The 1,153,433-nt window shown below is 32.0% G+C and overlaps 33 protein-coding genes and 3 long non-coding RNA genes across 83 annotated transcripts in view; 22 read left to right on the top strand and 14 right to left on the bottom strand.

Moving 5' to 3' along the window:
• Positions 1-274: 274 nt before the first annotated feature.
• On the top strand, positions 275-26,738 carry LOC130445162 (transcription factor glial cells missing). The gene is made up of 5 exons (XM_056780693.1): positions 275-338; positions 17,618-17,952; positions 19,897-20,147; positions 23,133-23,232; positions 25,870-26,738. The coding sequence occupies exons 1-5, from the start codon at positions 328-330 to the stop codon at positions 26,736-26,738; spliced, it is 1,566 nt and encodes a 521-aa protein (XP_056636671.1). The 5' UTR covers positions 275-327.
• A 302-nt stretch (positions 26,739-27,040) lies between these two features.
• LOC130451356 (ankyrin-3-like) lies at positions 27,041-47,648 on the bottom strand. Of its 3 annotated transcripts, XM_056790328.1 has the most exons (5): positions 46,991-47,648; positions 45,711-45,886; positions 32,456-32,703; positions 29,676-29,978; positions 27,041-29,620 (listed from the first exon to the last, which is right to left on the bottom strand). In XM_056790328.1, the coding sequence occupies exons 1-5, from the start codon at positions 47,030-47,032 to the stop codon at positions 28,812-28,814; spliced, it is 1,578 nt and encodes a 525-aa protein (XP_056646306.1). In that variant the 5' UTR covers positions 47,033-47,648; the 3' UTR covers positions 27,041-28,811. The 3 variants fall into 3 exon arrangements, with proteins under 3 accessions (XP_056646306.1, XP_056646323.1, XP_056646314.1); XM_056790345.1 differs by lacking the exons at positions 45,711-45,886; positions 46,991-47,648 and adding an exon at positions 34,644-35,526; XM_056790336.1 differs by lacking the exons at positions 27,041-29,620; positions 29,676-29,978; positions 32,456-32,703 and adding an exon at positions 35,539-42,997 and having other exon boundaries at positions 46,991-47,314.
• Positions 47,649-47,654: 6 nt separating this feature from the next.
• LOC130451373 (uncharacterized) lies at positions 47,655-87,076 on the top strand. 3 transcript variants are annotated; one of them, XR_008910714.1, is made up of 22 exons: positions 47,655-47,993; positions 48,275-48,409; positions 55,161-55,274; positions 58,404-59,560; positions 60,601-61,125; positions 63,123-63,262; positions 63,434-63,686; positions 65,750-65,965; positions 67,124-67,261; positions 67,957-68,529; positions 68,591-68,896; positions 70,649-70,793; positions 70,871-71,096; positions 71,153-71,427; positions 72,604-72,693; positions 72,751-72,900; positions 73,110-73,418; positions 75,754-76,173; positions 77,243-77,356; positions 77,971-78,236; positions 79,614-80,087; positions 86,422-87,076. XR_008910714.1 is itself a non-coding variant. In XM_056790355.1 (21 exons), the coding sequence occupies exons 2-21, from the start codon at positions 48,286-48,288 to the stop codon at positions 80,016-80,018; spliced, it is 5,946 nt and encodes a 1,981-aa protein (XP_056646333.1). In that variant the 5' UTR covers positions 47,655-47,993; positions 48,275-48,285; the 3' UTR covers positions 80,019-87,076. The 3 variants fall into 3 exon arrangements, 2 of the variants coding, with proteins under 2 accessions (XP_056646333.1, XP_056646343.1); XM_056790355.1 differs by having other exon boundaries at positions 79,614-87,076; XM_056790365.1 differs by having other exon boundaries at positions 71,153-71,421; positions 79,614-87,076.
• Positions 87,077-89,357: 2,281 nt separating this feature from the next.
• On the bottom strand, positions 89,358-92,499 carry LOC130451392 (uracil phosphoribosyltransferase homolog). The gene is made up of 5 exons (XM_056790377.1): positions 92,393-92,499; positions 92,139-92,260; positions 91,716-92,028; positions 90,593-90,748; positions 89,358-89,703 (listed from the first exon to the last, which is right to left on the bottom strand). Exons 1-5 carry the CDS (start codon positions 92,441-92,443, stop codon positions 89,629-89,631), a joined length of 717 nt encoding a protein of 238 aa, XP_056646355.1. The 5' UTR covers positions 92,444-92,499; the 3' UTR covers positions 89,358-89,628.
• Positions 92,500-92,754: 255 nt separating this feature from the next.
• Positions 92,755-98,216, top strand: LOC130451398 (uncharacterized). Its single transcript, XM_056790388.1, has 3 exons — positions 92,755-92,885; positions 92,979-93,044; positions 94,881-98,216. The coding sequence occupies exons 1-3, from the start codon at positions 92,873-92,875 to the stop codon at positions 95,468-95,470; spliced, it is 669 nt and encodes a 222-aa protein (XP_056646366.1). The 5' UTR covers positions 92,755-92,872; the 3' UTR covers positions 95,471-98,216.
• Positions 98,217-98,611: 395 nt separating this feature from the next.
• LOC130446199 (uncharacterized MFS-type transporter C09D4.1) lies at positions 98,612-148,603 on the top strand. 8 transcript variants are annotated; one of them, XM_056782299.1, is made up of 8 exons: positions 98,612-98,660; positions 116,403-116,702; positions 124,844-125,068; positions 131,526-131,667; positions 134,668-134,867; positions 136,516-136,619; positions 137,492-137,599; positions 139,284-148,603. In XM_056782299.1, exons 2-8 carry the CDS (start codon positions 116,439-116,441, stop codon positions 139,558-139,560), a joined length of 1,320 nt encoding a protein of 439 aa, XP_056638277.1. In that variant the 5' UTR covers positions 98,612-98,660; positions 116,403-116,438; the 3' UTR covers positions 139,561-148,603. The 8 variants fall into 8 exon arrangements, with proteins under 8 accessions (XP_056638277.1, XP_056638300.1, XP_056638292.1 ...); XM_056782322.1 differs by lacking the exon at positions 98,612-98,660 and adding an exon at positions 99,192-99,411; XM_056782314.1 differs by lacking the exon at positions 98,612-98,660 and adding an exon at positions 102,721-103,019.
• A 1,297-nt stretch (positions 148,604-149,900) lies between these two features.
• Positions 149,901-246,308, top strand: LOC130446240 (PDZ and LIM domain protein Zasp). Of its 20 annotated transcripts, none has more exons than XM_056782444.1 (17): positions 149,901-150,250; positions 197,056-197,207; positions 200,263-200,437; positions 204,263-204,396; positions 205,314-205,414; positions 211,301-211,445; positions 218,951-219,037; positions 220,363-220,464; positions 220,578-220,686; positions 222,992-223,135; positions 226,113-226,272; positions 226,995-227,036; positions 234,613-234,739; positions 238,747-238,933; positions 241,489-241,609; positions 243,552-243,667; positions 245,786-246,308. In XM_056782444.1, the coding sequence occupies exons 1-17, from the start codon at positions 150,146-150,148 to the stop codon at positions 245,861-245,863; spliced, it is 2,085 nt and encodes a 694-aa protein (XP_056638422.1). In that variant the 5' UTR covers positions 149,901-150,145; the 3' UTR covers positions 245,864-246,308. The 20 variants fall into 20 exon arrangements, with proteins under 20 accessions (XP_056638422.1, XP_056638457.1, XP_056638341.1 ...); XM_056782428.1 differs by lacking the exon at positions 211,301-211,445 and adding an exon at positions 213,469-213,673 and having other exon boundaries at positions 149,944-150,250; XM_056782479.1 differs by lacking the exon at positions 222,992-223,135.
• Positions 246,309-247,448: 1,140 nt separating this feature from the next.
• LOC130452455 (probable tubulin polyglutamylase TTLL2) lies at positions 247,449-283,717 on the bottom strand. The gene is made up of 12 exons (XM_056791743.1): positions 283,555-283,717; positions 272,468-272,589; positions 263,153-263,266; positions 261,126-261,229; positions 260,458-260,620; positions 259,580-259,856; positions 258,528-258,730; positions 257,407-257,561; positions 256,582-256,748; positions 254,313-254,392; positions 252,318-252,491; positions 247,449-251,678 (listed from the first exon to the last, which is right to left on the bottom strand). The coding sequence occupies exons 2-12, from the start codon at positions 272,549-272,551 to the stop codon at positions 251,550-251,552; spliced, it is 1,650 nt and encodes a 549-aa protein (XP_056647721.1). The 5' UTR covers positions 272,552-272,589; positions 283,555-283,717; the 3' UTR covers positions 247,449-251,549.
• LOC130452456 (ly6/PLAUR domain-containing protein 6B-like) lies at positions 283,199-591,083 on the top strand. 4 transcript variants are annotated; one of them, XM_056791746.1, is made up of 6 exons: positions 359,265-359,486; positions 408,585-408,654; positions 542,909-542,951; positions 587,467-587,674; positions 588,646-588,776; positions 590,749-591,083. In XM_056791746.1, the coding sequence occupies exons 4-6, from the start codon at positions 587,473-587,475 to the stop codon at positions 590,983-590,985; spliced, it is 570 nt and encodes a 189-aa protein (XP_056647724.1). In that variant the 5' UTR covers positions 359,265-359,486; positions 408,585-408,654; positions 542,909-542,951; positions 587,467-587,472; the 3' UTR covers positions 590,986-591,083. The 4 variants fall into 4 exon arrangements, with proteins under 4 accessions (XP_056647725.1, XP_056647724.1, XP_056647723.1 ...); XM_056791747.1 differs by lacking the exons at positions 359,265-359,486; positions 408,585-408,654 and adding an exon at positions 283,199-283,243; XM_056791745.1 differs by lacking the exon at positions 542,909-542,951.
• On the bottom strand, positions 287,270-323,290 carry LOC130451347 (uncharacterized). Its single transcript, XM_056790315.1, has 17 exons — positions 323,040-323,290; positions 318,643-318,843; positions 316,393-316,578; positions 314,134-314,492; positions 313,287-313,355; positions 312,705-312,876; positions 311,153-311,326; positions 309,548-309,702; positions 305,682-305,859; positions 303,383-303,583; positions 300,469-300,654; positions 298,382-298,411; positions 296,048-296,406; positions 294,640-294,708; positions 293,684-293,855; positions 288,730-288,903; positions 287,270-287,525 (listed from the first exon to the last, which is right to left on the bottom strand). The coding sequence occupies exons 1-17, from the start codon at positions 323,203-323,205 to the stop codon at positions 287,365-287,367; spliced, it is 3,012 nt and encodes a 1,003-aa protein (XP_056646293.1). The 5' UTR covers positions 323,206-323,290; the 3' UTR covers positions 287,270-287,364.
• Positions 591,084-594,124: 3,041 nt separating the features above from the next.
• On the bottom strand, positions 594,125-606,342 carry LOC130452542 (solute carrier family 35 member C2). The gene is made up of 6 exons (XM_056791877.1): positions 605,892-606,342; positions 600,318-600,526; positions 599,342-599,414; positions 598,466-598,718; positions 597,705-597,880; positions 594,125-594,500 (listed from the first exon to the last, which is right to left on the bottom strand). Exons 1-6 carry the CDS (start codon positions 606,090-606,092, stop codon positions 594,210-594,212), a joined length of 1,203 nt encoding a protein of 400 aa, XP_056647855.1. The 5' UTR covers positions 606,093-606,342; the 3' UTR covers positions 594,125-594,209.
• A 126-nt stretch (positions 606,343-606,468) lies between these two features.
• LOC130452544 (tRNA-splicing endonuclease subunit Sen15-like) lies at positions 606,469-607,401 on the top strand. Its single transcript, XM_056791880.1, has one exon. The coding sequence runs from the start codon at positions 606,813-606,815 to the stop codon at positions 607,278-607,280; it is 468 nt and encodes a 155-aa protein (XP_056647858.1). The 5' UTR covers positions 606,469-606,812; the 3' UTR covers positions 607,281-607,401.
• Positions 607,402-608,622: 1,221 nt separating this feature from the next.
• LOC130452543 (endonuclease G, mitochondrial) lies at positions 608,623-611,279 on the bottom strand. Its single transcript, XM_056791879.1, has 4 exons — positions 610,524-611,279; positions 610,231-610,467; positions 609,977-610,157; positions 608,623-609,150 (listed from the first exon to the last, which is right to left on the bottom strand). The coding sequence occupies exons 1-4, from the start codon at positions 610,937-610,939 to the stop codon at positions 609,055-609,057; spliced, it is 930 nt and encodes a 309-aa protein (XP_056647857.1). The 5' UTR covers positions 610,940-611,279; the 3' UTR covers positions 608,623-609,054.
• A 1,435-nt stretch (positions 611,280-612,714) lies between these two features.
• LOC130446382 (nucleoporin Nup43) lies at positions 612,715-615,276 on the bottom strand. The gene is made up of 4 exons (XM_056782610.1): positions 614,391-615,276; positions 614,066-614,318; positions 613,612-613,827; positions 612,715-613,128 (listed from the first exon to the last, which is right to left on the bottom strand). Exons 1-4 carry the CDS (start codon positions 614,610-614,612, stop codon positions 612,767-612,769), a joined length of 1,053 nt encoding a protein of 350 aa, XP_056638588.1. The 5' UTR covers positions 614,613-615,276; the 3' UTR covers positions 612,715-612,766.
• A 149-nt stretch (positions 615,277-615,425) lies between these two features.
• LOC130446388 (suppressor of fused homolog) lies at positions 615,426-622,862 on the top strand. Its single transcript, XM_056782623.1, has 8 exons — positions 615,426-615,853; positions 615,917-616,009; positions 616,070-616,248; positions 616,309-616,537; positions 617,107-617,339; positions 619,592-619,694; positions 621,444-621,630; positions 622,590-622,862. Exons 1-8 carry the CDS (start codon positions 615,705-615,707, stop codon positions 622,683-622,685), a joined length of 1,269 nt encoding a protein of 422 aa, XP_056638601.1. The 5' UTR covers positions 615,426-615,704; the 3' UTR covers positions 622,686-622,862.
• A 3,802-nt stretch (positions 622,863-626,664) lies between these two features.
• Positions 626,665-696,616, bottom strand: LOC130440966 (Kv channel-interacting protein 1-like). 3 transcript variants are annotated; one of them, XM_056774390.1, is made up of 6 exons: positions 689,833-690,018; positions 650,117-650,313; positions 640,982-641,051; positions 636,384-636,454; positions 629,728-629,892; positions 626,665-627,389 (listed from the first exon to the last, which is right to left on the bottom strand). In XM_056774390.1, the coding sequence occupies exons 1-6, from the start codon at positions 689,903-689,905 to the stop codon at positions 627,231-627,233; spliced, it is 735 nt and encodes a 244-aa protein (XP_056630368.1). In that variant the 5' UTR covers positions 689,906-690,018; the 3' UTR covers positions 626,665-627,230. The 3 variants fall into 3 exon arrangements, with proteins under 3 accessions (XP_056630368.1, XP_056630379.1, XP_056630374.1); XM_056774401.1 differs by lacking the exon at positions 689,833-690,018 and adding an exon at positions 696,415-696,616 and having other exon boundaries at positions 627,055-627,389; XM_056774396.1 differs by lacking the exon at positions 689,833-690,018 and adding an exon at positions 662,793-662,960 and having other exon boundaries at positions 627,055-627,389.
• LOC130440988 (uncharacterized) lies at positions 650,115-652,536 on the top strand. Its single transcript, XR_008909577.1, has 3 exons — positions 650,115-650,422; positions 650,472-650,557; positions 650,647-652,536. It is a non-coding gene; the product is annotated as an uncharacterized LOC130440988 (long non-coding RNA).
• A 4,557-nt stretch (positions 696,617-701,173) lies between the features above and the next one.
• Positions 701,174-724,812, top strand: LOC130442566 (dual specificity mitogen-activated protein kinase kinase 7-like). The gene is made up of 10 exons (XM_056776780.1): positions 701,174-701,432; positions 702,018-702,277; positions 703,048-703,275; positions 704,996-705,175; positions 706,616-706,839; positions 708,313-708,468; positions 717,557-717,866; positions 719,384-719,651; positions 721,185-721,377; positions 721,435-724,812. Exons 1-10 carry the CDS (start codon positions 701,303-701,305, stop codon positions 721,580-721,582), a joined length of 2,097 nt encoding a protein of 698 aa, XP_056632758.1. The 5' UTR covers positions 701,174-701,302; the 3' UTR covers positions 721,583-724,812.
• Positions 724,813-726,862: 2,050 nt separating this feature from the next.
• Positions 726,863-756,675, bottom strand: LOC130442536 (collagen alpha-1(XI) chain-like). The gene is made up of 26 exons (XM_056776712.1): positions 756,546-756,675; positions 754,852-754,975; positions 753,833-753,933; positions 752,705-752,861; positions 750,905-751,067; positions 749,705-749,879; positions 747,883-748,169; positions 747,443-747,622; positions 747,279-747,353; positions 745,944-746,054; positions 745,501-745,761; positions 745,130-745,327; positions 739,101-739,568; positions 738,906-739,005; positions 738,640-738,791; positions 738,317-738,568; positions 737,728-738,051; positions 737,459-737,666; positions 735,946-736,115; positions 735,195-735,464; positions 734,969-735,130; positions 733,019-733,234; positions 731,511-731,758; positions 731,259-731,458; positions 728,416-728,600; positions 726,863-727,388 (listed from the first exon to the last, which is right to left on the bottom strand). The coding sequence occupies exons 1-26, from the start codon at positions 756,667-756,669 to the stop codon at positions 727,026-727,028; spliced, it is 5,274 nt and encodes a 1,757-aa protein (XP_056632690.1). The 5' UTR covers positions 756,670-756,675; the 3' UTR covers positions 726,863-727,025.
• On the top strand, positions 740,763-743,131 carry LOC130442605 (heparanase-like). Its single transcript, XM_056776882.1, has one exon. It carries the CDS (start codon positions 741,028-741,030, stop codon positions 742,570-742,572), a length of 1,545 nt encoding a protein of 514 aa, XP_056632860.1. The 5' UTR covers positions 740,763-741,027; the 3' UTR covers positions 742,573-743,131.
• A 9,693-nt stretch (positions 756,676-766,368) lies between the features above and the next one.
• Positions 766,369-778,941, top strand: LOC130442612 (glutathione-specific gamma-glutamylcyclotransferase 1). 2 transcript variants are annotated; one of them, XM_056776893.1, is made up of 3 exons: positions 766,369-766,659; positions 769,589-769,624; positions 775,953-778,941. In XM_056776893.1, the coding sequence occupies exons 1-3, from the start codon at positions 766,474-766,476 to the stop codon at positions 776,475-776,477; spliced, it is 747 nt and encodes a 248-aa protein (XP_056632871.1). In that variant the 5' UTR covers positions 766,369-766,473; the 3' UTR covers positions 776,478-778,941. The 2 variants fall into 2 exon arrangements, with proteins under 2 accessions (XP_056632871.1, XP_056632880.1); XM_056776902.1 differs by lacking the exon at positions 769,589-769,624 and having other exon boundaries at positions 766,396-766,659.
• On the top strand, positions 771,452-773,677 carry LOC130442627 (uncharacterized). The gene is made up of 2 exons (XR_008909787.1): positions 771,452-772,304; positions 772,715-773,677. It is a non-coding gene; the product is annotated as an uncharacterized LOC130442627 (long non-coding RNA).
• A 3,868-nt stretch (positions 778,942-782,809) lies between the features above and the next one.
• LOC130442556 (dihydropyrimidine dehydrogenase [NADP(+)]) lies at positions 782,810-815,236 on the top strand. The gene is made up of 17 exons (XM_056776768.1): positions 782,810-783,121; positions 786,637-786,747; positions 792,341-792,511; positions 796,015-796,176; positions 796,230-796,414; positions 796,480-796,936; positions 796,995-797,205; positions 797,268-797,452; positions 798,961-799,167; positions 800,293-800,457; positions 800,548-800,700; positions 800,860-800,980; positions 801,110-801,304; positions 802,650-802,891; positions 804,863-805,126; positions 808,615-808,772; positions 815,085-815,236. Exons 1-17 carry the CDS (start codon positions 783,086-783,088, stop codon positions 815,167-815,169), a joined length of 3,108 nt encoding a protein of 1,035 aa, XP_056632746.1. The 5' UTR covers positions 782,810-783,085; the 3' UTR covers positions 815,170-815,236.
• Positions 815,237-817,216: 1,980 nt separating this feature from the next.
• Positions 817,217-827,970, top strand: LOC130442596 (uncharacterized). The gene is made up of 5 exons (XM_056776868.1): positions 817,217-817,348; positions 818,958-819,915; positions 823,289-823,501; positions 826,051-826,237; positions 827,798-827,970. Exons 2-5 carry the CDS (start codon positions 818,980-818,982, stop codon positions 827,956-827,958), a joined length of 1,497 nt encoding a protein of 498 aa, XP_056632846.1. The 5' UTR covers positions 817,217-817,348; positions 818,958-818,979; the 3' UTR covers positions 827,959-827,970.
• Positions 827,971-832,140: 4,170 nt separating this feature from the next.
• Positions 832,141-841,844, top strand: LOC130442573 (uncharacterized). Of its 6 annotated transcripts, XM_056776803.1 has the most exons (6): positions 832,141-832,333; positions 835,564-835,748; positions 835,876-836,521; positions 837,650-837,862; positions 840,939-841,122; positions 841,467-841,844. In XM_056776803.1, exons 3-6 carry the CDS (start codon positions 835,904-835,906, stop codon positions 841,625-841,627), a joined length of 1,176 nt encoding a protein of 391 aa, XP_056632781.1. In that variant the 5' UTR covers positions 832,141-832,333; positions 835,564-835,748; positions 835,876-835,903; the 3' UTR covers positions 841,628-841,844. The 6 variants fall into 6 exon arrangements, 3 of the variants coding, with proteins under 3 accessions (XP_056632781.1, XP_056632771.1, XP_056632789.1); XM_056776793.1 differs by having other exon boundaries at positions 835,564-836,521; XR_008909784.1 differs by lacking the exon at positions 841,467-841,844 and adding an exon at positions 840,445-840,610 and having other exon boundaries at positions 832,275-832,333; positions 835,564-836,521; positions 840,939-841,061.
• On the bottom strand, positions 841,827-853,121 carry LOC130442591 (lysophospholipid acyltransferase 5-like). The gene is made up of 7 exons (XM_056776854.1): positions 852,968-853,121; positions 851,448-851,678; positions 850,361-850,438; positions 847,934-848,130; positions 846,727-846,961; positions 843,759-844,051; positions 841,827-842,096 (listed from the first exon to the last, which is right to left on the bottom strand). The coding sequence occupies exons 1-7, from the start codon at positions 853,053-853,055 to the stop codon at positions 841,827-841,829; spliced, it is 1,392 nt and encodes a 463-aa protein (XP_056632832.1). The 5' UTR covers positions 853,056-853,121.
• A 5,621-nt stretch (positions 853,122-858,742) lies between these two features.
• On the bottom strand, positions 858,743-874,138 carry LOC130442584 (lysophospholipid acyltransferase 5). The gene is made up of 7 exons (XM_056776841.1): positions 873,850-874,138; positions 873,164-873,394; positions 873,009-873,086; positions 872,751-872,947; positions 870,680-870,914; positions 866,650-866,942; positions 858,743-862,909 (listed from the first exon to the last, which is right to left on the bottom strand). The coding sequence occupies exons 1-7, from the start codon at positions 873,938-873,940 to the stop codon at positions 862,640-862,642; spliced, it is 1,395 nt and encodes a 464-aa protein (XP_056632819.1). The 5' UTR covers positions 873,941-874,138; the 3' UTR covers positions 858,743-862,639.
• Positions 874,139-874,720: 582 nt separating this feature from the next.
• LOC130442541 (ATP-citrate synthase) lies at positions 874,721-927,349 on the top strand. Of its 4 annotated transcripts, none has more exons than XM_056776735.1 (15): positions 874,721-875,022; positions 893,917-894,130; positions 898,910-899,202; positions 907,231-907,474; positions 909,319-909,498; positions 909,627-909,896; positions 910,395-910,606; positions 916,534-916,587; positions 918,446-918,887; positions 918,967-919,180; positions 921,721-921,848; positions 922,950-923,093; positions 923,156-923,341; positions 923,408-923,698; positions 926,415-927,349. In XM_056776735.1, exons 2-15 carry the CDS (start codon positions 893,926-893,928, stop codon positions 926,867-926,869), a joined length of 3,318 nt encoding a protein of 1,105 aa, XP_056632713.1. In that variant the 5' UTR covers positions 874,721-875,022; positions 893,917-893,925; the 3' UTR covers positions 926,870-927,349. The 4 variants fall into 4 exon arrangements, with proteins under 4 accessions (XP_056632713.1, XP_056632723.1, XP_056632732.1 ...); XM_056776726.1 differs by lacking the exon at positions 874,721-875,022 and adding an exon at positions 884,907-885,171; XM_056776745.1 differs by lacking the exon at positions 916,534-916,587 and having other exon boundaries at positions 874,834-875,022.
• A 2,427-nt stretch (positions 927,350-929,776) lies between these two features.
• Positions 929,777-932,631, bottom strand: LOC130443419 (nucleolar protein 11). Of its 2 annotated transcripts, none has more exons than XM_056778028.1 (4): positions 932,155-932,631; positions 931,939-932,103; positions 931,552-931,879; positions 929,777-930,879 (listed from the first exon to the last, which is right to left on the bottom strand). In XM_056778028.1, exons 1-4 carry the CDS (start codon positions 932,281-932,283, stop codon positions 929,813-929,815), a joined length of 1,689 nt encoding a protein of 562 aa, XP_056634006.1. In that variant the 5' UTR covers positions 932,284-932,631; the 3' UTR covers positions 929,777-929,812. The 2 variants fall into 2 exon arrangements, with proteins under 2 accessions (XP_056634006.1, XP_056634016.1); XM_056778038.1 differs by having other exon boundaries at positions 929,782-930,879; positions 931,618-931,879; positions 932,155-932,373.
• A 74-nt stretch (positions 932,632-932,705) lies between these two features.
• On the top strand, positions 932,706-983,321 carry LOC130452439 (uncharacterized). Its single transcript, XM_056791722.1, has 21 exons — positions 932,706-933,103; positions 935,886-935,992; positions 943,347-943,493; positions 945,093-945,147; positions 947,425-947,498; positions 949,176-949,394; positions 950,103-950,236; positions 950,301-950,651; positions 953,208-953,488; positions 954,137-954,481; positions 957,344-958,327; positions 959,310-960,062; positions 961,782-962,177; positions 962,355-962,539; positions 964,118-964,263; positions 964,318-964,714; positions 964,774-965,532; positions 967,154-967,207; positions 969,098-969,280; positions 969,367-969,496; positions 969,553-983,321. The coding sequence occupies exons 1-21, from the start codon at positions 933,004-933,006 to the stop codon at positions 970,323-970,325; spliced, it is 6,573 nt and encodes a 2,190-aa protein (XP_056647700.1). The 5' UTR covers positions 932,706-933,003; the 3' UTR covers positions 970,326-983,321.
• On the bottom strand, positions 935,113-966,819 carry LOC130452440 (uncharacterized). Its single transcript, XR_008910972.1, has 4 exons — positions 966,560-966,819; positions 963,251-963,419; positions 947,543-947,646; positions 935,113-935,153 (listed from the first exon to the last, which is right to left on the bottom strand). It is a non-coding gene; the product is annotated as an uncharacterized LOC130452440 (long non-coding RNA).
• Positions 983,322-987,589: 4,268 nt separating the features above from the next.
• On the top strand, positions 987,590-1,039,202 carry LOC130452441 (facilitated trehalose transporter Tret1-like). Its single transcript, XM_056791723.1, has 11 exons — positions 987,590-987,930; positions 995,356-995,376; positions 1,013,851-1,013,965; positions 1,015,202-1,015,337; positions 1,019,138-1,019,323; positions 1,020,411-1,020,509; positions 1,022,917-1,023,119; positions 1,027,646-1,027,861; positions 1,029,665-1,029,851; positions 1,033,125-1,033,265; positions 1,038,741-1,039,202. Exons 1-11 carry the CDS (start codon positions 987,917-987,919, stop codon positions 1,039,004-1,039,006), a joined length of 1,584 nt encoding a protein of 527 aa, XP_056647701.1. The 5' UTR covers positions 987,590-987,916; the 3' UTR covers positions 1,039,007-1,039,202.
• Positions 1,039,203-1,043,238: 4,036 nt separating this feature from the next.
• Positions 1,043,239-1,059,903, top strand: LOC130452443 (facilitated trehalose transporter Tret1-like). 3 transcript variants are annotated; one of them, XM_056791725.1, is made up of 11 exons: positions 1,043,239-1,043,261; positions 1,048,629-1,048,649; positions 1,048,705-1,048,816; positions 1,049,772-1,049,907; positions 1,051,837-1,052,022; positions 1,052,536-1,052,634; positions 1,052,820-1,053,022; positions 1,054,288-1,054,503; positions 1,055,681-1,055,867; positions 1,057,097-1,057,237; positions 1,058,425-1,058,739. In XM_056791725.1, exons 1-11 carry the CDS (start codon positions 1,043,248-1,043,250, stop codon positions 1,058,649-1,058,651), a joined length of 1,542 nt encoding a protein of 513 aa, XP_056647703.1. In that variant the 5' UTR covers positions 1,043,239-1,043,247; the 3' UTR covers positions 1,058,652-1,058,739. The 3 variants fall into 3 exon arrangements, with proteins under 3 accessions (XP_056647703.1, XP_056647705.1, XP_056647704.1); XM_056791727.1 differs by lacking the exon at positions 1,058,425-1,058,739 and adding an exon at positions 1,059,721-1,059,903 and having other exon boundaries at positions 1,043,249-1,043,261; positions 1,048,722-1,048,816; XM_056791726.1 differs by having other exon boundaries at positions 1,043,249-1,043,261; positions 1,048,722-1,048,816.
• Positions 1,059,904-1,074,236: 14,333 nt separating this feature from the next.
• Positions 1,074,237-1,099,905, top strand: LOC130452442 (facilitated trehalose transporter Tret1-like). The gene is made up of 11 exons (XM_056791724.1): positions 1,074,237-1,074,585; positions 1,078,524-1,078,544; positions 1,078,599-1,078,710; positions 1,078,978-1,079,113; positions 1,082,341-1,082,526; positions 1,084,836-1,084,934; positions 1,085,222-1,085,424; positions 1,088,995-1,089,210; positions 1,093,842-1,094,028; positions 1,095,041-1,095,181; positions 1,099,582-1,099,905. Exons 1-11 carry the CDS (start codon positions 1,074,572-1,074,574, stop codon positions 1,099,839-1,099,841), a joined length of 1,575 nt encoding a protein of 524 aa, XP_056647702.1. The 5' UTR covers positions 1,074,237-1,074,571; the 3' UTR covers positions 1,099,842-1,099,905.
• A 4,162-nt stretch (positions 1,099,906-1,104,067) lies between these two features.
• Positions 1,104,068-1,141,586, bottom strand: LOC130452445 (uncharacterized). The gene is made up of 9 exons (XM_056791728.1): positions 1,141,175-1,141,586; positions 1,127,853-1,128,139; positions 1,123,090-1,123,322; positions 1,112,147-1,112,430; positions 1,110,034-1,110,462; positions 1,109,723-1,109,942; positions 1,108,162-1,108,469; positions 1,107,073-1,107,341; positions 1,104,068-1,106,526 (listed from the first exon to the last, which is right to left on the bottom strand). The coding sequence occupies exons 1-9, from the start codon at positions 1,141,290-1,141,292 to the stop codon at positions 1,106,308-1,106,310; spliced, it is 2,367 nt and encodes a 788-aa protein (XP_056647706.1). The 5' UTR covers positions 1,141,293-1,141,586; the 3' UTR covers positions 1,104,068-1,106,307.
• A 7,091-nt stretch (positions 1,141,587-1,148,677) lies between these two features.
• LOC130452446 (myogenesis-regulating glycosidase-like) overlaps positions 1,148,678-1,153,433 on the top strand; it is a 19,976-nt gene continuing 15,220 nt past the window's right edge. Inside the window, exons 1-2 of the mRNA XM_056791729.1 lie at positions 1,148,678-1,148,984; positions 1,149,086-1,149,314. Of these exons, the coding sequence (XP_056647707.1) occupies positions 1,148,858-1,148,984; positions 1,149,086-1,149,314 (356 nt within the window). The 5' untranslated portion in view covers positions 1,148,678-1,148,857. The remainder of the gene's footprint in view (positions 1,148,985-1,149,085; positions 1,149,315-1,153,433) is intronic.

A 1,153,433-nucleotide genomic window follows, 5' to 3' on the forward strand; every position in this document is an offset into this window, starting at 1 on the left:
CACAAACATACCTAAACCGAAAAACTTTCACCGTCCAATCATTTTTCATGCAATCGTCAGGTGTTAGATACCGGAAACTAAGGGCGTGTTTTTGTACGGCGCCCAAAACGTATTGGAAGACGCGCCTAGGAACTCATTTAGTGGGAATAGATGGGTGGAGTTTAGTGTTTCAGACGACTGTTGGGATTTTCCTCTTTCAGTATTGTCCCGTAGTGCAGTGCGATCGGAGGGTGAATCGTGGTTTAGTTACTAGTTAATACGATAAAGTTTGTGACTGTTTTCTTGCTATAAATAGTATAAGATATTTGAATATTTGTGCGGAAAGATATGGTAATACTGTAAGTATTAATTATACTTTCATAAATGAAAATTTGTTAGTTGTTGTTGTCTAGTGAATTATATTACTGAAATAAAGTTTTATTATAAATATTCAAAAAACAATGATTTGGAATGAACAGAATTACGTAAAAATTCAAAATAATATTTGGAACTCTTACGAGAAACATCTATTCTAAGAAGAATGTTCAACTATTGGTTAGATGAGAAACCCACCACAAATTTGTGGCTATACCTTTTATTGGATACTAAATCTCAAAAAAAAACTTTGATTTTGGTTGGTAATAAAGTCTAGGTTATGATGTAATATAAGCACTTATGCGAAATTTTATAAGAAATGAGAAATATATTATCAAATGATGATTCAGAAAGTAGTACGCGAAGTAATAAATAATATGGCTCAAATTAAAAAATATCTATTTTGAAATGTTTTAAACGACAAAAATATTAGAAAACTATGAGCGTTAAACAATCCCGATAAATGCATATTAGGAGAAGTGTTTCACGTTAATTTGGCTACATTTTGGATTATTAGTCATACACTCATCACAAATGTCCAAGAGGTATAAAATAGGCAGATACTAAGATAGGGCTTGTTAAGAACAATATAAGAAGGTACCTACCAGTGCAATACACTTTTTATTTCACTTATCACTTAATGTTAATATAGACTGCAATCTATTTTTATGTGTTAGAGAGTAATAAAACGATGAAGCATTCATAATCCAAAGGCATATCAATTTATTCCGTATATATTTTCGTATAAAATAATATTTGTATGGATATAATGAATTTATCGGGTGTACCCTTACACACTCGTGGTCAAAAATAACGCACCAACGAAGTTATTTTAAATATATTCGAATGTTTAAAAAAGGAAAATATTCAGCAATCTGATAATGCAATCATAATAAGAATTGCTGAATTAACTAGAGTAAATAAGCTTTCCATTTATCGAGTAGTCTCGAAAGGGGTTGCAATGGATCATTCATAGAACCGTAAAACATTGAAATCAGTTGACTAAGCTACTCAGGATTCTATACGTTGGACAATTTGTAGTTTATATAATTATATGAGGAGAAAAGGGTTGCGACATTAGAAGTAATACAGCAAAACATGGCAATTTATCCAGAATACAATTATACCAGTTTAGAAACATTGCTTCAAGTTATGTAAGCATCTTTTAAACACAAAAACTGAATAAACAACCGAAGTTCTAATAGATAATAATGGGGTACACTCAGTTCATGTCTGGGTACCCCGTTGAAACCAAACTCCCTTACAAGCAGATACATTTTACTCGTCTATTTACGTTTTATAATTTGATATTCAGTTGTAGCAAGTTAACGAGGTATATAATAATGATTTTTATTAAGTTCCAAGTAGTACTACAATTAAGTGCATCCGTCTAAATATCGGCGTATAATGCCGTTCAGTTTATAATGATTCGATTGCCTTTTAACGAATACTTTCTCGCATATGATTTACATATTTTTAAAAGTATTCATAAAAATAGCAAATTTATAAAATGAGGTATCTACGCCTATGGTAGATGAAACAAAATTGTCGACAAGGGTTTTCATGATCTTCAATTGATATTGGAAGAGCTATACCAGTAGTTCGCTAGAAGTTCAAATGATCACAGCTTATAAAGATGCCAATCCATCAAGTTGGCAAAACGTCAAGAGCAAATACAACCGACGACGACGGCCAAACAGCCTAAAAACTGTACATTTATTAGACTGAATCATTTTGTTTTACGTCCTTTCTCTTTTTTTATTGAGTTTACAATGGCTTACAACTTTTTTTAAATTCATAAATACTGTACAAAATATTGTACAAAAAATATACAATAGATGGATAATTGTAACATAATGACGTTAATCGTATATCAGCGAAAGAAATAATAAACCCGTTGGAATAAACAGATATATGTGTCTGTTATTTACAAATAAGATTGATTGAAAGTAGAAAGGTTTGATTTCTATCATAAATAAAATCAATATTGTCGATTACCCATTGATTATATGGTTATTTTTGACCGTAGATATGAATATCTTCGTATATCTTTGTATTGTTTCGTCCCACACATTGGAAGATTCTATTAAAATGCACAAAATGAACGGTTAAGGAAGTAAACTCTGACAAACAATAAATTTTGTTAGGAATTCTCGCCAGGTCCGGCTTACCATGGAAACACATTTGAATATGTTAGAAAAAGTACTCGTGAGTTTATTATTTATATACTGAGATGCTCGTGGAATTTGTTGGCTACGAATTTTCTTCATTTTAGTCGACAGCGACAGTCATTAGCAGAAGGACAGATAATATGACAATTACATAATAATATACATAAAGTACTATTACAAAAGTGTCACAATACAGGAACTTGGTGCAAAAAATTCGGGAGTGAGTAGATGACGTGAAAATAAACCTGTGACAAAAAAATGTCATACAAGTTGTAAGCGTTTAACGTTGCAAAATCACGTATATTTTCTAAATTATACTTTCTAACAATATGAATTAATGGATGATTACGTATGTTGTGTGTATGACGGAATAAATAATTCTACACTACTATCCGAAGACCAGGGGTGGCTCATGCTCAATGGTTAACAATTCGTAACTTTTACAGGGACAACCTGTACAAGCTTAAGATAGCAAAAATGAATTTTTCCAATGATTTTTTGAGAAAAAGGTACTCTTCATTTGACACGATAGAATTTATTGTTTAGGAGATATGTAGATTTTTGATTGTACATGCCAAGGGAACCGATCGCCATAAAGAGACATTCTCAACAAAATTATCATAAATTGTAACTATAATGAATGTTCGAAGTGAACATTCATTTGAACTTGATAGAGTATTTCAAGATTCTGCCTTATAGCGTGACGATGGAAGTTTATTATATCGATCATTTTGAGCTTTTGAGATATCCCCAAACAAATGAATCCACTGTATTTAATGGAGAGGGGCTCCACATGTCTGGTTCATGCATGAAGAAATATCCCCCGGACGTGTGTACAAGTGCAAGGTATTCACTTCGAGCATGTGTTATATTTTGTTTTGGTATTTGATAAGTAACGAACTAATTTTTTCTACAATTTATGATCATTTTGTTCAGAATGTCTCTTTATAGCGAACGGTTTCCTTGGCATGTACAACGATCTAAGAATCTACTTATCTCCTAAACCATAAATTTGATCGAATTGAACAAAGAGTAACTTTTTGCTGCCTTTAGATTGTACAGGTTGTCCCTGTTAAAGTTACGGATCGGTAACCAATGGGCTTGAGCCGCTCCTGGCCTTCAGATAATGTAGAATTATTTATTCCGTCAAACACACTAAATTCATAATGTTCGAATGTACAATTTAGAAAATATATACTCGAATATAAGCTATAATTTCGCAACTTCAAATGCCTATAACTCAGAAACGAGGGGGCGCGTAAAAGAAATTTTTTTTTCATGTCACATTATTTTCACTACTGACTGTCTGAATTTTCACATCAAGTCCCGGAACACCTCGAATATAAAGTTTATATAAATTATCTTTGATCGTATTTTGTGGTAGAATTTAGTAACATCAGGGAGCTTTAAGACTTTCTTGATCTATATCGGGTAAATGATAGTTTCCTTAAGATGAAATTTGAAATTGAATTGCTTATATGTCATAGAGTATTGCCTGCAATCGGAGAGACTGAGCTTGACGGACTCAGAAACGTACTAATTTAGAAACATTGAATATCTGTGACTAAAATTTGTCTCGTTGATAAGGGGTTCTTTTATTACAACACCTTCTCTCTTGTTGAAAAAAATGAGAAATAAGTGGCGATGATTTAGATGTTGTATAGTACTGTCGCCCGACACTCCATTTATCACGCCAAGAATCTTCGTTAAGCTCAAATGGACTGAAATATCTCAAAGGTTCACTTAACTGCAGATTCACTTATACCCGAATGATATGACGAGCAATAAGAGTGTGGATAAGCAACAAGGTTGCCTGTTTCTTCTTTGCTCACTTCTATAATACACATTCTTCTGATTATCTTCATTTCTTGCATTAATATTTTGTTAATGATTCTTCTTAATACCTGTGTCTCTACCATTTCCAAAACTTCTCGCATGTTTGTCGTGTCTGGTCTCATTTCAGTGGTGTTTTGAGCTATTGGGTACTCAGTGTATATGGTGATAGATTTGTGGGGTTGGAATACGAGGATGGTTCAAATGTAAATCGTAATTTTATTATAAAAAATTTTATTATTAAGTTACAAAGCTGAAATTCTTTACAGTTTTTCTAGATAATATCCGTCACACTCTACATACTTTTGCAATCTCTCATGAAGTTTTCGGATCACTTTTTTGTAAAAATCTCTCGGTTTGTCATGTAACCATACGGGCACGAAGGATTCTACCTCCGTATTGTTTTCGAATCGCAATCCGCTAAAGTGCCTCTTTCAATGGAACAAATAACCCCTTGCCCGATTTAACTGGCGTACATTCGTCTTTCTTACTCCACTTCATAGACGCGTGGTGTACTCAATTCACGTCTGTACTAAATATTCGGTGCCATGAACCTTCTCTTTCATACCGCTGCAAAAGGCACGTGCAAACTTCGCAGCATGTGAAATTTTGCCCAAATTTCAGAAGTCTTGACAATCATCTGGTTGAAATTTTGCGTAACTCAGCCGTTCATGAATTATTTGTTCAATACTACTTACGCTTATGTCCAATCCTTCAGCCATATTGCGTACAGTACTGAGTCGGTGTCCCAAAATGAATTTTTCTACATCGCTGTAACACAATTCATACAATTGAATCTTTGAGAGACATTTATCTCCCCTAATTGTTGAATTTATTTCACATTATCTTTAACTAAAATACAAATATCGATGTTTTGCTCAACAGGAACTGGTACATATTTTAGCTCACGCCTATAAGTACATTAAAAAGCGATTACGCAGTTCCGGCTGTTCTCTACGCTTCGTAACAAACCAAACCAGTCGAACATCCAATGCAGCCGCAGCACTTTTTTTCAAAAATTCCTATTTATATTTGAACCACCCTCGTATATTTGAAAGCTTGAATAATCGTGTATAGTTCATAAGTGTAAAGACTAGACATCGGAAAGCACTTGTGAGTATTTGGTTTGAAGTGACAGTTTTGGAGGATTTTATTTATAGGCCTTCTTAGACAGACGCTTTTGTTGTTTTAAATATGACTATTTCCTTCGAAAAATTTAAGCCAACCAAAAAGCTGTAATATTTTATGTTTACCTAGCAACGATCAAATTTCAGCGATAATACTGCACTAGTGCAAATTATCGATAATTTGCACTAGTGCCAAATTTTCGTCTAGGGTTAATAAACATCATTTGGTTTCAATTTTATATTTTAAGAAAAGGAACAATTATTGTTTATTTTAAATTAAATTTTTCTCAGGAAATAGTCTGCCAAAATGCCCTCTCGTGCATGTCAAGTTGTCTCATAATTTCCTCTCGTGCGCATTCCCGCACTCGAGAAAATTAAATTATCGACAATTTGACATGCACTCGGGACATTAATATTAATAATTCCAGTTCAATGGAAGGTCATACCAAGGATATTACACTGACGTAAAAATAGGTAAGGAGAAACTATTACAGAAAATTTGAGGTAAATAATTGGATATCCTTCTAGAGAGATTTTCATCAGTTTGGATCTTTTGTGCTACAAAACAAAATAGCTATACCAAGCTTGTGTCCCTGGACGATCAGTTAAGGCTGACTATCGGGTAGATTATGAACGCAATATCCTCTTCTTCCTACTCCATTTTAGGCCTGCCTGTTCATTATTCGCAGCATGCCTATTGCCTCAATTGATGGTAAGATTTTCATCATTATCTTTTCCGTGGCCTTCCCATACTTCTTCTCCCCAGTGGTGAGTTACTATTCTTTCCTCGCTCATTCTACTTATGTGCTCATCCCATTCGCGCTTTCTGCTCAGTACCCATTCGTTAATATTTTCCACTGTGCATTTTTGCCTTATGTCGTCGCTACGTTCCCTGTCTGCAAAAGATGACAAATATAAGAGAAGTTCTAAAAATAGTGAAGATGGAGGTATTAAAAAGAATCACAAGTAAGACATTGTTGAAAAGCGAAGAGATCTAATTAGAAGACGTGTGAAATGGATGTTGTGAACATGTGGATACTGAATAGAAAGACAGAATCGTAAAACTTACTAGCAAAGAAGGTACAGGTAACCTTGGCTAAATTGTGATGTGAAGAAAATACGTTAACATCATCTGTTCAGTTACTTATTTTTCGTGAGAAAAAGGAAAATAGTCGACTGTGTCTTCACCAAATCTTTGAGTGCATACACCAATTGTCAGAATGTGCATTCACCAATTTACAGCATTTTTCGTTTTGATATTTTATTTCTCAAATTTACATTTTTCACGTATCTGATATGATATTTTAAATCTATTTGCGCCTTTTATTGCTCATTATATTTACTCATATATATTTGAACCACATTCGTTTTTCTATACTATTGATTGCAAGTCTTCTAGGTTCTTAAGACAATGCAAGAGATTTTTTTCGAAAATATGTACTTATTTAAACATTTTGTCGTTATTTTTAAATATATGCTCGTGACCCTAGATGTCTTATTACGTTTTCATCTTCATACGTTAGACTTAAAACTTATGTTTTCATTAACGGTTCCCTAAGAACAGTTGAGAAGCCGGTAAGCAGCTTATATATTACATAAAGGTAGTCACCTAGATAAGTCTTCTGTTGTTTTTAGGAATCGTTTTGCTAGTTTCTATCCCATACATCATAACTGATCCAATGAGCGTAAGCTTCATAGATTATACTTTTATTTTGATATATTATTTCTCAAATTTATATTTTTCATGTACCTGATATTAATTATACGTTTGTTATTTAAGCCTCTACTTGCTCCTAATTATATTCACTCTTATATATTGATTTCAAGCCCTCTAGGCTGTTGAGACAATGCAAGAAATTTCTTTTGAAAAATATGTGTTTATTAAAACATTTAATCGTTTTTTTTTAAATATAAGTTCGAGTTTCAACTTGTTTGGTTATTGAGACGTTTCCAACCTTTCTATTTATACACCCTTCATAGCTCTAACGTATTTTTTCAATTTAATCTTTTATATTTTCAATTTTTTTATTAGTTTTGTTAATTTGATTAATCAGAATATTGTATATTTGTTTTAGACCATAAAATATATTTAAAATATCTTGTTGCGTGTGTATACAGAGGTTTTGTAACTAGATTCTTATATAAAAACTTAATTAAGCTAAATATAATATTTCATCAGACACACAGACGCTACGGAAACCAGGTACTGTCTGTAGCCCTAGGAGTATTGTCGACATTTAGAGACATCAAGCGTGTAATTAAACATATACCGTGTTAACTCTCAAAGTTTTAATGTTTTTTAATTGATAGAAGTCATGTAAATAGACCAAATAGAGTCATTTAGATAAATATTTGCTAGCTATTTGATTTTATTCAAGTTTTCTAATAGTTTACTCTATAAAATCTCATAACACATGATTTGTTAAATTTCAGATAATTTTATGCAAAGTATGGGAAGGTATAATACTTTGTTTTGCCGCTATTTAGGTAAACATTAGTGTTGACAGCTCATATTTGACAGTCGTGAAGTAGAGACGTGGCAAATTTATTATGGAAAAATATTCGGTAAACCAACGTGTTTTAATCATTAAAACATTTCATCAAAATAAATCATCGATTACTATGACGATGAGAAATTTCTGGTAGAAACAACGAGCCAAAAAGACGCACTATTCATCGTATAGTAAATGATTTCGTAGAAAGAGGGACTGTAGCTGATAGGCCGAAAAATGGGCCACAACATACTGCAAGATCGGCTGAAAACATTACTGCTTCTCAAGATAGTGTTCAAAATAATCCATCAACCTCAAATCGACGCCGTGCTCAGGAGCTTGGTCCTCAACGATCAACTTTGGCCACAATTTTGCACAAGGATTTGCATTAGTTTCCATTTAAGATTCAGTTGACACAAGAACTTCTTCCAGAAGACCATTTAAGTCGCCGTACATATGCTACTAGGATGCTACAGTTTTTTTTTTCATGAAAAAATCATAATGAGTGAGGCACAATTTCATTAGAATGTGAATAAACAGAATAGTCGTTTCTGTATAATGGAAAACCCTCAAATTATTCATTGGTCACTTTTGCATCCATTAAAAGTGACAGTCTGGTGTGCAATTAGGTCAGAAGGAAACGTTGGACCTCACTTCTTTGAAACTGGAAACGGCGTATCGGTAAATGTCAATACAGAGTTATATCTTGATATGATTGAAAACCTTTCAACGCCATGACTGCATGCTTTGGGCTTGATTAGCATGTGGTATCAACAAGACGGTGCCACATCGCATACAGCCAGGATTACAATTACTACGAGACCTCTTTCCACACCAAGCTGTTCCAAGAAATGGTGATGTTGATTGGCATCCACGGTGCCTGATTTGACTGCTCCTGACTTCTTTTTGTGGTGATATCTGAAAAGCAAGGTTCATCCAATCAAACCAGAAACGCAACAAAATATTCGTGATGAAATTAATGAAATACCGCGTGAAATGTATGAGAATGTAATGAAACATGTGCTCAAAAGGGCTCGAATTTCTGAGGCTAATAGAGGCGGACATTTATATGATATTGTATTCCATACATGATTCCCGACATTAAATAATACATTTATCAATATGAGGTCTATTCTCTTCAATTTAATAAAAAATTATAAACAAACAAAGTAGTATACCTTCTCGGCGGGCAACTCTTACTCTAAAAACTTGAAAAATCATCCTATTTCAATAATTTTTTTCAATATTTATGGAAAACGAAGTATGAAAAATCTCTTACCGAAAGATTCTATACGGTTTTATGTTAACCCAAACGTATTATGAACGAATATTTCCAAAGAAGTACATTTCTATGGATATTATATTTTTTTCAAAAACTAATTCATACATTTTTTTGTTAATTTACACAAAAAACGTACATTTTGAAAAAAAATAGTTTGTTTATTAAATTTTTACAAATGGAAACAATTATATACGTACTTAAATCATACATACTATTATATCCCCCTTTCTTGCTGCGATACTGGAGAGCCCAGTGTTTACAGCTAATACATTATTCCCAAGGCTTTTAAAAAGTTTAGATGTGGTGAATAATTAATAATAAACTGGACGCCACCATCTTTTTACCAAACGATGTTAAAAGTGAATAAAAAAAGTTGGAAAAGATGAAAACAAACAATCCCCGGACACGATTCTCCAAATTAATATTTATTGCTGTGAACCATAGCAACAAACAAATTTATTATAAAAAATAATACATTCGTATCAAAACAACGCAGATTTCTATGTATCAAAGATAAGACTGGGACTTATCTATCAATAGCCGTAATGTTATAACCCTTCAACTGAGTTCCTAGTTGTTGGAGACCATAGATGGAAATTACTAAAGAAGTAACGAGTAGGTAGACCAGATTTGAATAAAAAGGAGCTCATACTCTAACATATAAAAAACCGAATTTATATTTTTCTAAAATATAACCAAACAGAAATCTGTTCTATTCTATTCGTTTTGCTCCCCAACTAAATAGAAGATACGAATTCACAGAGAAACTATTATCCAAAATTTATTTAAAAAAGAAGAAAAATATATAATAAATGAAAATAACTTAAGTTTTAGAGTACTATATGAAAAGCAACGTTGAAAAGATATGAGAAAAATTTACCAGCGAATCTTCTTCTTCTTTTAATGCATATCCATTAATGGATGTTCGCGACCACATTTTTCATGGCTTCTCTATCTCTAGCGGTATGGATCAATGTCTGAATATCTTGTATACCCGTCCACTGCCTGACGTTCCGCAACCATGACATCCTCTTCCGTCCCAATCCTCTCTTACCTTCAATCTTGCCCTCGGCTATCAGCTGAAGGAATTGATATTTATGGCCTTGCATTATATGGCCAAGGTATGCAATCTTTCGTTTCTTTACGATGTTAAGGAGTTCACAGTCTTTATTGATTCGCCTGAGAACATCCTCATTCCTCACTTTGGCAGTCCATGGTGTATTCAGGATTCTACGATAAACCCACATTTCAAATGCCTCTAATTTGTTCATGTTTTTTACCTTAAGGGTCCAACCCTCCATCCCGTAAAGAAGCACTGACCAAACGTAGCACCGTACCAGCGAATATAAAGGATAATATCATCACAATTTCTACTGAATTTACTTCGATTTAAACACTTTTAGAGTGTAAATAGATAGAGGACGATTTAGCAACGGAGTTTTACCGAATTCTTCGAATAGAGTGGGAGGTCGATAAGAAATTGATTTCTACAAAAACTCACAATACGTGAACATAAGAATATTCAAAATGTTCATGATCTATTCTGAGAGACCTTTTATTATTTTAAGCTATAAAAACATGAAAAATCAACATTGTTTAATATTTTCTTGAATTTCTTTGCCTCTTTTAAACATTAAGGAAAAAATATATATATATATATATATATATATATATATATATATATATATATCAAGTTACCTTGAAACTATTATTAGTTTTCCTTTTTATATTCCCGTAATTTTTAATTTTTTTTCGTAAAAACAAAGATCAAATAAAATATAAAATTACCAAATTTCACTTACAAGTAATTTCAAGAGTGAGAATTTTGACGTTTACTGGCGTGGACTTAGAAAAACTTATTAATTACTAATCAGATTGTGTTTAACTTCACAATTCATCGTTTAAATTGGTTATCTTCCTTGTATGTATATGGGTAGCAAAAAGTTGCTTAGCATGTACTCTCCAGTTTTTGATTACTATTTCCGCATTATGGAAGAACTGTACAAAGACAGGCGCGTAGGTGAAGCTGTGCTGAAGGGAATGATTTCATCAAATTTAAATTTTTGATTTTGAATCCAACCCTCTAGCGATAATCGTACAAACTTAAAAACAAATTATAGACTTTCTTCAAGGCCACTTTTGTTATTGATTATTTAATATCAGCTGTACTACAATCGTTTTCCGATGCACAGCCGATAATATTTCTTATAAGAGGACCACGTACTCCATTGATATCCCATTGGTCTTGAAATTTTGTAAATAACTCTGGTAGTACTAAAATGTGATGGATATTTCTTTCTCTTAATCTAGATATGTTTCCCTTTATTGATTTAATGATTATTATAATGTGAATCATCCCACTGAGTAGGATCCTCAAGAAAAAGTTGTTTTTACTTAAAAATATTAAAACATGGTTAGACTAACTATGATTAAAGATCATTTCCTTAAAGGCGGGTTTATAGAGAATAAAAAATCGATTCGGTTATAATATTTACATTTTTCTGTTATTATTATTTTGTTTTATTTTTATTTTTGTATACTTAAATACATATTTGGAGTGAATATGGAATTCTATGCTCTTAAAAAAATAATAATTAAGTGAATAATGTTTTTCTATCCGTTATGAGAGTCGTTTCACCTATTCGGGGACATAGTGTATAGTACCGATGCAACAAAGCCCTCTACAAATTTTTTGTGTCAAAATGTAATCTAAAAAATTATTTTTTATTCATTAAATACTCGCTTTAGAACCTAGCAAAAACCACTATAAAGAATGGCATATGTCGTAAATTTGGAAATATAATTAAAAATTTGACAGCACACTATTTTATTTTTAAATAGCTCCTGTAGTATACGTAGTATATTGTCATTTTATTTGTCTTTCAACGATAGTACATATTTTTCATTATCTCGTGCAATAAGTGAAATATGCCTTGTAAAAGATAGCTTAGGAAAACCTTTATAATATAGTTAATTAGCAATAAGGATATTTTAGCCATTAAAAGATTCGTTTCACCTACCAGGGGACACAGTATATTTTTTTTATCAAAATACAATCCACAAAATTATCCATTCATTGTATACCAACTTTAAACCCAATAGAAAACACTATACAGGATGTCACTTGCCCTAAATTTGACAATATAATTGAACAATTAACAGCCCAACAGCTTCCTTTCAAATAGCTCCCGTAGTATACATCGTATTGTAACGTTCTTATTCATTTAAACAGTTTTTCGACTGTGAGGTGAATTTATACACACGGTGTATCTTATTTACGTAATCCATTTATACTGATACTATATACACTAAGCTAGTCACTACCATGATTTAAAGACTACAAGGTGTGTTCTTCCCGAGGGCTCATTTTCGACTCGTTCTACGCATCTCCCAAGAACCAATGAGAATTCGCTGCCAAATTGGCGCGTCGTTTTGGGAGTGAATTCTCATTGGCTACGTCCCAGCTGGTGCGCAATAGCACACCTTGTAGTCTTTACATCATGTATTCAATTCAAATGTTTCAAATTGGCGCGTCTTTTTGGCTCATTGGCTCATTGTAGTCTTTACACTACCCAGTAACACTCAACTTGTTACTTAATACTATTCTTCTTCCTCTCTTAAGAGGACCACATCCTGTTCAATCCTATACGTTTGGCCCTATTCCTGAGAAGCTGAACTCTAGCTCTCGAACCACCTCTTTGGTGGTCTGCGTACAGGTCAGTGTGTGTTCGGTCTCTCAGTTATAGCCCGCTTTGTCTTCTGACATTCTTTCTACGTGATCCCTCCAAAATCTTTTTTGTTCCCTGACCAATCTCACCACATCCTGTACGCCCAATTCTTCTCTTATGTCATCACTGCTTATTCGGTCCCTGAGGGTGACTCCCTTGATATGGTTCGCAGTATTTTCATCTCTGTGGTTCTCATTATTCTTGTTGTTGATATCTTGGCTCTAGTTTCTGAGGCATGTGTAAGAATAGGTCTCACACACGTTTTATAGATCTAACCACACTATATCTCTCAGACAGCCGCTGACTTTTGATGCTTTCATTGCTTGTATTCGTGCCTCCTCTGTCAGGTTTCTTTCACTAGATATATTTACTCTCAGGTAATTGAATCTTGATACCTGCTGTATTATTCCGCTATCGATTGCCAATTTACAACTAATGGGATTTTTTGATATTACTATTGATTGTGTCTTGTTGACTGAGATGCTCATATTAAACGTTTAAATTCACCGTTTGATTTGCTTTTAACAATTCCGATTTGTTCACTATGACATCCAATAATCTACTGACTACTACGGCTGCTAAACTAGCGCCTATTTATAGATAACGGATTTCTTGATAATTCGGGTTTAAAATGTAAACAAGCTGAAAGGCCTCCTTTATACAACAGTTATTACAAGAAAAGTTAATAATAACAATATTTTGCCTGTTTTTAAAAACCAATTTTCGATCAAAATTAATACAGTTTAGCAACAAAAATGTATGAAAGTGTCTAAGATATGGAAGAGTAGAGAGGAAGTTGATAATAATTTGCTCAATATTGTCACATTCCCGTTGAAGTTTAAGTCCGGCACTGTGTTCACAGTACAGTGCTCTCCGTTGAACATAACAGCCTCAGGTGTTGGTCGATTAAACAATCGTAAGTTAGTCTCTTCTTCTTCTTCGTCGCATGCCCAACAATTATCCTGTTCGATTAATTATACGATCTATCCAATCGAGCGATCTGGCGGCAAGACATTGCCGACTGACTGCCGGTCAATCGTAAATAATTCATTAGTAATAGGACGAGAATTTCGCTTTCGATTCTGTTTCTCTACACCAACTAGATAAGAATAGGTGAATGACTAAAATATTTATTTCTACAAATGTCAAGAAGTATCAAGGTTCAAACATTGATATCAATAAACTAGTTTTAATTTATTTTCACTATAGGATATTTTTTCTGAATATATGATCTTCAATTAAGCATGAATCTGATGATTAATAATAAATAGGACTTTCTCTTCTGAATTGTGACAAAATTTTACACTTAATTTCCTCTATGGCAGATGTTTATTATTGTGGTTTAATATCTTATATAAAATCTACATAATGGATTAATTTATGATCAGTGATTATAAATTTGGCTAACCAACTTACAGATCTTGAATTTAGATGGTGAGGTAATCAAAAAGCAAAAAGTGCATTGAAGATAAAATAATTATCCTTAACAAATGATACAAAACACCGAAGAAGATAAATAGATATTATAATCAATTAAAAAACAAAACAGAAAATAAACATAATTCCCTACCATATGTACAAGGACTTGCCCTTAAACTAGAAGAACATTAATACATGATCGAAATATTTAACTAAACCAAAATTCACACTATTATGATGCTGTTTACATAAGACACACATCTAAGTATTGATAAAATAGATTAAGGAGTCATCAACAAGAAGAAAAAAATAAAACTGCATAAACAAACCATGAAATATTAGAAAAAACATATAATAAATTTTAAAAATTCTTAGCTTAGGCCCTCAAATGTCAGAAAATACTGAAACATACCACCCCTGTCAATTAACTTAAAAATATAAAGTGTGAATTAAATATAAATTGTCATTTATTAAATACCAATGAAGGTATTACATTATGAAGTTGAGAACCCTATTTAACAAGCTAAAAGAGTTTTGACTCTGCATCAATTTAAGATGAGGTTCCAAAATTGTGCCTTGTGACCTCATTTGACGCTCTAATCCAACGTCGAGCGTCAACATGAAATCGCACTTTAAATAAATTTTTATTTTGATATTTGATGAACCAGGTTCACGGGTTGAACCGCGTTGAAATTTTAAAAATTCGCGACGTTTCGGCTCCCACTTTAGAGCCATTATCAAGGGAAGAGTGGGGATAGGGTGGTTATATAAATAAAGTTCCATCGATGGGGATGTTGGTAAATAAGGAGATAATATCAAGGTTGACAAGAATATCTGTAGGAGAAATATCGAAACCTTTGAGTAGATCGATGAAATAACGAGAGTTTTTGACGTACGATTGTGATTGTTCAACAATTGGCTGAAGAATTTCAGCAAGATATTTGGCCAGAAGTTGGGTGAGACAATTAAATGCACTAATAATGGAACGTAGTGGAAGATCAGGTTTGTGAATTTTCGGAAGACCATATATACGAGGATTGCGGGATGATTTTTTTCGATGTATGAGTTTGGCTTTGATGTCTGAATAAATTTTGGATTTGTTGATAAAGGTTTTTGTTGTCTTTTATAGATATGTGGTGTGGTCAGTGGAACAATTTTATAATCGGAAGTATTGAGAACATTATTCATCTTATCAAGATAAGAAGAGGTATTGTGGACGATATATATATAAAATAATGCAAATAGACAATGTCAAGCTTTTGACATTTTGATAAAGACGCTTAGGCCTAAGCATCAACTTTTACCAGTTTTTGAAAAGTAATTTTTATCAAAAGAAACCTACATCAAGAGTAGTTAACACGAAAAACTTATAAAAAGGGGTCTAAGAATTTGAATTTTGGAAAATTCAGTATGCTCCGGAAAATTTCCAAAAAAATATATTCTGTATATGTATTTGCAAATATGAAAAGTTGCTTGGTTCGTTGGGGTTTTTTTAGATGATTTGATGAAATGTTTCGTGGTATTTATTAGGTTTGGCCCTGATATAGGAATTAATCCTCTGCAGGGCAGAAGTTGTGGTGAATGGTAGTGTGATGTGTACTGCATTCGGATGAAAAAGAAAAAAAGCGAAAAATGAAAACGAGGTTGAAGAAGAAAAAGAAAGAAATGCCTGATACAAATAAGAAAAACGGATTTCCTCAGATATTGGGGATTTTTTTGTAGTTTTTTTTAATCTTTTTGTTTTTGGATTTTTTTTGTTTATTTAAGTAAGCGCATAGTTGAATAAGCCAGCGTTAGCACTTGGCAGGTAAAGCGGTTCACCAGGCTACAATAAAACCGCAGAAAACCTGCAACACCGATGATCTTGTGTTATTTCATTATTATCGGGAATATACCTTTGTCATTATCACCAATCGAAAGATCAACAGATCAAATCAGAATGGAGAGTGATGGAGAGTGGTATGCCGATGTTTTCTCTCTCTCTCTCTCTCTCTCTCTCTCTCTCTATCAGCAGTTCGGGTCTATTTAAACAAACTCGAATACCTCGCTCTGTCTAGCTTTAATATTTGTCTAGAATACTATTATGGAATGAGAAAATGCAAAATAAAACATGAAACAAATTAAAATAGTGGAAATTTGATAAGAAAATTCCATATAAATGGGCAAACCAACAAACAAAAAAACTACCAGAGATAGTTGAATAAATTGTATTAAATGCTCCACACAAGACAGCAGAGAAATCGAGTACTTCCTAAATAGACTGATTTGTGTTATACTAGATACACGTAATCATCGTCTTTTCTCTCGTTTTCTGCCTATTTTATTTCAAATAATTAGATTCGAACAAATTTTCTGATTTTTTCCATGGAAATTGAGTACAAAATGTCATCATTGGTAAAGAGAATATACTAGTTCCTTGGTTAACTTGTTGTATAAATCTAATGTCTCTAAAATAAATGGAATTGAAGTTGAAGTTTTGTTATTATTTATAATTATTATACTATTACACACAAAGCGGTATGACGAATTCAAACACACAATGTATCTTACTTACGTAATTTATTTATACACTAACTATTCCTAACATTTATACATTTATCTATTCACTAACATTTATCTACACACTTAACGTTTAATTTATTTAAAATGCACTGTTCAGTTCACTTTTGTATTATCTTGTTACCGTCCTAATATATTCACGGTGTCATCAAATTCAAACTGCTAAGTATCCGCTTTATATACTAAAATCACAATTAAGATCTTCCGAATTCTTAAGATTTCTAAAATTCCGTCTTCTTAGAAATATTCTATATAAAAACGGTAGCAAAAAAAGGTATACAGTAGAGCAGCACCGGCTTCATGGTCTATGTCATTAGGCGAGTTCATACCAGGCAATCACTTCCTTATACTTTGTGATAGTTCGATAAACCGGAAATTATAATATCAGGAAAATATTGAAGCAAGAAAAGCATTCCAACTCAGTTTTCCACTCAAAATGTACAGCACAAACGTTAGATCAAAAGTTCCCAAACTGTTTTTCCTCGGAAACCACTTTCAAAATAATTAGTACTAAATTTAATTGATACATTTACACCATATTCCTGTTGTAGACTTTCCCGGGGACTCCTGGAGATACACCTGTTTCTCTTTGGGAATCACTACGCTAGATCCTAATTCTAAGCTTTTGAACTCCATGTTTTTTTTGTTACAGTCACACTCCGACTTCCCCTGGCATGACGTGCCGGGCCTACTCTAACTCTAACGATTGGGATATCAACGATAGTTCCATACCTAGAATTGACGACTACGATCAATTTTCAGAATGGGCAGACGGCCACTGTCGGTTAGTATATCGAGCAGATAGCGAAGAAGCCAAACGACATTCATCTGGATGGGCTATGCGGAATACCAACAATCACAATGTACATATATTGAAGAAAAGTTGTTTGGGAGTACTCGTATGTTCCTTGAGGTGCACTTTATCCACCGGGGATAAAGTACATTTGAGACCGGCGATTTGTGACAAAGCCAGGAAAAAACAACAAGGTAATTATAATTATATCATCGGTGGCGCATTTACTGATTTGTCACCTGTAGGCTATTCATCTTTAGTCGCCTCAACTATCCTCTGAAATTCGATACCTTAGCTCGCAATTATTTTAATTACATTTCTTATAAAGAAAATTCCAATTTTATAATTCGAGAACTGAGTTTTATGATAATAGTTTAAATTAAAGTATGAAAACATTACAATACGTTTTGGCTAGTATTTGAATACACGAAATAATTAATTATATCGTTGTATGAAATCTTGTTCATTAGCTCTGACTCTTTGCATAAAAGAGTTAGAGCCATTAGCTTCTCTAGACATTTATTCCTGTAAAAATTTCAAAACTCGTCTTCTCCGTGTGAACAATAATTTTTCTACGTCTGTTATAACATTCCCGTTTTTTTTTTCATTTATTTGCATTCATAAAGAATGTAATTTGTGAATCGGTCAAAAAGCGTGAAAAAAAGTACCGTAGCGGTTAATTTTTTCACACTTTTGAGTTACGTGTTATTTTTTAACGTAATTATAAAATTGTTTCATCTAAATTTGGGCAGTGGACGCTTTCTTTTTCAATTGGTTTCGCCGATAAACTGTCACACTTTTATTTCTTGATATTCGTTCAAGATATCCGTTTAAAAAGAGTGTAGTATTATTATCATGCTAGTACTATAATAGTAGAGGTGCGAAAAATTAATGTGTTCTCTATATTCTAGAAAAACAAAGAAGGTTAGAGAAAAAACAAATCAAAGCTGTAGATTATAAAATTTTACACAATATAAACTTCGCCAAAAAAGTATAGTATCACCCCATAATATGGCAACATTGCTTATAAAATCAGCTTCAATTCAAGTCAATTATTTTCACACTACAAAAAACTAACAAAAATCTAAAAAAAAAGGCAAATGGAATATCGATAAGTTTAATATTAAGAAGAAAATTTAAAGGAAATGTTAAATTTAGCTTTTTAACAGTTTTTTTCGGTACTGATTTGAAATATACAATTTCTGTTTTATCAGAAATTTTGACTATGGCGTTACGTTGTCAGTATACTGGAAATTAATCAGTCAACTGTTTCCCGAGTCGTTCCGAGATATCGAGAGACCAGACGATATGATAAAAGACCAGTGTAAGTTCAGCCGTCGGCAACTACACCTGCAAATAATAGATTTTTGATACTACAAGCTTTACAGCAAACACATATAATGGCAAGACAGCTTCAACAAGAGGAGTTAGATGAAGCTCGAAATGTATTAGTAACTTTACAAACAGTCAAAAATGTCTTAAGAAATGCTGGAATTGGAGTCAGAACAGCTGACAAGGTACATCGTACAGCTAAGTTAAGATTCGATCGAGAACATGCAAACTAGAATGCTCAAAAATTGAGGCAATATACTGTACACGGACTAGACCAGATTTTGTTTTTGTTCTTTAGAATGAAGAATACCTGTTTATAGAAGAGATAGTGAAAGGTATCTGTGCGATGTAATACCTTTAAGGGCTCACACAGAATTGCTACTGTCAGATATAGAATAATTAATTGCTCATAGGTACATTATAGAGCCGCTCTTTATTCCTTTTTTATAGGCAATTACTTTGTATCACTATTGATCATGTGTGAGACAATATTTATGAAAGGATGAGATCTATAAATTTGATACTATCTTACTTTCAACAACTGCAAGGAGTGGTGATCTGATTGAAAAAATTTGGACCAAAATAACTTGGAGGACATGATCGGAAGTATGCCACGGCGGTGTCTTGATGTAATTGGAGTTCGAGATGGCAACAAACATTACTAAATTTGATTTAATTAGTTTTAAAATAATTATTTTGTACTATATTTTTCGATTTAACTAATATTTTTACATTATTTTCATATTACTTTCCTTGGACTAATTATAGTTATAAGATAAATAATTTTTCAATATATTTCGTTTCAGGTAAACCTTGTCCAAATAGGCAATGTACGGGACGATTAGAAATTTTAGCTTGTAGAGGACACTGCGGGTATCCGGTTACGCATTTCTGGAGGCATACTGAACACGCTATATTCTTTCAAGCCAAAGGAGTACATGATCATCCGAGACCAGAAGCTAAAAGTACATCCGAAACGAGGAGAACGTTAGGAACTGGTAGAAGAGTAAGAGGACTGGCTGTGCTTTTAGCTAAGGAAGCAGCTTTAGGAAATAAAGTGAGTATCTTTGTTTTCTATGAAATTGACTAATAAGTACAAAAATACCATTAATAATTCATAAAAGCCCCTTTTTGATCAATCTTTCTATGATCTTAGATAACGTGGGAAGGAGTGCAATTGGGTGATAATTCCATGCTTGATTTTTATCTCCTCCTTTATGCAAAGGTATAATTATAGCCGTCCTAAGACAATTGGGAAAAGTGCCATTTTGAAATAAAACTTTAATTAAAGTGGTAAGGAGATTTAATGTGCAATAAGGCAGAAAAGCAGTCCATCAGTTCCAGAAGCTCTACTAAAAATATGGGCACAAAGAATAAACTGTGATGAAATACGTAAACCTTTAGCGGGCCAGGGCTTATTTTGCTTAATTTTAACACACGTAAGAGGAAAAGATTATAAGTAACTAAAACGTGTTAACAAACAACAAAAAGTCTGTGAATATATTAAGAAGAAAACGGCATATTTAGGGCAGATAATTCCAGCAAATGTAAAATGAGGGCAAGATCAAAAACTGCAAGAAGGGAAATGTTTTGGCTGTTGAATATAGGACAATGGACAGGCGTACATAATATACGTTCGTCGTTCGATAGCCGCAAGTAATGAAGAAATAATGGAAAATGTTATCGCAAATATCCATTAATGGATCGCATTAGAAGAAGAAGAAGAACTCTAATTTATAATTCTAATGTTATTTTTATCTCGTCTATTTACTCCCGACACTTTTTCGTTTAGTTTTGAGAATTCTCACTACGGAAAATAATTATAAACTCTCATGGATCAAATGTATAGTCTCTGCTATAGTTATTATATTATAGTATCGACAAGACCTCAATCACTGGACCACACAACAACAGATTTCTTATTCACATTTATAACTTCATGTACATATCTAAACCTGGTTTCCCCTCTAACCAATAAATTTTTACAATATACAATCAAACATTTTATGATAAATAATCGGATTATCATCTAACGCTAATAAGTAGTTTGTTTGAGATGAATGATTGTCCGTCTTTTCTCGTCGATATTTCGAAAATAAAACAGTCCGCACGCGGAGGTGATGATAAATCGACCACACAAATTTAATTATAGAGTAAAGAAGAAAGTTTACTTATCCTAACCGATCATTATTAATGTAAACTACCTCCGGGTATACAACATTGACAACTAAAAACTAAAGGTTAAATTCTAGATGTGCCTAAAAAGCATTTGCAACAAATAGTTTTTATTATTATTTATTGATTTTTCTGCATTATTAAACATAATAATTCTGGTCGTAGTATGAGATATTTAATCTCATATCAAAACTAAAATATCAAATAATAAATATGCAGTTATTAGTCAGATGAGTACCTTCAATGTTGGTTGTACAAGCACTCCGCTCTTGCACATTAAATTTAAAAAAATATTTTGATTACTCCTTACTAGAAACTAAATTCAAATTTGATAAGAACAACCCGAGAAAATTTGAATTGTTTTCGCAGTCAAAATAAAATTAATTTATTTTGACAAATATTTTTGTATCCTAGCGTAGTGAATGTTATAAACTTGAAAAATTTATTTTAAATGTATATATTTTTCTGATACTTAATATACGAGGGTTTTCTAAAAAATTTCCAACCTAAGAAAGAAACAAGACAGGTTTTTCCACAATCATTTTTCAATATAGGGTCCTTTTAAGTCGATACACATAGTCCAGCGAGGTCCTCTTTATCCCTTTCAAATAATAGTTCTCTCTCCTGTTAAAGTGACTTAGCGAAGGTTAAAAAATAGAAAAAAGTCGCTAGGGGTTAGATTAGGTGAATACGGTGGGTGGTGAACTAAGTGCAATTCGTAAATTTTAGCCATAGTTAAAGTTGAGTTGTCCTGAAGCAAAAGCATTTTCTTTTTCTTTAAATTTCAACACTTTTTTGGCAGATTAAATCGTCTTTGCCTCTTTGGGGTCGATTCGCCCTCTGCAATGTTTTGACTGTTAATTAGATTGCGTTTTGGTCCAAAGTAAGCAAACGTGGCATCCAGCGCGTGCATGCACCTCCATTGCAATTGTTTTTCTTGTATGTACCTGAGTTAGCTTTTCTTGGTTTTTTGGGTAGTGAGAGTTGATTTGAATTGTTTTATTGTTTCGTGGTATTAAAAGAGCTCCATAGATACATTTTACATCTATTTCAATGAAACTAGTACAGCTGAAACCTAGTATTTTTGCAATTTTTTTAATTAGTCCGCAAATAAGATTTCAAGCAATTCGCAATATTAGGAAACTCTTACTAATTTTGTGCTTAAATCACGGAAGTTTTTTGATAATAATTTCCATTGTTGCGTTCTCAAGTTTATCAAACATGAGTAAGTGGAAAAGTGATAACCTACAGGTAACTGAAAGTTACTAGGACAAACTTAAGCTTTAGGTGAAGCTAAACACTTATCATTAGATACAAAGAGCTAAATTCAAAATCCTACTTTTGGTATATAACTGGAAATAATATCTTCTAAATCATAAACCACAAAAAAAAGGGAAAACGATTCGTTAGATTGCTCAATGTCATTCATATAAACTTAACCCAACCTAACCTTAAATTGGATGCATTTCAATTCAAAAAACAAATGAAATCTACAAAATTCAACAAACTCAATATTTATGTTTATTTTTGTTGTATTTTGAATCATATGAATTTAAGATTTGATTACAATTAAGATACCAAAATAGTCTATCAATCAATGTAACTTTTCATATTTATTTATATACATATTTTTATATCATACATTGATCACGCATTCTTCGAATATAAATGGGTATTTGAGAAAACAATTTCATAAAAATAGCTCCTGCAATTTTATATGAAAGAGCTATAACACATATCCAAAATGCTGATACCTAGGTACTGAAATATATTATTTTATATAAATGATTTTTGGATCCATTTTATTTTCAATATAATACAATAATTACATGTATACCAATTTTTATTATTTTATTACTAATTGCAGTTGATGTCATTGCGAGAACCAAAAAGACAATGTCGAGAAATAACAAACCAAGTATCAAGAACTTTAAATTCTTCTTTGATCTTCACAGAATCAGAAAAAGGTGAGTAGATTATAAATGTTATAATTAGATAAAAAAACTATTCCTTCTAAATGCCTGTAAAAGTTTGCATTCAAAAATTAGTTCCAAGCTACTAAGAAAGCATTCAAAGTAGTGCAGTGTCAAGTACTGAAATATTAATCTTCTTCTACTTTTTTTAGGTTAAACAAGACGAGTCATAAGAGCTTACTTGGGCAGTGCAGATAACCCTTTCTTTTTTTTAAATTCCATTGATTTACAATCTGTAAACAATCATACAATACGTAAATAATTTTACATTGAAACGACTTATAGGTTTACAAAATCGTTTTAATTTTAATCTTGTGACTGAGAAACAAGAAATGTTGTATACGAATAGCTCAAACCATTCAGTGAAGTTCATGAAGTCATCGAAAACTTGCCTCATGCTGGTCACTCTTCCACCATAAAAAACTTGAGGAGATGGTGCCCCAATATCGTCGGTTTGAATTTGAAATTTAGTTCCAAACTGCTAAGAAAACATTCAAAGCAGTGTCAAGCACTGAAATCTTAACCTTCTTCTTCTTTTTTTGAGTTATACGAGACGAATCATAAGAGCTTACTTGGGCTTTACAAACAATCCTTCCTTTTTTCAATCCTATTGATTTACAATTTGTATACGTACGTACAATACATAAATAATTTGACATTAGAATGACTTGTAGGTTCACTAAATCGTTTTAATTTCATTCTTGCGACTGTGGCACAAGAAATGTCGTATATGAGTGGTTCAAAGCATTCAATGATAGTCGTGAAGTTGTCGAAAATTTGCCTCATCCGAATCACCAATCCACTATCAAACAAGTTGAGGAGATGGTGCCCCAAAATCGTCGTGTCGGTATAGAGAGATACTAGAGGCTTTTGACACCTCTTATGGTTCGAAATTCTAAATTTTTTTTCAAGTTTTCTTCGATTACCGTGGTTTGATTTATCATGAATTATTTTCACAGGGGCAAATGGTCAATAAGGAGTACTACTTGGCCGTTTTTAGGTATCTACATCAAACAACTCGTAGTAAACGATCTGACTTGTGAGTGAAAGTTTATTTCTTTCCACATTCCAAGATGAGTGTGACTGATTTTCAGGCAAATCGCAATACGATAGTTATCGCTCAGCTACCATATTCGCCAGATTTTGGCTTCATTTTGGGCCATGAGCCCATTGAAGCCATAAAAAATAATTCGATTAAAGTCATCACAGCCCAGGTTCACAACTGTATGTGAAATTAGATTAATCATTCGTATGCTTATATTGACTCGAAAGAAAATTATTTAGATTTATACTAGAATATATGGATATTTAGTTTTCTTAGTCAGTCTCAGTTAAATTCCATCATATGGTATCTTAATTCTCGCGACAAAACTCCGTATAAAATTTCCTAACAAACCTACCTCAGCTCACCTTCGGAAATATCATACTTACAGGGTTGTAGTTAACATTTATTTATTTATTTTTTTTTGAATATTTAGATGAAGATGAAACCTTGAAATTTTGTTAATTTTGTACATAATCACTAGTGTTTTTATGACATTATTAGGAGGTGTAGTTGACAACACTTTTATTATTCATTATCGATTACTTTTTTTTCAAGATTTATTTGTTAAAATATGGTAATTGGGTACTGATAATTAATTATTGTAAAAATTATTTCTTAGAAAATTATGCGGTGACAACTTGATCATCTTCAAAACAATTTCTGTCCAACAAGTACTATAGCAATTGTAAATCTTCGACTAGAGCCTCCTTCATCGTTACAATTCTTTAGATGTTCTTAATTGATTCAAAAAAACAACATTTCCACTTTATGGGAGAAGGAAGAAAGTACAGGACGATAGATCTGGCGAATAGGGTGGCTGTAACAACTCAGGAATTCTAGAAACTAAAAACTACGTCATAATTAACGGACATAATCTATTATTTGAGATCTGGAAGCACTCTGTTGTCCTTTATTCGAAGCCTATCAAGTACTTTACGATAGAATACTTGATCCACGGTCTATACAGGTGGAATGAATCGTTATATAACAATCCACGGTTGTCAAAGAAGCAGATGAGCATCGTTTTCACTTTAGACTTGGTCATGCGAGTTTTTTTTTCGTACTGGATAATTTAGAGATACTCAAAGTAGACACTGGCGGTTTATATCGGGATATAACTGAAAAAATCAACTTTCATTAGTCGTAATAATGCGAAGGAGTATCATAGAACACTTCTGCCTGTACCAAACAGTCTTCTTTGATTAATATTCGATGTTTTTCTAAGCGAAATCTTGTATTGAAATTTGACTGATAGTTTCGAGGTTGATATGCTATCAATAAATCAGAAAGCGACTACGTGTTTTTTCCTTTCACGGTCCTCCTTCAACAATAAAAATATATGTAGTATCTAGCTGTCTCTCCAACTTATTACAAACAGTTGTTGTTATCCCTATGGCGTTGACAATGGCAATTGAAAGTACATAATTTAGCTGACTAATTTCAGTTTTAGTTTGTTATACATTAGTTCAAAATACATCAATCAAGGAGCCCCTACTCTCACCTTAAGCCCAAATTAATTTATAACTGTATTTATAGAAAGAACATGGTTCAAATATTAAATTCCTAACATTTGGTTTTATTTCTAGGTTACTGTTCTTGTCCACCTTTCGAATGCATCTGCAGTTACCAACAACCAGTGCTTAACAATATGAACTTTTCACCTTCAACCAATACCTATCAACAACCTCATGTATCGGAAACTTACTGGAATCAAGAACCGTCCATGCAACATTACCAAACAATCCCTGAATCATCAATAACCACCCACCAGTACGATTTCACGAATATTTCAACGGACCTCTTCCAACCTGAAGACATTTTCCAAATGGATCAGCCCATTAAACCAGACTACGTAACTCAAATGAGTCAGAGCGATGCTGCTAGAAGCCCGCCTACGTTACTAGATCTAGGAAGCGGAACAATCCACAAAGAATTTAAATCCGAGGAATATTGGCATCCTTCTCTAAACAACATGTTAAATGATGACAGCAATAATAGTAGTAATAGTAGGTTTAATCTTAGTCAGAGTCCCAATAGTCAAATGATACTTAATAATAACGTGGCTCAATTAGACCAGCAATTGTACTTAGAAACGAAAGTAGTAGAAGATTTTAAAAATCATTATTACCCTCAAACTAGCATAGAAACCTATAAACCTACTAGTGTAGATCTAGTGCAATCGAAACCCTTCAGCTTAGAGGAAAAACACTATCAAGCGGCGTATGATCCGTACCCAACTAAATCGTATTCCAGTAAACCAAATTATCAAGACGAATACATTGATCTTGCTCAATACAACGAATACAATCATTTTATTAACGTTTATGATAGTAAAGTGAATAGTGATAATATGCTCTTCAATGATCTCGATTTTAGAGTAAATAATTGTGGTCCTAGTGTTAGTAATCTAAATACTTTCAGTCATGATACGTTTGATGTGATTTCTCATGAATAATTTAGTGATTGGAATCACTGTCTGAGTGCCTTGTTCACAAATTGCTTTCGATGATCTTTAAAATTGTGAAAAACAAATCGACTTTTTTTGTTAGTGTATATACTCTGTATAAAATATATTAATATGATATTTGAGTGATTTTTTTTATTTATCCCCATAAAATAATTCATTTTTCGGGAAACCGTCCGGAAAGTAACTATTTTCTGGACGGTTTTTCTTTGAGAAAGTATAACTTTTTTGGTCTACGAAAGTAAAATACGTTGTTACAATTGTAATAGATCTTCGGGCTAACCAATGATAGTTGACCATATTATTTGTATTAAAAATACTTTGTTACTTAATAAACAAATTTTTAATTCTTAATATCTAACCATGGTTGGTTAACACAAACAAGTTACGAGGTCAGGCTATTACATAAACAGACTGGTTAAGAAAAAAGGGTTTTATTATAAAAATTATTCTACATTCGAATGCTCCCCTCCCTTCCCCACATACTTTCCCATACGTTTTTTCCATTAATTAAAGCAGTGCTGGAAGTCTTCTTTGGTGAGGGCCTTTAGGAGCTCTGCCGTTTTTTGCTTTGCCGCTTCCATCGATTCAAATCGGGTCCTTTTCAAAGCAGATCTTCTAACCTTTCAAGAAAATCTAAGCAGACCCGTTGATGCAAGAGCTTTTGGTCAGGAGTAAGATTTTTTGACACCAACAACAGATTTAAATTTCAATCGCATGTTTTTGGCGTAAAAGAAAAAAATCCAAAGGCTTATAAGTATTACTAACTAGTATTCAAAAAAAGACTTCCCAAATCTCAGAATCGGACGGCTTAGATCAGATACATGTTAGAAGTGTGATCTTTATCAAAATAAGAACAAATCTATTCCATAGACCAATCCAGATCGAAAACAACAGACACAAAAACTGGAATTGCACCATCACAATGCGGAAAAGGCAAGATTCACAATGAATATCGATATCACAAACTCACACAGCATTGATAGTGAAAATAACACCCTTTCAATTGATTTGGAACAAGTCCTTTTTATTCCGACATTGACTCATTCAGACATGTTTTACAGTACGCAGTTGTCCTGTTTACACTTCGGGGTTCATTTGACCGATACAGATGATGCATATGGGATGAGTCTATTACTAGGAGGGGTGGAAATGGAATAACGTCTTGTCTGCTGAAAGTCTTCTCTCATCCAAATTTTCCTAAAAGAAATTATCTAGCGATTTGGAGCGATAACTGTATTGGGCTGAATAAAATTATTTCAATGTTGCTTATTTACTTGGATTCTAAAGGTATCTATGAAAATGCCGAGCAAAAGTTTCTGCTAAGTAGACATTCCTATATCACTTGCGATAGTGATTTTGCCCAAATAGCAAAAAGTAAACGCGTCGTAAAAAATTACACCCCCAAAATATAGAAAATATGATAGTCGAGGCACGTCATCACAGACCTTTCACTATAATCTACATGCAAAGAAACGATTCCAAAGATTTTCAAAGCATAACTATCTGAATACAACTAAACTACAAATTTCACAAGTAGACTGGATAAAAATTGAACAAGGGCAAGAAACTTGTAATGTGCTTTAAAAAGGAAAAAGGTTAATTGACATTTCACAAGCAGTGATTACCGACTTCAGCTGCACAAACCGTACTTCAGCAGAGAAGCTTAAGAACCTAAAAGGATATAATAGAATATATTTCATTGAAATATATTTCGTTTTATAAAGATCTCATAGAAAAAACAGAATCACAGTAAAAGTTTTCTTTAGACATAGACCCCTTTTACGTTTTCTTGTTCTTGGCACTTTGAACCTTTTAGCAGTTGTCATGTTTAAGTTAGTGTTTTTCATCTGAATTTTTGTTTTTAATGTGTAACTATGTATGTAGTTCATATGATCTTGTTTTCTTTACCCGATACAAGTATTTCAAGAAAGGTGTTTTTATTTTTTACGCATGTTTTATGTAATATCTCAGTTTAATCTTTTTGGCACTTGGACCCTTTTGAATTTACACTCTCCAATTATAGTTACATTTTTTTAAGAGAAAAAAAAATGTAAATATGATCTAAATACTGTATATTTTCCTTTCAAATAACAAAATTTTCCTATATACAATCGGTAACTCCAAACTCTTCACAATAGTAAAATACTGACACGTACTCCTCACTTTCAACTTATCGACAATATGCTTCCTAACACCGTCTCTGGCTATTTCAATGAGAGAAGGAACCTTCGGTAGAAGATCATAATAGTTTCTAAATTCATTTCCGCCGTTCCCGAACATACCCGCATCCTCGAATTGATTCAAGGCAATATCGAGTAAAGGACGATGTATCCAATAACTAAAAGAACTGATCACGTCTTCCCGGAACCTTCTAACGTTAAGGCAATAGTGTCCTTTAGCTATAAGTTCCCTCGATATCGTCCATATATCAGAAAATATATCGAAAATTAATCTAGGTGTTATCACGAACGGTGACCAATCATCCACGTAATCCATATACATTAAAATTTTGAATAGTTCGCAGAAGCCCATGTTAGCGAAAACAACGACTATTAAATCGGTACACATAACAAAACCATGTTGTAATAAGAGACAAGTCAATTTAGTTACTTGATTGTGAGTTAAAAACGCGTCTTGAGTACATTTATCTATTATCGATGCGTAATCTATACTTTTTGTTTTGGCCGCCAAAACTTCCAATACAGCACCGCTCGAATTTTCTATGATAACGTCAATATATTGCCCGAAATCTTCTGGATCTAATCCGTAATAGAGAATCGATAAGCTCACGTTCGAATCTTCTATATGTTCCGGTTTCAAATTCCTCCAAACTAGTTTGAAGTTATCCACGTTCGGTACCCTGACACAAGCTGCGAAACAAAAATATTTACAAAGTAGAATCATTGGTTTAATATTTCGTTTAACCTGTAAAAGCTGCAGAATCTACTTCCGCTCCTCTTGCAATAATTTGCTCGACGTAGGGGTTATCGTTAGTAAGAGCCAAAGTGAGAGTACTGTATTCGTCTAAGCTAGTGGCGTTGAAATCGTCTACATAATCGAATAAAGCCGCTTGAACTTCTTCATTTTCGGATATAAGTGCTTTCATAAAAGGCGTTAAACCGTTTCCGCCCACTGCATTACTATCTGCATTATAGTATAGAAGCATACAGATAGTTTCTAAGCATTTATCGCCTACGGCGTCGTGCAATGGAGTGTCGTCGCTATAATCTAAAATTAATAAAACATAGTTAATTATATTGAAGAATGAAACTTTTTTAATGCCATGTATAATTGCGAACTTTATATATGGAAATTAAACCTAGTTAACCAACAAAGGCAAAGAGTAAAATATCAGCAACTGAAATGAAATAACTAAGGAAAACAGCAGAGAAAACGAAGATGAACAGGATAAGAAATGAGATAATTCAGGCGACAGCCCTGCAAAAAAATGGAACACGATATTTTCTTTTTATTAGTAAAATCTTGAAGCTAATGGCATTTGTTTCAAAATAATATAATCACCAAATTTTCACTAGCTTTGGCACTACTACGATGCTTCAAATTCAACGCCCGTCCCGCAGTTCTCAAATAATGCATCCGTTGCTCTTCAACCGGCCACTTCGCAGACTCTTGCAAGTCCAATCCTATCTGTCCCTCTTGTGGTGTATCGGACCACAAACCTGAGAAATGTCCTAAATGAAGTTTCGCTACCTGCAAAAATTGCGGCGGGATAGAAACCCCGAAATCTCCAAGGAAACTGGAAAAACCTCAAACTCCATATTACTCTTTACCGACACATGCCATTCCCACTTCTCGAGTGCTAGTACAACTCTACCGTGACTATCGGCGTGGATAACCGCTTTCCTTTCGCTTTTACCCAAAAGCCAAGGACCTCCCACTGTAGTATGAAGTTCTATGGACTTCACAAAAGGGACCGTTAATTGCCAAAGTTTAGCCAGGAAGCGTCATCTATAGAAGCATCTATTAAGCTCCCACAATATTCAAATTTTGTCTGTCACTGACACCATTTCAAATTACCTCCAAGATTCATTGGCTACACCACTTTCCACTTATACAGGAACTTCCACTGTCACGTCCATAACGGTAGTCCCCCCCCACTCCCTCCACATCTGTCTCAACAGAACCTGGATTGCATAGCCATCTATATCTCGTTGAATAAAGAGACAATCACCTTCATCTCCTATTACAAATACCCCTACTTAACACTTCCATCGATCTCCTCGAATATGGGTCCACTCTTCCTAGAGCTAACATAATAAGTGACTTCAACTTCAGGAATTCCCCCATATCCATCAGATGAAACTCTACCTCCCACATCCAGCATACACACTCTTCGTCGATAGTGGGTGTAGCAGGATTTCTGAGGTTTCCCTGTAACGAGAAGAACCGTTTTTGCTTGCAAGCTCTCTTTCCGTTTTCTTCAGCCAAAAATCCTAAATCTTCGCTTTTCCTCCCCTAGAAAAGTTAACACAACCCCACGCAACCACCACAAGCCCAGCCCTGCAGAGGAGCAATTCTTTTATCAATGCCCACTCTAACAAACCCTTCTCCTATAAAAATTTTCTTTATCCTACCAAATTCTATCCAACGAATCTCACTCTTGTTGTCACAGTACAAATATATTTTGTGATCGGTAACCATCATTTTTATGCTTATTTACAATAGTACTAATTAGAGGTAGCTGACCTTTATAAAACAAATAATTCTACCTGAAAATGGACACAACAATGTATAAAGCTGCTCAAGCGTCACCCTATTGCCGAGTCAACGAGAAATGGCCAGTGCGTTGAACATGAATCAGTTTGCTATAATCAGAGTTTACCATCGTTACCAAGAGATTGGTAACTTTCATCAGAGACGCGGTTCCGAAAGAAAATGGTGCACATCCGAGAGATATGACCAATTCATTGACGGCTCTTACAGGTGTTCAAGTCCAATAAGTTCAGAGAAATGCGAGGAGTGGCTGAGAGTGCCTAGACAGTCACAAGAAAAGTTAAGAAAGCTATCCTTGATTTTTTGCTAGAACCTTTAAGCCGCGAACGTGTGAATTTCTCTTCGAATGTTTCTACCTGGAATTTTACTCCATGTTTTACCATTTTTATGATAGGTTAATAGCTTGTTGGTGAACCTATGAACGATTTTAGAAAACTTAGAAAGTAGAGGCAATTTTGCTTTCTACTGTGTATATAAAGTTGCTTGTGGCTTCGGTATTTTGGGATGCGCATGGAATATTGTTCAACGACTATCTCCAAAAGGGAGACACAATCAATAGTGAATAGTACATAGAGTTTTTGGACCGTTTGAATGCAAAAATCAAAGAAAAACGGCCTCATATGGCGAAGAAAAAACAACCTTCACCTAGATAATGCACCATATCACAAGTCGATGACAACGATGGTTAAATTGAACGAATTAAACTTCTAATTGCTTCCTCGTCCACCGTATACTCCAAATCTGACACCCAGTGACTACTGGCTATTTACTGATTTCAAAAAAATGCTTGCCGGTAAGAAATTCAGCTCAAATAAAGAAGCAATTGCTGAAACTGGTGGCAACTGGCAAAAAGTGTGTTTATCTTAGTTAGTCACATGACTTTGAGTTATGTGTGATATTTATCAAATCATTTACATTTTGATATCTCGACTATCGACCAATAAATTTTCATCACATAATTATATTCCTACCTCTCACATTAATATTTGCACCATTCTTTATCAAAAGATGCGCTATGTCTGGTTTTGTAACGGAACGATGCAATGGACTTATATCTTCATTATCTGGAAGATTGACGTTAGCTTTATGATTGATGAGTATTGTTGTAGCTTCTATAAAGCCCGATTTTACGGCGAGATATAAAGGAGTTTGACCCAAGAAGTTTCTTGTGTTTATTCTGATGTCGTCCTGTACCACGAGGTAATTCAATATTTCTAAGCTGAAAAATAAATAAAATTTGGAAACTTTACATGGACATAATACAACCTAAAATATGAATAACCTCTACATTCCATCGGCGGTTTTATGAAAATCATTAAAGCCGTTTTGTCGAATACATCCAAATATTAATAATCCGGGGAAGTTTGGAAACCCTCATCATCAATATTACGAGGGTTGCTACTTAAGTTTTGAGATCGAATATGTCAAATCTGACATTAGCTGCTTTCCATTTATTTACATCGGTGACTGTTTGACATCATGTATCTCCTTTCATGCTTATTTTGATGACAATATCTGAGAGCGTGATGTCCTCAACCTCACTTTCAATCTGAGTTCACAAACTTACTAAAGCAAACGATTCAGTTTTGTGCAGAGTGCTGGTGAAAACTCAGTTAGGTGTCACTTGTGAGACTAAAAACGAAAGAGCATTCAACTGAGTTATGACGTCAGAAGTGAGAATGATGAAAATGGAAAGCAGCTATTGTCATCATAAAGTTTGATATTTTTAATTGAACGTGTTGTCGTGCGAGTTAAGATACTTAATCTTGGTCAAAAAATGGAATCAAATCGGGAACATTTTACCCATGTAAGTTTTCCACGGGTTTTTACCACGAATATTTTTTCAAGTATTCAACCAGATAAAACTATAACAAGTACTAATACTAGTGAACAATTTGATGAGTAATCCCACTCTTCCCATTGTTAATTTGATATGCAACAAAGGATTTTGACCCAAAATCATGGAAAATACAATGGGTTTCACAAATGTAAATTTTGTGTTTCTACAATTGAATTAATTGATACTATTATAATTATTAACATTGTATTGTTATAATTCGATCACAAGTTTTATTTTCATTCCTGTGGACTCATTTGTAATTTCTCACTAATTTTGTAACAATTATTGAGGGATGCTCAATCAGCATTTCTTTAATTTCTTATTTCTTGGACCTTTTGATATATTGATGTTTCCAAATGTTCTTGATTTTAGTTATCTTCTGTTCTAAAATTAATATAATTAATAATTTATGAAAGAACGATAAAATTTGACGTTTCGACTTTTCATTAAGTATTTATTAAAAATATATAAAGAAAAGTCGAAACGTCAAATTCTATCTTTGTTTCAAAAATTATTAAAAAAATCTAGTTTTAAAAAAGAAGAGACCTAAAATCAAGAACATTTAGAGGCATTAAATTATATACTTGTTTTCCTAGAAAACTTGGTACTATTCATTATCACGGTAATAACTTTTTAAGAAGGAAATTTAAGATTTGATAATAGAACAATCACTATTTACGAAAACACGCCAAAACTACTTGTCTACAGCCAATAATTGGATAATTTGCTGTCAGTAAATAGAGTCTACTGCCAATAAATGGAAAATGTGACCGGAATTAATACCCAAATACCCAAATTGATATAATAGTCTGATATACTGTTAAAGGTGCCAATAACTGAGTACTTCACCCTAAGATAGGCTAACAACTAATGTATCGCTCTATGTATAATGTTATAGGGCATCAGATTTCCTACAATTTTTGCAGTCAGCAAAAATGAAACAGTTATTAGTGTAAAACACTCGAACTGTCAAGTGCGCTTATTAATATTCAATTCCTAAGACACAAAGCAAATGAACTGTATCTTTTACTAGAGGAACTTATTTTCCAGAGATTGTTGCCATCACTGAGCAATGGTTAAATAATAAACAGCCCGTTCTTGTCAAAAACTATACCACAGTAGCCAGATTCAATAGAACTAATTTATCTCATGGAGGTTCTATGATCATATCCACAAACAACGACTTTTCCGGAATAACACTGTTCAATGATATAATACCTGAAAAAATATTCGAATTTTCTATCAACCAGTCTACCACAAGACTGTATTTATAGAGCACCTGACGCTGACGTGTATACTTTCTATCACAAACTACTGACCTTACTGGAGTCATTTCCTCTAAAATGCAAACTAGTTCTATGTGGAGATCTCAATATCGATTATTCCAGTGTGTGCGCTGGTCAAAAATGTCTTCAATCAATTTTTCCTTCTTTAGGTATGGTCATGTATATAATGGCACCAACCAGAATAACTAAGCCCAGTTCTAGTACTATAGATTATTTCGTGTCATCGTACGATTCAGAATCCACCGACTGTACTGTCTTTAATCAGGTCTCTCCTATCATGAAGCAGTGTGAACAAAATGTTCGGTAAAATCCAATACAAAAAATGCTTGCGGCAAATTAAAAAGTTTTCAAAACTTTAAGTACCGTTGTCAAACAACTGACTGGAACATGCTCTCTGGTAATGTGGACTTGGAATTTTTTAGATTCATAAAAACACTAACTAGTCTGGCATCCAATTATTTTCCCCTCAGGCGTATTAAAAATAGGCAAAATAAACTCTGGTCCACTAAAGGTTTACTTATGTCTGCAAAGAACATGAGATCTTTATCTTACCTAAGGAAATTTTTGGATAGTATTTTCTTCAAAAATTACGTGAAACTATACAGAAAAATTAATAATAAGACGATAAAAGCTGCCAAAGATATTTATTATAATAGGAGACTCTTCTATTCTCGTAATGTTTCTAAAGAAACATGGTCCATTTTGAATGTTCTAAATAATAAGGCTTCTTCATCGAGCATAATCTCTACTTCACCTGATAACCGCAATAAGTACTTTGTGAATATGATGAAATTCAATAACTTCTTCTCATGATCCGCTTTCATATCTTCCTGATGCTAATGCTAACTTACACAGTTGCCCGTAGTTTTAGCAGGGATTCGCAGTACAATTAATGACATCAAAAATAAATACTCATCTGGAACTGATAGACTTAAATTAAAAATGTTTTCGAGTTTTCCCAATTGCACATTTAATCACCCTACCACTCTAATAAACGTTTCAATTCAAAATGGCACTATTCCCAATTGTCTTAACCCCCCAGGGACGAGCCAAAATTGTTTTAATTAATTATTTTTTCTTTTTCAGTACAATTGTTAATTAGTTATTCAAAGTCACGGGAAAACGGCTGTGACCATACGGTCGCGATCGTCCTTGAGAGGTACAAATAAATCAAACTAAAAAATCGTAATTTATTAACCCTTAATTAATTCCACTGTTATAAACTATTTACTTATGTTATAAAAAAATAATTACACTTACTACCGAACTACAATCATTTTCTGCACATTTTCTTGCCTTCAGTTTCGGATATATAATGATCCAAATGATCAAACCACAAAGTTTCCATCGACTGTGTTGAAACCGAAGTGACAGATGACGACCCACCAAGGGACTTTGAGTCAGTCTTGTACTTTTTCAAATACGTTTGGCAAATCTCTCTACGAAAGTTTAATTTCGTTACGTTCCCTATTGATTTCCTGTACATTATCCAGGCATTATTTGTTGTTGCATCAATCATCCATGTAAATATTGGCCACCACCACTTTTTATTCCTAATTGATATTCTCCATTTTGCCAGATCTTCATCCACGCAATCAGTGTGTTTATTGTACATATTTATACAATTAGGTTGCGTTACGGAAATATTTTTCTTATCTTTCCAGCTGTATCTCTTCACCTGGGATTGTGGTGTCGAGCCATAAGCTGTCGATCCATTTATTGATGAATATTCCTACAAATTTCAAGTTCTCTCTGCAACAAAAGAAATCAATACGAGGAATTGAAAATAAATATGAATTGAACCAACAATATGGGTGTTATAAGAAGGGGATTCTAAGGCAAATTTAGAAAAATTTTAATCATTATTACGATCGCCTTTGCTTGATTTATGAAATTGGATCAACATAAATAAAAAATTATGTTTTATTTGTACTGAACTATGAACCGACTACAATTTCAATGAAAATGATGCAATATTCAATTATTTTCAGCGAAACAAAATATATAATGTATGCAGAAAAATAGTTTGTAGAACAGAATTTGAAAAAAATTTAATAACAGAAAAATTGGTAATACAAGAATTTCCGTTCACATTACATCCGCTGTAAATGTTTTAGAATGATTTTGTTTCTTTACACAATTACTTCAAGGTGTATTAAAAAAACATCGCATTAAAGTAAAAAATAATAGTTGAGAGTAGTAAAAATTGACTTACCCAAACTCCAGAGTCATGATTTCAATTTCAATTTTCGATCACAAAAAACACTTGTCACTCCACTGTTTCTACTTCTAAACTGACAATCTGGGGTTCGAGATACAGAAAATGGGGTAAGCAGCCGTTTTCAGGTATAAAGAGAAAGGAGGGAGACAATAGAATAATGATAGGAACCCCGTTACCGTATGATCACGTTCGTCTCTGGAGGGTTAAGACGACTATAATTATACCTTAACATAAAGAAAGAGATGAAAATCAAGCATCGAATTATCACCCAATTACATTCCATCCCACGTAATCTAAGATCATAGAATGATTGGTTAAAAGGGACTTTTATCATTTCTGTTTAAATATATAATACTTAATACTCGTCAATTTCGGTTTTTAAGTAACTAATACACAAATAATGCTATTTTCTTCCTCATAAATAATGTCTACTCTAGCCTAAGCAGCTATCACTGCAACAACTTTTTGTGATTTTTCTAATGCTTTCGATTGTGTTAATCATAATATTTTAATTAACAAATTGCAGTACTACGGATTCAGGGGAACACCTCATAGTTCAAGTATTACATTACTAACAGAATCAGCTTGTAAGAGTTGATACAAATATGTTATAAGCCAATAGAATGTGGAGTGCCCCAAGGCTCAGTACGAGACCCTATTTGGTTTCTTCTGTTTATAAACGACATCTGCTATCTAGACATCAGTGGTAAAAACGTTTCTAAAACTAAAGTTTTATCATATGAAAATTCATTGCTGCCTTTTTTATTAAATAACACCACCAATGACGTCGTTGAATCTGTGTTTTGCGCTGAGATCAGTTTCCAAAGAACTGAACTTACCCACCTTTTTAATAATTAATTATGCCCTTATTGAGTCGTATCTCCGAAATGCCCTTCCCTTTTGGGGTACGTGTGGTGCAACTCAATTTGAGCGAATCCTCAAACTACAAAAGAGAGCTGAAGATATTTACTCGGACTAAACAGCAGGGCTCACTGCAGGGACATTAAAAATTCTGACTTTTCCAATTTCAGAAAGGTCGTTGCACGGCCATCCATTTAGGAGCGCAAAGTACAACCTTTACCTACCTACTCCACGTTCAGAATTAGTTATGGACTCAATATTTTACAATAAAAAAAATGCATAATCACTTGCCAATTGAAATTGAATCATCTTTTCCCGCATTCCGCAATAATTTGAGGGCACATTTACTGTATACTGAAATTTTATTTTATTTGCATCTTTATTTAGTTATTTTTACGTTTTTTTTTTACTTTTTACAAGTTTTTGTCTAAAACTGGTAATAATAACAAAACAATCGTGAATCGAATAGGGAGATAATATGGGTAAAAGTTGATGTAGGGTTGATTGTTTTACTTTACGTTCACGGACTATAAATATTTAATCAATAATTATTTATGCACAACTATTTAATGCACGTGCAAGCAAAAAATCAAATGCAGTAAATCACAGTTGTAGTTGCAAAAAAATCGAAGATTGAGGTACTAAATTTGATAAAAGAATATTATATAAACAATGTTGATTGGAAAAATTTAGAAACTGCTATGTTAAAAATGATGATTTGTCCTCATTTTTACCGTTGATATTAAAAGTCAATATTAAAGTAAATATTGAAGATAGAAAAAGTGAGCTGGTTTAAGTGAACTTGGAGTGCTGTTAGAATGAGAAAGAACATCGGTATCCCTCTATACTCTATTCTGATTGAATTCGTGACATAAAAAATTTGGAATGTAGTAGAGAAAGTAGAAGAATAACAAGTTTTGATTTTAATATCGAATAAAAAGAAGAAGAAAGTACTAAATCGATACTGTTCAATAGTATAATTTCACTTACAAGCCGCTCTCTCTACCTTTAATATTAACTCTAAGGTAAACTTAGTTTGTCTTTTTTTATATGCTTGCTTTTCGAAATATACTAGTATTTGATATTTGCACATTTTCAATTCCTTAAAGCAGAAAGAAAAATTTAATTTGCAACTTTCTGTTTGTAGGTAAGTGATTTCTCCACCATCTACTGTGGATAATTTCCATCCGTCGCTCCATGTCGTTTGAGTGAAGTATTCGGATATACAAAAAAAAACTACAAGTCTTTTTCTGATAATGATTATATTTATTTGCATCAATGCACTTTTGTAACCGAAGCTTTCACAATTTAAAAACTTAAAAACCAGTCATCGATTGAACCGCACTCAAAAAATTGATGAATTGCTTCATCTATTTTATCCTCCGTCGTGAAACGTCGACCACGTCAATGTTTTGCTTTACTCTATTACAGCCCATTCGTCCTCTACTGTTGTAAACAAATCCGAGCTGCGTTACTATTTATTACCTCATCTACTATATTCACCTGATCTATCTAGCTTTGAATATGCTTATTCGAATTCGATTTCAAACAAATGAAAAGATGATGGAAGGGACACACTCAAAATTTTTGAAAGATTATTTTTTAAATGGTTTGAAACATTGGAAACTCGCTGGAATAATAATTCGGGGAATAAAAACAAAAAATAATCGAAAAATAAAATGAAAATTGGATGTTTACCTGAACATTCCTTTTGTTGTACTAAATAAAATCACAAAAGTCCCCATTGTTTATGCAGACTTTATAAAATATGAAATTTTACTGAAATATGTCAAATGATTTTTAACACGCTTATATTAGCTTTATCTGTATGTAGGTTTGTTTGTTTGTAACTTTATTTTGGACTAAGAGAAAGTGGCTTGTTTAATAAAAATTTCATCCGACAGAGGATTCGAACCTCCGATCTCAGTGTTGGATAACTTCGACAACATTACCAACTACACCGTTAAGACTCGATACAAGTTTTGACGAGATGCAGATATATAAGCAGCGAAGCCATTATAGGAGGATGATATCAATTAAATAAATCCTGCTCTTATTTGATCCTAGTGGGTGATGATTCTTTATTAACCACTGTATTTCCTGAAACTACGGCTTCCTTATCTCAGTTAACTAAGACTGTTAATTATAAATAGACGTAGACTATGTCTACTGCAAACGATGCATCATGTACTCTACCTCAAAGGTGGTGTGAAATTAACAATATCACAACTTTTGAAATCAAATTTTCAAAAAAACTGTTAATTTAACGAAACAAAGTATCTGTCAATAGAATAATTCCTGTTGATAATTTTTCAAGCTACAAATTTGATAACCACTATTTTGTAATAACGGTAACCGTTAATGAGATAATCGCGAAAAAAGTTGGTTGTCATCTTTGAACAATTTAGAATTAATTTCTTGTATTTAAAACAAATCTTGGAACTCGTTTGGACTTACGGGATTCGACTTTAGGGATGTACCAGCCACAACCAATACCCAAAAAATCCAGATATTCCAAAATAAAGTATTAAGGAGCATCGTTCACTTACCATGGTATTTTCGAAATAACGATCCTCATCGGGACCTAGAGATAGACAATGTAAGACAGGTAACCACTAAATTTGCCAAGAGTTACGAACAGCGGCTCCAAGAAATGTAAACATCGAAACAATCAAGCTCCTTGATAACACCAAAGTAGATAGAAGACTGAAGAGGACGAAACCTTTTGAGTTAGTTTACTAAGTGCTTAGTATAAAGGCAGAACAAAGTGCAGAATCTTACATAGTAGTGTTAGTGTTAATTGTAATCAAACTCAAAAAGCTTGTACTAATTAAGACCCCTAGTTTCAAGATATATTTAGCAATTTAGGAAAGAATAAAATTGCTCAATGATCACAATAATGATTAGATTCCAATGTAAGGGAAACCTTCAAGGTTTAAAAAAAAACTGTATCGATGGAGATTTGTTGAGAACCAAAAAAGGAAGGTTCATACAAAAATCCAAATGATAACCAAATTGATTATCAATATTTCTACGATAAAGGTATTTTTTCTTTGAAAAATAGTTCTCCGTCAAATCGCCCTCGTATTTTTCGATGTTTAAGAATGTTATCACTTAATTTTATCAATAAAAGAAATAGATGCATACATAAAACCATTGTGCCCCACTTTTTGAACTACCAAAAAAAAGTGTTTCAAAAAGTTTCTCAGGCACTTTGACATGAGCCCTTTGTCACTAGGCAAACTTTGAGGCTTGTCCAAATACCAGTGATGGCCACTCATCTATGATAAGATTTACAGTTTCTTCATTCTCCAAGCACCAGCGGCATTCCGGTTCAACTGTGATACCTATAATATCGAGATGGCGTCTCAGGTCACTATGTGTGATCACCAATGTTTAAGAAAAGCAGTTTATTGGTAGAAGAGGCAGAAGGTGCATCTATGTGTACCTTAGTTTGTCTCATACCAGGGGTTTTCATCCATCATCGCAGAGTCTTTTCTAAATGCTACTGCTGGGCACTCATCTATGACATTATTTACAATTTCTTCATTCTCCAAGCACCAGCGGCATTCCGTTCAACTGTGATACCTATAATATATAGAGATGGCGTCTCAGATCACTATGTGTGGTCACCAATTTTTAAGAAGAGCAGTTTATTGGTAGAAGAGGCAGAAGGTACCAGCGACAATCCAGATTAACTGTGATGCCTATAGTATCGATATGGCTTCTCAAGTCACTGTGTGTGGTTAAAAAGCCAGTCAAGAACAGCTTATGGGTAGAAAAGACAAGGATTTTCATCCATCACTGCAGAGTTTGCTCAGCAAAAGGAAGCTTGTCAAATATGATTTCAGTAAAATTTAAAAATTTAAGAAATTGTCAACCAAAATGGATCTCGTATAGCAAATCATATAGGTAAATACATATTTGATACATTAATTGAAACACGTGATTTTATTAGTTCTCCTTATTGCAAAATACATTCGAAGGAATGTAATACAACTTCCTTTAATACTTCAAAATTCTTTTGTACGTTGTAGATATGTCCATAGAATTGACGTAAGTATAATACTGACGCATACATTTCATTTTAAACGTATTTATTATACATTTTCTAGTTTCATCTCTTGCCAATTGGAGAAGTGAAGGTACGTTTGGTGGAGAGGAATTTCCCGGAAAAAAATCCTTGGTAAGTGTATTTTCAAATGCAATTTTAGCGAATTGTAAAATGGGCGTGTAAGTCCAAAAAGTCCTAAACGTATGTAAATCTCTCGAATTCCAATACCACTGGTTACTTTTAATTTCTTGATGCACTTTCTGTAAATCATATTCGATATCAAATATTAACCTCGGAGTTACGGAAGAATCGGGCCAACTTCCATCGAAATCCATATACATCAAATATTCTAATAGTTTGCATTGTCCGTAACAATTGAATATAGCCGTTATGACATCTGCATTTAAAGTCATACCATATCCTAGCAACAATAAAGTTAACTTGGTTATTTGATCAAGAGATAACGTATCCTTGTACTCGTAGATAATATAATGATAGTCGCATCCAAAAGTTTCCATAGCTAGAGCTTGTAACACTGCACCATTGGAATAATCGAGGATTATATCGACGTAAGGAGAAAGTAAATTCCTATTCCACAACGTAAATAACTTCAAAAGTATCCCGTTTTCGTTAGGAGCTAGCTCCAATTTTTGTAAATTATTCCAAACAAATCTGAAATGATTAATATTGGGAATATCAATACAAGCTATGAGGGCTTGATTGTCCACGATCGCTCCTCTCCTAACGATTTCTTCATAATAAGGACTTCGGTATCTCAACGCAATGTGCAACGTACTCCAATTACTGGTGGTGTTGAAATCGTCGACGTAATCCAATAATACTTCTTGGATTTCAATGTTACTGCTCGCCAAGGCCTTCATAAAAGGATTATAACCAAAATGGTTTATAGCATTCACGTCTGCTCCATAGTATAATAATACATATATCGTTTCTAGTGATTCTTTTTCTACTGCCAGATGTAGGGGAGTGTTGCTGAAAAAATCTAGAATGTTCACATCGGCTCCATTTGATAGCAACAGATGCGTCAGTTTTGGACATGATACGGTATTATGGAGTGGCGCTGTACCATCTTTTTCTTGATTATTTACATCGCCTCCAAAATCGATCAGCATTTTGACAGCTTCGTATCGGCCGTTCAATGAAGCAACTGAAAGTGGAGTTTCTCCAAATTCATTTTTAGTATTGATTAAGGTGTGGTCTTGATCAAGAATGTATTTTATTATATCCATACTGGAAACAAAATGGAAATGTCATTATTTGAACGTTTGCTTAATTGGAATTTGGAATTTGTAATTTGGGTGTATCAATTCATAAAATGACTGATTAGTTCTTGGAAAAATGAGGAAAACGCTATTTTTTCCGAGACGAATTCGTCAACGTTTAAAGAAGATACAATCTATTTACAGCTTTTTTATTTAGGCCTTCTTATTAACATCAAAACTAATATTTTTTTGGCAAAGAAAAATTTTGATAGTTATATCTAAGGAAAACCAAATTTAAATACGAGGATTGCTACTTAAGCTTTAAGATAGACGAAAAACAATATTTATAATTGGATATGTCTCAATTGTTTCTCAAAATATTTTCCTTTAAGATCAATACATTTTTGCTAGCGTTTGAAACAATTGTCGAAGCGTTTTTTCCATTCGAATTGAGGTACCTCTAAAACACGTGATTTGAACGCATCAACTGCTCCTTCAGGTGTATAAAAACGTATATGTATATATAGATTTGAAGTCTTGTATACACTGAGACCCAACGGATCTATCGTGTCCCCCTTTCTTGCTGCGATACTAGAGAACGCAGTGTTTACATCTGATCCGTTAATCCCACTCCTTATAAGAAGTCTAGAATATGGGATGGCTTTAATTGCCAGAGATCTTCTATCTCAAGCTCTCCCAGGTGTAGTGCACTGGAGTTTCACACTTTGAGAGAATGTGGATAGAAGTTTTCATCCTCTGTGCAACAAAATCTTCACGCCGCATTTTATGCTAGGACTAGGGTCTTCAGGTGTTTGTTAAGGTAACAGTGCCCCGATAGAACTACTGTTAGTATTCCTAGATTGTTCTTACTTAAATTGATACATTCAGGGTATCTATTCTGGTTGTAGTATTCCGGAAGTGTGCCTGTCTCAGCCCCTGTTGGTTGTCTCAATCATTGGTTTTGCTCCCATCTACCTTCTTTCGTTCGACAGAACCATGAACGGCTTATCTGTCTCCGCTTTAACAAGCTTATCAGCTATTTCATTTCCCTTCGCTCCGATGTATCCCGGAATCCATTGTAGGGTAATTTTATTTTTCTTGCCATGCTCGTTTAATGTTTCTAGGTAATCCCAAACGAGTTTAGATTTCATGATATTGGAACTAGAGCTCTAATGGCTACTTGACTATCGGACAAGAAACTGATCTCCTGTTTGCGATAGATTGAATTCAACACATTTTTCAATTAGATAAATTTCTGCTTGAAAAACGTTGACATCGCAACTTATTTTTGATCTACGTGCGTTAAAATAATAAGTATAATTTTTGGTATATTCAATACAAATAGTGGTGCAAATTCAGTTGTTATGTATTATTTTTTCAATAATTACAAAAACAATGAAAAGCAAGTTCTTTTTTTGCAACATACACAATGAAAATACACAAAAATATACAAGATGCTTCAGCTTTGAATTGTTGTTCTATCTATATTTTTTTAATCTCAAAAAATAACTGATAACTTTCAATCACTTTTTGAATTTTTTTGCAAAAATTTTTGATATTTTTGTTATTTTTTTTATAGCAGATATCATGAGATAAAAAATTTTGAATAGACCAACACGGGAAAACTTCTGCTCATATTCCTACATTGAGTAAAATGAAATCTGGAAACGTATCACAACTCATATTCATGCAATGTTTCCAACCAATGTCCAAAAAGCTAAACTAAGAAAACATATTTAACCGAGACTTACGTCAAAACTGAGTAACTGAGTAAAAGTTCACATCTTTTCTCCAAAATTATTGCAAATTCAACATATCAGGTGAATCAAAACAACGTCAGTTCTTTACATTCAGAGGCAATTGAGAAAATGAAAGTTAAAATTCGGATGTTATAACGTTAATTTATTGATAAGTTTTCCTAGCGACGACATTCTGCCAAAATCCTACCACATTGCTTCAAAAGCGTTAGAAAAAACAAAAGCACTGACAGTGGCCAGATTAGTACAAAAAGATTCTTTCAAAATTATTTCTTCCTTCGCCTGTTCCTGCAGATAATTTTTTGCTCATTTTACCAGATGCAGCACCATACATTAAAAAGGTTGCACAAAATTTGAAAATCTTTTACTCCAACTTAATACGTGTACCACGTCTTGCCTATGGAGCTAAATAGGATTGCTGAAGAGATTAGGAAAGATTTTCCTCTAACTGAGAACATTGTTTACACTACCGCTTCACCAACACTCACAATTACACTGTCTGATGTGTGTTTCAATAACCAAGTAAACAGTGAGTTCTTGCATCTCACAGGGCTAACTGGGACTAAACTATACTCATAAACATCAAAGAAAGAATAATGAAAAATCAGCCGATACTTGCAAATTTTAACTTGTCTCACTCACTGACAAAATAACACATACGCTCATATAAAGAAAACAAATAAAGGACATTATTTTTTATTTGTGAGGTACCGTTTCAACCTACGCTCGAAAATATGGAAGAAAAATTTGTTAAAGTGTATTATTTTGAAATTTAATGAACGGATTATGGAGTGGGCAAAAAATTTGACCTGTAGTGTATAACTGTGTAGTTATTAATACTTTCAAAATGATAGCTTGTTTTTATAAGTCCAAAAATACAAAGTTGCTATAAAATTTCTGAAAAGTCACTAGATTACTAACACCAAATTAATTACACAAGCTCAAAGAAAATCATTTTAAAAAAATATATTTATCAAATCTTACTTGTTTTTGCAGGCAGCATAGTGAAGAGCAGTATTTCCATTATTATCATTTATATTCAATGATTTTCCACTATCCACTAAACTTATTAGTTTCCCCAAATCTGATTCTAGTACTGCTCCTAGTACCCCCTCAACTAGTACTGGATCATTATAAGCAAATGGTGTTGAATATTCAGGCTTAAAAAAACGTTATAAATAGCAAACGAGAGATTGAAAATATGGAATAATAAATTATTCTTCATTCTATTCAATTATTTCTTATAAAAGACAGATTATTAGAAATTGGTTATTATAATTCAAATATATTGTATGTACTTTCTATATCCAACACTTGGTAACTACTATTGGTACTTGCTTTTTCGATATTTTTGATAAACTAATATATGTTTAGATATTCTAATCAACATACAGACTTTGATAAGAAATATTTTTAAAGATCATGTGAAGAATTTGTCCTATGCAGAAAGCATCACCATTATAACAAGAAACTTCATATATACAATATTACTTTTTCCATATTTTGATTATTATATTTTTAGACTATTAAAACATTGGAAACCCAATTTCAATAAGATTTTACTATTACAAAAGTACAAAGACCATTTTTGTAACCCAAAAATTTATATTAAGGCTACAAGCAACTCTACCAACAAATATTAAATTGATGTAAATAAAAATGTTTTGTTGGTTTATTTCTAAAAATAAAATCTGCAATAAGATTGGACATACAGTTTTAGTAAATATTTGCCTGCTGCTTGAGTATTTACACCACTACTACTATCTTAGATTTCCTGTAGAATACTTACAAGATGATTGTTTATGTTTCTAAATTGCATATAAGTACATTACATGTTATATTTTTTTGTATAATAAGGTATTTGAAATTTTTTGGGAATGGAGTATACTTTTAAAAAATCAACTTCCTGTATTACTTAACCAGACATAAGTGTCATTTACTATTTTATAAGAGGATCAGAATAAATGAATTTTTTTGAAAATCAATATTATACAGCATGAATGAAAACTTTTGGAATTCCTACCATTGTACGATCAAATTATTTTGATGGTTGTTATAGAAAATTGATAAATGTCATATGATGGTGTAATATATTATTAGTTATTTCCATTTTGCACATATGGATTTAACTCATTGTTCTAACACTAACTGACTTTAGTAGTCAGTGTAGAAATGGCATTAGAACACAATAATGTATTTTATTCTCAAATGAATACAAAATAAATGATATAATAATTTGAAAATTAAGTAGAAAATGTACTTACATTGAAGGGAAACATTTCCTCATCTGAATCATTGCTATTCATTGTAAACAACTTTAAAATAAATATAAAAATAGATATAAAAATAATTTATCCTCACTTAAAAGTATTTAAAATTGTTACTTATTACATTACATCACAACAGAATCACAGAACATACAAACTGCAAAGCAAACAATACTTTCATGCCGGTTATAACATTTGACTCATTTGAGTCAATTGTAAAATGTAGTTGCAGTTGCCTACATTGGCTCAGTTCATGTCACTCTTATTCTATATAGTACTTCTGTTGTAATTGATTTAAGAGTATTTTAAATTCAATGGTAAATAACTTGTTTGACTATTATTGTATCAAAAGCTCAACTACTTTTGAATCCGGAGAATCAAACAATGTAATCAAAAATGCCGTTTTCATGCCATCAGTTGGCGTCACTTTTCAATAATGTCCTAAAGTTTCTTGCTATAGGAGTATAGCTATCAAAAATTGTTAAATTCATAATGCAGCAATATTGTCCAATCATGCCTTGTTCAATAAAAAGTGGATGTGATAAAACTGTTTCAAAGCACTAATTTTCATTGATCCATAGCATATATTAATATGAGGTTATTCCTTAAAATAAAATAAAGCATTTTATACACATACAATGACATTTGACATTTTCAGACCATGATAAATACGCGTTTTGACAAGTGATAATTGACATTCTCTGTCATTTGATATTGTGGCGTTACTCGTTGTCACATTTGCAAAACAAGATGGAAGCTATAGCGTTATTAAATAAAATGTTAAATTGATTCAGAAATAAAGATTAGTTTTTAACTTTAAAGTAGTTTTTAGTATATTGTGTAATGCTAAAATATGTGGAATAGGAAGTGGAGTGTACATGAAGCCTAATACACGGTTATCAAGATCGATAAACAAACAAGTGTAATTGATTAAATATTAAATACCTCGCCTAGAGAAGCGCGAGAACGTGCTTCTGATATTGTTTTTATTTTCTTATAGGTAGTTATATTGTTAAATATATGTTTATAAATGAATTATGTATGTTTAATATTTTCATAAAGATTATTTAGAAAATTAAATTTGACTTTTTGTTCTGCATATAAGTTTTGGCGGATTTAAAATCCCGTCATCTTTTTTTTCTTTGTTTTACTACAATTAGAGATTTTTCTCTTACTGTGAACCAATTTTTAATACTTCTACACTTGTAAAAGTCTAAACACAATAACAGTATATGACAGTGAAAATTTAAGAAAACTGAATTACATAAAAATTTGTTTTAGATTAACCTAAAATGGCAAATACTGTAGTAAAAGTTTCTGATATCAAGGATGAGGAATTGGATGATAGTTTACTTTTACTTGTTGGTGAGGATGGTACTGTAACACCGGATCAAGATACTGTTGAAACATATCTAAGTAAGTGCATTTTTTAAATGTCTGTTTTTACTTTTCCTGAAGAATGATTTAAATGTAATATCTTAAAATTAGTTTATATTGATACACAAATAACACAAGGTCACAATTTTCAAATATTACTTTATTATTATTGAACAGTGGCTCATATTTCTGTAGATTTTCACAGTCACTATAATACAAAAAACCCATTAAGTATAACCATAAACCCAATTTTCAATAGAAATAATAAAAAAAATGTTTAATAAGTAGAATATTTAAGTGATGAATAAAATTCAATGATATTATTGCTCTAAATGGGTTTTGATATAAGATATCAGCCTGGAAAACTATTGAATACTCTAGCAAAAGTAAAATACCATGATAGAAAAAAATCAACAAAACTGAAAAGCATGTAGCATTAAGAATGCAAAAAAAAAAACTAAATTGATGATTCTGGGCAGTCATGCCAATGAATATCTTTCATATACATCTAGCAGCTCATAATAGCAATTTTATTCAAATACTTATTTGGTCTGTGATGAAAAAATTGATATACATATTGATGGCCAGCAACACTCTTTATTGTCGATAATAGCCAGGAGGACAAAAAAGGATCAGCAGATATAGAAAAAGTTAATTTTCTACACACTGGAAAACATATAGTACCCAAAAAAGAATCTCATTCATTAACTAAATAATTACTCAATACCATCTTTATTGGACAAAACCCTTTAATTATATTAATAAAGGCTGAAACTGGAGCTAATTTACAATCTTTAATAATGTTTCCATAAGTGAAAGATCTTACTTTTTCAACTAGAACAATTGTATTATCCTGCTTTCACTAATAGGCGTTATTATGTTAAAATAAATCATGTAACTCTAGACCTATGTTTGACTAATTTTTGATAATCAAATGGTTGTTTCTCGACCATTCCATCTGATTGTGGATGTAATGCGGTCATCCTGGTCTTCTTCATTCCCAGCTAGTAACAGATTTCCTGGAATCCATAACTCTCTAAATTTCTTCCTCAATTACTGTGGTCTTCTAAGGGCACACTATATTGGCCGATAAATTAATTCACCATTACTTCCGCATCAGTTGTAGCCTTTTGATTCGAATAGCATAAATTTCCACACACTTTGAAACATAATCCATTACGACTAGGAGGTATTTATCAACTATCTGTCATTGGAAATACTCCAGTGATATCTAAAGCAATTCTTTTGAATGGACATCCAACACTTTACTGTTTCATGGATGCCTTTCTCTTACAACAGTCCTTCACATTGTCGGAGCTGTTCATCCAATAAAACCTTTTATGAACTCGATAAAGGGTTTTCTTCACTCAGAGATAACCTCCTGATTAACTGTAACATGTAATTTATTCAGTACCTCGGCTACTCTCGTTCTTCGAATGACTAGCTGACTTCTCTTCTCAGAACCATAATCATTCTCAAGGATTCTTTTTAAAAGTCCCTCTTCTAGGACAAGAGATTCCCATTGAGCACAATATGCTTTTAGTGCTGGTGTTGTGTATCTTATCTTTTACCTATATGTGAGATTAAAATATTTAGCTGTTAAAAACACCTGAACGTGATCTGTAAATGGTTGAAAACTTCACAGAGATCGAGATCGTTTGAGAGTTTTTCTGTGCAATAAAAAATAATAAAATGTCAGAGTTAGGTAAAAGGTATCCAATAGGTTAAAAACAATGAAAGGAGTAAAGCAATGATAGACATTCAGCCCATTATCATTTACCATAGTATTAGATGAAGAAATAAAAAGAAAAAAAAGACAAAGTGAACAGTAGGTATAAAATCGCAAAATGGAAGACATTAAAATATCTGAGATACTACAAGTAAATGACATGGTAATAATAGCAGAAGATGAGAAAACTTGGACTCAAAATTAAAAATATACAATTACAGTCCACAGCTAATTAATATAAAAATAAACGAAGTCAATAATAATAATCCAAAAGGAGAAAATTAGAAGAATCAAATATAGAGTAGGTCAAAAGCTTCAAATACCTTGGCATGACACTAAAGCAAGATGGAAGATTGGAATTAGAGATAAATGAGGGAACTGGAAGATTTTTCAATGCAATTAAGTATTGACATGGGGATCAGAGACATGAACACTTAAACAGAAATATAAAAGTAAAATACAAAGTACAGAAATGATGATTTCGAAGAAAAATAGAGAATAAATAAAGTTATGATAAAACAAGAAATAACACTATAAGAGAAAATTTTTAATTTAAAATCAATTCAAAACAAATTAGAAAAAGGACAATTAACATGGTTTTGCTATGTTATGAGATTGAGAGAAGAAAATATATGAAGCACAAACTACAAAAAAGAAATGATAACTGAAGAGGAGCTGGACAGAAGAATTAACTTGGAGGGGGAAAATCGAAGAATAATATGGCAGGAAACAAAAGAAAAGACACAGGGTAGGAAAGAATGGAAACTACTGTGGAAAAGGGAGCCCACATAATGACTCAACTCCAGCATGTGTTACCCCTGAAAAGGTAGAAAGGTGTCAGGATTAAGTAAATAAGTAGAAGGAAACTGGTGTTATATACTGAAATGTAGAGGTGGTTTCAGAAACAATATGCAGCATTTGGAAATAAAACAAAAATATCAGTGTCTATACTCAATTCACAATAATTCTGAACCTACAATCTAATATCATACTATTAATATAACTATTTACCATTATTCATTAATCAAACTTTTTGAAGCACAGTTTGTACATTAAGAATTTATTAGTATTATATCATTTGCCTATTAATTTAAACAGCCTAACTGCTTCTAGTTATCAACATCTTTTATTAATAATAAGTAAGTCTTTTTTGATTTACAAAAGTTTCTAACGACCTACATAAAATACTCAATATTTCACAATATAGAGTGGCGCAGAGTTTTGCATTTAGCACCAGTGTGAATTAATTTCATATTAAGTATTTAGTGTAGATTGTTTTACCAGTATAGTGCACAAAGAGTACAGAAATTGAACATTTCATAATTATGTGAAGAGGTGATAAACCATAAGCCACAGGCAAGTATTTCATGTAGGCATTCGGAAAAGTATTGACATGTGTAGTAACTGGAGCTTCAATACGTGGAAAATCAGATGATAAGAATATGAAATATTTTACTTTTTTCCATTAGTTGCACAATATACTGTACTGCCATAAAGTGTGCAGTAAATTTTCTTCTCATTTATATTCTGCATATTTTTATTTCAACAATATTTCAATATGTGTGATGGAGAATTATAATTTTTAAAATAACGATATACTGGCCAATGGTAATGAGGATATAAATTAATGCCGCAGTTTTGATTAGCTCCGAATAATTCTGGTCACCATGACGACTTGTTCTTTACCTCATATTGTATCATTATCACTGACCAGTATACTGATGTGGATTTTAGAAGAAAGACAGAGTGTCAGTCGTGATTCCATAAAAAAACTGATTTCTGAAATATTTTTAATGAGAGAGGTTTGAAAATATCCGAGCCATTTCTGGGTAAAGTCTTCAATATGTATAAAACTATTATTTTGTAGAAGAGAACTCAAATAAAATGAAGATTAGAAGGTAAAAATAAATTACAAAGGACAGAACTGATTGGCAAACTTTTGTTCAGAAAACCTTGTAAGAAAACATGATGAACGGAGACACAAATTTGAATGTAGCAGTAGAGTTATGATACCAATACCTGTAGAGCTTTTAAATAAATAAAACTATCACCCTGTATTGGTTTTTGTTAATGTTCTTTATGTACATTTAGGGATTTATCTATTACTCAGTCTAATAAATTATACAATAAGTTTAGAATATCTGAATTGGCTTATTTTTATCATCTTGTGAAAATACTCACATTTTCTGTGTAACCATGTAGATAAACTCCATCCCTGATCTTAGAAAACAAATTGCCTTGTCCGTTTCAATGTTTGAAGATATTAAAGACAAGGAGTAAGAAGGCATGTGCAATGCTACATCATTTTTTTTATTTAAATTTGGTAAATTTGTCATTTGACTTGTAAAAATAAATCATTATCTTCCTTGAGAACACATTTTATACATTTGGACAGCGAATCTATTTTTTTAAAATAATAGTTTTTTACTGAACACACTACCAGCAATTCGTCAACCAATTTATCTTAGGTAAGTTAATGCTTAATTTATTTTATATGTTTAGGGTGTTCCCACAGAGTAGAGATACTTCTAGATATTGATCTTGAACTTCTGTAGGTTGTAGTGTTTAAGAAAGACGTGCCTTGGTAGCTGATTCCACAGGCTTGCACTTCTTCAAAGAAAGGAGTTTCAATAAATTGACATTCTGGGCGTCTGCAGGCGAACTTGGTGCTCATGGGCCACGTCTGTCTGTCGAGTGGGTCTTGCAAAAACTGTTGTAGGTGGAATTATGTTGGGCAACTCCAAAAGAGCATACTGTGGTGATATCGGTAAAACAGAGTCAGGTTTCTGATTTCTGGAGAACTCTAGATCGCTTATAAGTTGAATTGCTCTCTTCTGTATTGAGTCGAGCATCTTCAGGGTATGCTTAGGAACCGAGCTCTGAATGTGCGAGCAATACGCCAAAAATGAACGAATCTGGGTCTTGTAGTGGATTAAAAGCGGTTCGGAGTATATAGCTTTTTGGTCTTAAAGAGGGCCTCATGTTTTTGTGAGCTGCAGTGCCAGCCTTCTTTCTAAAAACAAGCAGCTTGGGTCTTTGCTGCATTAAAATCAGATTGCTTCCAAACAATTCCACAGTGTTTTCAAGATCGCTATGATGACCTATTGATCCCTACAGATTTGGATGTTAGCTGAGTTTATAAGGGCGGCTGATTTGAACGACGACACCAGTGCTATCGTCGGCGAAGAGTCGTGTCGTTGATATACAGGAGAAAGAGTAGGTGACTTTATGTATCCCTGGGGAACGTCAGCGTTGACCTCAAACCTTTCTGAGGTGTATCCACCTGGATGAATCGGCCGTTGAGAAAGCTATTAAGCCAGTCGAGAAGTGCGAACGGCAAACTGTACGATCTCAATTTATTTAGAAGGTTGTTTTTTTTTTTCAATTTAAGTGAAGCTAGAACCTTAAAATTTTGCTATTTCTATGGCTCAAAAAGAATATTGATAATGGTACACGTTAAACAGTACTGAAGATTTCATTTCACTGCCCCCAACGGCGATATCAAGAAAAATTTCCACTTTTTCTCTGTTTCTTCCATTATTATTATATTCTGAAGATGTACATGTAGTAATGGCGCCTTACATTACTTTGATTTTCAAAATTGATTGTATAAAAATTAAGATGTTCCTAATTTAGGACTTAATCAGATAAAAAGTTTTCCAATGCCATCATTTCAAATATTCAAAAACGATCTAAGTTGTGTACAAAAGTATGGAGAGAAGAGGAAAGGCGGAGTATTTCATACGATAGAAAATATACTGTGTCCAACTGTATACAATAAATAACAGTTCAAAAACCTCACATCGCGTTGGTGTGGGCAAAGGGTATTGTTTGAATGTAGCAATTGTAGATGGATTGAGGTATGCCGAGTTGAAAAAATTGATATAATTTTTAACTCAAGCGCCGTTCGTTATTGAAAAATACTACTTACGTTGTGTCGTAATCAGCGGACTAAACTGTTGTACAACTCCAGCGGAATCCTTCGGTGACACAAACGCTACAAACTAAACACGTTCTGGAGCGGACGACATGTTTCGAAGCGCTTTTAATTTGTGCTAGGTAGCGGTAGCGGAAGTGAAATTTATTAAATCGACTTTGTTTTGTGATCAAACGTCAAATTGTAATCTTTTTTACAAGAAATATGATCGAATTCGTTTATGAAGATACAAAGCACCAAAATAGCATCTGTTTTGAAAATATAGCTGTCATAAAGTAACAAGACACAAAAAACATAATAGTCTTGACAGCGAACGCTCATCTGATTGGTAGCAGAAGCTCTACGACCGCTGAATGCGACCAATGTAGTAAATATAACCTAAAAGAAATTTATTCTGGTGCTAATATGGCGCCATATTTATTTGCACATGTCGATGGTAACTTTTCTCTTCCTCTCTACTTTCCATATACCAAATTAAATAAGTCTTGTCATTGCAAATCTGACAAATTTTAACTTTTAGTAACTGTCAACATTAGTATTTTGATTGACGTTTTAACCAATGGGCATGTATTAAATTAATTAACAACAAAAGGCGAGCTTCTAGAAAAATTTATGAAAAAATATTTTTTTTTTCCCAGCTTATTTACAATAGAAATAAATATCATTTTATCGCCTTTTCAAAATATAGTGAAAAGTGAGGTTAAATCAGGATGGGTTAAATTTTCAATTTTTCCAATGGCTGATGTGACCTAACCAATCACATTTACCTATAAAAAACTTATTATCCAATTACCGATATATCAAACTGATGCGTATTTTTTCAACATATCTATTGGTACTTATATGTGGACCAGTTCAAAATCTGCGTTAATACCTTAACTAAGACAACTGGCGATTTGAAATTTTACCTTCAATCCAAACAAAACAGTTGTCCATACTATTGATTTTTGTCGACTATATAATTTGACTTGCTTATTTGTTATAGAAATGTACTATTCGGGTATATTTTACATTTTTTGACTAATTATATTGAAAAGTCAAATTGATTTGATCAGTATTCTTAAATGTTTTTCAATATAAATAATCACATCTAACAAAATCACTAATGGCACTTATCGTTTCAGAACAAAGGAATGGTCCAACGAATTTACAAATTTTGAAATTCAATAGATCTGAAATGCAAGGTATCGACATTACAGTGGATACTGTTACTTATGTACCGGATGTTGTTAATGAAGGTATGTTTAATTTGCTTATTTTTATTAGTAAAACGTTCGGAGATGGTCTAATCATACAAAATTATTTTTTTAAATCATGACAAACTTAGGGAGATTTACTTGTATTTTTATGTCATCACTGTTAATATGAACATTTGTAGTCATTAAATGTCATGTAGAATCTGCTACCAAGTAACAGCTTCAAAGCTATAATACTGTTAATTAATTTTTGCACTATTTGTATTAAAAATAGGAAATTTAATTCTGTAGATTTAGAGAATTTTTTTAACCCCATCTATTGTACAATCTGTCCTTATGAAGGACAATAAGTATTTGGTATGGCTGTTAAAAGAAACTTGAAAGGGATTGTTTCAATGGACATATCCTAATTAACGCATCTAAATGTTCTTGATTTTAAGTCTCTTCTGTTTTAAAATTAGTTTTTTTAATAATTTTTGGAAGATAAAATTTGTGGTTTTGACTTTTCTTCAAGTCTTTATCAAAATATGATATTGACGCTGACAATTTGCGTATTTATATTAATCAATAGATCACCTATATCATGAACATCAAAATAAGAATAAAATCTAAATAGAAAATGTTCTAATAAGAAAAAATTAATTTATCTTTAGTCCTTACCTCTCAAATATATAGCAGTACTTAATCATTAAAATTATTTGAACATATCCTTATATAACCTAAAATTTTGCGATAATTAAAACTAAAAATAATTGTTCACCCCATATTAATATCATTTCTTACGTTAGTTGCTTGGCGAGCACTTTGACACGTGCACTATACGTCTGATTCTTCTTTTACACGTCATTAGGTACATACCACTGGAAGCTCACTATCATTTGAAGCACTTTGAAAACTATTAAAGCTATTAGTTGTGGGTTACTTTAAAATGTAGTGCAGAAACGAACATTTTGGGCATATTTTACTTTTTTATTTCCGTAAAGGAAAAAAAACTGCTGCTGCTCACAAAAAAATATGTGAAGTTTATGGTGCTGATTGCTTAACAGAGCTCACGTGTCGGAATTGCTATAAAAAATTTCGTTCCGGAGATTTTCCCTCAAAGATGAGCAACCTTCTGGTCGGCCTACTGAAGTTGATGATGACCAAATCAAAGTCATAATTGTCATATAACTGTTCGAGAGGTTGCAAAGAGGCTACATATGTCCCATACAACAATTGAAAAACACTTAAAATGTATTGGGCTAGTTAACATACTTGATATTTGAAATTCATTCAACACAAAAAATCAACATCTGCGATAAGCACCTTAAAAGAAATAAAACCGACCCTTTCTTGAAAAGAATCATCACTGGTGATGAAAAATGGGTCCTTCACAGTAACATAGTTCGAAAATGATCATGGAGCAAACACAATGAACCAGCACAAACCACATCGAAAGCTGAAAAACAATAAAAAAGCTCATGCTGTCAGTTTGGTGGGATTACGAAGCTGCTTCCTGGGGACCAAATGATCAATTCTGATGTTTACTGTCACATTTAATGGAACTGGATGAAGCAATAAAAGAAAAACGGCCAGAATTGTCAAATCTGAAAAGTTTAGTGTTCCACCATAATAATGCGAGGCCTCACACATCATTGACAACTCGTGGGAAACTATTGAAGCTTGAGTGGGAATCGATGCCACATCCCCCATACAGCCCTGATCTGGCACCAACTGATTACCATTTATTTCGAAGTTTGCAGAATTCTTTCAATGGTTAAACTTGAACGAATGACGATGACCTTCAATCGCATCTGGTTCAGTTTTTTAGTGATAAGGACTAGAAATTTTATGAGCGCGGAATCATGAAGTTGGAAGAAAGATGGCAAAAGGTCATTAAGCCAAATGGAAAAAATATAAAATTGGTTTAAAAACTATTCTTTATGAATCAATTATCACTGCTGTCAGATGTACCTGAAGTTCGAACTCATTTTTGTATCATATCAGTTGAAAAGTAGGTACAATTACCATTGATGATGTATACAGTAAGAACGACAAGATTAGGGGTAAAAAACCCTAAAGTCACCCTTGCAATGCGACCTCTATAATTTATTTTGACCGAAATCCTACTAAAACTAAAACTATTAAAGCATTTTCAATAAATACATAAACTCATCACCCCAAAGTTATCACATTTAATGAGATCCGGTGAGCGGGGAGGACAATTATTTCCTGGTCCAATTCACTTATTTGGATTTTGTCGGCTTGAAAAGTCTCTCACATTGATACTAAAATGAGGTGGTGCTCCATTATGCATAAAACAATAACATTCATAATGGTAAGACAACAAATAACTCCAGAAGAAAATTCAAACAATGATCGATGAGGTCAATCTACACATTTATATTAGATTAACGTTGGAAATGTCGAGGAATTATTATTATTATATTTTGAGGGTTTTCATCTGAGTACTCTTGATAGTTGTGCATATTTCTAACACCCCTACAAGTAAAGAAAGTCTTATCAACGAAAAGATTTTTCTTATGAAAGTGAATATCCTGACGTAAAATAAATCGACAGAAATTCACTCGCTGAACCAAGTCTTGAGTTAATAACTCTTTCACTATTTGGGCATGATATAGATGGAGTAAATTACGTTTAATAGCTCGCTCTTCAGATGGTCTTGATATACAACTCCATCTAAATAAAATTCTAGTGCTAATATTATGTCGTTTATCCTCAATGAAATCCAAAATAATATGTTGCACACTAATTTGAACAGGACGTTCTCGATTAACACTAGGAAACTTCCCTGTTTCTCGAGCTTGTCTTCCACGCTTCTTCTTTTATGCGGAACACTCTTTATATACTGAGTTCATTTACAGCATCACCTGCTCTACTTGTGGTATTAAGCTCCAAAATTGAACAGTATTTTTTTCATAGTAAAAGTTACGTAGGATCAACTGGACCTGTTTGGTATCTTCTTGAATTCACTATACGAGTATAGTACTTCTTGTTGGAAATTCTTAGTTGATTTTAAACTTCGGTTATCCAGGTTGAATATTTGTCTAAGACTTTTCTTAATTTTGTTTAGTAATTTAGGGTTTTAGATTTTAATTAAACCTCGCTCACATCTAAAGATATAGCTGTGAAACATTATTTGGCATATTTTATTTCATTTTTTTGTTACAGAGATAGTAAAAACTGACCTGGAAGAAGTTGAAAATCGTCTTCACAGTATTAGATTGGATCATGACTATTATATTAAGTCAACTGATGTGACAAATTCGTCAATCCTACTTAAGGAAGATGACGAGCTAGCTAGGACGCTTAGTATACTTGATGGTCCAGAACAAGCACATATATCGGCATTGAATGTCACTGAACCACCTCCTTTAGTAATGACGACATCAAAAACTAAACCAAAGGTTAATTTGATACAATCTATAACAATTAATCCTTCGAGTACTGGTAATAAAGCAAATTCATCTGGTCCTCCTGTACTAACACCTGAAGTTCCGCTTCCTACGTTAACTAAAATTGATAACAAATCTTCAGCGTTAAGGGAAAGACAAGAGAAATCAAGTAATTCCAATAAAGAGAAGAACGATGAGGAAACAATGGAAGCTGAACCACCTCCCAGACTCTCCCCCAACTTAACTCCTAGAGCCAAAATGAAAACGGTTAAAACAATCAAAACATTAAAACCTAAAATTACGAAACCTAAAGAAGTAGTTCAACAGGAGAGTACAGATGAAGATGGTGATGACTATTTAGATGTCGAATTAGATACATTATTGGAAGAAAATAGTGATGATTCTGACTTTGATATCGAGCATGAGAAAAAAATAAAAGCAGCTGCAAAAAGAATTAATAAGAGATTCAAACAACTCGATTCAAAGTCGACGCCGATAAAAACACCAAGAAAAAGAAATAAGAACAAAGAACAAAAAAAAATAAGAGCAACAGAATTGTTGGAAGAAAACTTGAAACAGAAAAAAGAAGAAGCTAAAGTAGAAACGAAAGAAATAGACAAATTAGTAGAAAAAGAGAAGCAAGAAACAGAGGTAAAACCTCCAGAAAAGAAACCTGCAAAAAAAGAAAAGAGAACACCGAAACCGATACCTGATGATTTTGCTTTATTTTCTACACCAGATATTATTAGACGAGTAGGTGGTAAGGATCCAGCTACTCCGACAACACCTGATACTCCTAATAAACCAGCGAAAATTGGTTTTCAAGAATCGCGAAAATCTGTAGAAAATCCGCAGTCTGTTGTTAAAAATAGACTGAGTGTTGATTCTAATGAAAAAGAGAAGGAAAAGGACAAAGATAAAATAACAAATAAGGTAAACAATTATGTCAATTTTGTATTATTCTATTTTATTTACTTTTGTTATCACATTTTCTTTAACCGAGCTTATAAACAAATTTAAATCCTTTTGTTGTCAAAAAATACCAACAAATTATAACATTCATATTTTTTCTTTTTTGACTAATTTGTGCTGTATGTAGGGCAGAAATTTGTGTCCAAATGTAAGAGTAACTGTCCTCTTCTCCTCTATCTTTATACCTTTTTGATGTCACCTAGATTGAAAATTGAATCTTATTCCCAATATCCAATGTTCCAATTATTTTCTATCAAGTTTCGTTTATTCTGCCCTAGTAGAGTTCAAATGGTTTCTACTATTCAGAAGAATGTTTTGCGGCAAGCTCTTCACGGAATATGGGATCCTGCTATTGCCTTGCATGTATATATTTAAAACACTTCTGTGTATTTATAGGGGTGTACAAGATAAGGCAACTCACTCTGATGTTCATAGTTATATCATCAGAAGTGTAGGTGGACTCATTGTACCATTCTCTAGTCAGCGTCAAGCACAAACTTGACTTTAGATTTGTATATAAGTTTCTATACTTGCTTACTGATAAGAGCGTGAAAAAAATGAGATGGAGCCGGCTTTATAAAGTTTCATAACAATTTTTAGATGTAACTTATTTCATTCTTACATATATGTTACATCTGATATCTTATTTGATGAAAATATTCGTTTCACTTTGTTTAAATTTTCTACCTAATCATCTCATGTAATTGATAACCACTTATTGCTTTATTATTGGGGCTAATCGTATCGTATCATCATATTACTAGGCCAATCTCTTTGTATTTATTCCCTGTATCATAATGCTTGTTAAATTTGACTCTTCTGTGGCATTCTTTAAATCATTTGAGTTGTCTTTCATATGTTTGATTTATCTGCTTTTGTTTATTTTTGCCTATTGTATTTAATTCATTCTTAGAATCTTTATAGTTTTGTTTTTATTACCATACATATGTTAACAAGTGTTTCCTTCTGTGTATTTTTAAATAAATTTGTGTATTTTGTAGGTTAAAGAAGCAGACAAAAATAAGGATACTAAAGAAAGGCGAATCAGTCAAGGAGAAGTAAAAGCAAAACGATTAAGTGTCGACGATAAGACAAAACCCAAAGATATCAAACCTGAAAGGAGGATATCAGATGCGAAGAAGACCGAAAAATCACTAAAGTCCTCAAAGCTCCTTGATGCATCTGCCGGTTACGGGGAAATGGCAACAGTGGAAGATATTAGAGCTATTATTTTAAGTGAAGATACTAAGACGTTTACGATAGATCCAAATATACATAATACTGTTAATCAAAGCCTAGATTCCAGTAACATTAATTTGGATACTACTGGGTTAGATTTGGATCCAGCTCTATTGGAAAATTTGAACAATGACGAAATTTCTGAAGATATTCTTTATCAAGTCGCTCAGTCATTGGTATCTAATCCAGAGCTACAAAATGCTATAGAAAAAGGGATCAATGAGGGTGTTTTAGATCCCATGGCAGTTGATAATGTTAATGTTAGGGAAGCTAATGTTTCAGAACCAGTAAGTAGTGACCTTTTTTTAATGATTCAATGAAACCTGTAATTACATGCCATATATACATATTCTCTTCCACCTTATGGTATAAAAGTTAAAAACTTCTTAATCTCTCCTTTTGTTCATTTAGATAATTTTTTTTTGTTAAGTATTACCTCTATTAAGTACATTTTTTCTTCTTTCTTATCTTCCGATTTAATTTTTTCCTATGAACTTTGCTTTTTGTATCTTCTTACTTGTTTCCTTGTCTACTCTATATACCCCTTTCTGCCATTATAAATCAGAATTTTGTCCCCGTTTAATTTAGGAGCATATCTACACACATCTATGTAAATCAGGAACTTGTAACTCTCTTTCATTTAATTTTGCCACAGCGTTCCTCTCTTTCATTCTAGTAATTTTATTGCTACTACCTTGTAATCCCTTGTCAATTCCATTTATTCTTAATGCCCACTGATATGGTTTTAATAGGATTAGTGATTAGTACAGAATAAAGATTAAAGCAACCTGAATATACAGTTTTCTATCAACATTTACTGTTTCACTGAATGATACTAATTTAAACAATGAAGCTATCAAAAACCAGAAGTACCATTTACACTGTCTGATAGTCCCGATTTTTTTCCACTTGTCCTGCCAAAGAAAGCGTTGGTTGTGTCATTATGCCACCAAAACAGACATGTCAATATACAGAAGACTTGAGCAAGGTATTCTCTTTTATTAAAAAAAGCTAAACTTGATTCAAAAGTTTTTTTTAAGAAAATATAACAGCGAATATTCAATTGCATCTGGTGGAAAAACCGACATTACCAAGCATAATTTAACAAACAAACATAAACAACTTTTGGAATCTGCAGCGTGCAACTTAAAGTTTTTGTCAATCTTTGAAATTTATTAAATATATTTACCATACTTAATTCTGGACGGATTCTAAAATGAAGAGTTAAAATTCTGTATTTTTTAAAATAGAATTCATAATGTGTTTTACTACTTAAACCATAAATGTAACGAATAGCTCTTTTTTGTAATTTGACGATATATTCGAAGAGTACAAGACCCCCAGAACCGCAAACCATAGCGAAGATACGATTCGAACAATGAGTAATAAGCTCCAGTTAACACGTGAGTGTTGGTGTAGTGGTGGTGTAAACAGTGTATTCAGTATAATATGTAGACCAAGAAACTTGATCAAATTTGAGGATCGTATTAAGTCACTGGCCTCTACGACCCGACCCGAGAAAAAATGTTTCTGCAAACAGACGAAGACTGAGGCAGATATAAAAAAAATATTAACGCCTCATGCAATACAAGAAAGATTTAGAAGCTGTAGATTATATTTCAATTTTTACAGATGCGTCTAACCATGAAGACTTAAAACTTTTCCAACACCTGTGCGTTATTTTGATAAAAAAATAAAAATTTTAGATTTTATTTCACTTCCAGGGGAAATTTAAGAATTAGTATTAAAACCTTATTTCAATACTATACATAAGAATAATTTAGTGGCATCTTGCGTTGATAATGCAAATATATTTATGGTGTTGTAGCTAGAAAAGGCGAAAACAAAATTTACTCACAAGATACAACGTATCATCTTCATATACCTAAGGTAAACGGTATGTTAGAAAATGATAATTTGGTTATAAAAACTCACTTCAGGCAGGGTAGTTGTGTAATTCTGAGTGGTTGAAGAGACTGTAGTAGTCAATATAAATATCACCAATAGTTCCAGAAATTCTAAGTTACGCATTTATTGAATGTTTTTTGTTTTTGCTTTACTACTTTTTCTGTATTCAGTGAATAAAATGATTTTGTCATGTCATTTTTATTTCTATTGTAAATTCATAATCTTATATACTGATGATTACTTTACTTCCATTTATTATATCGTTTGTCCAAACATTTTCTTTTTGGATTATTTTATTAAGTTGAGTGTTTTAAAGATCAATGAATTCATAAAAATAAAACCACAATGATGATATATTTTATAACACTTTTTTTAGACTACAAACGATAGAATTATACAAGGGGCAACACAAATAGTAAGACCTGATGGTAGAGTCATCATCATACCACCAGTAGAGAGGCCTACGACCCGAAGCCGAAATAAAAAACCTCCAGTTGAGGAGGTTAAACCTCCCAAGTATGTAAAATATATTTTTTTGGAAGATACCGTTTATAACTTTAGGATTATGTAGTTTTTGATATAGACATAGTTTTTTATTATTTATTTCAGCAACATATACAATATGCCTTGAATATTTCTCTATGGAGACTTCTGATTTAAGTTTTCATTAAATACTTTTGTTTATAGACCGGTTCACAAACCTCTGGACGAAGAACACGTGTCCGGTAATGAACTTGACAGTTCCAATGATGAAGAAGAAGAATCTGAAGATGACCCCAACAAACTATGGTGTATATGTAACCAACCACATAATAATCGTTTTATGATTTGTTGTGATACTTGTGAAGAATGGTATCATGGAAAATGTGTCAATATTACAAAAGCTATGGGACAACAAATGGAAGCAGAAGGGAGAGAATGGATTTGCCTGTTTTGTAAGGTAACATATTCAATACTTAATATAAAATACTTAAGTGTATCAAATATTGAATTTAATCAATCATATAAATCTTTTTGGGGTTGGAAATTGAATTATTCAAATTAAACACAAAATCTCATGCAGTATGAAAAAAGTTACTTGAAGCTACTCGGCGAAGATGTCCTACATGATTAAATTCAATTGAAGCTTCCTGTATCAAATACACATCCATTGACATAAATGAAGAACAAGCAGTAAACTAATCACTAAAAATTTTCATTCCGGTTTTAGCTAAGATATAATAAAAAACTGGTTTTAGACTGTTATCTAGTGGATATTGATCACGTCTGCCTGTCGATTAGATCTTGCAAATACTACTCTAGGCGAGATTATGTTTTGACAGCTCGGGAGAGCATTTGCCGTGATCGTAAAGGTACACAGAGTCAGGTCAGCGACCTTTCTTCTGTTTTCTAAGCTGATACATGTTTCTGGGGAACTCTGGATCACCTATAAGTCGAATTGCTCTTTTCTTTATTGAGTCGAGTATCCTCAGGGTATACTTGGGAGTTGAGCTCCAAATTTGCGAGCAATACTCCAAAGATGGATGAATCTGGGACTTGTAGAGGATTAGAAGTTGTTGCGGAGTAAAAATCTTTTTTGGCCCTAAAGAAGGCTCGAAGTTTTTGTGATGCTACCTTAACTAATTCGGCCACGTCACAGTGCTAGGACGTATGGACTCCAAACCTCAACATCCTTCATTTTTCCTGTTCACTCAACATTTTTAACTATATTTCTATTGTTAACATAGATTAAATTTCAAATTAAATGAAAAATATCTATTACAGATGTACAATTTCATTCTCTTCATAGTTGTTTTCTCACCTCACCGGGAATACATTAAAAGTGGCAGTGGAGCAAGTATTATTGTTAAATTTAAAAAAATACAAATGATTAAAACAAGAATTTTCCAATCAATGATTATGATAATAATAACATCCAAGTGTATGTAAAATTCCCATGTTTTCCCAAGAAAAAGTTGGCTAAAATGTTCATACCATTACTTTGATTATCAATGACAATGACCCTTGCAAACTGGAAAATATGATAATATAACGAATCGAGTCTACTTTGAAAGAAACGAGTTTTGAGTCTCTTGCATTTCTCCTATATATATATATATATATAAAACATTTCTACTATATTAATTCTAATAATCGTAATTTTTTAGGTAACTTTCATACCCATATTACGATAAATAGTAAATTGATATGTGAATAGAGTAACATTCCCCTAATTATTAATTTCTTCTCTATCATGTTCCTGTTTCATTCCATTCAACTTTTTATTATTTTCTGGGAAATTCTTGTAAAAATCTTATTTATATTGCGATAAAATTTAACCCTAATTTCCACATTTTCTATATATATACACTTCCTTTATTTCGTCTTATACTATGTTCCATACTATCCCGCAATTTTCTGTTCATTTTTGTACTCCTTTGTACTTCCTGTTTGTTCTTCTACTCTAACATCAAAGTATTGATTGGACACCTTTATCTGAATTTCTCCAAATAAATTTTCCTCAAGATCCTTTTCCAATTCTTCGACCTCTCTACCATTACATACTTTTCTATTTTTTCCCTTACGTTAACCCAATTTTTTTCAATATCTATTCTCAGATTTTGATTTTGATCTTGTCCTGAAGAAGCTCATAAAAAATGTCCTGTTTTAAACAATGAAATGTTCACCCAAAGCAATGTAGGGATAGAGAAAGAGCATATTGAAAGTGATAAGTAAAGATGTGTGAATTTGAATTATAATATTATTATTAATTATAATTAAAATGAAAACAACTCTTATATCTTCATATTACACTTTGAATCAGCATTATAGTTCCAAATTTTATAAAATATTGCTTAATATTACTCAAATGGTGGATCGGTAAATCAAAGAATATTTCGGTTTCTGTAGAATTCCAATATAGGCACTTATGACCATTCTTTCTAAATCTCTCTCTATTATGTTATGCAGACGAAATTGCGTGGTTTAACTGATGAACTAATAGAGCATTTCTTGTTTTTGTAGGATCCCAAACTAAAAAGGCCACAGGCAGCAGCTAGAAGAATCCGAAAAGCTTCCAGAAATTCTAGGACGTCTACAGAGAGTACTGGTAGTTTTGCCAAAAAGGCAGAAGGAGCAGTGAGTGCTATTCCTTGCGTGGTTTGTCAGAAACCTGCGAGGTCAAATTCAATTTATTGTAGTGAAAGTTGCATTTTGACGCACGCTCAAGGAATCGAAAGGGTATGCATCTTTCTAGTTTCTATATAAATAATTTTAAGTTCACATTATTTGAAAAGTCAGTGAATTACTTTCATCAATTGCATTCTTTTGTTCATTATCTAGGGACAAACCTAAACAGTAAGCTTCTATAAGCATGTTGAAATAACTGCTAGTAAAGCAATATAAATAAAATATTGGTGGCATTAAGAAACTTAAACGGTAACACTTGAGGCTATAATTCGGCAAAAAATTCTTGTGAGCCCAGTAATCTTGTATGGGGGATAGTCTTCATACCTTTGCTGTTTGAATTGGATTTATAAATTACACGAATTACAAAACATATAGCATTTCATAGAAAAATCTCTTTTCCCTCTGAATTATTCCCCAATTAAAATAACCTTATGTAAGATAAAGAAAACCTAACCTAATTGAAGCTATCCATTCCTTGCTTAACAACCTCATGAAGCAGATCTTAATTAGAATGTACATAAAAGTCGATCAAATACAAACGTGGACGTCTTTCCTATCTCCACCATCTTCTAAACTAGATAAACTTCCTCCCCGCACCACAACCGCAAAAAATTATAAAATCTTTCATAAATCTAGTTTACAAAGCCAATCCAGAAGTCAACTTATCTAATTATTGGTAAAACCGCAAGTACTAAACATCTACTATGTTTATTAACTTGGCCGATCGGAAGTATAGCCCTCAGGTGGTCAAAAGTGACCTTTTCAGAAAAAATAAATTTCAAAACGCTTGTGAAACTTTTTGGACACAATCGAGTGCAACTGAAAAATACAATATTATTAACATTCAAACTTATAGCATGGAATAAGAATAAATTTAATAAGGTTTATTATTATATCTATGTAGCTAGTAGCTTGGTAAAATTTTGTTCCGATTCCTAGTTTACTCACCTGCTGGTCAAATAATATATGTTCTTCAAATTAATTTTTTAAATACATTATGTCATTTGATTGAAGATCATTGGGTTTTCGTTATTCTTAAGTAGAAAAACAAAGTGGGAAATACTTTATTTGTATTTTTATCATGATCAGTTTGATTCAAAAATAATAAATAACAAATTAAAAGAAAAGCTACAGCTAGCAACTACAATAATTTAAACTCGTATTTTTGCACGAAAAATTTAGTTAATATTCAATATATTGACGTTTCAGGTAGTGGTGTTCGAAAGAGCAACTGGTAAAATGTTGACTGGAAACAAAGCTCCAAGTGCAGCGAACCTCGATCAGTGGTTAAAAGAACATCCTGGTTATGAAGTTGTTAGATCGGGAGGAAAAGTAGTCACAGCCAAAGTGAGTTCAATTATCAATATTTTAATTTAAAAATTAAATTGCCTAAAAAGATAATGAAGCAAATCAGAACTTATTAATGGATTTCAATGAATTATGGTTTATTTTATTAGTAAACTATTATGTAGGTATCAAAATACTGAAAAATTGAGATTTTCTTTGTGTTTCAACAAAAAATATTTAAATATTTTTTTGAAAAACTGTGTAAAGCTATAAGCCCCAGAAAAATAGTTTTTCTGTTAGCTTCTGTAATTTATATTTTTCTAGCAAATGGGATTGTTCTGTTCTTCTTATATATATATATATATATATATATATATATATATATATATATATATATATATATATATATATATATATTTGTTTAAAGTAGTTTTTTTTGGTATATGATTCCCTTTCATTTGTTGAAACTCCCTATCACATTTCAACTATTTTTCTCTTCCTCTAGCTGTTTTACTTTTAGAACTAATATTGTAATTAAAATTTTTGAAACAAATCGCTGGTAAAATCAATGTACCATTACCCCAGCGTCTTTGGTTTTTATTTTTGGAAAACCTTCAATTGGTAAATTAAAACTCAATAAATACGTGAATCTTGTTTTTTTACATTTTAGAGAAATTCTATAAGATATAGTATTTATTGTAGAAGCCATGTATTTGGTGAAAGTTGAACTTTTAAAATACTATTATTTTTTACAGCCTGGAAATTTATCACAAACCAAACTTAAATTAGTGAAGAATAGTAACAACCAAGGAGTCTCTTTAGCTGTGCAGAAAAAAGGTGGAATTAATGTGGGGGTTATGAAACATTCTCCAAAACATCAACAACAGCAGTTGGAACAGCAGCAACTTCAACATCAGCAAGTTAAATCAGCACTTAAAGCTTCTCTAATAGGAGCTAAACAAACTGCTAACAAAGTACAAGCATCTCCTAAAGAATCACCAAAATTAAAATCATCCTCAGATCAACTGAAAAGTCCTACAACTGTAACACCACAAAAACCGAAATTGCTACAAACAAAATTGAAGCAACCCCAAGGTAGTACTGAGAAAAAACTTAAATCTACTCCTGTTAGTACTGTGGGAATGAAGGAGAAGTTAGCAGCAATTGTAGCAGACAAATCTCCAACAACAATAAAAGAAAAATCATCACCGACAATGAAAGAAAAAAGTACTGTAGTGCCTAAAGAAAAACCTGTGGTGAACAAAGATCGGACCCCTAGTGTAGGTACTAAAGAAAAAACTGCTGTAAAGACGCCCAAGCAAAGAAAGGTAAAATTGTTATTAGCAAAAATGATTTTAATTGAATTAATTGTGTGTATTTATTATTTAGGATAGTGTAAAAGATAAAGAAGAAACGACGCCACAAAAACCAACAGAAAACATTAGAGAGACAGTAAAAAACACAGTTTGCGAACAATTAATCAATCGTTTGAAGGGAGTCGATGATTTAAAACTAACAGATGATGAAGTGAAGTCTATGTCAACTGAAATAGAATCACAATTATACAAATGTTTCGGTGATACAGGTCAAAAATATAGAACTAAATATAGAAGTTTGATTTTCAATATAAAAGATGTAAAGAATCAAACTTTGTGGAGGCGGATTTGTGAAAAAAATATAAGTCCATATGAATTGGTAAGTTTAACTATAAAATCCCCTAGGCTGTAAAACCTACCATAACACTACTTCGTTTTAGTTCATTATCAAACTTTGAACAAGAATTTTCATTTCATGCTACAGTCTTTGTAACATCCTTAAGGATATTTTATTCAATAAATATTACTGAACATATTTTAGAGTTGGTCCATAATGCTGTGACATGCCAAGAAATCAGTTTTGATAAAATATAATTTTGGGCACATATTTTCCTTCAAGAGTAATACAATCCCATTTCCCATTCAAATTAAGCGTCTGATGCAGCAATAACGTCCTCATTTGAAGATGTGAACATAGTCCTTAGTCGTTGGGGGCTAGATTTCGAGAACAATTTGATGTTTAATTCATTTTTTTTATGTAAGAAGCAAGCAAAAAAGGGTGAACCCGATTAAACTAGTAGTACCTGCCGTGTGGAGATGCCTGTGGATATTGATCTTGAACTTCTGTAAGCTGTAGTGTTCAGGAAAGACGTGCTTGGTAGCTGATAAATTGACGTTCTGGGCGTCTGCAAGCGAGCTCGGTGCTCATGAGCCACATCTATCTGTTGAGTAGTTCTTACAAAAACTGCTCTAGTTGGGATTATGCTGGACAACTCAGAAGAGTATCTGCCGCGGTAGAATCGGCAAAACAGAGCCAGGTCAACGACCTTTCTTCTGTGCTCTAAGCTGTCTAAGTTTCTGGTCAACACTGGATCGCCTATAAGTCGAATTGCTCTCTTCTGTATAGAGTAGAGCATCCTGAGTGTATGCTTGTGAGACGAGCTCCAGATGTGCGAGCAATACTCCTAAGATGGACAAATCTGTTGTGGAGTGTCTTAAAGAGGGCTCCAAGTTTTTGTGAAGCTGCCTTAACTAATTCGGCCACGTGACCGACCATGCCAGGACATATTGCTCCCAACCTCAACACTAAAGCGAATTTGCGATGCTGGTGATTTTTTATGTCCAAACATGATGAAATTTTGAGTTGCAGTGCCAGTCTTTTTTGTGAAAACAGCAGCCTAGTTCTCTACTGCATTAAACTCAATCAGATTGCTTTCACCCCACTCCAGAATGTTTTCAAGGTCTGTTGATTTTTGTATTTGATTGATTGATTTGTTGTTGCCTACGGATTTGGGTTTTAGCCGAGTTTATTGGGACGACTGATTTGAACGACGTAACCAATGCGCTATCGTCAGCAAAGCTAAAGTTCAGGTTTTGTATTGTCGTGGCAAAGAGTTTTTGTCTTCTATACATGGGATCGTTTCTGTTTCTACTTCAATGTACCCCATGACGTATAGTAAGATTGACAGTTGATTGTTTTCCCTTATTCCAAATATTCATGAAACAATATGCTCGTTTTAAAATTATTTAGCTGGGTAGATTTCACCCAATAACTTCTATTATGATTCGGACGTGTAGTAGATCTGAATAATTTTTATGCTCAAATACCCTTATACGTCATTTTAAAATGATATCTTTGTGATGTCTATTATCTTCCAATTTCACTATGTAGTTTTCCATCACTATTTTCAAGACCTATTCCAATTTTTCATGTAACTGCCTCTTGAAAGTCCTGTATCCCCCAGAGAGAATGAGCTGAAATTTTGACAGATGTTTCGAATTTTAAGGGGAAATTTTGTAAATATTTTGTACAACCGCCCTTGTTAAAGAAATATACATGCAGGAAGTATCCTCTCCTATATTCCCATTTAGAGGGAATAGTAAATTTGATATTGATGTGTTGAAATTCCAGGTGAGATTATCGACAGATGATATGGCAAATCAGGAACTTGCGCAGTGGAGAGAAAAGGAGGCTAAACACCAACTGGATATGATTAAAAAATCCGAATTGGAATTATTGAATTGTAACCGGCAGTATGTTTTGAAAACACACAAAGGTACATATTGATACATTACTGAACTGTTGAAAATAAAAAATATATATCACTAAATAGTAATGTACTATATTTTTTAGGTGAGCAAGTAGTAGAAGACGACATCGGTAACAAGGTAGATAACACAGAAATGATTAAAAGTCTAACAGAAGGTTCCGCTTTGGATTCCGGTGATTCCAAAGGGGAAAATTCGAAGGAACGCGACAAAAAAGGGAGTTCCAAACACGGTCATAGGGATAGAGAGAGGAAAATCGGTAGAGATAAAGACTATGGAGGACATAGAATATCGAGTAGAGACCGAGATAGGTAAGTCGGTTTAAAATGCATAACAATGAACACATCGTATACGTTTTTATTTGCAGAGATAAAGATAGGAGTAGAAAAAGGTCGAGAAGTAGAGATAGAAAGCGCGGCGATCGAAAGAAACGGTCCAGATCAAAAGATAGGGATAGAAGTAGACATAGAAAATCATCTCATAAATCATCAAGGCATAAGAGAGATATAATTTCGTCAACTGATAAATTAGATAAAAAATCCAAAGAAATTCTCGAACAGTTGGTGGATAATAAAATTGTCCCGCCATTAGAAGATAGATTATGGAAACATGTGCCCCAAGAAGATATAGTTCCAGGTAAGGGTAAGTGTAGATCTCTTCATTGATTGTTACCAGTGTTACAATAACATTACTTACTGGTTTGTCAGTGCAACTAACATTTTAGGTTTGGGACTAATATTTGAGGAATCCCCGATCAAATATTTACAAATTACGATTTTTTTTCAAAATTTAAATTTTCACAAAACGCTATTTTCACTAAAAATTTCATTAAGCTCTATATGCAAACAATATCCTCCACAGGGACATGACACAGTGGAGATCTTTTCCTTGTCTTTAACTGACTCATTTCCATCATTAAAATACTGACACCATTTGTAAACAGTCTTTAACTGACTTAACAAGCTGGAATAGGTTCAAATTTACCTCAACAAATTAGAGTATGAGTTATACTAGTTAAGATAGAGTTATTATAAGTAATTGTTATTATAAAAATTCATTCCCTTTATTTTTTTTAATCATTTTAAATCATTTTAATCAATTTTAAACTATTGAGAACGCCGATAATCATTTCCCCTCGCTGCTACAAAATTGGGTGGGCAGAAATAGTTCTGATAGTAGTGTACAAATGCCTGTACAAATAAATGTGTGAATCACTGAAAATAACCTTTTTTAAGTCATCAACAATTTATGATCTATAGTTTTTAACCGATGCTAAGCATTTGTCATCATTTTCTGAGCTAGAAATAGTTTTTCTTTGGTTTTCTGGCTTACTGGTCAACTTCCAAAAGTATTTTCCGTATAGTTAAGGTACTCATTTCAACACCATAATCCAAGCCATTTTCACCAACTCTTGTAAATGTTTGGAACATCTGCTTTTCCCATACCAACTACAGTAGCTATATCTCTAACAGGCATATATGTGTGTATCCATTTTTAACAAACAATGTTATACGGAACATAATATTACAACCATGCGCTGATATGCAGATACAATAACAAATGACCTAATAATACTATAACACCAATCAAACGACTTTTCAATATTCAAGGTCGATTCTGCACACTGCCCCTTAGCATATGTTACCAATTTGAGGCAGTTTAGGACATTACCAGTAATTGCAACCCAGATCAGAAAACTCATGTTTGGTTCTATTAAATCGAATAGTATGGTATTTCATATTATTAATAAGGGTTTTATGTGTTTTAAATGTACTTAAATTTGGTTACCAAGTGATAACATATGTCTTGTTTTCTCAGCCATGGAAAGTGATAGTGATCACGAACCTTCCTCAACAGTAACCATCCCAACTCCTCCAAGAGTATCTGAAAACGAAGATGAAAAGAATCGTAAGCAATTCTGTTTACCTTTATAGACATGTTTTCACTATTTGGTAATATTTTCAGAACCAATATCGCCTGAAAAGGAGAAAGAAATCTATTTTACTGTTAGAAGTACGTCGCCTCCACTTCCTTCAAAACCTACAGAGATATGGAGGGGTGTTATTAATATGGTGGACGTTGCTCAAATATCTATAACCGCCCATGAAGTTTCAGGTCAGTATTTGTTTTTTGATTAATGTTTTTCAAATTATGTTGAGACTGAAATGTGCAAATTTTTTTGTACGTGTAAAATAAACTTACTTCTATTTACAAAATAGAATAGAAATTTGTCTTTTCACTTCTAAAGGTTCGTAATAATTGTGAAGAACATTTTACAAATTAATTGTTATGAACTGCTGTTCTAACTCACTTTATTTTATTAGGAGATTGCAGTGGCTTAAATAATGAATTGACTACCAATCTCGATATAGTAGGTAGGATATCCCCAGAAACAGTATGGGATTATATAGGCAAGATGAAATGTTCTGTTAGTAAAAGCATCTCCTTAATCCGATTAAATGCTACAAATATTGAAGAAAAAATGCCGTACCTGGCTTTGTATAGCTATCTTAGTAGCAGAGACAGATTAGGAGTAGTGAAGAGTTTGAATAAGGCGGTTAAAGATTTTTACATATATCCTCTCGCTCCACAAAAGCCTATACCACAAGTTTTACTGCCCATTAGCGGACCAGGTAAGTTTTATATCTCGTCGATTTGTTCAATAATAGAACAATCACATTTTTCAATAATTTTGTTATATTTTCAGTACAACTTGATGCATTTATTATCATTTATTTTTATGTTTTACAATCCCGTGCAAAAAGGATGTGGTCAAAATTAAGTCGATGGAAATGAAATATTTAAGGCAAATAGCTGTCAAAAATAAGTGGTATTACATAAGATTATATAGGGGGTAGATTGTAGATCGCTTTGGCTTTTCTGCCACTCTGTACCTAGAAGATATTTTGTGCAAGACTCTACATCTTATTCTTCTGCTCCTAAAATATTTAGACTCCTCCCAAAGGAAGCTATTTTTCTAGCGTTTTTTTGTTCCACTTTCCAATGTGTTAGCCTACTCCTTTAGGTACGTCAGCCTTTTGTTAAAATGAGGAGGTCATTTGCAGAGTAGTTTTTATGGCTTGCCCACAAATCTGTAGCTGTCGTCCTCAGTCAATCGTCTTAAGGTGGTATTTCTTCTTAGATGATATGGTTATGAATCTTTTGGATTGTGTTAAGTCTGGGATGTAAGACTCCATCTGATTCTCAGCCATCCATTCAGTTCCTTATTGATGAGACAATTTAAGTGGTTAGGAACTGTAGAGGAAAGAGTATTATGACCAAAAATTTGAGAGAGGTATGCCTAACGTGTAGAGCGCCCAAGATAGAACACTTAATCTTGATCCGACACTACAATCCCTCCTCAATTCTAGGAGATTGAGACCATCCATAGACTGCTTCACGATCACTCTTTTGGCTTCTTTTCGAGGCCTTGTCCATCTTCAGACTTCCGGAGGTTTTAGTTTTTAGTGATAGAAAACCTTCCAACTTTTTATCTAAGTGGTAGGCAAGTCTTTCCCGATCTACTCATTTATCCCAAAATAACTTACGGTAGTAAGGCTCTAGTATCTAGTGATTTTAGAGTTTGTTTGCACCCCTACGTTAGCTTGGATGTATACGCAATAGCCTCAATGCCGCTTGGTTATCAAAAAGAAATGTGGTAGTTTTTTATAGAGAGGTTTTTATACTCTATTTATAAAGAATCCGCCATAGTAACTATTAAAAAGCTTTTATGCTTCTTTCTTGGCAAGTTTATTGGCTCTAAATTCTCGAATTACCTTGAACCAAAACGAAAAAAATGCAATAATAGAGTAAACAAAAATAAAAAGAAGAAAATTGTGATAGTGGGAAAGTATAATCAACAAGAAATGAATGGTTCTTAGTAAGGAACAGTTCCAATTGCGCCAAATAAAAAATGGAAGGAAAAATATAAATAGATATAGGAAGGTTGTAAAAGAGAAAGTTTTCAATATATAATTAAGTTCTTCTTAATGTTGCTCATTTGTAAATTAATGCTCCATAAATTCACGATGTTCCTTAACCAGACTTAAATGAAAATTACTTGAACGTCTTCGATCTACTTATACTATATATTCTACTCTAATACTGAATGGAAAGCGTTCCGAATTAGATTTGTTTACATTGATTGCAATTGACTCTATTCTACACAATAAACTTACATCAGTATCATTCTAGATGCTATAATAATAATACTATGTTTCTGTATATATTTTTATATTTTGTACATGATTGTATTCAACGCAGGCATTTGAAAATCATTCTATATGTGAATATTTGAGAATAATGAAAAGAATTCGTGTCACTTTCATTGATATTCCATTATTAACATAGAAAAGGTAAATGTAATTCATGTATATAATCATTAAATCAAAAATAAAACGAAATTTTCGAAATAACCATTCAAACCCCTATTATTTTCCCAGAGCTTGGGACATGTTGCATTTTTGCTCTACTTTAAGTGTATATGTAGATCGAAGACGTTCAAGTAATTTTCATAAGTCTGGTTAAGGAACACTATGTATTGAAACGAGGTTGTATAATTTGTTCAATTAGAGTTTATTATCTTTCTCTTGTAAATTGGCCTTTAACAGGATGCTATGTTGCTATAGTATACCCTGAAATTTTCTATAAACGTTTTGGAACTAATCTTATGAACTTACTAGAATAGTAGGGCTTCGGATTGGCTGTATAAGCAGACCATTACATATAACCTCCTATATTTAATGGTTATCAGATTATATGAATAATTCTATTAAGCAACCAACAATATATATATATATATATATATATATATATATATATATATATATATATATATATATATATATATATATATATATATATATATATATATATACTTAAAAGTTGATTCACAATAAATAGAAACAATAGTTTTGAAAATTAATAATATATCTATAAGATACATTTATTATTTTCTTTCTATTCAAGGTTTTGAAGAATCAAGGCCTGCTCTTTTATTAGGAATTATAGTTAGAGATAAACGGAAACGTCCTTATATAGATTCCATACCTGTAACCAATGTATCTACTTCAAAGAAGTCAAGAATAAGCACACCTCCTCTCCCGATTGCTCCGCCCCCAACAGCTCCTCCACCGCCGCCACTGCCAACTCGATCTTATACACCACCTCCTGTCAAAGATCCGAGATTAATAAATAAATCTTCTACTGTCGCATCTCCGGCGATACCTACTGTTCCAATTACTGTCCCTCCACCGTCATTGTCTATTCCTATAACAATCCCTCCTCCTATAATTTCTATGACAGTACCTCCACCTACGCTAGCACCAGCAGCTTCAGCTGTACCAGAAGGACCAACCACTACGCCTCCTCTGCTTACAGATGAAGGAGGTAAGTTTTATTAATTCATACATATGTGAACAGATGCTCTTGTATCTTATGGTGTCCAAATAATAGGGTTTTCATTATTTTTGTTGTTAGTTCTGTTTTTATATAATTATCTGTTACCATTTTACAAATTTTTGAGGCCAATTGAGCACCAAATCTTATGGTTAGTCTTGTGTAAAGCCAAAGACTGTGACTGGTTCATATTAATCACTTGAAATTTAGAATTTTGATTCAGAATTTGGAAAATATGACCGTCCCTATTCCTTTAGCCCATTCTCCTCAATCAACTACATTTCTTTGTATCATCTTATCGAAACTGGGTATAGCTATTACCTCTATTACACTCCACTACATATGTTATGGTTGAAGCGCCAATGAAAATCGATGCAAATTGAATTATTTCGATGCATACTGTAACAGTCATTCAAATCTAAAAAATTTTGGTTGGATGTGGTCGTACTAGTATGAATGATGATGAGCATTCCAGAAGGCCAAAAACTGCGATAAAGAGTCATGACATCGAAACAGTTTGTCTAACGTGGAATCAAAAGATATTGAAGAAGCTCTGAGTATATCTAAAGTTCGCATGCTCACTTTGGATCAAAATTTATTCAAATGAACTTTGAATTGATTGCTTGCTTATTAATCGTATTATTCAGATCTAACCCCCAGTGACTTTCTAACCTAAATATTTGACATTCAAAACTAAATTGTAAGAAAAAAATGCTCTTATATTTGTTAGATCATCAGCTTTGTGTTGTTCATATGATTTTATACGATGTGCTCAGAAAAATTACTATTTTACTTACCTTAGAATTCTAAAAACTTATTATGATGACATTTAACAATTTCAAATTGAATTCACACTACCGCATGGCTTTCGAGTATATATTAAAATTTTATGAAGAATCTCCAATTAGTATCGTAGGTATTGTCTATTTGAGCTATACAAGATGCAGGTCCTTCCTTTTGAAATAAAATTGATTGCGATGTTAAAAATTCAATGCAGAAATAATTACAAAATATACAGTATAGAAATCAACCTACTGTCTACTATTTATTTTGTCTATAGATGAACCATATAGTCCAGGAGATTCTTCAGGCTCTGATGTTGTTGCATCCACTCCACCCCTAAAACTGTCTTCAGGTAGGGAACTGTCTCCTACTCATTATCCTGAAATACCTGGTAAGTGAAAATTCGAATTAAAAACTTTTCTGCTTATAATTAATAGTGAAAAGAACAGGGTTATTAAAATAACACCTTTCTTTGGGGTTGAAGATGTAGAAAAATATTTTCTATGGAGCAGACATTTGCATCAGTAATAGTTGTAAGAGAAAAATTCGATTCTATAGAAAATTTTTCATTTTTTCAAATTGTTTGATTTCAAACATAAATTACATATTTCAAGCTATACATTATTTTTATATTCATTTCTTATTCACGAGCCATTTATGCTTATTGTAACAACTTCAACAAACTTTATCCTGTAGAATTACCAACATTCTTTCATCATTTATTATGATTCATTTCCACTTTTACAAGCCAAGGTTTAATAACTGTTACTGTCTCTGTCTCGTCTGTGTTGTCAGTGAATATAAATGGCTAGATTTAATCATATGTCTACTTCACCGCTTAATTGATTCTGTTATACTATATAAAAACTTCCATGTTTCCCAATATTCCCTTTTTAAAACTAACTATTTCTTGTTTCATTTAGATGTTGAGGAGTATACAGGAAAAGTGAAATTATTTTTACATCACTATAAATGAAGTTTCTAAGACATGTTCTATTTTTTTAGGGCTCACCATGGGGTTCCCTTCAAGCTCACTAGATGTTCAAAGACAAATCGAAGAATTGAATTTAAAAATTGAAAAACAGAAATCTGAAATTACCAGTATGACGAAAAACATTGTATCTGCCGGCATAACACAAAACATTGTATCGGCTAATATATCGTCAAACATAGCAGCAGCATCTTCCGAAATTGGCACTTCTGCATTAGCCAACATTGCATTGCCGACAAATCTTCAGCAAATATTGGATAGCATCAAATCAATAGGAGATGTGAGTTGAAATATTTTTTTATTTGCATATTTCCTTGCTTTCTACTGATTAGCACTGCTAAGCAAAACCTAACAGTTAATGTGGATTTGGATATTTCATTCTCTCAATTCAACTTCTTATTCTCTAAGTTTCGATTTAAATAAACTAGTTCTTCACTTTAGAAACAAAAAATAGTTCCTTGGGGCCACAGGGGAGAATAGGACGAATAATGGATCAATTTATTGTTCAATTCGTGGATTTTTGCAATAAAAACATCACCTTTGTAGACCCTTGTATTGTTCTCATGTAAAAAACATGATTTTGGTAAAAGTGTTCATTTTTTATTCTTCGTTTAATTGATCCAATACACACTCCCTTTGATACTGAATCTCCTCTGTTCTAATTTGGTGGATCCAACGCCAAACACTCCTGCGAATATATCACATATTCAAATAGTCGATTTTTCTTAAGGCTATCATATAACCAAGTGCTCATTCAAAATTGAAAATATCGAGCTATGTGGGACGTTTACGGCTTCCCACATTGTCCTGTATTTCCAACCTCTGATGGTGTGAATTTTTTGTTTGTGTGTAAAAACCTCAACTGGGAGTGGGTACCTTCCGTGATTGCACGCCCACGCAAGGAAATTTATTAGACCACAGTTGATAGTTTAAAGTCACATTTTATTTCTTATCTCTTCTTTCTCTGAGGTGGAAGGGAAACCTCTACCAGCATAAATTGCTACTAGTGACGACAGAAATGTGCAGCTCACATGCTGTATAATCCACTGCGCTTATGTTTTTGTGGGCCTGTATTCTCCACGAAAACCGTTGTCGGGCATTAGCTATGTCTTCTTAATTACTTTCCTGTATCTTCCAATCAATGCTGGTTGGTTGGGTGGAGGTTTAAGATGACAAATTTGGTTCTTGGTCTTATACTTCGTCGTCGTCGATTCGGCAAGGACCAAGTGTGACGCTTTGTTCAGTGTGACTTCCAGCTCATGTCGGTGTGTCTCAAATCTTGGAGATTCGAAATAGACATGCTCCGCTCTTAAACGTCCACCTTGTATCACTTGCAACTAATTTGAACACACTGTACATTGACAAATTTTGCTTAAGATGTAATTTATTTAAAAGTGTTGGATTGGAAAACTTATCTATCACTATTTGACTGTTGTTAATGAATTTTTCTTACCTGGACTGTATTTATAATCTTCGACACTAAATCCTATTTTTACTTTGCCGCATTTCTCTTCATTAGAAATTTATCTATTTCGTACTCATTTTGGCTAATTACAATTTTGAAGTAGCTACTCTACATGCAGATAGTTATTTTTCGAATTGCATCTGCATGATATTTTTTCACCACTATTAATAATTAATTTAAAAACTTTTTCAGACAAGTGAATCACCAAGTATGCCTAAAGATACCGCACAAACTGATCTAACTATTCCTTTGATGATCCCAAAAAGTTTTAGTCGACCTTTAAGTAACAGTAGCACGCCGATACATAATCCTCTACAAAAATCTATGATAAATACACCCAGTGACACGATACCTTTGAAACTCCCCAGCAAACCTCTTATCAAACCATCATCAGTTAATTCACCTTTGCTAGACGATAAACCGAGCGTTTTGAGTTCCTTAAGTGAAGAAGAATTAATAAAGAAAGCTGCCGAGATGCTAGGAGAAACCGAGGGTACTAAAAGAAGAGACACTTCGACACCACTAACCTCGTTAAACAAAAGACTTAAATCAGAAGTTTGCTTACCACCTGTACCGGGTCTAGAAGATGAAACATAGGGGGTGTAATACAGTAAAGAAATATAGAATATGGTTAACGACGTGATGTTCAATATTTTCCAGGAACGAGTAAGTGAAATAATGTAATGATTCACGAGAAAAAGAATTGAGAAAAGTGTAAATATGTGAAAATATCAAATTTAATCAAAAAGTTGGATTAGGAAGAGGTGTAGGGTGTGATAGTTTCTGAAAAAAGTATATATTAATTTATTTTATAGTTTTCGTTGAATTTCCACTGATAAAATTATTTATTTTTATTGAGAAAATTTTTCTTTCTTTCTATATAAAATAATGAAAAAAAAAATAACGACCATACATGAAGATAAATAAATTTATTTCATAGGAAGAAGATCAAGTTGATAAAAATTTACTCTAACCATTATTAGGTTTGACTATGACAGGTGACTTTATTATTATAGTTAATTGCCCGCCATAAAATACTTCATTCAGCCAATTTTTAGTTTTTCTTGCCTTCTACTACCTCCTGGTCCCCACTACAACAATTAATAAATTTAATCTTTGTCTTTACTCTTGTCGTCAATTTTACTTGGCAATAGAATTGTTATCATCACCATCATCACAGGTCTTGGTGGTGTAGATATTGTTTTTTATCTACAAATGATAAATCATATACTCTAGGTCCATGTCGGCTGTATTTTATAGCTAAAGCTAAATCATTTCCAGGAAAATATTAGGTATGTTGACCTGATTTGACAGGCTAATCAAAATGTGTCGCAGCAGCTAGACGAAAGAAAGTCTGTGTAAAATGTATAACTCAACAGATCTATGCCATTCTCTCTGCTCCATAAATCATTATGGATTTATATAATGTCGTTTTATTTACATATGATACAATTAATTTACCCTAGACCCGTTTCAGGTAAATCCTGTGTCACTTGAATGGTTTTGTCATCATTACAGGTCTTATTTGTGTTGTAGATATTGGTTTTTTTATCTACAAAAGATAAATGATTTACTCTAGACCCATGTCGACTAACTTGTAGCACTCAAATTTAAGGTTTTAAGGATGCCACAATAAGTAAACACTCACTCACTTGCTTTCTTTATCAGCCTCTATATCACATATATTAGTACATATATCACAGAAATATAGATATTAATTATTTTTATGTTACATTTAACTTCTATATTATGTATAATAATTTTTACAGATCCTTTATTGATTTAATTACTCAGTTTTTATCAAATTATTCATTTCAGTTGCATCTATTTTAGTATCACTCTTTTTTTTATCAAAATGTCATGATATTCCCCAACTCTATAGGGTTTCCTAGAATTCCTTACATTCATTCTTATCTTGATTCGTTTTTCCCTAAGGGGTATTCTGGACTAGAAACCTATATTTTAAGCATTTTTGAAACTAACATAGAAAAAATGAAAAACATTTTCACTATCCATTTTTATATGATATTCACTGACTTTTTAAGAATATAAAAGAATTGTAAAAAAAACATAATTTCAATAAATTACAGGTAAAGTGGGGGCTACAAAAAAAATGGTGCGCCCTGGTTGACATGATTCCAGCTCTTGTCTGGAACAAAAACATTTGGAAAATTCTTTTGACTTTAACAAAAAAAATTCACAAAATGGCATCGACATGAAATGTTGAAATTTTCCAAAATCCAAGGTTGGCGCGATAGAGAGATATATAAAAAAGATTTCCATCAAATTTTAAAGGGATCGGTTGTATAGAACTTAAGATATCATGTCAAACACTTCAATAAAAGTAGTTTCGAGAAAAACGCGTCCAAATTTGAGAAACTTTTGAAATTCCAGTAGAATAACTCGTTCCACTCGGCCGGCTTAGACGCTACGTCACAAAATCTACTGTATTTCCGGAAATAATGCGATTTTTTAAAAATCCATTTAAGGACATATTCTTAAGGGTCTAAGCTGTGAAAATATGCAGAAAAATCGATTTTCTAGACCAAAATACCCCCTTAACACTCAGTTATTGACGTAGGTTTTTTTAATCATTTACCATATCGATTTACTGCTGTTTTTCTTATATTTAATAGTTCCTTATCAAATCTTTTATGTAGTTCGTCGATTTAGAATTATTTTATTTATCTGCTTCATATTAACCGTCCTATGGTTTTCTTCTAATGTTTTAATCTTTAATTTAGAATTTTTTACTCCCACTTTACTTATATATTTAATATTTTCCTTTTTTAAAATTACTAATGTACATTGTACACTTATTGTTCACTTATTTTAAATATTTTCATTGTTTTGCATTTTCTGTACCGTTGTTTGCAAATTTGATTTTTTTATATATGATTGACAATTAATCATCAAATGAAAATTGTTAGAGTAGATCTGCAATATCTTCTACACTGCCCGGCAAAATTAATGAATATTTTAGGAAGCAAAGAATTACCCTTTGATTAAAAGGACCGATAGGTTTATTTTGAATGCATTTTTGTAATTTGAAACATGTTAAAAGCATTTTTTTAATAAAAAAGGACAATTTAACAAAATTTTATATATTATATTAATACTCATTTTAATAGTTTGTTTTGCCCACCATTGGTTTGAATCTTCAATGAATATTTCTAATTGCATCTGAACCTATATTTCTTCAAACCTTAACGAGAATTCACTCAAATGTCCAATTGAAAGCAGCAAGGCTCTATTCTTACAAACAATTTTGTCTCATTAGTATTCAACGAGGTTTAGATCAGGACTTTTACGGTCCAAGCTAGAGTTGTAATTTCCACTTCCTTGAGGTAATTTTGTATTACTATAGCCGCGTTTCGGGCATGTATTATCAAGAATTGATAACCTGTACATTTGTTGCCACTTGTGGTGCTAAAGTCTGTTATGTATCGCTCCGCTAAACCAACTAAGTACTCTGTAGCTAACAATGTTGTATACAGAGTATCGTTCACCGTAACTTCGATAGGATCTTGCAGTAGTAGCAACTAAAATGACAAAATCGTTTGTCATCACCAAATAAAATATTTGCTCTTCTTATTGTTGATGGTTGCGCACAAACTGAAGATTATGCCTTTGGTGGTCTTGGGTTATAAGTTACAACTCAATAGGAATACTTCTTGCACTATACCTGGACTGATTGAAGGAAAAATTCTTGCTGCAGTGTTTTAGAAAATCTTGATTTTTTCGTTATCGTTTCTGTCTTACCTCTTAAAATCGTATCGTTCTGCTGGAATACAGTAGATTGTATTAATTCAAGTATTAGTGTCACTTGAACTTCTTGGATAAGTGCAATGGCAGTACCATATTCCTCGAGACAGAAAAATGTCTATTGATAATGTTGTTTTGGATCATTTTTACTTGAAAGAATATTGTCAAAAATGCTTCTTTTTACTACTCCATTGTTGTTTTCAATTTGAAAAGTAGGTGTTAATTTTGCAGCACAGTGTATTTATATTCTGAAAATTAATTTAACTTTATAAAAAATCGTATGTTTTAATTTTCCTTACCCATATATACATTGAATTTGTAACTGGGATTAATTGTTTTTCAGTTTTTTTTCTATTATATTTCATAATAATTGTTTTTATAATTCTAGATATAAAAAAATGTTCAAAATATCTGTCATATTCATTAAAAATATTGATAATTTTGAGATGAGTATTTTTAAGTGAAGAATAAACAATTATAAGTAGAGGAAGTTGTTTATTAAAATTTTTTCTCACTTACATGATAATTACTGTTTACATTGTACAAACTTGCAAATTCAGTCGTGCTAAGATCTACGTCAGCTGGAAAATATTTTTGTTGATAATTCAAAAAAATGGTAGAATTAAATTAGTAGAAAATATTTTTTTACGTTTATTTGAAATACTTAACAATTTGTAGTTGAATTGTTTTAATATCTTATATCAACCTAACCTAACCTCACTCTATTTTGGACATTAAATTTTTAAACACGTTCACTGCCGAACATAAGATGTTAGATATATAATAGAGAAAATAGTTTAGAAATTGATAATTCCTCAGATTTATCAGCTCATTGACAATTTTGGATCATGAACGTCTTCTTTAAGAAATTTTAATTTTTCTTTATCATTAAATTTTAACTTTACGTTTTGAATTGATATTCAAAAGTGTCGTTTATTATCTTCATGATCTAACAAGTCAGTTTTACATCTATAGTTGGAATATTCGTCTCTAGAATATTGAATTACATTCCAGACTTCAGTTTTAATACACAAGGTGTCCAAAAAGTTTGGAGGTTAAATAAAATGGAAAGCCATTTAATATGACCTCTTCGAGAAATCACTTTGTTAGGAATAATTTGTTTACCGTTCTAATTACCTGTAATCTCGCAGAGTCTTAGAATGATTTTTGAAAAAGAAATAGGTTTTTGATTTTTCTTTCAAATATTTGCTTTTTTAAAGGATAATAATCAAATCTGTCTTGTAGAATTATAACTCTGAATACCTAATTTTTCATTTTTAACTATTTATTTTTTTGTATGAAATTATTAGTATCACTTAAATTATCCTCCATATTGAAAGAGACAATTATTTCACGATATTTTATAAAATAAATTGTTTGAAATTAGTTATGTTCAATTATTTTTCAGTATATGGGGTGTTTCATGAAAAATTGTTAACTTGAATAGTTTTCAAATTTGATGGATTTCATTCCAGTAAAGATTCCATTATTTATTAAGCTGCTTTCCTCAAATAATATATTTGGGTCCACCAAATCTTATCCGTAATATTGAACTAAGCTTTTTCAAAATTTTTGTTTGTTTCGTTTCTTCCACAATAGAACTCATTAGAATATGAACTCCATTTCTCCTAAGATTTATTATTGTTGTGGGTCTAGTATAGTATGAGTTGAATAAAAATATGATAAAATGATGGAAGTCTAAAAATGAAACAACTTGGTTCCAATGATAATAACATATTACTCCTATACCCTGCTGTTGTGTCCTTATTAGAATACTATTGTTTGAATGATGCAATAAGAATTGATATAAGTTAGTAACTTTTCAAGATTGTTGTAGTTGTTTGGAATGTTAGACCTCTTCTGTAATTTCTAATTAAGCCATTTCATTAGACTTTTTATAGCCTTCTTAATAGCTCATAAGCATTTGACTTGTATGTATAATTGTGGATATTATGATGTGGTTCATGGTGTCCTCAATTGTTGCTGGGTAAAATTTATGGAAGCAACGGAAAACTTTGACACTTTGGTGTCACTGTAAAGTATTGCACCTACTTTCTGGTATGGTATCCATATGTGAATACCGCTTTAGTTGTAAAATTGATTTAATGGTATTAAAAAATCCACGAAGTAATAACTTTTCACTTAAAATATTGTTTCAAGATTGTTTGAGAAATTTTGACCGACAAAATATTTTCTGATTGTGCTTTTTTGTTTACTCCTATGTTAATATGACTTTTTTACTTGGTCTATTATTTATAATAGTTCTATATCTGTCATTATGTGGTGGTTAATAATGTTGAATAATTTGTATTTTTGCTTCCACTGGCAGTATACTGCTTTTTTTCCTGGTGTATTATCCCTATACTCTTTTGAATGCGTCTGACGAAATTTTGTAATTTAAGTTTTATAAACTTGAAAATCAGAATAATATAATTGAGTCTTGCTGTTTTATGTCTAATTCAAGAAGTTTGTAAGAGTGGTTTGAATGAATTTTTCCTTTAAATAATTACACAAAACATTTTGTAACTATATAGGCCAAGAAAATGAGTTTCTGAATTTTTTATATAAGTTACTAACATCTGTTGAATTTTTGTCATATCAAAGCATGTTTGGCAAGATAAATTTATAATGTAGATTTTGGGAACGAATGAAAAGGTTCTTTGTTGATGCGACTTTGCGCACGTCTTTATTAAGTTCCATTGCTCCAGAAACTGGTAAAAGTAATGAAACTTTTTGTTCCATGAAGCTCAGTGATTATAAATGCGAGTAATAGTAAAAAATTTCCAGCTTAAGATAAAAAATGACATTTTAAATTATTTTAACTTTGTTATAACCCCTAACTCTATATATGAATAAAACTATAAAGGATCATTTTTATGTAAAATTAAAAGATCTACAACTTTGATTTGAAGTTTTTTCTACTCATACTTAGAAAGAATTCTAATAATTTTTCCCACCACTTTCCGGGGGATTATTCCATAAAATTCTTGATTTCGGAGTAACTTATACTAAAAATTTAGGAACTTATCCAGCAATATTGAATATCTAATTATTATATCAATATATAATTTGATGATTTCAATAGTATGATTAACATTTCTGTGTATTGTCACATCAAGTCATTGAAACCTTGAAAATGTGGCAGTTAGCTGTGTGATTTGAATATAAATGCTTAATAGGATTATGATTCACTGAGGTCTGAAAGATATATTCCTGATCCTTCAATACATTTTAGGACATCCACCGGCTTCAATTTGGCCAAATATTTCTATGTGTTGAACCCTAAGATTTTGTAGTGCCTTACATTCAGCAAGTTTGTGGATAGATGTTTCGTTTCCTATCCCATAGAATTTACAGTCGTCTTTTTCCACTAGTTCAAGCTTTTTGAGGTGTCCATTCACCCTAGCTTTTTAACTTTAGGGAGCTATCGAAAAAGATGCGGATCCTTAAATGAAACGATGCTAAATAATCAGATGACTGGTTAAAAGAAAATGTTCTTCTGGTTAGTATGTTGTTAAAATTTTGCTTTGTGGGGAAACACAAATTATTTTCAAATTGATTCAATTTTTAATTATATTACACGAATGTAAGTATATAAAAAATTTGCTTAGAACCCCTTCAAAATTATCAGTGTTTTATGTGGATTACTTGTATATATAAATGTATAATTTTTGTACAGATTTAGATTTAGCAAAAAAGTAGATTAGAGATACTTTAGTATTTTGTAAAAAAAATTAAAATAGAATTAACTTTCTATAGTCCTTAATTGTATCAATTATATATTTCACACAATTTTTGAAGAGATAAGTAATGTTTTTATGCAATGTATCTGTTTTTATGTAATATAATTGTTCAAAAGCTGTTTAAGAAGAATAAAAACTGCATTTCTATATAGTTGTTTCAATTTTCATAATATTTTACTCAATCTGCTCCATAAAATTAATACTGGCATTTTTATAACTGAATGAAACATGTTAACAAAAAACATAGTTGGACAATTTGACATAATGATGTGTTTGTTAATTGTATCCTATCATTAAAAGCTTTTTATGTAATCAAACTTCGAATTGTTGTTATGCAAGAGGGAGCTTTGAGAATACACTTTGTGAGATAGTTCAAAGAGGACTCAACTACGCAAGAAGGTGGTATCGATCGGTGGGACTAAATGTCAACCCGAATAAAACCTACTTAGTTACCTTCATTTGGAAAAAAAGTCAATCTCAACGCCATCAAGCTAGGCGGGCAAGTCATTGAATGGAAAACAGAGAAGTATCTGAGACTCACACAAAAAAGTAAACTTCTCTAGAACAAACATGAAAATGAAATAACCACAAAAGCCCTGATGGTGTGCATAAACTTCGCAGGGAGGAATTAGGGTTGTAACCGAAAAGACCTACTGTGGATGTACAAGGCAATCGTGAGACCAATCATCACTTATATAGCAGTGTTTGGGGTACAAGAACTAGTCTGAATACCACGAGGAGCAATCTCTCTAAGTTATTAAGATTGGCTTGCATGTGTGTAACCGGAGCCATAAGATCATACCCAACAGCTGCTCTAGAAGTGATTCTAAATCTCCCATCTCTCAATGAAGTAGTGGAAAGCGGGAAAAGATCGTACGTGAGTTTAATGTAGGAATATATAGATAAATATAATAGGGAATATGTTATTAATAGAGCAAGAGTCTGTTATTAAAAGATTGTTAGCACATGCTCCCAACACAGGTAAGAACAATGCACACTTACTAAAAGTGTGTAAAATACCAACTTTTTGATTTTGATACTTCCTTAAAACTATTATTTAAAATCACGCATCCATTGTCACAAACTTAACATCGTGGTAAGCCCTTGCCAAACATCCTTAAGATTTCTCTAAAAAAGCTGATTTTTATATATATAAAATGGATAATAATTATATTGTTTGCTTATAAGCTAGATATTTTTGACCGTTTCAACCCCTTGCCAGATAAGTATTTAGTGTAGGTTCAAAGAACTATCAATTCAAACATTTTTCATTCATTTCATAGATCATATCAAACAAAAATTTTGGAAAAAAGTACCAGTCAAAAAATCAATAAACAACACAGGTAAGTATAGATGAAATAATGCTGATCTGGGGTTCACAAAGTCTAGAGTCCAAAGAGGAATGTTGCTTCTATTCTATAGATATTCTTATAAAAAATGTGAAAATTTTCAATAAAAAAATACAAATTTCGAAATTCCCACTAAAATCCTTTCGAATTTCCAGTACTTATGATATACATCACCGAACAATAAACAAACTGAAGTTCTGTGAATGTCGACTGTTCCTGGCTCATCTGTTTTAAATTTAATGAAATTCGTGAAAATACTTAATAGCTAAAAATATTTTCATATATATACTTTCCACAAAGTGCCTCAATAAGGCAAAAGCAGTTGATACTTGCTACAAGAATTCTATCATCATTTTTTATGAGTAAAAATGAATTTTTTGGAGATTTCTCAATTAATGCATTAACATTCATTTGTTCTACTTCAATGGACTGATACTTTGACAGAGAAGGTAGAAAAACACCTAAAAGGATTAACGTAAAAAAACGATTTTGCCCATCTATCCATGATTGTATATTTTGGCTGCTTTTGAAGACTACTAAAAAATCGAAAAGCCTTTTCAGTGCTTTTATGGTTTAAAAATGGTTTTCTTCAATCAAAATTAATGAAGGACTTACCCACTTCCTCAAATGATGAAGGGAAATTACCAACAGTTCTTTGAAAGAGTATCTCTTCTCTGGATTTCTTCACTTTGACAATATCAGACATGAAATGACACTATACACCTAAAGGTACATCAACATCCCTTCTTGTGATAGTGATAGAAATAGGTTGTTCAAGGTACCTCTGAAGATTATTCCGAATTTGAGTGTTATTTATATGTATGAGTATTGAATACACAAATCTTGCACCCTACCACATTAGAGCTTCTTTGGTGTCATAGCTGTCGCTAATTTCATTAATATTTTTGTTAAATTTGCTTAATGCTATGTGAAAAATGGTTAAAAGGAAATATATATCTAAACTTCTAAGTAATTTTTATCCGCTTTTAAAAAAATATAAATTTTAAATCAGAAGAGATCTAAAATCAATACGATTTAGAAACGTAAACATATCAAAAGGTCTAAGAAATTAAAGAACCTCTAAGTAATAGACACTTTATTTTATCATCAGTTAAAATGAATCACAATATTAAAATATCAAACAAAATATAAGAAAATAACTTTCCCTTAAAATCAACACTTAGTATTCTGTACAAAATTTATGAAAAAATATTGGCTCTATATTTGATGTGGCATCACAAACAGAATTGTGCTTTCATAATATTTCACTAATTTTGTTTACCAGTAAGTACAAAATTAAGTATAATTTGGTTAGTAGGAGTTTTAGACAAAATTTGCCTAAAGTCAGTCTTAGTCTGTTCCAAAATATTTTTGACCAAAATGATTTGGGGCTACAGGATGGACTTCTGAGGTTGATATTTTCATCTATAAAAGAAATTACTTTAAATAATCCAGAGTTTCTATTTATTCTTTACGCCTAAATCATTAGAAGAGAATAGATAATGTGGTAAATAATAAAATGAAGCAGATATATAAATTTGCTTGGTAAGACAATTTTTTCATTTTTTTAACATAGCTATTCTGGTTATACCAAAAATGATTTTTTTAATTGAATTTTCTTTATTCCAAACATAATTTGTCTAAAGATTTTCAGTTATTTCAATTTTTTTTACAGAAACAGCACTTCATGAAAACATTTTTTTTAATTACCAGTATTTCCCTGAATAAAAATGTCAGAAGCTTTTTGGAATTTAAAAAAAATGTATTTTGGTCTATCTCTATACTGAGAAGGCAAGATTCTTTCAATAAACATATCAAAATTCTTGCTCCGCTCAATTATCTTTTAATTATTAAATGTCATATCATATTTTTATAAAGACCTAAGTGGGTTGAAACGTCAAGATTTCAATTTCAATTAAAGTATGGAGGGTAGAGGTAAGGAGTACCATCTCATATGGGAGCTTAGCTTAAAAACTGTCCGCTTGTAGATGGTAAATTATAATTCAAAATATGACCAGAATGGCGTTCCTGTCGGACGAGATATCATATGATCGTTCAGTTCAGTCTTCCGTCCGTCTTATTTGAATATGTAGTGTTAAAAAACTTAAATGATTAGAGTCATTTTACACTCATGCGATAGTAGCGCCTCCCTAAGTAAAGAATTTGATGGACACTTTCTGTAGCACATAGATGGTTCTCCTTACCTCTACACTCCATAAATTATAGGGTACCTAAAATCAAGACAAATCATTACGAAATATATTTAACAAGGTTTAAGAAGTAGAGAATTGAAGCAAAAAAAGTAAAAACTTACCTTAGGATATGTGTCTAGCACAGTTTGCACAGCTTGAGGAGTACAGAATAAATTACTAAGAACTATGCATTCTTCTTCAACACCATGTTCTGTTAAAACATGAACTGCTTTACTAACTGTGTTTCCAGTAGACATTATGGGGTACATCAGAAGAACCTAAACATAATGAAATAAAGAGTAGCTATTCAGAAAAAATAAAACAATTTGTTAAGGGAATAATGTAGTGTAGATACACTTCAGATCTTCATATTGTGTGCATTAATGAATTATATATTTGGGAGGTTCATTCTCTGTTTTTGTTGTAAATGGAGCTGAATAAGTGTCTCAGCACATACACAGATTTTGTATAGCAGTATTTCTTCTTCTTCAACAAATCATCAGGTATTTTCCATTTTTGTTCTCACGAAATGTGCATTAAAGTGGCTGTGTATTCTGAGAATGAATAGGTTGTTTCCATTGGGGTTGATATATTTATCAAGAACTGTCATAGTCATAGTTTCCTAAGACAACTAAAATAATTCCCATTTGAGAACTTAATTGAGGTTTTCTAGTTTCATAGTTCTGCCTTTCTGGGAAACAGAACATTTCTGGCCCAGTCAAAGTAGTCCTAATTCCTTTTTCACCAAATTATTAGCTTTCTTGTTCACCATAATACGCTTGTATACTTGCACCCAGATCGTGAGATCTTTGTTTCCTTTGCCTAATTTATTCACTATTTCTAGACATGATAATAATAATTGTTGACATCAAATGAACTATTCAATATAAAGAAAAAATGCTATGTGCTTTCAAAGATAATGTATTAGTTATATATAGTTATATTCAATATTTCAACTCGAAACGATTGAAAATTGTCCAGGGAATCTAAAAAATAAACACATCGGAAGTTTTGAGTAGAGTAGTAGAAAATCATGAATAATTTCACAATACCCTTAATTGGCAATGCTGAAAACCAAGTACTTGAAGGTTTTTCCAGGCCCTTAATTTTTGAGATCTTAGGGACCATTTAAAATAAAAAATTGATTTTTCAAAAATTGTAGGGTAGCCTAATCACAGCACTCATAATACTTAAATTTCTAATATGATCATCCAGTAAAGACAAATTTGTAATAATTAAACTTACATGTCTTTGGCAAATATCCTCTGGAAACCTAGCATAGACAACTTTTGCTTCATGGGTATCTGAATCTGATTCGACTAGAATTTTTCCTATCCTTATACTTCTACAGCAATCTCTCAATCCTTGCTCCATAGCTTCACCAGATCTAACAATTGAAACTCCACAATTACCTGATTTATACTTTAATCCAACGTATGTTGCTCCAGTAGGAGTAACAACATTGCAATCAGTAAATGGTAGCTGGTTCAAACTATCTTCTATAACTAGTCTTATTAGACGGTCTGCATAAAATTTGAAATCACTTCTGCTGGTATTTCTTAAATAAATCAAATATTTTAAACATTCAATTATTTTCAAAAAATCTATATCACACTTTAAAACATACATCATATTTAACAAGTTATTCAATCAAAAAATCATATATACCTATCTCTTAAAATTGTTTGAAGCTCTTTGATTTGATGATGGGCATGTAGTATGTGTAAGCCTTTGTAATTTTTACAAAATTCATAACCATTGCACATATCCTGATCTTGGCTACCCATCTTCTGAAATTTTTTGGAAATTAGGTTATATGCCAATCGTGAATTTTTGTATCAATATTTTTGAGAAATATATTTTTTTTGAAATGTACATTTTAATTAAAATAGATTGTTTTTAATTATTTTCATAAAAATTACCTCAGACGTTTTCACTATTTTCTGAACTACACCTGTAAGTAATGTTCGCATTGGATCTACTGACCACAAACCACTCTCTGCTACAGTCAAACTGCCTACAGCGTAGATAAAGTAAATTCTATTTTATCTTTGACATAAAGGGAGCTAAGTATTGAGTTTTAGCATAAATGGGAAATTATTTATAATGATTGCAGCTTCATTTAATAACATATAGTGTAAAATTAGCCGATTTTAATTACTAATTTAGCCTAAAAATTATCTACTCTGGTAAATGGAAGAAAAATCTTCTTTGTGTATATTTTTTCGAACATGCATTATCGGATCCATATTATATACTGGTATTTGAACTGAGTACAAATAAAGCAATTTAGTTTTGTGGTTCAAAGAGTGCTTGTAGAAATAAAAAGTGAAAAAGAAGAAGAATTATAACAATTTCAAATAGTGAATTGAATAAAGAAGTTCTATCTATTGTGGTTGAATATGGATATTCAAGGTAACTTTATATTTAGTGTATTATAAAAATATTTGATAACGATTAAATGCAAGTATAAGTATTTTCGTTGTCATAAATTTATCTATCTTGTAGGGCGAAGAAAACTTCGAATCAGGAAATCAACACGACCAACACTGAACTCAAATTTATCGCAAGATGGTATGTACAGAACTTTATAATAACTGTTTTTGCACTCATAAAAAATTATACAATACTATTTTATTATTTATAATCAGATATACACAATAAACCAATGTATCAGATCACTCAAAAAATTGCATTTCATAGAAGTTTCATTCAATGAAACGTTTTTATAGTAATGTGAATTATTAGATATTCTCCACACATAATAACTCCCAACTGTGTTTTTAATGTCAGCTGTAGAAAGTTTTGGTATCTTAGGCACACTTGTGTAAATTTAATATAACGCCCCATAAATGTATTACATTTATATGTGGACACAGATACGGGTTAAGTTACCTTAATTCACAACACAAAACACAAGTCTGTAAAATTACAAAAACAGATAACTTTACCATAGTTTCTAAACTTACAATGAAAGTAGTTGATGTTACTGCACACTATAGCTGTAAAAGTTTTTATTTTGAGTACATACTATACTACAAATAAAATTGATCCATAGCTGGTTTTTACAAGTTTCACACTGTGGGATTCATTTGATTTATATGCTAGCTATTTTATTGAAGATGAATTGTTTGCTAATTATATTTTTCATTAAATTTTACCTAGTAAATAAATAAAAATGAGCTAAAAGCATTTGACACAATGTAGTTGTAATGCTGATTATATTATGGGTGTACCCCATACAATAAATCACTGACAGCCAACCAATTTATGTCAAACCAAACAAAAAATTATGGGAAACAAAATACAAATCTTTATATTTGATTAAAACTTTTCAACTTGAGCTATATCAAGCTTTCAATGCAAATACATTAAGACCTGAATGTTGATATCAAAAATCAATTCATACTAATATTAAAATGAATGATCTGTATTCATAGATGCTGTTTGGACATTCCCAATCAAAAAGTATTTAATTTTTTGACAGTTTTAAGAATTTTAGATTGTTGTTAAGTATTGTAAGATGTTACAGAAATTTCAAGAAATAGGTACTTTCTGCCAATTTGATCATTTTGTACTTGTCTAAAGAGACTTAGGTACTTCTGAACTAAATCAAATGACACATAATAATGTTAGATATATTTGTACAAATAGGCCTATTGAACCAAACGAAAAATTTTTAATTATGATTGTAGATTGTTAAGTAGAAGTTTATGGAGCTGTTGATGATATTAAATCTGATTACACTGTTGACTATCACTACACCAACCCACACAATTACACTTTCTAATAGATTTTTTGAAAACAAGGTACTGTCTCAAGAGACTAATTGTGAACCTTCAATTTCTAAAGAGTATAACTTGGTTATTGAAATGAAAACAGTGTTGAATTGTAAATTATGTTTTTCGTGAAGAATTTGAGATCTATTTTGATGAAAAATTAACTTCGAAGCTCCAATTTTTGAAATCAAGGTATTGTCTCAAGAGACCAATTGTGAACTGCAATTTCTGAAGACTATAATTTTTGTTATTAAAACGTGACAGCGTTCAGATTGTAATTCATTTTTTCTCCTGCCGAATTGTCTTAATTGGAGGGCTATTTTGATGAAAAATTAATTTAAAAGTTTAAATTTTTGAAATCAATGTAGTCTCAAGAGACCAATTATGAACTGCAATTTCTGAAGACTATAACTTGGTTATTGAAAAGTGCTATTAAACCAAATGAAAATTTTCTAATTATGAATGTAGATTCATATATTTTTAAATGATTTTTTATCAAAAGAGACAATTTATCACAAAAACATATGAAAAGGTCTAAAAAGTAAAAAGTTGATTAAAATCGTTAATTATTAGATATATAAACTGTTTTAGCATTGTTAATGTAGTAATTTTTGTAATTCTGTTTTTATAGATGTTATCCAGAAAAATTTAGAACCACTAAAGCAGAACATACAAAAGAAGATTAGAGCTCAAGAAGCATACTATCAAAATTGTAACAATGTATCAGTAAGTCCAATGACTCATGACATTAAACCACCAGTTCAACAGCGTTTAGGCAGAAAAGTACCATTCACAGGTACCAATACGTCGATGGTTCCACCAAAAAAACGGTTATATAAAAACACCTTGAATAGCTCGATATTGAAAAAGAAACACCTCAAACGAAACCATGCCCAAATAAGACTAAATAAGATTAGAGAAAAACAAAGATATGAAAGTATGATGGCGAACAATCTAACAGGACCTAGAAAAATTAAGATTCACGGTAGAATACCTAATGCCATCATACCAAATTTCAAGGTACAAATTAGAAACAATGGTAACATTACCAATAATGGTATAATTGGATACAAAAGGCATAAGATATCACTTGATAGTGAAATACAAATAGCAATAAAGCAATTAGAGACTTTGTATACAGGCGAAAAAATTGTTATACTTAAAGTTAAACCTAAAGCCACGACCATTTCACTGAATGACAGATTTACTAATTTAGATTAAAGTTGACAATCCTCATTATTTTTAAGTTTAATATAGTTAAGCTCTATTTTGTAAAATATATTATAATTAACATTTGAAATTAATGCTGAAGTTGTCTTTTTATTTAAAGAATTGTGATGTTTGTTTACAAATTAGTTTTTTAAATATCAGTTTTCTTACATGCGAATATATTTCTTTAAGGTTGATGTCATTTTTCATATTAAAACCTTTGAAAAAAGAAGTGGCTGACTACATTTTGGAACTCAGAGATATTTAGAGAAATTCTGTAACATTTATAGGTTTTAGACAATTACACCATTAGGATGTAGAAAGTGGAAATAAATAAGTTAATATGTTGAGCAGATATTTGAAAATTTTTATTGTTCATAACATGAGAAACATGTATCACAAGTAATAATTGAATGCTCTAAGCAAAAATTTAGGCATTTATTAAAGCTGTATTCAAAAGTGAAAAAAACACTATCAATGGCCACCTATACCTTTAGTTAACTTATGAAAAGTATTTATTTCCTGAAGATTGGTCAATGTAATATTGCAAAAAGCAACAAGGTTTTCCTTTTTTTTAGGAAACAAGAGTTACATCTTTTTAAAAGGCGAATATAGATAAATTGGCGGAAATGCTTCCAAAATATTCGCATGGAGTGAAGATCTCTAAGCAATTTTCCACAAACATGTCAAATATTGCTCCTATCGGGGCAAGCTTATCCAAACGTTTCCCTTCCTCTCGGCTTTTGTTGGTATCAAATCGTAAACATTGTAGTAATATTCTGAACCTCTTTAGGCACATTGTTACTCTGAAAATATCAGCACCCAAGCCATGAGTGGACCATAAGTTGTCTAAATTTTATTTCCTCCATTTCAGAACACCAGATAAATATAGAAGCCCTAGCAGATCTTTCAGTTCATCTAAGACTGGTAAAGAACAAAAAAAAAAGAATCTGGATAAACAAAATTTACCTTTGAAAATATTTAACAGAGAAAAAGTGAAATATGATCTTTTCTCAAATTCAAAGGAAAAGTTAATATTGAAGATGAAGTAAAATTATTGCTAGCGCGAGAAATTCTTTAAAGGCTGCTTGACGTGATGCAAGGCAACGTGCAATGCAAAACAAGATGCAATATTTCTTGATCAAAAGTTTACTTTATTATTCCCGGGAGAAATGAATTTGTCTTTCGCCAACGATTTCTTAGATCTTTTTAATGTTTCTTCATCCATTCACAACTAATTTTTGTATGTTTTCTCGTCTAATTCTATAGCTAAACTCTTGTTTCCCCTTGTTCTATCTAGCCAGGACCTGGCCCACCATCGCCTATGTGCTCTTTTCTGTCCATCACACTCCATAAGCAAGCTAGCAGAAGATATAATTATTGCCAGTGATGCACTGACCACTTTTTTATGTTTACTTTACCTAGTTTGGTTATTTTCATTTTTAAACTGCACACTAATATTAAATAAAATGTAATATTTATTTATGCAAAATATTGACCTTGCAATAAATTGCACTACTTTCTAGTAATAATGGTCCTTCATTATGAAAAAAGTGAAACTTTACACAATTTCTCATAAGCCTATGTACTAAATTCTTTATAAAATTATGTATGTAATATACAGGATGTTCCGATAAGAAAATAAAAATGTACAGGTTGTTCCAATAAGAGTGGTCCTTGGCCTTATCAGGAATTGACTACAATAGATCTCCTGAAAAAATTTCAATTGCGAGTCTGCACGATTATAATTTAGAGCTTTTTGCCCCAGTTTTCGATTGGTATACCTATTTCATAATATCTGATAGTACGGCATCTGTAAAAAGGAGTTGCCAACACTCAAGTGATTCTTTGGGATCTTGAAAAGGACCTTTCACGCCTGGCAAATGAATTAATTATATTTTCAGATCTTTTTTTATCTTTAAATCATTATTGTGTTCCTCAGATTCAGTTATATCCATGTCTTCAGTTATTTCTTGTTAGGTGTCAGATTTCTCACTTTCGTGGTCTTCTTCTGCTTCTGAGCCCGATTCTATGTCTGAACAATGTTCTGTTACCTCCCATAACTTCAATAGACACTTGTTTGACACTAAAATACTACTAAATGTACAGTGGGAGATGCTGTGAACGCGGTAATAAACTTGAATATATCTCCTACAACAGTCCGTTGTTTACTGATATGTTGCTGCACGTTAACAAGTATAAAACGAATGTATTAAGCATATATAGCCAAGCACCACTATTCTTGAAACTTTTCAGTTTCGGATGCCACAAACATATTTCTGTTTGCAAAATTTCGCGAAACGCAATTACTTTCTGGATACCCCACTCCATAGCCATAGTACGTATTTCAAAAATAAACACGTGCGATCTCGTGGCCCACACGACGCATACTAAAAATACGTAGTGTGGCCGCTTCATGGCATTAATTCTCGCATTAATCTCTTTTACTTGAATTATCGTCTAACGGCAATGTTAATGCCGTTGTTAAATTATCGCTTCAAGTCGTGGCTACACCTACGATGAACGCGATAATTAATGGCATTTCTCGTTAGTATGGCCCCAAAGTTAATAGGTAACATTGAAAGTGAGTTTTCCCAGAATATGAATTTTAATGATATACTTAAAAATTTTGCCACAATTAAATCGAGAAAGAAGTTTATTAAATAAAAATTTCATTTAGTTTATGAAATAAGATTTGAATTTATTTTTACTTATAATTTATATTTAATTTTAAAGTAATATATAACGTTTAAAAGAGGTCGAGTTGATTTTAATTTCCTGCCCGAGTCCTGGGTCGATTTTAGCCCCAGGCCCCACTACTTCTAAATCCGACGCTGTATTACAGGTTCTATTTCTTTTATTGAAGTATGAAAGATCATATTTCTTCTCTTCAATGAGTATTCCACAGTATAAAAAGCAACATATTTTTGACCTAATCTTTCTTCTCTTTATCATAACAATACAATAAAGACGGACAATTATTTGCGATACGATTTGCATTTACCTACTGGTACGTATATTTCTAGAGTTTAATAATTATTATATCAACAAATTATATGAAAATCGGTATTTTGTCCAATTTGTGCTTATTACACTAATTAACACGTTATTATGATTGTTGGAAATACCATAAATTCTAGAAGTTGAAATATTAATTCTATAAAGCTACTTTTTGTGATAACATCGTGTTTTAAAGAAGCAGGTAAATATACTTATTGTTTTCAAATGGTTCTAACTCAAAACGGATCCATTTATGAATCACTGTGGATAATAATAATTCAGTATAAAGATCTAGAAAAATAAATAAATAATTTTTGTTCTATTCTTCTTTTCCTCTCTTGGAACGTATGGTAAGTGTTCCATTGAAAGTGAAGTGCTGTGAGAATTAGTACTACCTACCTGAATCTTTTTCTAATATATAAGAGAGTACAGTATGTAATAAAAACTATCTTAATAACCCGCGGCGCCACTGGCTGCTTCGACATTTCACATTCAAATTTTCGATAAAACTGGAACATAAAAGTAAGGAAAGCAGTAACATCCATTAATAAAACAAGCTGTATAAGTTTTTGATAAGATTCAAACCTAAGTTCTCTATTTTCATCCCAAATATTAGGTCACCGTCTCAATATTATGGGGAGAGAAGAAAAGAGGTCAATATCAACAAAAAGAGATAGAAAAGGGACTAATATACACGATTTCCTCTTGGGGAAACTGAAATTACGACGCAAACGCAGCCAGAACTCTGGTAAACGTAATAAAGCAACACACTATCAGCGGTTATAATATAATATTATCAATCACAATAATTTCTTTTATTATTGTTTCGTTGTGTTGGTGAATACGGGATTATATAAAGTGTTATCACTAAAAAGTAATCGACTATTTGATTTGTGATTATCTTATTGGAGTGCCGAAGGATTGGATATATCATTCACGTGGAATAGTATAGTGTAAGTGGACTAGTTTACTCATTAAAATTAGACTACTATAACAATTGAATTCCTAGATTTCCTTACTTTTTATATCCATTTTCGTGAGAAACTGAAATTGATTTTAGTTGCGTTCTAATTGAAAATGTTATTCATAGAATTGAATTCATAGATCACCTACCACACGAATATTAAAATATAATCTGCTTCAATTATTCAAAGACTTTTGATCTTAAATTGTCTAGTTTGAAATTTTTTATATACATCAATTTAAATTATATTCACGTTATAGTTTATATTATTAAATAGAAATTTTCGTATTCCTCAAACCTTTTTTACTACTACTATATAAATAATTATAGAAAATTTTATCTTTTCGTAGCTTACTTTGTTTCATTGATTTTTCAATTTCATTAATTTATCGATGTAGGTCCTTTTTTGTATGGCAATAATGACTTCTATATCTATTATTTATATATTGAGAAGTCTGTCCTATGTAAACAGCATCATAATTATCACAAGAAGTCTCATATATTATACTTAGTTCATTTATGGGTGTTTTAGATTTCAGAATACTCAAATATCTTTATAATGTCTTATGATAAACACGCACCAGCACACGTGCTGACTCTTGCCTCTATTTTAGTGAAACTACTTCAGGTGAAACTGAGTATTTTTGGTTTTTTTTAATCGACTACTTTAAGATAATTTCCATTTAGAATACTTGTATTTATTTTGTGTTTTTGAGTTTTTTCATTGCATTCAAGTTTATCAAACTCGTGAACTTCTTGAGGTTGGAAAGTGATGAATCCATTGAAAGATACAAGAACAAACTTGAAACTTTAGGTGGAGTTGACCGCTTCTTATTAGATGCAATGAGAATTATTCAGAATTTCAGAATATCAGATGTTTCCAATATACTTTTCAGATTATATTTACCGCTTACCTTGAATAAGTACAACAACAATGTTTTGCATTTCTTTAAGTAGCAACTTTTTAAGAAGTCATGTAGCAATAAAACTTGAAATAATAAGACATAATTAACTTTACAAACTGTACAGAAATCTTTCGGTAAAAGCATTTATTTACCCTACGGCGGTAAATTTTCTAATTATCAAAAAGCTTTGTACTCATTTAAAATCAAAAACTTTTCCCGCATTAATAGCTTTTTACCTGTGCGACATCACACCTACTTTCAAAATTGCTAAATTTATTCTAAATATTTTTGTATTTCCAATTATAAAAGTGAATCATTAAAATGAATAATAGCAAAGCAAATAATTCTGTTACTTTCTTATGTTGCTACGCGTCTTTCTAAAATCCTCCTCATTGAAATACAAAATGAAATGTATTGAAGAAATTATCATAATATAAGATTTTAATGAAATTCGGATAATAAATAATACAATGTCGTAAATAATTCTAATAAAGTTTATGGTTAGTACAATAATGATCGTTGTTAAAATTTTTATATCATAAATATATTACTTTCAGTATATTTTGAATAATAATCAATGATTAGAACTGTTTACGTTTATAGACTTATTATTTTGTATTTTGAAACATGTTGACATCGGTAATTGATTTTAGTATAAAGATATGTTCCTTTAAAACAAAGCTTTGATTCTTCTATCTCAAAATGTCCAGAATATTGACAGAACAGAATGAAAATACACTACCGGTCAAAAGTTTTTACTCACCCCATAACCCATACATTAAATTTCAAAATACAACACTTTCTCTTTCTTATTGTCGTTTGACATGGTCGAAATGGTGTTTTAAAAACTAAAAATAATAATGTCCATTATTTGTTTAGTTTATACGGATGCATGTTTATATTTTGTCGATTACAGTGACAAGTTAAAACTTGCAAGTACCGATTTGTTTATTATTCTTTAACTGTGAATTATTTCTTCAATGATTATCATTGCAGCTTAGTCCTAGTTAGCCGTGTGAGATGCAAGAACGTGCTGCGATTTATACTCTTTGGACCAACACAAATTTTCATGAAGTTCGTATACGAATTTTTGTCGATCTCGCAAATTCAAACTTGAAGTTCTGAAATGAGTAAAACCAAGGAACACATGTAATCGCAAGTCTTTGTAGTCTAGGCAAAAGTAACCGTACCATTACCATTGAATTATAAATATTTCGACGTGCTGTGGATTACAACATGAAAAATATCATGCATCTAACAGGAGCTTTGGCGAAAGAAAACATTCAGGGTGCCATTGAAAAGCTGGAGGTGAACGTATTGTATTCATCAGTAAACGTGGTGAACGACTCATGGGCCCAGAGATACCAGCTGAGATCTGCCTTTGAGGTTTTTGACACTAAGAAAAGAGTTTTAGTACGCAGACCAAAAGAAGGAAGTTTGTAAAGAAATTGAGAGAAGCTGTCCTTTTTGGAAGTATGGCTATGAATAAACCTCTTTTAAAACGTCAGAATAAAAAAGGTTGCACTGAGCTAAAGAACATAAAAATTGGATGTTGTTGATTCGATGTTTTTGGATCAAAGGAAGAACGGATGCTAGATCCATCTGTAATCCCGACTGTAACACACGGCGGAGGCTCTGTGATGGTTTGGGGATGTTTTGGAGAAAGGATAACTAGACAATGAAAAAATTGAAAGGATTTTGTAGGAAAAAAACAAAAAAATATTAAAGGAAAATGTAGTACGTTCTGGTCAACGCCTAATTAGCAGAAAATTTAGCTTTCAGCTTGACAAGGATCCCAAGCATTTCTAGGTACTGTACAAGTAGTATTTGAGAGAAGTGGAAACGAAGAATGTACTGAAAGTAATAATTTGGACATCACAGTCGCCTGACTTCAACCTGATTGAATTGTTATGGGACAAGTTGGACAGGGAAGTCAGAAAGCAGTGTTTTACTTCCACTTCACATCTTTGGAATATCCTGAGAAACGAATGGAGCCGAATAGACAACAATTATTTCTCTAAATTGTTACAGAGAACGCAAAAATTGTGCACCGAAATAATAAAAGCAAGGGGGTACATCTATAAATAGAAAAATTAAATATGTACAGACTTTATTTTCTTTATTACTATATTCTTATCTCGGGCAAAAACTTTTGACCGGTAGTGTACTTTGTGTTTATACTAAAAAAAATTGTTAAATTCTCCAATTAGAAGATATTCGATTCTAAATAGATAAAAAATAAAAACTCTTTAAAAAATGATCAACATAGGAACTGTTCCTGAGAATTTCTTGCTGGACGCGAGTTACGTACGAAGTAATAGCTGACGACATATAATAAATGTGATGACTCCGTGGAAACACAAATTATCTCGCCACTACTGATGGGAACATCTAATATCTGTTTACCATATATACAATTTATCTCATATTTTATGCCCCATAAAATAAGAGATATAATTGTCAATTTTTATTGTGAAATAGGGCCAGGATACAGAGATTCGCCCTCGTATGCCGTGTTAATTGTTTTTGGGCTGGAAATTGTGTTTAGCAAATTTTCAAGTGTTGAGTGAGATAAGATCGTTAACGAAATAATTAGTGATTAGGTTATGAAACAGTTGAACTAGATTTGTGCTATTCAAAACATAGTATATATTGAATAATGATAAAATAATTATCTCACTGCTGTTTTTTGGTGAGTATAAGAATATAATCTTCCAAAAGTAGTACTGCGTAAATAAAAAAGTGTTTTTAAAACATAAGGTCTTTTCAATATCAGATAAATCACATATTCGCTGATTCGCTGATCAAAAAGAGATTTCTATCCATGGAAAAAATCACAATCCTAACTATCTACAAAAAATTTTTATTTTTATTACTTCTGTTTCATGTATTAATTTATATCTTTATGGTTTTTATGTGCTTATATACTCATTAATTCAGGTTTTTTACAACTATTATCGAGCAGTTATCAGTGATTTACCAAAACACGTATTTTATGACTTTTTTTTTATTTTTAAGGTACTTAATAAGGAATAATTCAATATAACCATTTACTTTTAAGGTTCACACTTTGCTCGGTATTGAGTATCTTGGATCTAATTGGAAGATATCCTTTCAAAAATGTATTTTTAATCACTGGGACGCCATTCCAGTATTCTCTGCGTCTTTATATTACCTGACAATCTTGTATGGCGATATGGCCAGCCCAGTTCCATTTTAAATGTGTGACTCTTTCAACTGCATCCGTAACTTTTGTTATTCTATACATTTTTTTGGTAATGTCACTCTTAACAAGGACCTCCCCTTGGCTCGTTAAGTTATTCTTATTTACAGGTTTGTTTGTCAATGTTAGTCTTTCCGAGCCAAAATGAAAAACTGGTAGAACGCAATCAAACACATTTCGTTTGAGACATATCGGTATATCTGACTTTAATACATGTCTCAGCTTGCCAAATTATTTAAAACAAAATTAGCTTGGGAACATTTATGAATATTTTACGAGTTATTTAGAATTATTTAGATTATTCTATGATTAAATTTAACATGACCGTTTTGCATTCGAAATTAGATTTTTTCACTCTCGCGTAAATAAAAAAAGTAAGAAAGAAGAAAACTTTCCGAATATTTTGACTGAACATTCCACACCAAATTACCAAAAAAATCTACTTTTCAATTATCACTGATCTGCAAAAAAATTCTTTTTTCTCCTTCTTGCTTTCATGCATGAATTCATCATATTTTGATCTCTAAACACGGAATCTTACATAAAATTAAGCACCACACGTAAATTTCCAATATGATAATTATTTAATTAACAAACAATATTATCAAAGTATCAATCATCATAACGAAATAAAAAAATATTACGCTCTAAGTTTAACTGAAAAATCTTAAATAATAGTCACAAAATGAATAAATATCGGTCAGTTATCTCATTATATGGTGAGAATATTTAAGTTATTTTGTGGTTTTTTTCCTTTCGTCGTTTCTATTGAAGTTTCTCGGCATATTGACCAACAAAAATCAGCAAAAATTGCAATATATTCTGTTGTAACCTATCACCGTGCTCATCTGATACAGCTCCAAGATTTTCAGGAAAGAAATCTAAATGAGAGTTCAAAAAATGCATCTTGAGTGACATATTGCATCCTAATGCTTTGTAAGCAGAAAGAAGCTCCCGAATGATTTGTCGGTAGTTTTCAGTTTTTGCATTCCCAAGAAATTATGCAAGGGAATTTTGTTTTTAGATATTGTAAACATGCACTATCTTCATTTATAGCTTTCACAAAGTTTTTCCCAACTTTATGTGAAGTGTGGCAGAAAAATTTCTCAATGGCACCAAAGATTTCTGAGATACATTTTTAAGCCCAGGAGTTAGTGGTCTTAGTGGTCAAGTTTTATTTTGTAATGTTTTTCTCTTGCGTGGCTGTCCCACTCACAAAGAAAACAGCAAAACTTTGTGTATCCTCCTTGTAATCCAGAAAGTATAGCGACGACTTTTAAATCAGCACAAATATTCCTTAGGTATTGAGAATATTCAAGATTTTCGAGTAATACCTCTAGGTTTGCTTAATTTTCCTTCATGTTCGTAGCATATGCAACGGGCACAGATGGGTATCTATCACCATTATGGAATAGAATGACTTTTATGTTTATTTTTGAAGCATCAATAAAAAGTGTCCATTCACTAGAATCCTCGGGAAAACTCGGTTCATGAAGAAACCCTGCAGCATCATTACAATGTATCAAATCATCTTCTTTGGAAAAGTAACTCGTAAAATCTTCTTGCTTCTTACGAAAATATGAAACTCTAGTAGTTTTATACAATAGATTCCACTGTTTTAATCATGATCCAAGTAATTTGAAAGTTTCAAGTCTCTAATAAGATCATTTAAGTCACCTTGTTTAAGTAAATGAGATTCTTTAGATGGACTGAAAGATCCAAATAAAGTGTATGAAGATGTAAGGGCAGAAAGAAAATTCGATTGGGATTGTAGACCAGAAATATTTCCATTTTCTACTTTCTCATTAGTTGGTGGAACTGGGGATGAAGTGAAGTCTTTTTGTAGATGGGACGTTCGGTTTGGTTAGGTTAGGTTCGGGTATATAGTCTTATTTTTATTTTTGTTTATGAATCCTCGTGTTGATGTCATGCAAAAATAACACGAAATAATAATCATTTTCACTCCAAATCGTTGGCATTGTAAACGGTGTGGATTGTGCCTTCCTTCAAGCCAACCTCTCAAAGCTCTTTAGCGATTGCAACATACTTTTGGCAGCCAACTGTATCTCGTTCATCGATAGAAATAGTCCTTATAAGGGGTTGACCTCGGAAAATCGACATAACCAGTATATTACCAAGTAAAAACTTGAATGGATGAACACAAGTTTTAAAATGGTCACAAAAATCGAAATTTTTCGACATTTTTTGCGAATGTCTCGTTTTTTATGGGTTTTACGCTATCAATATTTACCATAAATATTGTAGAAAACTCAATTTTCTACAACTTAGAGGGCGTAGAGCGCGCGGTCAGAAAATTATCTGAGGTCAACTGGTCGTCCTTGTAATATTAAGGTTATAATTTATTGCAAAATATATAATTATGATTTTGTATTAACTTTCAGATTAAATTCAATCTTTATTTTTAATAATCCTAAAATTTATCATTTCAATAACAATCATAATCTCTTTCGGTAATTGAAAATTAAAAAATCTCTGAACGCCCTCTATCTTGAAACTAGTTCAAGATATAAAAAAATGTTAAATACAAAAGTTGTAGAGAATTGAATTTTCTACAATATTGATAAGAGATACAAATAGCGTTAAACCCATAGAAAGCAAAAAATGTAAAAAAATCGATTTTTGTGACCTTCGACCCCTGACAATAAAACTTGCCTTCATCCAATTATATGTGAATTATGAGAAGTTTCAGGATGCCAAAATAAAAGTTTTTATGTGGTACTATACTGGGTATGTCGATTTTCCAAGATATTCATCTAATTTAGCCTACGATGACTGGACTAAAAATTCCCTACAAATGTAGGAAAAACTACATAAATTTTATTTTAAAATAATTTTCAAACATCTTTTTTATATTTATTGGCTCTGCTCATAATAAAATACATAAAGGACATATAAAAAACTCAAAACTCAAAACTAATATAGAGAATATGAACTTTATGCAAAATGTTTCCACTCAACTGTTGTAAAGTCACAGCGAATACTGCGCATGCGAGTATTCACTACTATAAAAATCATCTTCGGCACTTCCTTTCTTTCTTTTATAATCGCTAAAACTTATTTTGTACGTATATACATTATTTTTAAGATTGAAGCACAAAAAAAATTAAAAAAACCCTAATTTTTGAAATTAAAAAAAAAAATATATCGAAGAATCTAGACGTGATGGAAAAAATCAGCCAACGGGAATACATTCAGAACATTTGAATCGTCATATTTATGACAAATATTTTTTAAAGGATTAAATTGCAGACCAGTGTTAATTAAAAGTGAACAAGTCATAATAACCTTCAACTGTCTTTGATAGGATTTCTTAGTACTCAAACTCAAAGAGCTAACGAATGAAAATCAAATATCGACATGTACAGAAACAACATTTATAGAAATGATGGTTTTTAGTAATACGGTGCAAGCCTGTGTTAGCCCGGGAGCACAGGGGCCCGCGCCCTCGTCTTAAACGTAAAACGCACCCTCTTGCCATCGAACGAAAATTACGATTTTTGTGTATCAACTCATGCTGTCTATCGCATTATTAATGAATCTTAAAATACATTTCGTTTAACGGACTAAATTGATACAAGAAAACTTTGTTACCGTCCTTCATGGAGTAAATTTACATTTGCCGCATGTCTTTGAAACTGGGTGCTGTTAGTGAAACTCGTTGGCGAAGTAGAAGTGATTCCACCGTAAAAATATTTGGCAGACACCTAGACGTCAAACATTCTCAACCCTTCCCAAAAAAAATGTCTTCTGTAAACTAAATGTATCCTTATAACAGATTCCGTTATCACCTGATTTCAATCCTACAGTTAGGAGCAACGCTACTGGACTGCTTACTAAATTCCTAGACTTCAAGGTAATAGTTATTGCAATGACTGTTCTGTAGATATTCAAACTACACCGTTATCAGACTATTCTCAAACGAAAAAACTTGACTTTACTCAAGCCTGGAAACTTATAGAGTCAGTAATAGTAAGATGCTTTTATGATAAATGTCTTTAACTGGATTGTAGACACAACAAATAAAACAATGGAAAACCGTTTTGCCAACTGCTGTATTTGGACTTGGCTGTCTTCAACTAGAATATTTGATCAAATGAAGGTGAAATTTCCAGAATATGCCTTGGCAAAATAAGTGTATTGATTGCATCTGTTGATGCTGTCGATGATGTTAATGATGATAAAGACAAGCTCAGAGAAGAAATCATATCGTTTATGAATGTTTGGCCCAGGCAAACAGCAGGAAGTTAATCGAGCGATAGGACTAAAAGATGTGATAGTAGGTACTGAAAACATTAAAGGAATTGAGAGTATGGATGACGATTTATATCTACCTGAAGATGAAGAATATGAAGAAACCATAGGTAAAGAGGATGCACAGTAAAAAGTAAATGAAACTCGTTTATGTGCATTTGAAGTGATGGTGTATTATAACATGTACTCTCTTCATTATTCGGAACTGTACAGAGTGTTCAAATATTTACTAATTATATCACTCACACAGATTACTTTCAAGTTAATGTTACTAAAGAGCATATTGCATTACTTTCCGGTTCCCTAATATTTATAGAAATTGTGGTTTTTAGTAATACGACGATATTTGCTGTAAGCGATAAAGGCTTGACTATAAAGTATAATGAAAAAATATCAATAATGAGCCCCGGAAATAGCCACTAGGGAGAAATTAACTGAAATCTTGATAAACGTCAAGGGAAATCCTTTCTTAGAATTTCCATCCATTATATAACTCCCCTGTATCACCCCTTTAGAGGTGGAAAATAAATTAATTCTCTATAACTGGGATGTTATGTTGTATAAAGAACATATTGTATATACAAATTTCTAGCTTTATTAAGCAGCAATGTTAAACAGTTCATGAAACTTTAAAAAAAATCGATTTTTATTCTCTACTTTCCAAGAACTGTAACAAAAATCCACATCTACAAGTCATAACAATATATCTATTGTTATTTTTAACGCTTTCAAATCAATTCTCAATGCTTAAAAAGTATTATAGCTGCCATTATCGGTTATTTGAAAATTTCATTGTGTTATTATGAAAATAATAGATATTTTCATGAAGCAATTATTTAGTTATAAATTTTTCAAATTAACTAAACTGTAAGTTCCTTTCGATAGCGCTATTTGTTTGATGTCAGCTTGTACTGGTTTTAGCAATTTATCAATTTGCTTACAATTGTAAATTGTTTTGAATATGTCGATAAAGTTAATTGAAATCTTATTATCTCAATAATTACCAGCAACGCTACGTTAATATAATGTATTAATATGAAATTATATGGGAAATAAATGTTAATTCGACTAAAATGAAATCCGATTAACGTTTTTACATTAATCAACCAATAACGACCTTCTCGATATACAAATATGATAATATTATTCAATAAAATCAAATTTAGTGCAAAACTCACGATGCGATGATACATTGGCTTCGTTGACCTTCAGTTCTTGGAATAGTTTTTATATATATATTATGATTAGGTCAGTTCAGGTTCCGACATTGGATGAAACATTTGTAAATCTAAAATATTTCATTTTGTTGTTAAAGTGATTGTTATGTTATATCTGTATGTATAAAATTGTGTTTTTTCGTTTATGAGGTACGTAATGTAAAATGGAACTTAACAAAGTAAGTTTCCGTAAAAACTTTAATTTACATGTTAGGTTTTTAATAACTTATATTTTTCACTTATTAATTGAATATAAATTAATGAATTGAATGTGTGATTTTATGTGACATTTGACTGATCTACAAATTAGATTCGAAATTGTTGATGCAATCACTAATAAAATGGAAAGTAATAATTGGATTAGCCTTATCTTTATTTGTCAATCGTGATTCCGATAAAATAAATTATCACAACACTAATATGTATTTCGTTCTGTCGTATTGAAAAAACATTTATTCAAATCAATGTTTTTAAGTTTATTTAGGTACTCTACAGGACGTCCCAAAATTGACACGGGCTCAAAAATTGAGAAGTAAAACAGATTAAATAATAGAAATTAGAATTTTTTGTAGTTTTCAAATCCTATTGACTGAAAGATAACTGCTTGAGTTGCGAAAAGGGGAATCCAACGATTGGATTCAAATTTTTACAAGATACTCTATTATACACTAAATGATTGTATAGTTCTACCAATATCAATTGCAGATCATAAAACCCAGTTCGAAACCCATGCCGACAATTTTTTTTGATCTACCATAGGCGTAGATACTTCATTTTATAAATTTATTATTTTTATTAATAATTTTAAAAATATATATATCTTATGCAAAGTATTCTTTAAAAGGCAATCGACAGTTATAAATTGGACGACATTATACGCCGTTATTTAGACAGATGCACTTGATTGTAATCCTACTTAGAACTTGAAGAAAATCATTATTAATATTCCACGATAACTTGCTACAACTATAACAACGATCAACGATTATATAAAATTAAATAAATAAAATAAATTATAAAACGTAAATGGACGAGTAAAATGTACATGCCTGTAAGCGCGTTTGGTTTAAAGAGGGTACCAGACGTGAACTTAGCCCTAGTTTTTTTCCTGGAAAACGAAATTTCACAGCAAAAACCATAAAGGAAAATAATTTCTTTGCAAATAAAACAATGATGGGTTGTAAAGAGGGTCATACCACATACTAATCTTCTTTGATAGTATGTTCAACATAGTTTTTCCAAAGCTATTGTTGGTCTGCTGCTAGAACTTTCTTTACGAGTTCTATAACCTCTTTACTCAGTTTTGGAGATTGATTACATTTTCGTAATTCTGATTTTACGTTTGCCCATATTAACTCTATAGGGTTAAATATGCAATAGTAAGGTGGTAGTCTGAGAAGAGTATGACCCTGTTTTTTGCACAGCTTGTCAATATAATAAATTTTCTCCAACGTTAGCATTGTTACTACTATTATTTGTTATCTTAAGGAATTGCGACGAGTGGTAAGATGCGTTGTCCATAACGATTACTGACTGTGGTTGAATGTTAGGTAAAATCTGTTCATTAAATCACTTTTCGAATAATTCTGATGACATATCTTCATGATAATCAGCTGCATAATTTTAAATTTTTTTAGCAGATATTAATAAAGCATTAGACACGAAACCGTCTTTGCTTCCAGCGTGTACAATGCGTGTATAATGCGTTTCCCTTTAGAATATGGCCCAATCAAACAGCAATTTTTACTATTGTCAACCCAACCGAAATTTACTACTGTCTGACTGTCAATCCATATTTCATCTAGATAAATTAAGTATCTATTAGAACTTCGGTGGTCTTTTATTTGACGCAAATAATCTTGTCTGACAAAACTTGACGCAATGTTTCTAAACTGGTATGATTGTATTCTGGACAATCTGCTACCTTTTGCTGTATTACTTCTAATGTCGCAGCCTCTTATGTAAACTATAAATTGTTTTTCTTTACATGTTTTTCAGTTTTTCTTTACATGTTTTCCAGTTTTTCTTTACATGTTTTTCAGTTTTTCTTTACATGTTTTTCAGTTTTTCTTTACATGTTTTTCAGTTTTTCTTTACATGTTTTTCAGTTTTTCTTTACATGTTTTTCAGTTTTTCTTTACATGTTTTTCGGTTTTGTGAATGATCCACAGCAACCCCTTTCGTGACTACTCGATAAATGGAAAATTCATTTTCTCTAGTTAATTTAACAATTCTCATCAGATTGCTATTGTTTTCCTTTTTTAAACTTTCGAATATATTTGAAATAACTTACTGTGTTTGTATATGTAAATCTTTATTATTGAATGGTGTCCAGTGAAAAACTTAACTTAAGATTAAGCTTCCTTGAACCCCCCACGCATAGATAAAATAAATTGCGTCCTCAGAAAAACTTAAGGTCCATTGTAGCATTTCAATGGACGAAACGATTATTGTCGAGAAATCTTCTGCTATACCATAAAAAAAATTCTCGAGGGCCCCCACGGATTGAATTAAATATTATATATATATTTCAATTGAGTAACGAAAATGGAAGTATACAACGGTCCGATATGTAAACTTATACTTTCAAAAATGTTAAAACCTATACAAATACAGCAAAAAAGTTTGAAAAATAATGAATTATATGTTAATAAGAAACTAAACTAAACTGTAAAGTATCTACATATCAAATTATTTACACAGCATAAAACTAAGCTACCGATTTTACGAACTAAAATTCAACTATTTCGTTATTTTAAAGCTCGTTTATTTTAGCTAATAAACTCCTTTGCTTTATGACACTTTTCGTATTTTTGATTTTTAGTGACATTTTTGTAAGGTTCATGCATATTTTTTTATTTATCACAGTACTTCTTGAGCATTCACCAATGGTATAAATTGATGTACTGCAAATGTTTTTTTTTTGGGCACTTCCATCACCTAAAGTAATACTTACATGTTATGTTTATACCACAACAAAAATTTATTTTTTTTATAGAAAACTCTCAAAATAGATGATTTACTTACATCTTTGTCAGCGGCCAGTTCTCGAGTTCTCTTATGCGGATTTTCCTCAATCTCTAAAACTACATCTAACTTTTTTTTAACAGTAAATTGAACATTTCTACCTGGTTTTTCAATATTTTTTACATGTCCAATTTCGCGAAACTTTTTTTCAATTTTGTGGACTGTAGACTGTGAAACGTGTTTACCAGGATATTTATTATTAAAAATTTTACAAAACTCTTTTTGAGTTCTTGTTTTGTTACTACAACCAATCATAATTAAAATGAGTCTAGGACAAATGAGCCGTAGTTGAATTTAATACACACTTAAATATTATACGGACGTGTTTTAGTAACTTTAAATACCTTAATGGCAGCAGAGTACTAAATTCATATCAATTGTTTATTTGGCTTTTTGACTAATAATTAAGTATCTTCAAAGATTCTTTCCTGATGTTTAGTAAAACAGATACAAAAATAATTTATTATTTCTATAGTATATTTTAATAGAAGAAATTAACAAAATAACCCCTGTGGACCCTGAGGTCACACAAAATGTTGTATGACAATTCCAAAATCGCCTTGTTTATTATCAAGAAGTGAATGGTGGTCATTTTGAACATTTAATTTAATTATAAAATACATTGAAAATACATTCTAAATATTATGCGACATTATTATCTTCAGTCTACGTAAAGTTTTATGACAGAGACATTATCCAAATTTCCCATCTTAAAAATTGATTTTCTCACTTATGATTGCACCAAATTTGAAAAAACTTTATATTGTTGAACAGAGGACTAAAATCCCTTTCCAAAAAAATGCCTTCATTCGTTGATCTGAGCTGCTATCTCTGGGTCCGTGATTCGTCGATCACGTTTATTTATTAATACAATACGCTTACTTTTAATTATTCTGGTGTCAAGGCCATCCTGAACGTTTTCTGTCGCTAAAGCTCCTGGGTGGATACATATTTTTTCACGTTGTAGTCCACGCTACGTCGAGGTATTTTCAATTCAACAGCAATGGTACTGTTACTTTTGCCTTGACTATGAAGACTGGCTATTATTGTACGTGTTTTGACCGATAGTTCCTTGGTTTTACCCATTTTAAAACTTACAAGTTTGAATTTGCTAGATCGAAAACCTGATAACACAAGAGACCAAATTGTGTACATTTCTAGAGTGATCCATCAGTGACCCTTCCACTTTCTATGCTAAAGCAACTGTAACTACAGTGTAGCCAAATTTACAAACAGTATAAGTTTATAGAGAAAAAATAAAATGGGAGCAATTTAGTATCATTTGTAATTAACTAATAAAAAATAGTGATTCAATTTATTTTTATACCAAATTGGTTGATATTGAAATTAAACTGTTCATTATAAAATAGTAATTTCATTTAGATAAGATAAGATAAAAAGAAACATGATAATACGGTTCACAATTTTACGCTGGGTGGTGGCCTGGATTCGTGATAATGAATGACTTTATTGTTGCCTTCCAGAAACTGTGTATCTATAATTATTTTTTTAATTATTTGACTATTTTATCAAATAATTATGGTTTGTGGTTGTGTAGTTTTTGGAAAAGTGGATCATATCCAGATTCAACTTTTCACACGTGAATGTGGTTATGTTTTATGTCAGGAAAACAAAATTGTTTATCGCTTGTTTGCGGGCCATTTTCTTACTGTTACTATTATTGAAATATTTTGTTGCCTTACGTTTTTAGTTAACTATTAGTACTAGTTTCTTGGATACTTTTGTTTACCAGAAAAAATAATATGTAGTTTGTATATTTCTATGATTTTTAATCAAGCTATTTATCCTTGTGATTTTTTTAAATAAATCTTGTTAGTTTAATACTTTGACTTTTATTTTTGAATTAAATAGTTAAGTTGCGCAATATAATAGGTTTGTGACCACTAACAACAAATTTCTTGGTTTATAGATTTTAATTATAAATGATGGGACGTCGATAAGAGGAAACAGTCTATTCCTCATAAAAATTAATGATTATTAATATTTTTAGAAAATAAATTCGATAAAAATAGACGTCACGTGACTGCGAACACCAATCAGAAAGTGTTACGTCGCGTCACGAAAAACATTGTTGTTGATGGTTTCAAACAACAGGTTACTCCATAATTGTTTTACGTTTTTATCGTTTAGTATGTGAATATTGTTGGACAAAACACACTAGGTAGATAATATTGTGTGTAGAACTTATAGTTCTTCCAGTATCAATACAGATTATAAAAACCCTTGCAGACAATTTTCTTTGATCTACCATAGGCGTAGATACCTCATTATATAAAAATGTTCATGAAGCATTGGGAACAGTTTAGTGCATTATAGCCTGTCTATAACTATTAAGGGCAGCATTGTATGTTCCATTTTTACGTCTATTCACTGGTCCCACTTGGATAAGTCCCATCAAAAAGGTTCCTTCAGTACAGTGCGGCGTTGAGTGACAGTGAATAGCTCAGATCTTCTTTCAAATAATAGAGTTTTGCTGGCCAACATGCACTTACACGGGACCTACAACAGTTACATATTTTAGTTCATCCCATTAATTAAGATAATACGGAATTCACTCTAAACTCTAAACTTGGTTGAGATTTTGCTAGAATTTTCTTATTTTTGCGGGTCTGATATGCTTTTCCAGACACTTTTAGCTTTCTTTGAGCCTCTGCCACTGATCCCGTACCTTTTTTTTCGCCCATTTTGTTGCTGCTTGTTTGGAATACATCTATCCTACATCTACATCTACATCTATCTCCTTTCCCTAGGTTGTGCCCGATGGCTTTTGGCTCCTTTCTATGATTACAACTGAAAATTATCAAAATTGGCATTTGACCCCTTTGATATTTCAACTTGGAACTTGAAAAAAATCATATGTAACATGTACCTGCCTGTGAGGGAGTTTGGCTTAAACAGGGTACCAGACGTGTACTGAGCTCTTTTTGTACCCCATTCGTTTATTAGAACTTCAGTAGTCTTTTATCTTGCAAATAATCTTGTCCCCATCGAACGATTCGGTTATTGCCATCCGTTTATTCATTTTTTTGTGTTAGAAACCACATGCTGACAAAATTTGACGCAATGTTTCTAAACTGGTATGTTTGTATTCTGGATAATTTGCTACCTTTTGCTGTATTACTTCCAAACTCGCAACCCTGTTCTACTTATATAAACTTTAAATTGTCTTGCATATAAAATCTTGAGTAGCTTTGTCAACTGATATCAGTTTTTTTTACATGCTTTTCAGTTCTATGAATGATCCATAGCAACCCCTTTCGTGACTACTCGATAAATGGAAAATTTATTTACTCTAGTTAATTCAGCTATTCTTATTATTATTGCATTATTAGATTGCTGAATATTTTCTTTTTTAAACATTCGAATATATTTAATATAACTTGCTGTGTATGAATATCTAAATCTTTATTATTAAATTCATACCTGTCTTTATTCTCACTAGACTGTGCAATTTCGTAGTCTTCATTCGGCAATGATCTAAAGAACGCCATATTTCTATTTATTTGAAGAAATTTATGAATTAAATAAATCTCACCAAGCCACGCCACTGCTTATCGCAGACTGTCTCTGGTAGGAATATTTCGAAGAAATTGTGTACATCCGCCTTCCGACAGCTTCGGCAAAAAATAAATAAATAGCGAACATTAAATGTTTGCTTTGTTTCGACCTTAACTTGACATGAAAGAGAAATTTGTTAAAGAGTATTTTTCTGAAATTTAATGAATAAATTACGGGGTGAACAAAAACTCTTGACCGGTAGCGTATATAAAAAGGAATTAGAGCAGTTCTCACGGTGGGTAGACCTCAGTGATGGATCCACGATTGGTTATACTTTTATATTGATATAGAATTCGACAAAAAACGTACGACATCGTACAAAAACTATGCGCTACTGTGAAACTAATACGGTAAAGCTCATTCGATTAACTTGACAAGTCCGGTGAGTATTTCTTTAAACGTATAAACTGTGAACGATTTCTAGCAATGAAAAAGATGTGTGATCGGTTCTCCATAAAATTTAGTCGCCCATGTTTATTCATTGAAACGTACACTACACAAAAAACGTGCAGGTCAATGCCATGTGAACCCAACGTAACTTATTCTCCGCGAGAACTATTATATACATTTTATTTTTCATTTTAATCACCTTGTAAATCTAAATCCCGGTTATTGTTTCGGAAACCCCGAAACTACTCGATTCAATATAAATCAACATAATCATATACAATAATAAAATAATATAAACAAACTAATCTTATTGAGTCTAGAATTCGTACTACACTTGTCTGAAGCGATAACACTGAGTTTGTTTCAGTTACGGTTTGCGGTTACATTTTATTAATAACGAAAAATGAACAGCGGTGATGAGGAACAACTGAGAAGGTTACCAGAAGTTGAGAAGATTCAAGTGTACGGGGTAAGATGGTTAGTATTGGGACTATTCGTTTTATATTCTGCAATAAATGCCATGCAATGGATTCAATTTTCTATAATAAATGATGTTATTGTCAAGTATTATGGAGTGTCTTCTATGTGGGTGGATTGGACTTCCATGATTTATATGGTTTTATATATTCCGTTTGTTTTTCCTGCTAGCTATTTATTGGAAAAATTGGTAAGTCATTATTTTTAATAAAATACTATATACTCATTATCGTTATTTTTAATCGTTACTTTATTCTTGTCAGCCTGATTGTAAACATCGATACCATTAACTGTTGACTAGATTTCTAAGTGTCTTGACGTTTCATTTGGCATGAATCATCCTTAAATTTTCAATACCCATGAGTGTTCCCAAGCAGATATGTGAAAATTACTATAATGAACTGTGGTCGTGTCAAATGTGATATTCACTCAGATGCCAACTGGGAACATCAATTAAAATAATACCATTAACACCGCAAAGGATTTATTTTGTTCCCCTTTCTTGCTGTGGCATTGGGGAACCCAGTGTTTACAGCTGATGGCTCGAGGTGCCAGAGATATCTTTGTTTTCTATTTCATGCGCTCACAGGTGCAGTGCTCTAGGGTTACCTAGTGTCTCACACAATTTTTTCAGATGACCATTAAGACTATAGTACCCCAACAATATCTCTATTAGGATTTGTAGGTTGCTCTTATTTAGGTTGATACATTCAGCGAATCTTTTCAGGTCATAGTGTTCCAAGAGTGCTTTCGCCCATCTAAACCTCTGTAAATTGTCCCAGTAACTGGTTTTTACTTACACAATAAACGATTTGCCTATTGATTAGTTTTTTAAATGTCTTCCCATTTCATTTGTCCTAAATCGGCCGAAAATTACTCATGAATGATACAAAGCAGATATATGAAAATAATAACCAACTGAGAAAATTAAATAAAATAATACCATATAAAAATAAACTTTCAAGACATCCTTTTTTTCCATACGTAAGTAAAATGAATTAAATTGGCATCTTAGAATGTTAGATAATTTATTCATCATTGTCTGCTATTAAATAGAATAACTACAACTTAATTGCTCATTTTATGTAAAAATGATCAGTCTGCTTAGTTATTGACGCCTGCCGAACAATCTAGCGAAAGTATCCCGAACGAATCAGTAGCTTCAATGTTAATTGTACTCTGCTCATGCACATTAAATATAAATAAATGTTTAAATGGTTGTTTTCTAGAAATTTGGTTCAAATTTAATGATAACGACCTAAGAATATTTGAATTGACAGTGAAAACTAACAGTATTGTGACAGTTAGACTTGTATTGAATTCCATTATTGTTTATTGTTGAATGTTTTTTTGCAGTCAAAGAAAATTAACTAAATATAGTGGATAAGAAAGAGAGAATTAATTCTGAATATATGATATATATTAAGTGTGAAATGGAAAAATAACAATCACGCAAGAATGATTCATTTCACATAAAAAATATAGTGCTTATTTTGATTAAATTAGTGTAGCTAAAATATTGGGAATAAGAAATATGTCAATTCGAAGTGAACTTTTTAAGTTTGAAAAGGTTTTGAGGGCTATAATTCAAATAAAAACTGTGTCAATTACAAACAAACAACTAAGCAAAGATAAGTAAAGAACGTAATGATTTTGGCCTTGACCTTGATCTGAATCGGTTTCAGTGACCTTGATATCTTAGTCTTCGCACACAAAACGTAGGTTTGTGTTATCGGTCATTTGTGAAACGGACAATAAAAATTCCAATTCTTTCTAAAAAAGTTGAAGGTGGCTTAAATTAATCTCGAATATTCTCTATCTATAGATATTATATATTTACTTTATTTTCTTTCTTTAAAATGTCTAGACGATTTCTAGACCAAACCTAAAGCCTTTGAACATTGTAAAGTATGAAAGAAAATAGTGGTAGAATGGAACCCATTGAAAAAGGAAAACAAATGGAAGAAAAAATAACGGGGGATCTGACAATGATTTATATCTATTTGCGGCAAATTTACAAGTCTAATGGAAAAAAGTTAATAGGCAAAAGTGTAGGTAATAAACAATTCTAGTATTTTCGTATTTATACTTTCGAGGAGTTTTTTGTTCATTGAATTTATTGAATATATATTACTATGGTAAATTTTCTCACATAATGAAAAATTATATCGCCACTCCCGATGAGAACCATTTAAGATCTGTTCAAACAAAAACAGTCAAAACATTGAATTTATATCAAAAATAAATTGCGAGATCAAAGTTTTTTCTAATCTGAAGAAGCGGTTGATGCGTTCAAATCGCATGTTTTTGAGGTACCTCAATCGGAATGGAAAAAACGCTTCGACAATTGTTTTAAACGCACACAAAAGTTGATCTCAATGGAAAATATTGTGAAAAATAATAAATTAATATCCAATTATAAATATTTGTCTATCTAGAAATTTAAGTAGCACCCCTAGTATGATGTGTTTTACATTCTAAAACTTTACATAGCGAAAAAAATTTTGAGTGAGTAGAGTTAAGATAGGAAGTTAAGATTTATGATGTTGTAGTGAAGTTTACTTCTTGGATAAAAAAAATCGTGCTGAATAATAATTAATTCGTAATAAACCGTTATGTGTTCAATTTTAATGAAACAAAAGTCACTAACGAAAACAGCTTTATATTTTAAATATTGCACTCGAATTTATTATCCACCTAAATCTAGAATTTTCTGTTTTACATCCGAATTTTGTACAATAGCTACCTAAAAATGGAATTCAATTTTATGAACATATTAAAATACCACAACAAAAGAATTATTCACAATTTCTGTATGCAACAGGTTTCTACATTAATATTGTGATCACATGTTTATATGTACCTAGTAGTAAAGTTGACACGTAATTTTGTTATTAAAATTATGTTTGTTTCATTACTTGATTTTAATTGGAAATTATCCTTGTGTTAACCTTATTCAAATTGTAGCGAACAATAATTTTCATAGTAACAATCTTGATAGCTGATTTTACTGGATCTATGAATATTAGGAACTGAAATGAAAATTCTCAGGCATATCTCAGGAAAAGCACTACTAGATCGAGAAGGAAGCGAAACAACAGACGAGATTATGTGACGTAGATGACATTAACGAATGGCAGTGTAAAAAACAATGGAACCAACATATAAGTCCAGTGACAGACGATAGACTGGTAAAAATAGTTAGAGATAAATCTCCAATTGGAACATAGAGTAGAAGTCGACCACGAAAGAGGTGGAGTGACAATATAGAGCCAGTATAGAGCCAAGTATTGAAATAGTATCAACAACATCTTCGAATTTATTATCGGTATCAACAGAAAGAGAAACTGCTATCGATGTTACTAGAATAACAGAAGATATAGAAGAAGAAGCAAGCAGTGAAAAACCATCTATACTATCCGTGGCAACTGAAGCAACAATGAAATTATTTACTTCAACAGATGCAAATTCATTACCGAAACAGACAGATGGAGAAACTACTCATGGCACACTATCAATATTTTTCCCTTGCCTAGGACAAGATCAATTTTTTTAGTTGAAAAAGAGTTTTGTCCTAAGTTTTGTTGTTTACAGACACACATTTTATTGAGAGTATAATAGGGTGATTTTTATCTGAAGGGTTCTTTAATCTAGTTGACAGGCCATCTAAAAAAGCTTGCTTTGAAAAATTTGTGGATTCCTCAATCCTATGTTTGGACATTGTGTGGCCTGCGTTTCTTCCAGGTACTAGATTCTCCTATTCTCTCTTCTAAGGGCCCTTATTTTCATCAAATACTCTCGTCTATACAATACTTGTTCTAGTTTTTCGAGCAACAAACGATTTCTCCCTCTATTTTTAAATTTAAAACTCAATTTTTATAACAACTCTTGGAACGTCTACTTTGTGAAATGTGGTAGGTCAACATCATCATTTATATATTTTCCAACTGAATGTACTATTGGCATTTCGTTTCGTCTAATATATAATATCCTTCTTTTCTCACGATTTCATCGACTGATAATGAAGGATTTGCTCTAACTCCATTTTTGTAAATGTTCAAAATTACATTTTTTTTATTAATATTAGAATGCAATTGTTTAGTCTTTTCCCATGTGGACTGTGGCAACACAAATTCTCAGTTTCTTCATTAAACTAAAGATCTATCAAAATACTATCCTGCTGACCCTGAAGCGACGTACAAAAAAAATTAATAACATCGACCGATAGCAGTTAAATCTGATTAGCCAGCTTAAAGAGGTATGTTTCTTTTAGCCAATACTCTTAGATCTAAAGACGTGGTGATCATGTTTCGATCATGCATCGATAGTTGTTTAGGTTGATCTGTTTGATGGATGGATTTTTAAGTTTCAAATCTTCTATGTCAGAAATGTTTTATAGCTCATATCTGTGATAATAACAGTTTTGCTTTCCACAACAATTCATGTTGCTCAATTCGATTACAAAATATTGATTTCATCATTTCATAAGAAGAAATTAAATATGAGACACGATAAATAGAAAATGAGTCAGAATAAATATTCTCATTTTAAAGAGAGAATGTTTACATGTTATATTATTGAAATTGATTTCGTATTATTACGTTCATCAATTATCAGGGGAAAAGACGTTCATTGATAAATAATTTAACAAAATTTCCGTTGACCTTATCTTTTTGATATAGTACATAAACATGGCAACTCGTGGAAATATAAAAATTAAAATAAACAAATAAACGAAAGAGAAAGTGTCAATGTGCCATTGGCTCTTTACAGAGGCAGGCCAATGAAAAAAAAATTGATAATATTTTAACATATTTAAAAAATACCACCAGCTCTAGTTTTGGACATTAGATTTATCAATGTTTGGAGTAGCAGCTCAGTTGCAACTTGAATTTTAATACTAAAAATTTTTGTAGGATAAAAAAATTGTATGAAAATCTCGATATAAATAGGCTAAGGCTAATATATAGGCCAGGAACCAGCAGTAAAAGCGTTAAAAATGTGGAATTCTGTTAATCAACGTCGATTTTTATGAGAATTTATGATGATTTAAGCTTCATTTCTCCTTTTATTCAAAATTACTATGCCGAAGGGTGCTTTTTAAGTGGTGAAAACTACTCATTATCGTAAAAAACTTAAAAATCTTCTATTTTAGCATGTATTTGAGTAAAATACGATTTAAATGAATTATTCCGCTCCAAAGAAAACCGGTCAAATCACGCGGATCATATCAATAATACAAAAATAAAGTAAATTGCAAGTGATTTACGATTAATTTCAATTAGAGTGGTAATGGAGAGGGTTTAATTATTACATTTTTTCCAAAAAGCAAAAAGGAGAAACCTTATTTTTGTTATAAATTAGTCAACTCTTATGCAAAAGACTTTTGACAGTGCTCATTTTAAAGGTTTTTCTGTGTGCATTGAAAAATATTTCGTGAGTTTTCTCCAAAAATTTCATCAATTTCAAGTTATTCGATGTTGAAGGTTTTCAATTTCAGGGTTCCCAACAATAGCTATCCTTCAAAGAGCAATATCTCATTATTGAATTTACAGAGGTCCTTAAAAAGAATCTCTTTGTTCTTTTATTAACCACATTTTTTTATTATTTTGCTAATAAAATGTTAAGTAAGTTATTCATGATAAACCGTAAAAAATGTAAAAGTACCAACTTGAGAAAAAAAGTTTGTACTGAAAAAGTTGCTAAGAATTAGTCAATTTATCGACCTACGAGATTATTTTGATGACCAAACCACCCACGAAGGGGGTTGTGGTTTTCGAGCCAAGAAACTGTTGAGTTCAATAAAGGCAATGAAACTAAATATAATCGCTTTTTCGAATTACCGCTCTTAAAAATCAAATTGTCCCCTTCTGAGGCGTGGGCTCCACGTTGGGAAACACTTGCCTGGACTATGAAGACTGGCGATTAATGCACGAGTTTCAATGGACAGTTCCTTGGTTTCACTCATTTTATAATTTGAAAGTCTGAATTTGAGAACAGAAAAACAATTCGTATGCGAAGTTTACGAAAAGATGTACACATATAAACACCAAACAAATAATTCACAAGTAAAGACTAATAAAGAAATCAATTGGTACTAAGTTTTAACTTGTCGCACTGACCGACAGAATATAAACATGCGATCGTATAAAGTAAATAAATAACGGACATTATTATTTTCGGTTTTGAAGACAAATTTTGACTTTTCTGTTGACCATATAGAAAAGAAATATGTCAAATTTGTTATTATGATATTCAATGAATGGATGATGGGGTGGGCAAAAACTTTTGAACGGTAGAGTATATTTACAATGAGGTAACATGTCCAATAGGGTTTCAAATCATAATCTACCTTCTTGTTACTGTTACCTGTTCTAATTAATGGAGAAAATATACTTTCCGGGAATAATAATCATTCTATAAAGTGATTACAACAAACGGTAAACGTGGACTTATCAGTAAAAATTTTTGTTATCAGAAATTCTTCGTAATGTTTAAAAACAACTTATTAATGATAATTACATGTTTTTAAAAATATGCTGCATATGTTTATTTTACTATTTCTTCACTAGGTTTTGACAAAATTTGATAATTTTTCGAAATACGGGGTTTACAAAGTAGTAATAATAACCCGGCATTTTTATAGGAAACTCTCATAGAATAGTATCTTCCATACTTATCGTTTAGTTATAAACTTATTGCAAAACTTATAAACTATAGTTGCCTCATAAGAAAAAATTTGAAGCGACCTAGTTCTCTGATATAGTTGATTAGAATTTGATTGAGAACAATATATTGTTGAAAATACACTATATTAAAAAATAAAGAATTATTCTTTGTTGTGAATAAAAATTAAGTATTTTTTACCTAGCATTCAATTATAGTTCACTAATACTTTTATTTCTAGTTATAACCATTAAAACTTGCTGGGAACAATGTGAATAAGCTTTGTTTTCATTTTATTTCACGCCTTAACACAGGTAGAGCAAGTTTTGCTTAGCTGAGCGTACAATTTAACCCATTAATGCCCAGAACTATGAAAATATCACAATTTATGAAATTATAAAAACTTAGTCATACAGTAGAACTAGACAACACACTTTAGTGGCTCTTTTCCTATACTTTTCTTCGTATGATGCCAAATTATTCAGTGGTATCTTTTACATTTTTGCAATGATTCACACTATACTCATTTGACACTAAGGTTCTTATTCACGACATTCTGAATATTTCCTGTTTCCTTTTTCCATTATCTTTGAATCAAATTATTTACACTTCACAGTCCGGTTTTCCCGATCTGTTTCTGCGAACTTTATCTGAGTACATCATATATCAAGTTATCAAAACATAATGGAAAACGTAAACAGGATAGTGAAAAATATGAGTAAATTCTAGCAAAATACATTTCATTTTTCTAGTTTTTTCGTTTTTGATAAATTCATCCGTGCACAGTCCTCATTTTTCGCTATAATGTATATGCCTATTTGAACAAGTTGAGAACCTTCCATGTCCCAAAGTTTCGGCTTCCTCTAGCAGTTCAGCAACTGAAAGTGATTTTTCTTCCTAAAAAAATAAAGCTGTAAATAGTACAATAGATGGCCAAGGGGTCGATCCAGCGAACAAAAACGCTTCATCATTTACGTATATTGTACACAAATCAAATAAAGACAGATATTCATAAGAACACCTAGCTAAGATATAAATATCAATATATGAAGCAACTAATAATACCAATAATAGTCAGCGTCTAGAAATACGAGTACGCTTTCGCGGGAGTAAGAACCTTATGAAACAAATACGAATACGTTCTTTTACATGGACGTACTGCAATTGACACTGCGCAATGCAATCATTTCTAATCTGGAGGTCATTAACGAGATCATTAAAGGGTTAGCGCCAGGATTATTTCTAGATGTATTTAATGCATGTCTTGACGAAGGAACCTTCCTTACCACGTGGAAACAGTATAGACTAGGGCTCATACCAAAAGGAACCAACCGTCCCTTCTGCATAAACTCTAGACTAGAAACTAGAAAAAAATCAATACTGCTTCCGGAAAAGTAGCTTCACACTTGATGCCATTTATCTCGTTGTCAGTAGTGCAAAACTATCTCAGCAGTCAGATGGAAGGAAAGAACAAAGTTTGATATAAAAAACACCTTGAATACACCAGATGGGACTACAGGCTCTTGGCGAGATGGGCGTATCTACAGAAGTGGAATTTTATTTGAAAAAATTACCTACCTAAATTCAAATTCTCTATATCACTATTTCGTGATATCACTATATAGTTTTACTAAATTTAAATAGAATATTTGTTTTTGTTTTCAGGGTCTTCGTAAAGCTGTGATAATAGGTATGTTAGGAACCTGTATTGGCTCTTGGATAAAAGTGGGAGCAGTAAGTCAAGATAGATTTTATATAGCATTCCTAGGACAAACTGTTGTTGGATTTTCTCAAATTTTTGTACTGTCTGTACCTGCTAGATTAGCTGCTGTATGGTTTGGACCATCACAAGTTTCATCCGCGTGTAGTATTGGAGTATTCGGAAATCAGGTAATCAATGATTGTTTCCATATAGTTATTTAATTTCTCACCGCCTTCAAATGATTTCATTAGACCGATAAATTGTGAGTATGAACTTTTTATACGAATTGTTTAAGAACTCAGGCCTTAGGCTGAACGAAAAACGCAATTTGTGGGATATAAGAGTAGTGAACAAATCAAACAGTACAAAGAAAATGTGCTTTTAAGCAGGACGTAATTGTGTCCATTTCAATAAAAGAAGACACGAAATGCACATCGGCTTGTAATTGATACAGACAGAGCTAATTGCCGACATTACCAAAAAGTACAGAGATATTATTTCCACTTCGTTTCGCGTTGGAGCCAAATAAAATGCTATGAATATAGATTGTCAACATTTACAAGTGCTTAAAGCAGATTGCGATGCCAACGAGGTTGTGAATTATAGAAAGAGCTTTTGAGTTCACCACAGCTATGAAAAATTTCAATCCTTTCCATCGACGTGCCAATTGAATTGAGGGGGTTGACTTAAATTATTAATATAAATTGGGAAATATATTCGCGTGTGCGTTAATGGATTCTTTCAAAGAGTTTAGATATTTTGTACGCTTGTTCCCTTCCAATGTTCCCCATAGCAAAAATTCACGAATGGCACTCAGAATTGGATAACCACCCACCATATTCACCAGATCTAGCCCCCAGTTATTTTTTATGTTCCATAATATCAAAGTTTCACTTACAGGACAGAAATTCTCATCAGAAGAGGATGTTATCGTATGCATAACGTCTTAAAGTTAAGAGGAATTATTATGCAAAAAATGTCTTGTTTCTTTGATAGGTTGGGTATTTTTCAGGCAACCCTCGTAAGGTAGCATATGCAATGACGATCAATATGTTAAAAGTCGAAACGATGTCCTTTTACGGTTTAGATTTGGGCATGAAATTGTGCGTGGCTTGCTCTCGTCTAAGCAAACCATCGAAGTTATTTGTGTTGATTACAGACTGAAAAAAAAACGTATACTCGATTGGTCTTCGAAATAAATATTGATTTTCTTTAGTTTCAACAATGAGTATGCTACTTACGTTAGAATACAATGAATTGATTAAATGATTGGTTGGTGTTTGGTTTTTATTGGTGCTCATCGTCTACATCACCTCATTTCTCATTCAAATATTGAAGATAGAAAAAGCGAGTTGTGGAAACTTGTTGAACTGGAACCAAACTACCGATAGAGAGATATAGAACATCGGGCGCTCTCTCTATCACTCTTTCTCTATCCTCTATTCCGATTTGATTTCAATAGTAAGACGTAAAAAGTGGTAACAAATGCTGTTTTTCTTTCTTCCAATAGTACACTTATTTTCCCAACAATTATCGAATTATTTCAATAAATATGGTATTAGTATAAGTCATAAATGACATAATACATTATCCAAATATTTCACTAAATTAAAATTAAAAACACCAGAAAACAAAAGAAATAATATTATATATCAAGTGCCTTGTACTAATTGTGCCGCTGTCTATATTGAGCAGACATCTCAGTATTTAGAAAATAGAGTAAAAGGTCATCAATACGATTAAAAATAAAACTGCATTAACGAACCATGAAATATAAAAAAATCATAAATTTAGCGCTCTCTTTGATTTAATTATCTACTGCTATATATTTGAGATGTAAGGACCAGGGAGAAATTAATTTTTCTTATTAGAACAAAGTTCTATTTTGATTTTATTCTTATTTTGATTATCAAGATAAAGGTGATCTATTGATCAATATAAATACGCAAATTGTCAGCGTCAATATCATATTTTGATAAAGACTTGAAGAAAAATCGAAACGTCAATTTTTGTCTATCTTTTATTTATATATAATTATTAAAAAACTAATTTTGGAACAGAAGAGACCTAAAATCAAGACGATTTAGAAACATAAACATATCAAAAGGTATAAGAAATAAGAAATTTAATATTAACTTTATACGTCATAGTCGATCTAGGAAAGAACAATTTTCCATGGCGCGCGCTATAGACGATCAAACATTCACATTTTTGTACTATATCCATGTGGAATCTATCCTCAATGGTTCAGTCAACTGTCGAGGTAATTGTTGTAACCGGTTTTGGTATATTTATATCCGAAATCGTAAAAATTCCGCAGAATCGCGAGCACACTTTCTGTTTCAAATTTAATATTTCACCTTCGATGCCCAAACACGTTCGATTTCTTTCATAAATTATGTGGCCGAACAACGTTTCACTAGTTCTATAGGGTTTGTTTGAAGAAAAGTATATCTGATTTGTCATGAAATGAAGTGACTGCTATTGGATTGAATCCTTTGTATATATTTATACCACAAGTTAACTTTGTTATAAATTATCTTATGCTTGAATGCTACTGCTGATTACGCAGACATCGACACCTTACTCAAATTCTATGTTTATGGAGGTGATGAACGACAAACGTATAAGTCATTTTACATGTGAAGCAGGGATGTCACGGAATATCAAATACAAGGAATGGTAATCAAAAGCGTATCGACTAAGCCTCAAAATTCCTAGTTTATCAATAACTTCAATCTTAATGCCTATAATAACCACAACCACAATTCAATGTAATTGAAAAGCATGCAATTTACGATTTGACAGTATTTTACAAAATTATTCAATTGAATTACGTAGTTGATATTATTTGTGGGATCGAAATTCTTTAGAGTTTGTGAATATTTGTCCACTTACATTTTAATATATCCCCAAATGCCAAATCTAACAGGGGCAGTTACTATAATTCTTCTCAATGTACGTCCCTCCTTGTTGATACTATATGGTAGAAAAGGTGGAGGTCTTACATCACGTGACCAATACTTTAGCAACTATATCCATATGAATCTAATCAAAATTTCTGTTGTCTCAGTAGAAATAATCGTTATGACTAATATTCCAAAAAATTGGTGATCAACATAGAAATTTAACTTTTTTAACTGTTTACATCAACATATTTAGCAAAACTCTTTAGATAAAAATATACTGGGCGAATAACTTACAAATTCCAAAATTATTATTAGCCATGCGGGCTTACTGCTGGGTAGCTTTTTTGCAGGACGACTTAGATTTTAAATAACTAGGTACATAGATATGTAGTTAAAAAAAGAGACGTTATATTTAGTCTATCAACTGAGGGTCTTCTTAATTAAACTAAAATTACCCTTTATAAACTGATTTATATTAGGAGCGTCAATAGATTCACACTCGTATAACTTCGATAGCAGAATATTTGACAAAGAATTGCAGCAGTAAATCCTGCTTTAGAGTTCATCCAATTTGGAATCTGATTTGCTTTCACCAGTATTTTATTACCACTGGTTCAATATCTATATTCACTAAGTTTCTTTATAGAATAAACCAGTCTTCAATTATTTATTCAGTATGTCTGACACAATTATTCCAAATATTTGTACTACAATTTCCCAATGCCTCAAGATTTCATCACCGTATCATTCTCAACCAATAAACTGCAGAGGAGCTATTCCTATATCAGGCCTACTCCAACAAACCCCCCTCCTTACAAAAATCCTCCTTATCCTACCAAAATTAATCAACGAATCTCTCTCTCTCTCTCTCTCTCGGTTCATTCCAGTAATTTGTAATAGTTTAGGTCTTGATAGGTTTCTTCATTAAATTCAACATTGTTGGCTTTCAATCATATTCTTTTGAAGAAGTAGAAAATTGCTTTTCTGCAAGTATACTATAATAAGGCATATTGTGCATCATTAATAACCACGGTTTTTCTAAATCTAAATCTAGTCACTTTTTTGTGTTTCTTAGCGTCTTTTTGGGGGTTTGCCTATATATGGTTATCAATAATCTTTGCCAAAATATTTACTGGGTGTGCTTTTCCCTCTGTTAGTGTATAAGCGAGGAGTCGGATGATGATAATGACGATACAAATGAAGATCAAAATTTCGATTTCATTTATGTAACAAGATATTTCCGAAAATGAAGACATATACTAACCAAGCACTTCATCAGGTAGAGGTAGACCTAGAAGTAGACCTCCTAGGTGTAGTACTAAACCTAACTCTTATCAAAAAACAAATAGCCTAACAATTTCCTGTGGTATATTGGTGAGGAAGATGCAATTGTCGTTTGGAAAGTGCAATAACAATTTTCTCAAAATTAAATCGTGTATTTTATATTTGTTACAACATATAAGAAGACGATTAATTTTTTCAAAATGCTATTGAAAATGGAAGAATTGTGAAAAAAATGGTATAAAACTCATTAGCCGTGACCATACACGTGCCACTTAAGGAGATAGTTTTTTTCGCACAAATAAAAGTGAACAAATTAAACGGCTAAAATGTTGCTCAAACACATCTAGTTGATAAATTGCCCGCTATTTAGCTAAAATACTAGCATAGTTCGAACTAGCCTTAACAAGTAACAATATTTTAGAGGTTGGTTGTATACTTACCATAGTTTACTGCATATATTAACTACTTGATTTGCCTTGTGTCATCGTGAAAATTATTATTTATTATCACTACACTATCAACTTCCGTTAGACGAGGGAGACCTGGAAATTATCAATTGTAATGATATCATTCTTGTTACAGAGTGTACCATTCCGTATTGATGACAATTATTAGAATTGTAACGTTTTTCGTATTTATCTACACTCTTTCAATTCGTGGGGTGAATTGATAAATACTGTCTCTTACGTTCTAAATTTATTTAAATACTATACAATACATTTAACTTAATACTATACTTATAAACATCACTTAAATAATTTCTGCGACTACTTTCACTAATTCGTTTTTTTCATTACGACTATTTATTCAAAACTGAACTGACTGCGCTACATAAACTTATTTATATACCACAAATAGAATCCTACAAAGTTCTAGAAACAAAAAAAAACTCTAGAAATAAATAGATAAATTTTTCTAGAAATTATTTAAAAGAAATACTGTGATAAACCGTCTTCTATAAAAAAGTTCGCCATTTATACAAAACCAATCAAAGGCGCCGCGCGAATTCGCAGAGTTTTAAAATTCCATTGTGGGTGGACAAGGCCGGCCTAAGGACCCGTTTCTCGAACTTGTTCGTAAGAGAATTTTAGAGTATATCGACATGTCAATTATAATAACAAGAATAATAATCATTTATTCACTTGAAACATCGCAAATAAATTACAAAGACGAAGTGTACAGAATTCTTGTAGTATAGAACAAGTGAGGGTTGCATCTCTTACCCTTAGAAATAAGGGGGGATCTCTCTTAGTGAGGATAATTATAAAGACGAAATTATGTAGTCAGTCTTAATTGATCGTTAGAATTATACTGCCATTAAGCAAAATATGAACTAAATACAAGCCTCATTATTTTAACAAATCGGTCCTTCGAATACAAGTAACACGAGGATTGATTCCTTTGCTTCCAATCCAATCCACTTGAATAGAAAATTGCAAATATGTATATTATTTGTCAAAACTTTTCGCTCACCCTATAGTTTGCATGATACACAACAAATAAATACAATGTACTTGTCACATAATTCTGACTTTCTATGAAACAATTTAAACATATAATCGTCGTCTATTTGGTTACATTAAGGATATGCTAAATATGAGAAGTGGAAGTAGGACACTGCTTTCTGAATTCCTTGTTCAAATTGTCCCACAACAACTCAATTGGGTTAAGATCAGGCGACTGTGACGGTCGAATTATTACCTTCAGTGTATTCCTCTTTTCAAGGAATGCTTGGGATCGTCGTCAAGCTAGAAGATAAATTTTCTGCAATCAGTGGTTGACCATTTTTCTTTAATATTTTTTCTAACGTTCTTTCTTCAAAATTTCTTCAATTTTTACCCTTCCTCCAAAACATTCCCAAACCATCCTTCTTATTTCACAGTCGGGATTATACATGGATCTAACATATGTTCTTCCTTTGACCTGCGCACAAACACTGTTCTCTTAGACCCAAAAACTTCAAACTTTGACTCATCACTACATAAATCTCTCTCCCACTCTTAATGTGTCCAATTTTTATGTTTTTGAGCCCACTCTTAATTCTATGTTTACTGCTATATCTGAGCACATGAGTCGTGGATCATGTTCAATGATTAATACAATAGGGTTATTTTAAGCGGTTGTGGTTTTTAGAGGCTGCTCTGAACATTTTCTATTGCCAAAGCTCAAGGATGGATGCATATTTTTTTACCTTATAGTCCACGTCTAGGTTATTTTTTATTATATTATTGCAAAACACCATTTGAAATTCTGTCACCAGGACATGATGAGGCATGAATAACATGGAAATCTCTAAATAGTTTTAGATCAGAGTTGGTAAAATAAATATAGAAATAAAATATTTGGAGTTTTGATTAAACTAAAAAAAAAAGTTACGTAAATATTATCCTGAAAGTGCAATGAAAGATTCTTAAGTTTTGATTCATGTCGTGATTGTTATTTTATTTTCCAGTTGGGTGTAGCTCTTGGTTTTCTCCTTCCGCCAATATTTGTGAGTTCAGATTTAACTATTGACGAAATGACACATCAATTCTATGTTATGTATATATCAGTGGCAGCTTTCACAACCGTTCTTTTATTGGCTATTCTTTTATGTAAGTAAAATTTTATTATATATCAAAAAATAATATTTTTCAATAAACGTATAGGATGAGCTTTCTATTCATTTAATATACGGAGGGTGTCTCATAAGTAATGTCGTTTTTGTTATATGAAAATTACTACGCCTCAATTTAAACATATCGTTACTTGTTGAAAGAACAAATTTCTTCACGTCCTTTCAATCAATAAGTTCGTGTATTGTTAATACATTACTGGAAACAAAAGTTTGAAACAATCGTAGCAGCAAGAAAAATATATGATAATAGTGGCGATCTGTAATAAAAATTTGAAGCTTAAAGATCATTCGCGCTCAGGTCTTTTATCTGCGTGGATATTAAGGTTATAACTAAGCAATAGAAAACCAAACTAGTACCAGAACTAGCAGGTTATCGGATTCCTTGGACCTACCACGCATCGAATCATTAGGTAATATCTATAAATAGTGAATGAATTAACATATCAATGAATGAATTAATTAACACATGAATTAAATGAGAGATACGTCGAGTAGAGCTTTTTACACATAAGCTACTTGTCCTGCAGTAAGATGATCATTTCATTAAACGCATCGTTGACTTGCTATGAAAAATGGATTTATCTAAACAACCCGAATATGGAAAATCAATGTTTGGAAAAAGTACAATTACGAGAACCTGTCTCAAAGAGTGTTTTATTCGAATGGAAAGTCTTGTGTGTCTGGTGGAATTATGAAGGTTTATTGTACTTCCAGATGGTTACCAATCAATTCCGATAGCTGATACGTATGTATGAGGTTTTATCGGAGAAATAACTAAGATTAATTAACCCAAAGTGGGTTCTCTTACACAGCAAATCAATGCTACAACCAGATACTGTGAATGTTACGCCGAATAAGATCGAAGAACTTGATGATATTAAACTCCATACACAGGCTTTAGTCTGGACCTTATTTATCCAGATCCATGCTTAGATACTTGCGCCTGAAAAAATGTTAATCCAATGTAGATGTTGAAATGCAACAAATTTTTGCATCTCAGCTCGAGGAATGGTTTTTAATTAATATTATCATTAATTAATGAGCATTATGTTTTCTCAATAAAGACAATATTGGAAAAGTTATGTTCAATACTACTTGATACGAACCATGTAACTAGCACCCTCTATGAGAGTCAGTCATAAAAACAAATTCATTAGATGTATAAGCTTCCAAAAAATATAAACATCCTGTATATTGGCAAAGGAAAAAGGCCACCTCATCAAATTCGGTGAATGTTCTACTCGAATATTTTAGTGAATTATCTGATAAATTGAAACCCTCTTCTTTATGGGCAAATTCTTCTATGTTAACGACCATGAAAATTCCGTTTCTTTGTTAATCAATGTGTAATTGATATTTTTTATTGTACCTGAATAGAAATTTTGAATGATATTAATTTCATGTTATTTGTTACATAATTTCGCTGTTATCTATTAAAGCTGTAGAAAAAGTATATTGTAAAATTCTTACTCGTATGATTTGCAAACTTCAACTCGTGGGAAATATATACATGGGAACATGTTGTTATCAATATTATAGGGCATGAAATTTCCGTGAACCAGTTTCTAATCATTCTTTCACCAATTGAAAGTGTAGCCATAAATTTCCTCTTGCATACTGGCAATTTGTTGGTATCAAGCTGCAAACTATAATAAATAGTCCCTGTTCGCCTTGACTCACTCTGAGTATAGGATCTTCTCTTCTCTTTATACTGAGCCAAGCTTCTTATATACATTTTCTCAGTTCCCATGGAAAAGACCAAAATCTCTTGAATATTTCCCGTCCTTTGATCTCCGAAAATTATTTACATTTATATTTACTGCTTCACATACACGGATCACCCAGAAGGCAAACAGGTCTCCACTCATTCTCAGTTCACTATTTTTGTTTCTATCCAATTCATATTGGTCTGCGGTCTTCATTCTCCTTTTGTCTTCAACATTATTACTGAACACGGTGTCATAGGAGTGGTCGACGTTGTCTGGCTGTAAACTTTCCACTAATTGATGATTTGGATAAATGTCTTCTGCTCTAAACCATCAAATAATTCATCATTTAGAGGAATTTCTTTTATTGATCTTTGATGAAATAAATAGGCTTTTCAGAGGTCTAAACTTTCCAGTAAATCATAATTCAGAGAATTTTTTTTCTATAATTTCGTTTTCGAAGTAAATAGGTTCTACTGGTTCCAAATTTACCAACACGTCACTTGGAGAAATTCCTTCTACATCAGTAGGTTGTACTGGCTGAATCAGTGAAGGGTTTTCATTAGAAATGTCGCCATAATCAGAAACCAAATCTTGACTGAGAGAAATTAACTCTAATTCTCTAGTTTAAGGCTTTCATGGTATAAAATTCCTTCACCAGAAATCACTAAACCGTATGAAGCGTTCGTTTCAAGCTCTAATACAACAGTAGCCGTTGAATCAGATGAGTTGTTAGTAGTTAGATTAGCTTTTATAATACGAGCACTTTTAAATTCATACGATTCAAAATTCAATATTTGAAGTGAATTAAATTTTGAATCCTATGAAATTGAAATTTTCCCAAGAATTTATACAACTTAAAGCCACCACAATTTATTATTTCCCAGACGATGAATACATAAGTATTCGAAAGTTCCGAAAATATATTAAAATTAGTCTTTGGTGTTTCATTACCACGTTCCTAATAAGAAAAGCCAAAACTTGTCAAAAAAACTCACACTACGATATCTGTTTTAAGAAAGAAAATGGAGCAACGAATTTATTATTTTAATTTGACAAAGTAGAATTTTGATCAGTTGCAAGTGTGTATTATTATGTTATATGGAATTTTACAAATTACGGCTTCCACAAATTTTAAAAATTCATTTCTATATTGTCTATACCTAATATTAAAATGCAATTTGAAGGATGAAGAAATTCTAGGTTCCAATTTTTGGATTTTCCTTTCACTCACTATAAGGAAAATATTTAATACAATTATATTTTTTCAGTATTTAAAGATAAACCACCGATACCTCCATCGCATGCTGCACTCCAACAAGATTCAGACGACGGTGGTTTCATGGACTCGCTAAAAACTTTGTTGAAGAATAGATCTTTCATGTTGTTGCTGATGGCGTATGGAATTAACGTTGGAGCTTTTTACGCAATATCTACACTGCTCAATCAAATTGTGTTAAGTTATTATCCCGTAAGTGTGCAACTGCTTGTTTTATATTTACTTCCTTATTCATAGCATTAGTCGGTGATTCCAGCATGGTTAGTCAAGTTACTCAGAGTGCAAGGTTATCCAAAAATATTAAGATCTCAATAGCAACGGAAAATTTAATTCAGGATCGGAGAACTTATTTTAAAAAAATTTTTTTCGATGCAAATTCTGCTATATTGAACATACTGTTTACTGCTATCTTCAACTCAATATAATTAAAGTGTATAAGGCGCGTTTCGATAATGAAATTGAAGGTGAACAGTTTATTTTTCAACGTAGCTTCTTTTGAGTTCTACATACGTTTTCCGTACACGTTGTGTATAGAGACCTCAACTTTACCAGAGATAAACAAAAATATCGTTGGATAAAGTCTTCGTTCAAAGATAACTTCCATACACAAATATTGTCGTCTGCAGAAAGGGAACGTTTACAACTTACCTAAGGCATTTTTTTGGAATAAGTTTCATTCGGCATTCACGTGCATTCTTAAAAACTTGAGCTCTGGTTTTATACCTTAAGCGAGCATTTTCAACCCCTTTTTTATTTGCAATCGTTTCATTTAGGGATAACTACACAACACATCACTATGACACTAAAATCTGTCAGGCAGGACTCACGGAAGATAGGTCTTCTAAGCCTTCGCTGGGTAGGAGGTCTCATTAGAGGTTGAGCCAATGTGTTGGGATGGGTTTCCATGCGGTAAGAATATTTTTGGGGGAAGTAAGATATTTTTTCTTTAACTGACTTAATTTGGAGGTCACAAGCGATAACGCTTGGTACATACCAAGGAGCATTTACAATAATTCTGATCACTCTCGATTGAAATCTTTCTAGAATTGTTATACTTGAGTTGGATGCAGTGCACCATAGTTGAATACTATAACTCCAGATGGGTTTTAGTGTGACTTTATATATTAACAGCTTGTTGTCGATTGTTAGTTAGAGATTTTCGACCTATTAACCAGTATAGTTTATTGAGTTTTAGACCCAATTGCTTTCTCTTGGTTAGTATGTGTGTGCTTCCAGTTAGTCGTTGATCCAGATGAATTCCAAGGTATTTTGCACTCATTTTTTTTTCAGAAGATGCTCGTTTAATATTACAACTTCCTTTCCGTTGGGTTAAGGTAACATGCACTAGTTTTTAGCCACAAGAAAATAGCGTTCAAGTTTGTCTGCAATATATGAGAAGCCATAGTTGGGACCTGGTGAGAAGCTAACGCTGCAGTGTCGTTTGCATATGTAGTTTTGGTAGTTTCGTTCCAGCGAGCATTTGAATTAATATTATTATAGTATTATATCATTACGGAAAATAGCATGAGTATGTAGTCAATGACCTTACGTAAGAAAAAGTGAATCTCACCCTCCCCCCTCATGTCAAGTTTCAGAAGCCTCAATGAGCCTTACGTACTTTGTAAACGTTCGCGTTGGCGTTGTTTGTGCGTTGACTATCTGCTACGAGCGAATAAACGTAGAATTATTTTTATTCTTTATCGTCGGTGAGAGTTTCCTTTATATTTATCAAGCTTAGTGTAGGTATACTGGAAAACACCACAATACTCGATCTGTGTTATACATAAATTATAATATTTCTCATATTTTATATTAAATAATTGTTATATTGTTATTTTAGAATGCTTCAACAGATGCTGGCAGGATTGGTTTGGTTATAGTTGTGGCAGGCATGATGGGATCAGTGTGTTGTGGGATTGTCCTTGACAAATATCACAAATTTAAGTAAGTTTGTCACTAATCTATCAAGATTTTTATAAGGTAAAATTGATACAATGATCAATAAAAGGGGTTTTCGGAAACTATGATTATAAACTGAATGTTCGCAAAGTAATTCGGATCCCACTATCATTTGAAACCTTCATGAAGTAATTATGTCATACTTATATGATAGGATCATCTTTTCTACTCTAGTGTATCGTAGATAAATGCGATAAATTGTTTTTTTTTGAACCTTAAAAGTTATTTATCTTCAGGACGCTATTTTTGTTGCATTGTGAATAAATGCGGAACCCAACTTGCGCATAGCTTTCTCACATCCTAATTTTCAGTTAATATGCGATGTACCCCACTTTTTGAAAAACCTACTATGCCCGCTAACTCGCGCATTTTCAGTTGAAAATTATCCAGTACCGCTTTGTGGATTTTCTTCAACATTTATGGAGTCGTCATCCTATTTGATCGAGCACTGCAATACGGGTCTTCGCAAGGTCGTACGGCCTCATTTAAACTCTGCTACTCAATATTTTACTGTTGATAACGAAGCTGTCTCACCCAAAGTAGAATCTAGAATTTTGATATTAGTTGGGCTAGTGCCTTTCAAGCAGAGTTTTGTATCACATAACGATGATCAATTTTTTCCATGTTTACAAATTCACTGAAAACGTTCACTTTTGATGGTTTCCAAACAAATATAAACAACGTGGCGTCTTCATATATGCTTTATAGCTTTTGTAATACAGTTATATTTGTCAAGCAACTACCGCCATCTTTACGTCAGCGTAGGTACATCTATCGTAAAATCTAAGAAATACCCCTTGTATAATGTTAGTTGTTTTTCAAGAATTGAAATTAACAAATTATGCTTTTCATTTTAGGGAAACCACCCTTATTGTATATGGCTTCACACTGATTAGTATGGTATTATATACATTTACAATATCCAAAGGGATATTGGTAGTTTATGCTATGTCAGCATTACTTGGGTAAGTCTTTTGCTTGTAGTTCATCCTAAAACTGCTTAATTTAGTAACCAAAATTTGTCATTTCTTGGAATTACAATCTCTTTAATTTTATATGGCCAGCCAAATGTAAAAAAATTTAAAATTGAGCCTTATAAAGGGAGAAAGATTTGAATTTCGCGCCATGTTTTACAGTCATAATGTAAAACACACGATACGAATTGGACAATTTCAACAGGCACTCACCAGCGAATTCTCACTAAAGATTCACAGCTTTATGCCTATAAAATCCAACTGACTCAACAACTTCTGCCAGTAGATCATGAACAATTGGATCCATGAGTAAGCTAATAACCTGCTGATTTTGTAAACAACATCATTTTTAGTGATCAGGCCTATTTTCACCTCGATGCCCTGGTTGATAGGCAAAAATGTCGCATTTGGGACTTAAAAACTACAAGAATGATTCATTAGACAGCAATTCATTTATAACTTTTCACTGTTTGGTGGGAATTTTGATCTGGAGGAATAATTGAACCGTTTTTCTTTGAAAAAGAAGATAATGTAGTTAAAATGAATGGCGAATGTTATCGTGCTATGATAACAAAGTTTCTTGTACTTCATTTGGAAGCTATCGATCTTAACTACACGTGGTTTCAACAGCAGCCTCCGCGCTTTTGCGGTTTAACGCGTTTATACTTGGACTAACTGTGGGGTTATCTGAAGTCACAGGAGTAGCTTCTGTCTCATTTTGTTCAGTATACCGGGTATACTAAACTAGTTTGCAATATTTGTTTCGTATTCAAACAGTCATAATCAAGCATAATTGTTTCCAATACGATGACAAATACTCTAACATTCAGTTAATTCTAGAACATATCGAAATAATATTCGGATATTTTTTACATTATTGACGTTTTTCTTACGCATCTTTGATATTTTCCATAAGTAAAAATAAATGTGTGTTAATTGAAAATAATGAGGGTAGTACACGTTTCCAAATTGATACCATGTATCACTCCTGTCCCATTTCAATTGGCAGTTCTAGAAAATTTTTCGATTAACATTTTAAGAGAAGAAGTTCTGCTCATAAATAAGCTTTTTTATAACTTATTAAGTCTTTTGCCAACAATTACAAACTAGTGTACTCATTCCCAAAAAAATCAGCATTACAATCGCGTAACATCACCTTCAGCATGGTCATCATTTTTTGAAGTTCTTGACAATATTGTGTCATGAATCCACGGCATATTTCTTGAAGCCCGTCTTCAAATTCTCCAATCTAATTTTTATTTTCTACCAAGGAGTCTCTAACGGTGAAGACTCATCACTCAAATGGATTTTGTTCTATTGTTTCCGTTTCCTATGTCCTCCGGTCCGTTTCAAACTATTTTCTTTTGTGTTCAGGTTACTTTTCATCTAGAGAAAACGATATTTAACAAAAAAAAAATATCTTATACGACTCGAATATAAATTTATTTTTTTCTCTGGTCTTCTCTGTGACATCTGGATCTTGAAAACGGCTATAGTATCGAGTAATACTTATTTAATAGTTATTTATATATTGAAATCTTGTAAATGATCCCAAGAAAAAATATTATAGATATATTACAAATTTAAGGTAGTTTCACAAACAAAATAAAACTATTTGTAACAAATCTGTTATTTCAGTTAATTCCTCGGTATCTTATAATTTCACTTCTTACAGATTCTTCATGACAGGCTTACTTCCAGTAGGCTTCGAATTAGCAGCAGAACTGACGTATCCAACTCCCGAAGGCACTTCGGCGGGTCTTCTCAACTGCGCATGTAACGCGCTGGGTATAATTTTTACCAACATTTATTCTTTAATTTTTAATCATGTTAACGACGTTTGGGCAAATATAGCTACATGTTTAGCTTTAGGAATAGGAACTATTTTATTGGCTTATACAAAATCAGATCTCAAACGACAAGCAGCTCAAATTGAAAAGAATAGTATTTAAACTTTTTCTGTTAGTGATATATGAATTTTAAAAAAAAATTATCACGGTATAAAAAACTCTGCTGGCAGTATATTGACAATGAAAATTTATCAAGAATTTTTTATTTATTCCAAGGAAACGGGACACTCAATTAATTGTGCTCCAAATGTATAAGAAAGTGTCTAAGTTATAGTCGATTATATTTTTGATGCATTGATTTACGTCTATAGGAACACTTTACTAACAATTAATATTGGATGTTCAAAAAAGACAATAAGTTGGAAGACTTTGCTATCGTATTTTTTCTAAAGAATGTATTAGACTTGACTTTTTATTCTCTGTCAACTGATTAGACTCAGTTATCCTTTTTTAGTACTATGTGATATCATTGAAAACATTGATTGTATTCATTATTCTGTATTTTGGCTGAACCTAGTTTCCAAACTGTTTTATATTTTCATTGAAATTAAAATGGTTTCCCTTTCTTACATTTACTACATATTTAAAAGGATTTAGTTCTCATTTGAACTATAACGTTTTCTGTAAAAAAACCAAAAATATTCTGAATAATCTTCCCAATCAATTCTCTTTAAATTCTGCGGTATCTATTTCAAAAGATCCGCCAGTTTTTCCCTCGCAATTTCATCCATATATATCATGGAAAGATGTGGAGAATTACACAATAATAATAGGATTATCTTTATATCTATAGGGGTCTTAAAGTGAAGGCTTGTCTTTATTTATTTCGATGGATTATAAAATTGGATATAAATTAAATGACTGTCAAATGAAGAATATGTGGAAAAAAGCATTCCATATTGCATAATGGTAAATTGGTAGAAGAGAAAGTGAATCGAGATTTTAGTAGCTAGAGAACGTGAAAAAAACGCTTAAACGAGGTTATATTATAGTATGACTTCTCAGAAACATGAGCCAGTCGATTACTCATATTATTATTATGAACCGTACATCAATCAATCCTCATTGTAGCTCAAATTATTAGAGCTTTCATAAAATGATGAATGATTGACTCGAATACTTAGAGTCTGATAAAAAACTGAGCTCTGTCTTCACATTCTACTAGCATACACGTGGAAAAATTAAATTTACAAATATAAATTCAACTACTTTTATTACAAATAGGTGACACATCCAGCGAAGTTTTCTATATCTTGATCATTACTTTTGGTATTGACCAAAATAAAAAAAACGAGAAACATTTGTAAATATGTGAAAAATATATTTTCAACACAGTCGCTACCCAGTGGACATATTTTTAATTTACCAAGAAAGACTTACTCTTATAAGTTCATAGGTCGGTTATGTTTTGTATAAATTATATGGACACAGTTTTTGTTAATTTGAACGTCCATCTTATATTTCTCTAGCACGTGATTGAAAATTAGCAAAATAGTTTGGTTATGTGTTAATAAATGTCGTCTTTAACTTCATGTTGCTTTAGAACATTCAGCTGATGAATATTTTGGCCTATTTATTATATTTTAAGCATACCAGGTGTGTAAATCCTCCTAAATTCGACAGTGGATTAACAACTCCGATATAGCTAGACAGGACATACCTGACGCATAGCTTATTCGTCTGTGGTTGGGATTAGAAATATAGCAAATAAGTTTTTTCACCAAAAAACTTGAATTGCCATGTCAGAGGTCATTAAGAGTTGATAAAACAGCAAAAGAAATGACCGAGCCTATACAATACTGGAAACCCCTCTTGTTAAGACATTTTGTAAAGTTTGCTGTGTTCTAGATTTTTTTGTAAAACAAAATTTTATTTTTTCTTTATCTTAGTTAGTAGCGAAAGTGTTAATGTTTATTTCTAGTCTACTATACAGGATGTCCTTTGTAGTTTTGACAGTCCAATTTCTCGCAAATTGTTAACTTGATATGACTTAAATTTGGATGCTTATATTATTTATAAAAAGACTCGACTGTTATCATCACATTGACGTATAGGTGCTCAAAAATGTCTCGTAGCAATTTCGAGAGTAGTTACTTGACTAATAATCTATGTTTATCTGTGGTTACATTTTCGATTAAACTCTCGATGAAATTGTCTTTGTTTTTTAACAATGCAAATAATGCAAATAATTTTTGAATCATAGTCTATCACAAACAGTGCATGCAATATCAAATGGACTATTCTGAGGCCTACTTTACTACTACATGGAAGCACCGGAAAATTTGAGGCAAAGAAAAAAAATTATTTTAAAAGAAAAATAGTAGAAAGCGACAATTCTCTATTTTGGTTACAATACAAAATTTATACAATCGCGTATGGAACAGTTAATTTGTTCAAATATTGATTTTAATTTTTACTATCGAAGATGATCCAAGATTGTTGTTTGTACAATTATTGATATTTATTTTTACCGCCGAGGAAGACATTTTTTGCTCAGTTTACTCCTCCTGCTTGAAGGCTTTTTATACGTTGATTTTATTGGAATTGGAATCCTCTATATTTCATCCCTCGACGATTGCTGAGGACTTCCATCCTCCATGTTGTTTTACTTACAGAGTATCCGCACAAGAAAAACTGACATCTTTTCATCACAAATATAAGCATCTGAAGTGGTGATTTTTTCATTTTTATGAAATGAATTGTCAAACAGATAGTAGGACTATGAAAAGTGAATAATTGTCATACTCATATTCTGATTTATAGTATGACGAATTTTGTTGGAATAGATTTGATATATCGATGTCTTCCAGTATCTATTAGATTTTATAATTGTTATATAAGTATGTGATTGATAAAATAAATTTAATTTATATTTACATATCGTAGAAATTTTATTAATTGTGAATTGACCGATTTCATACAATGAATTTAATGTAAGTTATTGGATTAGAAAAAATATTTTGGGAATGATTTATGTTTTATTCAATAAAAATTGAATATATTCATTTTGTTTTCCAAAATTTGCTTTGCTTTTTGTATTACTAAAACCATTCTAATTCATACGAAACCTGCGTATGATGCAGATTGTTAATGAAATGTTCTTCACTTCAAAATTAATTTTCAATCTTTTGGCAATACGTGATGGAATTTTCCAACTTACAGTAGACCATATTCCTTGATTACTCGCATTTATTTGATCGTTTTCAATTTCCTGAATTTTTGTAAATATTCTAGTCTACAGCTCTTTCCCATTCTCAGTCTCGTAAACTGAAATCCGGTCCATAATGAAAATTTGGTACTTGATATTTATAATTTTTATTCACACAGGACTATTTCGGTTAAACTTTTTTTGTTAATAACTACTAGTAAATTCCATTATTAGTTATCACTCTTCTACCTTGGGGGCGCTACAAAACAGGCAGGAAAATTATTAATACCAAATGAGCGGAATAACTACGAGGGTAACACACATAGTACAAACATCAACTATTCCTGTCTTCATCTGGTTGCGTTTATCTTTTATTGTATTTGTTTTCATTATTTTCGTGAAATAAAAATCAGAATTATTTTAAATTTTGAGTAAAAATGTCGAGGGAAATTTTGTTTATTATATTTTTAAACTTCATATCTCATCATGAACGATGAGTTAAAGTCCAGGTAAGCTGGGATTTTGCACTAATGTGATTTTAAGCAAAGTGAAAATCTACCACAATAATATTTTTTACCAAAAATCATTTTTCAAATGTTTTTTCTTTCTATAATATGTAATAGTTTACAAATTTTAATGTCATACGACAATAAATATATACTGTATTTTCTGGTTATTTATAAAATGAAATGTTTAAATATTTATTGAAATTCTTTATATTTTAAACAATGTGCGAATGTTATACAATAATATAGTATTAAGTATACACATCTCCACGGGAGCACAAGTAAATATTTGTTTTAGAATGGCTCTGAGCCAAATGAAGTTATATGTGGAAAGATATTTATTTTTTTATTTATAATTAGTTGTATGTATCCATTGTATCCTGATTTTGTTTGTATGAAGCCTATTGTTGAATTAATGATATTGTAGTCAAAAGTTCTAGAAGTTCAATATAGTGTTCAATTCAATGTATTACTAGTACAAAATGTCTTTTTTTAGAAATATAACGTACCGATTTTGAAACTTTTGTCGATATTATTGACAATAAAATTTATAAAACATAGAAAAATTCTACATGTTTTTAATTGGACGGTATTATGCAGAAAAATTCTCTTAACAAGCTTTCTAATTATTGTAGAAACCAGACAATATATTTCACTATAAATCTTTATCAGTGTAGAAGATAAAATATATTATGACTGGGAAACAGAACTTTCTATCTCATCTATATATATAGTTCATTCTTCAAATTTTCTTCTGGAAAATACTTACTTTCGTTGTCGTTAATTCATACCGAGACTGACCTCTACTTAATCCACTTTACATTGTGGAAACTTCTATATTCACTACTTAAACAATGTTTTGTTTGCATCTAAGCGACATGTGCTTCCATGACTACATCATATTCATATTTGTATAAATTTGAAGGGCATATATGATACGAGTACCTTCATTATGTGAAAACATTTCTTGATTGTATTTATTAGAACCAACTTACTATAATGAAAATTAAAGAGTACATTCTTCCACATCCTAAGGTGTAGTTGTATGGTATGGAATGGGAATTGTGATGATTATTATTAACATTTTTTTATTATAAAAATGAGTAAAGCGAGTGCATAAATTCTATCAAACATATATCACATAACTACTCCATTAAGGTTTTCTCTAGAATCAGAATTCTCACAATCTTATTGGTTTTATTTAAAAATTTTGCTTACTTGGAGAATTCCTCTTAACAGTTCAACTATAACTATAATACATATTATGGCAGAAAAAGACTGTTTTTGCAGAGATCTGAATTAAATATTTCACTATTTGGATACTCTTGAATATAAAAATCAAGACTACATTAAGTATATGAAGATCTAAAGGAATAAAAATAGATTTATCGTCAACAAAAAAAGAATTTCTATTAGTAAATTTAGAACAAACTATTCCTGTGAAAATCCTGTGAAAGAATCGATGATTATGTTTATGAACACAATAATGAAGACGGTTTGAAATCTGAGAAAAGATAAATGACTGTGAATTTATGTCTAGTAATACTCTATCTTTCTATCTATAAAGGAATGAATTCCCAAAGCTACCAAATCTTTTTACAATTTCTTAAAGCTGCAGGACCAGGTTATATTTGGCTCAAGAAGAATTTCTTGTGTTTGTTAATAATATGTAGAAGGTTTCTCGATGTGTAAAAATGATGTAACCTACTTCAACAGACTTTATTAATAATGTCACAGTTTTTACTAGATTTCAACAATTTGTGTAATTGTATATTCTAATGTATTTTAAAGTATCACGAAACATAAAACAAAAGTATATAAATCAATAGTTAAACCCATATTTATACAGAAAAAATTGACAAAACAAGATGCAAAGTAATAAGAGAGGAATTGAGAATAGTGCCCATAACAACTTAAGAAAAACAATAATTGAGGTGACATCAACAGGGAGTAAAAAAGACATGGCGAGAAAGATCAGTACAAAACAAAAGAGACGGAGACTAAAAAATTAGGATGATACAGTATCAGTAAATCCGAGAAGAAGAATGAGAAGAAGTAAAAAAAATTGGTACAAGGCAAAATGCAATGAGAAAAATGCATACAAGTGTGAAGTATTAATTTTAACATCTTATAAGTTTATCTTGTTCTTCCATTTGGATTAAAACTTTAACATTTATTATCTAAGAACTGAGTTTTTGTGGATTTTACGATTTTTGCATAATACCGTTCGTTAATTGTTGTAAATAATAAAATGTTTCGTTGTAAAAATTAGTAATTAGGTGTATTTTTATAAATCATCTGTTGAAATATAAAAAAAGAAAATTTGAAAAAAATTATTTGCTGGGCAGTCGACCTGCCATTTAAACTTTCTCAGGCAGCTAAGTAATTTATTGTGCACATTGGTAGTAATTGAATAAAATTTTTTTATATCACCAAAAAGAGTATTCAGCTCTTAATCTACTGCCTCCTAAATTGTATCTTAATATTAAGAAAATTCCGTGTATAGGACGCCATTTATACACTAAAAAGAGTTTTATCTGTAAATAAACATGCTAAGAAAGTATGTATAGTAATTCTAAGATATATGTTTACCATAAGTTTTCAATGTATTTGTATGAGCTTTAGAACACAATTTTCCTAATTTGTATCTCATATGAGTTGCCTAATTTATACCGGTCCTTTAACTTTTCTAAAGATCGAATTTTATAACGAGAAAATGCTTTTACCGCTTAGTAATTTGTGATATCCAGCCATCGAAGTTGAAGACATCTGAAATAATTAAAAATTAATAGAGTAGCGACAAAATGTGGTTCTCCCATATTCTCGCATATTTCTTCTGTGCAATTTGAGGTGACTTCTTTGACTAGCTATGGGAGTTTCAATAGAGAGAATCTTGATGGATTTTTTCAGATGTTCCAAATATTTGTTGACAAAACTAATTTAGATGATACCGAATCTTTAATACATTCCTATGATTTAGAAGAAAATTCAAAAGATTCTTGACAAAAAAAGGTAAATACCGGAAGGTAGCTTTATCCAATGAAGAAATCATTGACGATACTGTAGGGCTGGACAGTATCTTGCGACAATAATTATATTCAAGAAGAAAATAATAATCTCAGAACTTCGCATGGGTACTTCACTTAGTGGTTTGATGGGGATTTTAGTTACGAGGTTAAAAATGGAGTACTATTAGTATATTACAATCCAAGTCGCTTCACAAACCTCAGAGCCGTAAAGTTTGCCAAAAAACCGATGATGATGCTACAGTTTTTTGGATACCCATATTATACATTGGATGCGGCCTCTTGATATGGCACTTCCAGGTATATTACAATTTTGAGGTGACGAAAAGTGGATGACCAAATACTTAAACTTAATTGCTAACTAATTTCATATCGTACAAATTCCTATCGGAATTAACCACAATGCAGGAACAATTTTGAATGTAGTATATGATCATTGACAGAAATTTCTATTTAAATTTTTCAATGCAGATCTTCTCAAATAGTTTGAAAAGGCGTCGGTTGAGAATATTTTTCTAGGAAGCGCTCACCCTGCTTACCGTAAAAAATGTCGGAAAGAATCGAAAAATGAATGAGGTCAAAAATCACACTGTTCACACCACGTGCAAGTGTGGGGTTAGTGTGAATATCACCAATTGTTGAAGAAAGTCCAATTTAATCTCGAGTGTTGATATCGATAATATAAAATGAGGAATTGGAAGTTATAAAATCTAAACTATCATCAATGGTAATTGACATTGGCTCATATTCACATTTACTATCTACATTAGAAAAGCATAATCTTTTATGTCTGTCATTGAAAATGATGTGTACTGTCGAATAAGTGATGTATGGTTGAAGATAATGTAAAAACTGTTATCACGAATGTTTTCCGGTAGTACTCTTAGATTTATGACATTAGTGCCTGAAATGTGTGAGACAATAAGTTTTTGATCCAATAGATTTGATGTTGGTTTTTAAAACAGTGGAATACAATTTATTGGCTTAATATTTTTGTTTTGAATCAAAATTAGAAAACCAAATACTTCGATTAGAAAATACAATGCTTGAATTAGCAAAGGTTTAAAAATAAAAAGCAGTATTATCCATTCTAAGAGGATGCATAAATATAAGAATCAACTGAAATTGAAAACACTCAGGCTGTTAGAATCAGCAGTTTCGGTTTGAAAGCAGTTTTTGAAAAGTGAAACAATATAATTTAAATATTAACAAACACTGTAATAATCGTAGGAGAAGTTACTAGCATAGATGGTTTCTTGGTTTTATTCCGGAGTATTTTTATGTATTTCTCTTTTTTGAATATGTTTGTGTGCTCTTTAGACAGAAGTTACAGTCGATTTCATAGTTCCCGTTAAACCAAACAGTAAATGGTGTAGAGACTCTGTTGCCTTTCATTTACTGAACAAGTGTTACATTACATAATATCCTTGAGGAACCAAACTTATATCTTAAACACAAACTTATAAGAAAGCTACTATAAGAAGAAATGAATTCTCAGTATGATAATAAAATATTCGTCAGTAACTTCAATTTCATATTAAGAATTATTATTCACTTTTTTGTTTGATAAATTATAAAACGCTTTCCTAATTATTTGAAACTTTAAATCGGATAATAAGCGTGTTCATCAGGAATGAACACATAAGCGCGGGCCAAAATGTCTACCGGGGTGGAGATTCTATGTTAGGGTCACACGAATTTGTTTTGAGTGGAGTTAAAACATTTTTTTGAAGAAAACATTACAAGTGACATTTTAAACATTAGGTCAAAGTTAATAATAGATAATAATAATAATAAATTGTCTTACTTACTTACATGCAAAAAATTTGTGCCCTGTATAATATGTACGTAATTTTTAAAGAAAGTTAATATACTTGCCATTTTACTATATTTGCAAAAAACAAACATTAGAGCTTAAAAAAATGCATGCGGGATTTCTCAACGGGGCGGATAAAAAAGGAAAGGGTCGGATTCGGCCCATGGGCCGGCTTTTTTGTACTAAATATACATACATAGGTGTTTCTTAATTGATAAATTCAATCAATTTTGTTTACAAGCTAGCAAAGAAAACGACAATATTTGTGCCTTCATTTTGAAATATGTGTGCCTCAGCAAATGTACAATAAAGATTTTCGTTCATATTGTATGATTTTTTTTAGTACCTAGAAAGTATATTTATGAGTTTTTGGTTAGGTATATTTATATATTTATACATCTCCACAAATAAAACTTCCAATAGAAAACGATAGCCCGGCAAATAATGAAAAAATATTCACAAGTACCCTTTCCTGACAGAAACAGTATATAAATGGATTCAATTCTTGATAAATATGATTATATCTGTGGTGAATATTCAGTATTATGAGGAACTATTGTATAAAAATATTTATTACTCTGTTGTAGATATATGAGCCGAGTAGATATTTTGTTTATACTTGATGAGAATAAATAAAAATTAGATCGAATGATTTTTTTATTTCTTTTTTGTAATAAATTGTAGTGACAAAGTTTATGCTACCATTTTGATATACGAGAATGGCCCAGAAGTACCTGACCCAACAAGGTAAACACTAAAATTTTGGAAAACATATATTTTTCAACGTAATCTCCATACACTTTTCCCAGCGATGTTCAATAAATATGATGTTGGAAAATCTTCGACCACCGAGCCATTTTGTCAAGTCTGTTTTTTAATACTTTTTTTCTGAGGTAACCTCATTTTTTGTAACAGTTGCATAGATTTTATGAATGTATGGGCTTTTCTAGTTTTAATCACCCTGCTTTAGTTACACCGTATCCAAAGAGGATACTTCACTCAATTGTTTTGTAAAATTGTCAGAAATGAATATGGAAGAAAGATTTACAAATATAGTACTGGCAAATAAGATATTTGAATTGTATAGTGCTACAAAGCCAACATTTATTAGACGTTTCACCTTTATAGAATATCAAGGAACGAAGGCATCAGGTGGTTTTACTGTTTTTAGTTCAAATATCGAAAAAAAGCTTGAGGATCGCATTTCAAAACTTTAAGAATGTTTTAATCCCTCAATAATTCTGGTATTAAGCTGTCAGTTTTTTTTGTCGCGTGTAAATCCTCATGTACCATATTTTCTTTTTAACCGTTCCTTTATTAGTGTTTACAGCCTTGGCAATCATCCGGATGCTCATTCGACGATCTGCACGCACAATTTGGTTGATTTTGGTCACTGTTTCTTGAGTCGGAACAGTCACAGGGCGAACTGGGCGCTGGCTATCTTCATTGCTCTCTCGGCATACTCACTAAAGTGCTTACACCACTCAAAAATACGTGAACGGGATAAAGAATTGTTCCCAGAGGCCTCTTACATCAATTTATAGCACTTAATCGGAGTTTTTTTCAATTTAACGAGAGATTTGGGAATGATACTTTGTTCCTGTTTTTCGGCACACTTGGTTTTCGGCACGAGAAAAAAACACGTTCGTTTCAAACCGCTACTGCACAAAAATAGTGACGTGAAACGTTTTGGAACAAGATATCTAGATACCCAACGCACTACTCGTTTTTTACACCACCCGTATAGTGCGCCCTCTAGGCGCGCAGTCTCGTTATTTAATAGCCAGACCTCGTACTCCGACTGTACTGTAACTGCCTAAGTTCACTGTATCATAGTGATATATAAATTCTGAATACGTTTATCACTGATGATTACAGCCACCAACAAGAATTTGACCTACATCTCCCAACTCCACTATTGCAAAAAGGCCACGGGCCATCATTTAACGAAGCGTCTCGACGCTTCAAGTTTATCCATCGAGTACAAAACAACGTCCACCACGTTATACTATTAATAATCCGCGCATCGAACCCCACTACGAAAAACCGCGGCCGCACTCCGCCGTGTCTCTGTGAATCGCATCCACGCAAGTTTAAAATTATAGTACACGAGAGCCCGTTTTAAAACCGTGCCCGCCGATAAATCTAGAGTGCGAAATTCGAAAATAATATTAAAAATCGACAAGTGAATATGGCATCCTTGATCCAAGTGCGTATTAATAAGGGAGATTTCCCTAATTTAGGTTTCAGGTTACAAGGGGGTAAGGATTTCGGAACTCCTCTTGTCATTCAAAAAGTAAGTACACAATTTCAATTTTTCCAAAATAAAAACTTTAAGAATACAAAAGTTACTTTGCTATTTATTTTGTTGGGGGTGGGTTATGTAATTTTGAAATTCGAGTGTAATTTATTTTTGAATGTGCGAATTTTTAGGAGATGTTTCATCAGTGACATATAAAATCTAATTTTAGAATTTTGGGATCACTTGGTAATATAATATGTTGACTTTAAAATGCGCGATTTTACTGGGAAATCGGTTTGGATTTGTACCAAATTATACAGGAAAAGTGGAAAATCGGTAGCAATTACACAAGTGAAACAAAAAGAATATTTTTCACAGTAAATCATTTCATGTCATTCGGAAACTATGTATTGTGAAAGCAAAATAAAATTTTGGTATCACTTTAGAATATAATAAAAAAATGGACCCTAGGTTTCTCTATTTTATTTGTGATGCCAAAGGTACTCTTTGATTGGGGTGTCTCTGATTTAGCAACTAGATCTGTCAGTCGTAGGGTTTAAATTTCCTTGATAACTTTTTCCATAAATGCTACAGCTCGGCTTTCCACATTCGTAACTCGTACTCCACTTCATAAAAAAGTATATATGATATAATGCCTTTAACATTTTCTTTCAGATCTTTTTTGTGATTAACTAGTAGCGTAGCCAAAATTTTGGAATGGGGGTGGTTTACCACAAATTTTGGGGCTCTTCCTACTCACAGTGTCAGTTGAAACGGAATAATGATTAATATCAAATTAATACCAAAATTTCGGTTTCACTATCAGTGTTTATTTTCATTATATACTAACAGGTACATTTTTACAAGTTAAAACCCCTGTCACCTTTTCTGCTAGAAACCAAAGTCTATTCTATGAGGGTTTAAAGAAATCTCATTCAGCATCAGTTGGTGTGTCTCACTATGGGCATTGAATGGAGCAAGACCGTTTAAACGTGTTGTGTTTCTTAGGTAGGATTTTAATTATCTTAACGTCGAAAAAGACCTTCCATTTTTTGCAGATATTATTGGCATTGTGGCTGGGGAACATTTTGAGTAAATTGTGGACTGGTGGTAGAGCAGTTTTGTTATAGAAACTTAGAGCTACAAAACAGTTCATTCTTTGTGGTTTTAACTTGTCTAACCTAATCTAACCAATCTAGGTATCTGCATAGAAATATTAGTTGCTAATAACTTTAATATTTATCTCAACTCACTAGATATTTTCTCCAATTCGCGATGAAATACAAGATGTGGCTATAAAATAAAAGGACTAGCGCTGCTACACAAAAAGTACGCATGCGCCTGAAGCCTATTCTTTAGGATGAGATGTCTACCGTCTGTCTGTAGACAAACCAGTGTAGCAGTGGCCTTCTTTTGTATAGGGTCTTTTGTTTTTCCATAAAAATGATCGATCTCAAAATAGAATAACGGATTTCATTTGTTGAATCTGTAGGAATTGACAAAGAATATATGGCAAATTTTACAAACATATTTCAATATGCGAGAAGTATGCACAAAATGGATACCTAGAATCCCCACATTTGAACACCAAGAGCACGCAAATACTTATATTGACACTTTAAATGCGATTGAATCCTTAATATTGCTCCGTGGGGCTTCTACCTACCTTTTAAGGCTAAATCCGCAATAACAGAAACGGTAATTGAGCCTGTTGAATTTGTGCGTTTCAAATTAGCAGAAAAAACTTCCTTCATTGCTTCAAACAATGGAAGATTCGCACGGAGCGATGTATATTTACTAGCCACACCTCGTATATTGTTGAATCTGTCTACTGAAATGTATAATCGAAGTTACCAGAATTGGAAAAAAAAAACGAATTTCACTGCTTATATTTAGAATACATTAAGGTTAACCTAATAGGAGATAACTGAGAGGTTGAAATAGTTTTCTAACTTGAATTTGGTTTGTTTATAATGATACGAAAATTAATAGTTTTCTAATCGCTCATGGAGAGCTTGTTAACAAAACCAAAAATAAAACATTGTGTTAAAACCACATCAAATACTGGCGGCACAGTAAATTGCCTGGAAGAAATGGCAGGATACAATTTTCTTTGCGTACAGTTTCAAATGTTTCGGTTTCAACTCGAAGAACGTGGCTTCAACAAGATGGAGTCACTTCCCATTTCTTTGTGATTTTCTTCTACGGTAGATTCAATACTAGTAGAGTCACTGCTCATTTGTTTATCCTTTTCCAAAATACAAAGAACACAGCCTAGTCAACCGATTTTTGCGTATTAGGTCGATAAATTTTCTGGATACCTTGTATTGGTCTTAATTATAATATTCAATTCATAAGAGAATTTTGATTAAGAAATTGTAAGGAACACGACGAAATAAACGTAGAGGATGGAAATGGTAGAATTTTAACAGAGAAGACAAAAATAATGGAGATGGAAGTCGTATTATAAGCAATACAGATGGGAATAGAAGATAATAATGAACAAAAATTAAAAAATTGATAACATTGGTATACGAAAAAGTTATCAAAAGACTAAGAAGTAAGATTCCTACTACCCATTTTTAAGTAAGAAATTGCAAGTAATGTACAGGTACAGAGGAATAATTATTTTGTGTATGTCGATTAAAGCAAAAATCATAAATAACAAATTGAGACAAAAAGTAGAAACTTCACTGAATGATGCATTAAGAGGATGTTGCAACGGTGGAAGTGTACAAGATCGTGTATATACCATCAAGCAGTCCATAAATAAAGCTGTCCACAGAGATACACACGTGCATTATCGGAAGTTACTGATATGGAGAAAGCTTTTGACAAACTAGCGATGGTAAAAATATGGGCAAGTTTAGAAAACCTTATATCAGAGGCTTCTCTAACCACAGATGGGGTAAGACAAGGTTGTGTTTTGAGTGAATTGCTCATTAAAATATTTATAGATGATGTAATGAATATCTGCTCAACCTACTCAAAGAATAAGTGCATTGGATATAGGAACCTGCAAACGTTGAAAATATCTGATGGAGCATATTACGAGGATATAGTTCTTATTGCAGAAATCTCTCAAGATCCACAGAAAAACTTTGACATCTGTAATAATACACTAAAGCATTTCGGAATAAGAATTGATGTAAAAAAGACTGCAGCTATGGCTCTAAAAGAACAAACACTACATATAGAAAAAGGAGGACAGACGACTTGAATGGCACATTCAAATACTTTGAAAATTGGAATAGAAAATACAGACAATGAAGATGCAGATATTGATAAGAGAATTAAAGAAGTCTTGAAGACATATTACAACATAAACAACAATAAAAAAGAAATCTAACGAACCAGAGAGCTAAATGTGTATAAAGCAATTTATAGACAAATAATGACTTGCTCAAATACGACTAGATCTGAAGATCACGTCACTCATGGAATTTATAAAGATAGTTGTTGGTGTCATTTACAAAGTATGGAAGAATCAAGACCAGTGAATGGAGTAGGTAGAAGTAAGGAAAAATGGAAAATAATGGAAGACTTAAAGTAACATGGGAAAAACTAATCGGTACTATACTTCAGAACAATATGAAGAGAAGGAAACGAAACAGCACTTAGTAAAATGAAATAAACATTGGTATCCAGTACATAAATGTAAACAACACATAATGTGGATTCAATTATATGATTCGATTTGATTCGATCAAAGTCCTCTAGCGGCATTAATAAGAAATAGACTTATTAGTCGGAATTGATCAAGGAATAATTTTCAATTTCAATCAAAAATCATTTTAAATGTTTAAGACGGAGGTTATAATTTGTTTTGACTATACTGTTTTAGACACTTTAGTACAAAATGTTCTACAACCAGTCTCTAAAGCAAAGACACCAAGACAGATATAGAAATATTTATTTAGAATAGAGTATATACAAAACATTGTTATATTATGAATACTAATAAATTTAATTTCTGTTTTAAGTCGAGAATAGTTGTTCCCCGTTCCTGTTTACATTTTTTGATATAATCCGAATCCTATTCTCAACGTTATAAAACCTAAAAATAGTTGAATGAATCAAATATACCAGTGGTGAACATAAACCACGGGCGTGGTACTCTTTAAAAAAATCTAACCTTCTGAATAGCAAGATAAAATCTAGCCATTGGTCAATATTTGCTTTGAAAGTTGTCGCAGATGCATCGTGAAATGAATCGATTAGATTAGATTATTTGTAACAAGACGCATGTACTTTTTAATTGAACGCAATTGTTTGCGTATACCAGTTATATCTAATTAAATTCGTTTTCAAATAGTGACAATTACGTCGTCAATTTGAAACAAAAACTCACTGCATTTGAGGTAAATTGAGTTGAGTGACAACGCTCGATGGATCTGTTATTATTCAAAAAAGTTGTAAATATAAATTGTATACGATAGCTACAGGTTGCATCATATCTGCGTGACAAAGCAAACAAAATTTAATCTAAATGTATCATCCTGTATATTTTCTCTAATTTTATTTTTTCAGCTAATACTTGCTCCTACCATAAACAGTTTTAGAAAATTTTACGGAATATTTGAAACGATTTTTGTATCGCAATCCTAATGTATGTATACACTCTGTATACGAATAATTAGTGAATAACTGATTATTTTGCATTATGAGTTGATGAATATCGAATATTATTCAGATTACAAATAAATTATAATGGAAGTCATTGACTACTAATTTTTTTAAATTTTAAATTCATTTATATATATTTATATATATTTTTTCAATATTATTGGTATATCTTTTCTTTTTTTTTTGATTCGTTCCCTACACCTACATTCATTAATTACCAAATTATTTTCAAATTTCTTGATAATGTAGTAGTATTTTATTAATACAATCCAATAATTTTCTAATAAAATAATTGCAAACCCAATGTTTGAAATGTCCATGTAATTTTGTTACAGATTTACAACTAATTTCAGAAAATTTGTATATCAGTACTATTAAAAGCTTCACTTATCCAATGTTCTACATAATTCTCTCTAAACGTTCCTGAAATATCCTGGCTCAATACTCAAATTGTTGCTGGAAAAGACTTTTCTATTTAGCTAAGTACTTGGGGGTAACCTTCAATTTGGATATGTCCTTCTGTCCCCAAATATAGAAGATGATTCGAAAGGCGGCCGAGAAGTTAGCATCCTTGATCTACTTTATGGTAAAAACGAATGAGTCATGGCCAAAGAAACGCGGACTCATGATTACAATGAGCCCCTTATGGTACAGAGATCTATTTAGACGATCAGCAGTTGAAGAAATACTGCAAAACTATGACGATGGTATAGAAAGAAAGTGAGCTAGAATCACTAACTTTTACCGGACTATCTTCGCTATTAATAGCTTTATTTATCCCATGTTCTACTTAGACAACGCTATCTAAATGTTCGATCCCGAAATGTCCTGACTAAATTCTCGAATTTTTGGTGGAAGCGTTAGCGTAAGACTTCTTCCATGTGAGTAAGTACCTGGGGGTAACCTTCGAATCGAATATGTCCTTCTGAGCCTACAAACAGAAGATGGTTCGAAAGGCAGTCTAGAGGATGGCATCCTTGAGCTGCTTCATAGTAAACAAGGTCTACTGATTACAATGACCTCCTTATGGTACATAGATCTGTTCAGACAACCATCGGTTGAAGAAATATTGCAAAACTATGACGACGGTATAGAAAGAACCTGCTCCCAGAGTCACAATCTTTTACCGGACTCTCTTGGGTATTATTAGCTTCACTTGTTCACCATGTTCTACTCAGACATTGCTGTTTGAGCGTACGATTAAAAAATGTCCTGCATCAAATGTCCAATTGTTGCTCAATTTTTAAAAAACAAAAGCCATCATTTTTACTATCCTATGCATCGTTAACATAAGACTTTTCCATGTAAGTAAGTAACGGTAACCTTCGATTAGAGTATGTCTTTCTGGCCCAACAAATAAACAGAAGATGGTTTGAAAGGCAGTTGAGAGGATAAAATTCTTGAGCTGTTTCATGGTAAACACGAATGAGCCATGGCCGGAGAAACGAAGACTGCTAATTACAATTTAGATGGTATAGAAAGAAGGTGCGCTCAGAATCGGAGAGGATTAAGAGTGGAGGTAGAAAATAATTCTGTGAAGATCATTATAGACAATATCGTCTAGATAACTTTGCACAAGATAGTATGGTGTCAACTGTTTGATATCTACAGACGATTCTGAGACAAAAAATGCATATGGCCGCGTTACATGGTGTGAGAAATAACATACAAATGAAACGATCAAACATATCGATCAATTTTGAAGTTGACTTACTTAGTTACTTCGATTTCACACACGATTTTTTTAATTTTGGTCAACCTTAAATTTCGCAATTGAAATATCTATGGTAATTTATCCAAACGAACAACTTAATTCAATCATGCAATCATCATACAATTATTCAAATGTAGATTTTTTCAAACTCCAAATTATTCCGATATCAATAGAATAATTTCAACGATAACTTTCATTAGGCTTGATTTAAATACACCAACACATATTTTTATAATACGCAGTTATGTATTTATGTGCTAGTAATCATTAACATGTTTATCGTACAACAAAATAAGTACTCTATCCACCCATATAGACCACCCATCAGACTAGAAACATTGATAGTTCCACGAATATAATTAATATTGTGTGTTATACTGGGAAACGTTTTTATATTTATTAGGAATAGAACATTCTTAGCGAAGAGAAGTAATACGGTGTGGTGTCTATCTGTATCTAAAAAGATCCAAGTAAATTGTAGTGTAATTGATATAAATACGAACACATGAAAAGGGATTTGTAAAAAAATCTTTTTAGTTAAAAAATTGTGTTAATTTTCAAATAAATTCGAATTTGCAAACCATATCATTGTTTTAAAACTCATTCTCTTATATTCAGGTCATATAATTTCGAAATTATTATATAAAATGATAATCAATATCAATGATATCAATATCAATGATAATCAATATCAAATTAGCTGATGCTCATTTATAAATGGCCGCCATGGGGTAAGCAAATGCTTCTGCAGTAAGCTTCTGTGCAGATTTATTTGCTTTGTGAAGTTATTTGTTTTTCCACTATAGATACGCTTCTCCAGCTATTGTTATAAGATAATAGTGACGAAGAAAATTCATCAGAAAGTGGAAATAAAGAAAATAGGTGGATCTAGCTTATAAATCACGTAGTGAGATTGAAGTTTTCTTGGTACAACATAATCAAGACATTGAGTTAAATAACCAGGCATTTCTATGAGGTGAAGATTAGATACTACTGCGTACCATAATTTGCAGAAAACATAAGTACACATAGTCATCGTTAAAAGGTTAAAACCAAGGTCACGAAGCGGAATAGCCACGAGGAACATTATGCACATTACAACTGGAGCGATAAGCATCTGCAAAAATGAATTAGATTTTGTTGATTTCATTTTTCTTTTTACAAATGATATGGTAAAAATTGTAATAAAATCTGGAAGATACCAGAATTCTGCAGCAATGGAGGATAACCATTTGCCATTGAAAGCCATCGCGAATATAAAAAAAATTTTGTCATATGTCAGAAAGTAGTTCCTACAATTACAATAAGCTTGATATGTGTTACAAATGCCACAAAATTGATTGATTAAAGTTTGTACCACTGTTAACTTCTATATTTATTCTGAAACTTGGATTTTTCAAGTTTTTCCATTTCCATGTTATTCCATTTCATAATAGGTTGGCACTTAAAAAACAAATCTTCAATTAGAGCAAGAAATATGGTCCATCAAAAAGGCTGATTGTGTCTTAAATCCGTGTTTGAATTAAGTTATGTTAACAAATAATTAGATAATAAGAAATAATGTGAAAAGTGATTATAGTAGAGTCTCAATTATCTGACGTAAGCCGGCCGTACCAAGGTCGGATAACACGGAAAATGATAAAAACGATGTTGAAAACTAGTTAATATTATTTAAACATAGAGAACTTTTCAAATACATGAGTGGATTAGAACATAACTGAATTGAACTAACTAAAACATCTAACAGAAAAGTAAAAACATATATTTTACAATATGTAGATACTGTAGATACTCATATACTTACAATGCCGTGAACCATAAAACCAAACATAGATTTTGGTACAAAAATTCGTTATATTCCTAGAAATGTTTCCTCCAGCTGCTTTGCATACTTTAAAGCTAGTTCTAGAGCTTGGTGTCCTTTGCTGTGTCAAACCTTTTGCGCACTGGAATGCAGCGCTCAGAAATAAAGAGATAGTCTGGTCACCGACCTGCCGCCTGGCAAACGAATACAATGCGTACAGTCAGGTATGATGGAAGGGGCTGCTTAGTGCACAGCATACTCTGGAAAATCATACATTATTACGCCCAGTAGGTCGGATAACTCGGAAGGTCGGATAACCGAAGATCGGATGACTAAGACTCTACTGTATATTATTCAATTATATCTAATTAAACTATTTTTTTGACAGCTTAACGGAACGATGAAAGTTAGAAATAAACGTTTAAATGCGAAATTTTCTATCGAAAACGAGACTTCGTTGATTTGATGTCGCCTATGCATTGCTGTGCTTAGTAAGAGTCTGAAAAGCGGGTTACACTATACGAATTTTAAATTTTCTGGATGATCAGACGCAAAGCGGTCACAACTTTTTCCAGTACCCGTTGATATTAAGGCCCTGCGTAACTCTATTTCCTTCGTTTGTTCGAATGAAATACATGTGGCAGAAAACACTTGTAAACTTTGACAATCCAGAATATATCCACATGTTTCCAGGGAACTCTCATTCTTTAATCTATATATCTCGAATTTAAACGAGCTTTCTTCTAATTATTCATTGAAAATTCAACATAAGCTGGGTTTAAACAGCAATCAGATAACGAATGAGTAAAAGTTCTGCTGCTGGTTGAATATATCCATGAGATTCCACACGTGAATTTATACTGACAGCCTTATTTCTTATTTATTTTATATGCTATTCAAATACAGCCCTACATGTTGAATAACTTTAAACATAACATCGTCATGGAATGATTTTTATTGGTTTGTTAAGAAGACCATTACCATTAATTTTTTGTCGTCTTCTTTGGCGTCAAAAGATGCCAGCTTTTTGATGTGTAGTAAACTTTAGTACTACTTCAAAAAGACACTCATAACTGTACTTTGTACTTTAATGTAACATGTATTATGAGTTTCAATATTGAGCCTCGTAGAAAAAGTAGATACAGTTTATGAGATGTTAGAAAATGACATTTCTCCCTTTTTTGACTTGCAGCTTGATTCAAAAAACTTCTGTGGTCGGGAAAAATACATAATTTCTCTCATTTATTCAACATTAAACTAGTTTTTTCTAGAAAATCATTGCATATATTTAGACTCACAGGAAAATGATTTATTATATGCACATAAAACGACACAATATATATTTGCTGCCGATATATAAACACTAGTTTATGGCAGGCAGTTATCGCTAATAAAGAAATATCACAAGATTGTATTTGATAACAAAAAGCACGAACATTAGGCTCTCTAATCACTCACTTGAAATTATTTTATGCAGTAAATATAATTATATGAAAAGAAAGCATAAATATATATATATAAATATAGCCCATCATATTCTATAGTTTTTCTGAATGTACGGCAAGCTCTTTGAGATCTTCCTAGAATCATTCTTTGGACTTAAATGCAAAAAATTGTCGTACTGCTTTTGAAACATCTCCTTTGGATTAAAATTTTTTCTCTTCAAAAACTTCGCCATGGTTCTGAATAAATGATAGTTCAAGTTCACATCAGCAAATTTTTCGTTTCTTATCCCGCTTTCGTAGTATGACTTTTAGCATTGTTATGAGAGAACCTGTAAGAGAGCCGCTAAACTCAAACTGGATACTTCGACACTTTGATCTACTGGATTGATTTCGAAGTACTCTAAGCCTTCATAATTCCACCAAACACACCTGTGTCTACTCCTTAAATTTAACATATATTTCTTGCTACCACGACTGCTTTGAAGTTTTATTTTTAATAATGTCTTTTCATATATGAAAACCAAAATACAATTAGTATAACTGTATTTTTTCGCAATTGGAGGTGTAACTTTTAATGATTTTGAAGACTCCTGAAGCTTATTGGAATGGTTCTGAAACAAAACCCCAATTATGGAATGAAAGATCCTCTCTCACCGAGAGACAAAAAGATCGTACGAGCAAACGAAGAGCGCAATGATGATTGTTTTTTTAGATATTGATTGGATACTTATACAATAGCATGACGTCCCTTATAGAATGTTACTAGGGCTTTTTTTAATCGGCACAGCCCTTTTCACCTTATTCTCGACCTCGATCTTCCACCTTGTGTTTATCATTCTTATCCTAGCTTCTAGTTCAGCTCTCCATTTATGTCCCAATAATATAACTCCTAATAAATCCTATTAGAGAGAATCAACCGAGTATGTGAAAATGTAGGACTCACTATGAATAATTGAAAAACTGAATTCATGCTAATAAGTAAAACGACAATATTAATATTAACCCTACTTACACTGAATGAAGAACAAATAGAACGAGTGCAAAAATACAAGTATCTTGGTTCAGTCATAAACGCTCAAATGGATCGAGACGAAGAAAACAAGATCAGAATTGAAATGGCTCGAAAGGCATTTGTCTGAATAGGATTCATGGAATTTCATGTGTGGTCAGAACTGCTGTACGGAGTGAAAACTTGGACCTTTAAAGCTCAAATGAGCAAAAAACTTGAGGCATTTGAGATGTGGCTCTAAACATGCATCCTGAAGATACCTTGGACTGACAGATTCACTAACTACGAAGTACGTCGCAAAAGAAAGCTGTTGAAAATTATTAAGATAAGAAAAACATCTTACATAGGACACATCTGACACAACGACAAATGTAATAAAACATAATGCAGGGAAATGTAGAGGGAAAGAAAGGCATCGGCAGGGAGAAGAAATCCTGGCTGCGTAACATAAAGAATGGACAAAATTTGGCGTCATTGTTTCATGTTGCGAGGGACAGAGACGCATTTGAAAACGTGGTTGCCAACCTTCAATGAGAAGGAGAAAAATATAACTATTGCTTTTTTATTATCTCTATCATTTCGGCACTTCTTTTATTTATTCACTCTTTCTTTTTCAGTTTTTTGCATCATATCGGCCTCTTTTTATGTCATACTTATTGTCTCTGCTGCATTAATCACGATTGACGATTACTTAACGATCACCACGTTGAGTTAAAAGCGTCTATTGTTATTTTCTTGATTTAATTCTTTCCATTCTTTGCATCTTTGCATTTGTCTTCTTGAAATTGACATCCCAACGTCCATGAAATACTAACTGAAAATTTAAAAATGTTTCGAAACTTTCACATTTTGAAGCAAGGCAAAGTCGTTTAGTTCGCTTTCACGAAGTTATGAACACAACTAATTACTTTTTGATTTTCAAAAGTATCATTTGTCGAGAACATTTTTTAACATAAATAAAATATCAAAGCATAACATCCTAAATGTTGAAATACTTTCAGCCCTGAGTGATTTGATCCCCATGGATTGTTGATGAGAGTATTTGAGAAAAGACTTACGTATTAGAATCTCATTATAATATGCTAAATTTGGAGAATCCATTAATATTTCCAGTTTTACCAATAATTGGATTGATGAATTCCGGTTTATTTTATTATTATATCATTATAGAAACGCGTTTTATAGAAAACATGTTTTTCCTGGTTAATCGATCATCTAGGATAACCTAATCGCAATTGACCTGAACCTAACCTAACTAGAAAATGAATCCGTTTCTTAGACTGCTTAACAACATCAAGAGACAGTTCACAATTCGAATTTTAATAAGAATAAGAAGTAGAATAAATAAAAATGAAAACATCAATTATTTTTAACATTATTTTATCGTTTTCTCAAAAATTAAACACTTAGAATAAGAACCGGAAGACAACAATTCCAATTATTGGTAGTATTTACTCCCGAATCGGTGAATGGATTCTACGATGTCGAAAACGTTCGTATTATGATCCTAAATTGAGCAGATTTGAAGTATAGCCACTTTTAATTTATTTTGGAGTGTTTCTAAATAAAAAGTTTCAATTTCTCAATATTACTTGGGTTACGTTTTTAGTTTTGGAGGTGTGTACGGATAATGCAAATATTCTTAGTTCGAGATTGCCGGACATAATCAAAACTTGTTCAAACACGTTGCAAAACCAAAATATGTTTTATTTTCTCTTTTCACAATCAAAATGTCTCTTTTATAGCTACGAATTTCAAATCGTATTGCCCAAAGTGACATGTGTAATAACTAAAAAAATATATGATGTTATTTTGTAGCTAAGTTGATTCCAGGTTTCTTCTGATATGAAATTAGTTTTTAAAACAGGTAAAGAATACAGTGGGTATCCAAGGGTGCACATATAGACCTTCTGCTACGCCTGTCATGATCCACTTGAAGTTACCCAAAATCGATATCCTTTGAGAAGCCGATCAGGCGCTTCGGTTTGAGCCTTTTGATGTTATTATACAAGTTGTGCGACTTCCCTTAGTGTTTGAACCGCTCTCGTGTGACTGCTGGGCACTCAAAGTGACGTGGTCTTCAGTTTCATCCTCCTCCATGCAACAGTAGCACTCCAAATCGATCGCGATGCCCATGGTGTGAAGATGGCGTCTTAGATGATATATATCACCTACAATTTCACACAACATCACTTTAATGAACTCATAGCTTACGCCCAACCGTATAGAAGATTAATGGATTCTTAAACAAAAGGATAGATAGATTTTTATCTTGTAATTTTTCGTTTAATCAATTCATTTATTATTACTTCTTACCAGCATCGGTTATTACTTCATAATTTTCAAATCAAAATATTTCCAAAATGGTACACTGTATAGAGTTTTATCAAGAGTACCTTTTCTGTATAAAATTGAATGATATTTATGTTAACTTCAATTTTTTTATTTCTCCCCATTATCTTGAACGTTACGAAAATTTTTCAATGAGCAAACCCTAAATATTTTTCAGTTTTCTATCTACCCTAGAGACCCTTTTTTAAACACCCCGTATTTAAATTTTATTCAAATTGTTTAGGATTTTTTACCATTAACAACTTTCTATGTATATGAACCATTTGATTGTTGTTTATTAATGCTGTTTTTTATGGCATCGATGATTATTTCAGGGTATTATAATATTCAAGAATTCCGAAAAATATTATACAGATTGTTTTAATTTAGCATTGTGATAATTTTATTAAAACCTTTGAAATGGACAAAGAACGTTTTAAAATTCAAATCCTCATTTAATTTATCAACAAAGCTGACTGAATATAGGAACGTGTTGATTTATAGACAATTAAAATCCACTTATACTATATCAGTATAAAAAACCATTGTTTAAAATTATAATAATTGCGGTTTTAATTACGACACTAAAGCAAATAATAATAATAAATATTGCACGTATTCAAGAGTCAGCTAGAATTTAATCAAGTAAAATGAGGAAATGAATAAGGAAACAATGAACATACAGTAAAAACGCAATTTTAATGTTTCAAGTAGACTGTTTATAATTAGTACGTGGAAAAATTGAGGTTTTTATGGAAATATTAATAGTTGATGATCATATACAGAAACAAATATGTTTAAAAATAAATGTGACCATGCATTGTATTATAGAGGATGTTTGAATGAAAATTAGTAATCCAGTGAGAAATATGACAATATTGAAATTCTTCATTCATTTTTGTATAGATACCGATGCCGGCAAATCAGAAGATACTATGGCGCAACATTTAAACTGTGAATCGTTCTTGTGATAAGTTTACGTTCGGCATAGGATCACCACATACTTTACAGAAGGGATAACCCATGATTACGATCGTTTAATTTCATTAAATAATTCATGAAGTATACCTACATCCCAATTAGGACCAGTTTTGAAACTTCCAAATGAAGAAAAAGCAAATTACTATTACTTTTTTCTCAATTGGCACCCACGCGATTGAAGCATTGCTAAAACACAATAAAAGTAAAGTAGTGTAAAGTGTAGGAAACAGCTCAGTAAAGTCGTAAAATAATGTTTAGTGATGCTTATTTTTCTTATGAGACAACAATTCCAATAATCCATTATTTCATCTTGAAATCCGATAAAATCCAAAACAAATAAACATCTATAAGTAAGTTTTTTGGAAACATTGCAGAACCCCTAAAATTTATAGTGACGTGTCGTCACTAGAATAAATATAGTTAACAATTAGATCAAATAAAAGTTTTTAAACGATGGTTCATATCCCAGATATTTTGATAATATTCAGAGTTTTGTGAATGGGTCTGATAACGATGTCGGGTTTATAGTTTTAAATGCCTGGGCACCCCGTCACATATATTCTGCAATTTACCTTAGGTCTCTAGCACTTATGATAGCGCTGTAATAAATTTTTAAAAGTGGAATATTTTTACTCCTCCCTCATTTCTTCTAGCAATGCGCTAATAACTTTTTGCCCTGAAGCGACATAGGTTCGTTATAAATATTGTACTGTACCAAAATGTACCAACACAAATAGTACTGCACAAGATAAAGTATTTTTATGTATCCTTAAGGGAAAAAATGTTGTGATGCAATGAAAACGGACTATAAAAGGAATACTGTTTTATCAAGTACAAGTAATTTTGTCAAACTTACGATACGTACGATGCTCTATTATTATAACAATTCCAACAACCCAATATTCCAGCTCGAAATCTGATAAAATTCAAAACAACAAAACATCTATAAGTAAGTTTTTTAACCTCTAAAATTTATAGTGTCGTGCCGTCACTAGGATAAATATAGTTAAGATAGATCAAATAAAAATTCAAATTAAACGATGATTTTTATCTCAAATATCTTCATAATTTTGAAAGTTTCGTGAATGGGTCTGAAAACGATGTCGGGTTTATATTTTTAAATGACTGGGCACATCGTAACATAACTTTTGCAATTTACCTTACGTCTCTAGCACTTATAATAGCGCAGATATAAATTTTAAAAGTAGAATATTTTTAGTCATCACTCATTTCTTCTCCAATCGCTTGATTACGTCACCAGCGCCGATCGAGTCCGCTCGCCAAGCTACAGCAGCATCCACACCACGTTTTGTTTGACTATCCTATCGCGTAGTGTCGTATTTTTTGTGCCCTGGATCGACATAGGTTCTTTATAAATATTGTATTGTATCAAAATGTACCAATGTACTTTTTATTTTTTCCATTGACGTGGCGTTCAAAACCTGAATATTGTTAAAAAAAAAGGACACCACCGGTTTTTCAGAAATAATGATTTTTGAATTCCATGTTTGACCTCTAAAGTATTTTTTTTAAGTTAAAAATAAAATAGGTCTGTTTTCAATATACTGTGAACAGAAACCATTTGTGCAGCATTATGAACGATCTTAGTATTCCAAAAAAGCTTACGAAAGAGCCACTCGAACATACAGAAACGAAGGTGAAGGCAAATAAAAGAATATCAAAATGTTTCTAGATCAACACAGGACTAAATCAGGGAGATCCTTCATTCACTATGCTGTTTAATATAGTTTTAGAATGGATAGTATGTGAGTAATCCTTTCAACATCGGAAAACGAGCTTAAGGAAATCTGCAGAGTCTTCATAGAAGATACAGTGAATCTACGGGTCAACGAAATCGAAGTAACAACAAAAATGATGGACATAGAACAAGGAGGAACAAGAAAAAAAGGAAGACTAAGGAGAAGACGGTACGAAGAGATTGTGGAAGATCTAAGAGAGAGGAATTCAGGACTGGAAAACGAAGGCAAAAAATATGAAAGAGTGGAAGAAATTCACTTCCATGCTATGGGCTTATAACACTTGCGTAAAGTACCAATATATATTTAATTTAAAAAAAATAGAATGCTGCGTGTGAATTATCAAAACGGGAATTATTTCGAACAGAAACTCCTATTAGGTCATTACTTAGAACCAGGTAACTAAAAGTTTGAATGTCAAATAAAAAAAAATAGTTTACAGTCTTGCAGAATGTGAAGTACATACTTTGCAAATAACAAAAAACGGGGGAAGAAGAACTAATATTCTTCTCAAAAATCAATCACCTATAGCACAAGAAGCTCTGTCATCGTTTTCTGAAGGTTGGTCTTATTTATGTGCTTTGAATAATGAGTAATCTTTCAAGTATTCAATCTGGTACAGTTATTGGATATTCAAACAAGCCCTTACCTTGCCCATATGCAAAAACCCATAAAATTCCAAATGGAAAGATACCTTTTATGAAAGGCAGTTTAACTACCCTTTGAAGAATAATGTTTTCAGTCTTTTTCTATTTATTTAGTTCATTTATAAGCAGTATTTGATGTGATCCGTCTTCTGCCTTTTGAAACAATTGGATTGTATATATCCATTCATCCTCGTTTATTACGGAGACGTAATACTCTTCCAGATGTCCTATAATCTTTGTATATGGTTAAAATATACGATAATATAACAATGGTGGTTAACAATTGTCATTCTGTACTCGCTCTTCATCTGCATAAAGTAGTGTATAGTATTCTGTTACCGGTTTCAGATTTTTATAGCTCTTTCTGGTATATAACCATTTAGTTGGGCCTTTTATTCGTTTCGTTATCTTATTTAACATAAAGAAAAGTACGAAAGAAGGTAAACATTCTTTCCTCAATTTTCTGATTGAATTCGTGCTATTTGTAGTTCAGCCTTCACGGTCTATTATAGATCCATCTTTTGAATATTTCTGTTATTTCCATTACTTTACGCTAGATCAATAAACGTTGTAAACATGATTTTTCACTCTAAGTATATTGTTATCAGTTGGTTTGTTGTGTTGTTGTCTTTTCGTGATATGTTTTTTTAGAAATTCATATCTTCAACTTATTTTACTTGTTTTTTTTTTCATGTCTATTTGCATATTCTCCAAATTTCATTTTGTCCCAGTCATTTTATTGTTTTTATATCTATCAGAAGGGCTAATTAAAATAAATAAACCTCTTTTTCGAAATGAATCAAGTATGCAAATTTTTTCACGTCTATGTACATTTAGATGTTAAATATTTTCTACACAAATGAATATTACTGAAAATATAAAGTTTCCAAAGAACAAAATAATAATTTCTAAGAATATGAATTTATTTAATTAGATGTGTTTATCTTATACAAATATTCCAATATAGCCAAATTCAAAAACATACGACATAATATGCATATCATGAAATGATGGCTGTACTATGAGAGAATCCATTTCAAGGTAAACTGTTTACCTTCGGTTTCTAACAACGATAACTTTGTTATCGAATCGCGATTCAGACAGTGTCATTGTTAGTGTGGTGGTAGTAAACAGTCTGTTTGATACTCGATTGAAAATAAACACGTCCCTGCATATTCAAGAGATAAAAACCTTTCAAATACTTTTGTTACATTAGTTATCTTACTTGTGTTAATTACTTGATAAAATTGAGTATGCTATGTAAACTTGAACTTAGGTAAACCCAGTATGAAACTCGTTCTATATACAGGATGTAGCATAACGAGCACTCATTATAATTTTCCTTAACTTTTTACTCTTTAGACCTTAGACCTTTTTTAAAATTTTTTTCCTGATGATTTGTCTTGATTTTACATTTCTTTTCTATGAAAATCAAAATAAAATTATAATCCGAATAGGCGACTACACCATGTTCCCTCGCATTTGAAAATAACAGTACACATTTCTCCGAACAACTTATAACTATAACCGAATAACTTATAACCCTATTAATGTCATAATAGCATACGATATACCTGGTACACGTTTTAGGAGAAGCCAACATAACTGCATCTTTCTATTTAGTAATTCTTCCATTTTTACAAAAACTCAGGCAAGAAGTTTTGACGTGAGGAGAATTTCATTCTCTCACTGGGCAGCGAAGCGAACAGTTCTATAACGCCTAGGTCTCTGTGGAGCTATGCTGCTCTTTGAGATTTCAACACGCGCGACCAGCTCAATTTTACACTTTGTATATATTGTTTTGTTGATGTATATTTATAGAAAGATTAAGTAGTTATTAACTTTTTTTATTATGTTACATCTTTACCATTCTCGCCTTTTAGATTAGTGCTCATAAATCTGTTTATTAATTAATTTTTCTTACTTTTTTCTAAGCAAAACTTTGTAGCAGCTATCAATCAAATTATTCGTAATTGTATTAATATTTATAAAATAAAACTACAAATTTTATTAAAATTATTTATTATTTTTTATCATTTACAGCTTGATACAAGCACTAAGAAAAAAAAAATTAATTTTTCTTTATCTTGTCAATGTTTGTATAAAAAATAAACTATTAATCGTTTCCGAAATATTTGAGGTTTTAAATTATTATTGTATTTTTGAAAGAGTTTCAATTTTTTATGTATACTCTTAGTAGGATTTGTAATGACATATTCAACTGGTTTAGGAATAGGAAAGTATACATGAATTTGCCTTATTTTTTACACTTGAATGCATTTAGATAGAAAAAACCGGGTGGCTCTATTTAAAAAAAAAATAAAGAAATTTGATATTTATGAACTTGAATTTTGAACACTTTTTATACACACCCTGTATTAAATGAAATATTTTTCAACATATATTCAAATACGTCGGACCTTGTTAAAAGCAATCATACAGAAACCATTTTCATATCTTTGAGGGTATCCCCGTAAAAAAATAATTTATAAGGGTCTGCAACGGTCAAATTTTTTACAAAAAAATTAATAACTCACAAAGTATGCATGTTTCGAAACAAAGTTTTCAGACAAAAACATACTAAAATTCTATGTAGATTTCAAAAATGTATTGATATACAGGGTGCTCCTTTTAAAATAACAAAGTTACAGTCGACTTCCGGTAGAATAAATCGTATCCGAAAACTCAAACGTAAAAATTTTCATGATTTTACTATATTTTGCCATATACAGATAGTTTTAACTCGTCTTTGGACACCCTGTAGTGTTTTTTCCTATAATTTGATAGAATACTTTGGAATATTCTAAGAAAACTAGGAACTAAGAATTTTCTATCTGTTATTTTTGTTTAGTTATTTTTGACAGTGAGAATTTGAATGGCAATTTTTCAGTAAAATTTTCGTCTGTCACCAGCAATTCCAATAATTCTCTTTTAAATTGTAATATTGACATAGTCAACTTATGTATTTGTAGTGTGTTTCGTCAGAGGACACGCAGAAAAAAGTTTTTGATTTTTTTGGATAATATAAAATTCCTATGTTTTTTCATCAATGCCGTAGATAAATTGGAGTGAGGAAGATTTTAGAAAAAATGCAGCATCGTAGTCCCGATATACAAGAAAAGAGACAAGCTCACAAGCTCAAATTATCGCGGTATATATCTTCTATGAACCGCATATAAAGTAATCGAATATATCTCAGTTAAGACTACTCTCATATGAAGAATAGTTCATTGCTGAGTACCAAACAGGGTTGGTGTATCCACAATCAACTAAATATTGGAGGTCAAAAAACATTAAGATGTGCTGGAAATATACAAAGTTAGCTGACTAATCAATTTGAGATAACTATGGGCCTTACATAGGGTGGTGGTCTAGCTCTCGTGTTAATCAATAAATGGAATATATCAAAAGAAAAATGACCACTGATCCCCGGAATAATCTTAGTTATGAATGATCAAAAATAAAATGCTGCAGAAAGTTACAATAGGAAATGATAATCTAGAAAGAAAACCAAATAAGACTGTGTCTACAGTTCACCAAGGATGGAAATAAAAACACAGAAATTATACGAAGAATCAACGATGCAAGTGAGGTATACTATGCACTTCTGCGTGAGTCTTGAAGCAGATATTTAGAAATGTTTATTAAACGAAATGTGAGAAAATATATCTCGAAATTTGTTAGATTACAGACACTGCGAAGGAAACACCATATAATGCGAATGGATGAGCAAAAAAATACTTGAATCTAATTTTAAAGGGCCTAGGTCAATTCGAAGATCTCGCAAAAGGGAGGAGGAAGAATCCGCAGAAGAAGTAATCAGTATTCCAGAAATTTGCAACTTGCAGAGGGCAGCTCTGAACAGGAACAACCGGGGAAAAAAGCTTGGCGAGGTCAAGGCTCGCTGCGTGCTGTAGCACCATACAAGATTGCCTTGGAATTTTCGTGAAAATAGACGTAAAAATAGTAGGTTCTTTTTAGCATCTGCAAATTGTTGTTTCATTGACACTAACACGCTTACTAGCGCGGACAGGTGAGCTGTGCAGGCATAGATTGAAGTTGTGTTGGTTATTGCGTTTGACGAGAGCTCATGAGGGACACTAGACACGTGCCAAAATGTAAGCACTTGCTGCAAGCCACCTTTAATCTATGTTCGAATAGGGACACTAACTAAGCCAAGAATGTAAACGTGGCATTGAGTTGATTAGTTTAAATATTTATATTTGTTTTACTTTTATGTGATCACTAGTCGCTATGGCCCCTGCACATTAATCTCAGTTTTAAGGCGCTAGGGCAATGAAGTGAATGTACTCAGTCAACGTCAACTTTCCGTTGCGAGTCACTAGCAAAAATGCCTTATTTATAAAATAAATGTAGAAAACTGCTTTGCTTTAATTTTTTTCCATTTTCAAACAGAAATTCGTAAAATACAGCCTAGTTTAAACCCTCGATTGGTACGGCAGTATTAATAATGACCCTACGAAAAATTAATATTGAATTAGATTTCTGCAACGTCATATATCAGCTATCCTTCCTTATGATCACCGTATTGAAATTTTGAATTTCTGCCTACGTCTTTCACAATTAAAATTCAAATAAACAAAAATCTTTCAACAGAATCAATTTGTAGTTCCAGTAACCATGTCAAATACTGAAAACATAAGTTAAATATTCAATTATATCGGTAAAATTCTTGAATGTTCTATTAATAACATCAAAAGTTATTTTGAATGAAACAGTTTATTCGCTCATTTGTACCTACAGTCTTCTTATTTGTTTATCAGCTACTGAAAGTAAGATATTTCTGTAACATCCAAACGTTATTAATTAATGATTCCAGAACGCGAGTCGTTGTTCGATTCGATTGAATTTTCAATGTAACAAATATTTCGTTTAATTTGAGTCAATTACTGGCGGAGTTATCTTGAAAATAAAATTAGTAGATTCATTTTGATTCTTATCATGGTAAGTGTAAATTTCCAGCTAAAACGTATTCGCATACCTAGCTCAGTATTTTAGAATTCATTTCTTCTGATTTACACTTATTACTTATTTCCCGAAGCATGCTTCGAAAAGCCGAAATGAAAACACTCAGGACTATAGCAGGGAAAAATAAGGGTAGATCGAATAAGGAGCACTGATATCAGGGAACAATGTGAGGTGCAAGACATCGTAAGATGGAGGAGACAAATAAAAAGATATTTGTATGGGAATAGGGAAAACTAATAGGGAAATCAGAACCCGGACGACCACCAAAGAGATGGATGGACAGCTGGCAATTCACCTCCTAGAAATTGATACAGAGGAACCTGCATAACTAACAGATCATGAGATCTTAAAAATGAATAAGAAAAATACTTATTTTCCAGTTAGCTTTTGATATTGAGAAGTAAGCAAAAACCAAAACCAAAAGTTTTGTTTATTTTTGTTTAAAACTCATAGCCTTAGCCTTAGCCATAGCCTTAACTTGTCGTCTGCCTGTATGACAGTAGTTTAACAAACTTTTTCATGTAAGACAGATAAAAAAGTAGCTATTTCAACCAGAGGGGATCAAGACTTCTGAATTTTTAGCAGAAATTTACACGCTGGTGAGTTTGCCCGTCTCTCCGCGAATTTGTTTGGGAAACACTAGTCCTGACTTGTCACCGTGCGACTATTATTTATTTGGTACATTGAATGAGGCACTTGGTAAATTGCGAATCGCAAGCAATGCGGAAATAAAATTCCACGTGCGCGAAGAATTACGTGAGAAGCCGAGAGATTTTTACAAAAAGTGCATCTGAGAGCTTTCGGGGAGGTGGTGTAGAGTGTGACGGGGACTATATAGAAAAACTATAAAAAATTGTAGCTCTCTAACTTAAATTTTTTATGGTAAAATTTCTGTTTAAATTTGAACCACACTCGTATTATATTCAGTGGATGAGATTAAAAGTTTAAACGTACCCAGAGTGCGTTCTGCTTCTTTTAACTATTAAGTGAAAATTGAAGCAAGTATAAATCCAATTTTTTAGTTTTTAGTCATATATAATGACTTCAAAAAGAAACTTGACCTTCTCAATTAAATTGGAATAATTATTTTGGTATAATTATATTAATTAATTGTTGGTTCAAAAGTCAAATTCAATATTTATCCTTGTCTTTATAAACATTCATAAGTGTGAATAGTCCGGTCAATTTAGATATTCGAAGTTACCTAAATTCCCACCAAGCTAAAAATCAGTAGAACTGTTCAAAATATAATTGAAAATGAAATTTTAAAGTTCTCAATCATTCCCGTGTTTTTTTTCTACAATTGCTATGAAAATTGACGTATTTCTCATAGCTTATTTAATTTCAAAATCACATATTGCTCACACTGTGAGAAATATTATTTCTCACGGCACTTTGCCCACACCACATTGGCTTTTGTCAACAAGATTATAGAAGTTTTTTAAATTCATAAGGTAGTTCAAACAATTTTTTTTTATATTTTGGACCAGGAAAAACTTACCAGTTAAAAGTCTTTTTTCGAAATAAAACTAGTTTTAATTTTGGAATTCTACTAATAGAAATTAGAAAAAATATATTATTTTAAAATTCTATTCTAGTAGAACACTAAAGAATTTCAACATTCAGAAAAATGAGGCACGTGAAATATAATCAAACAGCGATTAGAAATACAGATTTTTTGAATAAGCAGCTTACGAAACGTTGCTATGGATGGATGGTTTTTGAGCAGCATTGCAAAGAAACAAAGTTGTATCTGGAACTCCATCCAATAGTAGAAATACCTCCGTACTCTAGTAAAAACGCACCTACAAAACAGAAATAAGGCATTTATTTATACTTAAGTTATACACAGATAAAAAATTTACCAGTCATACACATAATTGTAGCTGCGAATCAATTTAACGACTATTCGTTCGAACGTTCTTAAAATTTTTTGATCGGGTCGAAATATGAATGACGAACACTTACTCGTAGCCTAAGCCGGTACCACACGATGAGTCCAATGCTTCCAATGCTAGACGCTGGTATGATTGTGTGGTCGTAGTGCGCATGTGATTCGACGAATGTTTTATATACTATATCGATTTTCCATGTTGTCGTCTGGTGGGTATTCGTTAAGAAAACAATTGTTTTGTCTTTGATTACCTTCTTATTAATTCTGCGGCGGTGTGTTTAGTCTTCGTCCAATGTTCAGCCAAAGTTGGAACGCGAATTTTGGCACAAACGTTGTGGTATCGAAGTATGTATACGATCGAAAGTTAATCACTCGATGCAAAGAACTATCAAGCCTCCAACGTTGGATTTAATTCATAGAATCGTGTTGCGCTGGCTTAAAAATGTTGACAAAAAACATTTAAGAAATATAGAGCAAGATTAGGAACGGAAAAAAGTATTTAACGGAATATTTTTGGGAGTATAAAAGTACTGCTGAAAGAGAGAAATAAGTTAAAACATTTTGAAATGATTTTTTTAATAAAAACTATGTAGTATCGAAATTTTCAGATGGATCAATGAAAACTGTGATTACCAGCGATAAGTTAATTTAAAGAAGTCAATAACAATATTTATTTATTGTAGATACCATAAAATTTAATTAGTAATATATCCATAATAGTGAAAACAAATTACTTGAATTCCAAATATATTCCACGTTTTAATTGATTTCTCGAAATTTTAGTATATTAACGAATAAATTTCCGTTAGAATAATTGCTTAATTGATTGTCCTTGCATCTATAGACGGTCACGTAAATAAAACTTTATTGAATCTCTTGACATTGAAATTTATTATATGCACATTTATATATTTTACAATTGTCATTAAGTGAAACAACTAGTTTCATTGAGACTCGTTATAAATGAGGAATAAACAAAAAATTTATTGTGAGACTTGATTCAATATGGATTCGCGTTGATCTATAGCTTCATCCACAAATTACTAGTACCTACATAATTTTGTGTGAATATGTTTTTATGAAAACCAGAATTTTCAATACCATGAATTCTTTTGCTATTTTTTGAAGAAATACGTCTCTGTATTTCAAACTGGAGTTGGCTTGTGCCGTAACGTCAGTCATTATCATTAATGAGTATGTGTTGGGTTTATTTTTAGCTTTATCGGAGACTTTGTGGTTAATATATTCAAAACTGAGTAGAATTTGCAACTTGGCAGTGAGTTTAGTATAAAAATTATAATTGCACCTATAATTTATTAAAGTAAAAATTCTATACAATAGTCGTTTCTCAAATATCTTTTTGTATCTTTGTTTTTCCTTCTATTTATCGATAGTACTTCATCTCGATTGCATTTAACTATCTATTTTATTGTTAGTTACCCACGTTTCACTTCCATGTGTCATTTTTGGAATTGTTATTGTATTGTAGACGCTCAGTTTTACTTTTTTAGATGTTTCCTTCTTATTGAACACAGTTTAATTCGAAACTTTTGTTGCTTTTTCATTCTGTTTGTAACCAACCTCCGCTTCTATTTTGCCGTCCTCTGTCGTTACTGTTCCAAGATATTCAAAAGTTATGACTTATTTTCTTGTTTATTATCATTGTTTTGTATTTTCCTGTGTCAATTTTCATTAGCAGCTTTTCTATCTTTCTATCTATCTATCTATCTATCTATCTATCTATTTATCTATCTATCTATCTACCGATTTTCTTAGAAAGGAAAAAATCATTGTTGGGGCGTTCGAAGGACGAAATCGCGGAAAATGGCCCCATTTCAATATTAAGAAAATAAAGTTAAATAAAGACAATGCACCGTATCGAAAATTAATGAAAACGATGACAAATTTGTATAAATTAGGCATCAAATTGCTTCTATATCCACCGTATTCTTCAGAGAGGGCACCCAAAGACCTTTTCTTGTTCTCAGACCTCATCAGGATGCTCATTGAACAGAAATTTTGCACCAAGGAGTAATCGTCAATACTGAATTTTATTTTGACGTTAAAGACAAATCGTGATATAAAAATTATATCGAAATATGTAAATCACCACTATAATCGTTGACCCTCGAGACAACTTAAATAAATAAAAAGAATCAATAAAAACTATTTCTTCTTATGGTAGCCTACGAACTTCCCATCCCACCTTTGTTATGTTTCCTCCTCTGTGCAACAAAATCTGCATGCACCATGGGCTCAGGTCCCATGAAGGGCTTGTCTGCCCCCGATTTAGTGAGCTTATCAGCTATTTCATTTCCATTCACTCCAGTGTGTCCTGGAAAATTTTTCTAGGCAATCCGAAACGAGTTTAGTCTGTGTATTGGACAGAATTATGATTTCCTATTTGCAATAGTTCCTTTCTAGATAAAACAATTTTTCAATTGCATAAATTTCTGCTTGAAAAATGCTTGGTGCTCAGGCTTTCAGAGTGTTTGGTTCTAGGCCTGTGCACTCTTATTCGAGTTCTGTAAATATAATAAGGTATAGGAAAATATGAAGAGAAAACGAACAGATGAACAGAACATGAAAAATAATTATTAGATATACATGTCTGAAGAATAAGGAACGGAAAATATTTTGTTCAAGTTTCAATAATCTCTCTATACACAATAAGAAGTGTGTGCAGTTAATTTTAAGGGACTTAGGCCCGGTTTTCCTAATAACTATTATTTACCTAATAACCAAAAATTCGATTTCTCCACCTTCTAATAGATTAAACCTTCGAATAAATCGAATTATTTGCCAAATAAGTAATTGGTAGTTACAAGTGTCAATTAAAGAGTTTAGTATAAAGTTAACCTAAAATATTATATATCAATGGTTAATTTATTATACATTTATTTGATTCATCTTTCGAAATACTCGTCAAACAAATAATTAAATATTTAATATGGATGCGTGATAAATTTGATCATTACAATTTTTGGTCCGATGATGAACTTTATAAACGGTTCCGTTTGTAGGAGCGCCCAGGTTATTTTTCAAGAAATAGAGCACAGTTTACAAAACTAAAAAAATCAGTGAATGCTCTTTACGAGAAAAATTTATGAAATTTTTTTCATCTAACGGGAAAAACGAAAACTGTTGAGGAATTCTATGGAAATGCTCGGTTCTCCAGAGTATTAGGTGCACTATATACATGTCTTATATCGTCATTTTGCACTAATTTTCAAGAGGAAATCATGCTGAGCTGCTTAGAAACAGATAATCTTTCTTTTCAATCAACACATAAGTTATCTGTGATACTAAGCTTAAAATTTTAATTATTGTGTCAAGATTGCCATGATCCACTCGCGATATCCACATTTTTGCTAACTCACAAATAAAAATGAGGTTTGAAATTGGCGAAATGGGTAAAGGTATGCTGCTTGAAGATAGTGGACATCCCCTTCGCCCTTACCTTTCAATTTCATTTTCCAATCCACCTGCAAAGTTAATAAATTTTATAATGAGTCACTAATAAGGACAAAAAATTGCATTGCATCTTTGGAGTTTGGGAAAGACGATCTTCTGTATTATCTACAGGAATGAGGTGCCTTTTTAAATAATTTATGCCAAATGTCTAGTGTTATATATTTGTATGAGGAAAATATTGGTTATATCTAAATATTGAAGAGGAAAACCATGAAATGATTCCAGAGAATCATGAAACTCATAATGTTCGACAATAATTCGTAGATTATTTTAGAAATATGCAATGATTAAATTATAAGCACATAAAATATTATTTGCATAATCTTTTATTGTTCGTATTGTTTTTTTTTTCATTTTTAATTCTAACTTCACAAGTTCTATTTGTTTTTAAGCTTGCTTCTCTTCTAAATATAACATTTCCATTCTTGCAATAGCAAATTGGATGTCCACCTTTTTCTCCCAAGTATGACAATCTGTAATTTTATCTTCTAATATATTGATAAACAGAACAATTTCAATATGAATGGTGATTTCAGATCTTTCAGAACACAACTTTCTTCAACTAGCGACTACTTCGACATTAATCTTACCAAAGCAAGTGCAAATAAAATTAATCACAGATCGTTGTCACAAACACAGATCATAGAACATTTGTACGTTTATTTCTTTCCTTATTCAATACACGGACGATTGCTCTATAGGCACCTTTCATGGTGTTACCAACAGTAGACTATTGGTTAATAAAGTGACAAATACTTATTAGTTAGTTTCCATTTAAACCAACTAGAGTGAAAAAACCGTAAACATTTATTCGACAATTAAAAGTTCCTACTAAAGTTATGTGGATAATAATTATTTGGTACTTTATTATAACGTGAAGAAACCGGCCCTTACAATATTTAGTACCGCAAATATTTTTATGAAAATATCAGTTTTCTAAAAATAACTATGTTGAAGTCATATAATAATATATACACATAAATACAGAACTTGAGAACTTTTGCAATGACCAATTCATATTTTTTTTTCATTTGAATTCTACTGGTAATCATATGTTTCGTATGAAAAAAGGAATATTACAAATAAATCATCGATAAATAACCTTTCAGCTTGTAATTATATAGGAATAAAAATAAACTGAGCGAAGAACGATGAAATTTTGATGCAAACAAGGGAATTCATTGTACAAGATTCTCATTGAGGCAAACTCGGAACTTCTCCCATTTATTAATATCGTTAAAGAAGCTTATTACATTCTATTTATAGATGTTCTCAGACAGAGTTGTATTTTGTAGGATGTCGGTAAATCTAAAAAAAAGAGATCTTTGTTAAGTGGGAACCAGATGTTTGAATTATTGAACAGTTTTTTATCAAATCAATTATATAGGGCGTACCAGAAAAATTTTTATGGATGAAATATTACTTATCAACTTCATATTTTGATAAATGAATATATTTATAACAATACACTGTTTTTGATTTCTAGCAAACTGGAATTGAAAAATTGAACATAAAGTTCATTATTAATTTTGTGATTTCATGTGTATGGACTAAAAATATAGTCTGCTTCAATTTAATTTAAAGAAAGTGTCTAAAAAATTCATTTTCGTGTTGTTGTATCTGTATAACCTTTCTTCATTCTTTTGCCATTCTTAAGTATATTTTCTGTAATAATTTTTATCTATTTATTTGAAAAAAATGCATTTTTAATGCCCTTTTATAAGCTTGGTATGTTTGTAACAGAATCTTTGAAGTCGATGTAAGATTTAATTGAAAATCCCATATTATGAAGAACCGATCACAATCCAATAATTGCATAAATTCGAACCATGATCCTGATAAGGTTGATCAGAACTAGCAGTTTTATATCCGATTTCTGGCAGGGCTACCCAACTAGCAAAGAACTTGCCTAGATACGTGGAGTGCACTTATCAAAATAATATAGCAAGCGCGATATTTAGCCACTTATTATTAGATAATTTGTCTACTTTGAATAAAAAAGAATAACACTTCACTGAACAAATATGTTTCATTAGCAAACAAAAATGATATCAAATAAATATTTTGAATAAGTTAAAAAACTCGTACCCTTAGGACCGTTATTTGGAATTCCACAATCTGGGAGCTAAAATCTGTGTCAGTCTAAACGCACAGTAGCAGGGTGCATTGTCGTGTTGCAGGACGATTTCTATTTGGGCACCGTTCAGCGCCTATTAAGCCTCCAATCAGGGCCTGTCGAGGTGAAATGAAGCATCGAAATAAAGGATCGACTTTCATAACCCAGAATATTGCTATTGATCACTATAGTGTCTCTTTCTGTTGGAAACAGTTTTATGCTACATTTTTTTGCTGTTCTGCAAGGTTTTTCGGAACCATTTTTGCTTGGGACTTTTTCATCGCAAAAATTTGAATAATAATCTGCATGAGGTTGAGATTAATTTCTTCTTCTATCATCAAAAAATAGCCAGTAGTATTGAAACACTTTTTGATTTACCAAACAAGGGGTAGCGGAAGGCAAAAAAATTAATTTTTTGATTATATTATATATTATGTAGGATAACCTATTCATTTACTCCATTTACATTTATCTTGTTTTAAGTTAATATTTTGAGATGATATGTGAAAGGAAAACATGTACTTTAGATTTCTATTTAATTTCGAAGAAACTCCTGGGAGCAGCAAAATTTTGAATTGTTATAAAAACGCATTTTGGAGTTACCTAAGTTTCTTGAAATTCTAGCGGTGTATGAAATCCATGGCTTGAAATTGATCCCTTTATTTTTATTGTAAAAACCTATAGATTATTTGAGTTTCTACTGTAGAACTCTTCACTGCTTCCGGCAAATAAGAACCGCTTAGTTGGGCGGTTGTTATTAGACGCTGTATATATAACTTTATCACGAATTACATCAATTTTAAGTTGGAATCCACTTTCAACAAAGTTATTAAAGATTATTTTCCCGTATTGCAACAATCCCCCCCTATTGGCAATTTTACATTTTCGTTTTCAATCGCGATTTGTGATAAAACGACGAATTGTACAAAAAAAGGGCTGGAAATAATTCCTGTAGGAAAGTTTATGAGATATATTTTTTCCGAGCATTTAGGGATTCAATGTATAATAAAAAAATGTATTTCCTCATTTCAAACTCAAAATTTTTTGTCTTCCGCCACCCATTTTCTGATAAGCAATTGTTTTCTTCAAATACTTGTTATTACGAAAATATGTGCCAGTTTTGAGGGTGTTACAATACTTTTTCATCCCAAAATCTCATTTTACCATACTATAACCTACGATCTGGATAAATTAGAATACTGCATGCTCGTGTCAGTAAGTACCTCGAGCGGTCTCCTTTCTTGTGTTTCGTCCTTCACGATTTTACGTACCTTCTAGTACATTTTATGCCAATAAAACACTTATGCACGGTTCATAGAATCATCATCAAATACTTTTAATATTCTACTGTAAACTTAGTCACCAATTTTCAAATTGCACACAAAATTTGATCACGACAGAAAAATTTTTATAAATTACAATATTGATAATCAGCAGCTTATTCTGAAAATACTGTTTACACTACCACTACACAAACACTGTCTGATGCGTGTTTTGAAAACCAAGAGACTGAAGGTAAACAGTAATTGTGAGTGTTGGTGTAGTGTGTTCAGTATGAATATCACCAACGGTTTCAGAAATTCCAACTCCACATGTGCCTTGTACAGTAAGAGAATTTCGTCAGTGATTGCGCACAAAATATGGATATTTCACTCTGTAAAAAAGTTTTTGGCTATTCTGGTTTGTATCCAATTTATGCAGTCATCTTTTAGAACTTAGTTTAATCAATATCACTTTTTGTAGACAGCAACGAGTGAATACACCAAATTGATGGCGATTTTAGATTTTCGAATATTTGAAAAAACAGACATTCCATAGTTTTTCTCGTCATGTTTCTGTTTTTTCAATCAACACATCCAAAGTTCACTTCTGCACTATTATTAATTTCAGGTGGTGTACTCGGCATATAACTTTCACTATTTTCCATATTTTTAGTCAACTATTTCTAAGTAAAGGTGTATTGAGAGACTACTATTTAAAACCAACAAATTTTTGAATCCGTTAGTTTAGATATTCAAAACGGTTTGTATTGTATATAAATGAAAGGATAAAAGTGATGATAAATATCAACTTTACGTTATCAGTGGTACGCAGAAAAGTATTCTTCATCAATGGTACAAAAAATGAAGAAATTGAAGATTGTACGTTCTGACAATAGATCAGACCAAGATAAACTATCTCGATGCATTCAATACAATTCCATTTTCACTATAAATATTTGTGAGGAATAAATATCGCAAACCACAATCTGAATTTAACTATTAGCTATAAAATTCCAATAAAGTCAATGTATTTTTAGAAATAATTAACCCTAGATACATAATTTATTTACTAAAAATCATCTGGTTTAAATACAGAGAGTTTTAATTTCATGACGAAACTTTTGCTTATATTTTGATCGTTGTTACATATTTAGCTCAACGCCTGACTGACCCATACCCACATTTTTGCGTAACTTTTAATGTAAAATTATCCGGACCACGTAAGAAAGTGTTCCGTTTAATGATTGTGACTAATACTAACCAAAAACAAATTAATTCAGTTAATGAGATGTTGTTTTCAATTTTGAGTAAGAAATATGTAATGCCATGAATTTATTAATAGAATCAAGCACATACTTTCGGTGCTTAACGTCAAAATGTGCCAATCCACATTTACTTTACACATATTAAAAAGAAAGAACCTATATTTTCGATAAGCACTCTAGATGGCACCATAAATAGTATTCAGAATACACTTTATAGTGTGAAAATAAGACAACAACAGTTTGGTCTGTTAATAAGGATAAAATGTAAGTCAAGTCGCTGAGCATTTCTTTTAACAACGCGTCCATACAGTCAGCTACAGAAACCGTGAGTAAACTAAGGTATTGTGAAGAGGTCATTTGTGAGAAATTCGAGGAAGCACCTTCAGAACTCGCCCCGGCTACGCACTTGCCTTTGAGGTTGAAGTCAGTTTCCTTTGGGGTTAAGTGTGAAAAGATCTGTAACATGGACTGCTGCTGATTCTATTTTTCTCGATAGAAAGAAAGTGATGAAATATCTAATAGAATTAACGTTAACTAGTGGAAATTTTCGATTCGCTTTCTTAAAATTATACTAGTATAGACTGCTACTGATTATATTCTTCCAAGCAGAAGGAAAGTGACAAAACATCTAATAGAACTAACCAGTGATCTTGACAAGAGATCATAGAAAAATACTTTTTTGTCACACGAAATTTTTATTATTGTGATAATTTTATTCATGTGGGCTCATTAACAATATATAATAATATTGTTTCAATCACTTCCAGTTTCATTTATACGACTTGATAAGAATGTGTTCTAACAATCTCAAGAGGTTTTGTCATGTGTGTGGAGAATTAACTTCCTCATCTCAGCTTCGGAATTTCTGTGAAAAATCAAGATATATACTGGGTTCCACATAAATGTTTTGTATCGTGTGCTATGAGGTTGATGTAAACAAGAGCCCTGAAATATGTTATTTGCTAAACCAATGATTTGGATAAAACCAAAGAGTCAGATTGTTATGTTTGTTTGATTCCAGCAATGGCATGCATGTCAACCGAGTTCAAATATACTATTCAGTTTTCATACTTGTATTCTGTTACCATACCTTTTCCACGTGGTATCAAACTTCCTGTGCCGAAGCCTCAAAACCAAAAGGTTAGGATTCTACTCAGGAACTTGTTCTAAATCAGCACGATAAGGTATCTCGAGATAGACACTTAGTTATGAGTTGTCAACTTCAGAACAACCGCATCTATTGACACAAGTGATTTAAACGAAAAAGTTCGTGATTTGATTCTGTTTAAAAAGCAGGCCAAGTTTTTGGGGTCTAGTTTAAATGAATGTAATTTAGTTCCTTCTGATTCCGAAAATTTTTTATTTTGAACATCGTGATGTTGAAATAAAACAGGTGCATGTGCAAGCAGGTGATTAATCTATTGTAATAACGTTTGATGAATTCATTGAATTTGATGGAAATTACTACTGCTCCTTGACTCACTAAAAAACTAGTTTGAAAACAGTGTTACCACAAACGGAAATAAACTTCCTTTGTTGGGTTCTGTGAACAGGCATGAAAAATTTGTGTCATTACACTTTTTCTAAGACAGTAGGGATAGAAATTGTCACTATACATACGAAGTGTGGCAAAAATCACCCACTATAGGCAACGAAAATGTTAAAAATGAAGTACATGAAGCTCGGCCTAATAAAAATTTATGATTAAAGATGGCATCTGAAAGAGACATTTCCCAAATCCAATGAGGAAAAAAAAAGAACAAGAGGAAACATGAATGATCTGGAAATGAATGATAATAAATTAACTTGCGATGCCATATAAAGCTTAAGGATGTAATCTATCTTCAAAAATACATGTACTAAATTCTCATTTAGATTTATTTCTCGCAAATTTGCCATGGGTGACAAACCAGGCAAGAGGTTCCATCAGAATATTTCATTAACGGAACAGCGCTATTAAGGGAAATAGAGTGAAAAAACTCTTTCAGAAGTCAAATATTTACGAAAATCAAAAGCATCCATTCTATAGAAAGCCATAATATATCTAAATGTAGCTAATGTTTGTACTTTTTACGAAAATATATGTTTCGGTGTCACAAAAACACCTGAAGCGTCAAATTCTTCATTATATATTATTTTGTAGTGGCCTTAGCACAATCAAAATTTGTTTGTTTGATGTTACGAAAAAAGTTATCCAGTGTAATTTTAGTTGATGCCGTTATTGTTTATAGTCTTAATTTTAACCTCATTTTAGGAACATGTTTTGCTGTGTGAGTTTTGCTCGGACTAAAGGAGTACTTACAGATTTCCACCAAGCAGTGGAGACAGTTTATTAAATCCAACGACCTAATTGTTGTTGTTTTTAGTTGCAAATCACTTTTGAAACTGTTGGTGATATTCATACGAAACCCATTTCTCATTACCCATACTATTACGCGGGTTTCGATTACCAAGTTATCGTCATCAGGCGTCGAATGTTATACAAACGGGTGTCAGTATAATTGTTATAGTTGCTGTAGTAGCAGTAAACATTGTTGTTAAAATTAACTTACTCCTATTAGTATATGTGATTTTTATATTTTATTTCATACTATTGAAAGTTATTCTTATTGGTTCTCTTTATATCTCTCGTAAGAGAAAGAGAAAGAGTTGAAAATCGAAGACAAACATTTTTGCGTTGTTCACTTAACAACGGCTAACTACTATTATTAGGACATCCTGTATAATTATATTGGTATCTCGATAGAAAGATGAGAGATAAGGTATTTTATTCCCTACATCTTATTATTATACAAGCTTCAATGAATTGTTATTATTATGTTTATTAGAACTATGTACTTCATGTATGTATTATTATTTTTTAATTACTTTTTAATACTAGTAATTAAAGTTTTCCGTAACCGTCTGGATAAATCATTTATTTTTAGCGACTCGCATTTTACGCTATCGAATATTTTGAATTCCGATGACTGCAACCTTTTTGTTCTTTTCTGTTGTCGTCTGAATTAATGCTAACCAAACTAACCGAACCACCTTCAAATATGTTTCCAATAAAATGCGGGTTTGTACCTACTAAAGGAATGCAGAATACAGGAAGTAGAAACAATTTTAGTGCATTTTATACAAGGCGAGGAATAATAAATAAGATTAATTCTGGTAATAGTACAAAATTTTTACATAAAATTTGCACAAAAGAAACTGCTGGAAATTATGATTCCAAAACCAGAGGAGATAGTTTATAATAATAAAACAAAAACATCATTTTATAAGAAACAGTTGTAATGTAATGTAAAAACAAATGGCTGACAACGGAAACCAACCGATTGGCATCAAATTTTTACCAGATACGCTCGACGTTTTTAGGTCAATATTATTTGTAAATTTATTTAATTTCTTATTTCTTAGACCTTTTGATGTTTATGTTCCTGGATGTTCTTGATTTTAGGTATCTTCTGTTTCAACATGAGTTTTTTAAATAATTTCTGAAAAATAGATAAAAATTAACGAATCGACTAATTTTAAGTCTTTATCAAAATATGATATTGACACTGACAATTTGCGTATTTATATTTATAATGATTATCAAAATAAAGATAAATTCAAAAGAGAACTGTGTTTTAATAAAAAATAATTTTTATAATAAGGAAAGAAGAGTGAAGTTACATAAACTAACCAGAAAAATTACAGGAAACAGTGATATAAAGGAAATAAAGAATCTAGAGACCAACTGAGAAATAGAACAGGAATTGGAGACAAGAAGACAGGAGAAGGAAGATGATAATAGACCATATGTTGAAAACGTAGAAAGGAATGAAAAGTTCCAGAAGTGATCTAGTGAAAATTATGAACCAATTGTAATTGAAGAAATTTTGAGTGAAAAAGTTGAGTATAAACACGTATTATCAAAAAATATATGGTTCAACAAAGATTGGATTTGAATTTTTTAATTCTAATCGAGTATTTTTGATTCTCTGAGTACTAATATCCCAACATTCTTCAAAGGGAAATGATAAATATCAAAATTAAGATATGCATTCTAGAATTTTTAAGCTACTTAATTAGAATTGTCAAGTATGAAGTTTAATGATAAAATTACTCAATTACAATTCAATTACCAACATTGTTACAAATCGACATATGGCATAAATAGTTACAATATCGAATCACTTAAACGGCAAATAACATTTTTAATGGTTCTGGTTAACAAACAAGGTATAATAGCTCATTTAAATCTGCAACTTTTGAAGTAACCTAACCCAGATCTTCCTCGAACTATCATCAGTCATCAACTCAAACCTTAAAAGGACGACTGATACAAAAACAAGCTTATAATATGGTAAATATATCATTAAATTACGACTGTATCTGATTCAATTGTGCAATAAGTACTTCTTTGGTGATAAAATGACGGTCGTTTTTTTGAGGTAAGGTCTCCCAGACGATAAATATAAAACACCGACTATATCCTTACAAGTGTGAGTAATTTGTCGTTCATGTCATTGAATTGAATTAGGTTAGGTTGCAAAAAGAGATTACATATATTTTTATTGGTTTTTTATAGTGCTTAAGAAGTAGAAATTATAACTATTCTATTTCCACGTTTATAAAAAAATATCAATTTAGTAGCAAAAGTATTTCTTAAATGCTTCAGTGTTGAAACACTCATCTAAGTAGGAATTTCTTAGTTGTCTTGCGTTTGGTACATGGAAAACACTTCATTGATAACATTTAAACAATAAAATTGGTTCACAAGTAATTACAAAAAATTGAAAAATAAACGTGAGATTTATAGTTCTTCTTCTTACTATTTTATTAAGTCTTAGTATTGTTTCTTCTACTAATCTGTTTCTTGAGAAGTACATGTCCGGTCGTGCCATCTTTTGGGAAGGTCTCCTTGAAGTTGATTTTTAATCCTTTGCCCATTTAGCCCATCATTCTGTCGACGTGGTCTCTCCAATATCGACGCCTCGACATCGCGAATCGTACTATATCCCGAATTTTCAGATCTTTGCTTCTTATTTGATATCATGGCTCACTCCTTTGATAGTTTTTGCTTTCATCTATGCTGCCCTTATAATGTTCTTCGTTTTTGTTATGTCCGCTCCTGAGGACTTATTTACTTGGGTTCATATCTCTTGTTGTGATCTCGACATTAAATACACTGAAGAATTCGGTTGTTGTTCACAGCTAGTTTACATCTTGTAGGCTCTTTTGCTATAACCGTTGATTTTGTTTTTTTTTCTACAGATATCTGCATATTAACGTTTTCGACTCTATGTAAAAACATAAAAATATTGAATATTGTAATACGTCGTCATTAAGTCTTTACTAGTATAGGAGTCGTCTTTTGCTGCATAAAAAAGCTAAAACTTCAACACAAATAAAATTGAAAACACTTAATGAAGGAATGGTATATAAAAAAGGTGAAAAAGAAGTCTCATAAAATAAATTTATACAATTGGAATGTGAATCACTTTTTTGGGGATTTGTTGCAAAATTTATTTGTTGAATCTGCTATTTGAAACTAAGATTTTTATTGAAAGGAGACTTTCCAACGTAGTGGTTTTAAAGTGAGGAACTTCTGGCTATCTTCTTTATTTTTTTCTTTCTATTTAATTCTGTCCAATATTTTCGAATCTACGTAGGTCTCTGTATTATGACATACGCCATAACATTTAGATCTTATAATGATCCTTAGTATATAAATATCTATAATAATATTGATTTATGAAATTCGAGGTTCCTTCCATATTGCTATCCACACTGTTTATTTTTAGTGTGATATTGTAACTTGTATTTAAATAGCAGTTATCACTGAACGTAAATATAGCGGCGGGTATTTTCTTTCATATCGGTGGTTGCCAAAATTCAAATTTAGAACACGCTAAAGCTCGACTTCACATGTAACTCGGGGGCGTATTGTTTGATTAAAATATTTCGACTATGTTTATACTTTTCAGTGATCGATTTAGAAAAATCTTCCACTGACACGTGAAGATATATAATGAACGAGAGTTGTCTATAAAGTTTCCAATTTCATTTTTCAAATTAGTCTTCTTTTAAATCTATACACTTAATTCCGCCATGCTTCAATCATTTACTGTCTTTCAAATAATAGTTCTAGTAGTATCCTCGATATACATTTTTCGGCATACTGCGATGATTACTCAGGATTTAATAGTTGTACTCTCATGTGAATTTGATTTTATTAAACCTGAATTCGTACGCTAGAGACCTTCTAAATATCATATATCACCATATAAAAATATGGTGATGCAATCAAAATATTATACGATGGCATCATACGTAAAAAATATCACATTTTTTCGGTCTTCAGCCTTACCCAGTATATTTAATTGTACCTTGATTATATTTTGTATTTTTTTTCATTTCTAATAGAAGTTAATTTCTGTTTACAACCAAACAATAAAATATGAACAGACACAATTCACAAAGCATGAATCAGACATAATTTCGTTTTCTTGATCATACACATGCAAACGATGATAATTTTATGTGTATTTCCATTTCCATTTCCAAGCGTTAGCTCATACAATATATTACTGATATAGTCCGATGTCGTCAGCTATAATATCACCTTGAACAACGACACCGGTCATGGATGATAAAAATGTTGATAACTTATCATCTAACAGTGTCATTTGTTATTTTTACAGCTTTATATAAATATTTTCTTCGCTAGGAAGTGAGGGAAGGTAATTGTTTGGGAGCCGTCAATTCTTACATAAAAAATTTTCCACGAAAAATTTTTTTAATATGAGGTTGTCTATCGACAAAAAATATTCTTTTAATTTTAACTAAAAACTAAAAACTAAAAAACTCGTTATATACAAAGATAGTATGTAATTTGGAATAAATTCATTACTTGGACCCGTGGCCGATTAGTTATTATCTAAATCGATCATTGAGAAAAAATGAAAGCATAGTTTTTATGACCTAAATTGTGAACCGAGTGTAGCATCATAAATCAGTGCTGAATAATTTCTGAAATAACATTTTTAAAATTATTTGTTTCAAAAGAAACTCTTAGTAGTTCTCAACTTTCTTAGGAAAGAGCTACCCTGAATTCGAAAGCCATACACGTCGTTTCAAGCATCTCCATCTAAAAATATCAAAGCAAACACCCTATCGAATTGAAAAATTTTGAATAGTAGGAAATCCTGATAATTAGTGATTTGTTTACATCAAGTGCAATCCATGTCTGAATAAAATTACTGTTTATTATTAACTTTTGATTTTTAAACATCCATTTCAAATCGAAATTATTTCAAACAAAAGCTATTAACAAGTAATTGAATTAAGCAATTTTTTTTATCGACAAACCGTTGTCCTTCGAACAACGTAGCTCTTGAACTGTGCCGATTTCGATCCAAAGTAAGGTATATTTCAAATCATGTCATTTCAAATCGACAACAAAATGTCATATGCAAAAGCAGCCAATCAATAACGGAGCATCCTACATCCAAATAGACAACAAGCCATTCTATTCAATACCATAAATCACTTCCTCAACAACTCGAAAGATTAAGTAATCACCTAAACTCTGAGGATTTAATATTTGCATCTCGCATATGATATACTAGGATGTTCATATATTTACCATTGAAAGCATTAGTAGACAAATTTATTGAAAAAATAGGGTATATAGCCATAAAAGAAAGCGTAATACACGCTAGAAGATTAATAAATCCATCAACACGCTTAATATTATCTAACGGATGTCCAAGCTAACTTTGAAACATAATTGAAGAAGAATTGATAAAACTAGGCTTAAATCAAGTATCTGATATCTCACTTATAGTCATATACTCAGTATTTTCAGACAAGTTTTCGTAGCCCCTCTCCCATATAAATGGCTGAATATTTTCTTATCTATTTTGACCAAACATCGTATCGATAATCCAAAACTAAACATTTTTTAAACAGAGTGATCACCATGCTACAACCTGTTTAACTAATACATCCACCAGAATTACTCAAAATACCTCCAATCAACTTCTCAACACACCTTATACCAAAATTCATTACCTAACACATGACACCTATAGCTTTGCTAACTTCAGATAAAACAACAGCACACACACCAACTCAAATATCTCCAGAAACTCGAACATAAGCTTTTACTTTATCTCTCTTCAACCAACTACTACTTCCAAATACAAACGCATCCATAGATATCCTTGAAGGTCATCGACCAAAAATGAAGCTTCAAAGAAGTATCTTCCCAGCCTATAGAAGAATGTAATTCCTCCAATTGATAAAATAAACTAAGACTTATGACAATGACAGCGTTAACCTTGCAGCATTATTGAAACCCATGAAAGAATACTTAGATAATGAAACTCAGTTGTTGAATGATCGTGTTTGTTACTTATGTAGAAAATGTAGAATAGAAATGTAGAAACAAACAGACAACCAAGAAGTTTGTATATTCCGTATAACTTTCAATTATTTTGACATTAGAGTTGTTAATCTAGATAAAATTTGGGTTCCTTATATCGGTCATACAATTTACCACGAAAAATCATATAAAAAGTTTTTTGCTACTTTTTAAGAAGCCTCTCATTTGGGGTGACCAAAAAGATCACATATTATAAAGTATCTCTACGTTAATTATGTTGATGAACTTGTTTGTCAGCGTATTCTTGGAATAAAAAAATATAAAATAAAACAAATAAATACGATAAATAAGAAAATAAAAGTCTTGTAATAGTTTACAATACTTTTTCAACATTCTTTCCAGCTTTTTTCTCGTAATTTTTCCTCATTTGGTGAGGTGAGGACGTCATGCAAGTGGTTTTAGTTTTATTTCTTGTGAGGAAAATTCACAACAAACAACTAAAAAGAGTCTATTACTCCGTATAAAAGGTCTGATTTTTGACCATTTCAGAATTAGAGCTGACAATAAATCTCGGGTTCTTCATGTTTGGAGAGCTCATGTAAAAAGATTAATCTGCTCATTGAGAAGCCGGTCAATTGGTGTGATCAAAGTCATCACATTACTGATAGTTTTCCAGATATTAAGTGGGGAAACACGGAAAAGAAACATATTCTGAAGTATTCCCAAGTTAGTTATGTTGACTAACCTGTTTTCCATCGCATTCATTCTTGAAATATCAATATCAAAACAAAATAACAGCTGCGCAGGTAGCCTTAGAAGAATATTAACATCGCAAGAGATTTTTAGATCTACGAGAGTTCGAATTTGTAAAACAATTTTGAGACCCACCGTACGCCTGTTAAACCTGGGTTATAAAATATGGGAGAAGTAAATACTAAGAAGAATTCTTGGAGGAAGGCAGACAGAGCTGGGATGTTTATAAGATTATAGAGACAAGAAGGTTACAATGGCTAGCTCACTTGAAACGAATGGCGAAGACAGACTCTTGAAATGAGTTGCATGGAAGATACCAGAGGACAAGAGGTATACGAAGTATGTTAATATGAGAAGGTACTTTATTATGATGATTTCCTTAAAATTGCCATATCTAGATAATAAGACATTGAATCAGGAATTTGAATATGTATAAGGATAGTCCCAACACCTAGAGTCCCGTCTATAACAGAGTAATTTGCTCGAATCAATTTTATTTTGCAGTAATGGTACACGTTGTTTACTTATAATCAACTTATGGATTTTTGAATTCCTCATTAAAACTTCTAATATGTCACATTGCAAAGTGTATGAATCTACTAAGTTCACTCCAAAACAAAGTAAGATTAAACTCTCTCGATAAGGTATATGATGATGATTTTCATTGGATCGAATTTACCAAATTCTCTCAAATTATGTTGCTATTGGTTATTAAAAACTAATCATATCTGCACATAAAAATTCTTGATTGTTGATGTCAGTAAATAGACGTTTGACATGACTATTGAAAGGTTCCACAACGATGAAAAATATCGCAAAAACCTTACTGAAATTCTATGAAGAATATAAAGCTACTGATTATTTAACAGAAATTGATTTTGTTCAACAATGTATCAAAAGTCGCAAATTATCTACGGAAGACGACCTCGTAGATTATTTTCTACGTTTTATTCAATGCGAAACATTTATTTCGAAAATAGCGAAACGGTTTATAACAACACAAAAGTTGAGAAAAGTGAATGAGAATCGGGTTAAAGTCTTGATATTCTATTGCATCTTCATTCTGGATTGTGATAACGTCAAAGATATTGTAGAGGATCCTGTTTATTATACAAAACCATTACTAAATTTCTTAAGCTCCGAAGCAAATTATCAGTTCATAGTGAATTGTTGTTCACAATATTTTGACAATGAATTCATTATCCACCACGTAATGGAACCACTTATGAATAGAGCCAATGCTTTCAAAACTATCGAAAAGTATGTATAAAAATCACTACATCAACAAATAATGTCTTGTCTCTAAATTGCTTAGGTATATTCATATAGAAGAGCTAAAAAAACTTCCGCACAAACATCTTACGGTTCCTAAAGAATTCAAATTTGGAACGAAACATTATGGTTCACCTTACCCTCCTGCAAATACGCCCAAAACTCCTGTTGTAGAACCTGAAACACCCACTGTAAATTATGATAAACGATCTTATCTACAATTACAACAAGAGTTGAGGATAAAACACGAAGAGAATGTCGCAAAAGCTCAAAAGTTACTTCAGGAGGCTCAGAATTCTAAAAATGCAAGGCTTTCAACAGTTAAAACCATCAAAAGTGCTGAGCCTCCGCCGACAGAACCGAAAGTACGGAAAAATGTAAGTCTTCTTATCACTAGTTTGGTTATTCGTGATTAAAATCTTCCAAAACACTGGTATTTTTCACAATATTGTTCGGGTACTTTTATTTTTTCTCATCATTTTCCTCCCCTTTTCTACATGAGATTTGGTCGATTTTATCGAGCACTTTCTTTTCAGCTTTTCTAATGGTTTTGTTAGGTGCGCATCCACTTCTATTACAATCTTTGGTAACCCATTGTTTGTCTTATAAATTTGCTATATTTTTTAAGTATTTCCTAAACCTTTTCTGTCTATTCCTCTAAATTCAGTCTAGTAAACTGTTTCTTGTTTCCTCGGCCAATTCATTTTGCTTTTAATTTATCTGTGGGAAGTAGTCTTAAATTGTTAAAAGCACATATTTTTGTTAAATTCACCAAAATACCATCAAAATGATTCAAGAAGGTAGGATCAATAGATCATATTGTTCCATTGAATAATATCAATAATTATTTTAAGGCTCCCCCAATGAAACAAGTAGAAATAAGAGGCAACACCACAACAACATTGAGAGAAGCTTATCTTCTTTTAAAAGAACACGAAGAAGAAATAAACAAGCTAGAAAATATCATTAAGGGCGGATATAATATGCAAAAGATAGCAGAAATTGAGCAAGAAGAAAGAAAAATAGCAGAGAAAAAGGCAGTAGAAAGTATACAGAAAAAACATTTACTTGGTTTGATTACATTTGAAGAAGCGATTTTAGCGAAAAAAAAACTTATTGATAATAACAAACAAAGATCTGCCGAAATCATTGCTGAACGAATCGAATTAGCCGAAAAATTAGAAGAGTGGAGAAGAATAGAACAAGAAAAAATGAAAGCCAAGGTACCATTTCATGTATGAAACAGATAATTATAATATTTATGATAATTATGAATAAATAGGTAGAAAAGAGTCAACAAATCAAAGTTGATATGAAAGAATCAGAAAAAAGAAAACTAGAAAAGAAACAGGAAGAAGTAAGAATTCAGCAGCACGAACTTAGAGAAATGTTAAAAAAGAATGAAGAAGAAAAAGCCGCTGAACTTGCGAAAAAGATTGAGTTAATACAAGAAATTAAAACTATCCATGAAATGAATAGGAAAATGAATGAATCCAGGTATACAGCTAGTAGAGCTTATGAAGTATTATTATTTACAAAAAGTTGGAGAATTCCAATATTCTCTTTAGCTTTTCTTAATGGATTATTGCATGTATTTGAACAGAATTCTTCTTGCCAACCTCCACAAAAGCTGTGGTTCTTAGTAAGATATGAAAGGAGACCAAATGCTAAATGCGGCCATATTTTGTACCAGTTTTGGCTATTAAATATCGAGACTGGTTACGAAAAAGGGTTTTATTATAAAAATTATTCTACATTCGAATGCTCCCCTTCAATATTCTTCCCTCCCTTCGCCACACATCGTTCCATACGTTTTTTCCATTGATCCGAGCAGATTTTATCTTTAGAAACAAATAAAATCACATGGTGCCAAATCTGGTGAGTAAAGCGGGTGTTCGAGCACTGGAGTGCACTAACAGGCCAAATACTGCTTCACAGATAGCGCGTTATGGAACACATTCAGTCATCACGATAGCGTTAATGTCGGAAAAACCGATCAACAATGCCTTGAATTTTGATTTGTTTTCACTAAAGCACTTACACCACTTAAAAACACGCGCACGAGATAGAGAATTGTCCCCATGGGTCTCTTGCAACAATTTATAGCACTCAGTCAGATTTTTTTTTTTAATTTAATGAGAAATTTGAGATTGATATATATATATATATATATATATATATATATATATATATATATATATCTCGTAGGCATAGTAATGAAAGAAAAAATAACGATCATGGAGTGTGGATACTCGTTACAAGCCCAAACATCTATTTTGAAGTATTTCATCAGCAACAATTGATGATAATTCTCCTAATTTTCTTCTAAGCTAGAAGCAAGCACAAGAGTGGTAACCCTATTACACTCGAGTAGTTCGAGTGGTGCCTGTGGATGTTGATCTTGAATTTTTGTAGGTTTTAGTGTTCGGGAAAGTAGCTGATTCCACAGACTAGCACTTCTCTGCCTGTCTATAAAATACTGCTCTAGGTGGGAATATGTTAAACAGTTTGGAAGAGCATAGTATCGGTAAAACAGAGCAGGTCAGAGGCCTTTCTTTTATGTTCTAAGCTGTCCAAGCTTCTAATCAACGCTGGATCACCTATCAGTGGAATCTTCTGTGTTGAGTGCACCGAGCACCAAATGTACGCCTCAATGGGCGAATCTTGGCCTTGTAGAGGATTAAAAACTAGTGCGGATATATAGCTTTTTTAAAGAGTGCTCCAAGTTTTTTAGATAGCCTTAGCCAATTCGTTCATATGACTAAGCCAGAACTGGATGTGATAGATCCAACCTCAACACCGAACAAGCGAATTTGCGGCGATGTGGATATTTTACGTCTAGTTAGGACCAAATTCCTAGCCGGAGTGCCAGCCTTCTGGGTAAAAATAGCAGCCTGGGTCTTTGTTGCATTAAAGTCAATTATATTGCTTCCACTCTAGAATGTTTGCAAGATCGGTATTGATGATGATGATTTGTTGCTGTTTACGTCTGTGAGGGTTAGCCGAGATTCTTGTGGCAGTTGATTTGAACGCCAACACCAGTGTACTATTGTAGGCGGAGCTATAAATCGGGTTGCAATTTGCAGATCGGACTTTCAAAAGCTTTATCTAGATTCAATTGTCCCTATCTGCAGATGATGCTAAACAACATCTTTTCTATTACTGATTACGTTGTTGTTAATATTTTCAATATTTATATCAATATTGAATGAAAGATAATGTCTATAGGGTATATGCCAGGTACACCCAGAAATAAAATTTCCCAAAAATAAATTAATTAAAATTACCATTTCAATATCAACTACTTTTAGAAAAGACTTTGATCCCACGGAAACTGCAAATTTGGGGCTTCTCTGTGAAATGTCGATAGCAGAGCTACACGAACGCCTTTTTATAGAGAAGATGAACATCACCAAGGAACTAGAAGAGAAACGAAATAAAATAATAAACAAAAAACTTGAACAGCAGAAGATGATTGAAAATTATAAAGATATGATAACGCAGATGAGAAAAACACCAAAATGTACAATAGAGCCTATTGTAGAAATTTCTCAAAAAGAAGAAGAAAATCCTGAGTTGACGGAGCTCAAAAGGATTTTAGAAGAAAAGAGGAATCTAAGGAATAAAGTTTCCCTATAATGTTTTTGGTATTACGCACATTCAATTGTTCAATTAAAGGATTTGTATATGAAATTTTATTTGAAATAAATTAATATGAATTTCATTAGTGTTTTTTTCTTCCTCTTCTTTTATTTATGTTTGTTATCCTATCACAATGATGAGACTATGACAGGTACTCGTTGGGTTATTTTTAGAGGAGAAAAAACGTTTTATGTAGTATGTGGAGGTATCAGGAATAGCCCTGATATTGGAAGAAAATTCTTCTGCAGAGCTGAAATTGTGTAGTATTGTTGAAGGGTAGTGTAGTATCAACTGAAATAATGATTGGAAAAACCTGATCCAACGAACTAACATAATATTTGGAGGAACTAATAGAATTTCATGGCAAATTTAATGGAAATTGCCTCCTACTCTGTAATTGACTCTAATAATAATATTTAATACCGGGCATGCTGCATACTGGTTTAATTTTAGCTACGAACCTATAATTTTGTTATCCATTGTGGTTTTCTTCTGTATATTGAAATTTTATTTTATTTGTTTTATCTTAGTTTAGTAATTTTTATGTTTGTTTTTTAGTTTTCACAAGCTTTTGTCTACAAATTGTAAATAATTTTTTGACAACAAAGCATTTCTCTCTCTATTAATGAAAATTTGATTATAAAATTCTATTCGGACGGGCAAATGAAAAATTGAGTAAATTGAATGAAAAAACAGTTTCTGTTGACTGAGAAAATTTTTCAGAGCTGATGATGTTATTTCAAAGGAATCTGTGGCATGGTATATTTGACAAAATCTGCCTCAAGGTCTAATAAATCTATAAAGTAATTATCAATTGTTCCATATCTACTGGTTATATTATCTAGAATTATGGAGGAGGTTACAGTAATTCTTAGGCACGGAATTCACATGCATATTAACGTCAAATGAATTAAAAATTTCCACCAAAGACTTATGTGACAGAAAAAATGCGAATAAGTGAATCTTGAGGTCTCGTCTGTTGTTTATGAATAGAACGTCAAGTAAGTAGAGGAGAATCTCGAAAAATAGATTGACATTTGAATAGGTGTTCTATGATCCCAAACAATGTATAAATCAATATTTTTTCCACGGATTCTATAAAATGTTCTATAATCTATAAATCAGAGAATTTCTCGGGCGGTGAAAAATATCCTCTATTAGTATATTAAGAAATAATTTCTCTGTGTTATTATAATAACACAAGTCTACCATGAATTGTGGCATTTCAATTTGATACAGTACGTTTTTAATGTTGACCAAGAGAAGCCTACGATAAGAGCGCAATATCAAAATATTACCGAAATTAGTTAACTTTGATGAAACTACAACCCCTGAAATTTCTTCTGATGCAAGTTATTGTTCCATTCACCCAAAACATTGTTTTTAATTTCTTGATCCTTTCATCATTTTCTTTGAGAAATACACACAAATGAGTGTAAGTTGAATTGTCGTATATTTTTAGAAATCTTCTGTAGTTAATGATTATCATATTTGATAGGTATTACTATTGTTACAGGTGAATGTCGGTTCTCCAGCCGAAAGAGCCGGACTCGTTGCAGGAGATTCAGTGATCAAAATCAATAACACAGATGTATTCAATTTGAGACATAAAGACGCACAGGACGTCGTACTAAGAGCAGGCCCTTCATTCGAAATGACCATTCAAAGGTTGGTACAAAAATGAAGACTATATGTGTTACAGTAAAAATTATAAATCGGTGATTATAAAATTACCGGTGATTATACATAATCAGCATCGAATTTGGTAAATATGATTAAATTATTTCATATTTATCAAATCTACCGGTTAATATATAGTCTTCAAATTTATAGTTATTCATTACTTTATATCTGTAAAAGTATTACAGATCTTACACAGCATCATAAAATATAATTGAAAAAGTTTCATGCCTTTTATAAGTATAACATAATTTTCAACACTGATGGATCGATCAGATTTAACATCAGATTTGAATCAACGAACGCTGCTTATACAGCCATTATTCAAGGATTTATTTTTTACGAGAGGGTAACATGTCTACATGCATCGAAATTAGAACTACTTCTGAAATAACGTGATTGATAAATCTTATAAATATCAACTTAAAGCAAACATAGGAAAGTTCCAAATTGATAGTTAGCTCATAATGAAGAAGCTGGAAGAAACTAAGCATACAAATTTGTTACATTAACAAAATCTGAGATGTAATACTCAGCTTTAGAAATATTTCAGCTACATAATTGAACTTTGAACAATGAAACATTGAAATAAATCAGGAAGAACGCATCATTAACTTGATAGTTGCAGCTGAAATAAACATCCTAATGAAAATAAGATATTTTCAAGGGTCTGAAATGGTAAATTCTCCTACATTTGCTTAAAAATGCCTATAATACTGCACGAATAATCAAATATCAGATTGGACTGATGGATAAAATAGTTTCTCTTACATAACAACAAAATAGTAGAATACCATCGCTGTTCTACCTCCTAATAGACTCGTCGTGCTACTTTCAGAAAAGAATCCGACGTCCTTCGAAACACCAATCAAGGTTAATGAAGGTAGTTAACAATTACTCTCGATACATTACCAAATTTGTTTTCTAGTGCATTTGACTTGTTGATAAATAAGAAAAAATTTGGGATTGCCCAAGATCAATATATTGTTTAAAAATAGTGAATGATCTCGATTTGTTTGTTTTGGTGTTCAACAATTTAATGAGGGCTACAAATTCCAGATGGTCGACGTCATCGATTTTACATATTCATAATTCTTGCTTACGGTAATAACGCCATATTTGTAAATATGTTGATTATCAGTGCCTTTCGTTTCAAACACTAATATCCAAATCATGTTAATATTAAGACTGCTGCATAGTGTCGAGTGATGTGTCCAAAGATTATTTGGTTTTTAGATTTAGATTTTTAGAGTTCTTATGCATATACCATTAACACATTTTCGCAAAAACAAGAATTGATTCTTTTCTCTTGCCGCCATTTAATAAATCGATTATAGCAGATTGAATACCTCTCTTAAGACTTTCTCGGTAAAAGATTTAAAGGAGTATTTTTATCCTTCTGCGTTATATGGAGCCATACATTCTACTAATACTTCATCATCATTTGAATCGATATCTGCTATTTCCATATTTTAAAAGAATGCAGCCCTTCAAAAATCGACAATAATAAACTAAATATCTAATGATATGAGGTATATACCTACTTATTTATAAGTATCTATGAATCCCCTAGTGCCCTTGTAGAGAAAGCATTCTTGGAAATTGTGCATAAAAAATCCTTCGACCTAATTTTCTACACGGTACACAGATTCCTCCAACGCTGAATCCGGTGTCGGTTGCGCAATCACTACAAACCACGAACTCATAAGTTCTTTTCGGTTACTTTCGACGTGTAGTATTTACATTGGTGAACTATACAGTATCCTTCAAGCTTCCAAATTTAACTCTTCTCCCCATAAGCATATCGTCATATGTACTGACTCTTTTTCATCCATACAGTCAATTACAACCATATTCACCAACCATCCCATAGTCCAAAACATTCACGACATTTACCAAACTCTCATTACTCTTGATGTAACTCTCTCTCTTATCTGGTTTTCATCGCACACTGAAATTGCTGGAAACGAATCTGCAGATCACCATGCCAAAGAAGGCACAAGGATCTTTCTGAAATCCCAGTTCAGCTTGCCAATGATCTGAAGACTAAGTTCACCTCACTCAAAAATCTAGGCGCGATATATGGAACAAGAGTACTACAGCATTACATAACATCCATCCATCTACTTCTAACCTTTCCCTAAACTTTTGAATAGGAGAGAAGCAGTGATAATGAGAAGACCACACAAAACTTACTCACGGCTATTTTATGTCGTAAGAAAGTCGTTCTGTCTGCTAAAGTTATAAAGTGTGTCTGTTTAAGCACATCCTCACTGTGGAGGTGCGGAGAATACTCTACCGCATACCAGCAGTTCGATATGAAAAACAAACTCAAGAAGACACTTAAATGCCCGACAGAAATGACGAAAATCCTTCTTAAAGCCACCAAGCTGTATGAGAAAATACAAATAATTTACGTATTGTAATAGATTTAGTAACAGTCCTTTATTTAACTTATGTATCATTTGATTGTTTTTGTGTGCCAATGACCAGCGCTGTCGAAGCACGTTAAACGAAATAAAAAAAACTGTATCTGGTATCTCTCAAATTTTTAACTTTTGCATTTCGAAACTGGGACTTACATGTTTCAGCTACTTAAAACGTGTAATGAAATCAAATAAAAGTAATCAGAATATAATTCATTTATTTATATTCAACTTTTGAGCTAATAATACTATTTGGAAGGAAATTGTTTACCAGCAAATGACAACCTTACAAAATATTTACATGACAGAAATTTTAATAGAACAAATTGTGTCAGAAAAAATCAATATTTTCACCTTGTCATCAAATTACTTATTGTATTTAAACCTTGTCTCATTTCAGAATAACTATTTATTCCTTGTTCTTTCACTACAATCTTACTAGAGCCTTCTTGATTTTTTTTGACCCCAATACCTCACTGGCAACCTAGAAACATAAATAACATTCCATTGTGACCTAATCTTGATCAAAAATAATTGATACAGTGCCCAGTTTGCTGAATCAGTACATTTATTTTGGTAATTAACCTCTAAACTTTTCAACTGTCCGTTATTTTCAGAGGTGGATCTACGTGGAAACCTTCAGTTGTACCTACTGGCCCCTTATCGACTCCATCTCCCCACATCAATAGTGCTACTACCGTTACAAGGACCTCTTTAGCTTCTAACAAGAGTGAAAATATTGGAGCCATTGGAACGGGTCACAATTTATCTGCTAAACCTTTTAGTCCTCAGGTGAGTTAATTACATAATTCTCCTAATAATAGATTTAAGAAAATATAGGTAATGATTATTTAAATGAACTAATTATTACATTGTGTACAGTTTCAGAAAATATAATCACAATTATCTGATCTTATAGGAAATGTTGGCATATTCATACTCAATTTCTCAAAGTTTCTTTACTGCACATATCATTTTTGGATTGAATAATAAGAATTTTTTGCTACTCTTACTGGATGTATGAAAAATATATCCAAATTTAAATTGAGAGGAAAAGTTTTCAAGAATACTTGCTGCTGTGTGTGATTTTGCATCTGATTTCGAACAAACAGAAAACATTTCATAATCTTATACAATGTGTTCATAATATAACGCATTTTTTGATATATCGATTTCAGGACAAGAGAAGCTGATTATAGGGTTTGCAGTCAATACACGATAACCTATTGATATATTTTTTTCATTATTACAAACTATATACAGGGTGTTTCTAAATCCATGCGACAAAATTCAGAAGGTGATTCGTCGTATAAAATTTGGATGGGTCTTTTCTATAACAAAATTTGCTCAACCCACCCCTTTCCGAGATGTCATCCTTAAAATGTGGTGATTGAAATTCGGTTTTTCTATTCTATTCTTTCAACTATTCTTTCAATATTCCTGTTACATTATAAGGGGGAAAAATTAGCAACCCTTTTTCAGTCATATCAAAACTTTTTAATATGAAGTTGTATGAAATTGAATTATAAGCTGAAATCTCTTTTCTAAATAATCCCACAAATTTTATTTGTGATTCATATCGGAAGATACTGCACTTCTACTTGCCTTCAAGTAATCGAGAACAATTCTGGTATGTAGATATGCATTACCCTGCATCAAAATGCATTGATCACCAATAAATTTAGAAAGCGGAATCAGAACCTCTAGAAGTATTTCCTCAATGTACTTCTGAGCAGTGAGAGCACCATTATCGATGAAAGATGTATATACTTATAAATTGTATAAACGTACATAAAATAAATTGAAAGCTTCCTTTTAAGTATCGGTACAATTATCCATCTAATCGTCCTATTTGAAAATACTTTTATTCAATATTCCAAATAACAAAGACTGGAAGGAAGTTGATAGGAGTTGATTAATGCCTTCGAAAAAACCTCCTAAAATTATTAATTCTGTGACGAATACACTTTTATACAATACACTAATAATTTCATTCTGTCCTCAGTTTCTTTTGTATAATGTAGTATTTTCTTTGTCTTTTTCCATATTTTGACGATTTATCTAATTGCCTCCATATATTCGGGCTCCTCTTTTCTTTTCCTGTATCACACATTGACATTTTTTGGGTTCTATTTTGTGATTCTCCATGATTATTTTATTTCATATTTTCTATAATACGCCATACATTATTTAAATAGAATTTTCCCGTGTCCTGCATTTCTCATTTTAAATCTGTAATTTTCACTGAATAAATTCTCAATATTTCTTCTGAAATATTGATCTGATGTTTCATTGACATAATACCCGTAATTGGAATCGCTTTATCTCTGCTTCCACTTTCACTGTAGTAATGATTTTGAATTGCATTTTTCTTATTGCTTTATTCAGTTAGTCAGTAGTTTATTATCTATTTTGTGCTATATTTAGGCGCAAAATAAAGAAGCTGGAAAAAATTAGAACATTAATATTTTGAAAAAAATGTCTTGAATATGTTACGGAATATTATTTTTTTACCATTGGACAACAAAGTTTCAAAAATAAATTTTAAGCAGCTTTTGATTGGTAATGGAATTTCGAAATCGCAAAAACAAAAACGGTTTTTTCGAACCACCCTAATGAATAGTTGACCATTTCAAATGCCAACAAACGCAAGATGAGGCTAAGGTTATATTATGAGTGGTTTGAAAACATTTTGAATTGTTTACGATATGCATTGCTTTGGAAATACTCCATTAAAAATTTTTAACAATGCAGCCAAAATGTTTGGAATCTAATTCACATGACGGCTATTGTGCCATGTTTTTTTATTTGCAATGTACGTGGTTTTCAATTTCTTGGCACGGTGAACTATGAGCTAAACTCAATGATATATTTGTTGGGTATTACATAATATAGATTAGGTTGCCAAAAACAACTGCGCAAATAATCTCAATTTGTTATTTGTATGTTAGTAATTGGAGAGTAATAATTTCATTCCTTGTTTGTTTCTTCAACAACAAATCAATTTATATTGTTCCACACATCTCATTCAAGAACAGAATGTTTATGATACACTTATTGGATATTGAAATCTCTTGAGATTGAAAAAAAGAGGTTATATCGAAAGCAAAATAAACCTACACATGAACTAAGTACTTCCGCTTTTTACTGGTAGAGAGCCGTGCTTTAATTTTTGAATAATTTATGTTAGTGCTGTAATTCACCATTTGTCACGTGATACTGGTCCCATTAACTTTAGAAACAAGTAGTGCATGATTTTTATGAAAGGTATTAATTGTGGATTGATTTTAAATGGGTACCACACGAATTGAAAGAAATTTATTTAACATAAAGAATCAACATTTGCGATATGCACCTTAAACAAAATGAAACCGATCCTTTCTTGAAAAGAATCATCACTGGTGAAGAGAAATGGGTCCTGAATAGTAACATAGTTCGAAAAAAATCATAGAACAAACACAATGAACCACATAGAAAGTTGAAAAGCAACAAAAAAAGCTCACGCTGTCAGTGGTGGGGTTACAAAGGTGTTGTGTTTTTTGAGCTACTTCCAACGAACCAAACGACGAACCAAACTGTCAACAATTTATGAAACTGGATGAAGTAATCGAAGAAAAACGGGCAGAATTGTCAAATCGGAAAGGTTTAGTGTTCCAGCATGATAATGCAAGGCCTAACACATCATTGGCAACTCGTGACAAATGTTTTGAATGACACGTCGCAATTACCTGAGTCTTTCATAGTAGCGGTCGTTTAATCACGTGGAGGGTAGCCAATGAGCAGAATGCCCTTCCCGCCCCAAAATACCGTGCACGATACTTTTCATACCGACGTCTCCTCGAATTTGGCCTGACAGGAAATCCACTATGCCGCCAATACATTGACCACTGCACTGCTTTGCTTTCGGGGTGAAGTGTGGAATCCAAGTCACATCATCCGTGACGATTCTGTCGAGGTCTACATTACCGCAGAAATGTTAGTACTACAGTGTTGAATTGTTTGTTCGACTGTCAGATTTTTTGGGACCCACCTGGTGCAATTTTCAAAACAGACAATCTCATGCAACAAGTATCACAATATATATGGACAAGGGCTGCTCAGCTCATCATTACGTGCAACAAAATTATTATTGATGAGGATGTTCACTCCCTGTGCTCTTCATGATGGAAACTTTAACTCCCTTCTGATTCATTATATCGGCCCATATACCTGACAATATATTAATGAGACAATTCAATTTCTGACGCCATGTTGCTCGAATTTAATTTAAGAACTTGATCATTGACTGAACCTCGTAGACGGCGGAAGTACTAAGAGCTTTCCATTCGGACCACGCTAGCATGCTAGTTGCACAAAATGTGACCTGCCTGCTGGTATATAGATCTAAGCTAATTATGTTTACTTTTAAGCAGTTATGTCGAAATGATAGATATATGATGAATATCTTACTAGTACTGGTAGTTCAATCACTCTTAGACATACCCTTTTTGCTCTCAAAAACGCGGAAAAGGACTGCGGTGTTATCAATAACAATTATATTTTGAAGTGGAACCAAATCATTTATTATCTGATTAGGAGAGAGTTATATTTTTATTCGATTTTCTTTATCATTTCCAGGTTAATGGTGCTGTCAATGGTGGACCAAGATTAGTTAACACGCAATATAATAGTCCCGTAAAACTATATTCAGAGGAAAGTATAGCAGAAACCCTTTCAGCACAAACGGAAGTGTTATCTACAGGTGCATTAGGGTAAGTTAAGAATTTATTCTCCATAGTATATAATATAGATAGAGAAGTTTCTTATACAAAGCTTACACAAAGTAACTCCTGAATTTATTTTTATCTGAATAAAGAAATAAGATGAGAAAATTCACTTTTATTTGAGAAAATAATATGTAAATAATAAATATCAATAAAATTTTTGACCTGTAGTAATAGGCAATCGTATTTTCGCCAGAAGGTTAATACTTAATGATTCATTTTGTAGCTTTGATGACTTAACTCTTCGTGGGTTTCATGGATAACACAATAAATACACTTTAAATTAATTACCGAAGTGCCGAATTAGCAAATTCCTGTTGAAGTATTTGGTTTTAACACATTTTTATTAATTTCACCTGTAAGTGGGTTAATTTTTTTCTAACTCTCCTTTGGACTAAGATCAAATGGCTTTTTACTGTTAGTACATCCCACCACTTTAATTGCATTCGTTATCTGAGCGGGCTAAGGCGTCAACCTCTGGATTTGCCGGTCGAAGGTTCAAATTCACGCTGTAAAAAATGCTTTTCGGTATTTTTTTGAGAACTTGCAAATTTATCAATTGATATAGTGTGATTACATTATTTTGTGGAAGAATAATGGTGAAGGGCCCTCAGATTGCTTGGAAGCACAAAATTTAAATTTAATTAGTTCAGAGATCTGACTGGTTTACTAGGATATTTTAATTTACTCGTTTAGAGTTTTTCTTTACATTTTTAAATAGAGTGCAAGCAGTGTCTTAGCAAAATTCAGCTTGCTGGGATAGAAAATGAAATATTGACTGAGAAATATGTGAGTTGAAATACACAACGTTTAAAATCTCAGTATAACTAAACAAGTCCAATAAAAGCTTTGATTTCTACAAAATACGTGTTGTAATTGACTTCTTACTGTTTTCATATTTTCAGTGTGAATTTCAAGAAAAACGAGAAAAACTACGATGCTTCTAATAGCGAAGTACTTAGAGCGCTGAAAGAAGCTGAAAACGATACAAACTACAACGATCAAGGTAATTATTTTGTTATATCTTTGGATTGTGCAATATCAAACATTTTGGCTACATCTGTATCCTATTAAAAATAATACATAGATGAAGATATATATTATGAGCTATTACAAGTCTTTTGACCAAATGATTTTATTAATGTTGAATGTAATTACCACTAATCAATACACTTTTGAAACCGAAGCTTCCGAAACTTAACAGTTTGAAGCTAGTTATCATTTGAAATGCTCTCAAGAAATTGATTACTTGCATTATCTTTTTATCAAGAATCGCATTGTCAAATTAGGTGAATAGGGTGTATGTTTAGTGATTTTCACGTGAAAATTTAAGCTTTCTATGCTTTGTTTGACAATGCATTACATTAACACGCAAATGTTGGCTTACTTGGGAGCTACGCGTATTTTTATTATGACAATTTACTGTAGTTGTACTTTGATCTCCAACTTTGATTCCTTTTAGTAATAATTTACTTTAAAAACAAACCGTGTACATTAATTTTTCAGCAAACTCTCAGTGTTTTATGAATAGTGGTTTTGATGAATATCCCTGAATCTACATACGGCTTTTCTGGCCGGTAGGAATATCATAAAATACTCTGTTAGCCTAATCTGTGGGTTAGATTCAGTTGGTCATATCTCTTCAGTCTTCCTATTGGTTGAAGAATAAGGAGATTTGCAACTAGTTTATTGCGGTGAGGTGAACTCTCAACTGTTTCTGATAACTATCCATTAATTTGGCATATTCCCCAATACCTGTTTTAGATCTCTGTTAAGTACTTAGTTGGGAATATATCAGGGAGCATTAGCCAGCGTTCTGTATATATAATGTTTTTCAAATTTTAATTACTATCAAAACTTAGGTATATGAAATTCGGTAAGACCCAAATGTCGTAAATTTGTGTCAATTTATAGGGAACCCTTGTACAGGGATATTCTATATTATTGTAATACCTGGCATTTTCATTATAGTTGGAATTGAAATTTTATAATATTTATTAGCTTTCAATACCTGGAATATTTGGTTTACATTGTTGAGTTTGAAATTTTAATTTGACTCTTGAACTATAATCTTAAATCTACCAAATTATATACAATATATAAATATAAACATCACATTTTAATTTCACTATATATTATGTAGTTCAATTTTGCTTTTGCTACTAGTACAAAAGAACAATCAAAACAATGGACAGAAAAGGGAGAACCAGCTCCAAAGAAGGCAAAGACCGTTGTATCTTTAGGCAAGGTCATGGCGTCGGTTTTTTTGGGATGCTACCTTATGCAACTTTTTCACCAGATTTAATCCTCTCGGATTATTTTTTGTTCCCACACTTAAGAAAATGGCTGTCAAAGATTTTCCAACAATGAAGTTAGGCAGTTAATGGCTATTTTGAGGAGTTTGACGATTCTTATTATAAAAAGGGTATCAAACTTATTGAACATCGCTAGGAAAATTGTATAGAGCTAAAACGAGTTTACGTTGAAAGATAAATATATTTTTTTTCAAAATTCTTGGGTTTTCTTCGTTGGGCCAGGTACTACAGGTACTAGTAGTTTTCAATATTAGATTTATAAAGGAAAATTTCAAGTGAATTATTATTATTAATAATTAGTGAGCATTATATAAATTGAAAATTTTTGTCGCGTAAATGGGATCCAATCGATAAAACGGATACATGCAAAACATTGGGACAGAGGGCTCTCGTTTCTTGTAACATTTAACAAAAATCCAGTCTAATCAGTAAACTACCTTGTTTTTCAAAGTTAAATAAATATGGGCACTGAGCTATTGGAGTACCCATGATTATTTAACTTTGAATTTTACAAGACAATAATATTTTCTCTGAATTCGCCATGGAAAACTGTCGTTCATTGATGGTTATGACATTGAGTCAATGATTGATGATTAATTTCTGGAACCTTGTTATTTGTCAAATTAGATATTGTTCATCAAAATGTACTCAAATTTTGAATACACTGACATGTTATTAATCTTAAGCGACTGTTTAGGAAACTCTAGATCAGCTGTTATGCAGAAAAGTTTCCTCGAAGAAACCTTTTTGGTGTAAAATTAAATGATATTTATGTTCACTTGAAATTTTGCTCAATGACTCTTATATTGAAAAACAAATTCATTGGATGTATCAGCTTCCAAAATATATTCGTATAAAATTTCCATACAAAGTTGCCAGTAGTTGCGGCAAAATCATAAAAAATATAGAAAATAGAAGTAGCCAACATGTTCTATTGCATTATTTATTACTCAATATTGTTAATTGAAAATTTGTAGAGATTCACAAACGAACTAAATAAGTAGTTTCATTGATCTCACAGATTTTATAATGATTGTATCTCTTACTATAATATTATTGTGTATTTTGTTGTTGATTTTTAAAATATAAGACGCAGTATACCCAGTTACACATACACATTGACGAGTTTGGTGGTAAATGTTGTGTTTATATTTGATTTATTGATTCGTTTTAATAATTTTAATTTCAGAATATCTACGACGACGGTTCAGAAAGGCTTATTTGAATTCTATCCTCCATTATCAACTCAACTTTGCTTTCTGTCAGAAACACCTTTAAATATTAACTCTGAACTGCTATTTTCCATTCATACACCGTATCTGGTGACTCCCTAAACACTATTATTTCGTAAATAGTTCATAAAATGAGAAGACTTTTCCATAAAATTTGTAGGTATTAGTGTAATCTATCAAAATGTACCCCTTCTAATTGAATATGGTTGCCTATAAAAGGGTTGTAACCAAAAAAGCTTTTGTTAACTCAACTCCATTTTCAAAAAATTAAGATAGACCTAAAATATAGCACATTTATCAAGAATCTCTGATGATACATTAGATTTAACAAGATTTTAGAATATATGTCTTTTATCTAACCGAATGTCGATTCTAGAGCCCTTCAAAACATAGAATTGAATTGTGATTTCTCGCACTATTAGGGTTGGATGATAATATAACAAATTTATAAATTTGTAATGTTATCTTTGACGAGTTCCCCATGGTGGTAATCAGATTTTTAGATTCTATCTTCTACTCATTTTGACGATAAAATGAATCCAAAGTTGACCAATGACAATACACGAATTTTTTATTTAATTATAATGGAAGCAAGTAGCGATTGAAAATTGTCATTCTTAGCATCGACTAATCACAGGAAACAAGGCTCTACGTTTGAACAGGTTAATACTTATTTAGGTTATGCAGAAGCATGCAATAAGTTGAAATGATTCATAAAACTACCTGACAATCTATTCATATATGATTTTACAAATGAATTATAGTTTAAAAAACTTAAATACCACGCGTTTGTAGTAAAACTTTAAAAAAAAAGTTAAAATTAATTCCTTCCTTAAGAATTAAATGACTGACTGCGATTTGAGCGATCTAATGTTTATTCCCTTTGCTAAACTGTACATCACTTGCTGCAGTCCCAGAGTATTGATGAATGCTATCGTTTTCGACGGTGGATAATTCTGTTGAAATGGTTTTGGTTTTCTTCTCTCAGGTAGTTCTTGAAGACAATTTTCCTCAACTTCTTATTTGAGCTGTATTTAAGACTGGCGAATACTTTAGAGCGCGAGTATTTATGAATATTGTATCTTCTGCCTTCTTATAGGGTCTTATTGATTAATACTTGTGGAACTCTAGCTTTTGAGTAATCCTTAAATGACTTAAAATCAAACATGAATATCTCTTATAGCTCAGGGATTCTCCTACTTTCATTGGTCGCTTTAAGTAGATGGCTTGGTAGGTATATTTCGCGATTTTTGATTTTTCTTTAGATGCAGCTGTGGACAAAGTCACACTTTATTTGAGTATGGATCCGCTCCACACAGTTATATCCACTTTGTGGAGAAATTGAGGAGGGCATTAGCCATTACGATATTTTTATTTTGCTATTACAGCGATTTTATTTTTTGTTACAAACATAGCCTTTTGAGTCCAGTACACAAGTTTCTCTAATCCAATAATATGCAGTATGTTGGATGCCACCATTATAAATGGAGGAGTTGTGAGAACACAATTTAGTTTCAAAGTACAAGCTACCAGAGTCCAAAGATCGAAATCTTTCAACATCTAGATCCATTAGTATTAGTATTATTTTACCTTTCTTCGCTATGAAACACGTGTTTGGTTTTCTTCCAGCAATGAGATTTTTATCATCGCCTTTGCGTTCTTGCTAAAATATTTCGTAGAGTTGCTTTATTCATCTTATGTCTTCTTACAGAAAATGTTTTGTGAAATCTTCCCTTACATAGTGGAATGGTAATTCAGGAAGTTTGTGGGGAAAACTTTCCAATACTTGAGTGTAGGAAGTTGAGTTATTCTCCCTAATATTAATTCCTCACTTCTGCTCGGATTCGATCCTCTTCTCTTTTCATATACTCTGACGTGTTTACTCATGCTTGAACTGTGATTACTCCGAGTTCATAAGTGTTCAAAAATTTTGTCGAAAAATTTTTTTAGGTATTTGTTCTTTTCGCATTACATTGAATCAATCATATTAGCAATCACGTAAGCCTTCCTTTGATTTTTTTTATCTTGTTCAAATTCCTTACGTTCCATCATCATATTTTAACGAGCCAGTTCTTTCCATTCATTTGCTTCGCCTTTTTTTTCGTTTTCTTCATTTCACTGCGATCACTAATTTGAATGTCACAGTATTGTTCATCATCGCTTTCATCGAGACTGATACTAGTTCTCTCATCGTGGACGTTTCTTTAGTTGAATTTGACGATAACGAAGGGATGATAGCGGGTGCTGTTTTCTCCGCTAGTTCGATTATTAATTTCGTTCAAATTATTCTAATAAATCAGGAGCAAACACGTACGAAATTAATGATTCAAAATCCTCAATTCTAGGATGTTCTATCCGCAGAATGACGTTAAAATGAAGTTGGTCTAGAAATTACGCCTATCTACAATGTCTATTAAACAAATTAAAAATAAATAGTTTTTTTGTAAGCACTAATGAAATATTGTTCATTTATTACTAACAAACTGTGGTTGATAATGATTGAACCAAACAAACTGAAGAAGCAGAAATATCGGCTTTTTACAAATTACATTTGATTACGATCACGTTTAATAATATTTTTTCAAACAATTGAAGTTTGTTGATTCCAAAATGGTCAAAAATAAAACAAACAAAACAGAAGACAAACTGAGGAAGATAGAAAGATGTATCAGAGCACTTTACGCGAATTTATGATAGGATGGGTATTCCGTTGGATCCGTTGTTAAGAATTTTGTTAAAAAATCTTTGACCAAAATGTTAAGATCATTTTTTTCATGTCGAATAACAAAACGTATTAAACAATCAGGTTAGTTTACTGGTACATCGGAAGTGAGTTGGCTAAAGATTTTTTGTTGCAATTTATTAGTACGTAACTTATCAGTCTTCTTCTCTGATTTGACAGTTAATTTGCTATCTAGCTTTGATGATTTTATGTTGATGAAGAGTTACTCCATCTCTTCCTCAGTGTTTTTAGGTTTACTGTCGATATACTCTTCCCTACGAATATACCAAAAATTATTTATGATGTCTTTCTTTCATCTGGATAATGTTTTTAATTTCAATGTAAATTTTTTTGTTGTAATTATATAGTTAATGGGGTAATTTTTGGCCTGAAAAATATTAGCTTTTCCTTTTAATATTGTATTAAAAGAATAGTTAAGAAACTTTAGAATAGTTGATGATATATATATATATATATATATTATTCAAAATAAGAACGCTTTTACAGTTTTCTACTATTTGTTTTTTATTGTTCTTATTAATTTCTTCACATTGACTTTACCACCAAACTGTACACAACTTCTACCACCTGTTGTATTCTTACTATCCATAACAAAACCACAGAGCCGGATTCAGGTGTAGTGACGACCCCGAACAGCGGCATTGCAGGTCTTAGGCACGTACAAGCTCCGGAAAATAAGCCGCAACCTCCACAGCCTCAATTACCTCCAGGACAGAACATTTGTGCAGATTGTGAACGGTTAATTGTGTGAGTACTCAATATGAAAACGTATATTTTACAGCTTATATTGCTTTTGACGGATACCAAAGGAGAGGAAAATTGTTTGTTTTTTTATTACAAAGATGGTTTTTTGAATTGAAAAGTAGGATAGTTGAAGAAGTTCGAATGACCGTATTATTGAAAACATACTTCTATTTTTCCATTTCGTTATGTACAACATTTTTTTATTGAACGAAGGTGGGAGGATTGGAATATCGAACTCGGTACTGAAGTAGCTTAAAATAAAAAATTACCGAATTTGGGTTGTTAAAAAATAGATTAAGACGAGCTGCTTTGTAAAATATTCATCTCAAAAATGTATCACGTTTGTAAATAATATTCATATAAATCTTCTTACCGATAGTAGATTTCTACAAAACAATATTTTTTGTAAAGAAAATAATAAGCTTTTCGAAAGTTATTTGATAATTGGATATCTAAAAAATATTCTCCAACTTTTACAGAGGATTGTTTGATTGTATCATATCGAGAAAAAATACCTCGACTAAGTCAAATTGATGCACGTTTCTCAGGTGACATTTGAGATTTTATTTATTGAAAAACAGTTGTTTGTGAGTATTTCTGCTGAAAGTTATCAACTTTTGTAGTTAACCAAACTACATCAATATATCGCTAAAATACTGGGCACCTATCATAAAATAGTTTAGAATAGCAAAAACTATCGATATTTGGATGTCATAAAGTTTCACTGAATATAGTTTGATAATTATAAAATCCACGTCAATTTGTTAGAACGAAGGAAGGGTAGTAAATGGACACGAAGTATTTCAAATCCACTGTATAGTGAGATGGAAAGAGAAAAGAGGGGCTAGATAATATGGAGATTCTGCACTTTGATTTACGATAGTAAAATTTTAAGCAGCTAATTTCCAACTTATATTAGCTTAGCTGAGAACAAGTGATCCAAAAAGCTCACAAAGTGGTATTGAACAACAGTCGGATTAAGATTAGAGAAATGGAAGACCCTATCGGCATATCAGAAGAACGCATTTGCCATATACTGATTGGAGAATTAAGCATACGTAAGGTGTCAGCGCTTTGTTTGCTTTTGAATTCTGGACCAAGAGCGAATTAAATGAACATTTAATAGGCGTATTGACGCAGCGTAAGCAAAATCAGTCGAATATTTTGTTTTTTCCTCAAGATAAAAGATCTTCTCATACATTAAAAAAATTCACTTTGAAATGGTTGACCTTCTACTGTATTCACCAGCTTTGGCTCCCAGCGACTTTTCCCTCATTTCCTAACCTCAAAGTTTCACTTGCAGACGAGGGATTTTTATCAATCGAGGACGTTATCGCATATGTAAACGCCTATTTAGAATGGTTTAAAAGTAATCGCGTGTTTTTAAGTTTGCTGAAAATTTCATATACTATTGACTATTATTCACAACGCCAGATTTCAAATATGTATTTTTGATTACTTGTCATGAACTGTCTTGAACGGTCGGGAGGTTGCACCCACTCTATAACTCGGATGTATCACTGTCTAAATATCATTCTTTGGATCTTCCCAAAAATTTTTTGATTTAAAAAATTGACAATAAAGAAGACGTCGACAATTATGCCATTAAACCATAAAAATTCTACATCGATAGAATTCTGATTTTCCCGAAAAATGGAACGTACGGAAAATAATTTTTAGATGATGCCCTTGTACAAAATAATTTATAAAAATTGTACAAGCCGTTTCCAAAATAATTGTGGCCTTCCTTACATAAAACTCACTCTGTATGAGAGCTCAATTTCTTCAGTCCATACCAAGTAATTTAAAACATCTAATACAGAGTCATCTCCAGTTCACATTGCTCGGAAAATCCGAATGAAATTTTCTTTGCAGTTAGAAAGAATAACGATTTAAATTTATTCTTAATCTGTAATTCAATAAAACGGAAAATCTAATTTCTCAACTATCATATTTTTTAACCAACTCATCCACTGAAACACTGCTACAAACATAATTTTTGAGTCGTTTGCTTTTTTCCCAACAGTAATTCGCTCCGATTTCTATTCGACGCACAGCCACGCGATCGGTGGTCGAAAATCCACGACCCCGGTAGTTACCGAACAGACACGATCATTTAACGAACAGTCCCGATCAGTTAGTGTAGGCAGTACACAAACACAAGGATATTCAGAGAAACCTACTGCGCCGGAAGGCGCGACCATATGCACTGATTGTCAAAGGGTTATTGTGTAAGTCCAACTTTATGTTGGATTATGTACTGTCGCTGTTTTTCCATTTTTTTCCTTAAAACTGCAAAAAAAATGAAAGTATATGTCAAGGCTATAGACATGTGTATGATATATTTAGTCTTAGTGCTAAGAAAACTGAAATAATACACAAATAAATAATAAGTAGATAGATAAGTTTTTTACTGTATATAGCTTTTCCTCAATCATAAATCCACATTGTGAAAGTTTGACACTCGTGAGAAAAAAGCTCGGAATCAAAAGTCCCTAGCAAAAAATCTGCAGCTTCCATTCTTTTACTGATCTCCAGCATCTCCAAGCCATTAATCTTAGATTTATATCATAAAAAATATATCAAACGAAAAAGAAAACAAACAAAATGGGTTATAATTGACCGTAAAGAGAATACAAGCTCAAACTATATCCACCTTGTTCGATGCTATGGTGGTGCAGGATTTCCAACCCGGATTTTTTTTCCTCTTAAGTTCATCCCATGAATGCTCGAAAGGATTAAAGCCCAGGCTACGTACTGGCGAATCTAAAGCGGCAAGTTCGACATCCTGTGAATGCTGCCGTACGGAACCTGCAGTATGTGAACGAGATGATCTCCTGAAATTTATTCTATGTATCAGTTCGCCGTCAGTGATCTCGTTCCACCGGCTGTTTCAATAAAAACTCTGTTTTTGTTTCCATTGATATGACCGCACAAGGCTTCCAGGAACCTCTCTCAATAGCTACTTTTTCTTTTATTCATCATTGCCTGTATCTTTCTTTAGGTCTTCTGTAGACTCGTCCTCATTTATCGCTACCATGCAAGTACCCTTCCTCGTCTAAGAAGAGAAAAAGAGAAAGGACCCCCTTTGTTCGTCCAATTAAAATGTCCTCTGGCAAATCATAGACGGACTGTTAGGTGGGATCGGGTTAATTTGGGGCCACTAGTTGGCCTTTTTGGCTCAGGACTAGCTGCTTTTAGAATTCTACTGACTGCCTAGCCACTCACAGCCACTCCTCGCGTTACTCTCAGCTCTTGTTGGACTTAAACAGCAGTGAAAGCCCAATTGTCCAAAGTGTCTTTTGGAAACGAACGTAAGCTTTGGAAACAGCAGACTGACTTATGTTCAGCGCAGTGACCACGTCTCTGGTCTTCGACTTTATCAGTTGTTGTACCCATTTTTAAGTAAAATTCTTGTTTGTTGCTAGCGTGGATGTATAATAACGATCGATGGCTAAATTATAGTGGTGGGCCAAGTAGATAATCTTCTATAATGGTCAGTTTCTCCTAATTAGCTCTATTCTAAACAAACATAAAAGAGATCGTTAGCGATCAGACCATATTGTTGGACTGGAAACATTACAATTATCATTTTGAAGTTAATGCTATAAGCTTTACGATTTTACTGAGAAAAAATACAATTTTGTGCTCAGTTCCTTTTTTAATGACTTACGATTGCAGTGTGACGCCTGAGTGGATTTTGTTTCTCACATAAGAACATAACATGTAATAAGCTAGATAAATGGACCACTAGAAAAGCGGAAAAGTAGAAACTTGCAAAAAAAAGTTGGGGTGTATAAAGGAAGACACTCAAGTCTTTGAAGAAGACATTTTGATGGACAAAAACCACCAAATGTTTTTTCTTGAAAACATGCAAGACAATGAGTAACCGTTCAGTTCAATAGAAATCTCAGCCTAAATGTACATCAGATCGTTGTATATTTGTATTGTTAATTGTAATATTTTACCATTTCTCTTTTATTCTGTAGGCAATTTCTATTCTAAAATTGAAATAAATTGCACTAATGCATCAAAATAACCCAACGTTCAACGCAATTTTTCAACAAACTTTAATCGTTTGGTATTATATTTCCGCGTAAAACTCTCTATGTGGAATATACACATTCTTTCAAAAATTATCATAATTTTTATTTACTTTTGCCCCCGATAATAATGCTGCTCTTTGTCGAATTTCTAATATGTATGAGTATCCAGCTTCATACTAGACAACTTTAATTAAGTAGTAAGCATCATCATCATCAAGTTTTCCAAATTTGCTTCTAATAAGTATCAAAGTGTCATTAATTTTTTGTTTCCTCCAACTTTCGCATGATAATTCATTTAAAGTACCTTCAGACATACCAGGTTTGTCTCAAAAGTCTCCCCACGTCTTAAATACCCAACCACATGTGTAGAGTATACTACATGTATAATTTTCAAGAACTCTTTCATGGGTGGAAGTGCTTGCTTATGTTCCAGAAAATTCTAAAGTTTATCGACAGGTACCTACGAGTTATCTAAAATTTTTTTGCCAAATAGGTAAGTAATGAACACCAATGGATTACAATGGAAGAAGTGATCGATTACGAAACGAGAATGAGGTGAGATATTACGAAAACCAGCAACAAACATAACCAGAAAAGAAATTAATTATAATACAAAAAGCAAAATGAAAATAGGCAGACCTGTACGAATATGGAGAAGAGCTATAAAGAAAGAACAGATAAAATTAATTTGAAAAGAGACTATCGAAATAACCAAAAATAGAAGGACGATTAATTAACTCCGACTTTGTTTCTATTGTATAGTACATTTATGATTAGATATTGAATAATAATTAATTCAAAACCGATTGAGCAAAAATTGTTTCAGTTTTCTTACATATAGATAGAATTGAAATAAAATCGTGCTCGTTAATTTTGCATGATTGCCCTTCACCTTTCGATTAATTCTGAATTGGTGATTTATCTAGAACCTGATAGAACTGCAACACTTGCATGGAACGTTTTCCTCGATGCAACTTTTTTTTCCTCTCAAACTTGTTCTGAAATCGCAAAAATTTCCCTTCAGCATGATTTAGTGTCTATTGGTGTAGCGTGCTTAACATATTTTTAGAATATTTATTATTTAATTCAAGTGAGAACGTTTAAAAATCAGACAATACTATTAATAAATGCTGAATTCGTCTTGCTGCGTTCACTGGACTTCGCAGAACGTATTAACATATTTTTTTAAGATCATTTCGCAAAAATATCTTCGTAATAAATTAGATTCTGCGAACAGATTCATACAAAATATGTATATCATCATAATGTAGTTAAACACTCCTGTAATTCATACAGTGTGTGTAAAGAGTATCGATATATATATATATATATATATATATATATATATATATATATATATATATATATATATATATATATATATATATATATAAGTAATATAACTTTTATTACAAATTTAAATGATCGAGTTATAGGTTTTGACATTTCGATTTAAGAACTTGAGCTTAATTTATTAACATTACATTGTCATACTAAAGAATTCTAGTAATTTATTACGTACAAACTTCCTTCAATCTTCTGTTGGTGGCCTTAACCATACATGTAATATACTTTCTCCACTAGAGTGAGTCCTCCGTAGTTTTTGAATTCTAAATTTTCATCTTTCTTGTTTATTTGTACCGCTGTAATTATTTCTCATACTTATTAACAACTTTGTGTTATTACAGATAGGTACCTTTATTTTATACCTCTTTTATCTGTCTTATGCCTGGTTTATCAATTACAATTTATCTGTGAGAAGAGTCTCAGCTATCAATTAGTGAAAATTGGGTTTTTCGACAACAGGATAGCTTTTATCTGTTGGTTGAATTGTGAGATAGTTATTTCTTACTTCAGGATTTGAATCTGAATCTAAATATTGTGTTGTGAACTTTATTTGGTTTCCAGTCTGTATAAGATATGATAATTTCTACTGGTTCCTTGTGAGCTAAATGTATTTTGAACACATGGAAAATACTAACACTAAGAAGGTAGGCAGTAATTTTACATAGGAAGAGAGAAATTAACTATTGAGATTTTTCAACCAGCAGAAGAATACAAAAAAGAATATGAAAGAACTGATGGAATATAGCATGGAAGTGGTGCTCGTTCCCTTTCTCAGAATTATCCACTCTTTCCCTTACTATATAGTTTTCTTTCGTGTTGGGACTTCCACAAGATCAATATTCTCATCACTATCCAGTGAGTGATCAACAAAATCCATCATATCAAAATAAAAATTAAATGATGATCTCACTTATTGATCTATGAACCAGAGTGTTTATGTTTATTGGTCTATGGAAAAAATACACAGCCAATCAAGTCCGTTATATTTATTTATCACTATTGTCAAACTTCCTTATCCGACAGCTGCTAAACCAGTGGATAAAATATAGATGAAAAACCCATCTGCAGCTTTATTTGCAGGTTAATATACAGTAAAGTATAGAGGTAAATTGAATAGGATCTCTCGAGAATGTTTCTTTTGGTTAGGTTAGAACAAAGTTTTTATGAATGAAATTTCAGATTCCTTTAACTCCGAAACGACAGCTCGTACGACAAAAAATTATATAAACTTGTAATGTTATTTTCACATATTTTACAAGCTTTGAAAATCAAATCAAATTATAATTTGTTAATTTTATTCAAAGTATTACATTAAATTGAATTGGTGAAAAGTTAGGCACGCTACTATGATTATTTTTAATTATCAGCAGTTTTGTGGTAATTTGAATTGAATTTATTGAATAAATGTTTCCTCCATTTCTAGCAAACTACACTACAGTCATAGAAAAACTCGAGGGCCAAAACTTTTAAAAAAATTTTGCCAAATCTATCTGTTATCTTGGAATTAATTCTTACCTTCATCAATGTTAATAATTAATTAATCGTATTTGAGATTAGAAGATGAGATTAAGATTGTATAATAAAATAAAACGATACAACTTGATATATTAGGTGGAAAAATATATGCAATTAACTATCCTTTATTGTGCGAAACATTTAAATCGAGAAAAAAATTATTTGCCAGGAAAAAACCCTACTTTTATAAAAATACTGAGAGGGGAAGGCCCTAATTTAATCGAATATGAAACCTCTGAATTATCATTTTTCGTAAATCTTGAAAAATCGTTGGATACAGTCCAACTACTAGATCAGAGCTGAAGCCTGAAGCCTGAAAAAATAATAGTGGGATAAAACTCATTAGAAAACGAAGAGAATATAATATAAATGTAAGTAAAAATAATACATTGAAGATATAAGATGTCTGTGGAAAATTTTCACAATGTTTCCTATGTATTTTTTGTCACTAAAATATAGACATTTCAAATTCATGATTTCACTTTTTATTTATTTACCTAAACTGATATTTATGTTAATTTAAATTACCGCAAATTCTGTAAAATTTGAAAATTAAATCAAAAATTACTTTCACACGAATCTGATTAGAATTATTTTTAGGGGTGTGTTCGTGAGGATAAAGGACAAAAATTTGCACGTTGAATGTTTCAAGTGTTCAACTTGTGGAAGTTCGTTGAAAAACGTCGGGTAAGTGTGTAGATATACTCAATTTTACAATGATCACTATTCACGACAATTTGGGATACAATTGAAAGTATCACTCTAGTTTTTACTCTGTTAAATTTATTAACTTTGTTCTAAACGCTATTTGGTTATGTTCATGGAAATGCCAAATAATTAGGGTGGAAACATTTTTTTAAAATTATCATTAACAGGGCAAAATTTGAAAGAAAACTCTTTATAGAAAAATGATGACGAGAAAATTCTACAAAACAATTGTTAAAATACATTTTTTTTGTAGAAGACTTATTTTTCACAAAAAAATATGTTAAAAATGTAAGTGAGACTCTATACGTGCAAAGTACTGTATATAGATATTTTCAAAAACAATTTTTATAATTTCACTTTCCGAAAAAAAAAACGATATACGAAACTAAAGCTGAATACTTAATAATAATTAAAAAAAACTTTTTTAAATTAAAGTTTATAACAAAAAAATTTGTAAGAAAATTATTATTAGGTCATTATTGACATAAGTTGGAGGCGTTATTTGAAAAAAAAACAATTCAAATATTTGGGAGCACCCAAATGAGCCAAATAATCAATAACTCCCGGAAATTAAAAAACTGTTGTGTTATGTAGCGCTAACTCCATTTTGATTTTCTATACGTTTTTTTAGTACAATTTTATTGCATTACTTTCCCTTCTGAGGTAATTTTTTTATATTTTGCACCATTCACGAGATATTTTAAAAAGCTGAAAGCTTCAACCATAATTGAAATATCATGTAAATACTTGCTCCTTTAAGGTGAGTTTATACTTTCTTTCTTGAACTACATATAGGTTTTGGTTTCGATTTGATCTATTCTCATATATGTATTAAACTTGAGCTGTTTTAGGTACATTGATCAACAAAAAAAATTTTTCTATACCTCCAGTTTTTAAAATATAGATGAATCGTTTTTGACTCCCATATGATAGAGAAAGAAATAAATATAACTTTTCTTCAAAACTAGAGTCTAATTACTATCAAAACTGAAACTATAACTTCCACAAACAGACGTATATAAATCATCTCGCTATGAACAAATGGGGAATCTAATACCGCTCATATTTATAATATTTTTCCATATAATATGCCAATTTTTAATATTGTACCTATGAGAATCAATTAATTTTTGAGTAGAATATCTCGTCATGACATTTTTCCAAATTTTGTGTGTGAAAGTGTGAAAAAACCAGTAACAATAGAAAGGTCGCAGCATCTATATCAGGAAATTTTAAATTGATGTTTTTTAAGGAACAAACAAGCTAGTAACTAAAAATTCACGACACAATTTCTTTTCTTACAGTTACTACAATATCAACAACAAATTGTATTGTGACATCCATGCTAAATCAGCGGCTCTAAAAAATCAGTCCAATCCAAATTTAGTTCCAGTAACAGTACCACCGTAAGTATAAACCCTACAAAAACTTATGAGACAAAAATATGATTCTATCATTTATTGATGGTAGGTTATCCAGAGATCATTTTGTTTATTTTGTTTGTGTGTTTTCTTTACAGTGGTGGAAAAGCTCCGGTTCACGCCATATCTTCTGCCCTTTCTAGTCATTCTTATCCAACATCATCTCCATTATCGCCAAAGTTAAATACAGCTGGTAATCAGTTCCAGGTAAAAATTCAACAACATAAAGCAGTACTCACATAATGAATATAAACGAGAAAAAAGTTTTTCTAATGCAAAAAAAGAGTAAATATTAAAGATAAATTACAGTAAATGAAATTATGAAAACTGAACTGAAATGAATCTGTAGTTATTGTAGACTTGTTATCAGAGAAAATTTTCTTAAAAGTTATTGCACGCACAACCCTAGAAATGTTTCCTTAAGATTTGAGTATTCTATACTAGTAACTACACTCAATAAAACTTTCTGGTAACTATGATCGAGTTAACCCAATCATGATCTATATAATCGGAAATTGAACCGGATCACGTTCCCTTAATTGCAAGATCCGTGTGAAGGGGTGATTTGTTGATAACTTCTCACCAACAATTATTAAACATGTGAAATCCATTATACTAAATAAATATAATCGAAAATTCAACGCACAAAAAATAATGAAAGTGTTCTTGTAGGTTTTGTTTTAAATTTCCAACCAAAATTTGAACACGACGTTCGGAAACTTTGATCTGAATCTCATTCCGGGTTAGGATTTACAATCACCTGATTGGTGATCTACCTTAACCTGGGTTATAGTTTCCTAAAAGTCCTGAAAGACGCCGAGCCTAACCTCTAATCGACATCTAACTTTTCAATATATTATTTATCTATCTATTATTAGTTATCTGGTTTCATATTCCCCTAAACAACTTTTATATGTCATTCGGTAGTAATTTAAGCTGTGTATTCAATTGGCCTCAAAATATTCCAAATCTAATGTAAAATTATATTTGAAAATTAGCTTTAGAATAAAATCTATCTAATTTGCTTAACATGGCACCAAATCTACTTAACCAATACTATTTTTTTATCTTTGTCTTTCAAATAGTTAAGCTCTTGCCACATCATAAGAACCGTGAAAATAATCGAGCTGGTATTCCCTGTGGTGGGTCACTAATACATTCTTCCAGTTCGAGTGTATGCTACAATTGATAGAGGAAATAAAAAAAACAAATTGTTAAGCCGATGTCAAGAGTGTCTAGATGTTCCTAACAGTGATTGGAAAACCGGAGGTTTACAAATGTTGAAACTATTTTCACATTCGTATTTTAACAGATACATGCGTATTATCCATTAATATTCAACCAAATCAAATTCCTACTGGAGTAAAACAAAGACTTAGGGATGTGGATAACCTACTAGGCATGCACTGGAAAACTTCAGAACGGTGCAATGTTCTTAACATTGAATTATTCGCTATTCAATATCACTAACATTACATTATTCATGATTTAATATCCCTAACACTTAGTTATTCCTGAAGCAATGTTCCTAACGTTGAATTATTCTTGATTCAATATTCTTAACATTGAATTATTCGTGAAGCAATGTCCTCAACGTTGAATTATTCTTGATTCAATATTCTTAACATTGAATTATTCGTGAAGCAATGTTCTTAACGTTGAATTATTCTTAATTCAATATTCTTAACATTGAATTATTCACCCTTCAATACCACTAACAGTAAATTATTCATGATTCAATATCATAAACACTGAAATATTCGTCAATATTCCTAGCGTTGAATTATTCATGATTCAATATCGCTAAAACTGAATTATTCGTGGAGCACTGTTCCTAACATTCAATTATTCTTGATTGAATTTCCATAACATTGAATTAACTGTGATTCGATTATTATTAACATTCAATTATTTGTATTATTTGTAATTCAATATTCCTAACATTGGATTATTAGCGTTTCAAGATCTCTAGCATTGAATCATTTTTGATTCAAAATCCCTAACATTGAATTATTGGTAAGCTTTGTCGACATTTTCGTAACCGTCGTTTTACGGTATATTGATCTCGATTATGAACAATAACTGGAGCTTAAACTTCTCGAACTGTCACGTCTTTTAGTATTCCCCTGTCAATTTTTTAAAACTTTTTTACACAATTCAAAGTTGTGTTGCCGGAAACTGCACTTCTCGATATTCTTAGGTATTGTTTAGGATGTAAGTTTGTCAGCTTACGAAAAGAATAACATAATTTTCTCAGAAATCAATTTCATATCAAATGAGTGTCTACTCATAATTTACTAATATTTCCACGGAAATTTGATTGGATTATTATAATGCTATGTATTAGAGATCAAGATGAAATTTATTTTTCTGTCAGATTTGTTCGATTATTGATATTGCATTCGAAAAACTTCATTTCTTGTTTATATACTCTCATTTTTTCTCTATATTTAACAGCACTCTGTATTGTTTGCATGACACACACCAAACTTAACTTTCGCAAACATTTTAGGCAGAGGATACTAAAGAGAGTGTCGATGTCTCGTCTGAATTACCACTATTAGCAAAATCTAACGTTGGCGATTCTAACATTAGTAATAATAATATATTAAGCAATTCTACCCCTGTTTCGTTCAACAAATATTTGACTTACAAGGTAAGTGATATCTATGGCTTTGCGTTTTTTTAATAATACATTTTGTTTCGATGATTCTACAGCTTTCAATTCCTTAAATTCATTCGAAGAATTAATAAAAAAAAGATGCCAAACATTTGCTTTAGAATAACAAAAGTTACTTGTAATATTTCATTTACATATTATTTTTTTCAAAATAAGTATATAGTTATGAATAAAATGTGTTAACATAAATGGTTGCTCTTGTGAAAAAGTTTGAATCATTTGCCATTTTATATGCGAGAGTCACACTTAAAATTTTCGGATACTTAAACATTGAAATATTATTCAAGAAATTCTATTTAATCTTCTTAATTTGATCATTTTTAAGCCCTATAGAATTGACAGAGTGGAATATTACAACTTCCTTTTTGTCTAAAAAATGGATAAGTCTATTCCACGCAAATTTTATTGGAAACCTCTGATGTACATTTTCTAATATATTAGTCAGCAGATTTTCGAGGGCAATCTTTCCTATATAACCTCTTTTAAAAAAGAACGCAGCCATAATATTTTTCAACACTGCATGAGATTCAAATTTTTGCATGAGGTTGTAGCTTATAAAATAATAAAAACATAGCTCTCTTTTGGTTTCAATATTTTATTTATACTAAGTCAAAAATTTTAATACAACCTTTTCACTACATCCTTTATAAAATATTTCCATCATAAATTTGAATTAATACATTTCATAATGTATACATAACACGTAAATGATTTTCGATAAATGCCTACGGTGTTGCTGATCAAATCTTCAATCTTCAATCTCGCTCTCGATGTTTTTTTTGTTAACCAAGGCGGGTGTTAGGCCAGGACGAGATTTTTCCTATAATGTTATCAGTACACTTATAAATTTTACATATCTTAAGTATCTAGTAATTCAAACTATTCGCACTCACACACTATCTATAATTTTTATCCTAACATGAATAATGACATGTTCAATAATCTAAGCATTAAATTAAATATTGTAGAAGTAGAAGATCCAACACAACAGGTAATTAATTACCTCTTGAATTCTGTCGCATGAATTTAGATATATCTTGTACATACACATACACATTATTATCAGATTTTGTTTTCATGTCTTGCACGAACAAGTGTCAACATACAAATTGGTGGTGAACAATTTATTCATAATAAACACAAATAGTTACGATCCCACTGTCACTACCACTTGAATCCGATATTATAGCTGACTAATTTCATTTTTAGCTTTATAAACTTGAATAATAAATTTTCATTCTCATACTTCCCTATTATGTTTTTAGCGTTTTTCAATTTTGTTTATAATCAATTGTTGAACATATTTTTTACACGATAAGAATAATTATTCTTCATAATAACAGCATTTTCTAAAGCATTTTTTTACATAGTATATTTCAAATGATTCTGTGAGTAAATTATTCAGTATGAGTACGATGCTGCTTTATATTGAAATATCAAAACAAATAGCCATGCTTTCAGCTTTTTCATTAAATTTTGGAAATTTCTAAGGATAAAGTGGGAATAGCAACTGATGAATCTTATATCTGGTCTAAAACTTCGTTCTCAAGACATAGATATAAATTTTTGCGTGAGATAAAATTTATTTAGTTTAGTTTGGTTGTGAGTTATCCTATTGATTGCCAAATAAGCAAACTCGATTCTTACCCCTCCATCGATCATAAAAGTTCCAAAAACAATTTTTTTTCTGCAAATATGCAATAGAAGCCTTTTGATTCTAGAGAGAAACAGTTCTAATATGACCATATAGTACCAATAAAGAAAATTTCACATGAAAATGTTATTTTCCAACCACAATTATAGTGTTGCCAGTTCTGAATATATCATTAATGATCCACGCATTAATGCAAGCTTTTCAACTCTCCTGACTAGAGCTGTAATTAAATGTTATCGATTGGGCTATCAGCAAATCTTGCAAGCTTACACACATCGCTTGAAACAATAATTTTATGAAACTCATTTGTCGGTTATTCCAGGAAAATAGATTTTTCAATAAGTCAAATTTCACCGGGGAATTTTCATATAAAATTCATACCCAAAAATGTAATCACCATCTGTGTCATATCATTTAAGAGGTACTTTATTTCTCTTCACAATGACAAGATATTGTCATCAATTGCAGAAAAATACATTGTTTTATAGAGAAATGAAATTACTTTAAAATGATATCTCCCTCGACCACACCTTCTAACTGAAAATATTTTACATGTAAATTTGTCACCATATCAATAGAATTTTAGTTGCATTTTCAATGTTTTAAGAACTCTCGGTTCCGTAGTTTCTAGGGGGATGCTCAACATTTTGTAGCAACACCATGTATAAATTAATAGTTTGAATAGAACTATGTAGTTCTGTGATATTTTTGTCGTTAATACATCATGTCTGTTTCAATGTTGTGTCTTCTAGTACGTAAATGTTTGTTAATTTTTCTATTTGTCTTTTGAGTTGAATGTGACTTCTCAACATTTCTTCATCAATGGAATAATGATTGTTCACTTTTTATGTCTAAACTTTTCAGAGATGAAACATTCCAAGTACTTTTTGCTTATGTTTTTCATATAGAACGCCTGGTATAAAAATTGAAAAACTGTTCACTCGAACTATTTTAATGCAATAAATCTATAATCAAAGTACTTCTAACCTTCTGTAAATTTTGTGGTGCTCCCAATTATTTGTATACACTCAATTTCGTTGATGTGTAGTTTATAAGTATAAACCCAACGTTTTAAACAATTCTTCAACCAAACAATCTATGGTCTAGTGATTCTGCTGATGACCACTCAATGGGGACTCTTTTTTTGACCTCATATTCACTTTTAGTCATCAATTTCTATAGAAAATAATTTCTTATTAAAAGTAAATATTAAACACACTTTTCATATGATTGGGTGCAAAAATGATAACACTATAAATAATTTATTATATAATTGTAAACTTTCATTTTTTTTCTTAGACGAACGTCACTGGCCCGAAACCTTTCTCCAGCGTAACTGCTCCACTTTCCCCGTCGAACACTTTACCAAGAGCAGCTCCACTCTCTCCAGTCGCCCCCGCACCAGCGCCATCTTTTAATAGTCACTCATACACTCCATCTGCCTATAGTCCATCATCAGGTATGTTATTTGATATATAAATATTACTACCATAGATCAAAACTAGAAAATATAAACAGTTCACCGATAAGTTATTGAGAATTGAGTAAGTAAACTATTTCGAGACTTGGGTATAATTTTACTGAAAAATAATATTAAAAATTAAACGCAAATTGCGTGTAGTGAAATACTTTCTTATGGACAACTTAGACTCATTGATATGAATGTTTGCTTTAAGAAACCATTAGATCAATTGTAACAGCAAAATTAATTCATTCACAATTAGTTCACATTCAACGAATTACTATCAATACTGATCAACTATTTGTGAAATACATCGAACAGCAAGTTTCTGAAAAATAAATAAATAAAACCTCATAAAGTCAATTGTGAATATAAATGAAACTATCTGAAGAGGTTTTATATCCTTTTCGATCTCATCGTTCAAGAAACATTTGATAATATTTATTAATTGATGATTGTAATATGACCTTCGGATCACTTAGAACTGATTATGAAGGTATTGTTTCTTTCATTACACCAACAACAAGAATTTTTTCCAATACTAAAATACAATGTGCAGAATCTAGAAAAAAATTCATCACACCTATTAAGTTTTGTTTTTAATTTCATTCATAATATTTTTTAGTTACTGTGTCTCCCAAGCATGTCGTTATAAAACATTCAGTACCCTTTAGTTTAGACGTATTTTTCTGTATTAAATATGTCTTATTATCCTTTAGGACGTTTTTCTTCTGTTAAACCAGCTGGTGGTCTTTTCAAAGGTACCATTTACGGTTTAACAGTATTTTTAACAAAACCGATTTATCTTCGCTTCGCTATACACTACCTGTAAAAACTAAAAAATAACATTTTAATAAAATAGTATAACGATATTGTTTAAAAGAAATTATATAAACAAATATTTATTGTTTTTCAGCTCCTTCTTTTAATTCGAAACCTCGTCCTTTTTCCTTAGTCGTTGAATAACTAGTTATTAATATTTAGCTAACTGCTTTTGATATTAGGCCAAGCAACATGGAATTTGTTTAAAACTACTAGTATACCTTCAATTTTTTTATACTGTATTTGTAATTTCATTGTTGAAATGATTGTCCTTCCTAGTATGTAGTTTCGAATGGTGTTGTGGGTTGAGGACTCAACACAAAACCGCCTAAGAGTTTTTTAAAATGCCAACTTTTCGATCTTTTATTTGATCTTTTCAAGGCTAAAAATATGTGGTACTATTAACGTTGGTGAAGATAAACAAGTAAACAAAAAGTTGTGAAATTAGACAATCCTCTCATATACAATAAAATTTATTTTCGTTATTACGTTATAATTGCTCTCATTTATAATTTTAATAACCAGCTCTCTTGGGTAACCATTAACTTTGAAAATTAGTCTGATTCCATTATTATTATCAGTATAGAAATCAGGGTTACTTTTATTGTCTCTAAGTTAGGTCTCCGAGGATGGTTCGAATAAAAGTTGAGTAATCGGCCTGAAGCTGAAGGTTTGAAAAACCTATTTGTCAATTATTTATCATTCGGTAGAGGATTGTCGGAGAAACTTCGAAACTACTTCAAACCGCATTCATCAAATAATTGTGACCTGAAATTCTACTCAATAAACAAAGTTAGCAACTTATTCACATATATCAAATACAAAACACCTAAACTCCAGCATTCCAGTGTGATTTATAAAATAAATTATTCAGACTGTAATAAGAGTAACATTAGTATGACTAAGCAGTACTTGAAATCCAGAATATATCAGCATAAATATGGTTGTAGAGAAAATATTAAAACAGCTCTGGCCCAACATCATTTCACTGATGGTCACAACATTAATTTTCATGATGTGAAAATTCTGGATAAGGAACATAAATATGGAAAAAGAACCATCAGCGAAATGATATACAAAAACTGAATTAAACCGTTAATAACCGTACGGATGTGGTTATTATGTACCAGATATTTTTAACATTGATAAAGATAAATAAAAGATCGAAATATTGGCATTTTAAAAAACTCTTGGACGGTTTTATTTTGAAACCTCAACCTGCAACATCAAAACCCGAAATTGTAATTGTAATATTGAAGTCAATCGTCAATAGCTCGGTAGACTCAAACCGGTGTAACTGTCCATAAGTTTAGTACGCCATCAATATCCTTTTATCTCCTTAGGAAGCATTTGAGTACAATTTCAATTGTTTGATAAGTGAAGAAATAAAAACGTACGGTTTAACGGGTAAAAAAGTTATTTTATTTCACGACTAATAAAGATAACTTTGGTAAGTCTTTGATCTATCTCAATACTGGTTAAAAATAATATGTTTTGCTAGTTCGTCTCATCTTCTTATAAAAATATATACTTAAGTGACAATAACTTTCTCTTTATTTGATAATTGTATTTGAGTGAGTGTTTGGTGAATCAATTTTTTTTACTTGCCAATAAAACCATTTATTTATAATAGGTTTTGGCGACGATTTATAGACAATCTAGATACTTGGCGAATTAATAAGTAATGCAAGTTGTATGTTTATATAAGTAATGTAAACCTTGATTCATCCCCGCATTTCCTCTAAGAGGTATTTGGCTTATACAGGGTGTGTCATAAGGAACTTTACATACTCAATACTGAAGATTTCGCGTTAACAAGCAAATTCGGCAAAATACTTTGTAGAAAGTGGATATGTACCTGTCCTCTTGAGGGACCATAAAAAGGTGGGGATTTACTAATTGGTCATTTACAACACCAATCAGCACGTTAACCGAAAACCTTAACTAAGAGTGACATTCTCGAATAGTCTGGGGATTTTCCTCTCGTCACACATATAAATTATTTATCACGTCTCTTTTAAATTGGACTTGATGTGTACATGGTGTCATGTATAGCGTTGGTCGATGACTGTTGATCCAAAATTTCAACCTATGGATTTCATCTCCAGTATGTGGTGGCTGAACCATTTGTAAGGCTCTACTTACTTTTGATTGAGTAACATTAAGTTCTCGAATTACTTGTTTAGTGCTTCTATATGGTTCATAGTAACACCGTCAATAATGTCATCTTCCTGCGCTCCATCTACATATCGTTCTGTTTTTCTACTATGAAAAATGCCATTGGTATGAGCAGCTCTACCGTTACCATAGAAAACCCATCAACAAAAATTAGGTCGGCATATTCTGTGGACGAGAACTATTTAAATTTTGAACAGAAGGAAAAAAATTTTTACCAAAGCTAACTTACTAGTACGTAACGTAATAATCTTATTCCCAGAATGATCAATTGGAACATCTATCTGCTCCATATTTCTGTGAATTTACAGCATCAATTTCTTGTAATTTTTGGATATAGATATAAAATTTTCTAGTTTTTGCAAATTTTTGTCACCCAAATTATCCGATCATAAAAGCGATACGGTTCATTCTATGATTTATTTGTCTAGAAATTATAAATGTCATTGAGATTGCTTGATGAAGTAAAGAAAAGAAGCGGATCATCCTCTAGAAATGAAGCAAAAATTACTTTCCATTTGATAGCATAGTCGGCCAAATTCACTTATTACATTCTTATTGCTTGGCCTTATAACGCATATGTAAAATTTGGGAAATTGCAACAAAATCGATATAGACATTTTTTTTATAAAGTGTAATATAGGTAATCAAATGCACGCTGATCTTCAATTAGATATATACAAGAAATTAAAAGTAAACTTGTATGATTTGAAAATAGATATTTTTGGGTGATTCGCAGATATTATTGAGAGTATATGCTTTGATCCTTCCTAAATATCCTTATTACCTTCCCAGCAATTCTAAAAAATAACTATATTGAAAATAGGTTCAGTTATACTATTTTATAATAACCTCATTACAAGTCCTATATCTATACTACGAGGTTTCATATGAGCTGTTAAATTTATTCCCAAACCAAGAACCGTTCGATTAAAAACTTTTGAAATCCTATTTATCGATCATTGTGTTAATTCAAACCTTTTTTTCTAAATTATAATTAAGAGTAATTTGATTGAAATAGAAATCTCAGCGAAATAATGTTTTACATTGATCAAACTTTCATTTTCAGATATTTCTTATTTGCCAGAGTTACAATTGAAACTTAATAAACTTTGATTGAAATTTGTTACTTATTTCAACATGTTTTTGTTCTTAAAAAGACAAAGGTAATTTCTTGGTTACATAAAAGAAGAAACAACTAGATCCATAACAAAATGAATAAGTTAAAATGGAAATTCACAAGACTTAACGACATAAAGATGATGTGATCAGATATTATTACACTTGGAACTTTAAGTAGAAGGAAAGGACCAAAATGTTCTTATGAGACGATTTGACAAAACAATCAAAATGGACACAAATCTCTTAATAAAGAAAAGCGTGAAAAAAGGAAGGGACCTATGTTCGAAAATAGACTTATGAGGCGGATCGTATATAGACCTTATTTATCAATTTTGTTTTCAAGAACAAAATATTACTTCAAATGCAGTTAATTGGAAAACCTCAATCTTAGATACAATATTCTTTGTGATACTTTGTTCAACTGCCATCCAATAGTAGACTGGTGTGTTATTCTATTCAATTTTTAATAGACCGAATTCAAACTATATTGTTGATATTAAAAATTTTGTCAGTATGCATAAGACGGAGCGACAAGCACTTTCTGATTGTGCCAACCGCACCAGCTGACGATATGTAATGTAAGAATAGTTATAGCTCGACAAATTTTGAGCCTTTCTTAGGCTGTAACTTGACGTATGGCTACTTTGTATATTCTTGATTCAATTTTGTTGAAGTGATTGTCTTTGTCAATTTTCCAATATTATTCTATATTTTATATCCACGCCGATTATTTTTTACAACCAAATATCCAGGATTCGGTATCATTCTAAATTTGAATTCGTCACATTCCAATTTTCTTTCGTATTTATTGTCCCACTCCAAGACCCAATAAAATATTTTGTCTTCTCTCTATGCTTGTACAGACGTTCTGTTTTATAGGGTTCTCACTGTTTCTTTTAACGCTATGTTGAGGTGGAGGTACCGTACTTCTGTTTCTAGTTTCCTAGAAACTTCCTCAGTACTTCTTATCTCAATCTATTCATACTCAGTTTTTTTTTTATTTTTGCACATATTTTAAATTAATATCCGAGTATGTATTCTGTGTAAGTTTGAGTCGATTGGTAATTCCTTACTTTCGACTCAACGTCATTATTGATTGGTGTCGATGGTAATTTCTAATAATATACCTAAAAAATATTCATCATACTTTCTTTGTATTTGAAATTTATGGAGACATGTTGATATAATAACCATCATTATTTAAGTGAAATTAAAACTTCAGTTAAATATGCTATTACCTTTATAGAGATTATATATAATTTAAGATTGTTTTCCTTTGAATAAGCTCTATCGCCTTATTGTTAATAGCAATTCAAAATATAGATATTGGACTGTAATTATTATATGCACTAAAAGAAGCTTATTAACTTTATTTTCACATCTCTTCTCCTTTCCCATTTCATAATCCTCCACTGTTTGTGTTTGTTTGAATAGTACAAGTTACCGAAAACATTGTGTGGCCCCCTCCCCAAGAAGAACCAGAAGTCCCTACTGCGTGTCCCTTGTTCTATCCTCCTCCATCTCAAATCGAGCAAAAAATAATAAAAAAGAGAAAAGAAAAAGAACTAGAAGCAGACGAATATTGTTCAGAAATTGAAGAAATTAACACCATGGCTCAATATTCTCAAGGTCTATATTCACAATTTTCTAGTAGGCGTAAGAGTACTGAAGAGTGTAGAGAGGCTTTAACAGAAACGTTAGATACTCAATTATTGGTAGAAAACATTGTCAAAAGAAATACTCCACCATCTTTGACCCAAGATGTGGCAATAAATATTCCAAACAAACCACCGTCTCCTCAAAAACTTGAGGATAATACTGAATCATGTCCAAAATCAGAATTCTGTTGTCAAAAAGAAGATAGCTGCGACCTAAAACGACCAACAGAATTTAGCCCGAATACATTTGAACGTATAACACCGAGCATTGATAATGCTGTTCCTTTGAAATGGGAATCACCACTAACACAAGCTATTCGAACAACTTCACCCGATAAAGATACGTTTGCATCGATTCCTACTAAATATTCTTCCAGTGCTCTCGTTTCAGCTTTATCGGTAGCACCTTCAGAGCCTTTCATACCTAGTGGAACACATAAAGAAGCAGTTCCTCTTCCAGAAGAAACCGAACCATATTTTCCTCCCGAAAGACCAGTACTGCCTCCTGAACAGTATGGATGTATAGATGGTGATTCCTCTGCTCCTCCTATTAGAAAGAAGTTTAAAAATCCAAATGATAAATTATTAGAAGACTTGCCAAAACCACAACAGAAACTGAGTATGCTGGCAGCTTTAACCACAGCTCCAGAAAGACCGTATTCTCCTTTCACTGAATCAAATCCTGCACAAAATACGAATAAAGTACAAGAAACCCCACGATCAAAAGCTGATGTGAATAGACCTTTAAAACCTGATGTACTGCCTCCATCTTTCGAAATGCAAAAAAAAGAACCGAAGCCTCCAAGTTATTATCCCCCTTCTGTTTTATATGAGAAAACTAAAGCAGAAGAATCAGAAGAGCATAGAGAGGAAAGCAATACCAAAAAAACAACAACAATTCAACGGGAGACGGTGCAAAATCCTGAACTTATCCAAATTGTTTTGGATGAAAACCAAAAATCTGGTCATAATATTGCTCCAATATTTCACGGATTTTCATGCTCCTTCCAGAACAAAGGTGACATCTCTCAATTTTCAGTTGATGTTAGAACAACTCCTCCAATACTTTCACCTCCTCCTACTGAACCCGTTATAAAAACTATTGAAACAAGACCGGGTTTTGTACAGAGAGAAACAGTAACTGAAGAAAAAACTGAAAAGCAACAAACTGTTAAAAAATTTGAACAAGTTCAGAAACAGCAAAAGATAGTACAACGGATCGAAGATTCAGTAGCAAAACAAGCAGAAGAAGCCGTGCCAGTGAAAGCTGCGCCACAAGTTGCGCTTAAAAAACCCAAACAATTACCACAGTATCAGGTTGAATTATCTGCGGAAGCCGAATCAGAATTGATACTATTGGAAAAAAAACGTCAAGCTGAATTACGGTTGCAAGAACAAATGAGAGAAGAAACTAAAAAATCTACCGAAGCAACAATGCAGGATTCCACAAAAGTCTTATCTTCTCAGAAACCAATAATTAAAGTTGAAACAGAAAACGATAAAGTGAAAGTGAATCCACCGATCGATTCATTTTCTTCAAGACCTGGTGCAACAACACCGAGTAGAATTGGTAATAAGTCTCCGTTATTACCATATTATCAAGCTAATTTAGTTCCACAGCCTATGTCCGCTCGTCATAGTAATATATTCGATCCAAGAAGCCCAGCTGTTTCCAGATCACCCAGTCCATTACCAGGTGGTATAGATAGAGGAACATCACCAACACGAGGAAGAGCAATTTCGCCAGCACCTGGACCTCCAGAAAACCCTTTGAAATCTTCAAAACCGCTACCAAATCCAGAAACAATAAGAATTGATCAGGCTCGAGATAGTTTAACACAATATTTACCGGAATATCAATTCAAGAGGGATATGATTGAGGAACTTCAGGGAATTCATGCTTCGCAACAGTCAGAGCCGAACCCTCAGATGTATACATCTTCAGTCCAAACTCAGAGTTTTCCTATTTCCCAGCAGCAAGTTACAAGTTGCCAGCATGTTCAAAATTTTGCATTGGAAAAAACTGATCGATTAGAAGCTCAAAGATTAGAAAAAAGTGTTTCTAAATTCGGAGATACTGTTATGTCTACTTCTGTCGATGAACAGTTACGGCAAGCTCATTTAGAACAACTAAGAAAGTCTCAAAGTGAATCGGTAGAAAGATCAGCAGATGGCTTGACACAAGTTCAAAGAAAAAAAGTTGTTACGGAAGAATATGAAAGATCTCAAAAAGAAGTTAATATTCAAATTGAGAAGCATTTAAGTACCACTGATAGTAAGAAGTATCCTTTTACATCTGTTAACGTGCCTGCTCTTGAACCATCTAACGCGAAAAGACATATCACAGATCCTCAGCGTACTGTTCCATCACAAAAATCACAATTTGCCGCTACAGCTCAAAATATAATATCAACACCTGCTCAAACGTTGGCTTCTAATGCAGCTTCTTCCGCAACAAAGCATGTCTATGCACCTAGCACAATAGCGCCTTTGAAGCATGTTACTCCTCCTAGTACCTCGAAAAAACCTAATGTACCCTCTGTTTCCCAACCCGATACAGGTGCAGGAAGCGGCAAACAAGCTGCAGGCGTTAAAGTAGCACCCAGACGTGGTAGAGGTGTCTTGAACCCTGCTGCTATTGGTGGGGCGAGAATTCCTCTATGTGGTAGCTGTAACATGCAAGTCAGGTAGATAAACGAGGGTTGATTGTTTTGTGGCTTCTCTTCGTTTTGCATTTATTTATATGGTTTTTTTTTTGTAGTTTTGTGAATTTTTTCCAAATTTTCGTTTGTGTGAAGTAAAAGGAAAATCGAATCATCATTTTTGATATATATATATATATATATATATATATATATATATATATATTTCTTGAATTTGCTATTTTTTGGTAGATCTTTTGATATTTTCATGCTTCTAAATGTTCTTGATTCTAGGTTTCTAGGATTTAAAATTATTTGTTTGTTATAATTTTTTGGAAACAGGTGAAAATTTGACTTCTTTTACTCTTTATCAAAATATTTTGATAAAAATTTTTTGAACCTTTATAATTGAAATTGTGTTTTTTTGTTATTTCGTCGTAAATTTATGCAGTTTTATTTTTTTTGTTGTATTGATGATCTATTTTCTAAATACTCAGATGTCTGCCCTATGTAGACAGTAATATATAATATTTCTGTTTCTGGGATTTGAGATTTTAGTTCAGTGAAATATTTGTATAATGTATTATGTCCTTTATGCCTTGTACTAATATCATATTTATTGAAATAACGCGATAATTGTTGGGAAAAAACATAAATTAAATATGTAAATAATCAGTGTAAATATCGTATTTTGATAAAGACTAAAAGCAGTTGAAACGTCAAATTTTCATCTTTAAGAAATCATAAAATGAACTTATTTCAAATCAAAAGATACCTGAAAATTCTGATTCTAAAACTTAAAATCATATATCATAAAAGCATATATAAATATATTCCACCAACTTATTAGGATGATGTTTTCGATTTTTCTTTACCTTGATGTTTTTGCACGAATTTTAACAGTGTTTTTCTTTTATTTATTTTAGAGCATGTGAATTCATTGTGCCACGCTAGAGAAAGCGAAAACTTATTAGAACTGGACGAAATTAGCTCGCAAATACCAAATCAACCACCCCCTCCACCCCCAGTACCCGTTTTCAGTCAAATTAACGTAACCATTCCGTATCAAAGTTCTTCTCCACAATTAGATTCAATCGGATCAAGTCCAAGATCCGATTATTCATCGTATTCCTCATCGAGTGGAAAAAATGTTCAAACCACTGAAACTTCACGTGAGAAAATAGTATCGGAAATTAAATCGATAACACCCAAGTTGAAAAATGTGAATTTATCCGAGACCCAAAGTCCAAGATTGAATTACGTGGTTTCCAACGTAGAAACAACTATCACAAATAATAATAAAAAAGTTACTTCCGAATTGTTCATCCCGATCAATAATTATCATTCTCCTAAACACAGTTTCCATATTAGATCTACAGATTTGAATCTACCAGATCAATTAACATTTTCAAATAAACCTGTGGACGGCAATGGCATTAGTAAAGTTTATTTGAGCAGTGGTATTACCAAAGATGCTACTGATTATAAAGATTCTAACAATACTCCCGGTGTGCCTATTTGCTGGAAGTGTAACCTTGAAATTGTTAGGTAAATGTTTATAACATTATCCAGAGATATATACAGAAAGGTAATTTTCTTATCACAGTATAGGTTGAAAAAGCTCTTGAAAATACGATTATAACAGTAAAAGAAATCACGTTTCAAATGTTGATAACTATTATACCGAAAATTGATCATTATTCAACAATATGGAAGAGATCAAAAATGTAGAAGGAAATTCCTCCAATAAAAAATACTGCTAATGATAAGAATTCTCCTGAACTTGAGTGGACCCAACAGCTGCAAAGAGCGGTCATTTGCAGCGTCCACCACAACATGATTTTGTATATGGTACCAGTGTGGAAAAAGGCTGTTGCCACCAAAAGAACCAAGAAAATAGAGTCGATCTCCAAAGAAATATACACCATTCCAACTAAATGACACAGTCCGATTACAATTAAGAATAATGCTGTTATTTTTGGTAAAAACAATCGATAAATATAGATACTGGACACACTGTTTACTAATTTCTTACCTGCGTTTCGATAACCTTAAGTGTTAGTTATAAAAAGTCACAGAGTGTAATTGTAGGTGTTGGTGCTATGGTACTGTAAACAGAATATCACGACTAGTTTCAGAAATTAAAACTTGATGTCAATACAAAAATTAAATTCCATTAACATTTTGTTAAAGTCATACTCACGAGGTGTAAGAATCCAAGTACTATTGTCGCCGTCTACGTAGAATGGTTTGTTTATTTCGGCAATTACCACAGACATATATATATATATATATATATATATATATATATATATATACTGCTGAAACTGTTGTTTTAATGTTGAAAACTGGAAAACTGCTTACAAAGATGATGCTGTGGGGAAAACTCAAGTGTCTGAGTGATTTTCTCGATTTAAAAATTACGACATGTCGATTGATGACAAACCTCGCTCTGAACGTCCATCAACTGCCCCAATCGATGAAAATGTTGAAAGAATTCGAAAGCTGCTTGTGCTCACAGACCGTCGACAGACAATTGATCAACTGTCTGAAATCTGAAATCACTGTTAGCCAGTTTTTAGTTAAAAATAACATGGCTCCGCTGCCCCACGCACCTTACTCGCCTGACCTGGCTCCGTGCGACGTTTCCACGCATGAAAAAGGGCATGAAAGGACGGCGATTTGAAAACATTGAGAAGACATTAAGAACGAGACAGGAGCTTGCAGCCATCTCTAAAGATGAGCTCACACAATGTTTCGAACAGTGGAAGCACCGCTGGGACAAATTTATTACTTATAATGGAGAATATTTTGAAAGGTTACTTTTGGGTACCTCCTCGTATATATCTAAATACAAGGATGACCGTATATAATTTGGGGTACAAGAAAAATATCAAGTAGTATTTATGTCATCACCACAAACATTAATGCACTTTGGTAACCGTAGCCTACGTAACTTAAAAGCTTAGAGTACTGAAAATTTGATGAATTGCTGTATTAACCTTATCATCCGTTGTGAAACGTGGATCACGTGCTTATTTCTCTACAAAGTGGATATTCAATGACTTTTACATTACCTAGACGTGACATTTTAATGTATGCTGTATATTATTGTGATTCAACATTAACCTGCAAATACTAATTGACTGAAGAGTACTGGGGAAGATTCTTTATGTACCAGTTTGCTGGAACTATTCTTCGCCATTGCTGAAGCCTACTGGTGGTCCTTGTAACGCACTATTTCTGAGAGTGTTATCGGTGAAGCTGCATTTTTATTGTGTGTTCTACGATCATCCGTATATATACTTATGGAAGAGTTGCTGATAAAGAGCACAAACTTTTCATCAGTACAACTCGTTTTGAAAAGCTGAGAAGACGTTAGAGAAGATCCTCAACTTCAAAATCATGCTAAAGGACGAAGTGTGAGGTTCTTTGTAAGATCCGACCGTTCTTTTGAAAAAAAAAAGATGCTAAATGAACGATTGACTTGAAACACTCCGTAACACCGTAAATCAAATTTTGACAGAAGATCAAAAAAACAAATTAGCCGAATCTTATGATCGCTGGTGATGAATCTTAGATAATTAAAATTAGCATATTCCGTAATTTTATGAGGAAATAATTTCAGAAGACCATGATGATTTATTATGTTCAACAGTTCAACTGTTCTTCAAAAGCTGGGGAATGAGTACAAGTGATAACTATATATTAATTGACTTAAAAAGAATATTAGATCATAAATTAAGCGTATGCAAAGATTTTGAAAATACCGTGATACTTTCTCAAGAGCTTTTTGACTTAAATAATTCTGTATAAATCTCTGTACAAAAGAACGTGATATTACTGGATGTTTCAATGGCAATTTTTTTAATCTATACAAGAAATTTCAAACTATTCATTATTCACGATACTTCTCATAAATTTTCAAATTCCACTTATCTGTATAGGTGATATTACTATTGCTAGAAACATTCAATAATCTCAATATGCTTCCACTAACTTCAATAATACTCTGTTCATTTCTACAAGTTTTTTTTTGTTTTTGTATCTAGAGGACCATTCATAACAGCCCTAGGAAAAATTTGGTGTCCCAATCACTTTATATGTGCTACTCCATCTTGTAGAAGACCTCTTCAGGACATCGGATTCGTAGAGGAACGTGGTCAATTATACTGCGAATATTGTTTCGAACAATATCTTGCTCCACCATGTGCTAAATGTGCTGGTAAAATTAAAGGAGTGAGTATTTGACGACATTTGAGTAAAATGGTTTTCACTAATATACTAATTTATTTATATGAAAAATTCTATATACTAGTAGTAGTAGTTATTCAATTGATAGTATCTATTATCAAACATCTTAAGTTTTACCAACTCACTGTTATGGTTCGCCATAAGTCTGCAGGACTTTTAGAATTATCAAGGGGCTCTGTACTTCTATAGGATGCTGTTGGTCCAAAGGGAAGACTCCATTCGTTTGATAGTTGACAATTATGGTGAGCTAAGCAGATTTTGTTATTTTGAAAAAAATGAATGAAGAGGAATTTTGTGTATTAATAAAGCATTGTTTTTTAGTAAAAAATACTACTGAAGCGAAGATTTGTCTTGTTAATTCGACTTCATTTGAGAAAATTCAACCATTCAGAAGTGCTTTTCTAAATTTAAACGAGGCGAAAGAATCTCCTAGAACAATGCACCCAGTAAATGTCCAAATGAAGCTTTCACGGAAGAGAAGTCCACAAAATGATTTAAAATAACTGAAAAGTGTAGTTTATTCAGACAGCTCAATCCCTAAAGATATCAAAGAAATGTCTTGGACATATCGTAAATGGATATTTGCGTATGCGAAAGCTTTATTCAAAGTGGGTGCTGCGCGAGATCACAATGGACGAAAAACAATAACTAATTGATTATTCTGAGCAGTGTTTTAAGCTGTTCAATTGCAATAAACCTGAATTTTTCCATCTACGAGTGACAATGGACGAGACATAGCTCTATCACTTCACACTGGAAAGCAATCGATACTCAGTCGAGTTGATTGCACTTCTTGTATCGATTCCAAAGCGTAAAAAGGCGCAAAATTCGGCTGTCAATGCTAAGGCATCAGTATTTTGGAATGTCTATGTATCCCAAAATATTCATAGATTATCTTAATAAGGGTGAAACCATACACAGCAACTATTACGTAGCGTTATTAGAACGTTTAGAAGATTAATTCGGAGGTAGACCTCTTCATATGAAGAGAAAGAAACTGCTGTTTTTTCAAGACAATACATTGTGTCACAAATTAATGAAAATTATGCCAAATTTCGCATCCACCGTCTGTTCCAGAGAATGTACGCTGGATAGAAGTTCTGCGCCAACGAAGGAGTAATTTAGTAATAGAAATTAGAGACTATTTCAAGACTTAAGACACATAGACATAAAAATGGTATCGAAAAATAGTGCGACCGCTATTTTCGTTGAATGGCCCTCGAAGATATTGATTAATAAAATCAAAATCAACTAAAAAAGAAAATATTGTTTCTATGCTGGCCTTCGAACTTTTCAGGCTACTTGTATGTATACAACATTTTTTTGATTGAGAATTGAGAAAGAACATTATCGTTCACATAAAATTTACTTTTAGCATATTTTAGCAAAATTAGCAATAAATATCAAGCATCGTATCTATGGACTTTTCACTTCATGCTAGAAGAGGCACTCTTAAACATCAGTGTGAGTGAACCTAGCACTAAATATAGAGTTTTGTTTCTGTCACAGGCTTTTTACTTCATGGTGAAAAGCACAATCAACATAAATGATGGAAACAGTATGGAGAATTACTAACCTTTCTGAAAATCAATAAAAGTAACATGAACATAGAAATGCAAAAAATTTTACATTTCATAAACGCAGCTTTTGATGATAAATATCTGTCAACAAACGTAGTAGTTGGAAGAAAGTGAAACGATGTTAATACGAGTAGATGAATAATAAGGATTTTGTAGTTTCTCATTTTGGAAAAAGCTGGCTATTTGTCAATAGCGTTTGACCCTGCAGACAGAACATCAGTTTTTTTCGTTACTAGGAACATTCGGTTATGGGATTTTAGATTCTTTCTTCACTCAATATTTCAAAGCATTTATTGACTACATCTAACTTTTTTCTTAATTCACTAGTCAAACAAATATTCATTCTTAAGACAGAATATGGAACATAATTTCTGACTATCAGTCACACAAAACACAAGAATTATGAAATTATAAATATTACAAAGAAAAAACTATTAAAAGGATATCTTAAAACAAATCCTAAATCCAGTTATCACAAAGAAGTAATCAAAACGAATAGGTACCATAAGCAATTAGTTTCAGTCAAATAACAAGAAAACCTGCTTAGAGTACGATGAAAGGCAGGAAACATCAGGCAAGATCTAGAACCAAACCTGTAAACTATATCCGTCTGACAGATGGATGTCCCATTTGAACGGTTAAATGCCCTTAATACTATCGAAAATTTGTTTTTAAAACAAATAAATATGATATGAGTTGATATCATGCAAACTATGTTTGTTTCAAGCTTGTTTCTATTCGAAAAGTACTTACAGAATAGATTTCAAATCCATTTTTCTATCCAAACATCTAAAAGAACGAGCGACACTTTGAAGAGACACTCTAATTTTTGTATAAACTGCTCTGTTCCTCTCAATATATAACACATCTATTTTAAATATTTATAAACAAATATAACTCAGTTGAAATTATTTTATATGCAATTGAATAATTAATGGAACTATTTGTTTTTTTTCTCAGGATTGTTTGAAAGCTATCGGAAAGAACTTCCATCCGGAGTGCTTCAATTGTACATATTGTGGTAAACTCTTTGGAAACTCTCCATTTTTCTTGGAAGACGGCAGTCCATATTGCGAAGCTGGTAAGAAACTGAATAATAACTTTACGAATAGCTGTGATATTTTCGAAAAACTGGGAGAAAAGTTACGAGCGTAGCTAGTGCCTTTATACGCAAAAGTGCGCAAAGTACTTCACGCACGAGTATCATAAAAAATTCTACGTATGACCACATTAAAAAATATTTTCATGAAATATACTTATAACAATGTTTAGATTTAAATTTGTGGTAGCTTTCAAGATAGAATTATGGGACCATAACATTGACGATTTCCTTTGCCATTGGCTTGACTTTTTCGAGAAATATAAAATAAGAACATTTTCCGCTTAATTTTTTTGTGTTACATCAATCCAAAAAATCGCCTTATGTGTATTTTTCTTGACTTTTTCGGCAGCAGGTATTGAGTTACATTGCCCGCAATTTCCGCAATTTTAGGAGAAATGCATCCAGATGTTTATTCAGTTTAACAATCAGTGTTTTATCAATTAAAATTTTAAATGACGATGACGTTTCACATTTCTTAATTACAGTACAAAATTATTACAATTACAGAAACCTTCACAGCACACACAACACAAAATTATCTGAGGTAACTTAATAAATATGAAATAAAAAAAGATTTTTATAACGATCATTATTGATTAGTGGGTATTTTCAAAAAATAATTACAATTTATGATAATTTTCTTCAGAATTTCTTTTTATAGCGAACGGTTTCTTTGACATGTACAACGATTCAAGAATCTACATATCTCATAAACCATAGATTTAATCGAGTTAAAAGAACGTACCTTTTTATTGAAAAATCTATTGGAAAATTCATTTCTGCTACCTAGATTGCCCCTGTAAAAGTTACGGATTTTCAACCATTGGGCCTGAGCCGTCCCTGGCATTCAGATAGTTGTCTAGAATTATTTATTCTGTCAAACCTACTGTATTGATATAAGTAATCATCTATTGAAAATTCATAATGATAGAAAAAATATTCTCAATTATAAGTTCTGATTTCACAACTTTGAACCTATAACTCAGAGATGAGGAGTCATATGAGAATTTTTTCGCTAAATTTGAGAATTTCAATATATCTAGGCAGGACCGGCTCTACGGCAGAGATACGTTGGTAATAGTATGAATGGCGCGGACGTACAAAGGGAATGAAAAAGCGCCATAAAGTGGACAATTCGCAAAAAAGGCACTACACAACAATAGAGGTATTGCAATGACTAGTACAATCAGTAGAATGTACTGCAAACTACCGCAAATCAAAATCTAAAGGGAATAAACGGACTTTGGGGCGGAAGAGCAAACTGTTTTCAAGGCCGGAAGATCCACAGTTGACCACCTATTCTGTGTTAAATAATTGAATAAAATTCAATGTGACGATAAATCCATTTATTATATTTGGGCTTGCAGAAGGCATAAGACAGTGTATCACTAATCTAATCAAACTGTGGATAACGTTAGAACAAACAAACATCATCACAAACAGATTCAAAGAACATACAAAAATAGTATTTAACAAAAGTTAAAGCAAATTGGGATTTATCTGATGGATGTACTGCCACGAAAGGTTTATAATAAGGGAGCTGGTACTCGCCAACGCTATTCTTCAAGATCTACTATACATGCTTTGCTTTCGCAGACAACCAGACAGTAATAGCACAGGAACACGACATGTAATACATGAATCAAACAAGAGGGTACAGGAAATAGAATCATGGAGTGAATATAAAAAAAATATATGTGCAACGGAGCAACATTGCAAGATATCGACTTGAAGGTCTGCGCCAGGCGTTAATACATTTTTCCTTGTCTTAATTTAATTATATTCGTATAGGTTATAACTTGACCATATAATTGATATTATTTCATAAATATTTGGATACCTGCTGCTGCTTTTTTCTCTATTTTGCAATGATGAATTGTGTGGACTTAGCTATCCACTTGATAATATCAACTTTTTTTAGATTGGAATGAACTTTTCACAACTAAATGCTACGCTTGTGCATTCCCGATTGAAGCAGGTGATCGTTGGGTAGAGGCTCTCAACAACAATTACCATAGCCAGTGCTTCAACTGCACGGTAAGTGATTTCAATATTTTCTTATTATAATCACGATCTATCTATACCGAAGGAATATTAAATGTTTGAAGAAAAACGTAACAAGCCAACAGGCATGCTACAAGTTATTGGTGGTCTTCAATATCTTATGATCGCTTCAAGCATCAAGATGTAATTCTCACCACATAACACACATATTATCATCAACCATGTCCAATCATTGGAGTAATTCTCAGTTTTTTACTCTCTAATTATATGAATGATTCAAATAACAAAATTTTTATTTTAATCTCAGTAATTGAGTAAGTTTGTAAGCTAAATATAACCTGTGATGAATCTTTGAAATTTAGTCATTTCTTTTAAACTGAAATTTCACTCAAACAAGATCAGGTGTTCGGAGCCTCAGTATCAGTAGAAAATCGTATAGAAGAAGGTTCGAATTTTTGTATAACTTTTTTCTATGGCTCTTGCAGACTTTCTTATTTTCATCTCGGGTATAATTGAATTGGAGATATAGAATTCTTTGCGATCTAAAAAAGTGAGTATCCTCCAGTTAATAATATAAGATTCAATAGAATTGCCCTCACCTTAGGTTTATACCTGACCCTAACAGTTTATTTCGAACCATGAAACAGGGTGTATCATGAAGTTCGATTGTGTCTTTCACAACGTCTACCACAACACGAAGACAATAATGTACCAAACTGCAAAATCTCTTTCAAGAAAACTCAATTTGCCCCAATCTTTATGGAAAGTATGCAGAACTTTCTTAAATGGTGAAAAATACTACAAATATCTAAGCACATCTCCATACGGAAAATACTAAGTTCCTGCAGTGTTCCATAATATTGAGTTGTTTTTGATTGTACTTCTCCATAATTACAGTTTAAAGTGCAGTCCAGGTTTTCAAAATCTGTTGATACCTTGTCTTTTAGTAGAATGTTGTCAGTACCTTCTAATCAACCAGTATATTTCATTTTTAGACTTCATGTGTTGTGTCTTATTCTCTTATATTCCTCGAATGTCATACGCTAGTGGTTTAATGATTTGTTTTTGATATGAGTCCTCACAGCTTTTGTTTCAATTACTCATCAAACCTGAATATGTTTCTGATAGATAGCACTAGGTATTTCATTAGGTGTTTTCGCTAAGATAATTGAATATGTAATTATTGCAACAGAAAATTTAGTTTTTCGTCGTTAAAAATATTGCCGAGTGTTCTGATAATCTGGTTCTCCATAAACTTGAGAATTCACGTATGTTCCTTAAAGTAGATGGTAGGTAGCGATTTGAAGTCATTAATAAACTAAACTGAATTCCCACAAATTTTGTTTGATACTGAAAAGTTTCGATAATGAAAATTATAGGAAATTTTGCCTCGGAATTTTCTTCAAAATTAACGATTAGGATGGCAACATCTCCTTAGGATATAATTTTGTACCTGCCGCAATTGATCATACATCTAACAAGAGTTTACCATAGTGAAAGAAATGTTTCCAAATTGTTCTATCGTGGATTTCAAGCTAAGATCTATCTCGAGCCGATTTTTTTCTTAGGATTCGTTATTTCGTATTTGACTCTACCCGAATAAACCAGGAAAATCTCTTATCAGATGCTATGTTTCTAAGAGATTCCGAAAATCTAGGGGCCAAATTATACGAATGTTAGTACAGAAACGGCGGCCACTTGGTTGATATTACTTCCAAAAAATAATTCTCAGTTTCATATTCTTTATTTTGAGCGAACATTTGTTTAAATAATATGTGTTTATGGCTCACCCTGAATATATGAAGCCGTTTTTCAAATGATTCCTAACCGTGTATTGGTTAATAACCATTGCGTCAGCGATGTCTTATTAGCTTAATTGATCAAATGCAAAATTTCATCATACTTGTTGGTAAGTGGCCGTCCGAAGTTTATTCTTTTGGAAAGTTTATTTATTTCTAAACATTCATAACTTTAAACAGTAACTCTGATAAACAGAGCTTCGATTCACAAATTCCACATAGGAAACGTGCATCAAGTTCGGCTCAACTAGAATAGTGGCTATCGTTGTAGTGCCATCAACATCATGAAAATTTTTCCATTCCACCCTATTATTTTCTTAGTGGCGTTTTCAAAATTATATATTTTTTCCAGATGTGTAAGAAGAATCTCGAAGGACAGAGCTTCTTTGCCAAAGGAGGACGCCCATTCTGCAAAAACCATGCCCGTTAAGACGCTGAAATATCTTGATATGATTATTGTTACCATATTTTGCTTTGTATTTCTTTAATGTATTAATTATCGCGAGCTTTGTGTTAAAAAATCTATTTTTCTTACTGTTTAATTTTAATATAACACTAGCTTGTAGCCGTCATCTGATACAGTTTGTCTTCTTGTTCTGAATTATACTTAAATACTATATTTAAGACATTCTGTATATTATTTATTTTTCTCTTCTACTTATAGGTGTACAAAAGATTCACAACCAAAAATATTTATTTTATTTAGAATTTACTGTAAATTTGTTCTTAGACTAGAGATTTTTTGAGAAATTTTGACAAAAAAATTGAAGGGTTTTTTTGTAAGTGTTTTGAATATTTTTTGTGATTTGTGCCATTGATTTCACGTAATGGACTGTTTGTCTAGCACCCTATATAAATAAATATATATTAAGCTAGTTACGAGTTTTAATTGTTAAATTTCAGAAGATTAAAATTTTTAGATCATTTGATTTCCGATTTGGTATTTCCTACATCAACCACCTCCTACCCTTTTAAGTAGACAAATATCCCTTCCATGAGTGCACGATCAATTTAACTTCAGACCTCGATCCCCCGATAACTCTGGACATTCCTTGCGTGTGCTTCTTTCATAATTCATAATTTCATTTTCATTTCAAATACACGTTGGCCTTTTCTATCTCAGCCTTAACAATCGTACACGAGTGTCTGCAACAATATCATTGATTGCATTAGACCAAAAACCAAAATTGGGGAAACAACCCAGATAAACTGAAAATGGTGGCTTGTCTGGTAATAACAGTCGAGTTACTATCTTTTACTAAGGCAGCACTACAAGTAATCTTAGGTTTGTACACTGTGAAGGCCTAGATATATCCCAAATTGGCAAAGCGCCAGGGCGAGAGGGCATTCATTCAGACTCTATAAAGATACTACCAAAGTGCGCACCAAACTGAAACAAATACATGATGATTGTTCTACTGATAAGACAACACTTTTTTGACAACTCGAAGGTGTACCAAGGTCATCTTGATCTCAAAAAAAGATCCCAATATATAAAGACAATTATGCATGCTAAGCTCGCTAAGTAAGTTTCTAGAAGCACTGATTAGAAACAGACTATTCAAAAAGATATAATTGAAAAGCAAAAGTATGATTTCTGCTAAAGGAAATCCACTATTGACGCAGCACTGTCAGTATTACAATCGAATGCTGTGCACTAGTAGACATAAAAAACACATAATAGAAAACAAGAAAACACTTTAGTTGGCTCAGGTGTTTCTTAGGATTCGTCACTAGCACATCATGTTCAAGAAGGAGAAAGACGAATTAAGTCGAGTAAGAGAAAATCACTCACAGGTCCCTAATCACCATTGATGGAAGGGGGAAGTAGCGAAATCACAGATTCATTGAATAAGCTCGATGCCATTGAAGATATATCTAGACGGCAGTACCATAGCATCTACGCGGGCTGTTCAAAAGAGGTACTTTACCAGTGCATACACTAGCTACGCTTTTTAAAAAATTATCGATATCAAAAGCTATGATCGTTTCAATGATAAATCCAATAATTTGAGACAAAAATTTTATTTCAACAGATTTTAACATACAATTATTGCTTAAATTTTGTGAATAAAAGAAAGATGAAATGTTGATTCTCTCCATACGAGGGTTACTAATACGTATAGTAATAATTGATGGAATGTGGAACAAACGATAATAATTGCAAACACAGAGTGACTCGTTCCTGTCTTATAAATACTGCCGTTTTTGGAGCAGAACGAAAAATGCTTTATGCTAACTCTTATGTGAATACCCTCATACCCTTTTACAGATTCTTAATACCAAATCTTTCATAGTATCAAATCTTCTTAGACCTTCGTTATGAGACGATAATGCAATAATTTTTTAACACGAGATGAAGCTCTCTTAGCGTTTAAATAGAAAATTGAAGTTAATTAATTGGTTGAAACACGTGTAGTGAAATCAGCTACGATACTAAATATGTGCTTAATTCATTTTAAAAATATAACTAGTAACCCTCGTAGGCAATTGATAACAAATTCAATCCTAGAAAATATATTTGTTTATGAGAGTGAAAATAGATCAGAAAAATGCTTCATATTTCATGCTTCTCGACTCTTTTGTTCTACTACTTTAGATACTATATTTCAAACCCGTCGATAACGAGTTTCAATAACCAAGTTTACAAAGAATCATGGCATTTTTTTCTCTAATTATTTATATTATCCAGTATAGTCTTCTTTTAAGTATGTACACATTATAATTGAAGTATGATAAGGTGCGTTGTCCTGTTGGAAGAGTATTTCTTTTTCTTCAAATGCGGTCGTTTTTTTTTTCAATTTCTCCCTTCTTCTTATCAACCATTTATGTGGATTACTCTCCCAGTTTTTTCGATAGTCATGAGATTGCGCTTATCGACCATTTTCAATAACTATGACTATCGGAAAAAACTGTTGCCAGCAATTTTCCAACCGATTCTATTTGTTGTATCCACAATACTTTTCTCCATATTTTTCCAGATCACGTTTATGTCCGTTTCTTCAAAAGTCTATCCAGTTTTAAATGAATTCCTATTTCCATCTTTTTGCTTTTCTATGTTCCATCTGTTTTTATTTGCTCTGTTTTTTTTGTTGTTGCGGTAAGTTTTATTTTAGTTCTCACGGAAATTTTTTGTGACAACCCTCATATGTACGAAACTGAATAAATAGTGACAATGTGACAATTTGGAATTAAAATTCCGTTAACCTTGTAACATTTTTTCTGATCTAATTTCTATAAAAAATTCAATGATATTATCCTATAATTGGCTAGTCTATTCTATAAAATATTATTGTGCAAAGGCATAGTTTTATCAAATTTAATTAACAATTATTTTGGCATTGCATAGGCAGTATACAGGCTACATTTATCGAAATTAGAAGAATAATCTTTTACTTTTAAATACCATTACGTAACAATATTAAATATCAATGGAAATATAGAAACTTTCCTATGTTCTCGCAAAACTTTGTGTTGAGAATATATGTGATGAATTTGAAAATTCTACAGAAAAATATAATAGAAATAAATAGTACATTCGGTGGCACCCAAACATGAATGCGAAAAAACATTGGTGTCATTTAGACCCTGTTTCGTTACATTAAATGAAAGGTAATGATTGGAATGAATTATAAGAATGCTTTAGCGAAGCCTAAAAGGTTTAATATTGGAATGAATTGAATAGGAGATTGAAATTTCAGGCAAGGTTACACATATTACGTTGAAATGAAAATATAGTACCAAATTTCATGATATATTTTACTTTTTCTCAATCTTGATGCCTTTCTACCCTTTCATGTGTTAAGTCATTGCGAGAGCTCCTTTCTCGATAACTATTTTCATTCTTTCCTATCCTATCTTTGTTTTACGTCCTGCCATCTTATGGTTTGTTTTTTCCTTGTTACTTTTATTTTTTCTTTTCAGTTCATCTTCTATCCCCCTTCCATGTTTTGTAAGTGCCTACTTCATATATCTCCCATATTACTCGTTCTTCTCTCATTCTTCTTTATTGACCAAACCATCTTAGTTGTTCCAAATTTTCTTTTATAACATAGGCTCACCGGATTACATTGTTTTAATATCTAATAGTTTCGGTATTGAATTAGTATTCAGCTGGAAGAATAATCTTAATGCACTTAGTACTAATAATGGAGAGCGAACTGAATGAGATTTGAGAAAGTAGAATTGACTCACTTTACACAATAGTGGGTGAACAATGGATTATCCCATTGGTATTGTTATTTTAGATACCAAATTAGGAAAATGAAGTTATATGAATAATCAGCTGAACATTCAATAATTAAGGGCTCCCATTTTGTTTATATTAATTGTTACGTCTTTTTCTGAGCCGGTTACTTAAGGGCTACCATTCTGTTATTCTTTTAACTTTACTATTATTTTTCATTCTTTATATGTATCCTTGCCATCTTATTCGCTACTATATGGTAATAGTTTCTCCATTAAAGATTTTTCTAATTTCAGTGTTCATAAAGATTCTATATTGTCCGTCACCTACCTTTTTTGCTCCATATATATCATTTTTCTTTCGAAGTTTTTCTTCTTCAGCTTTTGTTAAATTCATCGTTTCTCCTCCATAGGTTACTGTAGGCCTTATTCTTATACTGTTCTGTAAATTTTCAGTTTGGTATATCCACTAATTTTTTTGCATAGACCGTGGATCCTTCGAGTGATTTCCTCTCATCGTTGATCATCCTCTCATTTCTGGTTGATAACAGTTATTCCTAAGTATTTGGAATTGTTAATTCCCTCGAATATATATTTCCCTATTGCTAGCCTCTTGTTCGATCTTCAAGATTGTTTCCTTCAGGATTTATACACTTCTTGTTATTATCGTCAGATAATCTACGTATACCAATATTTGGACATCTTTGGTAATAATTGTACTTATCAGCTTGTAGTCTTCTATTACTCCATCCAGTGGTCTGTTTTGTGACATGTCTTTTTATAGTATGTGGAGCTTCTCTCTCCACTTCGTAAATGGTGTGAAAAATTATCTTAATAACATTTTTCCCAATGGGTGGATTGGTTGGGGTGATCCATTTGCATGGCCTTTACGTTTCCATGAATTAAATACAATGGATTCATTGGTATATGGAACACCGGTAAACACAAGGAACGAAATGATCGATACAATTCACTTCCATTATATAAGGCAAAATCTTGGAATGCACTTCCAAGTTCAAAGAAATATCCTCCTTAGACTCCAAAGTGTGTGGAAGTGCAAGGTGGCCACTTTGCACTATTTAATATTTTTGTTTTTATTTGATAAGATATTAAATAGTTTCCTTATGTAAGTAACACGATGTTCAACGGTATGATTGATCATATACACCTGATTTATCACCTAATGACTTTTTCCTGTTCTCTACTGTCAAAGAAAAAATGCGCACACAGCGATTTTCATCAACTAAAGAAGCTGTCGAGAACTTTCAGAATTATATCCTATGATCTAAGAGTGGAAAAATATTTCCAGAATTGATTTGATCGTATGCAAAAACATATTAACTTTATATTGAGAAAAGTTATTGAATACTTTGTTTCGAACTTGTTCGCTTCTATTTCATTTGTTATATAAACTTAAAAAGCAGCCCTGGTTGATTGTTATTAAACACAGCATCGCAGTTTTAAAGATTTATATGAAAAATAACAGCTACATGTAGAGGTTTCATGTTATAGAGGAGATTGAGAGGTGACTCTATTACCATCGATGTCTCAAACATAACTCACCTTCTATTAATTTTGTTCTAGTACAAACCATTTGATACAAGAAATATGTTTTAAAGGACTAGCTAAACGATCTTTTAAATAAATTATTTCCCTATTTCTAATTATGAAATTTTAAGGGTTGTGCTCATCATCACTAGAAAGTTGATGTAATTTGATTGCAAACCTAAAACCTAACTTTCTTTCTCTCTCTCTCTCTCTAAAAAATAGTATGACACAGTTTTCCATATTCCTTATCAAATAGATTCCCTGTATGAACTTAAGACAATGAAATTCGAGAAATCCACAATAAATTCTTTTATCTATGATTTACCATCACATTAAGTTGAATTTGGTATACATTTTATAGACTAAAATTTTAAGCAGAATTTCTAAACTGGAGGAATCCATATATCCCCAGTCATCTCCATGTCTGCCTGTAGATATTCGCTAAGCTGACATTCGGAAGCCATAGAATGTTTTCTGGCCAATTCTTTGGCTTTTTTCGTGAATTTAATAACCTGCAACAGTAAGAGTAAAAAGTCATTTGTGGAAAATGTATTCCTGAATTGAATTATGACGATTGTCAAATATTTTACTCAAATACTGGTATCTTAACTACAAGATGATTTAAAAACAAAGATCCCTCTAAAGGATAGGTAGAAAATTATAACGTAATTGGAGTTGGCGTAGTAAATGTGGCGTATTCCCTGATAAGAATATATTTTCAAAAAATGTGGTTTTAGGGTTGGGATTTCTCATATTGTTTAACAATTAATGTTTATAGCCGGTAGATCGTCTGTTACGAGCCATCAAACTTCAATGCAATGAGGTAAATGTAGCTGCTGTTCAAAGCTTTAAATTTGTGGTGCAAGATACCAGAGGCTCTGAAGCATACTTGCTCTCAAGACGACACCATGGTAACTGGTGTGATTGGATTTACTGGATATATTTTTTCGCGTCCTTTCAGGTGAGGAAATCCTCCGCTTTACGGTTTATTCTTTACTCGTATGAGGTTTTAAATAATAACGATGTAGTTTCGAGTTGAAATTTTTCATCAACTTATGTTTACTCAAAATGTTAAATAGGAGATTTCGGGAAGTTAACTAGATGATAAAATAATGTAAAACATTATTCAATAGATTTATGGAAACACTCACTTCATTAACCATATTTTTCATATGTCCATTATTGCCATAAGTACTATTTTTATTGGGAGTTTCTAAGGAAAATGGCCAAATACGAATCCATCCACCTTCACGTGATTTGGGGTAATTCCAATCTCTTCCATTTCCCCAAGATTTTGATTCTGATTTTTTGAAATCATCACAGCCCTAAAAACGAAATTATATAAAATATTATCGAATTAAGGTGTTTTCTTCAAATGTTATGACAGTAAAAGTAGGTGCAGCTTGCTTGGTTTGTAGTTTTTGCAGTTTTTCATACTACTAATAAGTAGTTGAACATCACTCAAAAGTCAAGTGTCTGATACAAAGATGACAATGCTAGAGCCATATCACTTTTTGAGTGACGCTACAGTTTTTGTTGTTCTTAAAATTTGTAGGTTTCATCTGTATAACTATTGACAAAATCGAGTTTCATCCTCATAAAGTAATGCTAATATAAGAATAATTTGGGGATAATTATAGCCGCAGAATGGAAATTTGCGACAGTCTTCTAATGGATATCCAAATAATCCCCATTTTAGTAATCCTAGATGGATTTGGAAATATAAAACACAATGTGTGTATTTAGGTATCACTGTTAGCAATCATTCTTTGCAGAAGATAATTTGAATAGATCTAAGTAATTATATCTGTTGAGAAGTCAAATATATCCTGCAATAAGAAATGCAGTTATGTAAACAACATTTTGCAAAAGACAAAATCTACAAAAAAAATGAATTGCGGAATTCCTTATAAGCTTTTAATAACTGGAGAATGAATTTTTTTATCTTATTTGTAATTCAGTGAAGTTAAAAAAATGAACATCGATTAAACGAGAATTGAGGTGAAATGTAATTTTCATGGAATTTTAAAATCATTTATTCCCAAAAAACAAACCAATAGAATAACAATGAGACATAAATATGAAGTTTATTGATTTTTGTTGCTATTGAGCTTAGGTTATTACGAGTGATGTTGAATTTTGATAGGTTATGTCGTTACAAATTTCGTTCAATTTTTATAGCTTCCTTTTTCAAAATCTTAAAGATATGCATATATGCCACCTAGGTTATTTAAATGAATTTTATAATTAATAAAATGATAGTATTGAGCAATATGTGTGGTTCATAAAAACAGGCGATTTTTAGTTATTTTGATTTTTTAAAATTTTGGCAGCTTAATAATCCAAGCAACCACTTCCATAAAAAACATGTTCTGCCAACGAGCATGTATCTGGGTATAATTTGCTGTCTCGTTTGTGGGAGGTTATCTAATTGATGAGTAGTCTCTTGGACAAACATTTACCTAGCCCATAAAATTCAATTTCACTAATTACTACATAACCTGTAAATACTAATAAATATTCATCATAATTCATAACAGTCTCATCTAATCTAGACCTATAAAAATTCAATTTATTTCATAATTTAACTAATTAAAATTGATATTAATTTGAATAGCAACCAGAATCAATATAATTTCAGTCTCCCATGATGAACGTTTTATTCAATTTTATTCTGCAATCCTTAAAAAAATCGAAATATTATGAAGTTACATAATTTTATTAATACACTATATTTTAAATAATGGGTAGTAAATCAGAAGTTTGACCCTTTTTAGACGTTAAGTTCTTCCGGCAACTAGATCAATTTCTCGATATTTGATTCCATTTATATGTTTGTCGATTCTTTACTCCTATTTTCCTACTATATAAGAAAAGCTTTGTTTTTTTTATTGATTGATGTTATTTGTTTATTTCACTCAATTTATTTTTTCTCATACGTCTATGCCACGTTGGAGGCGATTTATAGCCAAAGCTCTCTTGAACCGTTTCATTTTTAACATTTTTACATTTATGCTTTTAAATGTGCTGAAATTACATAGCCCTTCAAAATGTAACTGAATGCTTAGCTGATCATTTTCCATATATTTTATTCCTTATTCCTATTATCATTACAGAAGATTCAACCTAATCTAAATACTACTTACCTGTTTAGTATTTCCATTATGCACGGGTGAAGCTACTGCACGAACATCTACGTGAACTTTTGGCAATGTTATGTAAGTTCCTGAAAAATATGACAGCGGTGAAAGTATATGAAAAACACACACAAAATAACAAAGGAGGAAAGAATCTCACTGTGGTATATCTTGATATTAAACCTTTTTGATAATCACATAAACATAAAAAGCAGTCAATTGAGACAATAACATTGAAATCGAATTCGAATTTCCAGATTATACAATTGATCAGAATGAAATTTCATTCATTAGCTTCGTGACAACTACTCATAGTTTGTTGATGATGTCGTATTGATTCTGAGTTTCTTCTGAATGAAAATTAGTTTCAGGAGAAGGGTGAATATATCAAGGTGTCGACCTATTTCAGTCTTTCAAAAAAGACAAAAGAATATCATAGATTTGTAGTAAGTTAGCTGGTAGATTGAATCTCATTAGGGGCGTGAATGAAAATATAGTTTTTCTTGAAAAAACTGTTAAATCTTAACTCTTAAACTATTTCAAGGTATAAAACCAGAAATAATACAATAAAATTCAAGTAAAAGTAGATACATTAAAAATATACTGAAAAATGGCATTTTGGTGCAATTGGTCAAGAGTTATTCAAATTGAATATGCTGAGAATGACAAAAGTACGGGTATGTTATGAATGAGGTTTGTACTAAAAGTACTGTTCCCGTATTTTTCACATATAGAAAACATTGTTCTTTGTTATTAATTTATACATTAATGGAAAGCCTGAAACTGTTGAATATGGTGCTCTAGCTATTGTATTCCTAGTCGAAGAAGTCTCCCGCCAATGCGTTGAGGAACCGTATGGCCTCTTATCTGATTTCAGAGTGTTTGTCCACCTTTAGCATGCTCGGTCGGATATGTACGGTAGATGGGGCATAACAGTCCACCCAAGTTTCTTGAAAACCTCCTGTAAGGTCGAACGTTGTCAAGAAGAAATACTACTCTTTCCGTAAGTTCTCCTTTTCGGCGATTCTGGACAGTTTGCCAGAGTCAAGTCTATATTTCACAATATCTGTTTAAGTTTATTGTCGTCCCAAGATTGATCGGAGGTACTCTTTTTCGATTCCAAGTCGCAGTTGTCAAAATCAGTCTTACTGACTATTTTTAGTGGCCATGAACCGTCACTGACGAGATTGCTGTTTTGTTTCGAGGATTTATCTTCGTCAGTCACCATCTGGGGAAAAAATCAAGCACTCATCTCGCCATAATACAACGTGTCTGTTATAGTTCTTTGAATTGTTCCAGGGGAGGCTTCAGTAATGCGTTGAACAAGTCCACTGACAGGGATTCTCATATCTTTGAGCAGCTGAATATTGAACTTCCCGACAATTGCATCCAAAACCGGTGGTCTTCTTTACCGTCCTTTATCATAAACATTCAAGCCACAGCAAAAGCGCTGCACCAATTGGGACGTACTTGAACGAATATGCAACTCAGTCAGTTGTCGATGAATCTCCATGGGCGGTAACTTCCTTTCCTAGTGAAAACAAATTACTGCCTGAAGCGAATACTGAGCGTCGAACTCATTCGAGGAAGATCGGGCTAGAAAGTGGGGAAACCACTTCCCCCGGAACTGTTGTCATATTTAGTCTAGCACCTTCTCTAGATACGGTAATCTAAAGGTTAATTGGTCAAATAGGAACTATTATCTTCTGATAATTAGATGAAAACTTTGTTGTTTAGTAAAGTAAATAAAATATTATTAATAAAGATACTAATAAGCGTGATAGAATAAAAATTTACAAAATTTTTCAAATAATTCCTAGATACCAGTTATATTAAGTTTGAGCGGAATTTGTATTTTTTTTTCATATCTTCCTAGTTGCTTCAACTTTATTTCTTATTGTTCGAATAACATAATTGAACACGAATAATTTAGAAAGCTTTTGGTTCTATGGGTGACAATGAATATTGTTTCGAATTTCGGAATCTTTGCTATAGTTTCGAAAAAGTTTTCAACATCATTAAAACTACATCATCATAATTCAAGTCATTTGACTATCTATTTGAAAGATTATGGATATCGTTACTATATATTTATTTCCTTATTATGGATCTATAGATTTGATATGGCGCCATTATTTGAAAATTCATTATACTTGACTGGTTCTTCTGAATTTTTTTAGAAATTTCTTGTCACTAAAAGGGTTTCATTTCACATTTCAACTCATATGCTGAGAATTAGATATATTGAATTGTGAACTGTATAAAATGAGGATCTTACTTTGAGAACTATTGGCAGATGCTGCTCTACTTTTTACTCGTATAGCAGAACTGGATCTAGAACATGTCGCAGACATTTTCTTTTGTTTTCTTCTCCACCTACCTGCTGCGTTTACCACTGATATTGTATTTATCAGAGACATATTTTTATTTTCTTGATCGGTATTCCTGAAAATAACATCACACACAATTTTTGTTTTGCTAAATTTTAAAACAATTTATGATAAATTTGCGCATTAAGTATCTTCTACATCTTTGTCCTCCAATTAAAAGAATTGTGGGACTCTAAGGAGAGATAGAAGTTTGAATGAAATTCCTTCAATTTCGAACTAAAGGTGTTTAGGTTAAAAGTTATAAAATAATAATTACGTATATCATAGTTTTCAAAAATTAAATCACATCCGTGAGCTGTTCAACCTTGTGTCTACGTAGTGACTCAGAAACTTCCTTCTATTTTGAGCTTATAGAACCGGAGAGTATGAGCGACTCTAATAAACAGCTAACAGTTCAAAGAAGTTAGCTCAAAACGGGCAAATAGGAGAAGAAAAGCTTATATAAAATTCAGTTAATTTTGGAATTAGAATGCCCAATTTTGGTGAAACATTTCCACTCATGAATCTATAGAATTGTAACTAGTTGTTTCATGAAACCAGTCCCATAAGTTGTTGAATGTGAAATTAGAAAATATAAAAACAACAGATACAAGAAATACATGAAAAAAAAATAAAGATCAATGATCTGGCCCAATAGTTATATCATATTTTGAATTACGAATTTTTCTTAGTTTTTAAAAAATAATCTATCGTGTAACTCTTAGCTTACATACCTGTCATCAACCGGTTCATCGGAAAATATATCAAAAACAGCCAGTCCTGTATTGTATAATGGTAATCCCAGTAAATCGAACATGTCATGAAGCATGGGCTTTTTCACTAATCTATCTGCATCACAATCATTACTAAGGGCAGGACTTAGGTTTACCTTAAAAAATGGTGAATACTTTGATATTTGATATCCATTTCCATACATTATTAGTGAAGTATGAGAAGTAATAAAAGAAAAAAAAACATATAAAAACAAACATTTTCTATTATTCGGCATAATATTAAAATAACTTGGTTCATAAGTTCATTAGGTCCATCGTCGGGATTTTTCAAGTTTCATTCTGTAACGATTTCGTGTTTAGTATATTTTATACTTTTCATATTTCAGTAGGTTTATAAAGATATGAAGAATGTTAAAGTGGAAGATTGGATTTTCCTAAATGAGAGTTAACATAAAAACATCAGTAATTATTGAACTAAAACGTTAGATTTTTTTCTCTTGGTGAAGTTAAAAATTTTTCTGAAAAATTTATATTTTTTTGATATTATTTGAGAAGTCATAACTTGTAAATTTACTGTTTTCTTTTGATCTTCGTTTAAAATTCAAAAAAAATCCATTATTTTTCGAGATATTGGAAAAAATTAATCTCCACTTAATTATTTATAACATTTGAAATTTTTCCATCGCCTTCACGGACCTTTCCTCAAATTTTCTAGATACAATACAAATCGAATGACATCTTTTTTGCAATTTTTGGAATTTATTTGTTAATTATTCTAAACAGAAGCTGAAAATTCTCTAACAGAAATTTAAGTTCACTCCATAGAAATAATTATGCCATTACTGAACAAAGCATCCTAAGACTTTTCAAATAAAAATTAAAAGATTAATATTCGCATATTATGTGAGTAATAGGCATTTTGAATTTATATTTTAAACTTTTGAGATAGAGAAATTATCAAAATTTTACATCTTAAAAATCAATCTTCTCAGTTATGATTATAACAAATTTAAAAAGTTTAATATTGCTGAGCAGAAGACTAAAATCCCTGCTTATTACTTCAAATAGGCAAGTAGGCTATTATTGGTTATATGAATAGATAAATCAAAATACTAACTTACCTCTAACAACCAAGGCCGTAGAGAACTGTCGATGAGTACATCGAAACCAAAAAATTCAAAACAATTAACAGTCGGTGGAATTTGATTAACATGACTTAAGACTGTTAGTATAACCAAGGATGTGATTCGTTGCCATAATAACCAATCTAAAATTCCTGCTTGCTGAAAGTATCTCCTAAGCTGGCGTAAAGTCCACTTACAACCTGAAATACATATTTAGTTCCAGGCTTTGATAATCGTTAATATAAATTTTTGTCATGTATGCGAAAAGAACGATCCACAAATTTCAAGTTACCCAACGTAAGGTAGAAAAAAGGCATACAAAATAGGCATTCCATTCTCGTAATAGAAAAAACAATACAGAAATAGATAAAATTATTCAGTATACTCAAAATTCAGATTTTTTCGAAAATTGTTTATATCCAATATGGAGCTGACCAGTCCTAATTTTATGAAGTTCAAACTCACTAGTTATGAGAAAATTGTTTGTGTATGTCTGTTTTTTTATTATACAAGTTTTGGTACAAAATACTGTTACTTATCTTCAGGGCTTATTGTAAAAAACCCACTCTATCTTTGATCCCTCATTCATCCGCGGGACAACCGTTATGCATTACTTCGCGGAGGTAGGATCAACCTATACTGCTCTTCCATCACTTGCTTCCTGAGTCTCGATTTTGCTCCTTCCTTCTTTTCATCTCTTCAGAGCGAATTTTCCTCAACACCTTAGCGGCGGACGTGCTCGTTGCTGACCAGTCTACGTTGATAATATATTTTCAGTCATCCCTCCTACTCCTATTTCAGCTTCCCAGATGTGACAAAGCATGTTGAAGTGCGGGTATATGAGAAAGACGTGCCCCTCTCAGGTTGGGCAGTTCGGAGAATCTTCATATTTGTGTGTGGGTGTGCGTGGGTGTGTATGCGTGAGTGTGCATGGGTGTGTGTGTGTGCGTATTTGTGTATGACAAACAAAATGTTTAGTCTTTGAAGGCAAAAATGCCTTGCAATTGCAAAAAACTTTTCAGTTAAATAAAAAAGATAAACTGTATTACCTGAACCAACTCGGTCTTTCATTTCGGTATACCCAGGCCCCAATTTATTAATGGAAGAATTCGTCAAGTGTCTAAACGGGTTTCTAAGATCATTGAGACTAAATTTATCAGTACCAAATCTTGCTAGACCTTCTCTGTACATGTAGATAGTAACGGGATGGTATGAAGGAATGCATACGTACAGTCTTAAATCAAACTTGTAGCCTCCGATTAATAGAGGCTTTTCTATGTATCGTTGAACTATTGTGTTGGTATCGTAGTTTAACTCACTAAGCTTCTGAAACAAAATGTATTAACTTCGTTAATATAGAGCCACAAAGGCAACACGTGATAGATTTTTTCAAAAGTATTCAAAAATATATTCATGCAATTTAAAATATAATTGTGAATTTAAGTACAATTTTCAGTGTGGAATCCTTTCTTGAATATTTCGTGTACCTAAATCTTATTTTCCCCGTTTTTAGATGTTTTTGTATCATTTTCCTCTTCTGATAACCCATACGATATAATGAATCACAAATTGTTCTTCTTCGCTCTTCTTTAAACGAATATTCGAATAAAGTGGTTTCGGCTATCTGGCAGAACATTTTTTATGAATTTATTTATTCACTCGGATTAAATTCTATGAAATCATCTATCTAAAATGTTATACCTATTCCATATTGAAATCGCTTTGGGTTCATTCTAAATAATTAGCTTCTCTGTACATTTTTCAAACTCTTGAGCTACTTTCACGTTTTGAATATATTACCTATTTTCTTTTATCGTTTGTGCTGACTATCTATCAATATCTAGCATTAACTAAACGAATTGAGTCAGTAAAAATTTTGAAAATTGAAATAATTATGAATCTCTAATCACGTAAAGTGCATACCCACCCTGAATAAAAATATTCCTCGTCCTTGGCTCTGAGCCACGGGTTTGCATATCCAAATTGGTTTGTCTTCAAAGTATTTCACATCATCCTTACTATGCGATCTTGCTCTACTGCATTCGGCTGCTAATTTTGTATATTCTAAGGGTAAATTATATCCATGTGGGCTGAAATAATTAAATAAGTTGTTTAAAAGTAAAATGCATATTGAAATTATGGAAAATAATGGAGAAAAGAAATTACACTGAATATATCCACAAGATGGATTGTGAAGTATCTTGGGTTGATTTGAATTTTCTAATTTAATTATTATGTAAGTGGAATAATTGTACTATTGGAAGAGAAAAACAGCATCGGCTTACGACTCTCTATCTCTTTCCACTCGCCATTCAAATAAAAACTTATTAATTTCCTCTCTTGATGTTCGCACCTCTCAAAGGCGACCCAATTAAAATAAAGTAGAGAAAAATGAAGAATGATTTTTCTTTCTCTATCAGCAGTTTGAACTCACTTAAAGAGCTCCATACCTGACTCAATCTAATATTAGGTCTATGGAAATTTCTATTACAGTTGATGTATCTCTATACCTTCAATTTGCACTTTTTTTCAATTGGATGACTCAGAGCTAGATGTACAAAAAAAAATCTCATATTAAGTAATTCTCGAACTTACCTGAAATCATATATGGAACCATATACTTTCCTCATACACCTTAAATATCTTACTAGATTGTCTTTCCTACATATTGAAGATCCTTTTGGAATGTGATTGATATACTGAAAAATACATTTTATCAGCAAATAAATGAATAAAACACACACAACGCTTGATTCATATGCACCAATCTATACCAATAAATGATACTTCGAAGTCATGAAGAAGCATATGCTTTATTTAATAGAAGTCATTTTGAAGAACCTCCTAGCTAGCTACACACTTAGCAAAAATATTGCTAAATTTAAACGAGAATGTGAAGAATGCTTGAAAATTTGGAAGATTAGAAATAAGCGACGATTTAGAGCTCGATATTTTGCAGTTGTAAGAATACAAACCTTACGCAACCACAACAGAAATTGCTTTACAACGAAATGTTGTCAACTATTTGTTATCAACGTTTTATGAAGATAAACTGCACCTATACAAATCCCAACTTGTTCATTAACTCTCAGGAATGAACGTCTGAAATTTCGTGAGAGGCATTGTAAGAAAATCCAAATTTTCTTAATATTATATATAGTATAATATTTTCAGGTTGCAGGCGACGTTTTGTTTAAGTGGTATAGTGAATTGAAACGATTGTTATTAATGGGTTCGGAAAAATCATTAGTGGAATCAGGAAAGAACACACACAGTGTCATAACAATTTGATGCTTGGTAGGAATCGTCAGGGAAACGTTTCTTGATCTTTACTCTTGTGTGGAATTCAACAGCCGAGTGTTATTTGAAATGTCTTCGTATGGCCGTGCTTCTAGACCTAATTGCGGCATTACCAAATTAAAATGATGGAGAAAACTTGAATCCCATTATTTGGTTTCAGCAAGTTATTGTACTACCGCATTATTTAAGGTGAATTGGAAGACGTGGATCAATGGAGAGGTTACCTAGGTCAGCTCTTCTTAGTCTAATGATTTATTTCTGCAGGTACAAAAGAAAAGCCAACAATTTGAGTGCATGACATGTTTAAGACACAAATATTTTCGAATCCATTACAATTAGTTCAACAACCTTCGGAAAAAAAATAAAAAATGAATAAACAAAATACCAGGCTTAGAAAAGCTATTTTAACATATGAAAAGATATCAGTTTCATTAATGTGAGCCTAATAAGTAATTGTTAGAGACAGAGTGCTGCTCGTAATGGACTTAATGTGGCTTGACAAAATTAAGTCCATAGCATCCAACGTCACCACTTCGTTAATCGGATTTGTGCACTAATTAGGTCGTAAAATATAGTTGAGAAAATCCTTATTTCCTAATTTCTTTCAAGTTCTTTTTTGAAAGAGCCTCATATTTCGTTGCGTTTTATAGGATATGTTCTCCTGCTTTGTGATATCTTGTATTATCTCATTCTGAGGGAAGAAAAATCATCAAAGTAGGTATCTCAGAATCAGTCACTTCTTCTCCACTACTGTATTTCACATTATTTTGCTTGATTGATTACCAATGTGGAATTAATCTATATAGTTAGTAACGTGATTGCTTAATGCTGATTAATAGCTCGATCATATGGAAAATTCAAACTAATATATATTTTCATATGAACTTCAAGTCCCGTTGGTATTTGACAGTAGATAAATCTTCGCTACACCCCCAGAAACAAAAATACTGTCACAAACATGGAATTTATTCGTTGAACTTGCTTTCATGGCTATATTCCACCCAACTCGTAGATACACAGGTCAAGCTAAGCTATTGCTTCGTCCGCCATATTCACATGACTATACTTCCGAAATTTTAAATATGAAGAGATTATGTCAGTGGCAAAACTTTGTGGACAGAGTGTGTCTAGTTAAATTGATATTCTGTTGTGAAACCACCCTTGTACAAATTGTCAATTTGACACTCATATAATTATTTAAATACGATTGATAATAAATTCTTTTCAGAACTCTGAATGAACTAATAATGTTGGAGGTTATTCTACTCGCTAAAATTGATTCATCCAATCTCGTATTCTTGAAAGTTCAAAGGAATTATTACCTGCCAAGCATATAGATTTCTATGGTGGCTGATAGGAAACCCCGAAGTTCTCCACCACAGATTCCAGCTTTCAGTATCACCGTTGTACTCTCGCCAACCTCTTTCTAGACAGACCTGTAATAAATTGATAGAAAAATTGCTTAGGAGATATTAATTGACTGTTTGTAAAAGCTTTTCTCTCGCAAATTAGTAATTATATCTTATCGGGTGTTTTTACATAGTCAACTTACAATTAATTGTTAAATGATTAGATACAGATACATACTCATTGTTTTGCATAGAAAACTCATAGGAAGTGCTTGTTGAAAAAAGAAGTAGCTATGTTGGTGAAACTTTTCCATACTCACATAAAATACAGGGTGATTCATTTGAAAGAAAATAATGTATTGATATTTTGATTCGTCCCGTATAAAATTCAATGAATATTAAGGAAATAAATAATTTTGCAGAATTCTTATCACTAATTGAATGCTTTGGCCGCAACATATCTCCAAATTCTCTCTTATTGTACAGGGTATTGGACGATTTTTATGAAAAATTGGTTATATCTTTTTAAATACCTTGTAGAACATGTCACACTCCTTTATTATTATATTAAAGAAGTCAAGCTAATTCCAAATATGCAATAAAATATAGGGTGTTTCCATCGAAAAAATGTAACTTTGATAGAGAAACGCTTATAAAAACTGAAAAACAAACATATAAATAACTAAACAAAGATACAAATATAATAAAATTTCAATATACAGAAGAAAACCACAATGAGTAACAAAATTATAGTTATAAGTAATAGCTAATAATTAGTATATAAGTACATAGCAATAATTAAACCAGTATGCAGCATGTTTGGAATTAAATATTATTACTAGAATACAAGTCACCGATTTGATTTCAACTGGCAAATGATTGTGCATTTTTTTGCATTATAAAATAATGAGCCCTTAACAAATTCTGCACGTGGAGGAGGTAGGCAAAGGTCGTGATCCACGTTCCTAAGTGGATAGCCGTAAGTTCCAGCAGTGAGCCCTGCTGTTTAATCCGAGAAAATATCTAACATCTTTGTTTTGTAGTTTGAAGATTCGTTTAAATTGAGTCGCACCACATGTAACCCAGAAGGGAAGGGCATATCGGAGCTTCGACTCAATAAGGGCATAATAAACTTTTTGGGAGGTAGATAAGTTCAGTTCTTTGGAAACTAAGTATTTATGATTTTATCATGCTCTTCTTCATTTAAAGAGTTTTTAATCACAACACGGGTGAAATAAATGTATACATACATACTTACGTAATTTATTTATACATCTACTATTAACTAACAATTACACGCTAAACTATTCACCTATACTTAACAACTAATTTATTCAAATACACTTTTTAGTTGACTTATCACTGATCCGATGTGATCAAATTGTTCAGTTACTCAAAGTTTATTTTAATATCAATCATCACATTTTAGAAACCTCAACTCCCAAATCTCTAGTTTGTCGTAAACAAGCAGAAATTACTTCTTAGAAATTGTCTCTTTAAAAACACGAAGTCACCAGAATCCAAAAGAATTACCTGGCGCGTCTACCAAATAGCTTCAGCAACATATTGGATTAGGGCCGGCTTTTCGATCTATACCAGTGGACAAGTTTTTTGATTAATTTTTTACCGTAAGTGCGTCAGGAACGGAGTGGACGTATCAGCCATAAACGGAATATTTTCTTATAGCAAAATTGGTAGTTTTCTAATCGAAGGAGCTTTGTGCAACTCAGTGCCGCATTATGCCGTATAATAGATGTTCCAATGGAATAAATTAGTTATTAAATATGACAGTATAGTGCATTGGTCTCAATTCAGGTTTTCGAGAAAAAATATTCAGTCCTGGCAACCTCCTATTCCTAATAATAATAATACACTTTTTAAATACTAAGTGATAATTGTATATTGAATATTGATTTAAACAGGGGTTGTCTCAAAATTTTCAGGCATAATGAAGAAGACATGATGAAGAAACATGACCTTCTCAGTCCCTATAAAAATATTTTGATAAAGACTGAAAGTAGTAGAATCTTCAATATTATTTGCATTTAAACAGTATTTCAATTGATAGAGATCTAAAATCGGGATAATTTATTAACAGAATATCAATAAATACACAAACCATATAAACGAGTGCGCGTGTGCAAAAGAAAATCCTACATATCATATTTGTTCCAGAAACTACGAAAAATAATTTCAGAATAAGTTAAATATAACTAATGAAATTTTAATTTAATATAGATGTCTAGATAAACGGTTTATATTTAGAATTAATTTCAAGACATCCATTAACTATGCCATAAATTTACAATACATACCATAAAACGTCATCTTAATGAAAATGACTAACGTAACTAATTTCTTTGTACATATAATCGTCCTTTGACATGAAATGTTTTACTATGCTTCTATGGGCGGGATATGACCTATTTTTGAAACATTTTCTTCAAGCTGACGACACCATTATATACATGGTGTCCATTTGAAAACATACCACTTGCAGAATTCTCGACACCTATAAGAATAACAGATTATTTTCTTTCCAAGTATTTTCCAGATATGTTTTATAATATATTTCTTCCATTTATTTATTTCTTCTTTTCTTATGAGCTTATTTGAGATAGTTAAATCAGCAAATCAGTTCCAAAATGTGAATTTGTACACACAGTGTTTCTCAATTACCTATTTATTTATGCACTAACACAAAATACACTAAACTATGCTCGAAGCACTAAACTGTTGATATTAAATCATTTACTAGTACTCTGGCTGCTAGAGACCCGATTATATACACTTTAATAATTTACCGTCAACAAATGAAAACACTATTGGAAATTGATTAAACAAAAAGGTTACAGCATACTGTGAATGAATTTTAAAAAAGAAATGAAAAAATTGCCGCCTTGTAAACAAAACATAATCCTTCTGTTATATATATATATATATATATATATATATATATATATATATACAACTATAATAACCATTTATATATGGTTTCTGTTTATGATCTTCTGAGATTAATAACAAAAAATTCACGATTTTTTCAGCTCTACAAATTGTATGTTTACATAAATTCCTCATCGTAGTTTTAAATGTATAATACAGATATAATATATTATATCTGTTATTGTAATTTCTATCAACCTCGTCCTCACGTCAGTTCAACTAAGTTCATATTGGCTTTTTATAACATTCAAGGTTAAAAACCATTACAAGTGGTCTTGAAAGGATAGATTGAGCATTGCATTCTCTCTCTTTTTCCTACTTTGAAGTGAAACTTATTGTGACCCTATGTATATCTTTTTCGAATGATAAAAAATTTTTGTATTTGAATATTAACTTTATTCATTGTGGGTGTAAAGATATTGAGGATATTAACATCTAATGACCGTCTTTCTGTTTCTATAGTATGTCAAACTGAAAGAGAAATAATTGCACGATGAGATTGTTCTTTCCTCCGTTCTTATGAATTTATTACTGAATATTTTAAGTATTGTCATTTTTTCTTTTCAGAGGCACAAACTTTGATTTTCATTTTATATATTCCCTTGTAACATGTCACTCAGCTTGTTACGTTCTTAGTATGAATAATTTTTCTATTTCGTTAAATAATTATTATGACACAGTAGCCACTCATGTTTTATAGCCACTTTTAACCTCAAAAAACATCAACTTTTATGGACTTCTAACATTATTAGAATAAAATGTAATAGAATATTAGTCTCGATTTCAAAATGTACTCTTTATCTACTGAGCATACCAGACATTTATTTTCACGCCAATTTTAGTGAATTCTATTAATTACTCTTTATGTTCGTTGCTTTGTAATTGCCAGGTTGAAGTTAACAACTAAGGTAACAACATCTAAATCACTGCATTATCAACAGGAAAATCCCCACAACTCTCATCATAACCTAGACCACAGTTGAGACCTGCAATCATATTGGCTTTCCACAGATTTGCAGCTTTTATCTCTGCTTTGTATTTGATGTTTTCTAATGTATTTTATTAATATTCAATTAATTGAATTGAATTAGTTCGAAGGTGTTTCCAACTATCTCTAACTGGAGCCAAATACTACTTCCCACGGAAGGGTCTTCAACTGCGTAACCTTGAAGGTTACATCCTCTATAGTCTACAGGCAATCTAAAGACTTCTCTACAATTCCTCAAGAAGTAGTTCTCTGAAGTTGATGCTTTGAATTATAATTTCTTAAGTGTCTGATAAATAATATTTGTCCTCCACTCGAAGCTGCAAAATGAAGCAATGATATTCGGAGATGAACTAAAGCTTCTGTGTGTAGGAGGGTGAACCTGAAGTAGGTCTATTAGCTATTGGCACCATGTCTACCTCCAGTGTTCTTTGCTGTAGAAGAGTCAAAGTTCGTTTCTGTTATTATTCGTTATCTAGTCTAAGTTTAGAGTGATTAATTATTCAATGTTTGTAATTGTAATGAAGCTTTAGACATCAAATTCCACCGTTGCATGGCATACATCAGTACCAACATAAAATATAACTTATATTTAAACATTGTTTCAGAGATATCCATCTAGAACTTGCAAATTGCTGAGTATATACGCTTTTTAATTGCATTGTTCCGAAAATATCACATTGCAGTACACCTAAGTTCTATTTAAGACATGTTTTGTGCACGGTAAAGTTTACAAAACGGAAACAAACCATCATAAAAGAGTTGACAACTCCTGCAATGGGAATCCTGATACGAAAACGTCAAGGTTACAATTATATGTTGCGTGTAGCTAACAAATTTATTGAAATCGTATGTATACGGGATATTCATTTAATCAGAGTATCTTTTAGAAGGTTTGCGTGATGGTTATGTAGTTAGATAGGTACAATAAAAAAATTTCAAGAAGAAACGTTTGAATAAAATGTATATTTACTTTTTAATTATTATTTTACTCCATTCATATATACCAATAAAACACTATTTATATGGAAAAAAGTAGGAGTAGGAATTACTTTATACGTACTACAGAAAGGACCATTAATTTTTGCATTTTTGGAATTGCTATGAATAACAGAGAACATTTTCATTTGAATAAATATTCATTTGAAATAATAAACAAAATTGTCCAAGTGACCGCCATTTCGCCGCTTTCGATCCTGAAACCTGTCCCTTAGATTTTCGTAAACTCTTCGACAGATCTGTTTCCCAGTTCTTAACGACTGCTCTCCTATTGGGATTTTACTCTTCGATCATTCACTTGAACTGAAGGATGTATGAAAGGAGGGAATACACACTTGACCCATAGACGTAAGCCTGAAGTATGGTAGGGTATAAGACAGAATATTAGTCTTGATGAAATGTAGTACAGATAAAATTTTAGTGTTCCTTATTTCATAGATTAATAAAAAATGAAGCTTCTTCTCATGTAACTTTTCATCAGTAAAGTATTTTTTACATTATAAAAAAGTGCCTCCACTACAGAAACCTATATAAAATAAAATCATAAATTTATGGCCATTTGAGAGGGATTGTGCAGAGCTGTACTATTATATTAAAATACCAGGAATTTTCCTTATATTTTAGAAAGAAAGTTTAATTTTATTGAATTTATTTTATTTTAATATAGGGTAAATATGGTTTAGCTTATGTATCAAAGTAGGCTTGAAATTTTAATATGATGGGACTGTAAAATTTTAATCTCAAGTTACTAAATGATAAAAAATATATTGATACATATATTACGTTTTATTTATTACTAGATACTCAATTTCGCTAACGCTACCATCTTGGGTAGGTTCGAAACTATTTGTGTACTAACATCTATAAGAGTTCTTAATTTTTTTCACGTGCTGTATACAATTTCTTCAGTTTACAGCGGTTACATTTTTAACTTTCGTCCTTATCAACTCAATCACAATACTGTTTAAAGTAGGTGTATACTGTATCAACTCGAACAATCGTATTTATTTGAAAAATTATTTACAGTTTTGTATATGTCACGTTCACACAAAAAGTCTTCTATTTTCGTATTTATTTACACAATTTTCATTCGTGGGGTGAATTAATAAACACTGATTCTCACGTCCTCCATTTTTTTGCGCACTATATACTATTTATAATAATTCACTTATAAACATCACTTTACCAATTCGTTCTATTCACTACGACTATTTATTTAAAACTGAACTAAATGCACTTCACAACTACTTATATATTCTGAATAGAATTCTAAAAACTTCTAGAAAAAAAAAACAGAACACAATGAGTAAATAAATGAACTTTCCTAGAAATTATTTAAAACAAATACTGTGAATGAACCGCCTGTTATTATGAAAAGTTCTACGGGAAATGTCAAAGGCGTGTCCACCATTTATAAAAAGTAGTTGAAAGGCGCCGCGCGAATTCGCCAAATTTTAAAATTGCATTGTAGCTGGACAAGGCCGACCTAAAGACCCATTTGGAGAACTTCTTCGTTCCATTATTCTTCTGGCCACTATGGTAGGATGCATTACCCATCAAAATTCAGCTATTTGGTGGTATATTCGATATGTTCGGTAGTTTGATAAAAATCGTCTAAAACTACCGCGTTTGTATCCACGCTGGAATCCAGAATATTCTTGGCTGCTAAAAACAGACATGTAGAATATTTATTCTTTCAAGTTTTTAGACGGAGCTGTCTTGTAACATTTTTTTGAACCATCAACTTATCCATTAATGGTTTATCATGGGTGTTGTACCAAGTATAATCGTTTGGTTTTCCGATCTATTTTTTCTAGAAATTCCTTTCTGAGTATTTTCAAGCGCTGTGACTCCATTATACTTTGCCTTTTGTTCATGCTTTGAAATAGAATTCTCAAACACCGTAAAGTTATTGTTCTATCGAATTATTCACAATTTTCCAAACGGTCCTTTCAGGGAAGCTCGTTACAGCTGAAGTCTCTTTCAATGGAAAATATTTTCCTCGCTCTGCCTCAATGGGCGAACACTAACGCTATTTGGTAGAAATTTTTAAAAACACTATCGAATGTTATAATACACACTGTTTTATGGTTCGAAATGAACAGACCCGGAAAAAGGCGTTCGATTCATATATAATCCGACCCTGTTATAGTCAGATATAAATATAAGGGTAGAGTCTATTCTATTGTATCATATTTATTAAAGAAAGGCACTTTCTTAGATCGTGAAAAATTCTATGTTAGTTAGAAGTTATTCTTTTATTCGTATAATCAAGTTCAAAGCCTGGAAAAATTACTGAGGTGTGTGGACCGTACTTGCTCGAAGTTATCGAATTTTAAGTTTTTCTTATGTAACTCACTTCCAATTTATGCTCGATAGGTTATGTTATGCTCATAAGAATTGCTATAATAATAATTGTAGTATTAGTATTCTATAACGAAATGTTCTCTGACTACCACTTTTAGATATATATCCCTCAATACTAGAAATTTCTCTCGACCTCTTTTGTTTTTTAGGCGACAATCTATGTACAATTTGGCAAATATAGGAGTGAATGAAACGTACGAAAAGCACGAAGTTAAAATAAGAAAGTATTCGGATGACAAAGAGGGTAATATGCGCGTGGTGAATTAGTACGGTAAATAATCAAAGTACTAAATTCTGTCCTCCAGAATAAAATATATGTTCTATCTCGGTATGCAGTAAAAACAGTAACAGACTTAATAGAACTCTGACAACAGTAGTCAAGTATACGTGCTTGAAAGACCGTACTAATCCCTACTACCATCATCTAGTAACGTGCGTTGACGAGGGTGCCTATGTCACATTCATAGCTGTATTTGCTAAAGTGTAGACCAATAAAGTGGCGTCTCATTGACATGTGTTATAGTGGTATTCAAATTATCAGATCGCTTGAACATCGCATTGACCCATATTTTGGTAGAACTTTAATTACTTTCTTGATGTGTTTTTTAAACTTTTTAGCCCAACCTCAATATTCAACGTAAAGTATTTGATGGTTTGCGCTTAGACCACCTTGGATTGTACAGCACAGGGTCGTTCACTTGCGTCACGGTCTTCTCGCTTCTTCTTCTCGTTCTGTTCATTTCGTATTAATAGTCATTCCCGTTGCTACGAAGTTTCTAGCTCAAGATTCAATCAAATTAACACTTGTACACTGATTGATATTGTTTTATTGGTAATACAAACGAAAAACAGGACGAGTATTGACGTTAAAATTATTACTTCTATGAAATTCAATCGGAGCGCGCGTTGTTCTCCCGTGTAGCAATACATCGCGATCAATTTATGAAAAACAAGGAACCAAGGGAGAGAAGCACCCACCTGTTTTTCGCGGTACCTAGACCGATTGCAAAGGTGCAAAATGGTACCTCTCATTTGAACTACATTCTATTGATAACGTTTTGTTATTTAATTGACAGTGTGATATTCACGACTCAGTTCTAATTCTATGATTTTTTTTTTCCAAAATATTGTGGAATGTTTGTGGAATAGCTCAGTAACGCAACATCATTATGGGAAAAATAGTTAAGAAGAATATTTTTGCATTATTAGCCTAGCGATATCAACCATATTTCTGTTACTATTTTGGAAGAAGTAATTTTTCCTTGGATCCACAATGAATTAGAAATTACGAAAATTGTATTGTGTTGAGGCTATAGCCGAAGTCGGTTAGGTGTTTAGATATTTAAATAGCTTTTTAAAAAAATTGAGCTTGAAGAAAACATTTTCATTAGGTTTCAAAGTAATAACATGGATTGCGAATTTGATTTGGAAGTGAAGCTAAATCAGAAGGAATTAGCATTTTGAAAGTAATGATGGAATTTTTCGGAACACGAAGAAAAAAAATTCTATTGTTCCAATTGAAGGGATTGCTGAGTCGTACAACATTTACTCAAATCTTACTTTTCACATTCACACTTGAACAATGAGAATTCTTCAAGACACTATAAGACGCGATATCGAAGTCATTGAGAACCAGTAACATTTATATGTTACCTAATTCGGAATTTCTGGAACCGTTGGTGATATTCATACATTCATTTACACTCATAATTACACTGTCAGACTCGCATTTCGATAACCAAGTTCATCTTCAGAGACTGAAGGTTAAGTATTTCAGTTTTAATTTTAGTTACAGTTTACCTTCAGTCTCTCAAATACTGTAATTCTGAGTATTGGTGTGATGGTAAAATGAGTATACCTCACATGAAAAAAGGAAGTGAAGTGATTTCAACGTATATACAAAGTGTATATCAAATGCTAGATTTTCATATTCCACGCTGCCAAATTATTTTTAGATGAATAATTATATTGTGTATGAATTGGTATCATACCTGCATTAAAAGCATTGGTCCCCCGCCATTCTCGTTGATTCTGAAGATAAATGGCCCGTTTCCGAAACATTCCTCAAACATCATTAACTATAGATCCCATACAGTGTACAACAGTTGTGATTCTGAAATTGGGAAAACACATATAGTGAAAAAATTATGTTTTTGTCATTGGTACAATACGATATCTTTGATACATTGTTTTTGAGTGAACTCTAAATTTCAGTGTTAATTCCGGTATAGTTGATGCTAGAAGTAATAGAATAACGTTTTGAAAATATATCTCATAGTATTATATAAGAAACTCGCAGTAAGATTTTTCTAATATATATAAACTAAACAACATCGCAACTTGTTATAATTAAAATCTTTAAAATAAACACTAAATCACATCATATTTTTCAATACCAAACCAATGATAGTACTCATGAAAACTGGCTGATTTAAGATAATATAGAATGCCTAGTATAAAATTGACTACGGTTCATTTAGGATGATGTATATTATATATCTTGAATGAAAATAACTATAGGCCAAAGAGTGAAAAAGGCTAACAACGATTATAATACGATCTGAGAAATAAAAAAAAGTTTTTTTGGACTTTTTGGACATTCCAGTCCCACTTCTATTTCAGATCCCAGATCATCTTTGTCAATCAGTGTAAATATCAAAGAAAATCAGCAAATTAATAGTCATACAAAAATAGATACACAATATATGATGTTGTCAGCTGACTCCAAAGAGCTTACCCAGAGTTCGCTGCTTTAGACTATATTTTACTGAAAATCATGCCAATACTAGTTTGATTAAATGTATGACTGCGTTATTTTGACCCAAAAAGGAGAACTTCGTTAGTTAGTTAGAATCAAATGCGTCAAATAACACTTTAACCGCATAGCATGGGGCTACTAGAAAGACAAACAACGTGTCTCATTCACTTGAACTAGAAAATGTCTGCTTCGTCATTCTTACTTTCTTTAACTGGGCAAATTTGACGGAAGTACTATTCTTTCCACATGGGCATAGATACTTACAAGTTATGGACATAACGAGATATCAATATCCGTCAACTTGATGATTGTATCCCTAAGGATTTGATCCACAATATTTCTAGAACTCATATGGTGTTGTAAAGATTTTATTGGTATTCCAAACGGTGTGAATTTTTGTTTTTAAAAACAACTTCAAGAAAACCTAAACCTTCACTCGCACTTAATCACCTTATGCATATGTGTCTTTCAAATAATTTTCAAAACATAGTGCAGAAATTATTCTAATGGTATTGAAAAATCTAGCCGAAGACATTGAAGTAAGTTTTGTAGGATGTATTCAGCCATAGTGAGACCTATCAACTTATAAAACTGTTGATTGGAGTGACAGAAGCAGCATTCAATTAACGATAAATAGTATCTACGGAATTTCATGACTCACTTACATATTTTCATCAGAAATAATGAAAACGTGCCCTGCAACAACAATAAAAGTAATTCCGAAACTTACGCCTCATATAAGCGTCGAAATATGTTGCAGTGTTATAAAATATAATTAGTTTTAGCGTAGTATACTGAATATTTCATTAAGAGTTACGATAGATACATCATTTTAACGAACTAATATTAATTTTAATTTTCATGCAACAGAAGTATTATTGAATCAAGTGAGAATTTTCCTACTTAGACAAAGATTTTCTTGCAACTTTAGGATTTTTCTACGTTAAATTTTCAAATCACTCAAATATCTATTACCGAATTCACTACTTTGATAAGAATATTATTTAATGAATTGAAAGATTGAATGATAAAAATATACAAACCAATTCCTAATAATATTTTACGAGAATTGTTGAGAGAGAACTGAGTTACTTTTGAATAAATGCGAAAAAAATATTTGAAAATTGATAACCTAATACTGTTTACCATTGTCCTCAATAAACAAGGCAGAAAAACTGTTTACATCAACCGGAACTTATTGATTGATACTCTCTCAATCAAGTTTGATTTCCTTTGACGTCATGCGATTTATAACGAATGGGTTATTTTGGGGAAGATTTTAAATTAGAGATGGAACATCGTAGCAAAATTATATTTTTATTTAAGTAGATACTAAATTAATAATCATCGAAATTGAATTTTCCCTGCATGATATGAATATCGCTTTTTCCCTTTTTTTAATTTGGTTTTTCGATTGAGAGAAGAATTATTTCGATCGAAATTGTATTCAGAGTGATTGATTATTGTGATAAAGTTCAGTGCCTCCTCTGTCCTTTGAGATATCAATTTGAGAATTTGAGGGATTATAGCCATCATTAGTCTCCATATATCAAAGTTACATTTCTTTAAAATTAAAAAACCTATGTTTAATAGCATACTAGCTTACCCGGCAGACTTCGTACTGCCTCATTCGATAAATAAAAGACCTAAACTTTTGTATAAAATAAACTTAAAACAAACGAATAAAAAAATGCTGGGTATGAATGAGGCTTTATTATTATTTTCGATTAATTACACATGATGCTGCTCAATTAGAAAACAGAGTTTTCCTGAAATAGTGGCCATTTATAAGGTTTCAATTCGATATTGACAGACACACATAGTTATGAACAATCTGTTAATCAATTTAAAGCTTTCTGATAAACTATATTTTTTGTTTTATTTTGTGGTAAATAAATAGAGATGACGGTTTTCCAACGCGCAAACACGCGTGGGGAAACTACGGGTTGATTACGCAAACTTTCAACGACTGGCCTTGCCATTTATTTATGGTCATCGCAAAGGCCAGACGTACCGGAAATTGTGAACGCTTAAAATCGAATGGTAAATCCGTTGAAATCATCGCTATAAGCGAGATTAAGACATCCTCTCCTTTGTATTTTCCCTTTATGATTGCTGCCTCTATGACGTTATTCATCACCTTTTTCACAGCCAGTCTTGTTCCAAAGCACAGTCGAGATTGATTAATGTTATCCATCATGATGACAACTGATCCTACTTCTAACTGCAAATTGTGAGGTGATAATCCAGGCAATCCCAATACAAAAACTCCGTGGGATAGTTGACTACGTCATCCTGGTTCATAACGATGTTGATTGATTTGAAGGAAACCAATTATCCCGGAAGAAAATTCCGAATGGTCGCATTGAGATCCTCGATATCTTTATTTTTCGCCATCAATATGGTTATTGAACTGTTACGGTATATCTAGGAAAACACGCTGAATAAGCTCGTTTTTTGAGTTTGTAATGAGACAGAAATCTGTGGGTAATGTGATGAATCCGGTCGCGGATATTGGCAAATACAATACATGACAATAGGTATATTAATGTTTTATTACATTTTTTGGTGTTTTGAGAATTTGAATTGGGGCAAAAATGAATTTCACTAGTGATGAAATGATTCATATGATCTCGATCTTGAGAGAATGCAAAAAAATCGTCTTATTATAAGCAAGAGCCATACCAAAGACGCTTTCCTGAAAGGCGGCAACCTACAAAAGCAAGCTGGGAGAAATTGCATGGAGCGATTAAATCTCACGGCCTCAGTTAATTATGAAAAGTATAAACGATTAGAAGCCAACACACAAGTGTAAGGAGTATATCCAGCGAACAATAACTGAGATAATTGAGAGTGCAAAGAAATCTTGTGAAAAACAAACCGCACCCTTACCACAATAACTTGTAACAGGAATTAACTGCAATTGATTTAAAAAAAAAGCATTTTGTTGGTGGGCTTTACAAAAAGTTGATCAACAGAGAGACTTTCTCGTCTATGTTTTATTTGGAGATGAAACCACATTTAATGAAAATTCTTATGTTGATAGGTAAATAAAGAAATCGTTAAATACTTTATGAGAATCATGCTAAAAAAAAGATATTTCGGATATTGCCATTTCGGAAGGATAAGAGATAACAGATGGCTAAATACTTATAAAAATCAAGACTCAAGAAAGCAAACGAAGAGGAAAATGTAAAACACACATTGGACAAATGTTGAAAGTATAAGATTTCATAAAAGGAAATTGGAAGTTGACGGATTGTGAAGGGGAAAACGGAAAATTGTTAATAAAACCAACAACAAAACCACGGTTCTTCCTCTTATCACAATACCCGCACATTTTTATGTTGAAAAGTCAACAAAAATAAATAACACTTTTTCTTTAAGATGGATCAATTTTCAAGTTTTGTAATGTTTTGTAATCGTAAATTTTGTAATTGTAATGTAAGATCTAAATGATTTTTTGGAAAACAAAATTGCGAAAGCTGTTGTAGCAGTTGTTATTCAAATCAAGCTATTCATCCTGGATCCATCTGAATACCAGGTGGCTTCAAAATTTAGTATTGCAGGTATGTAGTCTATATACATTATTATTTATCATTAATATCATTAATGTATGCTTTATTATTAACAATTACAAGCGGCTCTTGTTCACATCTCACATTTCTCAGCATATTTCTACAAATGTGAACTAGAATTGTATTGTCTATAACATTTCTAGAATCTATTTAATCAAAATATCACTATAATGGAACTATTCAGAATTTCCTGAACAAATGGGATGTAGAATTCTGTGTTTAAATCTGTCATTTTTGAATTATGAAATAGCTTGGAGGATAAGATATTTTCCTCTTTTTTTCCTTTTTTCTTTTTTATAAGTAACTTAACCTAAGAAAGGTGCCATTGCTGCTGTTTTTAGTAATGGCTTTCTGTAGTCGAAGTTCTTTTAGAATGCATTGACTAGGACAATCAAAGTAAATATTTTTTCTACATTCTTTCTTCAAAGTACCTTTCACCAGTTTGTAGCGCTTAGAGCGGTTGTTTATGGTGGAAAGAGTAATAAAGCTTTAAAAAAGTGCCATAACGTTAACTTTATTTCACGCTGTCCATAAGCTAACATCGTTGATTGAAAAAGACATACCAAGTCACCTTTGATTCTGAAATGAGAGCTGATAAACTGATTCGAATTTAATCATTAATTTGATTCATCTTAGTTTGGTAGAGGCTTTCTATTACTAAGATGTAAAGTGAAGATTCCGAGTTTGAAATATCTACTCATGCAGAAATCGCGAAAAGACAATTATAGAATGGCGGAAACAAAATAATATCCACAAGTCCTCTACACTATGGTTCAGCTATTCTAAACTAAACTTTTATTTTTTTGTAGAGCGCTGTAGAAAAAATGTATGCAACATAAATAAAGGGTCTTCTTTTCATTTCTGACAAAAAGTATCACTTTATGCACCTGTTGCATAAATTACAATTAAACACAAAATATGTTATCATATTTTCAATATAAGTATCCGTCTCGTTGGAAATACTGTTGAAAATTAAAATACTTAGCACAACTCTATGTAAAGTAATTGAATGCCTACGTATGATACATGTCTTTAGAATCTATATTTGAAAAATTATTTTGGGTACGTGACTGGTTATCCGTGATGCACCTTATTACACATTTTGAATTAAAGCCAGATAATTACGAAAATTGTATAAAGAAATGACAATATTCGTTTATAAATAAACTTATTAGATTCAGCTGGGGAACCTCTGGTAAGTTGACAAAATCAACATCTGCGATCATCAAAGTAGTTTCAGTAATTATTGAAATATAAATTTTCGTATATTCTCTAGAGTCTAGATAATAAAAAATTGTTGTGATAAAGATATGTTTTTATATAATTTTGTTTCTAAATCGTCTAGATTATAAGTCACTTCTATTCTAAAATTTGCGTATTTATATTAATTAATAGATCACCTATATCGTGAATATTATGATAGAAATAAAATGAAAATAGAAACAGGTTTTAACAAGAAAAATTATTTTTTCCTCAGTTTATATATCTCAAAAATATGCAGCAGCCACCTCTCAAATTGTTCGTAGTTTTTTTAAAGTTTACAAAATAGTTGTGAATTTCAATTAAAATTATTTGGGCCTTATCTATCATTGATAGCTTTCTCATTTTTATGTGTGTGAACCATTTCTGACAATTTTTCGTGTATTAGATTCCGTTTCAAGAATTTTTGAATCTTTATAATTAAATGTATATTTTTCTGATATTTCGTGGTTTGATACTGCAGTTCTATTTTTTTCATCGTTTTGATGACCTTCGAGTCTATTTACCAAATGCTGCGATGTCTGCCTTATGTATATAGCGTCACAATTAGTACTAGGTACTAGATATATAATATTACTTCCTTTATTTTTGGTATTTTAGTTTAGTTTAATGAAATATTCGGATAATGTATTATGTCCTTTATGACTAAACCTATTATCATATTTACTGACATAATTAGATAGTTGTTGGAAGAATCCTTCCACATATGATGAGAGAAAATGTTTTATGTTTTAATGTTGAGTTTGTGTTATGTCTCTCAATTGATTGTAGTATCTGTTTATCCTTTTCTGGAATATGTTGTTTATCATTTTTTCCGGTTAATTATTTCATTTCAATGCAGTTCTGCTTTTTGAGCTGAGCATCTGATAGCTGGATATAGATCTAATCAGCGAAACTTTCAATACTGATCTTTATTGTGACATAGAGGAAAGTGAAATATTTATGTCAAGTTTGCTTGGGATAGCTTTCTCAAGATTTTCCATCACTAATTGTGCTATAACAATTTATAAGCACCCATAGCGCAACAATATATTTCTTTCTTTCTTAGAAGTCCCATGTGTTTTTAATATAGTGTTTGTTTTGGTATGAAATTTTTGTCGAAATATTTTCAATTGATCAGATAATGAGGTAAGAGGAGTTTGAATACTTGAAATAATTGGTCGAAGAGATACGTCAGGTATGTACAGTTTTGGCAAACTATATGTTTTAGGAGAAAACTATATATGTTACAGCGCGAAGTGCGGGAAAGTGACACTTTCGAAACTAAAATGCGTGCGCGAAAGTGGGTTAAAACGCACGGTCGTAGAAAAATAACTATTTCAACCTTGCTCTTCAATCTGATTATGAATTCCTTTGTGAAAACAATCTAAGTGCCATCACATCTAAAAAATTAATCTTGATGCTGTTTCATGTCTTTTCCTCTAAACAAACTCGAGCATTTCTTCTAAAGCTAAAGAATACTTTCGAATATTGAGAGGGAAGATTTTTTGTGACCGAATCCGTATAAATTCATAGAATCATCGTGCAAATATATTGACTTTGGAACATTTTTTATCACTATTAGAATTCAATTCCATGAATTTTTGCGGTATACCCAGTATAATAAATTTAGTGACATTGATTTGTGGCGTTTAAAAGTGATTCTGGTTTGATTTGAGTGTGGAAATAAAAAAACACGTAAGCTATAAAAACGGTATCTCATGCGATAAAAACAATTCTCACGAAGGAAATAGATGATATATGAATCTATAAACGCTCTATTATAATAAATAAAACTAATTTATGGAGATGTTCATAAATAAATGCAACGTGAACGCGTTGTGCATGAGTATGTCAAATAATTTGTCTGTGTCACTCGTATTTTTTCAAAATGAGTTGTCATGGGCATGACAATGTTGGCTACCCTGAGATTCGAGAACAGTTTGGCTTGATGAGAACATGGATGATACTTGTTGTATGACATCGAACTTTACTGTAACTTCTTCTATATTTTAAATTTAGTGTGCTTGTACTCAGCTCTCGCATACATAAGATTCCTAATCCTGAATTGAATTCTGCTTTTTTCGATTTATTGACAATAAATAAATCGATGCACATAATTTTATTGAACATTACAAGTAACTGGAGTGAACTTAGATAATGAGTTACGGACCTCCCTTCATTTTTTTTAAACAAAAAGATAAAGCTGAAGATTATGTCGAATGTGAATTAATGCTGACCAGTATATATTGTAAACGTATTAACGAGTTGTCCGCGCCTTCGGAAAGAGCTGCGAGGAGTGCCTCCACTCCAGTAAAAGAAGCCTTTCTTTAAATAATTTAGAACTGAGGTTATATTGGGTGCAAATTAGTACTAACTATCTAATACTTATAAACTGTTAACTTCATAGTTAGTTGAGGTTATAAATGAAATACAGTATAATAATAATAACCTAATCTAACCCAATTTTCTTAACTTTAATGTTAACAAACGATGACTGAAAATGCCTCACCGTAGTGTTACCAACTCTGTATCAAAATTTCGGGCAGTGTCTTAAAAAAAGTCAGTTAGTTTAATTTGTAGAATAAAAATGGAAATATAAAACTAAATTGTGATAGTATTCTTGATGAAATTTCATTAACTAAGACATAATCCGATCCTTAAATAATTAATTAATGGGAACATTGGAAACGCCATGCATGATACAATAAAAAAAGAAGACTTAAACGAGTTATGTCATCTTGGCAATTCCAAATTTCATTTATAAACTTCTTACCTCATGGATCATTTGTCTTATGAATATGAACATTGATAACAATTTTACTTTCCCACTAAGGTACTAAAATTTTAGTATTTCAAGGTACAACTTCAATGCGCCACAATATTCGCAAACAACGTCCATCGGCCCAATGCGAAAGCAGTAATCAGGTTTCAATCGTATCGAAACCCTACTAGATTCAAATAAGTACTTTATGAATTTCTTTTTATACTTGTAGGAAATTTATATGAGATCTGAGGTTTGCTCGAAGTTTTCGCATTGCCAACCGAGCCGTTCCGCAGGCTGCCTCGCTTTGGTCTTGTGATTGAGAAACACGGCGTCGAGCCATACTAACTCGGCGCTTGTCACATGCAATTTCTTGTTCTTCTTCAGAGTTTTCCCTCCTAATGTTTCGAATAAGGGCTTTGTTGGCGAAGATTTGATCGTCATTGATAATGATGATATCGGCACATCAAACGGTCAACTTCAAAATTTCTAATTTTGATATTTTCAATCAAACTTAACCCTAGATAAAATTACTTTTCCATTTTTCTGTTTGCTCCGTTTTGTTATACCAAGTTTTATGTCACGTTCCACAGAAATGTCCGTCTCCTAGTTCTAAGCTAGCTTCTTACACATTTTCAGACAAATCGTATTGGCTTTTCTTGAGTTATGCTTAAATAGGGTAACTAATGCGACTTTCTTTTATATATTCTAGATAACTAATATATATTCTAAATATGAATATGTTGAGAAAAAGAGGGATCCAATAAAAAGTTTATATCACTGATACTGAAATTAAAGTGGTTGTTAAAATTTTTTGTAGGCTCCGTAACTTAAGAGAAAGGACAAATCTCAACGTCGGAAAATTGTTTCATGTTGCGAAGGACAGAGACGCATTTGAAAACGTGGTCGCCAACCTTCAATGAGAAGACGGCACGAGAAGAAGAAGAAGTAACATTTTTTCCTCCATTTGTCAAAGAAATAAGAAATTACTTCTAATATTAGCATCCTCGATTTCAAGAATGTGTCTTTTTGTTTGCTAAACTTTGTTTTTGTTTGCTCAATTTTGGTTTTGATTGTTAAATTTTGACACCATTTTGCATTACTAAGAAAATTCTGATTTTGAATTTGCCAAGAATAGAAAAAGAGGAGATATAATCGAAACGTGTTGACAAGTGGAATTCAGGAATTGGTTTGAAATTTGCAGAAATCAATTTTGTTTAGATTTGAGATATATAATACTGCTCGTGCAAGAGCTTCTCGTTAAATTCCATGGAAATCACCTTCATTTATCGAATGCAATTGTTATAGAATGAAACCATTATATCCTTGACCGAACTTAAAATGAACTACAGTAAAACGAAACTCATGGTAATATCGGAAACTAGTATTAATAATGTGTCGCTGTTTATTATTAATAACCAACCCATAGAGAGAGTACACCGTTTTAAGTATTTGGGAAGCTGGCTGAATGACGAGTGGGAACCAGATGAAGAAATTAAGACAAGGATATAGATAGCCAGGAGTTCGTTTCTTAAATTAAAGTCGCTTCTCACAAGTACTGACCTTAACCTGAGAACACGCTGGAGAATAACATAATGTTATGTTTTGACTACCCTACTTTATGGTGTTGAGAGATGGACTTTGAAGGACTCCAGCATGCATAAGGTGGAAGGCTCTGAAAACTGACTCTTTAGACGGATCCTTAAAATACCATGGACGGATCGGGTGACCAACGACAAGGTGCTAAGACGAATGAACAGAGAACGAGAAATATTAACCATTGTAAACAGAAGGAAAGCTTCCTACTTTCGACACATTTTTAGAAATCAAAAATATGCTTTGTTACAGCTGATCATGGAAGGGAAGATAGAAGGCAGGCGCGGCCTGGGTAGAAAAAGATTTTCATGTTTGAAAAACTTTCGAGATTAGTTCCATGTACGTGATGCCGTAAAATCTAATACGCACGACTGACGATCGTGAGGAATTCCAAAGGATTCCAACCTTCATTAGAATGAAGCAGGCACTGGAAGAAGAAGAATATCCTTGAATTACGTGTCTTGGATGTGAAGAGGAAACCATACAAGAAGGAAGATGAACATGTGGTATTGTGGAAATATATAAGTTTTTTCACTACTAATACAATTCCATTGATCCTGATCGACCAAAAGTTGAGAGAATGGAGAAACAAGTCATATAGGGGGACAACGAGACATCAATTGGAATCTTATTTATCAGGGTTCATATGGGGGTGGGAGGAAATGAGATGGTTTTGAATATATCTTGAACTATATATCATCCCATTTCCACTACTTTGTTTGTAAATGAAGTGTTTCGAGTTTCGGAATTATTTTATTCTATAATTAGTCTCAGAAATTTTCGGTGTAGATAGGCGGCACAAAAAACCAGCAAAATTTGTAGCTGCGGTGACGTGAGTGTTTTTCAATTTTTTTTTGCAAAAAGTGAAGTATAGTTTGATTTCCATCAATTCTTTGTTTGACTTAATCAGTGATTTTCTCATTCAACTACTGAATAGGCTTTTTCAAGTAAAATACAAATAACAAAATGAGTTGGTTTTGGTAGTTGAGCTCCAAAGAGCATGCGTTATTATTAACATATTTGGATATGTTTCCTTTTGATGAATATATCGTACCTGATTCTATATCTACCCAATTAATAAACACTATCATTTTTATTGCATTTTATCTTACTATAAAATTTATAATAAAATGAATAACTTACCAAATCACTGAAAAACTCGGCGTCCGTGGAACAGACAAATGAACAAAAACTGAGTCGATGTTTGAACTTCCGCAAACGGGAGTTTAAGAGAATCAAACGAGACTCTCACGACGCCAGTTCACGAGAGACAAAACTTCCGTTCAGCGTCACTACGTCGAATTTCTCGGTAGAGACGCTAACATAACGTCAGCTGTGCCTCGCGTCGTATCGGGGAGAAAAGTGTAAGGGGAAACGAACGGTTTTTCGTACGATTTTTATACCTTCAATAGTACTGTTTGAATGGAAAGGTAATATGAATAGGAAAATTGGGTCGAAGGTGTATCACTGCAACTGGTGAACCAATTTTTAAATTCTTCGAATTTGTGATTGACTGGTTGAAAAATTCTTAAATATGAATTTGCGTATAATAATGTCGGTAGAGCAACATGCATCATAGCATATACAGTTTATGTTCACATATCTATACGATATGTGATAAAAAATACAACGAACTTAAAACAATGTGAAAATGTATAATTTAAATCAATCGTCAACAAAGTACTGTAATGAATTTACGTATATGCCAATGTTAGATACATGACTGAAATTAGTTCTCGAATGCTCTTTCTGGAACATATTTTATCTTCTTTATTGCTATCTTTGTAATATCCGAAATAGTAACAAAATGCTTTCTTAACTATCTTACTTTCTGGAACAACTAGAAATGGATTGATGCTAGATCTAGTGGAAGACGTTCGTGTGAATGTTAGCATTTAAAAACTTGCTAATACACTTTGTGATGTGATGCATTGTCATGATAGATAAGAAACAATTCCGATCATTTTTCAGGTCCCTTGTTACGAACAGATAGTAGCAAATGTTTTAGTGACCTAATATTCTTGTTAAACTAACAAATATTGTAGCAATTCCTCTAAACTATTTCACTACACTGAATAATGATTTGCTCCAGATATACTATTGATATTGGTGAAATGAACATGTACACATAATGTAAAATTTATAACTAAAACAAATTCAAGATTCTGATAATAGTCCTGGAAATCATCTATTCTATCTATTATTCTATCAAGTTCAAACATGAATGAAATCAACTGAACCCAGAAGACTAGACTGAAACTTTACTCCCACCTGCTTCAGAAGAATTCCTCAACATTTTTTTACAATTGCAAAAAAAGTTATAGTACCAAATGTAGCTGTAAAAAAGTTGGGTTGCTGTGTTCTCTCCCACTTGTACCAATTGCTAAGCTCAGTCTTGCTCAAATGACCAGTTAAGTACAATATCAGTAATAAGGTAATATCTAGTGCTTAAAGGGTATTAATCCCATAAAATATCCTAATTGTCAGTTAGTGGAGCATGCCTACAGGGGAAACCACGGTAAAAAACGCGCCGAGTACACTACCTCACATGTGGCGTAGAAATGTGTGCATATCATGTATAATGTGACTACCAGGAATGGCAACTCTTAGAAAAGAAATATTAACAACCACTTTTGTGGAGAATTTTAAGATCCACAAGTTTTGTTTGATTTTTTTTCGATAAAACTTACCGTTTTCGAGAAAAATCCCAAAAACATCAAATATTGACCTTAGACTCCGAATAACTTTTAAAGCTTACATGGTGAGGACTTTTGAAACTGCATCTGTAATGGTAAAGCCCAGCTCTCCCCCAATATTTGGTTTTCCGGAAATTTTTGTTATTTTAAATGTCTACATTGACCGGACTAACAAATCAGTGTTCAGAATATTTGCAGTCTATCGAAACGTTTCCATTTATTTCAAAATTAAAACATTCAATGGGTATAATTGTTTTTGGAAGAACCACTCTCGAATTTAAAATAAATTTGTTTTTTTAAATCGCGATCTATCACAAATTTCACTTATAATACAATTGTAGGTTTTTCCATTTAGTAAAGAAGTCTAAATTGTATATTCTTAACTATTATGAATGCTAATGTGATTATGTGATATTATGAAACAATATTAAAATATATTTAATTGTTTCAAAAGATTCAAAGAAAAAAATTTATGTAAAAGTGTTGATGACACATACACACTTCTGAATCTTCTCGTACCGATGACTATCATGAGGGCATATTTTTGGAAAATGATTCGAACAAATGATATATATTTTTCCTCAGACATGTACAATAGTAATTGATAATGCAAGTTATCACTCGAGAATTTCAGAAAATGTGTTCACAACCGAGTGGTTAATCAAAGAATCACATAATTGACTAAATTTATGGAAGGTTCAGTTAATGAAATTGCAGAAAATCGAGGATTAACGGTGCTTAAATCACCACCAGATCATTGAGAACTAAACCTGATTTAACTGGTATGGGCACAGATAAAGGGAACAGTTGTGAGAAAAAATAATTCTTCTGATATTAAACAGTTGATTTTACAGGTTGTTCATGATTTTACGTCTAATTCCATATTATAATTATAATAATTGAAAAAGATTTTTGTGTAGATAAGAATTGATTAACAATTATTTCAAACTCATCCACATCATTTCTGAACTAATAAAATAAAAATTACTTTTATAGGTCGAATTGATTCGAAAAATGGATGTAATGCAATTTATCTTATAGAAAAAAAATTAATAAATCTCCATATCATCCAATTCGACTGATCTATTAAAAGGCCTCCGACGTCATTTTCTGTGTCATGACAAAACAGAACGATTGATTTTCACGTCATTAGTAAGGTTTTAAGCTTTTCGTATGGAGTGAGCAACTGTACCAGTTACGTCAGAGCCTGGAAGTGCCATTCATGAATATGCCTCTATAGTAAGAGTGTAATGACATTACAGTAGATACAAAAATAGTTTTCTGAATGTGCGGTCTTCTTTGAAGGATGACTTTTCGAATTGGCAACACACGACAAGGAAAGAAAAATGTAATACTAACGATTTATTTTAGCAAATCATATTATTTCATTGACAATTCCAAAGACATTTAAATTATCATTCTTTGACTCTATATCATTTATAAACAGAGATTTGGTGATGAGAAAATTTCTTGTTAATATAGATATCCACAGAATTTTTTGATTGATAGTATATTCACACCACTATGGACGAAAATTGATATTTCAGCGTTATGATTCCCGAGGCGAAGCCGTGTAACCCATGTAGTGTATTCGATTTTTTTTACATCCGGTCGAAAGTACGTTGTTTATTCTACTCTTCATAAATTTGTATGTTGATTAGCATTTTTTGATGCATGCCCTGACCACCAACTTGTATTCACTACACGGGCCGAAAGTTGAAATATCCTCCCGAGTTACAGGGAGTAATTGTTGAACTTTTGTTCCTACTCCTTTCGACCAAACTATGAAGAAAAACTATTTTTACTTTCGAAAGAAGTGTGAGAAGTTTTCGATCTAAGCATGAAGATGCCATCATTATAAGTTATAAGTTATAAGTTGATAAATATATTGTTACTAAATATATCTATAAGAATTTTTTTAACACTTCGCATGATGTACAAGGATTTTGATCAGTAGTTTTGGTGCAATTAAGTGCTTCCAAAAATCTTGTTATTTTCACTGCAGTATTGGATTTAGTTAAAATTTTAGTGCTTATCATTGTAACCCCTTATCACAAGATGTTTTTTATTGCATGATCGGTAAACATTGTTAAATGTGCAAAGTATCTATTTACAATAAACATCTTCCATTAATACCATGACATTTGAATTAGTAAGCTGCGACAGTTTATGAACACACTGAATACTGGGAATGTAATTCAACTGGGAAAAACTGATATAGTTTATAAGGAAGAAAGAAAAAACAATAGTTTATTTCTCAAGATCTTTTTTTTAACGACACACGTACTCCATTTGATGAAACTAATGTTAGTTCTGGACTTAACAATAGTGGTGTATTATCTTTGGCTGGTAACAACTCAAAATTTCTAAGAACTTTAGAAATTGTACTCTTCATTTCCAACATTGCGAACTTCTGACCTGAATCATAAAAAACGGTATTTTAATTTCTAGGAATGTGTACAAGTACCAAATTTTTCTTCGTAAAGCTACATGAATATTCTTAATTTTATATTTTATTTAATCCCTGTATATAACTATCGAAAAATGTAGAGAAAATATATTTACAAAGTTCGAAAATGAATGAATTAAACCGTTCGAGCTTGTATAAGTGAAAAGTTAATGTGAGTGCTGTGCAAATATTTTTTCTATTCCTTTGTTCGCGTATTGTGGCACAGTAGCCACTCCGGATTTATTCGACCTCTACCTATCTACACTCTAGTTTAAATCAAAGTGAATTATAGTAAATTAGTGGTGATATTATTCTTTATATTCTAATCAATATCATATTTTGATAAAGACTTAAAGAAAAGTTGAAACGTCAAATATTACCTTCCAAAAATTATTGAAAAAACTAATTTTGAAACAGAAGAGACCTAAAATCAAGAACCTTTAGATGCATTAATATATCAAAAGGTCTATGAAATAAAAAATTAAAGAAACTTATCATGAATATTATAATAAGAATAGAATCAAACTAGAAATTTGTTCTAATAAGAAAAATTAATCTTTTATATTTTTTTTATTTTTTATTTTTTTATTTTATATTTTCTATATTTTGTGGTTCGCTAATGTAGTTTCTTTGTTTTATCGTATTGATGACCTTTTAGTCTATTTTCTAAATACTGAGTTGTCTGCACTATGTAGGCAGCGTTACAATTAGTATTAGTATTAGTATTATATCTTTTAGGACCTATACTAATATCATATTTATTGTAATAATTTGTACTGTAATTTGCCCTTGTACATATGGTAAGGAAAAATATTTTATGTTGTGATGTTCAGTTTTTTGTTTTGCTTTTTAATTGATTATAGTATTTATTCATCCTTTTCTTGAATATATTTATCATTATCATTTTCCCCTGATAATTATGTTTTAAAACTGAATCTACACGAAAAAGATAATTTATAGAAATGGTTCACATTCATAAGAACGAAAAAGCTATCAGTAATAATAAAAACAATTGACGTTTCGACTCAACTTCAGTCTTTATCCTATAAAGATAATTCATAAAGTATTTCCAGATTTTCTGCCTTTTATATTATTTTTTAACGTCATTCGTTAAAAACTTCCTAAGGACAAATCTTCAGTCGGGAAAGTGAGTTTTGATAAATGAATGCTTACCTATACAATTTCTGGATCCAGCACTGAAGGGAATATATTTGTAAGGAGTTGTACAATCATCCTCAGAAAAGCGTTCGGGAATGAATTCTAGAGGATTACGAAACCATTTAGGATCTCTGTGAGTAAGAAATGGAACCAATAGTATGGGCTGTCCTTTGGGAATAATATTGCCTTCTAAAAAAACATTTTTTTCACATTCCACTGGATACTTATGTTTGTATAGAATTAAGAATTTAATTCCAAGAGCTACCCAGAAAGTTTTCGTTTCACTCAGTTAGACACTTATCAACTTATCACGTATACTCTAGTGTCTCCCAGAAAATATTCCCATGCTCTTTCTTTTCGAAATCTATATCCAAAGCATGGACCGTAATTGGAAATCCCCAAGCTGTGAGTAGCGGTTTGTCATAAAGTTTTTATCGGGATAAAAAAGCGAGGGAACACGGAATTGTTCACCAAAATCTAGTATACCTCAAATTTTGGGAAAATTTAGTATTAAAGTTATTCACGAACTACTAAGAATATAACTGAGATTTAACAGACACAATCTAATAGGAATTGGTCATTAAATTTGGGTAAGACACGCGAAACAAAATAATAAACCATAGGCTACCAAGTTCCTCAAAATACCAAAATACGACTCTGTTTTGATATACGCCAATAGTGTTTCTCATTAATTTATTGATTTTTTGAACCTTGACAAAGCAGTTTGAAACAAGCATTGGTAAAAGTTTACCTTCAAAATCTCATTTTTGTACGATAATGTCCACGTTCACACGGTAATTTGCACTAAAAAATCTCTACGAACCATTCAAATTGGAGATTAGCTCCCTATAGTCCAGTTTGTTTACCTAGTATAAGAAAATCGGCGATCCTATGCCGAAAGTATTACAAAAGTTGTCAGATGTAGTTGAGACTTAAAATATTTTCAACTTCATACATAGTTTTCTTATTTTATACATTTGGAAATTGAATAATAAGAAAATTTAATTTCTGGACCGAAGTTACGGAAACTTTTAAAAACTAGACTAGACTAGACTAGACTACACGGATAAATACATGGTGTTCCAGGACTTGATGCAAAAAATTCGGGAGTGAGTAATTGAAGTAAAAATTATACTGTCACTGAAAACATTGAGCATGAGCCAAAAATAATTCCACATTACTATCTGTACGCCAGGGGCGGCTCATGTCCAATGGTTCACAATCCGTAACTTTTACAGAGACAACCTGTTTGATCTAAAGATAGCAAAAATGAATTTTTAATCGATTCTTTTACAAAAATGTACTCTTTGCTTAACTCGATAAAATTTATGGTTTAGAAGATATGTAGATTTTTAGATCGTTATACATGCCAAGGAAACTGTTCACAATAAAGAGATATTCTGAAAAAAAATACTATAAATTGTGATTATTTCTTGAAAATACTTACAGGAGGTATCAAACACAATCAAACATTGGAGAACGAGTGAATACATGAATAAACATTTGATTGACAAACTAGGGCATAAGGAAAATAAGATTGATGATTATTTTTCATCTCGAATGCTACTGTCAAATAAGCAACTACGTGATATTCAATTGAAAATTGCAAGCGACTTGATTTGTAGATGTCAGTTTGCTTTCAATATTCTTAAAACCTGTCATCAGTAATTATCACATCGTATTTAAAGTTTCGTATGGTACAATTTACCTTTAGTGAATATGCCGACATGTATTTGATGTATGGTTTCGCTTCTGGTAACTCGTCAGAAACCAGAAGGTTGTATACTGAACGCTTTCCGTCCAGATTTATAACCGATGGTAGTACTTTTGTTAGGTTGTTGATCACAGCTCACAGATACAGGTTTGTCTACATAAATTAAGTAAACTGGTTTCCATTATTTCTTATAGAATGATATTTCAGGTCTTCTACCAAAAACAGGTGATGAATGTCAACAACGAACTACAAGAACACCAGCTTTAGAGCAGCTAGGACAGCTTCTCTTCCCTTTTCACATCCAGAAAGTGCATGTCATGGAAGTAGAGGATTGTACAGAAAGACTGGACCACTCTAGTTGATTTTTAGATAAGCATCGAGTTGATAATACATTTGTTGGAAAAGTACTGTTTACTGATGAAGCCGAATTCACTCGAGACGGTTTTACTAATTCACATAATTTACATTTATAATCAAATGAAAATCCTCACGGCACAATTCAAACGAAGAATCAACACGGATTTTGTGTTAATGTGTGGGAAGTACTAGTAGGTAATAATTCTGTAGGTACATATTATTTTGATAATAACCTGAACGATTAGCGATACTTAGAGTTTCTCGGAATTAATTTCTTACCTATGTTGTGTGATATATTCTATTCCTCTAAGTATTTGCATGGCCACCACTTTGAATAAAATACAATGAATTCATTTTTTTGGGGATATTCTAAAAGTTTGGCAACAACGGTAAAGTGCAAGATGCCCACTGCGAACATTATAGTTTTTTTTGTTTTTATTTGATAAGTTGTAGGCTAACCAACTAAATTTTTTCTACATTTCAATATTTTCCTATGTAAGTAACATGATGTTCGACAGTATGCAGTCCAATAAGAAATGTTTGATTATCTTTTGATACCTCCTGCAAGTATTTTCAATACATAATTATAATTTGTGATAATTTCCTTGAGAATGTCTTTTTATGGCGAACGGTTAACTTGGCATGTACAACAATCTTAAAATAACCATATTTCGTAAGCCATAGTTTGCAGTTTCCCTGATGATGGGAAGAACACTTCCCGAAATCTTCTTAGTTAATTAAAGAGTACACAAATGTACAAAATGTACTAGAAAATGACGTATGATCAAAATACACACAAAATCAATTTTTTTATATTTCTTCATTTAAAAGATACCAATTTATCCACATTTATTTAGACTGCAGACACTCACAAGTGGTGAATTTGATTTTTATTATATATATTAAAATATATTTCTGTAATTCGGGAAACATCTACCGAGCATATTTAAAGTGACTTGAATCAGAAAACTATATATCTACATGAATTTCAAGGCTTCACAAATCACGTGAACTAAATTTGAATCAACTATCTTAAGTGGTTGGTCAGCTTTAACCATGTAAGAGGTGGCATCTGATACCGTAAGTAAACATTTTTCACTAGGAACCGAATAATGCTCAGAAGAATCTGTCGTATCGTTTATGGATAAAATGTATTGATTTAATAGTTGTATGCCGCTGATTGATTACTTGGGATGTTCTTACTGAGTAGAGACCGCAATGAGTCATTAGGACAACCACATTTTCTGAAAAATTAGCAGATTCCGGTGAAAATTCAGTCATTCTATCACAAGTTCTTACAAATATGTACGTTTTTTTAGAAATATACAAATAATTTACTAAACACTCAAATATGCAATATGCATAAATCCGTTATTTACTTAATTCTATTATTTCCATTCAATATTAATATAATCATTATTTGAAATACGATACGATTTTGTCCCTCACTTTATTTTGTGTGGTTATTTACAAATATATTCACTCATTTCTTATTGACATTAAGCCTTGAAAACTTGTTTCGGCTCATGAATTATTTCTAACGAAATTTTGATATAAATAACACGTGTTGGGTAATTTCAAATGTTAATCAAAAATTTAAGGAATTTTTTTTCCCAATGACTTATTATCAAACGGAATAAAAACGCAACGCAACTTGTTAATTTCATTGAGGCATTATCGATGTTAGAGAATAATTTAAAATAAAAATTGTTATTGCAGAATGAGAGCAATAATCTAAAAAAATACTAGGGGACATACTAACCAAATATGAAAGGTAACTAAGCAATTACAACTGGAAATATGAAACTAGAGGTTTATATACGAAAAATAAAAATTTGTTAAAGAACAGCTAGCCGAGAAGAGAGCATGAATTTAAATTGCTTTAAATTGAATTGAAAACGATTATCGCTAATCCCTCAAAAATCCAAGAAATCACAATTAACACTACCAATATAAGTGCAGAAAATAACCTAACTCCTAGCACTGATTGGATTGATTGAAAATAATTCCAATAAAGTGTTAATTTCCTCTGGCATTTGCATGAAAACAAGCAAAACCAATCAGGGTGCTAAAAAAACTCCATTATCATGGACCTGACAAATAAAGGATACAAAATATTGGATATAATTCCAAAACTACAATACAAAACAAAACAGTCACTGAAACTGTTCATCTTAGTTGTTAGCAATGGAGGAAATTCTAACATATTGAAATTTTTGATTAGGCTAGATTAAAAGAACCAGTAAAATCATCATATAAACCTACATGAAGTTTGGCAATACCAAAATTCATACATTGCAGTGAAGAACATCCGAAAAATGATGAAGTAGCATTGTTGTAAAAGTTATGTAAAAACTGAAAATCCTCAATTGAGAGAAAAAAGCAGTAACAAGATTCTACCGAGACAACAACAGGTAATTAGGAAAAACGTATCGAATTAAAACTCAACCTGAAAACTAAAAATGGACCTATAGCGAGGTACTCACTAAACAATCGGAATAAAATCAAAAAGGAAATCAGGACAAATCATACATAGAACAGAAATTAATGAGCATATATTATAGAAACACTTTGAATGATGAATAATCACAATGGAATACAGTATCAAGAGGCTACACCAATAAAGCTTTCAAATAGTTGCAAGTAGTGTAAGAATCCCATTGGAATGCAAATGGATTATTACAGCTGTCAACAAAAGCTGCAAGCCATATTAGAAGTAAAAAAAAATTGAAAAAAACTAGATCCAATTAATATAACATATACTATATCAGACATCCTGACAATGATTCCTTTTCCAAATAAAAAAAAGTGATATAGTGATCTTATTGGTGAACATTCATAAACTCTAGATAGAAGAATAACTGAAATTTATATTATTTGTGACGGTAAAACTCTTACCCCATTCAATATCACTTGGTGCCATTCGACCAAATAAAGGTACAGATGGATATAATCTCAAAGTTTCTTTTATCACCAATTCCAAATACTTCATATTTTGAAGATGTTTTATAGTAATATTAACATTTTCGAAATTTTCGATTATCTTTCGTTGCTCATCAAAAGCTTTCGCCTGAAAGACAAACTTTTTGTTACGATTTGAAGTAATAGCTATATGGATGAAGGTTGAAATAAAATTAGCTTCATATTTTACACAAATTCGAAATTTTTGTTATGAACGCGATGTTGGGCTAGGATAGAGGAAATATTGGATGTGTACCAGACAACAAGTGATCCTTTGATCTAGTATTAATACGTTATTCGTTTGCCCCATGTAGAAACAACAGCAATCTAAACCAGGGATTTTACATATTCCATGGCGTTCTCAAGAATGTCATCTTAGACAGATCTGATTAGGTAGCAGAGTTTCGATTGAGGTTTAAAGTTACAAATTCTGTATGTCAAACTTTTGATACGATCAACTGATGCGGAATATTAATAGCGGTATTGATTTGGGTCTGATGATGATGAAGCTGAACATGGAGAAAGCGTTTTGCTATTTTTCTTCTAAATTTGACTTCATTAGACTGAAACGATCAGTTTTACTCGAATATATTGATACACGACACTATTAAATTGTCAGTGCGTCCAAATGAATTGGACGAAATTATATAATTTCATGTATAAATTAAAATTATAATTGTTAAAGATGCACAGTCTGTTATTAGAATTGTTATATGTAATTGAAATTGGAAAGCTACTTCCTATATCTTTTTATTTTTAACGAGAAGCTTCGAAACTAACTGGGAAAAATATCCAAACCGAATTTCTTCAAATAAAGAAAACGTGAAGGTGCCTCAATGTATTTCCGAAATATTTGATATTCGAATTCGAACTACTTTTATTAATATACATACCTGAGCAATGGGATTATTCGCTAAACAGAATAATACAAGTGAAATCGCCCAGGAAGTAGTGTCATGGCCCTAAAAATATAAAAAATCTTTTTTCATGAGGTTACTTTGAGAATGTTTTATTACATTCTAGTAATTGACAAACATATTTCTTATTCAAATTATTCTTATTTAACCACAATATTCATCTGCAATAGGTTACCGAACATATTAATGAATAGCTAGTTATTATAAACAGACCAACCACTGACAGTCGGTGCCGACGAATTACTTGATCTCACCTCTGTAATGTAACCATTTTTCTTTTAAGAAAAAATAGAGAGATAAGAGAATAACATGGAGTTTTGATTGATGATTCTAGAAATAAAGGAAGACATGACATAATGTTCAAAAAAAGAAATATTGCCAATAAAACAAATCCTTGAAACTTTTATAAGAAATTTGTGTATTAGTCACCTGTTTAATTGCCGTACCTACTAACTCCCTTAATTGCTCTCACCTCTACTCCAAAATATCAACCCCTCTTTGACTTTTCCACTTTCTTTGCCTTCTTCTCCCCCTTGGACCAAGAATATTCCCATAGTAGATACCTTGATTACCATATACAATAAACATGAATCCCCTAGCGTCCTGGTAGAGAAAGCTTTCTTAGAAATTCTGCATAAGAAATTCTTCGACTTAATTCTCTATACGGATGACTCTAAACATGAATTCGCTATACAGTATCCTTCCATCTTTCAAATTTATCTCTACTCCCCATAAACATATCGTCATATGTACTGACTCACCGACCATTCAATAGTCCAAAACATTCACGACATCTAGCAAACTCTCATTGCTCTTGTTATAACAGCCTCTCTCATGTGGCTTCCATCGCACAATGGAATTGCTGGAAACGAATCTGCAGATCGCCATGCCAAAGAAGCTACATAGTATCCTTCTGTAATCCCAGTTCAGCTGGCCAATGATCTGAAGAATAACTTCAAAAACCTATTTCAAAAATCTTGGCGCGATATATGAAGCATACATAACATCCACCCATCTATAGTGGATGTTATAGATGAGATAAACTTGTTACAGAGAGAGATTTTGAATGAAATATTATAGAATAAAAGATGATGGAAGTATTAAAGTTAGAATTTTGGATGGCGTCGAAAGAACAGAGTAAGCGGTTGTAAATATTACGTCAGAAAGCGATAATAAGGGCTGCAAGTTATTCAAGATATATGAACCTTACAGTTTTGAACACATACAACATCAATTGGAAATTTCCAGTGCTGCTACGAAAAATGGAAACATCTACTAGACCGATATATAATTATCTAAGAGGATTACCTAACATTTTTGTTTTAACAAAATAGATTATTTGATGATTTAGTTTCATTACTTGTCTCATATATCAATTACGTACCTCAAACATGAATGTATCAACTTCCTCTCTGATATCTTGATCATTAAGGGGTTGACCATCAATTGTACTGTTTATCAATATATCTAAAAATGTACATTTTTTCTTCGTAGTCGAAGTTTCTAGTTGATTTTTATGTTCATTCAATTGAATTCTTCGGTTCTTTATCACTGTATCAGTGTGAAAATGTAATTTTTTCATTGTAATCATTTCCTTGTAATGAGTAAGAGTAAACATATGTAAAATTTTGGGTAAACCCGAGAAATTCTTCGCTGTTATTAATTTGCATATCTTTTTAACGTTTTTGACATATTCCGAATCGCCCTCGATTAATGCGTTGACCTTAATGCCCATTGTAGCCTCTACAAAATATTGATTATAATTGATCTATACATTCAAATAACTTAACTTCAAGAATGATTTCTCTGTACCAAAAACTAGCATAATCTTATTTTTCAAACGCGTTCACTGTATTAAGCAATGATGAGTAATACTTCACTTTACTCTTTCTAACAATGATCGCTATTACTTTTCCGAACGATGAGATTTTCATACCAGGAATGTAGTAGTGGTAGATCCAGATTTGATTTATAGTTATGATATCTTATGCAAGCATAATTCAATCAGTATATCTTAAGTACGTTCCTCTGATTTGCCGATAGTTTCTTCTACCTCTCTAACCTAAAAATGATGGTCGTCCAGTAACATTTAGTGAACTTTGTTCATGTTATCGCTGGCTTTTGATCATCTCGAATGCTCATCGTCAGTTATGGTGATACGACCACGTTTACATTCAACTATCATAATCTTATGGTTGTAAATGAATTATTATAGAGTCTTCAAAGTGGTGGTTATTAACCTCGAAGGTCAGAAAGACTAATATGAACTGAGTGGTACTGAACGCGAGGATAAGGTTGATAGAAACCAAAATTATGTTCCTAATACTTTTAAGCAATCCAAAATTGTAGACTGTGAAGTCGAGATAAATTTTTCTTGATGTAGAAACGTTTGCTAAAATTTCGTATTAAATTTCTGAATTTGCAGAATCCTAAGCTATACACAGGTCACTGCTTTAGGAGATCATACGCAACACTTCTGGCAGATACTAAAGCAGATATACTACAGGTCAAACGACAAGGCGGCGGATGGAAATCGTCGACAGTAGCGGAAGGATACGTAGAGTAATCACTCAATGTTGCAAAACAAATATTTCAAGCTGAAGAAAATGACAATTTACAGATACCAAGTACTAGTCATTTAGAGAAGTCACAATTCAAGAAGTAGAATTAAAAAATAATTCACTAAGAAATGTTAGTACATATTGAAAGTTGCTAAAATTGTACATACACTTTCAATTTTAATGGTACCAATACCAATTATTTCTAATTACTAGTTCCTGACTTTTCAAATGTTTACCGATAACTTTAATTATTTTATTAATTTCTATTGAATTTAAATTTGTATAGTTTTGTGATAATTACACTTGAAATTGTTAGTTTTGTAACAGTATGTGATATGTGAGTGATATAAAAATCAATTGGATTCGTATAGGAAAAATGGTACAAACATCTATTTCTAACGATATTGTGATTTTTTTCCTATTTATTCGAACTATGTCTAGCGATGGGGTGACTTTATACACACTATCTCTCACTTAGTCAATTCATTCACACACACTTACATTAGACTATTATCTATTGACTACTTATATAATTTATACTTAGTTTTCGCTGCTAAATAATCATATATTTATACCTCAAAGAATTTTTCGAATAACTCCAGAACATAAACAAACAGACAAATCAATGAGAAGGCCTTCCTAGAAATTGGTTCTAAAATAAAGATAAACGAATCACTTCTGTGATAAAAACGTGTAAAAAACAACCGCCTTATTCGACAAATTTTAGATTCTTCCATCATAAGTGAAAGTAACCGGCTTCACGTTCCATGTCGTGGACGGTTTCGTAACACTATGAAATATAACCAGAAATATGAAAACTTCTCTTTTCTCAGAGTTGCAATTTGTGTGCGAAATCAACCATTCTTAGAGTCTTATTATACTAGCGGTTTACGAGCGGCTGCAGGGTGGAACGGGAGCGCAACGAATGAGTCGCGAAAACGCCGTGGCTGCACCGCGAGGACGTCGCGGACGCGTGGCAAGAATGCAACATTATCTTCGAGTTTTTGTAGCGCACAATATACTCATTAATAAAATAGATTAAAATTAATTAAAATTAAAATAGAGGACTCATTATCAATTAATCGATTGGAAGAGAGCGACTACTTTGTGTTTTTTTGCGAACGAATAAAAAATAATCCAAAAAATTTCGTACTTACCTGCGAGACGCTGCATCTGATACAAACTGACTTAAGAAATGAAGACACACATTTAAAATTATTAATGACACCTGAAGAAAGGCTCGTAATTACTATAAAGTATGTTTTTAAAATATAATAAGTACACAGTACAAAATGGCGTCCACGCTGTTATTAGCAGCGATCCCGTTGCGCGTCCGCAACGAATTCGCTTCGCGTGCGCGGCGTTATCGTTGCACGCACGCTCCGCTTAAGATTTTTGAATCAACAAAATGAAGTATTACAGTAACACATAGATCGTCATGCATAAGAAAACTCGTTTAACTGAATTGGACGAGGTAGCAAATGATTCGAAGAAACAAATGCATTCATTATTATCACAAAAAAGATATCTGTTTGGGATAAGCTTTCAGCTGAGAATAATGAAGACAAAACTCAGTCAAATATTAGAAATATGAACAAATTTTCATAGTTATGAGAAGTATGACTGAAAATCTGTGTTAATACAGATTGAAAGATTATAAAAAGGAAAAATACTATTTTTCACTTGAATGGTTTGTCTCCTAGCTTTAAATTTCCAAATAGAAAAAATCGCCGTTTCATTGTAGACGTTGAAATATTTGTTGATAGATGTTTCTTGAGTTTAATTAATGTTCTGCAAAGGATTACTATGAAGGAACGAATGCCATTGGTTCTAAGCGTTCAAAGCGAACGGTTTCATTATTACTTATAAACTTAGTTGTGTAAATATTTATAATTCAATGCTTAGGAAATCTCCTGCATTAATTCAATTATTTTTATAAAAATAATGGTGAGTACTTGTTATTGATAGTTTACTATACTAGTTTTTATATCAAAGTAATTTACTGTTTGATAATTGATAACACAATAATAAAACAACATACATTGCTGAAGGTTAACGATGTACAATTACATAAGTAAACTTATAATCTGGGATCATAAATTATTAAAGCCAAAATATCATTCCAATTCAGGAAAAACCTGTCAGAATCAGTCCCAAATATAAATTACCACACCACAAATATTATAGATGAAAAATATAACTTGAACAGTCTGCAATATGTATGAAGTAGACGATCAGATAAATGATGGGAATCACAAGCTAGAACATTTAAAAAGTCATTAATATTGATAGAAATCTGAAACGAAAAAACTGGTTGACGGAACTACAAAGAATACAAAAAATTCGAAGGAAATAAGGGAGAAGCAAGATTATGTAAATAAAGAGATGAAGTTTAAATAAACAAAATATCAAGAATGAGAGTTGTACACTCGAGAGCAAAAGTGCCGTGAAACATCGAAGTAACTAACAACAAAAAACTCAGCTCATCACCACAGCTAAAAAGCGCACACGAATGTGCTATAACATACTAATAACCTAGGATAAACCTGAATATACTTAGCGAATATAGACAAACATACAGGAAAAGATAAGCAAATAGATTGAACAATAGTAATAAATAAAATTATATTCTATTTCAGAAAGGTGTATAGTAATAAATTCTGTCCAGTTCGGCTCAATTTCGGTGTCGGCCATAGGTGTAGGTCTTGAAAGTATTGTTTGTAATATTAAAATTTCAGGTAATTGCGTGAGATAATTAGGAAAAGTATGTTTTCTGGCCTGAAGTGTCAATATCGAAATATTATGTAGGGATTACTTAGGTAGTAGATTATAAAGTTACGTTTTGCGTTTAACAGGTACCGTTTAACCTTCTATTAGTGCCTCTGCCTAATTTCAATCCTATTTCAGATTCGGCTTTCCTTTTCACGAGTATCTTACCGGCACGCCTTTGGCACACTATTTAGAGTTTTTATAAACGAATAACAATAGACCAAACCCATATATTGACCCCAACCCGGGAGGTACTACCTGCACTTGATAAAAAGAAATAATTTTACAATGAAATCAATGCTAAACTATGAAAGGGGCTTAAATATTCGTTGTTTTATTTTTATTACTCTACACATTTCTGAAATAAACTATAAAAAATGATAGGATCGCTTATACTCCTCTCGGTTTGCATAATATGTGCAAACGAATTTAAAATTAGAATATAAAATTAGTTAACATGTTGGTTCTTACTCACCACAAATGATATCCAATGTGCACAAAGAAGTCAATGGGTATATATTGAACGTCTCTTGCCCTACATGCTCGTCAAGTTTTTTAATAAAAGCATCACCAACAGTTTCAAAAACGTTGACAAAATCTTCCAGAATAGAGAAATGGAAAGCTGGTGTTAACATGCGCCTTCTACTTTTCCACTTTGCACCTTAGAAATTATAAATTATGTATCGAAGAAAACTGATTTGATAATTTCAATATGAACTGATCTTAAAAATTGTTAAAATTGCTCATCCAACAATTAACTGAATTTTATTATTGCGGCCTATCATACAAGATTGTTTGCTTGAAATTTAAGTTTAAACTGTCCTCAAGGATAACCGAAAAAAAGACAATTATTAATGAAGATCGGGGATTAAACAATAGAATATGGAACATATAAGGTGAATTTTGATCTTCTTTCTTCTCAAAAATTCAAATTTATCATCCTACTTTAATAATTAAACGTCGGTTCGCAATTGCAAGTCGAGAGGTCGATGCTATTGCTTATCAGAGCGGTCTAATCACAACTGGAGACAACACCAACGGCTCTTTTGTGTATCTTCCACTTTGAAAGATACTAGTGATGTATCTCCAAAAATTGATGGAAAAACCAACATTTTCGCACATTAAACTACACTACAAGTCAAAAGTTTTTGTCCATTCTAAAATCCATTCATTAATATTAAAATAATACACTTTAACAAATTTCTCTTCCATATTGTCAAGCGAAGGTCAAAACGATGTCTTACAATAGAAAAATAATAGTGTCCAATATTTATCTACTTTATACGAGCTCATGTTTATGTTTTGTCGGTGAATGCAATTAAAACTTGCAAGTACCGGCTAATTAGTTTAGTATTCTTTAACTTTGAATCATTTCTTCGGTGTTTATGATAGTAGTTTAATTCCAGTTAGCCCTGTGAGATGCGAGAACGTGCTATATTTTATACATTTTAGACCAAGACATCTTATTGTGAAGTTCGTATACGAATTGTTGCTGAGTACCTTAATAATCAATCAAGTGATACACCGATGGAACACAATTCGTAAACTCTCAACAGCATAGACGCAAGTGTGTTGGTGTTCACGTATTCGGAACAAAATTCGATTAATTTTTGTGATACATAGATCGGAAATACTATTTCTTGTGCAATTACTCTAGGGCGCAATTGCATTATGCATGGATTATCACAAAAATACGTTTTTTTTGTGAATTTGTCCTTGTTATTCATTTCCCAACGTTGAATTTGTTATTGAATAATGTACACATCAAAAGTTTTCGTCGACTCTATAACTTGCCTGATACACAATAACTAAAATTTGTCCCACAACAAATCAATGGAGCTAAAGTCGAGCGACGGTCAAATAATTAGTTTCAATATATTCTTCTTTTTCCTTATCCTGCGGACAAACACTATTCTCTTAGTCCCAAAAACCTCAAACTTTGAATCATCACTCCATAAAACTCTCTTCCATTCTTCATGTGTATAATTTTTATGTTTTTCAACCCACTGTAACCTCTTAATTTCATTTTAACGAGGTTTCTTCACTGTAACCCTTCCAAGAAGGTCAGTTTGTCTCAATCTCCTTTTCACTATAGTGGTAATGAGTTGATCAAATATTTTTCAAGTGAATAACAAATTAATGAAACCGAGGAAAAGTTACGCAAATACTAAACTGAAAGTTCCTCATTCCACGGAATTATTTCTACGTGAATTCATTCTTTCAAACTTGCCATTCAAACACGGAATAATGAATATCTGGGACCGTTGCCCAATCATTATAAAAGCAGAACTATATTCTACTCTGTGTGAGACTGCTCTTCGTTATCAACAGTAAAATATTGGGTAGTAGAGTTCAAACGATGCTGTACGACTTGCGAAGACCAGTATCGTAGTGGTCGTCCAAATGAGGTGACGACTCCAGAAATTTTGAAGAAAATCCACAAAATTATGATCGTCAACTAAAACTGCGCGTGCCAGCAAATATAAGAGGCATTTCAAAAAAGTGCGTTACGTCACACATTGACACGTGAGAAAGTTATGAGCAAGATGGATGCCGCTTTTGCTCACAATGGAACAAAACCAGTGTTGTGAAGTTGTTTTCATCGAGTGTTTGGCAATGTTTTACAGAAATGAAGTCGAATTTTTGCGTGTTTTATAACCATGAATAACACGTGGGTCAATCATTTAACACCCGAAACAAAAGAACAATCACCACAATGGACTGAAAAAGGAAAACCGGCTCCAAAGAAGGCAAAGACCGTTCCATCTACAGGCAACGTCATAGCGTCGTGCTATAGGATGGGCGTGGGATAATTTTCGTTAACTATTTTGGAAAAGGAAAAACTATAATAGGCTTATTGAGCGAAGAATTCAAGCAAAAATGGCCGCATTTAGCTAAGAAGAGAGTGTTGTTTCATCAAGACAATCCACTAGCTCACACATCCGTTATTACAAAATTAATGGATTAAAGTTTGAATTGCTACATCATGCACCCTGTTTGCCAAATTTAGCCCTTTCGGATCATTTTCTCTTCCCAGAATTGGAAAAATAACTTGGTGGTTGAGGAGTTTCTTATTATGTCGATTCTTATTATAAAAAGGGTATCGCTTGGAAAAGTGTATGGACCTAAAAATGAGTTGAAAAAGAAATATATTTTTCTCCTAAGTTTTCTGTTGTATCAGATACTTCTGGTACTATCCTCGTACCTACTCAAGAAATGATGTCTAACTCTAAGTGTGTAACTAGCACTCTCCATAAGGGTCAGATATAAAGATATTCATGGAATTTTCCGGGCTTCGAAACATATTCGTATGAAATTTCATTACTAAGCTGCAAATAGTTTCGGCAAAATCGTAAAAAATGTGTTTATCTTGAGTTATTCTCACTTACCTCCACTAGTAAGAAGACCAGTTCCTAACCAGTTTGATAGGTTATCATAAATATAAATCTTATCCACTACTTTCGTGGAACTGAGTATGATTTCGAATAACTTTGCATCCGAGGTCACAAGCAAACAGGTTAAAGGACCGTCGAACATTAGGAATGTAGATCCATATTTATCTGTATACTTCTTAAATATATCCAAATATTCTGGAAAACAATTATTCAAGAGATATGTGCACTGATATGATTCAATTTGAACAAAATTAGAACTTTTATACTTCTACATGGCAAACTAAAGTTATCACTGCATTTTAACGAAGGAAAACTTCAATAGAATTATATAGATCAAAATGATCAGCTGCTAACTAGAAAATTATGAAAGATTGAACGTAAACCTTGTTTAAGCTAAGGTTTTTCACTCAGTATTTTTTACACTTTATCTCCTAGTATAAATAGAACAAACATAAGAAAATATACAAACAAAAATAATTATCACCAAAAATTTTAGACAGAAATTTGAATTTTTATGCAGCGTAGAAATGAAAAATGAACTCAGCAGTTGTGCGATTTGTTTTATACAAAGTATCCAGACAAACCTGTCTGCAGATCAACAGTCAGTGTAAGGGAGCTCAAAATAAGATGGAGCTCTCTGCCTCCATCCCAAGTTCATCTTCTCAAGAATTTTAGGACCCCAAAGTAGAGCCCAAAATTTTGAATCAAATTGATTTCCTTAACTTAAAAATACGAAAATTGGTATACTATCCTAGACTATTAAGGGCATTGAGTAATAGTAAGTAGACGGGAATCCAAGCATTCTAGAGTGTTAATTGGCCTAGTGTGACTTAACCTTAAAATTTAAAAAGTTCTTTGTCATTCAGTTGAATAAAATAATTTCATTTTCATACCATGCATAATTTGATCTTAAAATATCTTTTATTTCTGTAATTTATCATAAAACTTTGTCGATCAATGGAAGAAATTTTATTTGAAAAGTCAAGAAATGGCTATGAGCTCATCCATCAAATTTGACAATTCTTACGGTAAACATTTTTTTTAATAAGTGAAAAATTTTAATTAGTAGATATGTTATGGATTTCGTGAGAGAAACTGTAGAAGAAAAGTGAAAGAATATTGGAGTGGGTTTCTTAACCACGAGGTTTTTCACAGAGACATATTTGTTGTAATATGGCTTCTAATATAGGCTGGAGAAACATTGTTAATCGAGAACGTCCTGTTCAAATGAGTGCGGGAGATGAGAAATTTATTTTGGATATTATTCACCATGAACTTCATATTAACTATGGATAAAGTCGCATATCAAGATCATCTGAACACCAAACCATTAGATGTACTATCATTCATATTATGCCAAAAAATTGCTAAAGCTATTACCTCAAATCTTGGTTTAACTAGTGAGTTTCTGTCAATTAATTTTACAATAAAAAAATCTGTTTATTCTTCTATAGTTGATTCCAGAGAAAAATTGTGGAATCGCATTACAGAAAAATGTGATGTAAAAAAATAACATTTAGCTACTGGCTAAATTTTGTGTCTAAGAGAACTGATGATAATGTTATTGGGTATTGGTCTAGTAAAGCTTTTGAGAACACAGATATTTGTGAATGGAGTAATCTATAGAGCAAGCATTCTAAAAATCAATCAAATCTGAAATTCGCGGTTTCCACTTGCAGAAATGGAAAAAGAGAAAACTATGAATTGTCAGTAGGGAATTGAAACAATTTCAGTTTCATTTTCGTTATTTCGGTGTCACGATAAAGATATCTGTCGAAATATCTTGACAGTTCGAAACCTCATCTGCTCAACTGAGTCGGTAATTCGAAATTGGTTAGTCGAAGTTGATTTTCATATCTCAATGTTTGCTGCGATTATTGTAGACATCAGAATGATTAGTAGACCTAATTTTCTGTCATCTTCTCAGTGGATATTTCTAAAATACTGAATATGTCTTATCTCGTATTAATGTTAAGAGCGGAAAAGGATCATTGCACACACAGATCCAAAGTACCTCACTTACAACTACAAGTTTGCTTTATGAACAACCTATTGGGAAACATATTATCAATACTTTCGACTACTCCGGAATTTTGTTCTAGGCACTTTGTTCTTGGTGGATATTCTAATCTCAATCTGGCGAGTAAGACACGTCGCTGCTCTTGTTGCTTGGGTAAACTAGTTCTTGTAGGAATTTTTTACACTCTAGCACTATCCTACCGTTTAACCCAGTTATGGTAGCTTTGCAGAATATCTCATACATTTTTTGATACTAATTAACAAAAATACTTGCCGTACGAAGGTCTTGCAAAATCCAACATATTTCCAAAAATAGCATTAGGTTGTGGTCCGAGAAATTTTTTCAGATTCTTCTTCTTTTCTTTCACAAGTTGTTTATGCGAAACTATCAAAAATAAGAGAGCTGAAGATAACACGAGCACAATCAATAATAACAACATGATGAGGAACAACTATCTCTCGTCTCGTTATTTGGGTTATAATGAAATGAAATTTATATTTCGTTGTATTATATATAAACTAGTTTTTCTATTAATAACTGAAGGTCATGAATGTTTCTAAATAATTATAATATTTGAATAATTTATCAGAAATTGTATGTATCTTATAGAGTCACAACAGAAAAATAGTAAAGAGGTTGAAATAGAAAAGAGGAATTCTAGAAATAAAAACATATACAAGCGAAAAAAAAGCAACTACGAAGTTAACGAGTGAAAAACTGACGCTTTATATCAGGGAAAAAATAGATTAAAGAGCTTTAAGCTAAAAGTATATGGGAATATCAGACTTCAACAAGTACTGTGGAAAGTTTATTTCTAATTCACTAGTGAGAGTATTTTCTTATAGACATATATGAAGCAATAAATTGAAGTTAAAAATTCTAAGGGGTAGATTAAAATAGTGTGTCGTTGATTGGAAACGTTTTTAGCTAGTTTCTGATAAAGAAACTCCTGAATTAGGTACATAAGTAGTAGCAGAATAATAGGGTTCAATATTTAAGGAGTTCTTTGATTCGGGGAAGGATGGTGTTCGGAAGTAGTGCTGGGACATGAATCATCAGTCCATGCAGACAAATTATTCCAGCGTAACGATAGGAATGGATATTCTTTGATATATTTTCTTGAATATTTTAATGTGAAAAGCTTATTTTAATTAATTTATCTTATAGAGATTTAGGAACTCGTAAAATCTACTAGAACTTATCCAAATGACCTTCACTGATAGATGCTCCGTATTTAATTGTTACGAGACCCGTTCCTTTATACCTGCTATGCTTGTCGGACTGTGTTTAGTTCAGATGAAAATTATTTCTTGAGTGTTAAACACATTATTTTAGTTGTTTTCTGCCCTCAAACGGATTTCATAGTGAGTGATACATGCACATAAATACTTGATCAACCTACATCAACTTTTTTAAAAACTCAGGAAAAAACGAAATTGAAACAAAAATACACTCGACTGATACTAAAAAAATTTTCTATTTCTACATGCTATGACCGGAAGTGATACAGCTTCAGCATTTTTTTGGGAAAGGAAAATTGAAAGTCATGCAGATGTTTGAGAAAAGACCCGATTTAAACTATTTTGTAGAAATATTCTAGCAAGAAAATTGCTCTCGGGTAGTCATTGTCAATGCTGTAATACATTTTGTACTAGCAAAATACGGTAATCAAAATTCGATACATAAGTGCATATACTGTAACTTTACTAAACTAACAAGCATTGCCATGGGCCGTCATTCTTAAAAGCAAGGTCAATAAATGATGGAATTGATGAAGGTGTAGATGTAAATCTAGAATGATAGAGAAACTGAAGATATCTGCAATGAAAAAAATAATTTACCAAAGTTTATTTATCTGTATTTTACTTAAATCCAAGAGAAAATAATTTATTATTGAATAAGAAAACCTTTTGTTGAATATCACGGATTATGCCTACGGTGAAAACATGTAAAAAAGTCTACCTTATAGTGAGAAAAAGAGGGCATCGTCATGACATAGTCGTTCTCATCTCTCTACTCCGAAAAACAGTTGATTCTACCGATAAATACAACAGACATGTTTTGTGGATAATTTTATTGGTAATGATTTTTATGATAACCAGTTTTGACCTCCGAGCAATACATCGCGAGATATTTACGAAAAACTGATTTTCATGACCTTTTGACGTTTATAACTTTTTTGGCCGCTACGATATCGATATCGATTTTTCACATCTTCATTACAACATTGTAATGGAGGTATATATAAAAAATCAGCTCACTAGGAATTTTTCTGCAGATAAAACCTAAAATGGCTGTACTATTACGTTATAAGTGTTTCATTTTTAATTTATGACGACTGTTTTCACAATAATAATTACGAATAATTCATGTATTCGAATAAATACCTTCAAGACAAGAAAATATACTTCTTATCATCTCGATTGGGAAGTTTTCTAAATTAAAATTGTGAGTATTGATTGGTATCGTGCTGAGAGTAACTAAACATTTTAAAAAAGTAAAGTTGGATAGAGTCACTGTTTCGATTGGCTCTTTTGATATCCACTCACAGTGGAATGAACTAAAATTTAAATGAAAATTTGTTTAGTAGATCAAACAATCAAATGTAACCTAATGGCTTTTTTATGGTTCATGGAGATCAATTATTATTAGAAAGGTTATATCATGAATTTTTGATAAATTCTTCTATTTTATAAGCCAATACAAAAGCCGGCATCAATCTCCCAATATTATGCTATTAAACCTATTTTTCAAGTTCAGTTCGTACTACGTACTACGAGTAAGTAGTGTTAAACATAAATTTTCTGAGGTTAGTTTTTTCAATTCAAATTTGTAATAAACTCAAACATTCAATTTTATACAAAAAACAAATACTTTTGATAGAAAAAAATAAAGGTTTTCGAAGCTGGAAATAAATGGTCAAAGGGTTATCAATAATAATTTAGATAGGATATATTACATAAAAAATTGTCTCAATATTTTACCAGAATAATGTTTATCAACGATTTAACCTCAATTATTTCAGTTTCATTGTTGTCAGTGTTGGCTCGTGGTGAAAACTTTTAGATGTTTGGAGAAAATGAATGAATTTCTATAGATTGTATCGGAGAAGACTGCCAGACAGTTGAGTAAATTGTTAAATTAAACAGTAACATGAAAGCCTATACATATAGTGAGTAGCCTATGAAATAATAGCATGAAAATTGACAAGAAACTGTCGCAAAGCTGTCCTGGATTCGTGACGATATCTAGAGGGAAAGAAATAAAAAATATTGGAAAAACATTCAATTTAGAATACCCTCATACTGTTGTCACAAAACAACTATTGCGAAGGGTGTGACAGAGAAGAAGAAACGATTGAGCATCTGTTCTGCTAGTGTCCGGAAAAACGACTCTAAAATTAAATTAATTATGCAAAATATCACAAGTAGAAATAGGAAACGCAAAAAACCTCATTATGGGTCGGGACTACTTAAAAGTTAGCTTTAACAGGGAAAATAAAGAGTAACACAATGTGTTTCAGACTAGTCTAGTATGAGTAACGGTTATGAGACACTAAGAACTACTTAACGTTTTTTCTTCTCTACTGTTATTGTCTTCGAAGAAAATTAGTTATAATCTTTGGATACTTCATGAAATTTGAACAACTTTGATATTCACCAATAACTTAATCATGTGAAATTTTCCAATTTTATTCTAGAACTTGAGACATAACCTTCGCTCTCCATCTAGATATTTTTGGCAACAGAAATTAATTGGAAACAGTCAAATGAATATGGTGGATAAATCAAAAAATTATATCGATGTTCGACAAATTTTTTCGATAAATACTTTACTTTTTTCATGAGTTCGGCATTTAAACGCAAAAAAATCAGCATCGTATTGATCAGTTTTCGTTTTTTCGTGGATTTTATTATTACGACTTAGGTTGCAGTGACGTAAAATCTAAGTTCCTCCTTATACTAGAGGTAACGGCGGAATTTAGTGTAGCAACTTTTTCCAATGAATAATTTGTAACAAATTCTTAAAAATTTCTGTTGCACACAAAGGGATTCCTTTTTCTGTTTTTATCCACACACATGGTCAGCAACAGTGATGACTAATGGAAGGAAAAGAAAACAAAAATATATTTCTCAAGATCTTTTTTTTAACGACAAACGTACTCCATTCGATGGAACCAATGTTAGTTCTGGACTTAGCAATAGTGGTGTATTATCTTTAGCTGGCAGCAACTCAAAGTTCCGAAGAACTTTAGAAATTGTACTCTTCAATTCCAACATTGCAAACTTCTGACCTAAACGGTAGAAAAAAGACGGTCATAAATTGATACATTTTTCAATGTATGAACGGAGCACGGAATTTATAAAACATTTCTGAAAAATATTAAATAACGAAGAATAATGGTTTTCTTACATTCCATCAAAATTAAATCCTTGATTCAATCTCAATGGAAATTTCGTAGAAATTTGATCTCCTTGAAGATCAAAGAATTCAATTAAGTGGAATCACTTTTAATTCTGCAAATGTGAGAAAGAAGGAAACTGTCCCTCAAATTCCATAGAGCTATACTATTTTCAAGACATGTGAATTTTGTCGTCTCAATATGGCTATTAAATAACGAAGCTAGTGATATTAAACAATTTATTTCGATATAATGTATATTTATTTATCATCGTTTTCAATATACACCCCTTTTTTAATCTACATCCCTCCATCAGAAGCTTCCATTGTTCGAAACACTGCAAGTCTTTTTCTGTCAACTCCTTCAGCTTTTTCTTCCGCAGATTTAACAGACTCGATGTAGATTTGACATTAGGAAAGAGATGAAATTCGCACGCTACAAGATCCGGTTATTAAGGTGGATGGTCTAACACTGGGATATATTACTTTGGGACATTGCGGTCTGAGCTGGCGCATTGTCTAGATAAAGCCATAACTTTTCCTTCCACGATTTGGGTCGTTTTTTTATTCTTTAACTCAGTTCGGTAGGAACGGGAAGATAATGATATTGGTCAATAGTTTCACTTTGAGGAAGTTTGGACTCTTCCAGTGCATAGATTGGCGCTTTATTTCAGGATCATAGGTGAAAAAACAAGATTAGTTACTTTTTCTAATAAGTTTGAGTTATTTTCAATCACAATAGTGTCAATACAAATATTTTTACAAGCTTCTTGTTGCTCAAATGTAAGGATTTTAGGCACTAGTGCTGCACACACTTTGCATGTAAGAATTTGCTGCACTATTCGATATCAATTCCCATAGATCCAGCCAATCGCACAAATACTTAGCTAACGGTAAGATCGGACAGGATTACTGACTTTTTCGATATGTTCATCCGTTTTTGACGTTGAAGGACGGTCCGAACTTCTTCTCGACTATCTTGAAATCACATGAACTACTCAAACACACGTTGACTTGACAAACGTGCATTGACATAACTTGTTTTAATGAATTGTCAGTTATTCCAAGATTCGTGTGAAAAATAGCCCTTACACAAACAAATGCTACGGCTAAACTGGTTTGTCTATAGACACGGTGGATACCGCATTCTAAAGAGTAGGCTTCAGGCTAAACAGCTAACAGTCGTCAACCTTTGGCGCATGCGTATTTTTTCTGTAGCAGCGTTAATCTCGTTACCTAATAGCCACACCCCGTATACATAAGTTTGAAATCGGACAAAAATAAAAATAATTAAGATACATTCTACAAGGTGATGTCTAATTAATATATACTATCTAACTCACCTATGCAATTTCTGGATCCAGCACTGAATGGAATATATTTGTAAGGATTTGTACAATCATCTTTAGAAAATCGTTCGGGAATGAATTCTAGAGGATTACGAAACCATTTAGGATCTCTGTGAGTTATAAATGGAATCAATAATATTGGATATCCTTTGGGAATGATTATGTTATCTGAAACATTACCACAATATATTGTTATTTTATATCTGTACGCAAATTTTTTGTTCGTATTTCTCCGGATATTTATATTTGTAATTCTGTAATTTTGGATTTAAACATAAAAATTATTTTGAAAGTTTCTTTTTAGTCTCGTATCGCGAAGTGTTTGATTGGCTACTTATTTTCTTGAAATTTTTATTCAAAATATATAAACAGTAATTTGAGATCTCACCATATATGTGATATGATTTGTCATATAGTTTTTATCAGCAATGATGTTCAAGAAAAGAACAGTGTGACTGAATGTTTATTCAAGCTGATAAAAACATTCTATAATTCACAGTTTGATAGTAGCGGAGCTAAAATTATTCATAAACCAGAGGGCGATCAAGTTTCTCAAATAAACATGTTTGTGAACTTTTGGAAATTCTGATTAATTGTCTCGTACTTGGTGTTACAATAATCCCTGAGCGATAGTGTCAGACAATTTTAGGAGAGTAGTTAAAAACAAGTGCTAATAATAATTTCATTCCCTTTTCACAATGCCCAACTTCACTCGACAAATTCATTGGTTACGTAGTTATTTCCATTATTTCTGAACATGAAGAAATGGTTAACAACAAAGCGCTTCAAGGATGAAAAGTACGTGTCACGTTAAAATCGTAGACATTCATACAGATTTTAGAAAATGTTGAAATCTACACGAGAAATGAACTGAAATAAGGCTTTTGTATAGCATTAAATAAACCACAGAGATGAAAATACTAGATAGACGAAAAAGAAAGCAAAAATTCCATGAAATATATTCATTCCAATTTGTAACTCTATCCATTTCATTCCATATTCCACAGCTCGACTTCTAGGTGGATACTGCCGATGTCGACCAATCCAGAGTATAGATAACAACTTCTACTACTAAATTTGTATCATCCTAACTACGTGTGCAGGTGCATTATCAAGACTGTTATTAGCTTTCCCACTGATATAAACGGTGGAACCGATCCTATTTTAATATAATTGAAGCTATAGTTTTGTAAATGCGCAGGTTACTCGTTTCTTCTACGACTATGCATTATACTCTCTTGGCTGCTTCTAATGGCTCCAATCAAATTGTTTCCAAAGCAGTCATGGTTTCGATTATCAATTCTCAGACGTGATATTTCTAATATATTTTCATAGTTATAGCAAAAAGAATAGGAATTCTTTAATTGAAAGCAATTTTAGAAAAATATAGTTTGTTGTTCTATAGTAAACCGTAAATCCACAGTGACGTTATTCCTAAAGAAGTTTTGCCACTCACAGCAAACCAATACTTCTCTAAATAAAAAAAAAGATATGCTCTTATTAATCAGTTTTCTCAAATTCATTTTCTTTACAATATAAATCTTACCCCATTTAATATCTTCTGGTGCCATTCGACCAAGCAGTGGTACAGACGGATACAATCTCAACGTTTCCTTTATCACCAGTTCCAAATACTTCATATTCTGAAGATGTTTCATAGTGACTTCAACATTTTTGAAATCACCAAATATCTGTCGTTGTTCTTCGATAGCTTTTACCTAAAATATGAAGATTTTGTTCTTGTCTTGTTATACAGTAGAAGTTTGTAAAAGAATTAGTTTTATATTTTACTGAAATTCTAAAGTATCGAATCACGTTGAAACGCTTGCAAAAGAAGAAGAAGGTGATTTAATTTGATCATTGTCAGTCCATGTGTTCTGCGAAGTTTTACTACCATTATTTTACTATTTGCTATTACTTGTTAAGGTATTATAAATATAAAATCATTAATACAATTCGATTTTAAAATCGCTGTTAATATAGAATAACTCCTACGAATTAATTTTCATTACAAAGTCGAAAATGCTTGCATCTAAAATCGAAAATATGAAACTCTCAATTGCGATACTTTTTATATCTTAAAACTTCGCAATATTATGAAACGAACTACATATATTAAAGTGCTCACCTGAGCAATGGGATTATTCGCCAAACAATACAATGCAAAGGAAATCGCAGCAGAAGTTGTGTCATGACCCTGCAATTTAAAAAAAATCAGAAGTTTCTAAATATATTTATATTTTACGGATGAATCTTCCATCTCGCGACCAGTGGTTGATTTTCTAACTATATAGTCTCGAAAGATCAGACCTACTTTTTTAGTCTTTTTGAAATCATTTTGTTATTGCGTGTACCTTTGTCAGTGCGAAAGGGAACCTGATCCATATATTTAGTGAATATCGTTTCCTTCCATCCCTATATACTTTATACGATAGAGCTACATCTTCTGTATATAAAAATTATAATAATATGAAAAAACTTGAAACTGTCTCTAAAAGTCCATTAAAATAGAACCTGAGCTATTGGGTTGAGAATAATACATTTATTGAGCTGAAAAAAGAAAAGGAGCTTCTATGAGAAATATAAGTAAATATTATTGGAGATGCAATAAGAAGTCATAACAATCAATCAATCAATTGTATTTTTGTTCTTGCTTATAAAAATACTCTACGAATTCGTGAATGTGAAATTTGGGAAATTGAAATAGGTCAATGGGGAGGATTGATTATAAACAGCAAAGCTTTCCGCTGGCACGAATCAATTTTGGAAGAAAAAATCGAACTAGCTCAGGATTACTCCAAAAATTTACAAAAACGTTGAACGTGTGAGGAAACTTGTAAAATAATATTATCGTTTAAGAATAGAGTGAAATTATCTACTGCCCCGGTGTATATTGTCTACTTAACATGTTTGTTTTTACAGCATGAAAGCCTTGATAAATCAATACCATCACTATTGTCATATGAATTACATACCTCGAACATAAATGTATCAACTTCCTCTCTAATATCTTGATCACTGAGTGGTTGACCGTCAATTGTACTGTTTATTAACAGATCTAAAAATGCGTATTTTCTCTTCACAGCCGAATCTTCTAGTCTATTTTCAGCTTCATTCAATTGAATTCTACGGTTCGTTATCACTGCATCAGTGTGAGAATGTAATTTTTTCAAGGTAATCATTTCCTTGTAATGGGTAAGTGTAAAAATATGTAAAATTTTGGGTAGGCCTGAGAAATTCTTTGCTGTAATCAACTTGCATATTTTTTTAACATTTTTGACATATTCCGAATCGCCATCCATCAGTGCGTTAACCTTAATACCCATTGTAGCCTCTGAAATATTTTTATTGATTGATATGTAGGTTACTTACAAATAAATTTACTATCAAATATTTCAATTTTTTTTCTTTCTTAGACCTTTTTATGTTTTTTTATTCTATGTTTCTTTTGATTTAAAATAAAAACCTATTTCGGTCTTTATCGAATTATTTCGATAAAGACCAAAATAATCTCTGTCAAAAGAGACTTAAAGTCAAGATTATTTATCAAGAAAAACTTAAATTCATAAATTTCATATACACGCAAGCAGGCCTTCAACTTCGAATATGTTGACCACAAGATGGATAATTATTTATCTTTACTCAGAACTTCAAAATATACAAGCATAATATTTTCGGTGATTGTGTCTTCATTGTTGTTGACATAATCCAAATTTCTGATTTTTTGGAATTATGTAGGCCTCGTCTGGTACTTCAGGTGTGCAATGAAAGTATTTTCAAAGAAAATTTTGGATTATTTTATATTTGACGTGTCAGCAAATAGGAATTTGACATTTCCAATTCTTCATATAGTTTGTTTATCAGTGATATCCAATTATAGTTACAACAATTTTCCTAGTTTGATTTTCAAGCAACCTTTTAATTTAAAATGGAACATAGACAAAATAGTGTCTTATAAAACATGTATAATGAATATTTTATGCATTCTAGTAGAAAAGTTAGCTCTGGAACAAAAGTAATGTCATGACTGATAGGGTGTACTGCCATCTGTGATTGACATAACTGCACCGAGCTCACACGCACATCTGCATTGTTTTGTACGACTGATCTTCTTGCATGACTCTAGATTTGATTATTCGACACTCGAAATTGATCCCTTCAGGTCTTACTGGCATTGCTGACTGTATATGTAACATAAATAAATCCATTTAAAATACTTACTTGTAAAAAACAGTGACTTAATATTGTACTCATTTGTTTATTATTTGACTCTTCCACAATAATTGAACACGTATATTTATTAAGCACATACACGTTTCTGTTTTGGATTAAAACTATTTTTAAAAAATGTTAAGTACAATATATACAGGTTCGATAATGGCCATTGTTAGCGGGGGCTTATAGAACGTTTTTATTTACATGAGAGTGAAAACTGACTTTCCAGTTATTAATAGATAATTATAGCACTTGAACTTAATGATAAATTTACGATGAGAGTAAAATTAACATATAACGTAAAACAGTCACAGCTACGATCGATACAAAAAGGAAATTGAAATTGTAAATTAGAATTTATCGTACTATAATTATTATACTCGATTGCGATCAAATTCTGCGGAAAATCATCAAGAATGAATGACTGCTGATAGTTCTGGTTAATATTTCAGTCAAACCATAGATCACTTACCCATCAATTCAGTAAGTTTTGGGCAATGTCAAGTTCCATCCAAGTTAACCTAGCGATAAATGGAAAGAGCTAGAGCTCTCTACATTCTACATAAATGTGTTTGGGTTTATATTCATCAAAGTTTGGGAAATTTCCTAACCTAATTCACCATTTTATTCTAAACTAATTTCATGTTTCCCTTCACTAAAACTTAAAGCTATTGGTTAAATTCACGCAGTTACATTTTAGGATGCGTTGTATCACTGTATTCTTATTTTGTGAAGTAGACATATTGAAATCTAGTTCAAACTTTCACTTTTTACTGCTTAAAAAATGTATATGGACATTTTTTCATAAAAGTTGCGCCAACATGTATTTTCAAATAAACTCAAGCTATCAGACTTCTTATGGTGCTTCACGATTTGTTAGCTGACGTAAAACATAGTTTGAAATGTTTTGGCCAAAATTTACTGAACAATTTCTGTTACTTGTCGTTGTCATATATATTTTTATAATGTTATCGTTCAAGTTTTAATTAATGGTCAATTTATAAAAGCTTGTTACTTACCACAAATGATATCCAATGTGTACAAAGAAGTTAATGGGTATATATCAAATGTCTCTTCTCCTATATGCTCCTCAAGTTTTTTAATAAAATTATCACCAACAATTTCAAAAACGTTAACGAAATCATCGAGAATAGAGAAATGGAAAGCTGGAGTTAACATACGCCTTCTGCTTCTCCACTTTGATCCTAAGTTACAAATTATATACGAAAATAAAATTTACTTTTTTGGACTTAAATTATAAAATGAGATTGGTGTACTGTGCGGATATATGTACTCTAAAATAGGCACATACAATTTTGAGTCTAATTTCAATACTTAAAACAAAAGAATGGGTATACTATAAGATGAATTTCCAGAATTCTTCTCAAATATTCACACTTATCATCTGTTTGTAATGATAAAATGACCAAATCCTCTACCAGACGGATAGATCGACTGAAATTTCCTAGAATATACTATAATTCGAAAACATATTCCACCGTTCACCGAAGGAGAGAACAACTAATTTCCTTGATAATGCCGCGATTAATATTGGCATTCCTAATGTTGCGTAATTGCGAGGAGAGACGCGTAACTTATTGGCAAGTTTCTATGTTGTTGCATTGCATCAGAGTGGTTAAACACTCTTTCATTTTCTAATCCGAACTGAAGACAATAAGTGCTATTTCTGCTATTTGTTTCGAGTGGTTACTATATTCATACCATATTTTACTATTATATGTTGATTACACTTTCGTTATCTGGCCCCTCGATTTTTTCTACTCCTTCTGAATTGCGGACATTCCTCTATACGGTTCACGATGGAAGTGGGGGAAGGGGAAGGCTCATTTCTACCATTTCTTGACGTCATCAAGCTTCTTTTTTATATTGAAGGTATGACGAACCTCGCGGTATTTCTATAATCCCAACAGAAACTCTCTCACATAATTAGATTTGTCAAAGAAGAAATTCTCAATAAACACATAGAGTTTATGAAACCCCTTGCTGAGATTACCCTGGTCCATATATATGCCAAACAAATCGACATATTCCCGTTATACCGTTATCTGTTACAAATTCCGTAATTTTCTTTAATACCTTTGCCCAATATCGCGTTCATATTGGACATAGAATCGGTTTCAATAGAACTAAAACCATGTAATCTGTAATTTGCGTCCAATCGCAAAGGACTAAGGGTAGTTGTTCAATATTCCTGTTACATTATACGGGGGTGAAATTAGCAGCCCATACTTAATTTCATATCAAAAGTTTTTTTCAAGTTTTTTGGAATAAAATTATTACTTAAAGTCTTTGTTTTATTTGAAAATATTTTTTATTTTGAAATTTTTTCCCAACAGCAATAGCTACAGAGAAAAAATTTAACACCATATTTTATATTTTTTTTGATAAATTTATTGGAAATAGTGAAAATTGTGAAATGTAATATGACTCATGATAAATTTTCGAAATAATTATCTCTATCCAAAATACATGAACGTAACCTAAGTGTCATGGATTGCACGACATGTTCAAAGATTTGAGGTTATAAATTATGATGTTTATTTTGTTTCTCTGCAGCTATTGGTTTTGTAGAGAAATTTAAGAATAAAAAATATTTTTAAAGTTCTTTTTTTTCAAAGATAAAGTACTTCACAACACGTTAAATTTTTAATCTACATTTTTATTAAACTTTTCTTAGAGACAGCTGGTCTATCACTTTTGTAACGTAATATGATTCATAAAATACGATTAGTTTGGAAACTATCGATTTCAGTTGACCATACTGCATTGTTGATAGTTGATATTTCAACAGTAATGTGAGAACGTCAAAAAGAATATATTCCTGTTATCCCAAATTCGAAGAAGTTTTATTAAAGAACAAAAATTTTCACGCATAATTTTTCATATAAATTTTGATGTTGATTAAGTTCTTATTTTTTAAAAGTAATTTGTACTTTACAAGACGTTATATTTATAATTTTTATTGAATTATTTGGGACAACCGGTAGATAACTTCTATTTTATCATTTCACGGAATGTTTATTGGATTTATATAATGGAAATTCAATGCTTAAATTGAAATATGAGACATAACATCTGAATAGAGTGGAAAGTTGTTTGTTGAAAATAAAAACTCAATTTTGGTCCTTCATCTTCTAAGGGTGATATCTCGGAAAAGGGTAGGCTTAGAAAATTTTGTTATAGAAAAGACTCATCTTAATTTTACATATACGTATATAAATATTTTCAGTTAAGATGAATTAACTCACCTCCACTGGTTAGGAGACCTGTCCCTAACCAATTTAATAGGTTATCATAAATATAAATCTTATCCACTACTTTCGTGGAACCAAGTATAAACTCGAATAACTTCGCATCGGAGGTCACGAGCAGACAATTTAAAGGACCGTCGAATGCTAAAAACGTAGATCCATATGTATCCGTAAACTTCTGGAATAAATTCAAATATTCTGAAAAAGACGAATAAAGATGAAAAATATGAGCATTTACGATTAGCTTAGTCTCTGAATGATGAACTAAAATTCATTCAATGAATACAGTATAATACTTCAAAGTTCATAGTTACATTGTTGGCTGCCAAGGGGACGTTGAGCACATAGACATTCAGATACGCCCGTCGTGCCCTACTTGATGATATCAAAGATCGATGTCCTTTGAGAAGCCGCTCAGGCGCTTTGGCTTGAACCCAAGCTGTGAAGGTGTGAAGATGGCGTCTTAGATGGCAGTGTCCTGATCACTAGTCGGATTTTACACCTGTTTAGTTGGTTTTCGCTTGCCTCATGCCAGGTGTGACCCAGGAGTGACCCGGCATCAAAACGAGACGGATCTTGCAGCTATCACTCACCAGATTATGTAAGACTCTCGTGCACTCTAGCGTTTGCCTAGAACGCATCTTTTCAGCCGTTAAGGCAGCTCTACTGCCTGAACAGATTGAGATTACTATGTACATTTCTCCTGGAGCCGTCTGTGTAGCAGGTGACTACATTATTCAGTATACCAGGACTGGAGTCACCATCCCACTGCTCCCGATTATTGATGCGCCTCTAAACCCTTAATATTAATGATCGCAGGCATTATTTGGTCGCTGCCCATCGAAATGATTGGGCATTCACTTTTGTCTTACGTCTAGATTCTAGATAGAAGGCCACAATTGTATCGTTCCCAAGGGTGAGAGGCCCAGTAGGACTTCAAGGGCCCTAGCTGGGGCCGTATGCATGAAACCTGTGATAGTGAGACACGCGAGGCACTGGAAACTGTTCAGTCGCACTCTTGTCTTCGCTTTCTTCGTACAGAGCCACCACAAGATGTACCCGTATGTGAGAATATAGTACAATAACGAAGTAATACGTCTACAGAAACATAAACATGCATAAACAAAATATTGCGTTACCATAGCAACGAACAATAACTTATTAGAAGTGTCAGTGTAAAGTTTGACGTCCAAAAAAGTGAACCAGAGTTACGCAATAAATTTAAAGAGGAAAGATGTCCACCGATGATGCAGTTTATGACATGATTTTATCAAAACGTCGAATTGAGCTAAAAAAGATATCTGAAGTACTACATATTTCATATGAACGCGTTCGTCATATAGTTCACGTCAATTTTACATGAGAAACATTGCTTCAGTTTCTTGGGATTGCCATGTAGTAATCATGTTTGATTTTTTGGATAAGGATAACTGGAGATTACTATTCGACATTACTGACTACTCTACGGGAAAAAATTGAAGAGAAAAGACGCGGAAAGCTATCCAAATGTGTTTTGTTTTTGCAGAACAACGCCCCTGCACACAAATCTCATGTTATCGTACAAAAAATTAGTGATTTAGGGTTTGAATTATTAGAACACCCCCCTTATTCACCAGATTTGACTCCGTCCGACTATCATCTCTTTCCTCGAGTGAAAAAAAGTTTGAAAGGTCGTAATTTTCTTCCAACGAGGAGGTGATAAAAGCTGTGGCGGTATATGGTTTGCAGAGCAAGAAGAAGAACAGGTTCGCTGTAATAAATTTTATTTGGGTTCTATAGTAGGCTAAGAATTTCTCAATTTATCCTCGTACAGTAAAAACATGTCAATTTTTCAAGTTTCGTGCAATTTGCAGTGTGTTTTTCGAGTCGTCTAGTTAGAGAAACAAGACAATAAAGCTTACTCAACTTCGCGGGATAATTAAATTTAAGTTTTTTTGTGTTTTTTCACTTGCCAAATACAAATATGAATATTTTTTCTATAAAAAATGTCTCTGAATTATTATAAATAATTGAATTATTTAAACAGTTATAAAATTGTACACTGGTGAGCAAAGGACTAAATACCACGTCTATGAGTAAAAAAATTGTTAGGAACCTACTTTTCCCCCTAATGTGGTAAGACTAAGTATGTTCAACTATGATCAACTCAAAATAATGACGAATCAAAATATGAGTTAGCTACTGCTAATGAGCAACAACCTGAATACACTCCAAAAATAATTCCAGTGGGAAAACCTCTTCAACAGAAATTTCATATTCTTTCCTTGACTACTAAACTATAGAGGAATAGGACCTTTGCCCATTTTTGAACTATTCTAAACGAGGAAAATTTGCTCTGGTACTTTTGAAATCAGTTAATATATAAGGATTGGAAGGAATGGATTCATTATTGGTTTATAAATCCTGCCTTACATTAAAACAATCGTTATTTAATCCTCAAGATAAAATACCAGATTCGGAAAAGAAAGGTATTTAAGAAAATAAGCTGTAATGATTGGGAAAAAATTTAAGTGGGACAGACAAAGACAGATATTTGCAATTTGGACAAAGGGCTATTGCTTATAGCGAACTCTATAGTTTGTTAGTTAGGGAAGGATTGAAATTTTCCTTTGGTGAGGTTATTCTACTGGAAGAATCAGTACAAGAGGAAGTTTATTGGTGAGGGAATTTAGTATAGAATAGTTGAGTCGAGTTAATAGGTTTTAGTTTACGTTGTGTCTCTGAAGACGATAACTAAGAAATTCCTTGTGGCAAAAACTCCCCTGCAAGAAGTTAGTTAGTATATTGAGTCAAAAAAGATTGAGCATAGGACACATTTCATTTAATCAAATATCATAACATAACATTGTAACAGATTCCACCAAAATGGGATACATGTATACGGGTCAAGAGCCAAATAATCCAACATTCCAAGCTGAAGTTGTAGCTATTGGAAGCTGTGCACAATAGAATTTGGATAATAACTACTGGAAAGGAGTTAAAGCAATACTCTTCAATAGTCAAGCAACTAGATAATTGATTAACCGACAAATAAAATATAGCCTAGGCTGATCATACTGAATACACTGCATACAACATCACCACATCGACACTCACGATTACACTGTCTGACGCGCGTTTCGATAACTAATTTATCGTCTTCAGATACAAAGGTAAACTGAAATCTAATGTCTTGACTTACCTGTTTTATACTAAATTTTCCCACCAATAAATCTTCTCCCGCAAAAATTAATTCCAGTGGGAAAACCTCCTTGGCGGGAATCTTCACATTGATTCCTTGACTACTAAACTATAGAGTGGGCTATAAGAAATTGGCCCTTTGTCCCTATTTAAACTACTTTTACATCTGCCAACGTGATCAACAATACCTGATTTTCCGGTCTGTCCATATTTCAAATGAGCTATGTGCTCTTTGAATCGGATAATAACGGATCTCTTAGTCTGTCCGATATACTTTCCGTCACAATCACCACAGCTAATTTCAAATATACAACTCTTTTCCAAATTTGGTATTTCATCCTATGAATTACCAACAATTGTTGGGTTTATAAACCAATTCAAAATCCTTTTATTCCTGTTTATACAAAAGGATTGAAAGGAAAATTTAGCTGTGGTGATTGCGACGGAAAGTATTATCCGGTTTAAAGAGCACATAGCTCATTTAAAATATGGACGGATCGGAAAATCAGGTATTCCCGATCACTCTGCCAATCACAATTATGACATAAGTATTAATAATGTTAAATTGTTAAAAATGTATGCAATAATGAATTGTTGGATGAATTTGAAAGCATTGAAATTGTTAAATGGAAGAGTAACTTAAATAGGGACAAATAGTCAATTCCTTACAACCCACTTTATAGTTTAGTAGTCAATTCAATGAATGAATGATTCCAGCCAAGAAGGTTTTCCTGCTGGAGAAGGTTTATTGGTGGAAAAATTTAGTAGAAAACAGGTAAGTCAAGTTATTAGATTTTAGTTTACCCTCAGTTTCTGAATAACTTGGTTATCGAAACGCGCGTCAGACAGTGTAATTGTGATGGTGTAAATAGTAAATTCAGTGTGAACATTGACAACGGTTCCAGAAATTCCAACCCACTAAGTTGATCAGGAAAAGTTTAGAAACAATAAGTGAACTAAAAAAATATACATGGGAAAAGAAAAGCAGAGAATTTAGTTGAAATAGAGGCACATTCACCTCATAGGAGCGTTCTGATTCCTAGAGAGAACCACTTTATTTAAGATTTGAAGAAAATAGAAGAAAAAAGTGTGTTAATAAAATGAATTTCGGATGAATTAATCAGTTGATTTGTATTATTCATGCTGGAGAATGGAATAAACATTTTATACTTGTCTATAAAAAAATTTAAAATAATTATAACAAAAATACTTGCCGTAAGTAGGCCTTATGAAGTACAACATATTTCCAAAAATAGGATTAGGTGGTGGTCCAAGGAAGTTTTTAAAATTCTTTTTCTGTTGTTTCACAAGCTTTTTGTGGGAGATAATTAAAAATAAAAATGCTAATAATATAACGAGAACTATCAATAGGAATAACATGATAACGACCACTTTTTAAAAACGTTAATTGGGTTATAATGAATTTCTGTTTACTGAAATTTTCATTTTAAACTGAAATCAACTTGTTTGTTACCGATTAATCTGAGGTCATAAATATTTATTAATTAAAGATGATGGCAAAATATAATCAATAATAATGAAAAATTTATGTGTTTCCCATTGAACATCTATGTATAGAGTGGGAAATTCTCACCACATTAAAACATTGTGCAGTGTAAATAGTATAGAGAGACCTCTATAAATGGAAAATACCATGGCGAGCCATACCATGAAATTGGGCCTTTAGAAATGATAGTGATACCGTTGTATCACTAGTGTAGCAGTTCTGTGAATTATTCGAGCTAAATTTTATCAAATAATACTACAGATTTCCGATAGTACTTTGAATTCTCAGCATCGAGTAAAGCAATTTATCGTGCTCGATTGAACCAAAGTAAATTTTCAAGACCTGGTATTACGATGTACAAAGATAATGATAATCAGTCGTATATGTTAGTTATATGGAGGTATATACAAGAGGTGCAAAAGTTGCTAGTTTAAGTAACAAAAAAAGAAATAATTCACTTGTTTTTTAAAAAGCAGCACAAATGGAATGGAATAGAAGCTATAATCAAATATATATAATATATAAAGATATTGAACCTTTGAGTTGGCATTTTTTTAAATAGTATGATTGAAATTTGAAGAAATTGCAGAAATTTTCCTCTGTGAATAAGAGACCTCTTAATAACAAGTTGTTTTGAAAATCAATTTGCTGCCGTTGGTAACATAATTTTGATCTCCACTTATTCACATTATTCCCTTCCGAAGAGTGGCTTAACTTCCAGTCAGATATAATGGTCCAAGATGAATGAATGGCCCTCACATTAACCTGAGATATTGCCTTCAAATGTTTTCTAATGGAGGCATCAAAATAGGCACATAATATCGTCGCTAAAGGACTCTCTAGATGATGGAAGTATGTAAAGTTCCTCATGACGTATAAAGTAAATTCTCGGTTTTCGTTTGAAAAGTACAAACAGAATTTTAAAATCTAGCTAGTGTTTAAACACCAAGGAAACAACTATATTAATTAGATATCAATCAATTCCCATTTCCATTAGGGACTTCAGAAATTGTGTTTTCTCTTTCTAAAGGGTTGATCTATTCAAATTGTTAGCTGGAAAATGCCCTTCTTAGAAATTAGTGTGAATGGACTTTCCATATTTTTGAATTAACGTGGTACGTTCTCAAACTGACACCCTGTTTGGCACCGGGTCGCTTGTTGTTTGGAAACGGGTCACTTGTATTCCTAGAACACACAATAGAAGGACAAATGAAATAGGCTTACATCATTATCTTTCGTTTTTTCATTCACTGTATATTTATTTTATTGACTTATCAATTTTGCTACGGTTGAAAAACAAATGATAAAAGATTGGTATATTTCACCATATTTTGATAACACCCGCATTTTGTTGTTGTCTTCTTAGACTCAAGGTAATCTGAAATTTATTAATACTAGTATATTAACAAAGAAATAAGTCCTTTTTTTCACAGTCTCTTTTATTTTTCAACGTATTCTTTATTTATGTATATACGTTTAAATTCTATTTATCGAACTAAAGCAATGATCAGTGCATGATCGGCACGTGAACATCCTGGGTGAAACGTGGCGCAGCAACACAGATAAAAGGCCGCGAGCCACCTCGCTGAAAAAGCCATTGGATCAGGCGTAATACAGGGACAGCATCGTATTATAGTTCTGCAAGGGGTTGTTTATATTTGTTTAGTGTATAGTTTTCTTGAACATGTCTGACATGGGGACAGATGATGAAGTTGTTGACATTAGATATACTCCGCCAAAGAGAACTAAAAAACTTCATTTTAACTCTAGCGAAAAACAAATAATTGTGAATATTTATAAAAATTAAATGCAAGAAAATGATGACAAGATTGATGATGACGTTATTTCTATGTTCGCGAGTTTATTTTTCAAGTGTCTACCGAAATAAAACATTAAAATTTCCTGAAATTGAAAATATTTTTCATGAAGCTATATATGGAAAAAGTGTATTCAACTTCTCAAGGAAAGGGTTGAAACCACAATGTGGAATATAGGAATTGTCATTGATTGCAAGTTAAGCCACTTATTATAAATATTGACAACAGAGGCAGGCTCAATGTCACTTGATGGGGAATAAGAAAATGTGTTTATTGCGGTAGAAAATGAATATTTTGTTTTATTGTTCCTGTAAATATATTTTCTTGGGATTTGTGTATTCACTATTAGCAATAGTAAAAATTTTAATGTTAATGGTACCTGATTTTCAAAAGTATGTGTTCCATATTTTGGCCGTTCACTTGATATCTATTTTGAACGTTTACATTGTACATTTTTGTAATAATAATTGTGCACAATTATTTATAATTCATATTTTCAATCTGCTGTATGAAACATCAAATTCTATCCTTCTTCTCAAAATAGGCGTTTACGTATGCGATACTCCGAAGTCTGGGATGCTACGTTGCCCTGATGGAAAAGCAATTCCAATTCGGTCACTTCTTGTAATTTTTGCTTTCTTGTGTCAAGCAATGATGCGTGATACTCTCCTTTTATTTCATGAACATTCCAAAAAAGGTCAGTTTTCCGGCCAATGAAACCGATTTGCTTTGTCCCCTGTTTTTTGTGATCTATAGTTATATATCAATGCAAAATATCTGACTCATCAGTTGAACCTTGTCAATAAAGCCTAGAAAATGTTAATGCATTGTTATTTTGGTCCAATGTGACCAACCCGGAACCTCACCCTGTACCATTTGGTTAACTTTGTCGTTGTTGATGTTCCTGCTGATTGTCATAGTTTAAGAGAGCCACGTTTGAATTCAGCAAAATTTTACGGTCTCATACAGTATGAAATCCCTTTTATATTCGGGTTGGCGTATTGCCTTCCAAAAACAAATATTTAAAGTCAACTCAAGTGATTTGAATTTAAAAGTGTAATTTGCTCAGTTAGATTGGCTTTGACGCCTTGAAGCCTTTAAATGTTTTATTCATAATACTTTAAACAGTCAACAGAAGTTTGCAAAATTCAATCACTTTTTTCCAATTTCAGTACTTCTTGGGGATCAAATTGTGCATAATCCTTTTGAAAATCAAACCAAAGTTTTATTATCTAAAAATGCATTGCAGCCTTTTTTATCAAATAACACTACCATTAACGTCGTTAAATCTGTAAAATTCTTAGGTTGTGGACCATTTCTTGAAATATGAGTTACATATTGCCGCCTTATCTCCCCCTGTTTAGCGCTGTGATCAGTTTCCAAAGAACTGAACTTATCTATCTCCGTAACAGTCTATTGTGCCCTTATCGAATCGCATCTCCGATAAGCCCTTCCCTTCTGGAGTAAGTGTGGTGCGACTCAATCTGAACGAATATTCAAACTACGAAAGAAAGCTGCTGGATATTTACTCAGACTAAACAGCAGAGCTCATTGTAGGGACTTTTTTAAAATATTGAAAATTCTGACTCTTCCTTTCACCTCCACATTCAGAATTAGTTAAGAGCTCAATATTTTACAATGCAAAAAAACACACAATCATTTGCCAATTGAAACCAAATCGATATCATCTTTTCCCGCATTCCGCAATAATTTCACAATTTTGGGTAAGTTTATTGAATCTATACACAACTTTCTTGACGGATTATTCATACATAAAACAAGTTATATAATCTATTATTATAATGGCCTTCATCAATTTCTCATGTATTTGGTTTGACTGTTTTCACACTTGACTCTACCACAACATTTTGTATTTTTTTGTACTTATATATGTTTTGTGGTTCATTTTTTTTCTAATTAGCACAAAATTAGAGCTATCATTAAAATTTTTTCTTGGATGCAATCAATTTTATCTAAAATAATATTTTTTCATCAAAAAATATCTTTTTCTATTTAGTTTAAAGGGATATCGCCAATATTAGGAATATAGAGCTGATGTAATTATATTTTGCCTGTTTTGGAACGAAAATGGCGATTCCACATTAAAACACCATCTGTTAGATTGTATTAGAACTAAGAATCCAAAATGAAATTTCTTTAGAAATAGAAAGTATAACTTATAAAACTTTAAGAAGATGTCACTGATTATATAACTCATATTGCAGTATACGGAATGTAGAGATGGAGAGTAAGCTTAAAAAGTTTCCAATACCAACAGTGATATATGAACTTTTCTCATAAAGAACGTGAAATAAACTAGTTAGTTATGCAAGTTGAAAGATTTAATTTTTTCGATAATTCAATACTGAAATTATGGAGATGTAACTATCCATGTAATACAATATTATTCGTTAAATATAAATTAATGAAATTACTATGAAAATCAACGATTTTTTGTGAATTATTGTAAATGAGTAGAACTTAGAAGTTGTGTTAAAAACTGTCAAGTTCATGGAACTACAACCGTTATAGCAAAAATTACACAATGAAAAGTTATCAAAAAATCAAAATCAAAAAAACCACTAGCGGCGTTGCTCAAAGCTGCAGCTTCCTCATCAGCTTTGATATTGGTCCAGCCACCTAAAACTGTGTAACCTGTCGTCTCGAATTACAGCGTATCCATTTTGTAATTGCCTGATCATAATCATAATGTTTTGTAGATGGAGACAACTAGAGGCTGCAATCTATGAGGAGTATGGCTGGTAGTTACAGCAATGCGTGATCGTTAAATACTGATAAAACTTCAGAGTCTTTACTTTGATTCATGTATGATATAAATCGCAACTCAATGGTGGTACGACAAAGAAAACGTGATATTTTTCGATTTAAAAATATTTCTAGCCTCTAAAAATTAATCACAAAGTTGTTCTAGCCTTTTAAATCGATAGAAAATATCATAACTGTGATTTCCCTTACTATTATCACTTATTTCGTAGCTAATTCCTTGAAACACTTATTAGACAAATTTTGCATTGATATTACAAACCGGAGAAATTGGTCATTGGTAATCAATCATGTTTTAAACATTTGGAACATTTTTAAAGGAAAAGGTTTCGATTACTTTTTGACTAGAGGTTCTAAATGAGGATCCGCTAGGAAATTCTTTTCGCCAATTAAGGAGCTTCCATCAGCTTCTCAGTTTACGGGAGTCTTCAAAATCCTATTTTTAAATGCTGCAATGTCATTTCATGAGAAATCTTTCAATTGTTGGAAAGAAATTATATGACAGAAGCTGAAGCAGACGTTTATATTGAAAACATTGATTTTGAAATCATTTTACAATTCCCAGAGTGTAGAGGAGACTTATTTTCTGAAAGATTACACCAATCATTATATGGAGGGATTAATTTTGAAAAAAATCAAAAAGAGTACTTCTTGTTTAGTACGTGAGCAAACAATGTTTTCTAAAAACTATGATTTAATTGCAAATAGCTTAATTTCATCCAGAGAATATGATGGTGGATGGGCTAGGACAGGAGTTCCCAAACTGCTCCCCTCCTGTGGGGGTGTAGAGAAAGTCCAGGGGGGCCTGACACCAAAATAAACGAATAAAAAAGTTACAAAAATAATTTCCTCAAATCTTTTTTGATGATTATATTATTATAGAAACTTGTGTAAGGCAATAAGCAATCTTCCAAATATCTTTATCCTTACTACAACTAATAAATTTTCAAATTAACAGTTCATTTTACTATGAAACTTTATCTAAAAAATATGCAACTATGAGAAATATAGTCAACTGTTTACACCAACACTCACAATTATACTGTTATCGTCTTCAAAGACTAATGGAAAGTATATTGGGCAGACTAAGAGATCCGTTATTATCCGGTTCAAAGAGCACATAGCTTATTTAAAATATGGACGGACCGGAAATCGAGTATTGCTGATTACGCTGCCAGTCACAATCATGACATGAATATTAATAATGTAAAATTGTACATATTTTCTATACGTATTGTTGAGTTTATATCAAAGTTCGATCGAAACTTCAGTTTTTCAGCAATGAACTTATTGAAAAATGGATTTCTTCATCCCTATAATTCAATAGAATAACTTTGAATTTGGTTACAGTTATCTAACACAAACTCAATCTAATTTCAATTATGAACTCTAAATATTGACCACGAAATCATTGGATGAATTTTAATTAAAGAAAAACTAAAATTCATAGGTTCTGGTCACGTTTTACATCAGAGTTATGTTCACTGGAAATTTCCAGAAAATCATTAGAGAGAAAAGTTTATTCGATGCCAATACTAAAGGCAAATATCTGCCTTTTTCCATGTTTTTTCATGTTGAAAGTCTGATATATATCTCTCAATAATTTCATACTTAGATTCTCATTAAAATTTAATATTAGAGATTAAGTTATCATTTGAAGTCTTAAGTAATATGTTCACGAGAAAAATATCCATTTAATATGTAGTAGGAAGCTATAAATATTTGATATTTGTGAGAATTGTATTTTGTATTTTGTTCAATATAACAAAGAATGTTGCAAGTCAGATAAAAAAATAACTTTTTATAGCACTACATCCTAGTTTTGATTTTTTGTTATCATAAAGGAATGTCTTCTTGCTTCTGGAGTGTTAACTTTTGAAATAGTTTTAAGGGGATATATTATATGTAGTTGAGAAGTAGACGTATGCATGGTTAGATTCCTTCTTAACATCTCTGATTTTTAATTATATATACAAATATAAAATAATGTTTATAGTTATTTCGCCTCTATGCAGATTCTTTCTAATATTTGACATTGATGAGAGTGTACATAATCGGTTATGGAAATTTCTACTGAATGTATTCTCAATGTAATACGTGACCAAAATTCATGCAATTCAATTTCCTCTCAACAAAAACTAAATTCAATTATTTCGCGGTCAATATTTAGAATTCATCATTAAAATTAGATTGGGTCTACTATATATAGAAGCCTAGCAATGCTGATATCAAATACATAGTCAAATTTAAAAATGGAAGATTTCTAATGATTTGTTATACATTCGGAATATTCGCCAAAAGGTTCTTTTTACCTCAAACAATTTGTCAATTTCACTTGTGAGATACTGTGAGAGAAAGAACGGATTTAATATTATAAGTAAATTATAGTAGAATCCCATGTATATTCAGAGGAAATACTTTAACTAATAGTCTCATAGTTTCCATATTCTATATTCTTATAATTTTTAACTATACAGATTGTGTCTAAAGTAAATGATTACGTCTCTACGATAGGTGAAATACTCTGATTATTTGGGGTGAAAATGCTTCGTAACGCCTTAGGTATTCAAAATATAGGGCATTAAATTAAAAAGTTTATACACTTTTTCACGATTTTATCGATATTATTGATAACCATTGTGAACAAATTTCATACGAAGATGTTTTTGAAGCTTATATGTCCCATGGACTTGTTTTTCATCCAAGCCTCCTAGAGGGCGTTAGTTTGAATTTTCTTTATTAGTACCATGTGTGGTATATATCGGTCTACGAATGGATTGCCGATTCCGGAACTATGATAGTGACATTTGACCTTCTTTGAGAGGGAATGTTGACAACAACAATCTGTCGATCATTTTCATAGAAGTAATTAGATTTGTAGGCGAATCTTAACCGAGTCACTTGGTGAATCGCTAATTCTTAATCTACTTCTGTACGTGTATGGCAAGCACCTGTATAAGCGGGTATAGTGGTGGAATACCCTGAAATCATCCTTTACAGGTCAATTTATCTATTACGAATTAAAATCAGTCCTAAAAGGTCCTAGTTCCTTGGATTTATCTGTTACCATGTCATTGTTTGATAAGTTGATAATATATTTACACTATTATGGTTAAAACCAAGTAAATCCCGAAAATCTAATGAAAGAAGAAAAGAATAAATTTCACTAAGATGGTTGATATCTGGCTTTTTGTTGATACATGTTGAGAGATGTAGGCCATTTGTAGGAATTTTCTATTTGTTATCAATACACGTACAGCGTCAAAACCTGATCAGGTAGAAATGCAAATAAAGCAATAAATGTAACACATTTCGCAACAATAGCGGAGAGATAGAAAGATCCTTTATCGTGATGATCGCTTGTACAAGGATACGGATTTTATTGACCATTTCAACAATAGTTACTGTAAATGACGATCCTAGAAGTTCAAATTTCTACAATCAAAAGTCGGTCACGGGACGGAGCACATTCAGAATAATATTTACGTAACTTTTCTCAAATTTCTCCACGTGAAAATATTTAATCAACGTTCAACATTCCATATTCAGAAGATACCTACTGTCCGATAGTAATAGTGGACAAATAGTTTTTAAGGAAATGTAACATTTTTTTTTTATAGGAATACTAATAGCTACAAAATTTCAATTCATGTTAACGTTTCTACTCGAGAAAAATCGCAAAGTTCGAGGCTTATTGAAAAATTGCTATGAATTCTTCACAGAACATTACCCGCTTTGTCTAAGGATATAAAATTCTTGACGATAACTTGTGAACGTGTTTCTAGTTATTACTAAGCCCTCGAAACACCGCCTCCATTTTTAATTTAAAGTATTAAGAAATTTTTAATAGAATTTCCAGCATCATTTTAAGCAAAAAGCATCACAATCGGCTGAAAAATAATGATATTCCAATTATTATATGCTTCATTAAGAATAAGACATTTTCTTTCAATTTTCCAATCTCTTACGACATCTATCACCGTAATGTTACCAGTACTACATTTGAGAATTTCAATTTCAAAGTACTACACTTTGAAATGTCTTTTGAAACTGACGGGCACATTTGATTCAATAGTTCCAGTGGCCGATATGGTCTCTATGCAGGTTCCTGTGGATTGGTATTCTCTCATAAACGTTACAAAAATGAACAGTGCTCCAATTTTGGACTACTATAAACATATTTATATAAACAGAAATACATTTTTTATCAATTACAATGTTCCTCTGAAATGAAGCATAGATTATTTCGATTATTTCCCGACTAGAATTGCTTGTGAAAACCTGATAAGTACTGTATCGCTCCTAATAACCGTTCCAAGAACGTTAATAAAGTTAATTAGTATGAATACCGCTGCAATTGGGATACTTGCGCAACTAATCGCAGCTTGTTTCTTAAAAGCTTTACTAAATATACACACTACAAAAATTATCGCATCACTGGTATTTTAGGATATTTTTAATACTTAATTTTATTTTCTTGGGACAATCTGTATATGTATCAACTTAGTAGATATTTCTGGTTTCCTATCAGGGGTAAAAAAATATCACAATTTCTTATAAATTTTTTTGGAAGCAAAAATGCTCGATGAAATCATTTCTGTCTTGGAGAATGCATTGAGATCGAGAACTTTCTAAGCAAATTTATTTTGTTAATAATGGATGTGCCTACAAACAGTTCGAAATAGGCTGAGAGAAGCAGGTACACGAGCCAGAGTGCCAGCAAGAGGTCCACGTATCACCAGAGAACATCGAGTAGCAAGATTTAAATTTGCTCGAGAACACGCAAATTAGAATATCCAAGATTGGTTTAATATTTTATTCACGGATGAAACAAGATTTTGTCTGTATTCATCAGATAGGCTAGTACCAGTTTATAGGCGACGGCGACGTGGTGAACGGCACGATCAGTTTAATTTTTCTCAAACTGAAAGCTTTGGTGGTGGTTCTATCATGATTTGGGGAGGAATTTGTTTAGAGGGTCACACGGAGTTAGTACCAGTGAATGATGGAAGACCAAATGCTAACAGGTACATAACCAATATCCTAGAACCCCATGTAGTGCACTATGTGCCTCATATCGGTGACAACTCTGTGCTAATGCACGATAATGCTTGTCCACGTGCTGCTAAAGTGGTTCGGCAGTACTTAGAAGAGGTCGAGATATCCACCCTGAATTGGCCTGCACGTAGCCGGACCTTAACCCAATAGGGCATGTCTGGAACCATCTAGGATGGCAAATTCAGCAACATCCGACATCAATAAGAACACTAGATAATCTTCAAAATGTTCTTTTCAATTTCTGGGAAAACATGCCGCAAGGATACGTCCAGAACCTGTTTAGAAGCCTTCCAAGACGAATGGAAGCTGTAATTAGAGCGAGGAGTGGCAACACACTCTATTAGAAATTCATTGGCTGGTTTTAGTTTGAGCATCGTTCATTTTTTGTATAGGTGTATTGTACAATTTTCTATGTTTTGGTAAATCAAACTTTTTGTCCTGTGTAGATTGAACCGATATAAAATAAATGTTGCAAAAGGCGTATCTATTAGTGTTTTAATTCGTAATAATAATAAAATTCGAAAAACAGGCAACACATTTAAAATATTTAAAAAATAATCAGTGATAATTTTTGTGGGGTGTATAGAAGTTTATTAAATTTATTATTATCTCATATAAGATTTAAAAAACTTTATTTGTAAGATCCAGTTTCTTGTCGTCTCCTAATAAGTTAAAAATAATGTATTCAAGTGAGAGAGGATATTGATCAACGAGGCAATTTGACAGTATTTTGTGGTTACGAACAAGAGATGAACAAATGGGGGATAGTGAAGGACAATTTAAGTTCAAGGATGATGAATTTTATATACATTTTAGATACACAAACTGAATTGAATGAATCTGAGGAGATAGTAAATGTGTGTTGATGATAGAAAAATTATATTCTTATCCAGAGAGGAGGTTTGTTCATGTCCTAAGCAAAGCTGCAAGGGGCTGCTATATATTGCATGTGTTAAGTAGTATTCATTGGGAGAATTTCAATATTTCAAGAGCGTTGTGCTCAATTGTCATTTACCTATCTTTTACAATTTCATACTTCGAAAGCTTCATTGGGAAGAGCAGCAAATAACCAAATCCAGAAAGGCAAGTGAAATCTGTTCTACTGGCTTCAACATTCTAGTCATCATCATATTGACTTCTGGAGTATTTTATTTTTTTCACTGACGTGAGCAAATGGAGCATACCTCATACACATTTGATAAATTTTAGTTTTTCTAGTTTAATTTTACTCAAGATATACTATTCTCGGTATTGTTGATTTAAGCGGATGCTGTACGTGGATACTTGTAATAATATCTTATATCAAAAACTGAGAGAATAAATTTATTGAAAAATTCGGCGTCCCCTGCGACTATAATATTATATACACCGCCTTAACAATATGTTTCTTGTTAATAGCGATCTTTCGAGAAAAACCCTTCTATTAGTCTGCTCGAATACACCAGATATTTTAGCAACTTTATTTGATTTCTTTACGTCTTTGTTGATACGGAAAATCTTCGAAACATGCACACAAAATATTATGGCTTTATTCTGGAATATAAGTAATCGAATTCTATATTCAGGTATTCAGCAGACGCAACAAAGAAGTATGATATATACCGCTAGGTTAAAAGGGTTATTTTCTATTAAAGTAGGTATAGGAAGTCTGAGGAAGACCAGCCAATGCTTATAATGTTCACGGGCTTCGAGAAATGTTTTTGACACATGACAATTCCGTTTATATCATGAAAATACGGAAACTACTGAAAGCCTTTTTGTCATTTGTCCGGCAACACGACATATTTTCTTTTAGACGGCATGTATCTCATGTGGAATCACGGTACAGTGCAAAGGATATGAGAAATTGAAAAGCGCCGTCCTAGTGACCAGTTCTCACCACCCGGACGGGGATTTGAGGGCTGGGAATGGGAATGGGAAGTGCCGTAAGAACATGAAAAAGAAATAAAATTTTATTACTACTTAAAATGGAAAGTAAAACAACTGAAATAACTCACGATGTCTTAGTAACGTTGTGTGCATTAAAAAAACATATTACAGAACAATTTTTATTAGTCACTACGTTCAGAGGCATTTACAGTGCAGGAATTCAACTTTAAATGGTGTCAAACCTCCGACTCCATTAATGCAACTCCAATTTTCCTGAAAATTCAGAATTAAACTCATCTCAATATCAATATCTATATAGTGGCAAGGTGTGCAGATTGTTTTTAAGGGGTGAAAACCACCCCTTATCGAAAAATACCAATATTATAGTTTTTCCTACTTTTTTCAATTCAAATGTTTTTCGTTTATGCAACATAAATATAGCATATTGTATTATAGATAATTCATTTATTTTGAAGTATCAACCCTTAAGAATCCTTAAAACCACCCTTCTGATTAAGGGAAAAATCTTTTAACGATTTAAAACATGGCAATTCCATTTTTACTGGGGAAAGTTCATAACAATTTAATAAAATTTGATTGGTTATTAATTTTTATTATTTAACCCTTAAAAACTGCCAACTTCAAGATTTTGCATTCTTTTTGATGTTAAAATTTCTACTTAAGGTAATTTTTAATTGGCCATGCCCTGTCAACCCTTAAGAACCATCCCCACTTTTTAAAAATCCAATTTCTAGCTGCTTCATTTTTTATAAATAAAAAAAGTATTATTTAATGCTCATTTTTTTCAAAATTATACACTTCTAGTCAGCCAAACTTTCAGATGTCGTGAATAACATTCAAATAAAGTATTTGGTACAAGGAATAAGTTTAATTTTGATTTTCAATGAAATGGCGTTAGTCTTAGTGCAATTGTTTTTTAGCTTTAACTATTTTACATCATATCTCACTGAAATTCTAGTCCAAACGACTTGTATCAATGGTTGTTTGGAAGGTCTTTTTAAGCTCTTTAAGAAGTATTCGATGAATTTTTGTTGAAAAATCTACCCTTCTCCCGTTATTTGAGGTTAAATGCTCAATTACGTAAAACAAAAGCTATTTAAGTATCTTTAGGTACAACATTAAGATTTTAAATTTAGATTAATTTCTTTGTTTTTTTTTATAAGCTTAATTGTTTCATCACACTTTTTCCGATAAAATGCAGTTATACGTAAGAAACTATTGAAAATGCGGTTTTTTACGAAAAATCGTACTTTTCAATTGCGAATAACTCAAAAACTATTGATGTGGCGAAAAATTTAAAAAGAAAATTGTTTATTGCTTTGCTTATTTGGATTTCTTGAGTCATATATGAATCTTTTCATAATTAGTTTTTTCATTCTCATTATTTTTATGTGTTTTCTATTTTATCGTTATATTGGATAGAATGATAGATCAAATATTTGATATCTTTTATATCCCTCGACGTATATCCAAATTTAACAGTCGTTTATCCGAACGACCAATCGATACATATTTCAGTTATATATCTACAAATGACCAGTTTTCTATTGAAATTGGATATTGCAATAATAAATCAATTTTCCACGTTTCAAATATCTAAGGATGATCCAGCATTTAATGGTCCAGTAAGCGATGTTTTGTTGAAAAACCGTTCGAATTCGTCATTAATACATCTCGACCGGGTTAAAGGGATCAATAACTGTCCCTTGTTACATATTAATGCAGGTCCAGTGATTTCGTATACGTGTGGTAGTAGTACTATCAATATAATGAAACGGTGTGAGTAGGGCAATGGTGATTAGAGACGTCCAGTAAATTGAAAATATATTGAACCATAAATTTATAGTTACTTCCAATTTTCCAATAATATTGAAGAAAGGAAGTAAATATCTTAATAAGTTGAGTTTAAATTGAATGAATTCAAAATACTATAGAGAAAAAAGTTAACAAAGAAAACATTGTTTCTAGAAGATACATCTTTACTGCCATTAGACTCAATAAAATTGACGGCATTGAGGTATCTCTCATGCTACTTAGCTAAAATTTTCTAAAATAGTCTATCGACCTTTTCTATTTTGCCCATTAAATTGTATAGAAATAAATTCAATTTTAGCTTTATTATGTATTATGTGAAAAACCCTGAAACAATTTGATTTTTTTTTTCTTAAATTGTCAATTTACAGTACGAAATATCATCCCCCTCCAGCACCTCCTATGAATTATAAGAACCAAAAATTTTAAATAAGAAAGTGGGTCATTTGGCACCTTGTTGAAAAGGGATTTCAGTCTTCTCTTCAGCAATATAAAGTTTTTTATAATTGGTGCAATAATAACTGAGAAAATTAATTTTTAGATGTTAAATTTTGGTAATGTCTCACAAATTCACAAAAATCACACAACTTTAAGTGAAATGAAGGTAATAATGACACGATTTTGGAATTTTCGTAAAACATTTTGTATGACCTCAGGGTTTATTTTGTTAAATTCTACAATTAAAGTCAAATTGTGGGATATAGCCGGCCAATAATTCAATTGTTGATGATAGCAGCATAAATGTTAACCTTTTTAGGATATTGAGTCTCACCCGTCCAGTGAGGATTTTCGCTTCTCCAACATTTACAGTTCTGTTTGTTAACCATTCCGTTTAAATGAAACCTCGCTTTATCAAAAAACACAATTCTGTTTATGCAAATCTGCGTTCGTTTTTTCCTTCATCAAGCTCCCCTTCCCTCCCCACACACCTTTTGACACGTTTTTTCCATTGATCGAAGCAGTGCTGGAAGTCTTCTTTGTTGACGGCCCTTAGGAGCTCTGCCGTTTTTTGCCTTTTTTTGTTTTTTGCTTCCATCGACTCTAGCTATTCAAGGAAATCTGAGCAGATCCGTTGACGCAAGAGCTTCTGGTCATGAGTCAGATATTCGCACAGACTTTTGTCATGTATAGTTCCTCGTGTAAAATTTTTCTAGCCGTTTTTTATCGGCGTCTACAGCCTCGACAATCATCCGGATGCTCATTCGACGATCTACACGCTCAATTTGGTTGATTTTGGTCACTGTTTCCGGAGGTGAAACAATTACATGGGCGATCTGAGCGCTGGTCACTTTCAGTAATCTCTCGGCCTTCACTAAAGCGCTTACACCACTTAAAAACACGCACACGAGATGAAGAATTGTCTCCATAGGCCCCTTGCAACAATTTATAGCACTGAGTCGGAGTTTTTTCCAATTTAATGAGAAAAAAGCACATTCGATTCAAACCACTGCTGCACAAATACTATAATAGTGACGGAAACGTGCTTTGGGAAGTGCATAGATAAGATATCTAGATACCCAACGCACTACTAGTTTTTTACCTCATGCATCTAGGGCGCAGTTTCGTTATTTAAAAGCCAGACCTCGTATAATTCATCGAAAGTTCTCTTTCTGTTGAAATCATTATCATCAACCGCGTAAGTGCGTCTTGAACATAATAATACGATAAGTTGTTGAAATAAATTCCATTAAACATGAGCTTAAACTGTCTCTCACATATAATAGATGCGTGTAAACCAAATTCCTCAAGTAATTCTCCTACACCTAATAAATTAAGAATGAAATGGGAAATAGGCGCTTAGATCTCGAAGCTGATTCACAAGAGTGATGTAGGTATGTAAAGTTTCCATCTCATCTTTATTCATGTCGAGAAAATCCTTCTACCAACAATTTCCTAAGAAGCCACACTCTATTAAGGTGATAATATCATTCGTAATTTATAGGTGGTAAACAAAATCATTTTGTTAATACCGAACTAATAAATCTCGATTTTTTCACTTTTGTTAGTGGATTGATGATCTTGATTTTAGGTCTGTTCTAATGAATAATGTGTTTCTCAAACAAAAGTTATTTGTGTGAAGTAACTGATTACCAGTTGAGAAAAATGTTGGTGATCTTCTAAAAACGTCAATTTCACTCTAGACACGAAAACAAATGAAATTTTCTCTACTCTCACTTTTACTAATTAAAACATCAAATATCAATTACATTAGGTTATAATAGGAGTGGATTATAATTTAACATAGTACTCTGACATGATGACTTTAAAACTTTCTTCCATATCATTTCAATTGGATCAAATTGGCGCCTGAATTACTTGGAAGATTTTTTTTATTCACCTAAAGTATTCACCAGTATATGATTTAGGGTTTGTTACATTTATATCTGTACCCCGGAAGTGGAAAACACCATATCACATTTGTATTTGGCGAGGAGAGGTAATTTTCCATATTGTTGAGCTATTAAAATTTGTTTCTTCGTTACCTATAGAACCAGCTTAATGAAAGTTTTTCACATTGTTATTGGCATTGATAAATAATTAGAGGTATTGATCCTAGAATTTATTTATCATAATTTACTTGAAATATCACCTTTTTTGTAGACCTAGTACTACTGGACATGAAAAATGATTTATGGACTTAATGTAACAGTATAATTATTGTTTAAAAAAGACTCTCCACTATTTGTCAAACTTTTGATGGCTTTTTTATAATTTTTGGTATAATAATAGGTAACAAAACATTAAATTGGATACACTGTAATAGAAAACATTATTTTAATCATGTAATGAATCAATGTCGTTATCACTGTTATGATAGTCTTGACTTTTGACATTGGTTTTGGAAGGGCCTTATAAAAAAAATAAAAGGTAAAAGAGAAATTAAATCATTGTTTTTCTGTTGAGAAATTGGGATAACTTCCTTAATTAGAAGATTTAGTGGAAATGTAAGCCCATTCTCATCAAATCTTTTACTTTTCCTTGTGTTCCTATTGAGGTCAACTGCTTGAAACTCGCCGTCAAATGATGATTTAAAGAAAAGCTTATCAATTTCTTTCTGTCTCACTTGAATGTAAACACAGTTAGACATAAGAAACTTCTCCTTATCTATAGTTTATTCCTATGTATATAAGATAAGTTTTTTCCTTTAAACAGTGCATTAAATTGCTTAAAATTTTCTTGCACCATATTGTATACATAATACTCGCACCATCAGTTGCCAATCCCAGGTAGTGAGTATCGTCAGGCTGTTAAGGATTTTCCGTTTCCTTTCAATGAGCGCATGGATATTATTTGCTTACTTATGGATATTTTTTCAATACTCAGAAAAAACACAGGATTATGGAAATATTTTTGTTTTGGCCAAAGCAATTGCAATTCTCTGACCAAAGTGTTATTTGGTCAACATTTGAAGTGGGAATTGTCGGCCCATTTCAAAATAGCTGATGAAATTTCCTATCCACCTCTACCAGCTTTAGACTTGTCCCACATCATACAGTGTACATTTTTATCGGATGAACCATAAAGTGTAAAATTTAGTTTATAAAAACTTGATCCAGTCGCTAGTTAAAACTTTGTGTTTATGGTTTGCTTTTGCCATTTTGGTATCATCACTTTTTAGATTGTATATTTTTTTGATTCAGTACTTAATGTGTGAGTCATATTCAGTATTTGTTGTCTCTGTCTGAATGGGTTGAACAGCTATCTTCAAATCTGGTCTGAAGTGAGTTAAACGTTTCACTGGTGTCTACCTCTGGCGGCTTGAAAGATAGCTTAACGATTTTAACAAAAACTTAAGTAACAGTAATCTTAATATGTTGCGTCTCCTAGGAGTAAAATGTTCCATATTACTTTTTCTAAAAATAAAACACTTTTCCAATAATCAGATCACTCTTCTGATAATCAATAACAGAAAAATTAACAGAATAGACAGTTCTCCCAACACAAGTATAAACAGAACTATATCATTATCTTGTCTATGATACAAGCAGTAGTACATGGGGGTGTCATAGAGAGAAATGCGACACTAAGTCCTCAGGGTGTTTCATACTTTTTACATTTCTTGAGGAAAACAAACCAAGTCCACTTGGTATCTTTTACTTCTCCTGAAAATAGTCGCTTGAAAAAACAAATTGAAAAGATGTCGTTTACCTCGTAATATTCGTGGGAATTTTTGCAAGGAAATTTATCCAAACAAATTATTATCCCATTAACGCCCAGTGATACCATATGGTGTCAACAAATCATCTGTTACTATTGGGGCAGTTATTTTACGAAAAATAAATGGAGGTCAAATTTATAAAAGCAACATTATCTAGGGTGTCCAAAAATTTATTTCAGAACCTCCTAAGAGTAGCATTGAGAATAATGAAGATTCATGGTTTATAATCTAGCGGGTAGACAGCTACGGGTACCTGTGAAAATCAAGCTAACAGATAACACTTGAATCGAAATTTCGACGGTTACAGAGAAACAGCCACCTCCAAATGCTGAGGTTGATCACGAAAAATCTCTTAGTGAGACAGTACAGTACGAAAACTATACTAGATTTGGATCAATGATCGTCTTGGCAAAAAACTGCACTGCTTTTGTTTTGACAAACAAGGTTATCGAATATCTGGTAGAAGAAACTCAAAAATATGGAATTCTTGTGTACCAGCCAGATCCAAAAATTACGGCAGCTGGAATTAAATGTTTTCCGGCTGTCCTAATTCCAAGCGGATATAATACCCTTTCATCAAAGCGTATTCCAAGTAGCATTACAAATTATATAACTTATGCCGAGACTTAAACGAAGGAACGTAAAAACCACTAATTTTACAACTGTGTTGTGAAATTCATTTTATGATATTCATAAACAGTGGGAATCACGTTTGATTAACTTTATTAACTAACTGAGAATTAACTTGGGTTGTGAAACATTCAAGTAAAAATTAGTCACTTGTTCAGTTAACGTACAAGTGGAAAACCATTGTCGCTTTTTTTCTTCCCATCCATCCACTAATAATCACTTTTTGCACTATGAACAGAGAACCACTTACTATGAAACTCAACAGAATAGTGATTTTTAATGTTATTTTTAAGTTTATTATTCTGGATAATACAGTTCAGGTATTTTTTCGGTCTTAAAATTTACCGATATTAACCGCCCCTTTATAAAATTACCCACCTGCTAATGTGAACAGAGATAATTAAGCTATTGAAAAGTGATACATGTTAGGGCTTAATAAATATTTTTTCTATTATTGGACGGGTATTTCCATTTTGAAAATAAAGGACTCGCCTGTGTTACGAAAATCTTGTCGGCCAGTGTTATCGAAGAGCCATATCTATAAAGAATGATGTTGTTGATCATCTGCGTATTTTTCACCGTTATCAATCAGTAAATATTAACAAAAATCTTAATTTATAAAAGGACACTTAATTGGAAAATAAAAAACTATATTGATCAATAGACCAGGAAGCAAGTCCAAGAACCACAGAATTTTTAATATCCTTGATAAAATTTACTAATAGATCTAAAGGTTCTCAGTTATCTATGCTTAAAAGGTGTGTAAGGTTTAGAGGTGGGGAGTAGTTTTGTTTAACGAGTAACAATAAGATTCATATGTTGATATTCATCTTGTAGGTGATTAATATAATTTTGCCAGTTGTCAATGTCAAGTAATATTATGATGAAGACCGCAACAGGTTGAAACGTCACGCTTCACCTGTCTCCAAAATAACGTTTTAGTTTTTATAATATAGCGCATTTTTGTTAGTAAAAAATGAAATGGAAAATCTTTCAGACGTTCTGATATGATTTCACTTTGATTGTTAAGGTATAAATGCACATTAAGGTATTACAAACGTGATTATATCAAATGAAACAAGTACTTATCAACAAATATTCAACCCTTTTAAAATCATACACATAGTCTAATTAAATTTGACCCGGACTGATGCATTTCTTCTAAATTGTTATTTTTTTATGTCTGTGTGTTTAAGCATCTTAATTGGCGTATTTGTCAGCTGTTTGATTACGATGCGAGAAGCTTGTCTGGCGATATTGATTATTAAAACGAAGTTGAGCAAGGAGATTGATTAAAATTTTGTACATTCCATGAAATTATAACTACGAAATTGTTGGAAACGTTGCAAAAGTGTAATGGGGAGTCCAGTTCACTGTAAAAGCAAGTATATCATTTTTCTTGTGTTTTTCAAAACCACCCTTTTATCAATAATAAGAGAGTATGTCAATTATAAGAACTAATTAAAAATTACGACGTGCATACATTCACCTTCAAAAACAGTTGAGATAGATGATAGAAGCAATGAGAAATTCTATTTGAATTAGATCATCAATCTTTGTTTCCATCCTGTCGTAGCTTTACGGAGTTCACAGCAATTTATGAATAACTAGATTTTTTGTTGGTTATTTTCGGATGCTAATGAATTTAGAACTGAAATTCCAACTTTTTGTTAAAGTTGGAAGTTTGAAATTGATAAATGATAGTAGTTCACTTGAAATCACGTTGAAATTCACTAAAATATTATGTGCACTATATAGTCCAGTCTTTTCTCAGTCGAGAACATTTCCTTACTTATCCGAAATTCTCATAGAGCCACATAGAAAATTAACAAGAATAGAAGTTACATCAATGTAGCTAATTATTGAATAAAGTTAAGCCGAAGATTAATTTTATATACATGGTGACTGATTAGTGTGATAAAGTTGAGCGCCTCCTTTGTCCTTTGAAAATTGGAAGGATTATAGCCATCATTAGTTACCACATTTTAGAAGTATATAGGTATTCCAGAATACTGTGACATATCAATGTAACATTTTTCTGAATAAAAGACCTTATATATTATTGAATATTTTGAATCAGCTGATTTTCGTGATACAATAATATGGGGTTGTTATAACCAAGTTTCCATAAAAATCGTAACAAGTTCAATACCCTGTACATTGTAAGAGAATCTATTGAATCTAATATAGGGTGAACAAACATAAATACATTATTTTCCCGATTTTTCCAAACGAATTACCCTGTAATTTATGTGAGTATCGAAAACTACTACCAATATACTTTTGTTTTTATCAAGCTTTCCCTTTAACTAAAATTATTAGTCCATGAGATATTTAGATTTTTCCGTGCAAAACAATGAGTATGTACTTATATCTAATCATTCAACATATGATTGTAAAATAGCTATGATTTATTTGTCAAACACTGACATTTTATCATTGCTTTTCGATAATGTAGAGATTTGATTGCAAATACAAAGAAAAACCGGTATATTACAAATAATCTACAGAAACGGAGCGAGAAAAAACTCTATCCTATTTACTATAATATACGTACACGTCTAGACTATCAAATTAGGTGTTCGAAATTCCAAAGATTTCAAAATATAATTGATGCACCCTAGTACCTTCGAAATATCGATCTTCATCGGGACCTGGAGGTAGACCTAGTAAGGCAGGTATTCACTAAATTCGCAAAGAGTCACGAACAGCGGCTCTTGAAACATGTGAACACCTCCAAACACATCTATATATGCTTGAAATCGATCATTGAAAGATTTACTAAAATAACGAAGCATTTTTATACAAACATTCCGAAATTAATTCCGTATTCTCTTCATCATATCAGACAAATAAGTCCATTTTATCGAAATCTGGTGATCTTAGTTGCCACTGTACTGGACCGTTTCTCCCAACCCATCTTTCACGAAATAATTGATCCAGTTCACTATTAATTAATTGATTAACGTCAGCAGGCGAACCAACATATCTAACGACCTTCTAGAGATATAGGTACATAATCATTGTTTTCCGCAGAAAAATCAAGAGCTAATAATTTTATGTATATGTAATGCTTGGTAAAGAAGTATGTTGGTAGTACTTTTCTATATTCATATAAAATACAGGATGATTCATTTGAAAAAACCGAGAAAATAATATATTAGTATTTTAATTCACCCTATATCAAATTTCTATGACTATTAACAAAATTTTCCAGCATTTTCACTACTATTCAAATGCTTTAGCTACAACAGATCCTTATTCTTGAATATCTCTTACATTGTATAGAGTATTCAACTTATTACTATTTTCATGGAAAATATTAAAATAGTATAGTGGTATTTAAAAAGTTATAATCATGGAAGTCAAGTTGAGTTAGGGAATATGCAAAAAGAGTCAAATCTAAAATTTGGGGTGAATAATGAATGGATTGTGAATAATATCAAAATGTGATGATTTATAATGACTATAATCCGTCAAATTATCAAAGTGATATCTCAAAGGACAAAGGAGGCACACAACGTTATCACACTAATCAATCACCCAGTATAAAATCAGTTTTATTGAATATACTGGATAAATATTAATCTCAAATATGTTTCCTCGCGAATCATAACTGTATCTCATTTTTTTTATCATAGCAATAAATTTTCCGCCCAAACGCGTTTTTCTTGCGGTTATTTTGTTTTTCTAAGTGAACAATAAATTCGAAAGAAAAGAGGCAGCGTTTCTATTTTTTTCTTTCTCCAGTTGCAAAAGTATTAACCCAGTTGGATATCATGCCATCCCAGAATAACTTATGAAGACGTGTTTTGTGATATCGACTGACGTTATCTGTTGTTTTCGAAAATACTGTCTAAAAAATCGGCGTTTGTTTCGAATGATCCTTCGACATATTTAGAAAGAGGAACATGATGCGTATTCCAAGGAATAAACTCGGAATATTTTATTTATTCACCAGACCGACGTTTTATCAATAGATCATGAATAAAGAAAAATTATTTAATAACAGATTTTCACTTTTAAGGTTATTAGACATGAATTTATAAAAAAGGCTTTCAGAAAAACGTGATCAATAAAATTACAATCAATAAACTAATTATTTATTCTCAGAATTTGACGTTAAATTTGTTTTATTTGAATGAATGTGATCGCCAATATTCTTGCAAGGGCTTTATAACTGAGTGAATAGTTCATAGATCAATTAGGGAAAATGTCCCTGAGTTGGCATACCAAATGAGTTGGCATACTGTTATTTTCTCGGTTTCTAAAAACTTTACGGCGTAATTAACCTTTTCCTTCTGTTTATCTATGGTGTACAAGCCAGCAAATTTGTTTGTGGCTTCCACCTAACGTAAACAAGGACGTTAGTTGAAAGATTGGATTTTTGAATGTAAGAAATGTTTTATTTAATATTATAACTTGCCACAAAAATAAACCACCTACTATTTTTTAAAAGTTTAACAAACGTAAATTGAATATGAACGCAACCTCAAAATTCTATAATATAACCGTTGTTATGTTGTATTGTGGTTTTGAATAAATCGGTCTTATATTTAAAAAAGGGTTTTCGATCGAGATAATATAGTTTCGGGCTAGTTGGCATGATAGGCCGACTCGCCATACGAATATTAATTATTTGGTTTGTTGTTGTAGATTTAAGTGATGGTGATAGTTGAAAAATACCAACGAAAAGGAAATGTTTTCAATGGGACTAAGATAACATGAACGCAGCAATGAGAGCTGTTAAATCTGCAACAGTGGGCCGGTTACTAGTATCCAAAGCATACTCTGTTCCTTTTGGCACATGAAGTCGACGCTGCCAGGGAACGAATAAATTTACTGTGGGAACAGTTGACGATGCTATCGAAAGCCACCTCGTTGACCATATCAAAAACATGGAAGCTAAGTTCTATGGAGTTACGACTCTAGCTACGCCAACTTGCATATGAAATGGCACTCCAGAACAACATTAAACACTCGTTTAATTCTCAGAAGATGATTCACTGGGATTGGTTAGAGGGATTTATGAAGCGTAATCCTACGATTTCACTTAGATTAGTTGAGTCAACCTCTTCTATCAGAGCACGGACGTTTAAGAGAGTACAAATATATTATGAGCGGTTTCTTATTGGGAACGTGGCAATGACACAACAAAGTGGACTTGGTTTAATATATTTTCCAAGCTTTCGCATACTTATGTATTCATCATTGGGAAATAATTTATTATGGTATTCGTTGGTTTTGAATTGTATTAATTCTTGCAAAAATTTTTAATTCATATAATTCAATATTCAAAGTGAATATTTCAGTTAATTGTAATATTTCAATTATTCAATATTTCTATCAACGTCACTTTGAATATTGAATTTTGAATTCTATGAGTTTGAAAATTTATACATATATGAAAGTTCACTTCGGCGTTACATTGCCACGTTCCCTTTTTTACAAAATTATTACCAGAAATTATCTCATGTATATCGATTTTTCTTAACTACGTGCTGTCTTCATGATAACTAGGTTAGCATGATGATTTAAGATTATTTATTAACAATTCACATGAAACTTCATTGAAGTTATTGAGTAATATAAAAAATAAAAGGTTACTGAGGTATGGCCGACAGCTGTTTTCAGTTAGCCACCCGGTAAATGCATTCTCAGATTTTTGTTTCACTATATAATATATTTCCATCCAATTTCTAGAAAAAATAGAGTATATATTATTTTAAGTTTCTGAATTTGAGTATATGTATCTATATCTGTATTATCTCTAGTTACACCTTCATTCAACTCTTTTTAATATTCAGAAGAAGTAGTGTAACGGTATTCTACGTGAACCAATTCCACTTAACAGCTTTGACGCTTCTCCAACAAATCGAATTCTCGCCAGCCGTTTTCGGAAAAGAACTCGTTAAGGTAGACTTTATGGAAGTTGATAAATATTGACAGCAATAACATCAGCAAATTGTGAAAATATCTCAATTTTTCCTTTTTAGAGGTTCTCAGTATGGATTTATACCTCAAGCTAATTTCAACTTTTAAAGGACCATGCTCTGCTTCAGTTATAAACTACTTTCAATACACAATTGTCAGAGTTTCCAGGAAATTTTACACTGATTTGTAAGAAAATGAACGTTTAAAAAATGTATAAAATGTACGAGTTGTTTTGTCTATAATTTCATTAAAATAATAAAAAGTCGGCAGTAATATAAAACATTAATGCCGATTGGTCATAGAAGTCGTATTTTGTGCCTGAAATATCTTGTTGTATTAACCACCAGAGGAGCTGACTGTCAGAATACGGTAGTTCACATTTACTTCGCACTTCTCACATACATAATTACCTAAACTACAAATTTTGTTATAGATTCGGAAGTACAAGCATTTTTTTTATATTCCTTTTGTGCTAAAAAGTAAATAATTTTAAATGGTTGCAACAATGATTATTTACGGCTGATTCGAAATGTCATCCGCTTCATGTTCGACAGCAGTCGATTAAAGGTCAACCACCTTACATCCTTTTAACATTACGAATAATTCCAATTGGTCTATCACCATTAATATAAATAAATGAGATTTACATGCCGATTATTAACAAATAGTCATATTATTCAGCTGTTTAACTAAACGCGAAAGTTATAACCCATTCTACTCGCCACAATTCCAAATATTTTCTAAACGCTTTGGCAACTAATCTACACCTTCGTGACAAAAAGTATGACTTTAGTGCCTTGATAGATAAATAACAATCATTTAAATGCTAATTCTTCGAATCAATTTTTCTATATTGAAAATAGGCATATCTATGGGAAGCCATTGATTCAAGGAGGCATTCAGTCTTGCAATGGGTTATAAAAGGATATGGATGGGATAACCTCCATTATGAATCGTATGACTATATCGCAGTCTATATAGATATAGATATAGAGAAGATAGAGACACAGTAAATCAAATTTCATTATTGGAAGTGTGCAACTTCTTATCTTCTCAGTAAAATTATCTGAACACGATTTAATTGGACTTCGCATAATATACACAAAATCAAACCTAAAAAGATGGAATTATCAAAGTTATGACTTTTTTCATAGTGACTAATATTAACTAGTCCAACACGTGGACAGTATTATTAAAGTAAATAAGACAGTATATTGAATTCGTTTTCATGTATAGATTCTAGAAACTTTAGGCATAGTTATGAAGTGTATGAAAGAAAACAAATCAATACCGACATTCGTATTACTTGGTTGGCTTTTAGGTTTCAAAGGGAATGGCAGCAGAACGTAAACATTTCGTGAATTCAAATGCCGATTCATAAACTTGACTTTCCATTTGCCGTTGCCGTTCGCGGCAATTCATAAAGTTGCTGTCGTTAACCTAAAAATTGTGTTATTCTTTTTGACGTGTGTACTGCTTTTTGTTTTCATGTTATTTTTGTGTTTTTATTTGTAATCCGGTATTCATGGACGATATTATAAAAAATAACGATAAGGTTTTTTTTCATACTGTACTGTGAAATTGACTTCTCAATACTAATTTGAGTCCTGAAAATAGTACTTTACGGTATCCTTGTACTTCTACTAAATTCTCCCAATCACATTTGAAATAATTAGAAATAGAAAACCAGTTAAATTCAATAAATAAACTTTTATTCTTTTTGAATATTAACAGTATTGTGCACCTACTGATAACAGAAACATTTATTGCAGGAATTACTGGTTGTACTTATTTATTTTTAATAATGCTTAAAGATGTGTGGCTTTGGTTTAACAAAAGTTTCACCGGCTTGTATCATTCTTGCTATTTTCTTTTTGCTCTCGACGGATTCAGCCACTGATGAGCTCTTCAATCCACGATGCCGTTTAAAAACATTGATATCAGCCACAGAGAAGTCCTTTTGAAGCAATGTTCGGTGTACTTTTCTGGATACTCAAGATTGAGGAATTCAGCCCCGCCAACAGTTTGTATTCCAGCTCTTTGACCTACGTATTTTCATCGTCGGTGGCCTACCTAAAGTGCTTTTAATGAAACGTGTTTTCGCAAATTTTCATATTTTCTGAACATATCCAAATATTGCACCGCATTGCTGTTGATCACAGTAAAAACCGATCGAACATGTTTTTTTGAGTGATTAATACGAACCACCAACTGAGAATTAGTATCCTTCACATCGTCTACTTCTTAATTATAAATGTCTTTCCTTCGACATCCTCCGGCAATGCCAATTAATGCGATAACTTTCACCAGTAAATAGTCTTTGTCTGGGGCGTTCCTCAAAAACGTTTAAACTTCTTCCTTCGACTGGTTTGGATGATAGTCAACAATTTGTTTTTTTTTTTTAAGAAAGCTAATTGACTTAGAATAACGGGAAATATTGACATTCTCATTAATTTTATTTGATTTTATTTGAATTATCAGCCATTCTTTCGTGAAAAATTTTTTGTATTTTTTCCAAAAATCCAATATGTCTGCCTTTTTACAATGTTACCTTAGTCACTTTTGTTAAGTTTCATTTTTTTTAGAAAATAAGAGAATAAGCGAAGGGGCTATTTTTCAGCAAAATTGTCAAATATGACATTCCATATTTTAAAATAATTTTGCTTCTTATTTGAAACCGAAAAGAGTATGAAAAGAAAACATATCACGATATACGTGTTATGATTACGGTACTCGATTAGATATTCTTGACTCGGCTCCTTCGTCGCCTCGTCCATCTATCTTGTACCGTACTAGATCCCTTCCCGGACGTAAATAACTATTACTAGGAGCATTAAGCAAAATCACGTGACGAACGTAAACAAATGTGATTGGCTCTTTTGTATTGCTACGAACGACCGACAGGAAAAGATAAAATTCGTTTATGTTGAAAGGTTTTCTACTTTCACTTTATGGTATTTATATCGTTCAATTTCGATTTTGTTACAAACCGATAAAATAACGAATTGCTTCTAAAGATAGCTCAGTCAACACTCATGAACCTATGGTACATTTTTGTTGTATCAACGTAAAAAAAAATTCGTCCGAAAGGACATGTGCGAATATTATTAACCCATGTGAATGAATTTCTCATTATAATAATTCTTTTTCCATTTTGATATTCATCACCGTTATTTTTCAAAGAACATTTTCCCAATTACTTAGAAAACAAAATGTAGTATTTTTCATTAATATTTGAGACAATGTACTATGAGTAATGTAAGCAGACTACTAGAGAATCCGTATCCAAAATTCTCCTTTGAGACTCTGTCCAAATTATCAATTACCACACAGTTCTCTCTTTGTGGAAGCTGGTATGGATTAAGCTTCAGGGAGTTAGAACATTGAACAGAATTAATTTGTGAGGTGAATGAATACAATCTGTTTTAAGGTATTCTTTTATTCGATAGATTAAAATAATTTCTTGGGGAATGTCTAATTGTGAATATATTATACAATAATATTTCTAAATATCTGTGTTTCTATACCAATTGATAGGGATATAATTGAGTCACACTAACTGTTTTTAACGTACATAGAAACGCTATTTACTTCAATAACACTCTTCGGCATTTACTAGCGCCCGGCAGATTAATATATATGTATATATATATATATATATATATATATATATATATATATATATATATATATATATATAGTCCAGGCTACCAAGGTAAAAATGAGGTATTACCACCGATTTACATGAACCTGCATTGATTTGCATGAAAATTTGGAATTAAGTTTGACTCACTCTTATCTTAAAAATCTACCATATGCCGATATTTGCTTATCAGTCTTAGGGATGAAAACTGCCCCTTATTGCAAATAATCAATAAAATTATAATTATAACCATTTAGTGAGTAGAAAAGTACTTTTAAGTAATTTATAAAAATTGTTTAAGCCTCTAATATAGTATTTATTATTTTTGAAACCTGCTTGATGTATTTTATACCTTATAAAGCACCGCCGGTTCTTTGTGATAGCTTCCTTATATTAACCTGACTTTTTGTTTATGATCGACTCAAATATTTTGAATCCCAAATGTGCAGCTCTAATTTTTTTTCTACAAAAAAAGTAATAATCGATTTTATTCCGAGCATAACTTTCTTGGTTTTCATTCTACAGAGTTCTACTCACCCCCATTGCAAAGCTTTTCAAAGTACTTTGAGAAAGATTATATGTAATTACATCGAAAACTTGACAGTTTCTCCGTTACTCAAATTTGAATTTTAAAAAATTTTCGTTCGATAAAAATTTTCAACCTTCAATAAATCATAACTCGGTTTTCATTATGACTAAAGGTAATTTAAGAAAACCAATCTTTTTGTTTTTTTATGTTTTATTTTTGTTTTTCACACTTTTTCTGATAAAATCAAAAGTATTTGAGTTATTAAAGAAAAATCGTTTGAAATAGTCGTTTTTTTCAAGAAAAATTTTTAATCGCGAAAAACTAAAAAACTATTGATTCAAAAAAAATTCTGGGAACATTTTTTACTTGAAATTTAGATCTTTGTCATATTTCCGTGGCTATTTTCAACACAAAAATTTCCCTCTTCTTCTGGGGTGGAACTCATCCCTAGGGCAAAGCACACATCAGCGTAGGGTAGATTCTACTTTTGAGGTATTCCCTATATGCCGATAAAATTTCATTAAAACCGATGCAGATTCATGGGAATTGAAGGTGAAAACCTTGGTAACCTGGACTAATCCCTTATATCAGGTCAAGTACCTCCAACATACGTATGGCTGCCTGTCAAGGACAAAAAATCAAATTAATAAAACAAAAGTGATCATCAGATTTTCTCGAGAGCGTTAGATTCAGGTAGGGTGAGTTACTAACATGCTTAAAAGTCTGTATTCCATTAAGCTAATAATTTCCATAAGCCGAAGTTATAAAAATCCATCGATGAAATTTAATACGTGCGCTCTGGTTTCTGTTGCCATGAGGCCATCACAGCTGATCACAGTTGCCACTGTGTTGCCGCGACACTCAAAACCGCATCTTACTGCCAAGCTTCGTATTCCCATTTGGTTGCCGTCTCTCCATATTGCTTCTTTGACATGTTAAATTGTATCTCAAAGCAAATATGGACCTCAATAAAAACCTTTTTTTCTGCACCAAGCAGTAATCGGTCCGTTTTCAAAGCCAGGCTGCCAAACTATTTCGGCAGCTGCTGAAATGGAGTGAATGAACACTTAGAATTTTCCATTCGACACTAATAAAATTGGAATTTCGTGGTCTAAGACATAACTGTTCTTATAGTTTTTATCATTCAGTACGTAAAGTGTAGAATTATATTTCATTTGTACAGTAAAATTTATCTTGTTCTTTGCTAAAGTTCAATAAATATTTCAGCAACGAAAAACCCATACGACAACGTCTTGATACTGAGCAACAGATGCGTACAAATGCAACGCCGTAGAACCTCCACATCCAATTTAATTCCAGTTATCGCATCCATAGGGATTTTTCAGGTTTCATCTATGATATGAGCTGGGTGCGAATTTTTGTACCTCCAATTAGACCCGGACTAATTCAAAATTACCGCTTTATCGTTTCGCTCAAAACATCAATTATACAAATCGATAGATGTAATTAGCTTCAATAAAGAACCTTTCACGTCCCAAACAATTTCAAGTGTCAAATAAAATTAATGATTAATTATTATCATGGAATTTTACATCAAATTTGACATAAAGCAGTGGGAAACGTGATAAATTGAATCATTATTATGGAATATTTGATACAATGCAACTATTTTGAAATTTCAGTCAGCGGAAGAGTTGAATACATATTTCACCTGGAATTTCCCAACGTCATAATGTAATATTGTTCTATTTGTTCACAATTTATTTTACTATGAAGAGTATTTCTCTTCTATCCAAATAATAAAGTCGTCTGGATTTTGACTCATTTATGATAAAAAGTTACTGAATACACCACCACTACACCAACACTCACGATTAAGGTGAACGTTCACCTTCAGTCTCTGAAGACGATAAATTGGTTATCGAAACGCGCATCAGACAGCCGTGTTGGTGTAGTGGTGGTGTTCACTATGTGTTCAGTATAAATGTCGCCAACGATTCCAGAAACTCCAATTTAGTAATGATAAAAAGGTACAAAAACATATAAAAAGTCGACCTTTTTCTGTCTCTTCAATGGAAACCAGAAAATTATATGAAAGAGTCTAAGAAGTGAAAAGTTAGGGAAACTAATTTATATTAAATATACATATAAATACTCTATTCACTAACCACTTTAATGATTTCAAACCTATTATTAACTTAATAATGAGTAGTTTATATTGTTACTGCATGTTACTATTATTTGGTGTAAAAAACATATCGAACGAAAAGGAATCTTAAACAATAAAAAAAAGGTATAATTAACAGTAATATAATACAAACTCAATTCGTCAAATTATTAATTTATTAGGAATTAACTTATAACTATTCAATGTTACCTTCCCTAACAGCTTCCAATCGCATTTCATGGATCGAATAAGTTTTTTTACTAGTTCGATGCCATTGCATTCTTCAGCGAGCTCTGTTTTGAGCTCTAATTTCGTGGCTGGTGCGAGATTATAAGCCCAAACTTTTCTCTTAAGTTAAACCCATAAATGATCGATAGGACTTAAGTCTGGGCTACACGCTGGCTAATACATAAAGACATTCTGCAGTATGTGGATGACATGGGAATGAAATTTTCGCCGATAAAACTAGAAACGTGATACCCTAGAATCCCAGTTAATCCCCCGCTCCATCGCCAGTTTCAATAACAGCAAACTTGGTCTTTGCTTTCATTGAAATTCCCACCAAAATCACACAGGAACCTCCTCCAAAAGTCACTTTTTCTTTTATGCAACACTACGTGAATTTTTCTTCAGGTCTTCTATAGACTCTCTTCTATCGCTACCATGCAGACACACTCTGTTTTCGTCTGAGAATAGAAAGGAGCCCTATTGTTCGTCAGTTCAATACACATGTTCTTTGGAATGTGTAGCTTGGTGGGCTGGAGTTAATTTAAGATCAGTAGCTTCTTCTGAATGTTCAGCCACTTTCTGAGCTTTTGTTGGACTCAAACATCATTGACGGCCCGATTTCTCAGCAATGTGCTGACAATCAATCATCTTACTCGGACAAGTGGCTTCATAACGTTTGAACCTCCACCATATAGATCTGGCTTGGCCCCCTCTGACTATTTTTTGTTCGCAAACTGAAGGCCGAATTAAAATACAAAAGATTTAACAACGAGGATGAAATTAAATAGGTGGTGTATGAACATTTTGACACAAATATGCACCATATTTTCATAGAAGCTTTAGTCACACGTTCTAAAAAGGGCGAGGAAATAGAAAAAACAGTCCTAATCACCGGAATATATTATTTTAACTTCGGCGGAGATAACGCTATAACTCCGAAATTATGGCTGTACCACAATATCCTTGTGCACAAAAATCGTACAAGCCGTTTCCGAGATAATTGAGGGGTCCTATACATAAAACTCACTCTGTATATTTCATTGAATAGAATCCCTAGCCTATTAAATCAAAGTCAGTTTCAATTATCTTATTTTAAGAATATTTCGAAAATCTGATGTATTTATAATTCTATAGATGTGGTACAAATGATCCGGTCGATACAAAACACATTTTTTCCTCTCAATTCCGACCTTATTGAGAAACATTGTGTTATTTGAGATGTGTATAGATAGAATGACATAGAACGAACAGCATACAAAAGAACTATTCAAGATAACCAATTTTCCGCTGCTGAAAATATCTTCTATAGTTTGTCTCGTATTATCGTGGTATGTATTTTTCATTAGTTCCGTGAAAATTTTTATGGAGCCTGAAAAAATGACACACTCTAGAAAGGAAATAATCGTTTAATGTTCTTTTTCACGAAATGTTCATTTTCAGAGGGGTTGATCTTCAAATTAACAAAACCCATGAATTGTTCCAGCTATTTTATTGAATTGAATTAGAACTAAAAGTTCATTGCAAATAATGCCCCATCGAACTACATAATTTGATTGAATCGGTAACTAGCGTTTAATTAATAAATACTCAATCGTTAGAATTTCTTAACATAAAATATTCTACACGTTTGTTTAGTATTTTTGAACTAACATTCTTTGCTGTTAACAACCTTACACCACCCCTTCGTGGAGAATGACCTTCACTATGGCAATCTTGTGAAGGGCATTCGAAAGATTCTACTACAAAAAGAATATTAAGAAAACTGAATAGTATAGAATGTAAATTCTCAAACAGCCAGCTATTTAGTGTCTCTAGCGTTCTTAATTCATTTAAACACTATACACTACACTTAACTCACTTATCATAAACACTTAACTAACTTATAATAACTAATAATTTATTTAAATTCTTCGATAATTTTTATTCCAAAGTAACAATAAATATTGTACATTTAGCTAGCTACTATGGTATAAACTCATTTAATTTGAATATTCTTTAATAATTTATGTGCTCATAAAAATTTCGTAACAAGGTCTAATATCAGTGAGTTAGTAAAAACTTTAATGAAACAGGTGCAGTAAAATATTTATCCAAATCATGGCGCAGAAAACCTACAACAACTAAAGACAAATCTCAAAATGCTTGTATCATGTTAGAAGTATATCCACATCTGTGAAGTGGAAAAATTACAAATTTTATCCTAATATCATCATCAAATATCACTTCGATTTTTCTCAGATAAATGATCCATTGTGACAAGGCAAAGGCAACTACAGCAGATGCTCATGATGTTGTCTAAAACAACAAGCCATGAGATTTTTGAACTTTGCAATCCATTTTCCAACATCCCTGACTGCTCTATTTTTCTTTTCTCTATGGTAATCCTATTTTTTAATACCTAAATATTAGTAGGTTTTGTTTTATAAGCAATGTTTTTTAAGTAACCTCACAGAAAATAATCTAAAGGATTCACATCGGGTGATCGCGGGGACTATTCCATAAAACCAACCCTTCCAATCCATCTTTTGGGAAACACATTATTTAGGTATTGCTTCACCAGACACGCATAGTGAGGTGGGGTACCATCTTGTAGCCAAATATTGTCGTTTCGGATATTGCTATGGTCTGAAAATTTGTAGTAATGAAGTTTTTTTAAATGTAATTGAAAATACTTATTTGGACTGGGAAATATCCGAGCCAAATTAGGTTTAATACTATTTTCCAATAAATCCAAATACGCCGGACCATTTAAGTTACCCTCAATGGAAAAGGGACCAATTATGTTGTCACCTATTATTCCAGCCCAAACATCTATCTAACGAGGATTGTTACGTGACCAGTATCTACTGTTATGCCGATTCACGGTTCCAATAATACAAAAAAAATTACTTAAAAGATTTTTAACGTTTTGGTTTTAACATTTTTCCATCATTAGGTCTGCAAACTCTTCTTGTCTATCAAATTTGTCATCTGACAACTCTTGAACCAACGTTACTTTGTATGGATGGAATTTATTATCACTTAAAATTTTCATTCATTTACGTATGTTTGCGAAATATCAAGTTCCCTGGATATTTGTCTAGTACTCAAGTGTGGATCGTCCTCTAACAGGACACAAACATCTAAAGATTTGTTTCCAGTTGATACAGCTTTTCCACGCCCTGATTTGAATAAATGTTTTACTGAACCAGTTTCGTTAAACTTTTTCATAATTAACTGATAGAAAATCTTGTTACGGGATTTCGGTTAGGATCTAAATAATTAAAGATATATTTCTTGTTGATCTCTACGCCTATCACTATATCCTAACATTATCATGATTTTTTTTCAGATAAATGCTCCATTTTGACTTTCAATAAACTTCATTGATAATTATTTATTGAAGCGCTGAATTTGTTATTATAGTAGTCATAGCCACCTACATGTATTATTTCAACTTAACAATGGAAATGACGCAGAATATACCGGGTGATCCATTTTAAATAACAAAGTTCTTTATTTTTCCCGAAAAAGGAAAGATCTGACAACAATCTAAATACCACCACATCCCGTATCACAAAACCCTTGTATAAAAAAAATTATAAAAATCGTACTAGCCGTTTCAAATATAATTGAGGGGTTACATACATAAAACTCACTCTGTATATCGATGACCGAAAGGTACAATAAGCTAATACGTAATGTGACTAATATTTGAAAACCTATAATCTTTCTCAAATAGCGATTATATGATTTTTATACAACAATCTGGCAGTAGGAGTAAGTTGTGTGATACTTGGATGAGGATGTTTAACTCAATATTGCATAGAGCAATATCCACAGGTACCTCCACAAGGCAGGCACTACTCAACTATTCGAGTACAATAAAGTTTACACTTTTGTGCTTGCGTTTTACTTGAATAAAAAATGATTTTGAAGAACCTACTGCAGTAGTTGCAGTACCTTGATCAGTTTCTTGTTGATTCGTTCCTTTTTTATCTACATATCAAGTAAAAAGTGAGGTTAATATAATTATAACCAGTTAGTTAATAAGAAACGTACCTTTTACATTCAAAGTATGCATATTTCCAACATTTTCTTCGTTCCGCTATTCATAATAGCAAAATGTAACGTTGATCAAATATTCACTTGAACCAATTGGCGCATGTCTATTAATAGTTCTTCAAATACATGGGATAATTCACTCAAAATGTAATCATACTACCTACATATGCCAAATTCAACTTATATGCGCATTCATGGTTATGGCATGAGACAAGTTATAAAAAAGCAAAATTCATTTATTTGCCTTTCCACAAAATCCGCCGAAGTGCACCACCCGCTACTTAATGCCGAAGAATGCGACTCGCTGATGCGGCAAAATTTCTCTTTAAATTTTCTTTTGTTTGGTACATCGGCCAAGACCCATGATTTAAGTGAGATATAACATTTATTGTTTTATTTATTTATTTCCAAGGCACTGGATTTGAAATATTTTGTACTCGCTTTGAATATTTTGTCTTGTATTATTCAAACAAACTTTGATGTTTCCCTTAGGTAGGTATAATTGTTTGATTTTGATTGTTTTCGCGCTTAATAAAATGTTAGAGCTACAGCATGTTATTATCGTTGGATAATAATTCATTTTTTATGAACTCCTTTTATAAATTATTCTCTCATAAGTCCATGTTTATAACACTCTCTTCTTAAATTATTTTGGTAGGTATAATTGGATGGTTAGATCAAAGCATGTCTAGTAGCTAAGTGAATCTGTAAAAAAGTAGTTAAGCACCAAAAAATAATATTTATCGAATTTTTTTCGGCGAAATCGATATTTGTTATTTCTACTCGTAAAGAATACAAAATGTAAAAATAGAATTGAAAAAAATGAATTAATACAAATAAAACATACTTCTTAACATTTTTAATTGATTATTGGAAAAATTTCCAATAATTTCCAATAGATAGATAGTAGCCAGTTAGCTGAAATTTTTTTTTATGAAATTTTTCATTTTCAGGTTTTAAAAACAAACTATCAAAATCTTAATTCACTTTTCCATTCAGTCGAAATAGTAGAGCAGTTGTTAAATTTTTATTATCGAAAGTTCGGAAAACAACAAGAAGATATACGAAAAATCCAGATAGTTCAAGCTTTTATCAAGTTAATATAAAATTAGAATCATATATCCAATAGTATCAAACTAAACTAAGAAAAGAGTATAAAAACTTTTGAAACTGTGTCTGAGAACTTATCATATTTTGATAATGACTGTTCTTATCGTCCTTCTTCGTTTTAATTCGATGGATATCGGCGTGGTATTTCCCGGGTCCTCAATATTCTAGTTGAACACAAGGTTTCGAAGGGATACGACGGATATGTCCTTTGAAATATATCGCTGACTCGGAGTGTAAACACAGGTGTTGTCGAAAGACTTCATCAACTTTTTTTGAATACTTCAACTTAAGAACCATATTTTCAGTGCTTATAAATTTTTTTTTAATTAGAAGTGATTTAATTAATTTATTATTGGAAGTATTAGGAATTTAGGAGAAAACAGACCACGTAAGTGATATGTATTCTCATTCGCAAATTTAATCTATTTAATATATTGTTATAGAGATTTTCAAATTTATGCACGAAATTCACTAAGCGTACATCGTTCATTTTGGAAAGAATTTCAAGGCACATCACTTACGAAAAAATTGAGAGAATTGATAAACAACAAAATAAACTTGTTTTAAATGCATGAAATGAAAATTGTTTGTTAGTGACATAAAAAACATAAACAATATACCATTTCACAATTAAAAAAAGCGTTGAAAAACTGAAATAACTCAATTTCTGGAATGATCAATGGAAGGGAATCTAATCTCAAATTTAAATCTAACACTGTCGAACTATTCAATAAGAAATGTGCTGCTAAAATTTCATGGATAAGAAAATAGGCCATTTTGTGGAAATATACGCCGATTTTCAGTAGATCCTTTGTTCTTTGAGATATCAATTTGAAAATTTGAGAGATTATAACCATCATTAGGGTTCACATTATAGAATTATTTACAATCTTAAAGGATGTTCTAGAATGGCATACAATATCAAAGTTGTCATATGATTGCTATTTGGTTATCAAGCACCATCGCGAGCCACCTTATTATTCGACTTCAATCGTCATTGCAATTCCCTAAAGATGAAATTCGTGAAGATCGTCCAAACTTGGCTGTTGTGCCAGAAAACATCTATGCTGTGTTTAAATTAATATTGCAAAATCGTCATGTGACATACTGCGACGTTGAGGTATACTTGAGTATTAGTTCCACTCGAATACATTTAATATTGCAGGAAGATTTGGCTGTTAAAAAGATTTGTTCGCGTTCGATACCGCATAATTTGGCAATCGCTTGAAGAAAAGCTCGTTTAGATTAGTACAATGAAATGTTGAGATAATTAAAGAGATAATTAAGAAGACCTTTATAAGATCGGGTCAGGCAACGAATCATGGGTCTAAGCATATGAATCCGAATTTCATAATAACTGAACATGTCGCCTCAGATCCTTTGGGACATCGTACAACCGTCAATTCTGAATGGTATTCCAGCATTTCTTTGCCAGAAGTGCTCGAAATCGCAGAAATGTAATCATTTTTCACCATGACAATGCGAGCTCGCACACGTCACACACAATAACGTTTTTGAATAGTCAAAACATCGTTTTGATGGGTAATCCGCCGTACAGTCCTTATTCGGTACCCAATGATTTCTTATTATTTTTGCAGAACAAAAATAAATTGCGTTTTTCAACATGAAGAAACGGTTGATGCGTTCAAATTGAATGTTTTTGAAGTACCTCAATTGGAATGGAAAAAATGCTTCGACAATTGGTTCAAACGCATGCAGCAGTGTATTGATCTTAATGGAAAATATTTCGAAAAGCAATAAAGCCATATCCAATTATAAATATTTAGTTTTATTTGTCCATCTTGAAACTTAAGTCGCAACCATCGAAAACTTCTTGCCAAAAAAATTTTTATAATAATCAACTATTATATATCGTTCACTGAAAATTTCATACCGAATACAACCCTGAAAGGAGTAAAAGGAAGAAGAAATTGGGGACAATAAATTTGTAATCATATATTTGTTTATACAAATTATGATCAATCGCTTATCAAAAGTTTCTACTAGCAGTAAACTTTTTAGAAAGAAAATATACAAGCATTTTTATACAAAACTCCAGAAACAGAATATAAATCAAAATTAATATTCGAGTATCGACATTTAGACCTGTCAAATAAGCTGGAAGGTTGATCTCCAAGAAAAATTATAATCTTAATAATTCTTTCGGAAACAAAATCTCTTTTAGGAGATGATAACAAAATTTTCAAATAAAAATAGGGAATAGAAAAGAAAATTCATTTCAAATATGAATTTGCACGTTCAAAATGATTGAATCTACACTGTGAAATACTAAACAGATGGCGAACCAGTACAATTATACTCATGTTTTAAAAAGGATATAGACAAGAGCCCGCTAACTACAGGAGGATGAATCTGCTCGATGCAGTATTGAAAATCATTACAAAAATTATCTCATTATAAACCATATAACATGACTTTCCCGACTTAAGAAGCCATAAGCATGACAAATTAGAACTAGAAGGTCAAGTACCTTAAAATTGATATAACCAGTTATTTAGACGTTGAAGTTGAGGTAACAGGACAAGTAACAAAAGCAAATAAGGTCACGCAGAGGCACAAACAACAAGCAAAAGCATGAATTTACAAAACAATAATCAGACTTATAACCTATACATTAAGAAACAAGGCCAGAAACATTAAAAACGACACAACTCTTGGAGACTACAGAAATGAAAATTATCATGTGAGTCTCAGGTAGTGATGTACATAATATTGACGAATGGGTAGCACAGCATATGAAACAATGGAATCAATTTATAAGTCGAATGACAGACGAAACTGGTATAGATAGCAAGGGCCAAATCTCCAGTTGTAACACGGAGTAGAGGTCGACAATGAACGAAGTGTAGTAACAACCTAGAGCCTAGAGCCAGGCTATAGACCTATCATGGAAGATAAGAATAAGAAAATCAATAAATAAATGGAAAAAATGGTCTCCCTTAGAAATGATAACGTCTGTTTTCATAGATCTCATTCTTTAAAAATCTTTTTTATCAGGACAGATGTTATGAAAAGAACAAGAGTCAATAACAGGGTTTTTCGATAATAATAAAAAAAACACAGAGTAGATTTGAATCTAAATTTCAACATGAACACTGAGAATTTACAAATTACAAAATAAGAGGCGAAAGTAAATTACAGAATAGAAAGGCACAGAAAGCAATGAGATAATTGATGGACTAATAAGAAAAGTGGTTGAACCACTCATCAAGGGGATAAAAAATCTTCTGCAAAGCACTATATAATCCAATACCTGTGAATACACCGAATAGAATAAAATCACTGAGTAAATAGTGAATTGGTGGTAAATGAATATATTATATGGATGCATAATATTTATATTAAAAATATCAAAGCAACATGAACGTTCAGGGAGGAACCTCAAACGAATTCTGGAATATCAGCATAACATGAACATTAACCCTGATATGATAAATATGAACAGAACATGAAAATTTATTATGAAAGAAACGAAATAGACTATTCGAAGCAAATATCAATCTTAATTTGTCATGACAAAAATCTTTTTTTGTCATGTTGTCTGACGAATATCACGGCTTTGCATATCTATTGAAATCGCAAAAAGGTTTAGTGACAGTGAAGTTATTTTTATTGAATATGAAAAAAAAATATCTTCCTTAAAGAAGAATTATTGTTGCTGACCCCGCAGTAATAAACAACATTATGTCGTGACATGAATAGTAGTGAAAACATTCTTATACGTACTTAGGATAGCGCCCTATCACTGGAAATAAAAATCCAGCGAAATTGTTGATGGATGTTCAAATAAACATTGAGTGAGCTCTATGGAATATTTAAACTACAAATGCTCAAAATATCATTTTAAAAGGCTATTGATGGTTAAATCAGCTCAAAATTTCAGTGTTTGTGGAATGAACAAACGCAATTTTTGTTCATAGGCTCCCTCAGTATTCTCTACTCTTTTTAATCCCATTCACTCGCTTTTTACCATAATTATTAAACTCTCTACCAACTAAAAAACAATTAGAAATTCTATTCTCTAAATACTTTTTTTGATAGAGTGAGAGAAATGCTTCATTATCAAATAATCGTTACAATTTGTAGACCAAAGCTTGTAAAAACTAAAAAACAATCATAAAAATAACTAAATAAAGATACAAATGAATAGTTAATAGTAATAGGTAATAATTAGTATATAAGTAGCAGAAATTAAACCAGTATGAGTCGTTTTCAAAGTAGAAGGCATTTTCCAGTAAATATGCCCCCAAATTATTGCGGAATGCGGGAAAAGATGATATCGATCTGATATATCTGATATTGGCAAGTGATTGTGCATTTTTTTGCATTGTAAAATATTGAACACTTACCTAATTCTAAACGTGGATTAGATAGGTGCAGGTCGTGCTCCGCGTTCCTGGATAGTCGTGCAACGACCTTTCTGAAATTGGAGAAGCGTGCTTATGAATTAGGCAAACGAGTTCAAAGATTAATGAGAAAGAAAAAGTCATAATTTTTAATCTTTTAAAGAAGTTTTTGCAGTGAGCCCTGCTGTATAGTCCGAATCTTACAGCTTTCTTTTGTAGTTTGTAGATTCGCTCAAATTGAGTCACTGCACACGTGCCCGAGAAGGGAAGGGCATATCAGAGTTGCGACTCGATAAGGACATAATACACTGTTAAGGAGGTGGATAAGTTCAGTTCTTTGAAAACTGATCTCCGCGCAAAATAGGAGGAACTTAATTTTTTAGATAAGGCGGCAATATGTAACTCCCATTTCAAGGAATTGTTCACAACAATCATCAACGATGTCAATGAAGGTGTTATTCAATAAAATGTATTTTTATATAATAAAACTTAGATATTAGAAACGTTGAGATGGTGAAGATTAGAATCGCACCATGATTTAAGGGTGATTAGGTCACTAGTTATGGTCCTATGAAGTACCGTGAGGTAAGGGTAGCTCCAAGAGAAACTAGTGTCGTCTGCAAATAGATATATTTTACCACTGTTATCGTTGTCGTTTATAAACTAAAGAAACAAAATGGGGTCTAATACTGAGCTTTGGGGAACTCCACATTCAATTGTTTGCAAGAAGACATCGTTGTATGAACCCTTACAAGCTGACTTTTGTTGGTAAGATATGACTTTACAAAGATAATTCTCAAATACTATACAAAGAACGGCCCCAAGCAGTACAAAGTCACTGGAGGGGTACTTCAAGGCTCAGTCCTAGGTCCTCTCTTGTGAAACATTATGTATGATGGGCTACTAAAGCTGATACTACCGGAGGAGGCGAACCTTGTAGCATATGTGGATGACGCGGCCTTAGTGATTGGGGCAAAGCACCTATAACAGATAACTTCACTTTCGATACAGTCCTCAAAGAGATCTCTTGGTGTATGGAAATAGTCGGCCTGAAATCAAGGCTGTGCTTGTTACCATCAGAAAATATTTGAGACGATGATGAAAGTCTATGAGCAGGCGATCACATCCCAACCATTCATCCGGTACCTGTGAGTGATGATTAATGCCAGACTTAATTTCAAGAAACAAGCAGAGCTCTTGGTATGAGAAACATCTTATCTTGTCTTATGCCAAAATCAGAAGGTCCAAAACAGAGAAGCAGTATTCTGTTGACAGTGATCACATCTATGGTTGTATACGAAATTGCCAACTGGGCCGACACATTACAGAGGCAGAATCGAACCAGGAAGAAGGGTCGCTTCAGTTTATCGACTGCAAGCAATACTACACCATTTATCAATAATTTATCTGAAGCCCAACCTTAGAGTAAAATAATAATAAAAATTTTCCAAAACTACCCTCTTCTATAACAAAATATACTTATTTATAGATACCAATAGTGCAAATATACTTGTATGTATTCATTGTTATCGTTCAAATTACCAACCCTATTGAGGTTGACCCGTGGTTATAGCAAAAGTTGTAATATTCTCGTGAGGATATTTTACTATTCTCTTGTTGGGCTGGTCTAATATTTATATTCAAGTCTCGTATCAAATCACTCAATTCCTGTTGTTGATTTAAATGCAGTTCAATTCTCATTAGAAGGAGAAATGATAGACATGACTTCACTGGCTGGTATTGGTTTCGATACAGAATATATAGTAGGATACATACTCGATATATGCTCGATTTCCTTAGTAAACCTCATTGATCATGCTGGAGTATCAATCGATTCAGTGATAGCTGGTTTGTTTTGTCACATGAGATTTGATATTTTTTATTGAATAATTTTTCATCAAATTCAAGATCATATGTATAGATATAATCTGTAATATTTTAATAATCTATGTTCACTTGCTGAATTATAACAGTCTTAATCCTATTCTCATATAATACGCAAGTTGAGCCATCCAATGATGTTTCTTCATAAAAGAACTAACCAAGTTTCTCCAAGTTATAATTCAACAAAGTTATCCACTTTTAATCGTACTCTTGATTGTCCTTTACAGTACTACCTACTTCCTAACCTTAATACGTTTTTGGATTTTATTATCAATTCAATACATAAACCTATACCTGGTTTTATAACATGTAGCTTGAAAACCTGTTTCCCAAGTTATAATTCAACAAAGTTATCAACTTTTAATCGTACTCTTGATTGAGTTAATCTTTTACAGTTGTTGGGATTATGGATAAGGTAATGGTGTATTTATGAAAAAAAAAATGAATACGTTATCAATTGGAAGATTATTTTAGAGTTTTGGAGGTATGTCCTTCCAACTTAATTCTGGGAGAGAACTAACCTAACCTACTGCTCAACCTTATTAACTCTTTGGATTTTATTATCAATTCTGTACATGAACCTATATCTGGTTTTATAACCTGTAGGTCGAAAACCTGTTTAACGGATATTTTAAAGTAGAAAACTTTATTTCCAAAATCATATGGAAATCGATATTATAAAAGTACAATATCTCAAAACAAAAGGATATTCCCACAACGGTGATAACATATCCTAACCATAAAGTCAAGAAATTTACAGCTATTTGGCATATCAACTAAAATCAATGATTAGTTGAAAACAAAATTGACAGAACTTGCGAATAATTTTCGAAATTCACTCTCTGCTAGTGTTCCTAAATTCATATTAAAATACTGTTGAACAACATTATTCGCAACCTTAAAGTGAAAGAAGCTCTGGTCCTCCGTAAGTACCAGTAGGAAAATTATTAGTATACCCAACAGCATGGTCCATAAATGAGAATCCCTTGATCAGCCGTATGACAATATAAATGCTGATTGTGAAGAATGAAATTGAATATCCAGAATGGCTAGGTCTTTCACGAATACTCCTTAAATCGCCACCCGATACTATTCTTTATTCTATTTTCCAGTTGCTAGAACTAGTTCAATCAAGTTTTTATCTTTTTATGTATAGAATGGAACCCTATCATTGCATTGTGCAAAATTCTTTGTAAATGTTTTGCATCACTTTTTGTGACCTTAAAAATTTTACTACTTACTAATTCTACCATTATTCGAGTTGGGCATAGTTATAATCACCTTTTACTATTTCATTATTTTAAATGGAACAGAGTATAATATAGGACACAATAATACACAGGGCAAATCAGTGAAGGGTGCTTTTGAATAAATAATAAAAAAATTGTTGATTTTAAATCGGTTCTTTATTTATTGGACCACGTATTGAAACTTTTGTCTTTTGAATCACCCTACTGTGTCACTAGAATGCATTTATCATGGACCCAAGGAGAAAGTATAAACATAACAGAAACCGAGTTACAAATTGCTGATGGGCATGGGTCCAATAATGTGTTTTGAGTTTGTAACCACAACGTAATAAAACCGCAATAAATCGATTTGAGGTAGCTTCAAATTTATAAATGAGCTAATTATTTGTGTTTTCAATGTCTCTATATATGATGAAACGGGAATATGCGTTTAGTGTCAGTTTTGCGAATAGTGCTGCAATAAGGTTTAAATCGAAAGTTTGTTGGAATCAAAAATATGCGTTTTCATACAAATTACGTTGAGTGTGTTGATAAATAGAGAAATCTCAGCATCGAACATGGAATTAGAGAAAGAGAGAAGGTTTATTGTCATGAAAATCATGCTCAAAATATTTTGATACAGACTGAATTTAAGTCGAAACGTCAATTTTTATCAAACTTTCAAAAATTATTAAAAAAAAACTAATTTTAGAGCAGGAAAGACCTAAAATCAAGAACATTTAGAAGCAATAATCTATCAAAAGGTCTAAGAAATAAGAAATTGAAGTAATTATAATACACTGGCGAGCAAAAAATTGAGGCCACTTTAAAATTTTAATGTTTTTTGAAATATCACGTTCTCAGATAGTATTTGCAAACTATACATCATACATACAAATGGATTCTAAAATGAAAAAAGCAGAGAGAGTTAAAATGTTATATTTTTTATAATAGAATTCGCAATGCGTTCCACTACTTGAACCGTGAATGTAACGAATAGCTCTTTTTTGTTAATTTTAAAATAGATTCGTAGAGGTGCAAACTACAAGACCCCCAGAAAGGCAAACCATACCGAAGATGCGATTCAAACAACGGGTTGTAAGTTGTTAAAGCAGTACGTGCTTGCCAAGTTTTCTACGTGTAAAGACCATTGAAAAAAAATTTGAGGATTGTATTAAGTCACTGTTGAGTTTTAGAGCCGGTAAAGCTTCTTTATAAGATAAGACTAAAGTGATTAAATAGAGACCACTCCAGGCTACACTGGTGTCATCTGCGAATAAAGTGAATACACCATTAATTCGTAAGTGTGTGATGAATTAATGAATAGCAAAAAAAGAACTGAACCCAAAACTGAATCCTGAGGTACATCACTGGTAACTCTAGCAATTAACTTGAAACTCTGCCATTAGCTCTTACAAACGATTTTAAGGGATCATCTTGGATGCCACAATATTCTAGTTTATTAATCAGAATTTCATCATCAACACAATGGAAGGCATTAGAGAAATCACAAAAAAACTGAAGCCGTATAAAATATATTGTTTAGTGATGTATATATTTCATTGAGAACAAAAAACATAGCCTCATTAGTGCATATTAGGTAGGAAACGAAAATGTTGAGCTATCAAGATCTTAAGAAAAGAAAGGGTATTAGACGATTTTTCATTAGTCTTTCAATTATCTTAGATTGGTAATAATGCAATAGGACGATAGTAACTAGTGTTATTTTCCTCACCACCCTTGTGTAGGGGAAGAATTATAGCTGTTTTTGGACAGAGAACAGCCCCTTCTCAATGGATTCGTTGAGTAGAGAATATAAAACGTTAATAATCACTTCCGGAAAATTTAAAAATAACTGAGCTGAGCTTAGTATGATTTGCTCTAGTTCAAATCTATCTACAGGTCTGAGGAAGAGACTGTCACTGATTCTTTTAGAAGGAACTAGAAAAGAAAGAGCTCACGACTTGGTGATATTTTGGAACTTATATTCATGAGATAATTGTTAAGTTCGTCTGGGTCGAGGCAAATATTGTTTGTTGAACGGGTTTTGTTTCTGAAATAATTGATAACAGACCAAGAATTTTTAGCTCTCGAGAAGCAATTGTTGTAATAGTTTTGCTTAATGGCTTTGATAGTTTTCCGATACAATGATATAATTGCAGATGTGAGGATTGTCTGTGAACTTTTTATTATACAAGAATGATTTCATATTCTTGGATGAAGTGCGTGTTCCTTTTGTAGTTCATGATTTGTGATGATTAGTTTTACGATGGCGAAGAGGACAGGATGTATTGTAGCACTTGATATTTTTATTAAGAAAGTCTGAAATATCGTCAGAAAAATCAATCCAATTATTAGCTAAACATAAGTTATGAAATTTAGTGATATTGTGTTTAGAGAAAACCCTCACCAACTGAGCATGAATGAAAAAATCATGAGAAAAGAAGTAGAATTTGCTAATTCCAATCCGCAAGAAAGATGAATTATATCCACTAGGATAATAAAAGGAAGTGTGAGAGAAGAAGAATACAAGAAACTGGAAGAAAAACAAGCAGCATACAGAAAAGGAAAACAAATAAGAGATGATATTTTCATACTAATACTCGTAAATTTGAAAGAAAGACGTTACGAAACAGAAACACTGCATTTAATGTTACATTAACTTGAGAGTAGCAGTCGACTCAATACAAAGAAACATCGTGTAGAAAGTATTAAATAAATTAGAAATAGGAAACACAAATGAATGTACAAAGATCAGAGGGCTTCATGATGGAAAAAGAGATGAAACAAGGGGAACGTCCAAGCCCACCTCAACATAATCCCAATAAACTCAGAAGGCTTACTATAATCAAACAATATCGTAATTATGGCAGTAAATCATTGAAAGATGGAAGCAATAACAAAAATTTGGATGGAAGATATAGGAAAACTGCAAATGGAAGTAAAAAATTATAAAAACAAGAAAAATGGAAACAAAATCAGACTAGCAAAAGAGAAGAAATAGAATGAGTTATAACTAAAAGCATATCAAAGAAAATAGAGCAGAGCATGTGTATGTAAAACGTGAGTAACTAACAATGAAATAGATAGTAGAGTGAATACAATCGAGATGAAGTACTATCGATAAATAGAAGAAAAATTTAGGATAGACAGAATAAGAAATGAAGTTATAAGAAACAACTTATAATAAGGGACAATAGAATAAATTGTAAATAAGAAAATCTTAAACTGGTTTTGTATATTTAACATGAAACAATAGATAATAAATCATATGATGAAACTAACACAGAACAGGAAAATATGGAAGAAAAGGGTAAATGGATCACAAATACATTTCCGACGCCCTAGAGAGGGCAGAAAGGAAAAATTAGAAGAAGAAGATAAATGATTCTTCCATTTTGGAAATCAAATATTTCTGTTTTTCTTTACAACGAACCATATTCTTTGATATTATTAGTTATAATTTTAGTAGAAACTTTTTGAAATATATTTTGGGAACAATAGTGTGAATTTATTTGTCAAAACCGATATAAAGTTGTCGAGATATCATTTATTTGGACTTTCTATACAAACATATTGAATAAGTTCTTAAAAAAAAGATATATCTGGGGAAAAGTGAGTAGTTCATTATAAGGGCCAAAAAGTTAGTTGAATAGCTTCACGATACGTCAAAAAAACATTAATTGAATTAAATTGAGAAATAAGACAAATTTGACTTGAAGAAATTATTCCTAAATTTTTAGAATCTTATATATAGTATAGATCAGATAAATCTGACGGTGAAGTTGATTTATTTTCCTTTCAAAATATGAGACATAATGCCAAAAACTTGTTCCTCTCTTTGAAATTTATTGAATAAATTGCCTGAACCTAAACAGAGTCATGAAAAAAAAAAACACTTGGCTGTCGTTCATCCACTCTTGAAATTTTGGAGTTTACTCGAGTTATTCGCAGACAGACGTTTCTACCAAAAACCACTATTTGATAAAAAATAGAAAAAATTATAATCCCTTTACTAATTAGGTGCAACGAAACGGATATATGTGAAATTACATTTTGTTTTAAATTAAAAGCCCGAAATCAATTTGCAATCTGAAGTATAAATCTGAAAGCTATGGTTTCATTCAAATTGATTTAAAAAACGTTTTAATTAATGTTGTCAAACTAAAATTAAATGAATAACTACGGAACGGCATACGATAATACTAATTACCGTATGCACCATAGTGTGTTAAACTTTATTAGAGCTTAACCTCGTTTAACTTGAACGTCGCATTGTGCAATATTAAACTAGTTTAAATTTGATTTGACAGTAATAGCGTTTTAAACATGATTTTCTAACGTGACATATCATTCGTATCCAAATTTCGAAATAGTGCTCGTAAGTCATCGTTAATACCATTTGCAAATGAGATTTGTCATATCTACGTTGTAGATGTTCATGATTTTTAGGACGAATTAATGAGGAAAATTGTGTTATGGTTAACAACAAATTTTTTCTCTTCATTGTAGACATTTGAAGAACAATAATATCGATGATATGGACATTTCTACATTTCACCAGCAATTTAGACTAAAAAATAGGCAAGATAAGGTTAAACTGAAATGACATATTTTATTATTTAGAGTACAGTTTTTTAATATCAAACTTTTTACCGAACTGCAACGTTACCGCAAATATTTCTGTTTCACTTAATCTTCTAAGCAAAAGAGATGAAAGAAGAAAAGCTTTACCTATTTTTAGATTTTCTTTGAACTACGGAAAATATATTTCACCATAATAAAATAGAGTTATGGGGAGTGAACAATCATTGCATATAAAAAATATCCGTCGAAATGAGTTGAATAAAGGTGGCGCGACAGTAGCATAGGGGACAATTCAGAGAAAGCACCAAATATTATCACGTCCTGGACAACTTTTCATAATTTTTGTTTGGGTTGATCGCAACTGACGGGAAACAGGTTTGTCTACATAAATTGAGCAAACTAGTTTCCATTATTTTTTATAAAATGATATTTTGGGAATTGTCCTACCAAAAAAAAGGTGGCAAGGGTCAACAACGAATTATGCGAACACCAGTTTTAGAACAAAATGCATTAGATGCATTTGATGCTGAGCCCACAGAGAGCGTACGCAAAATGACACTACAATTTGACGCATTAACGACAGCTATTCATAGTATTACGAATAAGTTCGCTATATGGATCTTGGAGCGGGTCCTAACTAATTTTTAAGAAAATCTATCTATTTATTTGTTTTGTTCCTTATTTTCTAGGAGTTTTGAGAATTCTATTGAGATATTAAGATAAGAAGTTTGTGTAGATCAGTTCAATTCAGTTTATTATAAATGATCGTTGTGAACAGACCGAAATATAAATATAAGTTTGTTAAGTGATAGTGATAAGTGAATTATATAGTTCAGTTAAGTGTAGTGTGAGGTATTTGAATAAATTAAGAATGAAAGAGACAATGTCAATTGATTCACCCCACGAATAGAAATCGTATAAATAAAATAAGAAAAACATTACAACAGGATTCTCCCGGAGCAGCTTCTTCACCACTTTCACATCCAAAAAGTGCATGCCATGGCAGTAGACGATCGAGCAAGACTGGCCAACGCTAGTTGATTTTTAGATAAACATCGAGTTGATACTACGTACATTTGTTGGAAAGGTACTGTTGAAGCTGATTTCATTCGAGACGGTTTTACTAATTCACATAATTCACATTTATAGTCAAATGAGAATCCTCACGGTACAATTTAGTAGATCCATCCAGTAGATTATTACAATTTTCTTCTGAATGTCTCTTTATGGCGAACGTTTCCCTTGGTATCTACAACGATCTAAAAATCTACATATTTCCTAAGCTATAAATTTTATCGAGTTAAACAAAGAGTACCTTTTTGTTAAGGAATCGATTGAAAAAGTCGCTTGTTCTATCTTTAAATTGTACTCGTAAAAGTTACGGATTGCTAACCATTGGGTAAGAGCCACCCCTGGCCTTCAGATAATATTGTAGAATTATTTATTCCCTCAACCACACTACATGGATATACGTAATCATCCATTAAAAATGTTCGAATGTATAATTTAGAAAATTTACTTGGAACATAAGTTCTGATTTTGCAAGTCTAAAGGCCTATTACTTAGAAAGGAGGATCGTATGAGAAAACCTTATTTATGTCACAGAATTATTGTCAAGTCATCTACTCACTCCCAAATTTCTTGCATCAAGTCCCGAAGCACTCTATATGTGATTGACTTAACTACACCTGGGTTTAATTCCCTTGAATACGATTAAATGATATGACTTTAGTTGGCAAATTCTAGAGTTTTCTGCATATGATGATGCTGCCTCATTACTATAGATGAAGACGATTATCTCATGAGGTTGAAAAGATGAAAAGTGTTCACAATAAATAACTGTTCAAAAATCATCTAGAATAGCGTTGGTGTAGGCAAAGCGTATGATATGAATGTAAATAAATTGGAGTATGTCTGATGAAAAATCAATATCATAGTTCATTATTGAAAATTGTGTTGTAGAAAAGTGTATACAGATTTTTTCCCTACTTTCTATAGTCATTACGAGACTATTTGTGCCATCTTTGAACATTTTTGTTTTTTACGCAAATAATAACATAAATCACTATTCACTTCTTGACAATAACCGAAGCGATTTTGGAATTCTCGTACAATATTTTGTATGATCAAAGTGGTTATTTTGTTAATTTCTTCCGTTATCCTAACTTTTGAATCAGCAAAATAGTCTGGTCTATTAAAATATACTTCATATTTTATGTAACCTCATAGGAAGTAATCGAGAGAAGTCAAATCGTTCCATGGCTTGCAATCCACCTATTGGGACAAACCTCGTTTACATAATTTATAACTGTACGTGCAAAATGCGGTGGAGCTCCGTCTTGTTGGTAGTGAATAAATCGATCTATTTCATTTCGATGATTGATATCAGGAAAAAATCTTTGTAATGTAGGTACTAAGAAGTTACTCAGTAAATCTAGATAATCTTTATCTTTAATTGTGTCCTCAAAAAAATAAGGGCCAATAATTTTATTGTTGATGATACCAGCCCAAAGGATATTGAGTGTGAGCCTCTCACATCCAGTGAAGATTTTCTCTGCTCCAATATCTACAGTTTTGCTTAAATGTAACGTCGCCTTATCAGGAGAAACTATTCTGTTTATGAACTGCAAATATGCGTTAATTCTCTCTAATTCTCTCATTTCACAGAATTCTTACCTTCTATCAGGACCATCTTCATTCACTTCCTGAACCAACTGAACTTTGTAATGGTGTTATTTTTCTTTATGCAAAACTCTCAAAATAAATGATTTACTTACATTACTGTGGGCAGCAAGTTCTCGAGTTATATGTGGATTTTCCTCAATCTCTATTATAATAAACATTTCTATCTGGTTTTTCCATCAAAATCAGTTTAGTAGTATCGAAATCTGATGAAGATTATTACTAGCGTTTTATATTCTGTATGAAATCTGCAGGAAGTTCATATTTCATGCTTCTAATATAATGAATGGGAAAAATAGTGGTGTATTCCAATTTTCTAATTATATACTGTATCTAATAACTTGGGTCACCGGGTATACTTCCATAACGAACGTAAAATTCTCATTTTTATACATTTATTAAGACGAAAAGGTAATAAAACATTCCAGGTTTCCCTAACCATCCATGTTTCTTCTTAATGTTAAAACTTCATAGTATTTATGTGCCTACATCGTAAGTTTCAATCGTAAAGCCTAAATTTTAGTACTTCAAACAACTCCAAACTCTTATACTCTTGAAGTAATCAAAGAATATTTATGCCAGTCATATGCTGAAAATACATATGCTGTTCTCCTAATATCCTCACTATGTCGCCTACGTGACTATTTTCAAAATTTGTATGTTTCTCATTTCATATCCGTGTAGAATCTTATAGTAGATACATTGATTATTCTCATTCAATATATTAAACTATACAAGCTGTTCACAAAGAAGATGCTAAAGATTGGTGTGCGAGAAAAATAAGTCAAAATAATAATAAGAGTTCACAATAGATTGAGATCTATGGAGAAATAATCTTCAATTTTTTCTTTCTTTGTACTCTCCCATCACAGATGAGATCACTTTACTATTCGTCCTTTGACATCAATTGTTAGTCTTACTAAATCTATGGTCCATTTCATTGTTTTATTTATAATTGTCGAAATAAATTCGACGACTTTCAACTTCGACATAATCTCAAATACATTTAAACATTATAGACTTTCGCGGTTGATAGTTGACTTTTTATATACAAATCGGTAGAACTTCTCTTATAAAACATAGTTCATAACGCAATAAATCTTGTACTTCTAGCGCTACCTAACCAAATTTTTCTTTGATTTTTTTTTGCTTTTATCATAACACACAAACCATTCGAGCAAAAAGCTTGGACATTTTTGTTTCTTCCTGGAAAATGTGCGAATACCAACAATTTAACCGATGTGTGTATTTTATAGAGTTCATTTAGAAAATTCGACTGTTTATCTAGTGAGACAACTCAAATTTAATGGAAAGTTGAAGATTACGAGTCTGGATAATAATAAGTATGCTCATGAAAAACTTTTTGATTAGGTTTGGTCGATTCACGAAAATAGATGGAAATGTAATTATTAAACGCTGTCTGAAGAGAGTTTTTCAAGTTTTCCGAACAAAAAAATGTCTCTTCGTGGATCGAATCTCGATGAGTAGCTATAAGCAGATGATGGATAAAAGTTCAGTAATAAGAATTTATTACAGTTTCTTCTTGAAACTGGATCGTATGGTTTATATATTGTGAGAGTTTTGCTCATGAAAATAAAGTTACTAAGGTGAATCAAAAATAAAATATTTCACTCTCATCTTAATAAACAAAGCTGTGTTAATCACGGAGTTTTTTGAATGTCGATTGAATCAGAAACTTTTCCACAATTATTGATGACCGATGATAATATAGTGATTTGTTTGATCTGTATAATTTCATACTACGGATAACGGAATATAAATAGAAGGATAAACTTATTGGACATAATGTTTTGGTACTGGATGTGATGTCAGAAGTTGAGTAAAAATCATTTATTAAACTCTTTATTATAGGTGATTCGAAATATGCCTCACATGTTCCTTTTGCATTGATCAGTGAGTTTGGCAACTCTAGAATGTAGCGGAAATCCTGCAATGATAAAATACAATATATTGTCTTGAAATGTTTGCCTCCCATAATTGTTTGAGGCGCGTTAACAGAAGGAGGAGGCTGAAGAGGCATTAACACTCCACCTTCAATCAATTAGTAAAAATAACGAAGGCGGTCGGGAAAGCATTGTTTTTACGCAACCAAAGCTGTTTATGATATCTAACGGAATATGGTGAGCCTTGTATTATTTGAGGACTTCCAACTGAAAAACCTTCACGCGTATGTCAAAAATTGCGAAAACAGAATTTTCACCATAGATTTGCTATTGGCTTTTTCTTCATTTGGTGCCGTTTTTCTCTTCGTGGGCTATATCCATGGTAATTTGGTTAAAATCGACTTTATCTGTCGCTATCAAATAGTTGTTCTACTCCAAGTCCAGTCCAATAGCCACGATAGTTTTTTGCGACCTATCCATCTTCTGACCTCAACCTTTCACTGATTGATCAGACGAGGGATCTCATATTTGGTACCTCGCATTATAACCCCTTGTGTTTATGCTACTTAGGAATCCTCGATCCTTTTTCAGCTGAATACTCTTGAGGATTCTCCCATAGCACTCTATTTTATTCATGATGTCAGTTTTATGAGTACATGTTTCACATTCGTACAAAAACATTCTCCATACGTAACAGCGGAGTGTTCTCAAACGCATCTGAACTGTGGGATATGGTTACCATTTGCTCTACGTGTATTGCTTTTTCAACTTCGGATTTGAGAAGGCTTGGACTATGCTCAGATGGTCCTTGGTTACCGTTGTCCTAGAATTTAACATAGTCATTTTCATCCATCGAATCAACTTTTGGGGTACTTTTAGTTTATCCATGTCCTTTATAATTGTCCTTGTTTTCAGTCTGTCGAAGTCCAGTCCAGTAAACTACTCTCTCGACATTGTTTGTGTATCCATACTCTTCCCATGATCTTCAACATTTTTTGCCTTAGGTTATCTCCTTCTTATTTTGATAGCTCATTTACTATTTCGTCTGACCCTCTGACTCTGACTCTGTATCTTCAAAAATACCCATAAATTTATATGTTGTATCACGTTCTTTTGGAATGAATTGATATATGATGTCTGAGGGTACAAAGTTTGCTCAAGTTGTCTGTGACGGCGACGCTTCATAAGTTTGGAAGTTATTAATTTTTGTTTGTAATATCGGGACGCTATTGAATTTATCTTTGCAGATTGTTACGGAATGCGATGAAATTTCTGTCCGTTCATTAGATTCTCATCTTTGGATGTTGAAGTATTTCATCTTTTGTTATAACTAGTTTCACAAATTATTCAGTAGCACGTTTTACTAAAATTAATTAAAATGTCACTTTCATCATAGAATTTTCTGTACTTCAAATACAAAAGCACCGAACGATATTGCGGGAGAGCTTAAAGTAGAAAAGCTTCAAATTCATTCCATGCTGTTTTCATTGGCTCGTACTATGAATTAAGTTATTATAACTTCGAAATTGTACATAGAATAAATATTGTTATGAATAGCGACTGACGCATAAGCTACCGCCAGTAGTGAAATATTGATTTTTGAATGAATAGATTGACTCGATCAGCTTAAGTAGACTCATATCAAGTTTAATCAGAATATACAGTGAATTATTATGTTATGAAAATGAAATAGGTAACAATTTTATTTTCTTTTGCTCCCTAGTGGGAACCTTGGGCTTATAGTTAAGAAAAGGTCAGAAAAGAATTATAAGTTCAGAAAAATACAACAAAGGACAAAAATATCATTAAAAAACAGCAAAACTACATACTAAAAAAACTAGGAGAGTAGTCTTGCATGAAATACTGGGATAGCTTCATATGTAAATAAAAAAACATGATACAATATTAGATTAGATTATTTTTATCATTTTTAATTGTGCGCATTGAAGATTTTACATGATTGATCCACAATGCTTATTTCCATGACGTTCCTTGTTCACTGTTCTCATAATAAATTCATTGTGTAAACTCAGCGTTTGTATTGACGTTTTACAATTTTGCCACGAGGTAACTCCGAATGCGATATCCACTGTTACCCACTAAAATATATCCAAAGTGTGTTTCCTCAAACTACCCTTTCAAAGCACTGTTATTGATCTATCTGATCTTTAACGGAGCCTGGCCAATGAATCCGAAGTCGAGTTTAATGCAAAAAAGCCTTTTCTGCTCCTGAAACTCCATGCAAATTAGCAATTCGTTTAATCGCTATATTGATTCGATAATACCGCAAATGTGGGTTTAGTATCTCGAAATTCGAATAAATATAAATTATTATATATTTTCAAATAGTTGATATATGTTTTGTCTTCGCATGAGCTTGAACTCGAAATCAATGTAGCACAAACTTATTAAAAAGATGCGTGGGTCAGCTTAGCATTGAAACATAGCCTGTTTGCACTTGACGTTTGCTGCTAAAGGAGACTTTAACTAAATGGCAATTATGAAACGTCCAACCCAACTTATTATAATAAATTTAAATTGGAATCTTCCTCTCATCTCTATTGTTCTACTCGTAGAGGCTGTTTTTCATGATAATATCTCAGAAGTAGGATTTTTCGTTAATATGTGGATAATAATGATTATGCAAGATTACTTTCTAAAACAACTGCGCTAGGTTTTATTTTTGTAAAATTCGAAAATATCTTTAGAGAAATTGAAGATATTTGAAAGCAAATAGAATGCCTTAATGCTAAAATATATGACTAAAATGGGAATTGAGTTCGTACTGGGAAAGGTATCGTTGCACGTTTCAAATAGATAACATCCATTTTAAGAGACATATCAGAGTTCCAAGCCACCGTAAACACCTGTGCCTAGACATTTCCACGATAAATTTAATGTTGTTATTCTTCTCTCTTTGAAATAAGGAATACATTAATGACATATACTTGTTTCCGTGATATGTCTTTAGAAGTAACAAATATATAGTGTCACAACTTGAAAATCTACCAATAAATGTTCCATATACTACGAAAATTTTATACTTTTGAATGTTTGTTTATGTTGAATCCTACACTATCAATGGAAAGAATAAAATGAACATAAATTCGAAATGTGAATTTCCAGTTTCATTCGTGAATGAATTAATCGACAAAAAGATAGATAATGTTCTGCAACACTAAATTTTTTACACGTTTGCAAATATATAGAACAATAATATACGATGGTTATCTAAAAAGTTTCCATCTTGTGCTTGTTCCATATCCATTTCACAATTACCCACTCGACATGTGTTGCTACGAGGTCGCCAGACGATAAATTAGGATACATCTTTTAGAAAAACTTATATGGATTATTGGTAGTGACCTGACTCTCTGGTTACTTGAGTTAGGAACCAAGACAAATATTCCTTTTAGATTTTCTATCAAGAATAGTGATACGTTTCTCGTGGAACACTGATATGGTAGTGAACTAATCTGCGGTAATCGGGGATTGATATACTAGGTGTCGTACGTCGTCTCTTCTCTATAAAAATGGTTTGGCTTAATTTCTTTGGACAACATAGTCAGTACCGTTGTTAACAGCTATTACTAAGATTCAAATAAGTACAATGACTTTCTATTCTAACTTTACCAATAAGCATGTAAGTTACACGGTATATTATATATACAAGGTATATTAATACAGACACTAATATACTATAATACATGAAAAACGTTGTGCGAGGTTCTTGTTGAGCTTCAAAATCTTTTATTTTCTCTATAGACAAAAACCTTTACGTCAATTTTCGCTTCCTTTTGCTTAAGCCCAAAAGATTCAGTAATTCTTTCAAGTCTTTCTCTTTCCATATGTTATAAACTAAGAGCCGGTTAGAGAAAGCAAATACGTTATAAATAATATGACCATCGTCAAATGGGAGGGAGCAATTTTGATTTGATTCAACTCGGTTACAAGTAGTCAAGGAAATAAAGCACAAAGATGCAATAAAGGGCATTCGATTCGATAAACAAATTTTCAAAAGAAAGATAAATTTTTGACGTTTCGATTTTTCTTTAAGTCTTTATCAAAATATGATATTGACACTGACAATTTGCTCATTCATATTGATCTATAGATCACCTTAATCCCTATTTTGATATTCATGGTGAAGGTGATCTATAGATCAATATATAAATAAGTAAATTGTCAGTGTTTTTGATAGAAATATTGATTGAATATTTCTATCAACGTCAATTTGAATGTTGAATTTTGAATTTTATGAGTTTAAAAATTTTTTAAAGCTTCAATAATATCAAAAATCACCAGAAAACTTAATTGATTATTTCCTAGGCGATGAATAAATAAGTATTCGAAAGGTCGGAAAATATATTGAAGTTAGTCCACTTTGGTGATTCCTTGCCGCGTTCCCAATGGAAAACTACCTATATATATAGCATAGTTATTTGGTTTGTGTAGTTCCCAGCGAATGCTACCTAGCGCCATCTTCATTTCCAACTGCGACCAGTGGTCACATAGCAATCACGCGATGAAATGAGAGGTGTGTCAAATATTGTACCCCTCTCCTTTCAATTTTGAGCCATTGGGGATGTTGATATCGACACAACGGTCGAATACCATCACACTCTTCAGAGGAGATGTAATTCAATATCCGTTGAGGAATAACCAGGAAAGTAGTTGTTTTCTCCTTTGAGGAACGACAGACTATATTTTCGAGGTTAAATCTATCATATAATTTGATGTATTTATGTATTTGACATATCTCTTATTTCATCGAAATGAAATTTATATTCATCAGCCACCCCGGGCACCAGATATCTCGGAGGTCATCACCGTTATGATATATATATTCAGCAATCACGAAAGTCTCCAGGATGTATAAATTCGGCCAATTTAATAATGAATATCCTAGGGAATCCAGTGGACGACGTAGATGTTGACCATATTGTATACCAGGTACCTTTTAGACCTTTTCTGTCAGGATATTCGTGATCTAGAGCCTTGAAAACCCTCGAATAATAAAATTGCACTTATTTCCTGCACTTATTTCCACTTTGTTGTATCTTGATCCATCTTACTGCTCAGAAATTCCTATGTTTTGCCGTTTTTGTGCTTTATTTCTTAGACTAAAGATATTTATGGCAGATAGATCGGTTATAAGGAACGGAACGCCATTCAAAATCAATTAAATTTTTTTGTTAAATCTAAGATTTATTTTCAAAACTGCGTGATACAAACATAAATAATACGCTAGCACTAAAATTGTCAAAATAGCAGAAGATTTTACGTTCATAAGAGCGAAAACACATAAAAGTTTGCATAATTTAGACAAATGAATGTCTCTCTACTCCACGTTTGTTTTTACAATATAAAACATAAATAGCAGAGAGGAGATAATTTTTTGTACCATAATGAAAATGTATCTTTTATTCCGTTCCTCTTTTTGGTCTAATATCCATATAACGGCAGAGTATTTGTGTAAATGAAAATTATTCATAATATGAGAATCATAGGAATATTTCAAATTATGTGATGTTCAGTATGACAATTTTTATTTTGAGCAGTATTCTTTGCTCGCTTCTATTTGATATTCCCTTTCACCTTCGAGGAACGTCTAACAAAGGCAAGCAATTTAGAAGACGAATTTGAGGTTGTAGAAATCTCAGACATATGCACATGTGCTGCGTTTGAGAGAGCTAACCCAAAGCGTTTTTGATGAACTTGATGAAATCCGAGATGAGTGAATTTCTATTAGTATTTTTGTACTCAAAGTACCTCCGACGTCTTATTAATTAAAACTTGATTACCAGTTTTATTTTCGAATTGCATAGCCCGAAAGCTTAACTTTTCTAAAAGAAGCTATCAAAGTGAAGATTCAAAACATCGAATTTCACATAAGGACTTTTCAGAAACTATGATCGGGTTAACCAAAAAGATCTTGAGAAAACTGTCCTAAGCAAACTTGATATAAATATTCAATTTTCCGTAATTAATGACTAAAATAACTAAAAGGACCCAAAAAATAAAAATTATCATTAGAAGTTATAATAGAAAATACGAAAGTCAAATTAAAATTTCTGGGAACACTGATGAAATGAATTAAAATAAACAAATGAGTCAAATAATGCAATTCGATCTCTCCAACCCTGTTTAATAGGATTTCAGAAATATTACAACGAATCAAATACACGTAGTAGCATACGCAGATGATGTAACAATATTGGTTAATACAAGAGAAGAACTGATGAAGGCAATCAACAAGAAATAAACCAAGAAAGAAATAAATACATGAAGATCGCAAGAGAAGACGAAAGAGGAATGGACCATCTAAGGACACAGAATTACGTATTAGGAACTGTATTCTCTTTTCATTATCTGGGATGAACAATAGGACACATGTCTAAGGAGAGAATGAGAAAGAGAATACAAAAAGGATATCGAACATTTGGGAAGAAATTGAAATTTACTCAAAAGCAAGAATTTTAGTAAAAAGAACAAATGATTGCGTACGCCATGGAAACAACTGTCATAAATAAAAATAATTACTGAGAACTATACTCGGACCACAAATTACAGAGGATGAAGAGATATTGAAGAAAAATGGAGAATTAGAAGAAGTGGAAGGAGAAAAATTTAATACGGTATATAGAAGCACAAAGACTTAATGGGGAGGATATATGACGAGAAGGAAGTCTACAGAAATGGTGAGGAGGATGATACAATGGACACCTCTATGGCCAAGAGGCAGAGGCAAGCCTGGAAATACTTGGAACTCCCAAATTGAAGAAGATACCCGAATCCTAGAAATAGTAGACTGGAAAGCAAAATGCAGAAAAAGAGAAAAATGGAGAAAGCCGACAAATTAAGCCAGGACCAACAAAAAACTGTAACAAGAAGAACCAGAGATATAATTCACCTCCATAAAGGAATTTGTGGGCTCTATCTATAACCAAGAGATTGAATGGCATAACAATGAATGATGATGATCCACATTATTGAATTTGAATGTATACATGTAATGTATATTACATACCAAAATTTTGACAATGTACATTTTAAAATATTGTTAGATATTGTTTTTTTTCTTCCTATATGCCATATTTTTTTATTATGAAGCATTCTCCTTCTTGTTCTTTTTCTAATGAGGTCGTTGTCACATATTACGATGATTTCTGCCCTGATAAAACGGAAGATTAATTCGAGTCACCGACGGATTTCTTCATTTGTCTATGGTTTGTTGAAATTTAAACGTTATTTATTCCCATTAAATGGCTATGCACTATTATTTCTCATGAGCAGTGTCATTGATAGGTATTTTTTCAGCATTTATGCATAAGAATAACTCATTAGTATTGAAATTTAATGCGAAATCCGTGCGAGAAGGTAAATAGTTGATAACTTTCGATAACAATTATTAAACATCTAGAATCTATGATACAACTATATAAATATCATGGAAGAATTAACACACAAAGAAGTAATTAAGCTCAAAATTTCCACCTAAAATTGAACGCGACGTTCAGAAACTGATATCTAAATCTCGTAGTTCTGGTTTAGAATCCGCAATCAGCTGATAGATAATCTACCCGAACCCAGGTTATAGTTTCCGGAAAGTGCTATAGACAGCTGTCAGAACTGGAACAAATTTCTCAAACCCAACAAACTCTTCATAAGCTAAATTAGATAGATAGTAGAGTTTTGACAGCATATCAAAAGATAGCCATATAATGAGTCAAGAATATGCTTGCTTAAGCTATCCACTCGTTGGGTGCTGCGACCGGAAAACTATCAGAATAAATCATTTTCTAAGCCTTGTTAACGCGGTTAAAACAAAATAAGCTGGATTTTTTTCGTCGATTTATAACTGGAAATGGACCTTGTATCCACCACTACACTCTTTGAACAAAGAAAAAACAGTTCAAGACTGCAAAAACGATCCTGCTCCGAAAAACACTAATAGCAAAAGTTAATTTCAAAAATTCCAGAAATTTTTTGACCGATTATTTTGAAAGAGTAGTAGTTTTCCTAGGAAACGGTACAATTTTCTAGATGGAACATAATTTTACAATAGAGTAAACAAATTTATTCAACTGCTTCTCATAATACTCTACCGTTCCATTTTTATTCATCGGTATAAAAAATATAAACTTCCTTGAAACCTAACAAATAATAGAAAAATAGGCAATGAAATGCTCCTCTCCACATGGAAAGATTTCCTGGTTTTCGTTATGAGAATACGTAAAACGCAGAGTGTTCTTAGGCACCTTGTAAATTGACTCGATGTAATTATTCAGCTCCCCGAAGGCTAATCCAATACAGGATTCTATAAAGGGAGAACTCCATGGTAATTAATAATTTGAACGTAGAACCTCAAAGCAAAATGCGGCTTTCTGCTCTTACAGTGGTGCGAATTCGTTCGCAATACAAAATTATTTAGAGGTTGAATTGATCTCATTTTTAACAAGACCGAAATCGCTTTAAAATATGTGATTAAAAAATAGAAAAGATTTAAAATCTTCATTGAAGGTATGAAAAATAATATGTCGTACATTGAAATGAAAGTGACTTTATTCAGAGAATTAAACTGCGCAAGGCTTCCTGCCAAATTGGTGCCTTTTTCATTTTTACATTCATCACTTTATTTGAAGTAACTGTGATATAAACAGTAATTTGACGTTAGTATTAACGAGTGAACATGTAGAGTGTAATTTTTTCGAGATTAGATACATATTTGATGACTTTAGTATTGATAATAAAGTAACATCTTTAATGTGGCAATTAATCTAATTATGATTGAATTTTTTTTGTTATTATACGTCTTGAAATCCATTGGGTCTAGCTCCTATTATTAAGAAGCGTGAGTTTCAAGTCGAATTTCGTTATATGTCTTTACTTATTGAATGATTTTCATTTTATTGTGTGAATAATTGATTTTGGAAAATGATCGGCCATCTTATTAATGAGGAGTTCGTAATTTTTAGTGAATGGAAATTGTCTTATCTAAAAATGAAAAAAAGAATAAGTTTAAGAGATGTTGAGCATAAAGGAGAAGAGGTATTAACTCGAATTTGGAACATTTTGTATGAAGGAATATAATTTGGAAAACACTTAGAACAAAGGTATTTGTGTTAGGCAACACGTACTCCATTCTTTTTTTTAATGTAAATCAAAATATGGGTTCTGAGAAAAAATACAGATAACTATAAATCATAAGCTCATTTCAACAAATGCAATTCCAGTTTCATTACACAGGAACCAAACATAATTTCCACTCCCTCCAAGTCGTACAAAATAAGTAAGAATATTCCTGCTCCTCAAAACTTCAAAACGTGGTTACATGATATAGCCGACGTACCCAAAAACATAATAAAAATCTCTAGAAACTTCTACAATTATTGTATGCGTTTCAGGGATAACTTAACCCAAAGATCGACGAGCAAAAAGCCACAAGAATATCTCTATGAGTACACAAATCATCCAAGTATTGCCAGAACACCGGCAACCGATACTTTCAACTATATCTTCAGATGATTCGTTATTAGGAAATCAAAACTGTTAATGAAGACATTTTCAATGAAAATGATGATAATTTTTATGTGATTTTCACATACAAATATGGAAATATTTTAATAATAAGAGGGGTTGTAATTTAGCTGTAGTAGAGGATGAATCTACTTTCAAGGATAGATCCCTTTCCAGGCAACCTAAGTCCAGATAGATAACTCTTCCTCGGAAGCAGGGTCTGGCTGCATATTTAACGATTCAAGTTCTATCAATATATCAACTCTTGATAATCGGGTCACAAACCAGGCATTCATAAGCAAAATTCCAAAAATGAAGTTTTATCCTAATAAGTACAGTATAAAAAAACAGAGTGCGGCAGTGAATCCTGCAATTTTGAAACGGTTATGAAACATAAAAAGATGCATTTTTCTAAATTTCATTGTGATTATATTATTGTGCATAGAAATTTCTAGTCAAAACGTAAGTGCTATTAATCAACATTCAAAAATAACACCGGTCAGATGGCGTCCATCTTGATTAATGCATTCCTTCAGGCGATATCTAAAATTGTCCATTACCTCATGAAATATTCGCAGAGGAACTCTCAGGATTCCCAATAGGATTTTTTGGTAGAGTTCTTCAGCTGTATGAGGTCGTTCTTTGTATCAGGAATCCATACAAGGGAAAATCACAAGATGTGAGGTCCGGTAAACGTTTCATGTTCACGGGCTAGGTAGCTTGTGGTTCCGTCTTGTTGGTATAAGGTTTGATCACGTTGACGAAGTTGGAGAATGAAGAATGACTTTAACATTTCCGATTACCGCTGTGCATTCACGGTAACAAACTGCTCAATTTAATTTTCTATGAAAAAAACGGCCTTTGATTCCCGATGAGGATTTTTATCACTCCAGTACCCAAAGTTTTGCTTGTTCACAAATCCCGAGAGGTATGGAGCTAAACGGTAACCTTGACAACTCACCTTGTCCTCTTTCTACCTATACATATCAATTTCAAAAATGCAGGATTGGTTTCCATCCTTAGCTTACCTCCATGGGTCTTTGGTAGTTGTGGTACAACGAGTACATCAAAAGACTTCTGCGAAAAAAGGTTTTTAAACATCCAAAATTAGTGGTAGTAATATGAACAAAAATTTTTCACTAAGCTTAGTTTTTCAAATAATTCTTTTCATCGTTAGCCAAATAGGTTATATGGGAAAAATTGTCAATATTCCATTCAATTGTGAGTTACTGGAAAACGAAAATAATTGGAATGCTTCGCATTCCACAAAGACATGTCCCTATATAAAAAAATTTGTAGGAATTTTTTCTGCTCCGTTCATTATAGCGGTTAAACCCGCGTCAATTCTCGGCTATATAAATTATTTTCAATCACCAAACTTTCACTCATATAAACTTAAAATATGCAAGCTGATTGTGATAATCTTCTAGATACAGATTGTTTCAAAAAAGGTGATCACGGATAGATGAAAAATTGAAAAATATTTCGGTTTGCCTAGTGAAAAAGTTTATACTACAAAGGTAAATTCACCTCAAGAATTTATAGACAGAATTTAACGTCACTCCAATGACCTCATAACTGAAACCCAAGCGTTAAGAAGATTAATGGATTCTTCAGAAAAAAGGATAGACTTCGTTTTCGTGAAAACGGAGAACATTCTGAACTCTAATTGAATTTTCTGTTATTAGCCTTTTTTCAAATTCTCATCTTGTGATTTTCAAATCAAAATATACCGAAAACGGTACACAGTATCGAGTTTTATCATGAGAACCTTTTTGGTGTAAAATTAAATGATGTTTCAGCCCATTTTGCTCAATAAATTTAATATTGGTAAAGTTATTTTCAATACTACTTGGTACGAACCGTGTAACTAGCACCTTTTTTGAGAGTCAGATATAAAAACAAATTCATTGAATTTATCAGCTTTCAAAAGATATTCGTATAAAATTTCAGTAGTTGCGGCAAAATCATAAAAAATATTTTCATTTTTTTTCAACGCCCTTTATTTTGAATACGGATGGTGGTTTTACTGCGCAAACCCCAAATATTTTTTGAAACATCCTGTACATGAAAGAAAGTCGTGACACTATTTATCACTCTATAGAGGCCGAACCGATTTGGCTAAAAATTGATGGAGAGGTAGCTTAGCACTAGGAGAAGGGCATAGGATAATTTTGATCCCGTTTCGCATAACAAAAGGCAACAAACAGAAAACCGAAAAAGTTATCAGTCAGAATATCAGTCTATCCGCTTATTTGTTGGAAGTGGTATAACAAAACCCAGCTCACAGATAAAAGTAATGTTATCTGTGGTCAAGTTTAATTGAAAATTTGATAATTAGAAGTTTTGAAGTTGACGGGTCGATATGCCGATATTATCATAAGGAATACAGCGACCAAGACGATCGAATCTTTTCCGACAAAACTGTAATACAAATAGGCTTCGAAACATTGCCAATGAAAGGACTGAAGAAGAACAAGACCTGGCACGTGAAGAGCAAAGCGGCTTTGTTGGCAATGCGAAATCATTGAGCAAACCTCAGAAATCAACAACTTGATCATTTTCGGTGCACAAGAAGAAATTTATAGAGTACTGATTTGAATCGAGCAGCATTGGTTACTGCATTCACATTGGGCCAAAGAACGATTTTTACGGATATTGTAGCGCATTGAGGTTTTTCGGATAAACGCCAGGATTAGACTAACAGTCAAATATAAAATTGTTGCTTCATAATGACCTAATTTAGAGTAGACTTTATCTAAGAACAAAAATTTAATGCGACATTCAATGTACTTATTTATTTGGATGTGTGACTCACCAACTCATAATTTAAGTCTAAAGGTTCGCAAAAGTTTACAACGGAACGCGTTTGGTCATAGTAAATTGAAGATTTACGCGACAAAACTGAAAGGAAAATTCGAAGGTGACGAAGTTCTTATTCCGAGGATCCCAATGATCTCAACCGATTTGCCGTTTGAGTGTAAACTACAATTTTCCGTTCGTCTCACATTTGCCATTACCATTAACAAATTCCAAAGCCAATTTCTGAAAATTTATGATCTCTATCTAGAAAATCCAAGATCAAGGTCAATTATTTGTGGCATGTTCACGTTTCGGAAGACCATCTGCGTTATTTGTTCTTGCGCCCGATAATAAAAGTCATCTACCATAAAGTGCTTCAATGAGTGCAACCTATGCACCAAGATACGAGGCCTAAAAATAATCATTGGAATCCTTTATTAGTTTATTTATTTTTATTATCCTTATGAAAAATTGAAGTAGATAAAATTAAAAATTCATCGGGTAAGCTAGTGTATGTGTATAAATTAAAAGTAAGTAAACACTATTCACAATTACGTCAGAATATTCAATACTCTCTAGATCAATTCACTTTTTTGTTTATTATCTATTTACGTTTTTATTGTCTATATAATAATTGTACCAATTATCAAAATTATATGACTGACAGTGAAGTTTAACAAACATGCAAATCAAAATCGGTTGACCGATTACTGATCGAATATAAACGCTAAAATTGATCGTTACATATTTTGAAATGATTGATGATGAAGTGGCTATTTGCTAATTCTCGTATGATTTCCAATACTTCCACTAATTTATAGACTAGGGTAAAAAAGACTATAACTTATCCATTGCTCGCACTAAATTTTAGAACATAGCTTAGGCCTGTTCAAGAATGAGATATTTTGAGGAGTGTCCTTCATTTTTCAGGAATCAGTTTTCTGTTTTAAAGATGAATATTTCACGCAGTTCTGGAAAAAATATTCATCATTTCTATTTTTATTTGTTTCTTTCACCAAAAAATTTTTGTATATAATTTTAATGCATCTCATGAGAGTGGTACAGAGTGCGCCGTAAATTTTTCAGTTTCGAAATTTCCATGAAAAAAGAGAATACATTGTTTTTAAGCAAATATTTATTTGAAATGAAGAACATATAATGATAAATAACTTCTTGAAAATAAATCTTCCAAATGGTTGTCATCTCTTCATTCCTAGAACTTGAAACACTTTAATTTTCTAAACTCTTCTAGGTATATTATACATTTCCGGTTTAAAGTTCTTCTTTAATTCTAGTAGTTTTGTCGGTATATTAACGTAAACTCAATTAAAAAACAAAAAAAAAGAAATCAGATAAAGTTAGGTCTGAGTTGCGGGAAGGCCATGGAATATCTCTTCTATGTAACTGTGGGTGAAAACGTTATGTTCACATACTCTGCTGAGTTAAGATATTGCCATCCAAACCATCACTTTTGGAGAGAATGTAACGGTTTTTGATGTTTCAATTTAGGATTTACTCCAAAGTTTGTACTTTTATTTAATGACATGTCCATGTAAATGAAAGTGGGTTTTCACCAAAAATAAGAGACGCCAAAACGCTCAATCGTTGAGGGCGTTTAAAAAAATTCTCTCCAAGTCTTCTTTGAAGATGAACTGTTATAAACCTCAAATGTTTAGCTAGCTATTAAAGATTACCGGAGGCACAATTATGAGCACATGATTTTCCTACCAAATCTACTCCACATTTTGTGTCAAATAAATCTACTGATCTCTTCGTGACATACTAGTCATAATCGTTTGTGCTTTACTAATAAGTATGTATAGATGGTATATTCTCGCACTCACTATTTTTGCTGGTTTTTCGAGTTGACATATCACGAATTATTACAAGTTCCATACTAGAGAGTCAGTTATCTTTGTTGTGGTGTATCGTTACGTTGAAGGATAACGCGTACATCTTATGCCGATTCCGTTGATTAATGGAAATAAAGACTTACACCAATAAGGAATAAAATGATCAATATCTTCTGGATATCTGGCCTCACAATTACACTAAATACAATTTCTATATACATTGCTTCTATATACAATTAAATATAATTATATATATATATACACTTCTGTATGCCACTGTATACGACCAATAAATATACATCCACTTACTGTACAGAGTGAGTTCTAAAAATAATTAACTTTGTTATTTCAAATGTATCACTCACTAAATACTTATTATTTTTAATATAATATTCTCTATACCTAAATGCCATAATTTGGCAGTTATAGCTACATTTACAATATCTCCACCAAAGTTACAATAAATATTTATATAGCTACGATTCAATAAACAAAAATACAAAAAGTGACTTCATCGCGAAACAGAACATTACTTAAAAAATTTGGATCGTTTTGATTGTAACATTTTTCCATCATTAGGTCTGCAAACTCTTCACATCTAGCAAATTCGACATCTGACAACTCTTGAACCAACGTTACTTTCTATGGATAGAATTTATTATCACTTAAAATTTTCATTCATTTACGGATGTTTGCAAAATATCAAGTTCCCTGCATATTTGTCCAGTACTCAAGTGTGGTCTTCTAACAGGACACAAACATCTAAAGATTTGTTTCCAGTTGATACAGTTTTTCCGCGCCCTGATTTGGATAAATCTTTTACTGAACCAGTTTTGTTAAACTTTTTTACTAATGAGAGCAGATCTTGATATGGGATTTCGGTTACGATATGTATTATTGAAGAAATTACACGTTTCTTGATGACTTCTGCGCCTATCACCATATCCTAATATCATTAAAATATCAATTCGTTCTTTTTCAGATAAACGATCCATTGTGACATCTAATAAACTTTAACAATAATAATTATTGAAACAACAAATTTGTTATTGTAGCAGTCATATATTATTTCGGCGAAGCCAACGTAAATGTAGCTATAATTCCGAAATAATGTCATTTAGGTATAGGGAACATTAGATGAAAAATAATAAATATTTCTTAAGAATCTCGAAAAATATACAGGGTCATCCATTTGAAAGAACAAAGTTCATAATTTTCACACATAAGTATCACAAGACCCTAAAAATCGTGCAAGCCGTTTACGATATAATTCAGGCGCTCCATACATAAAACTCACTGTGAATACCTATACACTAGAACAAATATGACTAAATAACTATCTACATATATTTTATAAACAATTCGCGATTTGTCTAATGATAAATAATATTCCTAAGTGTACAATAACTACTTTTTAGATGTTTAACAATATTATAAACGTAATTTTGATTTCTATTAACCTTGTTTTTTGTGTTTAAGTTTAACTGACTTCATATTGGCTTTTCACTACCTTCTGAGTTCATAACGTGGTAACGTTTGTGTTTTTTCCATGGATATGGTGACAGTTTTACAACCGCTAATTTTTTTATAAATGAGCCTCCGGTTGCTTACTAACATGCATATGGCGTTGATTTGTCTACCATCCTTATTCGGGTTGCTGACAGTATATTTAAAAAATTTGCATTATCTTCGACTTGTCAATCTTTTTGTCTACTGCACTAACAAGTGCTGATTGACAATTGAATTTTTTTTATTGTCGTTAAATAAAAATATTTTTGTGGCATATTTATCAACTTGTTTTCTCTTCTAGTACGTTATAATCGAAACGAATAAAAAGTCCAGGATGATGACTTTTTCTCGGGAAGTGGTATTCGGCCTCATATATATAACTCCTGCTCAAGTGTGGGAGAAAATAATTAATATTAAATTGGTCGCGACTAGATTTTTAACAAAATAAGTTGACAATTGAGAGAAAATTAGAAAAGTTGGAAAACGCCTTCGAAATTAATTGATTTACTCAAAGAAATAAAACTATCCCCGATGGCACGTTTCTCCAAATTAATGAAAATTGCTGTAAACAAAAGTTTCAGCATCAATAAATTCACTAAAAAGTAATAAAACTTGCATTAATTGCATATACTCGAGAGCCCACAAATATAAAGCAATTATAAATCAAACACTAAGACTTATACGAGGGTTGCTACTTAAGTTTTGAGATATGGCAACACTGATATGAATATTTCAAATCTGACATTGCTATCATAAAGTATGACATTTTTAATGGTGAACGTATTAAGAACGCATTGTTATACGAGTGCTATTTGAGTTGTTTACGGATACTTGAAACATTCATCTTGCTCAAAAAATGGAATTCAATCTCGAATACTCCTCGGGGATTAAATTAACTGCAGGGTACTACTCAAGCTACAGTGTTTCACTGATTTTTCTAAATCAATCGTAGTTGCACAGGTGAACCAATTGCAGAAGACGAATCATTATGCGAGCTCTCACACATTATTTCGAACAAAAACTTTTTTGGATTGACAAAACATCGAATTGATGGGTCACTTGCCGTACAGTCCTGGTTTGTTACCCAAATTTCTTCTTTTTCTCGCAAAAATAAATCACGAGGTGAACGTTTCTCTTCATCTGAAAGAATCACATGTTTTGGAGACATTTCAATCGGAATGGAAAAAATGCTTCGACAATTATTATTAAACGCATTTAAAAGTGTACTGATCTCAATGAAGAATATTTTGAAAAACAATAAAGCCATATCAAATTATAAATATTTGTTTGTATTTGTCTATTCTAAAACTAAATAACTGAAACTTACCCTGCTGTTGACGATAAAGTGAAAGTACTATTTGTTGGTAAAATTATTAGTAAAGTATCTCAAACTGGTAGCGGTAGTGTTACAAAAAAATGAAAGACGAAACATATTCATTGGAATGATTAACATATGCAAAATTTATATATTCATAATAGAACGAGATATAAACAAGACATAAATCTGATCCATCCAATGAATAGGAAATAAGGATTACCCATGTAAATGACTTTGAAAACTTTGAAATTTTTTGAAGGAAATAGTGAAAAATCAGAAAAAGAATATGAAAACGCATGAACTAGAGAGTATAAAACAGTTATTCATTTGATAGTACTTTACTGCTCTGAACTATAGATATTTTCGGAAGATGTTACAAATAAACTTGTGGGGATGATGACCGTTTGCGATCAACCATCAATTCCTCAAGTATGAAGGGTACAACAGGTTAAGTAGCTGGAACACGTTTCTCAAATGAATAATTATAGAAAACTGTTCTTGAGAGTAGAAAAACGGGGGAATGGGAAAAGGAAAGACAGAGACAGAGAAATGCTTTATTGTAAAAAAATTGTTACAATTTGTAGACAGAGGCTTGTGAGAACATAAAAATAACATAAACTTGAACCAGTATGCAGTATGCCCCGGATTAGATATTATTATTATTATTATAATTATAGAACGGATTCAAAGATGAATAAGGTAGGAATAGTCAGAGTTTTTAATTTTTTAAATAAGTTTCTGAAGAGAGCCCTGCTATTTATATCTAAATTTATATTAATATAAATATTTATATAAATATCTAACAGCTCTCTTTTGTAGTTTGAAGTTTCGCTCAAATTGTGTCGCATCACACGTATCCAGAAGGAAAGAGCTTATCGGAGATGCGACTCAATAATGGCGTAATAAACTGTTAAGGAGGTGGATAAGTTCAGTTCTTTGGAAACTGATCTCAGTGCAAAACAGAAGGAACTCAATTTTTTAGATAAGGCGGCAATATGTAACTCCCATTTCAACGAATTGTCCACAACAAGTCATAAGAATTTCACAGATTCAACGACGTCAATGGTAGTGCTATATAATAAAAAAGGCAGCAATGTATATCTATATGCTAAAACTCTAATTTTAGTAACGTTGAGACAGGGAAGATTAGAATCGCACCATGATTTAAGGCTGATTAGGTCACTATATATATTCCTATGAAGTGCAAATAGACATATTTTACCACTGGCCTCGAGGCACTTCACATTCTATTGATGTATTGATTTCGCCACATAGAATTAGTTTGCTTCTTAAAGGACTCCATTAGGGTCAGTAGTTTGTGACAGAAAGTATCCACGTCAGCGTCGTGTGGTCTGTAAATAAAAACAATATAGAGGACATAAGTTTTGTGGTAGACGATAGAAAATTCGATAATTCCTCAGATATTGAATGTTTGCAGTATTGAAATTATGGTGGTGAAAATAACTCAACTATCCGATATCAACATACTCGGTGATGAACAATGTCTCAGCGTTGGTGTTTCTAGTTCAACCTCACAACATTGATTTTTTCTTATGAGATAAACAAAGCTCATGATCTCATGATTAACAGAATCAAGTGGAACAGGAACGATTCGAGGACTCGGGAAGTGATTTTGTGCCATCTAGAGGGGAAGAAGACTCGGACATGTTGCCCAAAGCTAATAAGCGCAAGAAGATTCAAAAGCGTAGTACAACGAGCGAAACTATAGAAAAAGAAATGGGAAGAATTAAAAAATCGAGATCTAGATGATGTGAGCCAAAACAGAAATAGATCACAATTAAGCCTCAGAGGAAAATATAACATCGTTGGTCGGCTTCTGAAGGAAGAACTGTAAGGGCACCTTTGAAAAACAAGATCCATGTTATCCAAGGACCCATAGGTATGGCTACACAGGCACAGTTTCTGAAGAGAGCCCTGCTGTTTAGTCCGAATAAATATCTAACAGCTCTCTTTTGTAGTTTGAAGTTTCGCTCAAATTGTGTCGCATCACACGTATCCAGAAGGAAAGAGCATATCGGAGATGCGACTCAATAATGGCGTAATAAACTGTTAAGGAGGTGGATAAGTTCAGTTCTTTGAAAACTGATCTCGGCGCAAAATAGGAGGAACTTAATTTTTTAGATAAGGCGGCAATATGTAACTCCCATTTAAAGGAATTGTCCACAACAAGTCATAAGAATTTTACATATTCAACGACGTCAATGGTGGTGTTATATAATAAAAAAGGCAGCAATGTATTTTTATATGATAAAACATTGAGATAGAGAATCGCACCATGATATAATGGTGATTAGGTTATTAGATATGGTCCTATGAAGTGCCGTGAGATCATCTCCAAGAGAAACTAGTGTCGTCTGCAAATAGACATATTTTACCATTGATGTCTAGATAGGCGATGTCGTTTATAAACATAAGAAACAAAATAGGACCTAGTACTGAGCCTTGGGACACTCCACATTCTATTGGCCAGAAAACGTCGTTGTATCAACCCTTACAAGCTCACTTCTAATGGTAAGGTATAACTTAAACCATGCGAGAAGTGTTTCCCTGAAACGGTAGTACTGCAATTTGGAAATTGAAATATTATGATTTACACAATCGAAAATCTAAGAAAAATCGTAAAAAGTTGTTGCAATGAAGTGATAGCTGTTTAGACTAGAGTAGACATTATCTAGGAGTGATAATATAGCATCATTTGTGCATTTTTTACTCAAAAACCCAAATTGATGGGTAGTAAGTATTTTATACAGAAATGATAAAAGCCTCTTTTTGACCAATTTTTCTATGATCTCAGATAACGTGGGAAGCAGTGCAATCGAGCTATAATTCGATGCTTAATTTATACTTCCTTCTTTATGCAGATGTATAATTATAGCTGTTCAAGGCAAAAGGGATAAGTGCCAATTTCAAATAAAACGTTAATTAAAGTGCTCATTGTACTGCGAAGCTCTGATAAAACTAAGGGCAAAAGTAAGAATCTGTGTAAGCTAGCATTAGCATCGGGGAGATATGAAAGCTGATGATGAGAGGGAGTTATAAAATTTGGAAAATTTTTGACCACATCCACAAAGTAATTATTGAGGTTATCAGGTGAAGTACAGATTATGCTCGATGAAGAAGCCTTATGTCTTAGATCATTCACAATGGACCATGCTTCTTCAGAAACATTACGAGAACAGGCGAGGTGAGATAAAGATCGCATGTTCTTTGCAAATATACGTAAACTTTTAGTGGACCAGGGTCAAAGAAGACAAAGTAGGAATAAATAGAAATGATGAAGAAATGGAAAAAAACTATACAGGTCAGGAACAAAACAGGATATTGAGTAGACAAAATGGAGCTAACAATATGAAGAAAACTTTGAAGCAACTAGCCGACGCTTAGCAGATTAGGATATGTCTACGCTACGCGTTCGGTTCAGTGGCTTAATGCACATCTCTTATGTTCTTCGAGCTTTAGTGTCCACATTGCGTAATTTCAGTTATCGTTTTTCAATTTTCTGTAACGAACTAATAGAGATGTATAAAACACACAGTTTAGAAAGAACTTATAATCACACGGAGGTGAAAGAATTGGAATGGATATAGAAGGGTTACCACAATATGCAATCAAATTTTAGATGTTTCAGCCACCAGCGCGGCAAAAGATTAATCTCATTAGTTAGTTGGTAACCTCGTACAATTTTCATTTCGTCATAAACGATACCAGTATGAAGTTATTCAAAATATTTTCCGTTACTTCACCAGTCTATCAAGGGATGTGGTCGATACGTATGTAATAACATTATTTGTGTGAAATTCTCTTCAACTGGATTCGATTGGGTTATGTTGTGGGTGAACGCCACATATTGCAAATGCGACGCTGCATAAAATATGTGGAACATGTTCAGTAGTACGGTTAGCCAATTTTTATAGTTTTGCTCGTTTGGTTTAACTAATTCACTACTATCTGAACGTGTGGTGGAGTCACATACATTTAATCATTAAAATTTATGTACATACAGAGTGTTTATAAAAAGTCTCTGAAAAATAATTGAGATTTGCTTAGTGAAAATTTTCGTAACGCCTAATGTGTTCAAAATAAAAGGCGTCGAAAAATATACACTTTTTCTGTGATTTTGTCGAAACTATTGGTAACATTGTAGCAACTAACGCCCTCTATGAGAGTCAGATAAAAACAAATTGATGGTATACTCCAGCATCCAAAATATATTCATAACAAAGTTCCTTACAATTTTATCAGTAGTTTCATTGAAATTGAAAAAATGTGAACACATTTTTAATCTAATTTCTATCAAGAAGACTTAAGATCAGCAATAATATAATATAAAACTTCTTTTTTCTATTCGTATCAACAATATATAACTGTAGGTAATAAAAAGTACGAAACAGCTCCTTAATGAGCATTTTATACAGTTTCATATAATAAGTAAGACATTTCCGGGGTTCATAAGTTAATAATATCATTCTTGTATGAATAATAATAAACTTTATTTCAAGATATTTTATTAAGTCTACCGATTATTTGAAAACCTGAGCTACAGTTGGAAAATGAACATCAAACTGAGATTCCTTCGAAAACGACGAAAATGCCAAATATCAGTGTTATACAAACGGCATAATCACTAGGCCGGGACCGTTGTTAGATAAAAAGCAAATAATAATAAAGAAGTATAAAAACATAAAAGGTGGGAAGTGGAATTTTAGTTTCATTATCCGTGGCAATTTATTCCTCACATTGAACTGTTACAAGGTTATTATCGGATCGACTAGATCCTTTGAGTTGGCTATACATCCTATTTACGACAAATACCGGTCAATATGAGATGGGTTTGAAAGTGAGTACTAGGGCTTCCTCGAGGGCCGTAAAAATTAGGACTTTGGGATTAGATTACGAAAGCGATTTTGTGTATCTGGATGATCTTATAGTGTAGATTTGTAAAATCCTAATACAATTTTTGGATGGACTGAGTAGATTCAAAATTAAGCCCAAGACAATAAAACATTAATCATGACGCAATTATATTTTTAATTTTTATGAGATATATGGGATATGGAAAAAATAATACTGTGAAATAGAAGAAATTTTCTCATACGACCATTAGTTTCTGAATTATAGGCTTTTCAAGTTACGAAAAGATAAATGACAAAACTTGCATTGAACAAGATATGACTGCCCTTGAACTTGTTCAAGAATTGCAATATGTATAGGGTGTTTTAAAAGAAGGTGATCCCGTCTCTAGGATAGATAGAAAATTGAAAAATATTTGGGGTATATTCAGTAAAAAAATTAACATATTCACATTTCTTACGATTTTGCCGCAACTACTAGCAACATTATATAGAAATTTCATACGAATATGTTTTGGATATCTACTGAATTTGTTTCTATGTCTGATTCTTATAGAGGGCGCTAGTTACATGGTTCGTACCTAGTAGTATTGAACATAACTTTTCCAATATAAAATTTATTTAGCAAAAATTCAAGGGAATTTGAACATCATTTAATTTTACACCAAAAAGGTATTCCTGATAAAACTCAACACTATGTACCGTTTTTGTAATATTTTGATTTAAAAATTACAAAGTACAAGTGCAATAACCGATGCTGGTATGAAGTAATGATAAATGTTTCAATTAAACAAAAAAATCACAAGATGAAAATTTGGAAAAAGGTCAATAACATAAAATAGGAGTAGAGTTAGTTAGAGTAGGTTTTCAAAATATCTTTCGTTTTCAGGAATACAAAAGTCTACCTTTTTTTCTAAAGAATCCATTGATCATCTAAACGGTTGGGAGTCAGCTATGAGGTCATTAAAGTGACCTTAAATACTGTCTTTCAATTCTTGAGATGAATTTAACTCTGTATATTAATTTAACACCCTGTATATTAATACATTTTTGAAATCGTAAAATTTTAATATAATTTTGTCTAAAATCTTTTTTTGAAAAATGCATACTTTTTGAGTTATTCGGTTACTTTTAGCAAGATCAGACGTATTTGATTTTATGCTGAAAAATTTTTCATTTTATACAGGGTGTGTATAAAAAGTGTTCAAATTTTAACTTCATAAATATCAAATTTTTTAAATAGATCCACCCGGTTTTTTCTATTTTAATGCATTCGGGGGTAAAAAATAAAGCAAATTCATGTATACTTTCCTATACCTAAGCCTTACCGTTATCCGGATATTAAATGTTTCCTGTAAATTTTTAGAGATGCGGGTGTAATCTAAATTTTATTTTGACCCGTTGGTACAAGCACTAAGAAATAAAAAATATTTTTCTTTACCTTGTCAAGGTCAGTGAAAAATCAAATCAAATTGTATTTACTAATCCTATTCCAGCTTTTAGTCGTTTCCCAGATATTTGAGGTTATAAATTATTATTGTATTTTTGCTACTTTCGAAAATCGTTAAAATGGCTCGTTCTCAATTTAATAACGAATACATGAAATTTAGACTACACCTGCATCTCTAGAAATTTACAGAAAACAATTGATATCTGGATGACGGTAAGGTATAAATAAAATGAAAGAGTGGAAAAAATATTAATATTTCAGTTGTAACATTACAAGAATACATGAAGATGGAAGACATGTGTGCGTCATTTATTTGAAACTTTAGACTGGATACAACATGAAGCCCAATATACTTGAACGCCATTTAGAACTTAGAACACTCCATATTGATAACGTTAACAAACTTTCTTAACTGAAAAAGAAATCTTCATAGACTTAATTGCAGGCGCTGCAATTTAGGAGAAGTTTATGTCGTAAATTATTACCATCTTCAACAATCTACTTCTGTGAAGTCGGTTTCTTTGCAGTGGATGCTCTAATCACTATAGTCTCAAAGAATCACTAAAAAATTCTTAAAGCTACTTCTAGTTTAGTGTTAATGAGTTTTATATTAGGTTTATTCAGCATTAGACAGCACATACTTATTAAATTACGTTCAATTGAAAAAGTATATTGTTTTGAACGTGTTTGTTCTAAAGTCTTTTTCTTCTGGTGAACGGACTTTTTTGTGCCGACGCATCCAACGTAGAGTTATGATATACAAGTTAAAAAATGTTTTCTTACCGGCTACAATATTTTTCCTTTGAAAAAGTCAAATATCCAGTTTTTGTTTCTTAGGTAGCCGCATTAGGGAATACTCGTTTATCACAATCTGTACATGTTCTCTTTAATGGCAATTCAATTTTTTAAGAGGAAAGCGTGAAAATATACAATCGGGTACATATGAGTGGAATAAATTAAATTTTAGCATTAATTTGTACTATGTGAAAAAAAACCTGAAACGAGTCGATTTTTATTTTTAAATTGACAATTTACAGTATGAAAATATCCCTCTCTAGCACCCACTCTAAATTATAAGTACCCCCCTTTAATTATGGCTCATTGTCTGAGACTCAAAGCATAGAAATTTCAGTTATGATATGTTGTGGTAATAAAACATGAACTTTTAATAATAAATACCGTAGTCAACAAGTTTCGCAGTCTTCAATTAACAAAATTAAAAAAAAGTTTAGTGAAACTGGACATGTATAAATAAGAGAACTCGAAAACTTACCACCGACAATGATGTAAGTAAATCATCTATTTTGAGAGTTTTGCATAAAGAAAAATACCACAGTTCAATGGTTCTGAAGTTAAATGAAGATGATCTTGACAGAAAGTGAGAATTTTGTGAATTGATGATGGACAGAATGAACGCAGAATTGCATTCATTCATAAACAAAATAGTTTTTTTCTGATGAAGCGACGTTTCATTTAAACGGAACGGTTAACAAACAGAGCTGTAGATATTGGATCAGAGAAAATCTTCACTGGATATGGGAGGCTCACACTCAAATCCTAAATAAAAAAGTGAACGTTTGGGCTGGTATCATTAACAATAAAATTATTGGCCCCTATTTTTCTGAGGGTAAAGTCCAAATGAGATAGATCGATCTATTTATTATCAACACGGAGCTCCACCACACTTTGCACGTTTAGTTACAAATTATTTAAACAAAGTTTTTGCCAATAGGTGGGTTGGAAGACGTGGAACAATCGAATGGCCGGCTAAATCCTCCGATTTGACTCCTCTCGATTACTTTTATGGTGTTATTTAGAATCTAAAGTTTATTTCCATAGACCTGACAATATTGCTGATTTAAAAGTTAGGATAACGGAAGAAATAAACAAAATAACCCCTGACAAACAAAATGTTGTACGAGAATTCCAAAATCGCCTCGGTTATTGTCAAAAAGTGAATGGTGGATATTATAAATATTATGCGACATAATTATCACCATTCTACGTAAAGTTTTGTGATAGAGACATTATCAAAATTTTACATCTAAAAAATTAATTTTTCTATTTATGATTGTACCAAATTTAAGAAACATATTGCTGGACTTTGGCTTTAAAATTTTCGAAGGGGTGCTTATAATTTAGAGGATTGCTTTAAGAATGAAAATCGACTTTTTCAATATTTTTTCACATAATACATAATAACGCTAAAATTGAATTAATTCCATTCATATTGCATTGTATGTACTATTAACAAATATACAGCGCTTTGAAAATCACCGTAAATTAGTTTGAAGCTTTAAGAAAAAAACAATTTATTATATTATGAAGTATCTCAAGTATATTATCCAAAGCTTTTGAGGGGCGCCAAGCCACCAACACAGAAGAGACATAACAGTATTATAGAGTTTTCCAGATTGAATTACACGAAGAAATTAAAATAATAACTCAAGGAAAGTTCGAGAGTATCACGATCGTTTTGAAAGTGTGGGCTTTTGCCATTTACAATCGCCCCAGCTATCCTTAAGGGTTTTTAACTCACATTTGGATGATTATGTTAAACTTGAGCAATTGAGCTCAAATCAGCGTTGATAATAGTCACAGACTAAAACGCTTTTGGGAGGAAAATCTCAATCATGGAATAAAATTATTCTAATTCACAGTAATAATTTGTTCACATAATTGAGATCAGTAAGTTTTATGTAGAACTTACGGCACTCTCAACAATACTACAAGGGCCCTTGTGATACTTAGACACGCAACATGTTGAATTAGCACTCTGTTTTTAACTTTTTTCGTAGAGACACAAGCAGAGAATAAGCATCAACAATGATTCCAAGCTGCTGATATTTCTTTGTTCGTCTTTTAAATTAATTTGTATACGAAAATACAATTCTTAAGATTTGCTGTTATCACCAACAGCGTATAAATGTAATTGTCAAAAAATTGTTACAATTTGTAGACAACAACTTGTAAAAACTAAGAAACAAATATAAAAAAAATCTAATAAGGATACTAATACAATAAAATTATAATATACAGAAGAAAACCGCAATAAGTAACAAAATTATAGGTAATAGTAATAGGTAATAATTAGTATAAAAGTCCATAGCAAAATTAAACTAGTAAACAGCATGTCCGGAATTAAATATTATCATTAGAATGGAAGTCTTTTACACAATAAAAGGCACTTTCCAGTACATATGCTCTCAAATTATTGCGAAATGCGGGAAAATATGATATCGATTGGATTTCAATTGGCAAGTGGTTGTGCATTTTTTTGCATCGTAAAATATTGAGCCCTTAACTAATTCTGAACGTGGAGTAGGTAGGTGAAGGTCTTGCCCCGCGTTCATAAGTGGAATGACCTTTCTGAAATTTGACAAGGGTGCTTGTGAATTGGGCAATTGTGAATTGGGCAAACGGAAAGGTGAATAAGGAAGGAGTAGTTTGATTTGTAGTTTGAAGGTACGCTCAAATTGATTCGCACCACATATCGGAGATGCGGGCACTCCACATTCTGTTGATATATTGATTTCGCCACATAGAATTAGTTTGCTTCTTAGAGGACTCCATTAGAGTCAGTAGTTTGTGTCAGAAAGTATTCACGTCTGCGTCGTGTGGCCTGGAAATAAAAACAATCTAGAGGACATAAGTCTTGTGGTAGACGATAAAAAATTCGAATACTTCCTCAGATATTAAATGTTTGCAGGATTGAAATTATGGTGGTGAAAATAACTCAACTATCCGATATTAACATACTCGGTGATGAACAATGTCTGAGCGTTGGTGTTTCTAGTTCAGCCTCACAACAAAAGTAAATACTCTGGTGATTGTTAATTGACTGATTTTTTCTTATGAGAGAAACAAAGCTTCTGATCTCATGATTAACCGACATTTTACATTTATCCTAATTTACTAAGTACTTCATCAAGGATTTCCAATAGTTCACTTAAGAAATAGACGTTTATGCGTACTTCACACTTGTGGCTATTGAACTGAGTTTTAATTTTCTTTTCACTTTTCACATAGGTTCCAAAGGCAAAGTGCATATGAGTCTTCGGGCTGTGTCTTGATTATCGAGAAAATCGAACATTTCGTTTTTTATATGGTTGTCATTCTTCGTAACCTTCCTTATCTCTCCTTTGGCTGTTTCTATATGGACTTCTTTGTGTAGATTGTTTATTGCAAACCAAACAAAAGCTTTGTCAATGCATATTCCCAAACCAACCTTCAGAGGGCTTTAAATGAAATAAAATCGGCAATTCCCAAGAAAACTGTAGCAAAAGTTTGGGATTCCACGAATAACTCTTCAGTTTAGACCGCGATAAAAATTTTCAAAAACTGAGCTTAATGGGAGTATCCACTTAACAAATGATTAACAGAACCAACTTATCGAATGGATACTAGAAAGACAAATTAAAGGTTTTATAGATATCCAAATGTCTGTTAAAACTTTTATGGACATGCACAAAAGACCTCTAAATCTGTCACGTCTAACTGGAGACGATTGGTACAGTTTGTTTCTTCAACGTCATGTGATTCTCTCAGAGCAAACTCCAGAAAGTGTAACATCAGCATCTTCCAACCTATCAGAGAATGACATTAGAGGTTGGTTTGAAGAGATCGGAAAATATCTCGATGCAAAGAGATACAGTTCAACTCTGAACATCCCTCTAGAATTTTTGAAAAGAATGAACCCTGTTTTCATTATTGTCTCAACATAGTTTAACATATTCCCAAATTCCCATATTACCCCAGGCAGTCATAGGAAACGTTCCCGATGACTACCAATATATGTATGAGCGATAGCGGATGGTGTGGAAATCTGAAATTCTCATTGACTAGGTGGAAGAAATTACTTGTCCACACCTACTTGAAACGCCAAAATGTTACATTTCCCATAATTCTCTTTGTAGACGGACATGAGACACATTTGACCTACCAACTCAGCAAATTTTACACCGATTTAGAAATTGGTTGCACTTTACCTAAATTCCACTAGAATTATTCAGCCAGTTTATATCTCCAATTTCCGTCCACTGAAGAATCTTTGGAAAAAAGGGTCCTGGAATGGCACCGACAAAATCCATTTTGTAAATTGACCCAAAAACTTTTTTGTCAACTAAAGACTGAAACTATAGTCCATTGGTTTAAAGCAAATCATCCGTGGGATCCAAGTGCGATTGATTATACAAAATGCCTTTTTTAAAAGTATGTAGATACAATAGAAGTAGTTCGTCTGGAAATTAATTATCAATGAAATTAAATCTTACCATCTTAAAAAAAATGAAAAAAAAAATAGATACAATCGAAAAAAAATTCAAAAGTCAGAAAATATGATTATCTGGGCCAAATCGAGTTTTGGAAGTATTCCTTTGGGTACAAAATCCATACACCCCTGTTCAATTTATAACAATGGTAGTTTACAGTAATTATCTGTCTAGTAATCAGAATTCTATAAAATTTAAGCCTTTTTATTTCAATACAAATATCTACTCCATAGTTTAAAACGATTATAAATATGTAAGCATTGCATAAGACTTCTCGATTGTATACATTTAGTCTTTTTAATTCTCTATCTGAATGATTTATTTAATAGATTTTTGAAAATTATATAAATATATGGATACCACTGCCCATAAACATGAAATCTCCAATTCTTCCTTCAAATTAATCTCCAAATAGTCGTAAGAATACATAAATACTACTCGTAAAATACCTGTTCATAAACACGGAATGTTTATGAACAGGTATTAATCTGTCGAAATAATATCTTCGTCGTTAACTATTAAACCTTAAAAAAAATCGGCTCAAATCAAAAGCAAAAGGCAACAACTTGCAAATTTACCTGTACTCGAAAGAACGCACTATTTTCGCGAAAGGACTCACTCCCTACGTGAGACTGACCCTCTGGATGCCGAACGGACTACCCCCAATCACGTGACTGTCTTTTTGAAGGACTCTCCATTTTATACAGTTTGTTTTTTCGAGATATGTCAAGTTCATAAACATCATATCTTGATTGTTTAAGAATCGTTCCGTTTGCTGAATGAATCGGCCATTATGTCATTTTGTTCATCAAATAATTTTATAGAGAGGGCTTTTTATAATTAAATTATTATTCTTTTTTTTATTAATCTTTCATAGGTCCATGTTTATTACAATTTCAAATTAAGTAGTAAAAGCTGAAACAAACATTAGGCAATAAAATTGAGTAGAAACAATGAGAACTAAAATTTCTGATTGTGATGAACACTTACAGTTATAGCTTAATACTTGACAAATAAACGGTTTTATTTGGCTGTGTCACCTTAAAGTGCCAATGGTTGGGGGAAACAACTTTACCAAGTTCATTTCTATCACATATTGCCCCAGAGTGAATCGTTACAATTTCCATCATTATATATATTTGGCTTTCCCCTAAAACTTGTTGTACTTTCCCAAGTTTCGCTGAGCAATTGAAAGTTGTTAATTCGGAATACTTATATCATGTAATTGTACTTTGTTTATTTCTGTATTAATTAAACTCAAAGTGAGGAAAATATCTAATTGTAAACTGCAAGCTGCTCCATCAATTTTTTTCAGTCAAATTTAAAATTGTTTACACATAAGAATGATATTTTATCGTAAAATATAAATCGGATCGATTAATAAAATGTTAGTCTTCTATCATCTCTTTTTTGTTAAGAACCTAAATAAATAAAACTGTCAGAGCAATCATAATTCTCTAAGTAGGAAATTATTTTTTGAATTATATCCACCCAGTTTTTCTCATTAATATTCTTGGAAGAGCTTAGCGAGGCATTAGGCGTACTAAATAATGAGAAAGAAACATAATGAAAACGCCACATTAAGAGTTCTACCATCTATTTCCGTTTTATTCTTATAACAAATTCTCCACTTAAGAACTTGAATTTTTAAAATGGCTTGAGGGTTACACAAAGTCCAGATACAGTACATGCAATCCTTAACCGACTATTGTTCCCAAATCAATGAAATAAGTATGAGATAGATTGTGCTCGACTAAAATTTCAGCATAACACCCATATAAAGCTCCAGGCAATTAAATTAACTAGAACTGGAACTATTAAAGAAAACATAATAGAATTACTCAAATGTATTATTCATCCAATAATCGATTACCCCCAACAAAGTTGTATCACTTGTTGGTTTCTCACCAGGGTTGCAACAAAATTTATTTACTGGCGTGGTGACTTTAATTGCGGATGATACTGTCTTATTTTGCCAGATAACGTGGAAGATTTACAGATGATTCTCAATAGAGTAACTACAATAGGCGGCAAAGCTGGTCTTAAGATCAACAAGAAGAAAACCAAATTTATGGTGATTGAGATAAAAATGAGAAAGCTCTTGAGAAACCGCAATCTGAGCATTGGTACCCGATGGCGAGCCACGAAATGTTACGTACTCTCCACTCTGCTTTGCGATGTGGAAGGGTGGACACTAAAACTAGCAAAGATGCAAAAATTAGAAGTCTTTGAAATGTGGCTGTATAGACGCATTTTAAGAATATCTTGGACTGATAGTGTAACTAATACGGAGGTATTGGTTACACTATCCAAAATATATTTTGGAATGAAAAATACGATTTGCTACAGCTTATCGTGGAAGACATAATAGCAGATAGGACAGGGTGAGGTAGAAAAAAAATCCTGGCTGAATAACCTACGCGAATGGTTCCAAATACCAGAAGCTTCGAATATAATTCATGCGGCGCAAAATAGAGAAGTCTATCAAATGATGGTCCCCAACCTTCCGTAGAACACGGCACTGAAATAAGAAGAAGAAGGTGATGAAACAAACATTTTTAATAGAAGTACGACTTCTATGAAGAATCAGCATTTTTGTCATTATCTTCATTCCTTTTTGTCTTTCCTGCATCTGCCTATTCCACTCACATACTCATAGACTCTGCACCCATCAAACAATCTGATCTTTCCATCTATTTCTTGGTCTTCCTGGCAATCTTTTCTCATTTGGTCTCCATTCTGTAATTTTCCTTCTACCTTGTCGTTTTCCATTCTTTTAATGTGCCCGTACGATTCTATCCTTTTTGCTGTAATTGTATTTACTATATCCTCATTTTCTAATATATTCTTTCAAAATTCATAAGTCCTCCATGCAATTTACGATTTACTCTGTCCATTATTCTCCTCCCATTTATCCTTAGGAGTTCTTCGTCTATATTTGTTACTACTTATGCCCTATATCCTGCATAAATTATTTATTTTGTCCCATTCTTTTAGTCATTTTTGCTGCTTATCATTGTACCTAAGTACTTTCTGGTTTCTGGTTTATGAACTTTTCTGTTTCCTTTTTTTTAATTTCCATATATTTTGTTTTTATAATTTATTATCGATCCTCTCCATCTCCTTATGTCTTCAAGCCTTTTATGTCTCTTGCTATCAGAGTTAGCATATGATATTATTTGTTCTGCTTTGATTATGACACTCTCATTTATATTACATCCCCTTAATATGCCATCCACTGCAATTCTAAACAATACTGATATTCCATCGCTTTGGTTCACCCTAGCATTTATTTCAAATTCCTCAGATGAACTTCCTTTTATCATTATCATTCCCCTAGAATATAACTTCTGAATTATGTATGCACTTTTAGACTTTCGAATGCTTATTTGAAGTCAATGAAAAGCATTTGCATTCTAAAATTGTGCTCATACCATTTTTCGAACACTTATATATTTTGATACCCCTCTATTTCTGGTTCAACTACCTTCTTGAGTCTTTCATTCATTATTGATGTATTTTATATACAAGCAAATAATTCCTCTATACCATACCACTATTGGTATCATTACACTTGAATATTTTATTCCCTATGTTATCTCCCTGTATTTTATCAGCTCATTCACAATTTCATCAGACTCTCCTGCTCAATTCTGTTCCATTTAATAATATTTCCGAGTGCATACCGTCATTCAGCCATTTAATTATCTTTGTGCTCTCGTTTCTTATTTTTCTGTATTCAACATTATCAGCTTGGCCATTTCAAGATAGCTTTTTTCTTCTCTGATCAATCCATTTGATATATTTTCAAATATTTTTTGTACCAATGACTCCCTGCATTGCATTTGAAATACTCTTCTCAATCCCTTTCCATTGCTCATCAATAATGTGTTTTTCTTTGTTCTTCCGTAGATGGTTTTCTATGTATTTTCACTATTTGTCCTTACTGGCTTTCAGTTTCCGCATTTTCCATTTTCCGCTTCTTTTTATCGTCTTGTTCACTATATTTACCATTCTTAATTTTATTCTGATTATTACTAAATAATGATCAGTCACCTGTCTGCTTTAAAATAAATTTATAAATATTATTTTGGGAATTTCGGCCAATTCTACTGGAACAGGGCTCGTATATAATCTTTTATTGAGTTGAAATATCTATTTCAGTATTTATTACGATATTATATTTAATACATTCATTCAAAAATCGAAGAACATTAATTCATTTCTTATGTTCGTTGCAGGTATGTCTTTTGAGCTTCGTTCTATGAAGATACCAATCGAAGATAAGTTTTCTCCAGTGAATTGTAGAAGGTAAGTCAATTTTTCCATGTTCATCCGTTTTAGTTTCGTGTCCAATAACGCTATTATTAAGTTTTTCCTAGTGGATAAAATTGTGTGATTCGTAATTTATAATGAAAAAAGTAAATAAGAAGGGTGAAAAAAAATTTTAAGCACATTATGGTGTTATGAGAAATAAATTTATTGTTTTGAAAAAGTGTTTATTATTCTGATTCTCCTTAGTAATGCTTTTCAATTGTGGCGATATCTTTAATGAAAGCGTTATTCATGCTTGTCACTTAAAGCGCCCATTTTTCCGTCAAAAACTTTAGGTGGAAATGTAGAAAGTGTATTTTCAAGGATATATTACATCCCAATTCATAATATGCATTGAGTATTTTTTTTTGAGATCAGAATATTGAGGATATCTCTAGTTACCCAAAACGTTTTCATTAACTTTTATAAACGCCATCCAAGCTTGTCATTCATTTTCATTTAAGGTAGTTATGAATGCCGCATCTATAATTAATTATTTGATACATTGGGCTCGACAAATATACCTTCTTTTGATTTAGCGTCACTCAAAGAAGGAAATTTCTGTTTTAAAAATTTGAAACCAGCTCCATCTTTGTCTAAGGCCCTTACAAAATTTTGCCATAATTTGTATTGTATGTACAAAGGGGGTAATATTATCTTTTCAGGATTAACTAAAGGTTCATTGTTCACATTTAATTGCCCGGAAAGTTAACAGTCTTGGTGACCATATTGCTCTTACATATTATTCATTTCTCTTACGGCTGTTCCACTCGCATAAAAAGTAACAGTATTTCATGTAGCTACTTTTTGGTCCTAAAACCAAAGCAACAACTTTCTAATCTACACAGATTAACCATTGATATTTGGTATAATCTATTATTCCTAAGACTAGTTTTATAATGTCGTATATTTCTTTTAAACAAAATAAAGGAAGGGATGGAAATTGAGACTTGACTTTGAGGAATCAATGAAAGTTTCCATTCTTCTGACCTTTAATCATAACCCAGTATTAACATTACACAGAGTCGTTCTATTTGGAAAACAAATCAACATATGAACTGTGACTTTTACGGTACACGGTACACTTCAACTCCCGTTCTGATACTTCAGCTTTTCCTTTCAGCAAATCAAATCACTTATGAGATCATTAAGCTACAATCGGTTGATTGAATGCATTGTTTGAGGATTTGTAAATTCTTCGCTTTCAAAACTGCTTGAACTTTCTTCAACGCCATACACTGGAGAAGGCACTGGAACTTCTTTCGAATAAAGAATTGTTTTTGATACAGAAGACAAATCAAAGAGATTATAACGAATTATCAGAATGTTTATTCAAAAAATTATACAGATAATAAAACTCATACAAATACTGAAAAATGATATAGTGACCGTAAAAATTATTAATTAAATTCAAATGTATTTTTCCAAAGAAACTATAATAATATATTTTGCACTTTTTCTTAAAAGATATTACATTTTTCGACTGTCATGGATGTCATTAAACACGATGTTAATTATATTTTTAAATAAATGTGAATTTTCTTCTTTAATAACGTGTTTTTTTAATAGAGAAGATTCAACTTACAAATCAAATTCGGTATGGCAGGCGACACCCCTGCAATTTCAAGACATTGACAAAAACAATAAACTTGAAGATTTAATATGTTTTTACCACCACCATCAGTTAGTCATCAAACCGATACACAACAAATAAGAATTCTACTTGAAAATGCATGCAACAAGTGATAAAGCTGCTCAAGCGGTCAATTCCATCGAAGACGCGGTTTCGAAAGGAAAAGATACACATCCGAGAGATCCGAGGGATCCAATTCATTGTCAGCACATCGCTGAAACATCGTGCAATCAAGAGTTCAGAGAAACGCGAGAAGTGGCTGTGAGTGGCTGGGCAAGAAGAAGAAGGCATCTGTAGGCCAGGTCATAACGTCGAGTTTTAGACAAATTTATTGAAAAGTCATCACCAGATTTAGCCTCTTTGGAAATTTCCCAACAATGAAGAGTTTGAATTACTACTTCATGCACCTTATTCACCATATTTAGCTTCTTCGGAGATTTTCCAACAATGAAGAGTTTGAATTGCTACATCATGCTCCCTATTCACCAGATTTAGCCTCTTCGGATATTTTCCAACATTGAAGAAATGATGTGGACAGTCAGTAGCTATTTGGAGGAGCTTGTCGATTCTTATTATAAAAAGAGTATCGGACTTATTGAACATCGCTGGGATTGGAGTGTCTGGAGTTAGAAGGAGACTACAGTTCAATTTCAATTTCCTCGAAAAGCTCTTGATATTGTTCAATCAAAAGTAACAGTCGCTTATGCGATTGGTAGATTAGCGCCATATCACTGGTTTATCAAAAATCATTGCAGAATATTGTCCATTAATCTAAACAGTCAAATTTCTGTGACATGAGATACAGTAGATGTGTGACACCCAATATTTACCATTGTTGCGAATATCCAGGTTGAAATTTGCTAGATAGCACTTCTTAATTAAAGGTGTAATAACGTTTTTTTGACCTTTAGTAGTATATTCACAGCAAATATAACAAAATAAATCGGGAAAATTAACACATTTGCGTGATAATTTGCATAATGCAGCTGTCAACTAACTTCCAAAGTTGACTTCGGAAAATAATCGATGATAACTCGAGTTACTCACAGAATTTTATAGAAAAGTAACAATTTGATGATGAAAAAAAATCATTGAAACGATTGAATGTGTGGTGAATGACAAAAACTGACATTTTTCCGTTGGGTGCTAACAACAAAATGCACAATAGATTTGGTTCGAATAACTCTAAGTGTAGTTATACGTCTTGTATCTCTAAGTTTTTAAAGTTAGTTGAAGGTATTAACTCACGGAGACATTTTATTCATTTCTTTTTTTTTCATGTTTTATAACATAGTTGAAATAAAGCGTTCATTAAATAGATAGAGAAGAGACACATTTTCCTACGCATTCATAACAACCTCTTCATGACAGACCACGAAGTTGGAATTGCTTCCAGAAAGAAATGTGGAATTGGAACTCGACATTCAATATGTACTTCAAAGAAAAAAACGTTACACGGTAAATCGGGAATCCGTTTTCCACGTTGCCATTCCCTTATCTCTATTACTTGGACTCTCTGTTTTCGGTACGTCGAGGTCATCAACCTTTTCCTTGCGAAATATTATCCTCGCTAGAAACGTGCATTTCCCCATCAAGAATCTCTTTTTTAATTTAGTCATTTAAAAATGCTTCTTAATAAAAAATTGGAGGGAGGAGAATTCGAAGTAAGATTAAGTTTTCTCATTTAGTCATTTATTAAATACGCGCCTGTTAACAAGGGACGGAAAACGGAAGACAATGAATAATATTTCTGCGGATAAAACCACTAATTTGTTAAAAATAAAATGGGGGGAACTGAAGTTTAAGCAGAAAAAAGTATATTTCTAAAATATTATCACTCCTTATCCACCCAACAAATGATGAACATGATATTCAATGATAGTTTTAAGTTAAGATGAAGGATGTCTGGGAAGATATTTAATTGTTATTACTTTTGATATTATCGGTTTAATTTGTCTATTTGGTTTATGGTTATTCGGTTTCTTCATAATTTTTTTTATAATTGCATATTGTCCATATGATATACATTTTCTGAAAATATTTGATAAATTGCAAATTTTGCGTGATTGAATAAATTTTTTAAGATGTTGAGTTTCAAAGCAAAAGAAACTAATTTTGAAGCAGACAGTCAAACGGTTCAATGGAAATGTTTGGAAATTCCCAGTCTAAAATTCAAAATAGAAAGATAGATAATTCTACAGACAAAACGGCACAATTTAATATCATATAATGTACAATAACAATATTTAGCTTGATAATAATCATAATACAATATTAATATCCTATTCCATACTTAATATTGAATTATGCTAGTCTATGGTAGATTGTAGAACTCTGAAACAGAATAATAAGGTCCTTCAAGCTTTTGTCAATTATTAAATGTATTTACCACTGGTAGTTGGTTGAATAATTTTTTGTTATTGAATATTTTTACCAAAGAACAGGTGAGTATAGTTAAATAAGTGTCCAAATTTTTTCCTCAAGTAGGATAACTGTGAATGGGTCTCTCACTTGAGTTGTGGAGCCAAATATACCGATTCTAAGATCAAGCAATACGTTCTACTACTTAAGCCATAAATATAACGAATAATTCTTTTTCGTGATTTGAAAATAAATTCGAAAAGCTGCAAGACCCCAGAAAGGCAAACTATAGCGAACATGCGATTCGAACAACGAGTAGTGAGTTGTGGAAACAGTACAAGAATCGAGCTATTTAGACACAGATTTTTTATGGCAAAACAAGCAGAGGATACTTTTTTCGCCAAAGTTTTTACATGTACAGACCATTGAAGGGCACCGTCAATATGAAGACCAAGAAACTTGATCGAATTTGAAGATGGTATTAAGTCATTGTTGACACCAGGACTTGATAGTAATGAGATCTTTGGTATCGTTCTAAACCTTTAAATCTAATTTCTGATGGGCGGTCTGCTTCTGTGTTGGCATATGTATCGGCTTTTATTTATCTCGTGCTTTTGAAGAGATAACATCGATTTGTGATTTGTAGTGCTGAACTATTTTTAACATAAAGTCAGTTTTGCTTCAATATGGATTAAGCCATACAAAAAACTACTTGTAGATATGAGAAAAGTGTACTGTTATGTGCGCGCTAACTATAATTGAAATAATAATTTCTCACCATTGCATATGATAACTAGCTGCAGAAAATGTCCTCTGTTAAAATTCCACTTCATACGTTTATATCATATAACTTTTAATAATACAATTATATTAGGGTTTCATTGTTAAAGCGATACATTCCTAAAAGACAATGTAAATTGCTAGGTCATAACCAATAACCATTGAGTTTAGTGGAAGGGCTTTTATAACATGCATGAGGGAATTTCCATAAGTACAAATTAATTTCTGAATAACATCTTATTATCTATGAGATCGTTTGCTTGAAATTTACTTTTTGTTGTTGCTGGAAATGTTATCTCAATTCATTAATAAAAAAATGCAAAATAAATTATGAAAACGTTTGTAACCGTTTTATAGATACGTATCAAAAAAATTTGGCCTCACTATTGATATGAAAATATCGTTAATACTCATTTTCTGATTCATATTAGTTCAGTGAAGTAAGACTTTAGGGTGAAAAAGTGTTGAATTACGCTAAAAATTCGCATACATTCTCATAATAATAGGAATTTGAAGGAAAAAAAAAGTTTACCACAAAATAGGGGACGGTAGGGAATAGTTATGAAGAATGGAAAAATCGACAATATGATAATCATATTAGTCGGAAGAAGACCGTTACACACGAATTGTATATAATATTTTTTTTATTTGCGAAAATTTTATCAAAATACAGTTTAATGGTAATTTTCCGTATGAAATATATGATGTATTTATTAATACTTTGAACAATATAATCAATATTTGAACAAATTAACAAAGCAATAGACGAATTTGTGTTGTTGAGTTTGTCAACTCTTCTCTTCGGCATGTATAAATGCCACTACTCACCAATTATGACTACATAAGATGAAATATAAAAAATGGCACTTGAACCTGGAACCTCCCGCTTGTGAGCCTCGTACTCTAGCCACTACACTACGTAGACCTTTTTTTCACGCACTACTGCTTGAAATATGTTTCTTCACGTACTAGTGCGTAAAATTTTACGCCCTCGTTCTTTACGTACGGTAGTAGAAAAACATTTTTGCTAAAAATAAGAGAATATTTTTTTTAATGAACTTTTGTCATCCAATCTGTTCTCATAGATGGATAAATGTCCTGTTGTCCGCTTTTTTGGGTATAACGAACAGTTTTTTCACAAAACGAGATAAAAGCCTAGATGTGAAATTGCCTTTTCATTTATTGGAGGAGGCGGTGAAACAAACTTCAATACCTTTGTTCAAAATCGTCGCACAGAGTAAGTTGTGTTTCTCAAGATCTCCAGTTCAATAAAAATTTTTCATAAACTCCTCCGTAGAACGTCTTTCTTTATTAGTTTCAACTAAATTTTCCGTAGTTTCCCAGATGCCTTCTTAAAATTGGTAAAGTTTTAATGGGTCATATTTACAATTTTTATAACAACTAGATCATTTTCTCTGGGACATTCTTAACAAATTAAGACCAAATACGCGGTTCTTACTTGCCGCCGAAGAAATGGAAGAATTGAGTTTTATGAATCCCTCTTGTCTGGACTCTTAACAAGTTTCCCGAAGTTCCCCAGTAAAAGTTGAAAATAATCTTTCTTATGGGTTTTATATAGCAGTTTAGGTATAAATATCCAGCTCTGGTTTTATGATTGCTTGATTTCAAATAGAGAAATCAATTGGAATATATTTGGGATTTAAAAAAATTAAAATTTTGTTGTTCTTCATAACGCCAAGGACATTGCCCTTAAGTAATGTTTTAATCTTTTCTTCTTGTACTATTTACATTTGGAGGCATATACTCATACTCAAATCAATTCATACCAAAAATTTCAGAGGATACAAAGGAAGATTGATATTCGGAATCATTTCTATTCGTGGTCCTCGCGCAAAAAGAAGTGGTCGCTCTTTTTTTCGTTCAGAAACACAACCGGAATCATTTCTACTCATATTTTTCACGCATAAAAATGTGGTAGCTCTTTTTTTGTACAGAAACACAGACGGAATCTTACTACATATACTGTGGAAGACTGACAGTGTTTTCTATTCGTTTCGAATACACATTATTTCTACACGTATTCCTCACGTAAGAAGAGCTGGTTGTTCCATTCTCACGAATCTCACCATTAATTGTTGTGGTATCATAACTAAACCGCATCTTTCAAACTCGATTTCAACCCGGGCAGTCGCGCAAAAAGAAGTGATCGCTCTTTTTTTCTACAGAAACCCACAAGGAATCATTTCTACTCGTATTCCTCATGCAAAAAAAGGTGGTGTGATGAAATGCATTGCTGAAAACTTATTATATAATGTATTGTATCTAAGATAAAAACACTTTCACATTATCACACAAGGCCTAATACGAGCTCCCTAATAGGAACCGATCCTTCTTAATATCTTGCTTCGAGGAAGAATCAATCACACAAAAGCTTAATCCGACATTCTTTGAGATCTTGGTAAAACCATTCTTTGAGCTGAATAAATACTAATCTGACTTTAGTTCAATACCATCAAGTTCTTGAATTTTATTTCGTGTAACTTTAGAAGTATATGGTTTCACATTGTCGTGTTGTAAGTGAGCCCGCTTTCGGTTAACTAAACGTGGATATTTCTCAGATAAAACTTCATACATTCGCCTCAGCTGTCTACTATATACCTCGGCATTGATAGTTGTACAATCCAGAATGATTTCGAAGGGCACTAATGCCTCGGTTTCCTATTAAATACTACATGCAGCGTCCGCCTTGAGCGTCAACGTTCGAATCGACGCAACAGTTTTAGAGGTCAATACAATTTATACGGGAAAGACGTGTCTCGTTCACAACAGTAGTCGACAAACAGTACTAAAGACCACATACGAAGAAAAATCACAGTTATAAGGCACCGTTTATTTATGAAGAGGAAGAAAAAAGGACGTTTCCAGATTTTGATGATGAAACCATTAAAAAAACAACAACAATAAATACTATTGAATATCGACATTTTGTGCTGACGCCAAATACAAGTTAACGCTGCAATAGTTCGAAATAACTAGAGACGCAGAGCAAAGCGTTTGAATGACGCCTACGGTGTCCACACGTAAACATCAGCGTGTGAAAGAGGCCATAACAGTACATTTCTATAGTAAGCATCGTGACGCGGCTTACGGCGTGATGCTGTATGCGGCCAACGGCGTTTATAGGAGACCATAGTCTAAACGTTCATAATTCCACCAGATACACAAGACTTTCTGCTCGAAACGACCTCTATTTGTGACTGATTCTGATAATAGTTGTCCTTTCTCTAACTTGTGATTTTCCATTTTTAATCGAAAGTAACAATGTGTTTGATAAAACAATTATCTTTTTGCAGAGCAAGGAGGTGTTTACACATATCTACTAGACGTTTAGTTTGAACCTTGGTTAATTCGTGTGCCACTATTCGACAACTTCTATAGATAGTATCTTCAGAAGGTCCAAGGAAGTCTGATAATCGGCACGTACTGGTACTAAATTGGTGTCCACTGCTTTCTTTATAACCCTAATAATCCACGCTGGTGCACAACCTTAACGTAAACGATCCTCAAGCGTGAAATATTTATTAGAACGATTAAGTCAACGCTGTGCCGTTTGTATGTACTTCAACTTTAATTTTAAAGATTTTCCTTGGGCTACAACTGCTTTGAATTTTCATTCCCAATAATGTCTCAACAATACAGGAATTTGATATTCATCTGTGACTTTTATATTTCTCATTAGAAATCGTGTATTTAAAAAATTTAATTCAATAAGAACAACCTCAATGGTTGATGTCAAGTAGAAGAATGAATATGTTTTTAGTCATAGAGTACTTCTCAACATTCCTCCTCCTCTTTTCTTTTGAACGATGATATCTCGACACAGAATGCGAAATACTCCTATCAATCTATATAAAGGACTTATTTGGGGGACAAACAGGTAGTGTTCATGATATCAAACGATCGAGGCCGACCAAATATTGGTATTGATGAACAAGTTGATATACGGAAATTGTTGTATACCATTCTCGTTCCACTCCCCTGGTAGCGTCTACATATGGTGTCTGTGATAGTACAGTATACAGGGTGTTGACCAAAAACAAACTTCACCCATAAAAATTAAAAATGGTGCATCAAATGGTACAACAACAAAATATGAGGTACTGGAGTACAACTCGTCCTCCTCCTCCGAATTTCATCAGTCTAATTATCACCGTTCCAAAAAAAGAAGGGGGATGAACTTTTGCAAAATATCGTATACAAAATGCTTTATTAATTAAGTTGGCGACTTAATGCATCACAAAAGTTTCAATCGAAATGTAGCGGTTTTGTTGCCGGAACAATTTGAAAGCTTCCCAGGACTAGGAAAAACTATATTGATTCTTATGAATTTTGTTATTTATTTTTCTATTTTTATTTATACTATAATAAATTCATTACCATTATATTTTTTGAGAAATGTCCTAGACTAAATATGAGGATTCTCAAACGTTGTTCTAATAAAAATTTAATGAGTAAAATATAAATTTTCTTGGTTAAATAAGTTTTGAGAACAGTTATAAAAATTATTCCCATTATACTTGTCTGGAAACACCTTGTTTTTTAAAGACGTGAAGGTGCACGGAAATCTTTTCCGTACGCTAAATAAGAAAATACAATTGAAATTAATTATAATAAAAAAAATATTTATTCATAACACTTTCCTGTAAACAACAACGACATAATTAGTATATTTACGAATCGTTGGTATTAACAGTAATATTTAGTCCCTTCGGTAGGTTATACTTTACAACTAAAGATATTGAAGCAGACGCTTCATAGACGTTTTTATTTTTCTGATGGAATATTGAAGAGCCTGTATTTTGTCATTGAGAAGTGTTAAAAAAATATGATATTTCTTTTTTTCTTTGTATGGATTCTTCTATGTATCCTGCTACGTCGAAAGAACGTCATTCTCCGTGTCTTTTCAAAGTGAGCAAATGAACGCCGCTTTCCACCAACAAGGTTGCTCAAAAACGCCTCAGCCTCCCGTATATTCTTAGAGGGATTCATTTTCAGATATTTTGCAAAAGGTGTCGGGACACCGCTAATGGTATAGCGTCCAACATGTTGGGCGTAACACCTACGATTTCGGTATGCAGCAAATAATTTTCTGCTATTCATATTTTTAAGTCAGGATATATATTTACGGTAAAGTGCAGAGGGCTCGAATGTATATAACCCTCATTCTTAATTGTAAAACTTTTTGACAGCGCCCATCCACTTGGGCCAAGCCCTAGCGGGTGATAACAATGTTTGCAACCGTGAGCCAGGATGGTTGCTTGTGAAAATAGATTTTTAATATATTGTTAATAAAATTATAGTTTTATGACAAATTTCTATTTATTAATGTACATGAAAATATTAGTTAAATAATTACACATATAAAAAAATGATGCTATTTTTTATTTTACTATTTTTTATTGTCTTTTATGCATGAAAGAATTTTATTTATAAAAAATTATTAGTTTGAATGTTAAGATATCCATTATGGATAAGATATTAGAACAAAACTCTATATAGTTTTTCAGAGTTCTGCCAAGCCTGGCTGATTATAGGATGGCCGAGGTCCGGTTACCAAGAGTTGAGCCAGGCTAAAGTGAATAAGAGATGGCCGGGGCTAAGTTACCCAGACTTCAACCAGGCTTGGGCCATTATTGGTTTGCTAAGACCAGTTTCCCAGCGTTGGCTGAAGCTAAGCCCCGTCGTGCAAGTCTGGGGACTTATACATGGGTCATCTTCCATATCATCTGAACTCAAACGTATTAAATCATCTCTACAACATGCGCAAAAGATCTTAAACACTAAAATCACTTTTGCCAGCTGATATTGTTCATCTGAAGCTTCACATAAAAATGTAGTTACTTGTTCTGCCGTTAGTACCCTGGGCTTTTTTGGTATATAGTCCACAGCTTACAGTTTTAACTTTTTGAGATATCTCCATTCCACAAGAAGTTAATAATCGTATTCATATCTCGACCTGGATTTTGCCGGTAACGAATCAGCACTGGCTTGTGCCACTAGCTCTGATATATTTTTAAGAATATCGGATTGTCTTCTGAGTAAAATTTTTAAAATTGACATGAATTAAACTGACAAAAAATATACGTCCATAAATGGATTTTTCCATATGTGCGAGCCTCAAACGAGAATTTGTCACGCACGCACGAGAAAATCCTAAATTCCTGACACCTAATGAAAAACATTTTTCTTTTGTAATTAATAATTCTCATCTCTATCAATCAGTATCAATGTTCATACTTATCAGTTGAATGATATTAAAAATCACAATTCCATATAAATTGTAACAAATTCATCAAATTTCAAGTTGAGACTGATCAATCAATTTCGTAAAGTTTTAGATGAAGAGGATGATTGCATTTCTAAAAAATTTTGGAAATTAAGTGTCAGATGATTTGATGGTCCTTATTTTATCGAAGAAATGACTGTTTAAGAAAGTAAAGCCTGGAAAATTAAGCAAAAGTAATCTCAACAGATTTTCAGATAATTTAGAAAACTATGGTAAGGAAATGGGAGAGCGATGAAACCGGTCTATGATGGTAAATTATTACTGGTATTTGAAAACAGATTTTGTCTCAGAAAATTCCAAAATAATCTCATAAAACGCGTTTCGTTGAAGTGAAACGTAAATATTTTCTTGTCTAGTTAACTCAATATCTATTAGCTTTATTTTTACATTCTCCTATTTTCGTACTGTGAAATAAAGATTAAAGACAAAAGCGAAATAAATCTTCAAAAATCATTGCTCGTTTCATGGTCATAAATATATCCAAAATCAATCTTATATATAAGGGCAATAAAACCACTATTTACCACTGTTATCATCCCAACCCTGGAACACTAACAGAGGTTATCAGTATGTATTCCTGCTGACGGTTCGGGTGTTGTATGCTGTTGTGCTATTTAGTCGCTAACCTATATTCTAAGAAAGATACACGAAAGATATTCGTTGTTGGGTGGCCTATAACCTTAGTATTACCGACATAAAATATAGTGAAGCGTTCAGTAATTTCGTAACGTTATCTGAAAAAGACTTTTCATGTTCTGAGCGTCGTAAAATCGTAAAATTTGCCGAATAGGTCTTTGAGCGTGTAGAGAAAAATTAGATGGAAAAAGTGAAGGTGTATTGATTCAAACGGCAGCGGTTCAAAATATGAAGATAATATTTCAATGCAGTCTGCCCGTTAAAGATTAACTTCAGGGTAAAGATGAACATTTGTGGTATTAAAAGAAGCCCTCTCAATCGCATACGCTTAAAATAAATATTGTCTAATATTTTCTCTATGGTGTGAAAGAAAACGCGCGAAATGATCCAATGGAGTTTATATTCTTCTTATTAGATGCTGTATGTTAAATTGCATAGTATAGCTATTTTTGTCAGACTTAAATGCTAAAATTTGAGCTTTGTTATTACTATTATTTGGTAACTTAAGGATTGTCCCTTATTCGCCATATTTCTATTTATTTAAGGAAATTTATGAATTAAATTAATCTCATCAGGCGACGCCTCTGCTTATCGCAGACTGTCTGGCAGGAATATTTCGAAGAAATTGTGTGCATACGCCTTCCGACAGCGTCGGCCAATAGAAATGAATTTATGTTTACGATTTGATGTTTTCATTGGTAAACAGTGGAGATCATGAATTCTGACACATTCATCAAGTAGGTACACGTGTACTGACGGTTTGTTAAATGTTTACTGACTTTAATAAGAGATTTCAATAATTTTTCAATTCCTAATTTGATGTGAATGCTGCTCGGGGTACCCAGAGTTCAGCCAGGCCTGGGTGAATATGGGATGGCCGAGATTTGATTACATGGAGTTAAGCCAGGCTTGGCTGACTATAGAATGACCGAGGCTAAGTTACTCAGACTTCAACAAGGCTTGGGCCATTATTGGTTTGCCAAGGCCGAGTTTCCCAGCTTTGGCCCAAGCTAAGCTCCGTCGTTTAAGTCTGGGGGCTCCTACATGGGTAATAGTCCAGCAATTTCAGCTAAAAACCGTGACAAGGTGGAAACAAGTAAAAAAGTCGTCGCATTCTCGGCGCTAGCGCATTTTTTACCCTTAACATGAAAGCTTAATTTATCAAAAGAAATTTTCCTAAAGAAGATGAGAAAAAATTTTGTATAAGAGGCAAAAATTTGTATGGGAGGAATTAGATTTTGGTTAATTCCATTTATTCCTTCCCAATAATACCCAAAATTTCTTCCATTTCAGCACGTGTTTTCTGTGGGGAGATATCGGTCCTACACATAGGCAGATTTCGTATAAAATATTTAATATGTGCCAAATTGTTACCTGAAATTCTCACGTTTGAAGCCATGCTCATCATGTCAGTGTAAGATAATACTTGGTATCTATTTCCTAAAGTGAAATCTACATTTTAATACTATAAAAGAGAAGGCGGTACGTAATCCTAATGGAGCTGTCAGAATAAAGGACCATCCACACATATCCGTGACGGGACGGTACTGTTACTCTCCGTGCTCCTTAGCTTCCGGTGACATCCGTGATAAATTTTTCTTTGCCATTCACATAATACCGTACCTTTCCGTGTCAATTCTCTTCAGTGATCAAACGTGTCTGCTCGAGTTATCTCAGTTTTCTTTCCCCAATGAATTTCAGTACAGAAGACTTCGCAGTAATTGCATTAATTTTAGACGAAGAAGAAGAACAGAAGAGAAGAAGACCCGGGTTCATTCTATATGGATTCTTCGAGGCGCAGAAGGAGAGAGTGACTTTGTATAAATGCTTGGTGGACGACGAATCTAGATTTTATGAATATTTTCGAATGCGCATTTCATATTTTGCTCATGAAAATTGAGAAGTATATCACGAAAAAGGGCACATTCTACAGATATGTTATTTCCGTAAGAGAAACACGCTCCGTGTGCTTAAATTAAATATGTCAAACTAATTTATAGTGGCAGATACTTCTGGCAGCAACTACACTCCAGTCAACACAACACTAAGAAACTTGTCTCACAAAGGCAAAAATGCCATCAAAAACACCTTTCAAATTAGAGATACATTTAGATATTATTTTGCTATTGGTGGCAGAGATCAATGGTTTTGTTAATGACGTTTACCACCTCCTTATTTGATAGTCGGTTAATTGTTTATAGGTACTACGGTCTTTTATTATGTATTTACTATTTAATATAATTTTTTGATATTTTGTAATAATATACTAAATCTTGTAACATAATAAACTTAAAAACTCACTATCAACATTCATTTTGAGACCAATTTCCTACCAAATTCTTCTTTTCCAATAGGCATTTATGTATTTGGGGTCCTTCATATTGTAAAGAACTTGTCGTTCATAATACAAAAATGAAAATATTGAAAAGTGCCGTTCATGTTTGATGTTCATGTATTTCTCCCTTTAATTCTCCCACTATGAATTTCATCAGTCAAGATTTTTTCCACCGAAGGTCACGGTACGGTACGTCACGTTACGTCATGGCACGGATATGTGTGGATGACCTTTGGACTATTGTTTTATACAATGGAAATCTTGAAAAAAGATTTGATTGAATGAGGTGGAGTAGTTTCGCTATAGAATAGCCATGCCTCATATATTTCAAGTTTCAGTAGTACTTTCATAAAATTTGAACTAAGGTCCTTTCAATAACGATAATTTTGAGATGTCTTCATTTTTTTGCGACATACAGTATATACCTATAAGCTATATTTGTTTACTATCTGGTAGGCATGTAAAAGATCAAACTGAAGCCGATGGCCTAAGAACAGGCCGATTTCGGTCAATAAAAGCTCGTTGTGAAATAACGGATTATAATACTATAATATTGTGTTTTTGAGAAAGTACATTCCTGAACGATTTCAGATAAATGAATCTTCTATTTTCCGTCATTAATGTCAATGAATTTTCTACAGCTTCAAGTGATATTTACCTAAAAGTACGGAAAAATCTGCTGTCGATTTGTTACTGTTAAGTTCGCTGACGCTTCTTTTATTCTAACAATAGAGTCTTTGGAATGAAACAATGGAGTATTTCCATCAAAAGTGATTGATATAACATTATCTGAACAATGATGATACGAACAAAACAGGAACTGAGTCTCAAAAAAAACATTATTAAGTTAGCGTTTCTAATGAGTTTAATCAAGCTCCACTACACTCGCTGCTTGTATACGTTCCACTGCCAATTTAGAGCCACAATAAATGGTAATTCGCGCAATAAATTCTTATTTCGTAGAATGCCAAATATTTTTAACTGGAAAGAAGCCAATGTTATAATCAATAGTTTGCTTTTCGCATCTACATTCTTCATGTTTTTGGTGTACATGACTAGAGTGATTACTTCGAAGATACTTCCATTTCAAGAGCACTTTAAATATTTTATAATCGTTTGATCGGTTTTGAGTAATTTGGATCTATTTATTTGGAAAGTAAATTAGGTATATGATTTAGGAGGTTTTCCGTGATTTCTTTAAAAATAGTGACTTTTATGTTCCTTGTCACATTTATTGTATGATGCATAATAACATTGGACTGATTAAACCAATCTTTTTCTTTATCGAATTTCGACATTTTATGCTGACCACAAATATGTCGTTTACGCTGCTATGATTCGAAATAACTAGAGACGCAGCGCAAAGCGTTTGAATGGCACCAATGGTGTCCATACGCCAAAGTCAACGTATAAAAGAGACCACAACAGTACATTCCTACAGTAAACCTCTTGACGCAGTGTAGGCGTGACACTGTACGCGGCCGATGGCGTCTATAGGGTACCATAGCCTAAATTATTGAAATTGAGTAATTCAACTTCAATAACAAGCAAACCGGCTAAGAAAAAGGTTGGGAACATGATAGATATCAAGTTCAATGTTAACCCACCTGTAGAAAGGTGTGTATTAGTAACTTTTTTTTTGATTTTAACATAATTTTTTTCCAATTTTCAATAACCACATAAGTAGAAGTTACAGGAAGTTATGGTAAGATTCTATATATAACAAGATTTATAATGAGTGCGCACGTTAAAAGAAATTGAATTGAGTTGGGACTGAGGGGGTAAAGAAAAAAATTTATTTCATTGGTAACGTCCAACGTTGAATGGATTTGTAAACAATTAACTTTATAATTTGGGCTATTGACGACAATGATCAGATTATATCATCTAGACCTTCATTAATTCATAAATTCAACTTCATGATCCATAACTAACACGCAAACTGAATACTACATGACATGGATTTCTCTAGGAGTAGAGAAACTTTTTGTTTCATGTTAAGAGACAAACGTTGTCCTTCATTTCATTTCCGTACCCATAGAAACGCCGTTTATATCTTTTTTACTCGTAGTAACTGTCTTTGTTTGTAAATTACTTCCCCGATGAAGTCTTCTAACTTTCTACGTGCGCAATCATTTAGATGAAGTTTGGTGTTAGTAGAAAATTCACATAAATAACTTATAAAAAGAGAACCATCAAAGAAAATGAGAAATTATGAGGGTGGATTATTTGCAAAACGAAAAAAGATTAAAATATATCGTAATGCTGATCCTATCAATTTAAATAGGTTTGAATCTAAACACACGGTATATATTATTCACTGTCCACCGAATTATCCACTAACACTTACTTATTAAAATGGAATTTGACTTTGATAATGTGAGGTGTATAGTATTTACTATACCCTGTATGTAACAGGGTAAAATATTATTTCATTTGCTTTGTCGGTGATTAGTTGGATTATTTATTCGAGTCATTGATACAATTTTCTTTATTCATTTTATTTCCGGCAATATTCAATCACATTTTGATATGTCAAAACTAAATTATACTCCACAGGACTTATTTAACATTGTTAAAAAAACAAAAAAATATATAAAACCTGAAAAAGTTTGCTTTTGTATCTAGGAGAATAGTTGATCAATATTTTAGAAAACTCATAGTTTAAATTTTTGTTTATAAAAAAATAGGTATAACTTTTTATCAGCTTTTTATATCATAGCAAATCACAAAATAGTAGAAAAATTTTGAAAATCAAATCCTATTACATTTTCTTCCATGTTTATATAACATCACTCAATAAGTCGAGTGACTGACTCACAGATGGAGCTGCCATTGGTAAATCAATATAACGTTGATGAAGTACCACTTTTCAAAAGACTATGTGTAAAACTACATGACATTTCGATTGGTCAGAAAACAGTGACAGCCATTTAAATGAAGCTACTTTTGTATTTTCAAAACAATGGATCCAAAACAGTTTCGTGTGTTAAATTATCATTGCGTCTTGATGAAAAAAACATACTGTACAAGATTAGTAACAGCTTCAAAAGTGTTATCCGGACCTGGTTCCATCGAAAAGAAGCATTCAAAAACAACTTGTTGATGATTCAGAATAGTGTTTGGCCATCACATCGGAATCACAACGATCATCATCTGAGTTCATGCAGTAGGTGAACCACGTCTGAAGCATCCAAAGGCACAACAGTCAGGCGGGAAAGTTATGGCTTTAGTATTTTGGGATGCGCATGGATATTTTTCATCGATTATCTCCAAAAGCAAAAAATCATCAATGGCAAATCTAGCCTCCAGTGATTACTGGCTATTCACTGATAACAAAAAATTCACGCCGGTAAGAAATTCAGCTCAAATGAAGAAGCAATTTCCGAGACTGAAGTCTATTTTGAGACAAAAAACAAATTTTTCTACAAATACGGCATCAAGAAGTTAGAGAAGCTTTGGAATGATTATATTACTCTTGAAGGAGATTACATTAATGAACAAAATCGGTTTTCGGCAAAAAACCTTAGTTTGCCTTAGTTAGCCACACGACTTATTGAGTGATGTTAGTTTACAAGCAGGCTACATGTCTGACTTCGTTTTCGTTTAATTTGGATGATTGGAAGTTGTTCCTATTTTAAAACTAATATATTCGTAAACTAAGAGTTTAATCATTGTTAAGGTAATTTGGAGATTTTAATGCGAAACTTAAATTGGATTTTTAAGACAATTGTCAGTCTCAATATTTGGCTCTAGTGTATAGAAACGAAACAAAAAAGTAGTAGTTACTCTGTTCATGATTTGTCATTTACCTATTCAACGTACATAATTTCATTCAAAGGTATTCTTCAGTATTCTGCCTTTCTCATATATATGATTTTTTCAATGCATGTATTTCAAACTTGATAGAGAAATATTATGACGGCCTATTTGTAACTAGCTGCCTAAAGGATGATTGAGTTTTGGAGAAAAGTGATGAATGAATCTTAACGACATATCTAAGTTAATATTTATTATGTTTTCTGTTTCCTGACCTATGATATAAATGTTTTATATACATATCGATTCATAAAGTCCGATATCTTCCGATCTCTAACCGTCTCTATCCTGCCATAGGTCTGGTGTTAGATCTCTCTCCTGCTCCTCCTTATCTATGGCCTCTTTTTAGCTTCTTCGTTAACTTTCCTCTTCTCCTTTCCTCTTCTAGTGTTCACATTTAGATCTGTTGAGATATTCTGTTATCTGATATTCTTTGTATGTGACCATACCAGATTAGTTATTTGGTTTTGATGTCATCGAATGTGTGTTGGAATTATGAAATAGTTTATAGTGAATATTGATTATCTTGATAAACTGTTGAAAATGATACAAAAAGTATAAACAAGTAGCAGCGTTCACAAATCACAAGACGTTGACATAAATAAAAAATTGAAAAAGAAAATCTTCAAATCAATACAAAAAGATAGAATAGAGTAATATAAAACAAAGGCTAAAAAAATATATAAATGAATGGTTCCAAAAACTAGAGAATATAAGAGAAGACCTCGATTCACAAATGCAGATGGAAGACATTTAAATAAATGCCAACATCATCTGATGAAATATGTAACAAAAGAAAATATAGAATAAAACGCGAAGGAAATGGACATGAGAAAAATACTTTTCAATGAAACCTATTGTTTATTCTCACTTTTAAAGTATCTTCCCTCAATATATAAAATTTTGGAGATAATTCTAGAAAAGCAAATGTTGATCATAATATATTCATTTCTCCAAATCAATCTATATTTAGATCTGGGTATAGTTGCTCAACAACATTGGCGGCTAACACTGATGATATATTCATTGGATAAAAGCGAAGTGAGTGTTCTGGTCTCCATTGATTATTCCAAAGCATTTGATATTTTAAATCACAAATTATCAATAGCAATTCCTCATTTTATTGGATTTAGTACTAGGGCTATTGCCTTTCTTAACTCTTATCTTTGAGATTGATTTCAAAAGGTGAATTTAGATGATGTCAAGTCTATTAATTTGATGATTCAATAAGGTGTCCCTCAAGGGAGTATTTTAAATCCCCTTTTATATATTATACTACTTCAAACATTCATACTTACATACATTGTAAATACCACATGTATGCCTACGATACCCAGATTCATTATTAATTCAAACTTTCTCATTCACAGAAGGCCTTAGACAAGATCAATCTAATCAAAGTTAGAAGGTTATAGAAAGAAAAGACTGACTTTCTTCTTCTATTTATAAAAACTATTTTCTTAAAAAAATGTTTTTGATATCAAAATTGTTAGAGAAATGAAGTTACTGCGATCGTTAAGCTCAAAATATAACTCTTGAAATTGTTCCATATCCATTACACCCAAAGCTACAACAATTATTCCGCCCCAATACATCGAATACTGTAGTAAGTTTATAGGATGTTTCTACATATTTTTTTTTTCACCTGAAAAAGTCACTACTATTCTATCTCATATTGTAGAATTTTTTGAGAAATATTTCATTTGACAGCTTTTAGGACGACGGTAGAAACAAGATTATAGTGTAACATTGAAAAGCTTTCATTGAATACAAGATGTCTTAGTAATGTAACAGATATACCGTATTTTAATTTGTGAAAATACAGATATAGTATTTGTTATCAAAATTCTTTGAAGCCTGACTCTTTTTAAACTATTTCATTCTACATGGAGAAGCATTATTTGTTCATTCACACACTTCAAGTCCTACTAAGCTGTGAGTGGTTGTGCTTTCTAAAATCTGCTATTTTATATGATGAGGCACAGAAAACAAATATCGTTTTTTAGTGCTGCATCTCTTAGATAATGAATCGCAAATCGTGCTTTAATTCACAGGAAATGGAACTGATCGCAGTATGATGTGAAAGATTTGATACAATTGCAAATATACTGGAGGTAGAACATATGGGGGAGATTTAATAAAATGGAATATTAATATAGAGGGAATTGTAGAAAACTGCTTTGATGCATAATATTGAACTCTAATTTAGAATAACTGTGCAATTATCTTCGTGGACTGAAATTATATATATAAATATAAGAAACCAACTTTGTATATAAAGATTTATGCACAAAATTCATGAAGAGCTCAATACAAATAATGGAGAACTTAAAATTACCTAGTAAAAATATCTATTTCATCAATCTATTCAATTATTTTTATAGAACAACTGTTTGTCAGTGTCAGTCATACAATTAGCTCCATAACACTTTTTTCTCATCTTCTAACCGAAAGAGAAAGGATAGAATTGCTAATGGTGGTGGGTCACAGAGATAGACTTCGATTCTTAGAAAAACACATTACAGACTTCCAATTGCTATAAGCATAGTGAGCAGAATTGCTGTAAAATCTAATGAAACAGGAAGACCAGAAATAAGCCCCGACGCTTGAAACCTTCCCGTCATACGTTTAGAATACACTGAAATCATGATGTATTGTGATGAAAATTGGTTTTCTAAAAAATGTGTTATTTTTGAGCGAGGCATAGTTTGGCTTGAAATAACAGGTAAAAAATTTTCATGATGATTTAATTGTTACCTGTGGAAATATCAAATGTAAAAACAGCAATTGAAATATTCGTGTACAGTTGTTTTTTCTAATCACACTGTATTGTTTCTTTATTATTACAAGTTATGAACTCTGATTCACATAAATTTATTATCACTTCACGCATAACATAGCAAATTGTTGCCAAATAAATAATCTAGAACCTTATCTTTCGTGGCATAAAACTACATTTTCCACGCAACCAAAAATTGTTTTTTTCTGGTGTTTCCAGACGAACAATTACATTCGAAATTTCTTTCATTTCAATGCAGTTTAATACCTTCCAATTGGCAATTTTCAGTGATTGATAGTCAATGCATGACTGGCTTCGTAATGGATACATTTTTTTCATCTTCGCTCTATTGGTAGGATTATATTCCGTTCGATGTATTTTCCAATATATCACACTACAAGTGAAAGAGTAACATGTGGAAACCAGTTTGTGGATATACAGGCAAATAATTGATATACTAACTCGCCCAAAGTTCATTGCTCTCTGTAAGTTTCTAAATATTCAAACTAGGAGGAGCTGCAGACAAAATATAGGCTATTCGGGACAAGATGCAGAAAATTCGGGAGTGAGTGGATGACATGAAAATAATTCTGTGACATGGAAAAAACTACCCCATAAGACCGATTACAGTAACTGATTTTACGAACAGTGATCCTCCTTCCCTCCTGAAGTACGTAATAACGCATTCAAGGGGAATGAGGTGCGGGCAGATCTGGCCTAAATATTCGAATAACAATAAAAAATATATAAACTGTAATACGAAATCAGAGCCGATGTGATTTCTTATAATCAGATTGGTTCTTATTTCATATGAGGAATTTAGTCAATTCCATAATAAAAGTCATTTGATTATTTGAACTTTTCCAAGTAGTCATAATGACTGCTTTTAGGCAGACATCTACATACTTCAATAAACGCATTTATTGTTGTACAAAAATTCACAAATTTCTAAGAAGCTGTGTCACTACATACATAATTGTTTTTCTAGCCGATGTTAAAATGCCTGCCTCAGGCAATCCAGTGTTAAACCGTCGTGGTAATACTGGTAGGTAAATCTCTATTGGGATCTTCGAGTTAAATCTATAACCTCCTAAGAAGAATGTTTTCATTTACACTGCTATCCTTTTCTATTCTCAGTATAGTAGAAATATTCTTGTTAATCATTTCTATAGTTCTTCGTTCTAACATGTTATACGAGGATATATTGAAAAATTCTTAGCTTACTATAGAACCAAGTCAAAATATTTTAGTACACAACATATTCTCCTCTATATATTTATTTTATTTATTACAGCGAACCTGAAACTTCTCTAGACTTTTCAAAAAAAATTTTTTCTTCTTGCTCTGCAAACCAGACCTCCACAGCTTTTATTACCTCGTTTGAAGCAAATTTACGACCTTTTAGACTTTTTTTCAGTTGAGGAAAGAGATACGGACGGAGCCAAATCTGGCGAATAATAAGGATTCTCTAGTAATTCAAACCCTAAATCACGAATTTTTTGCATTGCAACATGAGATTTGTGTGCAGAGGCGTTGTCCTGCAAAAACAAAACACCTTTGGATAGCTTTTCACGTCTTTTCTCTTTAATCTTTCCTGTAAAGTGGTCAGTAATGTCGAATAATAATCTCCAGCTTGTTCTACCATTATCCAAAAAATAAATTATGATTACTCCATGGCAAACCTAGAAAACTGGAGCAAGAGCTTTTCCCACAGATTTTTGGACTCAAAACTTCTTAGGTCTTGGAGAACCAGAGTGTCTCCATTCCATCGATTGTTGCTTTGTTTCTAGATCGTAGATATGTACCCAAGTCTCATCCATAGTAACAATTCGGTTTAAGAAGTCTTCATCATTTTGCAGCAATTTTTCTCATATCCAATTTGACGTGAACTGTATGATGAACGCGTTCGTATGAAATATTCAGTGCTTTAGATATCCGTTTTAGCCCAATTCGACGGTCTGATAAAATCATGTCATGAAGTGCATTGATATTTTCGGGGACCGACACAGAAACTGGCCTTCCCGATCGGTCATCATCTTTACATTTTTTCAAGCGTGCAGTCCAATTTTACTTTTAAATACAGGTACTTGATGATGGCTAGATACTCCAATTTTTCGATTTTCACAATTTCGGTGAACATCTTTTTTCTTTTAATTTATTGCGTAACTCTGGTTTACTTTTTTGACGTCAAACTTTACACTGACACTTCTGATAAGTTATTGTTCGTTGCTATGGTAACGCAATATTTTGTTTATGCATGGAACTGGTCTAGGTTAAGTAGATATCAATAAATCCTCGTACAGTGTGCCTACTTAAGTTGGAACCATATGGAAAACTTTTTTATTAGTGGTTTTATGAAAAAAAGTTACTCTCGATGAAAAGTTCTGCATGGTCCAAAAGTTAAAATCGAATCATCAGATATTAATTTTTTTGAAGCAATATACGAGTCTGTGAGGTTTGTCAAAAAATTTGAATTTAGTGCAAGAGTAAAGTATCTTTATTTTTCACATTTCAGAAAAATGTTATAAAGTAAAATTATATTCAAATATGTAATTACATCCATTTATTATGAAAATTCAGGTTTTTTGATTATTTACTAATCATTCCCTTTATTAATTAATTATTCTGCCTGGATACAACTCATCTTTTCCTTTCATTTTACATACGTAATGAATGCATAATAATTATTTATTGTAGAAATTGAAAAATCTGTACAAAGAATATTTATCAAACGGAAACAAACATGATTAAATTTTAATACAATGTCCTACAGCTTTGATATATCCACCTTTTCTTGGTAAATATTTAATTGTTCTTTTCTCAAACTCTTGTAATACTTTCTGTATCATATTTAGAGAAATTTTTTGGCATTCTTCAGAAATAATCCTCTCCAAATGGTCTACATCATCAAATGGTCCTCGCTGATAAACCTGCTGTTTTAAATAACCCCATAAAAAAGTCAAGGGGAGTCAAATCAACACACCTAGTAGGCCAAAAAATATCTGAATACCTGTGAATCAGCTTCCTATTAAACATATTTTCAAGGAGTACTATGGATGGAAGTACCGTCTTGTTGGAACCAAATTGTCATACGTTCTTGTAACGGAAGGTCGTGCAAAAAATCACTTACTTGATTTTCTAATAATTGTAAAGATTGTGCGAGATTTAAGGAATGTCGGAAAGAAAGAGGTCCATTTCATTTATTCTTGTACACACCACACAATACGTTCGTTTTTAAAGAATATTGTTTCGAGTTTTTTATACAAAGTTTGGATTACTGTTGGACCACCAGCGACAATTTTGTGATGAGATGGTTCCGATTGAAGTTGCCTAATCGGAAAATATTATAGTTCTTGTAAAAAACGGGTATTTATCCAACTTTCCTTGGATCATAGCGCAGAATTCAAAACGAATATCGTAATCCTTTGGTAGTAACGTGTGTACAAATTGCGGTTTGTATGCATGATATTTATTACCTTTCAAAATATTTGCCACTGTATCTTTACTTACTGAAGTAGTTTGGTTTGCAGAGGCCCTTATTCTTAATGAAACTCTTGGGTCTTCTACGACAGAAAGCATCACTTCAAATTTATTTTCTATACTTCCACTAGCCTTGAGTTTATTTAAAATTTTTGTAACTGTTTAATGCCTAATGTTTCTATGCGGATGTCTATTATTAGAAATATTTGCAGCCTCTCTATGGGTTTTGTAATTTGTCTCCAATAATACGGAATGATTAGTGAACAACTTCTTTCCATAACATTTTTCTGAATTGTGAAAAATGAAGATACTTTACTCTTGCACGAAATTCAAATTTTTCTAGAAATCTCCCTTAGAAAAATTGATATCTGATGCTTGCATTGTAACTTTCAGACCATGCAGAACTTTTTACCAGGAATAACTTTTTCTCATAAAACCACTAATAAAAAAGTTTACCATATGGTTACAACTTAAGTAGTCCATATAACATTCGGTAACTACGATTGATTTACACCCTTCTGATTTTTCACAGCTGTGATCTCACAATAAATGTAAATCCACCTAAAGTTCAGATCTTTATATAGTAAATAGAGTGCGTTTGAAAAAATATTTATGCGACAAGTTTTAGCAAGCTTTACACGTGGTTTCAACTTGTTACTGCCAGTTAGTACTATTACACAGGATTGATGGCTCTTTCAAATAAAAAATATCTTCAGCCCACCCCTTTCCTAGATATCACCCTTAAAAGGTGGTAAGTGGAATTGAGTTTTTATTTTTTTTTGTTTCAAAAATTTCAGTTATGCCAGAAACTTGAAATTCTGCTTATATTCTTGTTAAATTATACAGGGGGGGCCTTTGCTTTATTTCTTATTCTAAAATTCTAATCTAAAATTTTTCTCACGATGACGTTTTTTGAAACAAAATTATACCTTAAAACCCTTGTTTATTTAAAAATATTTTGATTGTCAATTTTTTTCCCAAAACCAATAGCTGTAGAGAAAAAAGAAGAACAACTGGATTTATAACTCTTTGATAAATTGAGTGAGAAATAATAAAGATGTAAAGTGTGTTACGATTAATAATATATGCTTGAAAGTAGAGGCTGCAATCATGATCTCCGTATAATTGTATATATATTGTATTGTATAATTGTATATAATTCTCGTAATTAGTCCTGTAGTATCATAACTGAAATTTTAGAAAAAAAAATGAAAACTCAGTTTGAAATACCACCTTTTAAGGGTCATATCTCGAAAGGGATGGGCTGAGGAAATTTTGCTATAAGAATAATCTATCTCAATTCCATATGAGCAATCACCTTCTCAATTAAGTCACAAGAATTTAAAAACACTATATATTATGCCATAATTATAATTAAAATCATAAAAATAATATAGAAATGAGGAATTATCAATGTTTTTCAGTATTTTATAAAAATGTATTACACAAAAGTAACTGCAAAATTTTCGCGGACTCCCTTGGACTTCCTTGAGATACCATACATCGTCATTTGAAATTATTTGGTATGATCCATAAAAGTTGTAGAATAGTGCCAAACGAATTAACCAATTAACCGAGATTCGAGCTGAACTTCGAGCAGAGGTGGGTAAACAGATCCTCACCCTACCGAAAAATGATCGTTGTATCAGACGCATTGTTATTTCTAATGAAAAATGGATTTATTAAAACAACCCGAACATGGAAAATCAATGGTTAGATGAAAGATAATTACCAGAACCGTTCACAAAGAGAAATCGATTAGCGCGGAAATTGTTATTGTGTGTCTAGTGAAATTATGAAGGTTTGGCTAACCGGAAGCAACAAGACTTTGCTAAACCACATACTGCGAAAGTTATGCGAAATAAAATGGAAGGACTTGGTGGTATTGAAGTCTTACTATATCCAACATTTAGTCCGAACCTTGCACCGTCAGATTACTATTTATTCAAATTCAATTTGAATCAGAAGATAATGCGGCTAGATAATTTTATGTAACTAAAAATGGTTTCACTAAGAGAGAGAGGGGAGGGAAAGACAAGCTTTATTGTCATTAGAAAATTTCATAATTTTAGGAACAAAGCGACACAATTCTATATTATATAATATAAAATAACAATATAGTTTAATAATAATAATGATAAATCATGTACCTCACTTCGTACTAAATTGAATAATGCCAAAACTGTTTAAATCACCATTGTTTAAACAAATTATAAACAAATGGGTTTTTCCATTCGGACATTTTTTTTATGTAAATATGGCTCATTTTAAGAAGACTCTTGTCATTTTTCCGTAAAATGCATATTCGTTATTTTATATATACAGGGTGTTTAGGGAAATAGCTCTCCAATCTCTCGGGAAATGATTCTACTCGTATAGGTAAATGAAAGAAAAAGTTTCAAAAACCCATATTGAATGTCTCGGGTCTGAAATTGTCATGCGAATTTGTTTGGTCTATACGTATTTTGACCTGAAAAATTTAATAAAATACGTCGCAAATCTGTAACTCTAATAATTTTTACGTTAACTGACGTAAAATTCAAATAACTTAACTTTTTTTGTATTGAAATAACTTTGTTAAATGCCTAATAAATGCATCAAACTTTTAAATAAAACTTAATTTAAATATGAAGATAACGATGTGTACAACCTCAAAAAAAAATTAAAGCTGAAAATTTTATTGAATGGAAATCAAAAATGAGGGCAATATTAGGCAAATATTAAGTTTTCACGAATTTTATTAATATTTCAACTTTAAGCTATTTTTTGGTTGTTTATGATAATAATATGACAATTTATTATTGGTGGATCAGAATTACAGACTATTCCGAAACACCCTGTATATATTTTATAAATTTTTGAAAGTCTAAAAATTGACGATTTTTACTAACTTTAAACTAAATAATGAAAATTCGATTTTAAGTATATCATAGCATGTATAAATCGTAGTATAGAATTTGCTCAACAGTACCTCACTAACGTTTATAAAAAAATACCATATGTGAAAGTTTTGACCAGCTTCGTTATTTGGTTTATCACGACAAAAAATGTAATGTCACTGAATTACGTCCTACTTCAGCATCTAACAAGTTACTTATTCTTAGAGTTTTCTTCGTAACATATCAACAAGTTAATTGTTTAAATAACAGCATATCAAAATTGGCTCCAGTTTTGTATGGATATGAGGTTTAGCACTAATATCGAAGTATATCAATTTGTAGAGTAAGGTTCAAAGAACAAGTACGATTTTTCAATTTTAAAAAACGTCCAGTTGGTCAGAAAGTTATTGACATCGTTGATTTTTCGACTTTCAAGACATTATAAATTTTTAAATATGCATTATACGGAGAACTTATCTTCTTAAAATGGGTCATATTTGCATAAAAAAATTTTTCGTATCGGAAAAACCATTTTTTCATAATTTGTTTAAATAATTACGATTCAAACAAAACTTACCAGTTTTTCGCAAAAATGCCAGAAATATTTGAATTCGGCGCTCAAAATACATAAGAATACCTCTGTTTTATCCTTGGCCTTATGATTGCACACGGGAGCATTGTCTGCTCCCGGACTAAATCACTTTTTATACGAATTATTTGATATATTTGATTTGTCCTAACTTCTACTTTTTTGCCTTTTCCCTCGTGAATTACAAAAAAAATATTGCTCTTAACCACAAACTTATGATGTGCAAACATTCTATAAATATATAAATAATCCAGAGCAATTTAGAACCTCGATATATTTAACTGAAATTTATTACCAACAGTACATCTTAATTTCCCTTTTCAAAACGCGAAATGTTTGCTTCGTTCCAGATTTCCAGTAATTTACTGTCGGAATGTTTTCGTTCGGGTGAAATTTATCTACAATATTCCAGTAATAGATTTATAAAATTTTCACATCGCGTACAAGAGGAAATATTTAGGATCGTTTTAGATTTATAATTTCACCTAATGATGCGTTCTATTTAATTATATATTTTTCTGGTAGATATAGAATATTAACGGCAACAATAAGTTTTAGTATCGAAACGACTCCTTGAATAATAATTTATATTCTTGAACGGTTGGATCCTCGTCTATATAGGTTTACAATATCAAGCTGCAGGATAGTCTCGATGTCAAAGTGAAGAAACATATTCTCGTATCCTGCTGCTTGCTATATGCTCATACGGTCGTCGAAAAGATCCATCTTAATAGCAAATATCCTCAAATCTACAATTTTCTTTTTCATTTTTTTAACTTCTCAATTAACACTTTCAATCACATTGAAACCTTTCGAGTAGTATTTCCTATCGTAGTTAGAAAAATATAAATACATAATGTCTAAAGAAAAAAAAATAATTAAATAGAAATAAAGAAAGAATTAGTTATCTACGATACTTCAGAAACACATATAATAGTTGCCAAATATGAGATATTTAGGGATGGAATAAAGAAGTTTCGCCATTGAGTAACCATCAATTGCAACCGCACAAAATAATAATCACATTCGTATGCTCATATTCACGGACTAGGCAGCTACAAAACTGACAACCCAATAAAAGCTGATTCTGAGTACAGCCGTACAGTTGCTTTGTATAAGTGTACATAGGAAAGCAATTTCTGATGAGCTGGCTAAGGTTGCGGTTGCTTATTTGCCGATAAAGATTCATCTTAAACTGTGATATCAATGATCTGACGAATCAATCTTTGCCCGGGAAAGAACACAGGTGTCCTGTGAGGCCTCATATTAAGGGTCTTAAGCAGATAGGCTGGAGGTACCAGTTTGATTGGTTAGGTTCGCTAATTTCGGGCCACAGAATATGATATTCACTAAATTCGTGCCAACGTTGGTTTATTGGATAAACCCAGTACTTCCTTGACTCATATTGTAGCTGTAGTAACGCAACTATTTCTTCATCCAACCAATCCATATCTTCTGGTAGGTGCTCCATTATATTATAAGCCTCGGAGGATTGTCGATATGTGTTGTGTGAACTTGAAGATTGAGGATACTACTTCTCCCGTTTAAAAACATTAAAATGACAGCTGACACACACGTTTTACATCACAGATATGTGTCCGGCCTATCTGGTGTGTCGTGTTAATACGTGTTAAAACGGCACGTATTAAAAATGTGTCCTTAGCTCCAGATTTAAGGCTTGGCGCCCCGCCAGGAAGCCCGAGTTAACAGCTGAAGTGAGCTAAACAATGATAAGACAAAGATGTGAATTTCTGAAGATCGGTAGGATATTGTAATTTGATTGTTATATTTTTATCATTTTTAGTTTAATAAAGCAAATTTTGCAGAATAAAGCTCTGTATGTGCGTCATCGTCATAGAGAAAAGATTTATCCTAACTGTCTCGTTCCGACCTAAATGAATGATTTGGTCAAACATCAGTGACAAGGAATCTTCATCTGTATATATTGGAAGGAGAAAGGGAAACATCAATACAAAGAAGTATTAGAAAATGAGTTGATTCCGTTCATAGCTTGGTTTTCGAATAGGGAACCAACCACTTTCATTTAATATAGAGCTCTCTGCCATAATGTTCAGTTTGTTAAAGCTTTTTTGGCGGGAGAAAATATTCCTATGTTGGATTAGCCGGATAATAGCCCCGATATGAACTCATTTGAAAATGTGTGGGAGCTTATGAAAAGAGAAGTGACTAATCACCAACAAAACTGGAGAAATGGAGCTTAAATAGCGGCTAAAGGTGGTTCAACTGACTATTGACTTTCACTTGCATTATTTTCACTTTTGTTCAAAACTTAAGAAACATATGATTATTTAAATGCTGTTAAATCTAGGTTAAATTAATCGGTATTCATTGGAAGATATAAAAATGAAAAACAAATCAATTCAAAACAATAAAACGGTACAATATCACTCGGTAATTGATATTTTACATGAAAACTTGCATTGCGTCTAATCATTTGACCAGCGACTGTATATCTTTGTATGATCTTCATACTACTTCGTATTAGCTTCCCTTTCTAACGGTAGGAAATTGAAATTCATTCTATAATTTGCTCAAATAGATTTTATTTGATATTTTATCTATAGTTAACTCATTTTTATATTGGATGATACTTCAATCATGAACACATGAGAATAAAGAACTTTAGATGAATATATTAATACTGGGACATTCTGTATATTTTATAATTCAGCTTGGAAACTATCAATTTGTTTTGATATCAGTAATAGTGGGCAATGTATTTAATCCTTTATCCTGCAGCTCGGTATTCATATCTAATTTACATTGTTATCCATTATTTAATTGAAGTGCCAAACTTTCACTATTATATAGCTCTATTCCTAAATACAGCAAATACCTTTCATTAAAATTCAAGCTTGTTCGTTAGCATATAGAAGTATAAGTGATTAGACTTCCTAATTTTATCACTTGCGATTCCAGTTCCACTGTAATTGAAATCAAACGAAATATTAGTGAGAATATTTTATTACAATAATTGGAAAGATTTGATTTGACAGAAAACAGAAAGATTTTGAATTAAACTATTCATCCGCCCAATTCAGTCGTATAAAATCACTAGAGCAAAACTTATCACAGTATTATCACACAGAGTAAATTTTCTTAGATAATAAATGAATTCTGATGAACATCAGCAGAAAAAAAAATGATTTCAGCACAATTACGCCACGGGGAATTTATTAAATATTGGTATTTCTATTCTATATTTCAAAGAGAGTGGCAGCAAATATAGTTGCAGTACAATGGCCAGTACAGATCTATCAAACGAACGAAATGGATACTTTCTTATGGTGGTTAATTGCAGACTAATTCCTATCTACCTGGTGGTATTTCTACCGTAACCACAAGCTTCGTGTCTTAATGTGAACTGCTCTAATTCTCTCTATGCTCAATAAATAAATAAACCTGACAGCTATTGGCTTAGTTTCTTGTGTACAGGGTGTCCCATGACGAGTTAATACTATCTGTATATGGCAAAATACTTATAGTAAAATCATATAAATTTCTACATCTTAGTCGTCTCCGTGATATTTGATGTTTTAAATTGTTATTGTATTTTTTAACAAGTTTTCATTTTTTTTTTTAATGACACTTATTTAACTGTCATCGGTCAATTGTTGATACTTTCGAAAATCTTCAAAATGTTCTCAATTTAATAATGAAGATTATGTAAATTTCCTTTTAATACATACTTTATTTGCTGCAAGATAACCAGATAGACCACGACCAAACTCGCTTAATGTTAAAAGAATCCTTAACAATTTGAAGCTATACGGTTCATTTTGAGCAAAAATTGATCGAATTAAACCAGTTATTGATCTGCATATCTAAAAATTTAGAGAAAACATTTAATATCTGAATAACGGAACGATTTAGGTATAGGAAAGTATATATGAATTTGCCTTATTGGTTCTATTTAAAAAAATGAAGAAATTTGATATTTATGAAGTTAAACTTTGAACACTTTTTATGAACACCCTGTATAAAATGAAAATTCTTCAACATACGTCTGAACTTGCTAAAAGCAATTGAACAGAAATCATAAAAATAACGGTTACACTCCTCCGATTTCGTTAAAATTTTAATATGATATAGAGAAAATTATGCTGAAAAATTTGATATATATCTTGTATGTACCTTGAAACGGACAGTAAAAAAAATAATAAAATAACAGATTTAAAAGATGAGTTTATTAAAAATTCAAGAACAAATTGTAAAAACACAAAAATAACACAAAGTTTTTCATTTATAAAAATTCTGCATTCAAATTATTAAAATCTCTTTTTCAAGAAAATTCACACTCTAGTCTTATGTTACTGATTATATTTTTGCTCTTGTTTCTTCTTATTTCATCTTTCTCTGAGGTGTCGCTTGCTATCATTTTTCCAGTCTTTCTCCCTTTTTTGTGTTTTTCCTGGTTGGTGCTTTTGGAAAAGGCTGTATTTCTTCTGGTGACATAAGTCCTTTTCCGAGGGTTTCCGCATTTATATTTAACCCTTATTTAATGGTGAAGTTCTCACACCTGTCGGCCCAGCTCTTGGTTCATCAATTGTTTCTTCTTTATTTGAGGTAAAAGACTATCTGTTTATCAGTAGTAGGAACGTTGGGCTGTGTTACGTTATTTTCCAAATCGCAATCCGTTACGTAGTAAACCTTAAAATTTAAAACAACTTAAAATATTACTGGGCGAGACAGCTCAAGTAAAAGGAGTTCCCAGAGTCTCTACTACTGAGTAAATGTCAAACGTTTTTTCTCCATTACTAAACACACTCCACTCATTGGCCGTTAAATGTTTTAAAATGGACCTATATAGTTGAATCAAGTGGCTGGAGTCTGTTTGATGTATGAGGTGGAAATGTTATCATGATGATCCCACCATCCGAAGTTTTTTTGACTGCTTCAATGGACAAATGTGAATCAGGATTGTCATTTTGTCAACATTTTACAAACTTAATAAAATGGTCAAGAAATTTGAGAATTTTAAGAACAGCTGTTTAAGAGGATGCATGTTTCCAATCAATTAATTTTATATCTTAGAGGTTATGTTCAAAAAAATAACACTGCGTAATTTCTTACCAATAGTTTCATTCAAATATTTTGAATATATTCACTTCAGTGACCTAATAGATCATAGATAGATCATTTATGGATTGATAGTTTGAGACACTGGTTAAATGTTAATCGGTTCAAGGTACACTAATTCCAAGGTACAACAGTCTCCCCTACTCAGTAATTTGTTTTAGGCAGATGACATAGAAGTCATTGCAAAAGTAAATATTGAAATGCAGAAATTAGTACATTTGTGTAATACAGAGGTTGTGAGAATTAAAACGGAAATGGCCGTAAGCACAATATATGGAATATATGAAAACGTCTTTTGATTCACAAATGTTTCTCTTTAGATATTATGCACTAGAGGAATTTCGACCCTTCTTTTACGATTAATCTATTTTATTTAAAAATGATCAACAGTACATTTTGATTACTCCTCGTAGTAGTCCAGGTATTATCAGTCAGTTTAGTGGAAAAGTTAAAGTATTTCTCCTGGGAAATTTGACTTTATATAACCAAATAACACTGCGAGAAAATGTATAGAAAGTCCCGACCTTTACTTTTACCACACGCACCTACCCTCCAGTCTGAATTATGAATTTCTGAGTTATGCTGTTTATTCATTGTTAATATATTGAAATGCTTCAGTGCTCTATTTTATTTAGTTTTATTTGCAATAGAGGTTATTTGTATTTCAAATGAAAACATGGTCCGTTCTAGTTCAATTACTTTTGAAACCGTATTAGTATTTTCCTCATATTTTCCTTTCATCATTTGAACTCTATTATGCGAAGTTTTCCCTAATTTTGTGGACTGTGCCTAATCGTACAATACAATCTATATTATCATAACAATTTATGATGCAAATGATTTCCCATATCTCCCGAAAAAATTGGTTCTGCAATCTTTGTTTAGTTTACCGTTATTTTCAGTTAGGTTTAGTTTATTTTCCCTCATTCCCTCATAATATGGTATGTAGTTTTACCAACTTTCAATATCGACAGTCACATTCCCTGTATGAAGAATTTATAAATTTCTGAATCTAGTTTCAATTATTTGATTATAGGGTAGTTAAAAACTATCCACCACACTCGAATACATGGAATAGAGGCTAGACCAGCGGCTAGTGGTTTCATTATTCAATATTCAATGTAACGTTGATAGAAATATTGATTCTGGATACTATAGGAATTTTCATTAATTTTTAATTGGTTAGATTATGAATGACGTTGAATTTTTATAGGTTAGATAAGGATAAGTTGTAGTAAACGATGTTAAATATTGACTGGTTAATTTATGGATAATATTAAATTTTAATAGATTAGGTCGTTATAAATATAGCTGAATATTTATTGGTTCGAATATAAATGTCAATAAACTTATATAAATAGGTTAGTGAAGTTGAACTTTATAGGTTAGGTGAGGTTACAAACAAGTTTATGGCGTTGAATTTTTATAGAGTTTGTTTTTTCAAAATCTAAAAGATATGCATAAGTTACACTAAGGTTATTTAAATCAGTTTTCTTATTGATGCATTGATCATTTTGGTTAGTTAGTTGATAAAAATTCCTATAGTAACCAGAATCAATATTTCAATTAATCAATATTTCTATCAACGTCACTTTGAATTTTGAATTCTATGAATTTAAAAATTTTTACAAGAATCTATACAACTTAGCCACCACAAATCTCAATTAATTTTTGTAAGTGAAATTTTATCATTGTTATACATTTATATATATTTCTTAAATTGTACTTGACCATAATTTCCGTACCAGATGATGAATACATAAGTATTCGAAACCTCGGAAAATATATTAAAATTACTCTACTTTGGTGTTTCAGTGCCACGTTCCAAATAAGAAAACGCTTATATATAAATTATTAAAGCCTTTATCAAAATAAACATCTTTTTTGTTCAATAGCTGTTTCTGAAGTGATTTTTTATGCTGATTCTATATCTGCTTTCCTATAACGTCTGGATTTTGCACAATTTCATAATTTAATTTCACACAATTATCAACTAAGTTGGAATTTCTGGAACCGTTAGCGATATTCATACTGAATACACTGTTTACACCAACAATCACAATTGCACTGTCTGACGCGCGCTTCGATAACCAATTTATCGTTTTCAGATACTGAAGGTAAACAGAAATCTAATAGCTTGACTTACCTGTTTTATACTAAATTTTCCTACCAATAAATCTTCTACCGCAAAAATTAATTCCAGCGGGAAAAAACTCCTTGGCGGGAATATTCATGTACATTCTTTGACTACTAAACTATAGCGTGGGCTCTAAGAAATTGGCCCTTTGTTCCTATTTAAGCTACTCTTACATCTAGCAATTTCAATGCTCTCAAATGCTTCCAACAATTTATTATTGGATTTTTTAATAATTTTACATTATTAATATTTATGTCATGATTATGACTGGCAGCTTGATACCTGATTTTCCGGTCCGTCCATATTTCAAATGAGTTATGTGCTCTTCAAACCGAACAATAACGGATCAATTAATCTGCCCAATATACTTTGTTTCAATGTATTGTTGGATTTATAAACCAATTCAAAACCTACTCTGCTAAATATTCCTCCCAATTCTTTTGTATAAAGAGGATTGAATGGAATCAGAGCAATTTTTTTTTTATTTTTCATTTTGGGTTTGGAAAAAAGTGGGTTTCACATAGAGATTTCTTAAACTTATGACGATTGATTAATATATTAACAATTCTTTTATCGTAACCGTTGGGTACAGCTACATCCTCAAAGAAGGACTTTTCCTTATTGTATGTCTCGATGGTAAATGAAAAGTGGATTAACCGATGTACCAGGAAATGAAGACTGGTCATCTTATATCAAATTCTAACCTATTACTATTCCTAATTACTGAAGTACTAAAGTATCTGAAAATGGTAACCTTCCATTATTTTCCATTCCATAGGTGAATTTTATAGATGGATATTTTGATTGAGCTCCAAAATGAATTCGTCTATGTTTGCCTTCTTCCTATTGAATATGGCGATCATCCACATACCTGTACCATACCCTGGGAAAATTCTGAAACTCCTCTTGCTTGTAGAATTCGTTAGTGTATTGGAAATAGTTATGTTCCATACATTGTTGTTAACTGTAAATATTCTTGAATCAACGGTTCATGCAGGATATTTCAAACCAGGTACAAAATTTTGTCGTTTAGGCCACAGTTTTTGTTTCCAGTCTTGTCACGGGCTCTACTGTTCTATTGACATCAGAAGCACAACATTTTCGTATAACCCAGCTGTTGACCCAACAGAAGGCATATTATTTTGAAATAACCACACACAAGCCATTGGGCTCCCACATTTTATATGTTTTCCTCAAATGACAAAAGTCTCCACTCAGACGTTTTTTAAGTGATTTCGAAATATTATATCAAGAATATTACAATGGAACACCATTGAATTTTCCTATTCAAAGAAAGGTAGTGAATCTCGTTCTCTATAGCGATACCATGGAAATGAGTAAGAGTTTTGAGTCTAGAACATCATATTACTCTTCCGATATTCCAAATATTTAACCTTTAATGTTAATTATTTAATTTTGCTTGGGTAAACAGCTGCGATTTATTGCGTGTTCATATAGTACATTCATCCTCTGATAAATTAGCCTCACTTTCAGATTTAGTTGGTACTTCGATCAAAATGTCAGGTGGAGATGGAAACGGTAGGTCTGACCCATGTGGCACAGGTCGTATTGCTGAGGGAATGTTGTAGTAAATAACGCTCTTTTTATTTTTAGAACTGTATCCACTGGGCTTGACCATACAAACATAGCAGTCGTTTACGTGATTCTGCAAATTTTGCCATACCATAGGGATCCCAAAGGGCATTTGCTTTTTTTCCTGATTCCCAACGACGCAATCCTTCTACACACTTTATTGGGAGTCCATGATTTGTCTTCATCTTCAAAAATAAATTTGAAATATGCAAAATCCTTGCTAATCCATTGATATTACTTCTCTGTATGGCTACTGTAAATATACCACAAACATAACAAAACATCAGGACTATTCAAACACTTCCGTTTCGAATCGTTTAGAAGAACGTGACTATAAAGTGACGAATTGCAACTTGCAAAAAATATTACTGCAGTCGATGCATGATTGAAAAGAATTCGTGACTAAGATGCCGACAGACGAGAAAAACATGTAACAGGCCGATGGTGTACATGTAAATCCTAGCTTCACACGAGAAATGTGCGATAGAAGTAGTCATCGATTTGTGAATTAACCAGGCGTAGTAAACGACATCGCATCACATTTTTGAAATCAGCATGAAAAACTTTTTAATGAAGATGCAGGGTGATGTTATTCAAAGAAAATTACTAGTAATTCAGTTGTAATTGTCACTAAAAGACTTTAAGCAGAAAATCTATTATTAAACGGAAATTTTATTACATGTCTAGTCAACAAACATGTTTTGAGTAGACATTCCAAGTGCTCAATTTTCCCATTCCTACCAACATGTCTATTTAATGTAACCTCAGATTGTTTAGTGTAATCATATATCATTTCATCAAACTTTTATGCTCATCCATTAGAAAAATGATATAATTAACAGTCGTCGTGTACATTTTAGAGACCTTTTAATTCTGTGGAGTTAAATTGAATTTCAAAACTTAATCCATTTAAAATCATACGTGGGAAGATTTTTATCAGGGAATGGTGGATAGGAATTGGAAGCTAAAAAGGCTTTAGTAACGTTATTAACTACCAACTGCATTGTTAGTGAAGTTTAATTAATTTTGTGTGTACCCCTGCCGTGGAGAATCCTTGGTAATTGCAGAAGTGGATGTGGCCACTCCTAGATTAAACAGGTTAATTCCGGCTGTCTCACCGGACTGATTACTTTGTGAAAAACAAGCAATTGGTATTTTTTTCAATCAATATTACGATTTTTAAGACTTAAACTTGAAAATAAAAAGCGTTATTTTTCCATCGATTAGAAACATTAAATTCTACAAGTAAAGTTTCAATAAGTATTCTATACCTTCTTCTCACAATCATCAATCAAAGTTTCAATTAATCTTTTGCTATAATAATATTATCAACCGTTTACGAGATTTATATGTAACATTTTTTTTATGAAAAATAAAACAGATATGATATTAAAAATATTGAAAATGGTACCTCGAACAGAGGCACCCAAACATAATCAAAGAATCAATGGATCGTTTTGTTCGTACTCGATTAGTTGTATGTCAAAATAGAACTGTTAATACGAAAGTAAAGGAATATGACAAACTGTTAGCCGTTAGAACTCCCCTAAAATAACACGCTAACACAATATTAATAAATATCCGCCACAAATATATAAATTGTAACTAAAAAGCTTCCGAACTTGACCTGAAGATGTTACCACTTATCAATATAAGTTAGGAAATATATTTGCGGATATGTAGAGATATTTTCATTTATATTTCACCATTTTGAATGGCTGGTTCCTGTTTGGCACTCATATAAGTAAGTGGTTTTGAAGATTTTTCTGAAAAAAAAAGAAGATTAATGAGCGTTCATTGAATATTTGTTTTAAGAAGGAGTTGAGCCTATACAAATAAAAATGAAATTAACACTTAATTTGCGACCGAAACATTTTGGGCAGCCAGATTGAAATTTAGCTGTATCAATTTGACCGACGACGAGGGTTCGGTGAGTAACCGACATCCAAACGAGCTACATGTTGCAGCCATATCTCATCAGTTCTTGTTGAACTTTCTTACTCTCCAGCTCGAGTCTATAGAGTATGGTAGTTCGGCTGTCTGAGTAGATTGAGAATACTATATTTCTATAGTATTGGTTGATTTTCCTGAAGTCATATGTGTACCAGGTGACTCTATTATTCAGTATAGCTTGCTTGCAATCACTAGTTCCCTACTCTGTATCAGTGGAGGATATTCGATGAAAGGCCCTATGTACAACCAAAGACACACAAGTGGCCTTTTATCCACGTGTGTGTTCCGGACCAGTTTTGTGTCCAGAGTTATTTCCGTTCTATAGTACAGGGTCCTTCTCGACGAGCTGAATCAATATGCATATGGGAAAGTACTGGGATTGATGTTCTAAAAATTTGCTTGGATGGGTTTTCCGAAATGTTCGTTGCAACGAAAGTAATTGCAGTTTCCTGAAATTTCCGGTTATACCAGACCCAAACTTCGTTATTTTACACGGAATGCTATGGTTTTTATTATATTTATACTAAATTTTTGGAATTTACGCAAGATTTCAATATAACTTTATATAAGGCATCGTATGCATAAAGTCCACCATTTTTCAATTATTTCACATTTTCGAAATTTTTGGACACATGCAGTCCAGAAGTTATATTCCTAAGTTTAAGTGAGTCAGGTCTAATATTTTTGGGCAAATATCACTTACAGAAAATCTGTGAAAATCTTGACAAAAATTTATATGGGATGTTCAGAAATGGTGCCGAATTTCGCTATTTAATATCGAAAAATTTTTCAAATGACAACTCCCATTTTTCTTTTTACCATTGGATTCTATGTTTTAAAATAAGGGGACCTATCTCAAATTAACGGTTTTTGTAGAAAGAAATTGGAATAACGCGAGGTTCTCACGAGGCGATTTTAATTGAATTATTTTTGTTGGCCGACAAAAATCGCAAGCAATTTGCGTTCACACGGTTGAAATATTGATCGGATCGAATTGGTAATTGGTTGTCATAGGTGCTCACGAGGCAGTAGCATCCTTTTCCAGGAAGGAATAAGCATAAGCCTGTTCATACAAACCTTTTAAGGTCATCAAAACACTCAGCGTTGAGAGACAATTGCCTCTATCTATCTTATAAGGAAAAGTTCGGCGCCACATCTCTCGAGTTTACGGCAAAGTACAAAGGGCGTTGCCAAGATACTCGCATACAGCATTTTTTTCTTGTAAACCTAACAGCAATACCAATATCAGGTAGTTACGTTTGTTAATGAAAATGCTGTATAGTTTTCTTATTTCCAGAAACAATAATTTACATACTTGTGATAATTCTTATCATTCAGTGGATGTGTTCGAGTTCTTGAAAATACAATAAATTCTATAGTAGATTTCTAAAATTTTTAACTTCTTGATAAGAAAAATAACTTTGTGTTTCAATATCATAAATAAAGTTTTTTGTCCCTATTTCCCATTCCAACTCTCACGTTCTGCGGTCCTGAGAAGCTAATAAACGTGAAAGCATGACGACTCCATTTCAAAGTTAGAGCGTGTGTATTTCATTCTTGAAAAATGAGAAGACGCAAATCATTCTGTGCGAACTCGTAATAAACGCTACAAGAGCTTTTGTTCTGCAGTTTGCTGAAAGTGCAACTCATTTTATGAACAATTTTCTAGCAATTTGTCTTCCATTAGTAGTAATGGAGTGTCGCTCAAGTTGGTGCAAATTAAAAAACTCAATACAATATTACTACATAGACGATATTAGAATGTAACGATAATCAAGTTTTAAACTGAACCAAAAATTAATGTGTGTAATTAAACCGAATTGTTACTATGGACGAGACTGATCCAGAAACAAAGCAACAATCGATGGAATAGCGACACTCTGCTTCTCTAAGACCTAAGAAGTTTCCTGTCCAAAAATCTGCTGGAAAAGTTCTTGCTTCAGTTTTTTGGGATTGCTATGGAGTAATTATGATTGACATTACTGACCATTCTACGGGAAAAAATTAAAGAAAAAAGACGCGGAAAGCTATCCAAAGGTGTTTTGTTTTTGCTGGACAACGCCCCTGCACACAAATCTCATGTTGCCACGCAAAAAATTCGTGATTTAGTATTTGAATTACTAGAACACCCCCTTTATTTACCAGATTTGGCTCCATCCGACTATCAACTTCTTCCTCAACTGAGGAAGGTCGTAAATTATATTCCAACGAGGAGATTATAAAAGCTGTGGAGGTCAGGTTTGCAGAGCAAGAAGAAACATTTTTTTTGAAAGGTCTAGAGACGTTGCAGTTTCGCTGTAACAAATGTATATAATTAAGAGGAGAGTAATAAAATATTTTGACATTGAACTTTTGTATGGTTCTATAGTAGACTGAGAATTTTTCAATATATCCTCGTAGCCCACAAAGTTATAATTCCTAATTATACGGAATCAACCCGCATTAATTCAATCTTGTTAAAATCCATATTACCAGAGTTTGCTGACGAGATAATTATATATACTGATAAATCTAAGACATGAGTCATATGGAGACAAGGACATAATTATAAAATAATATTATTGTAAGTGCTGGCAGGACAGTTCCCACATTATTTGCGTTCAGGTTTTTGAGAACATTTTTTATATTTCTAGCAAACATGTATAGACATCCTGTTAACACAATATTATCTTATTTCATTCCACTTTATTCATCATTCTTGTTTCCTTTTTATTTGTTAAACAATTCTAGGAAAAACTTGTCTTTGTTCTAATGGCCAACTGTTCAGAATCATTTATTCTGAAATAAAGTCTTTTCAAAAAAGTAGGGCCTTTTCTGTTTGTCAAGTCAAATAGAACAAGGAAGGTGTGATTTTATCCGACTCCAGATCAGCGTTTTGTGTTATATTTCAGCTGGAAACAATTAAATGTCCTATTTTATGTGATATTAAAATTATATCATTTCATTAGAGTACGACTTTATTTGTGTTAAAGGACATATTGGAATATATGGTAGAGAAAAAACTGAAAAATTAGCAGAAGATTGAGTACTTAATGGAATTGTTTGTCACGTTTATATGGGAGAAGATTGCGATTAATTCAATATGAAGTAAAATGTACTTATCCTAGTAGAAGCACTGAGATAATGCTTCACGATCTCCACATAACACCTATTTTCAAATTTATCCTATCCTATCAATCACCTCCAAACTATATTTTCATTTACACAACACCGAAATATTGTTCAACAAGTATTTTTAAAATGAAGATTGGTCATGCTGATCTCAATCACATTTTCTTTGGATGCAACAATTACACTCACTAAACAAACAATTCATTACAGTCACTTGTTAAATAAAACCATTGTCTATCTTTAAACGTCACTCAGCTTTCAAGCATAGATTACCGTTATACTTCATATCTATTGGTATATTTCATCAAGGATATTGAAATTATTATTTAAATAGAATTATTGAAAAATTTTGTTGCTGATTAACATGCTCACAACCCATCTTCTTTCATTTCAAAAACATTCAAAGGAAAGCTAACCTCCAGAAGATCAGCAGAAAGAACTCCAAATACATGGGCACAATCATGTACATCGATATCTCAAGATCGGGACTGAAAAAATTGGAGAATATAGGGCAATCCCTAAAATAAGTTGAAAAAGGAGAAAAAAACTCACTAACAAGAATTCAATTTCTCTCACTAACAGTAACAATAAACAAAAAATAGAATGAGTATAAAAAATATTGTTAATTGCGAACCGAGGCGAGGCGCCTAACGCCTAAATCACGACGACAACGATGCCAGAATGAAAACTGGTACTTATGATGCTTGCAAGATCTCCGGTCTAAATCGGCCCCAAGACGTAACAGTGCAAATAATACCGCAAATTGTAACTCATATAAAGTATTAAATTGATTTTATTAACTTTGTTACGTCAATTCTGAAAATATATCAATGAATTAAACAACGTTAAACAAGTGGTTATAAAGGCATGATACCACTTTGAGATAACTAAAATAATGAGCTGAATAGCGCCATCTTCATTAAACAGCCGATTATAGCATTTGAAAGGTTTATTATATAGTGAATTCAAAACCTCGAATTATCTCAGTGTTGGTTTTTGTAAAAGACAAATTATTTTCCAGATGTCAAGCGATTTTATTTCATTCAAAAGATCGCTTTGAGGATGATCTTCAAATGAAATCAAGATTTCAAAGACCCAAATGAATGCTAAAATATATGACTACATTGGGAATTTAGTTCGTGCTGGAAAAGGTATCGTTGGACGTTTCAAATAAATGCCATTTATTCTAAAAGATATATGGGAGTTCCAAGCTACCGAAAACACCTGTGTCTAAACGTTTCTACGCTAAATTTAATGTTATTACTTTTGCTTTCAAATAAGTAATGTTTTCACAATCTTCCTTTGGTAATGACTCAATTTGCGACAAAAATATGATATGAAGCTTTCAATTGTATTCATATCAATTCGTACAATACAATTTTAATTATGATCTTTATATTCTGATTTTTTCCTCTCAATTTATTTACACAATTTTTTATACGGTGGCGTAAATTTATACTCACTGTTTTTTACTCATTTAATTTATTTATAACCTTACACTAAACTACACACTAGGCTCATTACTAAACACTTTTCTAATTACCAACATATTTATTTATTTTTTCTACGTCCGTTATAATATTCAAGTTTTTTTTTCAATCATTTGCATTTATAAGGAAGTATCATTTTTTAACGAAATTATAAAATTGTTTTACAAAATATTGAACGCTTTCTTTCTCGTGACAATTCGTTCCTCCGATAAACTGTTACACTTTTATTTCTAATATTATTATTATTAGTGATGTAGAGTAATAGCCAAGAAAGATTAAACTGCACCCCAGAAGATGTTGTTTAATCGGCAACTGTAGCGACTATGAATCTTCTCCCTGAGAAGGTATTACATATATCAAGCTTTTAAGATATCACCAAAAAACTAATCCATTGTATTTAATTTAGAGGAACGTGGTAGTTTTGCAAATGGACTTCCCCGATCAATCCACCTATTAGGAAAAATGTTATTAAGATGACTTTTGAACGTGGGGAGGGGCTCCATCATACATGAACCACATGCCTCTGCGAATGTTTAGTGGAATGTCACATAACATGGGTGGCACATTTTATTATCAAAAAAATATGGACCTACTAAATCATTACCCATTATTCCTGTCCAAACATAAAAACAAAATCCTTGTTAATTATTTATTTTTGAATTGTACAGTGAGGGTTTTCATCTGCTCATAAATGTAAATTTTGATAATTAATAAAACTGTCCTGTGTGAAACCATCTTCATCATTCTGATGATAACATTTAAATATCCTCAGTAGACTCCGGAAGTGTGTATAAGTACCAGGTGCCCACTTCAATCATTTATTATAGTTTTTTTTGTGTTTTTATTTGAGGTTCATTGTTTCAACTAAATTTTCCTCCATTTCAATTTTTTCTTTACTTAGTAACGCGATGTCCGACAGTATGAGTTCAATTAGAAATTTTTGATTATGTTTCAATACCTCATAAAAGTATTTTCAATGAATAATTACAATTTACGATAATTTTCTCCAGAATGTTTCTTTATGGCGAACAGTTTCCTGTGCATTTACAACGTTCTAAGAATCTACATATATCCTAAAGTCAAGTCAAGTCTCGGAACACCCTGTATATGATCATTATCAGTTCGTTATTAACGGCTGCCAAAGCGTCAAGTCAAAGTATCTCGAATGGATCAACACATTAGAAGTTGGTTGGTTGTATAAGCGCGTTTCGATAACCAAGTTATACTCTCCAAGGACTGAAAATAAACTTACCTTCAGTATCTGAAGAAAATAACATGGATTCGCAATGTGCGTCAGACAGTGTAATTGTGCATTTTGATATAGTGGTAGTGTAAACAGATTAGTCAGTACAACGTGAAGTAATTCATGAAAGACTAGATACAACTTGCTATCCATTGAGAATTCCAATGGACTAATAGAAAAAAGTTGTCACACACGTAAGCAAAACTGACGATAGAAAACCTCAACCATATAGTATATTCAGTAAAATAAGGGTGTCAAAAATTAAGAGATAATATAATGGATACCGCAGCACAGATATTATCATTTTTATTACATGTGTTTTGCACATTGTAGGGGACTGTACTTTCACATAGTATGAGCATTTAGTATAACCGGGTGCGCTCAGGGGATTAGGAATAAAATCGATCATCTGAAATACTCGAGCGCGTCAGATTAAGATAAAGGGTGTTAATGACGATCTAAGTAATTCCAATTACGCTAATCTGACGATTTTATCGTGTCCGAAGACGGTGTGGAATTACAAGAGGGAGATTTTTTTCTTTTATTTTAGAGGTAATAATATAAGGGTTACAAAAAACAATAATCTGACAGTTTTCGCAAGCTGAAAAAATAAAAAATGGCTAAAAAAGACCCAAGCGTACAGCTAGTGTTAAGCATGTATTCGTTGCTCCGCGCTACTCTGCCATTTTCTCCCTATTACTGATCCCGTCTCACCTAGCCACAGTCATGAAACCATATTATTACAGATGTTTATAAACCACGTTTTTATTATAAGTACAACGCTCCAGATTGTTGGTTATATACAGTGCTTTAGGAAAGTCCCTTTTCCCCTCTTTTCTTTTGAACGCTTGACTGAGAATGTGAGATACCCCTAACATCTTATATCGAGGACTTATTTGAAGGAGTTTCAACAAACAGATAATGTTCATGATGCCAAAATGCTTTCTATCATGTATCAGATTAGCAATATCTTTCGAGTTATCAAAGAAGACGAGTGTGTGGTGTGACCTAGTTCAGACGATTTTGACTACCATTATTATTTATAAAGATATTCCGAAATTGAAATGTTGTTTTTTATTTTGTTTTATTTGGAAATAATTTATTTTCCTTCGTGGACTTTGCGTTGAAATTTCGTTTTCTAGAAAAAAAAAACGAATGGAGTACAAAAAGGGCTCAGTTCACGTCTGGTATCCTTTAAACCAAACTCCCTAGCAGGCATTTCACTCATCTATTTACGTTTTATAATTTAATATTTACTTGTAGCAAATTAACGAGGTATAATAATGATTTTTCTCCAAGTTCCATATAGGACTACAATTAAGTGCATATGTCTAAATAATAGCGTATAATGCCGTCCAATTTAAAATGATTCGATAGTCTTTTAACGAATGCTTTCTCGCATAAGATTTTTTGATACTATAAAAATAATAAATTTATAAAATGAGGTATCTACTCATAGGGTAGATCAAACATGATTGTCGGCAAAGTTTTTTATAATCTGCAATTGGTATTGGAAAAACTAACAAACTTAACACACTCTCTGAAAATCTGGTGGGCCCAAGTAAATCTTTATCGATTTTTCACCCCCTCTTCATAATCACCACCAATATAAAAATCGTCAGATTAATATATCATGCTGCAAATGAAAGGATAATATTCATTATTTTGTGAACCGGCGATTTTAAGGAAAAATCCTGAAATCCGTAAATTTTTATTACCAAACAGGCTATTCGTAAAGATACCTTTCAATTTTTGACGTCATCTATGTGAGCGGGTTGGCGTCATCGCTAAAATTTTTAAATAGAAATGTGGGTGTCGTAATACGTACAGTAATTGATTTGCGTGTTGATTGGTATGTAGGTATTTATTGAAACCCAAAAATAAATTTTGTATAGGCTGTCATTGGCAATGATATGTCTTATCTGCTTACTTTTACCTCTCTGTCAACTGATTAATAGTATTATTGTATTAGACGTATTCAAAAAGTCTTTGCATCTATCAACACTAAGCTAACTGGAAAGAAAAGAATCGAAATTCTGATAATGATTGAAAACACGTACGTAGAAACAAATATGTCCGTTATTGGATAATAAATACCTCAATCGAGAACCAATTTCACAATCCACTGTGAGCAAAATTGAGAAGAAATACAGAGAAACAAATCATGTCAAGACCTCCCTAAAGGTAATAGGAAACCAATATCTGAAAACAAACAACTAGATGTTCTGTTAGCCTTTCAAGATAATTACCAAACCAGTTCACGGTAAGTGGCATTAGGTAATTACAAGGATCATACAACTAAACGGTCATGTCAATCCACTCCCAGGAGTACTGTATTCAACAACCGGAGAAATTGATGTTTGGGCGGGAATAATAAATAATAGGATTACTAGACCATATTTTTTCAGAAGAAGAGGTACTTGATAATTAGAATTTTCTCTTCCTGAATTGAACCTATTGTTTCCAAACAAAAATGATGTATGGTTCACACTATGCTGCCCTGGTGCTCAACTACTTACGATTCCAAATCGCTGGATAGGGGGAAGAGAAATAATAAAATGGGTGTCTAAGTTAGATGATTTGTCTCCTTTTGATTTTTTGTATGAGGTTATTTGAAAAGTGTCCCAAAATAGATTACCAAATTTCGTTGAACTCAAAGAAAGGATAAGTATTGAGGTTACACAAATACCTCCGGAAATTATAGAGAAGATTCACGTCATTCTCATTGTATTTTAGCTGAAGTATTAGACAATTTAATGACTTAATTTATTGTCATCATAAAAATTGATTTATTTTTAAAGAAATACAAATATCAATTACTTCGACATATTGGAATAGCTGAATAGGTATTTAAAACACCTTACGAATAATGTATTATAACACCCACATTTAAATTCAAAAATGTTAACGATGATGTTACCACGTTCACATAGATGACGTCAAAAATTAGAAGGGATCTTTACGAATAGCCTGTTTAACAATAAAAATCTACAGTTCTCGAGACTTTCCCTTAAAGCATCTGGTTAACGAGAAAACGACTGCATTCCTTTGCACAATACTGTACGAGTATATTTCATTTCAGTGATATGTTAAACATGAAAAATATCAAAATCTGAGCGCTTAAGTATTTCCATATCAATGTTTTTTTTTCAATGTTCAAATTTGTAGATGCTTCATCCATTGCTAAAAGTGGAACTGTGCGTTAGTTTGTTTTTCGTTGAAACTTGTATGATAATATTATTGTGAAATGAGCTTAAAACGGATGGTAAAGGATAAGCCGTAAAATAAGCATGCAGTTTAAATTGAATTACCAAAAGGTGCTACATGCATTTACTGAGCTCACAGAGTTGAATAGTGATAAACCTCTTTAGCAATGGTTAACGCATATTTACCTATGTTAATTTTAGATGCTTTCAAATTTAATTACAAACCTTTAATAAAGTGAATACTAATTGTACTTCCATTCGAAGTTTCATTTAAAAATCATGGTTCAACTAGGTACAAATTTCCAAGATTTTCACCGATGAAGCAGAGTTCAATTAAGTGTTCAAAATGTCCTCCGTTTCAGTAATACACAAGTTTATCTTCATTTCTTAAGAATCTAAACAGTTGGGGATTAGCTATGGGGTCATTATAATGATGTTGACTTTCGTCTTCCAATTCTTGACGTGAATTTATCTCAAACACAATAAAATCATGTCACTGAGAGTGTTTTGGAGCAACATTCTGCATGAAACATAGAGAACTGAATCTTCTAATATCTCGAATGAGTGGTTGTATAAAAAATCCAAGTACATATCACCATTCAAATTTCCAGATAGAATGTGATAACCTATTGTTACGAACTCGTCCCCAGCAAGGAGCCTATCCTGTCTGGTTATAATGGAATTCTAAAATTTGGCGAAAGCACGGCACGTTTGATATATTTCGGAACCGCGGTATTCTCTTGAGGTTTGATATTATATATGTTTTTATCATAGCAGTCGGTTCGTTTACATGGTTTTTTTAACTAATTTCTAGAAAGATTTTTGTTTGTTTACTCTTTAGAATTCTAGAAATGTCATTTCTACTATATATATCTAGCATGTTTATGTTTCTAAATGTTGATTTTAGCTCACTTCTGTTTTAAAATTAGTTTTTTCGATAATTTTTAAAAGAAAAATGAAATTTAACGTTTTCACTTTTCTTTGAGTCTTTATCAAAACATTTCGAAGCGTCAAATTATATCTATCTTCCAAAAATTATTGGAAAAACTAATTTTGGAACAGAGGAGACATAAAATCAAGAACATTTAGAAACATAAACAAATCAAAAGGTCTAATAAATTAGAAATTAAAGAAATTCATATCGAGCATGTTTAGCATAGTTAGTTAGTTTATAATAAATGGTCGTAGTGAATAGAAAAGGAACCAGTGAATCTGAATAAATTAAAAAACTAATTATACCAGTAGTGATAAGTTGATTATTATATAAGTTAGTTAATCATTAGTAAATAACTGATTATCATATAAGTTCGTTAATTCCAGTGCTAGTGAGTAGAATTAAGTGAGTAGAAGACAGTGTTTATAAATTTATCTCACCAGTATAAAAAGGTAAGAAAAACATGGTACTATTAATTTGTTATCTAGAATCGCTGCTCAAACATTAACTTCAAGTGATGGTAATGTGATACCGACTTCAATGCGTAAAGGTGACCTAATCAGAAAAAATAATAAATTTTGTATTGAGGGCTGTTCTTTCTAGTAATGTTTGACAAAAATCCACTGCAACCGTTGCTGCTCTTTAAGTATCCTCTAAATACTTGAAGAAGACGTATTTGTTTGTCTTGCTATATTACTTAAGCTAATAGTAAGATCTTGATCTTTACTCATTGATTCCTGAAAAAATTTGTGAAAATAGTGAACATGTTCAAGATTTAACTGAATTTGACGTTCTTATTCTTTTCTAATTTGTTTAGATATTTTCCATTAATTCTTCCAAATCAAAAAAATAGAAACTCAAGAATTGCATAGCTAGGAAATTTGTGAATAGCAGACGTAGACACCGTATCCTTGTGAGTACAGTAGGGCCCAGGAGTTAGAAGAACACGGGAAGAACTAAGCAAAAAGTGTCTAAAAGAAGTAGACGAATACCTGAGTAGAATAGAAATATATATAGATAGAGCAGATTCACATGGAGAATACTCACTAATAGGGTAAAAAAAGAAAATGGGAATTGATATGTCCCGCAAAAAAAATTTATTGAAAAATTCGATTATCATTCAAACTTTTGTTTGAGGGATCAATTGACCATTTTTCGATTACCCAGTAGAAACGGAAAAATGTTTTGGAGATCAACAGTTTAGGAATATTCCACCAAAGTGATTGATTGAAAATTCTAAGTCCACAATGATTTTAACCGTTTGCGAATAAAAAACAAATCGTCGCTAATGAAACAAACAGATATTTCTCAAAAACTTTAAACTCAATCAAAACTCTGATAAAATTGGATATATTTAAAAGTATTCATTTACAAATGTAAAACCAAAAAATTAGAATCGTTTTTTGGTTATGACTAAATACCATAACGATGTGATGAGTTTATTCATCTCTAACCAACTTTGTCGAGGTGACATACTTGTTACTGATATCCGGATATACCAATAATTTCTTCCTCCGTTCCTCCAAAAAAAACATCACAAAAGTTCTTTTTTCTATCAATAGCCCATCATCTATCAATAAAGTAACAAAAGACTAGAGATACATTTTCAATTATTCACTTTGTAGAGTTAGAGAAATGAATTTTCAATTAATCTTTTCAGGACATATGAAAGGATTTGAAATGAAAAATTTCACACTGAGCATTTGAACAAAAATATTCAATTGAAAATATAATTGTATGTTGTCGCTAACATTCTCTCTGTATACGTCAAACGAAATACTGGATTTTTTTAAACGTGTATTTTCCTGGTTTATGGCACATTTCCAATAGAAATAAAAGGATTTTTTAAAATCAACCTCACAGCAACTTTCTATCTACGTATTATTCGAAATATCGAAGCATCATTCAAAATATATTTATTTGAAAAAAAAATCATTACATATTTTCTGGTCACTAATCCGATCAGAACTGATCAGCAATATTTACTTGATCTGCTATCTGCCTTCCTCCATAAAAAAAGTAATTGAAGTATTTCTATAATGAGATTGCCCTACCCCGTGCCTTACTTTTTTCTTTGCACTAAGCTAGTTCAAGAGGTTTCGTCGTCTCGAATCTTGTTCAAGAATTAGGTCGCCTCGATTTTGAGTTGCATGAAAATTTCTCAATTATTGTCTGCTAGTGTCTTTATACAGATCACTATTTCTAATATACCAAGGAGCACTTTGTTCCCCTTTTTGAGACAACTTTATTGATACGTGATATTGTTTATAGTTCATAGCCGGTAAATGTTCTTTGAGAAGCTTTTCACGTACCTTAACGTGATTAGAAAAACTGTAAGGCTTACCTCAGAGTGTGAAACTCTCACGTATAAGGGCAGGGCACTTAACGATGCGTGGTGGGATGGGATGGATGGATGGATGACTTCAAATATAAGAGTGTCCGGTTAAAAGACCAGTAACCAGTCGAATTTGGCGCCCATATAAGTGGTTCAGTTGATTGGTCAGACAAGCGAAAGGCTGAATGTTTGTCTAAGCTTGTATTTCACCAGATGTTTTTATTCATCTTCGGAAAGTTTGTCTTGCGAGCAGATTACTTAGTGATGTGAAAGCCACAGTTTTTGCTATACTAAGAATGGAATCAGAGCGTTACTAATTCCAAGGCATCCGGACATCCAAACGAGCTGGCTCATGTGAGACTTATATCTACATTGGACAATACAAATTTCTACATTCTCCAAGTAATGCCCAAATATTGGAATAATGAAGATTGGTTCCTTCCATTTGCATAGCTCACAGAGGCAGATTTTGCTTCCATTAACTTGATTTGCTATTGTTTTTTTCGATCATTAATCTTGTCAATAGATACTTGGAAGTAACTTGTAACTTCATGGTGATCAGCGGCTTAAAAAGGTATTGTCATTCGTGGAAGTAATTCTTTACCAAGATCTCAAAGATCTGAAGATTATAGATACAATACCGGTCTTAGAACTTCATCTGGTAGTTATTTTTCCTAGTGTCCCCTACAGTGGATTGATAGAAACAATTATATATATTGTTTAATCTAAATACATACTAATGCCATACTATATTATATTATGGTTGCAAAATGAAAACTTTTTTGGACTTTTTACAGTGAAATTAATCAACTCATATCTTAAATTTGCAGTGTTTATTCTTTTAGCTGGATAGTATTAAATTAATTTCTCATTGCTGAGAAAGTTCGTATGCAGACTTCTTTCAAGAAAATAAACATGAGCATTCACAAAGAAAACATGAAAATTATTTGCACTAGGCGCACTATCGTTATTTTAAATTTAAATTTAAATCATCTACGACACAAAATAAATTATTTTTTTAGTTAAAAATACTAATGAGCCATACAATAATTTTTAATCAAATATTTGAGAATATAAATTACGATTTTATAAGCGTTATTACGAGAAGAATAAATATAATTCATGCTTAATCACTTGAGTTTGGATTAAACATGGCGGCCACTCTAATGTATTCCCAGTGTCTCTATCAAGCCATCTGTAGTTTCTCCTTCCTCGCAGTAAGCATATTCTACCTCAATTCTTCTCCGGTATAATATTAATTAACGCAAAATGTATTCAATTTATATTAAGCTCATTATATTAGGAAATGTGAAACGGAGTTGCGAATCCTGGAGTAATGATTCCCCAGAAGCCTTTCGAGAAAAGGATAATAGATAGAGAAAAGAAGAAAAATCTGTAACTACAAACATATCATAATTAATATGAAAATAGTTATCACGTTATAAGTCTGGGAAGTGATTTAGTACGATACAGATAGATGTTTATGGACGAGGCGGCGAAGGAGCCGAGTCAAGAATACCTAATCACTGACGTATATTGTAACATGTTCCTGTTCATACTGTTTTCGGTTTTAAATAAAAAACAAAATTTTTTTAAAATATGAAATATCATATTTGACAATTTAAAAAAAAATAAAAATTAACCGAAGTCACTAAGATAACATTGCAAACAAAGGCAGACATATTGAATTTTTGGAAACACAAAAAAGAATTTTCGGAAAGAATGCCTGATAATTCAAATAAAATTCCTGAGAAAACTATGGATGCAGTAGGGCAAATTATTCCAATTAAATCTTAGAAAAGGTACGAAAAATAATATACGATGTTCTGTGACTTACTCAAGTGCCATTTTCCGGACTCAAATTAGTACTTTACAGTACATTATGAAGAAAAGTCATTAGTAAACATACTAAGAAAATGAAGAAATATAAATGAAAAATATAAAAGATTCTTTATACCCGAGGAAATTCAGAAAATCAAAGTATAAATATTTGAAGAGAAAAGCGAATAGCAAAATTGAATATGAAATCAGTTTGACGGAATAGTGTTTTCACAGAAGTTGACATCACTCTTCAAACTTCTAAATCATCTGTCAAAATTGAGAGATAGATTAGTTATAAGACTTATATAAAAGAAACAGTTCTCCTTGTTAGGTAAATATGGAAAAAAATAATATAAAAAACCGAGAAAAAGTTACGTAAATATTATCCTGGCAGTATAATGTCCCATAGAATGTTTTCTAAGTGGCTATTTGTTTTTAAAAGTTCAAGAATGATGCTGAACTACTTCAGACATAAATAGAATTAAATGAAATCCGTGCCTTTGTACCAGGTGCGTCATTAAGAACGACCGTCGGCCATATTTCAGGAACTGATTATATTACACTTTTAGAAAAAAAATTTAAACAAAAGTGGCCTAACAGAAACACGTGGAAATTTACCCAAGTAAGGTATATTTGATAATAGAATTCTTAAAAAAATTATGCGCATTGTGCATTTGATTTCTATCTCTCCAAAAAGAAGTAGGGAAAGTGTGAACCTTGTTATGAGAAAAACTTGATGTTGTTCGAAAGAACTTTTGTCCAGAAATACAAAACATATAGATTCCTTGTAATTTATTCAGTAACGTGAATGTTAGAGGGCGGTGTTCCATGTATTTTAGATATATGGAAGTATATAAATTGAATAAAAGTATAGGAGTTACTCGTCTTTGTTACTATAGGCAATATTGTAGAGAATTCAAAGATCTTCAAAATAAGCTTTTATAAATAATTAAATTTTCATAATTTGTTGCTTAGATAATTTAACCGAAAGATTTTTCAATTCTCTACAATATTGTCCATAGTAACAAAGACGAGTCTTGCAAAGGTTCAGCGCAAAACGCAAAAAAAGAAATTTGTACCGATTTTTTGGTATTTTTATCGTTTAAAAAAATAACCCATAGACAAAAAAGGTGGATTTTATGCGCATAACTTTTATATAAGCCCTAGAACCCGATGGCGTTGTTTTCTTTCTACTATTAATTTTGTCACGTAATTTCGTAAATGCCCTGGCCTTAATTACCATATTCAAGCGCAGTACAAGAAAGATATTCTATCCGAAAAAAAAAAATTTAATTCAGACCGTCGTCAAAATCAACTGACCGTTTGCGAACTGTTTCTAAAGAATAATTCCGGTACATAATTATAAACATAAACAGAAACCTTACCAAGGTGATATTTTTCATGATAGTTTTAAAACGGTTTAAAGGCTGTACTCGCGAATGAAAACTGCCCGAACAGTTTTAAATCTTTTCAAGACAATCCCGCTTGCAACTAAACTATGAAAAACTTTCTACATGGTGAATGCCGTGGTTGATTAATGCAAATTATAAGTATACACCCAGAAATGAAACAACAGTCGAAACAATGGACTTAATCCGAGAAACGGGATGCTAAGTATCAAAATCATTTCTTAGCTCCATTACTAAATGGTGACAGGGTTTTGGAATTTCAAAGGTGTAATCTACAGTGTTTCAATTGAGAGGGAAAATATAACTGCCTCATATTATGCTAATTCACTGACAGATTTTGATGATGAACTTCAGGAAAAACCTCATTTGTTGAAGAAAAGAGTTTTGTTCCATAACAACATATTCACCATATTCACTTGATATTGCTCTCTTCGATAAGTTTCTATTCCCAAACTTTTAAAAAATAGCTTGTTGGAAAGGGATTTTAGGTAAATTAAGGTGTGATGGTAGACACAAGCGTGTATTTTGTTAAAGGGAAAGTACGTTGGAAGAAACAATTGCAGTTTTCGGAAATTATAGATGATAAAAACTCCATCAAGCCCTCGCACAAAGCAATCACGAGAATACTTTTATGAAAATAGAGACATGATTCATGACTTAGCTAATTACAATAAACAATATATTCTTCTCTAAGATTTGCTCCTTTAGTTTTGAGATGGACAAACAGAAACAAATATTTTTCATTGCATATGGCTTTATAGTTTCTTCAAATATTAATTGATTAAAATTAAATTTACATGCGTTTGAACCAAATATCCAAGCATTTTCTCCATTGCGATTGAGATACCTCCAAAACATGTGACTTCAAGGCATCAACCACTTCTTCGAGTGTAGAGAAACGTTGACCTCGCAATTAATTTTTAAACTGTGGAAATAAGGAGGAATTATCGGGTGCCAAACAAAGACTGTACGGTGGATGATCTATCGATTTATGTGTGAAAGATCTCATTGACGTTCTGAATAATGATTCATCTTCTGCGATTCTTTGATTTTTTCGAACACTTCTAGCAAATAAAAGCTAGTGTACCATTCAGAATTGACCGTTCTACGTTGCTTCAATGGAACGATGGCTTGACTCGTATTGAAAGACCCATACAGTCGATTGTTGTTTAGTGTCGGGTTCATATGTATAGATCCATGATTTTGAAGCACCACGATTGAATTTTCTCTTTGCACCAATAATCACGAGCTTTCTTAACTATTGTCAAATTATGCTGTATCCAACGCGAATAAATCTTTCTGACAGCTAAATGTGCGAGACTGAAAGTAAGCGAATGGAACTAATGCCCAAATTTGCCTCAATTCCACGGTATGTCACATGACGATCTTGTAATATCAGTTTAAGCACAGTATCGATGTTTTCTTGCAAAACTTGAGATTTGGGACGACATTCACGAAATTCATTTTGTAGCGAAGTGCGTCCACGTTTGAATTCGAACAACCAGCGAACACGGTGACTCGAGATAGTATTTTATCACTAAAAGTCGAAGCGAGTTGATCGGTACACTGTTGTTGGTTTAATCGACGTTGGAAGTCAAAGAAAATGTTCGTAATTTAATACCATTTTTTGATCAAGATGAATGTTTTAAGTATCTCTCGAATGACAACATGTCCTGAGTATGTTCACCATTAAAAATTTCAAACTTCATGATGTCAGAATTAACATATTCAGAGTAGTGTTGCCATATCTAAAGCTTAAATACCAACCCTCTTATCTGCATTTTTGACTATTGACTACATCATTTAGGCAAAATGTAGCCTCATCAAAAAACATAACTTGTTAAATGAAGCATGGTTAGCGGTTACATCAATCATGCAAAATGTCGAGTTTTTGATGTAACTAAATTTTTTACGGATCGTACTTTAAGATTACTCAATACCGATCGTTGACGTATGTCTGCGTCTGCTGAAATTTGACGTGAAGTATTATCAGCATTATATTGAGTAACATCAAGTTTCATGTTTTCTTATGCCCACTTCCGAGGGAGTATTGTTGAGTGGAGGCGATTTAATTCCATTTGTTTACCAAGATGAATATTTTAAGTGTCTGTATACAACTGAAATGGCAATCTAAACAAGACGATCTGAGTACCTTCACAAATAAAAATGTTAAACTTTATAATGACAATATTAGATTTGACATATTCACATCAGTGTTGCCATATCTCGATACTTAAGTAGCAACCTTCGTGATAATCATACTATTTGTTTATTACGTACCCATCTAGATTCTTCAAATTCATTTCTACTTTATGTTCCAATTCTAGGAAACAAATTTCTGATAAGACTTCCAATTTCATAGTTTTGTTTAGATTCCAACGGGTTATTTTAATTTTTTCTGTTAATTTACAATTTCTTTTTTCAACATAGAATTGATTTTTACTCTCATTGCTTTCTCGGTGCAAGATCACACCCAGTTTATCGATCTCGTGTATCTCATCAAACAAAAAAGGTCAAAGTTAGAAGTTTATGGGCATCCTGCCACACTCAGTTTCGAAACTATTCCAAATGTTGGTATCATTAAATATTCAACGTTTTCAATAAGCGGATATCTTGGAACGGACTAGGACCAAGATTGTGTTCGACTGGAAATTTGGGAATAATAATAATCTGAGATTGGATGAGAAACTTCAGACAATTAATACTAGTGAATGAGTTTGTATTTTGTAAGTTTGGGGATGGAATGACTTGTCTTAGGGTAAACAAGAATATTCTGATTCTGGTAGATGACTAAGTGAATTTTAAGTATTTTCAATGTACGATTGTTTTCGAGAGAAATATATTCGGTATATTCTGAAATTTTCATGAAAAATTATCCGTCTGAACTATAGTTGTAATACCACAACATGCTACAAAAACGCGTTTTCTAAGATTATATGAACTCCCAGTCTGAGAGACCGACACAGAGCAGAAGCATATAGGGAAGCATAAAATATGATGACTTGAGGTAATTTATCTTAATACCAAGCTGCATGCCTGATGAGTTATAGGGTTTCAAAGTAAGGCACAAAATTCTGAAAAAATTGATTTCTTTGCCACCCTTTAACTTAATATCAAATTTGGTACATTGAAGATAACCTAACCATTATGGGGAGTTAATTAGGGGTGTTATTAAAAAGTGACAAAGAAGTCAAGTGTTGGCTATGAATTTATACATCAAGTTTGATAATTAGCAATTGAGTAATCATATTGTTGAAATTTTTTATATGCGTGAAAAGTGGATATGTTAATGGTGTTAACTTTTTGTGAACGACACTGAACAAGAAGCGTGGAAGAATATAGGAAGAAGTTTTCTAATTACATGGTTTCCCAGAGAGAAACGTTTTTCAATTTTGAAAACGCAAAAGAGTGAAAAAAGGTTTGGAAATGAGTTATTCATGGTATGAAAACGAATTTTTTGTCAATCAAGTGACAGATAAAAATCTTTTGTGAAAGTTCAAGGTTAGGACACCCATAATTAATCCCCAAGAATGGTTACATCGCCTCTTACTTATTATTACTCAATGTTCTCAACAGTCTCATACAGTATACTAAATTTGGTATTTTTGAGTTATAGGATTGCGAAGAAATTAATTGTTTTCGAAATTTTGGGCCCTACTTTGAAACCTCATGACTCCTCCGGGATTCAACTTGAAAAATTGGTGAATTGTCTCCAATAGCTATATTTTATTCTTCTCTACACGTTTCTGTTCTGTGTCGGCTCTTATGCCGGACATTCTGTATTTGGTGGACAAACTCTGTAAGATTACCATATAAAAAATAGTTTAACATTAAAGATTTGGCAATCCTATAGATCCTTAGGTTCTAATAAATCATTCAAGAAAAATACAACCGAGTTGTTCTATAAGAATACCTGCATTATGATTTCGATGACCATCCTGTTGCTAGAGTATTGTATTCCATTCTGCCAATTAATATCTGCTATAATTTTAGGTATCCCTGAACAAAAAATGGTATGGAACTGAAAAACTCACAACACAGATTCGTACCCATTATGAACGAATTCATTGTGAATTTTCTTGCAAACAACAGTTGTTTTATGTGTTTTTACTATGTTATTGTCATGAAAGTGGCATTCCAAGATATTGTCGACAATCACAAAAACAATTTTCAAAACAAAAATCTAATCTCGAGTCTCAGTCCACGAACTGAATGAATTTTGAAATAGCGATATTTGTGAGGATGTAAAGTAATCGTTCCAATTTCATCATCCATGTATCTAACGAGGAATTATCATAACCTCAACATATGTATATTCCTCACGGTAGCATAGACGTAGAATTGAGAATCTAATGAAGTAGAGATGATAAGTTGATAAACAAAACTTACGGGAATAAATTGAAACTCGCTTTATTTTTCAGCTGAAATGGATGTTTCTGACAATAATATATTTTGTTAATTCAGTACCGTTTCCATTTCCAGCTTTCATGGCATCTCTAACAACCTAAAAAAAGGTTAAATTTACTTCAAATGTAAGCTTTCAACCATCGATTTATTATGAATCTTATAACGTCATGAAAAGTTTTTTACATGAAGCTAAACAGTAAAGTTGATATTGTTAGAAATACTTATGTTTTGGTTTTTCAAATCAGGAGGAATGCTGTTAAAATTAAGACTGTCAACATTCTTGGAAGTCAGTAAAATTTTATTTTATTCGATATATTATTGTAAATAATGAACGTAACCAGTCTTAACTGCTGCATATTTCCACCCAATTTCTGGTGATATTGTCAAACCACTTGATTGGTGCACTTAGCCCAATCATAACACATAACTCGGTTTGTGAAAATGACTATGACAAAAAATAAAAATGCTTTAATGGAAAACTTTCGCAGACCGTCTTTCTCGATATGTCTACTTGGCTATGTCATTATTGTTAATTTTCCTACGACCACTTATGAAAATGATAGATTGCACACTCATTTTCATCTAAGAAAGTAGCTTATTTTACACATGCACAAAAAAATAACACAACAAACATGTATTGAAATGCTTCTTTTTCTTATTTTATATATGGTCTCGAACAATCGAGGGAATACGCGAATACAATATGAATCTGGCTGGGCGCCGAAAGGCAAAAGGCCAAATTTACGAAAACTGAAGAAGTAGACAATATGATTATTTGAGGTTATATTAGTGTTTACAATTGAAATTAAAAGTTTGTTGTGATTTGTGTTCAAATACATACTAGTGTCTGCTAGATAATTTAAAAGTTAAAATTAAGTGTTACTTTTACTGGGTAATGTATAAAGGAGTTGAATGAAAATTCATTCTCCATAGTGAAGACGGAGCAGTACATAGATGATTCTGCGACTGTTAGATTAATGACTGATAATAAAATAATAAATGCCATTAGCACATTACTTTATCAAGGAGCATATTGATCACCAAATTTGGAAGAAAATTTAAAGGCGTTTAAAATTTTTAACATCCATATCAAAATGAATCATTTATTGAGATCTCTCTGTGGTAGAGAGTTATCGGTCGAATATAAAAACACACTGTATGTATTCAAGAATGAAGATTTTCATAGATGCATGTGGATGTTCATAGTAGCTATTTTATTGTAAATACTAATATAACGTGAAAAAATCATATTGTCTACTGAAGTATGTAACACTAAATAAAAAATTTGAAAAGAAATTTTTCTTGAAATATTAGATGAATATATCAAACTCGTCTTCTGTATAGATTTAATTTATTATCTCACACTGTCTTAGATCTGGTAGTGCTCCTATAATATGGATTTCCGCACTTTCAGAAACTTTTTACTTAATGTTAAAAGACGAACGAGTTTTCCCATTTCATTTGTCACAAAAGCTTCAATGATACCTTCTATTTCTCAAGAAATAAATGTCTAAGTTTAAAAAGAAATGTTAGACATCACTTCTAGTTTTCTCTTGGACAGTCACGTGGATAAAGTTTTCAATGGTAATGAAACTCCAGTAGCATAACTCTCAATAAACTAAAAAAAATGGAAATTGTTTCCAGAGACAAAAAAATTTAGTAGTTTCCGTGTATTGGTTTCAATTGTGGTACATCGAAAACCAATAGTCTGACTAAGCTAACGTTTTAAATATGGAATTTGACGTTATGCTTTTGTAAAATCCCGTTGAAAAATGTAAACGATGGAAAAATAGAGAGTTAAATACGCTATATGATGCTTTTTCGTTATAGAACAATATATTTATAATGTATTATCTAATAACTCTATTTCTTAGGTCTCAATGATAATAGGGATTACAGGAGCCTGCAGGAAGGCTGAACTGACGCCCCTAGGAGAAGGAGACGTATTTGATGATTTGATTGATTTTAAAATTACATTTCCAGAAAAAGCAAAACATACGTTATCCGCGAATTTGTGGCCACTGCTATGAATATTTCTGGTCAATCTTATTGACTTGCTCCAAAAGTATTAGACCTCCTGTAAAGCACGAGAGTTTTTTGTGCGATATTATAATGGAAAATGTGGCATACAAGTCGTGTGTATGAATACCTTTAGAAAATTACCATCACAGATTGCTCAGTACCTAGGTCTACCTAATGTTAAAGGATAAACAAGACATTGTTTCAGACGCGTCTCTTCTGGGCCAAGCCCCAGGCATACAAGTAGATATCACAGCTTTTTTTTACAGTTAAACAATTTCAATATGGAAATTTCAATTAAACTCGTTACTCAACGTCTTTTTTCAAGAGTCAATATCGCTTTTCACATCTCAAACAAATAGCCGATAAACGTACATTAATCGAGACTTGAACCAATTTAGAAACAAAAATGTTACAGATTTGATTTGAATGCAGCAAACCAAGTGAAATTTGATTGTCTTCAACTTGGTACTTCTTAAATTTCTTTATATGGTATTCTTGATAAATGAGTAATTTAATACAGACGAATACGTAAATTTTCATCTGTTTTTGAAAATGATTTTTTATGGTAAGAGACCTGAAGTCAAATCGAATTGTATCATACTATGTACTTTTGTAATTTAGTACATCATTCATTCTGAATTTCAAATTATGAATAATGTTGTTGAATTGTACATATAAATATTTTTACATAATATTATTCAGTTATGACGATATTTTGTGTTTATTTTGCCAATTTAGTCCCGGAAAATATTCCACTATAAAGAACAAACGTATGAATTCTAATTAAAATTTCACAAACAGTTGCAATCTAAATTCTCGCAAAAAATTTGCTTGGAGGAAATTACAAACTGTACATCTTAATTTTCTTTTACCAAACACGAAATGCTTAGTTCCAGATTTTCAGTAATTTACTGTTGGAATATTTTCGTTCGCGTGAAATTTATCTGAAATGTTCCAGTAGCAGATTCACTGATTTTCTATCGCATGGCGAGAGAAGAAAAAAAATATTTGAAAACGTTTCAGTTTTTAAATTCGAGCTAATCAAATATTTGCGTCATCAATGAATTGTGATATTGGAAAAATTGATTCATCTACAGTTATTGGTGCTTATAAACTTATTGTTCGTTTCTATTAATTTAAATTTCCTCCCAAGTGATTAGTTTCCACTATTCGTGCATCAACGAGATAGAATAACAATAGAGAAAATTCGATCCACATGGATCAAAGATGTATTGATTTAAACCACATCAAGAGTAATGATGAAGTGATGACCGATATTCGTAGAACGTTAATATTCCAAAAAAAAATTCAATAACACAATAGGTGGGAAATACCTGAGAGAATCAATTGGAAGGGTATAAACTTCATTTTTTACTCATGAAAAAAGTACAAACATCGCCCTGAAAATAGATCTTCTTCAATCAGTTTGTTACGCTGATTTTAAGAATGCAATTTGTTTTTTTTTTTTTCTATCACGCCTGGTTAAATCACAAATCGATAATTTACATCGTGAGGATTCTTTCCCGGCGATATTCACGCATTCAACGAGGATTGTTACGTGACCAATATCTACAATTATGCCGATTTACGTTTCCATTAATATAAAAAGTGGCCTGATCGCAAAACAAAATCACCATCATTAGGTCTGCAAACTCTACACGTCTATCAAAATCATCTTCGAACAAATCTTGAACCAACGTTACTTTGTATGGATAGAATTAATAATCACGAAAAATTTTCATTGCGGATGTTTGCGAGATATTAAGTTCTCTGGATATTTGTCTAGTACTCAAGTGTGTATCGTCTTCTAACAGGACACAAACATCCAAAGATTTGTTTTTAGTTGATGCAGTTTTTGGAGTTTACTCCTTAAGAATCGATTTGCATATATAAGGGGCCCGGTATGAGAAAAATGTGAGGAGTAAAATCTATCGTTGAATGACCTCGTTACGTTTTTGGTGCGCACCCTATGATGCGCAACTTTCTAGTTTGTCAGTGTCAACATACTTATATTACTGTTTTTATTATAAATATCAATAATTAATATTGTTATTGTGAAGTTTTAATTTTTATCATTGTGTTCCGCTAAAGTGAACTGAAAGTATTTTCAAATAACTATGGCAGAAAGAGGTGTAGGTGATATTGCCGGAACATCTAACAAACACGTGGTTGCAAGGTACGTTATAATTCATGTATGAGCATGTGCAATTTGTATTTATTAAATATTTTAATAGTTATCGATGTAGTGCATATAAATATATATTTGAAAACAACACATAAAATTAGATAATCAACCCAATATGAATTATCCAGCGCATCCACATAAAATAGAAAATTTCTAACCTAACCAAAAATTAATTTTTTTGTCGATGTCTATAAATTCTTCCACGTTATTATGATTCATTGTATAAATAATTTTTAAATATTAACAACTGTAGTCAATAATTCGATAATATTATCAGAAAAATCAACAATATTTTTTCATTATAATAATGTTTTTATATAATTTTCTTTCGAAAAGTTATTTTTTAGCTTATTTAAATAATTTTCATGTACTATTTATTGTATGTAAAAGATTTAGTGACATAATTATCTTTTTATAACCATTTTTGTTAATTATTAAGATATTATATTTTAAATAAAAAATTAATTATAATAATTTAAAAAAAATGTTTATAAAAACCTTTTTTTATCAATTTTCTTAAAGTCGGCTAAAATGTTTATAATTATGCATTAATAAATTTTCTAATTTTTTTTTATATTTTTTGACTAGGAAAAAATCTAAACCTCCAAAAACTCCAGCCGAGAGACAGCGAGTTAAGTTAAATAAACTCTTTTTGCGTCTGGTTAGACTATCAAACTTAAGGAGTAAACTCCAGTAGTGCGTCGGAGCTGACACACACAATTTTTTTTATGTGCCCTGATTTGGATGAATCTTTTACTGAACCTGTTTTATTAAACTTTTTTACTAATTTACTGACAATAGATCTTGTTATGGAATTTCGGTTAGGATATAAATTATTAAAGATATTACTCTTTTTTGTTGACTTTCGCGCCTATCACCTTATCCTAATAACATTAAAATATCCATTGTGATTTTCAATGAACTTCAACAATAATAATTTATTGAAACGTCAAATTTGTTATTGTAGAAGTCAAAGCCACCTAAATGTATTATTTTAACTTTGGGGAGATAACGCTAATGTAGCTATAGCCCCCAAATTATGGCATTTAACTATAGGGAACATTAAATTAATAATAATTATTTCTTAAGGATTCCTAAAAGCGAAAAATATACAGGTGATTCGTTTGAAATAACAAAGTTTAATATTTTTCCAGAAAAAGGAAATACCACCATAATACCGGCCGTATCAGAAGACTCTTGTACACAAAAATTTTTAAAGATCATACAAGCCATTTCCGTGATAATTGAGACGTTCCATACATAAAATTTACTCTGTATAATAAAAATAACAGGCTTAATAATATTAATATTAATGATATCTTACTTTATACTAAATTAATTCATACTAGTCTATTGAGTCTATGGTGAATTGTAGAATTATGCCACAGAATAATAAGGTCCTTCAAACAGAAATTCCTTTGTATGAATTCATGGTGTTGCTCAAAAAGTGTGGGATGCTTCCTCAAATTGAATTAAATTCTTATCATTTCCAATTATTGAAATAATGAATTTCGTAATCATCATTTTGCCATATATGCCAGAGCGATGAGAATAAATTGGTTTTAGAATAAAATATCTCGATATATTTTGATTATAATTAAAATATCAGAATATTTTGCCACTACGAAAATGCTGTAATGATCGAAATAAATGGGAATCCAAGGGTGCTATCTCGGGAGCACCTCCACACGTTGGTCGTTCATTGTCGGTTTGCAAATTAACATATTTCTGTTTACAATCGCCGGATAGTTTCCGATCAAAGATTACTTCACAATAAAAATATTGATTAACAGTTAGTTTAAATTACAGGGCTTCAAAATAAATAATTTATTATATACTCCACCAACAAAACTCAGAAGTGTCTGTTTGGGATGCAGTACTTCATTTGGTAAGATTCAATGCAACGGTTCTGTATGGAAGGTTGCATGTAATAGATCAGCTGATTTTGTTCTCTTCGAACAGATTATAGAGAACCAAATACATTATTAGACTACGTACAAACATACGTACAGTATTATTCAAAGTTTCCCTCCTTCTTATGTTTGGAAAGGTTATACATAAACTATTATTGAGTAATTATAGATGACGAAATTGTCAAAACTGATATGATAAGATCATTGTTACCAATAGTTTTAAAAGGCTATGACAAGCAACATTTTTTTATCAGAAGTATTGGTAAAACCAATTCATTGATATAGGATTTATTTATGATATATTCAATTTTGATGTTCAGTATCAATTGCGGATTAAAAGAAATAAATTCTAAAAATCAGCTTCTGACAGTAAAAAATTTTGTTTTAAATGTGTCGGAAACCGACTTCTATTCAGTATAGTAGCATCATCACGTTGGGATGTTATTTCCAAATTACCGATTTCATTGGGATTATCCTCTAAAATTTCAAGGATTAACGGTTCTCTCCACATAAATCTCACCAGTTGAATTGTTATTTAAAAAAAACAGGTGTGGTTTCGCAGGATAATTGCCCACGCTTCTCGGAAAACAGAATGTATTTCCATGACATAAGCAAGGATTTGCTTGATTTCAATACTTCACATTTTGTGTATTTATATTTTCATTTAGTTATTATGGTCATAATTGGTTAAATATTATTAATTAATTTTCGTGTCCACATTTTCCACAAAATTCCATTTTTCAGCTATTGTCATCATCTAATAGCTTGTGAATCACTTTTTATTTGTATTGGTGAGATAATAATATGTATAGAAAATGTTTTTTTTTCTCTCGCCGTGAAGAAACGTTCACATTTCTTCTAGGTATGCGTGACAAAAGTGGTCTATTCTCTCCCGGGAAAAATTTTATTTTGCTCCCGGTATCTTAGCAACGACTTGTTTATCAAAATGTTTACTATCGATGAAAATTTGCTTAACACGACATTAAGTATTTATTATCGCCGGAAAATATGGAATTGAACTTAAAAAAAATAATTTAGACGACTCTAGTGATAGTGAATTAGAATACGTCAAGGACGAACTTTTCCTCCCGACGAGAGAAAAAATAGTAGCCAACGATTTTTGGTGATAAAAATCGTGGGTGTGTATCAGGTCTATTATAATAAAAACATGATTTTCTTTTTCTTAAAGATACATTTATTCTTCCTACAGCTTTTTTGTTAAAATCAGAGTTATTTGTGAAAAATCGATTGAAAGTATACTTTTTCCTGACAAAAATTCAAAATTTCAATCACGAATAAGTCAAAAAAACTTCATGAAATCAGTTTCGACTAAAATCTTTATCCCTAGAGTTAATTGTTGCGTCTTGATAGATATCTAGATAAAAACTGTTATTCATTGGATTAGCTTTTTTGATTTTTCCTACTGATCATTGAAGTCATTAGAATTTATTATAAGTGTACTGTATACACGATAAATGATTAATCAATCAGGGATCCTTTTTAATAGAAAATAAATCCTCAAAAGAATATACTCGTATGCAATCCGTACATAAAGATCGATATATTCCCGGGACAATTGGGCCGCTCCTTGAAGCTCTTCGATTGTTTAAATCACTCCCGCATTGCTTCTTATGGTATTATTCCTTCATATTTTTTGAATTTTCATGGATTTTAGCGTCAGCCGTTGTTATGATCCATTCTCTTTTATTCATCTTGTGTTTGACGTTATATCTTTCTTAACTTGGTTGTCCCTTTGTATTTCCAGTCGTTCTTATGGTATACTTTTCATTCGTCGCCATTTTTCCACTTTTTTATTACGGAATTCAAATTTAACTGACTTGTCCTTCATCATCTCTTTTAAATCCTTATTCAGTATCCTTCCATATTTCACCTCATCTATTTGTTTTGGAATTTTCTAAGGTTTTCTTTTTTTTTTCATGAAACATATAGTTTCTACTTCGTATATGGCAACAGTAGCTGCTTTGTAGACTTTTAAATTGGTTTTGATGCTTACATTCTTGTCTTTCATGTTCCAATATGCTATATTTTTAGTCCTTTATCTCTTCTGATTTTTAATTCTTTTTTCAAAACAGTATTTTCGTATTTTTATTGTAGTTCTATGTTTACTGATGTATTTAGACTTTTTTTCTCGTTTATTTCTATTTTTTGTTTAGCCTGAGTGCTGTTTCTTCTAAGGTTTTCCTTTTTCTTTTCATTAGTATTATATCATCTTGTAGTACATATACCCTCAACTGCATAAATGTTTATACAAAGCTCCTTTGGATTGCAATTACTTTCACTGTAACTATATTAAATATTGTTATCCTGTCCGTCTCTTCCATATCTATCTCTTCTGTAGAACCTTATTATTTGTAATTCCGCTCTTTTAACTTTTCCTTTGTCATTTTTGTTAATTTGTTTATTTTACACTTTTGTTGTTGATGTATTCCATGTCTCTTATTAGCTTTCTCCTGTTAATACTATAGAAAGCTTGTCTAAAATCGATAAATAATATGTAAATTTCCGTTTTCAATGTCTTTATGACTTTGATCTCCCTCTTCTAAAGTTTTGTTATTATTTTCCAAGTCTCTCTTCGACGTCATCGCTTTTTTTGTCTTATCATCAACCTACACATACTCATTCAAAATTCATAAATCAGTCTCGGATTAGTTCGATTTCTTATTTCTACAGAAGGCGTGCTCGCCATTATATGGATAGAGCCTTCGTCATTTTTCAAATGAAAGCCTGTTTTATTTATTTTACATAAGAAATGAAGAATAGATCCAGAATTATTTATTCTCTCCATTCTTCACATCAACTTTTAGAAATAAAACAGTTGAAAAATTAGATATCTACATAAATATTTAAAAGTATATTAAAATTTTTCCTTTGATAACCGTTCACCCTTTATTCCTTCTGCTTCCTCTCGGGAATTGAATTCATACACAATAGCGGGGAACCACTTAGCCAACTGTATTTTAAAAGAACGTCTACAGACATTGGAAGTATAATCCCTGCTTTTCCTTTTAATATAATTTCAAATCTTTTGAAGAAAAACATTTAAAACAGCGATTATTCTTCCAAGAAATATTAGAATTGTCCAGAGCATAATAAAACCTACATCCATTAGTTGGTTGAATGAATAAAAAATCTCTCACCAAATCAATACATTTAAATCTGAGCTCTAGTGATATAATAAGTGGAATTTTTATAAATAGTCTAGGATACTTACTTCATTACTACTACGAGTGTACATCGTGACATCTTGTCAGGAAAAACGGTAGAAAAAACTCACCTTTGTTAGACAATTGTGATAAGAATTTAATACAGCGATTGACGTTTTATATAGATTCTCAAATAAATGAATATTAACCCTTGAGCGAAGTGGTACAATAATCCAGGTAATAGTCCAGGCGCTGGCAGGGGTTCCCATACCCATTTATGGGTCGGCACGAAAAAATGATTGATATCTATGTTTTTTGGCCCGCAAATTCGATTTTTGGGGGTTGCGAGGCCGGCACCCTGGTCAGTTTCTTGCTATTAATAATGTAATCATTTAATGGGCCATAATTTATTATCTACAATAGTTACGGGGTTTCTGATGAAACAGCCAGGTTGCAAATCTTCTAACAAATATTTTTGGTTTTAAATTTTGAGAGAAAATTTTTATTAGAACTAAAATTAAAGGCAAAGTAGTGTAAAGTGCAAAAATGCGCTGATTTCTCTTTCAATCGGTCGTATTTTGGCCTTGACAAATTCAAATGAAACTTTTGAGAATCCATTTCAAAGAAAATACTTTTCTCTTCAAAACGAGCCATCATACGAACATTTTCAAGCATTTGGAACAGTTTTATAGCACAAAATTTCAATAGAAAAATGACCCTTTCATTTATTTATAGGCCATTCGTGCAAAGAAGACTAAACATTTTCGAAAAAAACACCGTCGATTTTCGGAGCCCGACCGGTTGCCGTTCTATACGGGCACCGGGGCGCGCCGCCGTACGTGAATCTACGAATCTAAGCAACCGTTTTCTTTTGCAATCTATAGCATAAATATTTTACCAAATATGAATTGAAGAACATATATTAGTTGGTTTTGCATTTTTTAATAACATCTTACACAAATTATTACTAAATTTTCTTAACCGATTCCATTTGGCATCTATATAAAGTAAGTATTTATATGTTACTAATAAATAAAGTCAAACAAGTTTTGTTTTCAATCTCCGGACCAAAAAACATAGATATCAATCATTTTTTCGTGGCGATCCATAAATGGATACGGGAACCCCTGGCAGCGCCCGGACTATAATAAGTTCGAGCGTTATGTTGTTTATGTTCTCGACACTTGAACGCGATTTAATGTGGGCTAAATCATCATCAAGCCTCAGTCCAAACATGTTTCTGCTCGTGTATTAACTTGAAAGCTCATTTTCGTTTAAAATATCGTCGGAGTTTCAATAATGAAACACTCATCTGCTACTTGTTATTAAGATTTTGCGTAATGATTATATTTTTGAATAAAAAAGATACCAGCTAAAGATTGCATCATCGACATTGCCCTAAAGACCTACCAAGAAGTGGAGTAGTATATGACAGCCATCTTAAGCGAAACTCTGAGGACAATGTACAAACCAATGGAAACGATCAGAAATGCTGAGTATGAGCATATAAGACTCGAAAATCCCAAAAATCTAGAGAATCATGCATGTTTTCCACATAATGAGTGAACCAAAAAAACGCGCTCACGTGAAAATCCTTTTTTCCAAACTCCTAATAAAGTACTATTTCCTGCTCAAATGAAAACTTTACTGTTAACTAAATTTAAATGTAACATATATAACATCATTTAGTTATTATATTCGCAATAAGTGATATTGCATGAAGTATTTCCACTGAACATGTTTTACATTTTCCCAACAAATCGACTTTGTAGCACTCGTGCTGCGACAAGAACTCTTTATAATAGACTTCAATGAAGTTAATAAATATTGACGGCAATAATCTCGAAAATCGTAGAAATATTTTCTATTTTCTCAGTTTAACTTCACACTACAAAACTAATTTCAACTTTCGAAATAACACGTCGTGTTTTATTTATAAGCTGCTTAAAATAAATTCAAAGAGAAAATGTTCAAATGAATTTAATATTGTTTTCCATCAGAAAATGAACAACTGAGAGAACAGAATATTGAGAGTCCAATTTTAGGGTATTCATAACATAAATTTGAAAAAAATTAAATTCAACTGTCTAAATAACTAAATTTGATAGATTATTTTTCTCCACAGCTGTACCAACAAAAAATTGAGGATTTTCAATTCAACCAGAGCATTCATTATCAAACAAAAACTAGAAATTGAAATATTAGCGCGCACAAATCGAGGGAAAATTTTATAAAAGATTTCAGTACCACCAGAACTGCAACAATTTCATAGTATTGTATTCACTTACTTCCATGGATTACTTCAACATCAAATTTTGAAGGAACCTTGAAATAAATAGTGCTCGATTCTCCATAATAAGCTTCATGTTCTGTCAGTTACATGTGAAATATTTTATCATGAATTTACAAATTTGTCACACAGGCTTACTAAGTTATAACTCATATATAGCAAAATAAAGAAGATGAAAATGTTGACAAGAGTTTAAAATACGTATTGTATTTTCAACACAACCCGAAAATGATACATATCGTTTCAATCAGCTGTGTCTAAAAGTCTCTTAAACGAACTATTAAATTGAAAAACTTAGTACGACAACCTAATAATTTGTTTATATCAAGTACAAACCGTGAGTTGATAAAATTACTCGTTACTATTTGAATTTTGATTTTTAAACATTCATTTTAAATCGAAATTATTTCACACTAACAGTATCAACAATTAATTGAGCAACCAGTCAACAACGCAGCTTTCTAGCTCCAAATGGACATCAAGCCATAGAAGAGCATTCCCTCAACAACTATCTCGAAGGACTAACTAAGCACGTAATCCCGAAGTTCATGTTCAACTAATACACTTACAAACCTTATTCAAAATTATCCCAACCGAACATTGAACAGCTTCCTTCAACACGCTACATCCCAAAATTCAGTGACTAATTTCAGTCCAATAAATGACACCTATACCTTCTATACGTCTACTGCAGTTAAAAATTTAACTACAGCAGACATACAACTCAAATGTCTCCAGAAACTGAAAAATTTATCTTGCACTTGCTAATCACTAGTTTACAATTACAACACATCCATTGACACCCTTGAAGGGCAACCAGCTTCAGCACCTAAAAGAACTTTTGAAGTATCTTCACCACCTGTAGACGACATCTTTCTAAAACCCATCTTACAATTAGAGAAAGAAATCAAGATCTATAAAAAAGACAGCATTAACTTCGCAACATTACTAGAACCTATGAGAAAATATTTAGAAAATTAAACTCAATTACTGAACCAATTAGTTGACCTTTTTGAAAACAGTCAAGGATTCAAAGACATACTCCGTGATAAAATCATTAGTAGATGAAGATTCCGGCTCTTCCGTAAATTCGACTCAAGAATAATAACATTCATATCTCTACTTCCATGTAACTTTTATGGGTTCTAAGACCATTTTGGAAAACTTAACCATATTATTACATAAATGTACACATATATTATTTGGGTATCTCGGGGTAAAATACTAATTGATTGTTTGAGTTACGAGCTAAAGTTCACGCTTTTCTTTTGAAACATCCTTTTGATTTACAAAGAAGATTAATTGATAAACACTGGTTGTTTAGACTTGCCAATTTAACAGAAATATTTTCTAAACTTAATGAAGCTAATTTGTCACTTCAAGGAAAAGAGATCAGTCTTTACAGCAAATGATAAAATAAAATTATTTAAAAGGAAATTACAATTTTAGCTAAGTAGCGTTGAAAGTGAGGAGTTTGACTGTTTTCCAACATTGAAGGAATTTTGTGAAGAGACGAATACAGAATAATTACCTCAAGAAATAGTTATTGATATTGCTAATCATCATAGAAACATGGTAACACAGTACTTTCCTAATGAATTGGGTACCAATCTGGAAAAGTTTTTATGGGTTAAAAATCCTTTCTTTATAAATGAACTTTATGCTTTCAAGAATACGAAAAACTTATAGAATTGACTTCCGATTCTTCACTAAAACTAAAGTTGGAGAATCAACCAGTAGCAGAGTTTTGGTGCAGCCTTAAAGAGGAGTATCCACAGTTGACAAAAAAAGCTATTTCCGTCCTTTTACCATTTGTAAGAACATACCTTTGCGAAACGGGATTTTCCTATTTTCACCAAAAGCAAGTACCGCAACTGCTTGGATGCCGAACCAGATATTAGGTTACAGCTATTTTCAATAAAGCCAAATATTAAAGAAATTTGTAAAAATAAAATACCATATCATTCATCGCATTAGTCTTGTTACATACACATTAAAAATAAAAATATCCATTTTTTACTTGGTTTTATCATTTTAATTTTACTCCTACTTATTTTTACATTTCTTCAACTAAATACCATATGGGCTCTGTCATATTTGATCAGACTATATAAGGGCTCCGCCATCAAAAAAGTTTGTGAAACGCTGTCTTAATACATCAGCACCAACAAATACAGTCTACTTGAGGAAAATATTGGAAAAACATCATACCAGATTCCCTTTTCGGATTGAAAATAAAATAATTAACGATAGAAAAGAAATTGTTAGAGATATTAGCAAACCAAAACGAATCCATTTCACGCAACGTAAATTACATGAATGACTCTAATATACATAAATAATACATAAAAGGAAAGCCGTTGGAAAACGACGGAAACGAAATTGATAACCTTAACATTCTCTCCTTCTAAAGACTCAGTTCAGACAGTATTCCATTGTCATTCTTATTACACCTACCGGAAAATGGCAGGACCTTACTTTTGAACTTTCATAATTTCATTTGGATCGATCAAATATTTATTTCTAGTCTGAAGCTGTGGTATTACCTCTTCTTGAACCAAACAAACTCCAAACGTCCCCAGAATCGTACTGCGCTTACCAGCACTATACGTGGAGTAAGCACGAGAGAGCCAAAATAAAGATTTGAAGCGTTTCTGCAACGAATAAAGGTTTCTCTCACCTTCTGTTTGGTTCTTCAGATCTTCTGGCAACAACCAAGCGCCCACTTCCAGCAATACCGAAAAACTGTTTTTCTGCTGAAGCTTTTAGAACAGCCTAGAGTTCAAAAAATTTTCATAGGACACTATTTTGTCGCGCGCGGAAGCAACGAGTTCCACGAAACTATACGACGGAGCTTATACAACAAGTGAATCTAATACCGTGTTTTTCTATTCTGCCCCTATTTTCTATTTTAAAGTAAAACGTTAATTGAATATTATACTAGGAAAAGTGTGGAAAATTTAATTGGGTCGAAATAGTGATAAGCAAACACATGAAAATTTTTATTCTTCACTACTATCTGAAGACCAGGAGCGGCTCACGCATGATGGTTAACAATCCGATTTTTTTTACATTTTACAAATTGAAACGTCAAATTTGTTAATGTAGTAGTCATAGCCACATAAATGGATTATTTTTACTTCGGCGCATATAAAGCGAATATAGCTATATCTCCGAAGTTATATCATTTAGATATAAAAAACATTAGATGAAAAGCGAAAAATATACAGGTGATCCATTTGAATTAACAAAGCTTATTATTTTTCCTGCAAAAGAAAAGATCTGACAACAATGTAAATACCACCATAATACCATAATAATAATAATTATAAGTAGTTGGGGCATGTATGGAGAGAAGGAACAAAATCTATAGCATTCAATAGGATGCAATTTTAAAAAAAGACAAGGCAAGCGTAGGGCAGAATGATTAAAAGAAATGGAAGATATCGTAAGCAGAGTAGGAGTTATAAACTCACAGGAAAAGGCAGGAAATACGAAATAAGCGACAAGGTGTAGACATAAATAACTATGGGGATTGATCCACCCCAATAGAGGGCATATTTGTGGCGAAACCGCTTTAGGGGTTTTAAGCCATTATTATTATACTTAAAACGAAAAACAATATTTCAAAACTATTTGCAATAACAGTGAAGCTAGAGATTGGAATTATAAGAAAATATTTAAATCCGTGACCCACTACCTCAACACATAAACGCTTATTTTAACTTTTCATAACGGCTATTGCATTAGTAGTCCAATCGCCATAAATACCATTGGAAGAAAGCCACGTTTAATTGACCAATATCTGAAATTACCAGATTATGAACTTTATGTTGGTCCCTGTTTTCGTAGGTCCAGTATCATAAACTTGGCAAATGAAAGTGGTGACTTGGCTAGAATAAAACAGCATGGGGGCTGGAATCGTTGTTTGTTGCGGAGGGCTGCAACTTCTATAAAGAAAAAAATGGAAGTAGCTCTCACCAATATCATTTTCTTCATGTTTACATGATACAAACAAATCATTCTACAGAATTGAAGATAAAGGTGACCGACCAAAACTTTGTACACAAATTCGTGTCAACTGAAAATCAACAAAATATAACTGTGAATGCAAATGTTACCATCGAAGTATTTACTAACTGTACGATTCACAATTAATATGTTAGACATAGGTTATTTTTCGTTCTTCGCTTCGTTGAGTTACTCATATAATTAGACATCATATACCTTTTTTGTTTGATAGCACAATATTTCTTCAAAATTGTCTTCTCTTATTCAAAATAATTTATACATGCACGACAATATACATAATTACAGCGGAAATTTTGAAATTATGTTCGAAGCTTTCGACATTCGTTGGTAGAATTTGTTGATTATACCACTTGAGATCATAAAAAAAGAAAATTCTATTTTTTTGTCTTTGACACTTAACAGTGACATTGTCGTCATTATCAACATTAAATCTTCAAACTTTGCGTATCATTTGCGTATCGTACTGACTATGTTATAAGTTCAAAATAAAAAAACTTTTGTATACATTTTGGCAGTTTGAGCATTTTTGATATTCTTCATAATGTTATTATGTTATGTTATATTTTCTTAATAAAATTTCTACTTTGTGTACAAAGCTCAGCTTCTGTGCCCATACCAATGGAGTATTTACTTGTAGTGACCCCTGATTATTCCAAAGGGTGGTGCAATTTTCAAAGTTGATTCTCAACTCACAACTTTGATAATCGACACGACATAAATATAGTTCCAGCAGGATGAAGCCACAGTTCACGTGACTTGTAAAATATGGATGTTATTTCTTAAGCACTAAATCTCACGTTTCAGGAATTGGCGTACCGATCTCAAGAAAACATTTAGATGAGTTCAAGTAGCTCAAATCAAAAATATACTTCGGGAACATAGGAAACTCGTAAATTATATAGTTATGTAAACGTAGATATAAGTTGCATACAACAACAAAATACAGATCGAAGCACTTACAGAAATTCGACAACTTGACCATTTTTTTTTTCGAGCGGACAAAACATAAACGAAAAACATCATTAGAGCAGCAGAGATGAAAACATTGGAAACCACTGAAGGAGTGATCCCAAGAGTTCAATATGAAGCAAAGCTATAAGGGAAGAGCTAAAAATTAAAAATATGGTACGATTTACGAGATCGAGGTGACGATATTGATATAATGACGGAAGATCGATGGGATGAAAGATGAAAAACCAATTTCAAAGAAACCTTCCAGCAGACCTTCCAAGCGATTATACGGAAGCTAGACATCCACTTCTTAAGATGAGGAATAGTAGGAGAAACAAGACTACGTCTTAATAGAAGAGAAAAGAAGCAATGACAATAAGAATTGCTCATTGTTTTAGTTACTTAGAGCTAATTTCTGAAGATATCTGAAAAGAACAGTTCCAACTTCGAATTCGACATTACATCATGCTACAGTTTGAACTTTGACATTGCTGAAATGCTTTTTTTCTTGATATTTTCGAAATAAAAGAAAAAATTTCAATTCCAACAATAGATTTGGTAATTATCTTAGCATCTAATCATGTTTAAGTTTCCTTATTTTCAATTTATATATTCACGTTAATGTAGGTATGATTCAAAAGGTTCTCTAATCACTTTGTACTGCTTTCAGAATGTAAAAATCTTATACTGAAGCTCTTTAAATAGATTAAAAATTCAGATCTCGAATTCCTAACAGTCTATTTTCTAAAACTACCGGCCAGTGTTTTATTCCTTACAAAAGATAAAAGTAGCAACGAAAAGGATCTTCAAAAGAAATCAAGATCTCAGGAAGCTAATTGAATTCTTTAATGCTAAAATATATGACTACATTGGGAATCGATTCCGAACTGGAAAAGGCATCGTTGCACGTTTTCCATAGATGCTATTTATTTTGAAAGATATATGAGAGTCTGAAGCTACCGAAAACACCTGTGTCTAGATACTTTTACGGTGGATTTCAAGTAGTTATTCTCACTTTGAAATGGAAAATGCATCCGCAATAACCACTTGTTTTGACACTATTTTTCTGATAATAACTTCAATTTAGAGAAATATAGAATGTCTCAAAAGGTGGAAATATTACAAGCTTGCACCTACTTTCATATCAATTCATACAATAGAAAACCATGTAAATTCAAAATAATGATATCATTCTAGTATAATAGTATTTATCGACTCGAACCAGATTATAGTGGAATAAAAATTTGAAATGAGAGGCTTTCCTCGTGGTACGTTTATGTATGCACCAGTGAAATTTGGTAACTAAATTTTGATTGATTAAGTTGTCAAGTGACAAATAATTTTAAAAGGAATCTCACCACAAGCAAAACCTCTTCACAAGTACATTATTGTTACGTCAAGCTATCCTGTATCGTAAGCTTTAATGCTATTCAAAAATGAAAGTACCTACTTACCTCGAAATGATCCTCACAACAAAACCGATAACTTGTACTTAATAAAACAGTATTCCTTGTATTGTCTCTTTTCATTGCATCACACTATTGAATACACTGTTTACACCACCACTACACCAACACTCACAATTACACTGGCTGATGCGCGTTTCGATAACCAATTTATCGCCTTCAGAGACTGAAGTTAAACTTGGTAAGTATTCGATATGAATATCACCGACGTTTCCAGAAATTCCAACTTAATTGCATCACACTATTTTTTTTCATAATTCTCTCTTAAGGATACTTAAAAATACTTTTTTGGTGCGGTAAAAGTAGTGTTGCCACATTATGGTCAAATATAGTATTTATAACGAAACTTTGTGGATTCAGGATCCGACATCTTAGCAAAAAATACAACTAATTCGATGTGATAGGATGGTAAAATATAAGAAGAAATGAGGACAGAGAAAAATACTGCCTTTTTAAAAATTCATATCAGCGCTATTATGACTGCAAGAGACTTGCGGTAAATTGCAAAATTGATGTTACGGGGTGTGTCCAATCATTTAACTTCGTTCAAATATTTTCAAGTTCAGTGGCGTAAGTTACTCCGCATAAAGAATCATAAGGTGTAAGTTCCGGTGGTTGAGCTGGCCATTCCACTGATCTACGTCATCCAATGCATATACCATAATATTCCTCATAAAAATATCGTCGTACTGCATTTATATGAAGATTTTCATTCTTCTATTAGCTATCATTACGCTTATTCACATTTCCAGTTAGATAAAAAGTATTTGCGTTACTAAAACAAATTATTTGATACAAGTCGTTTGGCTGTTGATTGATGTTTGTGCCGATATTTTCACAAATTACAAATCTGTTATTTTCTTCTGATTATACTCACTTTTCGATAGTGAAATATCCTATTTTGTTATTGTCACTGTACAGTTTCGAAGGTGTTGCCTTGCTCCAAAAATACTCTGTAGTATTGTCAGATCCATGGGCGTAAACCGACGATTTAATATGCCTCACAAAAAAAATATATCAATAGAAGGTCTTGTACTCTAACTGGTCATCCTATTAAACCATGTCATCCTTCACGATATTCTCTATCCAAATATCTTCTTACAGTGTTGAGGAAAATATTCCTGATGGAATTTAATATCCAAGTTACTGAATAACATAATATATTCAATTTCGGAACACATCATTAACTACAATGGTATTTTAAAAAAGGCCCAACTACGTGTTTCTTTGAGATACACCAACATTGGTTTTCTTGCAACACTCAGTTTATTGAAAAATCTATGTTCTTAATGTGCATCAACTGATTCCAATTGAACTCTTTGTTAACGAAACTTATATTCTGAAAGTTGAGAAGCAACTGCACATGACAAACGCCAGATTCAGTATTTCATAATTTAATGCAACATTTACAATCAAAAATTAGAAAAGCGACCCGACTGATGGTTGCTGATTCAGTTATATAAAATATGTGTGATTATAATGTTGTAACCATCGTTTAATAAAGTTTGAGCTGATTTATTGTCCCCATATCCTTATATAACTTTACATCACCGCTTTTTCCTAGTTTTTGAAATTTTGGAGCATTCCACGCTTACCGTTTCATTACAATTTTCAATAATTCTGCTTACCAAACTTCAAATGCGTCACGTCAAATGAAGCACATACTTCATAAGGACTTCGAAGTCCATCGCTGTAACCAACCATTATTAGAATAATAATTTCTATCCGTTTTTCTTTTTTAGAAAAAGAAGCCATAGTACATAGTAGCGAAATTGGTATGACGCTAATTATGAGACTGAGACTGTTTTATGCAAATAATTGGAAAATTTAATGAGAACTAATGTTTTTGATGTGTTGTATTATTTATTTTATTTTTCTTTCAAACAAGATTGTAGCATCTTTCATGGATTTTGTGCATTATTCTGTAATTTTCCCTAATTCTGTAATTGGATATAACTATAAATTATGGCAATCCGGTGTAAGAATCATCTGAGGAAATGTATTCATCGATTCCAAAAACAAAAATATAGGGTAATGTTTTATAAATACAAAATATTATTTTGTTCACAGAAAAACTTAACAATGTGAAATTCACCATAAAACAAAACAATACCAAACCAAAATTTATGTTTCCAAAATAATTGAGGCATTCCATATTTAAAATCCATTCCATATTTCTTTGCTTGCTGTAGGTGTTCTCATGTGTTTTACATTTATATATAGCCGCGCTTTGTTTCAAATGATCATGTATATTAGTGGTTCTTATGAATACTGGAAAAACGTTTAATGTACGAGTCTCCAAAGACGGTGGAATAGCGTCATGGACTCGGATACCGGTAAAAGTCTCAGTTTCGGCTTAAGCGTTAGATTTAGTTGTGTTCATACAACAAAACACTCAAAGTGAAGAATGATACACAAGAGAATTCACAGTGTACCTACAAAGGTGATATAACAGCAGTGGTGTGCTTCGGGGAAATTAAAATTCAATTGGTTTGAATTATACCGAAAAGGAGAAAAAATTGGGAGAATTGGACACAAGTGAGGAATGTTATGTCATTCATCTCATATTTTTCTGTGAAGATAATTGTGAAACTTATGAAAATTTCCAATTACATGAAAATATAAGTTCCTAATTCATTTGTGTACCTCCATTATTAATTTTTATACTATATAAATGGGTACCAGTTATATCAAGGGATGCTTCTACATTACGAAAGGTTGAAGAAAGATTCATCACTGGAGAAAGCAAGTAAGTTATCAGACTTTGGTGATTGGTGAGGATACCCAAATCCAAGAACCTAATATTAATTATGTAAGACTTTCGCGCCCATCGTCCACTGTATGAATGTTTCTTGAGCGGTTGGGTCGTCGTCGAAAATAACTACTACTACATGACATTTCACCAACTCATGTGGTTCGAATTTTTAGAAGTTGCTGTTCAGAATGATTCAGACTAAGCTCTGCGAAGAGAATTGGGTCTCTTGTGGTTGGGATGAGGATATTATTCACCACTTCTCTGAAGGGCTGGAGTTGTAATTTATGTTAGAGTGATGCGTATTGCAATAGGCTGGAAGAGAAATCTAAAATAAATGAGAAAAAACGAGGAAAAACAATAAAACGCTCAAAACAAACAAACAGTGCGGTGATATTTATTTGTTGTTTCTAAGTGAGTGAGTACAGCTGCGGCTGCATTATTCTCTATAGTCGGCTATTGGACTGGTGAACCGAATCACTGAAGAGCTTTTTTGTATAGAGCATCTCTACAGGGCTGGGTTTATGGTGATAGGTTCGTGATTGCGCTGCTTCGGGGTAAAAAAAGAAAAAACAATGACGACCACACGTGGCTTGAAGAAGAAGAAAAGAAAGTCTAGTCTTAAAAATAAACGGCTGCTTTCAGGCTCTTTTAGTTTTTTCGGTTATATTAGTTCTTTTTTGTTGTTTTTCTTATGTTTTTATGGGGTTCTATTATTTCAAAATTTTTTTGTTCACTATTTGATAGGCAGCAGGTAATAAGAGGGCGAGCGGGTGCAACTGTAGTTTCTTTATTCCCTATCGTCGGCCATTTGGCTAGTGATCACCAGCTCGCAGGAAAACCACAGAGAGCCTGCAACACCAACGATAGCTCTGTGTGTGTTCTGCGCTAGTTAATATTAGAGGTGGCTTGAGTGTTGCATTCTCTACATGGATACCCTTATTATGAGATATAAAAATTGCGCCACCCAACCCGTAATTTCTGAAAAGGCATTTTTATTTGTTAACGACAAATTATAGATTTCCAGAAAATCTAGATTCTAGAAAACGATTATAGTATAGCTATTATCAGCAGGTGATTCATTTAACAATTTATTAGATTAGATAATAAATGTGAAAAAATAGTTCAGTTTGTTAAGTGCCAGTAAATAGTAAGCATCTAAGTGTTAATGAATAGTTGGTATATGAATAAATTACGTAAATAGTATATAAATTCACCTCGCCAGTTACCAACCATTGATTGGAATTGCAAGAAAAGGGTAATACGTCATCTTAGTCTCTATTTTCTCATCCAATTCATGAGTATGAATAGATATACTGGGAAATTGAGCTAAAATCGAATTGCTCTTCAATAAAGTAGCTGTAGATAGCTAATATGTTTGACGGGGAAATATCGGCAAGATATACGAAATTTTGAAAAGCTGAAAATGCGCTATTAAAATTTGAACAGCTCCGATAACTACTTATGTATAAGAATAAATATGAATATTGATTTTCTTGTAGACTCACTTATGGAAGTTACACTTTCATTCGCAAATCGTAGGTACATAAGAGCATTTCAAATAACTTTGAACTTAGAAACAATCCAATTATATGGGGAAGATACTCGAGACAACGAACCTTAGCATTCCTTGAAGCTGTGTAACGAAGATTTGAAAGAATAGAATAGGAAGAATAAAAGTAATAGTTCGACCGTCACCGCCCTCCGATCTAAATCCTATTGAATTATTGTAGTAAGTAAGTCAGAAAGCAGTTTTGATTTGTTGTGTATCACGCAAACTATAGGATGGGCGAATACTTATGAATGGTAGTGTATATATCGGAGTAAAAAAAATCTAAAGCATTTTGAGGTGCTTTAATTTCCATTCGGAGAACGAACAACCCCACGACCAGCACTCAGCAATATTAATAAAAAAACATTAGTTTTAATTTCATGAAGTTAAGCTACTAAAATAATTATATGAAAAATCAAATTTTTCCAGACCCTCATATTACAAATAAGATAATTTTGTTGTAACCTTACTTTAACGGTAGGAGACTTTAGCTTAGGAAGTGTTATTCGTCCTCAGTTGGAGTATATAAATAACTGGTACTCATATGGAATGAACAATTAATATTAAATTGAACGACGTTTAAAGCCATTAAATTAAATGTTTGTTATCAACTTTACTAAATTTGAGTAATGAGTAGCCAGTTCAAAGAACATCTGATTTACTCAGTCCGTGAAATAACTTGGAATTTCGAAAGTCGTTGTTGATGTTCATACTAAACACATTGTCAATCTACTTCGAGGGTTGCTACTTAAGTTAAGATATATACAAATAAAAACAAATATTTACCGCATCAACAGCATCTACAGGTGTAGAAAAACGTTGATCAGGCAATTTATTTTGATCTGCGGAAATAAAAAATAAATTAATGGATACCGAACAAGGAGTTTACGACGGATGACCTTCATCAATTCGATGTTTTGACTATTCAAAAACTTTTTTGTTTGAACTGATCTGTGAGGGGTCGCATTGTCGTCTTCTGCGATTGGTGTCCCTGATTTTTCGTGAAAGTAGCGACATGTCCTGTTATTCCGACGGCGACCATTGCTTCGAAGTGCTTAGTGCGCGAACAACTTTTGTTACATTTAGCTCGTCTTGAAAGAGCCCTATAGTCAATTGTTGTTTAGTTTCGGGTGTATAAGCATAGATCCATAATGTATCGCCTGACACGATCTTTTTCTTTTGAAGCGCCGATTGAATTTTTTCATTATTTCTTTGCACCAATCGCCATGAGCTTTTTTTGAGTGGTTGTCAAATTATCCGTATACGTTATACGTACAAATTTTTGACAGTCGAATGTTCTGGCAATATTGAATGTATACGAATGGAATTAATGCCCAAACATGTCTCGTTACGTTCTTACAATATCAGTTTACATACAGTATCGATTTTTTCTAACACAACAGCCTATTTTGGACGACCTTCACCAAATTCATCCTGTGGCGAAGTACAACCACGGCTAAATTCGTAAAACCAGCAAAACACGGTGGCTCGAGATGGTACTTCATTACCAAAAGTCTTGAAAAACTTTTCGATTCAATTCCATTTTTTTATAAAGATGAATGTTTCAAATTTCTTACATATTCACGTCTGAAAATTTATTAGCAACCTACAACACCAACACTCACCATTTTAATATCAGGTGCGCGTTTCGATAACCAAGAGATCGTCTTCAGATATTGAAGGTAAACTGACCTTCGGTGCAGTGGAGTGTAAACTTATAAACTTTTTTGTATCAATACCTTTTAAAATTGATTTCTTTCATCACGTCAAAAGATCAATTTCTAGATTGATGATTTATACAAAAATTCTTTTGAAAAACATGCAACTTTTTGACGTTGTACAAACTACAACTTCTGATAAATACTACAACAAATTATGAATTATATTCTCTCCAGTACCAAAATGCTGATTTAGATCGTTCCAAAACCTTATCCTTTCACTTAAATATGGATGAAACAATGTCGAACTCACAGAATAAGAATAATTGCGAAGGTTCCTTTCCTAGTATCTGTAAACTAAAATTCATATGAGGTGATTACATTGTATATCGATTGCTATGTCTGTAGCTAGTAGAAATATACTTTTATCGCATAAAAATTGCAATGATATCTATACTACTGGTCTGTCAACCAAATATTCGAAAACTGTTGTGATTCTTCTTGCATTTGTTCCATCTCTGAAGTCTCTATTAAGAATTTTCAATGTCTCTTGATAGTTTCCAGAAGTTAACCACATGTAGCTTAAATTGCCATGTACCACGCCGCTGTGCAGAATAAGTGACAGCAGAGAACATTGTAAACGAAGCGTAGTGCATAGTGCAGGATTTGTCCTCTACTTTGCAATTTCGCTGAAAATGAGAATTTAACGTGTCGGACGTAGACAAAGGAAGTGTAACGAAACTTTAAAGCAATAAAAACAGCTACGGAAAAACATACTACGTGGAGGTGAAATTTATTTTAAATAGTAAGTTCAGTTTTTGATGATGATGATGAATAACAATCAACATAAGTGAGCAGTTGTGAAGAGTTTTTTGAAAATAGGAAAAATTCAGTCATTAAATATTCGTTTTCATAAGAGGATACCACTAATACGAATTAAAATGGAATTAGACATAATATACAGAGACTTTGCGTCATTTTTACGACCGTAAAACTTAGGCAACTGACGACGAGAATTGGGAATCGTCAAAACCTGCGTTTTCCAGCGATATTATCAATAAAGTTCTTTGAATGGTCTCGGACAAGTGATTTTAATAGAATGCAGAGGGCGAACCTGGTCAGTTAATGACGGTTCCAACGGTCGAAGAAATAATGGTAACTGTTACTGAGATAGTTATGTGATTGTGTTCATCGATTCACCTTCAAAAAGGTGAAACAATATCAGGAGGAATCACCCATTATTGCTAATAGAATAAAGCAGCTTCTCAGACTTCAGTGATCACACTTCGACTTGGTAGACCCACCGAATCTGGCCATCAGCGACTGTTTGCTGTTTTCTAACATTAAAACTGTTGAAAGAAAAATGTTCATCAGATGAAAACGTTATTGCATGAATAAACGCCTGTTTTCAGGAGACAGATAGCAAATGTTTAAAAGGTTAGACCATCACTTCCCATTTAAGGAAAGGAAATGAAGCAATTTTCCAGTCTATCAGCAGGACTATTAAGAATTATCAATAGTGATATAAAAGCAAAGCTCCAATTCTACAGAGGGTAAAAAATAATAATGTTAAAATAATAACATGTAGAATATGCACTCAACTCTTATTTTCCAGGAAATACGAGTTGTTTGCCATAATTTCAATTTCTATGTGCAGATGCGTTTTTTCAACGACCGCTTCAAAATAAGAAGAATTTTCAAAGTTATTTTATAAAAAACTTACAATGAATAAGACAACTTGTTTAAATCAATGTAATTTGATCCTGGACTTTTTCAACTATGACGTAAATACCATTTGAAGGTCCTGAGTGGTTACTTTCATGTTGTTTTTGTACGGAATGTGTTTCTTATGTGGTCTATGGACTTTTACTTTTGACAAATTTCTGTAGTTCTTCATCTCACGCTGCGGCAAACACTGAAAGTATTTTACTTTTTTCAAACTACGAGATAACCTCAACATTTTATGAAGTATAAGGACATTGGTTAAAATTTTATCGACAGTTCATTTCATTTATGAATAAAAATGTAAAAAAGTTCTCAATAAAAGTTGTAAGAGTGAGAAATGTGTCTCATTCCACTTTGAATTTGAGACGCGCAAACAAAGAATAGAGTTGGATATAAGCAAATGAGGTAGTTTTTTTTTGTGTAGGGAAAATCTTCAAAATACATCTTAGCTGCTGGAGTTTCGATGATATTTAAGATTTTTATACACTTAAAAACCCCCTCCTTGTTTCTGAACCGAGAGTATAATGGAACAATCAGAAGATATTACTTCACACTGATTGGACTTATCTTAATCTATCTAATAAAACTTCCCATTAAGCCAAATGTCAATATAAGGAATTGAAATTTTTGTCCATCTGCCTTTGTTTGTCATACTGCTCATCAATTTTTTGTAAGTTTCCACGAATATCTCTTTCTCCTTCACTTTACATTATCTTCACCATAAGCCAAGCTTCCTTTCCTCGCCAGTAAGTATATAGGTATTAAATCAGCAAGTAGTACTACTGCTTCCGTTAATAGTGTTAATTCTAATGGCTGTTTTTTCTTAATCTTAGCATGAGCATGTTTCCGGAATTTGAGTACAGGAAACTAACACGGAGCCTCATATAACATGATTAAGTAAGTGACCATACGCAGGAGTTTTACAGTAGTAGGACCATTGAGATTTGGTACTGAACGGCTTAAGGCAATCGCAGATGCCTCAGCTTTTTACAGATGTTTAAATATGTCTTTGAAATAGAAATGCCTTGGTTTATGCTGACTCAAAGGTACCTTAATTCTGGTTTCGTTGCGATACGTGTGCTTTTACTTCTGTCTAACTGCCCTACAGTCGACCATGAGAACCGGTTAAAATTTTTTCTTTCGCGAGCTTAAGATTTATTTCTTCCATATACTCCAATATCTTATATAATGCAATATCTACCAGGGTTACCAGTAATTCTTCTAGTGCCCCGATGACCACCACTGCAAGATCATCAGCATAATCAATGTTACATTAACAGGCATCTCTATATTAATTATTTTGTTATAATAGAGGTCTCTACATATGATTTACATGTGATATTCCAACCCTAATGTTTTAAATATGGTCATATTCCTTTATCTTGGAGTGCTTGTACAATCCCCATCTATGGAGCTGGAGTAAATACATTTTTCACATTGAGCATTACCAAAATACAGAGATTCTTATTGTTTGAATTGTTTAAAGTATTATTAGAATGAAACTTCACTGTCTTCTAACAAAGTTTTCTTTTTTGTTAATTTGTTATAACCTATTGCCAGCTACACAAAAATTTAAAGTGTCTATTCAAACACACAGCCAACTTTGCTTCGTATTAGCATATTGCCGATTATTCTTTTAACAATTCTGATTATTAAAATCGTAGTACTACTCCTCCTACATGTTGGGGTTATCTACAGAAAAATTGCCACTTTGGTTATACACATTTCATTAATACTTAGAACTTATCATTAGTTGCTTTATCAATTTTTATTCAGCTCTTATAATTGGAGTTAGGAATAGTTGAACCTGTGGATTAAAATATTTTTCTAAAAAAATAGAAAAGTTCTATGTTCAATTATCGGACTTCCTTGGAAAAAAATATTATTAATTTCACTAATTCACTTAAAAATTTCACAAACTATATTTCTAAATGAACTCATTTTCATCTGCTTCCCTAAATTTAGTGACTTCTACAAGTTCACAAAACAAAAAATTCCGCCTATGCCGAATCATTCTTTAAATAAGGCATCGAGATGTAAGAGGAAACTTGGACTTAGTTAACAAAAAAATTCTAAGGGTTTGTTTGCCAAATATCTGAGATACTTCGAATTTCATTCGATTTGGTAATTGTCTATGCTCTATTTCTTACGAACAAAATACGAGGGCGCTTTGACGAAGAGATTTTTCAGAGGAGGTTGAAACACTGATATTTTGATTATATTGTTAGCTTTCACCACGTTTCCAACTCAAAATATCAGATATGTTTAAGAAACATATCAAAAGGTCTAAGAAATAAGAAATTAAAGAAATATATATAAAGTCAAGACGTTTTCCGATGCCTAATTGCCATTCTTTCTTGTTGCAGTTTCTGTTTTTATGCGAGATCATCATGTGTCATTATTTTTTTGGCAATCTCTTCTACCCCATCCTACACGTTCCCGTATCAAATCAACGGCTTTTCCTCAGTATATTCCATAACTGTTTTTATCTGGTTCATTTACTCTTTTATTGGGTCGTTTCTGACTCGATCCAACCTTGACGTATTATTTGTTCCAATTATAATGTTTTTTTTTATTTATTTATATGATTTCTATTCGTGGGGTTAATTAATAAACACTGTCTCTTACATTATTAATTTATTTAAATATATACACCACACTTAACTAACTTATAATAATTCACTTATCACTATCACTTAAGTAACTTAAATAATTTTTTTAAATTATTCGATTAATTTGCTAATTCGTACTGTTCACTACGACTATTTATTATAAACTGAACTAAACTACGCTGCAGAAACTCATTAAATATATCTCCAAAGAATTTCTAGATAAATAAGGAAACAAAAAAATAGTCCTTTCTTGAAATTATTCACAAGAAACAATGTAAATAAACCTCTTACTATAAAAAGTTATATGAAAACAAAGATCAAACGAATTCCGAGTATTTCATCAAAGGCGGCGCCTTCGCCGAATTTTAGAATTCTATTATATACAATCAGGACCGGCTCCAGGGCGGAAATGAGTTCGTAATATTCTCAAGGTATTAATTTCCGTAGCTCTAGTATTTTTCGTTTAGTTCTTCTACTATACTTCTAATAATCGTATTGTAGATGCTCAGTTTCTGTTGTTTTCGTTTTTTAGTATTCTTTGTAGTGATTTGGTTATTATTTATGTTCTGTTTATTCTACATTTTATTTCTATATCATCTGTCCCTTCTTAATCAAAAATAGACAGATATTTATAGTTCGGACATCTCGCTATAATCTCGTTGTTTTCTAGTCGCATTCTCTCCTATATACAAGTACTGTGTCTTTCTACGGTTATATGCAGCCCTTCATAATCAGATATCATCAGATTAGATCTCCATTCTTTTGCATTTTTTTCCATGTTGTTATAAGTCTTGGGAAGATGCAGCACCCTTGTCTTGGGCCATTGTTGATTGGGAAGGATTCCATTACTTCATTGCCGATTTTTACTGCAGACTTAATATTATTATATATGTTCTGGATGGCCTTTTTGTGGGTACGATTGATGTTCATATTCTCAAAAATATAAATACTATGTTCATAATATTAAGTTGATGAAAAAACACCATAATATTATCACATATTTCTTATAATGTATTATCGTTGACGTACACAGCAGAAACTCGGCCTGACACAGCAAAAAAAAGCGAAATGAAAGTCCTACGAAACATTACTGGAAAAATGCTCCTAGACAGGAAACGTAGCGACGACATAAGGCAAAAAGCAGAGTGGAAAATATTAACGATTGGGTACAGAGCAGAGAGCGCGAATGGGATGAACACATAAGTAGAATGAGCGAGGAAAGAACAGTAAGGATAGCACGAGACAACTCACCACTGGGGAGAAGAAGTATGGGAAGGCCACGAAAGAGATGGAATGATAATCTTACCATCAATTGAGGCAATAGACATGCTGCGAAGAATGAACAGGCAATCTGCCTAAAATGGAGTAGGAAGAAGAATAAGAAGCCTTCTCTTATTCTCTTTTCAGGAGACAATCTGAAGACCAGCATTAATATGCGATCATGTGTTGATCCTACCATCACTTTTATATCCTAGTGGAAGGGCTACCCTTGTTCATCACTATAATTTTCTGAATTTTCTGAAAATTTCCTTGCATATTTTACACAATTTCTTCATAATTTGGTTCTTTATCTATCTTATCTATGAAATTTTCGATTATCAACACCTACTGAAGCCGTCCTATTTTTAACAAAATCTGTATCTTTCATCAATTGCCCTATTTCAACTATGCCACATTTCAACACACTTCAGATGTGATTAAAATAATCTGCTTCTTTGTGCAAACCTTTTTGAAATTGCTGTATCATTCCTTCTTTGATATAAAATGGTGGAAGTAGGATTTTGTTTCTGATTAAGAACAGCTGCCTTATTTCATTGGTTTCTGTTTCCTAATGAAATTCCTTAGCTCTACTTACCCGTATACAAATAAAGCGAGAGTATTCCGTGTAATCACTTTGTTAACAAGGTAAAAAATTTCCAAAACCACACAAATTGGACATTGATGCTCTGAATAGAAACATTTTTTTATTGTTGTACTTTCGAGGCGGTGCGTGCAACCTCGCAATGGCGTGCGAAAGGCTATTTTCAGCGTTATAATGAAAGTATCCTTCCGGCAATCTAAATTCTTCTTAATAAATTTCCTCTTCTTCAATGATGTTTTCATAAAAATGGAAAAATATTTATATTTTACAGGCTATACGCGTAAAACCAGATACTATTTTTCGAAGGTGTTAAATTGTTTCGAAATTTTTTCATATGCTAATCAAGCTCTTACGCACAGACATGTCAAATTAACATCGATATAAACTTATGGACTAGACTGCGAGAAAAAAAAAGAAAAATATTTATACAGGTGAGTGTCGCGATTACTCAATGCTGACCAAAAGCTTGCTCTCATTGAAAAATTTAAGAGATGATTCGATTATCATTGAACGCAATCTAAGGGACTATCTCCAACGATATTTACAGAAGATGAAACTTGCCACCAAGAATACAATCTACAAAACAGACTCCAATATATATGCTCTAAAGAAAGCTTAAACCGAGTTTTCGACAAATAGGATTATGTTTTCTCGAATTCTAATGATGATGTCTAATGAAATTAAGAAAGATGGAAAATGATAACTGGCCAACATTATGTTGATTTGATATGTGTTTATAAGAATATGAGACAAACCGATTACATTCATTGAAGGAAATGCTATTTATTACCTCTTCTGCCATATGCATCTCACCTGGCTTCCTCTGATAATTTACTGTTACCTCAAATTCAAAAAATAGCTTGATGGAAAGCTATTTGGAATAAATCACGAGATTTTGGCAGAGATATACGCGTATTTAATTGAAAATATTGGAAAATCGATCTACTAAATGTGTTAAATTATGTTAATGACTACAATTTTATTTCACATTGAAGTAACTTTTTCATTAAAAATCTCTGTCCCATTAAACCACCCTCGTATAAAGAAGTAGTGATAGTATCAATAAAAAAAAAGAAAGCTGTATCCTCCAGACACTGGGAGGAAATTGACCGATAAACGTTTATCTATATAATATAGTGTTTTAGGATGTTATAAAAACAATATTAGTGACCTAAACACGATCCTTTTTCGATTCCAAGTAACTGTTATGAGAATGGGAATATTTATTATGATAATATCACGATCCAAAACGAAACATCTACTGAAATTATGACAAGAGAATTCTCTCCAGGTTTTATTAGTAATTTTATGAATGTATATAAATATCGCGTCTTTGTCTTTGTGATGGTACTCCTCCAAAACGGCTAGCCCGATTTAAATGGAACTCTTTCACTTTATTCATTTTTGATGGTTGAGGCAATTTGTTTTTTCTTGTTCTATAGTGGTTCTAATGCATTTTGCTACTTTAGTTGCATGCTTTCTCTAAGTTACCCAATTCTTTATTCTACTCACAGTATATAAATCTGTTAAATGAAGTTATTTGACAAGAATTTTAATCAATAACCTTTGTTTCATTCATTCACGATACTTCTTCCTTATCCCCTGTCGTCGCTTTAGTTCTAACATTGCGTCCAAAAATGGCCTTTTTCCATAGATAATCGAAAGGACACTGACGCAAAAATCTTGGAATCGATCAATGTTTATAAATAGTAAAAAAGGTATATAAATTATGATTGCGATATGTAGAAAAGCAGTTGGAACTTAAAAAATGATATGTCCAGATGAAACAGTTCGTGACATCACAATCTACACGGATAACAAAGCGACTTTGAGATCACTATCGTCTACGGCAGTGAGATCTAGGTCAGTGGGGAGATGTCGCGAAGTACTGTCGTGGATTCGTGACCGAAAGGTTAGACTCTGCTGGATATCTTGACACAGCAATGTAGAAGGGAACGAAATGGCAGACAAACTAGCTAAATTGGGAACGACCAGGAGCGGGGACGAAGCGGTGGGCTTGCCACTACCGCCGATCAAATTGCTGAGAGACACGATAGCTGGAATATTGGAGGGAGAGCACGGCAAGAGATGGAGTAATAGAGATGACTGTGTCATCTCACGCTCCTTGTGGCCGGTGCTACAGAAGAGGAAGACAACAGAACTGATAGGCTATGGGGAACCTCGATCCGAAGGGTCGTAGCAGTGATTACCGGTCACTGCAGAGTAGACTCTAGACTCCGGAATCAGGGTATTGCATTTCACTCCTCACATTTCAAACGATCTGAGAGCCTGTCCTTCTTTAAAAAGCTCACTAATGTGTCCAAGCTACAAGTAACCTAGCACAACTTATTTTTAACTGAAGAGAACTACGTGTCCCTTGCAATCACAGTAAAAACACAAACAAAATCTGACAGACATTCAATGAATCCAAATTCCATTTACACTTATGAATAGAGGCAAAAAATCCGAATCAATTTTGTTAATAACGGAAATATTTATTCAGAACATTAATGTCACCATTGTTCTCTCCTGATATTCATTGTTTATTTAACTACTGCAATGATTTGATTCCATTTCCAAATGACTGAGATTTATTGAAGTAGTTTTCATCCCATTGTCCCAATTGTTTAGTTTTAAACTATAATTATATGATCATAATATTTGTTTTCATCCTATTTCCAAATATGTTCACTCAGAATCTATAAAAAACAACAATTGTGAAACTGAAGAGAATATTGTTACATTCCAGTAGACTCCTACAGTCTCATAACTTTACGCGTGATATTTTTTTTGGATGCCAAACTGTAGAAAATCAAATTTAAAGTCTAAATCAATCTGGTAATTACGGTAAATTCTATTAAGGCTATTCCAAGTGAAATAATAAAGATAAACATCGTATCATTGTATTTTTACAATTTTTAATATGAAATTACCCTCCATCACGTATATTTTTTCCAAAATAAAAACACAAGACTGAGAAAAATCGGTACACATTTCGTCATAATCACCAAAGAGATTGAAACGTTTGTCTTATCTGTGGATAAGCTTTTCAATATCCTCTTCAAGGAAAGTTGCAGCCAATGAATTCAATTAGATCAAAACAGACCTTGAAATTTCTGGAAATTCCGTGAACAAAGCAGTAATGGTGAATCTTCGGTTTTCTTTAACCATTCTGTCAACTCATTGAACTAAGTCATCTAAAATGACATATTTGCATCCTTGGCCCCCTTCATCATGCACATCATTACGGGCATCTTTAAACTTTCAACACCATTCACGCACAACACCATTACTTACGTTTTCCCAATACACACGACACGATTTTCCGATGGATTTCTGCAGCACTATCGCCTTCAGCCTGTAGAAAACAAATCTAAATGGACAAAACGTAAATCCATTATTTCATACTTATCAAAAAGCTTGGTCTGATGATAATATTCAAGATATGTGAAAAATATATGAAGGACGCTGAGATAGAAAAAGGATGGTCTGTCACTCTTTTACCTTAACGAGATCTTCCTGCAACTGTAAGAAATATTATCAACAAAGAAAACGATATTAGAAGAAGCGTAAAGCATAAATAAATATTTTCATCAGTTTTAGTAGAGACATTTTGTATATTTTTTCATTTTTTTTCATCATATTATAAAATTTATAAATGATTCGTGGTTTTTCTATAAATAGGGATTTCACTGTTCTGAAAAATAAAAGCTCATTTGGAATAAACACTACCTAATCATTAGAAAGCAGTTGAAATTTTCAAATCAACTTCTCAACGTATTAAAAAATGTAAGACTGTGTTATCATCAATTCTTCTCCCTCTTTTTATTTACAATGTAAAGGAATATCATTATTGTGCATTTGCACATGCATCTTTCTTAAAGCAACTTTAGAAATTCCTTATAAAAGTTATTCGCTGAAACATTGCATCCCAACAAAGTATTTATGAATTTCCTTCACAATCTATGCTATTTTTGCAATTTTAAAGTAATTATCAAGTATTCTCGAATCAATGTTAAGGAAATCTACAGAACTTCAGACGAGATGGTTTGTTGGAATCTAGACAATTAAAGTGGATTCGATACAATGAAATAAAATGATACGCTGGTTATATTCAACGTTTCCATTTATCTTTCTGTAAAGGTCAAATTGAATTTGAAACATTCTATCGTCAAAGAGATAATAAGCCTTTAGAAGCACCTCGAATGTTTCTCCTTTATCAATTCTAATTCAATATTCTTTAATAATGAGGATGGCAACGCGTGAAAAAGATACTCGACTACTGAGATGAGACTTTCAACATTGTTAATTCTTTTATGAATAACTAGTTGACCCGCCGAACTTCGTACCGCCGCCTAACGGTCGATTCTTTAGTTTCTAAATGTTCTTGATTTTAGGTCTCTTCTGTTGCAAAATTAGTTTTTTTTAAATAAATTTTAAAAGATAGATAGAAATTGACGTTTCCACTAATCTTAAATCTTTGTTAAGAAAAAAATAATTATGAAACAGAAGAGACCTAAAACCAAGAACATTTAGAAAAATATCAAAAGATCTAAGAAATGAGAAATCAAAGAAACATCTTATTGTTTTTGGTTAACTATCTTTGTCACCATATCATATATGGTTTTCCAGGCTTTCTCGCTAGCTGTCATTTCATGGTGACGGTACGCTTCCAAGTTCTTGTATGGCTGTTCTACGTTGCTCCTGCCATCTTTGACAGACAAAAAAGGTGTGCTCTTCTTCCACATTATGACAGTAGAGATAAGTTTTTGAGTCTCTGATTTTAAACCGGTAAAATGAAACTTCCATGCCCTGTGAATAGCTGCATCAGGTGATAATTTGTACATCCGTGTAATATTTGGAATCGTTATGTCCAGCTACCTCTGCCTGTCGTACTGACCCATCTTCCTCACTTTCTCCATTGATTTGGCTACATTATCTTTACCATATATCGAGCTTCTTTCTCTTACCAGTAAGTCTGTTGGTATCAAGTCAGCCAGTAGCAATACTGCTTCCGTTTACATCGTTCGAAATGCGCTGCAGATTCTAATACCTAGTTTTCTTTGGATTTTCTTAAGCATATTGCTGTACTTTCAGAATCAGAGGGCTCGAAACCAACACGGACCTGCATATAGCATGATCGAATGAGTGACTGTTGTACTTAACAGTTTTCGTTTTACAGAGGTAGGGCCATTGAGATTTTGCATTAAGCGGCTTAAGGCCAACGCAGATGTTTCAGCTTTTTTGCAGGTGTTCAAAATATGTCTTTTCATAAAAGATCCCTGGTCTATGCAAACTCCGAGGTACTTTGATTCTGGTTGTGACACGTGTGTCCTTCACTTGTATGGCCACCTGCCTAACTGTCCTACGGTAGACGGTAGAGTGCCACAATGAATTCTTGTGGCACTCCTCATGTAATTTGCATGCAAGAGCTCTCTATTATGAAGGTAGCTCATTCCTAAGCGTTCTAAATGTGACGATATGCTTTTGTCTCCAAGCGCTTGCACAATGCTTATCCAAGGGGCTGAATTAAATGCATGCATTTTTTACATCAAGTGTCACCAAGAGACAAAGCTCATAGCTATTTTATGCGAAGCTTTTACAGGTTTTTGCTTTACCTATAACCAGGTTTGCAGCATAGATAGTCGATCTCCTCTCGGTAAAAAATCCACCTTCATTCTTTATTTCTGCGATAAGTGTTGCCTTGATAAGATGTTCAAGAAGCTTTTCCATGCAGTACAGCAAATACATAGGTCTGTACGGTGATCTATTACAGTTACTTGTCTGATTATCTCAGGTGGTATATAATCCGGTCCTGGTGCCCTTTTGACTTTTATTTTGCTATAGGCCTTTTTGAAACATTCTGAGTCCCAATTTATTGGTTTTGGGGAATAGCTTATTAGCTTCTTCAATCATAATTTCATCCGATAGACGGGTAGGTGGTCTCAGTCCCAGAGATTCTGTCAAATTATGGTCAAATACAATATAAGAGATATGTATAAATGTAAAACAATAATTGATTAAGATTTTCGGTAGTTGTAAATTGTATTAATTCTTGTAAAAATGTTTAAATTGATGGTGATAGAAATATTGATAAATTTAAATATTGGTTCTGGTTACTACAGAGATTTTTATTGATTTTTAATTAGTTAGATTATGAAGGACGTTGCATTTTTATAGGTTAGATAAGGATAAGTTGTAGTAAATGATGTTCAATATTAATTGGTTGATTTATGGATAACATTGAATTTCATTAGGCTAGGTCGTTATGAATATAGCTGAATATTTATTGGTTAGAATATAAATGACAATAAATTTTATAGGCTAGGTTATAAGTGAAGTTGAAATTAATAGTTTAGGTGAGGTTAGTTGGTTGTTAATTGTTATGTTGAATTTTTATAGAATTTGTTTTTTCAAAATCTAAAATATAAGCAATAATTACACAATAAATACAATAATAAAGGATTGCAGAGAAAAATAACTGGTCGCCTATATACGCTACTGCGTTGAATAATTACAGCAAAGAACATTGTAAACGGAGGATAGTGCATACTGTCGGATTTGTCCTTTAATTCACAATTTTACTGAAAATGAGAATTTAATGGTTTAGACGGAGACCAAGGAAGTGTTACTCTGAAATTTTCGAGCAATTAAAGCGAGTTTCACCATTTAATATACCGTTAAGAAACAAAATAGACGCTGCTTGTAGGCGTAGTTAATTTCAAAGAACGACTGGTCATATCAAATATCGAGAATATATAATCAAAAATACTTTTCTCCAATTTCTTACTTCTTATACCTGTTTTGTATGAATTTTTTGATAAATTATCCTGATTTTAAGTCTGTATCGATAAAAATTTATTTAAAAATTCGAGTTTTTGTAGAAATTAATTGCTATTCAATGCTAGCATAGAATGTGATAAAATCTAAATTAATACAAAATGTTTGTTATCTGTTAAGGTTCCAAACTCACTATATAATACACCAAAAATTATGTGTCAACTCCAATAGAATATTTGTGAGGATTCTCTAAATGCTGGAGGTCTGTAAGTAATGGATTCGTATATAATGATCAATTTTACTAAAATTATTTAAAATAATCCAATTTAAAGTGAAAACCATTACTCTTCATATTCCATAGAAAATATTTGTCTTCCAAATATCTACATAAATTTCAGAAAGACTATGGTATTTATTATATGGGTTGAACGAGAGCCACTCCTTTTTATCATCCCCAATTCTCTAATGCGTATGAAACGTGAAATATTCCAAAAACTACCTTTCAAAATAACTTCATTGAATTTGTTTTCTCCTGTATTTGGTGATATATAGCTCACGTTGCGCCACGGTTCAAATTCCTGTAGAATGGAAAATTTACGTGTATGAAGTTTATGGAGAATCGAAACTCGATTATACTGGCTGGTGAAAAGGATTCATTCAGTTTTATATGTTCTCGATAAATCGACTGGAGAATGAGAAACGTTGAGTTTCAACTAGCTTTTTTGAGTTCATTCACGTTTGGTATACATTTATCAACTGAATTGATCACTATCACAATATAATTTGAGATTAATTTGGTGTCTCACTTAAATAGGAAAGTTAACTACTTTGATTTCTCCGATTGCTAGATATATATTTGCGATTAATAAATCCGCAGCCTGATACACAGACATCTTCACAAATCACATTTTTATATTCTTCTAATTAATTTGAAACGACAGCTCATTTCCTTCAATAGTTTCATTCATTCATTTAAGGGCAAATAGAAATCAAATCGATATCATCTTTTCCCAAATGTGCACACTGTACACACAAGTCAGTTATTGAGAAAAAGTAACAGATGCAAAACTCTTGATTTTTTGAGGCACGTCTGTGATTGAGGAAACACTAATTACTAATTTAATTAGTTTTAAAAAATCAAATGGTGCACGTCGTTACGATTCTAACTGACAATAGCTATCAAACAATTTATACATTTGATTACTTCTATCGTTAGTATGTCTATTCATCAATTAAAATATGATTGAAAAGTTATTATAATTATTGTAATTTTTTCACAATGGGAAATTTAAGCAGAAAAGTCGATTTTAACAGCTTATCCCTGATTTCGGGTTTGTTGTCACACCTTCGAGGCACGATGTTATGTTAAAAGACAAAATCGGCAATGATTACTGATTTTTTTATTATTTGAAAACGTAATAAACCAAAGAGATCAGTTGGAACAGTCTTCTTATAATTGTAAATAATCATTATAACTAATTTGTGATTTTAAAAATAATATAACTTTGGCAAAAACTTCTTTAAACCTTGTATAAAAACACAAAAACTCCATCTGCAAAGAACTTCTAGTAAATTCTTTATACTGATAATTGAAACAACAAACTTAAATACTTAAATATTCTTATATTTTTTGAGGTACTCGTACTACTTCGAATTATGTAATTATTTATACAGAGGTATACATTTGACATGGGCCCACATTCAGATGCATTCTAAATATTCTCCCAATCTTCTATTTTAGAGGTGTTATAACTTTCGCTACACATTAAACAAAACCGTTCAGTATCAGTATTTGAATTTGAGTATTTGAATTGGACAAAAAAATTTTTTTCTTCACCTTATATTTTCCTTCTTTGCTCATTTTTGAGGAGTCTCCTTCATCTTTATCTTTTCCTTCACTTTCGTTACACTTTTTGTTTAGTCTTGACAAGTTTTTTTTAATTATTTTTTAATGAGTATTTTTTAGGTGTGTCGGTCAATACAGCAAATTTGCGTTTACGACGACTATGGATTATTTTCGAGCTCCTTCCTTGGGAAAGGGTCTTATTTTTGGATGAGAAAAATTCACAAATTTATTTTGTATACCAGATGGACCTGATATTGATAGTTCTGTTTAATTTTCTTTTTGGAAACTTGGTGAATCTGTAGTTAAAAGTTCTATACATTTTCGAGTCTACCCGATTGCACATTAAATCACCTTACCACTTTAATTAACGTTTCATTTCAAAATGGCACTTTTCCCAATTGCCTTAAGACGGCTATAATTTATACCTCTGAACAAGCGTCATATTATCGTCCAATTGCACTCTTTCCACGTTATCTGAGATCATTGAAAGATCAAAAAGAGGCTTATAAATATCATTTCTGTTTGAATATAAAATACTCACTTCAGGTTTTTAAGTAATAAATGCACAAATGATGCTATTTTCTCCCTCCTTAATAATGTGTACTCCAGCCTAAACAGCAATCACTCCACTGCAACAACTTTTTGTGATTTTTCTAATGCTTATGATTGTTTTAATCATAATATTTTAATTAACAAATTGCAGTACTACGGTTTCAGGGGAACACCTTTGGCATGGTTTAAGTCATACCTTACCAACAGAAGTCACCTTGTAAGGGTTGATACAACGATGTCATCTTGCAAGCCAATAGAATGTGGAGTGCCCCAAGGCTCAATACTAGGCTCTATTTTGTTTCTTGTGTTTATAAACGACATCGCATATCTAGATATCAGTGGTAAAATATGTCTATTTACAGACGACACTAGTTTTTCTTGGAGCAGCCCTGATCTCACGAGACTTCATAGGACTATATCTAGTGACCTAATCACCCTTAAATCATGGTGCGATTCTAATCTTCTCTGTCTCAATGTTTCTTAAACTAAAGTTTTATCCTATGAAAATATATTGCAGCCTTTTTTATTAAATAACACCACCAGTAACGTCGTTGAATCTGTAAAATTTTTAGAGCTTGTTGTGAACAATTCCTTGATCAATTAAGTTCCTCCTGTTTTGCGCTGAGGTCAATTTCCAAAGAACTGAACTTATCCATCTCCTTAACAGTCTATTATACCCTTTCTTATTCATCTTTGAATCCGTTAACCTAATTCGTAAGCACGCTTCTCCAATTTCAGAATGATCGTTGCAAAGCTATCCTCTTAGGAACGCGGAGCTTGACCTTTACCTACCTACTTCACGATTAAAATTAGTTAAGGGCTCAATACTTTACAATGTAAAAAAATTTACAATCACTTGCCAATTGAAACTAAATCGATATCATTTTTCTCGCTTTCCGCAATCATTTGAGGGCGTATTTATTGGAAAGTGCCTTCTACTCTGTAAATGACTTCTATTCTAATAATAATATTTAATTTAGGACATGCTGCATACTGCTTTAATTTTTGCTATGGACTTATTTACTAATTATTACCTATTACTATTACCTATAATTTAATTACTCTTCATGGCTTAATTTTGTATAATGTAATGTTATTTCATTTGTGTTATCTTTATTTAGTTATTTTCATCATTACTTTGATAATTTATTAGAATTATCCCGACACTAGTGAATTGTAGTTAGAGAAAAAAAAAACAATAGGCGCTCCGACGTTGTTTCTTTCATACTATTTTAGTATGATAATACAAGTATAATACTCATTATAAAATTCTGAACGTGGAGATAAAAGTTGATAGATTATAAACTGACCGTGTTAAGCTGTGAAAGTTCGGATCGTTTGAACTGCAGTGGAAGAAAAATGGAAAAATTTTTTAATGAATTTCGTAAATCTGTACAAATTAATTCAGAATGTTTTTAATCAAACACAGTTATATGGATTCAATTGAATATCGTGCGGAAAATGCGAGGCTGAATATTCATTAATAATGAAATGGCATAATTCCATTATGTTCATTGAAATTTCAACCGAAAGTGTCAAGTCACTTAACGAGTTGTAAATTGAAAGCTTGTCAAATCGAACATTGTGTTTGGGAAACTTTGAAATCTACAAATGATGTTTTTGTAGAAAGAAACAGTTCTGTTAGCTTGTTTAGTTTTTAGTTCTATTCTCAGTAATTATGTATTATATTAGTATCGGTAACTAGATTTATCCAGATCAAGAAATTATTGTTCAAACTATAGTTATAAACTATATAAAATAACATTAATTTGATTGTAATGATTTGTTTTCTCCAATATTTTAAGAACTTAGTCAAAATTAGTTATATGTACTTGTAAAGAAGTTGAAGATCTTATTATTTCAAGAAGATAAACTAGGCAAATTCATCATCGCAATCCCATAAACATATCATCCCTAATTCTTTATGAAGTTGGAGAAGAATTTTTCAAACCAATCGGCATGTGATAAGTATAAGTAATGATCATTTTCAACTCTGAAAACTCTTTTCCAATTTAACTCGATATCATGAAATCCGATTGGTAAATTCAACGTACTTACACACTCAGATTTATCTTGTTACTCCATTATGTCCCTTATTAAGGGAATGCAATAGTTGCCTTTTAACTTTTTTAATGAGTTGTGGCATGAGTATTTTGTCATGGTCATGTTTACATCATTGATGAATGTCCATAAGGTCATTCAAAATCGTTTGTCATTCCAAGAAACATCGAAGCTGTGTGAAAGATTAAAGAAGATCAACATATGACTTACAGATAGATATAGGCATTTCACTTTAGCTTATCCATCACTACCATGTTAACTCCCATGAATCACGTGAAACAACTGAATATTTGAAAGAGAAAAACATCGAATGTCTCGTTACCTTATACTTGTTTTCCACTGTCAAACAAAAGAAGCACAGACAACGATTTAAATCACCTGAAGAAGACTTCCAAAATCATGTTTCTACGATATCAGCTCAAGAGTGAAAAAAATGTTTCTAGAATTGAATCGAACGTATGCAAAAATGTATAGACTTTGAAGGCGAATATTTTAAAAAGCAATTAAATACTTTGCCTTGAACTTATTATTTTGTGTTAAACTTTTTGTAGAAACTTGAAAAGCAATCCTCCTATGGTACCAGTCATCTACATCTTTTTATTCGATTCACCAGAAACTACTATACTGAATACACCACCACTACATCAAGACTCATAATTACACTGCCTAACGCGCATTTCGATAACCAAGTTATCGTCTTCAGAGACTGAAGGTAAACTAAAATCTAATTTCTTGACTTACCTGTTTTATACTAAATTTTCCCACCAATAAACTTTCTCCCACGAAAATTAATTCTAGCAGGAAAAAACACATTGGCGGGAATTAAAGCATCCGGTTTATTTGATACAACCCAGACAACCCTAGAAGAGCATAAATTTGTACTTGCCCTTGTAATGCCTTGATCTAGCATAGATTTAATTTTACTAATTCTTGTTTTTCTGCAAAGGCTATCTGTGAAATTTTGAATAAAACGGGATCTCATCGTTAATTTTGATTTTATGTTTATTCTGATTGGTAAAAGTGCAACACATTTCTTTTCTCTGAAATATTCTTTAAAGGGGAAATTTTGAAATATGATATTTCCCTTCTTATTTCAAATAGTCAGTTTTTAACAGTACCCATAATAAATTTTTATCAGAGGCTACTGATTTTATGGTTCATGTTATGATAAATATGATGTCTCCATATTTTTTTTTTAATTTCTAGAATTTCCCATTTTTGAAACATTTGTTCTGGTACGTAAATATCATAATTTAATGTAAATATTGGAGTATTAACTAAAATTCGACTGTAGTTTCCAATTGTTGTTTATGTATATACTTATTTATGCAACAATCTTTATTTTGTAATAGTAATATTAAAAGTACAACTGTAAGCACTATTGATTTGAAGTGAAGAAGACGTTACTTGAATTGGCAACATTTAACGAGTTTAAAGAAATAACATCGTCTATCGTTGGTTGGTTGGTAGAATCTTGAATATTTATAATGTTGCTTGAAGTCGAACTAGTTGTTCCCGTTCAAATTTTCACTGTGGAATCCATTTTGTTTTTGATTGAGTCGTCTACGTAACCCTCCGCAACTGTGTTGGATTTCCACCCCCCGTGCTTCTTTAGCTGAATCATATCGCCACCGGAGTTCACTAATAGAGACTCAAAATATATACCCAGTGTAGTTGTAAGGATTAGGTACATTCAAATATGTTTGTGATAAGCAAGGGAACTTTTGAACAGGTATTGATACCTACAACTTGGGTTTTGCATTTTCCATTTCTATACTGGAGAAAGAAATTATCTGTTTTGACATTTTTGGGTGGTTGGTTTTATATTCTTTATAAATGTTTACCGAGTTCAATCCATTTTCAGATATTTTACCAATAACATTAAATCGACGCATCAGATGATGATCGTCTGGAGCTTGCAACAGAAACTTATTAATTTCTTCACGAGCAAATGTTTTAGATTTTTTGGGTCTATAGCCAACTAATTTATTTTTCAAATATGCAATGAGCTTCGAGTATTTACTGATGTCTACGTCGTTATTTTCCATTAGGGTGCATTTCAGTTTTGAATAAGTGGACCAAAGTGCTGAAGTCTTCCACATTTTGGATTTAGTTAGTAGAAGCTAGTAACACTCTTTCTGTGAAGCTGTTTATCACTTTTTTAGTACGCCACTCCATAAGAGAATAATATTCCTTCAAATACTGTTCCCTGGATTGTTCAGGGAGAAGATTCAGAATCGCTACAGTTGCCGATTAAATAACATCTTCTGGTGTGAAGTTTAAACTTTCTTCACTATTACTCTCCATCACTAATAATAATACTACATTCTTTTCAATGGGACACACGGATTTTATTGAAGGAATATTAATCATGTTTGGTACTTGTGTATGTATTGTGTGTAAAATAAAATGTCTAAAAATGGATATTTCTGTGCTTGCCTGATTCCCCGCTTACAGAAAAATCCTCATTTCTAGACTCCTAATGAAATACACTATTGGAGCCATATTATTAAGAGTATATAGGGAAAAAATAGAACTTCTTAGCAATATTTGTGAGAATAGATGAGTCGTAGCCCCATAGCTATTATTTATTCATCAAAATTTAGAGTAAAGAGGTTCAGTACCGACGAAAAAAAATCAAGTTTTAACTTTCATTAGGCAGGGTGATGCTAACCGTATTTAGGAATGTCGCAAGTGTGATTTTTACTTGTTAAAGGAAGCCACAATGACAGTTTTTTTATGCCAATTTGGTTCAAAAATAACGTGAATTTATAAAAGAAAAACGTCCTCTTAAATACCGCAAAAGCTGGAGCTTCTAATTAGGTGAGTATCCGCCATATTCTTCAGATATGGCTCCTAGCGATTACCGATTGTTTCAAAAATTTGAAGGCAGCTTTCGAAGTTAACAATTTCCTGTACGTGATACGTACGACAAATGAGTGGTTTACAGACGTTGTACAAGCTTTTTGTGTTAACAACAATTAACAGCAATACATATTAAATTGGAATACTTCCTTTTGAAGAATGAATCTAACTCAACAATCCTATCAAAATAAAAGGTTTAAGTTAATTTTCCACAACTTCATATTAAGAATATAGGCAGCACTCTTCTAAAAGAATTCAGTTTGGATCATCCTGGCAGATATTCTTAATTATCTCTTCTGCAAGTAGTACTTTTAGAACGGTTAGCAATTGCACTCTTTTGATATGCCGATAGCCTTTTCTATTCCTCTTATCTTAATCCGGGTTGTTGCAGTTTTTGTGTATCCCTAACACTCTCTGCACACATTATTTAGCTCACTGTTTATTTGCGTAGGCACAAATCCTTTCAAAAAATTTTACTTATAGCTTGATACTTATTTTTTTGTTGAGAAAAATATTCACAACTACTTACCCATACGATTGTTAAACAGAAACTAAGCGCCTAAATTGGCTAAATTTCAATGAGAATCTCGCATTTTGATGTTGAGGTCGGAAACTTTTTATACCCTCCGAGTATTGAACCAAATAGACCAAATTATTAGATATGTAAAAAACAGAAACTTTCACTACAACATCTTAATCAAAAATCCATTTTGTGTTTTGCTTTTTTTTCTTTTATCAATCTACCATATTTGCATTCGTATCTGCGGTAATGGCTTGAGAGATATAAAGTGTAATAAAAAATTTTACATAGATTTATCCGATTTTTGCTCGACAAAAAAAAACAAAAGAAATCTGTATTCGAATAAAACGAAATGAAATCTCAATAGAGATATGAAATTAAATACACAGTGAAATACTGCATTAAAATTATCGGAAGTGGAAATTCGATAATCTGAAATTTCATTACTCTCTAGCTTCATTATTGAAATGATAGGATTAGAGACGAATTGGATGAGTAACTCTTAATAAGTATAATTGTGCATTGGCGTTTCATAGCAGATTATAGATTTTTATCGAGATATCATAAATAAGAAATTAATACAATCATCAACGACTATCAGTATTATTTGTCTTCCAATAATTTCTAAACTGATGAATATTGAACAGGAAAGAAATTTTCATGGGCTTTGATATTTTTTAGTATTAATGTTTTATTGAAGGCAAGGTGATTGATTCTCATTTGTATTGATTAACATTGCAGTGGATGACATAATAAGGGAATGTAATATCGATAGAAGTATCATTAATAAATCTGAAAAAGTCTTGAAGTCACGTTAGAAAAAAGTTAGTTGAAAAATCATACTAAAAATAAATTAGAAAAAAACAAAATATATTGAAATTTGAAGAAAGAAGGAAGTCCACAAACAAGAAACAGTGAAGATAAATCTTCGCAATTGTCGACACCTTTAAGTACTTAGAAATGATATGCTGTAAAAATGACAAAGACGGAGACAAGACAAAAACATCGTGCAGGATATAGGGCATTCAATAAGTATAAAATCATAATACCGAGGAACCTAATTAAGACTGCGATAAAACCAGTACTTAGGTACATACTCCGAAAAGAATATAAGACTAAGAAATATGAACAAACAACAATTACGGATATATAAGAGGAAAATAATTAGGAAAATTAATGGAACAGTGAAAACTGGAAATAATGAGTATAGAGGTCTTATGAACTATGAAATCAAGAATACGAGGATGTATTGATATCTAGGTAGCCTAGACCAGTTCTATGCATAAACAAAATATTGCGTTACCATAGCAACGGACAATAATTTAGTGTTAGTGTAAAAGTAAAACAGAGTTACGCAATAAATTAAAAGAAAAATTTTCCATTGAAGATGATGACCGGGGAAGGCCAGTTTCTGTGTCAGTCAATTTCGGGTAAATTTCAAAAATTCAATAAAAACCATAGCATTGCGTTTAAAATAACGAAGATGGGTCCACTTCCGATATAACCGAAAATTGCAGAAAACTGAAATTATTTTAGCTGAAACGAGCATTTCAGAAAACCTGTGCAGCAAATTTTCAGAACACTAATCCCAGTACTTTCTCATATGCTTATCAATTCAGCTCGTCGTGAAGGGCCCTGTACATACATCCTTTTTCTGTATAATTTGGTAATTTAATCAGATTGAATGAACTCTTAAAAATCAGTTTTATATATAACATGTTAATACTTCTACTCCTTCACTGTACGTCAACAGTGTATTTATACATCGATATGAAAAGCATTTTCTGTAATAACCAAGAATATTCTTCATACATGAATTTAAAATGAGAGAATCGAATGTACTTGTGTATTCATTCTTGAAATCTAGGATTTTCAGTTGGAGCGAGCTTCGACGACCAAACAGAGAGAAGGATAAACCGAAAGTGAATTTAGGCAATATTGTACCCAACTGTGCTATTATTAACATTGAGAATATACCATCCCGCTTTGCCAATGCATTCAAATATATGTTTTTAGGTATCCAGAATTCGATGTAAATAAAATATAACGAAATGGTGAACGCTATAAAGTGTACCTGATGAAACTGGTTTTACAATATTAGTCGCGAGTCTCTCGGATAAAATTTGTAAAAACAAGGTACTAAAAGAGTAAAAGTTATGCTATCTTATAACTTCAAAGAGAGATTTTTAAAGGACCCAGCCTGTTACAGAGATCTTAATTTGAATAGATCAATGAGCAAAGTCCTCCGTAATAAATTAATAACAAGTAATAATAATAAAATCAGAATTGAATCACACCAAAAAATCATTTGTTGACTTTCTGTTCGTTCTGAGACAATTGCTTCTTTCAGTAAAATGGTATTTGGAGATAGTGAACAATGAAAAAGGTTATGATATAGTTTCTAGAAATAAGCCGAAGAATCATGAAGACCCCGTTAAATCATTCAGAAGGACTATAAGCCTAACATATCGTATATCTAAGAGGTAACAAAGCTTTCGTTAACAGTTGTAGTGTTAAAATCTCAATGCAGATTTACAGCCACTTTTCTATATTATACAAGGTGAGTTTTCAATGTAATAACTCTCTAAATATGGCAATTATTCGAAAAAACTATTAACAAATCGAAAGATTAGCTTATAATTGCAAAACAAAGCTAACATACATTTTATAATACGACACCCTGTACATTTTCTAGTATTTAGATTTCTCCCATAACTTTTCTTTTCACGTTATTCTATTCTATCAAATTATATTGGGTATTCGAGAAGATCCCTACGGAACAAACACTAACTGTACATGAATAACTTGTGAAAAACTGATTACAGTTGTCTAATCTGGATAATACTGGCTTTAATGTTTTCCATAGTCAGCTGAAAAAAAAATAAGGCAGAGGATGCTTAATAAAACTGACATAACATATCAAAAGCATTAATTTGAAAAATAAAATTTAAATGGAACTATTTGAAAATATGTAAACCTCGACCTTTGCAGCTAACAGCGTTAGATATGACCTAGAGTTCATATTAACCAAGCTTAGAAACATACTGCATCTGGGAATTAAAAAAATATTAAAGAAAAGCGTACTTTTAATGATTAATTCAGACATCAATTATGTGTAGTATTAATAAATGATGATTTAATCTTAATATAAGCTGAAACCAAATAAGAGAAGCAATGAACAGAATAAGATCGAGTGAAATTAGGAATTTAAACTACGGATGGAAAACGTAAAAACAGTAATTGGATGTCTTATTTTCAGCCAAGGGCAGTACTTAGGAAGAGATTAATTTAATCTCACTCGGTTACAGGGAGAGAGCTAGTTCATAGATATGTATTCACAGCCTCAACTAAAAGTAATAGAAACAAAATAAACACACTAGATACATCCAGAAATCCAGTATTGGCAACGAGTACAGCATTGTTTCAGTTATTTTTTAACATAGCGAACACCACAAACTTTAACGTCCCTCTGACGTAGAACTCTGTACCCTGGGAATAGGGCCAGACGTCTCCATATCTTTTAATACTCTCATCGGAAGACAGGAATTATTTTACGTACAAGAACGTAGCGAGGAGGAAAGTCAGGACTGTAGGTTGGATTATCAAATAACTCTCAGCTAAGTTCTTTCAAAATTACGGCTGTACGTCGAGCCAAAAGTGCAATATTTCTGGAGTTTTTTTGAAAATCAAACCTGATAGGTTAACTCCAATATGCGAAACAATATGTTCGAATAAACCTCTTCAAGATATTCTTGCAGAACTGAAAACATATCCTTGAGGTAAGTTCGGTACGGAAAGATAAAAGGTATATAAATAAAAAAAACTTACAGTAATGGAAATTGGACGTTTGATAATGTTAAGAAACGAAAATACAACAAAAATCGTAAAGAAGGGAGACAAATCTGTACTTTAAACACGGTTTGACACCCACGATACTGTTCGTAAAGTCTGGACAAGTTGGAAATTTAAAACGAAAGCATTCCATCCCAAAGGTACAAAGGTACAACGCATTTGCATATTATATTGTGGTGGGGAGCGAGATTGGGTGAATGATGCATTATTATTGAGTTTGAAGCATGTTAAGGATAGTTCTTCAGATTACCATGAGAATATTGGAGGGATCCTTTTCGAGTCTTGATTCAATGAAAAACTGGTACCAGCATTACATGCAAATAATGTAATTGTCTAGATAATGCCTCGTAGCATTCAAGACAAATTTGTAAAATTCTTCCAAAGTAGACATACACGAGTTTCTACTTGAACAAATTTTATATTTCAAAGGACATTAATACAAAGAAGCAACTCGTAGAGTTTTTAGGAACAAAAATAATTGACAAAGAATATACTGTAGAAGAAATCATCAAGAAAACTGGTCACATTGTTTTAAGATTACCTCCGCACTACTGTGTTTTAAATCCAATCAAATTCTATCTATATAGTTCTAACTAAAAAGACAGAAAAGAATTAATAAAATTTCACCCAAAAGTTTATCCCAATAAGATTTGGAAACTAATATATGCAACATGTACCAAAAGAAAGACTTGTAAGTCACAATTCTATATTTTTTCATCAAATTGTTGTGGCTATGAAGTTAAAAAGTTATTCCCCTGTATGATATTACTGATATGAAATATTCACTCTATTAACATTTTTCCTGCCAAAGATTTTTAAGCTTTCTGAGTAACTCACTGAAAAGTATGGTACTTTTATTATCGTTTTTAAGTGACAAATAAAACAATAAATTCATCTTTCTATTTAATTTTACTGAAATTATGTTCACTTGTTATATTAAGTATAACTCTGTACAATTCTTAATTATGTTTTTAAGCAGATTATAGTTTTACAAAGTGAGAACACCATCAATAACATTTTTGCTATTTTATTACATTATACTTGGCACTTCCGATCATAAAAACCGGTATCGATTTGTTATCACGAAGCATTTCGTTCTGATCAATGGTAAATATTTCAATACTATTAAAAATTGTAACCGATTTATGTTATTGACTCAACTTATTTGCTTTCATTTGTATTCAAAAGTTAACACGAAAGTAAAGAGAATCCACACTCTCGTCCAATTTACAACTATGAATTTCTCCTTTTTATATATGATGGCATCATCTGACAAAAAATAAAACGTTCAAGACTTGAGCCTCTCACATGATGATCAATGAGAATATTAGATAGCATCCATTTTATAAAGATTCTTGTGCGACCATGTTAGCTCCAGCTGCTGGCAGATTTCTGTTATTACCAAGACCCACCGATATATCAAATTCCCCTCCAAATATTTGTTTTTTATGTTACACACGCTCCTATTCATATAATATTCTGTTTTCATCCTTGTGTGCTAGGATACATCAAGTGGAATGATAAACTTTATCCTTCCATCGAAATACGAAATTATGAGTTGAAACATAACCCGATATGTCAAATCAGTTTTTGCATATTATTACTTTCTGTTGACTTTCAGTGACTTTTGGATGGAGTGATTCACTTGATAATGTACATAAGGTAGGTGAAGGTAATTTTCCCACGTTAAGAAGATTCCTCTATAAAAAACAGAAAAACTTGACTTTTTGTTTCTGTTTCATGCAAGAAATACTCTTATTGCTTCATAAAATGAATTTCTTGGGAGAGAAAGTGATGTATCTGTTTTTATGTTTTGATTTTATTTTTTTTTAGTCTTTACATCCAAGCATATTCCCAGCATAGGTTGGTAATATGCCCATATTGTGATGTTATTATGCTTATCGATAATTTTAATAGTAGAAAATAAACAAGAGTGAGTTTTCTCCATTTTTATTAACAAAAAAAGACCCTCCAGTCTTTATAATAACTCAAACGCAAATGGAACAAAAATTATATAACTCTAAAAATAATAAAGTTTCCAGAACAAAAAAAAAATTTTGTTCCTTTAAAGGGAGGGGGGAACTTTTTAAAACTATAACCTAGTCTTATTACCAACATTTCAGACAAACAAACTTAATTTTTTGGCAAGATCTGCACACGTAGATTAAACTAGCTATGCACCGCCTCATATCTTCTTGTTCATCTTCATCACAGAGTTTGCTGTACTAAAAGTCTTTGCTATTGATGGTCTTCTCTCTATTTCTTCTCTTCACTTGCTCCTTTTTAAAAAGTATATCATGTACTTCTTTTCCTACTTTCTTCACGTAATTTCTCATTCTCATTTTGTTGTTTTGTGAAATCTTTCTTAATTTGTTTCTTTCTATATTCCTTGTTGAACTTATTCTTCTTCCCGAGTTATTTCTTGCTTGTTGTTAATATTTTCCTCATTACCTTCCATTTGCCTTTCTACCCCTGATGTAAAAATATCAGATGACGTGTCACTATACAAAGATATGTTACTATCGCTAATTAATGAAGTCCACATGTTCTTATACTTTCGTTTTTGTTGTTTTGGGGATATTGCTTTTGATAACTTGCGTTATCCATAACTACTACTGAATCAGCTGGAAGATACTTTATCATTTTATTACTAATGTTATAATACTGTAAACACTATTTTCGGCTTAACAGCAAATACTGATGCGTTAAACTAGACAAATATACTTATAAAGGTCTAAAAATTTTGGGTTGCCCTTACGGCGCATGGTTAAGCAGAATCTGAACTAGGGTTAGAATTAGGCAGAGGCACTAATAGAAGGTTGAACGGTACCGTTAAACGCAAAACGTAACTGTATAATCTACTACTTAAGTAATCCCTACACAATATTTCCAGACCTACTCCTATGGCCGACACCGGAATTGAGCCGAACTGGATGGAATTCCCCAGTCTATTACTATATACCTTTCTGACATAGACTATGAAGTTGACCAAAAGCGAGATCGGAAATCGCTTCAGAATTAAATAGATATGTCCCCGTGGCAAAAAAACCAGATGCAATATTTTTCGTGTTACGGCTAAGTTCCAAACGAGCGACAATATCTCACCAAATCTCTGTTTGTTTATGCTTTTTTCTTTGACACTTATCCATTATTGCACTTGCTCATACAAGTAACATTCAAAAGCTTTGAAAAGACCTTTGCTTATGGGTTGGAGTTCGTGGGTCGTGTTACCCGGGAGGAAAAACAGTGTAATGTCATTAGTGTTAGCTGTCTCCACAATAGATGTATTTCAGTGTTATAAAGCACCATCAAAAATTAGGACACGCAGTTTTACTTCACTAGGTGTTGTAATCATTTATTGAAGGTTTCTTTGCTTTGCTTCTTTTTTACGTTATGAGATTAAAGGTACCTGGTGATAGATGGTCGCCCCACTCTGCCTTCGACCTTTGACCTTTAAATAAAATGGCTGTGGCCGAAACCACTGCACATTTTATCCGTTCTCTGGGGTCGTTAAGTGCACTCACTTTACTCCTTTTTTAGCTAGAACACTTTGTTCATGACGCATGTTTAATCTATATCTCTTCTTTCTACGTTGTATATCCTTTCTGGTTTATCTATTAAATCAAGCTCCAATAAGACTTTCCGTTTGTCAAAGTAAATTTTATAAAATATATGTTGCGCCCGCTTAATGGTGATTTCCGGGTGACGATTTAAGAATGCCTTCAACCAACACTTGATGAAAAAGAATCTTTTATAATTTCTGTTTAAATATAAAATACTAACAAATGCACAAATGATGCTATATTTTCCCTCCTAAATAATGTTTATTCTAGCCTAAACAGCCATCACTCCACTGCAACAAATTTTGTGATTTTTCTAAGGCTTTCGATCAAGTCATACCTCACTAACAGAAGTCAGCTTGTAAGGGTTGATACAACGATGTCTTCTAAAAGCCAACACTCAGTACTACGCTCTATTTTGTTTCTTCTGTTTATAAACGACATCGCCTATCTAGACATCAGTGGTAACATATGTCTATTTGCAGACATTAGTTTCTCTTGTAGCAATCCTGATCTCACGGCACTTCATAGGATCATATCTAGTGAACTTATCACAACTAAATCATGGTGCAATCCTAATCTTCTCAGTCTCAACGTTTTTAACACCAAAATTTTATCATATGAAAACACATTGCAGACTTTTTATTAAATAACACCACCATTGACGTCGCTGAATCTGTGAAATTCTTAGGGCTTGTTTTGGACAATTCCTTGAAATGGGAGTTACATATTGTCACCTTATATAAAAAATTAAGTTCCTCCTGTTGTGCGCTGAGATAAGTTTCCAAGAAACAGCACTTATCCACCTCCTCAACAGTCTATTATGCCCTTTCTGAGTCGCATCTCCTATATGCCCTTTCCTTCTGGGGTAGGTGTCGTGCGACTCAATTTGAGCGAATCTTCAAACTACAAATAAGAGCTGTTAGATATTTACTCGGACCAAACAGCAAGGACTTCTTTAAAAGATTGAAAATTTTGACTCTTCCTTGCAGGGCTATCCATTTAGGAACGCGGAGCACGACCTTCACCTACCTACCCCACGTTCAGAATTAGTTAAAGGCTCAATATTTCACAATCCAAAAAAATGCACAATCCCTTGCCAATTGAAATCAAATCGATATCATCTTTTCTCGCATTCCATAATACTTACGGGAAAGTTCCTTCTACTCGGCAAACGACTATTCTAATAATAAAATTTAAATGGACCACTAATTATTACCTATTACTATTATCTATAATTTTTTTACTCATTCTGGTTTTATTCTGTAGATTAAAATTTTATTTTATTTGTTTTATCATAATTTAGTGATTTTTATGTTTGTTTTTTAGTTTTTACAAGCTTTTGTCTACAAATTGTAACAATTTTTTGACGAAGCATTTTTCTTTTTTTCTCTCTACTAACCAGCTAATCATTTGTCATGTGAAAAGATATGAGTTATATTGTTTTTTTCGCTGTGTTTAAAAACTTATTTTCGTAGAATCCGTTTGTTTTGAGAATAACCTACTTCAGCTAATAATTCGGTTAACCAATTCGGCTTCATTTCTGAGACTCTACAGTTTTCCTTGCAAGTGATTGCTTTTTAATTATATTTCTAATCATGTAACGACTTAATGTACTAAATATGTTAAATCTTTTTTGGACTCTCCATTTTGAATGGCCAATAAAGCTAGTTGAAGATCCATACGCCCATATTATTTCCATTTAGTCATGGACATATCAACAACCATGTATTATATGTATTATAAACTAATTTTTAAGTAATCTTATAAGAAAATACACTATAATAATGGCAAGGGAAGAAAACAGTTTACTACAAAGTGGTGACGTGTCAAAAGTTAGCTTTTTTATAATACGCGCATAGAAATGAGCCTAGACCATCTCCCACGAGTCCCAGTCTTAAATAAATTCAGATCAGGATCAAACTTCCACAAATGGTGTCGGTTAACACTTGCCATGCGATCTGATAGTCTGTAGCGCAAGCACGTAGGAATTACAGGGTGTGGGCATATAACAAACATGGGCATATTCCTTACATCTACCTTAACTGTTAAGGTGTGGTCCAGAAAGTTTCATCTAGAGAAAAATAACATTATTTGAATTTCTGAATCTAATTTTGGATTGAAGATATTGATGTAATACCAAAATAAATCAAATTATAATTTAAAAATGAATCAAATTAGATACATTTTTCAACTAACTAATATAATATCTGATAAATACTCATAACAATGTAGTAAATGTTTTGACGACGACAGCATCCTTTGTCTTTTCATAATGGTCGACACTTTCAACAAGGATAATATGGTAATAACATAATACCAGTAGTTACGTGAGTGCTTGGCTTGAGCTACGATATGGAGTGAACCTTTATTACACCTCAGAGAATTATTTTGTGGTATTGTAATCTGAAATCTGATGTCAAATTTTACCGGAAGATTTGTTTTAGAGTTTGTTTTATTACTTTAGTTTATATTAGATAATGCTACATCCCTTAGTTACCCAAATGAAAATGTATGAACAATTAGTGGGACCAGATAGTTTTATTTCTGCCTTTCTTTCCATTATCCTTATTGAGAATCTGAAAATAATAGGATAGAATTTTGACAGAGGCACACAAAGGTCTCACTTTTAAAGTCTATTTTTAGAAATAATAAAGTATTCGTAATCCATTGGCGTATCATTGGGATCGTTGGCAAGTGTTATGGGATGCCTCGACTAAGGGAAGATGGATCCATACAACCGATTTGTTCCACGAGTGCACACCTGCTTAGCCGCCTCAACAGAGAGATGAATTGCTACGTAGCCCAGATGCTCTCTGGACACGGATGATTCAGAAATAGTATATTACTTACACATCATTACTGTCGAGAGAATAGATATAGTGAACCAAGACCCGAAGCGTCGAGGTTAGCTATGTTCTCAGATTCACTTCTGAAGACTTCAACTTAACTTTTACTTCACTTTAACTTTAACTTTTTCTTCTTACAATACATCGTCATATTTATAGACAAAAACTGCTAAGCTTGCACAATCAGCGTCTTTTATAACAACAATAATCTTATAACATTGTACAAAATAAGAAATTCAGTCAAAATAAATACAATTGCGTTCTAAATAAACGTCATTAATTACGTATTGAATAATTATAGTGAAATTATTACAATGTAATTTACATTTTTTATATGGGTAAACATAAGGGGAACATTAATCAACAACCTAAGATTCGCCGATGATGCTGCTATATTAGCTGAGAGTGAAGATCTTCAAATCCTATTAACCAAGAATGTGAAAATGTAGAACTAACTATAAATATTGAAAAAACTAAATTCATGGTTATAAGTAAGAACCAAAATATTAATATTAACCCTATTCTCACACTGAATGGAAAACAAATAGAATGAGTGCAAAAATACAAGTATCTTGGTTCAGTCATAAACTCTCAAATAGATCCAAATGAAGGAATCAAGATCAGAATTGAAATGGCTTGAAAGGCATATGTCAAGGTAAACAGAAATCTAAACCTCCACGTCAGAATAGAATTCATGGAATGTTGTGTACTCAGTACCGCTATACGGAGTGGAAATAATCAAAAAGCTTGAAGCATTTGAGATGTGGCTATATAGATACATTCTGAAGATCCCCTGGACTGACAGAATCACCAACGACGAATTACTAAGAAGCATTGATCGCAAAAGAAACCTGTTGACAATTATTAAGATACGAAAAACATCTTACATAGGACACATCTTACGCAACGACAAATACCTACTGCTACAGAATATAATGCAAGATAGAGTAGAGCAAAAGATATGCATCGGCAAGAAAAAGAAATCCTGCTACCGTAATATAAGAGAATGGACAAATCTCAGCGTCGGGGAATTGTTTCATGTTGCGAGGGACAGAGATGCATTTAAAAACGTGGTCGCCAATCTTCAATGAGAAGACGGCATGAGAAGAAGAAGAAGAAGACTAGATAGAAATGGAATATGCTTCATTATTATCCAACAAAAAAAATGAAATGCAAAACGTATACAAAAAGGAAGTTACATTAACTTTTTTCACATATTGTTTTCCTTGGGTGACGTATGAAATTAAACAAAGATTTTTGATGAAATCTTGTTCAGTGGTACTTAAAAATAAAAACGACTCATTCCGTGACCACCGTAAATGAAAATTACTGTGATATTACAAAAAATAAATCAAATTTTATTAGAAATTGGTCAGAAGAAAAACAAAATCGCTAAAAAGGACATAATTATCAGCCAGGAGAAAAAGATCTCTGTCGCAAGAGGCGCTCTCCAGATCCTCTGCTACAGAAACAGCTTGAAATACTGTGATTCTATTGACTTCTAAAGATACCCACACCAGATTAGTGAATAAGTTTTTTTGGTGATAAATTAGAAAATAATACAAAACAACTTAAACATTTTAGCATCCCGTGTATGAAAAATTAATATTCATGACAGATTAATCGATTTTAACTAAAAAATGTAACAAAAGTCTCGTCACTAATGGCTCAATTTCCCTTGGTGTCACATATTTCGTGATCCAGTGGAATTGTGACCCAAGAGAAAAATAAAGGTTCCATTTTCACCGAAAAATATTTGAAACTTTGCATGCCGTGCTGCTTCAATATTATTTTAGACATTTTTTAAATAAATTATTAAGGAAATGTGTGCAAACCCAGCACATTTAATACACGCAATACCACTCAGATTCACAGACGAAATGGCCGAGTAATGAGAACTCTTCCCGTGGCGTGACCCACCGGAAACTTATTCCATTGTCTTTTTCTGGACATACTTTTGAAAATTAATTAACATAATTTATTGCAAATAAACATTTAATTACGCTTTATGATTTTGATAATATAAATACTCAGTCCCAAGCAAAAATGCTACCCGTTTAGGAATATTGTGACAAAATAACTTAGTTTAGTTAATAACAACATTTAAGGGACAACTGCTGAAAAAGTTCCGCTGGGTCACACATTTTTTTTTCAATTATATTAAATTAATATAATGAGCTGTAAATTGAGTTAAAATATACTATTCCCACATTTATCCTAGTCATAAATTATATTGCTGTCTTTACGATAATTACTCTCAGAGATAGTGTCGAGACCCCTACTTAATTGACCACCCGGTGCGTTGAATTTAATTTGAAAACATTGTTGTGTTCAATTCACTGATGTCAAATTCATTTCTCTTTTATTATCGTCATATTTCAAATCTGTAGAAAAGCACATAATGAAAAATCGAACTCGTTAAAGCTTCTATATAATTCCGTCCATTTGGAAAAATTCCATCGAATGATATTAATCAATGTGAAAGGCATTAACCCTCTGATCACCAATCAACATTAATTCTATGAAATCTAATATTCTTTTTATGAAAAAGGCCATAGGATAAATGTTTAATGGAATGAATTTTCATATTATCCAGTTACTTCCTTTATTATCTTGTCATTTCTTCCAAGTTTATTTTTAATGAAATTTGCTGGTAAAATTGAACTCTTTGGGCGTATATTCCTAATTCATTGTGAAAAGTTTGAATAGCTGTTAATTTATGGACAACTTTCCCAATGCCACTTGACTTCCAAAAACTATTCCGGAAACTTTCCTTTTATCGTTTCCATTTACTCGTAGAATGACATAATCATTCAATTGGTTGATTTGAGGTAATTTTCTCGATTTTGTTGTTTCTCAGTGTCCTCTCCAACACAAATCCAAGAAATGAAACAACTAGGTATCAAAGATATTAAAACTAAGAACATAATCCTTTTTAGAAAAAGTGTGGAAAATAAGATGGGAACAGTTTTGCTAGTGCCAAAAAAAATTTGGAGAGTATTTGCTTTTGAGCACAATAATTTGACGTTTCAAGGGTAACCGAATGAAATTGATATTTTTTGAGGAAACAGCTTGATAACAATAATAAAGATAGGAAATCTAAGAAGGAACTCGGTTTTCACCTTAGTGGAGAGTAGATAATCGAATAGATCATGCAGATAGAAATAACATGGAATAAAAATTACATATGCGAGAAGTTTGAGTTGTTTCTGAAAAATTAAAGAGAGGAAGCCAATAATAAAATAAAGGAATTCCAGCTATCCGGAAAATAGAATGAAGCTAAAAGTAGGTAAAAGAGATTATAACGACAGCGAATATGAAGATATTATCCTTTGAAGGATGTAACGACTTTTTTTTATCTTGGTATGCTCTACTTGCAACATCATTGAAGAAATAAAATATTCCAGGGGTCACTACGGTGATGCCGAAAGCACTGAAGGTGAAGATTGGCAACCTGGGTATTTACTGGTGAAGTTTCTTACGAAGCTTTCCAGGAACCGAGTCGCAGAAGTAAGTGAAACAACGGTAAAACACTACGCTCTTCATTAAAAACTCAAGAAACTGTAATTAAAGGCATAGCAACTCTATCGGAAAAATCAACCATATCAAAGGTATTTACACTACGGATACTGTCTTGTAACTACAAAATGGTGGTACAGATCTCGCGTAAGCAAATTACCGCATGCGTGCTCATCAACTCGAATTTAAAATTCCAATTTGGTATGTAATGTAAGCAAGTAGTCAAAAAAAAGTTAGGAAAACTGTTACTATTTCATCAATTTTAAAGAACGAAAACAAACGGGAAAAAATCAAATGATGCTTAAAACAGAATGTGATAAAATTAGAGACATTAGAAGGCTTTTCAATGCAAATTAATCATATCTTTCTACCAAGAAATAAATGATAAGAAACAAATCAAGAACAAGAGAACTTAATCGTACAAAGACGGAGATAATAATCTGAAAAAGTACAGATAATACGAAGACGATTTCCAGAGAATTTCCTAGAAATCGATTGCCAAATTTTCAATTCAAAAGAAATTTAAACCACTTAACAATCAATTAGTGATTCGAATTATAGCAAACGATAGCAAATATGCTATCAGAGGTTACAGACAAATATTTACAGAATCGCTATAACGCCAGGAGGATTGGAATGCATGCGGAAGAGGTCGTGTTGTCACCGAATAATAATTTTGGAAATACTTCCATATCTGCATAACTTGGACTCGTAAAAAACATACTTGCTTGACTTTGTCGAGATCTCAAAATCTGTTTTTCGATGTCGGAAATACGAGGATTGTCCCAATAAAGAAAATACAGAAATGTACGTGTACAAAAATTTATTTTCCTTTTGCCAGCGATGTTCAACTGGTTCGATACCCTTTTTATAAAAAGAATCTTCAAGCTCCTGAAAATATCCATTAATTGCCGATATCACCATTTTTTCAAGTCTTAGGACAGAAAATAATACGAGGGAGCTAAATCTGGCGAATACAGTGCATGAGGTAGCAATTCAAACTGTACTTAACTAATTTTGGCCATTGCAATAACGGATGTGTGAGCTGGTCCATTGTCTTGATAAAACAACCCTTGCATAATACTCAATAAGAATTATCCCACGGGCATCATAAAAACCCGACAATATGAACTTGCTTGCAGATGGGTCTTTGCCTTCTTTGGTGCCGGTTCTCTCTTCTCAGTCTATTATTTTGATTGTTATTTTGTTTTGTTTATGAAGTGTTGGACCCAAGTTTCATTCATAGTTCTTAATCAACGCAAAGATTAGGCTTTATTTTTGTGAAACATTGCCAAACACTCGATGGATACATTGTGAGCAAAAACGGCAACCATCTTATGCACAACTTTCTCATTTCAATTTTGTCTACTATATCTGCTAGCTCGCGTACTTTCAGTCGACTATCATCCAGTTCTGCTCTGTGGATTTTCTTTAATTCTTTTTGGAATCGTTACCTCACTTGGTCGACCACTGCGATGCTGGTCTTCGCTAGTCGTACGGCCTCGATTAAACTCTGCTACCCATTATTTTACTGTTGATAACGAAGGAGCAGTCTCACCTAAAGTAGAATTTAGTGTATTCTTATATTGGTTGGGCTAAGGCATGTCAAATGAAAATATTGTATCATATAACGATGACTAATGCCCATGTTTACAAATTCACTGCCAACGTTCACTATCGATGGCTGCAAATACTAAATAAATACTAAACAACATGGCGTCTTCAAATTTGAAACATATGCTGTATAGATTGTGTACTTTCTAATACAGTGATATTTTTTCCAGTATTTACCGCCATATCTAGGTCAGGCCAGGTACTTCTGTGACCATCCTCGTAAATACTTTCAACTTTACCAATAAATTGTTTTATTTCGGCTTTTGAAACTGGATTTATGGATTACTTGAAACGTTACTTCCTCTTAATAATAGAAATGTTATCGACTAATTAACATAATCAAACCTAACAGCCCTCTACTTACTAAAGTTGCGGATGATCCACTGGAATATATGTTTCACTCGGGAAAGGAGATAGTGAACTATAAAATGTATCAGTCCCTCATTCTGCTTAAAAGCATCAAGGGTTCAAGAGACAGTTCCCAATTCGAATGAAAATAAAAGTTGAATTAATAAAACCGTAAACCTCAATTATTCTTCACTTTTTACTCACTGTACGTCTTTCCACCTTAAGTCAAGCAGCCACGTTCTAAAATTTGTCCTATCCGGACTCAATAAATGGATACTATAACATTTGAAACTCTAAACTAACGTATTATGATCATATACCAGGTATATATGTTATAGCAATCATTTCTACATCACTCTTTTAACTTTCATAGATATTATTATACAATAGATCGCAGAAGCTGTAACTAACCTATGAATTTTAAAAATGATGATGAAACTTGGGAAAATGACTCCGGAATTGACACAAAGAACAAAAGTAGTGTTCTCTGTCCTGATACATGCGGTTGTAGCTTGAAACACAGAGGCACACTGGCCAAGAAAAATGGGCTCTTCTCCATAGACACCAGCTCCTATTCCTTTGATGGTTTCGCTAAGATCTGAAATTTAACGAAGATTGCATACAAGCCCGGCAGGTTGATGTTTGACAAGGGTGACACAAGACCTGTCCCTTGAAGCAGCAGAATGAAGAAATCGTACACCACCAAGGACCATCCTCGCTGCTGACAAAAAATATTTGACTTAAACCACAAATCAGTTCTTGCTCATGACATGAAACTTACCAACTATATTAACTTATGTAACTGATTTAGAACTAATACTCATTGCAGGTATACCATCTAAGGAATATGTAACTATGTTGTTAAATGGAAGTAGGATTAGGCCTTGTTCCGCCCGGCCCTCGTCAAACATCATCATGACAGGATATACGAAATCTTCGTTAAATTCCAGCTGCACGCAATCCTCGCATATTCTCTTAGAAATGTGCATCACGCAATTTTAAGTCCATGCATAAATCGCTTTTTTATTCAATAAATTCTCCGGATTTCATCTCTGAGTAGGTGTAACTGAACAGCCACTCATTTTATGTGATGCTGAATATTCTAATTTCATTTGCTTCAATGATGTTATAGTTTCTCAATATTACTTTTGGTTTATAGGATTGATTTATCACGAAAATTATATTCTAATCATTTCATCAAATAAACTGAAATATTTGTCTGATAATACCAAAAGTTATATTCTCCATAAAATATGAACAAAACCGTAAAAAATTTTCAGTAAGTAACTTATTTCTATAAACTTATCAATCCTCTTGCATTAACAAATATATTCGGATTTATGATAATGAAATTTTCAAATTTTCCTGCTCTATTCCTAACGATTATTTCTTGTGAGTATACTAGTGATTCTATACACCCTCAAAAATGGGAATTTAGGAATTCTAGGTGTGTGCCTACTCATTCCAATACAACGAGGACCTAGCGGATCTAATCAATTTCGTGCTATTAAAGGATAATAAGGTGACATTCCATTCTGCGTGAACCAAATATTAAGTAGCAATTCTTTCAGATATTCAAAAATTGAAGCTTTTAATAATTGGAAATAGTAGTTATTACCGAAGTTTGGTTTTACTACCGATAAAAAATAATGTACCATAAAATTACTCTAAATACACATTTACAGAATGTGATTATTGAAATAGTTGAGAATTAATGATATAGTAATATTTTGCCCGAATACTCATAAAAATGATTGGATTATTCCAGTTTTTGCTATTAAACAAAGAGTGATTAGTTTAGAGATAGTATCAACTCGCATTATATAATTACAACTCCTTGATTTCCCCTGTTAGATCGACCCACATCAAGTTTACGCTTTAATCGTACAATATGACCAAAGCAATTGAAACGATTTAGTTGAACTCTATTTGCATATATTCCTCGATATCTTCGAGCAGCAGCAACGCAGGATGAATAATTGTCTTGTCCATAATATATCTTACACTTTAAGATTTGTTACGCCCCGGAATTTTCATTTGATCACTTTCTCAAATTATACAATAATCAGAATCAACAGTCATACCATCCAATATTAGCGGTAGGTATCATTCTCTTTAATGCTTGGCTGTCTCCATAAGCTTGACTTAATGACATAAGTTTTATCTGTAACATAATGTAATCCTCAAATTCAAATGATACAAAATGTGGGAGAAATACTATTGTCTGATTTTTTCATCATCTTAGAGACCCATCAATACGATTAGGTGTCGAATATCACATCGTTCAAACACATGCCGCCTCTATGTCCATTATTCTAAGACTTTGCCCCATCACTCTATATTTAATCAGTAGCTAAGGTTATGATGGTTTTAGTAGGGGCTAGATTTTGTGGTTTATTACCAGAGAATTAACAAAAAAAATGTCTAATGGCACAATATTTCGGTAGCTGGTTCATATCATTTCGACGTCCACAGTGAACAGTTGGTATAAGAGGAACCTATCGCCATTCTGTTGAAACATTTATATTGTTAGTATTCATATCATCCTTTCAGACTACGAGGAGTAGATAGCACCTGCAAACAATTACTTTTATAATTCTGATACTTTTTAATATGTTATTGAAATATTTTTTGTTCACAGGTATTAAATTTTATGAAGAGGTATTAAATTGTCCTGTATTCATAAGCAGTAAGATTTTATAGAGTGGGTTTTTTTAATCTTTTATTGAGTTCACATTTGTATATTAAAGTGTATGTTTCTGTGTAGTTGAGATAATGTTTTCCACTTTAGATAAGTACAAAAATAGTAAGACATATGCGCAGCAGGTGCAAAAATTTTTGTGACAAGTTTTATTACATTTATAAAGAATTTCTGGTGATATGAAAAACCAGATCATTTTTCTGAAAATGTTCAAAATGATTATTTCATGCATTTTGCTGTTGTAATCAAAGATCAAGAAAAATAGTGTGCTCCCTATGTGTGGTTTGACGTAGAATGTCTTTGATTCAGTGAATAAAAGAAAAAAGAGAAAGTATTCTACAGATTCATCTATATGGAGTAAGCCCATTAACCATTTTGATGATTACTATTGTTCTAAGACAAAAACTGAAGCTTGAGATCGAATTTACAAATTTGTAATCTGTCATAAGAACTGTTCCTTACAATGCAGATATTGTTTTGGAAAATAATGGAGATAATAGCTTATCTTATATTGACGATTAAAGCATGACTTTCAACTACCTGTAATGTATTTTCCTCAATCAACGTAATCATTTTGAATTTTGTTTGTCTAAAATAGCAAATATCTTCACGTGTTATAACTTTTTCTATCCAGTTCCGTATTATGATAGGTTCATTCTACCATAGTATAATATTAGACCACATGTGACTATGAGAATTTTTTTCCACTATTAACAATTATGTCCTGTACAATGTTCTGACATATATGGAGCAAATTGGTATCGTCGAAGATTCGACAACTATGTTTTTTAACAGATCCGTTCATTCAGAAATGAGCTTGATCGCTGAAGATCATTTTTCTCGGATACAAGCCCCAGTCAAGATATAAAATTCACCAAGTTGTGGTCTGCGGAAGGGTCAGATCCCGTGAACGACTTGGCATCGACTGCCTCAGATTCTCCTTTACTAAACCACTTGAGTCATGCTTGTCTGCGAATAGTCAGAAAATTATATCGATTGTAAAATAGGCGTTGCCCGAACAGAGCGCTGATTTTGTTAAAAAAAAATAATATAATTGACAATTTGTTGAACTCTTTAACTGTCCATAATGATCGACCAAACCAGGATAGAGAAACGACAGTCAAATATATCATCAAAACTATCGACGTCTGTAATCCACATTGGAATATTTTTATCTATTTTCCTTATTATTGCTAAGCTTTCACAGATCTAGTCACAGAAGGTGATATTTGGTTGATCCATTAGATTAGTTCCATTGTGCCTTCAAGAAATTTAATCATATTAAAGAAGTTTGTATGGTGGCTATACTGCTAATACAAAAATTCAAATGTGTTTTCCAGAACATTTTTAATAGTGTATTGGATGGAAGCTACTTACTTCCTTGGAAGTTTCTAGTCATAAGAAGGAAATCCCGGAAATATATTTGTACAGAAATCTCCGAAGAAAATTGGATTTCTCGTATATTTATCTGGAACTGATAATAACGAGATTACTTTATTGGGCTACGTAACTTATTCTAAAAATTTTCTAGCTATTTCCTTTCCAATCAGACGGATGTGAATATTTTGTACATTTTTGAATAGTTGCACCATAGAGTACTCTCAACAAATTGATGTATCATTTCGAATACAAGACATAAATTTAAATAAATACAAGGTGATTTAACAAAGATGATGCCATCAATAGGCTTGTTATAATACTGAGTTGCTAAAGTGGAAATCTCCATACTCAAAGTACAATTGTGAAATTTTCATAGACCCCCTCATTTGAAAAAGACGGGATTATTTATTTACTGAAATAATTCACGTGTATGTTGATAAGAAGCTAGGACTTATTGATGGCTCCATATGGAGAGGTCGTGAACCTAGTACTGTATCGGGTACTTGATAGACAGAAATGGACCAATGAGCCCAGAATAATGCACCTTGCCAATGCGTGTTAAGTGTGACGCAGTCTTTAGCTTCCAAAAACATTCCAGTGTTCTTAGCTACCGCACTCAGCGGATCTATCGTTCTGCGCCTTCTTTCTTCTTCAACAATATCGTAACGGGAACGCATTTTGTATCGGTTGAGGGTAACTGGGCTGCTATCAGAGGTTACAGTAGAATATTTCCAGAATTGCCATAACGCCTGGAAAAATCTCTTTAATTGGAATGAATGCAGAAGGAGATAGCTTTGAATAAGATCATGTGGTAACCGAATAATAATTTTGGAAATATTTCCCTATCCGCAGGACTCATAAAAACATACTTAGGTACTTGACTTTTTCGAGCAAAATCTGTTTATCGACGTCGAAAATATGATGATTGTCTCAGAAGTACCAGGCCCAACAAAGAAAACACCAAAATTTTGGAAAAAAAAAATTTATTTTTCGACGTCTGCTTTTAGCTCTATAAACTCTTCCAAACGTTGTTCAATAAGTTAGATACCCTTTTTATAAAAGCCATTTTTTCAAGTTTAGGAACAGAAAGTGATCCGAAGGGGCTAAATCTGGCGAATATGGTGCATAAGGTAGCAATTCAAACTTTAATTCATTAATTTTGGCCATTGCAATAACGGATGTGTGAGTTGGTGCATTGTTTTAATAAAAGAACACTTTCTTCATAGCGAAAATTGGCCATCTTGCTTGATTTATCAAGTCAAACGTTGCAATGAGCTCGCATAATACGTGCCGTTGATATATTTCAATTGGTCAATGAAAATTATTCCATGAGCATCCCAAAAAACCGCCTGCCGATGGAACGGTCTTTGTCTACTTTGGAGCCGGTTCTTCCTTTTGAGTCTATTTTTTTATTGTTCTTTTGTTTCGGGTCTGAAGTGATGAACCCACGTTTCATCTATAGTTATGATACGGCGCTAACTTTCGGCTTTATTCCTGTAAAACATTGCCAAACACTCGATGGAAACATAATCACAAAGTAAAGATGAAAGTGCTAGAGCTACAAATTATGAAACCAGGTAAAAGTATAGACTATATAGACCAGAAAATACTACAAGAGCTAAAGGACAACTATAGTTAAATTGTTGTAAGTAGTATGTTCTCTCTGATCCTTGATTTAACGCATACATACATTGGAAAATTTATTTCAAATAAAAGACAATTTTTATTCTATACCATAATCAAATTTCCTTTCTCTGTGCCTTCTCTGGTTCAAGAGATCATTTTGGTCCACCGGGGCGTGATTATGAGTATTACAACAAGCTCTTTTCGGGTGTGTTTTTATAGCTTCAAATTTATAGCAACATGCATATAAAGATAGTATTTTTAGTGTTTCGGAGCGTTATTTTATAGTTATCTTAGGTTAGATAAGGTTAGGTTGGGTTAGGCTATATTTTATAGTTACTGATGATGGAGAATAATTAAGGTAAGTTATGAATATGGAAAATTTAATTAATGAGTACTTAATGTTGCTTGAAGAAAAGAAAATATAAGCGATTTTGTTGAAGGGGCATTAAAAGATGCTTCGTTACGCATCCAACAGTTTAGTATAATGGACCAAATAAAAAAGAGACAATTTTAGACATTGGAGGAATGAAGTTAAAATTTCCTTCATCACTCTGCCTTCACTAACAGATAAGGCTGATATTTTTCACAACAGTTATTGGTTTTCTGACTATTCTGTTGAAGATATAGTATAGATCATAATCCATTTATTTTTTAAGAAGACAGCAATACAGATGAAGCCGTCGATAATATGCAATTCGAATTCGGGGAAAATGGAGAAAAATGGAAGAACTTCTGTAATTCGAAAATGGACACCTTGATGCAGGAAGAAAACAAAGAAATAATTAGCCTCGAGAGACTCCAAAAATGTGTTATTAGTAGTAATAAATAAAGATGACAACACTAGAGCGTCAAAGAGGAGTCGTTTAAGAAGAGCATATTGAAAAGACCAAACGAATATATTATCATAGTTACCAAATAAAGCACAGTACAACAAAGAGAGCTTAAGAAGATTCGAAAGAAAACTGACAATGTTATGGATAATCTCCAAACTATGCATATCACAGGATAGTGTCAGGAAACTAAATGCTATGAAGGTCTATTGTTGAGGAGGTCAAGCCATACACAGGGCTACAGTGGTAGTCTAAGTAAGCAAAGAGATATCTTTAGAGGTAAAACAGAAGTCGTCTGGAAGTTAGTTGAAATCGACTCTAAATCAGTCCAACTCTTTCGGAAGTCATATGAACTCCAAGGGAAATCGATTAGAAATTATGGATATTTTGAGATTCGGTGTAAAAAATGTGTAGCAGTTTACCTTTCGTGCGAGATACGAGAAAAATTTTGTCAAAATAAAAAATGAGAGACACACATATCTCCCCTTATACTGAGAGAGACACCTCATATTTGTCCAAAAGTCGCACCTTGTATATATATGGCAGTAATATATCAAATCATTCATTCAAAGTGGACCTAATACTCTATGAATAGTTCATTTGAAATGTCACGATCGTAATACATTGTTGAATTTATCATACATGATAACATCAGATCGAAACATCTCATTCATTCGAATATATCAACTTAATTACTCTTATTAACTGAAATTATTTATTATTATGTTCTTTTTCAAAGGTAGATCCATGAATCACAACTGTAAAAGTGAAAAATTCTCTTTCTAAATACGTGAGACAGTATATTCATCATTCTGAATGAATATATATGAAAATTTATATAAAAAACATCACTTGGATTGAAATGTTGTAGCGTAATGTCAGAAATGACATATGATCAGGGCTTTGGCTTTCATTATCTGCGCTATTTTGCAGAGTCGTATTTATTTACGTTGATGCATTAAATAAATTTGGGAAATAGTATTTATGTCACATTTGAAAATAAAGAGATCATTTGAACAGAGATTAGTATTCTTTAAACAAAGATTTTTAACATAATGTTCATTAAATCTCCTTTGTAGTCTTTCGAACTGTTTCTCATATCTTCAGCCAAAACTTTGTACATCACATCTATAATGCTCACACCTTCTTTTATCTCCCTTCTCAAATATTGGACATAATATATCTATTACTCCATCTCTCGTGCATTTGTTCTTAGTTCCAAGTTCTCTGTATTATTTTGCATATTCTTTTCTGTCAATCTTCCCGTCGTATTTAATAATTTCTGCCGTAATTCAATTTTATCCTGCGCTCTAATGGTTTTTCGAAGTTTCTATCTGTTCTAAGATTTCTTTATCTATTGGCCACTGCACAAAATCAACCCTTTCTATTCCTTCATCTCTTTCTTCTTTCTGTTCCTGTTCTGTCTCATATCCATGTAACAGTCCTTCAAAGTATTGAGCCCATATTTTAATATTTTATTATATAAGAGGGTAGTTAACTATATCCTCTTGTGAATTTTTGAACTTTTTGTGAACATTCTCTCTCTCTCTCGCATTCTCTCCATATCGCTTTATTCCTTTATTCTCAGATCTGAGCTGAGTGTGCTATAAAATAAGTCATTGCATTATTTTCTTTCATTACTATTTATGAAACATTTACCATTCTATCATCCATCGGTATCGAATAATCACTCTTCAACTCTCTACAATTTCTTTGGCCTCTCGCGATTGTGATCAATTAAATTACCGACAAGTTTACTTGAAGTTCAGGAGAGTATAACTAGAAGTTTAGTGGTGTGTGTTTAACCCTGCCACTGAGGGATGATTAGCATTGGAAAGTTAGTAAGGGGGTTGAATTATTCAAAACAGGAAGGGCTGGTCAAAATATAAACGGGTATATGGATATTTCTGAATTGGATCAGGTAGTCGTGATGAAAACTGCAAGATAATATTAAAAAAACAGTGAAATGTTGATTCTACTTGATATGGTATTAATCGATTATCAGAATGAAACTCTATTATTCTCTATTGAATGATCACTAATTGTAAAAAATTGACATCTTCCTCAAAATTCCTCTCCATAATTGAGCTTTTGAAGATTAACCGAACTCTATAAAAATTACAACAAATGTTCAGAAAATTGGGTGTAAATAGTCGATATTAAATAAATAAAATGATCAAACGGATATTAGTCCGGTCAATTTGAAAGTTTGATTGTTACACATTGGATTGAAGCTAGTACATTCTCATATTTTGATAAACAACATTTCTACAACCTTGAAGGGTAGTTGGGTGAAAAAAAATTTCTTTACCCCAGAAGACAATCACCGTCTTTATCAGCATTAGCATGTTGAGCGTGCTTCACTTTCAGACGGGACTCAAGGAAATCTTTAGACAAGCAATAGAAAAACCAATCTTAGCTAGCTTTTCCTCAGCTCTGCGGCCTATTCAGCACCTACTTGGCGTTTTTATTTTTCCCATGATGCTGAACATCTTCTAACACCATTATCATTCCCAAAGTTGATAATATATTTATATCTTAGTGACCGTTCCATAACGATCAAAACTGGTTAATGCTCATCTCAACCATTCTTATCCTTAATCATCCAATGATCAATAAGTTGATTACTGGCCATTGGCCACCTCAATGGTATGGATTTAATACGGAAAGAATTGACTAATTTTACGACAGTCTTGAAAGAATCCAGGCTCATAAGTCTTTCCCTGCTGCGTGTATCTTTAACGTTGATGAGAGTGGCCTTTCCATAGTCCACAGTAGAATACAAAAATTATAGCTGGAAAGGGGAAGAAACAAATCGGAAGAATGTTATATTCCAAATTATCTGCATCTGATGTTTTTTAGTTTTTTTTTCTTTGATAGACATGTGGATAGGGTTTTTGGTATTTATTATATTTGATTATTTTCATTATGAAACTGTAATTATTTGTCAATAATTTTGTATAATGTAGTTTTTATTGAGCTATCCCATTTCTCTTCAAATTTATCCTCAAAAAACAAACTAGTGTTCTAAATATGTTGCAGTTCCTCTACTACTGGTAAATATTAAGACCATTTAGAACACAGACGACTCAAATTAGAATGGAACTAATGTTGGTTTTTATCTAGTTCAACATGCCATTCCGTTTGTTACATTTTTCTTCAAACCTTTTGAACTTTTTTATTCTAACATTCAAGGAAATTAATTTGTTATCGACCTCCAATTCTATTCAAGAAAATCAATAAAACCTCGGAATGTATTCAAAACCGTCCTCTACCTATATACACAGTGATAGAATCAAAATAAATTTAGGTAAATTTGTGGTGATACCATTATTTATATTCGTGGTTCAAATATATTTCTAACTTTGCTATTTTATTATAATCTTCAATAAAAAATTCCTGTTGTCAAATTTTGTATAATAGTTCCCGTGTAAATTCGTATTTTCTATTCATTTGAAAAACAGAACTAATAGAATAAAGCAGATTCCTATATGGTTATACTTAAAAAGATATATAAACTCGGTTATTTTATTTCTTAGAGCATAAGCTCCTTTTTATTCAAATCAGTTCTATCTACCCGTTCCTTCTTTAGTAATTTTCATTTGTGCTCCCGTTTCCTTCCTCATTTGATTTTTTTCTGCAGTTCTACAGCTGCCAAGTTGGGAGCTCAACAAGGGATTAACCCGGTGCACCATCACAAGTAGCAAAAACATCTCCAACATTTGGGAATCCAGTTGAGGGCTGCAACCCTTTCGGTTTTCATTAGATAATCCCAGCCTTATCATTAATATACATAAATATGAGCTCTTTTCCAATTATGTTTATTCACTGTTTTTTATTCGTCAATAAATTCATTCCATGTCCGGGAATAGTTTAAGTTTGTTAAATTTTTATTATCAATATAATTCATAAGATATTTCCAGCTTTTCCACTAATACATTCACTTTTAACGTCGTTCATTAAAAAGCTGGTGGCGTCCAATTTAATATTAATTGGCCACCTCATCTGAGTACCAGTTATTTATATACTGAGGCTGAATACCACTTTGTAAGGAAGAGTCTCCTGTCGAGGAAGTAAGGTTACGAATTGGCGCCCAGCGTGCACTATCCCCGGACACGATTATCCAAATTAATATTTATTGCTGTGAACAATAAAAAAACATTCGCATTAACTGCCTATTCAAAAAAGCACAACGAAAACCATCAATAAACTGAAAACAACTCAGATTTATGTAAATTAAAGTTAAGACTGGGACTTATCCGATATGATTGCATCCCTTAACTGGGTTCCCAGATATTGTAATTATATTTTAGTTGAGTAGATTGAACAGATTTGAATAAAAAGAAGATCATGCTCTAACATATAATATAATAAATGTAGGCGTTTTTGTTAAATATAACCAAACAGGAATCTATTCTATTCACACGGAAACTATTGCACAAAATTTGTTCAGAACAAAAGGAAATTTTATTTAAATACTAGATAGGTAGAGGACGATTTTGTATACATTCAGAGTTTTTATTGAATTTCGAATGGAGTGGGAGTTCAATTACAAAGTAATTTCTTTAAGAACTCGATTGTTTGAATAAATAAATCAGAAGTGACTACCGTACCACAATACATGTACAAAGGAATATTTAAAATGTTTGAAGAACGGTATTTTACACTAGTTAGCTTTTAAATTCTATAGAAATTAGTATTTGGTCATATTTAAATAGTCATTATCACAATGATAATCTTCTAAAATACTGAAGATTATTTAATAGACTAAATGCACGGCTATGATTCAATTTCATTAGCCACAAAAGTCTTTAAACAATATAAGAAACTTTCCATAATTGTGGCATCTGGCCATAATATATCTTTCAATTTCGCTTATTTTACTTTTGGGAAACATAATCCACAAGTTATATAAAACTACTTGACGCTCTCCACGAAATAAATTTCTCGAACACGATAAATTTTCATCTGACAGTTTAGCAACTAATCATCATTTACTGAACGAGAAATTATTATTCGTATTATAACCATCTAGTTTTACTCATTAATCTCAAATGAGCTTAGCGAGGCATTAGGAGGACTTAACAATAAGAAAGAAACTTAATAAAAATGCCACGACAAAAATTCTCATACCCATTTCCTTTTTTCTTCTGACAGGAAACTTTTCACTTCAAAACTTACATTTTTTGTATGCCTTGAATATTACGAAGTCCAGATACCGGACACGCATTTCTTAAAAACTTTTCATTCCAAATTTATAGAAGAAGAGTTGTCCATTTAATAAAAAATGATGATAGATATAATCCAGGAGCCCGATACAGATATTCATGACCAAGTTTCTCACTAGTGGTGATTAGTAGAATGTATCAGATAGTGGTATCATAAAGCCTCATGAACATTATTTATCACAGCAGTAAATTAACTTACAAATTTTAATCTGGCTTATGACTTATCTTTAATTATTCGGCATTTCGCTTCAATATGACTGTTGAGATGAAATAAATATTCTGTAGTTTAACTCAACTGAATAATAGATTAATTATATTTATTACAACAAATTGATGGCAATTAAAAGGATTTCATCAATTTCGTTCTCGCTTTGGCCCAACTCAATATCTGATTCTTTGTCATAATCGCTGTCAGTACTTTCTGCTACTATGTCTTCATCATCTATACAAAATAAAAATATTGGGATAAAAAGATAAAAAAATGTTTTCTAAATAGTGATTTCATCAATCATTGTTGATAACTAACTCCCAAACAACCAAGTTAATTCAAATTTGTTGTCCATGCTTTGGCTTGAATCACTTTCATCTGTCTCTTATTCACTTTCAGAGCTGTCCGCTATTATGTTTTCATCGACACCATCTGTATAAAAATTTAACAAGTATTGGGATGCGTATTTTAGCATAATATGATCAAAATTATGTTGGTAACTGACTTCCAGAAAACCTGGTAAATTCATATTTGTTGTCAATTTGTGCCCAGCAACAGTCTTCAGGATCATCAGAGGTAGACGTGACCACATTTGCGCAATATAACATGCTGATATAGCTCTGATCTGCATATAGAAGAGGTATCAATACCTTTTTCGAGTAACTTAAATGTTTCAGTTTACAAGAATTTGTAGAATTTTTCAAATAACGCTACTCTTGCCTCATTACCTTTTCAAGCGATTATATTCATAATTATGGTATACAGACTATTATAAATAATCTACTAATTAATGAGAAAAAAGTCGGGCACAACTTAAAAAATGATTTGTGCAAATATAGAGAAGAAGCAGACGAAGAGGCGGATGAAGACAAACATATTTTTAAAGAAATATTGATGAAATAACATTTTTTTATCATTTCAATTATACTAAATATGCTTCCTAATATTTTTATTCCGATCTTTCTAGAGATGATGATGAAAATATAATAGCAGAGAGGGAGGATAGTGGATCGAGCCAAAGCGAGATCAAAAGTAATTGAATTACATCTTTATTCTCTGCGTAACTGTCTATCAACTTTTTATAATGAATATTGATAATTTAGAATCCAGTTAAATGAAAGTATGGAATATTTAGGTCATCTTAAAACTCATATTGGAGCGTAATGCCGAATAATTATAGTTAAGTCAATTCCTCCTAGATGAAAATAATGTGAGTAACTTAACTGTACTAAAATGAAAAAACTAAGTCTAGGGAAACCTGGTCAGGGGATGTATTTAGATAAACTCAACACCTATCTTATGCGTGTCACCAATTATCGTTCGAAAAGAAATAATTAAACACATTTTCATCTGGCTCCTGGACTAAGAGAGTCTACTAATAATCTAAACGCAACAATCAGTTTGCACTTTATATTCATACTATTTTAGATAATTCATACAGGGCGTTTTGGATACAACTACTTGAATTTTACTATCTATTATACTAATTATCATATTCAAGTATTTCGGTAAATTGATAGAATGTAGCCTAAAGTCTCCACTATAGTTCAATTGATATACTCAGTGACATTAGAAATATTAAATCCAGGAGATACAATCACTTCTTCTAGATTTTTGGGCAACATAATCATTCGAGACATCAAAATGTCCACCTTTTTGGTATTAATAGAATTCAGAGGCATTAAGAAGATTATATATCATTCAACATCATGAATGTGTAGCTTGTATTGGCACAAGAATGTAGAGAAAAATCAACGCCAAATGGTAATGCCGTAGCGTACCGATGTGCCTCAGGACCAATGATTTAGAAAGGAATGTAATTTTTTTACTATACGCATGCTATATTGCCTTCCTTCCTTTATATTCGGACCACAGCACTGTGAGACATAATACCGTGATATCGTGACCAGCGATGAATTTTGCGAGGTTTAGGAACCCAAGATAGACGTGGAAGGGTAAAACGTTGCTGTGGAGAATGACTTTATGTTGAATGAGCTAATGTGCACAAGACTGTTGAAGTGATGCTTTGTGAGGGTATCACTTGAGGTGGTAGCTTTTGTTTTTTGTCGGTACAATATCATACTTAGGCGCTTTGTTAATTGTATCATAAAAACCACTTTCTAGTAAAACAACGCACATTATGGAGTGTCTCCAAAAATTTGATGTTAATCTTTTGATGGTCCTAATTTATAAGATGAGAAGGAGTGATGACAAATTTGCAGCCTCGATGTTACTAGGAATGGGAAGGCCTTGTTTGCTCTAAATGCCTTGATAGTCCCTTTGCAATCTTTTTGATCGCCCTGACCCTCAGCCCAAGGAGACTCTCAAGAGTTAGAGCATCCTCTAGGCGTTACTGTGTACAATAGTTTCTTTCTCCATTCCTCAGAATGGACAATTCAGATCGGTGATCCTGCCTATTTCCACTCAGCTGCGAAATTACCGCCATCCAAAGTTTTGGTTTGCATACAACAATATAGCTGGAAGCATGCCTCTTTGTATTTTTCCTATAGCCTACTTCTTCTGATTCGGTTGAAAGTGTTGTATATACATTTACTACTTCCAAATATATTTCTTTTCTCTAATCCATACAGCTTCTTAAAATAGTGCAAAATACTGGTTGATGTATAGTTGACAACAAAATGCACAATCAAACATTGAAATTCAATGGGGTATAGGAAATATCACACTTTTCTTCGTGTGGCTGATAAATTTCAAGTTCACTGTTATAATCCTTATTAGAGTCCTTCTCTTTAATAATTCATGAAAACTTTTAGCAAAACTTTTTATTCTTGTCTTTCCTTCTTGTCGTAGAATAATGCAATTTTGAAATCCAATTTAGTAACTTCTTAGATCAAAATCAGAGTTATTCTCCCAAATTTACGAACGCTCCCTTTGTAGATAATTCTTGGATACTAATCCAATAAAACCTCTTTAAGAAATCAATATATACTGACAAAAAACTTTATATTCATCCTCATTCACTAAAATCATTATGCATTATTTCATGATAATTGTTGATTCTATCGAAAGTTTCACAAGGGTTGATAGACTTTCACAAGGGTTACACAAAGGAAATTTTTATAATTGAATATAGCTTTATTGTGTTTCAAAATATCCTCCATTACGATCAATGAGAACATGTTCTGACTACGCTCATCATTAAAAATGTCAAACTCTATGATATAACATTAGACATATTCACATCAGTGTTGCCATATCTCAAACCGTAAGTAGTAATCCTCGTAATAACGTACTTAAAACGCAAAAAGTTTTTATAATCAACTTTCTTCAAGTCAACGAATGAACTCAACTACTTCAGTGCTTGTTTATATTATTTCCATGGTAAATTTTGTTGTCAAATCAAAATATATTCACTAATATCTTTGTTACAGGTATGTCTAATGTTCTTCGTTTAATCCAGCAGATTAATTCAAGGTGAGTTATATTATTCGTATTTATCGATCTTAAGGTGCGTTTACACGTGAAAGGAACTCGCCGAGAGTGCTCTCGAGAGTTTCCCGCGGAGTCCTTTACACGTGAGAGTGAAATTAACCCTAGTCCACTCTCGGAGAGCTTCTCGCCATTGCAACTCTCGAGAGTACCCTCAGACTGTTTACACGGGCGATTTCTATTAGTTCTGAGAGTGACTTAAGCCAGTTAACATCTCGTGATTTCAGTTCCATGCTATCAGCTGTAGCGTTTTAATTCAACATATATATTATTCAAGATGTCTTCAGGGAAACGAGAAATAGTAGAGGCTTTGTTGATTTTGTGTATTTCAACGAAAAACGAATCGAAAAAGAAAAAAAATGGACCGGTCTTGGGTCCAAATACAGAATAATTTAGGCGCTTATCACACATTGAATTGGAACTAGAAGAAGCCCAGTAGTTTCGAAATTTTTGTAGAGTGTGGAGTGTGGAAGTTGAATTATTAGTACAATTAGTGAGCCCATTAATTTTTTAAAAGAACACTCTTAAAAGATTTATGAATAAAAACGTATTTAATTGAAATAAAATGTTATATATGTACAAAATCACAAAGCTCAACAATTTCTTAGGATTTTGGGTTATTCTTATTTTCGAGCTAAATGGGATTTGTAGGCAAAGGAGAAGGTGTCGTCGGAGGTGGGGGTGGAGAAAGAATGACATATGAACTGCTGGCAGGAGAACTCAAATACGCATCGATCTTAGTTCGCACGCAACGTACTCTCCGAATTTGTCGTGATCATCGGGGTTTCTAGCGAGCACTTCTACTGCTGCTTTAATGACACCGTCATTGTTCAAATATTCCCTTTTTCTTTTCTTCGCAGATAATTTTTCGTTTGATGTGTTAATTGAAGTAGAAGAAACTGTGGCGTTTTCTAAATCAATATTCTCGACAGCATTTGAAGTTGGCATCTAAAAATTGATATACAATATTATAGCAATTTAAACTTCAAAATTCAAACAATTGCTATTATTTGCACATCTTGCCCAGTATTTATGAAATTTAAAAATATTGATTAAGTTTTTTATGCATATTATTAATTTAATCGTTTGATTTTTGCACATTTGAATTATAAACCAAGTCAAATTCGGAGAAAATACAAATTGAAACTAGTGGGTTTGAGAACCAGGTGTCTCCGAATAATACTGAATGTGATAGAAGTGGTGGGCAGGTAGTAGAGGGAGGAGGCTTCCGGCAACAATCATTCACCCCACCATTGGCAACAATCGCCTCTTGTATTGTTGTATTAGCTCCTCCTTCCATTCCAACCGATATTCATACCTAATTTTCTGTAAAAGTTGTCTAATAAAAACTTACCAGATGGGACAATAAAACTGAATGCCGAAAAATAGAACCAAGTTTTCGTTTCACTAATTTCATTTACACTCTTCTTATTTCTCATTTTTTTGAGTTTCTAAAAAACCTGTAATTATTGAGGAAAACAAGGTTTGATAAGTTGTGAATTATTAATTAAAATATACAATTGTTATTGTTTAGCTGAAATAAAGTTACGTCATTTCTCGGGTTGTGTATTTTTCTATTTATTTCCACTCTATTTATCTAGTCTTTGGCTATTTTTTGAAAAATTAGGTTTTCTTTTAATTCTATTTTTATAGTCGCGCTCTCTAATGTTCCAAAAGATTCGATTAGACTCATATGCCTCGATGAGTCTGCAAACTTTCTCGTGCGTTCATTTTTTTGGTGAAGACATTCTTGAGAGTACTCTCAGAAAGTCGAATTGATTTTTGACACCTGCTGTTGTACCTGCTTCTATTTCCGGCGAGAACTCATAGGACTCTTTACACTTACGAGCTTTACTCTCGAGAGTAAATCGGCTACTCTCGATAGTGAGAAACTCGCACGTGTAAACGCACCTTTAGAAAGATTACAAGCAAAATTCTGTGACGGAATTTCAAAGCTCATCCAATACTATAAGTGCAACGATCTGTTTGGTAACTGTGTAAAATAACACCGTATAAAAATTAAGCTTTCCTTCCAATTCGCCAGTTTTATAAATTAATTTCGTCAAATACCTAAAGCAGTGCAAACAAATTCAATACCTTAAATATTTCAATTCAATAGCAGAATATATTTTTATTGTCATTCACTACAAACAAAATTCAAATTTAATGATAAACCAAAGATATTTGGAATTACAGCAAAAACTAATAGCACATTGGACAGTCAAACAAGAGAGATGTTAAGTTAACTTAACCTAACCAAGTGGCAACTATCATTGACTCTTGGAACACAATGCAGTTATGTTGTTCAATGGAAACGGAAGTCCATCCAATCGGTTAAGTTTCAGATATGAAATATTCACATCAAAACATGCGCATATCACTCCAAAGTATAAGATACGGAGATTCTAATTGGAATATCTGTGCCGATCTCAAAGTTGTTGCTCTGCTCATAGCACTACCGAGTAGCTTCACAAAATATTATTGTTTTAAAAGCGAATGGAGCAGCAGAGACAGAAACCAACATTATATAGTTAGACATTGCGTCAAAACATTGTACCCGATCAGAAAAATAACCTTAATGAATTTTTGTGAAGCTTAGATAGAGAAGTGAATGCGCTCCTTCATTTGAAACAGAAATTCCCACATTGCCTTATTTCATCACCTTCTTCTACAATGTCATAAATTTTAACTTCGTGCGAATAAATTGTGTTTGCTCTATAAATTCTCTATAAATGTGTTCTACTTATAATTGTAATTTCGCTTCGATTTATGAGGAACATTTGAGGATCTGCATATATTGAACTTAATGATACTTGTTAGAAACAACTTAAGCGTCAAGCAGTACTTTTGTTTATTGCACCATCTAAATATCTTTCACTGTACAGAGCAGTAATCATATGTATTTATATTTTGCTGGTTCCATAACACTAAATCATATAAATTGTTACCTCTACTGTTAACATAGTAACCATTTAAGTTTAATAAAGTATTAAACTTATTATTAGACGGTTCAGTTTAAACTATCCGGGAACACAGTATATTATTAATAAGTGTTTCAAATGTATACTAATTTATTAAGTTTGAAAAACATGAAAAAAAACGAAAATACTTTTCTCAGAACAATATCAGTTTATCTAATATGTTATAATATCAACTAAAGGTCGACAACTAAGTACTTTCGCTTCTACTGAAAGAGAGCGTTGCTTCATTTTTTTGAATAGCTTATGTGTGCTTTAAATGGAGTACAGAAACGAACATTTTCGGCATATATTTTTTTATTTCCGTGAAGGAAAGAAAACTGCTGCGGCTCCCAAAAAAATATGTGCAATTAATGATACTGATTGCTTAACAGTTCGCACGTGTCAGAATTGGTATAAAAAACTCCGTTCTGGAGACTCTTCCATCTAAGATGAGCAAATTTCTAGTCGGCCTACTGAAGTTGATGATGACCAAGTCAAGGTCATCATTGAAGAGGATCTTCATATAACTGTTCGAGAGGTTGCGAAGAGGCTACATGTATAGCAGACAACAATAGAAAAACACTTGAATGTCTGCCTTGGGCTAGTTAAGAAGCTTAATATTTGGGTACCACATGAATTGAAATAAATTCAATCAACATTTGCGATTTTGCGACCCTTTCTTGAAAATAATCATCTCTGGCGATGAAAAATGAGTCCCGCACAGTAAAATACTTCGAAAACAATAATGGAGCAAACATAATAAACCAGCACAAACCACATGGAAAGCTGTAAAACAACAAAAAAACTCATGCAATCTGTTTGGCGGGAATACAAAGGTATTCTGTTTTTCTGCTTCTAAAACACCAAACGAACAATTCTGATGTTTACTGTCAACAATTAATGAAACTGGATGGAGCGGTCAGAATTTTCAAATCAGAAAGGTTTGGTGTTCCACCATGATGACATATTTCGAAAATCGTGGGAAACTATTGAAGCTTGGCTGGAAAGTGATGCCATATCTCCCATAAAGCCCTGATCTGATTACCATTTATTTCGAAGTTTGCAGAATTCTTTGAATGGTCAAACTTTAGCAAATGACCTGCAATCGCACCAGGCTCAATGTTATGCTTATAAGGACCAGAAATTTTATGAGCGCGATCATGAAGCCGAAGGAAAGATGGCAAAAGGAAATTACTTTATTGTCAACCAATAGATAATGAACACTTTCGTGTATATATATATATATATATATATATATATATATATACGCGGAAACTATTATGCAAAATTTGTGTAAACAAAAGGAAATTAACAAAGATTACTGGAATTTCATGGGTATTTCCCAGTAAATATTTTACTAAATTAACAAGCCGAATGGCATGTAACAATTGCAATTATGGGTCCTTTATTATTACACAGTTAAGTCCGATCTCCCTATCACTCATTTCGACACGGTTTGAAATTTAAATCTTTAAAATTCGCAAATCCCTATTAGGACAGAATTTTTTGCAGTCAACCCCAGATCAACTTGCTCTCAATAAAACAGTGCTTATATTGATATAAAATTTTTTCTATCATCAAATCAAGTTAAAGTGACTGGCATCGACATACCTGTTTATACCTGGCAACCCAGTTGTTCGTCTACCTAAGTAATAGACAATCCAATGTCTTTACATCCTATATATTTTATACCTTAAGTCAGGGTAAAATTTTCTAATTATGTTGAACATTTAATGAAAAATAATTTTTTCAATAATTAATCATGTTATTTATATGATTTTTTTGATAAACTCATTTTTAATATATTTTCCAATATACTATATTCATTATAAAATAAGTTTTATTCTATTATCAGCTCGGTGAGGGTCAATTTAGGTTCGAATTTTACAATTAGACTAAGAATTCCATATTCTCATAGCTATCGATATATCTAACTTTTCATAATCGAAAGTTTCAAAAGCAACGAGAAAATTTATGAGAGATCCATGCCTTAAACAACATAGCATTTAAACCGTTTATCACGTAAGACTGAATTGAAATAAGAAACGTGTGTAATAATTCATGAAAATGTTCCTGAAAACTCTTCTGAAAAGCCATTACATTTTGATAGTGAATTTTCTTATCGTAGATCTCCGTATTCATTCGATCGTTATCGGCGCGGTGTTTCCCGGGTCCTCAATACTTTAGTTGAACACGAGGTTTCGAAGGGATACAACGCCCTTACCATTAATATGTCCTCCAAGAAACATCGCTGACACTGTAAAATATATCCAGATTCATAAAAATTTGATCTGAATAATTATATTTAGTGATTAGAAATATTTTTTTCAAAAGTGAGTGTTGCAATAAGTTTTTCCCTTGAAAGAATTATGAAAAATGGTTCACTTTTATGGATAAACACACTTAGTAAGTGAATTAATTATCAATTGAAGACGTAAGACGCAAAAGGGTACAAGTAACTTTAAAAAAAGTAAAACTGAGATCAAATCTACCTAGATCGTATATTGTTTTATTTTACATAATTCTATAAAGTCACTTGTACCTTTTTGATTCATGAAAAAAATTTCATGAGCTTCAAATAATTTTATTAGAAAACAAAAAAAAATGTTACAAATGGGCAATTAATATTCATAAAAGAGAAAAATACTCAAGATCCTAATCGTCATCTCCGAATCTCAATCTAGTATACGGTCCATTTCGCCAGCAGATTCGTCAAGCGTTTCTTCAACTCCTAAATTGTCACTGTTTGGTATTTTTTTTTATATTGTTCTCTTCATATTGCAAGTTTTTATGGAAGTCATGATATGCTGAAGAAATGATCTCAAGTAATGAGAGAATTAAATTTTCTCATTTTAAAGAAGAATTATTTTTTATGTCGCTAGGAACATTCTCTGTAATAAAGTTTGTTCATGCTTAACATTGGTCCTTCTTTTATCAGTGCAGAACAATTTTCAGAGTTGATAAACTTCTGTGAGCAAAAGCGGCGGATGCGCCTGTTATTTTTTTATATTTTTTTTATATTTTATCTATTTACCTTTTTGTGACTGTTTTTATAGACACAATTTCTGAAAGGGCCTTTTTGTTTCTTTATGATATTCTCAATTCGATAGCATAGTGCATACATCAATACAGTGACAAGTGAATGCAAACTGTATTTAGAATAAATTAGATGTGTACATATATTGAATATTACTGAATAGTTGAGTGTGTAAGTGTTAGTTAATAGTTAGTGCATAAATAAATTACGTAAATAAGATGAACCGTATTTATAAATTCATGCCACCCGTTCTGTCATTAACAACTGTTAATGGCTGCATAAATAAGAATATCATATGTACGAATAGATAAAAATGTCATAAGAATATGAGTAAGTCTACTCTTGTTATTGCTAAAATCATTTAAGAAGCTTGCGTTATCTTCTCTACGTATTTTTAGTCAATGTTTTCATAAGAAAAATTTATAACCAATATGAATAAAATTTCCTTTCCATAAAAGACATGATGGAAAAATATGTCGCCATTCCGAGCAAAAATGGTTTTTATTTCCTGAATAGGTCAGCCATCCTCTCTAATAAAATATACTATTCCTCTGAATTTCAAATAGCCAAGAGGCAGCTTTCTCCTAGTTTTTTTTTATTTTATCGAAACTATATTATGCAAAATCTCGTTATACCAATCGTTAATTTATATATCAAGAGCTTAATAACCTAATAATAGCTGAAATTAAATAGAGAAATTTCTAGAAACTTGATGAGTAATTGAAGGAGTTCTTCCTTATAGTTAAGATAATTTTAAATATACCTTTCTAATAAAGCATTTTCGCACGCTAATATTTAGTTATGTAAAAAAATTAGTTGTGACGTATTGTTAATTACAAGATTCCCTAATGGCAAGTTGCTAATAACTATGACATACAGGGTGCTCTGGGCCTTTATGCAAAAAATTTGGGAGTGAGTAGATGACGAAAAAATTCTATAGTACTATCTAAAGGCCAGGGACAACTCATGCCCAATGGTTAAGAATCGGTAATTCTACAGGGACAACCCGTACAATGTATATTAATTTTATGGCTTAGGAGATATATATATATTTTTTTTATCGATATACATGCCAAGAAAACCGTTCGCCATAAAGAGCAATTCTGAAGAAAATTATTATAAATTGTACACAATTGTATGTCACAGCATTATTTTCACGTTATGAAGTCCCGGAACATCCCGAATAAAAATGTCTGGTTTGTTATTCTACATCAGAAGAATTGAGGTTAATTTAGAGTTTTGTATGAAACTTTCTTTTGTGGTTATAATCAAAAATGTGATATCAAGATTATTTTCATATGATAAACATTTGTATCAATATAATGAATTTAACGGGTATGCAAGTATATTATCACTCAATTAACCTGCTTCTAACTTATGAACAGCTGAAGGTGGAAAGTGCATTTTTTTCTAAAATGTTATACAATATATTATATTTTATCACAAAGTATGTAAAGACTACTGTGTCAGAATTGTTATATTGGTATAAGGGCATGAATTTTGACTTTTTTAGTCACTGGGGGGGTCACTGGACAGGGCCGGCCTAAGGATCCATTTCGTGAGTTTGCTCGTAAAAATATTTCCGCATTGAGTGCAGTGATAGATTTTAGAATCCTTTTGAATAATACATGGTTCGCTCTTTGAACATTTACTATAATATTTGTTCAGTAATTCTTTTCAATTTATGGTTATTATTATTAAAATTGAAATCATTATATTTTGTTTTTGTAGAAGTTAATGATAGGATTTGAGAATGGCATGAAATGTTTGAAGTGACTTCTTGTAGGAACACCCATTCAGTTTCATTTTATCGCAAAAAGATGCTCTTAAGGCAACCATGTAACAACCTGTTTCTCTTTTTTCCGTTCATGAGATATTCAGATGTTTACACATTTGAAACTATCTCTGTATATAGAGTTTTCATTAACTGATGCGAAACAGTTCAGGAAGTCCCTACCCGTGTAAAAGTATAATTCATTACTCTATAACAAAAATTTTTCCACCCGCTTCGAAGCGTAATACTCATGGTTTTTCTAAAATTTGATGAAGGTAAGAATATGAAATTCTATAAATTCCGTGAAATCAAAAAAACCTAACCATCAGTATTTTTTGAAGATTTCTCTTAAGTGAATCTAATTAGACTTTATTACCTTAGTTATAACCGATGTTCCTTCGATATTTCGTTTAACAAAAGCATAATATTGATCAAAATGTGTGTTGTGCTAAGTTAGGCTGTTATAGACAAGCTCGATCTGTTTTCACTCGAAGCTTGAGGCACTCATTACATTATACTTTATTTTCCACAGTCGAGAAACTCCATATTTTGAACCAGTGCTCTATTGTCTTTATAAGATGTCACATTAACAATAAACTGAATGTATAGCTAAAGAATCAGATGAACTTTTACTGGAGAAACATTCCAGACCTGAAACAAAAGATTCAAAACCATTTCATCTAAGAAGTTTGAGGAAATTTTCATTTTGCCCCGTCAAATATCATCTTAGTACGATAGGAACGGCATAGGCTGACAACTACCAATTCTGCGAATAAGCCGTGGAGACAGCAAATATCCTGACCATTTCTGCAAAAAGCTTAGATACCTCGAAGAATAGTACTAGCACCTTGGAAAGTGAGACAAGAATCTTCAGAAAAATATACTTTGTTAGGATAGGTTTATGTATTTTAGAAGCATTGATATGCCGAATCATGCCCAAAATATCTTTTTTGGTGTAGAGCGGTTGAAACACTACTTTCCAAACAATGTTACAATCTAGTTCTCGGAATCAGTGTCTAAGCATAACTTTCGACGGCACAATGACCAGTAATTCATCTTAATATTTTTCTGCTCCCATCAATCAGTTGAGTTATTAATTTAAAAGTTATAAAATAAGTATTTGTTACAGTCCAACATACATCTAGGACATATAACGTCTAAACATTCATATACGAATATAAAATTGAACGTACATTGAAAACTTAGCTGGTGATAAATTTCCCGTTATTGATAACAATTTTCTCACTATAACAAACGAATTTCAACCCAAAAGAAACACGTAATGCATTTCTAAAACAATCGAGGCCACTTAAAATCAAGTCCAGATGTAACAATAGTGATTCTAAATCTTCCACCTCTCCACTTGGGATCAGAAAGCGTGGCAGAAAAAATATCACTAAGAACGTTTATAAATGGAATCACCAAGGAAAAACCGTCGTTAAAAATCTTCCTCAGGAATATGCATCGAAAAGATTGAGAGAAAATTTACGTCAATACTAAGCTGTAGAAGTAATTAGGAAATGCCTTGGGTATTTAGACAGAATTGGAAAAGGAGTGTACGGGCCCAGAACCAAACACTCTGAAAACCTGGACAACACACCAAGCATTTTTCGAGGAGAAATTCATGCAATTAAAAAATGTGTCCTGTTCAATCTAAAGTGGAACTATCGCAAACAGGAGATCATCATCCTGTCCGATAGCCAAGCAGACATTAGAGCTTTAAGCTCCAATACCATAAAATAAAAACTTGTTTAGGATGGCCTGGACCTGACCGGAATGAAGGGAAATGGAATAGCTGATGCTCGGGGTAGACAAGCCCTTGATGGGACCTGAACCCTTCTGTGGCATCAGCTACAGAACAATATAGGAAGCAGATAGATAGGAGCAAATACAATTGAGACAACCTACAGAGGCTGAGGCAGACTAAAACTCTCCTGGGAAACTGCACCAGAGAAGATCTATCAACATAAGTATGAACAATCTACGAATACTAACAGAAGTCCTATCGGGGAACTGTCGCCTCAATAGACACCTTATATATATACAGGACAATACCTCTAACTCCACAGCGCTACACCTGGAAGCGTAAGAAATAGAAGATATAGATCTCTGACAGCTATAGCCATCCCACATTCTGGACTTTATAAAAGAAGTGGGATATTAACAGATTAGTTGTATACACTGGGCTCCCAAGTATCGCTGCAAGAAAGGAGGACACAATAGATTCTTTGGGTTACAGTGTATATGACACCCCAATATCTACAAACATACCTACAAGTCTAGATATGAAGTAACTAATAAATGACGCCTTTCCCGAGGCTAAGATTTCTAACAGGGTTTCATTATTAGATTCTTAAAGAATAATTCATATGCACTGAGTTAGGTACTTGTGGTGGATAGATCTGAATCGTTCACAATATTCTAATATAATTATGATCTAAAATATTGTTTTATACGTTACTGCTTTGTATATATAACGAATACATTTTTTATGCTGTTATGCCTACTCCGCTTCTGCTGATATGATATCCGATAAATTTTTACGTAGCTATATTGCAATTGAGCTTTTCGGATATGGAAATACATTTCCTCCATCAGCTATGATAGGAAGCGACAGACTAAACTCCAAATCTCCCATTGTATAAAAGTGCCAATTTAGCATCATAAAATTTCTAGCAAGCTATAGTTTTAAATAGCCAATGAAAATTAACTAACCCAATGAAATTAGTATTGCGTCAAATAATAAAATAAATGAGAGGAAATGACGTAAACCAGATAACATAAAATCGAGAAAGAATATAGCTCAGAAAAATCATATAGAGTGGAAAATATCCTGGATATTTCTAAATAGTAAATCAGAGTAGTTGTTCCAAAAAAATTCAATTTGAGTTTACTTTTTGTAGTTTCCTGCAGTTCGGTTTCGGCGAGCAGAGAGAACGGTTTTTGTCCGGGGTGATTGACAATAAGTAACTCGATCGACGGGTCTTATCACAAAAACGACGGACTTGTTTACATTGAGAATTCAAGAAAGAATCCGTAAAATATATTAATATACCGGGTGAATAATAAAAATAGAGAATCAATTTGCATAAAATAATTAAAGGAACTAAATCATTGAATGAAGTCACGCCTCTAATAATCCTTGACTGTTTTTTCTATAGAGAAAGGGCCACAGAAAACAGTCATCCCAACCATTTTATGTTTTTAATCATCATAAATTTCATCCTAAGATACATTTTGTACGGGGAATAAATGAGGATGACCCAGACGACTACAGTTTTGTAAGATTAAGACTGAAAGAATAATGAAAACTCTCTATTTAATATTGTCAATAATGCACCAAAATTTTCAGTTGATACAAAGAGAATACTATATATTTCGAGTTCAAATTAATCACCATGTACATTTGTAACTGGAGTTTCCACGACTTAAAAGCTAGTTAATCATCTATTAAAAAGTTCTCAAGAAATTGAGAAATTTTGCCATTTAAAACATTATTTGACGTGAAATTTCGACCATGTCAGTGTTTCTGTTTATTAAAGAATACCCAGAAATTACACATGGTCAAATCATGTTGAGAGGGTGGACGTTCAATGACCTTTGTATCATTTTTACATAAGAATTCAACTGTCTGCTGTGTATTATCTATGTGCAACAATAAATAGCGACTATTGACTGAGTGAAGTGCTGCAAGTGAACATTTTGTGTTATAGCAGTTTGCTCTAACTTTCTGTTTGTCTTGAAATTTGATTCCTTCAGTTATTTCTATACTACGAAAGACACTAGCGTACGTAACATTCTTGGCAGACCACACCCTCTTCTAGTGGGAGAAGTATCATAAATGGTGTGTTTTATCAATTGCTACTATTATAGAAAGAAGACGATGTCTACCATTATTTAACATTTTTAATATTTTCCTGCTGTTTTTCGAATACATAGAAGAGGAAGATATCGGACTTATTATCAATGATATAATCGCTTCAGTGCATAAAACCTCCGACACAGTACACCTTGCAATTGAAAAGAAAAATATTAAGGAACTAACAGCCTTTAAGTACTTTAGGAATCTAATAGAAAACAATGTAAACTGCTCAACATCCATAAAGGAGCGAGTACAAGCTGAAAAACAAATTTCTCAACCGCGTAACCAAAATACAGATGTACAAAACTTTTATTCACCTAGTAGTCTCATACTGTAGTGAAACAAGAACTCCGACAGAGTACAAGAAAGAAAGATTACTAATATTCGAATGAAAAGTAATCAGGAAAATATATGGGTGTGTAAAAGTGAGGTATGAATGGAGAATCCGATATAACTATGAGATAAGCGACTTCCTACAAAACAAAGACGTTATTCGTTACATCGAAGCTCGATGATTTCAGTGGTTTGGGTATATTCAACGTATGGAAGACTCACGAATGCCAAAAAAATTTCGAATGTTGAGGTGTGCAATACCTACAAATAAGAGAAGTTGGCTAAAAATGAGAAAGTTGAACAATGTCATGGATGATTTCCGAACTATGTGAATTACAGATTGATGCTCCAGCTCAGGGTACAGAATGCTATCGATGTTCATTTTTGAGAAGATCAATGTTCACATAAGATTGTAGTGCCAAGCGGTAATGTAAGTAACGTTTTCCGCTTGATTTTTACTGCCTTTTAGAAATATGGCACTCAACGAATAAAAATTTGTAGTGCAATAGATCTTTATATTATAGTTTATTTAAATAATTCATATTAATAATAAATAATTCATAATAACACATATTAATTTCGGTTCATGCAGTAATGTATATTTTATATTAACAACAGAATTGTTGTCGTTACCAATTAATAAGTGGAACGAGAGCAGGATAATCAAAACAACTCATATTATATGCTATCGGACATACATAGATAAATAATTTGATAGAGAGACTCCAACAAATAACGAAATGTTTGAATACCTCTCAGAATCACGCAAAAATAAGATGTTATCGTGAAGACATCATATAATGATCCTGTAAGACGAGTGACTTTCTGAAGTCAAGTGCTTTTCACTTGAATTTAGGAAAAAATTAACTCAAAAAATTATTGAAACGGGTTTGGTGAATTCAAAATCGTTGAACAATAATCAATTTCAGTGCCGCATGAAGATGATCATGTAAAATTCAATCTACTATTGCGGATACAACACCAACAGTTAACTCGATCACTTAAAAGATGCATCTTAGATCTTCTTTGATTAAAGGTCTCACTATAAATGCTTCAAATGCTTCACCGCCCCACCATAACCGTCCACTATATCGAAATACTCATGAATTGTGTGCGTGTTGCAACTGTTTAAGACTTTTTTGTTCATTTAAACCGACCTTGAACTCATAGTAGATCATAGCGCGCCCATATTCTCTTCACAACTTATACTGTGGTGGTTAATCGTATGTATCCCTATTTACTCTATGATAGCAGCGACTCAACGAGTTGAGATGTTTGTTTAGTGGAAATGTGCCTCCCTCAGCGCTAAAATCAACGTGTTGCAACATTTCATTTCCTCAAAATTCAACGCATACTGGCAAATTTTGAGATGTACTTCTAAAAATTTCCGACCCCATCTTGAAGATATTACAACTGTCAGTCATTTTTAACGCTTAGCTTATGTTTGGTAATAGTATAATTTAATCGTTGTGAAGATTTTTGTGGAAACGGAGAACTTGGATAAAGAGCTTACATTAAGAAAAATGTGTTTGAAAAGCAAATTAAAGAGTAATTAGGCACTGTCTACGAAGGTTTTGCACCATCATTGACGATAAAAAAATGTTGGGCAGTTAAATTCAAACGTCGCTGTATCAGCCTGATGACGAGTGTTCGGGACAGTTAAAAACTGCGAAAAACAACGATATCATCGAAAAAGTTCACCAAATAGTGCTGGAAGACCGATTAAGGTTATCAAGATAGAAGAGGCTATCGACATACAAAAAGAACTCGAATGAGTTTTCCGCGCGTTGGGTACTGCGTTTGCTCATATTGGACCAAAGGCAAAACATTTTCCAGGCTTTATTCAAGCGGTTGGAGTAAAATGAATCGAAATAAAAAAACAGTCGAGACATTGGATTGCAATAGCCAAACTGTTCCAAATAAGGTAAGGCGGTTTCATCGACCTGAAAATTGATGGCATCTGTTTTTAGGACAGTCATTTCAAAAAGGTGAGAAAATCACATGAGAGGAGAGCAAACTGATAAAAATTACAATCAAAATGATTATGGAAACTTTTCGAACATCTCTCATATAATACATCCGTGTACACGGAATATCTCAACTAATTTTGTAAGATGCGATAAATTTGGTATGAAATGAGAAATAGGCGCTTTACTTTCAAAGCTGATTCACAAGAATGATGTAGGTGTGTGAAGCTTTATTCTCATCTTTATTCATGTCAAGAAAATCCTTCTACCTACAATTTCCTTAACAGCTATAATCTCGGTAATGTTATCGCTAATGATTCATGTAAAATGAACAAATTCAATACCCTCATAATGGAGTATTATTATATTCCTCAATTTCTGTTTTGTTTTGTTATTTGCTAAAATATTCCGATTCTATACTCAGAAGGGGTATCATATATTGAGTTTTCGAGAATTTATTGGAATAGACTACATTCCTTAGAATAAATAATAAACCTTAAGTTATATATACAGGGTGTTTCAAAAAAGTGATCCTGCTTCTAGGATAAATAGAAAACTGTAAGATATTTGGGGTTTGCACAGTAAAAAATTTTCGTAACGCCATCCGTATTCAAGTTAAAGGGCGTTAAATAAATAAAGAGAAATGATACAAATTTATTACGATTTTGCCGCAACTCTTGGCAACATTGTATTGAAATTTTAAACGAATGTGTTTTTAAGTCTGAGTCTCATAGAGGGCGCTAGTTACACGGTTCGTACGAAATAGTATTGAAAATACCTATTTCAATATTAAATTTATCTAGCAAAATTTCAAGTGAACTTTAACAGCTCCGTCTCGCCAACAACGCATAGTCGGGAAATTGCATTTAGAAAATGCCAAAATTAGGTGCTAATTAGGTGCGAGGTTCAAAAATTAGATGCTCTATCATTTTCACAGCAACGGAATACTCAAAGTTACAGTACCAAACGAGGGTGGTACAGATGATACATCAATTCGTTGTTTTGACTGTACAAAACCGTTTTTGTTTGAACTGATGTGTGAGAACTCACATTGTCACGATGCTCTTTTGAAGTACTTGAGTGTAAAACACATGCGTAACATTTTTTTGTTAAATTTTCAATTTCCAAATCTAAATTTGGAAACCAAACGTACCCTCTAGCTAAACTTTTCATTTTAACAGCTCCCATGTGGGATTTATGTAACTCTTCTAATACTTGTTGCCTCATTGAGCTTGGAATAACGATTCTATGATTCCACATTGTACAATTTTGAACTATGTCAAATTCAAATCTTTTACGAAATATGCTTCTAAGAAAATTTCATTAACTTCTTTAGGCTATTACTTTTTAGAGGCTGTTTCCTTTTGCAAGTCAAATAAACATCTTTGATAAAGAATGACAATAGTCTATTTCAGTCTTGTCTTCATCAAATAAATTATTATTTTTATTTAATGACATACGTGATAACCAATCTGAATTATTTTTCTTCTTTTTACGTATTTAGTTTCATTTATTTTTACCCCGAATGCATAACTACTCATCGCCTTAGCCTAATAGCTGTAAATTTCGGCATGCTCTTATGTTCACCAGAAATATTTAATAAAGGCGTGTGTTCTGTTATAAGTTTAACATGTTTCAAATATATGTACTGGTAAAACTTCAAAATTCCAAAACTTAATGCTAGTCCTTCCTCTTCGATCTGAGAGTACCTTTTTTCGGTCTCCGACAATGATCTGGAAGCAAAAACTACTTTTCCTCACCAGTAAGGTAAACTTGAGAGATTCCATGTGGACATGATAAGGAAGAACTGATGAGAAATCATTTATTTTCAATAGGGTCAACCTCATGTGATCCTGATGGGCACCTCGTCACGGTAACCTGAAAAGAACTTGTCTTTATTATAGTAAGGTGATCCTGAGAAATTCCTTGCATGAACATGACCAGGAAAATCTGAAAAAACATTTATGTATTTTCGAACGAGTCAATCTAATGTGATCCTAGTGTATACCTCGTCCACCCCGATAAGAAATATTTTTCTTTTGAATGAGGTGATCCTGATAGATTACGTATATGGACATCAGGGAAACCTCGTGGAAAATTAATTTATTTTAAATAGGATTATCCTGATGCGCTCCTAGTAAGGACTTCGTCAGGTTTCCGCGAATCTTGTTTTAACCTGATAAAGTCATTATGATGTTTCAAGGAAATGAGAAAAAAATTCTATTCGTGAACTTGCAAGAGGCAAACCTGCTTCAGAACAGGCAAAGACATTTTCATCGGGCTGACAAATGAGGACGAAATTGGAATAATCCTTCGATGGTGTTCATCTATCATCTTCAAAAAGATGAGACTATAGCAGGAGAGTATTACGTATCATTACTTGATAATATGAAAGAAGGAATTGCAAAAATGTGACTACATTTAGAGAAAAAGGAAGTAACTTCTATCAGCACAACGCTTATTATCAAACGTCGGTAAATACTATGGCAAAAATTTACGAGTTGCGCTCCGAATTGGCTGACTACCTAACATATCTTGCCACCAGCGACTTTTTTCTCTTTCTTAACATTGTTAAGTTATTTCTATTTAGAGGAAAAAGACGCTGCTTATTATATGGAAGGATTCAAAAGGCTAGAGCATCACTGGATTAAGTGTATAGTCTTCAAAAGAAATTATCTTGAAAAAGAAAAATACTTATCGGAAAAAATGTTGTCGTATTTCATGGACCCTCATCTCTAATGGAAATAATTATCTCTATTTCATTAAACAAAATTTTATTTACATATTTCCATTTATGCAGAAGCTTAATAAATTACTCATGTTTATGCAGTTTGTAATGCAAAATGAAGTATTAGAGTTATTTTTCTACAGTCAGATTTACATAGTAGGCATACGTAAAACATGATATGCTCCCAAAAAACTTGAAATATTTCATAATTTTGTTGCGAATATGAAAATGGAAAAAAATATTTTCCAAGCGTAGTTTCGTAACTAAATATTTCAGTTTAAAGTGGCGTATTTGCTTTTTCCTTTTAGTAAGCACTTAATATGAGCAGGGGCTTTTAAATTTTCGAAAGCACTGTTGACATTTCAGTGAATCAGTAGCAATCTGACTAAATGGAAAAAAACATAATCAAATTTCAGGATTTATATTTTTATAGCAATGTAATATGTACATCAAAATTCAACGGCTTCTGGCGAGTTCCATAGTGACTTTTTATATTGAGATGTATATAAATTACCATATTTATAATCGAGTCATCTCTCGAAATACTAAGAATTGATGGTTTTCAAACAACCCAATTTATATTTGGGGAACTCGCAATGTAGGTAAAATAGATACGAGATTTTACCATGCCAGGATGAAATTAGATCCATGTGAATCAGATCAGCGGTATGTGAAAAGAAAATATTCAAAAAAAAATGCATGATGAAGCTAAAGAAAATAACTTGAGTGTCGTTTGTTATAAATGACTATTTGTTTGTGTTTTCTACTGAAATAATGTTTTTCTCATCAATGACGGTTAGCGCATAGTAGATATGTACTTGAGTCATGAAACTCAACCGAGGAACGTGCTCCCAAAAATGTGAAAACTGTTTTTTCGACCAATGTCATGAAAATAGACTCTTTCTTCGAAATATCTAACCCCTTATCCATATTTTCAACCATTTTTGATATCTTTTGCTTATTTTTGTCAAGGAATTTTTATCTTTTTCCTTCTACTTCTTGATTTGGTGGCCTTTCCACCAGGGCGTCCACGCTTGGGCTTGGACGATTTTCCAGGAAGCTTTGGCCGAGGCTTGAGAATGAAAGGTCAACTTCCTGCGAGTAGTATGCTCTTTATTATTATGATAAGCCATTCAAACATGATACGACACGTTTACTATTTCGACAAAGCATCAATGACGGCTAGCGCGTAGTATCTACTCAAGCCATGAAAACTTAACCGAGGACCGTGCTCCCAAAAAATATGAAAACTGTTTTTCGATCAATGCGATGGGGATAATTCAGAATAACGATACTCCTGTTTATTGGCTATTGTTGCAAAAAAATTAGCCGTGCTGCTTTACGATTTATTGCCTCATCCGCCATATGCACATGATCTAACTCCCTCCGATTAAATTTCTATTGCCAAATTAGAAATAATGGCTAAGTAGATAGGGATTTCGTACAAATAAAGAGATAATGGGAGAGATGTGTATATTTTGTGGTTATTTTTTGAAGAGTTTGGAGAAAACTGCAATTAGTGTACCGGTAGGTGGTTTAATATCAGATCTCAATGTAGTCGATCTTTAACAAACCTATAATTGGAAGGCATTATTAGAAAAACTCATATTAGTTTTACAAAAACTATTTATCATAAGAAATGCTAATGTATTGCTTATGCGACGATAGAGTACTTTTAACTAGATCAAGAGTAGAAATTCGCAACGTCCTAGCTAGGAGTAAAAGCAAAGGATACATATACAGTAGAAACGGTGTAGGTCTTCCATCACGTGACTAATACGTCAGCACCAATATTCATATGAGTCAAATAATTCATTTTTTTTTAATTCATTGTATTTTAGTTTCTTGGTCAAAATCGACATATTTATTTGATGAAACTATCGATATACTTGGTAAATATGATACAAAACCCAAAATTAATATTATTGTTTTACCTAGATCTTAATTTTTTTTCTTTGGCATAGATCCATATTTCATCTAAAAACATAACTTGTCTTGAAACTACACTATTACAATTTTGTCTATATTTTCTAAAAACATGCTATATGGCTAGCAATATCTGTTCGTTCTATTAATGCTCTGTTTTTCTTTCTATATTTAAAGCCCATTTTTATTTAGAATGTTTTAATAACACCATGTTTCCCTAAAAAACAAAAAAACTTAAAACGTATAGATTAAATTTCTTGCACAGTGCTGTAAAATCTTGATTTTCCTTACCTAATATGTTGAATTACTTAGTTTTCTCATACATGTAGTCCAAGAAATTATTCTAAAAAAAAGTCAAAACCTTTTTCGTCCTGCGTCGATTTGTGCAAAAATTTTGGATTAGGTTCTTTCCACCTCCTAGTTCATTTTCTATATTGTGCCGTTGTACGCTTTTTGCTTTTTTAAGGGTGAAAACTATCCCCAATACCTAACTATAAAATAATATTTAAAACCTTAACATGGGTGAAATTTGATATGGATTAGTAAAATAAGAATTGTTCTATGCTGTAGGATACAATTTCATAATATTCCAACCCTTAAACACCACCCTCAACAACATAGCAACATCGATAATATGATATAGAAAAAAAATATATTAACACATACATTTACATACATAGTCGCGCATTATATACAATGTAATTTACAAATCTGGCTCATTAATTTTATTTTCATCCATGTCGATATTGTCTTCGTCGTCTTCAATTACTGGTGGAGTATTATTGCAGTCTTCACCTGAGCACCAGAACAAGTGAAGTTGCAGTACAATCCAAAGTTTCCTGCACACGCATAAAGTGCCGCACCCTTTTTTACATTAGCAAAAAATCAATTTTAAAAGTTCATCGTGTGCATGCCGTTTTTTCATCCTTGCGGGGTGTAATAAACCTTCATTAAAATGCCATCCCCAATCTGTTACTCGGATTCTTCCATTTCCAGGCCACTGTTGATAATAGCATCTTTTTGTATGCCCGTCTAAAGCAATAACAGTGGGCTGAAGGGAAGATACCTTCACTGCACTGTTTTTTGTTATGGCTTTTTCGAAAAAAATTGATTGGTTTTATTAACATAGCTCCTTCATTTTTAGTGATAGAAAGTTTTTGCAAACATGATTTTGTACGGATTTTCAAGACTATGCGAATTGATTTTCTTAATATCTCTCAATTTTTAAATGGGGTGAATTTAAAGGACTGGGATAAGGTGGTGTTCGCTCGTAAACAGAGGTTTTTAACGGCTATACCCTGCCAAATATTCATTGTGTACAAAATCTACACGCAGGAAAATTTGAGTCATTAAAAAAGCTATGATTTAGTATTCCATTTGTTTAGTATCTCCAGAGATATTTTCAGAGATATTTTAAGGTAAAGGGTGAAAAATACGAAATTGCAAAAAAATCTTTTGCTCTTTTTCTAAAGTCGCGCATTTTAAATTGGTCAAACTTTTCAAGTGTTTTGATAATTCACATATAAAGAGAATCACAGAAGGGCTGTTTTTACCGACCTAATTTTGATAATATGTCGCTCAATTTTCATGCTAGAATCTTTTATTATTTTAAACCTCTAATTATATACTTATATTGAAAAAGTTTCTGTGAAATTTTCCCGTTATTCGGATTTGAATCTTTCAAATAATGCATTTAACAAAAAAAACTAACCATTAACATGCCGTATTTAGGTTCTTGTTGGTCGTAGAAAAATTATAAAAAAAGGATTTTGTTAGTTTTGCTCTCTACAGTTTTTTTTTCGTCTAAAAACTGTTACTTTCAACCAAAAATAACTGAATGTCGAAAAATATTAGTTTTACGAAGAAAACGTAGAGAACATTTTTTTCTTAGAATTACTATTTTCATCGATTCCTGTCCATCCCCAAGGTTTCAGCGTACAGTGGCATGATATAGAAAATGATCCTTGAGCTATTCCCTACTTTCTGTAAAAATTTCAATTAAAACCAGGCGGGACGGAAAAATTGCGAGCCAAAATGTATAAGGTATTCCGTACTGCCATTTTGGTTCCCTTCTAAACAGATGAAAGAGGTTTGCCGTTGTTTTTTTTTTCCATCTCTAAATAACTAATGGTTAGGTAATGATGCAATTTTGAAAATTATACAGAAATTCAAAATTGAACACAATTATCAACACTATTTACTACTAATAAATAGTAAAATAAATATTATAATCTTCCCTTCTCACAGAATTTTGAGTATTATAAAATGTCAGAGTTTACAAGTTGATGATTATCAAAAAAACTAATTTTAAAACAGAGAGACCTAAAGTTTGTTGATAAAAATTAAATTAGAAATAATATTATTTTCTCTCTATCCATCACATCAACTTTAAAGTCAAATAGTGACCGAAATCGATATATACATAAGTATTTCAAAAGATATCAAAAATGTTCCTTTGATAAGCGTTTACCATTCACCTCATTTCTTCTTTCCTCGTGGGAATTCAATTCATCCACAAAAGCGGAAAACCACATAAGCAATCTTATTGCTATATTTCAATAAAACGTCTACTGGATTTAGGAGTTTAATCCCTGCTTTTCCTTTGAGTCAATTTTTTTTTTAAAACAGAGTTTGTAATTTATTATACTTTCCAGAAATATGTCAACTATCCAATAGGTTTTAATTTACATTGGTGAATTGTAATTAAATTAACTAAGAAGTAATGACTTTTGGATCATTACATTAGAATCTAGGGCACTAACAAGTGAATTAGTTTCTGGATTTTAGTAGTAAATATCAGCTTACTATTGCGGTACATTCACTCTCACTGATAGTGAGACGAATTGAATTATTGGATTCGATACTCCAATTCCATCCAATTGTTCTATTCAACTCAATTACCATATCATTTAGAAGTGCACAATCCTATATCCCAACTAACTGTACTTTGTCATTTCTACAGGGTGTTTCTATATTCGACCGACCGAGCGTTGATATATGTGAAATATTTTCTTTTCTCTGATTTTAACATTTTAAGCTAGTGACTTGTAAAATCACAAATTGGGTTACGTGATATCATTTTAAAGCAAAGACTATCCCTAGCTCAACAGTACCTGATTTCTACATTTTTTTCAACGGCACAATTTTGATAATAATTTTGAGGTACTTACACTAACTTGAAATGGATGCATTCTTTATTCCTATATTATATTTTTATTGAAAAAGCTCAAATTAGAATAAGCACTACAATTTCTATGGAATGAAAATACATTAGTTTCAGGATGATATATAGTACAGGAAGCGAATAAAATAACCAAGAGTGTGAAAAGTAACACGAAATTTGCACACTCTTTTTTTATAAGATGCATTTCAAGGAAAAACACTATTTACAGAAGGAAAAAAATGAGCTTAAATTAAGAAAATGCATGCAATACTTTTGGATATTTGTGCTTCTCCACTCGTTCTTATTACAAACTCGCGTTACCAAAAACCCTTGGGAATAAGCTAGAGGTTTTAAGAAATAAAACATGTTTGTATTTACAATGATTTTGAAAAAAATTATTAAAGTTCGTTTTCCATTCTACAGCAATTCATAAGAGAGCAATCTTACTTTCCTGACTTCCAATCGTATTTTGTGAGAAAACGAGTTACATATATTTACAGTACTACAGGCCTTTGAAGGCTATGACATATTCTTCTTTTCTCATGGGTCTTCAACTGATTTCACAATTCTTCTCCACTGATTGCGATTCTGTACTTTTGCGCTCCAATTTGGTTCTCTCTCTCTCTAATATCGTTCAAAACTACATCAAACTATTTTTTCTTTTTTCTCCATCTCCTTCTTATACCTCCTATCCCTTCTTCAATGGCCCTTTTTGCAATTTTTGTTCCCGGTATCCTTCTAGTAGGCCCCAACCATATTACTCTTTGGGCTTTTATGTATATTGTTATTGATGGGCTGTTTCACTTTCCTATGCAATTGTTGGTCGTATTATTGTTCGGTATATTCTAATTTTGGCTGCTCTAGATAACTCCTTTGATTTTATTTCTTCACTAAAGGATTCCACGGCTTTACTTCCTTTGGCTATTTTCTTATTTATTTCTGTCCACTCTTCATTTTTATTTAACAGTGCTGCTCCCAGATATTCCAATTGATAAACTTTTTCTATCTCATATTTTTTGTCTTTTCCCGCTTTAATCTCCATATATTTCTTTTTATCAATCACATTTTGTCTTAGCACCATATACTTAGTTTTCTCTTGGTTTATTCTTAGTCTATAATTTTTACAGCCTCTTCTAGTTTACAGAATGCTCTCCATTTCTTTTTTTATTCTGTTAAATCATCTCCATATGCAATTATTTGCTGTTTGAGGTGATAAATGAGCCCTATTGCTTGTACCTTGTTATCTCGTAAAATTTTGTCTGGTATAGATCTAACTCAGGACAAACAAAAATTCGACAACAGTTATCTGATTAGCCAAACCATTATACAATTCCAATAGGGACATAACATCACCAATCGCATTAACAACTATCTCTTGTGAAATAAGTCAACCTTTGTAGCAACATTTGAAAAAAATTGGAGAGAAATTCCTGCAAAACTCATACCTAACCTAACCTAACCCAATAATATTGCTCTGTTGTTTAGTTTTTTTCAATTTAATTCCAAAATTATTAATAATACTACAAACATCAACTCTTATGTTATTTTTAGTTTCGTTATCCAGGCGATTAGTTCTGTGTTCAATATTGCATAAGATATTTATCATACGTAATTCTTTATTCCCAGAAACATATTCTGCAACATTGGGGCCTAAAGATAAAACTCCATTCACTTCATTTTGTATTTCAATATGAACTATATTTTCGACTTCATTATGTTCATTTTTAGCAAGAGGTTGTTTAGTACGATTCAATTATTTCTCGACATTTTTTTTAAATTTTTGTAAAATGTAATTAGGAATCAATTTACTTATTTCAAGTCTTATATCTTTCAATTAATTTTCAAATTTCTTCATTAGAGTCGTTGAAAATTAAATGGAACGTGACTTATTTAATGGTACTTTATATAGAAAATGTTGAGTGAAGTAAGACAAATTGTATTAATATTTATATAAGAATTTATACTTGAAGTATTTTCATATGAAAAAACATTTGTATAAATATATCGAATGAGCACTTTTATTGCATGCTTATAATTTCTAAGCGGCCGAAGGTAGAAAAGTGTATAAGGTGTATAAGAGGAGTTGCTTCTTACAAATGCAAGTGTCGAAACTAATATTTACACTCAGTTCCTCGATCATTTCACTAGTAATTCAGTACAGCTTCCACATTTTCGTCTTTAGTCGTACGATTCACTGCCTTCTCCCAGTTCTCAGACTTCAGATTATTCACAACCTCCAAAAAAGCTATTCGTAATCACTGATTTCAAAAGAATCATTTTTTCTTGAAAATTTTTATCTGTGCCCATATTTTAATCGGGTTTAATTCGCAGTGATATGGTGGTGATCGAACTACCGTCCTGCTCCGTAATTCCTCGATTTTCTGCAATTTCATATTTTTTTATAATTCCACAAACAATACATTTATTTCCTCACAAAATCGCAATGGAACTTAATATTCTTCGAGTTTGGCCAATTTTGTTAATATTTTTCTAACCACTTGGTAGAGAGCTACTTTTCTAAAAGTCTCTAGTCATAATTATCCACTACCATTATATAGTTGTGAGAAAGATGATATATTATTTGGTCAAACCATTCTTTAAAGACTTCAGCATTCATGTCCTCATGGTAAATACTGATACGAGTAGATTCAAAATTAAATAAACCACCTTGAAACAGTTTCATCTTGCCAAAATTTATTTGGTGTATGTCCCTCATTGATCCATGATTCATCTAAATAAAATATTTTTTCTTTAGTTTCTCATTTCTTTTATGGCCCATACTATAATATCGCTTTTTTCTATTGAAATAGACTTTCATAAATACTTTTTCTAGCAAAAACCTATTCTTTTTGTTGCTTTGACTTATTTCAGGGTAATCCTTATCATCTTGAACCGTGGCAAAAGCTTTGTATACTGTCGGAAATTCTTTTCTGTTAAACGAGTTTCCACTCGAATTTTTTTTTAGTAGCTGTACTAGCTGTTTACAACGCGCCACATTCCTCTTTCCTAATAACTAATATATATTATTTAAAATGACGGCACCAGCTCTGCATTAGAAATTAGGTTTTATCACTATCTCGTACATAAAAATACACTATAGACCTTCTAATAATCGTTTTCCCTGTATCCTTTTGAGTCTGTAGATGTTCCTATAACTTTTTTGAACTCTCAAATCCACCACCACGTATTTACATAATATATTCTACTCCAACATCTTCGTAAACATTATTTCCCCTTAAGAACTTTGAATATACACTAAATTTTGCATTTTTGTTGCAAACACAAAACTGACCTAGTTATACTAGTATTCAACATCAAGCATCTAGAAAGAATCTAATCTCCGGTATTCAAACGACCAAATCAACATTTTAACTTTTCTAGTTACGTTAATAAGATGGAACAAAGTTTGATAATGTTGAAAGTTGATGCGAAGAATACGGCGAAAACGATAATGACTTCAGCGTTCCTATTTTTTTAAAGTAAATTTCTATGAAATCTGCTTGTATTTTATTAATTCTGGAAAACTAAGCTGAAATTTTATATATTATACATAATAAATTTTAGAATTATAGCAGATTGTCTCTAAACACACGCAAAGAGTGAAATTTAATTTTAAATTAGAAGTTTTGTTATCTCCAATGTTATTTCAACGCGAGACATTACCAGATCGTTAAACATTTTATTGTTCGTTGGTTGGTATGTCCGATTATTATCGTTATATATCTGAAATTATGTGGGATTTTGCAGTTGTGGGTCAGTCTCTCGTTAACCTCCTCCGTCGAGTTCAGTTGTAATTTAAGTACTTGACGATTCGATTTAGATATTACAGACGTATGAAAACTATATTGTTTGTGATTAAAATTTAGAATATTGATCTCTTGATATATAATCATGTAGACTCCTTGAACTTGGTAAGAAATAAATTGTGAATGATCACTTATTACGGCGATGAAAATACCCATAAAAAATGAGCGCCGATATAAAACAATAAGCCTTGGAGGTAGAACAAACAAAGAAGTGGAAGCAAACAAAATATATCCATGCCAAAAAAACAGAAGCGGGAATAATAAGGATCGGTGTAATGAAGCTGGACTAAATTACTAATGAAATGAGCCACTGAGTGTAAATATTAGTTGCGAGACGTCATCTTGTGATTCCTATTCTGATTTGCATTTGTAAGAAATAACTCCACTTATATTGATGAGTTTTTATATTAAAATTATTATTTATGAACATAATGTTCAAAAGTTAAAACCCTTATACATTTATAAGTAGTGTGATAGAATGTTCTCAACTTACCTTGTCGAACAATAAAAATTTTAGACAAAATTTCTCTTTCTTACTAAAGGCTGTTTAGAAGTTATAAGACTATACTCATATCAATGCTTTTTCAAATAAAAATACTCGAAGTATAAATTAAACAAATATTTTGACTACTAAAAAAAGTGATACGCCGATGGAAACCGAATGCTTTATTATTTCAATACTCTCTTATATATGAACAACGAATATAAATTGATTGTATCGCTTCAGATACAAAAAATAACAATTCACTTTCAACAACTATTCACAAAATAGTTATTTATGTAATAAGTGTGTAAAGTAGCTTTTTTCGACGAATGCAACTATCACGTAATTCGAAAAAAGGCTCAAATTGCATACAATATTTTTTACACTAACGAAAACTTTATGAAAATACTGAAGTTTGATGTTAATTTTCCATATGAAATATATATACCTATGTTTATTTATATGTTGCACTTGTGAATTAGAACAAATTAACAAAACAACAGACGAATTTGTGTTATTGAATTTGTTGACTCTTCTCTTTGGCATGTATAAAATCACATAAAAATAATTATTACAACATAAGTAGAAAAATAAAAAATGGCATCAGCGCGACTTGAACCTGAAACCTTCAGCATGCGAGCCTCGTATTCTACCCACTACAAAACAGAGACCTTAATAATACGTTTTTTCATGCACTACTGTTAAAAGTATGTTTCTTTACGCACTGAAAAACTGAGGAAAATTGATAACGTAATATTGTAATATTGAAAAAACAACCTCTTACAAACAATGAGCATATAATGGAATCGAAATTATAAGTCAAATTGAAATACAAAATGAAGTGAATGAAGTTCCATCTTTACACCCCAATTTTGCACAATATATTTCTAGTGACAAATAATTACCTTATGCAATATTATAATACAGCATCATACAATGAGACTAAAAATAACATAATATTTTATATTTGTAGTAATATCAATAATTTTGAAACTAAATTGAGAAACAAAAAACAACAGATCTGGAAATTTAACTTAAATAACAAAAATTATCAAACATCTCAAAATTTCGAAACCAGATAAATCTAATGAAACATGTTATTGTGAAATCAGAATATTAAAATAATCAAGTGATGAAATTGAAAAATAAAGAGTTTTTCAATTTAAACGTTCCAGCGGACCTAAATTTTTTTGTCATACAAACTCCTTCACCAGATTTATTGCTTTTTACAAAAGCTTGTTGGGTACCCATTAGATATATTCTTCACTATTTTATGTTTCAACTTGATTACCTTAAAAGCAATGTGAGCATTTTCAAGTTCTCGAGAAAAGTCGAAACGTCAAATTTTATCTTTAAAAATTATTAAAAAAAATAATTTCAAAATAGAAGAGACTTAAAATGAAGAACATTTATAAGCATTAATACATTTATCACTATATATAAGCGCCAAGTATATTTATTCTTTGGATCCACTTTTTCAATCACAATTTCTGAGCTTTTCTATCTTTGTTTTTCCAACAATTTCACTAAAAACAGCAACAACTACAAGTAACCCAGTGTTCTCAAAGTTTACAATGTCTAAATGTCATAACCCATTCAATACAGCAACCATTTTCACAGATTATTACTGAGTACAGGGCTGTTTTAGATAAATCTTTGACTCTAACGGAAAGGTTTTCTGATACAAATTAATTGATGTAACATTAATTTGAATTAAAAAATGGTTAAAAATATCCCTAGGTCCTATTTCCGAAGTGGGTGCGTCTCCGCACGCTCTCCGTCAGTGGTAAAAGAATCAGTTCACCTCTTTAGCGGTACCCTAACTTCGTGACTTACATTGTTACTAATCCTTTGTTGGTTCCAAGACCGAGAAATTGAACTAACAATAGAAAAAATCAAAAACGACATTTTCAAGAAATGTAATTGTGTATATTAATTACGTTAACGAATACTTAAAATTATATACATATTTCACCTTTTTTTTATTGTCAGTCAAATAGAATTGTTATAGTAAATATAATAAATAAACAACCTTTTACATTTTTTTATAAAACGTTTATTATATGTACAATTTTTTAAAAATTTACTTATTTACTTAAATTAACATAAGAAAATTTATATAAATTAAATTAAAATTACATTTACAATTAACATTATATTTACAAACAATACACTGATGTACTACAATTATAACTCGCATATTTTTATGATAGTTTACGAAACAGTCAACTAAGCACAAGGGGGGTTTATTTGGACAGGCCCGGCCGGGATTTTTCTCATGTTCAGGATTATATCGTAATCTAACTTCTCAAAATCGAAAAAATGGACAAAAATACACTGTGAGGAATATAGAAACAATATTGTTTCTAAAATGGGATAAAGTAAAATCAGAAAAAATAAAAACAAAATGTTCCATGAAGAAATATACCTAAAAACTTGAAAAATAACCAAAAAAAATCAAGGAATTTAAAAATTATGATAAATCTTAAAATGTTCCCAAAAATAAATGTTTGATCCAATAGGAGTCTTTATATAAAACTTGAGAAGTTACTTATCAAAAATAGTTTTATAAAATAGACTGAACGAAATGTTGAAATTAAATAATTTTAATTAGAATTAGGTCAACTTATGTTAGCGATTTAGTTATTAAATTTGTTTTTCAACAGGATTTTACTTATATACAGGTGAAATTTAAAACTTGATAGCTATAACAAAAGTAAAATGTACGAAAAATATGTTTCAGATGAAATTCAATTTAGAAAAAGGTACACGTTCACTTGTCCGATTTTAAAACGGTAAACGTCGTTTTGTACACTGTTTCTTCGAGAATCACGGGAGTAAAAATTGAATTAAAAGCTGAGTCTTTTGGTTGTAACGGATAGTTTGGTGTCGAGTTGTAAAGTGAAAGGAAACGAGCGCGCGGGTACGCTCTCCGTCATTGGTGAAGGAAAAGGAGAGCGCGCCAGCACGGTCTCCGTCACCCGTCTAAATATTACAATTTAGTAACATCAATATCAAGGTAACAATCACGAGAGTACTATTATCGTCAACATGAGGCTTAATGTCAGCTTATTCTTTATAAATTGAATATGTCGAGATCAATAACACTTGATTAACATTCAAATACTCTTTACTCGTAGCCTAGTAAAATATTTTCGTTTGCTTTGTTATTATCAGTAATAAATATCAAGTGTTTAGATTGCAGTTGTAGAAACACTCGCAAAATATTACTTTAATAACTCTTTCAGTGGAAAAAAATTTCATTTCTTTCTCTAACAGTCGAACCAAATTAAAGAAAGAGCAAGGAGATAAATTAACGGAAATAACTCAAATACCCATTTAGCGCATAACAAAAAATTAAACTAGATAAAACTCGTTAAAAACGAACATAAATTTATCTAACGTCAATTGAAAAAGCGCTTGTGATGGAGATTATTCAACTTGAACTAGAAATTAAACAACAGGAGAACATTAAACTTCAAATAAATTACAAGCGTTATTCAGAGTCGATGAAATACAAACGAAAATAAAATAGTTATTTATGCAACAAGTATACAAAGTAAGTTATACGCGACGTGAAATTGCCCAACCAGACCATCAAAGCAAGTTTGTCAACCCTTTTTTCACGTAGATGCAACTATTATTAAACTTAAACTACTTTGTTAGAAACAATAATTCAACCCATACTTCATTTCTACTATTAATATGCGAAGAACGCAACTACTGCAATGTATCTATTTTATCAGATATCACAGCAGCCCTACAAGGTATTCAAAAAGTAAGCACAAGTCGGTAAATCCTATTACAGTCGAGTAATTCGCGTGGAGCCTTCCATATGGAGGTGCCTGAGGATATTGATCTTGAACTTCTGTATGTTGAAGTGTTCGGGAAACTCGGTGTTCATGACCCAACTGTCTATCGAAGGTCTTGCTGTAGATGGAATGATCTTGGACAACTCGGAAGATCATCTGCCGTGGTAGTATCAGTAACACAGAGTCAGGTCAGCGACCATTCTCCTATGCTCCAAGCTGTTCAAGTTCCTGGTCAACTCTGGGTCGCCTATAACTGGAATTGCTCCCTTCTGTATTGAATTCAGATTGAAGTGTGTGAGCAATACTTCAAATATGGGCAAATATGGGCCTTGATTAGAAGCTGTTACTTGTGAGTATATATCTTTTTGGTCTTGAAGAAGGCTCCCAGTTTTTATAAAGTTGTCTATGATCATTCAGCCACGTGACTATGCCAGGATATATTACTCCCAACCGCAAAACTCAACAAGCAAATTTGCGTTGATGGTGATATTCTATGCCCAGGCAGGACCAAATCCTGAGATGCCATGTCAGCCTTCTTCGTAAAAACAACCTGGCTCTTTGCTGCATTAAGCTCAATCAGATTGCTTACACCCCACTTCAGAATTTTTATAGGGGCGGCTGATTTGAACTACGACAACAGTATGATATCGTCATCGACACTTAAGCCAGATTTAGAATTTCCTCGAGGCTTAGAAACTGCGAGGGTATGGGCGGAGACTTTAAAATAGAATACATCGAGAGTGTGGATAGCTAACTGCTTCCTCCGCTCGTGTCTATAGGATCTAGGAGTCGCGAGTGTCTGAGTGCAGGATTATACAATTGAGTCAAAGCTAATATGAAATGCACCAGTATTTGAACTCACTGGGAGCAAATAACAAAGTTACCCTGATGCGGGTACTCAATCATACTTGGCGAAGAAAATTGAGACTTTTTATATAGAACCTCTACCTTTAAAAAGTTTCCGAAAATCGATCAAGTCGTGGTTATGAAATGGTGAGAAGACTAGAGAAAATCAAAACAAGAAGAGTTATTGCTATGCTTACCGAACACTGTCAGGTGAATCTGAAGAACATCGAAGAATTTCTACAAAACCAGAGGAAACTGCCGAAAATTTTGTCTGTGAGTGCGAGTCTATCCATAGATAAAGACTACATCACTTAAATTTTCTAGCATTTAGATGAAATAAATAGATAATTGGCATAGCCCCAGACAGGTAGCTCACTTTGCAAACTCATTGCTAGCTGACTAGTCAACAATGGATCAATAGCATTAGCGGGGTAGATATCTTCACGTACCAGTTCATCTAATCTACTAGCAATTTTCAAAATAAATGTATAATTTGTGCGATATTCAATAATAAATTCATTACTGAATTATTTTCTTATTCTACTTTTTGATTTGTTTTTTATTTTGTAAATGTACTAATACTTGCCATCTGCAATTGTTAATTTCTTCGTGCTGGAATATTTATTGTAGGTACCCTTAGCTATTGTCAACTGTTTCATTCGCTGTGTTATTTGCGTTATAGTATATCTGCTTAATTATTTAGAAGAAGTGTTAGGGAGAAAATAATGACCTGTGTAGTTATAAAAATCTCCGAATGCAGAAATTTTGCAATTTCATAAAGGATTTTAGCGAACGTATTTTGAATTAACGCTTTTTATTTTGGTTAATCAATTATGGGAGAGGTGATTAATTTGAAATATCCCAGATATTGGCAAATTTTCTTCTGTTGGGATTGAGTTGGAATGTTTTTTGTGGTTGTAATCGCATGCCTGTGTGTGAAATTATGTGAGTGTGTGTTAAATATAGCGGGACAAAACGGAAGATAAAAACAGCTACTCTATTATTTCTAATTATCGACTATCTGCCAGTAAACAGATTCACCAGATTGTAGAAATCCAAAAACCCTTCAAAATAAACGAATGTTAAGGTCATATTTGTAAATATATACCCTGAAAATACTTTTGACTTTCACTGGCTAAATCCTACAGAGTCCTTTCTCATGAATGCCATCATTCTCTTATAACTTCTCATACCAATATCAGACCAAAGTGAATTCTCCTCTATCGTTATTTTCTATTTTTTCAATATAGTTTGTTTTACTTCGATATACTTCACCCAGCGATGCTTGTTAAACTCGTAAAAAAAACTTTTCTTATGATCTGCCAAGAAGACTTTCGTGGAAGCAATGACCTTTCATTCAGCTCAAATTTTTAGAAACGCCAGTGACCTTTTTACGTTAATTGACAATGAAAGTCGCACATAGAGCAGCAGTTTGCATGCAATTTCTTGCAAGGTTAATATTTTCCATAGCACGTCGCTTGATATTATACGAGTCATGGTTGCCATTAATCAAAATTCCATGAGTATTTGAAATTTCCTAACCTCAAATTCTATTTAATATTTTGTGACAGGTTTAAAAATGAAGATAATCAAATCAATCAATATAACAAGTAAAGTAAATAAGAAAAAGTGGTTAGTGTATCACTGTTGGACAGAAGAGATTACCCAGGTGATGGGGGGCCAAACCCTGGCTAGATAGAACAAGGGAAAACATGAATTTAACTATAGAATTAGACGAGAAAACATACCAAAATTAGTTGTTAATTGATGGAGAAACATTTGAAAAACTCCTAATAAAAATAAAACGTAATATCAGCACATCAGAAACTCATTTCTCTCTAGAATTGCAGCTTGGACGCAATAAAAATGTCACCAAACCGATAAAGTTGCAAGTGCGAGATCTTGCATGAAACAATCAGCTGAATTTCATTTGCATAAATACGGTCTTTAGTATTTAGGAAATTGAAACTACCTCACTCTTCTTTATCGTCTTCAGGGGTAAAAACAAACATATCACATCATGTCATATTTAAATTTATTTCTATTTATCTCTATAAAGTCATTTAGTTGTAAATGAAATTGCCTGACAGCAACCCAATTTTTTTTTCTTTTATTAAAACCACTTTTCACGCATCACATAATAAATTTGTGCTATCTCTTGTCCGCGTTTTTTGTTGATATGATTTTATTGGGCTAGTTGGTTCTTTCAAGTCAGTTGTTTCATACAAAAGGATTAAAAAATCATTTATATTTCGAGAAAAAAGTAAATAAAGTGTTTATCATTAATTAACTTTATTCTGACCATGTTAACAGGCGGCGAAGGTCTCAAATCCTTCAATAGTATATTGTTTAATCAGCCTGAACCGCGAGTACCGCAAACATACGTATGATAATGGTATATTTTACAACGCATGAGAAAAATCACATATTTCTCCCGACAGCCACGCATATCTAGTGAGTGAGATGAGGTTAAACTTTTTTACTGATTTATTTACAGTTGTGGGATTTCGGTTAGGATATGAATTATTAAAGATATTACACGTTTTTTGGTAACTTCTACGCCTATCACCATATCCTAATATCATTAAAACAACAATTCGTCCGTAACAGATAAACGATCCATTGTGACTTTCAATAAACTTGAACAATAATAATTTATTGAAACGTCAAATTTGTTATTGTAGCAGTCACAACCACCTCCTAAATGTATTATTTTACATTCAGCGGAGATAATGCAAATGTAGATATAACTCCAAAATTATGGTATTTAGGAAAAATATACAGTGTGATTCATTTGAAATAACAACAACAATAAGTTCATTATTTTTCCGGAAAAAGGAAAGTTGTGATAACAATATAAATACCACCATTATACCGGCCTTATTACAAGACCCTTGTACACTAAAATTTATAAAAATCGTACAAGCCGTTACCCAGATAATTGAGGCGTTCCACACACATAATACTCACTCTGTAGAGCCTGGTATTTTTTACTTGCATGTGATTTCTATACGTTGTTAATAGACATCACGTCGTTCACGAATCCATTTTTTTAAATACATTTCAGTTAATATATCACCTTTTATCGTCTATTTTCATCATTATGCTATATAACACAATGTTCAATAGAGTTATCGATCATATTATCTATAAACCAAAATATACAATAATCTCAAGGCTTCAAAAATTATAATCACTTTAACAAACATGACATTTTAAAAGAATAGCTCATGGAAACATTCTCACGTTTATGAGTAATGATACTATTATTCTATTACCTTCTATTGAAAAATGTCCCACGTTCAAAATGATTTCGACCACTTTTCTTCCGCAAACTATTAAATTTTCTTATACATACCGTCGCGCCGCTAACATGATTTATTCTCAACTACACTCCACTTTAAGACTCGTAATCAAAATTCGTGCGCTTCTTACATCTACCATATAACATCAACAAAAGGGTGATTTGTATGCTTTCTTGGTGCAAAGATGTCAGTTGCAACTGACAAAGGGTTGAAGTGATAAAATGCAGGTCGTTTGAGCATTATACTTTTTTAGACCAGATTGTATTTCACATTGCTAATGTGGAACATATTCTGTACATCTTCCGAAGATGGATGTTTATTTTTTTGTGTTAGAATGTCATTAGGCAAAAATTGTAGCTATTGAAGTATCGGAAATCTACATACATACTTAATATCTACAAAAATGAGCTTTTTAGTTGTTATTTTTGATAATGCCTTCAATATATATTCATACTTGTCGCACTCAATGTCAAAACATGAACATGCTCTAGTATAAAGATAAAGTAAACAAGTAACGAAAAATTTCTTGGCATCAACGGCTACAATCATAAAATACAGAACACGAGAAAGTGATTTTTTAGTGAAAATGAAAAACTGATGAAATGTAAGGATATCACGAAGCTACTCCTGGATATGATTTTAAAAAAATAGAAAACAACTGAGCATTGCCTTCTTATTATCAGTTCTAAAAGAAGTTTAGAATGCGTCTTACTGCCTAATGGAAAAATATACTTGGCCTGTAAGGAATTCGTCAAGTGTCGGTAAAGCTAATTTAATAAGGGAACCGTTAATAAATAGAGACAAATTCAAACTTTCGCCATTACATATCACATATCAAGTTAGGTATGATAAAAGGTTTTGTCAAAGCGTTGCCCAAGCTTTAATTGGATTTGTAGGAAATTTCTCAGTTACCCAATAATGAAAATAACGGAATTATATATATGGGAGATAGAGTATATCAATGTTATTTCAAATTTACATTTTGTGAACCATGAAAAGAATACATAACTCGTATTCTTTAAATTTATATTATTGTGGAGGAATTATATCGAGCAATATGAGAAATATACTTTTTGGCACAGACGCTAAAGAATGTTAAACTTTTATCAACATTTCCATACGGAAATGTCACGCAAAAAGAAATATCCACGATACATATCGTTGGATTTTGGAATTAATTGTCTAGGACAAAAGAAGTGTAGCCTTGTCAATCTTACAGCATAGGTTCACATTACTTAAAAAAAAGTCGATCAAGGACTCTTGTATCGAAAAATTCTGTTATAACGGTTCATGTTACTGAAAACAAATTGTCGACGAAGATTCGCTGTCAACTTGAAAAAAATATGTATTAAGGAACTCGGAAGTCGCTGAGTTAAGAGATTCGCAAGTTGGGATTTCGTTTGAGACAAAAATCCGATAATAAAAAAATCTATGTGAAAATGCGACAGAAGACATCCAAGCTTTATTTAATTAACGAAGCACGTTAGAAAGTGTGGCGGCATTGTGTGTTTCATGACTGGTTAGTTGGTATATTTAAGATTTCTGATATCCCGCATGAAAATTATTTTCAATTTCAATTTTATCGATGTAGGAATTCACTTAGTAAGTCTGAAAAGTACCGTTTTTTCGGACGAGCAAAGAAGAGTCTGCGAGTTCGAAAAAATAGTTTCCGGTCGTGTTAAGTACATTATTTTTTCGGCAACCGTATAGATTAGTTATTAATATAAAATTAGGAATTTTCTAAGAACATTATAATGCTAACTTATATTAATATTCATATTGAAATTTGAACAATTGGTAATATTCAACATTTTTAGTATATTTAATTGCTTGTTGTTATCAGAACATCTAGTATCCGAATCATGTTGATTGTCTTCATGAGAAATTTTGTATGGTTTTAATAATTTTTTTTGTAAGTGTCTATATATCCTTCAAATTTTTGATATGTCTACCATCATCAGTGAAAAACTTCGTGAAATTCGACAAAGGCAATGCCCTGTGTTATTTTTAACATTTAGTAGTTTAAAAAATTTTGCAATATTTAGCCCCACATTTCCAAAACTGCGAATACTAACAGGCTGAATCGAACATTTTTGTGCAGAGTATGGGATGGCCGAAATGACAAATTTTCTTTTCCAATTACACCAAATGTTCTCTCAATGTGTGTTTTTAAATCTGGTTTTTTTATAAGCAACATGTCTTTCTTGTTAATTCTTGTTAATTTCATGTTAAATTGTCATTTTTGTTAGTTAAAAAATTGTGATTTTTTATTAAATTACCTTATGCACTAAGTGGGCTGAATTGTCAGATTCCCTAATAAATTTGTTGATTTTTTTCTGCTGAAGACTTATGATTTCTTTGCTTTATATCCAAAGTTTTCGTGGCTATGTTTACATCATTTTTAACTGAAAAAGTATTTTCCAGTATCGAGTAGATGCTCCACAGAGTAGAAGATTTATAGATTTCTAATTGTTGTGTTCAATAAGCCATAATTACCTCCATAATAGTTTTACATTTCTCTAGATCCATTCTTTTCGTGAATACACTATAAATATTCCGTACCTTGACATTGATTTTTCGGGTAGTAATTGCTTTGTAGCAGTAGCTAATGCATTAATAATTTCATCAAGCACATTTTCAACATCGCTTTCACTTCTGCTTTTCATTATTTATTGCAATAATCGCAACTAAAAACCATTTAAACTTTTAAAAAGAGAAAACTCAATTATTAAACTGACAAATTAGTAAGTTGCTGTATTCTTCTAATGGCTTCCTAAATTTCCATGATAATGTTTGGTTACTAGGTACATGAAAACAACGTATTTCACTTTCCGCTATAGTTTCTCAATGAAAAAGCATACGGAAAATAGGTATTATAAGTACTTTTATATTTAATTCTATGATTTTGGTGAGTTGGAATTTTTGGAACCGTTGGCGATATGAACACACTGATTACACTACCACTACACCCACAATTACACTGTCTGATAAACAAGTTATCGTCTTCAGAGTCTGAACGTGAACTCAATTATAAAATTTGCCTCTGAACTTTTGAAATCCCAACCAGTCAATCCCTTCATATCCTGCAATTGCAAAGAGCATACTAGGAAAGTTTCCCAATTACCTTCGCGGTTACACTGACACTTCAATGTCCTCATATAAAGTCGGAGTATCTGTAGCAATAACTTCGACTCTTATGTTCAAGCTCTTATCAATTAGATCTAATTTTCTAACAATACTACAAAAGCGGGGGATTAGTGAGATCCCAACTTACGTTGCGTTACGTTTGACAGCAAATGTATGAGCTTCAGTACCAACGCTGATACCCATAAGTTCCGTCACTTTTAGGATCGACAAATTACCAAGTCCCATCACTTTTAATATCTAATAACCTTCATTAAAAATGGCAACATCTAAATAATTCGCAATAAATCGTTAGACGATAAACTTGTATACATAACCTCAATTACACTAAGTTATAGAAAAAACGTACAGCCCAACTATGAAATATTTTCCTTATTAGTTGAATATAAAGAAAAAAATTTATAAAAAACATCGTTCGACTATTAAAGCATGAAACATTAAAATATCAAATGTGTTATATTTCTTCATACGTGAATCCAAACTAGCAACAATTTTCAACTGGCCTGCACGTGCTCTTCTATTTATTTTATGTTGAATATATCTTTTATTCATTGCAAGCAGTGAAACAAACACAACGTTTGTGACACGTCGTTTATGCATATTTTTTTTCCTAATGGAATCGGACATTAAAGAGAACTTGATAACAGACATTCAATTAGAATTACTTTGAGATTTCAATCGCAAAGATGACCCGTCCCCCAAATCCATTATCATTTCCAGAAGCAACTATGACGAGACGATTGTTGTTTCGAAATTAGTATTTGTAAGTCGTCGTTGATATTATAACTCTGAATATTCTTCGTTAACTAACTAGAATGTAGAGGTCTCATTGGTATAAACAATAAAAATGCAACAACTTACTAATTTAACACAACAACAAAGTTTAAAAGGTTTTTGGTTGCGATTATTTCAATAAATAATGAAAAACAGCAGTGAAAGCGAGGTTGAGAAGGTGCTTGATGAAGTTACTAATGCAACAGCTACTGCTACAACAAAATTACTATCCGGAAAATCGAAGCTAAGGTACGAAAGTATTTTATTCATTTAGCATTTATAGTTTCAGCTAAAATAATTTCAGTTTCCTGAAACATCCGGTTATACCGGAAGTGTATCCAAACTTCGTTAGTTTAAGCGGAATGCTAAGGTTTTTATTAAATTTTTGGAATGTACGTGAAATTTCAATATAACTTTATATAACGCATCGTATGCCTAAAGTGCATTATTTGATTAGTTCACATTTTCGAAATTTTTGGACACATGCAGTCCTCCACTAAAAAAATATATTTCTAAGTTCAAGTGATTCAGGTCTAATATTTTTGGGATTTGGACAAATAACACTTACAGCTTTCAAAATTTGGGAAAACCTTGACAAAAATTTATATAGGGTTTTCAGAAATTAAGGGGACTTCGTTATTAAATTCATATATCTCAAATCAACTGTTTATGTAGAAAAACCTGAAATCTTCATGGTTTTTATTTGTAGGTTGTCTGGAGCGACCAAAAAAAAGCTAACATGTCAACAAACAAACAATAAAAACAACTTGACGTTTAAACGTTGCAAAAATGTTCATCATGTCCCATTTAGGATTTATTAATGAAGATTATTTCAATTTGCTGGTAATATACGGGGAATGTGATTATTAAATTATTATTAAACGAGTCTGCGATACTTTCCGTTTGCGATATCCGGATAAACCACGACCCACCCCTGATACACTTACGCGACTCATTCATAATTGTAAAATCCACGGTCAGTTTGTTGCACCGTGCAGCAAATTGAAACCTGTCGTATACAATGAGCCAATGAAATTACTTGGGATACTTCAGAGCGTATCATGAAAATTCATTCACCGATGCAGAAAGAGATTTGGGAATATCAGATATAAGTATATAAGATTCTTATAAAACACAAGTTCCATCCGTATTCAATCTCGTTGGTACAAAATTGAAAACTGAAATTATTTTAGCTGAAACGAGCATTTCGGAAAACACATGCAAGAAAATTGTCACAAACATTAGTCTCGGTACTTTCCCATATGCATATCGATTCAGCTCTTCGTGAAGGACCCTGTATTTATCAATTATTAAAAAGGAAAATGTTCTATTTAGCCTGTTGGTACTCGAAGTTTTGGAAATTTAGGGCTAAAGATTGCACAATTTTTAAAGCTACTAAAGGCTAAGAATAACTCAGGGCATTGCCTTTGTCGCACTTCATTGACGTTGTTTACTGATAATGTTAGAAATATCAAAAATTTAAAAAGACGTGGTGGCTGGATTTCTACCATTTCGCTGAATATACTTACACAATTCACAATTCGCTTACAAAAAAAATTAAAATTGCCAAGACCATACAGATAATCAACATATTCGGATACTTCACCTTCATGCTCTGACAACTACAACCATTTAAATATACCAAATATTTCAAAACCGTTTAATATTACCAATTGTTCAAATTTCAATATAGATGTTAATATAAGCTAAAGAACGAAAGAAATGTACTTATTACGTATATTAATAAATTGATAAACTATATTAATTTTCATGTCGGATATCAGAAATTATAAATATACCAACTAACCAGTCGTGAAACACACAATGCCGCCACACTTTATAATGTCCTTCTTTAATAATTGAAGCTTGAATGTCTTCCGTCGCATTTTTAAATTGATTTTTCTTATTATCGAATTTTTGTCTCAAACGAAATCCCAACTTGTGAATCTCTTAACTCAGACTCTTCCGAGCTCCTTTATACAGTTTTTTTGACAGCGAATCTTCGTCAACAATTCATTTTCACTTACATGAAGCATTATAACAGAAATTTTCGATACAAGAGTCCTTGAACAACCACTTTTTTTAGGTAATGTGAACCTAGGCTGTAATATTGTCAATTTCTCACATTTTTTTGTCCTGGACAATTAATTGAAACTGCAACGATCTGTATCGTTTGAAAAAATTTTACCATGATCATTTTCATTTTTCCCACCTAGTAATATTGTCAGGATATTTTTAGTATTTAGTGATTTGCAATGTAACGCTCTTTCGTCGCTACGTGATGCTCTGACACCAAAGCTCAGTTATCGTTAAGTTTTTTATCGTGGTTATGCTCCTCTTACTCCGGTCAGCGTCAGTGAAGAACATAAAAGACTCCAGGGATCAGTTTGGTGATGACGAATACACTGAAGCCTGTTGAACAGGTTTTACTTGCCCTTCTGGATTGGTAACCTGGAGGGTATTGGGTATTTGCTGCTAGTTTCTGATATACGGAGTTGAATAAGAAAACGTCACAACGGTTAATCACAATTTCTTTTATTTAAAACTAAAATAAAAATAAACTGTAGTTGAAATTACATTAAGATAAAAACAGAGCTGAAAAAAGCAACGATAGGAAAAGCACGAACTCTACAGTTACTACCTAATAACTGCTGAGTTATAAGCCGTAAAGGTTTAGAAAAATAGTAAATTTATTTTATTGAACTTTTCAAGTCTGCTATCAAATTCTTCTCAAACATAGCGAACGGTCTGAAACGAGTAACTGTCATTATTTTCTTAGTATTCTATCTAGAGCTAATAAATCGGGTGATTGTGGTGGCCATTCTATTTCTCCTCTCGACCAATCCTTCTGCTAGGAAATCTATTTATGTATAGTTTCGAATATATTTTTGGCGATCTATTCAATTAATTAAAGTCGAGTTTCATATTTCAAACATAATTCTGTATACATATACAAGTAACCAATACTAATATATATGAATGGTACAACGCGTTTGAAGATGAAAGAGGTTTAGTAAAATATTGTTTGTAATCAGTAACTGAAACCTCAACCAAACTCAACATCGTCAAAGTAAATATAACAAAAAATTGTAGATAAGTGTAAGACAGCTGCCAAAATTTTATTGTCGCTAATTCTTTAATCAATTTCTTAGTTCCTTAAAACGGTGCGATCTCAGAAAACACATTTCAACAAATTCCATAAGATAATTACTATTCACCTTATATTTCCCCGGGTTTCCTTTGTCTCGAAAACTCAAATTATCGCTTCGAAGCTTGCGTTTTCAGTCTTTGTACTTTGTTCACAACATATTTATATATCCTTATTGAGATAAACATTTAGATATCACTTTTCTTTCAGTGTTTCATTTCTGTGATGTTTTCTTTCAATCTATTTTCTAGAATGTTTCACTTTATACCCAAACATTGCTACGGTAACGTCAAGTTTGTATTTACTTACGTTGTTCATTTTCAGCCTCCATAAAATCATATTCAACCAGCGTGTTTGATGTTGACGAATAATGTATATGATTATGTATATAGAATGTAGAATGAAGAGTCTTAATTGGCTACAGTATTTACACAGCTCATTTGATTTTTCAAATTTATTCATGATGCAAGTTATGTAGTAGGAACAAACAAAAATATGAAATCCCTCCCCTAAAAAGTTCACAGATAATCCTCAAATATTCAATTATATCAATAACTATAAAATATTGAATCTGAAAACTATTAAACAAGTATTACAACAATCGCATCTCTAGAGCAAAAAATTCCTCGAAAGAAAATGGATCTGTTATCAATGATTTGTGTTAGAAAGAAAATTAGATCGAATTGAAAGAATTATAGATAGACAAAACCTTAAATAGAACATTCAATGCCGAGTCATCAACATCTTTTATATAAATTAACGAAACCAAATTATACAAGTCTGACTGTAGAGTTTATAAAAAAAATGATTTTTCAAACCCGATCCATATTTTGCACTACACTACTATCAACATTCGACTGCTAGTCGCTAAATCTAGAATTTCCAGAGCAGGCTTTAGGAAAATCAATTTACGGAATCGTATTGAATATTGCACCCGGTGTATAATATTTTTTATGTAATAAGTGATTTTGAAACTAAATAAGTAACTAATGAAAATGACTTATACGACAATATTGTCGCACTTTTATTAAATTTTTAGTGAATGATGAAATCTTACCAAAAGTATCACATAATAATTTTTTTTATTTCAGTTTAACGTGCCTCGACAGCGCTGGTCATTGGTACACAAAAACAATTATATAATGATACATTAGTTAAAAAAAGGACTGTTGCAAAATCTATTACAATACATTCTCTCATACAACTTGGTGACTTTAAGTAGGATTTTCTTCATTTCTGCCGGGAATCTAAGTGTGTCCTGGAGATTGGTTTTCATATCAAACTGCTGGTATGCGGTAGGTGAGGATGTGCTTAAGAGACACAGGAAGTTGGTCTTCAGATCATTGGCCAGCTAAACTGGAATTTCAGGAGGACTCTTTCAGGTTTCTTTGGCATAGCGATCTGCAGATTCTTTCCAACAATTCCAGTGTACGATGGAAGCCAGATGGGAGAGACTGTTATATTAAGAGCAATGAGAGTTTAGTAGATGTGAATGCTTTGGACTATTGGATCGGTAAATATGGTTGTCATTAACTGTATGGACTCGATTGTGCGTCAAGAATAAGTTTGTATTTTTCAAGGAATCATTGGAGTCTTCTCTTCTTCTTATTCCTGCGTTAAGTCCAATGACTTGTGTTTACTGGGTGATGTTTAATCTTATTTGTGATTCTGATGACCAGCTATCTTGCCATCTTTTTTGTGGTCTTCCTCTTGATTCCCTTCGGGTTTTCCATCTCTTATTATCTTTGCTAGTCTGTGCTCCTCCATTTTCGTTACGTGTTGATTCCAATTCTTTCTTCTCTCTCTTCCCCATCTTACTATATCCTGAATATTACATTGTTGCCGGATATCTTCGTTGTCTTACATGGTCTCGTCTAGTCTTTCCTATTATGCATCTTAATGTTTTCATCTCAGTTGTTCTTAGTGTTTCTTTGTATCGGCTCTGGTTTCTATGGCTGGGAAAACAGCCTCAGATGTTGGATGCAGTATTCTATTGATTAATGTTCCAAGGAGTTTGCAAGTATTGCAAGTGAGTGAGATTAGTCGGAAAGACTTAGGGGATGATATGGATTTATCTGCTTCTTTAATTGGGATGATTATAGAGTTGCTTCATACATCAGGGAATTGGTGAGTATTCCAAATAATGTTATAGATGTTGAGAAGCTTGGAGAGTGACGGATCGGATAGTTTTTTAAGAAATATATAGAGTTCATTTAAATTGAAAGGGGCATTGATAAACGCAATATCGAGTGGATTTAGATGGAGTGTGGAAGAGGGTTGAATATGTGAGTTATGAAAATCGGATGCTGGATTATGGATGCTGAAATTTTCTTCAAAGTGTTGTGCGAGTGTGCGAGAGATTTCTTAATTTAAACAAATTCTATCAATTTTCAGGATTTTAACTGAAATTAGTAGCTACATAACATAATATAATATGTATGTATAAATTTTTTATTCACTATTTTATATAAATAATAAATTAAATTGATGGAAAATCAAACTTCATATATGTGGTAATGTGTATTGATTGTGGATGATTAAATTTTTATGTCAGATAATAATACATATTGTACCAAATGAAAATAACGAGCAACTCTAATAAGTATCAAAATTACATTGTCGTTACTAACCGTTATTTATATGTGCAAGAATACATATTTTTCTGTGTGTATCTTCCTTTACTTACTATCGTGTTAGCTTTGGTAGAGTGTTTGTTAGTTTTGTTCCAATTGTCACTTTTTCCAGCTTTTGACCACAAAATATGCCAACATAAATTATGTTTATGAGAACCCTACAATAAACACTAAACACTACACTACTTAATATGTGTGAAAAAAACAAAAACCTCATGATTTTCTAGAATGTCGTTTCCATTTAAGGATTTCAGTTAACGTGTGTATTGTTGTAATAAATGACCAATTAGTAGGTCCTATTTCATGGCCTTAAAAATCCCCTTGAGAGAGAGAAACGCTTTATTGTAGAGATCATTTGAACATGGAATGCGACAGACTCGTCGGTAAGCGGTTAGTGTGCGCCGTTTTTCTATAGACCTTAAGGCCATATATTTCCACAACGCACACATTATACGCCAGCTTAGACCATTCAGAGCGCAGTTAGAACTTTATGAAGCTACTATTGAAGATGCTAACCTCTCGAGGTGACAAAACAAAACATCCGATTGCAATAGTTATAGATTATGACATATTCCATTTTTCATGTAGATACGAGTGATCCTGGAGATATAATTTTTTTACTAACTTTAGTAATAACCAAGTTATTCACCGTTGTCACAATAAAAATTATTCCTGAAGATCACATGATTATTTTTTTCCGGTTAATTATTTCTCTTTAAATTCCAATAAAATTGTTGAAGTGCATATATATTGTGACCTATGATATTTATCTAATATACATCTCCCTCTTTGTTCCAGATTGTAATGTTCAGACTGAGCATGTTAATCAGTTGCATTTTCATGACAAACAGTGCTATGGAAGATAAGAATTTAGCGTCAAACCTTGTGGATTCAACATCGGATTTGACAGATTTTGACAAATATGCTGTCACTTGTTATATATGCGTGAACGTCTCCGACAATCTAGTTTGTAATCAATTCGCTATAGATAGACCTTGTAAACCTGGTAAGTTATATATTATTTACATAAACATTGTTAGCTATACAACATCTAAGATTATTTGCCAATTATATGTATATATGTCAAATATAATAACGAATCACTGGACCTGTTTTCTTTCATTTCTGCTATTGTAGTAGATAGTAGTTGTGCCATCCATCTGGAGGTTGTCCTATCTACTCCCCTCGCATCTAATGCTCTTTTGACAGCCTCGTATGGAGTATTGTCAAAGGCACCTCACGCTTCACAGAAACTTGGAGTCCTATTTGTGACCAAAAAGCTTTATACTCCGTAACAGCTCCTAATCCTCTAGAAAGCCCAGATTCGTCCATCCTTAGGATACTAGATTCAATACAGAAGAGTGCAATTAGGCTTTTAGGCTTGGACAGCTGTCCAACATAATCCCACCTAGAACAGTATTTGCAAGGCCTACTCCAGAAGCAGAAGTGGCTCATGAGTTCGCCTGAAGACACCTAGAACGTCAATTGTCAATAGAAGTGCAAGCCTATGGAATCAAATACGTCTTTCCCAAACACTACAAGCTACAGAAGTTTGAGATCAATATCCACAAGCATCTCCACATGGCAGGCACCACTCGAAATATCCATCGAGTGTAATAGGTTTTACTCTCTTAAGTTTGCTTTGTACATACAAAAAAAATCATTCAATTCTTGTTAAACTCTAACCGAAACAGATCTAAACCTCAAAAAATAAAGATAAGATCAAGAATTTTTATTTCTTACAAAAGTCGTTTCACTACAATCTACATTGGTGGTGCCGAAAAATGTTCTTGCTGGCCACGACTTTGAATATGTACTTTATATTGAATACATATGTATCAATAATACCGCAAAAATATGAAATCGAGACAAAAATGCTTTGAGCTGCCTCTTTGATTTATTTATGTTGTTTCCATCAAAATGCATATATTTCATATTATGGAATATTGAAATTTGTGGTATTTCTGTTTGTTGTAGGAGAAACATTCTGTCACACTCTACACATAATGGATTCAAAAGGAACGAGCGTTCTCGTAAACAAAAAGTGCACAACCGAGAAAGAATGCCAAAGAAATAAAGTTGGTTGTGTGGAAATCGACGCCCAAATGGTATGTTATTGATCAGTAAAAAACAAATATCAGTATAAAAAATCCATAAAACTACTTAATAATACAACATTTCAAACTAATCTACTTATTTATATATTTAAACATGTGGAATTTGAGATTTGTTATATTTTCTAATTTATTCAAAATAAACTTCACATTAGGTTCGCGATTTCAGTTCTTTAGTCTCTACCGTACCTCGTCTTTACCGACACATTTCATTTTAAAACCGCTTAAAAATTCCAACTCGTTAGTTTTTTGTCACTAAACTGACAATCAATCTTGACACTGCTTATCTCAATACTTACGAGATTACGATAAATCAGAAAAATTACTGAACGATAATCTAGAAGTTCTTATAAACTAATTATGTGTTACTAAAGTAGCTTTACTTGATTTAATGGAGTCAGAAAATGGGTCTTCCAAATTTCAGCTTACCAAACAAAAACCATATATTCAGAAACTTTATTATTAATTAAGATGCATCTAAACTATGATTATCGTATTTTTCAAGAAATTCAGCGTATATTTGATTTTACAAGTTTTAGTATATCTCTTCAAATAAGAGTTGGGGGGAAGCGGAAACTTTATTATGAAAAAACGCCTGTAAGTCCAGTTCTACTTAACCTATCTATGCAAATTTAGTCTTTTTGAAGAGAGCTCCTTTCTACCAATGTAAGAGTTATAACTTCGAAACAACCTAATTAGTAACGTATACGCTAGAGGGCGCTATTTATTTATTTTTTTAAATGTAGCTATACTTGAAAAATGTTGAATGAAAATATGCAGTTTTAATTGAGGAATATAAAGGAAGACCAAATTAGCAACAGAATAGCGAAAACCACATGTCGTCGATATCTTTTTCGTATTACGAGATATCTTAAGAAATGTGTAAATTTTAAACATTTTCCTTTAAACATAAATTACTCCTGGTGACTGAACGGATTTTAACATTTTTTGACTCCTCAAAATTGTCTCTCCTTGTTCTATTAATGATAGTTCCAATTATTATGTCAATATTACTTACGCTGTCACCGGGAAACTGCATTATGGAAGTTAAAATGGAAATATATAAAAACAAGTACGATGCGCAGCACGATGTGTGTCCGGCGCATTTCTCTAGACAAATTAGAGAATTTTTATATAATGCTTACCCTGATAAGTGGATAGGGCGTGGGGGCCTATTTTTTTTGGCCAGCCAGGTCACCAGACTTAACCGTCTTAGATTTCTATCTCTGGGGGCGGATTGAAGACCTTGTTTGTGCAATTAAACCCACTACTAGAGATAACATGATCGAGAGAATACGAAACGCCATTCAGAGTATTTCGAGAGCAGAAATTGAGACTGCTGTTCAATCTACTCTTCAAAGAATGAACACTTGTATCGAAAATAATGGGCGATAATTTGAACATTTAGGTCGTCACTAGCGAGGTACCTTAAGTTATATTCTCATTTTAACTTCCTTAACGTAGTTTCTCGGTGACAGCGTAAGTAATATTGACATAATAATTGGAACTATCATTAATAGAACAAGGAGAGACAATTTTGAGGAGTCAAAAAATGTTAAAATCCGTTCAGTCAAACCGGAGTAATTTATGTTTAAATCCTTCTCTAGTTTTTGGATTTGTCTTTTTGGAGGATCTCCTCAATGTTGCTAGCTTAGTTAGTTAGGCTTACCTCTTTTCATTTATTAATTTTCTAATTTCCACTGAGTAGTTAGTTCTTTTTGTAATGTTTTTTTGTTAATTAAAATAGGACATTCAATTTTCCAGAAAAAGGAAATGTATAAAAATCGTGCCATTTTCGAGATAATTGAGATCTTGTATGCCTAGAACTATTTGGCTAGCTTCTGAACACAAAAACGAAAAAACCGCATAAACATTTTTGTTTGTCGCATCATCGAAATGATAAAGCACTTCAAACAGTACAAAATAATTAACTAGATCTAACATCCTTATTTTCGCAATGTTTCAGATGTGTGTGTCCTGTTGCGATCAGAACTACTGCAATGTCAATGTGCCAAGTAATTCTTCTACGGCTGTCTTCGACGACAAAATATCAAAAATGCGAATGTTGGCAAAGAATCTCTTCAGAGAAAGAGAAAAGGCCCTAACGACTACAATCAAAGAGTCTAAGGCTAATCAAATTTACGGCTGGAAAAACTCATTTTATTACCTTTATCTTTTGTTCATGTTAATAGTTGATACTTAGTAGATTTTATAATGAACGCGCTTTGTTTTGCAGAGAAATTATTGCTTCGTATTTTGTAAATATTCTGCTTTTTGCTCAATTATAAATATATTATGAAACTACGTGTGTTTTATTTACTATTATATACCAGAAATGATTTTAGTTATAGTTTCTACTGTAATTTACTATTGATTATATGATTTTGTAGTTATAGAATATTTGGAGGTATTCTTAAGTGTTCTAAAATGATCTGAACTTGCGAGAATATTCTTAATCATTGGATTGGATATAGAACCAATAGACGACAGAAAAAAAAACGAAAGTAGGTAAACGTCAACTTTATATTTCTAAATTCTAGATTTCTGAAATAAACAATTAAAAACCGATGTGTTGCAATATTTATTTTGTTATATTAGTATTATATGAAATTTATTTTTAGTAATTGCCATACCTTTTATGTGAAACTAATATAAAAATATTTGCAACATTATCATAATAATACAAAATACAGTGTGTAACTAATAAATTAAAAAATTTCAATACTATTCCCCACATCTACAAAAAATCCGTTTACACACCACTGTCGTCACTTATAACTCATCGCTCACTCATCACTTATCATCTTACCCCTCGTCTTACCTACTCACCCCCACACCAATCCGTCGATCTTTCAGTATGAGCTTGAGAGTTAAATATCTCTGTCCTCGCAGGATATGTCCCAAATAAGATACTTCTCTCTCCAAACCCGCTCTCCTCAGTACTTCTTCCTTCGTCATGTGCTCGATCCATGGAATCCGTAGAAGTCTGCGCAACAACTACATTGCCATTGCTATTTATTATGACCACGTCTCTACATCATACTAAAGGATTGGCCTAATATAACATTTTATCACCCTCAATCTAAGGCTTAGGGGGACTTCTCGGCGGACTAGGAACTTATTAAACTTTTTAAAAGTTGATTGTTCAATTCCTATCCGTATTTTAACTTCCTCGTCGCAATCCCCCACATACATCCAAGGTATTTAAATTTATTGACTCTATGTTATTTCCATTGACAAGTAATTGAGCTTCGCCGTGTTGTTGTCTGTTTATAACCATTAGTTTTGGTTTTATGCGCGTTTATTGTGAGGCCGTATTCGGTTTCAATTTCGTTGAATGCAATGTTTAATCTCAAACTTTGCACTCAATAATTTTATCAATCATACAACGCTGTAAATGATTTATAATCATTTACTTTCTTCTTTGATAGCAACAGTTGTGACGTTCTCCAAAAATTAAGAAATATTTTTATGCACTTTAACAACTCATAAAAGTTCAATTTGTATAATTCCAGAGAGGGCCTGGTCTCCGTTTATATTAACCTGTAGTACACACATGATGGGAAATAAAACAGTATGTGAGACATAAATATTTATTTCCAATATTTTTATATATTAGAAGATGTGAAATTGAGAAGTTAGAAACAGTCTCTTTGGCAATGCTCTTCTTATGAATATTATACTCTATTTCAAAATATGAATAAATAATAACAAAGGAGGCCATAAAAAAAACTAGTTTTTAATGGAGGAGGTAACATTCAAACACAAATTTCAGAAATTGAGTTGTGGACATAATCATCTGCTCGTGAATCTATATCTTGATTCAGTAAATAGATGCTTTTTCCCTAGTAAAAGTAATGTTGGAAACTTGGGTTCCAAACAAAGTGAGTTTTATTAATCGGCCATTCTCTGTCCGTGCTGCAGTGCCTGAACTTATTACATTAAAATATACTTTGTTCTAGTTTTACCTATTTCTATTAACAAAATACGAACTTATTATTCGACAATTCGTTTTATTTTGACCCATATTTATGTGAAGATGAATTTTGCGATCCAAATAAGAATTATAATTCCCCTGGACCTAGACGGTGCGCTCATACCCATATAGTAACCATGATTCAACAGTCCACACAGTTATTTATAATGAGGTGTATTATGACGGTCCCTATGAATCAACAAGGTCCAATTTCAAAAGGCACTGATGGTCCGTGAGGACTGTTATAACGCTTAACGTGTTAATACAATCAACTATTTCAACAATGTCAAAAAAGTATATAAACCATATGAGTAATTGAAATTACAAAAAATAAAATACATTTTTTTATATTCAACATCTTTGATTCATCCAGACAAAACACTATTTGATTGTTACCTCATCAATTATTTAGTGTTTTGTACTTTTTCACCTTTAAGTAAGTTACAAATAACGGGAAACATATTTGGAAAGAAAACTGATAGAGGTAACTCGGTTTTAGAGGCAAGTATTTTGTTATGAATTGGAAAAAATTATTTGGCAACAGGGCGTAACGCCTCCTTACAGACTTTTGGAGATCCCGTTTCAACACCGTTGGACATTTTTTGGGACTATACATTTGCTCAGTAACTGTTGACAATGTTTGAACTCAACGCCAGTCGTTTGCGATTGTGTATTTTATTTTTTAAAAGTAAACGTCGATTAAATTTTATGGTTTTCTTCAATAAAATAAAAAATATTTAAGATTAATAGTTCAAGGGAGAGTGGTTACAGTGAGACAAATCTATTAAAAGTTTTATTTGAATTGTTAAGAACTGGTGATAGAATGTTATCTAGTGTGTTGAGAGCTGCCACAAAATTGTTTTTTTATTTATTTTTTTAGTTATACTGTGATAAAAGTTGATAAACTTTCTATTCACTTACTCATTTTCGTTGATTTAGTGCTAATTCAATCAATTTCCACACAAATTGATCAAATTTGTTACACAATATGCATCAGATGTCAATTGGTCAGATTACTTTGTAGGTTGGGTGGTAGTCAGATGGCACCGTGCGTCTTTTTTTTGTATCCGAAGATAAAATCTGATTTGAAAAGGACCTGATTCAAGTTAATGGAAGCAGTAAAGCAAAAAAATGTATTGAAAGGTGTGTGACGAGGGGAGTGAGAATATTGAAGGAGAGCATTCGAATGTAGAATATATTTTATAATAAAATCCTTTTTCGTAACCAGTCTCGTTATTTAACAGCTGGACCTCGTATCTCAAGGAGCATTTATATATACAATTAAAATTCTAATATCACCTTTGTTGTCATTTGGGAATTGAAATAGAATACGAGATCAACAACAAAATACTGTACATTTTAATCATTTTCACACTGTATATTCCTGGACGAGATCACTATATTTAACAATAAGAATAAATTGCAAAAATTAAAAATAATTTCACATTTTACTATCTGCTTCCGCGTCTATTAAGTATATCAAAAAGTATTTCAGTATCACTTCTTTCATCATCACTATCAGTATGATTTTCATATAAATCTTGCTTGATTAAATAATCGTTGATTCCGTGACCTTCCAAATTCTTCTCATAGAAACGATGTTGAGAACGTACTGGTTGATTTTTTATTTTGTGGAACACGTGAAATGAAATGCCACACAAACATAAAGATAGACCAACTATATTTAATGATGATAATTGATCGTTGTTATAATGGACGGCCATTACCAACTGGACTATTTCCTGAAACGAAAAAAATATTACATTCGTGTCGATAATGAATAGAAAAACATGTTTAATGCTATTGAAAATAAATTGTTTTCCCTTTTCAGGCTCCATATTTTATCTCAAGGGCCAGTTTCTACTTATCCAATTCTCTTGTTCACCTCTCCAAGGATCTCTTCGTTCATAAGGTTCTTCCAGTTATATCGCCAAATCCATTAGTTACATGGACCTTGTCCAATTTTCACATTAATGTCGCCCAGGATTATAGTAACGTCATTATTCTTGGTATTCTTGATGACCCTGTATAAGGGTTCCACTTCTTCATTGCTTTTATCGAATATTGGAGCATATACTTGGATTAGGTTGAGCTCTCCGTCCACTGTCATTGCTTCCTGAACAATAAATGACTTCATCTTAAAGTTTGCTCGGACTTCAGTTTCTTCAACGAGCTTAACTGATACCTAGTATTAAGATGTTCAGTCTCTTCATTTCCGAAATAATATTTTTTTATATATGTTTTTTTCCTGGTTCGCACAATACTTACACTGGTATATTGTGATTGAGTTGGTTATTCCTTGAAATATTTTTTAGCACTGTATATTAGTGAGTAGAAACATCAAAATGAACCAGTAACAGAAGATGAATAAAATTAAATTTCCAATGGGTGAAACAACATGATAATATCACCACTAACCCAATCAATTTATTATATGATGCTTAAGTCAAATGTATATACATCTTTGTATGTATCAAATGATACTCTCCATGAAGATCTTGGCATATCGTGCATTACAGAATAAATCCAGAAGCATAGCAGTAAAGATCGTGAACAACAAGAAAAGCCATGAAAACGGTAGATCTTAAATGAAACATAGAGGTCCCTTCACTGGAAGATCCCTTATCATGCCATTGATAAACTTTGATATTCTGAGTACTATGCTAGTCAATTAGCTCATAGAATACTTTTTGATTCTGATTGCTGATTTAAGTAAAAATTTAAAAAAAAAGTATATAATATGGATAATTTTCTCTAACTTCCCATGAACTGATAAGGGTCACATGATTATAGTCGTTTGGATGTATGTATGTATTTAAGGGTACCATGTACACTGCGAGCCAGAGGATCTTTTGTGTCCCCCATTCCTGCTGCAACCTAGTGTTTACAGCTGATGAGTTAATCCCACTATTCCTAGAAAGTTTAGAATGTGGGATGGATGAAGCTGCCAGAGATCTTCGTCTTCTATTTCGTACGGTGTAGTGCTCTGGAATTCTATAGTATCTCACACTTCGACAGAATGTGGATACAGGTTCCATCCTGTGGGCAACAGAATCTGCTCGCTGCACTATCTACTGAGTCTAGCGTCTTCAGGTGTCCATTGAGGTGTCAGTTAGTATTCTTACTTAAATTTATACATTCAGGAGATCTCTAGTTATAGTTTTCCAGGGAAGTATTTGCCTGTTTCAGTCCCCGTAGATTGTTTTACCCCAATTTACCTTCTTTAACAATGCTTTCTCTACTGTTTGTAATTGATACCACATAAGGGTTTAGGTCCTATGAAGGGTTTATCTGCCGCTACTTTAGTGAGTAACTTTATTTTTATTGTCTAACTCGTTTAAATTGCCCAAGCTTTTCCAAATTAGTTTGGATTTTATGATATTGGGAGTTCTAATGGTTACTTGGCTATTAAATAGAAAGTTGATTTCCGGTTTACGATAGTTCCTATCTAAATTGAACTGGACACCTTTTTCAATTAGATATATTTCTGCTTGAAAAATTCTTAATTTGTTGCCCAGGCTTCCAGACTTATTTGAGAATAGTTTACCCCGTATTCAAACTAGGAGGACCAATTTGAATTTAAGTTGACGGTTCTGTAGATTCCTTATTGGTTAAATCGCAACCGGTTTTACAGAGCACTTTTGACGTATATTATGATTGACAATTGTATAAATTGTAAATAGTGTCTATTTTGGTCTTTCTTGCGTTCTTGTTATTGTTACACCAATATTGGACATTATTACATCACTCAATATTTCGTGTGACTGACCCACTGATGGCACTACTGCCATTGTCAAATTCATTTGACGTTTATGAAGTACCAACTTTCAAAATACTATGTGTAATATTTCATGACATTTCGATTAGTCAGAAAAATGTGACAGCCATTTAAGTGAAGCTACTTTTTTTATTTTTAAAACAATGGATTCAAAACAATTTCGTTTGTTAACTTATCATTATTTCTCGATGAAGAAAAAATACTGTACAAGCTCAGTAATGGCTTCATTTATTATTGGTTCGCTGAATTTAAACGTGGTCGTACATACACCGATGAAGGTGGATCCATTTGAGAAGGTTACTCCAGAAAACATAAAAAAAGTCCACAAATTGGTTATATCTAATCATAAATTAAAATTGCGTGAGATAGCTGAGGCCGTAAAGATATCAATTCACAATTATGCATGAAGATTTGACCATGAGAAAGTTTTTTTCAAGGGTGCCGCGTTCACTCACATTCGATCAAATAATAACGTGTTGATAATTCAGAGCAGTGTTTGGTCGTGTTTATACGTAATAAATCAGATTTTTGCGTCGATGTGTGACAATGGATGAAACATGGATCCATCACTTCACTCTGGAATCAAAAAGATCATCCTCCGAGTGGACTGCAACCAGAGAACTACCTCCAAAGCGTGCAAAGGCACAACAATCAGTTGGGAAGGTTATGGCTTCGATATTTTGGGATGACCATGGAATATTGTTCATCAAAAAGGGAAAGTTAATCAATAGCGAATACTACATAGAGTTGTTGGATCGTTTTAATGCCAAAAACCAAGGAAAAGCAGCCTCATATGTCGAAAAAAAAAACCACTGTTTCACCAACACAATGCACCGATTCACAAGTCTTCACACTTCAAATTGCTTCCTCGTCCGCCGTATAGTCCAGATCTGGCCTCCCAGTGACTATTGGCTATACGCTGATCTCAAAAAAATTCTGAAACTGGAGCGTATTTTGACGCAAAAGATAAATCCTTTTACAAGCACGAGAAGTTTTAGATGAAATAATTGTAATGCTGTTGATGAACAAAATCGATTTTTGGCAAAAAATGTGTTATTAATAGTTAGTCGCACGACTTATTGAGTGATGTGTATTCCATTTTTTTGAGATGAAATAGTTTCTGTAAGAAGATGTAATTAATTTACCACAAAATTATTTTCGCATTTACCTTAAATATACCCGCTATAGCTAGAGTTAAACTAGATGTATATGTGACCACCGTAACTTCACTGAATTCCATGAAAAAAGCTAGAAATGCACCTAATAATACTTTCATAGATTGAGTAAAGAATACTTGTACGTCGTCACAGCCCCAAGAATTACAATTTTTTATTGCGGTTGGTCCTGAAATAATCAAAAAAATAATTTTATTAACAAATTAATAGAGTACTTGCATGGTTTGAGAAAGAAATAGTTTTGAGTAGTTTATAAACAATTTTTATTATAATTTTTTTAATTCTTTGATCAATTTATAGAGAAAAAAATTATTGGAAATTCAAAAATTTTATAGGTAGTTTAAACATTTTAGTAAGGTATAAAATAAACACTGAACATATGATACAAAGTATTCTATCGATTATTCTAAAATAAGCAGTATTATTAAGCATTGATTAATCTGAAAAATGGTAAATAAATCTTGTTTTGTGTCAGGATATAAAAATACCTCCTCTAAAACTCCTGATAAATGTTTTTTAGAATGCCAAGAAATTCGCCTATACAATCACTTGAATTTTCGATTTTCTGGTGCTTAAAAACGAGGGGACTGTGATACCGTGATCCCATAAAATTGCCCAATCCATTTTAGACATGTACAATAATTTTTAATCGACTGATACATTTCAACATTGGTTAGTTTTTTTTCAACTATTATATTAACTTTACTATAATTCAACTGATGATTATTAGTTATAAAATTAAACAGTCGCTTACCTTCAATAATAATTGCAAATGGTAATACGGATGCTAACATCCAGGGTTGCATATGATATATCATATCTACTGGGTTATCCATTCCCATTTTCACCTTTTGCAAAAGGAGTTGTACACAAGTCCATCGTATACCACTTGAAATTGAAGCCAATAACAACAGTGTGAAACCAATTACATTGAACTGAGTCGATTTGTATGTGAATAATATTAATCCTGTTGTTATCATCAGTACGATACCACAAAGACTCCAAGACTAAAAAAATTATCCAAAGATTTAAGATGGTGCATATATATTTTGTATGTAGTACAGTATGATCCTGTTTAACGCCATTTCGGTTAAGCGCTCTTTCATTTCAACCCTAGGATTCCCCGAAATTGTAAGCAACGCTAAGTTTCGATATATGTATATGCCATATCCGAAACAGCGTAGTTAAATTTCTTGTTTTGTTGGGGTGCTTTACGGACGTATTTGTTGACATTATTGTAAGTATGAATTTATTATTACTATAACAGTAAAGACAGTGACAAATATCATGAACTTTAATTTTTATCATGGGTAATAACAAACAATAAAGCAACCAGAAGAAGTATTTCACTGGAAACTAAAATGCAATTGATTAGAAGAATAGATTCTGGTGTTAATCTCAAACTTTTCTAAATTTATGTATCATAAAAATTGTAGGAGATACATTAGTTCAAATTTGCATTCGCTCACCAAATGTGATATGATAAAATTTATCAAAACAATCGAGTTTTGATACCATTGTAGAAAAGATTATTAGTGACTATTTTTGAAAGGACACGACTGTCAAGGCCCTTTTGAAAAACACTGTTTTGAATTGTGCTTAAATGTATAAATTAGATTTTTACACTCACCTTTTTCTCCAACTTCAAAAGGATGGAAAATATTAAAATAAAAACAATCGTTGTAGATTTGGTCATGGTATATCTGCAAATTAATAATATAGAATGAAAAAAGCCTGTAATAGAACAATTAATAAAATATGAAGCAATCAATCTATCCAAATGCCATTTCTATTTAAGTGTCCAAAAACTCTTCCCAAAAATTACAAATATAAAAATTATGTTATATAGTTTGTATAAGCCTAGGACAAATATAAAGAATAATTGAATAATATCAGAAATAAGATGCAGAACATATTGAATAAATGGTCTGAAAAATAAAAAACACTAAAATTGAAGTAGATACCAATAAAATAATAAAAAGCTGTATGTAAACAAATGAAACTTAAAGGTCAACAAATTATTTTGACAAAAAATAGTTAGATAGAAGCTGAAATAACAAATAAGAATAAATCAACGAGACTGTACTACACCTAAACAAGACCAAGTTGAGAATAGAAGAGAACATGAAGATTCACATTGCAACAACAATAACAATAAAAACATATGCGAACGAATTGGACAATGACAATGATGAAGAATGAAACCAAAATAAACACAATTGAGAGGGAACAGTCATGAAGAATAGCATCATAACAAAGTAGGACAAATGTATGGGTGATAAAGAGAAAAGACAAATAGCAAAAGAAAAGATAAAAAAAGTAATGCCAAGAAGAAGTAGATTAAAAAAATTGGATGGACCAAATAAGGGAGATTGGGGATAATAAAGAAAACCTCTTGATGAAGTGAGAAAAGGAAACAGGGTACAAGAAAAACTGAAACTAAAATCCTTAACTGACACCTGAAAAGGTAAAAGAAATTTTTCTATTAAGAATTCATCCAATAACCTTGAGGTTAAAAAACATCGACCTTACCTCTAAGTTATCAATAAACGTATTTGTGAAAAAAATGATTTTTAATAACTATGAAATTTAGTATTTATACTTACAGAGAAATAGTAATTAGTTCCAATGCCCAATTAGAAAAACCAATATCTATTCCACTAAATACTCCCGTAGGGATCATAGCCAAGAGATATTCTTTCCATGAACAAGTATTTTCGTTTTTCTTCTTTAAAAATAAGAAACGGATTATTGCAGCCAAAATAAACTTCACTACCATATGTATGGTAACGGTAATCAATGGTAACTTAAAACTCTGAAACAAATATAATAAGTTTACATCATATTACTAAACACAGGGATGGAGCGTAGCTCATTCCATATAATATGAACGTATAGTAGAAAATACATCAAAATAAAATGATAATATTCGGGGTGAGTCATGGGAAACTTTACATATTTTCACCTTATGTAGAGGATATCATAAGGATACTACAAACTACTACTACTTAACTCTTCTTCTTTATTAATTTACAGGAATTGAGTGTAAATTTTAATTAGCAACAATGATTAGACAGATCAATTGATTATTTAAATTTCTTTCATGAGCAGTACACTACTATTAAGCATACTACCAGATCAACTCACGAATTCCAGGATCGGCTTTGGAAAGATCAATGTAGGGATTGGTATTGAATATTGTACCCTGTAAAATTTAAACAGATTTTATATATTGTACCCTGTAAAATTTAAACAGATTTTATAAACTTCGAGTATTTCAACTGAAATGAGTACCTACAACATAATCTAATATGTATTGTAATGTTAGACGACGTCTGTGGGCGTATATTAATTTAGAAGAAGGAAAAAACGTTGGGCGCCAATCGTGACGAATTATCGTAAACGATATAAAATAAAATGAAAAAAAATTCATGAAAATGGTTATTTTCCCTGTATTCTAAATATTTACCTACTATCTATCAACAAGTTAGGGATACTTGAAACATTTGATGAAGAACACTCTTTCTCTCCGAAGGTTCTAATAATAATGCGTAAAACTGTATAATGAAATTTTAATTAATTCTTGTAAATATTGATTCGAAATAATGATGCAGATCAAATATCAAAGAAATTATTATAAATTGTCGTTATTAGTAATCTGTCATTGATTTAAGATGTTGGAAAGTAGGATTAAATTTCGACATATATGTGAATATTATTTAAGTGGTTATAGAAATTGGTTTACACTAAATAACAATTTGTAATATTAAATTAAAAAAAATATATCCTCTCTATGTCTGACTACACTTTTTTATTTACTCCGTCATCTGTTTGACTTTGATGACTCGTGCTGAAACTTCAACTTTGAGTCTGGTGCACACTCCAGGAATTTTCTTTATTATAATTTATATTTTATTAACCTTTTAGAATCCTTCAACCCCTAAATACACTTTCGAGTTGTCTTTAATCATATTCCGTAACTCTGTTTTTGAGTTTTCCACTTACTACTTATACTTATACGAATTTTTATGGTAACTAACGCCAACCTTTTTTCCCCGCCTTTTATATCTTTTCCAAACGATTGTAAGTTTTTTTTTAATATATTATTTCACGTTTGTTTTTTGTAATACACTAAGAATACACTTTTGTAATTTATTCTTTTTTATAATTTTAAGGTTACGAAATTGACAACGTAATATTCAACATCAATTTATGGATTTTATATCATTGTTATTTTAAAAATTAATGATGATTCATTATATGGTTTCTCACTCTATTAATTTTGCTGGAACAGTGATCCAATTATCTTAAGAATTCTTCTGTTTTAGTATGCTACCGTCGTATTTCATTGCAGTATGTATAAAATCAACTATTTTACTGTCATTCTTTATTATCTTTAAGGGTAGACAAAAATCGCATAGGGGCATTATTATCGATAAATAATAAATTAAATTAATTGGAAAGTCGAATCCCATGTGTGTGTTAATATGTGTTGATGGTAAATAATTAAAATTTAATAACAAATAAAAATAACGGACAACAATAATAAAAAGTTTTAAAATCAAGATTGGCATTGACCGATTGGCGTTGACCGTTTGACGTTTCTTGATAATTTATATCCATTCTCGTTATTGTCATTACCAACTGTTATTTATGTGTACAAGAAAACATATTTCTTCTATGTGTATCTACGTTAGCTATAATTATGTTAGCTTTTGTTACTTTCGTTCAAAATTCCATATGAATTGTGACCACAAAACATGCCGACATCATTTTGGTTTATGGGTTCTGTAATGATAATGGTAGAGCTGCTACTAGAGAATATGACAGTTATTTGCGGAGAAAATAGTACTTTTCCTAGTGGAAGAGTTGAACGACATGTAGATGGAGCGCAGGAAGATGATATTATTGTCGCAGTTACTATGAATCCAACAATAAGCAACACACAAGTCATGAACTTAATGTTTCTCTATCAAAAGTAAGTAGTCTCAAAAAAAATCAACTGTATTCATACCATATCCAAATGATTCAGCGAATACAACATTCTGGATATGAAATCTATAGGTTGGAAATTTGTTGATGGATTAACACTCATGGGCAAACGCTGTACAGGATACTATTTACAGGTAAAGCTCAATTTACAAGAAACGGGATAAATAATTACCGTAATTCACATATACGGGCAGAAAAATATCCCCATGCTATTCAAGAATATCATTCCCCGTTTTCAGTTAACGTATGGATTAGTATTAGGACAATAGGACTTGTCTATTTAGACTTTCTACAAAATATTTTGCAGAATTTACCTGCCAACGCGAACGTTGTTATCCGAGGGATGTATTTTCAGCACAACGGGGCATTTTAAAGTCCCATTTCATGGCCTTCTATATCCCCAGAGTTCAATCCCGTTGATTACCATATTTGGGGACGGTTAAAGCTATTTTACACAGAGAGTATTAATAACCGACAATAATCAATTGATAGAATTATACTGTTTTGTAATTCTGTTAGAAACGATACCGAGTATTGATAATTCAATACAGCAATCATCAATTCGGCAACAAAAATGTGTAGAGGCTACATGGTTTCATTTCGAAAATCTTATCAATTACTTTTATTTTATTGCAATTACTGTATTTTTTCAGTTATTTATGCGTTTTAACTACAAAATTTTATTTATTATTTTAAAATTGTTGCTCGTTATTGTTATTAGTCACTGTTTTTTTTTTGGTTTTGTGTTTGTCTATTTAAATGAATACCTCATTATGTGATACATAATTATGTTATTCTATGTTTGATAAGACTTAAAAAGTGACAACGAATTTTCTTCTATTAGTATCATCATTTCTATGTGGATTTCGTCTAGACCCGTTGCTTTTCCGTTTTTACTTAATTTAAGTGCTTTGCTGGAATGCGTTACCTCTTTTCTCTTTTATTTTCTTATGAACTCTGTGGCTGTACTTTTTATTCTAAAGTAATTAAATCTCCTTGCACCTTTTTTTCATCCACTTTTCTTATGCTATTCGGATTTTCTTTCTTATTTCTATATTTATTTGTTTGTATTTTTCGATGTTTTTATGCTTGTGTACTCTTCTACTAGCTACTATTGGATTGACAAATAATCCCATGTTTTACTACACATTTATATTTGAAGAATTACAATTAATGATTCCAGTTATAATTAGTTGTCCATTGAGGCACATTAATTATGTTCATTTATATAATACTAAAAAAATTGAGAAACTTAGAGTGCCTGAGTATGAACTTGCACAATAGTTATATTGAAGGAAAATATCTAGCATTAAATTTGATTTTTTTTTTTTTTCATTTTTCTGACATAATGCATTTTACCACTGTAACCTTTGAATCTGGTGCTTATAAAATTAACGTAGATGCAGATTAGGTGTCCGTTAAGGACCCATAAGAAATATATGAAATAAAAAGCTAATTTGAATATAAAATGTACTATCATATAATTGGAACTTTAAAGAAACAGCTAAAAAATAAATACCTTACATTAAAAAAAGAAAACTAAAGTGGGTAACATAATATTCGTGAGTCTAACAAATGATTGCCTATTCTAAACTACATCACTAAACTCCCCATAAAATTGTCTGCTCTTTTTTGATGAATTGCACAAATGCCACATCTAGTGTTAACTTTTTTGTCACAGTCAAATGGAAACTGGTTACACCTTGCACATTTTCTAACATCTGCCCCACTTACATCTTGAGGAAGATCAACTTGTTCTCAAGCCTTGGATAAAATGACACAATCTTTTAGAGCTGGTGTTACATGTATTTATGAAACATGAATTTGCCTCGTTTTTCCATGTTGCTTTTGGTAAGGCTGTCCTCCAGTAGTAAAATAATTGTACGATGATGTGATCTAATTTTCTTCTGAAATTCAGGATTTTTTTCATGTAGAAAGGAGTTTAAGAGTTTTTGTTTATTTGGATTTTTTCCATTCCAGTTATTGTAATATCTAAGGGCTTATTCATTGGTGTGAAGACAAATTAACTCTTTCATTTGAGTCGTAAAAAAAAATAATCTGAAATGACGGTTTTATGTGTAGGTACAACAGTGTAAGATATGGGTACCCAAGAACCCACAGCTTGAGGTGTGGGTTCTTGATTTGAATCTTCCTCACTTTCTATTTCTATATTGTCCACTATTTCTGAACAAGTTCATTGATATTGTTCTCATATTCTCCATCTGATTCATAGTAAATTTCTAAACTATCTGTATTCTGGTTTTCAAATACCTCCTTATACTCCTGTTTTGTCAGTGATCTATGTCTTTGAAAACCATCTATTCTAATGTAATTCTGCAAAAAAACACCTTATTTCTAGTAGTAAATTTAGCATCACTTAATGTCGGTTCGGGGTCTCAGTGAACCCCACTTACCTCTAACTGCATAATATTGCAACACTCTTGCTCAAAACACACTAACACATGATAAGTTTTGTAATTTTAAGCACATATATAGAGGCAAAGTTGTCAGTTGTATTTTGTTTCAAAAATATTAAGGAAAATATTGTACTGAGGACCTTCGAACAGCCCATATCAGCATTCAAAGGTTAAAGAAGCCATTAACTACACATTTCATCTATGTTTTATGTGTTTATGTACAATAATCTTCCCTTTAAATACTTAGGATCAGAAACTTGACTTAAAATAATACACCATATGTTCAGAACATATGTATTTTGTATAATTGATATAAATATTTCAAAAATGTTGGATTATTCAACATATTTTGTATAAGAAATATGTGTTGTCCCTTGGGTATTCATACATCTTCACCCCACACATTGATTATCTGCCAAGTATCTACCAGTTTATTTTCTATTTAAAAGAAATCTTTTAATTCATATAAAAATAATATATTGTAATAATGAGTATGACAATAGAAGCAAGTTATACAAACAAAGTGACATAGCATATGGCATTAAAGAATAAAGCAAATATGTGGTTATACCCAACTTATTTCACTTAGCATGTGTAAATAATTTTACTATTTTATTTTTACACAGCATCCCTGTACTGACATTATGACTATTACATTATAGAAAAAAAAAAATAATTTTGTATCAACAATCTAACCAATTAATATTTCAAAATTGCTATTTTTTAAAATCCACAATCTTAACTAGAGATAACTAAATGAACGTTAATTACCTTATACAACCAATTTTGATAAAAAGTCAGACCAATGGAAGGAATGTAATAAATTCCAATAAGTGCTCCTGTGAAAAGATACGACCACAAGCATGTTGGCGAACAAAATTTTCTTTTCATTGGTTCCACATCAACTATTTCCGTCTCGTCGGTGTTATCTACAATTCTATATTTTGGTTTTTTATCGGATTTGAACAACATATTGAATACACTGAATTTTCATTTATAGCTTATCAACCCTTAGAATTATTGACACGAACCATAATTTTGTTGATTACTATAAACGTTAAATTGGATTAATTAACAAATAGTTCACTTATTAACTATTTTTGAAAACATTGATTTACATGTTATTATTGTTCTTGGTTTCATAGAAAATTGACATTCACTCAGATATCTGTTACAGAACCACAGAATATACATTCATATTTAGACATAGACTTTGCACAATGATTGTCAAAAAATTTAAGCTGAATGACTTTATTAGAACGGCAACCGTCAACACATCTAAAAAGTTTTCAATTTTTGTTAAAGAATTGAAACACCAAGTATACAACAGCTACTGATAAATTGATAATAAAAAATTATAAAAGTTGAGTGAAATTAATGATTTTTTGTTGTGTGTTCTGAAGCTAGATACATACATACAGCATATAATAATATTGATTAATTTTTGCTGTACTTGGTCTATGACTTTCGATATATTACAAAACATTTTTAGCTCATTTTTTACAAAAATCACGCTTTTGCAAAAACCGCACTATTGCTACCATCAATGTGTATACGTTATAAATTGTGTAGTAAAACGCACCTCCATAGAGTTTAGGAAATGATTACCATAGACAAACTATTTGTGATTATAATAATATAACCTATGTTTACTAATTTATCAAATTAATTAAAAAAAAATAAATAAATAAAATGGTAGAAACAATAGCAACAGAATTCAAAAATTTCGTTTCATCACAGGAAGCTATGATATCAGTTTACGTATACCTTGAGATAAGTGAAGTGAAAAAGTATTATGATGTTGAATACAAGTATAACAATGATCTAAAGAAAATCGTAATTACAGGGAAAAAAAATAAAAATGATAGTTTTGCAGCTTTTGTCCCCGTAAGAGTTTTTGAAAAGCTTAATTACCTGAAATTACAAAAGTTCATAAATGCTAACACAGATCAAATAGTATATATAGCTGTAGTTCATGCAGATTCTACTTGTGTTTATTATCAAATAACAGATGGACTATTAGAACATAACGATACATCTTCGAAGCAATTGAAGGAAAATAAAAGGGAAAAATTAGATAGTGAATTAAGAAAGTATAAGAGTATAGTAGAGGAGGCAGCTTTACAATCACGTCTGGTTACTATAAGTAGAAAGGAATAGGCAAGAACCAGTTAATTTTTTACATGAACGTCATTAAGTTAAGTGATTATATTGTATTTAAAAACTGACTTATGTACAAAAATGTGGATTTATTACTCTGTTAAATAGATGATATTGGTCATTTTGTTGCTAAAGTTACATATGTCCTTAATCTCATTTAACAAAACAATTGAAACTGGATTATGGTATCCCTCAGAAATTATTTCAATAATTCCAATAATTAAACCTTGGGTAGTTCAAGTCTCCAAAAATTTAGTACCTTAAATTTACCCTTTTAAACCTTATTGTGTGGAATGTAACTTTCAATTGAAGTCAGTACTTCCACTACCGGGATTCATGGATCGCTATCGCAGATTTGTAACATTAGAGTAAAAGCACGGTGATTTACATGAGTTTGCCTGCTTGATTTAGTTTTAAAATGGGTCATTCTGGTTTAAGGAAAAATTGGGTAGACACCCTAAAAGGTGTGTCCACTTATTTTTAGGCGATGTCAAGACACCCTCAGTTGTTGCGCCCCTGATAGGTTTCTCCATACTGCAGGCACCACTCAAATGTAATAGGATTTAACCTCTAGAGCTTGCTTTTACATAAACAAAACATTTTAAATAATTTAACCTCTTCATAAAAGATATATAAAAACCAAATTTCTTTCAAAATAATTACCCAGTATAAAATTTATGCAATTTCATTTTTTTTAGCAAATCTAAGGGTATTATTTTTATATGTAAAAATCATATTAGATTAATATCTACTCAATTCTTGGTATGAGAAAGAAAATAATTATTGTTACCATTCCAAATTTTGTCACAACTACTAGAAGTAGTTAATATCTATGCATCTTGCTTCTATACATAATATTTATCAAATATTTAACAATAATTTTACTGCCTTCAACTTTATTACATATGCAGATAAATAAATGTTTCAAACAAAAATTGTATAAAAGGTTTTCACAATTACAACTTTATTTTGAGCCAGCTCATTTTCTCATCATCTCAAATATAAATATCAGTCTTTCTTTTGAAATAATTAGGTTTTTAATTTGAAGTACCACCTAGAAAGCTTAGAGTCTCTTGACAGGCTCAAACGTACCAAGCCTTTTGAACTTGTCTGATAGTTACAACCCAGTTCAATAGTGAAGTGCATATAAATGTGTAATTCTTAACTGAATCATTGGGAATACTTAGCATGTAACGAACTTAATAAATTAGGTTAAATGTAAAATAAAATTTTGCTTGAAGTTACAATGCTTTCAAAGTCGTGAAGCAATTAGAAATCACCTGTAGTAAGAAGGAATAAATTGGATATATTAATACAGTAAAAATTTAAGGATCACGGTTGATACTATCTTAAAAATAGATGCTCACATCTAGTTTATTTAAATGTAAACTCTCCAAAATTATAAATATATTTTATTCATAGAATTTTGTTTTCAGTCAGTTTACTTAGAATTCATTTGCAGTCTTTGGTCTACTTATAAAAACATTTTACCAAATAAAGTCTAAAGTAGTAAATTTTTGCCTTTGCCATGAGGAGGTTCCGTTTTATATTTATTTTTGTTTTTGTTGCCCAGGATCAATGTTGTTAGCTCCTGGTAGCAATACGTTTGTTTCATATCATTTATCTCATTGTGAATTGTCTTTATACAAATATCAGAAAATAACAACATGGATAGACTGAAGTAGACTATTCCAGTAGATCTTCTCTACAATTATCCATAACACTACTATATATTATCATTTATTTACAATTTATAATATGGCATTGTGTCATACTATTTTGATTTTCCATTTATTTTACTTAGTCTATCTTTGGTTATCTTATCAAAGAATAATAATCCTGCTGCTCTTTCTACACTTTCTGGTGGTACCTAGAACAAAAAATTGTACAAATATTGAGATCTAAATAATCTTAATTTGAGAAAACTTGAGAGCAAAGTACACCCGTTTGATTGATTTAAAAACCTTTTGACGTGATACAACGTGTAATACAGTTACGAACTCGTCCACGACATGGACAGCGACGCCGGTCCTGTACGATGATGTTAATGGAATCTAATATGTGGTGGACGCGCAGACAATCTATGAATTGTTTTTATAACCCATTTAAAATGTGTTATGGACGTTTTTATAGAATCAATATCTAGGAAGGCTTTTTATTTGTTTAGATTCTAGAACCGAATTATCGAAAAATCCGTTTTGTTTATCACCGAGGAAGTAAGTACAAGTAAGAAACAACATCTGTATAAATTACCAATTAGGTGTATAACATGCAATCTGCAATATTTTAAAGAAAACGCTGAAGTTAAAATGCTTATTTAAATAGAAGCAAATGTTTTCATAAATAATTTGGAAGCCAGAAACTGCACTTTAAAAAACCAAGCAGTTTTAAGTGATAAAATGTTTCTGGTTAATCTTGATTTAAATCTTATAATCCCAGCAGCTGCTTCAATGCATTTTGGCAATTGTCTCCCAAAAAGAAAAAATATGAAATAAAAGCAATACAAAATTTGAAAATCTTCTCAAAGGCTGGGTCTAATGATAACCACAGTTGGTACATGTAAGGCAAGCTTTTGTAACTGTGAAATTTGGTGCTATGGAGTTACGAGATTTGAAGCGTAATATGATGCTATATAGAACATCTAATACAGTTATTGGAGAGGTTATCAGATTATATACATATATATATATATATACCTGGAAACTAGTTAGTGGAACATTATCATCTATAACTTGATTTGGCATTACATATGCTTCCATCTCTAATTTTTCATCTGGTGTTTCCATTACAACTATTTTAAAGAAGTGTGTAGGAACTGCTACATGATTTGCACCTATCACTTCATATTTTACATAATTTTTTCCATCCTTTTCCTTCCTAAAAAATGATAAATGGTGTTTTCCTTATTTGTTAACAATTTACTCATATAATACCTGTGTTTTTAGTATACCTGGGTAAGTATAAGGGTCCTGTGCAGCAATATACATTTGGGTATATTTTAGTCAATTTTCTTACATATTTTTCTAATCTATTCCAAGAATCTCTATTAAATCCTTTACCTATTTGAGGTGCCATATTTGAAAGGAAGAAAGTTTGTTCGATATGTTTTTGATTATATTTATGATTTCCTGCAGCTGCCATATGTCCTCTGTCGTATCCCGATTTCTTGTAATCTGAATTATCAGACCTAAATAAAAATTCATTTGTTTGTACAATTAAAACAAAAACTTTAATACCACAAACCTGAAAAAAACATGTATACTTTCATCTGGTTTGAATTCACATTTAGATCTGTCCACTTCGTCGCTTCGTTTAACATTATCTTTAGTTAGATGTTCAAAAACCCAATGAGCAACTCTATTTCTACGGTCATAGCTTAGGACATAATCATCAAAAGATCTAATTTGATCAAAACTAGGAAAGCCATACTTCATTATTTGGGAAACTCTGGTTGCGCTAGTCGGAAATTCCGGAGTAGATGATGGTAAAAGAGGAGATGCAGCAGAAACTGTGCCAAAAATGGGCAATCCTGGCATGTTCTTCAATTTTGAGGAATTGTGATTCAAAGTCCATTTACCTCTTTCCGTATATACACCTACTAAATATCCAGTTGAAGTAAAACAGGCAATCGAAATATATTTCAAAAGATTTTTATTCATTTTATTTATTTATGGGTTTATACTCTAAATACCCTTCTTAAGGATTGTATTCTTCTGTTCTAATTAAATAAGTCACCAAGTAATACAGTTAACTTGTTGAACAGAGATTTTATGAGATAATATGTGGTGATGAAATTTTAATTAGATCTTCGAAAACCAGACGATGATCGGCTTTATTATGAATACATCAAAACAAACGCGTATCTATAATATCTTGCAATTATGAGAGAGTATTTTAAATATTGGCCCACATATATGTAAACACTTTTATGTGTTATATATACATAACGCGTAATACGGTTTTAAAATTATATATAATTATTTAATGTTTTGCTGTTATATTTTTTCAAAGCAAGCAGGACTGACATACGCATTGATCTTACACATAGACCTACAGCAATTCTATGATTTTACGTATACATCACCTACAATTACACATATAACAGAAGAAGACAAATATGACAGTTATTTTGACAAGTTTGAAGTCTTACAACCAGAGAACAAATAGTAAATTTGGAAAAAATTTGTTTTCCACTTTGATTTACTAATAATCTGTTACTGTTAATAGTGACTTTCATGAAATGCATATCTAATAAAATCATTTCAGGAACTTCCAAATTCTGATAGCAAGCATCTTGAGTTCTTGAGTATACTGGTATTTAGTAGATTCTAGAGCTCGATTTGCGTAAGTCTTATGTCCATGTTGTTCTTTTCTTTTTCCAATGACGCCCATTATGTAAGAATTGTTTATCGAGTATAAGTGTTACCCCTACTAGGGGTGTTTGTTACTATATAGAGTCTTATCTGAAACCTGTGTATTATTTATATGAGACTTTGCAATTCAACCTACAGCTCAATAAAGTAGTTAATTAAAACAGCTTTTTGTGTTTTATACTTCCAATAAATAGAACATTATTTTCTAAGTGTAGGTTATGTAGACACTTGTAACACATTTTCTTTTATCCTACATTTAATCAGCACTCACTCAAATGGACTACATAATACACTGGAGTTTAGGGAAATTGAATAAATAATAAACACTCAAAAATGAACTCTATAAGACCTGATCCCTTTCCTGGTATCAGCTACAGAATACAGAAAATGTTGGAAAAGGAGGTAGATAGAAGCAACAACAGTTATTGGAACAATGTAGATGAGAATAATCTACATATACTAACATAGATCCTATCAGGGCACTGTCCCCCCAATAACACTTGAATATACTGGATTTTACAGAGATTGCAGATTCTACTAAAGTGTGAGAGTCTAAGAATTCCAGAGCTTATAAAATAGAAAACAGAGATATCTGGTAGATAGAGCCATTCCACAATCTGTACTTTGTAAAAGTACCAAATATTCTCAATACAACAGAAAGAAAAAAAGAAACAATTGATTTTTTGGTTTGCAGTACACATAACACCCTAATCATGAAATCTAAAAAAAAACTAACAACAAATACATAATTTAATAGGAAACTACTGGATTAGTTTTATAAATTTTACTTAGAAAACTCCTAAAAACTAGGAAAAGTGACTATTTATATTGTATATTTGATACAAGATGATACAGGGATTGCTAGAAGAGGGATAATGTTTTATACATATTTCTGTCTTGTTTGTTATTATGAGTGGTTTCCTTCTTGGTACCTTTTTACACAGGTACCTCTTAATATTATACTTTCGAAAGGGTGGTATTACTTTTGGGTGATTTATTTCCTCATGGGTTTCCAGATTGACTTACTTATTTCGTTTAGTAATATTTAGTATATAGTTGTTAAATAATTTTTTTTATTGACAGAATATTATTTTTATTTATTATTAAAATAACTTATAAATTCACACCATTAATCAAATAAATAGCTTCATTGTCACAACCACAAATAACTCTATTCCTATGTAAATCTAATGAGTTTATTGGTTTACCCAAAGTTGGCATCAAAGTGTACACTTCTAATTTATTTCTCACATTATCTGGTGTTAACCATACATTAGGTTCCCCATTGTCTGGTAAAAGTGAAGGAACAGCAGCAGCTTTTGTAGTCCAATGCCAAATTTCACCGGCAGTTGAACATGTAAAAAGTTGGTCTGAAAATTCTGGATTGAATTTGATTTCAGTTATAGCACCTTCATGAGCATTCAAGACATTTAAAGGATAAGTGTGATGTCTCAGATCCCAAGTTGTTAATGATCCTAAAAAAAGTGAAATATTTTATTGCATTATTTCAATCTAACATTTACTGATTATTATTATAGTTTGATGTCTTTTGGATATTGTATTATTTTCTGTAGCATTTGTAGATATTTGTTGACTATTTTTTATTCTTCCTATTTGGAATTCTGGGTAGTACACAAAATTATGTTTAATGGTCAATTTTACATTACAGTTGCTACTTTTAGGAGAATCTTCTTAGGATATTTTATAACCACAAGTAATTCGAGTTATGAGTCTTGATATTTTAGCTGGGTGTAACTTGTTGGATGTTAATATTAGACAATCTATAAATTGCGGTGAAAGGTTTTGAAGCTATTTGGTTCACTAATCCATCCTATTTAGATCTTTTCATTAATTTGATGAGGTTGTGGAGGGTCAGTTTTTCAAGGAGGTATAATTTTTTCATTTCAAATGGCAAAAAAACCACTTGATCAGTTATGGAGTATTCTTAAGATATTTACCTAAATCATCTCCAGTTAATACTAAATGCCTCTGTGTTGGATGGAAAGTAAGACATGTGGGTGTTGCTTGTTCACCATTAATCATGAAAGTATTGTTAGGATTGTTGTCTGCATTTCTCAAATCCCAAATTTTCAACTGTCCTCTCAAATTACTTGTTAAAATTTCATTGTGTTTCAAAAATGTAACACAGTGTAGGGAACAACTATCTGCATCTTCTGGAATAGTAAAAACACAATTTTTACCTAACTTTTATGCTAAAATTAATAACCAAGACAATTTTCATATGAACAGAAATAGAATAATCAATGACATTTTTCGTTATTCCTTGAATTAAAAAAAAAATTAAATAAACATATGTTATTATTTGGAATAGTTTTAATTCTCAATTACTAATTTTTTAAGAATTGTAACATTTCTGAACTATATCTAAGTAACAATTTTCTCTATGCTCACCAATTGTTCTGAAAACTTTTGAAGATTTGGCGTTCAACAAATTAATTCGACCATCTTCCCCTACTGTGACAATATCATTTTCATATGTGGCCAAAGATGTACATGAACTCTCATCTCCGTTTTTAAAAACATGTATACCCTTCCAGCAGATTTCACTTTTTAATGATATACTTTGTGACAAAGAAGGTACGATTTTTTTCAAATGCACCGAGCCACTTGAAGATGATGTTACAAAATAATCTGGATTCAAAAACTACAACAAAACTTATCAATGTATATGAAACTAAGTGATTCCAAAAAGATTTTGAACATTCTAATAGTATACCTGAATTTCCGTAACATCTCCACAGAAAGGTTCGTTAAACACTAAAAACGGGTAAATATCATCGTCTTCGATATTTTCACAAAAATCCCACAACTTGATATTGTTTTGAATGTTATCAACACTTCCAGTAACAAAATAATGGCAGTTATTAAATTCATCTGATCTCCAACGAATTTTATTAATTTTTTCTGATACAAAAGTACCATGTAAACTGTGAGACATTATAAAAAAGTGAACTTGCCTACACTTTAATAAATAAAAAAATAAATTACATGGGTCGGTTGAACTACTTATTGTTTAGCGCAAAATTCAGCACGATTTAATTCTGACGTTTCGAATCTAAGAGTAGTATACTCTGTGAATTCACTAGCAGTTCAAGTTTTTTGTGTGCATCAGTCGCGCATATATATGTAATACGTCGCGCATCGAAAAAGCAGCACGTTATGTCTATACATAATGGCTCCACTAGACGATTCGCTTTGATGCTTCGACGAAATTAACTGAAGTTCGAAGTGCATGTCGACACACTCTTGCAATTTCGTGAGTAACTTATTAAGCATCCACTACACTACTCGCGAAAACGAATAAGTTAGTGTAGGTGTACGTGTAATTTTGCCTCACCTCGGTCAACTTTCATAATTGTCTATTAATAACCTGAGTCAAAGGATTCCAAGTAAATGGAATTTAAACTCAATGAGCTTCTCGCAAGATTGCACGTCTGTGTAAAGAGACACTTCGTAGCATTAAAACGAATCGTTTTACTTAGCTTAAAAATTGAGAATTATCGGAACTTGAGCGAGGCAAGGTATCACGAAACGGAGTGTGTCTCTATACTATTATTCTTATTGACTTCGTAAATAGTGTAGTAGACGAGAGCACGAACACTGGAGTCATTTGTTGAATAGATGAACTTGCAATCCATTCACCTTTGTGCATGCGTCATGTGGACATGTGAATAGCCAACTTGTGTTCCCCTATGACTATATTACAATGGTTGGAACGAACTTCTAAATGAAGACAATTTTCTTCTTTTTTAGTTGTGTCTATTATGACAACATTTCTGTCTCTATAATTTATCACTATCAACTTTGTGTTGTTAAAGAATGTATATTCTTTCTATTTATTTTTTGTTGGCATTGTCCAAATTTAACTAAATATATATAAAAAAACTACAGATTAAGAAGTATTAAATAATAATTATAATACATTAATTATTAAGAAATCACAGCTTTATCGAATGAATCAATAAAGTGTCAACAAACGAGAAATCAAAACTAATTCTACAGACAATTCTAAAAATAAAAAATAGCCGCAATGGACGAAGCTAGTGGGATACCTCACAGACCATCAATAAATATACATCCACCAACTCCTGCAGGACTAGAGAGTCTGTATACACTCTGTAGAAAGATTTATCCTGACCAAGTAAATCCTTTACAAGTTACAGCATTATTAAAATTTTGGTAAGAAAATTTGGTTGATTATAAAAAAGGTATTTTTTAATATGTAAAATTTTATCATTCCAGGCTTGGGGGCCCCGATCCTCTTGATTATATTTCTATGTATGCTAATCCAGGTATACCACATGAAAATATTCCTCCTCATTGGCATTATATTAGGTAAAATATTTTATCAAGAAATAAACAAGATATGAATAATTCCAAATAAAATTTTTGTAGTTTCGGTTTATCGGATCTACATGGGGATGGAAGAGTCCATGATGTTTCTGGTCCTGACTCGATATCAGGATTTGGTTTTGAGTTAACTTTTAGGTTGAAGAGAGAACCAACAGAAACTGCACCTCCTACCTGGCCAGCTACGTTAATGCAGTCATTAGCAAAATATGTATTTCAGTCAGGTATTTTTTCATTTTATTGAATATTTTCCTAATAATGCTTAATTCTCTTTACATCAACAGGTAATGCTCTTTGTGCTGGTGACCATGTATCTTGGCATTGTGCTTTGGACAATAGTGAATCCAGAATACAACATATGTTAATGACAACTGATTTACAACTAAAAACAGCGCATACTCCTTTTGGAGCTGTAAGTTTCATTCAGATTGTTGGAATATGTGCAGAAGAACTTAAAGCTGCCCAGCAATGGAACGGTGCTGGAATTTTGGACATGATATCTAGGATACCAGTGTAAGTAAATAAAAATCAATTTATTAGCCATTGAATTTGAATAGATTTCAATCTCAATAAACTTCATATGCTATCTACAATCAACAATTATCCATCCAATTATTTTTGACTACATATGTGTGAAAAATTACTCAAATATTCATTATTAAGAACTAATTAGCAGGCTTTTCATTTCAAAAAGCTTTTAATTTGGAAGTTTTTAGAAACAATTCTAATTTTTCTAAATTTTATTTAAATTGTTTGTTTTATTTAAATTGTTTAAACAATTATTTATGGTATTTACAAAGAATAAGAATTATGTTCTCATTATCTATTGAAAATATAAAGGATTTATTGCTACTCCTTTTCCTGCTTTGGTAGTAGGAATACTTAGCATTTAATCCCACTTCTTTTAAAAACTTCAGTTCCCCTATTGTTAATTAATTAATTAACTCATATATTATGTTATTCATAACAATAAAATACTCTATTTAGTTATAATGACACTAGTTTAATCCATTTCAAAAATAAATACTGAAAATAAACACTGCGTAAATTTATTAAATACTTATTTTCAAATTATTATGAAGGACTGGAGGACCATGGCACATTACAGATATGAGAAGAGGTGAAAGTATATTTGAAATTGATCTAAATGCACACGAAGAAGTTAAAAGAGGCTTTGAGTTAGATGGTTCAAATCTAAGTGGGGTCAGTGCTAGATGCTCTTGGATGGAACAGGATCCATCTAAATTGGATATTCAGCTACAAGATTCACATGGCGAGTTAAATGATGAATTGAGATTGAAGTCATCGTTACAAGGTAGTATGATATTCATTAATATTGATCAAAACTTCCAACTAAATAGAAATAGATTACATACATTATATATAGATAGATTTCAACTATCACCTTATATATGATATCAAATAACTTGTTTTTAATTTAAAATATGTAACAATAACTCAAACTATTATCAAATATTAATTTTTTAATTGATAGAAATTTGTGATATTCTAAGTAGGTAACAATAATCAATTAATTGTTTTCAAGTTTGGGGTTTTTGAAAGTAGACTTGTATTTATTCAATTAGATATATCTAGTGTCTATATACAAGGTGAATTTATTAAAACTATAGAACTAATAATTTTTTCTACTTCAAATTTGAGGTTGAAAGATATTAATACATGATAGCCATGTCTATATCCAGTGTTATAGCACCAATGATAATTATTTTCTTCTTCCCTTATTGAATGTTGCCATTACTCATGTACTAAAAAAAATGAAATTTCAAATATATTGTCTTATCATAATAGAGATTGAGCAACATACAACTACAACTTTCTGTTATCACTGAACCCAGTATAATGTTTAATCAAAAACTATTTGTCATCAGTGTAATAATTGGGTAGTAATCAAATCGAGTTCTCCTCAATGAGATTCTCCTGTTCGCTCGCTCCTATCTCATCTTAGGTAGCTGGGTCATTTTCCTTTAAATATGCGCCTAAACTGGAGGTGAATTTGGGAGGGTGAATCTCGAAAGTTACTTCTAATGGTAACAACTATATTATAACAAAAAAATTATTAACAAACAATTCTAACTAATTGAGATAAAAGAAGAAAAAAAAGAAAACATGTATATCCAAAACTTACAAAGTCACGTTTGTCCGACCAACTGAATCGTTTGGATATTCCCCAATTTATTAATAAATTTTTTTGTTGAGTGAGATCAAACTCGTGACGATTTAACGATAACATTTCCTAAATTTGTTCAATTAGACCTCTGCTATTGTTTAACAAATAACAAACTATTGCCAACTTGAGGAATCAGTTGTTTATTGCAAGTGAAAATATTTTATAGTTACCGGGAGTTATAAAATTAAATTAATATTCCTTTTTTTTTTATTAATCTTTTATAGGTCCGTGTTTATTACAATAGTATTCAAAACCAATTTGATCCTTAAGATAATTAAACTTTAATGTCAAAACAAAGATATTGGAGATTATTAGTTTGGTAAATAGAAACTTCAGATCATAAAGTAAGATTTTTTGGAAAAAATTCGAAAAACAAAACTGCTTTTAGAAAATGTAAAATTTATCTGAAATAATGATAAATAACTTATTCAAAAGAAGAATTAACAAATATTATAATCAATTAACAGATCATATAACCTATTTTCATTGAATGTGCTAACGATATCACCTATTATCGAAATATTTCAATTGCAAATAATGAAAAAATAGTTAAAATAATATATGGAATTCCTGGCAATAATAATGACAATACTTACATAAGACAAATAACTGAAATATCATTAATACAATAAAAAAAAAATAAAATAACAGTAAAACATGAAATAGCAAGTAATATATATTAAATTCAATTTAATTTATTTAATTTAATAATTAAATTTAAAAATATATCAATGAGTATCAATGATTTAAGTTTTTTTTAGTTTTAACAATTATGGAAGTGCATTCTTCCTATGGTTAAAATAGATTATCAGTCAATATAAACATATACTTATTAGATCAACAGTTGAATGATTTAGTCAAAAGTTCTCTTTAAATTCTTGATCATCACATACTTGTAGTGTATTCATAGAAGTAGTTATTTTGTGTAATTTCCTTCTGGGAGAGCTAGATGAGTCGAAGGAACAATTTGAGGATGATTCAGAACTGGAAAATAAGTTTTGACATAACTTCTTCAAATAGTCAAAAATTTAAAAACATGTGAAGCAATAACCCAAACTTACCCTCCAAAAATATCTGAATTCATATGGGATGGGGTTTATATAAAAAAGTATGTACCCTAATGTCTTATAATCATTCTATAAATATAAACTGTGCAATTTAAAAAAAAATAAGGTTCTCAATTTATCACTGCAAAGACATGTCTCCCTTATTATTTCAATTTCAATTCAAAAAGTGCATGTAAAGCTGTATACTTATTTTGAGATGTACTATCAGCTCTTGATATTGTTGCACATATTTCTGGATCACTATTTACATTTTTTTTATGTACTACAAGTTAATATATTTCTGACATAGTTATAATAATTTTTATTTAACAGGTCATTTAGGCGAATCTGCCGAATTAATACATATAAAAAAATTGGAAGGTGTTCATTTAGTTTTCAATTTAGAAGCAGGCAGCTTATTACCTTTAGCTATTAGGTGAGTGACAAATAAATACTATATATCTTATTTCTTCTATTATATACATAAAACAAAGTTGGGAAAATTATACTCATTTTTTCCTAACATTTTTCTAAGCAATCGAAAAAGCAAACTTTTTGATTGGCTTCTGAACAGGTGTTCTTCTATTGGCATTGTGAGTTATTCTCCAATGATGCCTCCAATGTAATTACATTAGTCAATGAAGGGGTTTCTTAGGTCTTCATGAAGTATTAGGCTTAAGACATACCAGGGAGCATTAGTTATCACCGGGCTTTCAGTGAGGTCCCTAAAGTCTCTTAAAGTCCCTTTTTTATTTTAGGTCCCTAAATGTCCCCTTTTTTGCAAAATGGTCCCTAAGTCCCTTTTTTTGAAATATTGCATCAAATATATATTTACCACATGCTTTTATTTGACGATCGTGCTCAGTAACACTTTTTCATTTGTTTATGACTACCAGATAAAATTAAACATAAGTTGTATGATTGGAAGTGAAAATTATCACTTTTAGCTACTTTTTTTCTGAAAAAACTCTCAGTGATTACAATCGTCATCTACTCATCATGTCATTACAAAAATAGGCATTAGTAGACTTCTTACTAACACTTCCCTTGACCTCAATTCCCAATAAAATTTGTGGATATACTTATTAGAGGCATGTACCAATATTAGTCCTGGGACTTGCTACTGTCCTCCAGTAATTGGTAAATGATATTTCAATTTATATACAAACTTGGTGAATATATTGTTATTAACAGTAGTGACTTCATTTCAATGGGGCACTTTCCTCCTATTTTTTGGCACATTCAATTGTTTTTTCTGTCCAAATAGTAAGGAGTGTGTTATTCCTGTATTTTTGTACAGACTTTCTCAATAGGTTTTCTTTCTATTTTCATGAAAAATCTTACTTAATAAAAACCTGACAAAATATTTTTGTGCTTGAATCATATTTTGAAATATTTATCTTATTCATTTAAAATTATTCTGTTAAATGAATGAAGGTATGCAAATTTGAATTTTAATACCTTTATTTTAAAAAAAGAAGAAAAACTTTGATCAGACAAGAGGTTGAATAATCTACATAAAAATATGGAAATCTTAAGTAACACTAGATTTTATTGGAAAATTATTAGAAACACTTTAATTCAGTTTTGTTTGAAATTTTTTGTCCGATATGAATTTGATAATTTCGAGTAGTTAATAGAAAGAAATTTCTTGATTCTGAAAATGAATGCTGTGTGCCAAATCTTGGTTAACATCCAAAAAAGCAGCTCTGCATTACTCTTTGTTTTCCATTGCAATATTTATGCTGTGTACTATTTATTGTATAAACCTGCTGGACTGTAGAGTGTTCTTTTCGAAAACTAAATTGATGGTAGGGCATCCATTCCTCTGTTGTAGGGTGTGAGTAATTATTTGTAGCAGTAATCTTTCAAGTATTTTGGATGCGATAGGTAATAGGCTTAGGGGTCTATAGGAGAAAACTTCATTTGAATTTTTTTGGGATTTGATATTCTTTCAGCATTTTTAACGAATATTATCCCAAGTTTAAGCATATAATGGCAATGAAGATAAAGGTTATAAGGATAGTTCTTTAGCTCCTTAATAATTGTAAGAGTTATTTTGTCTATACCAGGAGTTTTTTTATGATTAAATATTGAGTTTCTTGTTGAACATCCTTTTTATAACTCAAGAACGAGTGGAAGTTACAAGAATATGAACTATATTTAATAATATAATATTTTTTAGGGGTCGTGTTAAACACGGTCGACATTTTACATTTAAATCGATTTTGGGCGACACTGTAATCACTTTAGTAGCACATTCTGTAACCGAAACATTAGTAGATGCCGACAATCCATATGTTTCGAAAGGTTCTTGGCTGCAAGTGCTAATTACAGATGATTTGGCACAAGATATGGCAATCACTTTCCAGGTAGGTTCAGTAATCTTTGTTAATAATGAACTTTAATGATATTTGGTAAATGGAAGCATATAGGGTAACCTAGTTTTTCAAATTTCATAACCGTTTTTATTGTCTAGATAACCTTGAATGATATTGATCTTTATAATAAAATGTTAATGGCAACTTTATATAGTGTAATAAAAATAACTTACTGCTTTATTCAAACTGGATTCATAAATTTTATACTACTTCTTGAGCAAGGAATCACATTATATGTTAAAATATTAGTAATGCTGATGTTATTGTTCTATAAACAGGAATTAATGGACTTCATTAAAATCATTTTGTAGTTTAAAGTTATTCCAAACCGCCTATTTTATTCCTGTCTATTGGTGGTAAAAATTCAGTTAGGTCTCAATTGTAAGATTGAAAAGGAATGTGAAAGCTGAAAGGCGGTCAGAAATTCAGCAGACACAATGAAATAAAGTTATAAAAAAATAACTAGGAGGTACGGGAATAATTAGGATGGGATTATGAAACCGTTAATAATAAGGTTGCATTTAGAAATTGTGTTTCTTGTCTAATAAAAAATATTCAAATACTATAATTTATATGTTTTATTTAATACTAGCCCCCTTGCTGTCACTCCCCTGGTAATATATTTTCCTCTGGTACTTTTAAAACTCCAAAAATGCAAAATTCTTCTGGCTTATATCATTACGAATTGAGAAATAGGCTAGGTTAGGTTGAGAAATAGTCTTAAATAGAGAAAATATGAATATTGAATGGAATAGATTACATCAACATCAAATAACGTATATTGACCCATATAGTAACATTGTTGCCATTTTAAAATGCCCTTGATTTAAATCATTATTATTGTATGTGGAATTTTAAAGAAAAATTAGGATATGAATTTGTTTTAAATTACAGACAGGTATCCACCGAAAACCATTTTTACGGTATATTCATGTTTTTTTTTATTTCAGGTGCTAGCCAATCCAGAAGCATTATCATTGCCTAAAACATTTTCCTGGCCCGACAGACGATTATCTATTACTATTGTTGCCGATAAAATCCTTTAGGGCAATTATTCTGTGCCTTCCGAATCAAGAGACTGAGCAATTTGTATTTTCTTAATATTTATCTATTTATAAGATTTGTAAAAAAGCTTTAAAAAATATTTATGATTTTAACAAATATAATTACTAATATGTTTTATTGTCTATGATTTTTAAATAAAATCGCCAAGTTAGTTACAATTTAATTTTTTCTTGAAAACTTTGTATTGTTATTAACATAATGAAACCTCATAAATGTGGTTTGTGACTCACATCCCAAAGTAGTGATTTTATATTACTTATATACTGCTTATCCCATTTGAGATATAGCAATCTGTGTAATAAGCAAAAATTTAATAAAAGCATATAGGTTATACGACAGTTCACAATGGGTCTGAAAATGATGTTGGGTTTAAATTTTTAAATGATTGGGCACGCTGCAATAAATATCGCTTATGTCAGCAGCACCGATAGTTTCGCAGCAGCAACCACACCACGTTGTTTTGTTTTACAATACTATCGCGTCGTATAGTTGTATTTTTTGTTAGGATGTCTAAGTCTGGATCGACAAAGGTTCGTTATATATATTGTATTGTACCAAAATGTTTCAATACTATTATTACCGCACCGAATAAAGTATTTTTAAGTGTTCCTAAGGGAGAAAAATTACGGAAAAAATGGTGTGATGCAATGTAAAAGGACAGTAAAAGGAATACTTTTTTATCAAGTAAAAGTAATCAGTTTTGTTATGAAAATCATTTCGAGGTAAACAGGTACTCTTATTTCTTAAATAGCATATTAAAAACTTAATTTACGATACAGGGTAGGTTGACATAGTATTATAACAATAATGTAGTGGTTACTTGTGATTTGATTTTTTTTGTTTTTTATATTGGCGAGCCGTCCAGACGGGATCTAACCTGAATATTATTAAAGAAAAAAAGGGGCACCGCCATAATAATTTTTAAACAAATTTGATCCCTAGCGTATTAGTTTCATCTAAAAAATAAAATTGGTGTTATTTCCATTATGAAATCATCAAAATGTGGTAGAGACATTCTTTTTAAAAAAAATTTTATAAAACTACATTTTTGACATATTTTGCTGGTTATCAGGCATTAATTAAATAAAATTAATGAAAACTAAGGATACTATAACATTTAGAAAACAATAGTATTTTCCTATCTATTTTTAATTATTATTTCTTAAACGAAGTCGAATTTGCTCCAAATTAAATGTAATATATTTTAACACGTAGTATCTAATAATTAAGAGGTTTCGTGCACATAAAATCTTGTTTTGAATATGTTATTCTATTGATCTGTCTGTTCCTCAGATACATGCCACGAATTTTAACATTCGTAAAATCATTTATGGCAAAATCAGTAGCCATTACAAGGGAATCTATTTGGGGCAAGTTGTCTGAAGGGCAGCAATACTTTGTAGAGGCTTGAACAATTCATTTTTTTCTAACAAATCCATTTTAAAACTACTCAAAAATATTGATTTCATATTTCAAGTAAACAATTCTTATTTGTTCAAAGCTATTTATTGTGTGTCCTTCGGTACAGCGTTCGAAAACATGACTTACAGAACGGAGCGGTCGAGTAGGTAGACATTCATATACTACCATAGGTGTATTCCACTAACAGTCTTATCATACTAGCGGTTTGCGAGAGGCTGCGAGGCGGAGCGGGCGCGCAACGAATGCGTCACAAATATGCCGCGAGGACGTTGCGGATGCGTGGCAGAAATGCAACGTTTTCGTTGCGTGTTTGTAGCGCACAATAACAAAATGGATAAAATGTGGTAAGTACCAGGATTTAGGAATTACTATTCAGAAAAAAAATCATTATAAATTGTATCTCCAGCGTTACTGTTCTCTTCGTAAACACTAGGTGAATAATTACTTTACTGCAATGAATTATTCCGGGGTAGCACAGGCAGGGCCGGATTAAGATTTATAAGGCCCGGGGCTAAAATAATGACGGGGCCCCCTTAAGGAATTCGAAAACCCGGAAAAATTCACAAAATAATATCAATACGTTAGATTTGTGGTATCAACACATCAAAAAATACAGAATGTTTTCCAAATGATGGGGCCCTCTTGGACCTGGGGCCCGGGGCTATAGCCCTCCCAAGCCCATAGCTTAAAATATGCTTGTATTTTTGCAAAACTTCCATGATCTCCATTTTGGCATCCATTTTATAGTCTGGACGAATTGATTTTAAATATTCCACCAGAGACAACGCAAAGTTGTATTCGTGTTAACTTTCACCACTTTTTCTGTCTTTATTCATCCTCTCGTCTATCTTTGCATTAACTTTGTAATCATTTTATTCTCTTCCTATGCTTTTTTTTTAAATTATGATCTCTGCTTTTTTGGTCCCACATATAACGTAACGATTTTTAATTTTGAATAAATAACTCTATATACCCGAATCTCCCAATGATGCCATGCTGATACGAGTGAACACCTACGACATTCGTGTCTCGTTACGGACTGAAGTGAGGCGGGGCGTGCGGGTTGGCGTTTGTACGTGACAGTACAAAACCATTTTTCCGCACTATTTCCTTCCTGAGATAATGTTTGTAAGGCTTCCAGAATTACTGGAAGATTTTCTTTAAAAACTCTTATGGTTTTGTGTTTCTCACTCCATCTTGTCTCGCAAAGTCTGGAAATATTAGGTATCAACTTCCTCCTCAAATCTGTGAATTTAGATAATTGATAACTGGATTCAGTTTGTGGGACGAGCAATGAAAGTAGAGGGCTTTGGTGTACTTTTTGCGTAAGATCGCTTGTACCCCTCCGTCTTTTCCTGACATCGTTGAACAACCATCAAAATCAAAACCAACGCATTTATTTATATTCAGATCTTCTTTTCTCAAAAATTCATCTATGCTATTTGCGATCGATTTCGCATCCAAATCTTTTAGCTCAATGAATCCGACTTAACCAATCCGACAAACATTTCTTGGACTTCCTATGTTTCTTCATCAAAATATCGCATCCCAATCGAAAGTTGTTCAGTGCCAGAAATATCAGCTGTTTCTTCTACTAGCACACTATATGCTGCTGCTTCTTTCACTTTTTCTATAATATCAGCCTCAATTACCTCTTTCACAAATACCAATAATTTCATTTTGAATATCCACTGAACGGTAGCTTGCATTATTTTTTCCTTGCTCAATGTGTTTCTTTAAAATCAAATCTCCCGCGTCAATTCGCAGCCTGTATAAATCCTCGAGAATACCTTCACCATAATGTTTACCTCTCAGTGTTAAGTCGTGTGACCCGCAAAACGTAATGCAGGAAATAATAGATTTTATAATTTTGCGATTTTCTTTAATAATTCCCTGAGAATATTAGGTCAATTGCAAATCAACAGGCCCAACTTCGAGAAAAGATTTAGCAGCTTTCAATGACTCCTTATGGAAGTGGGTTTCAATGTGCTTTTTTCTCTGCTCGTGAATATCTTTGAACTTACAAAAGGGCCTTATAGTAAATGATCTCAATGCGGAATTTATTAATAGGTAAGAAAGTCAATTAGGACTTGATCGCTTTGCGGTTAGCTACATTTGATCTCTAGGGAAGGCAACTGCCTCTCTTGGCGACGCCCTTGTGTCATACTATTGCAAAGCCGATTTTAGCAACCATCAGATGTCGTTTTCGTTATGTACCCAGCCAATGAAACTGGAAGTATGTGTAAATTTTTGGATGTTCCATATTTTAGACGCTAAGGTGAAATTTAATCTAAGGTGATATCCAATTATGGTGAAAGTTAAGAAGATTTTTGATTATCTGTTACGGATGCCATAAATTGGACGCTGCTAAACTCTGCCATAGAATTTGACGCTTCTTAGATAAGGATTAAAACAAGTATATGCATTACTCCAAGCTTAGCTATTTATTTACAAGTTTTACAAAAAAATTTCAATACATACACGCCTTCCCGTAATAGGTGATGATGTTAATCCATCTAGTGTTCAATTTGAGGGTATCAGGTACATAGCATCCAATTTATAGCCGCGAAAATTAAATTTAGAGATATATTATTGCTTTTGTTATTATTCATTCCAATAGTTTATATTAATTTGTAATATAACTATTGTTGATTAAATTATTGTTTGTAAGTTTTACAATTCTTTATAATTTTCCGTTTTGATAAAAAGCTAGTGGCGTTAAAGTTGATTCCTTTTGAATTTCAGTTTTTTGTATTTTAACTGAGCCGAATACCACATCCTGAGAAGGAATCTCCAGTTGGGGACCTAAGGTTAAAATATGGTAGTAACTAAGTTCAGTAATACGAAGTTGATTCTTCGGTAGTCATCCACACTTTTACATTACACGTGAATTTTTAATAAATAATAAACAATTGAAAAAAACAACAATTTTTCACGTTAATTTATGAACATATAACTGTTACTATATTTCTCTTAATATTAACACTCAGAATATCGTCTTCAAAATCACTTGGATATTGATAAATGTCTGAACATTTCAACAAATTGTTTCGCGAATTTTTTATGTGAATATAGACCCCTTAGAAAAGGTCTAATCACGTTTATCACAGCACTGCGTCGAACATCTGTAAGGACCTAGTGATGACTTCATCTTTCAGACAAGATTCCATGAACTCTTCTATGGTAATTACACCATCTTGATTTAGATCCAATTTTCGGAAGACTCGATCTATCTGTTCCCTTGCTTTTCTGTCATCTTCTACCTACGATAAAAATATATTTTTAAATATTTTCAATAAACAAGTCTCAAATACACATTAACAGAAGAATATTCATACACTATCGAGACTAAAAAACTGTTCCAAGTAATAAGATAAAACAGAATCAAGGAAGAAGTAAAATAGAAGTTTTTTGAATTTTTAGAATAATCTGACACACAACTACCCAATTAGATCTAGAAGAAAATTTATTCAGGGATGCAACTTTATATAGAATGAATTTAGTTCTAACTATTCCTTAGACGTATACGTCGGTTCTTTTAAGGGACACCCTGTATAAGAGGCGTCAATTTTTTGTTTTATTTAATTAAAAAATTACAAACCGTTGCTGATTGGATAATTTAACTGAATTCTCTACCGCAATGAGCATAAGGTTGCTATTTATTACTAGGTTAGTGAGCCGAAGCTGATTAAAAAAGAATTTGTTTAATTTTGTGTTTTTTATTCGTAATTTTGACACGTGGCTCTGGTATTTAGTTACCAATTACCTCATCTTTACCACAAGTTTTGCCATGCTGGCGTCCATCCGTTGGATTGTTGCTAGCAAGCTATGAATTCTAACGTTTAGAACTCCAATTCCCGCCTTCAATTTCTTATTTTTCTCATTTTTTCCTATTTTCTTTTTCCATTTGTCTCTTATCTTCTCTAATTTTTTTCTATGCTTCATCCTATTTCCTTGTTATCGTTAAGTTTTTCTTCGTTCTGTGGGCCGATGTTCCTCTGAGTTCTTGAGTTTTCAGGCTCCATGCTTGGAACTTTTGTCTCTTTCTTTTCCCTTTTTCTTTACATGGAAATTGCCTGAGATTTTAAATTAAATATTAAGCCGTACTGATGAGTACGGCTATTAAATACAACGGATTATCTCCACACAATCAAATTTGTGTTAACAAACAAAATTCTTTCCTGTGAAGGTATTATTCATAAAATATAAAAGGCTATGTCTGGGAGCAGCTACCTGGAAAGGTAGAAAGTTTTATCAGGGTCTTACCTGACTACCTTGGTCGGCTTTCACTGCACTTCGCTGATTAACGTGTTCACTCGAAGAAATCAGGGGTATAATCTTACAAACACACACACACGTGCTCGGGAGAAAACCCGTCCCTCTAAGGTCAAATTACTCTGATCCATTAATCTACGATTTTTACAGAACTACATTTTTTAAATTCATTATTTTTTTGCACACTTATGTAAATCCGGATGATTATGAAAAAATTCGCCCGGACTCACCCAGACGTAGTAAAAACGCAAACATGTCCGGATTAATCCGGGCGTCTGGCAACTTTAATATATTTCTTTTAAGATTCCCAAATGTTCGATGAAAGTCGAATGAAATCTTTCCATTAATCCATTCGATTCGTGATGTCCGGGTGTTGTGAAATGCACTCCAATTTTTTGTAATTTTAGAAGTTTTTTAACGCTATCATTTTTGAACTGGTTCCGTTTTCTAATATTATTTTTAGAGGAATTTCATAACCACAAAATTGTTTAGTTAATGCATTGTAAATATTAATTACAATTTTACCAGTTATTGGTATTCTTTACGCAAATTTACGGATCTACTAGGGTTAAATATAGATTCTTATTGTCATAAAAAATGTTGAATTCCAAAGGGTTTTGATGGGGTCCTTGCCCTTGTCCTGATTGTCCTTTTCATGTTAGTTCAGAAATAATTTTGTCTAAATCAATCAATGTTTCTTCGATTTCGCGATTATTAGTTTTTCCTTCGTGTCTATAGTTTATCAACATTATTTGTTCATCCACAATTGAGATCGCAAGCGCAGAAGTGGCATAAACTAGAAGATAATTACCATTCATGAAATAGCATCTTTTAAACTTATTTATCAGATTTAAATTTCAATGAGAATTCATTTTGTTTTAAGTTTTTTATTGGTTTAGCTAATTTACTTTTGAGATAGAATTATTTTCTAATATTTATTTACTTATTGCGACTCTGTTTTACCGATACCACCACGGCAAATGCTCTTCCGAGATGTCAAACTTAATTCCGCCTAGAGCAGTCTTTGGAGAAGTGCAAGTTTGTGAAGTCAGCTACCAAGGCACGTTTTTGCCGAACACTACAACCTACAGAAGTTCAAAATCAATATCCACAGGCATCTCCATACGGCAGGCACCCCTCGAATTACTCGAATATAAAAGAGTTTAGCCTCTTGTGTTTTTTTTACATAAAAAACAAGAAATGTGAAAAGAAACGTATGTTCCGAAGATTGGGAAGCAACTACTCCGATAATGTTAATCCTTTTTGTTGTGTAGTACATTTTATATAAAAATTTAAAACAAAATCTGATATAATCTAAAATATTACCTGATGGACTCTTCTACCCATAAGTTCGTGAACTGCTACTACTATTTCTGAAAGTTCTCCACGACTAATACAACCGTCGCCGTTAACATCATATAGTTTGAAAGTCCACCGCAATCTTTCGTAAACAGAGCCCCTCAAAAGCGTAGACAGAGTTATTAATAAATCCTAAAATATTATAAACATTTACTCAATCAGAGAAATGTATTTAAAACAAAATACGTTTACGTTTCAGAATCAAAACATTGGCACTAGGAATTTCGTATACAGTTTGTTAATAAATCAATGTAACTTGTTAATATTACGATTTATGTGCGGATTATAAATAAAAATTTCGAATAAATGTTTTTAATATAATTCAGTCGCCTTATATTAACTTAACCAAACGATTTAGGTTTAGGTGAATTGGGTTTTCTTTGAGAGAATTTGAATAGTTATCTAACCACCTACCAATTTATTTGGCTTAAAAACACTTACGAAACACTGGAATGTAAAAATTTGTTATTTTCTTGCGATTTAAATGGAAGAAACTACTTCTTATATAAAAGTTTCCTATAAAACCAAGTAGTTTTTTCACTTACTAATGTTTTTTCGCCACAAGACATCCTTATTTGGTCAAAAATAACGGTAGATAAAATAATGCACATAATTCATAAAACGTACAATGTTCAGTTTTGAAAAAAACGCTGAAGCAAGTCAAATATCTTATTTTACCCAGTCTTTTAACATTGAACAAAAAAATTCAACTTGTCATCATATTTTTTTTAAATAGGTAGCTAAGATCTTTTACATTATGTCATAAAGCTTGTTTTCCTTTATTACAAAAAATGAATCAACTACGGGTCACATAAATTTTGATTAATTGAACAATCTAAAACTGAACTGTACCCTGTGCACTATCTGATGTGAGCCAAGACGATGGTATATCTGATTTACAGAGAGGGATTTTATGTCTAATTGGTCCTATTAAGTCTTCTAAATTGTCGGCTCGGTTAACGTAGACCCTACTTTTTGATTATCCACACATAAAAACATCACGGGGGGTAGCATCAGGTAACCTAGATATCCACTCCATTGACCCACATCTTCGACTGTTGGTTCCTACCCAAACATTTTTTGGGGACTCTGGGTGTATTTTATTTGGATCCAGTGAGGATTTTCTCTTGCCCAGTAACGACAATTGTGCCAATTTACTGTACTCCTCATATGAACATACTACACAATTTAAAAACTTTGGATATCTATCATAATGCCTCAAGAAGATGTCACAAAATTCCGAACGTCTGTACAGAACATCTCCTAAGAGTTAGTGAAAAATTTAAATTTTGTTTATGTGCAATTTGTCTGTCTTTATCAAAACATTACTACATTACTACGGCGACCTTTTTTGTTACAAGGGAGTTTCGTTTGTAATTGCGTGAAGGTTGTCTTTTTATTGATTGCAAAATATAAAACTTTGCATCGTTACTTGTTCCTGCTCTTTCAAATTTTGAAGCACCCCGCACGTTCCCCGTTTCATTAAATTTTGCCACAATTCTGCATATTGTGCTTCAAGTAATTGGAAATCTTTCAAAATCGAGATCCACTGCCATTACCTGTCATCGTTAGAATTCCTATTATTTCTCTTTCGGTTGAAGAAGCTATATTGAACATACTGTTTACACTACCACTACTCCAACACTCACAATTATACTGTCTGAAGCACGTTTTGATCACCAAGTTATCATCTTCAGAGACTAAAGGATTGGAAGGCATGGTTTTATCGAATAGCTCCTGCGATCACCCGACATGAGTCCTTTAGACTATTTCCAGTGGAGTCACTTAGAAAACATCATTTATAAAACAAAACCTGCCAATATTCAGGAATTAAAAGATAGGATTACCACAGAGATAAGAAGAATTGAGCAATCAGAGATGTTGCAAAATGTATTGCAAAGCTTTAAAAATCGTATGGCTTATTGTATTGATTTTATTGAAATAAATGGACATTTTGAGCATCTGTTATAATCGCCTTTACTGTATGTTTTCTAAAATTCGTAAATTTTTCTACTTCACAAATCTACTTCTAATATGACACAAACATTTAAAGATTTGTCTTCAGTTGTTGTAGGTTTTCTGCGCAATGATTTGGATAAATATTTAACTGCACCAGTTTCGTTAAAATTTTTACTAACTTACTGACACTAAACCTTGTTGCGAGATTTGTATTAGCACATACATTATTAAAGAATAATCACATTAAACGAGTTTATTGAATCGTAGCCAGCTATATGTACAGTATTTATTGTAACTTTGGTGTAGATACTGTAAATATAGAGAAATGATGTCATTTAGGTATAGAGAATATTACACGAAAAATAATCATTATTTCTGAAGGAAAAACACAAAATATATAGGGGATTCATTTGAAATAAAAAAGTTCATTATTTTGCGGAAAAAGGAGAGATCTGACAACAATGTAGATACCACCATAATATGTACACAAAAATTTATTTGTATCGTACAAGCCGTTTCCGAGATAATTGAGGCGTTCCATACATAACACTCACTCTGTAGTATCTAATACAAACATTTCGTAGAAGATTTGATTCTTTCAATTTGGATATTGCAAGAAATTGGAAGATTCGAACTGAGTCATTGAGCTCACCCTGAGGAATAAGATGTAGGACATTTGAGCATTCAAGTAAGTTAAATAAAAAATCTTTCGTCATTTCTTGAACAGTAGTATTACTGCTGCAGAAGGCAGCCCCTCACTTCATAGACATGATGTCATATTATATAGGGTATATCGATATCAAAAGGACATTAAAATGGGATATATAGCGAAAAATACTATCGATATCAAAGAAAGACATTATAATCTTTGACTTTACGATATCAAAATAGATTACAAATACATACATGTCATAAATCCTGTGCTTATCAGTGTACTACTAATACTAAACGATACTTCTATTTATTACTAAGAACTGCTTGAAATGGAGCAAGGCAATGGAAGGAAAAATGTTTGTCCTGAAACTTTGGATGCCATTGTAAATAACCAAAACTTATTGGATAGGATAATAAACTGTGTCGAATCGTCAAATCAATAAGCAAATCAATGTTAAGATTGGGGATTGCGTAACTTCACCTGTTTTCTGAAGGTCAAATTATTAATTAACTTTCAAGATTTCCCAATATGGCTAAATTCAAAGGAGGAAAAGCTTTAGGCTTTCCCCCAAGGCAATGTTTATCGCGAGGTATCTAGCCAAATTCACTAACTCAGTGTTAGTTTATCCACCTAATTCGTCGGATCTTGCGCCGTGTGATTTCTGTTTCTTAAGCTGTAATTTACATTAATATAAATGAGAATTGAGGATAGGAATGAGAAAATGATACGCGTCTTAAAGGAGGTATCAGAAGACTTGTAGCACTGTTTGAAAGAATGGAAGTTTCACATGTAGATACATAAGTATACTTTTTTAAATTCAAAATAAAATATTTTATAGTGATAACCACGTTATTAAATACATACTTCGTACGTTTGTTCACAATTTTTGTAATAAATTTAGATTGTAACCACCTCAAATTGTTTTTGTTAAACTTGTCATTTGTTCAAAAAAAAACAAGAGAAGTAATTTAACAGATTATCTCATTTAAGTTTTCTCAATTTTCCTCCACTCAAGCTATCTAAAGTTGATAAGTCTCTTTTAGATCGGAATGTTTGCTTTTTAGCGCTTTTCTCCGATAATTTCTGAAATTTATTCTCATTCAATCCAACTTTACTTGAATATTCAATAAAACTAACTTAACTACAATACAGGCTGAAAGGTCTCTGTGAAAAACGGAAGAGAAACAGATGAAAATCAATCAAAATAAAAAAGAACGAACTAAAAAATATAAGCTCTCTTATGTTAGTTGATTCTCATTGATATTGGGAGAAAATTATTGACTTTTTGTTGTGAACTCCGTTGGGAGCTTGTTTACACTTTCTTACAGTTTTTCTATTTAAGTTTTAAAAAGGAGTTATGATGCGATTTAATGTTGAGTGAACCATGTTGGTATAAGACAACTGGCAATATATTCAGTTTGTTTCAAAGTGTGATTAGAATTATCTTATTGCCATCTAACTATTCTTATTGCCATCTGTTTATTCAGTTTTTTGTGTTTAAAATCATATGCTGACAAAACTTGACGCAATGTTTCTCAACTGGTATAACTGTATCCTGGATAATCTGCTACCTTTTGCTGTATCACTTTTCCTACGTATAAAAAACTGATTTCAGTTTTTCTTTACATGTTTTTCGGTTCTGTGAATGATCCACAGCAACCCCTTTCGTGATTACTCGATAAATGGAAAATTTATTTACTCTAGTTAATTCAGCAATTCTAATTATAATTGCATTATCAGATTTAAGAATATTTCCATCTTTTAAACATTCGAATATATTTAAAATAACTTGATGTGTTTGTATACCTAAATCTTTACTATTAAATTCATACCTCTCTTTATTCTCACTACACTGTGCAATTTCATTGTCTTCATTCTCCCATGGCCTAAGCAACGCCATAATTCTATTTATCTAAAGAAATGTATGAATTAAATAAATCTCACCAAATCACGCCACTGCTTATCGCATACTATCTAGCAGGAATATTTCAATGAAATTGTGTAAATACGCCTTCCGACAGCTTCAGCCAATAGAAATGTTTACGATCGATATTTTCATTGGTAAGCCCGAATATTATACGAGGGTAAACATTATTTTTCATTGCTTAATTTGGTATGAGTGCCCTGCGTATTTATGAAATATTGTTTGTTCCGCGCATAACTGTCTTCTGCAATTGATATTGGAGGAACTATACCATTTAACGTTGAACACTGCGAAACTGTACGAGTTCGAAGCGTATGCAACCTTTCAAGAAAGTCCGTTTCTCGTAGTCCGAGCAAAAGCAACAAGGATGTTAGACTGCCATCTGCTTTTGCAGCGTACACTTCCGATTATCACAAAAACCGATTGTAAGTTGAGCAAGGTGAAGTGAAGTTTGTCTCTACTTTATCTCATTCGGTTAATATCAATCAACTTCGCTAATAGAGTAGTGGATGTTCTACAGATTATAGCAATTCATCGTGAGTGAGTGTTTGGAGAGAACCTGGCGGACGAGTTGAAAAAAATTATCCTTATGAAGGTGACAATATCATAATTTGGGACGGTATTTTTTAGATAGTCGCTGTATTTATATAATGGCACACAGTAATTTGGAATTTATGAAACCGTTAGTATTATTCATACCGAACACACCATTCACACTACAACACAACTTATTATAATTACACTGTCTGTCGTGCGTCTACTTTGAGTCTCTGAAGACGATAACTTGGTAATCAAAACGAGTGCCCGATTGTGAAATTTTGAGTATTGGTGTAGTGGTAGTGTAAGATGTGTGTTCAGTATCGTTGGGGACTGCTTAGAATCCAATTTTATATTTATTAGTATATTTCAACTTTGAGCTCATAACATTGGTGGACAAAATTTTTTTTGTTGTAACACAAGAATTAATAGCATATTGTGATAAAATGTACCTATACAAATATGGAAATATGGAAAAAATAATTGTTTTTATGTTACATTTATAGAACCATATTCATTGGTAAAATATTTATTAAAAAAAAATAATTTCACGTTTTTTAAATCGTATATATTGACAATATGCATAGTTTACATCTAATAAACATGCCTCATACCTATTAAAAACAAAAACTTAAAAAGAATCACTTTAAATATCAATTAGCTCCACTTTTTCCTTTTATGAGGGGTGCAACTTTGTCTTTTCAAAAACCAACAGTAATCATTGATCATGGCCGAATCCCATCGTCCTTTGGAATTGCAAAAGGCATTTTTTCTTTTTCCCATTCATCAACTGCACTAATAACATGCTACAACTAACACAGCATGCGAAGGGGCCCACTGCTTGTCTTGGTCTCCAATTAAAGTAATACCAAAATATTTGAAATACGCTTTTTTCGCAGTTTCAGAAAATGAGTTAACCTTGCGATTTCACCATAAATTTTCCACAAATATAGCAAAATTTGTCAGAAGTTTTGCAGCTGAGGCGTGTTTCACCCGACATTTTCGTCTTTATAATCAATTTTTTGCACTATGAACAGAGAAAGAATCTCAACAGAATACTAATTTTTAATATTTTTTCATGTTTATTATTCTGAATAATGCAGTTCAGGTTTTTTTTTCGACCATAAAATTTACCGATATCCACTACCCCTGTGTAAAATTACCTACCTGCTAATGTAAACAGGGATAATTAAGCTATTGAAAAGTGGTACGTGTTAGGGCTTAATAAATATTTTTTGTATTATTGGACGGGTATATCCATTTAAAAAATAAAGGACTTGCCTGTGTTACAAAAATATTGTTCAATATTTATTACCAATTTCAACTGTTGTTTTGGAATTCATTTCTAGGAATTGTCACTCAGTATAATATTTTTTAATTATGTTTCCTTCGAACTTTTCCTTAATATTCCTTATTTTTTTTCTATGTCTGTTCCAGTTTGTAGTATAATAAAAAAAGAACGGGGAAAATTAAATCTGTGGTATGGAAAATGTTTTGAATGAAGCGTATTATAAAAATGTAACAATGGTAACATCGTAGATTACTTACCCTGAAACTAATAGCCCCGTTGCAGTTTACATCAAAGGCCTTGAACACATAGTGTGCATATAAACTAGAATCTGAAACAGAGCCAAGTAAGCAAAAATATTAGTCTAGTTGATATATCTGATAAGAAATTTGAATTTCATGAGGAAGTTGAGAATATCATTCGGTTTCCAAGATAACATGTGAAAAACATCATTGAACTTTATGTCTAACTCTTACGAGGGTGGTTTGATGGAAGACAGACTTTTCAAAAGTTGACAACAATTCGTGATAGTGATTATATTCTCACTTAAGTCTGACATATCGATTAATTTTTTTTTGTGTTCTTATTAGAAGGTTAATAAGGGGAAAATATATATCGAATGTTAAGCAAATATTATTTTTTAAGTGGAAAAATAATAGAGAAAACCGAGAAAAAAGATATGTAAATATTATCGTGGAATATTCCGTCCCATTGAATTATTTGTGAATGATTCTCTGCTTTTAAAACGACATTACATGAAAAAATGTTTTTGGATGTTTTGAAAGAATTGGGAACTCGGTGGACTAAGTGATCTAGGAGGAGATTATTGAGAAATTGAATATATTTTACGTTTTCATCGAAACTTAAGTCTCCCGTCAAATTTCCATCGTATTGTATATGTACCCAGTGCCAAGTTATACCTTTTAAATAAAATGTAACTATGAAGACATTTTAAAGGGTTGGATTTTTGTGTATGAAAATGAAGTGTGAAAAAATCAAATGGAATAAGTCCATTATTTCTGCACATGTTTCTAAAAAATCTCGAAACACATCAAATTTGAATTGTAAATTGTCATGCTCTGAAATGAAAATGAAAACAGCATTAATAACATGCACTGTCCATCAGTCAGTTGGCACATAGTGTAGCGTAAAAAAGAGAAAAATATACACTACCACCCCATAATCCATTCATTAAATTTTAAAATAATACGATCTAATATTTATATTTTGTCGGTGAGTGCGATAAGTTAAAACTTGCAATTACCCCCTGATTTGTTTCTCAATGAATTATTTCTTTGGTTTTTTGGTTTTCATGATTGTTTTGTTTTATTTCAGTTAGCCCTGTGAGACACAAAAACTGTGATTTATACTTTTTGGACCAAGGCATCTTTTTGTGAAGTTCGTGTACGAATTGTTTTTTGCAATTAAATTAATTAAGAAATCGGTCAATGACAAGTGTCGAGCTCAACATTATTGTTTAGAATGCAAGTTTTATTTTTAAGAAAATTTCGTTTTATTGCAATTTTTTTATTTTTATTTTTTTACTCATTAAAAATCACTCAAAATCACTACACATTTCTTATTATTGCGTCAAAAAGATTGAAAAGAAGTTAAACAATAGCAATATTAATTTAAATTTATTAAACAAAAAAATATTTTCAGAAATCGGGGTGGTGAGTTATTTTTGACCACGAGTGTATTTTCCAGTATGACAACGATCCCAAGCATTCCTCGAAGCTGTGCAAAGAAATTGAAAGGAAAAATGTATTGAAATTAATGATTTGGCCGTCATATGCACCCTACCTCTACTTCATTGGGTGGTTGTGGGGCAAATTGGATAGGGAAGTCAGAAAGCAGGATGAAACCAAATGATCAAAGATGATGCCACCAACAAACAAAAGGGGTACAAATCAAGAATAGTGAAATAAAAAAAGATAACAATCCTAGTGACAACAGAAGATGACCGCAATGAATATTGGGAACGTATGAAATTTGAAAAACTGAATTAAATGTATGCTGAAGATATAATTACTCTAGTGGGAAAAAGGAGGTGAAAGAAGATAAGGAAGATCTAGCTCAAGGAGTTTGCATATAAATTGGAAAGATAGGAATCAATAAATGAATAGAAAATATTAATGACAAGACTGTCTTCTGTGGTAAAATGGTGTACTCAAATTTCATTCACGTTCATCTACTGTGACTTATCGACATAAAAAATTCACTTGTATTACTTTGAAGATATCAAAAGATTCGTTTTAATTTTCCATGTGAGAGAGACTTTTATCGGCATCAAACAATCGTGGTGTCCACCTTGCATATAAACTTTTCGTAAGTAACTTTTCCTGTAAATAGTTCGATTGAAATTTCTCAGGACATTTCAGATAATATTTAGGTAACTCATATTTTATTTAATCATTTTATGTATGAGCAACATGGCGAAAACAAACTGAAAAGTTTCGCTTTGGTCTAATCACCCTTGTCATTTTTTATGCTGTTTTATTTTATTTTTTAGTGAAAAAAAAACAAGAACAAATATTTAAGAAAATATGTTTGATATGTTATGGTATATTTATTCATAAGACGACTCTTTTCACAGGCTAATTCTCCAGTTGATACGTCTCAGAAAGCTCTTGACTGGAACCTCAACTAAAACGTAGACGTTGTCGGAAATATACAAAAAGATAAGATGTAGGAGACAAACATTTTTCAGCTATGCGACGTTATTTGAAATGTTGGAGTAGAACGTACGTCATGCGACATTTAATTTTATCCGTGTAATTTTTGTTGAATTTCAAGAGGCGTAGTGCTTGTTCCCTTTATTGACGTCCTTTCTTATTCAAAAAGTTTAGTCAGTTTTGCTACAATTTTTATTTATAATAAAATTTTTATGGGCCTAGATCATGATTCTAGAATTTCAGACATTCTAAATGGAATGAAAATATATATTTTTATGCTAAACACTTTACTTTTACTGTTCGCAAAAGCTAAAAATTCATTTATGTAATTGAATAATGTCGTGACAACCAAAAAGGGCGTTTACACTAAGATCGCGCCAACTGTATGAATAAATAACTTGATATTCAGCAAAAATTTCTTTAAATATGACAAATTTGAGAGCCATTTAACAAAACAATTTTTCTGATTCAACTAGAAGAGATACAACTTAATAATTGCAACAATGGTAACGAGCGGGAAACTAAGATCGTCAGCAGTATTAGAGAAAAAAAGTAGACAAAAGTGGACCCGAAAACATGTGGAAATTAGAATTTTAGGTACAACATTAGAGAGAGTATTTGAAAATGTAGAAGTAAAAAAGCAATTTTTTAAAAAAATCATTGTATTGAGTAGCACTTTATACACGATAATAGAATACTTCGCATTTTTCATCTCACAAGTTTAGTCTATCTCTCCAAATAAGAACCGGGGGAGAGTGGGAATCTTATTATGAAAAAGTGCCTGTGAGTCCGGTTCTGCTTAGCCAAATTTTATAAGCTTGATGTTGTTTAAAACAATTTTTGTCCAGTAATATAAAATATTTCGAAGTTCTTTGAAGATACGAAAATCGAAATCGGATATTCACGTTTGTTGAATGCTGAATACCTATCATGGAAGAAAATGGTAACACATCACTCAATAAGTCCTGTGACTAACTGAGAAAAACACATTTTTTTGTCAAAAATCGATTTTATTAATCAATGTAATCTCCTTTAAGAGCAAAATAATCATTCCAACGTTTCCTCAAACTTCTCGATGCCGTGTTTGTTGAGGTATTTGTCTTTTGCTTCTTCAATTGAGCTGAATTTCTTACTGGCGAGCTTTATTTTGATATTTGCGAATAGCTAGTAATCACTGGGGACCAGATCTGGACTATACGGTGGATGAAGAAGCAATTCGAAGTTAAATTCGTTCAATTTAACCATCGTTGCCATCGACAAAACAGATAATTTTGGACAACCTTCACGAAATTCATCCTGTAGCGATGTGCCACCGTGATTGAATTCGGAAAACGAGCGGATTGCGGTGGTTCGAGATGGTGCTTCATAACCAAAATTCATAGCGAGTTGATCGGCAAATTGCTGTTGGTTCAATCCACATCGAAAGTCATAGAAATTTATCGCACGATAATTTTTGCCATTTAATTCCATTTTAGACAAAGATGAATGTTTCAAGTATCTGTAAATAGCTCAAACAGCACTTATACGGCAACACGTTCCGAGTCTAGGCATTTATTATCCATATTTTGTATTTGAAAAATAATTTTTTCAATTGGTGGAGCAATTGTTTTCGACTCAAAAAATTGGAGCAAATAATTAAGGAATAGAAAGAGAACGTCAAACAAAAGCTATTATGTCCTATGTCCATTATTCATCCATCTCTCTGTGGGCCAATCAATAACTGGAAAGTGTTATGTTGATTGCGTTAGTTGGCGTTTTTTGTGTATGTTCCAAAATCGCCAAGAGAAGCTGAATCCTACCACGATAATTTACCGGCCTATTTCTCATTGATTGGTTTTTCGACAAAACACTTCATAATCATGATATACCTCCTGGTACTTTGTTTATTTCCTAAGACGAAGTTATGTGTGGGGTCATAGAAGATGTAATCATGTTTCTAAACGATTTAACTTCAAATCACTACCAAGAATGCTACGAATTGTGATGGTAATGTTGGTATCATACTATATGATGGATACTATTGGAAAAATCGATAATAAAATGTGTGAAACTTTTTTTGTTTGCTTTTAACGACAAATTCCAGGAACTTAATTGCCACACCTCGTAACTATGTTGATAGTTTGTAGCATAGATGAACCATTCCAAATGTTTCTTTTGGAGGTAGAGAAATTATTTGTACTTACTTCCGTGAGGAAAAAATTTAGAATAAATTTCTTTAAAGCTATCTTCGTGGACAACACCTTCTGGACATTCCTGCAACAGAAATTTTTCATGGAATATTTTTCGTTGTTAAGTAAGTATTATTAGAACAAGCTATTTCATCAAATATAAGTGCTTCAACCACTAAATTCATTACCATTATGATCCATTATGGTTGAAAATAAGTATCGCGGTAAGTTTTAAGTTTGTCACTAATTACGGCACACTTAAAAACCTTCCTAATGCGTTCTGATAATTGATCTGCTCTATTCTTAGTTACTATTTCTACAAGTGCTAATGCCTCTAAAAAAGATATGGATAGATTTTTTTTGAAAATATGTCTTAGTTTATTGCAAATTAATATGTAGTTTTTATTTAAAAAACGGAAATAGCAAACCAAACTAAAAATTACAGAATAAATTTTCTTCAAAAATGGGTAGAGTGATTAATAAAATCTCTCATTTTAATGTAAAAATGCGTTATGTTTAATGTTCATTGATTGAATTTTGAATTATGAAAATAGCTTAGAAAGCACTGCATGCCTTTTCAACTGAAACTGATACCTAAAAAATTCTTTCCTAAATTTTATTTTGGTTTGCTATTGAGGTATGGCTTTTAGTTTATAAAACTATTATTTTTATAGTTTATAACGACTGGAAAATTGGGATTCGGATACCTATTATTGGAGAGTATCAAGCAGGGTTTACCTAAGGCGGAGTTACCACAGAATAATTGTTGACCCTAACACAACTATGTTAGATATGAGTAGAATCTACATACTGTTCGTTGATTTCACGCAAGCGTAAGACACATACCTTTGAATACCAATTAAGATTATTAATTAATCAAGAAAACTAAAAGCAAAGTAACGGTCGATGGTGGTATTAGAAGTCATATTAATTCTATAGGAATTATTTATCAACAAAAAAACAGGGTTGCTTATACCTACGATAGTTGCGTGCATATAAATCGGCCCACTGTAAACTTTATAATTGTTAATTATTCATCAGATAAAAAAAAGTAATTTGCTGTTTGAAAGACAATATTTAATATGGTTAGATATGAGTATAGATTTATCAGCAAGGCTGTTAGTTTAATGCATACTACACTACAAAAAGCCACCAAAGTTATTGCTTCAATCGAAAATGGAGTTGGTCAGCGAGCTGTTAGAAATTTGGATATGACCCGCGCAGCAGTTCAAAGAGTGTGCCAGCGTTATGACAAGAATGGATCCTTTAATAGGGGACCTGGATTAGGCAGAGGGCGACTTACAACCGCTCGTGATGACAGCTTTATTGTGTCAACAACATTAAGAAATCGTCAACTTAATGCCATTCAAGTATAATCGCGTGAGGTGCAAGGAGTGACTATTAGTCAGTCGACAGTAAAACGAAGACTGTAGGAAAATAACCTAAACCCTAAAACACCTGCAATTGGTCCCAAACTCACTTCAGCTTATCGGCAAACACGCCTGCGTTTTGCACAGGATTCTAAACTTCTATTAAAGAAACTGATCGCCCCTTGAACAAGAAGTAACGTAACTTTATCTTTCTGAAACATTTTAAGACAATTTTTCAACCGCCCAACAGAGAGATTTCTGTTAAAAAAGAAAAGTTCATAGCAGATACACCGCATAAGCCATTTACTTATTTTAATAGAATTACATTTTGACCCCTGTCATCGGTTAATTAATTTTTAACAATCTTCTCTAACGCATTTGGTGTGAAACATGATGATGCGCAAACAATATTGCTTACAGTTTTATATTTAAAGTTCTTGTCGGTATTTAATATTCATATCGCATAAAGTGGAATGTTAATGATAAATTGTGCATTGATTTGAAGAGGCTGCAAATACAGCTAAATTTAAATTATTATCGAAAAAATCGAATCAGCATTATGATATTGCCTATTATAATTTTCTCAAGTGGTGAAGAATGAAAAAAATTGAAGGGAACTCGTCTTTTTGGCATATCTAGAAGAGAAATCGAGAAGTATGGCTCTTGTTAACTTCGTGGATTAAGTTTTATATGATGACATCGAGTGCGCTAGTTAAAAATCGGTTTCAAGGTAATGGCATTCTTTTGATTGAGGTTATAGTCTTAAGGAAAATAGAAAAAGATGTTCAGAGGTTTATAAATGAGGTGAAAGATGAGGAGAGAGAGAAAAACGCTTTTTTGTCAAAAAATTGTTATAATTTGTAGACAAAAGCTTGTAAAAACTAAAAAATAAACAAAAAAATTTCAATATACAGAAAAAAACCACAATGTGTAACAAAATTATAGGTAATATCAAAAGGTAATAATTAGTATATAATATCGGAGATTCGACTCAATAAGGGCATGATAGACTGTGAAGAAGATGGATAAGTTCAGTTCTTTGAAAACTGATCTCAGCGTAAAACAGGAGGAACTTTTTTAGATAAGGCAGCAATATGTAAATCCCATTTCAAGGAATTGTCGACAACAAGCCCTAAGAATTTTACAGATTCAACGACGTTGAGACAGAGAAGATTAGAATCGCATCATGATTTAATGGTGTCGTCTGCAAATAGACATATTTTACCAATGATGTCTAGATAGGCGATGCAAGTTGACTTCTGTTTGTAAGGTTGATCCATTCGAGGTGTTCCCCTGAAACCGTAGTACTGTAATTTGTTGATTAAAATATTATGATTAACACAATCGAAAGCTTTAGAAAAATCACAAAAAGTTGCATAATTTGTGCATTTGTTACTTAAATATCCAAATTGATGGGAAGTAACTATTTTATATTTAAACAGAAATGATAAAAGCCTATTGTAGAAGTTGCTACTATTTACGGAATTTATGGAGTCTGTCGAGGGTTGTGCACAATATTTTACTCAAATAGATAATATTTGACTAAAAGAAAGTCATTGATTGTTCCAATTTCATATACTAAAACGTTGATAATTCGATTTTTTGCATGACTATTATCTATTATTCATGAAAGGGCAATTGTTGAAAATATGATCCCGACTGCAGGCTACAGCGGTAACCTAACTACATTTCATGAATTGACCGATAATGTTGATTAAATTGGCAACTCGGTTAGTTCAAAGGTGTATAATCAGCAACTCTAACATATTTTTTTGTCTCTTCATAAAAAACTGTGTCTCCGTATGCTAGGATTTTTCATATGTAATTTTTATTGACTTTGTCGTATACGTTCTTAACATTTATAAGAAACAGGTGTATATCTTCGTCTTCTTTTATTTCTGTTTCTGTTATTTGTCTAATTATGAAGTTACATTTTGTTGTTCTTCTGTTTGTTCTGAATCCTTGTTTTGATTCATTTATTCTTTTTGTAATGTCTATAATTTATATAATTATTGCTTTTTTTGTGTGCCTGTTTTTCTATAACAGTGTCATTATTTCTACATTGCAGTCTTCTGGTCCTCCTCCTGCGTATATGTTTTGTTTTTGATAGTTTTATTTCTATTCATTTATATTTCTGTCGCTTTTACCATGTCTGTCGTTATTTTGTCTGTTTCTGGTGTCTTCTTTTATTTCAGTTTGTGTATTTTTTGTTGTATTTCATTTGTACGTGTTTTATCTTTTGTTGTTTTTGTTTTTGCTACTCCCGCTGCTTTTTCTTTAGTCTCTTTATTTTCCGTCTCTTTTATATTATTTTTTCTAAGAGATTTCTATAATATTATCTCCATCTTTCCATGATATCCTTTTCGTTTATTATTTTGCGTCTTTTATAATTATGATTGAGTTTTTTTCAATAGTGTTAAAAACATTTTTATCCACGACTGTTGTATAAAGTATTCATTATACGTCTGCTCGCTCGGTCTTAATAATCACGACAGTGATTAATGAATCCATTTATTACTGCTGTCAGATGCTTTCTTGATTTAGCTATATTATATTGTTTTGCTACAAAATATCGGTTTTAATAATTTTCTCATGTAAAACACTACTAAATATTGTGAATTTTCTTAGACCAGATTCGAATCCAGGACCTATAGTTTGAATGCGCGGAGCATTAACACTATCAGCTATCAGCGACATGATTTTCGAAACAATTTATAAATTGAAGTACCTTTTGAAACAATATAAATTTGAGTTAAACCTGTCAAAATTATGGTGTGTTTAGATTTCTGTTGGTTTTAATGTATTATGTTAAATTATGTTATAAAACCAGAAATCAGAGAAACTGCTAAAGTTGTTTCAATAAATTTATTGCCGAAAAAGTCATCAAGCCTTTCAATTGTTTATAGCCTTTTTTGAGATGGATTGTTATTATTTTCCAATATTTTCGGCTCCCCCATTTTGTGCTCAAGTTCTCTATATTGAGTGCTCTTATGTCCTCTTCTATTTAGTTTCTCCAAGTCTTTCTCTGCTTGCCTCTTCTCCTTGGCCACAATGGGATCCATTGCGTTATTCTTTTGATCATTTCAATTGGATTTCTTCTCATTATATGCCCAGCCTAGTTGAGTCTTTGTGCTTTTATGTATCTCACTATATTTTCCTTCTTCAGCTCTTTCTCAAATTCTTCGTTTTCCTTTGCTCTCCTTTCTCCCTCCTGTGTTGTGTTTTGACCTGTTATAGTTATTATTATTATGTGTCTCTCGGTTCTTCTTCTTCCCTTTTGTTGATTACTGTTGTTTCCATTCCATATGTGATTACTGGTCTTATTAGTCTTATTTGTACATTTTTATTTTGTTTTGTCTGGTTTTGTTTTTGTTTTTAATTTTTGAAAATTAGAAACACTTGTCCCAAACTCCATCTTTGTGGCATTATATGCTGCTCATATTTCTATAATAAGTTAATTTTTTTCGGATGGTTCATATATTTATATAAGTTCGTTATTTATTTCCTACTATTTTCTTGTTTCTTTTGAGGTCTTCGTAGCTGGACGGTTTACGCTCAGCGTATTCTCTTCTACTCCCTATTTCTTCAATTAGAATGTCTTCTTTCACTTTTTATTGCTGTGTGTCATTGTTCATCGTCGTGTCGTTTGCCGCTTTTCAGTCGGATGTCATTGATTTCACTTGTTCAACCGCAAAATTTTATCAAATGTCGCGCATGCTAGGGAATTGTTGTAACTGACTTAGATTACACTTTTGAGAATAAATTAAAGAGCTTCTTTTTAAGCTACTATTAGAAACAATATATTAAAAAAAACGAAATACTAATCAGAGTATTTCAGAACAGAAACGGACTGCCGTTCAATCTACTCTTCAAAGTTTAAGAGTTTGCCTCGAAAATGGGAGATACTAATTGCCTGGATATTTTTATATAAATAAATTCAATGAATTGCGGTCAATAAAACTATATATTCTATTCGTGAGTTTTTACGTTTCGGTTTATTTGATTTTAAGCCATTTTCAAAGTTATTAAACTAAAATTATTCAAGTACACTTCACAGAGATAAGTTCAAACATTGAAACAAATTTACAGTTTATTTCACCGCAACTCATAAAATTTATTTATTTAAATCACTATAATATTGTTTTTTTTGTATTTTATCATGTTATTTTAGAAATTGTTGTTTTTTTATATTGCTAGTTTTTTAGATTGTTTATGGTTGCAATATACAGAGTGAGTTTTACGTATAAAACGCCTCAATTCTCTCGGAAACGATTTGTACGATTTTTATAAGTTAAGTTACCGTTAATGAAAAAAGGACCATTCAATTATGCCGATTTACTTTTCTATTAATACAAAAAGAGGTCTCATCGCAAAACATTAAAAATTAAAAAATTTGGATTGTAACATTTTTCCATCATTAGGTCTGCAAACTCTTCACGTCTATCAAAATCGTTATCTGACAACTCTTAAACCAACGTTACTTTGTATGGATGGAATTTATTAGCACGTAAAATTTTCCCTGAATATTTGTCTAGTACTCTGAATCATCTTTCTAGCAGGACACAAACATCTTAATTTGTTTTCAGTCGATTCATGTTTTCTGCGCTCTGTTTTGTATAAATCTTTTACTGAACCAGTTTCGTTAAACTTTTTTACTAATTTACTGACAATAGATATTGTTATGGGATTTCGGTTAGGATATAAATTATTAACACGTTTCTTGCTCACTTCTACGCCTATCACCATATCCTAACATCAATAAAATATTAATTCGTTCTTTTTCAGATAAACGATTCATTATGACTTGTAATAAACTTCAACAATAATAATTTATTGAAAAGACAATATTTTTATTGTAGCAGTCATAGTCACCTATATATTATTCCGGTGGAGATAGCGCAAATAGTTGGATGAAAAACAAGTATTTCTAAAATCGAAGAATATACAGGGTGATCCATTTTAAATAACAAAGTTCATTATTTTTCCGGAAACGGGAAAGATCTGGCACATAAATAAAACTCATTCTGTAGATTAAATTGTTTCCTCGAACCAATAGATTCTGAATCCAATACCAACATCAGTTAAAAGTGGACAATACAAGAATAGAATACGATTATAATATATGGTGGAAATTATTACTTTCAGCCAAAATACTTGATCATAGTCTCCTCTTATAGATTACCGAAAACCTTCTAGCTTTGTTCCTAACGACGCGACGTGCACATGCGATCCGAAATTGACCTGCCAACAAAGCTCATAAATTTATTGAGAACTTATTTTGAAAACGGTGGGATAGCATGGGAAACTACATCGCCATCGGCTATTAATAGAAGGTTGATTAGAAACACCTATCCTAAAGAAATAAGGGAACTAATATCTGAAAAAAGAAAACTTAGAAGAAAATGGCAGTAAAGTAGAGTACCAGAAGATAAAATACTCTCAACATGCTACCGAAAGAAAATAAGAATCAATTAATATTTATAGAAAATTGACAGTAGTACCGAATACTCACTCTGGAAAGTCACTAACAAACTATAAAGACTTATAATGAGAATACTACATTTCAGATTGGAAGATAGTGAATGGGCAAGAAATAATGAGCAAATAATCTAAAAAACATCTTTTAACCACATGAAGATCAAGATGAAGAATCCACTTTTGAAAAAATCCATCAAAAAATAGAAATTACTTCTCCCAAAGAAGTAATTACCAAAATACAAGAAAATGTTGCGAAAAAACCTCCAGGTATTGACCTATTTACTGGTGAAACTTTAAAACAACTATGCAAAAAAGCAATAGTTAAACTAACTTTTGAAAATTGCGGAGATTATAATGATATTCAATCCAGGGAAACCACCACACGAAGAAAGAGAAGTTAATCCTAATCTCCAATTTGGATTTAGAAAGATATAGACATGAAGGTTTGATACATAAACTCAAGCTTTTCCTCCCAGAGCAATCTTCTTATATTCTCCATCCACACATATTGGAAATATATTTTCGAATAAAACAAAAAGAAGCTTATTCCGATCTTAAAGAAAGTAAGGCTGCAGTACCATAAGCTCTGGAACAGCTTCTAATCTTACTATACACATGTGACATTCCAGAATGAGAAAACGATACCATAGCTATCTTCGTCGATGGAACTGCCTTAAATTAAATTAATCTTAATGTAACTAAATAATTTCATATTAACTTTACGACCAAAACGATATATCATACTCCAGTCAGATTAAATAATAACCTGATTCCACACTCAAACACAGCACAATCCTTAGATATTACCTTAGATACCAAACTTCGATAGAAAGTGCATGTTAAAAATAAAAAAGAAAAGCTTGGACTGAAATTTAGAAAAAAATACTGGCTAATTAGAGAGACTGTCTCTACATAATAACGCAGATTCTTAAGCCTGTACAGACTTATGGTATTTATCTATGGGGAAGTACAAAGCAAGCAACTTAGTAATCATCCAAAGATTCCAAAACAAAGTACTGAGGAACATAGTATACGCTCTATCACTCTATCACTCACATCAATGTCGAGGCTATCCAGCTCCTTGACAATACAGGGTTAGAAAGACTTAAGAAGATCAAGCCCTTTGAATTTGTTTTAGTGCAAAAGCAGAGCTTGTGCATGCCTTTATATGTGTCGAATTTGAAAAAAATCTTGTAGTGGTGATATTCCCGAAGAAATTTTGTTGTACAAGGTGTTTCATAAAAAGATCATCTGTACTCAAAATAAATACACATTTTTTACGATTTTGCCAAAATTAATGGTCACATTGTAATGAAATTTTATATGAATATGTTTTGAAAGTTGATACATCTCATGAATTTGTTTTTATATCTGACTATCATATAGGGTGCTAGTTACACAGTTCGTACCAAGCGGTACTACTGAATATAACTTTTTTAAAGTTAGATTTATTAATAAAAATTCCAAGTTATCTTGAACATCATTCAGTTTTACACTAAAAAAAACGCTTAATAGCTGCATTAGAGCTTTCTGAACATTCACCTAAGGTTAATAACATGTGTATTCAATATTTGAGTACATTTGCTTAATAATATCCAATTTTACAAATAACAAGGTTTCAAAAACCTTATTATTGTCAAGTTTTCGTTGTAACTATCAATAAATTATAGCTTGTCGTGGAAATCTTGGAGAAAATCAAGATATACCGATTAATGGATTTTTGTGAAACGTTACAAGAATCGAAAGGCGTTACGAATTTTTTTTATTAAACAATTTTCTACCTATCTTAGATATGGAGTGACAATTTTTAGAAACCCTTTGTAGAAAATGGGTTCATTCAGAAACAGCCTGTATATACAATTACAGTTTAGGTCAAATTTAGTTTTAACGATCACACTGACCAGTTATAAGACAATTATACCTGATATTCTAATTTTTATTACTTAGATCTTTTTCAGCAGCATCATACAATATTTTATGAAGTATACGAACAATCACTAGCAGGAGCCAGGAAGAAACCTAAAACTGTATTTTATTCATTGGTGAGTAAAGTTTTTTTGCTCTAAACCGTTTCTCTTTTGTTGTTCATTATACGATCGAAGTAATGAGATGGAACACTCAACTTAAATTATTAATATTTCCAATAGTTGATTATGAATTCAATAGAGGTAGAGAGTATTATTATTATTCCGAAAAGTAGTAAAACTTTGTGGTACGTGACAATACCGAATCACTTTCCACTAAAATTTAATGAACCTTAAATTTTACTTCTACCAATAAATTTGAAAATAAAATTACTCACAGTTTTAAATCCTCTGTACATTATTCTAATTTCTTGTCTGGTGAATTTGGTTAATTTACAAAGATCTTCAAGAGCAACTGGTACTGGCTTTGGTACTCTGGACGGTTCTATTTCAAACATAACCTCTTCGACGGGACTTTCTGAAGGAGTAGCCATCTTAGATAGGGTATGGTTCAGTTGGTGGCTTTTGGAAAAACCTGAAAATAAATTTGAAAATTTAACTATAGCGCTCACAGATAACTCCTATATGTCGATGGGACAAAACTAAGAGAGGTTTATAGGAGATTGAATACTTAACGTCAGGAGGTTAGTTTTAAAACAAATTTGATTAATTATTGTAAGATTTTTCTTTTAGATTTGTAATATGTCAGTAGTATACGATGTGTTTGAGAAAATAAGACTGACATACCTGCAAATAATCAGACAACGTTCCGGCCTGTAGTAAGTTTTGTTTGACGGTATCAACTTTATTGATTATTTTGATACATTTCAATGTATTTAAATTAAATAATTTCCACATATTTTTTTAGAAAGTACCCGACATTTGTGAACTCTACGATTGCATGTGTGGAATACATAATCATCAGATTATAGACATTATTGAAAACATGATTCTTGACAAATTGTAAACCTCCACAGGAAACGATAACTTAGACAGTTGAAGCTATAAGCATAAAAAATATTCTGTAATATTTAATAAAAAAAGTAAGAGAGCTCCAGCAAAAACTGTTTACTCTTCAAAAATTTGAAAAACAACACATTAAAACAATTGTTGGGTAGTCCAAAGGGTAAAATATCAAAGTTGGAGAAGATTTGTGGTGATTATGACGGTAGGTATATTGGACAAACTAAGATATCCGATATTGTTCGATTTAAGGAGCACATAGCTTATTTAAAATATGGATGGACCGAAAAATCGAGTATTACCGATCACGCTACCAGTCATCATTATGACATAAGTATTAATAATGTAATAAATGTTCAAAAATGTATCCAATAATAAATTGTTTGATGCATTTGGAAGCATTGAAGTTGTTAAATGTAATGAAAGCTTGAATAAGCACAAAGAGCCAATTCATTACTGCCCACTCTATAGTTTAGTAGTCAAAGAATAAATGTTAAGAGGTTTACCTACTGGAATTAATTTTCGTGGGACAAGGTTTATTAGTGGGAAAATTCAGTATAAAACAGGTACGTCAAGAAATTAGATTTTAGTTTACCTCCAGTCTCTGAAGACGATAACTTGGTTATTGAAACGCGCGTCAGATAATGTAATGGTTAGTATTGGTGGTAGTGGTAGTGTGAATAGTGTGTTCAGCCTAAAATATGACGATTGGGGAAAACTTACGTCTATACCAAGTTGAATCCCCGAGGGCTTCACAGTTGGTTCCAAAATTTCGAAAACAATTATTTTCTTTGCAACTCAAAAATACCAAATTTGGTACACTGTACTAGAGTGTTGAGGGCATTAAGTTGGTAAGTAGAAGGCGATAGAATGATTCTGGGGTGTTGATTAAAGATGATCTATTGTTAAAATTTCACAGAAGTTTCTAATCTGCCGGTTGATTTATATATGAAAGTTTCTGTACTCTGTACTCAAAGAAATTTTCATTTTTAACGAAAAATCGAGTAACCATAGACATGTTTTCAACAATTTTATTTGAAAAAAAGTCTAGAGTTGACTATGAATTCGTACATCACATTTAATGATTTGTAATTCGGTTCTTGTAGTTATTGAATTGTTATAATTTCTTCAATGTTTCTTGAGGAAATGTAAAGGAATGTGAGGAACCACGCGACTAGGAAGCCTTTACGCTTCTTCTACAGTTTCCTTCACAAAAACCTAACAACAATAACATATATCTACTTGTTTCCTTAATGTGTATTCCCACTTAATAAAAAAAGCTTTAACAATTCATTACAGGAAGAACTGAATTGTACATTATCAAAAGAGGTGTTTAAATTCATAGGTAACGCTTGAATTTTTAGTAACTGTTTCAACAATATTGAAAATATGTCCTTAGTTTCTGAATTTTCCATGACAAAGTTTCATGAGAAAATATGAAAGTGAAAAAAGGTTTAGAATTGAATTCTAATCTGAAAAATGAATTAACCCCCAAAAATTGGTCGATCGACTTCAACTTGCCATTACTTAATGCCCTTAACTTTTTAATACGAAGTCAGGCTAATAAATAACGAGACTGGTTATGAAAAAGGGTTTTATTATAAAAATTATTCTATAATCGAATGCTTTTGTCATGTGTAATTCCTCATGTGAAATTTTTCTAACAGTTTTAAAAAATGCCAGTGCATCCTAGATTAATTATGCATTAACGTGCAAACTTAAATTTCCAACGTAATCGCAGAGAAAATGTAGAAAAAAATATTTTTTTAATGTAAATAAACAATGTTGAATATTTTCTGTATAACAATTTTCGATATTGTCAAAAAGAAAGGTACTTTACTCCTGAGCAAAAATCACAGAGTCAATGTAAAATATTCCTTTACATTACGAACATTTTTTGCGAACAACCTCTTTATAACGAATTTTCAACTATCAAGGAAAAGTACAAATTCCTCTAATTAACGAATTTTGTCAACCCAAAACCTTTATATAAAGTACCCACCAATGTATAACTCTTAATCTCAGTATGAGATTCATGTCGCGACAGGTTTCGACACGCTTTTGTTCGTAATCAAACAATCATTGTTGTTTGATGGAAAGTAATGTAAACACTGCTGCTCGTTACTATTGCTGAAAATTCAAGTTGAAATGGCTCAGAAACGTAAAAGATGTTCCTTATCGGTCACAGAAACGCGAAACATCATTCAATATGTTGTTGACAAAAATCCTATGACGAAAAAATTAGATATATCTAATAAGTTCGGGATTCCCGCAAGTACGTGATGTTTTGGCGAATAAAACTATTTTTTTACTTTTTAACGAATTTTAGACCAACTTAACCTCAACATAACAAACCTCAGTTCAACGAATTACTTGATATAAAGAATATTTACTTGTTCCCTTCCGAATTGTTATATCGAGGTTGCACTGTATAATGATTCAAAATTGTTTTTTATAATATTTTCTACATAAAAATTTCTATTGATTTCAAAAATATTCTTATTTTTATTTTTTTATTATTTTTTTAAAAAAAATTAACTACAATTTTGAAATTTTTGATCATTTAATGTGGGTTTATAAGCGTTGAAATATTTAAAAAGCAACAATACTGACGAAATATTCTCAATTCAATATAAATACACTTTTGAATAATTTTTAATTATAAAAGAATCGTTTACATTATTTTTTAACTTTTCATGTATTTAGGGGATGATTTGGAGGAGTTGTATAGATCTGATCATAAAAATATTTGAAAATGTCAACAGATTTAGGAATAATACATTTAAACTTCATTTTACCAGAAACATGCATAAAATCTGAGATTTTAAATTTTTTTGCATTGAGGGGTAATTTAGACCCCCCAAAATATAAAAAGCCCGGTTCGGCACAGGGAAGATTTCGAAGAAAAGGGTAAGCAGAGCTCGAATTCAAATTTTCATGAGAATCGAGATTATAATAAGTGCCTTTAAAAAAGCTTTTAATATTACTACCCTCAAAGGATAGTCTTTGGAGGGGTTTCATGAGTCCGATTAATCATAAACTTGTTTGAGAATATCAACAGAGCTACGAATAATTCATTTAAACCGTATTTTACTAAAATATATGCTTAAATCGAAGTTATTTAAATTTTTTAGTGGTAGTTTTAACCCTTAAAAAATGAAAAGCACCCTCGGCAGAGGGTAAATTTTGAATAAGAGGGTGAGTAGAGCTTAAATCCAAATTTTCATAAAAATCGACGTTGATTCACAAAATTCCTCGGTTTTAACATTTTTTTACGACTGGTTCCTGGCCTATAAGTTAGATAATTTAAAGATTCTATAACGAATAACTTCTTGTTTTCTCGGCGCGATGACAATGTTGATAAATTCTCCATCATTTCGGCAACCCACGACGTTGTAAAAACTCGAATTTTGATTTTCAATTTCAATGCAAAAACAGACGTTTCGTAATCCTACGAACGTTGTGCTCTGACGTCAGGCTGTTTCACCCAACGTTGGCAAGCTGTCCAATTAGTATCTACGTAATTAGTTAATCATTGCTAGCTTCTTAATGTTTGGGTTTGTCTTCTTCCTGAATAATTTTTGCCCAATCCCCTACTCGTCAGATTTTTTTGTACTTAACCTATTTTTAAACTTGACAACCGCTGATGATATTTTTCGTGTAAAATATTTTTTAATGTAACTAATATATATTTCTATATTTATGCTCAACATTTATTTTGATGAAATCTTTTTAACCTAATCAACGCAGGAAACACCCAAGGATAAAATTTTTTTTAAAACACAAGTTCATCTACAAAGATCACTAATATATCAGTTACACACCTACATCTCCTCCCATGAATTTCGATCGATACAAGTTCTTTAGTGAATTAAGGAGACTTCCGGGAAATATGAAAGCTAGTAACAGAAAGAATGCGAAAATATTAAGTAACTTTGGAAGTATTCCAGAAATATACTACTTGAAGCGAACAAATAGGACGAAATAATAATTAGAAGCGCATAGTTTACCAAATGATTAACAGTGCATAAAAGAATTATATGGCATTAAAAATTCTTAATATGAAGTAATACTGATGAAGAAAATGATGATGAAGAAAATATTGAGATTGAATTAAGAGGGCAATCGCTTATCATCGTTTAAAGCTGACTATTTATGAGTAACTAACTATCCTAACCTAACTTAACTTTGAAAAAAAGATTAGTCAAGAGCTTCAGTATTTTTCTAGGGTATAGTATTACATTATTTGAGCGACATCTTTACTATATTTGATATAAACAAAGCAAATGTAAAGATTTCATCTTCCAATTACATTCAAAATGTCCATCTATAAAATTTACTAATAAAATTGAAAAAATGAACAGTTATCATTGTTAGAATCCTTAGTTATTAAGAATAAGACTAGGTTAGAATTTGATGTGTTCAGGAGAAACACCGTTACGAGCAGGTACATACCAGCTGATTCTTTCTAGAACAGTCATTGAAGCTGAAAGTTAGGTAACCTCCGAATTTTTGAAACTGAATGGATTTGCATGAAAATTTAGAATAAATCTTAGGCTCAATATAAAAAGTGACAAAAGTCTGATTGACGCTTTTTATTTTTTAATGGTTAAAACTACCCCTAACTGAAAAAAATTGGAAAAATTGAGTTTTAATCATTTACTGGTAAAAATCTTCTTCAAGCACAAATATTATATAGTGTTTCATGTTCTCGAACGTATATTATTATATATTTGATATATATTTAATAATTTTTGGAAGATAGATAAAATTGACGTTTCGACTTTTCTTTAATTCTTTATCAAAATATGATATTGTCACTGACTATTTGCGTATTTATATTGATTAATAGATCACCTTCATAATGTATATCGAAATAAGAATAAAATCAAATTAGAACTTTGTTCTAATAAGAAAAATTAAATTTTCCCTGTCCTTATATGTTAAATATATAGCAGTAGTCAATTAAATTATTTGTAGTTTCATTAGAATTTACAAAAAGGAGCTATAAATTCTACTTAAATTATTAGGTCTTTTTTATCATTTATATCTTTTTTGTTCTAATGAATATGAACCATTTCTAAAAATTCTCTTGAATCTTTATAATGGAATTTTTTGATATTTGTTGCAGTTCTTTTTCTTTTTTTATCGTATTGATGACCTCTTAATCTATTTTCGAAATACTGAGATGTCTGCCCTTTGTAGACCGCGTCACCATTAGTACAAGGCACTTGATATATAATATTACTACTTTTGTTTTTTGGTGCTTTAGATTTCAATTTAGTGGAATATTTGGATAATGTATTATGTCCTTTATGACTTATACTAATATCATATTTCTTAAAATAATTTGATAGTTGTTGAGAAAGTCCTTTTTAAGAAATCAAGTCACAATAACTTAAATTAGTTCAACAATATTTGCAGTCTCCAAAAATGACTCTGGATACAGGAATCACCAAACCAAACGCCTTGAATGAGTATTTAATGACCGAACGAATCACGATTGTGGATAATGCTGTAACTTTTGGCATAAAAAAAATGTAATGACATGGACATCAACATCGAGAAACGAGGAAGAAGGAAGATAAAAAACTGCGGGATTAATCATCTCATGATACTGGATTATCAATTCAAGAAGAAATATGTCGGCCAATGAATGAATGCATAAACCGATTTATACAAGATTTGTCGTCACGATACGGGGCCTTGAAACAAATCAATAATATTTTCCAAATTATTGAAACAAAGTTTATGCTAGAAGCTTCAGATGGTGCTCTGGCTGTAGCAGTTGACAATCTGATAAAAATTTATGGTGAATTTGACAAAACCTCTAGTTTAATAGTTAATTGCAGTCTTTAGCGATTGATGTGCGATCATAAAAAGAGTGGTAACTAGATGGTAATACACTTTTTAGATTTTGCAAGTCTTCATACGCCTGCTTCGTAATTGGTATTCTAGCTGTATACAATTTATGTCGGTAATTTATTTGTTTAATAATAATTTTATACCAAATTGTGCCATCTGGTCTATATTCTAGCATACGTGAATCTGTAACGACTAGGTCACCTACTTTTTTACCAAGCCAGAGCCAGAGATCACTCCTGGCAGTTTTAGTTGCAGTCACGTATTGTTATGGAAGGTGAATTTCTTTGCCTTTTAGTTAACGTTCTATTGCACTGTGTTCGAAATCACATTCCATGTGGGCGTGACCTTTCTCCAGGTACTTTCGAGTAATCACAATATTTTTTTCTATTGCTGAACATAATAAAGCCTTGCTCAAGGTCGCATTTAGATTTTGAGAACAAAAGCTATCGGAATATAAAATAACGGGCAGTAATTTTTGAATAAAAATCTTCTCTAGATGGTCAACTATCCATGAAGCAGAGGCTTCAAGCGTGCCATTTGACTCATCAAACCAATAACACATTGCTAAATAGTATAATGTAAAATTAGGTACGCATAATTTAGTTTTATAATAAATTGCACTAGCTTTATGATACTGATTCAATATCCTGTATGAATACCTGACCAGCTCCAGACTGAGCAATAGTTTTGTCAGTATCTTTCTCTTTCCCTAAGTATGACACGACTTCATCGAATGACATTAAAATGTGAATGCGACCAATTTTCGGGTTGAGCGGTGTTGTTAGCTAATGGACGAAAAGTTTATTATTAAAATACAGTTTGGACGCTGTTTACGTGAGTTTTACTGATGTTTAAACTATCACAAGTGCTTGCGAACATTTTTCTAATCAATTTTTAGCAGTGTCCTAGAATCAAAATAATTATTACAGCAGGAAACGTGATTCTATTACTGCAGAAACTAACATGCATTTTTCATCATATAAAAAGTGCCTGCGAATGATGTGCTACAATCCTACACCAATTTGATACTTAATAACATCTCTGAGTGAGCGTTGTGTATTTTATCCTGAATTGGATGGAATAATCAAATCACAAGTGTGCAGTTTAATCATTGGGAAGTTATACAATGTGATCAAATTTGACCCGAAATGAAAAAACAAGCATTTGTACGTATTTTAATATTCATCACAAGCTACTTTTCAGCTAATACAGGAATGTCAACGCTTAATCCAATTTTCCATACCCTTGCTATAATTCTTGGCTGGAATGTCATTCAAAGCCTTGAGCGAGTTCCTTATAATGGCTTTGATGGACTTATGGCGTGCTCCTGAAACTTTTAGCTTTTGAAAAAGATCAAAAAGCCAAATCTGACAAACACAGTGGCTAAGTCTTAAATTCGTTTCTTACTTGGCCAAAATATAAATCAAAATTATGCTTGAATGTAACGCTGCATTATTGTGGTGAAAAATTCATGAATTGTATGGAAACAGACCCAATCTTTTATGACTAGTTGCCTCACTAAGATGTTACAAAATGGCCAAGTCCATGATGAACCACAGAACCCATCACTTTGATTTTCTATCGACTTTGACGTGGTTCTTCCGATTTCGGCTAATTTTTTTAGCGTTATCGTTAGACTGTTGACAGTTTTGACACCATATTAATAAGTGTAGTTTAAGCATTAGTTATAATGCGTTTAATGAACATAGAGTCATCAGAGTTGTTAAGTACCTCTTCTACGAACTCTACTCGACGTTGTAATTACAAAATATTCAGATCTTTGGGTACGATTTTAGAATTGATACGCTTCTTATCCAAAAAATTTACCCAAATGTGTTGAGTTGATTCATAAGAAATGTTGAGAGCCTCTGCTACTTTTAGAGGCCGAGAGACGTTATCATCGTTAACAGAGTTGGATTGGCGACTCGCATGAGGGAAGCTTTCGACGATTTTTCACTGAATTCTTTGTTTCGTTCGCGATAAATTAAATTTCTCCTTCAAAATTCGAAATTCACAATTTCAAACAAACTCGTTGCTTATTTCAAAGTAAGTTATATTGAACATTCAGGAATTTACCGAGACTTAGCATTTGACGTCTTATTTTCTTAGACTATTGTTTTCAATATTATACCATCTATCTAAAGTTCCTTAATAAAATGACAGCTATTTTTTAAAAGCAATGTGCAGGTAAATTGATTATGAAAAAATTAAATTGTTTGAAATTGAAGTGAAAAAACATTATAGTAAATATAGAGGTATGTGTGGGATATCCGTAACTAAGCAGTTCGACACGTTTTATTAGTTTACATAGCAATAGTAAACAAGTATAATTTTTGTGATTCGAATTGCGTCGCACATCGGTTATAAAATAGATTCGAAATACTAAACATGATTTGGAAAATTCTTTTGTATCTTATATCGTTCAATGATTTTAAATTGAATTAAATGAGATAACATATTATTAAACCGAATATTCGAAAATTTAGTGTTTTTTATATTTGATAAGATTATAATTTTCGGTCTATTTCTGTTAACGTTACTTAATACGGAATTCATAAGTGTTTATCATCAGGCCCGCTGCTGTTTCATCGTCCGCATGGAATACCCATTATGCCGCTCTACGAATACTTACTCTGAATTTTGTCACAAAAAGGATACTTAATGTTTTGAATTCAATTAGGTATTTATTATTTTTGTTAAAAAATTATAAAAATGTATATACCTTAATACTTGTCTACTTAACTCTTCTTGTTTTTATATTTACCAAATCATGTATAAACTTTCTTGTATTAACATTGTTTAAATCTTTATTTTCAATTGAAATTATAGCTGGATGATTTAGTTTTGCTGGAGTATTGTTGAGCTTAATGTTGCGAAATCAAAATCGTCCCCAAAATGGGGCCAGTCCTGTCCGGTTGCAGTGGGGGTCCAGAGTTTGACGAGGGTGGAATTCGTTTGAGGTTTGTTTTTGTATTGTATATGTTTTTATCATAGGGGCGATTTCATTGCATTGTTCTTTTTGAGCTGGTTTCTGTGAGGGTCTTTTTGTTTGTTTGTTCATTTCATGGAATTTTTCTAGTTTAAATAATTTGAAAGCATAGTCCGGCGTATTGCATTCGGTTCCGAACGAGACAGTTTTAGGCTACTCTGAATAGATCCAAAAAACTTGAAACTGATCACTCTTTACACATTTCACTGGAGAGACATTACAGTTGTTGTGAAGAGAAATTATCCAATATTAGAGTCGAAATTCATCTTCTTCGAGGAACGGCAGACCAGTTTTTCGAATTATTTAATTATTAGCAAGGTTGACGTTTAAGTGTTGGGAAGCGTTCCTGAATTAACTAAATAATGGCCGAGCATATGAGTAGTAGAGTGGGAAAAGAGTCGACAAAAAAAACATTTAGTCGTAAACTCAAGTTCTATATGTTTGTTAATACCTCAAAAAATTAACGATGTCTAATAATGGAAAACACGAGATCAATGAAAAATTAAAAAAATATAACGTATGGGTCCCCAAGAAAAATGATGGAAAGAATAAGGAAGTTACAATTAGCAGGTAAACATAATATTTAAACATTCTATTTATGATGAAATCAATAACAGTGGAGAAAGTTTATGCAGCCTGGCAGCTTAAATAAAGATGATGATAAGTAGCACGAAAATTTCACACACAATAAATTTAACCTCCCCGGATCAAACAAAGACTACTCAAAACAAGTATATACAGAAGCCAACGCTGACTCAGATCATTACATAGTGATGGCCACGGTTAAAATAAAGAGTCTTGCTAAATGGAATACAAGAAAGTTATCAAATGAAAACAAACGTGGCACCTTTGAATTAATACGAAGAAAATAAAAGCGTGGAAGAAGAATGGAGAAGTTTTGAGAAATATCTATTGAAAGGAGTGAAAAAACCTTTGGAAAAAGAAGAAAGAGGATCAACGAAAGAGTAGTATAATGAGAAAAGCCAACAAGATGTAAAAATAAAGTGAATGAATACTCAGATGGTTAGAAACAAATAACATGGAAGACAAAGAGATATAGATAGGTAAAAATACACTAAAACCAAGAGATATTGATTAGAAATTAAAACTAAATAACATCACAAAAGAATTTCACATGAAAATATAAGAGGATAACACGATATAGAGGTAAAATAACGGTATAGTAAATATAATAAAATCAAGATTGTATAGATGAATCGAAAGAAAACATAGAAACCATCAGTAAATAAAGTAATACAAGTCATTACCAAGGATAACCAAGGAAGAACATCTGAAAGAGAGGAAATATGTCGGAAGAATGGGAGAGAGGACAAATCGTTGAAAAGAAAATCAGAAATAAAAAATGAATTAGCATATTATGGAAATAGGAAGAAGAAGCAAAATAAAAAGACCAGAATAAATACTTACAAAAAGAAGAAAGAGAGTAGTTAAGACAAAAAAAATAAAGAATAATACGAACAAAGTTAGGACCGATCAGTACTGATGGGAATGAATAAGAACAACAATGAATTGAGAAATAAAGGAGGAATTTAAAGAGGAAGATATAGTTAAAAGAATAAAAACATAAGGATTAGAAGAGCTAAGGCGAATATACAGTAGCTTTATCTATGAATCTAGGAATTAGAAGACGATAGATATACAGATCAACAGGTTAAACGAATTAGAGAAGAATCAAAGTAGTATGGACATCAAGCAATGGAAAGAAAACACCAAGGACAGGACCGCACGGAGAATAAGGGCCTATCCTCACTAAAATGCTATTCACAATTTGTTTTCGGTCCATTGTCGGTTTTATTTATTATTATCAAGTAAAAAATATATGCGTGAGTTCACACTATCCGTAACAGTCAACTTTCTCTTGAAACTCATTTCAAATGCAGATGTCTACACATATTTTCCACTTGATAATATTTTACTAAACCGAGATTGGATCAAATACAAACTGAGGATGGCATTATGGTGAGAATTGGCTCCTCAAAAGTATCAAAAAGTCTTACGTGGCTCAACCCCACAACGAGAGGATAGTCATGTGAACTAAACACCAAAATAACGGACAGAAACACTTGAATTAGTGGATTCTACTATTCACGATGCGCTCGTGCGTATTCGGCAGACAGGTAGCTACCATCGGAGGGCTGGTAGAGGGTGACCAATGACAACTATGGAAGGTAGATTTATCATACTGTCGGTATTACGATCGACGTTTAACAGCTCCTGAGCTAGCAGAAAGTGACGTAAATCACACGTGTAAGCTCAGACACAGTACAGTGGAAACTAAGGGAGCATGGCCACCCTCGACAGGGTTCCAGCTCGTGGAAAGGCATCGTAGAGGAGGGCGATTATTCACCGACCAGCATTCTCATTGGACTTTACGATGGGGAAACTGTTTTATTCACGGACGAGTCTTGATTGTATCTGGACAACTCAGACGATCAAGATAGAGTGTGGAGACGATCAGGAGAGTGATTTGATCAATTTACAATCACGGACTTTTGAAAGGACATTAATTTCCACGCCTGGACTGAATTGATTTTTATTGATAATGGAGCTCTGACTGCTCGGATACTGTGATCCTATTCGATACATTTATCGGGGGCCAATTGATTTTAATACAGAATAATGATCGTCCACACACCGCAAGAATTGTTAGCGAATATTTAGAGCGTTTGTGGGATAATGTAAGGAGACGTTCTAGACATCGTCATCCTCCCTTAGTGACTCAAATAAACTCCAATTTGCTCTTCTTGAAATATGCGTTCAAAATTTAATTCCTTCTATATCTGATAGGTTTAGAGCTCTTTGTTGATATAACTTGTCAGAAAATTATAGATAAAACTTTAATAAAACATGTTATTTCCTTGTTTTTCTTTACATTTCCTATTTCATTGTTAATATTATTCTTTCTGACAGATTCTTACCTTGAATTGATAAGATTAATATTTTTAACAAAATTATGTGACCAAATCTGTTTTTTACTGTTGCTTGTACGAATTTTCTCATTCTAATAAAATAATTTTGTGCTGAGCTACTTGGGTAATTATCAAAATTTCCCTTTATGAATCCTAGTTTTTGATATAAACATTTTTCAATCATTATCATTTGAAGAATAATGAAATGAAGTGTTATTTATGAATATAAATTGATGAGTTTCCCGATAAATGTTTCTTAATACTTACTTAAACATTTATATATTGGATTTATCCTATTACATCTTTCAACACTGTATGAAATTAAATGAGTATCTATTCAACTCCATCAACGTATACACCACATCACTCAGACACAATACTTTATTTACAATATATTAGATTAATTTGAAATAATTACAACGTTTTTGTTTACCTTTCGCGCGAATCAAACGTCTACTGGTATGAAATGTGTACCGTCTACGTTTACTTTATCATCTATTCACTTGCAGAAAATTGCTACGTTCCATGTTCTCTCACTCTTCTATAATTAGAACGATGTAAGCTCATTAGGCGTTGCTGGTGAAGAAAAACAACAAAAAGTCAGGAAAAATTAATATTTTTCCATGTCCACACCTTACTCTCTTTCTCTCTCTCTCTCTTACGCAGTATGACGCGAAGCACTTTATAATCTGTCTGTAATTGGAATAAAAATGAATTTAGAAATAAATTTAAATCAAAAATGGTAATGGGAGGGAAAAAATGTCTTGTAATGTATCAAATTGAAGCCTATTCAAAATTATTACTCTCAATACCCTCATTTGGATAATATGATTCTGGAAAATTATATTGTCTCCATAAATTTTACAAACATTCGGAATTTTTTAGTATACTGGAATCTGAGAGATATTTTAAGAAATTCATAACCATGTTTTCTTCTTTTCTACTTCTGAGACCCTTTTCATATTATTTATATTTCGATGAATATCTGTCATTTACAACATAAATGCAGAAAAAATTTTATTATGACGATTTTTATAGTGCTCAGGATCGTTCGAAAAACACTTTTTGAAAGGGAGAGAAGCGAGGACATTAGAAGAACTTGTGAGATTGACAACATAAACGGGAAGAAAGAGAGAGTAGAACGAACAGAATGGTCAATATAGCTAGAGAAAAGTTGCCCTTCGGGCTCTGAAGCGTTGGAAGACCCTGCAAGAGATGGAGCGACAACCTCTCTAATAATTAAATGGCAGAGGATACAAGGAAAAACAAGCATTTTGATTACATTAAAGAAAGAAGAAGAAAATTTTTGTTGTTTTGTTAGAATTTACATTAATTTTGTCTGTTTCTAATGTTCATTTTGGTGTAGAGTGTATTCTATAATTTCAACCCAACGCTTAGCAAGTTCTTTGAGACTGTATTAAAACTATTTTTTTTTTAGATTAAATGCAAAAGTTGTCGTAATGCATTTGCAACATCTCCTGTTAAATCAATTTTTTTAAAACGGAAGAAATTCGTGATGGATCTCAATAAACAGTGAAAAGTCCAAACTAAATACGGTAATTGCTCAATACAACCAAGTTCTTCGATATTATTTCGCATAACTTTCGCAGTATGTAGTTTAGGATTGTCTTTATATGAGTGAACCCGCTTTCAGTTAATTAAACTTGTATATTCCTTCCATAAAACCCAATAAATTTACATCGACTGTCCACTATAAAACATATAACATTGATATAGCTCGACCATTTGTAATAATTTTGATGTACACTAAACCTTCATAATTCCACCAGACACACAAGACATTTCACTCAATTCTCCTCTCTTTGCAACGGATTCTGATTGTTCAGATAACTCTTTTTTTTCATCGCAAGTATCAATATAAGGACCTGTTTACACACCTTCACTATTGAATAATTTTTCATAGATCTTACCTAATTATTTTAAATGGCGATGTATATTATATTCAGAAAATCTAAGGGAGTCCGATAATTGGCGAGTGCTGGGCTGGGTTTCTACTGCTTACTTTGTAACGTGTAATCTCAATATCACACGCAGATAGACGAACAAAGCTCGAACGATCTTCAAATGTCGAATCTCTACTTTTCAAATGATTAAACCAACTCTATGCCGCTTGCTCATTAACTGTGTCTTCCCCTTTGATTTTGTTTTCAATAATGTCATATTTATTATAAAAACGTACTGCGTTTTCAACAAATATAAAAGGATGATATAAAGAAAGTGAAGTAATTATTTCACTTTTCATAGAATGAGAGACTAAATCGTTACTACATATTTAAATTGATATGTAGGATTACATTACTGTGAAAGAATATGGTTTTTTTCTCCACCTCTAAATAACCGACCCATTGTTATTCTTAGTAATTTTCTCGATTATAAGTTTTGTAAGAAGACTCAAATGACACTATCGCGAATTTCTTTTTGAGATACGGTCGTTCTATAATAAATATGAGTTCCAATATTGCAATGATATCACATTCTGCTCATTTTATTGCCGTATGACGTATTACGAATCGATCGACTGATTTAGAAACAAAATGGAAAATTTCAGATAAAGTAAATTACTTCAATAACTACGTTAATTAATCTATTTCCACGAATCTTTAGAAGTATTTGAGAATAGTTGTTTAAGCGATTTAAAACTTTTTATACATCTCTTAGACTAGTATGGTTATAATGGTAAAAAATGACGAATAATTAAATATTTTTTTTCCATTTTCTTTATTATATATAAAGTGTTACAAAACAATAGATTTTAATTTTTTTCTTCTTCAACATCATTTTATAGAGGGCGCCAAAATTAAGAGTGCGAAAATTATAGCCTCTAACTGCGTTAGAAAATCTTGGATTTGGTAAATATGAAACAAAAGAATCAAAAATATTTTTTAAGAGGAAGGCTATTGTTAACATAAGGGCAGAATAGTGTACGAAACCAGCTAAGCTATAAATTATATAAAAGACCTAAATAATTTAATTGAAATTTATAGCTTAAATCTTGTAAATTCTAATAAAACTTCAAGTAATTTAATTGATTACTGCTACATATTTGAGATCTTGATTTTAGGCCTCTTCTGTTTTTAAATTAGTTTTGTTAATAATTTTTGGAAGATAAAATTTGACGTTTCGACTTTTCTTTTAGTATTTTGATAGAGAAAGAAGAAAGAAACTAATTTTAAAATAGAAGAGACCTAAAATTAAAAACATTTAGCTGCATTAATATATCAAAAGGTCTAAAAAATAAGAAATTGAAGAAATATATATATATATATATATATATATATATATATATATATATATATATATATATCCACTCCTCCATTTTTCTCGGTCATACCAGTCCCCAGGTCTAAAATTTCTGGTCGACATTGCCTTGCTTACTTTTTTTATCCAGGTCTGTTTTGTTTTGTCCTTAGCACATGGCAATAAAAGCGGAGTTACTTTTCCTCTATATGTTTTCTCATTCATCATTTGTTCTTTTGTTATATTTGAAATATGTTGGAGCTTTGAAATTCCTGCTGTTCGCCGCCAAAATTCCATTTCTAAGGATATTAGTCTTTGTTCCATTCGTGGAAAATTGTGTTTATCATTTGATGTTTTTTTCTTTAGAGATTTTACTTGACTTTAATACGGATTCAGTGCTCCAATGATTTTTGTTCCCAAATACTTGTATTGTTCAATATTTGTCTTCCGTCTTCTGTTTCTGATCCGATACAGATATACTTAGTTTTTTTTTTGATCTTCAGCCCCCATCTTTCATATTCTGATATTAGTCGACGAGTCATAAAGTCCAAATCATCTTTGTGTTGAGAAAATACTACCTGGTCATCTGCGAAATGTAGTGTGTATAGGAGTGGCACGATATCCTCCTATATCTCAAAGGTTCATCTAAATAGATTAGCGATAGGCTGCAGCCTTGTCTCAATCTTTTTGTTGCGCTGAAGCTAGAAGAGAACTGTTTACTTATTTTGTTTGTTGAGGAGGAGTTATCATATACTTTCTGTATTCCTAGAATCAGGTTTAGAGAAGCCTTCCCAAGTACTTGCCAGGGTTTATTAAGAGAAACATTGTCGTAGGCTCTTGTTAAATCAACGAACAGCAAAAGGGTTTTTCTACCCTTTGCATTTTTTTTATCAGTCAACTGGTTCAGTATAAAAATATTTTCTATACATGATCATCATGCTCTAAATCCAGCCTGTTGTTCCAATTCATATAGTCGATATTCTTTTTTGATTATATCATATTTATTGCAAATTTTTTCCAGATGTATCAACGAAGTACCTATTTCATACTCTGATGGATTATTCTGAATAATTGCAATTAGACGTCTTATACTATATTATTAATAATTATTTTAAATTTCAGTGAACTGTATTGCATACCATTCTAGCCTTAATAAACAATACCAACTGTGGTTGTATTGATCGTTTTTTTAATCTAGTTCTCAAAAATTGTGATTTCAGTTCTATGTAAACAGCACAATTATTACAAGGAACTTCAATCGTCATTTCACTTTTTTATATTATGGATTTCTGATTTATTTCTGTTGATATATCCCTTATAACTGACTAATATCATATTTACTTAAACAATTCGATAATTGATTTGGGAAATGCCGACGTCATCAACCATTTATTTCCATTCTGTTGCTATGACTGTATTACTTTCAAATAACCTTTTTACGTTACTTTTAACGAACCCGATTAAACGGCAATTGTTTTCATTACTATAGTTAAAACAACCCACAGCAAAACGTATTTTCATGTGGAATAAACTCATATTAATTATTTACCATACAATATCTATTTATAAATTATTATTGTAATAACATAAAATCAATACACATAATCACTCCATAACCTCACTTTGCATTTTCTCTAACCGTTTATTTGTTGTTTTCGAAAACATGGTGAAAAGAGGGCGACTAGTTTATAAACCCTGTAGGGGCTACAAAATAATTGAGAACTAAGAAAATCATGATAAAATCTTGAACTAATTATCTCAATAAAAAATTTTAATCCTTCACCTTGTATTACCTTGATAAACAACTCATAGTCCAAGAGCCCATGAAGGTTTACATATATGTAATTCATATGAGGCCCCTAAACCTACCCTACCATGAATTAGGTGGGAACTCAATAAGCTCAAAGAGGTGGACGGGATGTGAGGTCAGGTAAGACAGGTATCAATTTTTGACTAATTTTAAAACTATTTGTTCACGTCTGTAGTTTGAAAATTGAAAATATATTATTATTATAATTGTAGACCATTGTTGCGCATTTTACTTTGTGGCATACAATTTCAAAAATACTAAAAAAATAAAATTTTAAGAGTAATTAGCATGAAGAGCTACAAAGCTTTGTAAAGAAGTAAAAATTGGAGGTAAACATCAGGAGAACAAGTTCCAGCGAGATTTATTCGGACGTTTGTTATGAATTTTTATGAGCCACCAAATTGACCTTTTAAAAATTGTATTGTATGCAATAAATCCTGTACCTCTTGATGTATAACATCATATAAATGACGGTTTTTATAAAACTGACAAATCTGTTATAAAACGTTTTGAACCAAATATTGATTAGAACCACCACAAAATATAGATGTGTTTTTAATTGATGGACTTTTCTTTATTGATTCAATAAAAGTGATTCCCAAAACATTCTGAGGTATTAAAAAAAATTTCTACCCGACGGATTAATGTCATCCTGACCAATATTTGCATCCACCAATAAAAAATAGTAAAAGATTCCTTCGATATGAAGCATCTTTACTACATTATATAATTTTTGGGCCTGATCAGATGTGGCCATCGGAGTTTGAAAAAAAAAATAATAAGCACAAAATTTGAGGAAGCTCTTATTGAAGTTTTTAAAAAGCAATGGTTTCAGGAAATTAATTCTTGTTGGGTAACCGACAGGTTTATATAATATAATCCAATGCTGTCCTTAACATGATGGAGTGGGTACTAAACTACGAAGTTAGCAATAGCACAGAGCAATCGAATATTGTTATAAGAGCTACCAATATTTTAATTATAATGATTGGTAATTTGACACAATTGAATTCGGATTTGAATGCTCAAAGGCACCGGAAATAATAAAAGATATATTGATATCACAAAAATTTATACAATTTGGTGAGTTGTTAGCTAAAACTTCAATCGGGTTCCATGCAGTTACTGAATGTGATTTTACTCCAGTTTTTCTTTAGTAAAGGGAAGAGAAAAACTTTTATTTTGCTAAAGAAGAATACAGAATATCAACAAGCATTTGTATTTTTTTATACTAAAGACCTATAAAGGCATTTTGTATACTATAATCTGGTCAACAGTGACCAATTGGCAATTTAATTCTTAATCGGATAGAGCTTGAAACTAAAAACTCATCAGTGCTCCCTAGGCTCTGTAGATGGATTGCACTAATTTTAGCTCTCCTGTCCACAATAAAATCAATAAACTAAGTCAATGGGCTAGTCTTCTTTTTAACCCAGTATTGTCGAGGAGCTGCATAGTCTCGACATTGACGAAGTCTTTTTCACTGTTCATTTCCAGGTTCTATGGAGGCCACTATTGTGCTAATGTATCAAGGGGCATCTATTATGTTTCTCAGTCCTTTGTTATGGAATATTTGTATGATTGCTAAGTTGCATGCTTTGGTGCATCCCCATAGTTAGATACCATAAGCCCATGCAGGCTTAACACTTAAAGACGAAGCTATTCTAGTGAAACTTTTCCCTGGACCAAACGTATATTCTCCCAAAAGCTGTAGAATATTCTTAAAAAAAGTATTAAACATTCTATTAAGTTCTTTAGCTTTAGCATAATTAACGAAAAAATGAAACGAGCGTATACGCCCGCTTCTTTCCAATGTTTGTTCCTCTACTTCATCATTGCTAGTTATTTCATACGTTGAATATTTTCACAAGACCCATATCTGCCATTTTTCAGAGGTAATTTGATGTTTTAATTGCGCATTGATTTCTTGAACGAGCTTGTTTGTTGATTTAAATGGCGGGAATATACGCCCGTCGTGGTCGCATGGTTAAGTGAGCGAGCGAGCGTATACGCCCGCTGTGGTCATTAAAGTGTTAAGTATCTGCTAATACGAGGAAATATTGAAAAATTCTTAGCCTACTATAGAATCAAACAAAATTTCATTGTCAAAATATTTTATTACTCAACATATTTTCCTCTTAATTGGGTACATTTATTACAGCGAACCTGCAACGTCTCTTGACCTTTTTGTGAGATTTGTGTGCAGTGGCGTTGTCCTGCAATAACAAAACACCTTTGGATAGCTTTCCGCGTCTTTTCTCTTCAATTTTTTTCCTGTAGAGTGGTCAGTAATGTCGAATAGTTTGTTCTACCCTTATCCAAAAAATCAATTATGATTACTCCATGGAAATCCCAAAAAACTGGAGCAAGAACCTTTCCAGTAGATTTTTGGACACGAAAACTTCTTAGTTCTTGCAGAACCAGAGTGTCTCCATTTCATCGATTGCTGCTTTGCTTCTGGATCGTAGAAATGTACCCAAGTCTCATCCATAGTAACAATTCGGCTTAAGAAGTCTGCATCGTTTTCAAATCGAGCACAGATCGAACGCGATGCTTCTACCCTGGCACGCTTTTGGTCAACATTCAAACATTTGGTGATTCATTTGGCAGCAATTTTTCTCATGTCATGTCAGATATCCGTTTTAGCCGAATTGGACGGTCTGATAAAATCATGTCATGGCCTTTGCGATCGGTCATCATCTTCAATGGCAAATATGCCTCTTTTAAAGCTTGTAGTCCAATTTTTCCCGGTGGCATACGAAGGACATCGATTACCAAGGGTATTAAGTATACCTTCGTAAATCTGCTTACCCTTTTAAATACAGGTACTTGATGATGGCTCGATACTCCAATTTTTCGATTCTCACAATTTCGGTGGACATTTTTTTCTTTAAATTTATTGCGTAACTCTGGTTTACTTTTTTAACGTCAAACTGTATGGTATGGTAACGCAATATTTTGTTTATGTATGGAATTGGTCTTGGCTAACTAGATATCAATACATCCTCGTACAACATCAGCTTATTATATAGAGACAGAGAAGTTTCTTCTAATTAGCCAGTACATTTTTCAACAATTCAGGTTATTTATTATGACTGGAAGATGATCTATCCTTTTGTTTTTAAAGTTAGTATCAACTAATGTTTGAAGCTTGTTGGTTGCTTCTTATTGCTCTTCCTAACTGCTAGAATGGCATTTTCATCGGCGAAAGGTGCTATGTTATTGTTTTCTAGCTTCGGGATATCACATGTGTACAGTAAAGACAAGTTCTAGAACCGCTAAATCAAAAAACAATAATGTACCTATTGTCATGTCAAGTCATGGTCGAATATCAGTTTTTGATAAATAAATCATTTCACAATCAATTGTTCAATAATTAGATATAGGTACATAATCATTGTTTTGCACAGAAAAATCAAAATATATCAAGAACTAATAAAGATAAATATAGGGAATGCTTGATAAAAAAAGAAGTATGTTGTAGTCCTTTTCGATATTCATATAAAATACAGGTAATAATTGAAAATACCGAGAAAATAATGTATTAATATTTTGATTCACTATCTCTCAGATTCACTTAATATTTACAAAATAAATAATTTTCCAGAATTTTTAATACTATTCAAATGCTTTGGCTGGACTTTTTTAGAAAAATGCACTATTTTTTTTTCTCATTGATATTGAAAATATTGTTTGAAATGAAATTTCCCATTTAGTTAACGTGGGAAAAATTTCTTTCCTAACTTTGGAATTCATTAACTCTTTAAGAAGTCATCAGACTTCACTTTTTTAAAGGTTTTTTAACGCTAAAGATGGATTGATTTAAAATTTTCACATTTTTCTAATTTTCCGACGCAACCATCAATTTCATGATAAAATTTAATTTCGTACAACTTATCTCTCAAAAAAATTTTATATTTTTTACAACTCGTAAGTTATTTGCAAAAAACTAAAAATTTATTTAAAAAGTTATGATTTTTATACTTAAAATTAATTATCATACTGAATAAATAAATTATATTGTGGAATTAATGCTACACAACGCTCCGTCACATCATTTACGACTGTTAATTGTGTGAAAAATCGCACGCACTCTTTAAAACTTACATCACTAGCCCAAGAATTTACATCTTTCTGATAAGGCAAAATCTTTGAAAATAGAGAATCTATCGACACATAGTCACTTATATGTTTGTCTAATATATATTGCATTTAAATTATCCTTTTTTACTACAAATTTCCTTGCCTTAACTTTATTTTCTTTCGTACAGTTATTATTTACAATCATTTTATATTCACTTCAACTTCTACTTCATGATCAAACAAGGAAATTATAGCTAGCGTTTCAGTTAAATACCATAGATGATTAATCATTTTTTCAGTAACAGCTTTTGATATTTTAGAATTAACGGCCTCGGATCGAATTAATTTTTGCAAAATACTAAGATCATGATTTGGAGCAGAAGGTGAGGAAAACAATGCTTTTATGAAATTTGTATTATATATATATATATATAATTATTTTTTTCATGAGCACTGAGTTTGAACTCGTCTGTAAAAATAAATATTTTCAAACAATAAATTGTCTTCGCCATCCAACAAGCGTGACTCATAGCTCCTGGGCGCTCTTAAATTAATTAGAACGAAAATTCCGGTGTAATTTGAAAAATTCACTTTTTTCCATTTTTTTCGTCCTAACAATAACTCACGGACAAATCAACCGATTTTGACTGGCTTGGAGGAGATCGACGTAGTTTTTTGATGTTAAGAGCTGATTAGTTTTTGGAATTGATCGGTAAAGCCGTTTAAAAGTTATTCCAAGAAAATAACATTTAAAAAAATTTTTTTTCGTAGATTTTCAAGATTTCTCAAATCTACCGGTCAGAATCGGTCCAAACCGTAGTCAAAATATAAGTTCAGTCAAGGCCTTTCGAATGGCGTTAAACACACACACATACACACACGCACACACACACACACACACACACACACACGCACACACACACACACCCACACACACACGCATACAGAGCATCGCGGGAGTAGTCAGGGAATGATAATTAATTTTAAGCATAAAAATCATAACTTTTTAAATAAATTTTTATTTTTTTGCAAATAACTCACCATAAATAAATAACTATAGGAAATTGAATATTCTATAAAAAAATGTTATTAAATTTTATCATAATAATGATGGTTGCGTCGGAAAATTAGAAAAATTATAAATCAATCCATCTTTAGCGTTAAATAACTTTTAAAAAAGTAAATATATCGAAAAATGATAAGAATAATTTTTTGTAGAGCGTTTCATTCTCTACAAAAATATGTTCTGACTCAACTAGTCCGATGAATTGTTAAAGAGTTAATAGATTCCAAAGTTTGAAAAAAAAAATTCCCACGTTAATCAAATAGGAAATTGAAATTTTCGACGCGGCATCTCTTAAAATCAATATTAAGAGCTCTAAATTTTTCAGCATTTCAAACAATACTTTCAATATTAATAAGAAAATGAATAGTCGATTTTTTTGAAGCAGTCCAAGTATAGGGTATTGAATTTGTTACGATTTTTATGGAAAATCGATTTTGAATCAAACAATCTTAAATTATTGTAATGTGGAAGTTAAGCTTATTCTGAATATACTATAAAATATAGGGTGCTTCATTTAAAAAAATCTAACTTTATTATTATACAGCATTCTGGAACACTCAATTTACATAATATTGTACATTATTTTGAAAATGTGAAAACTAGTAATGGCTATTTTGCTTCAAATTTTCAAATTGATATCTCAAAGAACAAAGGAGGCACTGAAGTTTATCACACTAATCAATCACCTTGTATATTAAAATATACTTAGGGTAGATGCCAAATAAATGGCTTTTTTCGTGAGTTTCCTAACTTTCTTTAGAACTGAATAACAATATACTATAATAGAGTGTGTATGATTCTGTGCGGTATTGAAATTGTTTTTATATCAATAAAACCAGAGAATTTTGTGCCTAAAAAAATGTATAGAATTGAAAAATGGAAGGTAGCCCATTGTTAAATATTTATACTGAAGTTGTTTGTGCCAAAAATGATTGGAATCCTGATTGTAATAAGAAAAATGCATTACTTATTAGTGGCTATAATCCTGGAGAGAAATCGGGGTCAGCGATCTAAAGCACTTGAGTTTGAATATAAAAAGACACTAAAACTCCAAAAGCAATCTCTATAATTGCATGGAATATGCTTTAGCAAACACTTGATGACTCATATTTCCCTTGTGTGGAAATTCGACAAAGACGACAAAAATGCTAAAAGGTATTTTTTGGAAACATTTCAGAACACCTAAACACAGGCTGCCACTGTTGTAAGACACAGTTACTTTTAAGAACTACAATTCAAAAACAAAATAATTGTTACAAGACAATACACATAAAATAATTTATTTTGAAACAAACCAATGACTTGGCACATTTCCAGTCTATTTATGAGACAGTCCTCGTACAAATAGTAAAGACGAATTTACGATCTGTTTTGTTTATTTATTGATTATGATTGTTTTACCTTCTTTGAATATGTTTATCATTATTCTGGAATAGCTGTAAACTGTATTCAAGATTGGATAGCTCTATTAAACAAACTAATATTCACTGATTTTTTTTAGAGGATAGGATGATTGCTGATTTTAACTCAGAACGAGATTCAGATTCCAGTTTCCTAACGTTGCGCTCAATTTTTTGTGGAAATTTCTAATTTCAAACATGATCTACATGAATTTTTGATTTTTATTAGTTTTTTGTACGTTGATTCTTCCATTAAATTTATTTAGTTGGATAATAGATTCCAGACGTTGTTACTGAGCAGTTATCAATGATTTACCCACTCGCATGAATTTTGCACTAAGCTAATAAGCTATTTTTGCGGAAATACACTGCCGATCATAAAATTAGTTAATTAATTAAAGTTATTTTAGAAAGGACCCCGCTCAATCCTTATGGAAATTGGGTTTCGGCTAATTTCACTGAAACACAATGAAAAGTCCAATGGTGCCATAAGAGGAGGGGCTTCTTCTAAAACTTGACACGATAATAGTTTGAAGAAAGCAGATTAAAAGTCTCAATGTGACGAAAGCAATACCTCATTGCCTTACATTTTCGATAATATGATATGGTTTTGGATCTCTGTGCCTTTTAAGAATTTTAATCAGCTTTTTTGAACTATCTCTGTGTCAGGGCTCAGAATAATTAACCAAAACCAACTTCCTATCTCCCAAGGGGAATTGCGCATTGAGACTTTTTAATCAACTTGCCTTAAACTATTATTGTGCCAGTTTGAGAAAAAACTGGCCTAACTCCCTGCTCTTATGGTATACTTGGACTTTCCACGGATAGTTTTGAGAGTTTGAAAGGTTTGAGGGGGCTTTGTGGTTTCGTGCCCATTGAGGCTTTCAATCAAGTTGCTTCAAATTATCATTGTGCTTAAGTAAAATTGGCCGGAGTGGCACTTTGTCTTTTTTTCCTTTTTGTTCAGTTGTATCATCTAACTGATTACTTGGCAAAAAGGATCGCCCCAAATTCCTTAATCCTTAATCATTACAAATATATTTTTTTGTTACTATCGTTTTATCTGTCTATTGCAAATTGTTTGAGTAGTGTCGGTATATTGCAACTAGAATAAATTTTGTTGAGAAGATGACTGTGATCACCGCGAAACGTTGAAAGTCTCTCGAGTGTGCAGTGGTACGAAAGGACTGGTTTGCTCATACGAACACCTGGTCCGGGAGGAGGCATGACTACAACAGCTGGAGATGAGCACATTCTCGTTTCTAGTGCTTTGAGAAACCGAACGGTCACGGCAGTTTCATTTCCAAATCATCTACAAGAAGTAAGAAATTTGAACATAATTGAGTGGATATTTAGGAAGTGACTTCATGCTGCTGGATTATTTTCTCGATTTAGAGCTACTGGACCGTCGCTTACCCGTAAATACAAGATTGTCAGGTTGAATTTTGCACGAGAACACCTTGCTTGGACAATGGCAGATTGGAGTCGCGTATTGTTTTCCGATGAATCGCGATTCTGTGTATTACTAAGCGACTTCCATTTGGTTGAGGATCACCTATGGTATGGAGAGGCATATCTTTTGACGCTCGCACGGAGTTAGTACCTGATAAAAGTTCTAGAAGACCATATTATTCTTGGAGACGAGATAATAGCGACTATTTATATTTCCTAACCCCAAAGTTTCACTTCCATGAGACGAGTGAGTCTAATAAACGTAAACATAAATTTTGTGACAAATTATTTTTAATGGTAACGGTAAAGCATTATTGGACTAAAAGTATAGACTTAAAAGGAATGTATGTTGGAAATAAAAAAAGATTATGGAAAAAATATGTTGTTTCCTTGCTACTAGGGAGAATTTCTACACAACCCTCGTGAATACCATTAAAATTTAAAGTTGATTGATCCCATCTAACTCAAGATGAAGTTAATTAAAGTTCGGATAATTAATACGGAGAGCATAGGAAAGGTAGTGTTTTGGACAAGTTTTTAATTTAAAAAAAGTAACAGTTCAAAAAGCTAACTAATTACTAATACTTTTGTCCTGAGCTTAGGATTAAAAAAAAATTGTTTTATTGTCGTGATATACAAGCATACAAGTTAAACAATTAAAAAAATATATACCTAGAACAGAAAATTGGCAACAGTGTACGTCAGTATACTGAAATATTCGAGCAGTAAATACAGTATCCCAGATTAAATATTACAGATGTATCAGTAAGACGGAGAAAAGAAATTTTGAGAAAGATGCAAAAGGTAACTGACTTAATAGGACGGCATAGCAAAGCCCACTCTGTCTGATACCCAGACTTAAGTTGAAATTCTTACGTTCGTGTCCACGCTCTCTTTTGGCTACGCGCTGAAACGCGGGCGTTTGGATTTATTAATCACATTTCGTAATCTGTTCTATTGATGTTGAATGCGAACGAGGGCGCCAACGCGGGCTCGAGCATAAAAGTTTATAAATTGGTCTTAAGCCCTCGACTTCGGCTCAAACGGTATCTCTACCGAAACATTCGCTGAGCATAACCGATTTAAATATTGTAGGTCGCGGCACTCTGAAAAAATTTGATTTTCGAAATCAACTTTATTATGCTCACACTATATAACCTACAGGATCTAGTTTAAAGGATATTCCCAATAATTTAGGCCCCCTGAAAGACCAAATTACACATTACTCTAAATGAGTGTTATATACTAATTGTAACAGAGGGAGAATTTTTTTCCTGGTCTATGATGGTCATCTAAGCCACACATCAGTCAAACTGGGCAACAAACAAATTTACAACTTTGTAAGTTATGGATTTTGAATGAGCACTAAGGACACTTTTGATTACAAAAAAACCTCCGGTTTCCTCTGAACAAAAATAATTGACTTTTATCTGCCCATGCGATCATAACACCAGAAGACAAGGAAAGGATGAAAGTAGGCCTTAGTTTGTTGCACTACCTTGTTTATTTTATTAGCTCAAATAGTACATTTCTCCTCGTCAAAGCGTTTTTAATTCGATGTCAGTCTAGTTGTCTAGTCATGAGTCAATTAAAATTAAATACAGATTTGTATAAGTGCTTGTGAAGTGGTACGAACTTTGACGTATTCCTTCGACAAAATCTTTCTGAACTCGACGAGAAAAATATTCTTTTGATGATGATAAACCTGAGCAAGAGTTTTTCAATAAAAATTTGGTAAAATAAATCGGGACTGGGCGACGTTCAAAAATCTATTCAGCGAGTGAATGGAAAATAAATATACCAGGCGCGAATTTAGCGGATGTGTCAAAAAATCAAGTAATGACTTTGATGATTGTGGTAAAAGAAGCAAGATAAATGATGAATAAGGTACGCAGCCTTCAAGTATGGTACCAAAAAAACTTGATTAATGCAGCTGCGACACATGAAGACCACGATAACCCGAAGCATTGTCAGTCAATCAGGCATTTGCTATATTTGCCAATGCCAACCTGACAAAATATTAGTACGAAATGAATCAAAAAGTGCTAAAAGGAGTTGGGTGCCATGTATTTCCAAGTTATAAAAAATTAATCCTCGTAAATAAGCAGTGCTGCTCTGAAAATATGTCAATTAATGAAACATCCGCAATTGTTCCTTTGAATAATTCGCCTAATCATACTTCTAAACGAATTCTGGGAACAAAGATTCCAAAAGAAATAATCATGGTGTCTAAATCAAAGTGAGTTTTTCCAAAAATTGCAAGGTCACAAATGCAATAACGTCATAAATAGCAATGCAATGATCAATCTAGAAACATTCCAGCTTTTTTCAAAAGAAACAGCGGAGATGGCTATTGAGAAGTATTCATGGTACTACATGCCGTGTCAAAAGAGGTAAGGATTACAAGACTTTCAGGATCAGAAACTCATAGAAAATGTATCGTATATCTACCAACTCAGACATGTTCCACAAGCTACTGGAGACTCCGGAACCTTTTATTACGAGCCAAAAAAAAGCTGTCATTAAGCTTAGAAGCTGTTAATCTAATTTTCTTGAATTTTGACTTTAGTTTTTGTATTCACTAAATTCTCCAGTTTTTAATTTATTTATTTATTCAATTTAAATACACACTCCAAATACTTGTCGCAACTTTTTTTGATAAGAGCAACATTTTCATTTATCGGGTCATGTAAATCCTCACACACATCAATGTCTAAGTTATGCCAAGCCAGATGAGGCTCGAGATGTTTCTTCACATAGTGCAAACGTGAATGTGCACTTCTGGGACACGGAATCTTTGGTCCGTACGAACAAAATGGTAGGCGAGTTACACTTGATCAACAGAGGTGCACACAAATATTAATGAGCTTCATCCCTGTTCAACGTCAATTCTGTCGGGTAATTTGGCATTTCGAAATCAAGTTTCCCAGCAGGACGGGGAAACTTGCCATACTGTTACCGCAGTTCGTCAATTTTCTTCAGAAACTTTTTCCAAGCAGATTCATTTCAAGAATTACTGACTTCCCTTATCCTTCACATTCTCCAGGCGCATATATTTGGAGCATGACTAAAACTGCCGTTTTTAAATGGTCACTATGAACCATCGATTAATTAAAAACTGCCGTTAGACCCTTCTTCGCGTACCTGTGACAATCCTTGTTCTAACATGATGAGAAACTTGGAACATCGGTATGAAGTCTGTCTTGATAGAGAAGAAGCACATTTAGAACAAGTAATAAAGTATCAATAATATATATTTCTTAAAACGTTGAAATAATTACAGGTTCAGTATTCCATAGGCGGGCACCACCCGACTAGATGTTTAAGCTAGGAGCGCATCAGGGTAACCCTATTCAAAATAAATTACATTTCATCAGGTTTTTCTGATCATATCTATACAAGGATATCCTCAGGATCGCATTATTGAAAAGAAAAATATTTCTTATCAACCGTAGATTTTCTCAACAAATTTGTCCTAACAGAGGCAGTTCGTACCAATAATATGAAGAGAAGTTGATATCAATCTAAACCAGATCTAAATGTTTGCGTAAATAGAAATGTCTGAATATAGTTAACATGGTAATATTGGTATATCTCTTTTATTTTATCAGCTTTTATAACGGAAGCGTTCGGATCTAATGAACGTTCTCATTTTCAAACTGTTTGGTTTGTTGCCAATTGTATGACATTACTATTGTTAAATGTGAGTTGAAATGTGTCTGCTACAAATGTATTGTGTTTGCGAATTTTATCTATGAAACAGTAGAAAACCAAAATCATTTTTTAATGTTCTTTCTAAACATCATATACTTATCCACGGGATGCAAATGTATTGAAAATGTGGAAAGTAACATAAAGAATATTGAAATAAATAACATTCAAGTGTTGTGATTAAAAAATAATACTTTTCTGTTACTGTATTTATATCAAATATCAATTCTTAATATGTGTCTTGGTGACTGAGCTATTCCTTTGAAAATATAAAATGAGCTAAGCTTGACTCGCTTAGACTTGCTCGTGCCTTCAGAGAAAATGTGCCTGTTTTAGTTTTTCTCAAAGTGATAAGTAAAAAAATTGTCCACAGCATCCAATTTCATTTTATTACAGTGAAAATTACTAATTTTATAACGAATTAAAAATTGAATCAAGGAAAAAGAAAATAATTCAACTGTTGTGATCAATAAAGGTTATGTCAAAATAAGTGATGTATAAGAAGAAATAAGCTAACGGAAGAAAATAAAAATTAATACCGAGCACACACAGAATAATACGTTTCTGAATGTTCTTGATTTTAGGTCTCTTCTGTTTCAAAATTAGTTGAAACGTCAATTTTTATCTATCTTTTGAAAATTATTAAAAAACTAATTTTGAAACAGAAGAGACCTAAAATCAAGAGCATTCAGAAACATAAAAACATCAAAATGTCTAAGAAATAAGAAATTGAAGAAATTAATACATTCTATTAAATAGTAGAAATGAGTTTCTATGACCAAAAAATTATTTTTATAGATAATTTTTCTTGTTTGACCCCTTAACTTTCATACAAACCTACATGCAAGGCCATGGCGTCGATTTTTTGGGATGCGCGAGGGATAATTTTCATTGACATTGACAAATTATCAACGGAGCGTATAATGCGAACTTATTTCAACGTTTGAGTGATTAAATCAATCAAAAAGGCCCCATTTGGCTAAGAAGAGTTGTTCCATCAAGACAATGCTAATGGCTATTTTAAGAAGCTTGACGACTCTTTATTATAATAAGGGTATCGAAATTGAACATCAATAATGAGGATTAGTGTGGTTCGATATAGTAATAAGATTACAAATAGCTTTGTAACTGGCAGAGGAGTAAGATAAGAAGACGTTTTTAGGCATGTATTGCTCCCAATAATTATGAATGAAATAGCTAAGCAAATGAGCAAAGAAAGAGAGTACAGAAAGGATACAATGAATTGAGGTAAGTTCATATAAACAAACTAATGTATGCAAACGACCTATTTATATACGATAACACGATGGAAAAGCTACAACACAGAATAGAGAGGTGGAATCACGAATTAAAATAATATGGGGTGTAGATAAACATACACAGACAGAAATAATGAAGTGCGCTAACAAGCTAAAGTATCTAGGGAAAATTGTGAGGCCAGACAGAAAAATTGACGAAGGGGTGTCTAGTAAGGTAAACAAGACGATATACATATCCACCGTACAAAGTATTTTTCACCAAAAACTTAATAACAAAACGTTCAAAAATGGAATCTGAGAGTCAGTCAATAACGTGTGAAATGAAGATACTGGTAAGAATACAGGAGATGAAGAGATAAGATGAAATAAGGAACACAATTAGACGTAAATTTAGCGTAGAAATCGAACAACAAGAGTTGTGATGGTTTGAAGACATAGTGAAAATGAAGGAGGATAAAGCAGTTTATGTGATATAGAAAAGGAAATAATCGAAAAGAAAAAGAGGCAAACCCAGATGGGGAAAGGAATATAGAAATATCAAACAAATGGAAAGGACTAAACAGATAGAAAAAGATAATACCGAATGAAGCAGTAATATTACCTCTACACCTAGGTAACACTCGAGAGACTGAGAAACTGAGAAGTTTTATTTTCACTAAATTTTCCTTGTGTATGGCCAATGCGATGAACAGTCCGCTAAATGACGTTGGGCTGCTTGAACATACTAATAGTTTCCATATATTCGTAGTCTCGAAAGCTGCAGAACGTAGAATTAGAAATATATTTTCATGGTTAATTACACATTTTCGTCTTCGGAGGATTATAAAGGATTTATCATAAACAATAAGAAATTTTTTATTATAATTGTTAAATTGGATTTTTTAAACTTTCGACCCAACTGTGTTGATTGAAAATTTGGTCTCATAAGAAATTCAGCATAAAAATTGGGTAGACGTAAAAAAATTCAGGATAACGACGATTTTTACTGTTTTTGAGGGAGATTCGGAAGTTCGCCGAGGGCGAGCAATTTGATTTAAAATATCAGTTTACTATCACAAACAATATAAAAAAAGAATCCAACTCCCCTATTTCATGCATGGAAAAATGTTTTAGGTTATTAAGCTATAATTGATTTTTCAATTTCTATGTATATGAACCATTTTTAAATATTCTCTTTTTTAAATTAGATGCTGTATGATGTATTTTTGTAAAATTATACAGGGTGAGTCACGAGGACCTTTACATACTTTTACTATATGTAGAGCCCGTCAGGGAGGATATTATATGACTACTAAAAAATGTCAACTCTTATTTACTAATTTGTAAAATTGACAATACATTTTAATTTGGTTATAGTGTTTACAAGGCTTACATTTTTTAATTTTTTTCAAAGTGCGATACACTAATATCAAGCATTCGACTGGTATTAGCTAAACATAAAAATTAATTCAAAGGTACGTATTGTATAATATTTTTCTCAAAGGGAATAAGTGATTTTCAGATTATATAAATAACCATTGGAAACGACGTATGGGACATAGTTTTTAATTAACGAACAAATATTATCAAACATAGAAGAACCATAATGGCGTATCACATAATGAGGTATTAATTTGAGCAAACGTTATAAAATTCAAATATTTTAACTGAAATGATGGATTGTTTCGAATTACAATAACGCCAAACACCAAACAACAAAAAACAGTAACTGATAACAATAACGAGCAACAATTTTAAAACAATAACTAAAATTATTTAGTTAAGACGCATAAACAAAAACTGAAAACAATACAATAGTTGCAACAAAATAAAATAATTCACAGTAGATTCTCGAAAAGGAACCCAGCAGCCTCTACACATTTTTTTTGCCGAATTGTTAATTGCTATATTGGATTACGGTTACTCTGAGGATCATTTCTAATAGTATTATCAATAAAGTATTATTCTTTTAATTGATTATTGACGTTTCTAATATTGTCTATGTAAACTAGACTAGACTAAACTAGAAATATAATAATACTGCCAAGTAAGTATTAAATATTTCAAAAGCCAATATTTTCGATTGATAATAATGTAATCAATGTTCATCAAGAAGTTATTAATGAATTATCAAAATAGGTGCTTAAAATATTTGGTTGTTTTCATTTCTTAATCGAGTATATAATATGTATTTAGTCTAAAAGGTCAACACAGTTTATAGTTTCATTGACTTTGACATTTTAATGTAAGTATATATTTATTGAATCCGGATAATCGCCAATCCATATAACCGAGTTTCCAATGTAATTAAATATATGTTCTCTTTCTATTGCATGACTTATTAATGGAATTCTATTTTATTATTTAATCTAAAAATGACTTTTTAATCTGTTTCTCGAACATTGAGATGCCTGTCCTATCACCACAATCGCCTAAAACAATTACTTAATTTTTTGGACACTTAGATTTTACTCGGCTGAAATATTTTAATAATCATATTCATTAAAATAATTCAATTGCCTAGAGAGAGGTGTTTTACATTTTTATTTATATCATTAGTTCTTTTCGTTGATTGTTTTGTTGTGTTCTGAGGTAATTGTGTATGAGGGTCGTATTTATGGGAAGTTTGATGGTGATTTTGGTGTTATGTTTGAGTTGCGACGATATGGGCAAGACTGGATAGTCACGACAAGCTTTAAGGATAGTAAGGTCACAAACAAAACTGTGCTTTCAACATAAGAGGGTGTTAAAGGTTTTTGTTGAAGAAAGACAATCTCTCTCCGTACATGCCTATCAAACGTTCAGAAATAAATCGTTAATGTTTTCGTTTGTAAGCATTTATACGATATTTAAATTTTATTATAGTATAGAGGGAACGGAAAATAATGTTTTTACCCATGTCGTTATTTGATTGTCAGGTAACAAAGTCAAAAATGTGCTTCTGTGTGTTTGGTGGGATATATACTTTGTTCATTTTTTAAGTACTGAAGCCTGGACAAACTGTTGATAACTTGATTGACATAAAAAACGTATACGTTTGAATTTAACTTAAAAAAGCGACACCAATTTCCGTATCTGCTTTGTAGTCTACATTACGTGTAGAATTTCAAGGAGAAGATCTGTTATAGCATTAGAATCAGTTGAAAAGGGCAATTCTTTACGTGGAGTACCTCACGGGTAGAATAATGAGCGCACAAACATATCAACTTCCATTGTCTTCATAATAGCCTTAAAGTAAGAGGATTGCTCGAATAGTTTCTAACGTAACAAAAAAACAAGACATTTTTTCATAATCATTTTTATTTTTCAACATTATAAATTATAAATCCTATAATCTTATAAATCTATATACTTAGTCCAGCGATGCTCTAAGCTCTTTAATCCAAATAAAAGTTATCGTCTTGCTTCTCAAAATAGAAGTTTACGAATGCGGTAACGCCTTAATCTGACGAATATTTTTCTCCTAGCTTGTTGTTAGAAACAGAAGAAAGTTGTCAAATCTAGTGAAAACGATGGGTGGGCAATCAATTCGAAGTGCAATTCATGAAATTTAGTCACGGCTTTGGCGATCACCGAGAAGTGAGAAGGTACGTTGTCCTGATGGAAAAGCTTCATATACTGTCACTTTTTCTTTCTTAACCTTACCAAGCAATGATGCGTAATACTCACCTATTATTGGTTTACCTTGTTGAAGATAGTTAAAGAGCACTGATTGTGCATTTTTTATCCTTGCCGTTGAACTATTATTTTAAATTTCATTTCTCATTGTTCTGACATGACCAGTCATCAGTCAACACTTGTATAGTTACTATGTAAATATTAGAGGTTTCATCTACAGTTATGCATCCATGCAAAAAATGCGATTTATTTTTCTTAAACTGTGTTGAGGCTTCCCAGCTAGCACGCTAACGTCTGAAAGACGTCACGTACCAAGAAGACATCTAACAGACGTCAAATCGACGACAGCTTGCTAGTTAGGTTGGGGCATTTGAATTACATAGTTATTATAGTTCTTCCAATATCAATTGCAGATTATAAAAGCCCTTGCCAAAAATTTTGTTTGATCTACCATGATTTCAGTGTTTTCTTTACATGCTTTTTGGTTTTGTGAATGATATTATTATGATTGCATTATCAGATTGTTGAATATTTTCGTTTTTTAAACATTTTTATACATTTAAAATAACTTGTTGTGTTTGTATACCTAAATCTTTATTATTAAATTCATACCAGTCTTTATTCTTACTACACTGTGCAATTTCATTGCCTTCATTCGCCCATGGTCTAAAGAACGCCATATTTGTATTTATCTAAAGAATGAATGATGAATGAATGAATGAATGAATGAATGAATTAAATACATCTCACCAATCCACGCCCCTGCTTATCGCAGAGTATCTAGCAGGTATATTTCAAAGAAATTGTGTACATGCGCCTTCCAACAGTTTCAGCCAATAGAAATGCATTTATATTTACGATTCGATGTTTTCATTGGTCAACAGTGGAGTATTTTATACGGCGAGTAAACATTATGAGTGCCGTATGTATTTATGAAATATTGTTCCTTGGTTAATTGTCTTCTGCAATTGATATTGGAAGAGCTAAAACACTGAAGATCATTTCCGTGAATATGCCGCCAGGGCGATGCTGCGTTCGCTAATGTCGGACAAATGGCATCTATTTGTTATTGTGTAGTGGTAGTAAATAACTATTATAAGTTGTAAAATAATTAAATGTGTTGAGAGTACTACATTTATATTTGTGCCCATGTATATTGTTGTGTGAAGAATGCATGATCTCTTGTATGTGTGGAAGAGCTCCTAAGCAAGACGTGTACCTTGACCAGTTCTATGTATTGTTCTTATTAACAGGCAATAAAGCCTTTTTTATTACGAGTGATTCGTTTGATTTACCATGTACCTTAGCAAAATGTGGTGTAATGATCATTGAAAATTGTAAATCGTTGTGTAGTTAATGGCTGCACAAAATGCCAATACAAGTGATAGTTATATTCACAGCAAATTGGATATTAGATATACATCATTACTCACTGTGCCATAAGTATCCATAAAAAACAGCTCATGGTTAAGCTATTAAATAATTTCATGGTGATGCACGAAAATTTCCAAGTACATTCAATTAACCGAATTCAGAAACACCGTAAGAATTTTAAATTGTCTTAAATCATTATTAACATTATTTATAAAATAACCATGTTATTTTATGTTATGTAACCATAACGTAATATTATGAATTTACTCAATACATTTTTTTATGACTTTTTATCGTTTTTATAACGATTGTTTCAATAAAATCTACTAATTGCTATTTAAATTCCAAGTAAGTTCGTAATGAGTAAATCTCGTTCAGACAATCTTTAGATACTAGATTTAATAAACTATTAATTAAAATATATAATAATAGTACTGCACTTGCAGAAATTCTCTGGTGATTTATACGCATAATGAAGTAATTAATCTCCAAATTGTTAATGAATATATCATAAAATTAATTACAACAATCACCCTCTCACATTTAGATATAAATAATATTGAATTATATACTTTAAAAGAGTTGAAATTGCTTTCACTCTATTAGAAACGGTCTTCTTATCATCGATGTATGAATCATGTACCATCAAGATGTCTAGTTCCGAATGTTCATAACTGCACCAAATGCATAGTAACAAAAAATATTGTGTAGGAAACATCTAAAATCATATTAATAGGAATATTATATCCTATTAAAATTTAAGATTAATGGATCTAATCAACCAGTGTTCTCCTTTAAGGAAAGAAAACTGTTCAAGAAATTTTCGTTCCAGAAGTCGTACTGATGAAACTCACACCAGACCAGGAAATCAAACCAGAAACGTTGAAAACTCCAGAAACTCATGGTCACATCGAACCAATAGAGCTATTGGAAAATTCTATTATTTTATCAATATATGTTTTAGTAATTTGTAATAAACGGGAACTAGGCGTTCAAAATGGCTGAACTGTTAGTGAGAATATCTCAACGCATCAATTTATATTAATGAGGGCTCAGATCTGCAGGTTGAGGTAGGAAACTTTTTAGTAAACCCCCAAGAAAGCTAAAAATCTTAAAATTCCAAATTTTCCAATACAGTTTAGCCCGTGAATAACATTTGATGAACTTTTGAAATGATATCGCTGGTTGTTGCATTTTTTGGTCGTCCTGAAGATCGTCAGACAAGCAAGAACGATCATTTTGAATCTAGTCACCCTCAATTTTACGGTCGTAAATGGTGCAAAGTCCACGTTCACAGTGACAGCTTAATACTAAATACGTGAATACCATTTGGTGAACCTTTCAAATAATATCGCTGGTTGTTGCAGTTTATGGTCGTTCTGAATGCTCGTCGTCAGTCAAGCAAGAACGATCACTTTGAATTTTACGGTCGTAAATGGTGTCTCCGTCCACAGTGTCTGACTTCTCGTTTATTTGCGGAGGAGTATTGCCTTTCAAAGCAAATATTTAATGTCAGCTGACATCTGCAGGTTGAGGTTGGAAACTTTTTAGACAACCCTCATAGAAGCCGAATAATCGAGAATTTCCAAATTTCCTATGCGGTTCAACCTGTGAAACACTTTTCTATATACATATTGTTTTTTCAATTCTTATTAATATTGTGTATGGTACACCGACTACTCTCGATAATTCGAATTAGGAATGCAATTGCTGCAGCTACATCTGACATTTTAATGTTAAAAAATGAGCGTGGTGTTTAACTCTATACCCTATAGACATAAGTGCTCAATTCGAGCAACTGTTTCAAATTTATTACATTGAATTATGAGTTTTTTCATCTACACAAAATTCAAAGGTAATTTGTGATATATGGATTAATTAGTAACACAAATTCAGAATTGACGTAATGAAACATTACTAATGAGTAAAATACATTTTCTCCTCTATATTGTAAACAACGTATTTCCACAGTGTTTGGAATAAAGTAAATAATAATTATGAAAAATGTATCGATTTCCATTGAAAACGAGTTGTAAGTCAACATGACGAAGAAATGGGTGACATAGAAATCAAAATTTAGTGCTACGCCGATAACGCCAAAATATGTGTCGAAAATGAAGATAATCCCCAAAGATTAATATACGAGTATACCTTTAATCTCACAGAAAAACAGTATAATATAACTATTTCGACTGAAAAATCATATGCATGACAACATCAAAAGAGCCCATTAGATGCAAAATAGAATTTAAATGTCACAAAATAAAACAGAGAATAAAATTCAAATACCTTGGAAATGAGCAAATTAAGTCGCAGAACGTAATATGACGGAGAAACACCACAAAAGACAAGAAACAAAGACACAAATTTAGAAAGCAACGTTCAGACCTATATCAGATATAAGACAGAAACATCAGAAACATAACAGATTTTAGAGATCACAGAGATGTAAATTATCAGACGAATCTCAGGAAAACACTACTAGACGGAGAAAGAAGCGAAAACTTCAGACGATTAAGTAACGTAGATATCATTAACGAATGGTATCTCAACGTAAAAAACAATGGAATCAACATATAATTCGAATGAAAAACGATAGATTGGTAAAACTAGCAAAAAATAAGTCTTCAATTGAAACACGTAATAGAGGTGGAGTGACAATCTAGAGTCAGGATAAAAAAAGAAGGAACAGGCGTTAGAACAATTATGGAAGAAAGAATACTACGACTAAACTAAACTAAAAATTTATTCTTGGATAAAAAAGTGGAGATCTCGTCAAGATACACACCGTAATACGGAACGCCCAAAAACTAGATGGTTTGACGATATTAAGAGAAAGAAATCAAACTAGAAGAGTGTTGCAAAAAACCGACACAGATTGATTCATCTACCAGAGGCTTATGCCCAGGAATGGACAACATGGAGTATTCATACTATAACTTCCATGAAGACCTTAGAACACCAGAGTTTTCTTGTAGGTACATCTAAATCACAGTCTCTGAAACTGCAGTAGCGGTCTTTGTTTGGCACCATTTTTAATTATTATATGTTGCTTCATAGCTCTTCTTAGATTTTCTGGCAGCAGAGAAATATTGCTGATTCTCCTATTTGGCTACTGTACAAATTAATAATTTCTATTTCTCTGAATTTTTGATAATAAACTACCAGCTTGTGGCGTTTTTTATAAAATAACAATGTACACAATGCTTTAGAAACCGGTTAAAGCTGTACATAATCCTAAGGAGAAGTATGGAATTAAATTTTAAAAAATGATAGTATTTTCTGCGGGAGAGAGAAAAAATTCATATACTTCACGGGATGGGAGTATATTTATTAGTAACGAAATTTATAGCCAAATCGTTCTCTAATAGTAAATGTTACTTATATCCTTTATAGTATAAATACTATATTTCAAATAACGTTGAAAACTTCATAATGGTTAGAATATAGGTATAAGAAAACCTCAAGTACAATGTTAGTGACCTAAAAATGAAGTAAATGATGTTTAGATTTGACAAAAGTGAACTACAAAACCTAGATACAACCTAATCAAAGTTGACCTAATTTTTTACGTAGAATTAAAAAATGTGATCGAATTTAGAGCATTACAGTTGAAAAATCTTATGATTAATTTGTTTATCTACTTTGGGGACATTCTGTATGTACGATAATAATTTCAGATGGTAGTTGTGATTGATATTGAGGCTATGAGAAAAAATTTTTGGAAATTGTGATCGTATGCCCACTAGAGATTATATAAATATTAGTTTGCATTTACATAATTTTCGAAGATGAATTGATTTTTTATTTTTGTATATCAAGTTTCTATTAGTACATTTTATCAATGTTATTGTGTACAATCTCAAACTTATCATTTTTCCTAATTTAGGTCATAAACTAGTACAAAATATCTCGACTCAGATTTTAATTATTTTAGGTAGGTTTTGCTAAATATCATTCGGAGAGATTTGCTGGAGATCGATGAAAATTTCAACAGTAGTTTCGTGAATTCAGTTGGCGATTTATAGACATTTAAATGTATTTATTTAGGTTGCGTGTAGTATTGTAATTAAAATAAGTGTAAAATACGAATTCTTAATTATTTTTCCACCAAATTTGCATTGAAACGTTTTTTCAACTCAAATTAATCATATAATTTATAATTAGCAAACTGTTCACAAATAAAAAAATTTAACTGATTCATTGTAAATCTATGAATTAAATCGATGCAAATCCAAGATATGTAAATGTAGATTTCAATAAAATTTCCTTAAAAGTATACAGTTATGTCACTTACCTAATATACACAATTTTTTCCGTCTGGATGTATTAACAATATCACTGGATTTTATAGACGTGATCTTCCCCATACATCAGCCACGATCTATTCATTCAAAACATTGCATTTAAACTGACAAATTCGCAGAATTTTACACGCGAAATTCCCGTATGAATGTAACATTCTAATTTCCAACTAGGAACTGCTCCTTACACTGCTGGGCTGCAGTCCTTAAAGGGTAGCGCTTGCGCTAGAAGAAAAATGAAGGTGCGCGAGAAAGACATCGTTGAATTCAAAAGTGGGCGAAAATAACTTTTATTCATCCCTCATTTAGAATGTAATAGAATAGAGACAGTAGAATAATAATGTTTCATAGATTTCTGTACTTATTCATATGATATATGTTAAAGAAATAAATTCATTGTTCATTTGAAATGAAAGGACGTTTGGATAATAAATAACATCATACTATACGTAATAGTTGATATAATCACGAAAATTTATTTCCAGCAAATTTTTTTTCATCTGTTGTATATTTATTTCAAAATTTTATTCCATAGGTCATAACGACAGTATGTCATTTTTGCTTTTACATCCACCTGATAGTAATATCTAGATATCTTCATAACGAACATTAATTTAAAACCCTCGTTGGGAATTCTATTTGTATCATTAAAGGAGGAGCAACAGAAAAGCCAATTGCCAATTTTTCACAAAATGAGATATTTGTAGAGACAGGTTCTGTATATCCTATCAAATGGACAAAGTACCAGGACTCCAGTAAACAAAAATAAGACCGTTAGATTGCGATTTCTACAAGTATGAGATCATTTCTATATCAAAAGTGTCAAATCGATGGTTTTCTAACGCAACCTCGTAACTCGATTTTTAACGATTTTGGGATTTAAACGAAAAATTAATCGGTAAATATCGTCGCATCGATCTGTGAAGTTATAAATAAAAATATTCATCCAATTTTTTTTTATTTAAAAAAATACAAACTCGTATCTCAATTCAGAAAACTGTGTTATGCGCAACCTCGTATCTTAAAATACAATATGGCGCATAAACAAGTTTCCTCACAGCAGTATGATTTAGTTAGTATTACACTTGAGAAGATTAAAATATAATCAAGACAAGATAATGTTTAAGTTATCCTTTGATAACAAATGGGAGGATCTTTCACAACGTTTGAACAAGAATATTTCTGTCTATTCTGAAATTAAGGATTTATATTCCAAAGAAATCCCCTTAACTAAGCAAAAATACATGGACTTATTATTTCTTGAACCATTAATACTTACCTAAGGACTATCATTCTTATTATGAAAATTTAAAATACGTGAATAATGAAAATTAAAAATATTTTTCAAAATCTGCAAATATTGTCTGTATAGGTAATGAAAAAGAATAAATTCTATGATTATTTGATTTTATAATTCTATTCGAAAAGTCGATGAAAGTAATTAAAAGTATTAATGAAACTATATGATATTTATACTAATACTAGAATTAAGACAACAAATTTATCTAGATTTAAAAGAGTAATATATTGTAGTAATTAAGAACTCTTATTATTTGAAAGTTTAACACTTTTGTTCGATTGAAAATTATTTAAAAAGTTAATTTGATCGCAAAAAAAATAGTTTACAAGACTTTTTCATATACTTATATTTGTAAAGAATACTACGCAACCACATATGTTACGTTTTTTCCTCTGCAGCAAACACGTATCTCAGAAAATAAAATAAAAAAAATTGATTAAATGTTTTAAATACTAAACTTATCTTGAAAATTTATCAAGAAAGTGAATATTTTTTAAATTAATAAAAAAATTGTTTAAAAAAATTCTCAATTTCATTATAAAACTTTTTTTGTCATTCCTGAAAAGTAGTAGTTTTTGAGATACGAGGTTGCGTTAGAAAACCATTGAAATGTCGAAGTACATATATTGCTATTTGGCTCGTGACTTTATGCTTTTCGGGTACCATCAACATATATCACTAAACGGCTGTAGAGTATAATTAACTTTAAAATTTATTCAGGACGTTTCAATGGATGTATGGAGATGGTAATATTGCGGTTGTTTGTAAATCCACTTACATAAATACATTTGATTTGTGAGGAAACTCGCACAGCCCTTGGAAAATTTACACAGGATGATAAAAGGGGTTGTTATAGAAGACATCAATATCATACTCCGAGAGCAGTCTCAATATTTTCGCTCCAGAAGAACAAAGGAATGTATTAGTCTAGATTTAAGTGTAAATCTTCTTTGTAAAGCATTTAAACAGAAATATGCCTATGTCAGTTAAGATCTACAGAAAAGTTTTTAATAATTATTTCCATTGAGAGCACCTGAAAAAGAAACCTGGCGTAAATTAGAGGATAAACGCACTGACTGAAAAAAGTGGAATAGCAAAGTTTGAGTAGGATTTGTATCATCGGCAGGTAGAAGTAGCTACCGTATCTATGGAAGGGGATATTTCATCAATCACAAGTGCCAAGGACTACAAGCGTGTTATCAATAGATCTAAAACAAGTCATATTCGTGTTAAGAATCAACTTTTGGAATAGCAAACAATCATACATATGCTGCAAATACACATACAGATCGATTTGAAATGGTAAATATGACCCAAAAAAGATATTTGATCTACAAGTTATGGCAGTTGACATGATCTTCAATCTTATATAGGTAAATATTAGCAAAGTTTTTTATATTACAAAATTCGTATCAGCCGTATACTGGTTATTAGAGTTAAGTGTTTTATCTACAGATATTTGTTAAATTAAGTTTATGATGGAGATCTGTTTAACGTAATTTTTAAGGTGAGAAATATTGTATTTAAATCCTAAAATTTCACGTATTGTTCCGAGTGGTAGACTTGATGATGATCTTTCTGAGTTAAAAGATGGATATTCTATGATTATGTGTTACATAATCAATTTGCAATTTCAGTTGCTACATTTTGGTTCAGTCTTCGCATCAAATAATTAGCTACAGGTCAGTCGTATATGGCCTAGACGGAGACGCGATTTAGTAGTAGTATTGACCATGGTTTTACTGAGTCTCTCACTTCACGAAGTTTATGTGTGATTTAATATCGGCAGTAGCTAAAAAGTTCACGCACTCCACACTATCACTATTTACAGATTCCTTAGCAGCCAGATCAGAGTTTGGATTAAGCTAAGGGAATCTGTGAGTATGAGATGATTAGGTTGGTTTGATGAAGCGGCGATGTGTGTAGCTCGATATCTTGCATATAAGTCAGCAGTGTAAGTGGATGCAGTTGGAGGAGCTTTTAGCATATATTTGGAGGTTGGTGTAATGATTGCGATACCCGTACCGTCTTGAGATTTCGATGCGTCTGTGTAAATGTGTACAAAGTATTTGTACTCATTGATTATGTTATTAAAGTGTACTGCGATTAGCGTATGGTTGGTGTGGTGTTTGTCGAATGAGGTGAGCTGTGTAATGAATTTGGTGCTTTCTATTGTCCACGTTGGAGTTTCAGAGGATTCGAAAGGAAGGCATTCAGGAAGGAAGAAATTTAATTCGCTTAGATATTATCTAATTTTAGCATAGAAAGGTTTGAGTGTTCTGGGTTCATTTGAAAAAAGATTTGGGAATTTCTTGGAGAAGAAATTTTGGAGGGTAGGATTGGTTAGGTTCAAATATATTCTTTTGTTTCCTAATGATGGTTCCCTTAATTCGCAGTACAGACTTTCCACTGGTGTTATTTTGAATGCACCTGTTATCAAACGTAAGTTAGCAAAGCTGCACAACTCAAATATGATTCACAAAAACCGAGTTTTCTCTTTATTGCTGAATATTTGTCTGAAGTAGCACCTTGGTAAACAACTGCGATATTGAAAAGGTTACCAGACGTAAATAATGTTAGTGAAACAAGAGAAAATACTTAATTTCAATGATACGAGTACCTCACCTACAAACATCAAGCATTCTATGCTATGCTTACTAATTTAATACTAATATAATGATATTCTAGCACTTGTCCATGTTTTATTTTAGCATCTTTTTGTGTTTATTATTTTCATTCTCGTTTTATTTCTATTTCTTTCATCCTAGCATATTTAGAGGTAAGAAAAATAGTGTATTTAACAGATAGTAGCTATCTGGAGGATTTCCTTGAATTCCTTTGTAATTTTGTCCCTTCTTCCTCAAATGGCAATATTCTCTGGATTACCGTTCTAAACTGATAGGATTCCAACAACTATACAGGGTGAAACCAATATAGGGTGATTAATAAGAGTAATAAAGCTCAGTACCTCCTTTATCATTTGAGATATCAACTTGAAAATTTGAAAGAATATAGCCATCATTAGTCTTCTTATCTCAAAACTACTTACAATCTCCAGAATGCTGTGTCGCTTTACCATAAAAATTGTAACAGTTCAATACTCTGTACAATGTAATAGAAATTTAAGAACGAAGATCTTTTGATACAAAAGCATTCGAATAGTGCTAAAAATTATAGAAAATTATTTATTTCGTTAATGTTCATTTAATGTGATACATCGAGAAACAAAATACATTATTTTCTCGGTTTTGTCAAATGAATCACCCTTAATTTTATGTGAGTATTGAGAAATACTACCAGCATACTGTAATGTTTTTCTTCTTTATTTACACGGTTTCTATTCGTGGGGTAAATTAATGAACACTGTCTCTTACCTTCTTACTTTATCTTAACACTGCACCTACACTAACTTATAATAATTAACTTGTCACTATCACTTAACTAACTTGAATAATTTTGAACTAAGCTGCGCTAACAGAACTCTACTTGGAAGGCTTCCTAGCGATAGTAAAACCTATTATCGCTAAGCTATCTCTAGTTCTGAATGAGTAGTGTACTGGAAAAAATATTTTTTTTGTATTGATAAATATTTCGGATCTATTTCAGTATTTCTGTGTACATATCAAATGTCTTATGGGGTGAATTAATAAGAAGTCGGTTGCTAGGCACATTTAGAAAATGTCTTATCAAATATGAGCTTTTAATTCCGTAGAGTGAAAATCAATAAAAAGAAAGTATGAACTGAAACTAAAATACTCTGATGGACGAAAGAAAATGGACGTGTGGTAGCGATTGTAGATGCTCCACTTTCATGCGACTAAATTTGACCTCACCTCATGTGACACTGCAGATTTCTATAATGTATCCTCCTTATCTTCGTGAAATTACATTGGGGTCAACCCTTTTAAAGTATTTAAATACCACACGTTGGTGTGGTTGATACTGAATGTGAGATTCCACTGTGGTCCCGCTTCAATAGATTCAGTCTTTACGTAATTAGGTATAATTATTTGGGAACTTGACAAATAGTTGTAGCAACCTAAAATACACAGAATGTATATCATAGCCTTGCATCGGATAGTTTTATTTCATTTAACATCACTATACAACAGTTGATATTAATAAGTTCTGAGTTTTTCAGTCCGTCGGTATGATATGGTATAATAGAGCCGTATCTCAAGTCGTGTCTCTAGAGGGTTATGATTAATCTTAAGAAGACCCTTAAGACCAACTTATTAAATTAGTGTGCTGCCATCAGTCTTTGAAAAGCATACAAAATTTGTATTAAAAAGGGGGAAAATGTAACCAAAGATACATACATACATGTTACTGAAGGTTACTGAATAAGTGTACAGAATTTCAAATTAATCCAACGTTTGGAAGTAGGGGAAAATCAAGTTTCGAATTAATAATTTTATTCTTGTATTAAAAATTATTTTTGACTTTTTAATTTGATTAACTGTAAAATCTCATTTTTTAGTACTTCTATAAACTAAAAAATGTTTCATTACTAAATAAACATCTTTTATCAGAAATTGTGTTATTTGCAGTTTTCCAGATGCCAGGTTGGGAGTTCAACAACACCCAAAGGATACAACTGGTGCACCACAACAAACCAAAAATACAAATCCAACATCTGGGAATCCAGTTAAGTTGCAACCAAAAAAATAAAATGAGGAAGGAAATGGGAAAACAAAAGGAAATTACTAAAGAAGGAACGAGTAGGTAGAACAGATTTAAATAAAAAGGAACTTATGCTCTATTCTATTCGTTTTGTTTTTCAAATGAATAGAAAATACGAATTTACACGGAAACTATTATCCAAAATCTGGTCAAAACAAAAGAAAATTAATGAAGATGGCTGGAAATCTGTGATCACTGTGAGAAATAAAAAGTTATTTAAAAAACTCACCAGTGAATAGAAAGGATAATATCACCACAAGTTACTAGATTTAATTTCTTCAAAATCTCGAATGTTAAAATTAAAATAGAAAAGACTACTGAGCCACAATACGTGAACAAAAGAATATTCAAAATATTTGAAAAAAAAAACCTAACAACTATAAAATGATTTATCGTTTCTGACCTTTTAAAACCCCGTTTTTTGTCCTAATCGTTGTTTGTGTGAAATTTTAACGTAGTTGGAAAAAATCCTGAGAGATACGACATACATCTGTGAATAGTATGATAACGTTAAAATTTTTCTGTTATCACTGAAACCTTTTTTCATTATTCTATGCATTTTAATCATATCTTAGGCTTGTTTCACACTTACCCGACTGTCGTCTAAACGATGTCGTGTACACGACACTAGGGACGAAGATTATACGAGAAACTACTCACTTGACTGACAAATGTCGGTGTCGGTTAAACGACACCCGACTGTCGTGCTATTGGTGAGGGAAAGCCGACACCTCCTCTTCAAACGCCTGTACAGGATCATTAATGCTAGTAGCTTATTTTGATCCATCACTCAACGCGAACCTGTGCCGAATGAAGGTATGATGTCGGTTCCTCGACAGTCGGTTAAATGTGTCAGCGTCGGCCATAAGTCGGTTGGATGTCGTTAAAACGACAGTCGGGCAAGTGTGAAACAAGCCTTACTAAGCGGACTTAAACATTGTCGGTATCGTAAAGCGCTTACTAACTTTTTATTTGAAATTTCTGTTACAAATTCTACTTGGTTGTTCACATAAAGTAAATATATTTCAAATTTTTCGGTTTCTATGTAATGGATCTTTGATAAATAGGATGGAATTCCAGTAATATCAACTCTCTGTAGAGCAAGTAGTGTCGGATTAAGTCAGCGCGAGGCCTGTAAGAAATTTGGCCAAAAGGCCCTTGGTTTGCTTCAGGTTCTTAAGTTTAGAGTGATGGATCTGTATGCGTGTAATGATACTATTTTTTAAAATAAACTCCCTATATTTTTCCCAACTTTTACAAATCAATCTTCAACATCAATGACACTCTCACTTAAAAAATCTAGTAAACTTTGAGCGAATTGCTCAGCAGAATGATCTTCCATATATAAGAATTTGTATGCGTATTCTGACCAAACAAGACAGTGTCCTGTCTGATCCTGCATGATGGCCACTGGAGGAACATGCTATAAACTTGTAGCAACTCAAGTCGAAAATCAGCCGAGTTCACATATTTTTCCTACAAGCCTTTAGCTGTATGAGTTCTTTTGTGAAGAAGCCATGCGTTTTTCATCCTTAAGCCCAATAAATGATAAAACATTCGAACCTGCCACCTATTAATATGAATCTAAATTTTGTAGCATCCTCTAATAGTATCAATAAGATATACGTCTCCCATGTGGCGATTATATTCTCCAACAATATTTAGCCGGTGATTTATTATGTACTGCTGGGTCTTCTTGCCATACCTCATCAGCAGTGTTTTCGGCATTTCTCCGAAAGAACTAAATGCTAAATTTTCTACTTTTTCATCTCTCCAAGCTACATCCACATCGTTGACATCAGCAACATATTCAACAGAATAGTATCTGTGTTTATTTTTGTGGAAATTTCTTTGTTTGTAGGTAATCAGCAATCTCTAATTTTGTTTCGGCGTAGTGCAGTGGTAGGTGGGGGCTAGGACTCGTATGGGGAGAATGTCCAATTCAATTTGAATTAAGGCAATGGAGAGCAAATGACTGCAAATGAAAGTTTGAGCTCCAAATTTGTATCTGATATTTGGGGCCCTGAGGGGACACATTTCAATAATTTTAAAATCAACGACATTGAAACAATTAGCTCGAAACTAACAACTTGCTATTTGTAAAAAATACTATTAAATGCTTAGCTTCGTAAACATTAGTCGTTCTTTGCCACTAGAAGACCGTTGAGAAGTGATTGCTGAGTTTAAACGAAGCGAAATGAACACAGAACAACGTGTTGACTAAGTTGGAATTTCTGAAACCGTTGATGATAATCATACTGAACACACTGTTTACACTACTTCTTCTTACGATGCCGTTTTCCTAAGGAGGTTGGCGATCTAAATGGCTATTGTTGCTCGAGAAACCGCAGCTCAACGTCTGCCCGAGCCATCTGCTAACCGACCGTTTTCCTTCGATCTTCTCTTCTATTATCACGCGAAGAATCTCATATCGCTCGTCTCTCATTATATGTCCTAGGTACTGCAACTTTCTCTCCTCAATTGCCATGAGAAGTTCTTTATGTTTACCCATTTGCTATAGGACCTCTATGTTTGTCTTATTTTCCGTCTAAGATATCCGCAGGATTCGCCTTTAGGCGTACATTTCGAACGCATCAATTTTCTTCTCTGTTGTCGCATCTATGGCCCAACTTTCGCATCCGTACAGAAAAACAGGAAATATGTAACAGCGAATCATTCTGGTCCGGAGTTCCAGGCTGAGGTTGCGGTTTGCCAGAAGTTTCCTTATGTTGTTCAGAGTTTTCCGCGCTTGCTCAATTTTTGATCTGATTTCGAGTTTTGGGTCGCATTGCTGGTTGACGAGCGTGCCCAGGTATCTTAGAGGTGACCCTTGTTCAACGATCTCTCCATGGAGTCTTCGGGTGACGATTCTTTGTATTTTTGTGAATACCAATAGTTTGGTCTTGGACGTATTCATATAAAGTTTACACTACCACTACATTAAAAAGGTAAACTGTTTATCTTTAGTCTTTGAAGACGATAACTTGGTTATCGAAACGCGCGTCAGGCAGTGTAATTGTGAGTGTTGGTGTAGTGGTGGTGTAAACAGTGTATTCAATTCAGTTTAAGCAGTGTGTTCAGTATAAAAGAACGTGTTGAACATATCGTGAATTAATATTTGAATAAACGAAAGCTTTGTTCGAAATGGGTGCCGTGCGAGCTCACATTCGAGCAAAAAGAACAATGAATTGAGTTTCTGAGTAGTTTTTGGAGCTGCTCAATCGCACTAAACCCGAATTTGTGCGTCGATATGTGACAATGAGTGAAACATGGCTCTACCGACGTAAAAGTCGGCTTTCAAAGTTATGGAATCAATGTTTTGGAATCCACTTGTTGTATCTAATATTCAACGACCAAATTCAAAAGGAAAAACCATGAACAGGGAATATTACGTAACATTATTGGAACGTTTGACTGACGAAATCGCAGAAAAACGGCTATATTTGGACAAAAAGAAAGTGGTGTCCCATCAAGAGAATGCAACTTGTCTCAAATAAATGAAAATTATGGCAAAACTGCATGATTATGTTTCGAATTGCTTCCGCATCCGTCACCTTCTCCAAATCCGGCCCTCAGCGACTTTTTGCTGTTCTTAGAACTCAAGAGGATGCTCACTGGACAGGAAATTTGCGCTAATGAAGAAATTATATTAGAAATTGAAACCTATTGTGAAGCTAAAGACAAAACACTTTATGACCGCTTCAATCGTTGAAATATATTGAATAATAAAATCAAATTCTTTATAAAAAAAAGGTTTTTCTATGCTGGCTTATGAACTTTACAACCTACCTCTCTCTGTCCATGATTTCCAAAACGTCATTTGCCAAAATGTCTGCTTGAATAGATAGCAGAATAAGGTCCAAAGTCGGGATTAAGATTTTTTTTGATAACAAGCGTAAACTTTACGTGTTAATCTGAATTTCGGTTACTTATCCAGCTCAATTTTTAGACAACTTTAATAGAAATATTTCGGCTTGATTTAATATCAAACATCCGCAGAATTATTATATCGAGAAAGGTATAATCCATACAATAGTATTACGAACAAGCTCACGAAATTAGTCCTTAGTCCGGTCCTGTCCAGCTACAATGGAATTTCGAAATTCGGCGAATTCGCTCGGCATCTTTCACATTTTTATAAATGGCGGAAGCGCATTTGAAATGTTTATTATAGCGGGTTATAGTAAATCAAAACAAAATAATTGTTTTGTCACTATAGTTTAAAAAACATTTTCAGTAATTTTTTATTCATCCAAAAACACTAATAATTTTTCATTATAATAATTCATTTTTAAACATATTAAGTACAACTATAAAAATTTTTTTTTCGAAATTTTGGGCCCTATAACTTCTCAGGAAAGCAACTTGCCACAAAGATAAATTGGCCCCAATCATCATATTCTGGGCTCCCTTATATGCCACTGATCTGTGTCGGTTCTCAGGGACACTCTTTATATAAAACCAGGTGCTGTTCCTGTCTTAGATTTTTGTTTATATTTAGAAAAGTATATAAATTAAATGAAAATTTAATCCACTTTTAGCTAATACTATTACAAAGGTTTCTATAAAATTATTTCTGTGCATTTCTCGAATTTCCGATACCTATATAAATTTGCTATAACTTGATTAAGACCACATTCCCAGCTTGAATAAATATTCGGTATAATGATTATAGAAAATCAACCTTATCTACTTGGAGCATAGTATTGGTAGTAATATATTGATTAGATTGAATTAAAATTTCAATCTTACGAATTATTCCAAATAAGAAAGAATATTTTTCAAGTATAATAATATACTAGTACATTTACCGTCAATAGCACTAACAATGAATAAACAAATTTGGCTCTACATTAAAAAGGCGTTAATTCTACGTGTAATTTGTTCCATAAAAATGTCGCACAAAGATCAAAACATGTAAATATTTGTTTAAATGAATTTAATTTGTCTCCAGATGAACCTGTATAAAACGAGTTCAAATTCCATATTAGAACAAGTAATACAATTTGAAGACATGAGATAAAAACAAATCAAAATGGAAATATAATAATCCGAAACTTATTTTGAGAACCACAAGCAAATTTATGTCTTCCTATTAACAAAAATAACAAAGTAAACTTTCATCTGTTACTAATTAATAAGAATAAACTTATTTATTCTATTTCTGCCTGACGACTATTCTGTTCAATAGTTGGCTCTAGTAGCTTTCCTCGCTTAACTTTTGAGCTATTATCTCCAAGTATAGAAAATTCTATGTATTTGTAATACCAAGGAGCTTTGAAATGTTCTCAAAGAAAGTTGGCAAAAACTATTATTTTATTTTGGTAACCCTGCATTGTACTCAGATTGACAGTTGACGGTTGACGGGCCGAAATTGTCAAACAGTCCATTTCAGTTATGTCAGAAACTAAATATTTTTTGTTTTTTATTTAACAAAAGATTTCAGGTCATTCAAATATTCTTCCATTGAATACTAGGACATGTCTGAAGCGACTTCTAAAAAAATAGATGAATTACTTTACCGAATTAAAAACGAAGGAAGTCCCTCTAATTTAGGTATGAGTCGCTCTGGTACCGGGGGCCTACCCACTAGTCGGAGAGGTTTATCTCGTAAGTAATTGGATGAAAACTGAAATTAAAAATCAATTAATTCCACAATTAACCTACTTTGGTAAAAATATTGAACATCTTAGAATATGCATATTTAATTTCTATAAATTAGTTAATAAAGAATTACCAGAGGTTATAAAATCACAAAAGTGAAGGTTTTTACTGCAAATAAAATTTATGCAAGTACTTTAGGGTTTATAATCAATTGGTAACTGTTTCTTCAATGTTATCAGCTAGGCTCAATTTCAATCTAGTAGAAGATATTTTCACATATCTGGCGATAACACTGTTATTAATGACAGTTTTTGTTCTTTTCTATAATTTATAATCATTACAAATCAGTCCTAAATCAAGCATATATTATATAATTAAATATACATTTCATCAATATAATTGAATTTCAGGTTCATTTATAGAGACTAGGTACTTGTCCCTGCTATTGATGCATCTTGATTGAATTCTGTCTATGGTATTTTCCTCTATTATATAGTAGTTAAAATCACTTTTGTTAGCTCTGTATTTGAATATCAAGTTTACTTTTCTTTGTGTATTTAGCTATAATATTAATAGTAATTTGAATTTTAGTGGGACTAAATAGCAACAATGGAAGCCCTGTTATGACTAGACCAAGAAATCTGAATTTTAGTACTCGACAAAATGATGATTTAGAAACAGAAAAAAAACTCAAAGAAATAATGCAAATTAGTGGTGATTTAACAATAGATGGAGAATTGTACAAAACTGATATAAAGGATATGGAACATATAGAAGAATTGGGAAATGGTACATGTGGTCATGTAGTAAAAATGAGGCATAAACCTAGTAGAAGTATTATAGCAGTTAAGGTAAGGTCTTTGTGTGTCTATTTCACAATGTGGCTTCTAACATTTCAAATATTTCATTGAAGTATGGAAAAAAGAATGAATAAAAGACAAACTTCCCTTTTGCCCTTCTTTTAAAAATAAATTAAAAGAATATCTTACATTTTGCTTTTTTCACTACTCTCTTCTCTCTCTTGGTATTTATTTCGAAATTCTCTGTCTGACACTTCCTTACATTATGTTATTCTAATTTCTCGACAAAACTTTAATAAACAAATGCTTCCCAATAGTTTTCTATTAAATTTGATTTTAGCTGAATTTTTGACCTAAATTTTGGGTGCTATGAAACGTACTTCTTATCAATGTTCTCCATACTTTGCTCTTCTTATTACTTTCAGACTAACATACTTTTTTTCATTTCTATTTGTATTTATTTTATTATAGTTTTTGTTTACTTGATGATAATGCTTTGAGCACAAATTGAAAAATATAAACAGTTGATGTGAAACAAGTCAAACTAATCAAACCATGCAATTATGTGTGAGTTGTTTTGAAATTTCAGGGAAATTTTGTTTTTTAATCAAACAAAAGTAAAAAAAATCATTCCTAACTATAGAAATGATTCATATCTTAATTAAAGACTTAAAATCATTGCAAATTATATATTACAAATATAATATATTGAAGGTGCTTACTACAAATTATGTAAATTTCACTCATTTAGGATAGAAATCATGTTTTTGTTTAATGTATTCTATTAAAAAATGATGTGTACATAAATATTTTGTTTTCAGCAAATGAGACGGTCTGGTAATAGTGATGAAAATAAGAGGATTATAATGGACATAGAAGTAGTCTTAAAGTCACATGACTGTAAATATATAGTTCAATGTTTAGGATGTTTCATAACAGATTCTGAAGTCTGGATCTGTATGGAACTCATGGATACTTGCTTTGATAAATTGTTAAAGAGGTTTAAAGAACCAATTCCAGAAGAAGTATTAGGAAAAGTAACAGTTGCTGTAAGTATTTCCAACTCATTTTTTCTTACTAAAAATTCTCAAATTTTTTTCCATAAATAGTAAATATATCTTTATAACAGAGCTGTGCAGTACCTGAGTACTTAAAGTACTCAGTATCGTACTTATGGGTACTGAAGTACTCAGGCGCGACGTCGACACTCTAGACAAGAAGTCTCAGCAATTTTTAGCTTGTCTCTTGAACTCACTTGTCTTATCTCCTATTTTGTTTGGAAAGTGCATTCGTGATCATTGATCACTCGTCAGATAACAGATTCCAATAAAATTATTTGAAACCTAAATTTAAAATTATAAAATGTAAATATCCAAGTCATACCTTATTTAGTTCTTCATTATTCAGCGATATTAGTTTTTGCCACTGAAGTTACCATTATATTTTGACTATTCTATACTTTTGACTTTCTAATTTTTAACATTTTGTAATTTCAAATTTAGCTTTTAAGTAATTTCATTGAAATCTGTCAGATGATTATTTTTGGAAAGAAAAAAAATAATCTATACTCTTTTAGCCCGATAGGTGTATTAATTTTACTATTTACCTTATTTTCTATAAAAAGTTTCCAGTCTTTTCTACCTTGTGCCAAATTTTTCTCATCGACCTATCACCTTCCCTTATTTTTCAAGATTCTTCCTAGCGTGTTATCCCATGCTGCTTGTGGTCTTCCTTTTTCATCACATTTTACTTTCCCAAGTTTTTATAATTGGCACTGTGTGATCCATTTTTTCTAGGTGACCCCACCATTCTAGTTGTCTCCTTTCTATGTATTGTTGTATTGGTTCAACTTTTAAATCTTCTCTTAGATAAGTTTCTAAGTCTATTATTTCTAGTTACTCCTTTCAATATTCTAAGATATTTCATCTCTGCTACTCTTGTCTTTCTTTGCCAATGTCCAGTGAAAATTGGCCTGTAAACTCCTTTGAAGACTTTCATTACAGTTTTCTTTTTTGTTGATGAGTCCCATACTTAATGCGTAGTATATTTTATTCACCTCCTCTATTATATTGCTTAAATCTAAATACTGTCTTCCTATTTCTTCCAACATAATTTCTAGGTATTGGAAGCTATTTACATGTTCTATTAGTTAACCCTGACTAAATTTTTTTCCTTCAAGTTTGCCACTATCATAACTTTGGTTTTCTTTTTGTTCATTTTCATTCCGTTTTCTGACAATGTTTGGTTCCAGTTGTTTAAAGAAATATAATAAATCGAAACTTTCTTTAGTCTGTATCCGGTTTTGTGAATTAGTTTCTTGTCTCTTAACAGATTTAGAGGCGAGTCTCTGTATCATCATATATTAAAATTAAAATGTAAAGACCTAAACGGGGACGGACGGGGTAACATTGGATGGGTGGTTAGTGTTATTCTCGCTTAATTATATATACCATTACCAGTTACTTATTATAATTTCTTCTTATCGTGCTCACCTGTCTTTTAGTCTCTAATTAGAATTATTTTAAATAAGTACTAATACTCGTTCCTTATTTTTTCATGAGTACTCTCAAAAATTTGTTCGAGTACTTTTCATGGAAGTACTCTTACTCGAATACTCTTGAGTACTCATTATGAAGTACTCTTGATTACTTTAGCACAGTACTTTGCCCAGCTCTGCTTTATAAAGCGATAGTAGGAGATTGTTTTTATATTTTTTTTTATTTCAAAATTGAATAAAATATATTAAATTGAGCTATTTGTATATTTTAGACTGTGGAAGCTTTATCGTATTTGAAAGACAAACACGATGTTATGCATAGAGATGTAAAACCGTCAAATATTTTATTAGATACGAAAGGTAACGTAAAACTCTGTGATTTTGGTATCAGTGGAAGGCTAGTAGATTCCATGGCAAAAACAAGAAGTGCCGGATGTGCGGCATATATGGCTGTAAGTATGTAAAATATACAACTTGTTCTAATTAAAATTTCAATATAAATGCAAATAAATGTTTATATATATAAAAAAATAAGACATTGTATATAGGGTTATTTTGAAAGGGCTTTCATCTGTTCTATTATGATCTCAATGTCAGGATTAGCGAAAAAATTCCCTTTTAGCACATTTTTTATTTACGGAAAATCCTATAGAGATGAATCTGGCGAATAAGTCGGATTTGGACAAACTAATCTCAGCAGCTGAAAATTATTTAAGGTCAAATAATTGAACGGTCTTAGCCCACTTTCTGGTCTATTTCATTGTTTTCAGTACCCTTCTCAAATGGTCAATAGCCAGTTTGTAGATTGTTTGGGAAGTCATATTGGCTTTTCAGTCGCTTTTCAAACTTAAAAAGATATTTTGTGCATAATTCATTGTTCTGCATTCAAAATATCCCATAGGGGACCATTAGGGTGGACCAAAAAAGCTTTTTTTTTAGCTACTACGAAAATATCATTCAAGATAAAGAAAAAAAATTCTAGTAAAGTTTGAGCTCTTAATATCAATGTTTGGAGGTGTCATATTGTGATTTTTAATTTCCCATTTAAATTACATGAGAAATTTTTGTTTTTTGGAATTTTAATGTATTTGGACATTTTTGAAGTAGTTAAAAAAACCATCCATAAATTATGTCACACGAATTTTATGACGTTTGAAACCCTTCCGCGACTTTGTCGTATGTTGTCACATTTTTATAATCTCCCCCTCCTGATGTGAGGTCACACATTTTTTAAATTTGTACGTGCATTTAAAAATAATAATTTTCATTTTTTACATATACTTTTATTAAATAATATAATCAAATCTACATCCAATTATTCAGATAACCAAAAACACAAACTAGTTAAAAACATTAAACGACTAATTTAATTAGTAGTGGACATGGGACTTCATAAAACTCCCCCCCCCTGGCTTTTAGTACACATTGTCATATTTCAGTGATAACTTACCTTGCCATTAACATGTGATGTAATATGTGGATGACCCCTAGGAGGTTATTTTTGTCCCATTTCTCAAGGTGTTAGCACTACTTACCTACCACTAGCTTAATGTAATTTCTGGACATATCGAGAAGTTCCTCAGATTTCTTAGTTGATGAGGTTATGAATGTTTCGGATAGTCTTAGGTCTGGAGTGTTTCTTCAGTAAAACCCGAAAATCCTTTAGCTATCCATTCATTTTGTTGTAACATCTGATGAGGTCGCAGAGGGCTCTAATTCAAAAAATAAAGTCGTTTCCCAAATTACACGATTACCTTAACTAGGAAATAATTTCTATTTTATGTCTGCTTTTGCACATGTGAAAACCAATTTTTATAGGATCAGTGACGCCAACTGATGAACCGATGTTAAAGTTGAAATTTTGTTTGTAAGAATTTAATTTTTTTTCACAGCCTGAACGAATCGAGCCACCCGATCCTAAAAATCCCGATTATGATGTTAGAGCAGATGTTTGGTCCCTCGGCATTACCCTCGTAGAAATGGCGACGGGAGTGTTCCCGTATCAAGATTGCAAGACTGATTTTGAAATGCTTAGCAAAGTAATAGGACAGGCACCGCCAAGTCTACCGACTGATAAAGAATTTTCTCCTGAATTTAGAGACTTTGTAGCTTGTTGGTATGTTTTAATATTAATTTAGATATAATATGCCAATGGTTTCTTGAAAAATAAATTAAACGATGAGACTTTAAGGTTATTTAGCTATATTCTTTTATCTATATAATGGATTACATTATAAAATCATTGAACTAATACAAATTTCATTATAATTTTCAAAGTATAATTAGATATTTTTATTTATATAGCGTTTATATACTAAAACAAAACTAATAGACATAGTCATTATTTCAAAGGACCAAATGTTAAATTAATGATATTTTCAATATATATTTTAATTTTTTATTCTCAGCTCTTGTTATATTGAACACTAGGGCATTATTCCACAATCCACAAAAACAATCAGCGACTCAATCTAATCTGATTTGTGAGATGTTAGCAAAATTCTTAACAACCTCTGTGGTCCTTTAATATCATAACAGTATTCTTCAGAAAATCTACAATGTTCATCTAACATGAACTACCTACTTAGTAAATTAAATATAAGGGGACATTTTGGGGTGCGTAATTTTTTACAGCAACTAGTGATATACAGGGTATAAACCTCAGCAATAATTTAGATTCATTTTAGCAGCTATCAAAGCACTGAGCTCTTACATTCTAACATGTGAGGTGGCTAATAATATTTAACGAAATATACAGGATGTAGTTTGAGACCTGAGTTAGACAAGATTGAAGGAAATGAAGAGGCCAAGAATTCCACAAAAAATGAGCACAAACGCTGTATGAAAGTGCTTTTATTAGAAAGTTTTTTTGAATAAGAAGAACCTTAAAAGAGAAGTACTTGAAAACGCCTACTGAAAAGTTTCTATGGAATCTCAATACTACTAGATCCAAAAACATACCAGTCCTCAATAACTCCCTTACAAGGCACTTCTACAACAAGAAGCACCTAATGAGATTATGTCTAACGGAGAGTGAAAAACACAGATTATATATGGAGGAAGATGAAACTGCAGTTCACTTAGCTCTGGATTACCTCGGTCGCTGTTCATAAACATACTAGTCCTCAATAGGTTCCTTACAAGACACTTCCCATCAGGAAATAACTAATAACAGCCCCCTTGAAGCTAGCGAAGTTACCTGAGATCATAAGAACAACTTTGATGGGGGTTAAAACAACTACAAGGTTACAGTAAATCCTTTTGGTCACAGTACATTCCTCCATTCCACACTATAAAATAGAGTTATACATTACCCATTTTTTTTCTAGCCGCTTTGCTTATTGATTTTACAACGCCGCATAAGTGTTTTTTCTACATGCTATAGTTTTTTGGAATTTGTTGTAGCTATATCTTGTGACATTGATGGGTTGTCCCACTAAAATCGAGTAGAACAGTTAAGTTTGTAATTAAATTGGTTGAGGATTTTATATTTATATTCTCGTGTTTTCTAAAATACTCAGAATATGTATTATTGTGTCTTGGTTATCGAATATAAAATATTTAATTTACATTCATTGAATTTTTTCAGTTTAATAAAAGATCATAAACAAAGGCCCAAATACACATTATTGAAGAATCATCCATTTATGAAAAAATACGAAGAAATAAATAATGTGAATGTAGGCGAGTGGTATGTAAAATTGATCAAACAATCAGAAGAAATGACATACAGAGCGTCGCCTAGGTATGTTGCATGGTTAGTTTCAAGTTTTTACTACTTTTTTTTACAGTACTAATTTATATTCAATCAAGTATTTCCAATTTTTCATCAAATATCTCATAATGAAGTAACATTAAAATATTTTCTTGTCTAATTAAAATGAAGAAATAACAATTAAGGTCCATTGTAAATAGATTTTGTCAGTACTAACAAAATATCTTTTTTATTTAATATTTTCTAACTGATTAATATATTTGAAGTGAGTTCTATGCGATTGTGTGTGATTTCTCTATTTTAACTAATATTTGTTGGTTTTTTTTGTTGTCATAGTTTTTCTTCAGTTTCTTGAATCTTTGTGTGGTGCATTTTAAAGAGTCATGAAGACTTAAAAACTTAACCGACAGTTTCAATTAAGTTGGAATTCCTAGAACTATTGGTGATATGCCTACCTTCAAATATCCACATTGATGTTATTTATCATCCAATCAATTACACCCTTCAAAGTACTTTCTATTTCTGAAGTACTCCCGAGAGTACTTTGGGATTGTCTTCGATGCATTCGTCGCATTGGTTCCTCAACCGTTTCCTTGTCATCAAACTGATGTTCTTGGAGTATCGAACCCACCTTCAAATATCTGTATTGTTATTCTTCATTACAAGATCAATTACATCCTTCAATTGATCAGTGGTGTTTCCACTTCCTGAATTAGTGAGTTTTAGAAATTGTCTTGAATGCATTGATTTCCACCGTCTTCTTGTTATCTAATTGGTATCCTTTGTTATTTTCCATATCCTTTTACATATGAAATATTTCCCAATAGTACTGAGCCTACCTTTAAATATTTGCATGTATTTGTTTCAACCTTTTTCTTGTTATCTAACTGCCATCTTTGTTAATTTGACATATTTGATTAGTGGTGTATTCACTTTCTGAACCAGTCGGTTTTAGTAATTGCTCTTCATTGCATTGGTCACATTGATTTAAACCGTTTCCATGTAATTGGTTTTCTTTGAGTGGTATTTGATTTGAGAAAAAGCGAAAAACCCGCGTTGGGACTGAAGGGAGGCTGATGGAAATGTACGACTTGGTTTGCTAAAAAATCCTGCAGTAGATTCCATGTCTACACTATCACATCTTCTTCTTGGAACGGCTAATTACCGCTTATCCAAAAATGTTGCTATTTTCTTCTAACGGCATCACATAACTATTCAAAGAAAAACTTTGCTTTGACTTTCACGTGCCTTTTTTATCTTGGGAACTCCGAATGTTTCCGCAGTAAAGATTATTTTTTTGTTTCTGGATAATAACCGTAAAAAATTGATGCAAATTAGTTGATTTAATTATTAATAATAGAAAAATGTGACGAACAAAGAAAGATACTGTAAATTAACGCTGAAGAACGGACAATTCTCTCGTTGACTGAGCTAGGTCCAAACTCTTTAGAGATTACTTAAAAATTTTGACACAGGATGATATGAAGTTAGGTACGATACTGTTGGAAGAAACGTCATTTGATGTAAATTGATTATTTTGTTTCTAAATGCAATAATTATTGAGTGTAATAGAATCCCTTCACATTATATTGATCATACTTTAATACTTATATTGAATAAAATTTTACTTTTAACTTGCAACACATTTTAATTCAATTTAGTTTGTTTTTCTCGCTTTCTAGAACATCGTAGTATTTTTATGTTTGTGATTTTTAGATGGACGAAAACTGCATCCTGTAGGTTTGTATGTTGAGATTTTTTTGTTAATTTGGTTCTAATATGATGACCTTTAACAAACGCTACATAACACTACTTATTAGAAATGGTTTTAATTGAACTTACAAGCATGAATTCAATTTTGAAACCATTCCTTATTGAACATTATTTAACAAAATTCTTCGCAAGATGGAAGTATGATTGGAAAATATCCAAATCAATTACCTTTGATGTACCGCAAATGATGTACAATAGGATTTGGGGTGGATATTTGCTTCAGTCTCCCTATTAGAATTAAAAATTGAAGATGTGAGATTATTCGAGTCAGTCAAATAAATTAAGTGAATATCATAAAAATTGTCATTTGATAAAAGGCAAAATATATGTCTTGCAATTTGGTCTTTAGTTTCATTGTGCATTAGAAATTTACTAAAAGTATTATACGCAACTTTCTTTACAAAAAATTTGATAGGAGCTAACATACGCGGCATATTATTATTATTTAAATACTGAAGTACAAGGTGCGACAGTAAATCCTGCATTTTTGAAATGGCTAACGATATGTAGAATATGGGCGAGGCGGGTTGCCAAAATTAACGTTATATTGCCTGCCAGAAGCAGACAGGTCTTTCTGAAGGATCTTGACATCAGATTTACATCTTCACCCGTACAAACAAACAAAGTGGTTCAGGTATTGAACATAAACGATTTTGCTGCCCAACGGCAATACTGCAAAACGTTTTTGGAAATGGTGGAAGAAAATAAGCAGCTTGTTCACAACCTCTGAGTTAGTGACGAGGCACATTCTCATCTCTCTGAACAAACAAAACTTCATCAAAACCCTCATCAACTTTATCAACAACCTCTCCACTCTGCCAAATAAAAAAAGTTTGATGTGCGATGCTCTGCTCGGAAATGTTATGATTATTCTTCATTTCTCAACTTCGTCAATATACAGTGAATGATCAAACCTTATTTCAACTAGATGGAGGCACATAGCCCATGTCAACATGAATATTGTTGATAAGAGTTTCGCGCATATGTGATATATCTAAACGAGGATATTCCTTGGTTTCCCCGTTTACCCGACCTCACACCGTGTGATTTTTTTGCGGGGATTCCTGAAAAATGAAGTGTACAAAGACCGACTTCTTACAGTTGAAGAACTCAATTACATTTATTTTTCGTCTATGCTTTTTAATACACAATAAGATTATAACAATAAAATTTTGAAAAATGCATCCGTTTATTTTTCATAGCCATTTGATAAACGCAGAAATGAGTGCTGCGCCCTGTATATTATTATTATTTATACATTATTGTTTCTATTAGTATAAGAACGTCAGAATACAAGAATTTTAGAAAAGCTGATGCTTTAATATGTCTTTAGCTATGCATGTTCGAACACTGTGCGATCTGCATGATTGGAAGTAGAAGAGGCAAACACAAGTAAAGTGGTATATAACAGACGAATCAAGCAAAAATATTAGGTAAAACAGAGGACATGTATATGCCAAAATGTGCAGAATAAAGAGCTTGCCCCAAACGCTCTTTACATTTGTATAAATACCATAAGTTTCCGGCCTAACAAAGAAGCAAAACATTTTTTTCCTTTCATAATTTTAATTTTTCTACATTTTTAAGTCTATACAGTCAATCCTGCGATGCTCTAATCTTTTTAAACCTTCCAAATAATACTTGCCTTTTTCCTTTTCAAAGTAGGCGTTTACATAAACAAAAACGTCCCCGTCTGATGAAAATCTGTCTTGAATGTGAAACTTTACGATTAGAAAACTGGAAAAAGTCACTGGGGACTTTATCTGGTCAATACGGTGGGTGATCAACCAATTCGAAGTGCAATTCGTGGATTTTAGCCGTTGTTATTCTAGAAGTGTGAATTGTCCTGAAAGCACTTTCTTTTTCTTGAAATAGTCGCTTTTTGCAATTTCTTCCTTTATCCTATCTTAATACTCTTCTGTTACTGTTTAACCTCTTTGAAGATAGTCGATGAATACAATCCAATGACTATCCCAAAAAACGGTCGCCATCACTTTTCTAGTACGTAAAACCGTTTTTGCCTTTATCGGAGCAGGCTCAAACCTTGTCCATTAGCCCCAGGAATATTCATTCGAATGTGCTTTTGGTTCAAAGTAAACAAACACTGGTTGTCACAGTCTTTGGCTCTCTCGAACGCTCGTCGTCAGTCAAGCTCAAATGGTGTGACGTCTCCTTAAACAGTATCTCTAACTCATCTTCCATTTGCATAGAAGTATTGCCTTTCAAAAACAAATATATTTTCGATTTTCAGAAAAATTTTCATAATTACTTACTTATACGGTGATCAAGCAGTCAAAAATAGAATTTTAGTGAGAATCTCTTCAACACATGCACAAATGTATTTCTCAACTGGTTGAGGTCGTAAACTTTGTATCAAAAACTTGTGACATGAATGCAACTGAAGTTGAGCTTCTTTATTTTTCACCAAAATTCTTCTCTTCTTTTACCTATCCACTATTATTGGATGTTGTCGATGTTTCGTAAACTTCTCTAACCGCCGCTGTGTTCTTAAGCCAAGACATTTACTTTCTTCACTCTTCATTTACCATCTATCCTACCTTTAAAGAGTTGAAATACGGTACTTTGGGCCTCTGAGTATGTAATCCAAATAGACTGTTTTCATTCTTTTTATATTCAGAAGAATTTCCCTGTATTTTTCCATTTTTTTTAGAATCGCTGCATTTGTCACTTTGTCAGTCCATGATACTAAAATGGAATTTCCAGAACCGTTGGTGATATTAATACTGAACACACTATTTACCTTACCACTACACCAACACTCACAATTACATTATCTGACGCACTTTTCGATAATCTAGCTATCGTCTTCACAGAATGAAGTGTAAACAGTGTGTTCAGAAGTCCATGGTACTCCTAGCATTCGACCATAGGTCCACATTTCAATTTATTCATCTTTGATCAAAATGACTTTGTTGTAAAATTAATTTTGCTATGTTTTATGTTTATTATTTAAAATGATATTTACTTTTGAACAAAAACATTCTTATGAGGAATGTGGAAGATTCGCAAGAAAGACTTGACAATGTTTCAAACCATAAATATGCCTTGGAATTAATTTATCAGTACAGTGGTTCCGTTACTAATAAAAAACGAAATAATCATCTGCGCAACAAAACTTTTGGACACTTGTACTAAAGAACCATCACTAAGCAAAGTGGCACGTCAACCAGACATCTTTCATGATTCAGTATGAAAAGCATTACAATCAAAGAAATGTTACTCTCATCAAATGCAAATTTCTCATCAATTTTTTTGACGACGATTTTGACAAAAGGAATGAAATTTGTGATACAATTAAAACCAGAATATTGTACAACATGCTTGCTGTATTGATAAATGTTTCTTCTAAGGGGCGTCCCTAAAAAATAATTGATACCTCATTGCAACATGAAATTTTTAAAAATTGACTATAACAGATTATATAGTTAACAATTGGACCTTATCCTTACCGATATTAAAGCGATCATGAGACTTGACCTCTCTATCTGAGCTGGAAATTCTGGAACCGTTGGTGATATTCATACTGAACACACTGTTTACACTGCCATTACACTAACACTCACAATTACACTGTCTGACGCGCGCTTCGATAATCAAGTTATCGTCTTATATAGACTGAAATAAACAGTTTACCTGAAGACGATAACTTGGTTATCGAAACCCACGCCAGGCAGTATAATTGTGAGTGTTGGTGTAGTGGTAGTGTAACAAACTGTTCAGCTTGACCTGTTTCTAAATTCATAGGACAAAATTCAGAGGGTGATCGCTTGTATGAAATTAAGATGGATTTTTCCTATAACAAGTTTCCTCAGGCCACGCCTTTCCGAGATATAACCCTTAAAAGGTTTTTTTTTCTAAACGTGTATGGAAATTCATGATATGTAAACTAAATTAATATATTTTGGCTAGAGGTGGTTATTACATTTTACATCTTTATTGTTTTCCACTCAAATAATTATAAATTTTCGTGTTTATTTTTTTCTGTGTAGCTATTGATTTTGGGGAAAAAAATTTAAGAATAAAAATATTTTTAAGTAAAACAAGGATTTTAAGTTATAATTTTACCTACCCACCTTAATTTCTCACAAGGATACACATCCCGAATTTTGTTACATGGATATAGAAACACCCTATATATACTAAATTTTCCCTCCTCTCGGGAAAAACTGCAGAAAAAAACATTTCTATGAGAAATTTCACGTTCAATTCTTAACTAATAAACTATAGAGTGTACGCCATTTGTCCCCAACCATCTCAATACTATGAAAAATAAATAATGTAAAATTGTTAAAATTTGCATCCATTTGTATGGATCTTGAAGTATTGGGTTTTTAAAGTAGTAAATGTTTAAATAAGGACAACGGACCTATTCCTTACAGTCTACTTTATAGTTTATTAGTTGAGGGATGAATGTGGAATTTTCCCCCAAAAAAATTAGTATAATTAGGTAGGTAAAGTTTTAGTTTGCCTGTGTTATACATATTATGCATTTCATAATATATATAATTTAATAACCATGCTGGGTTGAAATAGTTCCCCCTCTTCACGAGTACTATGAGTCAACTTTGATTAAAATTACAATCGATAGAGGGAGACAGTCAGGCATCGACCTTAGCATTAATTATTGTTATATCAACTAATAGTGCTAAAAGGTGTAGTAAAAAATTGAGTGAATAGAGTGTATTATCCATCGTTAAATTGTTAACGAAGGGCTCAATGTTCAGTTTTTTCTAAAATTCTAAAATTTCAGCTAAGTTAGAAACTTCAAATTCAGTAATTTTTTACCTTACTTTACTTTACTATTTACTATTTTACTTTACCTTACTTTATTTTATTTAAAAACTTTTTTTCTAGAGGAAGTTTTATGAAATAAAATAAACAGCATAATTTATATTTTTTCAATAAAATGAATGGAAAACAGTAAATGATACATTTAAAATGCTAGCATTGACCTAGATACATGAATGTAGCCTACCTGCTGCGGTTTACCCTATACGTTCAAAGATTTCAGGTAAATTTCTTATGGTGTTTCACGCTATTTGAATACGACTCTTCAAATCGTTAATATTAACTATGGGTGTTGGTAGACTAATGATTTAAGGTGAATCGATAAAAAGAAATCATAAGGATTTAACTCTTGAGATCGAGGAGACCAAAGTAGTAGCCATTGAGTGCGATGTCTTCAAGTAGTTCAGAGAGATCATTGTCGTGAAAACTGTTGTAAGAAATTCCAATTAAGTTATCCCCCAATTTATGATTTTTGAAAAATGTGCCTCGTCCGAAAACAATACATCAATTGAAAATTGAGTATTTTGTCGCTTTTCGTGTTTTAACGTGTTGACAATTGTTCTAGAGCTTGTTACCGAGTGAGCATCAATTTCATCTCAAATTGCTTGTTCTACCATTATATTTCTAACTATTCGGAAACGACTAGTTTCTTGTTAACTTTCCAGTTTCGGATAAGTTTGTGAATACGTACAAATACGGAATGATGAGGCGTCATTCGTTGGGGATATTTTTCAGCATAAAGACGTCTAGCTTGTGGAGAATTTCCATTTGCCATATCATACATAAAATGGTTGTTAATTTCACTGTTTGGATACATGATGCAATGCACTTTGATTGGTAGTATAGTGTTTATTTTTTTTTTCTGCAGCTATTGGTTTTGTGCGTATGCGATAACGTCTTTCTCTGATGAAAATCTCTCTCCTGCAAATGAAATTTAGGTAACAGGAAAAAGTTGCTGCTAGATCTGATGAATACAGTGGGTGGTCAACCAATTCGAATTTTAGCGATTATCAAAGTATGAGAATAGAAAAACATTTTTATTTTCTGAAAATAAGACTCTTTTTTTTCAAAATCTTCCTTTTCGTTTTCGAGCAATGATACGTTCAGAGTAGGTTCACTCTTTGCAATCTACTGTTTTGTCTGATTTTTCGTTTCAATTATGAATCGATATGAAAAATCCGACTCATTTTGCTTAAACCGCTGGGGTTAATGCTCGGATAATGTTGATTTGATTTCACTTTTGATCTAAAGTAGGAAAACACGGTACTTAACATGCGGATTGCTTTTGCATGCATCACTTTACAGTCAGTTTATGGCATATGCGTTCTTTTTATATGCAGATATCCCTTTCTATCTCTCTAACCTTAAAGTTCAATTTTAAAAAAACTTTTACTCTTCCGCCCGCGCTAACTCCCTAAAGTAATATTAATAAACTCCTACGTTTGCGCCTGCGCTGACGCTCTCATTAGCGTTACATTTGACTTCACGTTGGCTGGACGTTGGGACGAAGGCGCCAACGCGGGCGCAAACTTAGAAGTTTCTAAATTAGCCTTTAATTGCGTTCAGCATAAATTGAAACAGATTTATAAATTTTGAAGTCGAATCTCGCGTTCCAGCGCATAGCCAATGATACATGATTACTCTTTTTTTATAATTTTGTAGTTCTCTTCTTCGTTTTCTAGCCCCATTTATTAGACGAACTTTGAATTGTCGATGTCGTTCCCATCAAATAACATTTCCATGGAAAAGTACAAATATCACTAGGATAGAAACAATATTAACAAATCTAAGAAATGCTGATACTTGAAACAAAATAAACAGAGCGAAATTTTTTTTCTATCATGCAAGTAAAATGTAAATTTTGTGGTTATGTGAAATAACATTTCTGATTGGTTCAAATAGTGCTAGCCAATTTAATTCCCAACGCAAAATGGAAGTCAACAACTTTATAGTTTCCAAAGCGAGCTAGAGCGTCAGTAGGAGTTTATAAATCCAACTTAATTCGCCGGTCATTCAATACCATTCGACTAACTTTTTCGATGATATCGCAGTTCTTGGCCGTTCCAAATACCAATTGTCAATTATGCTGGTATTTTACGGTCGAAAATGATGGTGCAGTGGTGTATTGCTTTCCAAAAACAAATATTTAATGACAGCTCAATTTGAACAAAAATCTTCACCACTCACTTCTACGATTGTTAAACAGAAACTAAGCGTCCAAAATGAAATGTTAGTGTGCGCATGCACAAATATATTTCTCGACCTCAAGTTAAAAAATCCCTTGGAGTACAATATTCCACCCCAATTCCACTTTTGAATGGACTCTGAAGGTCTCTTATTCAAAGTTCCATTTTTAGTTCATTTGTGTAAAATATAGTAGTTGTTAGAATAGTCAAAGTACCATTTTTAGTTCATTTGTGTAAAATATAGTACCTAGTTGTTAGAATAGAAGATATGAAGTATTGATATTCATTCATAAGTTTTGATATAAATTCATATATATGGAAATTTTATTGGAACATTTTGTTTTTTTCAGACAAAATTCTACAACCCACTCAATTCGTCAGTTTTTCACCGGTCGTCAACCTTCACAAATTCAACTACCTCCTTCAACCGTAAATTCACACGGCGTATCGAATGGAAAAATTTCACCTCCTAGTCATACAAGGCCCGCATCATCTCCATCGGATAAAAAAGTTCCTCATATGTCTCGGTACAATTATTTTAGAAGAGAAAATCCTTCGCAAGAATCATTGGTTCAATCATCCAAAAATGATACCCCTTTTCAACTGAACAAAAATAACGTAGAATCAATGAAAGAACAACTCGAAAATAAATTGGAGCAGGTGAGAAAATTTGTTCTTTGTGTAAATTTAATAATGAATAATTATCTAAATACTGAATATCTAGTGTTTTACTGACATATTTTCATCGTTTCAAACTTTTGTTGACGTTTAAGTATAAATTGATTCAATATTGATGGATATGGTGACAAATACAGGGTTATTCTAAATTATGGGTCCATCATCATTCTTAAAAATTCGTATTCACTAAATACAAATGCTACATGAATAATTTTTATACCAATGAAAAGGAGAGGTTTTAAAGTTTTTTTTAATGTTTTACAAGTGTAGGAAGGCGGTGATGGTTCCAGAAGCGGCCGCTAGAGTTCTCGCTGCAATAGGCTGCCATTCTCTGTTACTACCAGTTGTGAATGAGATGGCGACTGTGGAGCACAAAGTGTTCTGTGTTATTGAGTTGGCAAAAAGTGAGCTGCAAATTGTAATACGGCGGGCATTTCGTGCTGAATTTGGTATTAAACCATCAACTAGAAAAGGCATTACTCGTTGGTTTAATCAATTTTAAGAGACTGGAAGTGTGTGTAAAGGAAAAAGCTCAGACCGCGTGTGTCAGAAGATGATGTCAGACGAATAGAAAACAATTTTGTTCGCAGTCCAAGTGAGTCTACCAATTGAACTAGTAGAGAACTTGGAATACCCCAACCAACTGTATGGAGAGTTCTGAGATGGCTTTTGCTATACAAGCCCTACAGTTTAGAACTCGTGCAGGCTCTCAACCCTAATGACAAAAAGAAGCTATCGCGTAGGCGTTTGCCGTGCAGCAGCTGAAAGCCACATTGAACACTTGTAATACATAAAAAAAAAACTTTGAAACTTCCTCTTCCTCTGAAAATGACGGCGATTTTAGAAACGGATGTCAAAATCTTAATGATATTCTCAATATTTCGATACTTTCTACAATATACATTAAACCTTAATTTTCATTGTAAAAACTTTCATTCTGGGTTCGAAATGTTTAAAAATAATCTATACTAGAGGCTTGTTTACTAGTTAAGTTTCCGAATCGTGGAAAATAAACGGTAATACAATTGGCTTGAGGTATCAAAGTGAACCTCGACCACGGTCTTACATAAAGGCCTTGAAACAAGGGTAGCGAAGGTGATTCATTTCACGGTCCAGACGCATACTTAACTCACTCTGTTGCCGGCCAAGTCGGCGCTGTGATCGAGGGATATATAATAAGTGCATACGCAATTCAGCTTAACAGTACTAAATTGTATTATTGTTCATATTATTTCTATAAGTAATGAATTGTTAAGAATAAAAGTAGTTAATATAACACATAATATGTAAAAGTAGTTTACGATGTATCCATCCCTAGATAGCAGTGCTGGGCCATGGCTATTTGGCAATAAGAACCACGCCGCTCTGTAGAAATTGTTTTCGGTTTCAAGACCAGTATGTAAGACCATAACCACGACCAATCTATATCAAGATTGCCCGCACTAATCTAAAATATCAATAGTAACTAGATTTGTTGACAATAGTTTGTTTATATTTAGACGAATGCAGGATCTCCATTAGTCTTATCTTCTAATACCCGTCGACTTTTGGAAAGTTCTTCAAGTTCATCAAATGCTCCTTATCGACATCGAAGGGTAGCCAGTGAAACGAGATGGCGTTCTCCTAGTGCTTCACCTCTTCCGCTCAGAACACAATTTCAAGTGGAAGAGCCACATTACAACTGCGGAAATACTAGTCCTATAATACTCCAGAGATTTTATCACCAACAAAAACAGCAACAAATGTTCAGGGAGGCTGAAGAATCAGGTATGTAGAAAACACAATTCGTTTTTTGCAAACATTTTGAAAATTTTTCTTATGGGAGGTATTGACAGTATCAGTTGCATGTATGGATGTTTAACTGCTTAAAAAGTAATTTTCAATAAAAATAGACCTAAGATCAAGGCAATTTATCAATATGAACATATAAAAAAAGATGTCCCCTATTCTTGCTGCAGCATTGGGATTCAGGTTGTGGCCTTCCAAAGATCATCTTCTATTTCAGACGATCTCAGTGTAATGAAATTCCGTAGTGTCTCACACTTCGAGAATAGAGATTTCGTCCTCTCCGTAGCAGAGTCTGCACGTTGCATTCTCGGCTAAACCTAGCGTCTTCGGGTGTCTATTGATGTGGCAATGTCGCGACTCCTGTTCAACAGATCTTATTTTGTTATATATTCCTTGGAGTAACTACCTCATTGTCTTGTGTTTTGTCTTTTATCCTGTAGCCGATTCCACAATCCATACTTTATCGAGTCTGTCGAATATTTAATTTTCCTCGACTGCTGTCTGTCCTGGAACCCATTGGAGGATAACTTTATTTTTTTGTTTAGTTCATTTAACTTGTCCAAGTATTATCAAACAAGATTGGATGGGAGTTGCACTGGAGTTCAAAACACTATACTTGTTGTATTGCCCAAGCTTTCAGATTGTTTGGTTTTGAGCCCGTACACCCCTATTTCAGTTCTGAATGCTTAGAGCTATCCGTGTAACATTTGATGGTGTTGGTGTAATTATAACTATACCAACAATAAAAACTACTATGATAGCATTTTATGCAAATGACACTGCTATATTAGAATTTTACATTAACCTAAATAAAATTCAGTAATGGCAATTGTGTATCAAAGCTAATGAGAAAAAAGAGATGCTGAATATCTCAGGGTGCACTTTGATCTAGAAAAAACCAATATACGCTAAAGAAAACTTAAAGTAAGAAATAATCTTTGGATATAAAGAACAATCAATCAATTCCAACATCACCATCCTGTAAAGGCTCCAGAACAAGGTTTTGCATACCATCCTAGACATTTCTTACTACAAACGTAATGAAGTGATTCTACACAATATCTCTGTATAGTCCACCTTGTAAACCAAACATCTATAAAGTGTGTGTTATAATTAGGGAGTATCATCAATACATACTAATGTGGTAGCTAGTCAGTTATTCGAGTATGAAGTTAACTGAAGCGTCTACTTTCATCAGACCTAACTGAAGGATCCGTACAGCCCAAAATAATATAAATTTGAGACATAATTTAAGATTTAGATGATAACGTTACTGTTGAAATTCACAACAAATACTTGTTGTCCAATTGGCAGTTTTTTTTCATTTCTGAGTTATGGTATAGGATGTCAAAATCAGAAACGGAATATCTTCATTTTAAAATAAATATTTTTTAGAAGAGGCAGTGCTATCTAAAACCAAAAAATCATTTTCACTTACATTTTTTTTTCATATATAGATATGATATATAGATATTTCATAGATATATCATTGTTGTATTTTCATTGTTTTAGGAAAGAAACGTTTCGCCTCTTACATAAAATTGCAACTTGGTGGAGACCGTAGCGGTAGATCCTCAAGGCACCAAAGTCCAGAACCCCCTCCTCGGCTTAATAGGCACCCTAATGCTGATAACCAAAGTCCCTTAACACTACGTAGAAATTTCTTAGAAAATAATTCTCTTAATTCTCCTAGTCTATCACGAAGGTTAGTGATTTATAAAATATCGAATTTGTTTTTATGATAATTAAGATTCTCTCACAGGTACGTATCACCAACACCACCGGTGCCTCCTCCTCGGAGGCTTTCAGAGAGTTCTTCAGTACCTGGATCCCCTCAACACTTACGTGCACGCTTCCACTACACTCCCGAGCCACAAAGAAGGCCTTTCAAAAATGATGAAGTCTCATAACAGTAAACTAATTCGCCTCCAAGAAAGGAGGAACATCATAGGAAACTGTTTCATTGAAATTTCGGCTAATACACAAAAAAGAATATTATTTTTAAGGGGATAATAATTTTGGTTAGTATCAGTGTAAAATCTGGAACCAAAAACCTGATAGGAGTACATTAGGAATCAGCGTGTACTCCTTATCTTTAATTTATGAGAATATCTTTTCAAAAAGTCAAAATATACTGTAAATCGCATTTTTATTATACGTAACATTAGTAATATCAATTCCAAAGATACAAACCTCACGCGCTTCAAATAGAAAAATAAAAATTATTCTCCAATTTTTCAATACAAAAGCTTAGGTGCTTCAGAATGAATAGCAGGGATTTAAATCATGATATTTATTGCATTAAACTAAAACTTATAATTAATACAACGAATGAAAGAGCAACTCGAACATTTCTCATGAAACCTACAAGTATTTAATAAGAGCACACTGTCATATTGATTTCATCACATTGTTGTGTCAAAATGGATAAACAACAGTTTTTTTCTTTTGGCGCTTGTTTCAACACTATAATGACTATTTCGGGATTTCTAGGGGAATTGAAAACCGGGAAAAAACTGGAATTTCGCAGTGCCGGGAATTTTCAGTAATTTTGAATGAGCCAACCAGACGTAGCAATTTGGTGTTGATGTCGTTCAAAAACCTTTCGACTAATCTCAAAAATAGCGTCATCCAATTGAAAATTTGTTCAAAGACAAAGACTTCCAAAAGAGAAATGTTTTAAAACCGTGGAAAAGTCTTTGGATAATAAACTACTATTGGCTAAACTGGCATTCTTTCAGTCTTTATCCGAACCATGCCTTAAAAATTTACAAAGTGAATGGCCCCTAATCCATTTATTTATGGAGACCGAAATTCTTCAAAGAGCTCCTATTTATAAAGTAGACATTTTCAATAAAGATTCCAAAGGTTTATTCCGCAACCTCAAAAAATATATCGATTTGGAGTATGACACAAGAGAAAAAATGCATTGGAGACAAAGATAAAGACATATTGATCTTTCGAAAGGATTGTAAAAACTGTTTGATATATACGGTTTCCAACCTTTTGGGAAAAATGCCTTTAATATTCAAATTAACTAAAACAATAAGTTTCCTTAATCTGAATGAGACTCGCAACGATCCAGAACAATCCGTGCAACTGATATCTGAAGTATTTTACATTTTGTTGACTGCAAACAGATTCAACGCCAATACAATGGAAGAATCTGATCCCTCTAAATAAGATGAAAAACTATTCCAGATATGATAGAGTATAGAGCTATTGTAGACATCCTAACTGTTGAATATTATCGGCGCTTGTACCCCACATTTGAATTCTACATACCAGTAAATGATGCTTAGTTTCCCTTTTCACTATAATACAAGTTTTTACTTCAGTAGTTCGTTTTCCGGTTAAAAATAATGCTTATCAACACACGAAACAATTTTTTTCTTCAGTATTTGAAAAATTCGGGCGTTGTTCACTATTAGAAAAAATTAACTCAAAATTTGATAGCTTTCGTCTGAAAAATGGTGCTTCGAGGATAAATAATAAAAAATCTAATCTCTATCTGCCCGACCAGTCAAAAAGATTGAGATCTGGTAATCTTGGTGGCTATTCAATTACACCTATCCATCTTTCTAGACATATAAAATTGAGATACTCCCGAACGGATCTTGTGAAATAAATAGGTGCACCATCTTATTGAATGTGACATTAGCATCTACAGGATGAGTAGACTAAAGCAAGTTGCGGCACTAAGTCTTTATTGGAAGTCAAATATTATCTATCCTATAACTTGATTTCCGACAAACCTTGCCCAAACATTAACTATGCGTACGAGTGTGGTCTTTTTTATTTCAGCGTGAATACTCATCTCTTGAAGACTGATAATTTTGTCGCTTAACTTTACCATTTAACATAAACGTAGATTCTTTGTACATCTGACTGTATGTTGTGTGTAGTTGATCCATATTTTCTTCACAAAACTGCAGTCTTATATCAAGATCATCTTTCAATAAGTCCTGGAAGAATATAAGTTTGTCGGGATGCAATTTTATGTTCTTTAAGAGATATCAAGATTTTATTGAAACAATAGTAGTATATTTGTTTTGATATCTTCACTTTGGGCAGTTTGTTGGTGAGTAATTAACACTCTTGCAATTTGTAAAAATTAAAACAAATATGACGTCATATTTCTAAGTTGGGAAACTCTGTATACATTATAATCTTATTTAAAAAATTGCGGTTGGAATTACTGGGATTATTTAAAAAAATGATATAAACCTATTGAATTTATTCCCAATTACAGACTCATAGTGTATGTTCGAGATGAATTAAAAAAATGAAGTTTGCATTTAATATGCGATTCAGTCTGTATATATCTAATTTTGTGAAATTATTTTGATGAAAGTTGATTCAGTGTAATTTTTGTAAAAATCATTTTTATTTCTCTATTTGTATCATACTAAAAGGAGGGACGTCAATTTATAATGAAAACCCTGGTACAAACATACATTATAAATGGTGCTTTTTTGGACTCTGGCAGCATTTTGCGAGATTATCATATTTTTCTAATTATGCAAAGTAATAGAATTAACTTCAAGGGGGCAAAAAAGACCTTCTTGGAAAATAAATTTTAGGATAGATTTTTTAATATTCTCAGCACATTTTCCTCGTCGACAACTTCAAAGGTAGTTTTTGATTTTCTCGCAAATAATTTTCTATAAAATTTTGGTTATTCATTTGGTGCAAAACGTTGGTTGATAATGAGAGTATAGTTCGGATTTTATTATAATATTTAAATTGACATTAAAGTGATAGTTAATATAAAGTAGTGATTTTTTTGTTGTAATCAATAATGTGAATATTGAGAGTTTGTAAATTTACTCCTTGCTAAACTGAATTCTGATCATGAACTTTTTATTTTATTTATTCTATTTAATTTCGTTCGTTATCTAAAGTTCCGAAAAGGCTGACTGACTGTTAATGACCTTTTGTTTTTGTTACTTATTTTGTTACTGTTACTTAATTATATTTTTGTCATATCTACTAAATATCTGGTATGTTCAAATAGATTTTGTGAAAGATTTATATCTTCAGGAGAAGGGAGATTTAAATACTTTTCTAATTTACTATTGAAATACACAATGTTTCTCAATTGTTTAACCAATAAATATCAATAAAATGTAAGGAAGTACGTTTTTTGTATATTTAACCTGTAATCTATTTGTTTAGAATGGAAAGCAAATAAATCAATGACGAATTCTAGTTTTGACTAGATATTTCTAGTGAAGGCATGTTGTAAAAACATATACGAAGTTGTATGCTGTCATTTTTGCTTTTCGATGGTCTAATACCAATATCCTGTATCTGACATTTTTGGTGCGTCGACATGTTGGGATATTCTTGAATCTACTGCAAAACACCGTATCGTTATTTCCTTTCCCACTATATAACAATTAGTTTAGTTTAATACCCCATATTGTGTCATTTGGCACATTCGTATCTGTTAATATTTTTGTAACCTAGTTTATCTCGCCGGTGAAGAATACGTTCAGTGAGTGGTACAATCATATTAAGTAAATTTATGCTTATTTTAAAAAATAAATCTTTGTAATGACGTTAATATACGATATGTTCAATTAGTTTTAAGTATGTTTAAAATTTACATTCACGATACGGGATGTTATGTTAGATACGGTTTATTATTATTGAAGATTTCTGCCATCAGATTCAATTGATAACAAACAATAATAATTTTCGTGGAATTTGACTTGGTCACAATAGCAAATAATTTGAAAATAAAATAAAAATTGCATAGCTTAAGTAATATATACACATTTTATTTCCAGATTGATACAACCTCTCGTGGCTAACGTATTCTTTTAATGGTGATAAGAGAGAAAAATTACGGTCATACGTCGCGTTCTATTAAGAGTTTTGAAAACAAATCAATTGCATTTATAACTACTATTGAAACATATCAAGTTAGTACAAGTGGAATTTGAGTACCACTAGCAAGTAATGATGATACATGACAAGAAACCACAGTTAGTACCTAAAACTCTAATGAAAATGACACCTTTACGTCGACCATGCTGATACTGTTATAGAAGCTCTTTTAGAAACCTCTGATGCTCACTACATCAACAATGAGATGGCACCAAGTGGAGAACAATTTGTCGAATTAGAAAAGAAAGCTGGAAATAATTCAGATTTTAATCCAGAATATGTTGAAACATCGGAAAATAAAGTGATGAAGGAGAAACGGATCTTGATGAACCTAGAAGTGAAAATAATAAAAGTGGAGATACACGAGAAAAGAAGAAAATGAAAAAAAGAACAGATTATTCAAATGTACGAAGAGAAAAACCAAATACATGGTACAAAAGGAATAGAAATAAAAAAATGGAATAATGCGACCAATACATACATAATACAGGCAATTACTTGCGCGTATAAATCCAAAAGGAATGGAAGTAGTAAATTATCCGCAATTACACAAAGAAAGAATTAATATAAAGTCAGATAAGTTTCTTCACTTGCAAGAATTAAAATTTTTTTACCTAACCAATAATAAAAATGAATGCGTGCATCGAACATTTGCAGGTATAAAGACGGTATCTTCCCTCTATTTAGCTTGAAATGTTTATTACTGTAAATAAAACAGAAATTATAAAAGGGTTAACAGAGTAACAAAGAGTTAATACTTTCTTATGAATGCGATTATAGACAGAGTCTCCTAAACTAACCATTCTTAAATTAAAAGGATATCTTGTAGAAAATCAAAATACGCAACTTTTTAATTATTTTGAACCTAATACCAAAAATGCACGCGTTGAAATACTTTTCAATACATGTGTGATATTGTTTAATTGACTTTCTTATTTTATTTATTATATATATTTTTACGTGATTGTCGCTTTATAGATACCACCATATTCTTTAGAAATGTATTCTTCAAATTTTGGTGTACATTAATTGCACTCTGTATTCTAGTTTTAATTTCTATTTACTCCTTTCCTTGGGAAACCATTTTACCCTAAAGTATTCAAAGCTGTTAATTTGTTCTAATGAACATTTAAACTAATGTTACCTTATTGGTTTTGAGTGATTCCATTAGTTTCAATTTATATCATATGAGAAAAACATTTGCTCATCAATTTAATTTTTTGGATATAGCAGTTATCATAAGGGAAAAAGAAGAAACAGGTACATAATAATTGATAATTAAAAAAAGTTAACTATACCAACCAAACAGGATTTTATTTATTTGTACACCGTGTAACTGACATACACTTAGAAAATTTAAAATTAATAGTAAAATATGTACACATTTATTAACAATATTAACATAAAACAATAAATAGGTGCTATCACAACTAGTAAATTTATAAATGCTACCGAAATTTATTTGAAACACACAGGGCCTACGGAAAATCCAAAAGCTTGGTTGGTTAAGCCATAGTCTTTCGGATAGAAATCGATGAGTGGAAGATGTGATAATTTTTGAGTCCTCACTTCAAAGATGGTTTCACCTTTGTCGCTTCTGAATTGGCAGTTATCAACTAAGATTTTTGGTTTTTGAGCAGAATCATGAGAGAATTCGTATTTATCATCTCCAAGTAGTTTAATGGACATGTCATAATTTTCGGTCTTTGAATTAAACCATGCGACACTATTTATACAAGTAAAGGTGAAGTTTTGGTAAGCTTCCTTCGAAAGAAGCCTTAAGAAGGACATTTGTACAGTACCCACAGTTTCGTAAGTGATCTGAAACGAAAACAAAATAATAAATTGAGTACTGAATACAACGTTTACATCACCACTACACCCATACTCGTAATTACACTGTCTGACACGCGTTTCGATAACCAAGTTATCAACTTCACTATAATTGTGTGTGTTATGTATGTGTATGTGTTGTGGGAGTATAAACAGTATGCTAGGTATCCCCAACGGTTCCAGGTTTTATTTAATTCATGAGAAATCTATATTATTTTCAATTGTATATTTTTTTGTAATATTAAAATACAATAAAAGCTCTTACATGGTTGAAGCTAATGAAAATCAACTGACAAGAAGTGCTCAATCTGTGCTAAAAAATTTCATATTTCTAAATCATTTGTCTGGTATCACACAGGAGGAACAGTTTCTCTTTGAGAAGTAATTAAATCAATTGGCTCTTATTTGAGAACAACAAAAAATTTCAAATGAAAATACAATATTCAGTTTTTAAGAATGTCTTATATATTATCCATTATTATTTACTGAAAACAAGAAGAGACAGAGTAAGAAATACAGATGTCAAAGAGCAATGCGGGATACAATACATTGTAAGATGGGAAGACAGCGTAAGAGGCAGTGTTACAACCATTTAAGACGGATGGACGAGAACAGACTTCCGAGAATAGTCCTAGAAAACAAACCCGCTCGGCCCAAGGCCTCCCGGGAGACCACCTAAAAGGTGGAAATATAGTTAGCAATCCACCTCTCAGGAAAAGATGCAGAGGCAGTTTCAGAATTAACAGATCGACAGATCTCCAAGGAGTAAAAGAAGACTTACTGAAATCAAGAAAGGCCAATTAGATATGTGTATGGATGAAACTTGTATTCATGTATGGGTACTTGTTGGTATGTCCTTTTCGATTGAGGTCTATCAAGGCCCCCTTGTATATGCGTATGAAAATACACATTACATAGTTTTTATAAAAATAATTATTAATTATGATCACTAGAAATTTCTCACATGAAAATTTGCAGAAATTTGAAAAATAAACTATTATTTTTCATATCTTACCTTAAAACCCCCTCGCAAATTTGAGTACCGATTCACTTTATTACCCTCTTTTTGCCATTGAATATTTGGTATACTCGAACTGTGAACGTCTGGATACACGCATGTTTCTCCTTCTGCTGTCATATTACAAAAAACATAAACTGTATCATCTTTCATTCCCATATTAGGATCTATCCAGTACCAGCCTACATTGAAAATAAACTATATCAAAACAAATATGATAGTGAAACTATTCTTTACTTAAATGGATGTGAAAAATTTAGTTCCAAAGGAAATAAATGAGAAAGATTTAAATTCTGTAGAAGTAGTCTGGATCACGTTCACTAACGTTCGCAAACCAAACAGAGTGGATGAGGAAAAGTGTACTATCCCAAGTATTGAAACTATTAACAAAGAATTTTCTTTTCTATTGAGTGATACTCATCTTAAACATATTGAGGATCAAAATGATCTTGGTATTACTGTAACATCAAACATAAAATGGGAGCCCCGTATCTCAAAAGATCGGTACGCTGATATAGCATCCTATATATCTAACGATATAAACTTGAAAATAGTTAAAAAATGTGAAGTGCTATCTTTGTAAAGGGTATGGAGATGTTAGAGAAATGCCAGAAAAAAATTATAAAAATCTCATCTCAAATATTTCAGCTTACTAATCAAAACATAGCACAAAAGTAGAGACCTTGCAGAAATTTTCAAATGTGTCACAAACTATTATAATTATAACAAGAACAAAGGCGCAGTTTCAAGGGGAAGTCACGGGGGTCATGATTTCCCCAAACTGTCTTACTTTCAGGAAAAATTTTAGGGGAGCATCAAAGCTTCTGTAAAGTTTCAGAGAAGTGCTGAAATAGAACGAAAACAACTAAGCAGTTGCAAATGGCATCATAAGGCCGAAAGGTCATTATAGATTAAAATAGGACGGCATAAGGCACGCAAAGATGATACCATACGATTGTTCCCTTGTTCTTATTTAACCCATTTGTGGATAATATGTGAATAAGAAAATTTACCTATAGAAAGCCCTGATCACAGTTTTACTTTTTTTAATGTCAATTCGTGACCTCTCCTCTCCCAAATTGAGAAGCTGAAACCGCGCATACAAGAATATTCTACATCGCCTAATAAGAATTCAAACGATAATTTTAAATTGAATAATAAAAAAATCCAAAGTTATGGAGAAAAAACTTTTTTACAACTTATGTCGTACAAGGACGTCTAGTGCATAAGTGCTGAAGCCTTCTCAAAAAAATTAAGAACTGAATAAAAGATAATTACATAATTTGCATAATAGAAAAATAATATTTTCAATGCTACGCAGCCTTTTTCTGATATCTTGATAAATAAATTAGTATAATCGACAAGCTGAATAATCCACCTACGGTCTGATTTACACCGTTGCAGTATTATTCTGGGATACACGAATGTTTTTCGTAACTTTTTTCTATTTTAAGAGTTCTTCTGATGAAAAAATACATTTAATTAATATAATCGCAAAATTAAAAAACGTTATCGAACACTTAAAACAGACGAACAGTCAAGAATAAAACTCGTCATGGAAGACTTTTATTTGATATCTACATACCATGGCAGAAGTAGCTCTTCCAACTAAAAACCCACATAATGTAGGTAGCAGCAAGTTATTAAAAAGGATAAAAAGAAACCAGCTGATTAGAAATTGCAATTATAATCAACTATTTTTTATTTCTGTTGGCTTTTATTTTTATTCATGGCTAGTTCTCCATTCCTATTGTTCCTAGATCTTCTCTACATGCTTCTATCTATTTTTCACATGGAGGACCTCTTTACCTTTTCGCTCATTTTCCCCTTAATAATAATCTTTTCATACAACAATCTTCGTCCATATATCATCTGTTGAATAACTCTGACCACATATCCAAGTCAGCTTTGATCTCTACGTTCGATCTTTTCATCGTTTTGATCCTGCACTCCTCCGAAAATCCTTTTTAATAACTTTATCTTCCATATGTTTATTTTGTTTTCTTGTGTTTTGTTGGTGGTGCAACACTCACTGCTATACGACATCGTTGGTTATTTAACTGTCTTGTAGATGCGTAACCTGGCGGCCGGCTCTTAAAATATTTTTCGATATTAATACTTTTCCTAGGTCTCCAAACATTTTGTTCTCAGTCGCCAGTCTTTTGTCAATTTCTCTAGTTTCATCTCCATCGTTTTTCACTGACACACCCAGGTTTCCGAACTCCCAGACTTTATCAAATCTATACTTTTTCTCTGTCGTCACTTTTAATTGGTTGTGTTCATTCAAATCCCTTCCATCTTCATATATTTGGTCCTTTATTCATTTATATGTATTTCCAAAGAGTAGAGTATCTTTTTGGATTTACTTATAAGTACCACATCATCTGCGTAGGCAAGGATTTTTGGTTTTGTTGTTGTAAGTCATCCCCTGGTTTCGAATGCCACTACATCTCAGGATCTCCTCGTTTTAAACTTATTAACCAAAAGAATTTTTTAAGCCAATATTTCATTTCTTGAAAAATCTCACACATTTCTCTCCTTAAAGACAATAAAAGTAAACATTTGTGTGGCAACCCTTACAACAATTCGGCATAAAACCCGACAAAACTTCACAACAAGATCACCCAAAATTTTGTCACCACGAGCCGTCAATGATGTTGTGTTGTATCTCTGGAATACTCTATCAGAAGAGAAAGTATTCGAACCTAGTGTATACTCTTTGAAAAAAAATAGACTGGTATCAGTCACACTATATACTAACCTTTTTTTCAATCGACATTCTCTTATTCCATAAAATACGAGTAGTGAAAAAAAACGCGACAACAGCATTAATACGTTACCATTTTTCAGATGCGGATGTCCGTAATGAAGATCTCTACAAGTCATCGCCGGATTTTCTTTTGTTCCATTTGGTTTTCTAAAACTCTCCAGTTCGATTCTCATATTATATATTGTACTATACATTTCTAAAAACTTGATGTTTATATCCTCTTTCGACATCTCGTCAATTTTAGATCCGAGTTCGTCTTCATATTCCTCACTAAACAATTTCAACTGAGCCAAAGAAAATTTTGAGTTATCTATACACTTACATCATTTCTTCCACACTTCTTCTTTCTCTAACAACACCTTTGTCGACATTATTCATTTGAAATAATAATTCAGGAGGTAACAAAGGCATTTCAGCAGGTGGACCTGGAGGTCCGATCGGCCCTGGTGGACCTACTTCACCCTTAATGCCAGCTTGACCGTCAGTTCCTTTTGGACCAGGAGGACCTTCTATACCAGGAGGACCTGGAGGACCGTCATTACCTTTAGGGCCAGCAAGACCAACAGGTCCCTGAAATAGGAATGAATGCATAATGTATCCCAATAGAAGCTAGGATTTTTTTAATACTTAGTAGAAATTTAATTTGAAAATTTTAACTGTTTTATAGCTATTAGATAGCGCTGATTTCAAATCTGCTTTTAGTTTTTTCGTATCACGTAAGGTTATTTTACAAAACAGTGAAATCCCAAAAAAAAAACAGAAAAACCATTTATTTTATTCATAAGCAAAAAGGAAGTCCATGGCTTTGGGACCATTCTATTTGGCTGCTGCACTGTTAGATCCTTTAAATCAAGGCATTCATTTAACCGCGGAAGAGAGATGGCATTTATCCATAAAATAGCTGAAGTTAGGAATATTGGTATTTCAGTTTCAAGCGAGATAACAAGTTACCTAGCAAAAGATGGTATATAGGGTAATAAATTTGGGTTACTGGGGCCTTTGTGTCACCAATATATGGTGGCAAGCCATCCTAACACATAGACGGATTACAAAGTTGCACTTGGCATATTAAAAACTCCTGTGAGTCCTGGGAGATCCTAAAATCTAAAACTAGATTCACAATAAGATAAAGAACCGTTTAACAAAAGGAGGAGTCGGTAAGATAATGTTTCGTTCCCATAACTGGAATCCGGTTCCGGTGCCTCTAATATTAAAATGTAGGATTTTTGGACGAGTTAGATAAAAAATAAGAATATGAAGAGAGTTAAACTTATTCTTTTGCTGCTTCTGACTCAGAAGCTGACAGATTGTTCATTGTTAATGTTGTTTTAAAGATATACATAACTGTGTCATGAAGCAGTAAGCAATTTCAGTCCACATTTTCCATCTGTTACACCTCAAATAAAATTAATCCTCTAAAACAATAGAAGAAAATAGTGCTCTTCAAAACTTTTTTTATGAAAATATTTTCCGGAAATTTTCCTTTACACTAATGGTAACTGTCCATTATTTTCCATTTTATAATTAAACTTCCATTATAGAAACTGTAGATTTGATATCACTAAAAAGCGGCTATACTAGCATATTCATTGCATTTTTTGATGACATCTCTTAGATAAAATTTAGATTTCCGATTATATACCATTCAAAGAGTTATCAAAGATTAGATAATTTCAAAACTTTGGCAGTATACCACCACTATGTTGAGGTAAATGGCAGTTTCAATTTCAGTACTTGATATATTCAAGTAACTTCTTCGGTATTTCTAGATTTTCATTCTTAATTAGGTGAAATAATTGAATGCTGTTTATATTACTTTAAAATGCTTACCATGTTTCCTTTTATACCTTCAGGTCCTCTGGGACCTTTCTCTCCACGTTCGCCTCTTTCTCCTTCTTCTCCTTTTTTCCCAGTTGGTCCCAGGTCACCTCTGTGGCCTTTAGGACCTCTTCGGCCTCGATCGCCTTTATTACCCTTTGGTCCTGATTCTCCTATCTTACCTTGAGGTCCAGGTAAACCAGGAGAACCCACGGGGCCATTATCACCCTGTAAAATATCAGAAATAATTAGCCTCTGCACAAGATTTAAAGGACATAACAAGCTTATTGCATAGGGATTTTTAAATTTCTAAAATATATTTTTCATCTAAGGTGAAAATAGTTCAGCAGAGGTGATTATATTAGGTAGACTGAAAAGTTCACAGGCTAATACATAGATTGCGCTATTAGTATTGAATCCGTATGATCTGAATCACAAAAGCAGTTATCTGAGTGAATTGAACCTGGCAACAGCAGACCGAATCAATCAAAAAATCAGCTGAAAGGTTATGGTCTGAATTTTGGTATATACACGGAATATTTTGTTGCCAAAGAAAAATGGTTACATGAAAATGCAATAGAAAAATTAGAAAACCCTTGTATTGACACTCTGGAAGGAAACTACCTTGATGAATGGTATGAAAAAATTAAAAACATAGATTATTTCTTAGAAAATTCTTTGATCGTCTTCTGAGATAACCTCTTCCCTCGCTTGGACGATACAATGTTGGATTTCGTGTGGCGTACACTCTTCTTGTTGCTCTAAGAAAGCAAGAGCAGCGTCGATTGCCTTCAGCGCGTTGGTGTATGATATTTTGAGAGTTACCTCGTCCATATTGTCATCTTAACTTCCTTAGCATCGGTTACCATATCGATGATTTCCTCGTCGGTAATCTTCATCTAAACATCTTAATTGCACCAATAATGAATGTCTTTGCTTTTCATTTGATCTTCAACGGGTAACTCATTGGCTAGTTCGACTAGTTCACTCACGTCCTCGTGTTCTAGTGCTTTTATGCATGGTCCGTCCATGTTTTTACCTCATCCTAGGCCAACGCAATTCAGTACGACACATCTTTCTCGATTTCTTCACGTTTTGGTTTCCAATCGCCAACTGTCACTTCCCCAATCCCTAAATCAGCGGCCACCTTTTTAATCGATTCACTATTGTCCAATCGTTTAATAGCATTAAATTTTATTTCAAAACAAACTAGAACTCTCTTCTGTTTCTTACTCATACAGTAGGAACAATAATATGAATAAAAATGGCAAAAATAACACACAAACACAATTAGCGCGAGTGCGTCTAACATCAACAGAGTTCAGCGCGAGTTCAGAGCCAATTGAGTCTAGAATGTGTCTTTTCGCCTTCCCACGACATGAAGGCTCGACCTAGCAACAGCCAGTAGAGGCTCCTACGGCTTGATCGGCCTTGTTACTATATAAATAAATAACCATCGCGGCTACCTGTAGATGTCTCGCTATTAAGATCTTTATTTATGTTTATTATTTTAACCGAGGCTCGGTTAACAGAGACTCGGATAACCGGAAGTTTACTGTATTATAATTATATCTACTCCTAAAAGGCTGTTACTAATTTTTAATGGACAGAACAGAGAACAAAATTAAGCAGGGTTCCAGAAGATAAATAGTTATGTACATCAGATTTTAACACAGTTAAGTGGACGCTTTCCAGTAAAGTTTGAGAAGGAGCCATCGATAACAATGATAACAGCATTTTTTCACAATTCAGTATGTCATTTAATAAGACCACTATTTAAAGTTTCAGCAAATCTTCAATATTTGACTCTTCTAGAAAACTTGGAAAAAAATCTGAATTGAGCTTCCAAAATGATTAATTATGTCAACTATGTTGGTCTTAATTTGGGTATAGAATGAAATTAAGGTATAAAATATAAAATATAAAATTTCAAGACCAAAATATTATTATAATGATACTGACCGCAGCTCCAGGTGCTCCAACAATACCAGGAACTCCCGGAGGACCCGGAACTCCTTGAGGTCCGGGTTGCCCTTGAAGTCCCGGAGCTCCTATAACACCCATGTCACCTTTCTCTCCTGGCAACCCAGTGTTTCCTTGCTGACCCGCTGGACCTTCAGGTCCCTAATACAAACATTATATTACACATTTTAAGTATCATGTATACCCGATTGACTTATTTACATACCGGTCTACCAACAGGGCCTACTGGTCCAATTTTTCCTGGTAAGCCTTGTTCTCCTTGAGGTCCTACCTCTCCGGGCTTTCCATTATCTCCGTTAAGACCTGCTTCTCCTTTTAATCCCGGCAATCCCGGTTCACCTGGTGGCCCTGGAAAGCCAGTTGCACCTGGAGATCCTTTAGGTCCTTCCGGGCCTGGGAGACCTCTTGGACCTGGTGCGCCTTGAATTCCCTGTTTTCCTTCATCTCCTTTTGGTCCGATCGGTCCTAAATCACCCTAAAGAATTAAATCGGAGTTTAATTATATTAAAAAAATAAATAGTGTCAAAAATAAATAACTTACAAAAACAATTGTTGATAATTTTAGTTTGGAATTTTTAGTCTAACAGCTCCAGGATAATAATCTAGTACAACCAAAGGAATATTGGACGTATTTTATTGTATAAAATAAAAACAATTCATTTGTAAATAACAAACCAGATTTTTCTTGTTAATTTGCAATCAACACAAAGCAAGTGGTATTCAGTGATTGAATGAATTTGTATGAAACTTTTAAACTACTGCTTACAACAATAAAAAAAATTTTACCACCTTTCCTCATTTCACGCTAAAATCCACCGTCGCGTGTCAACATGAAATTTCACCTTGATAAACATTCATTTTCTCTTTTCTGAGTACCTACCTCAGTATAAAAATTCGAATTTTGTTATAAAATGTAATGGAAATATATAATAACTGTGTGAAATAACAAAACTTACATTTTTTCCTTCATTTCCAGGAGGTCCCGGAGGGCCTGGTTGCCCAGAATCTCCCTTTAAGCCTTGAGATCCTTCAGGACCTACAGGTCCAGTCATTCCTTCGGCGCCTTTAGGTCCTCTTGTTCCTGGTTCTCCTGGAGAACCAGCTGGACCCGGAGGACCCTTTTGACCTAAAGCAAGTTTTAAACAATTGTAATAATTGAATTTCAGAAAATAATTGATATAATTATCATCATATTTAATACTTAAGAATCGGATGGAGTCTCAGTGGAGAAATACTCCAGACCTATGAAAATCCAAAAAGTTCATAACCATACCAGCTAAGAAGTCGAAGGAACTTCTCGTGATGATCAAAAACGACATCAAACTGGTTGTTGATCTTCTGACAGGTCAATGCCCCTACAAATACCACCTTAAGACGATAATCATTGCAGAGAACGACAACTGCAAATTTTGGGAGCAACCCATGGAAACAGCAGAGCATCTACTCAGTCAATGTCCTGTCCATTTCACTAAGAGACTTAAGTGCTTTGAAGAAGTAGTATTAACATTTTGGGAAGTGGGGCACAAAAACTCCAGAAAAATAGCTTTGCAAGCAGAATGATCAGATGTAGAGTCTTGTACAAAATATATTGTAGATAAAGGTGGAGAAGGGCTGAGCTGTAAAGGCAAAACTACTCCACAACAACGTACAATCTAATCGGGTAGAAGTAAGTTTCAGCTTATTAAAAGTTGAAAACATGGTAGAAATATAGAAATGAAAATCTCATTCAAATATCATAACCAAACATCATTGGAAACTGAAAATTTAATGTTGAAGTAGATTTGGCTTTACACAAACATATTGCAATCAAATATCTTGTTATGTCAAGTCTATTAATCACAATCTTAAGTTGTTTTGTCAACATTGCATGCAGCAAGACTCAACCTAAATGTTAATGATGAAGCTTTGCAACTGCTAGACATCATATATTTTGCATAAAATCTCTAATAATTTGACACATTTAATTGTAGTTCGTTTACGTCTACGTCCTATTTGATTTTTTTCAAATCAGATGAATTGAAATATTTATATTACCCCTCACCAATTCATTATCAACCTTTGCTTTACAAAATTAACTGAATGCATGTCTCACTTTGCTATTCTTTTTGATCCACCAGATCGAAATGAAAACAGGTGAGCTGATACCATGAATTCAATTTGAATTAAATCAGATTTGTTAAAGAAAAGTTATTATTATGTCTAATGATAGCAGAACACAGTGGACAGAAACAACTAGATATCATCAAAAAATTCGCTCTAGGACCAACATACTAATTTATCAAAAATATTAGATGGTTGTTGTATAAAGACCCACTTAAATAGACAAAATAGAAAAACCAAAACAATATAAAAAAGGCATCAGCAATATGAATATTTTGAATCTTCATTGAATATCAAAGTTACTGGAGTTTGTTTGTTGATACACTAATAGTAACACACACTTTTCAAATTACATTCGTTTGAACTTACCAACATCTCCAATTTCTCCTTTAACTCCTGGTGGTCCTGGTAAACCTTGTGGCCCTGCAGGTCCTGCTGGACCTGTTAAACCTTTGGGTCCTTCTTCGCCTTTATTTCCATGTCTACCCATAGCCCCCGGAGGTCCTTTTTCTCCAGGAGGACCAACTGGACCTGGTTCACCGCGAAGCCCTTGAAGACCGGGCGTTCCAACAGGACCCTAAAAAAATATAAAATTATTGTTTACTTGTTTGCTTGTTGAAGGAAAATCTATTTCTTACTGCTTCTCCTTTGCTTCCTTTAAATCCTTTCTCCCCTGGCGGACCAACGTCACCTTTATCGCCATCTTCTCCTGGAGGACCAATTGGTCCGGGTGCTCCGGGAAGTCCTCTCAATCCTTGAATTCCATCTCTTCCAGCTATTCCTGGAGCACCACGATCGCCTCTCTCACCCTTCGCTCCGCCAGATCCCGGGGAACCTGGAGGCCCTTTTCTACCTTCTGGTCCCGGTGGTCCATCTTTTCCCACCTCGCCCTGTTGACCTTTATCACCTGGAGGTCCCGGTGGCCCAACAGGACCCATATCACCTTTTCCTCCAGCGGGACCCTATAACGTTACTAAATATACATATCTATACAATAAAAGATGCAACAAACCATTATCGGAATGAAATTGCCTTGAAAAAATGTTCAAGAATTTCGACAAGGAGATGCAATATTGGGGTTTCTTGCCTGATATTGTCATAAATAAAGTTTTTATTTTGGAATTCAAAATATTCATCATCACTCTGTCGGTACTCGTTAGTTAGTAGTTAGTTTTAATAAATGAGATTCTGGGATTCTCATAAAAATGTAAATAGCAATGAACTCACTGGTAGTCCACTAGCTCCCTTTTCTCCTGGAAGTCCGGGTAAACCTACTGGACCAGTTGGGCCAGATTGACCTGGAGGTCCCGGTGGCCCTGGTAATCCTTCTTTACCTGCTTCTCCAGGTAGTCCTGATTCACCTGGTACACCGGGTGCACCTGATGATCCTGGTTCACCAATCGGTCCTGGTTCTCCTGCGGGTCCTTGTGGACCTATAACACCAGCAGCTCCTGGAGGTCCGGGTTTTCCCGGCTCACCCTGAATTTATCAAAGAAATAAAAAGGATATCAAAAAATATGAATAAATTATTGTAAATATTTTTGACTTACCGGCGGACCTCTTTCTCCTGGCATACCTGGTAATCCATCCTTTCCAGGTGGTCCTACTTTTCCAGGAAGCCCAGTAAAACCTCTGCTACCTTCTGGACCTGGTGGACCGATTTCTCCTTGTGGTCCAGAAGCCCCCGGTTGTCCAGTGTCACCTTACAAAAAAGAATGACAGAAATATACTCATAACTATACAGAGCAGATGAATGGGAAACTTCAAAAGCGGAATAAGAACATAGACATTTTATATCTAAATTAAATCAAAATACCTTTTGGACCTTGGGGACCATCCGAGCCTTGCCTTCCTCTTCCCCCTCTGAATCCTCTAGGTCCCATATCACCACGTTCTCCTTGTGGTCCAGTATGACCCTATTCAATATATAAGAAATGTTAATAACACGAAATAGCAGAGTTTCCACAGTATATTTTAGTAAATCCTTTAATAAATGAAGCTGAATACTAACTCTATCGCCCTTTTCCCCATCAGGTCCAGTGCGTCCAGTCTCTCCTTTATCACCTTTCTCACCTGTTGCACCGGGATATCCGATTAGCCCTTGAGCACCTTCTTTCCCTTTTTCTCCAGGCTGCCCCACATTTCCAGTTTCCCCTCGAGGACCTTCAAAACCTTTTGGACCTTCAGGTCCTTCCAGTCCAGGTATACCAGGGGGCCCTTGCACCCCTACATCTCCCTTGGCTCCAGTTTCTCCCTTTTCTCCTTCTGCACCTCTCTCTCCTGGCTCCCCCTTTTCACCTTGAACACCTCTTTTACCTTCATCTCCTTTTACTCCACGTCCACCAGGAAATCCAATAGTGCCTTGTGGGCCTGGAGCTCCTTGATCGCCTTTAGTACCAGGTTGTCCGGGATTTCCATCAATTCCAGGCAACCCCTCTGCACCTGGCAGACCTGGAACGCCGGGTTTACCGGGAGGCCCCTTAAAAAAGATAGATATAATTGATAATCGAGATAAAACGAGAAAAACCAACAGTAGCTAACAAATATCTAAATTGTAAAAATCACTGACATGAATAATAAGAAATATATAAATTTTGAAGATAATTTCTGAATCCATATAAAATTATGTTATGCATTTCTTTTGTCAACTGCGAGAACTCAGAGGGACTGATATCGACATTGAGATCAATAAACAGGGTGTTTCTGAACTCATAAGCAAATGCAAGAAACTATTGCCTGTTTTATGAGGAATCTGCCCCACAATACAATTCATCCCTTCACCTTTATGTGATAGGTAACACAAAATAGTTTTTATCATATTTCTCCACTCCACCAGATTATTTTATGAACATCCAGATCATCATCGAAAAGCCCTAGAGTTCACTATAGTTTTCGCTTGTTTCATTAATAACAATAATGATTGATATTCTATTATTCAGTATTAGAACGATTTCTATTAAGAAATCAGAGAATAGTTCTGTACATTTGAGTATCATTGCCCATCATTCGTACATTATGCTTCAGTTTCTTTTGACTGTGTATTCTGATATTTATTCTCGTTTAACATATAGTTGCAATTGAATGTAATTAGATGATTTCTATAAATTATAATAAATTACATAAAATTAAATAGTTTAAACAGTTGCTGCACCTTTTAATATCATACGTATTGAGTATTGCCTATATACTGCATATACTCCGATATCGCTTACATGGAACGTATAGTAGTCTCTACATAACATACCCATACAGTGTTGCCAGAGCTAGTACAATTGTACAATTTTAGTACATTTTATTTTATACATATTTTATATATATATATATATATATATATATATATATATATATATATATATATACATATTTTATACGATAGTACATTTTTCCTTTTTTCTAATACATTTTCCCTGCCGAAATTGATTTATATTTAGATCGTGAGATTTTTGTACTGCATTGCTAATTTTATCGGTAAACTTTATATAAATTTTTCATCCTTAAAATAATAATTGACACAGTCTATAACATTTTTGGAAAAAAAATTTAATTTAAACTTATGTTTATACATCTTTCTATAATTTTATTAAATTTGTTTGAAGTTGGTACAATCTAGTACATTTTCTAGTTCAATTTTTACATTCAGCTTTTAAATTGTGGCAACACTTTACCTATACCCCTTAGGATATGTTCTGTGGTAGTCTTAATAATCAGTTGTGATATTGGGATTAGAAGATTCTCTATATCTGTTAACTGGCTAATTTATTATTTATTTGTTTAGTTTAATTAATAACTGAAGTTTAACATGTGCTGCTATTTCATGTGAAATTCTTACTATTATTGTTAAATGTCTAATTATTTGACTCGCTTGTGTAACCTAATTTGAAAAGATGCCACAAAAAAGACAATAAACATTGGAGTATAAAAATATATAGATAATAAATATGTGCAACTACAAATACATTAGTATTAGGAAAAGATCGGAGGTGATACAGTTTTGTTCATTAATTGTAGTGATTTTAACATTTATATATGGAGTGTTTCATTCATTGCTTACATTCAATACAGAAGATCAAGTACAAACTATATTCATATATAATTCTAAGGCTGCAAAATTTAAAACTAGCTCAAAATTTTTAAGTATAGCTCTAGATGATGCCGTAATTGCAGAAAATTTTAAACATTTTGATATGACTAATGAAAAATTAATCAAAATGGTGAAACACTTATCTCCGGCCTTTTTTCGTGTTGGTGGTAGTGGAGGAGACAAATTGACATTTTCTTTGAACAATAAAACAAGTGAAATAATTGAAAATGTGCATTCAGAAGAAGTAGTTGATTGTGAGAACCCACCAAACATTACCTTAAGTGCACATAATTGGTTGAAGCTAACAAACTTCTCAAAACAAACTTTTACTGATTTATTCTTCGGACTAAATGCATTGCAGAGATTTCAGAATGGTTCGTGGGACTATAGAAATGCTGAACTTATGATCCAATTTTCAAATGAGAATAAGTTGATAGTAAATTGGGAATTGGGCAATGAACCAAATTCGTTCAAACATAAGTTCAATCAAGAAGTAAATGCCTCACAATTGGCTGAAGATTTCAAAACTCTCAGATCGATTTTAAATAAAAATCAGTACAAAGAATCTTTATTAGTGGGACCTGACGTTACAAGACCTCAAGATAATCACAAAGAAAGTGAAATATATTTGGAAGAATTTGTAAAAAATATCGGGAGTAGTATAAATAAAATAACCTGGCACCAATATTATTTGAACGGAAAAACAGCACAACCAAAAGATTTTTTGGATCCAGATATTTTTGATTTATTGAAATATCAGATAAATAAAGTTCGAGAAATTACTATAATGAGTAACAGATCTATTTGGTTGGGAGAAACATCATCTGCCTATGGATCTGGAGCACCCAATTTATCAGATACATTTATTGGAACCTTTATATGGCTAGATAAATTAGGTTTGGCCGCAAAAATGGGTATAGAAGTTGTGATGAGACAATCTATTTTTAAAGGACATTACGCTCTTCTAGATGAAAACTATGATCCTAATCCTGATTGGTGGATTAGTTTGATATATAAAAAGTTGGTTGGTGGTAATGTTGTACCTTACTATAGCATTTCAAATGATAAAGTAAGACTGTATGTGCATTGCTTAAAAAATGAAAAAATAAAATCTATAGTTATTTTTGGAAGTAATGTGGATAAAATACCAGCAAAGGTTAGAATAGAAGGATTATTGGTAAATAATAGTTCTCCTTTGAAATACATTTATGCTTTTCAATTACAATCAACAAATTTATTTTCAAAAGAAGTTTATTTAAATGGTAAAATTTTGAAAATGCTGCCTGGTTATGAATTACCAAAAATTTTACCAAAAAGAGAAAGCATCACCCCATATATTATAATACCTCCTTATTCACTTGTATTTTGGGTCACACCAGAAATAAATATAAAAGCATGTTAAGTTGAGTTTTTATAATTACAAATTCCAATTTTTATATAATTATAAAAAAAATATTCTACTTTTTACTTTTTAGATATTTTCAAATGTTTTTCTTATACATTTTGATTTTAGGTGTCTTTCTGATAGAAATTAGTTTTGAAAACACTAATTTTCTTCAAAAGAGACTTAAAATTAAAATTATTTATTAAAAAAAAATGACAATGTACATAACAAGTTCTGAAAGTGATATTTTATGAGAATCCTGCGAGTCTTGTAAATCACTTCTGGAGTGTCAATATTTTTTCTATAAACTTTTTTTTTAAACCTCATCTATTATATAATCTGTCCTTGAGAAGGAAAAGGATTTAGTATGACTGTTTAATGTAACTACATGTGCTTAATATTTTAACACAAGTACATGCACGGTTGATTTTGTACACCACCAAAACAATAAATGAAAATGAGTTAAATAAGAACAAATATGTTTAACTTTAAAACGTTAAAACTTTAAGTTTTAACCATCAAAACTTTTTATAAAAACTAATGAAAAATCTTTGAATAAATAAAAAAATTTACAAAATATCCATTTTTACACAAATTATACCTTATTACATTTATACATTAAATTTCATCTGTGATGTTTCCGTTATTGTTGCATTCTGGACCAGAAATTACTGTATTTGCCTGTTTTTTGCACACCGATCTTTCATATACATGACACTTCACCATTCTCACCCTATTTTTATGCATTCCGCGGGAAAAACACTTTTCCCGTATTTTTGCTAGTGGTTCATCTTCAAGCCGAACATCGAATATCTCTGCTCTTTCTTCAAGATGTGGCTTCATGAGTGATATAGATAATTCTTTTGGAAAAGTCTTCTAAATTTTTGTGCCTCGCGTTTTATAAAATTTGTCTATCTTCTTGTTCTCCTGGACACAGAATACGTATGACACTTTTTATCCACTGTAACCACCCCTCCTTTATTGGAATTATATTTCATAAAAATCACCGGATTATTTGTTTCGAGATAGATTTAGATTGCAGAATCATCATGCATAGTGGAAAGGAGTATATATGCTCCATTTTTTTTGGCACGTATGACACAGTAATTTAGAACCCAAAAATATTTATTTTTTCTCATTGTTCCAACAATTGTTGTTTTATATTTTGAAAGAATCGCGTCTAAATGGTAGCTTGTATACCAATTGTCGCATGTCAAATTTCTATTCTTTCCTTTGCGTGGTTGCAGCAAACAATCTGTTATCTGGTGTGTATGATTTCCTATATGGACCTTCTGGTTGTGGACCACAATAAATATTGCCACTAATAATTACTTACATAAAAAGTTTTAAAGTCGCATAATACAAACATTTTTAGGTCATACTTCACCAGTTTATTCGGTATATACTGAATAAAACTGTATCGTCCTTTAAAGTTTTCTACGAAACGCATACGTTGCTACGGTGGTAAGCTTGTCGTAGACATATCAGCTGTATATAACAAGTGTAGATCCTAACACACTTCCTTGAGGGACGCCTGCTTGAATTGGTTGTATTTTTGTGGATGCATCTTGGTGTTCAAATAAAAAGTGTTCGATCTTTAAGTAAGACTTCAGTACTTTTCATATTGCTGGTTTTTTTTGATTGCCCCAAATGCCAGACTTTATCAAATGCTTGAGATATGTCTAAGAATATCTTTTCCCCTCGAGATCTCTGTATATTTGATTTACTACCCTGTGTACGTGTTTGTTTCTGAATCCGAAATGATAATCTTGAATTAGGTTATTTAAATGGATAATTTCATGTAGTTTCTTTATGAACATTTTCTCAAAAACTTTAGAGAGCTCTGGTAGTTAGTTAATAGGATGGTACGACGAGACTTCTGCGGGTTTACCTGGTTCTGAATCATCATTTTTTTGGCAATTTTTCAATAATTAGGCAAGTATCCTGTTATAATTATTGCGTTGAATATTTTTGTTGTAGTTCTGTTGACTATCAATGGCAATTTTTGTAGCTCTGTGCCCGTTATCAGGTCGAATCCTGATGCTCACTCTAGTAAGGGTGTGTGTGTGTGCATCAGCACTTTTAGTTTTTGGCATTCCTAAATAGCTGAGGAGATTTAGAATCAAAAGTATATTGGGATAGATTAGATAACGTTGAAGATCTCTAAATCCTACGATAATAGATGAAAGTAAAAACAGCTCTTAGCTGAACATACTGAACACATTTAACTTGGTTATCGAAACACGCATCAGACAGTGTAATTGTGAGTGTTGGTGTAGTGGTAGTGTAAACACTGTGTTCAGTATGTATATCACCAACTGTTCCAAAAATTTCAACTCAGTAGCTAAACATAGTTAAAAGTAATGAATGGAGATCACTTTCTAGATTAATTAGAAACAGCTTTGTGAATTATTTCAGTTCTAAACTTGTAAGTAAGCTCTCGAGAAAGGTTTTATTAAAAAGTTTCAATATATATAACAAAATGAGAAACTTTTATGAAGTTGAAAATGCTATAGATTAATACAATTTATTAATTTTCTAAAGAATATCTCTATTATCATAGTGTACAACTTACCGTTAAACCTGGTGGTCCTAGTAGGCCAGGTGGTCCAGGAGCACCAATAGCACCAATTGGTCCTGGTTGTCCCGGTTGGCCAGGTTGTCCGATTGGACCAGGATGACCTTTACTTCCTGGTGGTCCCTCTATTCCAGGAATTCCCGCGACTCCTGGCAAACCGGGTATACCTCTAGGTCCAGTGAAACCTCTGGGACCCTACAAAATGAAAAAAAGTTTATTTTGAGTTTTGCTAATTTGTTAAAATGACCACACAATATTATTAACATAAAATGAAAACATTGTAGTATTTTAGTGTGAAGAACAACCAAACTGAAAATTACGATTTTCATTTCGTAGATTTAAATCAATATAACTGAAATTATATTTACCATTTCACCAGGTAATCCCGGAGATCCAGCGGGCCCTTCTTCTCCTTGTGGTCCATCATGGCCCGCATGACCCTTTTCGCCTGGATTTCCCGTGAATCCCCTTTCACCCTTGTCCCCAGGTAGTCCTGGCAATCCAATATGACCTTGTTCACCTTTTGCTCCCATAGGTCCAGGTATACCCCTTTCTCCTTCACCACCGGCACGACCTCTTCTTCCTTCTCGACCAGGGAGACCGGGGATGCCTCTTATACCTGGCAAACCCTAAAAAATTTTCGTATTTCTTAATGCTATAGATCAAAAGCCTTAATCATGGAGTTTTTAACAACCATATCTTAAAAAATAAAATATCCTCAATGCATCGTTCACTATTGATATGTAATCTGTCTCTCACTGAACTATGTGAATTTAATGTAATTAGTAATAGGAATATATAAGGAACTTACCGGCTCTCCACTATCCCCTGGCTCTCCTTTAGCACCTTGTGGACCGGGCGGACCTTGAGGACCTGGAATACCTGTGAGTCCCATAGGGCCTTCAATGCCTCTCATCGACATCTTTAACATTGATTCAAACAGCTGTATTTATCAATTGCAAATGTAAATTGAAAAAATAATGATAATGAGATTTGAATTTTTTTATTTTTATCAAATAATACGAAAGATGTTTGTTTATGATTGCCATTTATAAAGATTACAAATGAAATTTTATGAAAATACAACTAAGGCTTATTTGGTTGGAAAAACTCTAATAACATAATTAAAGATTAGTCAATGTGAGTTGAAACTTTTTTTATTATTCTTAGCAATAAATATTGATTCGGATAATTACGTCCGGGGATAGTTTTAGTTTGTTTAGATTTTATTATTAATTTAATTCTCAACGTGTTTCCAGTTTTTCCTCCTTTTTTATTCATTTTAACGTTCGTTAAAAAACTGGTGGCGTCCAATTTAATATTAAATGTTCACTCTATCTGAGTACTAGTTATTTATATACTCCAGCTGAGGCCGAATAACACTTCCTGAGGAAGAGTCTCCTGCCGGGATATTAAAGTTATAAACAATAGAAGAAACAGAGAAATTACGTGAATATAGGTCTACGGGACAAAGTCGGAACTACACAGTTGTTGACACAATTAATAGTTCCCAGTTTGGGCAGATCATTATAAACATCACCCTTTTATTACCCATATCATCCTCCTTTGCCTTTATACGGGCTTTGCAACTGTTTGTAAAGCGATCTATTCGTTCGTTATAGTTAGTAATTTATAAGTAATTCACTTACAATCGCCTAAAATCAAAATTTTTAAAAATGGTTCCAATCCGTTTCGTTTTAGTAAAGAAACTCGATTCAATAGTTGTTTCACTGTTAGTGAACCTGTCCAGCGAGCCTATTTAGATATTCATTTTTACATACCTAAATGAATCAAAATTGTTCTATATTTGACTTTAGTCCTGTAGGAAATGATTTAAATGTATCGTCTTTTCTAACGATTAATTGAATAGGACGGGTTCATTTCGAAAATCGGGGTTTCCAAAACAAAATTGAATCAATCATTTCAGATACTCGCCACGAGTGCTACACACTGTAGCTTTTCTTCTTCGAAAGTAAAAAACAAAACAGTCATGGTCGTCTGGAATCTACATTTTCGAATTAGTGAACGAATGACGTTACTTTCTAGAATGAAATATTATGTAGATTGTACTTTATTAAATGAGTGCTACTAGGAAGAACCGAAATTATTATTCCTCGTTATATTATTGATCAAATATTATAATTACCATGTGTTGTGAAAGTAGTTGTCTAAAAGTTTCTGTTTGGGTATCTGGTCCTTTTTCATTTCCTTGTGCGTTTAACTAGAATGAACAAGAAGGTTATGTACATACTTGTAGCTTATGGTATAGCAACATCTTTGTTTGAATTACTGATTATGTGTAAGCTTTACCGGAATCATAAAAACATGTCCTGGCGGTCCGGGTATTCCTGGTGTACCATAAATTCCATCTCTACCAGGCTCTCCTTTAGGTCCCGGAGGTCCTGGAGGTCCGGGATAACCTCTGATGCCAGGGGGTCCTCTGATACCGTATGAGTTGGGAATTATCGGAGAAGTAACACTATCTGGAAACTTATAAGTGATTTAAAATTAATATACAATATAATAACAAATGGGTAGTAATACATTTTTATCCTCTATTGGGATGGTAAACCTATGTGTACATTCTCAGTTTACCCACGGTTTCTGAAAACGATACATTGTTTATAGAAATGCGTGTCAGACAGTGTAATTGTGAGATTAGTATGATGCTAGTAGAAAAATGATTTGCTTTTAACATCCAATATTGGATTATTCTAAACAGAGTGGAGTCTCCATTTTAACACACTTACCTCGAAATTTGGTGAAATTGTACTTAATTCTACAACAAAACTTTCATCTGTAGTATTATAGCTCTCATTGTTTTCAGTTGTATCAGTATAATCTGGAACATCAATATTTGCCAGAGTAGCAGTTTCGATCTCAGATGATGAAACCATGTGACTGACTCCTATCGAATTAAATCCGTTTTCTCGATTCAATTGTAGGCTACCTCCTCCTTCTAACAAAGAATTATCCATGCTTCCAAATATATTTTTTTGTTCTCTTTCACTTGATACTAGATGAACTCCTGAGGAATCTGAAACATATATGCTTAAATTAATTAAAGTTCATTTTTAATTGAACAGACAATAAGTGATTGTCCAAACTGCTGCAAAATACTGGATTCTCATGAGTTATAGACGTATTTTTTAAAATACGTATAGTACAAAATTAACAATATTTGTAGCTATAAACAGAGAAAGTTTCCAAACATCCACGGGCACTTAAACTTGTACACCACTCAATTCAAAATTTCTCTCCTCGCGGTATTATCCCTTTTATTAGTTTCAAATAACTTACTGTGGAGCACAATGTTTTCTGCTCGTTTGAGTTATCAAAAATTGATTGGTAAAATTGTAGTGCATTTCATCACAAAATAGAAAATCCATTAAGCAATTTCAACAGACTGAAAATTTGTTCAAAAGAAAAAGAGCTTGTCCGTCGCGTGTATCTGACGACCATGTCAGTCGTAGAAGTAAGCTTTGTTGTCTACCAAAACAACCGAGGACTTGGTATACCGCAACCAACTGTATGGAAAGCTCTGAGACGGCGTTGACAAAGATAATCGTCTCAAAAATTATACATAATGACGATAACACCCTACAGTTTTTAGCAACAGAGCAAGTGTCCACTTTAGAGGGAAAGGTGGCAGATTCAATATTCTAATATGTATATTGCGAAACCTTCCTTCAACATTCCAACATGAAAAGATAATATATAATTTAAAAAATGTTTCTTAATTATATTTAAGTCGAAGCGAAGCTTTATAAAATCAAATAGTATCTACATTCAAGTTACAATAAAAAATTTAAATTATAAACAAACATATAACTACACTACTAACTTAACTAACATGTATAAGAATGAATGTACAAGTGTTTTTAATTTTAGAATGACATATCCATACAAAAAAGTATAATTAGAATCATTGAATTTTATTTTGTGTTTTATCTTTCAATACCTAAGTAACTTCCGAAATTGAAATTGTTAGGTACCTGTCTTCTTGTCAACTCTCATTTTTTCTAAAATTATATAGAATCATCTGATGCCTTCTATCGGTACTTTGAGCTAGTTATCAGTTTTCTGGGGGGTATGCTGTTAACCTGGCCCCTGAACCCTTCTCTTTTCTCCGGGCTTAGGACCGGTAACAGTGCTACTAGGTTACTCAGTCCACCCAGAAGTACTGCAGGTAGTAAATGAAGATGATATTCAAAGACTATTGCATATCTTTAATCTCACAAGAAAACAGTATAGTATGACTATCTCGACTGAGAAAAAACCATGTGTATGACAACATATAATAACAAGTCGCTTGTGCACCTGTGTTGTATCATTATCACCTAAAATTAAAAGCTACTGTTGCGGTAAAACGACCATTCCCCTTATCAATTTTTTTGGATATATATGGGATCAACTTACAAATGGTTTTAAGATGCTGTTCAAATACGCAAAATGAAAACAGTTCACTCAGTTGGGTGAAGATTGAACCGTATACGGAGGTTAAGAATGCCCATCATTTATTATAAACGTTTTGTTTACGTTTATTTTGATGAAAACTATTATTATTCTTACCTTCTGTTTCTCTTGATAGTTCATATCCGACATTTGCGCTGTTTGTTCTGTTAAAGCTAATGGAAACCTTTGCGCCAAAATTAGTTACGGAAAATACACAGTCAGGTGCATAAGATTTGCACATTTCGTAAGCATCATCTGGTCTTGGAATAATTTTGATCATTTGAATGTCTCCCTAATAACAAAGTGATATTGTAATAATATTGTAATAAAATTGAGTGTAAGATGTTGTTGACAGAAATAGAGAGAAATTTTAATAAAAATTATTTTTCAAACTTTTGTGCTCTGTTTTTCTGAAATAAGTTATCTTTGAACATAGATTCAATCTATATCAATAAGCGCTAACCTTCAAAAGGTTGTTAGTTTGGAAAAATGGATGATAAGGAATTTCTATGCTAGACTAATAACTAATGTTGTCGTTTTCGACTGCCCTATGTATTGAAGTTTCCATTATATTAATCATATCTAATGAATATCATATACGTTTTTGCTTATATTTTTGCAGTTAAATAACTGCTAATATACAACGTATTCCTTTGGGAATAAAATCTAGCGCATAAAATGATCAGAAGATCTCCGGCCAAAATCCGTGCGAAGACGTAAAAGCACGAAAAATTACACGTTTGATTCATTGATATAAATGTAGAAATTTGCCTTTCGAAAATACGTGTTTTTGTTATAAATTATGAATAAATATCCGTTTTAACTTTCTCACATAATTGAATGGAAAATGTTTCAAACAAAAATTGGTTAGAAACAATTAAATTTTTACAAAATGAATAATAAACAATATATTGAATACATTTTGTCAATTGACAAATCCTCTCAATTTTTCTCTTTCAAACAATAACAAATTTTTTAATTTCAATCACTTTCCATTCTTCGGCTATTCTACATTATGAAATTTAGAAAATTTGCGATATTCTCCAATCTAGTTGTAGCCTGTTGATCAAATTCTAAGCGTTTCTGCTTTTGATCTTCTGAGAGAACATGTACATGTACAGGAGATTAAACTTTTTTTTAATACAATGAGTACAACTTTTGTATCTTGTATAAGGTACAAAACTAACAGAGGAAGAAATTGAAGAAAACAGCGGTTTTAACTCTAATGCCATGCTCATTTAGGTACACCTATTATTTCAGCTTTCATACATTGAATATAAAATTATAAAAATAGAATAAAGAATTCCAAATACTAACTTTATAATATCCTTCATTAGCCATTTGATATCCTACATTAATTACACCGGAAGTACTGAGCTCTGAGTTCAGTGGTCTTAATAGTGATTTTGTTATGATTTGATGACAATCGATGATGGCCGTTATAGAGTCTCCTTTCACGCTAAATGCCACTCTGTGCCATCTGAAATAAGAATTTGTCATAATAAAAATAATTATATATAATTACTAATATTTTGTTATATCAATTCAATTGACGATATTCGCCTCCAAGTCACTTTTAAATGCTATTAAACCGAGAATGTCCATGTAGTTATTCTACATGTATTGTGTGGTATTGTGTATGTATTGAGTGGCTGATAACTTACTAAACGTGATTCTTTCATTAAAAAAATTAATTATTAAACAAATGTTTTTTCACTATAATGAAAATCTTGTTATTCCCAAGGACACAGTTGTCACATTATCATTTTTCGCCAAAAAATGTCATCATTTCCTTCTGAAAGCTTTAAGAATGAGAGAATATTTTTGACTTTTCCTTACATCCAAAGTATCTATTAGATTACAGTATATCAAGTTAACATCGGTAAAAATAATCAAATCATTTATTACTGTATCTATTTGAAGTAATAAATCTTATAACTATTGAGACTTTTACAGTATCTCAAAGGATAACCAGTGAATTTTTCTAAAAAGTTCTAAAAGACTCCGACTTCTCTTATATTTAATCTTAAAATTCTTGCCCGTTCCTTACTAAGTTGGATATCCAACGTAAGATGGCCAGTCTCTATTTCCTACTGATACATCGTTTAATTCACTTTCCACTTAACTTCGAGAGATACAAAAAGAAAGGACCTTTATTGAGAATGTACTCAACTTTTATTATAAAAGACTTTTTTCCAAACTAAAATGAAAAACAAGAAACATTTTCTCCGGTTTATACAAAGGTATTGGAAGGAATATTGGGTAGACTAAGAGATCCGTTATTGTCCGGTTTAAAGAGCACATAGCTCATTTAAAATATGGACGTACCCGAAAATCTAGTATTGCCGATCACGCTGCCAGTCAAAGTCATGACATAAATATTAATAATTTAAAATTGTTAAGAAATGTATCCAATAATAAATTGTTGGATGCATTTGAGAGCATTGAAATTGCTAAATTAAAGAAAAGCTTAAATAAGCCTTAAAGTCCACTATATAGTTAATAAATGTGAAGATTACGGCTGGAATTAATTTTCGCGGGAAAAGTTTTATTGGTGGAGAAATTCAGTATAAAACAGATAAGTCAAGTTATCAGATTTTAGTTTACATTCAGTCTCTCTCAGACGATAATTTGGTTATCGAAAAGCGCATCAAACAGTGTACGAGTAATTGTGTAAATGTTGGTGTAGTGGTAGTGTAAACAGTGTGTTCATCCGTTCCTTGCTAATTTTTTACATTCAATATATGAACCCTACAACAGTTACAGTCTTCTCACGTTACTGGAATGAAAATGTCAGCGGTCACAGATTTGATTATTGTGGATTTAAGAGGAAAGTACTCATAGATGTTTATGTCCACAGAAGCATTCTGCTATTAATTGTCAACCAATGTGAAATACAACTCGCACATAGCCTTCAAAAGACCTATAAATCTTTTTCATTTCAGCTAAGTTTACTAGCAATATCCCTGGCTTTAGATGATACTCTATAGGTAGAAATTGACCATGCTTGAGTCTATGTCTTTATATACTCATATCTTAGAGACTTCAATTTCTCAATAGTGTATGGAAGGTACGTTTTTTTGTAATAATTACGTTAAGAATAATAGTTTAACTTACTCTCCGTCATCTACTGTCGCTTCAAAATTAATTAGATTATTTTCTTCAGGAAGTTCCTCATTGTCTTCATAAAAAATACTAACTTCACTACCAAGCGTGACGGAGAGCTGTTCATCTCCATTTTCGGTGAATAGCGTGAAGAGTGGAAACGATTGATCTGAAAAAATATAGACCATTAAAATCATTTAATAATAATGAGGTTCATGAGATTAACTAAAGGTTAGATAAACTTTCACAGTATCACCAAAGAGCTCCCTCCACATTTTGATACCATTGTCAGAGAATCCATCGATGAAATATTTCTAAAACACAGTCAAATAATATTCTGGGTGAGGTTATTTGGAATTCCGAAGAAGGGTTTCACCATTTCTAAGAAGTTACCCAAGAAGATAGTGTGGGAGATGTTGGTTTTTTGAAGGTTTCTCCATGATGATTCAAAAAGACATTTGTTTTTGAAAAAAGTTAAGTAGGGCTGCATTTGATGGTCTGAGTAGAAAATTCGAAGTTACTAGAATAATGAACAATTGTATTCTGGACTTTTTGAAAACACAGTATTTATTGAAGAATTATGAGGAATCTAATCAAGTACAAACTCAAACCTCTGCAGTTTCAAAACTTGTTTGTAAATCGATCTTTTATTCCAGATCTATGTCCATATTTTACCTTTAATCGTTTCGTTTTCTCCTCACGTGTGCTCAAGTTCAATTCCCAGGTTTAGACTAGGAGCTTTTTGTTTTATATTTTTGAATAATATCGTCCAAGGTCACACTTACTCAGATCACGTATAATTTTGAATCTGTGTGCGCTTCATCTCATTGGGCGTCTAGTCATCACAACAAAAAACTTAAGGACAAGTGTAGGAAATACAAGGAAACAACTAATTGATTAATGTTCCGCCCGGAAATAGTAGATTTAGTATAAACATAACTGAACTGTTTACTATCAAAAGAAAAATGTGTTGTTTCTATATTTAGTATCATGTGGTGGAATTATAAACTTAATTATGAGGTCCAGTTTAAATAGATAAGTTCAAACTAATGGATCGGTACAATTTTGATATCTTCTTAAAACAATTTAAAAGAATAAATGGTTATGGAAAAAGTTTTTATAACGAGTTTGGAAACTCACCTGGAGCGGTACGAGCTACAATCAATATGGAAAAATCCTTGGGAAAACCATCTGGAAAATATTCCTGTGTTGTTATAGATATTTTAGCCTGTTCACTCCATCTGAAAATTAAAAGCTCTCTGTTAGTTTTTGGTTTCACTGTCGCGAATACTTTATTTATACGAGGGCTATCTGAAAAGTTTCCGACCTAAACCAAAAGATGTAAGTGCTTTTTAATATAAGTTGAGAAATATGTTTGCGTTGAGAGATTCTCACGAAAACCTGTTTGTTGTGAAGATTTTTCTGAAAATAGAAAAAACTGGACATTGAGCTGTCATTAATTATTTGTTTTTGAGGACCTACGTAAATGAAAGAGAAGTTAAACGCTGTGTACCAAGACTCTACACCATCGTGTTCGCCCGGAAGCTTTTGGATAGCTGAATTCAAACCTGGCCGTATTAGCTTCACTGACGACGAACGTTTGGAAAGACCAAAAACTGTTGCAACCAGTGAATCAATAGAATACATTTGCCATATACTGGAAATCGTATCTTTTTACACACTTAAAATTCATGAATTGTATTTCGAATCGGTAGGAAAAAATATCTCGTGTTTTTTCAGATAACCCACGCATAGTAGTGAATAATATTCAAGTTAAGTACAATATTTGTAAAATTTCATTATATTATTTATTATCATTGTAATATTTAAAATATTTGTGGTTTTTTTTTCAATATCACAATCCTATACCTCTTAAAAATCACTGATTACAAAATGAAGATTTACCATCTATATTTATAAAAATATCAGTCTTTTTCTAAGGTAATAGTTATGAGATATGGTATTTAAACAAACTATTGAGCTGAAATTGCCGACTACATTTCACATACAAACGAATTAATTATTTGAAATTTCAAAATTTTGACTTTTTTAAGAAATACAATGTAGTGTGATGCAAGGCACTGGAATCCATTACTGCTAAATGGGTAACAAATAATTTACATAACAATATGTTGTTATATATCCATATTAATATTTACCTGTAAGCCCAATCTTGTTTCTCGGGATACTCATCTTCTCCAGTATCATTCATACATCTCCCCAAAAGTCTAATGATCCCAAGTGGCTCTTCATAAAGATTTGATACTTCTATTAGATCCACACCTAACAAACAATATCTAGGATTATTATGCTATCACTTATATTTTTATACATGCAGTCTGATACGAAAAGATTTTCCAAAAAAATATACAGGTTGCTTCTAAATTTATAAGGAAAAAATCAAGTGGGTGATGTCACACCTAGAAGGTGGCGAGTGAAATAAATTTTAGTTTTCATGATTCAGTCATAATGTTGAAATATTTGAAATTTTCGCGTAATTGCAATTACCACATTCATTTGCGTCTACTTTATTGTTTACTAAAATTTGTCCAGGCTATATCAGATGCTGATACAAATAAGAGATTACCTTATAGGATTGGATTCAACAACTCGTGTACAACAGTGTAAAAAAATATCAAGAGTGTAAACAATAATTATTTAACATATTTCGATGGACACTTTTTCATACACACATAGCTCTCTCCTTAACTCTAGCCTCCATAATTGTGAGTAAACTAACAACTTAGAGATTATTATTCTTTAAAAAAGTCTAGCAAATAAACTATTGGGGGGACTGAACTCAACATTTGAGAATATTACTTCATAGGAAAAATTTGTGTGGTTATTGTTGACTCAAACATGTATAGAAGTAGGTTATTCTGAGGCATTGGGTTCACATGAATGGAGTGATACGTTGTCTGAAATAGTCCGATACAATCTTCAAAGTAAAATCGAAACTTTGAGAAACTACAATATGCATTCTATTGAAAGCAGTTCTAAGCTGGGAGAAGATATAACAGCATCAGGTAGATATAAAGTATGTGTTTTAAACAAAGGTTTAAAACAATTTATTCATTTTCTTGAAGCTTTGATATATATTTATAGTGCAGGGGTTGAATAATGAAAAATTGTAGTTGAAACTCTATTTTTTCACGTCAATGATTCTTCTAGTAGAAATATATGTTTTTAAAGCAAAAAGAATTATATTTTTGCAAAATTTGAATAAAGCATCATATATCTAATTACATTCGTTCTTAAAAATTTTAATACGAATAGAAGATTCGGGGTAGAAGCTCAATTTCTAATTAAGATGATTGAAGTACACAGTTCTGATCATATGTAGAATATTTTTACCAATTTTACCGATCTCAGCTTATGCACAGAGAACAGAAATTGGTCTGATTTGACCTGATAAATAGTATGGTAGATGAGAAGTCTCAAAAAATCACAGGAAGCAGTTGATGCGTTCAACTCCTATGTTTTGGAGGTACCACAATCGGAATGGACAAAATTCTTCGAATATTTTAGAAAACAATAAAGCCAGATTCAATTATAAATATTTGTTTTTATTTGTCTATTTCAAAACTTAAGTAGCAACCCTCGTGATTAATTGGGTTGTAACAATTTTAAATGCCCAAATTGTACAATAACCGGAATCTTTTCGAAAAATTGCTCCACAGTATTTAATGTAGATAGCCCAATAAACAAAACTATAAAATTCTTCAATATTTGACAAATTAATAGTTACTGTCGCTCCGTTTTTGACAAATCTAAGAAAAGTTTTTTTTCTCTATTTTACATGGTAATTATGAAGATATGATTGATATAATATGTTATTAGTGTTATCCCTTACCTTCGTTTTCAAAATATTCCGCTGCATCTCCTACAATGGCTCTTAATACTATCAAACACAAGAAACATGGAAGACCGTCAAAGTTAATCCGAAATCGAGTCCAGATAGTTGTCCTAAACCGCATGACTAACTACTATTTAGATACAAATACGTTTAAAATGATGCTGAACTCTCATGCCTATCTCACTGATTTCATTTCCACACTTCTAATGCATTTCGCACATTTCCTATTACGAATCGAAACAAATTATTATGTTAATTGATCGTTATCATGACTTAAATTGAAGTTGTAAATATGTGTGGCGAGTGTCCAAACATAAACTCAATTATTCAATTAAAATACTCAAGTTAATCAGGAGCCATTGAACTTATTAATTGCATCGTTGAGCTAAATAAGAAACTATGCTCTGCAACACTAATAAACAAAAAAAGATTTTTTTGTTTATATCGCGTGTATTGGGATCAATGTTTTAGAAATAGCGTTGAGCTTGTTTTTATGAAAAATTATATTTGTATTGACGGTTGTATGTCATGTAATGATAATATTATATTAACATATTGCGCAAATATTATAACAACATATTGCGAGAATTCAGGACAAACTAAAAAATTTGTGCATACAGCATTTTTTGCACTGTCATTTGGTCAATGGCGCTTTTCTCCAAATTCCAGCCAGTGACCACACCAAACTTTCTACAGTAAATTCTCTATTCATACTGCCATTTCTGGCAGCACTGTGTGGCAGTGGCAAAAAAATCAATTTTTGTCATTTCATCAGTCTTAAAATTTTAACAAAATAAATAAAATAAATAAACTATTAATAATATACAATACCAGAACGAAATTCCATTACCAACAGTCTGCCAAAGCGAAAAACGTGTCCGTGCGAGTGCAAGTAAGACAGTAATATAGAAACCTGCGGGCTAGAGTGAGAGTGTTTATTGGAAATCTGTGAACTTCATTAGACATAGATTTAAAAAAGGATACTGTGGGAAAATATTAAAACGCGTATTTTTTTCTTTTAGAAGTGACAATTTGTAGATCTATTGCTGTTACCTGTACCTGTGACGTACTTTTATATTTTTTACTTTACATTTCGAAGGTCCTAACACAGGTATGAATAAATAGTAGGGATCCTCTATATACATATCATCTCTATACATATCATATCTCTCTTCTCTGCTATCCCCCACCTTCTCCTTCTAGTATTCCTCTAGAAATCATCTTCTGCTTCCTCCTGTTTGTAGCCTTCTTGTTCCTCCATCACAGGCTGCTGGGATCCATAATGGCCTCGTAGAATGCTTTGTCTTCTTCCTTTTCTATATATTCTATTATCCCCTCTAGATCCTTCATCTTTTCTTGAGATATCTTGCATTTGAACTGAGTTTTCAGTAATTAATCCACATAGGGAAGTTCTTCAAAATTATCATTTTTATTTCAAACATTTATTTTGTCTCAATTTACCATAATGTCATTTTTCTTTGCTAAAGCTGATGCCACTTTTACAATACCAGGATTCTGGTGCAAAATATGAAAATGTGAAATTTTACTGATTCCAAAGTTTTTAGCGTTGAGATACTTCTTAACAAGAGCTCTTTGAAGTCAATAAAACCCTTAGATTATAAATTAACAAAACACATGTTTCTTCACGACTTTTGTATTGTAAAATCTTCATTGTAACTTTTGTTATAGTAAAATTTATTTAAGTACTATTCAAATTCCAAAAAGTTTGTAATAAGTGTATTTATTTTTAAAAAGTGTTATAAACGACATTTCTGGTGCTGCGAACAGGATTCTCGTATAGAAGCCACCCGTTTCTTGGTCAATTTCAATTGTTTAAAGAAAATTCACCGAACCTAGGAACAGAAGGAAGAGCATGCTGAGGAAATCATCAGTAAGGATAACTCAATAAACAATATACCAATGAATAACAGTGATATCTCTTGCCTTTGTGCTACATTGCCCGAATTTTCCTCGGGAGATAATTTATCAATCTTTTTAAAATCAGCCGATAACTTGATTGCTTTTCTATCGACACATAATATTATTTATTGTACCAAAGAGAGAACCTAGAGTTTATCTGAATTATTCCAACAAATCTATTTGTACAGACGTACGACCTTCCTTATTAGCTAAGTACGGTGACAGACGTTCAGAAGATATTCTAGTTACGCAATCATGGTTCAAAAATTAAATGAGATTTTCGACCAATATCAGCAACGTGTGTCGAATAATGTGATTAATTACTCCAACATATTACTTGAAACTGTAATTTTCAAAATTGTGAATATTTGTCGCACTTCCAAATTACTTTACTCTTTAGTATTATTTTTCTCGAAATCTACCTGATAATTTTTATTTCTGTGGTCTCCAAGAGCTGTTTCGTTTTTGATGTTTGTGATGTGTTGGTCATTTGTATAGGTATTGCAATTCGAATCGATTTATTCGCCAGATCTAGCCCATTACGATTTTTTCCTGTTTCTTAACCTTGAAGTTATGCTTGCAGATGTATATTAGATAAGGTCGTATACGTCTTTTTTGAGAAGAAAGACAGCAACTATTATTTGAAAGGGTTACAAAGGCTAGAATATCGTTAGAATAAGTCTATAGATTTAAAAGAAGCCTTTGTCGATAAATAAAATTGATTATATGAATATCTTATTTATTTGTTAGATTGCAAACTTTTCAAACAATGCTCGTGCGTAGAAATTTTTGTATAACATGTATATATAAAGCATATACCATATCTAATTCATTAATTTATGAGTCAATTATGACAAATGAGAATATATATTTATATAACAAATGTGGAGCACATACGTTAAACGAATTGTAACAAATAATTGGAATAAACTATTACGAATGCGTGCTTCAATTATGTAGGCTCCTAATGTTATGGCTATTTAGTCGCATTCTAATTTCAAATAGATTGATAGCCAATTCATCATACAAAGGTCAAGTTATTGAAAATCATCTTAAAGAAAATAACTTCATTGGACTCATTTCTCGTGTGTGGGTATTATTGTGAAAATGGCTGTCAATGATAAAAATATGTTGCGTGAAACATCTTTATTAAACATAACACACATAAGAGATAAAAGAGAATTTGTTTCAAAATTATAATATCTTCGGATTAAATAGTAATAAAAATATTGGTTACTATCCAGTGCCTTAAAAAACGGGAAATGTTTAGAGCACAAGGGAGTAAAGGTGTATACGGAGCTCTTGAAATACGAGGATATGTTGAAAAATTCTTAGCCTACTATAGAACCAAACAAAATTTCAATGTCAAAATATTTTATTACTCAACATATTCTCCTCTTAATTGGATACATTTATTACAGCGAACCCGCAATGACCTTTTAAACTTTTTTTCAGTTGATGAAAGAGATGATAGTCGGACAGAGCCAAATCTTGTGAATAAGGGGGGTGTTCTAGTAATTCAAACCCTAAATCACGAATTTTTTGCATGGCAACAAACATGAGATTTGTCTGCAGGAGCATTGTTCTGCAAAAACAAAGCACCTTCCGCGTCTTTTCTCTTCAATTTTTTCTCTTTCTCTTTAGAGTGTTCAGTAATATCGAATAGTAATCTCCAGTTATTGTTTTACCCTCATCCAAAAAATAAATCATAATAACTCCATGGCAATCTCAAAAAACTGAAGCAAGAACTTTTATAGCAGATTTTTGGGCACGAAACTTCTTAGGTCTTGGAGAACTAGAGTCGTAGAAATGTACCATAATATCAATTCGATTTAAGAAGTCTACATCGTTTTCAAATCGAGCACAGATCGAACCCGATGCTTCTACCCTTGCACGCTTTTGGTCAACATTCAAACATTTGAGGATCCATTTTGCAGCAATTTTTCTCGTGTGTAAATTGACGTGAACTATATGATGAACGCGTTCGTATGGAATATTCAGTGCTTCAGATATTTGAAATATAAATCGGTTCACTATAGACCCAAAAAATCAAAAACATTTTGAATTAATTTTATCCTCTCCACGACAGGCTTCTATCCACTGCTTTGCAAATTCTTCATTTTTTTGGAAACCTGTTTCTTCGGTATTTCGATTGGTGTTTTTAAATGTAGTCACGACACAACCCAGCATTATGATTTTATATTAAAAAGTACAATCTTTTAAAAGAAATTAAAACCAGTTATATCAACTCTACAATAGTCTTGAATACTGGCTAAGCCGAAATTACAAAAAATATCATAAACATGAAAAAACCCGGTATTTACAACTATAAAATAATATTAATGGACATGCAAACATTCTGATTCCAGTGTGACGTCATGTTCGTGGCGTGTCAAAAGAAAACAAGGTTCTCGCTTTCTTCTAGCCAATATCTCCGTTTTTCCCTTCCAGAAAAGTTAGGCAAATATAACCCTATGGCAATCGAAGACGATGGCACCGACTAAATACGTTAGTATGCAGCAACAAATTGAAAAGAATCCAATAAAGGAAGGTACCTGACACTCTATCCAAAATAGGGTTCAATTATAGAAAAAAATTGAAATATTCCATGGATATATTTTCTGTTTTTAGAGATAAGTATATATCACTGAAATCATTTCATCAACCTCTTAGTTATAAGCTGGACATATTGACTCTCTCCAATTCGTTGAGTTCATGTTAATACCAATTGTAGCAAGAATAACGCAAAAAGTGTGTTTTTCAGTTTATTTCAAGTAAAATATAGTTTCTAAAATAAAATGTCTTATTTCAGAATAGCATTCACAACATTTAAAAAAAAACCTTCATGAAAGTTAATTGTGATTTAACATACTATTATATAATGACAGACCAATCGTTGAGCTACAAAACTCATGTATGGAATCATAGTTAATTTTATTAATGATGTTTAACAATAAATGAAAATTCAAACAAATCCAATGTTGTTAATACATATAATAATTCTTTTTAATAATAAATACATTGAGAATAGTAGCGCCACCTATTTATGGGATTACAAACATTATTTATTACTTCAATTGCCATCTATTAGTGAAAGTTTGATTTGAAAGTTGTATAACATTTTGTTGCATAAAAAAATCGTATCAATGCTACCTCTAAAATAAAACCTGAAAACATTATTACTACAATAAACGACTTAATTAAACATCCAGCCAAAATAAAAAATCTGGAAAAGTTCTTTTCACAATAATTTTAAAATGAGAAATCCGCAACAACAAAATATCCATCGAAGCTTTGGAAAAAGGCCCAAAACAATTTTTGATAACGCGATTTTTCGGTAAAAAAAGATTTACCTTAGTATCTAAGTGCTAATCAATATTTTGCTTCCTGGACTAGATTCGTAACATTTCCAATGAAAATTTTATGAAATTTTGCATAAACTGAGATATTAAGCTCAAACTAATTTGGAATAAAATAACATATGGACGGTGTACAACTTTTTCCTAATGAAAAACAACTAACTCAAATATTAGATATCATAGTCAAAAGTTATTTCAATCCCTGTTTTCCAAATTTTGCTTTGACATAAAAATTTTTACCTTCCTGTCGCTGTGGCTACAGGCAAAAGAAGTCTTTTATTAAACATTATTTCATTATTGAAATAATATGATATAAAAGAGAAAAACATATTTGGCCATCATTTCTATCGAATATGAATCCTCTGGAAAATTGATTTCACCGGAATTATTGACAAATTTGCTTTCAAGGAAGCCAGAAAAGTTAATTTCTACTTAATTATTAGGTGTGATAGTTTTTGTAAGATTGATTTGTATACTGATTCCACGAAAGCTGTTTAAGTTGTCATTTTGATTTAAAATATTATATATTTTTAATATCTTGGCTTTTTTTACAATAAGTTGTAGTAAGAAATGAAACACTCTGAAGAGGGCGAAATATTAAGTCTTTACACGCTGCCGGCCGACTATGGATCCATAGCAAACAAAGGGCAGCCTAGCGCAGAACATTTAAAATTTTTCAATAAAAATATGTATAATTTCCAAAAATAAACATTTTAAGAACAGTTCATGCATTTTTAATTTTAAAAAATCTTCTAAATTGAGGTGCTAGATAGTAGATCTACCAATTTTGCATTTTACATTCTGCCAACTTCTACCAAAATTTGGAACATAATCTACTAATTTTATAAAATTCGGGTTGGCAACACCGGGTCCATCGTGATGTCTCGATTCACTGTCTGTATGGCAATAGCTCGAACTTCTTTCTGCAATGACTGTTAGCTGTCTTCTCAGTTAGCTCAGTTATCTGGTAATTTTATTCTGGTTTAAGCATTGTGGATTCTTATCAGGACTCTTTGGTTGCCGATTGGAAAATATGATTATAGGGGGAAGTAACCCCTGATTCGCTTTATTATCCAAAGATCGATAAAATCTGTACGCTTATAGATAGGCAACTTCTTATACGTAGATGCAGACGAGGTTAAGTCAATCATTATTCATTAATATATCATTACAAAGATTACTTATCCTTTTACAAGTGTATGAAGTGCCCAAGTTGGACCGAATGTATGAATGTAGTCGTAAGTATAGGGTTCCAAAGGCGACTATCAAGAGGCATGCTGATTAAAAAAAAGTGCTCCAGAAATGGAAAGAATTATTTCTGAGCATATCCTTCACCTTGAAGAATTCTAGCTTTTGATGTTGTAGAAAAATATGTATTATCACTTTGTTACAGTACAGATAAAAAAATTGCTAGTAAAAAATGGTTTTACTCATTTTTGAAACCAAATCCCCAACTTCTCTCTGAAGGTGCCCCAATGGCGAGAGCCATAGGCTTTGATAATGAAAATGTTAACAATTTTTTAGATCTTTTAGAACGAATTGTTGATAAGCATAAATTTACAGCCGACACTATATTTAACGTGGACCAATCTGGTTTCCCAAAAATAGGGAAGCACCAGGTAGGAAGTCTACCAAGTGGGGAGCGTGGCGTCAACACAACTATGGTATGTGCAGTTAGTGCTACCGGTGCAAATATTCCACCAATGATAATTTCTTAGGATAAAAAAATTTCATACTGACCTTAAAATTGGAGCGCCTCCCGCCAGTATTGTTATGATTTCCGACACAGGATATATTAACTCAGGTCTCTTTGTTGAATGGCTGATGCATTTCCAAAAACATATAAACTGCAATGTATATAATAATGTTCTCCTACGGCTTTATGGCCATACAACACACAACAAAAATTTCCGGCTTATGAGTTTGCTCATGGTATCGTCTTACTTCAATTGCCTGGTCATACCACCCACCGTTTACAGCCTTTGGATATAGCATTTTTTGTTCCTTTGCAGATTTATTTTACACAAGCTTGAGAAACGTTTCTATGCTTATTTAAAGGGGAGAAAATATATCAAAAGCAAATGTTAAAATTACTTAAGGAGACATATAGCAGTGCGGCCACTTTGGGAATTGCAGAAAATGCCTTCCGTACTTCCGGAATTGGGCCAGTAAATAGATTTGTATTCAACCAATTTGCACCAGCCGATATATTTCAACCTGCAACTTTTGTTATAACTTCTAGCAGTAATAATGATGAAGATAGAGATAGTTACAACGAGTATAAACGATTTAGGAGAGTTCATAAATAAATATCACCGCAAACACAGAAAAATAAAAATCCAGATGGTCCTTCGTCTTCTCGTTGAGCGCCAATAGCTCAGAAAGCAGTGGAAATAACAAGCAGCCTTTATCACTCACACTTAGACAAAATAAACTTAAAAAACTTTGAAAAAATAATTTCACCAAAGTTTGACAAAATGCCGAAACATAAAACAGAAAATAATAGTCCATGTGGTTAGGTTGTAATTTTCGTTAAGAAAGCTAATGGTCCAATTTAGGAAGCTGGCGGTTCAAATAAGAGAACCAGTTTTCTATATTGGAACGATGACAAGATTTATTTGAATTCATCTTTTACTATTATAAACGGTATTTAAAGTTTAATAAATGCTTTTATTTTGAAGATACACTTGCGAGTTTCTTCTGTACTACTTATTTTTTATTGACACTTTTTCCGTGTTTTTATATAGTGAATATCATAAAATTGGTTCAAATTAGGCCACCCCTACATTTTATATGGGTAGGTCCATATTTTACTGAAACCTGTGCGTCAGAAAGCCTGGAGTAATTACTTTGTTGTGATTAATTCTGGACTTTCCCATAGATTATAGTGTCTGGTTACTTCATCTTGTACCCTTTTTCTTGTTGCTTCGTCCTTGTTCCTTCATTCTAATAGATCAGGTTTTTTTAAGGAAAGTGAAGATTTCTTAGTTGCATCAGCTCAGGATATCCAGATTTAAATATATTATAATACTATTAGTTTACAGGATCGCTAAATGATATATATTTTTATTCATTCTACTTAGATACCTCACCACGAACTATACTAAATTTTCTCTAAATCTCCTGAATACATTATTTCATCTTAACTACTAACTATAATTTTGACTACAAGTTAAAGTAAACTTAATTACCACCACTATACTTATATCTTACTAAGTGCTTACTTATTGACTATTGTAATGTACTAATTATTGTGCTTATTGATTATCTCTTAAGTTGTTCCTATTCCAATAATTGTCATGTTATAGTTTACAATCCTACCTCTAGTTTACAATAATCTAATTATCTGTTTGGTAAGTTTGTTGCCAGTATTAATGAATTTTCATACCTAAGATACCTTTCGTGTTTATGAGCCAATTTGACCATCCATGGTGGCATTTTTTGCAATTAAAGTACAGCGTTATTTTATTGGTTTTCTTGGGTGCCTCTTGTATTACTTTGACGGAGCGGATATATTACTTTCTTCATCATATTTGTATCTTTTTTATTGAAGTATATCTTGAAATTTATTTTTTCTCAACATCTTTAATAGAACTGGGAGATCCTCTTAACTTGGAACATATGCCTTCGATGGCTTCCTCTGGAGAGAATACTTTCTCCAGGATTCTTAAAACTACACAAATTCACAGATTGACCGCTTGATTTTCAATCCTTTTTCTTGTATCCTTTCTATGGGGACCTTAATACCCAATATTTCGTTGCACCCGGATAACTCTGCTTATTTCTGGTCCTAAGAAAGTCCTTTTTTTATTACTTAACTTCAATAGACCAGCGCATTTTTTCTTTCGTATTTTTGTTATGAGTATAGACAATCGTAGATGGTAATTGTCACTATGCTTTTCTAATTTTTGTTGGATGTTGTTATGTCCTGTAATCTTCTTCTGATTGAATCCATTTAATTTCTTATTTTTCCTTAGAATTCCTTGGCTTTCAGTACAACATCTGATCTTGAGGTTCCCAGATCTTCTCCTGATTGTATATTTGCTTTGCTTTAGAAATATTTTTTGTCAGTTCAAAGATTGTAGCTTGGGCATCCATGATTTGCATCCTAAATTTTTAGCTATCCACTGCTCCATTTTCTTTTTATGATAGGAATGGACCCATCTTGGTTTCTCTCTGTTCATCATCAGGCGCTTAAAAATAAATTTCATTATTTGTCATACCTTATCATCTTTGCTTGATGGGTTATAGTCATTTTTTTGCTACATTCTAGTCACTTTTCTCTATTTAAGAAACAAATTTTTTCATAAACAGTTGCGCTCTAAAACATTGTCATAAATGATTCGATGTGTTGATAAATAGAAATTTCTCAAGAAAATTTATAAGAAATATAATAGCCTAAAACACACTTAGGCCTCTCAGAATCGTCCATATAACTCAATTGCTAGTCGTCTACTGTTATTCACGTGGTATAAAATTATTGACACATATTATTTTTAAACGTATCCCCCACTATACTCTCGCCAACGAAAAGAAAAATTATATCGAGAATCAAGAAGCGAGAAGTTAATGTGAATTCGCGATTGAGTCTACGTTGTGTTCTGTGATCGACTCGAACGGTGTATTGCATCAGATATTTTACAAATATGAACATAGCGGAACTCGAAAACGAAATTTTTAAGGAAGATACTAAGGCCTTATGGGTTTTTGCTTACGGGTCTTTATGTTGGAGACCCGGATTTGATTTTAATAAAGCAATTACAGGATTTATAAAAGGATATGAGAGACGATTTTGGCAAGGAAATATTATACATAGAGGAACAGAAGAAAGGGTGAGTTGATATATTTGACATGAATATTGTATGACGCAGGAACAATTTTTTGACTGTCTAAAGAAAACATTCTAAGTACTTTAGCAAGATTTTTATAGCACGGAACACATATATTATTATGTGGAAGGGGGTAATGATGCAGACATATGTTTGAAAGGAATAGTACAACAAACAAATAATTTTCACAGATTTTCAGAAAAAATATTCTATCTTAATTATTATCTAAAAATAATAATTTTCTTCTCATTCAGTCATATAAAATGGAATAAAAAAGAGATGGACTTAAATATTTTTCGTACTTTATTTTAATTTTGTTATATTTTAATATTAATTGAATTTGAAATTTTCAAATATGTTCAGATGGTACTAAAGGAGAGGATATAAAAATTAAATTTTGAATCTCCTTCAATAACATTTATTTCCAAATTTTATATATATAAAAGAAAAGGAAAGCTTCAGATATAAATCGTTTTGGGGAATATTGAATCAAAAATCCAAAGCAATTGATAAATATTCTAATCAATATTTATGGAATAGATTATGATAAGGAAAACAAATGTTCAGATTTATTTAACTTATAACTAATTACTAATACTAGTAAATATCACGTTTTTGAATAGAATTTCGAAAAATTGTTATAATTCATAAAATGATGATAAATATATACGAGATGTGGCAAAAATCCACTGAATTATTTTTTTAAGAATAAAATAATATTAAGGTTTGAATTAATTTTTGTTTTGCGCTTCTACCAACGTCGAAACCACAACTGGAGGCATTATGGGAATAGGAGAATGTGGATATAAAATAAAAGTCTTAGCGTCCAAAAAGTCGCGAAGAAGAAACACAACGGCCCTTTTTTAGGTTTCTTTATTCGCAGATCGGTTCTCGAACATTCCAATATTTGATCGATAAATACTGATTTTATATCTCAGGGTCATAGACGTAGACATATTTTGAAATTTTGAATGCTTCTTTTGCAATTTTGTCTCAACAGAAAACTTAATGCATTACTCAAGATCTAGATGTTATGAGATATGTGGCAAACACGATCTCATCAAAGCGGTTATATAGGGTTAGTTTGAAATTAGGAAATATCTGAATATCAATGGAAAACAGAAAAATATTTCTAAAGTTGTGGACCATAGTTTCTAGTTGAAACAAAATATATAGAAAAGTCTTGAATTGCGTAGTGTATATCTGTACATTAGATCAGTTAATGATGTCTTTAGACTAGCATTGTTATGAAGTTCTTAGGCTTAAATTTCCAAGTTTATAGGCCCTCTAATTATTACGTACTAAAATTCGAGTTACATAGATCTAATGAACTGCAAACAGCATGTTAAACGACAAGAATTTTATTCTATTAATAACGTTTAACCCATGAAAATTTTGTACCACAAAAAAATTTTAACAGAAGAGACTAATGACATCATAATAGGCTACATCATTTTACTACCGAAAACTGGAGATAAAGTGGATAAAAATTTTTAAAACCGTGTTTTTGAACATATTTCATGATTCTGAACCCAAGAAATGGTAAGAAATTATCCAACTATTATAAAGTTCACCTAATTAGAAAACAAGTGACCAAAAATTGTGATGTAAGTCCACGTTTGAGCCCAGACGCGCATCGTTCGTTTTGAAATCGAAGTCCCAAAATGTTTTCAAATTGTCTTCAACTAACTCGAAATAATATAATCTTAATGAGAAATTCATTAACAAAAAATATGATGTAAGTAGTTTTAAAAACGCCAAAAAAAATTAATAAAATTGACGTTTGAGCGTCGACGTGCATCGTTCTTTTTGAAATCGAAATCCCAAAGTGTTTTTAAATTCTCTTTAACTACTGCGAAGGATACTTAATAAGGAAAGTATTAACAGAAAATAGTTATATAAATATTTTTCATAACGCCAAGAAACATTCATAAGTTGTAAGTTTTAACGCTGACGCGCATTATTTGTTTTGAATTCGAAGCCCCAAAGTTTTTAAACTTCTCTTCAACTAATGAAATTGTGATGTAAGTATTTTTTATGACGTCCAAAGAATTCGTGAAGATTACAACACCAGTAATTAAAGAATATTTGGAGATATTTTGGGGCTTCGATTTCAAAAACAACGATGCGCGTCAGCGCTCAAACGTAAACTTCATGAACTTACATCACAATTTTAGGTCACTTGTTTTCTAATTATGTGAACTTTATACCAGTTAAATAATTTATTTTTTTCTTAGGTCTTCGGTTCAGAATCGTTTTTTTTTTTATTTAATTTATCTCTGCAAATTACGATCCTGTACAACGTATACATCAATTTCTACTTTGTGAACATTATTTTTGAGGTATTCGGTATTCCCATGAGAAAAAATCTAACAATGTCAAGTCCCGTGAACGGGGTGGCTATTTTAATGCTCTCTTTTATTTTTTTCGGCCACTGTGTATACCTCTCCCTCATACCATATCCGCCAATTATATCACTTTGCTTTATGACAAAATACATTTATTTGGATTGGCTGAGGGGTCAATATTTTCTTAACCTGATTTAATCTATAGCATTCAAACTACTATATTCCATGGGGTATTTCATTTAAAATATTCATCATTGCGGTGACTACGCTCTCCAGAACCACCCTATAGCAATCATGCAACACGTGTTAAAAAATTCATATTTTTTCCGTTTTCATTTAAATGTTTTCATACTTCAAACTAGTAGCAGAAAGGCAAGGAAAAATGAGTAAATACTTCCATTGGTCGTTTTAACATACAGTGTGAGTAATCGCTACTATATTAATTGATTCACTATAATCTTTATCATATCTCTTGCACTCAGTTCTATAAATGTTAGCTCCTGTCTTAAATATACTTGAATGTACAGTTTGTCTTGAAAATTTTCATTTTGTATATTAACCACAACAATTGTATTTTGTTTCAGCCAGGACGAGTAGCAACATTAGTTGAAAATATGCAGGTAACTAATATCAAACTAAACTTAATTAATATTTAACTGTATAGAAGGTTAAACGAAATAATTCCACTCAAGCGACATAAAGAAATAATTTTATTAATATAACCTTGTCCTTACTAGATACACATCAAAAGTGAAGATCCATATTGTAGACCGGGAGCTGATTCAAGTATGAGGACAGCATTTTATATGTAATATTGAATTTAAAAAATTTGATTCTGGTGGTGTGAATTGAATTTAGGGAGAAATTATTTAGCTCTATTTTAATGAATAATGGAAAAAGTTATAAAGAAATATGATGTTGATGTTTCAATAGGAAGATTTTATTAATATTACAAAAACAATAGTCTTTATCACTTTCTTAGTCTTCAAATATTCGATTCTTTTTAAGCGAGGTTTCTGGGAATGCTATTAAAGTTTTTTTATATTTGTATAAGTCATATAGTATCTCTTATAATTCTAAAAAATATCAAAGGGTTGTTGTGGACATTCATATAAAAGAAATCATTTTTTTATGGAATTAATTCAATGATGATATTAAGCAAAACACTTCTGACATAGAGGATTATGTTTTTGAAACTGCCATTTTAAAGATTCGGTTCTCGAAATTCGTGGCACAGACATCTTCCTTCATTGATCGCTTCCTACGCCAAGGGTACTATAAATTGTAGGAAAGATCTTTTCTTTATAGATTATTATCAATGTGTTTACAATAGTCATTATAATGAGGCGGCTGGAAATCTCCCTATATTTATAACCTTAACGTCTCGATCATCGATCAAATACTGCAGCATTCAGATAGATATTCACCTCTCTTCAGTTTATCCTTAATTTTTGGTGAATATTCTCTATTGGGATTACAAGATCCTACTGGCTCGTAATCTGTATTGTGCTGGATTTGTCTAAGTAATAAAGTCATCAAAACAAACTATCTTTTTCCTTTCACATGTTTCAGTAGCATATACTCCTCCAAAGTCGACCGCTCTCCGAATTTTGTAATACTTATAATGAGTTTGAGAGTAAGTAGTCTGTTGGTTTTTTGGTCATACAAAATGCTGTTCTGCTTATATCATTCTAAGGAACAAATTGAATAAAAGAATGATATCCATTCTGTTAGTAAAACTTTTATTTCGTCTTTTCAAACACTGATTACATTTTTGGACTTCTTATCAATACTTTATTTCACCAAACCTTCTAAATAACCAGCAAAACACTTGAAATCTTCTGATAGAACACACAAAATCTATATTTTTTGATGGTGAGATTGACATTTTTAGTAATTTGTTGAAAATTTGTCAATTGATTTCAAATACCAAAACAAACGGATCAATAGCTCAAGAATAATCAATTTGCATCAACAATTTTAGTCAAATCAGCGAGTTTAAGAACTACTTGATGTAACCAGATGGTTTGAAATTAGAATGATATACAAGAGTGATTCAAGAAAATGAATATGTGAATAAGAAACACGATATTGTTATCGTGGAATAGAAATAACATTAAATAGCTTTTTCTTGAGTGGACGGACTTTTTTTTATAATAATGGATGATGATATATATGGATGAACGGAGATGTTTTGAGTAAGGTCACAGCAAATGTTTATCTCAAACATGTTATTACACTAACTATTCAGCCCATGAGATTAGCAATTGATTTTTATGACCATCAATAGTCGACAATATAGTAACATAAGCACAAATCCAAATACGTTGGAAGAGACAAGTGTTTGAAGTCCAAATTGACCAGCAAACTCACAAAATATGAATCCGAGTGGTATATGATTGGCAGAGTAATATTTGAAAGACCTAACTCACTAATTAAAAGTAAGTTATATCCATTGAAAAGGTATAAAACAGTTTTCCATTTCATTCAATTTAACTCTTTCAATTTCATGATGAATGAACTCACTATTGCAAAATAAAGGAAAAAATTCACATAAAATGTTTAAAAATTCCAATGCACCGAACAATAATCTTTAGTCCGTTAAACTTCTTACCAAACATCATATTAATATAATACACAAAAAAAAAACAATGTTTCGAGTACAAATAAATCATGTTTGTACTGATAAGTGAGCGAAAACAAAAAGCGTTTCCTACTTATATTGATACATTGTTTTACTTTGTAACACGAGTTTATTTCACGACTAAAATTAGTATCACGACTTTTTAGCGTGATCAGTAACATTTATATAGATATTATAGTCCAGGAAATGAAGCCTGAACGTGACCGTTCTACATTAGAAGATTCATGGGATTATGTTCATACCACTAAGTTCAAAAAGTGAAATAATGATAGAAAAGTGTTAGGCACCATTGCTTCATATAATGGGATAAAGGGAGAATTTGCTAAAAAGCGGTGGTATTCGAAAAATAAGAAGATACTTTTCCATCAAGACACATCTTGGTGATAGCCATGTCTACAAATCACGAATTGCATTTCAAATTGGTTAACTATCAACTGTATACACCAGATCTGACCCCAGCGATTTTTTCTATGACTTTGACGTAAACGACTATTATTTGGAAAGATTAAAAAGGTTAGAGAATCACAGCAAAAAATATATAGGCTCAAAAAGAGGCTATGCTGAAGAATAAAAATGATCATGGAAAAACAATGTCTTGTTTCTTTTCAGTCGCATTCGTAGAAATGTTCTGAGATCTTACTGGTGATTCCTAGTAGGTACTGTAGTGATTCTATTATCTTTACAATTTATTAATTTTTCTTTATTTTTTTTCCAATTTCGGCCTCACCAATTATTTGCATCTCATTCTTTTTAAGAAATTTAGTTTCTAATCTTTCAATTCCAAATTAACTAGAACCAGCTATTTTCATATTGTCTTACAAACAAGTATAAAATTACTTTGCAATATTTCTAAAAATATCACTTTTTTCGGTTTTTATAGATTTCACATAACAAAATTTCAGAATAGAACGGCTGGTTTCATTTAAAGATAATATTAAATTTAAAGTTTCCATTAAATTCACGCGTTTCATAATTGCCAAGTTTCTTTTAGCTGCAAACGTCAAAGGCAAACATACTCGTAGGCTATGTTTGAATTCGAAGCTGACCCAGGCTTCTTTTTGATAAGTTTTAGAAAAATGGTTTATGGCATAATGGCTGGATATCGTGCTACATTAAGTTCGAGCTCAAGCTCATCCAAAGAGGAAAATACTATTGACGTAAGACGAAAATTATACAGAAAAAACTATTTGGAAATTCATAACAACTTTGATTTTTCATAAACTGTATCGGCTTCGGATTCGTAACATTGTAGCTCGTTGGCCAGGTTCCGTTCACGACCAGACCATTCAATACAGAGTTTTGAGAAGATAGTTTGAGGAAGGTCACTTTGGAAGACATCTTTTAGAGGGTGACAACGGATATCGCATTCGGAGTTACCTCGTGGCAAAATTGAAAAACGTGATTACAAACGCTGAAAATTTAAACAATGAATCTATTATAAGAACAAGGAACATCGTAAAAATAAAAATTGTGCATCATTCATGTTAAACTTTCAATACTTACGATTGAAAATGATAAAAATAATTATTGAATAGAATAATTGAGGTCAAAAATTGAATTGAAGAATTAAATTGGCAACTCCATGCCACCAAAGATCAAGTCAAAAGAAGTGTTAGCGATAAAACAACACTCACTTTTACGTTTTATTTTGTTTCTTTTTTTAACGACACATATTGGATAAGAACAGTGTAATGTCAACCTTTTTTTAACATCATCACTATACCAATTAAGTTAAAGAGCCCAGTAATCTAATATAAATATAACATATGCGGTGGGATTGTGAAACCGATCATAATTTGTTTATTTTCCACTTATGCTTGTTCACAATTAAGTTAAGTACAAAATGTTTCGAAAGCAAACTTTATTTGAGTCATAAATAAGCTCCTTTAAAATACAAATTTTTCAATGGCTGTTTTTAAAAATCTACTACGATAATATTTTTGAAGATATTTTTAGCTTTGTTATTTTAGATTCTAGTGTTGTAACCTTCACATAATTTACGTCAATAAAGAAATGCCTACCAACAAAAGTTTAATTCCCTTTTATTCCCTTTTAATTCATGTTTTTTAATGTTTGTAACGAGAATCTATTGCAATTATATTTTTGTAGATATTTTTAGCTCTTCCGTTTTAAATTTTTACACCAGCTTGTTTGTGTCTTAACCAGAGATAGATTCTTCTCGCTAAATCCTTTTTCATTTTGCTCTATCTATTGAAAAAAAAAATTCAAATATTTAACAAAACGGAAACTTAATTAGATAGAGGAAATTGATGGTAGTTAGTTATTTCACGCTATCACATGGGAAATACATAAAATACTATGAAATAGATTGTCACAATCGGAATTCACTGTTGAATTCCATCCGAAAAATTTTAATAAACAGTATCGATATATTATTTTGCAATTTTTATACAAAAATGAGTTTGGCACCTATAAGTGCCTGATTGGTAGACATGAAATCTTATTTTTATCAATGCTTCAATAATGATATATTAATGTCTTCGTAATGATATAATAATGTAATAATAATGTTCTTTAGTTGATCAATTTGTAAATTGAATAATACATTGTTTCCTTCAGATTAAGAATATGTCTTACCCACATATTGACATAAACATATAATTTTTGATCTTATTTGAAATAAGGATACATTCCATAAATGGACATAATAATTATGGCAAAATGACGACCCGAAATGATAATAAAAATGAAAATATCTAACTGTACTAGTCAGGTTCTCAGGCGATGGTAAAAAACGCATGTAAAATTCACATTAACCAAAGCCTGTATATTATTTGATTCCATGATATTAGGCGATGGATTTTAATAAATTTTTGTTTTTTTTTATATTCCTGAAAACTCTAATCTAATCGCGTCTGTAGGTTTTAGAGGTATTCTTTAACAACAATTGTTATTTGTATCTTTTTCTTCGAGAAATGTAAAGTTTCTCTCAAAATGATGGAACTAATATTCTGCAGTTGATGATACCTGCTCATATATTTATTTTCCGAGGACGCTACGTCTTAGTTTTACAGATACAGTTTGGATTTTCCTAACTTTTAAAATGTACACTCTATATCATTTAAATAAAGAGTAACTTTATCCGAAAAGGGTTTAGTTCTTTTCCAAAATCTCTTGGACAATATATGCATCACTCATTCATATATGTCTGCTAATTTTCTATTTTCAAAAACCCTATCACTAACAGTACCTCATGAAATGTGTTTTTCCGGTATTTTGCATTTTCTAAAGTACTTGACAGCACTCTCAATCCCTATGCCAATTTCGTCTAACAAATTAAGTGAGAACAATTCCAATAAAGATTTTAATAAACTACAAACTGCAAACGTACAAAGAAATGTAAAAAATGGAGACAAAATTTTTAGAATATAATGCTGAACAATTGATTAAGATGCAATGTTTCAGTTTTACTGAAAAAACGACGAACGTTGATTCTAATACATTATCCAGATTGGTGGCCAGATCTGGTGGCCAGATCTGGTGGATATAACCAATTCTAAGTCCTATTTGCGAATTTTACCGATAATTGAAGTGTGTGATAGTGCGACGTTCACATTTTTTCTTCACTTTATCAATAAATGATTTTTGAAGACAACCTTTAAACAACAGTTTTGTCTTAAGGAGTCCAGTGATGGATTGTGTGTCTTAAGGAGTCCAGTGGTGGATTTTGGTTAAACTGCGTCAATATGGATTGGAAGTTGTTCATTGCCCTTTTGGTCCAAGATGAGTAAACATGTCACTCAACGTGCGGATAGGTAATGCATGCAGAAGTCAGTCAGTATATTGCAAATGCATTCGTTTGATCTGCCAACAGACTCTTCTATCTCTCTAACCTTAATCCGGCGGTCCTTTACTACCATTTGGTGAACTTTTTCGATAATATCGCAAATTGTCGCAGTTTTCGACCGTACCAAATGCACATCGTCAGTCAAGCTGATACGATCACGTTTAAATTCAGCTGCACAATCTTTGCGATCGTAAATTATGAAGTTTCCGTACACAGTATTTAAAACCTCTCTCATTCATTTCAAAACAAATAACTCGATTCCAAATTTTTTCCATTTTCAGAAAAATCTTCCCAACGACTTACATATATGGCTTTCGAATGAAAATTAAACATCCAATATAGCTTAGTGAGAATCTCTCCACCTGCGCAAATATATTTCTCAACTCATATAAATGCTGAATGTAATTATTTTATCTGACTAATGTATACTTTAGACCATAAATTCTTATGATTTGTATAATTATTGTGCTTTAAATATTTATTTTAATTATTTCAGGGCAGAGTCCACGGAATTGCATTCGAAATTAGTGGAGATGCAGCTATACCATACCTCTCACGACGGGAATGCAAGCTAGGAGGTTATATATCACATTTCACTACTTTCTATCCAGCAAATGGAAATCCTTTCAACGTTCTGCTATACGTAGCGACGTCGAATAATCCTCATTGGCTAGGTCACGCAGAGGCGAAAACTATAGCACGACAAGTAATAAATAGTAAAGGGACATGCGGAAGTAATGTAGAATATGTTATTAGGTTAGCTAATTTTATGAGAGAGCATTTCTCAGATGTACCAGATTTTCATTTATTTGAATTAGAAAAAGAAGTATTGGATTTAATTGAAAATGAAAGACTGTGTTTAAAAGCTCTAATGGGTGATGGAGAAGGATGTATTAGTTTTGTCAAAAAGAACGTCGATCGAACATCAACTAGGCAGCTACAAGAAGATGAAGGAAGATTGGATAATTTCCAATTTTCAACAAGAATTCAAGGAACGAAATTGCGTTGCTTGAATCTTTAACTAATTATATTTGTATTAATTCTGTGATTATTTATCTGTATTGTTAATTATTTTTGCAAATGAAGACACTTGAAAAATAATATTATAAACATTAGCTTAAGATAAAGTCCAAGTCAGAACAAACTTCCAAGTAGAATTGTTTGATTTTCTTAAGGTTTATGAAAATAACTGACTAATTTACTAAATTAAGAATAGAAAACAACAAATAGTTTTCGATAAGTGCAACTGTAGTAATCCAGTCAAAGTTCATAGTGTTAGGTTTAAAATTAGTTTAGTACATATTATTATTGAACAAATAAATACGGACTGAAGCAAAGACGTACCCCTAACATTGAAAGTGAATTAAAAAAAATATTATTTTAGCATCAAAAAGGTTCAATTGAGAAAAAGATTTAAGTTTGTTTAAAACAACGAATCATTTAAGTAATGTCCATAGCAGTTAGTTCTTTATTTTTGCATAACTCTGCGAATCGTTTGTTGTATAAAGCGGCCAACTACTTGACAAATTGCATGCTTCTTCAAAGCTTCTAAGGCATTGGGTCGGTGTTTACACAGTTCAATCCCGACGCAACCTCCAACAAAATTATTCGCACGGTGTAAAATCGATCAAACTCGTGTGCCATAGAATGTCAGTATATCAAGAAATCATGGACCAGGGAACATTTTTCTCTTTAAAAACAACTATCGAGTTCCTAGCAGTGCCACTATCCTACTGTAACAACGCTAGAGAAATTATTGGAACACCAACACTAACAAAATTTTTATATATCTGTACTTATTACCTAACCTTAAAAAGGGTTAGAAAAGGAATATTTTATAAAATAAATCTACAAGAAATACTTCATACGAGTAGAACAAGACGACATATTACATTACAATAATCGTACATTGGTACTGATACTTACAAAAATAGTCTCGTGGGATCTCAGAGATGAGACTGTGAAAAATTCTCTAAGTGTTGAAGTGAAGAAAACCAATCCAGCTGGACAGTCATACCAGAGGAAAAAGGTAGCAGGGGTGGGAATGTGCGAGTTCAAACACGTTCGAGTAACACTTCAACCTGTTGTCTAGGGATTCCCCAGATGACGCTCGATTACTGGAGTATTAATCCACGCTCCAACAAATCGAATACACACGTTTTTGAAATGGTTATAAGCGTTTTGATTCGACTCTAAAAATCGTAGCCGTTAAGAAAATCAAATAAGTCTACTCATTGTTCAATCGACTCTATAGTTTATGTTTTGATGTATATAATTTACCAAATAAAGTTATAATAGTTCCTATTTATATTAGATAATTGTTCATAGTTATGACTTTATATTTATTTTTCATAAACTCAAACCGAATTTAAAACTTTGAAATATTTTTTACGATTTGGAGACTGCAATAACTTTGTATAAGATTGAAATTTTCAGTATTGTCAAATAGGTTAATTTAGTTACATACACACAAGCGTCGGATTAAGAAGTAGTGGGGCTTAGGGCTAAAATCGACCCGGGGCCCACTTAAGGAAATCAAAATCAGATCTAACTTTTTTGAATAAAATATATTAGTTTCAAATTAAATGTTTATACGTAAATATAAATTCAAATCTTATTTAATAAACTGTATAAAATTTTTATTTCATAAACTCCTTCTCGATTTAGTTATGGCAAAATTTTCAATTATCTCATCAAAATTCATATTCTGTAACAACTCATTTTCAATGCACGGCCTTGTTAATGACGACAATCGCTCATCTACATTGTAGAGCGATGTACATTTTTTATTCTTTTTAAAACGGTAGGCTATAATTCGGAAAAGTTTCCATCATATCTGATGCAAGTTGTAGATCATTAGACTATATTTCTACTAGAGATTTTACTCGCACTTCTAGCTCGCCATTTACATTTTGAATGAATGTAATATGTAATTTATTATTATTTAGAGTATAAGATTATTAATTATATAGAGTAAAAAATTAGTGTGCGGATTAAATTACACTTATTCATTGATTTCATAAAAAACAGTTTTTCGCAAAAATGCAAATTTTGCTGTAGATCTAATATTGCTTCTAAAATAAATGATCAAATTAGTATTTTGCGGAGCCCCTACGGGCTCGGGGTCTGGGGCTTCAGCCACCGATAGACCCTCCCTAAATCCGACGCTGATACGCACCCATACAAATATATTGCATGAATATAATTGGTTGTCTTAAATTACATCACGTGTTCTATTAGTTACCTATCATAATGTTCACATTGCTCTTAATTATACATTTTAAATGCAAAATTGCTCCTTTTCTAATAACAAAAGTGTAAAAATATGTGACAAAAAAATTGAACTGTCATCTTGTTTCTTAAAATGTTTATATTGAAATTTCTGTGCCGCATAGAATAAGTTCCAAATCAGTATAAGAAAAGTTTAATGTGAGATGTGAATGTGAATAATTTTACTCTATATAAAATATACTTTTTTACTTCTTCTTCATCTTTTTCTTTCAATAACACTTTATCGTGTATTTGGTTACTCGTTTTTTGCCATTTGTTTCCTGGTATTCTGTCGACATGATCTCTTCCACCTCTCTAACCCATTTCACCACATTCTGTCTTCCTTATCCACCTCTAATATCTCTACTTTCTATTCCTAGTTATCTCGACCTTCTTGATGACGCAGGAGAAGATAAGCGAAGTCGCGAGCGTGGCTATTGTTCCAAAGATTCGGACATTATTAAATAATTTAAGTTGTAACATTATATTCGAAAATTTTTAATTCGAAATTAATAATTTTTTTCTTTAAAAACGGACTCCAAAGTCCTCATAAGTTAATTCCATGATCTTAACGTTTTCATTTCAGTTATCCTTCGGTAACACGTAGTAAGTCTTGTGCATCGCATATTTTGAGGGTTTCATCTCACTTTTTTATTTTTTTTATCGTATTTTTAGTATAAATATACTGAGTTATGGAATGGAATTCATCTATAATCCGCAATATAATTGTTTTATTTGTACGAGGTCGATAGACGGCTGTATTTATAATAAATTTTGTGAGAATGACTTTACACTTCATTGTGTTAACATTAGAGTCTGTATAAATAAATTACAAGAAATTCTTAAAAATATATTTTATGATTTCAAAAGTATAAAGACACTCGCATATACCGGGTATAGGGTTAATTAGGGTAATAGTATATTTCTAAAACTAATAAAAAAATGGAATGAGATATGAACCTATACTGGCTATACAACTCAGAACTTTGGTAGATTCACTACCTGAGCCTTCTGACATCCAAGATAATATTTTTTACATTTCGCCCATTGCTCGTACCCTACAAGGGTCACTGCTAAATCCACCTTAGTCTGAACTAAATAGAAATTTAGTTTTAGTTGTATCATATCCATAACTAGTTCTTCAAGTTCATAAAAATCATACACAACGAACGAATCATCCTTTCTAATTTTCTGTAAATGTTCGAACTTTTTGAATGACAAATTTGGGTGTCTCGCTATGAAGCCCAAATATCAATCGTGACCAGGAATATTGTTCTTAAATGGGGTCTGCAATGATTTCAATGTGATGTACGAGGATGTATTGATATCTAGTTAACCTATACCAGTTCCAGGCATAAACAAAATATTGCGTTACCATAGCAACCAACAATAACTTATTAGAAGTGTCAGTGTAAAGTTTGACGTCAAAAAACTAAAACAGAGTTACGCAATAAATTAAAAGAAAAAAGATGTCCACCGAAATTGTGAAAATCGAAAAATTAGAGTGTCGAGCCATCATCAAGTAGTGTATTTAAAAGAGTTAAGAAATAAGCAGATTTACGAAGATGTGCTTAATACCCTTGGTGATTAATGTCCTTCGTATGCGACCGTGAAAAATTGGACTGCAAGCTTGAAAAGAGGTAAATTTTCTATTGAAGATGATGACCGATCGCGGAGGCGAGTTTCTATGTTAGTCCCCGAAAATATCGATGTAGTACATGACATGATTTTATCAGACTGTCGAATTGGGCTAAAACGGATATTTCATACGAATGCGTTCATCACATAGTTCACGTCAATTTGCACATGAGAAAAATTGCTGCAAAATGTATCCCCAAATGTTTGAATGTTGATCAAAAGCGTGCAAGGTTAGAAGCATCGCGTTCGATCTGTGCTCAATTTGAACACGATGTAGACTTTTTAAACCGTATTATTACTATGGATGAGACTTGGGTACATTTCTACGATCCAGAAACAAAGCAACAATCGATAAAATGGCGACAGTCTGGTTCTCTAAGACCTAAGAAGTTTTTGCTTCAGTTTTTTGGGATTGCCATGGAGTGATCATGATTGATTTTTTGGATGAGGATAGAACAATAACTGGAGATTATGATTCGACATTACTGACCACTTTACGGGAAAAAATTGAAGAGGAAAGACGCGGAAAGCTATCCAAACGTGTTTTGTTTTTGCAGGACAACGCCCCTCCACACAAATCTCATGTTGCCCTGCAAAAAATTCATGATCTAGGGATTGAATTACTAGAACACCCCCCTTATTCACCAGATTTGGCTCCGTCCGACTATCGTCTCTTTCCTCAATTGAAAAAAGCCTTTGCGGGTTCGCTGTAATAAGAAGGCTAATAATTTTTGAATATATCTTCGTATGTTTATTAGACTACCAAGCTTCTTTTCATAGGAAGGTAAATCTATTCTATATCTAGCTACAAGATAATTTACTATAATCTTCTCTATATCTATAGTCAAAGTGTGAGAGGTCTTGCATTCATGGTGGTAATCGATTTTTTCTGCCTTTAATTCAATTAATAACAGCAGAATAGGTACATTGTATGCTTGATATGTTACTATAAATTTTGATTTTATTCAATACATCATTGATAGATAGCGTTAATAAGATCTTCAGTACATTGCAAGATTCAGTCGTTTTTTTATATAATTTCTCACAATGGTGTTTGTGAAAAAAAAGTAAAATGCCAAACGGAACAATCGGACACACCCATTTTAAACTAAATGTTTAGTTTGAAATTTATCATATCATTACATATATGGTATGAGTTATTAACACGTGTCTACACCATAAACAAATTATGGCAATCTGTACAAGTCCATTTAAGCATTACTCTTGAACATTTGCGTACTTTTGTGACTGTATCGAAGAAAAGCAGTAATGATTTGCCAAAAGATTTTAAAAATAAAAGAGTAGTCAAAAAGAAAAGGATTTTTGATTAGGAAGGCAGCGATCAACCTATAGAGACTGTTATAAGTCGGTATGAAACAGATTTTTTTAACACCATGATTGATTCTGTGATAAGTAATATGGAATCGAGATTTATGTCTTTAAATCAACTTTTTGAAACTTTTGGTTTTCTCTATGGCTTAAACAAGTTAAAAAAATTGCATAAGAGGAAATACTGAAAAACTGTCAGGATTTACACACGGTCCTGCAAGTAGGTGAGAGCAGTGTTTATGAGTTGTATGAGGAGTTACAAAACATGATCCCAAATTTACCCAACTCCTTTAAAGACGTGAAATATCTGCTCTAATATATTATAGAGAATGATTTAAAAGAAATTCACCCAAATATTAACATTGTCATTAGAATTTTGTTAACAATACCTGTAAGTACTACTTCTGCTGAAAGGAACTTTTCAAAGTTAAAACTAATTAAAAATTATTTAAAAAATACTATGGGCCAAGAAAGACTTTCAGCTTTGGCAGCTTTATCTATTTAAGCAGATATAGTATCTAATATAAATTACGAACCAATCATTAAGAAGGTCAGCAAAATCAAAAGAAGAAAATTTTTGTTTCTTTAATTATTTTTTTTCTCATTTTTGTTTAATGCTCCATAGAAGTATGAGTATAAATTAAGTTTTTTTTAATGAATAAAAAACTGTTTAATCGTGATTTTTTATTTCATATTCCCTTCTTCTTGCACCATCAGAGGGTCTAGCGAAATGTACCTTGCCCACATTATTTTTAGGTCTTGCGCCGCCACTGATTGGTTACTAACTGAGTAATTACTAACTGATTGGTAATCGATTATAAATTGACCCGCGAACAAAGCTATCAGCTTTGTTCGAGGATCTGATTCCGAATCCGTTCAGGCACATATGCACTAACAAAATATGCAGTTAAGTCAGTTCCGCCTTTACGGATCGATCGATTCCGTTTATTACTGATTACGTTTGCAGTAAATTACCATACTGAATAGGTTTTTAATCAAGCATGCTCACCACAGCGATCATCATATATTGATTAGTAACTGATTTGGAATTGATAATAAATGGACCCGCGAACAAAGCTAATCACAGAATACATTTCCATATGCTCTAGTTGCCATGTCCTTATTAATTTTTTCTTTGTGTAGATAATACTATCATCGATAATTGTTTATTATAAATTGTTTATGTAGCGTAAGACTACGAATTAAACCGATTATCTTCAAATTCATGATATCATATCAGACCTATAGAAGATTTATTCAGCAATTTAAATTAATAGAAAAAAACATAGTACGTTTGACACATAAAAGATTTGATATTTATTGTTAATTGAAAGATCTTTCAATTAATACGTTAATCAAACGCGTTTTTTTCCTTTTCGATAAGCAAAAATAATGGCTAGAGTAAGTGAAGATTTACCAGATATTGAAGTGAGTATTTTTATTATTATTATTAATATTGTAATATATAAAATATTTATCACTTTATTTAGAGTCAAACTAATTGCGTTAAATTAAACTAGCCATAATATTCGTTCCTTGAAAACCGTTTATTCAGAACTTCAATGTAATTTATATCTATAGTTTTCGTAATAAAAATTAATCACACACATATTAATTTCATCTAATTTCCTTATCGAAAAAATCCAGGTGAACACCTTAACAAAGTGTTCTAATGAGAGATTAACATTATAAAAGAATATGCCAAGACGAGAGCCAAGCGAAGCATAATAGTCCAGGAGATGGGGAACAATTTTAGGTACTAAAAAAATTTGTATTCCACTATGATAGTGAAGGCTAGTAACAGCAAAATAAGGCCCTTTATTTAAATAGGAAATTTTTTGAATCATAAATATTTTTAAGTTTGAGGTTAAGTACTTGAGGAATTGCAAAATCAAAAGGTCAAATTAGGCTAAATGCTTACCGGACTATTACAAAATTGTTTAATGAATACAAAAAATATTCTTGTGGCACGTTGGGAGAGTTACTGCTAGATAATTAAAAACATTTTACTTGACAACACTTTGTATAATTTGAGGTGCGAGAATGAGCCTATATCAGCTTATAGTTGCTACAAAGAGATTGGCTCTCGCTAGACTATGTGACTCACTGCATCCACGCGGAGTAAATAAATAATTTTATTTCTAATAATAATAATAATAATAATAATAGTAATAATAATGAAAATAATATATGAAAAACAAGGTTGAAAAAATACTAATACCAGTAAAAATAATATTAAATATAATAAGATTTGATGAAGTTTCATAATAATATGTGCAAAGAATGTATTCAACAAATAATAATACTTACCCGAACTTTTAAATTCTAATAATATTTTCAAAGTCAACTGTCAAAAATAAAGCACTGCTACCAACCGATCACTTACGTTACGGTATAATTTCCCTAATGTGTATTTTTAACATGCCTGAATACAAGCCGAAATAGACAAAATAGTATAAAACATTTGTAGCAGAGGGCTACGTGCTCGTGTCCGGATTTGGAACTCTTGTCAAAAGCCTTCTGTTAAGTACTTATATTTTGATATACATTACTTTAATAACTTAGTTCTCATTATTTCTTGACAATTCTCCTAATAATAAAAATTACCTCCAACGACATGAATTGACGTCCATTGAAGCCATTGATGTTTTTGATGTCTATTGGTGTCGATTCACGTCAATTCATGTCATTTTGCAAATTCGATCACATTCAATGGTTATTTGATTACATTTACATCCTAATAATGCCCAAAATGTCTTTTATTTCGGCACATATGCAAAAAACTCGCAGCTCGCAACATGCTTCCCGTGAGGAGCTAGTAACAACTGTTTTTTTTTGTATTTGTATTGTTTATCCATATTCGTGTTAAATATTTTTAATCATCTGTTTGTAAAAATATTCAAACGTGGAGGAGCTACCTTCAAAATTCCGTTCGTCATCAAGGACACCTAACCATGTTTTCACTGAACATAGTGCTTGTCAATGGCCTGAATATTTATTTGCTATCGAAGTGGGGTATCGAAACATTGTTATCTTGATTATTCAGGATTACCGAGAAGTTCTCAGATCCCAGATCGATCTTCAATTCAGATCACTAAAGAAATACTCATCGCTACATTTGATAAACTAATAGATTAAATTAAAGACCAGTTACCAACACATTTTTTTGAAGTGCGCTTCATAGCTCAACGACTCGCTGTACTTACAAACATTGAGGGTGTAGTGATCGAAATGATCAATATAAATGAAAAGGAATAAAATAAAAGCACGGAGGAAAATAGAGTGATGGAAAGATACGAGTGCAGAAATTGATACAGAGTATTCCGGGACATAATGCAAAAAATTTGTTTAGGTTAGGTTAGGTAGTGAGTGAATAGATAACGTGAAAATAATGCTGTGGAATTTCTCATAGGATTCGTCGTTTTTGGGTTATAGGCGTTTAAAGTTGCGAAATCAGAACTTACGTTTAAGTATATTTTCTAAATTATACATTCGAACATTTCGAACAGGGACAACCTGTACAATCTAATGATAGCAAAATTGAGTTTTCAATCGATTCCTTAACAAAAAGGTACTCTGTGTTTGACTCGATAAAATTTATTGCTTAGTAGTTGAACAGATCTTTAAATCGTTGTACTTGCTTAGTTCGCCTAAAAGAGACATTCTGAAGAAAATTATCATAAACTGTAATTATCAGTATTAAAGTATTAAAGTTTGATCAAAGATTTCTTGGAGAATGGATGAATAAATAAATAAATATTCAACTTCCTTACCTCTTTCATATCCAGAAAGTGCATGCCATGGATTATCCAGCGAGACTGGCCTACGATAGTTGATTTTTAGATAAACATCGAGTTGGTACTACGCACATTTGCTGGAAAAGTATCATTTCGCTTCGTGCAGGTAGAACCGTATCTTCCTGTACAGCGGAATGAAATTATCGATAGAATAAACTTCCATTACGCTATAAGGCAGAATCTTGGAATGACCTTCCAAGTTCCAAGGAACATCCTCCGAAGACTACGGAAGTAGAAGTACAAGGTGCCCACTTCGAACATTTATTTTTGATAAGTTATAAGCTAACCAACTAAATTTTCCTACATTTCAATTTTCTCCTTATGTATTATATAAGTATTTTCAATAAATAATTACAATTATTATAATTTCTTCAGAATGTTTCTTAATGACGAACAATTTCCTTGGCATGTACAATACATTTTATTGAGTTAAACATAGAATAACTTTTTGTTAAAAATCGATTCACAAATTCATTTTTAATATTTTTAGAGTGTACAGGTGGTCCTGTAAGAGTTAAGGATTAATTGGGTATAAGCCGCTCCTGGTTTTCAGATAATTTTGTAGAATGATTTATTCCATCAAACAAGCTACATGGACATACGTAATCATCTGTAGAAAATTCATGATGTTCGAATGTATTATTCGGAAAATATATTTAAATATAGTTCTGATTTACCAATTTTGAAAAGCTATAACTTGGAAACAATGTCACAGCATATTTTCACGTCATTTACTCACTCCTTAATTTTTTGCATCAAGTCCCGGAACACCTTGGATACATTATCTTCTTGACTACAATTTTTGTTGGGAATTTTGAATTATATTTGGTATAGTACGATTTTTTATTATGCTTTGAAATAAAATGAATAGAGTACCTATATGAATTGAGAGATTATAAAATTAGAAGCGTATAGTTCGATGATTGTATCTTTATGAAAACTTGTTGACAGTGGAAAATATATACTTTGGTCTTGGCAAGATTTCACATGAAAATGTAAATTATGGGTTTGATATTCGAAATATATCGACAGATCCTCAGTATAGGAAATAAGACCGTTTAATTCCTATAACCACATTTCTATTACGGTATCTTCAGCAAAATAGAAATAATGTTATTACAATTATTGCATTTTATTTTTCTTTAGAATATACTAGCCCTAAATCCACGTGTCCAAATTTATTCGAATTTTGTACCATCCAACGAGACTAAAAAGAACAAGTTACATTGGAAAAGAAATCCGAACAAAAAATGTCAGGTATGTACATTTCTCTGAAATTTTTGTTAGCTTAGTTTTTATTTATGGTTGGAATTATGTAGGAATAACTATTTCATGAAATTTTTGATAATTTTTTCGTTGTGACACATTGAAGAAATATATTTTTTCGTTTATACTCTTTTTGATGCAGTTAAATTTTAAAACGGAATTAATGCAAATACTTTTCAACATAGTCTAATTTTTCTTGCGCAATTGTTATATTAAACAAAATATTTATGTGAAAATATTACTAATTGTGAGTTTCATAACTGCGTTAAAAATAAATATCGATAACTTACTATCATCTGATAGAAGTTCCAACAATTACTGAATCTACTATAACAGATAAATGTTTTTGTTTGTGCCTTTTTTACTCCATGCTACCCACCTCTGATACTATTCTTACCAAGATTAACTTTCAAATAAATGTTAGAATATGAATGGTTTCTTTATGCTCTAGACTTTGTTCCTTTTTGTTTTTATTATTATAATATAAATAGTAATCGTTCAGATAAACAGATGGTTACTGTATACTGGCATAATTGAAAACAGTAATGAAGGAATATTTGTATGTATAAATGTTTGTTCATTTCGTTAAAATCTGGGAAGTGAAATTTAAATTCGACTTAAATTATTTAGGCTAAATAAACATATATACCTACAATATGGAATAAATATAGATAAAGAAAATAAAATACGAATCGACCAACAAAAAATTAGATAAAATGAATCAAAGATCTGTATTTTCTGTATTTTTTGTAGCGTGTTATATGTTTTTGTTCATCAATTCACTGAACTCCACAATAACTTTTGTGAAATCGATTTCTTTTGAAATTTTTGTTGCTATTGAAAGCACTGTTAGATTAGCCAGTCGTTCTTGACCCATTGTAGATCTAAGATAATTTTTAATCAGTTTAACTTTCGAATAACTCCTCTCACATGATGCAACCGAGATCCAAATGGTAAAAAGTATTGAAGAATAAGCGATATACAGGATAACGATTCACTGAAGTCCCATTTTATTATAAATTGAAGGATTTCTTGGGCTTTCCATACTCGTATCGGTGGCTTTTACATGCCTGCGGTACCTTTTTATTTCCTAGAAAACTTGCTCCTTGTCAAATTCACCATAAATTTTTGTCAGATTGTCAACTGCTACAGCCAGAGCGTCATCTGAAGCTTCTAGCATAAACTTTGTTTCAATAATTTGGAAGAAAATATTATTGATTTGTTTCATGGCCCCGTATCGAGACGACAATTCTTGTATAAATCGGTTTATGCGTTCATACATTGGCCGACGTATTCCTTGTTGAATTGATAATCCAGTATCATGAGCTGATTAATCCGGCAGGTTTTTTATCTTCCTTCTTCCTAGTTTCTCGATGTTGATGTCCATGTTATTACATTTTTTTATGCCAAAATTTACAGCATTGTCCATAATCATGATCCAGAGTCATTTTTGGAGACTGCAAATATTGTTGAACTAATTTAAGTTACTGTGACTTGATTTCTTAAAAAGTACTTTCCCAACAATTATCAAATTATTTCAATAAATATGATATTAGTATAAGTCATAAAGGACATAATACGTTATCCAAATATTCCACTAAATTGAAATCTAAAGCAACGAAAAACAAAAGAAGTAATATTATATATCAAGTGCCTTGTACTAATTGTGACGCTGTCTACATAAGGCAGACTTATCAATAAAAAAATAAAACTCCGTTAACTAACCATGAAATATCAAAACATAAACATAAATTCAATCATAAAGATTTGAAAATTCTTGGAACGGAATCTAATACGAAAAAGAGAATTTTTAGAAATGGTTCACATTCCTAAAAACGAAAAATCTGTACTCATAAATGATAAAAAAGACCTAAATAATTTACGGTAAAGTTATAGCTCTATTTTGTAAATTCAAATGAAACTACAAATTTGATTAATTGAGTACTGCTATATATTTGAGATGTAAGGGCTAAGGAAAAATTAATTTTTCTAATTAGAACATTTTCTATTTTGATTTTATTTTTATTTTGATGTTCATGATGTAGATGATCTATTGATTGATATAAATACGGAAATTGTCAGTGTTAATATCATATTTTGATAAAGTTAAAGATACGTCGAAACGTCAAATTTTATCTTTTAGATAAAATTAAATAGAATAGAATTAAATTAGATAGAATTTTAAAACAGAAGAGACCAAAAATCAAGTACATTTAGACGCATATAATGATTATAATAGTGTTGCCTTATCTACAACATGGTGTTGCATGATTTTTTAAGTAATATCATATTTAAAATTCCAACTATTACTCGAAAAATAAATTTTTTGTTATGTTTAAGTAAATGAAGTGAATCTCAATTTTATTAGTGTATGGGGTTACGGTTTGAAGTGTATCATTGCCATGAGGCTTTATGAAATATCTTTCTCCTTTTCCAACGATACTTAATCCTATTAAGTAACGACATAGAAAGCTCGGCATTTCTCATTGGTGTAATTTTCTTCTTGGATATAAAGTCTAAAGAATGTTAATTATTGATTCATCAAGGGTTTATAGATATGTTCAAAATACAGCTCGTGTAATGAGAAGATTGGCATCGTACCTAATTTTCTTGATCATTTGATACAAGGTTTTTAGAAAAATACATTGATAACCGTAAAATATAATTATTAACTCCATAGCAGCCGAATTACAAGGCATCAAAAGGCATCATTATTAATATTAAGGTGTTATGTTATAATTGTTACGTATATATTATTAGTGGAGATGTGTCCATTGTTTCATTAAACTAAACTTCGTATTGTATCTTCGTCAATAATTATAATTGAGGCATTTCTTACAAAAACCACCGTAGTTCAGTTTTGACTTTTTTGGGATAGTGAAAAAAACTTTATGTCGCCCAACGTTTTGCTAGATTAGGTTTTTTCTTATGTAACAAACGAATGTCGGCCAAAAAAAATTAACCAAAATCTTGGTAATATTTCAAATAACAACGTAGTTTTTCCTTTTTTTATGGACAATAGTTGTTTTTACTGGAATTTCTATGAAACTGAGGATTTCAATATGCAAAATGTTAAAAGAAATGTTTATTTTTGAACAATGTTAAATTGTAGTAACTACAAAGAAAATCGGCATCATTGTTTAATCTTTTGCGCCACTGCTATTGTCTTCGTTGTCTATTTCAACTTCAGGTCGAGTACTAGTACTGGTGCTGGGCTGAGTAAGGTTTGATTGCAGATTGAGATCATAGTGGACATTCACGGGAACTTTCAGGCATTTAGCAAGATTTCGTGGAAAACCGAGCTTCTAAGGTTTGATTTGAATCTCACCTTGATACAGGGGTTTCAATGTTAGTTCGATACCAAGCTTCTTCCGGTTTCGCAGATGTATTGTTTCCCAGGCACCAATGTAATATTGCTTAGTCTGTATGTAGTCTACTTCAGCAGTTATTTTAACCACTCTTACTGATTTTATTTTCATGAGCGGCTTTGGATTAGGCATAAAAAATGGCTTCAGAGCTTCAGCCATATTAAAAAATCTTTTTACTCTACTTTCACAATTTTAAAAGGAGATCTCTTGTTGCTGATATTAATATATCCCAGCTAGACTGTAGCTCTGCAGTTTTCTTTTTTTTCCTGAACTGAAATTTTGAAAATTTTTAAAATGTCAACCCATGCGTAAAGGAATCTAGCCATCAAATAATTTTTATTTTGCCCCGGGTATCCGTCACTAAACAACACTAAGTCTTTGTTGCTTATATCTGCCCTGTTAAAAAAATGCAACAACAAATAAGTAACATCATTCTGGCCTTTCTTGCCTACAGTTTCATCGTACAAGAATATAGTTGCATCATTGGTTGCCAAATCATGTACTCCAAAAACATAGTACCAGAGGTGACTAGCAAAAAAAAACATCACAAGGTTGAATGTGGGGCAATGAAAATTTTGCATGACAAGCATAGAATTTGTCAGCCTTACATGGATGAAGATTTTTCTCTTTTTCGATACTAACACTGTTTGGATTTTTTCATCTTAAATAATGTGATTGTCGATCTTTAAATTAATGGATATGGGTTTTTATCAAATTCGCTACAGTCTCCGATATTTTCTTGTGCCTGTTATTATGCCTTCCTCTTCTATCATGTGGTGATACACCTTAAAGCAAAAGATTATTTTGTAGTCTTCGTACTCTCCCTTTAGTAACACCAAATATTCCTAAAATCGCATTAAAACATACTGGATATTCTTTGCCTTCCACTCTTATCTTGAAAAACTGCACTGTTACTAAACGATTTCATTCTGTCATTTCCTTCTTTCGCATTTGGTTCATCATCACTTGTATTACTAACTTTTCTGGATCTACGGCGAAGCGGAGCCAACTAAATAAGAATCATGTTCATCCTGTGACGCCATATTATTAAACCGAGTTACCAAAGTCTCTCGATTATTCTCTTTAATATTTCAAAAGAACTTGAAACGCGAACACCTAAAACAAAATCTACTCAATAATAACATGAATACTTAGAAATATATTCAGTTTTTGACATACTCGCAATAAGCGCTAGTAACTCTAGCCAGAACTTGTTTTCACACATGATTTTTATGTGCCATACCACATACCACCATATTTTGGTTTATAACTGTTTCTTTCTTTACACATTTTTTTTCTTTTTTGTCGTTTTTGTAAGAAACGCCTCAATTTATTTGATTAGGTAAAGTTAGATGAGTAACCTCGTTCCAACCTCAAACAAGGTTTTTTAGTTTTTTTATTTCTAGCTATTTTTTCAGGGCAATCTATTTTGTCATTCCCCGAGATTTGACGTCTTTTTTCTGTTAATCCAGGGCACAGGTAGAGCAGATACTCGATGATCTTTACTTCTCTGTTAAGAATTCCATCGTAGGAGCACTGCATCTATCACTTTTGAAAGTCTATCTGATTTCTTTCTACTTTATAGAGTTCACGTAATGAGCGGAAGCCTACTTTGGTGTCATGTATCAAAGAATATTTCTCGCGACAGTTCATAAGTAGATTGTTATGTTTCCATTTGATTCGCCACTTTCCCTTAACAGTTTGGTAGCCTTCTCTATTGTGTGAATTTTTTGTTGGAGGATATTATGTCAAATTTTCAGTCCATGTTTTCTTGATATTCCGCTCCTCCATATCATTATCCTCTATGATCGATTTTTCATGCCTTGACGTCCGTTTTTTCAAATCATATAGGCGGTGTTCTGACCTGAGATGTATGTTGTTCCCACTTTCTCGCTGCGATACTGAGGAACCCACTGTTTGCAGCTGGTCTGTTAATCCAACTCTTTTTAGAGAATGTGGCCTAACTGTAGCTACCAGAAATCTTCTTCTTCTATTTCATACGCTACCAGGTGTAATTCACTGTATTGCTTTATTATACTTACTATATTTACAATGGAAACCATAAGAATTTAATTATGATACGTGGGAAAATGAAGTGATTATACTTTCAACAATAAAGTTTTAAAATAGACCACGTAAAAAGTTTTCGCAATAAATGATGAAATAGTCAATAATCAATTATTTGGTTATTCTAGATAATAATCTGTACATTTTAGAGCTGTCTTCCTTTGGAAAACAATTTTTCCGATATAAAACCTACTACTCTGAGTGAAAGAGCGGCTTTAAAAGAAGCGGCAAGGTGTTTGAAATGTGCAGATGCTCCGTGTCAAAAATCCTGTCCAACACAATTGGATATAAAGTCTTTCATCACTAGCATTGCCAACAAGGTTAGTATAATCTGAAATATATTTATGTTTTGAATCAAGTGATAAGTTGGAACATTTTTATTATAATGCATGGACTTATAGACTAGTGACAAGATATTTATAACCCAAATATGCAAAATGAAAATCTAAAATTTGCGAATAAATATGCAAATCATTTAGTCAAAATATGCACGAAAATATTGAAAATATGCAAAAAATTCATATGCATCAATTTATCCATGTAATTTTTAATAAAGATATTTTAATTTTTTATATAGGTACAAAATAGAACTTAATATAAATTTATTAGATACAAAAAGCAAATTGTGGTTAGTTCAAAAAAACAGTGCGCTAAATCAAAAAATTTTGTCTTCCGTCTAAATAAAATAATGTATAAATGGGAAAGCTTCTTTTCACATCAACTGATGTAATAGGGGCGCTTATATAATTGCTAATCATTGCAGGATCCAAATAAATGGATTTAGTAAATTCTCCTTTCAAAATATCAGTTAGGTGGCTAAGAAATCGGAACCCACAATTTTTTTCAATCACTTTTTCAATTTTTGAAAAATTATGTCTCCCGTTTTGCCTGCGACATTTTAAAATGCTGTATCAGATTGTTTTATTAGTTTTACACTTCGGGTTAATGGCAAATTAGATTTCTCAATTTATGTTATTGCTCTAGAAACAAAGATATAATTGGTTTTTATAAAAGAAAGCTGTTATTTCAATCCTGTGCTTTTTAATAACTTTCTAACATCAGTCAGGGATTGGGTAGTTTCATCACACAAACTGAAATTGAATTGGAGGTGGAAGAGAAGTGTTTTGTAGTTTTGAGTTTTAATGTTGGCAACGACGACCTGTCACTGTTAAGTGTCTTTTTTGATGATCTTTTCAACGAAGTGGAGTAATCACCAAATTTATCAAAAGGATAATGATTTTTAACAAAAATAAGTACTTTGGTAGATAGTAGAGGTAGTCAGCAACGAGTCATCGTCCAACGAAAGAAAACAAATATTTGAATATAACCTCAAAATTTCAGCTGATATTATGTATTTTTTTGTGCGTGTGTGATCAATTATTGTTAATTTCAAGCGATTATTTTAAATAAATTTTGTTTTATTAAACAAAAAAGATATATGGTATCTAATTAAGTGAGTAACTACCTACCTAAAAACATATTAATCGTGCATTTAGTGAATATTTTGATGGTAACATTTGCTGTGTTATTTGCTTTCAAGAAGTTCAGTTGACACGAAGGTTTGTCCGACGTTTTGGTCACAAGTCTGCAATTAAATTTTTCACCTATTTTACTGTATTTTAAAGGAAGGAATCAGTTTATGTTTCAAGTGTTAATAAATAAACGTAGCATGGAAGTGATTCCCTTCTACTCTTCTACTCTGCGTACCATCTTATTCTTGGCCTCTAGTTCATCCATATTCTATGTCCATTATTTTTTTTGTTGCTCTAAAACTCTCTGTAGGTGATCCAGCCATTCTATTCTTTGGGATATTATCATCTTATTTAGTTCTGCTTCTCCAAATAGATTCCTTATTTCATTATTTGTTCTCTTCAGCCATAAATCTCCCTCCTTTTTACCGCCTAGTAACCTAGTTAGTATTTTTCTTTCTTCTCGTCCTCTGCTTTATTAAGAATGTATAGATATAGCTTCCCCTTTCTGGAGAATTTTTGGGATCTCATTATCGCGTTTAGCGCTTCCAACTCTTTATTTCCCCTCGGCATCCTCGCTTCCAGATTTTCACGTTCGTTACCGTCGTCCTTGATAACCAGTTCACTCAAGATAAACTTTGAACTTGTTCTAAGCTCTTTGCCTTATTGTCATTCAGTTGTATTGACAAACTTCTCATTGCTCTTTTCCTTTGTGTTGTTGTTTCTATGAAGGCTCTACTCGTTTTCCGATATTGAAAGAATCACTACATCGTCTGCGTATGCCTGTTGCGGTGTTCTTGTTTGTAGTGTCCCTGTTCTGTTCAGACTTATTTCACGTACTATCCATTCTGATACTATATTGAGCAGAGTAATGGATAAGAATATCTGTCACAGTATGGTAAGTTTTTTGGAAATCTATGAAGACTGAGTAAATTGGCAGATCCTATTCATACCCCATTTACTGTATTTGCCTCAGAGTAAAAATATGGTCTGTGACTGATCTTCCAGATCTAAACCCACATTGGTAGTCTCCGAACAAGTTTTCTCCATATAATCTCAAAGTTTTATTTATGGGTTTTTAGGTTGTATCCAGTAGCGCTATACCTCTTTATCCTTTCTTGTGTTTTGGTACCCTTATTTCCATTTTCCACATTTCTGGTATTGTCTCTTGTTCCCATATACTGCTTATTAAATGATATATTCTCGTCTTCAGTCCAGTTCCACCATACTTGATTAATTCTAGCTTTTTCATCCTCTCCCGGTGACTTGCCGTTTAACAATGAGCAATATGACGTCCTCTAATATCAGTGGTCTAATCAATACATATGTAAAAATGCTTATGCCGAATAAAACCTCTAATTTTCTCAATAACATCCAAATATAAGGGATCAACGTTGTTTCTTCGAGTGTTGATTCACCGGGTACATGGAATTTACAATACTTTTACAAAAAAATGTGATTATGCAGATTTGGCAAAATGATGTAATCATTGTTGTTAAATGTATCTTGTTCATTTAGCTCTTCAGATATTGGTTGGAAACATTGCCTTACTGTGGGTTGTGACACGTCCACTGATTTCAAATTACCCATCTTTGTAATATGAGCAGTTTTCTTGTGTCAGTCTATTTGAATTTTTTATCCCAACATTATGCAATAAAGGAAATCGAAAGTTAAAAAATCAAATTGAAAAGCGACATAATCAATACAAACAAATAAATTCAAAATGTAAACGAAAGCGCCCTGATATCAAAAAATATAGGAAGAAAAACAAATCAAAGCTAAAACACACTTTGTATAACACATATCGACCGATTTGGCACCCATTTTTTGTATTGAATATACAAAAATATCCATTTTCATACGTCTTCAAAAGCACAAAATGAATAAGAGCCGACACAAATTAGTCTACATCCTATACAGACCTCTTGACAGGGTAAAGGGTTTAAAACGACTTATTTTGAATTTAAGGCTGGGAATATTCATACTTTCTTTTGGAAACGTTTGACTACCTGCTTTAAGATTACCTTCTTCAGAATTACGAGTGTTAAAGCTACATATTTTTTCAAATTTGTTTAATTATACACAATATGCTCTCTTCTGAGGAGATAATTAAAATTTCCTCACTCAAAACATTGATAAGCTGTTATAGATCTGATACTACACTAACTAACCAAAATAACAATTTTAAATACTTCCATTTAAAAAATATTTTTTTAATATTGGTATCAATATTTAAGATTTAGAAGTACAGTTACAAACAAAAAGTTCTCCTATAATATTTGTTGATAATTGGTGTTTAAAACACCTCATATTAATGTCTCATTTTACTTCAATGTCTTATATTACATTTGTAGAATTATTATGGTGCTGCCAAAGCGATATTTTCTGATAACCCTTTGGGTATCACTTGCGGTATGGTGTGTCCTACTAGTGACTTATGCGTTGGAGGATGCAACTTACAAGCCTCCGAAGAAGGCCCTATAAATATAGGTGGATTGCAGCAATTTGCTACAGAAGTAAAACATTTCATATAATTTTGAGTCCATATTTTGAATTTGTTTTATTACAGGTGTTCAGTCAAATGGGTATAAAGCAGACTAGGGATCCTAAAACTCCAGATCCAAAAAATTTCGAGTCAAAAATTGTTCTTTTAGGTGCAGGACCGGCTTCATTATCTTGTGCGACGTTTCTTGGTCGCTTAGGTTATCAAAATATAACGATTTACGAAAAGAATGATGTACTTGGAGGTTTGAGGTATTGCTTCAACTTATTTTAACGGTTCCCAAATTGCTCGATAATAATTTTTATATCAATTTCAGCGCTTCGGAAATTCCTCAATATCGTCTACCAATCAATGTAGTGAATTTTGAAATAAATCTTGTACTTGATTTAGGAGTGAAAGTAGAAACAGGTCGCTCACTCTCTTCGAAAGATCTAACCATAGAAAATCTACTCAAAACCTCGAAGGCGATTTTTATTGGTATAGGTCTTCCCCAACCAAAATTGGACCCTGTATTTGAAAATCTAACCGAAAAAATGGGTTTCTATACATCAAAGTCTTTCCTGCCAAAAGTATCCATGGCTAGTAAAGAAAATCCTTCGAAGTGTTTTTGTAAACAAAACATAACATTACCGAAGTTGCATGGAAACGTTATAGTATTAGGAGCTGGGGATACTGCTTTTGATTGCGCAACGTCTGCTTTAAGATGTGGCGCGAAAAAAGTTTTCGTTATTTTCAGAAGAGGATTCACCAATATAAGAGCCGTGCCAGAAGAAGTGAGTTTTGAATTTTTCATCATTTATTTATTTCAAATAAATCGTATTATTATTTCAGGTGTCGGTTGCTGTTGAAGAGCGATGTGAATTAATTGGATTCCTGTCTCCGTATGCCGTCAATGTGAAAGATTGTAAAATCGTATCTGTTACTTTTTGTAGAACTGAAGAAACTGAAGATGGTAAATGGATCCAAGATAAAGAACAGTTAAGTACGATTAAAGCAAATTTCTTGATCTCGGCTTTTGGTTCTGGACTTGAGGATTCTGACAGTAGGTTCAAAATAAGTGTAGAATCAAAAATATGATTGACTTTTTTTTCTAATTAATTTTAGCTATAGCTGCCTTGGCTCCATTAAACTTATCAACTCGAAATCTACCAATTGTGGATACTAAGACAATGCAAACATCTCATCCATTAGTTTGGTGTGGGGGTGATCTGGCAGGCGTTGCAGAAACAACAGTAGAAGCTGTAAACGATGGAAAGATTGCAGCTTGGTACATTCATTGTGCTTTGGAGGTAAAAAATATGGTATCCAAAGAAAATCAGTTTGTTGAAGGCATAAAATATTTCTTCTTTAGTAAATCATCTGTAGGTCGGGAAATTTAACTAAAAAGACCATTTCACCTGTTGCGCAGAATGTCTCTTTTGTACTCCTTTGGTAGGACACGGATACTTTTCAACAACCTCTAATGTGGTTCTATATGCTTAAATCTATTACCAAGTATATCAAGTTCGCTATACAAACTCTTTTCTCTGTCACAAGAAAGGTACTTCTCCAGCACATTGGAAACTTGGGTTCAATCCACACCAAAGTTATGGAGAAAGTCACTAACCAGCAAATCTTGATATATCTTCAGGCTGCTAACATCATTAGTGACCATTAATACAGTTTTCGTGAACATAGATCTCCTGGCTGGCCTGGTCAACAACGTATGTAATAGAGAAATATGGAAAATGAAGAGCAATCGCACTGTATATATCGGAGGATTTGACAGTTTGGCTTGTCAACCTTTTAAATGAATCAAGATTATGCGGTTTGTCGTTCTTACCCAATCAATGGCTCAGTAGCTTTCTCAAAGACCGATCTATCCAGGTTGTTACCGATGGACATACCTCAGAAAGTTTTGAGTTCAACGCTGGTATTTCCCCAGGATTCATTTTGTCAACTACTCTCTTTCTCCATTAAAAACCTACTCGACAAAACTGCAACCCCGATATGTAACTTTGTCGACGATAGCACACTGGTGTGCTAATAAATTTGGCTCTGGATCTTCACCATCAATATCGATCTTAAAAACATTCTGAACTGGGGTGGAAGCAATCTGATTAAGTTTAATGCGGCAAAGACCTAGACTGTTGTTTTAGAAGAAACGCTGGCACCGAAGCTCAGGATTTAGTCCTGCCTGATAATATTACCGCAAATTCACGTGTTGGGCGTTGAGGTTGGGAGCAATATGTCCTATCATAGTCAAGTGGTCGAATTAACTAAGGCAATTTTACAAAAATTTGGAGCCCACTTTAGACAAAAAAGCTATATACTTCGCTACAACCTTGAATTCTCTACAATGCCCAGCTTCGTTGATATTTGGATTGTCGCTCGCACTTTTGGAGCTCGTTTTCCAAGCATACTCTACCAGATTTCTACAGCATAGAGCATCAAAGAAAGCTCGTTGATCTGACTATATTTTACCAATTCTAAAACAACAGATACTCTTCCGAGCTGTTCAACATAATTCTACCTGTGGAATCAACTGTAAAGGCATGTCTGTCCTAAACATTATAAAAAAATATCCAATATGAGAAACTAATTTTTCATATTTTTTATTAGTGTTTTTTTTATTAGTGTTCCACTTCAAATCTTCATATTTCACTCTTTCATATCTCAGGATTTCTTTGTAAAATATTTTTATTGATCCATATTCATACCACCCTGTGTATGTTTTAACAAAATTTATTGATAATTCTATGGAACTGGAAATATGACATTGGAACCTGTAATAAATATGATTATTTCTGTTTTCTAGGGCCTATCACCAAATACCAAACCAACTTTGCCTCTATTCCACACAAGCATCGATGAAGTGGATATTTCGGTGGAAATTTGCGGTGTGAAATTTGAAAATCCATTTGGATTAGCATCAGCTCCACCGGTAACTAGTGCCCCCATGATACGGAGAGCTTTCGAGCAAGGATGGGGTTTTGTTGTAACTAAAACATTTTGCTTAGATAAGGTAAGAAAAGATCAATAAGTAGTAAATTTGAATAAATGAAATGAATTTCTCATATTCATTCACCCTTATAAATGCCTTTCGAATTAGTGTGGCTTCATAAATACTGTTTGTAAAATACCAGGTAAAGGTATTGTTCACTGCTTTATTCTAACTTTTCTGATTTTTGAGTGTGCTAAGCTGCAATGGAATTTATTATAGAATTAATTAATATAATCGTGCGCTATATCTTTTTTCGTGGATTTAAAAAAAGACAGTAGGATATGGAGAACAGAATTCACAGATTACCACCTTAATTAAATGAAAATGTTACCATTAGACAGACAGAATAAGATTGGTTAAAAGAGGCAGTCTGTAAATAGTTATTTCTAATCCTAGCTTCATCATCAGAATGGAGATTGATCTGGAAAAATTGAAGCTGAAATACTGAGTAATGAAATCTGTCCTGCGATCTTTCAGATTCAGTGAAATGGGTTATGTCGCTATCATTGCTATCATTGCAAAAATGCGTTAAAGTATTCATTTATTTAAATCTCGCATTTCACTTTTAATTGATTATGACACTTTTTAGATACAATATTATAATAAAATAAATAGAATTGAACTGTATGACCATCAAATAAAACTAAGTAAAATTCCGAATACGAAAAATTTTCTTTCCAAATATACGCCGATTTTCGTCAATTTTATTCTCAGAAGTTTTTCGGCCTGCAAAGCTTCTTGCGCTATTACACCGCTCTTAGTTGGGACTCCATAAACCTAGTTTTGCACGTTATAAGGTTTTTCAGCTGAGTTTTCCGGCACCCCTCTCATTTGAGGTTATGAGGTTTTTGGCATTTTCATATCCGACCTGTGCTAACCATGAGAAGTGGCGTTTGGTGATGTACTAAGTTGGGGCCGCCAGTTTACAAGCTAAATTGGTGCACACCTTATCGACCCTGGCTCTTGTTTTAGCTATTAGACGGAGTCTAATAGATATACATCCTATATTCAATATTTTATTGCGAAATTTATTTCTCTCGCCAATCTGCTCTTCAATACCAACAGAATTCATTATTCTTATCAATTCGCTTATAAAATGTTGAATTTGCTTAACAATAAGACAACCATGATATATTTCTTTTCCAGAATCAAGTTACTAATATTTCACCAAGGATAATTAGAGGAAATACTTCTGGCCAAAACTACGGTCCACATCAAGGTTCATTTTTGAATATTGAAGTGATTTCTGAAAAATGTTTAGATTATTGGCTGGAAGCTATAAGAGAACTTAAGAAAGATTTTCCATCGAAGGTAATTATAAATATTAAGGCGTTATAGTCTATTGTTTGGAATTAGAAATCCATTAACAATTGTGTTTGTATAACATGGAATTATTTTCAGATAATTATCGCTAGTGTGATGTGCGAATACGATGAAAATGATTGGACGGAAATCACAAAACAAGTTGAAGCCGCTGGTGCGGACATGTTGGAATTAAATTTGAGCTGTCCCCATGGTGTTAAAGAATCTGGTATGGGTTTAGCTTGTGGACAAGTAAGTTAATATTTCCCTTCTTCACATCCAAAGCATCCAACCAAGTAATCAGTGAAAAAAAACTTGATTGGTTTAATGTTTTTATACTAGTTCATACTCAATTTTTTTAACGAAAATTTTATAAGCAAATGAATGATGTTAAAAGATATTTTGTTTTAGAAACCAGAATTAGTAACGAATATTTCCAAATGGGTTAGAAAAGCTGTTAGAATACCATTTTTCATTAAACTAACTCCGAATATTACTGATATCACAGAAATAGCACAAGCTGCGAAAGACGGTGAGAGTTTTCGTTATTATTATTATTATTATTATTATTGTTATTATTATTATTATTATTATTATTATTATTGTTGTTGTTGTTATTATGAATTTTAATGAAATCATCTGGGTTTTTTTTTCTATGAAGGAGGAGCTTGGGGCGTATCAGCTATTAATACAATATCAGGTTTAATGCAAGTGAACCCCGACGGTACAGCATGGCCTAATGTTGGGAAGGCGAAAAGAACAACTTATGGTGGTGTTAGTGGTAATGCCAGTAGACCAGTTGGACTTAGAGCTGTTTCTGCGATCGCTAATAAAATACCAGAATTTCCAATACTAGGTAATTTGATTTCATTATTATCGTGATACCTCAAATTTGATATTTCACGCTAAGGGTACCATTTTTTCATGTTTTTCCCCATATGATTTGGGTGGATCATTTATCCACGCCACGAAAATATTGTCGTAACAACAGCTCTCAATAAATTGATTTTCTTAGCAATATTTTGTTAACTGTAGTTCAATTAATTAATTTCACTATAGCTTCTACTTACTTGTCACATTGGTGTGAGAGTTTTGTTTCTTATATTGTCGTTCAAATGTAGTTGTTCAATTTTTTTTTCAAATAGTCATTGAAATATATGCTGTTTGTATACCAAAATTCAGAGGCAATCGCCTCACAAGTCAATTGTTGAGTTTTTATTTAGGTATGAAATACTAAATTTAGGTTTCATATATGATCATATATTGGCGTAAGAAATCATTTTGCATAAATAGCTCCAAAAGTACTCTAAATTATCAGTTCCTTCCTGTTCTTGTTTCATTCTAACGAAACGCGACAATTATTGGAACTATTCATGCTGGAAAGCTCAGGTAAATTGGTTTGAACACTTCCATATTATGATTCACATTTTCGGGTGCTACTTTGTCTTCTGAACGTCGTGACTGTTGAATATAATCGGTGTCACAGTCACTCCAATGATGTTTAAGTGATACCTTTGCGAGAACGATCTATTTTCTGGATAAAAGCTTTTCGCGTATTTATTTGAAAAGCTTCTAACAAACAAGCTATTGCGAGTAAAGAACTCAAAATGTCCATATAATAATCGACAATTAGTGCAATACACGGCATAGATCAAATCAACTCGCAAAATGCAATCATCACATCTCAATAGTGCGTTTGATACAGTTAGTAAATCGGGACCATTTGGTAAACGAACTAGAAAGATTAACTAACCAAAAAAAAAAATAAGAGCACCGATTTACATGAGTTTAACATATAAAAGAACTTGAGTCAAATGTCTATCCTTAACAGAATTTATATTTAGTCCATTTAAATGTTACAATTTGAGGGCCAAACTGAACATTTTTCTGAGGACGCAATTTAATTTATGGGTCATGTAGGGGTAGCTTAACCTCAAGTTTGTGGGGTTGCCGTCTTTGTTCCCCGGTCGCTATCTTGGAAAAAAGGGCGAAAACAAGTTTTTCGCGATATCTCGGAAACTATCAATCTTACAAGAAATTTCTTTTGCTATAATTATGTTTGTTCAACTTTTTGCCATAAATCCAATAAAAAATGAGCAAAAAAGTAAAAAACCTCTTAAAAATTATTTTATGCGTTTTTTATTGATTTCACCAATTGTCAGAACAATTTTTACTAATGATCAACTCCTTTTTTTTCAAAGGTGTGGGTGGTGTAGAATCTGCAGATACTGCATTCCAATATCTGCAATGTGGAGCATCTGCAGTTCAAATTTGTAGCGCTCTTCAAAATCAAGATTTCACACTAATAGAGGATTATTGTACCGGTTTGAAAGCTTTGCTTTATCTTGATGGAAGACTAGCAGGTTGGCAAGGACAAAGTCCAGCAACATATAAGCATCAAAAAGGAAAAAATGTTATCCCACTTTATGACGAAAATGGAATGGTAACTATTATAGAAAAAAACATTTTATCATAATACTCAGGATGATAGTAGGTATCGGCTGTTTTAATAAGTTTAGTCATTCCATAAGAAAAATCCGATTTAAAAGTATTCAATTATTCAGTATACTTTCCTTGAACTTCAATACACTCGTTCAAATGATTTTTTGAACTTATGAATGGCGATTAAAATCTAATTCAAGTGAAAAAGGTACTAGGACCAATTCTGAATCTGCTTTCTGCTGATCTCCCTATAACCGATGTTATTATCTTAGCCATGAAGAAACTGAAGCTTCATGACCCGCTAGACCTACCCACAGGCGTTAGTTTAATATCAATAACACATTAAACGTAAATACATATCTACAAGTAATATTCTCTAGATCATTTATCATATGTTATACAAATTACTTATTATTTTGAAAAAGAGATATTTTATTTATAAAGAATGGAAATGGGAACGAGAGGACGTAATTTACAAGCAAAATTACTTGCAGGCGAAGTATCTGTACATAAAAACTCCTTCAATCTCTTTTTTTTAATGAGGATTATGTGGTAGACTAAAATCTAGCCTGTTGTTTTAAATCCTCGCACAATATACTTATTATCCTTTCTAATATGCTCCAAATTTGTTAAGAAAGTCGATTACGAGGGTGTTTATATTCTACTGTTAGCGAATGGGCACCCATTTTGCACAGATTTTTCTATGATACAAAACTTGAAGCAAAATATCTCTCACACCACCTAATGAGATACCTAGGGCTTCTACTGAACCTTTTTCGGTTACTTCATGTTTTCACATAATCGTATCAAACTTTACACGTGTTTAAAGAATGTAATAGTACTATGGGAAAATTGAAACCCTATTAGGTTGTGCCTCTTATTGAACACAGAACTTATTCAAGAGCCGATTAGTAGAATTGAAAATTCATTAGAATAAAAAAGGTGTTAGGGTAATTTGGAATTAATTGATATAATTCTATTGTTCAAGGCGTCTCAAAAGAAAGTTCACCTTTGTATTGTTTATTGCGTGAACGCAGCTATATGGAATGACGCGGGATGTATGTCAATCGTAGCCTGGCCCTTATGAATTCAGTCGCTATGGAGCGTTTCTCGGGAGGGGACAGTGTGTTGTGCGTGCGCGTATTTTACAAAAACGATAACTGTAGCACAAGTAACAATATTCACAATGCTCGTCACTTAAATGATGCGCTAGGCGATGTGAAAATGAGTCGAGAAGTTTGAAAAAACCGGAGAAACATTGGATAAATCATAAAACATAGATAATATTACTCTGTCTGTTCGTGGCGAGCCTAATTTGCTCAATCGGAAGCATGATGTTGCTTTAAACGTGCCTAGATCATCAATACTTCGCATTTGACACAAAATTTTGGGACAGCACTAATACTAATATATAATAATAATTAAGTGTATGCTGGTTAGTGTCTTGAACTCATAAACCAGATGATTGAGCGCTTTCCAGCATCTTGTTTTCGACTGAGGCTCATTTACATCTTAATTGCCGCTATTGGAGTGCAACCAATCCATAACACAAATATCAGATATTGCGTGTATTCGTGCCAGAGCTGCAAAAATTTCAATGGTTATAACTAAAGAAAATAGTTCAAGTAGGACAGAGCCGCTTTTCACACGGTCAGTAGATTTCTGCCACGCAATCATGAAATTGACCTCCAGGAGTGGTGACATAAATTAACCTTCACGCAGTTCCGGTTTAACCCCTACCGATGTTCTTATGGGTTTATGTCAAATCTAAATTTCATGTTGACAAACCAGCTTCTTAAGCATAATTAAAGGAAATATCTGTCACGGCAAGCCGTAATATTTAACAATGTATTTTAATGTATTTTAATATGTAATAAACATATCACTTTTGTTGAAATGTTTTTTTAATGTGAACTTTCTTTTGATACACATTATACTTGAATATATTTAAATGTATGTATAATTGTTATAGAAATTACCACATTTTGGGTATTATCAAACAAAGAGATATGAATTGTTAAGCGAACTTTATAAGAAATCGGAATGTAAAGACAGAAAAGTAATACATCATGCAGGCAATCATACTACTGATGCTATGAATGGTTCCGTTGCACAAAATGGAAATGAAAACTTGTCGATTCCTACTGTCAAAGATGTTGTTGGTCGATCTTTGCCAAAAATCGGAGACTATAAATTATTGAATAATAAAGAACAAGTTGTTGCACTAATAGATGATGTAAGTGTTGACCTGAGTAAACATATAAGAATTAGTTATATAATTTAGAAAATAATCATTATTTTATTTTTCTTTCCAGACTAGATTTAAATTGTATTTTTTATTATTCGTTATTTCATGAATGTATTTAATTGTTAGAATGACTGAATAAAAAAAATCTAGCTCTCGAAGGAGAATGCTACTAAGTAACCTTTCGTGTAGCCAATTAGTACTATTAAAAGAACTTGAATTATTATTCTGAAGCAAGAGTAGCCGCCAAAGATTTCCTGAAAGGAACAACTTCCGTATTCGCTAAAAGATTTTGATAACCTGTCTTCAAGTTCGGCTACGTGACTATGCCTGGACATATTGCTACCAACCTTAACACCCAGGTGATATTTTATGTCCAGACAGGATCAAACCCTAAGCAGACTCAAGATATCTCAAGAGTTGCCGGTTAAAGGCTTTCTCCACGACCTTGGCATTGGCTGGGACTAGAGCAATCGGGGGGTAGTTGTTGGGAACCATCTTTTTTTGGTATGGCCCGAACCGGAGCAAATTTACAATCTACAGGAAACAAAAAAGTTTGCATAACGGACTTATTCATTCGGCTGTGCATTTTGTCAATACTATTAACGGCATTCCATCTGGGCTAATATCTTTATTAATGTCCAAGCCCTTGAGAAGTTTGGCCACATCTGGGTGTCGAAATTCTATATTTGTGGCATCGATGTAGTGCAGGCAGGCTGGGTGGTAGTTTTTCCCGCGAATCAAGAGTTGAATTTGTAGCAAACATGCGACCCAACAAGTTCGCATTCTCTTTTGCGGTCACTGCACATCTTTTCCAATCAATAGTGGAATTTTTGACTCATAAAAGCCTCACCGCTTTTTATACAGACCAGAAAGTCCTTGTTCCATTTGGAAAATTGATGAGTTTGTTTCTACTTTCTCATTATATCGGTCCTCACAAGCATATATGGTCTGCTTGCAGATATTTTCGAGACAATAAAAGTTCTACAATTTTCGGCACTAGGATTTGAGAGTCATTTGCGATAAACAATATTTTTGTTGTTGACTGCTTTAGTGCGGTTATTATCAAATTGTTATCTGCCAAGCACTCGCAATAGACTAGGACGTCGTTACTTTAAATGTAACCCCGACATAATTGTCCGGCATCAATTAAAAAAAACACAGTTCTAAGATGAAATAAGATAATGCCAAAAGAAGAAGTCTTGGAATGAATAAATATTGATCTTGGCGAGCCTGTTGTAGAAGAAATTCGTGACTAGATGCTCAAATAAAATGTGTCAGATCCTCATGCTATATGGAGACCTACAGCCTATATGGAGTGAAATAAGTGCTGCAATCGAAACAATTATACTTGAGTCAGCTACTACAATGTTTGTTAGTTTATTAAACATTAGGTCTTTTTGAAAAAAGAATGCATACATAAATATTTACCATAATCTTTATTATAGTATGTACATATGAGTTAGCCATGCTCAAAAAAGGTTTGTTTCATTTTATCTATTTTCTTATTTATTCTTCAATTGTTTTTACATAGGTATATAGTATAGTGTAAAGGTGCATGATAGTATATTCAAAATTTCAAATTTACAAGGTTTTTCCAAGGACGTTTCAGATTGTTCATATGAGGCCCTTGTTCATCAACGTGTTCTGTCTAATGTATTGTTTTACTTTATACTTTGTGAATGGTTCTACGTATTTCTAGATTATCTCGACTTGCAATTGGTTTCTCAGTAATTTTTCCTTTTCAGTTAATTCTGTCCGAATTAATCCCTTCTTTTTAATTGATAATGTAATGATTTCAAAATATTTTTTATTGTCATTGTCATGAACATCATTGTTACTAATATGACCGTGACCGTTGGTTTCATTTTAATAAAAAAATGAATCGAACAATTGTTGGCAAGTATCGCATATATAGCATTATCATTTTAATTAGGGTTTTTGTAAGGTTTTGAATATTTTAGAGTCGTATATGTTATAATATCTCAGAATGATATGGAGAGACGAAATTAACTTAAATGTTATGAATACTTTACTTCTGAGAAGAAGAACACAGGAGCTACCAATAAATGTTGAGAATTTGCTTCATTTAAAAAAATTTAAATATAAAAATTCTAAAGGTTTATAGGCTATTGGAATGATATTTAATAGGTTTCGTTTGTACAATAGATCCTTGGTAAACCGAACTTTCAAAAACCAAAAACTACTCTTTGAACTCGTGGAGAGTTCGAATTATAATATATTATGCGTGCGTCTTTTGATAAAATTAATTTGTTAAGCTTATGAGACACATATTATAATCTGGTCGATCTTATTTATTAATTTATTAGAATGTTTTATCCCTCAGATACTCAGCATCATCTTTTCCGATAAAGACAGCCTAGTCCAAAGAATTATACATTGCTGATATAACTATGAATTAAAAAGCAACAGACAATATTTTACGAAAGCTGGGCTACAGTCTCATCATCAGGGTTCTGTAAAATTCTCCTATTCACTGATTTTTGAGAAAGTGGAAATGCTGTCTGTTGAATACCCTTGGTTGCGTACAAAACTTTCACGTCGAAACCCTTATTTTTCACCGTTTTTTTTCTGTTGCATTGAATTGCTTAGACAATAGATGTTTTCAAAATTTTTTAATGAGAAACATTTTCTATAAAATTTTGTATAGTTGAACCCATAACTTAATACAAGCTGTGCATTTTGACGGCATGTACAATTTGCCACCCTGTGTAATCAAACCATCAGTATCCAGATATCAGGGCCCTAAGAGTAACAATGGAAACCTAATTTTAACAAATCAATATTTCCAGTTACCCAAGCATACCTTTGCTCTTGCAAACGAACAGGTAAATTTACAAATTCAAAAGATCTTTGGCTTTTTGATACGACAAATAACTGAATTTATGATTTCCTGTTGACTTTGCACAAGTTATAAAAGTGATTTTCTCTTTAGATACCTACAAGGTTTTTTACTTTCATTCCATTCACAAGCTTTTCTTTGAGTGTTTGAAAGGCCTACGCATCTCATATGCCAGAATGTTATCTAACCACACCTAAAACAGATTACCTAATAAACGTCTTTGCTGTAAAAATTAAGATAAAAGTGCTTCTTCAATATTTAGCGTTTTCCTTGAACCTGGACCTTTCTGTTTTTTCCTGGGGTGGAGGGTAGAGTTTTACCAGCCTACTCTGCCAACCCGTGCTGATAAAACTTTGCAGTTCACATGCAATAAAACGTACTTCTCTTTACACCCTACGCTTGCGGGGTCTGTAAATTTGGACAAGGGGTTCCTCCTACTTGGTTACGCCAAGTTTGTAGAGTTGTGTCGATGTGCACATATATATAAAGCAGCACTTGCTTATGAGTACATATTTATTGTTAGGGGGAGTTTCGTTGTGGCTTGACTTGGGTCCTATGATCTATTTTTAATGTTTTTGTTTTTATAATAATAAGACGCATCGCTTCGTTTTTACAGGATTTATGTATAAATTGTGGAAAATGTTACATGGCTTGCAATGATTCCGGATATCAAGCAATTCATTTTGATCCCAATACTCATATACCCAAAGTAAACGATGATTGTACGGGATGTACTATGTGCCTTTCGGTTTGTCCAATTATTGATTGTATCATGTAAGTATTTTTGTACTTTTCACTCATGTGTAAAATTAAAAATGTGTCTTTAGTTCACAGCATATGGGATATCATCAAATTTATGTTTATAAAAAGATCATGCATGATATAAAATCTAAATTGCAAACATTGGATAATGATAGTTTTCAAAAATGAGCGCTACATGTACAAGGTGTATATCATAATGATTTTGTACATTTTCCTTTTGTCTACTTCACATGTAGCTAGGCTCATTTTCTTCTAAGTACTATAATTTTTATAAATTTCTGTAACTTACAGATTAAATACAATTTTTCAATAATTATTAGTCAATATTAATACTGGGAAGTCATTAATTATAATGTGATAAATAATTCCAAAAGTTACCAGTAGAGTAAATGATCATTGGACTGGATTATAATATTTCACTTTGTATTAAACCAGAATATCAAATAGAAACGAAAAAATAAACAAAAAGCATATTTTAAATTAAAGTTACATCAGTCTTAAGTAAATTGACGATAAAATGAATTCACTAGTCGACAAAAAAATTTTTGTAGTAACATAAGAATGAATAGCATATTATGATAAAATGGACCTATACAAAAATATGAAAAAAATAATTGTAACACGTGAGGTTTTTATGTTACATTTATAGAACCATATTAATTTGTGAAATATTTAATATTTATTAAAAAAACAATTTCACGTTTTTTAAATCGTATATATGGACAATATTTAGAGTTAACATCTAATAAACATTCCGATTTCACCATAAAATCTCCAAGAGCTAGCTGGTGGTCCGCTTTTGTTGACTAGTGTTGTTGGGGTGTATTTCACGTAGTTGAAAAACTGAAGATCTCCGTTTAGTCGTGACTTTCAACGCGCTTGTTTCTTGAAAATTGAAAATGGTGAAAGATATAAAATCGTTTTGTGAGTTTTGTTTAAAAAAAATGAATCTCTTAAGTCGTTCACTGACGATACTTTGAAACGGTGTAATGATATTTTGTCTATTTGAAAAGAACATAATTTATCCATGAGTGATTCAATTGATGGCGCGACGTTTTCTCCACGTAAATCAGAATTACACCAACAAGTCCTACGTTCTACATACATTGCTACATTGCTCACCTCTGGAGTCATGCTTATCTACCAGTTGCCACCGAATTTTCGCCGATGGATTATGGAAAGGTACAGAAGGAGGATAAATATCATTTCAAATGGTTTGAAGGTGATCAACTGGCACCAAATATTAGCAGCATTACAAGTGTTGCCAAGACAACAGGTATATATATTATATATTCTTAGAACTTTCAAACGAAAACGATAATAGTTTACTGCGGCAAATAATAACAATATGTGATAAATAATTCCAAAAGTTACCAGTAGAGTAAATGATCATTTGACTGGATTATAATATTTCACTTTGTATTAAACCAGAATATCAAATAGAAACGAAAAAATAAAAAAAAGCTTCAAGATAACACTCAAAAAGAGGAAGAAACTGAAAAACTGAATGACGAAGAAGACGAGGGAAGTGAAGAAGATAAAAGAGCGTATGACTTGTCAGATGATAGTAGTGAAGAAACCGAATATGAATCAGATACAATTATAGAATCTGATGCTGATAACTAACAGTAACATAATGTATCATATGTTCTTTGGATTAGTTTAATATTTAAAAACATGTATTGATTACGCATTTAAAAATATAATTTACAATAATCTGTAATACTTGCGTGAACATGTAATTGAAAATGAAAATATCGAAAAAATAAATATGAATAATAATAAATACGATTATTGACTTGACTAAAAATTATTATAATTAAGTTTAAAACTAGTTTAAATAATATAAAATTATTAAAAAAGGTCAGCATAAGTTTTAAATAAAAAATAATAGAGATTTTGCTCTCGAAAATGATGACTATCTCATTTATTATAAAAGAGATAGATAAAAACGCGAATTTTAATTAAAAAAAAACAAAATCAGGCAGTAGAGAATGAATTATTTATTTATTTCAATATATACTATCTATAAATAAAAGAAAAGGTCAGCAGAAGGATTGAGGGTGGATTCCTTGTCAGCTGAGCATTTTATTGAATTGACCTTCAATGGCCAATCTGCCGCTGTTACGCCCTGCTAACGACCTTACCACCGAGCAACAACTTGCTGATTGGTTTTTCTGTATATTATTTGATATAAAAAGTAATTTATATTAGTTTCAAGCGGCCTGAAATAAATCTAATATAATTACTTTTAAATAAGTTCTATCATGCCAGCTGACGTGGAATCCACCATTATCTATTGCTGACTATTGTAGTAATTTTTTGTATTATATAAGCAGTCCCATTCAATACAACTATGAATCAAGCGACCTGAAATAGTTGTCATTTGCAACGCTGCCTCCTGAACTATTATACTGAGAAGATAATGGTCGCATTCAGCGGACGAGATCGTTGTGCAATTGTTGTACAACTTAAGCGGAATAGTTCGTTGACACATACGCTACAAACTCAATACGTACGAACGCCATGTTTCGGAACGCTTTCAATTTGTGCTAGGTAGCGGAGATGAAACGTGATAGAAGTGATCAAAAACTGAGACAGAACGAGACCAGAAGTTTGTTAAATCAACCGTGTTCTGTGATCAAACGTTAAGTTGTAGCCTTCTTAAAAGAAAAATGATTTAATTCGGTCATGAGGAATTGAGGAAAACGATTGATTTATTCGCATAATTTAGTTTTTAATTATAACGTCCATTTGTATATACATATAAAAGTGAGTGAATGCTGTATACACATCGTAATTCTTTAATAAAATTAGGAAATGTAGATACCACTAAATAAAAAACACTCGTTTAATTAAAACAATTTGAATACACTAAACAAAAATCAATACATTTGTCAAAACCTAACAATTTACATAGGTAAATCAAAAACGGCTTACCAGCGAACGTTCAATACATTCCAGATCACTACTGCTATCGCTACGTCCGCTGAATAAGACCAATATATCCAAAGCTACCATTATACTAGGATGCTAGCATCCCACTTTGAATCGAATTTATGTTGGGATGCTAGCATCCTGGACTGCTATTTTATTTTAAATTTCTGCCAGTCGTCAATATGGCCCCAGCAAATGAAGAGATGTTGTTGCTGATGTTACTAATTAAGAAAAGAAGGAGTCGTGCAAAAAGGAAGTTTAGTGTAGACCCCTTTTTAGCTGTCCGTCGTGTTGAAAGCCTGGATTTTACATTGTTTGATGAACTGTGCAATAGTAAAACAAGATTTTTTAATTACTTTAGAATGTCACTTCCTTCTTTCAAAGAGCTTCTAGGCTACATCCAAAGCGACATCTCTAAGCAAGATACAAGATTACTCAGACCAATTTCACCCGAAGAGAAACTAGTCATAACTCTGATCAAACTGCGTGCGCGCAAATATGTAAAATAGTGCGCCTGCTCGGATGCTAGCAGCCTAGATGTTGTGCATCTCGGGATGAAAAAAGCGATCGGCTGCTCGCATTTCAGCATCCCAGCCGGGATGCACAAAATCGAGCCTCCGGGTGGCTATTTTTGCATCAGATGCTGGCATCCCTAGTCTAATCGCTCCCATTTGATTTAATACCATCGTTGCTGTCGGTGTTCCGCGCAAGCGTGTTTAATACCTACATACGTCAGCAACACACAAAGAACATTAAAGCATTTTCATCGGTTGTTTCCAATTGTTTTGAATGTCTTTGCCTATCAAGAGTCTCGTCGATTACCAAGTACGGTTTGTTATTCGTCTTACTGCGCTATATTCGACGTGAGATAGAATACTAGAGAATGATAAAGTGATGAAATGTCTTTGGAATGGAGACAATCGACATCGTCCAGAAAAACCAAGATCAAACAAACACAAAATAATGTTTTGGAATAAAAAAAAGCTATTGCTGGTGGAGTGACATACTTAACAAACCAACATTGTAACACCCATCGAGACAGGGGTAATCTAACTCCATATCTGATGAGATCATTCGGTGAGGAATAGCTTTATTATCTTCTCCACAGTCACGATCAAGTACCTAGTCACTACCATATATTTCTTCACCTAGGCGGTGAGTCCACGACCAAGATGTCAAAACAGTTATGCTAGAGTAGTTATCAAGATTGGTACCAGATTTTTTTAAAGATAGAATTCAAAAGCTTATTGGACAATATTGAAAGAGTGTTGCAATAGATCTTTATATCTCATTCTATTAAAATATTGTATTAACCAAGTTATTTAGCGTTACAAATTATCAAACTAGTTATTGAGTGTTTGAGTATTGAGTATTGTTGTATCAGCAAGGGCGTAGCTACCGCCGTATCAGCCGTATCAATGATACGCCCCCCCCGGGTTACAGAGGCCCCTAACGTGTGTAAAAAAAATTTCTGTAGTTTTCGATACATCTCTATAACAGAAAATTATGATAATGTACCTAAAGAATTAAAAATCTGTGAGTCCTTTTTGGGGTTTATAGCAGTATCCGATTCCAGTGCAGAAGGACTTAAAACTCAAATTTTAAATACTATTAAAGAATATGGGATTGATTTGTCTAAATGTAGAGGACATGGGTATGATGATGTAAATGTTATGTGTGGGAGGATTATAAACCCTTATATAATAGCATGCTCCGAATGCCGATTATGTTCATTGTGCTGCACACGCATTAAATTTAATTTTAAACGATGCTGCGAAACATGTTATTGAAGTGTCGACTTTTATCGATAATTTAAAAAAAATATATACTTTTTTTAGCAATAGTATAAAACGCTGGGCAATGTTAAATAACGATTCATCTGCAAAATATAAAATTACCCTTAAAAAGGTATGCCCCACTAGATGGTCTTCAAAGAACGATGCTTTATTTGCGATAAAAAAAATATTTATTAATCATGAAAACTTTGTACCAACTAAATTTAATTTATACTAAACACGATGAACGTGAAGAATGTAAAAATATAATTAACGTTGTTAGTTATGATTTCTTAGTGCTTGTCACATTTTTTTCTTTACTATTTGAAATTATTAATCCTGTTTCTAAAGCTCTACAGCATGAAAATAAAGACTTACAGAAAGCTAGTATTTTATTAAGTAATCTTTTGAATAGACTGAGCGAAATAAGAAATCAAAATTCAATCAATAGTTTGCTAAATGAATACAAGACGAAAGATAACGAAGCATTTTTTTGATGAGTTATCACAATATGAGGGAATTTCAGACCCGGAATCATATTTCAATGTCAATGTATACTATTGCTGTTTAGATATATTAATTTCTCAAAATAAATAAACATTTTAGATCCTTTATAACCTGAGTAATATGTTCGAAGTATTACAAGGGGAGAAACTCCTATCTTCTTCAAACGAAGTGATAAAAAATGCTTCCGGAAAACTTTCGGCTAAATACAGTGAAAACATCTCAGTTAATCTTTATGAACAATTAATTTCTCTGAAAACATGCTTAAAATAACAGCATGCTTTCAGTTACGACTGCAACAGCTGAAAGAAGTTTTTCAAAATTAAAACTGATAAAAAATTACCTAAGGACTTCAATGGGGCAGGAACGGCTATCACACTTGTCACTATTGTCTATAGAGGCAGCAATGTTAGAAAAACTGAAATCTTCTTCAGCTATAGATGATTTAATAAATCAATTTGCCAAAAAAGGCAAGAAAAGTGTACATTTAATTTGAATTGCCTGGCTAGCTCAATTTCTAGGACGAAGCGATAACTTATAATCAATAAATATTTATTTTAATTAATTGCAAGCATTGTTGTTTCTTTTGTGAGAAAATTTTACCCTTCATTTGGGCCACCCAACTAATTTTGATACAGGGCCCTTCCAAAGCACACTACGCCACTGTGTTTCAGCAATATTTTATTATAACGATAGAATTGTTGTCATTATCAATCAGTAGCGGAACGCGGTTTGATAGAGATTTCAATAAAAGTCGTGCTGTTTGATTACTTCTTCCAGAATTACGAAATATTGAAAAGCTTTCGTGAATAAAGACAAGTGCCTTGCCAATATTGGTAGAAATGGTCTAGAATAGTAGATTGAAGTAAGAACTTTCAAGGAAAACTGAAATTACTGAACAATTGGTTTCATTTTATTTTTGAACCTAAGAAACCTGCTTTTTATATATGAAAATTATATGTATGTCTAGATCGACGAAAATTTTCAGTTTGTAATTATTATCTATAGTACGTCAAGTAATTTATACTAATAACGGGATGTGGAAAGTAACTTGCATGAAATCATTTCTAATATTTTTTCATTGTTTTTAATTGGAACATTTTTTTAGGATGGTACCCAAAAAAATTCCTCACGTTATCAAGAGAGGAAAAATAAATGCCCCAGTAAAACTGGTACATGCTTTAGACTCTTGAACATCGGTGTATTAATAAGCATTGTACAATTTGTTGCTTGGAATTGAAACAATAAAAAAAGAAGAAAGAATTTGTTTCTCTTTTAACAATTTCCTTTTAAACCCAAATATATTCCGTAGTCTTATTGTGTAACTAAAAGTAGCCGGATAGTATGAATTAAGCTTGGTTTTGGGTATGAGCTCTTGTCTTGCAATGTAATAAGTGATTGTTGTCTTGATCTTGCAGTGTCCTGTCTTGGTCTTGCACTAAGAGTCTTGCATTTTTTTAGTATTTACATTAGAGGCAATTACCAATTTTAACAATCACCTAATTTATTTCAAGTAAAACTTCTGTATAACATTCCGCGTTAAAAAATCACTTGATTCTGTTTTTGAATAGGATAATGAAATATTTTGTATAACCACAGTTTGTTGTCACCAGATCTAGTTTATTGATGATTGAATAAAGGTGCACTCCATATTTTTATACATGTGCTCATAAGTATATTGCAATGTACATAATTATTGTTTATTAAAGAAAAACTGCACAACGTTTTGTCAACAATTTAATGTACACACATGTGATAATTTTCTCTCGGTCATACAAACAAAATTTTTCCTAACATAACCTAATCTAACCACGTATTTCCATCTACTGATATTTTGTTCCTATATTCAGATTTATAATGACAAAAAAACACAAATTCCTCCATTTCCAAAGTAGATTACTCGTAAAGGAAAATATTGGAGAGTTTTTTTGGGCCATAAAAAAATCCAAATATAGGCAAAAAATATCAGTAGCTAATAATAAGGTTAAGTTAGAAATTTTTTCTCATTCCCTTTCTTTACGAGAGGCCAAAAATCCTTGATAGTTGTCGACGATTGTAATGGATGAATGACATAAATATAAATATAATATTAATCCATATATATATATATATATATATATATATATATATATAATTGTAACGAATTCTTTTCTAGCTATATTATGCGCGGTTTCTTATTGGGAACGTGGCAATGAAACACCAAAATGGACTAACTTTAATATATTTTCCGAGCTTTCGAATACTTTTGTATTCTTCGTCTGGGAAATAATTGATTAAGATTTTCGGTGGTCTGAATTGTATTAATTCTTGTAAAAATTTTCAAATTCATAGGATCCAAAGTTCAATATTCAAATTGACGTTGATAGAAATATTTCTATTTCTAGAAATTTCATGTCAAAAAGCAAATAAAATTGTGAAAAAACTAGTATAGGCCTTGTTCTGCTCGGCCTTATAATATATGAGGGTTGTTTGAAAATTTGCCGACCGAAAAAACAAGACATGTTTTGCTATATGTTTTAGCTCCTGACACAATCTCTTTTCAAATTTAAATACTTATTAGCAATGCTGTAATATTTGTGACCATTCGAAATAATAGTTGCCGCATTTTTTCTCAAAATAAAAGAAGAAACAGAAAAGAAAATAGTTGGCAATTCAAAGTGCAATTCGGGTATTTTATTCATTGCAATATATTGCTTGATTAGAAAGCACTTTTTTTCGCTCAATTTTATTGCAATTTCTCCCTTCATATTAGCAAATAATGATGAATTATACTCTCCTATTATTGTTTAACATTTTTGAAGATAGCCGATGAAAAATATCCCATGATAATCCCAAAACCGGTTTTGTTTTGGTCATGTAGTCAAAGATGATCACAGTGAAACGCAAATTCCTGTCGTCCAGACGAGGAGAGAAAAATTGAAACTTCAATTTAAATCGTACGAGTATATAATATACAAACCGCTAAATGGAGATAAAATTATAAAATTTTGACTTCTTTTCTTTTAATTAAAATTTACATAGTTCAAATTAATATGATTTTAATTAGTGAACCACTTCAGAAGTGTTGAATTGTGTTTCTAAAAATACCCAAGCCTATAATGAAGTTGGTGTGGTTGTGTAAGAATGGTAAGACCAGCTGAAAAGCACGCATTATGGGTGAGTATATAGAACTTGATTGTTTTCTTAATCAGTTAACCTCTTGGGGCACTTTTTAAAATTTTTATAAGTTCATATAAATTTACATACTTCAAGGTGGTTAGCAATTATTATCATATAAATTACGCATGCTTTTGTATGTTTAAAAATTAGATATTTGTTATTCGATAAAACTATAGTTTTGTGTCTGAAAGTTTTTGTTTCCTTCTTACTTAGGTACACAATCTCTTTTTTTATTAACTTTTTAATGATAATTTTTTATTCCATCAATATTTTTATCACTGATTATTTCCTTCGAAAAATTTAAGCCAACCAAAAAGCTGTAATATTTTATGTTTACCTAGCAACGATCAAATTTCAGCGATAATACTGCACTAGTGCAAATTATCGATAATTTGCACTAGTGCCAAATTTTCGTCTAGGATTAATAAACATCATTTGGTTTTAATTTTATATTTTAAGAAAAGGAACAATTATTGTTTATTTTAAATTAAATTTTTCTCAGGAAATAGTCTGCCAAAATGCCCTCTCGTGCATGTTAAACTGTCTCATAATTTCCTCTCGTGCGCACTCGGGACATTAATATTGATAATTCACCGTTGTTTCAGTAGATTTATTTATATTTATACGATAAAAATTGCGTGATTATAATATTGACCATTTTTTGATATATTTGGATATATTTGACGAGGTGTGAAATGTATCCGTTGAAAAAAGTTTTCAGTTTTCAATCAAAAAGTTTTACATAATATAAATTCATGACTAAGACTGTTCTTTTCTTGACAGAAGTCTTCAAATTCGTTAACACGATAATTTTTAACTCCTTCTACATTAAAAAGCCATTCAAAATATTAGGACGATAGGTCCTCCGTGTAAGCTTATTCTAGACCAAAATATTTTGTTACAAGGTTCTTGTCAATATTGTTTTGTATTTCTTTTGGTGTAACGATGAGAGATTTTCGGAAACTATGAGTCGGCTTCAGGAAAATCACCTATCAGCTGATAGCAGATCTTAACCGAGAATGAGATTTAGATCACAGTTTTCGAACGTCACGTTCAATTTTCGGTGAAAATTTCAAATTAAAAACATCATCTACAAGAACTTTTGATTTTTGACTTGAAAGGATCATATCATATGACTACGATACGATTAATTCGATCACATGATCCGGGTTACTTTCCGAACATTCAGATCATGATTGGGTTTACCTGATCATACTCATAGTTGCCGAAAAATCCTGTAGTGTAGCGTTTCTTAAACAGTAGAGCGTACATCAGCATAAAAAAGCGATAATTATTACTTATAGTTATTTATGCAGCAGTTATTGCACTCAACCTGATTTCACCCAACGATCAAGGCCACCTAGAGAGGGGGACAAAGTTGGCAGGACGAGGAGGGCCTCACAAGAGGTCTCAATTGTTTTATTTATACATTTCCTCAGGCCACATTGAATTACAGCTACTCATAAAAAATATGAAAAATTTTAAACCACTTTAAAATCAACACAGAATACAGCACGCAACAGTTAATAGTCGTGAAATTGAGGGTTCAGAGGATTCACTTTCGGCAGAGACTGTACAAGCTGTCTTGATAGTTGTACAGATGTTGATGCGGAGTACCCCAATGCGCTTAGATCTTCGTGAATTCATTTGTTTACTGAATTTAACTGAAGCTCTTATATTATACAAACCTTGACAGAACCTTTTTGTATTAATAGATTTTTCTGGTTCATTAATCGTATCTTTGAACATTGCAGTTATTGTTTCCCAAGTTTGAAGACATTTTCACATATGACGACATTGATTATTCTCTAATTTGTTTCAGGTGCAGACATTTGAATCAGAAAATGTTTTTTTGGTATTTTCTGATATCATTACCTCTACTACCAATTTATTTAATGTTTCTGATATGTTTGGTGATTTACAAAAGTATAATAATTGCAATATTGAAAATGAGGTATGGTACAAACCTAATTACTGTTGATAGCATCGACTCTTTCTTTACACTGGGCACGTTTCAAGATAATTTCTCTCATATTTTAACTACCTTGAGAACTGATGTGAAGGAAGAAAATTTGATGGAAAAATTAATTGACGCTTTGGATGGAACATTTATAAAAAATGCTGATCAACTCAAAAAACTTCATAGTTCATTAAAAAACTTTATGGGTTTTCCATTTTTGTTGAAAAGAAAATTGGAAGCCGCTGATTTTGTGACTCTTATAGATGTAGATAGAGATGGTTATGAATCTTTGAACCATTTAATACATGAATATTGCACGAATCCACTACATACAAATAAGAAATTACTCATTGATTCAACCATTCTGAAATGTAGTAATGAATGGAAAATTAAAAATAACTTTAGAATAGATCAAATACCTGCGCTATTTAAAGTTCATCATGTTGTGGGAGATGGTTTATCAATAATGAATTTAATAGTCCAATCATTCGGAGATGATAAATACGTTATAGATAAGATCATTGCAGAATTTAATAATAGGCAAAAGCCCCGAAATGCCTGGAAAAGATTATTAGAAGATATTGTGTCATTTTTCCTTCTACCGGGTTTCATGGTTTGTGAAGTAATTAAAAGGAGTTTGAACAGTAAGGTTTTCGTTGGTGGTGTGGGTTCTGGTGAACAATATTTCGCTAAGACAGTTGGGGATGATAACATGTCGGTACAGAAAATTAAAGGTTTGAAAAATAAAATTGGAGACTGCGGATTTACAGAAATTTTAATTACAGCGATTTCAGCTAGTTTATGTGATTATTTTAGAAAAGTAAGTTCATATTTTGTCATACTTCCGAAAATATCACATTAACTTTTAGTATGATTTAAAGATGGGGCAGGGGAGAAGGGGATATAACGGGGACTTTAAGGGAATTAATCAATATAGGAATTAAAATTTTATATTCATTTATTAACGTTAATCATAACTCTTGGTATCACATTAAATCTGCATTTAGCATATAGTTTTGTGATGTTTAAAAGAAACGTTTTTATTTTAATTTTACGAAACCCTCAAACAAATTCATCGTATTCCTGGGGAGAGGTGGTGCGAGGTATATATTTGATTTGCTTCACAATACGAGCAAACGCGAATTTCCTCACTTTTGACGTCGTCAATCGCAGCACAAGCTGAATGAGCCCAACGTCCGTACAGCTGGGAGGCCACCTAACCAACCGATGATTCCAAACAAGTGTGTACACCAGAGATTCTTGGGAGTTTTTCCTCACCTTTGGATTATAACACTTCTCCGTTCACTTCACAAGCTCTCGTTTCTATAACTTATTTTTATAAGGGGCTGAAGTTAACAACAGTTTTTTCTACTATCTACATCAAAAATGATATGAATGGTTGCTCTTCGAGAAAAAGCGGCTGAGTTTCAGCCTCATGATTTGTTAGCGATATATCTATTGTTGTTGTTACAAAATTTGAATCTATTGAAGAAAGTGACCCTTACTCTTTCTGCAATAATTATGCTTTGTGTTTTCGACACACATGATATGCCAGTCTCATCACAATTATATATTGTATCTGGTTACAGATTATATTTGTCATACACTTCTCCGAGCAAAGAATAGAATATATTAACACCAGCAAAAATCCTTTCAACCAATCTAGACCAGCCATTTTTTTCAGCTAGCTGATGCACTAGCTTGCGTAGGTTGACAGTGGTTAATCCAAACAAACGTTTCTCCATTTCTATAATATAATTCACGAGCTCTTCTTCTTTTTCATCGAAAAATAGATTTGAGGGTACTTGGAGTTGGTTTAAGTGACATTTCGCCCCTCCTTATATTGAAAAGTTCCAGCAAGGTCTGTGGAATACCATATTATTGAGCTGCCTTTCTATAGCCCGTTGTTTCACTTGAAATGGCATCAATTGCCTGTTTCATGCTTTCTGTAGTTCAAGTGCCTTCCCAACTTTTCTCCTTATACGTACGCACCATTTTTTATACCAAAAAAAATTAATTATTTCATCAAATGAACGCTCATTCATTCCTTTAGACAACTTATATAACAAGAGCACCAAAGGGGCAGAAATTATGGTGCATAATGGGATATACTACTATGACCCGTAGCCTAGTCCCCGTTATTCTCCATTGTCACTAAAAACAAATGCAGACAGTCTAGTCGGTGACTGCTGTCTGAATGAAGATCGATTAGGAATGACTGCCTAATATAGTAAACAAAATACGGGTAATTTTTGAGTTTTTAGTATGTGTAGGTGGCTCCATTGTGTCTCTTGTTTCCATTATGCCCCCGTTCCCCTATTTTTAGATTAAAACATAATACAACATAGCAGTAATCGAGTATAATGAGGGAGTATGTAATTTGGAATATATTTAAGTTCACACGTGGCGCACGTTTCGATAACTAAGTTATTATCAGACACTGAAGGTTGAGTAAAATCTATTAACTTGGCCTACCTATTTATACTAAATTTTTACATCAATAAAGCCCCTTCCGCGAAAAACATTTCCAGCGGGAAAACATATTCGCCGAGAAATTTCACGTTCATTCCTTAAATGAAAAACTAGAATCTTTATCTTTATTTGGACTTTTATTATTCATTATGGGTCGGTCCATCTATTGTTTGAATGAGTTATGTGCTCTTTAAACCTGATAATAACGGAACTATTAGTCTGCCCAATATATCTTCTGTTACAAAAATTACAATCGACTTCTTAAATATCACTCTTCTTTAAATATGGTCATCTACCCAACAATTATTTCAATGTATGGTTGGATTTCTAAACAACCCCACTTAGTGAAAAAATTATTTCCAGTGCTTTTTTCTCTTATTATAACCGTTAAATACAGCAGCATTTTCAAAGTCCTTTACTTACTGTATATTCCAATGTTTAATAAAAAATGTGTTAAACAATGTACCAGGAAATGGAGGCTGACTATTTTATGTAGGATGCAACAGAAAGAATCAAACGAGAAGTACCTGCACGTAGAGGTGTCAAATTCTAGCCTATTACTATTCTTAAAAGTGTATAAAAATGGTAACTGTCCGTTATTTTACATTTCATGTTCGTGGGGTAAATTAATAAACACTGCCTTTTACGTTCTTAATTTATTTACTCACTATACAATACACTTAACCTATAATAATTTACTTGAATAATTTCAGCGATTACTTTTAACAATTCGTTCTTTTTTTTCACTAAGACAATTTATTTAAAATTAAACTAACTGCGCTACATTATATACATATATACCTATCCCAAAAGAATTCTCTAGATTTAGAACAATAAATGAATAGATCTTCCTGGAAATTATTCAAAAGAAACAATGTAAATAAGCCGCTTGCTATAAAAAAATTGTTTACACTCATTCATTAACAAAACCCTGCATATGCGCCTTTACCAAATTTTAAAATTCCATTGTAGCTGGATAAGGCCGGTCTACGGACCCATTTCACAAACTTGTTCGAAACAATATGTTGACTGCATGCGTTGACTGTACCACACACCTAAAAAATTTTATTAGAGAACTAAGTACTGAAATCCAAATAAATGTAAGAATAAAATTTGCTATAAATCTGACTAGCTTAGGATCATAATAAAATGACGTTAGCTTAGCTTTTTCGAGGTCACAGGACTTATTTATCTAGGTTCCAAATGTCGGTTTTATGAATGATGTACTGCCATATAGGAAGAAGAATTCGAAAATAATTGTTCTCACTTATTAAACTATTTATATTGTAATCGGGAACTTGATTTTGTTAATCAGACCTAGAAACGGATCCATTTTTTGGTTATGTAAGCCTAAGTTGCCTGGAGAATATGGAGCACTTAACTGCAGAAGATATATAAACATTGGGTTGATAACTGAAATCAGTATAAGACACACAATCACACTTGACAATGTGGTGGAGCTCACGCGACAAAAAGAAAACTCATGCATAACAATAGAACAGTATATTCACTAGATCTTGAAGGAGAAAAAAAAAGAGAATAACATCATAGAATGACAACCAATATCAATTATTGGTAAAGCGGAAATGGAAAATGGATTCTACGACCTTGAAAAGGCTAAACTAACGTTTTTTCTATTATAATCCTAAACCGGGCAGGTACGAGAATATTTATACAGATTTCCATTAATATCGTTATTTTTTCCATACTTATAAATACAGAAAGGTGTTGAAATCCCCAAAACAGTAGCAGCATTCATAGTCGTAGTCCTAGAAATGCAGAGCTTAATAAAAAACGGCGTGCCGATTCTGACAAATCAATTCAAGTTTCTACCGGTTGAAATTCCTATCGAGATCGGAAGTGACTCGATGTTAAAGAGACTAAACGATACTAAAAAATATACAAGATCTCCCGATTTACCTGTTATGTTTATGGTGAGTATAAAATTGTAAGTTTTTTTTTCTCATTAATATAAACAGTATTCAATCCAAAATGGATGGGATAAAATTTTACACGCGGTATATCATAGTTTTGTGAGTTTTTTATTTATAAACTAACTATTGACTAACACTTACTTATGAACTTATGAACACACTTTACATCCAATTTATTCTGAAAACCCCGTTAAGCTCACAACTTTTAGAGCTCTTAAGTTGATTTTTATTTGGATTTTGTTTTATATTGACGTTTCGCTTCTGACTAGAAGCATTATCAAAAGACTTATAATTAAAAATAATTTAAAAATGTTATATAAATGCGATAAAATATAAAATAAAATTTTTCTAAAAATTATTTTCTCAAACATGTCAAAAAGAAATGTCATAATAGGACAGAGAAGAATAATATTATATAACAGTTTATCTACCTCAGAAGCGAAACGTCAAGATAAAATAAAATCCAATTAAAAACAATCTAAGAGCTCAAAATATATATTCGCACGAATAAATTTATATATACAGCAGAATTCAACACTAGAGACCTATTACCATTTTGAGAAAACTACGAACTTAATAGCACCTTCTCTTATTGAAGAGTCAGTTGTTCTATATAACTAAACTCTCAATGCCAGTCTATTATAGATTGTAGAATTCTGTCAGGAAATAATGAGTTCTATCAGAAATGCCTTTGTCATCTCTGGAACTCATTAAATTTATTTGCCACTTTTAATTCTGAGAGTAGCTGATTAAATAATTTTTTGGCATTGAAGATGATGTAATTTTTCACTAGATTAGAGGTGGATATTGTTAAGTAAATGGCCAAATTCTTTTTCTTCAAATGGTAACTATGAATGGGTCTCTCCGTTGAGTTGGGAAAGCGAACCAAACAAACGGATTCTAAAATGAAGAGTTACAACTTTGTATTTTTTAAAATAGAATTTGCAAAGTATTCAAAGTATTCGAAGAGGTGCAAACTATAAAACCCCCAGAAAGGCAAAGAATAGTGCAGATACGATTCGAGCTTCGAGTGTAAGTTTTTTTCGCCAAAGTCTCTACATTTACAGACCATTAAAGGGCACCGTCAATATATAGACCAAGAAACTTAATCTAATTTTAGGATCGTATCAAGTCATTGTTGAGTTACAGAGATTGCAAAACTCCTTTATAGGATCCCTTAATAGATCCCGTTCGCGTAAAATCAGGTCTTAATATAAATGAGATAATTGCCCATAGTAGAATTTAAAGCTGGTAATAAAGTGAATTTACCAATAATTCGTGAGTCTGTGAAAACATTAGTGAATACCAAAGAAAGAATTGGACCTGAAACAGAACCCTGATGTACACCACTGCTGACTAGCAAATTATTCGAAACTTTAACATTAGATCGTAACAGTTGTTTTCTACATTCAAGGTAATATACAAACCCTTTTTAAGGAACACCTCCATCAAGAACAGAAAACATAGCGCTAGTAGTACATTTATTTGGTAAGAAACCAAATTGTTGAGCTATCAAAATTTTTTGTTTGAAAAGAAAAGGTGATAAACAGGTTTTTTTAAATCAATTATCCTCGATAAGATTGGTTATAATGCAATAGTACGATAGTTACTAGTGTAATTGTTTTCACCGCCCTTGTACAGGTGACCAATTATTGCTGTTTTTAGACAGTTAGGGATAAGCCTCGTTGGCAAGGATTCTTTGATTAGAGAACATAAAACTTCAATCATCGATTCTGGAAAATTTAGAAATAACTTAGTTGATAACCTATCAATGACAAGGAAGTCTTGTTTTAAATGCTGAGTATAGTTTGCACTAGCTCAAATCTATCTAAAGAACTAAGGAAGAGACTGTAAGTTATTTTTAAAGAAGGAAAGAGGAAAAAAGGGCATCACGACTTGGAAATATTTTAGAGCTAATATTCCCATCAAATAATTGATAAGTTGGCTCGTCTGGGTCGAGTGTTTGATGATGATCATTGATAACTCACCAAGTTCTTTTCGGGGAATTCTTAGCTCTAGAGAACGCAGTTGTAATAGTTTTAATAGTTTTCCAATACAATATTTTGTAGTTATTGTTAAAATTGATCATGTCTGGTTGGTCTGTGATTTTTTTTAATATACAGGAGTGATCAAAAATGGAGGATGGAATCATAATTTTATGCCTGCAAAGGGATGAAGTTGAGACTATATTCTCACTTCTTGTTAAATATTAAAGGCTTCATATTTTTAAGTAGCAGATATTATAAAGCTCAACATTCCATTGGCCTCTATTTTTCCAATTTCTTCTATCTCTGGATATCCTTTAAATTACTGTTTGACTTATTATATAGATTCATTAGTTCTCTATTCCAACGCATTCTTCATTTCTTTTTGCCATTCATTCCATTTTCATATTAAATATTTCTCTTTCCTGCTAACATATTTAACTATTATTTACTAATTCTTTCATTATGATCAGTTTTGCGCGAGTACTTAAAGTTTCTATAGTCGATGATAAGTAAACGGAAATAGGCCGCAATACGAGGTAAATATGTTTTTTTTATTTTCAGATGCAACGTTTATTTATCAACCACATATTCGGACTGTTCCCCAGACCCATTAAGAAAATATTTTATAGAGCAAACTACACGAGTCTGACACTGAGTAATATACCAGGGATACATAGAATAACTTTCTTAAATGGAGTAGAATTAGATGAAGTTCATTTCTTTATAATTAATAGGAAAGAACTTGGTGGTAAGAAAAAAATAATTCTCGTTATATTTGTAACAAAATAAACAGAATTGTTGAATTGTCAGGCTTCTCAAACGATCAGTTTTTTGTTTGAAAATTGCAAAAGTGAGTCTTTGTGAAGATTTTTCTGAAAATATTTGTTTTTGAAAGATAATACGCCTAAGTTCTTCTAAATTATCATTTACGACCATCAAAACTCTGGGCAACTGATTTAAAACGTCACCATATAAGCGAACAATAATTGGGAGGGCCAAAAACTGGCTAACTGGCGATAGAAGAGACTATCCATATATAAAAAGACAGCATTTGCCTTATACTGACTGAAGAGTTATGGATCCGTAAGCTCTGCGCGTGTTGCATGCCTCGTTTGCTTGTACCGCATTCGAATGAACATATACATCATTTATAGTCGGATTTTCGATTAGGAAACATCATTCACCCATGTTTAATGAATAAATTTTGTGTTTACAATAGAATTGCGGCTACAGAATCGTTGATCGGCAATCCACGTCTGTGAACGAAAACATCAAAACATCTAAGGTCTTGGTGCTCGAAAGTCGTTGCATTTGTATCCGAGAGTGAGCAGAGGTTCTCAATATCCATTAAGAATCTATATATTTCGGTTGATTTTTTGGTATGAAGCGTAACAATATTAAACTCATATATAAACCTGAATCTTGTGCACACACAACTTCGAGTAGAGGTCCCAAAAGAGATGGCGCTGAGGACGCTACATCCATCAAATGCATGATTGCTTGTAACGAGACGTGAGTTTATTAACATGTCGTCTAAACAAAACCAAAAAAACCAAGTGGTAGTCGGTCCAAAATCGAAGTACTCATCGTTTTTCTGATTATCGTAGTGTAGTTCACTATAAATTTGTTCAGATGTTCGTTTTGAGATGTCTGTATGAAGAAATGTATAATATGTGATCAGACAATTCATGGATTTTTTACCACGATAATGCGCTGTCACGTTCTGGTAATTGAAAAACTCCTCAATTATCACTTGGCTATGATATTCTCCATGCGCGGCTCCCTGTGATTATTTCCTGAAAAACCCGCTTTGGGAATCGCGCCATCGAAGCTATAAAAGGTAATTCGTTTAAGGTATTTAAAACTTACAATAAGTGTATGGTATGCTGGTTTTAGTTCGAAATGAGCTCATTTTGAAGGTATTAATAAAGATTTGTGCTTAAATACGTGAAAATGTTTTTTTATCAGTCCGGATGAAATTTGATCACACGGTAACACATTCTGCAATAGCCACGTTTCATATCCATATTGGTCTAATAACCGTTTTTGTATACATTCATGATACAGTATGTTTAGTGTGAATATTACCAATGGTCCCAAAAAACCCAACTTAGTTAAGATCTATGTTCACTGTATTCACCATTTCTTAATATATCTTCCAAGATTAGAGCAACTTGTTATATGTGAGATGGTAAAGAAAACCAAACATCCTCTAGGTTATTATTTACTATACAAAAAGTGAAACATTGACATCATAAATTTGAGTGACATTATCTATAGAATATAATTAATTTTTTCTAATTTTCAGGCATAGGATTCAGTATATTAACTTACGCTGATAAATTACATCTTGCATTTAAAGCTCAAGATAATATGATTTCTTCTCAAGAAGACTGCCAAAAAATTGTCGACAATGTTTTCAATTATATAAATCAACTGAGTTTAGAAATATGTAATAAAGCTATATAAATATATCCTAAATTATTTTTCAATAATCACATAATTGAATCTAGTTTTATTATAGTATACTTTTTTCATTCCTTAAACTTGTAGGGTTGAATTAATTCGACCGAAACAGTCCAAACCCTGCAGAGAAGCCTTTGGTACACTGTTATAAAGTTATTTGGTAATCTTTCCAAAAAGCTTTTGTAATTTTAATTAAAGATTTATCATGAGGATACTCAGTAAATTTACTATGCAGTTTTGTAACTTTATCAATTAATTAAGTTGAGCTCAGTTTGAGAAACAAATTATGTTTTTCTAATCACTATACAATAAACTATCTGTTTTTGACAAGCTATTATGATATAATTGTGATTAATTCCAGTTTTTATTTTCACATAAAATCTTCTAAATCAGAAACTCACTAAATTTATTTGAAAATAAGGGGTTTAAGTGTTTTTGACTCAAGCATAAATGCAAACGCCATCTATCATATGTTTCCATCATATTTTTTTAATTATACAATAAAAATCGAAATCTAGAAAATTTTTATAATTTTCAAACATCGTTATTTAAAAATAGTGAGCAGTTACTTTCCAATTAATATCTATATTAAAAAATCGTACATTTACAGTCTCAGTAAATTTTTTCAATTGTCTAAGAAAATCACTTAAATTGTGTTATAATTTGAATTCACACACACTAATGAGTAATTTTAGGCATCATATGTTCCGTAAAACAATGGTAATTTTATAAAAAAAATTTAATTAATTTATTTTGCTGGTATCTTTTTGGCACTGTTTTTAATAGATCACGCGTGAATCGTATCTTGTGTCATTGTGAAATTCATTCAGTTTGATCTATAATTTAAGCATGAGTCGACTTACGAACGAACAACGCTGGCAAACTATTGAATTATACTATAGAAAATTCATGCTGAGTTAACATCGCGTACTTCTTCCAATTTATGGGCAGCTTGGTCAGCCTACTCAGGGAACTATTCGGAAGCTTGTAATTAAATTTCGAACCCAGTTTACACTATTGGACATTAAACCACTAACACGCAAAGTACAGTGAGGCTGTATCCGCCAGTATTACTGATGACCGTGAAATGTCGATTCGCCGTCTTTCGCAGCAATTAGATGATGGCCGTAATGATGTGGATGATGAAGGGGGTAAGGACGCAAATCTATCATTTCAAATGACCCGGTTCAAGGAGTTGACAGAATGGTTAAAGAAAACCGAAGATTCACCATTACTGCTTTGTTCACGGAATTTCCAGAAATTTCAAGGTCCGTTTTGTACTCTATTATTACTGAACGGCTAGACTACATTGGCGGCAATTTTTTTGAAGAGAGTGTTGAAAAGCTTGTCCACAGTTATTACAAATATCTCAATCTCTTCGGTGATTGTGTCGAAAAGTAGCCGTAAGTGTACCAATCTTTTGAGATTTGCGGTGGCTTCAATTTATATTAATTCTTGTAAAAACTTGAAATTCGTGGAATTTCAAATTCAATAATCAAAGTGGCGTTTTATAGAAATATGATAGTAAATGAGGTGTGTGAAATATATCAAAATAAACGATTCCCACTCTTCAGCTCTGAAATAATTCCGAAATTTAATATTTCGAAAATATATTCTGCCGCCCAACTTAACTTTAAAATAAAACGTTAAACCCAAGTTTCAAAAGCTTCCAAACACTAAAGATGATTTTCTGTAAGTGTCCATGGCTCTGGGATATTTTGAGTTTTATGAAATTTTTCTTCGCTCGATTCTCCGCGATATAATCACATTAATTGTTAATTACGGTTTCTAAGTACGTTAATTTTTCTACTTGACTGTTTATACGTTTTTAATCGTGATTTCTCTTTTTGGTACATTTAGTTGTTTAGTTATGACTAAATTCATAGTATGGAATATATTCCTCAATATTTTCTCGCTACATTTACACTTTTCAGAATGTCTGATCGAAGATTCTATGCCACTATAAAACTATTATGCATCTTCATATTCAAAATGTTTGTACAACACCTGTTAAATATTTCACTCCTTAACTCGGATGGAGGCAGCCAGATCAGGTCTATATTGTGGATGTTCAATCTCCGTGAAGCCACATATTCGTGTAAAGCAAAACAGTGTGGGCATGAGTGTTATCATGCAAGAAGGACACACCTCAGCAGATTTTGCGGCGCTATTTTTCGATAATTTTTTGACGCAACCGTGACGTGTCACAGTTGTATTTTATTCCTTGAAGTATTTCAAAATATTGTAGCCATCACTTTTTGGCTCTTCGGCACGGGCTCTCCTTTCCAATGCCTCTCCGGTGGAATATTTTTTGGATATCGTAAAATACCATAGTTTGATTACCCGTTACATTATATAAGGAATAATTTTATTATGTGTAGCAATCATTTGAAAATATTCTGCAAATGAGAAGTCGGGAAACTAAAAGGTTATAAAATTTTTGATAACAAATATTTATCAGATACTACTTTACAAATCTAAATAAATGTTCTTGATAACAATTTTAGATAATATTGAATATATATATGTACTTTGCGTTTGATTAAAATTAATTTTTTTGTCAAACCTTATATAGGACTGAGAAATTTTAATATCTGATGTTTGTAGTTTAGACTCTAGACTGTGCGGAACTCTCCATAGAAAACTTTTTCTCATAATATCAAATATAAAAAATATTCCAACATGGTGCGAACTTAATTGGACGTAGGGTATAATTATTCATACTTTTATTTAATGGAGAATTTTCTTTCTCCTTCATGCATCAGCGGCACTCCGCCATGATGATCATAGTGGAGAAATGACATCTTATATTACTGTGACCGATGAAAAGGTCAGTCGCCAGTTAAATGTCACACCTGTTCAAGTAGAACAGCTGTTTGATAATAGAGGATACTAAGTCCTTGGTATAGACACCTGGAAGTGTTAGTAGTTGAAATACAGGCGCACGGGTTATCACAGTGTACACAGGTATGTAGCATACACCCAACTAGACTTAGTCCTTTGATAGCATGGATCTTATGTATGGTTCCTGAATAGGAACTGAGCCTATTGTACACAACTGAGCCTTCCCATGCTGTAAATTTATCTATAAAATGTTCACGGGCTTGATAGTAATAGAAACAAAAACTTACTAGTAGTAGCGACCTCTAAAGCTTTACTTGGTGGGGATCACCTTGGAGCTGCTCCCGTTCCTTTTTATAATCAGAGATAGGGAGGCCTCAGTGATGCTGTAATAAATTCTCTTCTGTAGTACCACTAGTCTAAGACTTTTAACCTTTTTGCGCTCCCATACTTCCTATTGAAAACGGGAGGTCAGGATGTTTTTCTGGGACCTTGAGTGTGTCCCAATTGGACTGGTATATTCTATCATGGATCGCTCAACCTAGACGGAGTGGGGAGGGGTAACTACAGTAGAGCCCCGCCTGTCACAGTAATATACTGCGAAATTTCACCCGGTTTCCTGCAATCATCGTTCACTATATCTGATTAAGGCTCAGGTAATAATTGTCCCTCGGCACTATTCCTCACCAACGACAAGGTCATTTATCTCCCGAACAATATAGTCACAGATACATATTTAATGTTAAAGCAAACCATATCGAAGATCCGATTCAAATTGTTAAAGCAGTACAAGAATCGAGCTGCTTGAACATAGAATGTGTCAATCGTATTAAGTCATTGTTGAGCTTTAGAGGTTGTAAAACGCAGACCCGCAAATAAAGTGAATTTACCATTCATTCGTAAGTCTGTGACATCATTAATGAATACCAAAAAGGAATTGGTAGACCTAAAACCGAACCCTGAGGGACACCACTACTAAATGACAAACTACTCCTACCAGTTGTTTTCTACATTCGAGGCTGAATTTTCGAAGGGAGGAATTATCTCTCCACTCCTTAGAGGAACCGTAAACTTCACTTGAAGTCAAGCTTTCTAAGAGTTAAATATATTTTCACTATAATACTTAATTTATATAATAAAATAATTTAAAAAAAAACGAATAAAGAAAATTCTTAGCATAAAATCAATTTTCTTTGTATCTTGTACAAGTATTTTGTAAATAAATTTTGTTTTCTAGGTCTAAAGTTCAACATAAATTTCTATACTCATAATATTTTTCTGTGTACTTTGTGTTTTCTCGATGTTCATACGTATACACATAGCTGACTGGATTATCGATATTTATTTATCTTGAAACATCGATAATACATTCAAAATATTCTCATACTAGAACTATTGAGATTAATATCAAAGTTCACGTATTTTAATTATCATATTTTTAGATTATTAAACATATATTTTCATTTTAACATTATACTTTCATATTCACGTCACGCCGCGCCGTGTATACATTAACGAATGAACCCATATTGTTTTGGTATGTAAAAATTATTTTTGTATTAAGGTATTCATATTTCTAGGAAGTGTACTTTATTTCGGTGGTTCTTATTAATGTTATTTGTCTTAATCAAATTGATATCGATTAGGGGTTTGAATCTACTAATAACACATCCTTCCTAAATAATAGCAAAATGAAATTTCATTAATTAATTATTTATATTTAGTTCATACTGCCACTGCACCAAAACTGAAATTTTGAATCCTTTTATATAACAAAATGATATTAGTTGTAATATGATCAAAATAAGAATTACTGAATACCACTTATTTCTTTGCTTGAAATATACACAAAATAATTATAATAATTACCTCAATAAATAAGGGTGTGAGAACAAAAAAATTCGTATAAAATGTTTGTTTTTATTGAATTATTTGATCTTTACTTTATGAAACAATCATTACTACACTATAACTACACATAATTATGTAACTGAATTAATACCCAGTCTGCTCGCTACCCTAATTTTTTATTTTAAATGCATTGAAATATGAAATACTGAATCTTGCGTTTGCCGAAGTCTGCTCAAAATTCCCTGTTTTAATGATTTATGTGTAGTTACTTCTAAACCTTCAGAATATACGTTTCGTTTCAAATTTTACTAAATACGATCAATTAACCTCAGATGAGGTACATTAAGAACATGCTTAGACTTCTCAATAAACGAAATATTTAATTCTAAAAAAACTTCCACGCCCTTTGCGTAATGAGCAATTGTCATATGCCTTTTTTATGAACTGCAATAACCTAGATCTAAAGCATTCTTTTACCCATATTTTGGCGGTTATAAAATTTCCAAAAGGACCATTGTATGCTGAAAAACGAGCGCCAACCATACCAACACTTTCGAGTTGAGTGTCGAGTGTCCTGTGAAATACACTGAATTTACTTCCTCGCTTTTCTGACAATAATGAGCCTTATTATTCGCTGTTTCACTCCCGTCAAAAGTAAAATATGACTCCGTCGATAAAGCTTTCCATAACTTTGCGGGCGAAAACTCGTTGTCACTGAGACTTCTAAGTTTTGATTTTTGTTCCTTTGTTGCTTCTCAGAATATTTGGGTGCTGATTTTCTTTATTTTTGAACAATAATCTGTTCCTTTAGAATGTTGCTAACCATATTTGGATATATGGAATCTAGCTGTGGATCTCAACGTCTTCATAAATATTATATAGAGCTCTCAATCAATACTTCGGAAGATGATAACAAATGCTCTATGGTATGTGTCCAATAAAATAATTTCAAGGGATCCATAAGTTCTCTTGACTGAAAAAACAATTAAGAGTAAAAAACACAATTCCAAATTTCAGTCTCAACTCAACCAACTTGCCAAAAACCTAGTGTCGGAACCTATTATAAGACGTATATTTAAAAGATTCACCCAGTACGACATCGCTAGCAGGTTTTAACATATTTTATATGTATAATAAGTTTAAACCAAGTAAATTTACTTGAAGTAATAAGTATTCAGTATACTATATGATCTTTAATATACTGTTATCTATTAACTAACTTCACAAATTTTGATATGTTTATTTTTAACCTACGTGTCATACATGTCTAGTGATAATTCTCTCAAGTAGTTAAATTAACTATACAGTTAGGGGAAAGCCTTATAGTTCTACCTCACAAGTTCTTTTTCTATATGCATCCACAATTAACTTATTGTTCCACTCAAAAATAGATTGTGAATTTGGTAAATAGGCAAACAAGTTCATATATTTTTGGTTAAGTCGAAGTCCTTTGCTATATGTCTGATACGATTCTAAACGAGTATCCGGTTGCTAAAAACCTGGAACAATATGTTGCTGTTATTACAGTATGAATAGAAGAAATTACTTGATTGTCATAAGCAGTCATCAAGCTGCTAATTCGATAAGCACATAAAAATATGCAAATGACTCAATTAATCCATGAATTATTCCCTAATCCCAGACAAATAAGAGAAAAGTTGGGGATGATTCACTCCATGATCTTTGTGAAAAAAGGAAGTAAAGAAGAGCTTTTGAACTTGAGAAACGAAAAAAAAATCGTCATCCTTTAAATATGTTTGTAACAAAGAATTTTCCTGACTTTACATAGAAGAAAGGGAAATGTTGTCAATGAAGCAGAGGATCGGAGGAAAATCAATATCCATAGCTACTCGTCCATTTCATTTTCCCTTTCAATGCACCAGGACTAAATCTTCAGCTTCACTAATCGTTAAATCAGTTCATTTATTCAATTCTTGTGAGTTCACATTAGAAATAATGTAAGTATATTAAAAAAAAAACTATAATAACCTTACCTCTGGAGTTATACCTTTACGATAATTGGTGTCTTGTTAAGTAATTTTGGCAGCGATCATTGCAAGCAACTCATAAAACTCTGACCTTGAAGCACGGTAATATAACTGTTCCTAATTCCTAAAATGAGGTAACAAATTCTCTACTTTCTGGCCTACGTCTAATGTATTTACTCAGCCAAAATCTTAGATTTCGTCTTTTTTTGAGATAGTAATGTCCTTTTTCTTTATGGAGTATTGAAATCGTCATCGGAACTTTCTTGATCAATCATATTTGTTACGTCTTTTGAATTCTACATACAAATAGAAACTTGTCTTATTTCTTGGTGGACCCCCAACTTATTTCTAGCTAGCTAAGCTGGGATATAGCTTTGCTCTTGGTCGACATCTCGCTTTAAACACCACATCCAATGGTACCGAGACGTCGGCCAGCTTGACGAAAACTGTTACGTATGTCATAGCCCTAACATTACCATTTTTCAGAGGGAATAAATTATCCCTGTGTATTTGACCATTTAATAAGTAATTTTGAACGTGCTTTTTTTTCTATTACTTCGACAATTTCTTGATAAAAAGTTAGAAACAACAATAATATGCATGAAAATGTCATTTTAGAAAAGAAGTTTGTGTTGTAATAACATGAAAAATGAACATTTGTTTATATTTTTCTAATGATTTCGTTTTTTTATGTGAAAATTCTTATTCGATTACTTGTGAAAAGTTATTAACAATTATGTATATATATGTGTATTAACTTAAACATTTAAAGCCCTGAAAAAATAAAAGGATGTTGATTTTTCGATATTTTAGAATAAAAAATAGAGGATTGCGTTAGTATAAAGTTACCATGAAATAAAGTACATATATGAAAAAAAAATTATTTATGATGATAGGGTGTCGCAAATTATTATTTGATTTGTTTCAGATGCGAACATTTGAATTATAAAATGTCTTTACGGTACTTACTGATATCATTACCTGTTTTACCAGCTTATCTGATATTCTTGATGTGCTTAGTTATTTACAAATATATAATATTTGCAATATTAAAGATGAAGTATAATAAAAACCTAAGTCCCATTGAGAGCATCGATTCTTTTTTTACTTTGGGTGAGTTTCAAGATAATTTCTCTAATATTTTAATTACTATGGAAACTGATATAAAAGAAAAAAGTTTACAAGAAAGGATAATAAAACATTTTGAAAGAACAATTATAAAAAATACCAACCATTTCAGAAAAATTCATAGCTCTGTACACAGCTATATGGGTTTCTCATTTTTATTAAGAGAAGAAATTCAAGCAGCTGATTTTGTGAATATTATAGATGTGAATGAAGATAGTTATGAATATTTGAACCATTTTATATATGAATATTGTATGAAACCACTACCTAAACATAATAAGTTACTTATGGACGCGACTATTCTAAAATGTGGTAACAATTGGAAAATGAAGAATAACTTTAGAATAGATCAAATACCTGTACTGTTTAGAATTCATCATATTTTGGGGGACGGTTTATCAATAATGAATCTGTTTATTCAACTATTCGGTGATGATAAATTAGTGATAGATGAAGTTATTGGAGAATTTCATAATAGGCATAAATACAACAATTTCTGGATGAGATTATTGGAAGACGTTTATTCCTTTCTAATATTACCTGGTTTCATGATTTGTGAAGTAATAAGACGATGCATGAATAATAGAGTGTTCATTGGTAGCACCGGATCTGGTAAACAATATTTTGCCAAGAAAGTTGGAGATGATACAATGTCGTTACAGAAAATTAAAGCTTTGAAAAAGAAAATTGGGAACTGTCGATTCACAGAAATTTTAATTGCAGCCATTTCAGCTAGTTTATGTGACTATTTTAGAAAGGTGAGTTGGAATTTTGTGTTATCAAAAATATACTATATTTTAAATATATCAATTTTACGACAAATTCGGTTCTATGAATTATTTTGAGGGAGAAGAAAAAGAAAAATAAAAGATATCTTATAAACCCTTATGTAGATCTTATCTCAAACTATACAGAGTGATATATAACTCCGTCTCATATGATCTTTCAAAAGATAGCCTCTGTATATTATATCGAATTCGGATTGCTAATATTTTTGGTTTGGTTACGTTATACAAAGTCATTTAAGAGGTATAGACATGTTTATTCGAAGTAGAGAAAACTTAAAACCTTATTCCTTACAGTAATTAAGTAACTGTCAAAGTTGTATTCATCAGCAAAATCATGAAAATTGAAGTATATTGTCCATTGTATGAATATTAATCATGTGTCTGTGAAGAACCTTTCACTATAGTCAAAGGTTTCATCAACATACGAGGTGTGGCTATTAAGGAACGAGACTAGTACTGCTACAGAAAAAGTAAGCATGCTCCCAAAGTTAACGACGTTCAGTTGTTTAGCCTGAAGTCTACTCTTTCGACTGTAATGTCTACCGTGTCCGTAGACAAACCAATGTAGCCGTTTCCATTGTTTTCCGGAACGGATGTGAAATTTCACATGTAATTAAAAAAAAACTGCAACTGAAAGTTTATGGCATTGACACTTTGAATGCGATTAAAAATGACTCAAACTTATTAGAAAAGGTAATAACGTGTAACGAGTCAAATCTGAATTCGGCGGCACGCGTCCTAAAGGAACTGTCAAAAAAAGACTTTCTTCACTGTTTCGAACAGAGGAAGAATCGCATGGAGCGATATAGGAATGGAGGAGATGCGAGGCATATTTTTTAAGTAAGTACCGTTTTGGAATTAAAAAAAGAAGTGCAAAGATATCGCAATAATTTTATTTTTACATGAAAGCCTGTACCTTAATCTACTTTTCTACGATAGAAAGCTGCGAAATCTACATAGTACCAAGATTTTCATGGCCATATGGTCCCTTAGATTATGTGCTGTAAATCTCCCCCAAAACTGAATATTTTTTATGAGTATTGTGCTATTCACAGGTTATATTAATAATTATATCGTTTTGTTTTTTATTGTATATAGAAAAATGGTGTAATACCTAAAACAGTAGCAGCCGTTGAGGCCGTAGTTCAAGAAATGGTAAACTTAAACCAAAATGGTCTACCAGAATTGAAAAATCAATTTAAATTTTTTCCATTCGAAATTCCAATTGAGATTGGAAGTGACTCAATGTTGAAGAGATTAAACGCTATTAGAAATTATACAAGATCACCAGACTCGACAGTAATTTTCATGGTTAGTGTAAAATATTTTTATGTAACTATTACAGCATAGTGCGTAATTAGTGAGCATGTTATTTGTTTCTCCCCTTATAAACAATTATGATGAATTATCAAATACAAAAATAGCAGTTGAACTACTTGCTATGCTACCAGGCGATAATGCAACGCGTCGTAATGGAATTCCGAATAACCTCAACAGGTATGTTTGATTTGAAACCACTTTATTCCTTAGATTTTAAAAATTATCCGACTTATTTTGATAAACTTTTCTTTCAGATCTCCCAAAGAAAGTAATCTGAGTGTTTTGGTGGTCATACCATATCGTCTAATCAAGTTTGCCGCAAATAGTATCAAAATAAAAGGGAGCGCCTATTAACTACTTAATTTAAATAAAATGTAGCTTCATCTGAAAATAGTATATTTAGTGGAAATACGTTATTCCCATCACAGCGACTCATAATTTACTCAAAATTGTATACACCTGTCATAGTCATCTTCCGAAAGCTCTTGGACAAGGTATAACTTATACTGGTGATATTTATTTGTTTTCAAAAACGTTTTAATCGATGGTCTAGACCAGGAGTGCACAACCTATGGCCCACGACCTTAGCGTATGCGACTACGGCGTGGTAGGCAATGTTGCTTCAAAGTCTAAAAGAAACTTACAGCATAATATTATTTTGTCAAGTTTTTGTTGACCATGTGAGGTTCTTAAATATTGTTCCGCGTTGTCTGTATTTCTCGTAGTAATGCGAATCATCAAACAATGACCTAACAATTAATTTTAGTATTGTGCGCATTCGCAAACAAAATGACCGGCAGCAATAGCTATTTCTGAACGCTGTGCCGAGTGGTCTCAAGTTACATTCAGAGCGAGTTCTGTTGGTGATTAGTCTGTTGGGAACCACGCAGTATTTCTTTTTTTGTTGGATGTGTAAATATAATATTTATTAGCATTACGTCTATTAAGAATCGTAAGATCGAAGACGATTGTTGAGTGTTTACAGAGTAAAGCAAAATGTCTACTCTGCGAAGAAACTATTGTTGTTATGAAAGAGTACAATATACAGAAAGCATTATAAGACAAAACATGCTGCAAAATACAACGATTTTACTGGAAATATACGAAAAGACAAAGTGAAAGAACTGAACGGTAAGTTAGTGTCAATAAAACTTTTTTCGCGAAGTAAATAACGAGTCCGAAATATCAGTAAAAGCCAGTTTTATTGTGTCCAAGATTTTTATAACACTGAAACCGGTCCAAGACGAGGAGTTTGTTGAAGCATGTTTGAAAAAAGGGGCAAAAGTGGCATTACCAGAGAAAAAAATATTATTTCGAAAATTAGACTGCGTCTTATGATAGTAGCCAGGAAAGCAGAAAAAATTGCCTTACATATTAAGAGTACTATTCACTTGTAATCAATGAAAGTACTGATACTTGGAGTCCATGAAAATTTTCAAGTAAAAGAAGAACTCCTAGTTTTAGTTTCTATAAAAAACTCATCTGAAGTATGTGATATTGATCGTGAAGTGAACAACATGCTGATAAAGTTTAATTAAACTACTACATGGCAAATAATAGAGAGCGTATAATGAGGTAAGTATTAATGTAGTGAATTTTCTTCGTGCCAGAGCTCTCAGTCATTGTCAGTTGCGAAAATTCTTATCTCTCTTAGATTCTCAGTATGGCAATGTTATTTATTCTACACAAGTTTGTTGGCTACGTGAGGGAAAAATGCTAAAACGAGTATATGATTTGCGAAAAGAAATAAAACGTTTCTAGACAGTCGCAATGAGTCTCAACTAGCAGCAGATTTGGAAAACAACGAGTGGGTAAATAATTTATACTTTCTAATTGATATAATCCGACTTAATGAGCTAAACACCAAGCTTCAAGGTGAAGGTAACATGATCAACAACATGTTTTACACGGTAAAATTATTTGATGTTAAACTAGGGCAGTCCCAGCTTAACACTGCTCTGCTGACAAATTTTCCAACAATTAACAATCTCGCTGAACATTTGGAATCCAACGTTGATGTGGTTAAAAATGCTTCTCTTGTAGAGAATTTTCAAAATGAGTTTAAACAACGATTTCAAGATATGAGAAAAATGAGAACTTGCTCGACGTGTTTTGTCTACCATTCACTACTGACGTTGCCCATTGAATTTCAGATGACAATAATTGTTCCTCATTGTAACAACGAAATGAAAACAAAATTTCTATCCATACTTCTACAAAACTTACTTACCGAAGGAAATGAAATTGCTCAAGAATAATGCTCTAAAAACGGCAACAATGTTTGGAATCATATACTTGAGCGAACAATCATTTTCATTGATGAAATAAATAAAATCAAAGACTGTCTGAAAAAGATTTGGAAGGAAACTTAATTGATGCTGAATCTAACCACCAGCTGCCACTGATGGTACTTTGGTATCAAATTAGTTGGTCGTGAAAATAAAAATTGTTTTTTTACATTTTTGTTTTCATGGTGCGTATCAATTTATTTTTTGGCCCAACATCATAATACTTTTCTAGGTTTAAATTTTAATTAATTTGAGATTACATAAATTTGTTCAAATTCTCATTAGCTATGGAGGTAGGGACAGAACATTGACATTGCAGATACGTAGGTCTCCCTTGCGGTCCGCCACTATACACTTGAAATTTGGCCCTCATTTACTAAAAGGTTGGGCATCCCTGGTATAGACGCAGTATGGCACCTTTAACAAATGTGGATCATTCTATAGAGATGAGGTAATGTCCAGTTGTATATATTTATCTAAAGCATGTGGCCCATCACATTTGTAGAAGATCTTATTAACTAATGAAGTGTGATTATCTGAATATTTTACAATTAGGAAAAAAACCTATTGATTTTGACTTCGCATTTTACCCCACATTCCAACAATATCAATTTTTCGAATTTAAAACTACCATATTTACTTGAAGTTAAAGATTACAATTTCGATACACAAATTAATGAGCTAGATAATTCAATTCGATCACAAAATTGTTAAAACTTCAGTCAAATTAATTCCACTTTAAATATGATGAAGTATCGATACTTTTTTGTTACTTACAGATGCAACGTTTATTCCTTCACAATTTAATGGGGCTTCTTCCCAGACCCTTCATAGAAATGTTTTTTAAAACAAAATATACGAGCTTAGCGCTGAGCAATTTACCAGGGATAAAAAAAATAACTTTATTCAATGGAATAAAAATAGAAGAAATATATTTCTTTGTACTTGGTAGAAAAGAAACTGGTAAGAGAAAATAACTTAACATTCAATGTATCCAATTAAGAGGGGAATATGTTGAGCAATAAAATATTTTGACATTGAAATTTTGTTTGGTTCCATAGTAGGCTAAGAATTCTTCAATATATCCTCGTATATTAGCCTACGAATTTTTCTGCCCAAGTTTTACATGCTGAAATTGCCTCTAACGACAACTTTTTCTTTTTCAAAAAACGAGTATATTAGATATATCAAGACACTAATCTCCTGACGTCTTATTTTTCTTCAATATTTCAATGATTGAATAACACATATGTTAATAATATAAAAATCTTTGTGTATTTATTTTATTTATTTCTATAAATTTTCAGGTATGGGATACAGTTTAATAACATACGATAATAAAATGCACCTTGCATTTAAAGCTCACGACAATATCATTTCTTCTCAAGAAGACTGCCAAAAACTTGTAGACGATGTTTTCAAATATTTGAATGAGTTGAGCAAAGAATTGTCCGATAAGAGTATATGAATATGACCACATCTTTTTTTGATTGAGCAATTAAATAAATATAAAACAAGTTCCTATTATACTAAAAACAGTGAATACTTAAATGGATCTAAACAATATATATGTACACGAGCTGCCAAAAATCAATCCCAAAGGTGAATAAAATATGAAAATAAAACATAAAAATTTATTATAAACACTATAAAACAATAAAACATATTCACTTATTTTTTCGGGACATCGTTTTTGCCATTAACCTTAAAAATGGTCCATATATCAGAATCCAAAATAAAAACATTTTTACTCCTATGTAATTCAGATTTGCATACGCTATTCTGAATTTATTGTATTTGAGCAGAACGAAAGAAGTCCAGCACCACGCTGTCATAAGGAACGTATAAATCCATCGAAGAATCTTGGCAAGTATTTGTACTATTGATATAGAAAAAAACTGATTCAAGCTTTCATCGGAATTTATGACTGTCTGAATCTGCAACAATAATTAAAATATCTCTCTCAGAATTAAATTAGATAATTACACGTTTAAACTTTTACTACACGAATGTGTATGAATGATGTTTCGCTTTCCGAAAACACCGAGAAGTGGTGGCAAACCTGCCACGTAGCTCGGCGCCCTAGTACAAGTGTTACCTATGAGAACGTCAGCGCTTTAGAAAAACTCATTTGGGGAGACCCACGCAGTACAGAACCCGATATGATTATGAATACGATGAAAGTGGCTGTGGAAGTCTTGAACTGTGAATGATTTCTTAGGCTTGTGTAATGGTGAATACTTGAAGGAAAATAACGTTATTTCTCTCTTATACATAGCAAAATTATGCTTGTCCATGTTTCATTCACTTTCGATACAGAGGTCGACATACGCCAGGCAACAAATTTACATTAAGAGAAAAAAGGCAGCATCAAAGAGAATTTCTTAAAGGAATCACAAAAGGTATTTGCGAAAGGATAACTGTAAGTGCTCAAATTGATGCTCAACTTGATTAATGTATTTACGCCAATGTTTCTCAACAGAGAAGTAGGTTTGGCGAAGCATATCAAGCTGAACGCGCAAAGTTTCAAACCTTCGGGAAGTCGGGAAGAGTGTGTAGTCCTATTGCAAATACTCGGTCCTTGAGAGGGTCTCACAAGAATAAATCACAGGATATCAGGTCACATGACCGTGCGGGCCACTCAAAGATTCCTCGTGTACCTACCTATTCTCCAGATTGAACATAAGATACTCCCGCACACAAACGGCGTAGTGCAGCGAAACTCCATCCTGCATGAAATAACAGATCTTCGTAAGTGTTAAATCATTAGCCATTTGCCCACGTAAATCTTCGAGCACTTTTGCCCACACACACACTCACACCAGTGAAGTTTAATTCTTCTTCAATGAAAAGTGGGGATTCTGGTTGTTCTAGTACAAAAAATTCCAATCTGCGATCGAAATCGCGGAGGAGATGCGGCCAGTAACTCGATAATGCATCCGTACCAGCATTCGACGAAAGGAACGATCAGGTATTTGAAGTTCTTCCGATAGCCTCAATGTAGATTGGTTCGGCTGCTCAACTAACGCCAATGTCACTGTTCCATATTTCTGTTAGTTTTTACAGATACCGGTCACCCAGAACGCGGCGCATCGACATTTTAAATAATTTCTGAAACGTCTTCCACACTGTTCAACGATTTGGTAGTGGCGAGCTCGGAAATTGTTGAAATTCGGTAAACGCTGTTTTGTAATTCGAGTTCGTATGCAGATACAACGTAATAAAAAAAACTCTTGCGTTTTCAGACTTATAAACGTTGAAATTGCTGATTTTTTTGCCTGACTTATACAGACCTCTGTATCAGCATTTTTTTCGAATTTTCTTAAACATTCTTATATAATAAAAAAATTCTCAAGGCCACATAGCACCTGAACAAAGAGACCTTGGAAAGAAGTGAGCTTAAATTATCGGTTTATTTAAGTTAAGGAATACATGGTAGGCATCTGTAAAGACCTATTTTAGACATTTTTATGATTATCAACAAAGTTTTCAAGCCAGTTACCATAATCTTCAACCAAACCAAATTAATAGCACTACAACATTTCAAGAGAAGAGGTTGAATGATAAAACCTCTAAAATGAAGTGATTTATATACTTACATCTGCTTCCATAACCATAGTACCGAACTCAAATAGAAAACATACATAATATCCTTCGTGGTATCCGTGCCAAATTCCTAAGAAGAAAAGTGAAACGAATTGACTGGCGTGTTTACTTCCCAAAAACTTCACTCTTTTGTATATGTATTGCGCCAGCCAAGCATTGGTAGTTAAATTGAAAGATTTTACGAAATCTTTGATTCCTAAAGAGCCCTCAAAAGTTAGCAAATTCACGTTTGATAGAGCATCCCATTTGACTAATCCCTTTTCGTTCAGTCCGTTATGTGTTATACCTATAACAATTTATCATCGATTACAATTTGAATCCAATATTACCAGTCCTGAATCTAACAGCAGCGCCGAGGCACGTGTTCAGAAGCTAAAGTCCTCAGAAGATTTCCAAGCCCATGTTTTATTTCGAGCATTTATGTCCACCAACTGCACTTCTATACTATATTCGTAGAGTACGTGAAGTGAGAAAAAATTGAATTAATGGACAGTTATCGTGAAACATTCTCTATTAATATATTGTATTAAGCGTAGGACGTTTGAAGTAACACTTCCAGGGTAATACGAAGGATGCATGAGTTTCCTTTTTTCCATAATTAGTTTCATTATGCATCCTCCTTTTATATATATACACTTTTTCTAACGTTGTTCCAATCTTTTTTACCATTCGAACTAAGATTTGCCGTCTTTCTTCTCAAAATCAAGGTATGCGATAATGTCCTCGTCTGAAGAAAATACTTCTCCTGAAAGCAGAACTTAAAGATTAGGAATCCAGAGGAAGTCACGGGGAGCTAGATCTGGTAAATACGGTAGGTGATCAACCAATTCGAAGTTCATTCAATTCCATTTTTTCCACTTTCATAATATTCTCAGAAACTATACGTCCAATATATCCGAAATGGAAGATTTATTTTTTCAAATTCAGTCTGTTACTTACAAAAGGTTCAAAAGTCAAATTTAAAATGTCATTCGGTAAAGCTCTTTAACTGACGACAATATCATGTAGATATCTGTAATCATCGTCGTGTGTGCAAAATAAAAACATACCTCCGTTGGCGAATCAGATTTCTCAAATTTTTTATTTCCGATGGGTATGCCGTTACTACATTTTCCTGATGAACTTGTTTGCAATTTATGATTTTGAATAAGGGTAAACTGTATGGAATGTGTCATATTTTATAGTGTCTTCGGGAAATATATTTTTTAACTTAATCTTCAGACTGACGTAGGAAACTTTTCAGAGAAACATCGTAATCAAATGTCTAGTTTCATAAGTTTCGTCCAGTGAAGTTTTGGTGTTTTACATATTATGTTTTTTATTATTATGTTATTCTGGGTAACAAAAGAAGAATTCCTCTGAAGAATAGAAAATAGAACGAGAAGTAATGATAACTATAAAAACTAGCGGCCTGCATTTTTTTGGCTACATAATGCGAAAGGAATCCAGATATGCATCGCTCCAAGCTATCCTGCAAGGCAAAATATTTGAAAAAAGAAGGCGAAGGAAGTAGGCGAACATTCTGGCTTAAGACCCTTAGAACCTGGTTCGATAAAACCTCCCCTCAACTTTTTCGCATTGCTGCTGATGTAATAAAATTGCCCTTATGATCAACAATATTCTTCACGGAGTGGAACCACAAGAGGAATGTAGTGGCAAATATAAATTTACCGTAAAAAGAAATAAATATCGGAAATACGTAATGTTGTGACATAAACAAATTTTCTCATACGACCCTTCGTTTCTGGAATAAAGCCTTTGTAGTTGCGAAATCAGAACTTAAGTATATTTTCTGAATTATAAATACGAACTACTTCCATGGCATGCACTCTTGGATGTGAAAAGGGTGAAGAAGTTGCTCTCAGAGAATCCCATGAATAGTTACCGTTGACAACTTAAATTGTAGTTTATTTATAATTATTTATTCCGTTAAAAACTCTATATGGACATACAAATGAATTCATAATATTCGAATGTATAATTTGGAAAATATACTTAAATATAAGTTCTGATTTCGCAGCTTTAAAGACCTATACATCAGAAACGAGGGGTCGTGTGAGAAATTTTTTTTAATATCACAGCATTATTTTCACGTCATCTATTAACTCCCGAATTTTTTACATCCCTGACCCGGAACACTCATATAGTTTTTAATATTAACAATACTTATAAAAAAACAATAATATAAAAAATGAAACCTAATGTGTGAAATTTCTTTTATTGAATCTTGTATATTTATTTTTATTTAGTGAGAATCATATACGTTCCTTTATAGGAGCATCATTTAGACAAAAATTTGATTGGTACAAACCGTTAGATTTTTCCGATCGAGTCAAAACTTCTATTGGAATGAACTTTTTTCCAAAAATTCAATACTAACAATAGACGAAATCCTATTGAACATTAACATCTAAGAGATCTGCCAGAAGATTTATGATTCAAATGAGACCTGTGTCAACACAGACCATACCGTGATTAAAATATGGGTAGACATGGACATTACAACTCCCAGAGCAGCCCACTTAGGACTTTCCACTGACCTTCTGGTAAAAGCGGACGTAGTATTGAAACCATAAACACAAATTGTTTCCTGAACATATGCAGAGTAATATTGTACCTCGTTATTCGAAGCACAGGTGCCAGTACTGTTGTTTTTAGTAGCGCAGGTAACAGCATACAGTCAGTGACAGGTACATGTGGAGTCAACATGTCTCACACCCAACTAATTATCAAAAGATAGAAAAATTGACAAATGGTGGCTTGGACATTGAGCAATATCGTAGCCAATTTTATGATGATAGGTGCCAATATGGATAGTACCTATAAAGGGATACAGGATTCACTCACTCAATTTCTTTCATAATTGACAATTGATTCTTTTTCGCAAGCCATATTTGATAATATTTATCTATTATAATAACTCGTTATCGAATTCAATATTTCTCAATAGATTAGACTTACCAAACAGAGTACAAGAACCTTCGGTTAACAACCAAATCGCTATGTACTTATATAACGTGTATTTTCCCCACACTCCTAGTAAAACCATTCTTATAAAGAAACTCTTTTGCCCAAATTCTTCAGATATCAAATAATCGTTGGATACAATTGTTCCCAATTGTTGATAAATGATAGAATATAAAAATCCCAAGATTAAACTCTTCAGAGATGCCGATACACTATCCGGAGGACCATTCTGAAAATATTTGAACAAAGTTTCAACATAAGTGTTCTCAAATAAGCTGAATAATTAATATTAAAGTCCATTGCAAAGGTAAACCAGTATGCAGCATGCTCGGAATTAAATATTATTGTTAGAATAGTCGTTCACAGAGTAGAGGGCACTTTTCAGTAAATATGCCCTCAAATTAATGCGGAATGCGGGAAAAAATGATATCGATTTGATTTAAATTGGCAAGTGATTGTGCATTTTTTTGTATTGTAAAATATTGAGCCCTCAACTAATTCTGAACGTGGAGTTCTTTTAAAGAAATCTCTTCAGTGAGCCCTGCTGTTCAGTCCGCGTAAAGATCTAACAGATCTCTTTTGTAGTGTAGGGAAGTGTATATCGGAGATGCGACTCAATAAGGGCATAATAAACTGTTAAGGAGTTGGATAAACTCAGTTCTTTGGAAACTGTAAGTATAGCGCTTAAAAAAATGTGACCTTAGAGTGATCCCGGACTGGTTTTTAGAATAAATTTATTTCAATACGGCTGTAAATTTTCCACGAGTTGGGAGAAAATATTCATCATCATCATATAGCTCCCAGTGGAGCGAAAGCATCTGTTGTTTCGGCAGCTGTGGTAAAACGATCCTCATGCTTGGTTTTGTGTGTCCAATTTTGTTGACAACGGCTCTCCATTTCTGTTTTTCCTATTTCTTTAGCCTCTTTCCATATCAGGTTTATCTGTTGTATTTCTGTCTCAGTAGCTTTTCTCCATGTTCGTAAATGTCAATCTCTTTTTCTTTAGCATGTTGTATTTAATTTAATGCTTGTTTGGTTATTTTTGTTAGTGGATTTCGTAGTATATGACCTGCATACCTCTCCATTTTTGCATTATAATCGTTACGTCTGGTTTCTCTTCTTCAGTTATGTTCCAAAGATGTTCTTTACTTGTTTGGCCAAAAAACTCGTTGGTATCTGTTGATAAATGATGAGTACAAACCTTAGAATTAAATTTTCCATCGACAAAGTCGTTATATCTCCTCATTGAAATCTGTGGTCCAACTAAAAACGAAGAAGGAAAGAAGGAATGACCGTATATTTCTAAAATACTAGGCCTTTTAACTAGAGCCAGCTTCTTACTTTCATGTGACAATTTTTCAATAGGTTTTCGACCATCATAGAGATCAAAAGCAATAGCTGAAAACAAAAGAATTGCTTTAATAAAACCCTGGTATAGAGCGGAATTTTTTGTGTGAATTAAAAACTAAATGTGTTTACGATTATTACAAAAAATGGAACTTTGCTTCAGGCATTGGTTCATGTAATAGAGGACTGGATTGGACCTATAACAGTAACAGCAGTATATTACCCACCAAACTATCTTGCAAATAAAAATGCATTCACTTACCGTTATAAATAACTTGAAAATCGCTTTCTTGTGGGCGGCGTTTACTACGGTTAACATACTACTTGGGGTTCTAAACTTTGTGCACCGAAAAGGGGTAGGATTATTAATCAAGTTATGTAAGAATAACATCTACGTCAACTATCCACTTATCAACCTACTTACTGACTTAGTGATCCTCAAAAAAATTCTGACTGTCTTGATTTCTTTATCACTTAAAGTTTCTCGAATGAATATTTGGACATTGAAACAAACTTTGACATTGACTTAGAGCACAGTCCACCAATTATAACATTGTATTTAACAATAAAACAAATAGATATATTGGATAAGTTATGTAATGATCGATATGACTGTAGTGCCTCAAAGATACAATCTATCAAAACTTAGTTTCAAATATAGCATTAAAGACTATAGAAGATTTAGAAAGAGAAATTGAGAATCTGACAGCTATAATGCAAGAGGCGTTATGGGAATCAACACTGCAACTAAGTAAAAAAAGCAAGAATAAATTGTCTTCCTAATGTACGGAAAAAGATTCTTACAAAGAGACAGCTAAGGAAAACCACATAGAAGTTGATGCCATTAATAAAGCCTTTGAAGAAATAAATTATGTGATGCAGTTTTCCTTGATGTTAATCAGGTTTTCGACGAGGTCTGGCATACAGGATTACAATATAAGCTCAACAAAACTGTTACCAGGAGCTGTGTACAACATTTTATAATCATACTTGACTTTTCATGTTAGATACGAAACTATATTTATTATACTATTATACTATTATTCTTATATCTACAAATAACAACCTGACGTTGAAAACGTTTGCTGATGAGGCAGCTGTATTATCTGTACACAAAAATCCGATTGAAGCCGCACCAAAACTACAGAATGAAATAAATAAAATTGGAATATTGCAATCAATGAAACAAAATCAAAGAGCATAACATTTAAAATGTGTCGAGGACAATCACTTCAAGTCACATTAGACAATAAGCAAATTCCTAACGCTGAATTTGTGAAGTACCTAGTCCATATATAGTCCAAAGGGAAACAATTAGGTTTAATATTTTAAAATCATTATTTGCTTATTGAGCGTGAGTTAAAACTATCAATAAAAAATAATCTACAGGTATACAATGTTATCTTTAAACCAATCTGGAGATAAGATCCAAAATTTTGGGGAATTCCGACTAGGTCAAACCTCACAATCGATATGTCCCAATATAAGTAGGCGATGCCCCATTGTTTGTCACAATAAAAACAAAAGCAGTGATCTGAGTGTTCCCACAGTTAGTGAAATAATTGCCGAATACAGTAAAAAATATTCTCAGATTGAAGAATAATCCAAATATATTAGCAATAACCTTATGAGATAATAGTGAACAAAATAATTGTTTAAAACGCATTATCATATATCATGAAAGATAAGTTGGAATTTATGGAACCGTTGGCGATATTCATACTGAATACACTATTTACACCACCTCTACACCAATACTCACGATTACACTGTCTGTACACTGTCTTACAAATCTCGTTAATATCTCTTACCGACTAGAAACAAGTATATAAACAGTATCAGTTTCAGAGATAGAAAAGATCAGCCAGAGCTCATACTATAGCAATTCGAATTGGTTGGACAATGGCGAATCGTCATATGGACTTGATTTTGACGTGCGACAAAATGAAAAATATTAGGTGTTCAGCCACGCCGGTTTGATAGACTTAAGGTAATTCCAACTTCAAGGACTGCTGCAGGAAATGGAAACAATGTTGGGAACGTGATAATCAATAAAATAGGTGATACTTTTAATGATGTCACTTACCATTGCGGAGATGGACTCAATACTTTTGGACAGACCTAATATATCCTAATTATTTTTGTAAAGTTTTAAGTAAATCGAAAGAGATAGTTTCTGATCCAATACAGTCCGCGAAATAATATAAGTTTTTGGGTTTAAAACATTCTTGGGTGAATAAAATGCTATTCATACAATAAATAACTATAAAAATTGTTTTACCTATTAAGCGTAAAGTTATGACACATTGTGGCATAGTCCATGTAATGTCGTATGATTCAGTACTTGTATAAATATAACCTACAGAGTGTAAAAAGAATTAATATTAAATAAAAGTGAACAGTTAGAGAAAAATTTATCTTATTAGTAGCAGTGAAAGCAATAATACATTTTGTGACGGTAGTGCAAATTTTTTACCGTCGAGACCTACTTACATTTCACAAAAATGTCCAAATTTGCCGCCTACATCACAAGAAACAATTCGCAAAAAAATGAACAGTTCATGTCAAAAAATGGAAAAAATTAAAAAAAAAAAAATGAAATATTGGCTACGCTGCCGAGGGTCAAAATTGCGTTGATTTTGTTGATTTTAGTAAGGAGGGAACAACGGTAACATAGGAAGTTTACTGTGAGATCTCACGTCACCTCCAGAGACCAATACAAAATAATCGAGAGATGGCTATCACCACCAGCGGACAGCTTCTAGACTCTGAGAGGACCTAGTTAAGTTCATTGATGACAGATTTCTTTGCAGAGGGTATAGAAAGTATAATCAATCGTTGCAATAAGTGTCTCAACCTTAACGGTGATTGTACTAATATTTTAGCAATAAAATCATCTTGTTATCTCAATATTTCTCTTATTTACAGCCTATTATGAAATTTATATTCTCTTCTTACCTCAGTTCGAATGATACAACTCATCCGTGTGTTCTCCATGAAATGTAATTATATTTTTTGTACTTGGATAAATTTGGATAAACTTGGAAACAAAGCAAAGCAAAAAATACTTCCAAACTTTGAGTTGAGTACAACTGATTGAAGAGAAATTGTTAAAATACCAAAAATTTGTGATTTTTATCACCCTTTACCAGTTTGAATCTACTTGTGATACAAGATAGCTCAACAAGAAAAGTCCAAAAATAAAAAGAAAATAGAAGAAACCTCGACTGTTGACCCAAAGGTTATCCCCCTTATTATAGATAGTTGTTTAAAAGAACAGTAAGCTAGGATCGAAATTTTAAACTTTTCTAATATTTTTAATAAACAATAAAGTGTATTATTTGGATAAAATGGAAATAAATACTTACCTGTAATAAGATACATCATATTAAAAATAAATACAATGGCAACATTAATATTAGACCCTTGGAGAAGCATAAAACTGCAATGTGTACAAAATATAGTGAAAACGCAGTGGAATATGTCATTTCCGTAATTCCAATATCCTATACTGAATCCTGAAGTAATAAAGAAAAGATGCTGCAAACTGCTTTCCTTGTTATAAATGTATTTTCTATGCACAAATGCTAATATATAACCTGAAAAAATGCTATTTATACATCACTGATAATATGAGAACTGATAAGTTTCCGACATAAAAACAAGAAATTTTTGTTCATAATTTTTATTTTCACCATAGTTTTCTATGAAGTTTATACACTTTTACCAGCTTTTAAGCCGTCCAAATCATGGTTCCCATCTCTCTTCCCAAAATAGGCGTTTACGTATGCGATAACGTCCTCTTCGGATAAAAATCTCTCTCATGCAAGTAAAATTTTAGGGTTGGGAAACTGGAAAAAGTCACTGGGGGCTTCATCTGGTGAATACGACAGATAATCAACTAATTATGTGGTGCAATTAATGAATTTTAGCCAAGGCAATCACTGAGTTTTTAACTTTTTTGAAGAAAGTCAATGAACATAACCTCATCATAACTCAAAAAATACCATCTCCAGCCGAGGAATTTGTCTTAGACTTTTTAGGAGCAGATTTGTCCAGGTATCCTCTACATTAAACTGAAGCAAAAAATTAGATTTATTTTGCTTAAGAGGCGTTAATAAAGCCAGAAAATATTCATTCGAATACACTTATGGTTCCAAGTGAGCAAACACGCCACCCAAAGCGCGTATAGCATAAGTCTTCAACGCATTCTTTTGATAACAAATAACAATAACAAATATTTAATAACATTTTTTCTCCATTTTTAGAAAAATCATTTATATGATTGTCCAACAACGTACAAGATGGTTGAAGCTTTAGTAAAAATCTCTCAACGTATGCGCAAATATATTTCCAAGCTTATATTTGTAGGTGCTGACCTATTCGTGTTGAGATCAGGAACTTTTCAGATAAGCCTCGTAGATCGTTATATTTAACAAACCCATCAAAAATTTTATGAGTAAACCTTGTAATAAAATTACTAAACTAAACTAAACAACTTTAAGTTACTGAGCTAACTTAGACTAGATTTGTTTTGTGAGGCTCACTGCGTGTTAATGATAATCCTAAGTCGTCCACTTGGTAGCCTTACTTTCAAGGTTCTAGCTACTTGATATCTGTTATAAAGATTCGAAAATACATTTCACTCACTTGGAATACATACTTCTATCTAAAGACTAGTCGTTTTAGTAATACCAATATCTTTCTCAGCAGTATGTTCAAAAAACATTAATTTTGAAAAATAGTTGACAGAAAGTAATGCCAATTATCGATGTAAAATAAAAAGAAAACGATTTTCCCTCAATTTGAAAAATTATAAACACAAAACTATAGATTAAAAATAAAGTACATACAAAAACTTATTGAAATTGGAATTTCAACAACTTACTAGCTAGAATTGATAGTAATAACTTTAATTGAGGTTCCGTAAATCCAATGGATTGACTAATGTTTGAAAGAAAACCTGAATTTTCCATTTTCGGTAAGTTGATGAAGTGCTGAGAAGAAACTAACTAACTAATATTCAATATAATGTTGCTAATAAATATAAATAACACATTCTAGTACTCAAGTGATAACAGCGACGTTATTTTGATATACATTCTCGCAATTTACATCGAGGTTTGTCTGGTTTTTTTTATTACTTATAATAAAACAAATTAGATATTTCACATTAAACCATTAACCAATAAACTATTGCGTGGGATGTAAGGAATATGCCCTTTATCTCTATTTAAACTTGTGTTTGTTTGTCCATATTTCAAAAGAGCTATGTGCTCTTTAAACCGGAAAATAACGAATCTCTTGGTCACCCCTTCTTGTCACAATCATTACAGCTAATTTCATTAATACTACTTTTTCCAACTCTGGTATTTTATCCGTAAAAATTGTTGAATTTAAGAACAATTCAGATAAAGACAAAGGACCTATTCCCTACAGCCCACTCTATAGTTTGGTAGTTAAGGAATGAATGTGAAATTTCCCGCCGAAGAGATTTTCGCACTGGAATTTTGCAGGAGGGAAGAATTTAGTATGAATAAGTAGGTCAAGTTGATAGGTTTTAGTTTACCTTCAGTCTCTGAAGACGATAAGATAAGAAACGCGCGTCAGATAGTGTATTTGTAAGTGTTGGTGTAGTGGTAGTTTAAACAGTGTAATCAGATGAGTATTACTTATAAAGGAGAATTTCAATCTTTCTTCCACTGAGTAAGAATTAGAATGAGGAAAATATTGAGACAATCTATAAAAACCAATATATCAAAGATGTTTGAAATGAAAACAATTTAGGCTCATAATTGATATAAAATTTATTTACTTACAGTTTATCCTGAAGTATGGGATGTTTGATGCACGGTCTATCTTCTTATATCAAATTAAGTTACACATATAAAAGTAAACACTATAAACAACTACTGATTTAATACACTATTCAATATACTCAGTTATATTCTTAATGTTTGCGATTCAAGCTCTCGTTTCTAGGACTGAGATACCTACCAATACTAACTTCCTACTCATACTCTGGCACAGTCGAACAAAACTTGAAGTTTGTTATGTATGCGATGAAAGGTAGCAATAAAGTAGTAGGTACCAAATTAAATATTTACAAAACCTCACCGATCAGGAATTTTTTAATTGTTAATATCTGGTTCATCTAATATATTTAACTAATTTTTGCATATGAACACAGATTTTTTTACTGAACACACTGTTCGCACCACCACTACACCAACAGTCACAATTACACTGTCTATAGCTCCTTTGGATAACCAAGTTATCGTCCTTAGAAACTGAAGGCAGTGGTTAGGTATGGTTCAGTATGAATGTCACCAACTGAAAAGATTTTTTTGGAAATGGTTTACTTAGACAGTTTATGAACGGATCGAAACCCGTCATTCTCGTAAGTCTTTGATATGTGTCTTCCATTCTTAATTTTCGGGAAAACTTTCTTGAGAATTATTGCCTGTGCTTCCAAACATCGAGAGTAGTTGGAAATTGTACCATAGACTAAAACAACTGCTTTTTTAATGAAAAAAGTCTTGAATTTGTCCGACTTTAGTTTGTATCCACGTGTATCCAACGTGCTCTTGGACATTCCTTTCAATATTATATGGAACCGATTTATGAGATTAAAGTTGACATCTGTTATTTCTAAAACTGTTTCTAATTGACTCCTTTTGTATGCGATTCCTTTCCTATTATCGAATATTTATCTTCCTGCTATCTTGCCTACCATTTCGCAGCAAACCTTATCTAGCTGTGCAAACATGAAATCCCGTACTAAGTTTTTTGAGCAATTGACTTGGAAATTGGTTTCTGTTAAAGTCTTTGGATGTTGCTCCGCGAACGTTTATATTTATAAAAATCTTAATCGAAAATTTTCTTATTGACAAAAAACTCGATTTTGCCTGAATTTGAAATGTTCTATTAGAAACGAATGGCTTCAAGTCCTATACGAGTTTTTATTTCGTAACAATACTTCACTTCAAATTAGTTATACCCTAATTTCTGGTTCGCTTTCTTGCTTCTCTTTTATATCGTCTTTGCTGGTCTCAATGTTACTACAGACGTTTTATACCTTTCGTTTTCGTAAAATATTTCTCATTTATTTTCATAAAAATCGCCATTATTCACCGGAAATTGAGAAAGGAAGAAAATTCAATTTTAAACTTCTTGAATATTTTTAATTTTGACAGTTTTTTGTCATAATGTTACCCAAAAGTTTAGCACAAAGCAAAGGCGGCTAGTGCATAAGCCCTACAGAGGTCTAAATAAATGGGGACCTAAAAAAATGGTAGTTACATCATTTTAATAATTGTTATATAAACAAATACAACATTTTCTATCATTCAGGTATCCCAAAAATTGTAATACTTCCCAATAGCCTTGTAATACATTCACAAACAATTCAGTAAAGTCTACCAGTTGAATAATCTATCAACATTCCAATTCACGATCTTGTTGTATTATCATTCATCTGGGGTAAACGATCGTGCTCTTAGTACTCTTTTCATGATGTTAAAATCCCGTCTTAAGTAAGTCCGTATTTAACTGGAGAAGTTCTTTGTATTCAGTCCAGCGCAATGCGTAACACGGTGGGTAGATTCCGAGCGACCTTCAAAACTGTGTAACTCTTTAGGACTAATAAATATACTAAAATATAGAGATCCAGAAAAGAAAGCATTGAAATCGAAAGGTACGCCATTCCAAATATTATAAAAAAAGATTGTAAATAGGGTAAAAAGCTACACAAGTGAATTTACTGAAGATCACTTCTTCTTTTGTCAAGTATTTATTCGACACAATCAACACAGTAATTGAAACAAATTCTTTTTAAGACCATAATTGTTAGTGACCTATCCACAGATGTCAATAGTATTCTTTTCAAAAATCGCTGAATTTTAAATTAACATCGCGGATTCTTTTCCTTATTGCTGAGATCCATACAGATGTGCATCTAGCTTTAAAAGCTCTTCTTCCTATGTTTTTGCAGATATTAGGAACCGTAAGTCACAGATAACAACCTTCAATGGCCACAGTTTCAGATTCTTAGAACCTATCAAGCATCCTCGAAATTACACTGTGGGATACTAGATTCACTTCATCCCACAAAAAGGGACTTTAGCCATCGTTACATATTATATTTTTTATTTTTTTCGAAATCGCCCAGAATCAACAACACTTGCGAAATATTTGGAATTGAGGCGAGGCGAGATTCAGAAACAACCTCAATTTTTGAATAGATGTATATTTTTTACAAATCAAATTCTGAATTTTAGATAATAATGTGAACTTTCCGTAATTAATAATTTGAAACAAATATATTTGATAGAAAACATTTATGTACATGTTACTCTAATATCAGCTTAAGATGTGTTTGTGTTTTGTATCGAAGATTTCTGCTGCTACCTTATATATTTTATAGTTTTGTTTAACATATCCAATTACTTATTATATACTTAATTTGTGGTTTCTCGAAAAAATTTTGAGATAAATCGATATTAAGGATGCTATCCAAAAAAAATTCATGTTTCTTAACTTACCAGCTTTAAGAAAGAAAAAATAATGTCTGATAGTTCCATTGGTTTCAGGTGTTAGAGTATTGATAGATTGTATGAAATTGAGAAATTTTTTACCTTAAGTTGATAACAATCATTCAACTATCTTTCTCAAATTTTTCTCGACTCTGTTTAAAAAAACTGAAGTAAATTTGCAATTCTTATTTTCCCATCGGGAATTGATCTAATTACATTGAGATTAGTAGACAACAAGTTTAATTCCAAGTAGTAAAATTCACAAAATTTTACGTTTCTTCTTATGGCTTTGATAAGTTAGATGGTTTGAAATTATTGGAAGAATAAGTAAATTGAAAAATACATTTCGCACATTATCGACTGACCTCGAGGGGGACATCAGACGACCTAACCCCTAGGCCATCACGCTTTTTTATAATTATGATTTTCATAAAATACTGAGTCTTAATACAATAGGTCAATCAATTATCATTAAATTATTAATTTCTTGGATTATGTGTGAAATTTGCCATTAATTAGGTTACATATTGATAAAAAATTTAGAGAAGGGTTTCAATAAAATACAGAACGGAGGGTTAACAGATAAAAATTGTTTAAAATATAGCGATAAAGAGAAAAAGTTGCACATTTATGGTGACGCTTTCAAATTTATCTCTTGTTTAACGAGATCGAAAACTAGACTCTCGGATCTCACAATATCATCTATCACAAGTGATTCCCAAAGTAACCCAGATGAATTCCTGAAGGCTACGTAAGTTTCTTACCCAACCTTTTCAATTTTTTGCAAATTTCTAGAATAAGGTAAAAATGTAGCAGCAGGGGCTCCATCGAAAAAGTGTTAAAAAGTTTAGCATAAAGCAAGGGCAAAACGAGTCTAGCAAAATCTGGAGCTCGTGTTAATTTCTAATTCGTGTTAAATTTTCCGAGGTTTTTTTATTAAATAAGTCAATTTTTTTCGTTTTAATTAATTGTGTGTGTCTTTAGACACTTGTATACGATGAAGTATCATAAAATATACAGAAAAAACAATTTTGTTTGAATTCATCTATTTTTGTTGATAACATGTATTGATCCTAACTGATTATAATTTTTATTTGTCCCATATCAATCAAACAATTATATTAAGATGGTACTTGAAAGTAACTTGGAATTTCCAATTATACATAAACATAAATATGATATGGGTATTTGCAGAAATTTCAAGGTGATCACAAGCTTACTCTTAACGATCAAAAACAATGAATACTGTATCCAAGTAATTATAGACAATACAAAAAATAATGATAGGAAAATATTACGTCGGAAGTGAATCTGATGAAGATATCGACATGACACGGGTAAGGTTGAAGGTCGTAGAGGAAATGGAAGGAAAAAAGCCTCTTGATTGAAGAATATTAGAGAATGGACTAGGATAATGGAAGCTGGACAGTTATTTAGATTAGCTCATGATAGAGTGTTCTGCCATGCTGATCGCCAACGTCAATGGGACTTGATACGGCACGCTAAGAAGAAGAAGGAAGTAATCAAAACGTATCTTTCAATTACAAACTCCACAGGCAGCCAAACCATGCTGAAAGCACTCGATTCTGTAGACTCTATCTCTAAGTTTACATTCTTAGACCAACAACTTTTTACGGCGGTACAAAAACAACAAATGTAGAGGTAATTAAAAAACAGGAGTAGCTGGAAAACTCACCAGGGTAAAGACAAGCAGAACTGATAAGTAAAAATAGGAAAATAGACAAAATTTTTTTGAGTTCCTGCGATAATTTAACAAAGTAGCAATAGAATACGACACAAACCATTCCAGTGAAATCTTACGGTCCCTCGAAACTATTCAAAAGAACTCATTTAGTTCAAATAAAATTTTTATTCGTTTTTACTTAACCCAACATATTTTTTTTCGATTTTTAAACTCAAACTAGGACACATGTTCTTTTGATAAACGATTATTTTCATGTATACTTAAAACCGTTAAATTCTTTCTTAATTGAAATATTATTTCATAATAAAGTTTTGGAAATGAATAAAAGTTTCCTTAAACAGGTGACAACTAAAAAAAGGAAAACTTCATCGGGAAATATCAGAGGCCCTAATCTTATTTTTGGGATATATAACAATAAAAAAAATATGGTGTTTAAAAAAAGTAGTTTTATTAAATAGAATATAAAATGGTACTTTACACTTTGTGCCTGTTATTTTAAGCAGTTCGATGTATAAAAAAAATTTAAAATAATTATGTGTTTTCATAATTTGTGCTTATTAAAAATACGAGCTACCAAATTATTAAAATAAATTGTATAACGCTGTCCAACAACAAAATGAATTTTTCCTTCACTGTATAAGTAAAATCACATTAAACGAATATCAACCAGAAAAAAAATAGAATTCCACTGTACAAATATTTTTTTAATTCTAAACTTTACCTAGAAGATATTTTGTACAAGACTCTACATCTCATTCTTCTGCTTCCAAAATGCTTAGATCTCACCAAAAGGGGGCTATTTTGTGTCCCTCTTCTCAAGGTGTTAGTATTACTCTTATGAATCTTTTGGATTGTCTTAGGCCTAGAGTGAGACTCCATCTAATTATTTAGCTATCCGTTCACTTCATTATTGATGTGGCATCTCATGAGACCACAGTAGAGCTCTGATCCTTCTTAGCAAGGTTCTTCTTCATTGCCTGGTATACCCTGGTGGCCTGGTAGCCAGAATTTGTTTGTTAGCTAGTGCTTTCAGAGTTTGTTTGCACTCTCACACTAGTTTGGACGTGCACTCAATAGCTTTCAGGACCTTCAAGGCCGCTTGGTTATTTAAGAGAGTGTGAATGTGTTTTTTAGAGAAGTTTCTAGCCAAACACTTCTGAGCACATTTGTTTATTGCTAGCAACTTTACCTGGAAATTGGTGAATGAGTTTCTTAGTGGCATCGAGTGCTTGAAATTTGATCCTCAGTTGGTCAGTTAGTTTGTCGCAGCTTTCTAGCTTTATCAGTTCTAGCATTTTTAGGTGACCTGTCAGATTTTGTGAGCTGTGACCACGAGTACATTTTTTTCCAGGTATCGAATCAATGAAGATTTCTAAGATTATATTTATGATAGTTTTGAACAAGCCTACCAATTTATTTATTCGGTCCGAATTTTTATACCTCCGCTACTCCACGGTCTAATTTGACCAGATAAAGTTTCTAAGGTACATGGAAAACACAGCAATACATTTTATCACTTTTCTTATTCATACTGTTAAAATCGTATAAAATTATCTTCCTGCAAGCTTATACTTATTTAGTTTTTAAATATGTACACCCCATATTATTATGATTCTATAATACAAGGGATTTCATGATGATACATCTTCTCAACAAATTAAAATCAACTGTTTTCGTAATGCAACAAGTGATTGTCATAACTATTCGTCTTATAAAAATTAAGTAAATTTGGTAAAAGGGACTTTATTGTTTTCGCTTAACAAAACCAATTACATGAATTGTAATTGACTAACAAGATCATGGAAATTGTGTATTAAGTCAAACGAATGCAACTTGAAACTACTGAATTCAATACTTAAACATATTTTCACTATTTCAGCCAAATAATATTTCTGAAATTAATTTTATGGTGAGATTAGAGAAAAATAATTTTCGGAAAATGTTTTACTGATATAATTCAACTTGTAGAAAGACTACTACACAACCTCAGAATAATAATTATATTGCACTCGTTCCAACAAAAAATTAAATTTTTTTCACTCTATTAGTAAATTTCTATTAATTTTCTGTTAGGAAGATCGAATATTACCAAGAATTAAGACAAATACTAATTACACATGCAAATTCTTTGTTAAATTGTTTGTCATAAATACAAAAACATAACAGATGGTTGAAAATCTATCATAATGATCAACCTCATCAAATCACAACTTGGATAAAATTAAATGTTGCGTTCGTCAGAAGATTAAAGCCTATTAACCGAGGTTTTGTGTAAAAATCTCAAATTCATTAAATAAAGAAAACATAGAGATATATTTATCTTCAATGCTACACACTGTATATATCAATTAATTTTTTTTGCTTTTACTGTGTACAGAACAGATTATAATGACACAAGCACATTGTGAACTGTATTTTTTAATATATTTATTTATGTACCATAAAATCATTTCTCAAGAAGTGCTCTCCATCATTATTGCTAAAAACACATATTAATAAGAAATACAATATTTCAAAATAAAATTGGACGGATGAACATAATCAGTCTTATTTATTGACTGGACGAATGATATACTGAAAATGGTAATCGCAATGTGCAATAATATAATGGAAGAACCAATTATCGATAGTCCAACAGAAACCTTTGAAAATAAATACGAATAAAACCAGATTTTATAAAGAGTGAAGAGAAACTATGTAACAGAAGAACAATTCTAGAGAAATTGTATTTCCTAGCTGCGAAGAAGACCTAAACAGAAAATCAATAATATTGTGAAAGAAGATAACATGAATAGAAAAGCAAAATAAAGATAGCAGAAAAAGTTAACATGAATAGAAAAAAGATTTTTAAAAAAGTTAATACTAACATGAAAACAAAATGATTTTGAATAAAGATAACACGAATAAAAAAACAAAAATATTTTGACAGAACATAACACGAATAGAAGAGCAAAAAAATTGTTAAAAAAGATAACACGAATAGAACAACAAGAAGACTTTGAAAGAAGATAAAACGAAAAGGAAAGCAAGAAAAAAATTGATGCAGAAGACAACATGAATAGAACATAAAAAATATTGTGAACATGATTATAAAAGCAAACAGATTTTGAAAGAAGACAACTCGAACAGAAAAACCAAAAGATATTGACAAAATATAACACTAATAGAAAAGCAAAAAATATTTAAAGAAAATAACACAAATAGAACAACAAATAGATTTTGAATAATACAGAAGCAAAAAGATTTTGAAAGAACAGGAAGACGATAAAGAAGGTAAACAGAAAATTTTACAAAACACTAAAAAAAATTCACAAGAAATTTCCAGCCTCAAGCAGATGTAGAAACAAAAGTAGATCGATCAAAACGAATGTGAAGAAATACGTATAAAATGAGTGTTTTCTGAATAAACAAAATAATCCTGATATATTAACAAGCAATATTCAGACGACACCTCAGGAAACCATAGAGCATTGACATTTGGACGAAATGCAGAACGAGGATACACAAACGAACGTCGAAAGAGATAGAATTACTAAGGAGCCTATCAATTATAGATGAAACACATTAGATCTGAGATATAAAAACGCAGAAGTGAATCCCCGAACTAGGAGAATGATCTAATAGGTATATAAGGAACGAGATTAGGCAAACATATACAATTTTCAAAAGCTACTAAAAAATGGCCAATAAAGTTTTTGTGAATAATAAAGTAAAAAAAAAGGGAAATTTTTATGTGAATTACAAGATCGAATAAACACCACAAACCAACAGTTCAATATATCGAAAAATCACCAAAAATATCATCATAAATAACTTTCTTTACTCATTTCAAATAACCTCTAACAAGAGCAATAGATGATGAACAATCTGGTAATACCAACAAACAAATATCAAGCTCTGTCCTGACATTGATAAAATAGAATCAACTTTTAATATAAATACTACTGGTCAGTACTTAACGGGAACAAGAAAGACAAATAAGCAAAAATTATCAATATTAGACGACATATGAATGAATGAATGAAAATATATTTCCACATATTCACTTTATACTCGAAAACGTTCATGAAGAATTCTTCTTCTAGGCATCGAGTAAAAAGATATTGCACATTTTAAGTACGTTTAAAAGAAAGTTACATTTCTGTGGCACATTTCATATTTATAAAAATACTCATTATAAATTTGATTTGTTGTAAACGAAATTATATTAGAGTTTTAAATGTTTGCTTTTTGGAGAGCACTACTTCACGGTAACATTTTCTATTTTTAAAGGAATACTATAATTTCTACAAAAACGATTCAAGTTCAAGATAAATACTGTTCATTTTTGTTTTTTTCGATATTTGTTAAGAGCAAACTTTATAAGAGGACTATATATTAAGGGCCACATTACGAAAACAATAATACCTACATAGTTGGTATTTGAATAAGTTTTGAAATATCTCTTAAAGTTTAAAAATGCAAAAGGTAACAAGCAGAATCCCATGAATACGAAGGTGTATATCCTCAGGATAATATAAAGTGGTATTTGTATTTGCGGCAATGCGAAGAACTTCTTCAGAGATTCATCGGAATTCACGATGGATTTAATCTGAAAAAAAAGAAATAATATAGAGCAATTGAAACGCCAAACGGTTTTGATAGTAATGATATTCAATTGTTCATAAATCTCTGTATTTCACAAGAGTCTATTTTAGAGTCGTTTCATTCATTACTCTGTCGATAATAAATAGATAACACATCAAACAATAAGACGTGAATCTTATCAGTGAAAACAAACACATTCTGAAAATAAGACTTCATCAGTAACTGTTGTTATTTTCAGTGGGTTTGGGTTCTTTGTTGAGAAATGATGAAGTCCAAAGTTGATAAAATGTTCAGTTTATTGAACAGAGTTTCAAAAAGTACCTTTTGAATCGTTTGACAATACTTGTTTTGATTAACAAAACTCTTGCTAAACAATTGTCGGATTGTTGCTCAATACTTAACAATTCTTGAGATAAAAAATTGGAACACGTTTGCCTGTTGCCATTTCATTTTGTTTTTTCGCTGTCGCGTGAACATATCAAAAAGTGCTTATCGCCTGCCAACTTAACTAAATTAAAAATTAACATGAGCATGGTTACCAACTTTGACTCTATATAAAATTTCGGTCGAATCAGCTGTCAATTTGATAAATTCTCAACAGTAATCTATGATACTAATACATATACACCAGCGCTTCCCAATCTTTTTTTGAAATTTATCGGGAGCATGCTTTTGAGGTCTTCAAAGAACCATTATTCACTGACTAGGCTAGATCAAAAGAATAAGCTGGAAAATCAGGCAATAGGAAGCTCTGTTCAATTTGGCCGCAGGTTTCATCATATTGTGACATGGTCTATTGTCTTTATGAAACAAATGAAACGTTCATATTTATTTTTGCACTTTTTCGATCCTAGAACCAGTGACGGCGCCAAGCATCTACCAGAACACAAGGCCCTTCGGCTATGATAATGGTTCAAATATACGAGGGGTTCATAATGGTGTCAACAGGAGATTTTAAGCCTCGACCAATTTGCATTTTGAGTACCCTGTAGAACTTGGTCTTAGGTGACGCTGCATCATCTAGCGTACACACGCAGATTTTTTGGTACTTTACAAATATTGCACACCATGGGCATTCCCGGATGATGCAGAAATCAACTATTTATCACAGCATTATAATGAGCTTTTAAATAAGAGAAAACGCTTGCATCCAAAGGTTGTGGTCTGTGACTACAATGGGGCGGTATTGTGAAAATATTGATATCATTTTCGCGAGTTTTGTCCACGGTAGCTAGGGAAATATGGCTTTCATGGCTGTCCATAATCAAGAGCGTAGGATTTTCTGTACTGGACAAAATAAACTCGATAAAGTGATCAAAAGCCCTAGAGTACTGTGAGGAGCTCCACTAATTATATGAAATCATGGCTGAAGGCAGGGTGGTAACCCAGAGCGTTAATAATACAGTTTTTAGTAGCATTTTTTCCCCTCTCTCCGTTTGTACATTTGTTCACCTGCTTAATTCCTTTTCCAGCAATTATTTTTTTTGGATTCTGAAAAGTCGTGGTTGATGTTTCATGCTGAACCATTCAAAACCTGCTGCTTTATTTTTGACCCAGCTCTCAGAAATCTTTATTTAATTGTATGCTAATTTTCTACATTCTTTTATTATTAAGCAAAACCCCATTTCCGAACAAATTTCAAAAAAATAGAACAAGCTCATTTTACGGATTTTTATCAAAAATCTGTCTACAATTATAGTTGAGATTGAGTCTAATTTTCGCAGAGGGATTCTCTTTTTGTTTTGGGTGAATAGCGAGACGGTGTAACAAAAGGGACCCCTGTCATCTTAGATTGAAAATTGAGTCATCATTCACGAGATGACGGAAGATATTCTTCTGTTGGCTTTTAACTAAATTAGATGATTTCACTGAGGAACCTGTTTCACTCTCCTCTACAGTTTTAAAAATAACGAAGATGCTTTCATGAATTTCTTAGCTTTTTGCCGTAGTTTTACTTTCAAACCGTAAATATAATATTAACATCTGTTAGATTTTTTCAAGATATTATAATTTCTGACATCTGATTACTTGCTGTCTTATTTGTACACTATCCACCCATCGTTACTATTTCCACATAGATATTGTAATATGTAATATGAAAATAAATTGGATAATTGGAAATATGCAACACTGTGTTTCAAGTGTCATAAATACTAACTACGAGGATGTACTGATATCTAGCTAGCCTAGACGAGTTCCATGCATAAACAAAATATTGTGTTACCATAGCAACGAACAATAACTTATTAGAAGTGTCAGTGTATATGTTCTATAGTAGGCTGAGAATTTTTCAATATACCCTCGTATAATAACAAATCAAAAATACAAAAAGCAATATGTTCATATTATGTTAATATAAGTGAGGTATCGTCAAGGCCTAACGTAACGAGTTGTTTACTGAGTAGTCAAGGATATAAAAAAAAACTAACAAACTTCCAATACAGTAATTAGAAAACTAATTAAATGAGTAAAGTGAAATCTATAAATAATAACTACTGCTAAGCTCTGAAAAATCATTTAGAGATATGGATATATAATGGTATAACACTGACAGAAAGTACTTTTAGACAGGCTTAAAATGCATAATTCTGATTTAGCACCAAAAATTTTAAATATTCTGGGTCCCCTTAACATAATTACATAAGTAATGAGAACAACAGAATTAAATAATAAAAACAAACCAAATACAAATAGTAGCATATGCAGACGTTGTAACAATATTGGTTAATACAACAACTTGGGATAGAAGCAAAAAAATTCGATCCATAAATAAACCAAGAAAAAACCAAATACATGAAGATAGCAAGACAAAACGAAAGAAGAATGGACCACCTAAAGACACAGAAATTCTTATTTCAAACTGTACTGTTACTTAAAATCAAGAATATTAGTAAAATGAACAAAATAAAAATATATAAAACATTAATAAGACCAGTGATTGCGTACGCTATGAATACAACTGTCAAGATTGAAGAAAAGTAATAAAAAGAAATAGAAGAATAACTGGTGAGGAGGATAATATAATGGATACCTCTATGGCCAAGAGGCAGATGTGGATTAAGAAATCCCTGGACTAACTAAAGTGAATAAGATACAAGAATCCATGGAAACAAAGCCAGGACCAACAAAAAGAACAAGGGGATTAATCCACTCCAATAATGGAGAAATGATGATGAAAGTCCAAAGATTTCAGTTAAATTCTTCAAAACTATGATATGGAATGTATTATGTACATTACAACATTGCCACAAAGTAACAATTAAGTTTTATTTGACGAAGATACAAAGTTTTAGTTATGAAACTTGTTTGTCATAAAAATGCACATCCTTTTCACTTTTAATGCATGTTTGGCAAGCCCTGACTACAAAATTTTATGTGCAACCATTTTATTTTGAACACCAATCTGCACAAGAAGTCAAACTTTAATTAATAAATAAGGATGACTATTAAAAATTTACATTTGTACAGATCCTTAAGTATTTAATTAATACAATAGATACTTTATGGACACATAATACATAGCATATGACAAGACAGTTGATGCATAACACTTGACAGATGATACATAACACATGTCAGATGATGACTGATCTACTTATACAACAAAAAATTTAAGAAGTTTATTTTTATTGGATTCATTGTGCTGACAATCCTATTAACTTCTAGTATAATTAAGACTGGTAGTTAGATTAGGTTAGGTGAGTTGGGTGAAAAATATTATAGATCAAAATAATTCATACTCACATCTCTTTCCATTAGAATCACTATAAACTCGAAAAAGAAGCAAACGTAATATCCGTCATGAAAACCATGCCACAATGCTAAGAATAACAAGGAAACCAATTGACTAATTTGTCTATTTCCCAAAAATTTCAGTCTTTTGTAAATATATTGTGCGATCCAGTTATTTGTATTTACGTTGAATGATTTAATATAATCGTTAAATTCAGTTGTGTTTTCAAAAACGTATAATCGTATATTTTCTACTCCATTCCATTGTACATGTCCTTTTTCGTCTAAGCCGTTATGGGATATACCTTAAATGAAAATACATAATTCAGCCTAAAATTCCAATCAAATATATTTAAAAAAAAAATAAAATTGAGGAAGAGAGACCTTTAAAGACAATAAAATATTTTGATATTGAAATTTTGTTATGTTAATAATTATTCAATATATCCTCGTAAATATTGCATTTTGGTTAACCATTTTTTTACCTAGAGCTCACCTAAAATACATATTAGCAACTTTTTAATTATAACACCCCCTCTCGTGTTAGGATAACTACCATGGATGGGAATAAATTAGAAGTAACTGGTTGAAATTTTATGACCTAACCTAACCTTAGACTGTAGATAAGAAAATGGTCAAACCAGACGCAACAGTACACTCTTTTCACCCTTTTAAAATATATAAACTGGTTTTTATAGAATTTTTAAAATATTCTATTTAATTGGAGTACTACTTATAATAGATAAATTTTCATACTTGACACAATTGAAAATGTGATTAAACATAATCTCGTTGATAATGGAGAATTAATTGGTTTTTTTGTTCAACATTTTGTATAATCATTTGATTTGTATTAAAACATTTAGAAATCTTGTTTTCAAGATATTTCAAGATTATTAATGCGTTGTAATCACCAAAATGAAATAAAAAAAATCAATATAATTTAATGATTTTCCTATATATTTTTGAGAAATAAATGAAATTGGAACAAATTTAGATAAAAATTAAATTGAAAAATAAGTGTAATTTAATGATTTACCTGAATATTTATGAGAAGTAAATAAAATATTGTACAGTAATCCGCATTGAATATTGATCACTGGACGCAACTCATATGCAACCTCGACTTACTGTAAGGATCGTATATGAATTACGTCCCATAGACTTCCAAGAAGTGTGGTACTAAATACTTCTGTGAACTAATTAGTTAAGATAATGGTCTTGGATGCGGATAAATCGAAGTAAATGGTTGAAATTTTATGACCTAACCCAACCTTAGGAAAAAGAAGAAGAAAAGAAAGAAAATGATCAACCAGGACGCAACTAGCTTGGACCTTTACAGGTCCGGTTGGCCGCGGGACGCAACTAGTGTGCAGCGTAATATAGATTAGGATATCCTTAATAGAGTTTCTTTTGCATGAAAACTTTTATCTATCTTCTACCGAAGTATAGCTCATTTATTTCTACGTCCCATTTAACGTTAGTCAAAACAGATCAATTGAGATATTAACCTTCCCCCATACCGATCCAGCATCAACCTTTGTTTTACCGAAAATAACTCGGTTCAGTTTAATTTACAGATGGATGAAAATTTTTGGGATTTCATTTACTTGCTTTTGTATTAACAAGTGAATTTTGACCAACCATAGTGAGAACAGATGGAGCTGATAACATCAGCTCAATTTGAAATAAATCATATCATAATAAGAAAACCATTTTCGATCTTAAAGCTATATTCACAAACAGATAGAAGGGGACCTATTGAATGGCCACAGAGATTCCGAGATCTCAATCCTGATAGAAGAAAAGTAACTATCGAATATTTAGGAAAAGTTATTAGATGTAACAGACCCCAGAAATACTCCTGCCCGGTTTACTCATAATGAAAGCATGTCAATTTAACAAGATCCCAGAATTCATTTATAAAGTGCCCAGATTAGTATTTTAAGCTTTACCAATAAATGAATTGCTGAGTATTTGGACTAGATTTATGAATCACGCGAAACAGTTCGACTTGATTTAAAAAACAAATCGAAAAATAACAACCTTGAAAACGTCAGGTAGATAGGTTTTTTTATGATGCCAAGAAATTGGAATATACAAGAGATGTTATTAATTTGTTACCAAGTTCATTTTAATGTAAGTAAGATTCAAATTTAACTTATTTTAATATCTCATAGTAATTAAGTTCATTATGCTTTTAATTTTTAACATGATAATTTAATAATGATGCGATAATAGAGCTCAACCTATAAAAGATTTATTCACTCTATTTTTATATATAGAAAAATGTTTTATTTATACACAACTAATAGATAAAAACTTTATTATAACAGCACACGCTACGTTGCCGGCAACGATAACCTCAAGATTATCAAATAGAAAACTGCTCAATGTTTTTATTAAACTAGCTTAAAGCCAATGAGAATCGTTTTCTTTTGTACTTGAAAATTTGAAATTTTTACAATTTTCGATTAAACATCTATTTATTTCACTTTTTGACATTATTTCATATCAAGAACTAATAGAATAAACAAAAAAATAAATACTTTTCAAAAATTGTACCCTGTTGCTGGTAAAACCAAAAGTACTAATTTTCGACAACTAGGACCTCGATGAATGGATCCTATGATCTCGAAAACGATAAACTAACATTTTTTATTATAATCTATTATAATACTAGATATAATACTGTTACGAACTCGTTCACGACATAGGCCGTGAAGCCGGCCCTGTCCGGTTATAATGGAATTCTAAAATTTGACGAATTCGAGGCGCGTTTGATATAAACAGAGGCGAGGTATTTGATATTTGATTAGAACTATTTTCTAGGAAGGTCTCTTTATTTATTTGTTTTTTTGTTTACTTTCTAGAATTCTAGAAATGTCCATTCTGATATAAATTGAAGCTTCTTTAATAGCGAGAGTTGGTTTATAATAAATAGTCTTAGTGAGCGATACGAACAGTTAAAAGTAAACAGTGAATTTAAATAAATTACGAAAGTAGTTACATAAGTATTGTAGTGTATTTCAGAAAGTGCTGGAGTAGAGACATGAGGGGGTAAACATTGGAGGAATATTAATCAACAACTTAAGATTCGCCAATGATGTTGCTATAAAGGCTGAGAGTGAAGAAGAGAGAAGAGAAAATCAACCTAGAATGTGAAAATGTAGGACTCACTATAAATATTGAAAAAACTAAATTCATGTTTATAAGTATAAGCCAAAATATTAATATTAACCCTATTCTCACACTGAACGGTACACAAATAGAATGGGTGCAAAAATATAAGTACCTTTGCTAAGGCATGAATGCTCAAATGGATCTAGAAGAAGAAATCAAGATCATAATTGAAATGGCTTGAAAGGCATTTATCAGAATGGGATTCATGGAATGTGTGGTCAGTATTGCTGTAAGCAGTGAAAACTTGGACCTTGAAAATTCAAATAATCATAAAACTTGAGACATTTGAGATGTGGCTCTATAGACGCATCCATCTTGAAGATACCCAGGACTGACAGAATCACCAACGACGAAGTACTAAGACGCATTGGTCGAAAAGAAAGCTGTTGACAATTATTAAGATAAGAAAAACATCTTACATAGGACACATCTTATGCAACGACAAATACCTACTGCTACAGAACATAATGCGGGGCAGAGTAGAAGGAAAGAAAGGCATAGACAAGAAAAAGAAATCCTGGCTCCTTAACATAAGAGAATGAACAAATCTGAGAGTCGGAGAATTGTTCCATATTGCGAGGACATTCAAAAACGTGGTTGCCAACCTTCAATGAGGAAGACAACATGAGAAGAAGTTACATAAGTAGTGAGAAGTTAATTATTATATAAGTTAATTACGTCTAATGTAAGTGTTAAAATAAATTAGGTGTATAAAAGACAGTGTTTATAAATTCACTCCACTGATAAAAATATTATAAATAAATAAGAAAAACATTACAATATTGAAAATTGAGAATGTGTATTGAGGATTTAAATAGATATGTTTGTATTCATATGCATATTAAATTAGTTCACTTACCAAATAGAATACAGGCTCCTTCCGTCAAAAGCCAACAAGATATATACTTATACAAAGTATATCTACCCCATAATCCCAGTAGAAACATTTTTTTGAAAAAACATGATTGACCATATTCATCTGACAACAAATAATCATCAGATACAATCGAACCTAATAATTGGAAGATTCCCAAGTACAATGCACCAATACCAAATCGCTTAACAGCTGCTTGAATACTATCTGGTGGACCATGCTGAAAACAATTATATGATAATAATAATTATTATATGAAAAATATCATCCTTTGAGGTAAAAATTATTGATAAAGCGTTTTTTGATGAAGCTTTCAAATGAAAACACAAAGGTTATTTCATTCGTAGTCATAAAGTTTTAATTAAAAAAGGCATACACTGGTAGGATAAATACTTAGACATCATTATAAACAATTAGTAAAAGCAACTGTTCAACTCGAAAACTTGCAAAATAATATAGATTGGAAAATCAGTGACAAAAAAAATATAATGGATGAAGAAAAAAACCAGCAGAAACAACAATCCATCCACTCACAAACATAACCTAAGGGAATGTGAATCTTCTGGATGAACTAATAGAAACTTACTGAAGAATAAATGAAATAATAATAAATAAAAGGAGTATATACAAAATCTTGAACAATAAAAAATAAAAGATAAGAATAATCACTGGAAATAATTAGTGAATCATCATAAATCATAGATGTTGAAAATGTGGAAAAGAATATGGATTTGAAGGGAAAAAACAATATTCCATTTGCTTACCAGCATTACAAAACTTTGGAAAAATATAATTGGTCAATTATTTCAAAGTTATAATAAGAAATAAGAGAATTAAGGAGAGGATTCCAAGAGGATATGAAGCTTCTGGAAAAATTAAAAATTACTGAAAAATTCAAATAAAATGGATATATGCAAAACCAAAGATCTTCGGGAACGAAAATAATGAGGACAAGAAATGCATAATAACTAAAAATAAACTAGAGACAAATGATATTGGTACCAAATATAACACCATAAGGGAAAAACAGAGAAAACAAGAACTATGACAAAAATATATAGTAACATTCATAATCAAATACTCTTGTGAGCTGGACACTTGATGAGAAGAAAATCAGTAGACATAATTAAAAAAAGATGATCCAAAAACATTGGCAGACTGTAAAAGAGCTGAAGGAAAAAAAATTGTCTATGATTTGGAAATACTAGGAATTATTGACTTCAAGAACTTCCCAATTGAAGAAAAATTGAAAATATAACAAAAACAAGGACTGCTTATTTTAATGGGCTCAATCCAAAGCAATTGTGCCAAAAGATGGATGGTATATGAGCAGGTGTCGGGAAATTTGGCGAAATTCCAAAAGCCTTGCAAGAGCAGGGACTATAACAAATATTCCTCTTGAAGGCACTGAGCTAATAGGCAACTACGAAACCCACTACACCCAAGCATCTATTATCGAAGCTCTGATTGGTTCAAACATCACAACATCAGTGGTGCGAAAAAAAAAAGGTGGAAGAAGGGTGCCAAGATAGGCTAGGATCCTAAGGTGGCCTCATCCTTCGACCCACCTCAACCCAGTGCTTCTCCTGATTCTACGCCCATTGAATAATGAGTTGGCTCCAAAAGCCTTAAAATAGGAGGAGCAAACGAATCTTCAGCTAGCTATAAATCAAATGGGACAACTTGACACCAGAGCCAAAAGCTACAGATTGCCCTTTGGTAATTGCGAGTGGGGCACGACGGGCATATCAACTTAACAACCCTTGTCTGTCCACTATTCTATGAACTATTATAAAAGAATTAACTAAAAATTATCTAAAATTGCTTAAAATTTTTTTTTAATCCTGAGAATTGAACTTCATACTGCTTATGTACAACAAATCCCAAAAAGCGCAAAAATCTCAAAATTTGTAGATATTAAAGAGTTTTTTCCTGAGCAATTTGAATTACGGGGTATATAATTGTTGCATCACTTCGCGAAATCAGGTGGAACATAATTAAAATTGACAAGTATTTAATTGACTTTAGACATATACTATACATGTTAGATACTAACCTTGCTATTGTACTGGCCGTCAACAAATTCCAAGTATCTTTTCATTGAAAACTGGGGGCCAATGAGAAATGAAGACGGAAAAAAAGCGTGACCGAATATCTCAAGGATGCTGGGTTTTTGAACAAGTGCCAACTTTTTACTATCATTGGACAATGTTTCAACAGGTTGATGCCCATCATACAAATCAAAAGCTACACCTGAAATAAAATTGGTAACAATTATTCTCATACAAAAAGCAACAACAACAAATAAGTTTACCTATTAATCTAAGGGTGAGGATACATTGTGGCATCGTCCAAGTTATATCATAGTCTCCGGTACTTGTATAAAAGTAACCTAAAAAAATTAATATTGCTAGTAGTTCTTCGAATTTCAGGAACTTCATATCACATTAGTTGATAATAATTATTTACCTATAAGTAAATATCCCAAGTTAAATACAAACACAATAGCAACACTAAGTGCCGTCCCTTTGAGGATAATAAATGTGCAATATGTGAAAAATGTTGCAAATACATTGTGGAATATACTTTTCCCAAAATTACAATATCCTAAAGTAAATCCGGAGATAATAAAAAATATATGCTGCAAGCTGCGATCTTTATTGTAAATGTATTTCCTGTGTATAAACGCCAATGGATACCCTAAAAATTAGTATTAATAAAGATATATTTGATATATAATAACAGAAAAACATTTTCAACTTTGTAAAAGTTTGGAGCAGAAAAAAATTAGCTACAAATAGAAACCAAAGTTTTCACTTTAGCATTGCTCTTTTAAAATGAGAAGCTTGGTAGGTCATAATTATTATAGAGCTAAAATTTTCTTAAATGAAAATTTTGTTGATTAGCTTTTAAACATCTATGTAATCAATTTTAACAATAAGGATATATTTTAATCTTAAAATATGTTTTTAAAATATATGAGAGATAAGGTTAATAATCTACACTAAATAAACAAAGTAAAAATAAAACTTTGAGCACATAATAAAATATGTGAACAAAAACACTATGTTCCATTCACATGGTAAAGTACAAAGTATCGCAATCAAGTTGCCAATATAATTTCTAAAAGTTATGAAAATAATTACGTATCTTACCAGCTAAAATGGCCAACAACAATTTAAGTGCGGGTTCTGTTGTTCCTATTGATTTAGAGAGTCCTGAAATAATACTATCTGAATTTTCCATTTTTTGATATAATAAAGTCTTATAAACTTTTACTCATTTCATAACACAATTATTGTAATGTGAAACTTGAATCTTGAATACCCCCCTTTCTATAGGAGAAAGAATCGTTCGATGTTGCCGAATCTACTAAATAACATTCATTACTAATGCCATAAAATTTGTCTCTACGTATAAAATGATGATATACAACACGGATACGGATTTGAAATAATAATTTTCAGATAAAATCGACATAAAAAATTTTTATTATTCATGTAAATCAGAATTATATTAAACTATGAATAAAAAGCCGAGAATATAAATATTTGTGTTGTATCCAAATATTATCTAACCAATACACCCAAATGTCTTATTTTTCCAAGAGTAATACATTAGTGTACTTATTTTTTACTTGTTGGGATATTTTAAAAAATTGACTATTCGTCTGAATTGAGTATTTTATTTTAAACCTATTTTTCATAATCGGCAACACTACAATTTTCTTATGTCAAAGTCAGATGTTGAGTTCTTAGGCAACTAAAACTATGACTGTGTAATCAGGTGTGCATAGTCATTTGGCTACTTAAAAAACAGTTCAAAATTATGTGTTGCAAATGGTTTCAGTATAACTAAAATGAAAATATAGATATACATTAAATGAAATAGAATTTATTTAAGGTGTAATTATTCCTATATAACATCTTATAAATGTTTTCTTTTATATCTGAATAGGCAACATATTATACTTTGGAATATCACTAGTATTTTAATATAAAAAAACTAGAAAAAAAATTAATATTCGTATGTACCATGATTTGAAAAAATTTTAATATGCAAATGGTTTTCATGTGAATTTTTTATTCTGTATAATCCTATGTATAAATATGTTAGTAAATCATAATACTATCATTTGATCCTTCCATTTCATAACACACTATTATTGCAACGTCAAAAAGGTCAACATGATATGTCAAAACTCAAAAGTTTAAGATTTGTAGGGTTGGAAAATTAGTGCAATTAAACTTTTAGTTTTCATTTACTTGAAAAATAGTAAGTTATCAAAATTGTAATTCCAAATCATCTGCTGATTTCTATTAAAATCGGTGAGTAGTTATTTATATTGTAATGTCGGTTTAAATTGATACCGTGACGTTGTAAATGGTTTTTTTTAATTCTTTTGTATGAAAATTTTATTGATTCAACCTTAATTTAATACTTGTACTTTCGTTTTCTTTCAAAGAATTATCTTATGTAAGAGTTAATTGGATGCAATTAGTATAAATTCATATGTAAATACATATTATTAATTGAAACAAAATAATTTGGTAATTTTTTAAATCTGCGATGAATCAACTTATCGAATTCTAGTTGGTAATAACAGTTTGTTAGATCTACAAAAATATTTATGAAATATTTGTAGTTGATATTAAATAATAAATCAAAATTAAGCTAAATATTCAACCCAACTTAGTTATTAAAACTAAACGTTGCAAACTTGAAGAAAAAGTTGAGTTGTTCAGAACCATTCATTAATAATATGAATGGCCGTATTTCAAAAACTGTATGTAGTGTGTATCCTATATTTTTAGAAAATAATATTGATTTGACTAATATTCGACTTCCAAATTTTAAAACTTAAGATATAATTTTCAAAGTATTACTTACCTATCTGGCTATGTTATAACTGGAAAACAATGTTGCTAATTTTATAATGTCAATCACGATGTATAAACATGTACCTATAATTTAATTTTGTGCAAATGTGTATCTGATTCATTTGTTAGCTTTGAGTTATTGTAATTTAAAATTTAGCAAATGCAAAATACATTATATGTGTAGTATTTTCTTATATACAACGACTATTCAAATAATAACCTTGAAAATAACGAGTTTAGACAGTAAACCAGAACAATATATCAATAATATGCATCAGTACCATTAACCACGTACCCTATTGTACTGTAATTAACTTTCTAATTTTGGACATGAATAGGAGAAAAAAGTAATGGATACATGTGAAAGTTGGTAATATTTCGAATATATAACCACTTGTTACCATCAGTCATGGAATAAATACTAAATGTATTAAATAAAATTATTGTAAATAATTAATGCTGTTATTAGTGCAACTTACATAAAAATTTATTAGAACAATCTTTATATTGAAAGTGGATAAATAAGGTCTCAAACATTTTGGTTGTATCACTACTATGGTTGTTTATTTGTATATTCTCTGTTTTTCTTGTGCTCCATTTATATCTGCTATAATTAACACTTTCAATAGCGAAAACTTTTCATTCTTCACATCCTTTACTAAGTTTGCATCTGCTTTTTAATTAAAACTCTGATTTGCAAAGATCGAAGTTTTGTTTTAAAACAGCAATCAGCTGGCAAAACTTATTTATGCCTACATTTTTTGTAAATTAACAATATACTTTGTAACAAGAAGTAATAATTCAATAAAGTTCAATATAGTATCATCATTGATCTTTGAAGTAACCCTAGAAGTACTATTCATGTGCGAAATACTCAACAATTCGTGTGATCTCAACTTTTATAATTAGGTATGTTTTCTCGTATACATATTTCATAGGCATTAATTCTGCATTATATTTTCATGTATTTTGAACCAATAAATATAAGGGCTTCAGTTCACCTGTGAAGTGAAAATTAACAAATTCGATAAATAAACAGCGGTCTATTACATGAACAAAAAGTTAATGATGACCTTTTTTCCAAATTTCTAAGTTTTATATCAAACACGTGTTTCATAAAGCTACAATTGCAATTTTGTAAAAAGATATTTTGTGCATGACTCTCATTGTTTTGCCTACAAAATACGTAGATCCACATATGCCTTACTAGCTAGCCTAGTATAGCTATGCTGTAGTTTCAGGCCTTCAAAGTCTCCTCCATTCTTTTCTATTCATTCCTTTCTATTTTATTCCATATCATTCAATGTTTCTTTTTTCAGTTGTTATCTTAACTTCCTCATTCCATATTTTTCTTACTCTTTCCTTTTTTTGCTGTTCCTGCTTTGTTCGCTCTTCTAGCCATTTTGTCCTCTCCCATTTTTGTAACATGTCCTTCTATTTTCCTTAGATATCTCATCTCCAGGCTGTTTTTTGTCCTTGCATTGTGGTCCATGTTTCTGCTTCGAAAGTGAGTATAGGAGTAGCTACTTTTTTAAAAAAATTGTTTTTATTTCTTTCAGTATCTTTTTTTTTGCTAGGAAGATATTTTCACTTTTGCTCCATTTAGGTATAATTCAAATACTTTTTTATTATTGCTTATAATCATTGTTTTTGTTTTCTTCTCATTTATCTACATGTTGCTTGCAGAATATATTCGATCAATATTAATGTAAATGCGATACATATAATATCAAAACGCAGCGTACTAATAAATTAAATGCATTGACTGAATACATACACAAAATGAATGAAATGAATGCATAAATGCATACACAAAAATTCATTCAAGTCGATTCAGCAGTTTACTTGCAGTAATAACGAGTGTATTATACACGTGAAAATAATGTAAAACAACTCATATGTTCTTATCCGATTTTTATTTGTTTTCAAGTTATGAAGTAATTAAAAATTTTCATCTAGCTTTCCACTTATATCTGAATTTTAGCAAAGTATGCCATGTTCGTGGCTCAAAGGCATTTGATAATTCTGACGTTTTGATGAACTGTCAGTGTTCAGTGAACAGTAACTGAACGTCTAATTTCGAATTTATGTGATTGTTAGTGTTGCAAAATGCCAGATACTTATTCTAATTTAGTATATGCAAATATGGTGTTTGTTTATGGTTTCTGTAATGGAAATGCTACAGCTGCTACTGTTTTCCACACAAAAGATATCCTGATAAAAAAATTAGACTTTTTAACAAATTGTGCGATACTGGTAAGCTTCCCAGTGCTAACATATCATCTGAACGCGCTATTCGACAAGGTTCGGTAGAAGTAAAAAATATTCTGCATCTAGTAGAAGAAGATGCAACTAATAGCTCACGGAGAATTGCCACCCAATTGGGAATTCCACAAAAAAGGGTGATAAACACACTCCACGCACAAGGCTTATATCCTTATCACGTACAGAGAGTACAGCACCTACAACCAGAGGATTACGCTAACCGTATGGAGTTTTGTCGGTGAATAAATAATAATCATCGTGTTGTATCGAGATATATAAATGTATCCAATTAAGAGGAGAATATGTTGAGGAATAAAATATATTGACATTGAAATTTTGTTTGGTTCTATAGCAGGCTAAGAATTTCTCATTATATCCTCGTATATATAATCTTTGCCAGCTATATTATGAGCGTTTTCTTATTGGAAACGTGGAGATGAAACACCAAAGTAGACTAATTTTAATATATTTTCCGAGTTTTCGAATACTTATATATTCATCGTCTGGTCCTGAAATTATGGTCAAGTTCAATATAAGAAATATGTTTAAATGTATAACAATAATAAAATTTTACTTACAATAATTAACACTTCGACAACCTTACCAATCTAGTGAATCTAAACCATCCTCGAATTCACTTGAATACACACAAAAAAATTCATTCTAATCGAATAATCTAGATACTAGATAGTCCGGGTCTCAAGCTTGAACGAGTAGTGTTAAACTTCTCTGATGAGACGTAATAACGTCGAAACTAGTCAGTATTTATACCCTCTCTTTGCAATTGCGAGCCATTCGGGATGTTAATATCGACAAAAAGGTCGATTTACATTACGTTCTTCAGATTTCGTCTAGGCATTAGCCAGGAAAGTAGTTGTTTTCCCTTTCGAACAACGGCGGAATGTTTTTGATTTTAGGTCTTTTCTGTTTCAAAATTAGTTTTTTTTATTAATTTTTAAAAGATAGATAAAAATTGACGTTTCGACTAATTAGTAACAGTAGTAACAGAACGTCGGAGTCGGCGTCGAATTTGACACACACATGGTCAGTTTCAATGCAAATTATTAATAAAAGCACACCAAAAAATCTCGATTTTTCACTAATTTAAATAGATATTTGAATGTGGTCATGACAATATCTAATTATTTAAAAAATTCTTAAAAAATATAATTTATACTCGTTACTAGTTATACTCTCGTATAATGGCTTAGCTGCTATACCTCGTCGAAACTTGTTGTATTGAGCCTTAACGGTGTAGTTGGTATGGTTATCGAAGCGCTTAATTTCCAACATGGAGATTGGAGGTTTGAAACCTCTGTCGAAAGAAATTTTATTGAATAAGCCACATCGCACATCAACGACTCCTAACTAATAAACCTCTTAACAATGTAGATTTTGAAGAACAGTTTTATAAAAAATTATATATGATGTACGTGTTCAAAGTGATTTCAGTTTGTTCGAGGAGTTAAAAAAATCACTACTCTCATTTTTTAATCATCTCCACCCACAAAATAAAATCTTACTTTTAACACTTGTATCGTAAATAACTATTTTTCTATGCTAACCTACGAACTTTTCTATTATGCAGTGCTCTAATTTTTGTCAAAATGAGATTAAAAAACGAAAATTTTCATAAAATATGAGGTAATATCGTATTCTTTATCTTTATCTTTGTATATAACAAAAAACGAATAAACTGTAAGGTTGATACAACGATGTCTTCTTGCAAGCCAATAGAATGTGAAGTGCCCCAAGGCTCAGTACTAGGCCCTATTTTGTTTCTTCTGTTTATAAACGATGCAATCCACGGCACTTCATATGACCATATCTAGTGACCTAATCACCCTTAAAACATGGTGCGATTTTAACCTTCTCTATCTCAACGTTTCCAAAACTAAATTTTTATCTAAGAATATATTGTTGCTTTTTTATTAAATAACACCACTATTAACGTCGTTCAATCTGTGCTTATTGAGGACAATGCCTTGAAATGGGATTTACAAATTGCGGCATTATTTAAAGAATTAAGTTCCTCCTGTTTTGCGCTGAGATCAGTTTCCAAAGAACTGAACTTATCCACCTCCTTAACAGTTTATTATGCCCTTATTGAATCGCATCTCTGATATGCCCTTCCCTTCTGGGTGGTACGTGTGGTGCGACTCAATTTGAGCGAATCTTCAAACTACAAAAGAGAGCTGTTAGATATTTACTCGGACTAAACAGCAGGGCTCACTGAAGAGATTTCTTAAGAAGATTAAAAAATCTGACTCTTCCTTCCTTATTCATCTTTGAATCTGTTTGCCTAATTCGAAAACACGCTTCTCCACTTTTAGAAAGGTCGTTGCATGGCTATTCATTTAGGAACACGGAGCACCTACCAACGCCACGTTCAGAAAAAAAAATGCAAAATCACTTGCCAATTGAAATAAAATCGATATCATCTTTTCCCGCATTCCTCAATAATGTGAGGGCATATTTACTGGAAAGTGCCTTCTACCCTGTAAACGACTTCTCTTCTAATCATATTCAATTCCGGGCATCCTGCATAGTGATTTAATTTTGCTATTGACTTATATACTGATTATTTCCTATTACAATTACTTATAATTTTGTAAATCATTGTGGTTTTCTTCTCTTTATTGAAATTTTATTTTATGTATCTTCATTTAGTTATTTTCATGTTTGTTTTTTAGTTTTTAGAAGCTTTTGTCTACAAATTTTGACAATAAAACATTTCTCTCTCTGTTTCTCTGAGAACAACGTCTGATTAGTTATGATTCCGAGAAATCAAGCAATTTAAAAAAATGCTAACTCTCATAATCCGAAGCGATAAAAAAAATCAACTATAAACTTTTGTCCGTTCCCTCTAACTTTACTAGTCTAAGATTTCTTGTCATCCTTTTGTTTATTCTTAGAAAGCGAACGATATCTATTGGTCATATGATACTAAATCATCTCGATGTATGAACATTGAATTCTCTTTTATTCATGTACTAAAACGAGTTTATCAAAGTAGTAATTCGAGTTTTGGAAAAAGAAAAAGAAAACCATGATTATATCAGTGAACTCGTTGGCGATTGTTGAATTTTTGATCAGAAATTTGTTCTTATAATCCAGCGACGATGTTTATTTATTCCTTTCTATTTCTCATTTTCGCTTAAAATAATTTTTTTTCGATCTGAAGAGAAAATTACTCAAAAATTGAATACAACACATGTTTAATTACTATTAAAATTTTATGTAAAAAGCAAGCACAAGAGGGTAAACCCTTTTATACTAGAGTAATTCTGTGCATGCCGTGTGGAGATGCACGTGGATATTGATGTTGAACTTCTGGAGGTTGTAGTGCTCGGAAAAGATGTAAAAAGCTATCCAAGTTTCTGGTCAACTCGGGATCACCTATAACTCGAACTGCTCTCTTCTATATTGAGTCAAGCATCCAAATGTGCGAACAATATTCCAAAGATGGACGAATCTGGGTCTTGCTGTTGTAGAGTATATAGCTTTTTGGTCTTAACGAGGGTTCCACGTTTTTGTGAAGCTGTCTGTCCATATAGGACCAAATACTGAACTGCAGTGCCAGTTTTCTTTGTAAAAATAGCAACCTGTGCCTTTTCTGCATTAAACTCAATCAGATTGCTTCCACCCCACTCAAGAATAGTTTCAAGATCGTTATTGATGGTCGTGATTTGTTGCTGCCTACGGATTTGGGTGTAGCCGAGTTTATTGAGGCTGTTGATTTGTGCGACAACATTAGTGTGCAAAGGTATTTTGTTTTTGCAGGACAACGCCCCTGGACGCAAATCTCATGTCGCCAAGCAAAAAATTCGTGATTTAGGGTTTGACTTACTAGAACACCCCTCTAATTCACCAGATTTGGCTCCATCCGACTATCATCTCTATCCTCAACTGAAAAAAAGTTTAAAAGGCCGTAAGTTTTCTTCCAACGAGGATGCAATAAAAGCTGTGGAGGTCCAGCTAAGAGGATAATATGTTGAGTAATAAAATATTTTGACATTGAAATTTTGTTCGGTTCTATAGTAGCCTAAGAATTTTTCAATATATCCTCATATAATTATTTACCTTCAAAATTTTCTTAGCTTTAAAAAATTCTATAGAATTTGAGACTGTTTTAAGTTATTTCAATATTTCCACAAACTATAGTACCTGTCAAAGAAAAGTGTCAATACCTCACTTGAAATATTGTATAAAAATAATATTTTTCTCCCTCCGGGATGATAAGTTCGCTTTTCGTCCCTGGTATGCGGGACAACATTTATCTGCGACTCGTGTCTCAATTTTGCAAATTCGTGTGAAATTTTTCATTTTCAACACTTGTTATACATTACGCACCAGGAAAAGTAGGGCGAGGATGCCCTACCTTACTCACTAGTTTTCACCAGATTGTGTACAATTTAAATTTTTTAATAAGAGAAAACTATATGGAATATGTCATTTTCAATGGAATAGTGTTGAAAGGAGTCTCGAACTATGGCTTTTCCATGCGCGCGTGACAAATTCTCGTGTGAGGCTAAGCAGAGAAAATCCATTTCGGAACGTGTAATGAACAATATTTTGTATTATACTTATCTGGAAACAACGCAAAAAAGAATAAGAAATAAATTTAGAACATTTTATTTTCAGTATCAATAACCCAAAGATATTTATAATTGTTCGAAAAAAATTTATAACAGATTTCGTTAGCAACAAGCTTGAGAAAGTTTTCATTTTATTTATCTTCGAGAGTTAATCAGATAAATTTTTTTTCTAATTATAGAAAAAATACAGAGCAAAAAAATTTATTTAAAGGTGCAATTAACAATAGAACAATTAGTAAGGTGAGGTGATGACCCAGACGTCTTAGTTTCTATACCTGATGCCTATTATCCTGGGATTTTAGCTAAAATCCCAACTTGTCTATTGACCTACGACATACAGCTTCGGCCAATAGAAATACATTTATGTTTACGATTCGATGTTTTCATTGGTAAACAGTGAGGATGATGAGTCCACGTGAACTGATGGTTTGTTAGATTTTTAGTGAATTTTATACGGAGAGTAAACATTATTTTTCATTTCTTAATTTGTTAAGATGCCGTACTTATTTATAAAATATTGATTGTTTTTCACATAACTGTCTTCTGCAATTGATATTGGAAGAACTATAATAATTTGATTACATTGTTCTTCGTCAATATTCAAGTAGGGTTTTATTGAGTTGGCATTGTTGTTATAAGCTTGCTCTTGTACAGCACTGTTGCCCAATCGACTAAAATCTGACAAATGTTGCTATCGATGTTTTCTATAAAAAATTCCACGATATGGAGACGGTTTTCAATGCTAAAAAATTGTTTAGCTATATAGAACAACTAACCACATTTTTATGCGAAGCTTCAGATGAACAATATCTACTGGTAAAAGTGATTTTGGTGTTTGGATCTTTGGCGAATGTCGTAGAGATGATTTAATTTGATTAGTTCAAACGATATGGGCGTTTTTTTGTTGTGTTTTTGCGAGATGCAAAAAATCATATGACAAGAAGTTTTACCATTAACAATGAGCGATGTAAATTCGAGCCCTGTATACTTTACCGTAACTAGCGTGTATCTACGACCTAAACATATAGAATAGTTATACGAAAAATATTGTATTATGACATCTGTGTTAAAGTGATTTTATTTTGTTCGCGAAACTTTCTCACTCACAACTATTTTTATTTGTGGACCTTAAAAAATTCGTTTTAAGTAATAATTTTTTGTTTTTAGCTTCTTTAATAGTGAAAAACCAAATAATTAGAAGCTCTCTATATTGTAAATTTTGACGTGTAAGTCCAGGAAGCGACCGAAATAGATTACATAAATAATTACCTACATAGTAAATGAATTTTAAGTCCCCATTGTATAATGTAACAATCGGTCAAGTTGATTGAAATTAATATTAACTTAATCATGACCTTCTATCATCAATTAAGTTAGTGATATTTCTTGATATAATGCAATTTGCCAATAAAGAATACATTTTTTGTCGTAGAAATGTATTATATGACCTACTAAAGGTTATCATCACCTTTCTACCATGATCATTTATTTTTTACCATATTTCAGATACGTATTTTGAAGGTTGAACGATCAAATACAACAGTCTAAATATTGAAAGTCATATTTCTTGGAAGTTGACAAATTGTGGCGATATTATGAGATACTGAAATAGTAAAAAATGGATGTTTGTCAAAATGATGAAATTTCGTGATTATTTAATTGCTTTGCGATTATTAATAAAGTAATTTGGTTCGAAAATATAAAATTAAAATAGCAAAATTGGCGGACATTGTCTGCTTTTCTCCCATTTCTCTGTATTCTAGGATATTCTGTAATTCATTTCTATTGACTATGTCGAATAGAACTAAAAACTTTTTTCCAAAAATGCATACTCTTTGAGTTATTAATTTTTTTGTAAAAAATTTGACCCGTGCAGACCCTTATAAATTATTTTTTTACGAAGATACACTCAAAGATATGAAAATGATGTCTGTTCGGTTGCTTTTAGCAAGGTCAGACGTATTTGAATCTATGTTGAAACGTTTTTAATTTTATACAGGGTGTGTAAAAAAAATTTTACTTCATAAATATCGAATTTCTACATTTTTTTTAAATAGAATCACCCGGTTTTCCCTATTTTAATATATATACCGGAAGTCGGCCATCTTTGAAAATATTTTAGTAAAAAAGATCGTATCCAAAAACCCAATTGTAAAAATTTTCATGATTTTACTAAAAGTATTTTGCCATATACAGGTAGTTTTAACTCGTCGTGGGACACCTTGTATAGTTTTTTTATTTTCCTTGACTTTACGTGTTTGTCATTTTCTCCACATTCTCGCCATGACTATTACTTATATAATGCGGCCTAAAGTGACCTAATTTAAATTTGTTCAATTTATATAAAAAGCTCCAAATATTAAAGCATTAGATAAAATAGTTTCGCATCGTTTCTTACATATGTTAAAAGTTGGCAACGACGTTTTATTTTGTGACTGTAGTTAACCAGAAAAACACGCGATTCATTGGACGTATGTACAACATCATATATACGTAGCGGGAATTTAATTATGGGAGAAATTAAATTTCGTACGTGTAGTATTTCTCGCGATAGTGACAGTTAGAAAGTGGATCTCGGTAGACGAGGTTTGTACGTTTTCGTTCCGCTAATCGTTATCGTATTTATATCGTTCTTGAGCTGTGAAAGTTTTCCTTTTACTTATTCAAAGGTGTAATCAAGTATTCGGAAGGCAACGTTTTGTGATATATTTAAATATTACATTCAATAGTACAAGTAAGTGTTTCATTAATGATTGTGAATATGTTAACTGTTGAATCTTGATTCAAATTTAGAATCATTTAAAAAATATTGGGTCTCTTACTAAAGTGTTTTATTTTTCCTTTTACTTTCACATTTTATTTTAATTTTAGCTGCTATTTCGGAAACAATATATATTGTAACGTTTTTCGTACTTATTTACACACTTTTCGTGCGATGAATTAATAAACACTATCTCTTACGTTGTTAATTTATTTACACACTATACAATACACTTAACTTCTAATAATTTACTCATAAATGTCACTTAAATAATTTCTACGTTTACTTTTACTAATTCGTTCTTCTCACTACGACTATTTATTTAAAACTGAACTGCACTACATGAACTTATTTATATGCCACAAATAGAATTCTACAAAGTTCTAGAAACAAAAGAAATAAATAAATAGACTTTCCTAGAAATTATTTAAAAAAAGACTGCAAATACACCGCTTGCTATAATAAAAAGCGCTTCTGCCATTTATAAAAATAAGATTAAAGGCGCCGTATTCGCCGAAATTTTTAAAATTCTATAATAGCTACACAGAAAGAAAAAAAAACTTAAAAGTATATCAAGTACTTTACTAGTGTCAAATTTTAGGATTGGGACAATGTTCCATACCTCCTCACTTGTCCCAAAAATCACTAGGGTGTAAGTTAGGTTAAATACCGTTCTAAATTTATTACAATTTCATTTGATTTGGGTTGAAATTAAACTCCTTTCTAATTGATAGAACGTTTCATATATTGGAATCAACTAGACTGGATAATAATATTTCTCATGCCACTATTTAGGTAAAAGGGGCCTTACGTACGTTTTCCCAAATTAATTTTCTTAAACATCTGGTAATTTTAAAGGGGGTCATATAGATGAGCCAAGAGGATTATGTAGTTCAAAATTGATAATAAAAGAGTTGCTACTTAAGTTTAGAGATAGAGAAATGAAAACAAAGATTTATAATTGGCAATGGCTTTATTGTTTTTCAAAATATTCTCCATTAGATCAATATACACTTTTGCATGCGTTTGAATCTTCTTCTTCTTCTTCTTTTTCTTCAGGTGCCATCTCCATTTAATGAAAGTTGGCGGAAATTTCGGCATACTTATTTCAGTCCTGAGTGGTGCAAATTAAAGATGATGTGTTCATACAAGTCCAATCGCGAATGTTTAACATTTTGAACGTTTTCCTTTGATTTTTCCTTCTATTATTAATTTCACTATATCATATTTGTTGTTACGGTATATGTGGTCCAAATAAGTGGTCTTCCTTTTTTTTATTGTTGTAAGTAACTCCCTTTCCTTTCCTATACGTCTAAGCACTTCATCGTTAGGTATATGTTGAGTCCATGATATTTTCAGTAGTCTACCAAGTTTAAGCTCAAGGTTGCGTTACATAATAGGTTTCTCACCTTTAGGAATATGGCCCTAGCTTGTTCTATACGCGAATTTACTTCGACGTCGTGGTCTACATTTATCGTTATGCAGCTGCCAATGTATTTAAATTTCTCAATTTTCTATATTGCAGTGTCAGTTTATGTTTAGTTTTGGGCTTGGATTTCTTGTTATAGCCATTACTTTGGTTTTTATTACGTTAATTTCTATGCCTAGTTGATCTCCCACTGTTGATCAGACGTTTGAACCAATTTTCGAAGCATTCTTTCCATTTCGATTGAGGTACCTCCAAAACATGTGATTTGAACGCATCTACCGCTTCTTCGGGTCTATAAAAACGTTGACCTCACAATTTATTTTCGATCTGCGGGAAAACATTGGATGCTAAACAAGGATTGTACGGCGGATGATCCATCAATATGCTATGTTGACCGTTCAAAAACGGTTTTGTTTGAACTGATATGTGTGAGCTCGCATTATAGTGGTGGAGAATGACTCGTCTTCTACGACTGACTGCTTTCTCAGATTTTCTCGAACATTTCTGGGAAACAAATGCTGGTGTACCATTCACAAATGACCGTGTAAATGTTTTCCAAAATATTCTCCATTGAGATCAATGCACTTTTGCATGCGTTGGAAACAATTGTCGAAGAATTTTTTCAATTCCGATAGAAGTACCTCCAAAACATGCGGGAATAAGAAGAAACCATTGGGTGCCAAAAAAAGGAACTGTACGGCGGATAGCCCATCAATTCGATGCTTTGACTAATCAATAATGTTTTTGTTTGAATGATTCGTCTTCTTCGATTGATTTTTTCTTATTTTTTCGAAAACATCTAGGAAACAAATACTGGAGTACCATTCAGAATTGATCGTTCTACGTTGCTCTAATGGAACGGTGGCGATATGTGCAGTTATTCCGAAAAAACAGTCGACCGTTTTCTTTGAATTACTTCACGTGCAAACAACTAAGTTTTGAAAGACCCATACAGTCGTTGGTTTTTAAATTTCGTATTCATATGCACAGATTCCTCATTTGTCGCCTATCACGATTCCAAAGACGTCTTTTGAAGGACTGCGATGCTCATGCAATATTGAATGTATGCGAGTGGAACTAATGCCTAATTATGCCTCTATCTCACGGTACGTCACATGAAGATCTTGCAGTATCCGTTTTCACACAGTCTCGTTGTTTTCCGATAAAATAAACAATTTCAGACAACCTTTATGAAATTCATTCTGTAACGAAGTGCGACCACGATTAAATTCGGAAAATCAGCGAAATACGGTCGCTCGAGAGGTTGGCTCATCATCAAAAGTCAAAATTGGATTATCGGCACACTGCTATTGGTCTAACCCACGTCGAAAGTCATAGAAAATACGATTCAATTCCATTTTTTGTTCAAGATGAATGTTTCAAGTAAACTGTAAACGTAGCACTCGTATGACAACACGTTCTGAGTACGTTCACTGTCAAAAATCTCAAATTTTATTATAGCATTGTCAGATTTGACATATTCACATCAGTGTTGCCATATCTCAAAACTTAAGTATGAGCCCTCGTATTTAGAACTTGATGCACGAAAACCATGAACTCAGCACACCAGAATCAATTTGAACAAACTTCAATGAGAGTTGTGTCAAGTGTCAAATTTCAAAAATACCGCAAATTATTTGGTTATTACAGAAGACCAGCCAAAAACCCTTGCTAACCAGAAATCAAAAAATTCAGAGATTAAATTTTGCAAAACTACGGGATATGTTCTCTGATGAAACTTGAGTTAGTCTTAAAGCTACAGATGGAGTTTGAGGGAGGAATTTTCTTACGTACGGAATTGGTTCCTATACTTACGAGGTCTATGAATGCCCAATTTTGATTAGACAACATTATTATCGAACATGTAATGCCTTTTGCTCCGTTTGTTGCCACTAATTTTTTATTCATGCAAGAAAACGCTCGTCCCCACGTGGCTAGACAGGTTATTGGCTACTTAGTAATATAATAACTCAATAAACCTTTATTGGAGTGGCCACCTAACAGTCTGGAAATGAATTCTATAGAACACCGATGGAACTATCCCAAAAAGAGGATTCGAAGTCAGTCTCCCTGTTTCTAATCACAACCAACTCGTAGAGGTCGCTATTGAAAAATGGGAGAAGCTTTTGTTGAAAATTTTATATCAAACATGCTGCGAGGCTTGAATGCAATGATAAGAGGTAGAAGAGGGCCTACGCGGTATTAGTGTTGACCTTTGTGCATTTATTCTCTTTGTGTCCAAAAAACTAGATATTCGGTTAATTGAATACAAAATACGAATACTATAGAAGTACTTTTTCACGGCTACACAATCTACGTCAGTGGAGTAGTTCGTAACAATACAGAAATTTCTTATCAGCTATTTTTTATATAATTTACTAGACTTTAAAATACATCATTCCAAAACATAAAGAAGCAGTATTTTGTAAAAATACGTTGTTTTTATTTGAGAGGACTCATTGACAATTACATTCAGTTTCATAAAATTATACATTACTGCTCCCTATACCTATCTCTAACTTTTCTAAAGTCGATGGGGTAGAGAAATTTCCAAACAAAAACCATAAAGTAAAATAAATTCTTTGCAAATAAAACAGAAGAAAAAATATTTTAATTCCAAAGATCTTTATAAATAATCATGTTAGTCAGAATCGTCTGAACTTGCTATTATAAAACACAAAAAATATTGTTTTGTTTACAATGTTTGTTAAACATAAAAAAAATCAATTATTTTAGTTCTATTATATATTGTATATTGTTGTTTTGCATTATATTTGTTGCAAATTGGGTAATTATATTCGATATTCTTTTGACAACTCAATTATAATAGATTGGATTTTATTGTTACGAGGAAATAATCATCATCATACTACGTGGTTGTTTACTAGTATATTAAAATACAAGTGAAAGAAGGCTTTTCATTTCAGCAAGAGTTCCTAATTTGGACACAAGTGCATAATGGCGAATGGCCTTCTGTGTTTTATACTATTTACGTATTCACATTATTACATATTTTTTGGCTCAAAAAAATCGAAAATCGTCCGATTTCGATGAATTTTTTTTAAATCTTTTTTTTACGGTGGACTTATGAAAAAACATGGGAATAAAAACAATGGAAACCGATATTGGTTGGGTAGTTTAGGTTAGGAAGGGGGGGTGTGCTAAAAACTCTTCAAAACAAATGTTCACATTTTTCTTTAACGGTCAAGAAAGATACTATTTTTTAATGTTGAAAATTTTCAATTTATCAAAGTTAACTTTTAATATTGTACAATAAGTGATTTTGAGAATATTTTTGTTCATATAACTTTAATGATCACTTAATGAAAAAGGTACAAACGATTATATGTGAGAAAAGGTTAATTTTAGGAGAAATTTTTATTATCTTTAATTGTAACTTTTTTCAATCTGTTCGTTTTTTTCTGCAGATTATGAAAAAAAATATAACAACTTCTAAGATTATTTGGAAAAAAGTTATTAACAATTATACGTGAATGAGTGCATTTTCATGAACATTAAAAGCCATGTAACCAATATAATTTGTCAATTTTCTTAATCCCATAATTTTTTTCATTAATCCGCCGTAAAAACGGAGATTTTTCGATTTTCTAGAGCCAAAAAACGAGGGGACCGTGAAAGAATAAAATTACCGAATTAGTGAAATAGCAAAAACAGCTTTATTAAATTTATTACCTAGTAAATTAAGAAAAATATATGAAATTCGTTATAATCGTTTTAAAGAGTGATGCTTCGATAAAAAAGTTGTAAATCTAACAAAAAAAGTGCTTCTTGCATATTTTAAAAAAATATATTCCCTATTCACTTTGCTGCTGCCGACACGGCAGATGAAAATCTTCGACAGTAGCGGAAGGATGCTTAGAGTAATCACTTGCAAACAAACTCAATATTGCAAAACAAATATTTCAAGCGGAAGAAAATTACAATTTACAGATATCAAGTACTAGTACATTTAGAAAAGTCTCAAATCAAGAAATAGAATTAAAAAATAATTCACTAAGAAATATTAATATTGAAAATTTCAAAAAATTCTACATTTACGTTTAATATTAATGGTACAAATAATGTTTTTAAAGTTAAATTATTCCCAATTACTAGTTCGTAACTTTCTCAATGTTAACCGATAGTGTTAATTATTAAATATTTTGCTCTTAAATTACGCTTTTTATTTTTCTACACCTACATAAAACATTTTTTTTTTTTTTATTAACAGCTAGACAAATTCACGTCGCGTGCAATAAACACTTACTTTCTGCACTTGTTGCAAAAATAACTATTATTGCCGACTAACGAGTGTATAATGATAGCTATTATTCACGATGATGAAAATGTAATCATCCAAGAGAAAAGTAACTATTATACGCAAGTAGAGGACTATACTTTCTTTACGACTATACAAAATTAATCGTGACATTAGTGCAGGTATATTTACTAATGATGGTGTTATCAACATTGATTACATTTAAGTATTTGATAATGTTTGTTGAATATTATTAGGAATTCTTGGATTTTTCTCTACCGACTGGAGAATTTATTTACCTTATCCATTTTGCTTGTCTTATATAGGCATCCACGTAACCTTATACTACCAATGTGCTCTTTCGGTCCCCTGCATCAACCAGTAAGGTGGCAGAAAACCTATGGAAGCTATGTCCGGTGTATAGATTTGCAACTTAGAGTAGTTATTAAGTTAAATAGTTGTATCCAAATTTATTAATACAAAGTTTATGTATGGTGTACTGGCCGTGTTAAGGCCTCAAGAAAAATTAAGGTATTGTCACATTAGTTGGACGAAGGTCGGCCTACTTCTTGGATATTTTGTAAAAATTTCCAGTCACAGTAAATTTTCAACAGTTTTTGTTGTGTTGGGTATAGTAATTGGGAGATCTTGTACAATATCTTGAATGTGTCCCATTTCATGAGGGGCATTTCATTATAACAAGCATCCATTATGCCCATGATCAATCCAACCTTAAAAAATTCTTTAATGTTACTTAATATTCAATTGTTACTTTTGTTGCAAGATACACATCATTTGAAGCTTCTGAGATGAATTTATTTATCTCTTGTGAAGTAAATGTTTCGAATATTTTTCATTTCGTCATTTAGTGAGCTTCTTAACGTTGAGTGTATCTACTCCAAGGACGAGGATGTATAGTTTTCATAACGTTTTGTAAAATTGTAAAAAGAGGATGTTTTCAAAAAAAGAAGTTACGTGTATGTTTGATTATGGTTTTTTTACGAGAGATTCGTCATTATAATCCCTTTCACTGCCATTTGAGTTCATTTTAAAAAGAAAGTATACAAACTCATAACTTATAGTTCTAAAGTATACAAACTTATGATGCGAGGTATCAGCAATTAATATTTGACGTATTAAATTATGACTTATTTAGCAGCTATTAGACGTCCGACTTCCGACTTTCTGAAAGGTAAACAGCTTCTGACGATCGTGCGTATACCGTGGGTTCCAAAAATACGAAGTATGTGATTGGTCGACCGGTCGGCCGTGGATTCCGGACATTTACGCATCTATATAGATGCAGAAATATCAAGTTATTAATTAAGTAATAATATTTGTACACAATACAATGAATATATTGTGCAAAAACTAAAAAACACGCATCAGTACATGAAACTAGTTAAAAAAGCGTCGAGCGTTCGATGTACGAAAATATGGAACATTCATTAATGTTTTAAGCTTATTTAAAAAAAAATATTCTCAATTTTTTAGTTTAATGTGTGTTAAAAGCGTGTTTGTTAGTTGTTTTAAACAATATTTATGTTTCACTTGATTTTTGGTTTTCTAAACTATATTTACAAGAATCGTTCCAGAAGTAACTGGCCTGACATAGAGATAGCGATACTTACTTAAAAAACAAACAATCTATACACCATATGTTTCAAGTTTGAAGACGCCACGACGTTTGGTATTTGTTTGGTAGCCATCAATAGTAAACGCTTTCAGTGAATTTGTAAACATGGAGAAAATTGGTCTCACCGTTATGTGATACAATATTTTTATTTGAAAGCTCTTACTGCAACCAATATAAAAGCTAAACTAGATTCTACTATGGGCGATACTGCTTCTTCGTTATCAACAGTAAAATATTGGATAGTAGAGGCCATACAACCTGCGAAGACAGTATCGCAGTGGTTGACCGAATAAGGTGACGACTCCAGAAATGTTGAAGAAAATCATCTCAAAGTGGTACTGGCTGATCGTCGACTGAAAGTGCGCGAGCTAGCAAACATGGTAGGCATTCAAAAAGTGAGGTACAATACATATTAACTGACAAATTATACATGAGAAAGTTGTGCGCAAGATGGATGCCGCGTTTGTTCACTATGGAACAAAAACAGCGTCGTGAAGATGCTTCCATCGATTGTTTGGCATTGTTTCACAGAAATAAAGCCGTTGCCGTTGCATGATAATAGATGGAACGTAGGTCCATCACTTCACACCCAAAAAAGAACAATCAATACAATGGACTGAAAAGGGAGAACTGACTTTAAAGAAGGTTCCAACTGCAGGCAAGGTCATGGCGAAAAAAATCAAGCAATAAGTTTGTATTTCTACCTCATACACCCTGTTCGCCTCATTTAATCCCTTCGGATGGTTTTCTGTTCCTTGACTGGAAAAAATGGCTCGATGGTCAAAGATTTTCCAACAATGAAGAGGTGATGTGGCAGTTAATGGATATTTTAAGGAACTTTATCTTATTATAAAAAGGATATCGAACTTTTGAACATATATGGGAAAATTGCATGAAGCTAAAAGGATCTCCAACAGAGGGTGAACAGATGTAAAATTCTTCTCGTACAACATAATAAAATTTAAGGTGCTAAATTCTAAAGTAATACTGATGCAGTTATTATAGTACATCTTCAACAGTTGTAACATTTGTTTCGATGTAAAGAGAAAATTTGCAGTAATCATTTTTTTTTAAAAATATTGCCGAAAAAAACAATTATCCCAGCCTGTTCATTATCTACAACACCGTCTATTTACTTCAAAAAAGATACGGTCCTAATTTGAGCATAAGATTTATTCCAGTAATTTTTAAAAACGTCAAATGTGATTTCTGTCTGTAAACTCATGAATTTTGTACAAATTGAGGAATTAAAAATTGATTTTTTTCTTGTACACAAAAATTGATAAATTCCATTTTGCTGAATAAATTTTTCCAACGAATATCTTTCCAAAAATTCTGGTTACTTAGATAATACACTTAAATTCTATTATTGTAATAATTTTTTCTATATTTCAGATTTAAAACATGTCGGCGAAAGCAATACGAGAAGCAACTGGAAAACAACTAATTAACAAAAATCTTGGTGGTAATACGGCTGCCGCACAATGCAGATTTGCATCTGTAAATGAAGATACTAAATTTTCGGAATTAATAGCTAATAATCCATGGTTAAAAACCGAAAAATTAGTCGTCAAACCGGACCAACTCATAAAAAGGAGAGGAAAATTAGGTAAGTTCTCTAAAATCTTTTTACACAATGATTTTAATATTATAAATTTAAAAATATGAATCAATAATTTATTTTTCATATGCTCAAGTCTATGTTATTATTATAGTATTAGTATTAAGAAACTTACAAAGTCTGGATATATTTTATACGTAGGATATGAGTTTACGAAAATTTCTTGGAGGCTGTCGAAGTGAAAAGCTCTTAAAACAAACTTGATATCCTTATCGTAAGCCCAACCTATCGTATAAAATTGGAATATTGCCAGACATTCCTTAAGGCCGCTTGACATGATGTAATACAACGTGCAATTCAATGTAAGACTCAATATTTCTTGATGAAAAGCATGCGCAGATGAAGTTCAACTGATTGTTTCATTCAAGATTCATTTACAACATTATCGGTTTGATGTCATTTTATTGCGTGCAAGTTGCAATTCTAGGGAGAAATCTAGTTACTTTTAGCTCAGCAGATCCACTGACTTTCGTAAAACTTTACTTAATTTTCATTTTTGAGCTAGGCACAAAATATTTGACTCTGACAAATTCTCGCTGCCTTCACTTTCTTCCTTGGACCCCGAAATCACCGTAAATTTAAAATTATCTAGGGCGTCATCAAAGAGGTTCTCTTTTTGTATAAGTTCATTATCGAGTCTTTTTATATGTCTACAAATAGACCATTCCTGTGCCGTCTGCTGCCTTCACTTTCTTGTGCCCATTCCTGTGCCGTCACAACCGCAAATTTTTGACTAGCAAGCGCCTCTGCATCCGCCAACCTAAATGTTGTGTTGTGCGCCGCTACCCTGTTTTTTACTAACGACTAAACTTTTTCAATGAGGTTAAACTTGGTACGTAAATAATTAAGTACGCTTATTAGCTTAATCCAATTTTAACAGGAGAAATAAGATCAAGTTTTCTTTTCTTAGCCTCACGAGTCTGCTTCGGCGATTTAAATGACGTACTTGGCCCACTCCATTCAACTTTTTAAGCTTCCTTACTAATTTTTTTATTAGTAGATTGGGACACACCTGAAGCAGCTAGTGTCCTTTCTCTGAAATATTATTTCAAATTTTTTAGAAAAAAGGAATGTAAAGTGTAAAATTTGCTAATATAAAACTTAAAACACCTATTGATCAATTTAGCTTTGCTATTAAAAAAGCGCAAAATCGCGCACTAAAATCAGTTTTAAAAGGACGTTTAAGTTGGTCAAGTTGTAGTTGCAAAGTGCCCTGTTTTTTTTTATTTTTTAGAAAGCAAGTAAAAAGTAAAATAAGTAATATATTTTATAGTTACAACCTCACATTTAGTTACTCTATGCAAAAAGGCCTTATTGTTTAAAAGATCTAGGTGTTTACCTGTAATTTTTCGAAGGAATGTGGTCGATCCCTATTGTAGACTAATAAATTTCTTACAATTTTTGCACTAAGATTGTGTTTTTTCTTTTATATTGTCGCAACAGATACATCTTCCACTTCTCTCGCTAGAACCTGCAATTTTTTCTTCTATTCTATAAATTTTTCAGATCATTTGTTTTACAGTTCTAGGGATAATTAAATCTAGTATTTGTTTATTTATAAAAAGTTCATATATTTTCAAAGGCTCCTTCAAGTCATGTGTTGATAGGATAATGGTTGAAAAAGGAATTTGTTTTCGGCGCAGGCTCTCATTTATATTCGCTGCACGTTTTTTCCATTTTTTTTAGTGTATAGTTCGCGAAATTTTGTTGGGTCTCTTCATTATCTGAGATGTCTTGTTCCCTTTCTGTATCTTCTACTCAGGTTTCAAGACAATCTTGTTCATCACTTTTCGATCACTATCTTGAATATAATAGAAATTAGACGAAAAATAATGTAGAAATACCGTAACCATACCTTTGTCTCTATTTTTTCTAAAATTAAAAAGAAAGTTTGTAATGTGGGCCGATCTTGTTCGAACAATTTAAGTAAGGAAGTGGATGGTGAACAGTACTATGAAAAACTAGAGACAGTGAAATTGAGAAGGAGTAACTAGAGGATTGAATATTTAGAAGAAAAAATAAAATATATGGTCAATTTAAAACTGGAATTAATAAAGAAAAGCCTAACAAATAACGTTTCTTATGAAATATTATAAACCAAACAATGTTTCATCTAGATAAATTATGTCTATTAGATTTCGGTAGTCTTTTATCTGACGCAAATAATCTTGTCGCCATTCGGTTATTGCCATCAGTTTATTCAGTTTTTTGTGTTTAAAACCACATGCTGACAAAACTTTTGACGCAATGTTTCTAAACTGGTATGATTGTATTCTGGATAATCTGCAACCGTGTTCTCCTTATAAAAATTATAAATTGTCCTACGTATAAAATCTGAGTAGCTTTATCAACGGATTTCAGTTTTTCTTTACATGTTTTTCGGTTATATGAATGATCCATAATAACCCTTTCGTGACTACTCGATAAATGGAAAGCTTATTTACTCTAGTTAATTCAGCAATTCTTATTATGATTGCATTATCGGATTGCTGAATATTTTCCTCTTTTAAACATTCGAATATATTTAAAATAACTTGCTGTGTTTGTTTATCTAAATCTGTATTATTAAATTCATACCTATCTTTATTTTCACTACACGCCAATGCTTATCGCTAGCTGTCTGGCAGGAATATTTCGAAGAAATTGTGTACATACGTCTTCGGCCAATAGAAATGAATTTATGTTTACGATTCGATGTTATCATTGGTAAACAATGGAGATGATGAGTCCACGTGGACTGACGGTTTGTTAGATGAGTAAACATTATTTTTCATTTCTTAATTTGGTATGAGTGCCGTGCGTATTTATGAAATATTAATTGATCCCCACATAACTGATATTTGCAATTGATATTGGAAGAACTATAACTAGCACATATTTGCTTTGTACCGTTTTTTACTCATTACTAAGATGGTTTCGGGGTCGTACTCAAGTATCCAGTGATTATTAACTTATATAGTTTCTGCGCTCTGAATATGGCAGAACAGATCATTCATTCATCTTCGCGCAAACCTTGATTACAAATACATGTTAGACATAAGACTTTTTCATAATTTCAGAAAATTTTCCATAAATATAACAAAATTTGTGAGGAGAAATTTTGCAACTGTAACACTACAAAATTTAAATGTAAACTAAATAAGAGAAAAAATAATCCAATCTATAAAACTTTTCGGGTTATATATACGGGTGAATTTAATAATTACTCATAAAATTTACCTGCGAACAAAAAAGACTCTGAAAATGAGTTATTAATACTTTTATATTGTTTGTAAGGTATAAGCATTATAAAAAAATGTTGGAACTGTTTCGTGTCGTCCAGTACTACTTGGAATCTATTTAAAAAAATAATTTGCTTCTACGAGGCTTGAGATAGACAAATATGTTTGGAAATGGCTTTTTTTGTTTTCCAAAATATTCTCCATTAATATCAATGCACTTTTACATGCGTTTGAACCAATTTCCATTCCAATGGAGACACTTCCAAAACATGCGGGAATAAGAAGAAATCGGTGCCAAACAAGGTACGGCGGATGTTTCAAGTATCTGTAAACAACTCAAGTAGCACTCGTATGTCATCAGGGTCCTGAATAAGTTCACAATTAAAAATGTCAAACTTTATGATGGGAATGTCAGATTTGACATATTCACATCAGTTGGCCATATCTCAAAACTTAAGTAGCAACCTTCGTATAAACAAAAACCATCTATATATGTGAAAGCTTCGATCTGTTTTTATTTTATAGTAGAATATTATCGATATTATAACAGTTTTGAATTATTTAATCCTGCACTGCGATAAATAATTTATAAAGATCAAGCTGATAGCAAATTATCAAGTGTTCCATAATTTTTATTTATAGAAATTTACAATTTCAATATAGTATGAAATATATTATGATTTGATTCGCAGTTATTAAAAACGTTATCATTATTAAAACTTGTCTATACAATCCTGACTCCTCCTCAAATTAAATCGAGTATTTTTTCGTCATTATCTATCCTTTTTTGATTTCCTTTAACATAATTCATTTTCTCACCGCAACTTATTGACCTCTCGTCATATAACACTGACAATTGATGACCTCTTTGATAATTATCCGTCTTTGTTTGGATTCTTCTAATGTCCACTTACTTCTTTCATTTCATCATGAACCTTTCTCGCATAACACTAACAATTTGTATTCTGTTGATCATTGTCTGCCTTTACATTACTTCTTCTAACATCTACTCACTCCATTCACTTCTTTATTTCCGTATCTTCTTGTCTCTTCTTCATATAACACTGACCATTGGTAGTCCTTATGATCATTGTCATTGTCCACCCACTTTTTTATGTCTTCGTCTATACATTTTCTTAGATCTATCTGGTAGAACAGTGACTTTGATCAACTTTGTTCTGTTTACTGTTTCGGAGCTATCAGTGTACCCTTTAATGGCATAATATGTTTTTTTTGTTCCCTTTAACCTTTAAAGCTTAGTTTTAAGATACATTTTTTTCTGAAACCTAATCTTTTTCGGTATTCATCCCAGATTTGATGCAGCTTTCGGTTTACCCTTTGTGACTCTTTTTCCGAACATATTGAGTGAGGTTTCATGCTTTCATGTCCCCTTTTGTACATATGCAAGCTAGTTTTTGTATCTTCTAGATAATGATTCTCGTGGTGATCCATCCAGTTTTAGTAAGTAAGACCAATGCCTCATACGTGATGATAGGCCTTGCTATGGCTGATTTATTGATGATTAAGTTATATTATTCATTTACAGGTCTTATAGCTGTAAATAAAGATTTAGATGCGGTACAACAATGGATATCCGAACGTATGAACAAAGATCAAAAAGTCGGTAACGCCACGGGAAAATTGCGTAACTTCATCATCGAACCGTTCATACCGCACAAAGAAGAAGAAGAAACGTACGTCTGCATATACTCACATCGTTACGCCGATACTATTTTATTCTATCATCAAGGAGGTATCGATATAGGAGACGTCGATAGTAAGGCTGTTAAACTTGATGTGCCTGTTGGAGAAACTGTTGATGAAGCTACTATAATCAAGGTAAGTAAATTACAATCAATAAGTGACCTGAAGAAGTTGTTTGCTGATCTGAGGAACTAATGGTACCGAAAAAAAATCCTTTTAGTGTTGGATGGTGCGTTGCCCGTTCTATAGGAAGATGCAACATCTTTCGTGTCTGCTGGTTTACTCACTACTCGTCTCCCGCTTCCTCTTTAGGAGTACAAGGTGTGACCATAAATCATGGGTGCGTTATAGAAGGAATGAATTCGTTTTGGGAGCTTTTGAGTTGCCCAATAATCCATTACATCGTTTCTTTTCATACATATAACAGTTTCAAAATAACTTATCAGCGAAATAATGATTAAACCTCTATTATTAAGAGTTGCAACGAGATTCCGGTTCTTTTTCATCAAATTACCTCTGTTAATGGGACTTTTTGAACCATGTTGAATGAGATCTGAATTCTAAGACTCTTTCGATCTTTACCTCTATAATTAAGACTCTTTAGCTGAATTTCCTGTGAGTGAGACAAATTAATCAGGTTTTAACACATTTTGACATGTTTGTTTACATACATTTAGTCACGTCTTTCGCGCATGCTTTGTTTGTTAGTACTATTTCAGGTTTTGACCTAAGAACAAAACCTTCTTGGAGGGAATTGAGACAAAGGGCCAATTCCTTTCAGCCCACACTATAGTTTAGTAGCCAAGGAATAAATTTAAAGTTTTCATTTTCTATAACCATTTTTAGATGGTTTTTTAACAAAATTTAATAAAAAATATCAAAACACTGGGAAATTTACGAACACAAACAATAATGTTGTCAGGTTTGTGTCAAATATTTTTGTTTCAAAATCTTCCGATTTATAAATTGTTCAGAAAAACATGATATGTTTATGACATGCAGATTCTAAGTCGTTGATTGCTCAGTGTAGATGCTCATTGCCTTCCAACTGCGGATCCCGGGCTCGAATCTAGTATAGGAAAATTCACTTTTCCAATTTTTTATATATCTACAGAATTGAAGTGAAAATATTCACGGTTTACTCGATAAACTTTCAAAAACCGTTTTTTGTAGCAAAACAATTTTATCCTCGACTATTGTATAATGTACTTATTATACGTCTGCTTGCTCGACCTTAATAATACCCATTAATCACAGCAGTGATTAATGAATAATTAATCACTGCTCTCAGATTATTTTCTTTATTTGGCTGTATTATATTGTTTTGCTACAAAAAAAATTGGTTGTCATAATTCTATCATGTAAAACACTTTTCAATTCTGTACACATAAAAAAAATTTATGAAACCAGATTCGAACCCGGCACCCGCAGTTTTAATGCACGGAGCATTAACACTCATTTATTAGAGAAATTGAATGAGTTGATCATATATCTGTTTCTTAACGTACCAACAATTCATAAATTGAAGTAACTTTTAGAACAATATAAATTTGGTTCAATCCTGTCAACATTATTGTTTGTTTAGATTTCTCAGTCTTTTCAGCAGAAATTAGAAGTGCCTCATTAAATTTATTGACGGAATGGTCAAGGAAAGTATGTCATATGGCATATGAATTTTGAACTAGCAAAGGGGATAATTAATAACTATAAATAAATACCATCCTTTTATAACTCGGAAAATTGCACTCAGTTTCTCTAGCTTTGATGTACGGATATTTTAAATAATTGATACTTTGTTATTTCATAAAATGTACTTACATTAGAATATTTAAAGAGGAATTTATGCGAATTTTTTTTAATTCGTCAATAATAATTGTCTATTGTTCGGTTTCATATTTCAATAATGAAAAAAATTCTTAATGAAATGTATAACGTTAATGACGACAGTTGCATCATAATTAATGAATTGTTGAAAAAACCAAAATCGTCGACACCATGTGTTGATTCTTATACAGGGTGTTCACTTATAACCTCTGTGATTTGTATAAGACTATGATGATATGAATTTCAATCCTCTTGGATTTTCATTAATAATCATACACAGATTCCTATTTTCCTATTAAGGATCGCTAACTCTGATAATTTATACAATAGCCTAGGAATTTGAGCTAAAAAACCACTGCAGGGTGGAAAAAACTCGATAAGTCGCAATAATTACAGTATTTGTTCAAAATATGATGCTTTTTTTGGGAAATCACAATCCCGACCTGGAAAGCGACAGGTCAAAAGTGATTTTGTCAGATGAAATTGCCTGAAAATTAAGTTTTGACAACTTTATAAAAAAATTTTGTTCGAATTATGTTCAATTTTGTGAGGGGAACACAGTCGCACGGCATCTTGAGTTAATGTCGTGGAAACTTCATTTATTTGAACTATGTTCGAGATATTTTTGGGGGAAGTGGGCTATTACTGGACCCTTTGGAAGGTTCAACCATGTCCTGAAACATTGCAAAAATATATATAAGTAGAAGAAGACTGGATTATTGGAGATAACAACTTCACTTACCTGGTTTATACTAAATTTTCCCACCAATAAACCTTTCGCGAAAATCAATTCCAGCAGGAAAAATCTTCTTGGCGGTAATTGAGACAAAAGGCCAATTCCTTACATCCCACTCTGTAGTAGTCAAGGAACAAATATGAGGTTTTCATTCTCTATAACCATTTTTAGATGGGCTTTTAACAATATTTAATAAAAAATATCGAAGTACTGCGTATACTACACCTCTCATGTCTCCTTATAATGCCAGACTAGAGTCAAGCTCAACAGAGTCTTCTTTCTCCTCTTATTTTTCCAAGCCCTTTCCTTTGGCAGTAGTTTCGCTAGATAGTGGGTAGGGACAGTGGGAATCTCGATAATTCATTCATGCGCGTCACTAATTAGATGGCGAGGCATTTGGCTATTAGATTCAATGTCTTGTTGTTGCAGTGAAGCCGCATGAACCTGGACAGCGCCAGTCAAATTGGCCTGTCTCGTACAAAGTTCTTAATTTCACCCTTTCCATTCACCTTAGCTGATTTTTAGGCGTCTTTCTTCGAAAATACGTCATATTCGTGGTTGTTTTTGATTCCTCAACGTCAGTGTAAAGGATACCCTCTTAATCCCAAATTATTGCAGTCATCCCTTTTTTGATGCTTTTCGTGAAATTTCTTTTGTTTTTACATTCAGTCAGAACAATTTCTTTCACAAATTTATTGTTTTCTGGAGTAGTCACTATCACAAAACGTGGCTTATCTTCTCCTGATTCTTGCTCCAACGAAAAAACTTTCAATTGTTGAAAATAATGCCAAATATATTTGCTATTTAGCATTTTTGAAATATATTTGATCTGCAATTAGTATTATTGTGTTATCAAATAAAATCTGTTCGACTTTCTATTAAATAATTGATTTATCAACATTGTCGGCTCAATATCACAAACTTAATATAATTTGCGATAAGCATCACTAGTCAGTTAGTGGAGCAGGAAGCCGTTCTGTTTGTGGAACGTCGATAAAAATAATTAAAAGAGAAAACGGGTATATCGATGGAAAATAATATTAAAACAAATTTCGATAATCATAATACAATCTAGTTCATCACATAAAATTATTTATTATTGCACAATCATTAAAGATAAAACGTAAAAATTACTGATTTGCTGATTATTAATTACGCAACAACCTAATAGAAATGCAAAAAATGTTTTATGATAAAGTTAACCTTTTAACGTCACTGAGCAAACTGTAAGGTTTGCCCGTGTATTTGACCTCACACGTGTGAATGACCCTCGCACTCACTGGTGACGCCGTCTATAGTTCTTTCGTCCTCTAAAAACCAGCGACATTCCGGATCGTCCGTGACGAAAATAGCATGGAGATCTTAGATAGCAATGTCCCGATTAAAATCGCGCCAGTTTTACAGAAACAGTTTATTGGAGAAACAGACAGAAGATCCATCTATGTGTGCCTTGGTTATGGTCATGCCAAGTATTTCTATCAAACAGAGCATGTCTAGCTAGCATATTACTGCTACCAAGTATTGGTTCTGGTCCCATTGGTGTTTTGCCGAACAGAGTCTAGTGTTACCAACCACCTAAAGAAGCTAAATCTTACAAATATCATTCACCAATTCATGTAGAACTTTTTTGTACTCCGTTATATGCCTAGAGCACATCATTTCGGCATTTATAGCAACCCTGCGCCCTTAAATATCTTTCTGCCACATTCCATCACAGCGAATACTTCGCCTTGGTCGAAGGTAGCGTGTTACCAAGTAGGGAAAACGCCATTATTTTAGGATATCCTCCGCTCAGACCACTCAATTCATGCTGAAGTCATCCAGTACCTATTTTTCAGTATTGCTTGCTGCTCTGTATGTGTTTTGTGCCTCTAAGCCTCATTATTAACGTTCACAAGAGCCATTTCGTCACTGCCTATCAAAATTATTGGGCATTCAAGTTCATCTCGTGTTCAGTTAATCCAGCGTGCGCGATGTATATTTAGATCTACAAATTTCTGTTTATTTAATTATATATTCGTCTTTATTTCATACGATCTTTATTATAAATGTTTCATACATTTCAAAAACGGCAATATAACGAAGAAAAATTGAAACAAATTGAAGAAAATTTTCAGAAGAAAGAGATAAGTTCCTTTTATCAAAAAACGAAAAAATTCAAAGAGGGTACCAAACAATAACCAGCAACCTTGAAACAGAAGAAGGGACAATGGGACAAAAGAATAGAGTGATCTAGAGAAAGACGGCATTAAAATAGAAGTACCAAGTGAAGTAGAAGTGAAATTCATAATAGCAAAACAAAAAAACAACAAGAAACCAGGGGAAAATGAAATTACACCTAAAATATTAAAATTCGGAGGAGAAAAGTTGCAGAGAGAGTTATACGAATTAGTCCAAATAATATGGGAAGAAGAGAACATGACTCAAGAATGGAGGAAAGCACTAATATGCCCGATTCCAAAAAAGGTGATAAACTGCTTTGCGAAAACTATAAGGGAATTGTTTCTATCAAACAGAGCATGTCTAGCTAGCACATTACTTGGAAATGTGATATCTGCAGTTTTAGCTACACCAAGGGTAGGTTGTGGACCCATTGGTGATTTTGCTAATCAGAGTCTGGTGTTACCAACCACCTAAATGGGCTAAATCTATCATTCACCAATTCATGTAGCACTTTTTTGTACTCCAATATATGCCTAGAGCACATCATTTCAGACGTTGTGACCTTTATAACAACTTTGTGCCTTTAAGTATCACTCTACCACATTCCATCACAGAGAATACTTCGGCTTGGACAACGGTAGCGTGTTCCTAAATAGAGATAAACCCATTATTTTGAGGTATCCTTCGCTTCGACCAAGCCATTCATGCTGAAGCCATCCATCAGTATTGCTGGCTGATCTGTTTGAGTTGTGTGCCTCTAAGCCTCATTATTAACGTTCACAATAGCCATTTCATCACTGCCTATCAAAATGATTGGGCATTCGAGTTCATCTCGTGTTCAGTTAATCCAGCGTGCGATGTATGTGTAGATTTCAATTTAAATATCGATATTCGTCTATATTTTTGTCTTACCAGATACATAAATTTTCTGTACGATCTTTATTATAAATATTCCAAACATTTTTCAATCGTGACAGTCAAGGCTAAGTTTCGTAACTTGCTACATATAAGAAAGTCTACTTGCTTTGGATAATTCCACCGTATATGGAAATGGGTAAAAAAAAGCTAATTATAAGTATATAATAATAAATTGGAGTTGATTAGATTACGATTCGTGTATATGAATGGTCAAATTACCTTAAGAATGTAGTACTTAGTATTGAGGAAAATTTTGTGGTAATTTTAAGCCAACGAAATATTCATTAAATGCCACATAACAATATAATAGAGTATAAGTATTTAATGTTGATATTAGTAATTTAATAATCAAATACTACTCTCAAAAGTTACTTAAAGTCATTAGTAGTTGATAGTTTCACTAAATTACTAATTTTGGAATGAGAAAATAATTGTGGATTTTTAAATACTATTTTCTAATAACGCTAAATGATACTAGGGAGCTTTCCACGCAGTAGAAATCAAATCGTATGGAATAAAGGAGCAATGAATGACAAAAATATCTTAGAAGTTTGTTGGCATGAGCCTAGGGCAAATGCAGCAAGTGAGGGAGAAATATGTCATTTTTCTTTTTCGACGGAGGCGTTGTTTTTATGTATTTAAAACGAGGTACAGGATTACTTTAACTAATTTTCATATTTTTCTTAAAATTGTAACATTCACATTTGAACAATTTTGGAAAGAAGAGGGCGAGCCGATTACACTACTAGACTTTCTGATATTTTCATTTTGTTAACCAATCTTACTGGGTTTCCAAGTCCTATTACGTTTTACAACTAAAAATTGTTCTCCTACATTAACGAAAATACCAAAAGTCTTGACCCCCCCCCTGGTTATTTAATAAAAAAATATTTTCAATTTTATAAAATGTACTCAATCTTATACTTGTCATTGTTCGCTCAATGACAATAAGTGGTGTACCACAAAACATCACGGATCTGCCATGATAGAGAACAGCATCTCTGGTAAAATTGAGTCTCCAGACCCTTTCCCGACGACTATCACTGTAAAAACCAAATCGGGACTTATCGGAAAAAGGAACGTTACACCATTGCTGTAAAACCCAATCCCTGTGCTCTTGATCCCATTGGGGACGGGCAGCTATGTGTCGTCGTGAAAGTCTAGGCACCCTAAAAGGTCTTTTTACCCTCAGATTCGATGAATATGATCTCCTTCTGATGGTACTTCTCGAAAAGGCCCTTTGGTATGCTAGCAAAAAGTGACTTAGAACGACCGTTACCGTTATAAATCGGTTTCTTCCAATGAAATTAGCTATGTAACGGTATTCCCTCTCTGATGTAACTCTTTGTTACCGGTGACCGGTGACCGGTCTTCGCGCAACGCTTCCAGAGGGCCACTATCCGCCTCACCGAAGTGACATATTCAGACGAAGGGCAATGTGGTGATTAGATAAACCTTCTTGATGTGAGGCCACTATTCTTGCTCGATCAAATCATATCTTCATATTACCCGGAATTTTCAACAAAATTTAAATGGAATCACTGTCTAGTTAAATCGTTAAATGAGATTTCTTTTAGAAGAATTCATATATTTACGGACGAAAATAATGTTTTCTTACGATATTGTTCTTATTTTTATGACAAAGTGCCACAAAATTTAGAAACAAAAAATGGGCTAAAGACATAGGAAAATAAGGGGAGCCAAGACTTTTGGAAATGAGTGTAGTCGTTGATGATTCAGAGCAGTGTTTGGCCATGTTTACACAAAATAAATCAGATTTTTTGGGTCGATATGTGACGATGGATGAAACATGGATCCATCAGTTTATTCCGTAATCAAAACGATCATCATCTGAGTGGACTGCAGCCGGTGAACCACGTCCTAAGCGTCCAAAGGCACAACAGTCAGCTGGGAAAGTTATGGCTTCAGTTTTTTGGGATGCGTATGGAATATTGTTCATCGACTATCTTCAAAACGGAGAGACAATCAATAGCGAAAACTAGCCCCAAGTGTCTACTGTCTATTCGCTGATCTCAAAAAAATGTACGTCGCTAAGAAATTCATCCCAAATAAATAATCAATTGCTGAAACAGAAGTGTATTTTGGGGCAAAATGTAAATCCTTCTACAAGCACGACATCGAGAATTTAGTAGAGATGCGGTGGAATGATTGTAGTGCTGTTCAAAGAGATTATATTGATGAATAAAATCGATTTTTGGCAAGAAATGTGTTTTCTTAGTTAGTGACATGATGACTTATTGAGTGATGGTCACGTTAGGTCTTACAAAATATGTAGGTTCATCATCCTGTTGAAACCAGATGTGTCTATTTGGGATATTAGTACATACAATACATTCCATTGAGGGTTGATTCCCTACAGTATCTGCTTAAAAACACACTTTTATAGACGTTTTTAAAAAGAAAAAAATATTAAGAATATTACAAATTATATATTTATTATGTTTATATTGATGATTTAAACCAAAAGAAAACTAAAGTTTTTATTTGCTTTCGTTTTTCAGGTACTGCTAGGACAAGTGCCCGAAAATAAAAAACAAATGATCGCTAATTTCATAGAAAATCTATACAAGTTGTATGTGGGATTATACTTTACCTATCTAGAAATAAATCCACTAGTTGTGACAGAAAAGGAGATTTTCATTTTGGATTTAGCTGCGAAATTGGACGCTACCGCTGATTTCATTTGCAAACCGCAATGGGGAGAAATCGATTACCCACCTCCATTTGGAAGAGATGCTTTTCCAGGTGAAGTCTTTATGAAGTATATTTTTGTTACCATTTGACTTATACTTCCTTTATATTGAAATCTTTTTTCCTTACTCTTTCTCTCCTGTAATTTGACGTATTCATTTCTTCCTCTATCAACTTTTCTTTTTTGAAATTTCCATCGTTAATCGGCCAAATTAGATTGTCACACTATATTTAACTTCTTAGTTGTTATGTTTATATGGAACTTTCTAATCAAAATTTCACCGTCTTTTAATTAACATATTGACTTGAAATTTCGCACACTTTCTCGCTTTTGGTGTCAATACTTAATTGGATAAAAAATATGCTGAAATATAAAACGAGTGTAATACGACTGTAGTTCAAATATAAACCGGAATTTTTGAAAAATCGCGCGAAAAAGCTAGTATCGTAAATGTTGCTGCACTGGATGCCAGACGGGTTTGTTCAGAAGCGTAGAGAACACTCTCGTATGTGGTTAGGAACTTACCAAGGCACATTGCAGATAATACTTTTAACTGGAAGAGCTGTATCATTTGCATTTTTGAACCGCTTGCTTCCCAGATTTGATCTTCTTATATCCATACATACAGTTTATAATATAATAAAATAAGAATTACTCAGCGACCCATGGAGAGGTTCATGTTAGGAGTGACATTACGAGATAAAATCCGAAACAAAGAATTACTTTGAAGAACAAAAGTTCGGATGCAATTGAAAAAGCCATGCATATAAAATGGAACTGGACTGGCAAGATTATCAAATAATAAATGGTTAGGATGGTGTTCCAGAAAGGAAGCATACAGAAACACGAGACCACCATCGAAGCGATGAGACGATGGACGGACAATTTGAGAAGGAAATCTTCCAGCAGGATTCAAGGCCAAGACCAATCAAAACGGTCTAAGTTAAAAGAGGCTGTCCGACAGTGAACGAGACAGGCTGCTAAATGATGCTGGTGATGTCTAGGTTAAGGGAGGAGTTGCGGTTCATAAACCACTACGTCTCTCAGATGATAGTGTCAACTTATAATCTTTTTGTAATGTTTTTCCACGTAAGTCTAGACAGGTTTTTACACTTACAGTTGGCACAATTCGTTATCTGAATATGAAAGTTGTGAGAGAGCTGTTAACTTTGAATCCTCATTGCTTAAACCATGCTTGATGTCCATGGAAGTGATGTTGCAATAACTGGTAGAATAGGTCACGAACTTCTTAAAAAGCCATGATGACAGTATCATTGGTAAAAGTTGTGATGTTATGATTTGTATTGATATACAAAAATTGCCATGAGAAACACGTGGAAATTATTTTGAGATATTTAGGTTCACCATTTTGAAACTATAAAATTCATACAGCAATTTTCAAAATAATATTGATTGAAAGAATACTACAGACAATACAAAAGCATTTCATTGGCAGAAATTGAAACTGATGTCTTATCCACTCTTCAATGGCCGATTTCATGTATATAAAATGGGTGAAAACATTTTGAATCTCTAGGGCGCCACAAATTACGTAGTTAGATATCTAAGGTGTGAATCGTAGATGTATAGATTCTACTTCCTCATTTTATGGTATCGATCATCTTAATGCCGTTTATTCTCTTGGAATATGGCTAGCGCTTTGTGCGCCTACAAATCCCTTTATTGGGATGGATTATCCCCTGCTTCTTCTTGTTACAGTTTTTTGTTAGTCCTGGCTTTGTTTATCAGCTATATATTCTTGAAGATTAATTGCAACAAGAATTACTCCAAACATTTTTTCTTGATTTTTTTCATTCTGTTATACTGTAGTTGTTTATTATCTCCCATTAATAATATTACATCTTTTCTCCATAAACATCTATTAATTTAATTTCAGAGGAAGCATACATTGCCGATCTGGATGCAAAGTCAGGGGCTAGTCTTAAACTCACTATTTTAAACAAATCTGGAAAAATCTGGACGATGGTAGCCGGAGGTGGAGCATCAGTTATTTACAGTGATACCATTTGTGATTTAGGAGGAGCCAGCGAATTAGCTAATTATGGAGAATATTCAGGTTGGTAATGCAACAAATATTTTAAATTTACATAGGAAAGGATTCACCTCAACATCAGATAATCCTAGCTGGGTACCGACAAGAAAAAAATCGAATAAGACGCGCAATTAAAAAAATTATTTTATTAGGTGCCCCCACTGAACAACAAACGTACGAATATGCCAAAACTATTTTGTCCCTGATGACCCAAGAAAAACACCCGCAAGGAAAAGTTTTAATTACTGGAGGAGGTATCGCCAATTTTACCAATGTAGCAGCTACTTTCCGAGGTATTATTACAGCATTGGTCCAGTTCAGAGAAAGATTAATCGAACACAAAATCTCTATATTTGTAAGAAGAGCCGGACCCAATTATCAAGAAGGTTTAAGAAGGATGAGAGAAGTTGGACAAACACTAGGTAAGTATAACAAAAAATTAGTTTTCTTCAATTTTCTACTTATAAAACCTTTTTATCTATATTTTATGATAATTTGTCTTGATTTTAGGTCTTCTTTAAATGAAATGTCTTTTAAAAATGTATAAAATGTTGATGTTTCCATCTAAAATCTAGACAAATCATAATAAAAAATTGTTATAGTAGTAATTAAAAAAAAAATGTAACTAAAAATGCTTCCTTCCAAAATTATGATAATTGTTCCATTAAGTCTATAAAATACATACAAATTTTATAAATTAATATTTTTTGTTATTTACTGATTGCTTACAGTAAAAAATGTGCTATAATCACTTGCGCCGAGAGTGCGGCGTCTTTTTTAATTATCATATTGTTTTTAATATCAAAATAATGTCTTTTGAACTCTGCTGTTTTCACTTTGTAGGGATTACGAAAAGCAGTGTTAATGCTTGGAATAGAGAAATTTAAATAGAAATAATCAAGTCACTTGTTATTTTTTAGGTATTCCTTTATACGTATTCGGTCCAGAAACCCACATGACCGCCATTTGTGGTATGGCTTTGGGTACAAGACCAATCCCGCCGGAAAATCAAGTGGAAACGGCAACGGCAAATTTCGCCTTACCGAGCGGCGAAAAAGAACCGAACAAACAACGACTCTCATCCGAAAGTAAAGATACCCCCAAATCTTCAGCATCCACTAGAAACGCTGTGGTAAGTTTTTTGTTTTCTTAGTTTTTATCTGGACGCTTGGGGCTTGGGAATTTTCTGCTACTGTTTGAATATAAGTTTGTGATTAATAGCGCACGATTTACTAATTCTTTCAATATATTTGTTTTTGTTTTGGTAGTTAGTGGATTGTAAATTGTTTTTGGCTTCTCAGACGCTATGCATCTAATTGTTCTACCTCCAAAATATGTAGACTCCTTCCAAATGAGGCTAACTTTCTGGTTGTTTGTCCCACTTCCCAAGATGTTGACACGGTTCCTTCGAGGTACCTAAATATTTAGCTGGAATTGGCAGGACAATCGCAAAGTAAATGCTCTACTCTCTTTCTATGACTTGCTCCAGAATCTCCAGTTGTCTCTGCCTTGTTTTAAGGTGCTATTTGATGAAGCAGTGACCTGGCAGAAGACTAATCACCAGAAATTCTTTTGGATTGTCTCAAGCTTGGAGTGTTTCTCCGTTAAGACTCCATCTGATCCTTAAGCCAACTATTCAGTTCGTTATTTATATTGGACATTGGTTATAAGAGAGAATGTAAATGTGCTATCTAGCGATATTTCTATTCTAGACTCACTTGAGCACATATGTTTATTGCTAGTAGCTCTGCCTGGTCCAAAAATGACTGATACAACTCCTTGCACTGGGCTCGAACCATCTATATATATATATATATATATATATATATATATATATATATATATATATATATATATATATATATATATATATATATATATATATATATATATATATATATATATATATATATATATATATATATATATATATATATATATATATATATATATATATATATATATATATATATATATATATATATATATATATATATATATATATATATATATAGATGCATCTCATAGATGCATTTCGAGCCTGCGGAAGACTTTTTTGGTACCATAATTGGCGATCATTGATTACCACTTTGAATGGGACAACCATGTTCATGATGGTATGTATTTAGTAGGGTTATTTGAAAGATTGCATATTTTTTCAACTGAACTGAACAACTCATGTGTGCAAAAACTGCTAGCAATCCAAAGAAGTATGGTCATTGATTATTCAGAACTAAGAATCTACGTTTGATCATGTCTTTTAGCTAGGTACTCGTCTGTTTATTGCCGGACAAGCTTATGTAGTAGCACCTAGCCACGTAGGCTCCTTAGACGGTATGCAGGTAGAAGAACTTGATTATTCAAGCATTCGATAAAATGATAGGATTGCGAATTGCGATTGCTATTAACAAAATAAGATGTAAAGAAATGGTATTAAGTTTTTCGTTAATAACTCAAAAAAGATCATTTAATCAATTTAGACGAAAACTCATTTAAGAGGAAGAAATTTCCGATAAAATATGCGAGCGCCGCCCCTAAAGAGGGTTCATTACATAAAATAATTATTTCAAAGCATAAAATTTCATTTAAAAAATTTGTAGGATCTTTCAAAACTTGAAAACATCCAGCTCCGTTAGAAAAAAAGTTTTATCACTATTTTTCAAAAAGTTAATTAACTGTTAACTAACAAATTTTCTCCTAATTTCCGTTGGTATAAATAGTGGGATAAAACGTATAACGTATACACTTGTGTATTTTGGAGTTGAGTTTTTTGTATTTGACATCAGTTAACGTGAAAACTATTACAGTTACAGATCCGAGATTTATTTTATTCAATTTTTCAGGTCAAAATACGTATAGACCAATCAAATTTACATGACAATTTCAGACCCGAGACATTCAATATGGCTTCCTATTATTGGTGGATCAGGAATCCGGATGAAATATATCGCTCACTATAACTCGCTTACGAAGATTTTTTGGAAGTTTTGTTATAGCAATTTTTTTTCTTATGTTTATCTATATCCCAAGAGATTGGAGTGCTATTCCGAAACACCCTGTATATCCAAAGGGCTCCACGAAATTTCAAATATACATCATAAGACCCTGCAATAAATGTTCATAAAAATTTATTAACATTCTAAAACTTTTACAAAATTATATTTCCAAAAATGTTGTGAAATTTTTTTCTCAATTAATATTTAACTATGCCTGTTAAACAATGGCAGTAATCACAAATTTATAGGCCAACTATTTATAACTTTTACTTCATTATTCATGCCAACGGGGATTAGAACGAATTTGTTAGTTAACAATTGAATAACTTTTTAAAAAATGGCGATAAAACTTTTTTCCAACGGGGCTCGATTCTTCAAGTAATAAGAAGATGCTGGAATTTTTTCAAATTTTTAAAAAGACATTTAATTTTATTTGTTGAACTCTCTTTAGCGAAGGCTCGCGATGCTGTAACATCATATTAAATTTATAAATAATAGAGATAGAGTTCCAGGAGTTGGGAGTTTTTTGTAGGAAATTTCCTCCTCTTTAATGATCTTTTTTTCAAAATGACCAAATTGTTAATATTTTGGGACTATCTTATTTTATTAATAACAAATGCAATTTTTACTTGCACCAAAATCTTTGAAAACATCTTTTTGCAGGTGATTCCAAGTCGAATTACCTATCGCTCATATTTTTAGGAACTTCATCTCTATTTTTCACGTTTTTGAATTTGTTAAACGGACGCAGCAATTTTCAATATATTTGATCCTAGGTATTTTTTTTTTAACTTCTTTTAAGTTAGATTTAACAAAAACTTTGTCAAAAAATGATTTAGTTAGAAAATATATCACATTTTTATTACAAATATTTATTTGTAAAATCAAAACTCACAATATGGATCACTGAGGATATAGATAAAATAAAATTGAAACTATCTTGATCGATTACAATTTCAATCTCAATGGCCACTCGTAAACGATTAAAAAGATATACGAGTATGTGATTCATATTAATACTATTTTTCAAATTATTACTGTCTCATTCATAGAACCTTGATGCCAGAAGGATGTTCTCATGGCATTCGCCTATAGTTAAGATTATATTAATTCTTTCTTGAAGAGAATATTATTTCATCTTTTAAAATGTTACTTCAAATTATTATCGTTTAAGTAAAAACTGAAAAACTTAGATTATCTCCCTAAACTAAAAATATAACTAAAATGACCGGCTTAGACATAAATAACGATTTTGCTAATAATGGCAAATCTGTCAAAAATTGATACCAGGCGAGTGAACGAACAGTTTTTTAATATAGAATTTTGAGTCCAAACCCAAAAATATAAATTTATCCCATACAAGACCACTACCACTTTCGAATATACCACCTCGGTTAAAAATTTTACTTCAATCTGATATTTCCCTCTGCAAATTCAATAAGGAAGAAACCAGTGCAATCGACTTTTTCTGAACCGCTGAGAAGAGAAAAGTGCAACATAGTCCTATAGACAGATGCCTCAAAGACCGAAGCTGTAGTTGGATGCTCTGTAACATCACTAGAAAGACACATCGGATCATATAAAATCTCTTTTTTCTGTAGTCTTCACACTGATGAACTATTCGCAATATTACAAGCGTTTAAACATGCCCAACAGCATCTTTATCTCCCTCTAAGCTTTTGATACCGTCTGCCAGGGGTTTTGTACAGTTGGTATATTCAATTAGAAACTGTAATTCAATTTTCTTAAAAACCGACAATCCTAGTTTTTTTAAGGTTTCATTTTAAGTTTCCTGAACCTTCTTCAAAAGATTTATAATACATTTATAATATTAATCCCACCTTGTTGGACATGGATTTACCGAAGATTTCCCGGTAGTTTCAAAATATATTTCAAACGCTTTGGGAGACCTGGAATATAAATTCCAAATTGCTTGGCATTTAATCATAGTTGCATCATGCAACTTTTTATATGAAATATTATATTTTGAAATCTTGCCTGAATAATGTCATGAGAGGTAATTAAATGCAATGTGTGAGTGGCTAGGTAGTTGATATGTTTCTTCAGGTTTCTGAGATTCAGGAAATTCCTTTTAGAGGAATGTCTCATCATCACCGTCATGTTCATTTTTCTACATCGGAATATGAAGAAAAAATTCCATTAGTAGCGTCCACTCTCAAATCAGCTTTTCAATAAATTTTAAATGCTTTTAACATATTTGAGCCATTATCAGTTACAGTTTTTGTTATTTTTGGTACCCTCAAATGATACTCTCGTATGTATGTCAATGATCAGTTCTGCCACTTTTTTAAATCTATGGGTTCCTTCAAATCTTGTACAAGCAAGAGTAAACTATTTCTTTCAAATGTGTGAGGATTGATCCAATCCATACCTTGATAACTTTTCTTTGATTATGACCAAACATCTGCTGTCGTACACACATAATGAAAAGTTTTTAATTTTATTTTTAGATTTTCCCTATATTCTGCGCACTTATCAGCAATTCTTATATGTGCGACGGCACATACATTTTGCTTGTTTTTGAGCACCTTCAATTAGAGTACTAAATGATTTATTTCCGATAATAGATATTGGTGACATTTATTAATTATGAAATCTATAACAAACTTGTCTAAATTAATTAACACTGGCAAAGTAGTTAAACGAGTACTTTGTATCAGTTTTTTTCATCAGTGTGGTACCACATTTTTTCTTTTTGGAGGTTTTGGTTTGAGATTTTAAATTTTCATACTCTGTCAATAAATACCATGACCTTTTATCTGAAAAAAAATTAATATCATTATACATTCACACATACACAACCAGAACTAGCTATTGCAGTTTGTTTATTTATATACACCTATGTAACAAATAAAAAATATCAAATTTGATTACTTTACTCACTTGTATATGACTTAAAAAATTTATAGTTGAAATGTTTTAGAGCATTTCTTGCAAACAGCCGATATATTATTACTCTCACTTCCAGCATCCTTTTCTATATCTTTAAAACAATGCTTCATTATCAATGGTAAAGAATTAATAGAATTATCATCTCTAAAACAAAAAAGAAAATATGGGGATTAAGAAAAAAATAACATGTGTGCATTTTACAGTTATAGATAAATTATCAATTGAAGTATTTAACAATCGTTATTTGGCTTGATATAAAAACATAGGTAATTGTTTATAAATTGGATTTGGTGGGTAGAGAGTAGCTAATGCAAAATAACATAATCACTTGAGATATAATCATTCATTTTGTGTACTTATATGTTTTCAAGTTTAGTTCACTAAGAAGATGGTATTACCAAGTAATTTATTTAGTAGGTTAGGTTTGATTACCGGTTAACCGAATTTATGATAAGCTTGCAAAAAAAACTTGAAAAAGTTTAATAATTATTTGGTTTAGTTATTATTTTATTGGAAAACAAGATAACTTCATTAAAATTGTGAAAAGAGATCATTAGTATAGATTAGTACTATTTTTGGCCTGCACAGATTAGTACTTTTTGTGGCCTGACAAGAAAACAGTTCAATTCAGTGTTGCCGCAGTGAGACAAAAAAGTACCATTTTTCATTACATCAATTATTAATTCTTTGATGTTTACAAATCTTAGCAAAAAGTATTTGTACAAAATAAGTCCTAAAACGTATTTCATATAAAATATAAATGTTTTTCTAAAAAAAGTATTTAAATACAAAATGGAAATAGATATTTTGTATTTTGCATTTCAAATACTGTTATTTTTAAAATGTCACATCTTTGCAAAAATGAATAGTCAACAAATAAACATGAAGACAACGATATACAACACTCTGATTTAAAGGTTATAATGTAATTGAACATTTAGAATAAGTAAATAACAATAACAAACTTTTATAAAACGCTAGAATTTTGTTTATCAGAATAATCAATTTTAATTAAAAAAAAAATTAACTATTTCTCACCATTGTATATTTGCATGAGATTTTTTAAATGTTTGTTGTACTAATAGCTGTAAATAACGCTAACAATTCAGTAAATTGTGACATAAAAAAATTGTTGTTTGATTTGTTAAAGGGAAATTTACCAAACAGCCTACTCTCATCATCATCATCACCACGACAAGCGGAGGTAACCATCAAACAGATTTCTCATAAGTTCTGAATTGTATCTGAAAAAAACAAACAATATGTCGATGTTCTCTAAAGTCACTTTGTTTTCTTCTTCGTAAGTTTTATTTATAATAAAATGTGATATATGTTTTGTACAATATAGGAATTTCTTGTAGGATTTTGTTCTAATATAAACATTTTGGAAATTTAGAAAAAAAGGTATTTTCCATCGCGCTTTTTTAGACACAATGATATAACTATTAAATGGTTATTCCTTACCAGTTACAAGAAAAATCAAATTGGAAAATGTCATGTCCGTAATTGTTTTTATATTGTTAGTCTATTTCAACACTATTTAACATCATTCGTGTAAGGTAGATACAAGTATTATGACGTAGCAATGGGAAGTTCTCTAAGCCAGGTTTTAGCGAATTTTTCCATGGAGAAATTCATGGAACAAGCCTTGAACAATAGTTCCTAAAAGCTAAGAATTTGGTTCAGATCATCTGGAGTCGTGGATCAAATAAAAAGCTCTAAAAATTTTTAGAAGAAAGAAAGAATAAAGAATAGAAGAAGGACTTCTAAATGGATATGGATATTACGAAATACAAAAATCGTCCACAGCAACAGCTCCGGTCACTCCAACCGTCGCTAATATATAACAACTTGGACTTGGCTATCTGAATCAATCGGAGGAGCAAGCAACATTGGAAATTGTCAACTAGACTACTTGCTTAGACACTTCAAGTAGTTAACTGATGCACCTAAATTTTTGGGCAGCTAAAATCGAACGTGATCGTATCATCTTGACTGTTTGGCACGACTAAAAACTGCAACAACCAGCGATATCATCGAAAAAGTTTAACAAATGCTTCTAAACAACCTTTGGTTAAGAAGATAGGAAAATACTATCAACGTATAAAATGAATGCATTTCCCACATATTGGTATCAAACCGTATTGCGATGAAAACTTATTGAAGCGTTTTATGCAAAATGAGTCGAATTTTTTGCGTCGATTCATAGCTCTAGATTAAACCTAGTTCCACCAAACTCCCCTGAAAAGAAATAACAGTCACAACAGTAGATTGTAAAGGGCGAATTTGCTCCGAAAACGGCAAAGACGGTTACATCGGTCAGAAAAGTGATGCGACCCTATTTTGGTATAGTCATTTGTGTTTATCGACTACCTTCAATCTCCAGGACAATACACTTAAGTGACCGCGATGGCTAATCTGGACTCCAGCGAATTTTCCTTTTTCCTTCTCTCAAAGTTTCATTTACATCATACGTAAACGCCTATTTTAAGAAGGAAGACGGCAATTATTATTTGGCAATGTTAAAAAAAACCATCGCATGTAGACTTAGGAAACTAAGTTGAAAAATAAAAAGGAACATGGGGAAACGTCTTGTTCCTTTGTTATGTCGCATAGTTTTCAAACAACCCTTGTATCTGCCTACCCATACAATACAAATATTATTCATTACATTACAAAAATTTTAAAAAATGTTATGATTATATTTGTGTCATTTTTTTTTCTTGTCACAATATTTTGGATTCCAAAGTGGTGCACAAGTTTTTTGCTGACGTTTTTAACGATGCAGCTTTATATTATACAGCCCAATATTAAAAAAGTGAAACACTTATTTCCGTACAAACACTTAAAATACAAAGCCACAACAAATCTTCAACGTACAGTAAATTCTTAAAAACAATTCAAAATAGAAAATAATTCATTTTAAACTTATCATAATCATTTGTTATGTCTTGTTGGCTTTTGCTTGTAATTGTTAGAGAACAACTTCATATTATTATTTTTCCTATTAAAATTGATTTGGATATGAATTTTATGAAAAAAATCTATTTCTTTTCCAATAGGGAGATGGAAAGGTACTACCAATGTTCACCAATACTACAAAAGCAATAATTTGGGGTATGCAAAATCGCGCTGTTCAAAGTATGCTCGATTTCGATTTCGTTTGCAACCGAAACGCTCCTAGCGTAGTAGCCATCATTTATCCATTCACCGGTGACCACAAACAGAAATTCTATTGGGGACACAAAGAAATTCTTATACCAGTTTATAAACAAATGAAAGATGCCATGACAAAACACGCCGATGCCGACGTACTCGTTAATTTTGCTTCACTTCGTTCGGCCTATTCGAGTACCGTCGAAACTATGGAATATCCACAAATTAGAACTATTGCAATAATCGCCGAAGGAATTCCGGAAAATTACACCAGGAAATTGATTAAACTGGCTGATGAAAAGAAAGTTTCTATCATTGGACCGGCCACTGTAGGAGGGCTCAAACCGGGTAAGTATCAATAATTTTATATATTCATATATTTTTTGTTGTTAATAAAATTCCCATTAATTTTTGTTAAAAACAATAGGGTGCTTCAAGATCGGTAATACTGGTGGTATGATGGATAACATTCTACATTCCAAATTGTATAGACCCGGTAGTGTAGCTTACGTATCCAGATCCGGTGGTATGTCTAATGAGTTGAACAACATCGTATCCAAAGCAACAGATGGTGTTTACGAAGGTGTAGCTATTGGTGGAGACAGATATCCGGGAACCACCTTCATGGATCACATTATGAGGTATATTTACTGATATGTTTTAATATTTAATATCTTACCTTACGCTGGTTATTGGCATCCTCCACAATTCTCCGCTACCTTTCGTTGCATATCAGATCATATGAGATTTAAAGAATATACTTATTTTGCTTATGGTTACACTGATTCTGTGATTTGTAACTAGAAACAAATGACATTGTTTAAATGAAAAGTGTACTATATAGCTTTGTTTATAAAATATATCAAATTTTTTATGTTTCGACATATTGAGGTTTTTATAAAATGAAATTCAACAATAGATCAATAGATCAACGTCAATATCAAAATAAAAATCTAATGTTAACCTCACTTAATAATTTTTTTTCCTCAGTTATCATCAAAAATTAATAGAAACTTACAATTGAATTCATAAAATAGAATTCCAAATATCACTCAAATTAGGGTCAAATTGGGTCTTTTCGTTTCTATGTATATGTATACCATTTTCACCAATTTACCAATTATTTTGTTCTTCTATTTGACTCTGTTTTAAGAATTTTTGAAATTTTTATAATTGAATGTATGTTTGATATTCAATGGCTTTTTAATACAATGTTATTGTGGATTTTTTTATCTATTTTCCAAATATTCAGATATTTGTCCTATGTAAACATTGTCATAGAAGAGAGGACAAACCAACTGAAAACTAACAAATACAGTTTTAAATCAGTATCGACCTTTAACTATATAGGAATAACGTTGGGACAAACAACCAGAGACAGGATAAAGAAAAAGATACAAAAAGGCTATCAAGCCTATGGAAGAAACAAAAACCTATTAAAAATCATAACCAAACAAAACAAAATAAAAATATACAAAACCCTAATAAGACCAGTAATCACATATCCGATGGAAACAACTGTAATCAACAAAAAAAGAAGAACTTATAATAACCGAGAGAAATATAATGAGAACTTTAACAGGTCTAAACAAAACATAAAGGGAGCAAGGAGAGCAAAGAAAAACGAGAAATAGAGAAAGAGCTGGGAAACGAAAATATAGTGAGATACATAAAAGCAAAAAGACTCAACTGGGCTGGGCATATAATGAAAAGAAAACCCACTGATCAAAAGAATAACGCAATGGATCCTATTCTGGCCCAAGAGATGAGGCAGGCCGAGAAATAATTGGAGAAACGAAATAGAAGAAGACATAAGAGCACTTTATATAGAGAACTACCGAAACCGAAAAAAAATGGAAAATAATAACAAAAGCAGCCAAGACAAACGATAAACTATAAAGAAAACAAAAATAGAAAACAAGGAGTTCTCCACCCCAAAAAAGGATTTTAAAGCGCTAAAAGCGATAGGCATAATCTAAAGGATTGAAAGGCTTGATGATGATGATGAAGATGAAACAACGTCATAATAATTACAAGGTACTTAATGAACAATTTTACTTCTTTTGTTTTTAGGTGGTATAGATTTATAACATTAGATTTTATTAAAGCAAATAGTAAATTTAACACTTTGTTTTTTATATTTACCAAATTCTATTTTATATCGTTTACCTGCTGACCCGGCAAACATTGTTTTGCCATATAAATGATATCTAGGAAATATTTTTCTAATTCAATAAAAATAACTAATTCATTATAAGTGTGTAAGGATGTAATTACAATCGTAAACATTGTAGGCAATGAAAGTATGCTTTATTTATGTTAATAAATTATTCTTCATTAAAGTAACGAATATATTTCAAATTACAATTCTTGATAGCTATCTAAATATCAAAAATAGTTATATTTTTACTATTATTATATGCGAGAACATGCCACATACAGTTGTCCAATAACCACATTGGAATGAGCGTCACATTCAACATTAGGCTCATACTGGAATGCTAGTGGAAGAAATAAATTTGATGTAAATGTTCGAAGATTTTGTTGGCTTTGTCGGTCAATTCCTCTACGTCTGTTGACTATGAATCTGCGCGTTTCTCTTCGTTCTAATTGTCTCTATTGATTTCGTACCTAAGAGATGTAATTTGGCGGAATAAATATATGACTAACAGGAGCAGAATATACAAGACCTGTGTGAGACAAGTAATGACATACCCGATAGAGACCAGAGCAGAAAACACCATAACTAAGTGGCTTTTAAGAATTACTGAAATGCGAACGCTAAAATCAATAGCGGAACATGCATTATTTGACCACAAAAGAAATGATGAAATAAGAGAGACATGTGACATTTAGGATGTAGTGAGATGGAATGGAGAGACCACATGTCACATGACCGGTCGACAAAGATTGCAAAGGAAGAAAAATCGAATATATACCGACCACCTACAAGATGATGGTATGAAAGCTGGTCTTTATCATCCCAGTTGCAGCTAGGCAACAATCGATGCAAACACAGGACTAAATAAAGGATGGTCGTAGAAAGGTGAAAATTTAGAAGTTTATGTATTTTCTAATGCCACATTATAAAAAAATAAAAATGTTAGGGTGGACAATACTTACACTTAGAAGTATCAACTTCTCTCGTCGTAATAACTAAAAATGTTTGGTTATCTTACAGATATCAAGCAGATGATAACATTAAAATGATCATTTTACTTGGAGAAGTAGGAGGCACAGAAGAATATCAAGTCTGCCAAGCTTTGGAATCCAAAAAGATCACTAAACCATTAGTAGCTTGGTGTATAGGTACGTTTTTTGTTTGATATAATAACAGTTGCTCTGTTTTCAATCGTATCTATATGATTGTGGTGTACATTCTTTAATTGTCTTGTTTAATGGAAACTATGTTTCATTGGGGTGGTCCAACTTTGATTAGGATTGTTTCCTATTTGTTGGAGTATATTCCTACTTTGATTGGAGCTGTTTCTTACAAGTATTGAGGTTGTTGTTTGTTTTATTTTGCTATCCTATTTAATTAAGATTGTTTTCTGAGCCATTAAGTGGTCCTGTTTAATTAGAATCGTTTCTGTTTTGATTGTTTATGTTTGGGTGTTTCTACTTAGATTGGAACTATTTCATGGTTAAGAGAGGATACTTCCACTTTGATTGGCATCATGTTATGCTTAAATGAGCTAGTCCTTTTAATGGAAACTATGTTTTATTAAGAATAGGAATAGGATTTTTTCCTACTTGTTGGAATCTACTCCTACTTTGGTGCTCTTTCTAGCAAGTGTTGTTTGTTTTTATTAAACTTGTATTAAGCTGTTTATGTTTAAGTGCTCATACTCTAATTGGAACTATTTACTCCTTAATTGAGGTTATGTACATTTTGATTGGCACTGCTTAGTGCTTATATGTATTGCTCTGTTTAATGGAAACTCTGTTCTATTGAGATGGTCCAACTTTTGTTAGGATTGTTATCTGCTTAAATAAACTGATCTATTTAATTAGAATTGCTGCTATTTGTTTGGAGTGTTCCTCTTTTGTTTAGAGCTGATTCCTGTTTAATTATAACTATTAGTTATTGTTGTATAGACTATTATTATTTTATTCTGACTTTGAATCATTAGGACTGCTCCTGCTAACTGGACCTTTTCTCTCTACCAGTGTTATTTATTTATTTCTTCAGTCTATTTTGTCATTGTCAAATTTTTTAGGTTTCAGTTAAAAACTTCTGGTACTGTTCCTTTGGTTGCCTATTTATATTCATATATTTCCTCAATTTACATTTTATTTTAGTTAAAAACCATTTTTATACTATGGATCAAATTGGTATGGTTACATCCATGCCAGAATAATAACTTTTATTATGTCTATTGCTCCCACAAATTGATGATGCTTCTTTAGGTACGTGTGCTGGTATGTTCACATCGGAAGTTCAATTTGGACACGCAGGGTCATGTGCAAATTCTAATCTAGAAACTGCTACTGCCAAAAATGAAGCGCTGAAAAATGCCGGTGCTTACGTACCAGATTCATTCGATTACTTAGGTAATATATTTCAATAGATTTCTTTTTTGCTTTTAATGCATAACAATTTTCAATATTTACAGGTGATATAATCTCTAAGGTATATGAACAACTTGTGAAACAACATGTTATAATACCAGCTCCAGAAGTACCTCCTCCGACGGTTCCGATGGACTACAGCTGGGCTAGAGAACTAGGTCTTATTAGAAAACCTGCTAGCTTCATGACATCTATTTGTGACGAAAGGGGACAAGAACTGATTTATGCAGGTAAAAATCTAAATGGAATGATAAGGACAAAATTAAAAAACAATTAAAACGTTGTTTCTTTTTTAGGCATGCCAATTTCGGACGTACTTCAAAAGAACGTCGGTATCGGAGGTGTTATATCACTTCTTTGGTTCCAAAGATGTTTACCACCGTATGTATGTAAATTCTTCGAGATGTGCTTGATGGTTACCGCCGATCATGGACCGGCAGTATCAGGAGCGCACAATACGATAGTATGCGCCCGTGCCGGCAAAGATTTAGTTTCGAGTTTGGTGTCGGGTTTATTGACGATTGGTGATAGATTCGGTGGAGCGTTAGATGGTGCAGCTAAGACTTTCAGCGAAGCTTATGATAAAGGTTGGTTTGAACATAAACAATCAAAATTTTTTTATTGTTCATACTAGACGTTTCAGTTCAATCAGAAACAAAAAATTTTTTTATCAATAGATATATATTAAAAAAAAGTATCAATAGAAAGGACAAGGTCTCATAGAGTCAAAAAGATAACATTTTATTAATTGCTGAATCGTTGTATTCGTATGTCCTTCAGATTAGTTCTAGAATGTTGATAGAACGCTCCAGAATATTTGATAGCTACGTAATCATGTAACGAAAACTTGAGATAAAAAGAATCTAATATATCTAAATAACCAAAAAGAATTAGTAGGGGTAATATTTTGAAAGAGACAGTAGAATGAAAATCAATAAGAAACAATCGAAATCTATGGATTTGGGAAAAAGAAGAAAAAAGAATACAGAGCACAAATAATGATCATTAGATAAGCCTAAGAATTAAAGAGAGGATATCAAGTGAAAGAAATAACAAGATACTAAAACATAAATTAAAGACAAAAATTTACAAGACTTGATAACACAAACCACACTGATAATCTAAAAAGGAAGTATAACTGCGCAGAATAGCGAAGAACATATTTTTGAGCGAATCTTAGAAAATCGAGCCAGACAATAACAGCGTTGCATCTTGGCTTAGAAAGAACTTCCTTGTGAAATATCCAGTATTCTGCGTTACAGTATGAAAATCCTGAATTTTTGAAAAATATATGGTCTTCAGGCAAACCACCTAACCTAACTTAACCACCTTTTTAATCGATTTCTGAGCTTTACCAGACCACATGAGGTTCAAGAAGTTTCTTTACAATTTGCGATAGTGAGTGTCTGGTTTTAGGACATGGAATCATTGGTCTATACTTTATCGAAAAGAATGGTAGGCGAGTGACCCTTAATCAAGAGAGGTATTATCCCTGTTCTACGTCAATTCTGTCGTGCAAGTAATTTGGCATTTCGAGACCAATTTTTCCAGCAGGCCGGGGTAACTTATCATACTGCCGCAGTTCGACAATTTATTCAGGAACATTTTCCAAGCAGATTCTGTCGTTTTTAAACGGGTACTACACACGATCAATGGATTAAAAATGCCTTCTTCGCAGATCTAACATGTAATGAAGTGGCAATAATATGTATTTCTTAAAACAATAAAATAATTACAAGTTCAGTACTGTTTATTTCGAGCTATACTGTATAAGTGATACTGAAATGGGGTGAACAATTAATATTGAATTGGACTCCTCTAACTTTTCAACAGAACGAAATTAAAAGTAAAGAAAATGGTGAAAAAGCTGGGAACACCCTTCGAAATAATTAAATTAATAAAAACAAAATAACCTTACCTAATCATCCCTAAATACGATTCTCCAAAGTAATATAAATTTCTCTAAACAATAAAAAAAGCATCAGAAAATAATAAATTTATTTAAAAAAAGTAATCAAATTGGTATTAACAGTGTATGCAAGATTTGGAAAAAGAAGATATGTGGAAAGTGTAGTGAAATAAAAATACAGGAGTAGCCACGACCAATGAAAAATGAATGTTGAATCAAAAATAAATGAGAATTGAGTCACTTTTCAAAAAAGGAATATGAAGATATTTGTTGCGTTGAGGTCAAAATCTCTATTCATATTCTCTCTGAGTGTAGAACTTCGGAGTATTACATCTGGGAACACTTAAATTAGAATATAAATATCTTTGACACATCCTGAACTTTCCGAAAAGAATGGGATTAATAGATCAGCTGTGAATATTGAGCATCTTTAGTTCCGTAGCAAGAAAAGGAGGCTCTCAGTCTATATGACACCTGAATTACAACATAGAATGTATTTCATAGTTTCTTCCTCCAATGAAGAGAACTAACACTGCTGTTAACTGCATCAATTTTATTTGCCTATTGAGCTTAAAATGATGTATTCACATTGTGTAGATGAAAATATATAGAAATGTTTCATGCACTTAAAAATAACTTTAAAAAAAAACTCTATTTTCTACACAATGACAAAAAATGGAATTTTTTTACAATTTTGTTAATTATAACTTTGCATAAAATGAGTCAAAAGAACGACAATGACAATTTGTACGAGAATTTATAATTTTATTATGCTGATGTCGCATCTTCGCATCATTTTGACGTGACGTTCACATTTCTATATAAATAGTCTAATTTCATAGTCGTTTATTGTCAAAAATATTTTTTTTATTCAAATGTGCCACATTCTTTTAGGCTGTTATGAGATTGGTAGGTGAATTACCGCAGAAGTACTTTTCTTTTCTGCCTCAAATTTACTTGCATGTTCCCTTTGGTACAGTATATCAATGTGTTCCACAATTCACTCATCATAACCTCACAAATGCTTGGAAAAACTGAAATGTAGACAAATTGATAAACGAATATTTCATTTTTAACTTAACAACACAACCACGAACCTATTAAAAACATTATTATAATGTAAAGAAATTTTTTTTTCATAATTGAAACTTTACTTTCTTTAAATCGATGTAGTATGACAATCATTTGTTGTAGCCGATGTTGTAGAAGTACGCTAAAGTTTTAAAATGCAAAAAGATAACTTTCAGATTTTATATACATTCACATTCGAATAAAAAATAATGTATAACACTTGGACAGTTGTGAGTTGTTTCCACTTTACTACTTTTGATCCTTGTATCATAAACTACTATCCTATATTTTTCTTTTTAATGATAGATTGCGTTTTATTTCAGGAATGCATCCAGCTGAATTCGTTAACCACATGCGTAACAAAGGGGAATTAATCATGGGTATCGGCCATAGGGTAAAATCTATAAACAACCCCGATCAACGTGTAAAAATAGTTAAAGAATTCGTAATGGCTAATTTCCCAGCAACCCCTCTTCTTCAATACGCTCTTGAAGTAGAAAAGATCACGACTAGTAAAAAACCCAATCTCATTCTCAACGTTGATGGAGTCATCGCTTGCACTTTCGTCGATATGTTGAGAAACTGCGGTAGTTTCACTAGAGAAGAAGCACAAGAATATATTGATATTGGTTCAATCAACTCATTATTCGTTCTTGGAAGGTCTATCGGTTTCATAGGGCACTATATGGACCAAAAGAGGCTAAAACAAGGATTATACAGGCACCCATGGGATGATATTTCATACGTTCTTCCGGAACAATATAATAATGATAATTAAAAAAAATGCATTTAATAATTTTTAAATATATTTGGTCTATAATGACGTTGATACACTTACCCCTACAGCACTATACGTTGAAAATATTTGTGTCTAAAGCACTTGAAAATGAGATCCCAAAATTATGTGATTAATTTATTTCTAAATCAAATGTTATAAATAAAAGGATTTAATTTTTTTTTTCTCAAAAATATCTGTTTCGACTAGTTTTCGGTTTCTTAGTTTGTTACACAAACATTGATTATTGCGAAATTTGTATAGTGCGTATTAACAATTAAGTTAAAGTGTTTTCATGTTATTTTTTGAAAAATTTGTTATTTATTTTTTTATAAATTTGTTTATCAATTTGCATTTATGTAAATACTAAAATGTTTGTGATTTCCAATATTGGACAGATATTCCAAATCACATTAAATTTTCTATATTTTTTGTTCCCGAGGTTTATATTTAAAATGGCCATTAAAATAATATAAGAGTAAACGAGTTTAATTTTTTTTCCAACCCAATATTTGGAATTTTATATGTATACCTAGAAAAAATAAGGTGAAATTTTAAATTTCACTTTCGAAACTTTATTTTCAAAAACTTTAGTAACCAAATTTACATAAATTACATAATCAAATCCAAGCCAGAATTAATAACCAATAACAATAACAAAAAATATAAAAGAGGTACGCACTAATCTACGCTAGAGCGAATGAACGGGATTTTCTTAAATAGATCGCTAGAAAACAACGAAGTAAACTAAGCGAGCACCTGTTTTAGTACCAATCCCACCTCGATAATAAAACGATACTCAAAAGCTGAAAAAAATCATACATATCAATGGAACCTATGCAATCGGCGAATATAATAAAGGTATAGGGGATACTGATTTGATGGACGAGAATATCAATCGATACGGGCTGAGTATTCGTTCAAAAAAATGGTGGTGGTGCATATTCACCAAGTTAATCGACGTTTCCATTATGTAACTTTACAGAAAAACTGGAAGAGCAGGGATGTAACTGAACTCTATTCAATTTAACCAGGTATGGAACTTCCCCTAAATCTGCGAGAAGACCTAGTATCTCACTTAACAGGGAGATACATCAGATACGATAGACTCGACCACAATCTGCGTATTCCACATAAAAAAATAAAATAGAAGCAGGTGAAGGATGCTGCTTTATGAGAGCAATGTGTAGAAAGTGCGATGTAGGACTTTGTTTAGCAGCCCGATTTTTCATATGAAAAGCTAAGTTTGCTATTCTGTACTTATTTTTGCCTAACGTTGCCATTTGGTTTTTTAAAAAAATAAACGTCCACGAAGAAATAAAATGTACTTTTTGTATTAGTAGTTTTTCAACATGTTGGTAAAAAACTACTTAAAGTTGACAAAAAGCGAAAAAAAATTTCTCGTAGGTTGAAAGGACTATACGTGAACATCTCAACTATCTTCGATCAACTTTCGAAAACTATTTCCCCAACAGATGCAATATATCCATCTCAAACAACTGGATACTTGATCCATGTCAAGGTAAGTTCAAAAATCTCTCTAAATATACTGGAAGAAAAAAAAAACTCATTCAGTTATCTTGTGACAGTTCTATAGAAGAAATTTTTGAAGATCAATCTTTAATTGACTTCTGGCTCAGAATACAAAATTAATATCCTGTTTTGAAGTTCTATTACCATTTTGCACGACATATCTATGTAATAAAGGACTTTTAACATATATTTAGCTGAAAGAAAAATACAGAAACAGGTTAAATGCAGAGCCTGATCTGAAATTGTCACATATTAAGCTTAACTTTGAATTGCTGTGTTCTATCATAAAGCCACAAATATCCCGTTAAGAGTTTTTAAATTTATCTTTTTTACAACTTTTATAGCAATCATTTTAGTCTTGATAATGTTTTATCTAAATGTTTCATGGTTAATATAATCAATTATTCTGCAAAAACAATTTTATTGCTTTTTTTTACCTGTCATTAACGTCTACATAGGGGGTTTGTCAAATTTTTTTGGAGCTTTCTTTAGGTTCGCGAGGAAAAAAAGGTTGGGAAACAATCATCTACAGGATTTACCCATTTTTGTTCAAACTATGTAAAGAAACTGATAAAAATCTTGAAAAAGTGAAGTATTTGCTTTTTTTAATTAGGGTTGTATATGAGATAAAAGTATTAAATTTTTCAGTATTGAGAAGCCTAACAAATAATAGTACTCTAAAGTGGAAAAGTATAGATTATCTCCTAAAGTGGTTAGCTAAGCTAAAAATTGTTATATTCCACTACCTACTAATCCTGAAACTTTTGTTTTTGAGAAATTTCCGAAACAAAGAAAAGAGGAAATACTTAAATCTTAACCTAAAGGGGTCACATCGGATAATCCTCGTTCAGCATCTTTAAGCCGGACTCAAGCAGGCAATCTTACAATGGGTATAAGGTAACATCCGTTAGAATTATTGAAGACTGAAAACAATACATAATTTTCCTATTGAAAAGTGTTTTATATATGGGTATGTTTATTATTTATATAAGTAGGTAAGTATATGCTGTACATCGAAATTTAAGAGTTTTAACATAAATCGCGGACTATAACTGTATTTATTGTATATATGAGATTTGTTGATCTTTTTATTAGGCGCTTTTATATTATAATTTCATTATGAAAGTGCCTGACAAAAAACTGATGCATTCGCTTTAGTGAGTATTCATAATTAAATGTTGAAAAAGAATTAAAGTTTGAAAAAATATATATAACGAAGCTAGAGAGGTTTTCTTCTTATTCTGCATTAGGTCCTTTGCATATATGATTACACAGTTATCAATTATTCTGGAATATTTTTAATAGTTCGAAAATACAGCACGTGATAGGAAGAGGAAGTGGATAGATGTGGTAATTTTTTCATTGTATATTAAAGTATAAACTTGTGACTTCTGGCATTGTTTATTGAGAAAATCAGTATAAACTTATTTGTTCAACAGTATACCTCAAATTAGTGATACTCGTACACCTATTTGTAATTTTCTTATTCTTAAAACTAATTAACAACGGCTCGAGTGATTTCAAATCTTCTAAAGCATCTAAATAATCCTTCACTAACTTATTTATTTCATTGAGCGTTTCAAGGAATATTTTATCATTGGACAAGACTATTTTTTGGTAATTGGAATCTATTAAAACTGTAACCCATTCCAAACATTTTGCGTGAGTTTCCACACAACTTAAACCTGGCAACTGCTTGTCATTCGCCCATAGACATTGAATAGATTTCAACAGGGACAAAATTTTAGTAGTAGAAATATTTGATCGTAAATATGGAAGTATCAGTACTTCACTGAAAGGTCTGACTAATGCAGTTTTAAGAAGTTTGTCTTTTTTGGAAATATCTAGAACAAAATCTAAAATAGAGACTAAGAATTTTTCTGGTACATCAACAAAGTTCCGCATTATCAGAAATAATAAGTTCGTATCTTCTTGTTTGAAAACTTCAGGTAGTAGTTCTTCCAATATGGCATGTTCAGAATACCCTTGCTTCACAAACTGTTCCAATGTATTTTTCAAATTTTCCGGAAGGTGTGTTTTGAATACTCTTTTATCCCAAGAAGCTACTTCAAACTCATGTATTATCTTAATATCAGGATCGAGATTACTTTGTGATTCTTTGTGACTTCCAACCAGAGCTGCTAATTGTTCAGTTTCTAAATGAAATGGTATAACAGCTAAATTTTGTCCAACAGGAACAAATAGATTATTTTCATGTTTCCAAATTTTACTATTTGCTGAAAACAGTTTAAAAGTTTGTCTCGATTGGGTAACTTTAAATTGAACGTTGTATATCGCTAGTACAGCACCTTCTTCATTACTATTGGCCCCAAACAATGCAATGTAATTCTCATCCAAAGATTTCATTGCAATAAAATGTTTTGGGGATATGCAATCAATAACAGTGAATAGTTCTCCCATGTTGTCTTCTTCCAAGCTGGACTCATCCAATAGTCGAGAATATATGCTGCCATCAGACCCTAAAAATTCACAAAACAATTATTTTACCGATCAAACTAGCACTACATTCACAATCACAATTATAGTGTGATGATCATCAGGAATTTCAACTTAATATGATTATTGCACAAAAAGTTTCATTATAGCAACATTTGCAAGATATAATTTTGAAAAGATTCTAACTTGTTTTCAAGATAGTAATATTTGTAATGATTTAAAGAGCTTAACAGAAAAGATTTGATTACGAATGGCACAAGGAAATAAGTATAAAATGTGGTATTCCCTCCCGAAGCATTACTATCAACTCTTGGACTCCTAAATATCAAAAACAGTAATTATTAAATGCAAGAAGCTTATTTCTGTAGATAGATAACAAATTTGTCATATTTTTTTATTTTGCCAGGAAATAATTTTAATCTTAAATAACTCGTCATAAATCATACGCAAAACTTATTGATATAATTTTGTTTTGTTTCACAAGAACTATATGAAAAACATCTTGCCACTCCTATGGCGACATATGAGTATAAAGGGTAAACATATTGTGATATATATACATTGGCATATGAGCATAACGGTAAAACACATCTTACCACTCCTATGATTGTAAATGGTAAACATATTGTGGGAGCTATACAGTGGCATACGGTATTCAGACACAAACCTATGCCCAAAAATTACTAGATACTCACATATAGTTAATAAATAAACAATATCTCCTATAACATGATAGGTAAATCCTTTTACAATTAAATCACCTCTCTCCAGTTTAATCTTCTCATATTTATAATTTTCTTCATATTTAGTCCAATAAAAAATATTTCCACTAATGAGACTAACATAGATAAAATGATTCACTTCTTGGCATAGAACATGGTCGATCTGGTTTATTTCTATTTCATTTGTGAGTAAAGATTTCCTATCTTCCACAGCCTGATCGAGCTTATGAATTGAGCCATTTTGAAATAGTATGAAGCAATTATCATTTGACTTCAACAATGTGTGTATTTGTTTTGAGAACTAAAAAATTCATTTGATTTAGGTAAATAATTACTTTGCATTTGCCAGGAAAAATTAACTTTGTATTTTTTTAACTTATCCAAATTATCCTCGTTCACATCCCAAAACTTCACATGAGTTCCATTGAATACGGCAACATATTTAGCTTTTTCTTTGTGGTATATAACTGGCGAACTGAATTTTTCCTTTGATCTCCAAAATGTTATTTGTTTTTGATCCGATACCTAAAAGACAAAAGTACGTAAAATCAAGAGAAAAAAACAAATAACACTTACTCGATATCTGCTAACACTGTTTCTACCTAATGATACAATAATAATCCCTTCTTCATTATCTTCTGAGACATATATACTTTTGGCATCTATAATTGGACATAAACTAAAAAATGCACCTAGTTTTGCCATTTTAGTTAAAAGAAGTATAATCTAACAAAGTTCAAAATAAACCAACATGTTTTCATAACTACAAATAAACTCTACTTCTTTTTTATCGATTTCTTCTTTTTGTCTATGTAAATTAGAAATCTTGAACTATAGAGTCTATTTTATAATTCAGAGAAATAACACATCTGAAGAAATTACTAAAAACTTAATAAAATATTCAATATGAAAAGGACCGTTCATCTTCATTAAATTCTAGCTAAAACACTATCGGGTATTCTAATTAAAATGAATCTTAGCAATTATTATTGCAATATTCCATGTACAATACCACAAATTAGGTCCTGTTCTCTTGGATATCATCTAACAGACTACGTGTAGACTCACATTAACAGATTTTATTAGTTGGTAATACACCGTCTAAGTCGTGTAAGAGATAACGGTATATATTTGTATGTATTAAAAGAAGATGTCACCATTACTACTTGGCTAAACGAAAATGCTGCAAAAATATTAAAGGTTTCTTTACAACTGTCAAAAAACCATTTGCATATTCATCGAAAATTGCTATATTCTTAAAATTCTATTATTTTGTGATAAATTTTGTAATCGTTATTAGCTAAATAACAGTGGTAGTTTTTTTCACTGTGGAAATTACAATGTGGCAAATAATGTTCAAGAAAAAAGTTGTATACGATCAATAAACTTTATCTAACGTTAGTGAACAGATACTGAATTTTATGAATGATGGGCATACTTTTTAAATGGTTCAGATTTTATTTGTGTTTGTCATTTTTTCAGTTATGTAACGGGAATCCAGTCAATCAAATTGATACGGAAATAGGTGAGTCATATTGTTTAGTAATTGATAAAGGATAATGGGTCGTAGGCTAATGTCTCATATACATTAAGTTGTTCAGCTCGCATCACCTTTCAAAGGCGTTATTGCAAATATGTTTACAACCTGTTTTCCTTCACTTTTTATTTATAAAAAATGAAATTTCGTCTGAAGCTTTTGTATTCGTTAAATAATCATGTATTGTATTTTCTTTCCAAATATATAATATTTGAATTAATGTTTTTTGTGAAAAATAGAAATTTGAAACTTAAAATTTGGATTGTGGTTTTTTATAATTTTATTTTGCGCGATTGGAATAATAAATTAAAAAACAACGAAATTAACAAATTAAATATTTTTAACATAAGTTATTTAATTATATACATGAATTGTAATAATCACCTTTATTAATGTGGCCTAATCTGTGACATGAATTACATCAATTAATTTCACCAATTAAACTTGTATTCTCAACAGGAATTAATTAGGAATACTTATAGGATTAAATGCCTACCATTTTTGTTCCTATTTGTGAATTCAATATTACCGCATAAAACATTGATTCATGAACAGAACTGCCTTTTATTTTTAATGATGACATAATTTTGATGGAATATATTATTCTTATTGTAATTTCATGTTCCACTAAGTTTATTTACCTATTATTTAAAATTATCTCTAAACATAATAAATACTGTTTGTAATTGTATCAAAATTCATTCAATCCAGTATTTCCTTTAATTAATGTTGCATGAACTGCTAAAGTTATGTGATAACAAAAAATTAATTGCATTTAGTTTCTAACAGTGTTAGATTATCTAATGAATGAAATGTAATCAAATTTACAGTATGAACCTAAAAAATTAGTTTTCAAGAAGTTTTATAGATTAGCAATAGAGTAGTTGCTGGTTTCTAAAAATATTTGTCATAGATAAATGAAGTAAGATGCTTCTTACCCATAAAGAGTTGTTCATCTAATGTGATGTAATATTGAAAATAGGAATGATCAATAGTTTTGTTACATAGAAATCTACACCCACATTTCTTGATTTCTTATTGAAGGTCATGGTGGTATATTAAATTTGCTAGTAAGAAAAGTTTTAATCATTTAATAAGATGGAGACAAGAAATATATGTTAAGTATCACCTAAACGAAGTGAAAATTATATTTTTCTCCCATATATAGTAAATTGGTGAATTGTATGGGGTATACCATGATAAGCTATGTCAATATATATTGGTGTTGAGAGAGAGAGAAATAAACTTAATTGATACTATTGCATCAAAGGCAATGAATCAAAGTCTTTCATCTATTTTACAATATTATTATTTAATATTATACATGTGTATTAATTATTTAAATATATCAGGAATGTATGAAGGAACTTTGGATTTAAAAAATCACATTAAGTAAGAAGTTAAAACTGTATACAAGTTATAATATGGTAGGAAAGTCATGAGGAGAACTGTTTATTGATTTGTAATAAATAGAATTTCTTCAAATACATTTTTTTCTTTGAAATTTGTACTCTTATTGTATTTTTAAAAAATTCATTAATAGCAGTTTTTATAGGAGCTTGTTTCAGTTATAATATTTTCAGTTACCTATGTCGTAATTTTCACAGATGCAACTATTTCCAAAAAATTAACTTTTTGTACATAAGGAAAAGAATCAGGCCAAAATTTACCTGAATCATTCCTAATACTTCCTGAATCTTTGTAAATGTTTTTGAAAATATACTACAAAGTAATTTTTCTGTTAGTCACTCATTTCTTCTATTGTCAGAGTCTTTTGAAAAAGCCTGTGTGCTCTACATTTGTGAGTGATTTGTATGATGGAGTGCTTGTTCTATTCGAATTACATGAAAGGAAGGTTTCATAGACTCTTTTAAAAATCACATCAAATTTTTCATAAATACTTGAATTAAATCTTGTTTGCAGTTGAAATACACCTCTCAGAAATCTCTCCTATACAACTTAACAACTTAACTTAACTCATCATGGTATGCCTTGTTGCTCTCCTTATATACTCAATGACAAAAACAAACCTGTTGTCCTACAAAAAACAATTTATTAAAACAAAAATCTTAATATAACGGGACATTGAAAACAAAAAAACAACCAAAATCTAGAAAACATAAAAAGTGGTTTATTGCTATTCCAATGCACAATTGCTATGATGATCAATTGCAACTTCATGTAGCTTTGACAAATTCATTTAGGATTTGGTAGTGAATCTAGTTTTATACCAATCATACTAACTCCAAACTGTTCAATAGGTGAAAAATAAGGCGGGCCTAGAGAGAAGTTCTGTATTGAGTAAAAGTACATTAATTGATACTCATAAGTATGTACAACTATTTGTTTCAAGATTTTATAAATTTATAAACAGTTAAATGTCTCGTAAAAATACAAGTGTACTTCTATTTCTCTCAACTCTAGCTGTCAATGAGGAACCAATTAAAATATAGAAATTCCACATAAATTATTAATTTGTATTTTCAACTGTAAATTTATTATTTTCACATGAATTCGTTTATCACAATTGTCACTATTTTTAATATTATTTGTGGTATACGTATTGGCACGGGTTTAGTTTGCCAATTATACCAAATGACGCTCTATCTTGACCTAACTGTTCTAAACTATTGAGATAAGAATTTCTTTCTCTTAAAGTGTTATAAGTGAAATACAAATTATTATAGGTTATGCTTGAATATTTTGTCTTTATTTAATACAGGTTAAATAATACAATGCGTTTGATTTAACTTGTTTTTTTTTATTTCAGAATCAAATGCCAAATTTGTTGCAGGGGTCATTTCCCTATTATTCACAGTATGTTTTTTGGTATTTATAGTAGCCTGTTTATGTTGCCAAAGAAGAAAACGTTTTCAGGTAAAAATACACACCTTTACTACTATTTTCAAATCACTCTGTGACTTGTGGTCAATTATTTTATTTTAAACTATAACTTGCTTTTTATATCAATTATAAAACTATCATTTAAAAAGTTTGGAACAGAAACGACTTAAGTTATATTGTGGAGAAATTAGATATATCAAGAATTATGAGACATATTTATGAGTATATAATGATAGTTTTTTCAACTTTGCTACTACTACCGAATTTTAATTCCAAATTAATTTAATTGTTAAAAATTTTTCAAAGTCAAGAAACATGAATTCGAGTCACGACTATAGTGCAATATCTAATTTATACCATTAAATATTTATTATATTCACATTCGAACCGTATGTACTAACTGTACTCTACAATTACAAAATTCTAATAAGTATTGATTGAATCAGGCCATTTTAAAACTGTTTCTTTACTTCGTACACAATTAGCTAAATTTAAATATCAGGTATTTCATTATCAGCAAGCTATGTCAGATCGCATCAAGAAGCATGTGTGGACTCTGAACACTTCATGGTTATGGCGAAAATAATAACCTGTACAAATCATAATTGGAATTTCAACAAGCTACATAATGAAAACACTCAGAAAGAATATGTCGCACATATAGAGAATTTACTATCAAAAAATGAAGATGAAGGGGAAACTATCAAGGAGGAATGGAAGTTTGCAAACTACAGCCAACAATCATTGAGGTGGAACAAAGACGTGCAAAAAAATGGTTTAATGAAAGCTGTATAAGTGTAGTAGAAATGAAAGTCAGATCAAGACTAAGAAGGATAAAAATTGAAGAATTGAAGAAAGAAAATAATATGAAATGATTAGAAAGAAGAGTAATAAGCTGATAAGGGATAGTAAACGTGAGTTAATGGATAATATTGTTAGAGAAATAGAAAAGGAAATTCAAATAGAAATAAAGAATTTCTACAAGAAAGTAAATGAATCTAATAAAACATACAAAGGTAATGCCAAAGAAATAGAGGAAAAAGAAAGCAGGCTGACAGAAGAAAACCAGCAATATAAACAAATATGGGTAGATTACTTTATGGACTTGCTAACTGAACCAAGCACAGAAGAGAACGAGGAACAGGAGGAGAATGATCAAGGAATTTTATCAGAAGTTGAGGGAATCATAAATAAAATGAGAAATGGAAAAGTGTAAAGCAAAGAATTGATATAGTGAGAAGGAACCAAACTTCAAGAAAGAATATACTAACTAATTAGGAAAAAATGGTTTGAGGGAAGGATGCCAATAGAATGGGAAATAGGACAAATTATCACTTTACACAAGAGAGGTGATCAACACCAGTTCAGTAACTATAATGTTTCATATAAGATTCTATCAACAATAATCCAAAAACGAGTAGCTAATAGCACTCAAGAAATAATGGGTCAATATCAATGCGGCTTCATATGGAGTAGGTCAACAACAGTAGCAGTACATAAAATAAAACAGATAATGGAAGAAGCACATGAGCATCAAATAGACCTACTGATGCTCTTCATTGATTTTGAGCTGGCATTTGACTCAATAAACAGAAATAATTTATAGACACTAAACAAAAACACTAAAATAACAATTCGTTAATCATAGTTATTAGTTTAATTAGTAATGCATTAAAAGTATTTGAGGAATGTGTAAAAGAAAGACTGATAGATTTTTTCAAAACTAATAATTGACTCCCTGATAATCAGTATTAATTAATTAACAGTCTAAATTGAAGTTTTGCTATGAATGAATGAATATTACTAAGTTGATGGTGTAATACATAATCATAATAAATGTATAACTGTATTTTTTTAAATAAAATAGCGAGAAAGTACATGTGTCTCAGGCGTTTGAGAACAATATAACAAATAAGAAACAAAAAATTGAAATTAAAGAAACTTTTAGTACTTTTGAAAATGTATACCACAAGGAACAGCATTAGAACCAATAAAATCATTAAGTAAGTCTTCCTTACACACATCTAGTCATTTTCTACGTGGACGGCCTCTTATTCTTTTTGCGCCTTATCCACATGTTAAGGCTCATTTTACCGACCTGTTTTCTTCCATTCTGGCTATATGCCCCAACCAATGCAGTCTTTTTGCCATTACTATATAACTGATCTCTGTCTGACCATATAACCTTTTAATCTCTTCATTCATTCTTCTTCTCCATTCATCTTGTTCCACTCTTATTCCTCTAAAAATTTTTCTTAACACTCCTCTTTCGTATGCACTTAGCATGTTTTCCTCTTTCTTATTTATGACCCAGCATTCACTACCATATAACACCATAGGTTGTATAACTTTCATGTAAATTCTTAGCTTCGTTACCCTTGAGATATTTTTGGACCTTAATAGTTTTCCTAGAGCTTCAACTGTTTTATTGCCTCTTGCCAATCTTTTGTCGATTTTTTTAATTTCGTCCCCTTTACTCCCAGGTATTCAAACTCTTGTATTCTATCGAGCCGGAATTCCTTGTTTTTTTACAAAATGAACTGAATTTTTGCGAAAATATGTCAATAGAGGAGACATATAATGACATTATGATAGGCTACAAAATTTTACTACCAAAAATTGAAGGTAAAGTGGTTAAAAAAATGTTTAAACATGTGTTTTTGTACATATTTCACGATTCTGAACCGAAGACCGCAAAAATAAAGAAAAACCACTCAACTATTATAAAGTTCACCTAATTAGAAAACAATGAACCAGAAATTGTGATGTAAGAATTTTTTACGAGGATGTATTGATATCTAGTTAGCCTAGACCAGTTCCATGCATAAACAAAATATTGCGTTACCATAGCAACTAATAATAATTTATTAGAAGTGTTAGTATAAAGTTTGACGTCAAAAAAGTAAACCACCAGAGTTGTTGAACGTGCAAGGCTAGAAGCATCGCGTTCGATCTGTGCTCGATTTGGAAACGATGTAGACTTCTTAAACCGAATTGTTACAACAAAGCAACAATCGATGGAATGGCGACACCCTAGTTCTCCACGACCTAAGAAGTCCCATGTCCAAAAATCTGCTGGAAAAGTTCTTGCTTCAGTTTTTTTGGATTGTCATAGAGTAATCATGATTTATTTTTTGGATAAGGGTAGAACAATAACTGGAGATTACTATTCGACATTACTCACCACTCTACGCTATACTTTTGCAGGACAACGCCCCTGCACACAAATCTCATATTACCATGCAAAAAATTCCTGATTTAGGGTTTGAATTACTAGAACATTTGATATCGAAGCAGCCCCAAAATTTTTCCAAATCTTCATTAACTATAGAGAAGGAGCTATAAAAAATTGTTACATCACGATTTTTTGTTAATAGATTACTTTTCAAGTGTCCTTTGCAGTAGTTGAAGGAATTTTAGAAAAATTTCGGCACTTTGATTTCAAAACGAACAAAGCGCGTCTACGCTTCAACTTAAACTCTATGTATTTTTTTTAGCGTTATAAAAAATACTTACGTCACAATTTCTGGTCAATTAATTTCTAATTATTTGAATTTTGTAATAATTGAATGATTTTTATTAACATGTAGAAAAACACATGATTAAAAAATTTTTATCCACTCAATCTTCAATTTTTGGTGGTAAAATTATGTATAATGTATAACGTCATTATATGTTTCCTCTATTGATATTTTTTCGCAAAAGTTCAGTTTATTTTGTAAAAAAATATTCGTGGTAGAAGTCTGAGGATAACTTCATACGGGTTAGACCACAATAAAAAAAATAATAGTGGGATGAAACCCATTGGAAAAGAAGGAGAATATAATAAAAATGAAAAAAAAAACATAATCTACGCGCTATTTGAGGTTGGAAAGGGAAAGGAAGTGATTTTATAAGGATAAAAAACGGTTTATCCCGATTTCCTGTGAAAAAACTTACACTATATATTTTGATCTAACATAGAAAAACTGTTACAATTTTCTATTGAAAATTTTCCTGTCAAAACAGCATTTTTTTAAGGTCGGTGAGTTTTTTGTACGTTTGAATCTTTATTTTCTTATGGCGTAGAAAAAATATTACTTTCACCTCAGAAAGGGCAAAAATAAAAAGAAAAAAACTTACATCCGATTTTTTTTTAATTATTTATATAATTTTTTGTGATTTATTTAAATTTTACACTTAAATGACACAAAAAACGTGAGATTCCATGTTAGATTAATAAACATAAGTAATTAGAGTGAAATATTTTAATAAATAACAAAAAATTATGCAACTGATTACAAAAAAACCGGGGCAAGTTGGTGATGGTAATATTTTTCACATCATCAGAAAGTAGATATTTCAATGAACGGAAACCTCACTGACTTTTTTAAAGAAGCTGATATTTTGACGGGAGAATTTTCGATTGAAAATTAAGGTGTTTTTTCGATATTAAGTCAAAATACAGTGATATAATAAATATTTCAAACCAAATAAATTGCAGTGTATTTGATAAATGAAAAGTTAATTTTCCGAGAAAAATTTTTTTGTAAAAGAAAAATTAAAAACCAAACACTTGGTTTTTCAATTTTTCATATAAATTTTGAGGTTATGTGAAAAAAGTGTGAATACAAAAGTTGTACATTTACCACTTCTTCTCATTCCCGACCTCAAATCTCCCGTAACTTATGTTTCCTCCCATTTTAATTATATTCTCCTCTTTTTTGGTTTTCATCCTACTATTATTTTGTTTCAGTTGTTATCATTTTTAAAAGCTTCTACCCTGGTCTATTTTACAAAAATTTGAATTATAATTTCGTAATCCAAAAGCTAAAGCTCACAATTATTAAAATTGAATGGATATTTTTTGGAATTATATTTTTGATTGATAAAGATATATTCTTTATTTTTAAATTTGCGGTTTTAAGACCTTTTCACATATAGACGACTTTATCTAGGAGCCAAATTGGATTAATATTAATGTTAAATATCCTTTGCCTTATTCTTCTACAAAAGTAATCACAATTATTGAAGTTAAAGTTCATAATTAACTATTGAATCGTTCTAAGGACATTAAGAAGTAAACTGCGAAAAAAGTGTGCTTAATTTTTACAAATAAAATTTAATGTAAATGCGTTATGAACATATGTTAAAAATTGAATCAACTAGTTGCATAACTGAATGATTTCATTCTCATTTTATGATGAATATAAACTATTGAGAGTAAGAGAAACAGTAACTGCTAAATGAAATGAAAATTACTCAAGGCGACCACAATAGGTAATAAAAAAGACTAATTAATTTATTCAAAACCTATAATTGTTTGTATCAGAAACAAGAATCATTCACTGTTTTGCTGATCTAAAATCAGATTTGCTACAATTTCATCTGATGTCATTGAAAATTACTTGACATTTCACTGATAGCAGCTGTTACCAGAAAAATTCCTCTTTAGCTAAAAAGTATCTAGAGGCATTGCACGAAATAAATATACATTGAAATACAGTAAGTTGAGTGACATTTTAAAACAGGATCGGTGGATAGAACTTATGTAATGACTCAGTTATTTAAACTAATATTTGCTTATCAAATAAATTAAAAACAACGGAAATGATTCAGGAGGAGACTTCCCAGCTAATTGTGATGAAATTTCTCGCAAAAGGTTAATTCTAGTAGCAGTTGAAGTTCTTGCGAACGAAACAATGAAATAATGTTTTTGCCGTTAGCGTGAATACTGATATGAATCTTAAAAAACGATTAAATGATGTCATGAAATTTGTCTACCACTGTACTACAAAACATTCATTACACACTTTCTAAAGGATGAAATACCTTTTATTCACTAGTGATTGATGTTTCATTATTCTATTAACCGAATAATTGAAATCGTTGAATGACTGTACAATTGTAGTATTTATCACATATCTTATAATATTATTAAATGTACCAATTGAAGAATGATTATTTGTAAGACCCATAACAATAAATGTGAAAAATTTGAAATTTTTTGTTGACCTGGTCCACGTATCAATTAGTCAAATTTTCCATTTTGCTGTAGTGTAAAAAAACACACGAGGTAAAGATTTTCTTTATTACCTAACAACATTGTTAGTTAACACGTCTCCTGAGTTTAGTTTAGGTATAGCGTGAATCGTTAAAATTTCTTTTAGATTTTCTAGTATACATTTGTCAGTTTACTAATTTATGTACTTATAAAAAGACTAGTGATAATTTGAGATGTACACTACAAGTGTACATCATCTTTTTTGAACATATGTAGATAAGAATTTAGTAATAATAAAACTACAGTCTGTAATTGGTACATATTTAAATTTTTAATGTAACCTCCTTTTTCTTTTATTCTTTCGGTATACAATTTTGGCATTCTCTGTGACAATGTCGATAAATAATCGTTGCATAATTGGTTCCATCAGCTTTTCAGAATATTCCAAATACGTGAAGTGGAAGTAGGACACTATTCTCTGACTTCCTTATTCAATTTGTCCCACAACACTTTCAGTACATTCTTCCTTTCCAATTCTTTCAAATACTCTTTGTACAGCTTCGAGAAATGTTTCATTGTCAGGGTGGAAGACAACAAAATCCCTTAAATTTTTACCAGATCTCCAGTCACCTTTCCTCCAAAACACCTTAAACCGCCAGTTCTTCTTTTGACCTGCCCACAAACATTCTTGTTTTACACCCAAAAACTTCAAACTTTGACTCATAACTCCATAAAATTCTCTCCCGCTCTTCATGCGTCCAATTTTTATGTTCTCTAGCCCACTGCAACCTTTTAATTTTATTTTGACGTCTTAAAAGAAGTCTCTTCACTGCCACCCTTCCAAAAAGGCCAGTTTATCTCAATTTCATTTTCCCTGTAGAAGTACTTAAAGGTAGATAGATACTTTTTAAATTCAATTTATTTTGATATTAACTATTTAAGCGTTTCTCTACTGTATTCTCTACTACCTTTGTCGTATCTAGAAAACTAAATCTGCGCCAGTGCGCCAAATGTCTGCTTAATCCTTTACAATTATGAATGTGTAATGGAAACTCATAATTTGGTTATGAATTTGATAAAATAAATTCATGTTACATCTATTATAGTCATTATAAAAAGTGCCACTGATGCCTGTATATTTATTATACTAATTAACAACTGATAATAATATTCTCATTGTTTTTCATGCTGCTTAGACAGAAGATCCGGAGAAGGTAGTACACATAATTTGAACACACACAATTTTATATTTTTGGTTTTTTATTCATTTTTATTTTCTTGAAATATCGAACAAGATTTATCTTTTTAATTTTTTATCACACCTCGTATGATGATAACCGATAACACCATAATTTGTTGTAAATAAAAAGTATATATATGTAATTGATATTATTTATTTTCCAGCAATTCCGAGATAGTCCTGTTACTGCATCGTCCATACCAAATTTAGACCATGGTCATGTCAATCCAATTGCTAGTGGAGAATTTACCATATTTTCTCCATTATCTCCTCATTTTAACAACAACGTTTTTCATGAGGACAAGCCAAATGTAAGAATAATAGTTTTATTCTAACAAATCCAAGATAATATATATAATATAATAGCACAATGACTTGAAATCAACAATTAAATTAAACAGGGAGACTCTTTGCCTTCCTTTTTATTTAATAATAATGGAAAGCATACCAAAAAGGGCAAATTTACACCAGAAAAATGTAGTAGTGAATTATTCACAAGTTATAGCAAAAGCATATGATGTTATGTTGATGGCAAATACAACAATTATTTAAAAATATAGATAGGCCAGACAGGCAAGCACTTTTGTGTATAAATGAAGGAATGAAAAAATGTATGTATTTAGGGTAGTAAGACAGTACATCAGAAAACTACTTTAAAACAAAGAAGAACAGGCTGTCACCCTCTGAAGTTATTGAGAGTGAACATTGGAAAATATGGACAAGAATGAATGGGGAACAGATTGTCCTACAGGCCGTATCGATCAATATTTTAAAGTAACACATTGACAAAGAGAAAACAAAAATAAAACTTTGAGTTATCAACTTCGCAATGAAAACACGCACAATAACAAACAAAGGAAAATTGATTTTGAAATTAAGAGAATAATTCTAAATAATTCTAGGACCAAACAATAGACAATGGAACTGTAACACACAAAAGTAATAAAGAAAGAGATTATGAACTAAAAGATGAAAATATTGAAAGATTAATAGAAAATAATAAGACAATTTCAGTGATCTGGTCTAGGCTTTGTTTTCCATTCGCTGAACCAAATTAACCCTTCAGGCAGAACAAGTTTTTTTTTGCATAGAGGAACATCCGTCTCACAGACAGATAATGGGATTTGTGTTTCTTCTTTGTGAACTTAATCTTTATTTTAAGGCATTTATTTACCCCATTTCACTTTTTTTGTTAATTAGCACATAATACAGTTCATCAACATCATTATGCCGTTCAATCTATTGGATTATGGCTAGCGCTTAGGGCGCTTACAAATCCGTTTATTGGGGTGGATTACTCCCCTCGCTCTTTTCGTTACATTTTTTTGCGTTGGTCCTGACTTCGTTTGTCAGCTTTCTCCATTCTTTTCTGTTTTTGCTATTTGCTTTCCATTCTATTATTTCTAGGATTTTAATATCTTCTTCAATTTTGTTTCTTGGGCTGCCCTTGCCTTTTGCCCATAGGTATCAATCAAGCATATAGAATATAGTACAATAAAAAATACCAAATACCACAAAAAAGTAATTAATAAATATTTAACATTTGTAATTACTACCATTCAAATGGAAAAATTATAATGAAACAAAGCTATTTGACTATCAGTCAAATACAAGAAAACCTTCTTAGGGTAGGGGTAAAGGTTGTGAACATCCGGTATCGGTGAAGAATAGGATTGACTGAGGCACTTACGAAACCCTACTCCTTTACCTGCTCCCTAGGGAATTCTAGTATCTTCTGTAAAATATATCAGTCTGGCAAAGATGGATGTTCCGTTTGAGGGACAAATGAATTTTCAAATATATATTATTGATGACTAAATACATTTTTTGGATAGTGTTTAATCTTTGAAATTTTTTAATGTTTTAGCAAGTTTTTTACAAAATTGATTATGTGTTTTTTTCCATTTCAGGCAAAATCTATTGAGGACCCCCTAGCCAATAGCTACGACATTAGTCCATGGTTTAGTAAGTATTTTTTTTATTAGATTTAATATTATACAGTACAGCGTCGATAATCCGAATTAATGTTTTCAGAAGTGCTTCAGTTAATTAAAAGTTCGGATGATCGAAATTTTTATTTATTTTTCATTTATTACTGTTATTGTATAGAGGATGTCCTTAAATTCAACTGCCAACGATATAGGGGAAATTCCTTAGGTCAAATTATGCTTATCGATATATGGGACTTATGTCAACTAACGCATCCTTTCAGAGTTACAGGGTGTAAAAGTTTTAAAAATAAAACGAATTTTTTGTCAATAAATTTCAAATGGTGTAATCGATTGTTATTGAAACTTTTCGACGATTATCAGGTTGATAAACTACTTGTTCTAACATGAATAGATGATTTCCCGGGGAGCTCAACGTAAGTCAAGAACCCTTTTTCCACCCGTGAATTCACTGCCATTGGATAAAATGTTTTTTTTTTTTAGTTTTTGATTCCTTAATAAAAAGGTAATGACATTTGTCTACACTAAATTAACCGTTTTCGAGAAAAACATCATTTTATGACTGCTCTTGTGATTACTTTGAAAAATACAAAACAGATATAAGTATCCTATTCCGATAGGCATAATTTGATCCAAGAAATTTCCCCTAGAGCGTCGAATTTAGAGACATCCTGTATAATAAGGAAAAGCAAGACCTAAAACAACAACTTTGTAAAAAAATTTGTTTATTCATATAAACATAGTAGGTAAATGTATAGTGAACAAATGAGTGTTATGAAGTACATACATATAAATTGTTCAATTTAGCTACATGTACATCATGAAAAATTAAAAACATGTAAGGCATGAGCACGAGATGGCCTTAAGTCATCTTTTTCTGGTTTTTCATTTACATCATCGTCCTCTGTAGGTCTTCACCTCGTAGTAAGTGTTCCAAAAATTTCATTGTCTGTCAGCAACTGAATGCCTGTATCTTCACTATCCACACTCACTTTTATCAGAATCCTCGAAAACACTAATATTATTCATTTCGTACACAATTTCAGATAAAACGTCATTATCATGCACGCGGATTTCGATTTCATCTTTGAATGGTTTCAGTAGTTTATTCCACAACTTCTACAAGGCGCAGCTGTTAACTCCATTTCATGCTCCTAACTCCTAACCAACATATAACTGCAGTCTTTTAAGGTATCCTTTGTTTCTCTCCAATCTTTGGATGTGGCCAAACCATCACAATCTCTGGACTTTAATGAATCGGATGATGTTTGAATTGACTAGTATTTCATCGATATCTCCATTATTTTGGATTCTCTACTCTGTTTCATCTATTCAAATTCATCTATATATTTTTCTGATAATTTTACTCTCGAATATTTTTAATATTTAAATTTTGTTATCGAATGATATAAAATACAAATTGATTGATACAGATGACAACGCTCGATAAGTAATTTGTGTAGCTCAGGAAAATTATGATGTCAACAAAATAAACTATTGATCAATTGAAGTAATTTAATGGCAAGGTTATAAAACCGAAACAAACAAATTTCGCTGTATTATGTTTTAACATTTATTTCCTTGACAATATCTTCGAAAATGCTCTTCTTTTTGAATCAATAGATCGTTCTTCCATCTGTACAATTTACTGTTTTATATTTATTATTGTCGTATTGTAGATATATTCATAACTACTTGTTTTCCATTCTTTTCGTATATTTTTGCTTGGCATATTCCATCCCCTTGTCTTTAGAAAAAGTGAATATAACTCGTTTATTGTCTCTTTCTGATATTATTTCTGGGTATAAAAATATTAAACATCATAGAAGCAACACCCACAAAAATTTTGCGTTTAATACATCACAGTGTGGTTTCCACTTTGCTTGTCACTAACCTTCTAATCTAGATTTGACATTGCTCTTCTACTGACTACTGGTTGTTGGTAGATGTCAAAAGAATGTTCAAGAGTAAGAGGTTTTGGCTTGATTCAAATGATTGATGATATGGTTTAACAAAAAAAGTATTTAAAAAAATTAGAGACTGAATGTATCATTGTTGAAACATAACAAAATTGAATTAATTTAATACTTTTGCTGATGATTTTTCTTGATTTTTTATCCACAGAGACCTCAAATTAACTATCACGAAAAATACATAGAAAGGTCTGATAAGTAAATAGTTAGAGAAAATTTTGTTTTATTATGCCTGGGACTAGTTAGTGATGCTCTATTTGAAAAATTCTTATCTCTTTTTTTGATGTCTTTTTCTTACATTGTGTTTTACTTATTTTTAGATTCAAATGAAAACGATTTTCCTAGAAATAGATTAAAATACATCAAAGAATTAGGATCGGGATGGTTTGGCAAGGTAAGTTTATAAAAATTAATTGACAATAGACAGAATGCAGTTACCGATGTCTATGAAAACAAATTCTCCATTCTTGATTGGTATTTCAAAACACCTGTTTTGACTTCTCCAACTTTTAAAAATAACATGGGAAGAAACACAAGGAGCTCTGAAATTAAAAAATAAACAGAAATTTCAGTTTCGTAGTTTGTAAAGTCAGAAAATTTTTCTTAATAAATATTTGTAATTCACCTCAAAAATAGTTGTAATGTAAAATATGCATTTATCAATTGTGACTCTTGTATTTTACCTTTATTAACAAGTTTTTGTTTTCTCAAAATACAAGGTTATTTATTATATATCATTATTATTGCAATTAAAAAAATTATACATTGTGTTCATACAATTACACAGAAATTAATTATCAGGTAGATAAACTGAGTGAATAACTTATATAATGACTAGTAGGCAACTACAGACGTAATTTCCATTTGTATGTTATTAAACTTTATTGTCACAAATAGTTTTTCTTCTGGATTTATGGATTTTCTTAAAATTGTATCTTGTTTGTCAATTCATCAAAAGATGATACTGACATTCACGCGTATTTAAAAAACTTTTTCTTAAATCTTCATATAGTTTAGAAGAAACACCACATCGGCTTCGATTTAATATAAATAGATACGAGGACTGAGAGAACTGACTGACAGATGGTCGTCTCTGGCTATTCCATTTGGCGACTGTAGGTAGCCAGAGGTAGCCATGGCTACATACTTAGCGACGTCGCCATGGCGTCCCAGTGAGGTTGGGCCTTAATGCTACAATAAAAGGAAAAAGAAGAAAGGTGTAATGGACCACCTGGGTGTTAACTTCCACGTGAAAATCAATTTTAATTTGGAACTCAGTTAAGATTAAAAAATAAATCAGAAGTTACTACTGTGCCATAATAAGTGAACTGAGGAATATTAAAATCTTTGAGAAAAATGTAACAGGTCTGTTACACATCTATACTCGTAGATCTGACAATTGCAATGCTCAAAATTGGTATAACGAGAGAAATTACTAAAACCTCAAGAAATTTTGGGCAACTCCTCGTTAATTGTTGAAGAGTCCAGATTCATTTTAGATATTCTGTAAGGCAGTTATTTTGTTAAAGATTTTAATATTAGATGTAGTGAGATTAATAAGTTATTACTGATGGTAATAAATATCAATTTGGAATAGCGTCCAGATTATCAAGAATTTTAAACCCATCAATACAGGATAGCTGAATGGCCATTCCGAACCATCATTACCATCAGTAATGATAAAAGTAATCTCACAATTTTCAATATCAAAATCGTAAAAAAAATAACTGGCTCACAGAATATTTAAAATGATTCTATAATCTTCGTTATAGAGGAGTAAACTTAGATTCGAAATAATCCCATAACAACAATTGGAGAAATGGAGAAATATCTGGTTATCTAACGGTAAGATTAAGGAGAGCCTGTCGGTTTTAATTAAATTTGTCACTATCACATGAAGGCTTTCCATAATAGAAGAATCCTCCAGGCGGCGCTGGTTTTAAAGCAATAAGAGCTTGATATGATATGTAACGTAGTTTCCTCCTCTACAGGTCTTGTGTCTGTAGTGTAGTGGTAGTAGTGTAGTAGCTTTTTATAGTTTGCGTTGATGTAAAGTTAATATGATTTGCAGGTGGTTGAAGGTGCTATACAAGATGACGACAATAAAAAACAAAATTGGACGCCTGTAGTAGTTAGAATCTTAGAAGCGACCTCTAGTCAGAATGAAAAAATATTATTTTTACAGAATGCAGAAATATATAAAATTGGAAATCATACAAATATTTTAACCTTAGTAGGGAGATCGTTGGAAACAGTACCTTACTTGTTGCTGCAGGAATGGTGTTCTCAGGTAAATATTTTTTTCTGTTTTTCTATAAATTTTACACTTTGAACAATCTGATCGCTATTTTCTAAAATTTTGTGGCAGGATGTCAATACTTGACTTGGGAAGTTTCTAGAATATTCGGAAACTCTGGAAAGTCATTGCCAATATATATTAGCATTTAAACCGATTTCTGAAAGACTCTGAACCCTGAAACTCAAAGGAAAGAACAGAACTATAAGCATTATTAATATACATGCTCCTTCCGAAAAAAAAAGAAGAAGTAAAGGATGAACTGCTGGGCTACGAATATAAAAATTTACCTAAACATAATATCAAAATAGTAATAGGAGACGAAAATGCAAAGAGCGGAAAAGAAAATATATACTTTTACACCGCTCAAAAGATTGTCCAAACAGGAAGATTCAACACACAAATAAACATTATTTATTGATAATTACCCTTTGACTAGCAGAAGGCCATGCTCACTTACCACAAAATTGACCACTATTTCACTATACCCTAAAATTGCATCTGTTGATGAGACTGTATAACAGTTAGCGCTCCCTTATGTCTTGAATTAGTTGTGATCCACTGTGTACCTCTGAGCCACTGTTGCCACCTTGACCCTACCTTATGATCCTATCTAATCAAACTCTTGTATTGTGAACAGCTTTTTTCATCTTATATTGCTTAAATTATATCGTTATGAATACAAAAACTTTAATGTTTCAGGGCGATTTAAAAGCTTATTTAAGATCTCAGAAGACCGACGCAGACCAGTTTTTGTCAACAGAATATCCACTATTATGGTGTTATCAATTAACATCAGCCTTAAAATATATACACGAACATGACATCGTACACTTGTAAGTTAACAAATTTCTTTTGGAGATAAAAATTTTAATCGCCGCTGATGCATATTTTTTCTAGGGATTTGGCAAGTAGAAATTGTCAACTAACCAATAATCTAATTCTAAAATTGGGGGACTACGGATTAGGACCCTTCAAATATCCGGCAGATTATTATCAAGGTCAACCAACAGTTCCTGTGAGATGGTGCTCACCGGAATCTCTTATATATACTCAAACTACTATACAACCAAAACGAGTCACTCCCGAAGCTAACGTTTGGGCATTGGCGGTGACGATGTGGGAGATCTGCGAATGCGGTGATCAACCCTATTGGGATTTAAGTGACGACGATGTAATTTCACAAGTTTTAGGACCGACTGGCATTAGGTTGAGAAGGCCTGCGCATTCAGTACTTTATACCGACTATATGTAAGTATTTGTAATAACTGTGACGCAGCTTACATAGGACATACATTTTAATATTTGGAAAATAGGTTAAAATGGCACCAATATAATTAAATAAATAAAATTGCGTTAGCAAACCATGAGATATAAAAAGTATATATATTCAATTATAAAAATTATTCAAACGGAATCAAATACAAGAAAAAGATAATTTTTAAAAATAATTCACTTCACAAAACAGTTATTAACGATAAACCATACAAACAATTTAAGTAAAATTCAAAATTCTGTTACTGTTAACTTAGGAAATAAATTATTTAATGTGATTTTTATTTTTATATTCACGTCGTGGGTGATCTATTGATGTATGTTATATTTTTCCCGAGTTATCCGCAAATTAAGATATTCTAACCTTGGCTAAATTAAACCTCAATCCAACCAAGCTTAAGTAAATTTAAACTCATCAGAAAATGGATCTGTTCCTCGATTTACTTGACAATATCAATTCGAACGTAAATAAAAGTTGATAAATAGAAACGTCAACAACAATTATCTTTTTTATTTTCTGTACTTATCTTTTATAAATAGTCCTCTAAATATAAGATCTTTCGTCTTCATAAATCCAAGTCAACCAATGTAATTATTGGGAAAATTATAAGTACTTGTTACTGCAGATAAATCTAATATGATCATTTCCAACATTAAACAACAGTCAGTTAGGGTTTATTTATTTAAATATGTCTGCTTGATAGAGCTGATTGATCTCTTATGTCCCCTCCTCTATTCAATTGCAAGAGACTATCTCTGAAACTAGTAGTTCTTTTATTCCCGATCCTTTAATAAATTTTAGGACATTCGCCATTCAAAGTTTAGAAAAATATTCTTATTCTATTCCGGTGTCGAGTCCCAAGATATTTTAGTGCCTTGCAGTCAGCAAGTGTGGACATAGATGGTTCAATTTTTATCAGACAGGATGCTATGTTCTGATTAATGTATTATTCCGATCTCTTCTGTCCGTAGTTTCCCTACAATATTTTCGTCTTAGTCTTACTATCTTGTGGCAGAAATTCAACTATTTTCCTATTTCTTCCAATTTTGTATCGGTGTTGATTTAACAAAACGGATCTGGTTCCCTAAAGGGTGTTTTTAATAATTTATTAGCTATCCCATTTCCTTCTGCTCCAGTGTACCATGTCATTCATAATAGGGTAATTATATTATTGCTGTCTAGCTCTTTAAGTATTACGTTACATTAAGTAGCAGTTTTGGAATTGATTATAGAAAAGCTCAGTTCTTAATTATTTTCTTCCTTCCTATCAACATTCAAATGTGCGCATCTCCTAATTACTTAATTTCCGCCTAAAATGTGCTTGAGATTTTCGCCAAACTTTTGTTCCAGGCTCATACATTTCTTCCTTTATTTTAAAATTGTCTGCATACCATTTACTGGCATTTTTTTTTCTTTCTGGGACTGGCGTTTTCATATCACTACTTTTTGTTTTTATATTCGAATGTCTTCAGAAATTATACTTTTCCTCATTTCATCCTGTGGTATGATCCATGATACCTTTTCTTTGCCTATCATCAGGGTAGTATTTCTACAGAATTTCCTCTCTACCCAATCTCTGTCTCATTCTTTATGATGTTCTTTCCACCACCATATGTAGACTAGCCTATGACTTCTGGAAGCGTTGTCTATTGTTCTCTGTAGACTAGTTTTGCTACTCTCGTGGTGGCTGTCATATTTACATTTCGTATTTTTAACACAGGTGTTCAGTATTCAATGTCTAGGTACTAGGTATGTCCTCTTTCGACATCTTTACTATCAATTCTAGTGGGTTTGAGAATATTGTTACATGGTACATGCACTAAGAATAGTTTTGGTGGGGTTGTTGTTGAGTCACATTAGCTATTTGTGTAGTTGAGGCCTCTTCGTACTATGTCCCTCTAGATGTTATGACTGTCTTCAACGTAGCACTAATAGTCTACTCAGAGGTAAGTCAATTTCTAGGATTTGGTCAAGCTTTGTTGTTGGACTTATGGAGTTGTTTTCGTTCCCCATCTTTGACTCTGATTCTCTAGTAGTGAGGAGACCTGACATCTAAAGATGTCGTACTATATAAAGATGGTTTTGTGAACATTATCAGAAGCTCCTTCGAGTTCAAAAACATATATACAATTGTTTCATGTATTGACTTATAAGGAGACTAAGTTTGAAAATTAGGTATAAGGAGAAATGTATTAATTGTTACATTAGAAATGTGAAAATAATCCTCATAATTTTAATTAATACATTCACCTTAATTATCAAAGAATCATCAATAAAGAGCTTAGAATGTGTAAAATAAGCCATACATACTGAACACATTGTTTACACTACCACTTTACCAAGATTCACAATTACACTGTCTTTCGCGTGTTTTGATAACCAAGTTATCTCCTTCAGAGACGAGACCGAAAGTAAACTGTTTTGTTGGCGACTGTTGTGTAGCAGTAGTGCAAACAGTGTGTTCAGTATTCTTGAGATACAGAGTATTTCTTGTAATAGCTACGATTGTATTTTATTTTTCTTAATTACAGTTACCGCCTCATGCAGTTATGTTGGACAAGCGCGGAATCTAGACCCAAAGTAGTACAAATTCACACAATGCTGACAGATCTTCTACAAGTCCATAAAAATACTTCGAGAACAGAAGTTTTCGATGTAGACGAATTCGATCGAAGATGGGAGTCCTGCAAACCGAATACCATCATCAAAACCGATCATATTGCAGAAACTGTACTCGAATCTGAAGGTGACGATTTGAGGAAATCGTTATCTCTTAGTCTTACGAACTTACACGGATCGTTAGATAATTTAGGTGAGTATATACAATATATTAACAAAATTTGAGTTATGTACATTAGATGAATTAACGATTTTATATTTCACGAACTGACTTATTCTGTGATCAGGGCTGTTTGGTAGCTGATTCATCAACTGGACCTTTTGGTTTGTTGAAAATTCAATTGTTTGTACATTAGAATAAAAGTACAGTTTCTGTATGACAGTATTTACAAAATGTCGAAATTGCTGCTATGGACTGGCCAGTGCATAAGCTGGACTTAAATACCATCGACTATTGATGGGATCAACTTAAAGGAAAAGTTCGGGATAGAAATTCTGCACTAGTCACGAAATTGTACCTTAAAACCAAGTTTGGAACCGTTTGTCATATTCATACTGAACACAATGCTTACACTACCACTATACCACCAACACTAACAATTACACTGTCTAACGCGCGTTTTGATAAAATGTAACTTTTTATTGATTCTATGACGTTCACGAATTTTTATACTATATGAACCATATTTTACCCACACACTATACAATTTATAATATTCAGAACAAATGTAGGTATTATATGGTCATGGCTTCCTGAATGATGAATCTTATAACCATACACCAATGTTAAATATTAGAATATAAATTTTGTTATAGTTAACGTTTAAATGTGTTATTGCAGCTTTCTATGATCAGGATGTAACTATAAACGAACAAACAACAAAATCGAGCGACGCTTTTAACTGCGAGGATTCGATTCAAAGAACAACCAGCAGTGGAAGCGAAACCGAAGAAGAAAACTGGCGGAATAAAGTCGAAAGGGGAGCATATACAGAAAAAGTTCGTCAGAAATCGAGATCGGTTGCGGATTTAATGGTTTTGACTCATGTCGATTACTCAGAATCCGAATCTGAAACTCCTTTACATAGTCTAGAATATAGGATAAATTACAAAAATGTGAGATTAGCTGGCTTAGATGGGATCAATTCTTTGGAAAACACCACCAGTATTATGTATGGAAGTGAAGGTTCGTGTATTTTAGTTGGTTTGTATAACCAAAGCAAAGTATAAATTTATTACTGGCTTAATAAACGGTAATGTGGAAAAAATACAGAAATAGATTAATTTTTTCTTAGAAAAAATGATTCAGGGAGATTAACAGCTAAAATTTTTTAATGAAACCCCTATATTATTTAATTTACAGGCTTGGTGAGCTGATTACAAATACTAAATAAAGTTGACTAAAATTATTCAAATTTTCTTTAAGAAAAAAAAAAAAATAATAATATATTGGAAATATTGGAGTATTTACAATCTGATCTGAGTATTTTGCATTACCAATAAAACGAAAACCATCGTATAGGCCCCACTTTTGTCGTTAAATCGTGTTCTAGGCTTTGATAATTTGCCTGAAACGTGTTGTGTGTAATACGTTTCGCTGATTGGTCGAAATAATTCGAATAAATTCACTCCAAACGCAATATGAGTATATTACCAAGTCCACAATGCGTTGCGGGTATAAGTTTAGGTCAAATACTTAAAAGCAAGGTTCAATATTAATTGCTAACGCCGAAATATAGCAGATTGTAGTTGTATTAATTTTGAATTACCATTTGTGATCTATAACCAGCGTTAATAAAGTGCACTCTTGTATATGTTAATTATTATGCATACGAATAAATAAGAGACCAAATTAATATAGGCGACTCATCCTCTATAGAAATTTTTTTTATTTTAAACATGTACAAGTAATTTTCAATCATTAAATAAGAATCGAAACTTACTAACATTCTGTTGTGAACTATTATAAATAGATGCACAATTTATAATTGATTATTAAATTGAAATATATTAAATTTACTTCCCGCCAAAATTAACTTATAATGTGTTATCTGGTTGAAACTGTTTTCGAAGTAAAGGTATTTTATCAAAATTGACGAGGCAATATTTTTGCTGCTCTACAAAACATGTAATTTTCATAAAATGATAGAATTGGTTGATTTAAACTTTGAAATGTATCTTAACGCTTGTCAAAACCATATTTTTACTCCTGAAAAGTATGCTGCAGCTATTGCTTCACACAACTACAAGCGGCACAAAGATTCCATATGGCACATTCGTCGATTTATAGAGTTGAGAATGTTTCAAGATTTCAAGATTTTTTTCAAGCGTTAAGACAAAGTACATCTACTCTGCTTTGCCAAGATTCTATGTGACACTATCGATAAGAAATAAGCAATGATACGAAAAGGATACCACTTAAAGAGTTTCATTGAACCGCAGAGTACCTGGGACTGGACATAAGTTAATAGCAAATGAAAGGTGTGGCAATGGTGATAATTGAAACAGGTTGACTTGATATAAAGAAGTACATTGTTTAAATATTAGAACATTTCGCTTGTTTTATAAGATAAAATTTTCTCTCCATGCATGACAATCCAATCAACTGCTTATTATAGAAATGAGTTAGCTTGAAGCAATTCAAAAAATTGTATGGCCAACTGAAAGTTATGTTCTCAATCTAATAGAGCCCCTTTGGGATGGAATTGATAGCTGACTTCTAGCTTTATTAATTCACAATTTAATTAATGTATCTCTTAGGCTTAATGAAATAAGGCATGCTTTTGATTAAATGAAATCAGAAATCTGATCCAAAGCATGACCAGACATTGTCAAGTTGTACTTAATACCAAAGGCGCTATAAAAATTTATCCCTTTCTGCTCAAACTCATCCAATATTTCTTAATACTACGAGGGTTGGTACTTGAATTTTTGAGATAGACAAACAAAAACGAGTATTTATAATTGGATATTGTTTTTCAAAATATTCTCAATTGAGATCAATACATTTTTGAATGCATTTGAACCAATTATCAAAGCATTTTTTCCATTCCGATTGAGGTACCTCCAAAACATGTGATTTGAACGCATCAACCGCTACTTCATGTGTAGAAGAACATTGACATCGCAATTTATTTTTGATCTGCATTAGTAAGAAGTCATTGGGTGCCAAACAAGAACTGAACGTCGGATGACCCATCAATTCAATGTTTTGACTGTTCAAAAATGTCTTTGTTTGAAAAGATGCGTAAGCGTTTCTATTTTCGTGGCGCAGAATGATTGGTTTGCGCTGGGTCTCCCTGATTTTTCCAAACACTTCTGGCAAACAAATGCTGGTGTACCTTTCGTTTAGTTTCGGGTTCATATGCAAACAAAGGCTTCATGACTCGACGACTGTTGGGCTCTTATTGACGTCTTTTGAAGTACCGCGATTGAATTTTTTCAGCATTTCTTGGCAACAATCGACACGAGATTATTTTTGAGCGATTGTCAAATTATGCGGTATCCAACACGAACAAATCTTTTTAATAGCCGAATGTTCATGCAGTATTGAGGATGTGCGAGAGGATCTAATACCCAAGTATGTTTCAATCTCACAGTATATCACAAGACGATATTGCAATATCAGTTTACAAAATTTATCCTGTAGCAAGGTGCGATCACAATTTAATTCGGAAAACTATCGAAACACTGTGGCTCGAAATGGTGCTTCACTACGAAAAGTCAAAGCGTGTTGATCGGCACACTGTTGTTGGCTTAATCCACGAGGAAAGTAATAGAAAATCATCGCACGAAAATGTTGGCCTTTTAATTACATTTTTTGACCAAGATACCAATATGAATGTTTCAAGGAAACAACTTTAATAGCACTTGTATGACAACACGTTTTGAGTACGTTTTCCATTAACAATGTCAAACTTTATGATAACAATGTCAGAGTTAACATATTCATATTGGTGTTGCTATATCTCAAAACTTGAATTGCAACCCTCGTATTTTAATACTAAATCGATTGCAATTCATTGAAAATATAATTTTTTTTGTTTAGGTAATCTTCTCAACGTTCAAGACACTTTCAAAGAAGAACTCAGAAGACTAAAGGAAGAACGCCGTGATAGTCTGCTATTTGTACCTGATAACGTTAGTCAAATTAATAGCTTTAGGAGCACAGAAACTTCCAACGCGCCCTCTTCGCGTTTAATACATGAACTGAACAATCCTTTAGAAATACAGCCCCCCGTCGTTAATCAAGTTTTCAATATTTACAATGTTACCATTGACAATTTTAGTCCTGTTCATATGAATAAGTTGAGCGATATATTAGACGTCAATTCTCAATTGAAACCGGAATGGAGGAAAGCTGAAAAACTGAAGAAAATAAATTGTGAGTTGAATCAAGAAATAAGAGAGTTGGAAAAATTGAACAACGTTCAAAAAGTATATTCAGCTGTATATGACCAAGATGATTTCAATGGTGTAGAATCGGACAACAGCTCGATTCAAAATTTAGAGGAATCGAATCCAATGAGCCAAAATTCGACCGAAGTGGTCAAAGTATCAAATAGTTTGGATTTAAATCGAAATGTAAAGGAAACTAATTTGAAATCGCAACAAATATTGATGTCGAATGAAAATTTAGATATCATTCCAGATTTAAATCAACAAAAACTACTAAAAGACGAAGTTAACTCAAATCAAAATACAATTAAGTTGATTGAAATCAACGAACACGATAAATTAAATTTTATTGAGTCGAATTCCAAGTTATATGAAACGGAAGATAACGATTCGGCATTGGAAGCGATGGAAATAGATTGCGATCGATCTAAAACATGTAATAATCTAAAAAATGGCATAACTAATTTGACATTCGAAGTTTTGGCCAATGATGATTCGTTGTTGGAAGATAAGGTTGCATGTGAGGCTTTCAATTTTAATATTAGGTTGCCTATAGAAACTAATGAAACAGCTTTGGATTTTTGTGATAACAGGATTGAAAATAAAGGCGATGAGCTGGAAATCATTGTCGCAGGTAATGTATTCCAATATGTTTATTATAAAGAAATACTAAGAAGGGGATATTTTAAATATTAAAATATCAAAATTTCAGATTTTTTAATGTTAACCCAGATTTAAATGTTGATATTAAAATTTTTTCAAATCAAATCGACAAAATGGCGTTCCTTTCCAATTTTATAGTTCCATATTTTCTTCTTGTAAATGGACGTGATCTTGTCTAAACTCATCTGCTCTCTTGTGAGTCAATTTATTGTGCTAACATGTTTGATGCCTATGAACTAAATACCTTGTCTTATGTTTTGGATGAATTGATCCACTTAGCAATCCCAATCTAATTTATTCGTTCTACTTGGTGTCTTTTATTACCCCTCTGGAATTTGCCACATCATTGTATTTCATTTTTTTCAAGACCAACGAATTGTTACAATATTCTTCCTTCAACTTTTTACTGTGAACAGTAAGTAGGTACCCCAGCGTATTTATTTCCATTATGTAATACAATACATTTTAGGATACATTTTGAGCTGTCAGTCAATAAATTCCAGTCGTTTGAGTTGTATTGTTTAAAGCCCATTTTTATCAACAAGCTGTTGATATCATTTTAATAATCTCTCTCTCGAATATTTTTAGCTCTCCCCGTATCTTTTTTGTTAATTACTGTGTATGTTGTAATCAGTGTCACTAGATTTTTTTGGTCATTTGCTATTATATTTATGTTATTGACATATGCCTTTGTTAGTATTTGTTCTTGTTTCATTACATTTTCTAATGCCATATTAAATAATATTGCAGTGATTCTATCTCCATTAGAATGCTACTTTAGAGACAATGTTCTTCATTATGGTTTCTGTTACTTTTGTAAGATTCTTATTTATTATGTCTCTATCTTTTTAATCATGATCTGAAACTGTATTGGTACTAGATTCTGAAAATCCTTTTAATCTTTTTTGGTTTCTATGCTATTTCAATTGCTTCATCAATTTATTATTTTCCAGACAATCTTGTTGAACAAGAAGAAAAACGGGACAATACAGAAACAAACTGCCAAAATAATTCAGATACAAAGAAAGACCAACAATCATCTGAAGAAACGGTATTGATCGTTTTGAATGAAATAGTAACAAGGTCTTTAGATGAAATTCTCGAAAAAGCCGTTAGTACACCACCAATAGATAAATTGTGCCACAGTCCAAAGTTAGAAGAAAAACAGCTTTCGGTTGGCGATACTGATCAAGACAATACAGAACAAATAGTAAATTTCGATCTGAGTTTTAGCCAAGAAGAAGTTATGCCAAATTCTTTAACACACTCGAGCCTTTTTACTAGCAGTACCCCTTTCAACAAAAGGTCCCTAGAAAATAAATTTTCCAGTATGAAATTTGAAGACAACTATGTACCTGATAACAGTGATCTAAATTATTCTTTAGAGACTTGGGATAATTTTTTGGGATCCACTATGGATCATCAAAATCAACATAATGAAAATATGTTTGATAGTTTTTCGTCGGAACCTCAAAGTTTGCTTTTTATTGATGGTGAAGGTGTTAACGAAACATTTGATAAATTCCAAGATGTAGAAAGTAAAAGTGCGGTTTTATCTGACGCGATGAACTGTCCCTTTTTAGCGAATTTAGATAAGAAAAAAGAAACTAGTAGCAAAAGTTGTGATGTATTTTCAAATACTAGTCATGTTTTCAATTCTACTTATATTAAAGAGGGATCTGATGCATTACAAGTCTATTCGGGAGGTAAGTTCTTTATTATATGAACTTTTACAATTAGCCTTCAAATTCAAATCCTTTGAATTTGATAAAAACAGTGAAATAGAAATCATAAAACCAGTAACTGAAATAATGTCCTTAACACAGAAAGTCGAAGGAAAACTAATATTTCATTTAACCATTCAGGTGTGGGATGAGGGTTCCAGTCCCTCTTGTATCCATTTTTTTAACTGTATTCTTTCTCCGTCTTCTTTAATTCTTAAGTATTTCTTTTTATCATTAGTTTCTTTATTTAGTGTATTTATACCTTCATTGGTCTTCTCTTTCGTTTTTAATGGTTTCCGAGCCTCCATTATCGGCCTTGTTAATCCAGCTGTCCTATTTCTTATATGTTGATAAGAACTCGGCTATTTCTTTTTTGATGTTCCAAATAAAGAATTTGATTCAGTTACTTTTCTAATGTTTTCATCTTCTATTTTGTTTATTTAGCTTGTCCTGCTAGTTGTCTCAGATATCTAATTTTTGTTGTTTTCTTTTTGTCCCATTTTTCCTCTCAATTTTACAATATACAATTTACATATCCCTATCCACATTTTAGAGTCTTGTTGTTCTTTTAGTATAGGTGCTGTTAGAATATTTCCCATTTCCTCGCTAGCTGCTGATTCTTCTATAATTTGCACATCCAATTTCTCCCAGCCGTTTAATAAATTCTAGTGATATTCTCTCCTCTCTGCTTGCTTTTCCTGTTTTGAAAGCTTTTTTTATTTCTTCTTTTGTTATTTCTTGGTTCAGAAAAATTTATAATACAAATCCTATGACACAAAAAAGTATTAGAAAATAAATAAATAATCTTAAAGGGAGTATGTCTTTGTGATTTTCGAAATAACGCCTGAAAACAGCAAATAACAAATTTTATATTAAATCACCCTCTAATTTATCTATTTTATTTATTTTTTGGGGCTTTCAATGGTAACTGGTCATTAGGTGCTTATAAAAAACAACGAATTGCAAGAATATATTTGGGCTCTTTTTCAAAATTTAAAACATTTTTACATCATTTCCGGTAACAATTATCATTTAAAATGGATCACCCTGATATTTTTCCACATTTGGATTTTTAACTCGAGTCTTGTTCAATAGTCCTTCATTCTTTGTAGTTGTTTAGTGAGTGGTTAGAAACAGTTGCACACATAGGCCTTCTGTTTCTGATAGAATCGCCGTGCCCTTCCTTGCACGGATTGTCCTTGATGACTTTGTATGGTTAAAAGGCCAGTCACCAGTGGAATTTTGCACCTGTTAAATGGAGCAGTTGATTGGTTACAACAAGTGGGCTCTGGATCCATTGGTGGATTTGCTGATCCCAGTCTGGCGAGATTCACTCATTTTGAGGTACCCTTTACAGAAGCCTGCTCCTGTGAAGCCAGGTGGCTCGATTATTTAGTATTGCGGCGACTTTTTATCACAGACCTTCAGTCTGCGTCCAGTTTTTTGAAGGATCAGTTGTTCCAGTCCCCAATTCGTTAAGAATATTCACACTGTATATAGTTTTCATATCTTCAAAAAGCTAATTCATATTGAAAGAAATTATCCAAATTTGAGCATAAATTACAAAAATATATAGGATGTTGCATTATCAACAAAATGAGCTTAACACTTTATGACAACTTTAACTGTTATTGTTTTATGAGTATTAACATATCCCAAATTGAAAAATTTGGTTGTTTTAAAAATATATTATTTTTCAAGATATTTGGAACAAATATTTGGAACACCCTCCTGGAAAAAAATTTGATGACTTTTCTTCCGAGCCGCGAAGTTTGATTTTCATTGAGAGTGAAGGTGTTTATAAAACTTGTGATAATGTAGATGAAGTCAATAGAACTGTGCATGTAGATGATGATACACCACCTGGTACATCAGAAAATTGCGTACAAATTCATTCGAATACAGTTGACCTACAACCTACGTATAATAATGAAGACGGTATTTTGAATTCTACATTTACAAAAGAAGAAGTTGCTTCTAATTTCGGTTATTCTATAGAAAATGACGCTTTAAATATTACTTATACTAAAGAAGATGACGTTTTAAACACTACTTATTCTAAAGAAGAAAGTGAAGTTTTGAAATCGGCAACTGAAGGTATGTTATTCAACTGTATATTAATATATGCAACAAAATCTCAAATCTATTTATTTTAATTTTAAAAACATGAATAGGTTCTTGATAATTTATTGTGTTAGAAATTACTTTCTTATGTAAAATGTACTCATTCTATAATTGTATATTTAATAGAAATATTTTACTTTGTTTTCTTAGATCTAGATGAAGGAAGCTTCGAAAACGGTGGAGGTTGGTTCCTACATCCTCAACCAACAAATGAACTTAGCGGAGAAATTCAAGTTCAGTCTCCATGTACAGACAGTTACGTTGGATTTGGTATCGATGATGAAATAATGTCGGCAATTCGAAACGAATTACTGACCAAATTACCACATGCTCAGGTAAGATTACAAAACCATTATAGAAGATTTGCATTTGTCCATTTTATTTTTAAAACTTACCAGGTGTGTACATTATTTACACTAATGTATCTTTTGATAACAATTGACAGGACGGATTTGGTGGAGTGGTAAATATATTTGAACTAAAGTGTGTCTTCGGGTTGTTATGCAACGATTTTCTAGTAATGAGTGTTCTGTAAGGTTTTGATTCAGACTTCCAAAAACGTTCGTGAAACTTCAGTAGGCCCAAGAATACAGTATTTTGTGAAACAAAAAGTTTTTTCAGTAGCTTGAAGATATTGTGATTCGGTTGAAAGTTAATCATGGAACTTTGGAATTTGGGCGTTCAGATCATGTTACATCACGTAATTTCTATGAATCAGTATCTGTGCATATAACAACTTTTATTTGAAAATTTTTATTGTACATTTCATCTTAAGTAAGTTATTCCACTTCCACACACCTTGTGTAAGATTTAATATGTGGTCCAATTGATCAAGGATGTAGACTTCGTTGTTAAATAAAAAAGTATATAGTATAGAAATGAAAACGTTGAAAAACTAATCGTGTTTAATGAAGCGTACATGTGTTTTAATATAACATCGAATATTTTTTAATCCTTCAACTTTAAAACGAATAGAGTTAGCAAAAAATTATGAGACACTTTTTTGTAGAACGTTCAGTTACCTAAAAAAAAAGAAATATACATACACATAGTTCAGGAAAAACCGTTAAAATATTTCCACTAAATTTCAGCTCCTTCTCTACTCTATAGATGATCCTATCTTCTGCCTTTAATTACGTGTGCTTCAAAATGAAAAAAAATGCTTTTGGTGTTTTCTTTTTTTGGTAATAAATTCTCTATTTTTCGATCTGCAAACTAAAAAAAATGTTGTCATTTTTTCAACTCTTATTAATATTATTAAAGAAAGGATTAAGTTCAAAGGGCTTGAAGAAGCATCAATGAATACACGAATGCGAACAACCATATTTGCCTCCATTTTCATGATACAACAATAAAAAAAAATAAAAATGTATTATGAGATCTCCCCAAAAATTTCATATATTTCGAGTTATTTATGCTTGAAGGTTTTCTTTATGTGTTTTTGAAAAATAACTTTTCTTTAACGGCCCATAACCTAATCCTTATTGAGTTCACAGGTAATTGAATATTAACTACATATTTGTTGTTGATTATTTTTAAGTTATTTATGAAAAAGATTAAAATCATGTGTTTCTTCAGTGAAAAATACAAAGTTTCAATCGTTGATAAGTTTGAAAGTATTAATTAAATAAATCATTTCCAACAAAATTTGTTTAGAATTCGTCAATCTATAGATTATGGATACTACCCTAACCCCTATTTTCCAAAAAATCGATGTTGCTTTTCAAAACCTCATGGCTAGACTGTTGTTAAATAAATTAATATTCTACAGTCTATGAAATCTCTAGGCTCTTGATTTTAGTGAATTTTGTAACGTTTCACTTTTTCTTGATAATTTCCAGACTTCTGAGATATATTGTTATCTGGTTTGGTTTGAAGATATTTGCTCAACTGAATCTATTACTTTTTTTTAGGGAAATCATACTGAACGCGTTAAGGAAGAAGATGATTGGGATACATTAGAAAGACATGAAGTATTTTTGAGATACAATGTATATCCTTTATCACCAATACCAGAAGAAAGTTTAATTGAAGACGTCTCTGGTACAAATACACCAAGGTAGATAAATTCTGTTTTACATTAAATAGAAATAAATATATATTTGTGTTACAGGCAGGAACGAGAAGAAGAAATCGATTGGTCCGGTCGTACCGACACAGATACGGTAACCAATGATAACGAAACTATTTCTGCAAACACACTTGAAAGTCCTTTAAGAGGTACTTTTAATAGGCATACTCCCAGTCAAGATTCCTGTTGCTCCAATGATACCTTATTTAATCTAGAAGATTTAATATGTGGTCCAATTGATCAAGAAAAGGATGTAGATTTCGTTATTAATACAAAAAGTATTGAGGAGGCGAAGACAGAGAAACCGTTAGATTGTGATGAAAGAAATGAAAACGTTGAGAAAAATGATGGTAAAGAGATAAAAGATAGTACGACAGTTTGTTCCCAACCACAAGACATTGTTAATAATTTTTTGACAACTGAAAGAAATTATTCTGCCGTAAGTACTTGTCTCAATACAGGATCATGTATTTGTTTATAGATAATTTTAATTTTTAGGGTGTTCAATTGCCATCTCCTGAAGAAAACCCATGGAAACAACTTCCAGCTACACTTCTCAATTACAACCAATGTACCTTTAGTAATTCTCATTCCATTAAAGAAGAATCGTATTCTGACTGTGATAATGTAGAAAAACAAAGGAACTGTGATGTAGGAAATATCGAATTAAAGTTGAAAGAATCGACCGCAGACGAATATGATAATAGTGAACATATAAATGTCACTTTAACTAAAGATCAACCCGATGTTGTGGATATATCTACTTTGTCGTCAGAATCAAACAAAATAGATTCAAAATTAGAAGAAATTGAAGTTAATGACAAAGACAAAACACTTGTAATTGATGAAAACATTGATCCGTATTATTCGAACGTCGATGTAAAAGGAGAAACCGAAAAACCCGCAATTGAAAATGAGGAAAATGATGGACACTTATATGAAAATACCGATGTTAAAAACAGTGAAAATGTAGATACGGGTATCGATCAATTCGATGATTACGTTAATATCGTAAATATGGAAAACAGTAGAAATCGATTAGAATCAGATGTTGCCGATAACAAAAATCACGCTTATATCAATGCTTACGATAAAGAAGAAGACGATAGTATTTATGGTATATTGACCGATATACGATTTAGCGGACCAGGTGACAGTCAAATGATGTCAACATCTTTCAGTGAAAATAACGATGAACAAGGTTGGGAAAGTGGATCCGATTCACGATCCAGTTCCAGTGGCGAATTTATTTGGAGGGTAAGTTTGTTTGTTGATTGAATGTTGGTTGTACTACAAATTTTGTTCTAATCACACACATACAAATTGCAACAAGTTTCCTACCTATCAAAGAAACAATACTTTTTTTTGCATAATCAATTTTATTTTTGAATATAGTTTCATTTTAAGTCTTTACACGTTTTCATGATTCATACACACACACAAAAATAATAGTAGTCGTGAAAGAAAAAGAAGAGCTTAAAATCGAAATAGATTAAATACAATAGGAACAAGTGACGAGTCTCAAATATTTAGGCGTGAATATATAAGACTATGAAAAACAAGAAGCGGAGGTGAATGAAATACTGTATTCACTCAAAATCAAAATTTTATCAGCAGTAACAAAGTTCTTGAATAAAGTCAGAAATATCACCAGAAGAGATCAAATAAGAAACGAAATAATAAGAGAAGAACCTGTAAATGAAACAATTGAAATTAGATGGTTGGGACATCTTTGGAAGGATAGACAAATGAAAAATAGGACGCCCGAAGAACTTTGGGAAATATAGTTGCCGAAATATAGAAAGAAACAAGAAAAACTTGGATAGAGACTATGATAAAAGTTTTAGCACGAATAAAAAGACACACATATTCTACAACCAAAGCGAGCAATTTATGACATTTTCTAAGAAACTAATTTTATTGTAACAATTTATTGTTATTATATGCATTGGTGCAAGTTATAGGTGGATTAAATATATATATATATATATATATATATATATATATATATATATATATATATATATATATATATAATATAACTTTCTCAATATTTTTATTTGAGGGCAGCGACTGCTAACCAGTTCGTTCCCAGATACTTCAAGTCAATGATTCCCATGGTGGTCTAGGTGAATTTCCAGAGGTCCAGGCAAATTTTTGGAATATTGTAAAAAATGTTGCAGCAGCTTGTCTATTAACAGTGTTTTCAACTTGAGGAAAAAAGTTGGGCAATCTTTGGTCTAGATCCGCCTTACATAGTTGTGTCCAGTTTTTCTGTGCCTACCTGCCTGTATCTTCTTCCTTTTTCTAGCGCATTTTCGGTCCATCTTGCAACTAGCATTCTTACAAGACGATCAAACTATCGTAGTCTAGCTGGCTGAACCAACTAGACAATTTCCTAATCGTCTAAATTCAATATTGGCCCTTCTTCAATCATTATTCAAGAAAATTTTGTAACCGATACCGCCAAAATTAATTCTTTCCATTAAATTTGACAGAAAATACTTGATATCACTCTTCATGAATAAAAAAACTCATATACTCGACTTGTACTAGCTTCTAAATGTGTATACATTTTCGATTTCTTATCTTATCTACCGTTATCTTCTATTTTAATAAAGTAAGATAAAAAAATCGGTGGAAAATTAATGTTTGATGGCACCTTAAGTAATATTAAAATTCGAATGTTTATCAGTATATATTTAGATATTTTTAACACGGAAGAAGTAAAATTATAAAATTATCATCCTGACAACAATATTGATTAAAAATTAATATTAATAAAAAAGTGTTTAAGAAACTTCAGTGACTAATAATATAGTACTAATATATAGTGCTATTCTTGTAAATAAATCTATATTGTGTTTCTAATAAATAGGAAGGGGAACATGAAGAGTATCTGAAGGCACTAAGGGCAGCACCACAAGATGTGGTAAGTAATGTGTATTAAAATTATTGTTAGTTTAACCAATTCATCACATAGTTTTTACATACCTATCTAATAAACGAGAACGACAGTGACTTTTAAAAACAGTGTACATCATGAATATTCATACACAGGGATATTATTGTTTATAACAATATTTCATTGTATGTATAATCATTGCTTCTATTTTTAATCGCTCGTTATACTGATAACTGTTGCTGCCAATGATCTTGAAACATGTACATAATATGTGTTTGTTATATAATAGTCGTTGTCTTACACTGTTATATAATTTTATATTTTTTTTTATTGACATACTGATTACCACAATTTATCTGACCGATCAACAATGGAATAATATTTATCTTTATGAAACGAATATTGCCGTATATTCACTATTGCCTCTATAATATTTTTTCAGATATATTTGGGAAACTTAGTTTATTGAAATTAACCCCCATAATCTTCTCATCTTCTAATTAAAGTTTAACCAGGCTCTTTTTTGATACGTAGCAGAAATACTAGGTACTATACTACTATAGGGTCGGTTTGAATTACTTGCAAATAATTTCATTCAATTTAATGAACTTATTATGTGATATGAACAAGAAAAGTGAAATTGAAAAGTTTCCCTAATGTTAGTTACCTTTGCCATTTTGCATAAAAAATGTATCGAATTATTCCCATCATATACAGAGAATTTAAAAAAAAAAATAAATAAATAAAATTTGTCGTTACTTTGCATTACCAAAAGCACAAGATTTTAATCTTTCCATTTCGTTTTTATATTAGATACATCTATGCAAAAGAAACTTTTATTTACTTTTTATTCAATATCTTTCGAGATAATTAAGATAGAAGGGTAAAATAAAAACCATTGTGTTCAAAATTAAATTAGCTTTGATATACGCTAGTATACATGGTTTAAACATGTTTTTTCCTGTATATATCGGCTTGCTTGCACAAAATTTGTCATTTGTTAGTTAGCCAGGGGTGTGTGCAGTTAGTGATGAAAATTACTCAACTCGTCTCACAAATTACTTTGTTTAGAATGCTTCTTAAAAAATCATGTAAATTCGAAACGAAAATATATTTTTTCCATTTCCTATAATCTTCAAATATTTTTATCTGATCATTTGTATTCTCATCTCAAATAAAATGCTGACTAATTTTGATAAAAATATTTTTTTCTAAAAAGATACTTCCAGGACGAGAGCTGTTTAAAAGTAAGCTATAAGCAAAGTCCAGACAGGCCGCGGCTACATAGGTACCATAACAAAACAATTGCAAAGTGTGTTTATCAGGCATACACGTGGCCTGATGTAGAGAATAAAGTGTGTATACTTAAGTATACACATGGCAGTCAAATTGTTATTTATTGTTTTCATTTATTTTCATTCATGAAACCCAAAAATATTAATATAAAACACGAGAGAAAATTTTATTTTTCACTTATTAATCAAATCTATCAAATTTTCGCAAAATGTGTCCAAATTGAATTTTATTAAAAGGTTCTAAATAATTATTTTCAAGATCTACCCAAGTTGGTATCCTTTTTTTTTCTTCAGCAAAAAAATAACAAGAATTGTGTTACAATATTCATTCAATTTTCTGCCATGTACTGGAATTGAGAAAACACCACTTTAAGACGGTTTTTTCTTCTTATACAAATAGCTCATTTCTTTCGACTCTTATATATGCTAGTGTATTCTGAGAATATCACAACAGAATTAAGTTCACATTATACCAATAGCACATTTTGAGCACGTTTCGGTACAAGTTGCATTGATGGAAAATTTCAAAATGCCTTGTAAAACTTTCTGGGCAAAACTATGGAAATTGCTTCGACTTTTCTTAAAAACTGTTTTTTATTTGAATGAATTCTAAACGTTTCAGGTGGAAACTGTCACACCAATGGAAGGAACAGTTGAAGATAATTATGAAGAAAGTGATTTAAGCAGTAATTTCAGCGATGAGGAAGAGTCACCGGAATTTGTACCATCGGCTTGGGATAAATTCGCCATGCCCAGTAAATCGGCAATGCGATCACCAGAAAAAACTCCCAAAAAAAGAGAAGAAGTATGTGAAAAGTTTTTTTTATCATTGAACCAATTATTACGGTAGAAAAAAATTTATTTCACTTGAATTTTTGTTTTAATTTTTAGAAAAAACCGAAAGGAGTCTGGTTTAAAAAACAAAAATATCATTGTATATACGAGTATCCTAAAGAACCCGAAAGTCCCATACTACAGACACCAGAGGCGTGGAAACAACCTGAATTTAAAGTATTTACTGGTAAATATGTCAATTTATTTTTAATTCAAAAACTTGATTTTTGTTTTTTATTTTAGACAGTCCGATTAGTACGAATTTGGCAGATGATTTCTTCATGACTAGTTCCGATCAGCCTTTCCAAACCCACAGTTTGAGTTCCCAATTTTTCCCGGGAAACAGTACCTGGACGTTTGACAATGCTACCCCGGACAGCGGAATGGAAGATATAACACCAGGAAGTGTTATAGATTCTAACGAATTTCCAAATACGACGTCTTCAGTGCCAACTCTTAAACAACTAGCGTCCGAAATAGTAAATAGGAAGAAACTACCTTCTTTAGGTAGTAGTGATTCTTTAGGAGGTCTCAGGCACACCAAGAAATTATTAAAATTAGATTTACCTCCAAGCCCTAGCGCTTTTTGTTCTGATAAAATGTTCACTATTGAACCGACGGTGGAACCTGTTGTTAGAGAAAAACCTACTTTTACGACTTTTGGTAAAAGTAGGTTTATGGTTCAACACGTCGAAACACCTCCGGATGCCTCTCTTATTAAAAACGTTTCTTTCGAGGCTCTACCTTACAAACCAATGAGTCCGATTTTAGACGATAGCTCTTTAACAAGTTGTAAAATAGAGGCTGTGCCTAATAAACAATTTAATGTTGTGGACGATCTTTCTCGGTCGGACACCGACTTGATAGAAAGAAATTTCGCTAAGAATGAATATGACGATAAGTGTAAATTAAAAGTTGAAGTAGTGAGAGGAGAGGCTAGTGTATTAGATAGCGGGGATGAAGATAGTGGGATAGAGTCTACTAGTACTTTAGAAAGAAAAATTTGTAATCCGTAATTATAGATGTATATCAGAAGAAAAAAAAGGTTTCCTTATGCGAAATTAGCAGATAGGAATGATCTGTTACTAATAGATGAGTTGAGGGACAATGATAAATATTTCAGAAAGTAAATAAGATATTTGTAATTTACCCGAACACGCTTTACGCATCAAATTTACTTTGAAACTTGATACACAAATTATCATCTTTAGAATCCAAAGGTGATCTAAAATTCCACTTATTTTAGTGCTCAAAACTAAATTTTTTTACATATATTCAAAGTCAACTTGAAATATTGGTCTTTATTTGAACTTTTCTTGTTTTTTTTTTTATATTTTCAAATATGTTCATTTTTTTCCATAATACATTATCTGGGTTGTGAGTTCAATTTGTTTTATTAATGTAGTTGAACTATAGTTTTTCTGGATTAACAGCTATATATATTTTTGGTACCAAATGCTAAAAAATTGTTTGAACCTTTTAAGTATTACCCACAGATATAATTAATAAGTTTCTTTTTCGCTCCACCCTATTGTCCTAGCATAAACCTTTTTGATTTATTTACTCTTTACCACCACTGCATTAATACATTAAACTTTTTGACGCATGTTATTGGCCTCTGAAGGTTATAACCTTTTCTATCTAAAGTTATCATTTTCAAATTGTCGATGTATGAGAACAAAATCACAAATTACCAAAAAGCTCAAGTTGAAACAAAGTTTTGAATAGGGTGGTATGGTGAATAGAAATATTGAACAAAAAATTGTTTATTTGGACAAGATAGAAACTCTTTTTTTCAAAGATTTATAGGTCATAACATAGGACTGTTAAATATTCTACAAAGCATAACAAAAAAAATCAACGGAATTTTATGAAATCCACCATTTCACCTATACAAGGTGAAGTAACGAATGCACTTTGGATGAAATGGAAAATTATCCTGCTTTTTCCTACATATATCACACACACATTCATATTTTGAACAGTTAGCAACTAGTTCATTCTATACAATAAAACTCTTCATCTTAATCCTGTTCCAAGTGAATGTCCAGTGAAGAGTCCATAGAGATTTGCTATGGGTAAAATTATGAATAATATGGCAAAAAACTCCTAATAAACTCTTGCACCTCATAAATTATTGAGCATCTAAAACAGTCTTATATTAATTACTTACGGTTTTTATGACTGATTTCTAACAGGTTATTGATGGGTAAACTGTCATACTTACAGCAACATCTGTGCGCTCGAATAGGAAAAACAACAATTTACCATATCACCATGATTTACTGTATTCTTTAGAAATCATAAATTCGTAATAAGCTAAACATAACACTTCCGTCTATATTAAATTGTTCTTAACTCATCTCTTAGTGTCAAAGGTATTATTTTAATGCATCCAATATACAAATAATAAAGATCAAAAAAGTAATGCAAAATCCTTGTATATTTATACAGCCTATTGTTGAAATTGAGAATCGTATTAATACAGTTTTTCCATAAGTTTTGCGAAGGAGCTTGAGTGAAGAAATAAATAACTAAAAGGCTACATTTTTAGAGGTTTCATACTTCAATGCAATTTTTAAATTTCTACTTGTCAAGGTTCACCTTATTTTAACCCGATGCCGTTGTGACTATATACCTTATACCCGACATTTTTTAAAACTTCAATGAAAAAATACAGGAGGAGCACCAAGTATAGATATAAGGGGTAAAAAATGTAATGTGGGGGTGGGTTTACTGGTAAAGCGCGCTACTTTTCAAGTACTCGGTTAAATTAATTACGCGGGAAGTAGTTGTGTTCGCATGCGCTATTATTTTTCATTTAAAAATGAAAGATTAGCAAAAGGAAAAAAAATTAAAAAAAATTATATATAAATGACAGAGAAAAAATTAAAAACTATTGAATTAATTTGTGGATTAATATATCAGAGTAATTATTTGTTGAAATTGAGATAATGTTCAATTTCAAGTATGAAAATAATACACCAATGTGACTAAACTAACGCCATCCTGACTATAAACAGCTTCTGTCGCATTGTTTGTACTCTTTCAACATGCCCAATCACTTTTCACTTTTAGATGGGTATGGCTGAAGTTTTAACAATCGAATTATTGTTTTGCAAATTAATTTTAGGTATTTTAGATGACACCATATTAAAATTTCAGCAATAAAAAAATATTTTGAAAAAAAAAATTTTAACTCAAAATTAGCACCTGACACAAAAATAAAAATATCTGGAAATAATAGATTCATGTAGCAAAAAGTTGAATAAAAATAACAAAAAAAAGAAATGAAGAAATTTTAGCAACATAGATGTTATTTGTAATGCTGTTTGTGAGTTATATTTCATTATAGTTATGTTCCATTTTGTGATGGCAATAAAGCTCTTCCAGGTTTTCATTAATTTCTATAAATCGTCTGAGAATATGAGTTTTGATATAACTGAGTTTTTGGGTTCGGAGGTGTCATAATATAAGATGAGATTCATAACTTTAAAATTTTGCGTTTTGAACCACGTAAAAATGTACTTCAATTACTATCAAATTTTTTTCTTTGATCGAAATTAATAGCTCCGTCTCGAGACTTATAGAAAATCGTATTAAATGAAAATGTCAATTTTCTTTATATAACTATTTTGAACTATTAACACACTAACACACGATTCTTTTGTCTCCTCGTAATCTAATACACTTTAAATACCTTTTGAATGGATTAATAATGTTTATAATTGTATGTAAATGTATATTTTGTAGTGATATTTTATAGTTCATTAATTTTTTTTAAATATATTGTCTTTTAATTGTAAAACAAAAAAAGTTTTGGTTTTTAGAATGTAGTAAAAGTTAGATGATCTCAATTGAAAATATCAAAGTAGAAGGTTGATGCCTACGGATAGTGTAAAATTGACATATGTACAAAATTCTATGTAACAATATGGTAAAGAGTTTGATCCTTACCTAGAAAATGGCATGATCTGAAACTTAATTTGATAAATAAGTTATAGGAGCTAATTATACACTATCTAGTAAAACTAAAAAGATCATTTTTTGTCCTTCTTCTCAAGCCGGTATTGTGACACTGTTTTCGTTTGCTCGGACCTACCAAAGCTTTTGCTCTCATGAACCTCGTTTTCATGTGCCTGTTTGATACTTTGAGCATTAAACACATTACCCAAATTTCAAATGTTTCCGAATGTTTAATTCTACAGGTGCCTTGGGTTGCAGCTCGGAAGGAAATATCAAAACGAAAATTTTAAATAGTAAATTCAATAATAGGAAATACCAGCTAAGACGAGCTACAACGAAATTTATTCGTTGTACATTGTAAAATATTTTACAGAACTCAGAAATCTCATTATGACATCTTCAACTTATTTCCTTTTTGAATACCTTACTTTGTTGTGGTGTACATCGAGCTCTCCAAACTGTTAATAATTTATTGAATTTGTAACAAAACATGTCATAAAAAATCTGACTTGGAATACTATGAAGATCTCAACAGTTCAGCTATAATTCTACCAGATGATCATTCTCTTCTTAATTCATTTGTAGTTTTTTCAGAACCATGTCGATATACATTTTATTTTAATTATTTTGACAGAAAAAGATATTTGGAGACAAATCTGGTGATTTAGAAGGCTACTAGAGCGCATCAAGTGAAGACATAGTTCTATTATTAAAAATCTTAAATTTAACTAATAGAACTCTTAATTTGTTTTTCCAGATTCCAAACATTCATTTCCGTTTCCTCTTAAAATTATTGTGCCAAATATTTAGTACATACCTATTTTCACAATATTTATAATATACCGAAAACATTAATGCTTTTCGAAAAACGATTTTCACGACCGTTTTACAAAATTCAATTACACTGTTTTGGACTAATATTTTCTGTTTTTCGCACTTTTCTACTTTAAAGTGACGGACATCTTTTCATATAGTAGATTTTTCAGGAACAGCCTAATTGCATAAGTATAAATAAAATCTGCATTTTCACTTTTACTTCTTCTTATTGTGCCCTGTCAGGTCTCCTTGAAAATGTCAATTACAATTGCCGACCGTTCCCCGTTTTCATCTATTTTAAACAATCGTTCGATGCTATGTATGCCTGTCCATTGGTGAATTATTATAAATAACGATTCTAGCCATTCTTCTGGTACTTCCTTCTTTTATGTACATTTTTTGAGATTGAAATATGGCGCAAATGAACAAACAACACTCATTCACACTCAAATATGGAAAGTAAGTTAATCGAATCTTTTACATCGAAATTCTTATGTTCTAGTAAATAATTTTTACAACATTGTCAGAGAGAAGCTACTTTGTTCGAACATATGAAAAAATGGATGGCTAAAGGTTTATAAGAAGAGGCATTAGATTTAATTTTGATAATCTCAGACTTATATTAGGCTACAGTTTACTCTCAAAGTAGCTGTCAATTTTAAACTATCCTGACGGCTTCAAATAAGGTTAGTTTGAAAAACAACAAGAAGGATAATGTCATAAAGGCCTATTTGTTTTTATGAACATCTTAAAAACCTTAACACTAACCGATCAAACTGGATGAATAGATAATATGAAATGAATCATGGAATTATTCATCCCAAAGCTGTAACTATAGATAACCAGTTAATCAGTATAATAGTGGTAATGACATCATGAATCAACGCTATACTTGTCGATATTTTCCGAAATATATCGACCAGCACGATAAACTGATTCCTTATTTCCTGTTGGATTTAGGCCTTTCTAGCTTCTCCCATGTTTCTCTATCATTATCTGTTCGATTTTTCATTTTGCGGCTACGAGGACATCGTCTGCCCATCTCTTCTAAGCTCCCATGTTATCAACTCAAATAGGCAAGAATATCAGTTTCTTTAATCCTGGTCACACAGAAATAAAGAAACTACTACACTCTATAGATATGGAGTCCAAATTCCTATTATTGATTTCGAATATTTCTATGGTAAAGGAAAATGTATCTAGAATAATTTCGGAAGGATGAGGCAAAAATAGAAACACTCTGGCCATTCCCTCCTGGGCTAGATCACTCCCAAAAGTTCTCTGAAATCAGTAGATCCAAAATATATTTGGATTTAAAAATAAAAAAGGATATTGCTGTCTCACGAAGTACCTGATAAAAATGGTTTGCAGATTTTCTGGAGAGTAGGATTCTACACTTGTTTGAGCGAGATTAAACCTCGTTGTAACCGGCACAGATGTTGGAGTTTATCAAAATGTGCTGAAAATGGCGAAAACAGCTCTGGTAGAGAAGACTTGCGGTGTAATATAACCACTAATTAAATCCAAGTTGGAATTTCTGGAACCATTGGTGAGATTCATACTGGACACTGTTTACTATTACCATATCAACACTGACAATTATATTGTCTCAAGCAAACAAAGTTTTCGTCCTCAGAGATAAGATAATAACGTTCTAGTCAGTAATTGTTGTTGGTGTTGTGATAGAGAACAGTTTTCTCTAATTAAATCTAGAAGAGGTTCCACAAGTATGGCATGGAATTCATTACCATCGGCCAGTCTACTGGTATAAATACTTGAGAATCCAAACAAGGCATGTAAGAAATGTGACTTTTGATTTGGAGCAATATATAATCAGTGTTGTTATTCTACAGCAAATTGAAGAAATTGGGATGAATAGTTTGAAATTATATTGAAATATTACCTATAATGTTTTTTCTCTGACTACTGATAACCCATACTTCTAACGATACTATAATCATTCAATTTGAGGTTAGTTAAATGGCCGTATATTCAACCTAAAAATGATTGTGATATTTTTTAGATGTTGAATTTTTGATAACGATTTTTTTTAGTATTGTATAAATTTTTGTTTGATAATTTTTAATAATGGGATCTGCGAATAATGTGTTCAGGGGGTCTGAATATTGTTGATTCAGTTTAATTTATCATCGATGATTAAATTGACCCGAAATATTCTATATTAATAATGTTTTGAATTTTGGAAAAACTGTTATTAACATAAAACAACGATGATACTCTATTCCATTAACAAATCATATTATTTCATTTTGTAATCTCATTTGTCGTATGTGCTATGTTTTTTTAGAATATAATTACATACCAAAATTATCTATGGTAATAAAATGACCAAACTTTTTAAAAATTGTGTACAGTCATTCCATATTTCTATACAAATAGATATTAGTAATTCGCAATTAACACTCTGACACAAATTCAAAAAAATTTCCAAAAGGCAACACTAAAATAAAACGGTTTCAAATAGATCCGAATATAGAGCGATTTAGAAATATCTTCAACTGTTCAAAGGTGTATATTTTTCGTACTTTTTTTATAATTCTATTATAAATTTCATAAGAATTTGAGTATTTTTTTAACGCTAATATAAGAGAATCCATGCAGTACTATTATTTTAATCTTTTCTTTGTCTAACATTTTTACACAATTCATTTGGTATTTCAACTGGCCCAACAGCTTTTTTAGATTTACTATCTTTTATGGCAAGTTGTGTTTCTCATTTTAACGTCTCTGGACTATCAAGATAATTTTGGTCGTATTTAGTTCCACTATTTCTATTCAGAAACACGTATTTTTAAATTTTATCAATAATTTCAGTACTAGTATTTTAATCTTCGTCAAACATTTTTACACAATTCATTTGGTATAATATACATAATATACTATTATGAATGGAGTTAATCGTTGTTTTGGAAACTACGGTGAATTAATAACTAATACACAAAGATTATAAAAATGTAAAGGAAACACCTTCGACTTCCGGCATGTCCTCATTGGCAAGTACATGTGGACGTGTCGACCGACATTTATCTCATAATTCAGGGAAGTGCTTTTAATTTACTATAATTAAAAAAATGAAGAAGGTGGCTGCTACTAAAATTATCATTGCCAATTTGCCTTTGTATGTATCTTCATCACCCTAATCGGTCTTTTTCGAATTTATTTCTTTCTTCCTTTCCCTAGCAAATTGGGCTTGTAAATTTTTAATCTTTTTTTCTACTTCTTGTTTTACAATGCTGAACGACACTGCTATTTCCACAAGTCCGTCATTTTATTTTTATAGATCGGCATCCCATAGCTAATTCACGATACATATGAATAAATGAAACAACTGCTAAAATTCATTTCTAGTAAAATTCGTACTGAGGTCGAAGCGACACGTCCACGCTGCTACTTTCGATTCGACTGATTCGGGTTCGGTTTGACTCGACACGGTTCGACAAAGTCGAACGACACGTTTACACTTGTTCGATATTGTCGATCGAAATAGCATAGACACAGCTTTTAACATTTAGGTTTTTAAATATATAAAAAAAAATGCTTCCAATCAAAATGGGACACACATTCGCGGATTCTTTAATTCAACAAGTAACGCGATTAAACGAAACATGTTTAAATGAAATTGTTACTTGTTTTAACTAGTTTCGTTTCGTTTAGTCGTTTTATGTTAATATGGTTTTTGTATGCCTCATTATCAATGGAATAACCGTTTATTTTTTGATTGAATTGGTTTATTAAATGGGGTATTATTGGACAAAATTAATGCACTTAATAGAAACATTCTCATTAAGGCCAAAAATTTTCTCGTCCAGGCACCTATTAGATAAAGTGAAGATTATAATATATTTATACTGGAAAAATAGTGACATTTTTAAAAAATTCTTACACATCCATTATAGCTACGTTCTAAATTTATTTACAATTATACAGAATGCCCTATATCATAAGAATGTTCAATCTGAACGCCCTTTATTCATCATTATTCAGTTTTTTGCAGAAATGAAAAAATTACGTTGACGAATCTATTCAATTTAGTGAAAAACAAAAAACCTAAGTATTTGAAAATGTGATTAAATAGGTATAGGGTGTTAAATTTGAAAAATCGTTTATTTTCTATGTTTGATTACTTTTGGGACATCCTGTAAATAATTTTTAGATTGTTGTCCCAATTGATTTTTGAAAAATGTCACCGTTTGCCCATTAGAGTCCATATAAATACAAGCGACTCACCCTTTATAACTACGGACTAATTTTTTTCGTATTTTAACTGAAAAACTATTGGCAAAGAAACTTAGGGAGTAGCCTTATAATAAAAGTAGTTATGTACCTATATGTGAGGGCGATTATAGTTTTTATACCAAGTAGTGTATTAGGAGTAGTAAGTTGAGACTATACTTTTTGTGTTGTTGAATTATTACAATAATCGATCCAAAATTATTCCCACACACATATATTCACGAAGCTCCTCATAAATCTAAAGAGGTAGATTGGTTAATATTTTATATATCTTAATAAAAATCGTCTCGAACGATATAAATATTTTTTAGGTTAGAATTTGAACATACAGTATTATTTTTGTCAGCTGGTATTGGCAGCAAGTCATTAATTATATTTCAATTGCAGAACTTTGAATTAACTTTTATTGTTTGAAAAACTAGTAAAAAGAAAATTTATGATGTTAAAATGAATCTCATTGCAATAAAAAGTGTGAAATCCTTAAAATAGAGTGTTGTAACTAGTTCTAAAAATATTATAGTGTTATTCATCGTTATTATTCGAAAAAGTTCTGAAAAAAAAATTGTGTGGTTATGACTAACTGCTTTTAAAAGTACGGTATAGTGCAAATTTAAGGAGAAATATAAAAATAATAGAGTATTCAGTATATATTATAAACACTCGATGTTTATCCAATACACCTTTGTCAAGTCCTATTCTTTCTATAGCCATTCCAATGTTCTTGAATGTTTTTTGAAAATAGTCAGAAGAGTACCAGAATAATGGATTATTTCGTAATCATATAGACAAAATACCAATGACAGGTAAAACAAGAATAATCTATATAAAGCATATTTGATGTTTCACTTCTAATGCCTGATCCAGACTTTTGCGAGGCTCCTCCTAGAAGCTCTCAAAACGAATCTTTGCGAACGGAGACGATAGGAGTGCTACACGTCCACACAATTGAGAGTGTGGATTCCACACTCAATTCTATATTCACATTATTTGACTCGCGCTCAAATAATCGACACGTAGCGGAGCAAGGCGACATAAGGCGAGCACACCCAACGATTATCAACCTAACTGGGTTTGTTCATTTTCTAAGAGGGGCTTACACATCGTCAGTGGACGTTATCTCGGTGCGCTTCGTTTAATATAGTTTTAAATCATGAAGATTTCTTGTTATTATTATTATTATTATTATAATTATTGGAGAAAATTATCCTGAAAACACTAAACGACTTTCAAAAGGCTGTGTTATTGGTTTAAAATATCCACATACAAAATACCAAATTTCAATTGTGAAAAATGATTGTAATAAATTTGATTGGATATGCAAACAATGTTGTTTGTCTTGTAGGAATAATGAAACAAATCACAAAATATACTCATCCAAACAGTCATCGTTTATGTAAAGATATTTTGATTTTATGTAACAATTTTCTTTAATTTGTTCAGATTTTTATCATGTGAGAAAAGTTTTTTTCTTGTTAGTTTCTTTGATTAAGAAAATTTTTTATTGAAATTGAATTTTACCCTTCCCGATTATTACAGCCATATATTGAAACTATTTATTCAGCTCCACCTACGATTTTGGAAAGAATACCGTTCAATAGTAAAATATTTTGGAAACAATTTTCATTATCAAGAATTCTGACATATGCCGATTACTGTAAAAAATGATACAACTCACTAGAATTTACATCAAAATTTTGTATGATACAAAGATTTTTCACTGTATTTTTATTATTATTCATATAATCACTCGAACGATTAAAAGCAGAGGAAAGTGACACAGATACAGCAAAAAAGCAATTATCCATTTCATTTTTCAATAGCTCTGGCAAGATGAAATTCAGGTGTTGTTCTTCCAGGACGATATTTAGAACAATCTGTTTTTCTAGTTTCGGATACTGTTGGTCCAGAATTGCTCATGATTATTTTTTTACTTCTATGTTCCAAAAATTAAAGTTCACATTGCGTATAAACGACGAGTTTCAACTATTCAGACGATCCTACTGATTGCGCCAATTAAATAGTCAGTTTTAAAGTTGCATTTATAGATTACTAGAATTTAACAGTAAAGTCGATAGTGTCCATACCGCTAGTTTGTTCTCGGTAACACCGAAATCTATTTCTTCTATGATCCATAGCTGAAGATGATAATATCTTGACCGTCTATAAACACTTTGCATTCTGTTCGGAAAACCATTGATACGCTATTGCTCTTGTCGATTGGAAACGATATTCTAGATAGTAGCTTTAGGCGACAATCTTGGATTTTGTTGTCCTGGGTCTATGGCTTCTTATATCCGGCTTGACCACAGTATCCACAGTTTATTTTTCATGAAATGTTTTGTCCAACTTCCCGAATAACAATCGACAACATCATTGTGCCATTTTTTGGAACAATAAACTAATTTCTTAGAAAGGTTCGGTACATCCAGTACATTATTTTAATAATGAACAATTTTTGAAATACAATAATATTTACTGGGTATTCTAGTTTTATGTCACTATAAAATAATGACTTTTAAAATAATAACTTTTGAATCAAATGTCATCTTCTCAAGAACCTAAGTGTAAAATTTTTTAATTGTTATTTTTCAAAATACGTTGTTATCAAGATTCATTTTGACCTTATCGATTCGCTATGCTACATTAAAAAATTTTCTAAAACATAAAATGTTTAAAAATAATTTCATCGCAAAAATTATGAATGTATTTGTAAGATTCTACCATTCTTTTAATTTACGGAACACTTTCTAACTACATATAGAACACTAAACTCGCATTTTCATAGCCGTAATCGATTTAAATTATTTGTCATCCTCATAATATTAATGACATTTATTTAATTGCATAAATCAAATAAATTGAATTTTAATTGTGTTATAGATATCACGCTATTGATATTTGATAAAACGGATAACGTGACTTACATAATTATCTGATACCTTTGAACACGTTTTCAAGGCTTCTTAATTAGCAATTAGTTCCATATTGGAATAAGTAAGGAAGCGTTGTTATAATTAGTTTTTATAATACCTGGTCTGTTTTTTCAAAATCTTGCATCATCAGTCCTAAGTTCAATATATGAACCCACTCAATAATGTTTTGAAGTGATATATTGTTTGAACCAGCAACGTCCTCGAAAAGCCTCCAGTTCTTCGTCAGTGGTAACTCACTGTTCTAGTGCTATATATATAAGCTAAGCTACAATAATTAGGCTAAAAACAGCTTACTATATGGTACAATAGGTTCGTAGCTAAATACACTGAATCACTACAACGTTGCGAATACGACTGAGCGATAGACTAATGCGGCAAAGGAAAGAACTGTTAAGGAAGAATCTCTCCACTTTAGGGTTCTATAATAAACTTAAAAGTTGGCGATTTTGTTTAATCCCTTCCGAGAAATTGTGGGAAACCGAAAATGCTACGGATTTAGTCTAATGCAGATCTGTAGTAAACGATTTATTATGTACACAAAAGGTAGACACAAGTTTGATCTCCAACATATTACAGTATTATCCGGAACACCTCGATCCTGTCTTAGGATAGAAGTTTTTATCAGTCAAATGGTTTTCATATACTAATTTCTGTACCACTAGCATCCCACATCTCCAAAGCAACTCCTATTATCATTGTATAGTTGGGAGGAATGTTGTTATGTTAAATTTTTAAAAGTTCCCACGCCCTTTTTGAAAACTTTCTGTTTTGATTACTCTACATGTAATTGTTATACGAATTTCAAATTCCTCAAAATGTACCATTCAAACAAAGTTGAAGAGATTTTTGCACACTGAGTGGTTGTTGACCTGTAACTTTATTAAATTTTTAGCTCGATAGTAAGTAGCCCTTTGGTCTAGTAAATTCGACCAGAGAAATTTGGGATGCAATATTCTTAACTCGGCCAGGTTGTCGAGTGCTATTTTGAAACCAAAAAAAACTTAACTATATATTATAAAAATTTAATTGAGTAGAGAAAATTGAAATTGAACTATTAGATAGATATATGTAAACTTATATTTCAAAAAATTTACAAAAATGTTATCTAAAGCTAAACATTGTAAAATATATCATAAACTATTTACACAAAAACCAAGCAACCGATTTTATGAAACGAAACATGACCTAGCCTAACCTATAACACTTTTAGGTCGAATTTACTAGTGAATATAAAATGATTTTTATAAAATAGTAGGTTAGGTAATTGATTTGGTCAAATTTACACCCGTCGCAAATACCAATGGGTGCACTAGATTTAAAACAATAAACGGTGCTTCAAATGATATATAAAGTCAACATTTCATATTAATGTGTTTGTTAAAGAGTTTGAAACCCTGATGATTATATTCATATCAGTTATTCTTTTTTTCGCATACATTGAAGCCTCTAAACAAACAGTGATTTTAGTTAACTCATTCTTCACTATAGTGGCGAATTCAAATTCACGGAGATGAAAATGTGAATAATTGAAGTTCAAAACCTTTTCCATAAAAAAACGACGTTTCCTGGCGAATATTGCAATATATTTAAAATGAGATATTTTTAAATATTACATTGCAGAGTCCATCGATATCTGGTGTTTGATTAAATTGATTGTATATTTCTTAAAAAAAAAAGATTGTGAATAGGGTATCATTTACAGCTTCTCATCTTTACACTGAAATGAATTTTTGGTTATTTACTTATTTAAAAAAACAAGGCATTAGCACTACCTGAGAAAAGAGTAATACTTGTTTCAATCTGTAATAGTGTAACATTTAGAAAACTGCATTTAACAATTTTATTAATTATTGAATATGACAAGAAATTTATATGTGATTTTGTGCGAATAATTTTGGATTTATATTGTAGACTTGATGTTTGTAGATAAACAAATTTAATGTCCGTATCGGACCTAATGTGATTGGTTAGTATTTCTTGTGTTAGTAGAAAATGTAATATATTATATGTAATCAATGTAATAATAATAATTTGTTTTTTGGATCACTTGAAGTTTTTTTTAAATCTCCTCACCAATTTGAAAAAAAAATTTGATAAACACGAGTAAATAAATCATCGATAAAATTCTAAAAGTTCTCAAACGCTCTCCACTGTTGTGTTGGACATAGACAAATCCTCCCGAAGCGTATCGATCCCATGCTACAACATTCCGCAAGTAGAATCTGATTAGATCTTGACATCATATGGATTGTAAACGTTACTTGTGTTTCATAAAATTTCTAAAATCTGTATATCTTCTACTTCCTGTACACTTTTTTTTTCGTTACGTTTAAAACATCGAAGAATAAAATTAATTAGATTATTTTTTTGATAACAATGAATGTCTCATTATATATCTACATAATTTTATGATTTTCAATTTAGTTTTCCTGTGTTAGTAGGTGGATTGCTTTTACAGGGTGGGTCTAGACGACAATGATCTCAAAATCATACGGGCGCTTTATGCTAACAAAATTGCAGTGGTGAGAACTGAACCCGGCGACACAGAACCATACAGCATCAAAAGAGGCGTACGACAGGGATGCGTGCTGTCTCTACTCTTCAATATATATCCAGAAGTCTTTGCCAGAACGTTAGATGAAGCATGAGAAGGTGGAAAAATTAATGTCTAAGGTATGCTGATGACACGGTCTTAATTACAGACAGTGAACAGGATCTCCAAGCATTCTTAGATCGCATAAAAATTATAGAAGATTATGGTCTTAACATCAACATCAAGAAGACCAAAACCATGATTGTCTCCAAAACATCCAGCCATCCTTTCATGTCTATCAACGTAAATGGTGGCATCCTCGTAAATGTCAAGAAATTTAAATATCTGGGGTGTTGGATAACAAAAGATGTAGACCCAGATATAGAAATAAGATCACGTATCGAGCAAGCTTGGACCTTTAAGGTGAATTAACTAAGGCGCTTGGCCGCTAATGTAAAGAATAGGCACCGATAGGGAACTTATAGAATTAATAAAAACTCGAAAAACCTCGTGTCTGGGACACATACATAGAAATGACAAATACATACTTTTGCAACTTCTGCTCGAAGGGAAAATCGAGGGAAAACGTGGTCCTGGCAGTCGATAGGTTTCATGGCTGAAGAACATTCACGAGCGGACCGGCTTAGACTCTCTGACGCTGATTAGAAGGGCTAGAGACAGAAATGACTTTGGGGTTATCGCTAACCTTCGTTAGAACAGGGCACCCAAAGAAGTGTTAGTAGGTACAATAAATTATTTAATGCGATAATGAGTTAAAATTCTGATGACGTACTGTTGAAGGTCATGAGGGAAAGTCACAAGACTTTCTCTCATGAGCCATGACCCAATCAGATTCCTCTTGCGGAATGTTGTAGCATCAGATTAAGGAGCCTGTTCGTTTCGGGAAAAGCGTATAATGAACAAAGACAAAATTCAAATTCTAGCGTTCCAGCGAATCAACTTGCATCTATTATCATTTTAGCCTGAATAAATGCCATCATTGAACATATATAAAATCAAAGCATTGATTCCTGTATTTAGGCTTGCAGAGAAATCTTTTCTTTATTAGGGGCAAACCTAACCTAATAACCTTTTCCAAGATGATAATATCCTGACTCAAACCACAAAGGACCCAATAAACCCCTCTCTCTATACCTGCGTCATTGATCATTGAGAAAATGTAGTAGCCAGTATTTGGTGTCTGCGATGTTAATACCAAATATTACTATGCGCTTTTGGAAACGTCGTAACTCCCGATACATGAGGTTTCAAAGTGTTCGCGCGGATATTGAAAAATGATATATGGATTTTTGGTTCATTCGGGTGTATTAAACCTCACGTGGCTTACGAAAGGTTAAGGAGGCATCCGAAGATGTATACTATCATCCAAATGAAGGCAATACGGTTTTGGCAGCTGTATAAAACTATACCATTCTATCTGCACTTAGTGCGGCTACAATGATTCATGAGTACGCGGTTTATAATGGAGTCATTTAACAACGACGAAGAGGTTGGCGAAAGAATACTAATTGTAAAAGGATAGGACATAAAACCGATACTGGTTGTGCCATGATGCAATCAGCTCGGAAACTATCATGAACTAAGAAGCAGAAAGAATACCGTAATACAAATATCTATTATCTCATGAGTTATTTCAGTAATGCAAATTAAGAACAAAGATGGAACAACGAGATACGCCGTCAATTTTCGTCAGATAAATAACGCCACGAAGAAGGACAGAGATCTTCTGCTTCGAATTCAGTTCCACGCCATTCAGGCTCTTTAATTCCCTCGCGACATTCGAAAGACGAATGCAAAATTTTTGGAGAGGATTATATCTAATGACACATTTTTGGGGAAGACATTCTGGAGAAATGTGAATTCAAGTTCTAAGTCAACTCCCCGTGTCATTTAGTGAGCACTGAGAGAATAGCGGTGAATCCAGAGTACAACAAGTTAGATTTTTCAAAATTTTCTAAGAAAGTTTGCAGATCTTGTCAAGTAACTAATTCGGCTTATGGAAGAAGTGCTCTCCATTGGGAGTAAGTGGCTTTTAAAACCACAGCTTCAATACTAGAATAACCACTAGAGGGATAATTCATTCGTGATAGTGATTCAAGCAACATAGCGATTTAAAGGGTTCTCCAAATCGGATAATACAGATTACTGGGATATTTTAACATAATTCTCAATAAACCAGAATGAATCTACCTCGCGGGAAGAGTACTTTCGCCGGAAGCTTCTAGATATTTCAGTAAAGTCCCTAACAAACCAAAACGAATCTACTTCACGAGAAGGAAATTTTAGGCGTTAGTTTCAGGAATTCTTTTGCCAGTATCTATATGGGAGGAGAGTCTCAATTTGCACTGATAATACAGCACTTGAACCTTTTTGAAGTTAAAGGATCTTGAGTGTTCAAAACTTATCAAAGAGATGACTTATTGTTTAGACTATTCCCACTGTTGATTCAAGGACTAAATTGGTCGACGAAGAATAGGATCAAAATAATGATCTTGAGTTAAATAAGATTAAACTATGGGAGATGAAAATTGGCGACTCAATTAGCAAGAAGTACCCCAGCAATTTTACACTGCGAGATATTTTGCTCAGTGGGACTGCCTTGTATGCTGAAACAAGGCCTGTTGAAAATAATTCTTAAAAACTATGGTGATTCCAAGATGAAGAACAAGTGAGACACCATTTCCGTTGAATAATGAATAGTGTTAAATAAGTTCAAGTTGTAACGGATTAGCTTCAAAGTAAGTACCTAAAGAGACCACGTCGCGCATGTTTTAGTGGAAAGATTTATCAGCCGATATGAAGCACCTTTGAAGGTTCAATGCAATGGAAGAAATTTGACAAACTGGGAATAAAAAAAAAAAAAGAAAAAACGAGGCCAATAGTCTTTTATTCACAAACCGAGAGAAGATGTTTGTTTAAGATTTTGAATTTAAATGTGGACTTAGAGAAAATTACGTGATTTATTTTAAAAGACTCATAAGCGATGTGCATGAACTGGTTAGAACAAAATGTACCATGGTTACAAAATCAGACGAGAAGAAAACACTTTTCTTGCGGAAATCTGTACTTGATCAAGATGTCATCTTTCATTAAAATAAGACACCTGATGGCGAACCGAAAGAGGTCCATTAAAACCGATTATTCGAGAAGAACCTGAACCTGCCTTGGAACGGAATATAGAGAGACAGATATTTAGTCACTACAGAGAGAATTTGTCATGCTCCTGGAAGATTACGCTCTTGCACAGATCTTCCCATTAGTATTGAAGGTATTAAAGACGTCCATTGAATTGCAGAACATTGAATTGAATTGAAGTCGATTTTTTGGAAGAAGTTTACTAATTAGAAAAAGTTGAATGAAACAGGTATTGGTAAAAGACGAGTTTAATGTTGTAGTTTCAGAGTCGATATACTTCTCAGGATTCATGGTAAGAATAAGAATGTGTAAGAATTAATCTACTTCAGGGTTTTTATATCGAAAATTTATTATCTACTTCAGGACCTCTCTGTATAAATTCATGAAATAATTGTTATGTAGGAGCTAATTTTTTAGTCTTACACCAATCCAATTAAATCTAAAAATTTCCAATGCAAATTATAGATGTCTACGTCATATTGAACATTAAAGTATTTAACTATAGAAGACATAATTATAGTACAAAAGAATGTTTTATTTCTTATTAATATAATTAATTAATTAAAATTAATATAATTTTGACGATAATCTTAAATTTTTATTCGATGCTCCTTAAGGTGGAGTAGTAGCCACTACATTTCGTGCGAAATAAAAACATCACAAAATTAGAGAACAAAAACGCGTTAAAATGATAATAATTTTATCATACCATAATTTTTAATTAAGCAGTAATATATCTCAAATACTGATTTGCAATCTTATATTATTTGCTTCAACACTTAACAGTTAATTATCAACATAAAATATTTTAAGAATATTTGAATACAATAATATTTTACTACATACTCGTAGACACAATCGTCTCTCTCGATAAGTATTATCGTGTTTTTATATTTGTTAATTTTAAATAGTAATCAGTGCTCGCTCAGTAGGTTAGGACTTAGGTAATATGGATCAAATAGGGTGAGTTAATTTTATTTGTTATAATCTATAAATTAGTGATTAAAATTTCATTTGTTTATTAATAGCTTTGAAAAGTGCGTCAGAATTGTGTGTGGGAGGGCATGAATATGGTATTTTTGTATGTATTGGCATCGAAATAATTATTGATTGCTACATTTTTTTTGAGGTAAAACATTTTAGTATGTTTTTCTATTATAAACTGATCACAATACTAGTACATGTTCAGCAAACTTTCCAAGAAAAAAAATTTGTTTGTTAAAACTACATGAGATGTTATAGAAATATATTGTACAATAGATAGAATTATTTTAATTGTCCAGAATTTCGATATTCGTGGATAAATGAATTGGAAACTCTGTACATCAGAGTTAAAGAAACGTAAATCTTCAAAACTGAGTTTTTCAAACTCTAACAAGTCGTAATAACAAAAGTCTTTGTAAAAAGTCATTTTTCGATTATAGCAATGATATCAAGAACTAAGGTCCTAACAAATTCACAGAGCTACTATCTTTGGAATTTATGAATTTCGAACTACACCATCACACGTCGTTGTGCATAGTGTGGGATAATGGCAGAGAGACAAGGGAATAAAATGGTATTTTTCTTTTGATCATCAGCAGTTGAGGAGTTAATGGGAAATGCAACCAATAAGCTAACTGTAAGGTCCAAACCGGCATATGAATATGGCTTCTAAAACAATTCCTAACCTCACTGAAATCAATCAGAAATATCCCTTGGTTGGCTACCTACCTCAATGAGTACTACATGATTACAAGCTATATTTCCAATCAAGACCGCAAGGTGATAATGAACCTATTTTCTTGAGTAGCAAACATTCACGATTTAATGAAAATCTTGCTATGCTCTTCATTTATGAGAAATAAAAACTTAATTCCAATGATTTTTAGAGGAAATATTCTGATAAAAGTTTGACGACGACATCAAACAAAAAAAATATGAATATTCAAAATAAATCATTATTAGGTCACAACAACGTAAGTCAAATATTTTTCAATTTTTGGAAAAAATGTAAATGAAACTATTAAAAAAGACCACTGTCGACATTGATGTATGCTTTTGTTATAAGTATATGTTTTTAAAAAAAGGAGTTTTAGTAACTTTGGAGTTTCATGTAAAATTGTGATGTACTGGCGAGTTCAGTAGCTCCAGCTCTCTAAGATCTTTATCTTTTATTTCATACGCTTTCAAGTATAATACTCTGAAGAACTGAAGAACTTGATATATTATAAATACATTTTAGTAGTCTTAAATCAAGAGCAACAAAAACAAAAATATAAATTATATTGTTTTTTCAATAACTGTGGCTCTATTTGCATAAGAAAAATATTACAGCTAAGAAACGTCTAACCATAAAACGGCATAAAATGTACATAACAAAGCTCTTCTGAAAAATCCACAGTTTTAAAAACTTCCAGCGAATAATATGATAAATCAATAAAATTGCTAAACTATTCTTGAAAGGAACACTTTATATAAATATTAGTATTCCTAGAAGTGGTAAATATAATCCTTAGTATCTCAAATGGGTTACATTTGTGCAATTAATTTTATATCCTTTATTCTCGATTTAAGCATTTTCTGTAAAATAGTTTGAAGAAGAAATTGACTACACTGTAATGCATTTTCTATTGACTATGGGAACTCTTAGAGGAATAATTGAGACTGTTCAAATCTTCACATAACAGGTATCGTTATATATACAATTGTAGCCTTTTATTTGTTAGCTATATTATTATTAATCGCGTAACCTAAATAAGAGAGTTGTCTGAAAAGTTTCCGACCTCAACTTGAATATATCAGTACTTATCAATATAAGATGAAAAATATATTTGTGCATGCGTTGAGAGAGCCATTTTGGACGGTTATGTTTGACAATCTTATGAGTGAGTGTAACGATTTTGCTGAAAATGGAGAAAATCGAGTATCGAGCTGCCACTTACTATTTGTGTTTGGAAAGGTAATATGCATACGTAAAATAAGTGCGCGTTTTTGCGTATTTGAACAAGCAAATCTTATTGCTGCGATTTAAGCGAAATAATTCGGATTTTTCATACTTCACTCTTCAATTGATAAACTGTCAAGACAGTGGATTACAAATGACGTAACTGGTCGGAACAAAAGAAAGACTGTTTTATCTATCGTAAAAGTACGATAGTAAAAGTAATGGCGACCATTTTTCAGGATAGTTCATTGTATATGTTTAAAAAGGCAACACTATAACAGCGGAGTATGACGATGGTAAAACGAGAAATTGCAAAGAAACGACTGCATTTGAAGAAAGAGCTCTTTTATCAGAATGACGCACCTTCTCACACTTCGGTAATTGCCATGGCTAAAATTCATGAATTGCACTTCCAATCGGTTCACCATCCACTATATTCACTAGATCAGGTTACCGGCTATTTTTTCATGTGTCCTAATCTTGAAATTTCACTTGCAGGAGAGAGATTTACATCAGAGAAGGATGTCATTGCAAACATTAACGCCTATACGGCAACTATTATTTTAAAGGGTTAAAAAGTTTAGAACATCACCGGCTTAAGTGTATAGACTCAAAAGAAGACTGTATTGAAAAATAAAAATGATTAAAATAAAGTCTTGTTTCTTTGTTAGGTCGCAAACTTTTCTTATACCTCTCGTACGATGTAACGCCTGGTTCCCAATCACTTTTATGAATGAAATTTCCCATTTTGATTTGATCTCTACATACCATTTCTAATTGAATTGATTTGAAATAATAATAAAGTAGGGTTGGGTTATGATTCACGATAATTCTTAAAAAAAATGAAATTTGCATTTTATCATGTCTAATAATAACAGATGTCGTTTTCCAATACGTTTTCAAATTAATTTTGTTGAATAAAACAAAACAGTTTTATGAAATAAGTAATCTCCGCTGTTTTCAAATATTTGTGTTCAATGTTCAAGGGCGTCCTATCCTCTATGGTGATTTCCAATCCACTTCATTATTCGAAGAAAATACTTTTGCAAGGAACCAAATAAATAATCGGAGGAAGCAATATTTGGACAATATGTAGATTGTGAGAGAACTTGCTATCCCAAATAGTAGTTTTCTCGCAGTATCCGTAATCGTGATGACGCATTGATGACTGAAATTCATAGTTTGAGTAAGATATTGTCGTTAACGAGAGTAAACAAAGAACACGTGTTTTAACCAAATTCCTTTTTAATCATTAATATACTTTTATTGGAGTGTTAAACAATGAATTCGTCCAACGCTTCTCTATATTTTATACGATACTGTATGGAATTATTTTTGTTTGGCATCAAATAGGCTTCTGTCCCAGCAACTACTTACTAATTTGATTGATATTTCTTTCCTAGGAGCATTCGTTTCAGATTCGAGGAAACAAGTTGATGTGCACTTCATTAAACCGTCATTTATTGACATACGATACAGTAAAAGAGAATTCTTTTCTTCTGCATATGGTTTAATTTTAATCTGAAGGCATTTTTAAGTGGTCTTATGATGTACAGTAACAGTCGCTGTTAATTGTTCCTTCCTTTAGCAATATGGTATATGTACCCCAACATATATTATTCCATTCCTTATTCCATTGTAAGGAGATAAGTTATCAATTTGGAAATATTTTCATATTTGTGAAATAGTATTTATCTTTGTCATGTTAACTATTTTTACATTTGCGCTTTTAACCACAATTTCAAGGATGTTTTTGGTTATCTGATATGACCGCCTCTTATAGACGTTCTGAGGTTATTCAATTAAAAATATACCAACAAAAGGATAATTATAGATAATCAGTTCCAAATTTGTCAATTGTCTTGATAAGATAGTGCATCAGGGAAAAGATATAACAAATTAACTCCATGTCACCTCTAATGATTCTTTTTAGTCGTTTGGGCGATAATACCCAACAGTTTTTCTGTTTCCTTATTTGATTTGCTTTCTCAAATACGAATATTATCTACCAATTAAAACAAAATTCATCATTAATTACTATCTAAAGTAAACATTTGAAAATTAAGAGTCCATGAACTGTAGAACGATCCATCAATAAAACGTGACAAAACAAATTAATTGAGCAATAATAAATAGTACAACTATTATAATTAATGTCACTCTCATCTTTTATTAAGAAAGGTAACGACATGAGTTGTTTGTATATCGGCCTTCTTGTAAATTAATTAGATCTAAGAAATTAAAGAAATATATATATATTTTTTTTTCCGAGCTTTCGAATGAATACTTATGTATTCATTTTCTGGGAAATAATCATCGTTGTGTACATTGTATATTCTCTACTTTTGCTCTCAGATTATTATTTAGGGACTCCATTGTTCTATATCCCTTTGCATCTGATTTTCGAACCCTTTCGTATTCGTTATCAGCACTCCAAGATAATCGAGGACTTAACTTTTTCAAACTGATTATTCTTCTTTTGCCGTTGCATTCCAATATATTTAGTATTTTTTCTGTTTACCCTGTCCGCCCATCTTCTTTATATTTGTTCTGTGTATCCCCTGGCTAGCTACATTATCATCTGTAATCGCGCTTCCCTTATTATTACATTCAATGCGAGGCTAAAAAGTAGAGTAGTTTTAGACTTTCTGATAACCTTCCTTTCGATAATACTTTGATCTCAGTTCTGTCCAGAGTTAATCGCACCGTTCTTATTAGTTTTACACCTTAATATTTTGAAGCCTCATGTAACTTTGTCCTCTCTAATGCATCGTGAGCTTGCTCATAATTTATGAACAGTAAAGAAGTTTCTGATTTTCTTCTGGGTTATTGTTTTGTATTGTTTTTAAGGAAAAAATCTGCTCCGTCGCGCTTCGTTCTTCTCTAAGCCTCCCTAATATCCGCCGAATTCTTGAATTGGTCCTAGTTTTTTTCTTCTTATTCTGACAAAGGCTTTGCAGGCCACATCCAGTGTAGTGCTATACCCCCGTAGTTTTCGTAGCAAGTCTAATCACCTTTCTTCTTTTTCTTCCATTTTCAACATTTCACTTTTTATCTCTGTTCCTGAAAACTCTTTTATCTTCTTCAACTTTTTTGGTTCAGCTATCTGTTGTTGCATGATGATATCCTCTAGTGTCATTTAATTAGTTATTGAAATATTTGGCTCACCTTCCAACTCTTCATTGTTGATTTCCTATGATTGCTCTCTCCTCATTTCTGCAGTGCTCTCTGGTTTTTACTTTGTTTTTTCCTCACCTCCTAGTGACGATTTCTTATTTATTCATTCACATTCTTCTATTGCTTCTACTTTTTACTTCGTGTGTTTTTTCTTTTTTGTTTCTTTCTTATCATATCTCATCATATCTTCTTTTGTTGTTATATGTATTTTGGTTAATTAGCCTTGGCCTTGCCTGGTTTCTATTCTCTATCATCGATCGATCTACTTCTTTGCCTACATCGATTAGATCATAGTAAAAAGCAAGAGTTTGCTATAAATCCATACAGATTGAATATGTAAAATTGAAATATAGTAAAATTAGTTGACCTTCATACCTTATAATATGCTACAAGAATTTTTTCGGTTACCAATAACTTGAAATCCTTAATAATTAGATATATACAAGGAGGTCGAGTATTATTTGTATTAAGTATGTTCATACAGATTTTTTTATATGCAAACTTTTTAAAAACACCGAATATTAAGGAAGCGGAACCTAATTTTTTCAAATATTAACCCCTCTCACTTCCTACGTGAATGAAATATTATTTTTCTCACTAATTAATTGTTCATTATTTTCATTTGCTTTATAAATAATAAGTAACTATTTTTTGCATAAAGTGAACACGAACTTTCATAAAATCTTCAAATTATTGCACTTGGTTAGCAATGCACGTTGATTTCATGACTGCAAATATTTCTGAATAAAAGTTTTTAATTGCTCTGTCGTGTCCTTCTTAGTTTCAGTAATGGTCGCAAGTTAATTCAGGTTTTCATATGGTGTTGAAACTCACCAGTAAATTGGTTTTCCTCAAACAGGAAGAATTTTAGTTAACAAAAACAGCTTGTGACTTGATGCATTGTAATGATAATTAGAAAATCCTTTGACTATTGAACTTCATAGATGTTCTTCTTGTTAGGAACTCTTAAGGCACACAAGGCCTTTACAATAGAAGAAAACAATGACCATGATCTTGATGTTCGATTTTTCTTATTGAGAATTTTAGGGCAGGGTGGGTCAATTCTTAACCTTTGAATTTTTACCTTAGGGTTATTGACTCAATTTTTATTATCAATTTTAATTTTGGTGAAATACGGATCTGCATGAAGATCTTTCCATGCAATTGAAAGTAATTTGCAACATGATTTTCTCTTTGTTTATCAAATATTTTGATGCTGAAAATTTTAAGTCTTCTAAATGAATCTCATACTTGTAGGTGGTATACTTGGGAATTGTTTTGTTCAATACTGTATAAGTTTTTAGTCAGTTTAGTACGAGCTTTGCTACGACATTTTATTAATGTGGAATGTTAATAACCTCTGGTGAAATAGCGAGAACTAGTGTTTATTTGCAATGAAGAATTTAGGCAAGAGCTAACATTAGAGAACAAAAAGCGTGTTGTCCGACTGCCCACTGTGGTGAGACTGTGACTCTGACTGTGACGAGATGACTTAAGGGATTGGCAGTCGCACAGTATATGTTAGAGATCACAAACGATGATGCAAATGGGTGTCCCATTTGTTTATTGAAAGTTAAGGCCAAATTTATTTTTAAAAAATTGATACTTGCTTTAACAAAAATACTATGAATATTCGACTTTCATGCAGTGTTGGTGAAAAGAAAAATTCAAGACCAGTGACTGATAATTAGTGAATTACAAAATATGTGTCTGGACTTTTTTATGAAATTTTAAAACAGCGTCTAAAAATAGGTTACGAAAACATAAGAAGGAGATATTCAACAAATTTCAAAATAATGTTAATTAGAAGTTTTTGATTATTGGTTTTAACGAACGGACCAAAATTTTCGAAATGATCTTTTAATATTTGAGTATCTGCAAATTCCAGTGTGACCCTCGTATTTGCTAAAATACTTTGCTCAGACCTATATATGAGATTCCAAGTTCTTCTAGTAAGATTTCAAATCGCTTATTTGAACTGCTAAGTTCGCCTACTTGGGTATTTGGGATCGAAGAACCTCTGACCTTTGTCTCTGAACTATTCATTTTCACTTTTAAATCTATTATTCCAATTGTAAATTTATTACGAGAGTACCTTTTTTAACATTTTAAAATCATTTATCTAAATAACTAAAAATTAAATGAAATTTGTCATAACAACACCCACATTATAAAACCGCAAAAAAGTTTTTCTTGTTAAATTAATAACATATCAAAAAACATTTATTTCAATTTGTCTTTTTTGTGTTTAAAATGATTAAATCACTATTATTTTTTTGTTTCAGAGCTAGCCACATAAGTTTGAGGTAAGTACCAATATTGCTATACAAAAGTAGTTTCCAAATTATAGTAAAACTAGGGAAATTACAAAGTGAATATTAGTAGTTGTGAATTACGCTACTAGTGGTATTTACAAATGACTTATAGCTACTAGGAAGAATAATGTTAACAGTATTTTACAACAAGCGACACCTCTTTAAAAAGGTATTAAAAACATTAGATGACTGCAATATTGTTGGTTGTAGCTTTAATGAATTGAAATAGTAAAAAGAACCTTTCATAAAAACTTTTGTTAGTGATTCTTAATCAGGACCTATTTATAATTTAAGTTAAATTTCATTAAAACATCCTATTACTAAACTCTTGTAAGTATTCTGTGTCTGCGAAAATAGCCTTACATTCTGCAACATGGATATTGTCAGATTTAGTTGTGTTAGGTTTGATTTAAAATGCCAAACACTATTTGCCATACAAATATTGATTTAATGCACATTAAAGATACAGAAAAGCAGCAATGGCCCAATTTATTTTTTATAATTATTATTTTGTTGTTTTAAGTGCTGTTCTTTGATTATGTCAATGCTATACTTCTTTTATCAAGTACTTTTTCAACCCCATCTATTAAACAATCTCTCCTTGTAAATGACAATAATTATTTAGTAATTCTATTGAAAAAATATGATAAGGATTATTGTAGTAAACATACCCTTATATATGTTATTTAATGTTTATATTTACTAAGAGTGCTGCTACTTCAGTTCTGAGATAGACAAATGAAAACAAATATTTATAATTAGATATGGCTTTATTATTTTTCAAAATATTCTCCATTAAGATGAATACACTTTTGCATGCGTTTAAACCAATTATCGTAGCATTTGTTTAATTCCGATTGGGTTACGTACAAAACATGTAATTTGAACGCATAACCCGCTTGTTTGGGTGTAGAAAAACCTCGCAATATATTTTTCATCTGCGGGAATAAGAAGAAATCATTGGATGCCAAACAAAGACTGTACGTATGTCCCATTAACTCGATGTTTTAACTGTTCAAAAACGTTTTTGTTTGAACTGATGTGTGACCCACATTGCTCTGGTGGAGAATGATTCGTCTTTTGCGATCGGTTTCTTTGATTTTATCGAACGCTTCTGGCAAACAAATGCTAATGTCCCATTCAGTATTGACTTTTCTATGTTGCTCTAATGGAACTGTGGCGACATATCCAGTTATTCTGAAAAAACGCAACCATTTGCTTCGAAGTGGTTCATACTCGAAAAACTTTGGTTGGATTTGGCTCGTCTTGAAAGAGCCATACAGTCGATTGTTGTTTGATTTCGGGTTCATATGAATAGATCTTTGATTCGTCGCTTGTCACAATCTTATAGACGTCTTTTGAATCATCGCGTTTGATTGTTTTCAACATTTACTTGCATCAAACGACACAAGCTTATTTTTTAGCGATTGTCAAATTATACCGTATCTGACGCGAACAACTCGTTTTGTCATCTGTACACTGTGTCCCGTTTTTCTTGAGACTGCACTGTATCTCAACTATTATTAAAGTTTTAAACACGCAGTTTTCGCGACCCTGTATCAATTTTTTATAAACCTTTTATAGACACAAACAGAAATACTTTCGTTCCTGAAATACAAGGCGAAAACAAAAATTTTCAGATGTCATTATTTTTCAACACATAGGTGTTGCCATACCTTAAAACAAAACAAAAAGTGGTAACCCTCGTATTCGAATCTGTCTCTTTTTTTAATTATAGCATCAATTACTTCATAACAAGTTGCTCTGTTTTTTTTGTCTATTGATGCGACCCATACTCTTTTCACTGGTCTTGAATCTTCTATTCTGTCTAAATCGTCCCATCAACTAAACTGTCTCCGCTCAATCAATCCGATGACATCGTTTGCAGATCTTGTATTAAAATGCTATATCGAAAAAGGTTGCCAACTTAAGTTTTGAGATATGGCAATGCTGTTGTGAATATGTAAAATCTGACATTGCTTTCATACAGATTGACAGATAGTTGTTGAATGGAATGAAATTTTCATGCGATAATTTTCTATGATTTTCGACGTGTATTAAACGAACAGCAGTATGCCGAACAACTCGCTTCGACTTTTGGTGATGAGCATCACCTCGAGCTACCGTGTTTCGCTGGATTAGTGAAGGTCGTTCAAAATCGACTGTTGTGCCAAGAAACATCGATGCTGTGCGTGAATTGATATTGCAAGATCGTCATTTGACATACCGTGAAATTGAGAAATACTTGGGAATTACTTTCACTTGTATACATTCAATATTGCATGAAAATTTGGCTGTCAAGAAGATTTGTTCGCGTTGGATACCGTATAATTTGAAAATAGTTCAAAAAAAATTCGTATCGTGTCGAAAGAGATTCTGAAAAAATTCAATCACGGCGCTTCAAAATATGTCTATAAGATCGAGACACTCGATGATTCATGAATATATGCGAGGTCAACGTTTTTGGAGGTACTTCAATCGGAATGGAAAAAATGCTTCGACAATTGGTTGCATGCAAAAGTGTACTCATCTTAATGAAGAATAATAAATTAAAGCCATATCCAATTATAAATATTTGGTTTCATTTGTCTAGATCAAAAAGTAACAATCCTCGTATTGTTACTTTATGACTCATTACAACTATTGTTATTTGCTCTTATTATTATAATAAAAAAGTCAACATTTGATGCAATGCTTGTTTGGCAATATTATTAGCGTTACATACTTTGTTAGTTCGCATTTCTGTCATATGCACAGTCCTATATGCTATAAACTATCCCTGAAACTGTTACTTTGAACTTGAGGGCCGACTAGGAAAGATAGTGAAACTATTTTGTCTAGAACCTTTTATGGAAAAACATATTGTAATAGCTTTAGCAAAAGCATAATTTCCGTCGATAATAACGAAACTTCAATTAATATTTTCAATAAATTTTCCAGCCTTGTATAAAATGTTTATTACGGCAATAAATTGAGAAAAATAATAAAATTTAGAGACATGAATAATTTTTTAATTAAAATGGTTTTATTATCTATGTTTAATTAAAATATGAAAAATGCGATATTCCAAAACAATTCAGTGGTTTCATTAGTTAGTAGAATCGGCAGTTGTATTTGAAGTATTATTCGTTTTTTAAATCATTAAAATTTTTAATTCGGTAATTGATTTAGATTTTCCAAACACACCAGCAAAAATAGCAAATCAAGCTTTGGATTACTAGTAAAATCCATTAAATTGTAATTTAAAAAAAAAAGGAAAATAGTTAATCATACTAAAAAGTGGAAAAGGCTTCTTGGTATGAGAATAAAATGAATAACGAGACAATTAATATCACTTTTCTAAAAGTGTAGGGTGCTTAATATTAATTGTTAAAATTTTTTACAAGTTTCATTACAAAATGAATATACAAAACACCCCACGCTTTTAGAACAGCTAATTTTCTCTTCAGTCATTTTTTTCTTATATTAAATTTTTTTGTTTTGATTGACTATGAAGCTTCAATTTATATTATATATTAGATTAAATGTTAGCGTGTTTTTCATTGAAATACATTTGTTCTAATATATATGATTGATTATATGATTGTGTTATGCTTCACCTTTAGATGATATTTTGCATATTAATTTTGATCAGTTCTTTTATTTGTTCATCATCCAATGCCTTACGCGGCTAAGTACTACTACATTAGTTAGTACAATAGGAAATAGCGAAGAACATAGTTGAACGACAACATGATTAATTGTACAGACGTTGAAACTGACGAACTTGATTGAGACATTGAAACAAAATTATTTAAGGGTATTACCATCGGTACTAGACAAGTGTGCGTAATTTGGAGATCATGTGATTGTAATGGAATAAACATTATAACGATTGCTAGTTCAAATTATCCTAAATCATTGTTGCTAACTTCATTTGCTCAAAATAAATGGATTTATCGGGATAGAAACTCCTATGACATTTCTTAAAAAAATGAAATATTTGAAGACAAAACCTAATTAAATAGAACCTCATTATAAGTTGACTAAATTTTCCTTGTAGAATTAGAAAATGTCATTAAATATGAGGCACTCAATTTGACAAATCGTATCCTCAATTTGTTAAACTGCGGGGGAAAATAATTTTAGATTGTAGCCATAACTGATGTCTTATGGTTAATTCAATATTTTGAAAATAAATTCTGCCGTTCTTCAAAGGAGAAAACAACTACTTTCCTGGCTAATACCTCGACGAATATTGAATTACAACTCCTCTGAAGAGCAATGAATGGATTTGCTGTTGATTAATCGAGCCATTATCACAGCTAAGCATAATGTTGATTATGTCCTACAAAGTACTTCAGTGCTTTACCTAAATGGGCGACCACAAGAAAACGCACCTCCTAATAACTCGAGCTATGTAGTTTCTTTGAGAAGCTGGCGCAAATGATTATGATTATAACCAACATGTTCATCATATTTGAATCTCTGGAAGCCTGTTTTATGAAATGAGATATTATCTTCATCATCATCATTCAAGTTTCTACTGCCCAAAGAAGTTCTGAAACTCAATTTTTGAAATTGCCTTCAGTGTATTCGTAGCGCTAGTTGCAATCCACTCTAGTCATCGAACCAGTGCTCTTAGAGTGGAAAGTGCAAAAAGTCGTAGAGAATTACATCGGGATTGTATGGAAGCTGACAATATTGTGTTTTGTTGAATATGAATATTTGATTTGATTAATGAGATGGAGCATTGACTACATCACGCAATATCTTCACTATTTCAACGTAATATTCTCTCTAGTGATAGGGTGACCTCTCGGAGCAATCAGTCAACATCATTTAAACTGTGCCAACTTGTAAAGTGACTGAAACAATTTATCAACAAAGCCTGATGCAATTTCTGTGACCTGATTTATACTATACTATAGCAAAAAGAGAGAAGGAAAAAAATGTTGTAAACGTGAGGAATGTTTCACTAATAAACACGTCTAGTCGGTAACTATCCTCATCAATGGGAGTTTTAAGTTGGAGGTATACAGATAGGTTCAATACTTTGGAATAAACTTCGTGAATGGAGTTATGGGAAAAAAACTTAAGTAAATCAAATCAAACCAATGAGACGAGGTAGAATATATATTTTTTAAGAATTTGATTTTTTTGTTCATGAAAAAATACAATACAATTTTATTATGATAAAAGCTGCTGGAGGAAGTCAATAACATTTTTTGAAGGTCTTGACGTATTACGTTGTTTCAAAAAGTGTTTCGTCCTCATTACAACAAATTTCTGTTAGGCTTCATTTATTACTGGTGTTAAATTCATATTTAATATACAACAAAATTCAGTCAGTAACTACATAATGGAGGAAATTTTGAACATAAAAAGATATTGCTTAACCCGCTTTAATACTCACTAAAAACGAATGTGAAAATATAGGCTTCCTATATACAGATGTTGAGAATTCATTAGGTGATCAAATAATATTCACCCGCCCGAAACGTAAAATGCGAGCGTTTTCTTTCATCTCCACTTTTATATTTACGGGAACGAATAGAAAGAGTAGCGAGTGCATCATTAGCTTGATTAAAAATTGATTATACTTATCTTCTATAATTGATTAAAATCAAGGAAGTCAGCTGTTCTTCTCATTGTAAGATAGAAAGATAAAGCTAATTTAATTAACCACATTTGTCTGACAAGTTTATCTTAAATAATCATTCTTAGTACTTGGTTTTCAATTAAATAAAAAACTCAACCAAACTAACAGTCTTTATTAAAATATGTTGTTTTATAACAGAGAAATAAAAATGGGTCTGGAACGTTTTAGAATAGTTATTTTCGGCGACCACTATAAAATGTGACATATTCTATACAGTTTCCTTTTATTTAAAATTGTGAATTGTAAAATTTCAATACGGTAACGAATCAACGTGTGAAATAAAAAATTTGAGAAAGCAGTAAAAGGATGAATTCAAACGATGAAAATGATGACAACGATCAGTTAAACCTAGCTTTCCCTGAAATTGTAGAAAGAGCCGCACAAATCAGTGGAAATTTATTGCCATCGACGTCGAAGGTTCAATATGAACATGCATTTAGACCATACACGAACTGGTAAATGGAAATAAAATGAAATCCTTCTCTGAGAAAATGTTAATAACTTATTTTGGTGAACTCTGTACCAAATACAAATCCATTACCCTGTAGTGTATATATTTTATGCTCCGTGGAGCGCTAGTAGAAAAACGTGATATCAACATTGCTATTAATTAAGAACTTTGTTGAAGAAATTTAAAAAAAAATCCAACGTCTTAACCAGTGGCAACATCAAAACATTTCTTGAAAGAGTTTCTGATAAAGTCTATTTGTTAATAGAGATTTGTAAACATGATGTGCCACTTCAATTCTTCTAACTAAAATTTACATTTGTAGACCGCTCTTATTTTTGAAATTTGAGGATTTATCCGGAAAGGTTAACTTCACAATGTTAAATCGTCGATGTTTCTTTTACTAAACCTAAAAACATCGACAATTTGTTATTAACAATTATGAATAAAAAGAAAATGTGTTATATATTGAAAGAGAAACAAAAAAAGAGAAATATTAATAATATATAAATGTAAATCTAACTCCCAGCAACGAGACCGTAGAGACATTATAGTTAAAATTTGAAGAACCAGTATTGATTGTAACAGAAAAAGTATACGATACAACAGAAATTACGATTAAAGATTCAAAAGAACACATTGGAAAATAAAAGATTAAAGATTGAAAAAGTGTATAAAAGAGTGGAAGATATAAGAAGAGTTATTGAAGAAATGTCAAAAGATACTCAACACGACTTATCAGACCAATTAATAAAGTGATAGAGGCGAACTTTATAATGAGAAAAAATCGAATTAAAGGATTATATTAAAATGAAGCCAATGCTGTAAGAATAGACACGCACTATGAAAAACTTCCAACGCAATTCTAATTATAATAGTAAGAGCCTGAATGAGGTGGTGGAGTAATTATAAATATATAATATTTATAAATATATAATACAGACATTTTGCATTTTCTGAAAGAAAAGCTTTCGATGAGCAATATTTAATGGATATTTTGATCGTTTGAGTTGCTAGGGTTTGTCTTGAGTTAACTGTAACTCAGAACGAGTTTTCTAATGACCACTGAAGCTTTACATAGTAGAAATTTCATTAAAATTATAAAGAAATAGGTTTTGTTAAATACGTCAAATAATCATAACAGATTTTTTATAAAATACTTGAGTAGATTTTAATCTGCAGATATGACACTTCTGGAAATTCTCTGTAAATTTTCAAAATTGCCAATTCGCTGTTTGTATACCAATAACTATTTCCGGAGATCACCGACAACTCGATTTTGATCTTGATTTGCAGAGAAGGATTTAACATGCGAGAGTAATTGATAAACATCCTTGGAGAAAATTACACGGAATATGCGGATTTAATTGATAACGGCCATGTTGTCACCCGGGGTGAATAACACTAATTGTTCCAATTGTGTTATTAATATTTATAGATGATGAATGTATGAAAGTTGAATAAATTTTCATACTACGTAGTATATCAATGGAATAAATAGGTAGTTACAACAGTTTAAAACCTCGATAAATTTTAAAACTGTGTGACTTTAGTTGTGACCCTCTTAATTTATGGTACAAAACACGTCAAAAATATATATTAATTCAATTAAAACGTCAAATCTTCAATCCTCAATTAATGTGAAGCGACTCACACGATATTTATGTGAGGGTAGTTTTTGAAATAATTTAAAAATCTAGAATATTTTTTCTACACCTAATTTCCAGAGTTTTCCACAAAATCATAGATGAAATAAGATATTAAGATCGCTAAGACAATAAATAAGTTCATGGTGACGTGCGAAGAAGTTAACAAGAATCATGTGAAATCTTTTATAATTTATATCCAAACCCAAATCACATCGTAAGATCTACCTTAAGTTGATGGAAAAGTTTAACCAAACTTGTGCAATAAAAGATTCATCCCATTTAGGTTGTAGAAAAACTATATCAGATTAAAACGAATCTTTAGATGTTTGTGTCATGATAGAAGACTATCCACACTTGAGTACTAAATAAATATCCAGGGAATGTAACATTTTGCGAACGTATGAGATAATTATATGGTCTGCTAAGATGTTCAAAACTTTTCTTTTACTCGAATATACTGGTCAGCCAATGTGATTGATACATCTCAAACTTCTTTATACCCGATTAACGGCCACGGTTTTACATACAGGTCTGCATAGATAGCGGGGTGGGTTCATTTCACGGGCGCTAAATTACCTAACACTGTGGCCGCCAGGTAAGCATTGTAATCAAGAGATGGTATCAAATTGTGTTAATCTAATAATAATAGTTACATCTATATGTCATGAATGGTTATAAATAAAAGTAAGTAATACGTAGCGTAATTATATAAAAGTAGCTAAATAAGTACAAATAATAATATTTGAAAAAATTCTGTCAAAATTTTCATCTCTACCCTGTAAACATACCTTACTTACGTCCATCTCAAGCATCTCATATAGCAGCGCCCCGCCATTTCAAACCATTAAAATCCGGCTATCCACTTAGGAACGCGGAGCACGACCTTTACCTACCTACTCCACTTCAGTATTAATTGAGGGCTCAATATTTTACAAAGCAAAAAAATGCACAATTACTTGCCAATTGAAATAAAATCGATATCATCTTTCGCATTCCGCAATAATGTGAGGACATAAAGACACCTACTGTCGAAGGAAATTGTCAGATGGAAGTCTTGACAGCTCTAGAAAAAAATTTTGTCATGTGGCTTATCGAATTTTGTGCTTTTATGAAACAGCATGAAATTCTGTACCAACCCTGTAATTTCTGTGACTGCACGATTTTTTACAATTTGCAGTAGTTTTTGAGCTGAAATTCCTGGTTATGTTAATCTTATGATTGGTACAATATATTTAGAATGCAAAGAGTTGTAAATCGAAAATTATCCGTTTGAAAGATTACCAGAAGGAAGAGGATAAAAGTAGAAAAACCACTTTTAAATTAAGACTTATTAAACTTTTAAAAATGATTTTTCATTGCAGTCCATTTACTTAATTTACATGTATAATAGAAAGTTAATTCGAGTCATTTTTGGTCACTACTTTGTTGATGCTAAATAGATTTTACTATATGTACTTAGTCTAGTTGGATAAGGAATTTATTGTTCTATGAAACCCATCTCAACTGTCTCACATCTAGTTTTTATTGTTACCACCTGAGTGATATGATTCAATTTTAATAAAAAACACGATCAATGAAGTTTTAAAAGGGCAAGAGTCAAGTAATTGAAAAGTATGAACCCGTTTCGGCTTGTCAATCTCTTCTACACCTATTTAATAAGATCGTATTTGCACTATTTGTCATTGAATATGGATCTTAAACATCGCTTGAATAATTAGTTTTGAAAAGTGTCAAAGAAACTCACAAAATATTAAAAATTCCACATGATAGTGATGTAGGTACTTTTGAAGACTGTTAAAAAGTGTATAAGCAAAATTGTAAATGGGTCATTTAAAGAAGAGGAACGGACAGGGTGAAACCTCAAATAGATGACAATGTACAAAAATTGGAAAAAATTGTTTCTTCAAACAGGCGATTATCGTTTTTTCAAAGAAGAGACATAAAAAATAGATCAACATGTGTCATATAACACACCGTCTTATCTGTCTATGTCTGTCGTATCTACCAGATTCAATGGATATGCCCGAAAATAGGAAACTGTTTTTACACTTTGGAAAAATGAGGACACAAGGCACTTCTTTAAAGTTTGCGTTCTAGTTTGTTCTCAATAAAATCATTTACTGTATTCTCCTTATAACACTTGGTATTCTGAAAGTTTATAAGTTTTTGATAAACAATATTCTTATTGGTATACCACCGGGTTTTATACCTACTACAGGTCAGAATAAGATTGTTTTGCCCCGCCATAACTATCTAATTCTATGGATCCTAATTTCTGGAAACTTCATGGGAAATGATACATTTAGATAATCGTATCTCAATTAAAATGAGTTATGAGTTTCTCCAAGTAGTAACTATTCGAATATATCCTACAGGAAATACTTGGAAACTGTGACAAACTTTGGGAATTGGTGGATGGAAACATAGAGTAGGATATGCGATATAAATAAAGCTGAACAATAAATCGAATATAATAGAGAAGTGATTCTAGTTAAAAATTTTGAAATCAGAAAAAAGTTGGGTTGATTAAGATGACAGTGAAAATATGAAATGATATATTTTTAATGTGATCTAGATTTTTCTAATAAAAATAGCTCAAAAAACAGTTAAGTAGTGATACTTCTATAACACAAATTAAAAACAAATATCAGGAACAAATATTCTACGTGAATATACTCAATAGCAGACCCTACACGATTAATAATAGTGATACTTCAATATTTCTGATTCCTGTCATCAACAGAATGATAGTTTATCATCGATTTTATGATCAATTTTTTTTAGCAGAAGAGTTGCAAAGGTTTAAGAGTTAAAATATGTATATGTTAATGCAAGGAAAATAATCGATTTTCCATGATTTTCTGATTCCTGCCAATCAAACTATCAAATATAGTTGGTTCAAAATGATCAGAAAAAAGACATTAAGAAGAAATGCTAATAGAAAATCGTATCGAGAAGTGAGATATGTAAAAACAAAAAAGAGAAAAAAAAACTTAAAGGGTTGGTCTCAATTCCAAAAACTACACAAAAAAATTTAGAATAAATGGTCATTAAAATCAACAATGCAATTGTCAATAATCACAATGCACATATTCTTTAGCATTCAAATTATACGTAGAATTGTACACTCTTTTTTTCTATTTCTTGGTCAAGGATTCTTTTTTTAATCCTCTGTTTTGCAATTCATTCAGCACAGTTTATTTTCTTTAAATCCTTAAACATTTAATCATTTTGATTTTTTATTGTCGGAACTGAAAAATTCGCGATATTGTAAAGATTTTTAACTCCGTTATCCCTCAAGTCTCTGTTAAGCCTCAGCCCATTCAAAGATAACAATTTTATGTTAATATATTTAAGTAGTTCACTGATTGAATTTTTATTTGATTGGCAAATGTTAGTGGAAACAAAATGCTAAGAAATGTTTTCAAATCGAATTATTCTTTATTTTTTTAAACGCTATTAATTTATAGATCGATGATATCATCTTCTTATTGTGAAGGTTAATTTTGGTTTCATATTTCTCTGTGGAGCAATTATTCAATTTTTATTAACGCACTGTTTCGGGTTTATTTATTTTAGAGATAAGGGAAGACGGAAGAAATTTGAAACATTAATACAGTAAAAACAAAGGTTTTTCTGTTACATTGCTTATACGCGAAATATATCATCATACGAATATATGCTCAGTTTGAGCCGTTTTTATACCAATCTATCATGTATTAATAATCAGAATCTCATATTTCATCAATATACTACATGTTGTTAACTTTCTCACACACCCTGTAAGTGCTACGGTCTCAAATGGTTAGGTTAGGTTAAGGTATATCGCCAACTATGTTGCCTCTTCTTACCCAAGAATGATTTGTTTCCTGTTTCCTATTTTGATTGTCGCTACATTTTTGCATCTCAATTGATTTAATATTCCATATCAATATTTTATTGTTTTGGGCTACAACTAATATCTTCAGGTTATAATCAGATTTTATATTTGTGATTCTTGTTATCATCCTTAGCTCTCTTTTCTACTGGGCATAATTTCATTTCAAAGAGCATGGTTTGATTCTTGTAAACATCTATTATTTTGACAATTCTCAAGATTGTTATCAGTAGTTATAACCCAAGACTGGATTATATTCAATTCGATTTGTTACAGAACCGTCGTTGTTTGATTCGATACAGAAAGTAAGTAGCAGTTTTCTCATTCCAAAAAATTTTCATTTTCGATATTTCGATATTTCCACGGAAATTAATGCTGCAGAACTTTAGTCTGATTGCAGTTTTCTTCGTATGGTATCGCGGGTAGCTCACGTTTGTTGAAATACAACACCATTGAATATATTTTTCTTGTCACAGCTTACTTTTTAGGTTCTACATGTTCACATGTACCTACATGTTCCTTTAAAATCAAAGCCAATTCTTCCGCCGCCGATTTCCATCTAATCGATACTTTCTATCATTGCAAAACTCTATAAACGCTCTCCATACAATTTTTTTAGTTTATAAAATTATTAATATTCTTATCAGTATTACAACCAAATCGTGACATGAAATATTAAATATTTGAAACGCCAAAATCGAAAAAACCCAATATAATATATATCCTGAAATCGTGATAAAGTGAAAACAACCCTAGGATCTGTTTTCATTATAATGTTGTACTGATTGGTTGTCTGCAATCAGGTGCCTTCAAATTAGTTGATATCATTGGATTTCTACTGGAGCAAAACATTTTTAACTAAATACAATAGTATGCATTGATACTTTGTGATAATGCAAAATAAATGTGATTAATCTAAGATAAAGTTATCATCTAGCATCAATTACTATTGTTCAATATTATATAATTGAATCATCCGATAAAAAACTGATCTTCTATTGAAATTCCGTAGTACCTTGATTTTTTTTCATTAAACAATAAGATCTTTTGAATGTAGAGATCAATATCGTTATTATAATCAATACTTATATTATAGAATATACATTTAAAAACAGTAATATTTTCAGGGTCAGATAAGTCAATATTTTTTTAAACCGCAATGAAATATTTTGCAACTTCTCGATCGATAACATTATTATCATTATACTTATCTCAATTCAAATAACATCTCTACGTAATGAGTTAAAATTCATCATTTCACAGTCGCGTCTAACTAGTCAAGCAAAATATACCACCACATAGGGAAAATTCCAAACTTAAGGATAACAGAAAACGCCGAATAACGCGAAGAAAACAGAATAATGTACAGGATGTCAATTAGAAAACGGAGTTATACATTCCGGTCTCTATAAAAAATTTGAGACCTTTGGAATCGCTATCGCTATTTATATATTTATAGTTTGGTGTATTTGTCAAATTGTGGAGTGAATAAATTACAACATAAATTCAGGATGTTTCGGTAAAAAAAATATTTTCCAAGAAACACTTGGAATAATTTTTGTTGAAACAAACCATTGAAAACATATGAACGAAACATTTTTCTAATATCGATACCTGCATGAATTGAAAATAACATGAGCTATATTTTATTAAATTCCATTCAAAAGCTCTTATTTCATTCACAAAGTAGCATCACTTCATTTCATAGAAATTGTAAAATTTATCAGTGACTCATTTGCATAGATACATTTAAATTAATCTTATTCAGTATATCAGAATGGATAGTACGTAAAATCGGTTTGAACAGAACAGGGAAATTAAAAACAAGGACAACGCAACTAACAGAGGTTTAATGAGGTACTATGGAGACGAACGAAGAATATCAACTTCTATCTATTCATATCTATTGCTTTAAAAATTCGTGTTTATTAAAGCTAACCTGAAGCACGTCACCTGAACATTCCAAAAAATTCCAAAAAACCTTGCACATCATTAAATGGCCAGTCTTAACCCGTGCGAGACGTATATTATGTGGTCATAACTTGTGGTAGGGATTGACGATTGTTGACAATTCAAAAACGCTCTTTTGAATACAGTTTTCTGAATAGATGCATTTTAATGAGTATTATTGAATATGTCTCCACTTACATAGTGGCCTGCTGGCTTAAGCTCTGACAATAGTTTTATCAATATGACTTGTATTTCATGTAATATGTCTCTCTTAAAATTCCGAATTATGATTTTCCGTGATATAGAGTATTGTATTTAGGATTTTCTTCATGTTGGTTTCTTTGATAAGGTTCTATTTCTAAGTAGTGTCAGTTCATACCAGCTGCAGATTTTCAAATTTTTAGTTTCTTCCTAACATTATGGTTTCACCGTACAATTATCCATGTATTATAACTTATTTGCAAAAGGCATATACATTCATATACGACGATTCTATTTCATTCAATCAAAATCGCCATTTACGGAATATATTTTTTTTTCTAAATGTTATAGATCAGTAAGGGTATTTTTTTGTCGCCAATACTGTTCAATATGTAGTGTGAGCACATATTTAACCAAACAATAGGCGATGACGAGGATGGAATAAAAATTTAAGGCAGGACATTAAACAACATATGTTATGCAGATGACACGGTTATCATTGCAGACAATCCAGAAGCCCTTCAACGCCTAATCAACCAAGTTGTAGAAGTGGGAGTTCAACTAGGCATGAAAATTAACTAATAGAAATAAAAGTAATGGCCATAACGAGACTTCCAAACCCACAACTGAACATAAACATCTATGACACCGCAATAGAGAAAGTTAGAAATTTAAATATCTTGGCAGCTGCATAACGACAAATGTAGACCATGACGTCGAAGTAAAATCACGTATAGAACAAGCTAGAGGTGACAAACTTATTATGTAACGCAACCTTGAACTTGAACTTAAGATACTGGTACATCATCTTCAATTCATACCACTCAGGACCGAAATATGTATGCCAAAATTGTCGCCAACTTTCATTTAATGGAGAAGAAGGAGAAGGTAGATCACTAAATAGTTCAGGTATTATTTTGCAAATGGTTCAGATTCTCTACCGGTTTTCTCATTCTTATTGAAGGGAAAGAATATTGCACAAAACCAATTACTACAGAACACTGAAAGGAATAGCAAATTAGGATACGTCTATGCCAGTAAGTCGATGATAAATTTCACGATTACTGTAAAATGAAAAGCTACTACTTAATTGTGAATAAAATCAGAGCATTCAAAGAGATTTTGATGAAATATAGCTCAATTTATTTGTTATGCAATTATCAAAATTAGGAAAAGATTATGTTCATAGGTTTTTCAATGAGTGCCTTGAGTGCCTTAACAAAAAATCAAATTTCTCTTGAGAAAATGCGTTTTTGTTGAAGCATTCTGAATTTATGTTGACCGGTGTAATTTATTCACTCCGTCGAACAAAGCATCGCTCGCTTGTTCTAATCCCCATCAGGAGACTGTGAGCACGCGCTTTTTAGATTTTCACGAAGTTTACGAGCTAGTTTTGCATATCTGTTCGAAGAAATATACGTCTTGTACTGTATAACATAATCTTTTTGAATTTTTGTTTGAAAGTTGAATAGAAATTACGACGGTAACTAAAAAATTATTGCAAAATTTGAATGTCGATTTTGAGTGAACTAATAGTGGGATGTATCTGCCTTTAGCAATATAATATTCCCTTTCGTTGGAAACAATCAGTTTAGGAAATGATTCAGCTATCAAAATCTTAAATGTTATACTGTTCTTAATCTTTTTAAAGTCTAATTATGCAATTGAGGAGTTAGACTACTCAATTTGCAGATATTTCAAATTTTTGCAAATAACAATAATATTTTCTGCTTTTTTCTGACTTTCCATAGTGATTTTTCAATGGTAATTTTCGGAAATTGGTTTTTTAGTATCAATCAATCAATGTTTTCATTTATAATTTCTTCCAGTACATTTAATAACTGTCTAGAAACAAAACATATTAAAATATGTTGTTTGGTTTTTATCTGATGTAATGAGCTAAATACCTAAAAATATGTAAAAATATTTAAAATCATTGTCATTCAGTTCCATAAATGTTTTAACATTGGTATCCTATAATATGCTTCTCATCATTGTCTTTATTTCCTTTCTCATTTAAAATCTCATATTTTTTTCTGTGATCATGTATATTTCACTTCTTAATAATATGCCACATACAAAGTAATCTTCGGACTTTTCTTCTTCACACTTAATCTTGGTTCATGCATTGCAGTAGTATCTACTATCTTTCATAGAACTTTACCTCCTAGTCCAATTTCAAGAACCTTTACTCATCAATTCATTGTTATGTTCCACATGTGTTTCACACAAACCGAATATATCAATGCGTCCAGTAGTGTCTATACCCAGTCAACTTTCGACAAATTATCCAAATACCTTACCAAAAGTTTATGAAAAATAACTAAAAATCGTTTTTACATAAAAGATTCATTTATGCTCAAGCAGTTTCTAGATACAGTACATATTCCTGATAATTACAAATGTACACAAATATTCCTAATGATCTTATAACACACTTATTCAAAAATAGATGGGATTCAATCAAACAACATACATCACTCAGGTATGACGAATTTCTAGAAAGTATTATACTTATTCAAACTAATAATTATTTCCAATGTAACAACTTTTTGCAACAACTAAACGGATGGGATCTCCAACTTTCTCAAGTCCGGCGTAAATTGTTATGGAATATCAAAAAATTTGTTGACGACTGTTTAGCGGCAATTTCTACTAACAAAAGCAATATATTTCTAGATAACTTTAAAAAATTTAACACAAGTATCCAATTCACTTTAGAAATTTAAAAAACAACGAAATGAATTTCTTAGACACTTATTAAAATCAATAATAAAATAAAAACTAAATATTATTCAAAAGAAGCATGGTCTGGAAGATATCTTAATTATAAAAAACAGCGTCGTTATAGGATTAACAGATAAAGCACTAAAATTGACTTCTCCAGAATATCACCCCGAAGTAATAAAAAACCTCAAAAATACTTTGATAAATAATTAATATCCAGAAAATAAAATTAATAGAATCATCCGACAACGTACATATAAATTACACAATAAGAACAATATAAATTCAACTACAAGATTCATATATAGCACTCCCCTATACAAACCAACCATTAGAAAAACTGAAATATATTCTATCGAAACACCTCTATTCACTAGAATAAGAAACAAAACTGAAGACACTAAGAAATCAAATATTATATATATATATATATATATTCCATACCATGTCTGAATTGTCCTAAAAATTATATAAGAATGACTACACAATATTTGGAGAACAGAATAATTGGTCACAAATACACCAAAAATGCATCAATTGCTCTACACAAACATGAGAAAAATGAACATCATGAATTTGACTTTAAAAAAACAAAAATCTTACCTCAATACACGAACTACGGAAAATTATTAATCAAAGAAATGATATACATAAAACAAGATGAATTTTCTGTGAATGATAGATATGATATAAAAAACCTCAACCAAATTTACCATTTCGAGGTAAATATATTCATTCTAATACTATGTTTTTAAGATATTAAACATTATAATGTTGCTAAGATATCTAATAATATGTTTTTATCTATTCTACAATTATTCTAATCATCATATTTTAATTATTTTTTCGAAAATGCTCCCAAGGAAGGAACGAAATGTATCTAACATAAAAATGTGAAGTTTGATTATTTCATATCATCCAAACAACCTATGAGCCCAAGAAATTAGAGTCAGTGTAAAATCATATTTTGATAAAGACTGAAAGTAGTCGAAATGTCAAATTTTTATCTGTCTTTCAATTATACAAAAAACTAATTTCAAAACAGTAGAGACCTATCGGAAAGTCTGTGAGGTTTACAAACAAAATGCTGTGATTCCAATATAGGTTAGACAATTCAATGCAAAACGTGATCAAATGCACGATGTTTTTGTTTTTTGATTAACTGGCTCACGCAATTGAAAAGAAGCTTAAGCGAAGCCCTAAGTTTACTATTTGTGCCATTGCTATCGAATTTCCGCAAGTTGCACGATCACTAGTTCATGAAATTGTTACTGAAAAACTAGAATTTCGAAAACTTTGCTTTTTTGATACCCTAAAATGAAGACGGTGATGATTTTCTTCTTCGTATAATTATAGGGAATAAAACTTGGGTATTTTTGGATGCCCCAGAAACTGAACGGCAATCAGTGCAATGTCCTCAACGAAAGTTTAGTTAAAACAAATCTGAACACCTTGAAAACTTATATGCAGCATTTTTTAGGACAGAAAAGCATGTTGCTGAATCATTGAAACGGATCTTACTCTGTGGATACACCTCGTATTGTTCATAATAATTCTTGTTGAATGAGATGAAGAAACGTTTCCAGCATCTACAGCTATTTCACGACAGAAAACAGGAGAACGTTTTTTTCTCTCTTATTCTCTACTAATATACGGAATAAACGAAGTGACATCTCGAACTTAATAAACTCATTTTGTTAACAGTTAAATTCAATTTGAAATTCATTTTTTTCGTTTCAGGAAAACAGTTCATTTGAATTCTAAATCTGAATCAGCTTCCTTATTTAATTTCTGGAAATTGTTTGCTCCATTACTTGAAACGAGGTTGAAAATAAGAAAGAATATTATAAAGCGAAATTGACGTTTCTTACTATGTTATAACTTATAACTTTTAAATAGCGGCAAAGTTGGATTGAATTTAATTTTAGCTTAAGTCCAATTTGAATAATATATTTTTCCATTTCTTGTACAGGCCTATTCATGATGAGGAAGAAGAAGAGGAAATTGATAATCTAGAAAATTTAATTGTTAGTTCCAAATCTTTGAGCGCTTACGAACAGGATTCTTTCAAATGCCTATTACCACAAGTAAGTTGTTAAATTATATTGATTAAGACAGCTTTACTCCAACCTTTACAAGAATCTCAAGTGCTAATATTAAATTACCTTTGATTTCAGAACTGTTGATGATTTATTAATCAAAAAGACTATTGTAAAATCTTTACCACCTTAAAAATAGACTATGGGACATTTGTGGTCAAAATATGATTTTCTATTTGAGAACGCATTTTGAAACTATGTAGAATCACATGGAAATTTATCGCCAAAGTTAGATAGATATCATAAAAACGAACAAATGCCTAAAGATATTCAAGACATCCATAGAAAAATGGAATGAAATTATTTAAAAATTACTTACTTAATCCTTATGTCAATCTATTCTTATGGATGTGAAATGTGAGGTTGAGTTTCTTTCTTCCAAAGTTTTTTCCATTTCTTTCGGTTCTTTGTTTGTTGTAGTACCTCGTAGCATAGCATATTCCTTCGGTTCTCAGTCAATTTGTCAATTCTCGCTCTTATTGTTCTGGGGTCTAATATTCTTGTGATCTTTTTCTTGCTCATTTAACATGACCGAACAATCTTAGTTTATTTTTTTTTATTTATTGTTATGAACTCGTGCCTACGCAACATTAGTAAGCTACTCGCCCACTCGAGTGTTTTATTAGTGAATTTATTAGTTCAGATAATTTTTGATGGAAAATTATCCGACGAAAAGAGAAAAACCCTATCTAATACAATTTTACCTTATCCTGGAGAATGTTTCGAGGATCTATCCTGTGGTGCTTCGCTATGTTATTCTGCTAAGATTAGAGCGAATCAACTTCAACAGCTCAGTTAGGAATCGAAATGTGGGTGTAAAAAAAATCAAGAACGTTAAAACAAGAATAATAATACTTACTGGAAGATATATAAGAATCGTTATTGATTGCGACGACATAAGTTACAGCCAAAGAACATCTGGTGAAACCTTTTGCGCAGATCAATTCTACTTATTATTGAAAAACTCCCACTTTTCTGAATAATATTCGGCATTATGCTTTTCGCTTCTTTCAGCATGTAATAAAATACATAATCAATTTTTGAAGTTGCCAAAATTCTACGTTGAGAAATTATGCCTTTAGTTAATTTATTAAAATTACATTTGCATTTTGTAATAGGTTGAAAATTGTTTAAGCAAATTGAATGAGGTATAATAAGCAGTATTTTCAATCCTATTGTAATAAAATTATAATATACTAATTATTATTTATATTAATTGTTTAGATCATAGCTTCAATTATAGCAGCTTCATTCGCTATTGGAAATGGGGTATCCATGTCTTATTCTGCTATCTTAATTTCACAATTGGAGGCACCAGATAGTGGTTTTCATGTATCCAAAACTCAAAATGCATTTATGGGTGAGTTTATGATCAAAATTTTTTATTTCACTGTTCTATGAGAATTATGTGAATCATACTTTTATTACATGTTTTTTTCCTGAACGTGGTTGAAATTATGAACCAAGAGGTAAATAATTATACTAATAGAGGCAGTACAATTAATATTTGGTAATAACGCCTATCTTAACTAGGGAAACTTTCTTGCCACGTGGTAACGGCAGCAGCAGAGACTGATGCTCTTGCCAAAAGAAAATATGCCAACAGAAACACCATTATCCTATCATCCGCTCTGTATACTGTTTTCAGTCAACAAAAGCATTGCACGTATACTCCATAAAAGGATAGAATCACGGAGGCTTTTGGTAAGGTTGTTCCATATTTAATGCGATTGATCTCGTCATCACTACTTCAATGGAAACGATCTCAGGAATCAGACGAACTGAAAAAATCTAGGGGTGTCGCTTGATATAAAGAACGACTTTAACACAGTCATTTCACAAGATGAGCTTGCCAGGAGAACTATAAATGATTGTAGCCTGTACTGTACAGACATAATTATTAAGTACGGCTCGAAGAACGGCCACAAAGAGTACAAAGTCACTGGAGGGACATAAAGGGTCAGGGCTAGGTCTTTTCTTGTGGAACATCATATATCAAGACCATTTCCACTTTTGATAGGTTACTTGAGAAGATCTGTATGAGGATGGACTCAGTTGGTCTGATACTAGCTCAAAACAGAGGCTGTGCTAATTACCAGCAGGAAATAAAGGGAGAGGCTGGAGCTGTAAGTTGTGGAGCAGTCGATAACATTTCATTCGAAACTTGGGAATGCTAGATTGATCTCCAAAAAGCAAGTAAAGCTCTTGAGTTTGAAGGCAACTCAAAGATTTTTGAACAGCGGAAAAAACTATATATATGTATCAGGATTGGGCATTATGCTTGACGATTCGGATATATGTGGAATTTGAGGAAATATGAGAGAGAATATGAGGAAAGTCCACAAAGTGAAATTTACAGAAATAGCTCGCTCAAATAACATAGTATTTTCCCTATTTACATGAGCAATTGAGCATGAGGAAGGATATTTTCAAATTCATGCCATGTTTCTGTATAATAGAATAAAAACAAAAATGAACTCATGAACTAGAACTTTTGTTTGAATCTGTTTAGGTAAAATAAGAAAAAAATATGTGTTGATATGTGATTTTACTCAGGAAAAAACGTCCGCAGCGAACTAAATGCAACAATCGGCTGACGAGTTCATGGCCAATTTATTTTAGGTTATACACTATATATTCCTTATTGGCTATTTAACAATGACTATACCTTTTCATTTAGGGATCGTTTCAAAAGAAGAAAGCACAAAGAACAGCCTTATACACAGAAGAAACAACTTTTTCTTCTGCCAAAATAGTGTCAAATTAGACTTACCTTCGATCAGTTCCTCTCCCACGATATACTCCAGATCTGACATCAAGTGACTATTAGCTGCTTCTAGTTAAACAATGCCAAAAGAAAGAGAATATCAGTCAAATTAGGAAGTCGGCACTGAAACAGAGATCTATTTTGATGCCCAACAATAATAGTTCCATAAATATGACACAGAAAAGTTAGGAAAGTATTGGACTGTTGTGTCACTCTTTAAGGATACTAAGTATAAAAATAAATAAAAATTTATCTAAAAAAATTTACTAGCATGGAGATTATTGATCGATATGTTATATAGAGGTCGACATCTAAATTGGCGTTTAGACGAGATGCGAGAATTTTTCCGCTTTTGTTACGAAATTTGCGTGATATTGACAGTTTTCCACTCCATTTGAGAATATATTACTTACTGGTTACGCGAGGTGCAACATCAATGCCTGTTAAAAGCCCTATTTGTATTTTAAAATACCTATTTAAGTTCTTCACTTCAGTGCTGTTTATTAACTTTCAACTACTGTATTTTTTAATGACATAGAAACCGTAAATATACATAATAACAATGCTGTTGGAAATTCAATGTATGATGTAGCTTTCTGGCTAGAAGTAATCAAATTACTAACATAATCTCTACTTTTTTTGGAACAAAAAACTCATGGCATGCAATTGTTGCATTCTTAGGGAATTGTGAAATTTTTATACAAAAATTCGTCACAGCAGTGTCAGGATTAGACTTATCATAAATAAGAAGCTTCTTTCATATAGCAATACTTTTCAAATTCTTCCCAAAAGACCTTTTTCTGGGAATATGTTGAGTTGTTTAGGAGTTACAGTACTTATAATATAATAACAAGGTACTTGACACAAATTATTATGAATTAGTTTTGGATGTACTAGGTAAATGCCCAAAGGAAGTTAGTTACGTATGGTGATATAAAACACATATAAAGATACAGAACTATGTATTGTACAAAAAACTACAACTCTAAATATAACTTTCTACATAACTTCTACAAAATTCTGTAAGCATAGAGTTGAAAGTCGTTAGCAGCGAGGTCCGGGCTATATGGGTGATAAAATATGTTCACAGTGTAAGGTTGGGCATTATGGTGGAAAACAACACCAATCGTCGGCACTTGATACTGTATTTTCGCGCAATTTCTCAATGGTCCCGCAGTAAATATGTGTAGTAATTGTTTTACCTCATGATAAGACATCAATTAGCAAAATGCCTTTTCCAAACAAACAGTGCATATGAGTTTTCGAACAGGATTTGTTTAGGCTCAACTTTCGTTGGGGAGAAGAGTGCCTCCATTCCATTGATTGTCGTTTAGTTTCTGGGGTGGCGTGAGACACCCAAGATTCCTCCTCTGTGACTATACAAGAAAGAAAATCATTAACATCGTTGTAATATGCAAAAACCTGGAATGCACTACCAATATCTTATTTTTTGTGTTGTTTGGATTCTTTTGTTTTGAAATTTCAATTTCTAAGTAGCAATTTCATAAATTAGTAATGGAGAGGTTTGCAGAAATTACATAGCAAGAGCACTAACTGTAAACTACGGGCTTAGTTTAAACTTCTCTTCTATCGCTCTAATCATTTCATCAGTAACCAAAAACAGGCACCCACATTGTTCTTCATCGTACACTTGATTACGTCCTTTATTAAACTGTCTGACTTATCTTGTAATCATTGAATAATTCATAGCATTTTGACCGTAAACCTCGCAGATTTGCAAATAAATTTCTCTCGGTTTAACTTTCTTTGTATTTAGAAAACGAATCACGTAAGTTATATCATAAGTCGAGGTATTTTCAATTGAGGCTGACATTATAAAGAAGCACTACAAAGAACGCTCCGGCAGCAGCGATTTGAATATTGCGTATAATTTTGCTGCTTGAATCAAAATAACTGTCGCGCATGTTTGGAACTGCGATCGCTGTTGATAATAGATATATAAACGGAGCTTGCATTGTGAATATACCTTGTATAAATCTTCTTCTACAATTTTTCTATCATATAAATCTATATCGCATATTAAAACAATAATTGTTAACGTATTAATCTGAGAACTAGGATCGTCAAGATTAACTATTATTATTATTGGTTGTACGGTTAATTTATCCATACATTATTATCAAATTCATATTATAATGGTCTTGAAGTAAGTGAATGACTATATTTCTATGACTAATTTTTCCTTTTAATGTACTTCTAATCATTTCTATAGAATTTAACACGTAATAATACGGTTTGGCTAGATGTGTAGCAATAACATAATCTTTTTTCAAATTGTGCAATTCCTTTTTAGAAATATTTATTTATAAATATTAATTTCAGAAATATTTATTCATGAGCTCAGTAGGACTATTTTTTTGTTATTCTTGTAGCTAGTATAGTTCCGTTGATGGGTCCCTTAGCATCAATACTCAGTGGTTTTTTAATGGATAAATTTGGGCGAGTAAACGCTTTGAGACTCGCTATTATTCCTGGAATTTTCGGATGGTCCTCACTAGCACTAGCTCCCAATTTCCAAGTAATTATGGTGGGTAGGATTTTAACTGGTATAGCCTCAAGTAAGTATCAAATAATAATCTGTCCATCAAACAATGTTTTTAATAATTGGTAGCTTATTTTTTACGTCAGAAAATTCAAACTAGATATATAGTGAAGTAAACAAAAAAGTCAGTAAGATAGAAACGACTTTGATTCACATTATATCTTATATCTCAAAATCAAGTAGGATGAAATACCTACACAATTTATACAGTTTTTATTCTAAAACTTAACTGAGTTGGAGAAACTCACAAAATATTTTTTTTATTTACTGTATAATAAGCAAACTATCTTTCTTTAACAAACTATCATGATTTAAATAGAATTATGTTGTGGTTAATTTCAGTTTTATTTTTCAATTTAAAATTCCCTCCTCTAAATCAGAAGCTTAGTAGTAGTGGAAATCTAGTAGAGCTATGAGTCATACTCAGGCAGAATACAGTTGTATGTTTGAAATAAAATCCTACCACCTATCTTAATTACTATGTGCATCGTGGCCGTTTAGTTCTACGCAACTATTCTTAAGGATATAGCTTAAGAAGTTTTTTACTAGATCTACTGAATTTCACACACACATACACGTGAGCGTGAGAAATCCTGTCCCTTTAAACATCCACCCCTGAATTAATTCACGGATGGATGCGAAGAACCTGTCAATCCGACGCACTTCACTCGTAGATTTCTTCCTCTTCCCTAACTTCTATGGTAGATTCGGAAGATCTATTCTTTTTAGAGAGTTAACCTGTTGGCTAACTTTTGGAAACACCCTTTATATTCACGGTTTCAGCTAAATGTGAGTTATATGTTTGATATCCAGTTTTATAGGTAATAAAGACCTGGAACTGAAATTTCACCAATATTAAATGTTAGCGGATATTGTTGGGAAACCGATTTGTAAGGACTACTTTCCTTTCACGTCGCATAGAATTTTTCTAATAATTCTTATTTATTTTGAAGTACGAATTCATTATTATAAAAATTTCAACAAAATTGGATACTTTGTTCAGTAGTCTATTTATATTTGTTATCGTGGTTGTAAATGTTCTGGTATGACAAGGGAATAAAATTCATATACTGGTGTTTTTATTATTCAATTTTGTGTTTTAGCTTGTGCCTCAAATCCTATTCTGGTTTATATAACAGAAATAGCACATCCTAAAATGAGGATGTCGTTTATGCAGATGATTCCATCATATGTTTCTTTAGGTAAGAGTGTAAATTTTTAAATGAAAATAATTTATATTATCGAATTGGTCGAGGGAAAACAGATTATAGATCATTTTCGGTTTCTCGCAGAGTATTATTTCTATAAACTGTAGTGACTAAGACTGTGTTTCAGATTCTTTACAAATATTGGATTTTATACTGTGCAATAATTGCGTGAATCTGAAAATGTGTGAAAATACCCACTGATGGCTAACTTCCGAAATACAAAAAAACAAACTATTAGTATAATGAAAACCAATAAAAACTCGAAACAACTGTAGAAATAAGTGGGTTCTGGGTTGTGGGAAAAGTGTCCGATATCAACCTGAAGAATCTCAATAAAATGTCTGTCATTGTGGACGCTTAGTTTCTGTTTGACGATTCAATAAGTAAGGTGTTGGTAGGATTTTGGTCACCTGAATTCAAACGTGGCCGTATCAGCTTCGTTGAGCATTTCCTAGATCTTATTTATGCGACTTAAGCGGATCACTTGGATATTTTATGTGTGATTTTATAATTGTAGATGAAATCTTGATCCAACACTAGACCCTTCCAGACAGACGAACCTGTTTCGGAAAAGACAAAGATAGTTTCATCGACTAGAAAAGTGACAGATACCGTGTTTTGGTCACGGGATTGCGTTTACCGACAATCTTCAATACGGTGAAACAATAACAGAAGAGTATCACGCATCATTGCTTGATAAGGTAAAGGGAAAAATTGCAAATAAGCGCATTTGAAAAAAACAGTGCTTTTCTATCGGACAACGCAATTTCTCACACTTCGGTGATCTCCATGGCCAAAATTCACGAATTGCACTTCTAATTGCTTAACCACCCATAGTAATTATCAGATTTGGCTCCCAGTAATTTTTCTTATTTCCTTACCATAAAGTTCCACTTGCAGAAGAGAGAATATCATCAGACAAAGACGTTATATTATACGTAAACTCTAATTTTGAGTAGAGAGACGGTAAATATTATTTGGAATTGTTGAAAAGGTTAGAGTGTAGCTGGACTAAGTGTAAATGGAGACTATGCCGAAAAATAGAGATAATTATAAAAAAAAATATCTCGTTTCATCACCTGGTAGTATTCTAATTAGAATATACAATTTCCATAATCAGTGGATATTTCTAACGTTTACAGCGCCAATCTTACTCGCTTTGCCTTTTGCCGTTAAACGTATATGACACTCATCGAGTAACAATGTAACAACATGTGACTGTTGTAGATTTAGTATCAAGAGTTGATACAATCGCTTTATAGTTGCCTATTAAATTTCCTTTGATTCTCTCAATGTTTCCACCAGTAACTCAAGAAAAGGACCTGTCAGCATGTATTTAATTACCAAACGATATCCGTTACACCAATGAAATACCGTTGCTATTGAAGGATTTTCATGATCAAATTCACGTTGCAACTGTTCAAGACTTTGTTATTGTTCACTTAAAACGACCTTGAAATAATCACAGGAGATCATAGCGAAGACATATATTCTCTTGAAAATTAATATTTCAATGGAAAATCGTTCCTATTCCCTGTCTGATAGCAGCGACTCATATGCCGTCAGAGCTTACTACTTAAGAATGATAGTTTTAATGCAGTGTTGCCAGCTCAAACTCCTCTAGTTTCGCGGCACCTTCAAATATAGAGAGTGGCCTAGCAACTATTGTGCTTTCAATGATTATAATTTATTATTGAATATTAGTCTTAATATTATAAATATTTTAATAAAATTAATAATCTAACAATATAAATAATTAATATTATTCAATTTAATATAACATAATTCGATAATATAATTATTAATAATTTAATTAAATTCTATTGATTTTTTTTACTTTAAATTGCTAATTTCTCAATGGATCTTGATTGAATATCAATTTTTTTGAAATAAATTCGAATTTTTTTATATTATTCAGATACTTTGCAAATCTTATCCAAACTTTATTGTCATTCGGCAAAAATTTGGAAACTAGGGTAAAAAAAACAGCTCTAGAAAGTTCACTTGTTTTTTACTACGACAATATTTTGTCGACAATAAAAATTCCATCCTATTACACTTGTCATTTTATATGTAACCCCGATATTCAACCCACATACTCGTTAGTAGTGCGTTTTTGATAACAACTGGCAATTGCGAAGAAATATGCAATAGGCAATAAAATGGCAATTAAAAATTGTTTTGCGTTCATAAAATTTCTTTAAAGTATGAATATGTTTCATAAACGATTTCAAAACATGGTATATGTACCTGGTATCAGGACTTGGCTAAAAATTTGAAGTGCCGCTTGTAAATATATAGATTTACTAGAAGAGACACAATTCTCTAATGTCCTCTTTTTATTACCCCATAAAATTCCAATAACACTTTTAGGATCTCTTATATGGCTTTGATATTTTAGGTATGATTATCACATATTTTGGAGGGTCTTATGTAAATTGGAGAACTATAGCTTGGTTGACGAATGGTTTTCTAATTGTATCTTTGATCGCTAGCAGCGTTATACGCGAAAGTCCATTGTGGTTGATTTATAAAGGAAAATTGAAAGAAGCCAAAAAGTCTCTTACCTGGTTTCATAAATATCAACCCAATCCACTGGGAAAAGTAGGTACATATTTTTCTATTTTACCACTGAAATTTGATTTGAGCTACTTATTTATATTATTTTATAAATGGTAAATTACGGTAATTCATTTGGAATAACGAGAGAAATTAAATAAAGAAAGAAGAGCCTCATTTAGTGGGAATTGCTGTTTCTAGCTACAATATTTAGAATATTTGGGGAATGAAACCGACTGGAAAGATGAGCAAAGACTAACCTATTAGATACTGCTTTTCTTCTGTGGTCAGTACTAAGATGGTCTGAGAAATCTTGAGCACACGTAATGAACAACGCAGGAATAAAATATACCGATATAATATTGAAAGAATTTTATAAAAAAGAAGAAAAGATTGACTATTAGAATAATATAATAGGGCTGAAATAAAAGAAGACATTATATTATTGGGAAACCACGACAACAAGAGATTGAGGTAATGAAACAGTCTAAGAAAATCTTCACTCAGAGTTTTATTGAAGGGTCTGACAGGATATTGCCTAAATAGACACCTTAAACTTGAACTAGTGGAAGAGGGCAACTCCAGATTCTACGGGATAGAAGAGAAAACCACTACCTATATCTTGCAGAATACAAAGCATCAAATGATTTAAAAGCTAAACACTTAGATAGAGCATGAAGTTTTACCCGAATCAAAGCCGGTTGTTGTTCTCAAAAGGGGTGAGTGGTAAGAGAAGTACTGGATTCAGAGACAGTCGTCTGAAGCTTAGTAAAGGAGAGGAAGCAATAGATTTTTTAGGTCACCCCACCAAATAATTCATGTATGAGGCCAGCGTATCAAAAAATATTGTCAAATTAAGCAAATATACAAAAAAAATTCGAAACAATCCAAAATATAGAATTTAAATTGAAGGAAACGAGAAAGATTAAATTTTCGTTCAGTTATTTACACTAGAATATAGATTAGATGCTATGACTAGAATAGATAGTACGAAAAAGCAGGAAAACTGTCCACCACATCGACCCGTTATGTTTTTCGTTGAACATTGTTCCTATTTATTTTCAGTAGTTGTTTCCAATAACAGAAAATGTGTCGGTAATTAAAGAAAGAGTATCTAATTCTTAAGCTTTCTTTTTTCTCCATAGCCTGCAAAAGTAAAGTAAAAGTAATTTTAATATTTTCTGTTATACTCGCTAGTAACTTTTTGGTACTATAGCTTCATAACTATGATTTTTATATGGAGTGCTAGCCAAATTGCTACTCAGTATGTGTATTATTTGATTCTTTATATTTTTTATTTTATATTTTATATTTTTATATATCTGAGAAATCCAATTAGGAAAATTTTTTCCTTTATCGTGGTCATTTGTATTTCATTTTTAAGCAGATAAAAGGAGCACCGTTTTCCACTTCTTCCTTGACGTGAAGCGAGCCGTTGTCGAAAGAAAATGGTAACAGCCTACCGATAGCAAACACAAGAAAATGAAAACCAAAATAATAGTCACAGATACTATTTAAATTTATTTTTCTACCCTCATATATGTCTAGTATATCTATATATTATATGACTTTTTGTCGTTCATCTTTAACGTTGTGTATGAGTACTGTTATAGTAAGATAGACACATTGATTTATGGAAATATCTATTTCTCCCAATTGGTTCCATAGATTATGCGATTCGCCACATCTCGATTATTTCCTATGGGGCCTCGTTTCTATTGATGAATTAGTAACAATTAACGCCTTGGAAACTGAAATTGTTCATGGTATACGTAATATGAAATCATCAACACATGCGGTGGCCATGTAACCCAGTCAAATGTAGTTTTGCCAAAAAAATAGGGATAGATGGTTTCTCGACAGATTCTTATGTTTTCGGTATGCTGAATCCAAATATGAAGCTTGCTATAAAAAAAATGTGAGAATCAAATTGTGAAAAAACCAAAAAATTTCACAAAATCCCTTGTAAGTTGAAAAGTGTGCGTCCTAGTGAGTTCCTCACAACTTTCAAAACTGAAGTAGTTGAAATTTCCTTCAAAATACAGTGCTTTCTTTTATTTTTTGAGTGCAGGGCAACACCACTAAAGTGCGCTGAAAAAGAGTAACTTAGGCAAAAATGACAGAATCTCAGCCCTAGCTCTCCAGTCGCTTTCTTATCGATTTTCCTCAATAAATACGTGTTTTATTCATGTTCTATGATGGTTTAAAAATTACGGAGTCTTTAAAAATATTGCCCATGGATTGGTAGTAATTCATAGACCGATCCAGCTGTTCTGGTTTTATTTCAAACATGAAATAATAAAATGAAAAGTAATAGCAATTAACAACAAACGATACGATTAATTAAAACAATACAATCAATTGAAAGAATACAGTTAATACAGAAAACAATTACTACATTTTAATTAACCATTATTACATCACAATTAATTTCAATTATTTAATTGAGCTTCCTCCTTTTGGTCTCGCTTTTCGCGAGTTTTATTACCTCACTCCTAACGTTCTCACATGGTACATGTATTGCGTTTTGGGGAAGCCTCTGTTAATTGCTTTTGAGCATAGTTTAGTGATACAAGTTCTTCACACAGAAAACCGTGAGTTTGGAATGAAAAGGGCGGTGAACACGAACGCACGCGATGTGCTTCTGGTGTTGATTCCTAAGATTTTTGCAAGTAAGCTACAATCATCCTGTTATTCACGTACTGTTTCCTATATTTATTGCGATCTTCGACTTCTGTGTTTTTTTTACCAAACAAGTTTACCATCATGAGTATTTCAAATTTGTCAACAGTTATCTCTTCCAAATCCAAATAAGATTTCACAACCAAGCGTAAGTCCCACATTGTCAATGGGCTGCCGTATGCAGCTGCAGCAATTAATACATCAACCAATGTTCTCTCCATCTGCTTTCACAGCCCTAGCTACATCTTCAGTCCTGAAGACCATGTAGCGTCGAGAGTCATGGTATGGCTTAAATTAAAAATATACTTACCTAATAGTTAAGTAGAAACATCAGAAAACCAAACAAAATGTTTGGCGGCTCAGTTTTCGATGGAATTATTAAGATTATGTGTGAATTTGCCATCGACGATTATTCAAAATATTTTAAACATAGCAAATACGATAATAGCTTTAGAAGACATAACTACATAACCTTACAAAAGTACAGCTTATGATTATAATGCATATTACCGCTATAAACCTCAGTAACACACTCTATTAATTTAGTACTATTTTCAAGAATAACTTCATGAATCTTCGGACAACATTGCTGCCAATTCTATAAAAAAGCTGAACAATTTGTAAACACGCAAAAAATTGCTAACTCACCCACTTAGGCTAAGTGACCCTTTTCTACGATATTAAAGATTACTTCCTAATTCTAGTTAGATTTGCGTTTAAAACCTGTTTTTCTTTTCCAATAATTTAATTTCAATTATATTTGTGATCTTCAGTAAGTAAGTCCACTCAATGAACAGCTAAAATCGAAATGTTTTACATTAGGAAAAATGTATTTGGAGATTACGAATTTCTTATTGCCCTGGTCGAAATTTTCTGCGTATTAGCAGTTACAGAGAAAACTTACTCCAATAACGAATCGAAACTAATAAAAAATATTTTCCTAGCATCGAAATATACAATTATATGTCGAATTTCATGGGGTTATCAAAATAATTCAGGTATTTTTTGATCGCTCATTTTAGCAGCTACTTGCGTACCTTAAGTACCTTTACTCAATAACCAAATGGCGCCTGTAACCGTTAATAATAATGACTCGTAGGTACACATTGCTAACTTAGATCCGTGAACTTGGAACTCGAAGCTCGCAATACTGAATAATGGATTGTCTGGTTGGCTTCAAGATGAATGGCTAAGTCGGAGCAGGCTTCTGTGGAGGGTACCCCAATAGAAGAAAAGTTTTATTGCGGGTGGAGCCGAAGAATTCGCTGAAATATGTGGATGGGCTATACTTAATCGACCCCATACAAACAAAGTAATAACCAACTGCTACGACAGCACAGCTGCTATAAAGCCATAACGTCAGTTATGGTGTGCTCTAGACTTTTACTGTCTACTCCGTTTGGGTTTCTTTAACCAATTTCTGAAGTCTACAGAAAATTCGCCGGGTTTCCTTGATCACGGCATGAAATTTGACATTTGATAGTGAATTTACTTGGAATTGAAACAAAAACTTGTGTAATCGAAAAAACTTAAATTGAGGCAGGTATTTGTAATTACTCTTAATATATAAATAATTTTAATTGAGGCAATACGAAATGCAAATTCGCAATCTCAACCTGTTACAAAAGATTTCGTTTTTGGCTATCTCCCGTTTTATGAATGGATTATTAGGACTGATATTATTCTATTATCATTGGTCTTGTATCCAAAAGATTTTAAGATTAAGTTACATAGACGTGTATGTTGAACTCAAAGATAGCTATATCAACTTTAACGCCAAAAAACTCGAGCAGTAGATAGAGTTTCAACATTGCAAAATAATTCTGTTAACATTTTTACTCGACTTCAAGCAATATTATAAATAAACAATCATATTTTTTCCGCCGTAGAAAGAAACATATGCAGAACTCGAGTTCAAGGCTCTTAAAAAGAAACAAGACGAAAAAGATGTGTTGAGAAAAGAAAAAAAAAGTGTCAAAGATATTATTAGAGAGTTTAGGAAGCCGACTGGATACAGACCTGTATTAATAATGATCCCTTTATTTTTCTTCCAACAATTTTCTGGAATTTATGTTACAATGTTTTATGCAATCACATTTATTCAAGTGAGTATTAAACTATGTCTCAATAAATAAAAATTTCCCCTAAAGATTAATCATCATTCTCTGTAAATTTGTTGTTGCTTTATTTCATTTTAAAAATTGTTTCTAAAATATTTGGGTAAATATAAATAATATGAAATATAGTTGACTGATTCGAGAAATATTTATGTTACATGTTGAAAATGGATAAAAAAAGTCAAAAATCATTTTATATCGAACATGGTTAACATTTTTCTCGATTCTATTTTGAAGCATGAAGCATTATCTGGAAGCACGACGTCTTCCGATTTAAACAATTTTAATTGTGATCGTTTTGCGATAGAATGCGACATCATTAGATGATTTTGCGACGCCGCCGTCATTTACTATAGTAATGGGCGTTACTTTGGAACTGACAATTTTAGTGATGGAATTCAAACAAAGGCTTAAAGAAGGAAGACATTTTGCTATAGAATGCAACATCATCGATAGGCGACTGGGTAATTCATCACATCATTCGATGACATGCAATATTTCTAGTTACGGATTCAAGAATGATTAGATAGATTAGGTCGTGCATTTACTTCGCTGACACTTTTACCTATTGATCTATTGTGTACCCAGGCAGTAACGACAGTAAAGGGAGCTACCTGTCTGGGGGTATGCGGCTTACCTCTTCTGGCTTTAAAAACCTTGAATGTAATTACCGTAATCTTTGTTCATGGATGGCCCGGCACTTACAAAGGAGGTGTTCGGTGGTTTCCTTTGGTTCTTTACAAAAGCGACAAAAGTCGAGAGTTTCTCCGATGTTCTTCAGGTGATAGTTCACCAGGCAGTGTCCAGTAAGCAAACCAATAACTCTCCTTAGCTCGTATTTGTTCAATGAAAGGACCTTTTCAGACCAATTGGTGGAATAGAAAAGAAATCTCTTCGATTGATTCAGACCTAGAGTCTTATTCCATGTTTCTGATTTATTCTCGCTTTCCCAATTTTTGATGACCATGAATTGATGGCTTTTTGGGAAACCCATGAAAGGTTTTAAGAAAGGACTTGTTCCTCTTTTCTTCGTTAGATGATCGGCTTGTTCATTATTGCAAACTCCGGTTTGGCCATTAAGTTTAAAGATTTGATACAATTCTATACTAGTTTTTACTCAATTTTATAAAAGTCAAGTGGTTGTTGGACTGCTCTGATAGGATAAAATCTTTGCATTGCGGTAGTTCTGTTGTACGCAGCGAGTTGCGCATGTGAGGATGGGGTATGTTTTCTTTATGTTAGTTTCTGATCTAAGGTCATCTCGAAATATTTAATATTTGACTTAAGGACTAGGTCGACTCCGTTCATTCCATGGGTTTCTGGGAAGTATTGGCTAGATGAAAGTAGTGGTCTTTGAGAGGTTTATACTCAGAACTTTAATGACACACCATGTCTGAACGATTGTTAGCGTAGATTGATTGCATTTGTTCCCATACGGTACCGTCATCGGCGTATTCGCAAACTCCATATCCATTCAAGAATGCCACATCACACATTGCTGAAGATTACTTAATCAGAAGCATGTTATGGAAGTCTACAAAATTGTAGTAAAATTCGTAGCGGAACGACTCATTATTGAGAAAAAACTCTTCTATTGCTTTCAAACATTCCTCTCTGAATTTTTAATTTTATTTTTTTTATCATTGAGATCTTATGGAAACAGCAACAGAATTAACTCATATATGATGTTTCTTATTTGGCTTACAGTGCTGTAAATATTTCAGGAAATCACAACATATTTTCTGAAGTGATGTTAATTCTACTCATTTTTCCTAATTGATATCATTCTAGGATTCGGGTTCAAACATAAATGCATATTTTGCTTCATCTTTCATTGGATTAATACGTTTGGTGATGGCTATATTCAATGTTTTCATATTAAGATACATAAACCGAAGAACAGCTATTATGGTAAGCGGCGTGGGAATGGCTATATTCATATTTATTAGTGGACTCTATACTCAGTGGAATGAAGAAGGTAAGTACGATAAAATTAGTCAATAGAAATTAAGAATCGATCATAGTTAGAACGCTTTAGATGGATCCAACGTGTGTTGCTATAGTAACCACCTATTGAAGTTCTTCATTAAGTTAGAAAACCTCTTAAAATCACAATACATTGCTCAGGAAAAGCTTTAAGAGTAGAAATAAGTAGAGCAATTAGATCTCCAATATCGTAGAAATGAAAGAATGCTTCTGGAAGCATTCGAAAATAATGGACTCTTATTTTTCACTCTAATTCGATGTACTCTCAAATCCATGCATATCTTACAAATTGTAACAGTATTAATCTAAATTCACAATTACCATTTTTATTTCACACGCTCTGTGTCTGTGCAAAACCCGTCCGTGATCCAATTTGCACATATTCAAAAGAAAACCGGAACAACTGACTACATTAGCTACCTACTTACCCCTGCTCACGTCGAAAATAGTTTACAAGATTAAACTATCTGCTGATGTTGCCGCCAATACGCGTAACTATCATAACTTGTTGGGATTGAAAACATATAAACAATGGAATATTTTGGACTATTTTAATGGTATAGGGATGGGGATTAGGGATAAAGAAAAGTCACCAAGGAACTGATAATAATAAACTAACACCGTAAAACCTCATAAACACGAATCTGTGATATTATTAGGTAGTGGTAGTATAAAAAAAATATTAATTCCGTTGATCGTGTATTAACATCCGTTATTGACTCAAAATCATCAATAAAGTACTTCCTCATAAAGACAACATACCTTTTGACATTTCGGTGATCACCATGTGTGAAATCCACGAATTTTACTTCGAATAGGTTGACCACCTATCGTATCAACCATACGACATTCTCTTGTTTCCTAAGATTAGAGAGATATTCATTAGATTAGTACGTTATCGCATAAATTAACATCTATTCAAAGAGAAAGACAGCAACTATTAGTTGGAAGGATTGAAAAGGTTAGAGTATCGCTGTACTAAGTGTATAGACTTAGAAGTGGATGTTGAAAAACAGAAATTATGAAACAATTGTCTTGTTTCTCTGTTAGATAGAAAATTCTTCAAAACACTTTCGTATAACTGTAAACTTTCAAATCGTTGCTGTATAAAATAGGTCCCAGCTGTTTGATTACGATTGATTTCACGTTTACTATTTCAACGACGTTTCCATGGATATGGATAGTTTCACGTTGCGAGCGTCAAAATGAGTATTAAATGTCTTCTACTGCTTCTCTCGAATATAAAGTTTTTGACCTTCGACTTTGTTCTTGAAATAAAATACCACTCGTAATTGAATTTATCTACTAAGTCTGTCTTTTATTTCTCATCCTTCTAGCTCGTGATGTTTCCAAGCAACAAGAGACTATCGCAGAAATTCAATCACTAGTTGTACAAATGTTGATAATTTTAATATGCAACAACATATGCGTTGCGTTCTCTATATTTTTTAAATAATAATTTACTTTTGAAAAAATTAGCGTTATTTAAACTTTCCATAGCAACAACAGCAACCCGAGAAACGAGAATTATCTTCAAAATGTCAGCTTTTCAATGACTGATTTGTCAGGAATAGTATATTTTAATAGCTCCGTTCAAATATTCAAAAATCTAAACTGGTTGATATTGTTAGGAATTTAAACTTAATTTTTTCTAATCAAAAGAAGTTATTGTGCAATTAATACTATTAACAACAAATATTGAAATAAATATTGATGCATTCGCTAGGACTCAAACTTTTTTTTGGTAACGCGCTCTATCTTTTGATACCACACCAATTAAAAATAACTAAGTTGCATTTTATAAATCGAGTGTAATAAGGATTTGTAATAATAGTTTTAAAAAATGATAATAACAACAACAAACCTAGAAACGAGAAGTCTTTTCTAAAAGTCGGTTTTCAATTATTGATTTGAAAGGAGTAGTTACTGTTTCAAGAAGGCAATTTAAGAAAACAGCTGATCTACGTTAAATTGGCGGCTGTGGGGTAAACAATTAATTTTCTGGTGTGTACTCGTGTTAGCTTTTCTTGAGTTTTCCGGTAGTGAGAACAGTTTGGTATTGGTTTTTTTGTTTCATGGGTATAAAAGAACTCCACGGCTAATTATTTTTGCAGTTTTTTAGTCAGTATGCAAGTAAGCTTTCAAGCCGTTTACAAAATCTAGAACGTTTGTATTTATTTCGTGCTTGAATTACCGGAGTTTTTTACACAATAATTTCCATTGTTGCGTTCAAGGGATAACCCAGTGGCAGTTGAAAGGTACCAGGACAAAGCTTTAGGTGTAGTTATCCCCTTTTAATTGGATAAAAGTAGGAGTCCCGATTATTTTACCGCTTGCCTACACTAAGCGAAACACCTCATAGTAGAAAATAAAACGCGAAAGCCACATTACGGGAAATAGGTATAACTGGACAAGATCTAAAATCGAACTTACTCCTCGGCAGGTATCTTTAAATGGGCAACAGCTGATTATGATAATTTGTGAATAGATTTATTCAAATATTCAACAATCTAAAGTTTTAAAATGAGTATTGATATTGTTTGAAATACTTGTACTTTTATTCTTGAAATCAGAAGAAATGACGTGACAATTAATACTATTGACAGTTTCGGAAGTGACTGAGGTTGCTTTTCCACTGATGGCGTTGTTTGGAAAGTTACCGATCTCATCCTTAAGGTGTCAGCACTAAGCTCAGCCTTCGGGTGTGCCAAGAACTTGTATAGCTAACGATATCATTGGAAAAATTCAATAGATGATACTGAACGACTGAACAAATTGTAAAAATCGATCTCATTTGAAGAAAAGAAGAAAAATAAAGTGTTTTTCCATCAGGACAACGGTGGGAAATTCTTCAGAAACCCTCGTAATAGTAGCGGACGTACGTTACTTTCCCGAATGCATAAAATTCACAAATGATTTCTGTTTTTTCTCCAACAACTCCAATTTCGAATCGATAGTCAACATAGTTAACGTCTTTCACTGATTCGACATTTTTTAAAGTCAACAAGCTTATTCCGATTTTTATGTTGTCAACAACAATTCTGGATAATTTAAACGCTGATTTTAAGCTTCGGTACGTCTTTGTACTCCAAATATTATTTTTATAAAGACTTTAAATACAGTCTAAGACGATATTAACTCGAATACTTTTCATTATCTTTAAAAAAATATCTTGATCTAAAGAATAACAAAAAGATTCCACGATTTTATTTTAATTAGGAAGTTTTTTAAACTTTAAAAACTTGTTTCTTTTTTTTTATTGCAGGTGTTACAACTGCGAGTTGGATACCAGTGGCAGCTATTTTAATGTACGTTGTATGTTCAGTAACCGGACTAATGTTTCTTCCCAGTATGGTAACACCTGAACTGTTTCCAATAGAAATAAGAGGAGTGGGTTACACTATAGGTTTGTAGTTTTACTCCTGATATTTGTGAATATATAGATGAGGAATAACGAACCTTTCCAAGTTTGCGGGTCATTTGTATCTTATACGGGTCCTTACACCTACAAGGTATATCCACAAAGGAAGTTATATAAAAAAATGTGCACAAAAACAGAATTAATATTTATTGTACAAAAATCTACAATTGTTAAATTAATTTTTCACATGTTTCTACAAATGTCGTAAGCACAAATTTTTGTATGCCTTCTTCATAGAAGTTTGCCGCCTGTATTTCAACCATTTAGTAACATCAGTTCGTCATCATCCTACTAACCTACTAATCATGCAAATATTTCAGGAGTACGATAAGATGAAAGTCGCTAGGAGCGATGTATGGACGGGAGGATAATCAAACACGTCCCAGTCAAATTCCTGTAAAAGTTTTTTTGTTACAATCGTAATGTAAGGACTGTCATTATCGTTGAAAAAAAACTTAATCTTCGGTGCTTGTAAAAATGAAATAAATTGTTTGATCCTGTCTGAAGAATTGATCAGCAAAATGCTTCTTGGTTTCAAAAAATGGTGCACATGAGTTTTCGAGGTGTAAGATATGCTTAAGCTCAACTTTCGTTGAAGACGAATTGTGCCTTCATTATATTGATTACTATTTAGTTTTTGGGGTGTTGTAGGATTTCCAAATCTCATCTTCCATGACTATCTGAGAAAGATAATCATCATTGTCTTCATTGTATCGTATCAACAACGGAAGTTCACTGTACATTCGTTGTTAGTTGTGTGGTTCAATGGAAATTTTGGGTTCCCAACTTGAGCAAAGTTTTCGAAATTCCAGTTTTACAGTAACAATTAGTGATCGTGAGAGCTATAGCACCAATTGTAAACATTCATTGTGGATAAACCTTATATGATAAATCCTATAACATAAAATAATTCCATCATTTTCGACTACAACAAGAAATGAACGATTTTAGTATTCCAACAAAGCCTAGCAAATCGACACCCGAACATATAAAAACGAAGAAATAGGCAAACCAAAGAATATCGAAATGTTTCCAGACCAACACAGGATTAGAGCAGGGAGATCCGCTATCGACTACGCTAACGGAATTACTAGCATATGCAGACGATGTAGTAATCCTTACATCATCTGAAAATAAGCTTGAGGAAATTTGCAGAGCCTTCATAGAAACAACAGAGAAGTTTTACAATACAACTGAATAAAGAAAAAGTAATGAGTTCAGTTTAAAGTTATCAAGAAGGACGGTGACAAGGGAGGAAATCTAGAAGCAAACATCGCGAAGGAAAGTAAGCAATTGCGAGGACTAAATGCGATTATAAGCTCCATCAAAATATTTAGAAATGCGGATCTATACAAAACAATAATAAGACCTTCAGTGAGCTACGGATGCGAAACCTGGATTTTTAATAGAGCCTCTGCTATAGAAGTTAGATTACCAGATTTCAGAGCACCAAAAATTGGACATAATAGGGAGAAAAAAAGATAAACCAAGGGAGAGATGGTAAGCAAAGGTTATGGAAGACCTAAGCGATAGGAGAACGAAAGCAAAAAATAGGAAAAAGTAGAAGAGAATCACTTCCGAGCTATGGGCCTGAAAGTCCTGCGTGTAGCACTATATATACATGAATTTATTCAATTTCTTATTTCTTAGACCTTTAAAAAAGTTTATGTTTTTAAATTGTCTTGATTTTAAGTATCTTCTGTTATAAAATTATTTTTTTTTAATTTTTGAAAGATAGATAAATTTTTACGTTACGACTACAGTTTTTATCAAAATATTTTGTTATATAAATATTTTTTTCTTTAAATTCAAAGAGAAACCAATTTGTTTTATTTGTCGTGAATTGAAGCTGTTTTAAAAGAATTTAATATCAGACGCATTATTAAACAAAACACAAATCAAAATATGAAAGTTTCAAAGATAAAGCTCGCGAACATCAGTTACTGTTATTAAAAAAGAAATGCGCGAAAAAGACAAGCGCTGTCGAAAGTATGTATTCGCGACAAGTAAAAGAAAAGAATGACAACGTTACTACACGTAATGAGATTTAAAATTTTATTGTGAAAAATCAAGAAGCGTTGAGAAGTGGCTTTATTAAAAAACAAATAATCGTAGATGTTGATGAAATTGCCTGCAAAAGGCTACAAATTTGTCTATCTCGCTATACCATAATATATAGCAGATATATTTACAAAACTATTATGATATGTGAATTCATTTGGATATTTACTAGGCATGTCGGTAAAAAGTGACAAATCATGTTGCATGTCACTGAAATTTTATTATAATACTAGTTCACACTTGAATACATCTGACCTTAAGTAAATAGTACAAATAGAGTACATAAAGTCTCGTTGTATTCTGAGTTGTTTTTTTTATATTAAATGATTGGATATTCATATAATACCTATATTATGTTTAACCAACTTGATTATATTATTTCACAGACATGTATAATGATAAACAATTTTTGTAAATTTATTTAAATGATTTATATTCCTTTGTTATGCACCAGAATTTCCACAAGGTGTATTTCATGAACTTAATATTCAATTTTAATTTTTTCACCGGCTTTTGATAAGAGCATGAAATTACTGATTGGTGCTTCTATACAAGAGAATAGATCTTCACAGTGCAAAAAGACCCTTCATCTACGGATGACCTTTTTGAGATAAATTATCTACTAAGGACCACCGCTTCATAATTTTATCATGAAGAACACTTTCGATGCGGTGATTATATTCGTTTCTGTCATGTTTCTGATATCATCTATCAAGAAGGTGACCCCATCCCTGAAATAGATGGAAAACTGGAAAATATATGTGGTTTGATTCGTAAACCATTTCCGTAATGCCATCCATATTCAAGATGAAGGGGGTAAAAATTTATGCACGTCATACGCAATATCGTATCAAATTTTATACCGATATGTTTTGGCGTTATTTACCTTGGTCGTACCAAGCAGGAGAAGATTAGAATAATGATGAAACTTTCAACAGTTTTCAATTCTACACCAAAAAGGTACTTTTGTTAAAGCTGCTGTGTACCGTTCTTAACCTTTTTTTTTTCTGAAATTCTGAGTAATAACCGATGCTGAGTAATGATGAAATTATTATTATTGTTTTGCAATATGTGGATAATAAATGGGAACATGTCAAACAAATCAATTTGGAGGTCTTCCTTTAACTATAAATGTTGCTAACATGTTATTAATATTTGACAAGCATCCAATAAACTCTAGTGCAGCTGTTACGCATTATGAAGAAAAGTTTTCTAAAAGAAACTCAGAAAGTGAAAATTCAAAATCTGAAACCAAAAATATTAAATTCTAGTAGGCCAAAAACAACAAGAACTATTTATAAAGAAAATATTTCAAATAAGGATAACCCTCAATCCAAATTCTTAAATATAATGTTTCAACGAAAGAAACCACCCTCACGCGACAAGATGTGTTGAAGTCCCATAGTGCGCATAGTACTTTCATAGAAGGTGTCGTAATTGGTTCTGTAACTATTTTCCGGATGAATGGATTGATAGAAAGAAGCTTCGATACATTGGCCTAATCCGTGATGCGATTTAATTGGAACACGCAGTTTTATTTTTTCTCAGAATTTAATAGCATTTAATTGACTTCATAGCTGATTCTCAAACACATTTCGATGTTTTTTATAAAGGATAGACTTGTGAAAACATTTTGAACACTGTGATTGAACACGGATTATGGTGAACATCCGGAACTATCATTTATTGTAATTCCTCCAAGATTTTTAATGTTTTGTTTTCTGTTCTACTGTGCAATCTATTTATACATTCATTGAGTATATTTTAGCTTTGTTAAAAATGAGATGTTGAGTTTCTGCCTAGGGACGGATTATCCTCTTATGACAAATATTAAGCTTACAGTAGTACAATATTTACAAGAATTTTCTTCATTTTACTCATCTTTTATGAAATATGGTTAGTCTAGTGGTGCTTTGCGTTCTCTATTATCTGATAGTTTACTGCTAATACGAAGGTTGATGCACTTGAACCAATTGTCGAAGCATTTTTCCATTCTGATTGAGGTACCTCTAGAACATGTGATTTGAACGCATTAACCGCTTCTTCAGGTGTGGAAAAGTGTTGACCTCGCAATTTATTTTTATTCTGCGGGAATAAAAAGAAATCATTGGGTACCGCCATACAAGGATTGTATGGCAGATGACCCATCAATTGGAAGTTTTCACTGTTCAAAAACGTTTTTGTTTAGACAGATGATGAGAGCTTGCATTATCGTGGTTGTGCCCCATTCAGAATTGATTGTTCTACGTAGCTCTAATGGAATGGTGGCGACATGTCTAGTTATTTCGACCATTAGCTTCGAAGTGCTTCATGTGCGAATAATTTTAATGGATTTGACTCGTATTGAAAGACCTATACGCTTAGATCCATGATTCGTCACCTGTCACGATCTTATAGACTTCTTTTGAAGCACTGCGATTGATTTTTTTTTCAGCATTTCTTTGCACCAATAAACACGAGCGATTATGCTGTAGCCAACTATTTAATGCAAACAAATATTTTTGACAGCCAAATGTTGCAGTATTGAATGTATGCAAATTAAACTAATACCCAAGTATGTCTTAATCTCATGGTATGTCACATTACGATCTTGTAATATCAGTTAACGCCGAACATCAATGTTTTCTGGGAAAACAGCTAATTTGAGACGACCTTCACAAAATTCATCCTGTAGCTAAGTGCGACCACGATTGAATTCGGAAAATCAATAAAACACGATGGCTCGAAATAGTTCTTCATCATCAAAACGAGAAGCGAGTTGATAGGCATACTGCTGTTAGCTCAATCTACATCGAAAGTCATAGAAAATCAACGCACGAAAATTTGTTAACCATGGTGAATGCTTCAAGTGTCTGTACACAACTAAAATAGCCTATCGTTTGACAACACGTTCTAAGGACGTTCACCATTAAAAATGTCGAATTTCATGATCGCAATATCAAATTTGATATATTCACATCTTAAAACTTGCAGCCCTCGGTATATTTGGATGATTTTTCAAAATCTGTTGTTATTTTTCACTGTATTCAGCAATTATCTCAATTCTCAGAACAATGCTAATGTCTTTATTTTCAAAAAACTACGGGATATCGCATATCACATATCATACGAATCAATTTAGAAAGATAATATTGTATACCAGTTTATTTTTTAGTGATAGTTTTGACATACGTACAATAACTCAAAAATGTTTTCGGAATAACAAATCTATTTGTTTCCGTTCACTTTGTTAATGCATTGTCCAAATATATACCTAGTTATTTCACACATTAAGCGATAGGAAGTCGCTTATTGTCTAATGTAACAAATTAAGAACTCCGGAGACCGAAGGCGATTGTGATTGTATTGATTTTTGCGGAAAACTTCTACCGTTTCTTTTCAATTAGCGTTTTGTTTTAGGCTACAGTATCACTATGCTTCTTATGTTTGGCTCATTACAAAGCTACTACTACCTCAAAGAAGTATTAGGAGGACCTAGTCATTTGCAATGGTTTTACGCAATAATGTGCTTGGCTGCGTGCGTTTACACCTTCATTTTCCTCCCAGAAACTAGAGGTAAGAAACTCAGCGAGATATCGGAGTATTTCAATGAGGGGTGGACGTATATAGGTAGAAGTCACAAGAAGGACAAGAATCTTCGAAAAACGAAGACAATAGTAGGATAATTTATATGTCTTTAGTTGTAAAAATGTAAATAATTTATTTATTTTTGCATCTTTTTGAATCGACTGAGTAGATTTAAAACTATATGTTATGCTTAAGAATGAAGCTGTATAAACGTATATACAATTGTTATTTGAAATTCTTATACGTTGTTGAATTATATTCAAAATGAATGATATACAAAAATATGTTGCATAAGAACTGTGTTTTATTTTTCCTAAATTCATATTCCAAGATTTATTTTGATGAATAGATGAAAAAACATAACCTATAACAAAGAAAATATTAACAGCATAAGATAAGCAGACGAAACAGCATTCATGACGCATTATAATACGATCTAGATTAATTTTGAATAATGTGACAATCTTGTATGAAATGAACACAGAATAAACAAAATGTGTGATGATATCCAAATAACTATCTTCAATCAGATCAATGATAATACACAACTGAAAACCATTGATATATTAAAATACCCGATAAATTACATAAATAAAAAGTGAGACCATTCTGAAGATATAAAATGCTGCAAACAAGAGGCTAGGTAAGCATTTACGAGCTGAGTAAGATGCTAACATTATGGGACAAAAGTTAATATTCACAGTCTTCAAAGTACTGCTATTCTATGTGGGGGTATAGACAGTGTTGGAATAATCAACGAAATCATTTCCTTGTTTTTGTAATGTGGATCTGCCAGAGTTAGTTCCGTCTACAGGCTTTTTAATCAAATAAGTTGTTTTGAGGGAAACAGGAAAAGATAAAGAATTTGGAAATCCAAACTATTAAGGAGAATATCTACAGAATGTTTCATGGCTAACAAATCGAAGGATATCGCTCAGATAAATAATCGTGCAACTGTCATTAAAGCCAGTGCCCGATAGAATTCGGCAAATAAGTCGGCGGCAGAAAGTACTATGTCGCATGTGACAAAACTGGTATCTGGAGCGAAACTCCATAAATATAAACGCGTATTACAATTGAACATTTGGTACTCTGATGAATAGTTTTGCTAGATTTCTGCTGCAACTTCCACATCGCGCAACCCCTGAGAGACTTTAAACGAATTATTATACCTTTAGAATGCCCTTTAATCATATGTGTTAAACACAGATAGTGTTAGCAGACAGAGATATCCTCTATGATGTTTGAAGAATAAGTTAAGATTCTTTGTAGTATCTAACCTAACACTTCAATCATAATAATAGAAGAAAGCTTCAATAAAATAACTAAAATTGTAGAATGTGTATATCAAATGATCATTAAGAAACATTATTAAATTTCTCCGAAGTGCGTAATGAAATTATTACAAATAGATTTAACATACATTTCAATGGAAAAAATGCGGGGATATGGAAATTAACCAGAAAATTGTATACTTTGAACAAAGATAGAAAATCTGTAAAAGACTGGAAAATAACTTGCGATTGAAAGTCTAAAACTAAAGCCAAATAGGCTAAAATATATAAATATAATTTTGGTACTGCTAGAGGTCCTGCTACTAGTACAACTCTCTCCATCCTAGAGAAAATAACTTTTAAACTTGAGGATAAAATACTTTATTTAAAAAAATAAACTGAATGGAATGTGATAAAAACTAGATTATATTGGATATCATTATACTTTTTACATGAGTGAATTTACAGAGAAAAATCTCCAGAAAAATAGAGTGTAGGCCCAATTGGTTCCCAAAATGAATGTGCATAAAGTATACCTCTTCATAATTAATTGATTATATGATTAAATGACTCCATTGTTTTCATTTTAACTTCAGCTACTAAAGACGGTTAATTAATGTTTCTTGGAACCATGAAATTGATCAAGAAGATTTGATAGTTGAAGAAATCATTGTTGACTACAGTGATGGCCCTCTGTGCAATCAGAAATACAGTCTACAACTAAAAGTCACACCTAAAGAGCAATATTGAAACAATAAAAAATAGTTCAAACCATAGTAAAGTTTATCTGAACAGTGAGCATGGAGATATTTTTATGTCATTTGGGAATATTAAAGAGAACATTCATAGAATTGCAAATTCTTTTCAAGTACTCGTGAACTATTTCTGTCAGCGAACAATAATTTCATTGTCATTATGTGATGTTTGAATTTCTTTTTATTTTGAGATTTTTGAGCTTTTATTCATTTTGTGATTTTTGTGTTTATTTTTATTTCACATTTGAGGGAATTATTATTTTCGTTTAAACCAAACACACACCCGTTTATTTTTAAATTTACTTTATTTTCATCCACAAGTACAATGTAACCAAATAAATGAGATATTTAATAAATATACTCTGATTAAAATCATCAGCAGGTATGAAATATTCTTCAATTCCTTCTGTTTGATTTAGTTGAGTTACTGACTGAGCCCTACCAGAGCACAAACAGAAACGTGACATTCGACAATTATTTTACTGATTTAACGTTAGCAAATAGTTTGCTTTCAAATGGATTCACCATGATAGGAACAGTAAAAAAGAACAAAAGGTTCATCCCCCAAGAATTTCAACCACATAAGGATCGTGAAGTAGAATCTTTTGGGTTTAGCAAGAAAGCAACACTGGTATCGTACGTACCAAAACCTCGAAAAAGCGTAATTTTGTTGACGACAATGCTTTTCACCAAAGAACTCAGTGATGTGAAAAATAAACCTCGAATCATTGTAGAATAGGATTAATATTTTGGTTTTTACTTATAACCATGAATTTAGTTTTTTCAATATTTATAGTGAGTCCTACATTTTCACATTCTCTGTTGATTCTCTCTAATACGAGTAGAATCTTCTCGCTATTATAGCAGTATCATCGGCGAATCCGCTGTTGTTGATTAATGTTCCTCCGATGGTTACCCCCTCATGTTCCTCCTTCAGCACTTTCTGGAATATAAGCTAAGAATTTAGATTAAATAGTTGTGGAGAAAGAACGCATCGTTGGCGAACTCCCTTTTGAATTTCGATTTCGTCATGTCCTCAGCACGCAATACTGCCGTATATCGCTTGAATCTAAGTTAATAGTTGTTGAATTCTCTATCAGTTTATCGTGTTCGATTTTATCAAATGCCTTAAGTTAATCAATGAAACAGACATATACAGTTTTGTTGTATTCTCTGCACTTCTGTAGTATTACTGTGATAGCAAATAATGCTTCTCTAGTTCCTAATGCAAACTGCGTTTCATCTAGTTGTTCTTCACATTTTCGATTTATTCTCTACTGGATTATTTTCAAGAGTACTTTTAGTGTGTGGCTCATAGTGATTTAAGCCAGTCTTTTGGAATTTCCCCTGTTTTATAGATTTTGTTGTACAATTTTATAAGATGGATCAAGTTCCTATCATTCAAAGCCTTTAAGCATTCCATTGGAATGTTGTCAGGTCCAGCTACTTTTCTGGTTTTCGAAATTTTTATAGCTTCTGTCTGTCCGCTTCCTTCTACCGCGTCATCTCGCTCTGCTGTATATAGGCGCTTGCCAAGTAAGAGCTCTCCAGGCACCTTTGCTAACCAGACTAAGATTTGCAAGGTAATATTTAGATTGAAATTTAGAAAATTGGTGCCAAGTTTTATGTACGGATGGGACAAGAATCAGTCTAAGAGGTCCAGATGAATGAAATCAAATTCAAAGATGGCGATGAGAAAGATTTGCGCAGTCTTTTATCATTCCCAGGAAGCCGTTCCAAGGAGGGTCTATCATGTTTTGGGAAGAAATTTGTATTAATGCCCGCACAGAATTAGTGTCTCTTCCTAGACCCGCCCTTAACGCAGCAAGATACATAATTAACATTTTTGAAAATCATGTCGTATCGATTGGGCCATTTAGTGGTGATATATTTCGTTTAATACATGATTATGGTATACCACCCGTTGCGGCAGATGTTCTGAATTACCTAATCGAAATTGGAAATCATACCCTGAACTGGCCACCAAGAAGTCCAAATATGAATCCTATTTAAGACGTCGAAATCCATCTTAATTATATTAATATTTTTATAAATGTAATAAATAAAAAGTTATTTGGAAATAGTTTTTCGGTATTAAACAGTATAATTTACAAGACGATAATCAAAGTTGATATCATTGTTTGTTCTACAGTTAAAAGAAAAAATAAAAATCATGTAACATATTTAATTATAGATATTTTGATCGGAGTGAATAGATATCCATCGATAATTCTTGACACGATTCTTGATAAGATTATTTTTTTTGCAATACTCGGAAATTTACTATATGATCTTATTCATGAAGTGACAATGGAACAGCTGGGGTAAGTGAATTTTTAAATTTTTATTTTGGATTTGCAAATAGGTAAAAATTATTCCAATTAATTGTTTATAGCACGAATAGTAGATAGTTTTTTTGAAAGTATAATTTTTCAAAAAGTTAGGTCGAAAAGTAATGGGGAAAAAGTATTTATGAATAATCCATAAAAAGTCAATTTTATTTCGTACTAAACTTTATAAACAAAATTATTCTGTCAACTTCTAGGGGAAATAAATACACGCTATTTCATTTGAAACATTCAGGAGAAGTTGTAACCCTTAAAGGGCTAAAGAGGAAGGTAATATGATATGAGGCTATAGTAATCCTCAGGTGCATTTGGATGTATGGTTACTCGATTGCTCTCTCCTTCAAGTATTGTAATAATCTTTTTTTTTGTGAATATTTTGCATTTCTCGCCATTTCTGATCAAGCTAAAAAAATATTTCTGTCATATGAGTCGTCAATCTTGATATAGATTCCCAAAGGAAAATTAAATTACAAATCATAGAAGGTTTGAATCTATCTAACCAGAGATACTTTAAGGTTGTTAAAAGAAACTTTGGACGATATAGCAACGTATTTTTGTTTTGCAAACGACTTAAAAAATGATTCAACTACAGTTGGTATGCTTCGAGAATGTTTTTGTTGATTCTACGTAATTTCAGTGAGTCCAATATAAATGATTTTCACTAATTTGTTCCCATATATTTTTCGTCAAGAGCATGAAATTGTTTAGAGTGCCCTGTCCCACAAAACCAAAAAGCTGCATGTTAAAATTTTTAATAATTTGTTGAGAGATTTAGTGACTATTGTATAGAATATTGGTTCGATTTTTTTCCAGAAACTCAACTGTTTCATTTAGATGCGCTCAGACCACTATTTCTTATAACTACTTTATATATAAGCAAAAAGAATCTTCGTTTATTCAATACAATTTAAACACCAGATACATTATTTAATAAAGAGCTAATTGTTTCACAATTGAAATTTTTCAAAAGTAGAGTCTTCGAGATAGTTTTAACAAGAATTTTTAATTTATAAAAGTTATCTACAATCTTGAATCGGAGACAATTTTTTGATAATAAGTTACATAACCAAACATTGTAATTTTCAAAAATCTCAGATAGTCTGATACAGGAAAGCTCTGTACTTGGAAAGATCGAATCATACCAATTAATGCAATGACTAAACGTAATATTTCTAGTAGATTATTTGGGGTTACTACTATTCACGCATGGGAAGAAGGAAAATTTATATTAAGTGTGAAAATGTAAGAGCTCACATTGTAGTGATGGAAAATGATTCGTCTTCTGAGGTTGATGTTCCTGAGTTATTCAAAAACTTCTGGCAAACAAATGCTGTTGTACCATTTGGAATTGACCGTTGTACGCTGCTCTAATAGAACGGTGGCGACATGTCCATGCGAAATAAACAGGCAACCATTTGCTTCGAAGTGTTTCGTGTGCAAACAACTCAAATAGCACTCGTATGGCAACACGTTCTTAGTACTTTTATCAATAAAAATGTCAAAATTTATTATGGCAAGGTCAGATTTGACATATTTATATCGGTGCTGCCATATCTCAAAGCATAAGTAGCAACTCTCGTAGTATTGCTGTAGAATCTTCGGAAAATTTTTCATAAGTTAGATGGAAAATTTATCCTGTGAAAAATCAAATAGACGAACAGAAAGACTAGATTAAACAAATTAATATCTGAAAGCTTTATGATACATTAGAGGAGATGAGATAGCAACTTTATCAATTTGCTAGTTACATCGTTTGTCTCAAGTACTAGTAAGCATTACTTTTTTAAGATTAGATTTATCAAGCAAGATTTAAAGCGAATTTGAATATCATTGCATTTCACACCAAAAAGGTGGTAATATGTTTCGATGTGAGGCTGGACATTTAAAACTATTAGCGTAGTCTAAGAGACCTTTTATTAATAGAAACACCAACATGCATTCTTACTGTTCACTCGCGTACATAATAATTGGTTATCATCCTTATCAGGCCGACTTTCAAGAACAAGGAACCCTAGGCCTAGCATAGAGTGGAGCCCTTTTCTCAACATACAAGATTACATTCTAAATGGAACAAAATAAATTCGTGCAACTTCACTGAATCATGTAAAAAGTTTCACGTAGAAAATAAACTTGTGCAGAGTTTCTATCAAAACGATTTTTTATTGAAACATTGAGCCTAGTGTGTTAGATAAAATTTGTTTAACTATATTATAATTCATTTAGACCACCCCTCTCATATATTTTATAAAGAAATTAATTACATAATTTATTTTTTTTTCTATTATTTAGTTCTTAAGGTACCCCTAGCGCCTGGAGCCCAAGGCCTGGGCCTCCTGGGCCTATGCATAAAGAAGGCCCCTGGTCTGTATAAAAAGAAGGTCTGATTATTATGATCTCAAAAAATACGATATAGAATACTATATAAAAATAATACTAATGTGTGAAGTGGATCACTCCTACTTTTTATAAATAATTCATAGAACAGGCATCTCAGGGCTTAGAAAATATATTAAAAAGCCATAAATAAGATAAAAAAATTAACAAACTGTGAGATTTCACAAAAACATACATTCATTTATTAAAATTCAATAATTTTTTAGACGAAATCAAATACAAGAAAAAAGTTTTAGGAATGATTCACATTTGAGGAAAATCAATAGTTCTATTTTATAAATTTCTAAGCAACTACAAAAATTCAATTCATAGCTTTCTTATTTTTTGAGAAATAACTACTGCAAAAGAAGAGTTATTGTGGTTAAAACACAGTTCAATTTTGATATGCATGTTATGAGTGGTCTATTAAAATAATTTTGCAAAATGTTAATTTGAATAAAGACCGAAGCAAGTCGGAACGTCAATTTTACCTGCATTTAAAAAAACTGATTTCCAATTAGAACAGACCTAAAATGAAGACGATTTAAGAACACCTATCCTAGATATGAGATCGTTTTATGGAACACCCTGTAAAGAATTATGAACTTCAGAAAATAATCAATTTCTGTGATCACAGGGGTTACTGATCCGGATCACTTTCCAAACATTCAGATCATAATCGAGTAAGCTGATCATAGTTTCTGAAGAAGTCTTAGAATATGCTGAGAGTAAACAAAGGATGAGATCGTTCGTGAAAATTAACGAAGACAATTAGAAATAATCACATAGCCAAGAAAGCGTATAGATTCAAGGAATACGATTTGCGGAAGTTTTCCATTAATTCTCCGGACGCCATTACCATTTGCGATATCCTTGGCTCTCTAGATGTAATTGTGCGTACAACCACACTGGAGAAGGACAGCATCCGTTTTATGAAACAGATTGACAAAAGCGTGCATACAGAGAATAGGAGCTACTCAAAATGGTTGTCTTAGAAATCCATTTTTAGCTATCTCAATTCCTGCTCTAAACAGAATAACATTTTTGGTAGACATCCTTATAAAACGCCGGATTACTGGTAGAATTTGACAGTGTTAGATTATAGAGACAAAATTGTTTCGTAGTTGAACAGTAAGGATATGGCGTTACAATATAAACTATAGATATTATTAACAGCAGAAAAATAAGGTTAGTGAATATGGAGATTACAATTTTATCCAAGGAACGCACTCATTGAGTAGACAATTATTCATGCAACCAACCCTTTTGAAACTACCAATTTTTAAACGTCTTCTCTACACATGATTTAGTACTTCGAATAGCTTGTAAATTGACTTACGTTAGTGAATATCAGTATTGATAAACCTTACCCTTATCATAATAAAAGAAGAGGACATCTCAAGGTCGAAACTCAATAAAGATGAAGCAGCACATTTCTAAGAAGACCAAATTTTCATAAGCTTCTATAGTGACTGACATAAAACTTTCATTCGTTCTTTTTTCTACGCCCTATCCTTAATGTATTTAGTATTTCATCGATTTGAAGCGTAGTTTATGGGAAGAGTCAAAAAAGTAAATAAGCGTTAAAAATATTGCCATGACGTTAACTTCATTTCACGCTTTACATAAACTAACACAGATGATTAGTGCAATTGGTCAACATCTATTGAAAAAAATATTAAGTTACCATTGAGTTTGATATGACAGCACATGAACTGATTTGACTTTGATCAGTAATTCGATTTAGGCTGGAGTTCCGAAAACGGGAACCAACGATTGGCTTCAATTTACCAATTGGCTCCAATTTTTACCAGATGTTATTATAATATTATATATAATATTTTGTTACACACTAGATGATTGACATAAAAGGATTTTTGGCACCTCGCAAGGAAAGGGATGAAAAAAGATTTTTCCTAACCTAACCATGTATTTCCAGTAACTGATATTTTGTGCCTATATTTAGATTTTTCATGACACAAAAAATTTCGTAAATTCCTTCATCTAACACGGTCATATTTTTTCTATGCTTTTGGCGATATCTTTCTTTAGGTAAAAATCCGATTTCCTTACACCAAAGTAGACTACTCGTGAAACTACTTCTTCCTATCATATAGAAATGGAAAATATACAGAAGAAGTTGTTGATATAAATACTTTTTCGATTTACATCGTTAAGTGCGCAATATTTAAGTTTACCGCATGCAGAAAAATGTACAAGTCGTTTCGACGTACTTCGGTATCGCTTCTAGTTGATTCGGGTGGAGACATTCTTCAATTGAAACAACATGGAAGATGGAAATCCACTGCAGTTACCGAAGAGTATGTGAGCAATTCTCTCAACATACAAATAAATAGTGCTTCACGAATTTTACAAGGAACTAATAACAGCAGCTTTTTAAACCAACCTTGTACATCATATGAGAATCAAGACGACAATTTAAATTTACAAATATTTACCACTTAAATGAAACTTTATCTGGTAATAAAACAGACTGGATCGAAAATTTACATAAGTCAACCCAACAATTTTCAATATTTACATTGCGAAATGAAACAAAAACATATCATTTAGTTGTCAGCTTTTTTTAATATCGTTCGTTATTAATTGTAATTTACCGAAGGAATTGGCGGTCAACTTTTTCTATTCGTGAAAAAAATTGTCGCACTTGTTGCATAATTTACTATTATTATTATATTCCCAAAACAAGGTTTTCTGGCATCTGAAATCACTACAAATTAAAAAGATAATCTCTCTCTGTAATTCTTTTCATATAGGCCGCCAATCAATTAATTTCAATCAGTTGTTTAATATCACGATCAAATTATGTAATGCTTATTATATAAATAAGATAAAATCATAAATACTACTTGAAAAATTGAATCTAAATTATCTTGATTATATTTGACTGTACGTTTTTTTATGATATTTAAAATGGAATAAATATTAATCGAAAATTTTTGTTTTAAGGGCCAGCATTATAAGTTTAAGGTGAGTATTTATTGTTTTAAAATTCTATATCTTCCAAATATTGTTGCTTAAATAGAAATATTTCCAATAAAGATGACGAGGAAGAAGAAATACCACAAAATTTGATTAGCAGTAATAAATCTCTCAACGTACCAGAACTTGATAGCTGGAAATGTTTGTTACCTCAGGTGAGTTTTTAGAGAATATTTCTTATTTGGCACCATATATTTAATAATAAATTATGAAATTAAGTGTTTCCCACCATAAGACTGTCTTGGTATGCTTCACTCGAAATCAAGCTATGACTCCTAGAGCTTCTTACCAGGCTGATTCTACTATTCCATTCGTCGACGAATTCAAATATCTAGACATTGTCTCAGATTATTACTAAATTATTAGAGACGAATCACATCAGTTATATTAAAAAAATGCGAAAAACCTATAATTCTGTTAAAAGTCTTAAATAGTTCCATATTACCTATACAGAGTGACCCACGACGAGTTAAAACTATCTGTATATGGCAAAATACTTATAGTAAAATCATGAAAATTTCTACGTTTGTGTTTTCAGATACGATTTTCTTAACTAAAATATTTTCAAATATGAATTTTAATCTATGTTGAAATTTTTTTTATTTTATTCGTGGTGTGTATAAAAAGGGTTCAAAGTTTAACTTCATAAATATCAAATTTATTTATTTTTTTAATGTTTTCTGTAAATTTTTAGATATGCAGGTGTGGTCTAAATTTTATTTTGATCCGTTGGTACAAGCACAAAGAAATTGAAAAGGATTTTTCTTAATATTGTCATGTTTTGTGAGAAAAAAAAAACAATTTAAATTGTATTAACTAATCCTATTCCAACTTTTAGTCGTTTCCGAGGTATTTGAGGTTTTAAATTATTATTGTATTTTTTAACAAGTTTTAATTTTTTATGTATACTTTTACTAGGCTTACTAGGCAAGCTCAAATAAAGCTATTTTAGATAGATTTCTTTAAATCATGCACAATGATTAGTTAAGAGAAATGTTTGTGGCCAATAACCTAGTCTGAGAATTTAAAATACAAAAAAAGTAGTGCTATTTGATGTTATGTTTATTTATTATATGTTATGTATATATTTCTCGCTATTTCATATTTCAGATATTAGCAGCTATCGCAGCCGCCTCATTCCACACAGGAAATGGAATGTCAATGGCATATTCTGCAGTATTAATCTCACAGCTCGAGCAACCTGATAGTGATTTCAAAGCTACCAATACCGAAAATGCTTTTATGGGTGAGTATTTGAGATCAAGTTTACTCTAAATAATAAGCATAAGGAAGTGTAGATCAAAGGGTTGTCTGGAAAGTTTCTGACATTTTCCATCTTCAATTTTTTAACATAGTCTCCTGTGAAGTCCATACACTTTATCTAGTGATGCGTCAACCTTTTTAGTTCTTCCAAATAATAGTAATTTTTCTTCTCGTCTAATGAAAATTTCTCACCTGTAAGTGAAACTTCGAGGTAGGGGAATAGGCAAAAGTCGCCGGGGGCTAGATAATAACGAAAAGCACTTTGTTTTTCTTCAAATGTGGTAAATTTTTTGTAATTTCTGCCTCTATTTTATCAAGCAATGACTATACCAAAAAGTGGTCATCATCACCGATGAAGCAGTTATCACCTTATTCGAAGCAAGTTCTTCCTTTGCCAACCACTGTCATTACAGATTTATCGTTTCAAGAGTGTAATTGTGAATTCTGATTTGTACTATAGTTATGAATCGAAGCCAACAATTTGAGGCATTTTGAGTTAAATGCACAATAAGACATGGCACCCAATGTGGGGATAGCAATATAATTATTTAGTTAATTTATAGCAAATGCGTTCATTTGATACGTGGATTGCCTCTTTTGTTTATCTAACCTTAATTCAATGGTAGTCCAGTACTTTTTGGTAAACTTTTTCGATGGTTTAGCTGGTTGTCGCAGTTTTTGGCCGTCCCAAGAGTTCGTCGTCACTTAAACTGATACGGTGATGTTTGAATTCATCTTTCCAAAATTTTACGGTTATAAATAATGTTACAGAATGTTCGTACACAGTGTCCAGCTCCTTTCATTTGTGTAAGGTCTATTTCCGAGACAATTTTCACAAAGACGCACGATTATCAAACAGAAACTAACCATCCAAAATAACTGTAAGTGATAATCCCTTAGCAAATGCGCAATATTCTTATAATCTTATTTTAACGAGTGTAGGGTGAGGCCCATTTTGAAATATTTTAATCCTAAGCAAATGTTTATTGTATCATATGTGATTGTTCATTATGACAAAATAATATGAAAAAATTTAATGAATATAAACGCATATATTGCTAATTGGAAATTTTGCTCAACATAATTGTGACTTTTAGGTGACAATCGTCACTTAGGTGTTACGTAACGTTTGAGGGAGGGAAGGTGTACAGAGAAACGTTACGGCATGTAACATCAGGGGACGAGTGTTCAAAAATCTTCAACAAAAAGCGTTACGTAATACTTGAACGATCCCGTGCTAAAACAATAGAGTTGAACTGAAAAAGCACCGTTTCAATACTGATACTTCTTTTATTCTACCTCTACATCAGCACTGTCTGATGCTCGTCTCGAAAACTAAGTTATCGTCTTTTGAGTGATTGAAGGTAAACAATTCACCTTCAGTCTGAAGACGATAACTTGGTTATCGAAATTAGACAATGTAATTGTGAGTTTTGGTATAGTTGTATCGTGAATAGTGTGTTCAGTATGAATATCAACAACGGATCTAGGAATTCCAGTTAAACCATTTCCATAGTTCCAAGAATTTCGGTAAAAACTTTGACAAATTCGAAATAAAAAATTGGAAACAATGATTTCGAAGATAAATTAATATGCTGCAAAACAAAAGAAGAAGTGTTGGATTTATTAGAAGAACAAGAGAAGAAAGAAAGATAGAAAAAAGAATTAAAACACAACGGACGCGAAGAACAGAAAGCTAAGTTTGAATAATGATGTAAAAAATGTGATGTAGAAGATAACAACAGACCCGAGATTAATGACAATAATCGAGTGAAGAGAGAAAAAGAGGTATAGGTAATGGTACAGTGAACAGAGTAGTTGAGTGGCGACGAAATAGGATACGATGAGTTTTTTAATTTTTTTATCCGTATACCATTTTAACGATTTTCTGAAATATTTTCAATTTTCTTAGCAAGTATTATAATACTGGTAGCCCCAGTTGCCTCAGTGATGAGTGGTTTTCTGATGGACAAATTGGGCAGACTAAACACGATTAAATTAGCCGTTATTCCTGGTGTAATAGGATGGACGATAGTTGCACTAGCTCAGAATATACAAGTAGTTATTGCAGGTAGAATTTTAATCGGAACCGCTACGTGTAAGTATGGACTAGAATAGTAATTATAAACAGAGCTCATGATTTGGTTTGTTGTATTTGAGTCTACAAATAATTGGGTTAATGGATTGCCACATTATCAAAATATTCCCCAATAAATCAACACTTTTCCATTTCTGATATTATTGCTGCTTGTTTAATGTTATGTTTACCGTGATTGAACGTACCTCGTTTCTTCATATTACGCCTCGATACTTGAACAGCAGTTGTTTGTGCTGTCTGTCTCAAAGTTCTATTGCTAGTGACGTCAACGCTCCAGATATTTGAACATTTATTATAAACTATATAAACTACCAAATTATATCTTTTTCACATCATCTTGATATGTAGTTCTCAATTCCGTAATTTTCATTTCTTGGTTAGAGGTTATTGCTTTGCTTAATTTTATAGTCCGGATAGTTTGATTTCCAATCTTCAACCAGAGACAACACAAAGTATTCGGGTTCACCTGCTACACTTGAATTTTCAACAAATAAAATTCAGCATTATTTTTAGGTTTGGGCACAAATCCGGCGATAGTATATATGACCGAAATTGGAAATCCTAAGATAAGAATGTCCTTGATGCAACTTGGATCTGCGTATGCTTCCTTAGGTATGTAAAAATACCTATTTTTAGAATAATTTCATTTTGGTTGAAGAGATAGCGTCCAGTGACACAAGTGAAGTTTAATGCTCTCCCAACCTTTCTGTACTATGACTATAAAACGTTTTTTGTTGGAAAATTACTTGCAGTAATTATTGCTCTCGATATGAATATTTATGAAACATTTGTTTCAGGTATGATCATCACTTATTTGGGAGGATGGTATATGCACTGGAGAATAGTAGCATGGATCTCCAACGTATTTATATTATTAACTGGATTATCGGTCTGTTTTATACATGAGAGTCCTCTCTGGTTGATTTTCAGAGGAAAATTTAAGTCTGCCAAAAAATCATTGAATTGGTTTTACAAACATCAACCAAATCCTGCAGGAAATGTAGGTAATCTATTCATAACATAAAATTTCTCTTCAATCATTTTATTGTAGTAATTTGGTCTAACAACACATAGAATTCTCTAAACTTGGGTTGAAAACAAACTTGATACACCATGTTTGGATCATGACTATGTTTTCGGGAATGGAATATATTTCTACAAACAATACTGAAACAAGATGAAAAAAAACCTAAAGGATACATTCTGTTAAATAGAACGTGTCTTGTATCTTTTATCCATCTCCCAAAAAATATTCTTTAAAAATTATTTATACGATATTGCAAAGTTGTGCCGCTTAAATCAAAAAGAATTCCTGTTTTTCAGTAAAGAGAAATAAGGATGTTAATAATTTTAATCGATCGAATAAATTAATTAGGTTTTATAGGATGCTGAAACATTTTGTAATAAAGAATATGAGTATGACACATCATTAGAATTGTTTCGATATTTACACTGTTTATGCAAAAAAGTTTTGATTTATTTGAAGAGGAAGAGTAAATACATAAACAATTTGTTTGTGTAATAGTGTGACATTGTTAATACCAATGCAAACTTTCATACAATCTTTGTTTTGTGGATGGATGTTACTTTTTTATACCGTAAATCGATACAAATGCTGATACTCTTATGATAAAAATGCTGGAGTATTTCAAAATCCCAACATTCTTCCAGAGTTAATGTCTTTATACGAATTTATGGTGACTTATAGCGCTATCTTTTAAACAAAATTTGAACGAAGCAACATATCTTCAATTAATGGTCAAGAAACCGCACACCTTAATTGCACAGTAGAGCTGGGAGGCAATACGATGGTTGTTTCGACGTAAAAAGTAGTAAAAGAAGATATTTTTTTATAATTATTGTCTTTTTTCAAGAAATTATTCATTCGTTATACACTTCGTTCAATATACACTCTGATCTAACCTGTTTGACTCTTTAACATAATAGTTGCTGTCTTTTCCCTCGAAATAGGAGTTTATGTGTAGGAAGCAGAAAAATGTAGCTGCTAATTTTGTCGTTTCAAATACTTCTCATCCAATTTTCCTTTTCCATATGATAGTTGTTCTCATTTTATCATTTCTCTGGCACGTCAATTTCATATTTGTATCCATTTACATCTTTGTTTGTACCTTGGTATTTTATAAGCTTTATTTGGGTACCTTTCCAATCATTCACGTGGGTGATTGAGGGACTATTCTAAATTTTTCTTACTTAAGATCATAATTTTATTCTTGTCATGATTTCGAGTTGAACACGTATTTTTAGGGAGAAACCTACGCTGATCTTCAATTCAAGATACTGAAAAAACAGGAAGAAGAAGCTCAAGAAAAACGGAAAAATAAAGGAACGCTTGGAGATTTAGCGAAAGAATTTATGAAACCCAGTGGTTACAAACCACTGATAATAATGTGTCCATTATTTTTCTGCCAACATTTCTCTGGAATTTACATCACCATGTTCTACTCCATTACTTTTATAAAGGTAAACAATTTAATTCCTATTTTCCGGATTATTTGTGTGTGTGAATATTTGAATATGTTAATTAACTCATCATAATAAATTTGATTTGATTAGAGCAAAATATTTAATTTCATTGTGAAATCTGCATTAACGAGTTTAGATATTATTGGTAATAAAGAAAAAGAAAAATAATCATAAGAGCTCCTACAAATCATCGTTTTTTGATCTAATGGATGTGTTCTAATTCGCTGACTGAAGATTTTTTAATAAAACCAATAAGTATAATTTGTATATATTGTTAAATCTGTAAAATTCTTAGAGATTGTTGTAGGCAATTCTTCGAAATGGGAGTAGCATATCGCTGCTTTATCGAAAAAATTCTGCTCGTTTTGCGATAAGATCAGCTTCCAAAGATCTGAACTTATCCACCTCATTTGACCTCATTGAGTCGCATTTCTGATATGCTCTTCCCTTCTGGGGTACGTGTGATGCGACTCAATTTGAGCGAATCCTCAAACTACAAAAGAGAGCTGTTAGATATTTACTGGTGTATTTATTTAGTTATTTGTGTGTTCGTTTCATAGATATCCTCAAGTTCTTGACTACAAATTGTGAACAATTTTTCGGCAATAAAAATTTTTCTTAAAGTTTAAAGAAGGTGAATTAGAAGACGTGGATTGATGGAGTGGCCACCGATCTTACTTTCTTAGATTTTTTTCTATGAATATGTTTAACCAGTCAGTTCTACTTTAATCGACCAGACAATTTAGAAGAGCTCATGGAACGAATGACATGAAATGATTTGTCTAACTCCTTAGATGAACGAAAACTCTAAATCAGGTCTACCATTGTCTTGACCTTGTCAGATAGTGAACGGTACATAGCTAAAATAATTTCTGTAAGGAATAGGTTTGGTTTAATAAACTGGTTAGTTAAATTGAAAATTATTATTAGAATTAGGTTACTGACTACTGAATTAGAATCAAAATTAGACCAACAGCCAAGGACCAATTTCAGGTGGAATTGGTTCTTCCTCTAAATAGGCAGAAATGGATGAACTCCTCACAAATGTGGGATATGTATTATTCCTGTCAGCGATATTTTCTTTCACGGTATTGTTTATTTTAAGTGAATATTTGAGGACCTGCTTTCATAAATGAATATAGACCATGCACTTTTTTCTAAGAATTTTTTTTAGGAAGCTGGAACTAATATTGATGGATACTTCGCCTCGGTGATGATTGGTGTGACACGTTTTATAATAGCTACTTCTAATGTTTTGATTCTAAAATACGTCAACAGACGAACAGCTATCATAGTTAGTTCATTAGGAATGGCAATATTTATGTATATTTCTGGACAGTATACTCTTTGGATAAAAGAAGGCGAGTAATTAAGTACTAAAGTACTAAAAGACATTTATCTTGGAAGAATCTTTATTTAAATTTGTCAATTTTAAGCCCTTTCGCTGCGGATGACACATTTATCTACCATTGTTTTAAGCAGTTTCTGTGCGGAAAAAGTTCGACCTCATTATTTGTCATATCCAATGTTTCTGAAGCATAAGTCATGATAGATAAGATTTGCTTTAATAATCATTTCTTTACTTTCATACATTTTTTATTTGCAAAGAATGCTCTGTTCACTACTTGTACCTTCTCTCTTGGTTCTTCTGTCCACTTTCCATCGTTCATTATTATTACACGTAGGCACTTGAATTTATTTACCACCTCAAACTCACATCTTCTAATTTTCACATTTTCTATTCTTTCTTCTATTTTCTTGCTACATTTCTTACTTCGTCTTTTCATCATTAATTTTTGAACTGACTCTTTCATATTCTCTTCTCTCATTAATTATTTTAATATTTCTTCTATTACATTTTTATTATTTGCTACTATACTTATATCGTCCGGGTGTGCTATTACTTGATCCCTATGGTTTCTTATTTTTCTTTTATTAAGATTTTTTGTTACATTATCGAAGAATAATGTTGTTACTGTGTCGCTTTATTGCACCTCTTTTATTTTTTATGAATTTTTATGTTTCATTACATTGTATTTTCATTCTGGCGCTCAAATTTTCTATGGTCATTTCTGTTAGTTTTATTAACTTCAGTGGGTTTCTGTATTCAAAAGCTTCACTCAGTTCTTTCGTTTTGTTTTGTTACAGTCAAAGTGGAAGTAAGTCTATGATACTTTTTGTATCCTTTTCATATTGTAATGTTTTTTTTTTATTTATACTCTTTCTATTCGTTAGGTGAAATTATCAATACTGTTTCTCACGCTCTTAATTTATTTACACTACAGTCAACTTACTTATAATAATCAATTTATCACTAACACTCAACTAATTTATATAATTTATTCAAATTCTTCGGTTACTTTTCTATTTCGTTCCATTCACTATGACCATTTACTATAAACTAACGAACTGCTTCAAGCAAACTCGTTTATATATCCATAACGAAGTTCTCAGAAATACTAGAAAATAGAGAGACAAAACAAATGAATTCCTAGAAATAAATTCGAAAGATACAATGTAAACAAATCGCCTGCTATATCGGAGACGAGTTGATAACTGTATATAATATTATTTTATTATACATTTTCAGGAGAAACCACTGCAAAATGGGTTCCAGTCGCTTCTTTATTGATGTATGTGGTATGTTCTGTGACAGGTCTCATGTTTCTACCGTTCATGGTTATATCAGAACTATTTCCATTAGCAATAAGAGGAGTTGGTTATACGATAGGTTGGTATTTTAGTACTAACAAAAAATTTAGGAAAGTGACGATAAATTTCAATACAAAAATAAAAAAGTTAACAACAAATTTGAAAAGCAATAAATGCAATAGAAGAAAATAATTATCCCCAAAAAGTGATAAACAAAATATTCAAGCAAAGGGTAAATAAATATTGTAATCAATTGAGAAACTAAACATCAAAACATTGAAAAACATTTTCTTTGTCATATGTACAAGGACTTTCTCAACATCTGTCGAAATATTTCAATAAATATGATATTGGTATAATTCATAAAGGACATTATACTTTATCCAAATATTTTCCTAAACTAAAATCTAAAACATCTAAAAATAGAAGAATTAATATTATATGTCAAGTACCTTGTCATGATTTTGACGCTGTCTACATAGGACAGACATCTCAGTATTTAGAAAATAGACTATAAGGTCATCAGTACGATAAAAAAAATAAAGTTGCATTAAGGAGCCACGAAATATCAAACAAACTTACATTCAATGATAAATATTGAAACTGAATCAAATACACGAAAAAGAGAATTTTTAGAAATGGTTCACATACATAGGAACGAGAATGTTATGGTAGGTGAAAAAGATCTAAATAATTTAAATAAAATTTATGGTTCTATTTACAAATTTTAATGGAAATACGAAATTTTTGATTGATGGCTTGATTGACATGTGTACTAAGGAAACATTAATGTTTCATCTTAGGGCAGATTTTAATTTTATTTGTAGTTTGATATTCATTATGTCAGTAATCACTTTCGATTGATATAACTACGAAAATTGTCAGTATCAAGACAAAAGTGGGTCAAAACTTTAAAAATTCTTACCAATTATTTTAAAATGATTTTATACGAAACAGACCTGAAATAAAGGTAAACCATCATAGAAATATAAAATAAAATTGACACATTTGGTATACAGTACATAACTTAGACCACTTCTCATTCTTTATTTTTCAATTACTCCAATTTCCTTCGTTGATTTTTGCCATAAATTCAGAAAATGGTTACGGATTCTCTTACCGTGGTCAAGGATTTCTATTCATCAATGTTTTACTGTTCATTTAGATTAATTAGAAATTATACCAATTTGAACTCATTGATTATATGTTTCAAAGAATCTTCGGGAACAACGTATTATTGTAATTTCATAAATTTTTCTCTTATAGGTTACAGCTTGTCGATGTTGTTCATGTTCGCAGCATTACAAAGTTACTATGGTCTGAACGCAGCATTGGGAGGGTCAACAAACCTACAATGGTTCTTCGCTGTCGTTTGTACGATGGGAGCCGTTTATACTTATATCTTCCTTCCAGAAACAAGGGGGAAGAAATTAAATGAGATTACGGAAAATTTCCAGAAGGGATGGTTATATATTGGAAAGAGCCATAAATAACAAGATTCATCAGTTTAAATATATGGGAAATAATATTTCATGTTGAATATTTTCATTAAATTTTTAGGAAACACCTATTTGTATTCTATCATGATTGTTTTATACGAGTTGTAAAAAAATATCATTTCCATTCCTCTCTAACCTCTTTTTCAAGTAATAATGCATTCGGACAAATGGGAACACCAAATTTGATACTTAACTATATTCTTTAGTAAAAGGCAATTAGCGTTTTTTTTGCGGTGCAAAAAATGAAGTCGCTTTGACTACGGTTACTTGAATTTTGTAACGCGGGGGCTTTCAACCCTTGTAATTTATTAGTTTTAGTGGACAACTATATTCTGTATTTAAAACTGTCTTTTTTTCTGGTTATACTCGAATAAAAATTACATGTTTACGTTGGAAAATAACGGAGATAAATTTTAATTCAAAATCGGTAATAACGCCAATTTTACGTTTTGGGAAAATAGTAACTTCGTTATATACATACATATAAAAAATATAAACATTGTTTTTAACTTAACATACCTACCAATAAGAAACAAAGGAAATCGTTTAGGCACCCACCTTTTTACTGGTATAACCCTTTTATTGAGACCAATTACCAAAGAAAAACAAGTAAAAAAGTCGTCGCTCTCTCGGCGCAAGTGACTTCAGCGAGTTTTTCACTATTTCCAATCAGTAAATATTAAAAAACGTCTTAATTTGGGGATTATTCAGATTAAGATTCACAATTTCTTGTATTCTTGTGTTGATCTGTAGCATGTAAATGAAATTTCCTAATAATGCCTCAAAGTTTATTCGTTTTTGGCACATCTAAAACTAAATACAGGAATCAAATGCAAAAATTCGAGCTCGCTACATGCTTTCTGTGAGAAGATATCGCTGCTACAGACAGACGGACAGATGGACAGACAGAGGTACGGACAGACATACAAACGGACAAAACGCTTTTGTAAAAAATTGCGACAGGATAGGATAGGACTGGCGCTTCTGTTAGACAAGCTTTAAGGTTACAAAAAAAGTCTTCTTGTTTAGGTTCTCATTTCCCTCAGTTATTATTTTTAAGCAGTCGGTGTAGTGGTGCTGCAACATCGGACAAAGATAGTACGAATCTTCTGTACCAGGCAGTTATTGTTTAAAAGCATTGTGACGTCTGACCTTGGTCCCGGTAGGCATCTCGGGGATGGTCGTTGCAAGGGTAGAAGCATCGCGTTCGATCTGTGCTCGATTTGAAAACGATGTAGACTCCTGTTTTTCGACACATATGGTTTATGACACGAGAAAAAAACACGTCCGTTTCAAACCGCTACTGCACAAATACTATAATAGTGACGGAAGCGTGTTTCGGGACGTGCATAGACAAAATATCTAGATACCAAACGCACTACTCGTTTTTTACCCCACCCGTCTAGCGAGCCCTCTAGGCGCGCAGTCTCGTTATTTAATAACCAGACCTCGTAATCATATTGGGCTTGAAAAACAAAAACCCTTGCTTAAGACACATATTCTATAATGATCTTGTTATTGATAATTTATTTCTTTTTTATAGTACAATTAAAAAACCCTAAACTGAAATGGATTTATACTATAGGATATATATGGATTTTGAATTATGATAATTAATTGTTTTGATTTTTTTCAGTGTACATAATAACCGCGTATTCTGTTTAGCAAACAATCATCAAGTGTGTATTGTTATGAAAAATATAACGAGCAGAAGTAGAACAGAAACAATAGACGAGTTTCAATGACTAACCTGTTTATACAACAATGAGAGCGATGAACAGAAATTCGATACGTAAACCAAATATCTTACTGTTGTCTTATCAAATTGAAATAATCATTTAACAAAGAAACGTATATTTAATGCGAGTTTATATCACTCAATTAATATATCTATGGGATGTCCTCAATGTGACAACATGCAATACTGATATCATTTTTAGTCGTGAAATCGTTCATTGACTTTTTGTTACACCATGTAATGATTATTAAAATACAGCATTAACTATACAAAAGTTTTTTATAGACAACTTCAATATATAATATCGTTATATTAAACAAAGAATGTAATTAAATTTTTTGATGTTACATAGTATAAAATTTACAATAACATAAAAAGCGAATATTAGTATACCTTGGTCCTCTTTCAAATTTAAATTGTTCATTATTAATTTGGCCGATAAAGCTTTTTAACTATCAGATTCGTAATGCAAATTCAGATCTATTGAAAAAACTACAACAAGAGAACATAATTCTTTCGAACAACTATAAATGCAAATTCAACAGAAATATTAACAAATATTGTAATGAGCACACTATTTACACTATCACTCCACGAACACTCACAATCACACCGTTTGATGCACGTTTCGATAACCAAGTTATCGTCCTCAGAGACTATAGGTAAACACCTTGGTGTAGTAGTAATGTGAATATCACCAACGGTTTCAGAAATTCCAATTTAGGAGCAAATATTATAATCAAATGAATAGCAGAAAAAGCTCTAACTATAAAAATGTAAAACACTTCTCTCTATAGAATGTATAAGAATATTCTCATCAAATATCAAATTATTTTAGTAATAATAAGTCATAAAGTACATGACACTTTTCGAGAAATATAGCCCAGCTCCTTTAGACATGCAGGTTTCAAAGACCTCTTAGCAAAGTCTTCATTTGATATGACTGATGATAATAAAGAGAACAAGTGTTATCTCTTAACAATAATAAAAAGAAAATAAGCTTAATATCAAAAGTGTGCGGAAAAGCTCATTGCAAATTGAAGCTAATTCCTTCAGACATGCAGGTTTCATAGACATCTCAGCTAAGTGACGGTTGCTGAACCAGAAGATCGTTAAAAACTTATAAGGTTAATTGCAAGCCACGATTTATCAAAAACGTGTAATTCGAGTGAATTAAAAGACACGTTACGTTAGAAACGCAGCGTTAATTAATAACAAATCTTGTAACTATTCGATTGAGTATGGTCAAAATATTTCATCATTTGTATATCCGAATCATGTAAAATACATGTATAGTTCAAATATCAATTGCAGATTATAAAAACTTATATAAAACCGTTGTCGAAAATTTTGTTTGATCTACCATATCATGTTATGAATTTATTATTTTTACAAATACTTTTAAAAATATATTATATCTTATGCGAGAAAGTATTCGTTAAAAGGCAATCATTATCAATTGGACGGCATTATACGCCGTTATTTAGACAGATGCACTTGGAACTCAAAAAAAAATCATTACTGTTACCTGGTTAACTTGGTAAAACTGAATATTAAATTATAAAACGTAAATAGACGAGTAAAATGTACCTGCCTGTAAGGGCGTTTGGTTTAAACAGGGTTTACCTGTCTTTATTTTCACTACACTGTACAATTTCTATTTATTCAAAGAAATTTATGAATTAAATGAATCTCACCAAGCCAAGTCAATGCTTATCGCAGACTTTCTAGCAGGAATATTTCGATATGTGTACATACGTCTTTGGCCAATAGAAATGTATTTATGTTTACGATTCGATGTTTTCATTGGTAAACAGTGGGAGGAGAGTGAACAATATTTTACATTTCTTAATTTGATATGAGTGCCGTGCGTATTTATGGAATTTTGATTGTTCCTAACATAACTATACTCGGTACCGACATGTTTAGGGTGGTAATTATTTTATATATAATAAAAAGAATAATTGTTATATCTCAACAATAATGAAGCAAAAGATCTTGAAAGTCCATAAAAATTATAGATGATTGCTTTAGATATGCATCTTGGCAAATTCCCTTGATCATATGATTATGATAATGAAAAGAGTAAGTTTCACATCTTAAGAATAATAAGCAGAAAGTTTTGATGAGGAACTATGGAGGGGAAAAATTCCATAAAAAACGTAGCCAATTGATTTAGACACTCAAATTTCGAAGACTGATGATTGTAGAGAAAACCAGTGTTATTTCTAAAAAATACTAAAAGTCCATAAAAGCTGTAGCCAATTATTTTAGGACATGAAGGTTTCAAAGACCTTTTAGGAATGTCCTCAGATGATATGATAATATTTCTTTGGCTCAAATTCACGCTCTGCTGTATTTACTTCTGTAGCAGAAAGGTTAAAGTCTTGTTGATAACTATATTGTAATCTATGCACCAATTACGGAGGAGAATGTTCGAAAATTTCAGAATGAAAATTACGAATACGAATAACAACTTCGACTCTAGTCTGTTGCTATTGTATTATGAAATATTGTCCTTTTTAATGAACCGCTCCACATTCAGGGAAATTATGGCAATACGTTAATTAAAATCCAACTTTAATTACAAAATGTGTATACACGACGTAATTGTTTCAAACACACTAAAATTACAGATTTTATTAATAAAGGAAAATAATATTGTACTATCATACATTACATTATGTAAAATAAACGAAATGTAGTTTCCTTTTATATATGGATTTACGAGAACAAACATAACTGGTTGTTGTAATTTGGTTTTTAATACCATTAATGTATCCAATATAGAACAGTCTATTATACTAGTGAAATCTTGTCGAAAAACTACCAATAATACTGAGAAATATGGAAAAAGTCTTTTTTGTAATTAGAAATATCATCAGAGCAGTATATTTACAATCTAATTTTCACTTTTGAGATTATTTAAAATTAATTTGAATATATGTCTACCGTTTTTCGAAGGAAAAATCATTATTTTACTGGTGACGAATTTTGAATTATATCTGCTTAGATGGACGTGTTGTCAATTCACCTTTATTGCCCCTTGCATTAACTCCGTCGATGATAGCAAACTTGTCAATTGACAATCCACGTTATTTTTTCCTTAATTGTGTTTTCATGGGGCCTATTCATATCAAGAACCCGTTGCAATATACCTAGAGATTAAATTTCCATCTTATTAATATATATCTAGCTCCGACTATCGAACCAATCATCGAAAAATATCCTAAGATTTAGTGAGAAGTCTCAATATTGTCAATAAAACCTACATCGCCTTGAGGTCTACATTCTTAAACCACCATTTAAGAGGCTTTGCAGGTTTGCATTGTTTTAAACAACAAAACTTTTTGTAGAAACTATCTGCTTACCGACTACTAGATGTTCTTTTCTAATAACAAGTGAAAGTTGTTGCATAATGCTATCTACATATAATTAATTTTGTCCTTGAAATGAATTTTTTGTATTATTTCAAACCAAATGTATGTCAAAGTCTTGTAAATGTGTGGTTATCCTTTAGTGTTGTTCCAGGAATGTATACAATTTATAAACAAACTATTCTGGGGTCGTCTATAAATAATTTATAGTACAGTTACTGAAGGAAAGGAAGATATTCAAGTATTTATCTTAAGTAAACTATATATAAGTTTCCCATTCTTTTTATTTCATGTCAATGCACCATTACTGTACCAATTGAAAATAGAAGCCATATATATCACTATAAAATACTCCAATTCACGATAAAAATGAAACAAAATGAAATTAATTTTCTTGATGTCATAAAGGTATACAAAAGTAATTTAATCCTTTGGAAAAAACTTAATTCAATTGATAGAAATATATTCCTATCAGTGTGATCCAGCAAAAATGATGAATAAAACATTTGAAAGAAGAATGAATGAATATTATTATCATCTAACAATTAAATAGATCCCAAAGACCTCTCCTCACCATCTCAACAAATAAAAAAAGTGATCTATTATCAAAATAATTTGGTACTCTAAAATAAGAAAAGCCAGGAAATAGAACGAGTAATAATATACAATGTGAACCGACTCTAAAAAGAGATAAAAATTCTTTAATCCAATTCTTGTATTTATGAGATTTGGCACTACTTGACAAAGGACTAAATTCTAACATAATTTAAGTTTTGAAAAATGGTGTCCAAGATAAATTATTAGAATCAATATCTAGGCTCATTTATAAAATTTCGAATCAAATTGTCAACCATAAACTCCAATTTTTATTATAATAAAAAATTCATACTTGGCTTATTATTACTTGCACAATAAATTAGATAATGATAGAGATAGTTAACTTCCGGAGTCATTAATCGCATTTTAAAGTAAAAGTTGGTTACAATACTTTTCCGTCGACCATGTATTTTTCTAAATTGGAGAAAAACAGTAAACAACTTTTATTTTATTCATTAATATTAGAATAATTAAAACTAAATGAAGGTACATTACAACATGTAGGGTTTATGAGTGTAAGTTTACTTCACTACTTTGGATATTTGTCGCAGAATTAATTTCCGCGTCGGTAAAACGGGAGGTATGAAAAGCCTGTGTTGTAGATCCCCAAAGATTTCTCAATATATCCTTCTGCCACAGTTCTGGATTTCCAACGATTAAGTCGTTTGATAGCTAAAAAATCTGCACCGCTTTCTGAGAATGTTGAGGCAAAATCGCGCTGGAATCAATGCCCCGTTTAGAGATTATTATGGGCGACATCTTCGTAAATGTGTTTACATCAATTGATCGAGTAGAACATTCGCCATTTTTATCAAAATAAAAAGCGTTTGTATCGGGTTTGTGCTGGTCTTAAAGACATATAGCGTTTAATCAAGGGTTAAGCTGGTAGAGATGCCCTGGCGGTAGAGATGGCCAGCAGTTTTGATCCGAAAGTAAACATATACACGATCGTTCAGACTGTCCCAACCGACTCAGATAGCAGTCACGGTATCGCAAATGGAAAGAAGCTGTTAACTATAAATTGAAATTGCAAAGCTGTGGATTTTCACCTCGTTATTTGGATCTCCGACAAATGGCCTACAGATTTGCAAATGATCTACACATTTCACACAAATTTAAAAATGAAGAAGACTGGCTTCGATCTTTTCTTAGAAGCAATCCTCTCCATCCAATCCATTCTGTAACTAACTCTCTATTTATCCTTTTGCAATAGCAGTGGATTTCCAAGTCATTTAATATATAAAAAATCTACACCTCTGTCTGAAAATATCGAGGCAGAAGAACGTCGGATGTCGAATGTCCGATGCGGCTGCTCCAATTTAAAAAAAGTGGCTATTATGGACGACATTGTCAAAAATGTATTTAGACCAATTGGCAGCGTAGGACTTTTAACTTCTTCTTCTTCTCATGCCGTCTTCTCATTGAAGGTTGGCAACCACGTTTTTAAATGCGTCTCTGACCCTCACAACATGAAACAATTCTCCAACGCTAAGATTTGTACATTCTCTCATGTTACAAAATATTTAACATTTTTTTAAAAAATAGGAAAACGTTTCTGTTAGGTATGTACTGGCCTCAATGAGATATAGAGAAGAGGTTTTTGTTCATTGTCTACTATAGTAATTATTCTGTTTGTCTGTGTTTTAGATGCTTCAATTATTACAAGATATTTTGATCCTTAATCTTGAACGTCATTTGTTCGAAATTTCAGTAATTCATCTTTTCTCATTGCTTCAGATACTCCAAAAATCAAAGCAACCCACAAAATGATATATTACCCAATTATTGAAATTTTAACTTTTCCAAATTAATATTTGTTACTAAAAACAGGTTGTCAAAGGGATCAGAAATAAATGCGTTTACGTGTTCTTTATCGAACATTTTTGACTTTTTCGGTATATATCCTTCTTTCCTCTTGATCAACATTATTAATTTATCAAACGTGCAATTAGGCCGTTCTTTGCAATAACTGAGAAATGTACCAAGAGAACTGTCTCTGAATAATGCTTTTCTTGTTTCTTATTGCATCTTATTTCACCAAGATATAAATTTGGCATACGTTTTTTGCTACAGACTTTTGCTCTTTTCCGGTAGTAAACTTGATGATGCTGAATTAGGACTTTCTGTCTGGCGGAATTGATGTCGTTCGTTAACAGAAAATTATGCACTAGTAGGGGTCATTATTACATAATTTTAAGTGATTTTGACAATGTTATTAAAGGATTGAAAATTTCTGTTACCTTAGCTGCCTCATAGAAAAACAGAACTGCAATCGCCTTGCTTCGTCACCTTCTAAAGAAAATTATATCATACGGATATATTCTGCTCACTGTCCGAATTCTTTGTAATTGAACTTCTATTTCTGAGTAACATTTTTGGATCTATATTTATTGATTGAACCGGATATGTAGGGGAGAATGAGCGTCAAAATGCTATAATTTTGCTTTGCAATTGATGTATCTCACTAACGTCTCGTCACCAAATTCGATTCAATAGTTTCCTTTGGCTCAATTTTTATATTGTTCTGGACGGAATTTTGACACCCATTTTGAAATTTAGTTTATTTTAGACAATTTCAAATAAGAGTGCGTGAAACTTTTGGAAAACTATACTAAATCCTCTCTATTATGAGCCGATGATTTTCACGAATCTTCTCATCATTTTAGCCACCACAGTCACCACACACAATACTCAAGCGTCTATTTCCTTCACCGTAATCTCCAGTAACTACACTATTTTGAACGAAACTTTTATTCAACACGTTGTTTGTGCTTAATTTGATTATCGAAAAAACGGCAGCGTGGAAATATTTTTTTATGATCTAGATTAGATGGCGAGTAGCAGAGTAATACTAAACATTTCCTCGTATATACCTCAATTTATTGTTTTTAGCACATTACCTCTGATAAAATAGTTTCCTATTGATAAGAAGGTTATAGTAAAAACGAATGTACTTTCCTTTAGTAATATATGCCGAAACAGCAGCCCTAATGCCGTAAGCTGCCATCTTAGCTTTGGTGGCAAATTGGAATATATGGTAATATATTGGATTTGGATGTCAAAACTCCGATAACACGAGCACGTTGTCTCACAATCTTTAACACCGAATGTACCGAATCAGTAACTACAACAAAAAGGACAACAGCGTTGCCAGTTGACGCATAAACATTTCAACTTTAAATTATAAACATTGATATTATTTATTATAACACTACTTTATAACAACAATCCCTTTTTGGAACAAAATACGTAATAATATTTTGTAAAAATCTGATCATTTTGACACACCTGCGTCATCATTTCATAACAGACGACATCGCTGTGACTCACGCAAAGATCAAAATGGGCTCCACAGCGTCTCTTGAAATTTCGCTGCGCACTCGTCTAAACTTATTCTCGACATTGTATTTTAGAAACAGCTTAAGTCTAATAAAATGGTGTTTGAGAGTTTATTGTAATATATTAATATTATTATAGATACAAATTTGTTTTCTCATGGTAATATTTCTCACAAAGATCTTTTTATTTGGAAAATAAGCATAAAACAATTTTAAATTATAGTAAACCGATTATTTTGAAGTTTATTATATAAATCTAAATATACATTTTAAATAACTTATTTAGGGCTAAAACCTGAAAAATGAAAATGTATATCGAGAATTGTTTATCTTTCACAAGACTTTTATCTATTTGTCGACACATTTTACCATTATGTTTATAGAGTAGATTAAATAGGTATAAATGCATTAACAATCCATACCACATATAGCAAAAAAGCATTAAATTATGAAAATTTCAAAATTTATGAAAAAGCTTTATAAATTTCGCTCCAGTTATTTGGATCTTAGCTATCGTCCAAAAATTTCTCATTTTCTAACAGCTACAAAAGTTTTGAGCCCCGTTGTAACCAATCATGAAACGTGGACCACTTACTATAACTCAGATTCAAAAAATAATGATCAATATTCTTCTGTGTGAGCTCTATAAAGAAAGAAAGAATGCAATGAGCACATAAGTCGTATAGAGAACAACAAACTGGTCAAGATAGCGCGCTATAAATCCATTGGGCCGAAGGAGTACTGGCCGACCCAAAAAAAGGTGGAGCGACAACCTTGAAGCAGGATAGGAGGTAAGGATGTCGAAGAAAAAATAGGTGACTACGCCTAATGCGAAGAAGAAGAAGAAAAAGATTTTTCTGTAAGACTTTTCGTCATGAGGACAATAAATTCTGATAGGTACTTGTAAAAGTCAAAACTCATGTGCGCTATCGAAAATCGCCAACGAGATGTATTGTAGAAACACTGAACAGCTGAAGCACTTGAAAAATGCTGAAAAGTTGATTTAAACTTTTACCCTAACTTAAATAGTAAGATTTCTCAGTAGGACGGAGAAACGAAACCATGAAAAAAATGCAAAAAGTATCTGATTTAGAGGGATGGCATAGCAAAACAAATGCGTACGATTATGGATTAAAAACTGTAGAACTTAATATCACAGCACTGTGACTGATATCGTGATTGAAACCTCGACTTCGCCTCAAACGATTCCTCTACCAAAACATTCTCTTTGCATAACCGAGGTCACGGCGGTGCTTCGAGAGACATCAACGTACTGATATTCATCTTTAGTATTTAATCTGGCATATTACTATCTGGTTAAATTGTCAAGAGACGGATTTATTCGATGATGGAATACAGAAGCTGATGCCACGACTTGACAAGTAATTAGATGTTTATGATGATTATATTGAGAAGTGAGAATCATTTCATATTCTAGTTTGTAATAAGACTTACGTCCATAACTAAATTTTTTCCTACTTTAGCATCAAATCGTTCTCAGTAGGAAGATGACCAATTAATATTATAACTATAAATATATAGCGAATAACTTGAACAAACAATTTACATTTCTGTACTTCACTTGAGCTCATCGAAAATGTAGCTCTCTGTTGGAGGAAAAGTTTTCCGTTGTGTATTTTTTGAGTGCATCCATTACAATCAAATCTTTCCTCTTCATAACATAACTGTTAAAAATAACTTATTTTATTGTATCTTCTCCGTTGCTTTGTCTCTAACAATAGACCCGCATTTGTAGGATACTGTAATCTTGATCTGCCACTTTTATAAAAATATTATTTCCATGTATAACGTGAAATTTCCGTCAATTTTCATTCCAACATTATATATGGAAACAAATTCAACTACGTCACTCAGAAATATAGCACGGAGCTTTCATGAACATTATCAGTTTAACTTAATTACAGAAAGTAGTTACATAAACTCCGGTCGCAAGTTGAAAGGTTCTTAATTAGTTTGGTTCATTTGAAACTTGGTAGTAAGGCTTTTTACAAAAAAAGTCAGTTATCCCAAATTTCACATTACGATTTCTTACGAATGTGCATACTCTCAATCTAAATTATTAACAGTGGACTAAACTCTGCTAGAGTTCGACATAGATGTTTAAAAAAAAGTTTCTAGCGAAGAAATGATGAGGTGGGTTAGTAAAGAAGGAACAGCTGCGAGAAGAAGAGCAAGCAGCTTTTCACCTTGGTAGACAAACCAGCGACATGTAGCCAGGAGACAAACAGAACTCAAAAAACTAGTGAAGGTAATCAAATCATCATACGACAAAGTAAGATGCCATTGTCAGATGGCTTGTATAAGATCAAACTAATTTATAGAGAAAAAAGGACAAATCAAATGAGAAGTCCAACGAGTTGAGGAAACAAGAAATCAACTATATTCAATAATAAACTATAAACATTGAGAACCAGTTATATTTAGCACATTGTTATATACAGTGTCCTCAAATTAGTGAAACAACTCTGGTAAAAGATAACAAATTCTTGATTCAAATTTCCATTCTTTCGAGATCATTTCCATTTCTAGCATAGCATTCTAGAGTATTTGGAGATTTTCAAAAAACCTATACAGTAAGCTTGTGCCCTTAATATTAATGTTAAGTTATCGACCGAAGGGTATTAAGATTTCCCCTTAAAAAGACAGAAACAAATTTGGTGTTTTTGAATTCTTTGACACTTATAGATCAGGAAGATGAACAGTATCAGGCAACGATATGCTAAGAATAGAATTAGAAGCAAGTTAATGTGCTAGAAACCTTAATCGACTCACCAAGAACATTTGAAATATATTAGAAAAGTAATCAGGTGATTGGGTCTCTCATAATTTGTTTAAAGAGAACAAAGCTAATTTCATCATTTGGTTACAGGAGTCGGTACTATATGATAATCCAAAATGGAAAGGCAGTGGTTCTCTTCAATTCCTTTGATGTACTGCGATTGTGTTGCGCAGGTTTTTATTGTGAACTATATGACTTTATTAATCATTTTATTTTCTTATTGGAAAAAATTTGGATGATGATGATAACGAAGCTGATTATATTATTGTTAGAAATTTATTCATTTTTATTTATTTCAAGCAAGTGACATTTCTTTCTTGTTTCCCTCTGTCGGTGGCATCTTTCTCTCGTAACTTGACATAACAATGAAAACGTTACTAAACAAAAAACAAAAATAATGAAGCAAAACATATTTTTATTTTTAAATTTCTTTACCGCAGGGGCATTTCATAGCATCGCTTTGACCATGGACTGGTTTTTAAAGAATTGAATGCTATACAAAAGTATCTATTGCGGCCAAGCCGTAACTGAAACCGGTAGTAAGGGCAGTTAAACTTAATTTTTTCATTAAATTCGCGTTTTTTCATATTTATCAAGAGCTACAAAATGAAAGCAATACAATCTGTAAAAAAATCAATTTTCTATAAAAAAGGTCCGGAGATATTTAATGATAATGTTTTTGTAATTCCAAATTTTCATCAGAAATCAAGTCAAATTATAAAAAATTTCTCTCCTTTATTATTCACCACTACTTATTTTTTTTAATGGAGCGGTATAAGCAAATTTAATTAGTCAGAAACATGTCTAACAAAAAAATTTTTTTAATAAGCAATTAAAAAGTACATTTCACCTCTTTCGTCTAGTTACATATTTTCGTTTTAGCTGACATCTGATAAATTACAAAAATTTCTTATCTAGCCTGTCAATTTATCAATAGATGTAAAGCCTTTTTTTAGCAATAGATAACATATTTCCGACTATTTATATTTTTTTATCATTTACTTTATCATTAAATATATCCGGAAATAGTTTGGCGCTGAAAACCTGTTTTGTTTGTTGTCAATATTTTTTTATTTATTCACGATATAAATGCATAAATGCGAAAAAAATTTCATGGAAAAATCAAGTTTATAGGCCAGTACTACCTCGCCGGTTCGAGATACGACTTGGCCGCACTGAATACTTTTGTAGAACATTCAATTCTGAGAAAGAAAAAACCGTCCATAAAATGCCAATGATATAGAGAAATTTGGAAATGAAAAATCAAAGTTTCCCTCTTTTTAAGGAGAAATTTTTACAGCGCTTGGCCGAGGACTTAATAATATTATAGTACTTTGGGTACTTGCAACAAAATTTCACGTTTATACAGAAAAAAAATTTTATAAAAAAGCACCCTAATATATATGTATATATTAGGGAATTATTGGAACGGTAATTATAATGAAATGGAAATGTGACATATTTTTTAGATACGCACCTGCACAAGGTGCCATTTATATAGTGCTTAAGGCTTTTGATAAAGAAAGGTATTAATTATATTGAAATTGGCTTTATGGTTTTTCTTATAATACATGGCTAGTCAACTGTATAGTTTAGTTCTTTGTTTCTCATTTTTGATTTGTATACAATGTCGTACAAATTCTAAAGATTTTTCTCTTCTATCTCTTTTTATTATTTTATATGGCAATGTCTAGTATCTATAAAATATCTAAGGTAGTCTGAAAATCGACTGTTACTAGGTTGGTTTTCTACTGCTTTCTGTCTAATTTCAATATCCCACGCAGGTCGACGATTTGAGCGCGAATGATCCCAAGTCTCAAATCTCCATCATTAAAAAGATGGTTGACTTGGCTGCTTCGAACTTTTGTTTTCAAAAATGTTTTAACAATATACGAATATCATATATATACTACTCGATACATCAAACATTGAAAACTGCTAAAATATAGGATGGGTATTAGTGGAATCCTGTATTTAATCTGTGGTTTTTCTAACTTCTATTCAATTATCTCTAATTGCTGTTAACCCAGCAGAGATACGTTAAATTTTGGATTATAATAAAAATAGAACATTATCATTAAACGGATTTAGAAATTTGGTATATGGGCCTAGATATTCATTCTAAACAACTTTTTCTACTTTACTCCACAAAAAAAGATTCCCATATTTATTTTTGGAAAAAATTTTTTTTAATTTCTTACAAGTGTCATTTCATATACCTACAATATATTGTTTCTGTAGTTAACAGAGTATTGATTGCGAATCCAGAAAATGTAATACTGAAATTAATAGATATCTCCGAAAATGGAGATAAACATAAAGTAATGATGGAAAAAATTATAATATTCTCGAATATTACGATAACTATCTCTACAATAATATATTTAATTGGAGAATTGGATAGATGAAAAAAAAAAAACTAGAAGAACTATAATGGAGACAATATTTCGATCGAACATTCAGAGTCCATGAAATCTTAGCCTAACATAGTAAGAAAGATCTTAAATCTTCTGTTTCCATACACTTTTGTCTGACATAAGCGTCTAGGTCACTATAAAGACAGTATGTATCTTAAGAGTTGACTTATCATACACCGCCAGTTTAATAGGCCTTGCGAGTAGATTTGAGAACGAAAAATAGTCGGACGGGATTAATACCAGGCAATATGGTGACAGTTCAATCTCCGTGAAGCCTCATTAGTCTACTGCAGCTTTGAAAGGCCCTTGCTGCGCTCAGGGTTGTATTCGTTTTCTTGAAGACAATCAATAGGATACACTCCTAGTCCGAAAATATTGTAGTTTTCACTTTTGTGGTGCTTTTCATGACCTTTGATTTTTGGCACAGGCTCTGCTTTCTGATACCACTCCCATGAATATCTTTTCGATGTCAGTTAATCGTACCATAGTTTCATCACTCGTTACAATTGATCCGCTTACACTTATTTAATCCTAAGCAAAGCTCTAAAAATCGCTCAAAACATTCTACTCGACGCTGCTTTTACACTGCGCTGAGAATTTGACACACCCACCTTGCAGTACCTAAGTTTTATCATATTTAGATCTCTAGATCTCTAGATCGTAGGTGGTACGTCTTCTAATGAATCAATTCTATTTTTGATTTGTGATGGTGCTAGTCAAAAATTTCATAACAGCGCGGAACTCAATTTGAGACATTTTACAAAACAAATTCACTACAATGTCGTTCGAGCTCTATCATAATAAAAAAGATCTTTCGATACTTGGAACTGACGCGTTCACATGATTTTCGCGAATGCCCTCCATTTACTATATGAGGCCAATAATACATGGACCGCACTATAAAACTAAGTAAAGATTTAAGAATGAGTCAACAAAGAATAGTCATAAACATAATCGAAGTAGATAAAGCTAGTAAAATGTAAAAAACACAAAGAATTGATCAGATAGAGAAAATTACATGAAACAAAAAATAGAGGAAATTACTTGCTAGGGTAAAATAGTACAGTCTCAATTCGAATCCTATAAAGGTATAAAACAAGAAGAAGACGGAAAAATTTTGTTCAAATATGGTTAATCCTATATTTTCTTGAAATTAGTGATACCTCAATTACTTCAGCTTTATCATTACATCAATTTATGGAAAAGATATTTTCGTTGTTCTAAGTAGATTCCATTTTTTTCAGTGTAGTTATATATTATCAGGAAAATTATGTTGACAGGTTCCGTTGTGTTTGATGTTTGATACGAAAATAATCTCCAAACAAAACTCATGTTTTGTGGTTAGTGGTTATTACTTGCTATTACAGGTGAATTCTGATTATTTTAATTTGTTGATAATTGAAAAAAAAAAATAGGAATTAAAAGCGTGTCATAAATTATTCATACGAGACGATAATCAAAGTTGATATCATTGTTTGTTCTACAGTGTATTATAAAAAAATGAAAATTACATATGACATATTTAATTAAAGTTATTTTGATCACAGTGAATAGATGTTCATCGAATATTCTTGACACCTGAAGATAAGATAATTTTTTGTTCAATACTCTGAATCTTTTTAATATTAGTTAATTCATGAACTGACAATGGAACAGCTGGGGTAAGTGAATTTTGGTTTGGAAATAGGTGAAAACTATTCCAAATAATTTTTTGCTATTTAGACAGTGGCTTGAGAGAGTTTTTTTGGAATTATTCAAACAGTTAGGTCGAAAAATAATATTTATAAATGCTTTATAGTTAGATGAATTTTTATATTTTACACTTATTAAATGAAATTATGCAGCATATTGCTAAGGGTTATAAAAGCACGCTATTTCATAATATGAAACATTCAAGTATAGTTATATTCCCTAATGGTGCATTTGGATGCATTGTCACTCACTTAATGTCTCCTACAATCACATCCTTTGAGTATTGTAATATTTTGTTTTGTAGATTTTTCACATTTTATGTCATTAATGATCAAGCTAAAAAAATATTTTTGCCATCTTAGGACAGAATCCCTAACGATAATTGAGCTCCAGATTATAAAAGATTTGAATCCATTTGTCAGGAGGTACTTTGAGGTTTGTAAACGAAGCGTTGCACGAAATAGCAACCTGCTTTCATTCGTTTTTATAGTTGATATATTTTGAAAAAGAATTCTCATCCTTGTAGTTTGGAGCAAGACAAACATGACCCTCCATTTCCTTTTTCGTGTTTTTGTTGTGAAGAAATTCGTTGATTCTACAAAATTTCAGTGATGTGTACTTCACATAATTTGATGAAGATCGGGAAAATGATTAGACTGGTTTTTATTTTATTTGGGTATTGCCTCCATTTTCATGGTACTTATTAATTTAATCCATTACAAGATTCCCTAGAACTAAAATTGGATTTGTATGAAATAATATTGCAGCAGAATAATTGGAAAATTTCGAGATTCTAGGAGAGTTTTTTATGTAATAATTGGATGATAATTATGACGACATAGTTAAATAAGTGAATATATGATAGTTTCATGATACTTTGATGAAGGTAATGAGCAACTTCTTCAATTTCTGTCTGATTACAAATTCTTACACCATTTCGTGAGATCTTCCTATGATATGGATGTTACAATAAAAGTAATTTTGAAAATATATGCTAAATAGAAACTTCACTTGAAATGAACCTGTGAATTCAGTGATAAGTACTGACAAAACTACATTTATTGGTGAAATAGGAAGTGTTGACAAGCCAGATCTAAGGAAGCGCCTTTACAACCGAAAACTATATAAAATTCGATAAAACCCAAAAGTCATGAATTTATAGCTATTTGTTGGGAGGGCATTGTGCTTTAATTTTTTGTATAGTTTGAAGAGAAATTTAAATTCTATAAAATTCATTTGATTATAATACAAATTCAATTACATTGTTGCCTCATCACTAGGTTTGAAATTTTAATATCATGAGACAGTTTAATTTTAATCTCGAATCTACTCAACGATACACATTATATTAATACATAAATACATATATTTTATTTTATTTACAGTTACTATCTTGTTCAATTTTGGTATCGCCATTGTCTTACAACTCAATAATAACTTGTTTTACGGGTTCTAAACTATTTCTATTTGTGTACATACATCTACAGGGTGTTTCTATATTAGATCGACAACGCTCTACCACAGAGAGATCTAAATAAATGATTCATTTTGATATAGGAATACGAACCCTGTATATGATTTTTCATAATGTATACAGGTTCTCCAGTATTCAGCGGTTACATTTACAATTATGTTACAATTTATCAACTAGATCGCACCACTGTTTAAAAGTTTAAAAAATTTTCTTACTAACATATTCCTTTGAAGAATCATAACTTTTCAAAAGTTTCGGAAAATTGTTGAAATATACATCACGTTCGCATAAAAAGTCTTGTATTTCATTTTGTCTATTACTGGGACCTAGTATCGTCGAAAACTAACTCGGTTTTATCGCAGTGATATTCCAGGATGGAATCCCAAATATTCTTGGCTGCTTCAAACAGACACACAGGTATCATCATTCTTCTGACCCTCCATGTGGAATAGTTATTCTTTTATCTTTATTAGGAGGATCTTCCTCTATCATCTCTATCATCTAGGTAGATTAACATTCGGTTTTCCAGTCTAGCTGTATTAATTTTTCCGAGATATTATATTCTGAGTTTTTACAACAGCTGTGACTCTATTATAACTTACCTTTTGTTTATTATTTTGAATAAAAATCTCAAACGACGTACAGTACGCCACAAAGTTGTAGTGGAACAATCAATCTCACCATCAAATACCTAGAAAATTCTCCGTGATAGTGACAATAACGTTGGCACTTTTTGCATTTTTGCCTCAACGGGCAAACATTTGTGCTGGTTGGTAGACATTTTAAAAGAAACTCTGGAACTTTATAATACACATGGATCGACAAAGGCGTTAAGACTATAATACGACTTTGTTAGAGTCAGGTATAATTATTAGGATAGAGTCTATTTTATTCCATCTTATATATTAACTGGATGCTGGTCACTTTCTCAAATCGTAAAAAATTCTATATAAGTGTATTTTAAGATCTTTAATACAAGCGCGATTCTTAGAATAATGTATGTTATTGATTTACTCCATACCCATACTTGGGAATCAAAAATACTGAAATAAATATTTAAAAAAAAAAATGAAAAAAATAACTTACAATGTGGAATCGTTAAATCGAAAAAAAAATTAATTTGCAATCTGCCAACTCAATTTATATACAAAATATTGCTAGGAGTAGCAGACGTTTATTGTGTTTTGACCTCTATACTATTTTTCATTCAAGTATAAACATAATTCAAGGTATATGAAACAATAGTTATTTGTCGAATAGTAATCTCCATCTCTCTTGTTCTGCCCTTGCCTAAAATATCAATCATGATTACTTCATGGCAATCCCAAAAAACTGAAGCAAGAACTTTTTCAGTGGATTTTTAGACACGAAACTTCTTGGGTCTTGGAGAACCAGAGTGACGCCATTCCATCGATTGTTGCTTTGTTTTTAAATCGTAGAAATGTACCATCTCATCCATAGTAACATTTCGGTTCAAGAAGTCTACATCGTTTTCAAATCAAGAAAATATTCATACAACTGACCCTCTTAAAATTATCAGTAATTCAAATAGCTCGTTCTTCCTATTTTCTTAAGACTTGCTCTTGTTTCTTCTACTATTCAGTCTATTGAGAAGTAAATGTCTTCCGTACCATCTCTTGGGAGGTCAGTCGGGAGGTCTCCTTCAAGATAGTTCTTCATCTTTTGCTCATTCACCCCATGGATATCTTTCATCATTCTTTCGACGTGGTGTCTGCAATATCGTCTTGATTTGTGAGTCCTGAATTTTCAAATTTTCTCATATAGATTTACTTCTTATTTGATCTCTTAGGTTCACTTCTTTAATAGTTCTCATCTTTACTCCGCCTGCAGGAGTTGGCAGACAAGACTAGCAGCCTACCCATCGAAGAAAGAGATGCAATGCCCAAAGTACTACTAATGGAATTCAGATAGCAAGTAAATAAATTCACATGAGTGAATTTCAATTTTAATACCCATCTATTCAAACAAAATGGAAGAAAATAAAATCTTAAAGCTAATGTTCGTTAAAGAACTATCACAACTCTAAGAAGAAATCCAAATTTTCACGATTTTCCGACTGACTTCCTGACATATAAAACTTTGATACATTCTTTATTTGAACTGATGATTGGTAATATATTCCAAATATAACGTTTCATGACGTCTTCGCATGCCAATAAACTGCAATCACTACAAATTATAAATTGTAATTCTTTCAATGTATGACGCCAATCAACTTCATTTCAATCAGTAGTTTTATTATGTCACTAACAAATTATGTAATGTTTACATTATAAAAAAGATAAAACGATGAATACCTACTTAAAAAATTAAATCTGAATTATCTTGAGTATATATTTGTTATTTGATTGTATGTTTACTTTTCTGATTATTAAAATTGAATAAATATTAATCCAAAATTTTTGTTTCAAGGGCCAGCGTTATAAGTTTAAGGTGAGTGTGTATTATTTTAAAATTCTGACTTTTAAATATTGTATGCTTAAATAGAAATATTTCCAATAAAGATGACGAAGAAGATGAAATACCACAAAATTTGATTAGCAGTAATAAATCTCTCAACATACCAGAGCTTGACAGTTGGAAATGTTTGTTACCACAGGTGAGTTTTAAGAGAAAATTTCTCATTTGTTGATTAAACCATGAATAAACTCACCTTCAATTTTGTTAGAAACACAGAGAATTTGAAATACAAGAAATATAAGTGCTATTAGAAATGGAAGAAAGGAATTATTACAGAGAACTGATTTTTATATTCAACATTGCTGTTCTCCGTGTCTTTACTCCTTAATATTCAGAGTGTTATAGTTTTAATTTCCATATAGTGTTTTTCTGTTATGTGGATTTTTTTTATTATTTCATATTTTAGATATTAGCAGCTTTCGCAGCAGCGTCCTTCCACACAGGAAATGGAATATCAATGGCATATTCTGCAGTATTAATTTCACAGCTCGAACAACCAGATAGTGATTTCAAAGCTACTAATGCCGAAAATGCTTTTATGGGTGAGTATTGGAGAGCCATTTTGCTTTATATAATAGACATAAGAAAGTTTAGCATACAGAAGTTCTCAATTTATTAACAGAAATCAAAATTTATGAAATACACGAAAAAATTGAATCTATGGAAAGTCATATACGAATATAATTAAGCATCTGACGTTGTCAGATGCTTATATATAAAACATAATTTTTAATGTTTATTCCATACATATAGAAGAAAGTCGTGTCAGTTATACTATTTATAACTCAAGAACGGCTCAACCGATTTGGCTGAAAATAGGTGAGAAGTTTACTTCGATAAGGACATAGAACACTTCTTATCATGTTTCCGTTGGACGTGATATAATACGTCGTTTAACAGAACGCAACAGAAAAGGCCAAAAACAATGCTGATACGGTCACAGCAGAGGTTGCAAGTTCCAAGATTTTCCCATTTTTACACAGATTTTTACCCTTTATCTTATTTATCGCAAGGGGGTTTGTAATCGGATACACACTGGAAAAAAAATTCATCGTTTTATATCCGTTTTGAAACTAGAGACGGATGAAATTAAACTTGATCTCAGAAAACGAAAAAAAAACTTGTGCACATATGCAAGTACTGTTCGCAAATTTGGTAGCAAAGTTCAATAGAAATGGGCCAATTTTACGTCGAAGAGCGTGAATTTCGCACTTCGCCCGCCTTTATAATAACTTAATAACAAAACGCAACAGGCAGCTAAACGTAATATATGGTTGAATATTTTTGAAAATTCCACAATATTTGAAATTGAACGGTTGGTGTGCTTGTTTCAAGTTTCTATTAGCATATTGTGCCTATAATGATACAATGTCATGGCCAAGACGATCAAATTTGTCTTGACAAAGCCGTAATGTAACTAGGATTCGCAAGGACTGAAGAAGAACAAGAAATTGCACGGGCACGTGCCATGTATTCCAATACATCTCCGCAAAGTTTGTTTTGCGAGAACAAGCTTAAAACACACAATTTGGGTTATTAGGGCTATTATAGCAGCTCTGCTGTATTCCTTATAGAGTCCACACTTCATCACAGCAAATAATTCGGCTCGTAAGATCATAGCGTGCTTCTCAAGTAAAAAAAAATCCGCTTATTTTGCGATTTCCCCCGCAGAAGCTTGCTCAAACCAAGCCATTCATTCTGGAATTATCCGTATACCAGGTGGCGGCTCCATTATTTAGTATTGTAGACTTGGAGCTCTCTCTGAATTTCGTACATTTACACTGTAGTTTTTTTCTCTGTACAGGAATATCACAAGATGTGAGAAAATGTTTAACCATCTAAGTGTATATTCAGTGATGTATCTTCGGTTAAAGTCTCCGTGTACAATCAAAAGCCCTTCTGCATGTCCAAAGTATACAGGTAGTGCTATTTTTTCCGGTGTCAACGTGTTTTTACCAGATAGTCCCCTTCTGAAGTTTCCCAATGCTTTCAATGGGAATGTTGCGCCTACTGGTGAAACGAAGGAGCTTGTTTTTCTTGGTTAATCAATACCCCTTGATATTGGTTCCACAAGTCTTCATGCCTCAATGCCCTATATTCGGTATCTCGTATAGCAATGACATCCTTTCCCCAGCATAGGTCTTGGTCATATAAACGCGCGGCAGACAGTGTAATTGTGAGTGTAGTGGTAAACAGTGGGTTCAGTTTGTATATATAAGAGTTTAGATCAAAGATCAAGTCGTTGACCTCACAATGTTGGAGATGAAACTCTGCTCTCAAGAACCATTTTAAAAAACTGGATACACAAAAAATTCGATATTGAGTAACGCATGTGTTTAACCCTGAGTTGAAATCTCACGATCTCTCGATATTTGTTCTTATTATCAGGATTTTTTGATTTTTCAAAATATACATATTGTATCCATAATACTCCAGCACCACTGTCATAAATAAACGGAAACAAAACTAAAAATATCTTATTATCTGTACAAGGAGAATAATTCAGTATTCAAGACTCCATAGGATCTATTCACGAATCGAGGAAACGAAATCATCGGTGCGCTACGAAAGATGAAGCGAGCTGTCGTTAAATTGTCTGTCAAAGAATAAATAATGCAAATCACGCAAGTATTGCCGTTCCTGTAATCAAGAATAAGAATAAGACCCCATCATAATATTTTACGCAATATGTATGCCGTCTATATTTGACAGTGTGAACTATTGAAGATAGCAAGAAGTTTTTTTACAAGGAAACTTGGCAAAACTCAGCTAAGAAATCGTTTTGTTTTAAATCACAACGTTTTCCTTTAGACAAAAAGCTTAGTTTCAAGTAGCGATGATTGTTACAACTTCACGGTGTCTAAAGGTTTACCAAGTGAATTAAATTCTGCAGTAATGTGTCAGATTGGGAATGAATAAATTGATCCTATCGGATCTCTTTTTTACATTATTTACGTATCATATTTCGTAGAAGTAGGTGAATAAATAAAATATTACCTTTTTGTATTTTCTACTTTTCTTCTCACTCCAGGATCTTTATTTAAAAATTTAACATATTCTCAATATATCTAAATTGAAGGAATGGAATCAAATCTGCAAAAATATATCAGAATATACAGAAATAATGTAATGAAAAGATTTGTTGCTGACCGTGCTGTAACAATGAGGGTGAACAAATGTTTCCATAACCAACTGATAGTTCTCAAACACTGAAAGTTAACACTTCACCTTTAGTCTCACAATTACACTGTCTAACGCGCGTTTTGACGACCAAATTATCTTCTTCAGAGACTGAAGGTAAACACTACGCATTCAACAATTGACGTTATCTTAATGGGCGTCAAACAGTGTATTTGTGTCTATTAAGGTGGTGGTGGCGTTAATAGTGGGTATGTACTCGTTTGTATGAGTATCACCATCGTTTCCAGAACTTCCAATTAAACAAGTTACAAACAACGATTTCAAAGATGAAATAAAATATTGAAAAGCAAAGAAGGAAAAAAAGTGATTTATTTCACAAGAAGCCGAGAAGGCAGAGATTAATGAAAGGAAAGAACAAAACTAGCAAATAAAAAAGTGTGACTATAAATATTTAGAGAGAATTGGATGAAGAACGAAGCAATAAAATTTAGATAAGTGAGAATAATCGAGTGGAGGGAGAGTAAAAGATATGACGGTAATAGTAGGGTAGAGAGTTGAGGAAAGACAATAAAATAGAAGACAATGAGGTACTTTAAACGTATTCTAAGATAATTCCTAAACTTTTCAGCTAGTATCATAATACTGGTAGCCCCAGTTGCCTCAGTGATGAGTGGTTTTCTGATGGACAAATTGGGCAGACTCAACACAATAAAATTAGCCGTAATTCCTGGTGTAATAGGATGGACGATAGTTGCACTGGCTCAGAATATACAAGTAGTTATTGTTGGTAGAATTTTAACTGGAATCGCTTCGTGTAAGTAATGAATAGAATAGCAAGTTTAAAAATAGTATTACAATTTTACACTCAGTTAATGATTTGGTTCTTTGCATTCGAGTCTACCAATAATTAGAATAATAAATTGCCATAAAATCGATAACTTTGCCATATTGTCTCAAATCAATAAATCAACCCAATTTAATTCAAATTTCATACATCTTCTTCTGTTTCGATTTCTGTTTTTGTAACCAAAATAATATGAAAGTGAAATATGATCAATTTCATTTACGACAAATTAATAGAACCTAATTATTAATCCTAATCTTAGTATGATTATTTTATTACAGAATAATCTAACTATTTCGGGCTTTTAGTTGTCTTTTATAACCATAAACTGAACCTAACAATAGAAGTAGGTTTGGAGTGGTTAAAAGCCATGTGTATTAAAGATTATATAGCCTGATAATAAGATCTATGAGTACCTATTCACCAAAAAAGCTAGCAATTTTGATTTATTTTAATCACAAGATTTCTCTTTCCGATAAAAATACGATTTAAAATTTTTGGATAGTAAACAAATTTCTTGTTACTAGCAAATAATGATGTATTCTAGATCAACTAAGATAAACAGAAATAAGGTAATTCTTCAATTACTCACATAAATTCTGGTTCATCACTTGATATCTTCATGATCTTCCTCTAGCTATGACTTATCTTATTTGCAACATTACAAACGCTCTCTAGTGTCATCCTCACTCCCGTTTGCGATGTTTCAGTGAAATTTATAGATGTGTCGAAACCAAAATTTTTCGATACTCGATACCGATACCTGAAAAATCGATTCTCAATTCTCGATACCGATACCGATACCATCGATGTATAATAGCCGCTTGTAAAAAAACTTCTCTCCCTGAAAACATATTTATAATCTGTTTGAGCAACCTACAAACTAATTTTACAATATCTATGCCTATACAGGGATAAATGAAGCAATTTCTAATGATAAAAAATGTAAACCATACGCAAAGGTTAAGTTGTCGAAATTATTTAATAAAATTAATATCCCGACTAGATGTGGATATACTTTTAGCTCTTTGGTTATTTGGTTATTGTATCAAAAATCAAAATCATTATCCAAGTTATTTTAAAAGCAGGATTTTTGTACACTCTACATCTACTACTCTACTACTTTATCGGCGCAATAAATGTTCCGTAAATGTATGTAAACAAAAACAAATATTTTAACAATTGATCTTCCAAAATAATATATTTTGATAACAATATAAACTGGATCAAAAATAGTATATTATATTATAAGGATTAAAAGTGCATATTTTTTTACGAGCAATATGCAAAATTGCGAGTAAAAATAGGCACTTTTAGTCCGTATGATATATACTATTTTTTCTCTAACCATGTCAAAATTAAAATAAAGGTAGTTTTATTCAAAAATCGTTAATAATTTGATAATAAATTTGAACACCTATTAAAGTAGTAGTTTAGTAGTACTTTTAGTCCCAGGATTAAAAGTAGCGTTTTTAATCCCAGGATTAAAAGTGTTGCTAAGCAACGAGCAAATTTTTGTACGGTAAGGGAATTGATGGCTTTTGTACCTGAAAATAGTACAAAAATGTCAACATTTTTTGATGGTTGGAGAAAATAATTTTTCCGTCCATTTACTGGTATCGGTATCGACTTGGTATCGATCGATTCTCGATACCGATACCAATGACCAAGAATCGGAGGTATCGAGAATCCACTCATCCCTAATTAAATTCGAACCGTAGTGGCCGATAATTATTTTGCTTCGAAATTTAAGTCTAACTACAATGTGCCACGGCTGATTAATCTCTAAATGGATAGTGTAATCAGTAATCAGCATTTTGACGGGTAAGTTCCCATAGATGTGCTTATTGAATTAAAACTGTTTCTAATTAGATGTCTGCTTGTGGGTTATAATTGAGCACACCGTGTTTTTCACACGAAAAATTCACGTGGAATGTACTCTCGTAAGTAAACCATCCACTTGGTTTGTGTTGGTTTAGAATGTCATACCCTTCAGTGCACTAAAAATTGATAGTAAGAGATTTAATTTGAAACTGATTAATTGAGGTAATAAGAGAAAAATAAAAATAATCAGCTGTCATCGATCATAGAGCTCCACTCCTCTGGCAGCTATTTTTATTTGATTATACTTGGTATACGAGATGCGTCCAATGTATCGAAATGTATTAGATACATGCTAGAAATTATATATTTTGATATACAGGGTAGGGTGTTTCGGGACTTGATGAGAAAAATTCAGGAGGGAGTAGATGGTGACAATAATTTTTAAACATTTTTAGCTTGGGGAACAAATCCGGCAATAGTATATATAACCGAAATTGGAAATCCTAAGATAAGAATGTCCTTAATGCAACTTGGATCTGCGTATGTCTCCTTAGGTATGTAAGTATACCGATTTTTAGAATAATTTTGTTTTGTTCATGAAGGTATCCTCCTTAGAAAAAAATTTCTTTGGATATTATCTTCCATGGGGATCATGTATCGATAATAGGGTGGGTGCAAAAACAATTAAGTTCAATTAATTGTTTCCACCAATTTGAAGGTGGTATTTCCCTTAGTATTCCGTTTTAGTATAAAGGAGAACTAATTTTGCAACACAACATTAACTCTAAAAATGAATGGACATAAATCTGGATAACTTTATGCTCTAAAATATTTGTTTCAGGTATGATAATCACTTATTTGGGAGGGTGGTATATGCACTGGAGAATAGTAGCGTGGATCTCTAACGTGTTTATATTATTAACTGGCTTATCGGTCTGTTTTATACACGAGAGTCCTCTCTGGTTGATTTTTAGAGGAAAATTTAAGTCGGCCAAAAAATCATTGAATTGGTTCTACAAACATCAACCAGTTCCTGCAGGAAATGTAGGTAATTTATTCATAACATAAAATGTCTCGTTCACCATTTTATTGAAGTCTACTAAAGCTCATTTTCTCGAATAATTCTGAAATATTCGTGTAGTTTGAAATACTCTAAACTTGAGTTAAGAGTAAACTTAATACACTACGTTTTGATTAAAACTATGTTTTCGAGAATCCAATTTATTCCTTCGAACAATACTTGAGCCAAGATAAAGAGGAAGCCAAGAGATACATTCTGTTAAGAAGAATGTGTCTTGTATCTCTTATCTATCTTCAAGAAATATATTCTATGAAAGTAGATTCTGCTATTTCTTAAGACATATGATTAATACTATTTTTTGAAGGTGTACCATATACAACAAAAAAAATTCCTGTTTTATTATTAGTCATAGGTGGTACAAATAAACTTATCTATCAAATAATGAATTTTGAATGTAAAGCAAAAAGGAGAGTGTAGTCCAAGAACCAAGGGTTTTAACCTGACACTGAAACTAATATAAATAATTTTTGTTATATGAGCAGCTTTTGAACACTATTTTAAGGACAATGTTATACTGGAAAGAATCAAATTGGAATATACTTTTAAGAAGCCATTCTGAGTAACACCTTGTCTCCATACGCATGGTGGTAATATTTAAAGTATACGACTATTATATGTATTGTTCATAATCACAACCAAAAAAGAATAGATAAACTATTGAATTTGGCAATGGTATATAAAATAAACATATATATCATTATTCAAGCATTTAAATAATTCATATTCCTACGTCAATGTGCTTGAATTCGGATATTTCTATCAACTGATAATGTAGCTATTTCCATTTATACTTTTTGAAAAAACTAAAGGTTTGTCTGTGAAGTTTCTTTTGTTGGTTCGAGTCGTCTAAAGAAAATAAACACTTTTTATTGAGATAAATAAATATTTTATATCTATAATGGAATGTAGGATTTATTATTGAGCAATTCTGTTGAACTGTAACATCAAAGTAAGAGATTTTGTTATAGTTTTTCCAATATCAGTTGCAGATTATAAAAACTCATATAAAAACAATTGCCGACAATTTTGTTTGACCTACCATGGGCGTAGATACCTAATTTTATAAATTTATTATTTTTATAAATACTTTTGGATATATTGGAAGTATATCTTATGCGAGAAATTATTCGTTAAAAGGCAATCTTTATAAATTGGACGGCGGTGTTTAAAACCACATGCTGACAAAACTTGATGCAATGTTTCCAAATTGGTAAACTTGAATAGCTTTGTCAACTGATTTCAGTTTTTCTTTACATGTTTTTCGGTTTTATGAATGATCCACAGCAACCCTATTCGTGACTACTCGACAAATGGAAAATTTATTTACTCTAGTTAATTCAGTAATTCTTATTATGATTGAATTATAGGATTGCTGAATAACGACGCTAATGTCTAGAAAGGAATACTTCGAAGAACTTGTGCATATATGTTTACTATTCGGTATTTCCATTGGTAAACAGAGTCCACATGGACTGACGGTTTGTTCTTCAATTGATATTGGAAAAACTATAGCAAATATTTTAGTTGATAAATTTTAGAAATTGATGGTCCACCTTCATAAAATATTTGAAGTGAAGCTGGACGAAAATATTTAGTTTAATCCACATATTTATCAAACTTGTCGGTAAAAATACAGTTAGAATTTTGTTTCTTTACTTGACTCAATGAAAATAGGTGGAGAAAGATAAAATACGATACTTGAGAATTGTAATTTTTTGTTATCGCGGTTATGAAAAAAATCAAAACAACTTTGTTAATCTCAGGGTTTTAAGTATGTGAATGCACTCGTTCTAGTATGTTGTTTATAACTTATTTACAAGTAATTGAATGAAGTTTTATATTTTTTTATTAATTCATACAAAAAAATAAACGAATTTAAATAAAAGTCATACAAAAATATTGGTTTTTCCTGTTTTTATAGCCTCAAATAATAACACTCTCAAAATTACCTTCCTTTACATATTATCGTTCGTCCCTTTTTATAAAGTAATTATTAAATTAACATAAATAAAAACATTCTCAATATTACTTCACTTTTAACAAGTCAGAAATTTTCATGGAGGATAGGTTAGGTTACGTTAGTAAAAGACATTTAAACTTGCTGACAAAATAAAAACTGGCTACTGGAAGGCAAATAAAGAATATTGTATGTTTTTTTTTTGTATGAATATTAGAATAATTACTTTGAAGCTGAAGTATGTCTCATTGCTGTTGTGTTTTTAAATGTGAAATGAGGGGTAACCGTGATAAGTTTCAATTTTATCACTTACCATAAGTGACACAATTAAAGCATGAAACTGTATTAAAAGTTAACTTTAGAGCGACAAAACACATAAAAGTATTGTTCAATTCACACTGGATTATTGGTTTTTCTCTATATTTATCAAAAAAGAAACAGTATTAAATATCTGAAAAATATCTTTTCCTTCCTCGTATTAACATGAACATGGGGACACAGATATCTGGTTGCAAGCTGACAGCACTTCAAACTTTTCAGAGCTTTTCTCAACAATATATTATAATCATTAGTTGACATTATTTATATTTACCGTAAGTACTTACATGTAAAGTGCTCTATTTTGTCGATATTTATTCAGCTATATTTACAATAAGTTTTACTGTATTTGGGAACTATTCAAAAGCAGTTCAAATTTGAAAAAATATTTGGCTTGCATTGACCAGTAATGTTTGAAATTCTTTTAAATAATTGCCATGTTGTCCACAAAGAATTTTTACAAGGTGAAAACATTTATTATAGATGAACAAATTGGTCTTAAGTAAATAAAAATATTTACCAGGTGGAATCTACATATACGATCTAAAAGATGTTAATTCATAATTTCACTTAATGAAATAGCACCCACACCCTTAATATGAGTCTCACGAAAACTCGAAACAAATATTTGAATTCATTAGTTCTGGTATTATAGATTAAGTTTGTCATAAAGTCGATTTATACATATTTGATTCAAGACAATTTGCTTTACACATATTCGTTCAATAAAGAATCGGTTCATGTAGATTTATTTATGAAACAATCCATTCAAATAGATACGGTGCATTCCATATCAATTTTATTTATATGATTCATATGGATTTATTCTATATGGATTGGATCCAGGTACATTTCCGATCGTTTGATTGAGATAAGGTTTTTCGGGCAAAACGTTTCCTAAAAATGGTGAAATCACGTAATAAACATTGATTTATAAATTAGAAGCAAATATAAAAATACTATTTACTCAAAACTACTACATATGTGGACTTTGTCACTATCTCTCATATACGCCGACATATTGAGCATATTCGATGCCACGAAAAAATTTTTCCTGCTTCAATATTTTCATGTATAATATCAATATTGTTACTTTATGAACACCCTATGTCTTTCTTCTCTTTGCTTTTTTTTCTGCTCACTACCTACTTTTAAAGTAGGTAGTTCACATAACGAAAATTGTTTTCTCTACCTGGTTTTTTCTTTTTACTTAGTTTTCATTGTATATATTCTTGTGATTGGCATACCCTTTTTTTAGGGAGAAACTTATGCTGATCTTCAATTTAAGATACTGAAAAAACAGGAAGAAGAAGCTCAAGAAAAGCGAAGAAATAAAGGAACAATTATAGATTTAGCGAAAGAGTTTATGAAACCCAGTGGTTACAAACCGCTGATAATAATGTGTCCATTATTTTTCTGCCAACATTTCTCTGGAATTTACATCACCATGTTCTACTCCATTACTTTTATAAAGGTAAACAATTTAATTCCTATTTTCCGGATTATTTGTGTGTGAATATTTAAATATGTTAATTATATTATCAAAACAAATTGAGCGTCATTCAAATTAGTTTCATTGTTTGGAATTTAGAGAAATGATGAAATTTTGCCTCTAAAAATCATCCATTGTCAATAGAGATAGTATTTTGACAAAAATTGGAATTAACAGATAAAAATAGATGAAAATTTAAAGGAAACATAAGAAATTAACCATGAGAGTTCCTACTACTCTTTTCTTTTGTTTTGAAGATTGATATATATGTTTCTGAAATCATGTCATAAAATTAAGAAGGAGATTCATTGTATGTAATTAAGATGAGTCTGTCCTATAATAAAATTCCCTCAACCCACCCCTTTTCGAAATATCACCTTTAGAAGTTGATAACTAAAATAGAGTTTCCAATTTTCTAAATTTATACAGCAATATATGACACGTACGCTACGTTCATGTATTTGGCTAGAGGTGGTTATGTCCAGCATTATTATGAATCATATTACATTTCACAACTTACAGTTTTCCATTCAATTTATCAAAAAAATTATAAATTATCGCGTTTTTTCTCTACCGCTGAGGGGGTTTTGCGAATTCATGTAAATTACAAAATTTCAAGTTTCTAGCATTACTGAAATTTTAGAAAAAAAGAATTAGGGGATATCTCGGAAAGGCATGAGCTGAGGAAATTTTGTTATAGGAAAGACCCATCTTTATTTCATACGCGCAATAACGTCCTGAATGTTGTCGCATGAATTTAGAAACATATATATTCGAGAAATAAATAAAGGAGAAGAGACTATGGGAGAGCGATCTGCTCCAATCAGATAACTTGAACAGATAAATTTTTTATAAAATATATTTTATTAACGAACATGCATATGATATAAAACTACTTTAAATTTACCAATATTCTATACTATATATTCTTAAGCAATCATCTGGAAATCAAAATAACACAAAAAATACCATATCAAAAATTTATTAAAAAAAACTAAATAAAAAAATCATGTGTATTTTGTCATGCTGAAAAACACATTTTTTTTCTAAAAATCAGTTAAACAAAAATAAAAATTATAGCGGGAGAAAAAAAATTGACACAATTTTCACCCCTCAGCACTGCATGCTTCATGCATAATAATGAGTTGCAGTGTCCACAGGAGTTTTTTGTTTTGCGATCTCGACTTCTTGGGCATACCGAACACCTTCCTATAACTTTTGAAACCTTGGCCGGTGGAACTTCAGCGTTATTTTTGTCGAAATTTTCAATTTTCTGACGAATATTTAGGGGAATCCTCGGGTTATTCTTCCTGTCATCAATATGTTTTTGGGTCAGTTATAAATCCAACATTTTGATAAAAATCCTTCTCAAAAATTTGTTATCTTGATTGTTTTCTCTGTATATTACTATAGCATTAATAGCAGCTCGTTGACGATAGTTCATTGACGACATCTACAAGATTCTTCCTCAATTCTCATATCAGTAAAGCGCACTATGTCTTCGATCATCTCATTATCAAAAAACAATTTTCATTCTAAACATTCTAAAACACTTTTAGCATGTTTTGAACTTTGTTTAACACCAGGCAAATGAGTAATAATGTTTTCTGCTGTTGTTCAAACACGTCCACTTTCAGGTTGCTTATTCCATTTTGTTCCATCTTTTCCAACATACATATTTTTGTTTTTTTTTGAAGCAGGATTACATTTTTATTTTCCAAATCACTTCGAGTTTCACCTTTTGATGTTTCTTTGTCCGGGTCATTGTTAGGCATTTGATCTTCCATTGTTATATCTTGATCAGAATCGGTGCCGGAATTGGGTTCACTTTTAGAAACTCAAATCAATGTCATTTTCGCTTCCTGAAACCACTACGTCATCATCAGTTTCTGTCTCAGCCCAAAGCGCCAGGAGCCTTTTCTGTTCCTCCTCGTAAGACATGATCAGTATTTCTGAAGAAAAACTTTTTAGTATCATTTAACATAACTATAGAATAAAAAAAGTTACCACGTGACTCAAAGTAGCTTCATTAAACTTACTTTATGATATAAACTTCACTTTGCTGCGTAGAACTCAAAATAAAAAAAAATAATACTTTACAACATCACGAATACATAGGTGGGGTTTAATACACTTCAGAGCAATTCAACAGCGTATGTTTTTATTCATAGTGTTAACCGAGTACTGAGTCGAGACCCGGAAGAGAGGGCGGATACATATTTGGGAAGGTACAGGGACGGACACGCGCATAGCTTTGAACTGAGGTTTATTACACCCCACGTATGTAACGCCGGGTTAAAATTAATTCCATAAAAATTGCTTTGAAAATTTTTCTATACGCAAGTTATCATAACCATTTTTGTTAATATATTATATTTGATGAAAAATATGTCTTATTAGAGCCCGAATAGAGAAGCTTGGTTTGTTTTATATGAAAAGCAGCTCTTGTATGATTGTATTTATAGATTTGGGGTCTCGTATATACTACGACCCAAAGGATCGATTGTACCCCCCTTTCTTTCTGTGATACTGGAGAGCCCAGTGTTCACAGCTGATCCATTAATCCCATTCCTTTTAAAAAGTCTCCTGGTATAACATTTTTTTTTTCAAAACTCCATAGAAGAAAACGAAGCAAATTTTTAATTTGTAATTAATTATGCAGGTTATCTAAAAAATTGAAGACGAAATCGCCTGAGGGGGTAGAAACAAATGTTTCTAACTTAATGAATTTGAACAATTTCTGTTAGAAATTATAACTTTTTATTTAACTGAAAAAGTTATTAATAATGTTTCTCATTCAAAGTAAATCATATTTTCCGAAGATATATTGACATTTGACGCTATAGTTAAATTCAGAAATCCTGAAATGACTTGGGCACAATGGTTAACAACCCTTAAAAATAACAGGGAAACGGAAGTAATATCTAGATTTGAAAAATTCAATCTATCAACTGATGTGAACATACTATTGTTCGAAATTGATGAAATAAAGGGCTCAGGAATGATATGAATTTTTAAATTGGAGTTTAAAGTGTTCAAAGAGAATACACACATAGAAATTGCTATTTAATAGAGAGAGAAAGAGAGAGAGAGAGAGAAATGCTTTATTGTCAAAAAATTGTTACAATTTGTAGACAAAAGCTTGTAAAAACTGAAAAGCATAAAAATAAAGATACAAATACAATGAAGTTTCAATATACAGAAGGAAACCACAAGGAGTAACAAAATTATAGGTATAGTAATAGGTAATAATCAGTATATAAGTCAATAGCAAAATTAAACCAGGATGCCTGGAATTGAATATTATTTTTAGAATAGAACAGAATAGAATAAGTCGTTTACACAATAAAAGGCACTTTCCAGTAAATATGCCCTCAAATTATTGCGAAATGATTATACAAGGGGTCGAAAAAGAGTATCGGGTATTTGTTTCCGCGCCACATTCGAAACGGAGCGGGGAGGGGTTCGTGGCGTCCGCCATTTTGTGGAGTTTTAGCCACAATAGAACAGTACTCGGGAGGACATCGCGCATTTTACGTACGACCGTATTATCGTAACGGTGATTCAATAGTGACTGCTCAACATCTGTATCGTGTGGAATATCGTACACGCCACGCGCCAAGTGACGATAGCATTGGGAAATGGATCAGGATGTTCGAGAATACAAGTGCGACAGTTAAAATTCAAAACTCTTGTCGCCCTCGTTCAGTTCGCGATGTAGAAACAATTGAAGAAGTTGAGGTGACGGTTCGTCGAAATCCATCTTTATCCATCCGAAAGCGAAGCCAAGCGTTAGACATCAAAAAATCGTCTATACATTTGATTTTAAAGGAAGATTTGCATTTAACACGCCTATAAAATTCAATTGGTTCAAGAATTGAAGGATACGGACTATGCTAATCGACTGAATTTTGTGAACGAAATGATGCAAAGATTTATCGACTTTGAAAACATACTGTTCAGCGACGAAGCAAATTTTCACCCGAATGGTCATGTTAATAAGCAGAGTTATCAGTACTGGGCAGTTGAGAATCCGAGACGAAAGCATGAACGACCCCTGCACAGCCCAAGAACTGTATTAATGGAGTACCTACCTAGATCACCTAATGTTATCCCCTTGATTTTTTTATGTAGGGTTATTTGAAAAGTCGTGCCTACGTTAACTAACCAGACAATTTAAAAGTCTTGCTAGAATCAATTAGACATGGAAAAATTAGTAGATTATTGTTCTGTAAATTTGAAGTTATTAATTAATGATTTTATTTCGATATTTATTAATTTCCTGGTTTTTTTGTGAGAAAATTTCTTCATATTCAAAAAAAATATTTATGTCGTCATAATTGCGTATTGCTTATTCCTAAAGAAGGTTTTTGTTCAAAAAGAGACGTGAAGTTGATGAGAAGATGAAGACAGATGGGATACATATTAGCCATTTATACAATATTTTATTTCACAATACTGAACATACTGTTTATAATGTTTACCAGAAATTCCATTTTTGATGTTTCATCATGATATTTTTCATTTGAAGTAAATATTTAAGGAATATAACTATCACTGCTTTCATCTATGAATAAATACCATGGACTAGTTGTTAAGGAAAACTTTTTTAGGAAGCTGGAACTAATATTGATGGATACTTCGCCTCGGTGATGATTGGTGTGATTCGTTTTATAATGGCTACTTCTAATGTTTTTATTCTGAAATATGTCAATAGACGAACAGCTATCATGGTCAGTTCATTAGGAATGGCAATATTTATGTATATTTCTGGACAGTACACTCTTTGGATAAAAGAAGGTAAATCATTGAGTACGAAAAGACATTTAATTAAGAAGAGTCTTCATTCAATTTTGTCCAATTTAAACCTTTTCGCTGTACACATTTTTCAAGATTATCTATCCATTATTAATTTTCACAATAATCAAGTATGGGCAGACAAGAATCCTCATGACAATATAGAGCACCATTTTCAAAAAATTTTTTCTCAGTATGCGTATAGATTGGTATTGTGGGCCATATTTTCTAACTTATCCATTAAATGGACTTTTTCACACCAATTTTATCGTATTACATTCCAATCTCTACTGTTTTTCACTGAATTTATTAGAAACATTATAAATTGTGGTGTTTCTTTTTTTTCTCTGCAACTATTAAGTTTGGAAAAAAATGGAAATTAAAGAATATTTTTAAATATAACAAGGATTTAGTTATAATTTTATTTCATAAAATTTCATGTTGAACAAAGTTTTGATATGGAATAAAAAAAATAATTTCACCCCCGTATAATGTTATAGGAGTAATGAAAAAATACCCATGTTTATACCTTACAAGTTCACGAAAATCACAGAATATCAAGTTTCTAGCTTCATTAAGATCTTAGGAAAAAGAGGTCAATTTTAGTCACCACATTTTAGGGGTGATATCGGGGAAATGGGTGGGCTGAGGAAATTTTGTTAGAGGAAAGACCCACAATCACCTTCTGAATTTTGTCGTATGAATTGAGAAACACCCTGTATGTGCCGAATTGCTAAGAAATACTAATCTGAAAATAATAGTTTCTTGTTATTTAAGTTTTTTCAACTTTTCTCACTGTATATGTTAATCAAGAGTTTATTAACTGTTAAACTAAGAAAATATATATAAAAATATCAATAACGTCCATACGCCAAAAAAATTTTATTGAAAGCTATTTGACGGTTTTATTGCAACAGACATCTATTAGTACTACTAGCTCTGAGAAATAGCGAAAAGGTTAACAAACTTTCCTTTTATCTTTTCATTTGTATATTATTTTATTGTACATTTTCAGGAGAAACCACTGCAAAATGGGTTCCAGTTGCTTCGTTGTTGATGTATGTGGTATGCTCTGTGACAGGTCTCATGTTTCTACCGTTCATGGTAATATCAGAATTATTTCCATTAGCAATTAGAGGAGTTGGTTATACGATAGGTTTGTATTTTAATAACTATCCTTCACATACATTTATTGTAATATCTCTTCTCATATGCTCTTATTATGCTAACAATAAAAATGCAAGGCAAAGTCATATTGCCATATATGTTACACTGTAAAATACCACATATGAAGAACCGGTACAATTATACTCATATTTAAACGATATTAACAAGAACTATCTAATCACAAGAGGATAAATCTGCTGTATATATTAACGAACGATTTAGATCAGGAATATCCTTCATAGATGCAGTATTTGTCCTTCGACAACTGCTTGAGAAATCCATAGAATATAATAAACCAGTATTCCTATGCTTCATTAACATCACAAAAGCGTTTAAACATGTTAAAATGGAATATGTGTTTCCCTACTGTAGTGTACTGTACAGTAGGAACATACCTATCAGTATTATATTATTTAGACCATATCAAAAATATACGAGTACAAATAAAATCCATACCAGTTAACAGCGGTATTAAACGAGGAGATTCCCATAGTCACATTTTATTCAACATAATAATCGATTAAATCATATAAAAGGTGCGACTAGACAAATGTTAAGGAATGGATGACTAAAAATCAAAATACTGTGCTATGCCAAGAATATTATGATATACGTAAGTGCCGAAAAAGAAGATGATTTTTGAAGATTATCAAATACGATTAATATCACAGAGAAAAGTATAATATGACTATCTCGACTGAAAAATTCATATGCATGACATTAAAGAAGCCCATTAGATCCAACCTAGAAACCTAGAAGGTCAAACAGAAAATGTAATTCAACTACCTTGGAGATACGGAGACGTAGAAAACGATGTGAGAAGACAAGTAGCCAGAGTAAATAAGATCAGGGAATGTCTTTAGAACGTAGTATGGCAAAACAAACACCTAAGACAAAAAACAAAGGCACGAATGTACAAAAAATCAAAAGGACAGGAAACGAGACCAAAAACATGAAAAACGAAACAACTCTTGAAGACCACAGAAAATTTTCAATCGGGAAAAACAATGTTAAACCGAGAACGCAGCAAAAGCATCAAACGATTACGTGATGTAGATAATACTAATTAATGGGTACTACAGCGTAAGATCTACTGGTCAAAATAGCAAGGGTCGACCACGAAATTGTTGTAGTGACAATCTATAGCCAGAATGACGAAAGATATCGAAGAATGATTAGCCAATAGACCAATTACGGAACAAAGAAGAGAAACTATAGAAGAAATAGGAAATTTCATCGTTTATCATTCTTAATCAATTTTTTTGTTATTTGCAAGACTGAGAACCCCATTTAGAAATAATGTTTACAATTTACAATTCCAAAAATTTCAGAACACAATCAAGTATTGTGAAAAATAACAAAGAAAACATCCTACTAGGTGCTAAAGACATGGAAAAATAGGTTAAAATTGATCTATTTTAACATTTTTTCAATGAGTGGAAAGTTTAGTTATCTAACCCAATAGATAATAAAGAAATGTTGAATATAAAGTACGTACCTGAAAATTCACGAATAGGGTTATCACTAATATCTCTTTACGAAAATGAACAATTCAAAAACTTTCATACGTCACTCTTCAATAAGAATCTTTTTCCATAGTACTGAAAATACATAAAAACCTAAAAATAACCCACATCAAATTGAAAAAAGTCAGGAAAAAAGAAATAATCATAAATTTTAATGGAAAACTAAATATTTTAATAAATAAATAAGAAATAATAAGAAGCCAGGAATAAATAATATTGAAGCAAAAAAGTCACAATACATTCAGTTATTCTGAGGAAAGAGGGCCTTGATTTAACAAGAGAGGTTTGGAAAATGAGTCAGTAGAGCAAAGCAGCTATTTTACCGATATAAAAGAGGAAAGGTTTATATTTGTAAGAATTACAATGTATAAGGTATTGATTACTATGATAAGAAACAACTTTTAAATAAAGCTAAAAATATCTTAGGGTGGTGTCTGTGTATATTCGGAAAATTTAGGTAGATTACTGGTCAAATTTTCATACTTAACCAAATTCTAAAGCATTGCTATGTGCATAATCATTTGCTCTATATTGTAACGGTCATTGCAGCCTTATGTAACTGATAGAAATGACACTTGGGGGGATAAAAATTTTATCATTATATACGACGAGGCTATGTTGTTCAATCTAGCTTTAAAAAATACAAATACAAAACATGCGAGTTAATTAACGAAGAACTTAATTAACAAAAAGCCACCAATGCCTGGCATATGCAAATTATGTCCTGATAAATGAGTCGATATATCTTCAAGATATCCTCACTGCACTATAATATTCTATTAAGATGGTGATTTTCTTGAGAAATAACAACAACAAGAACAGCAGGGAAAATTCTCAAATTTATTTTGGTTTAGAGGTGTAAAAAAATTCTGTAGCCACTTGGAAATGTCCTTTATAATGATAAGTTTTATACTGCGGCACCATTATGGTCACATTATACATAATAATAGTTTTCTGAAGAAACCTATTCACTAAAGTATTATAGAAATACATATATTGTCAGCTTTTGTGGGTTAGTACACTTGTATTAAGAGTATCAAATTGCTTTAAGTTCGAATTACTACTATGCAAGCAATTTAGAGAAGTTTGAAATAATGATCTCACTTTATCATATCGTGAAATTTTTTCCCAGTTTATACTGCAATGACAGTCATGCGTATGTGTGGGTTGAGAAAAGTAAAGGAGTACGGAAAAGACAGACGAATCAACCAAAGCGTTCCACTAAGTGTTAAGATGGGTAACTAGCTCTGTGGGATTATTTTGCTGACCAATTGCTTATACGAAAAGTTGTTCTGTAAGTATATGTACATGATGTCGCCGCATTCAAGTCTTTCGCCACTTTGGTACCTTACACTATTAGTGCTTCCTCAAAGCGCGGACTATTTTCGTTGACGTTTATGCTACTGCAGATAATGGCAGCACTGGGAATCTGAATGGCGGGCTAATGTAACTACAAATCGCATTTGGACATGGGACAAGAATACGCCGATGTGGGGAGCGTATTCATATTGCGTATGATATCACCACTTGTGTATATTCAATATTGCACGACAATTGGGCACTACATTAATAATTTCCTGCAAATCACTCCATGCCTTATGTAAATGGGCGTTATCTTCTTTTTTAGACATCGCAGACAACGATGACTTACCGCATGAACTATGGAGTTTTCTCAAGCAAAACGCGGTGAAATTCCCACGGTCTCTGTGTCTCTTTGTCAACTTTGGCTTAGTCGACCTACTGTAGATAAACCTAAATCGGTTAGATTAAGAAATACAAACTGATTCCATTCAAGGATTTGTTCGTGATGCCTTGGTAGTTTTCTTATAAAGAATTTTTCCGAATAACAGGAATAACCACCTCGATCATCAGGTATAAATACCAGAGAACATGATAATAATGATAAGAGTCCATAGACTTTGATGCCCGATACAAAAAGATGTATAGTGAATAGGACTGACTGTATCCAGTAATTGGTCACATGTTACTATTTAAATATTGATGTGAAGCTATCGCATAACCAAAAATGCAAATATTGATTGATCCCTTCTGAGTGTAGAAGTACTAATGTCACTGAGTATACGCAGTGCTATTGCCTAGCATTCCAATACATTTAATATGTATTTATAGTATTGTTCACAAACTCCATCTTCCTGTTTAGCATTGTTACGAATTATAAACAAGCAGATAATGATACACACATGATTCAAACACCATAATATAAATAAAAGCAGTGAGGAGGAGAGAGGAAAGATCTATTATTGATTACATTATACTTAGACAAAACAAACAGAACATAACTGACAATGGATCAAAATGAGGAGATGAGATTGATAGTGATCACCACCTTCTCATTCAACGGCGAGAGAACATAGAATGATGGAGAAAATAATAGAGATAATAATAGAAAAGTTTATTCTGAAAAATTTCAAGAAACGTGAGATATTCCACAAGAAGTGATAAAATTGCTGGATGCGACGGAGCAACGCCCGAAATGTTGCAAGAAAGAACTGGAAACTACTGTTGTTACTACAGCCTTTAAGTCAGGAGATACAAAACAATATGACAATACAAGAGGAAATAACATCGATAAAACACCATTTAATAAAAAAGAAAGCAATTTGTATACAGTTATAACTAACATAAACTAAGACCATATACATATGTAGTATATATGAATCCAATATATTATCAAGCATTTAACTTTCTATTCTAAATTTCTAAAGTACTCCAATTGACATTGATTGTTATAATAAATTCCGAAAATTGTTGAAGATTCTCTTACTGAGGTTTCCATTCATTGATTGTTTTAAAATTTTCGGTTCATATTAGATTGATTGATTCATAATTTTCTCTCTTTTAGGTTACAGCTTCTCGATGTTGTTCATGTTTGCATCATTGCAAAGTTACTATGGTCTGAATGCAGCATTGGGAGGATCAACTAACCTACAATGGTTCTTTGCTGTAGTTTGTACGATGGGAGCCGTTTATACTTATATCTTCCTTCCAGAAACAAGGGGGAAGAAATTAAATGAGATTACGGAAAATTTCCAGAAGGGATGGTTATATATTGGAAAGAGCCACAAAGAACAAGATTCATCAGTTACATGTCGTACAGTTTGAATATACGAAAAATGATATTTTATATCAAATGTTTTAAATAAATCAATGAAATTTTTACCAACCATCTGTTTGTATTTTATCATGATTGTTTTATACGGTTAGTAATAATCATTTGCAGTTACTTAAAAACACTTGCGTTCAATTTCTAATTTGCAAATAGACTGCTGTAAATGCTGGATGAAAACAAAAAAATTAAAATATTTGCACTGAATGATATATTTTTTATTTATAAAAAAACACTTCTTCTCTTATATGCAAGTTTCTAAGTGTCTATTAATCCTAGATATTCTTTGCTGCGACTTTTCTCTGTCAATACCGAAGATATTCACAGTCGTATGTGAGAATTGGACTGTAAATCGCTTTGAACATTTTCATTTCCTTAGAGATTTATTTTTTGTTTATGATTTCCTTGCTCAATGTATACCTTGTTCGCCTTCTCTGCTCTATTGTTCAATTCTAAATTCTGTCTCCCTATTTCTTCCAACATAATTTCTTGTTCTATAAGTTCGCGTTTAGCCTTGATTTCGATTTTTCTTTTTAACAGTGCACACAACCATAATTTTTTCTTTATGTTTCTTATCAATATTTGATGTCAGCTGTTTCAATTTTCTTGTAGATACTTCAGACTTTCTGCTATGATCATCTGTAAAGGTGCATTCTGATATATTAATGTAAGTATTAGTTGTCGGAATCCGGTATGAAGTGGTTTATCTAAACATAAGTACCATAGTCTTCAGTTCTATACTTTTTTGTTGATTGGAAAATTTATAGTGTTCAAAATTCTTGTTAGTTCTCTATTTTTTTTTTTGAAATGTATTTTTGATTAATTGAAAATTTCGCCTGTCGATAATAAGCTTTTATCAATCCAATTGGAAGAATTACTGCAATATTTTTGAAAAACCGATAGAATTTGGGTATGAAAATGGTCATTTGCTGTTCAAAAAGTTGAAACAGATACCTGAGTAGTTGCTTTCAAGTTAGTGGATTAAACCATAAGTTTCCTCTCCACAAAAGGTAATTTTACGGAAAGTTTATGAAGTTTACAAACTCTCAAGTATCTACTATCAAACTAAGTACGTGGTAAAGCTAAACTCTCAACAAAATTATTTTATCAATCCAATATCTTCACAGCTTTAGAATAATGTCGAAATAAAGAAAAATCAACAAGGTTAAATTGTATGAGGTATTGTTGCGGTTACATGAGCTGAATAAATGAATAAATATTCTTGATTTTCGTCAATCAAATATATATTCAAAAATTCAAAATTACTTCTTAGAGCTGCTCATTAAAAACGCGTGAGATTTACTCTCAGAAACGTGGCTTAGTTGTTTTTTTTGACTATATAGTGTTGTGCAAGTAAGCGGAGAAAAAAGCCTGAAAAGCAAGTTTATTGAAATCTGTTGGAAATAAGCAGAATTCTGACTTTTCTTTCCATCTAATGGAAGGGGGTTGGCTCCACCTTTAAGTTTGTTCTTGTAACTTCCAGCTCCCAATGGGATATCATTTTCCAACCTTAAAAATTAGTCAATGATTTTTGATAAACTTGAACGCAACAGTTAAAATCTACTGAGTATTCCAACTTTTGTGAATTTTTTGAAAGCTCAATTGCTGACTAACTAGAAAAACTTCAAAAATATTCCGAATATAAAGAAGTGAATGAACTAAGATGATTCGGACATGTGAAAAGATATTAATGAAATTGAATATTGAAAGCCAGATCATTGAGAGTGAGAAATACCTAGATGGACGATATCAACAGAGCAACTAGTAACATATGGAATAAACTACATGAAGTATTACCACTGAAACTTAATCCCATGTCTTACACTAATAAGAGTAGATAGACATAAGAATTAATTGAGTAAGTAATTAATGGAACTACCTATTAAAAGTTTCCACCATTTCAAAATCAATCATATTAGTGATGTGAATAATATCACAAATCTTTCAAACCGGCTCTGGCGCGAATTATATATATAATAGCTTCGACAAACCAACGCGACTTCTGAATCATTTTATCTATATGTGCTAGCATTTATCAGGATTTATCATCGATTTTTTCAGTCATAAGTCGTATAATTTTTCGAGAGACAGAGTTTTTTCATGCATGATGGGCATGCAAAGAATAGAAAATTGCCTATATTTCAAGTTAAGACCTATATCTCACCAATAAGCTTTATAAATGACTATCTTGAAAGGTAGGCTCAACGCGATACAAGTTTAGTAAAAACATATACAGGGTGTTTCTAAATTAATGCGAAAAAATTCAGGAGGTATCAAATGAAAACGTGTCTTTTCTATAACAAAATTTCCTCACACAAAGGTCACAGATAAAACCTGACGTTTCTCTTAAGCTTTTCATATCTTCTCCTAACAATCCAAAGAAAGACCAATCTTATTGTGCGCAAATATATTTGGATAACTTCAAAAGCGAACAGAGATAAATAAGAATTTTGACTTAACCTCATAAACCATGTATGTTCTATACATAATTCTATCATGTAGAAAAATATTTCATGCTACTTCTTTGCTCTCAAGTGTCTCCTTCTTAGTGTTGTTTGTCTTTGCAGGCATATTTTCTCCCTCTATTTTGTGATGAGTTCGTTATCAACGTATGTTGAAACCATATTCAAAGGTATTACAATCAGGCATTAAAAAGCATATCTGATAATTTTATTGAAATACCTAACGCACACAAACAAATAAAACTAATAAATAAAGATTATAATGATACTGAATATTATTTATATAAATTGTTCCAATGTTTGAAAATTTTTCTATTTAATCATGATATCATTGATTTGAAAGAAAGTTTGATTAATTAAACTTGATCAAATCACGAAACACAGGAAAATTATTAATGGAAAAAGTTATTAATGAAAAAAGTTATTAATGGAAAATTCAGATTGAGTTCATAAGTGCAGAATAATACATTAAACTAATTTGCAAAGTATTGTAAAAACATCTGCGTACATAACGTTGCAAAATGCAAATGTTACCAATGAAGCTTTACCCTGCTACAAGACAAATTTTTTTTTCTTAATTGAACTAATCAAATGAGTTATTCTAAAAATTGTATTGGAAATATAGAAGGATTTTTTATGAAAGCTAACGAAGGGAAAATTATCATTATAATAAATCTTTAGAATTTAAGATAATTTGTTTTATAAAAATAATGAGAAATCCGTTGAATCATATCAGAAAAAGAGATTAACATTTTGTAAGAGAATGGTTTTCATTACTAAGGCCATTATACGTGACAAATGTGAACTATCCTAACCTCAACTTACTCTTTTATTCTGTAGTAAAAAAATTGTATGCTCGTCTTCAGGATTACATACTACTCGTACATTGTAAAAAATTTCTTCTATATGAAATATTGTTGTTTCACATCGACAAAGTAAAACTTCCTAAATTCTCTGAAATATGAAAAGCTTCATGTAACGTAAGTTTGTGGTTGCAGCTTAAAGTAAAAATTGCTGTTCTCCTTTATTTGGATAACCTCTCTAACATATGTTGAGACGATTAACTGAATATTTTCCCATGACAGCGATAATGTCCCCATGACTTCAATGAAAAAGAAAGCTCGATAAATAACTCTTATTGAGTAGCTCTGAAATGGAGCATTCTAGGCAACATTTTTTGCGCACATTGTAAATAACACAAAACATGATGTTGATCTACAAATTTTAACCATATAAATTTGAACTTTTGAAGCAAACATCTACAACCGGTGTAAATATAACATATAAATTAGTATCTAGGTTTCTCGGTCATAGAAGTAACATTTGATCCAGGTGAAACTTTTTTTGTGTGAAATGTATTGAGAAAATGAATAATATTGAAGGTGTTGTTCTATGAAAATTTTGAATTGAAGTAATCTCTTACTGATGAAACTGAGTGACGTTTTTTTTAGAATTTAATGGAATATTATGGGTATAATACTGTTGAAGATATATTTATTTCGTATTGTGAAAATATCACTGGAAATTGAGCAATGATGAAATCAAAAATATAATTTAACAAATTGTTTTGTAGCTATTGGTCCTTCTACAAGTTCACCTGATGATTCTCATTCTATAACTGCTAACGAGATAATATACCCAAAAAGAGTTATTTTGGAAAAATAAAAATAATACATAATATGAGACTGAAACAAAGAAAAACAAAGTTAATTTTAGTTCCAAAGAGAAGATATATTACTAAGGAATATATGAATAAGTTTTCAGTTTTTGAAAGAGGAAAATAAGGAAATTAGAAATAATTCAAAGAAACAGCAAAAATAATATTGAGTTCAACCTCAGATAAACCAGTTATTCAGATTCAGTATCATCGAAAATCCTTATAATTCATCGGGAGTGGATCATTCGGCAAGGGAACCATACAGATGTTGGTCAAGAGTCAGAAGAAATTCGATAAATGCGACCCCACTTCAACATTTCAGATCATTCTTAAAACGGCGAAACTTTAAAGACATGATTTCTCAAACGAAATTGTATTCCAGATTATTATGGCCGCAGAGGATATATCAGAAAATTGACGAATACATAAATGGACTCCAACAAGTAGTGATTGAATTCTTAGAAATAACATGAGCCGTTACAGATTCTAATTATTGTTACAATTTTGGCATTCCACCTACAACGGGCCAACCAAGTTTATAAATTCCAACTATTTGTTGATGAACTTGTGAAAAATTATTAGCAAGTTTTTACACCAGGAAACAAATTTCGCATGGACGAATCATCCGTACCATTCAGAGGATGTCGCATTTTTAAACAATATGTACCCCTCAAGATTGAAAAATATAGAATAAAAATATTGAAATTGAGGGTAATACTGGTATACCTCAAATTTGAGAATTATCTGTGGAAATGAACAAGATGCCGGAGCTTCTGTTCCAACCAACGTTTTGCTAATCTTTGCGGTAAGTCTCTTAGAGGAAGGGAAGACAAATTGAACACCGTCTGAGAAGATTTCGAAGAACGGCCTCATTATTTTTTGCCTCAGTTTAATTAGTCACAAATAAGGATTTACTAAAAACGGCATCTCTTCTAAAATGATAGTTTACAATAATAACAGTTTAATTTCTATTATTTTCTGAATAAAAATCAATGTCGAATTATATCCTTCAAATTTTTCGGAAGATATTTGTTCATGACGAAATTTAATATTGAGACCATAATTCAAGCAATTATATATTATACGCTTTGGGTGTCCAAGCGGCTCTTTTAACGTAGAACAATCCAAAGAATGAGCGGCACGATGGCTAAAATCCACGAGAAAGTGAATTGCGATGGACCGCCATACAGCTGAATCAAACATCGATGTTAATTGAACTGTGGTGGAAATATATCTAAAGAAAAACAAATTTTTGTAGAGTATTGGACGCTGGGCAATGTTGATCTTCAACATGATTTCATTTTACATTTTATTCTCTTTAAAAATAAAAACGACAACAGACAAATTCTATAAACAAATCTGATTATATCATCGATAAAGATGGAACTTTCGTGAAAAAATGCCTTTTTTATAATTCAAGTACCAAAAACATTGATAACAAAAAAAGAGTGAAAATGCTGAAATAAGCTATAACAACCAGTTTATGGAAATTTATCTAAACAAAAAACTAGAGAAAAATATCAATTCGTTTTTCTGACTAGCAAACTATAATACTTATACTAAAAATAATATTGTTTCTGAAGAACATGAGCACTTTCTAAATCTGGGTAGTTCCAACTAAATGGATTTTATCAATTAGTTTTCTATTTAACTTTAAACAGTTCCTATTAATTCCTTTTACTCAAAAGTTAACTAAAATAATCGTTAAAAGTTTCTCTTTCGTATATTGTAAATCCGTTGAGATGAAAGTTTGACGGTTATTTTCTAGACTTCTTGTAATATTAAAATATTATTATATTACGCCAGTAAACTGAAATATACTAGAAATTTTATTACTGAGTCACTAGTAAGGGGATTATTCATGTTTTAATTGAGTTTTTTTAGTCTGTTTTTAGATTGGGTAGAAGTATTTCACAATTTTGTTAATTCTATACCTTTTTTGAGAAAGTGTCACTCATATAGTTATCAAGTTTCATCATTATTATTCGTTTCGAAGGTTTCTAAGAATAAAAAGGACACAGGCGACAATTTTCAAAAGCTCATGGAAATAAATTTCTTTTTGAATACGGAATATTCATACGTCTATGACCGCTTCTATAACTTCCTCTCTATCCATTTATTAGCTTCCCATAAAGCAATACATGAAAAAAATATCTTCAGGGATAATTATAAATATGTGACCAGTTATCATTTTATCAGCACATTGGAACAACTTGTACAAAAAGAGAAAATTATGTATGGAAGGATTTTTAGCGTCAGTATCAATTTGTGAATTTCACAGTTTTAAAAACATTTAAATTAAATGTATTATAGTAGTTATAAATTGAATAATATGGCTTCATATCATAATTTTCCGGGTTTATTTCTATAATCTTCGTCCGTTACATCTTTATTACTTTCCGTTTTCTTTTTGATTTCATCATAGATTTTCTCATCCTTCTGCTCATTATTTTTAACCTTTTTTTTCAATTCATCGTATACAATTTCATCTTTTTCATTTAATATACTACCGTTTACACCTTGTATACTTAAAGATGGATATATTCTGCTATTGGAGTCGTCCTAAAACCAAGAAATCAGTTGACAAAGTTTTCCTTTATTGACGATAAATTTAAAAGGTTTTAACGTTTGGTGCAATGAAGAGTATATAAAGAAAGTACAAAAATAGAGAAAATATTTGTTTATAGACACGAAAAAAACATGATTCAACAAAGACCTATAAATATTGATTAAAATAAATACAGACAACGTATGATTCATTTAACCAAGGATGAACTTAAAAGGGAAGATACAGTTGGGAGAATAAGAGAACAAAAGTGAGAGATCTGTGGAAATCAATCGAAAACAATGCTGCAGTGGAATCCAGAAGGTAGGAGAAGGGGTAAAATGAAATCGAAGTGGTTAAAAGAAGTAGAATAGAAATCAATAGATCAAGAGAGAAGATCAAAAACAGGACCGCATGGGGAATAATTAGCAACAAAGTGAAATAAAGAGACAGTAGGTATTCTTCCTCCTAGAAAGCCTTCCTCCACAAAAATCAAAGTGAATAAGTAATACAATAAAAACCAAAAACAATGAAATCCCTGGATCAAAATATGGTAAACTTACCCGTTCCGTATTGTGTCTCATTCTACCCTGATTCATCTGATTTATTTCATTGGCTGATTTGAGAAGTTCAGCTCTGGCATTAGGAATCGATTGTCTTTTCGATAAACTTCCTCTTCTGATTATTCCACTTCTAGAATGTCGGCCAAGCGAAGTTATTGAACCTATTTGACTATGTTCGATCATTATACTCAATCTTTCCATACTCATAGATGTGCTCTGATCTTTATATTTTGGTTGGCCATTTCTCAGTTGTTCCGCTTCTTCTTCGTCTGGAATAAAATAATAAATATGTGCCAGAAAGCAAAACATATTTGATTAGAGTAATATAGAAGCAGAATTTTGCAATATTTGATTATTACGAACATAGAAAACACTCTTAGTAAAGCTAACAATATCACTCAAAAAGTAATAGAATTGATGTCAACTATTGAGTAACTAAGCAGCTGAGCTAGTTAGCTCTAGACCAGCAGTGAGTGTGTTAGTGTCAACAGTGTTCTTGATGGTAAGCAAATTAACATACGCGAAAGAAAAACAAACCGCGTTTCACAATCTGGACTCGTTCTAGGCAACGCGACGTGTTAATCGTAAATACAATAGATTAGTTTTTATACATGATTAGGTAGGAGTTGAGTTCATTTCAAAATTCGATTAGCCATATCCTAACGGCAGGCAGAATATAATTTAGGAATAACATGGCAGGCGGAGTATTGTTTTCAATGATTTCAGATATTTTGGGATGATAAGTATGTATCAAATACAAATAAGTAGTGGTTTTTCAATTTTTGTAATAACATTGAACAGTAATCTTCAAAAAAAAACATAATTGACGAAATATAATAAACTGGGAATCAGAAATTATTTTGTATTTAAAGAATCGATATTAGAAAAAAAAATTTGTAACCTCGTACGACATTTCCGGATTTCAAAACTTTCACATTGAAATTATATGTTGCATAACTTCCACCAGTAGATATATGTATACGTACTATTAGATCAATCGAAATATTTGCAAATTCTAGTTGCTCCTAATTCATTCAAACATCTTAAAATCATTATTCATATTACACTATCGTATGATATGTTACCTACCTTCTTGAAGCAATTCAGCATTTTTCAACCAGGTATAATGTAAGAAGGCATACGCTAAACCAGAAGTAACCGCAAGCATTCCCATGATTCTGAATGATGACGTTATACCAAATTTACCTATCAGATGACCACCAGTAAAGCTTCCGCTACCTCTTCCGACACTGTAGTGAGCAACAGAGCATACACCTAATAATGTTGCCAGAAGTCCTCTAGGTGCTAGGATTGCGCAGTATGTTGCTGCAGCAACCCACATTAAATGTACTGCAATTGATTCTAATGCTTCAAATGGAAAACACCACCAAGGACTCCTTAAATTAAAAAAAAAGGTTGTAAAATGATGGAATAATAAGAGACTGGTTTTTTTGAAATTATTGATGCATACAACTTTAATTATCGTTTTATTGTTACACTTCTTTTTCCACTAGTCGTATCGTCATATCAATGCCCTTATATAATCATTTTTGTAATTTCATACTTTTTTACTCTAAGTGTATCTAAAGAAAGCTTGCATCCACTGCAACAACTATTTACAAAGCACTGTTGTTTTCTGTTTTACAAATAATTTATTCTGATTAACTGACTATTTGAATTTGATTATGACTTTAGTTATAATATTTGCCTTCAGTTTTCTATTTAGCTTCAATCAATTCAAGAATATGACTTGCAGTTCTTTTATGTGTCTTTTATATGATACTATGGCTATATCATTTGTACAAGACTGAATTTGTGTATTTTGTCTTATTGTAGTTTTTTTCTCAATCTAATATAGTGTTACAGATATTATATTTTGTTGCATAACAGTGATATTATCAAAATTCATCCATTTATTCTTTTTCTGTCATCACTGTAACTGCGAATTGATCCACCGCCATGAAAATTAGTTTCCTGATTTCACTTGGTATACCATATTCCTTACATATGTGCTTTTACATAGTTTCCATATTTGTGAAAACATTTGCAAAATATTTTACAAGCTTTTGTATGCTTAAGACATTAACTAGATCACCTGTAAATTTAAGCGGTTTTGAGCTGCCCTGTCATCTTTTTATCAATGGCGAATTGGTTACCAACGAAAAATCTTTAAGTGAGTGAGTGAAAATTACTTGGCACAAACTCTACACTGTTCGGTAGGAGATCAATATGTTCCTATCCAAAAGATCTGTTCTATTTCGGATATGAATAGCAGAGTAGATATGCCATTCTGCGAAAAAGCTTTCAAAGCCAGCCATTAATTTAATCAGCTGATGCCACCTATGGGATAGTTCCGTTAATATAATTGCAGTAGCATTTGTATTTTTTCCCTTCTTGCTACCATGTCTTCTAAATTGACTTATTTGCCAGAAAGTCTCCTGACTATATTGTTTTCACGTTTCAATTTTACTTTTTTGAATATTTTCCTATATCATATTTTTAGCCTTATAAATTTTTCCATCTTTGTTATCAATTTCAGTTAACGTTGCGTTTTTAACAGCAACAAAAGTGAAGACCTTGGTTAGATGTCAAAGATCGTGAAAAAATTATTACTGAGATTAATAAATCATTTATGCGATTATATACTTACTCAATTAATGAATATCCTACCAATCGAATAGAATAAGCGAAAAACGCTAAAACTATGACGCGGACATGTCCAATAGTTCCTGTTATTTTATCAGATCCATAAAGGAAGGGAACGCTACTTATAGTTCCGACAGTGACTGTTACACCCAATAGATAGTTAGGAGCTCCCAGATCTTTCAAATAGAAAAATAGGTAACTTTCTATGAAACCCCATAAGTTGCCTAAAAAGATATACTTCCAAAATCTGATACTAGTTTTCATTTATCGTGATCAAGTGGAATGAAATAAGCTGTTGAAAATTACTTTTCTTACCTAGAATGAATAAGAAAAAAACGAATATCATCAGAGCTGGCATTCTGAAAATCTTTTTCAAATCACTCAGCATATCATCTGCAGGTATTTTCGTATCCAACGGCATAAATAATAAAGAGATAGATGCTAATATTAATAGGAGATCAAAACAATAGAAAGCTAGAGAATAATCGGTATGACCGAGTCTCTGAGTATTCCAATCAATAAGGGCTCCTGTTATGGGTGCAAAGATAGCCATACCGAAACATGAGAATAATCGTTCTTTTCCAAAATCGCCACCATGCTTTTCTATCATAGATAAAGCCACTGGGTCCATAGCAGATGTAGCTGCAAGTTGCATAGTGGTTGCTAAGAATCTCAAACCTCCGTATATCCAGAAAATCATTTGGTCTGCTGGTATGTAGTCTGGAGGACAAACGTTAGGACCACCTGAAAATTATAAACAATTTTTCATAAGTAAAAAATAATCAAGAACCTCATTCATCTTACAAATACAACTAAATACAAACTGTCTAACGGATCCGTAGACGTCAAGATTTCATGATTGCTGTAGGCAATATGAAATTTAGAGATTAATGGACCATAGCCAACGCGACGTGTAAGTTATTTAAGCGAGGACATTTTTAATTTAAATTCCCCTTTCCCCTTCCTCTGCAATAATACCCTTGACGACATGTACTTTTCAGAGCAGCAAAGAAAGAATTAAATTAAAGTTTTTTTCTGTAGCATTTTCATATTTGAATTCAATGATTTACATCTGAAAATTTGATGGAGTTATCTCAAAATTAAATTGAAGGGTTTATTTAATGTCAATATCATTCAATTCATAACGGTTCACACAATCTAATAGAAAATTGTCATTTGTATGTGTCAGACAGCTATCTTGGAAAAATTGCCATTTTCAAATTTGCGAAGAAAGGATTCAATTATGTCACGTCTATGCTTTTGCATAACTTTGAAGAATTGCCTTATCATCATTCAGTTATCTCCAATTATAGATTTGCTGGCCAGAATAAAAATCATATTTTGACTTATTTCCAGTATATGTTGGTGTATTGTTTGAAGGTTTTTGAGAAAATAATTTACATATTTCCCATTAGGGGCCATTCGTTTTTTCTGAATGACAAGGACCTTTTCCCGGTTAAGAAAAAAAGAGGGTCTGTAGTTCAGAATTACCTTAGGGCTGGGATGAACTAATGCGTGAATGAAGAGAAATTTTAATTATCGGTGAGATCGGAGAACCTTCTCGATCTAAATAAAGCATGTTCTCAATATTTTCCAAAAAATAAAAGACCAAGTTTGGGTCTTAGAGAAATTCGTGTAGTGAGATATCGGTAGGAACTCTATATACTAAATGGGAGCATGGATTCGGTCAGCTTTTGGGAATAAGAGAGCATTGGGCAGTATAATGGGGGAACATGAGTTATAATTATGTCTGATTCCAATCAGTGCTGATACAATCAGAAATACGAGTATTGTATCGCAGAGCGTATTTTGAAAAACAACTAGCAACGTTCCATTTCATCAAAAGGTCTAAGTCACTGAAACGGCATCAACAATTGACATTGACGAAGATGATGACAGCATTGGTTGTGAATAACTTCACTATAGTTAAAAAAATTCTGTTTTTCCTTTCATAAAATACTTTGTATAAAACGAGTATATGTCAAAAACAGCCAATATCAAAATTTCAAAAACTTAAATCCCTCTTGGCACCTAGTCTATTGAATAATATTTTTCTGTATATTTTCTTGTACAAAGGAACTATAGGAAAATATAAATAGGCTTAAATTCTATCAGTTTGTAGAGTTTCTAGCCCTCCAATTTTTTGATCTATTTATTTATTTTAGAAGCGCGAGGTGTGGGGTGACTTTCGCCTTTTCCTGAGGCAAGCACTATTAGAGAAAACAGTTTAGTCCAAAAATTCCTAGGAATGAGATAAAGAATAAAACTGGTTTCATGCCAAGAATTTTAGGAAGAATGAATTCAATATTAGTAGAGAAATGATTTGAAAAGAAAATGATTCAAGAGAATGTGTAAACGAAGAAATAAGAATTATTAAATTGCACCATTTTTATCAGCTATCACTATCTTAGATTCAATTTCCACTCACCTGATCTGAATTGACACTTTTGTAGAATGCAGTCGGCGGTATAGTTAGAAAGTAACTCTCTCGTAGTAGAATTCGCATCTCCCACAATTCCTCCACACCGCAAATCTAACGTTTCTAGTTCCTCCATATCTACTCCATTTCTTTTCAGCATCCCTGCCCGAAATCTCTTTTTGAAATCAGTTACATCTTCGTCACTTTCGTCTTCGATTTCGATACCGAACGTTTCTACTGGATCTCCAAGATTCGGATGCATATCTAAGGTGAATGATGTTGCCGTATCATTTCTAAAACAAAAATACTAACTGTAATTGCAGTAATCGTAATATATTCCAATCCTTTTTTTTCACCGTATTTTACTTTTTGATATTTGGATTTTTAATCGCGAAACTGGCAGATGAGATTTCTGTTAACAATGTTGGTATTGTTTATCGATTCTTACTTTAAAGAGTATAATGTATCGGATAATTCCGTCCGAAAAACTGACTTTTATAATACAGATACTCTAGACAAAAGTAATGAACTTCACTAGTTTATGGATTTTTAGTGCCCTGTTAAAAATCAGACCCAACCTAACCAAAGAACACGTGCGACTGGAAGTGTTCAGATTAAACAATTAATACATAGTTTATTTTCGCAGTTTTTAGTGTGGTATTGAAAATTATGTTAACTTGTTTCTATAATCTTAATTTAGTTTGCAGTTTTTGTATTTTTTATCAACTATGTAACTAACCTCAGAGGGTTACTTCATATATGTATAGTGCCTAAGGCGAAGACCTGAAGATCGTTCCTGAAAGGCTATTATTGAACAAATTGAACAATTATACATGTTAAGCATGTTTTTTTTTTAATTTAGTAGAGATTTAAATGGCTAATAAGTGACATTTGCAAGGTTGATTTGGAGCATTGAAGTGATGATTAACAATTACTATTTCCATCGGATGTAAAGTGTTAAAACATTGTAACGTCAATATATCAAATTCCATATTTTCTCTCTGTTGAAGGATCTTGGTGGCGACATAAGAGCGTGGTGAGCAAACAAAACAATTTGTTAATAGTTCGCGAAGTGATATTTTAAGATGCTTATATTAGCTTCACCCGTATGTAGGTTTGACAACTTGTTTGTAAACTCTCCTTTTAAGTAAGATCAAGTGGCTTATTCAATAAAATTTCGTTCGACAGAAGATTCGAACCTCCGATCTCCGTGTTGGAAATCAAGCACTTCAACAACGTTATCAACTACATCATTGCGGTCGATAAAAGCCTCGATGAGAAGAAAAGTTGAAAATAATTTTTAAAATAAACTCAATGTAATGATGAATGGAAAGTACTGTATTATTGTGAAAAAAGCCTTTTTCCATATTTCTCGCATATCGAGCGCCAGATGCTTATTTTAGAAAAATATTTGTTGTTTTTCATTCATTGGCGTTTTAATATGTGATTCAAAAGCGTGTTTTTAGTTGTTATTATCGATTTATGAATGTTGTAGTTTATCTCCTATAACTCAATGTCTTATTTCCTAACATCAATTAAGAAGTGCTTCATTATCAATTCCTTACGGATTATTACGCATACTGGTTATGTTTTTTTGATAGGGTGATTGGAATACGGGCGATTGGAAGATGGGAAATGATCACATGTTCGCTACTACTTTTGTTAAGCGTTTTGTGCGAGTCATGATAATATCAACAGGCCTTATAGGATTTTTACTGGTTGTGCCTTGCTGCCTCTTGCCATTGTTCTATGATCTGTTTTCATAAAATACCTCCAAATCGGTATGCTTGTATTGTTATTTTTATGAATACTTTCATTTTGAAGATAACAGTTCTAAAAATAAATTGGTAGTGATGATATTTCAACCACAATTCAACTGTCAAGATGGTAGTAGAACTCTTGTAATATCTTTTATTATCTTAATTCGGTTTATATTTTTATTCCGCGAAATTATTTATTATATGCGTCATTACGTGATTTGAAAAAAAAAATAAATACATTGAATATTTCGGGCTAATTTCTCCAAAATAAGCCGTGAATTATTTTTAATTCTCAAACTCTTTGAGAACAGTTTATTGAAATTTTCAAATTTTCAAATTTAAATTGGCAGTTTTGCAAGGAATTTATGAAAAATTTCGTTTATCAACCTTATTTGCAAAACCTCATACAATATAACAGATTTATGATATTTTTCTCAATATTAGCACATTAAACAATCTGCCAACATGTCAAATCATTATTGGGATCGAATATATAGTGTTACATCGAAAACATATAACTTTCATATTTTGCACCCTATATGAAATTCACGTATTTTCTAGTATTGTTTTGAGTAGAATAATGTCCTCTAGTTAGGGTGGATAAAACTTTCGTAATCTAAAATGGAAATAGTGGCTCAAAGAAACATCATTTCAAAGGTAGTTCAAACTAATTTTTCAAAAATAGTTGATATCTATTTTGCAACAAGACATGCAAAATTAAACAACACATTTATAATATGTTTCAGATTTCATCAAACGGTAATAACATTCAACACGCAACAATTATAAACTAATAAAATTAAGATGTAGTTAGTTTATGATATTGTTATACTTTTACACTGTATACATAATTTCAGTCCTCAAAGATCAATATTATTATATTATCAATAAGTATTAGAAAGCCCGGAAATATATTAGAAATAGTACACTTGATGTTTAATTTTGCAAACACTTGAACACCAAAGTGTACCAACTTTGATATATTTTTGAACTTTCGAATACTTCTGTATAAATATAAAAATTACTTATATTAATTAGTTAAGAATTAAGGTGTGTTGAATTTGGTCATATATTTTAAGAAATATTAGATTATTCAACTTCGAAATTCAATATTCGAATAGATACTTGATAAAAATATTGAGCATATTTATTCTGGATACTATGGAAATCGTTATTTGAATTTTATTGGTTAGATTATGAAAGACGTTGAATTTGTATAGATTGTTGTGAATGATGTTGAATAATGATTATTTAGTTTATGAATGACATTAAATTTCTATAGGCTATTTATAATAGGTATCAGTTATTTCGAGATTTGAATCTCTAGTAGGTTTTTTATATGGTTTATTATTATCTATTAGTTAGATTGTAACAAGAAGTACATTGGTCAGTCGAAAAGGTCACTCACCAATCGGATAACCTCGCACAAAAGCGATAGCAAATTATATAAATATATAACATTATATAACAGGTGTTCATTAGCAGCAAATGTCTTTCATGAAGAACATACTATGATTTATGAGTATGTCAAAGTTTTGAAAATTGAAAAAAGAAAGTACAAAAAACGTCTAGTTTTATAAACAACATATATTGCCCGAAATGAGAAATGTATTGATGAGGGAACATATTTAAATAACCTTAGTGTATTCTGTTCATATCTTTTAGATTTTTTAAAAACCATTTTTTACACCATCGATGAACAAAAGAACTACGTTAACGGGTTGAACCGCGTTGGAGTTTTGTACATTCTTGACGCTTTGGCTCCTACTTTAAAACCATTATCAAGGAAGAGGTGATGATAGGATGGTTATTCGTTCATTGAGAGGAAGCCATCCGATTCTACCTAAATGGTGAGCTGACCGCTTGGACCTTGTAATTATAGGGGACATATTAGCGGCTTTTGTATTTTTCCGGCGCGTGGGAAGTATAATATCTAAAATTACTGTCAACCTGGATTACCACTAAAAGTTTTTCTAAGACCCCTTGGGAAGTCGAGCTCCATGCATTTATTGCCCCTCCCGTCAAAATATACTCCCAAAGCATATTATTCTTATTTCTATTTCAATCATTTTATATTTCAGTCTCTTATTTCCTTGGTAAAAGTCTAAAGAGGAGGTAGATTAAAATCCTGGGCAAAAATGCAGATATTTTTAGTAATTTAAGATAGAATAAAATTATCCATTTATCGTTATACTAATCAGATTACAATGTTAGGAAAACCTACAGGAATTTCTTATAAGAAATATACCAAACAAAATCATAGACAATTATAACAGTAGTATTTTTTGAGCAAATGCACCAAACAAGAGAATATAGAAAAAGTGGAATAGTTACACTTTGCAATTGAAATATTTGTTGATGACTTTTCTTCTTATTTTCTAACAAAAAATAATTTGGGTCAATTTCTGTCAGCATCAGAAATTAATTATAAAAGAAGCACTAGATGATGTAGAAATTTCAATCATGTTTTAAAAATTGGGAAAGTGTTCTCCATTTCGAACATCTAGAATCCAGAACAGAATAGTTGTAACATTATTAGGTAGAATATTATCCATCCATATCTTTCATTATGGGAAAATATTAACGAACTTCATTTGAGTACTATAAAACATACAAGGCGGATGGGAACGCACACTCAGATAAAATATGTGAAAATATTCAGCAAATGTATTTTTGTCCCCATCAGAGGATCATGGTGTGTACCAAATCTGTAAATGCATACCAGTCTCGGTAATTGTCGAAAACGAAATCATTTAAGGTATAAGTTCGGCACACTACATTGCAGTATTCCAGAAAGAAATCAAAATCAAAGCTACTTGCTCCAAGTTCTGAGGGGTAGAGCTATCATCGATCTAGAGCTTCCAAACACTGAGATACCTATTTGTTAACCATGAAGCAATTATTTCAGGACACTACTTCTATACTTGGCCCATCGCACTTTTTCTTGAAATTTTCCAAGTTAAAATCAAGATACAAAGGTCAACAGACAACAAAACCATTCCACCATTCCAAAACCGAAGCCGAGAGGTTTTCAAAGGAAGATAATAAATAACTAATCCATACCGTATATGGATTTATCAAACACCAACATATAATTTGTTTTTTTATTTGTTTTGACTTCTGTCGGCTTTATTGTTTGTAAACAATAATGAAATTTTCGAAGAACGATGTTCTCTTAATAAAATTTATATTTCATGCCAAACTAGTACAAAACAAATGTTTACTTGCAATTTTGAGTGAATCAATATTTGTGGGTTAATGTTACATCACTATAGTGCAGTGTCACATACTTCATATTAAACAGTTAAATTTTCAAGTGAAAATCATGTAACAGTCATTGAACATCTACCTAATTCGACTTATTCCGCCACGTGTGATTTCCAATTTATTTTCAACCTGAAGAAAAAGAAGAAAGACGGGATCAATATTCCACGACGGATGATGAGATGAAAAAATCTAGCAATTTGTTGAAATCTTTTTCGAGAAGCTTAGGTGGATCAATTAAGTTGGTGATAAACTTTAATATAAATGAAGTCATATAAATTTATTTAATTTCTCATTTCTTAGACCTTTTGATATACTTATTAATGCTTCTAGATGTTCTTGTGCTTCTAAATGTTCTTCTGTTTTGGAATTTTTACAATAATTTTTGAAATATTGATAAAAAATTGACGTCTCGACTTACCTTCAGTCTTTATCAAAATATACAGAGCTGACTTCTATGTATCTTATATTCACTAACTAAATATTGTTTATAATTTTTACACAAGTCTCTCACAAACTGCTGAAAGAGAAGTACGTGGATATTTTTGAAAAGGTAGTCAGAAAACTTAAAGAAAACGTATCAGTACACCCCATTTAAAATTTCTGGGGTTATTTCTACCTACTCTTTAAATCTAGGAACAGGATAATGGAAGGGAAGTAGAAGAACCAGGCACAAAGATAAAATGTGGAATATGGAAAATACTAAAAGTGGAGAAGAGAATGGTATCATAGTGAGGATTAAAGGATCAGTCTCTGAAGACGATAAATTGGTTATCGAAACGTGCGTCAGACAGTATAATTGTGAGTGTTGGTATAGTGATAGTGTAAGCATTGTGTTCAGTATGAATATCACCAACGGTTCTAGAAACTCCAGCTTAATTAGTAAAAAGATCTGCAGATTGATAAGAAGAATTTGGAAGAAAAGCGGTTTCCAAATAAGTGGAACAATGCTGGGGGACAAGACCCCGTTCTTATGAATAGAAACCTCAAACTCCTCTCGACCGATTGTTTTAAGTATTCAAACTCCTCTTATCCCATTATCTTATTATTTAAGAAATATTTTGAATTAAATTTTATATCAAAACATGGGATTTCAAAGAAAAAATCAAAAGTATGAAAATGCCTATCGAATATGTATTTATTCCGTTAGATGTAGTTATATATACAAATATTTCTATCCCCACTGTTAAAAATATATCAATAAAAAAATGGGACAAAATTGAAGAATATACCTCAAAACGAATTTATAAAAGTTATAGTACTAACACTTACAACAACGTACTTTAAATATGAAAATGAAATATACAAACAAATTGATGGTTGTGCTATGGGAGCTTCTATTTCAAGTGTTATAGTACAATTAGTAATGGACAATATCGAGGAAACTGTCCTTAGCAAACTTGATATAAATATTCTATTCTTTTTCCGATATGTAGATGATTGCATTACTGCTGTACCAAAGATCAAATTTAAAACATAAATAAAAAATTCAATTCTTATCAAAAAAAACTGCAAATCTCATAAAAGTCGAGCAAAATAATAGAATTAATTCTCTTGATGTCACATTATAAAAAAATAACAATAACTTAAGAACAGAATGGTTTACGAAACCAACTTTGTCCTCAAGATATTTAAAATCCTATGTCACAAAAAAGATCACTGATAATAAGTTGGGCTGATAGATCTATCCAACTATTAGATGTTTAGCTATTAAAAAAACTAAAACTGTATTGAAAGAAAATAATTATCCAGAAAATAAGATAAATAATAAATTCAAAAAAAGGATAAACAGATATTAATGATTTTTGAAAGACAATAAAAATTGACGTTTCGACTTGTCCAAGTCTTTGTCGAAATATGATATTGACACTGCCAATTTGCTTATTTATATTAATTACCTACATCACGAACATCAAAATAAGAATGGAATCAAAATAGAATTATTTGTAGTTTTGTTAGAATTTACAAAATAGAGTTACACATTTTACTCAGGTCTTTTTATTATTTATAGCTTTTTTGTTGTTATGAATGTGAATCATTTCTAAAAATTATCTTGTATGAACTTTTCGATTTCAATCGATATTTCGTTTATAAAGTGACCATTTAAACTGGCCTATGCTAGTATCAATTGAACGCATTTTTACAACCAGCAATTCGTAAAATTGGATCACTAAAACATGACTGCAATCATTGTTGGCAATTGTCATAGTTAGCATTCCGTTTAATCATTGGACGTTACAATGCCTATAAAAATTTATGCGTCAGTTAAAATTAAGAGAGCACGTAAATTTTCACGAATCTGTAGTTTTCCATTTCTTTTGGTAAATATATTGAAATTTTTATTCATATATATTGTCTTGATTTAGAGTCACCACAGATTGAAATTGGATTTTTAGAGAAGGCAAAAATATTTACAAATATTTTGATAAAGATAGGTCGAAAAGTCAATATATCTAATCTAATAACAAGACGATTAAGTTACATTCACAATAGATATATAACTATCATTTCTTAAACCGTCTCCTTCCACTTTCTTCAAATAGGAAATAATTTCAATCATTAGACTTTTAGATATTTGCGTCAAATTTATCTTTATAAGGGTTGGTATTTTTATTTTTGGCCTTGGTCATTTTGACTGACCTTGACATTTGGTATGTAAAATCTATATTTTTTCAATAGTAATAAGAAGAGGAAGAAAACCAGGCTTCTCCATTATGTGTTGTTATATTTTACATTGTGCAGATATTTTAATAACTTATCCAAATATTCCTTCCAATAATAATGATATTTATAAGAAAATAAGAACACGATTCGAAGAAATGAAGACTATAAATAAGAAAAATAATATATGAAAGCCAGACAATTCATACTTAAAGAATACTAGTATTTAAATACCATTAAATCATAGATATTTTTCGTATGATCAATCAGATATTTCTCCTATTTTGACATTGATTTTTAGCATTTGAGTATATGTTTGCGGAAGTATTTTGGTCGAAATAATGCAAATGATGTTTGACTAACGATTCTTTTAATGAAATGGCTGGTGAATTTACATTTTTTGATTGCTTGAAATTTAGTGTCGAATTTTTCCTCGCGATTTATTGATTCTTATTATATATTAGTACATTAAGTGTCTTTGATTCATTACATTCTGTCAATTGAGAATAGCCTCATTTTTTCAATTATTATTATCAAGATGATTTGCATTATTTTTAGAATTTTTATGGTAGTATCATATCTTGATGAAGACCCTGGCGAATTACAAAGTATAAGTAGATTTTTTGTAAACATAAAGCATGCCTTAAGGATATCAGTCTATAGCTGACATGTTTCATATGTATTGGTCGAGTATCACACTAGGATTTTCCATTTGGAAAACTTTATTTATCAATTAGTAATCACAATCTATCCTTTGTTAGTAATTGGTATGCAATCTGATGGTTTTGGAACACACTACCACTACACCAACACTCACATTTTATGAGGCGAGTTTCGATAACCCAGTTTACCTTCAGTCTCTGAAGACTACAACTTGGTTATTATTCCAAACAGCGACGGTTGAGGATATATGGAATCGTCGAGTTATATGGACCGCTAATGCAACAATTATAAATATCCCACAAATTTCCCACTTACGAGTATTAGGGATGACAGCCTCGTTTTTGACTGAATATTCTTATTGATGTCGTCCTTAAACTTAACGCTACAAAGTGTTATATTTTCAATTAATGAAATTCATTAGTAGTATTGGAAAAAAGAATAATAATTAAGTGGAATATTTATCATCTTACCTATGTCAGAAAGTTTCACTTATTAACAGTACACTGAGCATTGTACGTTATTGCTCTAATGGAATTAATACTTACCCATAATCTAAACTTTCATGTGATCAAAACAACTTGGCAAAAACATGACCTGTTTTTAAAGAATGCTCAAGAAATGTTATTTTGTGGAAAGAGCCATTGAAAGTGTTATAGAAGGTCAACTATCGTTCCAGCAAGCAGTAGACACATTTGGGGTGCCCAAAACTACGTTACAAAATAAATACTTTGGATAGAACAGAAACAAGTTGGACGCCTTAAGTATATTGGCGAAAAGAAGTGTTGTAAATGCTTTATTTGCTGCACGTTCATTTGAGTATCCCTTCACTCAATAGTATTTGAACCGAAAAGGTTTTCATATTCTTGTATTTCAAAACAATCTACTAGGAAAGAAATGGTATTTAGCTTTTTGGTGAGAAATCCTGAATTGACAAGTATATTGTCAGATAATATGAAACACTCAAGGGTATAACTAACAACCGAAACAATTGTGGAGTATTTTGAGAATTTATAAACAATGATTGAAGGTGGTCTCCGAAAACCATAATAAATTTCGATGAAGCTAACATAACCGATGATCCAGGAAAGCAGAAGAGCTTAGTGAGGATGGGATCTAAGTATGCGCATCGAATTTAATGATCTGATCTGCGCTACAAAACATGGTCAACTATCAGCACCATATGTGGTGTACAACAAAGCCAAGCATTTGTATCCTGATTGGATACAAAATGTGCCAACTGGAACTTTAATCGGTTTTCTTCAAGGGGGTTTGAGGGAGATATCTTCAAGATTGGTTCATTAACGTGCTTTTATCATATTTGAAAATACATGTAGGAAAGAAGATTTGATTAGTAGACAATTGTGATTGTGGCTTATAATATGAAGCTGTGAGAAAGTGTTTGATTCCAATTTTTTTACTGATAAGGTTACATTTATGCGACAGGGTATTTTCAAACCCTATAATGCACACTACTAGTATGATGAGAGTCCACAAGTCAAGAGGGTTTCACATTACCAACAAACACTTCAAATTAATATTTGGGCTACAATTTATGAGGTTATCACATTCTATTTGGAAATTCTAATGAAGATATTTGTCTGGAGTTTTTGAACATTCACTTATTAGAGACATAAGGAGATTTAACGTTAGACGAGTCGCTATCTTTATATTTATGCATGATGGAGCTTCACTACACTTTTATAGAGGGTAGTATTTGATTGAGTATCATTTTCCAAATCCATCCATTGACCTCGTTCATGATTCTATTCCCACCCTTCACACAATTACTCTAATTGAATTTTAAATTATGTTGTTGTTCATAACTTCATAGTGCTTAATCCCAAATGTTCTGGAAACGGCAAACAGTATTTTTTATGTGAAATTGAATGATCTTTAGTGTCACGTGAGATATTCATTGATAAATTTAACTAAGATATAAACAATACTACTTGGTACAAATGGTATATGAAAGTCCGATATAAAAACATGTTCATGGAATGTATCAGTTTCCAAAATGTATTCGTATGAAATTTCATTGCACCAATAGTTTCGGCAAAATCGTGATAATTGTGCCTAGTTTATTTCAGACGTCCTCTATTTCGAATACGTATGGCATTACGAATATTGTTCACTGAGTAAGCTTCAATTATATTTCTACTTTTCTCCTATCTTACAGACGGAGTCACTTTTTCCAGAATGCACTATATAAACAAAGAATGCAAGGAAGAAATAGAGATATTTAGAGCATTAGGGAATCATTGATGTAATGTGCAATTCTTCCTTACTCCTCCAAACGTGAGGACCGACTTTTTTCGAAGATACGATCATCGAAATATTACAAAAATGATATAAGATATCAAGTTATACCAAAAGAAAATTTGTTCTTTTCTTCTTAAGATGAGATGAGAATATGAGAGGCATACAAGTATATGAAAGCAAATTGATAAGACGGGTCAGTTAGAATATATTTGTACAAAATTTGTTGCCAATCGTTTGGATATGATTTTTTATGTATACATTTGATTATTCGGCACTATACTGAAATTTATATAATAAGTTGATATTTATTCTGATTATTTCAACCAACCAAAAAATCGTACTCACGTTTTCTTCTTTTTAATGCGAAAACTCAAGTCGTCTGTATCTCCTGGATCAGCACTTTCAGATGGAGGTTTTTGAAGATTATTGATGGGGCTATTCTCACTAATTTTCAACTGTTTCAAAGTTTTCGCAAGCTTCGCGTCTCTTAATAAGCAGTGATCAACACAATAATCAAGTACAATATCTAGTTCTTCATCATCTGGACATTCCCTGCTGGGACATGGACTCCACCAAACCTTCATTCATACATTAAAATTAAAATGAGAATTAATTGATTAATAACTAATTGATTCGAATTTTGAAGCTGAATTATGTATGGACTAGAGTTTACTCATGTCCTTGTTTTGAAAATAACGTTTCAATCTTATTATACAGATTCATAACACAATGGAAATGAAAGAATCAAAATAAAATCTGTCGAGGTCGTGATAAATTAACAAGCTAACAAAATATTTTTTTCCGTGTGATATAAGGATTCACAATCAATTTAATCATATTGGGGAGGTGGTTTTAGCTTGGGATAACTACAAGAACGTTTTATTTATTATAGGTGACATGCTCCTTAGCTCTAAACATTTCTGCATATCTACAAGCTGGCTCATGGGAGCGTGAGAAACTAGCATGTTTCTAAATGCGAGATATTTCCATATAATTGTTTTATTTATTTATTCAGGGTTTGTGAAAATCACTCTTGTATCAAAATTACAACGAAATGTATAAACTTATACGGCGAGCTAAAAAGTAAACTTAAATCTCAACTTTTTTTCAAATGGTTGCTGCTTGTATTTGGCACGTGGCTTCATTTTTGTGAAGCATTCTCTATACTTGTAATCATTTCGAGTTTGTCAATAGTTTAGTGATATTTTTTGAATACAATAGTTATTTATACGAGGGTTGCTTTTTGAGCTTTAAATCGAACAATAAGGTGGCGTTAACGAATTGTGTTATCACTGTATTTAAGTTGGAATATTTAAAACTGTTGGTTATATTCATACTGAACTCCACCACCAGTGGCAATTGAGAAATTGACTGACTTGTTGAACATTAAAAAGAAATACGTTTGGGCAAAAATGGAGATCACCAAGATTTTTTTTTATTGTTCTTACTCAACAACAATGCATAGAATTGCTTCGTGGACCTTTTGGTAATGAAGAATCATCAAAGGAAACATTTAAGAATTAGATTACAGAATTAGTTAGGACAAAATGACGTTTGTCATAAAAAACGTCGATGCAGTGCACAACATGATTAAAGATCAGCATATGACTTACAGACATATATGTATAAACGTTTTTTAGGATATCGCAGACTACAATACTATTTGCATGAACTTGGTGTGAGAAAGATATATTTCCAGAATGATTCCGCTTGCCATGAAGTATATGCAACAACTGAATATTTATTGGAGACAAACATCGAATTAATATCTCAATCCCCGTATTCACTTAATTTTTCTCTTGTTTTTTTTGTTTTCCACCGTCAAACAGAATACAGCGAATTTTATCACCCCAAGAAGCTGATTTTGGGAACCATTTGTTCACGATATTAGCTTCCGATCTGAAAAAAATGTATCCAGAATTGGTTCAAGCAAAAGTATGTGAGAATATTTAGACCTTAAAGGCGAATATTTCGAAGAGCTATGAAAATCTTTGTTCCGAAATTGTTGGTTTCTATTTAATTTTAGCGAAAATGATTCATTGTTTTTTTTGAAGATTTAGATAGGAATGTACATCTACAATATAATAATGATACAAAAAAGAAATGATTAAATCATTATGGACAAATCCTGCACATACAGATTTGAAGAGAATGAGAAAATAGAGGAAGCGCCCAAATAAAAATTAGCAGGAGACAGGAAAGAGTGGAATAATCGGATACAAGTGCAGTCGGCTCCTAAAAAGAAAGAAGGCAAAAATATGGAAAAGAAAGTTTGGTTAGGTTGGGTTAGGAAACTTTTGAAACTCATTTTGTACGAATATGGAGAAAAGTGTCAAACTGCTCGTGAGTGAAGAAGCCGAAATTAGATGTTGCGTTGATGCGACAACATCGCCGTACCATTTTCTTCCACTACTCGGAGCTTTTCAGATGAAGCCATAAAAAGGACACAAAATATGAAAAGGGTCCCTTAATTATTTATTCAGTAAATTCCATGTGTTTGTTTCATAATTCGTTGATTATTATTATATAAAATTATTTATACTCTGAAAGTATTGTAATAAACAATTTGATTACGTATGTCTATGTGGAAAAAATAATTCTACATTACTATCTGAAGGTCAGAGGCGACTCAAGCCCAATGGTTAACATTCCGTAACGTTCACAAGAACAACCTGTACAATCTGAAGATAGCGGAAATGAATTTTTCGATACACTATTCAACAAAAAGGTTCTCTTTGTTTAACTTGATAAAATTTATTGTTTCGGAGTGGGAGATATTTGGATTTTTATATTGTTGTACACAGGTATAAAAATATTTCTTGGAGAACTAATGAATAAATAAATAAACATTTGTACTATAGAAGGTTGTATACTGTACACTTTCTGGGCAGAATTATACCCGACTGTGGTACTTTTGTTAGGGTTGATGGCGGTTTACGAGAATCAAGTTTGTCTATATAAATTATGTAAGCTAGTTTCCATTTTTTAAAAAATTATATTTTGGTAAAAGTCGACAACGAACAATACGAACACCAGCTTTAGAGCACCTTTCACATCCAGAAAGTGCATGCCATGGAAGTAGGGGATTATCCAGCAATTCTTGTCTATGGTCATTTCTTTTTAGATAAACAATGAGTTGATAATACATTTGTTGAAAAGTACTGTTTACGAATGAAGCAGATTTCACACGAAATGGTTTTATCAATTCTCAAATCACATAGGCCTATAACTAGAATTTTTTTCATCTCACAGCATTATTTTCACGTCATCTCTCACTCTCGAATTTTTTGCATCATGTCCTATAATACCCTTTATATCGTTTATATATTCGTTCAAAATTATCGTATATCAACGAAAAACTGATTTAATGTTAAAAAGTGAATTTGTCCTTTTTTTAAGATGACGCAAAATTCACAAATTATGGTCGAAAATTTAAAGTTGAGCTTTTCTAGACCTTCCCTACTTCATTAAATATTCTGTTAATTTCATACTTAGGACACTTTCAACATCGACACGTGAACGACAATTGTGAAAGTGCGCAAGCGATCGGTACCTAAACTGATTCTGGCCCGCTAACGATGCTAATAATAATAAACGAAAAAAAAAAAAATGGAAATGTATAAATTCTTAAATGAAAAGTGCAGGTGAAGTTAAAATTTTGGATTTTTAAAAATAGAGTTCGCAATACTACTCGAAACATCAATGTAAAAAATTAGAGAAGATGCTAATCCAATGAGGAGTAGTAAATTGTTGAAGCAGTTCCAGAATCGAGCTGTTTAGACACAGATTTAATGGTAAATTTTCGCCAAAATGCCTACATGTACAAACCATTGATGAGCACTGTCAATATGTAGACCAAGAAACTTTATCGAATTTGAAGATCTTATGAAGTCATTGTTGACTTTATAGGTTATAAAACTCCTTCGTAGGATGAAACTATAATTTCCCGAGTGCTTAAATAAAGACCGTTCGCACCAGACCAGGACTTTGCCTATGGTAGAATGTAAAAGTGAATATCTGAACCACTCCAGGTAACACCGATGTCATCCACAAATAGAGTGAATTCACTATTAATTTTTAAGTCTGTGAAATCATGAATTAATACCATAAAAATAATTCAAACTAAACTGAACCCTGAGGTACATCACTGGTAAATTCGACTTTTCCAGCTGTTCATTACATTCAAGGTAAGATAGAAACTATTTTAGAGGAACGCCTTGGATGCCATAGTACTTTAATTTACTAATCAGAATTTCATGATCAACACAACCGAAAGCCTTGGCGAAATCACAAAAACCAAAACCGTGAGAAATGTATTATTAAGTGAGATATATATTTCATAAGAGCATTTATTAGGTAAGAAATCATAATGGTGAACTTTCAAGATTTTATGTTTAAAACGAAAAAGCAATAGACGATTTTTCATTAGTCTTTCAATTATTTTCGATAAGATTGATAATAATGTAGGACGATAGTTACTGCTGTTATTTTTTTCGCCACTCTTGTTCAGTTAAAAATCACTTCTGGAAAATTTAAAAATAACCCAGCTGATAACCAACCACTGCCACAGAAAAGAAAGACTATCATGACTTAGATCGATAGTAAAGTGAACGCAATGGATATGAAGATCCTACGAAAAATAAAAGGAAAAAATAAGATGGACGGAATAAGGAATAAAATTATAAGAAACAACTTACAACAAAGGGAGAGTAAATAAGAGAATCTTAGACTGGTTTGGATGAATTTGGGAGGCAAGAATTACAGGAAGGGAGAATGAGCAAACTAAGAAGAACAAGAATATTTATCAATGTAATACCAAACTCAACTTACAGATAAATCACAACGTCATTATTCTCAGTCCTAAACCTTTAAAAAATCAAGAAAAGTTTTTAGTTTGTGAAAATAATTGACAATATATTTTCTCTCAATCTTGTTCATTTATATTTTGACGATAACTTATATAATAATAACTGAAAGTTTAATGAGTTCTCAAAATTCTAAAATAGTAACAGTATTTAGAAACATTTTGCAGCTGATCTCCATTGAATGGATGCTTCTTTAATCTACAAATATTTCGGATTATTTTTTAAACAATTTTTTTTACATACCTCAATATACATTTTCTTTGGATGCCTGATTATATATCCATCTGGTACGGTGCCTGGTGTTTCTTTTTGAGGCATAAATAACAGAGAATGATGTAACAAAGCTGTTAAAATGAAACAACCGATTACAATTTGTTTGTATTTACCGAACTTGTCAACTAAGTAACCAGTAGCTGGTGGAGCGATAAAGGTCGTGAATGGTAGACATAGATAAATAATACCAATTTGTTCCATGCTCAAACCAATGCTTTGCATGTGTATTGTAAGGTACGGAACGAGCGATGATTGGGCTGAAAAAAAATCAAAATTCAATTTTGTTCTATAGTATAAAAACAAAATGAGAAATAGCAATAAATAACTTCAATCATACTTAATTAGAACTAGAAAAAAAAATCCTGACCGACAAAAGTGACGGAAAGTAAGACTGGACCAAACCAGAATTAAACGTACTCTTCTGAACTCCTGAAGTGGACGAAAACAGAGAGAGTATAACAACGAATTCTACAAATAAAACGAAGGAACAGCAATGGGCGATTGCTTATTATCGTTTATGGCTAAACTGCTCATGAATAATCTTTCAAGAATTTCAGTATTTTCCCAGGGTATGGTACAGGCATAAGGATGATATTAGTTACCATTTTTAAATATTTTTAGTAGTAAGGAATAGTGATTTGATGTATTTAGATAAAACACCGCTACGTGCTAGTACATCCCGGCTGATTTATTGTATCCAGCATAAGATGGCCAATCTCCATTTCCTTGTACATGGGTTAATCCACTTTCCACTTACCATCAAGAGATACAATAAGAAAAGAACCTTTAATGAGGTTTTGATAAGAGAATTGTAAATAGGTTAATTAACCGTCAAACCAAACTCAAAATGAAAAACAAGAGAACTTTGGTACGGTACCTTTCAAAAAATTGGAAGGAATATTTGATAGAGTGGGTTTTGAATTGGTTTAAAAATCCAACAATAAATTGAAAGAATTGTTGGGTAATCCAAAAAATAAAATACTAAGTTTGGAAAAGGATGCTAAATATGAAATTAACTGTAGTGATAGTGACGGCAAGTATATGTTAGTGTACCAACTAAGACAACCGTTAATGTTCCGTCAAAGAACACATAGCTCATATGGACAGACTGATCATGCTGCCAGTCATAGTCACGACTTAAATATTGATAATCGATAAAAAATGTGGCCAATAATAAATAGTTAGCTGCATTTGAAAGCATTGAAATTGCTAAATGTAAAAACAGCTTTAATAAGGACAAAGATCCAATTCCTTACAGCGCCCACTCTATAGTTGAGTAGCCAAGAAAGTTTTCCCGCTGGAATTCTTTTTTGCGAAAGAAATTTTATTGGTATTGTAATGTCTTGATTAGAGTTGAGAAAAAGTACCAATGTGGGATACATTACAGGTATAAAACAGATAAGTCAAGTTATTTGGTTTAAGTTTAACTTCAGTCTCTGAAGATGATAACTTGGTTATCGAAACGCGCGTCAGACAGACAGTATAATTGTGATTGTTAGTGTAGTGATAGTGTGATCAGTGTTGTCAGTATTCTATTTAGGATATTCACGTTTTATGCCAATTATACTTCTTATTTTTCTGTCTTATTTCCGCAATAGCCTAATAGTTAACAGTAGACAATGCTCAAATTCCTTATACTAAAAATGCAAAGTATATGGAAATGAAATGCAATGAGCTTGGTATAAAATATAGAAAAATTTACTGGTTTCCAGTCCAATTTTCCCATGCAACTACTTCTCTACAAAAGGATATTGATACCTGTCTGGACATATGGTAAATAACTTTGGGACTTTGGGAGAAGTAACAGTCAAGTGATATACTGCCAAATAGAGTATTCGGTAACATCGTTGACGCAACTTGGTCCCCCGATAGAGACCTCGATGTGAAACAACGTATTCTACAATATGGGAACATTGCAGCTCCTCGACAATGCCAATTTAGTGAGAATGCTCAATAAGTTCATGTCTGCTAACTTATTAGACATACTGACTTTAGCATTTAATTTCGGATATCCCCAGAAAAAATTGATTCTGCTAATCTACATATTATAAAAAACTTCTGTTAAGTGCCCTTTGACAGCAAGATTAAAATGATGAAACCAAATATCAGTCATTGGAATTGTTACTACTTTTATTTCAAATTTTAGGAAATATTCGATTTCTAAAATAAAACGGGTTACTTATTTCGTTCAAATTAGCTTTTACAAAGAATGGTTCAGTAACGGTGATGTCGATAATACCTGTCCAAACATTAACTTTCAATGCCCTTTATTTTCTGTTTCCGCATTAAACTAGGATTAGTATGACACCAATATCCACAATTGTGGTGTTTGGCTGCGCCGTTTAATATAAACGACTATCAATATCCATCTTAATTGTAAAATAAGGGTCTGCATCTACATTCCACATAATCGTTTAACCAAATTACGTTTCGCGATTATCGTCAACTCCAGATAATCCTTGTTAGGATGAAATTTTTCACTTCTCAATTCTTCTTGATAATGTTGTTACACTAATATTATACTGTAATACAATTATCCGAATGGATGTTTAAAGAGTATTCAAAAAAGTTAAAATAGTAAAAATAGAAAAATATTGACACAATAAATTCCGTCTTTTTATCAAAGTTGTTTCGATTTCCGCATATTGACGTTATTTTTAAAGAACTAATAGTTAAAACTAGGCCTATGTACGCAGACGTTGACAGTTATTCTTTGATAAAGGGACAAAGATAATGGTAAAAAACATAGTTCTTTTCACTAAAACGCGTAAATAACTGTAACAAATTTATTATAATTAAATTATGAAAAAAGTGGACATCAAAATAAAAGGAGGCTACGATCTGGGCGTGCAGATAGAACTTCACTTGTACATATAACCTTTCATCGAAGATCCTCCACTGAATAAAATCTCAATGATTGAACCTTTTCTCATATATGTAATTATCGTGAGATCGCCCTGTAAGAAGAGCGTGAAACTAAAATACACATTGCGATTCTTAGTATCACAAGGTCAGTGCACACTTCCACCTTTGAACCTAACGATACAGGTACAATTCAAAGTCATCAGGACAGCATATAGGTTACATATTCTCAACAATGTAGACTGAAGTAATTTGGGGTGCTTTAAGCACCAAAACACCAAAAACCTCTTCTTGGAATGGGTAAATGCCAGGACAAGTGCAGGTCTACAAATGGGCTTTTTGTTTTATTTACCATTCAAACGTGCCATTTAAACAGTCGTGAAATTCGACCGGTCACCGGTGCTCTGAACAGATACTGTCCTCTTAAACGCCATCTTCATTATATATACCTCACGAACGATCAAAAAAGCTGCTGGTGCATGAAAGGGGCAATTTAAGCCATAGGTGGATGCCTAACACACTCACTTGTGTGGTTCAAACACATCAACAAGCCTATCAGTTTGCCGAGTGACGTGAAAAGGTTCAAGTCAATGACCCTGATTACCTTTTCAAAGAACATCTGCCCATGATAGTTTTAAGAGGGGCAGGAACAAAATCGACTATTATTATCAATTTTTTATATGTATTCCAATAATTCATCAAATCAAGTTGTACCTATAATAATATTAATCTGTTAAAATGAACTCAAATACTACTTTATACCACTTAAACTGATTCTCAATACATTTTTAACAGAACAGAAAAAAGTTTAAATGATTCAGAGTTGTGACACCGGAGAAGGATTGATGAATATGGTTATTGCTTTGTACATGAAATACTATCCAAATTCTGCAATGAAAAAAGTACTGCTTGCTAGATTACCAAGAGGAATATTCAAAAAGTAAAAATGAAACTGATGCAGTTGCTTACATTCAAAAGATGTAGATTCCAAAATTTCGATAACAAATCGGAGATTAATAACAAAGTAAAACAAATTTACTGAAAAATTATGAAGCAAACATAATTCACATAATTCTTCGAATAATTGACAGACTCATTGGCATGATAATTTTCTTGTTCATTCAGCACGAAGGATTACTGATTCTGCATAATTAGTTCAGAGAAAAATAGTTTGGGAAAAGGAGTGTTACATTTTGGCCTGCTAGAACCCAGACCTTACAATAATGAAATTTTTTGTATAGAGAAAGGTAAAACATATAGTGCGTAAAGAGCTCATTCCAAATGATACTCACGGAGTTCCATCCATCACTAGAGAACAATCACAGACAGCATTTTTACAATTCCAAAAACGTATTTGTGAATGCGCAAATATAGGGGAGGGATAAGTGTATTTAATCTGAGAAGTGTATTTAATCTTCTAATCAATTATCACTAACTAGTGTTAAGATCGTAAAAGTTTTTTGAAATTATAAAAATTGAAAATTATAGTTGACAACTAATTTTGAAATTTGCTATGTTATCCTAGGTGTTAATCTAGGTCATCTTATCCCAATAACTGTCTCTCACATTTGTCACATGGAAGACATTTTACAAAGCGAAAGAATAAGTTTCTGAAAAAATTTTAGAGGTATTTCTTAAAACTTAAATCACGTTAGAAGTGAGTCGTTTTAATAATAGCTCTTAATCTCAGAGAAAAATTAAGTTGAGAGAGAGAGAGAATGCTTTATTATCAAAAAATTATTACATTTGTATACACAAGCTTGAAAAAACTAAAAAGCAAACATAAAATTATCTAAACATACAATTAAAATGAAATTTCAATATACAGAATAAAACCATAATGAGTAATAAAATTATAAGTGATAGTAACAGATAATAATTACTATATAAGTCCATAGCAAAAATTAAACTAGTATACTGCATGTCCGGAAATAAATATTGTAAATATATTGGAAATATATAATGTAAAAGTGCTACTATCTATTTCACCGAAGTCGTTGGTGACATATTCAGACGAAGGGCAATGTGGTGATTAGATAAACCTTAATGTAAGGCCACTATTCTTGCTCGATCAAACTCATATGCCATATTACCCAGAATTTTCAACAAAATTTAAATGAACTCACTGTCAAGTTAAATTGTTAAATATAATTTCTTCTGTAAAAATTCATATATTTACGGACGAAAATACTTTTTTGTTACGATATTGTTATGAAAGTTTACAAGGGGGGGCCTTTTGGAGAAGTGTGTACTTTAATTGATAACACAGACCCGTATTTGAATATGCAGGCTAAATTTCTACAAATGTGAGAATTGAATCATATCATATTATGTCCTAACAGACCTCACATCTACGGTAATGTGATTACAGTTTGACGTCTTTGATTGAGAGTTAACATTACTAACAAAAAAATATATCCCGGTTATTTTCTAATTCAAATATTATGTTAATATTAAAGACAAGTAGGTTGGTTGTATTATGACAGTTTCAATTATTTCTGTAATCTTATCACTACCTAATTAATTATCTTATCAAAAACCAAGTAGTACGTAAATTAGATAGATAAATTTGAATAATAATGTAACACATATATTTCGTTTAAAATATTTATTTTAGTATAACTAAAGTTGACTTCTGATAACTTAAATTGACCTTGATACTTGTGTAAACTGGAAGTAAGTTGGAATATTTGTCAGTTAAAATTATATGAAACAGAAGAAAATAATTATTATCGACAAATTAAGTCGTATTGAACTTGTCATCGTATGAATAGAGAAGTCGAAAAGGGGAAAATAGAGCGTATCGAGAACAGATAACTGGAGATGAATATGAATACGGGCGTCAGTCATAAAAAGCGGATTCTATACAAATTGCAAATAACATGCATATCTGGGCATTTTGTGTATTTGTATCAAAAAGGCTACATTTTTACCTGAATTTCTCAATTCTTCAAAATATTTGATTGTCCTAATGCAACGATCGCCAAACAGTCGATCGCGAGCCACCGTTGACTCGCGGGGTAATTTTGGGTAGCTCACGGTGACGCTCAGCGGGTTGGCAACACTGAGTGTCTGGGAGCTCTGCAGCCGATTATTCATTGCCGGAGTCACACGTTTTTGTTTCGCAGACTGTTATTGTCACGCGTGTAGCTAGAGTGACTTTATGGTTGTGCCGTATGTGTTTAATTCACGTGTACACATTTAAGCTCTTTTCTTGTTTGTTTTCACTACGGCTAGTTCAAGCAAAACGCCGAAAACCTATCACTATTATGCAGAGTGGGAAACCGATTACTTTTTCACACAAGTTAAAGATAAATGTGTACTTTGTAATGTGAGTTGGAAAGGAAGGAAATGTTGAGCGTAATTTCAAGTTCAGTTCATAGTTGAATTAGAAAAGATTAAATTGGAAAAAATACTAGATAAGAACAAGGTAGCTACCGAGGCGTCACTCCGGATTTCCAAGGTCATCGTTCAACATAAGAAACAGTACCAATACCGTGATGCAAAGAGTTGAAGTAATGAGTTCTGATTTAATTTCACAGCTTAAAACGAATCAACTGATATAGTTTATACAGGTCAGTTGGCTATTTTTGTAAGAGTTTGAAGAGAGAGCTGGTAAAGGTTGCGCCGCTTATTGGGCATACAACTGGAAATGATATATTTTTAGCATTCAAAAAGCTCAATGAATCTGAAAAAATTCCTTTGGAGAAGTTGGTGGCACTAGCTACGGATGGAGCTCCTGCAATGGTAGGCGTGGAGAAAGGATTTATTGCCTTGTATTATAAAGAGAGTGACATACCAAAATTTTTGTCGTACCATTGCATCATACACCAGCAGTATCTGTGTGGAAAGTTCTTAAGTATAAACAATGTCATTAAAACAGTGTTGTCAGAATAGTAAATAAAATAAGAGCACATACACTTCAAAGATGACTGTTCAGAGAACTAATTGAAGAGTTAAAATGCCAGTATGGTGATCTGTTGCTTCATACATAAGTTCGTTGGCTCAGTAGAGGCAGAGTTATGCAACGTTTCAAAGAGGTGCTACCTGAACTAGTGAAATTCTTGAAAGATCGGGGTGAGCACCTCACCGAACTGGAGGATTCCACATGGCTACAAGATTTTTCCTGTCTTACTGATATAATTGAAAATTTGAATAGCTTAAGCTTGCAGCTTCAAGGCAAAGATAATAATGTGGGTGAAATGATTTCAGATGTAACATAATTTAAAAAAAGCTCTAGCTGTGAAAAAAGAATATAACCCAATTTGAATACAAGCATTTTCCTAGTCTGTATCATATCGTTGGAAAACAAAATCCTCCACAACATTCCAGCAATAATCAAGAATCCGTGGAAATTCTTTCAGGCTTAAGATAAAAATTTGATCAACGATTCCAAGATGTTAAAAGCATATTGATTGTGGCACAGTTCGTCAACTCTCACTTTGAAGAGATCAATGCAGAAGATTTTTCAGCTTTGTTGTAAAATATTTTTTTTGGGATCAGGCTGCCGTTAAAATAGAAGTATTTGATTTTCAGAATTACCTGTATCTAAAATCCGTCTCTACCACTGAAAATTTCTGGCCTCTAGTACCCAAAGAAAAGTGTCCAAATGTGATCTCAAGTTGCATTGAGATTGAAAGCTATGTTCAGTTCTATATACTTGTGTGAAGCATCTTTTTCAAGTATGAAATTCATAAAAATCCAATAAAGAAATAGACTGATTGATAAATATTTGGACACTGCATCAGAATGGCGGCTACAACATACTCTCCAAACTTCAAGAAAATATTTGATAGCCAAAAAGAGTTCCACTCCTATCATAATTGAGAACATATAAACTTTTTTTGTTACACATACTATATATTTTGATTAATGATAGAAATGATAGAAAAATTCGTTTGTAATAAACTGTTTTGTATTCCATTTTGTGTACTTTCTTTGGTCCAATATTCCTAGGTAGCTCACTGAAAGGTTTATAAATGCTAAGATGGCTCACTAACTCAAAAGTTTGGCGCCCACTGTCCTAATGCGATTCATTACGATTTAGTTTAGGCCCCTTTCTAGCTGAACCAGGTAGATTATTCTAAGTGGTAAATAAGGGGTTTTCCACTATTTTTTCAATAGATGCGGTGAACGTTGATGTTTATTTCATTAATTCATTTATTCATCAGTTTATAAGTGACTGTTAGTCGATCAACGTGAATTTTCTGAAGAAAGTAATGAGAAGTGCATAATAGTTGATTTCTGGATCAAAAGTATACTGAACTCGCTCTCATCAACAGGAAAATATTCTGAAAAGCATGAAGGAATGCAATTGAGCAATTGCTTCAAAAGCTGGATGCTGAAGACATTACTGATATTGTGAATGCACGGAATATTGTAACAAAAGCATCATTGGCAAATTAACTAACAATTATCGAAATGTATTAGAGTATTGTAGTGAAAACTATGAACAATTTAGAAAAAACGTAAGGAATCTTGAATGGAATCAAGTTGTAATTGTTAAAGAAGTTGAAGACAAAGTTTCAGGTAGAAACTGTGAATACAAAAACGTTCAATCGTTTCAGGAAAAACAGCGCTTTAGACTTGATATAGGTTTATAATTTTCAGATCGAATTCACTTCAAATATGCTGAGTAAATGCTGAAAAGAACTTTCGTATAGATAACTTGGAAAAACACCCGCTCATAAGTTAGAATAGGAGATTTATCAGGTTTTATCAGAATAATATACAAATTCCTCATTCAGAAAAATATACAAGATAAGCCTCTTTTGATTTTTTTTTGCATATTTTGAGCAGAATTTATAATTTTTCATTACATATTTTATCAAACTTCGTCGTATATGAATACACTCTTAAACTTAAATTTTAATCACAATAAAACAACAATACATCAATTGTGCTTTTGCCAGACTCCGGCGCAGTTTCGTCCAAATTTCCATGCACCAAACATGCCCACAGCCGTGGAGACTCTGGGTAAAATTTAAATAGGAAAGTCTCGTCACTGTACGGGTAATCTCACTGCCTGTAGTTTTCACAGAAGCGACGTAATTAATACCATCCTTGACCACTATTAGTTTGAGAATGCGATATATGGTAGTATGTAATCATATTTTAATAAACAGAGTTTTCAAGATCAAAGCTTTCGCATAACATCTTCCATTTTTGTCTCTGTTGTAGTTCGGGTACTACTACAAAGGTCTTCCAATGTCTAAGTGGGAGAGCGAGAGACAAGTCAAATCATTGGGATTAGAGGTTAAAGAGCAGTAAGTGCTTCAAGGCGGGCGAATAACGTTTGACAATCATAAAATAAAAACTTATGGTCATTTATCCTACGCTTGAGATGATGTTCTAAGGTCTTCTTTTATTTTTTTCGTCGTTTTCCAAATTACTTCAAAATGAGCGAATTTTCTAGTATAAAATGCCGCTTAATATTTGAGAGAGAAATTTTGTCGATAATCTCTTTTCTGTTGATTATTTGAAAAAGAGCTCATTTTCTCCATTTCTCGGTTAAATGTGGCAAAATTGGTTTTCTTATTAGAATATATCTGGGCAGACTTTTTACGTTGACTAACAAACCGATAAAACAACTGCATGAAATCATCGGAAATAAGACAATTTCCGATTGTATGTCCCGGGTAATGAAACAAACGAATAATGTTATCCAACATTTGATAGCCTTGCAACCGCTACCTCGCCTATCTATCATCTAATAGAAAATAAGGAAAGCAGATGAAGAAATAAAATATAAATCTAGAACTTAATCTAGAAATGTGCTTGAGAGATTTGCAAAGATTGATAATGGTGTAACATAAAGGTGAAATTGCATTTGTTTCATTGCATATATGATTCAAATGTGATAATGCACTTACTGGAAAAACTTTTGGACTCCTCTTACGTTTTTTAAAACCAAATGTAACAGAACTTCTCAATCAATTATCCAAAGGTTCTTACTTAGTAGATATGGTTTTAATAAATTTTATTTATGTAGAATATGATAACACAGCGTAAGCTAGATAAATTTTCATAATGTGCACTCAAAAAAACAGTGTGCTCTCCTTCATTTTAGATTAGTAAATCAGCCACAGCAATAAAACAAAGGTATTTTCAGATTTTTAATTATTTGTTGAGTTAAATTTCCCTTCATTGAGCATCAACTTTTTTTAAATACATATTTTGACATTTTTAATGGTGAACGTACTCAGAACGTGTTGTCGTACGAGTTGTTTACTGATACTTGCAACATTCAACTTTGTCAAAAATGGAATTTAATCGTAAACATGATTTTCTACGTAGATTAAACCAATAGCAGTGTGCAGATAAACTCGCTTTGAATTTTGGTGATAAAACATTATCTCGAACCACCGTGTTTCGCTGGTTTTCCGAATTCCATCGTGGTCGCACTTCACTTCATTATAGATATTTGTTTGTATTTGCCAATTCAAAACCTTCGTATTATCATTCATTTTTATCATTTTTATGGTAATCTTATAATTCAACCGGTGTACAACTTCGTAGCTCAGTGGCAAAAAATTGGCAATAAGACTTTCGGTGTCTTTGTAGGTGAGAGTATGTGTAGTACTGACCAATTTTCAATATTTTATTTATTAGCTTCCACTCTCACAATACATACAGCAATATGCAGCCGTCATTTCGCGATTTTAAGTCCTGTGTGTCACTTCATCACAGTTCTACTATAATCGTTTACGTTTAAATTTCACATATTTTACTGAATTGTATCGCTCTTCAGCAATCTCTTCATGAGAAAGTCCATTCCGTGCTGATATGTATCAATCAGCTGCAAAGTTTCAACAGTTTTTTCAGTGAGAGGTTAAACATAAACAAATTTCCCCTACGGAAACGTTTAAACTAATCCAACCCGCTACTATTAGTTCACCGTTCTCACTGTAAAGAGTACAAATTTGTCTAAAAAATCATGGCACGGAGGGGTATTCCTTCAGAAATTTTACACGATTATAACTTTTATCATAAACACTGACTAACGAAACTCTCTTCATAGGATTGTAACCTCATATGGTAACATTGAGATGAGCATCAAGTTAACCAAGTCGAATGTATTTAAAAAATCGTCGAATATATTCCAGATAACCTATTAATTCAATTGTTGATCATATCTCTATATTTCTCAACTTCTATAATCAGTAAATGATTGAATAGTGAAGTTCAGGAAATATTATTTTGAGATCTATCTCAGAAGTGCTCAAACAAATTTATATTAAGTGAGTTAACAGGTCAATTTAATATTTGCACAGATGCCTATCACAAGATAATTAAAATGAATGAAAGATGAGTAATCGAATAATTGGATTATATTATTCAAGTAAATGATCGAGATGTTATCCATTAACTATTTGAAAGTATCCGTTAGGTGGAATTGGATTAAACATTTCTAATGATTTGGGGCGAAATTTTTCTACAACCAATTCTTATCCAAGCTTTTATCTGGAGTCAGGAGTAATGTTCTTATTTTCCATTCAATTTATGCTCTTGCTCATATCGATTTTCTTCTGAATCAAGAATTTCTTGCAAGTGTTAGAAACCAATTTAGTCAATTGCGGCTAAAATGCCTATATTGGTCAAAACATATTGGTCCTATCATATTCACTCTTTGAGCGTTAAGTATGGTTTCCTTTCTTTCATCGTGGATTCTCACTTGATTAATCTCAAAATAATTAATCATAAGCGTACATTCATATAGTAAAAAGAAAATTCTTTACTCGAATTTTATTTGTATCTAATTCATTCATAGTTTGTTCCCAAATCAAATTTAGATTGTTGGTTGTATTATGACATTTCCTATTTTTTTGTGATTGCTCAGGAATACATGTAAAATTTTATACAACGGTACCGTTAAATCAAACTGGGATAAGTGCGAAAATTCAATGTGAATTGTTAGTTCCACAAAACTTGTATTCTTCTTGCCTATTTTTATGTGAAATCCCTTAGACTTTTTTCGACATTACTTGAAAATAGTTTATATTTGAGATAAATGTATGGGAGCTTGTTCAAGAGCTCATATAGAGAAAAAAAGCTTCGACATACCACTCTCTTTCTCTGTGTACTCTATGCTCATTGTATCGCCAATAAGTTGTAGCCCGGAGTTGTGGGAATAGCAAAGGAGGAGATCAACAATTTTGCATTTCAATGGCGAGTAGAGAAAGATAGAGAGTGATAAACCAATGGTCTTTCGTTAACTTGCAATGCTATAATTACACTTACGTAGCTGCTTCCTCTATCTTCAATATTAAATCAGTACTTAATATTCATTTCATTTATAAAAATACAGATTTATTGCAATACGTCAGTAACTTCGGAACCATCAAGAAGTCCATTATGTAAGTAACAATTGCTGATCTAAATGGCGACATAACGATAAAATGTTACACTTGACCAGAGACATAAGAAAAAAGAGACGTGATTCAGAATTCTGTGCTGAAATATCTGCAACATTTGATTGATTCAGCTGATTATCTAATAGACGTCGTCTTTCACAGCAAAAATGTGCACAAAAAAATATCTTGTTGATGGCAACATATAAATATACCGTGGAACAATGAAAAATATACAGCACACAAAAATTTCAAGGAAAAGGACACTCCTACTCAATGATTGAAAAAAAAAGTTTAAGGAAAAATCCGACCCGTCTCATGTCATGGAAACGGAAATGGCAAAGAAAATTCGCAAGCCTTTTCTGGTTCAGGAGTTCAGTTATGGGACTGTTTTGACTTTAAATCTCTAAAGCACTTCCAAATAATTTCATCTATATTAGATATGTAAAGTTCAAAATAATTGAAATTCGATGGTTAATGGATTCGATTGAACTAATACAAAAAATCCTACAGATTGCATGCCTGGGATTAGGTGATTATATTTCATGAAACTATTGATTGGAATGAATTAAGAAAAGACTACTGTGAAACAAAAGCAAATAGCTCTCTGATTTTGAGTCATATTGGCACATCTGATTATTTCTCTTAATTGAAGCAATTTCTGATTTATTTGCTACTACTACTTCAATAAGCAGTAATCTTCCAAATTTTAATCATTAATGAGGTGGTTTAATATGTTCAGGTATATAGGCAGATATGCCGGCTTGATGTTACAGCGACGACATATTGTATAAAAAATATGGACATATTGTCCTAAAGTCAGTATACCTATTTTTATATGTAAGAACGATTTTTTTGCGGTAACTTCTTTTTTATGCTTTGCGGTTTACAACAAACTATTATGCATATCTGCGTGAAAAATATAAAGATATTAAATTTGATGCAAATGGGTAATCAAATGAACTTTGTCTTGTACACCATAACATCATTGACATCAACTATTTTTTCTTAGATAACGGAAAATATTGCCGTTATATTATTTATAAAGTATAAAATGTAAAATTAAAATTCAATACAAACCTCCATGTAGAAAGAAAAGTGTACTCTTTAGAAGAATTAAGTTTTTATTGATCTTAAAGAAACTCCGCTTTGGGTATTCGGTATTAACTTCTACGGAGGTCGCGGTGTCTTCCCCCATCTCACGAATCCTCTGTTAATAAGGACCTCTAATAGTTGGATGTGTCAATCACTGTGTCACACAAATTTATCACTGCTACCGTTTCTTATGTATCAAGTGAGCGGGTTTAATTTTTGTTTGTTAAGAACATACAAGATACGTTTTGTATTGTACTTTTATGGTATTAGGGATGTTTGATTTGGGATATAATATCACGATTTTTTATATTACTAGGATACTTAATACTCAAATGAGAAACCGTCTGCATTTCATTAAATTCTTTACTACTATGCGCTTGATTCTTAATAATATTATAAATTATCAGTATAAGACATCATTACACATCGTTGAATGCATTTTCTTAATTATAAGAGTTGTTTGTTGTTTACGAGAATCGTCTTTAAAAGATAAGAGAGTGAAAAATAGACCAGGATTTTTAACCACAATATTTTGAAAATATTCAAGCTATCAAAAGAATAGCAACTTTGCTTTCAGTCAAAAAATTACTATAGGGTCCAAATACAAAAAGATGACCCTGTCTCTAGATAGAAAACTGAGAAATAATTAAAATTTGCTCAGTTAACAATTTGTGTAACGCAAATAATTTATACACATTGTTAACGATTTTGCTGAAACTATTGACAACGTTCTAATAAAATTGTATACGATTATGTCTTGGAAACTAATACTTCCCATGAATCTGTTTTTATATCTAACTCTCTTAAATTTAAATATTCAGTTCAGTATAAAGTAATAACATGCTGAAATAAAGTAATGATAAATTTATTATTATCATAAAATACCATATTTTGTTAAATTTTTGGTTACTTTCGCTTTTTTCCCAGTTTTTGTACATATTCACTCCAATTTATGGAGCTTCACATGTGTTTTTATATATGAGGCTTATTGCTTCATATAACAGATATCACTTATCAAACAGTAGTTGGAACTTTCGGGTTTCTCTAAAACTCATCCTCAACTCAGTCCTAATATCTACCGGTCCTAACTCCTTCCATAAGCAGGATATGAACATTTTTAAGTTGTGAAAGAAGATAAAAGAACGTTCCTGTTGTCAATGGTGCTGCGAAACGGCATTCATAATAATAGGTATTCTACATACAGAGTAAGCCAACTGTAAACACTGAAAAAATAGACTCCGAGACTTCATCGAGTGAATACGTGATAAAACCGCAGGTAGCTTAGGCACAGCCTTTTATTTATAACGAAAGAAAATGATTTCGAATGAAAAAATTGTATTTGCTAACACAATTTTGAACCAACCGTACTTCTCAATACAGCTTAATCTATTATTTTTAGGTACGTTAAGGTATTTCAGCAAAGATGAAAAAAAACCAAAACAAAGAGTTACAGGCATTGAACCTGAGAATTCTAAGCGTAGGGAGAAACCATAGAGATAGAGAGACATAGAGAGAGATAGAGAAAAGTCGGGCGACAGAGGGAGGAAAAGCGCAGAGGCCACATCAAGGAGACTAGAAGATGAACATAAGAAAAAGAGTGAGGAAAATAAGAGATTGAAAACGGAAGTTCAATCTTTAAACGATAAAATTGAAAACATGTTGGAATGAAACGCATGGATCTCACCATGACGGAACTTTTTAAAAATCAGAAGAAGCGGGAGAAAAAGCAGAAGGAAACAACTAAGGAAGAAGTCCGTCCCATCATTGAGGACAAAAGAACGACATATAAAAGTGAGAGCCCCCAAAAATAATCAACGGAAGCTAGAGTTTCTGAAGAAAATCAAATGGAATACTTCCCCATGAAAGGAGGATAATACTAAGTCATAAACAAGTAAAATAGGAAGAAACCAGAGAGGCAATCCTCAGAGGATGAAGACAACGGACAAATAAGTTCAAGAGGAATTAGAAAAAATAAGGAGAGAGTAACAGAAAAAACAGGAAAAACCGGAGAGTAGGCCACCTCCAATCATATTAAAGTCCCCACTCATATGGACCTAAATACGAAAGCAGCTTGTGCAAACGAAAATTGATGCCCAGTGTAAAATTGGAACTCACACAGCGAAGATAACGAAGGCGTCAAAAGAATATTTCAACAGAATGAAGATATTCCGGGGAGCGCGTATAAAGAGATTGAGTGGTATACGTACCTACTCAACGAAGAGAAGAAAAGGAAAATAGGACTGTCAATAAACACCCCCACGTCGGAAGTCGAGACAGAACTGAGGGAAATGGATTAAAACCAAAAAAAGTAGGGCAACTGACGAGTCGTACTCAAAAAAACGACGACAACACCAGAAAATTACTACCGATATACATGGTTGTAATAGAGCCATACATACATACATACATATATACAGGGTCTTTCTAAATTCTTGCGACAGAATACAGGAGGTGATTGCTCGTATGGGTCTATCCTATAACAGAATTTCCTCAGATCACCTTTCCGAGATATAACCTTTAAAAAGTGGTAATTAAAATTGAGTTTCTGATTCTAAAATTTCCCAAAACCAATAGCTGCAGAGAACAATAAGAAACACCATAACAACATAATTTATTTGATAAATTCAGTGGAATTTGAATAAACATTAAGTAAACATGGTAAATGAATTGTCGAAGTAACAACAGCGTGTTATTCTAAAACCTTGTAATTAAAAACAACGTAGAGGTGATTATTTCCAGCATTTACATGAATGGTACTACATTTTACATCTTCATTATTTTCCACTAAATTTATTAATTAATTATAAATAATAAATTATAATAATAATAATAATAATATATAATAATTATAATAAATTATAAATAATGGTATTGGTTTTGGGTAAAAAAGTAAAAAATATTTTTAAATGCAACAAATATCTAAAGTTATGAATTTCATAAAACTTCCCCTTGAAAAAAATTTCTTATATGAAACAAACTAAAGGTTGCTAAATTAACCCCGACATAATGTAACAGGACTAGAAATACCGACAGTTAGTCATTTGCGTTTGCACGAAAAATGGCAGCATTTTTAGTTTCTAGCATTACTGAACTGGAAAATGTAAAAACCCAATTTGAGCTTCTTCTAAGTGTAACATCTCAGAAAGGGGTGGGCTTAGGAAACTGAGTTGTAGAATAGACACGTCACAGTTTCATACGAGCAATCACATGAATTAAGAATCACCCTAAACATATCCGGGAAAGAGTTTGACATTCTGTGAAGTAGTGAAGTGAATTCGACCCTATCCGGAATTTTCCTTAGACAAATTATTAATAATATTGTTTCATTAGATCTTGCAATCAAGACTCTTGTAAATGAACTGAAGGGATTTTATATTCAAAACTATGTTTGTTTTTTTAAAGACGTTAGAGGGTATTGAAATAGTTGTGTGTGTTGGGTGCTTAGTCTGCTAGTCTATGTGAACCAAAATTTTGTTTATCGCGTGAATAAGTCCTTATCGATAAAACGGATACATTTTGGGAAATTGGGATTGAACGCTTTCCTTTCCTGTAACTCACATGAATATACCTATATCATATAGTAAGTTGGTTGCAAGAGATTTCTTTTCATTTAATTTCTATTTTTTTTGTTTAAAATAATTGTAAAATAAATAATATATAGAATAAAACTATATGTATATAAAAAATAGGCAGGTGTTACATTGGCAATCACTAATATCGATTCAATTTACTTTTCTTTTCAAAAGTCTGAAAACTAATTCCGCCACTGACAGACTCTAATATCGATTCACTTTTCTTCATGAGTAACGTTCATCTTTGACATTCGTATTTATATTGGCGAAGAATCAAAAAAGTTTTTGCAAGATTACAAGCACATACACAACAAGTCGTATTAATTTGGGCGTCTGAATGAGCGTTGCGGACTTGACCGCGGTCGATGCGACAACAGCAAGTTTCGGCGCGTTTTACGAGTAACAGTCGCCGAGCTTCTGAAAATTTCATCTGTCCATATTGATAGGAGAAATCAAGCCAACATTTTAGTTCTTCATTATCGAACCTAAATAAATTTGCATTGACCTCCGCTTACGATTGTGGCCCCCATTTTTTGTCACCCCCCGTGGGCCCCAGATGGTCCACCTGGACCACTTTAGGAATTACTTGACGTAATATAACAATTTCATTCCAATATTTCAAATAGTTATATCTTACTTTGTTGTATCGTGTAATTATAACTGGACAATGTCTACGTGTGAAAGTAGAGTTGAGAAAATAAGGGTGGAATTGGATATATGGCGACTAACAAGCGAACTTTTGTTTCAAAGTAAAAGCATCCAAGTATATTTAGGCGAAGAAAAATTGTCGAATGAATTTATCAGTTGTTATAAAATAACTATTGTTTTAAACTATGTTAGTGATGGATGTATTGAGTCTCTAAAATGTTATTAACAATAGGAATGAGAAAAAACTGAAATGGATGGATGTAAGGATTCCACAATAGTACCTCAGATGTACACAAGAGCTCAGGAGTCTTCAAAAATTTTTCTTTATTTAACAGAACCACTGTAACTGCATTCTAAAATAATTTAAGAAAGATATTTCTTATTGGTTGAAATTCCCAAAACTCAGGAACCAATCTTACAAATTATAACAGAGAACGATGCAGTGCATGCCTACACCAATACGACTTATTTCAAGAATAGAGTTTTTATGGACATTAATTATTATTATTATAAGAGACTGAATAATCCTGTATATTACATATCTGGAAAACCATAATGAGGAAATACCAGTGCTAGCAATTACTTCCATATAGTTAATGTTAAGTAAATAATTACGCTAATCATAATGATAAAAATTAAGAATATATCAAGACATCTCGGTAGCTATTATGACGTTGATAAATCATATGAATTATTAATAAAACAAATAATACATCAACCATAAAACAATGAGATATTTGAACACAAATTTGTAAATACACAAATCTAAGTATAGGTTTGAATGTACTCGTGTAGTATATCTCTTTCAAAATTTATCATTTATATTAATATTTTCGGATGAGTTACTACCAGGACGTTCAAAGCATTCCTATAACATTATAAAGGAATGAAATTAGCATCTTTCAAGTCAATTAACTTTTCATTCACAAAATCCATTATGTATTATAATAATAGTCTATTTTTAGTATTTCGTGATCCATTGTTTTCTTACAAAAGTTTACTAAGTGGACTGCATATAGATTAACTGAAATTCATCACAATCAAAGAGTTATAACCTACTGTTAGTTCCTCTCTAGTCAAAATCTACTGTCTACACATTTTAAGTTAATCTATCAGTTTGTCAGCTTAGATCGAATGTTTCTAATGAAATTTCCATCAAAATTTCTCGCTGTTGAAGACTAGAAATGATTTATAACAAAAAACTAGCAGAATTTTTAATAATGTTACATGAATTAATTGAATAAAATTTTATATAAGTCATAATTATATAGACTTTTCTAATCAAACTTTGGAAAAATCAAAACTAATCTCAAAGTAGAAAAGGAAAATGACGAAAAAAAGGTTATATTTAAACCATTGGCCCGATTCGAATTTTTATTGACCACACAATAATATTATTTGATTAAATAAAGCCTTCATAATGTGCAATATTACATTTTGGCTATTCATTACAGTATTCTTGATTGTGATAACTTGTGTTAGTAAATTTTATGACCATGTTTTGTGAAATGAATCATTAATATGAGCATTTATCCCAATACTTGCGGTATTCAGCCTTTTGATACACCTTTGAAGCTAAGTTTACTTGGCAAAGTGGCTATTAAAAATTTATTGTTATGCAGTTGATCTGTATGTTAAGCATAAAAAGGGTTCAAAAGAGCCTTGAATCGCACACAAGTTACAAGAGCTTGCTAAAAACGAGGAAACTAGAGGTGAAGATGAAGTAATTGAAAACGTGGAGACAATTTGAAAAAGTTCTTTGACATCAAGTCACAAGATTTTCAATCTAGATATCATTGATAGTCTAGTAAATAGCATCAACATTTTTATTTAAAACAGAAGAAGTAAGTTTCCTTGTAAGCGAGGAGAAGACTGTAAAATGATTGACCGTACGAAAATACAAGCTGTATCAAGCCCACTTTTTCTCAAACCATTTGAGAAATTATTATTAGTATATATATTTCATGAAATTTTTCACAAATTTCTGGGCCGCTGTGGTATCGTACTATATATGTTCAAAAACTAGTTAAATACAGCATACACTTTCTGTATGCTTCTGTATTCTGCGAAAATAAATCTTATTACACTTGGAATTTCGAGATATACTGATGGATTAAACGATATGGTCAATACAAAATTTCGATTTAGTGTTTTGATATAGTGAACAAAATTGATGTGTCTTATAAAGAAGCCGGATAAAAACCTTACACAAGCTATCCTCTAGCTGAATGTCTTCTTGAAAATGATATTTTATTGATTGGTAATATAAAAAACAAATTCCACTGGAATGTTTGTCAATTGAATTGCAAGAAGTTGGATAATCTCTGTTCGGGTCTTAGAATGACAAGTACCTTGCCTCATATGTAAAAAAGGCTGTGATATATATAAAAATAACAAGGAAACTAATAAACCAATCACAATCATAAATCACAATGAGAAAAAAAAGGAGGAGTGGACCCAGTGGATAAAAAAATTTGTCTCTTACAACACACAAAGGATTTTTGGCACTTTTTGTTGGAATAGTAGATATTGCAGGAATAAATGCTGTAGTAATATTGAATAATGATAAAAAACGGAAAAGTCACTAAGGAGAATTTCTATATGAATGAGCTTTATCACTAATAGTGTATCATTTGAAGGAAAGAAATCAAATTACAACTCTCCAGAAGATATAGTCGAGTTTCTTGAAAGGTATAAGAAAAAGTTGATTTAGTTTTAGCAGCACACCGAAATCAAGGGCCATGTTATCAGTTGTACATAAAATAATATCAACATCTGCAAATCATGTCATCAATTTGTCTGCAAAACTTACAGTAAACCAGTTGCAATGAATTTTAAATTTAGATTAGATAAGAAGTTCCTTATTTCAATAAATATATATCCTGATTACTATACTATTTCACTATCCCTCTCTGAATTATAATTTGATAAAGGAAACAAATGCGGTACTCGAGCCCGCAGTGCTCTTTCTCATTCGACTTTCTAAAGCGCGCCTGCCGCTTGGTTAATTCTATATTTACTCTAGAAAAAGAATGATTAGAAGTAATCGATAGTTTTAAGTGATAATTTCAATTCAGATGACAAAAATATTTGATATTTCGTAGTTCAAGGGGTACTATATTTTTATTTAATTTGAGTTAAAAAAATTGAAATTTAATTTCACTCATTTTTTTATTACTGATATCATAGGAGGAGTTCCTGAATTTCATTGCATCAATTTAGGATTAGTCAAAAAATGTCCTTAAATTGTTCATTCAATATCAAAAACATATATTCTGATAGTAAAGTGAAAACATGATTATTAGAAGTATGTTTGATTATGAATTTTATCAGAGTGGTAAATTATCTACTCCGTGAGTGTTTTCAAAGATAGACCTTTAGATTTTTTTGAGAGGCATTTATTTTTCATATAAGAGGCATTCAATTTTTATACAATCTATTCGTCAGAATGCATATATCAAGGAAAATCATTTCTTACAGTATTGTTATTATTTTATTGTGTTTTAAAGAAAGTGACTGTGACATTGCTTTAGATCCAACAGAAAATGGATTAAGCATATCAATACATAATGATGGTAAATATTATGACACTCATAAACTAAAATTTATTATAAATGGACGAGAAAAATTCATTGATAATAGCATCATAAGTAACATAAACTTTCCTATTCTTCAGCTGGTCAAGTAACGTTGGAAGGACTTCTCGGAGTAGGAATTGATTTTGGTAATGTAAATTGTCAAATGGAATTTAGAGACTGTCAAGTTGATGATACCCTATCATTCAAAGTTACTGATATTGACGGGGGTCACCGAATTACTTGGCTGGCAGAAGACGTATCGCATCAGTTGGTTGATAAATACAACCTGGACATGGGTGGAACTTATTGGTTTGGAGGACCGCAGAGGTATTATTTTTGTATCACTTGTTTTAAAATGTTTAGTAGCGCTTCTCCCGCTCAATAATACTCATGACAATAATTTTCAAGTTATGAATAGAACAACTAAAGAAAAAGTAGCTCAAAATATTCTGTTTGTGGTACCAGTGTGCATGCACACAAAATGTTTTTGTCACAATCGGCTAGTAGACACTAACAGTGAATATGACGATAAGGGAATCGAAAAATTCTGAAAGGTTGTGATGATATTATACTAAGATTGTATTATCAACGTTAAAATATGGAACCTAAAGCGTTGAATGATTCCTAGAGTTGTTCACATGTTACTCAAAGAAATACATACTTTAAACAGTATTTATACAGTTCCATGAAGATGTTCATGGCCTAGTATTGGTATTTTTCACTATTTCTGGAACCCAAAGACCATGGTTCACGTGAGAGTTTGGCTAACTCAACATTGCGATGAATACCTCCTCAAGAATATTAGATTTGTTATGAATTAGACCTAATCAGATATCTATGCATTGACTGATTACCAAATAATAGCACTTTGAATATAGCCATTATTTTTGAAAATAAAAAAAAATATATTTTCTATATATGTCATCTTATTTCTCAAGTAATTTTTAATAATTTCCAATCTACTGTAACTTCTTTCCTTTGAAGTCACAGAGACAGATAGAGTTAAGGAAATTCAAAGTCAAAATCAACATTCTGAAATTCACCAGTTAAGGAAATTCCTTAGATGGGTATTGAGGTTGGGAACCAAATAAGCTGGGATAGCTTCAATAAACTTAGAGCGTTCAAAAAAAACTATACACTCCGTAACAGCTTCTAATCCTCTACACGGCCTAGATTCGCACATGTGTATTGTTTTGCGCGTACATTCGAAGTTCAGCTCCCAAGCATACTCTAAGGGTGCCCGACTCAATGGATAAAGAGAAATTCGACTTATAGGGCGATCCAGATTTGACCAGAAACTTGGACAGTTTAGAGCATAAAAAATATTTATAAAACCTACTCCATAGGTAGACGTGCCACATGAACATCAAATTCACCTTCAGAACGTCAATTTATCGGGACTCCTTTCTTTGGAGAAGTGTAAGCTCGTAGAATCAGCTACCAAGGCGCGCCTCAACCGAACATTACAACCTACATGAGTTTAAGATCAATATCTAAAAGCATATGTTTCATATACTGGTGAAGTTGGAGAAAAAAAAACCAATGGCGCACCTCCTTAACTTTGCTGAAATAATTATGAAATAGCCGATGTCAATATCCCTGATAAGCTAAAAAGCCGCCGACTTCTGCCGCCTCTGCTACGAATTTTCGTAGCTGCTATCAAATAAAGACAAAATGGATCACGATGCACCATACTTTATATTTCTAGAACTTTGCTCTCGTAAAAAGGGACTGGTATTTTGATTTTTTGGTTTGGTTGAATGTTTTGTTGAATGCTAAAATTGCTTGGACCGTTCGCGTGAGGTGAAAGCGCTTGAAATTTGCAAGGATTAGCCCTAGGAACAATTAATCTTTCTAGAAGAACTTGAAAAATTTAATTTGTAAGCAATTAAGCACGATACAAAGTTTGTAAGCCGTGTAGCTCTCTCAAAATAAACTGTATTAGATGAATTTTTCCAGAATTTTTCAAATAACCTCTTCTGACTTTTGTTTCTTATTATGGTGATATAGAATAAGCCATGTAGTTATTGAAATTGATAAATCCTACTCTATTCTAATATTAATAATAAAGTACAGTAACTTAATTAATAAGTCATTCAAGAAATCAATTCAACTTTTCAAAATAGTTGTTCCAAAAGAAATATGTTTTATTAAACGATGAGAAAAAGGGTAACTTTTTAGGAGATAAACAAAATAGATATTCCTAATACCTTTGCTTTTCGTTCATACAAGGTAATCAATCAATAAACCAATGTTGGAATAGAAAAGGCTGGCGCCGCCGTTCAGTACAATTGGAAATAAATGTATTGATAGAAATGGAAATTATTGTAACTGCTAAAGCTCGGAAATCTTTTAAATTCCGATGGAATCTTCGAATGTAAAATACAATCCAAAGATATGCCGGAATACTTCGATTTGTTTTTTAAACCAATACCAACTTACTAATTTCAAATGCAACCCCTTGTATATTATTTCTTTCTTGCCTTTGTGTCCAATAATTTTCCCCAACACGCCCGGTTATTTCAATTCCAAAGTACTAGTATTTCATTATCTTTTGTAATTATTTGACTTTTTAGTTCTAATGTGCATGTAATGGGCCCTTTTGAAGTTGTCATGCATATTGTTCTTTAAGTCGGGATAGTCATATTATAACCTTTTCCTGTGAGATTGAAGGTATTTAATAATCGTCATTTTCGGCACATATCTTAGTGTCAACAGCAAAGCACAGGATTTTGATTTCTCTGTCACCCATTCCTCAGCGCCTTTGCTTATCCATTATTATGTTGAATAACATGGGACTAAGTGTGTCTCCTTTACTCATACCGATATTGACTGGTATGGGTTTTATTTGTTTACCGTTAATGTGAACATGAACTTGATTATCTGAGTATATGTTTTCGATGGTTTGGATTTTATTTATAGGTTTGTTGCTGTTATACAATAGGTGGATAACATACGGTCAATGGCTTTTGTGGTGTCAAGGAAGCCTAGGCATGTTGGTTTGTTATATTCTATTGATTTTTCAACTAGTGGTCGTAGGATACATACTAAATCTACGTAGGAGCTGCTGTTCGTCTTCTATTGTTTTGATCCAGTAAATTTTGTTGGTAATTATTGTTGTAACAAGTCCTACTAATCGAAATCGCACACCAGATAGATTGTTGTAGAGTTTCTATTTTGCTTATGCCGCTAGCTGTAATATGTTTTTATGAAAATCTGGATTTCAGAACTAACATGAATTGAAATGCCGATAATAAATATATAGTTGCTGTGGCAATGTTAATCATGTTTAGTATTATTTCGATGTATTATGATTACTTTGAAAATCTAGATACGCGGTGGAGTGTCAAGCAAAGTTCAAGTAACGGAACTGGCGACCAGCAACATGTGTAATATTAGACGAAACATTTGGAGACCCCTCATAACTCAAAAACTATTTAACATAAACATGCCAAATCTGGCTCATATATTGAGACTTGTGAGATACATATGTGCTTCAAATTTCATAAACCTCGCTCAAACAGTTATTTAGATTTTAACGTCCAGAAATCGTCATTTTTATCACTTACTGATCTATAGATAAAAAATCTAACTCAGTTCCAGATGACCAAGGAAGAAACGAGCACAAGTTTTGTATTGATGTGCGGGTTTTTCTCTGTATTTGATATATTATGTACAAAAAGTAATGATATCAATAATATAAATGTGAAATGAGAACCAAGTTCAATATTATGATATATATGCCTTGGTTGTTGACTTCTTATTACTTTTTTGATGTTATAAATAAAAATTCCACTGTTTTTGAAATGAATAAATGCTTTCTCTTATATAACCAAACCAAAAAAATCAAATATAGGAGAGATTGTATTTGGGAAAACTGCGATTGAAACTAGCGTGGATTTGTTTAAGCTTTTTCGACAACCACGAGGCTCACAGACCCAGCTTTGTGTTTAATCTACAACTAATTGAATTGAATACAAATTAAATTCTGCAAATTTTAGTCGTGAAATTAATTTTCAGATTCAATTTCGATTCTAAAAGGTCTAAGACTTCCCAACTTTTGTAAAACCTGATTCAAAGTGTTGTATATCGAGTAATTAATTAATTTATAGAGCTTTGGTTTCACTTAACTTGTGAAATCAATCAGGAGAAATCTACTTTTGATAAACAAATATAAAACAGATAGAGCCGTATTGAGTTAACAAATGAGTCCTTCGAATAAAAGTATGTTCATTGCGCGCGGATATTTGTCTTAGTAGGAAGGAACCTAACCTTAAGTTGAATTACTGTAGCGTCATTTTCGTGTTACGAATCTATTTAGGTGTTAGTTTTGGTGAAGATACCCAAGAGATGTTCTAACAAAAGAAATGACTATTATATTATAATTTTTGGGTGATCTGAAGTCGGTAAGGTCACATTTTAAAGGTAAAAAACGGTTTATCTCGA

The sequence above is a fragment of the Diorhabda sublineata genome, chromosome 1 (genome assembly GCF_026230105.1).
Source record: "Diorhabda sublineata isolate icDioSubl1.1 chromosome 1, icDioSubl1.1, whole genome shotgun sequence".
Classification (NCBI taxonomy): domain Eukaryota; kingdom Metazoa; phylum Arthropoda; class Insecta; order Coleoptera; family Chrysomelidae; genus Diorhabda; species Diorhabda sublineata.

Excerpts from the sequence above, each read along its gene's own strand:
- LOC130452542 (XM_056791877.1), bottom strand. The coding sequence starts at position 606,092 with ATGTTGTTCAAATCCGATAAAAAACCAAAATATAGAATTGTAGATAAC. Across the intron at positions 600,527-605,891 it reads ATCAAAATTGGTTGTATAAG|AGTTTTAAGTTACCATTGAT; the intron begins GTAATTAACGTT and ends TATTTGTTTCAG. Across the intron at positions 597,881-598,465 it reads ATTTGCAATTATTATTGAAG|GACCAACCGCAATAAAAAAT; the intron begins GTAAGCGACTGT and ends TGATTATTTCAG.
- LOC130446388 (XM_056782623.1), top strand. The coding sequence starts at position 615,705 with ATGGACGAAGCTAGTGGGATACCTCACAGACCATCAATAAATATACAT. Across the intron at positions 615,854-615,916 it reads ACAGCATTATTAAAATTTTG|GCTTGGGGGCCCCGATCCTC; the intron begins GTAAGAAAATTT and ends TTATCATTCCAG. Across the intron at positions 616,010-616,069 it reads CCTCATTGGCATTATATTAG|TTTCGGTTTATCGGATCTAC; the intron begins GTAAAATATTTT and ends AAATTTTTGTAG.
- LOC130452455 (XM_056791743.1), bottom strand. The coding sequence starts at position 272,551 with ATGATGTTTGAGGAATGTTTCGGAAACGGGCCATTTATCTTCAGAATC. Across the intron at positions 261,230-263,152 it reads GAAATCTATATGCTTGGCAG|TATATCAATCACATTCCAAA; the intron begins GTAATAATTCCT and ends TGTATTTTTCAG. Across the intron at positions 256,749-257,406 it reads GATGAACCGGTTGATGACAG|GAATACCGATCAAGAAAATA; the intron begins GTATGTAAGCTA and ends TGTTATTTTCAG.
- LOC130452439 (XM_056791722.1), top strand. The coding sequence starts at position 933,004 with ATGATGGGCATACTTTTTAAATGGTTCAGATTTTATTTGTGTTTGTCA. Across the intron at positions 962,178-962,354 it reads TTTGAAATCGGCAACTGAAG|ATCTAGATGAAGGAAGCTTC; the intron begins GTATGTTATTCA and ends TTGTTTTCTTAG. Across the intron at positions 969,281-969,366 it reads CTCCCAAAAAAAGAGAAGAA|AAAAAACCGAAAGGAGTCTG; the intron begins GTATGTGAAAAG and ends TTTAATTTTTAG.
- LOC130442536 (XM_056776712.1), bottom strand. The coding sequence starts at position 756,669 with ATGCGGTTTAGGACAACTATCTGGACTCGATTTCGGATTAACTTTGAC. Across the intron at positions 745,762-745,943 it reads CAGGGGATAGTGGAGAGCCG|GGTTTGCCAGGTATAAGAGG; the intron begins GTAAGTTCCTTA and ends AAAATTTTTTAG. Across the intron at positions 735,131-735,194 it reads TAGGCCCTGTTGGTAGACCG|GGACCTGAAGGTCCAGCGGG; the intron begins GTATGTAAATAA and ends TGTTTGTATTAG.
- LOC130452441 (XM_056791723.1), top strand. Across the intron at positions 1,020,510-1,022,916 it reads TCCATCATATGTTTCTTTAG|GTATGATTATCACATATTTT; the intron begins GTAAGAGTGTAA and ends TTGATATTTTAG. Across the intron at positions 1,033,266-1,038,740 it reads AGGAGTGGGTTACACTATAG|GCTACAGTATCACTATGCTT; the intron begins GTTTGTAGTTTT and ends GTTTTGTTTTAG.
- LOC130451347 (XM_056790315.1), bottom strand. The coding sequence starts at position 323,205 with ATGTTATTCCTATTGATAGTTCTCGTTATATTATTAGCATTTTTATTT. Across the intron at positions 316,579-318,642 it reads AGGTCTCCTAACCAGTGGAG|GATCAAAGTGGAGAAGCAGA; the intron begins GTGAGTTAATTC and ends TTTGTAACTTAG. Across the intron at positions 314,493-316,392 it reads CACATTGGATATCATTTGTG|AGGCTACAATGGGTATTAAG; the intron begins GTAAGTAACAAG and ends AAAATATTTCAG.
- LOC130452543 (XM_056791879.1), bottom strand. The coding sequence starts at position 610,939 with ATGAATAAAAATCTTTTGAAATATATTTCGATTGCCTGTTTTACTTCA. Across the intron at positions 610,158-610,230 it reads GGACCCTTATACTTACCCAG|GAAGGAAAAGGATGGAAAAA; the intron begins GTATACTAAAAA and ends ATCATTTTTTAG. Across the intron at positions 609,151-609,976 it reads TTCCACTAACTAGTTTCCAG|GTACCACCAGAAAGTGTAGA; the intron begins GTATATATATAT and ends TTTTTGTTCTAG.
- LOC130452456 (XM_056791747.1), top strand. The coding sequence starts at position 587,473 with ATGTTCAGACTGAGCATGTTAATCAGTTGCATTTTCATGACAAACAGT. Across the intron at positions 587,675-588,645 it reads AGATAGACCTTGTAAACCTG|GAGAAACATTCTGTCACACT; the intron begins GTAAGTTATATA and ends TGTTTGTTGTAG. Across the intron at positions 588,777-590,748 it reads TGGAAATCGACGCCCAAATG|ATGTGTGTGTCCTGTTGCGA; the intron begins GTATGTTATTGA and ends GCAATGTTTCAG.
- LOC130451373 (XM_056790355.1), top strand. The coding sequence starts at position 48,286 with ATGGCAAATACTGTAGTAAAAGTTTCTGATATCAAGGATGAGGAATTG. Across the intron at positions 71,428-72,603 it reads AGATATAGTTCCAGGTAAGG|CCATGGAAAGTGATAGTGAT; the intron begins GTAAGTGTAGAT and ends TTGTTTTCTCAG. Across the intron at positions 76,174-77,242 it reads TCTGCTTACAGATGAAGGAG|ATGAACCATATAGTCCAGGA; the intron begins GTAAGTTTTATT and ends TTTTGTCTATAG.
- LOC130452443 (XM_056791725.1), top strand. Across the intron at positions 1,052,023-1,052,535 it reads TTTAATCGGAACCGCTACGT|GTTTGGGCACAAATCCGGCG; the intron begins GTAAGTATGGAC and ends CATTATTTTTAG. Across the intron at positions 1,055,868-1,057,096 it reads TACTCTTTGGATAAAAGAAG|GAGAAACCACTGCAAAATGG; the intron begins GCGAGTAATTAA and ends ATACATTTTCAG.
- LOC130442573 (XM_056776793.1), top strand. The coding sequence starts at position 835,586 with ATGTCTTTACGGTACTTACTGATATCATTACCTGTTTTACCAGCTTAT. Across the intron at positions 837,863-840,938 it reads ACTCGACAGTAATTTTCATG|ATGCAACGTTTATTCCTTCA; the intron begins GTTAGTGTAAAA and ends TGTTACTTACAG. Across the intron at positions 841,123-841,466 it reads ACTTGGTAGAAAAGAAACTG|GTATGGGATACAGTTTAATA; the intron begins GTAAGAGAAAAT and ends ATAAATTTTCAG.
- LOC130442584 (XM_056776841.1), bottom strand. The coding sequence starts at position 873,940 with ATGGAAAATTCAGATAGTATTATTTCAGGACTCTCTAAATCAATAGGA. Across the intron at positions 873,395-873,849 it reads GTTGTTGGCCATTTTAGCTG|GGTATCCATTGGCGTTTATA; the intron begins GTAAGATACGTA and ends ACTAATTTTTAG. Across the intron at positions 872,948-873,008 it reads CCTCACCCTTAGATTAATAG|GTGTAGCTTTTGATTTGTAT; the intron begins GTAAACTTATTT and ends ATTTTATTTCAG.
- LOC130443419 (XM_056778028.1), bottom strand. The coding sequence starts at position 932,283 with ATGGCAAAACTAGGTGCATTTTTTAGTTTATGTCCAATTATAGATGCC. Across the intron at positions 932,104-932,154 it reads ACAGTGTTAGCAGATATCGA|GTATCGGATCAAAAACAAAT; the intron begins GTAAGTGTTATT and ends TTTGTCTTTTAG. Across the intron at positions 931,880-931,938 it reads ATAAGTTAAAAAAATACAAA|TTCTCAAAACAAATACACAC; the intron begins GTTAATTTTTCC and ends TGAATTTTTTAG.
- LOC130442605 (XM_056776882.1), top strand. The coding sequence starts at position 741,028 with ATGTGCAACTACAAATACATTAGTATTAGGAAAAGATCGGAGGTGATA.
- LOC130452445 (XM_056791728.1), bottom strand. The coding sequence starts at position 1,141,292 with ATGGGGGAAGACACCGCGACCTCCGTAGAAGTTAATACCGAATACCCA. Across the intron at positions 1,123,323-1,127,852 it reads CAAAGAAAATGTATATTGAG|GTTTGGTGGAGTCCATGTCC; the intron begins GTATGTAAAAAA and ends GTATGAATGAAG. Across the intron at positions 1,109,943-1,110,033 it reads TTTTTTCTTATTCATTCTAG|GCAACTTATGGGGTTTCATA; the intron begins GTAAGAAAAGTA and ends ATATCTTTTTAG.
- LOC130442612 (XM_056776893.1), top strand. The coding sequence starts at position 766,474 with ATGAACATAGCGGAACTCGAAAACGAAATTTTTAAGGAAGATACTAAG. Across the intron at positions 766,660-769,588 it reads ATAGAGGAACAGAAGAAAGG|CCAGGACGAGTAGCAACATT; the intron begins GTGAGTTGATAT and ends ATTTTGTTTCAG. Across the intron at positions 769,625-775,952 it reads CATTAGTTGAAAATATGCAG|GGCAGAGTCCACGGAATTGC; the intron begins GTAACTAATATC and ends TAATTATTTCAG.
- LOC130451356 (XM_056790328.1), bottom strand. The coding sequence starts at position 47,032 with ATGAATAGCAATGATTCAGATGAGGAAATGTTTCCCTTCAAT. Across the intron at positions 32,704-45,710 it reads TATGCTGCCTGCAAAAACAA|CTTAGAAATATTGAATTACC; the intron begins GTAAGATTTGAT and ends TTTATTTTTCAG. Across the intron at positions 29,979-32,455 it reads TGCAAATATTAATGTGAGAG|ATTATAGCGACGACACTCCA; the intron begins GTAGGAATATAA and ends TATTAATTTTAG.
- LOC130445162 (XM_056780693.1), top strand. Across the intron at positions 17,953-19,896 it reads AGCCAGGAAAAAACAACAAG|GTAAACCTTGTCCAAATAGG; the intron begins GTAATTATAATT and ends ATTTCGTTTCAG. Across the intron at positions 20,148-23,132 it reads AAGCAGCTTTAGGAAATAAA|TTGATGTCATTGCGAGAACC; the intron begins GTGAGTATCTTT and ends TACTAATTGCAG.
- LOC130442596 (XM_056776868.1), top strand. The coding sequence starts at position 818,980 with ATGTTTTTTTGGTATTTTCTGATATCATTACCTCTACTACCAATTTAT. Across the intron at positions 823,502-826,050 it reads ATTTACCTGTTATGTTTATG|ATGCAACGTTTATTTATCAA; the intron begins GTGAGTATAAAA and ends TTTTATTTTCAG. Across the intron at positions 826,238-827,797 it reads TAATAGGAAAGAACTTGGTG|GCATAGGATTCAGTATATTA; the intron begins GTAAGAAAAAAA and ends TCTAATTTTCAG.
- LOC130446382 (XM_056782610.1), bottom strand. The coding sequence starts at position 614,612 with ATGTCTCACAGTTTACATGGTACTTTTGTATCAGAAAAAATTAATAAA. Across the intron at positions 614,319-614,390 it reads GAGATGTTACGGAAATTCAG|TTTTTGAATCCAGATTATTT; the intron begins GTATACTATTAG and ends GTTTTGTTGTAG. Across the intron at positions 613,129-613,611 it reads ATTAACTGGAGATGATTTAG|GATCATTAACAACTTGGGAT; the intron begins GTAAATATCTTA and ends CACTTTTTTTAG.
- LOC130451392 (XM_056790377.1), bottom strand. The coding sequence starts at position 92,443 with ATGCGAACATTACTTACAGGTGTAGTTCAGAAAATAGTGAAAACGTCT. Across the intron at positions 92,261-92,392 it reads AAATAGTGAAAACGTCTGAG|AAGATGGGTAGCCAAGATCA; the intron begins GTAATTTTTATG and ends AAAAAATTTCAG. Across the intron at positions 92,029-92,138 it reads CAAACAATTTTAAGAGATAG|AAATACCAGCAGAAGTGATT; the intron begins GTATATATGATT and ends GATTTATTTAAG.
- LOC130446199 (XM_056782299.1), top strand. The coding sequence starts at position 116,439 with ATGAACAGCGGTGATGAGGAACAACTGAGAAGGTTACCAGAAGTTGAG. Across the intron at positions 125,069-131,525 it reads TTGGAGTATTCGGAAATCAG|TTGGGTGTAGCTCTTGGTTT; the intron begins GTAATCAATGAT and ends TTTATTTTCCAG. Across the intron at positions 136,620-137,491 it reads GACAAATATCACAAATTTAA|GGAAACCACCCTTATTGTAT; the intron begins GTAAGTTTGTCA and ends TTTTCATTTTAG.
- LOC130452544 (XM_056791880.1), top strand. The coding sequence starts at position 606,813 with ATGGTAGAAACAATAGCAACAGAATTCAAAAATTTCGTTTCATCACAG.
- LOC130446240 (XM_056782363.1), top strand. The coding sequence starts at position 150,146 with ATGGCATCCTTGATCCAAGTGCGTATTAATAAGGGAGATTTCCCTAAT. Across the intron at positions 150,251-197,055 it reads CTCCTCTTGTCATTCAAAAA|GTGAATGTCGGTTCTCCAGC; the intron begins GTAAGTACACAA and ends CTATTGTTACAG. Across the intron at positions 234,740-238,746 it reads AGCTGTAACATGCAAGTCAG|AGGACCATTCATAACAGCCC; the intron begins GTAGATAAACGA and ends TTTTGTATCTAG.
- LOC130452442 (XM_056791724.1), top strand. Across the intron at positions 1,078,711-1,078,977 it reads GGAAATGTTTGTTACCACAG|ATATTAGCAGCTTTCGCAGC; the intron begins GTGAGTTTTAAG and ends TTCATATTTTAG. Across the intron at positions 1,079,114-1,082,340 it reads TGCCGAAAATGCTTTTATGG|CTAGTATCATAATACTGGTA; the intron begins GTGAGTATTGGA and ends TAAACTTTTCAG.
- LOC130442566 (XM_056776780.1), top strand. The coding sequence starts at position 701,303 with ATGTCTGAAGCGACTTCTAAAAAAATAGATGAATTACTTTACCGAATT. Across the intron at positions 703,276-704,995 it reads TAGGAAAAGTAACAGTTGCT|ACTGTGGAAGCTTTATCGTA; the intron begins GTAAGTATTTCC and ends TGTATATTTTAG. Across the intron at positions 706,840-708,312 it reads AGAGACTTTGTAGCTTGTTG|TTTAATAAAAGATCATAAAC; the intron begins GTATGTTTTAAT and ends GAATTTTTTCAG.
- LOC130442541 (XM_056776735.1), top strand. The coding sequence starts at position 893,926 with ATGTCGGCGAAAGCAATACGAGAAGCAACTGGAAAACAACTAATTAAC. Across the intron at positions 894,131-898,909 it reads AAAAAGGAGAGGAAAATTAG|GTCTTATAGCTGTAAATAAA; the intron begins GTAAGTTCTCTA and ends ATTCATTTACAG. Across the intron at positions 921,849-922,949 it reads ATTAGTAGCTTGGTGTATAG|GTACGTGTGCTGGTATGTTC; the intron begins GTACGTTTTTTG and ends ATGCTTCTTTAG.
- LOC130442591 (XM_056776854.1), bottom strand. The coding sequence starts at position 853,055 with ATGGAAAATTCAGGTTTTCTTTCAAACATTAGTCAATCCATTGGATTT. Across the intron at positions 848,131-850,360 it reads CATAACTTTACGCTTAATAG|CTATTGCTTTTGATCTCTAT; the intron begins GTAAAACAATTT and ends TTTTGTTTTCAG. Across the intron at positions 846,962-847,933 it reads ATGGAAAATTTAATTCTAAG|AATGGTCCTCCGGATAGTGT; the intron begins GTTTGTACTCAT and ends AAATATTTTCAG.
- LOC130442556 (XM_056776768.1), top strand. The coding sequence starts at position 783,086 with ATGGCTAGAGTAAGTGAAGATTTACCAGATATTGAA. Across the intron at positions 799,168-800,292 it reads AAACATTTTGCTTAGATAAG|AATCAAGTTACTAATATTTC; the intron begins GTAAGAAAAGAT and ends TTTCTTTTCCAG. Across the intron at positions 808,773-815,084 it reads CCAATTATTGATTGTATCAT|GATGGTACCCAAAAAAATTC; the intron begins GTAAGTATTTTT and ends ACATTTTTTTAG.
- LOC130440966 (XM_056774390.1), bottom strand. The coding sequence starts at position 689,905 with ATGGGGAAGATCACGTCTATAAAATCCAGTGATATTGTTAATACATCC. Across the intron at positions 650,314-689,832 it reads GAAAAAATTGTGTATATTAG|GTTTTTCCAAAAGCCACCAA; the intron begins GTAAGTGACATA and ends ATTTATTTTCAG. Across the intron at positions 629,893-636,383 it reads ACGGGGCTATTAGTTTCAGG|GATTTATTAATAACTCTGTC; the intron begins GTAAGTAATCTA and ends ATAATATTTTAG.
- LOC130451398 (XM_056790388.1), top strand. Across the intron at positions 93,045-94,880 it reads CTCAAATTTATCGCAAGATG|ATGTTATCCAGAAAAATTTA; the intron begins GTATGTACAGAA and ends CTGTTTTTATAG.